Source organism: Rhinatrema bivittatum, chromosome 3, assembly GCF_901001135.1.
Source record: "Rhinatrema bivittatum chromosome 3, aRhiBiv1.1, whole genome shotgun sequence".
In the NCBI taxonomy this organism is placed as follows: domain Eukaryota; kingdom Metazoa; phylum Chordata; class Amphibia; order Gymnophiona; family Rhinatrematidae; genus Rhinatrema; species Rhinatrema bivittatum.
In genome coordinates, this window is record NC_042617.1 from 508932129 (window position 1) to 509842620 (window position 910492).

A 910492-nucleotide genomic window follows, 5' to 3' on the forward strand; every position below is an offset into this window, starting at 1 on the left:
CTTTTTCTGCCGTCATTAATCTATATACTAATATGGTATCATGGAGCTCCACTAACCCAAATCTTTGCGAAATTACACAAGTGATCTAACAGAAAAAAGGACTGATATATTAAATCTCTGCAATGATGAAATTAGCCATAAAACAATTTGTGCCATCACCAAAGGCCTGCATGAATGTATTACACCATGTGCTCATGACAAAGCAGGGACAGGATGTATCCTCTGTGCACCGGGGTACAATTTCCCCATTCACATACAGAAATGAAGAAAAGGATTACAGTAGAATACATGACTACCTCCAAATGTATACATATGGAATACCCAGATGAAGTACATTATTATTCTTATTATCGTTAAATACAGCAATTTATCATTGAGACCACCGGCATTACAAATTTCTGTGTCAGATGCTGCCATTCTAGACTTTCCTTTGCTCCTTTCCTCAAGAAAGAGAAAAGTCTATATATTGTAAACATACACAAGAGCAGCCCCATAGATTTCAGTTTTATGCTATGGAAAGGCGATATATTCCTTCATAAAAGCTGCAGCCCAGAGTGGCATAGCACAATTAGCATTCTAATTAGCCCTGCTTTTGTATGATGCTTTCACCCCTCCCTGAGTTTTCTTTTGTAGGTGTTCTATATCCAGAAGCTCACCAGGCAAAAAATTCACAATCTGTGCCTTCTGCTGGCATATAGAACGGTATACTTTTTTGTGGGGTAATTCTTTTCTTCAAAAAATAAACTCAACTTACTAATACTATCGGCAGTGAGCGAATATTCCCATTCTAGCTACTTCCTAAGCCAGCGGCTCTCAACTGGTGTGTCGCAACAGACCAATGTGTCGCCAAGCACACACAGGTGTGTCACCACACTTCCTGGTCCCCCTGCTGGCCCAGCTGCTCCCCCTGCCCTAGTGAGAATTGAACTCTTCCTTTGCCCAGGCTTAAAATGCTGATAGCCCAGGTGCAACGCGACAGGAGAGCTGAAGAAGCACTCAGCAGCACCAGCAGCTTGGTCTCTTCTTCCTGCTCCCTGTAGCCTGGAAGAGCAAGTGGCGTGCAGCGGCCGCACGCACGGGAAGAAGAGACCATGGTAGGAACAAGTGTGTGCAGCATCGGCCCGAAAGAGAAGAACAGTGTGGCCCGAAGCAAAAAGAGGGGCAATGTCAGCCACTGCGGCCAATGCACCTACTTTCTTGAGGCCACAAGGGCTGGAAAAGGAGGAGGCTGTTGCTGCTGCTAGTTGTTCTTCGGTGGGGGGAGAATGAGTGATCATATGTGTTTGAAACCCTGTGTGTGTGTGTGTGTGTGAGACAGCATGTATGTGAGTGATTGAGAGCCTGTGTGTGTAAGTGTGTGACTGAGAACCTGATTGTGTGAGAGAGACAGCATGTATGTAAGTGTGTGACTGAGAATCTATATGTGTGAGAGAGAGCATGTGTATATGTGTGTGATTGAGAGCCTATGTAAATGAGAGAGCGAGCATGTGTATATGTGCGTGATTGGGAGCCTGTGTGAGAGAGCTTGTGTGTAACTGAGAGACAGGAGAAAGTTGCAAGCAACCCCCCCCCCCCCCACCTTCTAATTCACAACAATCTTAGGGTACCTGGAAATCGAACGTTTCCAGATACAGAGCATTTTTTTATCCTTATTATTGTTAATTACTGGCTCTGGAAATTTTTTTTTATATGTTTTTAATTATTGGATATTCCATTCATCAGCAGTTTTGAAATAATCTGTTCTTTTTATTAGTATGATTTTACTACTATTGATTTTATATTTCTTGCTTTATTTTATAAGGGCTGGTGATGTTTCTCTTTTTCCTTTGTTACACTGCTTACGGTCTCTCTGGCTTGTTGTGGTTTCCAGTTCAGTTTTTGCCTGCATGTTTTTATTTATGCTTTATGGTCTCTATATTCTTTGTTAGGTAAGGATCTGCACACATGTGACTGAGGTGAGGTATTCTGCTGGCGTATAGTTTCTGGGTAGGGCTCTATAGCAGCCTGGCTTGTTCCATTTTCCTAATAGGCGGAGTATTGGAATTTTAAGGCCTGGTGTAATATTTTCAGTGTTGCCTTTTCTTAGGCAACACTGAAAATATTTTCTTAGTGCTGGAAGTTGGTGCTGTTCTGGTGTGGGAGGTTTACAATTTATGTAATTTCTGTTCAGAAAGAGTATTCTTATCTTTCCCTTGTGTCGTTCTTAACAACAAAAGTAATACCGGGCCTTTTTTTTTTTTTTTCTTATTTTTGCCGGAGATTATAAGGAGCAATGTGTCACAGGTGTGTCACGATGGGGAAAAGGTTGAGAGGTTGAGAACCACTGTCCTAAGCCATAGCATGTTAATTAGAGAGCAGTTTTCTCTGGGAAGTCTCCTTTCATGAGGAGAAACAGAAGAGGGGTCCATGCTGAATTCTAGAGTTCATTAAAGTCAATGAACAGTGTTAAAAAAAAAAAAAAAAAAAAAAAAGCACTTGCAAAGACTCCCACGCAACAGTGCACATCAAAACTGTGAGCCCAAGGGAATGTTGGATGGCTAAGTGGCAATGTTGTGTACTGCCATTCAGAAAATCTAGGTACAATTCCCAAGTTCAACTTCTACTCCTCAGGCCAGCAATGGTTGGGGATGGTGCAGAGGCAGCATTCACAGCTCCTGATGGGGGAACGAGTTCCCACAATCACTCAACATGGGATACCTGCTGGTCAGATTCACAAAGCATGAATACCAAGTACCAGAGGGAGCTGAGGTCTGTGGCCCCTGGCCAATGGGTGTTGCAGCAATAGCTAGGATAGGGAGGGGAAGATGGATCTTGGGCTAAAAGTGGGGAAAAGCCTTAGTAACTGCAAATAAAGGCTTATGGCACTGTAGCTCCTGTAGAGTTCAGTTCCCATTTAGCTGGAAGCCTGAAGAAGTAGCAGGAAGCTGCAAAGCCAAAATTTAAAAAACCTATAAAAAAAAACAACAAAAAAAGTGTCAGCCCAAAATGACATAAACCAAAATATTATTTGTCAAAAATGATGCAAATAAAAATGTTATGGAGCTGGCAAAATAGCCACTGGTCATCTGTTCTTCTATCTACAAAATACTGTGCCGCCCTGAAATCTTCCAGGAACCAGCAACAACTTCCTTTAATTCAAACAGTAAGACAACAGAATAGACCTGAGCTATGTGGAGCTTCTGCAAGTACCTCAGTATGAAAGATTTCAGAGTATCTTTTGGTTCCTAGCCTCAGCTCCTGCATCTGGCTATGAGTTTGGTTCTACAGTACAGAAAGCGAGTAACTGAAGTCTCTTCTCCCTTGCTGCACAACATTTTTGTTTATATCATTTTGTATAAGCAAAGTTTTGGGTGTGGGTCATTTTGAGTTCACTATTTCAATATGTGCAATTGCTTCTGAATCATTTTCATGTCTCTAGGTGCAAAAGAGTAATACAAAGCCCCATGCAGCAATAACCCCAGACGCTTTACAATGTAGCTTCACTAAAGATTTTTGTTTCTGAAAAGCAGTCAGGGCAATTTTCAAAGGAAAATGTAAATGTAAATCTAACAGACTATCAGAGTAAATTTTCAAAAGCTCATTTACCCGCGTTAAGAGCACTAAATGCAGGTAAAACCTAGTGACAATTCAATAGGACATACTGCAGCAATTCATTAGTATATACTGCTACAATATATACTAATGAATCGCTACTAGATTCTACCCGTGTTAAATGCCCTTAACATGGGTAAATGGGCTTTTGATAATTGCTATGATGATACCCAGTATATTACATTTTCCTTGGAAAATTACCCTGATCATGTACTACATGGAAGCATTAGACACATGTGACAACAGTTTCATATACCTTAGGAGATATCAAAACAAGCTAATTCCGGAAAACTTTTAATACTGTTTCTAAGTTCTTTCCTTTATTCTGGCACCAAACCTGATCTTGTTAGGAAAATCAATGAACAGAAACATTAAAAGGGCCTAGTGATTCTTGTAACATCCTTATTTTACATTTTAATAGAGCAAAGTGATTTGTTGTTTTGTCATTGGGACAACTGAAATGAAGAATGCCTGCAGTGCTCCAGTTCCTGGTGCTCAAAGCCTCTGAAGTGCATCCATTTTTCCTTTTTTTTTTTTTTTTGTTCAGGTTATGCTGCCCAAGCATGTATGAAGGATTATTTTACAGGCGAAGAAAAGAATATAAAATCAGAAATGCTGTTGTGAAAATAACATTTAATTGTTTACTTTTCCTACGATAATGTAATTACTGAGGTAGGTTAACAAGTTGCTCCCTTTTATGTATTTTTTTTAAGATTTAAATTCTGACTGTTGTTCAGATCCTTGGCACAGCATATCTTGTGCATCTGTCTACACTTTCACCTACAGAATGCTAGCATTGACCTCAAGGATGTGAGAAGCCTAAGGAATGAGAAAAAAAAAAAAGAGCAAAATTCCTCACATTTCAAAGTAACCATAACTTCTTGAGGTCTGCAATAACAGCATTACATTTGTAGACAGATCAGAAGGGAAGCAAAGCCTTCTCTCTCTCAGATTATTGTCAAATCTTTTTTTTTTTTTAGCAGAAAAAACATTTTTTCTCTACTTGAATAATAGCAGCTGGCAAGATCACCCTCTGAAAGTTTTATTAGTCTTCCCTTTAGTCTCTCAATAAATCATCATGAAATATTTTGCCAGAACAATGTGGCATACCATATAGTTTACAAGTGTGTTGTTTTTAGAGTACCTGCGGTATTACCACTCACCTTTTTGGTATTTTTTTTGAGGCAGTGCATTAAGGTGGCTACTGGCTAAGCTGAGAGTCTTTGGAATGTAAATGACAGAGTAAAGTAAAACAAAGAAATCCAAGACAGTGTGCTATAGCAAATATGAAATGTTATTTGTAAGTAATTTATTAGGGGAAAACTATCACAAGTTATTCTCCTAGGAGTCTATTTTCAAGGACCTGTTGAAGGGTTAAAATAACCAGTTAATTACAGCCAGTTATTTTTTGGCAGCTTTTCAGCTAAATCTAACTGACTAGGTTTTCAGTTGAAAACATCCCTACATTTAGCTGGTTAAAATTTGATTGGCTGGATTTAGGACTGCTTTTTGAGGAGCTGGGTTACCTCCCTAAACTTAGCTAGTTAACTTACTTAGGGCCTGATTTACTAAGCATTTTCCCCATAGACACAGAATGGGAGAAAAGCCTTAGTAACTCAGGCCCTTAGCAGGTTACATTTAGGATAGCTTTTAACATGCTCATAGTTAGCCAAACGAGCATAAAGGGTAAGCACTCTATGCCTGAATGCTTCTGGGTTGTTTCAGTTTTTTGGTCCTAGTGAATCTAGGTGACTAAATTTTAACTGCTCAACCCCCCCCCTGGTCAATTTTAAAAGGATTTGATAAGAGCTGGATTTTCTAATACCTTAGAAAATCCGGTGGTAACAGGGGGCAGGGTGGCGGGCCTGCGAAAGCCGGCAGCAATTGCACCTCCACAGTGCGATCGGTGCTGGCTTTCGTGCCAAATAACTACACCATAAAAGGTGTAGTTATTCAGCGCGAAACTGGCGGCGATAAGGAATCTTACCTTTCGCCGTCAGCGAAGTCATCGTGGAGTCCACCCTGACTCCCCCCCCTTCCGGTGTGGACTCCACCCCGACTCAGCTATCGTGTGCGAAAAGTCACTTTTGCGTGCGAAAGCTTTCGAAAATGACCCTCTAAGTCCTTAATTACCTAGCTAGATCCTTTTGAAAAATTGCCTGCCAGTTTCCAAAAATTAAATCACATACCCATGGAAATATAGGTAGGCACATACACACACCCTAAAGCAGATAATCCAGATTTACAGACCTAACAGAAAATGACTTGAGCTCAAGCAGAAAGGTTGTGTGTTGGTGTGTTGTGCATCACTGAAAAGATGAGGGGCAAGGTGTGATGGACTGGGTTGCCGTCCACCGTTCTGCTTGGAAACATCACTTGCAAACAGAAAAATCAAAAACAGCATTTCCACTGTAAGCAAAGATGATAACATGAAGCTGTGAATAATTATCCCAGCTGCTATCCTCAGCTGGGAAAATTTTGGCTGAGAGTTGTTGATCTTCAGTGCAGTTTTGATCACAATCCTTGAAGCAGGAAGGACATGTCTAGTGCATTTCTGAAGCACCTGGCTGATTTCGGTTACAGTTTCTGCAGTATATTAATTTGAAATTACTTCCCCTGCCATCCTCCCTTCTTCCAGTGCTTGAAGATGACATGCATCAGTTTGTTCATCCGAGATGGTTTACAGAGACGAGATCCTTCAATAGAGAGGTTTCTAAGATTAAATCAGGATCTTTCCCATGTAAAGTAGAACAAAGTTAAATTAAAAAAAAATTCAATGCTTCTGAGTTTCTTCAAAAGAGTACAAATTCCTACCCTGGTAGAGAAGGCAGGCAAATATTACCATAAATAAACTATGTGTACCGCAACAGAGCTACATCTAGCCGTTGTGTTCAGTTGGTTCATGTGACTAAACTGCTTGATCTGCCAGTATTTGATCTCCAGAGCAGACAGAATACCTGACTTGAGAAAAGCCCATTTCAGCTTCGACGCTGTTGCATAAATGAGCCTGAGATGTCGGCAGGATAAAACGGGGAATTCTGCCAGCACTTCTCTAATAGTTGGAAAGTGAACTCCAAATTTCACTGGAGCATGATTTATTTTAGTTGTTCATGTGATGTGGAGGCAATTCAAGCGCTAGTTCCATCCTCCTCAATAACTCGGTTCATGCTGGTACCGTGTGTAATGTGAGTCATTGGATTGCTCAGATCTCGGGTGCTGCTGTGTCGTGATTGCTCATTGAGACGATGAGAGCTGCTGTGCCTGGAATGGTCTGTCAGATGTGACGTACTGCCATGAGGTAGTCTGTCTTCAATCCCTCTGTAGCTGCAGGGGGTGTATCTAGAATAGACAAGTTAGATGTATTAACTTTTATTTATTTATTTAATCGTTTTTATATACCAAAGTTTAGCTAAATGCCTTCACTCCGGTTTACATTTGGAACAACACAATACATGTAAAGAGACCATAGGAACGCAATACTGTAAACTGTCAGAGAAGGGAGTTATAAATAATGATATAGTTAATAATGAGATCAAACAAGGGATAATAGTATGATTAACTATAACAATATAACCTGAGAACTGGTTGTTCAACGATTAGTATACAACAGAAGGGAACACTTTGTGGTATTGTTCAGGACAGTGGGTGAGAAAGGGTTCAGGTCAGCATAAAATCTAGGGGTTTATTGGGTATATCGCTATGTGGTTTAGATGACCGAAGAGGTATACATGAGAAGTCGCACTAGGAGTCCAACCCAGACATCCAACACTTAGGCATCCCAATGCTTAGGCATTCAAAACTTAGGCGTCCCAAAACTAAGCACTGTAAAAACAATTTAAGCGCACAATGTAACTTGGGCGCACAGGTAAGTGGGTGGCCACTTAAGACGCCGTTTAACTTAGACACACAGATACAAGGCCCGACCAAGCGTCTAAAAACTGGGCGCACAACCTGGACGCACATGCCGAACCAAAAATCCTGTAGAGGGTAGCCTAAGAAAAGCATGCAAAATGCTGTTGCAACCTACCATACGGTGCACAGCAAAAAAAAGCCTCAGAGCAGGGCCTAGCCTACAGAAGCTGCTCAACCCACCAGGCAGCCCACCATCCCTCGATCTCCCATGGAGCAGGATGAATTTTGGAACGGTGTGCCGAGCACAGAGACCGGGAAAAAGGAGGAAGCCCTATGCTCCAATGGCCTCCTTTTACATCTCTGTAAATAAATTTTCTTTCTTTTTTTTTTTTTTTTAAACTTACCTGAGCTCAGCCTTACCTGGCTGATTACAGAGACGGTCTCCGGCTGCGGTGGGAGAAGGCATATGCCATCACCACCACGCTAGTCTTCCTGCACCTACTGCTAAGTCCTGCACCTGCAGCTAAGTCCACGCTGGCTGAAAAACCAGCTACCGAATCAAGGCACTTATCTGAGGGACCATGGAATTCTCATGAATTCTCATCTGGGGGAGGGACCTTTTGGTATCACCAAAGGAGAGCAGGGCAATATATCATGTTCTGCATGAATGCCAGTATAAAAAAAAACAACTAATAAATATCATCCTACATTCTCCTGTTACAAAATGAAGCAATCCCCAGTAGGGAGATGCATCTGCTGGAGGCAGAGAATAATGGCAGGCTGATGTCAGTGCAGGGATATATATATATATACATTTTACATTTGTGCTACTTCACAAAGTGTCTGGTAATGGAGGGACTTTGTGTTACTGAAGTGACAACATAATTTGAATGTTTTTCCTATGGTGAGTACAAAGAAGAAACATTCCAGCTCAGCCCAGCCAGCAATTTCAGAGATTACCTTCAACCTATGTAATATGAATTTGTTTAATTGATAAATTTAGGTATTTCTTGGGATTTTTTTGCAGTCTGTCTCAAAAAAACACAGCTGATACATTTATCAGGCACTGTTACACGATTTCTGAAGCATATTTGTAATATGTATAATATATGTAATTATATACATATTTGTATTATGTATATATCATATAGAAAACACTTAAATATTAAAAAGTATACTGTAGAACTATGTGATTTTACAGGATTATTCTGGGAAGCGTTGTGGTGGGGATATGCTTTTTGAGTTTAATTATCAAAATCTTAGGAGGTCCTATGGTCCTGAAAAGAGTGAGTGAGTGAGTGAGTGTGTTTTGGAGTGTGTGGGGGAGGGCAGCAAGGCTAAACAGCCAAAGGAAGTGGCTTCCAAATCTGTTCTAGGGGCCCCTAGCAGTCAGGTTTTCAGGATACTGCAGTGAATAAGTTTGTGTGAGAGAAGGGTCAGGGATGCCTCAGGGTTTGCAGCTGCACGATAGCTCTCAGGCCCTCTGCTGATTTTAAGTTTCTGCAGCTACTGCTGCTGCCATTGCACAAAAACCTGCGGCACTGCAGCCTGAAAACCATGGAAGGGAGGAGAGAGAAAGAAAGGGGAGAAGGGAGGCAGCTGCCACTTGGCAACTGGTGAAGTAGGGAGCCAAAAAAAGGGCTTATTGCTGGACAGGTGGTTGGGAGAGGCAAAGAGAGAGGAGGTTGCTGCTTTGCAGATGGTTGGAGGAGATAGGGCTGATGCTGCTGGGCAGAAGGATTGGAAGAAGTGGACTTCTAGAGGGCTTCTATTGCTGAGCAGATAGTTGGGAAAGAGGGGCACTGGGTGAGAGGAGGGGGCTGCTGCAGTAGAGAACAGAGAAGCTGCTATGCAAAGGATGAGCGGTGGAGAAGGAGTGATGCTATGCCAGGGGAGGGTGGGAGAGAGAGGAGGAATGATGTTGGACAAGGAATGGAGAAGGAAAAGATGATGCAGGGCAAGGAATGAGTGGGGGGGGGAAAGGGGAATGAAAGCAAGAAGTGAGTGGGGGGGGGGGGGGGGGGCGAAAGCAAAATGCAGGTTACGTAGTGGAAGAGAGACAGGGGTACCCAGGGCAAACAACAGTGAAGAGTGAAAGGGGGAAGATGCAGAGCCAGGAGTGGGGCAAGAGAGAGATGGGAATGCAGGTCATGGAATGTAGTGGGACAGCAAGAGGGGGATGCACAGCACAGAGGGATTGGCGGGGAGAGGAGGGTGCAGAGGAAGGAGCAGAGGGGAACAGAAAGAGGGATGCTGGGCAAGGGGTAGGGTTGAGAGAGAGGGTGATGCTGGGTAGGAGGGGAGTGCTTTGCTGAAGTTGCTGCCACCAGAGGGATAGCTGTATCTTTGCCGGCAAAAGGAGAAAACACTGTTCTGGATAAGGCATTGGTAAAGGAGGGGGGATATATAGTTCTGAAAATATGCCTTAGGTGCAAGAAAAAGCTGGTCCCAGCACTGCCATTTTACCAAGTAACTTCTCATAAGACAGGGCTTTGACATGCAGAGTGACTAAATAAAGGAAGGTTACATTATTTGTTGTTCACATTTGCACACAGTGAGTGGTAAAGATGTGATTTTAAATTTGCGCTTCCAAGTTTTACAGTGCTATGACTTAATAACTATATTACACCATTAGGTCTGGAAAGCACGTATGTTATTCAGCAACGCATATATCTATCTATGTGAGGCAAGCTACTATAAAACTAGGTTCATGCCCTCATGAGCTTATCCATGTGCTGGAATCTTACAATGTGGCCTGAGCTGCATCTGGATCTGAGTCACGTACTTTGGACCCTCCAAAAAGGGGGTTTTCAACCTTGCAGAAATAGCAAGCCGCCACAGTCAAGGTGAATGAATATAAAAATATTCTAAAACCTCTGTGTGCTCTCCTGTGAATGACAAATGTTCTGCCAGAACTAGCATTCAGCACTCACAGTGTAAACAAGTTGGGAAAAGGGCTGTACTGTTTAGCCTGCCCAAAAAACAGCACTACATAGCCAGCAGAAGAGGAAGCAAAAGAATGCTGGAAGACCAGTTAAGGTAGAAAAGGTGCAATTTGGCTAGCTTGGTCTATGTGTGAGGGACGGGGATGGTCAGGAGTTGAAGCCAGGAGCCAGGAAGAGAGGAGTGCATCTGGCAGTCCTGCAATCAGTTCTTCTCCTGAAAAGCTAATTATCAAGAGGGAGAGATAGAAGTTTGTGCTCTGAGGAAATAGAAAGACAGATAGCTGTTCTTGCTTCATAGCTGAGCTACATGTAAAATCGTAACAAAGGAGAGAGGCACCAGGAGCTAAGAGACAGAGACTTCCTTTCCAGAGATATTCAGTCCCAGGAGCACATGGATGGATCACCCCTTCTAAGAGACTGAATTAAGAAATTTAAATTTTGCACAGAATGTATCTTAGCAGAAGAGGGAGAAGGTTTATTTCCTTGCCTTTTGTCACAAATTTGGTATCTCATCTTAACTGCTTCAGCCTTTCAGCCGAAGTCAAACATAAACCATGCCACACGAGACAGGGCAGTGGAAGAGAAGCTGATGGACCATGGTCTTGCTGTGAGAGACTGAAATCAGGCCTGCTTTCTGTTTAGCACCAAGTAAACATTTGGGGAAGCTCCCTACGAGAGAGAGACACCTTCCAAACATTGCAGTGCTCATCTATTTGTTTTGTCATCTAGCCAGGTCCACCATCAAGAGGGACTTCTTCATTTTTTTGTTTTTTTTTCCACACAATTTTGTGTTTGGGACAGGGTGCACCCTTTACAAACTGATGACATTCGGGTGGATCTGTTCCCATCCCCTTTTTGCGCTCTCAGGAGTAATTCATAGTCCGGACCAAGGGGGACCACATATGAAAACCGCAAGTTTATATTATACTTCACTACTGCACTTTTCCCTTTAATGTTCATGCTGGATTTACTGTCTACTTACATAATACTGGTAAAAAAGTTAATTACTGTTTTATTCTGGTGTGATGATTTTATCTGACCAGTGGTGCCACAAGTGAGATGTTGTTTGGGAGGAAGACTTAGAACCAATGTCAGGAAATATTTCTTCACTGAGAGAGTGGTGGATGCCTGGAATGCCCTTCCAGAGAAAGTGGTGAAGACTAAAACCGTGAAGGATTTCAAAGAGGCATGGGATAAACACTGTGAATCCCTAAAAGGCTAGAGGATGGGAATAAATAAAAAAGCTTAACCGGCACGGAGCGGCAGTTACTAGGGATGTGAATCGTTTTAGGACGATTAAAATTATCGTCCGATAATTTTAATATCGTCTTAAACCATTATGGAACACAATACAATAGAGATTCTAACGATTTATCGTTATAAATCGTTAGAATCGTGAGCCGGCACACTAAAACCCCCTAAAACCCACCCCCGACCCTTTAAATTAAATCCCCCACCCTCCCAAACCCCCCCCAAATGAGTTAAATAACCTGCGGGTCCAGCGGCGGTCCGGAACGGCAGCGGTCCGGAACGGGCTCCTGCTCCTCAATCTTGTTGTCTTCAGCCGGCGCCATTTTCCAAAATGGCGGCGAAAAATGGCGGCGGCCATAGACGAACACGATTGGACGGCAGGAGGTCCTTCCGGACCCCCGCTGGACTTTTGGCAAGTCTCGTGGGGGTCAGGAGGCCCCCCACAAGCTGGCCAAAAGTTCCTGGAGGTCCAGCGGGGGTCAGGGAGCGATTTCCCGCCGCGAATCGTTTTCGTACGGAAAATGGCGCCGGCAGGAGATCGACTGCAGGAGGTCGTTCAGCGAGGGTTCCGGCGCCTCGCTGAACGACCTCCTGCAGTCGATCTCCTGCCGGCGCCATTTTCCGTACGAAAACGATTCGCGGCGGGAAATCGCTCCCTGACCCCCGCTGGACCTCCAGGAACTTTTGGCCAGCTTGTGGGGGGCCTCCTGACCCCCACGAGACTTGCCAAAAGTCCAGCGGGGGTCCGGAAGGACCTCCTGCCGTCCAATCGTGTTCGTCTATGGCCGCCGCCATTTTTCACCGCCATTTTGGAAAATGGCGCCGGCTGAAGACAACAAGATTGAGGAGCAGGAGCCCGTTCCGGACCGCTGCCGTTCCGGACCGCCGCTGGACCCGCAGGTTATTTAAGTCATTTGGGGGGGGTTCGGGAGGGTGGGGGATTTAATTTAAAGGGTCGGGGTGGGTTTTAGGGGGTTTTAATGTGCCGGTTTTGCGATTTTTAGATTTTTAGATTTTTCACGATTTTTCACGATATTTTACCCCCCCAAACGGCAACAATACGATTCCCTCCCCCTCCCAGCCGAAATCGATCGTTAAGACGATCGAGGACACGATTCACATCCCTAGCAGTTACTACCCTTAAGAGAAACCTGGGGGTAACCTGAACGGAGCGGCAATTACTACCTTGGGAAGCTTGATGGGCAGACTAGATGGACCATTTTGGTCTTTTTCTGCCGTCATTACTATGTTACTATAACTATGGTATTGCAGTGACCGGACCCCTATCTCATCCCCCACTCAGGCTATAAACCCGAAGATAAATAATTTTAGTAAACATAATTTCTCATGTGGTACTCCCTACCAAAGCATAGAGGTAATTCATAGTTTGGACCGGGGTAGGGGGGCACATATGTATGTGTTTTCCTCTATTAATAATAGTTTGTGCTGGGAAATCTGTGCAAATTTCAAAGCACTTTTAGGATTTGAGTTTGGAATTTGGATCTTGTGATTACAATCAGATATAGCACAGTGGTAGAGTAACAGAAGCTAAAAGTAAACAAAAAAACCCAAACAAACCAAGATTAATCATACCTGCCATCACGTGATCGATGCAGGCTTCCATGATAGCTGCTCACTTTGCTATGGACGCTGCCAGCTTTGCTCCTCTGGTCATCCATTATAGCCAGCTGGGTGGATGAGGCATGAGTTGAAGTGCCCTGGGTGGATGTCCCTCTTGACTTTCGGATAATAGGGGTGTTAGGATCCCTTAGAAGCGACTGTGCAAAATCGGGCTCCTGTAGCACCTGACGGCTCTCGTTTACAGCTCTAGTGAAAAATCCCAATCAGATTTGTCAGTGTTTTGAGCAGAACCCCCCCCCCCCCCCCTCAAAACTAATCATTATGTCTTAAAAGTGGTCTTGGCCACCCTCACTGCTGGCATGATCTGGAGGTAAGCTTTGCTTTTAAAAGCATCTACCTAAACTTTCTATGTAAACCTGACTTACGTAAATTCAAATCCATGGTCTCCTCGGCCTTTTGCCCTGACAAGGTTAATAAAAACAGCACAGTTGCAATCACATTTGGCCAGTAATAATATTTAACTTGTCTGTAAAATATTCTGAAAGCTTATGATATAATTAGGAAATTTCTTTTTCAGTTTTTATTTTATTTTCCTGGGGATTTCAATGTGATAAAAACAAAACAGTGTAAAAATGACTTTTCCTGGTTATAATAAAGTAATTTTTTACACTGATTTTTTTTTATCACATTGAAATTCCTAGGCAAAAATATAATAACCGAAAACGAAAGTTCCTAGATATAATGTGCTACAAAAATATAACTATATTATACTATTACTCAAAAGTGACAACTTCCTGCAGAAAATAAATTACTATAGGTCACTGCATGCATTAGTGAGTTTTTCTATTTATTTTACTATTTATTTATTTATTTAGTGCTTTTTATATACCGACATTCTTGATACGGATCAAATCAGATCGGTTTACATGGAACATAGGGAAGTAACATTAACATATCCAAGAATAAACGAAAGTTACAATAAAACAGATACAATAAAGTTACAATAAAACAGAGAACCTAGAAAATAGAATGAAGATATTGAGAACAAAAATGAAAAAAACCCCAATGGCAGAGTGTAGGAAATACTAAATTGCTAGGAAAATTCAGGGTCACTTTTGATGAGACTCCAAAGCCAATGTACTAAAGCGTGCTGAACTTCGTGCACACTTTAGTAAATTGCTATTTTGCGACCAGGATGTCTATGTAAATAAGTCTGGTTGCAAAACAGCATGCATACTTTTTCTACCAACTATTTCACAAAAATATTAGTAACACCTCATTGAGTTGCCCTTCCCCATGTATGTGTATGTATGTGTATGTATGTGTATGTATGTATGCATGTATGTGCACATATGTTCTTTACATAGAACATATGTGCCACTGTTCTATGTAAAGCCCCTTATCTCTGTTGGGCAGTTTATTGTTATATGTAAACCGGAGTGATTTGTAGTCTCTATAAGAACCTCGGTATATAAAAATTAAAAATAAATAAATAAATAAATATGTCCTGTGTACAATTTAACATGTTGTCTATTCAGTAGGTGTAAACAGAATTTCATCTAATTATCCAATTTTAGATTAGTCATTTACTATCTTATTTTGTAAATGTTGATCACAGCAGCTATATTGCTTGTGGTATTATATTTGTTTAATGTATTTGTAATCTGTTTTATTCTGCTGTAATCCATTTTGTGCAAAATGTATTGGAAAAATGGAATATAAAAGATTTAAAAAAACAACACAGAGAAATCAAACATTTAATCAAAATTCAATTAAGTCTATTAACAAATTCATGCAATAAACTGAAAGCTCAACTAACTTAATACTAGTTTTTAAAATACAGTAGCTGCTGAATCATTGCTGCCAGCAAATTAGCCATTAGTTAAAAAATAATTTTACCGGGGACAGGAGGAAGTGACATCATCACCGGGGATGGCAGCCTAACTTGCAAGCTCTTGTCAGAGGCCCATTAAAAAGCTTTATTTGTATACTTGGGCACAATGACTGTATTTGCTGACTCCCTGAATAGCCTCGCTAGTGTTCAGGATCATGTCGACCTGCAGGGAAAATACAGAAATTAAAACCTTCTTTGAGGTGAGCAGTGCAGGCCTGAAACATGTGAGCAGGATGGCTGCTGTGTAAGAGAAGTTCTGACTTACGCTGATGTTAAAGCCTGGCTTTGCAACCTAAAAAAAGACTTTCTGGCCAACAAGAGAGAAATCCTAGGGATGATAACAGATCTGAAAGGAGAAATGGCCAATATAAGAGACAGGGCTGATGACGCAGAGCATTGGTTCATGGCAATGAGCACTTCTGCTACTGCTTTGGAATCTTCTAACAGCAAAATATGGAATAAGCTGGAGAACCTAGAAAATATGTCTCGTCGAAATATCATCAGAGTCCTTGGGCTGCCTGAGACCAGTACATATGAAGTCGTTTGGGCTTGCAATGCAGAATATAAGTAAGGCATTACTGACTGGGGGTGAGACAGTCACAGCAAATACTGTTGTGTGCAAAAATGAGCTCACAGGGCTGTGGGCTGTTATCAGGATTTCCCGATCAAAGAGAAGATCCTTGCTAAAGCCAGCAAGAAGAATGCTTTACTATGGGAGGTCCATAAACTGGAACTCTACTGTAATCTGGCTTCTATAACTTTGCAGTGATAGCAAGAACTGAGGGAGGTAACAGCAAAATTGTCGCATCCTCAATGAAGTAGGTCAGTGGGTGGAGCTTTGCGGGAAGCAGGCCAATCCGATGGGGTCCGGGGGCTGGCCTGGTCTTCCCATGTGGTCAGGTGGTGTGGTCGCGATGGTCTGACACCTCTGGTGAGGTCTGCAATCGGCAGTGAGTGAGGAAGAAGGACTGCCTCGGCTCACCGTCGGGCTTTAAATCAATCTGTCCCACATTGCGTCCTTGATGAGGTAGGTTGGTGGGCGGAACTTCGCTTCAAGGGAGGCAGGCCGATCCGATGGGGTCCGGGGGCTGGCCTGGTCGTCCCGCGTGGTGTGGTCACGGCGGTCTGAGGCCTCCAGCGAGGTCTGCTAACGGTAGGGAGCGTGGAAGAAGGACTGGCTTGGCTCACCATCGGGCTTTAAATTGATCTGTCCCATGTCACGTCCTCGATGAGGTAGGTCGGTGGGCGGAGATCGCTTCGAGGGAGGCAGGCCGATCCAATGGGGTCCAGGGGCTGGTCTGGTCATCCTGCGTGGTTGGGTGGTGTGGGCGTAGTGGTCTGAGGCCTCCGGCGAGGTCTGCTATCAGCAGGGAGCGCGGAAGACATGGGTACTGGGATTATGGCCCGCAGGCTGAGCAGCCTTGACAATATACATTCCACTGCCTGTTTCTTCTGCAGAGAGCTACAGGGAGACACCATTAAAACTTCCTGAGAATTGCTGAGAAACTCCAGAGCATAACCGTCTCTTATCTCCAGAACCCACTGGTCTGACATGATCTCAATCCACCTCCGATAAAACAGGGAGAGGCAACCCTTATCTCCTGTTCCCGGGGATAGATTGGCACAGAGTCATTGTGGGAGTTGAGGGGCACCGCCATTCGAGCTAGCAACCCATCTGGGCTGCCCGGGATGAAAGGACCGAGACCTACCTAAAGGTCGAGCCCTCTGAGAATCCGCTCCTCTGTAGGGTTGAAAGCGTTTGAAACCCTAGCATGACCTCTTGAGCCAAATGAGGGCAATGCCTGCTTTTTATACTTTGGTAACCGAGGAACCTGGGATTCACCCCACTTATTGGCCATTTTTTTCCAACTCACTCCCAAATAAGAGTGATCCTTTAAAGGGTAATTTCATAAGATTAGACTTTGAAATTGTATCGGCAGACCAATTCCTCAGCCATAGCTGATGCCTGGCTGCTATCACCAAAGCTACCTCTCTAGCTGAAGTGTGGACCAGGTCGCAACTCATATCTGCCAAAAAGGTGACTGCCGATTCCCATCACTGCCCTGGAATTCAAACCAGATTCATCAACTTCCTGAGACAGAAGCACATGTGAGCCACTAGGGAGCAGCAAGAGGCTATCTGCACATTCATTGCCATTGCCTCAAAGGCCTGCTTAAGGATAGCCTCAATTCTCCTCTCCTGTGCATCCTTCAATGCAACCCCCCTTCTACAGGGATAGTCGTCTGCTTGGTGATGGCACACACCAGCAAATCCACTTTTGGAAAGCACAATTGCTCTCGCACAGCTGGGTCCAGGGGGTACAGTGCTTCCAAGGCTCATCCCCTTTTAAAGTTAGATTCCGGGGTGCCACATTCAAGATCAATCAATGCTTGAATAGCATCCATAATGGGAAAGAAACATGATGCTTTATGCAAAGAAATTAAAATTGTATTATTCTTTGACTCAGACATAGAATGAGCATCTGGCATCCCCCAGCATCTTCAATGTCTGGGACATCAGAGCCGACAACTCTATGGGGCCGATGCAATATTTGTGCGCAGAAAACGGGCGCTCAGTATTGGGCGCCCATTTTCCTAATATGCGCCCAGCCACCTCTCTTGGGCACGCGATGAAATATTTAAATTAGGGGTCATGCAAAAAAAGGAGGCGCTAGGGAAAACTTGTTCATTCCTAGTGCCTCTTCGGCATCAGGCGCATAGGAGAGATGGCTGTCAAGTGGGTTGGGAGAACGGACGCTTAATCTACGAGCGTCTATTTTTTCCCCACTACTGGCATAGACATGCTTAAGATACATAGCCTGGACCGTATATCTTGTGTGTGTATATTGGGCGTTCAGAATTTTTTTTTTTTTCCAAAAAACTTTTTTTTTAAAACTAAATTTGCTTTATTTGATTCCTCCTACTTAGCATCATTATGATACTATTAGGAGGAATCACAGAAAGCAGGGGTTTCTTTTTTTTCAATGCGGCCTTGAGCGCAGCATACATTTACACCAGCATTTTTTGCATCACGGGGATTAGCTAATAGCCTCATCTAAATAGAATTTACATGTGATAAGTGCTATTAGCTATGTGGTGATTTGGATGTACATTTTGGACGAGCTAATACCCTAGGAATTTCTATTGGAAGCATTTGAAACAATAAGCAGGTAAGGCAAAGTGATCAATTTGATCGTGGCTATTCTCCCTATCCATGAGATATTAGTATCCATCCAAACTTGCAAATCCGCTGATATTTTATGTAGTAGACTATAGTAACTTGCCTACACCAACTGATTGCTCTCTTTGGTAATTTGGATTTTCAAGTATTTTAAACAATCTCAGACCCATTTAATTATTTAGAATTTTTTATATACCGACATCCGTTTCCACATCATATCTGTTTACAAGTAACTTGGAACTATTTAGGCATGAGCCTTTACATAGAACAAAAACTATATGATAAATAGGAAGAGATTCCTGGCTCAAAACCTGGTGTACAGAAACTGGTTTTGGATACATTGGAGGCTAGCGTTGTGTATGGAGCAGTAAAAGGCTATATAGTACAGATGGCCTACATTTGTCTGTAGCAGGAAGAGAATGCAAAGTGAGACATTCAGATCATATATTATCAGACATTTAAACTAAAGAATGGGAGTAGCAGGAGATGGCCAATGCAATGGACTTGTCACCCCCAAGCAATACAGAACATGAGAGGAGAAAATAAAATCAATCAGCACAAAAATGCAGAAAAGGTACATACAAAGTGCAACAAATCAAACAAAAAAAAAACTGGAAAGCTATGATTACAAATGCTCGTAGTTTGGGCAATAAAATCCCAGACCTGCAGGCCCTAAAAGTGGAGGCGGACTTGGACATTGTTGCAGTTACAGAGACATGATTCACGGATTCTCATGATTGGGATACGGCCATACCTGGCTATAACTTGTTAAGGAAGGACAGAGAGGCCAGAAAAGGGGGAGGAGTAACTATGTCAAAAACAATATCCAAGCAACTGAACTGCAAGGAACGTGGCAGAGAGAAGAAGCATTATGGGCTGTCCTTAAAAAAAAAACCAAATGATGATGGTTCCTCCATTTTTACTGGTGTGGTCTACAGGCCTCCAACTCAAACAGAAGAACTGGACAGAGATCTGGTCAAAGACATCCAAAAGGTGGGAAGGAAAGGAGAAGTGCTGATTGTTGGAGACTTTAATATGTCTGATGTAGACTGGAGAATCCCTTCTGCGGAATCTACCAGAAGTAGAGAGATAGTGGATACCCTGCAAGGGCTTCTCTTCAAACAAATGGTAATGGAACCAACAAAGGAGGGTGTTATACTTGACCTAGTGCTCACTAACAGGGAGAATGTCTCTAATGTCTGGGTGGGTGCCCACCTCAGCACCAGTGATCATCAAACTGTATGGTTTGACATCATAATTAAGACACAGAGAAGCCACACGAAGACCTGAATTTTGCATTTCAAAAATACGGTCTTTGTCAAAATGGGGGTGTACCTGGAGGCAGAATTAGAAGACTGGGAGAAAATGGGAGAGGTGGAACAACAGTAAACAAAAGTAAGAGAAATAAAAAACTGATCTGGTTCTCAAGGGAGGTGGCTGACATAATAAAAGCAAAAAGATGAGTGTTCAAGAAATATAAAGGATCCCAAAAAGTGGAAAACAGGGAAGAACATCTGGTGAAACTGAGGGAGACAAAGAAAGTAATGAAGGTGGCAAAAAGTCAGGAGGAAGAAAAGATAGCCAAAGAGGTAAAGTTAGGGGACAAAACATTTTTCAGATACATCAGAGAAAGGTCTGAAGTGGTATAGTGAAATTGAAAGGTGACAAGGATCAATGCATGGAGAGAGACGAATAAATGGCGGAAATATTAAACAAATACTTTAGTTCAGTGTTCACTAAACAAGACCCAGGAGAAGGACTGTCACTAGTTAATAAGACTGTGGATGGGGGTGGAGTAGATGAAACTCCATTTACAGAAGAAAATGATTGAGAAGAGCTAGGAAAACTGAAAGTGGACAAAGCCATGGAGCCTGATGAGGTTCATCCCAGGATACTAAGGGAGCTCAGAGGTGTGCTGGTGGGTCCGCTGATTGACCTGTTCAATAGATCCCTGGAAACGGGAGTGGTGCCAAGTGATTGGAGAAGAGCGGTGGTAGTCCCGCTTCAGAAGAATGGGAACAGAGAGGAGGGTAGAAATTACAGGCCAGTTAGTCTCACCTCAGTGGTGGGAAAATTAATGGAGACTCTGCTGAAGGAAAGGATAGTGAACTATCTACAGTCAGGAGGATTGCTGGACCCGAGGCAGCATGGATTCACCAGGGGAAGGTCCTGTCAGACAAATCTGATTGATTTTTTTTGGTTGGGTTACTAAAGAATTGGTGCGAAGAGCACTTGATGTGATCTTCTTGGATTTCAGCAAAGCTTTTGATACGGTCCCGCATAGGAGGCTTGTGAATAAAATGAGAAGCTTGGGAGTGAGCGCCAAGCTGGTGACGTGGATTATAAACTGGGTGACGGACAGAAGACAACATGTGATGGTGAATGGAACCTACTCTGAAGAGAGAACGGATGGAGGCGGTCCAGAAAGGGCGACAAAAATGGAGGAGGATCTCCATCAAATGACTTTTGAGGAGAGACTGAAGTTCTTAAATATGTATACCCTGGAAGAAAGGAGGTGCAGGGGGGATATGATACAGACTTTCAGATATCTGAAAGGTTTGAATGATGTACAATCGACAAACCTTTTCCGTTGGAAAGAAATCAATAGAACTAGGGGCATGTAATGAAACTCCAGGGATGACACTTCAGAACCAACATCAGGAAATATTTCTTCACGGAGAGGGTGGTGGATGCCTAGAATGTCCTTCTGGAGGAGGTGGTGAAGACTAAATCAGTCAAAGATTTCAAAGGGGCATGGGATAAACACTGTGGATCACTAAAGATTAGAGGATGGAAACGAAGAAAAGAGTGCATGGTGTGGTGGTTACTACCCTTAACCAATAAGCCTGATACTTCTGATGCAACTCCAACATTGTTCTCTGCTTCAACAGCAAGGAGGAAAGAGGAAAAGGGAATTATATAGAAGATGGAAACAAAGAAAATACCTCATGTGGGTAACTTGCCGGTATGGCGGTTACTACCCTTAACCAATAAGCCTTCACACTGTTGATGCAACTCAATCATTATCTCTGCTTCAATGGCAAGAGGTGATGGGAAATTGGACTCAAATAGCAACCAGCAAAATCCCTGGCTTGATGATCTGGGAGGCTGTTAGGTATGGGGGGAATTGTATGGCGCGGCAGATGCTGTCATGAGCTTGCTGGGCAGACTGGATGGACTGTTTGGTCGTTTTCTGCTGTGATATCTATGTTTCTATGTAATTCAGACCTGCTAGTCAACAGAGAAGTACCAGCTACAAAATTCTTAATACAAATATTTTTTAAAAAGAACAACCCTAACACAACTACTTACTCCTTTTTCTTGCGTCCATGGAAAAAACTGGCCCATTCAAAACAGGTCTTTTTGCTTCCAACCCAAAATACAGATGGGATCCCAACCACAAGAGCCATTAGGTACTTCATCAGGAAGAGGATTAAGTCAGGTCGACTCGTCTGGGTGAGCTAGAGAGAAATAAAAACAGCCAACAATGTTGTTCCTGGAGTTATGGTTCATTAATCAGGTTCTTTGTAATGATCTGGACTAATACAGTGTAAATGCAAACAGTTTTCATCCTTTATATAAAGGAAGCATTTGTGGATTTCATTCATAGCTCATAATAATAAATGACAAACCTAGTTTCTAAACATTTAGAGTGCTAATTATTATTTTAAAAAGATGGTAGTAGATAATTTTCTTGACCATATTAAAAGTTAATAATTAACTGAATGTATTCAGTGTTCTTCATTTACATATAGAAACACAGAACATAATGGCAGACAGAGGCCTAAAGACTAATTTGCACAGTTTTGATACTTTCTGCAATTCACATACCCTATCTGATTCAAAATACATAAGAAGAAACACAGACACCTATGAAATAGAATAAAAATGTAGTCTACTTCACTGCTCAGAAAGAGATGCTGAGGGTCCTCAAAAAGGTTTATTAATAAAACAATATTCCGTAAATGCCTGACTCTAGGCCTGAGTTTCGCCAAGTGGGGGGCTGCTTCAGGGGCTGTTAAAAGCAAATTTTATCAATTCACAAGATGCACTTTAGTATTCTCATGCCTCTTAAGCTCGTGATAATGCACACACTTCAAATTCTGTCATTCAGACTGGCTCCAAAAAACAGCACAGAGCATTTGAGTTTGACATGTCACTTTGTGTACTCTAATATGTGTGTGTGACTGAAGCAGAAGCAGTTTCAGCATCGGGACAATAAGGGGATACATCGGAATCAATGTACCGAAGATCTCCCACTGTTATCAAACTCAAATGCTCTGTGCTGTTTTTTGCAGCCAGTCTGAATGACAAAATTTGAAGTGTGTACATTGTCAAGAGCTTAAGAGGCATGAGAATACTAAAGTGCATCTTGTGAATTGATAAAATTTGCTTTTAAACAGCCCCTGAAGCAGCCCCCCACTGGGCAAAACTCAGGCCTAGAGTCAGGCATTTACGGAATATTGTTTTATTAATAAACCTTTTTGAGGACCCTCGGAGTCTCTTTTTTTTTTTGCATCTCTCACGGCTTTGTTAGACCGACTTCCTTCTTGTTTTTTGGGTCCCTACTTCACTGCTCAGACAGCACAAGTGTCTCATTTTCAAAATCAGTACTTTGATGACCCAGGAAAAGAACGGGATTAAATCAGGCCACACAAAATATTCATGTCTAAGTGGCTTTTTAACATGTTAGCAAAGAGGCAGATTTTATAAATCTGCGCACACGCGTACTTTTGTTCGCACACCAGGCGCGAAAAAGAGTACGCAGGATTTCAATAGATACGCGCATAGCCGCGCGTATCCATTAAAATCCGGGGTCGGCACGCGCAAGGCTGCCCAAAATCGGCAGCCTGCACGCGCCAAGCCGCGCGGCCTTGGAGGGACCTTTCCTTCGCCCTCCCCCCACCTTCCCCTCCCTTCCCCTACCTAACCCACCCCCCCCCCCCCGGCCCTACCTAAACCTCCCCCCTACCTTTGTCGGCAAAGTTACGCCTGCCGGGCTGGCTGCCGCGCTCCAAGTTCCGGTCCGGGGGCTGGTCCGGAGGCCGCGGCTACGCCCCCGGAACACCCCCGGGCCGAAACCACGCCCGCGGCGCCGCCCCCGAAATTCCGCGTCACTCGCGGCGCCCCCCCGACATTTCCCTCCATGCAAGCCCCAGGACTTACGCGCGTCCCGGGGCTTGCGTGCGCCGCCGAGCCTATGCAAAATAGGCTCAGCGTGCGCAGGGGGGGTTTGGGATAGGTTTTCAGGGGGTACGCGTGTATCGTACGTGTACCCCTTTGAAAATCTACTCCTAAAAATTTTTTGCAAACCCATGCTAAAATTGATTTTGCACTATTTTTACTACATATGCCCCTCTATCTCCCAGTAATCCTACATCTTAAAACGGTAACTGAGTAACAATAAATGTTACATGTTTCCATGTCAAAGGCTTTCATATAGCAACAGTATGAAAAAGGCAGGATTGCATCCATCCTTCGAGGTGGTAAGTTTGTCATAAATCTCTGCACAAACATGAAAAACTGAAAATACTACTCAAGAGTCAACATGTAAAGTCTGTACTGTGCTGACTGAGATGCCTTCTGAACAAACAAAGCTACATGGCTAATTACTTGTCTGCATTGTTACATCTCATTGTTTGAAGTGCAGCTGCAGGCAAGATCTTGTGCTATATATGCACATGGGACAGTTCTTAAAAAAGGCAGTGAATAAACTTTAAAGGACAATGCCAGAAACATGGAGGCATATCTATTTATTTTGTCATTCTATCCTGAAAATAATATATCTATTTCTTTTTCACATGTAATCAGTTGACATTTGCAGTTTCAGAAGCACAGGTAGGGCCCCTGGTCTCTGCAGTTTTATGGCAGCAATAGGGCCACAATATTCAGCCCTTGCTGAGGAATTCTGTGGTCCCTTTGGAGTCAAAGGAGACTAGGGGTGGGTTTGGAAGACAGCAGCTGGAGGGATAGGCACATACATGGGTATACAGCTCCCTCTCTGTGCTGATCGCCCGGAAGTAGGATGAAGATAGCAGAGGTGCCTTGGGCTAAGTCAACTCTGCTGCTGCTACCTGAGGCCCAGCTCCTGGTTTGAACTAAACAGGACATAGTAGCGCTGTGCAAGTCAAAGTCTGATTCTTCTCCTGGCAGCCAGAGGCACTGCTCCTCCTTCTCCTCCTACTGGATGTCCTAGATTGTTGCTGGGAGGATCAATAGGGAAAGGGAGTGTGGGGGATGGGGTGAGAATTGGAAGAGTCAGGAGGTGGGAAGGAGGGTGCGAATTGGAGGGTAAGAGGGTGGAAGGGGTTAAGAACTGGTTAGGGAGCTGAGGGAGGAGCTGGAAAAAACCATCAGCCTAACAGATAGACATTTGAGGCAACAAAATGCAAATATACATCAGCAGCTAGCCAAAAATTCAGTATACTTTTTATATCATTATTTTTGTCAGAGGCAGCAAATTCATATTGACATGTCTTACAAATATTATTCCACCAGGAGTGAACATTCAAACTATCACCCTGCAAATTCAGAACAAGCTTCAAAGCGATCGACAACAACAAATCTAACAACAGGAGTAGACCGAAGATTTAAAAAAAAAAAAAAAAAATCAACGATTGCTGAGGTTGTAGTGGAATCCACCTCTAGAAGATACATCTTGGCCTCTGGACGTCTCGAAGGAAGCTGCGTGCATGGACACTGACTTTGGACATTTATCTTTCATGGGGGGGGGGGGGGGGTTGGGGGAGGGATGGGGAGTTGTAGATTACTGTGGAGCTGTTGTTATTGCCTGGTCTGTGTAGAGGACAGTGTACCACCTCTCCAGACCTACTTTTTGGTTCTACATTTTGGTTATGTTCATAATAATAAAAACCGTTTGATACTAAAAAAAAAAAAAAAAAAAAGACTGCAGAATTACAATTTGAAACAAAATTTCACTATCTAAACCCAATATATTGAATTTACCACCCATACATCATCCAAAAAGGCTGAAGGTTGGGGCAATAAAAGAGCACATGAGAACACATATCCACCAAACAATGACAGAACCAGCATTTATTTGCCTTTGCTGTCCAAATTTAAAAAGTTTAACTAAAGGTCCACATTGCCTAATCATCAGGCCCAGCATGTTTTGAACCAGCACCTGAACTAGCATTGCTGGCGATTCAGAGCCAAGGTGTTTTACCCGAGAGAGCCACCAAAATCCTGGAGATGGAGGACAGAAGATCAGGAACTTGGCTTGTGGAAGCGGGAAGAAGGAAGGGTTCCTATTGTTTCACTAAAGAACTGCCCTTGATTATCTAAAGCAGATTGTTAGTAGAATTAGAACTTGTATTTGCAGATGGGTTGACCTAGAAGATGTATGAATATGAACCAGAATATATATTTGCTGTGATGTTGACCCAGAATATGAATGTTGACCCGGTATGTGAATGCTGACCATGAATATTAACGCTAATTTTGTAAACCGTTTTGATCTTCTTTTGGACCGACATTATATAAAACGCCTAACTAAATAAAATAAAATCTACAGTACTTACTCCAGGCTTCTTCACCTTCATTGCTGATAGAACAAGAATGCTGGAACAGCTTGATTCTTCATCCAGGAGTATTTCAATCACCTCAACTACTGTAATCGGACACAAGTGGGTTCTATTTAACTTCTTATGGGCCTTAAGGCAATTTTTTGAACCAGAGCTGATTTGCATTCACTATGATAAAAGGGTATGAAGACTTATGCAATCAAAATATTTTAATTATGTATTCTTAATTACTTTTAGACTATTTCTATAGTTGTTCCTTCATGATGAAAGTGAACAACATATTGTGTAGATGGGTGAAACAAATTCCTAATTTAATGCATTTTGATTTGCATGTTTTAAAAACAAAATGTGAAAAATGTATAAAAGTGCAAAGACTTTTACCAGACACTGTAAACAGAAACTCCCTATGAAACATAAAGAATGCACAATTCTCTGAAAAAGGAGCTCAAACCCAGTCCCTTTGGATCTCGTGACTGCAAGTTAAAAGGTAACCCTGGACCCCTCTCAGGGAAAAAAGAAAAAAATATATAGAGGTCGATGATCAAAAGCCATTTAGACAGATAACTGAAAATGTATTCTTCTAAATGGCTAGCCAGGGATATTCAGCACCATGTGCGCTTAGAATTTAGGTGCATAAGTCGGAGGCGTTCCGGGGGCAGGCCAGAGCTAGCTGTATAAATTATGCGGCTAACGCCGAAATTTGGAGTTAGCCACTTAACCAATATGGCTAACTCTGATCGGCCCATAGGGCTGTCCTAAATTTAACTAGTTTTACATAACTGGCTAACTGTAAGATAGCCGGGGATATTCAGTGGCATGGCCATGCCACTGAACATCCCCAATAACTTATCCAGATAGCGATATCCTGCTAATTTAACTAGCCACTCCGTGATTGAATATTGACCTCATAATGTCCAATGCATCCTCTATTTTGTTGTCAATATGAACACCCAGTCACACTCTCAGAAAATACCTACACTGTTCACAATCATAAAACAAAGTTAAAGAAATATAGCTAGGAGAGACAGAAGATTGCTTATGGTGCCCCCATCCACATAACATGCCCACATCTAATCCCATACTAATATCTTCATGCAGATGCCAAGGACATGCACACAAACCCTTCTAAACCAAGGAGGGAAAACAAAGAAAAAGAAGAAGATAAGCTCCCAGCAACTCTATATTAATTACATCAGCAAACGGCAGTGACCAGAGTACTGTCTATATACTAACAGGTAAGAAAACTAAAACATGAACTTACAAGTATTAATCAAATCTAAAATGCTGCTGAAGAAAAAAAAAGTATTGCACAATCTTCCATATTGGAAGCCTTGTATTGTAAGAAACCGGCACAATAATCATTAATTTGAATTAACTGGTAATATGGGCCACAGTCTAGACCCATTAGTGATTGCTGGGCAAACTGGATGGACCATTTGGGTCTTTATCTGCCATCATTTACTACGTTACTATGATGTTCAGTGGGGTGCAGAGATGACGGGGCCTTACCATCCATCAGAATAATCAATATGACTATATATTCTTCTAAAGACACTTTGTACCAAAAGTATATCCATGTGGCTTCTCATGCAGATTCTAGCAGCTGAAAACAGGAAAGTTTATTCTACATATACAGTTCCCCCAGGCTTCAGAAAACCATGCTGAGGACATCTAGGTGGTTCATTTAGGTTGAAATTTAAACAGTTTAACAAAATTCCTAGTGGTGTTAATAATTATCCTCATGCAGAATGTATAGAAAACACCACACTTGACTCCAAGGCTCCTTTAGCTGTGCTGGTATAACTATTATGTTTTTCCTTTTTGTGCCCTATCCTTGGCCTTCCCGTATGATCATTTTTGTTTTTGCAGCTGCTAGTATTTTCCGAGTTTGTGGATACCTGAGAACCTTATAATAAAAAAAAAAAATTAGCCTCGGGTATTTTGTGCTTGTATCCTACAGAAAGGAACATGATATACATTTCACTTCCAAGCCTCTGATACGTTTAATAATTTTGGAATAAATTGTTTGGCGAAAGCAATCGCATCACTCCCTTCTACACCATTGGAGATCCCCATTATTCTTAAATTGTTGCACTGGTTATGATTACTTAAGATCTTCCACGCTGTGGCATTTCCACAGTTATATATGCAAACAACTTGACTTGCTCAAAAAACTGTGTTAATAAAGCAACTAAACTTGCCAGATCGCTTCTTTTTTTTTTTTTTTAAATACATCTTTATTCAAGAGACAACATATATATAAATCCATCAAATATACAAGGAAATGAGAAATAAAATAGTAACAGCAAGTAACTCTGTCAACAAGTAAAAACGGAATTTCAAAAATTCTGTCTCTTGGTATTTATACAATAAACCCCAAAGCAACCCTCCCCTCACCCATCCCAACCCCTAAATCACCACTGACAGGCCCATACATACTAACAGCCAGGTCGTTGTACACTCACACCAACATTCACACTATCCAAACATTTGCTTACAGGCAACTATTCAATGCTTGAAACGTCACAATCGAGGACTGGATTTTTACTGCTAGGATTTTGCAGAATTTAGACCACAGCTGAAGAGATATAGTTGCGATAGAGAAGGTACAGAGAAGGGCAACCAAAATGATAAAGGGGATGGAATAGCTCCCCTATGAGGAAAGGCTGAAGAGGTTAGGGCTGTTCAGCTTGGAGAAGAGACGGCTGAGGGGGGATATGATAGAGGTCTTTAAGATCATGAGAGGTCTTGAACGAATAGATGTGACTCAAATAATAGAAGGACTAGGGGGCATTCCATTTATTTATTTATTTTAAATTCTTATATACCGACATTCTTGTAAGGAATACAGATCACACCGGTTTACAGTACAACCGAACCGTCTCGTGGGAGCGATACAAGGAACATTTGAAAAATAGAAAAAAACAAGGAACATATGAACCCAAAGAGAACAAAAAACTACAAATACTTCAATACAGAGTAAATAGCAAATAAATAAAATAAAATAATATAACCTGATAGTTACATTGAAGTTAGCAAGTAGCACATTTAAGACTAATCGGAGAAAATTCTTTTTCACTCAATGCACAATAAAGCTCTGGAATTTGTTGCCAGAGGATGTGGTTAGTGCAGTTAGTGTAGCTGGGTTCAAAAAAGGTTTGGATAAGTTCTTGGAGGAGAAGTCCATTAACGGTTATTAATCAAGTTTACTTAGGGGTAGATTTTCAAACAAGGCGCGTTGGCGTACTTTTGTTGGCGCTCCAGGCGCAAACAAAAGTACGCGGGATTTTAGTAGATACGCGCGGAGCCGCGCGTATCCACTAAAATCCTGGATCGGCACGCGCAAGGCTATGAATTCTGTATAGCCGGCGCGCGCCGAGCCGCGCTGCCTACCCCCGTTCCCTCCAAGGCCGCTCCGAAATCGGAGCGGCCTTGGAGGGAATCCTCTAACGCCCTCCCCTCATCTTCCCCTCCCTTCCTCTATCTAACCCACCCGCCCGGCCCTGTCTACACCCCCCCCCTTACCTTTCTCCGGGGATTTACGCCTCCCGGAGGGAGAAGTAAACACCCGCGCGCCAGCGGGCCTCCTGCGCGCCGGGCCGCGACCTGGGGGCGGGTACGGAGGGCGCGGCCATGCCCCCGGACCGCCCCAGGCCATAGCCACGCCCCCGTACCCGCCCCCAAAACGCTGCCGACACGCCCCCGAAACGCCGCGACGACCGGGCCCGCCCCGACACGCCCCCCTCGGAGAACCCCGGGACTTACGCGAGTCCCGGGGCTCTGCGCGCGCCGGTAGGCCTATGTAAAATAGGCTCACCGGCGCGCAGGGACCTGCTCGCCTAAATCCGCCCGGTTTTGGGCGGATTTAGGCTAGCAGGGCTCTGAAAATCCGCCCCTTAGGGAATAGCCACTGCTATTAATTGCATCAGTAGGATGGGATCTTCTTAGTGTTTGGGTAATTTCCAGGTTCTTGTGGCCTGGTTTGGCCTCTGTTAGAAACAGGATGCTGGGCTTGATGGACCCTTGGTGTGACCCAGCATGGCAATTTCTTATGTTCTTTACCCTTGCAGGTTTTTCTTCCTCAAAAACAAAAAAATCATTATAAAAATGTTATGAGCTGTTCCCATAAAGAAAAGGCAGGTAAAGCGTTGCTCACCCAGGGCTTCAGAATTGCTTTCTGACCAAGAAAGGTAGCTAAATGCATAAATCGCCTTTCTGCAATAGTGTAGAAATCCTCTGCAAGATCTGTGCCAAAAATTATTATCGCAGGAGTGAAATCTAATGGCATTTCTATTATCTGTCTTAATCTATTCTGAATTCCTTGCCAGAAAGGCTGCAATTTCATACACTCAACAAAAAAATGTAAATAGGTATCTGTTTACTATAAATGAATCTGTTGGTAATATCAGTTACTAGGCTTTAATTTGTGCATTATATCTTTTGGCAGATTTAAAACTGAATTCTAGATTTGCAATTTCACCAAACACATCAAAGAATTGGTATATAATGTGTAATCTATGGATACCACTTAGTATTTCATAACTCCCTGGATTGTAACCGATGATTTCCATTGGTATTTGTCCACTGATAGGTGTATTAAGGTCACGTGACCTTTCCTAATCACTTTGGTGTGCTTTCCCACATTTAAGGCAAACACTTTCTAAACTCTGGAACAGTATGTCAAGTGTTACCACCAGACGTTACTATTTTTGATACAATGCTGCTGGTATGCAATTTTAACCTTACTGATATTATACCTTCAAATTATTTGTTGAATATTAATGCTGGAGTTGTTATTTCTATTTACTAAAAACAAATCTGAACATAAGAAATTGCCATACTGGTCAGACCAAGGGTCCATCAAGCCCAGCATCCTGTTTGCTACAGTGGCCAATCCAGGCTACAAGTACCTGGCAAGTACTCAAAACCTAAGTATATCCCACGCTACTGATGCTAGTAATAGCAGTGGCTATTTTCTAAGTCAACTTGATTAATAGCAGGTAATGGACTTCTCCTCCAAACCTTTTTTAAACCCAGCTATACTAACTGCACTTACCACATCCCCTGGCAACAAATTCCAGAGTTTAATTGTGCGTTGAGTGAAAAAGAACTTTCTCCGATTAGTTTTAAATGTGCTACATGCTAACTTCATGGAGTTCCTCCTAGTCCTTCTATTATCTGAAAGAGTAAATAACCGATTCACATTTACTCGTTCTAGACCTCTCATGATTTTAACCTGTGTACTACATCTTTTTTCAGATATAAATTTGAATTCTGATATAACAAGAACTGGTATGTAACATGATCTGTGGATACTGCATAGTAATTCCTTGCATGGCTGCCCTTGTTCTAATTAGTATTCTATTTCATAGATGCAAATATTTCTCGTTGGTTCTTTCTGATGCAGCACCTTGGCAAAACACGATTGTATCGAGGGACTGAAAATCTTTATTTGTAATCTCTGTGACAAGCACTGGAATAAACAGAGGTGTTATAAATGGAAGCTAGATTTTTATTTGAAGAAGAACATGTAAAAACCCTCTGATTACACATTCTCTTTATTTTAGTTCATTTTGCATATGTAATCTCTTGCCTACTCTACCTGTTGTCTGTGAATAGGTACCTGAGGCCATCTGGGATTTGATACAAAGGTCTGAAACAAAAAGACCAAATCTATAACCCCTATTTCTGTCCAAAAAAGGCATTGGGAAGAATCTTAAACTGCATCTCTCTGCTGAAACGTTCAAAGTCAAATGATATATAGAGAAGAAGCAGTCTGACCTATCATCATTCAGTTCCTAAGTCCCTAGACCACTTTGCAGCTAGTTTAGGTAGATAGGAAATGTGAAAATTGCTTCTAAGGAGTTTATACCACCATGCTATCTTACTGAATTTAATAGATATATTTTTTATACACTGAACCAGTTTCCCCACTATTTGCTTCACAGAATAGTGTCTACAAAGGGATTCTATAAAGTGTCTTACTTGAAGAAAACCATAAAAGTGACTAGATGGAATATTCCACTTTTCTTGAAGCGCAGAAAAGGAAAGCACATCAGTTGAGTTATTAGACACACAATCCCAAATTTTAAATAAGCCTGTGCGTCTCTACAAATGAAAAATGCCAAATTCCTGTCCTAGGGAAAATTAGGAATTATTTACAAAATGTATAAAAGGTGAGAAATGCAGGGACACTTTGAAAGAGTTTCACAACCACTTCCAAGTTTTAATCAGTGAGTGTGATAATTGAGAACCTTTACCTTTTTCAAAAGAAGTGATTCGTTTAAGATATAAAAGATGTATTAAAGAATCCACTGCATTTGCATGATGCACCATTGGAATCACAGCATACTACTTATGCCCCAGAAAAAGGTCAGTGAGTAATCGTATCTGACAGGCAACATTATACCACTGCAGATCAGGCAAGCGGAACCCTCCAAAATGTCTATTGTTTAATAATTTACTGTAGCTTATCCTAGCTGGTTTCTCCTGCCAAATAAAATGTGTAACAGCAGATTTAAAAGTAGTAATGTTGCATTGTTTGATCCAACAAGCTAACATTTGCAAAGGATACAATATTTTCGGCAGCGCTATCATTTTGACCAGCGCGCATCTGCCATATAGAGATAAAGGCAAGACCTTCCACCTGAGGAGAAGCTGTTTCATCTTATTAAGGGTCTCTCTCACATTTAATGAATAGACATTGGAATAGGTCCTACTAGTTGAATCCCCAAGTAGGTAAACTAGGTAAACTCAGTTTCCCAAGCAAATGGAAAAAAGTGCTTACCCATCTCTATCCAGGAGTGTTTTATCAAGTGGGAATGATATAGATTTAGAATAATTTATACTTAATCCTGAAATAGCACCAAATTGGGCTATGCTGTCTACTACCTTAAGAATAGCTAATTGCGGGTTATTAAAAAATTGTCCGCAAATAAGCTAATTTTGAATTTGGGAGCCTTTAACAAAATACCCTGAAAATCCACCATTTCTCTCAACTTCATGGTCAAGGACTCAAAAAAAAAAAAAAAAGCAAAAATTGCAAAGGTGATAAAGGGCATTTGCGCCGAGTGCCTGTTGCAACCGTCCCTTTCTGACGGCTTCACTCCGCCTACCTTTGTTTGCTCCTCCTCATGCTGCGGATGGACGCCTGGCTACCGGCAGGCAGACGCCGGCAAGGACCACGGTGTCTGCCTGCCGTCGTTGCCGGCGTCTCCGGAGCAGCTTGGGAGCTGCCTCCCGCCATGCTCCGCTTGTACCATAGGGCACACGCGCCACGCAGCCCTTCTTCTTATTTCCTACTTGGCGCGAACCTCCGGGGCGTCCCTCTGTGATGACGTCATGATGCCCGGATATTTAAAGCCTACAATGATTGCTAGCCTTTGGGTTAGCAAGGTTAATCCTATGGGAATCCTATGGATGGCATTCGCTCTCCGTACCCAGCTACTCTGCCTCTCCAATCTCTATTGGGCTCTCTAACGCTAATGGGGTACCCGCTCCTCGGGGGCCTCACTTGCTTTCCAGGTCGCTATCAGGAAACCGGTACTCGCTCCTCGAGGGCCCATGTTCCCTGTCTCGCTGCTACTCCTACCTTCTCTTCTGCCTGGAAGGATTCGCTAATCTTCAACATCAGTGAGTACTACCATCTTCACCTCAGAGCTGTTCCCTGGAACCAGGCACTCGCTCCTTGAGGGTCTGCTCTCCCTACCCTGGGGATCGCCATACTGGGGTCTTGTATAATTCTCTACTGTACTCATTCTCTCAGTTCTTTCCACTACAGCACTGCTACCAGAGGAGTCGCTGTTCCAGCGCCTGAGGGACACCAGCCCTGCCGGGCTATTCCAGCTGCTCATTACTGCCACCTCTGGTGGCTTCCTTACACAGTCTAATAAAAGATCAAACTCTGTGTTTGTGTGTCCTGAGCTAAGCCTGACCTGTGGCCCCTCACGGGACCTCCCCCCCCCCCGTGGGCGTGGTCAGCTGCCACAGTGTCCAAGGGTCCACCCAAACCTCAGAGTTTACAACAGTGCCCCTACATAAAGAGAAAGAATCTGAGGGATGGCCATTGACCAAGAGTTGAGCACTGAGGGAGGCATACAAAGCCTGTAAACCATGTAAAAAGAAATCACAAAAGCCCAGTTCAGAGAGTAGCCAAAAAGGATAAGACCAGTTAACCTTGTCAAACACCTTTTCAGCATCTAAACTGAGAAAAAGAGCAACAGAATTCTAAGGACAAGACTTTTACTATATTCACCAAAGAAAACCTGTTACGGACGAAACCCACTTGGTGAGACCCAACAAGATAAGGAATAACTTCTCCCAGTCTGTCAGCTAGGATAACTGCAAACAATTACACATTCAAACTGAGCAATGATATTGCCAAATGATTCAGGCAAAAGGGGGTCTTTTCCATTCTTATGTAATATGGTAATCATTGCTCTATTCACATCTTTAGAAAACTTTCCATGTGCAGCTGCTTCAGTAAATGTAGCTTGCAAAGTTGGCATTAAGGACGGACCTAGAATTTTGTAAAAGTCATTTCCCAAACCATCTTGTCCACCTGCCTTAGAGAATTTTATCTTCTTAATATGCATGATAATTTCCAACTCAGATAAAGGTTTTTTTCAAAAGATACATATACTCTTCTGATAGCCTGGGAAGTCTCATACCTTGGAAGAAAGATGAAAGAGGCGGATCCGGCCCCATTTGGAAGGTGTATAACTCCTGATAGAACTCTACAAATCTCTTAGAGATTTCAGAAAGTTTGGTAGAAACCTCTCTGACTGCAATTTAAGGGCAGAGATGTAATATGACTTGCTAAAAGCTGTCCAGCTTTGTTACCATATCTGGGCAGTTAAAATTTAAAATAAATACTGTACATTTGCATGCTGCTCCAGCAATTGATATAGTTGCTTCCTAGCAGCATGCAATTTTAATTCATCTGCCTCCTGCATAGTATGCAAATGGTGCTGTGTTAAAGACTGAATATTGTGAGTCAATTGTAAAATACTAGCATCACTCTTTTCCCACCATATATGCAATAATATGGCCTCAGAGAACCGCTTTTCCAGCCTGCCAGAATGTGACCTTGTCTACTTGAGAATGTATAATTTCTGCATAGTATGTGGACCAAGCTGAGAACAAGTAGGTCTGAAACTCATTGTCATAATCGAGCGTGGGATACATCCTCCATGGATGACACCTCCCCCTTTCTCCACAACTAAGCATCAAACAGATAATGGAGTGATCACAAAGAACATTATCAAGAATGCTGGCAGACAGCACAATTGAGAAAATGGTATTGGAAATAAAAAACGTATACAAATGAAAGTAGACGTCATGAGGTTGTGAAAAAAAATGTAAAATCTCTTTCGTCCAGATGCAGGATTCTCCACACATGGAGCAAACTGCAATTCAGAGGAGAGAAAGTTCACACCTAACTGTTCCCAGTTTTTCTTGGGAATCTTAGCAGGTTTACAACCAACCCTACTGTCTGTCTGCCACAATAAGGTGAAACCTTATATATTAACTCAATCGAGCTAATATAGTAGAAAAACAAAAAGAATGACTATACACATTCAGTGCAAATACATTGCAAAACACATATTGCTGACCCATTAGGGCACCAGTCAGTATATTATCATCCTTGAGGATCTTCAATCCATTTTTCTTCTTGAAAAGGGAAAGTTTTTCTGAAGAAGTATGGCAACTCCACAATGTCTTGAAGAAAAAGATAGCGCATAACAATGACCTACCCAGTCTCAAGTCAATTTGGAGTGTTCTTTCTTATCCAAATGAGTTTCTCGTAAAAAAACCAAAAACAAACAAACAAAAAAAACAAAACAAAACACTATATCAGCTTTATGGGGCAGATTTTAAAAGGGTTACGCATGTAACCCTTTTAAACCCACTCCTGTGTGCGCCGAGCCTATTTTGCATAGGCCCTGGGATGCGCGCAAGCCCTGGGAAGTGCGTATGTCCCGGGGCTTGAAAAAAGGGGCAGGGAGTGGGCGGGACAGTCCGGGGGCAGGGCGGGACAAAGGCCTCCGGCACAGCGGCCGTGCCGGGGGATCGTGCACCGGCATTTGGCCGGCACACGCAACCTTCACTTGCCCAGAGGCAAGCGTACATAAAAAAATAAAGGTGGGGAGGATTTAGGTAGGGCTGGGGGGCGGGTTAGATAGGGGAAGGGAGAAGGTCAGGGGGGGTGGTGGAAGGAAAGTTCCCTCCGAGGTTGCTCCGATTTCAGAGCGGCATCGGAGAGAACGGGGAAAGCCATCGGGTCTCCCCTAGGACTCGGCGTGCGCAAGGTGCACAAGTGTGCACCCCCTTGCGCACACCAACCCCGGATTTTATAACATTCGCGCGACTGCGCGCGCATGTTATAAAATCGGGCATAGATCTGTGCGCGCCGGGTTACGCGCACAAATCTACGTCCGCGCGTAGGTCTTAAAATCTGGCCCTTTGTGTCTTAAAAGCATTAAGGATCTTTTTCCTCTTAACAAGGGAGTGAATGCCATCCACATTCAAAGAGAAAAAGAATGCCACAAAGACAAGCAGAAAAAAAAACAAAAACCCCACAACCAAGTTGCCCCAAGAGACCCCCTCCTTTAAGTCTCCCAGTACTGAGCATCACCCAATAATGAGTAGGCCTCACATTCAAGCAAAATGCCTGACTGAAAACATTCATAATCATTCCATTCACTACCAACATACATACGAACTAACCCAGTCATTCACACCTTCCCCACTGCCCCCCCACAGTCCAAACTCCTCCCAAAAAAGTTAGGCAAAACAGCAAAACCTTCCTCAAAGTCCCCCTTTCCCTGGCATTCTATCTAATCACCACTAGAATCCCTTTCCGCAGACCCCTCAATAGAAAAAAGAACCATGTTAGAAAAAAACACACTGGACATTGTGCACATATCTGCTAATACAGAAAAAAAACAATAAAACATGCTAGAGTCCAGACATATCTTAATATAGGAACCGGTGCTAGAGAACAGATATGAGGATCCCAGTCCATATCAGTTGCAATCACGCCCGATATTAGGGATACGCCATCGAGATCTAAGCTGTTACATGCAAAAAAAAAAACTTGTCCATTCATAATGGTAGGTATCAGAGCAACATTTGCTCTTATTTCTCTAGCAAACAGCATAAGACAAAACCTTCCATTCAAACCAACTCCCAACAGATCAGAGATTCTTGGAAAATGAAAGGCGTGATCAAGGGAAATGATTTGAAATGCAAAGTCAAAGAGAACAAACAGTACAATGCCAGTATTCCCATCTAGTAATTGCTTTTTACTGTCAGGCAATAATTATCTAACAGCCCTTGAGAAGCAGTCCAATAAAAAGTCAAAACGGCGAAACTCCTCACTGAAGGCAAGCAGGCAAATAAACTACCCAAAAAAGGGAAAAGTGATTCAAAGCCTTGCCTTAGTAGAGAAAAAAAACAAAAAACAAACTAGGGGCTGTAAGAGCTAGCAACTAAGCCTTGCAATGAAGCACTGAATCAAGGAGATTTCCTTTTCCTGTCGTTGCAGAGCTAAATGGAAACTCAACAGTGCGTATATATCCTATTACAGTTTGGCGCAAAAGATTACTGCACAATTGAGCTAACACCCAGTGCTCTCAGGCACCATCTTAGCTTCTATAAAATTACATAAAAAATAAAAAGTAAGATCCCATAGAACAGCATGCAAATCTTAACGGATTGTAGAACAAAGCCAGAAACCTTTTGTCAAGTGTCACTCCAATTCAACTAGGAAAGCTTCAATCTCATTTTTGACATTCAAATCTTTCCTCACTCTGTTGTAACAAATTCAAAGTTTGGCTGGAAATTGAAGTTGGAATTTTATTCCCTTTTGAAACAGCTTTGTATAAAAGGGAGACATTTCTCTATATTCCACTGAAACTTTAGCAGAGAAATCAGAGAAAAGCAGGACCCACGAGCCCTCATAGGCTACCTCTTTTTTTTTACAGAATGCTTCCATGATCGCTTGTCAGTGAAATTAAAAATTTTTGTGATCACTTGACAAAGTTTGAGGGCGTTTTCCTGGGACACTTCTAGCCTATGTGCTCTTTCTACTGGGATCTTCTGACTAATTACTCAAAAGGCCCAGCTGCTCGGGCAGCCAGTTTTTACATAGACGTCTAAGCTCCAAATCTTTTACAGATTCTGGAATACTGATGAGGCAGATATTGAGCCTACTGTTTTCAAGATCCTCTTCTTTGTTAGTCAGCTGCTCATTGGTTTGTAAAAGCTGTGACACTTGCGTTTGGAGATTTTCAAATCTGTCCTCTTGTGAAATTCAGGATTCAGTTATTTGAATCTGTGTTGTGTGAGTATCCATATGTTCCTTGAGTTCGTCCAAGACAGATTGCATTTGAGAGAGCCAATCCTCCATAGCATCTGTCAATGATTTAGTGATGGTGTTAGATATTTCCAGAGAAATTTCTTTAATGACTTCCTCCGAAAAAGTAACTTCAGTAGCAGCAGGCTCTGACATGGGTTTGTTCTTATCAGCCATGGTTTTCTATGGTTTAGTAGACATAGGTGATTCTCTGATAACAAATTTTGTCTATAACATTTTTCCAATTTCGCCACCAGAATCTGAGATAATTGCAAGAACAAAAGTTCTATTAACAAAAAAACAACATAAGATGTATAATCCAGGGCCCAGAGTATGAAATGAGAGGGGTCTGTTTAGGAGCTCTCACCAAGGCGCCCACTCTCTCAGCAGGTCATCAAGTGACTATGCCAGATTGGTTTTAACCTCACACATGGTATCATGATTGGAACTCACCATTCCTTTAATACTCAATGGTTCAGAAAGAATCGACTCGGACAGAGCAGGTATATCTCTGGCTAGTGCAATTTTTTTCTTGTATCAGGGGATCAAGCTTAGAGCTGCTGGAGCCAGAAGCAACAGTGATTACTGCTTCAGTTTTACAGATTTGGAAGCTGCCATTCTCTCAAAGGTATGAAGAACTTCTTTAAGCATTGAAAAATTATTTTCAACAATGCATTTGAACTTGAAAACAATGGTTCTCAGGGAGCAGGCTCCTCAGATGTCCATCAGCTTGGAGCTTAAGAATATCCCCTCAAATTTCTTTCAGATTTAACTTGATGCTCTAGCAGACTCTTTGATGAGCTTGTATGCATTATTTTATGTTTAGTGTTTCATACTATACCATCATCATTAATGCTGAAATGCAGTACAGTGAAACCTAAAGAGTAAAATTTAAATAAGATAGTCTCTACAGCAAATCATTGGCTGTATGGATTTTTTTTAACCACATTACTCATGCAGAGTTGTGTAATGTGGATTTTATTTTGTTCTATCCAAGAAAGAAGACCAATATATTTATACCGAACCAGAACAAGAAAACTTTTTCAAACTTGGGTGAATATTATTGAGATTTACTTTCCTAAGAGGTAAATTTTAAAAGGGTTGCACACAGCAAAACCGGTGGATACATGCGCGCATGTGCGAGTCATGTGGATTTTAAAAGGCCTGCGGCCACACGTAGATCTCACAGTACTTGGATAAAAACGTTTTGCTGAAAAAGGGGAGGGACGTGGGCGTGATCTGGGCAGGGCATGCGCAAGCTGGGTCTGCACCATGCAGTCAGTTACGTGCACTAGCACACGCCGGGATCCCACAACTGCACAACTTGCTTCTATGGGCTGTAAGTAGATAAATTGGAAGAAAAAAAAAAGGGTGGTTAGCAGGATTTTAAGGGTTGGGGTTAGTAGGGCAAGAGGGAGGATAGTTAGGTAGGGGATTTAGGAAGTCCTCTCTTTTACTGGGGCAAACTGGGAGGGAACTGAGAAATAGTCCTAATGCGATGCCTCATGCATCTAGTAAAATCCCCACTTACATGCTCAAGACGGTATTCGTGCACACCGATATAAAATCATACGCGCAGGTAGTCTATTTTATAACATGCGTGCATGTTATAAAATCAATATGTCCATATGTGCAGGCTGGCAAACACATGCCATGTGCACACACGCATCACTTTGAAAATTACCACTTATATGAATATCAAAGAGTTGACAGGGCAGTTGTGTTTTCTATATATAATCATGCCACAGTCACCTTTTAATAATGAGGTGATATATCCAATCATGCTACATATGCTTTAACATAAATTATTTCCAATTCCATTCCTAGGTTTGCTTTATACTGTCATATATATTATATAATGAATTCTTTTAATATGAACACTTTAGGGACCTTGAAAAAATATGCATTTATCATAAAAGAATATATATATATACGTGAGAAAATGATGCACAAGTAGGACACCCGTTATGAAGATCTGAGGACTAATGGAGTGAATATTGGCAAGATTTATTTTGAGACTGAGCCTTGTGTCTTGGTCCCAGAATATTAATAAATCATAACGAATTATTCCAAATATAGAGATTTAAACATCTAGAGGTGGTCCAATGAAAGGAGACCAATAACCACATTGAAGTAAAAGATCTATTTTATGGTGTTGTTTGTGAGAAAGAGGGACAGAGTGAGGTAAGAGGTAGTATAGATTTGAGGGCGAACTTAAGACTATACAATGGTGGATATTTATTATGTGAATTAAATTGAGTGTTTCAAATCATTTGTATTAGATGAAGGTAGATTTTATTTAAAGAATTAAATGTACATGATGTCATATTTTCAATAAAATATAGAAGAATTTTAACTTTGAATAGTGCATTCCTTTGTAAAAGTTTAATAGGAAGCAATAGTGCTTTTCTTTCCCATATACAATCTTGTATTGGGTGTTTTTTGTATGTTTTATATATATATATATATATATATATATATATATATATATATATATATATATATATATATTTATACATGCATATTTAAACATTTTTCCCCTTCATTTTATGGATTTTTATCTGACCACTAACAGGATCCTTTCATGGAAAGATCATATTTAACATTTTTGCTACATAATATCAACCCCCATTTTCTCTTCACCTCTCCTACACTCAGCAACGGTTTGAGGCTAATCAGATAAACATAAATCTTGCACTCAGCTTCAATCTCAAATTACATTTAGGTAGCTTTGGTGGAGAACATTGTTTTAGTGTTGACATTTTTGTAAAAACAATTGTACTTTAATAAAGACAGTTAAGGCAATTTTTTTTAGGGCTCACACAATGCAAATGACCTCAAATTTAATACAATAAAACTTAAATATATATCTTGCTGACACTCAGACTAGAAGCATTTGCTATTTCTATACTTTAAGTCACACTTTCTTCAACAGAAACAAAAATCCTTGACCTCCCCTGCACTTCTTTGAAGGGAATAAAACACTGGGTGCCCAAAATACAGGAACTCAGGCACTAATCCAAAAATGCAAACCTTTTGCGGAACTTTCATGTTAACTACAAATAGGTGGTGTTTTCCTTTAAATGGAAAGCAAACAGACTTAGGGAATGCTTATATAATTCAGTTTTAAAAGCTTTAATTTTACAAACTCTATTGTTCTTCCCTTAGCTTATATTCCAGTACTAATGTCCTGAACATTTTGTGTGTTAATTATGAGTCTTTAAAGGATTTAGAATTTATTGTATATAAAATGAGATCCCCAGGCTTTTTAAAATGTTGGTACTATTGACATAAACATGGATATATATGGAATTTATGGATCCTTGATGATACAGAATATGTGTTAAACCTAGATCTTATTATGCTAAAACATTCATCAAGGATGTTGTTGTGGCTTAACTAGTGCAAAGGTCACTGATCTTTCTTCTTTTCTTCCCATTTTAACACACATAGGGGCAGATTTTAAAAGCCCTGCGCGCGTAAATCCAGCCGGATTTACGCACGCAGGGAACTTATGCGCCAACGCGCCTTTGTTGCATAGGCCACCAGCGCGTGCAAAGCCCCGGGACATGCGTAAGTCCCGAGGCTTTGCTTGGGGGGCATGCTGGCCCGGGGGCATTCTGGGGGCGTGGCCGAGGCCTCCGAACCAGCCCCCGGGGCAGGGAATGGCACGCCGGCAGCCTGCCAGCGCAGGCATAACTTTCTTAACAAAGGTGGTGGGGGGATTTAGTTAGGGCTGGGGGGTGGGTTAGGTAGGGGAAGATGGGGGGGGGGGGGGCAGAAAAAGTTTCCTCCGAGGCTGCTCCGATTTTGGAGCAGCCTCAGAGGGAACGGAGGTAGGCTGCTTGGCTCGGCGCGCGCAGGTTGTGCAATTGTGCGTCGACCCTGGATTTTATAACATGCGCGCGGCAGCGCATGCATGTTATAAAATCGGGCATAGATTTGTTCGCGACGGGTTGCGTGAACAAATCTATGCCCGTGCATAACTTTAAAAATCTACCCCTTAAGTTCTAATAAAAAGTTGAAAAGTATTTACTTATAAATTCCATCAAGTGACTTTATTTCCAAAAAGACATCTATAAAACCAAGCCACAAGTGAATGAGGAAATATCCTTACATAGATGTTTTTTTAAAATGTATTCTGCGTTTTGCTTCTTCGAGAATACATTCAAAACTAGATTTGAGAGTCTTAAGATTGGGATTGTAGCCTTGACGATTGACATTACTGCTCACAAGTTTCAAACTTGTGCTAACTCAACCCCTTTTTGTGTTTGAGACTTAAGAAGTAATCTTTCTGTGTTGATGCACCTGTTCAGAATACAAGTATTTGCTTTGGGTGCTTGCAGAGCCTGTGTAAACTTCACATACTCCCTAAAATCCTGCATTAAACTGGAGACCAGCTGGGGAGAGGACAAGCAATATTTATCATGTAAAATAAAAGGAACAACTAATAATAAAAAAAATCTGTGGTGCTTAGTTTGAAAACAGAAATAACATTTTGTGTTTCACTCTCCTGGAAACCAAATTTAAAGTAGCTCATGTTGAGCACATAAAAAAAGTGAAACCTTTGGCGCCGGTGAGGGTGGAAGTAGTAGAGAAGAGATGACAGCAGCTGTGGAGAGGGGACATGGAGGGGAGAAGAAATGGTGATGGTTTGGTGGGGAATGGAAGGATTGATGGTGGTGGCACAGAGAGGAAGAGGTGAAGTGATGGTGGCAAGTCAAGAGGTTTGGGGAAAGAGAAGTGATAACGGCAACATGGGATCGTGATTGGGTGAGTGGAGTAGTGCAGGTATGCAAGTCCACTTTGCCTACAATTCTCTAGGGTTGCCTTCAAACTTATAGCTATATTTATAGCAGAATGATGAGCCGTGCTAAAGAAAGGGGCAGGGAGTGAAATTGTGCAGTTGGCCCCATTGCGGCAGTGCGTTTTTGCCCTTCACAGTTGCGGGCTGCACACTTCCGCAATCATAGTGCCATGGGGAAAAGGTGTAGTTATTTCCCACGGTGCTGCCTGGCTATAATCATGCCCAAACCCCACCCTCATTCCTCCCATTCCCCTCATTTAAATAATATCACCGCGATGCAGCCATTATCGCATGCGGTAGGGCATTATCGCACATGATAAGGCCCTAACGCACGCGATAAGACCATATCGCATTTTGATAAATGGCCTTATTAATTAAGGGGTAGATTTTAAAAGAAGCGCGATCAGCCTACTTTTGCTTGCGCATCAGACTCAAGCAAAAGTACGCTGGATTTTAGTAGATACGCGCGGAGCCGCGCGTATCCACTAAAATCCTGGATCGGCGCACGCAAGGCTATCGATTTTGTATAGCCTGCGCGCGCCGAGCCGCGCTGCCTCCCCCCGTTCCCTCCAAGGCCGCTCCGAAATCGGAGCGGCCTCGGAGGGAACTTTCCTTTGCCCTCCCCTCACCTTACCCTCCCTTCCCCTACCTAACCCACCCACCCGGCCCTGTCTACACCCCCCCCTTACCTTTGTCGGGGGATTTACGCCTCCCGGAGGGAGACGTAAATCCCCGCGCGCCAGCGGGCCTGCTGCGCGCCGGGCCGCGACCTGGGGGCGGGTACGGAGGGCACGGCCACGCCCCCGGGCCGTAGCCACGCCCCCGTACCCGCCCCCAAAACGCTGCCGACACGCCCCCGGAACGCCGCGACGACCGGGCCCGCCCCCCGACACGCCCCCTGCGAGAACCCCGGGACTTACGCGAGTCCCGGGGCTCTGCGCGCGCCGGGAGGCCTATGTAAAATAGGCTTCCCGGCGCGCAGGGCCCTGCTCGCGTAAATCCGCCCGGTTTTGGGCGGATTTACGCGAGCAGGGCTCTGAAAATCCGCCCCTAAGAGAACTTATGTTATGTTAGGTATAATAATCATTTATTCAACATAACTATCTCAGTGCCCACAGGGACATGGGTTTAATCTACCTGTGTCTATATACTTTTCTCTTATGGGGTGATAGATAATTTCTGCCATCATCTTCTCAGATATGGATCTTGTTCATCTTTCCAGGTGATTTGTAATTCTTTTCTGTGCTATTACTAGTGCCACATCCAACATTTTGATTTATAGCCTAAAGAATGTTTCATACTCCAAGTCATGAAATATACAGCTCTTAGTGACCCTTGATATCTAGTTTTGCTTGTCACTTTTGCTTAACAAATATGAAGAGACTGTCAAAAGTGACAACAGAAATGAAAGGAGTCCAAAAACCACAAATGCAAAGTAATGAGATAGTAAATATGAGCATTTAGGAAAGTTTGTTAAACATTAAGGGGTGGAATTTCAGAGCCCTGCTCGCCTAAATCCGCCCAAATCCGGGCGGATTTAGGCGAGCAGGGCCCTGCGCACCGGTGAGCCTATTTTACATAGGCCTACCGGCGCGTGCAGAGCCCCAGGACTCGCGTAAGTCCCGGGGTTTTCGGAGGGGGGCGTGTCGGGGCGTGTCGGGGGCAGGACCGAGCGCAGCGGCGTTTTCGGGGCGTGTTGGCAGCGTTTGGGGGTGGGTACGGGGGCGTGGCTGCAGTCTGGGGGCGTGGCCGTGCCCTCTGTACCCGCCCCCCAGGTCGCGTCCCGGCGCGCAAGAGGCCCGCTGGCGCGCGGGGATTTACGCCTCCCTCCGGGAGGCGTAAATCCCCCGACAAAGGTAAGGGGGGGGCTTAGACAGGGCCGGGTGGGTGGGTTAGGTAGGGGAAGGGAGGGGAAGGTGAGGGGAGGGCAAAAGGAAGTTCCCTCCGAGGCCGCTCCGATTTCGGAGCGGCCTCGGAGGGAACAGGGGTAGGCTGCGCGGCTCGGCGCACGCCGGCTATACAAAATCAATAGCCTTGCGCGCGCCGATCCAGGTTTTTAGCAGATACGCGCGGCTCCGTGCGTATCTACTAAAATCCAGCTTACTTTTGCTTGCGCCTGATGCACCAGCAAAAGTAGGCCAATTCGCGGTTTTTGAAAATCTACCCCTAAGATATTGACATTGACACTTCTAAATAAGCTGCTAAAGGACCGTCATAACACCCGTATGTGCCGTTTGATTATGCACAAAATGCCCGGGTCATATTTAATCATTGGTCCAAATTTTTTCAAGTATTTTTTCCAAGTAAAAGATACATTACTTCCCTTAAATTAGGAAGGAAAAAGTGTTCTATTTCAAAGCAGTGGCAGCAGAGAACTTAGCACCCGACATGAGCATCATGTTTCGAATAAATAACTGCATCAGGGGCAAAAGTCTCAGTTTCAGCATCTTTTTTTAACTGCACATTACTGTGTTTCAAAGATTCTGCTGTCTGGATGGGGAATGGTACTGTTACATATTGATGAATAGATATTTTATGATTTGTTCCAATTGGAAAATTAAATGTATTTCTAATTTTTTTTTTTAAAGCTTAAAACAAATTGAAACTAGAATTAAAAATATTAATGCAGAATTATGGACAGAGATAAACTTAAGAATTCAGATGTCTTAATATGAAACAAACTGCTATATTTCATTTATATTCATAGAATATATTAAATAATGGTGAAGTATGATGCAGACAAAATTAGAAACATTTGCAGCACTTGCAGGTGGGATTTTTTTTTTTTTTAAGAATATTTCTTCATAAGATATGAGACTATCTGGAAATAGAGAAATTTTGGTTCTTAGCCATAATTAATTTTAATCATGTAAGAATGTCTTACTATGTTTGTTTATTTGATTTATGTTTGTTCCCAATACTCTTAAGTCTTTCTCCCATATCTATCTCATTTAAAACAGAGTATCACATTTTAGAAAATAAGTTCTTAGCTTAATTAGTTGCACAATCATTTTTTCCAATTTTTGTTCTATCATTTATTCTCACTGTTTTTTTAATTCATTCATTTTTTCTCTCTCTAGACTGCACACAATCAATTCACGACCTCTAGCATTGAGCTGCCCTTGATTCTCAGGTTATTATTCTCGAATCGTTTATCTATTATTTCTTCCCCTAACCACTTTCCCCTCCTGTCCCTTTTTCCATTTCCTCCTTCCCTCCCCATTCCCCCCTTTCCCCTCCACCTCCTCCTCTTCTTCCCTTCCCCCTCCCAAACCTCCCCCCCTTCTTTTCCTTTCTCCTTTTTTTCCCCCGGTTTTCCCCTATGTTGAAATGATATCTGTTTTTTTGACTGTGCTCGCCTACCTGCTCAATATCTGATAGATTTTTGTTTTATAGACTTTTAGAAGTTGTGGTCCCCCTGATGCAGCCCCTGATGTGAAACACAGCTGTGTCGGGGTCCTTGTGTGTACCATTTTTCCATGAATGTAAATCTAAAATTCTAAATAACATTTTGTGACATACCTGTGATTGTATGCATTGATTAAAAGTTTGTGAGCTTTATTGACCAGTTGATTGTTTGCCACACATTATTCCTCTGTTGTACATTCAATATATGTGTGTGCTGTTTACACTGCCTGTTGTGTGCTTTGGCCGCTATCAAAACCAGAGGGACTAGACTACCTCAGCTCTGCCAGCCTGTCTTGCGCCTATAAACCCCACAGCGCCCTGACTACCTCAGCTCTGCCAGCCTGTCTTGCACCTATCAACACCACAGCGACCTGACTACCTCAGCTCTGCCAGCCTGTCTTGCCCCTATCAACACCACAGCGACCTGACTACCTCAGCTCTGCCAGCCTGTCTAGCACCTATCAACACCACAGCGACCTGACTACCTCAGCTCTGCCAGCCTGTCTTGCCCCTATCAAAACCACAGTGACCTGACTACCTCAGCTCTGCCAGCCTGTCTTGCCCCTATCAACTTTCTGCCACAAACCAGACGACTCCACTCCTTGTGGTGTTCTTGCCACTATCATGGTTCCTCAGTGTGTTGATGCTAGTCTTTCTTTGCTGCTTGTCCCTTTATCGGCGCCTTGTGTTTTTTTCTGACACCCTTTCTGCTTGCTATATTCCCCCTTCATTGTGCTGTAGGATGTTGATGCCACTTGTCTTGCCACTTTGCCTGTTGTGCTGCCTTCGAGGGTTCATGCAACTGTTATCGATGCTCTCTTTTGAAGCTGTGGTGTGTTTTTGACACTCTCACTGCTGCTTTGCACCTCTGTTAAAGCACTCTTGCCACTCCTGGTACCCCTTTGCCCCTTTACAGTGCCTTAGGCTATTCATGCCACTTTGGTGCCACTTTGCCACAGTCTAAGTACCTTGGAGCTCTTTTCTCGTTCTGATTGCTCCACAGAAGTTTCATCCAAATTGATAAGAAAACCTCCAATTCTGCAGCCAAAACTAGGCTGCAAATACTTCCCCCATTGACTTTAACGGCAAACGGAAACAAATGAAACTAATAAACGAATTGGGTTTTTTTCCTATGAAACTAATGAAACAAATTGGGGTCCCCACGAAACAAATACGAACCGAAACAAATTTTTTCCTTCTGCACATCCCTATTGGTTAAAATCGCTTGTTTTTATACTACAGTTACTTTCCTAAAATGATTAATAAGATACTGTGTTGTATCTGCTCATAAAAGTCAAGAAATAGGTTTCTTTTCCCTAAACTAAATTTCAGTTTAAATAAGTGTCACAGGGAGTGATTTTAAATAAAGAAACAGGGGATATGACTTGGAAATTGTAAAGCATGCACATTCATGAAAGTCTCATATTTGCAGTTGTTTTTATCACATGATAACTGCATTGATGCACCTTTCCTTTATACCGCAGAAACATAATGAGGCTGTATTGATTACTTGTAGAATTTGACAGCTTGCCAGTCCAGCAACTGAGCTATGATGAGGTCTTTCAGGACTGGTTTAATTCAGTCCTTTATGACTGCATACATCAAGCATCTGAGAACTATTACAGATCCTTGATGCTTCTGCTCCTTGTTATCCCCTTATTTTCTTTAGTCTTTTGAATATATACGGCAATATATTAAGGATTTTTCTAAAATGTCTGTAAGCAAAATATGTTTTTTTCATCCTTTAATTGCTATTTAAATTTCTTTAAACCAGTAGACTTATTCATGCATATTTCAGCTACTTTGTGACAGACCAAGAAGGGAACAGATACTTTTCTTATCATGCTTCTGTTAAATGACCTTTTATTGGATTACAATTTTTTTGTGTGTACATAGGTTAGGCTTTCCTAAAACAGTGGCATACTCAGCAACATCATGAATATAAGATATGCCATACTGGGTCAGACTAAGGGACCATCAAGTCCAGTATCCTGTTTCCAACAGTGGCCAATCCAAGTCACAAGTACATGGCAAGTACCCAAACATTAAATAAATATCAAGCCACTATTGCTAATTAATTAATAGCAGTTTATGGATTTTTCCTCTAGGAACTTATCTGAACCTTTTTTAAACCCAGTTACATTAACTGCTGAAACCACATCCTCTGGCAAGGAATTCCAGAGCTTAACTATGTGCTGAGTGAAAAATAATTTTCTTCGATTTGATTTAAATGAGCTACTTGCTAACTTCATGGAGTGCTCCCTGGTCCTATTATCTGAGAGAATAAATAACCTATTTACATTAACTTGTTCAAGTCCTTTCATGATTTTGTAGATCTCTATCATATATCCCCCTCAGTCATTTCTTCTCCAAACTGAACAGCCCTAACTTCTTTAGCCTTTCCTCATAGCGCAGCCGTTCCATGACACTGCACACAATATTGAAGTTGTGGTCTCACCATGTAGCGATACAGAGACATTATGATATTCATTGCTTTATTTGCCATTCCCTTCCTAATAATCCCTAACATTGTTTGCTTTTTTTGATTGCCACAGCACACTGAGCTGACAATTTCAATGTATTATCTTTCCTGGGTGGTAACTCCTAAGATAGAACCTAACATTGTGTAACTACAGCAAGGGTTATTTTTCCCTATATGCATCAGTTTGCAATTGTCCACGTTAAATTTCATCTGCCATTTGGAAGCCCAATCTTCCAGTCTCGCAAGATCCTCCTGCAATTTATTACAATCCACTTGAGACTTAATTACTCTGCATAATTTTCTGTCATCCTCAAATCTGATCACCTCACTCAGTTCCAGATCATTTATAAATATATTAAAAAGCACCAGTCCAAATACAGATCCCTGAGGCACTCCGCTGTTTACCTTTTTCCACTGTGAAAACTGACCATTTAATCATTCTCTGTTAGTGCAAGCTGAAAAGAAAAATCTGGTGCACATACCATAACTTGTAAACATTAATAACAATTAAGCCATGAAATCGGTGTATTTCACATATTTGAAGATGTATCGGATGAGTAAAACCCTGAAACAATGGAGAAAAATTCTCCCAGTAACTCAGCAGTTTTTGACACAGCATTCCTCAAGGGATCTTGAGCTCATTAAGAAGAATCCTATCAAATTAGCATATATACAATGAAATGTGGTATGACTGGAATATATGTCATTGTTAATGAACAATGTGCCTGTATGTATGTATTCCTAGATTTTATTAATGTTTATTTATACTCCACCAAGTACAGAAGATAGTGTAGTTAACAAATGTTTTTAAATAAATTAATTCTAGCCATTATAGTTCCCTGTAACTCATTTAAAGGTGCAGTATTTGCAGTTTTAGCCTACTTTCCAAAGGGAAGGAGACTTCTGTGATCACCCTGTTTGTGCATAGCCACTAATAACTTCTATTTGGTGTTCTATCAACAAGGAATTTTCATGGCATGTTTCCACTGTCTGGACAAATCAGAGGGATGTCTTCTCTACAGACCACCTAAAGCCTGTGAGATATTTCTAGCCTGGTGAATGCTACACTAATCTGGCCAAAACCAGATGCATGCCTCCTCTAGAGGGACCGAAAGAGAGTCTAGATGAAGAGGAGGAGGAAAGAGAAGAAGAGCTAAGTCAGCAGGAACTGCATGAGATACCTTGCATAAATCAAAGGCAGGCTATAGAGGAAACAAACAATCTGAAACAAAAACATTTTTGAAGGTGAACATGCATTTATTTACATGATGTGCTCTATGTGATGACATATATAACAAAGTTAGTGTTTCCTTGGCTGCCCTTCTTCTGGGGAAGGGGAAGCTCTGCTGCTTTTGCTTGTCCAATTCTGGAGCTCCTCTGCAGTGGTGTTCTGTCACTGCTGACACTGCCCTTGGAAGGCACGGGACCTGGAGGCTGTAGAACATCAGCACAGCTGCTGAATGATCCTGCAGGGTTTCCAGTGAGCCAAGAAGATAGTCTGGCAGCTGTGCTGGGCCTTGTCTCCTCAGCCACTTGCTTTCTGGGAGAGGTGGGAGCATCTCTCTCTAGTCATGGCAGTGATGGTGGTGGCGGCGGCAATATAGGAGGTGGTAGCATGATGATATTGGCACAGGTGGAACTTCGACCTGGGGAGATGCCTTCCAGGCATTTGTAGCTGGAAAGGGTTGGGGGGGGGGGGGGGGGGCTTGCATCCAGGCAGCCATAACAGAATGGAATTGGTGAGCACTGCAGCTGAAAGAGGGCATACTTTGCAGCATCTCTCTCCACACTGCAGTCTGGGTGTCAATTGCCTCATGAATGCCCACATTTTGTCCCTCATAGTTTCCTGGAGGCCATGCATCTCCATGCAGAGTTCTGCTATCTCCTCTACCGCTCTGGCGCTGAAGTTCATCAGCTGCTGCTCAGCAGAAGTGACATACACCTCCTCTTCTGGGGCAGAGTTGAGCTCCTCCTCTGCTGAGCTGCCCTCCTGCAAGTCAACTGGAAGCTGGCCTCAGTCAGATGACTTTGAAACAGTGGCAGTCCGCTGGGTCTTCTCCTCCTCAGACTGTCGATGTTCCCCTGCTACTCCATCTTCCACCTCCATGTCCTCAGATGTTGCAGGCAGCACCTGTGAGCATGCCTTCCCCTTCAGTGGCCACTTGGTTCTGGCCCATCTGACTCCTCAATCTCATGAAGGAAGGAAATAAGGAAGAATTCAAAATGAAAGCTATTACAAGGTACCATCAAGCCTGTCAGTGTACCCTTCTGTGCACAGGCCACCCAGACAACTCGTTCATTCACTTTAGGCCTAATTTAAATTCGCCGGCGAGCATAAAAACTGGCCATGCACATATCTCCTGGTACGCACAGAAGAACAGGCTTTGATTTAAGGGGTGCAGTCTGGGTGGGGTGAGGGCAGGCCAGGACAGGCGCTGTCCCGGTGAAGCATGCGTCAGCAGTCGGCCGGGCCGCACAAGTTACTGCTGCTCCGGAAAGCAGGTAAGTAATGAAGCAAAAAAATAAAAAAAACAAAATGTTAGCTAGAGGGGATTTAGGGGTTAGGGGGTTTAGAAAGTTCTCTCCCAGTCCACTTGTCACTGCGCGTTTCTTAAAAAATCCACCCCCCCCCCCTTGCATGTGCATGCCGGTATCGGATTTTATAACATGTGTGTGGCGACATGCACATGTTATAAAGTCAGCACATCCATGTACGGGCACTGGGAACCACGCGCACATGGATGCCATGTGCGTCTTTTAAAATTAACCTTTTTGTGAACAAAAACAAACTTTTTATGTATTTTGTTTATGCAATTAAAATGTTTTTTGGTTTTTTTTTAGATAGTCTCTAATCCACATATAAAGTCCTACACCAGCCCAACAAGGCCAATGTTTTGCAATATAATGCTTCCTCAGGGGCTTAAACTGAGCAATGCAATTCTATAAAAAATAATATGATCTTTTTCCTTTTCCTCCTCTCTATCCATTATATATAAACCGATGTGATGTACATACGAACTTCGGTATATAAAAATATTAAATAAATAAAAAAATAACTGCTGAGAAATCCAACTCAAAGGATAGTATGACTATTGTCATTCTTCAGACACTGTCTTGAGACTTTCAATATGGAAAACCTCTTTATAACTATATCCATCTATAAAGCCCTCAATATGGAGGGCTTTAAATAAGGATTAGAGTCAGTTTGTCTAAAGAACATTTTAATTGATAAAGACTAAAAAACATTTTAATTGCTGAACAAAATACCTAAAAAAAAAGTGTGCTTTTGCTCACAAGGTGAATGAACAAGCTGATCGGGTGGCCCATACACTGACAAGCTTGCCGACACCTTGTTATACCTTTCATTTTGAATTTTTCCTATTTCCCTCCTTGAAATTCATTGTCTTTTGGGATTCAACTGACTCTTTGTTTTTTTGTTTATCCATCTGACTCCTCACCAGGCTGTTCCCCTGTAAAACTGAAAATAGTACAATACTTCAAAACTACATGCAATGTGGGCATTTCTCTTTTCACTCAGTTGATCTTCCTTTATGCCTAAGAGAACTGCTTCATGATCCCTCATATAGCACCTCCTGCTACACCACGGTCTAGAAAGCATTGCTATAGTACAGATATATACCCTGGAAACACCTGTCACGTACCAGCATGCTATGTCAGAGAGAGAGAGAGAGAACACAATAAATGGTGCGGCTCTTGAAAAGGGTTGCTTACTGGCTCTAAGTGTCCTGAATTGGAAAATAAGCTAGCAGCCTACTCTACTGTGGTGTGGGGGCCTAGGGCGGAAGCGGTACCTGTCCCAAAGACTTGTCCACTGTTGTAGGTCTGGAGGGGACAGGAAAGCCAGATCCATTAGTTTCTATGTGCCTACATAGACTGTGGCTACATGAAACAGAAAAGGTTCCTGCTAACACAATCTTTTCAAAGCCATCAAGCTATTATGCTTCTTCCATGCCACAGGTGTACAGTGTGTTCTATTGGAGAGTTTGACAAAGGAGCTGGAAAAATGTCAATGCTTACAAGCGCATTAGGGCTAATGCAATGCTCAGCTTTTCTCCCTGTGCAGAAACCCCACGTCTGGAGGCCTAGGGTGCTAGTTGGGCCTCCCGGAGTGTCCAAGTGCCCAGGGATCTTCACTGAATGAGGATAACATACAAATTAATAAAAAAAAATATTTCTAACTCTTCTCCCTGCATTCAGTTACTAACACTACAAAACCTCAACCAACCACTGCTCCTTCCGCTACCTCCTAGTTAAAATGTTTTCTAACCACTGCACAACACCCCCCCCCCCCCCAACCAAAAACAGAGTAACAATCCTAGCATGTGTTTTTTGAAGCAGATGTCAGAATAGGATGCTTGTTGCCACATCAGCTACACATCCTGGGCAATATATTCTATTTGCATAAATGATTATGTAGGAAAGTGATTTTGAACGATAAAGAGGGAAATACCATTTGTAAATTGTAGAATATACATACAGTCAGGTGAAATGTTTCACCTATTTTAATTATTTTAAGAACAGTTGGGACAAATTAAAGCAAAATATTTCCTGCAAGGCCCTAGATATAAAATGCTATATACTATACCACTGGAAAGATGGAGATCATAATCATCCTCACCCCCACATGCTGCCTGGAGTAGAGGGTTCTTCTTTGGGCTGCTGTCTGAAGGGAAGGAACTGGAGTACACAGCCCAGGACCAATAGCTCACTATGCTCCCAAGACTTTGAGATTCAGCTGACAGAAAAAGGGGAAGAGGGAGAGCACCAATCAGGTCTGAATAATTTGTGGCAAGGGAAAGAGGGGTGAATATTTTGAGGAGCAATACATGAACTGAATGCTGGGGGAAGAGAGAGGTTTGAATGCTTGAAGAAGCAACGCAAGAGGGAGTGAATGCTTTAGAGGGCAATGACATAACAAGGGGTGAATGTTGCAAGAATTGGGGGGAGGGAACATTACAAGGAGGAGCTTATGCTGTAGGGAAGATGGGTGGGTGAGTAGGGAGCTTGAATATTGTTTCCTTCCCCATTTCCCAAAAGTCAGCAATAAAAATTAGACTGTTTGGCACATTATTCGTCCCAAATTCTACATTGCCACCTTTTCTGCAACAGGTGTGAGAGACCAGTGCGAATTGGCAGGTTTTCCAGACATGAGAGCAGCCATTTATTAGTATGAATGTGTTAAGTAGATAAACAAGGAACACTCATTTCTACTTAAAATTGGGCAAATGGAATATACTGTATACTTAAATTAATGCCTTTGTCCGCATGCCTAGTTTTTAAATTTTAAACAGGTTAAATTCTCCTGTTTTGGGAATGGTTGTAAATTAACCATATCCCTAGTGATGTAAGGTAGCAAGGTGTTAACTCTCCACATTGTATAGGTTCTCAATTCCAGCCAAAAGGCCAAGAAGAAACAATCCTCAGCTCTTAGCTCAGACCCTATGCTTGATCTTAGCCAAAAGGCTGAGAAAAAAAAACAGATCCTCCAAGAGTCTTAACATATTTTGAATAGCACCCCAGCAATTTTCTAGATTTGTCTTCATATTCTGAGAAAAGACTAGTGGACTATTTAAAACCCAGACTCTAGTCTAGGGTGCTGAAACAGAGGTCCAGGAACCTCTCTGTTTAGATATGGAAAGCAAATGTTGCTTACCTGATGTAACAGGTGTTCTCACAGGACAGCAGGATGTTAGTCCTCACAAATGGGTGACATCGAAGGTGGAGCCCACCACGGAAAACTTCTGTCAAAGTTTAAAAGAACTTTGACTGGCCCCTACTGGGCATGCCCAGCACGGCACTGACCCTGCAGCCAGCAGGGGTCTCCCTTCAGTCTGATTTTCAAAGCTACAGGCAGTGCCTAAAAAGGAAAAAATAAAACGAACCCAACACTGCGGGGTGGCGGGCGGGTTTCGTGAGGACTAACATCCTGCTGTCCTGTGAGAACACCTGTTACATCAGGTAAGCAACATTTGCTTTCTCACAGGACAAGCAGGATGGTTGTCCTCACAAATGGGTGAGTACCGAGCTGAGGATGTCCTGACTTGCACTAAATTCACCCAACGGCGTGCAACAGGCACAACAACTGAGGTAGAATTTTGGAAAGGGCATCCGCACCCTACCGGGCAGGTGGAAGGGTGTTGGTACATCAGGTTGGAAAAAGGTTACGCAAGACAGATTGGCCGAAGATGGAGTCCTGTCTTCCAGCTTTGTCCAAACAATAGTGGGCTGCAAAGGTATGGAGAGAACTCCAGGTTGCAGCTTTGCAGATGTCAGGAAGCGGCACCAAACGAAGGTGTGCCACTGAAGTCGCCATGGCCCTCACAGAGTGTGCTTTGACATGGTCTTGAAAAGGAATGCCAGCTTGCTGATAGCAAAAAGAGATGCAGTCCGCCAACCAGGAGGAAAGAGCCTGCTTACCCACAGGTTGTCCTAATTTGTTAGGATGGAAAGAGACGAATAATTGAGTGCTCTTCCTGTGAGAAACTGTACGGTCAAGGTAAAAAGCTAGAGCCCGTTTACAGTCTAGGGTATGCAGAGTCTGTTCTCCGGAGTTGGAGTGGGGCCTGGGAAAAAAGATAGGTAGTATGATGGATTGATTGATATGAAACTCCGAAACTACCTTAGGTAAAAATTTAGGGTGAGTGCGGAGTACCGCTCGATCCTGCAGGAGCTTAGTGTAAGGCGGATAGGTAACTTGGGCCTGTAATTCACTAACCCTGCGAGCTGAAGTAACAGCCAAAAGAAATAACACTTTCCAAGTGAGATATTTCAAGTCACAGGAGTACAGAGGTTCGAAAGGTGGTTTCATTAGACGACCAAGAACCAGATTAAGGTCCCAAGATGGGGCCGGAGGACGTAAAGGTGGCTTCAGATGTAGCAATCCTTTAAGAAAGCGTGTTACCAGGGGTTGTACTGAAATAGGGACACCCTCGATACCTTTATGGAAGGCGGCTACCACACTGACATGCATCCTTATGGAAGAGGTTTTAAGACCTGACTCCGATAGATGCCATAAATAGTCCAAGAAGTCAGAGATTGGACAGGAAAGGGGATCAAGGGAGTGAGAAGCACACCATGATGTATACCTTTTCCATTTGTATGAATAGGACCTTCTAGTGGAGGGCTTTCGCGAAGCTATCAGGACACGAGAAACGGAATCGGAAAGGTTAAAAGGCTGAAGGACTAACCTTTCAACATCCATGCCGTCAGGGACAAGGCTTGGAGGTTGGGATGGAGGAGGCATCCGTCGTTTTGAGTGAGGAGATGCGGGTCGTTTCCCAAGGGAATGTGCCTGCGGATGGAGAGATCCTGGAGTATGGGGAACCATACTTGGCGTGGCCAGTAAGGTGCTATCAGGATCATGGTTCCTCCGTCCTGGCGTAGCTTCACGAGAGTCCTCGACAGAAGAGGAAGTGGAGGGAATGCATAAAGCAGACCGGTTGCCCACTTGAGGGAGAAGGCATCCCTGGGCCGAGAGTGTTGGCTCCGAATGAGGGAGCAGTAATTGTCCACTTTGTGGTTCTGAGGGGACGCAAAGAGGTCTATGTGGGGATAACCCCATTTGTGAAATAGAGAGGTCGCTACTAAGGGATTGAGTGACCACTCGTGTGGTTGGAAGACACGGCTTAGTTGGTCTGCCAATACATTGTCCACTCCCGGCAGGTAGGTGGCCCTGAGGTACATAGAATGGGAGAGGGCTTCCGCCCAAATCTGCGCAGCTTCCTGACACAGAAGGAAGGAGCCTGTGCCTCCCTGGTTGTTTATGTACCACATGGCCACCTGGTTGTCCGTTTGGATCAGAATGACCTGATTCGATAGGTGAGCTTGGAAAGTTCTGAGTGCGTAGCGGATTGCTCTCAGTTCCAAGAAATTTATCTGGTGTTTTGCTTCCTCTCGAGACCAGACTCCTTGAGTTTGTAAAATATCTACATGGGCTCCCCAACCGATGTGGGATGCGTCGGTGGTTAGGATGACCTGCGGATCTGGTAGGAGAAAGGGTAAGCCCTGAAGGAGGTTGACACGATTTGTCCACCAGGTTAAGGACAGGCGTAGCGCTTGTGTAACTGTAACTATGGAGAACAGAGGCTGAAAAGCTTGAATCCATTGGTGTCACAGAGTCCATTGTGTTACTCTCATGGCTAGTCGAGTCATGGGAGTGACTTGAACCGAGGATGCCATGTGTCCTAAGAGGACGAGGAACTGGCGAGCCATGGCTGTGGTTTGAGACTGGAGCTGGCGAGCTAAGGATATTAGGGTTTGAACCCTTTGATGAGGAAGGTAAGCTTTTGCCTGTAAGGTGTCCAAGTCTGCCCCAATGAAGGATAAGGTTTGAGATGGGACTAAGCAAGATTTCTCGTAATTGACAAGAAACCCTAAGGAAAGGAGTGTTTGAATTGTCAATTTTAGGGAGGAGTGAGCAATCTGTTGGGTGGAGGCCCTGATTAGCCAATCGTCCAGGTAGGGGTAGACGTGGACACCTTCCTTCCTGAGGAATGCTGCTACCACAACGAGGCATTTGGTAAAGACCCGCGGTGCAGATGCCAGGCCGAAAGGTAGTACTCGATATTGGTAATGGTTCCGGCCCACCAGAAAACGTAGGTACTTGCGATGAGATTGTGTTATCGCAATGTGGGTATAAGCGTCTTGGAGGTCGAGAGAGCACAGCCAATCTCCCCTTTGCAGCAGAGGGAGAAGCGAGCCTAGGGTTACCATCTTGAACTTTTCTTTTTGAAGGTACTTGTTGAGGGCTCGAAGGTCCAAAATAGGTCGTAGCCCCCCTGATTTCTTTGGTATTAGAAAGTACCTGGAGTAGAATCCCTTTCCTCGTTGAGAGGGAGGGACGGGTTCTATAGCATTTGATTGTAGAAGAAGGAATACTTCTTGTTGTAATTGAGTCAAATGGCTGGTTAGACTCCATGCTTGAAGAGGCGGGGAGTCTGCTGGAAGAGTGACGAAGTTGAGGTGGTAACCCTGTGCGATAATCGCTAAAACCCACTGATCTGAGGTGATCTGTATCCAGTGTTGTAAAAAAATGGTACAGTCGACCTCCCACAGGGATGTCTGGAAGAGGGGTTTGGCATGTGCTCTCTACAGGGAAGTCAAAGGCCCGCCGCAGGTCCCAGGGGTGGGGCTACAGTAGGTCTTTGCTTCCGAGGCTGGCGTGGCTGAGCTCTGTTGGAGGACCATGCAGGTCGAGGCCTAGCCGATGGAGGATAATAACGCCGTGGACGAAAGAACGACTTTTTAGTGTCCTTCTTTGGAGGTTGTTTGGAGGATTCCTCAGCTGGAATGGAAGAGAGCTGTTTCAACGTCTCGTGGTGATCTTTTAATTCAGCTACAATTTGCTGAATTTGTTCTCCAAACAAATTGTCCCCTAAGCAGGGTAAATCAGATAGACGGTCTTGGACTTCTGGGCGAAGGTTGGATGATTTTAACCAAGCCCAACGTCTGGCTGAGATTGCTGTGGCCGAAACTTTTGTGGAAGCATCAAAGATGTCATAGGCTGTTCTAATTTCGTGCTTCCCTGCCTCAAAGCCTTTGTGGAGAAGGGCTTGAAGCTGTGGTTGATATTGATCCGGCAAGGTGTCAGCGTAGTCTTGCATCTGCTTAAGGATGGCTCTGTTGTATTGAGTCATATAAAGTTGATATGAAGCTATGCGTGAAATCAACATAGCTCCATGATACACTTTCCGTCCCACACTATCCAGGAATTTGTTGTCCTTGGTAGGTGGAGTAGAAGAATGTGATTTCAGACGCTTGGCTTTCTTTTGCGCGGACTCAACTACAACCGAGCGGTGATCTAGTTGGGGCTTCTGAAATCCTGGTGTTGACTGAACGAGATATGTTGAGTCAGCTTTCTTGTTAACTGGGGAAACAGATGAAGGAGATTCCCAGTTTTTCTTCAACAGATCCAGAAATACCTGGTGAATAGGGATGGAAGCGATGATTTTAGGAGCATCCAGAAATTGGAGCAGTTCCATCATCTGGTGTCTGTCATCAGTTTCAGATTGTAGCTGAAAAGGTACAACTTCCGACATCTCCTTCACAAAACTAATAAAAGAAAGATCCTCAGGAGGAGAACGTTTTCTACTCTCTGTAGGAGAAGGTGGTGAAGGCAAATCGGTGTCAGAAGATGTATCATCACCCCAGGTATCGTAGGGATCATGTGGGGGTTGAAGCCCTGAAGGACCTGGTTGAGGATCCGCCGGCATCGAGTGAAATCTTGAAGGCATCGGTGCTGAAGGCGGAATTAGGTATGGCATCAAGGGCTTCGGGGGCGCCGATGGAATCGGTGCCGGTCTTGGAATCGATGGCGCCGAAGGATAAATCGGTGGAGATATACGAGAAGGCACCGATGGGACCACCCCAGAAGGGGGAATCAGGAACGGTGTTTCTCCTGCCGATGAGAATCCAGTCGGAGACGGTGGAGTCGTCGGTGCTACTGGAATCACCGATGGAAGGGCCTTCATGAGTGCCTCCATGCGATGCAGTAGTGGTGCCAGCGCTTCCACTAGAGGCTCGGTGGTCGGTTCCCTCCTCGGTGCCGGAGTCGGTGCCGGAGTCGGTGCCGGAAACGATGCCGGAATCGGTGTCGGTGGAGGTTGGAACCTTCGCATCGCTTTTTCGATGGCCTCCTGGACCAGCCGGTCCAGTTCTGCCCGGAGACGAGGGGTAACAATACCCGGCTCGACGGGAGAGGGAGGCTGAGGCAGAGCCGGAGGGACCACCGTAACCGGTGGGATCACGGCTCCCACACCCGGAGAGGGTGAGGGTTTCCTCGGTGCCTGCGATCGAGACGTGGACGGTGCCAGGTCGGACCGAGGCTTTTTTGTCGGTGGCTCGGCCTGTACAGAGGTCGATGTTTCTGGATCCTCGATGGGCCGAGACTTGTGCCGTCAATGGCGATGTTTATCCTTCCGATCTCCTCGCCCATCCGGGGAGGGGACGGGAGTCGACGGCCGAGAAGTCATCGATGGAGGACGGTCACCGGAGGGTTGACGATGATGGTGCAACTTCGACGGTGCCGGTTCCGATGACGTCGATGCTATCGATGGCGTTGGGGTGGGTGCATGGAAGAGGAGCCCCATCTTCTCCATCCTGGCTTTGCGACCTTTGGGTGTCATTAGGGCACATTTAGTGCAAGTCAGGACATCATGCTCACTACCCAAACACAAAACACAGACCCTGTGGGGGTCTGTGATTGACATAGTCCGGGTGCAATCTGGACATCGACGGAACCCCGTCGCCATGGCTTTAGGCCAAAATTTAGCCGCGGGATCGGCAATTGCCAACAGGCCTCGAGGGCCAAAATCGACGGAAGTCGATAAAAAATGGCAAAAAACTTACCGGATTCCGCGAAGCTGAAAAAAATTTGTCGAAGGGAGACCCCTGAGGGGCAAATTTTCTTCGGAAAGAAAAGAACCGAATTCCTGTCAGGAACGTGGTAGAAGAGCTCCTTTCACCGCGTGGCAACTGCTGCGCGGAAAAAAGAAGACTGAAGGGAGACCCCTGCTGGCTGCAGGGTCAGTGCCGTGCTGGGCATGCCCAGTAGGGGCCAGTCAAAGTTCTTTTAAACTTTGACAGAAGTTTTCCGTGGTGGGCTCCACCTTCGATGTCACCCATTTGTGAGGACAACCATCCTGCTTGTCCTGTGAGAAACAGCGATACCACAAAATTTGCACCTATGGAAATCTGGATTTTACCCCTGCCCAAGGACCACTTAAGGTTTCAGACACAGGTTCATTCTGATCATCAGGACAGACTCATCATCCACTTTGCCTAGTATTAACATTTAGGGGTAGATTTTCAAAGGGGTACGCGCATAAGATACGCGCGTACCCCCCGAAAACCTACCCCAAAACCCCCCTGCGCGCGCCGAGCCTATTTTGCATAGGCTTGGCGGCGTGTGCAAGTCCCGGGGCTTGCATGGAGAGGCATGTCGGGGGGCATGGCGGTCGTGACGTGATGTTTTGGGGGCGGTGCCCCGGGCGTGGTTTTGGCTCCGGGGCGTGGCTGCGCCCTCCGGAACAGCCCTCGGGTCGGGTGATGGCGCGCACAGATTTACATCTGCCTCCGGCAGGCGTAAATCCGGCGATAAAGGTAGGGGGGGGTTTAGATAGGGCGGGGGGGGTGGGTTAGGTAGGGGAAGGGAGGGGAAGGTGAGGGAAGGGCGAAAGAAAGCTCCCTCCGAGGCCGCACCGATTTCAGAGCGGCCTCGGAGGGAACGGAGGCAGGCTGCGCGGCTCGGCGCACGCAGGCTGCCCAAAATTGGCAGCCTTGCGCGCGCCGATCCCGGATTTTAATGGCTACGCGCGTATCTATTGAAATCCCGCGTACTCTTGTTCGCGCCTGGTGCGCGAACAAAAGTACGAGTTCGCGCTAAATTATAAAATCTACCCCCCACTGTCTGCTGAAGATGGACAAGGAAAATCCCTAAGTGACCCCAAAAATGTGAGCGCAGAGCCCTTTATGCAAACTCCCAAACCAAGTTTGGATGCATGCATAGCCAGGACAAGTTGGACTAAACAACTTCAGAACGAATCTGCCACCATGAATGAGCGTCTCCCATGGTTGTGCGCTGTGGATTTTGCCTGAGACACGGAGTGGATAGAACCACCCGTCACGTAGGTGTCAATGTACAACTTGCGCATGATGATGGCCTGACTTGAAAGAACATCAAATGACAGATTTATGCTCTCCACAGCAGGAATTCAATGCACAATCCCCTTATGCGGGAGAATGATCCTTCCAGCTTCTAGGGAATGGATTTTCCAGCAGAGAAAGTCCATTAACAATCTGTGCTGCCTTCACCTTGTGGCAGCACTCCACTTGACTTGCAACATCTGGCATGAGCACCTGTGCAAACTACCAGTGCAAGTTTCCTCTGCCCTGATGGGTGACTGCTCGTAGGCACCACTCCAAAGGGTGACATAAGAGAAAGGAATGTCTGGATACTGGTTACAGGCTTATCTCTTTTCCTAACTCCAGCAAAGGACACGGTCTCAAAAGGACAGATGATTCAGGAAGAAAGCAGCTACACAGAAGTAGACTCACCAAGGCAAGGGTGTATAAAAACGGCTTCTACTCTAAGAAGGAAGTAAAGTGCTGAGGGAAAAAAATCTCAAGCTTTCCCATAGCACGCTTTGTATAAAGCACTTACTTACAGGATGGGACTGAGTCATCAGTGTAAGTTGATCCAGGCCCCATGGTCCGGTCAATAAGAAAGGATGGACAATTCCCGATACTGAAAAGCTACAAATGCATTTTTCAGAGAGCAATTTAGAGGAGTATCAAATAGTAGTACCTGCCTCTTGATAACCCGAGTAACTTGGATACTCTGGTTTTAGCTACAATTCTCATCCCCCTTTAATATACAAAGACTAAACAATCATACAAAACTGGCAAGTGGAGTCATTAAAGATGCTATCAAATCCCTAAATAAAAAACTAGGCTTTTACTGCCTTTCTGAATTTGGCATAATTTGCTTCTGAGCGAATGTCAAATGGTAATGCACTCCAAAGCAAAGGAGGCTGGTAACTAAAGGAGGAATACCTAATCAACTCTAGGCTAATCACAGATGGCGGAGGAAAAGATAATAGCAATATTTTCCTCTGCATTTCTCATGACTGCCTTTTCTTTGTCGTGTTTATTCTTTCCTCTGTCTGTCTTGCTTGGTTTCGTGACTTTGCCCTTCAGCCAATGCAAAATGGGGGAAGGGCTCTCATCCAGTGAGTTAGAATCCCATCTGGGTTGCCCTGCACTCCCTCTCCATAGTGTCTCTGCAATTTAGAGTCCCATCTGGAGTGCAGATTTGTATTAATTGCCTTCAGTCATTTTTCTCTGTTGGTGTATAGAGAACTTCTGCTGGCTTGCGGAAGAGAATAGAGAGTCTGTAGGGGAATGGATTTGTATTGGCTAGGGATGAAAAGTAATCAGTTACAAAGCCATCGTCACCTGGTTCAGGTATCTTTTGTTTAACCTTGCATCACATCTTTCTTGTTGCATGAACTGCTTTTTTATAATTTATTTATTTAGAGCTTTTTTTATACCGGCATTCATGATACAATCACATCATGCTGGTTTACAGGAAACAGGGGGAGTGATAACTTTGAAAAATAAACAGGTGATGAGAAGCAAAGAAGTAAAAGTTACAATAAAACAAGGGAAGTTGGAACTAGGGGAAGAAGAAGAGAAGAAGGAATAATATAACCAATAACAATGAGAGGGATAAATTATTTACATAGTGCTGACAGGTATCTTATAGGTGGATGTAGTCTGTCTAGTGAGAAAGTTTAGGAGAGTCAGTTGGGATCAGGAAAGGCTGGATGTGATGAATAACTTGATCGAATGGGTGGGAGGATGGTTTCAATTTCTTTAATTGGATTGGATCTCTGAAGCAGTGGTGGGTTCAAACGATTCAAGAGATCACATCCAGGAAACGATTCAAGACATCACATCCAGGAAAAACAACTTCCGCCCTATTTCGAATCTTCCTTTTATAGCCAAGATAATGGAAAAATTAGTCAACTCGCAACTTTCCGATTATCTGGAAGATCATAAAATATTGCACCCCACCCAATACGGGTTCCACAAAGCACTAAGCACCGAATCCCTCCTCATCTCACTGACAGACGATATCATCATGGGCCTGGACAAAGGACAATCCTTCTTACTAATTCTCCTGGACCTGTCCTGTTTCTTTGCAGTGGAAAACCTTAAAATCAATTTCAGATTTCCTAATTCTCTCCAGGCTTTCATTGATTCTATTTTCCAAATTTCTCCTGGCTTTACCTGCTTCTACTTATCTCTGAAAACTCCTTGACATACAGCCAATTTTCTTTCCTTTCTTAAAGTGAAAGTGTTGTAGTCTATGTAAGTATTAAATCTTTATACTTTAGAGATATTGTTCCTTTTTTTTTTAAGTTTATGATTACTTAAAATCTTGTATAATGCATTAGTGAGCCAATTTTGTCTTCTGGAGTACATGATTACATTTGGTCAGAAAGTTTGTTCTTGAGGTGATAAGAACAGATTTTGTTCTTATATGCAAATGTTGGTATATAAATGTTTTGAAAGATGTATATTATGACAGAAAAGGTTTCTGCTCTGTGGTAAAATATGACAAGATGTGGATTTATGATACAGAAGGAAAAATAGGAAGTAATATTCTTTCTGCTGTATTAGTATGTCTTTTGGCTTATTTGTGTGAAATTCGGCAGTTACTAGAAACATTACTTCAGAGAACAGCTGGTTTTAAGATATATTATTATATTTTATATTACTAATAAATCTTAGTTTGAAAATTTTGATACATGCAACCATCTGATATGTTTGTGGATGAAAACTCTAATTTCAGTGTGACAACTGTAATAATGGATTCTAATTTACATCAGTAATTTAGGCCTAGATTTAGTAAATCATGTTATTTTATCATGGGAGGGGCCCAATATCATAAGGGGGCAGTCCCACAATATGTAGCCCTTCCCTGATAAAATATTGTGACAGTATCGCTGCATTTTTGGTCTTGTGGGAAAAATCTACGAGACAAAATAATGCAAGGCCTATATCATGCATGATGGTCAACCCCAGCACACAAGGCCAGCATCACTTTAAAAGGCCATGTGGCCCAACATAACACCTTTCTCGAAAAATAGTAAAAAAATCAAACAAAAAAAAACAAAACACCACTCCGGACCTTACTAGACACCCTCCACCCAACCCAAGGCCACCATTCAAAAGGGCCCTGCAATTAATACTTAAAAAAAAAAGATAAAGGGCACCGTGCTATAATGCCCTGCCTCCCCCTCATGATTTCAAATATCCTCCTAGTCCAAAACATCCCCTTTTAATCTAACCAACCCACCCTCTATATCTGGCCCCCCAGCCATGTCCTCCTCTTTCTAACAGTAAGAAATTCCTCCCAATCCCCGAAAATCTGGGGCTCCCATTTTTAAAAAGGTCATTGGTATCAGTGGAGGGCTTGGGAGGCTCCCTTGACCCAGTCTGCACCATTTCCAAAATGGCACCCAAGCCCTTCTCTGATACCTATGAGCTTTTTAAAGGTGGGGATGAGGGGTCCAGGGTGGGAGCCACTAAACCATTAGGGTGATTTTTGGGTGTTGAGGGTCCCTACTTGGGTTACATATTATTGTCAAGGGTGAGACCAAAAGGGATGTGGAGCCAGATATGGGAGGTGGGAGGGTTACATAAAGGGTGAGGGTTTATTTTGGACCAGGATTGTATTTGAAATCATGGGGAGGGTTTGGGGCAAGATGTCGCTATGCTGTGCCCTTATTTTTTAAGCTTTTTATTGTAGGCCTCCTCAAATTGCAGTCCCAGGGTGGGCAGGGGGTCTAGTAAGACCCTCAGTGGCTTTTTTTTTTTTTGTTTGTTTGTTTTACTATTTTGCCAGAGGGGTGTCATGTCGGGCCACATGGCCCTTTAATTCTAGCATGAGAGAATTGGGACCCACGTTAGGTCCTGGTGCTCCAATGCTAGAATGTTTTCAGAAAATGCGTAGATAAAATAATGTGGATGAAACATTGCTAAGTCAGTAAAATTTATTTTGCGTTAGCTGCTTTGCATGTACTATGCGATTTTATACATGCAAAGTAGCTAATTTTAATAAGGGTGGATTAAAAAAAACAAAAAAACAATGAGTGCATTATAACCCTATAGCAGCCTGAAAAATCTCCCCCATTTTTGGTGCAGCAATATTTTATATAAAAGAGTTAACTACGTAATGAGTTAAATAATTTCCTGTTGGAGTGTAGTTGATTTAATATTGTTAATATAAGCCAAGATAAAGCTGAATAGCTACTATCAACTTATTTCCCATAGATGTTCTCATTTTTTAACTAGTTGTCATTGTAAATGTATTTTCGTCGTTTAAAAAGAGATCTTTTAAACGACGAAAATCAATGGGTATGTGTGCCATCATACCCATTGATTGGCATTCTGAGTGGTTTTATCTTAGTTTGTTTAATAAGATGCATTATGCTGCTTATCTGTAATAGCCGGTAATGTGAATTGGTATTGCTCTTTACCTGATTTATGTTGAGGATTTATTTTAAAACTGTCCATGAGTTTAATATTTTTGATGGTGTATTTTTAAATACAGATAGGAAGTTATTACATCCAGGCTTGTTACCAGATATATTGGACAAACTGAACATGTGATTAATCTCTAAAGCTCATTCTTGATAAATTACATTCCTTTAACTATTCTTAATGAGCTTGATTTACCGCCTACCCTTACCCCTGCGTTAGAGGCAGGGGTAAGGGTAGACGGCAAACTTTCCCCCAGCCCCCGCTCACCTGCCCTGGCCGCGTCCATGGGTGCTGGTCTCCGGGGCAGCCCCAGTCCTCTCAAATTGACGGGCCAATCCCCCCAAGCCGCAACCCAGCTCTGCCCCAGTCCACAGCAAACATATTTCTTCTCCCTCTGACAGCTTTTCTTTCTTGGTTCTCCCACTTGCAAAAAAAATAAATAAAAAATTGCCAGTCTTGCAAAAAAAAAAGTTTACTTTCTTCTTGCAAACGCGTTTCTTAACTGTAACTGCAGGAACAATTGCAACTTCTGTTCCTTGCGTGAAGCCGGGATTTTTTTTTTTTTTTACTCCATCAGCTTTTTTTGAAAAGAAAAAAAGAGCGCTTTCGTTGGAAAGTGATTGGAAGGGCCTATCTTTTTGTAGTGGTTAGCATGGACCCAGTGGTCAAGTCCTTGTTTTAAAGCCTCCGCCGGTGAAGGTGAATGAATGCAATTTGGGCGCTCAAGGCAGCGCATTAGCGAACGCCGATGTCACATGCCGTGACGCCAAACGTCGTGACATCACGCCTTGAGTGCCCAAATTGCACAGGCGTATACAGGCGTGCATTCATTCACCTCCAGCGGGGGCTGTTGAAGGCCGCTTTCGCCGCCGGCTCCCTCCGCCTGGATGAATGCGTGCCTGCCGGCTCCCGCCTCGATGAATATGCGCCCGCCGGCTCCCGCCAGTAAGTTTACTTTTATTACACTTTATTCCCTTTTGTTTTAACTTTCGCCCTGCGCCTTGCTTTGTGAGGGAGGGAGAGAGGACCATCCACTTCCTGGTACCTGTCATTTCAAATGTCATTTGAAATGACAGATACCAGCGCACCCAGGATACCATATAGGCGCTGTATAGCGCTCTATACAGTAAAATGGATTGCACGGGCCTAATGCTTCACGGACGCTTCTTGGACACGGCTTGCATTTGCAAGCTATTTAAAGCTATTTAGTGCCAGGTGCGCCCGGCACTAACGCAGCTCTTCCTACCGCTCCTTACTGTATCGGCCCGAGAGTGACTAAATGGGATCTTGAAGATTAAGCTTGGCAAATTCATACTTGCGACTTTTTAGAAATGAGATTTTTCTGCAACGGCCAAATCCTCTCCCACTTGTCTTGATGAGTATAAGGAACATGCAAAATCGCAAGCATGGACTCATCCCACCATGAGATAGTCCATGCCTACAGCTTCCATGCCAAAATCACTAGCGATTAATGACTTCGCCCAGGATGAACTGATTTTGCATTTTGTTATTCTAGTACTTTAAGAAGTATCACCAAAGTTTGTCTGCAGCATTAACTGGTCCAACCAATTTGACAATGTCAGATGCTCAGCCAGGTGAATTTGTAGTATTCTAGAAATTCCAGTGAAAAGACTGTTTACAGCCTCAGTAGAAGAGTCCTTACCAAGTACTTTTCATGAGTCATTCAGCTTTAAAACAAGGACTTGACCACTGGGTCCATGCTAACCACTACAAAAAGACTTTTGAACCTGCAACAGCAAACACAGATGAGGCACACCTGAGTCCCACTGGGATAGGCCCTTCCGGGTCCAGCAGTGGATAGGTCCTCAAAGTCCCTCATCTATATAACGAATAAAGGCTAACTTTTTTCAGTGGCTTTCCTGAACTCTACTAGGTGGGGTCCATAGAGATCCTGCAGTAGACAGATACTTGTATCCTGACTAAGAATGCCTTTCTGCACATAATGTGGTTGAGAATTACCCTTCTCATTCTGACTCACATCATTGTAGCGATGCCTGTTCCTGAAGAAATGGATATGTCCATCTGACAACTACAATCTAGAGCAGCCTTAATCTTACCAATTGCTGGACATGCACTCATCTTCCATTCGCAATCACTTCATCTTTTATAGTTAATGCCTTCCTCGCTGTCCCAGCACATTTTACTGCCAGAATAAATGACTTTGTATATAAAAAAGTCATGCTCTGATCTCCCAGACCATACAGACTATTGAATTATCTCACTTTGTTGACTCAGCTGAATGGTTTTTCCAGTAAAATCTAGGTGAAATATTATGATTTCATGAAGATAACTATCCACAATGTTTTTACACTGTCAAAACTTACCCTAATGGAGGCTTTGCCTTTCCACCTACCTGGAAGAAAAATGCGACCTATAATATGTTCTAACAATACCGACCCTGGAACTTTAACAAGACAATTTTCAACTTATATTTCTGTGTATATTTATTCAATTCTACTTCTCCTAACTTTTATCATTAGTTCTGCAGTTCCATGGTTCATTACCCACTTCCAAACATCCTAGCTTTGCCAAACACCACGTCATCTGACCATGATTGCCAAGTTCCTGCTGATCTTCTTCTTGAATCTGTTTCATCATTCACATGATTTTTATGGATGGTCCAAAATCACGGAAATCCTTTTCAGAAGAAATGGCAAGTATACCCCATCTACCCGTTCATGCTACTGGACAAGTAACTTTAAGAACTGCAGGTGTATTTTATATATGAATGGGAAAAGAGCTTTCAAAATAAAGTTATCTTCTCAAATCAAATCACTCTTGGTGTACCATTCCCAACTTCTCTGTCCACCGCTATGTCAATGCTTCTCTGATTACTTCTGCTTTCACTTATCATCCAGATATCTATCCCAATGTACAGTGAAAAAGAGGATAGCTAACCCACATTAAATTCATCTGGTTGGCACAAATTTATATGTTACTTAATTCCCAACCTCGGAGTCTATGAACTAGAAGTGTTTGTGAAAATTCTTTCCTCCACAATAGAGCAGACAGCCAATAAAACCAGCAAAGGAGTGGTGAGAAAGGAGGAGTTTAACAGCTGATAAACATTTCCTGTTGTGCTTACATTGATAATGAAGGCAAAATAAAACACTCTGTTACCACTTTAAAAAATCTGGACAACCAGGTTCATGAACTAAGCATGAAGGGTACCAACTAGCATTGGGATTTACTAGCCATAAGGTCATTAATTAGAGGTTTGGATAACAATTTTGTCTATATCATTGTTTTAATTATTATTTGTTTGCAATTTTTAATGTGTATTTTGTCTAAATGCCCAATGTCTTACCTTTTTTGTGTAATAAGACTGTTGCCAGTACAACTGTTATGATGGCTACTTCCTCCTGAGATACTGAAGTACAAGAATTGAAGGAACTTTCCTTTCAAGAAGAGTCTGTTCATTTAATGAACTTTGATATTCTGTAAGTTGTTTTAGGTTTGTGTAGGTGACATTAATGGTGTGTTGGCATGGTATATATAAGAAAGGTCTAAAGTAGGTTTTCCTTAGCTTGGCATTTGTGAAAAATCACAAAAGAGATTCAATTGTTGAATTTTAGAAAGCTGGCATTTGGCCTGTTTGTGCTTTATCCAAGGCCAAGCTAAAGTGCACTATGCAGATCGTATAGAATTTGCTTACTGTCAGCAGTAAAACATAGAGAACAAAGACTATACACAGGCAAAAATTATTATTCACAAGAAACAGAAACTGCTAGATATAGAGATAAGAAATACATCTTTTACTATTTAAAAGCTGTTTTACCTTATATGGAAATACTTTATATTGTAGGTAATTCCACCCAGAAGTTTAATGATCCAATTATCAGCTGAATACTAATTTATTAGTAGTGATTATTAATAAATGCTCTAAACTGATATATGGTTCTGTAATGTCTGAAATAGTTAGACCAGCATATGGTAATTATGCTATCTCCTTACATGCAAGTAAATAAAATAAATATTACCGGAGTCATTAGGTGTGTTTTCTTCTTAATGAACCAAGCCTGGTGAATTTGGTAAGGCTCCACGGAGTGCCTTAATTTTGCCAATTTTGACAGGAGGATGAGCTCTCCTCTCCACAGGATGCTCCTTCATCTGAAGGGACCTTTGTTTTCAGTTTATTTGCCTGGGAATTTCAATGATAGAACAGGAAACATTAGTGGAAAATGATTTTTCCACTGATTTTTCTCTGTGCTTTATATCAAAGTCATTTTTCCACTGACTTTTTAAAGATTATACTATTGAAATTCAGAGGTAAAATAAAATAAAAACTGAAAATAAAGGTCCCTATTTATTTGGCACCAGTTATCCTGGTCAGTGGCGTAGGGTGATTGCTGAAGTTGGTGGTGCACCAGAAAATTTGCTGCTGCCAGGTGCCCTAGAACACAGTACACTCTTCTATATTATCTTGCGAGCCCTACTTTCTTTCATGCACAAAGCCTATCAATTTTATCCTTACAGCAATCAAATCCTTATAGGGAAAATTAACTACGCAATTATTTTAAGGGATAGACAATCTACTAACAGCATTTACAATAAAATATGTGAATGAAAAAAAATTTTCTGCAAGAACATTCAAAACCACTTTCTCCATGCAAATAAAATTAATAAAGAGCAAACTTCTGTTTAAAATAGAAATGAGGAAGAGAGGACCATAATGCTGTCAAAGCCAGTGATAAGTACCATCATTTTTACAGCAAAAATTCAAGTTACATAAGAACTGAACCTTTAAAATTCAGATAAACCCTCACCAAATACAAAATAGAAATGTGCCAACAAAAACTGTATTGGAAACCACAAGCCTGACTGTATTATGCAGTGCAACAATGGAAAAACAAACATTTATCACAAAACATCAAGCAATAAAATCAAGATTTAAACAACTTCATACTATTAAAACCATTCTAATAAAAAGAATAAATGTCAAAATAGCCAACAAACATCCAATAATTTAAAAACACTTGCATAAATTTGTTCTAATATTTACCAAACAGCCATAAAATATTTCAAGACATCTGATGAATAAAACATTTAATAATTTAAAAAATGTTCTAATATCCCCCCCCCCCAAAAAAAAATATTTCAAAACAGAAACATCAAATTACGCCCAATAATTCAAATAAAAAAGGATTAAAAATTTTCTGCTCTCCATACCTGGGATCTTTTGATTTCCACTCACCCTGAAATTATCATAGATTGGGGGAGGTAGGGCCATACAAGCTATCTCCTCTCTATCTAATTCACACACACATACTAACATATTCGTTATTTCACACATTCCCTCTCTCATATACATCCAATGCTCTCACACATAGGCTCTCTCCCCTCATATACACATTGGGGCGGATTTTAAGAGCCCTGCTCGCGTAAATCCGGGCGGATTTACGCGAGCAGGGCCCTGCGCGCCGGTGCGCCTATTTTACATAGGCCTACCGGCGCGCGCAGAGCTCCGGGACTCGCTTAAGTCCCGGGGTTCTCCGAGGGGGTGTGTCGGGGGCGTGTCAGGGGCGGTCCCGGTCATCGCGGCGTTTTCGGGCGTGTCGGCCGCGCCCTCCGTACCCGCCCCCAGGTCGCGGCCCGGCGCGCAGGAGGCCCGCTGACGCGCGGGGATTTACGCCTCCCTCTGGGAGGCGTAAATCCCCGGAGAAAGGTAAGGGGGGATGTAGACAGGGCCGGGCGGGTGGGTTAGGTAGAGGAAGGGAGGGGAAGGTGAGGGGAGGGCGTTAGAGGATTCCCTCCAAGGCCGCTACGATTTCGGAGCGGCCTTGGAGGGAACGGGGGTAGGCTGCGCGGCTCGGCGCGCGCCGGCTATACAAAATCGATAGCCTTGCGCGCGCCGATCCAGGTTTTTAGCAGATACACGCGGCTCCGCGCGTATCTACTAAAATCCAGCGTACTTTTGTTTGCGCCTGGAGCGCAAACAAAAGTAGGCCTATTCGCGGAGTCTGAAAATCTGCCCCATTATGTGTAAGTGTGTGTGTGTGTGTGTGTGTGCACGCACACATGCCTGTGAAAGCTTGTGTGTGACACACCAGGCCCTAGAATACTAATACACCACCTACTGGGCAAATAGAACAAGCTGGACTGCTACAAATTCCTACAGAGAAACTACATGCTAGTCAAAATACTGCACCTCTGTCACACATGCGCATCACAGACAGACCCTTATCTAATACAGATAAAGGGGCTACAAATTAGAAACAGAAACAGGCAAGCAAAACTGAAATGGAAAGCCAGAGAAACAAGACTCGGTGAACTCTGGAATACTGAAGAAACAGCAAAATACAAATATATAAGAAATGCATATTATCTATTTCCACAATTTCTATTCCCACGATCCACTAATCTTAGCAGATTATAGTCAAGATGCATAGTAAAGCATAACAAAACCTTATGCAACACAAAACATAAACATGCGAAAACAACTAATAAGCAACATTGCTATACATCTCTTTGGGAAAAAAAAAACCATAACAGAAAACATAGCTTAACAAGATCGAGTAATATTCAGTCTAGGAATGCTAGAGAAAAGAGATATGTCTAAGTTCTTCCTAAACCGAGAAAGATCACTCTCTGCTCTAATAGCTGCAGGAAGGCTGTTCGAGAGCAGGGCTTGCAATACAAAAGATCTGCTTGCGAGAGGTTTCTAATCGCGCAAGGGAGAGCGATGAAATCTCAACCAAATGCTGTGATGAGGAGCGGATGCAGCGAGTGGGGCAGGGTCTGCTTATAGAAGACACAATGGCTGGAGTAGCCAGACCGTGGAGAGCTTTAAACATCAAAAGAAGGACTTTAAACTTCACCTCATCAGGCTATCAGAAGCCAGTGAAGGCTAGCTAGAGTTGGAGAAATATGGTCATTCTTCCTGGTACCTGAAATGACACATGCTGCAGAATTCTGTATAAGCTGGAGTACCTGTAAATAGTTATCAGGGAGCCCAAAGAATAGAACACTGCATAAAGTCCAGTGAAGACAGAATAAATAATTGAGTTAATCTGAGTGAGATAAGGAGGGCTTTAGGGAATGCAGGAGCCTCAGCTGATAGTAAGATGACTGGACTAAAGAATCAATATGGGATTGCATGAAAAAAAAAAGAGGACTCTATTAATACCCCCAGGACAGGAGCCATGATTGAATAGGTATAACATGCCCATCAAACAGAAACTTTGCAGCACCATTAACCATTTCAGTCCTGGTTAACAGGACTATTTCAGTTTTCTTTATATTCAGGGCAAGTATGTTACAGGACAGCCACTCCTTAAACCTGAATAAACAGGTCCCTAATTTCTCTAATGCAGATTCCAATGTGGGGGAAATCAGAAAAAAGAACTGGATGCCAAAGATAGCATATTTCAATCGCTGAAAGGCAAAATAATATATATATTTTTTTTTTTACTTTTGTTGTCTGATCTTATTTTTCTAATTGGTTACATAGTAACATAGTAATGAAGGCAGAAAAAGACCAAAATGATCCATCTAGTCTGCCCAGCAAGCTTCCCAAGGCAGTCACTGCTGCTCCGTGCAGGTTACCTCCACGTTTCTAAGGGTAGTAAACTGCCGCTCCGTGCCGGTTAAGCTTTTTTATTTATTCCCATCCTCCCATAAGAAATGATTTTTGAGGGTACGGGATAAATATATTCAAAATTTACCTCCTTGTGCTAGAAGATTGATCTTGAACAAATAGTATGTTTATTCGAGATTAGTTATGTCTCGGTCTCTTTCCCACCCCAGTCTGTCTTTTCCTTATTCCTTTTTCAGGGTCTCTTTTATTGTTTCTTCTATCTTCTTTCCTTCCTTCTTCATACACACACACACACGTTCTCTCTCATATACGTGGTCTCACACAGGCTTTCACTCTCACATGCAGGCTTCCATTCTCACAAACACCCACAGACGGGCTTTCATTCTTAACACCCCTTCACCCGCAAACACAGAGGCTCTCATGTGCTTTCTCACATGAGGTTCCGACTCCCATACATACCTACATACCCAGGTTCTCACTTTTACATGCAGGCTGCCAGTGTCTCATACACACACAGGCTCTCACTTTCACGTGCTGTCTCTCACATGCAGGCTCCTATGTCTCCACACATTCTCTCACTTTTACATGCTCTCTCTCACACAGCTTCATATTCCATACAAACACAAAGGATCTCACATGCTCTCTCTCACATGCAGACTCCAACTCCCATACATACATACACATACACACAGGCTCTCATTCTCACATGCAGGCTGCCATTATCCCACCCCCACAAGTTCCCACTCCCACACACCCAGGCATGCTCCCATTTACATCCCTCCCCCAAGCAGGCCCCTCTTCACATACCCAAACACCCTCAGGCAGGCTCCCATTACACACATACACCCACCCAGGTAGGTTACTATTCATATGTATACACACACACAGGTAGACAGGTTCCCATTCACACCCACCCCCCCCCCATACACATCCAGGCAGGTTACCAGTCACACACGCACCCACACATACCCAGGCAGGTTACCATTCACACACGCACCCACACATACCCAGGCAGGCAGATTACCATTTATATACACAGCCCAACCTAGGCAGGCTACCATTCACACACACACACACACACACACACACACAGGTAGGCAGGCTAACATATACACACACAGCCAAACAGGCAGGCTACCATTCACACACACCCCCCCCCCCCCCAAAGCATGCTACCATTCACACACAAAGACAAAATACTGGCAGGTTCCCCATTGGGAGCAGAAGGGGGAGTCTGTTCTGCTGCTGCTGCTTCTTGTTGTGCCTGCCCCATGGTATTCAAAACTCCTGGAGCTAGCACTTCCTCTATGCTGATCTCGCAATGCCCAAGATCTGCATAGAGAATCAATTGTCCACATATGGTCTGAATGCCAGAGGGCAGGCACACTTGGAGGGGAAGGAGAACAGGCTCCTTCCTCTTCTCAGTGGCTGAAAGCCTCCTGGGCCAGCTTCTCTTTTTGGCCGCTGGTGGGATGGGGTCTGCTCGCAGCCTTTCGGTTCTGCTCCTCTTCTCGGCCGCCAAAGAAACGGGGTTCGTCGGCGCCCTCGCAGGCCTCTTCCTCTTTTCTGTTGCAGCTCCCCTGGATGTACACACTGCGGCCCTATGACAAGGCCTCTCTTCTTAGGCTGCCAGGGATTAGTGGTGCCTGTGCACCTCTGTACACTATGCACGCTACACCCATGGTCCTGGACCCCTCGATATTGGTTTCTCCATTGATGCCCATTGGTCAGACTAAGTCTCCCAGAGCTCCTGCCTGGATTGCTATCTAAAAATGGTGGGAACCTCAAATGGAGGGTGGCTAGAGACATAGTGGTGTGTACTCTGGCAAGCCCAAGAATGCAGGGTAAGAGGCCTAGCCCAAACAAACACAAGCCCTGAAAACTGCATGGCCCATGAGGTATTAGACTAAGGCAAAAAACAATGTGAAAGTTTAGAAAAAAAACCTTGACCAGGATTTGCTGGGCACCAGGTTGGCACGCCATGCAGTCGACAGTAATAAAGAATAAAAAAAAGCAATAAAAAAAATGAAATAGACAAAACCTATCTATAGGTACTCGATAGGGAGAAAACAAACATGGAAAACATTGCACTCTCTCACTGTAGTAGCGGTGAGAGAGTGCAAAGAACTGTGACTTCCAGGCTCTACAGAGTCAGGGACGTGGCTACGGCATACGTAAAGCTTCTAGAAGCTTTGAAATCAAAGTTCCGTGCCAGGTTCCATCTGATGATGTGACCTATGTTTGAGGAATGCCATCCTGCTTGCCCTATGAGAAAATAAAAACCGAAAGTGAAGGTCCCTAGAAAAAACATTAAGCAGTGTAATACAGTTATTAGTTGAGAAATTTAGAATGGAAAACTGTTGGTGTTTTAGTATTTGTATTGCTATGGGGAAAACAGCCAGAGAGAGCATGTCTTTGCCTCCTCACAACTCATTTAATCAAGGCTGTTTCTTTGTGACAGAACTGGTTTATCCTCCCACTAAACTGTCTCAAATAGCAAGCTAATGAGTATGCTACACGCGTGCAACCAGGTTCTGAGAATATGCCAGACTGGCTGCCACCTGCACCCCCTCCTCCGGGGCCCTGTTCTACAACTACACTGATAATTTTAGATCTGCCTGGAGCATAAAATGACTGAAATTCAAATTAAGCAGGTCCTTCATTAGAGGGGGAAAGACAGCATACCATAGGCTGGCTGGTAAAGCAAGACTTTTCCATAATGAATGTTGCTTTACACAAAACTTTTTCTCTTATTTATACTTCTACACTGATAACCTTCAATATGCAATCTTCTCTTATTATATCACTTAATTTAAATTTCCCAGAATGGAAAAAGAGAACAACAGGTTGTAGGAGCAATCAATGGGTTGAGTCAATGTTACTTTCTAATTCTTTTGTTTTTTTAACTCTATTCTTTTCCTTGAACAGTATAACAAACTGGTGTTCTGAGTCACATAGAGACAAACAACTTTATCTTACTATCTTTTATACAAACATATGCTTTTATTGGGGGGAGGGGGCTGGCAGCTTCTTTTTCGTTTTGGGCTTCCAGTTCTATCAGAACTGGGGCTGGGATCCGGTGCCATAGCCTTCATTCTCAATTATGCTGGAGTTTCCCCCCCCCCCCCCCCCCCATGTTACATCTCCCTCCTAACTCATTTAGCCCAGCATTACATTGACAGTCTTCAACATGTATCAGAGCCCCTGCTAAAGTCCTGCTATCATGAGTCCCAAATCCAGCCACTAGGTGTCACAATTATGCAAGGTTGGATGACTGGGGTACTGAGGAAGCAGGATAGGGTCCCCAAACTCAGTCCTCAAGGGCTACAACCCAGTCAGGCTTTCTTGATTTCCACAATGAACATCCATGAGATCTGTTTGCAAACAAAGAAGGCGCTCCATGTATATAAGAACAAAAGATATGCCATACTGGGTCAGACCCAGGGTCCATCAAGCCCAGCATCCTGTTTCCAACCGTGGTCAATCCAAATCACAAATACCTGGCGAGTACCCAAACATTAAATAGATCCCATGCTACTAATGCCAGCAACAAGCAGTGGCTATTCCCAATTGATTAATAAAAATGTATGGACTTCATTGGGGAAATTGTGAAAACACAAATGGATTGCATCCCTTCAGTTTGGTACCCCCGAGGTAGGAGCTCAAAGACGACAGGGAGGAGAATTTGGGTGAAACAAGTAGGTCTAATGGCAAACTATAAGGTAAAAAGCAAAGAAACTAAGTTCCAAATTAAAAAATTGCAACAATTAAATCAGCTAAAAAAAAAAAGTTTTACCAAGTAGAGAATAAGTTTTATCCATAAAGATAGAAACTTACTGTACTGCAGGAAACAATACAATTGCTGAGGGACCTCCAGATGAGTGCATCAGCTGCTTTATTAAAAATGTGAAAAGTTTAAAAAGAGCAGTTTTCCTGCTGCTTAAATACATGATTAAAGTAAAAACCCAAAATGGGGCTTTACCCAAACTAGAATGGTTTTATTGATACACTGTATTACTATGTATTTGACTATTGCATTTTGTATTTTGTAAGCTGCTTTGAGTCGAGATTTTGTTTGAGGTAGGCAGTATGTAAGTGTAATGTAACGAATAGGGGGAAAAAACTGGAAAAATTGTGCTACAATAATAAAACTTTGAATTATACTTCCCCTTATTTAGGGCAATTTAATAGATCCTAGTTATAAAGCTAGTGAGGTATGAAAAAATCAGGCTCATGGAGGATTTTACTGAGGAACAATTTTCTAAAGGATTCTCAAATATCTGGTGTGGTAGTGACAATCTTTAAAATAGAAGAAACACAGTTATTTGTTTTGATTTGAGAAAAGGGTTGGGTAATATTTTTTTTTTTTAATAAATGTTAGAACAAGGAGAAGAAATACATATAAATAGGGATGCTAATTTTATAATTGTGTGCAAATTAAAGTTTGCCAATAGAAAGTGCTAACAGACTTTAGCCTGAATTTTCAAAGAGGATTTTTGCATGTAAGTCCACTCTGAAAATCAGGGCTGCAAAATTTAATGCAGACTTGTGTGCTTAAATTTACAATTGCCTATTCTGAAAATCGAACATATGCTCATAAATTATTTCCCTGCCCCAACTCTGCCCCCTAGAATACCTCTTATTTTGTGTACATAAAAATACTCATGTATTTTAACATGCACAACCTCCCACACTTCCAGGCAATTTTCGAAAGTCCTTTAAGGCCCACAAACCCTTTTGAAAATCAGGCCCACAGAATACATGTACACAAAATGATTTGCTGCCAGTTTGGCTTTCTTATTTAAAAAAAAAAATAAAGTATATTCATTTAATACAGAGAAACTGCTTACTTGCAATTACTGTTCTTGGAGTATAGACTTCCAATGGAATCGCACACATAGGTCACTTCACCTGCTGAGTCAGAGGCACTTCTCCCAAAATCTAGAACTTAAGTTCTTCTACCACTACTAGATGGTATTACACTTACTAGAAACCAACTGTCTCGTTTCATTTTTGAGAAGTACACAGGTAGATAACGAACTTACAGGAGGGAAGAAGGCAGGTAGCCTACATTAATTTTTATGTTTATTAAACTTGTGTGAGCCACACTGAACAATATTTCTGGAGGCTGCGGAATATAAGCCCAGGTAAATAAATACAATAAATAAATAAAATAAATAAATACAATAAACTCTGAATTGCTATTTTCAGGAAAAGGAATTACTCTCTCTAAGAATAAGTACCTTCACAAGATTCACAATGGTAACAGTAGCTAAAGATTTTTTTTTTTAATGAGGCACAAACAGAGCCACAAAAAGAATATAAACTGAGAAAAATAAAATTTTTATTTTATATTTTATTTTTCAAACCTGGGAAAAAGCTGTATAATCCTAGAGGTTAAACACTAACAATGAGCCTTGGGGGTATGGGAATTTGGCAACATGCCTAGAAAAACCTTTAAGGAACTAGCAAGCCAAAACAAGAATCCCCAATAGGAAGCAGTGCCTGGATTGTGCCGACAGAACCTTATGTTGCAGCATTTGTTAATGCAGAATGACCTTGGAATGGTTATACACAGTGGATTAGCATTGTATACTTTCAGGCCGATTCATTAAAAAGAACAGGAGAGCCAGCACTCTCTGTGTTCAGCGCCCACTCTCCCGACGCACGCCCAGGCACCTCTCCTGGGTGCACAATTCTCTAAATGAGGCCGCATGCTAATAAGGAGGCACTAAGGACAATAGCACTTCCCTAATGCCTCCTTATTAGCGTTAGGGATGGCTGTCAGTGGGTCCGACAACCGATGCTCAATTTTACTGGCGTCATTTTTCGAACCCGCTGACAGCCACGGGCTTGGAAAACGGATGCCAGCAAAATTGAGCGTCTGTTTTCTAACCCGCCAACTGGCAGGCATATTTTTTTTAAATTTATTTTATTTTATTTTTGGTTCCTCTGACTTAATATCGCTAGGTTATTAAGTCGGAGGGTGTACAAAAAAACAGAATTTTCTGTTTTTCTGCACACTTTTCAGGGTTGCTTAGAACTTAATGCCTGCCCTTAATGCTATTAGTTGTTTGTTTTTTTTTTTTGGGGGGGGGGGATTGGCTGCGCATTTTCCATGTGCTGTTACCCCTTACAGTACAAGGGGTAATAGACGCCGGTGGGAAACGCACATCCAATCAAATGCTAAATGGTGCGTTTGGCTGAGCGCACCGCTCTGTATCGGCCTGAATGGATTTAGTGAAATAGCTTGCTAGATAATCTGACAGATGATTGGAATGCAACTCCTGGCAGGACTTTAGATGCTAATACTCTGCTGCAGGAGAAGGTTCAAAATAAGTAGCAAAACCTAGGCTGGCATTCAAGAAGAACTTCGAGGGCAGCAAAGAGTTGTAAAATGGCTGGAGAGACACTGCCTGGCAAATAGAAACCTGATGAATGAAAAGATAAGGAGAATGGCAGCCAATAGTTATTCTGCTATGATACTGAAAGCTAAGAACATTTCAAATCAGATCAACACTGCTACCGTAGTAATAACTCACAAGAGCCATTTAGACAAACTGAGACCTGAAGTATTTGCCTCTTACTTTCAGGCTACAACATGAGAGCTATGGTCCAATATAGCAACCTCGGGATTGGAGACCCTTTGGAGGGACAGATAACTAATGGAGGGTTAACTAAACTAAAGACAACAAACATAACTTTGTGTGTTTTATTCTAAACAGGTACTCAGAAAGTTAGGCAACAAACAGAACTTTGTGTGTTTGTATTTCCCAACCCATCCTTAGCTCATCCTTTAATTTATAGGCAGGTGTCTCTTTCAAACGTAAAATAAAAATAAAATAAAAAAATTTAAAAGATTTTAAAAAATCAGCCTTTTAACTTAAAATAAAAAATTCCCCATTCCTTATCCAAAATGTGATAATTCCCTTGTAGGTTTCTACCAGTTATATAGCAAATACACTAACACATTTACAGGACCCAAATTGTATGCAATCCTATACCCATACCAACCTAAAACTTACTAGGAACTGAACAAATTTAAGACGAAGACAGCTGTCCAGCAGCAAAAGGGAGGACTTCTAGTCTTTTGTATCGAGTGTCACATGCATGACTTTTTTACCCGCCGGTGAGAAGTGCATGCGATGCAAAGAGTTCCCGTCTCTCAGAGAATGAGTCCGATCTCTGGAGACTACAGTGGCAGATCTGGAGGAGCTGCGGCAGACGGAGAGGTATATAGATGAGACCTTCAGGGACATAGTAGCCAAGTTGCAACTCCAGTCTGACATCCCTGGTGCAGCCTTGGAGAAGGAAGGTCTCATGATCAGAGAGCATCAACCTGGTGCAGCAAGAAATGATCCTGTAGCAAGGACTTGCTCTCTAGGTGGTGCACTGTCCTCTTGCACCAAGGATGTGTCTCCCAGGGCTTCTGCCAAGGAGGGAAAGGGTCAGGTTGACCCATCATAGTTAGTGATTTGATTATTAGGAATGTAGACAGCTGGGTGGCTGGTGTGTGTGAGGATCGCCTGGGAACATGTCTACCTGGTGCAAAGGTGGCGGACCTCATGTGTCACCTAGATAGAATTTTAGACAGTGCTGGGGAGGAGCTGGCTGTCGTGGTACATGTGGGCACCAATGACATAGGAAAATGTGGGAGGGAGGTTCTGGAATCCAAATTTAGGCTCTTCGGTAGAAAGCTTAAATCCAGAACCTCCAGGGTTGCACTCTCTGAAATGCTCCCTGTTCCATGCGCAGGTCACCAGAGACAGAACATAAGAACATAAGAAATTGCCATGCTGGGTCAGACCAAGGGTCCATCAAGCCCAGCATCCTGTTTCCAACAAAGGCCAAAACCAGGCCACAAGAACCTAGAGGCGCAGTCCATATGTATTCCGCGCATTAAGAAAGGTGGAAGGAAGGCAAAACGATTACCATCATGGTTAAAAGGTGAGGTGAAAGAGGCTATTTTAGCCAAAAAAACATCCTTCAAAAATTGGAAGAAGGATCCATCTGAAGAAAATAGGATAAAACATAAGCATTGTCAAGGTAAGTGTAAAACATTGATAAGACAGGCGAAGAGAGAATTTGAAATGAAGTTGGCCATAGAGGCAAAAACTCATAATAAAAACGTTTTTAAATATATCCAAAGCAAGAAACCTGTGAGGGAGTCGGTTGGACCATTAGATGACAGAGGGGTTAAAGGGGCTCTTAGGGAAGATAAGGCCATTGCAGAAAGACTAAATGAATTCTTTGCCTCCATGTTTACTAATGAGGATGTTGGGGAGATACCAGTTCCAGAGATGGTTTTCAGGGGTGATGACAGACGAACTGAACGAAATTACTGTGAACCTGGAAGATGTAGTAGGCCAGATTGACAAACTAAAGAGTAGCAAATCACCTGGACCGGATGGTATGCATCCTAGGGTTCTGAAGGAACTCAAAAATGAAATTTCTGATCTATTAGTTAAAATTTGTAACCTATCATTAAAATCATCCATTGTACCTGAAGACTGGAGGGTGGCCAATGTAACCCCAATATTTAAAAAAGGCTCCAGGGGTGATCTGGGTAATTATAGACCAGTGAGCCTGACTTCAGTGCCGGGAAAAATAGTGGAAACTATTCTCAAGATCAAAATTGTAGAGCATATAGAAAGACATGATTTAATGGGACACAGTCAACATGGATTTACCCAAGGGAAGTCTTGCCTAACAAATCTGCTTCATTTTTTTGAAGGGGTTAATAAACATGTGGATAAAGGTGAACCGGTAGATGTAGTGTATTTGGATTTTCAGAAGGCGTTTGACAAAGTCCCTCATGAGAGGCTTCTACGAAAACTAAAAAGTCATGGGATAGGAGGCGATGTCCTTTTGTGGATTACAAACTGGTTAAAAGACAGGAAACAGAGAGTAGGATTAAATGGTCAATATTCTCAGTGGAAAAGGGTAAACAGTGGAGTACCTCAGGGATCTGTATTGGGACCGGTGCTTTTCAATATATATATATATAAATGATCTGGAAAGGAATACGACGAGTGAGGTTATCAAATTTGCGGATGATACAAAATTATTCAGAGTAGTTAAATCACAGGCAGACTGTGATACATTACAGGAGGACCTTGCAAGACTGGAAGATTGGGCATCCAAATGGCAGATGAAATTTAATGTGGACAAGTGCAAGGTGTTGCACATAGGGAAAAATAACCCTTGCTGTAGTTACACGATGTTAGGTTCCATGTTAGAAGCTACCACCCAGGAAAAAGATCTAGGCATCATAGTGGATAATAGTTTAAAATCGTCGGCTCAGTGTGCTGCAGCAGTCAAAAAAGCAAATAGAATGTTGGGAATTATTAGGAAGGGAATGGTTAATAGAACGGAAAATGTCATAATGCCTCTGTATCGCTCCATGGTGAGACCGCACCTTGAATACTGTGTACAATTCTGGTCGCCGCATCTCAAAAAAGATATAGTTGCGATGGAGAAGGTACAGAGAAGGGCAACCAAAATGATAAAGGGGATGGAACAGCTCCCCTATGAGGAAAGGCTGAAGAGGTTAGGGCTGTTCAGCTTGGAGAAGAGACGGCTGAGGGGGGATATGATAGAGGTCTTTAAGATCATGAGAGGTCTTGAACGAGTAGATGTGACTCGGTTATTTACACTTTCGAATAATAGAAGGACTAGGGGGCATTCCATGAAGTTAGCAAGTAACACATTTAAGACTAATCGGAGAAAATTCTTTTTCACTCAACACACAATAAAGCTCTGGAATTTGTTGCCAGAGAAGCTAGTTAGTGCAGTTAGTGTAGCTGGGTTCAAAAAAGGTTTGGATAAGTTCTTGGAGGAGAAGTCCATTAATGGCTATTAATCAATTATACTTAGGGAATAGCCACTGCTATTAATTGCATCAGTAGCATGGGTTCTTCTTAGTGTTTGGGTAATTGCCAGGTTCTTGTGGCCTGGTCTTTGGCCTCTGTTGGAAACAGGATGCTGGGCTTGATGGACCCTTGGTCTGTCCCAGCATGGCAATTTCTTATGTTCTTAAGAAGATCCCATGCTACTGATGCAATTTATAGCAGTGACTATTCACTAAGTAAACTTGATTAATAGCCATTAATGGACTTCTCCTCCAAGAACTTATCCAAACCTTTTTTGAACCCAGCTTCACTAACTGCACTAACCACATACTCTGGCAACAAATTCCAGAGCTTTATTGTACACTGAGTGAAAAAGAATTTTCTCCGATTAGTCTTAAATGTGCTACTTGCTAACTTCATGGAATGCCCCCTAGTCCTTCTATTATTTGAAAGTGTAAATAACCAAGTCACATCTCCTCATTCAAGACCTCTCATGATCTTAAAGACCTCTATCATATCCCCCCTCAGCCGTCTCTTCTCCAAGCTGAACAGCCCTAACCTCTTCAGCCTTTCCTCATAGGGCAGAGCTCCAGAGTCTCAATGTGTGGATGAGACAATGGTGCAGGGAAGAGGGATTCAGTTTTTTTAAGGAACTGGGGAACCTTTTGGGGAAGGGGGAAGTCTTTTCCATAGGGATGGGCTCCACCTTAACAAGGGTGGAACCAGGCTGCTGGCGCTAACCTTTAAAAAGGAGATAGAGCAGCTTTTAAACTAGAACAAAGGGGAAAGCCAACAGTAGCTCAGCAGTGCATGGTTCGGACGGAGGTATCTTCAAAGGATACTAATGATGCATTAGAGTTAGGGGACCCCAATATAGAGGTTCCACCAATAACAAAAGTACTCCAAGTGCCTGTAAATAAATTCTCACCTGAATTAAGAGATTCAAATTTATCCTTGACAACTGAAAAGCAGAATACTAATACAAACAAAAAACACACATTGAAATGTTTGTATGCTAATGCCAGAAGTCTAAGAAGTATGATGGGAGAATTAGAATGTATAGCAGTGAATGATGACAGATTTAATTGGCATATCAGAGACATGGTGGAAAGAGGATACCCAATGGGATAGTGCTATACCAGGGTACAAATTATATCACAATGACAGAGAGGAGCATCTTGGTGGCAGAGGATGGCATAGAGTCCAACAGGAAAAAGGTCCTGCATGAGACTAAATGTACAATTGAATCTTTAAGGTTAGAAATCCCTTGTGTGCTGGGGAAGAGAATAGTGACAGGAGTATACTACCATCCACCTGGGCAAAATGGTGAGACGGGCAGTGAAATGCTAAGAGAAATTAGGGAAGCTAACCAAACTGGTAGTGCAGTAATAATGGGAGATTTCAATTACCGTCAACAAAGGGGGAAACTGATTCGGATTTAAATTTTTGCCTATAGTGACGGTGTCATCAAGTCAGACGTTGTGATTTCCACCCAAAATCCAACCGGACCTCTAATCATTCACCATCACGCTAAAATCTATATTTATTAATTGAAACTATTTTTTTTTTGAATTTTTTAAATTTTTGAATACGGTATATCATAAAAGTTCAGTCGAGAAGACTTTCAAGAAAACAAACTTAATTGAATCTCCACTCCATTGACAATGTGAAGAAGGTAAGTTGATGAGCACTCTCTCAATGCATAGTATAAACACAGCCCTTTCTAACACGGCCGGTGTTTCGCATAACAAGCTTCCTCAGGGGCATCTAAATAACATTCTGCACAGGAGTATTTGCCTACAATAAAAGGAACAGTCTTAGCAAACTTTTCTCACAATAAAAATAGAAACAAGACTTATCTGACCGCCATAGGCTGTGTTTATACTATGCATTGAGAGAGTGCTCATCAACTTACCTTCTTCACATTGTCAATGGAGTGGAGCATTCAATTAAGTTTGTTTCCTTGAAAGTCTTCTCGACTGAACTTTTATGATATATTCAAAAATTTAAAAAATTCAAAAAAAGTTTCAATTAATAAATATAGATTTTAGAGTGATGGTGAATGATTAGAGGTCCGGTTGGATTTTGGGTGGAAATCACAACGTCTGGCTTGATGACACCGTCACTATAGGCAAAAATTTAAATCCGAATCAGTTTCCCCCTTTGTTGACAGTTTACCTATTGGGTTACTGTATGGACTCTTTTTTGTTACAGATTTCAATTACCCCAATATTGACTGAGTAACAAACATTAAGGCATGCTAGAGAGATAAAGTTCCTGGATGGAATAAAAGACAGTTTTATGGAGCAATTGGTTCAGGAACCAATGGGAGAGGGAGCAATTTTAGATCTAATTCTCAGTGGTGCACAGGATTTGGTGAGAGGGGGTAACAGTGGTGGGGCTGCTTGGCAATAGTGATCATAATATGATCAAATCTGAATTAATGACTGGAAGGGGGGTAATATGTAAATCCACGGCTCTAGTGCAAAACTTTCAAAAGGGAAACTTTGATAAAATGAGAAAAATAGGAAAAAACTAAAAAGTGCAGCTACAAAGGTAAAAAGTGTGCAACAGGCATGGACATTATTTAAAAAAAATGCTATCCTAGAAGCACAGACCAGATGTATTCCATCATGCATTAAGAAAGCTGGAAGGAAGGCAAAATGATTTCCGGCATGGTTAGGGCTGTTCAGTTTGGAGAAGAGACGACTGAGGGAGGATATGATAGAAGGATCCTTCAGAAGAAAATAGGATAAAGCATAAGGATTGGCAAGTTAAATGTAAGACATTGATAAGACAGGTTAAGAGAAAATTTGAAAAGAAGTTGGCCATAGAGGCAAACCTCACAATAAAAACTTTTAAAAATATATCCGAAGCACAAAGCCTGCAAGGGAGTTGGTTGGACCGTTGAATGATCAAGGGGTTAAAGGGGCACTTGGAGAAGATAAGGCCATTGTGGAAAGATTAAACAATTTCTTTGCTCCAGTGTTTACTGAAGAGGATGTTGGAGAGATACCCAGTGGAGAAGGTTTTCATGTGTGATGATTCTGATCAACTGAACCAAATCATTATGAACCTGAAAGATGTGGTAACCCTGATTGACAAACTGAAGAGTAGTAAATCATCTGAACTGGATGGTATACATCCCAGGGTTCCGAAAGAGCTAAAAAATGAAATTTCAGAACTATTAGTAAAAATGTGTAGCAGTGAATGATGACAGATTTAATGTTCAAAATAATAAATCCAGATGGTGCCAGACACTATGATAAATACTAAATTATGAAAAAGTCTGGCTAGAAAATGAAAGTATGTATTTTGAACTGGGGAAACCTCATAAAGTGCCAATACTGGGCTATATAAAGAAGCCTCTTATGGCTACTTAATCCAACTCCAATGTGCAGGTTGTTGGAGAAAGGTTATAATCATTGGAAAACCCCAGCAGTATAAAATCCAGCGTACTTTTGTTCGTGCCTGGTACGTGAATAAAAGTACGTGATCGCGTATTTTTTAAAGATCTACCCCTTAGTGTTATTAAAGCTCTGTTGTTAAAGCTGAGAGATAGCAATCTGTTATTAATGGAGTTGCTGGAGATAGCAATCTGTTATTATTTAGAATATTTGTGGGTGGATCCTTGGACCAGTTGCAGGTGACCATATCCTCAGGGGAGCTCCCAAGAGGGACCACTGGTCAGGCTTAGTGTAGGAGACAGACACACACTAGTTATTTTATTAGACAATATATTAAACCACCAGAGGTGGCAGTAGTGAGCTGGAAGCGCCCGGCTGGGCTGTAGTTCCTCAGGTACTGGAACAGCGATCCCTAGGTGGCTGAGCTGTAGAGAAACTAAGAAAGTGAGTAGGCAAGACATGTAGAGTTCAGGAACAAGTCCTAGATGGTAACACTCACACAATAGTCTCTTGAGACAGCCCAGGAGTTGGTATGCATTAGGCCCTCGAGGAGAGAGTACCTGGTTCCAGGGAAAGCTCTGAGAGATAGATAGAAACTCACTGATGTTATAAGCAACAAAGACTTCTTAGTAAGCAGTATATTAAACCACCAAAGGTGGCAGTAGTGAACTGGAAGCACCCGGCTGGGCTGTAGTCCCTCAGGTATTGGAACAGCGATCCCAAGGTGGCTGAGCTGTAGAGAAACTAAGAAAGTGAGTAGATAGGATATGCAGAGTTCTGGAACAAGTCCTTGGTAATAACACTCACACCATAGTCTCTTGAGGCAGCCCAGGAAATGGTAGACACCAGGCCCTCGAGGAGCGAGTACCTGGTCGCAGGGAAAGCTCTGAGAGATAGATGGAAACTCTCTAATGTTGTAAGCAGCGATGACTTCTTAGCAGAAGTGGTATTCAGGAGCTGGTCCGGGACGTGGGCCCTCGAGGACCGAGTACCGGTTCCGGACTGCGACCTGAAAATAAAGAGAGCGAGGCCCCCGAGGAGCAGGTACCTCTAGTGAAGTCAGAGGAGGCAGAGTAGCTAGGTTTGCGAAGAGCGAATCCCATCCGCAGTGACCTGGAGGAAGCAAACCCTTGTTAACTCGTCTTGTTAGCAAAAACCGAGACCTTAAATATCTGGAGCTGATGACGTCATCTCAGGGGGACGCCCCTGAGGTACGAGCCAACGCCAGTACACAGTCAGGCTGCGCACGCGCGCCCTTAGGCATCTGGTCAACATGGCGGCTTGCAGCATCGAGCCAGTCCGGGAACGCCGGAGGAGGATGGCCTGGAGACGCCGCAGCAGCTAGCCTTCCATCAACTCCGCAGGGAGTCACCAACGAGGTAAGGTGGGCGGAGCAGAGACGTCGGTCAGCGACGGACACAACACTTAGATAGACATGGTTTGATGGGACACAGACAACATGGATTTACCCAAGGGAAGTCTTGCCTCACAAATCTCCTACATTTTTTTTAAGGGGTGAATAAACATGTGGACAAAGGTTAGCCAGTAGATGTGGTATATTGGGATTTCCAGAAGGCATTCAACAAAGTCCTGCATGATAGGCTTTTAAGAAAACTAAAAAGTCATGGGATAGGAGGTGATGTCCTTTTGTGGATTGCAAGTTGGTTAAAAGACAGGAAACAGAGAGTAGGATTAAATGGTCAGTTTTCACAGTGGAAAAAGGTAAACAGTAGAGTGCCTCGGGCATCTGTACTTAGACCGGTGCTTTTTAATTTATTTATAAATGATCTGGAAAGGGGTATAATGAGCGAGGTGATCAAATTTGGAGATGACACACAATTATGCAGAGTAGTTAAATCTCAAGTGGATTGTAATGAATTGGAGGAGGACATTGTTAGACTGGAAGATTGGGCTTCAAAATGGCAGATGAAGTTTAACATGGACAAGCGCAAAGTGATGCATATAGGGAAAAATAATCCTTGCTGTAGTTACACAATGTTAGGAGTTACCACCCAGGAAAGAGATCTAGGCATCATAGTGGATATTACATTGAAATTGTCAGCCCAGTATGCTGTGGCAATCAAAAAAGCAACCAGAATGTTAGGAATTATTAGGAAGGAAATGGAAAATAAAACGGAGGATGTCACAATTCCTCTGTATCTCTCCATGCTGAGACAGCACCTTGAATACAGTGTGTAATTCTGGTCACTGCAACTCAAAAAGGATATAGCTCTACTGGAAAAAGTGCAGAGAAGGGTGACCAAAATGATATGGAGCTTGGAATGGCTGCCCTATGAGGAAAGGCTAAAGAAGTTAGGGCTGTTCAGTTTGGAGAAGAGACGACTGAGAGAAAGATCCTTCAGAAGAAAATAAGATAAAGCATAAGCATTGGCAAGTTAAATGTAAGACATTGATAAGATAGGTTAAGAGAAAATTTGAAAAGAAGTTGGCCAGAGGCAAACCTCACAATAAAAACTTTTAAAAATATATCTGAAGCACAAAGCCTGCAAGGGAGTTGGTTGGACCGTTGAATGATCAAGGGGTTAAAGGGGAAAAATCATGAAAGGACTTGAACAAGTTAATGTAAATCGGTTATTTACTTTCTCCATGAGGTTAGCAAGCAGCTCATTTAAAACAAATTGAAGAAAATTCTTTTTCACTCAGCACATAGTTAAACTCTGGAATTCATTGCCAGGGGATGTAGTTTCAGCAGTTAGTATTACTGGGTTTAGAAAAGGTTTGGATAAGTTCCTAGAGGTTAAATCCATAAACTGCTAATATGGGAATTAATAAGCAATAGTGGCTTGTGATCTAATGTTTGGGTGCTTGCCAGGTACATGTGACTTGGACTGGCCACTGTTGAAAACAGGATACTGGGCTTGATGGACCCTTGGTCTGACCCAGTATGGCATTTCTTATGTTCTTATGACACTAGATCAGATGTCAATTTCTTTTGACAATATTTCTTTGACAGAATTTAAAGTCAGTTTAGCAAAGATGAAATCCACAACCTGGACCCCTGCTCTTCCTGGCTAGTAAAGGAAATTTTTAGAAGCCCCTTTACAACATTAAGATTAAGTGAACACTTCTTTGGAAGAAGTGTGTCTTCACCCTCAATTGAAATGGGCCATCATTACTCCAATCTTGAATAAAGCAAACCTTGAGAAGTTGGAATGTAAAAGCTATTAACCAGTGGCTAATTTTCCATTTGGGTCCAAGGTCATCCAAAAATTAGCGAACACCCAGATTAGGTTTTGTTTTTTTAAAGAGGGTTTATCTGAAATTCAGGCAGGATTTGCAAAGGCTATATCACCGAGCTTATACTGATTTCATTAAAGGACAACTTTCTTTATTCAATAGCTCAAGGCAGTCAAGTTTTGTTAATATTTCTTGATCATTTATCCGCCTTTGATTGGTAGATCACACAATTCTCCTTGAGAAATGTAAATTGATAGGATATATATAGTGCTTGACTTCTTTTATGACTAATCGTACAGCTAGAGTCAAGATAGGACAGGTAATCTCTGCTGCAATGGAATTGTATGGTCCCCCTATGTTCATTCTTTTCTCCAATTCTTTTTAACATTTTTATGTACCCATTAGGTAATTTATTATAGGCTTGAATTCCTACATTTGTGCACATATCCATTTGGTGATTCATTCAGATTCACATGGAGATCAAGGGCTCTCACAAATCTCCCCAAAGATAGAAAGGATTATGGATTGGATAAACCAGAATAAACTAACTGTGAAATTTCAGAAAACAGAAATTCTTAATTATTGGAGGGTGTGATATGGATTCATTACCATTAGTTTTGCAAGAACAGCTAGGTGCAATAGAACTGGTTTCTAGGTAAAAACCTTGGCGTATTGCTAGATTCAGAGTTTTCCCATGTAGTCCAAATTACTTTTGCTATGTTAAGAATTGTTAAGAAACTACATCCTTTCCTGGAACAATTTTTCAGAACAGAAATTCACACAGTTGTAATTTCCCATTTTGACTATTGCAATAGCCTGTATGTGGGCCTCGCACACTGGTTCACAGGCAGGCTGCAAAAGGTTCAAAGTGCTGCGAAGAGAACAATTTTTAGATGCCCAAGTTGGAGAGCTGCAACTCCCTTACTTAGAGATTCTCATTGATCATCTCTTGAAAACAGATGTAATTTTATTTAAAATATTATATACCAGAACTTTCTAGTTAAAATTTAAACTTTTGTGTATAGTTTTTCAAACAATAGGAACTGAAGATCCTTTGTACTTAAGACAAAAATGGAAGTGGTATAATCATACTCACTGTTTAGAGTTTATTAAGGGTGCATTGCTACAGGTACCATCTTTTAAGAAAAAGGGCAGAGACCAATTTAAGGACCAGGTATTTTCTAAGGTGGGTCCCATACTTTGGAACCATTTGTCTGTTTTATTGAGACAGAATCATCTTTGGAATCTTTTAAAAAGCAGCTCAAAACATTTCTTCCCTGAGATTTAAGTCATCAGTCTATGGTGGCAGAAGTCCTATATCTGGGAAATGGGTTTACTCTTTGTAGTAATTTGCCTGCTCCACTGAGACAGTAATCATTGTTGGAATCCTTTAAGAGATAGTTTAAAGCATTTCTTTTCCCTGGGAATAAGTCATCTATGTTGAGTGAAGAGGACTGCTGGAGTGAGGTTGTCTAAATATGTTTTGTTGGCAGGATCAGCCTTCTGGCAGCATGTACCATCTTTTTGGCAGGATATAGTTTAACTTGTTAGTAGATAGATATTGAGCTTTTATTATTGTTTTACCACTTTTATTATGTACAGTGTAGGATAATGGTTTTAAATAATGTTGTACACATTTTTTGGGTGAGGTGGTTTATAAATGGGTTCAATAAATATTGATGTTGACAACTTTAAAAAAATATATGGGTTTTGACATACCGCATTATATCTACCATGATAGGGCATAATGATACATTATGTATGAGCATCTCTTTTTTTCTCACTCCTATCTACCTTCTTGGTTATTTACACCCAGGACCCCTTTTAGCCCTTCCCTGCAGAGTGCTGGCCTTCCTATTAAGGTTTATAAGTTCCACACTACCATCTTATCTAGATTCCAGAGGCCCTGCTAGTCTGGGTAAATGTACAATTTTGGTTAACATATGCATTTCTATTCTGTTCAATTTATATGCTGCTTTCTTTCATAAGAACTCAAAGTGGCTTACAGTATAACGAAAAACAGAGTTGCTTATCTGTAACAGGTGCTCTCCTAAGACAGCAGAATGTTAGTCCTCATACATGGATTAAATAATCGGAAGGAGCCCGGCACGAAAAACTTATGTTAAAGTTTCTGGAACTTTGACTAGGCACACTGAGCATACCCAGCATGCCCTATACCATGTGTCCAAGCGGGATCCCTCTTCAGTCTCGTAACATAGAATTATGAAAAAAATAAGAGAAACCTAACTCCTCGGGGTGGCGGGTGGGTTTCGTGAGGACTAACATCCTGCTGTCCTAGAAGGACACCTGTTACAGGTAAGCAACTCTGCTTTCTCCTAGGACAAGCCGGATGGTAGTACTCACACACGGGTGAATCCCTAGCTACAGGCTGCTCCCCAACAGAAGAGAGGCCAACAAGTACCAACCAGGTCCCAACGGGCACAACCACAGTGCTGTTGATAACAGAGGGGGAGACATCCTGAACCCAAATAATGGGCCTTAGGGCAGGGAGAAATGGGTTCTACACTTCAAAGAGATTCTGAAGTACAGACTGGCCGAACCTACTCTGTCGGCCATCCCTACCCAGATAGTAATGAAGTGTGAATGTGTGGAGAGAACTACACGTCGCAGCCTTGCAGATCTCCTCCCAGGAACTGCTTGCAAGTGGGCCAGAGATGTTGCCATGGCTCTGACAGAATGAGCTGTGACATGACCCCCAAGATGCAATCCCACCTGGCCATTACAGAAGGAGATGCAATCTACTAGCCAATTGGATAGTGTCTGTATGGCAACAGCAACTCCCAATCTATTCCTATCAAAACAAATTAAAAGTTGGGTGGACTGTCTATGGGCTTCTGTCTGCTCCATATAGAAGGCTAAGGCTTTCCTACATCCAAACTGTGCAGTGATCATTTGCCCTGGTACAAATGGGGCCTGGGAAAGAATGTTGGCATGATGATTGACTGGTTAAGATGGAAATATGTCACTACCTTAGGTAGAAATTTAGGGTACATATGCAAGACCACTCTGTCATGATAAAACTTGGTATAAAGGTGGATAAGTCACTAAGACCTGGACCTTGCTGATCCTGTATGCTGAAGTGACCGCCACCAAAAAATATAACCTTCCAGGAAACAAGAGGGCAGTGGCTCAAAGGGAGTTTTCATCAGTTGAGCTAGCACCATATTGAGATCCCAAGACACAGCCTGAAGCCTTAGCAGAGGCTTCAACTGAAGCAGGCCCCGCATAAAGTATACAACTATAGGCTGTACGGAGATGGGCGTACCATCTACACCTTGGTGGTATGCGCCAACTGCACTTAGACAAACTCTAAGGCGTTGATTTTATATAAGTGTGTGGGGCAGAATAACGGATCTAGGGCCTTCTGCTCACACCACATGGAAAGCCTCCTCCACTTCAGTCCATAGGAATTACTAGTGGAAGGCTTTCTAAGAGACACTAGGACCCGAGACACATCTTCTGAAAGATCAAGCAGCTGCAGAATCAGCCTCTCAACATCCAGGCTGTGAGCAACTGAGTCTGGAGGTTGGGATGCTGGAGCCTGTCTCGGCTAATGAGGGGCTATGAGGATTCATAGTCCTTTGGTCCTCTCAAAATTTCAGCACAGTCTTTGTCACCAGAGGAATCAGAGGATACACATACAGAAGACCCTTGCCCCCAATGGCAAACAAAGGCATCTGAGATTGGCACACCATCTGACCTCAACATGAAGCAGAACTGAGTCACCTTTCTGTTGCAAGTTCATGTCTGGGTTTCCACAAAGGCAGAAGATTTGATTTGCTATCTCCTGGTCCAGCGACCACTCATGGGGTCTGAAGGCCTGACTCAGTCTGTCCTCTATCACCTTCTCCATTCCGACCAGATACATGGCCCTGAATACCATCCCATGGGACGGGGCCCAGGACTAGATCTGGACCATTTCCTGACAGAGGAGGTACGATCCTGTGCCTCCCTGCTTGTTGATATACCACATTGCTACTTAGTTGTGTGTTTGGATCAGGACAATTTTGTTTTAACAGCCGATCTCTGAAAGCCCACAGAGCTTCCTGGGTGGACCATAGGCCCTGGGTGCGAAAGCCCTCTACATGAGCTCCACATCCCAGGGTAGACACATCAGTGGTTAGGACAATTTGAGTAGGCGGAGTTTGGAAAAATATTTCCTGTTCCAAATTCAAGAGAACTTGCTACCAGGACAAACAGTCCTGCAGAGACAGAGTGATTTGGATGCAGGCCTGGAGATTCTGAGTGGCCTGATGCCACTGCGACCCTCAGGATCCACTGGGCTCTGTGCATGTCTAAGCATGCCAAGGAAGTAACATAGATGGTTGTGGCCATGTGGCCCAACAGCCTCAACGTGTGCTAAGCTGATACCTGCTGGCTCTGTTGAATCACTGCCGCTATGGACGCCAAGATGACTGCCCTGGTTTGCGGCAGGAAGGCTTTTGCCTGAGCCATGTCTAGCAGGGCACCTATGAAATTCAGTCGAGGTGACGAGCTGAGATGGGACTTTGGGTTGTTGATGTCGAACCCTAGTGACTTCAACACCTGGATGGTCAAGGGCATGGACTGATCCGCCCCTGCCTGAGAAGTGTTCTTGACCAGCTAGTCATCCAAATAAGGGAAAACATGCAATCCCAACCTGCGGAAGTGCACCCCCACCATGGCCAGGCATTTTGTAAAGACACGTGGGGCCGACGCTAGCCCGAACGGCAACATTCTGTACTGGAACTGCTGTTTTCCCACCACAAATCGGAGATACATCTTATGACCCGGGAAGATCTCGATGTAAGTGAATGCGTCCTTTAAAACGAGGGAGCATAGCCAGTCTCCTTTTTGCAGGAGGGGGGATCAGGGGGTCCAGGAAAACCATCTTGAAGTTTTCTTTTTTAGAAACCTGTTTAAGGCCCTCAGATCTAGGGATGGGACTGAGACCCCCTGTTCTCTTTGGAATTAGGAAGTACCGGAAGTAGAATCCCTGCCCTCTTTGCCTTGGTGGGACAGGTTTGACCACTCTGGCTGTTAAGAGGGTGGAGAGCTCCCTTAACAGTACCTTCCTGATGCACTATTGGCCCCCAAAATGGGCATGGAGAATTTGGAAGGAGACCCAATAGATTCAAGCCCGGCACCGTGCATCGAAGGTGACCAGTGCCAATGTTTCCTCCGCTTTCCTCGGTGCTGAGTTCGATGACAATGAATCAGATGTCCTTGACCTAGAACAGACCAAATGGGGCTGGTCCTTGGTGCCCCTATCTGCCAGCAGCATCGATGGGACCAATGGCTCCGCCAATGGCTATGGCTCGGTGTCCTTTGGTGCCGATGCTACTGGCTCGGACTTTCTCGACCCAAAAAACTTCTCTATCTTCTCAAGTTGAGTGCGATATCCCTTCAGGGTCATCTAGTCGCATAAGCGGTAATCCTGGATGTCATTCGATGCCCCCAGGCAGAGGATACACACTTTGTGCAGGTCCGTGATGGACATGATCCTCGGGCACTGGAGGCATCAACAGAAACCGGACAAGGCCATGATTTTATTTATTTATTTATTTATTTATAGATTCTTTTATACCGTGGTACGTATAGGAATACATCACCTCGGTTTACAGTGTAACAATAAATTAGCAACAGGCTTTACATGTAACATTTTAAAAAACAGTAAAACATTTAACAGCCATGGGCTTTACAGAGAACATGGGTTTCAAATATGATACGAACAGAGAGAAATAACGAAAGGATGACGGTGGGTGACAGATGCAGGCAGGCACAGAGGCACCGCCATCTCGGGGGGAACGGAAGCAAAAATACACTTAGTGAACTGCTGAAAAACCTGACTGAGAGGCTAGGGGGAACCGAAGAGGAACCCACATCGAAGAAAACATGGGAAAAAACTAAAATTATTGGTGGAAAAGTTTTCCAAGGCAATTTCAATAGAAAAGCCACAAGCTCATTTCACTGTGAGGCGAAAGCTCCACGAGAAAAAAAAGAAACTGAAGGGGGACCCCGCATGGACGCGTGTTATAGGGCATGCTCAGTGTGTGCCTAGTCAAAGTTCCAGAAACTTTGACATAAGTTTTCTGTGCCAGGTCCATCCGATGATGTCACTCATGTGTGAGGCCTACCATCCTGCTTGTCCTAGGAGAAAATATTGTTTACTTCCATCTACTTTCTGGATTACTTAATTTATGAGTATTCTGTTGCCAGCTTTTAAAGTGAACACTGCAACCTATGTAAACTTTAATAGGTTTGGAAATATCATCTTTACTTGTGTTCAATATTCATATGTCTCCAAACCAATATAAAATCTAAATTTCCCTCACTTGAAATTGACAGTAATATTCTTTGCATTTTATTTATTTTTTTTATGTCTGACAATTTTAAAAAGGAATAAAAAGGAGATACTTGAACTTGAAACGACTTGTTCATGGTGTTCACTACCTTTTTTACCCAAAGAGATTCTCTCCTGTGCAAGGAAGATCATGAAGGCAGTCCTGGTACACCAGCTGGAGACCAAAGATGCCCAGTGATGCATGTCTGTAGATGTCACTTGCTATCATCTGCCAAGTCATATACAATCAATGCTGTACTAACATGATGTTTCTCTTACTCTATCTCAATGAAAATATGGAAAAGAAATCTGTGGTGTGTATTCAAAAGGATAAACATGCCCACATATATCACAAGACAGAATGGTTTGGTAATCAACAATATGGGACTTCCTCATTACAGTCTTCTGAACCTATTTAACAATTTGGTCCTATCTTTTGCATTCTGGGTCAAGGGAGGACAGATACATGTGATCTGAAGGAATGGACCCCCTCTGGAGGATGTCAACCTCCTGAATTCACATGTTGGATTTGTGGCTGATCATAGCCATAATGGATTAAAAGGTGTGCTAGCCGCTCCCCATGTGGCTAGGTTTCATTCTGATTTAGGGCTCATCCTAACCTAAATGAATAAAATGCTGTTATAAGAGCGCTTGGGATGGAGATTGGATTACAGGATTCAGGCATATGTCAATCAAGGCTGTGACCCAACTGGTCCTGAAACCAAAGGCAAATGACACTACAGATCCTGCAGAGCCCAGTAGCAGTTGATACAAGTTTGCATGAGCAAATGTGGAACCACACCTTATACCAACTCAAGCAATTCTAAACACAGCTCTCTGCACAGAAAGTTACCCAGTCAGTCAAATTGCTAGGATCCATGCAAACTAGTATACAGGGAAGAACTTGTACAGCCACAAGAATAAGGCCTTAGTGCAGGTTGCAAATACAGCATATATGACTGAAGACAACTGAATAAATAGTGCCGAGAAACAAACAAAAAAAAAAAAAGTGTCTTAGCATCTAATTTCTATCAGACTCAGATGCAAAAATCACATAGTAGTCTCTCCTGGGTAATCTATCTCAAATTCTTCTGTTGAATCAGTGCAGGTGAAAACCTTTTTATTTATTTATTTTATTTATTTAATGCTTTTATATACCGTCATTCCGTATTCAATCACAATGGTTTACAAACAATAAATAATAAAATCAATAAATCATAAAATTTAATTAAAATGACTATAAACATCTGTGTTAAATCAATACAGCACAGCTAGGCTAATCTTCAGTGCAGCTATATATCTTAATTACTCAAATGGGGAAGACAGAACTGCTTAGCTCACATTATATACTTTAGTGCATATGGCAATGTTTGTTATGGTTGTTTACATTTATGTCATGCGTGATTCTGTTAATCTTTTGTAGAAAATAATTATGTATTAAGTAACTTTGGATTTCAGTCTCCAGCAGAAATACTCTGCTTTGCTTCATATCAAAGCGAGATACTACAGAATCTGAACCAGCTGCAAATTGCTCTTGGCCATATACACCACCCAGCCTAGCTCCTGTAGTAATGAAACTACCTTGCAAGAAGCCTGAAGACTCTCTTCCATGCTCCTGGCTCGTATCAACCAATCATTCAGATAGAGGTGAACCAGAATGCTGTCCTTGTGTAAGGCCGCCTCTACCACCACCATGACCTTAGAAAAGGTCTGGATGCAGTGGTCAGCTCGAAAGACAAGGCCTGTAACTGGTAATGATGATTCAGAATGGCAAACCGCAGGAACTGTTGATATTCCTGGCGAATGGGAATATGCAGATATGCCTCCATGAGATCCAGAGATGTGAGGTATTCCTCTGCATGTACTGCCATTATGACAGCGCGCACCATTTCCATCCTAAAATGAATGACTCGTAAATGACGATTGTCTCCCTTGAAATCCAGTATGGGTCGAAAGGACCCTTCCTTCTTGGGCATGACAAAATAAATGGAATAATGGCCTGTATTTTGCAGTGATTCGGGAACAGGAATCATGACGTTCAGGTCCAACAGCCTTTGCAATGTAGCTTCTACTGCTACCCTCTTCTGAGGGGAGTTGCATAGAGATATCATATAGGCATCCGGAGGAATGTGAAAAATTTTTAGAGCATATTAGTCCCGAATCACTGAGGACCCATTGATCCGAAGTAATCTGGGCTCACCTGTGATAGGCACCCACCTACCTCCTGCATCCAACAGGTAAGCCCACAAATCTTCAGTGAGAAGATAGAGGGGCTCCAGTTCCAGAGTATGCATCCTTTCGAGGTCTTCAGGGGTGAAAGGACTGAGATCTGCAGAAGGGACGGGATCTCTGGGAAGAACCTCCCCTATAAGGCCAATCACTTGGCCGAAAAGCTAGGAAACCAGCTTCTTGATGTCTGGCGAGCAAGGGACCTGGATTTCCCCCATTTATTAGCCATTTTCTCCAACTCACTGGCAAACAAATGCGAACCCTTAAAGGGCAGCTTGGTGAGACTGGACTTCGAAATAGCATCTGCCGACCAGTTGTATAGCCACAACTGCCGTTTAATCGCTATAATAGAAGTAACTCCTCTTGTGGCCGTGTGAATCAGGTCACAGCCTGCATCAGCTAAGGCAGCCCCCGGTTCTACCATCGGTCCGCTATCTGAAATGGTACTGCCAGATTCTTCAGAAAGATGCAAGGCAGCTCAAGCTACCAGGGCACAACAAGAAGCAATTTGCAAGTTCATCACCACTGCCTCAAAGGCTTGCTTTAGGTTAGCCTCAATTCTCCTATCCTAAGCATCCTTAAGAGCTAAACCTTCCTCTACTGGGATGATGGTTCGTTTTGTGTCAGAATACACCAAGCATCCACCTTAGGAAAATGCAACTGCTCTGGTCTGCGGATCCATAGGATATAAACTTGCCAAGGGTCGTCCCCCCCCCTTTTAAAGGATGCCTCTAGCACACTCTATTCTAGATCAATCAACTCTTGAATCACATTCAGAGGGGAAAGAAACATGAAGCCTTGTGTAGGGTGATCAAAATACAGTCCTTCTTCTGCACCCTCAAGGAGTCACCCCCAGCCACTCAGAGTCTTCAAAGTCTGAGAGATCAGGCTTGGCAACTCATCTCTATGAAAGAAACTGAGAAAAGTTCTATGTGGCTCCAAATCTGGGGGAATCTCCCCTTCCTCAACAGGGGAGCCCCCACCATCATCATTGGTGTCATCTTGATTCACATATATTCGAACCTTGTCAGACCATGCTGTGCCATGGAGTTTGACCGTGGTAGCAGGCACAGGAGAACCTTGAGCATACGGACCTAAACTAGTAGGTATTGTCAACTCAGATGACCGGCCCCTATAGAAAGGTCTGTAATCCCTGGAATAATTCCACCCAGGAAAAGGAGGATGGCTCTATTCCAGGCTCCATGGGCCTGTACCTGACATCCTGAGAGTGAGTCTCCCCTGAAGACTCGGCTAATGGATCAAGTGAAGAAGGGGACAACAGCGTCGTGTCGCTTTTGGTCCTGCTCTTCACAGACCAAGGAGATGGACCAAAGTTAGTAAAATCAGAGCATCCAGGCATCGCTGACACAAGCTTGTAGAAAGCTCCGGCCTTATCGCCCTGATGTGGCATGCAGTGCAAATAGATAAGCACTTAGACTTCTTTGCCGCCAGTGCCATGGTTATAATGTGCTCAGACGTATAGGCACACACCCATCTAGATGCACAAAATGTGCGACCAGGTTCACGCAATTTAAAAAGCGCCCAAGCTATGTGTATAAAATGTGTCCACAAAGGAAGACACCCAACCTGGATGCAGTGTGCGCATCTAAAAGAACCGCTTGGAAACACATATTCGTGCCCAAAAGGAGACGCGGAGGTAGATGCACAATGAGATGTGCAGGCACACGCCAATGACACATTGAAAAACGTGCAAACTAAGCACTGCAGTCTACCATGCACCAAAGAGGAGAATCCTGAGAGCAGGGCCTAGTGAAAAGGCTGCTCAAACCCGCCATTGCCTGCGCTGCCTACACACCTTACAGAACTCCCCAGAGATGTGAGTGGGAGAAGTCGAACGCCGAGGAATCAGACCAGGTAGGAAAATTCTTCATTAACAAGTTCTTCTTCTTCTTTCTACTTTTTTTTTGTTATATAAAGTAAACTTTTATCTGAGCTCAGCCCTTCCTGGCTGAGAGCAGGAACGGGTGCCGGCTATAGGGGGAGAGGGCAAAAACCTTCACCGCTGAGCCTCACTTGGCCTGCAACCGCTAATAATTTTTAAGTCTACACTACTAAAGTCTACCTGACTGAAGGCTCTCTTCTGAGGGAGGGATCGAATGGTATCACCTCAGAAGGCAAATGGTGATATATAAACATTTCATCTTCTAGATTTTTTTTGGTTTTGGTTATTTATTTATTTATATTTTTTTTACATGCAATCCCCAGTAGGGAAATGCATTTCACCATCTGCTGAAGATGGAGAATACTGGTGGACTGATGTTGGGGCGAGACTATATATCCGTGGCGTCAGCTTTTGCTCCATCTCCATTTACTGGCAGAGGTACATAATCCACTGATGGGGATTTGCTTGCCTGAATGCAGAGGAACACCACTTTTTAAAAAGGTGATCCAGGAAACAATAGACCAGTGAACCTGATGTCTGAGCCAGGCAAAATAGTCAAAGCTATTCTTAAAAACAAAAATTACAGACCACATAAATAGATATGGTTTAATGAGAGAGACTCAACAAAGGTTTTGCAAAGGGAAGGCTTGCCTTACCAATTTATTACATTTTTTTTGAGGGTGTAAATATTCTTGCAAACTAAGGTGAGCCAGCTGATATAGTGTATTTGGATTTTCAGACAGCATTTGACAAAGTCTCTCATGAGAGACTCCTCAGGAAATTGGGAGGTCATGATATTGGAGACAGAGTCCTTTTGTGGACTAGTAGCTGGATAAAAGACAGGAAACAGAGGGTAGGAATTGAGAACAGTCATTAGTGGAGTGCCCCATGGGTCCACTGTATTGGGACCTGTGCTATTTAACATATTCATAAATGATCTGGAGAAAGAACAAATTAAGTAACCAAATTTGCAGATGACACAAATTTGTTTCAAGTTGTTAAAACAGCAGCGGACTGTGAAGAACTGCAGAAAGACCTTGTGAGACTAGACTTCTAACTAGTAGATGCAATTTAATGTGGACAAGTGCAAAGTAATGCATATAGGGAAAAATAATGTCAAGTATAAGTACACAATGCTGCGTTCTATATTAGGAGTCACCACCCAGGAAAAAGACCTTGCAGTCCTTGTGGACAATACCTTGAAATCTTCGGTTCAGTATCCAGCGGTGGTCAAAAAGGCAAATAGAATGTTAGGAATTATTTGGAAAGGATTACAGAATAAAACTAAAAATATCATAATACCCTTGTATAGCTTAATGGCGTGACCATAACTCAAGTATTGAGCAGCGTTCTGGTTGCCCCATCTCAAGAAAGACATAGTGGACATAAAAAAAGTTACAGAGAAGGGTGACAATAATGGGGATGGAAAAGCTCCTTTATGGAGAAAGATTAAACATGTTAAGGCTCTTTAGCTTGGAAAAAAAGAGATGACAGAGGGGATATGACTGAAATTTATAAAATGTTGAGTGGAGTGAAATAGGTAAATACAAAATGGTTATTTACCCTTTCAAACATTGCTAGGACTAGGGGAAACCCTATGAAACTAGTAACCGGCAGATTTAAAACAAATCATAGGACATATTTTTTCACACAGGGCACAATCAAGCTATGGAATCTGTTGCCGGAGGATATGGTCAACGCAACTAACATAGGATTCAAAAGAGGATTTGACAAGTTCCTGAAGGAAAAGTCCATGAACAGTTATTAGCCAGGTAGACTTGGCAAAGCCAGTGCTCATCCCCAGGAGTGTGATACAAGAAACAGATCAACTATTGGAGATCTGACGGGTACATTTGACCCGGACTAGCCAATGTTGAAGATAGAATGCTGGGCTCAATGGACTTTGCATTTCTTAAGTTCTTATGTTAGATGATGAAGTGCTGAGAGTCGGGTGTATGAGAAAGCTGATTACTACTGCTTTTCCTGTCAGCTAATGTTGTCATTGTGTAGGACCTTACTGAAGCATCATCTAGAATAATATTTCCTAAAACTGTCCTAGTAACCCCACAGCCAGTCAGGATATCCACAATTTATTTATCTAAAACATTTTCATGCTGTGTTATCCATAGTTCTGAGTGGCTTGTATCAATAACATTGAAAAATAAAAGTACAGACATACATATGCACAATCATTCATATAAAATCTCCGACTTCCTGGATAAAATGGACCGCACAGAACTATAAATAACTTTCTGCCTGCATATTGTCTCCAAAAATATATTGCCTCATTGAACAATATTAGCTCTACATAAATGCCTTGCTGAGTAAAATTGTTTATAAAGATTTAAATATCCTCAAATACAAGCCTTCCGAAGTGCTTCAGAGAACTCATTCCAAAATATTGGTTCTGTTAGTATAAACAACCGTTCCTATTAACTCCGCTAACCAAACTAAATGGATCATAGGTATATCAAATAAGCAATGACCACAAGATATCTGGCCTATATATCTTTAAAACGGAGTTAATACAGTTTGAGGCCTCATTGCTCAAGACTTTGTGAATTAGTGTTAATTTTTCATGCCACTAGCAACGAATATGCATGTGAGAAATTTGTGTACACAGCGTCTTACAGACAGACTAGAAAGATTAACAATGTTTACTTTGAAAAAGAAAACAAAGGTTATGAGGGTATAAGATAACAGCCTTTCCCAATCGACATACAGCAAAAAAAAAAAAAAAAAAATCTTGATAGGAAAGAGTTGAGGTGCAGCTGCAGACTTCATTTCCTTTCCTTCCTGGCCTGCAGGATGTCCTCCCACCTGGAGAAGACGGGGAGCAGATGGCAGGGTTTATCTACTGCTGCTTCTTTCTCCTCTGCAATTGAAACTGTACGAGGCCCTGCAGGCTTGTGAGATCTGCCGGCCCCCTGCAATTCCAATTGCAGAGGGAACCCAGCAGAAGAGGAAGCAGCATTAACAGGTAAGCGCTGCTCACAGACTTTGCTGGTTCCAGGAAATAGGAGAGGTAAAAGGGGTGGAGGGAGAGGGAAGGCGATGATGATAATGATCATGATGCCGGAGGGCGGGGGGGGGGGGTAGATAAACGTGAAGAGAAGGTCGGATAATGCCAGGGGAGAGGAAGTGAAAGTGATGATGATGCCGGAGGGTGGGAGAGGGAAGGGATGGTGAAGATGCCTGGGACATGGGAGGGAGAGGTGAGGGAAGAGAAGAGTAAATGATGATAGTGAAGATGGTGGTGTGCCACGATGTAATGAACTCCGTGCCGGGTGTGCCATGACACACAAAAAAAGTTGGGAATCACTGAACACATTTAAATGAGGCATATAAGAGGAATGGGGGTGCCTACGGTACCTGAATGTAATCCGCTTTGAAGTGCCTGAAAAAAGTGGAATATAAATCAATAAAATAAATAAATAATATGCAAAGAGCTAATAAAACATAAGGCTGAATCTTATGTTGAAACAAATGTAAAATATTTTTCGTTTTACATTACAAGCAGCAAACCTCTGATTTAAGGCAACTTTGATAAATATATTCAAATCTAAACTGGAAATGTTTGTCCCTAACTACTACATATAAAATGGATATATGAATACGTAAACAGCAGAATAGAATGCTGAGAAGATTAAATATAATAAATAAATAAATAGATTTGTAAAGAAGAAAATATGATCAGAGGATTAGGAGGGAGGAACCAGGAAAACTGAACTCAAGGTAGTGTTCTAAAGCATGAAAAACCAAACATAATGAAGTGAGCTCCAGCAGAAAGATTCTCTCTCAGTGGGAAATAAACAGGGAGGAGGTATGCTCCAATTATTACAGCATTGAGCTAAGATTAAGGATACCTGGTACATGTACTGTTAACTTTGTATCACCTATAACAAGTCATTTTACCTCCCTTTGCCTCTTGGTTTTGGAATTCCTGACACTGACCTTGGCTCACCCTTCATATTGGTCTTGCTTTGTGATTATAAATATGCTTTAGTTAAATGAGTGCTGTATTAACTTACAACCCACATATAAACAATAGGAGTCAAGAGATGATAAAAAGGGATGAGGAAAGAATTGAATGGGAATTATTGAATGTCCACATGACTCCAAAACCAAATCACCATTCTCTCAAAAATGTATTCTACATTAGAAGTTTCAGAATCGAGTACATATGAATCCATAAAGCTGGGTCCAAAAAAGTAATACGGCAACGAAAACTTAACACACACATAAAAATGATGTAATATAAAAACCAAGCATGCATTTCACGGAGACAGAGTTTGGATTTACCCTGACTTTTCAAAGTTAACCCAGGATAGGAGGAAAAAATTCCTTGAGTTAAGATCAGAGATAGAAGCAAAGGGAGGAAAGATGTTGTTAAAATTTCCCTGCAAATGTGAAGTAGTTTTTCAACATCAGAAATATTTAAAAAAATAAAGTATCACAGCTTCATGTTTTTCTCGACTCCCATCCCCAAGTGACTGTAGCTGTAGAATCAGTGGCTAAGTAATAGATTATACAAGTTGTAAACTCAACAATTTCAATTGTTTATGTGAGGGGAAGTTTGTCCACCCTGATTGTCCTCTAGCATTGCTGCATTTCATCTACTTTCTTGAATTATTTATGTTTACAAATATTTCTATTTGAATATCAGATACATTTTGCTTGGGGTAAATACTGTCTTTTTTCTTGATATCTGTATTCATTGATAGTTATTTTGTATAATGGAAAATGCATAAATAAAAAGTAAAAAAAAACCTGATGTAATATAAAAACCAAGCATGCATTAGAATAGACTTAAGGAACCTGGCACAGAAAAATGATTATTGGGGGTTAACAACAGAAACTGTGACATATTCAGGAAATTTGATGCCCACATATATCCTGAACAAAAAAAAAAAATACTGTGAACTACTAACTAAAGAGTGTTTATTCTGAGACTTCATTCATCAATGAATGATGCATGTGTGGCCCCTGTGTAGGATGTATAGGGTAAAGTAGAGATTTTCCCCTTATGGAAAGCCTGCAAGTGTCATGCAAAGGTTGTAAAGGTTTCATTGAGGTAAAGTGAGAAGGTTCCAGTGCTTAAAGGTCATCTTTTGGTCACAAGGTGTTACATACACTTTTTGACAGACAGAATAGACTGTACAACTCCTTTGGGCTTGGTTTAAGAAGGTTATAAAAAATCCTGACTATACTTGCTCTGGGCTTCCCCAGGGTTGCAGATCTAAACTGAGCATATAGCTGTGACACACTCCCAGGGTTACAACAGGGGAGAAGCAGAGTCTCAGGAAGCTTGAAGAAAAGGAAACTAAGATTTCTGCAATACTGTTTTACGATTTAAAGAAACCTGCACTTAACAGTGGTGGGAAATTGTTTGGATCAGGAGGTAAACTCTGCCAGCAAAGACCCTTCAGGGCTTGGTGGATTCCTATCTGCAGACCCAGAGGGTTGTCTTCCTTGAGCTGATTGGGACATTGTGAGTAGCTACTTTTGATAATAGAAAGAAAAGAGGGCCAAGGTAGACTGAAGAAGATACTAAGTAAAGAGAAAGAAACAATTGTTTCTGAGAGAAGATTTTGATTAAGGAAAGGCTGAAGAGGTTAGGGCTGTTCAGCTTAGAGAAGAGACTGCTGAGGGGGGATATGACAGAGGTCTTTAAGATCATGAGAGGTCTTGAACAAGTAGATGTGAATCTGTTATTTACACTTTCGAATAATAGAAGGACTAGGGGGCATTCCATGAAGTTAGCAAGTAGCACATTTAAGACTAATCAGAGAAAATTCTTTTTCACTCAAAGCACAAGAAAGGTTGATGGACCCTTGATCTGACCCAGCATGGCAATTTCTTATGTTCTTAAGAACTGTGATTTCTGTTTTTGTTATTGCTACTTCCTGCGCTGTTTCACCATGATTTATTCTGAAGCTAAGGCAGTAAACTATTTTTAGGCTGGAGCACAATTCCTGAGTGGACATTGGTTTATTTCCTGGGAGTGTCCCTGGCCCAGTACTGGCCCTGCAGATTATCCTGCTCCCAGCTCATGGCCCCAGAGATATTGTACCCCCACCTTGGGAGAGGAGCTCCAGTGCTCCGCAAGGCTTGGAAGGTGACCCAGAGTGGAACAGGGGTTACACATGAATTTTTCACATTTTACAGAATACTATTGATAAAAAAAAAATAAAAATACAAAGAATTTGTATTCTTTGTATTTTCTCAGTGGTCAATTTTCTCAGTGGAAAAGGGTAAATGGTGGAGTGCCTCAGGGATCTGTACTTGGACTGATGTTTTTCAAGATATATATATAAATGGTCTGGAAAGGAATACGACGAATGAGGTTATCAAATTTGCGGATGATACAAAATTATTCAGAGTAGTTAAATCACAAGCAGACTGTGATACATTACAGGAGGACCTTGCAAGACTGGAAGATTGGGCATCCAAATGGCAGATGAAATTTAATGTGGACAAGTGCAAGGTGTTGCACATAGGGAAAAATAACCCTGCTGTAGTTACACGATGTTAGGTTCCACATTAGGAGCTACCACCCAGGAAAAAGATCTAGGCATCATAATGGATAATACTTTAAAATCGTCAGCTCAGTGTGCTGCAGCAGTCAAAAAAAGCAAACAGAATGTTAGGAATTATTAGGAAGGGAATGGTTAATAGAACGGAAAATGTCATAATGCCTCTGTATCGCTCCATGGTGAGACCGCACCTTGAATACTGTGTACAATTCTGGTCGCCGCATCTCAAAAAAGATATAGTTGCGATGGAGAAGGTACAGAGAAGGGCAACCAAAATGATAAAGGGGATGGAACAGCTCCCCTATGAGGAAAGGCTGTTCAGCTTGGAGAAGAGATGGCTGAGGGGGGATATGATAGAGGTCTTTAAGATCATGAGAGGTCTTGAACAAGTAGATGTGATTCGGTTATTTACACTTTCGAATAATCGAAGGACTAGGAGGCATTCCATGAAGTTAGCAAGTAGCACATTTAAGACTAATCGGAGAAAATTCTTTCACTCAACACACAATAAAGCTCTGGAATTTGTTGCCAGAGGATGTGGTTAGTGCAGTTAGTGTAGCTGGGTTCAAAATAGGTTTGGATAAGTTCTTGGAGGAGAAGTCCATTAACGGCTATTAATCAAGTTTACTTAGGGAATAGCCACTGCTATTAATTGTATCAGTGGCATAGGATCTTCTTAATGTTTGGGCAATTGACAGGTTCTTGTGGCCTGGTTTGGCCTCTGTTGGAAACAGGATGCTGGGCTTGATGGACCCTTGGTCTGACCCAGCATGGCAATTTCTTATGTTCTTATGACAGTTAACATTGATGGATGGTTTATGGCAAATCTGTACTAACTTCTACATTTTAGGAGGCAAAACAAAATACTGCAGCAAGGCACTATCATTATTTATTTATTTAACATTTTTCTATACCGAACTTCATGACAAGCTTCATATCAGGCCGGTTTACATCAAACTTAGGGGTTAACTTAACAAAACCATATAACAAGAAGGCCGAGGCGCAGATACAAATAACAAGGAGATTAAACTTGGGGGCTAGAATAGCCAGGAAATAAAGGACAGAAAAAACTGGAGAATGAACACAAATGAATATACAATGGTTGGGTCGGACATTTAGTCTATTGGGCTAAGTGAAAGAAAACTGTTGCACTGTTAGGCTTCAGGGAAGGCTTGGACGAAAAGCCAAATCTTGAGTTTCTTTCTGAATGTAATACTGGGACATGAAAAGATAAGTATTGCTACTGGAATCATGTAGTCTTTGAAGAACTTGAATACATTAAAAAAAAAAAAAGAAGGCAGATCATTTTCATAACTAGACAAAAGATTAGCTGATGTAGCCATATGAAGTACTGTGTAATACTATCCACTGTGTCAGCTTTAGTTAATGAGAAATATAAATGGGTATATTTAGTTATGTAAACCTGCTAAACAACCTCTATAGAAAATGAGCCCAAAGAAAACATGTATGTGGTGGTTTTCAAATGTAGTTCCACTTTTTTTGTCCAAATAAAATACACACCTTTTAGAAAAATATTTTTTCTTATGCTATATTTAAAACCAACACTTTTCACTACATGCTTCATTAACAGATGGTCTAAATCTAAATTTAAATGAAAAACCTACATTTCATAACATGCACACCTCCAAACAATTTTACATAATTATGTATTAACTGAGTAAGCAAAGAACAAAAACAGGACAATACAGCTTTCAACAAAGCCTCTACTTTTCATTCAATGCAGCAAAATAAAATAAAGTTTGGATTAACTGTTAGAAACAGAAGGAACAAAGTTGCAGCATTTCCGTGCTGGGCTTCATCTGATGATGTCACTTATGTATGAGGACTGCCATCCCTCTTGTTCTCGGAGAAACATGATGGCAGAAAAAGGCTGTATGGCTCATCCAGTCTGCCCATCCATCCAATTAATTTAGCATTATAATTTTCATTATTTCCTTAGAGATCCCCTGTAATTATCCCATGCTTTCTTGGATTCAGATACTGTTTTTGTCACCTCCATTTCCACTGAAGGCTGTTCCACACATCTATCACCCTCTCTGCAAAGAAATATTTCCTATGATTACTCCTTTGTCTACCCCCTTTCAACCTCATCTCATGATCCCTCATTCTAGAGCTTCCTTTCCATTGAAAAAGGCTCATCTCCTGTGCATGGAAACCTTTGAGATATTTGAATGTCTCTATCATACGTTCCCGTATCTCGCCTTTCCTCTAGGATATACATGTTTAGATCTTTAAGTCTGTCCCCATATGCTTTAGTACAAAGACCACTGACCATTTTAGTAGCCACCTGCTGGACTGACTCCATCCTGTTTATATCTTTTTGAAGGTGCAGGTCTCCAGAATTATACACAATATTCCAAGTGAGGTCTCACCAGGGAACTATACAGTGGCAATATCACCTCCCTTTTTCAGCTGATCATTCCTCTCCCTATACAGCCAAGCAACTTTCTGGCTTTCACCATTGCTTTATCCACCTGTTTGGTCACCTTAAGATCATCAGATATAATCACCCCCAGATCCCGCTCTTCTCTCAATGCTGTTGTTGAGAGGACTGTGAGTAACATAGTCCACTGAAGGAAGAGTTAATGTAGATGAAATGAAGTAATCCATGAAAGGTCTGTAGGTAACATGGTCTAATGTATGTAGAGAAATGAAGAGTACTTTTGGAGTACTTCTACTACCACAGGGGAAGAATTATATAGTGAATACAAAAAATTTTGTTAATATATTTTGGACAGTTGTTAATACTGCAGTCTACATGTGGACACCTATAAGCCCTGATTTTATCAGTACCGTTTAATAGTTTTGTTAAATGTGACTGCTGGCAAACTCCAGAAATAAAAGTTTGTTTGTTTGAAGATACCACATATTGTGAGACCCTACTTTATCTCAAGGTGGGAATTTGGCAAAAGTACTGGTATCAAGGTGAAAGGAGATGGGAAGCAGTCAGAAGAGGGCTATAGCAGGGCAGTAAAGTGCGGTGTGAAGAATTCACTTTTTCCTGCCTGGCCAAGCATCACCCTTGCTTCTGGGCCGAGTCCACTACATCATCTGCAAGATCATTTATTAATTTGTGAACCCTACCAAGAGATTGGTGCTTAGCTCCTAAACTGCCAAACACTTCTCACATATTATGTGCACTGTTTGAGTGAGGTTACTAGTAGTGGAGTAGCCACCTAATAGTTTGAGCCAGGATTCAAATCCTGGCTGCTCCTTGTGACCTTGGACAAGTCACATCACCCTTCATTGCCTCATGTGCAAACTTAGGGTCTGATTTACTAAGGCTTTTCTCTCCTTGTGTGTCTATGGGAAAATTGCTTAGTAAATGAGGACCTTTGATTGTAAGCCTTCTAGGAACAGGGAAATACCTATAGTAGCTGAATATAATTCACTTTGAAGTAGCTGACCAGTCACGAAAGGTGGAATATAATATGAAATTAAATTAAATATTAACAACAAAGATTTGGATTTTCTTTCTTCTTGTATCTTTATAGATCAGATTACAACCAAAGAGTGGAATTCCTTTTTGGTCACTCTTGAACAGAGGCAAAAGAAAAGCAGAATCTATTCCTAATTGATGTGGAATGAAGACACAAACTTTTATATGACTTAGGAAACTCTCTGGGAGTAGTGTTATCCTCAGTTATTGGGGTAAATGATTGGAGGGGGAGGGGTTATATCATTAAAGCCTTTACTCTTCAGTGTTCCAAGATGATGAAATTTAACATAAAAATAGAGATAACAGGAGTTAGGAACCACTAGGCCCCATCTAGTCTGCCCCTTTTTTCCTATCTGCATGTTTGATTCCTTCCTGTCTCCTTACAGTATGCTGCAGAAAGAAATAGTGGGTAAAACAAAATTGTAGTACTTCATGTAACGTTCCAGCCAGTTGCAGCTAGGCTCATGACCTGCCACACTTACCCCATGCACCGCTAAAAAGCTCCATGCGGCTGGGATGCTGTCACTGTGCCAAAGCTCTGTTGTACTTAGCTTCTCTCTAAGTGCACGTGTGTGCTCAATCTCCTAGGCTTTGCCGCGGGAAAGCCTGGTCAGCGATTTGCTGACATCATCAGTGCGGCAGGACAGATAAACCCCAGCTGCGCTCCTCTCAGTGCCTCAGCAACAGGTCCTCCTGCCTAGCAGTGCGTGTTACTCTGCGGTGTCTTTCTTCTCTTTGCCTTGCTTGTTGTCTGCCTTAACTTGTTTCAGTTGTCCTGCCCCGTGGTCCTGCCTCTCCTAGTTCTGCCCATCACAGCCTGCTTCTTGGTACTGTCTTCTGCCTTAGATATGGATCACTCTCGTCTGCCACTTACCTTGGACCCTTGCTATGGTCACTGACCATCCTCTTGCTTTCCGCCTGCCACTGATCCTCGCTTTGGACCTGGACCATGCTGCCTGCCCCGACCCTTGGCCTGTACCCAGTGACTCTCTGATTGCTTCCTGCCCTGACCTCAGCCCGGCCCTGGACTCTTTCCTTGTCTGAGCCCTGTGGGACTATCGTCTAAGTCCTGCTGGCCCCTGAAACTCAAAGGCTCAAACTGCAGGGAATGGGGCTGGTATAGATGAAGCTCCAGACCAGTCCTATCCCAGTTGGCCTAGGGGACTCACCCTTTAGGCTGCGCCAACCACACCCCAGAAAAAGAGTCCACTTTGCTTGCACTTCAAAGGCTTGTTATTGCTAAAATAAATTCCCCCCCATCCCACCCCCATTTTGTCACTGTGAGAAAAATGCTTAGTACATCAGGCCCTAATTCTTATTTATACTTCTGTGTCTGTTCACACAAAAATCTCTTAATATATAGATTTCTGTCTGTGGATATGATAGACATGTATTTGCATCCATATTTGCTACAGGAATAATAAATTACTATATATTTACAATATATAATTATTGTGTCACAAAAATAGGAGAGGGTAAACTGCATTCCAAGTTTTATATTTTATTTTCTATTTTCTTCTTGCAATAACCAAGTACGAAAAGAGAACATATCTAGTATCCACTGGATCCCTTGTTACCTACTATATGTTCTGTTTCAACCTATATTACTTCTTACGATCTACTTGTCTTCTTTAGCCATACCTGTATACATGCTCTAACCTCATGGCTATTATCTTTGATTTGGTAGATTACAATCCAGATTTTAATTTTAATTACAATTTTGATTGTAATCTGCATTGAGATTACTTTACGAAAAAGAGGAATATCAAATGTTTATCATTAAATAAATAAATAGATAATTAAAAAATAAACTGAGCTATGACATAAGCATGTGTAGGCAACCTAAGGAAATATCGATTTCCACAGTGACATGTTAGAGGGATAATTTAAAAAACAAAACAAAAAATGTCAATTTATCAAACGTTTATCCAAGAAGTTCTAGAGGGCTTAGTCAACAATGATCCTAGATTTTCAAAGTTCATATTAAACAGCTAAAAACAGAACTCACTATCAAGAGTCCAACAGTACTTATAGTCTTCTCACCACCTTTACATATGTTCTGGGATATCCAAAAAAATGATTTCTTACCCGATAGGGGCATGGAATGTGATATTCTTTGCAGCGCTCCTGTATCCATGTGGTCTCCCACACTCCCCGATATGCTTGTTCATAGAAATAGCAGCCTATCACAACCAAGAGGGGTACAAGATAGAGAATGCTGAATACTCCAATACGGATCATGAACTTCACCAGTTTATCCTGGTTCTCCTTCTCTAAAGGGATTTCAATTCGAACCCGATTTAGGGAAATAATGCCAGCCAGTAATAGTGAAACACCGACCACAACATAGAGGCAAAGGGGAGCAAGCACAAAGTATCTTAATGCATCAACATCGTAGAGTCCCACGAAGCATACACCACTGATATTGTCCCCTTCAATTTTGTTCATTGCCAGCAGGATGATAGTTAGAGTTCCAGGGATGCCCCATGCGCTGGCATGGAACAAGAGTGCTTTTTTTTCAATGGCTTCACTGCCCCATTTTGGCACTGCTGCCAAGAACCATGTGATAGTAAGAATGACCCACCAAACACTGCCAGCAATAGTAAAGAAATAGAGTACCATAAAAAGCATGGTGCAGGCCTTGTTGTGTGATCCTTGTGTCACTGTGGAGGCTTTATACTGGCCAGGGGTAGATGCATTGCAGGCCACACGATCCTCCAACAAAAACCCAATGAAGAAAATTAAGGACACCATCATGTAGCAGACAGCATAGAATATGATGGGCCTTTCTGGGTAGCGGAACCGAGTAACATCAATCAAAAAAGTTAAAAAGGTGAAAAGGGTGGCAGAAAGACAAACAATGGAAATTACTCCTATAAAGTATCGGGCAAAAGAAAGTTCTTCTCGTCTGAAGTACATATTTGGACAGGGAGGGGAACAATCTCGCACCCCTAAAAAAGAGTATCCTAGATCAGGGTCAATCTTCAACTCCTGTGGACACCAAAAGCCATAGTCCCTCTGCACTGCCATTGGAGTTTCTTCAGTAGGCTCTCCCGGAAATCTGAGGTCTACAAGACGTGGATATGGCTCATCGCAATCTGGAAACCTAAACATAAAATCACAGAAAAGAACATGAAAAACAGGCTTTAAAAACTACTTTCAAGTCCTTCCTGACCATTAGAAATGAACTACAAAACTATTTTTTGTAGTATAGTCTCTCTTATCATCGACGCATTGAATAAAAGAAGATCCTGAACAAATTTGATTCGGTTCACAAGAAAGCATGAGAAAAGTCTCTTTTCCTATGTGTTTCATGCTCACTTGAGTTCTTCACATTTTGCCATGCTACCCAATCAAGCACAATTCTCTTTCTTGAGCTATTTGCCTTATATCCTGGTGAATAGTATTGATTCACCTCTTTTTAAATCTTCTCCTGGGTCTTTTTCTCTCCACCTGCATTTCCAGGGCTTTCCTGCTGACTTTAATCTCATAACAACTTAAGATATGCCATGCTGAGTCACAAGTAGCCAGCAAATTCCAAAAAAGTAGATCTATTTCTTGCCAGGAATAGTGATGAACTTCTCTAGTTTACTTAGCTAATAATGTCTTATGAACTTTTTCTCTAGGAATTTGTCCGAACCCCTTTTAAACCCTACTATGCTAGTCGCCTTGATTATATCCTCTGGCAAAAGATTCCACAGCTTGATTGTGCATTGAGTGAAAAAAGTACTTTCTACAATTTGTGGGTGATTAGCTTCATGGGGTGTCATCTTATTTTTAGTATATCTAGAAGGGCAATCAACTATCCTTTATTTACCCTTTCCACTCCATGCATCATTTTATAAACTTCTATGAGGTCCCCTCTTAGCCATCTCTTTTCCAAGCTGAACAAACCTAATATATATAGCCTGTTTCATAGGAGAGCAACTCCAGTCCCTTTATCATTTTTGTTGCCTTTCGCTGTTTTTTCTTCTAGTTCCACTATGTCCTTTTTGAGATGCGGTGACCAGAACTGCATACAATATTCAATGTGCAATCACACCATGGATTGATGTGCAGGCTTTATGATATATTCTGTTTTATTGTTCATTCCTAACATTCTATTTCCTTTTTTGACTCCTGCCACACACTGCGCTGAGGATTTCAATGTACTGTCCTCAAGGATTCCAGGATTCTTTTCCTGATGGTGGCTCCTAGTATGGAACCCAGCATTGTAGTTGTGATTTTATTTCCCTATGGGCATTACTTTGCACTTTTCTACATTAAATTCATTTGCCATTCAGATGCCCTGTCTCCTAATTTTACAAGGTCATTCTGCAATGTCTCACAATCCTTTGATGTTTTAACAATTTTTAATAAGTACCTCACTTATTCCCATTTCCAGATCATTTATGAAGATATTAAACAGAACAGGTCCCAGTAACAATCCCTAGGATATTTCACTAATAACCTTTCTCCATTTTTTTTCCTATTTTTCAAAACCAATTAGCAATTTACTATAGGACACTGCCTCCTACTCCATGACTTTTTAATATCCTGAGTCATCTCTTATGGGGGACTTTGTCAAATGCCTTCTGAAAATCCACTTGCACAATATAAACAGGCTTACCTTTATCTACATGTTTATTTATACCTCCAAAAATATCTAAAAATTGGTATGGCAAAGCTTCTCTTTTCTAAAACCAGTTGACTCTTCCCCATTAAGCCATGTCTATTTATATAAACACTGATTTTGTTTCAAAGAATAGCTTCTATTACTTTGCCTTGCATCAGTGTCAAGCTCACAGGTCTATAGTTTCCTGGATCACCCTTGAAGAAATTTTTTAAAATTGGTATTACATTTTCTACCCCCAGTCTTCATTTATTGAAGCTGTTTTAAATGATAGGTTACAGAATACTAGTAAACATTTTGCAGTTTCATGTTTGAGTTCTTTCAGAACATCTGGTCCTGGTGATTTATTACTCTTTAGTTTATCAATCTTATCTATTGCATCTTCTATTTATGGAGAGATTTGCTTTACTTGTTCAGAATCATCATCAGGTTGTAGGTATGTTGCCAACATCCTCCTGAGTCTGTACGGAAGAAGCCAGTCACACTAAAAAAAAATGTGAGTGCTTGCAGAGACTAAGCCAAAGTGTGGGCCTGAAGCAACACAAAGATGGAGTCTGCAGTCATGTGATGAGTGCATTAGTCTCACTTTTAAAGACTGTGGGAAACTATACAACGAGACTAAAACTGCAATTATTCTTCTATCAGACATCTATCTACACCACTCAATTTGCTAGCCTACCCCAGACACATGAACTGCTAAGCATGTTCTTGGGGGAAATTTTGTATCTAGCCATGAAGCCAGCTGTGAAGTAGGTATAGTTTCATGAATGTTTGCTGATGAACTTCATTACTAACATCCAGATGCATATACATTACTGCTACTTTTGCAGTACTTTTCAATTATTGCAGTTCACTACATCCATAAGCTAGCAAGCTTTAAGACTGAGCTCTTTGCTCAGCACAGCCTGCTCAGTCAACCTTGAAACAGTTGCAATGTCATCTTTGCCAATCTTGTGCCTCCCTAAATCCTGGTGAGCAAAAACATTTTTACCCTTTTCCAAACTGCTCATAGACTTGCGAGTATCTTTCGGCTATCCTGAGACTGGAGTAACCTGTTATTTACCAGAGGTCTAGCTGGATTCTTTCCATGCCCAGGAGTCATCCCCTGACCTTTTTCAGGAGTGTGACCCTTCTGACAGCTGAGAAACGGTGAGATAAACTGGCTTTTCTACTTTAGCTGTGGATAGCTATTGACAATTTGCATTTGACAAGTTTGAAACTATGAAAACATTTGCATTTTCAAAACTGTGTTTGAAATTTTTCTCTGGAAAACTACCCATACAAGTTAGTAACTGTTAATGTGTACATGTAGTTTTCCTGGGGTAATTTTCAAAGTCAAAGAATGTGCACACTTTCACATTGTACTTATTTGTCCTGGGGGAATACTGCGCCACTGTGGAGTGCAGAATTTGTGTAGAATTGCCAAATTCTGCGCGGAAAATGGCAGAGACCCCAGCATGCTGTGAACGGAGTGCATCGTTCGCGGTGAAGATGAAGGGATCCAGTGCGCCTGTCATGGCTAAGATAAAGGCCCCTGGAGCGTCGAACATGAAAACCCCCGGCGTGCCGGTCACAGTGGACATGAAAGCCCTGGCGTGCCGCAAATGCACATGAAATTTTGTGGCGAACATGAAGGCCCCCATGTGCCTCAGGACGCACTCCACTCGCAGCATAGATGAAGGCCCCGGTGAGCATGAATGTATGTAGAGGTATGTGTATGGGTGTGTGTGTGTGAGGAAGGGGAGGGGGGCTGTGAGAGAAGGGAAGAGGGTGTGAGAGAGGGAGGGGGAGGGAGGGAGTATGAGAGAGAGGAGGGGGCGGATGAGAGGAGGGAGGAGGGGTGAGAGAGAGAGAGCGAGAGAGAGAGAGAGCAAGGGGGAGGGGTAAGAAACAGAGAGCAGGGGGGTGAGCAGGAGGGTGAAAGAGAGAGCAGGGGAGTGTAAGAGAGACCAGGGAGGCTAATCAGGAGGGGGTGCGAGAGAGAGCAGGGGGGTATTAAAGTGGGTGCCAGAGAGAGGGAGCCTATATGAGGAGATTGTGAAGGAGTGTCTTTGTGTGTGTGAGACTGGGAGCTGGTGTGTATGAAAAAAGGATCCTATGTATGTGAGTGTGCTGGCCTGTGTGAAGGGATTGTGTAGGTGTGTGAGAGAGCCTGTGTGTGAAGGAGTGCATGAGAGAGAGACATAGGTAGCCTGTGTGAGGGTGTATGCGTCAGAGGGAAAGGAAGCTTGTGAGAGTGTGCATGCAAGAGAGGGACGTGTGTGTGCGAGAGAGTGAGGGAGCCTGTATGAGGGTATGTGTATGTGCACTAGAGAAAGGGAGAAGGTGTGTGAGAGAGGGAGAGACGGTACTGAGAACGGGGTCAAACTCTGGGAGTGGATATAGAATGGAAGGGGTTGAGCCTAAAGATGGAGGGGAGAGATATTGGCAGGTGGAGGAGTTGGGGCCTGAGAGGGCAAAGTGGCCAGGGGAGTAGGGAGAGAGAGTGGAAGGGGCACTCTTACAGTGAATTTCTAGGGAAATTCTGCTCAAAATATTTAAAATTTTGCATCTTTAAGTAATAACGTTTTTCTGTATTAATTTAAAATGTAATTACTTAAGGACTGTCATGTAAAATGTGTTATTTTTACCAATATAAAGTTTGCAGAATTTTGCAGAATTTTAAGTTTTTGTGCACAGAATTTTAAAAATTTTGCGCAGAATTCCCCCAGGAGTAACTTATGCTAAGAGGTATAAAATTCCCTCCTAATGTTCTGATTGACTCTCCCACGGGCTTCTGGTTTTTGTTGTAGTTGGAAAAGTTATTTGTTGTCTCTTTGGATGGTATCCCCCTCAAATTCTCTCTTGGTCTATCTTAATATTTTACAGCCAGATTTCCAGTGCTTATGCACTTTCTTATTTTCCTCATTAGGACCTGTTTGCCATTTTTAAATGATGGCTTTTGGGCTTTAATAATCTTGCAGAGCATCATCTAGCCATGCTGGCAGTCATTTAGTCGTCTTTATTTTTTATATTGTGCAATATGTTTTATCTGGACTTTGAAGATAGTATTTGTAAACAAACTCCATGCCTCATTAAGACTTTTAAACCTCGCAACTGCTCCTTTTAGATGCCTAACTTCCTCATTTTATTATAGTTTTACTTAGGGGTTTTTTGTTTTGTTTTTTTTTACATTAAATCCTATTGCAGTAGTTATATTTATTATTCTCCTTCCCATGGTAATGTCAAACTTGATTGGGTTATGATCATTATTGCCATGCAGCTCCACTCCTTGTACCAGATCCTGTGATCAACTGAGAACCAGATCTAGAGGAGCTTTCCCTCTTATCAATTCCAGGACCAGCTGTTCCATGAAGCAGTCATTTGTGGCAGCCATAAATTTTACTTCCCTTAGCATGTCCTGATTCATTCTTCTGACATAAAAGATGGAAAACGTTAAGGTTTGGTACTGTGAAGAATGTATAAAAATAACCCCAACAAAATAATGTGATTTTGGCCATCTTGAAAAATATTAAACACGTGATCATAACAAAAAGAGCAGAAATCAAACTCCTCACCTACTGCATTCCATGTCCTCAGGCCAAGAAACACCAAACATCTCCATAAGTTTGTAACACTCGCTGTAAGCGTGCTGGCACAGTCTACGGCAGGGAAGAGTCACACGCCCATACTCCATACAGATGGGAGCATACAAAGCACAGAGGAAAGGACGGAAATCCCGGGAGCAGTCCAGATTCACCATAGGATGGAAAGGCTAAAATAAAGAAAATAAAAATCAATTGCACAGCCACAGGTGTAAATTTGACTGATATTTTAATCATGGAATGTTCATTTTTATTTTATTCTTGGAGAAAGATCTGATCTAAAGTGGTGGGATGCTGTAAGGAGTAAAGTAAATCTTTTAAGTTCTTATTTAACAGTGTTCTCAATCCCTAATTTTAGCCTTTATATATAGACATTAAGAAGCCCATATTCAGCATGTTTGTCTGGCTAAGGGGGTCATTTATCAAAATGTGCTAAGGCGTTTTCGCATGCGTTAAAGGCTTATCGCATGCGACAGCACCATATCGTATGGTGCGATGCAAATTTGAAAAACAGGAGGAGTTAGGGGCGGGGAGTGGGCTGGGTTTGCTAGTCTGCGAAGTGCTATCGCACAGACTTAACGCCGATGTTAACTACACCTTTTTCAGTAGCATTAAGCCATGCGATAGCTTGCGTTATGGGGCGGTAAGGTTTTATCGCATTTCACGATGTCTCCTGAAAGGCCTGTTTTAGTAGAGTTGAAGCTCCCGGAGCACCAGCCCCGCGGGGGGGGGGGGGGGGGGGGGGGGGGGGGGGGGGGGGGGGGGGGGGGGGGGAGGGGGGAAGAGAGAGAGAAAAAGAGAGACTGGCCATAATGCCTTCTCCTTAGATATGTATTTCTATCCCTCTGGTAGGCCCACCTAGTAACTCGAGGTTTAGGTATTAGTGTAGGGGGTTAGGGGCCACTTTGACATTCAACATGAGACATATGAACATCCCTGATATAACCAAATAAGTTTTTAGCTGAAAAATAAGTTACCTATCTATGATGGGGCAGTCAGACCAGCGGGACTTTTAAATTACAGCATTCATCTGGCTAAGTGCCAAACTTAGACCTGGATTTATCAAAATGCGATAAGTATCGCATGCGATAGCAAAAGGGGCATGTTTTATGCTAATATTCAGTTTATCACAATTTGTGCTAATTACCTATGCAAAGAGCTAAGTTAGCTCAAATTGCATTAACAGTTTCAGACTTCGTGATAAGTGCCAGACCTGTGGTATGTCCTGAAGTCAACTACTGGGGGACCATTGTGAATGGTCCCAGGGAGCTCAGACGAGAGAGAGAGAGAGAGAGAGAGAGACTGACTGACTAGCCATCATGCCTGCTCCCTAGACAGGTAATTGTATCCCTATGGTAGGCCCACCTAGCCACTCGAGGTGAGGTTTAGGTATTAGTGTAGGGGTAGGGGGTTAGGGGCCACTTTGACATTCAACGTGAGACGTACGAACAGAACAGTGCTCTCTTGTGAAGCTTTGATGGCCTTCGGAGTGAGGAAACTCACCCAATTTTTCAAAAGGGTGGAAATGGGGAGGGGTTTGGGCGAGATTAATGAAAATGAGGGGCATTATCGCACTATGCAATAGCGTAACACTTGCTTTTAATGCCAGAAATAAGACCACTTTTTTGCCTGGTGTTAAGCTATGCGAAATGCCCGAAATGCAATTAGCACTAAAGATTGGAAATTGTATTTTAGGCATTTTTGGGCTGAGAGCGAGAGAGTGGGCGAGAGAGCGAGAGAGAGAGATACTAGCTGGCTCTCCTATAGTGATATAAATAGTTCACTACTATGAAGGCCTTATAAAGACAGGCAGGTTACGAAAACTGAAGCTGAGTTTACTGGCGGTCTTCATAACTGGCAGCCACTGCGGGTCGCATTAACAAGGAGTGCTAAGGTCGCGCAAGCGACCCTTGCGCCTCCTTCCTAGCGCTCCCCCCTAATTTACATATTGCATGGCGCCCCCCTTGCGGGCGCCATGCTTACGTTAAGAAAGTGGGCGCTGAAAAGTCAGCGCCTGCTTTCCACGAACATTATTGCATCAGCCCCAAAGAGTCTCTCTCTCTCTCCTCCCCCCCTCCCCCAGAGTAAATGCCTGTCTGGGCACTTCGTGAGTATTAGGGTGCGAACACTTTACCGCGTGCTTGGTAAACTACCTATGCGAAGTAGTAAGATTGAGAATTATCACAGCATGCACTAATTATCATAACCACATCCCTTTTTCTTATCACGGGCTTTGTCCATGCGAAATTATAGCATTTTGATTAATCTAGGGGCAAGTTAGCTGAAAAAGTTTACCGACTAATTTTCCTAACTGGCCAGCAGATGAACATGGACCTCTTCATTTCTAAGAGTATGGCGTTTAAAGTATCACTCCTACCACTGTTTGGAAATATCTTAATTTAGTTTAATTTTAGTTAATTTTAATGAGACATAATTGTTGCCTTATCCAAAGGCTCAGTGGATTAGAATACTTTTAAATGCAAGAAGTACAAAAACTACAGTAATAAATCAACAATAACAGAATTAAATCATCAAGCAAAGTTCTAAAAATAACCTGGTAATAACAAATAAAATAAAGTGGTAAATATTATACCTTATTAAATCCGCTGATAAAACAAGCAGAGAAACTATAAAATGAATCCAATATAATAAATAAAACCATATGGAAACATGACTATGTATAGATACACAGGAAGCCAGACTGAAAAAGTAGCTCTTAACCCCTTTTCTAAATTTTCCTAGATTCTCAACAAACCAACATTCCCTTAGCAATCTATTCCATAAATAGGGAGCAACATAGAAAAAAGAATTCTTCAAGTTGCCTCTAGTTTTGACTCAGCAACAGGAGGGAGTTGAAGTAAGCCCTCTTGAGCAGAGCGACGCGTTGAGCCAAAAAAAAAAAAAGGGGGTGCTAAATTATTCAAATCCTCAAAAAGGAAACAGAATTAGTTTAAATTGTACTCTGGATTATACAGGTAACCAATGAATTGATTTTAGCACAGGGGAAATACTGTCTTCCTTTTTGGTCCCAGAAAGAAACCATGTTGCACAGTTTTGTAACTTTTAACAGTTTATGAAGCTAGATAAAGGTATCCCAGAATATGAAAAGCTACAAAAATCAAGACGAATTATCACCAAATTAGGTAGCAGAAGAAGTCAGATCATCTGATGCTAAAAATGATCGTACCTGTGAATACGTAACAGCTGAAAAAAAACTGCGTTGGTTAATAGCAGCAATCTGAGGGCCCATATAAGCAAGCTACACCCATGCTTATTTGTTTACCCAGACTATGTAATTCAATCCTTGTTGACTGTCTGTATATAGATCCACTTTTCTTCATTCCCCCTGCCATTAATTAGAGAGCAGTGTTGAAGCTGCATATAAGTGAAATGTCTAGCTTGGAGGAGAAGTCCATTACCTGCTATTAATTAGAGAGCAGTGTTGAAGCTGCATATAAGTGAAATGTCTAGCTTAATTAGTTATGGGTAGTAACCGCCGCAATAAGCAAGCTACACTCATGCTTATTTGTTTACCCAGACTATGTAATTCAGTCCTTGTTGATTGTCTGTATATAGATCCACTTTTCTTCATTCCCCCTGCCGTTGAAGCAGAGAGCTATGCTGGATATGCGTGAAGTATCAGACTTTCTGCTTCAACGGCAGGGGAGAAAGTCTGGTACTTCATGCATATCCAGCACAACTCTCTGCTTCAACGGCAGGGGGAATGAAGAAAAGTGGATCTATATACAGACAATCAACAAGGACTGAATTACATAGTCTGGGTAAACAAATAAGCATGAGTGTAGCTTGCTTATTGCGGCGGTTACTACCCATAACTAATTAAGCTAGACATTTCACTTATATGCAGCTTCAACACTGCTCTCTACATTAATGATGGGGGTGGAAGGGAAATAGAACCAAATGGTTACTAAGCCAAGAGTAACAGATAAGTATGAGATAAAAAAAAAGTGTGAAACTTGCTGGACAGACTGGATGGGCCGTTTGGTCTTCTTCTGCAGTCATTTCTATGTTTCTATATATAGAGTATCAGCTAAAATAATTTCCAAGCTCCTCATTTATGCATTCGACATCAGTATGCCCCTGTCTAATAGAATCAGAGCAGGTGGAGCTGTAAATCTGCGTGTCCTAACTTATAGAACCTTGGTCTTCTATGGGTTAAGTATTAGACAGTTTTAGACAAAGCTGAAATTGTTTCAAGACATAGGTTTAACTGAGTTTTTGCATTGGGTTCACTCTTTACCCTAGGAGATACACAATTGTACATTACTGGCATCGATAAAATATCTTGCACTACAGCTGGGGATAAGGTCACCTAATGATTGAAGATAGACTCTGGGGGATGCCAGCCGTTAGCTGTCATGGGTAAGAAAAGCAATTTGCAAGACTGACCTGTCATATCTTATCAGATTGTAATGAAGCTAAGCAGTCCCGAGCCAGGCCATTTATCCCTATTTCTTTTAATTCTGCTGAATCATCAAGCAAGAGAAGAAGAGATTCATAACCCTGGTCAAGTTCTTTCCTCAAACCATTCACCAAAGCTAATAATACTGCTGCTAAGCTTTACACAGGCCTAAACCCCACTTGTAACAGATCAAGAATCATATTTGCATAAAGAAACTATTGCAATTGTTAAGGGAATTGCTCTCTGAATGAGCTTATCCAAAAGCAGAATATTTGATACAGGATGGTAATTTTCCAACTTAAAGAAATCAACCTTGAAGTTTCCATCTGTGAACATACCACTGTATTTTTCAAAGCAGCTAGAAAACAACTCTCCTGAAAGGAGGAATTAATAATCTAAGTAACTGGATTGATGAAAAAAGGTCAACATTCTTTTAATAACTATATAGGACATGGGTCCAAAAGACATGCTATGAATCTAGAAGCACCTAACAAAAGGTCTACCTGCAAGGATGTTAAAGAATGGGCCTTAAACAGGGAACAGTAAGCAGAGTATTTGTGGGTGTAAAGCTGAGGAGGTGGTATGGATGGACAGTCTAGGTAGGCCTTATGGTCTTTTCCTGCTGATATTTCTATGATTCTAGGAATTGCTCAAGTCCAGATGTGTACATAACTTTGCAATTTTAAACACAAAGAAGTCTGTAAATCTATCACAGTCAGCCACTGAGGTCTGATCTGTGAAAGCACAAGGAAACTGGGAGAGTCAAATCAGACATTAACTTAAAAGGTTCTTTGGGCTGATCTGAAGAATCTATCAATAGCTTTGAAAAATAATTTTGTTTCGTTATTCCAATAGCCTGCTTATATTGCTAGTGATGGATTTTACAGAACTTTTTGGCTTTATTAGAAGGGATTTATTTCCATTACCATTCAATATATTGTCCTTGCTGTTTTAGTGCCTTAATTTGGCAGTCTACCATGGTGTACATTTTCTTAGAGATAATAAGTGGTATTTAAATAGGAGCATCAGAATCAAAAGCTTTTAAGATCTCACCATTCTATGTCCCTGTTGGCTTAGCTGATGATTCAAAGACAAATTTCTTTAGACAATCTCCTGAGGCGTTACTTCAGAAAATTCTATTTTTGAGTCATTTTAACAGTGCATCATTTCAAATTAAATTGCTTAAGAAAATGAACTGACCAACTGGTTGAAGACATTTCCAAGCCTAAAATTTTAAGGTTAGAATAAATAAGTCCAAAACTTGTCCAGCAGAATGGGTAGAAGCATTAACAACAAAATCTTGTGCAGTTAGTGTAGCTGTGTTTAAAAAAGGATTGGATAAGCTCTTGGAGGAGAAGTCCATTACCTGCTATTAATTAAATTGACTTAGAAAATAGCCACTGCTATTACTAGCAACAGTAACATGGGATAGACTTAGTTTTTGGGTACTTGCCAGGTTCTTATGGCCTGGATTGGCCACTGTTGGAAACAGGATGCTGGGCTTGAAAGACCCTTGGTCTGACCCAGTATGGCATGTTCTTACTAAACTCAGGGCATTCATCACATTAATAAAATACTGAACAGGACCCTCAAAAGCATCATCTGAATATATATTGCAATATCCAATCATTAAAAACTTCCAGTAAAGAATTCATATCATCACATGGTGCTATAGGAATTACTAAAATCCCAATAGGTTCTATGCCTTGAAATTTCAACAAGCAAGCATTCTGGCCCATTATTTTGGCAAATAGGGAGGTTCTCTCAATAGATAAGAAGTACTCCACCCCCTTTAGCACTATTACAACATGGCAAAAAAAAAAAAAAACCAACAACAACAAACAATAGCAAAGCCAGTGGTAAGAAATTGAGTTAATCAGTTAGTCACACTGATCTCTAAGGGTAATCTCCATTCATATTTGAAGTGATGAAAGGAAAGTGAACAGTACCGAGTTTGGCTGAGAGGTGGAAAATGCCAATCTTTGCCTTGGACTACAATATGTAAAAGAGCCACAAAATAGAATCATTCATATGCAAATAAAACTGAAATATTTAATGTGAATATTCTGACAGCAAGACTATTTGTACAAGGAAAGCAAATTTGATTATCTGTAATCAAAGCTCTCCATAGAAAGCAGGATGAATCGGCCATAGCACATGGGTGACAATGTCCAATGGTGCTGACGTGGGCTTAACTCTCAAACTTCAGTAAAAGTCTTACTGGGCATGCGCGGGAGTTCCCATGTGCACATTGCCTGATGAGCCCCTCAGTCTCTTTCAGAGCTTAAGCTTTAGTGATGTAGTCAACTCTCCAGGGAGGTGGGCAGCTATTAAGTATGGCTGATTCATCCTGCTGTCTACGGAGAACCCTGTATGCAAATTTGTTTTTTTCCATCGACAAGGAGGCATTAATCAGTTATTATGCATGGAGAGGAGGAGGGAGGGGCCCAAGCTTAGGGTTGCACTGTGAAGCAACTACAGGTACAGGCAATACAGGCCCAATCAGTAGAGTGAACTATTGTGTGGACAGACTTTGCAAAACTGCTTGTCCAAAGTTACCATCCTTTCAAGACATGTTGTTGAGACAGCAGTGGGAGATAAAGGTGAGAGTTGACATCCAAGAAGCAGCTTTGCATATACCTTCAATGGAAGTGGCTCTCAGATGAGTCGCTGAAGTCACCATGGCTCTCACTTGACAAGCTTTGAAAGTCTAATCTATAAGCCAGCCAGCATGTAACAGTGTGCTATACAATCCACCAACCAACTGGACAAAGTTGTTTGGAGATTTTCATTTACAATTTATTGATAGCAAAGGACATAAACCATTAAGAAGTTTTATGGGGAGGCTGATTCCTCAAATACTAGGACTCTACTGCAGTCAAAGCAGTGCAGAACCCGTGCTCTGAGTACACACTCATTCTCAGAAATAAAGTAGGCAGCACGAACGTTTGATTAACGTGGAAAGCAGAGTTGCTTACCTGTAACAGGCGTTCTCAGAGGACAACAGGATGTTAATCCTCACACATGGGTGACATCATCAGATGGAGTCCGGCACAGAAAACTTATTTCAAAGTGTGGTAGGCAGGTTTCATGAAGACTAACATCTTGCTGTCCTGTGAGAAGACCTGTTACAGGTAAGCAACTCTGCTTTTTCTGAGGGCAAGCATGATGTTATCCCTCACACATGGGTGAATCTCTAGCTACAAGCTGCTTCTCAACAATAAAGAGGACAAACAAAACACCAAAATTAGGTGCCAACACTCACAACAACAGGTTTTGCTGGTAATTGGGGGGGGGGGGGCAGCCTGAGCACAAAGAACGGGCCCTAGGCAAGGAAACACCTCAAACAATTTCTGAAGGACAGATTGGACAAACCTATTGTTGCTTCGGCTATCCCTATCCAGACATTAATGTGATGTGAATGTGTGGAGAAAACTCCATGTCGCAGCTCTGTAAATCTCCTCCATGGGAACTGCTCGCAAGTGGGCCACAGATGCTGCCATTGCCCGAACAGAGTGAGCCTTGATATGGCCCCCAAGATGTAGTCCTACCTGGGCATAACAGAAGGAAAAGCAGTCTGCTAGCTAATTAGAAAGTGTCTGTTTAGCAACAACGATGCTTAACTTTTTTCTGTTAAAAAAAACAAACAGTTGCATGGATTGCCTTAAGGACTTCTGTCCACTCCATATAGAAGGCAACGGCTGTTCTGCAGTCCATTCTGTACAAGATTTGTTCACCTTGGTGCCTGGTATGAATGAGGCCTGGGAAAGAATGTTGGTAGGATGATGGACTGGTAATATGGAAGTCTATCATCACTTTAGGCATGAACTTAGGATGCGAATGTAAGATCAACCTGTCATGAAAAAACAGTGTAAGGAGGATAAGCCACTAAGGCCTATTGCTCGCTGACCCTTTCAGGTGAGTACTTCAGGTCACAGGAGCGCAGCGGCTCAAATGGAGCTTTTGTCAGCTGAGCCAACACCACGTTGAGTTCCCAAAACATAGCGGGAGGCCTTATGGGAGTCTTCAACTGAAGTAGGCCCCCCCATGAAATGTATAACTATAGACTGCACAGAGGTAGGAGTACCATCTACACCATGGTGGTATGCGCCAATTGCACTCAGATGAACTCTGACAGAGATGGTCTTCAAGTCAGCTCCTGAAAGGCGTTGAAGGTAATCAAGCAGTTTTTGTGTAGAACAGGAGAAAGGATCTGGGGCCTTCTGCTTTCTAGAAACCACCAGGACCAGAGACACACCTTCCAAGAGATCAAGCAGTTGCAATATTAACTTCTCAACATCCAGACTGTGAGTGACAGGGCCTGGAGGTTGGGATGTCGCAACCTTGCTTGATCTTGCATGATGAATTCTGGGGAGGTCCCCAGACTGATCGGTTTCCAGATGGACAACTCCCACAGGAATGGAAGCCAGACCTGCCTCAGCCAATAAGGAGCTATAAGGATCAAAGACCCTGTGTCCTCTTGAAGCTTCAAGAGTCTTCGTTACCAGTGGAACTGGAGGATTTGTGTACAGAAGACCCTCACCCCAGTGCCAGGCGAGGGCATCTGAGGCTGGTTTGCCACGTAACCTGTACAGGGAGCAGAAATTAGGAACCTATCTGTTCCAACTTGCTGCAAAGAGACCCACATCTGGGCTTCCCCAGAAGAGAAAGATCCGATTTGCGACCTCTTGGTCCAGACACCATTCTTGGAGTCTGAAGGCACAACTCACTCTATCCACTATCACATTCTCTGTTCCGGCCAGGTTTATAGCCCTGAGCACAATCCCATGGGATAGGGTCCATGAATACATCTGAACCACTTCCTGGGTCCAGGAGGTGCGATCCTGTACCTCCCTTCTTGTTGACATACCACATTGTTTACTCGATTGTTGGTTTGGATCAGGACAACTTTGTTGGACAGCCTATATCTGAAAGCGCAGAGCATGTATTTGATTGCCTAGAGCTCCAGGAAATTGATTTAACAGAGACGTTCCTGGGTGGACCAGAGATCCTCAGTGCTGAGCCCATCTACATGAGCTCCCCAACCGAGGATGGATGCATACGTGGTTAGGACAATTTGGGTAGGAGGACTTTGAAAGGAGATACCCTGTTCCAGATTTGAAATTACCCACCACCAGGAAAAAGGGTCTTGGAGAGACGAGATGACTTGGATGTGAACCTGGAGGTTCTGTGTGGCCTGGCGACACTGATCTCAGGGTCCATTGGGCCTTTTGCATATATAAATGTGCCAAAGGAGTGACATGAACTGATGTGCCAGGCTGACACCTGCTGGCTCTGTTGAATCTTTACCACGATGACCATCAGGTTGATGGCCCTTTGTCGAGGCACGAAGGCCTTGGCCTCAGCAGTGTCTAGCTAGACTCCAATAAAGTCCAATTGAGGTGAAGGACTGAGATGGCTTGGGTTAGTTAACGATGAACCCTAGTGTCTCCAACACCTGGATGGTCAAGCGCATGGATCTGGCGGCCCCAGCCCGCGAAGTGCTCTTGACCAGCCAATCATCCAGATATGGAAAATCATGAGCCTGGTGTCTGCGAAGGTGCAGCATCACCACGGCCCAGACATTTTGTAAAGACGTGTGGGGCCAACACGAGCTCAAACATCAGCATGTGATACTGGAAGTGCTGTTTTCCCACTATGAACTGGAGATACTTTTGGTGACCTGGGAAGACCTCAATGTGAGTGTACATGTCCTTCAACTCAAGGGAGCATAGCCAGTCCCCTTTTTGCAAGAAGGGTATCAAGGTGCTCAGGGAAACCATCTTGAATGTTTCTTTTTTTAATTACTTTGTTCAAGGCCCTTACATTTACGATGTAAATGGGACGGAGTCCTCCTGTTTTCTTTGGTATCAAGAAGTACAGAGAGTAAAATCCCTGCCCTCTTTGCCCTGGTTGAATGGGTTCAACCGCTCTAGCTACTGAAGGAGAACTCTGTTAGTAGTACCTCCTGATGTGCTACCATGCCCCAAAATGGGCTCGGGGGCAATTTGGAGGGGCATCCAATATTCAGTCGGTACACTTGGCAGATGATGGACAGAAACCATTGGTCTTAAGTTAGACTGGGCTACTGGTTCTTGAAGAACCACAGCCTGCCCCCAACTAGCAGCTCCATCGCTCTGTATATTGGCAACTGAGCTATGCAAAACCCTGTCCCTGGAGTTAACCGAGGTGCCAGGGACAGCTCTGACAGCTCTGGTGTAGACGGGAGCGAGGGGGTGGAGGATACTACCTCTTCAGATGGAAGAAGGACTTCCTCCTAATATGACTGATCTCCTAGATGAGGAGGACAGGTCTGGAGTACTGGCAAAAGCTGCTTAAGAGTCGCATGGTGGTCCCAGATTTGGGTCACCTCATCCTTGATTTTGTCTCCAAAGAGATTCTCTCCAATGCACGACATGTCAGCGAGTCACTTCTGCATCTCTGATCTGAGATCCAAGACCCACAGCTATGCATGACTGCAGGTGCCGATTCCAGCAGCAGAGACACTCGATGCCATTTCAAAAACATCGTAGGTCAAGTGGACCTCATGTTTTCTGCACTGCAGGCCCTTATACACCAGCAACAGGAGTGTTTCTTGCTTACTGCAGAGATAGTTTCTTGGCAACATTATGCACCTGCTTCCAGATGTCCTGCATACTCTAGCTCATATAGAGCTGGTAGGCATCTTGGAGCATTTGCTACAACCCCAGACGTCATGTGATGTCACAAGGCAGCGAACACATCTATCATGGAGATCCGTGATAGACATGGTCCTCATGCTCAGGGGCATTGCTTAAATCTAGAGGTGGAAATGTCGGTATGAAATAAAAGGGAAACAAGAACAAAATCAATGGCAGCGACGGGCACTGAATGCATTGCCGCCCTGGGGGTATCGATGCGAAAATAAACTTACCAATAATCATCGAAAACCCTGTCTAGGATGCTAAAGAGAGAACAGGGGGAACCCCGCGATCACGTAAGGCAGCAAAGAAAATTTATCGCAAAAACAAAGTTTTCCAAAAACAAGCCAGAAGGCCAAAAATTTGAGAAAAAGTGAGGCTCTCACCCGACCGCGATATGACAGGCTCTGCAGAAAAGAAGAAACTGAAGGGGATCCCACATGGACTCGTGGTATAATACATGCTGAGCATGCTCAGTGAGGCTCAGTTAAAGTTCTAGAAACTTTGACAATTTTTCCATGACGGGTTCCATCCAATGATGTCACCCATGTGTGAGGATTACCATCCTGCTTGTCCTTGGAGAATGCAGATACCACCTTTGGAAGGAACTTAGAGTGAGTCTTTAGAACAACTCTATTGGGAAAAACTACAGATATGATGAATAGGAAACCAGAGCCTGTAATTCACTCACTCTTGGTGCCAAAGGGACAGCAAAAAGAAACAATTTTCCAGGTGAGATATTTCAAGTCCACTGACTTGAGAGGTTCGAAAGGAGTTTCTATGATTAGAGCTAGCATTATGTTGAAGTCCCAAGGCACTAGATTATTCACTGACCAGAGGTTTAACATACCACACACTTTTTGTGAATTTTGAAACTAAAAAGTGGAGAAAATTTGGAGCCTCTCCTACCTGCTGGTGATATGCTACAATGGTGATGAGATGAACCTTGATTAAAGAAATGTTAAAACCGGAGGATAAAAGCAAGAACATATACTGAAGTTAATGCCTTGGGCCACACGGACAAGGGAACAATTGGCTGGTCCCACAGCAAGCCAAGAACCTCTTCCATTTGAAACTGTAGAATCTTCTGTAATCAGTATATTCTTTATCTCCTTCAGAAGGAGTAAAGATAAGACTACTGTGAGCTCAATATGCACTCCTTGAGGGCCAGCAATGGCAGGTTCGGATGGCAGACTCTGTCATCCTTTTATGTGATGACAGTCAGAAACATCCTAAAGCAATTGGAGACTACATTGACAGATGGACAATTATTACATCACTCCTCTTTACCCTACCTGTTGTACTTTAACCTGACTGTATCTATTCCCACCCCCGCTCTATACATCTACCCTACCTTTACCCTGATGATGTTGCCTATATATAGATCCCCCCTTTTGAAAATATGTAACCTTTTTATCCCCCTGTTGAAATATGTAAACCGTTGTGATGGCATTACCGAATGATGGTATATAAAACACAATAAATAAATAAATAAATAAATAAAAATGGGCAAGATATAGATACCACACCTGCCATTGCCAGGCCTGTCCAATGTGCAGAATGGCCTTCTGGATAGTCCTATGATGAGAGGAACTGGTATGTATGCATACAGCAGATCAGTGTTTTAGTTTAGCAAAAAAGCATTGGGAACTGATTTGTCATTGCTTAGATTTAGGGAGCAGAATTTTTTTTTATCTTCCTGTTCTTTGATGCAAACAAGTTGCTTACCTGTATTCTCAAGCAACTGAACAAGTCATCCACAACCTTTTGATCCAAGAACCACTAGTGCAGTTGTAGCACTCTCCTGAGGCAGTCCACCAATATATTTTGAATTCCTTGTTTGTAGGTTGCTTGGAGATAGGTATTATGATGGTTGGCCCATGACCAGATTCAGAGGGCCTCCTGGAAGAGAGTGAATTAGCCTCTGCCTTCTGTTGATTTATGTAAAATATGGCTATCTGGTTGTCCATATGTATCAAGATTCTAGTGACCTTTAGCCCCACCATGTGACTGGGGCCAACCAATGGCACCGGTAGCCCCTGTCACATAGTAGGGGCTGAAGGCCACTGGCACCATTTTGGTTAGTGGCAGCCGAGGCCCCGGGAGCGGCAGATCGCTCCGGGGCCCTCCGCTGGACCACCAGGGGCACGTCAGGAAGGTGGCATGGGGGAGGGGAGGCAGGGTGAGTCGAGGGCTGGCTGCTGCCGCAGCGCCCCCTAAGTCTCGTGCCTGGTCTCCGGCTGCGCCGATCTTCCTTTCTTCGGCCATGTGATCAGCTAGACCGGCTGCCCCAATCTTCTTTCTGTGTGTATGTGAGATGTGGTGAGTATGTGAGAAAGGAATGGTGCTTCTGTGTGTGTGTGTGTATGTGATATGTATGTGAGAAAGGAATCTGCCAGTTTAAAAAAATGAAATGTAATACTACATATACCTCAACATTTGTACTGGTAGTGCAACTTTTGAAAAGTTGGATGAAAGATGAAATTACTGAATTTTAAGCATCCCTCTTCTGGAAAATAAAATTTAACAAAGTGGGTAGAGACAAATACTAAAGCAAAAAAAAATTAAAGTATTTAAAATGTTCATCTCAGCAAAATCACAAATTTAAGATACTGATGCCAGGTGGGGTTTGGTTTTTTGTGGGTTGTTTTTTTTTAAGCATAATTTAAGCATGAAGACTAGAATAGTTCCAATCTGAAAGGGTTTTGCTTTTTTTTACTAAGACTGGAATCTTCCCATTTAAAAGGGAAGCTGAGTAAGGATGTCTTTCTGTTCCATATTTCCCACATGAATAATCATACGACTGATAGTTTGAAGAAAGATACTTGCTTTATTGCCTGAAAGCATAAAACAAGAGAAGCTGTACGGTGTGGGTGGCTGTCCCTTGGGAGGACAGAACCTGAAGGAAGGGTGTCATTTGGCCTTCTGATAGGAATGTGGTTTTTTTATTTAACGATTAGCAGCATCACTTTCACTTTTAGTAAAAGTGAAAAATGCTGCAAGTCTGAAAGCAAGGTGCTTCTGTATGTGTGCGTGGTGTATATGTGAGACAGGGAGGGTGCTTCTGTATGTGTGCGTGGTGTATATGTGAGACAGGGAGGGTGCTTCTGTATGTGTGTGTGGTGTATATGTGAGTCAGGGAGGGTGCTTCTGTATGTGTGTGTGGTGTATATGTGAGTCAGGGAGGGTGCTTCTGTATGTGTGTGTGGTGTATATGTGAGTCAGGGAGGGTGCTTCTGTATGTGTGTGTGGTGTATATGTGAGTCAGGGAGGGTGCTTCTGTATGTGTGTGGTGTATATATGAGTCAGGGAGAGTGCTTGTGTGTGTCAGTGTGTGTGTGTGTGTGTGTGAGTGAGATGGAGCATGTTTTTGGTTGGCTTGTGGCTGTGAGAGGGCATGTGTGTGATTAAGCCTGTTTGTAAGTGAGATAGAACATGTGTGTGATTGAGAGCTTGTGTGTAAGTGAAATAGAGCATGTGTGTGATTGAAAGCCTATGTGTAAGTAAGAGAGAGCGAGAGCATTATGTGATTGAGAGAGACTGGCCAGAGAGGTGACGTGTGTATGTGTGAGAGAGACTGATCAGGGAGATGATCGGTATGTATGTGCTTGTGTGTGTGTGTGTATGAAAGAAAGAGACTGGTTAGGGAGAAACTGGACCTGAGGGTGTGACTGGTGTGTGTGTGTGTTTGTGAGAGAGAGAAGAGACTGGTTGTCGTCCCTAAGGAAGAGGACTGTGAGGACAGCTTTAGCAGCTACTGCTGCTTCTAGTGTGGCCTGCAAGGGAAAGGAGTAGGAGAACTGCTGGAGAGGGTAAGTAAAGGTGGCTTTTTAAGGTCATTTTTCTTGATTGACTACCATTTTAATTATTGGGTAGTATGTGATGTGTCTGCTGTTTGAAATATTTTATTGGTGTTTGGAGAATTTTAAATACATTTTATGAGTTTAATTGTTGGATATTATTCTATTCATAGTTGTTGTGAAACATGTATTCTGCTTATTAGTATAGTTATACAATTATTTCTGTGTTGGGATCTATAGCTGCTTGGCTAGTTCTGTTTTCCTAATAGGAGGTGTATTGGTGTTTAGGGCCTGATTTAATATTTGTAGTGTTGCCTTTTCATAGGTAGGGTTGTTACTGTTTGAGTGCATTCCATAATACAAGTGTAACTGTGTGCGGATTAGTTTATGTGCATTACTGCAGATCCTGGTAGTATGTTAGGTCGGCTCTGTGTATGTGACCGAGGTGAGTTATTTTACTGTATCAGTCTTATTTGTTGTATTTTCTCAAGAGGACATGCAATAGTGATAAACTGCTGTATTTTCATAAGTAGGGCTATTGAGCCTGGTAGTTGGAGTTTGTGCTGCTATTACTGAGATGACACTAGAACCAGAATATATTTTTTGTAAGGTGAGTTGTACGGGGAATGTCATAATTCTGCTTTACATCCATAATTGTGGGTCAGGGGGGTTCCTGTGGATGCAAACTGTACTTTTACATTTAGCCATATGATGGTCATGTGTTCAGTGTGTCACGCATGTAAGAGCCATCAGTCAGGTGTGTCCCGACAGAAAAAAGGTTGAGAACCACTGTGCTAGAGAACAACTAATTCATGAACATGTCAAGGTGACTGGAATTAAAAGTTCCCAGGTATGGAGAACTGGGGATTTTTTTTCTATCCTTATTAGTTTTAATTATTGATTATTATTTGATGTCTGCTGTTTTCAAAATATTTTATTGGTGTTAGGGACATTTTGTATATGAGTTAAATTACTGGAGGTTCTATTCATCAGCAGTTTTGAAATATATATTTTTAGTATGATTTTCCTATTGTGATTGAAGTTTTATAATTCTTGATTTTATTGTTTGATGTTTTATGAGGATTGATGGTATTTTCTGTATTTCCATTGCTGCATTACATACAGTCTAACTTGTTGTGATTTCCAGTTTAGTTTGTCTGTGCATTTCTGTGTATATTTTATGGTCCCTTTATTCTGTATTTGGTGACTCACCAAACTGTATGTGTAATTGGGTACCCATGGGCCAGTATGGAGAAAAATCCCCCGGGCCACTATTTTCCCACAATCCGCCCCTGGCCCTGATGCTGACTTTCCTCTCCTAAGGAAATAAATGGCACAACTGTTACTCACAACCTCCAGGGAGCCATAGCTAGCTGCTAAGTAGACCCGGCTTTCTCCCTTTTTTGTTCTTCTAAGCCTTAGGAATTTTTTTTTTTTTTTTGCTTTCACTGGAGACACAGAGGAGCAGGAGGGAGGAGCAGGGACAGAGAGAGAGAAAGCAGTCCTGCAGGCTCTGGGTTTTGTTTTTTTTTCAGTTTAAGGGCTACCAGTTTCCAATGGATCCAGTAACCATATAAGAACATAAGAAATGCCACACTGAGTCAGATCACGGGTCCATCAAGCCCAGCATCCTGTTTCCAACAGTGGCCAATCCAGGCCATAAGAACCTGGCAAGTACCCAAAAACTAAGTATATTCCATGCCAGTGTTGCTAGTAATAGCAGTGGCTATTTTCTAAGTCAACTTAATTAATGGCAGGTAATGGACATCTCCTCCAAGAACTTATCCAATCCTTTTTTAAACACAGCTACATACTATGGAGGCTCCACAGAACTCCTAAGGATACTAGGATAACTTTCATTCTCTGAAGCTCATCAGACCCTTAAGGGTACTGGGATAACCTTCCAAGGGCTCAATCAGGGCAGGCCCTGAGAGAATGCTCCAACTGGGAAAAGCAAGCCCAGGAGCAACAAGGAGCCAACCATGACTCTGGGAGCTTAATGTCCTCCTCATGTGTCCGGGGTTGCCAGAGACAGAGACTATTGAATTGGACTAGGACCAAACCCCACTTTTAGCCCAGAGTGAGGTCATAAATGAGAGGTTTCCTCTTTCGCCAACAGCTGTGGAGGAGGGCAATCCCACAGATGACTGATCTAGCATGAAGAAAAGAAAACAGAAATGGAGATATTGTTATATAGAAAGGCTGAGATCTGGAAGGTGGTTATAAAATTATAGCAAATCCTCGATCGATCTACTATTTCTGCAAATGCATCATAAAGGAGGCCCCAATCTGTGTTAGTTGGGGGACAGAATAATAAAATTTGCTTTCTTTTTCTGTTTTATTCACAATACACTGGGCAAGATACAAATTTTATTTTCAAAACAATGTATATCTATGTTTAAAGAACATTTTAGATAGCCATTATCTCTTTGCATCCAAAGCTAGATGGTATTCCAGCAACTACGTTTCATGACAGGCTGGATAAGGTCAAGTCCAAACTGTCGATGGACAGCAGAGAATGTTGGTTCTCACTTTTCAGTCTCCTCAGAGGTGGCAGTTAATATATTTTTGAGAGAGGAAGAATAAACAGGAAATACCTTCACGATTCTAACAAATATTTCTTAAACATATCACATAAATTAGCCAGAATTTCTGTTTTCTAAAAAAATTCTCCAAAGTTTCAAGATTGTTATGCAAGATAATATTATCTTTAACCAGTATAGATGCATTGGTTTCCAACTTTTTAACCTCCTCCTCATAAGCTTCAGCTTTAATTTTCATGGTAGAAATCCTAGTCTACATCAAACAAGAGTTAGAAAAGAGAAGTCTAGCTTAGCAGAGAGATGTTGAACTTACTTGGACAAAGCCAGCTATGATCACACCCATTGTTTCACACAGCATTTGAAAATTAAAAATCTCAGGATGTTTCAGTGCTTGAGGCACTTTCCTTATCACTTCCCTCATAATGGAACAAGGAGATCACTCCACTGGTTCAATGATATTCAAACCTTCCCAGCCTGTCCCGCTTACCTGCTTCAACTTGCTGCACTTCAGGTCAACCCCACCTGCCTTCCAAAACTTCCTGATGGGTCCAAGCCAGCTCCTTGGCAACTGTTGCCTCTGCATTGTCCCCCTCTTGCTTCATTTCTGGCAGTAGCATCAACCATCGCCGATGCATTAGGTGGTTTTTCTCAGCCAGCACACTGAGAAGAACCTGTTCCTCAGGTTGCAGAATGAAAGACTCCAAAGAGCTCTGTGTCACATCTGCCGTACAGCCTCACCGTGCTCTGCTTCTATCTGCTAAGATGCCTCCCCACCACAAGAGGCTCTGTTTCCTGGTATCCGAGCCACCACCTCCTAATTGACCACCTGATTCAGCAGTTCCTGCACTACTTAAGCCAACCTGTCCAGGCCATCGATGCCTCTCTGATCTGGCCACGCTTACCTTGTTCTATGCCTTGGGGTCTCCGGGCCTGCTCTTGCCTTATACCTTGCTCTGTGGCCTATCCAGGCCTCTCCCTGTCTACCAGCCTTTGGGCCTTATGCCTAGCAGCCTTTGAGCCTCAATATTCTTTGTTCTGCATTGTCTTTGTCTGATCCTGTTCTTGTCTGCCTTGTCTTGCCTGTCCTGCTCCTAGTATTTGTTCCCTGCCTTGCCATTGCCTTGTCTTGCTCCAATCTGCACCTAGTCCCAGTCCCTGTTCATTCTCCTGCCCAGCCTATGTCTGTGCCCAGTCCCAATCTCTGTTCAGTATCCTGTCCAGTCTGTATCTGTATTCAGCTCCAGACCTTGCTCAGCATCCTGCTACCCTCTGGCTCCAGTATCCAGTCCTCATGTCCAGCCTCATCCAGCCTGCCTTGCCTTACACCATGATGTTCTGCCACTGAAGCCAAGCCCTACCAGCATCCAGAACTCAAGGGCTCAATCTGAGGGGGAAATGGCTGACTAGGAAGAAGATAAACCCCAGTCCAGCCTGCGGTTCTGCCCTGCTCATGAGGGGGTGTTCCCCGACCCCAGCCAGTATGACACTCTGTGTGCTCTCTAGCCTGCTCTGCTCCTCCAACATGCTTTGGGATATACCCGCTGTTGCAGTGCAGACTTCAAAGTTGTCAATTGCCTCTGATAGGAAGCAGGTTCGAGCTCTGCAGTAAACAACTGGACCTTTTCCATCACCACTGAATAAATGCTCTCATGCTGCCAATCTCATGCTGTGCATCTTCAGCTTACATCCACCATCTTGGGCTCCTCCCCAGTTTCTACCAACACTAATTTTCAATTGTTGTGTATGTGGGAGAGAGGGTGCACTGCTAAAGTTTCACCTAGAGCAGGGGTGGGCAATTAATTTTCCCATGGGGCCGCATGAGAAATTGGGATGGTTTTAGAGGGCCGGACTAATATAATTAACTCAGTTCTCAATAGCCCTACTTATGAAAAGACAGCAGTTTACCACCAATGCATGTCCTCTGAGAAAACACAACAAATAAGACCGATACAAACACTTTCAGGCTAGCAAAATATCTCATCTCGGTAACAGACACAGAACCGACCTAACATACTCCCAGGATCTGTAGTAATGCACATAAACTAATCCACACACAGTTACACCTGTATTATGGAATACACTCAAACAGGAGCAACCCTAAAAGGCAACACTACAAATATTAAATCAGGTCCTAAAAACCAATACACCTCTTATTAGGAAAACAGAACTAGCAAGCACTATAGATCCCCACACAGAAATAATTGTAAAACTATACTAATAAGCAGAATAAATGTTTCAAAACAGCTATGAACAGAATAACATCCAACAATTAAAAACTCATAAAATCTATTAAACATTCTCTCCAAACACCAATAAAATATTTCAAAAAAGCAGACATCACACAATTAAAATGGCAGTCAAGAAAAATAAACTTAAAGCCACCTTTACTTACCCCCTCCAGCAGCTCTCCTACTCCCCTTCCCTGCAGGCCGTGGCACACACCAGAAGCAGCAGTAGAAGCTAAGCTCTATACTTATGGTCCTCTTCCTTAGTGCCCATGTCTCTCACACACACACCATACCAGTCATGCCCCCATGACTAGTTTCTGTCTCTCACACACCAATCATCTCCCAAACAGTCTTTGGCACACACACACACCAGTCACCTTCCTGAACAGTTTCTCTCATGCCATACACACACACACACACACACACACACTCACACACAGGCTTCCCACTCCTGTGTTCTACTTACATATATGGGCTTCTCACTCTCATAATCACTTTCTCTGTCTCTCTCTCTCTCTGTCTCTCTCACACACACACTCACTCACCAGTCTCTCACTCCCATGCTTGTTCTCTCCACATGCACAGGCTTCTCATTCCCATAATCACTTTCTTTCTCTCTCTCACACACACACACACACACACTCACACTCACCAGTCTCTCACTCCCATGCTTGTTCTCTCCACATGCACAGGCTTCTCATTCCCATAATCACTTTCTCTCTCTCTCTCACACACACACACACACACCAGTCACCTGATCTCACTCATGCATACACACACACAGGCTTCCCACTCCCAAGTTCTCTTTCAGATATACAGGCTTCTCCCTCCCATGCTGTCTCACACACACCCAGGTTTCTCACTCTCATGCTCACTCTCTTCACATGCACAGGCTTCTCATTCCCATAATCACTTTCTCTCTGTTACACACACACCAGTCTCTCTCATTTCCATGCTCACTCTCCACGTGCACAGGCTTCTCATTCCCTGAATCACATTCTCTCACATTCACACACACCAGTCTTTTTCTCTCACACACACCGTCACCTTACCAAGCAGTCTCTCTCTCTCATGCATGCACACTCACCCAGGCTTCTTACGCTCATGCTTTCCCACATACCCAGACTTCTCACTTCCATGCTTTTTCTCTCACACACACACACATCAGTGACCTCCCTGATTAATGTCTCACACTCTCACATACACATCAGTCATCTCCCTGAGCAATCACTTTCATTGTCTCTCACATACACACACACATCAGCTCTCTGACCAGTCAATCACACACAGGCTGGCTGGCTGCTTCTCTCTCTTTCTCTTACTCACTTCCTCTCCCCCCCCCCCCCGAGCACAAATGGGAGCTGCAGCAGCCCCCGCAGGCCAAGAAAGAAGAATCCCATCGGCCGCGGGAGGCTCATGCTGCTGACTCCTTTCTCGATTACCGGCTGCTTCAATTGCTCGGGGACCGACGCTGCAGCCGACGCGGCACGGCTCTTTCTCCTTCCCGCGCACCGCTCCGTGTATCACTTCCTGTTCTGGGTCACGGGAGGGGGGGTGCAGGCGCGGGAAGAAGAAAAGGCCAGCCGCGGGTACCACAGAAAACACCGCTGCCGTTCCCACTGGGCTTGAATGTGCTGACAGCCCAGCGGCAACGGCAGCGGGAGAGACCGGGAGCGCGCGCCGCAGACCGGCAAAAAACTCCCGCGGACCGGTGGTTGGGGACCCCTGAAAAAGACCACGAAAGGCGGAACTGTGACATATGTGCCTTCGCTCGAGTCACTCCCTCCCCCCCACCGGACGCTGTAAAAAAACCAGTTCATTCTCCGCTCCCTCGCTCCCCGATTGGCTGGCCAATCGGGGAGCGAGGGAGCGGAGAATGAACTGCTGCCTTCCCTCTGCAAGGGAAGGCAGCGTGCCTCATTCTCCGTCTGCTCTCAGCAGTGGGCGGGCCGGTCACAGACCGTAGGCGGGCCGGATTCAGCCCGCGGGCCGCCCCTTGCCCAGGTCTGACCTAGAGTGTTTACTACCCTTGCACAGCCCTGCGATTGCACTGAACTATACTTTAAAATAAACAATACAAATTCAGGGATTCTAAAATTCCCCCAAGTCTTACTCACCAGGAAGATAAAGATGTGGCCTAGCAGTTAGAGAAAAGGACTGTGTATCAGGGAAACCAGGGTTCAAATCCCTCTTCTCCCAGTGACATTCCTTGTGATCTTGAGCAATTCACTATCTCCTATCGCCTCAGGTACCCAGGTAGATTGTAAGCTCTTTTGGGAAGAGACATATAAAAAAAAAATGCTGCAAACTCCCTTGAGATAAAACTAGAAAGGTCTAAAAATACTAAATATTATTACTCCTGCCTTCGATCTCCCCCAATAAGTTGTTTGGGCTGAAGCAACTGGGGAAGGGTGGAGGTGACAGCAGGAGCACATGTTGAGGGCATTTTTCCCCTTGTGATTGTACACCCTCTACCCCACCCCAGTACAGTTCTCTCAATCTCCTCTTGAGTGAGGTGGAGGCAAAGATGGTATGGAGTGGAGGAATGTCTTTGCGTTCTTCAGTAATCCCCCCTGCAGCCCTCTCTTCTCCTTTACCTTAGCATTGTCCTCTCTATCCTTTTCATACCCTCTTACTTACCTCTTCTCTCTCCCCTGCAGCTCTCTCACATTACATAGTAACATAATAATGACGGCAGAAAGAGACCAAAATGGTCCATCTAGTCTGCGCAGCAAGCTTCCCAAGGCAGTCACTGCTGCTCCGTGCAGGTTACCCCCATGTTTCTCTTAAGGGCAGTAACTGCCGCTCTGTGCCGGTTTACCTTTTTTTTATTACATATTAAATAAAACCGATGAAAAACGCCAAATCTTGTTGCACCCCCCACTCTAAATTGTGCTAAGCTGAGCGGCGTGTACCTTTCTGGACTCATTGACTTCTATTGTGGAAAAACGATTGAAACCAACTTAATACCATACCGGCAATGCCAAACTCCATAATCTCTCTATTAACAATACATCATGGACAGTATCAACGCTGAAAAGTGGTCCAATCAAAATACCTGATTTACCTCTATCTTAAATACACAGAGTGCCCAATAAATTATGCAAAAGGAGATCAGTGTTGTGCTGCTTCTGAAAGCCAAATTGCCTTGGTTCAAAGATAATATTTTCAGTTAGAAAATCCTTCAGCTGTGACAAAGCTACCTTTCCTAATATCTTGGCATCCGTTGGTTTCTCTCCTCCACTTTGCCTCCCTCTATACACCCATTCACGTCATTTCATTATCCTCCCAAGTCCTGCACATCTTCCTCACCTCTTTCTCACACGAAAACATGTCCACATTCTCCCTCCAGCAGATTCTTCTACCTTCTCTCCCCACTTTCCAGTTTTGAGTGGGGCAAGACACTTCTGCATTCTCTTGCTCTAGGCCAGGGGCATTTCTACCACCTTTCCCTGCTCCAGGGCTCACCAGCTGAGAAAATACCCTTGCCTAGGAAAGCAGGCAAGTACATTTTCAAAACAGTGAAGAAATGAAATGTAGTTTGTGCAATTTTATACAATCTGGCAATTGTGTCTGAAAAAAAAAAAAAGAAAAGTTAGGTTTCACAGCTTCTGGGACAGTATACATGGATGCCTCATTTAAAAAAAATCATCATGGTAAAGCCCATGCATGAGATAGCTAGGCTTCAAGTAAATCTATTATCTTAATCCCAAAATTACACTACCACACCCCATAGCTACACTATTCACACAGAAGGCAGATTAAGCACTCTTAATATTTAAGATTCTCTGGTTTTGTTAATACACAATACCACAATTAAAGCTTGAAATTATGACCATTATGGGATCTGCCTAGGTCTTGCTTGTAACTTCTTTCCCCAGATGTGAACTCTGTATCATTTCATGCTCAATATATTTAGTAGTATTGTCAGATTTTATTTTTGAACATGGATTTGATATTTCTTTAAATACATGTAATGGAGAATTTAGCAATAAAATAAAAAGAAATTAGGAGTACTAATTCAGCACATCTAATAATCCCTTTTTCATCATGCTTTCTCTCATTTCTGCTGCCTTTTGCCGTCTGTCAAGAATGATGGAAGACTAATCCAATGTTTAAAAACAACAAAAGGGAAGCAAATATTCTATTATGAGATAAATGAATAATTTGTGGCACCGGCATTGTATGACCAAACTTTCTTTGCAACCAAGGCTGCAGGTGCTTTACTAAGGTGAGCTGAATACCAAAAGATAAATAAGTAGCCCAACATAAAAACGTGACTGCTGGGAAAGATCCTATTACAACAATAGAAGAAGGTGTCTCATTACATCTCTCCTTTCCACTCCTTTTCAAACCTAATCTAATAGAAAAAAAGTCTCTGTACATGCAAAAACGTTCTGGCCTCTTAGCATCATGGATATTTTTATTTAACATTTTATATATTGGAGGTATTACATAAACGGGCTTTTGAAAAATACTTTTGTGCACATATCTCTGAAAATTCCCTCCATAAGGCTGAATTTTCAAAAGGTTTTATGCATTTGTGTGTGTAAATGGGCTTTTGAAAATTGCTATGATATATCCTACTTTTACAAAATTAACTCTTGAAAATTCACTCCTAAGAGTAATACTGAGGAAAACTTAAAAATAAATATTTTTGCCTAACAATGGTTTGTAATCACAAAGGGACAATTATTATTATTATTAAGCACAAATGTTGAGTATGAATATATTGTCCATTACTGAACAGGAAAAGTGTGTAGGCATCACAGAAATTGAATAGAAACTTTACCATCACTGCTAAAAAAAAAAAAAAAAAAAAAGTTTTTTTTTTATTAAAAAATAAATTTCACCCCATGTTAAGCCTTCTACTGAGTTAAAGTTCTAAAAATAATTTACATTCTAGAATGATTAGTACAAAAATGCATCTAGTTTGCATCCATAAAATATAAATCTTGGAAATTAAAAGCACCTTCCGTATTTGAGCTAGAAAGGATAATTCTTGTTATTTTTTCAAGGTTTGTAGAATATGGAAGGGATGACAAACATGAAATGAATCAAATATATACACAGTTGCTTTCCTGAAACTCCCAAATATATAATTTTAAGCAGCAGAGACCAAATAATGAGCACCAGTATATAGGTTTCTAAATTAAAAGTCAATATTTTGAAGCCTTTGTAGGTTGTGATGCTTTTTAAAATAACCAATGTGTTGTGTCCGGTCTCAGACGGCTTCAACCTCTGTGCCTCACCTTTTTTCCTTCTCTCTCCTCAAGCCTTGGAAAAATGGCTGCTGCCGCATCTTCATGCCACTCTCTCCGGCTTCCCTAGATCGGCAACAGCGACAGTGTTCGCCATGATTTTTCTGAGGGCCTCCTAGGGTGCGCGTGCACGCCACCCACGCCTATATCCATGACATGGCAGGAACCTCAGGGGCGTCCCCTCCGAGTGATGTCATCACATCCTGGTATTTAGCCTGCTCTTCGTTTGCTAACAAACTGAGGGCTTCATTTTCCAAAGCTATCGCAGGCTTGCGCTAACAGCGCAAGCCTGCGATAGCTAGCGAAAGTAGCGCAGGCCTGCACTACTGAAATCGGGGCGGAGTCGGCCCCGGAAGAGGAGGAGTCGGGGGGCGTCACCGGGGCAGACTCCGCGAGGACGGCGCGCAGAGCGGAAAGGTAAGGCCCTTTTCACTCACTATTTCGCACCCAATAACTACACCTTCTATGGTGTAGTTATTGGGCGCGATGCCTGCAGCGATCGCACCGCGACGGTGCGATCGCTGCCGGCTAGCGCAGGACCGCCCCCCCGCCCCAGAGTAGCGCAATTTTCTAAAGTATCGCAGGCCTGCGATACTTTAGAAAATGAGGCCCTGAGTTAGCAAGGATTCAGATACGGATTGATCTGATTTGGATTGCCTCCGGTCTAAGCTGTTCTGCCGCTTCCTAGCTGCCGCAGGAAGCTCTCTCTGCCCTTCGGGGTATTTCTTCACTAACCTGGGTACCCACTCTTTGGGGGGTCCTTCTGCTCTATTTCAGGTACCTATCTTGGGAAATCGGATACTCGCTCCTCGAGGGCCTGCTCTCCCTAATCTGGTGCCTGCCACTGATCAACTTCTGCCTGCCAGGACTTCCAACTATACAGCTTCTGCTTCAGCGAGTACTAACCTTTTCAGTCTGTCTCACCTTCAGCTTCAGTGCTCTGTTTCTACATCTGGGACCTGTCCCTGCTACACCACGCTGCCTAATCACCTACTCGAGTGTGAGACTGGTCTCCTCTGCTGAGGACCCCTAGACTACTTCTGCTGGGTTACCTTCACTGCTGTCTGCCCCCCAGACAGTACCACCAAGCTGTACAATAAACACAACTTCTCTGTGTCTGCGTGTATAGAGACTAGCCTAGTAGCGCGGTTCCTCACGAGGCTCCTCCCCGTGCGAGTGGCTATAGCCGCAGTACCCAAGAATCCACTCCAACACCTCATAACCATAACACAATGAAACAAAGATGTAATACTTGAGCTCTTGATATCCCATGGAGTGCCTCTTTACATGCACAAAAATTCAATATTCTGAGGCAAATTACAAACAGTTTGCCTTCTAACATAAGTCAAAATACAATATATATATTATTTAGCAAGGAACTTTATACTGCTTATTTTAACCTGTTTTAATTGTTTCACCCTTAAACCCTCTGTATGCTTATGGAATTTTAATCTGCTTTTCTTCCTTTCACCTTTAAAATAAAATACTGAAACAAACTGTTAGGACTGAGTGGTCCGGGCTGTGGGAACACCATTCTGGGAATGCCACAAGACAGCAGAGCAGGACTAGAGCTGGACTAGCGAGCAGGGCTGGAGTAGACAAGGCTTGATTGAAGTGCAAGCAAGGACTGGAACTGAGGTTTGCACGCAGGCAAGGACTGGAAAAGGAGCTTGACTAAGACGACACAACAAGGTGAGAAAGACAACATAGAACATGGAACATAAAGGCCCAAAAGGCAGCATTAGGCAGGAAAGGCCCCAAGGGGCAAGACAATGGAGAGAGCTAGATAGGTCACAGAGCAAGACAAGGCCTATATAGGCCAGAAGGCAGGGCAAGAGTCAAGAAGGCCCAAAGGGCACAAGGCACGGCAAGGCAAGGGTCAGAAGGCCTGGAGGACAAAAGACTAGGCTAAGATCAGAAAGCCCGGAGGCCACAAGGCAAACAAGACAAGGTAAGGCAAAAGGTCTGTAGGGTAAACGCCAGTGGCCCTAAACAGGATGTGAACATGAACTTTGAGGCCTACAGCTATGCATACAGACTGAGTAAAAATGCAGGTCTAAAGCTGCAAGCATGGAGTTTGCAGCCCTGTGATGTTTTTGGCAACTTTATAAGATCTTTTTTTTTTTTTTTTTTTAACACAGAGGAGAAAAGACTGCATTTATTTCTTCATATCAGAGAGTTGTCAACACCTCCCACATGAGAGAAGAACATTGGACCAGAATGAAGAACATGTTCTTGGTAAAACTTTGTATCCTGCATGATACCAGCTATGAAACAGGCATTGTTTTAATACTTGTTTTGCTGATGGACTCTAACGAGCATGAGAATATTCATATGCATTGGGAATCAGATGATATTTGCATCCCACTAGTCCTGTGTCTATAGGAGGTGGCAATATCCAATTCAAATGAACGTTGAATCCTTATGGAATTGAAAGTGCAATTAAGTTGGACTTGGAGAAAAGAGACTGAGTTATCTAGACGGACATGGACATCTGAGATTAGCTGAATGGACATTATCCTGGGGACATTCTAAGAGAGCCTTTGCTAAGGGCTTTTCTCTGTGGCTTCTTCACAGATTCCCCAAGCTCTGCCAACAGAGCTTTAACAGAACGTATTGCAGGTCACTATAACTGTGACTTGTCAGCTAAGACCGAGTTCTTACTCGGCACAGTTATTCATTAATGTGAATGCAACTGTTTGCCAAATATTCCCTGAAGGGCTTTTTGCCAAATTAGTGATTTTTACCCCTTTTCTGCTGTCACATCTCACGGAGACGTTTGTGAGAGTTTTTGGGTTTTATCAGTCATCCACTAAAAGGGATTTCATCTGGATTAATTCCTCAGTATTGAGGCAGTGTCCTGTTAAAGGAGTGAACCCTAGACTTGTGCAGTACTAAAAAGGAGGGTGAGAACACTGGTTTAAGTTACCTTTACAGTTGGGACTAATTTAGTGGTAACTGCATAGTTCTAAGTGCATAGTTGAGCTTAGATAATACTTATAAGTTCTGATTATCTTACATATAGTGCTTACACTGTAAAACTAAACCTGTAACAAAACCAAAGCAAGAAAGAATAATTGTACCATATTAATCCTATTTTACTTATGCTGTTAATAAATTAATTGACTACCTCATAAAAGTGTTTTGTATCTGTTTCCTATAACTAATGAATTTGTATCGTAAGGTTATTAGATAAATCTGATAATCTACTGTAAGGTTATCTATAACAGAAACTTCCTACAGCTAGAACTTCCACTGGAGATCAATCTATGGTAATCTACACTGGCTACCCATCAAATTCAGAATTCTCTACAAAGTCCTTACGATAATTCACAAAGCCATGCATAGTCTAACACCTCTTGATCTTAACTTGCCTCTTCGTCTCCACGAGTCCTCCAGACCTGTCAGATCTGCCTACAAAGGCACTCTTTACGCCCCCCCCAGTAAAGACTGCCTTAAGGAAACGCGCCCTATCCACCGCTGGTCCCTCACAATGGAATGCTCTTCCCCCAGATCTATGGCAAGAACCATGCTCACTAACTTTAAAAAAAAATCTCAAAACCTGGCTATTCAAACAAGCTTTTCCCTAATCGGATGAACCTTTCTCTCACTCAGGAATGATCTATCCCGGCTCTCTAAACAAATCTGTTTACACAATTATGGAAGTACGATCTCCCTCACTAAAGGTCAAACGTTCTCCTCTCTCATCTGGACTGGACTTACTATCCTATATAGGCTTATTATTGTATATTCACTCTCATTTAATTTATTGTGTTAGATTTGTTTAATCTATGTTCCGCTCCCTACTGAGTTCACATGTTAACAGCTTCTAATTATATTTAACCTAGTTCTATCCCCTGTTCCCAGTTCAATGTAATCCCTGTTCTATGTAATGCTTTTTGCAATATTCTGTTTCACTGTAAACCGATATGATATGTAATTTCCCACATGAATGTCGGTATATAAAAGTTCAAAATAAATAAATAAATATTTGGGGTTTCACTGATTTCTTACAGGTCAGAAGGCCTGGAGGCCATGAGGCAACAGGGGCTAGGGCAAGGAACCAAGACAGACTCAATGCAAAGGCATTGAAGAAGGAACAGACAGGGTTATGTAGGGCCAAGGCTTAGGTGTGGTGCAGGCAAGGAGAAAGGGCTTGGCAAGGCTGGAAAGCAGGCATACTGAGGATTCTTGGTGGCAAGGAGGCTGCACCTCAGGCTGAGTAGAGAGGAGCTGATGTAGAAAGTACAGAACGGAGCTTTGAGGAGACCTCTGTTGATGGGAAGGTGTAATAGTCAGCAAGCGATGAGGCTGCGTAGCAGGTTGGCATGTGCCAACCAAAAGACCTAGCTAGAATGGGGCTATTATCAATTACTGCCAATCACCCATCTGGCTTGGTGCATTTCAGCAACTTCTTGCTTGCTCCAGCACCAAGAGGCAGAGGATGTGTTACTATAACAATCAGTCATTTACAAGTTCTACAGCGCATGCTTACTGTCCAGCCAAATGTCTGATCTTACCAGCTAGGCTTTGGTTGAGAGAAACAAGAGACTAGGGCAGCAGTGTTGTGGTTTTGACCCCTGGCTTCTGGGCATAATTGCAATGCCTAAGATGTTGAGGGAAAAGGGGGGGCGGGGGCTGGGCAATTAAAAGCCTTTGCTCTTTGCTTGCCACTGGATTTTGTTTGGGGTTTTTTTTCCGCCAGTCTGTGCCAAATGAACTGAACTGGTCTCCCGATTTAATTTTATGTGGGCCCAGCAGCTGATGGGGTGTTAAAGAGAAAATTTACCCTCTTAGGAGCAATGAGGCAGCAGCAACAGAACAGGGAGCAGGAGTGAGAGAGAGTGGCGAGCAGAATCGCTGTCCCAGGCTCGCCCTCCCTGTGCAACAGGAACCGCCCCTGCCCCCAGAGTTCAAATTCCCCAGAGAGGTTGCTGCACCTTCCTGGAACTGCCCCTGATCCTCTAGAACTCCCTCTGAGCCTCCCACTGGCGAGCTCACTTAGATTCGGGGCTTCACGCGATGGCACATCCTGATGACATGGTCCACGCAACAATGCCATTGCAGAAGACAGAGGAGGCCTGGGACCTGGCCCTGACCAGGTACATGCACAGTCACTCCCTCCCCCCCTGCTATTGTGCCAGAACTGGCACCAGGTTAACAGCTGCATCTGCACACCGGTCTGGCACCGTGTCCTAACATTACGTCATGTTCGCAATATCTTTGAGTGTAAAACAATAATATTCTCGAAAATAGATTATTGTAACTCTTTACTGCTTGGTCTACCCGCTAACACTTTGAAACCTCTACAATTATTACAAAATGCCACTGCGAGGATTCTAACCAAATCCATCAAAAGGGAACATATTACACCCATCTTAAAGAACCTTCACTGGCTCCCCATCAATCAGAGAATCTTCTATAAAACCATAACAATAATCCACAAAGTCATCAAAAACTCTTCTCCAATTGAACTCACCATCCCTTTACAACTTCACACCTCTTCCCGTCCAACGAGGCTAGCCCAGAGAGGCACGCTTAAGGCCCATCCGCTCAAAACTTCTCTTAGTAAAAGAGCTCTTTCCACCGCTGGACCTAAACTCTGGAACTCTCTCCCTCCTGACCTGAGATTGGAACAATCGACTCCCACCTTTAAAAAGAGACTCAAGACTTGGTTGTTTAATCAAGCATTCTCCTAATCCCAATAACTATTCTGATCTTTTCAATATTCGACCTCAGGCCCAACTCATTCAATTCCGAACATATATTCTCCTAAATTATTTTGTTGTTTAAATTGTACTCTCCTTACTCCGTTGAAGTTATTTATTGTTCTCATTAAGTTATTTTATTTTATTTTTCCAAGTTAAATCTTCCCTGTTCTCTGTAAGACATTATTCTACATTCTGTCAATTTTATTGTTACAATGTAAACCGAATTGATTAGTAACTTTGTTGCTAGAACTTCGGTATATAAAACTGTTAAATAAATAAATAAAATAATAATTTTCGCTCTCTAGCTCAGTCATTTGTTTTATCTATGATTGACTTTTGCAATTGGTTATATATAGGTCTTCCTACCTCTCACCTCCACATTATAAATATTTTACAAAATTCAGCTGCTCGTTTAGCTATGAGAATTCTACCTTTGGACCATGTTACTCTTCTCCTGCAAGCATTACACTGGTTCCCCCCTTCACAATGTATTCATTTTAAAATTTTGACTTTTATTATTTAGCAAACACTTTAACACCTTATATTCCTGCTCGAATTCTTCGGTCCCAAGGAATGGGCCTCTGTATGATTCTCTCTGTGAGGGATGCCCGCTTGAAAGAAACTAGAAGTCGGTCATTTTCCATAGTGGGTCCTTTGTTATGGAACTCTTTGCCAACCAAATTACATTCCATTAGCGATATAAAAATCTTTCACAAACAATTGAAGTCTATTTTATTCCTTGAAGCCTTTAGAGAGATGTGACAGGGCAATTAGAGTGTATTTAATTAATTTGACTTATTTAATTTATAACATATCTGTTTTTAATTGTTTAATTTGTATTTTTATGACTAATTGTTTATATTTGTTGCGACATGTTGTAACCTGTCTAGCATGGAATGTTTGTTATAGGCGGGCTATAAATATAATAAATAAAAATAAAATAAACAATCAGTGATAGATCTAAAAAGGTCTTGTCCTATTTTTACTTCTATTTGCATCTTTGCTCTTCTATTCTCCAACTTCTCTTAACTTTTCAGACATTGTTGCGTGCCTTCCTCTTTCTGCGTCTCTTGTATTCTATGAATGCTACCTTTTTTCTCCCTGCCTTTTCAAATACTTCTTTCACTCAATATATGTATGATGTTTAGGATAAAATTGTAAATAGAAGCATGCTAAATACAGATAAAAATACAATTAAATACTTCAGTTCACTAGTTGCACTCACATTTTTGTAACATAATCTCTAAAAGACTGCAAGATATGAATCAATGGATCAAAAGACACAGATAAGTTTCAAAATACCAACATGTTACTCGTCATACCTAGAGATGCTTGAATAATTCGAAGTCGAATTTGAACAAGGTGGTTTTCAGCTTGGTTAAAGTTTGATGACATTTTCAGATTTTCCTCAGATATTAGTCAGCAGGCACAGGGGCTGGGTAGCCTCAGCAAGGGTGGAAGGGAGGAGAATTGCTTGGCAAATATAGCAAATCAGCAGGACAGTGAGGAGAATTTTGGTGGTATCAACAATACAGAGAAGGAGGAGACAAGGCTTGAAAGTATCAACAAAGGAGGAAAGGAACCTGATCATGTCAGCAGACAGCAGGGAAGGACTGGATAGTGTCAGCTGGCAAAAAGAGAGAAGGCATGGCTGGGAGGTCCAGTAAGGAGGTAAAGTTCAGTAGCATCAGGTTGGGGTGAGAGGAAGGAAGCGGTGTCAAGGGACAAACAAAGGCAATTATGGTCATATTGGTGATATTGGCCTGACAGTTTTCTCCTGCTCCTTCCTCCAGCTCAGTCACTTTACCCTCCATTGCCTCAGGTACAAACTTCAGGGGGCATTTACTATGCCGCGTTATTTTACCAAAGCAGGAGAAAAATATGGCAGGCTGAGGAAAGCTACCACTGGGAACATGTGCGTGTTTTCCTGTAGTATTTTTCCCCTCCGTGGTAAAATATCGCAGCAGCTTTCCCACAGTATTTTTCTTTATCACAAAATAAATCCACAGGAAAAATGCATTGTGCAATGTTGTCACTTTGCCCACAGCACACATCTTCTTAAAGGGCAAGCTGCACCCCTAAAGCACCTACACACTGTGGGTCAAAGGCCCCCCACAGAGGCCTGGTGAGATCCTACCAATCCCCCACCCCTGCCACCTCTAGAGATGGCCCAGTGGCTTAAAAGTTAAAAAAAAACAAAACTGAAAAACAAAAATAACCTATGTCACAAGGCAATGCTTTGCCCCACTACTCCAAGCTTCATAAGACCTCTCCCCTTTCAGTACAAGCCTGCCAACATCCCTACCCACCCTATACAACCCCTCAGCAATTCCTCATAGGATAGATGGTCCCTGACAGTCTAGTGGGGCCTAGAGCAAACCTTAGGTTCTAGGCTAGCCAATTCCATTTTCAAATTGGCTCAGACTGGCTTTTGATCTTATTACATTGTTGGTGGCTGAGAGGATTGAATGGTAACTTGCTGGTTCCCTAGTCAGGCAATGAAGCTCCATTGGGGTGGAATTGGAACCCAGAGCTGGCAAAGGACTTAAAGGACTGGGGGGATATACACTGTCGGACACCGGTTAAAGGACATAACAGGTCATAATTGGGATCCAGGATCTCTCCTTCCTCAATATATTAGCCTGTTCCTCTCCTTTCGTCCTAACTTTCAGCTCTTCCTCTCTTCCCCCCCCCCCCCCCTTTTTTCTCTCTACCCTTTCCCTTGTCCCTCTCTTAACACCCGGTGTCATCTACGCCAAAGTATCCCAAACTACTCTACTTAGGTATGAAAGTTAAGATTTACTGATCATGTGAATGTTTACTATTAATGCTTTAAAGTTTTAACGTGCCAATGTTCTTTAGGATCCCTTTATGCTATATTCATATTTGTCCATATGTTTGCATATTTATATTCTATTGTGGTTGTTTTATGTAACGCCTTAGTAGCGACTGTACTATTGTATTATATTCTATTAGACGCTATGTTTTAATGCCTTTGCCGCGATTGTTCTGTTGTATTGTAAACCGATATGATTTGTACATTATACAAGAATATTGGTATATAAGAATTCAAAATAAATAAATAAATGAATACATTTTTAAAAAATGCTGCGCGCGTAAAAAAAGGGGGTTACATGTGTGGCCAGGCCTTGCGCATGCTGCGCGCATTTTCAAAGGGGCCCAGCCACCCGCATAACCCCCATGACACACCGAAGTGCAGGGCCCAGAGAAAGGGGCGGTCTGGGGGGCGAGGCTTGAGGAGGCCAGTACAGCGCCCATTTGCTGCTGTGCTGGTGAAACGCGTGCCAGCAGTCAGCCGGCGTGCGCAAGTTGCTCCTGCTCCAATAGAGCAGTAAGCAAAAAAATAAAAAAGGTAAGTGAAAGGGTTTAGGTGGTGGGGAGGAGAGGGGAATAGGGAGGGAGTGTGGGTAGGGAAGTTCCCTCCCAGTCCGCTCCTTAATTGGAGTGTGTGACTCCTTAATTGGAGCGGACTGGGAGGGAATTACGAGAGGCCCAATCTCATTGCCGTGAGTACTTTTCTAAAACTATACCCCCCTGCGCGTGCTGCCCACACATGCATGCGCAGATTATAATCGGCACGTCCATGTGCACATAGACACGCGCACACCTTTTAAAATCTACCCCGTGTGAATGGCACACAGAGTGGTGGTCATGACACAGTCGAGGGTAACCCTAAGAGAAGGGGACTGGGAGGTCTTGGACTCTCATGGATGGGATACAAGAGGGAATAGAGATGCTTGGCCCGATGGGTCAAAGCTGAGGGGTTGGGGTATGTGAGGCAGTGCCCCTAGTATTCCCCTATTTACCTGGGTAGGACCAGGCTAGATGCCTGATCCATCTTAAATGCTTTAAGGAGAGTATGCTCTATGGGCAGGTAGAGCTCAGAACGCGTAACCAGAGACTGGGGAATAAAAACTGGGATCCAGGTGGTGATAACCAGACCAAGCCAGGTCTCCAGAAGGGAGGTAGCTCCTGATTATAAACACTGTCCAAAGACTGAGCAGAGATGAAGCAACACACTGTAAGTAAAGAGTGTACACTATCTGAGGAGAAGACAATCTATGGATGTGCTTCTGTGAAGTTATAATAAAAAGAGTACTGTTTTAAGAAAGCTGGAGTCAGTCTAATTTCTCTCCATGCCTGTGGGAATCACCTCAGCTCATTCCCACAAGCAGGTTACTGCCTCTACTGCCAGCTGTTCTTCGGTAGGGGTGGAGAGAGTGAGCGAGAGAGCATGTGTGTTTGAGAACCTCTGTGTGTGTGTGTGTGTGTGTGTGTGTGTGGTTGTGAGACAGCATGTATTTAACTGTGTGATTGAAAGGCGTGTGTGTGTGTGTAAGTGTGATTAAGAGCTCTATGTATGTGAGAGTGAGTGAGAGAGTGAGAGAATGAGTATATATGCATGATTGAAGCCCTTGTAAGTGAGAGAGATTGAGCATGTGTATGTGTGTGTGACTGAGAGCCTTTCTGCTCCTGCTAATTGAAAACAATCTCAGGGCACCTGGATATCAAACGTTCCCAGATATGGCGAGCAGAACATTTTTAAATTCTTATTATTTTTAATTATTTGGTCTGTGGTCAGCGGTTTTGAAATATTTTATTGGTGTCTGGAAATTTTTTATATGAGATTTTAATTATTGGAAATTCCATTCATCAGTTGTTTTGAAATAATCTGTTCTTTTTATTATGGTTTTGCTGCTATTGATTTTATATTTCTTTAGTTTGTTTTATGAGGACTGGTAATGTTTCTCTTTTGCCTTTGTTGAACTGCATACAGCCTCTGGCTTGTTGCGGTTTCCAGTTCAGTTTTTGTCTGCATATTTCTATTTAGGCTTTATGGTCTCTTTATTCTTTGTTAGGTGAGGGTCTGCACATGTGACTGTGGTGAGGTATTCTGCTGGCATGTAGTTTCAGTATATGGCTCTATAGCAGCCTGGCTTGTCCCATTTTCCTAATAGGAGGTGCATTGGTGTTTTAAGGCCTGGTGAAATATTTTCAGTGTTGCCTTTTCTTAGGTAAGGTGGTTATTATTTGAGTGCTGGAATTTGGTGGTGTTCTAGTATGGGAAGTTTACTATTTATGTAATTTCTGTTCAGACAGAGTATTTATTTTTCCCTTGTGTCATTCTTAACAATAAAAGTAACACTGGGCCTTTATTTTTTATTTCCACTGTGGATTGTAATGAGCAATGTGTCACACATGTGAGCGTTTTCAGTCAGGTGTGTCACGATGGTAAAAAGGTTGAGAACCACATAAGAAAAGAAATTGCTATACTGGGTCAGACCAAGGGTCCATCAAGCCCAGCATCCTGTTTCCAATAGTGGCCAATCCAGGCTGCAAGTACCCAAAAACTAAGTATATCCTGTGCTACTGATGCTAGTAATAGCAGTGGCTATGTTCTAAGTCAACTTGTTTAATAGCAGGTAATGGAATTCTCCTCCAAGAACTTATCCAAACCCAGCTTCACTAACTGCGCTAACCACATCCTCTGGCAACAAATTCCAGACTTTAATTGTGCATTGAGTGAAAAAGAATTTTCTCTGATTAGTTTTAAATGTGCTACATGCTAACTTCATGGAGTGCCCCCTAGTCCTTCTATTATCCGAAAGAGTAAATAAGATTCACATTCACCCGTTCTAGACCTCTCATGATTATAAAAAGACCTCTAGCATATCCCCCCTCAGTCATCTCTTCTCCAAGCTGAACAGCCCTAACCTCTTTAGTCTTTCCTCATAAGGGAGCCTTTCCATCCCCTTTATCATTTTGGTCACCCTTCTCTGTACCTTCTCCATCGCAACTATATCTTTCTTGAGATGCAACGACCAAAATTGTACACAATATTCAAGGTGCGGTCTCACCATGGAGAGATACACAAGCATTATGACATTTTCCATTTTTTTCACCATTCCCTTCCTGATAAGTCTTAACATTCTGTTTCCTTTTTTGACTGCCACTGCACACTGAGCCAACAATTTCAATGTATTATCCACTATGACGCCTAGATCTCTTTCCTGGGTGGAAGCTCCTAATATGGAACCGAACATCGTGTAACTACGCATGGGTTTTTTTTCCCTATATGCATCACTTGCACTTATCCACATTAAATTTCATCTGCCATTTGGATGCCCAATTTTCCAGTCTCACAAGGTTCTTTTGCAATTTATCACAATCTGCTTGTGATTTAACTATTCTGAATAATTTAGTATCATCTGCAAATCTAATTACCTCACTCATCATATTCCTTTCCAGATCATTTATAAATGTATTGAAAAGCACGGGTCCTAGTACAGATCCCTGAGGTACTCCACTGTATACCCTTTTCCACTGAGAAAACTGTCCATTTAATCCTACTCTCTGTTTCCTGTCTTTTAACCAGTTTGTAATCCACGAAATGAAATCTCCACCTATCCCATGACTTTTTACTTTTCTTAGAAGCCTCTCATGAGGAACTTTGTCAAATGCCTTCTAAAAATCCAAATACACTACATCTACCAGTTCACCTTTATCTACATGTTTATTAACCACTGTTGTAGATGATTAATGGATTAGTGCAAAGATAATTAATAAAGCTGCAGCTCATTCTCCACTACATGTTCTGTGTCTTGAGTTTGCACAATATCCAGGATAAATGGGAATTAAGGGATAGTGAGCAAATCAGGGGGAAAAGCAGACAAGACAGATGTTATGTATTTACTATACCATATACATTTCATATGGAACCGATGAGTTTTAGGATGTTTTTCTAAGAAAAAGACCGTAAATAAAAAATGAACTGTATTGCACTGAATATTCACAGTAATAAAAATATTTTAGGAACATGATCAGATCTTCCCTCCCACAGCAAAAATAAAATAAACATTTTTAACTCAAGCCCTAATCAAAGCCACCTAAACAAAAGGCAAATACTTAATTGCATTCTCTGTTAAGATGGGTCTTCTAAATTTACACTTATTATGGCCTGTTTGTTAGGCTGGTAGGCATAAAATCTTAGCAGAACTGTTATGAATAATAAAAACAGGTTATAGTTGCTGAACGCCTCAACTGTGTCAACTTTTGTTCTGTAAATCAAGAAAACAGGGAACATAAAGAAGTTTACAAACTGAAAGGCAACTTTCCAAAATGTTTTCAGCTGATACTATGCACAAAGATGAACTAGAAGGAACCTTCCTTCCTTGTTCAGATTCAAATTAACAAGGCCTTTGTGTCTTCCATTCACTCTCCCCTCCTTTTACATTTCCATCTCTGTAACCATGGAAACCCCCTGCTGACAGGTCTTGAAGCGTAGCAACAGGCCAAACTTAGAAAAGGGTGTGAAAAGGGTACCAAGTCAAAGGGCAGATTTTGGCTGCCGAGAATCAGAATACCAACCTTTGTCAAATGACAAAGGATTTAGTAACCATAGCAGCAACACTCAGAATTACAATTGGGGGTTAGAAGTATCTACCCTAAATTCACAAAATAAGAGCATGCTACACACTTAAATACTTTAATTACAGTATGACTTAATTCATATCTAATCTACATTAACGTGGCCCCTGAACATAATGAAACATGTCGACACATCCAGAAACCTAATTTAGGGAAAAAAAGAAATTAAAAAATTAAGCCTTAATTATCTTTTTAGCCTTTCATATCATTGTGTACTTAACAGAAGGCTTCCACCCTCCCCCCCAGGCCCTATTTATTACAATTTTCCTTCTTTTAAATCTACCCTTTTTTTTCCCTTTCCCCATGGTTCTCATCCACTGAGTTGATGCTAATCTTGTATCACAATATGTAAAAGCAAGAAACTGATGTCATCCATTCATTATAGAAAACTGTGCTGGAAGGAATGACTTAATATATAACGCATTACGGCAATTAAAAAAAAAACCATAGCAAGTAAGTCATAATGATAATCCAGATGAGCTAAATTTGAATTTGTAATTGTAGATTTCAGTCATTCCCATTAATGGGGCAGAAAATATGTGATTTCTGATGCAACATTGTATGCAAAATAAGAGTGATCGATCTTCAGTTTCCACTTAATATTAATTCTTTAGGAGGACCCATAAAAATATTAACTTGCATTCACCTCCATGCTACTAAAATTAGAAATCCTTCACAACTGTGAAAATGTAAGGAGCCCCTCTACTCTCCCCAAAATAATTCCCCTTTGGCATGTATTTCTTTTAGTATATATTTTTTTAAATATGACATTTGAACATAGAAAAGAAAGGATTTTGTATCTATGGGGAGGGGGGGGGAGGGGGGGAGAAGAAGAGTACATGTAGCCCATAGGGAGATAGCAGCATTAGCAATTTCTATTAGACCCTCTTTTTGGGGTGTTAGACATTTATATTTTTAAGATTAAAGTAATGATTACAGGCTTAGAGGTGGATAAGGTATTTACTGTATTTCTAAACAAATAGCAAGACAAGAAGCAACAAGTTATACAAACAAATCATGTAGAAGAGACTTAGAATTGTCAGCACCAATCTGCTTTACTGCTATTGGGAGCACTGGCGATCATAGAATGGTCTTGAGACTTGAGAGGAACATGCAAGAAATGTTTATTTTTTTTTCATTTCCAGTTTACTAGGGACCTAAGCCAAAGCACACTGCAGTGATACGCTTGAGCCACATCATAATTAACCTCTGCACGCCAGTACTTGGCAGAAAGGAGATGCTATTTATCCATTTTTTCCACCAGCAGGGGATTCTCAGTTCACAACCAGAGTGAAGCTGTGGAAGGAGCAATGAAAATAAGGACAAAAAACAGACAATGATAAAAAGGAAAGGCAGGACTACAGATTCATTTGCGAATATGGTACTTACATACATGTACAACACAATCGGCCAATGAAATGAATAAATTTGCCTAAAATACATTGCACTACTTAAGAATATGACATGCCTCTGGGGTGGGCCCTAAAAATCTTTGCATTCCCTGTGTATTTAGCTGTATTGCAAAAGCATATAAGTATAGCAATACTCACACAGCATCCATTAAACTTTTACTTTGAAATCATTTTTACAATCCTTTAAAGTCTGCTTCCCTGAGGCCCTAGGCACAGAAGACTGTCACATTTTACACCACACTGATATCAGAACAGCTGATGTAGTCTGTACGATGCCATTTATGATATCAAAGCCAATTCAAACCAATTAGAACTAGGTCATGAATGGCAAACGAAACCAGAAATAGGCAGCATTTTGAGATATTGCCAGAGTGCTCACGTCTAGATTTACCCAGGAACCTACAGATTCAAGTCAGTGGTGATGTCTGATTTGCTGGTGACAAACCCAAACAAATCTCCACACTGGTAATGGCAGTGACATCAGTATTATAATAATAAACACCCAACCAGCCACCTATATTCAAAAACAGTTGAACATATTAATATTTAAATATATTTTTGAGCGGTATACTTGTTAAGTAGGATTATATAAGCATTTACCTTAGTGGGACTGTGTGAGTAATTATTTTAGAGCATGTTAGCGGTTTTTTGAATTCATATAAGACTGCATATATTTATTTTAAAAATGCATAAAAATAATCATTAAAGTTCAACCGTTTGAATATAGGTGGATGGCTGGGTGTTTATGATTATAATATTGATGTGTCATGGTTAACCTGGATGGGGACTGTTGACTGATATATATATGAAACCCCACCTTCCATCTTTAAAAAAAATTTTCATGCAGTGAACACAATTTAAAATTTTTTTTTAAATAATATTTGATAAGGTTGGTTTATGTTTTTTTGATTTGCTGGTGAAACAGAGAATGCAATTGAATGACAAAGGTATTCCCAAAAGTGCAATGAAATTCTAAAGGGAGTAGATAGGTAGAAATAGAGGGCAATAAACAAGCTCTAGGTGATACTTTTGTATTGAACGTTTAACTTAATATGTTTGTGACTAGCTGTCAAGAGTTGTGCTCTCTTCAACAGGTCAACACAGAATGAACTAAGGATGATGTTACTTGAATATACAAAGAAATTATAGGTTGCATTATAACAGTAGTATTTGTTTTCAAAGCTGTAAGGAGTTACAAAGTAAAAAGGTAAGGTAGGGTAGGTTATTCCAAATCTATCCTGGAGACCCCAAAGCCAGTCATTTTTCAGGATATGCTCAATGAATATACATGTTATAATCTATTACTACTACTACTACTACTACTACTACTACCACAACTTATTTCTATAGTGCTACTCAGCGTGTGCAGCGCTGTACAAACACACACAAGAGAGAGTCCCTGCTCGGTAGAGCTTACAATCTAATCAAGACAAAACATAAGAAGCGAAGAGTTTCACTTACTAAGAAAATGGTAAAAAATCAATAAGGCTGTAAGCAGGATAATCACGATCAATATTTTAAAACAGCCTCAAAAAGGTGGGTGTTTAGACTTGATTTCAATAAGGCAAGAGAGGGAAGCAGGACGCATCCATGCAGAAAGTCAATTTCAAGCATACGGTGCAGTCATGTGGAAAGCACAGTGTCCAGGAACTGGTGATAGAAGAGAAGGGCATAGATAGGAATGCCTTGCCTGATGAGAAGATTTCACAAGGCGGGGGTGTAGGGAGAGAAAGGAAAGGAGAAAAAAAAAGCGAGGAGCTGCAGAGTGAAGGCGCTTGCAGGTGTGCAAGAGGAGCTTGAACTGTATGCAGAAATAGATAGCAAATCAATGCAGTGATTTGAGAAAAGAGACTGTATGAGTATAACAATTTTGGCAAAAGATAAGTTGTACAAGCTTAGCAAGGGGTGTGCAAAGGGTAACAAAGTCAAAAGGGCAGGTTTTGGCTCCCAACAGTCAGAATGCCAACTTTTGTCAAATTGCAAAGGATTTAGTTACCATAGCAGCATCACTCAGAATTACAAAAACTGAATTTTGGACATACTTTAGTGAGAGATGATTTACTGGGAGACCTGTGAGAAGCAGATTGCAGTAGTGTAAGCAGGAAGTGATGAGGGAGTGGATAAGGGTTCTGCTGGTATGTTCAGAAAGGAAAGGATGGATTTAGGAGGCACATATGTTGGCAATATTTTGGATATGTGTACAGAAGGAAAGAGGAATCAAAGATTGTGATGATGTGTACTATAGGCTGAGGGACTGGGAGGATTACAGTTTTATTCACAGAAAATAGAGAAAGGAAGAAGAGGGGAAATGGGCTTGGGGGAAAAAATATAAGAAGCTCTGTCTTGACTTTGTTGAGTTTAAAGGTGGTATGGAACATCCAGGTAGCAATATCAGACAGATAAGCAAGCTGAGATATGGGACTGGATTCTTGATTTAAAAAATGCTTCCCTCCAGCTTAGACTCTATCAACGATTTCAAACCCCTAGTTGGATCCCCATCTAACTGCCTATAGTACACATCATCACTTAGTTGGTGTAACACCTCCTCTTTATAGTCTTGTACATTCATAACAGTGGCCCCCACCCTTATCGGCACTTTTAATAACTATCGAAGGGTTGTCAATCAATTCCCCCAAGGCTCTCTTCTCTGCACTAGACAAATTCGAATCATCTTCCGTAGGAAAAATTTGTATTTCTTCAAGATCCTTTAAAACCAAATCCCTAAAAGTACTAATAACTGGGTCCAAAACCCCTGGTGAATTCCATTCGGTATTCTGGCAAAATATACCCACAACCACAATTGCCTAATGAAACGCTGTATGTGCTTCTCAATTTCAAATCTATTGAAATTCACTGTTGGCACAAATGAAAGACCTGTCTCAAGGACACTAACCTGACAAGATGTCAAGTCTACAGTGGACAAATTAATCACTATTGAAGAGTGTCCTGTTGGGACTGTGTTACTGGTCTCATCCATTGGGCTATGTTGGACATGGATATTTCTCCCATATTTTTCTTCTCTAAAAATCTCACTTGTTTGTTTCGTTTTGGAGGGAAAGAGTTTTTTTTACGCTCACTCGAAGTGTCATTATCATCTCCCGATGAATCCAACGAAGAACTAGACCTGTCAAAGGACCGCATCTTTTTGTTTTTATTTCTTGTATAATTAGGGTTCATCCAAAAATACACCGCACTAGGGGAGTAATCTTTCTCATCCCTTATAAATTTGTCATACTTCATTTGCTTAACCTGAACCACAAAAGCTCTGATGATATTGTCCAATTCTAAATTCTTTTGTTCAAACTCCAATACCGGCATCTCTGCCTTAGCTGTTTCTGTCAATTGTTCAATCTCCGATCTAATGGAGATACTAGATCTTTGTGTTTGTTCTATTATCAATAACATCAGATCTAGAGAGCATTTATTAAGGATTCCATTCCAGACAAGCCCCGGGACTTACATGCGTCCTGGGGCTTGCGCGCGCCGCCAAGCCTATGCAAAATAGGCATTTGATTATGTCCATAAGACAGGAGTTATCAAAAGTTTTAATAACCCAATGATTAACATAAAAAATGCAATCATTCTCTGACCAGAAGGTCCTTCAGCATAGATACTAGGATCATGGCCTTGCTAACTACAATCCAGTCAAAACACCAGGATTTGGCTAAGGGGCTGATTTTGGCTTTTGGGCCCTCTGTTATCCAGAACAAGAGCCACTATGGCTGACGGGGCTGAGGGAGTTCAGGAAAGCATCTCCTCGAAAGATAAAATAACCCCTTAGCACCCCACTTGGAAATCTCCCAATTGAAGAGGGTAGTCTGGAATGGCAGCTGAGAGTATCTGAAGCATGTCACAGTGTTAAGCTACTGCTTCATTCACTCTGTCTCCAAAGAGAGTCCATTCATTTCACAGTTCAGCAGTGAATCTTTCCTGGACATCCCAAAGGTCTGCATGACATACAAGTCTACAGGCATCAACCCACTCTTCAAGTTACTCACAGCTTTCATGCTGGCTGCTGCTGTTTCTTTTTCACTTATGTTAAACACACAAAGAGCTGGAAGGCAGCTATGCAGGCCTTCCTCCCAAACTATTTATTTTATCTAAAAAATGTATAATCCGCATGTTACATTCAAGTTCATGGTGGCTCACATTTATTACATACATAATTGAAAGCAAAAAAATAATTTAAAAACATTGATACTGGATAACAGAAAAAAAAAAGAAATATGTATTGAAAGAAGAAAAAGAACCCAGATTAGTTTGGAAATGCTAGCCTGAAGAGGTAGATTTTCAATGCTTTCTTGAATTATTTTAGAGAAGACGCTGTATGGATGGGTTCTGGAAGAGTGTTCCATAGACACAGATGAGCTACTGAGAATGCTCTGTTTCTAGTTACTTTAAGTCTAGTTAATTCTGGGGTTGGTACTTCTAGTAAATTTTTGTTTGCTGAATGCAATTGCCAAGATGGTTTATAAAGTCGAAGGGTTGAGGCAAGTCAGGTGGACGAGTCATTATTCAATCAATTGCAGATGAGATTAAGAACTTTATGCTGCAACCTCCAAATAATTGGTAACCAATGTAATTTTATAAGCATAAGTGTGATTGATCCCTGAGTTTGCTTCCAGTCAGAATTCTTGTAGAAGAGTTCTGAATAATTTGTAAAAGGTGAATTTTAGCCATTGGTAAACTCAGAGAGTTACAATAATCCAGTAAATTTAGAATTAAAGCTTGCAGTATGGATCAGAAGTCCTGCTATTCCAATAAAGGTTTCAAGCATTTTAGTAGATGTAGTTTGTAGAACAAAGATTTTACAACAGAAGAAATATGAAGCTTCACTGATAAGTTGTAATCGAGGATTACAGCAAGATTCCTGGCTGCATATTTGATTGGTAATTATTGACCTTGAAATGATACTGAGGTTGGAAATGGTCATGATGGGTCTTTTATTGCAGAAAGTATTTATTTTATTTATTTATTTAAAGGCTTTTATATACCAATGTTCATGTACTAGTACATACCGCGTCGGTTTACATAGAACCAAAGTTGGAAATTACATCAAACAAGCGTGTACAAATAACCGGGCTAATTCTATGTACTATAAAGTACTATGATTTCAGTTATTGAGAGAAGATTATGCTGAAGTCTGTGATATATCAACCAATGCTTGACTGAGTTTATGAAAAGTAACACAATACCCAGGGTATTAGACCAGGGAGTGGAATACGGAATAAAAAAATTGGATATTGTCAGCATATATCTTGTAATTAACACCAAGAAATGAGAGTAGTTTGCAGAGAGGGGCTAAGTATTTGTTAAACAATATAGAAAAGCAGAGCCCTGTGGGACACCAGATGAAATTTTGAAGCAGTTAGAGTAAGATGAATCTATCCTAATTCTCTGTGTGTGATCTATTAGGTAAGATTTGAACCATTCCCATACTGTTCTGGATATGTCAACTGAAGCTAAGCATGTTAGGAGGACTGAGTGTACAACAGTATCAAATGCAGCAGATACATCTAATAGTACCAAAATGTAATCTGTATCAGCATCAAAACTGCAAAGTATTGTGTTGAAAGATAACAGTGTTTTGGTGCTGAAACCTTTTCTGAAACTGTGCTGATGAGCATTAGGAATTTATGTTTATCAAGAAAGTCAGTGTGTTGATGTAGTATAACAGATTCAATGAGCTTGAATAGAAAGGGAAGAGATGACACTTAACAGAAAGTAGAAAAAGCACAGGGATCAGTTGACTGTTTCTTTGGTATCAGACTTACTGATGCTTGTTTTAATGCTTCTGGCAGATTACAGGATGAAAAAGATAAATCAACTAATAAGGCAAGGTAATGTGAGATGTCTTTACTTATGTATTTTTGTATTGAAATGGGACAAAAGTCTTGTGGGCCAAAAGAATTCTTTATTTTAGATACTATTAATTGCACAGTGTCAGGGCTAACTGATGAAAAAGTATCCCAGTTAGCAATGTGAATTTCAAGATTCAGTAGAAATGGGCAGATGAGAAAAACTGTCATATATGTTTTTTTGGATTCTAAATAAAGAATCTAACTAATTGATTACAGAAATCTTTACTAGGAGGTAGAGTGTTTTTAGGACAAAGATTTCACTGTACTGAAAAGTTGTATGTAGTTAATGGAAGCAGATTGAATTTTGTGTGAGTAAAAGGACGTTTTTGTGGTGTTAATCTTATTTCTGTAATTCCTTAAATAAATGTTGTATGCTATCTTTCTTTAAGGTAATGGATTCTTTCTCCATTGGTGTTCTAGACATCAGAATCTGCTTCATGGATTTTAATTCAGGGGTGTATCATGGTGCATAATGGTTTCTTTTTGTGTATGATGATTTTAAAGGGGCAACTTCCTGTATGATGTGATCTAAGGTCTCTTTCCAAGTATTTGCTGCCATCTCAATATTATCTGGGTGAGATGTTAGTATTTCAGGAAGGAACATGTCTTTAAATAAATCAGGATAGATATGACCTCTTCCGTATTTAAAGGAAGGGTATTTTATATTGGAAACAGTAGATAGGGAAAGTGTGCAGCTGAATGAGATTAGGTGATGGTCTCGGCATAGAAGGGCTGATCAAGTTAGGGTTGATGAAAAGTAAGTCTAGAGTGTGAGTGTTTGTGTGTTGGGAAATTAATGAGTTGTCCACAATCCATTCCAGACAAGGCTTTAAGCAAAGTTTGGGCTGATGTGGGGAGTGGGACAGCATCAAAATGAAGATTAAAGTAGTTCAGAATAATTGTTTTACTGGGATCACAAGGTAAAGCAGTGAGAACTTCAATGACAGGAGAGATATCTTGTGACAACAAACCATTTAGAAATTAATTTTGTTGAAATTAAAAAAAAACAAAAAACAACTCATATGGAACGCATGTTTTCAAATGTAGCTAGGTAGGACCTAAAGTGTGTTTTGTTTCGTTTTTTTTTTTATTACCAGAATGCCAATTAGTCAACAATTTGGTCTAGGTCTAGAGATTGCTGAATAACCAGGGGGGACAGGCTTGGTTAACAGTAACAAAGTCTGTATCTGATAACCAAGATTCAGTTATAAACAATCAGGTGAGTCATAAATAATAGGCATTTTTTTGGGTTTTTTTTTTAATGGATTGTGCATTAAAAAGAGAAGTGAAAAAACAGACGCTGTTAATAACATTGGCAATATCTTGGAAGGATATCTGAAACAGCGAATCAGTAGTAAGTTTGAGAACCATAAATACCTTGTCCAGTATTAACTGGTATTGCCATAATTGACAGCTAAAGAAAGATGAAAAGGACTGGAATGTAGTAAATCAAAAAGCTGCAGGGTACAATTGGTCAATGATTAATTTGGTACAGATAATGCATCAGGTTCACACGAAGGGGTTGCACGAAGGGGCGCACAAAGGGAGATTTCCCTTTGTCGCTCCCCTATGGTGCACTGCTACCAAGGTGCATGCTACATGGCACGTGGCACCTCTGGCGTTGCTCTGGGCCTCAAATCCTGGCGCTCCGTGGATGTCACAAGGGGCAGAGTTTGGTGACCCCACTGGAAAGAAAGGAGCTGTAGACGTGGCAGTTCACAGCAAAACAATGTCAGCAGATTCAGCATAAGGCTCCAGATAGTGTAAAGAGCATGGGTTCAGGGGCAGGCAGATGGAAGGTATGATAATCCCTCAACAAAGATGGATTTTAGACCTGTTAGCCTTCTCACTTATTAGTTTATTTTAAATATCTGTCATCCGATTATATCAGAACATACTGTGCTAGACAAATTACAGATCATTAAAACAGTCTCATAAAATATCAAACACACAGCAAATGAATGCCATATAATGTTTCTGTTTTTTATGTTTTGCTTCTTGAAAGTAGAAGCTGTTGCTTCTTGAATCCAGGAGCCTTTTGGACAAGCTACCTTGCTTTGTTCCTTCTTATTAACAGAAGTGACAGATAGAGCTCTCTCCTACCTCTCCAACTGTGTCCCTGAAGGATCTTCTTGATGGGTTTAGCCCAAATCCACTTTAGGGGATCCCTGAGCTGGAGGATTTTCAGTATCCTGGTCTCTTCCTCCTTTACCAAATTAAACAGAATTCCCATCACAAGAAGCAAAGGAGAGGTCCTTGTGAGGGGACTGTCTACTTTCTTGTGGAGGAGAAAGAATCAAAGGAAGACCTGTGGCCCCCTTCTATTTCCTCAGGTAAGCCTACAGCATCTGGTATTTTCAGGCAGTCCCACTGAAATACTAACCAGGCCCAAACTTGGTTAGATTCCAAGATCAGATATTCTTAGGACAGTGTCCATAGACTCCTCAGATATACATATGTATCCCCAGGAACATTCAGAGACTAAGCTCAATTGTTATGTCAGAGACGAGGACGTGGACTTCACCTAGCTAGCAAACAAGACCTCAAAGAGGATGTGTGTTTCTAGACCTCGATTAACTCTTGTGCAGCAGTGAAAAGTTGTCCCCAATTCCCTTGCAGGAACCAGTATCGGAGTCCTTCCCCTGGGAGTCGAGAGGGATTCCAACCAGGGCTGGCACTGGTCACTGTCAATACCAACTCCAGTCCTCAAGAGCCACAAATAGGTCTGGTTCTCAGGATATCCAGAATGAATATGCATAAAGTAGATTTGCATGCATTACCTTCATTATATGCATATGGCTATGAATATCATGAAAAACAGGCCTTTCTGTAGCTCTTGAGGATTGGAGCTGACCATCCTTGCTCTAGGGCCTCCTGGATCTTCTTGTGCAGAGACTTCAAGGATTGCTAATGTGCACACAGCTTGGAAGTCAGGAGGAGAGGCGAAGTCTTCCTGGGACACAAGAAGAGTATTGAACATCTGGACTGTCAGACTGTGTCTTCTTGGGGATGCATTAATGATGTTTCCTTCCCACAAGAATATTTCAGCTACTGCTGGAAAGTCCTCAGTGTTATGTGTCAATGGAGATTGATGTGCATAGCCTTGTGTATCATGGAGATCAATGCATGGCATCTGCGCTCTCTGCCAGAAGAATGCTGCAAGTAGAATCAATGCCCCTTCCAATGTTCAACACCTACAATGGGCCTGCTACAATCACGGACAGATATATTGCAGGCTGCACAAACCCTGTAGGGCATGTTCAAAGCTTTTAGAAATTTTGAAGTTGAAATTCTGTGCTGTGATCCATCTATCTCATCCAAATGTGAGGCACGCCATTCAGCTTGTTCTCAGAGAACTATCCAGAATCTGCTGCAGAAAACCAGGTGCCTTGCAATAGATTTTTGATAGAAAGGTAAAATGCAATAATGAAATAAGAATATAAATAAGTGCTAGGATGACATTTTGCCTTAAAAAAAAAGTTATGAGGGAAACAATTCATATACAAACAAGAGAAAAAAAGCTCTCATATGAAAACCAATCAATACTGTCACAACAGAGGTTCTATTCTATGCAATGCAACTGGCATTTACTGGACAGGTATCACAGATTTATCTGTATAAACTTTTCTGCCATAGAAAGGCACAGAAAAACAAAAATCCTAGCAATATTTAAAATAATAAGTTAAAAAACTGTTTTGTGTGCATGAAAGATTTATGCACACAAAACATGCTTTTTGCGCATAAATAGTATTGATGTGCACAAAAAATGTTTTCTGTGATAAAATTGTATGCATAAATCATATTTTATACATACAAAACAAGCAAAAATTATGATTTTTGCATACAAATGACTACAGATCCCAGCACCAGAATTCCTGCTTCTACCAATAGCTTAACAGTGCTGAAAACTTTACTCCATCTCTGACTAAGAACAAAGTTTCCAGTACTAAGAAAACATGACTTAAGCCAGCAAACCTCTCTGCACTGGGATTAATAGCTAATGACTTCATCAGCATGTTATTCCCTTATGAGGCACTAACCTGTATGCACAATGTTATGCACACATTGTTACACGCAAAACTCTTTATTGCACTGGGAGTAAAGTCTGCAAACAAAATAACTGCAGGTAAAACTGTGCGCATTGCAAGAGTGCACCTTATTACACTGGGCCCGCAGTTTGGTCAGAAACTTCCCCTCTAGTTCTAGGACAGTAAAGGAGGGAGGGAGGGAGGGATGGTCTAGTGGTTACAGTACAGCACTGCGAACCAGGGTTCAAATCTCACTTCTCCCACTGATACTCCTTGTGACTTTGGACAAATCATTTTGTTTCCTATTGTCTCGGTATATTGTAGGTTCCTGTTCTACATGTAGATTGTAAGTTCTTTGGAGAATAGAATAATTGTACCTGAATTTTAAAAAAATGCTGTAAACCGCCTTGATTCTTAGTTCTAAGAGGCAAGCTAAAAATCCATTTCCAACAGGATCTATAATAATTTGGAAACTGTTATGCAGAGGTGAAGACATAAAAAATGGGAGGAGGAAAGAGATAGAGAAGGTGTGTTGAACAGTTGAGTAGCCTTGTGGCAGAGCGTGCCAGAGAAATCCTCAAGCACCTTAAAGGACCAGTCCCAGAGCTCTGATCCCAGTCCACCTTAAGGCAAAGCACTGTAGGAGCAGGGTGGCTCCTCTGAGCAGGAATATAGCTTAGGCTCAGAGGAGAGCAAGGGAGGCCCTGGGAAGACGTGGAGAAGGCAGCTCCAGCTAAATACTGCCTTGGTGATCTTGGGTTTGTGAAGTACTTACTGCAAGGTAATCGGTCTGAACTTTGTTTATTGTGTGAAGAATAAAGTTTGCACAAAGAAGAGCCAGAGTCCTTCCCTATGTCTGGCCTCTGGCAGGCAGTAAGCCACTCGTGCTTTATCACAAGCCTTAAGCATGAAAATATTCCACATCTCATGGCAGGGCTGTGCCCTGTTTGTAACAGGCAGTAACAGCTTTTACTGACACAGCATATGCTGGACAGCTCCTATCAGCCTTGGTCTGTATTTTGGAGCTATCTTGACAAGACTAGAGCACTTAGCTAACAACTACTACTACTACTACTACTATAGATTAAAAACAAAAAAACCCCAAACCCTCCAAACAGATGCTCTCTGTGGCAGGTCCTACCGCAAAGAAAAGTATGCTCTTTCCTCAGTCACATAAAACTGCCCATGAATAAAATATTTCTATGATGCTATTTCCATGCAACCCACTGTGCAGACAATTCAAATTTTCTTTCTTTGTCCTTGCAGTTCACTCAGGGCAGATGAGGTTTAACTATCAGTGCTTTTATTACTATAGTCAATCACCTAAAGTGCAATAGGTAGTAGTTAGTCACTGGTAAAAAGAATAACTTATTCAGCTGAGCTGCAGAGAAGACAATCAGCCCCACCCCTTGCCCCTAAAGAACGAGGACATTTATACAACACTTCTGTAATACAAGAGACCCCCAATGTGAATGCTCTAGTATTCCTGCTGTGTTTTGTCTGAGAAGAGGGTAATCGGAAACTAGTGTCAGGGGTTATAAAGTTAGTTTCCTATTCCACACCTCCTCCATCTCCATCTATGTTATTTATTCATTTTTGCTTCTATGATGTTTGTTTATTGATGTATTTAATTGTGTATAATCTAATTGTTCACTGCCTAGGGACTTGGCATAGGTACCGGTGTATAAATAAAGACAAATAAATAAATAAGAGTAATGCTGAAATAATTCACAAGCACCAACCAAAAAAAAAATTACATGCTCAGTACCTATAAAAAAAAAAGAGAAAAGATATGGTGTACCTGGCACCAAAATACTAATAGCTTTTCTTTAATTAGGTTTTTCTGAGCATACAATCATTCTTCATTTGCTCAATAAAATGTTTGCTTACCATCAGAAATTTCAGAATAGTTTGTTTTAAGCAATAGAGATAATTATTGCCTCTGCTAAAATTATGAGGGTATCAAGCAATACAATAGGGATTCTATTAATATTCAGTTTTCTAATAGTAACAAAAAATTAAACATGCACATTTGTATTTTTAAGTTCCACATTTTATTAAACAGTATTTAGGTCAGATCTGTGTGTTCAAGCTCTGTAGGTTATTTTTTTAGTTTATTTGCTGCTAACCAGCTGTGTCCAAATGTATCCAACAGTCTTCTTTTTTTTTTTTTTAACAGGAGTCAGGTTTTTAAGAACTTAGGAAAACTGCTTGTCCTTACATAAAAGGTTTGTCCGTGTTTTTTCTACCAATTTTATTATGGATCGACATTGGAGAGCATGCAGTATCCTAAGAAAGCACCTTCACAGACACAGGAAAGATTGGTGACTTGAGACATTTTCTACCTGGTTTCATGAAGTGTGTAATTTATTTCATGGAAGTAGGCCTAAAATGATGCTATAAAAAACTCTCCTGCAGTATGATAGAATTTTGGGTATCAACCAAATTATTACAGTAAGTCAATTTTATTTACACTAGTAAATACATTCTTCGCTAGTAATAGCATTAATAGCCAATCAACATTCTTCGCTAGTATTAGCATTAATAGCCACCTCTTATAATGTTATTATATATATATATATATATATTTATTTAATCTTCATTTTCCTTCTTACTCCTAGTTATTGATTCCCTGTTACATGTAACTGCTTTTCTGCACCATTGTTCAAATTGTAAAGTTTATTGCACCCCTGTTTCTTGTGAACCAGCATGATGGGACTACTGTCTTGAATGTTGGTATATAAAAAAACTTAAATAAATAAATAAATAAATAATAATCTCTGAAATAAACACAAAGGATTTGGGAGCCTACCCTGTAATTCAGGTTGTAGTGCTGTGAACAGAAGACAAATTCAATCCTGCTGTCTGTCAGGGCATGATACAGAAGCAATACACAATCACAGAGGAGGGAAGATGGTTGCCATTACTATGCTGGGCCCTACTGGATCGTCTCAGAAGAGACCGCTCTGTGGGAACCTAAGGTAGGAGAGATTTTTCACAAAGTCCAGTAAAAAAAACTACATTATCCAGCATCAAATTCAAAACTAGAGAGAACATGGATTGGTTCAAGATTTATATTTCTCCGAGATCTGATTGAAATTCTTGAAAATAGAACATAGAACACAATGGCAGATAAAAGGACACTGATCTGATGAAATCCAATGTGAATCTGGCAATTTACAAGCTACACAGCAATATTTAAAGAACTCTGGATCTACATCAGATTTTCTGCAGATCCACTCAGCTTTTGCCTTCCATAAAGAAAATTTCCAACAGAGCTTTGAACAGATCCAATAAACCTTCAAAAATGTGTCCAGCTATGTCAAGTTGTTTTGCGAACCTTGTTTAAAGAAGACTGTATTGTTTATTTAAAAAAGTTTTCAATAGTGAAGTGCAAACTGAATGTCTCACTTCCATTTTAAGAAAATGTATTAGTTATGTTTCTTGAGGGAAAACTGCAGATTGCAGAATACCTGTATTTATATATCATTTAAAAAAACCAAAAAAAAAACCACCTTAAAGAAGCCACAGGGAATGGTATCAGAATACTTGGTGCTGCAGTCTCATGGGCTGTAATCGCCTTCCTTGCTGATTACAGCAAAAGATAGGAGCAGAGAAGTTAAGTTGTTAATGTTACACTATTGATGATACAAGTGAAATTAAATAAGGACAAAGGTGTTTGTAATTAACAAGAAAAGTATTATGGAACATACTTTTTAATGGGCATTTTTTAACGGGTGTTTAATTGGAGGCTTTTGCACGAAAAAAAAGATAAAAAGAACAAAAGCCAAAAGAGCACATGGGAAGAGGTAGATGACGTTATAAGAAAGTTCTAATACAAGAGAGGGGTTGTAGCCCTATGTGGGTAAGAGCCCATGAGACTGCAGCACCAAGTATTCTGATACCATTCCCTGTGGCTTCTTTAAGGTTTTTGTTTTTTGTTTTTTAATGATATATAAATACAGGTATTCTGCAATCTGCAGTTTTCCCTCAAGATATTTTTTGTTTTTGACATAATTTGAGGGGGTGAGCCATTGTTTTTTGTAATTAGTTATGTTTCTTACATTTTACAAAACGTCTTCTCTGAAACAGATTCTTTTATACACCCCTTACTGAATATCCTAGGGGAAGCAGTGGCTACCTTGTATTCTAATATTTCTAGTTCTCTTTAGAGAGGATAGCCAAGACGTATTTTAATTTACACCTGTCTGGCACGCTCACTGCATATAATGAATCTTTCCCCACAAATTCTTTTTAAGCAAAGAAGAAACAAACATTCTCTTCCCCACACTAACTAAAAAAAAGCCCAAAACAAAAACAAAAAAAACCCAAAATAGATAGTAACATAGTAATGACGGCAGAAAAGCAACAAATGGTCCATCTAAACTACCCAGCAAGATTCTTATGGTAGTGTCTGCCACGCCATACAGTTTACCTCCATGTGTCTCTCAAGGGTAGCAACTGCCGCTCTGTAGAGAGTTATCCCCAGGCCTTCTGATAACCCATAAAAAAATGTACTGCTAGTAACATTTTTAATGGGTGATGAGCCTGCTTGAAAATTCAGACAGTGCTGCTTGATATGCTTTGTTTTTGAACTTGGCATAGAAGCAGCCCTGTGCTTTTCCCTTATGTCTGGGGTATCAGTATCTCAGATCATAAAAGTCAGGGCCCATGTTGATTGTCGTCTGAATCCAATTCCTGTTTTCCACCCCCTTCCATCAAAATGGAAAGCAATGTTGCAGTTGCAGCAAAAGTATCATTGGTTAACGATAGTAATCCCATGCCTTCTGTTAATGGTAGTTAACTCCTGCTCCATGAGGTTACCCCCATGCTTATCAGTTCCCCGGACTGTGAAAATCAGGGCTCTTGTTGGTTGTTGGGTAAATCCAATTCCCCTTTCCCCCCTGCCATTGAAATGAAGAGGAATGTTGCAACTGCAACAAAAGCATCAAGGGTTATTGGTTAAGGATAACAACCACCACACCAACAAATTACCCCCATGAACCCTTTTCTTTATTTCCATCCTCTAGACTTTAGGGATCCACAGTGTTTATCCCATGTCTCTTTCAATTCTAAGACTGTTTTTGTCTTTCCCACCTCCTCCAGAAGGGCATTCGAGGCATCCACCACCTTCTCCATGAAGAAATATTTCACAAGGTTGGTTCTGAGTCATCCCCCCTGGCGTTTCATTTCGTAATCCCTAGTTCTCCTGTTCCCTTACCATCAGAAAAGGTTTGACGTTCATACGTCATTAAAACCTTTCAGTTAACTGAAGATCTGTATCATATTTCCCCAGCTCCTCCTCTCTTCCAGGGTATACATATTCCCTTCCATCTGGTCATCCCCTTGGGGATCCAAAATCTTAAGAGCAGAAATTACATTTGTAATAAGGAATGTGAATTTCTCCTTGTGTGGATAGATATACCAATACTGACTCCAGATCACTGGAGGAGTATCTCCGTTCTTCCAGGTGATCCAAGTGCCTACATAAGAACATAGGAACATAAGAAATTGCCATACTGCATCAGACTGAGGGTACATCAAGTCCAGCATCCTGTTTTGAACAGTGGCCAATCCAGACTACAAGTACCTGGTAAGTATCAAACATTAAGAAGATCCCATGCTACTAATGCCAGTAATAGCAGTGCTATTCCCTAAGTCAATTTGATTAATAGCAGTTTGTGGACTTCTCCTTTAGGAACTTATCCAAACCTTTTTTAAAACCAGCTCCACTAACTTCCCTAACCACATCCTCCGGCAACAAATTCCAGAGCTTAAATATCACTGAGCAAAAAATAATTTTCTTCGACTTATTTTAAATGTGCTACTTTCTAACTTCATGGAGTGCCCCCTAGTCCTTCTATTATCTGAAAGAGTAAATAACGGATTCACATTTACCCATTCTAGTCCTGTCATGATTTTATAGCCTTCTATCACATCCCCCTCAGCCATCTCTTCTCCAAGCTGAACAGCTCTAAACTCTTTAGCCTAGAATGATCCAAGTCTGATCTGATCTAGTATCTTCTCTGGAGCCCTGGGTTAGCCTGTGGGCTGAAGAGCCCAAATCTCTTGCTGCTGGCCTGGCTCAATTTGGAGGAAAGTCCCTCTCCTATGGAATGCTGGAGGGTCCTGGCTGAGGGGAAGGGAGGCCAATCCTGGTTTCTGCCTGCCAAAAATGCCTGATAGATAAGGCAGACAAACTCTGGGGGAAGAATTTCCATGGCCCCTATCAGGCCCTCAAGGGGAGGATGTGAGGTCCATACACCTGCCATGGCTCCCCTTTGTGTTTCCCACTGAGGGAGCCTTGGGGGACGATCACCTAACAAGAGGATCACCTAACAAGAGGCCTCGAGGGGTTCTAAGCCCCTCTTGGTCAGACATGGCACTCTCCCTACTCCTCCTCATTTGGGGTTGGGAAGAGAGAAAGGGGGAGGAGTCAATGTCTCCGGTCCGCCTTCTGGTCTCACACCGGCCATAAGAAGCCAACCACATTTGGCACCTTCTTGGTGCCGCAGACTGCACACCATCATAGCCTTTCTATTTTGAATTTGCTCTCTCTATAGCTCTAGATTTATTTTTTTTTTTTTTTATGGAAAGAGTGCCAAAAAAGGAAGCAAAAATTGATCCTCAGAATTCTGCCATAGCTCTTTACTCCCTCTTCAATCTATGTTACCTTACTTTTTTCTTCAACCGGCAAAGCTCTTGCTGCAAGGAAACTTTAAAACCTGCCACTGCTAAGCACTGCACAAACCCAGGCTTTCCCACAACCAACTTATCCAAGCCATAGCCTACCCTAGTCTTAGTCCCACCCCCAAACACTCACTGTGGGCATTGCTACTAAGTCCATGGCTGACTCACAGTGCTTATCTGGTACTTCTCTCCCTCTCACAGGTCGGAGGACCACCTGTAACAGAGTCCTCGCCCCTCCAGAGGTCAGGTGAAGTTGGTGGCCCAAGCCTTTGTGCTCTGGGAGCTGAGGCATCCTAGGTGTGCGTTTCTTTTTTTAAAACTTTACTTGAGCCCGTCGCATTGAATAGAGAGGCAACATAAAGAGAGAGAGGGAGAGAAAGAGTGGGGGGAGGGAAGCAGCCCACAGCTCTAGCACACCCCCAGGTTCCCAGATGCAATAGCTCTAGCACACCCCCAGATTCCCTGAGCCCTACCAGAGTACTCAACAGACCCCCTAAGTGAAATGTACAGGGACTTCAGGGAACTCAACTGGGCAACTCTCTCTAAACAAGATTTTTATTTTATTTTTTTTTTAAATCCCAGGAGCAGACTATTACTATGGAAAGCAGACCCGAGAGACTAGTAGCCTGGGAGTCAAAGGGCTCAACCACACCAAGGACAAACCAAGACTCTGGGAACTTAAACCTTCTCTATCTATCACAACCGCTGGAGATAGAGACTACTGGGATTGGTCCAGGACTACATCCCCCTTATAACCCCAAAGTGAGGTCATAAAAGAGGTGTGTCCTTTGTCTCAGTTAGCTGTGAAGGAAGGGAAATCCCATAGGTAACAACTGGCCTAGCAGGAAGATAAGAAAATAACACATAATGACAGTATACCAATAAGCTCAGTATTAATAAACAGTCCCCCTACCTTATCACACCACAATTTTATTAATAACACAAAAGTCACCACAGTAGCTAAATATACAACAGAACACAAGGAAAACCATTCATACTCCATTCACACACACACTTGGTCTTATCTAATCAAGAATTTCATTGTACAGATCACTGCATATAAGAAAATTATTCCTCACCTGCTAATTTTCGTTCCTGTAGTACCATGGATCAGTCCAGACGGTGGGTTATGTTCCCCGTCCAGCAGATGGAGTCAGAATAAAAACTCGAGAGGGGGCACTATATAAGCCCCTCCCCTTTCCTCAATCTTCAGTAAACTAGACTAGCAAAGCCAACAAGAGAGGAGATAGAGGGATCAAGTAAAGAGAAGCCCGAAAACAAGACCAAAAAAGTGAAATTTGACTAAACATTACCCCAGAGGGAACTTGCCAACAGAACGTGAACCATAACTAAGACTGGAAAAAAATCCCAGGAAACAGAGAGAAATAACAGAAAGACTGACCTTCGAGCGGAGTCAACAATCCCAACTGAGAAGAGAAAAACCCCGTAAAATACAGGGAGGGCGTCTGGACTGATCCATGGTACTACAGGAACGAAAGTTAGCAGGTGAGGAATAATTTTCTTTTCCCTGTACGTACCAGGATCAGTCCAGACGGTGGGATGTACCAAAGCTTCCCTTACTATGGGTGGGCCACAGACAGCCCCGCTCGAAGGACTCTATCCCCAAAAGAATCCAAACCTGGCGCCAGGACATCTAAATGATAGTGGCGCGCGAAGGTGTGGAGAGACGTCCACGTGGCCGCCCTGCAGATCTCCTGGGGAGATACTGAAGAACTTTCCGCCCAGGAAGTCGCCTGGGACCGAAGTGAATGCGCCCGAACAGAAATTGGAGGGATTTTCCCGGCCCCAAGATATGCGGCTGAGATCGCCCCTTTGAGCCAACGGGCAACAGTTGCTTTGGAGGCCAGATGATCCTTCTGAGGACCCGACCAGAGTACGAATAAGTGGTCCGAGAGACGAAACTCGTTAGTGACCGATAGATATTGAAGGAGACACCTTCTGACATCAAGCTTGCGAAGTTCCCTCGGTTCCGTCGAAGCGAAGGAAGGCAAATCGACAGATTGGTTAATATGGAAGGCTGAGACTACCTTTGGTAAGAATGACGGGACCGAGCGTAAAGAGACTCCTTCGTCAGTAAAGCGAAGATATGGCTCCCGACAAGACAACGCCTGAAGCTCCGAAATACGACGGGCCAAACAGATAGCCACCAGAAATATTGTCTTGAGGGTGAGATCCTTGATAGAAGCCGACCTAAGAGGCTCGAAAGGCGACCCGCTCAGTATTCGAAGTACTAAGTTAAGATTCCAAGACGGACAAGGCGGCCTCAAGGGTGGCTTCAGGTGTCTAGCACCTTGCAGAAAACGTACAATATCTGGGTGAGCCGACAGCCTTGAGTCCTGCCCATTGTGCAGGAAAGCCCCTAACGCCGCAACTTGTACCCTAAGTGAATTATAGGCTAACCCCAAATCCAGACCGGCCTGCAAGAAGGAAAGGACTTGTGTCACCGAAGCAGAGACCGGACGAATAGAACGCTCCTGGCATCATACCTCAAAGACTTTCCAGACGTGCACGTAAGTGACAGAGGTAGACGTCTTGCGTTCCCTTAGGAGAGTGGAAATCACTCCCTCGGAGTATCCACGGCGTCTCAACTTGTGCCTCTCAAAAGCCAAGCCACAAGACAGAAGTGATCTGCCTGCTCGAAAAATATAGGACCCTGTCGCAGTAGGTGGAAGAGATGATTGAGCCGCAGGGGTCCCTCCGCCGCTAGATGAAGAAGGTCCGCAAACCAGGGCTGTCGGGGCCATACCGGTGCCACTAGAATGACTGGACCCGGATGGCTCTCTATGCGACGGAGAACCTTCCCCACCAGGGGCCACGGAGGGAAGACATACAGTAAGATCTTCCGAGGCCACGGTAGAACCAGGGCATCGACTCCTTCCGCCCCGTATTCTCTTCGTCGGCTGAAGAATCGAGGGGCCTTTGCGTTTGCGGCCGTGGCCATGAGGTCCATGTGAGGAGTCCCCCAGCGAGAGGTTATTAGACTCATCGCTTCCTCGGAAAGCTCCCATTCTCCGGGATCTAAGCGCTGTCGGCTTAAGAAGTCCGCCTGTATATTGTCCACGCCCGCAATGTGAGAGGCTGCCAGATGACTCAAGTTGACCTCCGCCCACTGCATCAGTCTGTCCGCCTCCAGCGAGACGTGACGGCTCCTTGTGCCCCCCTGACAGTTGATGTACGATACCGTGGTCGCGTTGTCTGATAGGACCCTGACCGCCCGATGGCGGACCAAGGGAAGAAACTCCTGCAACGCCAGGCGCACCGCTCTCGTTTCCAGACGGTTGATGGGCCACCGGGACTGTTCCGCTGTCCAAGTGCCCTGAATGGAATCCACCCCGCAGACCGCTCCCCAGCTGGTCAGACTTGTGTCCGTGGTGATGACCACCCAGTCTGGGACCTCCAGGGAGACCCCTCGTGCTAGGTGGCGAGGAACCAGCCACCAGCGGAGTCTGGGCCTTGCAACAGTCGGTATTGGGAAAACCTCCTGAAATTCCCGTGACACTGGCTTCCAACGGGATAACAAGGCCCACTGAAGAGGACGCAGATGCACAAACGCCCACGGGACTAGGTCTATGGTGGAGGCCATGGACCCCAGTACCTGTAGGTAGTTCCATGCTGTGGGTGCCTGGGATGGAGAGAGACTGCTCTTCGGAAAGTTGATGATCCACCCTAGGGACCAAAGTAATCGCACCACCTTGCTGACCGCTTGGACCCCCTCGGTGCGAGATTTTGCCCGGATAAGCCAGTCATCCAGGTAAGGGTGTACCAGAACCCCATCTCGGCGCAGGGCTGCGGCCACAACCACCATAATCTTTGTAAAAACCCGTGGAGCTATCGCCAAACCGAACGGGAGTGCTTGAAACTGAAAATGCTGTCCTAGAATTTTGAAACGAAGATAACGGTGGTGCGCCCTGTGAATCAGGATATGCAGGTAAGCTTCCGTTATATCCAAGGATGCGAGGAATTCCCCTGGGTGGACCGCCGCCAGCACTGAGCGTAGAGTTTCCATGAGGAAACATGGGACCCGGAGGTACTGGTTGACAGTCTTTAGGTCCAGGATGGGCCGAAAATTGCCCTCTTTCTTGGGCACCACAAAATAAATGGAATAATGACCCCGACCCAGTTTGGCAGCAGATACTGGGGTAATTGCCCCCAAAGAGAGAAGACGGTCGAGAGTTTGCCGGACTGCTTGTCTCTTGAGAAAAGAGCCGCAGGGGGAGAAAAGAAACCTGTCTCTGGGCGGGTGGACAAAATCCAAGGCGTAGCCGTGTCTTAAGATATCCAGGACCCACTGATCCGACGTGAATCGGGCCCATTCCCCGTAGAAGCGGGCAATGCGACCCCCCAGACTGGGAATCGGATCGCAGGTCAGCCTGGCATCATTGGGGTTTTGAGGAAGAACCCTGGGGCTGTCCTCCCTTGCCGGACCTGCGGCCCCGAAAGGACCGGTTCCAGGTCTGCGAACGAAAAGGAGAAGTCCGAGACTGTTGATGCTGCTGTTGCTGCTGTCTGGGAGGACGGTATCGTCGTTGAGTACGGGAGCGATACCTGGTGGAGCTGAAGGACCTAGATGTCCGCGGCCTGTCCTCCGGAAGCTTGTAAATCGCATTCTCGTTGAGGGACTTGATGATCTGGTCCAAGTCCTCTCCAAAGAGAAACTTACCTTTAAAAGGAAGCGAGCCTAAGCGTGTTTTGGAAGAGGCATCCGCTGACCAGTTTCGCAACCACAGAAGCCGACGGGCCGAGACCGCAGCGACCATCGATCGGGCCTGAAGGAGGTCATAGAAGGCATCTGCTCCATAGGCGAGCACGGATTCTAAACGATCCGCCTGCTGAGCTTCAGCATCCGGAAGAACCTGGGAGGTGAGCAATTGTTGAACCCATTGGAGGCCCGCTCTTTGTGCAAGAGAACTGCAGATGGTCGCTCTGAGGCCCAATGCTGAAACCTCAAAGATTCTTTTGAGATAAACCTCCAACTTCCTGTCCTGGAGATCCTTGAGCGCTGTACCACCCGTGACCGGGATGGTAGTGCTCTTAGTTACGGCCGAAACTGTGGAATCCACAGCAGGAACTTTGAGGAGCTCCAAAAAATCTTCTGGCAGAGAATAAAGTTTGTTCATTGCTCTACTGACCTTGAGAGAGACCTCCGGTGAATCCCATTCTCTAGAGATCAGTTGCAAAAAGGTGGGATGAGTTGGAAACGCCTTCGACAAAGGATGAAGGCCTGCCAGCAAAGTGTCCCCCATTCTGCCCTGACAAGAGGCTGCTACCGGTTCTGGGGGAGCATCAATATCCATTTCCTGGAGAATATGAGGAATTAGATCATCCAGCTCATCATACTGAAAAATTCATAGGACCCTTGGGTCATCCCCTTCCATCTGAGAAGTGAACGTGTGGTCATCCTCTGCATCCGGGAGCGGGTCCCCTGTCGGGGGGGTTGCTGGGGCCACCCACTGGGGCCTGCGGGACCCAGGAGGGTCCTGGGTCTCCTGCGTGAGGTAACGCCCTATCCTGGGAAGAAGACCCCTCCAGGGACAATCCCAGATGCGCCCGTTTGAGAGGAGGGAGTCCCCCAGGAGTCTCCAAGGGCTGAGACTTGAACTGTAAGAAAGCCCGGTGCATAAGAAGCACGAACTCGGGCGAAAACTCCAGAGGTCCCTGAGGAAAACTATCCTGGTGCTCCCCTCCACGACCACCAGGTTCCGGGCCAGGGAGTGGCGCAGAGCCAGAGGGCAACACCAGAGTCGGGCCTTCAGTATCTTCCTCCCCTTCTGAAAACAAAATGGCAGCCGTTCCCACGCTCAGAGGGAACGGGGCCTGCCGCTTTCGAGATGCGTGGTCCTCACAGCGAGGACCCGCGGACTCGTCCTCCTGTCCTTCGGTGACTTCACCCTCAAAAATGCAGGAGTCACAGAGGCCTTCCCGTGAGAGCCGACCAGCCTGCCTGCCGCAGGCAGAACACTCAGAGGAGCGTGGCATGGTCTGTTCGGCTTTTTTTTTTTTTTTAAAGGACTGACAGGAAAAAGAGCGCGCGATTCACACTGCAGAAACGACGCGGGCACACAGACCACCCCTCCCCCACCGACCCAGAGAGAGCGCCGAAGGACTAAACCTCCCGGCGTCCGGTCCCGGGAGAAGGATTCGCGAACCGTGGGTCGGTAGCGGCTGAAACTAATTTAAAATAACGGGGGAGGGATGGGGAGTGACTAGCACCACTTGTATGCACCCCGGGTCCGGCCCGAATACAGAGAGTACAACAAGAAAACCTGAGGAAAAAATTTCTTTTTTTTTTTTTAAACACAAGAAAATTCCCCAATACCCAAAGAAGGGTGCCCTGAAAAAACGGAGGGGGGAGGGGGGAGAAATGAAAGAAACGAGGTACAGACCTGGCAGCAAGCACCTCACGACTCAAAAGGCAGAAACCTGCTGAGTCACCTCAGAAAACTAAATTGTTTCAAAATTATACCTTATACTTATTTACTTGATCCCTTTATGAGAAAAAAAGGCAAAAGAAAACAGAAAACTAGAAAACCTAATCTCCTGCACTGGGGACCACAGAGTCCCCTGCTCACATCTGCTGGAGTCAGAAGAATACTGAAGATTGAGGAAAGGGGAGGGGATTATATAGTGCCCCCTCTCGAGTTTTTATTCTGACTCCATCTGCTGGACGGGGAACATAACCCACCGTCTGGACTGATCCTGGTACGTACAGGGAACTGTCAGCTTAGCAAGAAATTGAGAAGACAACACATTAGAAAAGCATTCCCAAGCTCTTAAGCAGTCGTTAGCCACTTTCCTATCAGTATGAACCACATCTCATCTTTCCAGTTGCATCCAATCAGACATCTGCTGATACCATAATAAGACTGGGAGGTGATAGCTTTTTCAGCCACCATTTCAGACTACAGAACTTTGCAACCAGAGCAAACTTTTTATATCCCTTAGAGACAGCCATATCCCACCACACTGATCCCAATAATATCCAGGTACCACAGAAATCAGCGCTGCTTATTTGTTAACAGGAGTTTTCCGAGGACAGCAGGAGAAGCAGAAGGAGGTGTAGACTGCCTCAATGGAGTCTGAAGCTGACGAGGAGGCAGAAACAGAAAGAGGGGGACGACAGGTCTTTTTACTTACAGAGTGGCTTTATTTGCGGAAATGTAATACCTGTTAGTGTTTTAAGAATTTAAAAGCAGCAGTAGGAAAGACTATGCTTGCACTCTACAGATTAGGGAAAAGCCAGAGAAGAAGAGACCACAGTAAAAGTAAAAGCTTAAGACTAATTCCTATAGGTCTCACAGAACCTTAATTAAGTGAGCAGTAAAGTAAAAGCAGGGAAGTTTGTGTTTTCCTCCTTTTAGGTTTTAAGTCATTGACAAAACTAGGTCAAAGAAAGAAAATTTCAGTGCAAACATCGGCCACTGAAGGGAAAGTTCCTCTTACAAAATTAGGAAGAACATTACAAATTACTGAAGGGGGGGGAAAAGTACATTTCAAATAGCAGCATTTCACTACAATTATCTCTCTCTTCTCTTTCCTTTATCCCTTTCTGATTTTTTTTCTTTATTGAGTTTTAAGAGTTACAATCAAGGATATATATATAATTGATTAAGGAAAAAAAAGTAATCTTCTACATCAAGAAAAGACACTAAAGAAAAAAAGTCACTAAGGTAGTCCACAATTTGGAGAGAGAGAGAGAGAAAAAAAAAAAAGAGAACCACCAAAAAGAAAATCAAATACAGATGATTATTTTATGGCTATGACACAGGGATATTAGTTCTGGTAACAAGGAGAGCTTCAAAATAAGAACATAAGAAATTGCCATGCTGGGTCAGACCAAGGGTCCATCAAGCCCAGCATCCTGTTTCCAACAGAGACCAAACCAGGTCACAAGAACCTTGCAAGTACCCAAACACCAAGATCATCCCATGATACTGATGAGATTAAAAGCCGTGGCTATTCCCTAGGTCAACTTGATTAATAGCAGTTAATGGACTTCTCCAAGAACTTATCCAAACCTTTTTTGAACCCAGCTACACTAACTGCACTAACCACATCCTCTGGCAACAAATTCCAGATCTTAATTGAGCATTGAGTGAAAAAGAATTTTCTCTAATTAGTCTTAAATGTGCTATTTGCTAACTTCATGGAATGCCCCCTAGTCCTATTATCCGAAAGTGTAAATAACCGATTCACATCTACTCATTCGAGACCTCTCATGATCTTAAAGACCTTTATCATATCCCCCCTCAGCCATCTCTTCTCCAAGCTGAACAGCCCTAACCTCTTCATCCTTTCCTCACAGGGGAGCTGTTCCATCCCCTTTATCATTTTGGTTGCCCTTCTCTGTACTTTCTCCATCGGAACTATATATTTTTTGAGAGATGCAAGAAGAACAGGCAGACATCAAAGAACAAAATGGTGTCACAGGTATAGGATGGACAGAAGACAAAGGAAGTGCAACATTTGAAGAAGAGGAGGTTAAGATGGTGGCCAGCAGCACAAGTGGCATAGGAGTCGCCACAGAGGAAGAAGAGGGAGCACCTGCCTTCCTTTTGCTTGCAATTTCTCTTTCACCTCCTAGGCTCTCCCCCACCTACAACCCAGACCTGGCTCCTCCTGCCACCAGCATTGTGCCTCCCCATTCAGTTCAAATCAGGCATTTGACTGCATGGTACACCAAGGAAAACTAAGGAATAGCATGTGGTTTAAAAAGCTGATCTGAGATTGAGACATGTAGGAAGGAGAGGCATTGGTGGCATGAACACTGGGCCCAACCCAGTGTCCCCCTTCAATGGGCGGGGGAGGGGGGACGACTAGCAGGCCCTGCTGGCCTAGAGGCCTTTTCCAGAGCAAGACAGCTCCAGGCCACTCCCCTCCAACAGCCCTTCCTCTGCTTGAGAGAGGTACTTATTAGGCTTATCCAGGGAGGCAGTCGGGAACCCCACTGCATGCCAGGAAAATAGATGGCAACGCTGGGGACTCTCTTGGACCTGCGGGCTACATAGCTGTGACAGTGGAGCTTTTTTTTTTTTTTTTTTTAAATCAGGGCGCCATCTAGCATGTCCCTGGATCTGTGCACCCTGGATATGTGGCACACTGAGCCTGGTGCTGCTCTCCCTCTACAAATTCCCCTGCTCTCATCAAAAGTCATGCTCTCTCCAGGGAACTCTTCAAGATGGCAGGTTGCAGTTGCACTGTTTGTCAAGATTCCCCTCCCTTATTACTTTCAATATTTTTTTCAAAGATTGCCTTTATTCCTCCTTCATGACGCCGCAATGAAGTATAGTGAGGAGGCAGGAGAGAGGAGAACATTGGGATCCCTTGTCTTCCCCCTATCACAGCCCTGCTCCCCTTGAATCCCCTTGCAGAAGGGGTGTCACTGCTAGGAGGGATCCTCAATTCTCTAAGGAAGCAGAGATCAGCTCCTAGGTTGCCTTCAACCAGAATCATTCCTGGGAGGCAACTCCACCGAGAAAAGTAGCCCTGAAGGACTGTTGCCCCAGAAGTTAAGGAAGCTCCAACAGGCTAGAGCTACACAGTAGCTCTGGGAGGATCTGGAAAATCCATCTACATTTGACTGTAGCAGCAGGAGACAGAGACTACTGGCAAGAACATAGGGCCACTCCTCTCTTATAGCCAAGAAAGAGGTCATGAACAGCGTATGCCCTCTTGTCTCTGGCAGCTGAGGAATAGGGAAATCTCAAAGTGTAAGAATGGTCTAATAGGAGGAAAAGGAATATTCAAATTTCTGGTGTCACCTCAATAACAGCAACACAGACCGCCTCCACTGCTAGGCACATTGTGAAGTAACAAAACACTCCAAAAAAGACACTCAAAACTTATATAGCAAACCTACCATACCATAACTGTACTAACCACAAGGACTGAAACAGCAACAACTCTACCTATAAAAAGACAGCACTGCAAATATAGCAATGAACCCTAGAACACTATCTATTGGGAAAACACAAGCTGCGCTGCTATAAGTCCCTACATGGAAACTGAACATCTTTCACCTGTCACACATGCTCACCATATGCAGAATAGTTAACCACTATATTAGAAATGTGAAGACAAAAAGTGAAATGGATACCTCAAGGAGCCAGGCTTTGCATGTAGTACAACACTGGCGAAATGGAAACAAATGCTTCTTTTTGTATGATAACTTATAATAGGAACGCCCATGTTCTGTTCTGTACTCATTGTTGGGGGAGCTTCTATGGATGCAGAATATCAGTTTGCAGAACTGGAAGCATGAGGTTGTGTCTTAATCTGTCTACATCCCAGACTTCATGCCCATATGGAAAAAGTGGTTGTATGATGCTACTGAATAATTGTAATGATAGTTTTATTGGGTGCTTCAAACTGGCCAATTCTCATGTGTCTTTATAGACATGTAATTTAAAGTTCTCAGAGGCACTTAATGATAGGTCATGGTATGAATGGTCTCTGGAGTGTGCTCTACTTTTTGGTTATTTAGGAAAGATTTATGTTGGAAATGTTTTGGCTTTTTCTGGGAAATCATCATCTTTGTCTTTTCCAGATTCACCTGTAGTGCCTATGATTTTAGTAGGTTTATAACAGATTTATTTTGCAGACATTCTGGAGTATGGGATAAAATGACCAGATTGTTTGCTTACAGCAAGCTTTGATCTCAGAGCTATTTACATTCAATCCTGGGGCTGAGGATCTATCTAGCAATGTGGGTAGATCCTTATATGTGAAGGAAGTTGGGACTGAGCCTACATCTCTTTCTTGATCCTGTCTGAAGCTGTCTGCATGCTGTTTATCTTAACTTAACAGCTTAGAGGGATGACTGAGACCATCAAACTGACAGTTTGTTCTGTGCTGTAAAAGCCCTGATTATTACTGCCCTGGCAACATGTGTAGCAATGGGCCTGGCACAGAAAGATGCACAGCAGTGCTGCATGCAGAAAAAGACAGGGAAATGTGCCATGGAGTGGGGGTGATGATTGGAATGGAAGTGTCACTTTGGCTTATCCCCCTTCCATATTTAAGTTTGTTTCTCTCCCTCCCCCAAATATTTTTCTGTCTAGAGATGCTATGGTTAATCAGGTGGGGAAATATCAAACAAGGAACAGTCTGAACTTTCCACCCCATGAAATGGAGATGGTGCCCATCCTACTCTTGTGTTATCAGTACTATTTTTTTTTCCATTCTATAAAATGTTAGAAGTTTCTTCATGTAAACACAATATCAAACATCAAAATTAGATTAAAAGGCCATCAGTTCAGATCCCACGAATAATTAGTTTATGCTCTGCCAGCCAAGAGAAACCATATCAAATACAGGACATTGTCACATAACTAGTTTACAATAAAGCAAAAACAAACAAGGAAAAAAATTACAGGAATCAAAACACACAACTCCCAGTCGGTTAAAAATCATAAAAAGGTTCTCATTCTATTTTACACATACCACGCCTGTATGCATTAACAAAGTAAAATCATCGGCAAGCATAACATAGGTTGAGGCCCCTCATTTTAATATTTTTTATTTTAACGTACTGGAGAACTGAGGTTTTTTGTATTACAAATAAAATCGACAATATATACCTTGTACTTTATCAGACTAATAGATGATGCAAATTACAGCGTCCACAGCATATCGGCAACAACTATGGTAAATGTCAAAACGAGTCTCCTTCCAGACATATGTGGCCACTTCCTTAATGCTGCTTTGTTCAAATATTTTCCACTATAAACAGACTTCACACTTCTGTCAGATTCTTTTAGACAAAAGCATGCCGTTTCTATACACCATGGCTAGCCGGCGGACAATATCCCAGGGAACAGTAAGGGAATTCTTACCTCCATGGCTAATGCAGCCGTTTGCTGGTCATAGTGATTCAATAGATTAGGCATGAACGTGGTATTGTAGGATAGATCCTGGCACATCCTCAGCGTGATGGGCTCACAAGCAAATAGGCTATGCCCACTTGCATGCCCTACAAAGACAACCAGGAGCCACAGACGGCCGAGTTTCCAGCTGGAAGCCATGTTTATGCAGTCTGAAAATATACAGGGCTGCACCTCTCAATTCATTGTACTCCTTTCAGCGGTTATGCACCTGTGGGCACTGTTTTGAAATCCGTCCCATCGCTTGCTTGGCAATAAGAGTCTTCAAAGGTCTAAATTGCTTTGGGGCCACCCCAGCTGATTGTTAGCCAAATCCAGTGTCGTGGAAGTAGGCAGTTTCCCGCTAAATTAGACTGTTTATTTTTAATTTACAGGCTTTTTCTTTTTTTTTTTGCAGCAGGATTTTCACGACGCTGTAGCTGACAATAAGCCACAACTCTTTCTCCCCTTGCAGCAGTCAGCTCTGCTCCACACCGTGGAAAGGCGGAGCTGGGTGGTGCTCAGGGCATGCGCACCATCAAGCAAACGTCACAGGCTTCTAGGTGATGGGAGCGTTGCCGGAATCCTACAGCTGCTTCCCGCCCCTTAGTTACTAATAATGTTGTGCGTGCGCCTTTGGCTCCAATGTCGCGTACCGTGCACTGTGGTCTTCTCTGCTTGCAGAGCGCAAGCAAGATTTCTGTTCTGAAACAACGCTGGGCTCATATGAAATAACTTGCGGGTGGTAAGAAAATATTTAACCAGCTTTGTTGCAAATAGAGGTTTTTATTATTATTAAGGAGGCTCTGCCTCTTGAGGCAAGGGCCGTATAACTGGGCAGCCGTGCTGTAGACAAGGGGAAGGGGAGGGGGTGGGGGACACAGCCCAAGGGTGTGCTGGGCTAGGTGGGGAAAGGGCGGACAATAGGATTAGTGGGCCCAGTGCAAAACGGAGCAGGAGCCAAGGAGACAAAGAAGGCGGCGTCTCGGAGCTCAGGTACTCGGAGGTAGTGCGGGGTGAGGGGAGCACATTTGCAGCCTGGAATCACAACAACAGTTTTGCTTTTACTTTCACTTTGCCTCCAGCACGGCTGTGCTGTAAGAGCAGCAGGTCAGCTAAAGGAGCAGGAACGATTTCTTTGATTACATCATTGGGTAAAGTACAAAGATTTTGTGGCTGATAGGCAAAATGTTGAGAATATTAATGGTAATTTTGTGTTGCTAAGGTCTGGAAGGTATGCTCACCCCCTCCCCCCTTTTGCATTGAGCTGGCTCTGCATTACCAGTACTTTATTTAATGAAAAGGCTTTGAATGCATGGCTGCTTCTGCCTGGAATGTTATTTTATTTAAGGAAATGCCTTAGCACATGGCTGGTTATATATATTTTAACTAATATATATTTAGTGAAACGCCATGGGCACATGGCCACACTTTACCTGTTATATATATATTTTATGAACTGATGGCTGGCTTTCAGCACAATGCTTGCTCTGCATGTTGCTGTATTTATTGAAAGGGCAGCGAGTGCAGGGCTGGTTATCTTTCACTTGTAGCCTCTTAAGAAACACCATTGAAGGGGTCTGCATATGGTGAATGCATAGGTGGTTAGAGCACATGGCTGGCAGTAGCAGGCTTGGTAGCTCAGTGGTTAGAGCACTGATCTTGTAGGCTTGCTTTACTTTAAAATCGACGTTTTGTATGTATTGCTTTACCCCTCCCTCTCTAAATTGCTAGGAAGTGGGCAGGCTTCATGTCTACCATGCTACCTCAACAACCTGTGGATGTGCTTTGTTATACCACACAGGTCGATACAGTAATGTTGAGTTAAAGATTCCCGGTCTGTAACGTGCTGGGAGCGCACAATACAGACGAGTAAGGCCATCCAGCGATACAGTCTCCAGTTTCACGCGTCCTTAGCGCTTCCTAAACCCTTTCCGCACCCAGCATGTAAATGAACGAAAAAGCTGTATAATTAAGGAATTAGCTATTCCCCTGCGATACTGTAACGGGCGCTGATATTATCTCCTCCGTAACCCGCTGTTCTGCCGCGGCCTTAACCTGCTAGTTTACCGCCTCCCCCTAGTAGGAGTTAGTGTAGTGTAAAAACATTGCTTACCCGCCCTGGTCCCGTCCGGTCTCCTGCAGCCCCGTCCGGTCCCCTCCTCCCGAAGCAAAAAAAAAACAAACGAAAAAGTAGCAAGGCTCGGGCCTGCTATGGTAAGTGTAAAAAGTGTAAAAAGTGTTAAAAACAAAAAACCTGTGTGTTATATAAAAAAATAAAACAATTTTAAATACCTGTCGGAGGGCCGTGGGTCCAGGCGGCCGGTGGGCGGCGGGCAGCCATCAGCGGCATCCGGTAGTCCCTTCTCCCTTCCTCCCTCCCTCCCCTGCCTGGATGAGCGCCAAAATCGCACGGGCGGGTCGGCAGCGGGGGGGCGGCAGCAGGATCCGGGGTCCGGGGGGGCAGCGGCAGCAGGATCCAGGGGCGGCAGCGAGATCCGGGGAGCGAGTAGCGGCAGCGTGTTCGATCGGGCAGGCAGGTAGGTGGCAAAATAAAGATGGCCGCCTGCACGGGAAAATCGTGCAATTGGCCGCTGAAGACGTGACGTCACGACGTTTGGCGTCACGGGGTGTGACGTCACGTCTTCAGTGGCCAATTGCACGATTTTCCCGTGCAGGCGGCCATCTTTATTTTGCCACCTACCTGCCTGCCCGATCGAACACGCTGCCGCTACTCGCTCCCCGGATCTCGCTGCCCCCCCGGACCCCGCTGCCGCTGCCCCCCCGGACCCCGCTGCCGCTGCCCCCCCGGACCCCGCTGCTGCCTACCCGCCGCTCCCGGATCCTGCTGCCGCCCCCCCGCTGCCGACCCGCCCGTGCGATTTTGGCGCTCATCCAGGCAGGGGAGGGAGGGAGGAAGGGAGAAGGGACTACCGGATGCAGCTGATGGCTGCCCGCCGCCCACCGGCCGCCTGGACCCACGGCCCTCCGACAGGTATTTAAAATTGTTTTATTTTTTTATATAACACACAGGTTTTTTGTTTTTTACACTTTTTTACACTTCCTGGTGCCTGTCATTTCAAATGTCATTTGAAATGACAGGTACCAGCGCACCCAGGTTACTGTATAGGCGCTGTTACAGCGCCTATACAGTAAAATGGGTTGCGCGGGCATAACCCTTCCCTAACGCTTCACAGCCGCGGCATGCATTTGCATGCGATTAGAGGAGAGTATCGGGGAGTTAGTGAAGAGAACTGTGCGTGCGGGGAGGAAGGGTGCGCCTGACACTGCCGCACTGTTTTTACCGCGGCCTTACTGTATCGAGCCGTAAGTAATCTGACAATTAAAAAGTAGCCAGCATCCCGTAGTTGGGAATTCTGATGATATGTCTATGGGACAGCGGTACGGCATTTGAGTGCTCAGCCAGGTTAACAGGATGTTTTTTATATTAATCCTAAAGGTGATATTTAGTATTCGGTTACCATTTAAAGGGACAGCTGTCCCATGTGCACGTTTATACTGAATTATAAGGGGTACAGGACCCTCAGCTTGATAGATATGATTTAGGCTGCGCTATGCAGCTCTATACAAAGTAAATTAAAATATTAATGAAAGGTCGGCTTACATCTTAGCATGGTATTGTGGTTCTTATTGTAAGGGCTTGCCAGCAGAGGTCAGCACATGGCAGCGGCCATTTTGGGAGGTCAGCACATGGACTTTCAGGATTTTCTTTTACTATTACTTTTCTTTTACTCCCCATTCCCCATTCCCCATACCCATCCTATTCCCGTCCAGCCCCCCCCCCCCAAACTTGCCCTGACTGCTCACATCCACCACTATCACCAACCCTCCCCCCACCTACTATACGTCGGGTTACCAATTCATATACCCTCCCCCCCAGTTTGGGATCTAACCAATTTATATGTCTACACAGCATGTCTACAAATCAGTTTCCTATGGCTTCCGGCCCGTCCACACTTATGCCGGACCAGGCTCAGGCTCCAGCCAAGCGAGCACGGCGGAAGCCAAGAAAACTGCAAGAAAACTTCGCGGCAACGCCAGAGGTCGACAAAAAGACCAAGACACAGAGGAATAAGAAGAGAAAATTAACAGACGACAACCACATAGCATCAGCTATTTGGGCTGCTATGTTCCGGAGCAGCCCCCTCCACGGGGCACGACCCCTGCAGCACCGCCACCGACCCCTGCAGCACCGCCACAAACGAGCTACAGCATGGGAACCGAAGGAGAGCTACGGTGGCTCATGGACCAAACCTTGGCAGCGGCTGCTGTCCATGGCACGGACAGGGTGAAGTCAATGCTGGCTGCGTTAACGCCTACCGACAGCCCGTCCCCCCTGCAGTATGGCTCAGTGCCCATCGGTCCACAGCAAGGTTCAGCGGGCAGCACCAACAGTTCAGCTGGCAGCGCCCATCCACCATCAAGTGACCAGACAGCTGTCGGGCAACACGGGCACCCGCAAGAAGGACAGAACTGTGAGTACCCTGATCTAAACCTGGGCCAGGCTAATGCGCAGGTTCCCCCAACACAGCCCGGTTACCCACCGCTAACGAAGGGCAGCGAAGTGTGGCTGGGCCACAAGGCGCTCCTAATGATATTTTTGCTGCTATGAAAGCAATTTTTGATACCTGGCACGGGCAGGGTAATTCTAATACAAGACCACCACAAAACCCTGTTACTCAGGAAACAGGGCAGTCAGGACGACGTATGGGGGAAACTTTACCTGTGCCACAAGCCACAGCTACAGCCGTTGGAACAACGGTGTGTCAGGTAGGGACAAATGGGCATCATGCAGCCATGAACATCAATAACGCTTCACAATACACATGTACCGTTGGCTCACTAACTGCGCATGTGTCAGAAGCAATAAAAGAGAAAATATGGCGCAGTGAATATGTTGATATATTCGAGTTGCTCAGGAAAGAGGGGGAGGGTTCCGATCCCAAATGCCATGAAGCGTGCAAACTATCAGCTAGGGACAAACCCTTCATCGCTAGAACGCTAGCAAATTGGTCAGCAGGTTTCAGAATTCTGTCAACCATTATAGGCCAGAAATACCCTGAAAAGTGTTGTTCTTTATTCGCTTACCAAGACGTTATTTGCGGTGCTTATCGCGCTTATGGCGGTACGGCTTGGTTAGAGTATGATGAGCAGTTCAGAAGGAATATGGCTGTGAACCCCAGTTTAGACTGGGATCGCAAAGATATTGATCTCTGGCTCTCAAAAATCACACCTTACAGACCGGCGCAGGAGGTCATCCCTGGCTTCGCTGGTAATGCATACCATCCGAATACATGGTTAACACCTCGCCAACACACTTTTCCTGGTAGATTCCCATTTCGCCAAGGTCAGCCCTTTCGTCAAGGGCAAAGGTTTGGTCAAGCCACTAGATTCAGGGGCGGGGGGGCTCCCATCTGTCGGCTGTTCAACTCTGGTTTTTGCAGATTCGCTGCTGCCTGCAAATTCAGGCACGCCTGTATGGGATGCGGTGCAGGCCACCCTCAGACAAAATGCACAAGGGGCGGTACCATCCCACAAACAGAACACCATTGAACTCATGAGAGCACCGACCCCCATTAACATACATAGCTTACAGGTCGGTTTAATGGGTTATCAGCCCCAGGAGGCAAGATGGCTATACGAAGGGTTTTCTCAAGGCTTCCGCATACCTTTCATGGGGCCAGAAACCGCCACAGAGGCTAAGAATCTGTTATCTGCAAGGAAAAATGAAGAGGTCATAGCACTAAAGATTAAAAAAGAAAGCGACATGGGTAGGGTGGAAGGCCATTCAATGACAAACCGCTACCCCATTTTAGGATTTCCCCTCTTGGTGTGGTTCCCAAAAAAGAGCCAGGGGAATTCCAAATGATCCACCACTTATCCTTCCCAGAGGGGGGTTCAGTGAATGATTACTTGGACCCCGACGCATGCTCGGTTGCCTACGCCTCATTCGATCAGGCATTAGACATGGTGAGGCATTGGGGACAAGGCGCATGGTTGGCAAAAGCCGACATTGAATCAGCCTTCCGCTTGCTTCCCATACATCCAAGCTGCTTCCATCTGTTAGGGTTTCAATTCCGAGGTAAATATTACTTTGATAAATGCCTTCCGATGGGCTGCTCTATATCTTGTGCCTACTTCGAGAGGTTTAGCACATTTGTGCAATGGGCGGTAGAGCAGGACATCGGGAAAGGAAAAATCATACACTATTTGGATGATTTTTTGTTTACCGGCCATAGGGACACACAGGCCTGTGCGCAAGCCCTCGAAGCATTCACCCGGAAAGCGGACGAATTAGGTATTCCACTAGCCAAGCACAAATCAGAAGGACCGTCACAAAAATTGTCATTTCTCGGTATCGAAATTGATACTCTGCAAATGGTCACACGCCTACCACCCGCAAAACTAGAAGCGTTACGCGCCAACATATCTATTACTGAACACTCACGCAAAATCACGCTAAAACAAATGCAGTCACTCATTGGTCAGCTTAACTTCGCTTGCAAGATCATGCCCATGGGTCGCCCCTTCATTAGAAGACTGTCCCAAGCCACAGCTGGTATTCGCAAGAGCCATCATTTCATTAGAATCACCAAGGAGCTCAGGGAGGACCTCTTAGTATGGAAAACATTCCTGGGGGAATATAATGGACGGACGGTTTGGAGGGACCCACTCATGACCAATAGGGAGTTGCAACTCTACACCGACGCAGCGGGGAGTGTGGGATTTGGGGCCTATCTGGCCGGCAAATGGTGTGCGGAACGATGGCCGTCCAGTCGGAAGCCAAGGGTGTGCTCAGAGACATCACTTTTCTTGAATTGTTCCCCATTGTTGCATCAATACACATGTGGAAATCATGTTTCCACAATAGAAGAGTGGTTTTTTGGGCAGACAACATGGCGGTTGTACAGGCTATAAATTCGCTCACTCCCCCAGGGTCATTAGGCTATTGCGGGATTTAGTACTGCTCTGCCTGCGCATTAACCTGGTCTTTAAGGCTAAGTACGTACCGGGGGAGGTTAACTGCATAGCTGATGCATTGTCTCGTTGTCAGTGGTCTCGTTTCAGATTCCTGGCCCCGGAAGCAGAGCATCAGCCATATCGCATCCCTCCTTGGATTTGGGAATTAGGGTGCCCGGGATCGGCTCCATATTGAGATCGGCTCTGGCAGAGAGTACTTGGAGAGCATATTCACGCGGATGGAGCTTGTTCCAACAATTTTGCCAAACAAAAAACACACAAGTTCAGGGAACAATGACAGAGAGAAATGTAACAGAGTTCTTACTCCACCTCAAGAACTCAGGTGTATCCAGAGCACAGGCAGGGCAACATGTAGCTGCTATTGTTTTCGTCTCCAAACTATGGGGTATAGGCACCATTAGCAACTCTTTTCTCATTAAAAAGATATTAGAGGGTTGGCGGCGACAAGCACCAGTTAGAGGGGACACCAGAAAGCCTATCACATCGATGCTGCTTCAAGCACTGGTAAAAGAGCTCCCCAGCCTAGTTTGGGACAATTATGAGGTTAAGCTATGGACTGTGGCTTTTTCACTAATGTTCTTTGGGGCATTTAGAAACAGTGAGTTGATCCCGAGGGCAAAGGTTACCACCAGGGCATCGGATGGGGGTCTCCCGATAGAAAACATAAGGATGGTTAAGGAGGCAGTACAGATCTTTATTAGGCGAGCAAAGAATGACCAACGGGCAGTAGGTCGTTGGATTATGTTATACCCCGCTCATATGGGGGAGATATGCCCCGTAAGGGCCGCAAGAGAATACCTCAAAGTACGCCCGCCGGGGGGGGGGGCCCTTACTAAAACACAAAGATGGCAACGCGCTATTGCGTTACCAGTTCATCAGTATACTGCGCAAAGGATTGGAAAAAATAGGGGAAGACGCGGGCGATTATCACACACATTCATTCCGAATAGGTGCAGCATCCTTTGCCTGCAGCAGCGGTTTAAACGAAGATCAAATTAAAGCGGTGGAAATCCGGTAAATTCAAATCATACATCCGGCCCAATAAACATACGGCCCAATGAACAGTTTCACTTGGAAATATAAACGGCATATATTTACCATCCTGTTCCCCATAACCGTTTTATTTTATCTATCATAGACTCGTCAGCTGGGAGTGCGAAAGTGATATGGATCATGGGGCACTCCTACATTTATTGGGCGCACATTAGAAACAAGAAAAAGACCTCCAGCGATCAGATGGGCATACCGCGTAGCAAGGCCAGCATATTCTGGCTGGGCAACCGAGGGATGAGGTGGGTCCAACTAATGCCTTGCATCCTCCAATACGCCAGGCAATTACCACGGCCTGATATTATCATCTTTCATTTGGGAGGTAACGATTTGGTCGCAGTCAAGAACATTGACCTAATAATCTCTATCAAGAAGGACTTGACTGCAATTAAGGCTATATGGCCAGACGTGGTATTGGTGTGGTCCCATATTATCCCCCAATTGGTATGGCGGGACGCGAGGTCGCATAAAGCCATAGAAAAAAGCAGGCGCAAATTAAACAAAGAAGTGGGGACCTGGTTGAGGGCAATAGGGGGCTACGTCATTACACATGAGGATATTTCTCACACATGCCCAGGCATGTATAGAACAGACGGGGTTCACTTATCAGATGTGGGGGTAGATATCTTCATTCTCGCTCTGCAAACGGCCACAGCAGCTTTAGTTAATTAGTGGGGGTAGGAAACAAATAAGGTTTTACTGTTTCCTACTTTGGCAGGTGCCCTCACCGGAGCATCAGGAGATGTGTCTCTGCATAGGGGGGAATTTTTTGGTGAAGGACTTTGCATAAGGGGAAAGCGGGGACATGGATACAACTAAGCATGGCGGAGACCGAGATAATGGCCGGTCTGGGGGTGACCGAGATAATGGCCGGTCTGGGGGTGGCCCAATGAAGGCATGGCATAAGCAAGAACTGCGGCCCGCAAGGCCAGGGGTGGGAGGAGGCGGCAGAATACTGCACGGAGCGGCAGTAGCCACGGAGGCGTTCACGGAGCGGGATGCCAGTGGCGGGTGTTCCCCTTCACGGAGCGGAAGGCGGATTGGCATTCACGGAGCGGGGTGCCAATGGTTTACCACCTTCACGGAGCGGAAGGATGGAGGGCTGCCGTCTCCAAAAGCAGAGGGGTGGGGAAAAACAAGGAAGTTTACCGGTGAGGGCATTGGCTAGAGTTAATGCCAATTGTGTTTAAACTGCTGCAATAGTAGTGGATATTAATATTGTAATAATGTTATAATGCTATTTTTGGCTGTGGCCGTTTCTTCCACTCAATAAAGGATATCATGGTTTACCTTACTCGGCTGTCATGTGGTCAAGGGTGGGAGGGGCGGTCATCCGTAAGCTACGACGTGCCCAAGTTAAGGAGGCTCTGCCTCTTGAGGCAAGGGCCGTATAACTGGGCAGCCGTGCTGTAGACAAGGGGAGGGGGTGGGGGGCACAGCCCAAGGGTGTGCTGGGCTAGGTGGGGAAAGGGCGGACAATAGGATTAGTGGGCCCAGTGCAAAACGGAGCAGGAGCCAATGAGACAAAGAAGGCGGCGTCTCGGAGCTCAGGTACTTAGAGGTAGTGCGGGGTGGGGGGAGCACATTTGCAGCCTGGAATCGAGAGCAACCCTAACGTACTGGAGAACTGAGGTTTTTTTGTATTACAAATAAAATCGACAATATATACCTTGTACTTTATCAGACTAATAGATGATGCAAATTACAGCGTCCACAGCATATCGGCAACAGCTATGGTAAATGTCAAAACGAGTCTCCTTCCAGACATATGTGGCCACTTCCTTAATGCTGCTTTGTTCAAATATTTTCCACTATAAACAGACTTCACACTTCTGTCAGATTCTTTTAGACAAAAGCATGCCGTTTCTATACACCGTGGCTAGCCGGCGGACAATATCCCAGGGAACAGTAAGGGAATTCTTACCTCCATGGCTAATGCAGCCGTTTGCTGGTCATAGTGATTCAATAGATTAGGCATGAACGTGGTATTGTAGGATAGATCCTGGCACATCCTCAGCGTGATGGGCTCACAAGCAAATAGGCTATGCCCACTTGCATGCCCTACAAAGACAACTAGGAGCCACAGACGGCCGAGTTTCCAGCTGGAAATATTTTCAGGGCGTGCAGCCCTGTATATTTTCAGGGCTGCACGCTCTCAATTCATTGTACTCCTTTCAGCGGTGATGCACCCGTGGGCACCGTTTTGAAATCCGTCCCATCGCTTGCTTGGCAATAAGAGTCTTCAAAGGTCTAAATTGCTTTGGGGCCACCCCAGCTGATTGTTAGCCAAATCCAGTGTCATGGAAGTAGGCAGTTTCCCGCTAAATTAGACTGTTTATTTTTAATTTACAGGCTTTTTCTTTTGTTTTTGCAGCAGGATTTTCACGACGCTGTAGCTGACAATAAGCCACAACTCTTTCTCCCCTTGCAGCAGTCAGCTCTGCTCCACACCGTGGAAAGGCGGAGCTGGGTGGTGCTCAGGGCATGCGCACCATCAAGCAAACGTCACAGGCTTCTAGGTGATGGGAGCGTTGCCAGAATCCTACAGCTGCTTCCCGCCTCATAGTTACTAATAATGTTGTGTGTGCGCCTTTGGCTCCAATGTCGCGTACCGTGCACTGTGGTCTTCTCTGCTTGCAGCGTGCAAGCAAGATTTCTATTTTGAAACAACGCTGGTCTCATATGAAATAACTTGCGGGTGGTAAGAAAATATTTAACCAGCTTTGTTGCAAATAGAGGTTTTTATTATTATTATCATTCTATGGCTATACTGTACTATGGTGGTGTGAATGTGCACACCGCGCTGCTGGAGCGCTGTTTGGGAGGGAAGGAGCGGGATGAAGCAGCTGCCTGAGGTTGGTTGGGAATGGAAGCTCCAAGGCGTTGGTCAGAGGCTGGGGACGCAAAAGACAGCGGAATCGGGAGCCGCTCTGAACAGTGCGCGGTTCGTTCGCTCACGCGGATGAAATGAATGTCTCCGTAAGTGGTGGCCTGGGGTTGCCATAGTAACATGAAGCCCGCGCATGGTATTGTGAGTACAGAGACAGTGAATCATAGGTGTTAGTGCAGATTCTGTTACCATTTGCCTCTCCCCGCCCCCCAAACTAAAAAAAAATATCCCTGTGCATTGAAGCTCGCTTAATAAAGCCATTGAATCTTTCAGAGCTTGGACACTACCAGTGAAACTGTTTTTACTTGCTGAACCCTACTTAAAATAAGCAGGTGCATGCTGGAATTCAATCATATTTTATTTTATAATTATAACTCCAAGTTTATATATTTATTTATAACTTTTTATATACCGAGGTTCAATTAACAAGATTAATTATCACTTCGGTTTACATTACAACCAGCAAAAAATAACAGAGACAAAGTCTTGTTTTACAATGAACAGGGTAGAAGTTCAGATATCTAGGGTAGAAGTTACACTATATCTGGATATCTGATCTGGATTTTCGGAAAGCATTTGACAAAGTCCCTTATGAGAGACGACTTGGGAAATTAAAAAGTCATGGGATAGGGGATTGCTAGCAGGGTGAGAGTAGGGCTAAATGGTAAATCTTACCAGTGAAGAAAGGCGAATAGTTGGGTTCCCCAGGGATCTGTTCTGGGAACATTGCTTTTTAATATATTTATAAACGACCTGGAAATAGAAACAAGTGAGGTGATCAAATTTGCTGATGACACAAAAGTATTCAAAGTTGCTAAATCACAAGAGGATTGTGAGAAATTGCTAGAGGACATCACAAAACTGCAAATGAAACTTAATGTGGACAAGGGCAAAGTGATGCACTTAGGGAAGAGTAACCCAAATTATAGCTACTCCATGCAAGGTTCCACAATAGGAGTCACCACTCAGGAAAAGGATCTACGTGTCATTGTTGAAAATAAGTTGAAATGTTCTGTTTAGTGTGTAGCAGCAGCCAATAAAGTAAATAGAATGCTAGGGATTATTAGAAAAGGAATGAATAAAACAGAGAATATCATAATACTTTTGTATCGCTCCATGATGTGACCTAATCTTGAGTATTGTGTGCGGTTCTGGTCACCACATCTCAAAGAAGATATAGGAGAATTTGAAAAGGTATAGAGAAGGATGACTATAAAATAATAAAGAGGATGGAACATTTCCCCTATGAAGAAAGGCTAAAGAGGTTAGGACTCTTCAGCTTGGAGAAGAGACAGCTGAGGGGAGATATGGTAGATGTCTATAAAATGAGTGGAATGGAACGAGTAAATGTTAATCAGTTGTTTACTCTTTTGAAAAGGGATTTATTGGCCAAACAGTTCACTGTTACTCAGTGATTAATACCCTTTTCAGTAGTTGTCATCTTATGCGCAAAGCAATCTTTCCATACTCCCAAAAATCAAGCTTTCTATACCATAATTTACATCTTTAAGGCAGGTTGGTCAAAAGTGCTAGGTTGTAAATAGATAAGTCCCTGAATCAGAGATTCTGTTTGCCAGACCCCTTCTGAGGTGCACAGGTCCTGCTGGCTTAAGGATCTGGGAGCCCTGGTTATCTCAGCAGGCCCATGAATTGCAGAGCTGCCAGTCTGTTGCTGCATGTCCATCTGCTGCTGGATCAGCACCAGCTCCTAGATTTCTGCCTACAAGATTATCTCATTCAAGGTTGACAAAATCAGCCCACCAGCTTCCTGGGACCACTCTAGCTCAGGAACATGTACACCTGGCAGGCACAGAGCAAGCTGCAAAAAAAAAAAAAATAGAATAGGATCCATCCTTGTCACATTTAAATCAGACCATCATAAAAAGGTTAGAGCTTGGTTACCTGGTACAATAACCTTATATAAATCACTTAGATGTGACACAGCTCATAAATTAATGTTTTTAAACTTTTTTTCATTTGCATTTAAAAAAAGAAGCATTGAATCAGATACTTATCTTGTTTTGTAAAGTACAAAATCAGTTTCTTTTGCCCTACATTGCCATAGCCTGACACAGATCGTGTGTCATTTAAGTCTTCATCAGGGGTAGTTTGTATGGGCAAACGGTCAGCTCAAACACAAGAAACCTTTTTTCATAAGACTGCATGCTTCATAAATGTATGTAGATCAAGGAATCCATCTTTCTTGTGTCTGCTCTCTTGAGGCCTAGTAGCTAATAGAGCTTAGTTGGGCTCTTCTGCTTTTGCAGCAGCTATTTTTTGGCCAATGTCCAAATTAGAACTAAACGCCAGCGGCTTCATAAGTGTCCCCAATGCAGCCACGTGATTGCCTGAGGGATGGACATGACCTCTCTGGTTCTAGTGCTTCTCCTAAGATTGCTCTGAGACCATCAAATCTGTTTAGAGCTCGTGGAGAAGTTCTTTGAATTGAGTAAAAGTAGCCCATCAGTACTGATATCGAAAAGCCATAAACCTGCACCTGATTCTGGCAGTGCATCAATATATTAACATAGTAATAATGGCAGAAAAAGACCTAAATGGTCCATCTAGTCTGCCCAGCAAGCTTCCCAAGGCTGCTCCGTGCAGGTTACCCCATGTTTCTCTTAAGGATAGTAACTGCTGTTCTGTGCCAGTTAAGCTTTCTTATTTATTCCCATCCTCTAGCCTTTTAGGGATCCACAATGTTTATCCCATGCCCCTTTGAAATCCTCAGGGCTTACTACAACTTTTGTAAGAGTTTGCTTGAGTGCCATTGTGGCATATCATGTATTGACAACAGATCAATTTCCTCTCATCCCCATATTCATGAAAGGGTTGTGGAACCCGAACCCATCACTTCAAAATCCTCTAGTACCATAGGATTTGAACATTTGTTCTTTAGCATTTCATGGATCTGCCCTTTGAGCCATTGGAATCAACCTTTGTCAAATATCTGAAATGGAAAGTGGTCTTTCTGGTTGCGGTGACATCTGCATAACGCATTAGTAAGCTTCAATCCTTTGTGCATTATACTCCCTTATTTATAGTTCTTCCACAACAGATTGCTCTCTGCACTCATCCATAGATCTACCAAAGGTTGTGTCCACCTTCCATATTAGTTGGTCCACTGTCCTGCTCACTTTCTTCCCCCGACCACATGAACATGAGGGCAAGAAGTGTCTTCAGACCTTGGACTGTAAACGGGCTCTTGCCTACTATAAATGAAGAACTCATCCTCATCGCCAAGCCTCTCATCTATTTGTCTCCTATGGTCCTAATAGAAGGGATACCTCTGTGACCAAGCACACCTTATCCAATCAGATCACAGCCTGTATTCAGCACTATTACACTGCTGTGTGACTTGACCTTACTAATCTAGTCAAAGCCCACCAAGTGAGCACTTCCATTGAACTGTAAAGCTGCATGTGGTCGTCTGTACACACGTTCACTTCGCTCTACTGTCTAGACAATCTTTTGAAAGCAGATTGTGTTTTTTTGACAGGCAGGGTTGAAGAAAATAATCTCGAAGTAGCCAGTCTCCACACTGGGGTCTGGATTACTTATTGAGAAAAGGCTCCACTGCAACCCTCAGCTTGGGAATCCCTGCATGTTATTGATAATTCATTCTGCTCATTGATTGAAAAAGCAAACTTACTTACTGTAAATTGTGTTTTCTGTAGCTAGCAGGATGAATTGGCATGGAATACCAACCCTCCTCCCTAGAAAATACACTACCTGGCTAGTTATTTCTGTTACTGACTGGAGAGGCTCATGAGGCAGTGCCTGTGCAGTAGCTCCTGCATGTGCTCAGTGGTCTTTCCAAGCTTGTAGAACTTTGAGCTCGTCTGTTCAGTGCCGCCAGATGACATCACCCACAAGTAATGACTACCGGTAATTTATCCCACCATCTACGAAAAACCACATTTATGATGAGCAAACTAGCTTCATGAAATTTTGAATAATAGGATCCAGCCTTATTTATCTGGTTAAACTAATAATGGGCATCAGTTGTTGAGCTGCCAATGTGTTGTCCATCTTTGGTGGTGGTGGGGGTTGCCATATTTTGATTGTAAGGCTGTCGCCTGCCAAGAGCCAGCAATAAATAGATAGGAAACGCCAACTCCACACTCTATCCCCTGTCTCAAGGTGTCCCCCAAGGCTCCTCACTCTCCTCTACCCTTTTCAACATATACCTCACACCGCTATGTCAGCTCCTTACAGACCTCGGCCTCAAATTCTACCTCTATGCAGACGACGTGCAGATCATCATACCCATTCACAACTCTCTCTCAGATGCCCTTGCATTCTGGAACACATGTCTAGCCAACATAAATGACTTCCTCACCAACATCCACCTCGCTCTAAACTCCTCCAAAACAGAGCTGCTCCTCATCTCCCCTCACCTCCCCCCTAAACCCCTGATCTCCAACGACCCAGCATTCAATACCATAACGTCCCAACCTACTGTAAGAGACCTTGGGGTAATTCTTGATCAACAACTCAACCTAAAAAAACAGATCAACACCATCCTCAAAGAAGGTTTCTTTAAACTCAGTATTCTGAAGAATCTCAGACCCCTACTCCACTATAATGATTTCCGTACAGTCGTTCAAGCTACCCTTTCCTCTAAGCTTGACTATTGTAATGCCCTCCTCCTCGGCATACCCTCCTCCACCACCAAACCCTTACAAATGTTCCAAAATGCCATTGCCAGGGTCATCATCAACTCACGAAAAGCCGACCACATCACCCCTATACTCAAAGAACTCCACTGGCTCCCCATCGCATCCCGTATCCTCTTTAAAACACTAACCATAGTACACAAATCCATCCACTCGTACAACTCAAATTGGCTCGATGAACCCTTCTGTCCCATACGCTCTGAACGCCCCATTCGTTCTGTCAACAAAGGCACCCTCTCTATTCCCCCGTTAAAAATAGCCCACCTCTCCACTACTAGGAATCGCGCCCTATCCATTGCAGGCCCCAAACAATGGAACGCCCTCCCCACCACGCTCAGGCTTGAACCATGCTACTACAAGTTCAGAAAAAAACTCAAAACGTGGCTTTTCCAACAAGCTTACCCAGACTCTTCCTCACCACCAGCCCCCACCCAATCTGAACCCATTTGTATATAGACTCCTGTAATTAACCTGTTTAAGCCTCCATGTATAGACATGTAAATAGCCTGTATAGACATGTAAATAGCCTGTTACAGTTTTTATTGCTATAATTTCATCTCTTCCTGCTCTATGTATATTCCTCCCTGTTTCCCCTCCCCGTTGATTGTAATTTCAGCCTGTTAGTTGCAATGTGAACCGGTATGATGTATGCTTACTAATGCTGGTATATAAAAGTTTCAAATAAATTTTATAAATAAACTTATTCTGTGATGATGATTAGAAGAAGGTACATGTGGGCACCAACAACATAGGAAAATGTAGTAGAGAAGTTCTGGAAGCCAAATTTAGGATTTTAAGTAGGAAGCTGAAATCAGAACCTCCAGGGTGGCATTCTCTGAAATGCTTCCTGTTCCATGTGCAGGTCCCCAAAGGCAGGCAGAGCTCCAGAGTTTCAATGCATGGATGAGACGATGGTGCAGGGAAGCTTTGTAAGGAACTGGGGAAAATTTGGGGGAAAGGGGAGACTTTTTTCCAAAAGGATGGCCTCCACCTTAACCAGAGTGGAACCAAGCTGCTGGCACTAACTTTCAAAAAGGAGATAGAACAGCTTTTAAACTAGAACAAGGGGGAAAGCAGACAGTCACTCAGCAGTGCATGGTTCAGAGAAATGTATCCTTGAAGGATACTAATGAAACAGGAGAGTTAGGGCATCCCAACAGAGAGGTTCCATTAAAAGCAAACATAGTCCATGTGTCTATATGGAAAAAATCACCGAAACTAATGATTTCCGAATTTTCCCTAACTACTGAAAAGCAGGTTGTTAATACAAACAAAAAACACACTTTGAAATGTCTGTATGCCAATGCCAGAAGTCTAAGAAGTAAGATGGGAGAGTTAGAGTGTATAGCAGCAAATGATGAGATTGACATAATTGGCATCACAGAGACCTGGTGGAAGGAGGATAACCAATGGGACAGTGCGATATCAGGGTACAAATTATATCGCAATGATAGGGAGGATCAACTTGTTGGGGGTGTGGCACTTTGTCTGGGAAGGTATAGAGTCCAACAGGATAAAGATCATACAAGAGACTAAATGCTCAGTAGAATCTATAATGGGTAGAAATCCCATGTGTATTGGATAAGAATATAGTGATAGGAGTATACTACCGTCCACCTGGACAAAATGGTCAGACAGATGATGGAATGCTAAGAGAAATCAGGGAAGCTAACCAATTTGGCAGTGCAATAATAATGGGAGATTTCAATTACCTAATAGCAAAGAAATGTGGAAATCACAAATTATAAATAATAGCCTAAGAAGGTGTCAGCAAGCCTGACATTATATGTCTTTATTATAGACACTAACCGGTCTACTCAATCATCCACCTTCATCATTTTTTAATTCTTTAATGCTTCAAAAATATTTTTTATAGAACTTTTTTGACTTTTAATTAAAACAGTCCTCCATCCATGGATTTCAAGATGACTCGGACTCTATCAAACAAAACATTCTTATCGCCCTACACAGGCCGGTGTTTCGCTAACTCAGCTTCATCAGGGGCACATAAAAAATGTTTAGCAAGAGTCCGTTTCCATTCAAACGGGACCAGACGTCTCAACCATCTTGTCAACAGGAAGATTGACAATCTACCACCCAGGAAAAAGATCTAGGCATCATAGTGGATGATACTTTAAAATCGTTGACTCAGTGTGCTGCAGCAATCAAAAAAGCAAACAGAATGTTAGGAATTATTAGGAAGGGAATGGTTAATAGAACGGATAATGTCATAATGCCTCTATATCGTTCCATGGTGAGACCGCACTTTGAATACTGTGTACAATTCTGGTCGCCGCATCTAAAAAAAAATATAGTTGCGATGGAGAAGGTACAGAGAAGGGCAACCAAAATGATAAAGGGGATGGAACAGCTCCCCTGTGAGGAAAGGCTGAAGAGGTTAGGGCTGTTCAGCTTGCAAAAGATATGGCTGAGGGGGGATATGAGAGAAGTCTTGAACGAGTAGATGTGAATCGATTATTTACACTTTTGAATAATAGAAGGACTAGGGGGCATTCCATGAAGTTAGCAAGTAACACATTTAAGACTAATCGGAGAAAATTCTTTTTCACTCAAGACACAATAAAGCTCTGGAATTTGTTGCCAGAGGATGTGGTTAGTGCAGTTACTATAGCTGGGTTCAAAAAAGGTTTGGATAAGTTCTTGGAGGAGAAGTCCATTAACGGCTATTAATCAAGTTTAAGTAGGGAATAGCCACTGCTATTAATTGCATCAGTAGCATGGTATCTTCTTAGTGTTTGGGTAATTGCCAGGTTCTCGTGGCCTGGTTTGGCCTCTGTTAGAAACAGGATGCTGGGCTTGATGGACCCTTGGTCTGACCCAGCATGGCAATTTCTTATGTTCTTAAGATACTATTTACTGTTACAAAATGGCAATGTTTGAAACCATAGTAAGAGTTTATTGAGAATAAAGGTAAACTTTATTTATAAAGGATTTTGCCTTTAGTCATAAAATGGGACAAAATCCTTTATACATCAAACACTGTACACAAATGGTGCTAACTTAATTCTGGCTAAAATATTTATTTTGAAATGTGTTTTAACAGTTAAGCCCTTCTTTGGGGCAGAAAAATACGGGATTAGGCTTGAACTTCTACAAACCATGGCATTTGCACCTCCCAAGAATACTAATGGCCCCAAAATGCAAACTAAGATGAGTACGTGGACACCACTGAACCATCAGATCATGAATGACCAGGTAAGGGAAAGTTTCATAGTGCTATAGCTGATATTTCATTTAAAGATACAATTTAAGGTTTAACTCTGTGGGGTCCCCCAAACTTTTATATGTGAAGGGCCACATCACTGATGTGGCTAGATTAAAATTTTAATAAATACTCCCAGAGGTATTACTGGAAAGTTTAAAATTTAAGTCTAACCAGGGAGAATGGGAGTCCTCCTCTGACGAAGTGGCAATGTAATAGTGGCTGAAAGAGTGTCACTCTTGCCCCCTTAAAGACAAAGGAGTTTGTGGGCCCAACAGCATATTTTACAGTGTCTGAAGTATTTTCCAGTGTGCCAGCCTGAAGCTACTGTACCTTTTTAAGGAGGCTTGTCCAGCCTGCTGAAAAATAATCAAGGCACTGTAAAATAGATTTGGGGCATGGACCATATGGGCCCCAGCATATCAATGCATCGACATCTCATCAAAGCATAATCCACACTCCCCCTTCCCCCTAGCATCTATTCTCTGCCCCTTGGGGGTTTTTTTTCCCACTCTTTTAAACCCTTTCCCAGAGGATTGCAGCTCCGTCTCTCTTTTTATCTGTACTTAGCACCACCATCCATCTGCTGTTTATGCTAAGGCTGGTGCCTCCCTCCTTTCTTATAGCAGCAATGCTCAGGCCCATGGCTCTCTGTTCTTTTTTGCTGACTATGCTCCACCCCACACTCCTGGCTTCTTTATAGCTTCCTCTTTTTGCCCCACAGTTGCTTTAGTGTAGGCTTCCCTCTTCCTTGACTTGTGCTTGCTCCAGCATGCATCTCCTTTCTTTTAGTCTTCTGCCTTTTTGGCTTCTGTTATACCTACCCAATCACACCTCTTTTTATGTTTTTTTTATTTTTTTCGTGGTGGAGAGAGGAGGAAGGTGACAAAAAGTACGGTGAGCCACAATACTCCCAAATTTAAAAACATTTGATCAACAGCAACAAGATTTTCAAGTTGCCAACTAAAATAGGGTATAAAAAAGCCTCTAAATTGTAGCTAGTACACTTGTCAGCTATTATACATATTGGGGCAGTTTTCAAATAGCCCGCAATGTTGCAAAGTACACAAATACTCCTGATGAATGTACTTTGTAAATAATTTTTTCTATCGATAAGCAGGCTGAAATAGCCATTACATCTGGGTGATGCCAAGTGGCTCTGAATGGACTTGTCTCTCTAAGCTGTAGAGCTTTGAGCTCTACTGAGCATGTGTGGGAGCTCCCGCATGGATGTTGCCTTGTGAGCCTCCTCAGTACAGATATGTACTTTTGTTTTTCCTCTAATTTTTTTTTTTACTTCAAACTTGCTATTTTCTTCAGAAAAGTTATTCTGCCTTGCCTCGCTGCTTCTGCAGCCACACAAACTGCATGTTTTAAGTCCTACCAAAATAAAAAAGGGGAGACATTTTCTCTCACAGGAAAATGTTGGGCCAGAAGAAGAAATCTACAATGGTGAGTGGTAGCAAGAACTGCTTGTGTGGGAAAAGTCATGTCCCTCATCGACTGCCCTGATTTATTACTGCTGTCTGGGACCAGACCATGACCAGAGCAACTGTGAAGCCTGTGAATGCATGTCACAGTGCTCCAGGGTCTTGCATATAAAATTGCTGCTTAAATCTCTCAGGAGTAGCAGTAGATCTTCCTCCCACTGTGCAGCATCTTCTACCTCCTTAGGAAAGCCTTTCAGCCAAAGCTGTTCCAAAACTTCCCCATCCATAAAGACCACGTCCACAGGGTCGAGTTTAGCTGCCTGAATGCCATTGAAGCATAAGAGACATCATTCTCTTGAGCATAAATAGTCCTTGTGAGATGCATCAATGCCAGCTCCATCAGGCCAACTCTTTGGCGCCACTGGCATAAGCCTCTTCTCAGCATGGTACATCAAAGGACTAATGCATCTATGCAGAACTACTCTGCATTGATGCACCAGAAGCACGATCCGTTAACACATTCCAAGCATTGCGCAGTGAAACTCCCGAAGCAGTTGATACACATAATGTACGGCGCACCCTACAATGATGCACAATGCACCACTGGAAGTTATACCAATGCAATCTGTGCATCATGACTGTTCCAATGCAGTGATATCTTTGCCTCATGTACTAGTATATCCGATACAGACCACAATGCATTCAACGCACATTTAAATCCATGATGATCCTGGACCATCCTCTAGCATATAGCCCTAAAGTAGCTCATGATCCTCTACAATGCCTAGAGAGTTCATAACTCCATTCTTGGACCTGAAAGGATTGCCTATGCAAAATATTCACTAGCTATTCAAGATTTGCAGGAGAAGGAGTAAGATTGCCCTTACCTTTGTCATTAGTCAGATGACTAATATCTCCAGGTTAGTAACCAAAGGTCTTTGATTACAAACAGCAAATCCTATCTGTTCCATAGTGCTGCTGTCCTTGAATAAACCAGCTATCATGGTGCAGGAACCAATTCTAGTTTCTGAAGATGTTACTCCACTCAACCCAATCCAGAAGACACAGCAGTCTTATGACCATGTTTCAAAGTTAAGGAAAAATTTCTTTACTTCACTTACAAAAGAGATGGACGCAACACTCCAGCACCTCTCTTCAGCTCTCACGTCAGCAGTTCAAAACTGAAGTCCCAAATTCACCTTTGTGTTTTCATTATTAGAACCTCATATTAGAGACTCTTTATTAACACATTTGATTGCAGCAGAGTCCACTTATTTGAAGAAATAGACCAGGCTGCTCCTCTGAAGCCTCAAATAGAGGTACGTCCTTCTTTCCCTTCTTTATCATTGGAGTCCTGACTGAGTGAGCCAGTATCCCCTGGGATCGGACGAGGGGTTCACTGGAATACTGTCAGATCCTCTGCTAGATCTTCCGGAGCATTTTTCACACCTGGAAGACATCATCTATTCCAAACTTGTTGAAAAGTTGGCAGCAACACTGGGTATTCATGTCCATAAAGAACAGAATTCTTCGTCTGCTAAGGATTCTGGATACACCAGCTGAACCTGCCATCAACAATTCATGACATTTTTAAGGCACTGCTCTTAAAGTCATGGGAAATGCCTATGATTTGTTACCTTGTGTAGAGAAAGCTGGATCTCAAATTTCAAGACAGATTGTCTCTGAGAATTGGCATAGTACATCTATCACACCACTTTGTCATGAAATCGGCTATGAAAAAAGCAAAGACACAATTTATTCCAGTTCCCCACTGGGTAAAGATCACAAACTTCTAGACAATTTCAGCAAGAGAACATTCCAGAGTGCATTGCCACCAGTTCTATATGATACAATTCATTGACTGCGTTGAATTACCTCCAATGGAAGCTTCAAAGAAAGCTATTGTCGGTCTATGCGTCAGACATCGTGTGACAGATCCAAGGCTAGAGCAAAGATTGTGTCAAAACATATGGCGCATCTGAGCACCTGAAGCACAGTGCACCTAAATGTCAGGCACACAATGCATCAACATGACGCATAGAACACAAAACACAGATGCTCTCGACGCATGTTCTAATCTCTGTGGAGCATGAACAGAATGTGCCAAAGATGAAAAAGCAAGACACCAAACCGGCTGCAAGAAAGCTGGTCCTTAACTTCTGATAAAAAATAATCACCAGGATACAGTGTTGTCCAGTTACCACACAACTCTGCTATGAAAAAAACAAAGACTCACCTGCATTCTAACACACCTCCAGAAAAGGATCACAATATCCTACACAACTTTGGCAAAAAATTCTTTCAGGGCACCATGCTAACAGCAAGAATCTCTCAATATCAATTTCTCATGGTGCAATACATCTATAAGTGTGTTAAAACCTGGAATCAGGAGAACAAATAACTCCCATCCTACTCTTTGATCTGGAAGAAGTCATCAGATATGTTTTAAGATCACTAAGAATCTTTCAACACTACTGCAAGCACATTTGCAGCAATCATAGGAGCATGTTGCATGGCTTTTAGGAAGTGGATTAAGAGAAGATGCACATGAGAAATTGGCTGACCTTCCATGTTTAGGTGACAACCTCTCTGGAAAAAAGCTTTGTGAAATGGTTTCCCAAATAAAAGTACAAAATGTGGCAGTGCAGTCTTTTTTTTTTTTTTTTACCATCTATAGAGCATCATAGTACAGGGAGATGACCCTTCTGATCCTATGTACTAAGCAAGGAGATCATACAGATCATATCGCCAGTATCTCTGTCTTCTTTCCAGCCCAACTGTTAACAGCCGCAAATAACGCAAACCAGAGGTTATCCAAGGGAACAACCTCAACAAAAACCTTAGCAGCAACAACCAACTAATTCAACCTCGAGATTATAAGAACATAAGAAATTGTAATGCTGGGTCAGACCAAGGGTCCATCAAGCTCAGCATCCTGTTTCCAACAGAGGCCAAACCAGGCCACAAGAACCTGGCAAATACCCAAACACTAAGAAGATCCCATGCTACTGATGCCAATAATAACAGAGGCCATTCCCTAAGTCAACTTGATTAATAACAGTTAATGGACTTCTTCTGTAAGGACTTATCCAAACCTATTTTAAACCTAGCTGCACTAACCACATCCTCTGGCAACAAATTCCAGAGCTTAATTGTGCATTGAGTGAAAAATATTTTCTCCAATTAGTCTTAAATGTGCTATTTGCTAACATCATGGAGTGACCCCCTAGTCCATTTATTATCCAACTCACATCTACTCATTTAAGACCTCTTATTTTAAAGACCTCTATCATATCCCCCCTCAGCCATGTCTTCTCCAAGCTGAACAGCCCTAACCTCTTTAGCCTTTCCTCATTAGGGAGCTTTTCTATCCCCTTTATCATTTTGGACTCCCTTCTCTGTACCTTCTCCATCGCAACTATATCTTTTTTTGAGACGCGGCGACCAGAATTGTACACAGTATTCAAGGTGTGGTCTCACCATGGAGCGATAGAGGCATTATCTACCTTCCTAGGCCTTTCTTTCCAGCTACTTAAGCCTCCAAGTTTACCATCCCTGTTGAATGTAACTTTGATTCTTCAGTCTATATTAAAAAGTTTGGTTTTCTGTTACAGTTCCCCTGTTTGATGTAAACCGATCTGATATGGTATTTAACCATGAAGTCGGTATAGAAAAATGCGAAATAAATAAATAATTTATGACGTTTTCCGTTTTGATAACCATTCCCTTCTTAATTCCTAACATTCTGTTTGCTTTTTTGACTGCTGCAGCACACTGAGCCAACAATTTCAATGTATTATCTACTATGATGCCTAGATATTTTTCCTGGGTGGTAGCTCCTAATATGAAACATAACATTGTGCAACTACATCAAGAATTATTTTTCCCTATATGCAGCACCTTGCACTTGTCCACATTAAATTTCATCTGCCATTTGGATGGCCAATCTTCCAGTCTCGCAGTCTCGTCCTGCAATGTATCCGCTTGTGATTTAACTACTCTGAATAATTTTGTATCATCTCCAAATTTGATAACCTCATTCATCGTATTCCTTTCCAGATCATATATAAATATATTGAAATCACTGGTCCAAGTACAGATCCTTGAGGCACTCCACTATTTACCCTTTTCCACTGAGAGAATTGAAGCTTTAAGCCTACTCTCTGTTTCCTGTTTTTTAACCAGTTCGTAATCCACGAAAGGATATCGCCTCCTATCCCATGACTTTTTAGTTTTCTTAGAAGCCTCTCATGAGGGACTTTGTCAAACGCCTTCTGAAAATCCAAATACACTACATCTACTGGTTCACCTTTATCCACATGTTTATTAACCCCTTCAAAAAAATGAAGCAGATTTGTGAGGCAAGACTTCCCTTGGGTAAATCCATGTTGACTGTGTTCCATTAAACCATGTCTCTCTACATGCTCTGTGATTTTTATCTTTAGAACAGTTTTCACTATAATTCCCAGCACTGAAGTCAGGCTCACTGGTCTATAGTTTTCTGGATCGCCCCTGGAACCCTTTCTAAATATTAGGGTTACACTGACCACCCTCCAGCCTTCAGGTACAATGGATGATTTTAATGATAGGTTACAAATTTTAACTAATAGATCTGAATTTTCATTTTTGAGTTCCTTCAAAACCCTAGGATGCATAACCATCCGGTCCAGGTGATTTGCTACTCTTTTTAGTTTGTCAATCTGGCCTACTACATCTTCCAGGTTCACAGTGATTTGGTTCAGTTAACTGAACCAGATATCCGGAACTGATATCTTCCCAACATCCTCATTAGTAAACACAGAAGCAAAGAATTAATTTAGTCTTTCTGCAATGGCCTTCTCTTTCATTTTTTAAACACAGCTGTACTAATTGCACTAACCACATCCTCTGGCAACAAATTCCAGAGTTTAATTGTGCGTTGAGTGAAAAAGAACTTATTTTTCCATATATGCATCACCTTGCACTTATCCATATTAAATTTCATCTGCCATTTGGATGCCCAATTTTCCAGTCTCACATGAACCTCAATCACAGGTGGGAGGCAGAATCCAGCTTTATTTAGCAGTCTGGAATCAGATAACCACGGAACAGTGGGTGTTGAAAATAGTAAAATATGGTTACCATTTCAATTTTATGAAACCATTAAATCCCACACATAGCTGTTCCTCCCACTGTCCCATTCCATCTCCCTCTATTAAAGCAAGAAGCACAGAAACCTGCCATTTATTTATTTATTTTTAGTTTTTATATACCAATCTTCTTGCATTAGATGTTGTCTCAACCTAGCGAAGCTAGGTTGAGACAACATTGCCCAAATCTCATCTTTGGGTGAGTTTCCTCACTCCGTAGGTCATCAAATCTTCACAAGAGACCACTGTTCTGTTCGTACGTCTCACTTTGAATGTGAAAGTGGCCCCTAACCCCCTACACTAATACTTAAACCTCACCTCGAGTTACTAGGTGGGCCTCCGATAGGGATACAAATACCTGTCTAGGGAGGGGACACTATGGCAAGTCTCTCTCTCTCACTGAAACAGGCTTATCAGGAGACATCGTGAACCATGATAAACCTTTACCGGCCTGTAATGCAAATGAAAGAGGTGTAGCTATTGGCCGCGCTAACAGTGCAGCTGTTTCGCGGCACACGATAAATCCTCCCCACTTTACATTTGCTCCGCCCCTGAATACGAAATTAAAAATTTGCATCTGTTAGCGCGGTTTGCGGAATTATCACGTTCGGTAACTCCTTGGAAAATGAGGCCCTTAGTGAGGCAAACCCTGAGGTTTAAGTATCCACTTGGATAAAACATACCCCCATAAAGAAGGAGCATTTTGGGGGTGGGGCTTAAATCTAGGTACTGATATAAATTTAGCCAGTTAGATCGATTTGTGGTGGAGATTATAAAATTATTTGCTGAGGTGTATCTGTGTAACTTTAAACCTAACTTTAAAAAAAGAAACTTGACAGAAAAGCAGCAGCCTTAACCCATTCTCCTTCCCCCCCTCCCCTCACCCCCAAAATAATTTTTTAAAAAGTCACCCTGCAGCAGTGATCCTTCCCTTCCCTCGCACAAATTTAAAAGTAATCTATCACAATCCAGCCAAGTTTCCTCCTCTTGGGGAAAAGGGGGCACTACCCGCACCCTAAATCATCCTTTTACCCCCACAAAAAGAGGAGAAGCTTTAGCTACCTCCTATAAGGTGAAGACAAGTGCAGAAACCTATCTGCTGGGAAGTAAGAGCTGCTCATTCTCCTGCAGGGGTACAAGGATGCTTTTGGGAGTGGAGAGAATGCTGTCCCTTTTATTTACTTATTTTTTTAATTTAAGATGGGGAAGCAGGGCTCTATCACAGAAGACAGTATATTTTTCTAATCTTGGACCAGGTTTCTCCTCTATGAGCTGACTTTTTTTTGTTCACTATTTTGGGAGGTTGGGGGGGGGGGGGGGGCGGGTGCAGAATAAGGCCAACTCTGGCCTATGTGGATATTTTTCCCAAATATTCAGTAAGTCAGTGAATGGCAAAATTATCTGAATAACTTTAGCCAAATATATTCAGCAGTAGATGCATTTCTCTGTCTGGCTGAAAGTACATTTGGGCTTCCATAGTGCATATACTTTCAGCAGGGATGAGTTTAGGAGGAAAATGGTGCTGCCTGCACAAATAGCAAGTGTAATGTAAGAGAGAACTTTCAGCACACATAGGGCCCTATTTTCTAAGCATTTCTTCTGAAGACATAGAATGGGGAAAGAGCTTTAGTAAATGAGGCCTATAGTTTGCAGTTGCTAATTTTCAGAGGTAAACAATGCGCATGGTTTCTCTTTTTGAAACTGGCTGTAATATAAGTGAGGTAAAAGTGCCCATGTACACTGCAAACATGGGCTATCAAAATTGTCCCCTTTAAGGATTATGTTCATCATGGATTTTCTCTTTTTGTAGTAACAAGATCTTTTTTATGTTTTAGCTGCATGTATCGTTATTTTTGTTATATAATGTTTAACTTTTTTTTTTTTTTCTTGAACAGGTATTTGAAGAAAGAACAACATTGCTTGGAAAATGGGTAACTATTTTTTCCCCTTTTGTCCCCCTTTATCCCCCTCCTCAGACAACACACTATAATCCTTGCCAACTCAGAGCTGGAGGGAGGTTTCCTTTGAGACCTCTGCTCAAGGACACTATTTGGTAGTCGGTGGGTGGGGGTTGTCTGTCATTGTCCTCCTCTCTTCAGGCAATATGACCAAGTCTTGATAACCCTGTCAGACAAGAGCCTCCAACTTGAGTCTCCTGTGCCTCAGTACATAGTTTCATGGTGCTGGCCCAATGGATAAAATATGCATTGTGCTCATGCAAATTTCCTGATAGAATCACTCCTTCAAATCCTTCTGTGTTCTGTGATAAAAGTGCAATAAACTAATACGTTTTGTTTATTAATCTGTCAGGTTCTGCAACACCCCATCGCAAGAAAATATTTTCCTTAGATTGTTTGTTTGTATGTGGTAATGTTACTATAGACATGCATTCATTCCTAGCAACAGTGAGGTCCACATTCAAAAGGTCTGTCCTTCTAAATTTGGGTCTTAGCTGGACAAACCTTGGGTTTTAAATATTTTCTCCCATTCTTTTCACACCTGCTGAATGGATAAGATTTTTTATTTTTATTTATTTTTTTAAGGTTAGGAAAGTCATTACCTGGCTAAAACGTACTGAGAAAAAGAGGCATTTCAAGGGCAGGGTTTAAACTTAGCTGGAGAGTGCTGATATTCTCCTCTCTTCTACCTCTGTGACAGAATCTTGGGCAATTCTTCGGATGGGAAGTCTAGAATCAATAAACAGAGCTGAGATGACTCAAAGAACCCACATTTTTCAGAAGTAAAAGTGACCAAGCATTTACAAGGAATCTTAACATAAATTGAGCCGCAAGAGCAGCAACTTTATTACGCATATTAAGAAAATTTTTCCTTCTCTCTTGGTTAGCCCTGGAAAAATAAGGATATATCCAAACTTTGAAACACATAATCAAAATATGAGCAGAATGAAAATAGTGATAAGCACCATACAGCGGTCTTGTAATGAACAAAGTAGCCCGGTGGTCTTCATCTATCACAGTGGACTCCAAAACTGCAGTAAGATCTAAATCCAGACCTCTGTGACTTCCATCATTCCTTCCAGGTTCCCTACCCAGTTATTTAGTGTGTTTGTGCTTTTAATAGTCAGTAAGGCAGGGAATAAACTGAAGTTAGACTGTTTGTATTTCCCAACCCACCCCTAGCTCATTCTTTAATTTATAGGCAGGTGCCACTTTCACATTAAAAAAAACAAAAAAAACCAGCCTTTTTAACTTCACTTCACAAATTCCCCACACACCTTGTAGAGAGTCTGATCATTCCCTTGTAGGCCACTACCAGACATATAGGGGTAGATTTTATAAATGTACGTGCGGGCGTACTTTTGTTCGTGCACCAGGCGCGAACAAAAGTACGCTGGATTTTATAAGATACGCGCGGGGTCGGCGCGCGCGCAAGGGGGTGCACATTTGTGCAACCTGCACGCGCCGAGCCCAGCGCGCGCTGCCTGTTCCCTCCGAGGCTGCTCCGAAATGTGCACCCCCCTTGCGCGCGCCGACCCCGGATTTTATAAGATACGCGTGGCTACGCACATACTCTGCAACTGCTACTTGTGTGGGCAGCTAAGGGAGGAAGGAAGCCGAAATCGGAGCGGCCTCGAGGGAACTTTCCTTCCGCCTCCCCTCCCTTCCCCTACCTAACCCCCCCCCCTACCGTTGTCGGCAGATTTACGCCTATCCGAGGCAGGTATAAATCTGCGCGCACCAGCGGGCTGCTGGAACACCATCACCCGACCCGGGGGCTGGACTGGAGGCCTCAGCCATGCCCCCGAGCCGGCACCACACTCCCGGACATGCCCCCGAACACGCTCCCTCCTGCCCCTTGTACGAAGTCCCGGGACTTACGAGCGTCCCGGGGCTATGCGCGCGCCAGCGGCCTATGCAAAATAGGCGCACCGGCGCACGAGTACCCTGCGCACGTAAATCCGGCCGGATTTACGCGCGCAGGGCTTTTAAAATCCGGCCCAATGTGTTTAGTATAACTGCACATTTCTTTCTAAACTAATTTGGGCGCAGTTCAAGTAATGCTATTAATGCACGCTTAAATCTCTGTGGAGGATTATTGTTAGCTCCTTAAGTAGGTAAATCCAGTTAACATTTTGCTCTAAATAGAGAAGAGAGATTTCATATGTCTAAAAATGTTGCTTTTATTTGATCTACTCAATATTAAGTGAAAATGTAAACTAATTTAAGATGAAATAAGTATTTGGAACGTGTTACAGTTTTTTCAAATGAGATAGCAATGATGTGCCTCCTTTTTCAGTTTAGACACTGATTAAAGTAGTGTAGTTTGTCAAGATACTAAACATGTAGGACCACATTTAAACATTTTGTAGTTGCCTACTGGAAAATGTGAGGTTCCTCTTGAATAAATCTGTCTGAAGGCATTTGTCTGTGTTAACTGGGCCAAGAATTAGAAAATCAATGCACATGCTCCTCAACTTTTTTTTTTTCTTTCTATAAGTAAAGTCAACCCTAATCTCTTTGGATGTCTTACAAGTAATATCACGAAGTGCTCTCCTTCATCCATCAGTGCTATGCTTTTAAGTGGAATTGAAACCCATAGTTTTGAGCCCTTACACATTACCCTGCAAATGTCCACAAAAGCAATGTAAATTGCAAACAAAGTCCTGTTTTTCTTCCTTGAGGGCTTGGCGTAACATAAACTCAGACTGCAGGGTTCAGTCCTCACAAAGGGCTCTGCAAACATCCCCAAGACAAAGCAAAGCAGCTCTGGTTTGGCAGGTTTTCACACTACCCCTGCCAGATTATGTTTGGCATTCTCACCCTACTGTAAGCAGATGTATCAGACATTTTATCCAGTTTAGTTCTAGTGCAAAAATGACTCCAGTTTTCTCCTATGTTTTTCCCATTAAAAATAATTGGTGTGCTTTCATTGATAAATCTGGATCCAACCATTGATACATTTTCTCCATAAAATGATGCCTTCTTGGTTCATACTGTGTGTGATATTTATCCTACAGAAGACAAATATGGGATATCTGTCCCTGTTTTCAGTTCTGTCTATAATGTGCAGTAAACCACAACTGCACTAAGGGTACATGTTTTCAACAGTGTGTTCAATCAAAGCATCATAAAAACAATCAGTACCTTGTAAGAGAAACAACTATTTCTGGGTTCTACTGCTTCATTAATGATTCTATTGTAGCTATAGTTACTCTTAAAATACTTTGATTCAATAACATTTTGAAAAGGATTTGTATTCTGAATACAATTTTGCAGAAACTCTTATGTATTGTTCACAGATAAACATTACTACAGTTACATAGCCAGACATGACCTAAAAGTTATCACTTAGGGGATGATTTACCCTTGCTATTTTTGGCCTTTCTTTGGAAAATAGCACCAAATATTCTGTTTTTCCCAAGTAGCAACTGTTATAAAAAGGTTTAATCAAGAGAGATGTGGGCCTAGTAAACACCTGTGTGCCACTGTCTAAAAATAATTGGAGCACATAGCAGTTAGAACTCCCATACTTGATTAAGACCCCCATGCTCCATCCCTAAACTAGCTTTTGTGTGTTGGCAACATATGTACAAGTTGTCATGCCAGTAATGTTCCTGAATGAATCTCTCTTCCATCCCCCACCCTTCCACGCACTTATTTGACTTTTATTCACCTCCTGGAGGTCTCAACTCCAAATAGATAGATTCTTGCTCAGGGTAGGATTAAGTCCAAGCTGCCTCCCTGTTTTTCTATGCAGGTCTTATCTTCCATGGGTTTTACTTGAGTAAATGCACCTTACTCGAGAAATTGGGCTTTTGAAAATTGCTACAATAGCAGTTACATTTACGCACATAACTCCTTTTGAAAATTACCCCCATGGTATAATAATAATACCAACTCTCATTTAGGATGGACAAGCATCAGAAGGCTCAAATTTGAGATAAAAACTGTTTTGAGTCTTGGTTGGCGAGAGACCAGGCTCACTAGCCAGGACATGAGAAAGTGTTAATGTATATGACAGGTTTTAAAATCATTTTTCTACTGTAATGGCTCAAAGAATTTTCAAGTCAAAAAGATATGTGGCATGAAAAGTATAACTGTTCAGTACATATATCCATAGCTTTATTTATTTAAGACCAACAGGAAAGACACCTTATTTTACAATGTACTCTTGTTCAGAAAAACCTTGACATGGCTGTGCTCCACATTAGACTGCATTAGGGGGGCCAACGGGTATTCACATCAGGCAAAGGTAGGACACAAAGCGTAAATCCTGGGCCAACACACCTGCTTACTGCTGTGGGTACAGCATTCAAATGCTTAAACGGGGCAACTATGTGGAAAGGACCTTCCATGGGGGAGACCTCATGGGGTCATAATTTAACATTAATTGACAGAATCCTTCTGAATTAAGCTTATAATGCAGATGCTGGCGTATACGGCTCAGCTTATCGCTGCAGGAAGCACTGCTGGTACACAGCTTGGAATATCGCTGTAAGAAACGCTGCCTCTTATATGAATCGCTGAACCCTGTCTACCTTAAGGATAATTTTTCCTTCATAAAGCAAACTTTTTGATGGCCCAGTTCCCATGGACAAATGCTGGAATTTACAGTCCTTATCAACAGATTATTAATATTCCTTTGGCAGGTCATTGCCAAATTAACATTAAGAAGAGAGCAGAAAGAATCATACAGTCCAAAGATTTGTAGTGTTGCAAAATAGGAAATTGAATTCCTTGCTTTTATTTTTTCATAAGCGGCTACTCCAAAAGCTCAATGCGATATACTGTAGTCTTCAACCAGGTCCCCCGACACAGACCATGTTTTGCTTAGAGCTGCGTCGGGAGGGACTGGACACGGTGTTTAATTTCAACCACTAAAAACAAGCAGAAAGTTATACATCAGTGATAACTGAGGACTGTAGCACAAAGGGCAAAATAACATATTAATGCCGGGACACATACCTTAAGTCAAGTCCAATTTAAAGTCAGAGGAGAGTGGACAATACTAACAGACGCTCATTTAAAGGAATGTATTATGGCGTGAAAAGGAGCGCCAATCAGAGAGCACCAACACAAATAACATCCATCAATCAGAGAGCATACAGAAGGCAGACAAAATACAGTAAAAACGGAACCATTCTATTTCGTTAAGTCCATTCGGGGCTAAACAATTCAATCTAAAAATCCATTTTTGTTTCCTATGTGTCAGAATTTCTGCAAAATTACCACCTCGTGATGGGGGAGGAATAATATCAATGATAAGAAACTTAAGGTCAGATTCAGAGTGCGCATGTGAGGACCAATGGGGTACCAAAGGAGCAGTTTCACAGCTGGTGCGGATATTGGACCGATGTTCAATAATCCTAGTTCGTACTGGCCTTATGGTTTTGCGCACATACAACTTGGGACAGGGACAAATAATTACATAGATGACCCCCCGCGAAGCACAAGTAGTAGAAAATTTTAAATCATAAACGTGTTGAGTGGAAGGATGTTGAAAAGCAGTACTGGAAAGAGCATGTGGACATACTGAACAATGTCCACAGGGTGTAAATCCGGAGTGGAAAGAAGAGTTGGAAGTGGTGATGTCAATAAGTTGTGAATGTACCAAAATTGTTGCAGTCTGACACTGCAGGCGAGGTAGTGGACCCTTGGGCCGGCCCACCTAAGATGACAGGGTAGGCCGGGAGGCGGAGCCACAGGCTAGCGGTGTTCACCCGGGAACCAGGAACTCCCCAGAAGGAGCCCCGTAGGGTCCTGGAACCTTGGGACTTGGGGAATAGGCTGAATGTCCAGTGGCAGGGATGGCCTTAGGCCGGAACTGTAGCAAAGGAAGTCCAAAGGTATTTGGTAGTCCGAGAATCGGCTGTACAGGCTGATGGCAGGACAGCAGGCGGCAGCGGAGTCTGTAGCTAACCGGATACTGAGGCAGAATCTGTAGTAAGCTGGAACTGAAGCAGGCTGTAGACTGGAACGGAGTCTGTAGCAGGCTGGAAGTGAAGCAGGCTGTAGACTGGAACAAAGTCTGTAGCAGGCTGGAACTGAAGCAGGCTGTAGACTGGAACGGAGTCTGTAGCAGGCTGTAGACTGGAACAAGGTCGAGAACAAGCCGGGGTCGGAGGCAGGCAGCAGACAGAAGCAAAGTCGGGAACGAACCAAGGTCAGAGGCAGGCGGCAGGCTGAAGCGAGTCAAAAGCAGTCCAAGGGTCAAAGGCAGGAACAACGAACAGACGATGCGCAACTCAGAACTACTAGGCAGTAGTGAATCTCGTTGCAAGGCAAAGAGAAGGAGTCCGGGCGCCGGTTATATCGGCCTTAGGGCGTGACGTCAAAGTGGGCGTCCTCGTTCGCGCGTGGCAGCAGAGAGACGGGCAAGCAATGGCGGCCGCCACGTGGAGCAGGCAGCGCCGCCGGGGTCCCAGCCACGCGGAACGCAGCGTTTCCAGCGGCGGAGGTGGGCACAGTTCAGTCCTAGCGGAGGGGAAGCGGTGGAGACCGCAACAAAAATATCCCTCAAATTACGTCAAAGAAAATCTCAAGGGAAATTTAAAACAGTCATGTAATGCTAAAATGTGCCAATGACGTTTAATAATAGTTGTGAGGTCACGGGTATGGGTGGAGAAAGGCAAAATACAATTTATATAGCCATCAGAGGAACGAGGTTGAGGCAAAAATAAAAGATCACGGTTAACAAAAAGTGCACGTTTGAAAGCCTTTTGTAAAACCCGACGAGGGTACCCTCTCTCTTGAACCGTGAGATCATGTGCTTAGCTTGGTTTACAAACTCAGCCTTGGATGAACAAAGGCGGCAAAGCCATAATAATTGTCCCACTGGTATATTCCTTCTTAGATGAGAAGGGTGATCTCAATTACTTCAATATTGAAGGGTAAATGTCACATCAGGACATCTAGGGAGCTAAAGTTTCTGGAGAAAATAAATGACTGCTCCATTGAGCAGGAACCAACGAGAGGGGAGAGCCATTTCAGACCTAATTCTTAGTGGAACACAGGATTTGATGTGAGAGATAATGGTAGTGGATTGCTTGGCAATAGTAATCATAACGCGATCAAATTTGACAATGACTGTAGTGTGGACATTAAATCTGCTCTAGCTTTTAACTTTCAAACCGGAGATGATGATAAAATGAGGAAAATAGAAAAAAAAACAAAACCTAAAAGGTGCAGCTACAAAGGTTAAGAGTTTACATCAGGTAAATACTGTTGAAAGTCCAGATCAAATGTATTTCTCGCTTTAAAAAAGGTGGCAGGAAGACCAAATGACTACCAGCATGTTTAAAAGGTGAGGTGAAAGTTCATTTTAGCCAAAAGACCTTTTTTCAAAAATTGGGGAAAGGATCCAATTGAAGAAAATAGGAAAAAGCATAAGCATTGTCAAGTTGGATGTGAAAACATTGATAAGGCAGGCAAAAGAAGAATCTGAAAAGCAGCTGGCTGTAGAGGCAAAACCTCATAAAAACGTTTTTAAATATATGCAATGCAGGAAGCCTGTGAGGGAGTCTGTTGGACCATTAGATGATTGAAGGGTTAAAGGGGCATTTAAAAAAAGACAAAGCCATTGCGAAAAGACTAAATGAATTCTCTGCTTGGTGTGATGGGGGAGATAGTGGGCCAGAAATGGGAAATTTAATGGTGATGACTCAGAACTGAAACAAATCATGGTAAACCTGGAAGATTATAATAAAGCAGATTGACAAACTAAAGAGTAGCAAATTGCCTGGACCAAATGATTTTCATCCCAGAATTTTGAAAGAACTCAATGAAATTGCAGATCTGTTACTAGTAATTTGTAACCTGTCCTTAAAATCATCTATAATACTTGAAGATTGGCGAGTGGCTAGTCTAATGCTAATCTTTAAAAATGGCTCCAGGGGTGATATGGGGAATTATAAACTGGTGGATCTGACTTCAGTACTGGGAAACATCATAAAAACTATTCTAAAGAACAAAATCACAGAACATATAGAAAGACATGAGAGACAGCCATCATGGATTTACAAAAGGGAAGTATTGCTTCATCAATTTGCCATTTTTTTTTTGAAGGGATTAATAAACATGACATACAATTTTTTTGTTCCATATAAATCATCTTGGTCAGATATCATCTCTACAGTAATCCTAATAAATAAATACTATCAACACCTGGCAGTCACATAATCATCTCAAACTGAAACCCACCAAAACAGAAATAGTCCACTTATCTTCAATTATGAACCCAACAAATGGCCCTCTGTCTCACATACTATTAACTGTATTTCCATTCCCATTTTAACTCATGCAAAAAGCCTGGGAGTCCTTGTCAACTCGGATCTCTCATTATCTCAGCATATTTCTGCAATAGTCAAAAAATCCTTTTTCAAATTACATATGCTTAAATATTTACATCCATTTCTCTTTTTTCAAGACTTTCATACAGTTCTCCAATCTTTGATCTTTTCCGGTATTGACTATTGTAACGCTCTGTACCTAGGTCTTCCTGATACCACAATTCGACCTCTTCAGCTAATCCAAAATTCAGCAGTTCAAGTTTTAACCGGTTCTTCTTTAAGAAATCACATTTCTCCAGTTCTGTTTTCTCTACACTGGCTCCTGATTAAATATAGGATTCAATACAAAATTCTAATTATTATTCACTCGCTTATTCACAATCCATCCTCGATCTGGCTTTGCACTATCCTCCGAATTTATAAACCTACTGGACATTTAAGATCTTTAGGTAAAAATTTCTTAGATGTACCTTCTATTCAAATAGCTCGATTGGACATTACAAGAAAAAGAGCTTTTTCATTGGCGGGCCCTTATTATGGAACACCTTACCAGTTTCCCTATGACTAGTCTCAAATTCAAAAGATTAAAAAAATACATTAAAAACGTACCTTTTCCAGGAAGCATTTAATCTACACACTATAAGTCATTCTTAATTTCATTCTTTGAATTTTCATTAAGACACCAATAGATTCATAACAGGCTACTTTGTATTACTTTTTGTTCACTACTTGTTTATTATTATTTACCTATATTGTGTATTTTAAAGTTTGTTTTATCACTGTTACCTAGTTATATTATGTATGTTTGTTTTTTTTAAATATGTAAACCGTTTTGAATGATATTGTTGAAAAAGTGGCACACAAACAATTTTAAATAAATAAATGTGGATAAAGGTGATGTAGTGTATTTGGATTTTCAGAAGGCGTTTGACACAGTTCCCCGGGAGAGACTCCTGGAAGGGGGGGGGGGGGGATGAGCAAAGCAGTGTCCTATTGTGGATTGCAAACTGGTTAAAAGATAGGAAGCAGAGAATAGGTCTAAATGATCAGTTTCTCAGTGGAGAAAAGTAAACAATTGAGTGCATCAGGGACCTGCACTGAGATTGATACTTTATAATATATTTATACATGATCTGGAAATGGGAATGACAAGTGAGGTGATAAAATTTGCAGATAACACCAAATTATTTAGAGTTATTAAATCACAAGTGGATTGTGAGAAATTGCAGGAGGACACTGGGAGACTGGGCATCTAAATAGCAGATGAAATTTAAAGTGGACAAGTGCAAAGTGATCCACATCGGGAAAGAAATCTATATTGTAGTTACATGATGTTAGATTCCATATTAGCAGGGCCAGTGGAAGCACTAGTTTAACTAGGCGATCGCCTAGGGTGCCAAAGGTTTGGGTTGACCCAGCAGCCACCTACTGCTTCCATTGGACCTGCTCAGAATTGTGAAAACACTTCGTCCCGATTCCCAACACTGGTGGCAGCTGCAGGACCTAGGCAATTGGACCTTCTCCTTCCAACCCTTGAGGACTGGAAGAGGAAATGTGTTGTAGGCAGGAAGAAAGATGCCCAGTCGTCATAGCTGGAAGGAGCAGCCAGAAGAAAAGACTGAAGGTCAATTGCAGCATCGGCCGGGCTGCGCGGCAGGAGAGAGGCAGCATTTCCGCTGAATGAGGAAGACAGTGGAGGCCTCCTGATGCCGTGGAAGTCCAAGAAGAAAGCTGCTGCTGCTGCCTACACCTAGGAGCGAGAGTAAAAAAAAAAAAAAAAAAAAAGTATATGTGTCTGAACATGTGTGAGTGCATGTGCATATGAGAGCATGTGGGGGGAAAAAATAGTTTGTGTTTGTGAGAGAGAGTATGTGAGTGTGTGGGGTGAGAGCCTCTGTGTTTGAGAGCGTGTGTGTGTGTGTGTGTGTGTGAGTGTGTGAGAGAGAGAGAGAGAGAAAGCATGTAGGGGAGAAAAAGCAAGTGTATGTGTATGTGAGAGCATATATGTGTGTGTGTGTGTGTGAGAGAGCATATGGGGGAGAGAGTGAGTGTGTATATGAATATGTGTGAGTAAGCAAGTATGCCTGTGTTGGAGCATGTGTATGTCAGAGAGAGGAGAAAGTCTTTATATCGCAGTCACTGCCTCCTCCCATTAATCCATGACAAGTTTGGACTGAAAATCAAAATTTCCCAGGTATGGAGTGTGGGAGATTTTTTTTTTTTTTAAATCCTTATTTTTAATTATTGGGTGGTGTTTGTTTGCTGTTTTGAAATATTTTATTGGTGATTGGGAAAGCTTTCAAAATTTACATGAGTCTTTAATTATTGGATATACTATTCATCAGCTGCTTTGAAATTATTTTACTAGTATGATTTTACTATTATAATTAATGACATATATCTTGATTTTGTTTGTTTCATGAGGAATGGTGAAATTTTTGTTTTTCCATTGTTGCACTGTATAGAGTCTGGTATGTTGTGTTTTACAGTTCAGTTTTTGTCTGCACATTCCTATTTATACTTTATGGTGGCTTTATTCTGTATCTGGTGAGGGTCTGAGTTCTGTATGCAAAGACTGAGATGAAGCATTCTTCTAGCTATGGTTTCTCTGTAGGGATATGTAGTAGATTGGCCTGTTCTGTTTTCCTGATAGGAGGTGTATTGATATTTTAGATTCTGGTGTAATATTTGTGCTATTCCTTTTCATAGGTAGAGTTGTTACTGTTTGAGTGTTGGCAGATAGTACTGTGTTGATATGGGAGGACCATGCCGAAACATATCACAATACATGTGATGCCATATGAATTCCAAGATGCAAAGTTTTCTTGTTGGGATCACAACAGTGCATGTAACTATCACAACAACGTGTATATTAATGTTACCTCAGAATGGCATTTTTCATGTAAAATCTGTTATAAATGCATAATTTAAAATTGTGTTTGGGGAGGTGGGGGGAGGGGGTGCCAGGCTGTAAGGTTTGCCTAGGATGCCTAATACCCTTGCACAGGCCCTATATATTAGGGGTTACCACTTGGAAAAAGGATCTGGGTGTCATTGTAACAATACTTTGAAATCCTCGCTCAATGTGCTGCAGTGGTCAAAAAAGCAAACGATATTAGGAATTAGGAAGGGAATGAAGAATAAAACAATGTCATATTACTTCTGTATCGCTCCATGGTATGACTGCAACTAGAGTACAGTTTCAATTTTGGTTGCTGTATCTCAAAAAAATATAGTTAAACTGGAAAAGGCACAGAGAAGGGCGACCAAAATGATAAAGAGGATTGAATGGCTCCTCTATGAGAAAAGGCTTAAAGAGGTTAGGGCTGTTCAGCTTGCTGAAGAGGCAGCTGAGGTCTATAAAATTGAGTGGAATAGAGCAAGTAAATGTGAATCAATTATTTACTCTTTCAAAAAATACAAAAACTAGGGGACACTTCATGAAGTTAGTAAATAGCACATTTTAAAACAAATTGGAGAAAATTCTTTTCTTTTTCATTCAATGTACAATTAAGCCCTGGAATTAATTGCCGGAGGTTGTGGTAAAGGTGAGTAGCATAACTGGGTTTAAAAAAAGGTTTGGACAGCTTCCTGGAGAAGTCCATAAACTATTGGAGATGCTGCTTGAGATTCCGTAGGTCTAAGATGTATCGGAGTCCCCCCATTTTCTTCAGAATTAGGAAGCATTGGGAATACAATCCCTGGTTGTGAAGTGAAGACTATCCCCTCAATGGCACGTTTCTGTGCTTCTTGCTTTAATAGGAGGGAGATGGGATGGGACATTGGGAGGTACAGCTATGTGTGGATTTTATAGTTGTTTCATAAAATTTAGATGGTAACCATCTTTTACTATTTTCAAGACCCACAGTTCCGTGGTTATCTGATTCCAGACTGCTAAATAAAGCTGGATTCTGCCTCCCACCTGTGATTGAGGTTCATGATGGATCAAGAAACCTGTGAGGGAGTCGGTTGGATTGTTAGATGACCGAAGGGTTAAACAGGCTCTTAGGGAAGATAAGGCCATTGCAGAAAGACTAAATTAATTCTTTGCTTCTGTGTTAACTTCCCAACATCCTCATTAGTAATCAGTTCCGGAGATGGTTTTCAAGGGTGATGATCAGATGAACTGAACCAAATCACTGTGAACCTGGAAGATGTAGTAGGCCAGATTGACAAACTAAAGAGTAGCAAATCACCTGGACCGGATGGTTATGCATCCTAGGGTTTTGAAGGAACTCAAAAATGAAAATTCAGATCTATTAGTTAAAATTTGTAACTTATCATTAAAATCATCCATGGTACCTTGAAGACTGGAGGGTGGTCAATGTAAACCCAATATTTAAAAAGGGCTCCAGGGGCGATCTGGGAAACTATAGACCAGTGAGCCTGACTTCAGTGCTGGGAAAAATAGTGGAAACTATTCTAAAGATCAAAATCACAGAGCATATAGAAAAAAAACATGGTTTAATGAAATACAGTCAACATGGATTTACCCAAGGGATGTCTTGCCTCACAAATCTGCTTCATTTCTTTTTTGAAGGGGTTAAATAAACGTGGATAAATGTGAACAGGTAGATATAGTGTATTTGGATTTTCAGAAGGCGTTTGACAAAGTCCCTCATGAGAGGCTTCTAAGAAAACAAAAAGGTCATGGGATAGGAGGCGAGATACTTTCGTGGATTACAAACTGGTTAAAAGCCAGGAAAAAGAGTAGGATTAAATGCTCAGTTTTCTCAGTGGAAAAGGGTAAATGGTGAAGTGCCTCAGGGATCTGTACTTGGACCAGTGCTTTTCAATATATTTATAAATGATCTAGAAAGGAATATAACAAATGAGGTAATCAGATTTGCAAATGATACAAAATTATTCAGAGTAGTTAAATCACAACAGATTGTGATAAATTGCAGGACCTTGTGGGACTAGAAGATTGGGCATCCAAATGGCAGATGAAATTCAGTGTAGACGAGTGCAAGGTGATGCATATAAGGAAAAATAACCCATGCTGTAGTTACAAGATGTTAGGATTTATATTAAATGCTACCACCCAGGAAAAGGATCTAGGCATCATCATAATGCATTGAAATCGTCTGTTTAGTGTGCTCTGGCAGTCAAAAAAAAAAAAAAAAGCAAACCATGTTAGGAATTATTAGGAAGGGAATGGTGAATAAAACAGAAAATGTCATAATGCCTGTTTCACTCTGGTGAGACCTCATCTTGAGTACTGTGTACAGTTCTGGTCACCACATCTCAAAAAAGAAGGTACAGAGGGAAGGGCAAGGGGATGGAACATCTCCCCTATGAGGAAAGGCTAAAGAGGTTAGGGCTGTTCAGTTTGGAGAAGAGATGGCTGAGGGGGGATATGATAGAGGTCTTTAAAATCATGAGAGGTCTAGATTGGGTAGATGTGAATCGATGATTATTTATTCTTTCGGATAATAGAATTACTAGGGGGCACTCAATGAAGTTGGCAAGTAGCCCATTTAAAACTAACCAGAGAAAATTCTTTTTCACTCAACATACAATTAAGCTCTGCAATTTGCTGCCAGAAGATATTGTTAGTGTAGTTGGGTTTAAAAAAGGTTTTGAATAAGTTCTTGGAAGAGAAGTCCATTAATTGCTATTAATCAAATTGACTTAGCCACTGCTATTACTGGCATCAGTAGCATGGGATCTACTTAGTGTTTGATACTTGCCAAGTACTTGTAGTCTGGATTGGCCACTGTTGGAAACAGGACGCTGGGATTGATGGACTCTGGGTCCGACCCATTATGGCAGTTTATGTTCTTAATAATTTTCTCATTCCTTCTGCTTTTCTGACTCCTTAGAGAGAGAGAACTTCAGTCTCTCATCTCTCTGGAAGAATTTGAGGAAGGGGGAAAGCCTGCCTTCTGTCCCCAGTGTCTTCATTGTCCTTTTAGCGAGAATAAAGGGTCACACGGAGAAGTCCCTATGGTGTTGCTTCTGATACTTTACCATAAATAACTGTTTGAGGGATCCAGCAGTGGGGTGGAAAGTATCCCCATGCTAAGGGAGTAAATCTCTTACTTTGGGTTGTCTTTCTATAGGGGAAAGAAGATACTGATCTGAGTTCCAAGTTCCAAGTGTGAACAAAGATCGTTGTTGGAGGAACAATAAATGAGTGATGGGCACCTGTCTAGAGATAACCAGGAATATGGAAAGGAAACAAAGCTGCCCATCCAGTGTTTAGAGATTCAAGAATGCAAAATAGTCCAGAGGAAAGAAGGAGAAAGATGTGAGGGGATCCCAGGATGGTGTAACATAAGGAGATTTCTAATCCTTGCTGAAATCTCAGTACATGGTTATGGTTGATCTATTCTGCTGTCTATAAAGGAGTGTCTAGTGGTTAGAACAGCGGGCTGCAAACCAGGAAAGCCAGGATTCAATTCCTGCTGCCTCTCCTTGTGACCTTGGGCAAGTCACTTCACCTCCCAGTGCTTCAGGTACAAACTTAGGGGGTCATTTATCAAAATGCGCTAAGGTGTTTTCGCATGTGTTAAGGGCTTCTCGCATGCGAAAGGCCCTTACCGCAAAGGAACACGTCTTTAATGCATGCGATTGCACCATATCGTATGGCACTATGCAAATTTGGAAAAGAGAAGGAGTTAGGGGCGGGGAGTGGGCTAGGTTTGCCAGTCTGCGAAGTGCTATCACACAGACTTAATGCCTTTTTCAGTAGATTTGAAGCTCCTGGAGCACCTGCCTAGCCATATGGGGGAGGGAGAGAGGGAGACTAGCCATAATATCCTCTCCCTAGATAGGTATTTGTATCCCTATGGGTGGCCCACCTAGTAACTCGAGGTGAGGTTTAATATTAGTGTAGGGGGTTAGGGGCCACTTTGACATTCAACGTGAGACGTACGAACAGAACAGTGCTCTCTTGTGAAGATTTGATGACCTACGGAGTGAGGAAACTCACTCCAAGATGATATTTGTGCAAGGTTCTCTCAACCTAGCTTGATGGACTCTCTACCTGGGTAACATCAAGTTAGGTGGAGAGAACATTGCCCAAATCTTATCTTTGGGTGAGTTTCCTCTATCCGTAGGTCATCAAATCTTCACAAGAGAGCACTGTTCTGTTCGTACATCTCACGTTGAATGTCAAAGTGGCCCCTAACCCCCTACACTAATACCTAAACCTCACCTCGCGTTACTAGGTGGGCCACCCATAGGGATACAAATACTTATCTAGGGAGAGGACATTAGGGCTAGTGTATCCCTCTTCCTCTCCCTCTCTGTCGTCCCCCAGTGGTTGAATGCAGGAAATACAACAGGTATGGCACTTATCGCAAAGTCTGAAAATGTTATTGCAATTTGCGCTAACTTAGCTCTTCGCATAGGTAATTAGCGCAAATTGCGATAAACTATATATTGGCATAAAACACGCCCCTTTTACTATCGCATGCGATACTTATCACATTTTGATAAATCCAGGCCTTAGATTGTGAGCCCTTGGGAGACAGGGAATTACCTACAGTACCTGAATGTAATCTGCTTTGAAGTGACTGAAAGGTGGAATATAAATAAATACACCGAATATACCTGTTGAAAGATTTTTACTGCTTAAAGATTGTACAAATTGTAACGTTGAACAGTTTAATAAAGACTTTTATTTTGGAACACCAAATTCTTGTGTGCACAGTCCCGTTGGTGCTATACCATCTAAACACCTTGGGTCTGAAGGAAATCCTTTGTCTCCTCCCCCACCCCCATTGCAGGATCCATGCTAGAATTTTCAGGACTAAGCCCTGGTATTGTGTGCCTCACAGACTTACCGATGTATCTAATGGGGGGCTGCATATGTACTGTATTAGATTGAAAAGTCTTTCATTCACCTGTACTGCAAAATACATTACATAAAAATATAACTATGGATCACTTTGATGGCTGACTGGTAGCATATACTTTGGGGCGGATTTTCAGAGCCCTGAGCGCCGGTAAGCCTATTTTACATAGGCCTACCGGCGCGCGCAGAGCCCCGGGACTCGCGTAAGTCCCGGGGTTTTTGGAGGGGGCGTGTCGGGGGCGGGCCCGGGGCGTGGCTACGGCCGGGGCGGGCCCGGGGGCGTGGCTACGGCCGGGGGCGTGGCTACAGCCCGGGGCGGCCCGGGGGCGTGGCCGCGCCCTCCGGACCCGCCCCCAGATCGCGTCCCGGCGCGCTAGCGGCCCGCTGGCGCGCGGGGATTTACTTCTCCCTCCGGGAGGCGTAAATCCCCCAACAAAGGTAAGGGGGGGGTTTAGACAGGGCCGGGCGGGTGGGTTAGGTCGGCGAAGAGAGGGGAAGGTGAGGGGAGGGCAAAAGAAAGTTCCCTCCGAGGCCACTCCAATTTCGGAGCTGCCTCGGAGGGAACGGGGGTAGGCTGCGCGGCTCGGTGCGCGCCGGCTATACGAAATCGATAGCCTTGCGCGCGCCGATCCCGGATTTCAGCGGCTACGCGCGTATCTACTGAAATCCAGCGTACTTTTGTTGGCGCCTGGAGCGCCAACAAAAGTACGCCTATTCGCGGTTTTTGAAAATCTACCCCTTTATAAGGAAGATCAGACTTTCGCTTATTATGTTAGCAGAGATTAAAGTTGCTGTAGAGCAGGGTTTAGCAACTTGAGATCCACAAACAGTTATGATTTTAAAGATGTCCACAATGAAATATGCATGAGCTATTTTTGTGTTCAAAGGAGACAGTACATGCAAATGTCTCATGCCTTATTCATTGTGGGTATCCTGAAAACCCATCCGGTTTGCGGCACTCGAGGACTGAAGTTGCCTACGCCTGCTGTGGAGGCAATGTTCACAGCCACTTGTGGATGTGGGAATCGTAGATATTACGCAAGTGACATTGCTGGGTGAGATTCAGTATGCAATCATTCTGGATTAAAAATAGTGTCCCTCTTAATTGGAACTTAATTGTGCAAAAAATACTGAAGCTGTAAATAAAAGCCTTTGGCTTCCCAGCTTTGAACCTCCCTGTCATAAACTGCAATGAATGGTGCTGGGTAAGGAAATGATTAGGCTAGAAGCTTGAGAATTGTAAAAGGCAAACCACTCCAAAAACAAAACAAAACAGAAACCATTTCTATAACCTTCTAATGGCTCTTCATACTCCTCCATGAGTAGAAATAATTTGGTGTCTTTCATGACAAATTTGTCAAGATAATTTAAGATAACTGAGAGATATTTCAAACACAATAACCCTTTCTACTAAGGTTTTTTTTTATCATGTATCAGGAGCTGCAAGAATTAGGCTTCTGTTCCACTAACAATCTATGAGCCCTGTTTCCAAAACATTTTTTCCCTATAGACACAAAATGGTAGAAAACCTTTAGTAAATATACCCTATATATGAAAAGCAGGAGATGGGGTGGATGGGTGAGCAGAAGGGAGGTGGAATTTAAATACTGTAGGACCAATGTTTCCTCTGTCTTTCCAAGCCAGGCTTTCAGTAATATGCTAATCCCCTAGGAACTACAAATAATTTGCAACCAAATTGAGACACAGTTATATAATTCCATTACTGACAACATTTTAAACAAACTCCTAAAACAATCAGAATTAGGAAAGTTGCCTTTGAGTAATATGGCCCACTGAAAAAGTATTATAGTAGATGAGCTTTCAAGACCACTCAGATGTCTGTTAAATTTGAAGAAGGGACCTATATAATCTTAAAAGCTCATTTGTTACAGCTTTTTTTTTTTATTGGTCCAATAGAAAGGTATTGTAATCAGTGTTCCCTCTAATTTTTTTGTGGGCTGTATGTAACAAAACATTCTTGTGTGCAGCATTGTAGAAGCAATGTACAAATCTGTACACAATGTTTTTGGAAATGCCATTCTATTTTCCTTTTCTTATGTGTGCTGGGTTCTCCTTTGTGTACTTGTTTTACCATCTATATGCATGCACACAGCTTACAGGGAACATTGATTGTAACTAACAAGGATGCCAGTTTTCTCTGGTACCTACATGGCTACTAGAATTCTGCAGTGCATCATGGGGTAAATTTTCAAAGCCTTAGGCAGCTTTGATGTGGGTAAAAATAGTTACCCTAAGTCAGCCATGTCTGAAGAAATGGATAATTAGCCGCTGAAAAGTTTGCATGTACATTTGGACGCATAGAAAAGGGGCATTCCAGGGAGTGTTTTGTAGGCTTATTTTGGAAGCATACAGATAAATTTAACTTTTTCAAAAGTACAAGTATAGCAGGTTTACTACTAATGGATTTAACGTGTCATCATTTTAAAATATGTAAGGATAAACACACACTTTTAACTGCATTAACGTCCCAATATTCAAACACAATCAGGCCGATGCAATATCGGCGCACGTTAAATGGGCACTCATGATTGAGCACCTGCGCCCTTAAAGCTTGCCGATCCACCTCTCCCGGGCACCTGAATTAATATTTAAATCGGGTGCCGCAGAAAGGAGGAGGTGCTAGGGGAAATTGTGCACCCCTAGTGCAACCTCTGCAGCAGGCGCCCATGGGTTAGGAAAATGGATGCTCATTAATTGAGTCCCTTTTCATAACCTGACCACTGGCACTTTTTTTTGTTTTTGTTTTTTTTAAATTCTCATATTTTGGTTCCTCAGACTTAATATCGCAACAATATTAAGTCAAAGGAACTAAAAAAAAAAGGAACAGAAAAGCAGTAGTTTCTGCTTTTCTGTAATTTTTTTGGGCTCCTGAAGAATTAACATCTGCTCCGAGCAGATGTTAATTTTTGCGGGTTAAAAGGTTTGCATCAGGTGCACACTTTTTTTTTTGCATTGGGGGGAAACAGGTAATTGCTTCATCAATATGAATTTACATTTGATGAGCGCTATTACCTATACGCTTGATTGGACACGCGTTTTGGATGCACTAACCCACGTGTTGCATTGGGGGTTATGGACACGTGTCCAGGCATGTGTTGAGCTGTGCACTGTGGCCAGTGCACGGTATTGCATTAGCCTGAATGTATATGGGTACCTTGTGTTTGAAAATCAGTTTTTTTATGTAGGCTTAAGTGTGTAAGTACTGTACTTCTGCATTTAGGTTACCTATTGAAAGTTTACCCATATACGTCTAAAAGATAAATCTTAGGTAAAGTCCAAAGAATTGATTTACACTAATTTTATTTTTTAAATAAACTTTTTAGTTTGACAAGTGGACAGATGCCCAGCGACGAAGGATCCTGACTGACTTGCTTGAAAGATGTTCCATGTCTCAACTGAAATTCTGTAGCCATCAGCTACAGAAGAAAGTGCCATCAGAAGCTTTGGACTTCACTACAGTCCTTCCCAGAGTATTGTCTCTCTACATCTTTTCTTTCCTGGATCCTAGGAGCCTATGCCGCTGTGCACAGGTAAAGCTAAAGAGCAGCATATAGCAAAATTAGAAACACTAGGACAGTCTTTCGTAGCACCTAGACAGATGGGTTCAGGACCAGAGAGTTATGAACACATCTACCAGCAGATGGAGCAGAGCAAACTGATATCACAGTATATATACTCCTGCAGTGACATCAGCCTGTCAGTACTATTTTCCATTTCTAGCAGATGGTGGCCATGCATTTCCCTACTGAGGATTGCTTTAGATTTTAGAAGGAGAAATAAAAGGAAAATTAATTCGCTCCACTCTCCTGAGGTGATACCAAATGGTCTCTTCCCCCAGTTGAGAACTCCTGAGGTGATTTCTGTGGTCCCTCAGATGAATGCCTTGGTCCAGTAGCTGGTTTTTCAGCCGGCATGGACTTAGCTGCTTGGACAGCTGAAAGGTAGCGGGTGCAGGAAGCCGAGCATGGCGGTGATGGCATATGCCCTCTCTCCCTGCAGCTGGAGACCGTTTCTGTTCTCAGCTGGGAAAGGCTGAGCTCAGGTAAGATTTAAAATACATATACACACACAACGAGACACATAAGGAAGGATTTTGTTTAGGGTTTCCTCCTTACCCGGTCTCCGTACTTGGCGTGCCAGTCCAACGTTCGTCTTGATCCGAGGGAGGTATAAGGGACGTGGGCAGTCTTTCAGGTTGAGCAGCCTCTAGGTCCTGCTCTGAGGCACTTCTCCTGTGCGCTGCATGGTAGGCTGTGGTGGTGTTTCATGCGATTTGCCTTTGCGCTCGGCTGCTCTCTTCAAGAGCATCTGTTAGGGCAATGCATCTCTTTATGCAGTCAGGTTATGCGTCCAGTCTTTGGACACTTAGGTGGGTGTCAGTTTGGGCATCTAGGATAAGGGGTGTCTGGGCTAGACATGCGCTTAAGCCATGTGCTTAGCTTGGGTGTGTTGATTGTGCGTTTATCTTTGGGACACCTAGATTTTGGACGCCTATAAATTTTGCATGCCTAATTTTTGACTGCATAATAAAAAAAAAAAAAAAAAAAAAGAATGGCACTTATAGCTAAGAAATGTAAGTGTTTTTCCTTATGTGCTGCCGGGAGGAGTTTGATCGTTGTGGACTGCAAGGAACTTAAGAGTTTTGCAGATTGAAAAGAGAAATCCTATTTCGATGTGGAAGAACTTGATTATTCTATGTTGAAGTAATCCAAAGAGTAATCTGTCCTCAGTCAATAACTTTTGAACTGACTGATTGGGAAATGATATCTATTGTAATGAAACAGTGATGAAATAGTGCAATATATTGGGGGATATTGTATACATTGATAAGTGTATGTTTCGATAAATATTTGTAGTATCACTATGTTTACAGATATTAATATTTTTAAAGGGTATGAATGTGTGAGATTAGATAGTTTTAAAGTGTCTAGATAGGATGCATTAGATATTCTGTGAGATTAATAACATTTATACAGATATTGTGTGCATTTAGTATTCTCTTCATGTATGTGTAATTATTGCCTGTCATATTCAGGCATCTCAGCCTGGCGTGTCCTCTAAGTTGTGCCAACACTGCTTGCAGGCTCAGGGAGATTTATCTACCCCTGATTTTACTAAGCCTGGTTCTTCCCAGCCTGATGAGGGCCTGGGTAAAGATGTGTCAGTAGGTATGCCTGATTTTGGAACTCCCTTGACTGGTTCGTCAGTGGGGGAAAGTAACTCAGTGGGAGCAGCACAGGTGCCTTCTTGTTTGGATCCTTCTGGCTTTTCTTGGCTTGACTGTTTTGCAAGGGTTGCAATCCTTTCTTCAAGCACAGTCCTCAGCCCAAATCAATTTGGCCAGGGCAGAGCTGCAGTTAGTTTCTGCTGTCAAGCGCTGGAATATACCTAGATCAGCAGTAGGACTTCCAGATAGAGATCCGTATGCCATGGATGTCGAGGCTGATTCTGACTCTGTGGAGGATGGGGAAATTCATCCTGGACTGGAACCGTGTAGGACTATGTTGCAGTTCTTTCATCGAGATGAGTTGCCGGCTCTGATTTCCTAGCCTTATTTATTTAATAGCTTTCCTATTCCGACATTACAAGCTATTGTAGATCTAAGTGGTTTACAAATGAAAAAATTCATAAATAGTATTGGCACATAAAATTCAAGCAATTAACATAAAATAAATTAAAATTGGTGAGGGATTAATTAAAAGAGGGAACAAAACATTACAGTGCATTATGAGTGTAAAAGGGAGAGATATCATACTTATGGATCTGGGAAGGTAAGTGTGTAAAGATAGGTTTTTAGAGCTTTTTTGAAATCTTTTTTTTTTTTTTATTGAGTAATCGAATGGAATTTGGTAATGAATTCCAAATTATGGGGCCTGCAATGGAGAAGGCACGTTACCAGGTTAAATCTAGCCTGGCTGTCTTAACATTAGGTACTTATAGGTAGTTTTTATCGATCGAGCGTAGGTGGCGTGGAGGCTGGTAGAGCGTAAAAAAAAGAGCACAACCAGACGGACAAAGAGCTATGTATTAGGTTATGAATAATGGTTAAAATCTTGTATTGAGTACATTGGTGGATTGGTAACCAATGAAGTTGTTTCAAAACGGGGGTAATATGTTCTCTGCGAGGTGTATTAGAAAGTAATCAAGCAGCAAGTTTTTGGGTTAATTGAAGTGGGTGTATAATATAGTCAGGAAGTCCCAAATAGAGGGAGTTATAATAATCTAAACTGGTTAAGATTAGGGCTTGAAGCACTGAGCAAAAATCTTTTGGGTAAAGGAGTGGCTTTAATTTTTTTTAGTAGATGGATTTTGTAGAAGTAGATTTTTGTTACAGATAAAACATTGGTTGACATGGATAAGTTGGAATCCAGTATAATGCCTAGATTACGAGCTTGTCTGGATATGGGAATGGAGCAGTTTTCAAAGCTGAGTTCTGATGGTAGGTCACGGTGAAGTTAGGAATGGTTGATTGATAAATTATTTCTGTTTTGGCAGTGTTAAGTGTGAGTCTGTTATGAGATAACCAAGTATTTATTGTTTTTAGGTAAAGGGAAGCTAATGACAGAGTGTTATCCCAGGATGTATTGTAAGGAAAGATACATTGTACATCTGTTTATATTTTGAAGATTATATTGAGACTGGACAAGAGGTGACGGGTAACAGGTAAATGTTGAAAAAAAAAGCGGATAGGGTGGAACTTTGAGTGATGAGGATCTGAATTGACTTGCTGTGGCCTGTGGTATAGAAAAGACTTGAACCATTGAAGATCTGTACCGTTAATTCCAATATTTTGGAGATTCGAGCAAAGGATGTTGTGATCTAAAGTGTCAAAGGCTGCAGAAAAGTTGAGAAATATTAAGATATAGTCTATGTTGGAGTCAAAACCACGAATTGTAGAATCAAAAGAAGAAAGTAAGAGAGATTCAGTACTGTGCCCTTTGCGGAATCCGTGTTGATTTCAGTGTAGTATATTGTTTTCATCAATGTAATTACTTAGTTGATATAGTACTACTGATTCTATAATTTTCGCCAGTGTAGTTAGAGGCAATTAGATGGTAGTTAGATCAGAGGGATCTTTTGATTTGTTTTTTGGGATAAGAAGAATCGGTTTGTTTTAACGATTGCGGAAAAGAGCCTAAGGTTATTGATAAATTAACTAAATGAGTCATGGATGGGGAAATGTTTCCTCTAAGAGTCGTATCGGACCAAGTTTAAAAAGACTGTTGGATATTTTAGTTTTTGTGAGAATAGGAATAATAATGTCAGAGTCAATGAGAGAAAAATCAGTCCAAGAGTAGATAACTGGAGGGAGGCTGCTTTGTGGAATAGGAAGGTGGTGGAATTTTGAAGATAAATTAATAATTTTATCTTTAAAGTAGTTAGCAATATTTTGCAAAAGGAATTTGTGGTCAAAGGATTGATTTTTTAAAGTAGTTAATGACTTAACAATGTTGACTTGAACATTGGAATTACCATTAGCAGCTTGTATTTTATTTGCATAATACGTTTTCTTAGCGTGATCAATTTGTTTTTTATATTTCTGTAGGTGTGAGAAGTAGGCATTTTTCCTTTAATGAATAGGGTTTTTCTGCTATCGGCACTCTAATTGTCGTAATTTAACTTTCATGTGATGTAAAACTGGTGAATACTAGGGGGGCACTTTGTCTGGAAGAGACAGGGCAAAGTTTTTTTTTTTTTGGTGCAAACTTGTCTAAAGAACTAGAAATGGTATGATTCGCGTTTTCATTTTCAGTATCAATATCTTTAGCAGTGTCAGAGTCATGAATGGAAGGCAGTTGAGAGAGAAGGGAAATGCTAAGCAGTTCTAGGTTGAGCTTTTTTCTTTTATAGACTTTTTTGGTAGAAATGTTTGAATGGGATATGGCATTTTTATTGATCAGTAATCAGACCTTGGAACAGGTTGGGTTATAGCTGTTTAAAGAAGTAAAAAAGGGTTGTAGAGAAATAAATCGAGAGTTTGACCCATTGTATGAGAGGCTGATTAATTGTGACCATCCTAGACCTGAGAAGGCTTCAGAAAGTTGTTCAACTGTACCAGAATGTGGAACAATGTTGTAAGTTGAAGTCCCAAGTTACAATTGTTTTGGTTAAGTCCACAGGTAGGGTGGTTAGCGTTTCATGTAAAGCAGAGGGTTCACGATAGAGTAGCTCAGGAGGGCAGTATACAATGCAAAAGTTAGCAATGGAAGTAGTAATGAGCATTAATTCAAGTGAGCCAATAGAGTCAAGGACTTTCTTACTAGGTTGAAGAGCAGATTTGATTGCCAACAGACCACCTACACGTTTATTTAGTCTTGGTTATGAAAAACAAACATAGTTAGAAGGACAAATATTGTTCAAGATGATATTGTTATAATCATGTAACCAAGTTTCAGTAATGAACACAGCATCAGGAGAATGAGCGAGAATTAGGTTGTGAATAATTAGTACTTTTTTTTTCTATCAGATTGAGCATTAAAGACCAGTAAAGAGATAGTGTAGATTAATGCTATTGTCGTAAGGGATGGTATAGGCTATACTGAGAACAAATAACGGCATTTGGAAGGATTGTGGCGATGTACAGTTAATTGTTTGTGATGACCATGACCAGAAACAGTATTAATTTCTATGTTCTTGTTCAAAGAGAAAAAGTTAAAAAGAAGACTTAGCTAAATTGTAACAGCTGAGAAAGTAGGGATGTTGATGATCCTGAGTAAAATAACAAATATAGACGCACAAGAGATCACAGAAGGGGGCGCACAAAGAGGTCTACCCATTTGTTGCGCTCCTCTGGCACGTGACGTGCTGGTATCTTTATCCGGCTCCTCCTGATGACTTTGGAGGTGGGTGGGAACAAGCCTGCACAGCTTTGGGGCTGCTATGATGGTTACGCAGCACGAGACAGCAGCAGTTGAGAAGGATGGTCCAGAGCTCCTTTTGCTGATGCTATAGAAGCGATCCAGAAACAGACCAGGTTATCTGGGAGTCCTGTTAGATAAATTATTAATTTATCTTCAAAATTCCACCACCTTCCTATTCCACAAAGCAGCCTTCCTCCAGTTATCTACTCTTGGACTGATTTTTCTCTCATTGACTCTGACTCTCACATTATTCGTATTCTCCAGTTCTGAGCCAAAGAAAAATTCCCATTTTGATCTCCTTGCATAAAGCCTCTTGTTTTTTCCCTGTGGTGGAGGTCATTCAAAAATTGATTGAACCTGAGTGGGGTGCTTCAGAGACTAATTTCAAAGCGGGCCGGGTTTTGGAAGGTTTATACCCCTTGGATCCAGAAGGTGGGTGCACTTGTTTGTGCAGTCTCCAAAAGGATGACTATCCCCATAGAAAAAGGAGCGGCCTTGAAGGATGTTAATGATAGGAGGATTGAGACCATCCTTAAACAAGCATTTGAAGCAGTGGAAACATTACAGATAGCTTCTTGCTGTTGCCTGTGGCTTGCTGTTTACTTCTCTCTCAAGAGGTCGATGACTGTGGCGTGAACTCCAGGGCAATTATGAGGCCAGCAGCTGCCTTTTTGTCAGATGCAGGCTGCGATTTAGTCCGCACTTTGGTCAGAGGGATGGCTTCGTTTATAGCGGCCTGGTGTCAGTTATGGCTGAGAAATTGGTCGGCCGATGCAACCTCTAATGCTAACCTTACGAAATTGCCCTTTGAAGGCTTGCTCATATTTAGAAGCGAGTTGGAAAAACTGGCCAGTAAGTGGGGCAAATCCCCAGTTGCCGGAGGATAAGAAGCAGATGCTGCGCTCCTTTTCCATGAGAGGTCATGTTCAGGAATCCAAGCTTTTTTGACCCTACAGGGGAGCGACTTTCCAGAGGACTCGTTCTTTCAGTAGATCTCTGTCCTTTCATCCCAGACAGCCCAGACGGGGAGTGGACTTGGACAGTGGAACTTCCTGAATCCCAATAAAGGTTTGCAGACCCACCTCTGGGAACAGACACCTTTCTCTCTCTTATCAAAGGTGCGTCAAGATCACATCAGATCAATGGATCCTGGAGGTGATTTGAGAAGATATGCGCTGGAGAAGATACACAGAAGGGCAACCAAAACGATAAAGGGGATGGAACAGCTCCCCTATGAGGAAAGGCTGAAGAGGTTAGGGCTTTTCAGCTTGGAGAAGAGTCGGCTGAGGGGGGATATGATAGAGGTCTTGAACGAGTAGATGTGAATTGGTTATTTACACTTTCGAATAATAGAAGGACTAAGGGTATTCCATGAAGTTAGCAAGTAGCACATTTAAAACTAATCAGAGAAAATTCTTTTTCACTCAACGCACAATAAAGCTCTGGAATTTGTTGCCAGAGGATGTGGTTAGTGCAGTTAGTGTAGCTGGGTTCAAAAAAGGTTTGGATAAGTTCTTGGAGGAGAAGTCCATTAACGGCTATTAATCAAGTTTACTTAGGGAATAGCCACTGCTATTAATTGCATCAGTAGCATGCGATTTTCTTAGTGTTTGGGTAATTGCCAGGTTCTTGTGGCCTGGTTTGGCCTCTGTTGGAAACTGGATGCTGGGCTTGATGGAGCCTTGGTCTGACCCAGCATGGCAATTTCTTATGTTCTTATGGTGTCTTCCCTGCCACTCCTTGCAAAAGAAGCATGCAATGGAGTCTACTCTGTCAAGGCTCCAAAGTCTGAAGGCTGTGGTTCCAGTACCCAGATATGGCCCGTTTCTTGAAGGGAGTGTAACATCTTTGTCCTCCCTTGTGAATCTTAATCTGGTTTTGAACTTTTTGGTGGGTCCTACGTTTCGACTGTTGTGCTCAGTTTCCTTGCTTTTACTGAGCTTGAAAATGGTGTTTCCAGAGGAGATATGTTCTGCCCTTCGAATTTTGGATCTGCAGGCGTTGTCTTGTTGAACTGTTTCTTCAGGTGACTACAGGAGTGATTCAACTGCATATTGTTCCCTCTTTCTTGCCTAAAGCGGTCTCACATTTTCACTTGAATCGGTCCATTTCCTTGCCGTCTCTGGCTAAGAAAAGAGATGCGAAGGAATATCGCCTGTTTCATCCTTTGGCTGTCAAGAGACATGTCCTGAAGTATTTGGAGGTTTCTAAGCCTTTCTAAAAGGCGGATGGCTTGCTAGACCTTCATGGTGGAGGTAAACAGGGTGAGCCAGCTTTGCAGGCTTCAATAGCTCGTTGGATTATGGAGGTAGTCCATAGTCCACAGCCGCATATTTGGCCACTGAAAAGCCATTGCCTACTCAGGTTAGGGCTCATTCCACTAGGGCTCAGGCAGTGTCATGGGCAGAAGTTAGATTGTTGTCTCCCATAGACATTTGCCGAGCTGTGACATGGTCCTCCTTACAAATCTTTTCCAGGTATCATTATCTGGATGTGTAGGCCTGGGCGGATGCAGCCTTTGCACATGAGATGTTGACTGGACCGCAGGCAGCCTCCCACCCTATTGGGGAGTAGCCTTGGTACATCCCACTGGTCCTGAACCCATCTGTCTAGGTGCTAGGAAATGAGAAATTACTACTTACCTGATAATTTCCTTTTCCTTAATCTGGACAGATGGGTTCAGCTTCCCAACCTTGGCTCCCATATGATTTGTTATAGTCGTCCTGTGTTGCTATGTGTTCCAGGGGTTTCTGGAATAGTTCCTAGACTATTGTTAATGTATTTTTTGTCTGGGCTCAGTGTTTCATGTTTGCTGAGTATTGAAATGGTTAGCTGTTTTCAATCAAGGTTTTGCTAGTCTGTCCACAGTTGCTTTTGAAGAGAATACTGGCAGGCTAACGTCACTGGAGTAGTATATATTTACTGTGGTGTCAGTTTTGCTCCATCTTCATCTGCTGATAAAGGTGCATAACCCACTGGTTATGAACCCATCTGTCTAGATTACTACTTATCTTATAATGTCCTTTTATTTAATTTCTCATTATTGCTAAAACTTGCAGTTAGCTTATTGAAACTGGTTACTTTGAAGTAGATTCACTCCCAAAGGTCTGAGTTTCTAGTTGGCGAATAGCAGCCACATATCACGTTTTCTTAAATTTCTGCTGATGTAAAAGGTGATATTTGGCTGCTATTTCTGGTGTTTTGGAAAACTTGGCTATTTGGTTGAGGCCAGCAATCGATATTTGAAGCATTTAATAAATGGCGTCACATCATGCTCTCCATTACAGAGTTTTCCACCTCCCAACCTGACCCTAATGGGATTTAGATGCATGAGGAATATACATTTTTGAACTATAAAAAAAAAATTCCTAGACAAATAGGTTTTATTCTCCTTGACATCTCTATTCGAATAGATTTACTCCTACTTAATCTTGATGGCCTTGGCAACTGCATAGCACCTATTATTTCCTATGGGAGAAAACAATTATTGTTTTTTCTTATGGAAAATCATGACAGCCATGTTGTGCCTTTCTCTATAGTGTTCCATTATTCAGTTTCATTAGAAACAATAAGAAAAAGAATCAAATGAGTGGGGGGGGGGGGGGGAGTCCCATTTTCCTAGTTTTTTTTATTGCATTTTTTGAGACAGTACTTTGATTGCTGTAGCACACTATAGTTTATCTATTGGAATGTGGCTTTACTAGACTCTATTTAATGCACAAGCATCTCAAAATACTACATACATGTCCCCCTCCCCCATCTCAACTCCCCCATACATAACTCCCGCAATCACATTCCCATCATTCATATACACACCACTAAGCCTAGGAGAACCACAAAGGGTGCCAATTGTAACAAAAAAGGGATGGTTTATTTTGTGCACTATAAATAAATGGTTTGTATTTAACAGAGTTCGGAATTCTCAAGCCTCCTGAGATGCCTTCTGAGTGCCACCGCCTCTTCCTGCTGCTGATTTTGAAAATAGAACAGCAGTGTGTCTGGTTCAGGTTGAAAGAAAGAAAAAAGGGACAGTCAGTCAGGATACCTCATGGAGAACACAGAAAGCAGCATATGTAAAGCAAGAAAGAAGGTAGCACATACACCTACACCTCTATGTAGAGAGAATATCAAACTCTCCAGAGCAAATCCCACAAATTGCATGCATCCATCCACTGGTAGCATGCGTGAAAATAAGAAATTGCCATGCTGGGTCAGACCAAGGGTCCACCAAGCCCAGCATCCTGTTTCGAACAGAGGCCAAACCAGGCCACAAGAACCTGGCAATTACCCAAACACTAAGAAGATCCCATGCTCCTGATGCAATTAATAGCAGAGGCTATTCCCTATGTAAACTTGATTAATAGCCGTTAATGGACTTCTCCTCCAAGAACTTATCCAAACCTTTTTTGAACCCAGCTACACTAACTGCACTAACCACATCCTCCGGCAACAAATTCCAGCGCTTTATTGTGCGTTGAGTGAAAAAGAATTTTCTCCGATTAGTCTTAAATGTGCTACTTGCTAACTTCATGGAATGCCCCCTAGACCTTCTATTATTCGAAAGTGTAAATAACCGAGTCACATCTACTCGTTCAAGACCTCTCATGATCTTAAAGACCTCTATCATATCCCCCCTCAGCCGTCTCTCTTCTCCAAGCTGAAGAGCCCTAACCTCTTCAGCCTTTCCTCATTGGGGAGCTGTTCCATGCCCTTCTCTGTACCTTCTCCATCGCAACTATATCTTTTTTGAGATGCGGCGACCAGAATTGTACACAGTATTTAAGGTGCGGTCTCACCATGGAGCGATATAGAGGCATTATGACATTTTCTGTTCTATTAACCATTCCCTTCCTAATAATTCCTAACATTCTGTTTGCTTTTTTGACTGCTGCAGCACACTGAGCCGACGATGTTAAAGTATTATCCACTATGATGCCTAGATCTTTTTTCTGGGTGGTATCTTCTAATATGGAACCTAACATTATGTAACTACAGCAAGGGTTATTTTTCCCTATATGCAACACCTTGCACTTGTCCACATTAAATTTCTTCTGCCATTTGGATGCCCAATCTTCCAGTCTTGCAAGGTCCTCCTGTGATGTATCACAGTCTGCTTGTGATTTAACTACTCTGAACAATTTTGTATCATCTGCAAATTTGATTATCTCACTCGTCATATTTCTTTCCAGATCATTTCTAAATATATTGAAAAGTAAGGGTCCCAATACAGATCCCTGAGGCACTCCACTGCCCACTCCCTTCCACTGAGAAAATTGTCCATTTAAGCCTACTCTCTGTTTCCTTTCTTTTAGCCAGTTTGCAATCCACGAAAGGACATCGCCACCTATCCCATGACTTTTTACTTTTCCTAGAAGCCTCTCATGAGGAACTTTGTCAAACGCCTTCTGAAAAGCCAAGTATACTACATCTACCGGTTCACCTTTATCCACATGTTTATTAACTCGTTCAAAAAAGTGAAGCAGATTTGTGAGGCAAGAATTGCCTGGGTAAAGCCATGCTGACTTTGTTCCATTAAACCATGTCTTTCTATATGTTCTGTGATTTTGATGTTTAGAACACTTTCCACTGGGGTGTGCTGTGATGGCACCTTGAGAGGGTGTGCTGTCGCTAGCTCCGGTTCCAGTTTCTTGTTATCTTCTTTGGAGTTCTTGATTTTTACTAATGCCGTTGGAGAGCAGGTGAGAGGAGAGCCTTACTCTCCTGGGGAACTTTCACTGAGCCCTCCCGAATTTAGAACACCGCTGAGAGCTTTGCCTCGTACAGCTGACCGAGGAGACGAGTCGCAACCCGATGACATCATCGGACAGAGCCCGTTGGGTGGCCCAGACGCTGGCCGAACGAGTGGAGTGGAGGGAGTTTTTTTGGACCCCCGAGAATTTGAAACGTCGGGAGAAAGAGGAGGAAGGAGAGTGGTGACTCCCAGAACATCGGGCGAAACCGATGAAAACGTCGGACTTTGGGTAAGGAACCCTCCCCAGCAATTGAACAAACCAGTGGTAATAACCCTAGACAATATCTGGGAACTCATGGCAGGAATGTCCCTTAAACTAGATGTTCAAACTCAAAAACTGGACGAAATAGTAGCTAAGGTTGGAGTTCTCGAAACGGACACAAGAATTAAATTTAATGAGCAAGATAACTCCATAAAGAAAATTAATGAAGATATAAAAAGCCTCCAGAGTGCTAACACTGCAATGGTCTTAGAAAAAGTATCATCCCTGAGAAGACTTGAGTCTATTGAAAACTATATGAGACATCTTAATCTAAGTCTATTAAATTTTCCAGTTATTAATGGGGAAATACCCCTATTGTCCTTCAAGAAGTATGCAATGGAGGTACTAAAAATTTCATGTGAAGAGATACCACCTATAAAAAAAACTTTTCTTTCTACCTAAGAGAAGCAGCACACCGTTAACAATTCCTCCACGATCAGATTTTCAAAACCTGACAGATTATTTGGAAAATTCCAATGATGATATAATGGATCGTGCGGTGCTTTTTGTTACTTTTTTTGATGAAATGGCAGTATCTCTGATAATGAAGAGTTATTTTAAGAATATAAATGTTTCTTTTCATGGGGGCCTAGTACGAGTGTACCCAGACCTAGCTAGGTCTATGCAGTTGCATAGAAAAGAATTCCTATCTTTGAAAGCTGAGACCTTAGCATTGGGGGGCAGCTTTAAGTTGCGCTACCCCTGTAAATGCATAATCCAACTGGCCAGAAATACTAACATTTTCTTTTTACTGGAACAGTTGAGGGTTTTTATTTCTGGTAGGAGACTTCCTGATGAGGAATAATGGGTGTAAATTAATATTGTGGTGGTCAGGGCTCCTAATTTTGAAATGTTTGTTATATACTCCTCATAAGAGTTTCTGTTCTCTCCAATTTTTCCTATGAAACAAGAGATTGAGATTGAGAATTTGGTGTTTAAAATTTATAGGTTTTTTGCCTTAGATCATATGTAATAATATATCTCTGTATTTCCAATACAAATGTTTATTTGTATATTTGTTAAAAGATTATAAAAAAAAAAAAAGAACACTTTCCACTATTTTTCCTGCCACTGAAGTCAGGCTCATTGGTCTATAGTTACCCGGATCGCCCCTGGAGCCTTTTTTAAATATTGGGGTTACATTGGCCACCCTCCAGTCTTCAGGTACAATGGATGATTTTAATGATAGATTACACATTTTAACTAATAGATCAGAAATTTCATTTCTGAGTTCCTTCAGTACCCTAGGATGCATACCATCCGGTCTAGGTGATTTGCTACTCTTTAGTTTGTCAATCTGGCCTACTACATCTTCTAGGTTCACAGTGATTTCGTTCAGTTCATCTGACTTATCACCCCTGAAAACCATCTCTGGAACTGGTACCTCCCCAACATCCTCATTAGTAAACACGGAAGCAAAGAATTAATTTAGTCTTTCTGCAATAGCCTTATCTTCCCTAAGAGCCCCTTTAACCCCTCAGTCATCTAATGGTCCAACCGACTCCCTCACAGGTTTCTTGCTTTGGATATATTTTAAAACGTTTTTATTATGAGTTTTTGCCTCTATGGCCAACTTCATTTAAAATTCTCTCTTTGCCTGTCTTATCAATGTTTTATACTTACCTTGACAATGCTTATGTTTTATCCTATTTTCTTCAGATGGATCCTTCTTCCAATTTTTGAAGGATGTGTTTTTGGCTAAAATAGCCTCTTTCACCTCACCTTTTAACCATGACGGTAATCGTTTTTTGCCTTCCTTCCACCTTTCTTAATGCGTGGAATACATATGGACTGTGCCTCTAGGATTGTATTTTTAAACAATGTCCAAGCCTGTTGAACACTTTTAACCTTTGCAGCTGCACCTTTCAGTTTTTTTCTATTTTCCTCATTTTATCAAAGTTTCCCTTTTGAAAGTTTAGTGTTAGAGCTGTAGATTTACGTATTGTCCCCCTTCCAGTTATTAGTTTAAATTTGATCATGTTATGATCACTGATGCCAAGTGGCCCCACCACCATTACCTCTCTCACCAAATCCTGCTTGCCACTAAGAATTAAATCTAAAATAGCTCCCTCTCTTGTTGGTTCCTGAACCAATTGGTCCATGAAGCAATTATTTATTACATCCAGGAACTTTGTCTCTATCAAGTCCTGATGTTACTTTTACCCAGTCAATATTGGGGTAATTGAAATCTCCCATTATTATTGCACTGCCACATTAGTTTGCTTCCCTGATTTCTCTTAGCATTTCATCATGTCTGACCATTTTGTCCAGGTGGACGGTAGTATACTCCTGTCACTATACTCTTTCCCAACACACATGGGATTTCTACTGAGCGTTTAATCTTTTGTATGATCTTTATTCTGTTGGACTCTATACCCTCCCAGATATAAAGTGCCACACCCCCACCAAGTTGATCCTCCCTATCATTGCGACAGGGAGGATCAACTTCGTGATGCCAATTATGTCAATCTCATCATTTGCTGCTATACACTCTAACTCTCCCATCTTACTTCTTAGACTTCTGGCATTGGCATACAGACATTTCAAAGTGTGTTTTTTGTTTGTTTTAACAACCTGCTTTTCAGTTGTTTGGGATAATTCGGAAATCATTAGCTTTGGTGATTTTTTTACATATAGGCATATGGACTATATTTGTATTTAATGGAACCTCTCTGATGGGATTCCCTAACTCTCCTGTTTCATTAGTATCCTTCAAGGATACATTTCTCCGAACCATGCACTGCTGGGTGACTGTCGGCTTTCCCCCTTGTACTAGTTTAAAAGCTGCTCTATCTCCTTTTTGAAAGTTAGTGCCAGCAGCTTGGTTCCACTCTGGTTAAGGTGGAGCCCATCCTTTCGGAAAAGTCTCCCCTTTCCCCAAACGTTTCCCCAGTTCCTTACAAAGCTGAATCCCTCTTTCCTGCACCATCATCTCATCCACGCATTGAAACTCTGGAGCTCTGCCTGCCTTTGGGGACCTGCACATGGAACAGGAAGCATTTCAGAGAATGCCACCCTGGAGGTTCTGGATTTCAGCTTCCTACCTAAAATCCTAAATTTGTCTTCCAGAACCTCTCTCACACATTTTCCTATGTCATTGGTGCCCACATGTACCACAACAGCCGGCTCCTCCCCAGCACTGTCTATAATCCTATTTAGGTGATGCGTGAGGTCTGCCACCTTCGCACCAGGCAGGCAAGTTACCAGGTGGTCCTCACGTCCACCAGCCACCCTGCTATCTACATTTCTAATAATCGAATCACCAGCTATGATGGCCGGCCTAACCCTTTTCTCCTGGGCAGTAGTCTTGGGAGAATTGTCCTCAGTGCGAGAGGACAATACATCACCTGGAGAGCAGGTCCTTGCTACAGGATCACTTCCTGCTACACCAGGGTGATGTTCTACTGAGAAACCTTTCTGATCCAAGGCAGCACTGGGGCTGCCAGACTGGATTTGGGACTTGGCTACTATGTCCCTGAAGGTCTCATCAATGTACTTCTGTCTCCCTCAGCTCTTCCAAGTCTGCTACTCTAGCCTCCAGAGATCGGACTCGTTCCCTGAGAGCCAGGAGCTCTTTGCACTGTGTGCACACATATAGTCTCTCACCGGGTACAAAAATCATACATGTGACACTCAATGCAAAAGTCTGGAAAGCCCCCCTCTTGCTGCTGGACTGCTGCCTTCATCTTAGTTTTATTAAGTTCCTAGTTAAGTTTAGGATACTAAGGGAGTTGGAATGAGAATACTTTAAATTTACAGGTGAATTTACTAATTAATCAGCTAGTGTCCTACAAGGGGATGATTAAACTTTCAATAAGGGCTGGTACAGTAGTATGATTTAGATAAGACCCTGATTGATTTTTTAATGAGAAAGTGTCTCGTGCCTAAAAATTAATGGTTGAGTGGGTGGGAAATACAGACACTAGAATTAACTATCTCTGGCTTGCTTATTACCTCAGACACACACAAACTCTAAAGAATATATCCCTTAATTTCACCTTTCACCAAACTTTTATAAGCCCAAAAATTTCTGAAAGCTATACTTACCAATCCTCTTTAACCACTGTTAAATGAATCTTCACTCGGTTAATGGAAGAGTTTGAGATTTGCGCGCCATTAGGCGCATACTTCCAGTCCTCCTCGACTGCATATGTGTAGAACCCAGTGGACCCTTAGGTTCCAATGGCTTCAGGCCACTCAGAATCTGCAGAACTGCATCTAAGTCACTCAGTCCCTGTGATGGCGGGAAATTTCCAATTTAGAACAGTGGATGTTTTTCCAAATTCCTCAGGTTCAAATTATCTTAACCATGGATGCATCCACCCTAGACTGGGGAGCTCATGTGGATGGGTCCAGCACCCAGGGTCTCTGGTTCACCCAGGAACTTCTCTGTTAAATGAATTTTCTGTAACTTTGAGCGATCAGGTATGCGCTGTAGGCTTTCAGAGATTGGTTGTCCAAAAACATTGTTGATTCAGACAACCAACCAGATGCCAATGTTCTATTTCAACAAGCAGGGAAGTACAGGACTTACCTCCTGTATCAAGAGGCGATCCAGATATAGTCATGGGCCCACTCCCACAAGATGGTGTTCATGGCCATGTATTTTGCCATTACAGAGAATGGGGTAACAGATGGACTGAGTTCCTCCTTCAGTTCCAATGAATGATCTCCGGACCAGGGGCTGGCGAACCAGATCTTCTATCTCTCTGGAAGCTCAGAGGTGTATCTGTTCACAGCCCTTTGAAACAGGAAAGTTTCTCAATTGTGCACCGTGTACAGGACACATGGCAAGCTAGCCTCAAGATGCCTTTGCCCTTCATTGGGGCCAGAGTCTCCAGTACATGTCTCCTCCAGCTCCGCTAGTGGCAAAGACTTTTTTGAAGTTCAGGCAGGACAAAGGGATTTTGATTTTCATAGCCCCCTATTGGCTGAGACAGATCTGGTTTTCACTCCTTAGGGAGTTTTCCAATTGGAAACTGATCAGACTAGGGACTTCCATGATCTCATCACCCAGGATTGGGTCAAGTTGCAACATCCCAACCTTCAGGCCCTGTCGCTCACAGCTAGGATGTTGAGAGGTTGATTTTGCAATCTCTCAATCTCTCTCGGAAGATGTCTCGTGTCCTCATAGCTTCTAGAAAGTCTTCCACTAGAAAGTCCTATGGACTGAAATGGAGGAGGTTTTCAGTGTGGTGTAAGCAACAAGCCCTAGACCCTTTCTTCTGCTCAGCACAAAGACTGCTTGATTATCTTCTATACCTCTCCAAAGCTGTTCTCAAGACCAACTCTGTTATCTAATTACCTTTGGCATGCATTGCCATAGTGTAGAGCAGGACTTTCTAAACCTATCCTGGGGACCCCAGAGCCCAGTCGGGTTTTCAGGATATCTACAATGAATGTGCTCAAGATAAATTTGTATATACTGAGACTTCATGGTATGCTAATTTCTTATGCATATTCATTGTCGATATCCTGAAAATCTGACTGGCTGTAGGGTCCCCAGGACAGGTTTGGGAAGACCTGGGGCAGAGGGCAAACCCATTTCTGTGCAGCTTATATTTTGTGCATTTCATGTGGAGTCTGCTTCACTTGAAGCCTCCCCTAAGGCCTCCTGCTGTGTCTTGGGACCTCAGCATGGTTTTAGCTCAGCTGATGAAAACTCCTCTTTGGCCAATGCACTTTTGTATCTTGAAGTACCTGACCTGGAATGTTGTAATTTTGGCAGTGGTCACTTCAGCACACAGGGTCAGTGAGCTCCAGGCTTTATTGACTTATCCACCTTACACTTCTTTTTCACAATAGGGTGATCTTGCATAGACACCCTAAGTTCCTGCCTAAAGTGGTGTCAGACTTCCTCTTAAGCAGTCCATTCTTTCCCAGGCCTCATTCGCACCAAGGCAAACAAGCCTTGCACAATTTGGCCTGTAAGAGAGCCTTGGCCTTCTGTCTAAGGTGAACAGAAGCCCATAAACAGTCCACCCAGATTTGTTGTTTTTTTTATTTTGACCAAAACAGGTTGGGGATCGCTTTTGACAAGAAGACACTTTCCAATTGGCAAGCAGACTACATCTTCTGTTATGCCCAAGCCAGATTGCATCGTGAGGGTCATATCAAGACTTAGTCTGTTTGAGCCATGGCAGTGTCTGTGGCCCACTTATGAGCAGTTTCAATGGAGAAGATCTGCAAAGCTGTGTCATGGAATTCCATTCACTCATTCACATCACATTATTGTTTGGACAGGGATGGCCAATGCGACAGCGAGTTTGGCCAATCTGTCCTTCGGAATTTGTTTGAAGTTTAGAACCCAACTCTCTGGCTGCCTAGGGCCAGTTTTTTTCTGTTCAGACTGCCCCTTCTGTTACCAACAAAACAACACTGTGCCTGTTGGTATCTATTTTGTTGGTCCCCTTTTTTGTTGGGTGGGAGAGGCGTCTATAGCTAGGGATTCACCCATGTGTAAGGATTGCCATCCTGCTTGTTCTCCGAGAAAGCAGAGTTGCTTACCTGTAACAAATGTTCTCTGAGGACAGCAGGATGGCAGTCCTCACATAACCTGCCCTATGGAGTTGGATCTTTATTTCGTGGGGTTTGTTCCTTAATTGTATGTTATAAGACTGAAGGGACCCTGTGTGGCCATGTGGTATAATGCATACATCAGCATGCTCAGAGAGGCTCAAAGTTCTAGAAACTCTGACATACGTTTTCCATGCAGGGCTCCATCAGATGATAACATCAGATGATAAGGAATATCGAGTAAGAAAAGGGAAGTGATTATCCCCTTGTACAGGTCCTTGGTGAGGCCTCACCTGGAGTACTGTGTTCAGTTCTGGAGACCGTATCTACAAAGAGACAGAGACAAGATGGAAGCGGTACAGAGAAGGGCGACCAGAAAGGTGGAGGGTCTTCATCGGATGTCATACGAGGAGAGATTGAAGAATCTGAATATGTACACCCTGGAGGAAAGGAGGAGCAGGGGTGATATGATTCAGACCTTCAGATACTTGAAAAACTTTAACGATCCAAAGACAACGACAAACCTTTTCCGCCAGAAAAAAATCAGCAGAACCAGGGGTCACGAGCTGAGGCTCCAGGGTGGAAGACTAAGAACCAATGTCAGGAAGTATTTCTTCACAGAGAGAGTGGTGGATGCCTGGAATGCCCTTCCGGAAGAAGTGGTGAAGTCCAAAACTGTGAAGGACTTCAAAGGGGCGTGGGATAAACATTGTGGATCCATCAGGTCTAGAGGACGTGTATAAAGAGGAGGCAGCAAAACACTGCACGGAGCGGCAGTAGCCACAGAGGCATTCACGGAGCGGGATGCCAGTGGCCAGTGGTTGGTGTTCCACCTTCACGGAGCGGAAGGATGGAGGGCTACCATCTCCAAATTAAATTAAAAAAAAAAAACAAAAAACATGGGTGGGCAAGAGTATATAAAATTAACAGAGAGTTCATAGGCTATAGGTATTACCAATAATTAGGCTTATTCAATATTTGTTGATAGTTAATGTGGCTTTCAATGCATACTTCACTTTCAATGTATATCCAGCATAGCTCTCTGCTTCAACGGCAAGGGAGAAGAAAAACTAATACTTCACGCATATCCAGCATAGCTCTCTGCTTCAATGGCAGGAGAGAAGAAAAACAACCAATAAGGGCTGAATAATATAGTCTGGTTAAACAAATAAGTATGGGTGTAGCTTGCTTGTTGCGGCGGTTCCTACCACTAACTAATCAAGCTTGATATTTCATATTTCACTTGGATGCAGCTCCATCACTGCTCTCTGCATTAATGGTGGGGGTGAAAGGGAAATAGAACCAAGGTTGCTAAGAGCCAAGAGAAACAGATAAGTATGAAAGGAAAGAAGTGTGAAGCTTGCTGGGCAGACTGGATGGGCTGATTGGTCTTCTTCTGCCGTCACCCATGTGGTAGAATCGACATCCTGCTGACCTCTGAGAAAACCTGTTACAAATAAGCAACTCTGCTTTACTACATAAGAACATAAGATATGCCATATGGGTCAGACCAAGGGTCCATCAAGCCCAGCATCCTGTTTCCAATAGTGGCCAATCCAAATCGCAAGTACCTGGAAAGTACCCAGACATTAAATAGATCTCACACTACTATTGCTTATTAATTAACACTTTATGGATTTTTCCTCTAGGAACTTATCCAAACCTTTTTTTAAACCCAGTTACATTAACTGCCATAACCACATCTTCTGTAAATGGATTCCAGAGCACTATGTGCTGAGTGAATTTTCTTCGATTTGTGTTAAATGAGCTACTTGCTAACTTCATGGAGTGCCCCCTGGTCCTTCTATTATCTGAGAAAGTAAATAACTAATGTACAACTCAGTTGTCTCTTCTCCAAACTGAACAGCCCTAGCCTTTTTAGCCTTTCCTCATAGGGGAGCCGTTGCATGCTCCTTATCATTTTGGTCACTCTTCTCTGCACTTTCTCTGCATTTTTTGAGATGTGGCAACTAGAATTGCACACAGTATTCAAGTTTTGGTCTTACCATGGAGCGATACAGAGGCGTTATGACATCCTCTGTTTTATTTGTCATTCCCTTCCTAATTCCTAACATTCTGTTTGCTTTTTTGACTGCCTCAGCACACTGAGCTGATGATTTCAATGTATTATCCACTATGATGCCTAGATCTTTCCTGGGCAGTAACTCCTACGATAGAACCTAACATTGTGTAACTCCAGCAAGGGTTATTTTTCCCTATATGCTTCACTTTGCACTTGTCCATGTTAAATTTCCTCTGCCATTTGGAAGCCCAATCTCCCAGTCTTGGAAGGTGGTCCTGCAATTCATCACAATCTGCTTGAGATTTAACTATTCTACATAATTTTGTGTCATCTGCAAATTTGATCAACCCACTCGTCATACCCCTTTCCAGATCATTTATAAATATATTTAAAAAGCACCGGTCCAAGTACAGATCCCTGAGGCACTCCACTGTTTACCTTTTCTGCTGTGAAAACTGACCATTTATCCTACTCTGTGTTTTTTGTCTTTTAACCAGCTTGCGATCCGCAAAAGGACTGCCTCCTATCCCATGACTTGTTAGTATTCTTAGAAGCCTCTCATGAGGGACTTTATCGAATGCCTTCTGAAAACCCAAATACACCTCATCTACTGATTCACCTTTGTCCACATGTTTATTCACCCCTTCAAAAAATTTGAGAGGCAAGACTTCCCTTGGGTAATTCCATGTTGGCTGTGTCCCATCAAACCATGTCTATTTAAATGTTTTGTGATTTTGTTCATTAAAAAAGTTTCAATGACTTTTCCCGGCACTAAAGTCGGGTTCACTGGTCTATAGATTCCAGAATCATTCCTGGATCCCTTTTTAAATATAGATGTTACATGGCCATCTTCCAGTCTTCAGGGCTCTCTTTTTCGGGTTCTGGCTCTCTCCCTCTGTTCCCAACAGCACCTCTGTTGTTGTGCCCATTGGCATCTGGTTGGGTATGTATTGATCTGGCTTGTATTCAGGAACAGCTTGTAGCTAGGGATTCACCCACGTGTGAAGACTACCATCCTGCTTTTCCGATGTTCTCCTAGGACAGCAGGATATTAGTCCTCATGAAAACCACCCACCACCCTGCAGAGTTGGGTTTCTTCTCTGTTTATTGTTTTATTTTTTGTAATTTTATGTTACGAGACTGAAGGGATACCCCATGTGGACGCATGGATAGTGACATACTGGGTATGCTCAGTGTGCCAATTAAAGTTTCTAGAAACTTTGTCATAAGTTTTCCGTGCCAGGCTCCATCTGATGATGTCACCCATGTGTGAGGACTAATATCATGCTGTCCTAGGAGAATACCTGTTACAGGTAAGCAACTCTGCTTAGTCTTTCCACTCGGCCTTGTCTTCCCTAAGTGCCCCTTTAACTCCTCGATCATCTAACAGTCCAACCGTCTCCCTCGCAGGCTTTCTGCTTTGGATATATTTTTAAAAGTTATTATGAGTTTTTGTTTCTACAGCCAGCTTCCTTTCAAATTCTCTCTTAGCCTGTCTTATCAGTGTCTTACATTTAACTTGCCAATGCTTATGCTCTATTCTGTTTTTCTCTGATAGATCCTTCTTCCAATTTTTGAATGAAGATCTTTTGGCTAAAATAGCGTCTTTCATCTCGCTTATTAGCCATGCCGGTAATCATTTGACTTCCTTCCACTTTTCTTAGTGCGTGGAATACATCTGGACTATGATTCTATGATGTTTTTGTTTTGTTTTTTTTTAAATAATGTCCATGCCTGTTGCACACTCTTAAACTTTGTAGCTGTTTGTTTTTGTTTGGTTTTTGTTTTTTTTTTACTGTTTTTCTCATTTTATTAAAGTTTCCTTTTGAAAGTTTAGTGTTAGAGCCGGATTTACTTACTGTCTCCCTTCCAGTCATTAATTCAGATTTGACCATATTATGATCACTATTGCCAAGCGGCCCCACCACCGTTAACTCTCACCAAATCCTGCGCTCCACTGAGAATTAGATCTAAACTTGCTCCTTCTCTCATCTGTTCCTGAACTAATTGCTCCATAAAACTGCCATTTATTCCATTCAGGAACTTTATCTCTCTAGCATGTACTGATGTTTTGCTTACCCAGTCAGAATTGGGGTAATTGTAATCTCCCATTATTACTGCACTATCAATTTGGTTAGCTTCCCTAATTTCTCTTAGTATTTCACGGTCAGTCTCATCATTTTGGCCAGGTGGATGGTAGTATATTCCTGTTGCTAAACTCTTCCCCAACACACAAGGGATTTCTACCCATAAAGATTTGAATGTGCAATTAGTCTCTTGCAGGATCTCTATCTTGTTGGACTCGATGCCATCCCGGACATAAAGCACCATCCCGCCACCAAGTTGCTCCTCTCTATCATTGCGATATAATTTGTACCCCGGTATAGCACTATCCCATTGGTTATCCTCTTTTCACCATGTCTTTGAGATGCCAATTGTCTGTCATTCACTGCTATACACTCTAATTCTCCCATCTTACTACTTAGACTTCTGGCATTAGCATGCAAACATTTCAAAGTATGTTTTTTGTTTGTATTAACATTCTGCTTTTCAGTTGACAGGGATAAATTGGAATTTTTTAGCCCAGGTTTTTAATTATAGGCATTTAGACTAGCTTTCTTATTGGAACCTCTGGGTTGGGATGCCCTAACTCTAATGCTTCATTGTATCCTTCGCAGATACCTCCCTCCGAACCATGCATTGCTGAGCGACTGTCTGCTTTCCCTTTAAAATAGCTTTTACACTAAATCAATCTCCTTTTTAAAGGTTAGTGCCAGCAGCCTGCTTCCACCCTGGTTAAGGTGGAGCCCATCCCTTCGGAACAGACTCCCCCTGCCTTACAAAACTGAATCCCTCTTCCTTGCACCATCGTCTCATCCATACATTGAGATTCTGGAAATCTGCCTGCCTCTGGGAATCTGTGTGTGGAACAGGGAGCATTTCAGAGAATGCTACCCTGGAGGTTCTGGATTTCTGCTTTCTAGCTAAGAGTCTGCTATAGGGCCACATAAAGTTACTAATCACTGAGCCCAACATTTCTGCTGTGTAATGCTTAGTAAAAATACATGGGGGTGGGAATATGGAGGAGAAAGGTATCTGAAGTAAGATTTGATGGAAAGCTCAATATCAAGTCTTGAATCTTTGATAAATATTGTTAGTAATGCTGCTGCAATAGTGTATTATCGTCTGTGACATTTTCAGGTCAGCTGGCACTGGAAGTACCTGACAGAACTAGACCAGATCTGGATGCCTAAATGCCTACGTTTTGGCTGGTGTATCAACTTCTCTCCAACCCCATATGAGCAGGGAATATGGAAGAGATACTATATTGAGATGGTGAAGGAGCTTCATGTTACCAGACCAAAGGTACAGAATGGAGCAGTTGCTTATTTTTCAGATCATGCGTTTACTATTTTTCTAGACTTATCCTCAATGCACAATATATTACACAAATCAGGAAAAGACCTACAAGATTTCAGAATAAGGAACAACATTTTTTACTTTCTAAAATCTTCTTCCTTTTTTACTTGTGGGCCTAACTGGAATCTGCCTCAACCCCATATTCCTGACTGTAGAGGAGGGGAACTCCTGGAATAAGACCACTAGATGACTTTAATATAATTAAGTTAAATTAAATCTTCATGTATGGAATCTGAGACTTTCCTCTTTCCCTATTTCTTCTTGTCCTGGGTTGTAAATTGGGTATTAGGGGACCCTTAGCTCTAGAAACTCAGTGCTTCATCAGCAAACCTAAAGGACTACCTCTGGAGCCCTCAGTTTGTGCTACCTTTGTGCTGGCCACAAGTCCTAGCTGTAAAGCCTGGCTTTAAACCACCTGCATTCCAGAAATATAAAGGCTGTGTCTGGGTTTTCCAGCCATGATCAGATGAAGAGTGTGAGAGTATTTGGGTGGGCATTGAGCTTGGTCCTCTTGCTTGCCAGTGCATACTCCTACCACTGAACTAGAAGGCTGGCCAAAGAACCAAGGTTTTAAATACAGCAGACTCTACACAATCTTTCATTCTGTGGAGGTAGGTAAGTGAGATATCTTCACAGAAAACTGCATTGTATTACCTTTTTTTAAGCAGCTGAGAAATACTGGTGCCATTATACAAAACTTATACATCCACTAACATAACATACAGAAAAAGGCAGCAAACACATTGCAGGTGCATAATTCACTATGTGGATACTAATGATTAAGTAGTAGCATACCCCAGGACTCTACAAAACATCCTGTTTGGCATTGAAAAATCTTTATCTATTTTATATCTTATCTGCTGTTGATAGTACAAATCACTTCCTGACAAGACAGACATGCTGTTTTCATATTTTTGTGATGACTCTTATCGACTAAAGGCTAAGAATCTTTTCTAAGCCTGGACTTCTCAGTTTAGTGTCATGTTACTGAGACAGCATAGCCAGAGTTTTGTTGTTACTGGAGTTTAGGAAGAAAAGCTTGTAATTTAAATTTACAATTCAAAATTCTACCCGTTATCTAGGTATTACCAGAAAGGCAGCATTTTCAGAATCACGATCTGAATTTACAAAATGAGGCAAATATTCAAAAAAAGCCTCCAAAACATAACTTACTCAGCAAAACTAGCCAGATTAGTTATTCTGGATATTCAGCAGGGTAAATGTTCTGCTGAATATCCTGATTTAAAGTTATCCAGCTACCTTTATCTGGATAACTTTACACCTAATCAGATATCTTGAATATTGCCTAGGTTTAAAGTTATCCGACCTCATGTAGCCAGACAATTTTAGCCTTAATTGGCTATATTCAAAAGAACATAGCCAGTTAAGTGGTGATTTTTTTTTTTTTTTTTAAATCAGCATCTCATGGGCCTAGTAGCCTGAAGACAATCCCCCTACCCAGGTTGTAACCATGCGAAGCTACACTTCCAGTGTGGCTCAGAAAGAGCCAGTCAGGATCGCAGTAGTTAGCATACTGCAGTCCCATCTGAAGACTGAGATTAGCAAAGGTCACCGGGAGGGTGGGAGAGTGGGTGGAAAGGAGAAAGGCAGAGGAGGGCTGTTTGAGGCAAAGTTAATGGAGCCATGGATTGAGCAGGGGGAGGCTGGCCCTGAACCCCTTCTTCTTCTAAAATCTCTTAGAGGGGTTTGGAGGAGTAGATGTCCCTGACACTCCGATGTCTTGATGTCCTGACGTCCTGAAGATCAGATGAAAATTCCTGACTCCCTCTAAGAAATTTTCTCCAGCAAAAGGCAATTGTGTATTGATGAGCGAATTTTTGTTATGGATTAGGTTAATCCAATGATTTCAATCTGTTGCAAAGCTAGCTGTGGTCACATATCTGTATATCAGTGTATTATTGTATATTTTATGAATGTTTTAACTGTAATTCACCTTGACCAAATTTGGAAAGGCCAGTAATTAATAAATCAAATCAAATTATGACATTAGAAACTGGTTGCTTCTTGCCAAAAAAATGGACCTTGAAAGAGTGGAGACATTTCTTGGCAGGACTATCTTTCCACTTGCAATTATTTCAGATCATAAGAACCTAGTTTGCATTGAGTCCACTAGAATGCTTGGCAGGCTGAATGGCCATTTTCTTTACCCGATTCCAGTTTATTATTTATAACTATTCCGGTTCAAAGAATGTCCAGGCTGATGCCCTTTGACATTTCTCCTCAGAGGAAGCCCTACACTCCCAAGATAAGGGCTATATTTATCAGCTTCTCGGATTATCATGAATATCTTAAAGAATTATCTCTTGGAAAAGATCCTTCAAGAAATTGCTGCTCAGGAACCTCTAGCATTGATGCTGACTGGCCAGCTCCACTCAGATGTTTTCAAATAAGAACATAGTTCCAAAGTCTTGGGACATCCAGGGTTGAGAAAAATGCTGAATTGATTTCTAGAGCCTTATAGTGGCCATCCCTATGTAAAGACTGTAAAACTTATATCTTAGTCTGTCTAGTGTATGCCAGAGCCAAGGTTCCCCCATGAAAGCCCATCTGGAGAATTATGACTTCTCCAAATTCCTTCAGTCCCTTGGATCCATCTTTCCATGGACTTTATTATTGATCTTATAACCTCATCCAAATATTTAGTGATCCTGGCGGTAATATATCCTTTTTCACTGATGTTACATTTCATTTCTATGCCCAAGCTGCCACTGGCACCACAACTTGACATTTTTATAAGAGAAATTGCTTACATGGGATCTGATGCTCCATTGTTTCAGAGGCCCTGAGTTCATTGCCACATTTTGGAGGGCCTTCTGTACGGACTTGGATATTAAACTGCAGTTCTCTTCAGGATATCATTACCAGACTAACAGCCTGATGGAGAAGTCGATCAAGACAATGAGCAGTTGCTGCGATACTTTTTTTTTTTTTCTATTCATCAGAACAACTGGGTGAAGCTACTTTCCTGGGCCAAATCTTCCCTCAGTAATCATGTCATTGAATCTATAGGGATGTTCTCATTCTTTATGATCTATGGTTGTCATCCTGTCTCTCTGCTGCTTTCTGCCCTGGCAATAGGTTCCTGCAGCAGTTGATCTGGTCCAGCAGTTCCAGGGTACTTGAACGCAGGTGTGCAGCAATCTAGAAAAAGCACAACTTAGCAGAAGGGATTTGCACTCCCTCGTAAACCGCTAACTTGAAGCGATAGTTACTGTTCATTGTAAACCGGGGTGATATGTATATTATACAGGAACCTCCGGTATATAAATCCTTAAATAAATAAATAAATAACTCACAAGAGCCCCAGTACCATGTGAATGATATAGTCTGTTCACTAAGAACCTATGCTTGAAATGTCTCGGCATCGATTTAGGCCCTAAATTTATAGGCCCTTATGCCATTACAGGAAGAATCAATTCTGTGATGATGTGTCTCCAGTTTCCTTACTCCTTCAAGATTTTTTCATCCTTTCATGTTTCTTTATTGGCACCACTACACCAGACACTTTTGCTAGACATGAAACACATTCATCTCCAGCCTTGATTAATGAGCAACATAAATGCAAGGCGGAGGATATACTGGATTCCAGTGTATCTCATAAGAGAACACCATAAATGGTTCATTGGAAGGATTATGGTCCCGAGATGAGAACTTGGGTTGATGCTAATGATTTACATGCATCTTTCCATTTTAGGTTTTTAGCAAGACAGCATTTGGGACATCCCAGAGAATGTCCTTGAAAGATGAGAGGTACCATGAGATCCTGATAAACAGCTCTCACCTCCTGCCAGCAGCAGTCTCAGTCCCAGAAGCCCACAATCTGGTCAGTTCTTCCAGCATCTTGGCCCACACTTCCTGCTGGCAGCCATTTTGTTTCCTGTCAGGACACACAATTTACAGGCTTCCAGTCAGTAGATTGCTAAAGCTTGGTTCTCATTCTCCAGCCCTTTTGTTGAAGTCCAGCTTCCAGATTTTATTTTGCTATGTTGATGCCTGCATGTTCTTTGCCGTTTTAGATCTGCTGATTTCTCTAGCCTTCCTACTTCTAGTGTTTGCTTGTGCTTCTTGTTGCAATGACAGGACACGGGTTCCGTGGCCGGCTCCTCTCACCTCCTTTCCGCGGCTCTGCCAGCTTCCCTCAGCCATGTGGCGCGGAGGGGATGCTGCTGCCGTCCACCTTCAGGGCCTATCTCGCAGCCGATTCGCCGCCACCAAACTCTCCTCTCTTCGGGGTTTCCCCTAGCGCGCACATGCCTCTCCACAGGATTTAAAGGGGCCGCGGCACGCTAGGGCTGCCGGGCTTCTCCGGATGATGTCACTCTTCCAGTCCTATATATAAGGCAAGACAGTCAGAGCTTGCCTTTGCAACAGGTTTCCTTGCCTCTGGCTCCTTTCAAAGCTCTGGTTCCGGTTTCCTTTGGACTGATTCCAAGCCTGACAGCCGCTTGCTTGACTACGTTGCAGTCTCCAAGCCTGACAGCCGCCTGCTTGACTACTTTGCCATCTCCAAGCCTGACCACCGCCTGCTTGACTCAGTTGCCGTCTCCAAGCCTGACTTCCGCCTGCCTGACTCTGTTGCCTTCTCCTAGCCTGACCTCCTCCTGCCTGACTATGCCTGGACTGACTACAGGTACTGACCCCTGCTTCAGCTGACCATTCTGGACTGATACTCTGGCCTTGATCCTCGCTAATCAGACACTATATTCTGGCCTCCTGCGACCTCTGGACATTCTTGCTTGGACATTAACCGTGCACCCTTGTTTGTGGTGGGCACTCCCCTGAGCTTCCTCTCTAGGAGGCCCTGCGAGGCCACCTAAGACCAGGTGGCCCGGGTACCCAAGGGCTCAACCTGCGGAAACCCCGGGTTGCTATTGGCAAAACTCCAGCTAGCCTCTGTCTCCTCCTATGCTCCGCCTCCTGGTGGCAGGCACTCTCTGGGTCCGACCAGAGGGCCATACCAATCCTGCACCAGGCCAAGGGTCCACCTCCAGTGCAACACTTCTAACTGCATGCCTTCCTTTTCTTGGTTCTGGACCTACTACCTAAGCCGTGCCAGTCACCCGCACCCAAGTGCTCAACAGTAAGAGAAGGTGGCCATCACTGCCATGGAATGGGCTACCGCAATGAACCTTCCACATCAACATACGTATTGCTGCATCCTTGTACATTACCCTTCCCATTATTTTGTTGCCCACATAACCCCCCCCCCATTATATTGTTGCCCCACCCCCTCCCCTAATTTATGTTTCCCCCAGTTAAAGTCCCCTCTTTTCCAACTTATCTAGTTTTTACTCTACCTATATGTTCTCTCTTGTTGCTTGTTCATTGTAAAGGCAATGCCTATATATTCCCGGTTTTAAGTTATCTGTAAACCGACACGATGTGCAAACGGTTGTCGGTATATAAAAATGTTTAAATAAATAAATAAATAAAATAAATAAATACCAGTAAAAGTGAGAGAGATGCAGGAACAAAAGAGTTTTAGAAAACTGGTAAAGACCATGTTATTTGAAGAGGCATACTCTAAGTTAGATTATAATGGAAAGTTTTAATCTTGTAATCAGCCCAGTTTTAAAGTGATTTACGCAATGTTTTATTATGTTTCACGTTGTATTGCTTGTGAGTTTTGAGTGTAAAGATGTTATTCGCTCTGAACTAATTGCCTTAGAAAGAAGTAGAATACAAGAAACAGTAAATAAGTATATAAATAAAGGGGATCCATGAATTGGAAGATATGCACTACCTTTATTCTGGACTCTTCCTCATTCTGTAAAGTAAATGGCATGGCCTCTGCCACTGTCTTGGTAAAGCCAGCAAAAGAGAGGTCTGAGAAGACTTTCTCCTTTCCTGTGGAGGAGAAGGGTCGGAGGAGAGACCTGTCAACGCCTCACCAAAGAAGTACTCAGATCATAAGAACATAAGAAATTGCCATGCTGGGTCAGACCAAGGGTCCATCAAGCACAGCATCCTGTTTCCAACAGAGGCCAAACCAGGCCACAAGAACCTGGCAATTACCCAAATGCTAAGAAGATCCCATGCTACTGATGCAATTAATAGCAGTGGCTATTCCCTAAGTAAACTTGATTAATAGCTGTTAATGGACTTCTCCTCCAAGAACTTATCCAAACCTTTTTTGAACCCAACTACACTAACTGCACTAACCACATCCTCTGGCAACAAATTCCAGAGCTTAATTGTGCGTGAGTAAAAAAGAATTTTCTCCGATTAGTCTTAAATGTGCTACTTGCTAACTTCATGGAGTGCCCCCTAGTCCTTCTATTATCTGAAAGTGTAAATAACAGATTCACATCTACTTGTTCAAGACCTCTCATGATTTTAAAGACTTCAATCAATCCTCCTTTAGCCATCTCTTCTCCAAGCTGAACAGCCCTAACCTCTTCAGCCTTTCCTCATAGGGGAGTCATTCCATCCACTTTATCATTTTGGTTGCCCTTCTCTGTACCTTCTCCATTGCAACTATATCTTTTTTTGAGATGCGGCGACCAGAACTGTACACAGTATTCAAGATGCGGTCTCACCATGGAGCAATACAGAGGCATTATGACACTTTCCGTTTTGTTAACCATTCCCTTCCTAATAATTCCTAACATTCTGTTTGCTTTTTTGACTGTTGCAGCACACTGAGCCGAGATATGACCCAAGATAAGGCACAGTTGGTATGGCTTCTTCTCTTATATTCAATCCCAGTCATGTGTCCATGTTAGTCCTTCAGTTGGTTTAAGGGCAAAAAGTACGTTGCCAACATGCAAAATTCCAGGAAATAACATCTGTTCTCTAGTATGCTATAGTGGTGGATCTGAATGAACAATATTTCATATATTTCTCCCCTGAATATATGCTATATATGGGGGTACAGTAAACATAGTGGGGTAGATTTTCAAACACGGCGCATTCGTGTACTTTTGCTGGCGCATCAGGCGCAAGCAAAAGTACGCGGGATTTTAGTAGATACGCGCGTATCCGCTAAAATCCTGGATCGGCGCACGCAAGGCTATCGATTACGTATAGCCGGCGCGCGCCGAGCCGCGCAGCCTACCCGCGCAGCCTACCCGCGCAGCCTACCCCCGTTCCCTCCAAGGCCGCTCCGAAATCGGAGCGGCCTTGGAGGGAATCCTCTAACGCCCTCCCCTCACCTTCCCCTCCCTTCCTCTACCTAACCCACCCCCCCGGCCCTGTCTAAACCCCCCCCTTACCTTTGTCGGGGGATTTACGCCTCCCGGAGGGAGACGTAAATCCCCGCGCGCCAGCGGGCCCCTAGCGCGCCGGGACGCGACCTGGGGGCGGGTACGGAGGGCGCGGCCACACCCCCGGACCGCCCCGGGCCGTAACCACGCCCCCGGGCCCGCCCCCAAAACGCTGCCGACACGCCCCGAAAACGGCGCGGCGCTCGGCCCTGCCCCCGACACGCCCCCTCCGAAAACCCCGGGACTTACGCGAGTCCCGGGGCTCTGCGCGCGCCGGTAGGCCTATGTAAAATAGGCTCTTAGGCGCGCAGGGCCCTGCTCGCCTAAATCCGCCCGGATTTAGGCGAGCAGGGCTCTTAAAATCCGCCCCATAGTGTAGTGATAAAACATTCCAATGTTTGTACACAGCTCTGTTAGGGTTAAGTCGGCTGTCATAGTTGGTGATTCGATTATTAGGATTGTTAGTAGCTGGATGGCTGGACGTGGAGATTGCTTGGTAATTTGCCTGCCTGGTACAAAGGTGGCGGACTTCATGCTTCACCTAGATAGAATTTTAGACAGTGCTGGGGAGTTGCTTGCTGGCATAGCACTAACCTTTTAAAAAGGAGATTATAAACTCTATTGAGCAGGGATTGTCTTTTGTGTATTTTTTTAGAGCACTGCATATGTCATGTAGCACTATAGAAATGTTTAGTAGTGGTAGTAAAACAAGTGGGAAAGCAGACAGTTGCTCAGCAGCACATGGTTTGGAGGGGAGGTATCTTTGAGAGATGGTAATGAAAGCATAGTTAGAGTATCCCAACAGAGGTTCTAATAAAAAGCAAAAGTAGTCCATGTACCTAGAAATAAAGAACCTCCTGAGTTAAGATTCCAAATTATCCCTGTTAACGGATACGCAGGCTGTTAATGCAAACAAAAAAATATACTTTGAAATGTCTATATGCCAGTGCCAGAAGTTAGAATCTATAGCACTGAATGAAGGGGTAGACGTAATTGGCATCTCAGAGACTTGGTGGAAGGAGGATAACCAATCGGACAGTGCTATACCAGGTTACAGATGATATCGCAATGACATAGTGGATCAATTTCGTAGGGGAATGGTGCTTTGTTAGGGATGGTATAGAGTCGAACAGGATAAAGATCTTGCAGGAGACTAAATGTACAGTAGAATCTTTATGGGTAGAAATTCCATGTGTGATGGGGAAGAGTATTGCAAAGGGAGTATATAACTGTTCACCTGGCCAAAATGATCAGACAGATGATGAAATGCTAAGAGATATTAGGGAAGCTAAATTTGGCAGCACAGTAATAATGGAAGATTTCAATTACCCCAATTTTGACTGGGTAAATGCAACATCTCGACATGCTAGGGAAATCAAGTTCCTGGATGAAATAAATGACTGCTTCATGGAGTAATTGGTTCAGGAGCCAACAAGATGTTGAACCATTTTAGATCTAATTTACTGGAACGCAGGATTTGGTGCAAGAGGTAACTGTGGTGGGGCCACTTGGCAACCGTGATCATAGTGTGATCAAATTTGACTTAGTGACTGGAAAGGGGACATTAAGTAAATCTACAGCTCTAGCATTAAACTTTCAAAAGGGAGACTGATCAAATGAGAAAAATAGAAAAAAACTGAAAGTACAGCTACGGAGTTGAGTATACAATATGTGTGGACATTGTTTAAAAACAATATCTTAGAAGCCCAGTCCAGATGTGTTCTATGCATTAAAAAATGTGGAAAGAAGGCCAAACAACTGTTGGCATGGTTAAAAGGGGAGGTAAAAGAGGTTATTTTAGTCAAACTAATTTCTTTCAAAAATTGGAAGAAAGATCATCTGAAGAAAAAAGGAAAAAGTATAAGCATTAGCAAGTTAAATTTTAAACATTAATCAAGCTAAGAGAATTTGAAAAGAAGCTGGCCATAGAGCAAAAACTCATAATAAAAACCTTTAAAATATATCTGAAGCTGTAGCTTGCAAGGGAGTCAGTTGGACCATTAGATGACAGAGGGGTTAAAAGGGCACTTATGGAAGAAAAGGCTATTGCGAAAAGACCAAATGATTTTTTTGCTTTAGTGTTTACAGATGAGGATGTTGTGATGATATCAGTTCTAGAAACGGTTTTCAAGAGAAGCTGATTCAGATAAACTGAACCAAATTACAGTGAACCAGGAAGATATGTATTAACAAACTAAAGAGTAGTAAATCACCCAGACTGGATGGTATACATCCTAGGGTTTTGAAAGAACGCAAAAATGAAATTTCAGATCTACTACTAGTAATTTGTAACCTATCATTAAAATAGTTCATTGTATCTGAAGATTGGAGGGTGGCCAATGTAACCCCAAACTTTAAAAAGGGCTCCAAGGGTGATCGGGGAAACTATAGACCAGTGAGCCTAACTTCAGTGCTGGGAAAAATCATGGAAACTATTCTAAAGAACAAAATCACAGAACAAATAGATAGACATGGTTTAATGGGATACAGCAAGCATGGATTTACCCAAGGGAAGTCTTGCCTCACCAAGCTGCTACATTTCTTTTTGTAGGAGTTAATAAACGTGGATAAAGGTGAGTTGGTAGATTTAATGTATTTGGATTTTCAGAAGGTGATTGATAAAGTCTCCCATGAGACTCCTGAGAATTTTAAATAGTAATTGGGATAGGAGGCAATGTCCTTTTGTGGATTACAAATTGGTTAAAAGATAGGAAACACTGTAGGACTAAATGGTCATGTTTCTCAATGGAGAAAGGTAAACAGTGGAGTACCTCAGGGATCTGTCGTGGGATTGGTGCTTTTTAATATATTTATAAATGATCTTGAAAGGGGAATGAAGAGTGAGGTGATCAATTTTGCAGGTTACAAAAAATTATTCAGAGTAGTTATATCACAAGTGGACTATGATAAGTTGCAGGAAGACCTTGTGAGACTGGAAGACTGGGCATTCAAATGGCAGATGAAATTTACTATGGACAAGTGCAAGGTGATTCTCATGCTGTAGTTACATGATGTTAGGTACCATGTTAGGAATGATCACACAGGAGAAAGATTTAGGCATCTAAGTGGACAATACATTGAAATCCTTGGTTCAGGGTTTGGCGGCAGACAAAACAGCAAACAATGCTAGGAATTAATAGGAAAAGAATGGTGAATAAAACTGAGAATGTTGTAATATCAATGTATCACACCATGGTGAGACTGCACCTTGAGTACTGTATGCAGTTCTGATCACAGCATCTCAAAAAATATATAGTTGCACTGGCAAAGGTACAGAGAAGGGTGACCAAAATGATAAAGGGGATGAAACAGCTCCCCTAAGAGGAAAAGCTAAAAGTTAGGGCTGTTCAGCTTAGAGAAGTGATGGCTGAAAGGGGATATGATAGAGAAATTTGTCTTGAGGACTTGAAAGGATAAATGTGGATAATAATTTACCTTTTCAGACATTTCAAGGACTAAGGGGCACTCCATGAAATTACCAAGAAGCACAGTTAATACAAATCATAGAAAATTATTTTTCACTTAATGCACAGTTAAGCTCTGGATTTCATTGCTGGAGGATGTGGTTAAGACAGTTAGTGTAGATGGGTTTAGAAAAGGTTTCGACAAGTTCCTGGTTGAGAAGTCCTTAAACTGCTATTAAACAAACTGACTTAGAGAATAGCGACTACTTTTTACCAGCATTATTAGCATGAGATTTATTTTCTGTTGGCTACTTGCCAGATACTTTTAAGCTGGATTGGCCACCGTTGGAAACAGAATGCTGGGCTTGATGACCCTTGGTCTGACGAAGTATGGCAATTTCTTATGTTCTAATTTTAGTAGAATGGTGAAGGACAAAGATGAGCTTATCTTCCTTCTTGGATTGGTGATAAGTCAACCATTGTCTGTTTTCCACAAATAGATTGGCTAATAGGGTCTGGCAGCTAAGATTTAATGCTTCAAAATGTAGAGTTTTGCATTTAGACTACATCAACCCAAGGGAAAGATATAGTATTGGAGGTGAAATTCTTCAAAGCACGATCTGGGGATGACTGAATATGATGATCTTAAGGTGGCCAAACAGGTAGATAATGCAACGGCAAAAGCCAGTGAGAAACTTGGCTGGATAGGGAGAGGAATGATCACAGAAAAAGGGAGGTGATATTTCTCCTATATAGGTCACTGGTAAAATCTTATTTGGAATATTGTGTACAATTCTGGAGAACACACCTCTAATTGTGAGGCTTTGGTTCAGATACCAAAATGCTCAGTGGTCTGCATTCTAAAACACATGGGGACAGATGTATGTCTACCTAGAGGAAAGGGGAGAGATGATTGAGACATATAAATATCTCAAAAGTTTCCATGACCAGGAGACAGGCCGCTTTCAAAAGAAAGGAGACTGTAGAATGAGGGGTCATGGAATGAAGGTAATATGAGTAATTTTAGGAAATATTTATTTACAGAGAAGGTAGTGGATGCATGGAACAGCCACCCTGTGTGTGGAAGTAGCAGGAACAAATAATATCTGCATTCAAGAAAGCATGAAATAAACACAGAGGATCTCTGAGGAAGGGATGAGAATTGTAAAGCTAAATTAGGTCAGCAGATGGGCAGACTAGATAGGTAATATGGTCTTTTTCTGTCATGTTTCTATAAAAGCAAAGCAAATGTCAAGCTTTATATGTTGCTAATTTATAACTTGAAAATGGAAAGAATTTTAAACACTGATTAGCACTGATTATTATGTATTAGAAGAGTTCATAATAAACAGCATTTCTAATAGATGTATCAGTATCAAACAATTTTTCTATATTATGTATGGAGGGACACAAGGTCATCGAGTAACAAGTGATGCAATCAGAGTTTAGAAATATGTAGTAGAAAAATACAGAAATAATCCCAGTTGCCTTGAGTTCATCAGCTTAATTAAAAAGAATTTGTTGCCTTCACATATTAAAACTTATGAGTTCCAGAAAGAATATTTCTTTGGGGCAATGTAAATATTAAGAGCACTAGAAGCAAATTTAGGAAACTGAGGCCATGACTTAAAAGTGTAGTTCATTCCTGATATGGAAAGTGCAAAATAAATCCATTTGGAGAAGAAACAAACTTGATAGCAAACATCACATCTTTAGTACTATTTTTGGTTCTCAGTATTTATCATTTGTTTCTCTATCTAGACTCCTCCTAAAGATGACTTTGTGGTCATTGATGTTCAGCCTATAGGAAGAGATGTTCCGGAGATGAAGCCGTCTCTTTCATCTCTTCTTCTGTCAGTATCCATGGCAAGAAAAATGATGGGCAAAGAGAAAAGAGAGCTTCCACCCTGGCGGTCCTCTGATAAACATCCAACTGATACCATGAGATTCAACTACCTAGATAACCTTGATCCCATAGAGCAAGCCCGACAAGCGTAAGCAGCTTTCTATCTAAATGTTTTTTTTTAAGAAACTTAGTTTATCATTATTAGCAAGAGTGTTAGAAGACGACAGGTATTTTTGCATATTTGTAAGCTAAAGTCCCACTGAATAAAACGCATTTTCAAGTGTGTATAATAACTGTTAACAGCCTTTAATAAATGAGCCTGTGTTTGTGTTCAGTGCACACATACACAGAATTACATTTGTACATTTTTTTTTCCTTAGCAGTCCAGTTGATCATTGTTATCAGACATATCGAAAGCATATGTTCTAGCAGATGATTATTTAAGAGAGCAGCAGGAGAGTAGGAAAGGTTCTGTTGGGGGTCTGCTCTGTGAATCTTTTCTGAGATTTTTGGAATTCAAGCTTCAAATGCTCATTGGGCAGCACATGACCTATCAACTAGAATTCACAAGAATATTAGCTTCAAAGATTAACAATTACAGGTAAGTTGTTACCTTGTCCTTCTCTCGTGGTACTCCTAACCTTCTGCAAAGATTTGTGATACCACAATGACTTCCTGATAAATCCAACAAGTTAGATGTTGGCTAGTACTATAGATAGCTGAATTTCTGAGTCAACTAAGTAAAGTGCTTCATTAACCCAAGTCCACAGAATGATAGACTATCAAGTCATCAGGATTAGCTTTCAGTTTTTGTTAAGTTATTTTTCTGGTACCTTGCAATGCTATAACTATCATATCTCTTTTTTCAGTGATTGGATTTAGAAAGTAGGAGACTAAATATCTGAAAAATTAGAAATATGAAAAGAAATGTTTCCTGTTCATACCCCGGATCAGTGGGGTTTTTGCATCCCTACCAGCAGATGGAGGCAGAGAACAAATACTTTGAGACACTGCCACATAACCGAGAGTGCCACCTGCAGTCCCTCAGTATTTGTCTCCAGCAGATGGTAGAGGTGCAAACCTGTAGTCTGGAATTTGATTAAAAAAAAAAAAAAAAAAAGACAGAAGATTCCTGGAAGGCTACCTGAGATGTTAGGTTCCTTCATGGGCCATCCCTTGGGTTGAGGGGGGGGGGGGGAATTTGTGACCCCTGAGCTAGCTCAGCCTTTATTGGTCAGGGGAGGTAAAAGCCAGGGGGTCCTGGTTTCCTCACCTCCAGAGTCTGCTCCCTCCATATCCAGAAGCAGGGAAGTAGTCCTTTCCTTTGTGCTTTTCCTTGTTTGCTGGATATTTCCTTTATTCTGTGAAGAGAGCTGCTCAGGTGCTGATCGGCTAAGCTGCCAGGAGGCAGGGCCAGGTGAGTGAGGGCAAAAATCTCCTGATCGCTGGGTTGGAGGCTCGCTTAGCATCAGGGACATGCCACTGGCAGTGTTTGTTCAGCAGCAGGGGCTATTTTTAGGCCCAACCGCGATTCAGGCTGATGCCCGCTTAGAGCCGGAAAAGTTGCTGCGAATGCAGTGTGAGAAGAGTTCGACTGTAAAACCGCGTTGTGCATGGAGGGTGCTTCAAGAGGGACTGGGACCTCCGCAGGCCCATCGGGGGTGGTCGGACCATGAGGTCAGCCAAAAATAAAAGATTAAAAATAAGAAATATGAGGGAGCCTCACAAATGAAGCAAGCAGTTTCCAGATGCAGAAAGACATCCATCTTATTCCATGGAAAGAGAATGAGTGAGGGAGCATCATGGCACATAGACATCAAGTTTCAGTGCTGTGTTCTCATACCATTAAAGTATTGCTGTTTTCTTCAGAACAAATTCTGTGTTTTCTCTGCCAGTCACTGTTAGAAACTTGCATAGGGCAATTTTCAAACTATCTGCATTACTGCAAAGTCTGCAAGATTTTGCATCAATTTTAAATGGAAAAATATGCATGTAAATTCACCTTGAAAACTGCACCAGGGAACATACCCACAGAAGTTTGCACCTCCTTTTCCTGAAGATACTTTTTCCAATCAAAACTATATACAGTTTTGACATTCCAAACTAACCATGTAATTTCTCCCCCAGCCTAAGCCAACCCTAGGAACTCACCCACTACAATGTGGGTAAAAGCACAAATCTAATGAAACTATATATGTAATTTTATCTGCATACAGGTGAGAAATTATCAGACAAGCAATTTACGTAGGTAAAACATTCAGAAACCTCTTCAGAGATCTGCTCACAATAGTGATACTTTGACATATTTTAAATGGATAGTTGACCTTCAAGAATGTTAACTGTACCATTGCTCATGAGTTACATTCTCCAAGGAGAAATTACTACTTACCTGATAATTTCCTTTCCTCTAATGAGGGCAGGTCAATCCCCAACAGTGGGTTATGCAGTGCTGACAACAGATGGCTATATAGTCCTGCCTGACATCAGCCCACCAGTATTTTATGGAAAAGAAACTGTGGACAAACTGATTATACTTGAATATTATCATTAACAGACTACCACTCATGCTTCCAACCCAACAAACACTGAGCTCAGAAAAAAGAATTAACGTGCACTAAACTAAGGGGCTAGAAAAGTCACTTACCAGCCTTCAGCAAATAGCAGGAATCACACTCTGCAATGTTCGCCCTGAAAAGGCTAACCATAAATATCAACATCAGCAGCCTAGGACAGGTCTGGGATTGACCTGCCCTAGGAGGAAAGGAAATTATCAGGTAAATAGTAATTTCTCCTTCCTCTGCATTCTGGCAGGTCAGTCCTCACCAGTGGGATGTACCAAAGCCAATCCCAAAAAGGGCGTGTTCCCTGTACGTACCAGGATCAGTCCAGACGGTGGGTTATGTCTCCTGTCCAGCAGATGGAGTCAGAACAGAAGACTTCTGGGGGAGGTTCTATATGACCTCATCACCCTGGTCTCTAACTTCAGTATCATTCTGACTCCAGCAGATGTGAGCAGGGAACCCAGAGTTCCCCACTGTGGTAGCTTAGTTTTTCTAGGCTCCTTTATTTTTAAAGTATTAGGGATCAAGTAAGAGAGTGTTTTATTATTATTTAAAGGATAGAATTTACATTTAAATTTAGAGAAGCTTTATTAGCAGGGCTAGTGCTCTGAAGGGTTAAAAAAAAAAATTTCCCTTCACCGGAGCTTGCTGACAGGCCTGCCTTCTCTTCTCCTTTACATTCTCTTTCTCTCTCGTGGGTATTGGTACTGGGGTAAGTGTTTTTTATTTTTACCTCAGGTGGCGTTTTTCTCATTTTTTAGGTCGAAGGGGCATTGGGATGTATGCTGGTGGTGCCAGCCCCTCCCCCCCCCCCCCAACGGACGTTATTGATGACCCGCGGCCCCGCGACATTTCAATTCTCCGGGGCCGCCAGCTACCGAGAGGGATTATTCCTCTGTGGTTCTTCAGGTTAGCGGGGGCAGCTGTTTGAGCACAGGCTATAGCGCGAGGGAGTTTGCCGCGCTCGCCGTCATTTTCCCCTCCCCCTCACCGGGTCAGATGCTGCGTTACGCGGTTTGTGTTTCCTGCGGCCGGCAGGGAGAAAAGCTATCTTCTGAGGGGAAGTGCTCAGGCTGCCTTCCCGAAGGGGAAGCCAGCCCTCCAGCGGGGGACGTTAGCGGCGGTACAGACCGCGCACCAAGGAAGCGGCAAGCCCCGTTCCCGCTGAGCGTGGGAACGGCGGCCATTTTGGAATCCAACTCTGAAGGGGAGATGTCTGAGGAGGACTCCCCGTTTACCTCAGCGCCGCTTCCAAGAATATCTTCGAACAAATTAGAGACTGGACACCGGGAGGGGGAACCCCCGGGGGTCTCTACCGGGGGAGTGTCTTCTTTTTCCCCCGAATTTATTGTTTTGATGCACAAAGCTTTTCTGCACTACCAGGATGCACCGCTGGATCTCCCAGGTCCCACGCCCCCCAAGCTGGTATGTTTGTCAGCCCCTCTGGGGGGACCTTCCTCTCAAGGCACAGCTCAACCTTCGGGAGGCAATCCTGGACCCTCCAAGAGCAATCTTCTGCCCCCTCGAGCCCTTGTTGATGGTCAGGGGGGGGGCCCCTTCGGGGGGATACTTCGGGGGATGATCCCATCTTAGCAGTTCCAATGGAAGGAGATGACCCGAGGGTTCTCCGCATTTTTCAACCTGAAGAATTAGAGGATCTTATTCCTCACATTTTGAGAGAAATGGACATCGACCCCCGCCCCCCCGGAACCGGTCGGACTGGACCCTAATGTCAGGAAGGGAGACCCTCTACTAGCGGGGCTTCGGCCCCTGGCTAAAGCTTTTCCTACTCATCCTTCTTTTCTCCAGCTCATTTCCCGGGAGTGGGATACCCCTGAGGCGACCCTCAGGGTCAGCAGGGCTATGGAGAAACTCTATCCCCTACCACAAGATTTTCTGGACATTCTAAAAGTTCCTGCAGTGGATTCGGCAGTTTCGGCGGTTACAAAACATACTACCATCCCTGTCATGGGTGGTACCGCCTTGAAAGACACCCTGGACAGAAAACTAGAAGTGTACCTCAAGAGAGTTTTTGAGGTTTCAGCATTGGGGATGCGGGCGGCTATTTGTAGCGCCTTGGCACAGAGAGCGGGTCTACGATGGGTACAACAACTTCTCACTTTGCAGGAATTGCCAGAAGCGGAAGGCCAACAGGCGGACCGACTGGAGGCCGTCCTAGCTTATGGGGCGGATGCCTTTTATGACCTCCTTAGGGTTCTTGCGCGCTCCATGGTGGCGGCGGTCTCGGCTCGGCGTCTCCTGTGGCTTAGGAACTGGTCGGCGGACGCCTCTTCTAAGACGCGTCTAGGGTCTCTTCCCTTCAAGGGAAGGTTCCTTTTCGGTGAGGATCTGGACCAAATTATCAAGTCCCTCAATGAGAACGCAGTTCACAAACTCCCTGAAGACCGTCCAAGGACTTCGAGGTCCTTCTCTTCTTCCGCTAGGTATCGTGCCAGAAATCAGCGGAAGACCCGGGCCACGCGTCAACAAACTCCTCGTAATCCGTCATATCGTTCAGGTTCTTGGAACCGGTCCTTTCGTGGGCGCCATCCCAGTAGGGAGGGACAGGGACGGAGCTCAGCTAATTCCACCTCCCTCAAGACTACCCAATGATGCCAGGCGGACCCACGATCCGATCCCCAGAGTGGGGGGCCGGATTGCTCTTTTTTACGAAGAGTGGGTCCAGCTGACATCGGACCAGTGGGTCTTAGACATTCTAAAGCACGGCTATGCGTTGGATTTTGTCCATCTGCCCAGAGACAGGTTTCTCTTCTCTCCATGCGGTTCCCGTTCCAAACAAGTGGCAGTTCTTCACACTCTCAACCGGCTCTGCGCCCTCGGAGCAATAGTGCCGGTTCCCGCTTCCGAGTTGGGTCGCAGTCATTACTCCATCTACTTCGTGGTACCGAAGAAGGAGGGCACTTTCCATCCTATTCTGGATCTCAAGACGGTGAACAAGTTTCTCCGGGTTCCTCGTTTTCGTATGGAAACCCTTCGTTCGGCTCTGGCAGCGGTACATCAGGGCAAATTTTTGGTGTCGTTGGATCTCACGGAAGCCTACCTTCATATTCCTATCTGCAGGGAGCACCAGCGCTACCTCAGGTTCAAGATTCTGGGTCGTCCTTTCCAGTTCTGCGCCCTGCCGTTCGGCCTGGCCACGGCGCCCCGGGTATTTACGAAAGTCATGGTGGTGGTGGCGGCGGCGGCCTTGCGCCGAGAAGGCATTCTAGTCCATCCTTACTTGGACGATTAGCTGATTCGAGCGAAGTCCTTGAACCAAGGCCGTCGGGCAGTCAGCAGTGTACTTCGACTGCTCCGGTCTCTCGGTTGGATTGTCAACTATGCCAAAAGTCATCTAGTTCCCTCTCAGTCCTTGGAGCTTTTGGGGGCGCGTTTCAACACAAGGGAGGGCATGGTGTTCCTCAAGCAGGAAAGAGCACAGGCTCTCCGGGATCAAGTTCTGAGTTTCTCGTCTCTACTGGAACCCTCGGCGTGGGATTATCTACAGCTACTGGGAACCATGGCCTCCACTATCGATCTTGTACCGTGGGCTTTCGCTCATCTGCATCCTCTGCAAAAAGCCCTACTATCCCGATGGCAACCAGAGTTGCGGGACTATCGGGTGCTCCTTCCAATTCCAAGGGAAACCCTAGACAGCCTTCAGTGATGGCTGGACCCTCAAAACCTAGCCCGGGGATTCTCCTTGGAGGTCCCGGATTGGATTGTTGTCACCACAGATGCCAGCCTTGTCAGCTGGGGGGCTGTCTGTCAAGAGAGTTCACTTCAGGGCCGGTGGACAATGGTACAGTCACGATGGCCCATCAATCGGTTGGAGACCAGAGCGGTTCGTCTAGCTCTCAAAGGGTTTCTCCCTTGAGTGCATCACAGGGCGGTTCGGATTTTATCGGACAATGCGACCACGGTCTCCTACATCAATCGTCAGGGAGGCACGCGAAGTCTCCAAGTCTCCTTGGAAGCGGACAAGTTGATGCAATGGACGGAATGACACCTCTTGCGTCTCGCAGCATCCCACATCGCAGGCGTGGAAAACGTGCAGGCAGACTTTCTCAGTCGGCAGCGCTTGGATCCAGGGGAGTGGGAATTATCGGACGAGGCGATGAATCTCATAATCTCTCGCTGGGGGCGTCCTCACCTAGACCTCATGGCCACCGCAAGCAATGCAAAGGCCCCACGCTTCTTCAGTCGCAGAAGGGAGCCTGGAGCGGAAGGGGTCGACGCTCTAGTTCTTCCATGGCCAAGGCACGTTCTCCTATACGTCTTTCCTCCATGGCCTCTGGTGGGAAAGGTAATCCGGAGGATAGAGATCCATCAAGGTCCGGTGATTCTGGTAGTGCCAGAATGGCCCCGTCATCCCTGGTTTGCGGACCTTCTTCTCTTAGCCACGGACAGTCCGGTACTTCTCAGTCATCTTCCACGTCTACTTCGGCAGGGTCCCATATTTTTCGAGCAGGCACATCACTTCTGTCTAGCGGCTTGGCTTTTGAAAGGCGCAAACTGAGGCGACAAGGTTACCAAGAAGAAGTCATTTCGACTCTACTGCGGGCGCGCAAACAGTCTACTTCAGTAACTTATATCTGGGTCTGTAAGGTCTTCGAGACTTGGTGCGGGTTGCATGATATTCAGCCCTCTAACGCGTCGGTCCCTCAGATTCTCTCAATTCTACAGGAGGGACTGAACTTGGGCCTCGCGTATAACTCGGTTCGAGTTCAGGTGGTGGCTCTAGGTGCGTTCTTACATTCCGGGACAGATTCGCTTCTTTCTTCCCATCCGGATGTTGGTCGTTTTATTAAGGGGGTTAAGCATTTAAAACCTCCACTACGTCCTCCTTGTCCATCTTGGAATCTGAACTTAGTCCTGAGGGCACTTAGTGGTCCACCTTTTGAACCCCTGCGTAACTCCTCTCTCGAGGATCTCACCTTCAAGACTATTTTTCTGGTGGCAATTAGTTTGGCGCGACGGATATCGGAGCTTCAGGCGCTATCCTGTCGAGAGCCCTACCTCCGTTTCTCCACGGAAGGGGTGTCTTTGCGCACGGTTCCATCTTTTCTTCCTAAGGTGGTTTCGGCTTTTCATCTTAATCAGTCGGGAGATTTACCTTCTTTTGACGCGAACGAGTCTAGGGAGCTACGCAAGCTGGACGTAAAAAGGTGTTTGATGCAATATCTGCACGTTACGAATGAATTTCGTCCATCTGACCATCTCTTTGTTCTTTGGTCGGGCCCCAGAAAAGGTCAAATGGCGTCCAAGACTTCCATCGCCCGTTGGTGAAAAGGAACAATCGTGGCCTCATATATTGGGGTCGGTAAAGAACCTCCTCTGGGGGTTAAAGCTCATTCTCTCCGCGCACAGGCGGCGTCCTGGGCGGAAAACAGCGCAGTCTCATCTCAGGAGATATGTAGAGCAGCGACTTGGAAGTCGTTACATACCTTTGCGAGGCATTATCGCCTGGATGTTCAAGCGCCTCCAGGCGGTTCTTTCGGAGATAGAGTTATTCGAGCAGGGCTCTCCACAGCCCGCCCATAGGAGGGAAGCTTGGGTACATCCCACCGTCTGGACTGATCCTGGTACGTACAGGGAAATGAAAATTATTCCTTACCTGCTAATTTTCGTTCCTGTAGTACCATGGATCAGTCCAGACACCCTCCCCTTTTCATTTGGAGATATTATTGGGTGGGTCACCTCTGCTCGACTATCCTCTCCTGACTTTTTCTGATCTTCCTGGTTTTTCTTTGCCAGGGTCTGTTATTTATCAGTTCTGTTTTTTGGCAAGTTCCATATTACCGTTAATGTTGAATTTCACTACAGTTTGTAATTTTCTAGGGAATATTTACTTGATCCCTCTGTTATTTTCGGTTTGGCTTGGCTAGGCTAGATACTGAAGTTAGAGACCAGGGTGATGAGGTCATATAGGACCTCCCCCAGAAGTCTTCTGTTCTGACTCCATCTGCTGGACAGGGGACATAACCCACCGTCTGGACTGATCCATGGTACTACAGGAACGAAAATTAGCAGGTAAGGAATAATTTTCATATGCTGCCAGCAGTCCAGTCAAAATCACCCTTGCTAACACGGCATCCTCCCTAGCCCAAACTCAACTGACGGAGGTCCTACTATTTTTACATTGTAACATTAAACAGGCGTAGGAACAGGTTAACATTGGAACACAGTGGAACATAGAGACAGTATTTTGTACATTGTAACAACAAGTAACAGTTAAGGAACTATATACATAGTGACTATTATGCCTTACTTATTGACAACGCAACCTTTATAAGGTTAGTTAAAAATTGTATTTTATATACGGTGAGGCTTTCTTGTGGAGTAAGAGGGACAAGGGAGAGGGTGGGAGGGGAAGGGGAGTTGCTCCTGTTTTAGTTCCCTTTGTTTTAGTTCCTTTAGTTCTAGCATGTTCAAAGGATTGGGTTTGGGATTCTTCAAATGGGTGACTTTTTTCTGGGCTAGCATGTTTGAAATATAATCTAATGATCTGAATAATGTTGGAATTCACCATGTATGAAACATTTGAGTATTTGAGTTAAATTAATACATGCCCTTGAAATACTCCTGGAATGCATCTTGCTTGTACAGCCAATTTGCACATTATGAAAGTATGTGCATATGTAGCTGACTTACATATATTAATCTATTTTAGGCTGTGAAAAAATTGCCTAAGACTTTGAAATTTTACTTTTCTGAGTACCAGGAGCTAGGCACGGTCACAAACCTTGAATGACAAAATCTCTTGGGCATCTAGGGAGACAGTATTGTTTTCAATATGAGCAATTTTATGGATTAATGTGCTTGCTAATAGTATTCTTGTGCTTTTAAAGCAATTTTTTTTGCATACATGCTAAAATTTTATGCATCATTTTTGGTGCAGGTTTTTGTGACTGAGGCCCACAATCTTTTATTTTTTTCTCTTTTTACAGAAAGAAAAAAGGAGGAGGAATAACTCCAGATTACAGCCAGGGTGAGAGAAAGAAAAGACCATCTTCAGCCTCTTACAAACTAAGAAAAGCAAAATCACTGGTAAGCGTTTCCAGATAAAGGATTAGGTTCCAAAGCTAAATTCAAATGCATAATAATTTAAATGATCTTGCTATGCTTGAAAGAATGAAAAATCTTAACATCCTGACTGACCAATTCTGCCCGCCTTGACCTTTGAAATCTATACATTATCTTGTTAGTATGGACTGTACAGGTAGATAGAAGCCTCATCACTAGGGTTGCCAACTTTTCCATAGACTAGGACTGGACACTTGAGGACCATGGGGGTGGGGTGAGGGAATGGTGCCCCCCCCCTCATTTGCATGAAATGTTAGATCCTGCCAGTGAACTGCCTAAACAGTGTATCTATGTATCTGCAGAACCACTGGGAACTGAGGTGTGCACCACCTCCTCTCCCTATGCTGTGCAATCACAGCATGGGAAAGGAGGCAGGGATACAGCACGGCTCTCCTCCAATAGGCTTCGATCTGCCTTTCTCTTCCTCTAACTAAGAGGCTGTGGGGAAAAAAGGATCCACCTGCAAAACCGGACATTTAGCATCCGGTCGGTACTTCTGACTGGACACTGTACAGAATGCCTGAAAACCTGGTTGTCTGGTCTAAAACTGGACAGTTGGCATCCCTACTCATCACATATAATTTTTCACTATATTATCTATTTTGTTATTTTTGGAAACCAAAGCATAGAGGAAGGGTTTAAGTTTTCCAAGCTTGCGAAAACTGAACTTTGCTATAGGCTATTGTTTTCCAAGAGGATAAAAATAATTAGAAACCTTATTTGTTATTGGGTGCAGAATTCGATTCACCCTGTTGATTCTACCACTGCTGTTGATGAATGAATAAAATCATTCCAATTGACTTATTTACTCAGGCTTCATAAACAAGCAGCTTTATGGATAAGTTTGACAGAAGCAAGGGTGACCTGATTAAGGTATGGAGAAAAGCAGAAGTAAATCTAGGAGCAGCTAGAACAGATTAGGAGCCAGCAAGACCAAAAAGGAATCAAACAAGAAATGAAGCTGATCACTAGAGCTGGAGTAAGAATCCACGTTGTGCCACCACTGAAGCAGGAACTGATTAGGAAGTTAAGTACTGCAGACAATCCAAGCTACCTACTTGTTAGTCCAATGAGCTGGCTACAGGGTAGATCCACTGCAGGTTCAAGAAAAGATAGAGAGCATGCTTGAAGCCCTCTAGCCCTAGGTAGTTGGATAAACTCTACAAGTGAAAAACTGAAGGGTGCTGGTTCAAGACTGGTCAGCCATGATACTTATTGACTTGACTTGTCTCCTTTCAATGTATTCTGCTTACCTGAACAGGCTCTGGATGACCAGTTTGTACCCAGCAGGGGGCATTTGAGCACCTCTGCTATGAGCTAAACTTTTATGGGGTTAATTTTGTAATAGCCTGCATAGATTTAATATGTACATAACTTTGAAAACTGGTCTAATTTAACATGCACGCGTAAAGGTCGCTTTGGAAATTATTCCACCAAAATGACCAATGCACAATTACATTTGCTATTATGTCCACAGAAATATTTCATGCATGCTTTAGAAAATGGAAGAGTGTGTGCATAAGTGCATACACTTCTCAAGCTCTGCTTCTGAGAACACCTCTGCTCAGTCCAGGTAAAGTTCTGTATACACATAGGGGTAGATTTTAAGACCTGCGCACGGGCATACATGAGCACACATGTATGCGCATGCAAGTTATAAAATCGGGGGTCGGCGCACACAAGGGGGTGCACACTAGTGCACCTTGCGCACGCCGACGTCTGTGGGCTTCCCCTGTTCCCTTCCTCCTAACCTTCCTCCCCCCCCCCCTCAGCCCTACTCTAAACCCCCAATCCCAAAATTGTTATCAAACCAGGCAGGCGCAGGTTGCGTGCGCCGGCAGCTTGCCGGCACGCGATCCTCCAATACAGCAGCAAATGGCCGCTGTGTCGGAAGCCTCTGACCCGCCCCTGCCCCCAGACCGCCCCACCCCCCGGACTGCCCCTTTTTTGCAATCCCCGGGACTTAGACGCGTCCCGGGGCCTTTATAAGATAGGCCCGGCACGCGTAAGGCACTCTATGCACATAAAGCTTTTAAAATCCGGCCCAAAATGCACATATGTTTACCCACATATTAGTTGGACAATTTTTTTTTAACAGGACATTCCATTTCATCCTGCTACATCAGTCCAGCCCTGACAAGTGGGTTATTTCCCCCTACCAGCAGATGGAGGCAGACAACACTGTTTTCCTTACGTAGGATATGGTGCCAGCAGCAGGAATTCAGTATCTTCTGCCTTCAGCAGATGATAGGACTGGGTTGGTGCAACAGCTCATCATCGGATCCGAAATCAGACCCCTGGGCCAGGTTGCTGGTTTCAGGCAGAAGTGCAAGCCCTTTGCTTTGCTCCGAACCCCTAAGGGGATGTTTGGTTGAGCTTGGCTGGAGAGCAATTTAAAAAGCAAAAAAGAAAAGAGCCCAGAAGAGGAGAACATTTTTTGTTTTTCTCTTTGTCGCTTTTTTTTTTTTTTTTCGGCTTGTCTGTTTTGGTGATACACTTTTTTGGCTTGTCTGTTTTGGTGATACACTGCTTTAACTATTCCACTCTGTCTTTTAAGATACTGTTTTGGGTCCCTCCTGAAGCAGCCCCTCTGGTGAAACACGGCCGTGTTGGGGGACTGTATTACATGTTGTATATTATACCTGTGTTACTATTAAATTTCTTGGAAGTATTTTGAAGTTTGAATCAATTAATTTCTAAGAAAGTGAACAGGTCACACTTTATTTTGCACATTCTCTTTTGGTTTTGCTGTGAAATTGCTAACCATGCTCCTTGCTCACTGCACCACAGTGGTACAGTGAGCAAGGAAATAATCTAGATGATAGTGCAAAAAAATGTATCTTTGACATGTTGCAGCCAAGGCTTTGGAATGCTTTGAGGTTTTCCACCAATGTCTTGTAGTTGTCTGCTTTGTTTCTGAGAAATTTTTTCACTAACTGAAAGGCTTTCCACTCTCTTTTCCTTGCCATGCAATGCACAGTTAAATGCATCATCTTGAAGTTCCTAACTCTGAGAGCCAACAAAGACACCTTTCTTTCTTAGCATCACTTAACCTTGCAAGTTTACCATTGGGTACATGAAGGCTGCTTTAGTTTTGTCCATTGCCTTGCTAAAGTTCTTCATCACACCCAGCTTGATGTTGAAGGTGGTAACAACATTTTTTTTTTATTCAAGTAAATTTTTGGTTTAATTTGAGATCCTTTCCCTTCTTAACTCACGTATCCTCTTCATCAATTCCCAAGTCAAAGGTTGTATATACTGACTTCTAGTAGCATATCTTGAAAACTGAAGCCAATCAACTATTTTAAGCATCACTTTTGTTATCAGTGACCCAGATTTAGTAAAGTTTAACTACATTCATTTCTGAAGCATTTTGTTAGTGTAATGTCCTGTTTGTCCACGGAGAAAGAGATGTTGCTTACCTATAACAGGGGATCTCCAGTGTTAGAATAAGACTCCAGTGAGGGCTTGAACTGGTGTCTGCTCTGAAGTTCAGAACTGGAGTCTTAGCTTGTAGATCAGCTGAGCACCTGAAGCAGGTAGAAGTGGCAAAAGAGAAATCTTGCTCAGAGAACCCTGGAAGCTAGACCCCCCCCGGGCAACAAGGATTGATTGGAACTCAGCTAAAAAGGGTTGCTGGGAAACAGGAAGCAACCTGAAGGCTGACCTGTCTCTCTAACTACAGAACCTACTGCTTTCTTAAAGTGCAACTTACTCTTTATGCCAGTTTGATTTTTTAGCCATTTTATATACTGTTGTTCCAAAAGAAGTTTACAATAGTTTACAACATGACCTACATATTATAGGTCGACATGTACATTGACTTTTGTAATCAGCGGTGATAATTATCTACAGGGATGTTCTAGTACTTTTTAACTCAAGGTACTGGGATCTAAGGATAGTGGTTTGTAAGCTATGTTACAGTTTTTTTTATTTGGAAGTTGTTGGGATGTGCTGAGGTATTTAGATCATTTATTAGGTTCTTAATGAGTTAGTCCTTGTAGGTGCTTGCTCTGCGTTCAGATAGTTTCAAGATAAGTTATAGGCAATTTTAAATAACCATGTTTTTAAATCACGTTTGAATGCCTTTCTTTTTGGAGTCAGTCATAGTGTCTCAGAGTTACATAGAATAGGGCCTGCTATGGGGAACACACTGTCTCTTATTTTTGTTAGATGAGTATTCTGTAATGATGGAACAGCTAGTAATCCGTACCCCCTCTATCAAATCTAGTAAACTAATCTCCACAATGAACAGAGCCTTTTCCCTGGCTGGCCCCACCCTATGGAACTCCATGCCCCCAGACTTACACACCGAAACCTCTACACCCAAATTTTAAAAAAACGCTAAAAACCTGGCTGTTCCTACAGGCCTACCCTTCCTACGATAACCACCTTCCTGACGTCCCCCTGAGCTGCGTATAGTACTTTTACTTTGTATTACCTTTTACATTGTGCTTCTACTTCCCCTCGTGCTAACACTTAGTTAAACTTCTCATTCCTCTCTTCTCTCCCCCCCTCTGCTAAAACCTTCTTTGAAACCTTCTTCTGTTACCATATTGTTCGATCGCAAATCCTGTAATTTTCTTATGCCTACCCAGATCCTCAATCAGTTTATGGACTCTATCTCTAACCAGTTTATGGACGATATACCATTGAATCCTGTAAATAGTTACTCAGTTTCCAGGTTATTTTGTTAATTTCTGTATGCATAGTTACTGTTCTATGTAAAGGCACTGCAGAAAAGTTTCAAGTTATATGTAAACCGATACGATGTGCAAACTGTTGTCGGTACATAAAAAAACCTCTAAATAAATAAATAAATAATCCTTTGTTTTAAGATTTTAGTGATCTCTGTGGCTTGTATGGTTGTAGTTTTATGCCTACCAGTCCAGAGTTGTTAGAATGGATGGTGGTATGTATTAATGTTAAGACTTTGTAATTGATTTGGGATTGTGCAGGTAGCCAACATAGAGCAATCAGAGTGCGAGATGTGATCGAATTTTCTTGAACCTGTTAAGAGTCTTGCAGCGGCATTTTGTAGTAGTTGTAGTTTTATTTGTAGACAGACAGGTACTCCAACTAGAAGTGAGTTACAGTAGTCTAGTTTTGAGAAGATGAGTGTTTGCAGGACCGTGCGGAAGTCTTCGTGAGTGAATAATGGTTTCACTCTGTGTAATAAGCGCAGTTTACCATAGCCTGATTTGATTAATTTATTTGTGTTTTTCCATTGTTAGGTTCTCATCAATCTGTATTCCTAAGTCCCGAACTTGGTCTGAGGATGTAATATTAGTTACCCAGGTCAAGTGTCTGTGGTGTCACTAAAGGTAGATTTCTTTTTAACCGTATAATTTCAGGGGTTTTTTTATGTTTAGAGTTAGTTTGCGTTTAGATAGTCATGTTGTATAGCCTTCATGTGTGTCGCGAGAATCAGTGTTGTAATTTCAATGGATTTGGTACATGGTATGTAGAACTGAATGTCGCCAGTGTATAGGTAGAAGGTGATTCCTAGATCATATAGTTTATATAGAGGAAGCATATAAATGTTGACTAGAGTTGCCTAGAGTGCTGAACCCTGGGGGACACCTGCATTGATTGGGAAGGTGTCAGACCTATAGTTGCCCAGTTTTATTTGGAATGACCTTTTTGATAGGAAGGAAGTGAACCACTTAACAGTGCCATCAATTCCAATTTTTCTCAGTTGATGGCATAGTATAGTATGGTCAAAGGAGCCAAAGGCTGCTGTTAGGTCAATTAGTACCAGGATGTAGGATTCGTCATTGTTAAATCCCCATAATATGGGGTCCATTAAGGATACGAGTAAAGTCTCAGATGAGCAATTTCTTTTTTAACCCAAATTGGTTTGGATGAAGAATGTGATGGTCATCTAGATAGTCTTCTAGTTGTGATAATACTGCTTTTTCAAGAATTTTTGAGAGGAAGGGCAGGTTGGATATTGGTTGATAATTCTTCCAGTTGTCAGAACTGCTGGTATTATTTTTTAGTATTGGTTTTATCACTGCTTGTTTCACCCTATCTGGGACTAAACCTTCTAAGAGTGATTGATTGATTAAGGCTGTGATTATTGGCGTGATAATGCTTTGTATTAGTTTTCAGGAGCTAACTGGCATGGGGTCATGTGAGTGATTTGCAGGTTTGATTTTAGTAATGATTTGAGTGATTTGAAGTTTAGATATTCTGTCGAAGGTGGTCCATTTAGCTGGTTCATGTTTTTCCTCATGTTCTATTGTCTGTGAGCAGATAAGAGAATTTAATTTTTAGCCTATTTATTTTTTCTAAGAAATGATTGGTGTATTCATTGCAGGCATTCTTTGAGAAGCAGTTCGAGATTGAAGAAGTAGGGTCCTTGATTAGGTGTTTAACAACATCAAAGAGTAATTTAGAGTTAAAAATTACCCCATGGATCTGTTTAGCATAGTATTCTTTTTTTTTTTTTTCAAAATACTTTTTATTTACAGGGAAGACAGTACATATAGGTGTCAAACATCCAACCTGGACCTCAGAATACATTATCAAACCAGTACATCAATAGGAGCATAATGAACAGGGTAATCCCACGGTACCACCAATCCCTGATTTTCTGTTTTCCACCCAGAAACCCTCCCACTCCCTTCCCCACCCTAGTATTCTGTTGATTATCACCTGCTGTTGAGAAAGGAGTGATCTCTATTTTCCAAGAGATTCTGAAGTCTGGCATTTCTGCCAAAGTTTCTCAGATTTTCTCAATGAGTGTTTAGAGCATCTTAATTCTTCATTGTACCATGGTTTCTTTTGTTTAGGGATACTTTGTTCAAATTGGATAGTTTTTGACTGGATAGGCTTAGGTTATCAGCAATTTCTTTGACCATTTTATCCCGGGCATCAAATGCTGCGGAGGCATTAGCATGGTTGAAATCGATTAGCTTATTTATTATTGATTCTGCAAGTAAATATGACTCTTTTTTTTTTTTTTTTCTGAAGGTGAAAGTCTGCTTATTTGTGGGATTTTTTGTTGGGTTGAGGAAGGTTATGTCCACTTTTAATAATTGGTACCATTTATTATTGGCAGTATTGTGTGAGAGGTATTTATTATACAATTGTTGTGATTGTCAAATATAAGATCTAGAATATGTCCTACTTTGTGTGGATAGAAACATACCTTTGAGTTTTTGGCCTGTAGGTCAAGCTTCTTTTCCAAGTCTGCTTCATTGGGAACTTAATACTGATGCCAGCTTCTAGCTTGTAAGTCCAGCTTTTTGTTCAAGTCTGCTTCATTGTGAATTGGTTTCTGATTCTAGCTTCTAACCTGCAAAGCCAGCTTCCAAGTTAAGCCTGCTTCTGTGTGAACTGTTTCTGATTCCAGTTTTTAGCCAGCACTGCAGCTTGCTACTCAAGCTTGTTGCTGTTCCTGGGTGCAACCTGCTGGATTTCTGACTCTCTCTAGTCTCTCCTAGGCTTAGTCTGAGAGCTCCATATCTGTGAGTATCCAGAGGGTGGGAACCTGATATCCAGGGACAGCAGAACAGTCACACAATCCCACCCATCTCCCCACTCAGTCTAAGCTAGGAGTGACTGAGGAGGTTCAATGTAATGGGGGTTAATGTGCAGGAATATCCCATGCGTGCTCAAAACGTTTTTCCTTTCTGAGCTTTGAGAGAAAGATTCCGACCCGATGCCACTTGTGTTTCTGATATGTCCTGCGGTCTCCAAAGAACTCTATTACAGGTAAGTAATTTTGCTTTAGCCAAATAACTTATTTGGCGAACTCAAGACTTTGCAAACAGCTAGTTGAAATTTATCTGGGAATGTGTTCCCGGATAACTCTGTCAACTGGCTATATTCAAAGATTATAGCTGGTTAAGTAGCGAATCCTGTTTAAAAAAAAAAAAAAAGCACCCCATCACTCCAGTGAAACAAATATCTGTCCTACTGGTTAATCCCTTTCCCCACCAAAAAAATTGTTGCAGGCCTATAGGCCTAAAAATCTAGCCTCCTTCCCTCCCTCTCCCCCCTGAATCGTTAAAATATAATAAAAATAGTTTTCCTGCAGAAATCCCCTTTCCCCACACACAATTGTGAAAATATAATAAAAAGGAAGGGATGCTTCAGAAGCTCTTTCCCCACCTATTGTCAAAACGTAATTAAAACTAAGGACCCCTGCAGAAGTCGCCATCCCCCCCTCCTTTACACCCAAATTATCAAACTATAATGAAAAAAACAGCACAATCAGCAGGTACAGGAGAGGTGTTGGGACAGGTGGTAGCAGCAGTAACAGTAGCAGAAAAGCTGCCGACTGCTGCAGATCTTCAGCTAGTGGAGCCAAGAATCCTCGCCGGGCATTTTTTGCTCTACCATAGCTCCTCCAGATCTTCGTCTGACAGGGCTTGGGTATCCCTGCCAGGCACATTGCTTTGTCTCTCCTCTCGCAGCTCCTACACTTATGTTTATTTTATGTCCGCCTTCCTAGTAGTTTCAACTGTGATGTCAGTGTCACAGACAAATAGACTGACAAAACCAAAAACATAAGCACAAATGGACTGGCATGTACTGTACTGCTAGAAAAAAAAAAGGCCCTGCTTCTGAGTCTGTCTTTTCAATTTTACGCTATATTCCACTATTCTAAACCTTATTTCCACTGAAAAATGCTTGCCTTTTATGTATTTTTTTAAATAATTTTGAGGTATCTGAATGTCTGAAATCTTGATCCTGTATTGCATCTACAGTTTCCTTGAGATCTGAATTTACCAGACAGATTGCATCTTAAATTAAAAAAATAAAAAATCAAACTTCTTGCCACCTTTAAAACTAGTAGTTGTTATGGGATACTAATTGAAAACTCTAAGATCCTTATTCAGTGTCTGGCTAGATTGCAAAGTTAGCCAGATAAACTTATCCGGCTAACTTTGGAGGGATATTCAGTGGTACAGCCGCACTATTGAATACATCCAGCTATCTTGAATATAGCTGGATAAGTTTATCCGGCCAGCTTTAGGATTGCTGTACGGCACGACCAGAATTAGCTAGATATGTTATACAGATATTTCTGAATATCAGAGTTAACTGGATAACTTATCTAGCTAATCTAACTCCTCTCTGGAATGCCCCTATGTTAAGTTAAAATTTAACGGGATTTTGAGAGATCCAACTAAAGTTTATCCAAAAAAGTGCCCAAAATATTCAAAAGTTGGCATTTAGTTGGATAACTTGTGAGTTTTTTCTGCAAATTCTTCTGCATGTGGAACTCTTTATCAATATGTTCACGAATTGAATTTTTTAATGAAATGTTCATTTATTATTTGAAAATCCAGGTAAATGAGGTGATCCTAATTGCCCTTTTTCCTACACTGTAGGATCTAGCACCAGTCAGAACTTAAATGAATACATTCAGTTTGAAAGCTAGACATTGCCTTCCTAACGTGAAATATACAATAGTGGGGAAACAGACTGCAGAAGAATTAGCTGGAATAAGAGAGAGAATGTTCTTTAGATGCAGCAGTGATAAAGATCTGTGCATTGCACTCTGCCTAGAAGTACAAGCATGTATTGTACTGCGAGTATGTTTGTTTAGTTTTAATGACTGAGCGCAGCCCTTAGTGAGGGTGCCCGTATTGATTCAAGTTTCATTTTAAAAGCCAGCTAGTCAAAACAAGCAGGTGTATTACTTTTTGTCCTGCACGTCCACTGGACTTATTTTTTTTTCTATTTCATATAAGCATTGCTAATTATTTCTCTGGGCTTAGCAGCTAGTATTGAATATATTATGCTAATCAGATTTATTAAGATGACATATTGATTTTACACTTGTACTTTTCAATCCCTAAACTAGGATACATAATTGTCAAAATTCTATGATTGGCTTTTTACTATAAACAATTAATCTGGATGGTTGTTTGTTAATTTGCTCTCGCTCTGCATGTAAATTAATCCTCACTTTGTATGCAAATGCTATCTGTGGGCCTGCAAAAAAGGTGCAATGCTCACGTATCTTTGATCCCTGAATGCTAAAGCCTGTAGTTTCCTCTTTGCATTACGATGAATGGGGGAAATTATGTGATGCCAATTCCAACAGTGTTACAGATCTCAGTTATATTTATGTGATTCTGGCCCAACTCTACAGTTCCTCTCACCACACCATGGAGAACCTAAGGGGAGTTGGAAGAGACTTGAGGCTTTCTGCTCAGGAAGATTTGTCTAAGGGGGGGAGGAAGGGGAAGGAGGGGAAAGGGGGTGGGTGCAACTTGTACTGTTTTGCAAAGTGCTGTGTGATTATTTTTAAAGTATAAAACAAACATTTAAAAAAAAAAAAAAGTTAATACAGCAAAAAACCCCCCAAAAAAACACTTCCAATTGGAGATCCACAAAATAAAGGGGAAGCAGAAAGAGATAAAAACACATCAGTTATTAATTATATCATCACACAGGAGGTGAGCAGTCTCAGACCATATCGAAAGTGATGTTATTTAGGAGAGTTGTGGGTGGATCCTTGGACCAGTGGCAGATGACCACGCCCCCAGGGGAAGATCCCGAGAGGGACCACCGGTCAGGCTCAGAGTTAGGAGACAGACACACACTAGTTCTTTTATTAAACAGTATATTGAACCACCAGATGTGGCAGTAGTGAGCTGGAATGCCCAGTTGGGCTGTAGTCCCTCAGATACTGGAACAGCGATCCCTGGAGGCTGAGCTGTAGAGAAACTGAAATATGGTGAGTAGGCAGGGTATGCAGAGTTCATGTACCGAACCTGATGGTAACACTCACACAATGTCTCATAGAAGCCCAGGAGCTGGAATGTATAGGCCTGGTTCCAGGGAAAGCTCTGAGAGAGCGATGATAACTCACTGATGTAGTTGGCAGTGATGACTTCCAGGCAGAAGAGAATACGGAGCAAGTCTGGGAACGAGGGCCCTCGAGGAGTGAGTACCGGTTCCAGACTGTCACCTGAAAAACAAAGGAGAGAGCAAGGCCCCCGAGGAGCGGGTACCCCTGGTAAGTCTGAGGAGGCAGAGTAGCTTAGGTGGAGTAACCCCTTGCTAACTCGATATGTTAGCAAATTCTAAGACCTTATATATCCGTCGCGGGTGATGTCATGTCAGGGGAATGCCCCTGAGGTTCGCGCCATCACCAGTACTTCAGTCGGGGCTGTGCGCGCGCCCCTAGGCCTCCAGGAAACATGGCGGGTTGCAGAGTCTAGCCAGTCCGGGGATGCCGGAGGACTTCGGCTGGAGGACGCCGCGGCAGCCAATCTTCCCATGATTGAAGAGGGAGGTGCCAAAGAGGTAAGGAGGGCGGAGAGAGGGCGTCGGGAACCGACAGACACAACAGAAAGGAAAACTCAAAATGAGCGGAAAATTAAGAAGATACAGAGCTTAGCTCAGCAGATGTCTGGGATTCAGATGTAAATAAATCAGGTCTTATTAAAAAAAATTCTGACATGATTAGGATCCCAAAAGATATACTTAAGATCTCTAAATACAATACAATACTTAGGGCAGCCTTTGTTCTTAAATATTGTCCTTTCTTTTCTACTTCATTTCGCATTGAAAGAAAAGTTTTACGTATGATTATGAGTCAAATGAGTGTTATGACCATTGGCCGCGGCCGACCCTACTCATGTCATGTGCTGCCTTGCTCTCTTCTCCGGGCAAACTCACGGCTGTGGCTAGCCACTGCCGCCGCATGCCGTCTGCCTTCAGAGACTTCTCATGGCGGCTGGGACGCCGCCGACCTCCATGCCTCCTCCGGACTTTCTTAGGCGCGTGCGCATGCCACCGAGTCTCTCTTTAAAGATGCTAAGGCGGGAATCTCAGGGGTGTCCCCGATTGATGACATCACTAGCTGGGATTCATAAGCACCTCCCTGGGCCTAAGCTAGTCGACTTGGCAACGAGTTCTTCGCTACTGGTACTTGTTCCTGTCTGCCTGACTCGGATCTCTGGAGTCCACAGATCTGGACTCTGGAGTCCACAGATCTGGACTCTGGCTTGGGTACCCGCTCCTCAGGGGCCTGAGTGCGCTTCCTGGGAGACTTGTCTCCAGACTTCTCCGCTCCTCAGGGTGGTCCCTGCGCCTCACCAGAGATCCTGCCTGCTGGCCTCCCCGCTCTTCGAGGTTGCCTTAAGAACTGTCTAACAAAGACTCCAGCGCTACGCTCCCCGCTCCTTGGGGTCGTATCTGCCTTGCCACCGGAGACTTGCTCTGCGTTTCCCTGCTCCTTGGGGCAGTGACTTTGCCTCTGCACCAGTGACTTGCTCCTCGCTTTCCTGCTCCTCAGAGTAGCCTACGTCACTACTGCCAAGACTGAATGTGTGCTTACCCGCTTCTCGGGGCAGCCCCTACGTCATTATATCAGAGACTCTGTTACCATGCTGTCCCATCCCTCAGGACACACTCTGCACCTCTCCTACAGTAGAACCCTGTCCTTGTGCTCCCGCTCCTCGGGGTCTGCCTCACGGCACAGCTCTGGACTAGTCTGCGGTCACGTGGTAGTGACGCTGGATGTTCTCCCTCTACTGAACTACATTCGGGTTCCCTGCTGCATCTGACCTCGCCTCCCGACGGTGTGGGCCTGTGGGGCTCCACCCCTCAGGCTGTAACAACTGTAACAACTTCACCTTGGGCCAAGGGTCCATGAAACCCACGAATCCTAACAATGAGAGACAAATGAGTACATTGTTACTTTAGTGCCCCAAAATCCCTTTCTTACAGAACAAAAGACAATAATAGCATTTTTTTTTATCAGGCTCGAGTTCAAGAGTTACTGATAGTGTTCTTTTGAAGCTGCAGAAACAAATGAAGATTCAATTCAAACATTCTATCAAATAATTTTTCATTCTCTAGTCCAGAAATATAACTAAAATGAGGACAATCAATAAACCTATTATTTCTCTGATGAGCCAAGTTCTGAAGTCTCAATTCTCCTAGAAGTAATCACTCTGGCTTTAGGCACTGAAGCCTTAAAAGTATCAAATTCTATTTTCTGAAGTAAACTAGTTGGGGAATCTGTCAGACTGAATAGTACTTTGTTATCTCTAGTTTATCTTGAAAGTTACTTTTGAGATTCACAATATCTTTGACCAAGTCTCTTCTGAATCCTGTATATCTTGCCATACTGAAAGCAAAATTGCATCTCCTCTAGGCTGCCTGTCTAAATCCAGTCTAGTCTGAGCATGGCTTGACTCCAATGATAGTGGGGGCATAGGAGAAGAAGCAGTCACCCCCCCAAGCCTGAGCCAAAAAACATATAAAACTGGTAGTGTAGAGAAGATTAACTGTTGGGGGGAAACATCTGAGCAGAGCCTTTGCAAACTTCTCCAACCTCTGCGCCTTCAATGCCTCCCAAAATCAAAAGGTTTGATATCATAGTGGCACCAACATCTGCCGTGGCTTCTCCACTGCTAAGAACAGTGGCTGTGCTACCCTGATGCCAGCCCTGCCAGTTCCAAACTGACCAATGGATTGACTGCAGTTACAAAGCTGTCAATCGGTCACACAACTATGGCATCCTCTGTGGGGAAAGACCCGGAGAGTTCTTATGCTTTATTCAAATAAAAAAAAAAAAAGAAAAGCTAGTACAGCGAACTATATCAACAGACTTCCCCACAAAACCCAATTTGCTACAGCCTTCCAAGCACCCTCTACCCTTATATGATATCTAATGTTATGAATTATTTCTAAGTTACTGGTCATTAATGACTTTTCTGAGTGGACTGAGAGGGATCTGGGGAAGGCTGGGATGCATTGCCGTGCGAAAATTGCGGAAGTCTTTCCCTCCCCCATCGTGCGCACTGCCCGCATATGTGCGCGTGGATTATAAAATCTGTCGCACGTGAGTGCGGCCCCCGGATTTTATAACATGTACGTCCATGTGTGCGTGCGCACCTTTAAAAAAAATCTACCCCTTATTGTAAGACAGGTCCCAACTTGGTAGATGGCATCTCAGATGTAGGAAGCTTATGATTTTGTTTAGCGTTGGGGGGGGGGGGGGGGAGTTGAGGGCTAAGTGCATTTAATTGTAATGAGCTTTTCCTAGTTCTCTCCTTTTCCATTAGAGGCTGCATGCATGCCAGCTGTTTGGTGGCTGAGAAGCAGACACAGCTATAGGCTGAAGACCAATGTATGATTCAGAGCTCTGCAGCATGCTTCATAAACCTAACTCCTTGCTTTCAGTGTCCAGCCCCTACTAGCCCAGCAAGTAAGAGTATGGTCCTAAAATTGATCAAGAGTGCTAACAGATGGAGGAAGCAGGATGGCAGCCGCACTCTAGATGCTTTTGAGTGATTTAGATTTTCTCTCATTCAGCTTGTTCCTGGTGGTTCTTATCTTTTGAGTGTTTATTTTTTAGATTTGTATTTCTTTTTAATTTATGCTAAACACAAGTGCTTCCTGTGGATTTCTCCATCTAAATCTCAGGTTGGACCAATGGGACTACCTTTAGGGCTGCCAGCTGGCTTTAAATTTTCAGGACAGGTTGATCTGATCATGAATTTTCCCCACTGCATGCAGGAAATTTTAGCCTTGCTTTTCTTAAGCAGTGCAATAGGGAAATCAGAATTGCAGGTCCCTGCAAACAGTGGGGTAAAACCAGGAATGGATCAACTTATCCTGAAAATCTGTAGCCAGTTGGCAACCTTAACTGCTTTGTGCACCCTGGAGGACCTGAACTGCCTGAGATGGACTGCATCAGAGTTGTAATGCCGGCCAGAGCTTAATTGCTGTCGGGGATGTCATTTGGTTCTGCTTACTCTTCCCCAATTGCAGGCGACCTCTGTGGACTTCTGAAAATGCTTAGTAAATCTTTCCAGCTCTATGAGCCATGCTTTCTGTTGACAGCCATCTTGTTCCTATCTGGACACACATATATTCCAGGCTATAGTTTGTCAGTATTTTAGTCGTATGTTGGTCCTTATTCTCCAGTCTCATCATTGGGAGGTTTTTTTTCTAGAATTTGTTTTGCTATGCATGATTCCAGTCTTCCTTCATTGTCTCAGTTGTTCCTTTGTGTTTCCTGACTTTTCTGTGGAAATCCCTGCTACTCCTGTGTGTATCTTGTATTTCTAGTCTTCCTGCAGTAGTTTTACACTGCTTCTGTAGGTGCCTTTTGGGTTTCTGGGTTGATCCTACATGGCCTTAATGTGTGCATTCATGTTTCCTGTTTTTTCTGTCCAAATCCTGGCAGCACCCAAGGACTTAACCCAAGGGGAAAATGGCCAACACAGGCAAAAGATGCCTGCTTCTGCTCTTGCTGGGACCCACCAGACTGCTCTGCCTGCACAACTCCCACTTTTGGCTTTGGGGTCACACTTAGTTGATTAGTTACACTGGGAAGGGGATAATCTAGATAGGCTGGTTTTTGTGAGCTTGATTAAAGGGATAATTCTGAACCAGAGCCACCAGAGAATTTGGTAGTTCATAGCCGAGATTTTGACAGGAGGAGGGAATATCCCCCACCCACTCCCAATGGCTGTTTCATCCCTCTGAGAGTTTTGTGGCAATAGAAATCTATAGCATTGATAAAGCAGAGCTTCCAGGAGCTAACATATCTAAGGACTTTTTGAGGCTTTCAGGCCAGATTGTGTCACAGAAGATCCTGCTAAGATCAACTTGGAAGTAGTTGTGCAAGCTATTATGGGTATTAAGAAGGTTCTAGTTCCTAGTCATGCTACCTTGAGAAGTGAAGTAAATTTCAAGAAAATAGGGGAACAAGATATTTCTTTGGACAGTCAGTCAGAAAGTATGATCTTTGGAGTTTCATATGGTTGATTTGCAGATTATCAGTACCGCTGTAATTAAAGACAACATTAATTTGAATAGACAGGTTGAGAACTTGTGAAACAGAGCTGTTAGATAAAATTTCAGAAAATGTTACAATCTTTGCCAGTTGCCTAATCCCTCCCCTAAATTCTTGAACTCCATCTATTTTCTATCTAGGTCATCTGTCCCCAAGTGGACTATAACATCAACTTCAGGATTCCTTTTTTCTATAATACCAACAATCTGGTTTGTATTCCGCCACAGATCAAATGCCCCCTTACACAAACCGCCCACTACCTAAAGAATTATCGTTACCTGTTCCTCTCAGCCTTTTGTTCTCCTTTAGTTCCTTCTTGCTTCCCCCCCTCTCGTTACTTACCTTTATACATTGTTTCTTATCCCATAGTTACTTAAACTGTTCGATGTATTTCCTTTTCATTATCCAAATGTTGATATGTAAACCGATGTGATGTGAAAACGAATTTCAGTATATAAGAAATGTTAAATAAATATATATATACATGACAAACATATAGGGGTAGATTTTATAAATGTACGCGCGGGCGTACTTTTGTTCGTGCACCAGGCGCGAACAAAAGTACGCTGGATTTTATAAGATACGCGCATCTTATAAAATCCGGGGTCGGCGCACGCAAGGGGGTGCACATTTGTGAAACCTGCGCGCGCCAAGCCCAGCGTGCGCTGCCTGTGGAAAGCAGGCGTAAATCTGCGCGCGTCAGCGGGCTGCTGGCGCACCATCACCCGACCCGCGGCCTGGTCTGGAGGCCTCGACCATGCCCCCAGGCCGGCGCCATGCCCCCGGGCCCGCCCCTGAAACGCCGCATCACTCGCGGCACGCCCCGACACGCCTCTCCATGCAAGCCCCGGGGCTTGCGCGCGCCCCCGAGCCTATGCAAAATAGGCTCGGCGCGCGCAGGGGGGGTTTGGGGTAGGTTTTCGGAGGGTACGCGCGTACCCCTTTGAAAATCTACCCCATAATACAGATATATGCAAATATCCCACTGGGTAGAATAAAATTAACATATCCTGTGATTTTCACAAAGAGATTATATAACCAAAATGTTAAGAGAGCAAACAAATGTTGAATAAAAGTTAAAATAAGTTGGAGTAGCTAGTATATATTGTTGAATCTCCAAGACTCTATTGTAGCTTGTATAGCTGTCTTTTTCTGTTCTCATAAGGCCGGATTTGAAAACGGGACGTGATCATTTTATAACGTGTGCATTGGTGTGCGCGTGTTATAAAATATATCCACGCACACATGCGTTCTGGATTTTAATATCTGCGCACGCATTTGCGGGCGGCCTGCAACTCGTGCGCACAAGGGGGGAAATTTTCTATAGTATGCGCGGTGACGCAACCGGGCATTTGCCCAGTTCCCTCCCAGTCTGCTCCAATTAAGGAACAGACTAGGAAGGAGCTTTCCTTTATCCCTGCCTACCTTTTCTCCCTTTTCCACTCTCTTTCCTGACCCCTAAACAAATCTTAACTAACCCCCCTTTTTTTTTTTTGCATACTTACTGCTCCTCTGAAGCAGAAATATCTTCCGCTCACCAGCCAGCTGCTGGTGTGCATTTCTTGGGGATAGTGTCTAATAGTGCTGTCCAAGCCCGGCACTTCTGCGCATATTAGGGGTTACGCGCATGGTGGGGACTTTTCAAAAATGTGCGCAGTGCGCACAGGGCCCATCCATGTGCATAACCTCCAAATTTTACGTGCGCTCAGGTTTTAAAATCGGGTCCATTTTTATGAAAGATTTTGGGAAATTAGGCTCTTCATGTTGTTCAGGTAAAATAAAGAGAGAAGGTTTGTGTTTTCTTTTTACTTATTTATTTATTTTACAGTGACCCAAGTTAATAGCAGTGAATTTAATTTGCATACAATAATTAGGATTCTTACTAAGTGCTAGTGAGAGGTCACTTATGAGGACATATGAATAATGGTAATTTTTTCAACAGGTACTGAAACTTTGACAGTATTTTAATGAAAATTCTTGTCCAGTGAGGTTTGTCTTGGTATTCAAGACCAATCTAGATGTATTCTTAACAGAATATATTTAATGGATGAAAGAGAAGTTTGAGCTACCTGGTTTTTGTTTTTTTTTTTCAAAGTATTATGCTCTTCTACTATGAATTGTCAGGACAAGCTATGAAAGTCACATCCAATTCTATTAATAAAATAATTGTAAAGAAGACACTTATTGAGCTCAACCTTCTTCATAATACTCAAGCTTCCACAATATGGGGCGGATTTTAAAAGGCGCACGAATAGCCTACTTTTGTTTGCGCTCCAGGCGCAAACAAAAGTACGCTGGATTTTAGTAGATACGCGCGGAGCCGCGCGTATCAGCTAAAATCCTGGATCGGCGCGCGCAAGGCTATCAATTCTGTATAGCCGGCGCGCGCCGAGCCGCGCAGCCTACCCCCGTTCCCTCCAAGGCCGCTCCGAAATCGGAGCGGCCTCGGAGGGAACTTTCCTTTGCCCTCCCCTCACCTTCCCCTCCCTTCCCCTACCTAACCCACCCGCCCGGCCCTGTCTAAACCCCCCCCCTTACCTTTGTCGGGGGATTTACGCCTCCCAGAGGGAGGCGTAAATCCCCGCGCGCCAGCGGGCCTCCTGCGCGCCGGGCCGCGACCTGGGGGCGGGTACGGAGGGCGCGGCCACGCCCCGGACCGCCCTGGGCCGTAGCCACGCCCCCATACCCGCCCCCAAAACGCTGCCGACACGCCCCCGAAACGCCGCGACGACCGGGCCCGCTCCCCGACACGCCCCCCTCGGAGAACCCCGGGACTTACGCGAGTCCCAGGGCTCTGCGCGCGCCGGGAGGCCTATGTAAAATAGGCTTCCCGGCGCGCAGGGCCCTGCTCGCGTAAATCCGCCCGGTTTTGGGCGGATTTACGCGAGCAGGGCTCTGAAAATCCGCCCCTATATATATTTTTGTATAGCAAACCACTGGAAGGCAACAAATCTTGTGGAATATGTCAGTTATGTTTTTCAGATAAAATTTTTAAAAATCCTTCCTGAAAAAATCTCTAGATCACCACCATTCAATTAGAATTGGTCAAATCTGAATATCCAGCAACACAGTTATCTTTCAAAAATTAATTCAACATAATATTTTTTTGAGCAATTTTATAAAATATATGTTACAATACCACCACTTAAAAGAGCTTATAATCTGTTTGAGCAGAGGAAGTTTAAATGACTTCTTAAAAGTTATTCAGTGAATGATAAAGGTGAGATTCCAAACCGAACTTCAAGAGGTCCATGTTCAAAAATATTTAGCCAGCTAAATGAATATTTGGGCACTTATCCGACTAAATTCTAGCCGGCTATTAAGACAAATGGCTAGAATTTAGCCAGCTATGTTAGGGGTGTTCCAGGGGCATAACTGGGAGGAGTTGTTAGCTGGCTAGCTCCGATATTTAGACTTAGATGGATTACATAGCCGGCTAAGTCTGATCGGGCCAAAGAGCTGCCCTAAAGTTAGGCAGTTATAGTTAGCTGGCTAACTTTAAGATAGCCGAATATATTCATCAGTGTGGTTTCACTAATGAATATACCTCCAAAGTTAGCTGGACTGTGTCTGAATATGGACCTCCAGGTTTCTCAGCTCGATGAGCTAACCACAGCGGTAGGTTACTCTGCCAGCTAAAGTCACAATGCTAGAATTGATTATAAATTCAGCATACACATTTGATAAAGCTGATAACATAAGAAATGCCATACTAGGACAGACCAAAGCTTCATCCCCAGCATCCTGTCTCTGACAGTGTCAATCCAGATATCAAGTACCCAGTAGAATCCCAAAGAATACATCCAGTGCTCCATGCTCTTTACCAGGGATAAGTGATAAGTTTTTCAATCTCTAATAGTGGTTTATGGACTTTTAATCAGGAGCTTGTCTAAACCCTTTTTAAACCCAGTTATGCTAACTGCTTTCATCACATCCTTTAGCAAGAAATTATACAGTTTAATTGCGTGCTAAATGAAAAAAATACTTTCTCTGATTTATTTTAAGTGTACTACCTATTAGCTTCATGGAGTGTCTCCCAGATCTATTAGAAAGCATAAATAATTGTTCCCTATTTACCTGTCTATGAAAAATTTATATATAGTGACAACATACATTTTCTATGAATATTGTAAAATCAAAGGGTAATAGGCCATAAAACTTGAAGTATCCATTCTCATTCAATCTCAGTCTGAGGTCTCCCTAGGCACCTGATATTGGCTTGTACTCTTATATATCATAAGTAATATGATGTGCCACAGTTTTACTTGCTATTAATTTTAAATTTGCCTTCCTGTCCCAAGCAAACTAAAACTGAATTGCTGAGAATGCAGGAGAGCACAACTCAGGTATTTCTTGCAAACACTATGCTACAGCTTTCATACTTTATTTTAAATCACTTGTTGCTCTAAGGAAAATCTGCATGACAGACCATCTCTCCACAACTGTATATTGACTTTTTTTTAATGCACAATCCATCATCCTTACATTAGAGACATCTGTATACATTTACACACCTGCTTGTTTTATATGGATTATTTTGATGACTTCACAGCTGCTTTGTGGTTTTTTTTATAGATATAGCTATATCTACAGTATGTATGTGTGTGTGTGTGTATATATATATTTGAGATTATTCATTTGTTCTGCTGCATGGAAATAACCTCACAAGAAAATATGAAACTTCCTCATGCTATTTCAACTTCTCAACCCCTTGTATGTATAAATGAACTATAAACATTTTACTCTGCTATCAACTTGTTTTCCTTTTATCCTATAGTGACCTCCTCTAATTCTTTTTTTCTTTAAAAAGGTTTTATTTTTTTAATGTTATAAGCTGTGATCCTTGATTATAAATCTAACAGATTGCTCGATCCTTTATCCTTACACTTCTTTCCCATCTTGTTCCTTCGTCGCCTTGTTTCATGTAACATTTTTTTCATTTTCTAAATCTTTTGTTATAACCCCGTTATATGTAAACCGAAGTGATATGCAAATGAATGTTGGTATAAAAACATTTTTAAATAAAATAAATGTCTTGGCCAATTATATCTATCCCTTCATTCATTGCTATACATTCTAACTCTTCCATCTTACTTTTTAGACTTCTGGAATTAGCATACAGACATTTAAACTATATTTTCTTAGCATCTAGACGAATTAATCCAGAAGCAGTGGGTTATGCACCTGTACCAGCAGACAGAAATGGAGCAAAGCTGACATCACCGTATATATACCCCTGCAGTGACATCAGCCTGCCAGTATTCTCTGTCTCCAGCAGATGGTGGATGTGCATCTCCCTACTGGAGATTGCTTCAGGTTTTAGAAGGAGAAAAAGAGGAAATTAATCCACCCACTCTCCTGTGGTGATACCATATGGTCTCTCCCCCAGCTGATAATTCCTGAGGTGATTTCTGTGGTCCCTCAAATGAGTGCCTTGGTCCAGTAGCTTGTTTTTTGAGCTGGTGTGGACTTAGCTGTTAAAACAGCTGAAAGGCAGCAGGTGCAGGAAGCCAAGCGTGGCAGTGATGATATATGCCCTCTCCCCCTGCAGCCAGAAACTGACTGGGGTAGATTTTATAATTTAGCGCGAATGCACCAAGCGCGAACAAGAGTACGCAGGATTTCAATAGATACGCGCGTAGCCATTAAAATCTGGGATTGGCGGGCGCAAGGCTGCCAATTTTGGGCAGCCTGCGCGTGCCGCGCGCCAAGCCGCACAGCCTGCCTCCGTTCCCTCAGAGGCCGCTCCGAAATCGGAGCGACCTCGGAAGAACTTTCTTTCGCCCTCCCCTCACCTTCCCCACCCCCCCGGCCCTATCTAAACCCCCCTCTACTTTTATCGCCGGATTTACGCCTGCCGGAGGCAGACTTAAATCTGCGCGCGCCAGCGGGCTGCTGGCGCGCCATCACCCGACCCGGGGGCTGTTCCGGAGGGCGCGGCTACGCCCCCGGAACGCCCTCGGGCCGAAACCACGCCCACGGCGCCGTCCCCGAAACGGCGCGTCACCCGCGCCACGCCCCCAAAACGCCGCGTCACGGCCGCCACACCCCCGACATGCCCCCGACACGCCTCTCCATGCAAGCCCCGGGACTTACGCGCGTCCTGGGGCTTGCGCGCGCCACCGAGCCTGTGCAAAATAGGCTTGGCGCGCACAGGGGGGGGGGGTTGGGGGTAGGTTTTCGGAGGGTACGCGCGTATCCCTTTGAAAATCTACCCCACTCTGAACTCAGCTGAGCCAGAACAGGCTGAGCTCAGGTAAAGTTTAAGTAAAAAAAAAATAATTACAAACTAGGAGGGTTTTTATAGGGATTCCTCCTTCCTCCAGTCTCCATGCTTGGTGCACCGATACAATGTCGTTCTAGCCCCTGAGGAACCTTAAGGGATGTGGGCAGCCTGGTGGGTATAACAGCTCTTTTGGGCTAGGCCCCACTCCTAGGCTTTTCTCTGTGCCATGTGGTAGAGCGTGGTAGCATTTTCGCACCTCTCTTCCTGTGCGTTAGGCTGCCCTTTTCAGCACTTCGGTTCGTGCGTGTGCATCCAGCTGTGTGTTCACATTGGGTGTCCACACTGTGCACCCAGTTTTTGGATGCTTGGTTGGACGCCGGCTGGACGTCCAGCTGGTAGCAGCATCTGACTTACGTGCACGTTTATTTGTACAATTATTCTGGGCATTTTGAGGGCGCTCAGTTTTTGGGCGCTCATCAAAGTACAGACTTGTGTGCTTGATCTTTGGGATGCCGAAAATTTTGGATGCATATTTTTACAGCATGAATTCAGCTGTACAAATGTCTTTCAGTCAGTTAAGCATACTGTCAGACTGGTGCCTATTCCTAAAAAACCTAAGTGCCTTTCCCTTTGTGCTGCCTATCATATTCAAGCTTCTCAACCTGATGTCCTTTCTAACTTGTGCCAGCACAGCTTAGAGGCTTCAAGGAGAATTGCTTTCCTCTGATTTTACTAAGCCTGGTTCTTCCCAGCCTAATGAGGTCCTGGGGAAAGACATGTTAGAAGGGGCGCCTGACCTTGGAACTCTTAACTGGTTTGTCAGCAGGGGAATGTGGCTCATTGGAAACAGGGCAGGTGCCTACTGGTATTGGTATGGATCCCTCTCCCTTTTCTTGGGTGGAATTTTTTTCAAGGATTGCAGTCCTTTCTTCAGGTGCAGTCCTCTGCTCTGGCCTATCTTACCAGGTCAGAGTCTCAGATGGCAACCTTCTGCATGCTGGGCGCTGCAGGTAAGTGCCAAAGTGTATCTAGGTTGGCAGCTGGACTTCCTGATAGGGATCCGGATGGCATGGATGATGAAGCTGACCCTTGCTTTCTGGAAGATGGGAAATTCTTCCAGGACTGGAACTGTATAGAACTATGTTATGATTCTTTCACAGAGATGAGTTACCGGCTCTGATCTTCCAGACACTGAAGATACAGGGAGTACCTGGGGCTGATTCCATGTCTGAACCAAATAATAATCCCATTTTGGTTTCTCTGTGTAAAGCCTCTTGTCTTTCCCTGTTATGGAGGCCATTCAAGAATTGATTGATCTTGAGTAGGACGCCCCAGAGGCTAATTTCAAAGGGGGGACAAATTTTGGAAGGACTGTACCCCCTGGATCCAGTGGTGAGAGAATGATTAAGAACATAAAATAAGAAATTGCCATGCTGGGTCAGACCAAAGGTCCATCAAGCCTAGCATCCTGTTTCCAGCAGAGGCCAAACCAGGCCACAGGAACCTGGCAAGTACCCAAACACTAAGAACATCCCATGCCAATGATCCCAGTAATAGCAGAGGCCATTCCCTAAGTCAACTTGATTGATAGCAGTTAATGGACTTCTCCTCTAAGAACTTATCCAAACCTTTTTTAAACCCAGATACACTAACTGCACTAACCACATCCTCTGGCAACAAATTCCAGAGCTTAATTGTGCGTTGAGTGAAAAAGAATTTTCTCCGATTAGTTTTAAATGTGCTACTTGCAAACTTAATGGAGTGCTCCCTAGTCCTTCTATTATCCGAAAGTGTAAATAACAGATTTACATCTATTCGTTCAAGACATCTCATGATGTCATTCAAGACATCTCATGATGTCGTCAAACCCCTCCTCAAAAAACCGTCCCTCAACCCCTCTGACCCAGCAAACTATCGACCTATTTCCAACCTCCCTCTTATTGCCAAAGTACTCGAGAAGGTAGTCAATTCCCAAGTTTCTGACTTCCTCGAGGACCACCACATCTTACATCCATCCCAATTTGGATTCCGTAAGGAGCGTAATACAGAAAATCTTCTGCTAGCAATCACCAACACCATCCACATAGGTATGGGCCAAGGGACATCTTTTCTCCTCGCTATCCTTGACATCTCAACTGCCTTTGATACAGTCAATCACCAAATTCTACTATCCCTTCTAGCAGAAATAGGTATCGTAGGCACTGCTCTATCTTGGTTCTCTTCATACCTCTCCCACAGAGAATACATAGTAAAAATTGACAAAGCTGAATCTTCTCGCAACTCCCTCACACAAGGAGTTCCTCAGGGGTCCTCACTATCGTCTACCCTCTTCAATATCTATATACTGCCCCTGTGCCACCTGCTCTCCAACCTAGGACTGAACTTTTTTCTATATGCCGACGACGTTCAAATCCTCATCCCTATCCAAAACACACTAAAAGAAACCCTTCAACTCTGGGACTCCTATCTCACCTCCATCAATTCACTACTATCCAACCTTCACCTTGCCCTTAATGCTTCTAAAACTGAGATACTCATAATATCTAATCACCCTGAACTCTCACTCCCCAACAACATATCCTCACCCCACGTTTCATCCTCGACTGTTAGAGACCTCGGCATAGAACTTGACCAGCGCCTCGATTTCAAAGCTCATATTAAATCCCTTCTAAAGGGGGGCTTTTATAAACTCCACATCATGAAAAAGCTTAAACCTCTGCTCCACACACAAGATTTCCGACTAGTCTTGCAGTCCACTATCCTCTCCAAAGTGGACTACTGCAATTCCCTCCTCCTTGGCCTTCCAGAGTCGATCATCAAACCCCTACAAATCCTACAGAACGCCATGGCGAGAATCTTAACGAACACCCGAAAAAGAGACCACATCACCCCTATACTTAAGGACCTCCACTGGTTACCCATCTCATTCCGTATACAGTATAAAACCCTGACCATTCTCCACAACCTCCTCTACAAAACCAACCCCTGGCTCAAAGACTCACTGCATTTCCGTATAACCAATCGTCCAACCAGATCCTCTCATGCAGGTACTCTACCATACTCCCTCCCTTAAAATCGCTCATCTCACCTCCACGAGAGAAAGGGCCTTTACCATAGCGGGCCCTTCACTCTGGAATACCCTCCCCACCTTTCTCCGCCTTGAACCTTGCCTGGCCACCTTCAAAAAAAGCTTAAAAACTCGGCTTTTCAGAAAGGCCTATCCTGAAACCAACCAAACCTAGACACTTCTACCTAGTCCTACCCACCCCCACCTTTATAGCCTCCTAGTCTCCCCCTACCACCCCGCCCGCCTTTCCCTCCCTAAGGCAATACCTCTCCACCTCCCGCTGCCTGCCCTCCCTTTTTTATCGTTCTGCAATTTTATAAAGTATTTCAATGAAACTGAAGTAATTAATATTATTTTAGATGTAACTATTGTAAATAGATCCTTCTGTAAATAAGTTCCTTCTATTGTTTTCAAGGTTGCTCTTTATTCTCTATTTCACGCTACCTATCTTTCCCTCTCTTCTCCTGTCTCCATTACCCCCCTCCTCTTTCTGGCCCGCTCCCATCCCCGGCCCCCTGTTCATTGTAATTCCTCCTTTAATTGAGTTACTTGTAAACCGGCGTGATGTGCCATACGAACGTCGGTATATTAAAAACTGTTAAATAAATAAATAAATAAAATGATTTTAAAGACCTCTACCATATCCCACCTCAGCCGGCTCTTCTCCAAGCTGAACAACCCTAACCTCTTCAGCCTTTCCTCATACGTGAGCTGTTCCATCCCTTTTATCATTTTGGTTGCCCTTCTCTGTACCTTCTCAATCGCAACTATTTTTTTTTTGAGATGCGGCGACCAAAATTGTACACAGTATTCAAGGTGCGGTCTCATCATGGAGCAATACAGAGGCATTATGATATTTTCTGTTTTATTAACCATTCCCTTCCTAATAATTCCTAACATTCTGTTTGCTTTTTTGACTGCTGCAGCACATTGAGCCGATAATATTATTCACTATGATGCCTAGATCTTTTTCCTGGGTGGTAGCTCCTAATATGGAACCTAAAATTGTGTAATTATTTTTCCCTATATGCAACACTTTGCACTTGTCCATATTAAATTTCATCTATCATTTGGATGCCCAATATTCCAAACTTGTAAGGTCCTTCTGCAATGTATCACAATCTGCTTGTGATTTAAATACTCTGAATAATTTTGTATCATCCGCAAATTTGATAACCTCACTCATCAGATTCATATCTAGATCATTTATAAATATATTGAAAACCACCAGTCCAAGTACAGATCCCTGAGGCATTCCACTGTTTACCCTTTTCCACTGAGAAAATTGACCATTTAATCCTACTCTGTTTCCTGTCTTTTAACCAGTTTGTAATCCATGAAAGGACGTCGCCTCCTATCCCATGACTTTTTAGTTTTCTTAGAAGCCTCTTATGAGGGACTTTGTCAAATGCCTTCTGAAAATCCAAATATACTATATTTACTGGTTCACCTTTATCCACATGTTTATTAACCCCTTCAAAAAAAAAAGAAGCAGATTTGTTAGGCAACATTTCCCTTGGGTAAATCCATGTTGATTGTGTTCCATGCTCAATGATTTCGATTTTTAGAATAGTTTCCACTATTTTTCCCAGCACTGAAGTCAGGCTCACTGGTCTATAGTTACCCGGATCGCCCCTGGAGCCTTTTTTAAATATTGGGGTTACATTGGCCACCCTCCAGTCTTCAGGTACAATGGATGATTTTAAATATAGGTTACAAATCTTAACTAATAGATCTGGATTTTCATTTTTGAGTTCCTTCATTACCCTAGGATGCATACCATCCAGTCCAGGTGATTTGCTACTCTTTAGTTTGTCAATCTGGCCTACTACATCTATGTTTTCCAAAAGTGGACATGCTTGTTTGTGCCATCTCCAAGCGGGCTTCTATCCATGTGGAGTGCGGAACGGATTTGAAGAATGCACATGATAGAAGAATTGAGGCCATCCTTAAGCAAACATTTGAAGCAGTGACAATGACCATGTAGATAGCTTCTTGTTGTTCCCTAGTCACTCGCTCTTGCTTACTTCTCTCTCAGTAGGTTGATAAGTCAGTTGTGAATTCCAGGGCAGTAAAGGAGCCAGTGGATGCCTTTTTGGCAGATGCGAGCTGCAATTTGGTCCGCACCTTTGCCAGAAGTGTGGCTTCAGTAATAGCGGCTGACAAATTGGTCAGCCCTTTGGAGGCTCGCTCTTTTTTGGGAGCAAGTTGGAGAAAACAGCCACTAATGAGGTGAATCCCAATTCCCAAGGTTGTCGGAAGATAAGAAGCAGTTGCCTTGCCCTTTTAGCATGTGACGTTGTGATAGATCCAAACGTTTTTGGCCTTACAGAGGAGCGGCTTTTTAGAGAACTCAGCCTTTTGGTAGGTCTCAGTCTTTTTGTTTCAGGCAGCCCAGATGGGATGAAGGCTCAGGTAGTGGAACCCCCATGAACCTCCCAATGAAGATGTGCCGACCCACCCCTGGGAACAGGAGATAGGGGATCTCATCTCTGTTTTATCAGAGGTGGGTCTGGGAGGTCATACGAGATGGCTATGCACTGGAGTTTTGCAGTGTTTCTTGGTACATGTTCATGGTTTCTCCTTGCCACTTCACCCACAGAAGAGGCAGGCAGTGGAGTGTACATTGTCAAGGCTTCTCAGTCTGAGGGCTGTGGCTCTAGTTCCCATGTCTCAAGAAAATGTGGGTCGATATTCCATTAATTTTGTTGTGCCCAAGAAGGAGGGCACTTTTCGTCCCATCTTGGATCTCAAGGGGGTCAGCCGTCATTTGCAGTTGACTCATTTTCATATGGAGACCTTGCATTCAGTAATAATAGCTGTACAGTCGGGGGAATTTATGACCTATTTGGTCCAGTCCAAAGCATACGCTTTCTGCGATTCGCAGTTTTGGGATGTTGTCATCAATTTTGAGTGCTACCTTTTTGGTCTGGCCACCGTGCCCAGAACTTTTTCCAAAGGGATGGAGGTGGTGGCAGCAGAGTTGAGAGAGGATGGCATACTGGTACACTTGTATTTGGACAACTGGCTGATTCAGGCCAAGTCTCTGGAAGAGAGCCTTCTGGTGTCATGCAAAGTGGTCTCCTTGATGCAGGAGCTCGGTTGGGTAGTGAACCCTGGCCAAGAGCAGTCTTCAGCCATCTCAGTTGCTAGAGTATCTTTGTGTTCAGGTCAACATGAAGCAGGGCAGGGTGTTCCTGCCGGAGGGTCGTATTCAGAGGTTGATGGAATAGGTGCATCTTCTGATGAACCCAATATGCCCAAAAGTGTGATCCTATCTCCAGGTGCTAGGCTTGATGGCGGCGACCCTGGAAGTGGTACCATGGGCGAGGGCACAAATGTGTCCTCTTCAGTGCTCCCTTCTGTCTCATTGGAATCCACAGTTTCAGGATTATTCGGTTCGGCTTCACCTGCTGATGGAGGTCTGCACTTGCCTGCAGTGGTGGTTGCAAGCGGATCATCTAAAAAAGGTAGTTTCCCTAAGATCAACAGATTGGCTAATACTCATGACAGAGACGAGCATCCTGGGATGGGGTGCTCAGTGTCAGGAGCTGATAGCACAAGGGTATTGGAGTATAAAAGAGTCTCTCTGAGCATCAATCAGTTGGAAGCCTGGGCGGTTCAGTTGGTTTGCTTGCAGCTCAGCGACAGATTGCAGGGTGGAGCGGTCCGGATAATGTCGGACAATGCAACAACAATGGCCTTTATCAATCAGCAGGAAGAAACCAAGAGTCAGGAAGTCTTGCAGGAAATAGACCAACTTATAGAATGGCAGAAGTGCATCTTAAGGAGATCTTGGCCTCGCACATTGCAGAAAAGGATAATGTAAGAGTGTACTTTCTCAGCAGACAGAGTCTAGACCCAGGAGAATGGGTATTGTCAGATGAGGTGTTTCAGCTAATAGTGGATTGCTGGGGCCTTCCATTTCTGGACCTGCTGGCAACTTCTCACAATGGGAAGGTTCCTCGATTCTTAAGTTGCAGGAGAGATCCAAATTCATCTGGCATTAATACTTTTGTATAGGACTGGCTGGAAGACAAGCTACTGTATGCTTTTCCCCATGGCCCATGCGGGCAGAATGGTTCAGAGGGTTGAGAGTCACAGAAGGACGGTGCTTCTTTGTGGATCTGCAAAGGCTCCTAGTAGACTCCCCCCTCTGGTTTCCAGTGCACAGGGATCTGTTGCAGCAGGGACCTGTTCTTCACGAAGATCCGAATCGATTTTGTCTTATGGTATGGCCCTTGAGAGGGCTCGCTTTCTTATGCGTGGATAGTCTACTGTGGTGATTGCCACCTTGTTACAAGCAAGAAAATTCTCCACTTCCTTAGCCTATGTGTGGGTTTGGTGAGTGTTTGAAGTCTGGTGTGAAGATAGAGGATATCTTCCTTGTTTGGTTAAGATCCCACTCATTTTGGAAATTTAGCAGGATGGCTTGAATAAAGGGTTGGACCTTAATTCCTTAAAGGTACAGGTAGTGGCTCTTGCCTGTTTTAAGTGTTAAGTAAATGGTGGATCCTTCTTGGCTTATCCAGATGTGGCCCGGTTTCTGAAGGGAGTGAAACATCTTCGTCCTCCCTTGCGGTTACCAGTGTCTTTGTTTTTTCAAAATAATGTTTATTGAAAGAGAGGCATAATTAAACAGACATCGAGACTGAGTCCCCAGTTCTCCCAGGCTTAAACAGAGAATATATAAATAGAAAATACAAGAAGCCAACAGGCCAAATATTGTAAAACAGATCATGTCAAAAGGGCCTCTCGAAGAAATGTACCTTAATAAAGTAATAACCAGGAACAAACACAGGCCATTAAATACACATCAGGGAACAGAGTCGAACAAATATGAAAACATCACCTTTCTCCGTTCTAATTTTCTCCCCATAAAACATACTACCCCATCAGCTAAACAGACAACACACATACTCAGATGCATGACTCTGCGGCTGAAATGTTATCCCATTTCCTGTCCCCAGGGCCTCTTTTGCACATGCATGGTGTGGAACCTCTTAAAAATCCAGTGACAGGGAGTCTCAAGTCAGCACTCACTGACATCACATGTTTGGGTATTTGAATCCCAGCCATGCTACTATTGATACCTCAGCAACAGGTCCTCCTGCAGTGCATGTTGCTTTCTAGTGTTTGCCTTGCCTTGTACTTCTCCTTGCTTAGCCGTGCTGCCTCTTGTCCTGCCTTTACATGCCTTGCCTTGTCTTGTTTGCTGTGTCTTGGGCCCCTGTTCTTGTTTTGTCTGTCCGTCTCTACTTGACTTCTGGTTTTGACTCTAGCTTCGGACTTTGATTATGCTTTTGGTCTGCCACCTGCCCTGACCAAAGCTTGGACCTCGACACTGCCTGATCTCTTCCTGCCCCAACCTCGGCCTTGTATTTTGATGCTGCCTGATTTCCGCCTGCTCTGACCTCTGCCCGGATCCTGACCTCAGCCTTCTACTAGACTCCACCTAACCACTCATCACAGGATTCTTGCCTAAGCTCTGCCGGCCCCTGGAACTCAAGGGCTCAACTGGTGGGAAACCAGGCTGGTACAGGTGAAGCCCTAGACCTAGTCCTTGTAAAAGCAAGTCCACCTGCTGTCTGCATAGACCTAGTGGGTTTGCCTGCTAGGCTGCGCCAACCACGCCACAGCCCAAGGGATCACATCCATGACAATAGTCTTTTTTTTTTTTAACCTTACAAGCCGTGTGCAAGTTAAGTGGGACTTTCTCAACATTTATCCAGACCTAGCTAAGGTTATCCAGGAAAGAAAAAAAGTTTTAGTATGCACCAGGAAGTTTTGGCTGTTGGTGCTTCCTTTCTCCTCAGATACTCTTGTAAATGTGAGGTCAAACTGAATGCACTTTTTGGGTTTTTTTGCCCGTGAACCAGCTTAAGGATTTTTTGGATGCTAGGGCTGGGAACCTTCCCCCAAATTCCTAAATACTTCAAGTGATTGTCCAATGACTTTAATTTTGGAAGTGGATAGTACTTATTTTAATGTCTTTCCTTTATTCTTTTTGAAACAATTGCTTCTTAAAACTTCCTACTGCCGCCTCCTTTATTGTTGGGCTAATGTAGTGAGAGGAAATTTGGCAATTTCTTCTTGTTTTATTATTTATAATTTCCTGGCTTTATAGCTCTCATACTGTTTTTGAGCAAAGCTTGTTCTTTGCATATTTGAAAATTTAATAAATAAATATTAAAAAAAACACAACTTTTTGTTGCAATGGAAACTCCTCAGTTTCTGTCTGTCATTTTCTCTGCTTTTCGTTCGCTACCATTGTTCACATGCAGCATTTGTGCCAGTGGGTAACTTTCTGATTCAGCATCTAAGTCCACAAGAAAGTGATGTTGATGGTCCCTCTTTAGTGCTGCTTGCTTTCTATTTCTTACCTCCTAAAAGTTTCATACAAATTCACTTTTATTTTTAGAATTGCGACGCTAAGGCTTTCATGAGCAGTTACTCTTTCTCTGTGAGGTTTGTTCTTATATGGCTACTATCACATGTCAGCTATCATGTGTTTATTTCTACATCTGGTTGTATATGATTAGGCATGCCTATGTGAGCTACATGGTTTTCTGTCACCATAGCTACCCAGCCTGTTTTTCCTCTGAATTTTAAAACATTGTTTTTTTAACCTGTGTAGATATTGCACACGTATTTGTAGCCACTGTTATAACTGGAGAAGGTGCACATGTCTATTAAATTAGCCTGCCATTGTGCATCCACAATTATTTATTTATAAAATTTCTATACCACCAATCAACATTTTCCTAGCGTGTAGCCAGATGGACTCAGGACCAATTGGTATTGTCCTCTTGGGCTAGCAGATGGGAGACAGAATCAGATTTCAAAGCTGACGTCACTCTAGATATACCCCTGCAGTAACCTCAGCTCTTCAGTATCTCTGTCTCCTAGCAGATGCGGACACTATCCCACATACTAGAATAGTGTTAACAAATACAGCAAAGAAGAAAGAAAAATAAAAATTATCTTAAAGAATATCGAGCCCCACTCTCCTGCGATGAAATCTAAGGGTCCCTCCCCCAGTTGAGAATTCCTGATGTGATTTCCGATATCCCTCAGAGGTGTGCCTTGGTCTGGTAGCTGGTTCCCGGCGTGGACGTAGCCCCCAGAGTGGCTGAAAGGCAGCGGGTGCAAAACTGAGCACGGCGGTGAAGGTAAAGCCCTCTCCCAGCACTGAATCAGTAAGCGCCAAGACCAGGTAAGCAGAAAATTTTAAATCACGTCTCCGGTCTCCGAGGCTCGGATTGCCGTACCGTTTTGACGTACTTCCCGGCAAGGTAAAAGGGAGCACCAGTCAGGTTGAGCAGCCCTGGTTGGGCTAGGCCCCAATCCGGGGCAGGGATCCACGTGGAGACCCTCGGGGGCGCAATCTTACATGCGGGGGCGTCGGCACCATCTTCCCTTCTCGACCAGCAGTACGCGTGGGGCAGGCTGGGCAGCCGATGTGCCTAACTTGCGTGCGTCCAGTACAGACGCACGCACAGCTGCTCGTACAGCGGTGTGCATGGCCGAGCGCACAACCGAGCGCACCCCACACACACAACTACATGCACAGCCGCGTTTACAGCTACACGCGGCATTGAAACTAGAGGCAATGGCACAGACACCCAAGAAGGCCAGAAGGCACTCTTTGCACAGCCTGCCACATAAGAGGCGCGCAGCCGGAACTGGAGTCCTGCCTGTGCCAGCATTGCGAGGAAGCCCAGGGGGGAACCAAAGCCTGGTCCCTCACTGTTGGGGGATATGTCTGGAACTACTACAGACGATAGTTCTCTGGATCTAATCATCTCTGAGATGGCCTCTCCGCAAGAGGGCACATCAGGGGCTCCTACACAGACTCCCCCTGGGACTAACATGGATCCAGGGACCTTCTGGTTAGAATTTTTCCAAGGGCTGCAAGCCTGCGTTCAGGCGCAATCAGCCCCAGCTGCACCCCGGGCTCAACCCCTGCCAGAAGCACAAGATCCTACTGGCCCTATTCAGATGCCTCGAGGCATGCCTCGCCTAAACAAGAATTTCCCTGACAGGAACCCAGACACCTCAGATGATGGCAACTCCCCTGGAAAAAGGAGAAATTCCTCCAGGCCTGGAACCATACCGAACCATGCTTCGCTTCTTGCACAAGAATGAACTACCCTTGTTTCCCAGACTCTGAAGACCCTGGGTATTCCAGGCATGGGCCCGATGGCAGAACCAAAGAACCCCATCCTGGTGTCCCTTCATAAAGCTTCATGCTACTTCCCAATGATGGAAGCCACCCAGGAACTGATTGACCTGGAGTGGGATGCCCCGGAGGCCAGCTTCAAATGGAGTCGGGCCTTGGAAGCCCTATAGCCCCTAGAACCAGCAACCAAGGAGCGCCTGCATTTCCCGAAACTGGATGCCATGGTCTTTGCCGACTCAAAGCGAACAATGATTCCCGTTGAGGGAGGGGCTGCATTGAAGGATACTCAGGATAGCCGATTGGAATCCATCCTTAAACAGGCCTTCGGTGCAATAACAATGACACTGCAGATTGCTTCCTGCTGCGCACTGGTGGCACGTTCTTGCTTGCTCCTCTCGAGAGAGGCAAATAACTCCAGAATGTATACCAGTGAGACGATGGAACTTGCAGCAGCCTTCCTGGTGGATGCAAGCTCAGACCTGGTGTGCACTTCAGCCAGAGGCGTAGCATCAGTAGTGGCAGCCAAAAGACAAGCATGGCTACGGAATTAGTCTGCTGACGCGACATCTAAAGCGAATCTCACAAGAATGCCCTTTAAAGGATCTCTCTTGTTCGGAAGCAAATTGGAGAAGTTAGCCAGCAAATGGGGTGAATCCCCAGTACCTCGGCTACCAGAAGATAGGAATAAAAGATCTCAGCGTCTCTCACTCAGAAGAACCAAGGGCAGAGGCTCGCAACGCTTTAGACCCTACAGGAACTCACAGTTCCAGGCACCTCGTCCCTCCAGAAGGTCCCAGCCCTTTCGGAACCGACAGACCAAGAGAGGAGCAGGCCCGGGGGGCAGGATCCAGCCATGCACCACAATAAGAGAGGGCCAACCCATCCACAGGAAGAGGAAATAGGGGCTCGACTTGCCATCTTCTACCAAAGATGGGTCGAGATCACGTCTGACAAATGGGTACTGAACATCATTCGAGAAGGTTACTCTCTGAAGTTCCGCAGCATCCCTCGAGATAAATTTATGATGTCACCCTGCCACTCCCACTCCAAGAGACTGGCAGTAGAAACCATTCTAACAAGACTACTCAGTCTGAAGGCAATAACTCCGGGCCCATGCACCAACAAAATACGGGGCGGTATTCCATCTATTTTATCATTCCCAAGAAGGAAGGATCATTCCAGCCCATCTTGGATCTCAAGAACATCAACCGTCATCTGCAGGTACTACACTTCCGCATGGAAACTCTTTGCTCTGTAATAACGGCAGTACAACCAGGAGAGTTCTAATCTCCCTAGACCTTTCCAAAGCCTACCTACATATCCTACAGTCGATCAGGATCACCAGCGCTCCCTACACTTTGTGATACTGGGTCACCATTACCAGTTCCAAGCACTACCCTTTAGCCTAGCAACCGCCCCCAGAACTTTCATCAAAGTCCTGGTGGTCGTGGCGGCAACACTGAGGAAGGAAGGGATCTTGGTACACCCTTACCTGGACGACTGGCTGATCAGGGCAAAGTCTTTGGAAGAGAGCCAGCAGGTGACCAGCAGAGTCAAGAGCCTACTGCAGGCACTTGATTGGGTCATGAACATGGGCAAGAGCAGTCTGCAGCCCTCTCAATCTCTAGAGTACCTGGGGGCCTGTTGCAATACCAAACAGAACAAAGTCTTCCTCCTTTCTCCGAGGAAAAGGAAACTGATGGAACAATTATGACGATTGATGACCAATGCACACCCCAAGGTATGGGACTATCTTCAAGTCCTCGGCCTCATGGCATCAGTCCTGGAGGTCTCCCGTGGGCAAGAGCCCATATGCGACCACTCCAGCGCTCCTTACTGTCACGATGGAACTCACTGTCCCAGGACTACTCAATTCGCCTCCAACTACCAGCAGAGGTACGTTCTCAGCTCCAGTGGTGGCTACAGGAAGGCCACCTAAGCAGAGGAGTAAGCCTATCCTCACCGAACTGGACCTTTCTCACCACGGATGCGAGCCTGTGAGGGTGGGGAGCCCACTGTCAGGAACTGATGGCCCAGGGACAATGGAACAAGGAAGAGGTGGAATGGAACATAAACCGCCTGGAAGCTCAAGCAGTCAGACTAGTGTACCTGCGATTCAGCCACATACTCCGAGGCAAAGCGATTCGAGTAATGTCGGACAATGCGACAACTGTTGCTTACATCAACCGCCAGGGAGGAACCAGGAGCCAGCAGGTTTCTCTGGAGATAGACCCTCTCATGGTATGGGCGGAGATAAACCTACAAGGGATCTCTGCCTCCCACATCGCAGGAAAAGACAACGTCTCAGCAGACTTCCTCAGCAGAGAGAGCCTGGACCCGGGAGAATGGACGCTGTCGACCACAGCCTTCCAACTGATAGTAAATCGCTGGGGCCTCCCAGCCATGGATCTACTGGCCACCCGTCTCGGTGCCCAAGTGCCCAGGTTCTTCAGCCACAGACAAGAGCCACACTCCCAAGGGATCGACGCTTTCATCCAGACTTGGCCAGAGGAAGACTTACTGTACGCCTCCCCCCCCCCCCCCCCCTCCATGGCCGCTACTGGGCAAGGTCATCCGCAAGATAGAACATCACAGGGGATTAGTTCTACTAGTGGCCCTGGATTGGCCAAGACGACCATGGTACGCAGACATACAAAGAATCCTTGTGGGGAACCCTCTGTGCCTTTCTCCACACAGGAACCTTCTCCGGCAGGGCCCGATTCTCCACAAAGATCTGTCTCTATTCTCTCTTACGGTCTGGCCTTTGAGAGGATTCGCCTGAAGAAGCGCGGTTACTCAGAGGCCATGACTGACACCCTGCTCTGAGCACTCAAGTTCTCCACATACCTGTCATACATACGGATCTGTAGAGTATTCGAAGCCTGGTGCGAGGACCGCGGGATACTCCCTCAGACAGCCAAGATTCCCATGATTCTGGAGTTCCTACAGGACGGTATGAAGAAGGGGTTTGTCACTCAACTCCCTCAAGGTCCAAGTAGCTGCACTGTCCTTCTTCAGAGCCGAGGTGGACGGTATCCGGCTATCAACCCATCTGGATTTGTCCTGCTTCCTGAAAGGGGTTAAACAACTCCAACCACCCCTAAAGTGTCCGGTGCCTCAATGGAATCTCAATCCAGTATTAGACTTCCTAGCTGGGGCTTCCTTCAGACCAACACGCGGTCTGTCACTACGCCTCTTAACATTGACTATGGTATTCCTGGTGGCAATTTGTTCAGCTCGTCGCATCTCCGAAGTACAGGCACTATCCTGTCTGGAACCATTCCTTAGGTTCATGCCTGGAACCATACAGCTGCGCACCGTCCCCTTCCTTCCTTCCGAAAGTGGTTTCCAAGTTTCATTTGAACCAAACCATCTCACTACCATCTCCAGATGAACATAAGGACTTGGAAGACTCACGCCTTCTTCACCATCTAAATGTCGGCAGACTCCTAGTGCGGTACCTGGAAAGATCGGAACAGGTGTGCAAAATGGATCGCTTGTTCGTCCTCCACAGCGGGAAGAAACAAGGAGAAGCGGCCTCGCGGGTGACCATAGCTCGTTGGATCAAGGAAGTAATCAAGGCAGCCTACATAGAGGCAGGGAAGCCCTTACCACTACAGGTTAAGGCTCATTCTACGAGGGCAGTTTCTTGGGCAGAAACCAAGCTACTGTCGCCCGCCAGGATCTGTCGGGCGGCAACGTGGTCCTCCATACACACCACCTCCAGTTCTACCGCCTGGATATTCAAGCCCAAGAAGACGCAGCCTTTGCAAGGGCAGTATTAAGTGGGCCACGGGCAGCCTCCCACCCTGTCCGGGAGTAGCTTTTGTACATCCCATTGGTCCTGAGTCCATCTGGCTACACGCTAGGAAATGGAGAAATTACTTACCTGATAATTTCATTTTCCTTAGTTTAGACAGATGGACTCAGCATCCCGCCCATGGCTGCCCCAGAAAAGGAGAACCTCTGATAGCAAACCTCGAGACTAAGCAAATGGATAAGCTGCGGCCTACCCCTAGTTCAAGACACCCCAGTTTGTCCGGTATCGGCGTTAATTGGTTGAGTGCACTGGCGGTCTCCTGTTTGGAAATTAGTTGAACCAGTTCAAGTTTTAATCAAGTTTAATCAAGTTATTTAAGCAAAGATATATCCATAACGGCTTTTCGAAGAGAATACTGAAGAGCTGAGATTATTTCCACTTTGAAATCTGACTCAGTCTCCCATTTGCTAGCAGAAGAGAGAGCACAATTCCCATTGGTCCTGAGTCCATCTGTCTACACTAAGGAAAACAAAATTATCAGGTACCGTATTTTCCGGCGTATAAGACGAGTTTTTAACCCCTGAAAATCTTCTCAAAAGTCGGGGGTCGTCTTATACGCCGGGAGTCGTCTTATAGGTGAATAATTACCGTATTTTTCGCTCCATAAGACGCACTTTTTTCCCCCAAAAGTGGGGGGGGGGGGGGGGGGAAATGTCTGCGTCTTATGGAGCGAATATAAAAAAAAATAAAAATCTAACAAAAACCCCCACCCTCCTGACCCCCCCAGACCTACCAAATTAATTTACTACAACCCCCCACCCTCCTGACCCCCCCCCCCCCAAGACCTGCCAAAAGTCCCTGGTGGTCCAGCGGGGGTCCAGGAACGGTCCGGGAGCTATCTCCTGGACTTGGGCCGTCGGCTGCCAGCAATCAAAATGGCGCCGATGGCCCTTTGCCCTTACTATGTCACTGGGGTCGACCAATGGCTGCGGTAGCCCCTGTGACATAGTAAGGGCAAAGGGCCGTCGGCTGCCAGTAATCAAAATGGCGCTGACGGCCCATTGCCCTTACTATGTCACAGGGGCTACCGCAGCCATTGGTCGACCCCAGTGACATAGTAAGGGCAAAGGGCCATCGGCGCCATTTTGATTGCTGGCAGCCGACGGCCCAAGTCCAGGAGATCACTCCTGGACCCCCGCTGGACCACCAGGGACTTTTGGCAGGACTTGGAGGGGTCAGGAGGGTGGGGGGTTGTAGAAAACTAATTTGGCAGATCTTGTGGAGGGGTCAGGAGGGTGGGGGGTTGTATTTAATTAATTTGGCAGGTCTTGGAGGGGTCAGGAGGGTGGGGGTTGTATTTAATTAATTTGGCAGGTCTTGGGGGGGTCACAGGAGGGTGGGGGAAGCTGAGGGATTAGTTTTAAAGGGTCGGGGTGGGTTTTTTGTTTATCGGCTCGGGCGCAGCCGATTAAAAAAAAAACCAAAAAAAACCCCCGATCGGGCCGGACGAAAAAAAAAACCACGATGTGAATCTGAACCGGAATCAGAACCGATTCCAGTTCCGATTCACATCTCTATTACCGATACCTGCTTCTCTGCCTCTCAGATCTCGCACATGCACGTCTGCGCCGCTTCACTGCAGTCCTCAGGAGCGAGATCTGAGAGGCAGAGAAGGAGGTACCGGTAATAGGATACAAGGGTGGGCCAGAGGGACGCGTTACCGCTCTGATAGTCTTGGAGACAGGGAGGGCTGGGCAAGCAGGGAGAGCTGACCAATCCAAGCAGGATTTGTATACAACAACCAGCCAATCGCCGGTAAGGTACATCTTTTGCCGTGATTGGCTGGTTGTTGTATACTGGGTACCATATACAGTATGGTTATGTAGTGACACAGAAGGGTAGTCTTATACAGCGAGTATATCCCAAACTCTATATTTTAACTGGAAAAGTTGGGGGTCGTCTTATACACCGGAAAATACGGTAAGTATTTTCTCCATTCTATGTGGTTTACAATAGTACATTTGACATGATCATTTTAAACAAAAGAAAGCATGTCCTAGTAGGTGTGTATAAAGAATAAGCATCTTTGTCTGTAAGCCATTCAGTTACTTGTTTTCTGGTCACTCTTTCATTACATTTTTTAGCAGCCTGAAAAATTTAAACTTCCTATTTTCTTTAATAGCTCCTCTTGCATGGTGGTTGTGTGCAGCTGTATACACAGTGATCTGTATTTAAAAACTGAAGGCTTATTTTATTTACTTTACTTGTTTGAGTTTCTAGCCCCCCCCAATACCCTGATACTAATCATTCCTTTCATATACTACAATGGATGTGCTCAAATTTCATCGTTAAGGCCTGCGAGACAAGCTTATTGTGCATGTGCATTTATATTAAAGCCTTCTGATGGGGTGATAGTGTCTGACAAATCAATATGAAAAGGCTGGAGTACTGTGTTCAGTGCTGGGGACAATATCTCAAAAACAATAGAGAGGGTTACCCCCTGCAACCTTTTCTTTATTTCTGTCCTCTAACCTTTAGGGATCTACAATATTTATCCCATGTCCCTTTGAATTCTTTGACTGTTTTTGTGTTCACCTCCTCCTCCAGAAGGGCATGCCAGGCATCCACCACCCTTTCTGAGTCATCCCCCATGGAGTTTCATTTCATGACCCCTAGTTCTGCTGTTTACAAAGGAAAAGGTTTGAGGTTCATCACCCTTAAAGCCTTTCAGGTATCTGAAAGTCTATATCATATCTCCCCTGAAGCTCCTCTCTTCCAGGGTGTACATATACAGATACTTCAGTCTTTTCTCATAAGTCTTCTGATACAGATCCTATACTATTTTGGTTGCTCTTCTTTGGACTGCCTCCGTCCTGTCTCTATCCTTTTTGAGATATGGGCTCCAGTACTGAACACAGTACTGCAGGAGATGCCTCACAAAGGACCTGTACAAGGGCACCACCACCTCCTTTTTCTTACTGGTTATTCCTCTCTCTATGCAGCCTAGCATTCTTCTAGCTTTAGCTGTTACCTTCTCATATTACTTCACTGCCTTCAGATCACCAGATACCATCATGACACGGTCCTTCTCCCATTCCATACACATTAGTCTTTCACCACCCATTTCATATCTCTTTTGGATTACGCACCCCAAATGCATGACTCTGCACTTCTTGGCATTGAATCCCAGCTCCCAGCTCCTCGACCAGTCTTCAAGCTTTCTTAAATCACTTCTCATTTTCTCTGCTTCTTTAGGCGTGTCCACTCTGTTACAGATCTTAGTATCATCCGCAAATAAACAAACTTTACCTTCTATCCCTTCTGCAAGGTCGCTCACAAAGGTAATGAAGAGAACCGGTCCCAACACTGATCCCTGCGGCATTCCACTTTACACAGTTTTCTCTTCAGAGTAGGTTCCATTTAACATTACACACACTCTTATCAGTCAACCAGTTTGCAATCCACACCACTACCATGGCACCCACTCCCAAGCTTCTCATTTTGTTTGAATCTCCTATGCGGGACTGTATTAAAAGCTTTACTAAAATCCAAGTAAATCCCATTGAGTGCTCTTCCCTGGTCCAGTTCTCTAGTCACCCAATCAAAAAAATCAATCATATTTGTCTGACAGGATCTTCCTCTGGTGAATCCATGCTGCCTCGAGTCAAGTACCCACCAGATCGTAAATAGTGAACTATCCTTTTATTCAATAGTCTCCATTAATTTTCCCACCAATGAGGTGAGGCTTAGTAGCCTGTAGTTTCCAGCCTCATCTCTGCTCCCACTCTTGCGAACCATGACCACTACCACTCTTCTCCAATCTCATGGCACTACTCCTGTTTCCAGGGATCTATTGAATAGATCTTTCAGCGGACCCATCAGCACATCTCTGAGCTCACTCAGTATCCTGGCCTTGTCCCTTTTCAGTTTTCCTAGCTCTTCCCATACATTCTCTCCTTTAAACGGAGTTTTATCTACTCCTGTCCCATTCATGGTCTTGTCAACCAAAGACTGTCCTTCTCCAGGGTCGTCTTTCATGAATACCGAACTGAAGAATTTGTTTAATATTTCTGCTATTTCTTCAACTCTCTGTCCCCATATTGATCTGTGTCACTTTTCTATTTCACTATATCATTTTGGACCTTTATCTTTTCTCTGATATATCTGAAAAATGTTTTTTTCACCTCGCTTTACCTCTTTAACAATCCTTTCTGCCTGACTTGCTTTCTTGATTTCTTTCTTTGCCTCCTCAGTTTTGGCTAGCCCAATATGAAGACTATTACTGTAGTCCAGTTGTCCAAACAATAAAGCCTGTAAGACTGATCTGAATAATTTTGGGGTCAAAAAATATTTCAAAGGTCTTAATACTTTCAATCTATAAAATGCGCTTTTTACCACCTGTCAAATCTGTGGAAGAAAGGTTAATCCTGAGTCCAAAATAATACCAAATTTCGAGCCTCTCCAACAAGATACAGAGGAATGCCACCAAAAGACAGGGCGTCTATTTTAGTCATCCTGCCCTTAACCTATCCACAACAAAGTCATCTTAGATACATTCATTGTCAAATGATTCTGACCTAGTCAATCATTCACTGCCCCATACACTGAAAAAACACCAACAAAGGAAAATCACCATCCACACTTGGTAGGTAAAGTTGCACATTATCTGTATAACAATAAAAGTTCATATTTATCTTCCTAAAAATAGAACATAGGGGTAATAAATACAGATTAAACAAAATAAGGGAAAAGGCTGATCTTTGCGGAACCCCCATCCCAACTTCATGGCAAGAGGAACAATTACTTCTAACCTGTACCCGATGTTGCCTTTCATTATCCACGCTATGAAAGGCCGCTGTCGGATCAATTACACCAATATTCCAGAATTACCTTGATTTATTTCTCTCTATATAAAAAAAACAAAAAAAAACAGTGACGACAATAAGGTTTTGGTTCCATGGTGCTTGCAAAACCCATATTGCTGGGAATCTAGAACACTATTCCCTTTCAAATAATCAACACATATTATTTGAGTCAATACATATTTCTTCACTATTTTTGCCATTGTTGGAATATTTGTTTTAGGATGGCAATTTTGCAATCATTTTAAATTCTTAAAGAAGAAAAAAAGATGCTATAATCAGTATGCAAAATCTATGATAAATTCTGCATCCAAAAGTTGCAGAAAGATAGCGAGTCTTCACTGAAAGTAACAAAACTAAAGTTTTGTGATGAATGTATATTTGGATTGCAAACTGCTTTGATTTGCTTTAATAAATGGTATATCAAGTTCAATATACATAATCAGATTAACTAAAAAAAAAAAATTCAACACAGCTTTCCAAACCTGTCCTAGTGACACACCACAAGCAATCAGATTTTCAGGTGATCTCTATTAAATATGCATACATTGGAGACCCAGGATATGCAAATTTCTCCTAGGTATTCATTATGGATATCCTAAAATTCTGACTGGCTATATCACTGGGACAAGTTTAGGAAATCCTGATCTAACAGATGAGCCAGCATTATATGGCAGGTACAACCTTTGTTTTAGACCTATTTATCTAGGAAAGGAATTAACATTTAAATTTCATCATGCATGCATGCATGCATAATCCTGTGAAGTCTAGCTGGAGGGTTAATCACTTCAGAAAGTGTTCTATTCAGTTTGTATGACTGCTGTAAGGTCAGGCTTCATAAAATGAAGTAGTTGCAGATGCACCTATAGTAATTAGGGGGCAGGTGGGACTACCTTATACCTATAAATTCCTGTTAAGTGTTATTGTCTAACTTAGAGGTAGATTTCACAATCGTGCAACTGCACAATCTAATCCATAATACCAGGAGAATGTAATATTTTGATTTAACTATTAATTATTTATTCACAGATGTCTCTATCTGCAGATCTCAGTTCTCAGCCAAAAACACATATTCGTCCAAATTGGGCTACTCCCCATTCTGCAGGATACCCTGTTACCAAGGCAACAGCTAAGACCCTAGCTCAAAGTACAGAATGGAATGCTGGAATACGGCCTGCACCTGTCCAGGCACCAATACCAAAAATGAGTGAGAGAGGAAAGAAGGCCTGCAAGAGAACAGCAAGAAGCTCTCCATGTCAGTATCAGAGATACCAAGGGTGGTCTTTCCCAATGAGTGAGACCTACTGCCCCAATGAATGAAATTTTTCAGGTGGTGTCTGGGGTATAAATCAGGAAAGATCTGAGTGTTTTATGCTTTGCAAATGAAAGGAACAACACAAATTGTATTTTGCTTTCTTTGGTTTTATTTAAATTATAATTCTTTAATCCCATATAAAATTAGAAGTGGAAATGTGGACCCCAGGGGTTTGAAACCTTTTTTGGGTGTGTATCCTTTTTCTAATTCTAGACATTTTGAGGGCCCCCGACCTGCCCCTGCTGTTCCAGGCCCAGCTCTGCCTTTTCTTCAGTTGGTGGGGTTCAGGGAGCCCCACCAGTCCAGCTGTTCCAATCCTGCCTCTGTCTTCATTACTTCTGCTCCAATACATAGAAAGGTGAAATGCACTGCATGTGAGCATGATACCCTCCAGTGATGAGACTCGCACATAGTGCATAAGACTTGGCATGTCTGCAGTATTAGCATTAGTAATACTACACACCCTTTTAATGTCAGTTCTATTGATACTAATCACATAGCTTTGTCAATCTGTAACATTCAGTATATATTACAAGATCCCTAGATCAGGGAGTTTGTAATAAAAGTATAAAAACTGGGAATTTAGCGCAAGGTAGGGTTGCTAATCAGTCAGTATTATGCCAGATAGGTCTACTTTGCTAAAAGAAGGCTGCCAGCAGGTAGGACCTTAAAACTAGCAACATAAATTCTGGTAACATTTCAGTTGCAGCCTCCCTTAAGGTAGGAGATTCCCCTGACTCTAAATTGTCCTTCCACAAACTGCAAACACCCCTTTACCTCCAACTCTTATCTTTCTCCCCTTGTTCAACTCTCTTCAATGGCAGCAAGAATCAGATTGTATGGGAGCATGGGTCATCTGAGTCTAGGGTACACCCATAGGGGTCTCACTGACTACACCACTTCCTCCGCAGATTTCTTTTTTGAAAAGGAAACCTGTGCAAGAGGGGGGGAGTAGTCACTGTGGGACCCGATAGCAAACACTGGACTCATAGGCTCCATATTCACTTACATCCTAATCCCTGCCACTAGGGAAAGACCAGGTAAGCAGGGGTCCAGGAGCTGGAGAAGGGAGAAGGAAGGCCACATTTTTATTTTTCCAAGGGACAGATTTACAGCCCTAGCTCAAGGTTGCACAGCAGCTGAAAGAAGAGAGTCAACCTGCAAATCTACAATGTTCCCCCACAGCAGCAGGCTTGTAGATCCAGTAAGCAGCTGATGGGTGACTGAGAAACAAGTCCTAAAATGACAGAGAAAATGTTCTACTAAAAAGTTATATTTTTCTGAAGATAAGTGATTACTATATTTTTGTGCAGTGAATCAGGAAATGCATATCAACTCAGTTCTAAGTCATTCAGATTGCAGGGCTCCCTTGATTATCAAAGTAAAAACCACTTTGCAAGATGATGCATTAATGAATGTACCAAGGTTGAAATTTTGATGTATTTTGGTCAGTTGATTCATGGGAACTTTGAGATTCCTGTACGGTTGCCAGGGTTTTCAAGATATGGGTGACTATAAAGATTGTTCTGGTCCTTGTTTAATCTTGATACCAGTCAGCGTTGTAACTTCACATTGGTTATTTTAATGATCCAGTTTTTATCATTTGTTTATATATATTGCAGCATCCCCACTCTTTGAAAGCCAGCCCTGGCAGGTGTCTTTATCGAACCGTGGGTCTGATGAAGAATAGATGCAGTGGAGGACAACAAAATAAAAAGAATTTAATTTAGAAGAGCAGAAATAAAGAAGCATCCTCTGTTCTACATTTGGGAAGCTATTGCCTTCTGCTCTCATGTACTTGCTGACTGAAGTATCAGCTTGTATTGGAATTTAAACACCATGTCAGTAACCTGTGGCCCTGACCCCTCTCTATCATTTGTTTTTCTTTCTTTGTTCACAGAAAGTGACCATCTTTTTTGTTGTTGTTGTTGTCCCTATCACTGAATGTGGTGAATCAGGTATCTCTTGTTTCCTCTTGCTGATCTTTTCACCTGTGCTGTTCCTCCTGTTTTGGTGAAGGCTCTCATTACAGCATGTTGCCCTGGGCTTTGGAGGTTCAATAAGTGCTATCATCTGGAACTTGTACAAGTCAGCAGCTCAAGAGTTAGCAGCAATTTCTGGTCTCCTTTATAGACTGGTAAATTCACCTCTATTACCTCCTGGGGCTGGAATCCAAGGCCTGTTTTTAAAAGTATTTTCCAATTAGTAGTGAACCCATAGTTGCGGTGTTCTGAAGTTTTCCATGTTTCTACTATTCTTCCTGGAGCTTCATCATGTTTGTTCCTGCTCCTGCCCTGCTGTTTTTTCTCTCTATCAGTGTCCCGGCCCAGTGCAGTAAAATTTAAGGTTCCCCCTTTAGCACTGGCTTCTCATTTCTGACCCAAACAGTTTATACAGCAGTGCTATTTGAACCATAAGGAGTTACGAAGCGAGCTTTGTGATAATACAGCAGTTGTATGAACTGCACAGGCTGTGATATGAAGTAAGGAGAAGTCAGCACTGCTAGAAGAAGCTCAAGTTTTACAGTGCCTTACCAGGACACAGACAGAGGAAAGTGAGGGAAAAAGAGGCAGGTCAGGAACCAAAAGCAGGTTTCAAGCTCTCCAGGAGGGGAGAGCCAAGGCTTTACTGCAGCAGTGACAGGGAAGAGATAAGGGAGGGAGGGAGAGAGAGCGTAGACTCCCTGATTTAAAGGAGGAGGAGAGAGAGCAGGACCCCAAACTGGTGGTTAGGGGAAAAGAGAACAGAGACTCCAGCTTGGGTGCAGAGAGTAGGGGCTCAAGGATGGGAGAATGGGCACTCAAGGGTGTGGGGATTGGATGGGAGAATGGGGACTTGGAGACAGCAGGAAGAGAGAGTGGGGGGAGAATGGGAATATGGGGAGAATGTGAATTTGGAGACTGAGCAGGGATTGTGGGGATGGTAGACTTAGAGCTGGTTATTGGGATGGATGGGATAGCAATTGGATGGGGAGTATGGGTGTGCAAGGTGAACTAGGAGGTATGAGATGAAGAATTGTATGTAATATTGGGGGCATGAGAAGGGGGGCTAAAGGGGGAAGGGTTAAAATCTGCAGTGAAATGCCTGGAGGGCCTGTGAAGGGTTTGAGAGAGGGTAAAAAATGGGACGGGGAGGAAGTGAAAGAGGTGTTTATGGGAAACTGGGTAGGGAATAAAACAAATGAACGGCACTAAAGGCAAAGGATAGTTGAGCGAAACAAGCTGAGACTAATGAGATTAGAGGTAGAAGATAGTAGTTAAAGGTTGAGGAGGGTGTGAATATAGGGGGAGGAAATGGAATAGAGCATACAGGAAATAGGCTGAAGGATTGAGAACAGGGAAAGTATGGAGAGGGTGAAAAAGGGAAATGTAGGTGAAGTATGGGGGGAAGATGGAATGAAATTAGCATGGCATGGCAGAAAATAGAAATTAAAAGAGATGTGGATAAAGGTGAGCCAGTAGATGTTGTGTACTTGGATTTTCAGAAGGCGTTTGACAGAATCCCTCATGAGAGGCTTCTAAGGAAACTAAAAAGTCATGGGATAGGAGGCAGTGTCCTTTTGTAGATTACAAAGTGGTTGAAAGACAGGAAACAGAGGATTAAATGGTCAATTTTCTTAGTGGAAAAGGGTAAACAGTGGAGTGCCTCGGGGATCTGTACTGGGACCTGTGCTTTTTCAATATATTTATAAATGATCTGGAAAGGAATACGACGAGTGAGGTAATCAAATTTGCAGATGATACAAAATTATTCAGAGTAGTTAAATCGCAAGTGGACTGTGATAAATTACAGGAGGAACTTGCGAGACTGGAAGATTGAGCATCCAAATGGCATATGAAATTTAATGTGGACAAGTACAAGGTGATGGCATATAGGGAAAAATAATCCATGCTGTAATTACACGATGTTAGGTTCCATATTAGGAGCTACCACCCAGGAAAAAGATCTAGACATCATAGTGGATAATACATTGAAATCATCAGCTCATTGTGCCGCAGCAGTAAAAAAAAAAGCAAATAGAATGTAGGAGTTATTAGGAAGGGAATGGTGAATAAAATAGAAAATGTCATAATGCCTCTATATCGCTCCATGGTGAGACCGCACCTTGAATACTGTGTAAAATTCTGGTCGCCGCATCTCAAACAAGATATAGTTGCAATGGAGAAGGTACAGAGAAGGGTGACCAAAATGATAAAGGGGATAGAACAGCTCCCTTATGAGGAAAGACTAAAGAGGTTAGGACTGTTCAGCTTGGAAAAGAGACAGCTGAGGGGGGGGGGATAGGATAGAGGTCTTTAAAATCATGAGAGGTGTAGAATGAGTAAATGTGAATCAGTTATTTACTCTTTTGGATAATAGAAGGACTAGGGGGTATCCCATGAAGTTAGCAAGTAGCACATTTAAAACTAATCAGAGAAAATTATTTTTCACTCAGTGCACAATTAAGCTCTAGATTTGTTGCCAGAGGATGTAGTTAGTGTATCTGGGTTTAAAAAAGGTTTGGATAAGTTCATGGAGAAGTCCATTAACTGCTATTAATCAAGTTGTCTTTGAGAGTAGTCACTACTATTACTGGCATCAGTAGCATTGGATCTACTTAGTGTTTGGGTACTTGCCAGGTACTTGTAGCCTGGATTGGCCACTGTTGGAAACAGGATGCTGGGCTTGATGGACCCTTGGTCTGACCCAGTATGGCAATTACTTATGATCTTATGAGATGAAAGTGCAAAATCAGTGTCACAGTCAGGAATGGGAGAAATAAAGAACACAGGAGAAATAATTATAATGCTAAATTAATTGGACAGGTGAGCAGACTGGATGGGCCATATGGTCTTTTTCTGCCATTATGTTTCTGTGGAAAAAAAAGAAAACGAAAAAGAGCCCATGGAAGTTGAGAAGATAGACAAGAGGAAGGCAGAAAAGACTAAGTCCACTGCAGTTGGAAAAATAAAATGCCTAGATAATAAAGATAGAAAAATATTTTAATTTTCTGTTTAGTGATTAGAAAATGTCAGCTTGGGTTTATGCGCCTCTATTTTTGTATTTTGCTCAGGATAGGAGGAAATGTATATCTCTTTTGTCTGCTTGTTTTTACTGTCTAATTTGTAGTCAGGCATTCTGTATTTAATGAGTCTGTCTGTATTCTGCATGTGTGATGGAGGTGAGGGATTCTGCTAATTTGTGTTTCTTTGTAGGAATCTTTTGCAGTCCAGCTTGTTTTGTTTTATCAGTAGATAGTATATTCTAGATCCGCTATAATAGTTGCAATACTTCTTTCTCATGCATAATATTATTGGTGTTAATGATATTCTTGTATAACAAGCTTGCTCAATAGTCTTTGTGAATTTTTTCCAAGGATTTGTATTACTTCACACTGTGCCTGATAGTAGAGGGAGTTTGACTTGCTGTTACTGATGTGACACAGAATTTGAATATTACTTTTCTATGGTGAGTAGTAAGTTTAATGTTTAAAAGTGTGATGCCCAATTATGTGTTTTTACAGGTTTGTTCTTGGTGGTGGTGGGGAACTGATCACAATTCTTGAGTTTATTTTGGAAATCTCAGGGGGGGGGGGGGGGGGGGGGGGTTTCCATCCAAGTGTCTCGCCAATAGTTAGAAAGGTATGATCAACTTCCAAATAGTGAATGTAATAATCTCAAAGAAAGCATTCCAAGTGTTCTATCTGCAATGAATCTTAAAGCAGTAGTGAACCTTAAATAAACCTTAAGGAATATATTTTGTAAAATAGGTGGGGATTATTGATTTAGATTTTTTTTTCTTTTTTTTACTATATAGATATATATGAATGGGTGTGTCTGTTATATAATTAGTTCTTTTCTTTTTTTTTTTTTGGCTAGTCATTTAAACCCAAAGATTCTAAATTATGCCATGTTCTATCTCTGGAGGAAAAGCATCAAGGACTTTTTAACAATAATGTTCTCCTTTGGTACCATATTCCCTGTGATGATGGACTAAGAGCAAAGCCGCTTATAACTACAAACCTTCAAACCTAACTCAGTAATATCCAACAAAAAACTGAGGGGTTAAAATCTGAGGTGAAATACCTGGAGGGCCTATGAAGGGTTTGAGAGAGGGTAAAAATGGGACTGGGAGGAATGAGTACTCAAGGCTTTGTAGGGATTGGATAGGAGAATGGGGACTTTGGGACAAAGCAGGAAGAGAGATTGAGTAGGGGGGGGGGGGAGAATGGAAATTTGGAGAATGAGCAGAGATCGTGGGGATGGTAGGGAAGAGCTGGGAATTGGGATGGATGAGACAGCAGGGACTTAGCAATTGGATAGGAAATATGAATATGGGAGGTACAAGATGAAGAATTATATGTAGGACTCCGGGCATGAGAAGGGGGACTAAAGGGGGGAAGAGAGGTTAAAATCTGAGGTGAAGTACCTGGAGGCCTATGAAGGGTTTGAGAGAGGGTAAAAATGGGACAAGGAGGAAGTGAAAGAGGAGTTTATGGGAAACTGGGTAGGGGACTAGAGGCAGAGGACTGATAAGCGAAACAAGCTGTGGCTAATGAAATAAGAGGTAGAAGATAGTAGCTGAGGGTGTGAGTACAGGGGGGAGTCCTGTGACATAATCCTAAATATATGAAGTCAGATTATTTATTTTATGTGCAGTTCTGATATTTACATTTAGAAATGTGATTCTGATCATTTAAATTTTCCCCTGATCCAAGTAAATAATTGAAAAATAATATGAACCTTAAGCAAATATAACTTTCTACATACAAACAGTAGATGATTTGAAAATGATTTACACTAGCTGGAATAAAATTAAGTAAACGATGTTTAAACCTATTCCCTTAATTATAATGATGAAATGTAAACACCGTTTATCTGTAAGACAAATTTGGTTTAGACTATGTACATTTTCCAGAGATTAGCAGTATGGTAGTCCTCACATGTGGGTAACATCATCAGATGGAGCCCGGCATTGAAATTTGATAGCAAAGTTTCTAGAAACTTTAAGCATGCCTTACTGGGTTTGTGCAGCCTGCCATACTGCCACTGATCCATGCACAGGCCTCTTCAGTCTCATTTTTTCTGTGGAGCTTATAGATGGCATTTTTTTTTTTCTTCTGCTGAGAACAAAACTCCAGCTTCCTGAGCAGACAGGATTCCATGGTTTTCATTTGTTCCTTATACTCACCTAGATAGGTTTAGTAATTTTGTTGTATACTTTTTCTTAATTTTTCAGCAGCCATGTGGTACATCGGCTTCAGTGCATCAAGGTGGTATCAGTTGTAGTTTTGTCATTTGATTTTTTTTTTGCTTATTTTTCGCCCGATGCCCTTACCAGAGAAGAAGACCAGTGACTTCAATAAGTGCCACCACTGTGAGAGGTTAATGTCTATCACAGAGCCCCATGATAGATGTATCCTTTGCCTGAGAGCGGACCATAAAGTCTGGGGGTGTACCCTTTGTAAGAGTTTGACATCTAGGAGGACTTATCCCAGCTCATAGAAAAGTACTTTGGGATACGTAGATCTGGCCCATCAGTATTGATGTAGGACCCAAGAGCTGCAATAACCACTGGCAGTGCATTGACATTGGGAAGGCATCAATCACTATTGACATCGTGCACTAGCAAGACCCATGGGGATGGACCATAATCTGTCCCCTCCCATCCGAAAAAGATGAAGGTTCAACTTCTTTGGTTCCAGTATCAAGGTGTTCCAATGACATGCATCGGGTAAAGGCCAAGAAACATCAGCATCTGCCTCTGTCCGTACCATGCCAAGAGCAGGGATATTGTGGCGGCAGCCTTGAATCCCCCAAAGCATTCCTGTGGTGAGGACAACTCATGCTGTGAACTGTCCCAGGAATCACAGTAGACTCCCAAGAATCTAGATGTCATCTACTGATATATCTCTGGTATCCCAGGAAGATAAGGCCTCCCCTCCCAGGCTGTGTTGTCATTGGCAGTCTTTGAGGGGGAGCTGTATAGTGAAATCCATCAGGCCATGATTCAGAACATTATTGTCCTGGCATCAAAGACATTAGTATTGCTGCAAATGGATGTCCAGCTGATACTAGAATCCCTGCTAACACCCAGTGAGTCGGCACTGATGACATTCCCGAAGAGGAATACCACCAGAATTCCGTTCAGAACATTGCCCAATCAACTTTAAAAAGAGACTAAAAACCTGGCTATTTGAGCAAGTGTTCCAATTATGATAACAACATACCTCAACACCATCACACTATCCATCACCCTAAATTAAGACTATTCAATCATGATACCCTTACAGTTCAATAACCCTCTCTACATCAGCTTACCCCAAAGCTTTATGTCTCTCATATTAAATATATGCGCCCAATATTAAAAATATGCGTTTTCTCCCCTTATGCTCCAAGTTTTTTCCCCATGTATTCTGATCCAAGTTTTATGCCATGTTCTTTGTAATTTGCATTCTCACATGCCTGTTTTTCAGTTACAATGTAAACCGAGATGATATGTAAAATTTTACATGAATCCCGGTATAAAAAAATGTTAAATCAGTGACTGCCACATTGATTGTCATTTCTAGTCCATTAGGGAAGGACATCAGAGTCTAGGGTCAACAGACAAGTGCAGCCTTCACAGAGACCTTGTCTTTTTTAGCTGGACAAGATGCAGATCCACACCCCTGGCTGGATCTGAGGACTTCTTTGGTGAGGAGTTGACAGGTCTCTCCTCCGACCCTTCTCCTCCACAGGAAAGGCGAAAGTCTTCTTAGACCTCTCTTTTGCTGGCTTTATCCAGACAGTGGCAGAGACCATGCCATTTACTTTACAGAATGAGGAAGAGTCCAGAATAAAGCTAGTGTATATCATCCAGTTCATGGATCCCCTTTAATTATATACTTATTTACAGTTTCTTGTATTCCACTTCTTTCTAAGGCAATTAGTCCAGAGTGAATAACACCTTTTATACTCATAAAACTCACAAGCAATACAACATAAAACATAATAAAACATTGCATAAATCACTTTAAAACTGGGCTGATTACAAGATTAAAACTTTCCATTATAATCTAACTTAGAGTATGTCTCTTCAAATAACATGGTCTTTACCAGTTTTCTAAAACTCTTTTTTGTTCCTGCATCTCTTACTTTTACTGGTAGCCCATTCTATGCTGAAACCACTACATTTGAAAATCCAATCGCCCTTGTGTGCTTATACCTATAAGCACTGACAGAGAGTTTCTAGCAGGCCACTTCCTTCTGAACATAAAAACCTCACTGGTGTATACCAATTAGTTCTATCTTTCAGCATACATGGTTGGTCAGTTTGAAGATTATTATCAGTGATCTAAATCTCTTCCTCCATTTTACTGGTAACCACTGTAGGTCCTTTAATGCCGGAGTGATATGTTCCCTATGGGGCAGGCCTTAAGGATATCATGGCAGTCTCTGGCCATTAGATCCTTCAGGAGTTGCAGATGAGGGTATAGGAAAACTCACCGTCTGTAGCTCCAGTGAACAAGAAGGCAGAAGCGAAATATGTTCCAAGGTTTATGTATTTGAGATGCAGCTGTTACACCAATCTGTGGTTGTCATATCTACTCACAAGAAGGCCAAGAGGTCCAGGATCCATTCCTCTGTGCCTCCAGGGAAGAATTATCTTATCCTGGACCCCCTTGGGTAGAAAGTTATTCAGGAAATTATCCTCCATGCATGCATAACACCTTATCAACTCTTCATGAGCCAGTATATGTGGGACTTTCTGAAGGAAAGTGAAAATGGCAAGGCAGCTTCCCCAGAATCAGTAATGACTTTGAAGCACTGGTGGGCAAAGGTATGGCATATGGAAAACACATTATCTGGTTGATCTTTGATGTTTTTGAGATGGCAGCAAGAGTTTCTGCAGTGGGTATTCGTGCCTGCAGACTTACTTTCTGCAGGCCTCAGATCCCTGACTGAATGTCCAAGAAAGACTTATGGATATGCCATGCAATGGAGAAAACTCTTTGGAAATATTTTATATATTTTATTTAAAAATTATTTTTATACCACCTACAAAATAAAGCTAGGCAGTTTAAAGTTAAAACATACATAAAATACAATTATCATATAAGGCTAAAACATCATAGTAACAAACATAACAGCACAATATAAAAATAATAAAATAAAAATAAAATCAATAGCATAACATCAGAGGTAGTCACATACTGCAAGTCTAAAATCAGATTCCTGAAATTACATCTCTAAAAGACAGCTGAAATAGCCAAGTTTTATGCCCCCTTTTAAAATAATTTTTATCTGATAAAAGCCTTAAAATTTCAGGCATAGTATTCCATATTTACATGTCCTGCCACAGAGATCAAGGTCAAGGAAGCTATGGCTCAGATTAAAGACCACTACAATGCTTCAGATTCTCTCCACTGTTGCTGTATATCTGCTTATATCAACCAGAAAGTATGACAGCGTAATCTACCAAAGGCTAGAGTGGCTGGTACACTGGCAAGGCAAATCAGACAAGTTTCAACTGGAATAGCGGCAGGGCATATGAAATGGCCATCTTCCTTTCAGATTGAGCCCTCAGATACTGATGACCAGCAGGGTTAGGTAGTAGGCCCTAAACCAGTACTAAGCAGAAATGCGGTAAGAGGCACTTGGAACAACTGGAAGCAAGAAGACCTAGAGGCGCAGTCCATATGTATTCCACGCATTAAGAAAGGTGGAAGGAAGGCAAAACGATTACCGTCATGGTTAAAAGGTGAGGTGAAAGAGGCTATTTTAGCCAAAAAATCATCCTTCAAAAATTGGAAGAAAGATCCATCTGAAGAAAATAGGATAAAACATAAGCATTGTCAAGTTAAGTGTAAAACTTTGATAAAACAAGCGAAGAGAGAATTTGAAATGAAGTTGGCCATAGAGGCAAAAACTCATAATAAAAACTTTTTTAAATATATCCAAAGCAAGAAACCTATGAGGGAGTCGGTTGGACCATTAGATGACCGAGGGGTTAAAGGGGCTCTTAGGGAAGATAAGGCCATTGCAGAAAGACTAAATGAATTCTTTGCTTCCGTGTTTACTAGTGAGGATGTTGGGGAGATACCAGTTCCGGAGTTGGTTTTCAGGGGTGATGAGTCAGACGAACTGAACGAAATCACTGTCAACCTGGAAGATGTAGTAGGCCAGATTGACAAACTAAAGAGTAGCAAGTCACCTGGACCGGATGGTATGCATCCCAGGGTACTAAAGGAACTCAAAAATGAAATTTCTGACCTATTAGTTAAAATTTGTAACCTATCATTAAAATCATCCATTGTACCTGAAGACTGGAGGGTGGCCAATGTAACCCCAATATTTAAAAAAGGCTCCAGGGGTGATCCGGGTAACTATAGACCAGTGAGCCTAACTTCAGTGCCGGGAAAAATAGTGGAAACTATCCTCAAGATCAAAATTGTAGAGCATATAGAAAGACATGATTTAATGGGACACAGTCAACATGGATTTACCCAAGGGAAGTCTTGCCTAACAAACCTGCTTCATTTTTTTGAAGGGGTTAATAAACATGTGGATAAAGGTGAACCGGTAGATGTAGTGTATTTGGATTTTCAGAAGGCGTTTGACAAAGTCCCTCATGAGAGGCTTCTACGAAAACTAAAAAGTCATGGGATAGGAGGTGATGTCCTTTCGTGGATTACAAACTGGTTAAAAGACAGGAAACAGAGAGTAGGACTAAATGGTCAATTTTCTCAGTGGAAAAGGGTAAACAGTGGAGTGCCTCAGGGATCTGTACTTGGACCGGTGCTTTTCAATATATATATCAATGATCTGGAAAGGAATAAGATGAGTGACGTTATCAAATTTGCGGATGATACAAAATTATTCAGAGTAGTTAAATCACAAGCAGACTGTGATACATTACAGGAGGACCTTGCAAGACTGGAAGATTGGGCATCCAAATGGCAGATGACATTTAATGTGGACAAGTGCAAGGTGTTGCATATAGGGAAAAATAACCCTAGCTGTAGTTACACGATGTTAGGTTCCATATTAGGAGCTACCACCCAAGAAAGAGATCTAGGCGTCATAGTAGATAATACATTGAAATAGTCAGCTCAGTGTGCTGCAGCAGTCAAAAAAGCAAATAAAATGTTAGGAATTATTAGGAAGGGAATGGTTAATAAAACGGAAAATGTCATAATGCCTCTATATCGCTCCATGGTGAGACCACACCTTGAATACTGTGTACAATTCTGGTCGCCGTATCTCAAAAAAGATATAGTTGCAATGGAGAAGGTACAGAGAAGGGCAACCAAAATGATAAAGGGGATGGAACAGCTCCCCTATGAGGAAAGGCTGAAGAGGTTAGGGCTGTTCAGCTTGGAGAAGAGACGGCTGAGGGGGGATATCATAGAGGTCTTTAAGATCATGAGAGGTCTTGAACGAGTAGATGTGACTCGGTTATTTACACTTTCGAATAATAGAAGGACTAGGGGGCTTTCCATGAAGTTAGCAAGTAGCACATTTAAGACTAATCGGAGAAAATTCTTTTTCACTCAACGCACAATAAATCTCTGGAATTTGTTGCCAGAGGATGTGGTTAGTGCAGTTAGTGTAGCTGGGTTCAAAAAAGGTTTGGATAAGTTCTTGGAAGAGAAGTCCATTAACTGCTATTAATCAAGTTTACTTAGGGAATAGTCACTGCTATTAATTGCATCAGTAGCATGGGATCTTCTAGGTGTTTGGGTAATTGCCAGGTTCTTGTGGCCTGGTTTGGCCTCTGTTGGAAACAGGATGCTGGGCTTGATGGACCCTTGGTCTGACCCAACATGGCAATTTCTTATGTTCTTATGACCAGATGAGATGAATCAATCGATCCAAAGAAGTAAGGAATATTCTGGAATCAATGCAGCAAAACAAACTCTGGAAACAGGACTTAGAGAGAGCCAGAGAATGAGAACCAAGCTCCAATAATCTATTAACTGGAAGCCTGGAAATTATATATGTCCAGACAGGAAAGAAGATGGTCACCAGCAGGAAGTGTGGGCCAAGGAGGCTAGAAAACTGCCCATATAATTCCGACAAAGGCCCCTGCTGGTAGGATGCAAGAACTGTCTATCAGGACCTCACAGGAGGTAACTGCGTGGGGTGCTGAGGAGATATTTTCCTCCACCCCTCAGTCCCAAAAGAAGCAGGGTCCTCATGCTTAACCTAGGCAAAAAGGATCTCCTAAGCCACACCTAGGGTTTTGACTGGCATAGCCAAGATCAAAGTACCTGTGCCAGAGGATCTTCCTGTCTGAGGCAGGCTGAGGTTTTACATAAACCATTGCCCCAGTATAACTTCAGATACTTGGTCCTCAGCATAACATAAAAAGGGTACAGAGCTCAACTAATCTCCCTCAGAATCTTTCCCTATCTTCTTACCCAGCAAAATGGGACTCTTCTTCCCTCCAGCCTTCATTCTCTAGTGCTGACAACATGGATGTTGAGTAACACATTTTAGAAGTTATGCCTTTGTCCTCTGATTAAACAGTACAACTAGTGGCAAGGAAGCTGTTCACTAGATGTTCCTACATTTTCAAATGTAAGACACATTTTATTTGGTATAAATCTTTCAATGCAACACCTCCACATTACTACAATACCTTTCTAACTCAGGAGTGAAATCTAATATGATCAGAGTTCATCTAAGTGCTATTTCAGCATATCACCATCCTTTTGAAGGGTTACCAGTATCCCACATTTCTTTGGTAGTGAGATTTATAAAAGATCTCATACATTTTCATCCCCGTATAAAGATTCCTCCAACTCAATGGGACCTAAATCTTGCTTTATCAAAATTGATGAATCCACCATTTTGAAACCATGGCAATTAACCTCAAATTCCTGGCTTGAAGGTGGTTGTTTCTCTTAGCAATCACTTCTCCTCAACTCGCCGAAAGTTTCTGCCTAAAATAGTTTCCAGTTTAATGTAAATCAATGTATAGTTCTTTCTTTTATTTACAAAACCCCATGTAAGTAAAGCAGAACGCTCATCCAATACTTTAGATTGCAGAAGAGCCTAACTGTATTACATGGAAAGGTAAATGCCTCATAGGAAATCATCTCAATTATTCCTTTTTTATGATCCAAATAAGCAGGGTCATGCAGTAGGAAAGCAAATAGTTTCAACTTGGCTATCCAATTATATTGCCTTGTGCAACAAAGATGCAAGTATAAATCTTATCAAAAAGGTTAAATCTCATCAAGTTAGATTGACTGCAACTTCAGTATCACTTCTCTGTTCAGCTTCCATTCACAACATCTATAAAGCAATTACCTGCTTGTCAGTTCACATGTTTAAGCATTATTGTCTATAGCAAGACTGTTGCATAGACAGTGTCTTTAGTCAAGGGTCATGTGGGCCTGGGTTCTGGAAGCACCCTCAAAGGAGCAGGGCAGGACCGCCATGGTAGGAGCTGGTTTATCTTCTGCCTAGCCAGCCCCGCTTTCTCCACAGGTTGAGTTCTTGGGTTCTGTGGGCCAGCAGGACTAGGCTACATCGGCTGAACATCATGGTTATTTACTGCTGGAAGCTGGGCTGGTCTTCTGCTTAGCTAGCACTCTCCCCCACAGGTTGAGTCCTTGGATTCTAGGGACCAGTAGGGCTTAGCTGGACAAGGCGGAACAGGCTGGAACTTGAGGTCAGACACAGGCCTGGTATTGTGGGCAGAGACAGACTGGAAGCAGAGATCTGGACATTGGTACAGGAGAGAAGCTGAGGACTGAATACCAAAATAGGCAAGGAGCTGAGGACTGGATACTGGGACAGGGAAGGAGCTGATATAAATTTAGGCTGGGCAGAGACTGGGCTGGATACAGACACAGGCTAGGGTAAGGCAAAGCAGGGAATGGATGCTGGAGACTGGACTGGGCAAGACATGACAAGAACAGATAAGGAGTGGACTAAAAAAGGTAGTCTAGGGCAGGTCTTAAGGCAAGGATAAACCAGGATAACACAGTACTTAGAACACTGAAGCCCAAGGGTAGCAACACATAAGGGCCGAAGGCCGCTAAGAATGAGGCCCGGAGGCTACAAAGCAAGGTAAGACCTGAGTAGGCCACAGAGCAAGGTCCAAAGAGACAGAAGGCCGTAAGGCCTAGATAGGTCACAAGGCAAGGAGCAAGATAAGGCCTAGAGGCCACACGGCATAGAACAAGGTAAGAGTGACCAGGTCAGAGAGCCTAGGGGTGACTCCATGACGCGGCATCTAGGTTCTGGCAAAGCAGGATTAAATGGAGCTTGAGTTTTGGAGTGGTACAAGCAGCAAAACGGAGCTTGGCAGGGCTGGAGACTAAGCTTGCTGAGGACTCATGGTGGAGAGGAGGCTGTACCACAGGCTGAGTCAGGTGGCCTGTGAGGAGATCGCTCAGGTAGCTCGGAATAGAGCTCAGTGGATGGAGGCCTCTGCTATTGGAGAGGTGTCACAGCAGTGTGGATCAGGGAACGGTGAGGCTGCATGGCAGGCAAAACCGTGACATCAAACAGTTAAAAAAAAAAAAAAAAACAACCCTCTTCAAATAGCTTTAACCCTCCTTTTTTCTCCAGGTTGCAGATTCCTTCTAAAGTAAAGAAAACTTTTCATGCAACTCTCAGGATGATTCCCCACTTGGGTGCAGAATTTTATCCTGCTTGTTCACAGAGAAAACAAAAGTTGCTATAATAAGTGTTCTCTGTAGAAAATCAGAGAATAGTCCCACTCTCCTCATAAAGTTGAAGTGCAGCTAGAGAAATAAAGGAGACTCATGTGTGGGGCCAGTGCAAAGAAATTCCTGTGCATGCTTAAGGTTGTCTTTCTGAACTCTGAGACAAGCATGTCTGCCCTATACCTTTGGATGATATCACCTACTTGTGTGGTTGATTTGTCCTGTCTATGAAGAACACCCATTACTGGTAAGTGTCTTTGCTTTTGGATTGCAAGAGAGCATGGCCTTCTATTTGGAGCAGACTGAAGCCGTTAGAAAGTCCACCCAGCTTTTTACTTCTTTTGACACCAAAAAAACCAGGAATTATTACCACTCTCATTCTTTCAAATTTGGCTAGCAAATTGTATCTCCTGTTATGTCCAGGCAGGTCTGAGTCTGGTGTTAAGGCTTATAGTTAAAGAGACATGGCAGCGCTGGTAGTCCATCTAAGACTACTGCTTCAACAGGGACTTCCATCTTGACAGTTGGTTTGGCCAGTCGATCCTAAGGAGTCACTGAGGTTGCAGAACTCAACTCCATCCCCCCCATGACCTGTTATTTTGGTTCCAGACTTCACATATAAATAACAAAAAGGATTGTTGTCACCTAAAACAGTTTTTGTGTGTTGGAACTGGTTCAAGTATTTCCTCTTTTATGTTTGGGGGAGTCTGTACCTAGAGGTTCCTCATATGCCATCCCGCTGGTCCTCTGATTAAGCAGACTTGCTTACCTGTAATAGATGTTTTCTGAGGACAGCGAGATGGCAGTCCTAAAAAACCTGCCAACCTCCCCTAGGAATTAGTTCTCCAAGTTACAAACTGAAGGTGCCCTGGGGAATGTGTGGCAGTATGGTGCACATACCCAGTTGGGCATGCTCAAATTTTCTAAAAACAGATATCAAATTTTTGGGCAGAGCTCCCATCTGATGATGTCTCTCGTGTGAGGACCAACATCCTGCTATCCTCTGAGAATACCAGTTACTGGTAAGCAACTCTGTTCTACTGTTTCATATGCTTATTCCATATAATTTTCCATTAGAAAAGAATGGGAGAACAGTCACATGACTGGTAGTCAAAAACAATGAACCTCCATTTCAATTTTCCAGATAGCAGAATTGTTAAAGTTTCATCTTGAAGATAATTGTGCTTTGCTGTGCAAGGTAATACACCATCATATCATATATGTGTGGTTAGGGGTGGAGGCAGGTACATAGCGTGTTTGCAATTGTGCAGTTTGATTATTTGAATTTCTGAGATTAATAAAGTATGATGCATACTAAGCATTTTTTTCCATGGATACACAATGGGACAAACCTTTAGTACATCTATGCCAACGTTAGGCTTGGCGTTATCTGGTAGAAGGATTTTCATCAGAATGATTTCTGATATAGATGGAGTCAGTGTTTGAAGATGACATAAATCTGGAGGAATCATGGGCTTGAACTGCCAAAATTTTGAACTGCAAAAAATGTATAGCCAAAAGATAAGTAGTGATTTTGACAAATAAAAATAATCACATCCTCTGTTCATAAAACAATGCTAAAAGGCCCTTTGTGACTCATTAAATCCAAGTGTAAAATCTAGGTATTCATGTTTTTATGCTGGCACGCATGCAGAATTGTATAATGCATTATTTGTTATGTACAATATGCATGAACCTCATTCTTTTTGGATATGTAGAGTTACTCTTCTAATGTGACCAACATGTTGAAGTGGGTAGTGAAGCACATTGAGCATCAGATCTTTGCAAATTTGAATCTTCATTCTATCAATTCTAGCGTAATATAGAACAAACTAGCTAAAAGAAGGGCTGAAGAGTTAACATGGTCATCTAAGACATTGTAGTAATTCTAAGGCTCACATCACATTGAAGTAGTATGCTATTTCATAGACATCTGTTGAAATCTATTGACTCATGAAGGATTAATGGATGTATTTGGGTAATTTAGGCAATCATAGCATTCAAAAAGAAATGGACACATCTGGACACAGATATGCCCCTTCTTTAACCTCAAAGAAGCCACTACTCATGTATTCTACCTGTGTCACTGTAGTGGTAGTGGACGCTTGTGCTGTGGTGTGGTTGATGCAGTCTAGTAGGCAAACCTACTAGAACCATGCCGACAGCTGGAAAACGCCCCGAGCTGGGCCAAGGCTGGACTTTCACCTATACCAAACCCATTCCTCAGTTGAAACTTTGGGTTCCAGGGGCCGGCAGGACGTAGGCGATAGTTCCATAGGGCGGTCAAAATTCGGGGCCAGACTGAGGTCAGGGCAGGCAGCAATCAGACAGTTACTGGGGTCAGGGCAAATAGCGAGCAAAGCATAGTCGTCCATAGCAGAGGTCAGAGGCAGGCGGGAGGCAAGAGGGAAGTCTGGGTCCATAGCAGGGGTCCTTAACAGGCAGGAAACAACAAAAGACCTGGATGGGCAAGGCTGGGGGCAGGATAAGTTGAGGTGGACTAGATGATGCAGGATGGGCAAGGCTAAGCTGGATGAGGCAAGGCAAGAACAAAGGGCACAACAGGATCCAAGTTTAGCAACATGAACTGAAAGGCTGCAGGAGACGTTGCTGAGGCAGAGTTAGGGATCACGGCTGGAGCTTTTATACCCAGCCACATGATGTAGTCAATGCGTGCCAGCAGCTCTGTTTCATGCTGTGGGGGTTCTTTTTTTTTCTTTTCAATTCTTTATTGCTTTCAAAATTAAGTACAATAAACAAAATACAATGAAAATATCTTAAATATCAAAGTTGAAGATATCATCAGGTAATAATTGCCTTAATCAAATTTATAACCTCATTTCAACTTACTGTCATTAAGAATTACAAGGAAATAAAGTGAAATCTTTTCAATTAGAACGGATACAAGGAATTAAAACTCAAGTTAAGGAAACTATACATTTATCTATGACCTAATTTTCATTTTTCTGCCGGTCATTAATCATAAGGAAATTTTTTAGACCCTGTGGGTCTTGAAATACATAGAATTTCCCTTTCAGTTTAATTTCACACTTACAAGGATATTTTAATGTGAAACATCCTCATTTATCTAATACCGATTTTCTATATTGTAGAAAATTCCTTCTACGAATCTGAGTATTTTTAATGAGAGCTGGAAAAATCCATACATTTTGGCCATAAAAAGTATTAAGTCTATTTTGAAAAAAAGACCTCATTATGTTGTCCCTGTCTGTAGCAAAAGCAAATTGTACTAATAGGGTTCCTCTTGTTTTTATTTCAATTTCCTCCTGAGATTTTTGTAGGAGATCTGATAAATCTATGGAATTTTCTCCAATTTCTTTTCCTTTACCATTCTTTTTTGAGTATTCTAAGTCAAGCTCTTTTTTTCTTGCCTCCTAAATAGAAGGCTTTAGCTATTACTGGCATACATTTTTCAGGGATTTTTAAAACTTGTATTAAATTCCTGAATAATTCAATCAGGTCCATTTTTTTTATAAGCGGGAAATTATTAATTCTTAAATTTAGAGATCTTACCACATTTTCCAAATTTTCCAGTCTTTTATCTATTTCCTCTTCCTTTACAAATCTGATGGCTCTGAATTTTTTCAATCTGGAGTACCCGTTTATCCAACATATTTACCTCTACTCTTTGTTTTTCCAATTCAATGGTATGCTGCCCTTGCGAATTAGAGGTTTTTATAACTACTTCTGTTAATTTATTTACTGAAACATCTAATTTTTCCATGTAATTCCATAAACTCTCCAAAGTCACATTTGCAGGTTTTATTGGCAAACTATCCATTTTAATTATCACATCTATATTATCCTTTTTACTTCTAACAGGGTCAACATTTCTTGGTGTACTAGTTTCTTTAGGCATAGAAGTAAAGTTTTCCAGGATTGCCATTGATATCACCTCTTGTTGTTTCTGTTCACTAGGATTCAATTTTTCAGTTCTTTTTTCCACTTGCTCTTGAAAATCCACAGGGTTTAAGATTTCTTCTGATGAACCACCCGGGTCCACTGGGGAGAATCCCCCCTCTCTTCCAGGTGGTGATGGAGGAGCCAGCGCCCCAGGGCTCAATGATGTGACCAGGGAGGAAGCACTCCGTTCTAGTGCTAATCCCCCAGCGGTCTGCCCAAGCAGGGTACTCTGAGGGTCTAGCCATTCCAACACAGTTTTTTGATCCACTTCAACTATTGATACATCACTGGAAGGCTTTAGTTTTGCCTTCCTTTTAGTGAGTGGCATTAAGGCAAAAATTACTAAACTACGATCAAAAATAAACTTGTTTCGATGGTTAAATGTATACTCTAAATGAAGATTCCACTTAGGAGGCCATGAGTAGGAGAAGCTTATATCAGTCCTACTTGAGGGTGGTATGATATCAGGGGTCCAAGTCCCGAAATCCAGAAAAGTGTATAAAGACAAATTCTCAAAAAGGCGAAATCCCGGCAAAGCGCGCGTGGCTTAAGCAGCGCACCGGTGTCGGCTGCGCACCGCTGGTAAGTCTCTTAAATATTCTGAGTGCCAGGTACGCCCCTGAAACACGCCCCTCCGGCGTCCTTCGCAGGAAATAGCAGCTTTAAGATGGAAAGAAGCTCCATTGAGGCAACAGAGCTTACCCCCGGGCTTGCTCAGCTGCGCACAGGTAAAAGTTGCTTCTCCTCTCGACCTCTGGAGAAAACGCCACTGGTAAGTCTCTTAAATATTCTGAGTTCCAGGTACGCCCCTGAAACATGCCCCTCTGGCGACCTTCGCAGGAAATAGCAGCTTTAAGATGGAAAGAAGCTCCGTTGAGGCAACAAAGCTTACCCCCGGGCTTGCTCAGCTGCGCACAGGTAAAAGTCCCTTCTCCTCTTGACCTCTCTCCATGGGGTTCTTAAAAGGTGCTGCGCACACAACTAGGGGGGGCCAAGGGACCGATGGTGTTGGTGTCATGTTGGCGTTCCTGCTGCTGAAAACACTGACAGCAGTGTCCATGCTGCACCTGGGGTTGCTAGCATCCTGGGTGAGTGCTGCTGGTCATGGGATGATGCCATGACCAGTAAAATTTACGGAACTCCCATTTATAAGCCCCCTCTCAAAGCTTCTAGGCTTAGGATTCTGGGGTAAACATCAGTGGAAGTCCTATACCATTTGGAGGGCTTGGAGATTGGATGCCAGTTCCCACGAGTTTCTTGGGACCAAAGTCCTTAAGAACATAAGAACATGCCATACTGGGGTCAGACCAAGGGTCCATCAAGCCCAGCATCCTGTTTCCAACAGTGGCCAATCCAGGCCATAAGAACCTGGCAAGTACCCAAAAACTAAGTCTATTTCATGTTACCGTTGCTAGTAATAGCAGTGGCTATTTTCTAAGTCAACTTAATTAATAGCAGGTAATGGACTTCTCCACGATCTTACAAGATGAGGTATTGAAATCTATTTTGGCACCTCTTGGAGTCTAGGATTTCCTGTACCTCGAATTCAGTATCTGTTTCAGATATTGCTTCTATTGGACTGGGAGGATGATGTGAAGGCATAATAGAAGCAGAGATTTCAAGAGTGAAATGTGAAATATGGTATGGATTTTAAGCATGGGTGGAAGTTTTATCTGATAAGTGACTGAACCTATCTGCTGCAGGATGTGAAACTGTCCAATAAACCTAGGGGTGAACTTGGTCAAGGGCATCTTGCAACATAGGTTTCGGGTGCTTAGCCACACCAAGCTTGAATTGTGGTGCCAGCCAGCACCTCGTTAGCTTGTTTTTTGAACTGTGTGGCAGCTGTGGGTGAGATCATGACCCATGGTATCAGATGCCAAACAGAGACAGAGTAGTACTGGGAGTGGTACCTTAGGGTGGTAACCAAAGACTATCTGGAATGGTGAAGATCTAGAAGAGCTCCCTACAATGTTGTAGTGACAGAAATTTGCCCATGGGAGGAAGGAAGCCCAGTCATCTTGGTGCTCATTAACATATGCCCTTAGGAAGCTTTTGAGGGTCTTGTGGTTCCTTTCTGTCTGCCCATTACTTTGCGGATGGTATGCAGATGTGAAGTCCAGAGTAATGCCAAACTTCTTACAAAGAATTTTCCAAAATCAGGCAGTGAACTGGACACCTCTGTCTGAAAGGATATGAGAAGGGAGTCTGTGTAGACAGAAGATATGTTGCACAAAGAGGCAGGCCAACTCTGGTGTGGGTGACAGGCTGGGAAGTGGTATGAAGTAAGCTAACTTGGAAAAGAGATCCACAACTACCTATATAGTGGTGTGGCCATTAGAGAGCGGAAGGTAAGTAACAGTCAATGGCCAAATGAGTCCAGGGTTCCTCAGGGGCTGGCAATAGCTGTAACAGTACCAAGGTTGAGCTAGAGAGCTCTTATGCATTGCAAATGTGGGCCAGGATTCAAGTAGTGTTTCACGACCTGCTTCATTTGAGGCAACTAACAATGGCAGAAAAGTAGTTCAGAGTTCTGGTGAGCCTGGGATGTCCTGATATGTGAAATTCATGGGCTCATTTGAGTACCTTTTCCCTGAGTTGTTTAGGAACTACAGTTTTTGCAGGTGGTACAAGTATGGCAGCAGCAGCCACAATCCTTGCTGGATCTATGATATGGCAAGGGGGCTTTGGGGTGTCCTCAGCCTCAAAAAAGCGTGAGAGTGCATCAGCTTGTTGATTCTTTGTTGATTTGAAGTCACTGTTGAAGAACAGTGACTTCTGGGCCTGTCGAAGGTTCAGCCATTGGGCCTACGGCAGGTATTCCAGGATCTTGTGATCAATATAAATGATTGGGTGTCTAGCTCCTAATAGGTGTGCCAGCTTTACTGCCAGGAATCCATGATCTCCAATTGTGTAGTTTTTCTCTGCTGCGGTGAAATGTTTGGAGAAGTAGGAGCATGGCAAGTGAGTCCCTTGGTCATTATGTTGGGTGAGGTCAGCCTCCTACCCCAATGGCAGATGCATCTACCTCCAAGACAAAGGGTTTTAATAGATCCAGATAGTGAAGATAGGGTTCCCGGAGGAAATATTGGGATGGTTAAAAGCCTAGATGTTCCTTTCACCCAATGCCTGGTATCAGCCCCCTTCTTTGTGAGGCACACCAATAAGGAGTAACCAGGTATGAACTGCCTGTAGTAATTCTCAAAGCCCAAGAAGCATTGCAGAGCCTTAAGTCCAACAGGCTGGGGCCACTCCAAAATGACCTTTTGCTTTTCAGGGTCCATGCAGAACCCATGCTGGGAAATGATATAATCCAGAAATAGCAATTTCTGTTGTTCAAACATGCAGTTTTCAAGTTTGGCATATAAGTGGTGTTCTCAAAGCCTCTGCAAGACCTGCTTTACTTGCTCCCGCTGCTATGCTAGGCTTTGGGAGAAGATGAGAATATCATCAAAGTAAACTACTGTTGTGGTTCATTGAAAATAAGAATGCTTAAAGCCACTAGTTGTCGAGAACATTTTTTATTAACTGCTATAATATAATCTAAATCTTAGACATTAAATAAGGTACCTTATGGAGAGGATAAGTGCCAGGCAAGACACTAGCATAAACTCCCTCTCAAATGATTTTACTGATAACACAGCATATTATAGAATTTCAGTTGTATATTTCCAATCCCTAAACTAGGTTACATAATTGTCAAAATTTCTATGATTGGTTTTCTATTATAAACAAAAAAAAATCTGAATGGCTGATGCTAATTTGCTTTCATTCTCCAAATTAATTAATCCTCTTGTCATATGTAAATTTTTTCTTGGCATTAGCAATCTTGTGCTTGTTCTAAGAATATTTTCTATAATCTTAGATGGAATGTCAATTGGCCTCATTCTTGTTCTGGTTCTAAATATATTGGGTAATTGCCAGGTTCTTGTGGCCTGGTTTAGCCTCTGTTGGAAACAGGATGCTGGGCTTGATTGACCCTTGGTCTGACCCAGCATTGCAATTTCTTATGTTATGTTCTATAATCTTAGATGGAATGTAAACTAACCTCTCAGTTCAAAATGTTCTACAGCCTTGTATTTCGGCATCTTTTATCTAACTTATGGAGTCTTTTGTCTAGCAAAAACAAATGCAAGGCTGAGCCTTTAATGTTAGTAATTACAAAACTGGTTATGATCAAAAACCCAGAAATACTGGAATAATGATTTTATATGTGACATGTCAAAAAGTGTTTCACTAAGGGCTGATGAGCACGCACATCACCACCACCACATGCGTGTACAAGAGATTCTGGAAAATCTTGTTAACCATGTGTTGGAAGATGGCAGGGGCATTACATAGGCTAAATGGCTTAACCAAGTACTCGTAATGGCTGTGCCTAGTGTTAAAGGTCATTGTCCATTTGTTGCCTCCTTGGAACCATATAAGATCATATGCCCCACACAGGTTGAGTTTTGTAAAGATTTGCACTCCTTGGAGACTAAAGGCAGAGGATAACTGTTTGTTTTTCCTCATGATCGCAATTCGGTCCCTGTAATCTATGCAGGGTCTAAGTGAGTCATCCTTTTTCCTAACAAAGAAAAAGCCTGCTCCTGCAGGGGATGACAAGGGCTGGATGAATCCTTTCTCCAAATTTTCTTGGATATACTTAGATGTGGCCTCCATCTCATGTTTATTTATTTATTTAACAACTTTTAATATACCGACATTCGTATGGCACATCACGCCGGTTTACAATTAACTCAAATAAAGGAGGAATTACAATGAACAGGGAGCAGGGGATGGGAGCAGGCCAGAAAGAGGAGGGGGGGGGTAAGGGAGACAGGAGAAGAGAGGGAAAAAATAGGTAGCGTGAAATAGAGAATAAAAAACAACCGTCAAAATAGAAGGAACTTATTTACAGGAAGATCTATTTACAATAATTGCAACTAAAATAAGATTGTTTACCTCAGTTTAACTGAACAATTTTGTAATATTGCAAATATCTACAAAGGGTAGATGTGACCTCTAGGGGGCATCTTCTTGGGTAGATCATCTATCGGGCAATCATAGGATCAGTGAGGTGGTAGTGTCTCAGCCTGTTGCTCCCTGAAGATATCCTGAGATAGCATACTGGGGCAGTTAGGAGCTGTAGCCCGAGCTACTGTGACTAGTAGCAGGACCTGAGTAAAGCAATTTTACATACAGGAAGGACTCCAGTGGGCAATCTGCAGCATGTTAGTGAAGGCAGAGTCAGGGCAGCCTGAGAATGCCTTGGATAGCACACAAGTCGATGCGTTTGTTGTGAATGAGACCTGTCTGCATAATGATGGAGGCAGTGACCACACAGGTGACCGAGCAGAAGCTCACCATAGACAGAGGAGATGGTGAGGGTGTTTGCCAAGATGATCATTAGCAGGTTATGTTGCCAAACCAGTGATTCCTCAATAGTTACCTCCTGCCCCAGAGTCCAGGAAGGCCTCAGTGTGGATCATGGTCTCCCCGATGGTGAGTCAAACAGGGTCCAATAGTTATGGAAAATGAGGGATTCAATCTAGAGTTACATCTCCGACTAACCCAAGGTGTACAATTTACCCAATTTCTCAGGACAGCGACTGGCGAAGTACCCCGGCCTGGCACAATAAAGGCATTGTCTCTGTTTCTCCTCTTCGTTGAGCTTGGAGCAGCCCAGCTGCATAGGTTCTTCCAAGGAGGCTGCCTGCGTAGGGCTGGTCGAGGGTGCCAGGGTGTGCTAGAAGCAAAGGGCCAGGTGAATGGCATGATGGGGAAGCTCTGTGTTCCTGTGCGTGTTCCTGGAAACTGAGATACACCTTTGGCCGGGGCAATCAGGCCTTCCAGTATGGGTGGAAAATCTTGGCCTGCCAGCTCATCTTTTATTCACACCGATAATCCTTGCCAGAAGATAAGTGGCTGCCTATCCTCTTCCCAGTGGAGCTCTGAGACCAGGCTTCAGAATTGTACCGTGTACTAGCAGATTCTCAGCAACTCCATGGCAGCAGATGAGGTACAACCTGGCTCATCAAACACCAAAAAGATTTCTGTAGGAAGTGAGTTGAATTCTGGAGAAATGGATCATCACATTGCTACAAGGGGGAGGCCCAAGAGAGGGTGAAGCCGCCCTATCTTTGTGAAAGGAAAAGAGCTGTCTTGAGCTTGAAATGCATTGTGCATTGGTTTATAAAGCCCCTACATTCTTTGGGGTCCTCAAGAAAACTGGGAGGCACTGGAAGGTGCGGAAAAGGTCCCGGGAGATGGGCAGGCTTAGATAGAGGAGGAACCGCAGGAACTGGTGCTAGTGCCAGTGCCAGTAGCTGGGCCTGCATCACATCCATCTATACTGCTAGCCCTTCGAACAGACCAGTGACTTGGTTCAGCATCTCTTATTGCTGGACCAATCCTGGAATGGCCTGGATGGCGGATGAGTTCATGGCCTTAGCAAACTTGTAATGATAATGGACCCTTGTGCTGTGGCGTGGTTGACGCAGCCTAGTATGCTAACCTACTAGACCCATGCCGACAGCTGGCAAATGTGCCCCGGGCTGGGGCAAGGCTGGACTTTCATCTATATCGGCTCTATTCCCTGCAGGATGAGCCTTTGGGAGCCTGCAGTCTCCTTTTGTCTTTATGCTACTCTTTACACGTCTTGGAATGAGAATCCTGCTCATTTTTAATCTAGTATGTAGTTTCTGCCTATGTTGAAGGCATAGAGGTGGTTTTGTCATTATTTATAGTTATTGTTCTTGGGGAATTGGAAGTTTCTCCCAGGAATGTCTCAATCTGTTTTTCATGTATGGAGTCAGAAAGCACTGTTAGTACTTTCTCAACTTTTAGATTCTCAAGATACTGTTTTCTCCTTTCAGCATTTGCAGGCCCAGTATCAGTTAGCTGGAACTGAATTTTTTGGCTATTTACAATTGAGATATATTCATAGTTTGAATGCTTCCCAGCTAAACAAAAATTGATCCCCTGTTCTATAGATCTTTGATGGCTTGTATGCCATTCTCTTTGGACTCATTGTAAACTTTTGACACAATACGAGTCTTCATTTGATTTTCAGATTTTATTAGATAATTAGCAACTGGAACTGTCATTACCAATTTCTGTTAAACTTTTTTCTAGTGGGTGCCTGCTTGTTCTTGAGTGCACCTCCTGTAAAGACCTGCCAGCCTCCGGAATCTGAAGGCTCAATCGGAGGGGGTAGTAGCCAGTCCAGGCAGAATCATGATGCCTGACCAGCCCTGTTCCTGGGTCCAGCCTGCTCCTGCCCTGGGGGTTACCCATACATGCTGACAATGGCCCAGACAATTATTTCCTGTGCGAGTTATTTTGACATTTTTAGAACTGTTTTAGGTTTGGAGAAAAACAGTGAAGTTAGCGGTAGCAAATTCAGTGCTACTTTTACCACTGGTCATTACAGCGCTTGTCCAAAATACTAAACAAGAAAAATACCATAATGATGAGAATCTCAGGTTAGGTCAACCATCATAGTTGGTGATTCAATTATTAGAAATGTAGATAGCTGGGTGGCTGGTAGATGTGAGGATCGCCTGGTAACTTGCCTGCCTGATGCAAACGTGGCAGACCTCACGCATCACCTAGATAAGATTTTATACAGTGCTAGAGAGGAGCCGACTGTCATGGAACAAATGGGGACCAAAGACATAGGAAGGTGTGAGAGGGAGGTGCTGGAAGCCAAATTTAAGATTTTAGGTAGAAAGCTGAAATTCAGAACCTCCAGGGCAGAATGCTCTGAAATGCTCCCTTTACCACACACAGGTCTCCATAGGCAGGCAAAGCTCTGGAGCCTCAATGCATGGTAAGACAATGATGCAGAGTAAAAGGATTCCGTTTTATAAGGAACTTTACTACTGGTCCTGATGAGGTGCACTGAGAGAGGGGAGAAGGGAGGAAAACAGTGTGAGAGAGACTTTTTTAAAGAGAAAATCTGAAATTCTCTATATATTCCACTGTAAGAGGGGCATTTTCAACTCTGGGTGGGTTTTGGGGGGGGGGGGGGGCAGTATTACAAGGGTCTACAGACCCTTGTCCCCTAGGCAAAACAATGTAACCCACCCTGAGTTGTAAGTGCCCCTCTTACAGTGGAATATATAGAGAATTTCAGATTTCCTCTTTTAAAAAGTCTCTTGCACTCTTTTCCTCCCTTCTCCCTTCCCCCAGTGTTTAGGATCCCTCAGGCCCAAAATCTCCAGACTTGCACCTCATCAGGACCAGCAGTAAAATAATGCAGGTAACATAGCGCCCGTTGCCATGGTCAGCCTTGCAAAATTGGTATGTCTTAGCCCTACCCCGGAATGCCCATTCCCTGCCCCTTTTCTGCTTCCATATTCTTGATGCACACACAAGTATGTACGTGCGTACTTCCTGGCTTCTAAAAACTCACATCACTTACACATGGCCCATGTACGCATGTATGGGGCAGTTTTTCACAAGTAATGCTTTTAAAATCTACCTGTTAATGATGAAAATTCGTATGATTCTCTGTGCCAGGCAAAGTAATAAAGAGGTGGCTATGAGTAACCTGACTAAAGCTAATTAGGGATTGCTGCTCCTTTACCTCAAAAAGAAAGCCCCTACTTTGGAACCTAGAAGATTATACACCCAGACCTCAATGTTTTCAGTTGAGAAATATGATGAACAGAGTGCATAGTGCATGTGAAACCTTAACTGTCTCAAATGTGGATGAATCAAGTGTTATATTTTTTCTTTCCTATAAAAGGCACAGAGCAGAAATGTACCTTAGGTTTATAAGGAATTAAGACTAAACTGACCACTGACCCAGACCAATAAAGAGCTATATTCAGTTATGAGTCTGTGCTTAGTGATTGCATTTCCTGTCATTACAATAAAAAAAATGCACATAACTGAAAATAGAAGCCTAGGAAAACATCAGGCAGTGTGAATTTTAGCAAATCTTTTTCACAGATAAAGAGTGAAATAAATAATGGCCACAGAAGCAAAACTGTTGGTGAAATGTTAAAATATTTTTCAAAATGTTAGTTTTTTTTATAAGTAGAATATAAGTTCAAGGACAGCAGTTACTGACATCAGCTCATTTTAAAAAATCAGAATTTGTTGTTTCAGTGCTGTTTAATGATGTATAATAACCCATTTGTCTGTGGATAAAAAAAAAAAAAGAGACAAGAGGAAAACTGGGGGCATACAACCAAATCTAGCAACTCAGGCCATGACATGGGGCCTGGCTAACATATGCGGATACTGCAGAATGTGCACACATTCAAAAGGCACAAAAGTGGAATTGACCATATCGTTTGGCATCAACAAAATAAATAAGAGTCTGAGTTAAGCAGTTTGTGTCTAAATATTAGAACTTTGCTGGCGATAACTGATCAGTTCAATCTTCTTTGGCGAATAAAATCCTGATATACATACCCATTAAATATCTGAATTGCTTCTTTACAGATTTGTGCCTAGAAATTATTTTATTGGTAAAACAAAATGTATTACAATTCTTTAGTCTTTTTAGAACCATTTTTGAAGATTCATCATTAAAGAAAGGAAAATTGTTTGTTTGTTTTTTTTCAAAATCTCTTTTTCCTAACTATTGTCTGTTGTACTCTTCCAGTATCTTGATCTCCATAGTGTGAAACATGGATTCCAGAAAGACAGTGATTTGATAGATGCTTGTAAAATGCAATACCTCTAAAGAAATCAATGGAAAATAATTTGTGAAACTCCATCTCCTCCTGTGTGATAGTCTCATGAACATGAGATGTTTGTTCCACTATTGTCTAGCTTTTTAATAAAATAAACTAAAATAATTTTGGGGAATTTGGCTAATCCCTGAACACTAAACATTGAAAAACTGTATTATGAAGACTTGAAAACAAGTGACGTTCTTTTCTCTTATGTACAGGTTTGGTACTCTGCCCTGAATCCTCTTCCTTCCATCAATTAACCCACCTCTTTTGCTGTCTGTAATTTAAAAAATTGCAGATATCAAATTTTATATTATGGCATTTAGCCATTCCCATATTTTATGCTTTCTATCACTCTTCACCTGAACAGTAGTGAACTACATAATCCTCCAAATCTTGAAGCATCACTCACTCAACAAGACTTAATATTAGTGTGAATATTTAATCAAGACTAATAATGAGAGAAAGGCCTGGAGATATTTTTTGGGAAAGATAATTTGGAATTAGAGAAGTAAAACACTCCCACAGTATTTCAAACAAGATACTTTCCCCGTGGGCTGTCCAATAATAGCTATTAAAAGATATTAAGTAAATCCTAGAAGAACACTGTGCTTTGCTAGATTATATTTGGAGCAACAGATTTTCACAAATCTAGACATGCCAAGTATAATTAACTTACAAAAACATTTGTTAATTTTAAAGCAGTAAAACTGCTCTGTGTCTCAATCACTTAAATAAAAGTTATACTTGATGTGCAATATTATAAATAGCAGAAGGAAAGGTGTAATATCCAACCATCAAAGGACACACAAGTAGTGTGAAAGGATAGACATATTTTCATAACAGCTTTATTCAAAATAGTGAAAAGGATGTAAGCATGTAGCCCAGAAACGTTTATAGACAGATAAAAGTCCCCTGACATGGACCATGTTTCAAAAGAACTGCGTTACAATGGAACCTAACTATAATAAAATCCAAAAACCAGAACATCAAACAATGGATATAGCACATCTGAAAAAATATACAGTAACAGTGCTGTAAATAATAATATGAATAATTTTGACAGCTGCTGCAACCGTCCCTTCCCAATGGCTTCACTCCGCTTACCTTTCTTTGTACCTCCTCTCGCTATGGATGGACGCCTGTCTCCCACGGCCTCTCCAGTGTCCCTGGACCGGCTTGGGTGCTGCCTCCCGCCATGCTCCGTTGGTACCTTAGGGCGTGCGCGCCGCGCGGCCCTCACTCTTATTTCCTACTTGGCGTGAACCTCAGGGGCATTCCCCTGTGATGATGTCACGCTACCCGGATATTTAAAGCCTATGATGTTTGCTAGCCTTTGAGTTAGCAAGGGGTATCTTACGGATGGGATTCACTCTCTGTACCCAGCTACTCTGCCTCTCCGATCTTCCATTGGACTCTTAACGCTAACGGGGTACCCGCTTCTCGGGGGCCTCACTTGCTTTTCAGGTCGCTATCAGGAAACCGGTACTCGCTTCTCAAGGGCCCATGTTCCCTGACTCGCTGCCTGCTCCTACCTTCTCTTCTGCCTGGAGGGATTCGCTATCTTCAACACCAGTGAGTACTACCATCTTCTTCTCAGAGCTGTTCCCTGGAACCAGGTACTCACTCCTTGAGGGCCTGCCTCCGTTCCAGCCCTAGTGCCATCTCCTATGTGGAACCGCTGTATGAGTACATCTCCTTCAAGCCTCTCAGGGATCAGGTACTCGCTCCTCGAGGGCCTGCTCTCCCTATCCTGGGATTCTCTATACTGGTGCTTTGTACATATTCCACTGTACTCATTCTCAGTTCTTTCCACTACAGCACTGCTACCGGAGGAGTCGCTGTTCCAGCGCCTGAGGGATACTAGCCCAGCTGGGCTACTTCTGCTGCTCACTTCTGCTACCTCTGGTGGCTTTATCTCATTTTCTAATAAAAGATCAATCTCTGTGTTTGTGTGTCCTGAGCTGAGCCTGACCTGTGGGTGTGGTCAGCTGCCACAGTGTCCAAGGGTCCCCACCCAAACCTCACTAATTATAACAACAGCTTACCCAGATTTATTCGAAGTGCTCTGGATATTGAGAGATTTGAAAAACACAATGTCAGGTCTAATAAAAAGAAATTGAAAATATTAAATGAAAAGTCATTTCAAATATTCAGAGAAAAAAATCCAAAAAATGTTTTTAAGGAAAAGTTATTTAGCAACGATTGACAAAGCTTATACGCAAACGAACTCCAGTTACTCAAAGCACAGAGACTAAAAAGAAAGGGCAGAGAAAATGTATAGAAACAGATTGCTTAGTCGCAGGTTAACAGAATAACATGCAATCGCAAACAAAAGTAAAAGTAAGAAGAAAAGCTTATACCAAAAGTTATTCTGAATGTAATGTACAAAAAAAAAAAAGATAAAAAGAAAATGTCACTTAGTAATAGGGGGACATGAAAAGCTCAAAAACACTGATATACAAATGACAGAGTGAAAGCAAAGGTGATCAGGTATTATATTATAAATGCACACAGGAAGCAGCAGTACTTCCCTTTGAGGAATGAAATATATTATGGCTAAATCTCTATCTTGTAAGGGGGTAATATTCAGTCAATGACCAACTTGCAAAGTTAGCCGAAACAACATATCTAACATTGGCAGAATGTTCAGCAGTTAACTTTAGGACTATTCTACCGCACAGAGTTAGCCAGAGGACTTATCCAGCTAACTTAACTCCATCCCAGAACGCCCTTAGCTGGCTAAATTAGTAACTTGTTAATAACTTGTTGGGTAAGTGGCAGAAATAATTAAAAGTCTGCATTTAATTGGATAACTCACAAGTTATCCAGTTAAATGCCACTGAATATGGACTCTTAATTTTATAAGCAGCTGCCCTGTGCTTGCCCTGTAACTCCTGTACAAGGGAAGATGTGTCCCGTGAAAAGTCATAACTGCTTTTCTTATTGGCCAATTTGTTCTTTTTCCCTTGAGTGAATCTCCAATAAAGTAAGTTAATGGTATGCAACTGCACTGGGAGTTTTAACAAAAAAATTCACATTAATGTAGAGATTACTTACCTGATAATCTCGTTTTCCTTAGTGTATGCAGATGGACTCAAAACAAATGAGTATAGTGTGCTCATGCTAGCAGTTGGAGACGGATCCGACGTCAGCACGGGTACATATACCCTCACAGGAAGTGCCGCAAATCAGTCATCTTCCTTGCAAAAGCTGTAGCTGACCGATCAATTAAATGAACAGGATTACCCTGACCGATTGATAGTAGCTGGAGACCGCCAGTGATCACAACCGGAAGGCGTCGACACCCGGCAGGGTGGATGGCCTATTATAAGAAAACATGGCTTACAGTGAGTCAGTGAATCCCCATGTATGTCGGCAGCCGGGCGGGATGCTGAGTCCATCTGCATACACTAAGGAAAACGAGATTATCAGGTAAATAATCTCTACATTTCCTAGCGTGTAGCAGATGGACTCAAAACAAATGGGAGGCTGCCCGAGGGCCGGTTAGGATTGCCCTCGCAAATGCTGTGTCCTCCCTGGCCTGGACGTCCAGACGGTAGAATCTGGAGAAGGTATGGAGGGAGGACCACGTCTCTGCTTTACATATCTCTGCAGATGACAGCAGCTTAGCTTCTGCCCAAAAGGCCGATTGTGCTCTGGTAGAATGAGCTTTGACCTGTAGAGGCGGTGGTTTTCCCGCCTCTATGTTGGCTGCCTTGATAACTTCTTTAATCCAGTGGGCGATGGTTGGCCGAGGGGCCGCTTCCCCTAGCTTCTTCCCGCTGTGCAGGACGAACAGGTGGTCCGTCTTTCGTACTGCTTCTGACATTTCCAGGTATCTGGACAGCAGTCTGCCGATGTCGAGATGGCTTAGCATTCGACCTTCCTCCGACTTCTTCAAACCTTCCGTGGTAGGCAAGGATATGGTTTGTTGAGGTGAAAGTGTGAGACCACCTTGGGTAAAAAGGATGGTACTATGCGAAGATGGATAGCCTCTGGAGTGATTCTGAGAAATGGATCACGACAGGATAGTGCTTGTAGCTCTGAGATGCAGCGTGCTGAACACACAGCCAGCCTCCCAGCGACCTCCAGGTAGCCCGCAGTGTTTCACTCTTTAGATGCCCTCTTTCTGTTTGACAAATCACATCCCCTATCTTTGTCCACTTACTAAGGGTTTGCATAAGCTCCTTAAGACAGACACCTGCTCCACCTCGGTTGAGAGATGGAACAACGAAGGGGTGTTTACGATTACTGTACCTGTTCTCTCTGCTTGTTTTAAGCACATCTCAGCAACCTCTGTTAATATGTATTATAGGGAAATGCAGTACAAATTTCTTCAGAGAGCCTTTGTTTCCCCCCCAAATTGCATTCCATTCTAAGCTCGCACCCTCGGCCATGTGTGAGCACTGTGGTACAGCCATTAGTACCTTATCCCACTCTTTTTGGGCCTGCCCTCTTATTAAGCAATTTTGGAGATGAATTGCGGGATTATGTGGGTGACCTTTCGGACGTTCAAATTCCACTCTCTCCGAAAGTTTTTCTATTTAACTGCATTCCCCCGTTGCTAATTTGGGGTGTTGGGCCCAGTTTGTTCTTTAAAAAAAGGTGTGTGCTGTGGGGAAAAAATGATTCTCTTGTTTTGGAAAGGGAAAGATACTTCCTCTTTTTGGACTTGGCGTAATCACTTACACTGTATGATGCAGATGGACAATATGACAACAGGTATCTCACCCCAACATAAAAGGCATTTTCTGCAAATCTGGGACTCTTACCTGCAAGCACTGCTGCATCGTTCTAGGAGTTTGGTTCTTAATGACCGATCTACAGGACTCCATCCATAACTTCTAAGGAAGGCAGACACAGCACAGCCCATGCATAAAGACTTTCGGGGGATGGGTGAGGGAAGGGGGGGGTTTGGGGATATGAAACCATTAAATTGGTTGTCTGTTTATTACCTTGTGTTATTGTTTGGGGCTTCATAAGAAACACTGTACCCCAGGTCATGTTCAACTCTTTTTTTATGCAACTTAATAAAATAGTTTGAACTATACCAAGCACTTGAAGATAGGACCACACGGTTGGGCGAATAGTGTCCATCAACAGACGCAGCTGGCCATCAACTTCTGAATACAAACTTCTGGCATGAAAACCTTGGCCTGTTTCGTGTTGAACTGAACTCAGAGATACTCCACTGACTGATCAGGCTCAAGCCTGCTCTTGGCTAGGTTCACCACCCAGCTGAGATCCCGCAACAGGAAGATCACCTTGCGGATCACCAGATGACTCTCTTCCAGAGACTTGGCACGAATCAGCCAGTCGTCCAGATACAGGTGTCCTAGGATCCCATCTTTTCTCAACTCTTCCACACCCACCAACATTACTCTGGAAAAAGTTCTGGGAGCAGTGGTCAGATCAAAAGGCAGCACCTGAAACTGATATTGGCGACCCCAAACCGCAAATCATAGGAAACGTTAGTGCTCTAGTCGGATGGGAATATGTAGCTATGCCTTGGATAGGTCCAGGGAGGTCAGAAATTCCCCCAACTGCACAACCATTATCACTGAATGCAATGTTTCCATGCGAAAATGAGTCAACCTCAAATGACATTTGACCCCTTTGAGGTCCATGATGGGTCAAAAGGAGCCCTCCATCTTGGGCACAACAAAATAGATGGAATATTGACCCGTATTTTCTTGAGACATGGACACCTTACCTTACCTGAGCTCAGCCCTTCCCGGGTTTTTCACAGGAATTTTATCAGAGGCTGTGTGATCTCTGCATATTATCAATGAACTGACAGGAACAGTTGCATATTCCCAATAAATAACGTAGCTATTTCAGAGAGGTGGTTTTTTTGTAAGGCTTCTCTTCTTTTGGGGATGTAGTCCTTCAGCTGACTCCATATCTTAACTACTGAGTGACTTCCTACATCACTGATCTTTAGATAGAGTTTTTCTGCCACCTGCAGCTGGGCCAAAACATTATCAATCTCTCTTAGGTGCTCCTGGAAGTTAGTATTCTTAATTAGGATATCATCCAGGTACTCCATGGACCTCGAGCATCCACTCCCATATGGATTATTTACCATCCCCTTGAACCCCAGATCAGGTTTGTTTGGAGTTATTGCCACTTCTTCTGTCTCTTCTGAGATGGAGTGAGCTGGAAATACGTAAATAGTTCTGACACTGTCATCCTGGATGTCATAAGTCTTGCTTTCACCAATCTTCCTTGATGACAGGAGACAATGGTTTTCTAGTTGCACTGGAAAAGCCTTATCTTCTTAAGGCCAACAAAATGCAAAGTGATCAGGCCTTTAGGCAGGGTTTGGCAACACTTAGGTGGGTCTCCCCCGGAATATACCTCTGTTTTCATATGTAAGTTACCTGTGTCTGGGGCAATTTATCTCCAAGTCAGAGAATGATTCACCAACGAAGGGACCTAAGGGTCCTTTCCCTCCTTAGTATGATTCTTCCTGGACCAGTATTAGCCATCCACAGGACAACTGTGTGTCAGACATCTCCCCACAAAGTTTGGCACCCATGGACAACACAGACTCGCAAAATCTGGTTAGGGTGAAGAAAGCCAATTTGTCTAACATTTGGAAGATCCTTGGCTATTCTAGCCTTGAGGGGGCAATTCTTCACTCTCTTAGGGATAGGCACTTCTTCAGTGTACATCACCTCTCACATCTGTGGGACCACCTGACAGGAGTCAAGGACCTTATCCATCAGGGATTCCTACAGGATCACCTGAGCATTAGTAGAGTGGGATCTGCTCACTTCTGGAAATTTATTCTGAGAGTAATATCTTTCTGCTCTATGGATCCTTAACTACAGGTCCCCTTCCATATGGGAGGGGGTGCCTGGTCTGAGTCCACATGAGCTCATATGCATAGTCAAGAATGGGACAGCCTCTTGTCGAGTTCACACCCAATCAGAAATTTCTGTGACTAGAACTGGATGCTTTGCTTTCCATTTCCCTAACTGAACGGTGAACCAGACCTTACTTCTAATCTCTACAGGTATTACTACATAGACCCCTAGAGCCAAATCACATGGGATTAAACTCTGAGCAAACCTACTCTTTAAGGAAGCAGAAAACTTGTTAAGTAAGCTCAGTGATTAGGGTGACCTCAGAACTGATATCCAGGAGACCTTCAGAACTGAATACATCTTGTATTCTGACGGGGATCGTACACTGGAGTCCCAAGGGTTCCCCTTTCCCTAAGGCATACTAATGTTTCTGGATGGGGTATACATTTAAAATGTGGACAGTGCTCTTGTGTTGTAGAGGAGGCAGTAGCATCAGCAGATGCAGGTAGGGGAGATTCTTTTGCTCCGGCAGTAAAGTACCAAAGAAGTAAAAAAAAAAAAAAAAAAAAGGGATGATTTAGTCATTGTGCCCTAGAACCAGGCTCAGAGGAACTTTGGGATACCAAGCCCTGTGTTGCTCTTGCAGTCCCCAGACTTTTTCTGATTTTCCTGGGGCTCTCTTTCAGGTGTTGTCAGTGTCCTCTCCCACTGGCTGCTGAGACTCCAGGGGTTCTGCATATCATTTGAGCTGGTGTCTTAGTTTTCCACCGACTCCTTGGGAAGTGTTCTAGGCCTGTTAGATGTGGGCATAAGAAGAGACAGCATTGATTGTAAGGCATACATCTGGATTCTGAATCATAGTGAATATCGATATACTGACTACTAGTGGTTGGTTTGCCCTTGTAGTAAATTTCATAGAGCCTCTCTGCTTCCTCTGTTAGGGGCACTAAGCTTGCCTCCTTGTAGAGGAGAGCTCTGTACTATATAGGAAGAGCCCCATAGAAAAGGTCTCTAAGCTCTTGCAGGCCTTTTTCATCTGTACGGTGGCATCACAGATGAAAGCCTACTTTAGCTTGTGGCTAAGCGTCCCTGGGCTATCCTCTTCGCTACAGGTCATTCCGTGGGCTGCTTCCCTAGTGCAGAGAGCATTTTCATATGCCCCAAAATGCTTTTTGAGCACAGCTTCGAAGGCTATGAAATCCCCTTTAATTTCGTTGGGTATGTTAGAAATATCCCTCTGACCTTCCTTGTAGAACTCCAAGAGAGAATAAGGGAACTCTGCCTCTCCCAGAATTAATGTCCAGGAGGTCAAATACTTCTTGAAGCTTAGCTAGGTGCTGTGCTATTGTAAGACCCAAACCCTGTTCAAATTGTTACGGGCGCATCTGCCACGCTGCTGACGGGCCGAGGGTTTGGAGGCCCTCGGGTACTTATCGTAGGCGCGAAGAGCACGGCCGTCTCTAGAGCAGGTGGTGTGAGCCCTTGAGCCACGGCGAGAGCTAGGGAGGAGCCCCCAGCCACACCATGGGAGGTGAGCCGGTGCATGCATGGTGAGCCAGGCGGGTACTGAAGCAGGGGTTAAAGAGCGGAGTCTGACCCTCAGCCGGACCTGCACGCCCATGGCAACCAGCAATGCAATGTTGGTTGATGAACGGTCCTCCGACTGTTCCAAGCCCTTTCGGACCTGCCGCTGGGTAACGGCAAAGGGCGGCAGGCCGGACAGAGAACGAGGGCAGACAGAGTCCTTAGTACACGGAAGACATCTTAGATGAGGGCTGGTGCAGAGACATCAGAGACAAGGGCTGGTGCAGAGACATCAGAGATGAGGGCTGAAAGGAAGACATGGGCACTGTCCCTCAGGGCGCCCTACTCAGCCCACCCGCGGGACTGAGTCACGGACCACCCCGTCCCATACGCGCCCTACACAGCCCAGGAAGGCTGGTCGCGGACCACGCTGAGATCAGGAGAGCGCAGGGAAGATCCAGGCGAGAAGGAACTCCGATGCCGGGACCAATGACATCCGAAGCCCATCGGCTGGCAGGAAGGGAAGCTCCAGAGCACAGGGACGAATCCCTCCTGTTGGCCACTCCAGGGCCCAACAGGACAGAAGGCTCAGGAGCCAGACGAAGACATAGGGCAGAACATCCGGAACTGGAACAGGTACAAACGTCAGGCAACTTCAGGAACAGACATCAAGGCAACTTCAGGAACAGACATCAAGACAGAGACAGGACATGGAGCCATCAAAGCAAGGCAGACCTGGATCGGGAGAGGTCACAGGCAACTGTAGAACCCAATCCGAAGGCAAGTAGGAAGTGAAATGAGAGTCCTTTTATACTGCAGGATGTAGGCAACTCCCTGGGAGGAGTTTGCCTGGACCGCCCCTCGCTGGCCCTATAACTGAGGTGGAGAGCTGCGGGCCGGCCCCTAGGGAGAAGGGCGTGGCCGAAGCAAGAAGTCCAAACGTAACCAAGCAAGCCTCAGGAACAGCTAGGCCTCCCAGGCCCTGGAGCAAGTCCTGGATGGTGCACAGGCGAGGCCCTGGCTTCGGAGTGGCCTCCGGAGGAGAAGGTGAGATACCTCCTGTAGTTCAGCAACAGGGGGGGATCGTAACACAAATGGGGTGATCAGCACGCGTGTCTGAATTTGCTGAACTAAATTTGTGTGCGCCACAGCACCCACTAGTGGCAGCTGGCAATCTAGGTTGTGGGTTCCCATCCTGGCTCCTAGCTAGCTCTTCTCAGTACTCTAGCCTGCCCTCCTTATCAGTAATTGAGGGATTTTCCTTCCCTTGGCTCTGTTCAAAGGGCGGTCCAGAATTAAATCTTCTATCTCCTTCTGGCACTTGTTAGGGGCTAGGTTCTTTCCCTAGCCCAGCCGGGTCCGATTCAATCTCTGCTAATTGTTGTACAAACAGATTGAATACCTCATCCATCCTAGTCAATTGAACTTGGGCTTCTTTCCCAGCTGTTTGCATTTACTTATCTGTTAATTGTTCATCAAACAAGTCAACTTTAAGCCACAAACTCCTTGCTTTTCTGGCAAGCTAATGTGAGATTCTAACAATTCTCTTTCTTTTCTGGCTTCACATTCCAACACCTTATTTCCTAGTTCAGGAAACAGATGAATTTTGGATGTCCTCTCTGAGGACAGGAGTCCTAATAGGATTCTCTATAATGTCAGCAATATAAGGGTATATGTAGCTGGGAGGAGACTACCTGCTCCCCCTCCCCTTCCCTCGCTGGGGGATACTGGCCATGCTACTTAAACTTACCACTTATTACCTTATATGTGAAAGGAAAGGACACCTGTTTGTCTCAGAATCAGACTGCTTTATTTTCAGACATTTCAGGCTTAGCAGTTAGAATAAGATAAACACATGCCTCTAACATCCTTAGCATAGTACAGGTTTATACTGAGTAAAGCTCTGCATCTTTACTGAACTCAGCATATCAGAGGCCTTGATTTGCTTAGGGTATATTAATAAACAAAATTAGTTAATTACGTCCATAACTTTAGGAGATTACCTTCCGTTTCACCCTGGAGCAGTTTCTGGCTGGATGTCTCGGAGACAGTCTTTGCTGAAGAGAACATGCGTTCTTTGTCCCTGTCGTTTCCTGGGCTGAGGAGGCTGGAAAAGAGCAGCCAGGTAACAGGCAGGACACTCTTACTTGCAGTTTTCTAGGACACAGGAGCTCTTATGCTTCGCCACAGGCAGGGGCAGATGTAATGCTTCAGGCGTCATCTTCTGCTGCTGTGTATGGAATTCCTCTGCCCGTCACCCCCCCCTCCCCCCAGCTGCTTTTAACAGGGAAAGTATGACTATGTAAGAAACTCATGCATAGTCAAGCAGCGGGATGAATGGGGTAGTTTCTCCATTTCAGACTGCTGAACCCCCCTCTCCCATCAGGGTGGGGATGTCATCACTGCTCCTGCTGCATGGCGACCCCGGACTGGGATATGGTCTCAGGTCCGGTAATCTGTTGAACAGAGCTGCCCTGCTGTGTCAGTGCTTTTCTATGAGCTGACTTGTCTGATAAAACTCACCCTTTGCATAGGCTATCTTTAGTCTCTGGGTAGATTTTGGTTGTTTGCGAGTCTTTGACCTGTCCCTGTCCTGGGGCAGCTTACATCATTATTTGTGGACAGAAGCTATAGCCCTTAAGTTAAAACAGGCAGATCAGTTAACCTGGGCACATATTGTTATTATGGTCAAAAGTTCCTCATCTTATTTTTCTGTTGAAACATACATGTCACCGTCCCTTATATGAAGCTGGCTTCCCTCTTGTGGAATCAATATTCATATTTGGTTGTATACAGTAGTGAAATGTCTGATATCTCCTACACAACTTGGCAGCGGGGTGGTGCAGTATGTTTGGGATGGCATAGAGTCCAACAGGATAAAATTAATGCACAGTAGAATCTTTATGGGTAGAAATCACATCTTTATTGGAAGAATAGTGATAGGAGTACACTACCATCCACCTGGCCAAAATGATAAGAAGGACAATGAGATGCTAAGAGAAATCAGAGAAGCTAACCAATTTGGCAATGCAGCAATAATGGGCTATTTCAAATACCCCGGCTTCAGGAAATGCTAGAGAGGTAACATTCCTAGTTGGAATAAATTACTACTTCTTAGAGTAATTGGTTCAGGAACATAGAAAATGACAAGCAAGAGAGGGAGCTATTTTAGATCTAATTCTTAGTGGAAAACAGGATTTAGAGTGAAAAGGTAGCGGTGGTGGGCCCATTTGGCAATAGTGATCATAACATGATCAAATTTGAATTAATGACTTGTAAGTGGACAATAAGTAAATGTTCAGCTCTAGCACTAAACTTTCAAAAGGGAGACTTTGATAAAATGAGGAAGAGAGTTAGAAAAAATCTGAAAGCTGCAGATACAAAGGTTAAGAGTGTACAACAGGTTTGGACATTGTTTAAAATTGCCATCTTAGAAGCACTATCCAGATGTATTCCATGCATTAAAAAAGGTGGAAAGAAGACCAAATGACTGCCAGCTTAGATAAAAAGGTGAAGTGAAAGAGGCTATTTTAGCCAAAAAAAGCTTCCTTCAAAAATTGGAAGAAGGATCCATCTGAAGAAAATAGGTAAAATCATAAGCATTGTCAAGCTCAATATAAAACATTGATAAGGCAGGTTAAGAGAGAATTTGAAAAAAAGCTAGGCCTAGGGGCAAAAACTCATAATAAAAACATATCTGAAGCAGGAGCTTGGAGGGAGTCAGTTGGAACTTTAGATGATCAAGGGGTTAAAGGAGCAAATAGGGAAGATAAGGCCATCGCGGAAAGACTAAATTCATTCTTTGCTTCAATCTTTACAAATGAAGATGTTGGAGAGAAACCTGTTCCAACGATGATTTTCAAGGGTGATGATTCAGATGAACTGAACCAAATCACAGTGAACTTGGAAGATGTAGTAGGCCAGATTTGCTACTCTTCAGTTTGTCAATTGCCTGGACTAGATGATATATATCCCAGGGTTCTGAAAGAACTAAAAAATGGAATTTCAGATTACTAGTAATTTGTAACCTATCATTAAAAATGTCCCTTGTACCTGAAGACTGGAATGTGGCCAATGTAACCTCGATATTTAAAAAGGGCTTCACGGGTGATCCGGGAAGCTATAAACCAGTAAGCCTGACTTTAGTGCTGAGAAATATCATGGAAACTATTACAAAGAATGAAATCACAGAAAATATAGATATATATGGTTTAATGGGATACAGCCAGCACAGATTTATCCGAGGGAAATCTTGCCTCAAAAATCTGCTACTTTTTTTTTTGAAGGGGTTAATAAACATGTTGATTAAAGGTGAGCTGGTAGAAGTAGTGTATTTAGGTTTTTAGAAGGCATTTGATAAAGTCTTCCAAGAGGTTGCTACGAAAATTAAATATTCATAGGATGGGAGGCAATGTACTTTTATGGTTAAAAAGACAGGAAACAGAGGGTAGGATTAAATGGTCAGGTTTCTCAGTAGAGAGAAATAATCAGTGGCATGCTTGAGGGATCTGTACTTGAACCAGTGCTTTTAAATATATTTATAAATGATCTGGAAAGGGGAATGACAAGTGAGGTAATCAAATCTGCAGATGACACAAAATTATTCAGAGTAGTTAAATCACAAGCAGATAGCAATAAATCGCAGGAGGACTTTGCAAGACTGGAAGATTGGGTGTTCAAATGGCAGATGAAATTTCACATGAACAAGTGCAAGGTGATGCATATAGGGAAAAATAACCCATGCCATAGTTACACGATGTTAGGTTTCATGTTCAGAGTTACCACCCAGGAAAATGTTCTACGCGTCAAAGTGGATAATATATTGAAATTAATGGCTCTGTGTAGCGTGGTGGTCAAAAATGTAAGCAGAATGTTAGGAATTATTAGGAAGGGAATAGTGAGTAAAATGGTGAATGTCATAATACCTCTTTATTACTCCATAACAAGACTGCACTTTGAGTACTGTGTTCAATTCTGGTTGCCGCAGCTGAAAAAAAAAAAAAGATATAGATGCATTGGAGAAGGTACAGAGAAGGGCGACCAAAACGATAGAGGGGATGGAACAGCTCCCCTATGAGGAAAGTCTAAAGAGCTTATGGCTTTTCAGCTTGGAGAAGAGACAGCTGAGGTGGAATATGATGGAGGTCTACAAAATCATGAAAGGACTAGAACAGAAGGACTATGTGGCACTCCATGCAGTTAACAAGTGGCAGATTTTAAACAAATTAGGGAAAATTCTTTCATTCAATGCACAATTAAACTCTGGAATTAGTTGCTAATAGAGGTGGTTAAGGCAATTAGCTTAACTGGGTTTAAAAAAGGTTTGGACAAGTTCCTGGAAGAGAAGCGAATGAATGCTATTAGTCACATTGACTTAAGAAAAAGCCACTGCTTATTAACAGCATTAGTAGCATGGCCACTATTGGAAACAGGCTGCTGGGCTTGATGGACCTTCGATCTGTCCCAGTATAGCAAATTATGTTCTTAAGGACCCCAAAGAGAATTTAGTTGGCATAACAATACAAGGAACATAGTACAATATAATCAATAAATACTTATCCAATAAACTCAAGTCAGTTTTTAAGGTATGATCATGCCCACCAGGTGTGCAAACCATGCAATTGCACAGGGCAGCACACCCTGTTGGGTGGTGTCGGGAGCAGGGAGAGGCCCATGTTGCTGCCAGTGCAGTTTTCAGCTCAGTTTTTGTCTGCATATTTGTATTTCTACTTTATTGTTGCTCTATTCTATATTTGTTGAGGATCTGTTTATGTTCTGCATGAGTGACTGAGATGAGATATTTTCCTAATAGGAAGTATATTAGTGTATTCAGGCTTTCAGAGGGTCAAGCTCACACCCAAAACACATCACAATAGGCCTAATACCATATGGGTTCCAAGTGTCTTTTATCTGATTGGCATCACAGCAGTGCATATAAATATAATGGAGGTGATATTTTTACTTCAGAATACTGTATTTGGATATTTTTCATGTAAAATATAAATACATAACTCTTAACTGTGTGTGTGGAATGGGGGGGGGGGGGGGGAAGAGGAGGTATTGTGCAAGGCTATAAGGTTTGCCTAGGGTACCCATACTCTTGCACTAGTTATGAGTTCAGTGGTGGGGGTGATGTTAGTTTTTAAAGTGTATCACTGAAGGGAACTGGGTGTTTTTTTGGTGGGCCAGGACAGAGAATGAATGAATGAAATGGGGGTGCACAACAATAATTGTTCGCACAGGACTGCAAAAACATTAGCACCAGCCCTGGGTTTGCTCACTGGAGGGAGCTGGGCTTTTTTTTTTTTTTTTAAAGACAGGCCCAGGGCAGACTGGATGAATTGGGCTTGGGGTAAAGAAAGCTCATTAATTTTTGGCACAGTGCAGAAAAAAAACCAAAACGCTAGCAATGGCACTGTTCTCCTCTGCCTCTCATACTCTTCTATCACCAATCTGCCCTCCCCTCACACTCCCCTCTTTACCCACCAACTTTCCTTTATTCCTCTTCCCTCCCTTTGCAACCCTCTTTTCTTTGCCTCTCACCCTCCAGACTTTTTTCCTCACCTTTCTGCCTCCAACTTCTGTTTATTCTACCATTGACACGGCACCAGTATCCCCACATTCAATCTGCTGTCTTTGCCGATTTTTCATGGTGTTAAACATACTGTCCCCCCCCCCCCCCCCCAACACCCTTTCTATCCCCCTCTTATCCTTCACCTATCCTACAGAGCTACGCATTCTTTCTTCCTTCTCCCAGGAAGCCAATCCTCAGGCACAAAACAGGCTTCTTCCCTCAATCGCATTTCTTACCTCTGATTCCTTCTCAGGCAGGAGCTGGGTTATGAGGCTTCAGCAGGATAAAGTGGGAGATGAGGAGAGAACTGAGCGAGTTCAGAGATGAAAGTAGAAAGCTCTGGATTCAAAAGCTGAGAACAGCACGATGGATATACTCGCAAACTGCTCTTCCTTCCTTATTATGCAGCAACAGGCGCCTTCTATATCGGCCCTGCTTTTCCTGATTGGCTGCTGCCGATGCGTCATCACTCTGCGACTGCCGGCTGGACTGCCAGAGGCAAAGTAAAAGGCGTCAGCATCGAAGGCTGCTAGAATCAATGCAGTTTCTTAGTCGCCTAGCCCCAAACTAGCCGAACAGGAAGAAAAATATACCAGTCTGGCAACACTGTTTCCTACTTCCACCTGTGTCCTGGCATTGCACTGGGCTACTTCTTCCCTTGCTGGCTACAATGAAGCAAAAGAAGAAGGGTAAGCGTTTCGCTTTCTGCCTGCCTGCTAGCATGAGGGGGCTGAGTCGGTGTGTTGCGGGCTGTTCGCTTGTCTCGCGTGGAGCTGCCTTTGCACAGATTCTGCTTGGAGATTTGTGGCCGGTGCTGACTCTGATATTATCTCGTCGTGCACTCTGCAGGTTTCAGGTGGAAAAAAAAGCAGAACTAGAACTGTCTGCCTTCATGTATTATGTTACTGTGTAGAACGAAGAACCAGAGTGCTCTTGGGTGGAGAATCTAAAAGCAGGAGTGTCCTGAAATCTCCCTCCACCGTTGCGTGAGGTCCACATCCACTGTGCACACGGACCCGGTTTGGAGAAAGTGTTGTGGAGCAGAAGAAGGCAGAAATCTTAAAACAAGTTCTTTCACTCAGTATTTACGGAAGAAGGGGAAGGTGATGTTCTTAAGTCATGATAGAAAATTATCAGTGACTATGAAATCATCACAAACTCATTGGCAGAGGTGATGGCATTTGATATATTTGTATACGCGAGAATAGATAAGGTAGTGGGACCTGATGGAATATATCCCAGGATACTGAAAGAGCACCAGGAAGTGCTCACTGCTAGTGCTTGCCTCAGTAATTATATTTAGGCTGCTGCTCAGGCCAATGAGCTCTTGGATGCCTATTTTGGATGCGCTAGGCTAACACCCGATGCAAAAGGGGATAGTGCGTCTAAAGCAGAGTGTAGCTATTAGTGTTCATTACATGTACATACATGTAAATGAGGCTATTAGCTATTAACCCCCCCCCCCCCCCCATACAAAAAAATCACCGTGAGCCTGATACTAAGTAGGAGGAACCACAGGAAGTAGCATGAAAAAAAAATTTGCTGGATGCCCATTAATTGAACCTCTGTTTTCCTAATCTGTGACTGTGAGCGGGTTAGGAAAATGGAGGCTCATTAATTGAGCCTCCGTTTTCCTAACCAGCGCTCAGCCACTTCTGGACCCCTCATTTAAATAATGCATTGCACAGCTGGGCGCGTGTTAGGAAAGCAGTTGCTGAGTCATGAATGCCCATTTTACACAAGCTGATATTGCATTGGCCTGATTTTGCCTCTAATTTAATTTACATAATACACTTCGCATAACCTCCAAGGAAACATCAAGGTGGGTTAAAATACTAGAGTAAAAATACAGTACAATAAAACCAAATCTCAACAAATCATAAATTCAGGAAAAATTAAACAGCCTTTTCTACAGTTATAGATCTCACATCAATCCTTTCCATCATCCCTCCTATCCATTAAACAGCTAAAATATTAAATGGTCCCCCAACAAGTGGGCCTTGCTACCTATATCAATTGATTAAAAAAAAGTTTTTAACATTGTACAAAAAATAAAATAATCTGAAAGACTCCTGAGTATTGGAGGATGCACTGTTCCCTAGTTCTGGCCTTAGTACTTAAGTTGATAGAATCTCTAATTAAAAAGCTCATGGGAAGAGTGTACAACTTTTCCTGGAAGAGTCACCTAATTTTATTAGACAAATAAGGACTGTTGCTACCCTTAACAGAAGGCTTGGGGGTAACCTGCATGAAGCAGCAGTTACTATCCTAAACTACTTGCTGGGCAGATTGGATGGGTTACTTGGGTCTTTTTGTGCTCTAAATTTCTATGTTCCAGCCAGGGCATGAAAAGCCAATGTTATAATTTTTTAAGTGATTTCAAAGGGATGCAGACAGCTAATGTAATGATGATAAAGGGTTCGCTTTCTACCAGCAATGGCTGCAAGTAGCAGTTCTAGCAGCCATATTCGATAGCACTTGTAGGTGTCATAATCTTTTTGAAAGCCCAGCATAAATGGAATTGCAATAGGATCATTGCCTATATAATGGTTCTCAGATCTTGGTCCCACAGAAATGGATTAATCTATTTGACTAAACATAAAGAGAAAAAAAGTCTCATTTTGGAGTTTAGATTTAATATGTATAGTCAGCATACCAAGGTGCGCCTAGAAGTGCCTTTTTATCAGGCTGGGAGTGCCCAATAGAATTGGGACTTTTAAAAATGATTGTTACCTCTACACAGGACGCTGCCAAAGGCAATAGTTTAAAAACTATAATAGTCCCTCCCCTTTGAAAAACGCAACCAATCAAAACAACCACTCAGCAACAACGCAAAATCACTATCAGTAATATGAAGAAATACTGCAAATGTCCCTCCCATTTAATATACACGGAGCTATTTAAAACAAATAACATTAAACGATGCCTAACTTAAACACTCCAAAAGAAAAACAATATATTTAAAATTTAGCTCAAAGCCCACTCAGTCTTTTTATTCAATCCATGCGGATGCATGGAGTTCAGATGGTAAATCCATTGTTTTGTTTTTTTTTTTTTTATAAGAAAAGCGTCATCATCACTACCACATGAATGGGGTTCCACACGCTCCAATACTGAAAACAAAAAAATCAAAAAATAAATGGTTGTTGGCTAAACAATGAGCCACTAAAGGAGCTACAGTGCTCAATTATCCTAGTTCTAAGGGCTCTGGATATCTTCCCCACATATATTTAACTGACATGTGCACCACATAATATAAACAACTGCTTTAGTTCCATAGGATGTAAAGTCACGCAAATTGTGTCTAGACAAAGGCTCAAAAGGCAACACTGCGGGCAAACTGAACATATTTAATTAGCGCCAAGATTATTGCATTGGCCTATACTAGTGGGCAACCTGGGGTTTCACAGTAGGACTGATTGCAATTGCAGAAGGACTTGAGGGGAAAAGTATATCTGTTTGCAGATAAAAATCTGCAACTGACTAGACACCTGAAAAGGTGGGTTTGGAAGTTATACTTCAATGAAAAAAAGTTTAAAATTATGCTTCTCGGTGCCAAAATCCATTAGCCATCCATCAATTAGAAGGGCATGACCTGGAAACTGCCAAGCAGGAAGGGGACTTAGGAGTAATTATTTCAGATGATCTGAAGGTCGCCAGTTAGTAATTTACTTTAATTTTTTAATTTATATTCTATCTTTCAAAGCTGGTCAGCCATTTCAAAGTAGATTACATTCAGATACTGTAGGCATTTTCCTGTTCCCATATGGCTTAGAATCTAAGGGGTATATTTACTAAGCTGCAATAAGCAATTAACATATGAAAAAGTGTTTATTACATGTAAAATGCTGTTTATCGAATGATAATTGAATATTGTGGTATCACATAATATTTGGCCTAAAAATCCACTCCTTATTTAGATGAGCTGCTTTGTATGTATTTGCATGCATAAAATTTTCAAATGCATGCATAGGTAATCCTATGTAAATAAAATAATGTAGCTGGCCAAAGTTGTGTTATTTCCTGGAAAGATAACTACAACTCAGGCATTGTAGCTGACAGTTCTCAGGAGCATCAAGGTGTTAATGATGCTTCTGGCCTGAAGCACTACCCTGAGTTAGCTGAAATGCAAAAAAAAAGTAGAATTTTATATTTATTTATTTTGAAGTATATGCTGCCTAGTGGTCCACAGAAATGAAACATTCATAAAATACATTTTCTTAGTGTCCAGTCAGATGAATCCAGAACAAGTGGGTTATGCACCTCTACCAGCATATGGAAACGGAGCAAACTGACATGACAGTATATATATCCTGCAGTGACATCAGCCTGCTAGTATTCTGTCTCCAGTAGATGGTGGATGTCCATATCCCTACTGGGGATTGCTTCATTTTGAGAAAGGAGAATTAAGGAAATACATTTGCCCTGCTCTCCTGTGCTGATACTAAATGGTCCCTCCCTCAGTTAAGAATGCCTGAGATGATTTCCATAGTTCTTCAGATGAATGCCTTGGTCCAGTAGATGGTTTACAGCTGGCATGGACTTAGCTGCTTAAGCAACTGAAAGGCAGCAGGTGCAGCGGTGATGGCACATGCACTCCCGCCCCCCCCCCAGTAACAGACTCTGTACTTGGCCAGGTAAGGCTTGAGCTCCAGTAAGTTAAAAAAAAAAAAAAAAAAGTGTGTGTGTGTGTGTGTGTATATATATATATATATATATATATATATATATATATATATATATATATATATATATATATATATATATATATATATATATATACACACACACACAGACTTAGAGGTTTTTGATGCATAGGACTTCATCCTTCCCCCGGCCTCCGTGCTTGCTGCGCCGTTCCGACGTTTGTTTCGCTCTGAGGGAGGTTGAGGGGTGTGGGCAGCCTGGCGGGTTGAGCAGCCTCCTTAGGCTAGGCCCTGCTCCGAGGCTTTTTCGCTGTGCGCCACGTGGTAGGCCAAAATGGCATTTTGCGCACTTTCTCAGGCTGCCCTGTACAGGATTGTCGATTCAGTGTATGCGTCTAGCTGTGCGGCCAAGTTGTACACACAGTTGGGCCTTATAGTCCAAGTTACGTGGCACAGTAGTGGCTGCACGCTTACCTGTGTGCACAGATTGTATTGTGAGCTATTTTTTTAGGGCACTTATGTTTGGGATGCCTACTTTAGGTGCCTAGGTATGGGTCGCATATGTGTTGGGCGCCTAAGTTGGAAATATACACATATATATATAAAGAAAACCCCCAAAACACTAGACGCATGCCTGCAGCTGCCGCTCAGCGCACTGTCTGCCATAATGGCGCCTATATCTAAGAAGCCTGAGCACCTTTCTCTTTGCACTGCCTGTCATATTAGGGCATCTCAGCCAGGAGTGCCTGCTAACTTGTGCCAGTGCTATTTGGAGGCTCAGGGATATTTATCTTGCTCTGATTTCACTAAACCTAGTTCTTCCCAGCCAGATGTAGGTCTGGGTAAAGACGACTCAGGTGGGGCGCCTGAATTTGGACCTCCACTAACTGGTTTCTCAGCAGGGGAATTGTAGCTCAGTGAGTACGCCTCAGGTGCCTCCTGGTTTGGATACTTCTTGTTTTTCATGCATAACATTTTTCCAGGGATTGGAATCTTTCTTCAGTTGTAGTCTTCAACCCAAAGCAAAGGTGCAGGTAGGAACCTTGCCTGGACCTTCTGTTAAGTGCGGGAGTACTCCTAGAGTGGCAATGGGACTTTCAGATAGAGATCCGGATGGCACGGATAATGGTGCCAATCCTGATTTTCTTGAGGTTGGTGAAATTCCTCCAGGATTAGAACCATATAGAACTATGCTATGGTTATTTCATAGAGATGAACCAGCTTTGCTCTCCCAGACCTTAGAATTGCTTGGGGTTCCTGGGGCAATTTCTGGGTCTGAGTTGAAGAGAGATCCCATCTTGGTTTCCTTGTGTAAAGCCTTTTTTTTTTTTTTCTTTCTTTTTTCTCCACGTGATGGAGGCCATTCAAGAATTGATTGATTTTTGAGTGGTGTGCCCCAGAGACTAATTTCAAAAGGGTTCGGGTTCTGGAAGGCCTGTACCCTTTGGATCTAGTGAGAAGAGAGTGCTTATGTTTTCCGCAGGTAGATGCACTTGTGTGTGCAGTCTCCAAGCGGACCACTATTCCCGTGGAAGGAAGAGTGGCCTTGAAGGATGCTCATGATAAAAAAGATTGAGTCTATCCTTAAGCAAGCATTTCAAGCAGTGGCAATAGCCTTGCAGATTGCTTCTTGTTGTTTCTTGGTGGCTCACTCTTGTTTGCTTCTCTCCCAGGAGGTTGTTGATTCTGTGGTAAGCTCCAGGGCAGTTATGGAACCAGCCACTGCTTTCTTGGCAGATGCAGGCTGTGAGTTGGTCCGCACTTCAGCCAGAGAGGTGGCTTCTAGAGTAGCAGCCAGGTGTTACTTATGGTTGAGAAATTGATCGGCCGATGCAACCTCCAAGGCTAACCTCATCAAATTGCCCTTTAAAGGCTTGCTTTATTTGGGAGTGAGTTGGAGGTACTGGCCAGTAAATGGGGTGAATCTCCGGTTCCTTGTTTGCCAGAGGATAAGAAGTAGTCGCAATGCTCCTTTAACATGAGAGGTCGTGCTTGAGGATCCAGGCGTTTTTGACCCTATAGAGTGACAACTTTTCAAAGGTCTCAACCTTTCGGCAGATCTCAGTCCTTTCATCCCAGAAAACCCTGAAGAGGGTTGCAGGCTTGGGTAGTGGCACCTCCTGAGCCTCCCAATGAAGATTTGCCGACCCTTCCCTGGGACCAGGAGATAAGGGGACGCCTCTCTCTCTTTTCAGAGGTGGGTTGAAATCGCAGTAGATCCTGGAAGTGATGCAAGGAGGATATATGATAGTGTTTCGCAATGTTCCTTGGGATGTGTTCATGGAGTCCCCCTGCCACTCTCCACAGAAGATGCAGGCAGAAAATATGAGGTGATATTCCATTTATTTTGTGGTGCCAAAGAAGGAGGGCTCTTTTAATCCCATCCTGGACCTCAAATGTGAAACATTTTAGCATGGAAACCTTGTGCTTGGTTATAATGGTCGTGCAGTTGGGGAAATTTCCAACCTCCCTGGATCTGTCTGAAGCGTATCTTCACATTAATATTTTCTGCGGTTCACAGTTCTGGGATGCCATTTTCAGTTTTGGGTGCTGCCCTTTGGTCTGCCACTGCTCCCAGTACCTTTTCCAAGGTAATGGAAGTAGATGCAGCAGAGTTGAGAGGATGGAATCCTACTACATCCATAATTGGACGACTGGCTGATTCGAGCCAAGTCATCGGAAGAGAGTCGCCTGGTGACTCACAAGGTGATTTCCCTGTTGCAGGAGCTCGGCTGGGAGGTGAACCTAGCCAAGAGCAGTCTTCAGCCTACTCAGTTGCTGGAATACCTTGAGGTCGGGTCAACACGAAGCTGGGCAATATGTTCCTGCCAGAAGCTCGAATTCAGAATTTGCTAGCTCAGCTCTGTCTGGTCTTGCCTGTTGGTACTTGACTTAATGGTGACAAACCTGGAAGTAGTACAGAGGGCAAGGGCACATATGCGTCCTCTTCAGCACTTCCTGCTGTCTTAGTAGAATCTGCAGTCTCAGGACTATTCAATTAGGCTCCACCAGCTAATGGAGGTCTCCTCCCAACTGCAGTGATGTCTGCAGGCAGATCATCTATGAAAGGGAGTTTCCCTAACCCCACCGGACTGGCTAGTATTGACAATGGATGCGAGTCTCCTTGGTTGAGGAGCTCACTATCATAAGCTGTCAGTGCAAGGGCACTGGAGTGCAGAGTCTCACTAGAACATGAATCGGCTGCTGGTTGGCATATTTACAGTTCAGCGACAGTCTGCAGGTTCGATCGGTCTGAATAATGTCGGGCACTGCAACGACTGTGGCTTACATCAATCGGCAGGGAGGTACCAAGAGCTGACAAGTGTTGCGGGAAATAGATCAACTTATGTAATGGGCAGAGATTTATTAATTAATTTATTCTATTTATTTATTTTTATATACCGATGTTTCATGAGGTCATATCTCATCGGTTTACATTAGTTTAACAAATATTCATTTAAAATATTTGTGTTTCCAAAATTAAATGAGGATATAAATACAGAGTTTCATAATAAACTAATAAAATAATTAAAATAGTAAAAAATTAATAAAATTACACAGTTAAAGATACAGAACAGTAAAAGCATAAATAAGATAAATATATTAAAAGGGGTATAAAATCATATTGTTAACATTCTTGGAAGGCTTGTTTGAATAGCCATGTTTTAATATCCTTTTTAAATATTTTAATGTCTGACTCCATCCTTAATTCCTGCGGTAGAGAGTTCCACAGTTGGGGTCAGGCAATGGAAATAGCCCTCTCTCTCACATTGTTTAAATGAACAATTTTAGGAGATGGTATGGGTAACATCCCTGTACCTGCTGATCTTGTAATTCTTGATGGAATATGAAAATGTAATGCTGAAGTTAACCATTCGATTTTTTTCATTGTAAAGAGTTTTATGGATTAGTGTTAGAACTTTATGTTGAGCCCTGTATTTAACAGGCAACCAATGAAGGTCCTTTAAAATTGGCATGATATTATCTGATCTTTTAGTTCTGGTTAAAAGTCTGGCTGCTGAGTTCTGTAATAGTTGCAATGGCCTTATCTCATTCGCTGGTAGGTCTAAAAACATTGAATTACAGTAATCCAATTTTGATAAAACAAGAGCTTCTAAAACTGTTCTAAAATCTTTTGGGAATAATAGAGGTTTCAGCCTTTTCAAAACGTTCAGTTTAAAATACCCATCCATAATGACTTTTTTAACCCATGCTTTCAGTGTGACTTCACAATCTAGCATAATCCCTAGATCTCGAACCTCCAGGGAAATGGGATAATTTTTAGCAGCTTCCTTTTTTAGCAGCTCTTTTGCTTGGCTCAGTCTTTTTTGCATTTAGAGAAAGATTCATTTGAGTTAATACCTTTTTCAATGGCAGATCGATATATATCCCAAAGTTTGTTTATATCAATTGACTTTTCTATCGGAATTAAAATTTGAATATCATCTGCGTATATAAAATGCATAAGACTAAAACCAGATAACATTCTACATAAAGGAAGTATATAAATATTAAAAAGAATTGCGGACAAAGAAGATCCCAGAGGTACACCATGTTGATGTTCAATCATTTGAGATTCTTTATCATGAAATTTCACTTTCCCTGTACGTACCCGGATCAGTGCAGACTCCTGGGTTTTGCCCCCCCCCCCCCCACCCCCCAGCAGATGGAAGCAGAGCAGTTCTCAAAACAAACTCTGCCTATAAATGGGCTGGTGCCACCTACAGTCCGGCAGTATTCCTCTGTCTCCAGCAGATGGTGGAAGTGCAAAACCTACAGTCTGGGCTGTGTGCTTAGTTGGTATCTTGTGTTTAGTTTAGGGGATTTTTTTGTCTTTTGTTTCTGGATTATTTCAGCTTCATTGAAAAAGAATATAAAAGAAAGGAGTTGTAGCAATTTCACCTTACAAGCGGGTCTCCGCTGGATTCAGCAGTTGCAAGCTAACGCCTTCTTATCGAATGAAGAGGCGGCCCAGGCAGGTTGTCTGGAAACTTCGGTGGCGTACAGCGCGGATGCACTACATGATCTATTGCGCACATCGGCCACATCCATGGTTTCAGCTGTCTCAGCTTGTAGGCTCCTCTGGTTGAGAGACTGGTCAGCAGATGTCTCCTCCAAGTCACAGCTTGGGTCCTTGCCCTTCAAAGACAAACTACTTTTCGGTAAAGACCTGGAAGATATGATTCATTCTCTGGGGGAGAATAAGATTTCTAATTTCTCCCTGCGATTACGAAACCAAGCGAAGAGTAGTGCAGGACAGTTTGCAATGACTTCTGCAACTAGGGGCCATTGTCTCAGTGCCTCCGGAGGCAAGAAGGAAAGGCCTCTAGAGGCACTTCATGGTGCCAAAAAAAAAGAGGAATCCTCTTGGCCCATTCTGGATCTGAAAAGAGTAAACAGATGTCTTCAGGTCCCCCGGTTTCGCATGGAGACACTCCAGTCAGTCATTGTCTCAGTGCGCAAGGGAGAGTTTCTAGCATCCTTAGACCTCATGGAAACGGATTTTCATTTTACTTTATCTATCTATCTATTTATTTATTTATTTTTATATGCCGACATTTGATCTGAGATTTATTTATTTAAATATTTTTATGTACTGCGGCACGTTCGGAACATCACCTCTGTTTACAAGTAACATAATGCAGCAACAGGCTTTACAAGAAACACATAGAATAACAGGAACTGATTAACAATGGAAATATGTACAGAAAAAATATGGTGATAATAGCAATGCTTTACCAGATAATGAGTGAGTGGAGATATTAGCAGAGTCACAGGGGGTGCAAATGGAGCTATTAACAGAGTCATAGGGGAGATATTAACAGAGTCAAACGGGGAAAAATGTAAAGGTTGTTAATGTTCAAGGGGATATATTGGGGGCTTAACCAGAAACGCAGAGAATAACGGCAATAACAGGAGGGATTTAATGGGGAGACGGTCGGTTTACATCCCCCGAGGGCTTACAATCTAAGTTTTTTGTACCTGAGGCAATGGAGGGTAAAGAGGCTTGCTCAAGGTCACAAGGAGCGACAGTGGGACTCTAACCCTGCTCTCCTGGTTCATAGCCCACTGATCTAACCACTAGGCTATTCCTCCTCCCTTCATATAGGCATTTGGTCAGACAACCAGAGGTTTCTTTGTTTTTTGGTACTGGATCAGCATTTTCAGTTTTGGGCTCTGCCCTTCGGTCTAGCCACAGTGCCCAGGACATTCACCAAGGTGATGGTGGTGGTGGTAGCCCATTTCCGCAGGGAAGGGTTGCTGGTGCATCCTTACTTGGACAATTGGCTGATTCATGCGAAACTGAAAGCGCTTGCCCAGGAGGCGATTCAGAGAGTACTTCAGCTCCTGCAGCCACTGGGCTGGGTAGTCAATTTCGCCAAGAGCCGACTGGAGCCCACTCAATTGTTGGATTATTTGGGTGCTCTATTAGACACTCAGCAGGGCAGAGTTTTTCTTACCACGGAACGCATCTCCAAGCTGCAAGTCCAAGTAAGAGGTTTAATGCTCAAGCACCCACCCAGAGTCGGAGATTATTTACAGGTTCTCATGTTGATGACTTCAACATTAGAACTGGTACCTTGGGTCTTTGCTCATATGAGGCCTTTACAGTCCGCCTTGCTTTCCTGATGGAACCCAGTCTCCGAGCTTTTTCATCTACCTTTGCCGCTTAAGGAGGCAGTACGATCCAGTCTCGATTGGTGGTTGGTGACAGACAATTTAACCCGAGGAGTTCCCCTGCAGTTGCCTGACTGGACAGTGGTCACCACGGTTGCCAGTCCCTCTGGTTGGTGAGTAGTATGCCGAGGGAAATCGGTGCAAGGACTTTGGTCTCCCGTTGAATCGCTCTGGTCGATCAATCGACTGGAAAAGTTCCGCGTTTCTTCAGCTGCAGGAGGAAGTAATTGGAGATCGATGCCCTAGAGCAAGAGTGGCTGGAAGGCAAGTTTCTGCATGCCTTTCCTCCATGGCCCATGTTGGACAGACTAATATGAAGGATCGGACACCATAGAGCAGTGGTTCTCAACCCTGTCCTGGGGACCCCCCCCCCCGCCAGTCGGGTTTTCAGGATATCCACAATGAATATGCATGAGAGAAAATGTGCATGTTATGGAGGCAGTGTATGCACATTTTCTCTCATGCATATTCATTGTGGATATCCTGAAAACCCGACTGGCTGGGGCGGTGTCCCCAGGACAGGGTTGAGAACCACTGCCATAGAGGGATGGGCTCTTGGTTGCCCCAGATTGGCTCAGGAGACCATGGTATGCACATCTGCGGAGGCTCCTGGTGGATTTGACTCTTCGACTTCTTCTAGTGCACAGGAACCTGTTGCAGCAGGGATCTGTTCTTCACGAAGATCAGACTCAATTTTGTATTACGGTATGGCCCTTGATGTGGATACGCTGCAGCAGTGATTTCCACCTTGCTAAGAGCTAGAAAGTTCTCTACTTCCTTGGCCTACGTGCGGGTTTGGAGTGTGTTTGAGGCCTGGTGTGAGGATCGAGGTACACTTCCTTTCCTTGGTCCAGGATTACATTCATTTTGAAATTTTGCAGGATGGCTTGAATTAAAGGCTGGGCTCTCAAGTTATTGAAGGTATAAGTAGCAGCTCTCTCCTGGTTCAGGGGTCAGGTAAATGGTGGATCCTTGTCGGCTCATCTTATTGTGGCCGTTTATGGAAAGAAGTGAAACACCTCCTTTGCAGTTTCCAGTGCCCTTATGGAGTCTTAATTAGGTTTTTTGGCAGGTCCTACATTTTAGACCTCTACATACTGTATCCTTGTAGTTGCTGGCCATGAAAACGGTGTTCATTCCTTTTTACTGAAGATGGTCATTGAGTTTCGCTTGAATCAGTCCATCATCTTGCTGTCTCCATGTCCTTTGCACGTGTGGTTTTTTTTTTTTTTAAATGAAATGTTTTATTATTGAGACAAGTACACAGAACAGTAGATATCAGGCACAGCTACAGAGTACCACGCCAGTAGTTAAACAAGAAATATCAATAAAGTCAAAATACAACCAATCTACAGGTGACATATCAGAAGAAACAGTACAACCTGACAACTCATGATATAGAAGTATACAGAACACTGAGTACATGAATGCATAAAATAAAATAAAATGATGTTTGCTATGACACCACGTGTTCTTGCCTCTGTTATCCCTCTACCCCCCCCCCCCCCCCCAAAGTGTGCTCCAAAAAAGATTGCTCCAAAGTCGGGAACAGGAACACTATAACATAAAACAAAATACCAATGGGCGAAAACAAGCTTCCCATGTAGTACAAAGTACATATTCTCAAGCGGTAGCATAGGTTGACTGGGCCGCCAACCAAATGCTGTAGGGTGACCAAATGTCTCTGAAGCGCTGCATGCGCCTATGGAGCTTAGCTGTAATTTCCGCCATAGTATATATGTGACTCAGTTTGGCCTGCACCTGAGCCATCGAAGGTACAGAGGCAGTTTTCCAGTGCTTGGCAATCTCATTCCGAGTGGCAGTACAAACATAGTTCACTAGCCTGTTATAGTTCCCTTTACTGGGGAGCAGTGGGAGACCCAGTAAGGCATGTTGTGGCAATAAAGCCACCGAAACGGAACACAGCTGTTGAATCCAAGTCTCTACCTCCTGCCACAGGGGCCGAAGTACAGGGCAGGTCCACCACATATGAAAGTAGGTGCCGTCACTCTGACAGCCTCTCCAGCACCGATTAGACAACTGGGAGGACATCCGGTGTAAACGGGTCGGATAGAAGTACCAACGGAAAAACATTTTTAAGGAGTTTTCCACTAATGATGCTGCAATGAGGCCCTTTCCCAAGTCCAACGATAGTCCTTCCCATTCGGATGTGGAATAAATACACTGTAAATCACGCTCCCAAGCCAACATGGCCTTCGTTTTCCCCCCAGATGCAAGCCCCATCAAATTATACAAACCAGACATTAGCTTAACCGTAAAGTCTGCTTTCTGACACATTTTTTCAAACTCAGAAGGCCCCAAAAGTACATGAGGAGACACCAAAGAAGTGCTCGCATAATGGCGCAATTGTAGATAGAAAAAGACATCATCCTCCTCCAAGCCAAATCGGGACTGCAAGTCTGAGAAGGGTAGTAAACCTTTAGCACCCATGACCTGTCCCCAGTTTCGTATGCCCCTAGCCTTCCATCTGTGAGCAGCCGTACTCCCATACCCTGGGGAAAAGTCTGAGTTTGCGTATAAGTAGGTAGATCCGTGAAATTCACGGGTCCCCAAGACCGCCCTCTTGCAGTTTCCCCAGTACTGCAGGGCAAAGACCATGGTTGGAGGTAAAACATTCTCGGGAGCCACCACCCAGGTCTTCCTAGGCTGCCACAAGAGACTGCTTAACGGCACATCCCCCAATAGCTGTTGACTAAAACGAAACCAGGGCTTCGGGTTAGCTTGCTTGTGCCAATCAGCTAAGGATTTAAATCGGGCTGCCATAAAATAGCGCTCCAGATTCGGGACCCCCAGGCCACCCCGGGCTCTAGGCCTATAAAGAGTATGTCTAGCAATACGGGGACGCTTTCCCCCCCAAACGTAGGTTAGCAACCTCCGCTGCCATTGCACTAACATGCGCCTAGGTATATCAATTGGCAGGGTTTGAAACAGGTACAGCAATTTTGGGAGCACAGTCATTTTGACTGCAGCAATTCTACCCAGCCATGAAATGCTATATCTATTCCACTCCTCCAACTCTCGAAGGATCGAGGCCCACAGCTTCCCGTAGTTTAAAGGAAATAAATCTTGGGATGCACTAATATACACTCCCAGATACTTCAATTTATCTTGCGCCCATTTAAAATGAAACCGTTGCTTAAGAATTTGTGCAGAGGAGCTGGATAGATTAATATTCAATAGCTCAGACTTATCCCAATTGAGTCGAAAACCTGATACCCTACTGAACGCCTCCATAGCCTTGGTCAAGTGCGGCAGGGAAGATTCAGGTTGGGTGAGCAGGAGCAGTATATCATCTGCAAACATGGAAAGCTTGGACTTAAACGCCCCCACCTCCACCCCCTGAATGCCGGCATGATTGCGGATCGAGGCGGCAAAAGGCTCCAGAAATATTGCAAAAAGAATCGGGGACAGCGGACACCCTTGTCGGGTACCACGCCGCACCGGGAAAGTAGAGGAATAGCCCCCATTAATCTTTATGCATGCTAACGGGTTGGAATACAATTGCTGGATCCACTGTATGAAGGTATCACCAAATTGCATTTTCCGCAATAAAGCAAAAAGATAGGGCCAGTGCACCATATCAAAAGCTTTCTCAGCGTCCAGCGCCAAAGCTACCGCTGGTATATTACACTTTTTTACCCACCAGAACAAATCGATTATTTTGTGTACATTGTCGCTGGCTTGGCGGCCGGGGATGAAACCCGCCTGATCGGGATGAATAATTTGGGCAATGAAGCCATTCAATCGCGTGGCTAAAATTTTTGCTAAAATTTTTAGGTCAATATTTATGAGGGATATCGGCCTATAGGACCTGCAGACAGTCGGGTCCCTTCCCGGTTTAGCGAGGATTGTTATTCCAGCAGTGTTAGCAGCATTAGTAAATGAGATCCCCTCCTTCAGTGCCAGGAACACTTGAGCCAAAACAGGCGCTATACGAGATGCAAAGGTTTGATAAAACCGACCCGTATAGCCGTCAATGCCCTGTGATTTCCCAGGTTTAAGGGATCGTATAGCGTAAACTATCTCTTGCGTGGAGATATCCTTATTCAGAACACGTTGGTGAGACTCCTCCAACTTGGGTACCTGAGATGTTTCAAGATATTGGTCAATATCGCCCTGCCCTATATCCTTGTCCATCGCATAGAGCTCAGCATAAAATTGATGAAAACGACCCCTAATAGACTTATTGTCTGTTAACAGCTCTCCCTCTTTACTTTTAATCTTAATAATAGTGGTCTGAGCCTGCCGCCGCTTAAGGTTATTAGCAAGAACTTTCCCTGCCTTATTCCCCCCTTCGAAATACTTTTGCTGGGTAAGTTGTAATTGGTGAGCTAAATATGCTGCATCCAGAGACGCTATACGATTTCTGAGATCATTCAATTGGGGAAGTAGCAACCTAGGGGCTCCGGATTGTTTATGAGATTTTTCGAGATCGTGAAGCTGGGCCAGCAAAAGAGCCCGCTCCTTTTCCCTTTGCTTCTTTAACAGGGCCCCCCTGGCAATAAATTTGCCCCGAATTACTGCCTTAAGACACTCCCATAGAGTCACGGAATTAACAGCCCCTGTATCATTATTTTGTAAATACTCTTGAATGTCTGAATCGATCTGGGTAACAAACTCAGGGTCATCTAATAATGAATCGTTGAGCCTCCAATATTTCGTACCCTGATCGTAATCCCGCACCTGTAAGGTAAACCAAAGGGGCGCATGGTCGGACCACAAAATAGGCTCGATGTCAACACGCAAGACCCTGGGGATCAGTCCAGAAGTGCCCATAAACATATCAATTCTGGAATAACTATTATGCGGGGCAGAATAAAAAGTGTAATTCCGCGAGGTGGGATTGCGGGCCCTCCATATATCCTGTACACCAAAACACCTCATCAACACTTTCAGTTCATCCCTGGCTTTTTTAGGGTCGGAACTGGAACCCACCGAAGTATCTAGGCGTGGATTCAAAGTCAAATTGAAATCCCCGCCCAGAAGTAAGGTGCCCTCTACCCGGGATTGCAGAGTCAAATTCAAGGTACGGTAAAAGTCTTGTTTTTGAGAGGTAGGGCCATACAGAGATACCAAGGTATACAGCTCAATACCTATGCGAATTTTTACCAAGATAAATCTACCATTAGGGTCATCATATGTTTCTTTGAGCTCAAAATGGCAATCCCTGTGTATTAAAATGCCCACACCAGTATATTTAGACGCTACCGTGGCCGCCGCCCAATACTGATAAGGATACTTGGGATTACCCATCAATCGTTGATATCTCTTCCGTAAATGGGTCTCCTGCAACATGGCAATATCCACCCTCAGACGATCTAATTCCTTAAATAGGAGTTTCCGCTTTCTAGGGGTGTTAAGCCCTTTGACATTCAAAGACAGAAATTTAAAACTAGCTATCCCACTTTAAACAACCAAACTCCGCATAGCCCATGAAAAACCAGCGCCCAAACCACCCGTTACCAGATTCAGCACAGCACACCCACCCCTCTTGCAAATAACCCTCACAGAATCCCATCCCCACCCAAGCCCCCACCCCCCACCCCCTCCCCCCTTGCATAGCAAACAATGGCACCACCACTCCGTGCCATCCACCCATGGAGGTAGTTAAGTCACTCCCCATATAGCTCAGGTCCAGGGCTTGCTGAAAGATAACGTAAACAAAACCGATCAAACATTCGTTGGGCATGAAACTTGAGATATAGATGCAGCAAATTATTAATCATACTCTGGAAAGGAACAAACAAAACCAGAGAACAGCTGAGCAACTCCAGCCAGAGAATCAAAGACAGAGGTCTCAGCCTCTATAATGCTTATTATCAAGCAGGGGGCTCTCCTGCTCCATCCTCAGACGCATTCCTGCGGAGACGACGCCGGCCCTTGGCAACCCTTTGCCAGCGTGGTTGGGGGGCACTCCGGGTTACTAGGCCTCCCTCGGCAGCGGGCCCCACTGTAGGAAGAACAACAGTGATGCCTTCTTGTTGTAGGATCTCTACCGCCTCTCTCACAGACTTCGTACGATGCGTCTGGCCTTGTATAGTAAATGCAAGTCCCCCAGGGTATAGCCAGCGATATCTGATGTGCAGGTCAGCGAGTTTGGTAGTGACGCAGCGATACTCCTGTCGCTTCTTCAAGGTGGCGGAAGAAAGATCAGCGTAGATAGCCACTTCATGACCTTCCCACTGCCAAGATCTTTGTTTTCTAGCAATACTAAAGATTTTATCTTTCTGTTGAAATGAGTGATAACACACAACAATGTCTCTGGGCCGATTAGCCAACTGAGGACCCAGGGTCCGGTGAGCTCTATCCACCCGAATATCGGCTTCTGCAATAGTTGCTGGCTCTGCATCCTGGGTTAGAAAAAAAACAGAAAGTTTTCTCACCACCTCCACGCAGTCTGAGTAGTCCTCAGATTCAGGAATGCCCCGAATCCTCAAATTGCACCTTCTGCTGCGGTTTTCAATATCTTCCAGCTTTTCAGAAAGGGAGAAATAAGATTGCTGTAGCAGGGTGTGTTCCTTTCTCAGTGCTTCCCAGCCTTCTCCCTGTGTATCTAATCGCAGCTCATTTTCATTCACACGACGCCCTAACTCCGCTGTCTCCTCTTTCACGCCGGCAATCATTTCTGCAATTTCCAGCTTATAGGTTTTTAAGTCCTGCCGGAGCTCCCCAAACCATCTCCTCATCTCGGATCGGGACGGGGGGAGTCCTCTTGAGGGGAAGCGTCAGATTCCTCCTCCTCACGCTCCTCGAGGGAGTCAGCCGGCGCCATGTTGGATTTCTCCGGGACCATGTCGTCGTCCCCACGGGCATAGGAGAATTTGCGCAAATCCGGCGTTTTTTTTTTTTTATGCCATTCCGCAGCCTTGAAGGAAGCTGGCAGGGGTGAGCAGTGCCCAAAGAATGCGCAGGGATCGGTAAAAAAGCTAATTAGCCCCTGAAGCTCGAGGAGCCGTACCGAAGCGCGGCTTACATGGGGAAGTGACGTCACTTCCTCTGCACGTGTGGTTTTGACTGGACCGAGGGCAACCTCCCACCCTATTTGGGAGTAGCTTGGGTACATCTCACTTGTTCTGGATTCACCTGACTGGACTCTTAAGAAATGGGAAATTATTACTTACCTGATAATTTACTTTTCTTTAGGACAGTCAGATGAATCCAGCTTCCCTCCCTTGGCTGCTGAATGATTGCATAATGATCTTCCTATGTGCCTACATGTTACAGAGATTACAGGTAAGTGTTACTCCAGTCCCTAGACTAGTGGTGTTATATTCTCCTCTGAGCGCTATGTTGTCTGTCCACAATACTTTTGAAGAAAATACTGGCAGGCTGATGTCACTGCAGAGTATATGTACTGTGATGTCTGTTTGCTCCGACTCCATCTGCTGGTAGAGGGGCCTAATCCACTTGTTCTGGATTCGTCTTACTGTCCTAAAGCAAAGGAAATTATCAGGTAAGTAGTAATTTCTCAATAAACAAATAAATATAAAACAAGCAATAAAAGACATTTTATTAGTAAGAAAAAGCAGTAAATAAAAGGATGAAATATATAAACACAGGGAGTCTTGATCTATAGAAATGCTTGCTGGGATAAAAAGGTCTTCAGCATTTTAAGGCAAGGAATTCTACAAAGTTGGTCCAGCCACTGAAGAAGCCCTTTCACAAGTCTCTACAATACGTGTGCGACAAAGAAATAGAACAGCATGCAGCCTTCTATGCAAAGATCTATGCAAGATGCAAGATTCAAGATTCAAGATGCAAGATTCTATGCAAAGATCTATGCAAAGATCCTTTTCAGTTTCCCCCGGTTTGACTTCTACACTCCCCCTTCGCCGGATTTATCCTTTTTCTCCTCCTTCCCCACTACCCCTTGATTCCTCATCACCCGGCCGCTACCCTTCCTCGTCACCCGGCCGCTACCCTTCCCCCGATATTCCCCCCCCTCCACCCTTTCCACCTCCCCCCCTTGATACCCTCTGAAGAATCCATGTCCCAGCGTTTTCCACCGCCTTCGCGATTTTTTTTCGATTCTTCCGCAACTCTACTTATTTAAGTAATACCTCTCTTAAGTCTCATGTATTAAGTCTTATGTATTCTCTCCCTTTTAATTCCTTTTAACTTTGGTTCTCTCCCCTCCCTCTCCTCTTCCCCCCCCCTTTTTCCCACTCCCCTCTTAAACCCTCACCCACCCTCCCTCCCCTCGCCCTCCCCCTCCTCTCCCCCCCCCTTCCTCCCCCTTAAATCTTCTGCTCCTTTGGTTCCTTTTGTAATGCCTTTGTACTGTTTTATTTTGTTCAGTTCTGTCTTTTATTCTTTATTCTTTTGGTTAGTAATATTATATTACATTGTTTATAAAGTTATTTTGTTATACTGTTATATTGTTTTGCTGTATCTCATCTGAGTTCTTTGTAAACCGGCATGATGTGCTTCACGAATGTCGGTAAATAAAAGTTAATAAATAAATAAATAAATATGTAGGATTATAAACACACAAAATTGAGTTCATCCAGGGAAAAGCATTTTGTGTATTAACATGGAGGTCTTATGTTTAATTTTCCATTCTACAGGAAACCAGTATAATTCTAACAGAGTTGGAGTAATATGTGTTTGTAATGTCTGTCCTGAGATAACTGTATAGCAGGTGAATTTTGTAAGATTCATAGGACTCTTAAAACAGTGTCTGGCATTCCCAGATAAACAGAATAACAATAGTCTATACTCAGTAAAATTAACTGTTAACAGCTTGAAAACCGGATGCAGTCTTTCTGATGCATTTGAATAAGGATGGAGCTGCCAGTATTAAGGGCCTGATTTGCTAATGCTGTTTTTCCATTCTTTATCAATGGGGATAAAAAGCTTTGTGAATCAGGCCCTACTTGTGGTTAATTATCAGTAAGGGGGATAGGACAGAGAAATCTAATGCCTGAATGTATTTGCTTATCTTCTGTTTCAGGAGATCTCAGCCATGCTGAGCTGATGATGATGACCATTGCAGATGTCATTAAACAGCTAATTGCAGCCCATGAACAGGGAAAAGACATCAATCTAAACAAGTATGTTGGAGGTGTCGAGTGGGCAGGATGCGGTTTGTAAACATGGTGATATCTTATTTTGCCTGCTTCATATTTAAACTGGGTGGGAGACTGGTTGAGCAGCAGGACTCAGAAGGCAGTGGTCAGTAGGGTTCACTCTGTTGAAGGGAAAGTGACCACAGGGATCAGTGCTAGGCCCAGTTTCTCTGATGTCTTTGTAACTGACATCGGGGAAGGGCTAGAAGAGGAAACTGTGCCTGTTTGCAGATGATATGAAAATCCAGACATATCATGAGAGATAGAGAAAATGAAAGATGTCAGGGGTTTGGCACCTGTGCTTCAGTTAAAAAAGAAAAAGCAAAACCATGCATATGGGTGCAGAAATCCAAAAGCCAAATACTATTTTAGAGGTAGATATAAAAGGCTCAGCATTAACTGCACACTGAAATTCAGCACACGGTTTTGTAATGCACAGGCTATTTTATTTTTTCCCAGTGAGGAAATCTATTGGTATGCTAATGAATAAGGAGTTTAAAAATATGCACGGACCAGTAAATGTGCGTAAAGAAAAAGCTTAGAGCACAGCAAAACCTGATTTCTGTGTATAACTCATATTTTATGTGCAGAAAGCAAGTTTTCTGCAGATCCCAGCACCAGAACTCCAAGTTCTACCCATAGTCTAACATTATTCCTGGAAACTTTACTCCTCCTCGGATTAGGATAAGTTTCCAGTGCTAAATAATCCATGGGGTAAACCAATGCACTTTTCTACTTTGGAGGGTGGGGGTTGATAATAGCTAGTACCTTCATTAGCATGGAATTTCCATGTGAGGACACTAACTTAAACGTACATTATTGTGCTCCATTTTTGGTGCACAAAACTTCTTGCTGCATCAGTAATAAAGTTTGCACACGAAAAGTGCACAGCTGAGAGTTAAACTGTGCATTCTACCAAGTGTATCTTATTATGTCTGCCTCTTAGAGAGGAAAAATAATGTATGTGCTTGCATAAAAAGAGGTATTACTAGCAGAAAAAGGGATGCAATATTACTCCTCTACAGGTCTCTGGAGTGCTGTGTGTAGTTCTAGAGACTACATCTACAAAAGGACATTGTCTAGGTACAGGTAGTTCAAAGGAGGGTCACCAAAATGGTGCATTACGTCCATTTTAAGTCATATACAGGCCGATACAGTAAGGAGCGGTAGGAAGAGCTGCGTTAGTGCCGGGCGCACCCGCGTTTGCTGCACGCACAGTCTGGCTCACCTACTGCTCGATACTGTATTAAAATCGAATGCAAATTCAAGCCGCGTCCAACACGCGTCCAACGCGCGTCCATGAAGCGCAATCCATTTTACTGTATAGGCGCTTTATACAGCACCTATACAGTATCCTGAGTGCGCTGGTACCTGTCATTTCAAATGACATTTGAAATGACAGGCACCAGGAAGTGGATCCCAACTTTAACCAAAGAAAACCTAAAAACCTAAAATCCCCTCCTCCCGAAGCGACTCGACATGTAAAATATGTAAAACCTAAAATCCCCTCCTCCCGAAGCGCATGACGTCACGGCGTACGCTTCGCTGGCTAGAGTGCTCGCCAGCGAAGCGCATGACGTCACGGCGAATGCTTCGCTGGCTAGAGCGCCCAAATTGATGGGCGCTCAAGCCAGCAAAAGCACATGGACGGGCATGCGTGATGTCACGGCGTACGTCACGCACGCCCGTCCATGTGCTTTCGCTGGCTTGAGTGCCCGTGCACTATAGGCGTGCGTTCGTCCGTCTTCGCCGGCGGGGGCTGCTGGAAGCCGCTTTTGCCGCCGGCTGTCCCCTCCGGAGGACGGCAGAGAAGGCTGAAAGGACTGAAAAAGAAACAAAAAGTAAGTTGGTTACACTTATTCACATATTTTACATGTCGAGTTGCTTCGGGAGGAGGGGATTTTAGGTTTTTAGGTTTTCTTTTGGGGGAAAGTTTGCCGTCTACCCTTACCCCTGCCTCTAACGCAGGGGTAGGGGTAGGCAGTAAATTAGCAGGTTAAACGCGCGGCTAAACTGCAGGTTAAAAAGGCGATAGTCGGGGCGCGCGTTACTGAATGGGGGGGAATAGCTAATTCGATCGTTTACATCTCATATACATGCCGCGGGCGGAAAGGGGTAACCATTGATTTAAAGAAGCGGTAAAGATGGATTAAAAGGGATAGTGAATCGCGGGTTGGGCTAACGTGGCCAAATTGTGAGTAGAAAGCGGGTTAGAAGCAGGGTAACCGCGGCCGCACTTTACTGTATCGGCCTGATACAGAGAGACTAAGGGAGCTAAAATTATAACTTCTGGAAAAAAGACTGGAAAGGAAGATATGATACAAACACTGAAATATGACAGGTTTCAGTAAAGTTGCATGAAGAAATGGTGGCACAATGGAGTTCACACATGAAGCATAAATAGAAGAGGAAGAATGTGTGAAATTACTTCAAACCATTCAATACTGTCAAATAAAGTTTCTGTATTCAAAATAGCTGTATATTCAGAATGCTTTATCAAATAATTATAGTAGACCATATGGTACCTTGACATGGCCATATTTTGCTGAGTTGTTGTGTTGGGAGGACCCAGCAAGGAATGCTCATCATCTCAAAATCAATTTAACAATTCTAAAGAAATTTGAACATACAAAGGTTTCATATATCATAAGAAGTGTTCATATAAGGCACAGTGTTATTCAAGCCATTACAGATACGTTAGCATTTTTGGCAAAATATTGATAATTAAACTGATTTCGAGATGATGTGAGAATTCCTCCCTGTCTCCTCCTGTTGCAGCCCTTTGGTGAAACTCTGATGTGTTGAGGGACTGTACTGTGTACTTTAATTATTTGACAAAAGCATTCTGAATAAAGTTATTTTGAATTCAGAAATTTTTTGACATTATTGAACAGTTTGAAGTAATTCCACACATTCTTCCTCTTCTAGGTTTCAGTAAAGTACAAGAAGAAAGTATTTTACATGAAAGGGGTCACCATAAAAAATTTAAAAGATGAAGGCTCAACATTGATGCGAGAAAATACATTTTACCAAGAGTGTTGTGGACATCTGGGACAGACTTCCAGTAGAGGTGGCAGGAATCAAAAAGTTGGCAGAATTCAAGCATGCAAGAGACACACACAAGGAGCTTGAAGGAGGGAGGGATAAAATCAGAGAGAGAGAATAAGACCTATGACAAACAGTCGGTAGGCACAAATTCACAGACTGGGTGGACTCCTTTACACTGTGAATTGGACTGTCACCTTCTCTTCATGTGCAAAAGAATGGATTATAAACCATTAAAGTTAGGCAATTGATTCTCACCCTCCATTAACTTTAGTAGAATCTAAATATAGCAACGAAACACATTTTTGGACTTCTATGACCTGTATAGCTCAGTATACAAATCTGTTAAAAATCATATAGCCAATTCATGTAGGAGTGCATTTTGAGTACTGAAGTCAATCTTTTAATCAAATGTATTCATTATTTTAAATTGAAATACGGAACTATCATTAAATTGAACAACATTTAAATTTCAAATGGTACTACAAGGAGAGTATTTGTGTTTTTTTATATTTGCAGCTTGAAGCCATTTTTATTTAGATAATGTATCCAAATGCTTTTTAAAAAATTTTTTTTAACTATTTTAATTATCTGCATTTGCACACAATCTTCTTTTTCATGTGACAATTTTTTTAGCTCTTTGTCTGTCCTATGAATCCTTAGCTTTGTTTTGACATTTAGCCAGTGATGGTATGAGCTTATAGTTTAATGAATACAAGGTGAGAGTGTTCATGTTTTCTGAGGGAGCCTGGAGATTGTGGATTGCAACGGTGTGGGTGTGCCCCTGTCTTGATCCTGCCATAGAAATTGTTTTCCTCTTGTTGATTCTAAATAAATCTCTGAAGCAATATGTAATATAAAACTTTAATGAGACAGACAGAGACAAAGAGGATAGAGACAGAGACCAGAACAAAGTACAAGGAAGATAGTTTGTTCTGGGGAGCGACAGGTCCATACAAATGTATAATCACTCAGTCACCCAAAGTTCCAGTACTGTGCATAATCTTTTATACCTTTCATACTGACCAATCAAAGCATATTCAGTGTTGTTTCTAGATAAATGCAGGGCTTCTGATTTGGGAATGTATTAGACAAATCAGCTAATGGGTCTGGGGTGTTGGCTGGCTGCATTCCAGCACATAGTCAAAATCCTCTGCATTCTTTGTCTAACACAGGAATACAGCACAAAGGGGTGTCAGAAAGACAGTGCATACATACATCCCCCTCATGAAGGGTTACGCCTAGGAACCCTTCACATATGGGCTGGGCCGTGAGTGCCTGTCTTAGGATGTAAGGGACAACCTAAGCTAGCCTTAGGTGAAGGAATCTTACCCGTCCTTGGCTAAGCCTCACTATTGTTCCCTACCCATCTAATTCATGGGGAAGCTCATGCAAGTCGATCATTAAACGCTAATATATAGTAGTTATTTGATCTTGCACTGCAGATGAAGAGTTGACCATAATTTTCAGTTCAGGCATCTTGGGTATGGCAGTAGCGATGAAAGATCCAAATCGTCGAAGGCAGAGGTATATGCATGGTAGGCAAAGGCATAGCAAAAGTCCAATACATCATGCTAGTCCTGTAGGGTATTAATGGCGCTATGCAGTATTATGACAACATTTAGCAGTGAAAGCAATCGCTGTATGGACATTCCTAATTCAACTGTGGCAGTTACCTGTCCAAGAGATGTCCCAGCTGTGGATGGGAAGGCTTCCAAACAAGTTATGGTCAAGTGGTATAAGCTGTTAAAGTAGATGAGGGCTAGTTGTCCTGCTTCATCTTCAGGTGCTTCTAGGAAAGCAGGGCTAATACCCCTCTTAAATCGATGGTAAGTCTGAGTGTAATTGGGGATAATCATAGAAACAAGTGACAGCTGACTCTGTGAGAGTCTTCAGCATGCTATATGATCTGAAACAAAATAATGTACTTTGCTGGGTTGCTAAACCATTTGTGTGAGTCTTTCCACAGGAAAAGGATGAAATGTAGTAAAAATAAAAAAACAGAAATAAGGAAAATTATATCTACCCCTCTGGAATCCCAAATGGAAACAAACTAGCTTATAAATAGAGATAGAAGGGCATGTCAAGAAATCACATAACAGCAAATTTGTGAACTGGAGATTTCTACAAATGTAAAAAATTGCATGACCTTAAATTATATCATTGATTTAGGAAACTGAAATCATGGCACTTGCAAAAAGGCAGAATAACTAGATACATATAACATTCAATTATCGCATGACAGATCAAGGTACATTGATTCATGTGATCAAAAGAACTACATCAGGATAACCAAACAGAGAACAAAAAAGAAAGCAGGCCAAATAAGTAGATAACTCAGGTCATATAATGAAGTAATGTTGAGCTGGCTTGCTATGACAAGCTCTGAATTCTGACAGTCAATGGAATATTCATTTTATTCAGTAGGTTGTATTAATCTTGCACTAATCAAGGCCTACGTTAAATATGTGTGCATAGAACATATGTGTGTGTGAAATGGAGCAACACAAATTCAAATTGATGCAGCAGAAGTCAAATGTAATAAACAGAAACACAGACAACACAGGTACAGCAGACACTACAAAGAACATATATTTCACAAGACCAACAAATATCCATTTATTTCACAAATATACATAGATGTCTACATAACATCAAGACAGACAACAGGTAACACATATTTTTGAGCTAAAAAATGAAAATAAAAGTAAACTAAAAAGATGTTTGAAAAGTGCCTGGAAAAAGCCAGAAAACAAAAACCAGAATTCTGTTTAAAAATATGAAAAGAAAATACAATTGGAAAAAATGTAAAAAAATAAAAGATCAGCCTTAATTCTTTCATGACAAGAAGGTCTTTGATCTGAAAAAATAAAAGCTAGCATGGAAAGAATCATTGTTAGGGCAAGTCATATACTAGTTAAAAATCAATTTAGATTTACAAGAAAACAAACCTAGGAAGTGCTTTAAAAGTACTAAACCTTTGAATGCTTGTACCATTCCCCACTAGTAATTGCACACCACAGAACCTTAACTATTTCAGTGTCTCTCTGTACATTCAAAACCTTTCCTTTTTCTTTCTCTCCCTTTCGCCTGTACTGCACAAAACCTAATTTGTCTGTCTCTCCCTTTCGCCTACACTGAAGGAAGCTCATACATGGATTCAACCCCCTCCTTTCTCTCCCCCATTTTGACACTTTTATCAAAGAGCAGCACAATTAACCCTTGAACTATGTAAATGGCGGTAACCTCTGACTAATTAACCAATAAATACCAGCTCTAAAAGGTTATAAAAGTAGAGGTTTATTTATGGAGGAAGGCGGGTTCCTCCAGGAGCAGAAGCAAATACAAAGCAAACGGTGTATAATTCCGAATCTGCCCAAAGATCTGATGTGTGTGCTCAGCAATTTAAGGGTTTGGGTCCGCCAATCCCAGATATCTGCATAATCCCCACCCATTACCTTAATAGCCAATCAATAAATTTTAGCATGTGTGCATGCTCTTACTATGGGCAGGAGCCTCTTGTTATCATTAGCAGAGAATAAGACCAAGTTAACTTTCGTTTTCCCAGGAATGATGTCATCTGTGCTGGCTGATTCTCTGGTAAGTTTAGTTATCATAGTGCTTCATAGTGTTATCAATCTACTAGGTGCAATTTGGTGCTGGGTATTCTTACAACTACCAGAGTAAGGAGAGTTTTAAAACACGAACACCAGGAAATATTTGAATAAGAACTCCAAATTTTAATAGCTCCTTACGAAATGTTTCAAGAGTATCTTACACAAATATTGAAAATGCCATTGAAAACGTTACAGTACTATCAAAGATTTATTATGTGTCATAAAAAAATAAAGTAGTTGAGAATAAATCAGGTGTAGAACAATTAAATCTGTCAAGTTATTGAATCTAATGTCAATACAGTAATAACGGATAGATCTGTATTACATGTTTCATTTTCTTTTGCCTCAGAGAAAACCTTTCATACTGACCAATCAAAGCATATTCAGTGTTGTTTCTAGATAAGTGCAGGGCTTCTGATTTGGGAATGTATTAGACCAATCAGCTAATGGGTCTGGGGTGTTGGTTGGCTGCATTCCAGCACGTAGTCAAAGTCCTCTGCGTTCTTTGTCTAACACAGGAATACAGCACAAAGAGGTGTCAGAAAGACAGTGCATACATACACACTTTTTTATGGACTTTTGTATCCAAGAGTAAAAAAAACCCCAAAAAACTGGGGCACTCACAAGTTGAAAAACTCCTATACTATTTTTGTGAGTAATCTTTGTAAGGCTAAGAAGCTTCTTGACTCTTCCACAAAGACTATGATCACTGTTCTTTTTTTTTTTTTTTAATTATTAAATTTTGCCTAACAATTTCACTAAGAGCTCTCTAATGGGAATTTTCAAAGCAATGAGCAGGATCTAGGCCCACGGATCCTGAAGTGCTCAATTGAATGTGAATGTCTTCACAGAGCCTTCACTATTTACATATGCAAATCCTCCATTCAGAACAGTTGGAATACAGCATTTTGGTAGGCTTAATGCTGTTCTGGTTAAATTACCTGTCATAACCCACTCAGAGTCCTAAGTGAGGATGTCGGTGCTGTACTGTAATACAAAGTGCTTTCATTTCAGGCTTAAAACCAAGACCTCTGCCAAGTATGGACTCTCAGCACAGCCTCGCTTGGTTGATATTATTGCCGCAGTTCCTCCTCAGCACCGGAAGGTACTTGTGCCAAAACTGAAGGCCAAACCCATTCGAACTGCAAGTGGGGTAAGCAATACAAGCCAATACTGGTTTTACTTTCTCCTTACTGACCTTCCTGGTTTGCATGTCTCCACACCTGAGCATCCTGCCCTCGCAGAATCTGCCCCCAATCTGTTTGTTTCCTGAAAGACCAAGGGTCCGAAGCTGAGGTGCTGCATGCCTTCTTTCATGGTCTGGAGGGTTGTTTTGCTGATTAGCTTCCCTCTATGACCCAGCCATAGCAAGGACAAGCAGTAGATGGCCACAGCGTGCAGAGCTCTTCAAAGTCCAGTATGTGCTTATCCTGAATCCCAGCCAGTGGTGTCACTATTGTGCACCATGGCTGGGATTCCCTTCCTGGAAAAATGATTCTCCTAGGACAAGCAGTATGGTATCCTCACACATGGGTGTCATCATCAGATGGAGCCCTGATGTGGAAAACATATGGCAAAGGTTTTAGAACTTTGACTAGGCACACTGAGCATGCCCTATACCAAGCGTTCTTGTGGGGTCCTCGCCAATCTTTTTTTCTGTGGTGCTGTAAACCTTGTGATGTGAGTGAGCTCAGTTTGGCTGTTTTTTGGCCTTTTGGAAAACTTTGCTTTTTCTTTCATTTTTCATCTTTTTCTTCATTGTTCCATTGCTGGGTCCCTCTCTGTAACCTTCCCATAGCATCTCCTAGTCAGGGTTTTCAGCTATTCAGGTAAGTTTCCTTTTGCGGGTGGTGCATTGGTGCCTGCCGGTTATTGCCGCCCTGCCGATTCGTGCCCCTTTTGTTTCATCTGATATGGCTGTGTCCGGTTTTCAGCGATGCCTCTGGTGCCCGAGGACATGTCCATCACGGATCCGCATGAGATATGTGTCTTCTGCCTGGGGGTATCACATGGCATCCGGGGTTGCCGCTTATGTGCCCAGATGACCGTGAAGGGATATTGGCTTTGACTTGAAAAGATTGAGCAGCTCTTTGGGTGAAAGAAGTCTGAGCCATTGGCATTGGCATTGAAGGACCAAGGAGCCGTCCAGTGGACACTGAGCCATTGACATCGGCAGGACTGTCTGTTCTGTCAATGCCATTGGTAGATAGGGGTGCTGGAGACCGACCATTGACTATCTCCTTCAGGTCGATGATGTCTGGTTCCTCATCATCAGCCTTAACACCAGGGAAAGGCCAGGCTGAACATCGAGGGAAGCTGAAGAAGCATCGGCACTGGTCCCTGTCAATGCATGATGCCGGGCCCAGGGATGCACCGGCTTTTGCCGCGATGCCCTTGAAGTGACCCCGTGGTGAGAAGTGCCAATCCTCCATTGGTTATGGGGGTCCATGATAGTCTCTACTGGTCCTGATGTCAGTCACCGATCCACCTGAAGGGTGCAAAGAGGATCTGGCCACCCTTCCTTCCTGCCAGTCGGTGTTGGCATTGGCAATGTTCGAGGAGGAGCTGGAGTGCAGAATCCTGCTAGCAGTGGAGAGGGTGCTGCAGGGCTTTGGTCCTGTGGCACTGACTGCACCGGACCCAGTACCACTTGTCCTCAAACAGCTTCTGGAGAAGCTCAACATGCTCATCGGTGCGTTAAAAACCTAGCTGGCTTCGGTTCCTTGGATAGCATTGTGCCCGGCAGGGCACTGAGACCTCCCCCCTACTGATTCGGTGGTTGTCGTCTGTTCCTCTGGGAGGAAACTCCACCGAAGCCAGCAGAGATGCCAAGGTCTGCCACCTCCTGTCTAGATTTATTTGTGCCTGCATCTCTGCACGAAGGCCAAGCACCTAGGAACCCATCCTCTGTGCCTTACAGTGAGGATGAAGAACTCTAAGACCTCTGAGGGGGTGACATTTTGGAGTTCTCGGAGGGTCTCCCTTCAGACTCTTCTCCTACAGAGGAGCGAAGGAAGTCTTTGCCTGAAGACTTAACCTTCATAAGTTTTGTGAGGGTGATGGTGGAAGCCTTTAATGGAGGAGGATGCAAGGCACAAAATGCTTGAGATCCTACAGTTCATGGAGCCCCTTAAGGAGATCGTAGCAGTCCTGGTACAGAAGATCCTGAAGGAGTTGTTGCTGAGGGTATGGAACAACCCCTCACAGTGCCTTCTGTTAATAAGAAGGCAGATGGGGGTCCACCTCTTCCAGAAGGCTGCCGGATTCGACAAGTGCCAGCTGCCCCACCAGTTGGTGGTAGTTGAAGCCACCCTCAAGAGGGCCAAGCACTCTCAGACTCATTTCTCAGCGCCCTTGGGGAAGGACCATAGAGCGATGGACGCTCTTGGGAAGAAGGTATTTCAAGGCTCCATGCTCATTACCTGCATTGTGGCCTACCAGCTCTATATGAGCCAGTACTTGCGGGACATCTGGAAGCAGGTGCAGAAGGTGGCTGAGCAGTTGCCTCAACAGCAGGACATCCTTACGTCACTGGTGTATAAGGACCTGGAGTATGGAAAACAAGAGCTCCGTGCGACCTACAATATTTTCGAGATGGCATCAAGGGTCTCTGTAGCGGGAATCAGCACCGACTCTATGCCATGGCTGCGGGCTTCGAATCTCTGACCAGAGGTACAAGAATGACTCTCAGATGTGCCGTGTACTGGGGAGAATCTCTTCGGAGATAGAGTGAGGGATGCTGTGGCCCAACTATGGGGCCACCATGAAACCCTCCAACAACTCTCCACAAGCACTCTGGACCTGTCCTCCTTTTCTAGGAGACTAGCAAGACAGGGGCCAAGGAAGTCTTTTATTCACCAAAGGAAGTACTATCATCTGCCCCCTCATTCTTGTCCACACCATCAGGGCTCCTGCGGCTATCCTAGGCAGCAGAGTCCCTGCAAGCCCCAGCCGGCTCCTCAGTCAACTCCGGGGACAGGGTTTTGACTGGGTTGTTGGGGGAGCATAGGTCAGTTGCCCATACCCAGGACGTTTGGACCCTCCGGTCGAGGGCAGGCTGCAGTTCTTTGCGAACCAGTGGCCCAGTATAACCTCGGACCAGTGAGTTCTGTCCATCGTCCGTCAGGATACCAATTGAATCTATTGGGTGTCCCACCAAACTGCCCTTCATGCCAGTCTTGGGGGCCAGTAGCATATCAGGAGATATTACTAGTGGAGCTCTCCTCCCTCTTAAAGACCAGAGCAGTCGAACTTGTACTACCAGGGCGGAGATTCTACTCCAGGTACTTATTGATTCTAAAGAGCACAGGAGGACTCCGTCCATCCTATCCTGGACCTAAGAACCTTGAGCACGTTTCTAAGAAAAGAAAAGTTTAAGATGGTTTCCCTGGGCACCTTGATCACCCTTTTGCAAAAATGGGACTGGCTATGTTCCCTCAACCTAAAGGACGCATACTATCATATCGAGATCTTCCCCGGTCACAGTAAGTATTTTCGATTTGTGATAGGAAAACAGCACTTCTAGTACCAGGTGTTGCCGTTTTGAGCTCTCTACAGCCTCATGGGTCTTCACATAATGCCTGGCCATGTGGCAGCACATCTCTGCAGGCTGGGATTGCATATTTTCTTGTATCTGAACAACTGGCTGATCAAGAGCACGTCTCAGGCATGAGCTGCTAGGTCCATGCACTTGACCATCCAGGTGTTGGAGTCACCTAGGGTTGGTTCTCAACTACCCACAGTCCCATCTCAGCCCATCACTTCAATTGGACTTCCTAGGAGCCCTGCTAGACACAGCTCAGGCCAAGGCCTTCCTGCCTCACCCAGAGGGCTGTCATCTTGAGGACCATCCCAGCAGAGATCCAACAGAGCAAGCAAGTGTCAGCTTGGCACATGTTGAGGCTGTTGGGCCATATGGCCGCAACCATCCTGTCACTCCCTTGATACGTTTTACACATGTGCAGAGCTCAATGGACCTTGAGGTCGCAGTGGTGCCAGCCACTCAAAGCTTCCAGGATGGCATCTGAGTCACCCTGTCTTTCTGGGACTGATTTTCCTGGTGGCGGGTACTTTCAAATGTGCAACGGGGGATCTCTTTTCGAAGTCTCCCTACCCAAATTGTCCTAACCATGGATGAATCAACCCTGAGGTGGGGAGCCCATGTAGATGGACTTAGCACCCAGGGCTTCTGGTCCTGGAACTTCGGGCAATCAGGTACACTCTATGGGCTTTCAGAGATCAGTTATCCAACAAAGTTGTCCTGAATTAAACAGACAACCAGATAGCCATGTGGTATGTCAAAAAGCAGGGAGGCACGGGATCATTTCTCCTGTGTCAGGAAGCAGCCCAGATCTAGTCATGGGCCCTGTCCCATGAGGTGGTGCTCAGGGTCATGTACCTGGCCGGGGTGGAGAACATGGTAGTGGACAGGTTGAGTTGAGCTTTCAGATCTCACGAGTGGTCCCTGGACCAGGGGGTAGTGAATTTGATATTCCGTCTCTGGGAGAGCCTAGATGTAGATTTGTTCACATCCTCCTGCAACAGGAAGGTGCCTTGATTCTGCTCCCTGTACAGGTCAGACGGCAAACCAGCCTCAGGACGCCCTTTCCCATCTTTGGGGCAAAGGTCTTTTTTGTCTGCATATCCTCAGATTCCCTTAGTGGCAAAGACTCTCTTGAAGCTTCATGAGGACAGAGGGACTATGATCCTCATAGCCCCTCATTGGCTGAGATAGGTCTAGTTTCCACTCCTAAAGGAGTTGTCCATCTAGAGACCGATCAGTCTGGGGACTTCCCCAGATCTCATCACGCAAGATCTAGGCAGACTGCAGCTTCCCAACCTCCAGTCTCTGTCACTCACAGCATGTATGTTGAGAAGTTACTCCTACAGCCTCTTTCAAAGGATGTGTCTTAGGTCCTGGTGGCTTCTAGAAAGCCTTCTGCTAGAAAGTCCTATGGACTGAAGTGGAAGAGGTTTTCCATGTGGTGCGAGCAGAAGGCCCTAGATCCATTCTCTTGACTACATTCTACACTTAACGGAAGCTGGCTTAAAACCAAGTCCATTAGAGTTCATCTCAGTGCAATTGGCACATGCCACCAAGGTGTAGATGATACGCCCATCTCTGTACAGCCTATAGTTTGTTTCATGCGCGGCCTACTTCAACTGAAGCATCTCCTAAGGTCTCCCGCTGTGACTTGAGACCACAACGTGATGTTAGTTCAGTTGATGAAAGCTCCTTTTGACCCACTTCACAACTGTGTGACCTGAAGTACCTGACCTGGAAGGTCATATTTTTGGTGACGGTCACCTCAGTGTGCAGGATCAGCAAGCTCCAGGCCTTAGTGACTTATTCACCTTACACTAAGTTTTTTATCATGACCGGGTGGTCTTGCATATGCACACTAAGTTCCTGCTTAAGGTGGTGACAGACTTTGATCTTAACCAGTCAATCGTTCTGCAAACATTGTTTCCCAGGCCCCATTTGCACCAAGGCGAACAAGCACTGCAAGTGAGCCTTAGCCTTCTATCTGGAGTGGACAGAAGCCCATAGACAGTCCACCCAACTTTTTATTTCTTTTGATAGGAATAGATTGGGCATTGCCATTGCCAAACAGACACTATCCAATTGGCTAGCAGATTGCATCTCCTTCTGATATGCCCAAGCGGGACTGCATCTTGAGTCATGAGAATTTAAAAAAATGTTAAAAACTTAACTGTTTAATGATGCTTATAAACTCAACAACTGATACCCATTCTATACCGCCTCTTAATTTACTTTAAACTTTTGATTCAATACTTTGCTAAGCTTGTTAAGTTTGTTTTTATTGTGTATGTAAATTTGTAAACCACCTAGACGGACATGTAAATGCCCAAGGGTGCGGTATATAAAAACTTTTAAATAAATAAATAAATAAATAATGTCAAGGCTCATTCTGTCAGAGTCATGGCACTGTTGGTGGCCCTCTTGCTAGCAGTTCTTGTGAGGAAATCTGAAAGCCTGTGACTTGGAGTTCTCTCCACACATTCACATCTCATTACTGTCTGGATAGTCATAGCAGACACGACAGTAGGTTTGGCCAATCTGTTCTTCAGAATCTGTTTGAGGTGACCAACCCAACTCTCCCGCCTCAGGCTCGTTGTTTGGGTTCAGGCTGTCTCCCCCTCTGTTACCAACAGCATCGGTGGTGATGTACCTGTTGGCACCAGGTTGGGTGTCTGTTGGTCCCCTTTTGTATTGGGGAGCAGCCTGTAGCTAGGGGTTCACCCATATGTGAGAACTATCATCCTGCTTGTCCTCCTGTGAAAGCAGACTCAACTGCTGCTGTGTAAGCCAGAAGAACTAGGAGTACCGTAGAGACAGTAAAATAGAGTTGCTTACCTGTACAGGTGTTCTCCAAGGACAGCAGGATGTTAGTTGTCATGAAACCCGCCCGCCACCATGTGGAGTTTGGTTTCTCCTATTTTATATTTTAATCATAATTCTATGTTACGAGACTGGAGCGGGACGCATGCTGGGCATGCTCAGTGTGCCTAGTCAAAGTTCTAGAAAATTTGACATAAGTTTTCCGCATTGTGGCTCCATCTGATGATGTCACCCATTTGTGAGGGCTAAACATCCTGCTGTCCTCTGAGAACACCTGTTATTGGTAAGCAACTTTGCTTTACTGTCTCTGTGGTACACCCAGTTCTTCTGGCCTAGGCAGCAGCAGTTGAGTCTGGTATGTGCTGGCACAGAGCAGTTGGGAGTGGGCCTGAATAGTTACTGTACAGACTAGCTATGTAAGATGACCCGTTACTTTTTCATTACTTCTCTGTCATAACTTTATGCGCAGCTAATAACCTTTTGTTATAAAATATAGTTTATGTGGTTTCATATAATAAGATATTGCTACTTTTATGCCACACATCTTAATTTGAATAGCAGGTTTCAGCTGATCACTGCTGCTGCAGAATGTTTTCTTGGTCTAGGAAACCAATGGGGCAACGAGTAACTGAAGCTAGCTTCCAGCTTCTTGCATGTGAAAGCTTCTCAACCCTCTGAGAAGGTTCTGCTCAGGTTACCAATACATTAACTGAATGTGGGAATGACAAAAATCTCTAGTTTTAAAAGTGTTTTTTTTTTTTTTTTTGCGTGCCCATTTATTTCCTATGGCTATGCTAGACATTGAACATAAGACAAAAGATTTTATTTTACAACAAGTAAACAATTATAAAGGGTCTGTTATAACCACCTGATAATTCTTATCTGTCAGTGGAGAGTATAAGATTGTTTTAATGGGATGGACATTCTAACTGTACAACATGTGGTCCAAGGATGTATTTAATTTACTTTAATTAAAATACCTCTATGATTGTTGTTAATTTCTCAGACTCTGTTGTATGTCTTGATTGCAGATTGCTGTTGTGGCTGTGATGTGCAAGCCTCACAGATGTCCACACATAAATTTTACAGGAAACATTTGTGTGTGAGTATATGACACGTTCTTTAATGCATAAGAGAGCTGAGGTTTTATAGTACTCCTTGTCATTAGAGGTCTGCTCTATATTAAAAGGGGAAATGGTATCCTCACTGTGTTATGTTTTTAAGACTCCCACTAAAAACCAAACATTTTTCAGTTTCTGTGCTTTCATAAATGGGTTGATGTCATATGGAACCATGCCAGAAATCTAAGAAGTACGATGGAAGAATTAGAGTGTATAGCAGTGAATCATGACATAGACTTAATTGGCATTTCAGAGACATGGTGGAAACAGGATAACCAATGTATATTGCTATACCGGGGTACAAATTATATCACAATGACAGAGAGGAGCAGCTTGGTGGCAGGTCGTGCTTTGTCCGGGATGGCAAGATCCTGCATGAGACTAAATGCACAATTGAATCTTTATGGGTAGAAATTCCTTGTGTGTTGGGGAAGAGAATAGTAATAGGATTATACTGCCATCCACCTGGACAAAATGGTGAGACGGACAGTGAAATGCTAAGAGAAATTAGGGAAGATAACCAAACTGGTAGTGCAGTAATAATGGGAGATTTCAATTACCAAAAGAACAATGAAGCAAAGCCTTGCACATAAGCAAGTCACCAAGTACGATAGTGCAAGTACCAGTCTTTTAAATTCCACCAGTGTTCCAAAATCAATTGTTTATTCACACAGTATATATAGTTGATAATGGGCAACTCCACAGATATCAACATTCATTTGTATAAGTCCCCCAACACGTTGTTCTATACCCTCCCCAAGATTCATAAAACACTCACGCGGCCTCCGGGCCGCCCCATTGTCTCCGGCATTGGCTCGTTACTAGAGCATCTGTCGAAGTTTGTGGATGTGTTTTTGAAACCCTTTGTACCACAGATTCGCTCATACGTAAGGGACTCGTCGCATCTCATCTCCACTCTATCTAGCTTAACGGTGCCGCCGGGGGAATTCTTTTTTATCACCCTTGATGTCATCTCTTTATATTCTAACATCCCTCAGTCGGAAACCTTACATGTTATAGAGTATACCTTGAACTTACGTCCTGCTCCCCATCGAGTGTCCACCTCTTTCTTAGTACAACTGTCAGAATTAGCCTTGACAAAGAACTTCTTTTGTTTTGACACCACTTATTACCAACAGATTAGAGGTACAGCGATGGGGGCCACCATGGCCCCCAGTCTGGCCTGTTTGTATATTGATCGATTTGAATCATCTCTAGTCTACCCCTCTAAGTGGTTCCCACTTATATATCTTTGGTCACGATTTATTGACGATATATTGATTATATGGGTGGGCACGGACATCCAATTCTATATGTTCATAGATTGGTTGAACTCGTTAAATACCCATATACAGTTCAACTTTTGTATCCATCCATCTCAAATAGCCTTTCTGGATATTTTAATCTCTGTGGAGGGCGATCAGTTCACCACTTCACTGTTTCGCAAGGAGACGGACCGTAACACTTTATTATCCTACTCCAGCTGCTACCCTAAACCACTGAGAGATAACATCCCTACAGGCCAGTTTTTACGCCTCTGGCACTGATTTTTTGTATCATGCCCAGCTTATGATCACACGATTTTTGGACAGAGGCTATCCCGCACGAGTGGTTAAGAAAGCCTTTAAACGGGCTTTATACACCAGTCGTGACTGGCTCTTCCTTCCCCCCCTCGGGTTTGGATGATGGGTTTTACAACTGTATTTTACCGTTCTCGATTGCAAGCAAATCTATCGCTGCCATGATTCGTAGACATTGGCATGCCTTGTCATTATCAAACCTTTTTCATGGTTCTCTACGGTTCACGTTTCGGAGGGGTAGGAATTTCCGTGACCAGCTGGTACATACTAGGTTTTTCAGTAATATCATTGAGGCACAGGTGGAGGGTGGGCATACCCCTTGTGGGCATTGCACGATGTGCAGCCACACCAATCCAGTTCCTTCGTTTATCCATCCTAATACTGGCCGTACCTTCCGATTACACGCAAAATCTGATTGTACAACTAATGGTGTGGTGTACGACGTGCAATGTCCCTGTCCTCTTTTGTATGTAGGTAAGACCACCAGAATGGTTAAAACCAGGATGATAGAGCACTGCTCTAATATCCGTCTCTCAAGAATAGATGAACCTCTGGTATCTCACTGGTCCCAATATGACCATACTATCTCTGATCTTAACTTCTCAGTACTAGAGGTGGTCCCTCGCCCGTTCAGGGGAGGTGACTATTCCGAATTGCTGGGAAGGAAAGAACAGAGGTGGATATTTACCCTTGACACCATTAGCCCGAGAGGCTTGAATAAAGAGATTGAATGGCACCTGTTTGGTTGATTGTTTGGTTGAGTGTTTGCTAGGCTATGATTGGTTCAGGGATCTCGAGATGGAATCCTGCTTGGCGCCAATCCTGTTCTTTAAAAGGTTGACTGTGATGAGGGCGTTCACGCTCCATGATTCATCTAAAAGGTATGCACTTTTATTATGACTGCTGTCATAATAAAAGTGCAAGAGGGGGAGGGAGTGGCGGCAGCGGGTGGCGGCGGCCAGTAGCGAGGGAGGGAGGAGAGAGAGAGTGGGAGGGACGGACTGAGGGGGAGGGACTGAGTGAGAGGGAGGGAGGAGTGGGTGAGTGTGTGGGAGGGAGGTAGGGAGTGAGGGGAGAGGGAGAATGAGGGAGAGGTGAGAGACAGGGATGTGAGTAAGTGGAAGGGTAAGAACTTGTGGAGCAGAGAAAAAGGGAGTGGAGGAGGGCTGAGGGGGAGGGGATGGGATTGAGAGAGGGTGGGGAGTGACTGAGGGAAGGGGAGAGAGGTGGGAGTGACTGAGGGAAGGGGAGGGAGGTGAGAGTGAGGGGAAGGAGGCAGTGGGAGACAGAGGGTGAGTAAGACTGAGTGGAGGAAAGGGGAGGAGTGAACGAGGGGAAGGGGGAGAGAGGGAGAAAAAGTGTAGAAGGGTGCTGTGTTAGAAAATGGACTGAAAAAAAAATGTAATGTAGCCCGTTTTAACGGGCTTAACGGCTTGTATATTTATAAATGATCATGAAAGGGAAACAACAAATTTGCGGATGACACAAAATTATGCAGAGTAGTTAAATCTCAAACGGACTGTGATGAATTACAGGAGGACTTTGTGAGACTGGAAGATTGAGCTTCCAAATGGCAGATGAAATTTAATGTGGGCAAGTGCAAAGTTTAAGCTTATAGCGAAAAATAACCCTTGCTGTAATTACACAATGTTAGGTTCTATCTTAGGAGTTACCACCCAGGGAAGAGATATTACATTGAAATCGTCGGCCCAGTGGGCTGTGGTGATCAAAAAAGCAAACAGAATCTTAGGAATTATTAAGAAGGGAATGGAAAATAAAACGGAAGATGTCATAATGCCTCTGTATCGCTCCATGGTGATATCGCCCCTTGAATTCTGTGTGCAGTTCTGGTCACCACATCTCAAAAAGGATATATTTATTTATGTATTTATATCTTTTATATACCGAGGTTCAATTAACAGGATTAATTATCACTACGGTTTACATTACAACCAGTAAAAAACAACAGTGACAGTCTTGTCTTACATAGAACAGGGTAGAGAAACCTGGATAACATAACTAGGGTGAAAGCAGGTATAGCAAAAAGGGTAGACATAACTTGGGCGAAAGCTGGGAACTTATGTTGGGAGGGACTATGCTAATCTCCTTATGGAGGCAGTAAACATGATCCGGACTGAAACCATGGCAGAAAGGAGAGGTTATGGGAAAGCTTTCTCAAACAACAAAGTCTTGAGCAAAGAAGGGTAACCAAAGGGGCATGGAACAGCTGCCCTATGAGGAAAGGCTAAAGAAGTTAGGACTGATCAGTTTGGAGAGGAGATGACTGAGGGGGCATATGATAGAAGTATACAAAATTATGAAAAGACTTGAACAAGTTAATGTAAATTGGTTATTTAAGCTCTCAGTTAAAAGAAGGACCAGGGGGCACTCCATGAAGTTAGCAAGTAGCTCATTTAAAACAAATTGAAGAAAATTATTTTTCACTCAGCGCATAGTTAAGCTATGGAATTCATTACCAGAGGATGTGGTTACAGCAGTTAGTGTAACTGGGTTTAAAAAAGGTTTGGATAAGTTCCTAGAAAATAAATCCATAAACTGCTATGACGGTAATTAATAAGCAATAGTAGTTGTGATCTATCTAATGTTTGGATACTTGCCAGTTACTTGTGTCTTGGCTTGGCCACTGTTGGAAACAGGATACTGAGTTTGATGGACCCTTGGTCTGACCCAGTATGGCATATCTTATGTTATGTTATGTTATTTCATAGAGATGAACTGCCGGCCTTGATTTCCCAGATCTTGAAACAGGTGGGTGTTCCTGATTCGCATGCTATGTCTGAGCTGAGGAAGAATCCCATTTTGGTTTCCTTACGTAGAGCCTCTTGTTTTTTCCCAGTGATGGATGCCATCCAGCAATTGATTAATCTGGAATGGGATGCCCCAGAGGCAAATTTTAAAGGGGGTCGGACATTGGAAGGCCAGTACCCACTGGAACCAGCTGTGAGAGAGCGTTTGTGTTATTTCAAAGAGGATGCTCTAGTATGTGCCGTGTCTAAGCAGATGACTGTCCCCATAGAGGGAGGAGCGGCCTTGAAGGATGTACATGATAGATGGATTGAGGCTATTCCTAAGCAAGCCTTTGAGGCAGTGGCGATGAGTTTACAGATTGCCTCCTGTTGCACCCTAGTGGTGAGATTTTGTTTGCTTCTCTCTCAGGAGGTTGATGAGTCTGGAGGGAATTCCAGAGCAGTTATGGAGCCTGCTGCTGCCTTTTTAGCAGATGTAGGCTGTGATTTGGGCCAGACCTCAGCCAGAGGAGTGGCTTCGGTGATAGCGGCCAGGTGTCAACTCTGGTTGTGAAATTGGTCAGCTGGCACAGCTTCTAAAGCCAATCTTACCAAGATGCCCTTTAAAGGTTTGCTCTTGTTTGGGAGCGAGTTGGAGAAACTGGCCAGTAATTGGGGCAAGTCTCCGGTGCCTCGGTTGCCAGAGGATAAGAAAGCTACTGCACCCCTTTGGTATGAGGGGTTGTTTCTGGGGTTCCAGGTGTTTTCGGCCCTACAGAGGGACAACCTTTCAGCAGACTCTGCCTTTTGTTAGGTCTCAGTCCTTTCAACCCCGGAAGCCCAAGAGAGGAACGGGCTTGGGTGGTGGACCTTCCTGAGCTTCCCAATGAAGGTTTGTCGACCCACCTTTTGGAAAAGAAGATAAGGGGATGCGTCTCTCTCTATCAGAGGTGTTACGTCAGACTAGTGGGTCCTGGAGGTGATACGTGAAGGGTATGCACTGGAATTTCGTATTATTCCTTGGGATGTGTTCATGGTGTCCCTTGCCACTTCTCGCAGAAGAAGCAGCAGGCAGTGGAGTTCATACTTCAAAGGCTCCTTAGACTGAGGGCTGTGGTTCCAGTGCCCATGTTTTAAGAAAGTATGGGGCGATATTCCATTTATTTTGTTGTGTCCAAGAAGGAAGGCTCCTTTTGTCCCATCTTGGATTTAAGAGGGTCAACAGTCTCTTGAAGGTAACTCATTTTTGAATGCAAACCTTACGCTCGGTAATAATAGTGGTGCACTCAGAATTTTCTGACCACCTTGGATATGTCAGAGGCTTACCTGCAAATTCCCATCTGATTGGAACATTTCACTTGAAACGTTTGAACCTACTACCACCCTGGAGATTCAAACTCTAATAAAGAAAATGAAACCCTCTACCCATCCCTACGACCAAATCCCAACAAAACTACTCCTACTGGTACCTGACATCATCTCCAAACCTCTGGCCGATATCATAAACTGCTCTCTATCACAAGGAATCTTCCCAGACGCCCTAAAACTCACCTCTCTTAAACCTCTTCTCAAAAAAACGAACTTAGATCCAAAGGAACCCAACAATTTCCGTCCTATCTCCAATCTACCTTTTGTAGCCAAGATCATGGAAAAATTAGTCAACTCTCAACTTTCAGATTATCTTGAAGACCACAAAATACTGCACCCTTCCCAGTATGGATTCCGTAAGGCACTAAGCACCGAAACCCTCCTCATCTCTCTAACAGACCACCTCATCATGGGATTGGACAAAGGACAATCCTTCTTACTAATTCTTCTTGACCTCTCGGCGGCCTTCGACACCGTAAACCATTCCATTCTCCTCAACCGACTATCTGACATTGGAATAACAGGAACTGCCTTCAGATGGTTCAAATCATTCCTCAGTAACAGAGGTTATAAAGTCAGAATCAACAATAAAGAGTCCCCTCACATCAATTCCTTACTAGGAGTTCCTCAGGGTTGCTCCTTGTCCCCCACTCTCTACAATATATACCTCCTTCCCCTGTGCTAGCTGCTAACTAACCTAAAACTAAAACATTTCCTTTACGCTGCCGACGTGCAAATCCTGATCCCCATAACAGAATCCATTACAAAAACACTCAAGTACTGGGAAAATTGCCTCCGAGAGATCAACCTCCTCCTCACTAACCTAAACCTGATACTCAATTCAGCTAAGACTGAACTCCTCCTCATTTCCCTGGACAACAGCAATACCCCTCAAAGGTCACTCACTAACACATTTGTCACCCAAGCAAGAGACCTGGGAGTATTAATCGACAACCGTCTGAATTTAAAAACATTCATCAACCACACAACCAAGGACTGCTTCTATAAACTGCAGGTACTAAAAAGAATTAAAACACTTCTACACTTCCAAGATTTCAGAACTGTCCTTCAAGCCGTTCTATTCTCCAAGATAGATTACTGCAATTCCATTTTGCTAGGTCTCCTCGCCTCCTCCATCAAACCTCTGCAGATGCTTCAAAATGTGGCGGCCAGAATCCTAACAAACACTTGCAGAAGCGACCACATCACACCCATCTTCAGAAATCTACACTGGCTACCAATAAGTTTCAGAATTCTACACAAGTCCCTCACCATCATCCACAAAACCATCAATAACCAAGCCCCTCTTAACCTTCAATTCCCACTCAGGTCTGGACGAGGTATGTAGTCTATCAGAGAAGCCTACAGAGGATCCCTACACGCGCCCCCCCCCCCCTCCCAACCAAATCCACCCATCATCTAGCCACCAGAGAACGGGCCTTCTCCACAGCAGGACCAACCATATGGAATGCTATTTCCCCTGAACTCAGACAAGAACCCTGCCTGTTGACATTTAGAAAAAGGCTTAAGACTTGGTTATTTAAACAAGCTTTCTCTAAATTCCCCGATCCACCATAGCTATCATTACTGAACATTCAGCACACTGTAAATAATTATTATGGTCATTGAGTTACTTTCTGCTTTGTCGTCTTCTTCCCCCAGTTCTATTACCCCTGTGTCATTGTAACTTTTTGCCTCTCTTCGTTATGTTAATGTTTAAGGTTTTTGTACCCCGGTTCCTTGTAAACCGACATGATATGATTGTATCATGAATGCCGGTATAAAAAAGCACTAAATAAATAAATATATCTGTTAGTGATAAATTCAATTAGTGGAGAGGCGTTGTGTTCGAGAAGGCCTGGGGGCGGGGGTGTATATTAGGCAAATTTGTAATTGTGGGGATTTGAAAAAGCCGATTTCAAATTTTGTGGTGATGTTAATTATCTGAGAGATTAATTTAAGATCTTTTTTAGCTGCCAATAAGAGCCGCCCTCCTCTTTTTTTGGGGCCTGGGTAGGGAGTAGATATAGGTGGGTGGGGAGTTGATTCAGTATTATTAAGTCTGTTTTAGCTATGTTTCTGTTATTGTGTCTACACTATTATTTACTGTTATTGTGTTTACATTAAGGAAAGTGAAATTATCAGGTAAGTAATTTCTCCATTTGACGGTAGTTAAACTGTAATTTTCTCCGAATCTTCTCCCCCTCCCAGATTAATCAGTATTCTTGCTTTATCGTTTGTTTTTTTTAATAATAGCCACAATACGTGTTATGTAAGGTGCATTTATGCACCGTTTCTGTAAGTGACAGTTTAGCTGTAATGTCTGTTCAGTTGAGGTCGCCAGCAGCAGTCCTGGTTTGTGCCAGTCCTACTTGTGGGTTTAATGCTCTTAGAGATGAACTTGGATGGTATGATATTTGTTTTTGTTGATTGTTTTGAGGGCTTTGTTTATTGTAGTTTAGGAAGGTTTAGCTCCTCTCAGATATGTCCAAGTTGTTCATCAATGCATGGCAACTAGAAATGCTGATTTTAGTCCTGTGGATAATTCCTCAGATCACAGATAAGAGTCTAAGTTTTCATTGCATTTTTTGAATGTTCCTCTCATAGGTACTGCCCTGGGGGTCCTGATTCTGATTTTGAGTATTCAACACAGTCGTACACTGGATATGAGGTACATGCATGTGTCACAAGTATGCACTGCTGAAACAAAGGGAAATATGGGGAGGGGTACAATCCATTTTGAATATGGTTAAATGTATAATTATTTAATTTAATCTTTACAGCGACTTGATTTGGTAGTAAAGATAGTTAACATTGATTGACAAGCATTCATAGACTGGATTAGTAGTCATGTGTAGACCTTACATTTCACTCAAGGAGGCCCGTTTTCTGTAACCTTACAGTGAAAAGACCCAATTATAAAGCTACTAAATGTTGAGATTCCTCTGTATTGTTAATGGACTGGGAGCTGGCCAAAGAATTTAGCTTGAGATAGGTTTAAGAAAAATTTAGCAGCTGTAACAAATATTTAGAAATTAATTTTAAGTAAGAAAGTTCCCGACTCTAAAACCTGCCATGCAATAGTGAGAAATTGAGTGCTGTTAGCTGCTGATCATGCCTCATCCACCATTCTGCTTTTCTTGCATTATCTCCAGCTCTGGCAGTGTAATCTGGTCTGGTGCTGCTCAATTTCCTCACTTCTGGAGCAGTTTTTGCTTGCTGGTGTATGTTGCATTTTTCTGCTGCCAGCCTGGTCACGCAATCTATCACTTTGAGCTACATGTTTCCAGCAGTAACTTTACCCGGGTCGCCCAGCTCAGAGCGAGTAAGAAGAGCAACATGGAGCAGGCATTACATTCCTGGAGGAAAAGCGCTAGAGGAGGGCAGACACACAGGGAAAGGGAAGGAAGGCACAGAGTGAGAGGGGAAACAGAGACGACAGAAGGGAGGGCATAGAGAAGGGAAATACATAAGGGGAGGAAGGCAGGAGTTGAAATGAGTTGTGAGGAGATGAAATGACAATTAAGGGAAGAAGGAAGAGAGAGACTGGAGAAAACACAAATGAGGTAAACACTAGTGAAAGGAAGAGCGTGCATGAGGGAATAGAGGAGAGATAGAGGGATGTAATAGGAGAAGCAAGGCACCTTTAGAAAAGGAGAGACTGGTGGAGAAAAGACTGTTGCAAGAGGAGAAATAGAAAAGAAATGTTAAAACTATGAAAATGATAATATATAAGAACCATAAGGCCCATTTAGTCTGCCCATTCTTGATGCAAAACAATGGGGCCCTACCCGATCTTGGGCTTTATCCTCATAATCTTGTGTCTGAAGGTTCCCCTGTATTTATCCCATTCTGTATTTCACTATGTTAATTTGTTTGACTTTCCCCACATCCTTTAGGAAATTGTTATATGCAGTCATCATCCTTCCTATGAAGAAATATATCCTTATGTTATTCCTGAGTCTAGACCCCATAACTTTGCATCGTGACCTTTTGTTTAGAATTTCCTTTCAGTTGAAAATTGCTTTCATTTTATACATTGTTTGTATCTTTGAAGTATTGAATTTTCCCCCTTTTTTCCTCTAGTACATTTGTGTTTAGGTTCTTAAGTCTTATTTCATAGGACTTTGGTGCAGACTCTGTACAATTCTGGTGGCTTAGGGTAAGACTTCCTCTATTGTCTGTATCTTTTTGGAGGTACGGTCCTTAGAACTGGATACAGTACTCCAGGTGAGGTCTCACCATTATGACTTTTACAGAGGCATTATTGTCTTCTTTTATGCTAGTAATCTCTCCTTATGTACCCTAATACACTTCTGGATCTTGCAACTGCCTTTTTGAGATCATTTGATATGATCATTTCAATATTTCTCTCCTGCTTGGTGCACAACAGTGCTTGCTATCCCCCATCTCCCACCATATTGTACTGTTCTTTTGAATTTCTGTGCACATTTTTGTACAGTTAGGCGATATTGGGCAGACATAGCAGCATTAGCATATTTCCAGAAGAGAGCTGTCCAAAGGGCAGAAACCTCTAATATTCATTATAGTCACTGAGGTAACCTGCTATACAGCTAGAGGCCCTTCCTGATCAACCAGGATTTGCATTTTAAAGTGCTCATTTATTTATTTAAAAGTATTTTAAAGCACTTTTTCATCACCATGTTCATACAAGCAAATAAAAACTCCACCACTTACACAATGATAAATAACATAATACAACACCATAAAATCACTACAGTCAACTTGATCAAACATTTCTGCAGGTTGGAAAAAATGTTTCATAGATGATGGCCTCATCTGACCTGCCAGTTAAAATAATTTTCTGATATAGGAGGAATCTGGCAGTTGAAGCACTATGAATTCTTTTAGCACAAAGTAACAAATTAGGTTAATGGTCAAAAGTTAATTACAGTTTTGAAAAGAAAAAGGGAATGGTTCATTTTAAAGAAACTGGTAGTTCCCAGTACTTTTCAATACTGTTGGTTAGCATTTTTCTGAGAAGCTGCTGAACATTCAGCTGTCTGGTTTAAAAGCCTGATGAGAAGTCACCTCATTTGTTCATGGGGTCTGAGAATGGCAGAATAGTGCTGACAAGAGAACATATCTTACAAGTAAGCCATAGGGTCATGAGAGCTGTAGCTTGGATGTTATGCTCTCTGCTCTTCATTATGTGTTCTTGTTCCCTCACATAAGGCAGTTGGACCCAGTACAGTCTGAAGAAGATAAAAGAAATGGTACATCCAGCTGCTGTAAAAGTCTCTCTCCTCATTCAGGCATTGTTTTTTTCCTTACCACAGAGCTTCTCAAACCTGTCCTCAGGACCCTTCCAGCCAATTGAGTTTTTAGGATATCCAGAAGGAATATGCATGAGACAGATTTGAGATAATTGATCTCCAGTGTATGCAAATCTAAGTCATGCATATTATTTCTGGATATCTTGAAAGCTCAACTGGCTGGGGAGTCTCGGACAGGTTTGAGTTGACCTGCTTACAAATTAAGAAAAAGAGGGCGGTGGGCTAGGGAACACTTTTTTTTTTTTTTTTTTTTAATTCTTTTAAATAATTTCTAGGAGCTTTTTCTGCTCTCTTGTGCTGCCACCTTCAAATTTCCTTATAGTCCATCAGCACAGATGGGGCATGCTTAGTTATCACTAACAAATATTTTTGTCTGGCATTACAAGACTTTTAAAATAAATTAATTTAAAGATCCTCTTTCATTGTTGGGCTTTTTATTTAAATAATTTGTATAAAAATAGTGAAAATAAATTCTGATGTAAGTTGTGAGGGGAGTGGCAGGAGGGAAGGGGAGGATGATTTAGAAAATGTAGAGAGAGGGTATGTCACTGAGATGGATAACTTTTACATAGTTCAGGTTTTCCTCCATAGTTCTTAGACTTGCTTTCTTTTATTGTAGATATTCTAATGTATTGTCTTAATCTAAGTTGTTAAGTCACAAAAATTCCCAGTAAATATCTTGGCCATCTGTAGTCTATTATATAATTGTATATACCCACCACCAATCTTCAATGATGTGCAATTCTCTGCTAAATATTTAAATAAAAAATTATTTGTAAGAGAACGATGGTAGTTTCATATATACGCTGTTTTTAATGTTTTGGTACCATCCAGGTTACCCAGCGTCATTCAACTTATAATCATTAACAAACCACAGTTTTCCATAATTTTTTTTATATATATATTTTTTTATATATATATATTTTGACTATATATATATATATATATATATATATATATATATATATATATATATATATATATATGACAACCCACTTACAACCCACTTATAGTGAATGCCTCCCGCGTGGATGCACTAATTCTTTAGTTCATGCATTACTGATATCTAGACACATAAACACTGGACACTGTTACCTGTACATCCCAATTTAGCTCATCATTTAATTTTAGTTATTTCTACATGAATCCACGTATTTGACAGCCCCACCTGTTTTGATTGTTCCTGTGGATGAACTAACTCTTTAGCCCATGCATTACTCATAACCAGGCCCATAAACATTGGTCCCTGTTACCTGTATATCCCAAATTAACACATCATTTATTTTTAGTTATTTTCTACATGTTTTCACGTATCATGACGAGTTACTGTTGTCTATATATATATATATATATTTTATACTATTCTATTTATTATTTATTTTATTACAAGTTAGTTATTTACGCCATTATCTATTTTATTACATGTTATTTACTATATATATTTTCGTTATTTGATGAGTCACTGTTGTCTATTTAATATTTATCCTCATGTTCTGAAACTCCGTTTATTGTAACGCCTCGCCGCGATTGTTTGTTTTATGTAAACCGACCTGATTTGATATTTGTATCGAGAATGTCGGTATATAAAAATGCTAAATAAATAAATAAGGATAAAACAGTTGGTGTCACTGCAACAAAAACTTTTAAAAAAATGTTTTAACATTTAGATTCTTATATCAAATTGCATTCAATACAACTATTTTATCCTTAATGTGATATCCAACATTCGTCAAAATTCATCAAGATTTTCAAAAAGAAAACCTCTTTTACTTATCGCCCCTTGATTTAGCTTATTACATTCTCACTTGTTGTAATCTCGACTTGGCCAGGTTTTAGACAGTCTTCTTCATCAGGGGAACAAACAGTCTCTTTCCTTCTCTTGGATATGCTCACGTTATTATCTTGATCTTACTCAAACCACTTCCATAATTCAAAATAGCTTAGACAAACTTTCCCCAGTTTAAATATGCTATCATGTGACTCAGAAACAGCCAATCCCATACCGACATACTCCCATACTTGTCTACAAGCCTGAGTAGCTCAAATGGTAAAGCATGTGACCTTTAATATCCGGCACATGGGTTCAGACCCCATGTTGGGTGAGAGAGATTTATTTTTTGAATCAGACAGTTACCAACAAAGGCCCTGAACTTGGTGGTTGATGAAACGGATAAGTATTTGAAAATAAGTGTGGGAGCTTGCTGGGCAGACTGGATGGGCCAATTGGTCTTTTTCTGCCGTCATTTCTTTGTATGTTTCTATATTTCTATGACATTTAGATCAATGAAAGCCAATCCAACTCCTTATTCAATCCCTTTGGTGATTCTGTTTGCAAAGTGTGAATCCAGTATTGTTCACAATAGTTTAACCTTGCAGGGTAATTTCCTCCCCGAATGGTATGCTCAACTTTTTTAATGACTGCCCAATGTAGTTCGCTGAATGTATGTTGTTGTTCCATATAATGTGAAACAGGAGCTGTAATAGTCGCTGTCTTCAAGCAAAACCGATGTTCCATCATTCGTAATCTGATGGCTCAACTAGTGCGTCCCACATAAACTTTAGGACAAGGGCATATCAACATGTAAATAACATCTTTTGATTCACAATTGGTTATATACTGTCTTCTAACGCGATATCCTGTTGAAGGGTCAGTCCAAACTTCTCTTTCAATTGTGTTATCTCACACGCTACATTGTTGACATTTATGTTGTATACCTGTTGGTCTGTCTGTGTTGGAAGTCAAATAGGAATGTACTACTTGGTCAAGTATATTAAGTCTTTGTGATCTAGCAATCAAAGGAAATTCCTCAAAAATACCATGTAATGCTAGAACTTGTCAATGTTTTTTCATTAATGCTATAATTGCCGAAGTCAGCATGCTTTGTTGTAACACACATTCTAGGCGATCACTATATTTAGCTAGCATGTAAGCATGTTTAATGACTGCTCGTGGATATCCCCTCTCTTGAAACATTTGAGAGAGGATTCGAGTTTGTACTTCATCCATTGTAGAACACATGCGGCGTATCTGAAAAAACTGACTTGCTGGCAAACCTTTTTTTGAAGGTAGTAGGATGATGGCTATGATATCATGAAAAATTATTCCTATCAGTTGGTTTGCAATTAATTGTTGTAACAGTGTCCGATCCTTGTATTCTTACTACCACATCCAAATATACAACAGTTGATCTGACATGTTGTGTAAATTTCAAATTTTTATCCAAGGAATTCATCCATATGATGAAACTATCCAACTCGCTTTCTGATGCCATCCATAACATAAAAATGTCATCAATGTATCGATACCATTGAAAATATGTGGCCACCAACCTGAAGTGTATACAAATCTTTCTTCGAAATGTGCCTCATACAAATTTGCTACAAGGAGCTAAAGAAGATCCCATGGGGATACCATAGAGTTGATGATAAAAAGTGTTGTTAAAAATGAAAATAATTACTGAATACCACCAATTGAATCAATTCACATAAAAAGGCTTTGTGTATGCAATGGGATACATTGTGTTTCATCAAATATGACTCAGTCACCTTAAAAGCCACTTGCTGAGGGATCTGTGTGTACAAGAATTGAATGTCAACAGTCACTAATAACACTAGATGATCATTTAATTGTATACTTTCTAATTTGTTTAAAAAGTATATCGTATCCTTTAAATATGATGGAGTCTGGGTCACTAATGGTTGTAAAAAAATGATCCACAAAAATTACTGGTGGTTCCAATAATAATTCCCTTAATTATACTATTGGTCTAATTGGTGGTAACTGTAAATGTTTATGTATTTTAGGCATGGAATAAATCGTGGGAGTCTTGGGATGTTCATTAAACAAAAATTTCTTTTCTTTAGCCATCAAAATGGTGCTGAGTCTATTAAGCTCTAATTTGGTGCTGTAAATGTTCGGTAGGGTCTTGAAGAATTTATTTATAAAAGTCTTGATCGTTAAGATGTTCCATTGTTGTATGCTCATACTTAATCTGATCCTGCAGCATTATAGCTCCTCCCTTATCGGCGGGTTTAATGTCCAGATTTTTGGTATTAGCAAGGGTGGATAATGCTGTTCTTTGCTGTCTAGTTAAATTGTGATGAATGGGTCTTTGTTTTAATTCCAACCTCTCAATATCTTTTAACACTAACTGTCAAAACATCAAAATATGAGGATCCATTGGACCCAGAGGGTTCCAAGATGATCGGGGATGTAATATTGAATCATCTTGTATGCTATAGTCATTCTGGTGAAAATAAAGTTTTAATTGTTATTTCCTTATACACTGATGTATTGTTGTTGTTCTGCTCTCGTAAGGTTTATGAAAATTTGTAGGAACAAATGAAAGCCTGTTCTGTAAAACTTGTACTTGTGCTGTGGCAAGATCGACTGACAACAAATTAACTGTTGTTGATGGGTGAGCCTCCCCGGCTGTTTCTCGATGAGAATTTCGGCGAGGTCCTCTTTGGGATTTTTTCTGACCCCTTGCAATAGCATTGCTTTCTGAAAAATGACTCAATTGTAGTCTTTCATCAGGGAAATTGTCTGGTTTGTCATCTTGACCTTCTGACCTACTAGAACTATCACTCGAAGAAAAAGTGAAATGGACACACCTCTGAGTTTTCTCTTGTTTCTTTTCAGTCCACAAATATACCCAATTCACTGCCTAATCAGTTTGATCACGTTTTAAACTTTTTGATCTTACTGTCTCTAATTGTATTCCAAAATTGTTCAAGTGTGCCCTTGAACTCAGCTAATCTGCTATCGAAATTTGTTGTCTCTTTTACAGAATTATAAAACTTCCTGTATTTGGTCATTTAACTCCACTGTATATTTTTTCACTTGATTCACTATTAATTAGCATTAAATCTAATGAACATTTATTTAGAATAGCTGACGGAATCGCCAAAGGGTTTTAATGAGGAGTTGGATTGGCTCTCATTGTTCTAAATAATGTCAGCATGGGATTGGATGTTTGAGTCACATGATAGCATATTTAAATTGGGAAAGTTTGTCTAAGTGGAATTTCACCCTTTTGGATTATGGAAGAGGTGCGAATAAGATCGGGATAATAAAGTGAGCATATCCATGAGAAGGAAATAGATAAGCTTATTCCCCTGACGAAGGAGTCTGTCCAAAACCTGGCCAAGTAGAGATTACAACAAGCAAGAATGTAACAATTAGTCTTAAATGTGCTACTTGCTAACTACATGGAATGCCCCCTAGTCCTTCTATTATTCGACAGTGTAAATAACCAATTCACATCTACTCGTTCAAGACCTCTATCATATCCCCCCTCAGCTGTCTCTTCTCCAAGCTGAACAGCCCTAACCTCTTCAGCCTTTCCTCATGGGGGCGCTGTTCCATCCCCTTTATCATTTTGGTTGTCCTTCTCTGTACCTTCTCCATCGCAGCTATATCTTTGAGATGCGGCGACCAGAATTGTACACAGTATTCAAGGTGCGGTCTCACCATGGAGCGATATAGAGGCATTATGACATTTTTCCGTTTTATTAACCATTCCCTTCCTAATAATTCCTAACATTCTGTTTGCCTTTTTGACTGCTGCAGCACACTGAGCCGACAATTTAAAAGTATTATCCACTATGAAGCCTAGATCTTTTTCATAATTCAGTCACACCCAGTCTTCATGTTCCTGATATGCTTCGAAGATGTTATCTGCATAGCTCAGCATAGGAACATATTGGAAGGGGTCTTCGTGCCTCACCACACTTGTCGTATGCAGGAAGGCACGGGTCCAATTGATGATGTTCCTGGGGACTCTTCTTTCAGTACCCTGTGGTACACCCTCCTCCTTTGTCTTCCTCCTTGTGGCTCTCCGACACCTTCCCTCCATGATGCGAAATATGAAAATGTAAACTCGCTTCCGAATCTTCCTATGATCTAGGAACACCCTCCCACAGTTTGGATAGGTTGGTGAGCACCGGGGGACTTCTGGATGCTTCATCTGCTCCTGCCGCCGCAGGCTGTGGGCTGTTATCATCCGTGAGGTCCGAGTCTGATGTTGCTGAAGAGCTACTGCTTGAACTAGAGCTGGCCCTATGCTTGTGCTTAGCTTTACACCTTTTGTCACTAGCCGGCTTCCCCCAATTGGCATGCGTGCCCCCTTTAGTACACATGCCACTCCTGAACTCCCCTCGTGCTTCACCCTCGACGTCTTCTATGTTCTGGGCTTCCTACCCTGTGATGCTGGATGCTGTAAATACAGCTTGATTCTCTGGATTAGGCTGTGTTTCATGGGTTATTTTGGGCCGCTGGTCTGACTGCGATACCATCGTTGTCGGCTTTTTCCCAAGGACCTCCTGCATACCAGTCGCGGTGCATGCTGCCACTCCCATGCTGCTTGTGCTGGGATAAGTGACCTCTTGTGCTGCCTGCCCTCGACTGTCTGAGGTTCAGGTTCCAGGTGTGGGAGCTGGTCAGTGCCCCCATGGTGGGGGATATGAATACGGACTGGCCAAACTGCTGTATGAAGAGAAATCCCACTGTGTTCCTTCACTGTGTGGACAATTTTTAGATTTTTCTATTCCGCTTTTTGGACTTCAAAGTGTACATCAAAGCGGATTACAGCACTTTCAATTTAATTTTGTACCTGAGGCAACGGCTGGCCGGGCCCCATCCAGGGGCCGAGCCAGGCACACTGGGACCCCATGCCGGTCTCTGCTGCCATGCTGCATTATCAAAGTTCATATATGCTGGGTGGCTGGGAGCATAACCCTGCCCTCTGTATCTGGACTGCCATTACGGGCCCCCCGAGCCCGACCATGTGCCTTCTGTGTTTGCAGGGCTTGCATGCCCCCAGCTGTGTGGAAGACCCTGTTGATTCGTGTTCCAACTGGTTTGTTGCTGTGCACTTCCATGGGGGCTCTTGTGTGCGGTAGAAGAAACTGGTGCCCCAACAGGGGTGTTCTGCTGCGGGTAAAGCACTGCAGATGCCATCGGCATTGCCATCTCCCTTGCTATATGTTGAATAGGTGAGTTCCCCCCCCCACCCCCCGTCCAGCTGGGTCTTATCAGATGAGGTCGCAACAGTGCGCCCTCCCTGGTCAGATAAGTTGGCCACTTCCTGCCTCGCCAATACCCCTCTGTCTCATCTCCGTCCAGTGCGCTCCCTACCTCCACGGTTGCTTGTCTGTCTCCCCTATTTTCCTCGCTGTGATGTCTGTGATTCGGGTGCAACAGTCGGCGCTGGAGCTGTTTTGTAAGTAACCCCCAAACGTAAATTGTGATCCTGCACTGGCTCCGCCATGACCACTCCTGCTGGGGTTGGGAGTGGCCACTGCCCAATGCTACCTGAGACCCCGCAAGTTGCTTCAGCTGCGCGACCTAAGGGTCACTTAGATTTATTTTTTTTTAATTATTATTTTTTTAAAATGGGGTTCAAATGCACCGCTGAGATAACCCCACCATCGAGATCTGCCCCCCCCCCCCCTTTCCCTGGCTGCAACCCGACCACGTGTCCTCCCCCACTTCATGACAGTCCGGGCCCCTCCTTACTCTAACCTTGAAAAAATGGCAGACCGATTAATTCCCTGCCGATTCTACTGTGCTGCGAACCTGCTGCCAGTCTCCATTAAAGCCGCATTTCTTGGGTGCCATGCAGCAGTTTTCCTTATCCAGGGCCCTCCTCTAATGCGAACCCTAGCCGGGGACAAAGAGGCTGGGTGCACTTTGGTCATGGCCCTTTAAATGGGCCGTGATATCAACCCACAACCACTCCCCCCCCCCCTCCCTTCACCTGGCCACTTCACCGTCGTGTCGAGCCAGGCTGAGGAAGGAGGGGGAAGGGAAGCTGTGCCGCCGCTTGGTTCGCCTTGACACTGGAGTCCTGCCAGCCGGACACAACTGGCCGCCACGTGCGTTTATATGGTGGTCTCTGGGCACGGGGGAACAAGCCCACATATTTATACAGCAGTCAATATGCTCAGGTGTTTATAAATGGCTCTGTATTGTAGAGTTTTCAATTTGATAGAGGGTTGTGATAGAGTTGTCCTCTTTCCCCCTTGCTGTTCGTCCTAGTGATAGAACCTATGGCTGTGAAGTTGTAGAAGGAGGAGTCTTTCCAGGGAATACGGGATGGGGGTAGAGAGAGTAAAATTTCTACATTTGCCGACGATATCTTGCTGTTTGTCAGCGATGTATACAGCAGTATATCGAAGACACAGGAGTTGTTCTGGCAATTTCAGTTAATTGCAGGCCTCAAAATTAACTGTGATAAGTCTGAAGCATTAACTGTGGATACAGCGGTGGCAGAGGCTTGGACAGGAACTTTCCCTTTTAAATGGGCGCCACGCAAAATAAAAAATTTTGGGGTGTGGATTCCATGAGATCTCTCAAAATTATACACACTTAATATTACTGAGAACATAGCAACAATACAGAACCATCTTAATACTTGGAAAGATCTGTGTTAAGCGCCACACCATTTTTTATGACGCTTATATATCCAGGGATACAAAAACACTTAGATTTTTATTGAAAGCATAATTTTTTATTGTTCAGTATAAGTATTCTTGGGAGATGTTGATGCATGCCTCTGACAAACAGACCACCAGCATCTCGTATACCGGAAGTGTTCCTTCTTTTATAGATAACATACAATATTGTAATGGATTAGAAGATTCTAGTGTGCGTGACTGCCTTAGAGAATAATTTACATTGGTTGTCATGTGAACAGCATGATATGATCATCCCTAGCTACCCCTGAGTATTTCTCCAAGGTGGGTCCATTTACTATCACTCTTTGGATAGTCTTTTGTTCTATTAGAATCTTGCTGGTCAGGGCAATTAACACATCTGAAGTTGTGTTTACAGATACTTCTGAGAACAGGCTATATTGTCACAATAAGAGGCACTAAAGTTCCCTCATTGGCCTCTGCTTTGTGTGACCCTATGATTAGGCATCACCTTATGGAGCCAGCTTGACTGCCTGTCCAGATGTCGTAGGAATTCTGCAAGTCATGCTCAATAAGTCACTTAGAGTTCATACAGCCAAAGGCAGGCTAAGAAAACCGAGGATTCTGGGTCAGTTTCCTTTCTCCATGTTGGCTTTCTGTTCAGGCACACTCCTCACCTGCCTGTGTCCTTTATGGGGAAATGTACACTGCTGAAGATGATGATAGTACCTAAGCTACTGTATAGACTGCACATGTTGGCTATCTAGAGAGGATGTCGCACTGCTGAAATCACTTTTTCTTAGGTTCGTCTGGCGGGGTAAAAGGGCTAGGGTGGGGTTTCAAAAACAGTAAGGAATGTAGAGCTTGCCAATGCGGTTTATTGGGGAGTGGTTCACTGGCAAATACAAATACTGAGAGAGAGAGAGATGATAGTGAATATTCTGGCTCTGTGGTCACCTTTTATATGTTTTGCATGCCAGTGCAGTTAACATTAGCAGAACAATGTGTTGATGTGGGTGGTTATAATGGCCTGGCCTTGGTTTTGATGGTGGGATGCCAAGACAAGTACGGCTTCTTTACTACTGCCTTGTTGGAGAGTAAAGCACTTCAGCTCGGAATGGACTACAGGCATATCTTCCAGAGACGGGCGAGGGCTGACTGTAAGATACTGGGTCACATAACCAATGAGGAAAATCCGACTTGTCAATAGTTTCAAGAACTGCAGATACAATATGGTTTTCTGCAAATGCACTTTTTTGCATTCTTAGAATCGAGACATTATTGGGAGTCTTGCAAGTGGTCAGCAAAGGATTTGTTGTATGAAATTGTTCTTGTTTTCACAGTGCAAAGTGCACTTTTTTACACGCATTGGACCCTGATTATTTTCAGAACACCACTTACATGCATTAACCAGGGTTTTATGCACATAAGTCACCTTGAAAAGCTAGCCCAGAATGGGGATAATCCTTTAGCACATCTGTCCCAGTCTGATGTTCTTTCTATTACTAAAAAAAAAATCAACAAGCAAACCTAATGTATGATGGCTTAGTAAAGGAACTTTTTTTTTTTTCATGTATATTGGAGTGTTTGTTTCTGACTTTTTTTGTGTGATTTGATGGTTTTATGTTGTTTGAAAGCACCCCAAAATATTGCTGCCCCCCCCCACCCCGTGTTTGCATGAGGTGGCGGTGTTTTAAAATCATAAATGTGTTCATTTTTTATATTTCCTAGCCAACTTCAATGAGGGCGATCCGTGCCAGGTACGATCCATTCCTTCAGACGAGACATCGAGTAGAACAGGTAAAACGGATGAATGTTTGTTTGTGATCCTTTTTGGTACAAAGTAACCTTCTCCTGGATGGGTAAATTATGTTTGGAAAGAAATCATACATCCTGAGTCTTTACTGAATCTCCTTGATGAAAATATGTGGCATCAGGTTAAGGTCCTTCCTGGACACAGTTCTGCTTCATTTTCAGGGCTTTATTTACAGACACGTTTTTACAAATCACACAAACCCCGTTTCATCAATCTAGTACTCGAAGTGGGTATTTTGTCCAGGTCTAGTCATATGAAGTTATTTCACTGTTCTTCCCCGTTCAGAATCCAGGTTTAGCCTGTAGCAGCTGAGCTTTACCTTTCAACTCCACTGTGCATCTCTCAGCCTTCCAGTTGTCCAAACATTGGCCTCTCCCAGTGACTTCTTTTCAATCTCCTTCTTTTCAATCACCCCGAGGACCAATCTGGATCCTTGGGGGCGGGAGTGGGAAGTGTGCCTTGTTGGGTCTAACACAGGCCAGAGGCTGCTTTAGTCCAAGTCATTATATAGCCTCACTAGCAGCGCACCAGCCTTTGACCAAGCAGACCCAGGTTCAAGGCCCATTAAATTCATTTTTGCTGCAACAAGTGGCTAGGGATGTCAGTATAGTATGTGGCAAATATCACAGATTACTCTTGCTCAAAAAAAGGTTTAAGTTCATGGGTGTCTCATGACTCACACTTTCAGGCATAGTAGACATTTTTGTTTGCTCACAATGATGGTAAATTTAAAATGCGCGTGCGAGCACATATGGGCCCACAAGAGCACACATGCTGGAATTTTAAATCGTGTACACAGTTGCACACACATGATTTCAAATACGTCAACCACGTGTATGTGTATTCCTAATTGTAGGTGTTTACGCGAGCAAACGTATTTTGTGTATTTTCCTTAGGACTTTGTTGGCTTTAATGTGCAGATGTGCACAGATAAGCAGATTTTAAATCATGCTTGCCTGAAGGATATTCCCAGTTTTACCAATTAGTCCATCTATTTGCCCAGTCTGTCCTGAGGTCATCCAGACCCCCCCCCCCCCCTCAGGTTCTTCAACCTGCACTCCCCCCACAGCTGACCCAGACTCCTCACCCAATCGTTTTAGGTCTAAACAGATTTACACCTCATCAAGAGCAGAAGTAAATATGCGTGGCTAACAGCCCGCTGGATTTAAAATACAGATTTACATGCATAAACCTTAGCCCCACCCTGGAATGTCCAAACTCTACCCCATTTTTTTTTTTTACACACAAATATGCACATAATTTGAAGCTTTTAAAATATACATTGCTCCTGTGCGTATATGGGCCTTTTAATGCAAGCAACACTTTTATGACCTACTTTATACTAATCTACTAAAATACTATGTTCAAGACTGAAGAATGCATGTTCCTTTTTATAACTGCTATTTGTCTCATTAAATAAAGCTCTTTGGAGGTAATTTTCAAAGGAGTTAAGCATGTATATGTAACATACTATGGCACTTTTCAAAAGCTCCTTTACTCATGTAAAGTACACTTATGTGGATAAATCCTATGGACAATTCAATGGCATATATTGTAGCAACTTTCAAAAGCCTGCTTACAAGTGTAATGTGCATTTACACATTTATAACCCAGTTTGAAAATTACCCTCTGTATGCATAACCTTTTGCTTGGTTAGCAAATGTTTGGGGGCACGTAAGGTTCATGCCTCAGAATTTTCTGAAAGGGGAGAAATTAGTAGTTACCAAAACTAGTATTTTAAAACATGTGTTAATCTTAGTAAAGCAAGGCCTAGGTTTGATTCATAAGCCAGGATTTAGCTCCTAGGGCTGGGTGTGGGATGCTATGAGAACAGCATTCACAGCTCTGGCAGAGAGGGTGTCTTGGCTATTGCTCAGTAGTGTCACCTAGTGACTGGACTCTGACTTCATGTGCCAGGTTCCAGAAGGAATTGGGGGAATTGTGCACCAAAATATTAAAAATTCTGTGTCTGAGTAGTAACTTTCTTCTCTATGGTACCTTAAATTAATTTTTGCTCAAAGACAGGAACCATATTATGTTTTAACAATGTATGCAGAACTTTGAAGAATTTTTTAAATTTTTTGATTCAGAATTCCCCCGGAGTTCATGCACCCATCAGTCTCTCCCGCCTCACTCCTTTGTAAGCCTCTCTCTTCCCCTCTCTCCCCCACAAGCTCTGTCATTCTCTCCTTACCAGCCTCTTCACCCCATCTCCAGCATCTCTCTCTTTCTACTCCCCAGTCTCTTTTTCGTTCCTTTGTCTTCCCTCCCAACTACAGATTTATTCTGCATCATATCTGCCACTGCTGACTGACCTGTCTCCATCCCATTGGATTAATGTTACTACTGCCATGTCTGTCCTGGCCCTTGCCGGCTGCTGCTGTAGCAACTGTCCCAGTATTGTCTCCTGCTAGCCTGCTACTCTAGGTTTCGGGGGTGAAGCTGACCAGTTGTAGTGCAGAAACTTCAAATTCTGTGGGGGAGGGAATTCTGTACCATTTCTGCCTTGCATAGTGGTGCAGAATTCTGTCAGGTTTAGGAGCCTCTGTCTGTGGCTCCTGGCCAAGAACTGTTGCAGTGGCAGGTCTAGGCTAGATGGGAAGGGGGATATAAACTGGGAAAATCCGCTGATAGTTACAGATGAAAGCGCATTGTACCGTAGCCCAATAAAAGCTGGTTCTGATTTCAGATGGAAGCCCAAAGGAGCAGATAGAAACTGCTCAAAATACAGAAAATACAGAAAACCTTGTAAAGCCATTGCCTCTATGCAAGTACCTCTTAGGTTTGTTTGACCGCCTTTCATACACATTGGAGCAGTTTACAATTAAAAAAAAAAATCCATACATTGAATGCTTAGTGGGCTTATACAATATTTATTTTTAACATACATACTGTTTATGTGTGTGTATATGTGTGTGTGTATATGTATGTGTGTATATGTATGTGTGTATATATATATATATATATATATATATATATATATATATCCTTTTCCGAGATATCCCTTCAAAAACATTGTACCTTGTTAATCTGTACTTCAAAATATTGTACCTAGTTAATCTGTATTCAGCCTGTTGCTACAGTTTATTGTTCCCTGTAAAGGCTATGCCTGTTACGGCGACGCTGTTTAAGTTTTATGTAAACCGATACGATGTGCAAATGGATGTCAGTATATAAAAATGCTAAAATAACTAAATAAATATTTTATATTGATCTGTTTTTTTCTCTTTGTGATAGAGATTTTGAATATCACATTGGATGGACAGTTGCGACCCATCTTGCAATGCAATAATTTTATGGAAACCACAGGAAATTAGCAGGTAGTGCCATCTAACTAGTTTTGAATTTGTTTGCAGCTCAAGCAGCTTGGACACAGTGTGGATAAAGTTGAATTTATCGTCATGGGTGGAACATTCATGGCTCTTTCAGAAGATTACAGAGACTACTTTATCCGCAGCTTGCACGATGCTTTATCTGGACACACGTCGAACAATGTAACAGAGGCCGTCAAGTAAGAATGCCAGGCTCTGAATATTAAAAGGGTATTTAGGCGGGCCGCCAGTGATGAAATTTTAACCTTGCTGAGAGATTGTCCATGATTGTTTGTAGGGTATGACTGCTTTGTTCCTAAGGTTGATAAAGATGGTTTGTCACACAGAAAGCTTGCAATCTACCTTATAAATGGCCTGTGACCGGCCCGCAAATGCGCAGTAGAGACCAGCTCTACCGCGCATGTGCGGGCGAGCACGTCGCTCTGAGGCAGCTTCAGAAAGAAAAAAAAATGGCGGCGTCCAGTGGCAGCGGCGGCGGCGGTACCGGCAGCGGGCGGCGACGGCGGTAGCGACGGCGGCGGTAGCGAGGGAGGGAGAAGAGAGAGGGAGGGACGGACTGAGTGGGAGGGAGGGACGGAGAGAGAGAGTGGGAGGGAGTGACTGAGTGAGAGGGAGGGACTGAGTGAGAGGGAGGGACTGAGTGGGAGGGAGGGACTGAGTGGGAGGGAGGGATTGAGTGGGAGGGAGGGATTGAGTGGGAGGGAGGGATTGAGTGAGGGGGAGGGACTGAGTGAGAGGGAGGGAGTGGGACTGAGTGAGAGGGAGAGGGGGGACTGAGGGAGGGAGTGGGACTGGGAGAGAGAGGGAGGGAGTGGGACTGAGGGAGAGTGAGTGGCACTGAGTGAGTGAGAGGGAGGGGGGAGGGAGTGACTGAGTGGGAGGGAGGGATTGAGTGAGGGGGAGGGACTGAGGGAGGGAGTGGGACTGAGGGAGAGAGAGGGAGGGAGGGAGTGGGACTGAGGGAGAGGACGGAGGGAGTGGGGACTGAGTGAGAGTGAGTGGGACTGAGTGAGTGAGAGGGAGGGAGAGAGGGGGGAGGGAGTGAGTGAGACTGAGTGGGAGGGAGGGACTGAGTGATAGGAGAGGGAGGGTGGGGAGGAGTGGGTGAGGGAGGGGGTGGTGAAGAGTGAGGGGAGAGAGAAAGAGGGGGAGGTGAGAGACAGAAGGATGTAGCCCGTTTTAACGGGCTTAACGGCTTGTTTAGTATATTGGAAAGTGCTGAAAAGGACAGTGGTGGTGTTGTACACCAAGGGTCAAATGTAATAAGGTTTTTTTCCCATAGACACAAAATGGAAAAAACTCTCATTTCAACTTGCCCCATGTGTATAGAGAAAGTACAGTCCATCTTATTGAGGCTAAGGCTTCCTGCACAGGTTGATAGCTGTAACAGCTGTTTCCCAAAAAATTGAGTCTTTAGTGAAAAGATCTTTCTTCTGAACTGTATTTCATCTCTCTGTGCTCCTGCAAGCCCCTTTTGAGTCTTCAGGTTCTTGTGGACCAGTGCTTCTAGAGCAAGTCAAATTAACTTGAATTCTGCAGGGCCAAGTCTGTCACCGATGAAATAGCAAATCCAATTTAATTAAAATCAATGTTATGAGGCCCCATTAGAAGATACAGTGAAACTATTTCCGGCAGAATTAAGTAGATGTACAGAATCCTCTCTTCTGTCAGTGTTTCCTCTGGAGGGCAGCACAAACCTGCGTTTTCTTCATTGAGTCTGTACTTGTAAATGGCCTGTTTGTTCACTGTGAAGTGCAGTTTCGAGTAATGTAGGAAACTAGTGCCTTTATTTGAGCCACAGATACTAAGGTGGGGGTGGGAGTATGGAACAGTTTTGCAAATTGTATTTCAAGATGCATCTTTGAGTTTGAAAGTCCCACTCACCCCATTCCTCACCATGAGGATTTTTTTCAGCCTTGTCAAATATCTCTTTCAGTTTTTTAATTATCGTTTGGTTGATATTACCTTCCACAGATATCACGACATGCATCCTCTGAGCAGAAACACTGATGTTGTTTGAAAGTCCTGCTATTTTTACCGAGCTGCTTCTATGCATTTGCAATATGTTTTTCTTCTAAATTGTTTTAGCTTGAAAAATTGATCTTTTTTTTGCCAGATTGTGAACTATTTTTGTTACTTTTTAGCTTCTACACATAACATGGTTGCTTGGTAGTTGTTGACAGATGTGAGGTAATGACTTGTTGGCCATCATGTCTGTTCAGTTGCCCCTGTCATCTCTCATTCCCCTTTGTCTCTATTAATTTCCCTCCTGTACCACTATCTTCTGTATCTGATCCAGGCATGATGCCCGTGCTTATATCACTGATCTTCTGAAACATGCTTCTTAAGTGAAAAATGGAGTGTCACTCTGTTCATTGTCATTTCAACAACACTGGTTCAGTGCTTAATAGACAAGAGCATAAAATTATTGAATTTAGTCTTAAACTTTGGAACAGTTTATGCCCACAGTCTAGCTAAAAAAAAGTACTTTGAATTCTGAAAACCAAATTTGAGGTTTATTGAAAGCAGACGCCTCTGGTGCTTTTTAAATTTGAAGTTCTGGAATTTCAGAATTTTGAACTTAAGAATGTTTGCATGTATAGTTTAAATGCACAAGCTGCAATTAGTAGAACGGAGAGTAGGATGCCAGAATTCTTGGGCATTACTGTTGCCATGTGCTGCAACACAAAGAATAAAGTGTGGCCAATGACATCGTGACAGAGGGCAGGGTCCCCCGACCAGGTTGAATGTTCATGGGAATACAGTATCTCTGTGAGGAGAGTCTGCTTGTTATATTTATAGGAGGACTGTATCTTAAGGGAAATTGATAGCAATACTAATGTCCATTCATGAATTATGAAGGCCAAGGCAACAAGAACTGGGTTGATCTTTTGCCTTGTACTTGGGAAGGTGACTGATTTGCTGCAGATGGCTATAATGATACAGTTCAGTTTAGAGTGGTGTGGTATTTACCATAAACCTCAGCTTGGACACTAGTTCCAAGCCATATGGATGGTTATGGAAGAGATGCTGATTTTTAAAAATTTTTGTATTCGGGTTTTAAATTGCCTTTCCTACAAAGTACCCAAAGTGATATCCAAAATAACGTATAATAAGTTTAAAAAAAAAAAAAAAAAAAGGCAACATATGACATGTTAATAGAGTAAAAGAGAAGTTGACAAAACAGGTTTAAAAAGTGACATGTAACACATTAACAACCTATAGCAGCATATGACGAGCAGAGCTGACAAAACAGGTGTAAAAATATGTAGTAGAAAATAACCAAATAAAAGCAAGTAGACCATATAGCAACATGCATATAGTAAAATAGTGGGGTGTGGATGTAAAGGTGGAAGATAGTATTTAGATACAATAGACCATACAAAGCAAGCACCTTAAGAATATAAAAGCAATAGGAGTTACCAACTTGTAAAAATGAGTAGTGCCAATGCAGAGAAATACACCTGGTGGTTGATAATATCAGTAACACTTATACAGGGTGGCCCATGGAAACGTAGCCTGCCTCCAATGCACTGGTATTGGAGGCGGGCTACTTTTCCAAGGGCCACTCTGTAGTTGGCTATGAACTTTTGCTACAATGACTAATGGGTTTGGGGATGACCAGGGAGGTTTTTGATTAGACGAGGTGTTATCTGTCTGATATAATTCAAACTGTGTTTGGGAGAGCAACAGGTCTATATGGGAGTATCGTAAGGCTCAGTCTTTTGTTACTTGATGCATACTTTAAGTCCCTTCATTCCAGTTATTCAAGGTTTTGATGTAAAGTATAATCTCTTTGCCGATGATCTTCAACTTCAGGTTATGGTAGATGGAGTCAATCTGATGCAGTCAATTTGAATGACTGTCTAGTTGCAGTGGCTAATTGGCTGGAATGTAATAAATGTCAACTGAATCCTGACAAAACTGAGCTAATGTAGTTAAGTAGACAATTATTTCAGTCCTAATGATTTTGTAACAATCCTTCACTGGACAGCCACTTAGAGATTGGATTACTGTAATGTCCTATATTAAGGTCTTTAAAAGAAGTCACTTAGATGACTTCAAATTCTCCAGAACACTCTACAAAGATTTTAAGAAAGGAAAATATTTGATATCACTCCTTTATTAAGAAGTTTGTATTGGTTACAGTTGGATTATATTTAAAGCTCAATTGGGCCGATGTAATATCCGCGTGGGAAAAACCGGCGCTCATGATTGAGCGCCCGCTTCCCTAACTCGTGCCCATCCACCTCGCCTGGCACGTGATGCAGTAGGCTAATGAGCCGCTGCATTAAAAAGGAGGTTCTAGGGTAAATTTTGCGTCCCTAGCGCCTCTTTGGCATCAGGCTCCCAGGAGAAGTAGCTGTGCGTGGATTAGGAAAATACGTGCTCTTTTTATGAACGTCTGTTTTCCTAACTTGACGCCATCAAGACATTTTTTTTTTTTCGACTTTTCTGCTTTCTGTGTGGTTCCTCCGACTTATTTATTTATTTATTTAGTGTTTTTATATACCGATAATCGGTTTACAGCGAACAGTAATTCAGCAACAGGCTTTACAAATAAATTAGTGAACAACAAGGTAGAAATAAGGAATGTATATAACTTGGTGGTCAATGTAACTAAAAGCTATGAGGGGGGACATTTTGTTTAGATTTGTTTGTCGTTAAAGAGAAAATAAAAACATATATACACATTAGACTTGGCAATCAAGGTAATATACATATACATAAGACTTGGTGATTAAGGTGAATAAAGTTTTGAATGGAACGAGTGTTCAATAGAATTTCGCTTAGGTTAGAATGTCATTATATAAAAGGTAAATCGTACATACATACCAAGGATGAGAGAGAGAAATGAGATTGGTGGGAGAGGGAGACTAAATATGGGTGGAAGGAGGAGAGGGGGGAAGAAGGAAGGACAGTTCAGGTGAAGGCTTGCTTGAAGAGCCATGTTTTGAGGTTCTATTTAAATTTCTTGTAGCATGATTCCTGATGCAGGGTGTGGGGCATGCTATTCCATAGGGAAGGGCCAGCAGTAGAGAGCACGGTTGGAAGTGGACTTCAGTTTCATAAGTTTGTGCGAAGGGGTGTGTAAGGTAGCCACAGTTTGTTTTCTGGAGGGTCTGCCAGAATTGTGGAAATAGAGGTGTTCGTTGAACCATTGCATGTCCTTGATGTGGAGAGATTTATGAATTATGGTGAGTGTTTTATATTGTATCCAGGATGCTACAGGTAACCAGTGCAAGTGTTTGAGTACAGGAGTGATGTGGTCATTTTTATGAACATTCGTGAGGATACAGGCAGCCGCATTTTGGAATATCTGTAAGGGTTGGATAGTGCTTCTTGGGAGACCTAGAAGCATGGCATTGCAGTAATCAATTTTAGATAAAATGATGGCTTGTAATATGGTCCGAAAATCATTAAGGTGTAATAGGGGTTTTAGGTTTTTTTTTAGTGTGTGTAGCTTGAAGAAACCATCTTTTAGGGTTGTGTTTATGAATTTTTTTAGATTAAAGTGATTGTCTATGATGATGCCGAGGCTGCGAACGTGAGAGGTGAGGGTGTAGGGGGAGGTGGGGGAGTTGCTTGAAGATGGGCTGGTGGGAATATTGCTCGGAGAAATGGCTAGTAGCTCCGTTTTTGCAGTATTAAGGGCGAGGAAGTTGTTGGTGAGCAGCGAGTTGATAGAGGGAAGGGCTGATTCCCAGGTCTTGATAGCATTGGGCAGTGTGTTCGTGATGGGTATGAGAATCTGAATGTCATCAGCATATATGAAATGTGGAAGACCGAGTTCAGACAGGAGACGGCATAAGGGCAGAAGGTATATGTTGAATAAGGTAGAAGAGAGAGAGGAGCCTTGGGGGATGCCTTGGGCCAAATTAAATGGTTGAGATTTGTTGTTCCCGATTTCTACTCTGTATTGTCGATTACTGAGGAAGGACTGAAACCAGTGGAGGGTGGAGCCTGAAATGCCAATTTCATGTAGGCGTTTGATTAGTATATTGTGATTGACTGTGTCAAAAGCGGCGGAGATATCAAGTAGTGCAAGGATGTAAGATTGACCATTGTTTAGGGCTTTTAATATGTAGTCGGCCAGGGAGATGAGAAGAGTCTCGGTACTATGGTGTTTTTGGAACCCATATTGAGAGGGGAAGAGGATGTGGTTCTCATTAAGGTAGTCGGTAAGTTGTTGGTTGATGGTTTTCTCTAAGATTTTGGATAAAAATGGGAGGTTTGAAATGGGGGGGTGAAAATTGGCAGGTTCAGCAGGATCGAGTGAGGGTTTTTTTAGAATGGGTTTTATAATGGCTTGTTTAAGTTGGTCAGGGACTGTGCCAAGCGATATAGATCTATTTATAATGAGGGAGATAGGTTTGGTAATTGTGTTAGGATGGAGAGGAGGGTTTTAGTGGGAATGTTATCGGACAGGTGTACTGCTGGTTTGATTTTCTTAAGTATGGATTCAACTTCCATTTCTGTGGTGTTCATAAAGGACAAGAGGTTAGGAGAGGATTTTGATGATTGGGGGTTAGTAGGGGTGGAAGGATTTTTGTCTAAAATCTGTGAAGGGAGGGTGTTAGTGGGTGAGTGTGGTGCCGTGAAGCGTGACATAACATTGAGGACTTTATCGTGGAAATAGAGAGCTAGGTTTTCGCAATTGGCTTGGTCGTCTGAATCGGGGTTCGTGGGGGGAATTGATTTGGTTAAGGAAGACGCAAATTCGAAGAGGGCTCGAGCATTAAATTCGTATTGGTGGATTATTAGCGCATAGTAGTCTCTCTTAGTTTTGTCAGTGGCCTGTCTGTAGGAGTGGAGGTAGCTTCTGAATTTTGCGAGTTAGGGTGGTGTTGGATCTTGGCGCCAGTTTTTTTCAATTTTACGGAGGGTGTGCTTCATGTTTTTAAGTTCTGGTGTATACAATGGCTTCTTTTTGTGTTTTGCTGGGTTGATTTCGTGTTTCAGTGTAGGGCAGAGTTGGTTGGCCACTGTGCCAGTTAGTTTGGACCAAGAGGTGATAGCGGAATCTGCGTTGGTGAGATCTAGGTTGGAGAATTCTTTAGTGAGGGCTGGAATGAGATCGTCACTTTTACACAGTCTGCGGAAGCAGATGGTTTTTTTGGGGGCTGTGGGAATGCTGGAGTTTTTTATGGAGCAAGTGGTTCGATACGGTAGTGATCAGACCAGGGTATAGGTGTGCATGTAGGGGGATCTGAGTGGATAAGGGCATTAGTGAAAATGAGGTCGAGGGTGTGGCCTGCCTTGTGTGTGGGGTTGGTGACCATTTGACAGAAACCAAGGGCCTTCATAGAAACAATTATGGTGTGGCAGGAGACTGATAGTGGGATGGAATCAATGTGGAGATTAAAGTCTCCTAGAATGATGGCAGGAATGTTTATGTTAATGTTTTTGGAGACATATTCAATTAAGGAGGAGGGGTTTTTTTCCAGGGTGCCTGGTGGCGCGTAAATTAGGCAGATTTGGAGGTTGGGAGATTTAAATAATCCGATCTCCAAATTGTGAGGGGAAGGAGTAGGGTGGTGGGATAATTTTAGGCTTTTTTTGCGGCTAGGAGAAGGCCACCTCCACGTTTCTTAGGTCGTGGAATAGAGATAATGTCGTACAGGTCAGTGGGGAGTTGGTTGAGTAAAACCGTGTCAGAGACTTTTAGCCATGTCTCAGTAAGGGCACAGATATCTGGAAGATCATCTGAGACTATGTCATTAAGCAATACAGTTTTTTTTGACTATGGATTGGGCATTTAGGAGGAGGATGGTAAAGGTGGTGAAGCCGATTGGTTGGGGGAAGTGATGATGGGGAGTAATGATCTGTGGAGTTGTGGAGGCGATATAGGCTTCGGGCGGGTATAAGGAGAGTGGTGTTTGAGGATGAGTATGGGATAGAAATTTATTTATTTATTTATTTATTTATAATCTTTTATATACCGACGAACGTTGGGAACATCTCATCGGTTCACAGTAAACGAAATGCAGCAAACGAGCTTTACAATATGCATGGTGAAAGTGCAGAGGGCGAGATAGCAGAAGGGTGCGAGGGAATGATAGTGTTGGTGGGGAGCGTGGCAGAGATGGCGATAGGCAAGTAAATGGGAACAAAGGGACGTATATTGAGATGTCTGAAATGAGGAACAAGTCGGAGATCAGTGGCAGGAAAAGTGGAGAGAAGCAGGGTATTGGGGATAATGGCTTCAAATTGGTGATGGGCAGGGTGGCAAGGGGTGAAGGCACAGGTAAGGTAGGTCAGAGTTCCATGAGAGGTATCGGGGGGAGAGAAGGGGGGGTGTATAGTGGATAGCTGTTAGTGGAGGGGTACCTGCTGGGAGCAGGAAGAAGACAAACAGCAACCCAGTAGAGCGTAAATGACGCATAAGGAAGCGACACTAAGGGGTGCACAAAGGGGCAGGCCCCTTGGTCGCGCTCCTTAGGCACGCGACGCACGGCATGCGTCGCCTGAGATCGCGGCGCCCTTTAAAGCCCCAGGTACGCTGAGGATGACGTCGGCAGGTCGGTCATTGGTGGGGGAGGTCCCCTCGGGTAGAGCCAGCGGCCTAGCTGTTGGAGGAGAGGGCCTCGTGCGTTCGTGGTGGTTTTGTTGTGGCGGGTGGCCAGTTGGTGGGTGCTCCAGACCCTGATGGGTCAGCGCCATCTTCGCGGAGCACCGAAAAGGCAGGAGGCAGCGAGCTGGCCGAAAAGGAATGACGTCTGAGATTGCGGCGCCCTATAAAGCCCCAGATATGCCGAGGATGACGTCAGCAGGTCGGTCATTGGTGGGGGCGGTCCCCTCGGGTAGAGCCGGCGGCCTGGCCGGTGGAGGAGAGGGCCTCGTGCATTTGCGGCGGTTTCATTGCGGGCAGCTGGTCGGTGGGTGCTCCAGACCCCGATGGGTCAGCGCGGAGCATCGAAGAGGCAGGAGGCAGCGAGCTGGCCGAAAAGGCTTAATATCGCCACAATATTATTAAGTCTGAGGAACCAGAGAAAAGCAGTATTTTCTGCTTTTCTGTTAAGTCTTGAGGAGCTCTAAAAGTTTAACGCCAGCTCCAGGGCTGGTGTTAAGTTTTGAGGGTAAAAATGTGCATATCGGTTGCATGGTTATTTTTTACATAAGGGGGTACTAGCTAATAGCCTCATCAACGTGACATTTACATGTGATGAGTGCTATTGGCTACGTGCTGGTATGGACGCATGTTTTGGACATCCAAAACATGCATCCAACCGTGGGTTAACTTGTGGGCTAGCCTGAGTGCAAGGTATTGCATCAGCCTGTTTATATTGTACTTAAAGCAGTATATAAGGGAAGCTGAGATATTTGGCAGATTTATTGTCAAGATAATATTCCATCTAGATCACTTTGTTTATTGGTGTGAACTTTACTGTCTCTGCCAAGTCTTTCTGAGGTAAAACTGATTTCTGCTAGGAATCGGGCATTGAGTGATTTGGGGCCTTATCTGTGGAATAAATTGCCAGTGGTGTTATGAGTGGAATTGAATTACCTTACAGTTTGGAAAAAGCTGAAGACCTGGGCCTTTTCTGGGGAAGGTAGCTGATATAGAAGGAATAAGAGCCTGATAATGTAGGGGCTAAGAGACCTATTGATCTTTAGAGCAGATGAGTAGGTTTAAATGAAATGTTGCTGGGGCAGGATGGGAGAGACTTGTTTCTATTTTTCTTTTATTTGATTAAAGGTATTATTTAGTATGTCTGTGTTTTAAAAAATAAATTCTCAAACATTTATTTTTTTTTTTATATGAAATTGTGACTCGCTCTGAGTCTGTTGGTCAGTGTGTAATAAAATGAAACTAAACAAATAAGAACATAAGAAAATGCCATACTGGGTCAGACCAAGGGTCCATCAAGCCCAGCATCCTGTTTCCAACAGTGGCCAATCCAGGCCGCAAGAACCTGGCAAGTACCCCCCCCCAAAAAAAAAAGTGCCTGTTTAAAAACCAGCAGCACTAAATAACAGCTGATTGAAAAAGCCATATTTTTACCAAACAATAAAATGTCAACAGATACTTTCTAGGCAAATTTCAGTTGTGGCTGAATTCCATAGAATTGGTTCAGGAAATGAAAAAGCACGTGAACGAGTTCTGGATGGCTTTAATTTCCTCAACACTGGTACCCCGAGGAGAGGATCTTCAAAGGATCCCCAGGTCTGTGATGGCTTATATTTGAGTAAATGCTTGCTCAGGTAGGCCGGATTGAAACCTTGTGATGCTTTGAAAACTGGGTACAGGATTTTAAAACGTGCCCAAAATAAACCACCAACCAGTGGAGATTCTGCAGAATAGGAGAGATGTGATCTATATAATTACAACCAAGAGACCAAGCTGGTGGCCATGTTTTGCACAATCTGAAGCTTATAAATTGATTTATTTGGAATTACAGTAATTTAGTCTTATTAGGTTGAGTGGAGAATCAGTCTTAAATGAGTAGCAGACAGAAATGAGGCAACTTACAATAAGTACTGTTAATGACAGCGATTATATTAATCCTCTATGCCATAGAGTTTATGGAAAGAGAAGAGATGAGAATCACTCTTAAACTTTTTAATTTAGTAAGAAGTCACTACTATTAAAATCACTTGTGCTAGATCTGTTAGAATATTTGATCTATTTGCCCAAAAATCTTCTGATTTTGCAGCATTTAATTTTTTAAGCAAACTAATCCAGATTGAAATAGCATTTAGTCAGTCATTCAAAACAGCAATTGAGGTATAGGGATTGACTTCATTGGGCAGTGGATCTGATATCAACTGCATATATTTGAAAATTGAAACCAAAGCATCTTAAGAAGTTGGTCGACAGGCATATATACAAAAGTATTAAAAAGAACAGTTGCTAATAGGAAGCCCTGAAGGACTACACATTCAGGTTTTTTGGTTCTGAAAGAGACTCCTTCCAATTAACCTGCTGGTAGCAGTCTGTTAAAGAATGGAACCAGCGAGCCACAACGCCATTCAGACAGACCTAGCTCTGCAAGCTTCTGTAACAGAATAAATTGATCAACAGATGTTGATATCAATATGGGAATTGCTAATGAAACAGTAAACAAAGTTTAAAGAGTACAATGGAAACTAAATACAATGAAAATTGGTTAGAGAAGCATTGTGGCTTCAGCACAAGTCAGAACATTCGTATGCATTTTTACAGTGTATCTCAAATTTTATGCATTGTTACTGTATCATGAGATGACATGACAATTACATAAAAATACTGAAAATTATATGGTTTTGCTGTTTTAAAATATAATACATTGGAGATTAGGGCACTTTGGTCAGTATGAAATGCCACTGGGCACTACTGCATCACAGGTTTTTGGAGAATCTAATAAAGTGGAGGTGGTAGAAAGTATGTGTGCTCTAAAAATGTTTAACAAGATAAGTTTACAGTTTGACAATATATCAATTGTGATACACTAAACATTTAATACTGTTTGGAAGAAAAATTGCTGTGGTTATACTTAGAAATGACGGCAGAAAAAGACCAATAGGCCCATCTAGTCTGCCCAGCAAGCTCCCATACTTATTTTCCCATACTTATCTGTTTCACCAACTACCAAGTTCAGGGCCCTTGTTGGTAACTGTTTGATTCAAATTTCCTGCCATCCTCTGACACTGATGCAGAGAGTAATGTTGGAGTTGCATCAACGGTGAGCATAAGACTTAATGGTTAAGGGTAGTAACCGCCGCATCAAGCAAGTTACCCCGATGCTTGGTTACCCAGACTGCACAGATCAATGCCTTGTTGGATGTTGTCTGAATGTAAATCCTGTTTTCCACATTTCCCCCCTGCCGTTGAAGCGGAGAGCAACGCTGTATATGCATTCAAATTGATGTATCAGGCGTAATTGGTTTAGGGTAGTAACAGTTATAATTAGAAACTGTATGAAAGCTGGTCAATTTTATTTTTGTCTACTGATTTTAATATTGCATATTATTTTGTGATTGTCCAATTTATTTTATCTTGCATTCTTCATTTTATGTCTCTTTTTTATCTATTGTTTGGTTATGCACTATTGTACACATTGTAAACCATTCTGAGTCTTTTCAGAACAACGGTATATACATATTTTTAAATAAAGAAAATAGACTGTATGGTAGAACAAGAGCTACAGTAAAAAAAAATGAACTATGCAAGATATATGTTTCTGTCTGATCTATTAACATGGGTGCTTGGACAGATGCTGTTTTGGCATATTGGGGGTTGATATCATAAAACAATTTTGTGATATAGTGTGCCACCAGATGGAACCCTCTTAAGCTTGTAAGAGTGCTCTGTTTGTCATATCAGTTTAGTCTTTGTTTCTTGCTTGAAGTATTCCCACATCACAGCAAAATACTAATTTTTGTAGAATGAAATTGACTATGCATAGTGTAGGCATGACAGCTTAGCTGTGCTAATCACACTAAATGCATGAATAGCAGGAATCCAAAGGATGCAATTCCTTTTTTTAAAATTTGCATTTTATAGCTGTTTGAGAAGTAGCTGTTGGATAACAATAGAAGAACACGTCTTGAAAGACCAGACCATAAACATCTAAGTATATGATTCCTAAAAAGGCATGTTATAGTAGCCCATTTTAGCTGCACTCCTATAATTGTAAAGAGAGCTTATGACATTTAGGCTTTATGCTTATCTGTTTATCTGCTTTTAATTTCATAGCTGGAACTTCCATTGTGTTCTTTGCTTATTTTCTAGTTCCCTTAATAAATGGAGCCAGTGAGTGTGTTCTACAATTTTTTTTCTATAGATGTTCAGACTAAGGAAATTCATAGCTGTGATGGGCATGTCATTTCCCTCTGTTGTGGAGTAATTCATTAGAGGGGTCAGTGCTGGGATTAAAGAAAGTACCTGCTCCAGTTCTGCATCTAAGCATGTTTAGAGCAGGTACAAGTGCGAGGGAAAATTTCAATATGTAGCCCTGGGTAAGGCAGCTAATGATGTGCATACATACAGTGCTGCATGGGTCTGGTAGCACTATAAAAATGATATAGGTTAAGAATAGTAAGCATCGGGTCTGTATCCTTTTTAGCCTCAGTTCAAGGAACATGGTTGTGAGCGAGTGGCTTTCATGAAGATGTGCACGACTATCTGGTGGATGTACCCTGTACAGGGGACAACTTGTTTGGCAACAAGGTAAAGGAGATTGATGCTCCTGAATCAGAGCCACAATCTACCTTTATAGTCACTATTTGCAGCAGTTGGGAATCAACCGGTTTCAACTTAAAGGCATCCATTCTTCCAAAGATATCCCATTCTCTCTTTTCAACATCATTGAGTTCCTCCCATTAATCATCTGCTGCTGCTAGAGGTTGGCAGAGGGAAAAGCATCAGCTAAAAGCCCAGCAGTCATCACAGTTTAAGCTTGGGACCAGTTTTTGATATCCTTGAGGCTTTCTTCTCTACCATTGGTGGGGGTTCTTCCTGCTGGAATGGATCTGTCAGCAAAAACTGGTGGGTCTTAAAAAATTGTGACGTATAGCTGCACATTACTCTTCTCTCACCTTCCTCTGATCCAATTCATTTCAATCTTCAGCTCTGCCCATTTGCAACTGGAGGTGGAGTCACTCCTTCATCATATGATGATCAAAGTTGTCTCTTTGCAGGAATATAGCTATAAGGGTTCCATTCCCAGTATTTTCTAATCCCTAAGTAGTGGGGGGAGGGGCGATTGAGACCTGTTCTGGATTTGTGGAGGCAAATAAATTGTTGGTTTGGGAAAGAGTCAGGATGAAGTCCCTTCTGACAATTCTTCCCTTTATTCAACTGAGGGGTTGGACGTTTGCTTTGGATCTGAAAGACGTTATGCTCACATTCTCATTCACCCCGCCTATTGTAAGTACTTCAGGTTTGTGGTGCAGGATATGCAGTACCAATACAAGGTACTTCATTTTGGCCTCTCTGCAATCCTGACTGTGTTCATAAAATTCCTTGTAGTGGTGGTTGCACATCTTCATTGGCAAGATGTCTACGAATTCCCATACCTGGATGATTGATTGGTGGCAGGTCCATCGCCAATAGTAGTCTTGGAGTCCTTTGATACAACCGTATGACTTCTCCAGTCTCTGGATTTTCTGGTCAGCTTCTCCAAGTCTAGCTTGGTTCCATCTCAAAGAATTAAAATCAAAGGAGTTTAAATAAATTCTCTTCAGGAGAGGGCATTTCTGCCAGTTAAGAGCTGGAAAAAAGAGAAAAGGATGTGTTTCTCCTGATAGTTTTACTTGGATAAAACTTTACTTGCTACCACCTGCATCTTCCCTGAATGCTCTTGGTTCCAGTCAAGCAGTTTCTTCCCTTTTGTTTCCTCTCCTCTACTGTTTGTGCCTCTATCTCTCTCTTAGAGGATAACTTTCAAAACTGCTTGTGTCCGCCCAATAAGTTGGAAGCTAGCTGGATAAATGTGTGCACCTCATATATCCGCGTATTTGTATTAAGTTTTACAAGGGTATGCTTGCAGATTTTTATTGAATTGAAATTTGACGCTTTACCTGTCCCCCTCCCCTCCCCCAGTAAGTTGGCTTCTACACGCATAAATAAGGGTATTTTATAACATGCACATGGCCATGAAGTAACCAGTTTTACCATTTAGTCTACCAGTTCGCCCATACCATCTGCAGCTCGTGAAGACCCTCCTGGCTCTTCAGCATGAAGTCCCCCCCGCCCCCCATTGCACCTAGACCCTCTACCCAGTTATTTTTTCACTTTAACGATGTTTACAATCATTTACACAGATATTGAGCAGAAGTAAAGTATGCACGTAACTTTGGCAGTTTTAAAATAGCAACTTAGGTGTGTAAATGTTGGCCTTGGAATATCCTGGCCCGCTTCTTTCTTAAACACACAAAGTTACTCGTAGTCCCCCGATTTACGCATGTAAGTTGCAGTTTTGAAAATAGCATATATTTTAAATTAAAAATTAAACTATGCACACAAGTGCTAATGTATATGCATGCAGTGCTTGAAAATTATTGTGCAGAGTACTTCAGCTCTCAACCATGATTTACCTCTGTGTTGAGAATAGCCTCAACCATGATTTACCTCTGTGTTGAGAATAGCCACTGCCATTAGCAATGGTAACATGGAATAGACTTAGTTTTTGCCAGGTTCTTATGGCCTAGATTGGCCACTGTTGGAACAGGATGCTGGGCTTGATGGACCCTTGGTCTGACCCAGTATGGCATTTTCTTATGTTCTTATGAGGTCCTGTTATAGACCTTTGCAGGGAGCAAACAAAATAAACAGTCGTCCTGCAAAATTAGCCAGTATATGTTGAACCTTCCATTATTTTCCAAGAATCTCTTGATGTCAAAAAGTGCTTATTTTCAAGAGCTGGTATCTGTCCACATGTCTTCCTCAATCTCTTGTAGCATTCAACTCCCTTTGCACTTATTCATCTTCCCTTTCCTTATGTTTCTTGTCTTCCAGTCTTGAACAGCTTTGCCCATTTCTCTCAATAAAACTGCCTTTCTTTGTCATGACCTTTTACCAGCACCTTTGGCTATCTTCACTTCCTCCATTTCCTGAGCCCTACTTCTCAAGCCCTTGCTTTCTGCCCATCCTCTTTCTCTCATGCTGTCCTTTTGCTTACATCCTATACCTGGTTCATCATCATTTCATTTGTATTCTTTATCCATCCCTTCAGCGTATGTTTTTCCTTCTTTATTTGCAGTGAGCAAATTTTCTTTTTGTGTTTCAAACTAATTTCCTTTTTCTCTGATTTATGCATAGATTTTGACATGATAGGTTTTATTCTCCCCTTCTCTTCCTTCACTCATTCAAAGATTGATTACAGTCTTGATTTCTTTATTTCTTGTTAGATGCTCATTTATAGGTTAGTGGAGAAGGTAAAGAAAAATATTCCTTTACAGCAGTGGTTCTCAACCTTTTTTTGTAGTGCAGCATACCTGGCACAGGTTCACTTCATTGTGGCACACCAATCATCTTCACCATCATCACTTTTTCTCTTACCTTCACTCTTCCTCCAACTCCAGCATCATCACCTTCTTGTCATTCTTTCCTATTCCCCCCCCCCCCCCCCCAATCCCAGCATCATCATCACGTTCTCTTCCCTTCCCTCTCAAACATTCTTGGCATCGTCCTCACCTTCCCTTCCCTGTACCCCCATGACATCATCACCTTCTCTATCTTCCGCTATCCCTCTCCCCTGGCATCATCATTATCATCACCTTCCCTTTCCAACCTCACCTCCTGGCTATCCTTTCTCCCCTCCCCACATGTCATGGCACTGGCAGAAGTTGATGAGCAGTGCTAACCTGGTGCTGCTTTTTCCTCCTCTGCCAGCTGTCTCTTCTCCCCTTCCCTATGTCATGGAACTGGCAGAAGTCAGTGCTAACCTGGTGCTACTTTTTTCCTCCTCTGCTGGCTTTCCTTTACAGTCAAAACTGCATGGGTCCAAGCAGTTCTTGCGAGACTGAGGCCCAATGCAGTTTCAGTTGCAGAGGAAGTCCAGCAGAGGGGGAAGCAGCTGCAGAAGATAAGCGCTGCTTTCTAATTTCCCCCCTCTCCGCTGTCTGGAGGACCAGAAGTTGAAATGCGAAAGAGAACATGAAGACTGCTGTAGCATCTCAGCTCTTCTTATCAGACTCCAATAACAGCTGAAAGAATTTCATGGCACATTGGTTGCAAAACTCTGTTCTTCAGTCTCAGTTCTGAGCTAGGCTCTTGTTTGGTTTGTATACTTGCCATCTTGGTACGGTTATTTCTAACTTTGGTTTATCTTTTCACTATTATAGGACTGACTGACAATGTCTGGCTTTTCCTTTCTTCCTTTTCTAATCACTCTGATCTCTTGGATACTTCACTTTTACTTTTAGCACAGCAGTTTTCTTCTGCTCATAGAGATTCCATCTCATTTGTAACTGGCCTCTCTTTGTGAATGAGCTTTCATTTCCAACTACCAAGGGCTTTTTCCTCCTATTTTTATATCTTGTTGTCAATTCATCCCAGCCATTGTAATGAGAGTCCTCACTCAGGGGCCACAAACCATAGCTCCATCCAAAACCTGGCTAATGTGGATCCTAAGTCCTCTTACTAGGTGTCACTGTTGCACTTTGATTGAAACTCCCCTTTTCCAGGGGCTGTAAATGCCACTTCCATGGTATCCACAGCCCCAGCTGCCTTGGGGAATAGAAATTTGTGACAGGAATTAAACCCAGGGTCTACGCTTGGTTGTGTACCGCCCATGAACCTGAGCCACCAGGTTCTTGGACTGTTTAACATTTCTCTAAACAGCAGATGAAGTTTAATGTAGACAAGTACAAAGTGATGTACATAGAGAAAAATAATCCTATGAATACACAATGCTGGGTTCCATTTTAGAAGTTACTACCCAGGAAAAGGACCTTAAGAACATAACATAAGAACATGCCATACTGGGTCAGATCAAGGGTCCATCAAGCCCAGCATCCTGTTTCCAACAGTGGCCAATCCAGGCTTATAAGTACCTGACAAGTACCCAAAAACTAAGTCTATCCCATGCTACTGATGCCAGTAATAGCAATGGCTATTTTCTAAATCAAATTAATTAATAGCAGGTAATGGACTTCTCCTCCAAGAACTTATCCAAACCTTTAGACCCAGTTACACTAACTGCACTAACCACATCCCTTGGCAACAAATTCCAGAGTTTAATTGTGCGTTGAGTGAAAAAGAACTTTCTCCAATTAATTTTAAATATGCTACTTGCTATCTTCATGGAGTGCCCCCTAGACCTTCTATTATCGAAAGAGTAAATAACTGATTCACATCTACCGGTTCTAGACCTCTCATGATTTTAAACACCTCTATCATATCCCCCCCTCAGTCGTCTCTTCTCCAAGCTGAACAGTCCTAACCTCTTTAGTCTTTCCTCCATAGGGGAGCTGTTTCATCCCCTTTATCATGTTGATCGCCCTTCTCTGAACCTTCTCCATCGCAATTATACCTTTTTTGAGATGCGGCGACCAGAATTGTTCACAGTATTCAAGATGCGGTTTCACCATGGAGCAATACAGAGGCATTATGACATTTTCTGTTTTATTCACCATTCCATTCCTAATAATTCCTAACATTCTGTTTTCTTTTTTGACTTCCAGAGCGCATTGTGCGACAATTTCAATGTGTTATCAACTATGACGCTTAGATCTCTTTCCTGGGTGGTAGCTCCTAAAATGGAGCCTAGCATCGTGTAACTATAGTATGGGTTATTTTTCCCTATATGCATCACCTTGCACTTATCCACATTAAATTTCATCTGCCATTTGGATGCCCAATTTTCCAGTCTCACAAGGTCCTCCTGCAATTTATCACAATCCGCTTGTGATTTAACTACTTTGAATAATGTTGTATCATTTGCAAATTTGATTACCTCACTTGTCATATTCCTTTCCAGATCATTTATAAATATATTGAAAAGCAGGTGTCCCAGTACAGATCCCTGAGGCACTCCACTGCCCACCCCCTTCCACTGAGAAAATTGTCCATTTAATCCTACTCTGTTTCCTGTCTTTTAACCAGTTTGTAATCCGCGAAAGGACATCGCCACCTATCCTATGACTTTTTACTTTTCTTAAAAGCCTCTCATGTGGAACTTTGTCACACACCTTCTGAAAATCTAAATACACTACATCTACCAGTTCACCTTTATCTACATGTTTATTAACCCCTTCAAAAAAAGTGAAGTAGATTTGTGAGGCAAGACTTGCCTTGGGTAAAGCCATGCTGTTTTTGTTCCATTAAACCATGCCTTTCTCTATGTTCTGTGATTTTGATCTTTAGAACACTTTCCACTATTTATCCTGGCACTGAAGTCAGGCTACCTGGTCTGTAGTTTCCCGGATCACCCCTGGAGCCCTTTTTAAATATTGGGGTTACATTAGCCACCCTCCAGTCTTCGGGTACAATGGATGATTTTAATGATAGGTAACCAATTTTTTCTAATACATCTGAAATGTCATTTTTGAGTTCCTTCAGAACCCTGCGGTGTATACCATCCAGTCCAGGTGATTTACTAGTCTACAGTTTGTCAGTCAGGCCTACCACATCTTCTAGGTTTACCATGATTTGGTTCAGTCCATCTGAATCTTTACCCATGAAAACCTTCTCCGGAATGGATATCGCCCCAACATCCTCTTCAATAAACACTGATGTAAAGAAATCGTTTAATCTTTCCTCAATGGCCTTATCTTCTCTGAGTGCCCCTTTAAACCCTTGATCATCTAACAGTCTAACTGACTCCCTCGCAGGCTTTCTGCTTTGGATATATTTTAAAACGTTTTTACTGTGAGTTTTTGCCTCTACGGCCAACTTCTTTTCAAATTATCTCTTAGCCTGTCTTATCAATGTCTTACATCTTTTTTAAATTCTTTATCAGCTTTTCAATTTTACAAAAGAAACAAAATGTTTGTAGTAGAAATATCAGGTAATTACATGAAATTCTCAAATTATACAGAAAATCTAAACAATTTACACATACTCCCTAAAGAAAAGTATATACATTCACCTTTATATTAATAAGAATTACATTTTCTTTCACTATCAATTATTCTAATTTAGAGGTAGAATTTGGGAGTTTTAGGTTAAAAAATTTCAAAAATCAAAAACAAAATGGACAAGCATAGCAGATCTGGTTTCTACAATATTACAACATGGGGATGATGTAGTGCGTTTCTTTGAATCCATGACAATTTTTAGTTGATCTGGAGAAAAGAAGATATAACATTCGTCTCTCTTTTTCACCAAACATTTACATGGAAAACGTAGCAAGAATGTAAAGCCCAAATCAATCACTTCTTGACGAAATGTAAGAAAATTCTTTCATCTCACTTGAGTGACTAAGGCCAAGTCAGGGAAAATTTTAATAGTAATATCCAGAAATTATTTTGTTCAAAATCACAAATAGAGAATTGCACTCCAAATAATAAATTCCCAATGCCAAAGGAGATGCAAGAAACTTAATAGGTCCAAAAGTTTAAAGATTTTAAATAAAGATTTCTTTATTATTCAAAGCAGCAACTCCATTGCTCAATTGTCAAACATGAACAGTTCTCTTTAGGGTCCCCCAACACGGACCCGAATTTCACCCGAAGGCTGCGTTGGGAGGGATGGAATGCACACTTTAAAACTGAAATGTAGATAATATATGTATAAGATTATTTTAAAGATAGGACCAACAACAAGTGGTAGATAACTTCAAAAATTATGCTGATGAAACATAACTTAAATGCAGCGTTACATTCATAAAGTTGACAAGGCAAGGAGAGTGAGCAGTAAAGACAGAACCCAGCGTTTAAAGGGAGCATTTTTGGCACGAAGGAAAGGAGCCAAAAGGAAAGGAGTGTGTCTGATTAAAACAACCAATCAGGGCACAGAGAGACAAGAGTTGCAAGAAGGAAACCACAGTATATTGTACATATTAAATATTGCCATTCAATCTTGTTGTTCAACCCCTTCGGATGTAAACAGTCAAGTTTAAAAATCCACTTCTGCTCTCTCCGAATTAGAATTTCTGAAAAGTTACCGCCTCGAGATGGTGGAAGCATCACGTCAATGACAAGAAATTTGATGTCACTTTCCGAATGTCCTAATACAAGCCAATGGATAACTAAGGGGGCTGTCTCCCAACTATTCCTAATATTTGAGCGATGTTCCACGATTCGAGAGCGAATCGGGCGCGTGGTCTTACCTACATATAATTTTGGGCACAGGCACAAGATTACATAAATTACCCCCCCCGGGACTGACATGTAGTTGAGAATTTCATATAAAATTTCTCTCCAACAGAGATTCTGCATGAGACTAAATGCACAATCTAATCTTTATGGGTAGAAATCCCTTGTGTGTTGGAGAAGAGTATAGTGATAGGAGTATACTACCGTCCACCTGGTCAGGATGGGGAGATGGACAGTGAAATCCTAAGAGAAATTAGGGAAGCTAATCACATTGGTAGTGCAGTAATAATGGGAGATTTCAATTACCCAGACAAAAGCGTGCAGGACACAACTCTCTTCCACTCAAAATTTCAAACAATTCAGTTTATTTTGATAGAACTTGTTCAATTACGGCAACTCCAAAAATAGCAACAATGTCTTAAAGTCCTCCGACACGGTCCTGTGTTTCGCGGTTGCTGCATCGGGAGGGACCAGGTAACATTTTCAATCTATAATGTAATAACAGTGTGTAAGAAGTGGAAACATAAGGACTACGGTGAAAAACATTACAATGTAACCACATACCTTTACAAATGATCAATGGAGCGCAAGCGCCCTCAATACTGACAGCCATTTAAACCTGAAAAAAGGCGCGAAAGGTGACTTATCGCAGGACCCTAGCAACTCGAAATCCCGAACAGACGTCCTACCTCAGTAAAACAGGTGCCATTCAATTTCCATATTGAGTCCTTTAGGGGAAACAGTATCCAAAGTGAAGATCCATCTTTGCTCCCTCCGCCCTAGAATCCCGTTAAAGTCACCTCCCCGAGGGGGGCGCGGGACTACCTCTAACACCAGGAAGGAGAAAGCCGAGATGGAGTGGCCGCACTGAGTCCAGTGTGTAACCAAAGGTTCGTCCATTCTCAAAGACCTAATGTTTGAGCAATGTTCTATGACTCTTGTCTTGATCATTCTGGATGTTTTCCCGACATATAATAGGTCACAGGGACATTTGACTACATAAACCACCCCTCTTGTGGTACAATCAGATTGTGAATACAATTTAAACACGCGCCCTGTACGGGGGTGTATAAACTCAGAGCCAGTATCTGTATGGCTACACATTACACAATGTCCACAAGGTCTATGGAGACCCCTCTGAATAGGCGACTGACCCAAGAGGGGGGGTACTGTGTGTACAAGCCGGTCCCGTAAGTTTCTCCCTCGTCTAAAAGTGAAACGAAGAGGACCTTGTAGCAAATCTGATAATGCTAAGGCTGACCAGTGACGCTTAATCATATTTGCTATCGTTCTACCTATAATCGAGAAGGGCAGGATACAGTTATTGGCCGTTTCTTCTGAACTCAATGATGGCAAAAAAAGCCATTCCCGGTGTGTATATAAGGCTCGTTTAAAAGCCTTCTTTATCACCCTCACGGGATAGCCTCGGTCCGAAAACTGAGCCGTCATAATCTGAGCTTGGGTAATAAACTCTGCTCGGGTCGTGCATAAACGGCGTAATCTTAAGAACTGGCCAGCCGGTATATTATCTTGGAGGGCCCTGGGGTGACAGCTCTGATAGGATAGCAGCGTATTGCGGTCAGTGTCTTTCCGGAAGATCGTAGTTTCAAAACTATCTCCGGCCCAAGATATCAGGATATCTAAAAACGAAATCTGAGTGGGGTGAATGCTAAAATTAAACTGAATATTTGAGTTTAGGGAATTAACCCAATCCAAAAACAAATAAAACTGCATGTCTGAACCTGTCCAGACAATAAATACATCATCGATATATCACAACCAATTTGTGATATATTTGTATAAATTGGGACCAGACTGGTCCCAATTTATACAAAGATGTATAAATTGGGACCAGTCTGAAGGGTATACATACGTAGTTTCAAAGTTGTCCATGTATAAACAAGCTAAACTGGGGGCCATAGTGGCCCCCATAGCAGTCCCCTTAATTTGTTGATACACAGTCTCCTGGAATTGAAAAAAGTTTTTAGTCAGGGCAAGTTCTGACAACTGCAGGAGAAATGAAGTAGGGATTCGTCGGGGAAATCTCGGTACTCCTCCATAGCTGCCACTTTTTTAGACTCGGGCCAGACGCAGCGGGACACCCGCAGTTTACGATCCCGAGGGATCACGCCATCGCAGGAGCAGTCACGACCGGCCCGCACACTCCGGTCCCAAGTGGACCTTTGGCAATAGCATCGGAAACAGTCTTTAATCTTTCTAAGCGCCCATTGTCTTTGTTTGAGCAGTCTGTTCTACGGAAGGGGCTTTCATTTGTCCCGACGAGTAGGGGAGATAACTTTGACTTACATGTACATTTGCATCGATTTTTTCGACGTCTAAAATTAAAAATGTTTTTTGCAGACTTTCTGTCATCCCCTGATATGTCTGTGGTCCACGTAAAATCAAAATGGACTCCTCCGGGATCTGTGAACGTGACCTTGGGGGCTTTTGAGCGGTTAGTGTGTAAAGATGCTTGGAATATTTCTTTACAGCAACAATATATACACCATAATTTGACTAAGGACGAGGCTGCGGCTCTTGAGGCTTTGATGAGTGATGGGTCTATAGTTATAAAGCCAGCAGATAAAGGGGGAGGCATTGTGATACAGGACATAAATGATTATGTGGCTGAGGTACTGAGGCAATTAGGAGACACCTCCTGTTACACTCCCCTCCCCCAATACCCTACGGCATCCTTATTGCAGGACATTAAACAACTTGTTCAGGAAGCCCTTGATGGACATATTCTTACCAATAAGGAAGCTAGATTTTTGGTCACGGCCCATCCCATTATGCCCTTTTTCTACACACTTCCCAAGATTCACAAAACTTTAGACCACCCCCCTGGTCGACCTATAGTCTCGGAGATAGGCTCATTGCTTGAGCCTTTGTCCCAATTCGTGGACATTTTCTTGAAACCTTTTGTACCAAATATTCGTTCATATGTCAGGGACTCATCTCATTTAATTACCATATTGTCCCAACTAGAAATTCCCGTGTCTGAAATATTCCTAGTCACCCTAGATGTAGTCTCACTATATTCAAATATTCCGGAAAGTGAGGCTCTCTTGGTGATTGAAAAGATTTTAGACACACGGCCATTTCCCCGACGTATCCCTACTTCATTTCTCCTGCAGTTGTCAGAACTTGCCCTGACTAAAAACTTTTTTCAATTCCAGGAGACTGTGTATCAACAAATTAAGGGGACTGCTATGGGGGCCACTATGGCCCCCAGTTTAGCTTGTTTATACATGGACAACTTTGAAACTACGTATGTATACCCTTCAGACTGGTCCCAATTTATACATCTTTGGTTGCGATATATCGATGATGTATTTATTGTCTGGACAGGTTCAGACATGCAGTTTTATTTGTTTTTGGATTGGGTTAATTCCCTAAACTCAAATATTCAGTTTAATTTTAGCATTCACCCCACTCAGATTTCGTTTTTAGATATCCTGATATCTTGGGCCGGAGATCGTTTTGAAACTACAATCTTCCGGAAAGACACTGACCGCAATACGCTGCTATCCTATCAGAGCTGTCGCCCCAGGGCCCTCCGAGATAATATACCGGCTGGCCAGTTCTTAAGATTACGCCGTTTATGCACGACCCGAGCAGAGTTTATTACCCAAGCTCAGATTATGATGGCTCGGTTTTCGGACCGAGGCTATCCCGTGAGGGTGATAAAGAAGGCTTTTAAATGAGCCTTATATACACACCGGGAATGGCTTTTTTTGCCATCATTGAGTTCAGACGAAACGGCCAATAACTGTATCCTGCCCTTCTCGATTATAGGTAGAACGATAGCAAATATGATTAAGCGTCACTGGTCAGCCTTAGCATTATCAGATTTGCTACAAGGTCCTCTTCGTTTCACTTTTAGACGAGGGAGAAACTTACGGGACCGGCTTGTACACACAGTACCCCCCCTCTTGGGTCAGTCGCCTATTCAGAGGGGTCTCCATAGACCTTGTGGACATTGTGTAATGTGTAGCCATACAGACACTGTCTCTGAGTTTATACACCCCCGTACTGGGCACGTGTTTAAATTGTATTTACAATCTGATTGTACCACAAGAGGGGTGGTTTATGTAGTCAAATGTCCCTGTGACCTATTATATGTCGGGAAAACATCCAGAATGATCAAGACAAGAGTCATAGAACATTGCTCAAACATTAGGTCTTTGAGAATGGACGAACCTTTGGTTACACACTGGACTCAGTGCGGCCACTCCATCTCTGCTCTCTCCTTCCTGGTGTTAGAGGTAGTCCCTGCGCCCCCCTCGGGGAGGTGACTTTAACTGGGATTCTAGGGCGGAGGGAGCAAAGATGGATCTTCACTTTGGATACTGTTTCCCCTAAAGGACTCAATATGGAAATTGAATGGCACCTGTTTTACTGAGGTAGGACGTCTGTTCGGGATTTCGAGTTGCTAGGGTCCCGCGATAAGTCACCTTTCGCGCCTTTTTTCAGGTTTAAATGGCTGTCAGTATTGAGGGCGCTTGCGCTCCATTGATCATTTGTAAAGGTATGTGGTTACATTGTAATGTTTTCACCGTAGTCCTTATGTTTCCACTTCTTACACACTGTTATTACATTATAGATTGAAAATGTTACCTGGTCCCTCCCGATGCAGCAACCGCGAAACACGGGACCGTGTCGGGGGACTTTAAGACATTGTTGCTATTTTTGGAGTTGCCATAATTGAACAAGTTCTATCAAAATAAACTGAATTGTTTGAAATTTTGAGTGGAAGAGAGTTGTGTCCTGCATGCTTTTGTCTGAGTACTTGCGGATGTGCAAGGTTTTGCTTCATTGTATTTTCAGATTTCAATTACCCCAATATTGACTGGGTAAATGTAACATTGGGACATGCTAGTGATAAAGTTCCTGGACGGAATAAATGACAGTTTTATGGAGCAATTGTTTCAGGAACTGACGAGAGAGGAAGCAATTTTAGATCTAATTATCAGTGGAATTTTACCCTACTCTACCCATGTAAATAATATCAGAAAAATTGTAAAATGCCACTAGTCTATGTTGGCTTTGCATAAGGTTTTTGATTGTCCACTATGCTTTTCATTTTGTCACGGTAGAAATCTTAAGGATCTTTTAGTACGTTCACAATTTCAGGTCTCTCTTGTGTCACTCTCGCAAAGTCACTCTGGTCATCAACCTTGTGGGCACTGCTCAGTTTGCCCCCATGCTATACCCACATCGATTTTTGAACACCCTGTTTCTCATAAGAAATTTTATTTGAAATGCTCAACTACATGTCAGTCCCGGGGAGTAATTTATGTAATCTTGTGCCCATGCCCAAAATTGTATGTAGGTAAGACCACTCACCCGATTTGCACTAGTATCGTGGAACATCGCTCAAATATTAGGAATAGTCGGGAGACAGCCCCCTTAGTTACCCATTGGCTTGCATTAGGACACTCGGAAAGTGACATCAAATTTCTTGTCATTGACGTGTTGCTTCCAACATCTCAAGGCAGTAACTTTTCAGAAATGCTAATTTGGAGAGAGCAGAAGTGGATTTTTAAACTTGACTTTTTAAATCTGAAGGGGTTGAACAACGAGATTGAATGGCAATATTTTATTTAATATGTACAATATACTGTGGTTTCCTTCTTGCAACTCTTGTCTCTCTGTGCCCTGATTGGTTGCTTTAATCAGACACACTCTTTTCTTATTGGCTTTTTTCCTTCGCGCCAAAAATGCTCCCTTTAAACGCTGGGTTCTGTCTTTACTGGTCGCTCTCCTTGTCTTGTCAACTTTATGAATGTAACGCTGCATTATGGAGCAATTGGTTCATACAAAATTCAATTGAAGACACCTACAGGAAAACCTCAGATCTACTGATTTCAATCAAACATCTCCTAAATTCTCTGAAACTCATAATCAATTTTGACAAAACTGAAATAACTCTCATGGACAAAAAACAGAATCCAGTTCCACCACCCCTGACAATTCCAGACAAACATATGACATCTATAATCCCTACCACCCACACCAGGAACCTTGGAATTATCATTGATAAAGATCTTTCGTTTAAGAACCACATATCAAATAAAACCAAAGAAGGATACCATAGACTCCTAACCCTAAGACATCTGAAACCATTTCTCAGCACTGACGATTTCAGTAATTGACGTCCTTCAATTACTTATTTTCTCCACCTTCGACTATTGCAACTCCTTACTAATGGGAATACCCTTCTCAGCCATCAAACCACTCCAAATACTGCAGAACTCAGCTGCCAGAGTCCTAACAGGAACAAAAAGAAATGACCATATAACGCCTATATTGTCCTCGCTTCACTGGCTCCCTATTACTGCACGTATTGCCTACAAATCAATGACCATCATTCACAAAGTTCTTAACAATGATCATCAAGGTCTAAACACCCTTAACAAAACTCCTCAAAACCCCTCAAGAAACATACGCTCCAATAACTCAAGCTACTTAAACATCCCCACCATCAAAGATGCACATCTAGCAACAACAAGAGAGAGAGCCTTCTCCATCGCCTCCCCCAAACTTTGGAACACACTACCTGAAGACCTGAGAACCTAGCACAACATAAAAACTTTCAAAAAAGACCTAAAAACTCTATTGTTTTGCAAATTCTACACGGACCCCCATTCATCTGACCATACCAACTCTCAAATGAACTCTCAGCTATAATCTACAACCTAACATGCTTACCCTCCTCATACAACCTTATATTACCTCCTAGACTTGATATGTTTATTTCTGTAAATGCTCACATTGTTATAATGTTTCAAAACTACTATGAAAATTGTTCACTCTGTAAACCGTTATGATGGCTCTACCGAATAACGGTATATAAAACTCATCAAATACCATAAATGTATTTATTTATTTTATTTATGTTTCATCGGCATAATTTTTGAAGTCATCTACCATTTGTTGTTGGTCCTATCTTTAAAATAATCTTATACACGTATTATCTACATTTCAGTTTTAAAGTGTGCATTCCATCCCTCCCGATGCAGCCTTCGGGCAAAATACGGGTCCGTGTTGGGGGACCCTAAAGAGAACTGTTCATGTTTGACAATTGAGCAATGGAGTTGCCGCTTTGAATAATAAAGAAATCTTTACTTAAAATCTTTAAACTTTTGGACCTATTAAGCTTCATTATTTTGTTAACATCATAAGTGGAAATTAGGGAGACCAAGAGCATACCCTTATCAAGCACAACTATATCAGAATCCTCAAGAAAATTAGTCAAATTATTTTGTATCTGCTCATTGGTCTCTCTTCAAATTCCTAGATCTAGGCAGGAAATAACATGTGTTAATAGCAGGCATTTCATCAATGAAAATCCCAATATTTCATGTAGAAACCTTTTAAGAGTAACAAAGAGAATTTCCCCTATAACTCTTGGAAAGTTCAAAATTTTTAAATTCATGTTTTTGGCATTATTTTCTAGTTGTTCTAGATGCCTAGCAAGCGCCTCTCTATCTTTTGCTACCACTGCCTTAAATTCCTGCGTTTTATCTTTTTTTTTCCAATTCAGAGACTCTGTCCGAATTATTTTCCACTTTCCGTTGAGTCTCATCCAACGCCTGTTGTTGCTTGAAGGTGGTCTGATCTAATTTCAAATTAAGAGTCCTCACTTCAGATGCTAACCCTGCCATCATGTCCCACAGATTGTCTAGGGTCACCACAGACTGTCGGGTAGGGGGGCCCACAAACTGGCTACTCCCGGTCTCCCTGTTTGTACTTGCTGCGAATTGGACTCCGGGTTCATTGGCACTCCCTCCGATGGAATGGCTCGCATTCGCTGTTTCACTTCCATTCTCTACCAATATCACAGAAGCACTCCTGGGTTGCTGTACCTCTGAGTGTTCCAAGTCTTGCGGCGTCTCCCCCACTGTTCCTCCTTCTGCTCCGTGTCTAGGGGTGGAAGTGAGATCACTTCCTAGTCCTTCCTCGAAGCTTTCCCCATTCTCTCTCTGCTCTGGAGGTCTCCTTAGCTCAGGGCTCAGCGATATCTCCTATGCTGGGTCAAGTGGTTCTCCCACTCTACTTGGCGCATCAGGATCCTCGAATGCTGGAGTTTTGCCAGGTAAGGACAAATATTTCGTGATTTCTAATTGTGTTGGTAAGGGCAAGGTCTCAGAGGGGTATACCCTCACTTTTAGCAGGCATAACAGTTAAATTTAAGAAAAATTTGCAGAAATTTTCACGACGATCTTACAAGCGTCCTGCTTATGCCGCCATCTTGGTCACACCCCTTCAATGTCTTAGATTTAACTTGCCAACGCTTATGCTTTATCCTATTTTCTTCTATTGGATCCTTCTTCCACTTTTTTGAATGAAGATCTTTTGGCTAAAATAGCCTCTTTCACCTCACCATTTAACCATGCTGGTAATCGTTTTGCCTTCCTTCCAGCTTTCTTAATGTGTGGAATACTTATGGATTGTGCTTCTAAGATGGTATTTTTTTTAACAATGTCCACGCCTCTTGCACACTTTTTACCTTTGTAGCTGCTCCTTTCAGTTTTTTTTTTTTTTGTTTTTTTTTGTCAAAATCATTTTTATTAAAGAGTAACACGAGGATAATCAAAACCAGACTTTGGGGAAGATACACACAGTATGCGTCAAGAATAACCCCATTGTTTACCACAAAAACGATCCCCCAACATAGTGAAAACAGCTGTCTCAACCCCCCGTGTACTCTCCTTTTTGCGGTCCTATGGACCAAAACAAACAGAGTATACTCAAACCATAACCCACCACCCAATCACATCACAGACATCCACTGACATTCTGCACACCACCCATAACCCCTCCCCCTACCCTACCCTGGGAGACATCCAACTTACAAAATAAAAGGTACAAAAAAATAAAGGGTTTTAGAGGGTGGGGAGGTTAGGGTAGGGGTAGGAAAGTTCCCTCCCAGTTCACTCCTTAATTGGAGCGGACTGGGAGGAACTGGGGAAGGCCCTGATGCGATGCAGCGCAAAAGTTGCCGAATTCGACCCCCCCCCCCCCCTTGTGTGAGCTGCTCCCGATTTTTATAACATTTGCGCAGCGGCATGCGCATGTTATAAAATTGTGTCCATGTGTGCGCGCCAGGTGGCGCGTGCACTTTTTAAAAATGTACCTCTATATGTCTGGTAGAGGTCTACAGGGGAATGATCAAACTCTCAATAAGGTGTGGGGAATTCGTGAAGTTAAAAGCCTGATTTCTTTTAGTGTGAAAGAGGTACCTTTCTATAAATTAAAGGATGAGCCTAGGGGTGGGTAGGAGGATTGAGAAATACAAACACACTTAACATTTGCTTATTAGCTGCCTTACTGACTATTAAAAGCACAAACACACTAAATAATAAACCCCAATAGTTTACTTCTCCCCAATACTTTTTTACAAAATTTCCCAAGCAACCCTTACTGATTCCTTTCAGCCACCAGCAAGATGATCCTCTCCTCTCAGTGCTCCTTGAGGTCATTGTGAACAACATAGTGAAATCTTTAGATCAGTGTGAGACTGCAGCCAAAAAAGCAAATAGAATGTTAGTAACTATTCGGAAAGGAATAGAAAACAAAACTGGGAATATAATGATGCCTCTGTTTAGATCCATGGTATTTGCCACACCTTGAGTATTTATTGTGTGCAGTTCTGATCGCTGCAGATCAGAAAAATTATTGAAGAACTAGAAAAAGTAAAGAGAAGGGCAACTAAAATGATTACAGGTTAGGATTGAATCGCTAATGAAGAAAGGCTAAACAGATTAGGCCTCTTTAGCTTGGAGAAGAGGGGATATGATAAAGATTTATAAAATTGAGTGGTATAGAACTAGCTGATGAGGAATTTATTTTACACTATCAGATAGGATTAGCAGATACTCCTTGAAACTGACGAATAGCAGATTGAAAACAAATATAAGAGAGTATTTTTTTCAGTCAATGCATATTAAGCTATGGAGCTTGTTGCCAGAAAATGTGGTTAAGGCTAGTAGTATAACTGTTTAAAAATGCTTTGGACAAGTTTCTGGAGGACAGATTCATAAATAACTACTAGCCCGATAGACTTTGGTTTCATCACTTCTTAATTTTTAGGGAGCGCAACATGCAACAGACTTTTGTATTGGCATTTGTTGGGTACTTCCAGGTGACCTGGACTAGCTACTGTTGGAGTCAGGTTCTTGGGTTCTATTGAATATGTCTGATTCAGCAAGGCAATTCTTATATTCTCTCCATATGTATGCTCTTTGAGTTATTTCAAGTAAATATGGGAAAGACTTTCTCTGCTTTTCATCTTCTGTCTCACTGCCCCCACTTTTTACCTTACTCTATCTTTGATCACCATTTCCCCTTTCCAACTTAAGAAATTTTTGAAACTTTGTTGGCCTTCATATTTTTGCCCTTACAAAATGAACTTAAATCCCTCCATGGAAAACTTGTGTGAGTGCTGGTTTTGTTACATCTGGACTATTTCAATTACTTGCTCAGTGTTATCCATAAACTATAATTTACATTATGTAAATCGTCTGGGTTGCAGCTGTTAGAATATCGTCTTTTTTTCTTTATGGTATGTGTTTGGATTTTTCTTCTGACGTTTTTCTATAGCGATTTAAATCTTTATCATGAATTTGTGTTTAATTTTATTAGATGAATATTAATACTTTTTTTTTTACAAATACCTTGGGGGAAATAGAAAATGGAGACAAATCAATTTTCTTGGAGCTCTCTTAGAAGGGGCCGTGGCCATAAACCTTGCATGACTGAACTGCTAGTGGCAAAAAGTTGATAGCAATGTAAGAACATAGTGAAGGAGAGGCAAAAGGAGAGAAACAGTTCAGTCATGTTATGATTGGGATTACTTTGCCATTGTCCTCAGATGGTAGTCCTGTATCATTGTTTGTTTTTTTTTAAATATAGAACAAATGCTTTGTCTTTATAACTTTTTTTTCTAATTAATTAGACAATAGAGAATCCTATAGGGAGCTTCCAGTGTTTGAATGGGAATGATTTAATCTTTGAACAAATTGATGCTTTTAATAGTTTATTGGTAGAAGTCTCTTGTAGATCAGTTTGTTTAAGAGGTAAGAAACAAATAATTTATAGAACAAGTGAGAGGATTGATTTTTTTTTTTTTGTGTGTACGAGAATCTTCATAAGCAGAACTAATGAAACTTCAGTCTTTATCTGTAGAGAACAGAAAGCTTAGGGTGTGGTGTATTACCAATCTATTGCAGCCTGGTGCAAGGGCTCTGTGATAAGGACTTTGCATCCTAGAGGGGAGAAAACTGTAATCCTGCTTGGGAATTGTTTAAGAATTTTTAGTTGCTTTTTATTATCTGATTTTTTTTGTTCCAGAGAAGAATGCAGTGCCATCTTGCTATAACATCTTATTTGATGAATCCTTTGTTTATTGAATTTTGATGGCAAGCCTTTTATGTCTTTTTAGTGTAATACCACTGTTGTATTCCTTTGCTGTAGAAACTGTTAATTTCCCCCTTACATGAAATGTTAGCACTTATGTGCTTTATTTGAATATTAAAATTGGTCTGAAAGATTTTGCAAATTTGATTTAAGTAATTATGAATTAAGTAAGTGACAGATATTTCAGAGATATTGAGATAAAAAGGTAAGTTAATGTGACTTGGATAATGAAGCTTGTTAGGGCTGAGAAACTGGTAAACGTGTAAGAACTTGCAAGGAGAGAGTTTTGTTAGCTAAGACACATGAGACCTACACAGTTGCAATAGAAGTGTGATACATCGGGAGGCACTCAAGAGCTGCAGACAAAATAGCTGCTTAATTCTCTGCTCTATCTGTCTAGCTGCAAGATTATCAGTTTTTGTGCCTCTTTTTCTGAACAATGTTCTCTTTTTTTGCCTCTTGCTAAGTGTATGGCCATGCTTACTAACAAACGGGCCGATACAGTAAAAAACACGGGACAGCGGGCGAGCACCCACTCTCCCAGCGCGCGCACAAGACACTCTCCTGTGAGCGCGATATAGTAAAAAAATGTATTTAAATTAGGCCCGGCGGTAAAAAGAGGCGCTAGGGACACTAGCGTGTCCCTAGCGCCTCTTTTCGGACAGGAGCGGCGGCTGTCAGCGGGTTTGACAGCCGACGCTCAATTTTGCTGGCATCTGTTCTCGAGCCCGCTGATAGCCATGGGTTCGGAAACCGGATGCCGGCAAAATTGAGCATCCGGTTTTCGAGCCGTGGGCCTATTTCAAATTTTTTTTTACTTTTTTTAAACTTTTAGGACCTCCGACTTAATATCACCATGATATTAAGTTGGAGGGTGTACAGAAAAGCAGTTTTTACTGCTTTTCTGTACACTTTCCCGGTGCTGAGAGAAATTAGCATCTACCTTTGGGTAGGCGCTAATTTCTGAAAGTAAAATGTGCGGCTTGGCTGCACATTTTACTTTCTGAATCACGCGGGAATACCTAATAGGGCCATCAACATGCATTTGCATGTTGCGGGCCCTATTAGGTTGGACGCGCGTTTTGGACGCGCGATTACCCCTTACTGAATAAGGGGTAAAGCTAGCGTGTCAAAACTGTATCGGCATGAAAGGGAATAAGTCTGATGCTGGGTTTTTAAAAATTTTTTTTATTGCTTCTGGTCTTAAGAGATCTGAATAAGATCCACCATCTCCAGATAAAATGGCTGCCAAGGACCTCCTGCCTTCCTCGATACTTACTATGGAAGAACTTTTGAGTTTAAGAACTTTATTGCAGGCTAACCGTGAAACGACTAAAGAAATAAAATTGGATGTTGCTAATATTAATACCAAATTACTTACTTTTCAAAAATGTTTGATTGTGTATGAAACAGACATTTCTATGTTGGACTGTTCAATTCATCAACTCTGTGTTAAAACAAAAACAATCGATATTTTGCAAAAGGATATGGAAGATCTGGCCAATTGTAACAGAAGGAATAATGTGAGAATCCTTGGTCTTGTGGAGGGTGCAATCTTTTGAACAGATGGTTCCAAATCTTTTGGGCTTAATGTTCAATGCACTGATTGAGAGGGCTCATCAGGTTCTCTTCCATTCCATTAAGCACTGTAAACATCCAAAGCCTGTTGTGGCAAAAATCCTTTGCTACACCCAAGTCCTTGAGATCTTGGCAGCTGCTAAATCTAAGCCCCATTGCTGTTTCAGTGTCGGAATATTCTTTTTGTGGCTGATTTAGTCAAGACTACTGTTCAAAAGAGGAAACAATTTCATGCACTATGCCAACAGTTGAAGGATATTGGTGCCAGATATAAACTGCTATATTCTGCACAGTTGCATGTAACCTGGCATAATGCTAATAAAAACTGTGATGATCTGGCTGATATTACCATATTCTTGGCCTCTGTGGAAAAGCGATGAACATATGACTTGAGTACTTTGAATTGAATAATGGATACTGTTTTTTGTTTTCTTACTTCATATGCATATCAGGAGTGGAGGAGTAGCCTAGTGGTTAGAGCATCAGGCTATGAGCCAGGGAAACGAGTGTTCAAATCCCACTACCAGCGGCTACCTCCCCTTATCCTCTTTCTGTCTCTCCTGCCTGCTATGCTTCTCAGGCTGCAATTCTGTCAATCTTTCTGCAGTGCCAGCAGTAATAATTTGGACAACTCACTTTAACTTCCATTGTCTCGGGTACAAATCTAGACCTAAATTCATCAAAATGTTGTAAATTAAGCAGAAACATGACATGTTAGCAACCTACAATAAAAAGATGGGTGTGGTTAGGGAAATTACTGATAAATTGCATCGTGTATATAAATTTCACAGCTCATGATATTTTATCACGACACATCGCATTGCATGATGCATTTTTGTGTCACGCGTCATTTTATGTCTAGCACATTATTTTCTTTGTTTATATATACTGGCTTCCTGCAGCTGCCTCTTTGAGGATGTGTCAAGCATTAGAAGGAGAGGATATGAGATTTGTTGCTTAGTTGGAGTTTAGGAGGAAGTTTTATGTGATTATCTGAGTGAGTTGTCCTGTTTTGTGTTTTCATCTGTTTCCCTCTTGCCTTTATCTATGTAGGGAAGTTCTTCTTAGTTTGTCTTTTGTCAGTTTCTGGTGGAGGTGTGAGGAGTAGAGGAGGAGTGAGGAGCTGGAGAGGATGTAAGGTAAAGGGAAAGGAGAGGAGGTGGAAGGTAAGGGGAAAAGAGAGGAGAAGTGTAGGGAGGAGGAATAGGAGTAGGGACAAGAATAGAGATAAGGAGGGGGGGGAAGAGGATAGACAGGCAAGTGTGGTGGGAAGAGGACTGCAGGGAGGGGAAGAGTTGTCAAGCCAGGTGCAGGATGGGGAAAGGAATGGATGGGATTGGGGAGTTAGGAGCGAGAGCAAGGAAAGTGACACCTCTCTGGAAGAGGAAGTGACAACCCAATCATCTGGCAGCTAGGCAGCAGGTCAGCCTCGTCTTTGCCCGCGGCTACAATTTCAGTATCAAGACAATGAGCTGCTCGTCGCTGGGATCCTTGACAATTACAACCTTCCAGGATGAGGATGGCATGGGTGCATAGAGGAGACCGCTGGCCTACGAGAGGGCGAAAGCATCTCCCAGTTGTGAGTGGTGGCTGCGAGTGACGAAGCAGAAGTTTTCTACTTTGCAGTTGTGGACTGACTCAAATAGGTCTATGTGAGGGTAACCCCAACGTTAGAATATTGTGTCTGCTACCGTGGGGTTGAGAGACCACTCGTGGAAGGAACATGCAGCTCAACTTGTCCGCCAACACATTGTCCATGCCCGCCAAGTAGGTGGCTGTGAGGTGCATCGAGTGGGAAAGGCTCCTCGCCCATATCTGTGCAGCTTCCTGACACAGGAAGTAGGAGCCCATTCCCCCTTGCTTGTTGATGTACCACATCGCTACCTGGTTGTCGGACTGAATCAGGATGGTCTTGTTTGAGAGGCAATCTTGAAAGGCTCTGAGGGCATATCTGATTGCTCGAAGGTCCAGGAAATTTATCTGGTGTTTGGCTTCCTCTGGAGACCAGGTTCCCTGAGTCTGCAGGTTGCCGACATGAGCACCCCACCCTAGGTTGGAGGTGTCTGTCGTCAAGGAAATTTGAGGTTCTATGGCCTGAAATGGAAGACCTTGAGTTAGATTGGAGTGTTGCATCCACCAGGCCAGCGATAGTCGGAGCTGTGTGGTAACGTGCACAATGCTGGACATTGGCTGGCAAGCTTGAACCCACTGAGATTTTAGAGTCCACTGCATGACTCTCATGGCTAGGTGGGCCATCGGCGTGACATGTACTGAGGATGCCATGTGGCCTAGCAGTATGAGGAAGTGACGAGCAGTTGAGAATACTCGAGTTTGTAACAGATGTGCCAGAGAGGCCAGGGTGAGAGCCCGAACCTGAGGAAGGAAGGCTTTTGCCTGTATAGTGTCTAGGTCGGCCCCTATAAAAGATAGGGTTTGGGATGGAACTACCTTGGATTTGGGATAGTTGATTAGAAACCCTAGGGAGATCAGGGTATGGAGAGTGAGGCGTAAGGATGCCAACGCGGCTTGCTGAGTCGGGGCCCTTATCAACCAATCGTCGAGATATGGGTAGACATGGACACCCTGATTCCTGAGGAAGGCTGCGACTACCACTAGGCACTTGGTGAATACTCATGGAGCCGATGCCAGGCCGAATGGTAGTGCACGGTACTGGAAATGACGAGGGCCGACCAGGAATCGCAGGAATTTGCGATGAGAGGGAATAATTGAGATATGTGTGTATGCATCCTGGAGATCTAGAGAGCATAGCCAATCTCCTTTTTGAAGAAATGGAAGTAAAGACCCTAAGGTTACTATCTTGAACTTCTCTGTTTGGAGATACTTGTTTAGGGCACGAAGGTCCAGAATCAGACAAATAACACCTGACTTTTTTGGGATGAGAAAATACCGGGAATAGAACCCCTGCCCCCTTTGGGAGAGGGGCACTGGTTCTATTGCCCGGAACTGAAGGAGGATTGATATCTCCTGTTCCAGAAGAAGAGAGTGGTCTGATGATCCCCATGTCAGCCAAGATGGGGAGTCCGCCGGTACAGTCAGGAAGTTGAGGTGGTAACCCTGAGTGACCACTGCAAATACCCACTGATTGGTGGTGACTGTGTGCCAAGTGTTGGTGAAGTGGCACAACCGACCGCCGACTAGTAGTGATGGAAAAGGAGGTTGGCTTATGCTCTCCAGGAAGGAGTCAAAACCCTGATGCTGGTCCTGGCTGAGGAGCAGGTTGGGTCTTCTGAGGTCGGGACTCCCTGGACTGACCTTTTTGATAAGGTTTGGAAGGGCGACCTCGAGAAGCCGGAGGATAATACCTTTTTGGTTTATAGACTGGTCACTTAACGTCTTGTCTAAATGTCCTCTTGGAGGTGGACGATAAGTCAGCAGGCACTGAAGAAAGTTGACACAGTGTTTCATGGTGGTCCTTTAGCTGCGCCACAGTCTCCTGGATTTTGTCTCTGAAGAGATTATCCCCAGCAAATGAACATGGTAGGTCAGCCAATCGGTCCTGTACCTCTGGTCTGAGGTCGGAGGATTTCAACCAGGCCCACCATCTTGCACTAATCCCCGCTGCGGATACCCTAGAGGCAGTGTCAAATATGTCGTACGCAGCGCAGACCTCATGCTCACCAGCATCCAGACCTTTCTGAGCTCGAGCATTAAGCTCATCCTGGAGCTGGTCTGGTAAAGATTCAGAGAAATCTGTATCTTCTTAAAAAGGTTTCTGTTATACTGGGTCATGTACAACTGGTAGGAAGCAATGCGAGATATAAGCATTTAGCCATGAAAAACCGTCTGCCAAAAGCATCTAGGTATTTCTGTTCCTTTCCAGGAGGTATGGAGGAATGAGGTTTGGAACGTCGAGCCTTTTTCTGGGCTGATTCCACAACCACAGAATGATGATCCAGTTGTGATATTTGAAATCCAGGAGCTGATTGCACAAGATAGGTGGCATCCAGGAGGCACTGAACCTGGATGCTCCCAATTCCTTTTCAGGAGGTCAATGAGGATTTCATGAATGGGAATGGACATGATTTTCTTCGGAGCATCAAGAAACTGGAGCACTCCTAGCATCTTGTGCCTTGAATCTTCTTCTGTCTGAAGCTGGAATGGAATTGTTTCAAACATTTCTTTAATGAAATTGATAAAGGATAAATCCTCTGGAGGAGAATGCCTTCTCTCTTCAGGAGGGGAGGGTTCTGAAAGTAGATCATTGGTATCTTGAAGTATTGTCAGTCCAAGGATCATAAGGTTGACCACCAGCTCCCTGAGGATCTTCAGACGGGAGAAATGGTGCTAATCCCAAAGGCCCAGGCCTAGGCATCGATGGCGGCACCGACGGCATCGATGGAGGAATCGATGGAACCGGTGACATAGATGGATGAGTCGGTGGCATGATTCCAGACCGGCGGTATGGGTATCTGTATTTCTTCATCTTCTGATGAAACAGGTATGGGCATGGAAGAAAGAGGACATACCGATGTTCTCTGTTCCAGCGGTGGAAGGGCACCGAGCAACGCATCCAATCTACCCAGTAGCAGTGTGAGCACAATGGGGATCGGATCAGTGACCGGCTTGGGCACCGGTATCGGCATCGATGGAGGCTGGAAGCCCTGTAGTGCTTTACCGATGGCCTCTTGAATCATCTGATCCAATTTCTCGCGGAAGCCTGGGGCATGGAACCCTGGCACCGGAGTAGGAGACAGCACTGGTGTAGCCAGAGGGTCCACCTGTGAAAGTAGAATCGCGCTTTCTGCACCGATGAAGGTGGGGAACGCCTCAGTGACCCGGTTGCGGAGGAGGATGGGGCCTTCTCTGGATGGGATTTCTTTGTCTGTGGCTCTGACGCCGATGCCAAGAGCTTGCCTGGTTTGGCGGACTGAGCCTTTCGATGCCGTTGTCGACGCTTTTCACGATGTTCTCCTCGGTCTTTCTCCTGAGGCAAGGAGAAAAGAAGTCAACACCTTAGAAGTAGTTGAAGCCGGACGAACAGCACAGGTGTCTCGTTGCTGGCGAGAGGTTGATGGCACCGGCTCAGATGAAGTCGAAGCGGTCGATGGAGTCGGGAGTTTTGAATGAAATAGAAATTCCATCTTCTCTAAACGGACTTTACGGCCCTTCGGCGTCATTTGGGCACATGTGGTACAAGTTAGGGTATCATGGTCGGCCCCCAAGCACAAGACACAAACTCTGTGCAGGTCTGTGATGGACATTGTCCGAGGACAATCGCGGCACCGACGAAAACCAGACACCATGGCCTCGACAAAAATTTAGTCGCGGTGCGGTCGATGGCCGGTAGGCCCCGAAGGGGAAACTCGACGGGAATCGACCGCAACAAAGGGTAAACCCTTACCTTTCGACTGCGGAGTACAGAAATCAAAAGGGGGACCCCTATGGGGTAAATGTTTTTGAAAATCTTTGAAGAAGTTCCGTGAGGAAAATTCCTGTCAGGAATCTCAAGAGAGCTCTTTAACCCGCGTGGCTACTGCTGCGCGGAAAAATAAGAGACTGAAGGGGGACCCCTGCTGGTTGCAGGGTCAGTGCATTGCTGGGCATGCCCAGTAGGTGCCAGTCAAAGTTCTAGAAACTTTGACAAAAGTGTTCCGTGATTGGGCTCCATCCTGATGATGTCACCCTAATTGTGAGGACTACCATCCTGCTTGTCCTGTGAGAAACCTGTTTTATGCTTTAATTTGCAATTCAAAATTAATAGTTTCCATTTGTTGGCTGACTTTGTTTCAGAAAGTGATTTGGTACCTAAAGCAATTATTTTTGGCTAATGAATATATGTCTTTTCCTATTTTTCAAGACAGGTTTGGTTTGATATCTGTTCACTTTTTAAAAATGAGTTCAGGTGAAGAGTTGTCTGAATGCCAGTATTATTTGTGCTTTGGAGGTCCAGTCTGATCTTTTACATTTGTCTCATATTTTCATTCACTGGAGTATGATTCTAATTATTATAAATTATTAACAAATTTTCAGGAATATACATGTTCTCGTCTTGAAAGAGTGTGATAAGCTGAGTTGTGTTGCTCAGAGGAAGAAATGCCCTAGCAGTACCTTTGGTCTAAAGTTGTGTGAGCTTCCCTTTTACCTGGTTTAATTCAATCACTTTATTTTATTATTCACAGAACTTTGTGGGCACTTCTAAAATTGTATCGAGCAAAATTAGTAGCCTCCAAAATTTGCTGGCATTGCAAGACCGAGATTGGTACATTGTCCCATGTGATGTTTCATTATGTTATTTTTTTTTAATTTTGGACTAAAGTTTGTAAAAGTGTCTGATATATGGAATTTAAATGTAATATCTTCAAATCTGCTATACTTCGATTTCACAGTAGAAATTATTTGGTATTCTGTTGTCAATTGTGCTTCAGTTTAATTGTAGTAAATTGGAAAGATGGAGCCTTACTTGATTTTAATTGGTGGTGGAATACAGTATGTATGATCATAAATATGAATCTGTGGCTGCAGAGAGATCCAATTGCTTATTTTCTCATTTACAAACGTGGAAATCTGTTGATGTTCTTTTTGCAGTGTCTCATCTTAATTTATAATCTATAACTAGCTTGTTTTATTCTGGCTCTATTTTTGTACTTCTTTCTTTTGTGGAAACTAATAAAGATACCTGGCTTAAAAAAAATAAGGAAGTGTGACATCTATATGTTCTTGTTTTTTGATTTCAGGGTACTGCTCCCTGAAAACAGAATGGGATTGTTTTATTCTGACATCTATGTGAACGTCTTCATTTTAGGAAGCTGTTGAAATCTTATTTGTTTACTCTGGCCTTCCCTGTCTAATGTGATTCCCTTCTGCCTCTTACCTTTCAGGTTTCTGGTAACTTTTGCTCCTTAATTTCTGGTGCTGCTTAATATTAAGTTATTGTTTGTTGTTGTTTGACTGATTTTTATTTTGTATGGTTTTTGTACTCCGCTGAGATTTGCGGATCAATGAAATATAAGTTTGTATATATAAATAAAGTATCTTTTTGAAACAATGTTGTAGGTGAAGTTGTAAGCAATTTAGAAATTGAGAACCTGTATTTTTTTATGCAAAAATTTTTTGAATATAAATTACATACTAAAATGCATTAGTGTTAAAGCCTGTGTAAATACATGCTAACACATTGTTAACGTGTGCTCTTTGCATGTACATTACTGCTGCTTCCCTGATGATAATGCTAATGTATATGTATATACCCCCAAAAATAAATAGTGGAATGGATTCATTAGATATTAACAATGGATGTAATATAAGGTTAACACGGGCCACTTAAGGCAGGAAAGTTAACTACAGCCCCTGAGTGGCCCATATTAATGTGAGCCATTGCTCCTTCCCCTTCCCTACCCTCAGCACAGATTCGGGCTTCTGTTCTGCCTTTTCTCCCCTCTCTGCTATAGCCCCATCTAGCCAGCAACATAAATCTTGGCCTCAGGGCCCAAGGCACTGTTATGTTTCTCCCGTTTTATTTCTTTGTATTAGTTCTATGATAACTTACTCATGCCTCTATTCCCTTTCCATTATGCATATTACTTTCGCATCTCCCAGTTTGCTGTTCCCTGTTTTTTGTAACATTTTCTCTACGTTGTTCTCCCTTATTTGATGTAAACCGGCATGATGTTCCTGATGAATGTCGGTATAGAAAAGCTTTAAATAAATAAAAATAAATAAAAATCTAGAACTTACCCCCACCTGCTTTGAAACAGAAATACAGGCCTCTGGGTCCCCAGAACCTACACTTATACAATATCACTCAAATCTTTGCCAAAAGATGAATCTGGTTTCCCCTTTGTTGGCAGTAGGTGTCGCTAACATTCTGAACCACAGTGAAAGGCAAGTTGGTTTGTTAGTGATGCCTTTCTAGATTTAGTGTTGCAGCCAGCAGGAGGGATATGGCTCCCTCTTACCTGCGAAGATTTGAGGACTTTTGCAAGTGAGTGGGTGGAGAATGTGGATGGAGAATTTGGGGGTCTGAGATTGGAAGTGAGATTTTCAGGATCTCAAGGAAATTGGATTTCTGTTCTGTGGGTGGTAGGTTTGATAGGCCCCAAGGCTTGGATTTGTGTTGGTGGGGCAGTGGATTTAGGAAGGCATCTAATCTTGGATATGTTCTTGGGGGGAGGGGTGGTGGCAGAAAGGCCCTGCATTGGTGGCCTCCTTTCCTCCCCATATCTGGTTTCCTGCAGCCTGTGCTAACTGGTCGACATCCTCTGGCTTTTGTTCTGTTTAACATGCCAGTTTAACATGGCAATGTTCTACATTTCATTAAGGGATCTGTATTTAGTATATTATGCATTAACCATCAGTTTAATTCAGGCATTAAAATAGTCAAGTAATGCATGATACCTGCCAATTTCAACACTGTTAGGACATTTTTAATGAATTGAGTATATGTGATAGCAAGGAGTAATAAGTGAGTAGATATGAGTAATTTGGCTGAAGGAGATAGAGGTTTCCTACTAGCACAGCTGGGGGAACTATGCCTTTAGCTCAGCAGTGGAGTTCTTGCTTACAGCGCCAGAAGATTGCAAGTTCAAATCCTGAGATCCCCAAGGAAAAACAGATTGTAGCTCTGCTGAGTGCATAGCACTTTCACAATAAGACAGGTGCTTAATAAAGAATGTTTTGGTCTGTAAACAAACAGTTATTACGCATTTGTGTAATCCAATGTACTCAAATCAGTCCTTGGCTTCCCCCCAGCTGTTCTAGTTTTAAGGATATCTGTAATGAATTTGTATAATTTATATATTTGCATGCATTAGTCTTAAACGCAATACATGCAAATATATACATGCAATCCAGTGGGAGCACTGAGAGGAGAGGATCACCTTGTTGGTGGCTGAAAGTAATCAGTAAGTTTTTGCTTGGGAAATTTTCTTTTTTAAAAGTATTGAGATGAAGTCAACTATTTGGGAATATTATTTAGTGTGTTTGTACTTTTAATAGTCAGTAAGGCAGGGAATAAACTGAAGTTAGAATGTTTGTATTTTTAAATAGTCAGTAAGGCAGCTAATAAGCAGTAGGTAGTGTGTTTATTTTTATTAGTCCATAAGGCAGCTATTAAGCAGAAGTTACAGTGTTTGTATATTAAAAAAAAAAAAAAAGTAGTCAGAAGCTAGAAATAAGCTAGGAGTAGTGTATACCTAAGTAAAAAGGTTGAAAAGTTCAGCACTCATCTTGGAAAGGTGTTAAGGTAGTGTGGTTTGGTTTGATTAGGTACCAACATTTGTTAATCAAGAGAGCAGTGAGTCACTCTGGCTGACTAACTGAAGTTAGACTGTTTGAATTTCCCAACTCTCCCACTCCTCGCCCACCCACCCCTAGCTCATCCTTTAATTTATAGGCAGGGGCCACTTTCACAAAAAAAACAAACAAACCTTATTGAGAGTTTGATCATTCCCCTGTAGGCCACTACCAGACATATAGTGAATTCACTAGTACATTTAAAGGATGTTAATTAGACACATTCCTACTCCCATAGCAACCTAAAACTTAACTAGGAACTGAACAAATTTGAGATGAAGGCAGCAGTTTAGCAGCAAGAAAGTGCTTCCCAGTCTTTTGCATCGAGTGTCACATGTATGATTTTTTACCTGCCGGTAAGAAATTGCATGCGATGCAAAGAGCTCCTGTTTCTCAGAGAGCGAGTCCAATCTCTGGAGGCTAGAGTGGCAGACCTGGAGGAGCTGAGGCAGACAGAGAAGTATATAGATGAGACATTTAGGGACATAGTAGCCAAGTCCCAACTTCAGACTGGCAGCTCTGGTGCTGCCTTGGAGGAAGAAGGTCTCATGATCGGAGAGCATCAACCTGCTGTAGCAAGAAAGGATCTTGTAGCAAGGACCTGCTCTCCAGGCGGTGCATTGTCCTTTCGCACCAAGGATGTCTCTCCAAGTCCTACTGCCCAGGAGGGAAGGGTTAGGTCGGCCGTCATAGCTGGTGATTTGATTATTAGGAATGTAGACAGCTGGGTGGCTGGTGGGCTTGAGGATCGCCTAGTGTGAAGGTTGCGGATCTCATGCGTCACATAGATAGGATTTTAGACAGTGCTGGGGAGGAGCCAGCTGTCGTGGTACATGTGTGCAAAGGCGTAGTCATTGTTTAAAAATACCTTCCTAGAATCACAGTCCAGATGTATTCCACACATTATGAAAGGTGGAAAGAAGGCAAAACAATCACCGGCATGGTTAAAAGGGGAGGTGAAAGAAGCTATTTTAGTCAAAAGATCTTCATTCAAAAATTGGAAGAAGGATCCAACAGAAGAAAATAGGATAATGCATAAATGTTGGCAAGTTAAATGTAAGACATTGATAAGACAAGCTAAGAAGTTGGCCGTAGATGCAAAAAATCACAGTAAAAACTTTTAAAAATATATCCGAAGCAGAAAGCCTGTGAGGGGAGTCAGTTGGACCGTTAGATGATTGAGGGATTAAAGGGGCAATAAGAGAAGATAAGGCCATCGCGGAAAGATTAAATGATTTTTTTGCTTCAGTGTTTACTGAATAGGATGTTGGGGAGGTACCCATACCGGAGAAGGTTTTCATGGGTGATGATTCAGATGGACTGAACCAAATCACAGTGAACCTAGAAGATGTGGTAGGCCTGATTGACAAACTGAAGAATAGTAAATCACGTGGACCAGATGGTATACACCCCAGGGTTCTGAAGGAACTAAAAAATGAAATTTCAGACCTATTGTAAAAATGTGTAACCTATCATTAAAATCATCCATTGTACCTGAAGACTGAAGGGTGGCCAATGTAACCCCAATATTTAAAAAAGGCTCCAGGGGCGATCCAGGTAACTATAGACCAGTGAGCCTGACTTCAGTGCCGGGAAAAATAGTGGAAACTATTCTCAAGAACAAAATTGTAAAGCATATAGAAAGACATGATTTAATGGAACATAGTCAACATGGATTTACCCAAGGGAAGTCTTGCCTAACAAATCTGCTTCATTTTTTTGAAGGGGTTAATAAACATGTGGATAAAGGTGAACCGGTAGATGTAATGTATTTGGATTTTCAGAAGGCGTTTGACAAAGTCCCTCATGAGAGGCTTCTACGTAAACTAAAAAGTCATGGGATAGGAGGCGATGTCCTTTCGTGGATTACAAGCTGGTTAAAAGACAGGAAACAGAGAGTAGGATTAAATGGTCAATTTTCTCAGTGGAAAAGTGTAAACAGTGGAGTGCCTCAGGGATCTGTACTTGGACCGGTGCTTTTCAATATATATATAAATGATCTGGAAAGGAATAAGACGAGTGAGGTTATCAAATTTGCAGATGATACAAAATTATTTAGAGTAGTTAAATCACAAGCAGACTGTGATACATTGCAGGAGGACCTTGCAAGACTTGAAGATTGGGCATCCAAATGGCAGATGAAATTTAATGTGGACAAGTGCAAGGTATTCCATATAGGGAAAAATAACTGTTGCTGTAGTTACACGATGTTAGGTTCCATATTAGGAGCTACCACCCAGGAAAAAGATCTAGGCATCATAGTGGATAATACTTTAAAATCGTCAGCTCAGTGTGCTGCAGCAGTCAAAAAAGCAAATAGAATGTTAGGAATTATTAGGAAGGGAATGGTTAATAGAACGGAAAATGTCATAATGCCTCTATATCGCTCCATGGTGAGACCACACCTTGAATACTGTGTACAATTCTGGTCGCCGCATCTCAAACAAGATATAGTTGCGATGGAGAAGGTACAGAGAAGGGCAACCAAAATGATAAAGGGGATGGAACAGCTTCCCTATGAGGATAGGCTGAAGAGATTAGGACTGTTCAGCTTGGAGAAGAGACGGCTGAGGGGTGATATGATAGAGGTCTTTAAGATCATGAGAGGTCTTGAATGAGTAGATGTTACTCGGTTATTTTCACTTTCGAATAATAGAAGGACTAGGGGGCATTCCATGAAGTTAGCAAGTAGCACATTTAAGACTAATCGGAGAAAATTCTTTTTCACTCAACGTACAATAAAGCTCTGGAATTTGTTGCCAGAGGAGGTGGTTAGTGCAGTTAGTGTAGCTGGGTTCAAAAAAGGTTTGGATAAGTTCTTGGAAGAGAAGTCCATTAATGGCTATTAATCAATTTTACTTAGGGAATAGCCACTGCTATTAATTGCATCAGTACATCAACCAACCTCTTCCCTTTAATAATAATACTCCAACCTACACCAATGCAAGGGAAACTTGTGCTATGGTGCTGCTCATGTACGGTGGCTCTATTGAAGGACAACCAATTGTTGGGTGTCCTTTTCTTTCGCCCCGTCTATTATTCTTTTTTATTATCCAAATATTAATGAAGCCTTTTTTCTTGTTTTTCTGTTTCTTAAAAAACCCCTTATCTCCCCGTTTTACTAAGGCGACCCTCGGTATGTTGGTCAATACTTATCAAGGCGTCTGTCTCAGCTTTCTCTCACGGGTTCGCTTCTGCTTGCCCGACATGGGCCATGTTTCGGTACCGTCGTGCCTGCTTCAGGTAGGCATGACGTGCCTACCTGAAGACCGTCGTGCCTGCTTCAGGTAGGTAGGCGTCGTCCACAATAGAAACACGATCATCACAACATCGGAGACATTACAGCTACTGTGTACCTGGTTAGGACACAGCACTACCCCTCTCGTAGCCCCTGAAGCAGGCACGACGGTGCCGAAACATGGCCCATGTCGGGCAAGCAGAAGCGAACCCGTGAGAGAAAGCTGAGACAGACGCCTTGATAAGTATTGACCAACATACCGCGGGTCGCCTTAGAAAAACGGGGAGATAAGGGGTTTTTTAAGAAATAGAAAAACAAGAAAAAAGAAAAAAGGCTTCATTAATATTTGGATAATAAAAAAGAATAATAGACGGGGCGAAAGAAAAGGACACCCAACAATTGGTTGTCCTTCAATAGAGCCACCGTACATGAGCAGCACCATAGCACAAGTTTCCCTTGCATTGGTGTAGGTTGGAGTATTAATTGCATCAGTAGCATGGGATCTTCTTAGTGTTTGGGTAATTGCCAGGTACTTGTGGCCTGGTTTTGGCCTCTGTTGGAGACGGGATGCTGGGCTTGATGGACCCTTGGTCTGACCCAGCTTGGCAGTTTCTTATGTTCTTATGTTCTTAAGAAGATTTATATTCAGACAACCAACAAGGACTAGATTGTACAGGCTGGGTAAACAAATAAGCGTGGGAGTAGCTTGCTTATTGCGGTGGTTACTACCCCTAACCAATTAGGCTTGATACTTTACTTTGATGCAGCTCCAGCACTGCTTTCTACATCAATGGCAGGGGTGGAAGGAAATTAGAACCAAAAAGGGCCCTGAACTCAGCAGTCAGAGTAACAGATAAGTATGAGAAAAATAAATGTGAAAGCTTGCTGGGCAGACTGGATGGGCCGTTTGGTCGTCTTCTGCCGTCATTTCTATGTTTCTATAGTTACACAATGTTAGGTTCCATATTAGGAGCTACCACCCAAGAAATAGATCTAGGCGTCATAGTGAATAACACATTGAAATCATCGGTTCAGTGTGCTGTGGCAGTCAAAAAAAGCAAACAGAATGTTGGGAATTATTAGAAAGGGAATGGTGAATAAAATGGAAAATGTCATAATGCCTCTGTATCGCTCCATGGTGAGACCGCACCTTGAATACTGTGTACATTTCCGGTTGCTGCATCTCAAAAAAAGATATAGTTGTGATGGAGAAGGTATAGAGAAGGGCGACCAAAATGATAAAGGGAATGGAACAGCTCCCCTATGAGGAAAGACTAAAGAGGTTAGGACTTTTCAGCTTGGAGAAGAGACTGCTGAGGAGGGATATGATAGAAACAGAAATGACGGCAGAAGAAGACCAATAGGCCCATCCAGTCTGCCCAGCAAGCTTTCACACTTATTTTCCCATACTTATCTGTTACTCCGACCACTGGGTTCAGGGCCCTTATTGGTAGCCTTTTGATTCTAATTTCCTTCCAACCCCGCCATTGATGCAGAGAGCAGTGTTGGAGCTGTATCAAAGTGAAGTAGAAGGCTTAATGTTTGAGGGTAGTAACTGTCGTATCGAGCAAATTATCTCGAAGTTTGTATATTCCTACTGCTCAGATCTGTGCCTTGTTAGATGTTGGCTATTTCTTCATTCCCCCCTGCGGTTGAATCAGTGAGCTGCAGTAGATATGCATTCAAAGTGAAGTATCAGGCTTAATTTGTTAGGGGTAGTAACCGCCACAATAAGCAAGCTACTCCCACGCTTATTTGTTTACCCAGACTGTGCTACCTTGTTGGTTGCTGCCTGAATGCAAATCCTCTCTTCCACATTACCTCTTGCCGTTGGAGCATAGAGCAATGTAGGAGTCTCATTAACCGTGTGAACATTTATTGAATAAGGGTATTAATCACAAGGTAGTAGCCGTCATTCCCGCAAGCCACCCCCATACCTCTTTTCTTCATTCCCATCTTCCAGGCTTTAAGGATCCACAGTGTTTATCCCACACCCCTTTGAAATCCTTCACAGTTTTTGTCTTCATTTCCTCCGGAAGGGCGTTCCAGGCATCCACCACCCTCTCCGTGAAGAAATACTTCCTGACATTGGTTCCGAGCCTTCCTCCCTGGAGTTTTAAATCGTGACTCCTGGTTCTACTGATTTTTTTTCCAGCAGAAAAGGTTTGTTGTTGACTTTGGATCATTAAAACCTTTCAAGTATCTGAACATCTGTATCATTTCACCCTGCTCCTCCTTTCCTCCAGGGTATACATATTTAGATTCTTTAATCTCTCCTCATAAGTCATTCGATGAAGACCATCCACCTTTTTGGTCACCCTTCTCTAGACCGCTTCCATCCTTTCAGAGATACGGTCTCCAGAACTGAGCACAGTACTCCAGGTGAGGCTTCACCAAGGACCTGTACAAGGGGATAATCACTTCCCTTTTCTTACTCGATATTCCTCTCTCTATGCAGCCTAGCATTCTTCTGGCTTTAGCTATCGCTTTGTCACATTGTTTCGCCGACTTCAGATCATTAGACACTATCACCCCAAGGTCTCTCTCTTGCTTCGAGCACATAAGCCCTTCAGTCCCCATCGAATACATTTCTTTCGGATTTCCACACTCCATATGCATGACTCTGCACTTCTTGGCATTGAATCTCAGCTGATATAACTTCGACCAGTCTTCCATCTTCCTTAAATCCCATCTCATTCTCTCCACTCCTTCCGGCGTGTCCACTCTGTTGCAGATATTAGTATCATCTGCAAATAGACAAACCTTACCTTCTATCCCGTCCGAGATGTCGTTCACAAAGGTATTGAACAGGACCGGTCCCAACACCGACCCTTGCGGCACTCCGCTCATCACCGCTCTCTCTTTAGAGTAAGTTCCATTTACCATTACACATTGTCTTTTGTCCTTCAACCAGTTTGCTTAAAATCATGAGAGGTCTAGAATGGGTTAATGTGAATCAGTTATTTACTCTTTCGGATAATAGAAAGACTAGGGGGCACTCCATGAAGTTAGCATGTGGCACATTTAAAACTAATTGCAGAAAGTTCTTTTTCACTCAATGACCAATTAAACCCTGGAATTTATTGCCAGAGGATGTGGTTAGTGTAGTTAGTGTTGCTGTGTTTAAAAAAGGATTGGATAAGTTCTTGGAGGAGAAGTCCATTGCCTGCTATTGGTTAAGTTGACTTAGAGAATAGCCACTGCTATTCTCTAAGTCAACGGTATTCTACTAGCAACGGTAGCATGGAATAGACTTAGTTTTTTGGGTACTTGCCAGGTTTTTATGGCCTGGATTGGCCACTGTTGGAAACAGGATGCTGGGCTTGATGGCCCCTTGGTCTGACCCAATATGGCATGTTCTTATATCTCATGTATATCCATTGGATATATCCTGAAAATCAGGCTAGCTAAAGAAGTCCTAAGGACCAGTTTGAGCACCATTGATGTGATTTAATTTGTTGACCATTAAAAGTAATTTGAGCACTAGTTTTTATCTATAGGTGCCGAACTGTCAAATTGACAGATATTTGTGCTTATGTATTAGGGCCATTTCCAAAGCTTGTATTTAAAATGAATGTTCCCAGCACATGAACAGTTGTGGACTCTGAATGCTGCTTTATATGAGTAAAATACAAATCATTTTGAAATACGTGGATTTTCAGAATTATCACAACATACCTGTTTCCACAGCTCCTAATGAAAAGCAAAAATGCTGGCACATTGGTTTGTTATGAAAACTAACTGAAATATAGTATTCTGTTAGGTTTATAGATAAACTGTATGGTACCTGGCCTGTTTGTGAATATCTGAAAACAGTGGAGCTTAATCAACACCTAACTGAAGAGACACAATTGAAAGTCTTAGAATGAATGCACATGTAACTCAAAAAGTCTTTTTTTGTTTTACACAATCACTCCTAGAATTTTTATAGGCGCTTAGAATAGCAGTTTGCTTTGATTGAAAATGTTATTTACTAACAGGGAATAGTGCTACTAAAAACCTTTCTCCAACTCCTTTATTTTAACTAGTATATATTGTCCTGTTAAAAGCGTAGTTGCAAGTTCTTCCTTTTTATAACTAGCATATAGGTCAACCTTTCGATATAAGAAATTAGAAGATAATTTTCCCCATTCTTTTATTGCTAGAAATTGAAAGCTCAGATTTTGCTTGGCAGTTTGTGCTGCCTTTATTGGTAGTGGATCTTTTTTTTATCACTGTGTACAATAATTTTCTTCTAGCATTTAGTTAGCTGTTTTCTTTCCACTTCTAAGATTTGATATTTTTTTTTTGTGTAGTATGCCGATGGAAATGAGATATATGTATTTAAGGCATCAAAAGCAGGTGCAAAACATTAGATTAGCTAGGTGGAATGTCTAAGATTAACATTATGATAACCTGCAGAGAATTAGTTCTGGAGAACAGTTTGGTTACCAGTTTAATTCTAAATGATTTATTTACTCCTATGGACATTTGTTTTTCTAGCTAAACTGGAAAAAAAAAATCTTCTACCAAACTACAATAGATGGAATTTCTTTTGCTTTTAATTATACAGAAGGATCAGTTTAGTAAGATGAGCTGAGTATGCCATTCATGAGAATTTTTTTGCTTTCTTTTCTAAGATCTCTTTAGTAAGACCATAGTGAGATAATTTTCTTATGCATTCAAATTAGACATTTATTTATTTTAAAGTATTTAGAACCTGCAGATCTAAACTACTTGATTCCTGTGAGGTACATCAAAACATTCATAAAAATCAAGTGTTTACTATAAAAATGCACAGCAATAAAATATTAAAAACATTAAATCAGATATACCATATCAACCTAATAAATGAAGGTTGACCGACGTGCCGCAAATGCGCAGTAGAGAGCAGCTCTACTGCGCATGTGCGGGCGAGCACGTCGGTCTTAGGCAGCGTCAGGAAAAAAAAAAACATGGCGGCGGCAGCGGGCGGCGGCGGCGGTGGCAGCGAGGGAGGGAGGAGAGAGAGAGAGAGGGAGGGAGGAGTGGGAGGGACTGAGTGGGAGGGACTGGGAGGGACTGGGAGGGAGGGACTGAGTGAGAGGGAGGGAGGGAGGGACTGAGTGAGAGTAAGGGAGGGGGAGGGACTGAGTGAGAGGGAGGGAGGAATGGGTGAGTGTATGGGAGGGAGGTAGGGGGTGGGGAAGAGTGAGGGGAGAGGGAGAATGAGGGAGAGGTGAGAGACAGGGATGTGAGTAAGTGGAAGGGGGAGAGGGAGAATGAGGGAGAGGTGAGAGACAGGGATGTGAGTAAGTGGAAGGGTAAGAAGTTGTGGAGCAGAGAAAAAGGGAGTGGAGGAGGGCTGAGGGGGAGGGGATGGGATTGAGAGAGGGTGGGGAGTGACTGAGGGAAGGGGAGAGAGGTGGGAGTGACTGAGGGAAGGGGAGGGAGGGTGAGAGTGAGGGGAAGAAGGCAGTGGGAGACAGAGGGTGAGTAAGACTGAGTGGAGGAAAGGGGAGGAGTGAACGAGGGGAAGGGGGAGAGAGGGCGAAAAAGTGTAGAAGGGTGCTGTGTTAGAAAATGGACTGAAAACAAAATGTAATGTAGCCCATTTTAACGTGCTTAACGGCTTGTATACTCATAAGACAAGAAATTAAAGCCTTAAAATTCATCTTGAAAAACAGGGTTGCCTTATCCACTGGTCAATGGGCTGTTTACTCCTTTTCTCCCCCCCATGCAGTTCCCAGTGTGTTTATACCTTCCCTCTCCGCCATGGCTATCCCCAGTCTATTCACCCCCGAGATGAAGACCCAACCGAAGCAGCTAGTAAGCAGCTAGTGACAGTAGGACAGCTGCTTCCCTGCACCCGTTCCCAATCCTTTAACTCACCTGTTGCTAGCAAGACGAGACGGGAGTGGCAGTTGCTCAGATGTGTCCTCCCTCCTCCTCTGCCAGATCCTGATTGGTGCACTTAGAACCATATGGTTCAAAGTTCGATACTGGGATCCTGCAGGGGAGGAGGGAGGATGCACCTGAGCAGCTACAACTCCTGTTGTTGTCCTGCTAGCAGCGAGTGAGTTAAGGGATCAGGAAGGGCTGCAGGGGGAAAGCTGTTTTCAGCCCGTGGGTGAACAGACTGGGGATAACCCTGGAGCAGGGAGGGAAGGTATGAATGACCGGGAATAGGCATTAGAATAATTGTTTTATCCTCTATTCACAGGTCATAGCAAATTTCTTATTTTTTGGGCCAAAAACCTGCCCTTGACTTACACACGAGTATATACTGTAGTTATAACTGCCAGGTCAAACATGCATCTCTTTGAATTATGAAGGCCTTAAAGCTCCAGTAAAAAAGAGAGCTTTCAATTTCTTCCTAAAGGTCAAATATTCTCATTTACCTCAATTTCAATGGATTGATCTTGCCAATCAATGACAACAGCTTCTCAAACAATCTTTAGTGCTCCAAAAAGGAGGAAAATTCCTAGGATGTTCAGTTCCAAGAAGGCTATGCTTGGTGACTTCAAGGATTATGTCTGTGGCCACTGGATTCCATTACTGATGGCCATGACATCTGCGCCAAGTGCCTGGGACTGGACCATGACTCTGCAGGTTGCTACTGTTGTGGTTGGATGTCCCCTAGAACCCAGTGGAACTGTGCATTGAAAATGACAGAATTTCTCAGAACAGTGAGAGGCAGAGACAATTGTATTCTGGAGCAGAGCTTTCTTGGGCTTCCTTCATGCTGAATTGAGCAAAGACTCCTCGTGCTGGGTGCCAGCAACTATGGTGCCATATTCTGGATCCGCTGTAGTCTTGAGGACAAGAGGGTGCAGGAGTACTGGTGCCAGAGCTGGCACACTCCATGACACACTCCTGGGACTCGGCAGAGAATAAGCAGTGGTGCAGTTGGTGCAGTCAAAGCATTGGCCCTCAGTGTCATCAATGCACAGATCCTCAACATTGTCTATATAAGATACCTCCCCAGTGCCATTGATGCACAGACCTTTAGCACTATTGTTGCAGATGTCTATGGTACAGATGGCACTATCAAGGCCCATACTGTCTCTAGCGCCAATGGGGCCCAAAGGAGACTTTGTTAGAATCCATGTGGCAGGGAGCTGCCATTGGACATCTTTGACAAGTGTGATACTAGGACCGGGCGAAGAGACGCTTAGGGTGTACATGCGCATCGGTGCGCACAATTCGGAGTAGTTGATGAGTGAGTCGAATACATGTCCCTGGATGCAACAGGGAGGACACAGCTGATCCCGATAAGATTGGATGCCCCACTGAAGAGTTCTCAAGTTCAGGTACATTTATGGGGACCATGCTGCTACCACCAAGTGACAGAACAACCAGGATTGCCTGGGCCATTATTTGGTTGTGCTGCAGTAAATTCTGAACCAAGGTTCAAAGGCAGGTTGCTATTTTTGATGGGAGGAATGCCTTCTCCTCCAACGAATCTATCTAACCACCAGTGAACTTTATTCTCTGGGTGGGAAAGAGGTGTTTCTCATCTTGATGCCCTGTATCCTTTACCTGTACTCCCAAGCATCTACTTCAGTACTTTTTATAACTCTCTGCATCGTCTCAGCACTTCATCAGTGAAAGTCCACCTTAGTGCCATAGCCTCGTATCATCTTTGGGTGGAGGGTAAATTGATCTTCTTTCAACCTATGGTAATAAAATTCATGAAGGGTTTGTGGCATACAAAGCCTCCAGCTGGAAATCGTCTGTGCCATGGGATCTCAATGTCTTCTTAACACAACTGCTAAAGCCTTCCTATGTTTTACTGGAGTTGGCTTCATTGAAGTTTCTTACATAAAAGGTGGTGGTCTTAGTTGCTATAGTTTAACTAGAAGAGTCAGTGAACTCCAGGCATTAGTCTTGTACTCTCCTTACCTTCAGTTCCTCCACAACAGAGTGGTGCTTCGCATTCATTCTAAATTTATTTTTAAAGTTGTTTGTGCTTTTTCACTTGAATCAAGCTTTGCCCATGTTCTTTCCAAGACCATATGTGCCAGAGGAGAAAAAAATCTTTCATTTGCTGGACTGCAAAAGGGCACCAGCCTGAAGAGAACTCAACCACATCGTTGGGTTTCTCAAGTGTTTGTATTCTATGATCTCAACAGAATGGGTGTAGTAGTTGCCAAATGTACTTTGTCTAATTGGCTAGCAGACTGTATCGTTCTTTATTATGCACTGGTTGGCTTACAGATTAAGGCCTCTGTCAATGTTTATTAAATAAGAGCTATGGCTATTTCAGTTGCTCATCACAAAATTATGCAGAGTAGTTAAATCACAAAATTATGCAGAGTAGTTAATTCTCAAGTGGATTGTGATCAATTGCAAGAGGACCTTGCGAGACTGGAAGATTGGACTTCCATATGGCAGATGAAATTTAACGTAGACAAGTGCAAAGTGATGCATACAGGGAAAAATAATCCTTGCTGTAGTTACACAATGTTAGGCTCTATCTTAGGAGTTACCACCCAGGAAAGAGATCTAGGCGCCATAGTGGATAATACATTGAAATTGTTGGCTCAGTGTGCTGTGGTGATCAAAAAAGCAAACAATGTTAGGAATTATTACGAAGGGAATGGCAAATAAAACGATGGATGTCATAATGTCTCTATATCGCTCCATTGTGAGACCACAACCTGAATACTATGTGTAATTTTGTTTAATGCATCTCAAAAAAGATATAGTTGCACTGGAGAAGGGCAACCAAAATAAGTGGCATGGAATGACTGACCTATGAGGTAAAGCTAAGGAAGTTAGGGCTGTTCAGTTTGGAGAAGAGATGACTGACGGGGGGTATGATAGAGGTCTGCAAAATCATGAAAGGGCTTGAAAAAGGTAATGTGTATCAGTTATTTACTCTCTCAGATAATAGAAGGACTAGGGGGCACTCCATGAAGGTAGCAAGTAGCTCATTTAAATCAAATCGAATAAAATTCTTTTTTACTCAGCGCATAGTTAAGCTTGGAATTCATTGCCAGAGAATGTGGTTCCAGCAGTTAGTGTAACTTGGTTTAAAAAAGGTTTGGATAAGTTCCTAGAGGAAAAATCCATAAACTTCTATTAATTAATAAGCAATAGTAGCTTGAGATTTATTTAATATTTGGCTACTTGCCAGGTACTTGTGACTTGGATTGACCACTGTTGGAAAGGGGATACTGGGCTTGATGAACCCTTGGTCTGACCCAGTATGGCAATTCTTATGTTCTTATCTAAGAGTGGTCGCCATGGAAAACATCTGCAAAGCTGCAACTTGGTTGTCTGTTCACACCTTTACATCCCATTACTGTCTGGATAAACTCTCAGTAAATGACAGTAATTTTGGACAAGCAGTTTTGTGCAGCCTGTTCACCCAGTAGTCCACTCTCCATGGGGGAGCCAGGTTGCCTATTCATTAAATGCTTGGGGCTCCCCACATGTCATGTCTAATTTAGCCCTGCTTTTTGACAGAGAGAGAGAGCGGGTTTGCAAACTGTAAACAGAATTCTTTGTAGACAGAAGGATGAATTAGCCATGACATATGGGTGACGTTATCCAACGGCATTGAATGGACCCATCTCTCTAGCTCAGTAAAATTCTACTACTGAACATGTGTAGGAATTCCCACACACACACTGCCTCTTGAGCCCCTCAGTTGATTTTAGAGCTTAATTTTAACTAGGGAGTCAACTCGCCAAGGAGGTGGTCTGATATTAAGCATGGCTAATTCAACCTTCTTTCTATGGAGAACCCTGTTTACGATGAGCACATTTGCTTTTTCATTATGTGGTGCATGGTTGCACAGCCAATGCAAAAAGCATTTTTAACCCCTGGGTTAGGGTCCCACCACAGGACCCCAAAGACAATACTTCAAATATTCAGGCTGATACAGTACAGTGGGCTCCAAGGGAGCACACTGTTAACCCGCATTTGGACGCTTGTTTTTGACGCATGTTTTCGATGCGCTAGCTTTACCCCTTATTCAGTAAGGGGTCGAAAACGCGCGTCCAACCCCCCCGAGACTAATAGCGCCCACAACATGCAAATGCATGTTGATGGCCCTATTAGTCATTCCCGCGCGATACAGTAAGTAAAATGTGTAGCCAAACGTAGGCATTATTTATTTATTTATTTAACAGTTTTATATACCGACCTTCATAGTAAATAACCATATCGGATCGGTTTACAATTAACAAGAATAAAAAACTGGGGTAACTATTCAAGTAAACGAAAGATAAACAGTAAGTAGGAATGAGTCAAAGTTACAATCAACAGGGAAGAGAACTTGGAAGCTTGCAACAAGCTGGAAAGAAGATAAGGCAGGAAATAAATATGAAGTGATGCCATAGGGCGTACGGGTTAAAGCTTAATGGTGCTTTAACCTGGGAGAGTCAGAGTCCATTCATGAGTATAATCATCATAACGGGTAAGCGTGAAGGACAACTAGTGATTGTCTGGTGGGTCGGTGAAGGCTTGGTGAAAGAGCCAGGTTTTAAGTCTTTTTCTAAAAGTTAACAGGCAAGGCTCCACTCTGAGACTTGAAGGGATGCTAATTAATTTCTGCCGGCACCGGGGAAGTGCACAGAAAAGCAGTAAAAACTGCTTTTCTGTGCACCCTCTGACTTATCATGGCGATATTAAATCGGAGGTCACAAAAGTTAAAACAAGTTAAAAATAAAAAAAAATAAAAATGTAAAATCAGCTCGCGGTTTGAAAACCGGACGCTCAATTTTGCCGGCATCCGGTTTCTGAACCCGTGGCTGTCAGTGGGCTCGAGAACCGACGCTGGCAAAATTGAGCATCGGCTGTCAAACCCGCTGACAACCGCCGCTCCTGTCCAAAAGAGGCACTAGGGATGCGCTAGTGTTCCTAGCGCCTCTTTTTACTGCGGGCCCTAATTTAAATATTTTTATTTACTATATTGCGCGCACAGGCCAGTGTCCTGTGCGCGCGCTGGGAGAGCGGTCACTCGCCTGCTCTCCCGCGAACTTTACTATATCGGCCTGATTGTCTTAAGTGTGTAGCTTTCCTCTCCTGATGTTGAGCCTCTCTGAAAGTCCAAGATTCCCTGTTGGGGGGGGGGGGGGGGGGTTACTCCAAGACTTTGAGCCTTGTTCAATAATATAATAATAATCACGCTGGAAGCTGATCTGGTTTCCAACTTTTACTGATTAGTGATATAACTGAATGGTTTCATGAGTTTCCAAGTTCTTGTTGTTTATAATCGGTTTTACAGTTTTAGTTCTTTTTTTGGTTCAAAATGTTTTATGTTGTTCTTTTGAAAACAAGTCACTTTAACAAACAGAAGAAACATGAAACTAATTAAAAGCAGGAGTTGAGACAAGTAAATTGCCAATTACATAATGCAGATAAAACTAGATTAAATTAGGATGAGAAAATATGATCCCACATTTTCTTCCTGGCGGGACCAGATTTATACTTATCCAAAGCAGCGAACTCAAATTTAGAATAAAGGCACAAAGTATTCCACCACAAATTCATGTCCAGTCTTGAATTGTTTTTCCAGTTTTGCAGGACAAGTTTAATTGCAACCGACAGCATAAAGTTCAAAAGCCTTTGATCCTGTCATGAGAGTGGAATGTCGAATGTCAAGGATTTCAAAATACCTTGATGGAAATAGGTTACCAAAAATGTACTAGTATATAAACACATTCCCAAATTTTGTCACAGTAGTCACATAGATTAAAACAAAAGTATAATATACAGTATGTGAAAAGGAGCCTAGCTCCGTGCTTCAATATTAACATAGCTTATTTGTAGAGAGAATAAATTTTGCTAATGTAGATGGAATACACATTGCTCTGTGCGCTATGAAGAGCATAATTTGGGTTAAGGAGGCTGATAGAGAAACATGAATCCCAAAACTAGACCACAAATTGTGGTCCAGTTCTGTATCTTTATCAACCTCCCACACCTTTTCAGTACCAGTACACCTAGAACAGATTTTCTGTTTCATAAATTTATAAAAGCCAGAAGCTTGTTTAAGGGAGGAAGATATAACTAGACAGCTCTGTTGAAAAAGGGGAATCTGATAATGTTACTGAATTTATCAGACATGCCTTGATACAGTGCCTTAGCTGAAGCTAAGCAAAATACTGATAATTTGAGAGACCATATTCTCACTTCAGATGTATAAAAGGCTTAAAAGCCTGTAGCTGTCAACTAACACATGCTTAAGAGACCAAATACACTTCCTGAGCCAAAGGCCCAAGTGAATGGGCAGTTTGTTAACTTTAAATTTGGTATTATACCATAAAGGACTACTTTTGGAAAAGTGATCTACTGGATTAATGATAAAGATCAGAATGCCGCTTGTGTAGCAGAAAAAAGATAATTTTCAATATGAGGAAAACTAGACATTTCAGGAAGGTAGCACAAGGGAAGGGGAAGATAATGCTTCTTCTAGCTGAAGCTATATAGGCCTGGCATTGAACGGATAGTCAAGAAGCCACATAGAATGGTTTTATGGTATAAAGTGAAATCTGGGAAGTTAACACCACTCAACTCCCTGGACAATTTCAATTTTCGGAGTGCAATATCTAGAGGTTTGGCTTGCCAAAGGAAATGAGTCAAAATGTCTTCCAATCTAAAGCATAGATGAACAGGGAAGAGCAAGCATTGAAGAAATTTAATTCAGCTTAGGCATAATAACCATCTTAATCGTTCCATTCTACCACCAGGAAAGACCGAGGGGAGACTACTTAGTAATGAGCTCCCTGGCGATCCTATCAGTTAATCCCCATTAACGTCTATAGTATCCTCAAGGTGACTGGCAAAATATTTATCAAAGTAGTGTAGGGATTCAATAGACAATTGAAAGGGATAAGACAGTATGTCTACCTTAATCATAAATATACTAGTGATAGTGATAGCTACTAATAGTGATAGTGTAGTGATAGCACTACAAATTTAGACCAATTAATTTTATATCCAGAGAACTGGGAGAATACATCTAATATTCTTAGCAGAGTGGGGATAAAGTCCACTGTAACAAAAGCTAACATGTCATCCACATAAATAGACAGTTTGCACTCAAAAATTTGATAATAAAACCCCTCTAATTTGGATATCTTGGTGAATGGCAATGTCCAACAGGTCCATAGTGATATTAAATAAGAGGTGAGAATGGGCATCCTTGTCTGGTACTTCTCTGCAATGAAACAGGACCTGAAAGCAGCCCATTGACTCATAATCTGGCTATAGGCAAGTAGTATAAAAGGTGAGTAAATTTAGGACCAAAAAACCACCTTTTTTTATTTGTCATTTTTACAAATTAAATCAATTTTACAAGAAATAGTACAATAGCAACTCACTATTGCTTTCTGCTTTAATGACAGGGGGAAAAAAGGAAAAGGGGAATTAGTTTCGGACAGCAACCAGCAAGGACATGAATACTATGGTCTGAGAAAACAAATCAGCATGGGGTAACTTGTTGATGTGGCTGTTACTACCCTTAACCAATAAGTCTTATACTTGTGATGTAACTCCAGCATTGCTCTCTGCTACAAATGGCAAGAGTTAATGGGGAATTGGACTCAAGACAGGAACGAACAAGGACCCTGACTTTAACGGTTTGGGAAACTAAGTATGGGGATAACTTGCATTATGGGGGAGACCTGAATGATGTAACTGGTGCTACCATAAGCTTGCTGGGTAGGCTGGATGGCCATTTGGTCTTTTTCTGCTGTCATTTCTATGCTTCTGTGTTTCTAGAGATCAAATTATATAAAAAGGGGAAAATACAGGAAACATTCATTTTAATTTAAAAAAAAAAAAAAAAGGGAGGAGGGGGCTGATCCAAAATGGCCGCTACCTAGGAGAACTGTGCGTTGTGTGCTCCTGAGTTGGAAATAAACTTATTTCTTGCTATCGTTTACCTTATGGGGAGAAAGCAGAAACCTAGAAGGGAACCTTTCCCTGCAGTTCCCTCTACTTCAACGCCGATCCAGGGACCCATGAATGCACATATCGTGCGCAGAGACCGAGATGCGGGAAGTCTGCAGCCGCTGGAGAGAGGGGGAGGGGGAAGAAGAGCTCCCTTCTCTTCCTGGTTCAATTTCTCCGTTCAGCCCTGCAAAAGGGACACCGCCCGGGAATCCAGCTGAGGAGAGCTAGTCCCCTGCCAACAGGAACGCCGACCGTTCGAAGTGTCGAGGGGTGTGACCTGGCAGGGATTGGAGGGTTTGCAGCTGCTTCAGGAAGCCCAGGTTTGATCGGAGGGCAACTCTGTGCTGGAGCTGGAACTTCACTATCGGGACAAGCAGGAGCTTCAGGGAAGTCTGCGATAACTTTGCTAGAAGTGGTAAGACCTTCTTCCTTTTCCCTAGAAACTATTTGGGAAACTATTATCGAAATGAGAATGTCAATTTTACAACAAATGATCCCGATGAATATTAGAGTTGAAATGCTAGAGGAAAAAATGACTGTGTTAAATCAAACTGTGGTGGAGTTGGAAAGCCAAATTCTGCCAAATAGGCAACAGATAAATGAAGTAAAAACAACCCAGGAGGTAATGAGAAAAAATATCATGGAAAATTGGAAAACTTAGAGAATCTAAGTAAGAGCCGAAATTTAAGATATATAAACTTTCCTAAGATTCCAATGAGAGCTGCTAGAAATTTATTTAAGCAATATCTCTTGGATGTGTTACAAATAGAGGAGTCTGCTATACCTCCGATCACAAAAATATTTTATTTGCCATTGAGAAGATCAGAGGAACAAATAGAGGCCAGACCGTCAAATGAACCTGAACAAGCTCAATCCTTAAATATTACAAATTTATTGGAGACATCTGATACAGATTTGGCAATTCCCGCGACTCTAAAAGTAACATTAGCTCAGGACCATGACAAGGAGTGGTCATTTTGCTTTAGCCTACGACACAGGGAGGATAAGTTTCTCGGTTGTAAGATAAGAGTTTATCCGGATGTTTCATGTGAAACTCAAAAAAGAAAAAAGGCCTTCCTTCTACTAAGACCTCAAGTTTTGCATGTTGGGGGGGGGGGGGGTGTATTTTATTTAAAGTTTCTGTGTAAGTGTGTTGTGTTATTAAATATTGTAATAATACATATATTTTCTTTGACCCACCCCAGCTAACTCAGTTTTTAGTAGACAAAGTTGCAGTAACACCAGCTGTTCCTAATATTGAAACTGTATGTCCCTCATAGTAAAGAGATCTTGGATCTCCTAGTTGTTTCTTTTATATTGATTAAGAGTTGATCTTATGGTTTTCCTAGAGTTGTGTATAACCATCCCCCCTTTATTGAGGACTTTATATACAGAGATGTAAATTTATATATAATTTCTTATTTGTGGAAGTTCCTTGAAATTGATGATTTGAGAAATATCTGTAATTCTTGTCAAGATGATATTCTTGATGTAATTCTTTAAATGCATAAATAAAAAAGGGGAAAATACATTAAGGAAATGTAAGATCTCAAAGTACTATGTCAGACCACAAAAAGAAAGGGAGATCCAATAGAAAAAAGAGAGAAAAAAGACAAAAAAAAGAGGACGACCAACTCCACTCTGTTGAATGCTTTCTCAGCATTGAGAGACAGTGTTACTAGAGGAACATTTAAAGAGGGTGCAACAGAATATTACAGAACAGCCTGGCATTATCTGACATCATTCTGTGGGGCATGAAATCACATTGATCCCTGTGGATGATATCAACAACAACAAAGGAGAGCCTGGATGGAACAGCTTTAGTTCTTTTAATAAATTTGTGACTTTAATCTTCCAATTTAATTTAGACTATTCCTGATGTCAGTGAATTTTTCTTATTCCTAATCCATTCCAACTAGTAGTTTCCTCCCAGAATTTGGTGGATAGGATGGGATATCCCAATGTAGATGTTATAATTCAAAGTCCCATTCCACATATCTTTAATCCAGTTGTTCAGTCATTCTCTTTACTTTCCTGTTGGTACATAAAGGGTACCTCCATGCTCCTCTTTTCAGCTTCTCGATGATGTAAATGTGGTTAACAGTAGATGGATGCCACAGAATTTCACAGTCTCCTTCCTTCAGGAATGACCACAGATCTATTCCTTCACCAGGATTTACAATAGTCCACCCGTGCTCTCTGGTTGAGAGACACCGCTCCTCTTATCTGAATCACATTGAGTCCCTGAGCCCAAGGAAGTGTAAAATTAAAGCTTGAAAAAGGGAGCTAAAGATGGAGAGAATAAGGGTGGAACAACGTCTTTCTTCAAAACCAAAAAAAAGCATCGTAAAGATAGACAAAGGTACCCTTTCTACTTTTCCATACCCGGATCTCATCCTTAGAGATCCAAGAGTCGTTTACAACAAATAAAATAAATAAAAACAGGCATCAGCATAGGGACATGCTGCTTCTACCAGGGATAACTTTTAAAAAAGTCCAATCCTAAAATGATGGCATGTGTTGTTGATGTGGACACTTAAGTTAGAGTGAGAGGTGATGACCGCCAAGGGATCCCCTCAGTGGGACTCGTCTCCGGGAGGTGGCGTAGGTGAGAGAAGGACTCGCAAGGACTGATTCTGAAGAATCAAGCAGGATGGCTCTCCGAGAAGTGGGTAGCCTATGAATGTGGAAGAACCCCCGAGGAGCGGGTACTCGGAGCGTTCACCCAGCAAGATAGGAACTGACCTACACAAGGAGACAGCATGGAGTCCAGGCAGAAGGTCCGGGGCAGGCAGTGAAGAGACGAAGCGAAGTCCAGGTAGAGGATTTGGGGCAGGCAGCGAAGAGACAAAGCGAAAACACAGGCCACAGGTCAGGACGGGCAGCAAACAGAGGTCGAGGCAGGCAGAGGTCAGTACCAGAGAGACAGTCCGAAGGTGCTACCTGGGGAGATGAACAGATGGTCACAGGAACACGGAGACACTGGAGGCACGGAGGAACAGCACTGAAGCACAGGAAACATAGCCCAGGAGCAACAGAGGAAGTCTGTTGCAAAGGCGAAGAAGGAAAGCAGCTGCGGGGTATAAATACACCTCCTGTAGAGACATCATCATCCGGGCCAGCTTGACTCTCCCGCCGTGGTCCCTTTAAGAGGCGGGGCCTCCCGCGCATCAAGGGAGGGCCCCGACACCGGCCAGGAGAGAGACGCTGGAAGGAGGCCGCCATGTCGGAGGCACAGTTAAGGTATGGGGGGCTGGCCGGTTGCGGCCAGACACCCTAACAGTACTCCCCCCTCTTAGAAGGGCCAGGCTTGCCAGGGTGTGTACAATGGAAGTGCTGAAGCAAGGATTTGTCCAAGATGTTCGAGGCGGGTTCCCATGAATTCTCCTCAGCACCGAAACCCTCCCAACATCTATGATGTTGTCTGATATCCAGGACCTCCCGGACTTGGTATACTGGGTCATCATATGAAGCTATCTCTGGTGGCTTAGGTGGTGCGGTATGGTAGGAAGACACCACCAAAGGTTTTAAAGGAGAAACGTGGAAGGAATTGTGTATCCAGAGACTGGAGGGGGCAGTCTTAGGCGATGGGTCACCGGACCTAGGTGTTCAGAAATCGAAAAAGGGCTGATGTATTTTGGTGCCAGTCGCATAGATGGAACCCGAAGGTGGATGTGGTGGGTGCTGAGCCAAACCCGATCTCCCAAGTTAGAGGGGAGCTGGCTGGAGGTGTTTATCAGATGTGCGCTTGGTGGTGTCTACAGCTTTAATCAAGTTGGCATTGGTGGTCTCCCATAGGTTGTGCATATGTTCAGCTGTAAGTTGGGCTGCAGGAGAGGGAACAGACAGAGGTAATGGTAGCGGAGCTTTAGGGTGCCTTCCGTAAACCACTTGAAATGGAGATGACCCTGTAGCAGAATGAACGTGGGAGTTGTGGGAAAACTCCGCCCAAGGCAAGAGAGACAACCAATCATCTTGGCGGTTTCCTTCAAAGGAGCGAAGGAAGGTCTTCAATCCCCGGTTAAGTTGCTCGGCTTGCCTGTTACCCTGCGGGTGGAAGGCCGTGGTGAAATCCAAATGCACTCCAAACTTCTTGCATAGGGCCACCAGAACTTGGCCGTAAACTGGGGGCCACGATCAGAAGCGATATATAAGGGAAGACCATGCAATCCGAATATGTGTGACGTTTTATTTATTTATTATTTATTTATTAAAGGCTTTTATATACCGAATTTCTTGATACAAATCAAATCAGCTCGGTTTACATCGAACAAGTAGAAACTATAACCAACCAAACAGTAGAGACGATTTGAAGGAGTATAAAGTTACATTATAACAGGGATGTGTAAACTTGGAGTAGGAAATAAGAAGGGGGACGAAAGATTATAATATACATTGGAGAATGCGAGGGAGGCAAGGAGCAGTCCTCATGATGTGACGTAAAGAGTTGTGCCAGCTCTGGGGTTGAAGGTAACTTTGGTAAGGGAATAAAGTGCGCCATCTTGGAGAATCTGTCGATCACAACCCAGATCACGTGGTTACCAGAGGAAGTAAGTAGATCAACCACGAAATACGTAGAGATGTGCGTCCAGGGCTCCCGATGAGCCGGGAGAGGTTGGAGTAATCCCCAAGGCCGACCAGACAAGGGCTTTTGCTGTGCGTATGTTGGGTAGGAATTCACGTAGGATCTTACATCTTGAGCCATTCGAGGCCACCAGTAATATCGGGATAGTAGTTTCAGGGTTTGGGTTCTGCCTGGGTGTCCAGCAGTAAGAGAATCATGCGCCCAAGCCAGTACTTTAGGTTGTTGATGAAGAGAAACCACCGTGTTCCCCTGCGGTATCGTGTTGGTAGCCGCTAGTTGGATTTTGGCAGGATCCAAGATGTAGTGGATAGTTTCTGGTACATCTTCAGACTGGAACGTGCGTCAGCCCGTGTATTCTTATCCGCAGGGTGGTAATGTAGTACAAAGTCGAATCGACTGAAGAAGAGCGACCACCGGGCCTGGCACGGATTAAGCCATTGAGCCCTACTGAGGAACTCAAGGTTCTTATGGTCTGTATATACTGTCACAGGGTGTTGTGCCCCCTCAAGCCATTGTCTCCATTCTTCAAAGGCCATCTTAATGGCTAACAGCTCCTTGTCTCCAATTCCATAGTTCTTCTTCACGGAGGAAAACTTGCAGGAGCAGAAAGAGCAAAGCAGGAGAGTCCCTTGAGGGGAGCATTGGCTGAGTACCGCTCCTACAGCGAGGTCCAAGGCATCCACTTCCACGATGAATGGATGAGCTGGATCGGGGTGGTGAAGACATGACTGTTGTAGAAATACCTTTTTCAAATCATGGAAGGCGTGGATGGCTTCCTTCGGCCACTGTTTAGAGCTGGCCCCCTTCTTGCTTAATGCCGTTAGGGGTGCTCTTATGCATGAATAGTGGGGAATGAAATTCCTATAGAAATTGGCGAAGCCAAGAAACCTTTGCAATGAACGGAGTCCCACTGGCTGCGGCCACTCCTGAATACTGGTTAACTTGTCTGGGTCCATACGAAAACCTGAGGTGGATACGATGAAGCCAAAAAACAGCAAGGACTCCTGTTCAAAGAGGCATTTTCTAATTTAGCGAATAGAGGATGTTCTCTTAGACATTGGAGGACCCGACGAACGTCCATGCGATGTGTCTTCAAGACTTTGGAATAAATTAGGATATCATCGAGGTAGACAATCTCCCCCTTGTGTAACATGTCCCGGAATATCTCATTCATTAAATTTTGGAAAACTGCGGGGGCGTTGCATAGTCCAAAGGGCATTACGAGATATTTGTAATGGCCGTCACGCGTATTAAACGCCATCTTCCACTTGTCCCCCGGTTTTATTCGGACGAGATTGAAGGCCCCTCGGAGGTCCAATTTGGAAAAGACCTTGGCTCCATGAAGGCGATCCAACAATTCAGGAATCAGGGGAAGCATGTAATGATCTTATCGAGTGATTGCATTGAGTCCCCTGTAATCAATACAGAGTCTTAAAGAACCGTCCTTGGCTACGAAGAAGAAGTCTGTCCCTGCTGGAGAAGAAGAGGGGCGAATAAAACCTCGGTCAAGGTTTTCCTTTATGTACTCGGGCAGGGACAATGGATACACCTGTCCACGGGGCGGAGTAGTACCGGGTAGTAGGTCGAAGGACCAATACTCCGGAAGGGTCTCCGCCTCCTTCTTGGAGAACACATCTGCGAAGCTACTATATTGAGGTGGTAATGATAGGGAGGTGCTAGCCAGCACCAACTGTGGTTGAGGTCTAAGCCGAAGGCAGGTGGAAAATCAGTTCTTCCCCCAGGCTGTAATTTGCAGGGTTTTCCAGTCAATGGTGGGTGAATGCTTTTGTAGCCAAGGAAGCCCTAGTACCAGGGGATGAATGGATTTCTCGAGAATCAAAAAGGACACTTCCTCTTGGTGATGAACCCCAGTCCGAAGTGTTATAGGGGCAGTGCGGGAATTTACCCTTCCCGGGAGAGGGTCTCCTTGGATTGAGGAAATCCACAAAGGTGGTGTATGGGGTATCACAGGTAGTTGCAGTTGGTGGACTAGCTCGGATAGAATGAAGTTCCTGCCGGAACCTGAGTCGACAAGAGCGAGTGTAGTAAAGGAACCCCGGGAAAATTGTAGTGTAATGGGGACTGTGCATGGAGGAGCAGGATTGATACAGCCTAGGGTCAGCCCTCCTGTGACACCTAGGCCCAGGCGTTTCCTGGACATTCAGGACATTGGGCCAACAGGTGTCCTTTGCCTCCGCAGTAGAGGCATAAGCCGAGTCTCCATCGATGCTGTTTTTCTTCGGTTGTCAGGCGGCTGCGGCCTAGCTGCATAGGTTCCTCCCGGCACTCCGGCGAAGCTCCAGAAGTTGTGGGTGCAACCACTGGATGAAAAAAAGTTGGAGCCAGGGAAACTGAGCGATGACCTGGCTTACATTCTTTAGCACGTTGCTGTAATTGACGATCGATCCAACCTGCCAGTTCAATCAGTGCCTCGAGGTCATCCAGGAGCTCCTGTGCAGCCAACTCATCCTTTATATGGGAGGACAACCCCTCCAGGAAGATGCCATGCAGGCTGTCCTCACGCCACCCTAGTTCGGATGCCAGGGTGTGGAATTCTACTGCAAAGTCGGCCAGGGTGCATGAGCCCTGGTGGAGGTTAAGCAGTTCAGAAGTGGCAGTAGACTGGCGGCTCGGTTCATCGAATACTTGACGGAATGTCGGGACAAATCGAGGTAGGTCTCCCAGAATGGAATCCCCTCGTTTCCAAAGCGGAGATGCCCAGGCCAGGTCTTTACCATCCAGTAGGGAGATGATGATGAAGGATGTCTTCACTTGGTCAGTAGGAAACTGCTGTTCTTGCAGGGAGAACCTTATGAAGCAGTGGTTCAGAAACTATCGACACTGCTTAGATTCTCCGGAGAATCGAGGTGGAGCAGTCATATGGGTCACAGAGGTCGAGGCTACTGGAGCCGTCGAGGGAGGGGCAGTTGTCCCGTGTCCAGCGGTGGAATCCAGGCGAGATAACAGATGTTCTACTGTGGCGGATAAAGTCTCCAGAGATTGCTGTTGCTGCAGAAGCCGTTGAGCCAGGCCCGGAATGGCCTGAAGGCTAGACAAGTCCACCGGGTCCATGGCCTTTGCAAACTGCTGTCGATGTGGACCCTTGAGCCGGAGAGAGAGGTGAAGACCGCCGAGGGATCCCCTCAGTGGAACTCATCTCCGGGAGGTGGCATAGGCGAGAGAAGAACTCGCAAGGACTGGTTCCAAAGAATCAAGCAGGACAGCCCTCCGAGGAGCGGATAGCCTATGAACGCGGAAGAGCCCCTGAGAAGCGGGTACTCGGAGCATTCACCCAGCGAGATAGGAACCAACCTACACAAAGAGACGGAGTGGAGTCCAGGCAGCGAAGAGACGAAGCGAAGTCCAGGCAGAAGATCCGGGGCAGGCAGCAAAGAGACGAAGCGAAAATACAGGTCACAGGTCAGGACGGGCAGCAAACAGAGAGGTCAAGAGGCAAGCGGAGGTCAGTACCAGAGAGACAGTCCAAAGGTACTACCTGGGGAGACTAACAGACGGTCACAGAAACACGGAGACTCTGAAGGCATGGAGACACGAGGCACGGAGAAACAGCACTGAAGCACAGAAAACACAGTCCAGAAGCAACAGAGGGGAGTCTGTTGCAAAGGCGAAGAAGGAAAGCAGCTGCGGGGTTTAAATACCCCTCCTGTAGAGACGACTTCATCCGGGGCCGGCTTGACTCTCCCGCCGCGGCCCCTTTAAGAGGCGGGGCCTCTCACACGCATCAAGGGAGGCCCCGAAGCTGGCCGCAAGAGAGAAGCTGCAGTGGCCGTGTGGCTCGGCGCCCGCAGCCCAGCGCGGGAAGGAGGCCTCCGCGTCAGAGGCGCAGTTAAGGTAGGAGGAGCTGGCCGGTTGCGGCCAGACGCCCTAACAGCATGGATTTATATACTCTGGGGACTTGCCATTCCAGTCTCCTTCATGGGGGAACTAAAACCCACAATAATACTAAGGAATTACAAACCCCTCACTTAACTTCCTGCTTTTAAAACATGTTACTTAGTACAAGTCACACATATAACCTCACCCCAACGACTTTTGTTTTCACGTCTATACAACTTTGTATAAAACCATTGTACATATCAATTTATTGCTCGAATCCCTTGTACATATCTTATCCCCATGTGTCTGTTTTCACCCTCCCCTTTGTCACGACTACACCTACCCCTCCCTCCCTAAGTTATTTAGTTTCTTGCTCTGTTACTGCGTTTATGTTACATACTGTTATTTGTAAAGGCTTCTGCCTATATATCCTATGGTTGTAAGTTACTTGTAAACCGGCACGATGTGCAAACGGTTGTCGGTATATAAAATTAAATAAATAAATAAAATAAAATAAATAAAAAATACTACTTCTATTTCCCCTATGACAATGGGACATTCCACTTACTAGGAACCCATAGGGTTCTTGACAAATAGGTAAGAGTGGGCAAAAAATATAGATATAAGTTCATTTGTTTTATATAACATAGTATTTCTATATAGAGAAGTGGCAGAATTCCATTCCAGGATGTTCCCCTATAGATTAAGCCCTGGCTATATTAATTATTATCTTTCAAAAAACAAAATGAAGATGCTGTGATTTATATGAGTAGAAAAAAGGCAAACATTGAAGATTTGGTAATATCTATAGCTGAAAGTGGCTGGATCAAGGAATATGCTGTTTCACCAGCAGTGGGGAAGAAAAACAGAGTAAATATCTTATTTAAACAAAAAACAACTTACAAACCTGAAACTGATATCTCAAAGATTAAATTCTGAAGGGAGATGGGTTAGAAGTGTCAAATATTTGGGCACAGGAAAAATACTTTTTGTAAGTAACAGTGGGTGCCCCAGAATTCTTTCATAACTTTGAAAGTCATACAGAGCTGGGGCACTTCCGACCTGTTCCCTCACCTTGGTGACTTCGGTTAGAGGTGGCTCAGTCCCTTAAGGGTTGCACTGGAGGCCATGTGGACACCACTCTGTTGGGACTCAAGGCTGAAGAAAGAGGTGAGTAATAAGCTGGCTGATAATGCGCACCCCAATTCCCCACTGAAGGCTCCATTCCTCTGCCCTGCACTACTGCAACAGTGGCAGTGGGCACAGTTCATTTCTCTAGGTGATAGCAGGTTTTTTTTTCTGACTGAAAGTATTTTACTTGTTAAAATAGTTCTGCCTTGATTATGATCAGTTCAGTGGTGCTGCTGTGTTTGAGGATGTTGACTTGTAGTAAGTATTTTAGGTTGAGAGGGTGTGAAAGCAAGTTGTATATCTGAAAGGGTATGCACCTTGACCCTGTCCACTAGGTGCTGCCGTTGTGCAATGGCTGGAACTCGCTGCCCCCAGGGATTTTGCATACTGGTTCCATAGCTTCCCCAGCTAGCCTAAGGAGCAGGACCTGGGCTTAGGAAAAGAAGCTAGGCCACCGGCTTAGCAGCATATAGCACTGCCACTGAAACACCAGGCTGGCCTGATTGGATTCAGTACTTTACTCACTAAGTCAGTGGTTTTCAACCAATGTGTCGGGACACGTTGGTGTGTCACCAAGGTCGGAAGGTTTGACACCAAAAATTTGACATAGCATGTCTATGCTTTCTATAACAGTAACATGTGCTTGCTGCTTGAGGAGAGTGCAGAGTAAGGAGCTGGTACTTAAAATTCCTCATCACTGCTCCCTGTTGCTGATTTTCCCTCAACCCTAACAATCACTGCCACCACCAATCCAAGCCAGAAATGTTGCAGGTATGCTGTATCCTGCCCCGCATTCCCGCCGCACCTCCTCCTCTCCTCCACTTCTTGGAGTTTCAGTTTTTCAATGTATGGTCTTTTATTCTGTATTAGATAAGAGTCAATCTGCATTCTGCATGTTTAACAGAGCTGAGGGATTCTGCTAGCTAGGATGTAGATTCTGTGCAAGAATCTAGAGCAGCCTGGCTTTCTTTGTTTTTCCAATAGTAAGTGTACTGTGTTCTATATTTGCAGTCTTGCTTTTTATAGGTAAGATTGTTGCTGTTCAAGTCCTGGGTGTTAGATCTTTTATAGTATGGCTGGTATGCTATAAAATTTCTAAATCTCTTTTTAGTAGGTTTTCATGTTATTTCACAAAGTGATAGACAGGGAAGGGATTTTGAAGTAATATTACTAAAGGGATATCAGAATTTAAATATATTTTTTGTATGGTGAGTTGAAAGGGGACATTTCTTAACTCTGTATAAACTCCAGAATAGGTTAGAAGTTTCTGAGGCTGACAGTGAAATGCATGAGAAGTTTGTCTGTATGAAAAAACTATGTGCTGCATATACATATCAGTCCCAGATTTCTCACTGATGCAGTAAGCAAAGATTTAAATTTTTGTGAAAAAAAACATTTAAATAATGATATTTTATAAGCAGTTATTGAAATTAAAGAGTATTATCTTTCTCCTGTATTATTTTGAATAATAAAATATCTAGGATTTTTTGTTGTATAGCTGTTAAATGTAGTGTGCAATGTGTCATACACATGAGCATCATCTATCAGGTGTCATGGCAGAAAAAAGGATGAGATCCACTACACAAAGTCAACTTTTCTTTTTTGGTGTTCTATTCTTTGGAGACTGAGCTCAGAAAACGTTTTTTGTTAACACACACACACACACACACTCACACTCACACTCTCTCGCTCTCTCTCTCTCTCACTCACTCACTCACTCTTGTTTATTTGAAATGGATGTGATGTTATCCAGGTAATGTCTCTGCTTTGTTCAGTAACAGAAGGTTGTAAAGGCTAAGCTTATTTGCAGCTGTGTCCATGACAATTCAGCAGGTAATACAGAGTTGAAGAGATTGAATATTGCAACCTAGGGGCTTATAATTTAGAGAGAGCTTCTCATAATCATAATTTTTTAAATTTATATTCTGCCTTTTGTAACACTTTAAAAGCGGATTGCATTCAGGTACCGTAGGTAAACATCATATTTGCTTACTGCATACAAAGGCCTTATTAATGCTTTTGTTTTTTTAAATAGTTAACCATTTATGTAGCCACATTTCAGGGCTTATTAAGTTGTAGCATCTTTCTTATTTTAGATAATTTGTTACATTGAATACTCCTGGCAGAATTCTGTACAACTGCACAGAACAGAATTTTTGCAGAATTCCCCTCCTGCACAAAATTTTCATTCTGTACAGAATTTGGAGAGTAGCTCAGCAGCTGGAAGCAGAGCCCATCCCTCCTGCAACTGTGTGAGAGAGAGGGAAGGAACCTATGTGAGTTTGTGTTTGTAAGAGAGAGAGAGGGAGCCTGTGTAAGGAGTTGTATGAGAGAGGGGTCAAATTGGGAGTGGAGGCCTGGGAGTGGAGATAGGGTGGGAGGGGTTGAGCCTGGAGGAGGCGGGGAGAAATAGTGGAGGAGAGAGCTTGAAAGGGCAGCGTGAAAGGAGGTCTGGTCAGGGAAGAAGGGAGAGGGGGTATAAGGGACATTCCTGCAGTGTTCCTCTAGGAGAGTCCTGCTCAAAATGTTTTAAACTCTGCATGTTTGAGTAATAACTTTTCTGTATTACATTTTAAATTATTTACTCAAAGACTGTGATGTATATTGTGTTATTTTGACCAATATAAATTATGCAGAATTTTACAATTTTGTGCATAGAATTCCCCCAGGGGTAAATAACCTTGAAAATTCAAATTCTATTTTATTTTCAATTAGAAGTAATTAAAAGGGTTATTTTTTTCCCAGAAACCTCTCAGTGGAGTTTGTATAGGTCTAAATCAGATATTTTGGGAGTGGCGGGGGGGGGGGGGGGGAGATGGAAATACAAATAAAGCTGGACTAAACTTTTAAGGCATTTTTGGTTTTTATTTCATTAACAGCTTCCTAAGACATTTTTGATGGGTGGGTGCAGTAAAATTTATGTTGTCATGGGAGATAGGGTTTCAAGGCATTAACCATGAATGCTGCCTGTCTTCCCCTATGGAGCAAGATAACTTGGCCACAAGGAATATGATGAGTGCTGCGGACTAAGCAGCCATTACTGGGGATTTTTTTGTTGAACCAGGGCTGGGAGACCTAATCTGGGGATTAGATAGTTCCTAAGGAGACCCTCCAGATGAACCAGTTTGGTATGCAGTTCCTTGCAGTAATTCAGCCAATTTTTGTTGTTGTGTGATGGATTTTGTGAGTATGTTAACTAATAAAAAAAAAAAAAGGGCTGTCCTTGCACGCTAGCTTCTGTGACAGACTTGTGGTTTTACCACAGTTCGATTGATTTAGCCAACTGAATGGACCATTGAAAGACACCTTAGGTTCAGTTCTTCAGTTTACCTCTCCATTATTGCATGACATCTGGACCTCCTTCCCCTGGAAAGATTAAGGGAGTGAAGATTGCAGAGCCAAAAGAAAGAATACAGGGCTAAGAATAAATCACAATAATCCATTGTTAAAGCAGTTTGTTTTTCAGCTGTTGAAATAGAGGCAACATATTTCTGGTATTAGGCGTTTCACAAAAATATTTTTTGTTTTCCTGTTTTATATGTTGAGGCCTGCTGTTTAATGTGGCCAGTTGAATAGTGACTCCTGCTGATGCTTGTGGACAGTCCCCTTTATTTCAACAAAACTATTTAGCAAAAAAACCTCCGTTGGGCTTCCACCATTTCAGTGATACACTTTTTCTATCTGCTTTGTTTTGTGTTTGTTAGGTAAACATCTAAAATTTACCCTTTGTTGTAACCAGAATCATTTGCAGTAGATACGTGCCATTTATTTCTGTCTTTCTCTCTGTTCGTTACCAGAGCAGCGGTGACTCTAAAAGATTTCTTACTTTGAGTAAAGAAGTAAACAGATTTTATTTTGCTGGAACTAGTCCCATTGTAGATCAGATATTGCAGAGAGGGAGGAAGAATTCTTTGTTAGTATTCTGTTTTAGGAACCCAGCAGTTTTAAGAATGAAAGGCAAATACAAGAAATACTCAATACCCAGGCTTTATCTTTGTGTAGGCATCTTTTCAATATCCACTTGGGACTCAAAGTAAATGAGATTTAAAAAATTTATATTTTCTGTTAGGCTGTGCCAGTTATTTACCAACTGTGTGCTAGAAATTATAGTTGCTGTAGAACATAACTGTCTGCATGAGTGATGCTGTGTATTCTGGAATGGGTGTGTAGGGTGAATGTGCCTGAATTCTGGTGTGATAATAAGTGGAAGGCATGTACCTGAATTTCAGAGAAGAAGCAGGTAGAAGGAATATCTTGAATTCTCCTAGGACAAGCAGGATGGTAGTCCTCACACATGGGTGATATCATTGGATGGAGCTTGGCATGGAAAACTTATGTCAAAGTTTCTTGAACTTTGACTAGGTACATTGAGCATGCCTAGCATGCCCTATACCATGCGTCCACACAGGGGTCCCTCTTCAGTCTCTTTTTTTTTCCTGTTGAGCTTTCATCTCATGGTTATTTGAGCTCGTGGCTTTTCCTCTTAAAAAAAAAATTGCTGGAAAACTTTCCCACTGATAGTTTTTTGTTTTTTCGCATCTTTTTTCAGTGTAGGTCCCTCTCCAGTTAACTCTAGTGTCTAGAGGTTTTTTGTCAGTTTGGTAAGTTTTCTTTTGCTTCCATCCCCCCGTGGTGGCAGTGCCTTGGTGCCTGCCAGCGTCGATCACCTGCCGTTTCCACATTCATTTTTCACCTTGCTTAGTTCGTGTCATCATAGCCTAGTTAGTTTTCCGTTGATGCCCTCAGTACCCATGGAGTATGTGCATTATGGACCCATACGATGTGTGTATCCTCTGCCTGGAGGCATTGCATGATGTCTGCGGTTGCTGCTCATGTGACCAAATGACCCCGAAGGGATGTCGTGCTCGCCTAAACAAGATGGGAAAGCTCTTTGGGGTGAGGAAGTTCGAGCCATTGACGTCTGCATCAGTGGCATCAACGCTGAAGGACCATGGAGCTGCACCGATGGACACCAAACCATTGAAATCAACAGGTCCGTCCACTCCATCGATGCCGCCGGCTGTTACGGGTTCTGGGGACCAACTGCCATGATGCCCCCAAAGTGACCATACAGCAAGGAGTGCCTATATTCCATTGATGCCAGGGTCCACAATAGTCTCCACTGGTCAGTCGCCGATCCACCTTGGGGATCCGAGGAAGATTTAGCCACCCCCTCCTGCCTCCTAGTCCATTTTGTCGTCAGCAGCTTTCGATGAGGAGTTGGAATGCAAGTGATTGATTGGGCTTCGCGCGGCATTGAGCCTGTAGCACTGATGGTATCGATGCCTGTGCTCTCCATGCTGGAATCGCTACTGGAGTGTCTCATTGTGCTCATTGGTGTGTTACTGACCCAGCTAGCGCCGGTTCCCGGGAGGCCATCGATGCCCAGCAGGACCGATGCTTCCCCTGACCCATGCGGTGCTCGTTGCTGATTTTCTCCGAGGAGGAAGCTCCATAGAGGCTGGCAGGGGCACAGAGGCCTGCAGCCCCCCATCCAGCTTTGCCGGGACTGGCACGGGCCACCGGTGCCTAGGCCTCTGGACGAAGGTCGAGCACCCAGGGACCCATCCCCTGTGGATTATAGTGAGGATGAGGCCAGTTATAATCCCTGGAAGGAGAGGACACTGCAGAATCCTCCTCAGAGGGACTCGGAGGGTCTTCCCTCAGAACTGTCTCCTTCAGAAGAACAAAGGAGGTCACCGCCTGGGGACTTGACCTTCGCAGGTTTTTAGGGGCGATGGCCGAGGCCATCCCGTTTCAGTTGATATCGGAGGAGGACTCCAGGCAGAAGATGCTGGAAATCCTCCAGTTTGTGGAGGCTCCTAAAGAGATTGTGGTGGTCTCGGTACATGACATCTTTAAGGAGTTGTTGAGGATTTGGGAGCACCCTCTCATGATTCCTCCTGTGAATAGGAAGGCGGATGGGTTTTACCTCATCCTGCAGGCTACCGGATTCGAAAAGTGTCAGCTGGTACACCAATTGGTAGTGATCAAATCCGCTCTCAAGAGGGCCAAGCGCACTTGGATCCATGCCTCTGTGCCCCCGTGGAAGGATTACAGAGTGATGGATGCTCTTGGGAGGAAAGTATTTCAGGGGACTATGCTCATTGCTCGCATTGCCTCCTACTAGCTCAGTGGTTCTCAACCCTGTCCTGGGGACCCCCCCCAGCCAGTCGGGTTTTCATGATATCCACAATGAATATGCATGAGAGAAAATTTGCATACACTGCCTCCATAACATGCAAATTTTCTCTCATGCATATTCATTGTGGATATCATGAAAACCCGACTGGCTGGGGGGGTCCCCAGGACAGGGTTGAGAACCACTGTACTAGCTCTATATGAGCCAATATTCTCGCAACTTCTGGATGCAGGGGCAGGAGGCAGCTGAGCAGGTTCTTCAACAACAGCAAGACACCTTTCTGTCACTGGTACGTCAGGACCTGGAGTATGGAAAACACGAGGTGTGTTCCACCTACGATATTGTTGAGATGGCAGTGAGAGTCTTTGCAGTGGGAATCAGTGCCTGCAGTATGGCATGGCTATGGGCCTCAAATCTCTGACCAGAGGTACAGGAAAGACTCACTGACTTGCCGTGCACAGGAGAGAATCTCTTTGGAGACAAGGTGAGGGATGCGGTGGCCCATTTGCAGGATCATCATGAGACCCTTCAGCATTTTTCTGCCAGCACTTTGGACCTGCCCTCCTCAGCCAGGAGGTCTGCGAGATAGGGTCAGAGGAGGTCTTTCTAACCCCAGAGGAAGAATATCCTCCGGCCCATCACGCCTGTGGCCATCCCAGGCAGAGCTCCCAAGCCCCAACTGGCATCCCAGCCAAATCCCGGGATGGGGTTTTGACTGGATCATAGGGAGCATAAGCCAGCTACCCGTACCAGTTGGGGGCAGGCTGCGGTTCTTCGTGAATCGGCGGCCCAGTATAACCTTGGACCAGTTGGCTCTGTCCATCGTCCGTCAAGGGTACCAATTAAATCTATTGGGTGTCCTGCCAAATTGTCCTCCGTGCCCATTTTAGTGGCTGCTAGTGCATCAGGATGTACTGTTAAGGGAGCTCTCCGCCCTCTTATCGGCCAAAGTTGTCGAGTCTGTCTCACCAAAGCAAAGGGGGCAGGGATTCTACTCTTGGTACTTCCTGATTCCAAAGAGAACAGGGGGACTCATCCCATCTTAGACCTGAGGTCCTTGAACAAGTTTCTAAAAAGAGAAAAGTTCAAGATAGTTTCCCTGGGCTCTCTGATTCCCCTCCTGTAAAAAGGGGACTGGCTATGCTCCCTTGATTTAAAGGACGCGTACACCCACATCGTTTCCAGGTCACAGGAAGTATTTCAGATTTGTGGTGGGAAAACAGCACTTCCAGTACAGTGTGTTGCCGTTTGGGCTAGCGTCAGCCCCAAGTGTCTTTACAAAGTGCCTAACCATGGTGGGGGGCGCACCTTTGCAGACTGGGAGTGTAAGTTTTCCCCTATATGAACGATTGGCTGGTCAAGAGCACCTCTCGGGTTGGTGCAGATTGGTCCTTGCACTTGACCATCCAGGTGTTGGAGTCACTAGGGTTCATCATCAACTACCTGAAGTCCCATCTCAGCCAATCACCTCAATAGGACTTCATAGGAGCCCTGGTAGACATGGCTTGGGAAAAACCCGTTCTGCGGCGCTCCAGGACGCTTACTTTGGTGTCCATAGTGAAGATCATTCAACAGAGTCAGCAGGTATTAGCTCGGCACATGTTGAGGCTGTTGGACCACATGGACAGAACTGTCCATGTTACTTCCTTGGCATGGTTAAATGTGCGCAGAGCCCAGTGGACCTTGAGGTTGCAGTTTCTCTGAAAATCCTTGCCCTGGTGTCGGGTTCTCTCAAATTTGGAGCAGGAAATATCTTTCTAAACTCCCCCTACCCAAATTGTCCTTCTCGCAGATGTGGCCACCCTGGGGTGGGGTGCTCATGTAGATGGGCTGTGCACCCAGGGTCTGTGGTCCGCCCAGGAAGCACATCCTGGAGTTCCGGACGATTAGGTACACTCCATTGGCTTTCAAAGATTGGCTGTCCAACAAATTTGTCCTGATCTAGACAGACAACCAAGTAGGAATGTGGTATGTCAACAAGCAGGGAGGCACGGGGTCATACCTCCTGTATCAGGAAGCAGTCCAGACCTGGTCCTGCACTCTTTCCCACGAGATGGTGCTCTGGGCCATGTATCTGGCCAGAATGGAGAAAGTGATAGCAGACAGACTGAGTCAAGCCTTCAGGCCCCACGAGTGGTCACTGGACTAGGGGGGTAGCGAATCAGATCTTCCGTCTCTGGGGTAACCTAGACGTGGGCTTGTTTGCATCCTCCTGCAACAGGAAGGTGACTCGTTTCTGCTCCCTGTACAGATCAGATGGCAAACCAGCCTCGGACACCTTTGCTCGCCATTGGGGCAAGGATCTTCTGTATGCATATCCTCTTCTTCTTCTAATAATGAAGACTCTCCTGAAGCTTTGAGAGGACCAAGGGACTATGATCCTCATAGCCCCTCGTTGGCCAAGACAGGCCTGGTTTCCCCTCCTTTGGGAGTTGTCCTTTCAGAAACCAATCAGTCTGGGTACTTCCCCAGATCTCATCACGCAGGATCAGGGCAGGCTGCAGCATCCCAACTGCCAGGCCCTGTCACTCACAGCCTGGATGTTGAGAGGCTGATTCTGCAGTTGCTGGATCTTTCTGAAGATGTGTCTCGGGTCCTGGAAGCTTCTAGAAAGCCTTCCACTAGAAAGTCCTACAGACGGAAGTGGAGGAGGTTTTCTATGTGGTGTGAGCAAAAGGCCCTAGATCTTTTCTGCTTGACTACTTTCTGCACCTATCAGAGACTGGCCTAAAAAAAACAACTCCGTTACAGTTCAGCTAAGTGAAATTGGAGCATACCACGAAGGTGTAGATGGTATGCCCATCTCTGAACAGCCTACAGTTGTACATTTTATGTGGAGCCTGCTTCAGTTGAAGCCTCACCTAAGGCCTCCCACTGTGTCTTGGGACCTCAATGTGGTGCTAGCTCAGCTGATGAAAGCTCCTTTTGAGCTGAAGTACCTGACCTAGAAGTACCTGACCAGAAGGTCATATTTTTGGTGTCAGTCACTTCAGCACTCAGGGTCAGCGAGCTCCAGAACTTAGTGATTTATCCACCTTATATAAAGTTTTATCATGATAGGGTGGTTGTGCGCATACACCCTGAGTTCCTGCCTAAGGTGGTGATGGATTTCCATCTTAACCAGTCAATCGTCCTGCCAATTTTCTTTCCCAGGCCCCATTTGCACCATGGCGAATGAGCACTGCACAGTTTGGATTGCAAGAGAGCCTTAGCCTTCTACCTGGAGTGGACAGAAGCCCATAGACAGTCCACCCAACTTTTCATTTCTTTTGATAGGAATAGATTGGGAGTTGCCGTTACCAAACAGACACTATCCAATTGGTTAGCAAATTGCAACTCCTTCTGTTATACCCAGTCGGGACTGCATCTTGGGGGTCATGTCAAGGCTCATTCTGTCAGAGCCATGGCAACGTTGGTGGCTCACTTGTGAGCAGTTCCCATGGAGGAGATCTGCAAGGCTGCGAAGTGGAGTTCTGTCCATACATTTGCTTTACACTACTGTCTGGATAGGGATGGCCAACATGACAGTAGATTTGTCCAGTCTGTCCTCCAAAATCTTTTTGAGGTGTAGAACCCAACTCTCCCTGCCTAAGGCCCATTGTTTGGGTTCAGGCTGTCTCTCCCTCTGTTACCAACAGCATGGTGGTTGTTGTGCCCGTTGGCACCTGGTTGGTGTCTGTTGGTCCCCTGTTGTGTTAGGAAGCAGCCTATAGCGGTATCCTCTGATAAGGGCGAGCAGGAAAGGGCGAAGATCAAAAGGGCTTCAATAAACAAGCGCTGTGAACAATAAAAGTGGCAACGAAGAACGGCAAACATCATAATGGCAATGAGATTAAAGGCCCGTGCTAATAAAGGCGGTGAGGAATATGGGCACCTCTAATAGTGAATAACGGCAAATTATTGCACATCAAAAGCATTTTATTATTGTTGTTGTTGAAACAATGATGAATGGCGAACCTGTGAAACTTAAAAAATTTAAGCTTTAAGCAAAAGCTTCAAAATTATTTTATTATTACCAGAAAGTTTTTATTAAGCTGCGCCTTGTTCACGGCGCTTTATTGAAGTCCTTTTGATCTTCGCCCTTTCCTGCTTGCTCTTATTGAAGTAAACTGTCTGTAGCTAAAGATTCACCCATATGTGAGGACTACTATCCTGCTTGTTCTAGGAGAAAGCAGAGTTGCTTACTTATGACAGGTGTTCTCCTAGGACAGCAAGATGTTAATCCTCATGAAACCCGCCCCCCACACCATGGAGTTGGGTTTCTCCTAATTTTTTTATTATTTTATTTTTATCGTAATTCTATGTTACGAGACTGAAAAGGGACCATGTGTGGACGCATGGTATAGGGCATGCTGGGCATGCTCAGTGTACCTAGTCAAAGTTCTAGAAACTTTGACATAAGTTTTCCGTGCTGGGCTCCTTCCGATGATGTCAACTATATGTGAGGACTAATATCCTGCTGTCCTAGGAGAGCACCTGTTACAGGTAAGCAATTCTGCTTTCCATTGTAAGAGCAGGTGGTGGGAATGTACCTTTGTTTTGATCTGAGAACAGGCAGAGGGAATGAACTTGAATTTTGGGATGGGTGCAATAATGAAAGTTGATTTCTTTTGCAAACTAAAATATAGAAATATATTGGAACTTTATTTTTGCCAAAGAGGAACCCTTTCATCAACCCATCTCCTAGAAAACAGCAGTACTTTCTAAGTCCATTACAAAAAATGTTTGGTACAAAAATTGTTCTCTGAAGATTTATGGAAGATGCTTAAATCCTTGCCTGTACATAAAACATTTATTTTATTTAACAACTTTTATTATTTGATAAACTACAGAATGCAAACTCTAAGTGAGAATAGATGAGGAGCAAAATAGTGGTGTCAGGACGAGTGGGTATTGAACTGGCGGCTAGGGATGGTGGACTGGAACGCTATCAGTAGCTGTGTGCTATTCCTGTCCTTTGGTATTAGGGCTTAGACACATTTAGAGATGCCCTCATTTGTCAAAAAAAGAACGGTCCCTGACAGTTCACCCTTTTTAAACTTTGACCTAGCAGAGAGCTTCTGTCAATACAATGATTCTAATCCTGAATCTGAGTTTCTTTGAATCTTGCTTGAGCCCTATTTCAGTGTTCACCCAGTGATTACCTAGACCCTCATATCTCCAAGTTTGGACTGTGAATGCTGCCTTGATTCTTGTCTTAAGTTGTTGTGAATCTACTATCTTGTTTTCCTTGTAACAAAGTTTTTTCAGTTGACAAGCAGGGATGCATTAGCATGACATGTGGGTGATATCATCTGATAGTGCTGAATAAACCCATCTCTCTGAGCTCAGTCAAAGGTTACTGAGCATGCGTGGTGGATCCTGTGTACATGCTGCCTCGTGAACCCCTCAGCATGAATGTGTGACCCTCTGTCTCTAAAACGTTTCTGTATTTTCTTGTCTGCCTCATTGTAACTAGTTTGTTTTGCTTCTACCTGCTACCTTAGCAGCATATCTAATTTTTTTTTGTTACCATTTAAAAATGTTTTTTTCCTAACTCGAGGAGTCCAAGAAAAAGCCATTAGGAGTTTAAAGTTCTGTATCTCTGGGTGCTGGATGTCAATCAACGATGCTTATGAAGTCTGGGCCCTAACCACGACATGGCAATCTGCTATAATTGTGGTCCAGTGTCTCCTAGGCCACAGCAGTAGCAGGCCTGGAAGATGCAGGAGCTATCAAGGAGAAATGAACCCAAGTGTCTGACTGCAAAAGCTGGCCTTTTTCTGGAGCAGAGTCCCTGGCTCACGCATGCCAAGTTGATCAATGGCTTACTTTCCTGTAGCTCCAGGTCCTGGATCTGAAACAGGTACTGGGAGAAAAGCGCAGAAGCTCTTTGTGCTGGATGAAGTGTGGTCATTGGCGCCTAATCAGGCGTTGTACCGGAGGCAGAGCTCTTTGGAGCCAAGTAAGAGGTCTCATGGTGCTGTGACTGGAGATCATTCATTGGCACCGTACTGCCACAAATCGCTTCATTTTTCATGGCGCAGAAGTTTCCCATGTCAGTGGATTACCTTTTCTTCTGGATTCGGATGTATCCAGGGCCTTGTCAGTAGCCTCGGCATAAAGTGTACATTCCATAGTGCTGTAAATGCAGAGGTTTGATATGCCAGTACAGATGCCATCTACGGTCCCTTTGGTGTTAATGAAGAAGACAGAGAAGATTTTGCTTTCATGGATACCAGAGATCCACCAACAGAGCCTTCCTAGGTTGGTGCAGAGCATGTCTGAGCATTTTTTCTTGGAGGCAAGTGCTTCTGCTCACTATTGCAGTTGAAATTCTTCTAAGCACAAAAAAAAAGGGTGTGGGATTAATTATATCTGATGATCTTAAGGTGGCCAAACAGATGGATAAAGCAATGGTAAAAGCCATAAAGATGCTTAGCTGCATTGGAAGAGGAAAAGATCCGACCCATTTCCCATATGGGGGTGGGCAGGCCATAACTGTGGCAGTGCTCATCCTCTAGACCTGTCACATTTATGGTAATCAGAAAAAGGGAGGTGATACTACCTCTGTTTAGGTCTCTGGTGAGACCTCACTGGGTACAGTTCTGGAGACTGCACCTTCAAAAGGAAATAAATAGGATGGAGTTGGTGCAGAGGTTTATCAACTCGTTTAGTTGATAATCTTCGATCTAAAGCATATGGGGATAGACTTAAAGATCTAAACTTGTATACCTGAGATGAAAGACCAGATAGAGGAGATATGATAGAGACATTCAAATGTCTCAAAGGTTTCCATGCACTGGAGATGGGCCTCTTTCAATGGAAAGGAGGCTGTAGTACAGTGATGGCGAACTCCAGTCCTCGAGTGCCACAAACAGGCCAGGTTTTCAGAATATCTACAATGAATATGCATGAGAGAGATTTGCATGCACTGCCGCCATTGTATGCAAATCCATCTCATGCATATTCATTGTGGATATCCTGAAAACGTGGCCTGTTTGTGGCACTCAAGGACTGGCATTCACCATCACTGCTCTAGAATGATGGGGCATGCGATGAGGGTGACACTGTCCCTGTTGGTAAACACAGTGTCCAGTATCGCCCCCTCCCATGTGGATTCCGTTACCAGTTGATAGAACAGTTCTCCCTGCAGAGAATCCAAGATCTCCCTGCTTCTGGAAGACACTGCAGCCGGGATGTCTCGATCAACGTCCGGCAGATTGAAATCCCCTAGCAATAGCACCTCCCCTTTCATAGTAGTTCTGTGAATATCCTCCATTTAATCTCTATCCATTTTTCTGTCTGTGATGGAGGTCTGTATAATATGAGATGTTCCATTCTCTTTTCAGATTAACTCACATTGCTGTCTCCTTACCTTATAAGCCCATACTGATTTTATATATAATGCCAGTCCTCCTTGAATAGATTATAGCCTGATATAAAAATATCCTGGTCATGGTTTTCCGAGTGCCAGGTCTCCGTGATAGCCACTACATCTAAATCAGCTCCTTCAATGATTGCCTCTAAATCTGGGACTTTGTTTCCCATACTATGAGCATTAGTGTACATAGCTTTCCAAGCACTGCTCCTTTTTTTTCTTATTTCTATATGAGTTTTTAATGTTTTGCTTACCTTAAGGTTTTGTTCACTCATCCCTGACAATTCTAGTTCAAAGCTCTGTTTGGTAGGTTTGTTATTCTGTGTTGAAAGATGCTGCGCCCCTGTTTAACATTGGTAGTGTTGTATCTGCGCCAGAGGGGAGTCTGTGTCTTCCCTTATCTGGGTTATTGGTTGGTTATGACTTTGTCCTGGGGAAAGTGTTCTGGAGTCCTTGAAGGAAACTGTTCAACTCCCTCGGAGCCTAGAATTTCCGATGGACTTTGCTAAGTCCAACCATGCCTCTGTCCAGAGGATTTGCTTGGGAAATGAGCCTTCCTTCCAGCTGAAAGGGTTCTAGTGCTGAGGGGATTGAGGCCCTCCTGCAGTAGGATTAGACTTCAGTAAGAACAGTTTGGATCATTCTAGTCACATGTCAGCAGCAGTCTGCTGTTCCAGTGACTTGGCTACATAGGAGAGGCCTCCAGTGGGACCAGCTGCGACATCCATTGGGCCACCACAACAGAGTTATAGCCAGAATGAAAATGGCTCTTCTTTGTTGGTTAAACATGCATGTTTTATGTTATTGGGGCTGAATTATTTTCTTTTTTCTTTTTGATTGTTAATTTGTGATATATGTTAATTACAATTTATAGTCAAGGTTTCTTGGCTTTATTGTAAAATTCATACAGAGTAAATGAACAAAAAAAATAAAGATAATGAGCTAGACATAGACTCGAATAAACCTTCCATCCCAAAAAAAGCCCGAGGCAACTGCTAAAATTAAAAATGTCAATCCTCTAAGAAATAAACAAGGCCTTTATATAAGAAACTAAACTGCTCTTGTGCTGGATAGCCATTAACATGTTCTGCCGTATAATCACAGGTCCAGCAGTCCTTTCTGTTCTGCATGTTTTTAAAAATGTTCTCTGCTCATAAAATAACTTCATTCGTGAAAAAATACAGCACTCAACCTGATATAGCTCCCATGTTTTAATTTTCTTCTGCATCAGGGGATGAAAGTTAGTAAACATAATTCAAGAGAAGCTTTCCAGAGGAGGAAGATGCTATCAAGAGCAACATGCACGAGGCTGCTCCTGAGTTATGTTTACCACCTTTTTCCCTTTGATGCAAAAGAAATTTCAGACATGAAGCTGTGTTTCTTTTTCAATGAGTGAGGTTATTTTATGAACTGAGAAAATCTGAAGAAAAGTGCAGAACAGAAATGACTCCTGGACCTGTGATTTATAAAGCAAAACATATTGGTTTTCCTGGACAAAAGACATTTTGTTCCTTATATGAAGGTCTTATTTATTCATTAGAGGATTGGCAAGTCTCATTTTAGTAGTTCTCTTAAGCTTTCTGTGGTATGGAATGTTATGAGTGTTGATTTTTTTCGCTTCCTAACTGGTGGGTTTTTTTTTGGTAATCATAGAAATATGAGCAGAGATTATCCATTTTGTCCTCTCTTCCTTTCTCTACTGCTTCACCTACTTCAACTTTTTGTTATCCAATAAAGGACCAAAATGCTTAAATTGTTAATCTAGTTTTCTAGATAGATAATGTAATATTGTAAACTTGAAAACAGGTTACAAGATCACAGGCACTTTCTGATGGGACTCATTTAGTTGATAATCAGTAAAATTAACTTGTATAAATAAGTTGCACACTGACACCGGAAGAAAAGTTTTAAAGGAAAAATATGCCTTTCACAACAAAATTATTATTTTTACAGTAGAGGTGTTATTCTCTTGAGAGGTTAAATTTCAACATTAATAAGCTGGGAAGATGGCTTGGACTCTTGACCCTGTTTCCAGCTACTAACTAATTGGGGTATGCCTTCCAGTTTGTACACTGTTTATTAACTGGCATGGATTTCAGCTATCTCCTTTAAACACTGCTTCTCTTTCCTGCCGAATGCTTAAGCGTGCTCTGTGACTAGAGATTTATGAGTAAAACATACCATTTCTTAAACCTGTGCGATAGATAAGAGTGTTCTGTTCTTACATGGCTTGAAACCCATTTTTCAGACTATTGAATTAACTTCTATGACGTAGTTTGTCTTTATCTTACAAAAAAAAGATGATCTGGATTTTCTGCAGTGCGTGTGCCCTGCAACCATTCAAACAGAGAAGAGTGCATTACCTCCCTGGCTCTCAGCTATTTTGTGTAATACTAAATTTTATTAATGCAGCTGTGTGATTCAGATCTGGGCAGAAAGAGATTCCATGAAGTTTTAGCAGTCACAATCTGCCCTTATCGTAATGTAACAGCAGGATTAAAATGTATTCCTCTGTTCTGATAACTCCTGAGATCAGTAGAATCTAATAGTTTATAAACAGAGTCTTATCTGAACAAACCTGTGTTTTGTTGCCTTGGTACAAGTTATTGCTTGGTAGTATGGATATTGCTAAAGGTGGATCATGCTTTGCATGGATGAGAGAATCGGGAATGATTCTGGAAATGGATATCAAAATTCCAGAACTGAAAAATGAGGGACTTTGCAAGCAAACGAAGTGAGTGCTGTTGAGGCCTAAGAGTCCTCTGGTTTTTCTCCATTTCATCTATTTTGCTTCTCCCTGTCCGGGGGATAATAAGCCATTTTCTAAAGATGAACAGGTTCAGCATGTCACACAAGTGGGTCACTCCTCTGGGCATGATGCTTCATAGAACAAAATTTCAAGAGCTTTTTGGTAAAGACTAAGAGGTCCATATTCAGATGCTGACTGGCTTTCAAACGGGCCGATACAGAAAAAAGTGCGGGAGAGCCGGCGAGTGCCCGTTCTCCCGACGCGTGCACAGGCCATTCTCCTGTGCATGCGATTTAATATCGGCCCGCATGCAAATAGGGCCCGCAGTAAAAAGAGGCGCTAGGTACACTAGCACGTCCCTAGCGCCTCCTTTTTGACAGGAGCGGCAGCTGTCAGCGGGTTTGACAGCCGACACTTATTTTATCTGTGTCTGTTCTCGAACCCGCTGATAGCCACGGGTTCGGAAAACGGACGCCGACATAATTGAGCATCCGTCTTCCAACCCGCAGGCTGCAGGAAGTTTTTTATTTTTATTTATTTTTAATTTTTTTTTTAATTTTTGGGGCCTCCGACTTAATATCGCTATGATATTAAGTCGGAGGGTGTACAGAGAAGCAGATTTTTCTGCTTCTCTGTACACTTCCCTGGTGCCGGCCGAAATTAACACCTGCCTTTGGGTAGGCATTAATTTCTGAATGTAAAATGTGCGGAGCGCACTGTACTGTATCAGGATATTCAGCAGTGCTTCTGCTTTGCTGAATGTACCCGGCTATGTCAAAGATGTATTGGTTTAAATCATTTCTAAAGAGAAGCTCACGGAGATTATGGTTCCTTCTTCTAGCCATTAAAATGTAGGGTACCTCAGGACTTTGACTTATCTCCATTGCTATTTAATATTTATAGGCAACCATTGTGGAAGGTCATTCAGGCATTTGGCGTGAGCCCCCAATATGTAATAATAGTATTAGTAATGTAAATGCAAGGTCATGAGTTGACTTTCCCAGGACAGTGAGTAAAGCAGAAGGTAGACACAGAGGCAGGTATTTGTATAATTAGAATATTTTAAGTGAGATATTTAAGCTTGTCATAAGTCTGTATTACAAAGAATTAAGCAGCTGAAATATAGAAAGAGAGAGAAAGGGGTAAGTGTGATGAGAAAGATGATGTGTATGTGAATGTCTGAGTGTCTCAGCCCAAGTTCTTAATGGTTCCATTGTTATATATTAAATTGTTAACTTTTAATGCTCTTCATTTGCATTTGCCTCTGAAGTACATACATTTTGCTTTTCAAATGTAGGTGTGACTCCCAGGATGAAAGGAGATAAATTTATCTCTTTGAAACACAAAGAAATGCTGGAGTTGCTAAGTCTGAAATGTAAGGGTCATGGATATTATAGCGTTATCCAGCAAATCATTGGGCTTAATCATGCTAAGCAAGCCTACCATATCGACAAGGTGTTGCGTTGGAGGTGGACCCTTGGGCCAAGGTGGGGTTGACGCAGCCCGTAGGTAAGGACCTACGGGTCCCCACCATCGGCAGGCAGAGTGGGCTGTTAGACAGAGGCCGCTGGAGCTTCATATACCAGCCCTTGTTCCTCGCTGGTTGAGCCTTTGGGTGCCGGGGCTGGAAGGACTTAGGTGGGCCTCTGTGTGAAGTTAAGGTATGAGTTGGTTCAGCCCAGTGACAGCAGGTGAGAGATGGTACAGTCTTACTTTGGACAAGGTAGTGTCCTGGAAACGTGGGCGCCAATGGAACAGAGGCAGACGTGGCGATCGAGCAAGAGCAGGCCGAAGCCTGAGTAAACCACGTCCAAGGAGTAAGCTGAAGAGGCGTTGAAGAACAGGCTTGAGTCAGGGGGGCAAGCAAGGCTGAGGTCTGATCACGGAGATAGTCAAGCGTAGTCAAGTGAAGCGGAAGTCTGGGTCTGGAGATAAGCAATAGCGTAGTCGGGCGAAGCAGTGGTCTGGGTCTTGGAGAGAGTCAATGGCGTGGTCAGGCGAAGCAGGGTCAAGTCCGAATAAATCAATCTGTGGGATGAAGCAAGGTAGGAACAAGGAGACAGGAACCAGGAACAACGAGGAACAGGAATGCAGAGAAGAGACAAATCTCTAGGAGGCAACGAGTACTCGACCAGCGAGGAGACTGTTGCAAAGGCAACGCTAGGGAGCGGAGCATGCACTTAAATACTGTAGCTGAGTTGACGTCATCATCCGGGGCCAGTTTCCGCCGCCGTCCCTACTTAAACATCAAAGGCGCACGCACCTAGGGAGGGGCATAGCGCGAGTAACAGCGTCTCTCCGCGGGCCACGCGGAGAGGCCCGACGAGAAGTGGTGGCTGGGCCAGTAACTGCGGCAGGGCCAGAGGCACTGGGAGAGGCCCGCGGACGGAGCTGACGGCCCACTGCTGCCAGCGAGGAGGAAGCAGGAACTGGAGTCAACGTAGAAAGGTGAGGGGGCCGTGCCGCGGGTCTGCCGCGGCCGGCACACGTAACACGAGGATGTGCAATTATATATTTCTATGGCTCCTAAACATGTAGAAACTGTCAACTGGTTAAACCAATATCTGGCATCAATTGTTGTGGGGATGCAAGTTAATAAACTAAAATTAAACTCCAGGAAAATTGAAGTATTGTAGGTGAGTAAGTTAAGGATTAAGGATGTGAATATTTCTCAAGTGTAGAATGCGATAACATGAGCACTGAAATGTGCAGTCTATTAGTAATTTTAGATTCATTGTTAAATATGGAAGTGCAAACTGTGGCCACTGTTAGGAGTGCTTTTGCACAAATTTGACTAATTTGCTACTTCACCCTTTTCTTGATCAGGTTGAGTTGACCATGGTAATCAATGCCTCAATCACATCTTAGATCATACAAATTGTAATACTAGGTCAGACTGAGGGTGCATTAAACCCAGTATCCTGTTTCCAACAGTGGCCAATTCAGATCACCAGTACCTGGCAGGATCCCAATAGATAGATCCCATGCTGTTAACACTTAGAGATAAATAGTGGCTTTCCCCAAGTCTACCTGATTAATAACAGTTTATGGACTTCTTCAGGAGCTTGTCCAAATTTTTTTTTTAACCCAGTTACGCTAACTGTCTACCACATCCTCTGGCAATAAATTACAGAGTTTAATTGTGCATTGAGTAAAAAATAATTTTCTTCTATTTGTTTTAAATGTGCTACTCACTAACTTCATGGAGTTTCCCCTAATCTTTTTGTATTTTTTGAAAGAGTAAACCAGTTTATATTTACCTGTTCTATTTCATTCATGATTTTATAGACCTCTATCATATCTTCCCTCAGCCAGGGGCAGGTTAGCCTATCGGGGGATTGCGCATCCCCCGATGGGCCGATCGCAGTGACCATGTGGTCTTCATCTCAGCTGCTGCTGAGATGAAGCCACAGGACAAGGCCTTTGGAGCTGTGAAAGAATTCAATCCATTGTGACTCGAAGCTGCTGCAGCCCGAGGGGATCTTGGCAGGGCCACAATGGAGCCCAACCCATTGCGGCCCAAAGAAGGTCTCAGCGGGTCCACGATGGAGGCCAACCAGTCACGGCCTGAGGGAGGTCTCAGTGGGGCCACAATGGAGCCCAACCCGATGCAGCCCGAGAGAGGTCTCGGTGGGGCAGTGATGGAGCCACGGCCAGAAGAAATGCCTATGGCCCAGAGTAGGCAGAAAGATGCATCTGGCAGTAGCAGAGCCACCACCTGCCACCTCCCCTCCTGCACTAAATAAGCATTGCAGGCGTGGCCAAGGCCCAGAGGAAAGGAGGAAGCCTGAGAGGGGTGTTTGTATAAGAGAAAATGTCTGCATGTGTGTATGAAAGAGCCTGTATATGTACATAAGAGTGCCTGCATGAGCATGAGAGCACTGCATGTGAGTATGAGAGAGAGAGCACCTGCATGTGTGCATGAGGGAGCGAGTGCCTGCATGTGAGTTTGAGAGAGAGCGACTGCATGTGTATAAGAAAGAGCAGCTGTATGTGTATGAGAGCTGCATGTGGATGAGAGAGAGAGTGCACTTGCATGAGAGCTTTTGGATGTGTATGAGAGAGAGCCTGTGTGTGTGAGCCTGACATGTATATATGAAAAAGAGCCTGCGTGTGTGAGCCTGGCATGTATATATGAGAGAGAGAGCCTGAATGTATGTGAAAGCCTGCATGTGTATGAGAGAGAGAGAGAGTGCCTGTGTGTCTGAAGGCGAGAGAGAGAAGATAAAGATTGTGTGGCCCCCCTCACCCAAATCCACAATAATCTCTGGGAAATCAAAAGATGCCAGGTATTTATTTTTTTAATGGTATGGAGAGCAGGAGATTGTCTAATTATTTATTGTTTTGAATTATTTCATGCCTGCTATTTAAAAATATTTTCTTGGTGTTTGGGAAATATTAGAACAAATTTATGTGAATTTTTAAATAATTAGGGGCCCAATATTGAAAGAGAGCCATTTAAGTAACTTGGCTGGCTATAACTTACCCAGGTAAATTACATGGTTCATTCAGTGGCACGGCTATGTCCCTGAATGTACGCATATATATTTGTACTTAGTCATATACGTTATAATCATCTAACATGGCTGGTTAACTTATGTGGCCAAGATCAAATATTACTCCTTAGCTGCATAAGTTATGCGACTAAATCGCTCTACCCAGAACGTATGCAGCTACATTTTTAGCCATGTAAGGGACTTATTTGGCTAAGCAGCATCCACTAAACATAAGCGCATATTCAGCGGCCACTACATAACCAAAAATTCCTGCTTATCTGGCTAAATAGCACTGAGCGCGCTTTGAATATTGGGCCCCCTATGTTTGTTGGTTATTTTGCCATATTTATTCTTTTCATTGTTTCAGTATTATCAATGATGTCTTATATCTCTTGATTTTAATTCTTGATGTTTGTGAGGAGTGGTTATGATTCTGTTTTTCCATTGTTACACTGTATAATACAGTTGGGCTTATTGTGGTTACCAGAGCATGTTTGTGAGCAAGAGAGAACGAGTGAGCCAAAGAGCAAGAGGACTATTTAAGCCAGTGGGCCTGAGTGTGAGTGTAAAAGAGAGCGATTGAGCCAGTGAGCATGTGTATGAGCAAGAACGAGTCGGTGAACACGTGTGGGAGCATGTATATGAAAAACCATGAGTGAGCCAGTGAGCATGTGTGTGAACAAGAGCATCAGTGTGGGTCACAATGAGCATGTCTGTGAGAGAGAGCATGCGAGCCAGTGAGCATGTACGAGAGAGAGCATGTGATCTAGTGAGCATGTTTGTGAGGGAGAATATAAGGGAATTTGTATGAGAATGAACATTGTGTTAGACAGAGAAGAAAGTCTGTGCATATTTCCTACCCCTTACTAATCCATGACAGTCTCAGGGTGACTGGAATCGTTCCCAGGTATGGAAAGAAGGGGATTTATTTTAGCTTTAATTTTAATTATTGGATGTTTGCTGTGTCTGCTAGTTTGAAATATTTTATTGATGTTTAGGAAATTAAAAAAAAAAAGTGTTATGTTCGTAATCATTGAATATTCTTTTCATCAGCTGTTTTGAAATATTCTTTTATGAGTTTGGTTTTACTATGACGACTGATGCTTTATATTTCTTGATGTTATTGTTTGATGTTTAGTGAGGAATGATATTTGTTTTTCCATTCCATACAGTCTGGCTTCGTGTGGTTTCAAGTTCAGTTTTTGTCTGCATGTTTCTATTTATACTTTACCAACTCTTCATTTTGTATTTGGTGAGGGTCTGTCTGTGTTTTACATGTGTGTCTGTAGCAATGCTTCCTCCAAGGAGTGATTAGGTGTGCACACATTTTTTTTGTGTGTGTGTGAGCAACAATTTTTAAAACAACAATTTCTGAGCGCCATTTCTGTATATAGCACAAAGAAAGATTTATGTGAGCAATCATGTAAAACCTGTGAGCAATGCTCTAAAATGTATGAGCAATTGCTCATGCGCTCATCTTAAAGGGAACTATGGCATGTAGTTTCTGTTCAGAGTATTGCCGGAGCTCTAGCGAGCGGTCCCACTTCCGGGAAGGTTGTGTGCCCTTGGACCACAGAACGACTGCAGAGGAACTCCGAGGAAGCGCCGACGCAGGCAAGACGTGTCCAAGCTCGGGGAAAGGGATAAAAGCTCAGGCCTACGATGGAGCAGAGAGTCCCGGGGAAGTGGAAGAGGCATCTCCTAAGCTAAGACTATTTGTGATTGCTGTAACTTTTGATTTAAAGCTGCTGAGGTAAGCAGACCTTTTTCTGTCTGTTTTCCGTTGTGCTGGAAATAATAAAATTGTCCTTTGAAGAAAAAGTTCAGAATCTAGATTGCTTTGTTTCCTGGCCCCTTCCATAAGTCAAGGACTGCTTGCACAGTATCACAGTAATTTACTTTGAAAACATATACAAAACTGCTACTTGGTTATCTGATCACACCTTTACATCCCACTTCTGCTTGAACAGCATATCTTGGGAAGACAGTAGTTATGGACAAGCTGCTCTGCGCAGCTTGCTTATCCAGTAGTCCATTCTCCACCTTGTAGAGCCAAGTTGTCTGTAGTTGCTCTGCATGTGCAGAGCAACTACTTTACATAGCAACTACTTTACATAGCAACTACTTTACATAACAAAAAACAAGTTATGGCTGATATAATCCTGCCTGTCAATGGGGGAAACAAGTTTGCTTACCTGTAAACAGGATTCTTCATAGACAGCAGGTTAAATTAGCCATATACGGTATTTAATACAGACTGCCTCCCTGAAGAGTTGACTACCTTGCTAAAGCTTGAGCTCTGGAAGAGACTGAGGGGCTCACGAGGCAGTAACCGCATGCCGGAGCTCCCCCACTGCACACCATTGAGAAGCACTGTTCTTGGGAATACACAGTGGGTAGTACACTGAGAAAACAAGCTGACTGAAAAATGTTTGTATTGTTGGATTTTGATTTATGTCTGTTGGTGTTAAAATAGATAAGTAACTACATTAAAACCATTCAGCTTGCACAATAAGGAGGTAATTTTAAAAGGAGTTACATGTGTAAATGTAATATACTGGTGGAGCAATTTTAAAAAGACATTTAGACGCGTAAAGTGTACTTGCACGCATATAACCTATGGATAATTCAATGGCATTTATTGGAACAATTTTCAAAATCCCATTTACACGGGTAAAGCACATTACTCCTGTAAGAACCCAATTTTAAGCACGTTTTTCAAAATCAGGCCCTATGTGTTACTGTTTTGAAGTTATGTCGAGCTGTACTTATTAAAAAAAACAACAACTTGATAAAATGAAAGCCTTACTTATAAGCACAATATAACCTACACCAGCGTTTCCCAACCTTTTCAAACCCAAGGCACACCTATAGGAAAAATTGTGGAAACTGCTATAAAGAATAGAATCACAAAACATTTAGATAGACATGGTTTAATGGGACACAACCAGCATGGATTTACCCAAAGGAAGTCTTGCCTCACAAATCTACATTTTTTTGAAGGGGTGAATAAACATGTGGACAAAAGTGAACCAGCAGATGTGGTGAATTTGGATTTTCAGAAGGCGTTTGACGAAGTCCTATATGAGAGGCTTCTAAGAGAACTAAAACTTAGCTCCTGCTTTCAGCGTTCTTTTTTTGCATCGGCCTCACAATGTTCAGCTCAGACTTGCTGGATTAACATTTTCACTAGCATGGAGCTATATAATCATACCCACTAAAATCTTTGCATATAAAAAAAAATGTAGAATTTACCTTTGAAGAAATTTAGGGCTGTAGCCAGAAATCTTCCTGATGGCAAAATGATCTAGAATTTTATCACTTTGAGTAAAATAAAAATTATTTTCTTTAACGTTAAAGGTGGTAAAATCTTTTATTGCAGAATCTTAGTGTATGTCCTTTTCTCTTTGTAATAAGCATCATTGCAAAATACATTTTTATTTCCCTGTAGGTGTTTACTTGGCTCCTGCTTGAAAATGTTTAACTTTTTAAAGTGCATTTTAAGTTTCCTTTTTTTTTTTTTTTGAGAGAATTATCAAGTTTTACATGTACAAAAATTAGATTGTAAACCCTCTGGGGATAGGTAAATATCTATAGTACCTAAATGTAATCTGCTTTGAAGTGCCGAAAAGTGGAATATAAAAATCTAAAAAAATATTAACAGCCTTCACCAAAACAGACAGTAATCAATGTACGATATTATAAGAAAACAATAAGCAAGATCAGAAATGAACATAAATTCAAGTCAAGCATCACCCCCTCTACATAAACAATGGATGTTTAATGCCTTCAGCCCCTGATAGTAAATTGTAATGTTGATGACACTTTTTTTTCCATAACAGGTACTCAGAGCGCAGTAATACAAAATGTGTTGGCATCACCATTGAGACCAGGCCAGATTACTGTCTGAAACGACACTTGAGTGACATGCTGTCCTATGGCTGCACCAGGTTGGAGATTGGAGTGCAAAGTGTTTATGAAGATGTGGCCAGAGATACCAACAGGTGAGATGGGCTAAGAAAACAAAACATTTCTCTTTGGAGCTCAAAATACAAAATCTCAGTGTGTATATCTTATGAACTTTTCAGTTTATTCCTAGAGGTCTGTTTTTGCATCAAATACATAAAAGCTCTATATTGAGAGCAAAGAGCTTACAGAGTATTGGTCTGTAGATAAATATGGGATGGTTCCAAGTTTGCTTCATAAAATTTTGTGTCCATCAAGGAGTAGATTTTATAGTATCTTGAAGAGAAAAACATTTTTGCTAGGGCCTCTGGGAAACCAAGGCCTTTTTAGGTATGTATGGGCACTATGAATTATTTGTCTTGTGAATTGTGTCCATTGCTTCTTTCAACATATGCAGAGTTTGTTTCTACCAGTTCCTCTGGTAGTGTATCTAGCAGATTGGCTACCCTTCCAAATCATTTTTTATTATTCTTTGTAATTCTGACTTACCCAGCTCCAACGTCACTACTTTTCCACTGTTTTCTAGTTGTTACAAAATTTAAAATGTTGTTTTACCCTTTGCCTGGCCGTGAGGACTCTTAAAATGATCATACCCCCATTTATCCTTCTGTTTTCAGCCCCTTTCCTATCTCTTGCTAAGACTACTCTACTCTTAATTTTGTATAGCTGCCATAATTTAAATGTACTTTCTTCATTTCTCTCTGCATATTGTACATTGCTGACTGTAGGAACCTTATTTCCCATATGTAGTGGTTAACTTAGTTGTGGGTCCCTGCACTCTAAGGAATAAAAGTGAAGTTTTGGGTTTTTTCGTTTATGAAAGCTATTTGGGGTGAGGCAAAGAAAAACATGAGCAGGGGGAAGAAGGCTGCCTAATGAAATTACAACACCCAAAAGCCTTAGTGGTCAGCCCCGGAAGTGCTGGCAGCAGGGAAGGTTAATCTCTGTATAAATTGAGGGGACTAGCAGAGCTCAGCAGAGGGAGAAAGTGGAGGGGAGAGACCAGTAAGCAGCTGGGGAAGCTTCAACATGGAGGGGGCTGCTGATGATGAGAGAGAGCCAGAATGGAACCATAGACAATTCTAGCCTGAAAAATAAGCTTAAGTGTTTCTTATACTTTAAACTGTATTTCAGGGAATTCATGATATGTTGTTAGAGATAATTCAGGAAAGGATTGCCTGCTTTACTCTAACGTACCAAGGAGAGAAGATTAAAGGTTGCAACTTTGGGAAGTTTGATTTTAAAATCCTGGCTTGAGGGAAAAAAAAAAGACCATGTCTCGAATTATGCAGAGAGAGCACAAGACTGCAAGAAAGCCAGAGTATTTGCAAAGGTTATATTTGGTTTGTTTAAACCCTGGCTTAAGAGACTGCCCTGAATTGTGTTTATGCCACACTAAATAGTCACCTGTGAGCCAATAAGTAAGAGAGAAAGAGAAAAGCAAGCTGCATGTGGGATTAGAAAAAAAAACACCCTGTCTTTAAAGGACTGCCTTCAGCTGTGCATGTACTCAGCTACATACTCCTCTGCAATTAACAGGTCGATACAGTAACGTTCAGTTAAAGATTGCCCGTCTGTAACGTGCTGGGAGCGCACAATACAGACGAGTAAGGCCATCCAGCGATACAGTCTCCAGTTTCACGTGTCCTTAGCGCTTTGTAAAATAGACACATAACCCTTTCCGCACCCAGCATGTAAATGAACGAAAAAGCTGTATAATGAAGGAATTAGCTATTCCCCTCCGATACTGTAACGGGCGCTGATATTATCTCCTTAGAAACCCGCTGTTTTGCCGCGGCCTTAACGTGCTAGTTTACCGCCTCCCCCTAGTAGGAGTTAAGACTGTGAGTCTAATAACAAATCCATCGACACCGCTTAAGATACTCAAAAACAATAAAACAATAAGCCTGGCACCCTCCTTGATGTAGTACGTCCCGGATGCCCCCCCCCTCCCCAGCGTGCCCGCCACTACCCCTTTCATCAGCTGCATCCACCCATTATGCCCCTCACGGGCATGTCCCGCTTCACAGAGCGCTCCCACTCAAATCCGTTCATGGGTATATACCCTTTCGCCCCCTCACAGCGCCATGCTACCACTGCGACCCGGCAGTCCCGTGAGGCCTACAAAAAAAAAAAAATCCCCGGCTCCCGCGCCCCCGCACTGGCCCTCCGACTCTACCCCCCTCCTCCCGATCGGGCGGGTAGGCGGCGGCGAAAAGCAAAAAAAACCAAAATCAATTTTTTTTTCTTCAAAAAGCGACATCACACAATGCATAAAATAATTTCTCCAGCCTTAAAGCGACAATTTTGTTTTTTTCCAAAAGCGACTTACTTTTGGGATCTGTCAAGATCCCAAAAGTAAGTCGCAAAAGTAACTTACTTTTCTGAAGCCATCAGGAACACGATCTTAGCTCCTCCGGACTAAGACGAAGATGGCCGCCTGCACGGGGAAAGCGTGCAATTGGCAGCTGAAGACGTGACGTCACGACGTTTGGCGTCACGAGATGTGACGTCACGTCTTCAGAGGCCAATTGCACGCTTTCCCCCGTGCAGGCGGCCATCTTCGTCTTGAGCTACGATCGTGATGGCTTCAGAAAAGTAAGTTACTTTTGCGACTTACTTGACAGATCCCAAAAGTAAGTCGCTTTAAGGCTGGAGAAATTATTTTATGCATTGTGTGATGTCGCTTTTTGAAAAAAAAAAAATTGCTTTGGTTTTCGCCGCCGCCTACCCGCCCGATCGGGAGGAGGGGGGTAGAGTCGGCGGGCCAGTGCGGGGGCGCGGGAGCCGGGATTTTTTTTTTTTGTAGGCCTCACGGGACTGCCGGGTCGCAGTGGATGCAGCTGATGAAAGGGGTAGTGGCGGGCGCGCTGGGGAGGGGGGGGCATCCGGGACGTACTACATCAAGGAGGGTGCCAGGCTTACCGAACCGTTGCTATTGCCTCTGCTCGCAGGTCTATTTCGCCGGCTTGCTGCATGCTTTCGCTTTGCTCGGCTCTGCTCTTTCTCCTCTCCCGTCTGTCTTCGCCGCTGTGCCTCACCTCCTCCCGGAGCAAGGGAGGAGGTGAGGTGAGGTACCAGCGCACCCAGGTTACTGTATAGGCGCTGTATTAAGCGCCTATACAGTAAAATGGGTTGCGCGGGCATAACTCTTCCCTAACGCTTTAAAGCCGCGGCATGCATTTGCATGCAATTAGAAGAGAGAATCGGGGAGTTAGTGAAGAGAACTGTGCGTGCGGGGAGGAAGGGTGCGCCTGACACTGCCGCACTGTTTCTACCGCGGCCTTACTGTATCGACCCGTAAGAGAGGTGCTACAGGGAAGCCAGGAAACTGCTAAGAGATGTACTGTATTTTGGGTTGATTTAGAACTGGCTGCAAAGGGCTGGTCTGAATTATGCATGAAACTGAATTGTACATTCCCGTAAGCTAAGGAAGGGGGCAGTTACAGGAAAGCCCAAGTTTTACCACAGATGTGCTAGGCTTTTGGATTCTCCACTTGGACAGTAGTGGAATAAAGGAATCATTGCCCAATTGAATGCTTCTGAGTGCCTTGGTTTACTTCATAACTAATGGGGTGTAGAAACCCCAGCAGTGTTGCTAGAGACTGAACCAAGTGTTTAAAGGCCTTCAGCTTGACTGAAATTCTTTTCTAGGGCTTGCTATTAAGGATTGGTGCTAGGGGAAAGTTGTTTTTTTTTTTCTTTCTCTTTTTACCCTAGTAGAAATGACTGTGTAGCCAGGGAATTATGATTACTGAAAGTTTGGGAGTTATGCCAGCAAACGGCAGCCTGTGCTGATAGAATGCCTGAACATGAGAGTCTCTAAGAAGCCTGCTAGAAGATGGAGATGATTGCTGAAGTTCCTAGTGAGCTGGGCTAAGGTCACCTTCAGCAATTAAATGAGTAATTACTGCACTGACCCTAAAGAGCTGGAAATGTTGCATGTCCCAAGTGAATTGTAATTCCTGCCTTGGGGGGAAAATGTAAGACCTTCTAAAAGAAAAAAAAATTGAGGAGCTTGCATGTGGACTGTTTTTTGTGCTTGGAAAAGATAAACATTACTGTTTGGAAACAGCTATTGGTGCTGGACTCTAACTGAATTCTAACACTGAGTGCTTCATTTCTCAAGCAGAAAGATTTTGGAGGAGAATGGCACTCCAAAGGACCTACACTGAAGTACAATTGGGACAAGGAACAGTAGGGGAAAATAGGCGGAACCATGCTCCTACTCAGGCTGTATATAAAGCTGGAAGTAAGCAGTGAGGAAAGGATAGGAAGCTTTGGTACCTCTTATACTGCCTTTTTCTCAAGGTCTAGAGCACTGGATCTGCCCAACCCTAATCCTAAAGCCTTCAGCCTAATGAAGTGTGACTGCCAGATTGCTTTTTCCCTCAGGTGTAAATCTTACATAAGTGGCCCAGTAATCTGGTAAACTGTCCTAAACTTCAGTGACTCAGATTGCAAGTATTAAGTAATAGGCCACTCCAGTAACTAAGGGCCTCATTTTCTAACGCTAGCGCACGCTTGCTCTATCAGCGCAAGCCTGCACTGCTAGCGCAAATGTGCGCTAGTGTCATCGGGGCAGAGTCGGCACCAGAAGAGGAAGAGTCGGGGCGTCACCAGGGCCAACCCTGCGAAGAAGGCGCAGACAGCGAAAAGGTAAGGAGCCTTTTCGCTGCCTATTTCGCGCCCAATAACTACACCTTCCGCATTTTTCTAAAGTACCGCAGGCCTGCGATACTTTAGAAAATGAGGCCCTAAGTTGGTAGATGCTGTGCATTGCCATGCTGAAGGTCTCTGACTCGATCCCTAGATTGGGTCTTTTGCTCCCTGTGTTGGCTGGAGCTGGGGATGAGGCATAGGCAGCATTCAAAGCCCCTGGAATGTGGAGGGAGTCATGATCATGATAGCTAATGGCTACATTCAGGGCCCATGACTGCAGGGTTCTGGAAGGAGCTCTGGTGTATGTCTGCGGCCCAGGAACATCACTGCAATGACAGAACTAAACGTAAATTGGGCGGGTATATAAAATAAGGGAAAAAAAATCTCCAGCTAGCTGCAGATGATGGCTGATGATACTAGGTTCTCCCAGGACAATCAGTATGGTAGTCCTCACATGTGGGTGACGTCACTGGATGGAGCCCTATCACGGAAAACTTTTCTGTCAAAGTTTCTAGAACTTTTGACTGGCACACTGAGCATGCCCAGCATGCCATAATCCCTGTAGCCACAGGGGTCTCCCTTCAGTCTCGTTTGTAGCAAAAAGTGCGAGTGAAGAGGAAGCTCCATGGAGGCCAGCTGAGGCCTGTAGCCCCCCCTTCCAGTTTTACCAGTGCCTGCACCTTTGGACGAAGGCCAAGTACTTAGGGACACATCCCCTGTAGTATACAGTGAGGATGAAGGACCCTATGACCACAGGAGGGATGATCCAACTGAGTCCTCCTCAGAGTACTCTGATGGTCTCTCATCGGACCTTCTCCTTCAGATGAATGAAGGAAGTCCCTGCCTGAGGATTTGACTTTCGTAGGGTTTGTAAGGCTGATGGCGTAGGCCATCCCATTTCAACTTTAGACAGAGGAGGATGCCAGGCACAAAATGCTTGAGATCATTCAGTTCATGGAGCCTCCTAAGGAGATCGTGGCGGTCCCAGTACACGAGATCCTCAAGGAGTTGCTGCTGAGGATATGGGAATACCCCCTCACAGTGCCTCCCATTAACAGGAAAGCAGACTAGTCTACCTCGTCCAGAAGGCTGCCGGATTCGATAAGCGTCAGCTGCCTCACCAGTCAGTGGTGATTGAATCTGCTCTCAAGAGGGCCAAGCACTCTCAGCCCTATCCCTCTGCTTCCCCCGGGGAAGGACCACAGAGCGATGGACGCTCTTGGGAGGAAGGTGTTCCAAGGCACCATGCTTATTGCCTGCATCATTGTTTACCAGGGCTACATGAGCCAGTACATGCAGGACATCTGGAAATAGGTGCAGGAAAAATGCTGCTTGCAGAAATATTCAATCCCTTCAGACAAGTACTTAGTAGAACCACCTTTTGCTTCAATAACAGCTCTAAATCTGTTAAGGTAAATTTCTACCAGTCTTGTACACTGTTGGGGAGTTTTGTTCTCCCTGGACTTATCAGAGGCCTATCTTCACATCATCATCCAGGAACATGATCAGAGATATCAGCACTGGTGTGGTCTGTGGGAATATTTTCAGTTCCGAGCTTTGCCTTTTGGTATAGTGACCACCAAAGGGATGATTGTGGTGGTGGCATCTTTCAGGTGCAAAGGTATATAGTCCACCCTTGCCTAGCCAATTGGTTGATCCGGGTGCAGTCAGCTAAGGAGGCGGCATGCGTGTCTCGCCGGGTGGTTTGGTCTTAGAAGGTTTGGGCTGAGTGTTCAATTCTGCCAAAGGTTGGTCACCAACCTACTCAATCTCTGGAGTATCTGGGAGCACAGATCGATACTCTGATTGGACAAGTGTTCCTTTCTTACAAGAGAGTGTGCAAGATACTCAAACAGATTTAGTGGTTGCTGGTTCTGCTGGCTCCTCCTTCGGCAGGTACTTGAGCTGATGGCAGCAACTCTGAATCTGGTTCCATGGGCCAGAGCCCACATGCAGCCACTCCAAGCATCGCTTCTGTCCTGCTGGTCTCTGCATTCCCAGAACTACGGTGTGTGGCTTCCCCTGAGTCTGGTAGTGCATACAGCACTCCACTGGTGTCTAATGCCCTCCCATCTTTTGTGAGGGGTCAGCCTAGTCCTTTAATTTTGGTTTCCTGGGATGATGGTGGTGAGCCTTTCAGGTTGAGGGACTCATTATCAAGACTAAGTGGTTCAGGGTCACTGGACCTTGGAGGAAGCATTGTGGTCCATCAGTTGGTTGCAAACCAGGGCTATTCATTTGGCACTTCTGCAAATGTGAATCAGCAGGGGGGAACAAGGAACTGGGAGAGAGGTCTCGGTAGAGACATTGCTCTTTTTCTCCTGGGTGGAGGAGCAACTAGGCTGCTAGTGTTAAGTGATTAGTACATTTTAGTAAATGAAATGAAATATCTCTGTGCTGGAAAATGTAAAGGTAGACTTTCTCAGTCGAAATCTGTTGGGCTCCAGGGATGCCTTTCCAATGATCAGTAATCAGTGGAGTCACCCACTGATGGTTTTGCTGGCAAGGAACGCAAAGCTAAGGACGTTTCTTCAATCAGCAAAGGAAGCCAGAGTCAATGGTTGTCAATGGCCTAGTGCAGCTTTGGCTGGCTAGGGAATTACTGTGTGTCTGTGTGCTGTGAGCCCTCGTAGGCAGTTTTGCTGTGAAGGATGGAAATGGAATGCAATCAGGTTATCCTGATTGCACCAGATTGGCTGCGCTTGCCATGGTGCACAGATCTCAGGCGTCTGAAGGTGGACCATCCCTCAAGTCTCTCAGGGTCACAAGGACTGTTGTCACAGGTGCCAGTGGTGCTGGACAACCCAACCCCATTTTGTCTTATGGGCCTGGGTGTTGAGAGACGGAAGCTCTCAGCAAGGAATACTCTTTTTCTGTGAGTTTGACTTTATTGAAGTTAAGGACATGGTCCACTTTGTTGGCCTACATCCGCATATGTTGAGTGTTTGAGATGTGCTGTGAGGCTAGATTTGAATTCATCTAGTGAGCCACTGTTCCAGGTATTCCGGCCTTTCTTCAGGAAGGTTTGGACAAAGGGCTTGTCCTGTGTTCTTTGCAAGAACAGGTAGCAGCTATATCATGTTACCAAGGATGTTTGAGTGGTATCTCTATAGTGGCCCAACCGGATGTTTCTTGGTTGTTGAGGGGTATCAAATGATTGCAACCTCCTTTTTGGCCTATTGTTCCACTTTGGGACCTTGATTTGGTTTTAAGGACTCTGGCAGGAGCTCCATTTTAAACTTTTGGAGCAGATTTCTTTAAAGGATCTGTCCATGAAGATGGCCTTCCTAGTGGCTATTTGTTTGTACAGAGGATTTGTGAACTTCAAGCCTTGTCTGGTCTGGATCTATTTTTGGTGATCTCTCGACGGATGGTAGTCTTCCACCTAGTTCTGTCTTTCAGCCTGAAAGTAAGCTTGGTGTTTCACCTTAATCAGGCAATATCTCAGCATTCTCCCAACGCGTTTGGATGTGTAAAGGCTTCTCCTTTGTTACTTGGACGTGACTAATGAGTTCCGCAAGTTTGACAGACTGTTCTGTTTGGGGGAGTCTACGTAAAGGGGAAGCGGCCTCTAAAGCTACTCTGGTTCGCTGGATAAGGGAGGCGATTGACTTGACTTATATGCTGTAGGGCTAGCAGCCTTCTGAATTGGTGCAAGCGCATTCTACCAGGGTGCTGTTGGTGTCCTGGGCAGAGGTGCAGGTGCTCTCAGTGGCAGATATTTGCAGGGCGATTGCTTCATTGTCATAGCACGCCTTTGTGAATCATTACCAGCTAGACATGTTGGGTGAGGGAGGGTACGGCAGATGGTGCCAGGGTTCTTGGGGCAGCTCTTGCTTCCGCCCACCTGCCTAGGTAGAGCTTTGGTACTTCCCACTTGTTATGGTTTGGATTGGTGTAGCAGGATGAGAAGGAAGGAGAAATTTTCTTACCTGCTAATTTCCTTTCCATTAGTCTTGCTAGACCAGTCCAGGACCATCGTGGGAAGCGAGGCTGTATTATTTCAGACAGTTCATTTTAGCTATCTGGTTGAGAGCCTTAACCTTGCATTGCCTTTAGTGTTGGCTGTCCTTTTTTCCTTTTTCCCTTCTGTTGTAGGTTGCAGGGAAACATCTTCTCATTTGTCTGATTGAAATTTGATTATTCTTCAATTGATGGGGTCCTGAGCCAAAGCTTTGTCAGAAGAATACTGGATTCTTGCTGCTAGCACCACCTCCTAAGTAGTGGCTGTGATGTCACAGAGGAAAACAATGTTGTCTGCCTCCATCTGCTGGTAGGGGGAAATAATCCACATGCTACGGTCTGGACTGGTGTAGCGGTGTAGTGGGTTTGCTATTTGCTTTGCAGTCTGTATTACACAAACAAACTAGGAGAATAACAAAACAGATATACAATACCGTAGACACTGAATCTTTTCTCTCTGTCTCTGTTCAGTTCTGATCAGAAACTTTATTTTATGGATACGTGATTTTTAAAACAAGCCTGACTCCAGCCGCATTTCACCGCCTTACATTAGGGCTGCTTCAGGGGCTGTGTGCAGTCAAACGTATTAAATCTGAGGAAACAGTCTCATTCAAATAGATTATATCAGATGGTATTTTCTTAGCACAAACGTGGTGTGGACAGTCTCCGCTCCGATCGCAGAAAAGCGGAGACTGACCTGACCACATTGTATTTGTGCTAAGAAAATACCATCTGATATAATCTGTTTGAATGAGATTGTTTCCTCAGATTTAATACGTTTGACTGCACACAGCCCCTGAGGCAGCCTCAATGTAAGGGGCAAAACTCGGCTGGAGTCGGACTTCTTTTAAAAATCACATCTCCATAAAATAAAGTTTCTGATCGGACATCTGGCTTCTATTGCACTTTGTTTCCCTCACGGCGATCATAGATAGCCTTCCTTGTTGTTTTCTTGGTCTGTTGAGTTCTGGTCAACAGTCCCACCCATCTCACCTTGCAGCTATATATTATGTCCTTGGCCTGCGCATGCTCAGAACAATTCTTTGTTTATAACTCCTGAAATTTTGCAAGAAAAAGCTACGCTGTATATTCTCTAAGATGGTGGACTTCTTTGTGACCACTAACTTTAAACCTAGCACATTCTGTCCTGGACAGTCGCCAGATATTTCCAGCTCAGCACTAGTACAGCTTGGGCACAAACCCTCCATGACCTTGAAGCTTGTAGCCTTAAGGGAGTGCTGGGGGGGATGGGGGGGGGGAACTGTAAGATATGCCATGCTGCTTCTAGCAAAGGGTGTGAAGTTGGGGGGAGAAGGGAGACTGAAGCCGTGGGTACCTGCTGACTTTGTACATAATCTAAGTTGTACTTTCTGTAATACTAAGGGGGAAAAAAGTGGGGGCCGAAGGAGACTATAAAGCATGAAGCAAAAACTGCTTTCTTAAGACTACATACAATCATTATAACTATATGACTATTTTTCTCTCATAAAAAACATAATTATATACAAAATTACACACTAACACAAGCAGGACTAATGGAAAGGAAATTAGCAGGCAAGAACATTTCTCCTTTTATTGCTTTGTTTTCAAATCAGTTCATTTTGTGCTATTTTATTTTGTGAATGTGATATTGTGAGCCACTTAGAATATCAGAAAATGTAGCGTATACATTTTAAATAAATAAACGTACATGGGAAATGTGATCTTCAGATTCGGAGCAATCATCGCCCCCTGGAAGAAAGTCTGTATCATCATTGGCGTAACGCTTAAATAATGAATCATTGCTGTGTCACCTGTGAAAAATAGTGTGATGTCTATGAAAGATAGTGTGATCATTTCTTCAGAAATGCAGCTGTTTTCTTGACACACTGGATTGTAGAAGAACATTATATAATGGCACAGTCTGCACAGACTGTACCTGGAGATTGGAAGGTGGTCAGTGTAATGCCAGTTTTTAAAAGGACTCCGGGGTTGATCCAGGAAACTATAGACCTGATGTCCGTACTGGGCGAAATGGAGAAGCTATTTTTAAAACTCCAAATCACTGGCCATATATATGGAAATGGCTTAATGGGGAAGAGTCAACATGGGTTTAGCAAAGGGTAGTCCTGCCTTACCAATTTAATAGATATTTTTGAAGATGAAAATAAACATGCAACTAAATATGAGCCGGTTAATATAGTTTATTTGGATTTTCAGAAGACATTTTACAAAGTTCTCCATGAGAGACTCCTCAGGAAATTAAAAAGTCATGGGATAGGAGACAGCGTTATATTGTGGATTGGTAACTAGTTAAAAGACAGGAAACAGAGGGTAGAGTCATTACTGGAGTGCCACAGGGATCTACACTGATATCAGACAGATTGTATACAGAGAAGCACAATAAGGTAGTATGGCTCATTTACTGGACATTGTGTTAACAATATAATATTCCTGTATCAGAAAAACACTGGGATCACAGCCCTGATAGAATTGTAGAAAATGAAGTGGTGATCACGTGAAACATTCTCATTCCAACCGATAAAGCTTGATTCAAGAAAATCACTAAAGAAGAAACACACAAGACAGCATTGGTAATAAGAACATAAGAAATACCATACCAGGTCAGACCATGGGTCCATCAAGCCAAGTATCCTGTCTCCAGCAGTGGCCAGTCCAAGTCACATGTACCTGGCAAGTACCCAAATATTAGATCACAAGCTACTATTGCTTATTAATTATTTATTTATTTAATTATTTATTTAATTTTAATTTTTTTCTATACCGGCATTCGGGATAATATCACATCAAGCCGGTTTACAATAAACAATGGGGTGATAACCGGAACAGAGAACGAAATATGTACTATACATATTATAGATGCAGTTACAATAAACAAGGAGTCGTACAACTAGGAGCAAGAAGAAGAAAAGATAGTAACTTTAACATAGTGTATAAACCCGTAGAATGGTAGAATTTCCAAAAATGGAAGTGTGTGATTTACAATGAATTGTTCAGTACAAATATGTAGTTTTTAACAATAAAGAAGAAATCATAAGTAATGAAAATTCTGGATGTTTATAATGCTTAGGGGTAGGTTACCAGGATGGTTATAATAAGAAATATGTTGCTTGGAGGTTGAATATCGGATAGAATTGTTAATAATTTATGGATTTAACCTCTAGGAACTTATCCAAACCTTTTTTAAATCCAGTAACACTAACTGCTGAAACCACATACCCTGGCAATGAATTCCAGAGTTTAACTATGCGCTGAGTGAAAAAGAATTTTCTTTGATTTGTTTTAAATGAGCTACTTGCTAACTTCTTGGAGTGCCCCCTGGTCCTTTTGTTATTTGAGAGAGTTTACATTAACTGTACCATCAATGGAAAGAGAGAAAATCCTCAAGTACCAACAATGCAATCAGAGACAACAAAAATGTGGCAGAAAAATACAGAAAGAGTACCATTTGTATTAAATGCCACCTGCCTGATTAAAAAGAACTTCAGGCGCACCTTGATATGTTACCTACTCATTTTAAATCCTATGAACACCAGAAGGAAATAATGTCCTATTATGGATTGTGATCTGGTTAAGATAGGAAACAGAGAGTAGGACTAAATAATCAGTTTTCTCAGTGGAGGAAGGTGAATAGTGGAGTACCCCAGAGATCTATACTGGAACCAGTGCTTTTAACATATTTATAAATGATTTGGAAAAGGGAATGACAAGTGAGGTGATCAGATTTGCAGATGACACAAAATTATTTAGTTTAATTTAATGTAATTAAAAATACTTATATTCCACAATGTCCAAATTTAAAATTTGTCCAGGGCGGATCACATAAGTATATTCATAATTCATAAGTATCAACAAATATATAACAAATAACACCCATATATTGCATAATCATTACATAAAATTAATACAACTCAATACCATGTGCTTCTTGAAAAAGATGTGTTTTTACCCCCTTCCTGAAGTCTTTCACATCCTGCATTCCTCTCAACATAACTGGCAGATCGTTGCTTGAGCAACGAATGAAAACGCTTTAGATTGAGTTCAAGATAAGCTACCCTCTTTCACTGATGGCACATTCAATAAACCCATGGATTTTGAATGCAAAGTTCTACTTGGGGTATAGTATATAACAGCATTTTCTTCAAGACACTGTCAACCCCTTATACAGCAAATTACGTACCATAACCATCAGACAAAACTTTGCCCAAAATTTTACTGGTAACAAATATAGATGCTGGAGTGCAGATGATACATGCTGAAGTTTAGGCAAACCCCAACAAATCCGTGCTGCAGCATTCTGTATTAACTGCAGTATTCTCAGCAAGTTGTCTGGCAGGGCCAACAGCAGTGTTGCACAATAGTTGAGGTGACTCAAGACCAACAATTGAAGTACAGTCCTAAATAGTCCCTTGGGCAAAAAAAGGACATACCGGTTTCAGTAGTTTTGACTTAAAAAAAAAAGTGGCACATGATACATAGCTAATATTTGTTTTCTTTGGAAAAGAAGAGTCTAATACTACTCCCACACTACAAATTTCAGACACAATTTCAATCTGGTTACCCTCGGTTACTAAACTGAAGTTGACCTGAGTAACTGGTTGTTTACCTATCCATAAGACTTTCATTTTCTCAGTGTTCAATAATAAAGCATTTGATCTCAAGCATTTTTTGATAAATGTATTGCTATTAAAATACAGTAATGGTATTTCCCCTGGGACTTCACTAGTTAAATAAACCTGTATGTAATCTGCGAATATAAAAAAAACATGCATTCAAATTTTCCAATTGAAACCCTAAAGGTGCCATATAAATCTTGAAATGTATAGTGGATAGAGATGATCTTTGGGGTACCCCGCACTCTATTTGTCACCAGCTAAAGTGGCCCAAATCCATTTGTACCCTAAACTATCTGGAATTCAAATATGAACAAAACCAATTTAGCACTTTTCCAGAGATGCCAAGATATTCCAGTCGAGAACCAAAATGATGTGTCTTTCTGAGTCAAAGGCTGAAGATACATCAAACTGTGCCAAGATCCCGGTCTTATGACTCTCCATACTACTTAGCAATGTGTCCATCAAAGATAGTAATAATCCTTCTGTGTTATTCCCTCTTCTAAAACCATACTGTTTGTCATGTAAATTTTTTTCTGAACTTACATACCCCTCAAGCTGACTAAGGACACACTTTTCAAGAATCTTGGCTAGTGTTGGTAGATTTGACATTGGCCTATAATTATAAGGATCTGTCAGTGGTTTATTCTTATCCTTCACTATTGGTCTCACCAATACTTTTTAAAATTGCATTGGGATAGTACCTACTATTTGGAACTTATTCACCAATTGATGTATTATAGCCAGTGATGGTTGGGGAGATGCCTTAATGAAAGCAAAAGGATGTGGATCTAAAGAAGATGAAGTAACTTTTAACTTTGAAATGACGTCTCTAATCTCAATTTGTGAAACTTGTTCAAATTCATTCCATTTATCTTTTCTTAACTATAAGCCTGTGTGCAGAAATTACTCCCAACAGCTTTTGCACATTGAGAATTTTATTCTCAAAGCCATCAGCCAAATGTATTGCAATCAAGTAAATTATCCTCCAAAGCAACAGGTTGCCTTGTCAAATACTTTACTTGCTGAGAACAGCTCTTGTGGTTTATTAGTGGCTGCCTCTATTTTCTGTACAAAGTACTTTTGCTTTGCTCTTCAACAATCTGACCTATAACCCTGCAATAGATTCTTGTACAATTGTCTATGGGCTGACGATACTTCATCAGCTCAGGGTTAAACCAGTTTGCACATCTCCTCTTTTCTTTAATCCATACTTCTCGAACTGGAGCTAAGGAGTCTGGCATAGCCTAGTGGTACTCCTTATGATCTTGGGCAAGTCACTTTACCTTCCATTGCCTTAGGTACAAACTTACAGGCCGATACAGTAAGGAGCGGTAGGAAGAGGTGCGATAGGGCCGGGCGCACCCGTGTTTGCCGCACGCACAGTTCGGATCACCTACCGCTCGATACTGTATTTAAATAGCATGCAAATGCAAGCCGCGTCCAAGAAGCGTCCGTGAAGCGTTAGGCCCGCGCAATCCATTTTACTGTATAGAGCGCTATACAATGCCTATACAGTATCCTGGGTGCGCTGGTACCTGTCATTTCAAATGACGTTTGAAATGACAGGTACCAGGGGGGATTGTGAGTCCTCTCTCCCCCCCTCCCGAAGCAAGGCGCAGGGCGAAAATTAAAAGTGAATAAAGTGTAATAAAAGTAAACTTACTGCATGTGAATTTTCTTTGAACAGTCCTCTCTCTCTCTCCTCCTCCCGAGGCATGCACCACGGCTCCCATGCCTCCCGGGGGCAGCCGGCGGCGAAAGCGGCTTCCAGCAGCCCTCGCCAGCGAAGGTGAATGAATGTGCTCCTGTGCGTGCAATTTTGGTGCTCAAGGCATGACGTTATGACATTTGGCGTCACGGCATGTGATGTCGGCGTTCGCTAATGCACTGCCTTGAGCGCCCAAATTGCATTCATTCACCTTCGCCGGCTGGGGCTGCTGGAAGCCGCTTTGGCTCCCCTGCCCCCGCCGGCGAAGGTGAATGAATGCACGCCTGTGTGTGCAATTTGGGCGCTCAAGAACATAAGAAATTGCCATGCTGGGTCAGACCAAGGGTGCATCAAGCCCAGCATCCTGTTTCCAACAGAGGCCAAAACCAGGCCACAAGAACCTGGCAATTACCCAAACACTAAGAAGATCCCTTGGCAATTAATAGCAGTGGCTATTCCCTAAGTAAAATTGATTAATAGCCATTAATGGACTTCTCCTCCAAGAACTTATCCAAACCTTTTTTGAACCAGCTACACTAACTGCACTAACCACATCCTCTGGCAACAAATTCCAGAGCTTTATTGTGCGTTGAGTGAAAAAGAATTTTCTCCGATTAGTCTTAAATGTGCTACTTGCTAACTTCATGGAATGCCCCCTAGTCCTTCTATTATTTGAAAGTGAAAATAACCGAGTCACATCTACTCGTTCAAGATCTCTCATGATCTTAAAGACCTCTATCATATCCCCCCTCAGCCGTCTCTTCTCCAAGCTGAACAGCCCTAATCTCTTCAGCCTTTCCTCATAGCGAACGCCGACGTCACACGCCGTGACGTCAAATGTCGTGACGTCACACCTTGAGCGCCAAAATTGCACGCAGAGGCGAACACAGGCGTGCATTCATTGACCGCCGGCGGGGGCTGCTGGAAGCCGCTTTCGCCGCCGGCTCCCTCCACCTGGATGAATGCACGCCCGCTGGCTCCCTCCGCCTGGATGAATGCACGCTCGCCGGCTCCCTTTGCCTGGATGAATGCACGCCCGCCGGCTCCCTCCCCTTGGATGAATGCACGCCCGCCGGCGAAGGTGAGTGAATGAATGCACGCCCGCCGGCTCCCACCTGGATGAATGCATGTCCGCCGGCGCGTACAGGCGTACATTCATTCATTCACCTTCGCCGGCGGGCATGCATTTATCCAGGTGTACGGGCGTCCATTCATCCACCTTCACCGGCGGGGGCTGCTGGAAGCCGCTTTCGCCGCCGGCTGCCCCTTGGAGGCAGGGGAGCTGCAGTGCGTGCCTCGGGAGGAGGGGAGAGAGGACTGTTCAAAGAAAATTCACATGCAGTAAGTTTACTTTAATTACACTTTATTTACTTTTGTTTTAATGACATGTCGAGCTGATTTTCGCCCTGCGCCTTGCTTCGGGAGGGGGCGATTTTGACCGGAGCCTGTCTATTGCTGTCACACCACACTAACGCCAGGGTGAGGGGGTCGTTTGCCCATGAAATTTCGTCTCTCTGACCTGATGCTCCACACTAATGCAGGGGTAAGGGTAGGCGGTAAGTTAGTAGGTTAAACGCGCGGCAAAACTACAGGTTAAAAACGAGATAATCGGGGCGCACGTTACTGTATGGGAGGGAATAGCTAATCAGAGCGTTTACATCTCATATACATGCTGCGGACGGAAAGGGTTACCGGTTGATTTAAAGAAGCGGTAAGGATGAGATAAAAGGGATAGTGAATCGCGGGTTGGACTTACGCGGCCAAATTGTGAGTTAGAAGCGGGTTAGAAGCAGGGTAACCGCAGCCGTGCTTTACTGTATCGGCCTGTTAGATTGTAAGCCCTCTGGGGATAGGGAAATACCTATAATACCTGAATGTAATCTGCTTTGAAGTGCTTAAAAAAAGTGTGAAAAGTGAAATATAAAAGTCTAAATAAATAAATATATCTTGGTCAACTCACTAGTCTGTTAGTAACTAGGCTGTCACTGGGCATTAACTCCCAACTAAACTCACTAAATGCTTTTGTCTATTCATCTCTAAATTGGTCTAACTGCATCTTTGGCCGTCTTAAAGACTTAGTCCTGTTGCTGTTTCCCTGATTCTTATTCTGCTTGATAGAAAACTGGAAGTGAATGAGATAGTGATCTGACCAATCAACTCCTGCAGTTGCCTCAAGCTTCATACACCTTATCCTGTTGGGTATTATCAAGAAATGTATACAGGGTATGCCCTGCTGTTTGTATAGGCTGAGCAATCAATTATACTAGTTCAGCATTTCCTAGTGTTAATATTTGCTGTGATGCAGGTACCAGTGGATTATCAAATTGAATATTTAAATTGCCAACTATTACTAACTTCCCATATTCATCTGATAATGAATATGTGAATTAATTCAACACAGACAAATCTAATTGGGTATAACCTGGAGGGAAGTATAGGACACACAGGGTCCAATGACACACTTTTTTGAGCTGCATAGGCTATAAACACTGTTTATAAATAATCACTAATCCTCCTCCATGCTTACTGGGACAAGCCCACTGCTTAAACACTGCTTAATCTACAGGACATAAGGTATTCAAAAGCTCTAAATCATAGGGATAATTCCATGTTTCTACTATGAAAAACATAGGCAAAGCATACTGTTGAATGATATTAGTAGTACAATCTTCCTTTCCTCGAATAGCTCTAACATTTATTTAGGCTATATGCAAATTATCTTCAATTTTGTTAGGATTACGACATTCTTGTCTCTGTCATGCAGACTGCGCCAAAACTGTACACCCATGATCTTATGACCAGAAGAAGTAATCCCTCATATTTTCCCCTTCTGTTCAAGTTTCCAAAGTATTTCAATTTGTTAAATCACAAGCGGATTGTGAGAAATTGCAGGAAGACCTTGCAAGACTGGGGCACCCAAATGGCAGATGAAATCTAATGTTGACAAGTGCAAAATGATGCAGATAGGGAAAAGTAATGCAAACTGCAGTAATAGAATTTTAGGTTCTACAGTAAAGTCATAAACTGGGAAAGGGATCAAGGGGTCATTCTGGACAGTACATTGAAATGCTTGACACAGTGTACGGCAGCAGTTAAAAAAGCAAACAGAATGTTAGGAATTTTTAGGAAAGGAATGGAAAATAAAATGAAGATTATCATAATACCCCCATTATGGGTTCGACCACATTTAAAGTACCGTGTTCAATTCTTGTCAGTGCATCACAAAAAAGATATAGCAGAATTAGAAAAAACACAGAGAAGGATAACCAAAATAATAAAAGGGATGGAATGGCTCCCCCTATGAGGAAAGGCTAAAGAAGGTAGGGCTCTCCAGCTTGGAGAAGAGATGGCTGAGGGGAGATTTATTTATTTATTTGTTGAGTTTTATATACCGTCATTCGGTAGAGCCATCAATAATGGTTTACAAAAATATACATTTTTCTTAGCAGTTGTGTAACAGAAAAAACAATGTGAACAATATCAGAAATAAGCATATCAAGTCCAGAGAGCATTATTAGGTTGGAAGAGGAGGGTATGCAGTTCAGGGTGAAGAGAATGTATTAAGAGGATGTATTAAGGGAGATGTGATAGAGATCTATAAAATCATGGGTGGAATGGATTGGGTAAATGGAAATCAGTTGTTTACTCTTAAAAAAATAAATAAAATAAAATAAAAAGACTAGGAGATATTCCATAAAGTTAAGTAGCACATTTTGACATACAATTAAGTGATGGAATTCATTGCCAGAGCATGTTACAAAGGCAAACTGGGTTTTAAAAATTTTTTTTGGAAAAGTCCATAAACTGTTATTAACCAGATAGACTTAGGGAAAGCCACTGCTTATCCCTGGATATAAGTAGCATGGAATCTATTTGGGATCCTGTCAGGTACTTGTGACCTGGATTGGTCATTGTTGGAAACAGAATACTTTGCTTGATGGGCCCTTGATCTGACGCAATATGGCAGTTCTTATGAAATACCCCAAATAACATGTGCAGAGCAGAATTGGGACATTTCCTCTCACTACTAACCATGCAGAAAAAATATATTCAAATTCTGGAGACTTTGAAATAACAGCAATACAGACTCCTTCTGCTATTGGGCATTCTGTAGAAACTCAAAATCCTGCAAAGTATCACAGCTCATATGGAGCAAACCTGCCATGCCAAAACTGTACTAACTCCCAGGACTCACATAGCAGTAACTCTACCCATGAAAAGAAAGCACTGCAAATAGCGCAACATTCCCTAAAACATTAATATGCCTCCTTTTGGGAGGTGCAGACTGTTATAGATCCCTGTACAGAACCTACATATTATGATTCTAACTTTGAAACAGCTGTGCGGGCGCACATAAACACACATGTGCCAGCCCGTGCCAAAGGATGTGGCTATATTTCAACGTGCACATGGCATAAAGTAGGCTGTACACACGTACATATGATCGGGAGACCCGCCTCCTCTGACGTCACTGGGGACTATGACGGACGTTAAACGGCGCCAGAACACCGGGTGCCTGCGCACAGGGATGCCACACCCCATCACCTCCGGGCTCCCTGAAATAACTAACAGTGATGAGAAAGACAGAAAGAAAAAAAAGGTGAAAGAATCCATCTGGAACTGAGAGGGGAGGGGCGGTGAGTGATACTCGATCGGGAGACCCGCCTCCTCTGACGTCACTGAGGACTGTGACGGACATTAAACGGCGCCAGAACACCAGGCGACGTGTGTCGCACGCCGAAGGGACACGACAAAGGGGCACTCCCCTTTGTGCACCCCGTAGTATTAGCCATTCCCCATGTTTTTATATCCCTTGTTAACAATCCCCATATTTAAATGTTGAATGTATTTGACAAAGGTAACGCATGAGTTCCTGCAAATTTTGTTTAAATGTAAACCGATGTGATATGTAAAATCGAACACCGACACATAAAAATAAATAAATAAATAAATAAGAGCCTAATTTTACATGGACATGTGCACAAATGCCACCTTTACCTTATAAGTGGGGGGAATTTAGTATATATGTGCACTGATGCAATTACCAGTTTCTCCAGTTTGTTCCAAGTTAACCTAGGTAAAGGAGAGGACATCCTAAACCCCTACCTTGTTTCCCCGAAAATAAGACATCCCCCGAAAATAAGACCTAGTAGAGGTTTTGCTGAATTGCTAAATATAAGACCTCCCCTGAAAGTAAGACCTAGCAAAGTTTTTATTAGAGAGCATGCCCGTCGCACAGAACACCAGAGCATGCAGCTGTGATTTTTTTTACCCTGCAGGATTCACAGTTAGTTGTTATCACAAACCAGCATAACCAGTCAACTATCCAGAATATAATTAATGTTCATTTTTTTTTTTCAACAATATATGTGAATTCTTCTTCATGGAAAAATAAGACATCCCCTGAAAATAAGGCCTAGTGCATCTTTGGTAGCAAAAATTAATATAAGACACTGTCTTATTTTCGGAGAAACACGGTAGTTAATTAGTCTCCCTTTTAAACTGTTAGCCGCTACCTTTAAAACACTGCTGACTAGCCTATTTGTTTTAGTTCTGAACTTACACGCCATCCATAGCGGAAGTAAAGTTATGCAGTAGTGGACCCTGGCTGTGCTTGTGTGCGTATTTATGTGCACATTTCGTATTAAAGACCCAGAATGCCAATGTCCCCTTCATTTCAACTTCTTATTTGTGCACGTACCAAGAGATAAACGCGTAATCGGGTGCCTTTTAAAATCCATGCAGCATGTGCCGGACATAATCTCGTATCTCCTGGTTTGGGCACGCACTGGGATTTTAAAATTCATAAGAACATAAGAAATTGCCATGCTGGGTCAGACCAAGGGTCCATCAAGTCCAGCATCCTTTTTCCAACAGAGGCCAAACCAGGCCACAAGAACCTGGCAATTACCCAAACACTAAGAAGATCCCATGCTACTGATGCAATTAATATCAGTGGCTATTCCCTAAGTAAACTTGATTAATAGCCGTTAATGGACTTCTCCAAGAACTTATCCAAACCTTTTTTGAACCCAGCTACACTAACAGCGCTAACCACATCCTCTGGCAACAAATTCCAGAGCTTTATTGTGCGTTGAGTGAAAAAGAATTTTCTCCGATTAGTCTTAAATGTACTACTTGCTAACTTCATGGAATGCCCCCAGTCCTTCTATTATTCGAACGTATAAATAACCGATTCACATTTATTCGTTCAAGAGCTCTCATGATCTTAAAGACCTCTATCATATCCCCCCTCAGCCGTCTCTTCTCCAAGCTGAACAACCCTAACCTCTTCAGCCTTTCTTCATAGGGGAGCTGTTCCATCCCTTTTATCATTTTGATTGCCCTTCTCTGTACCTTCTCCATCACAACTATATCTTTTTTGAGATGCAGTGACCAGAATTGTACACAATATTCAAGGTGCGGTTGCACCATGGAGCGATATAGAGGCATTATGATATTTTCCGTTTTATTAACTATTCCCTTCCTAATAATTCCTAACATTCTGTTTGCTTTTTTGACTGCTGCAGCACACTGAGCTGACAATTTTAAAGTATTATCCACTATGATGCCTAGATCTTTTTCCTGGGTGGTAGCTCCTAATATGGAACCTAACATCGTGTAACTATAGCAAGGGTTATTTTTCACTATATGCAACACCTTGCACTTGTCCACATTAAATTTCATCTGCCATTTGGATGCCATATCTTCCAGTCTTGCAAGGTCCTCCTGTAATGTATCACAGTCTGCTTGTGATTTAACTACTCTGAATAATTTTGTATCATCTGCAAATTTGATAACCTCACTCGTCATATTCCTTTCCAGATCATTTATATATATATATTGAAAAGCACCGGTCCAAGTACAGATCCCTGAGACACTCCACTGTTTACCCTATTCCACTGAGAAAATTGACCATTTAATCCTACCCTCTGTTTCCTGCCTTTTAACCAGAATAACTGACCTTAGTCATAAATGCAAAATAAAGGCATGAAGTAGAAATATACAGACAAAAGCTGAACTGGAAACCCCGAGAAACCCAACTTTGCGTGGCATGCAACACCAGAGAAATAAAAACAGAAATGCATTTCCTCCTGTACTGTGCAAATACAAAGCGATCATAAATGCACATTTCCCAAGACTATCGAAGACTTCCCACAAAAAAATTAGAGGGAAACATTCTGTATAATCCTGAAAGAAAAAGGAAAAGCAGTGACAAAATATGTTGTATCTAGCCACCAGGCCAGAATTGTGAAGTGACCAAGGGCGATACAGACCAGAAGCAGAAGCTGGGTTAATGTTCTTTCTGTACTCTAATTTTATCTTACTATCTATAAATTTTTCTTTTTTTTTTTTCCATTTTCTTTAACCATTTTATGAATTACTTTGGCAACACATGCACAAATTGTTATGCCAATAAACTTCTGTAAATCTGAATCTTTGGTTAAGATCAAGCTTGCGACCATGTTTGTGGTACACAAGAGTATGGTGGGCAAAAATGTATTTATTTATTTTTACTGGGATTTTTGCCTGTCTGTCCTGGTCTTGAATGCTTTCATTTTCACTTCCCTTTAAAGCCCCTTGGTATTCCTTTCAAGGAGGATCATAGCAAAAGAGGACAAACAATCAAACTTCTTTTAAATTTTCCTGCCTGCCTCTGCCCATATTTTCTTTTGGTCCTTGCGTAAGTCCTGGCATTTCATAAAATTCTTGTTCGGAGCCTGTGCTATGAAAGGGGTTCCCAGTGCCATGTTAGAGCTGTCACCATGCAGGGTCACACGGGCCCTAGCTTTATTTAATAAATCTACCCCCCCCCCCCCACACACACACACTAAAAGAAGTCTGTGAATGTATCACTGGAAAGGTCCATTAACACATAGTACTTTGGAAGAGAAGTTTGTACAGATACTGTCTGTGTTGAGCTACTCATTTTGCTGACACTGTTACCAAATTCAAAGAAGAAAGCATTGAAAGATTACACTATTCTGGCAAGGGGCTGGCAGTGACTAAGCAATAAATCTTTGAACAATAAGGACTATAATCTTGTCTTTTCTTGACCTCAATTACATTTATGTAAGAATAGAGGCTTTAAACAGATACCAGTGTGAGTCACTCTATATGAAGGGATTTTTTTTCTCCTCTCTTCAGCTAACTAATGATAGAAACAGTGCTTCTTAGTCACAGTTACTGAATGTGTTATCTAAAAATTCTGGTTTATCCGTGTGCAGTTGAACCCAGATATAATAAACTTTACTATCTTAGGAAGGTGCTGTTTCCCTATTTATTTCTGGTAAAACCTGTTTAGTATATGCTAGCCAGAAATAAAGATTGCACATACTCATTCATATCACATCTATTTCATTCTGTGTTTTAAGTATCTTTTCTTTGAACTTAAAATTAATTTGAGAAAGAAAAGAGTCTTAGCTGGCTTTAGGAAATGTTTAGAAGCTATTATTTAAGAGCATAAGAATATAAGACTTGCCATACTGAGTCAGACCATCAAGCCCAGTATCCTGTTTCCAATAGTGCCAAATCCAGGTCACAAGAACATGGAAGGATGCCAAGTGGTAGATAGATTTCATGCTGCTTATCCCAGGGATAACAGTGGATCTCCTCAAGTTCACCTTAATAATGGTTTATGGACTTTTCCTCCAGGAACTTGTCCAAACATTTTCTAAAAGCAGCTACGCTAATAGCTTTCACCAAATTCTCTAGCAACAAATTCCAGAGCTTAATTATGCACTAAGTAAAAAAAAGTTATCTTCTTAGTTTTAAATGTACAACTTAGTAATTTTATTGTATGTTCCCTAGTCTTTGTACTTTTTGAGAGTAAATAAGTGATTCACGTTTACTCATCCTATCCACTCATTATTTTATAGACCTCTATCATATCTCCACTCAGCCGTCTCTTTTTCCAGCTGAAGAATCCTAACCTCTTTAACCTTTTCTCTTAGGGGAATTGTTCCATCCCCTTTATCATTTTGGTTGCCCTTCTCTGTACCTTTTCTAATTCTATCTTTTTGAGATGTGTTGACCAGAACTGCACACAATACTCAAGATGGGGTCACACCATTGAGTAATACAGAGGCATTATGATATTCTCTGTTTTATTCTCTAAATTTCTTTCCTAATAATTCCTAGCATTCTATTTGCTTTCTAGGCTGCTGCTGCACTTGAGCAGAAGATTTTAGTGTATTATCAACGATGATGCCTAGATCCTTTTCCTGAATTGTGACTCCTAATGTGGAACCTTGCATTGTGTAACTATAATTTGGATCACTCTTCTTTAAGTGGATCACTTTGCACTTGTCCACATTAAATTTCATTTTCCATTAGCAGGTGCAATCTCCCAGTTTTGCAAGGACCTCTTGCAATTTTTTCACAATTCTCTTGTGATTTAACACATTTGAATAATTTGTATCATTGGCAAATTTGATCACCTTACTTGTTCCTATTTACAGGTCATTTATAAAAATGTTAAAAAGCAGTGGTCCAAGACAGATCCGTGCAGCACTCCACTATTCACCTTTCTCCACTGAGAAAATTTACCATTTAGCCCTACTCTTTGCTTTCTATCTTTTAATTAGTTCCCAGTCCACATTACGACTCTGCCTCCTATCCCATGACTTTATAATTTTCTAAGAAGTCTCTCATGAAGGACTTTGTCAAATGCTTTCTGGAAATCCAGACACACTATATCAACTGGCTCACCTTTATCCACGTGTTTATGCCCTCAAAAAATGTAGCAGATTGATGAGGCAAGATTTCCATTGGCTAAATTCATGTTGGCTTTGTCCCATTAAATTATGCGTATCTATATGTTCAGCAATTTTGTTATTTATGATAGCTTCCACAGTTTTGCCTGTCAAAGATGTCAGACTCAGTGGACTGTAGTTTCCTGGATCACCTCTAGATCCCTTTTCAAATATTGGCATTTTACTGGCAACCCTCCAATCTTCAGGATAGTTTACAAATTACCAATAGCAGGTCCACAAATTTATTTTTCAGTTCTTTCAACACTCTAAGATGTACTACTAGGTGATGTGCAACTTTTTAATTTATTAGTTTGCCCCATTACGGCACATCTTCCAGGTACAATGACATTTGTTTGTTTCTATGATTCCATCTCCTTTGAATATCATTTCTGGCATGGATATCTTTCAAAGATACATCATTAAGAACATAAGAACATGCCATACTGGGTCAGACCAAGGGTCCATTAAGCCCAGCAACCTGTTTCCAACAGAGGCCAAACCAGGCCATAAGAACCTGGCAAGTACCCCAAAACTAAGTCTATTCCATGTTACCATTGCTAGTAATAGCAGTGGCTATTTTCTAAGTCAATGTAATTAATAGCAGGTAATGGACTTCTCCTCCAAGAACTTATCCAATCCTTTTATAAACACAGCTATACTAACTGCACTAATCACATCCTCTGGCAACAAATTCCAGAGTTTAATTGTGCGTTGAGTAAAAAAGAACTTTCTCCGATTAGTTTTAAATGTGCCACATGCTAACTTCATGGAGTGCCCCCTAGTCTTTCTATTATCTGAAAGAGTAAATAACCGATTCACATCTACCCATTCTAGACCTCTCATGATTTTAAACACCTCTACCATATCCCCCCTCAGCCGTCTGAACTATGCACTTCTGAGCCACTATTGGCTTTCCCCTATCATCTAGTTTAAAAACTGCTCTATCTCCTTTTTAAAGATTAATGCCAGCAAACTAATTCTACACTCGTTAAGGTGGAGCCCATCCTTTTGGAAAAGACCACTCCTCCACCTTCCCCAAAACGATGCCCAGTTCCTAACAAACCTAAAACATCTTTCTCAGTGAACACCAAAGCAAAGAATTCATTTATTATCTCTGCTATGGCCTTGTCGTCCCTAAGTACCCATTTTACCCCTTGATCATGTAATGGTCTGACTGACTCCCTCACAGGCTTTTTACTTTGAATATACCTGAGAAATTTTTTATTATGAGTTTTGCTTCCATGGCAAGCTTTTTTTTTTTTTTTTTTCAAATTCTCTCTTTGCTTTACTTATCAGTGCTTTGCATCTAACTTGCCAGTGCCTATGCTGTTTCCTGTTTTCTTCATTCGGATCCCTTTTCCATTTCTTGAAAGATGTTCTTTTATTATAGCCTCCCTTACCTCACCTTTTAACTTGGCCCTCTTTTCTCCTTTTCTAATGCATGGAATACATATGGTCTGGGTTTCCAAGATGGTATTTTTTAAACAAGGTCCATGCCTGATGTAAACTCTTAACTTTTGCAGCTGCGTCTTTCAGTATTTTCCTATCCATTTTCCTCATTTTATAAGAATCATCCTTTTGAAAATTAAATGTTGTCACAGAGATTTCTTTAGTGTCCTCCCTCTAGTCTTTTAAGTCAGATTTGATAATGTTGGGATCACTATTGCCAAGTGGCTCCAACAGTGTTACCTCTCGCACCAAATCTTGTGTTCCACTAAGGACTAGGTCTAAAATAGGTTCCCCTGTTGTTGGTTCTTGCACCAGCTGTTCCATGAAGCAGACATTTATTTCATCTCTGAACTTTACCTCTCTAGTATGTCCTGATGTGATATTAACACAGTCAATACTGGGGTAATTGAAATCACCCATCGTTACTGTGCTGCTGATTTTGTTAGCTTTCCTAATTTCTTTTAGCATTTGATTCTCTGTTTATTCATTCTGGACAGTTATACACCCCCACTGCTATTTTATTCCTCTTTTCACCTAGAATTTCTATCCATAAAGATTCAATATTATTTTTCTTTCTTGCAGAACTTGTATCCCTTTTGACTTAATGCCCTCTTTAATATCTAGTGCCACCCCTCCACCACTTTGATCCATCCTATCATTTTGATATAATTTGTACCCTGGTATCACAGTGACACATTGGTTATCTGCTTTCCACCACGTCTCTGAGATACCAGTTATAACTACCTCTTCATTCAGTGCTACACCCTCTAACTATCTCATCTTACTTTTTTTAGACTTCTACATTTGTATACAAGTATGTTTTTTGTTTCTATTAATAATCTGTTTGTCGATTGATGGGGGTAATTTGGTATCTTTCTGCTGTGTCTGCTTTTTATTGAAAGGCTCCTGGGCCACTTTACTTTTTATTGCAACTTCTCTACTGGGATGCCCTAACATTCTTGTTCTGTTAGTAACCTTCAAAGATACATCCTTCTGAACCATGCGTTTCTGAGTAACTGTCAACTTCCCCCATCGATTAGACAATTGCGTTTTTCAGCACTACAGGTGGCTCTTAAATGAGGCTTGAATTGTGAACAGGATTGTTCTCTTCGTTTCCCAGCTGCTGTCCTGCCAGCTGCTGTAGTGTGCCCTTTATTTACCCCCTGAGTCATCTTACCGTGAGCCTGGGGCTTGTTACAGGTTAGTATCTGCCTCCTGCTTCATTCAGCTCTGCCTCAGGCCATGCCCCCTACATGACAGCATTTTTCAGCACGGCAAGCGCGGCTCTTCAAAGTGGCTTGAACTGTGAACAGGATTGTTCTCTTCATTTCCCAGTTGCTATCCTGCCAACTGCTGCACTGTGCACTTTACTTACCTCCTGGGTCGCCTTACAGAGATTCTGGGGTTTGTTGTTGCTTGGCATCCGCCTCCTGCCTTATCTCTACCTCTAGTCATACCCCCTAGATGACAGCATTTTTTCACCATGGCCATTGCAGCTCTTAAAAGGGCTGTCCTGGTGGGCCTACTAGTGAAGGGCTGCTGGCGAAGGGTGTCAGCAAAAGGCATGCCCTTTTGTTTATCCCTTTGTTTGCTGAGTTGCATTATTTGTTTGGATTATTCTTGAATTTTTGGCATTTTGATTCTGAATTCATTTTCTTTTTCAGCCATATCATTTATCATCATTGTGCCAGAGTTGTCAAACGTGGAGGTGATTTGGTGATCATAGTTAAAGAATCCTTTACACTTTGTTGGGAGGATTTGAGCATAGGTGCAAATTATGAGAATTTAACTTTAAAGTTATGTAATTGGTTTATGGTGCTAATATATCATCCCTTTAATAATTCATCTGACTTAATTCTCTTGGGTGATTTTATAAGTAAACTAGTTTTAAAAACTAGTCGTCTTATTTTAATCGGTGATTTTGATCTAAAAAAATTCTCACCTTAGTTCATTGTTGACTGAATTTTTAATAATTTTGTCAGCCCTCTATTTAAAAACTTAAGTAACCTTTCTAACTCATAAAGCTGGCAGTATTCTGTATCACATTATTATTTCTGAGGTATATTTTGAGAAAAATCTGATTTTTAACCTTATAGATTATCCTGTTTTATGGTCGATCATCATCATCTATTGAAATTTAGTTTAAAAATTTCAACTTTTAAACAGTCACTGACTCAAGTTATTTGTACATATACCATGCATAAACCCATTGACCATAAATTATTTTGTAAGAAATGGATTTTAAGTACATATTTGTTAATTGATTTAGATATTAATACTTTGGTTAACTCATTTAACTCACAATTGTCCTCAATTTTGGATGATGATGCTCCTGTCAAAAAAAAAAATGTAATTCTAGGCATCTTCATAAGCCTGTTGCTTGGTTTTCCAGTGAGTTTATTGAGAGAAATAGACTTTTACGTCACACTGAGTGCAAATGGCGAAAAATTCCTCAGATTAGGAATAAGAAATTGTACACTGCTGCTTGTAAAATTTACAGGCAGCTCTTTAATCAGTTTAAAAAAGAATGTTATACAATGGCTCTGAATAGCTCTTTGAATAGACTAAGCAACTCCTTTTATCAGATCAAGATTTTGACTGAATCTGCTAATGCTAAAATGATTACCCCTAAGATTAATTCTGGGGATTATGCAGTCCTTTGTACTGCCAAAACTACTATGCTCTTGCAGAAAATTGACAATGCTTTAACTTCTCTTACTGAAGCTAAAATATCTCAATTATTGGTGTGTACTGGGTCTCATTTTGATTTACTATTTTCTATTGAAGACCAAATTCTCCTTCAAGTCAGATATGCTTATTGTCTAACGGATCGTTGTCCTATTACACTAGTATTTGGTAAAGAACATTTTTTTGCTTTTTACTAATATTGTTCAACACTAATTAGTGGAATCTTTCCTGTACTTCTTGTCCAGTACTTCCTGTACTTAAACATTGTGCTCTTCCCGTTGATGATTCTGCCAGTTACTGGCCTATATCTAATTTGCCTACTATTTCCAAAATTTTTGAGAAAACTGTTTTGCAGCAACTTGTTTCATATCTGGATATTAATCAAATTCTCAGTCCTCATCAGTTTGGTTTCAAGCATGGCCACAACACTAAAACGCTGTTAGTCTCTGTTTCTGACTACTTATTACAAAATGTTGAATTCCATAAGGCTGTTATTGCTGTATTTCATGACAGAGCGGTCTTTGATGCAGTCAATCACTCTAAGCTATTGGCAAGGCAAAGTGACATTGGCCTTCAAGGTCAAGTTTATAATTGGATGACGTCTTTTTTGACCTCACTTCAATTTCAGGTGCCTCTAAATCAGCAATTAACAACCTGGCAATGTTCCCCAGGAGTTCATACCTTTGGCTACTTTGTTTAATGTTTACATTGCTCCTTTAACTGTGGTCTTAAATAAGCATGTGCCTTTTTACAGAATCTCTGCTGATGCAATCCAAATCTTTTTCCCATTACATAAAGATTTGTCGACTACTCTCAGTCAAATCTCTGATTACTTTTGATAAAGAGGTGGACGTCCGCTAATCAATTAGTTCTTAATTTTTAAAAAACTGAGACTGTGGATTTGATATATATCCCCTCCCTTATTTTGTACTAGTTTAATCATTGATAGAACAATTATTCAGTTCATTATTTAGGGTTTCATTTAGACTCTAAATTAACCATTGTTCCTTATGTAGGGACGCTATTACATACTAGTGTTTTTAAAGCTGCATTTATTAAGAAATTTAAGATATTTATTACCTATTGCTGATTTTTTAAATGTAAATCAAGCTTTTTTATTGACTATGATTAATTATGGAAATTCTCTTCTTATTGGATTACCGAAGTGTCATTTGAAAGCTGTTCAGCTTCTTCAAAATGCTGCTGCATGCTTAATTTTTCCAGTGCAGCGTAGAGAACATATTTCCTCCTCTTTGGTTAAACTATATTGATTACCAGTACAACAAAGAATTAAATTCAAAATTTTGGTTTTAGTTTTTAAGGTTGTCTCTAAGATTGCACCACCTTACCTGTCAGATTTATTATCTACTGTATGTACCTTCCCACTAGGGCATTATGATCTGAAAATAATAGTTTGCTAATTGTTCTTTCTATCAAAGAACAACGGTTGGAAAGAACTCATTCTCTGGCCTTTTCTATCATTGGCCCAACTTTGTGGAATTCTCTCCCCAAAGATTTGATCTTCATTTCTGATATTACTTTATACAGTAAGAAGCTTAAAACTTTTTTATTTATTGAAACATTTGGCAATGTTTAGTATGAGAATTTTATGTATATTGTAATTCAGTATTTTATGTTTAGTTGCTGATTTTATTTACTGTATTTTGTTTGAATGATGATTTGATGATCTATGTTGATTTGTTAAGTCTAGTACAAAATTTTTGATTTAGGCAGTATATGAAAATTGATACACAATAGATAGATATGGTTTGGTGGGACATAGCCTAAATGGATTTACCCAAGGGAAGTCTTGCCTCACAAATCTACATTTTTTTGAAGGGGTGAATAAACATGTGGACAGAGGTGAACTGGAGATGTGGTGTGTTTGGATTTTCAGAAGGTGTTCGACAAAGTCCTGCATGAGAGGCTTTTAAGAAAACTAAAAAGTCATGGGATAGGAGGCAGTGTCCTTTTGTAGATTGCAAACTGGTTAAAAGACAGGAAACAGAGTAGGATTAAATGGTTTGTTTTCACAGTGGAAAAAGGAAAACAGTGGAGTGCTTCAGGGATCTGTACTTGGACTGGTGCTTTTTAATATATTTATAAATCATCTGGAAAGGGGTATGACAAGTGAGGTGATGACATTTGCGGATGACACACAATTATGCAGAGTAGTTAAATCTCAAGCAGATTGTGATGAATTGCAAGAGGACCTTGTAAGACTGGAAGATTGGGCTTCCAAATGGCAAATAAAATTTAACATGGACAAGTGCAAAGTGATGCATATAGGGAAAAATAACCCTTGTTGTAGTTACACAATGTTAGGTTCTATCTTAGGATTTACCACTCAGGAAAGAGATCTAGGCGTCATAGTGGATAATATATTGAAATCGTCGGCTTAGTGTGCTGCGGCGATCTAAAAAGCAAACAGAATGTTAGGAATTGTTAGGAATTGTTAGGAAGGGAATGGCAAATAAAAGGATGGATGTCTTAATGCCTCTGTATCAGTCCATGGTGAGACCGCATCTTGAATACTGTGTGCAATTCTGGGCACAGCATCTAAAAAAAACAAAAAACCCCAACATATAATTGCACTGGAGAAAGTGCAGAAAAGAGCAACCAAATTGATACAGGGCATGGAACGGCTGCCCTATGAGGAAAGACTAAAGAAGTTAGGGCTATTCAGTTTGGAGAAAAGATGACTGAGAAGGGGATATGATAGAGGTCTGCACTTTCTTATGTCATTGGTACCCACATGTAGCAAGACAGTTGGCTTCCCCCCAGCACTATTTAAACTCCTATCTATGTGATATGAGGTCCATCAACTTCGCACCAGGTAGGCAAGTTACCAAGCAATCCTCACATCCATCAGCCACCCAACTATATACATTCTTAATAATCGAATCACCAGCTACAATGACTATCCTAACACTTCCCTCCTGGGCACGAGCCCCTGGAGACATATCTTCGGTGTGAGAGGATACTATATCACCTTGAGGACAGGTTGTAGCTACAGGATTGCTTCCTGCCTCATCAAGGTGATGCTATCCTTTCAGGTGACCTTTCTCCTCCAAGGCAGCACAGGGGTTTATTTATTTATTTATTTATTTTATATACCGACATTCGATCGAGATATCATATCGGTTTACAGATAACTGAGAGAATAGGGCGAGGTCGGCCCTATTTTTACATTGTAACATGGTAACTAGTCAAAAAAACAAAAACAAAAAACAATGTGGAGGGTATCTATTTTAACATTAATAGGATTTAAACAGTTGTAATAAAGGAGGTGATAGTAAATAATATGACATAAATGATATATAAATATAAATAGAGAGATGTTATGCAGTTAGGCATAAGGAAACCTTAGGATTTAAACATAGGTAAGATAGGAGGTGATAGTAAACACTATAACAATCAATATAACATAGTAATCAATATAACATAACCCCAATCTGGGTTGCCAGATTGGAGGTAGGGCTACTCTCTGAAGGTCTCCTCTATGTACCTCTCTGTCTCCCTTAGCTCTTTCTGGTCTACCACTTTAGCCTCCAGAGATTGAACTCGTTCTCTGAGGGCCAGGAGCTCTATGCACCTAGTTCACACATACAACCTCTCCTCTGTTAAAGGAGGTGTTACAGAGTACTAACTGAAAGGGTGTCCAAACGTTTGACATGCTATATTCACTGTTATTATTCTCAGTCTGTTAAGGTCAGTAAATATAGTGATTTTTATAAAAAAAAAAATTGCAGAGAGATGTGTTAAACTTTGTAAAACAAAAAAAGAATAGAGAACAATCTCACTCTATGCTTAAAGTAGCAATGTAGGAGTATGTCTACTTAAGATTAGTCAATACCCATTTACAATTCAATTAAAAAGGCCTTTAATACTTCAGAAATTCCATAGTTGAAAAAGCACCAAGTGGAATGTGGTCCCCTGACACAGATCGTATTTCACCTTAAGGCTGCATCAGGAGGGACAAGTCATTCTATAAAAAAACATATATTTAAGGGATAGATCAAATTGAGGGTGCACAAATGGAAATGACATAAAGCATAATCAAATGTGCCAAATCAAAACAGAGGAAAATATACCTGACAAAGTCTTGATCCAACAAAAAACTTATAGTAACAGTAATGGCTTCCAGAACACAAGCAAATAAAATTAAAAGTCCTTTTAACTCTAAGGATGATACAAAAATGTGCCAGAAGGAGTTACATGGCTAAAACCAACCAATCAGAAAATTCAAAAACTTTATGAATGAAAACCATTTACCTACATTGAACCAAAAAAAGAAAATGCCATATATACACTGTATGGTGGATAAAACACCACCCAAAAGAAAAGAAAAAAACTATAAAAGTCTAAAAATACAAAAAAATCAGTTAACCCAGTAGCAAATGCCAAAAAATCCATACAACGGCTCTGAACAAAATCAGAATCAATGGTACGGTAGAGGTCCATGAATTAAAGGGAGAATTCAAAAAACAGAGCAACAAATATTGAATGGTCAGAGAAACACTGATCTTTCATTTTCCTGGTTAAGCCCATCTGGATACAAAGAATGTAACTTCTTGACTCAATGTGAATAGCATTGGATCTAGAAGTTAGAAAAATTGCCCCCCTCCCTCCGCCCCTCTGGAATGATGTGGTGCATAATCAATGACATAAAATCTAAGATTAGAGATCAGATGATGTGCTTCCATCCAATGTGTCACAAAGGCGGCCTCTATACGAGACTGTCAAAGAAAAGAGTTTGTATTTTGGAAGCCATCTCTGTTATTCATGCAGAGTGAGAAGTACGAACAGCACAGTACACCTTGCTGAAGATATGACATCATTTGGAGTGAGGAAAGTCTCACAAAGATGACATTTCTACGATGTTCTCTCGCCCTAGTTTGATGGACTCTATTACAGGGTTACCATCAAGCTAGGGCGAGATAACATAGTACAAAATGTCATCTTTGTGAGACTTTCCTCACTCCAAATGATGTCAAATCTTCACCGAGGTGTACTGTGCTGTTTGTACATCTCACTATGCATGAACAACGGACCCTAAACCAGCACCTCACCTCGAGCTATTAGCTGCCCCTCTTATAGGCATATAAATTGTTGCATACTGTGAAGGCCTCCCCAGAGACTCTTTCTCTCTACTCCACTCCACTCCTCCCCCTGCCAAGCCATTTCGATCATATTGTACAGCTTAGCGGCAGGAAAAAAAAAAGTGTAGTTATTTCCGTTGTTAAAACCATGCATTATGCTATTGCAAGGTATGATATTGTCCTTCATTTTTATAAATCCCTCCCAAACTCCTCCCCAATCCCACTTCTTCCCAAAATTTGCATTCTCACCATGCACTTGTGCTATTATTGCATGCGTTATGGTGTTATCGTGTGCGTTAATGCCATAATGTATTTTGATGAATGACCCTATTAGTTATTTTAGTCATGCCCTAATTGAGAGCTTTTTATGGATGAAATAGCTGGGCTGAATTTAGTCCAATCTGGTTTTAGAGCTGGCTTCAGTATAGAGCTGTCTTTGTAGTGTTGATCATTAATCTTCACTGTGAATTGGATCAGGGATGCGCTTATTTGCTGATACATCTTGATCTATCAGCAGTGTTTGATATTGTAGACCATTCTGTTCTCTCAGATGGGTTAGTTTTGTGCATACCTTAATAGAAATGAACCTAACTGGTAAGCCAGGTTATGTTGGACATGATCTTAATCTCTTAAATTCACTGCTTCTGTCCTTAATAATTGAATTGTACCAAAGAGAGCTGCCTCCTAGATTTCATAAAATGTTATATGTATAGGTAAAATTTAAAGATGTGCTTGGAAGTTCTGATCTGAATAGATTACCTGGTATTGATATTAAAGAGATTGTTGGAAAATGGTATCATTTATTTTTAACTGAGAGATTCCATAAGGTCATGATCAATGATACCTCATCTAATTTACAACCAGTGCAAATGCATGTTGATGAGCCTATTAGCTGGTCGCCAAGGGCAGATATTAAGTTCTAAACAACCCGGAAAAGTGTACAGAAAAGCAGAAAGAACTGCTTTTCTGTACACCCTTTGACTTAATATCCTAACGATATTAAGTCGGAGGAACCTAAAATTTAAAAAATAATAAAAAAAAAATCTGCCCGCCGGTCAGCGGGTTAGAAAAACGGACGCTCAATTTTACTGGGGTCCATTTTCCTAACCTGTGGCTGTCAGCGGGTTTGAAAACAGATGCTGGTAAAATAGAGCGTCAGTTGTTGGATCCGCTGATAGCCAGCTCTACTGCTAATAAGGAGGCTCTAGGGACATGCTATTGTCCCTAGCGCCTCCTTAATTTTTTTTTTTTTTTTTTACAGTATCAACCTGATTCTGTATAGCAGGTATAGTCCTGTAGAACATCTTGCCCAATGAAATCTGCCTAATTTCCTATTGTTTCACCTTCAGGAAACAGCTGTAAGTTTTTTATTTTTCACAAGCATTTAGTATTATGGCATCCCATAAGTAGCGGTTGGTTCTTCGTCTTTTTGTTTTAAAAATAATTTGTTTAGTCACTTTTAAGTCAGCTTTTTATGATTTTTTAAAATCATTTAACTTTGTTTTTTATTTATATATATTTTTTTAATATATATTTTTGAAATTCACCGAATACTTTGGATCATGCGGACTATAAGCCCTTAAATAAAGGCCTAGTTTTAATTGTTTTAGTATTAGCTCAGTTTATGATTTTACTTATAGAGTGTTTTATGCTTAATCCATTCTTAATGCTTGGGTACTTTGTCATTTTAGATCTGCTGTGGGGTAGTTTGTTTTTTTTTCAGATTTAATTATTTTTATTGTTTTCAGGACGTTTTATTCAATTTTTATTTGAGCTGGATATCATCATTTAATGATATTGAAGCAACTGGAAACTTTTGGTATGATTATATGATAGTTAATTTTTTTTAAATTTTGATTGTTTTATTTCTTTCTAAATAGTTTTGTATAATTGTTGTTGATGCCTTGAGCAATCTGAATTGGAAAGGTGGATAAAAATAAATAAAATAAAACATAGCGAGACTTAAAGAATTCAAAATGTGTTCTCTGATTACTCCTAAATGCTTTTCCTGTTTGGTAATTTCCACTTCTTATTTGTCTGATTAATAAATTTCTAATGATTTAAAATTTCTCTGTCATCGAATCAGAGCTTACAAACCTTCGACCAGATTTTTCACATCACCTCTTCTTGTTCATGCATATTGGGCCGGATTTTAAAAACCTTTCGCGCACCGGGCCTATTTTCAAAAGGCCAGGTAACGTGCATAAAGCCCTGGGATGCATGTAAGTCCCGGGGCTTTACTAAAGGGGCATGAAGGGGTGGTCCGGGGGTGGGGTCAGAGGCTCCAGGCACAGTGGCCATTTGCTGCTGTGACTGGAGCCTCTGACTCCACCCCCGGCCATTTGCCGCTGTGTCAGGGATCGCGCACCGGCACTCGGCCAGCGCACGCAACTAACTTCAGCCCCAGGGCTGAAGTAAGTTTGGAAACAAAAACAAGAAATCAAAAAAGGTAGGGGGGAAAGGGCAGGGGAAGTAGGGGAAAGGAAGGGAAGGTGGGGTGTGGGGGGGGGGAGGGAACGGGGGAAGGCAGCGCGGCTCGGTGCGCACAATGTGCACAATTGTGTACCCCTTTGCGTGCGCCGACCCCGGATTTTAGAACATGCGCGTGCCTGCGCACACATGTTATAAAATTGGGCGTACATGTGTGTGCACCAGGTAGTGCGCGCACATGATCGCCCGCACGCAACCTTTTAAAATCTACCCCATTGTATGGTAATTACCTGTTTCAGTTCATTGTCCTGCGCAACAGTTTAAGACCCCACATTAAGTGTTTCAGAAGCTATTCACATGGTTTTGATGATCAAGAAGGTTTCATTATCAGTGTTTTGGAAAGATTTTATTTGTTAGTGCAATTTCTTAGCTGTAAAATGTTTTCATCATCTTTCGAAAATGTCATTTTAAGTTCAAATGTTTGAAATAAATACACTTGCATTCATCTAAAAATTGTAGCATTAGTTAGAACCCAATTTCAATCTTTGCTAACTTAAGTTGTGTACTTTTATATTGTCAAATTTGTGTAAAGCCTTTTTTTTTTTATCTTTGATTTTTGCCTTCATTTTGGATCCTTTGTCATACTTTACATAAATTATATTAGCAGCTGTTATCCTGTAGGTGTTTATCTTAATTTACAGCACTGCATATATTTACAAGGAAAAAAATGCGGTCCCATGGTGGATGCTCAGATCCCATAACTAGCCCGGCATGGCGCACATGGCCTTTGTTCCCCCTTACCCCCACTGTACACAGCCGGGCATGTCATTGAGAGGATCGCGATGACGTGGCTAGATGTACGGCCTGGGTGAGGAGGGCCGGGCGGCTTTTGATGATGTCATCCGGTGCTAAAAAGAGCTGCACGCCCTCACCTTCTCCCTTTTCCTTCCAGTTCAAAGTAGCGTCACAAGTCAGAGAGAGTAGGAGCCACGTGATTTAATTTGCGATAGAGAGGCCACCTTTTCTCAATTTCATGGTCCGACCACCAGAGGCTGGCACTCCCAGCAATTCCTCCAATTTTATGTAAAAAAAAAAGAAAAGAGAGAGCCCCAACAAGTGCGGTGAGGTACTGCCATGAGCACAGCTGACACAGCCTGACATGAGCACGACCCCGGGCTAACCGGAATTTACGGCATGACCTCTTTAAATGCAACTAGCCGAGACCCGGGGGCAGTGAGAGCAGGCAGAATATTAAAAAAAAAAAAAAAAAAAAAAGTCTAGGAGGTCACATGGAGCAGTGGTTCTTTTGCTGAATCGATTGATGTCCCAGGGAGGAGGGATGGCCTATAGCAGCAGGTAGAGGGAGGCACTGGCATACCACAACAGCTGCTAGGCCCTACAGCAGGGGTCAGGAACCTATGGCTCGGGAGCCAGATATGGCTCTTTTGATGGCTGCATCTGGCTCGCAGACAAATCTTTAATAAAAAAGTAAAAATCTAACAAAATCCCCTAACCTCCTGACGCCCCCCAAGACCTCCAAAATTAATTTACTACAACCCCCACCCTCCTGACTCCCCCAAGACCTGCCAAAAGTCCAGCGGGGGTCCAGCGGGGGTCCAGGAGCGGTCCGGGAGCGATCTCCTGGACTTGGGCTGTCGGCTGCCAGTAGTCAAAATGGCGCTGACGGCCCTTTGCCCTTACTATGTCACTGGGGTCGACCAATGGCGGCGGTAGCCCCTGTGACATAGTAAGGGCAAAGGGCTGTCGGCTGCCAGTAATCAAAATGGCGTCAACGGCCCTTTGCTCTTACTATGTCACAGGGGCTACCGCCGCCATTGGTCGACCCCAGTGACATAGTGAGGGCAAAGGGCCGTCAGCGCCATTTTGACTACTGGCAGCCGACAGCCCAAGTCCAGGAGATCGCTCCCGGACCCCCGCTGGACCACCAGGGACTTTTGGCAGGTCTTGGGGGGGTCAGGAGGGTGGGGGTTGTAGTAAATTAATTTTGGAGGTCTTGGGGGGCGTCAGGAGGGTGGGGGTTGTAGTAAATTAATTTTGGAGGTCTTGGGGGGCGTCAGGAGGGTGGGGATTTTGTTAGATTTTTACTTTTTTATTAAAGATTTGTCTGCGAGCCCTGGACCCCCGCTGGATCACCAGGGACCTTTGGCAGGCCTTGGGGGGGGGGGGGGGGGGTGGGTTAGGAGGATGGGGGGTTGTAGTAAATTAATTTGGAGGGTCTTGGGGGCATCAGGAGAGTAGGGGGTTGTAGTAAATTAATTTGGTAGGTCTTGGGGGAGTCAGGAGAGTGGGGGGTTGTAGTTAGTATGGCTCTCACGAAATTACATTTTACGCCACATATTTAAAATATGTGGCGTTCATGGCTCTCTCAGCCAAAAAGGTTCCCGACCCCTGCCCTACAGTAATGGAGCGAGATTCGGCTAGCCAGGCGATGCACAGACAACCGGCAGCGCGGATATATGACGGTGCAGCATGTTATAATCCAGCTGCCCCAGTGCAGTGAATTGGACCATGGTCAGGGCAACAGGCTGGTAAGTATTTTGGTAGCATCCAGTCACCCACAGGGGAAGTGGCCGACTATGCACCCTGTTTACCCAGGATCTTACCTCTACTCACTCCCATGCATGGGAGTCTTAATGGCACCAGGGCAGGGCACCACAGATGTAGGTTGTGGGCCTCAGATGACAGTTAAGCTGGTGCCAGGCACCAGTGTGTCACCCACGAGCAGCCAGCAGGTAGACGGGGAGACTTATTGAACTAGAGTAGCAGACAGAGGCAGACAAGAACCAACAAAAGAGCCAATGCGTCAGACAAAGAGTGGAATAGCTATGCCAGATAGACCAACTGCCACCTTGACAACCATCACGGCAGCAAACAAGGACACCGGAGCCTTGTCTGGTGAGTATGATGAGGAGTGGGGGTGGGGCAAGCCTTGGGGCATTCTTCAGTTACCCAAGCAAAGAGCAAAAAAAGAAAAGGAAGAGAGAGAACAGATCAGAGTCTAGCTCACATAACTCCTCCAATACTTCAGACTCTGATAGCACCTCCGATTTGAATCCAGTCAGACCATCCAGCAAAGCTGCAAGAGGGCCCCCAGCACTAACAGCACTATCCCAATTATGGGAAAGTGTCCCAAAGCCTATGTGAAAAAAGATTAAAACGTGCACGTACATAGATATATTTAGAATACTGGAAGGAAGAAGGGTGATCAGAAGAAGGTCAAGAAGGACAGTCAGATTCTGGGAGCTGACAAAACTGTGCCTAGGAACATAATTAACTGGACAAGAGGATGTTGTACCCTGTTATAGAGTCCATCAAGTTAGGGTAAGAGAACATAGTACAAATCTCATCTTTGTGAGACTTTCCTCACTCCAAATGACATCAAATTTTCACAGAGGTATACTGTGCTGTTCATACGTCTCACTCTGCATGTAAAACTGGCCCCTAAACCTCCACCAAAACCTCGCTTCAAGCTATTAGGTGGCCCTCTTAGGATGATATAAATAGTTGACTACTATGAATGCCTTATAAAGAGTCTCTCTCTCTCTCGCTCGCTCTCTCTCTCTCTCCCCCTCCCGGGCACTTCGCAAACTGCGAAATAGAAGTATTGCAGGGTGTGAAAACTTTATCGCACTCCATGATACACTCACTATCTTTGCGGAGTGCATGGTGTGGTAATTCTATCTACAGTACCTGAATTTAATCCACTTGCAAGTGCTGAAAAGTGGAATATAAAAATCTAAATAAATAAGCTGGGTGGCAGCAAATTTTGCATAATTGGGCATTCAATCATTGGAAAGGTTTTTATAGGCTGCATCGAATTCACCTGTCCAACATTGGGTATGATTTATTCAACAATACATTACAGGAGGCCTTAGAAGGCACACTGTGTATTACGAGGGATTCATTGAATGTTGGATTAGGGGTGTGCGGAGGGCAGGAGACAAGTATAACACCACCTCATGCCTGTGGCTGGGTACCTGAGCCGGTGTGCAATTTTATTGGCGGGACATGGGTTTTACACTGGTCTTCGAGGCTGGAGATAGACAAATAATGGCCACATGGCCTCATTTCATGTTGGACCTGCACAGCCGGTAGTGCTACAAAGGCGAGGGCATGGTAAGGCCTGGCAGAGGACCCCCCTTGATTGGTAACAAGATGGGTGGTCAGGTCAAACATCACTGTCGCCTTGCTAGCCACACAGCAGGTGGCTGAAATAGAGGCAACCTGGCTAGTAATTGGTGTCAGGCTCGGGTACGTTAGGATATCAGTTGTTGCCAATTGAAATTCATTAATAAAACTGGCTGTGGCCTTTACACCCAAAATAAGTGTGTGCATTTTCACTGATTTGTCTTTTGGGTGTGTTTGTGAGGGAACAAAGTTGGGGGGCCAGGGTTAACACATTCATCACTGCTGCAGGGATTAGTAATGGATGTATCTATACCTTTACGTTTATGGAGATTATGTATGCTAGGATTCACTTCAATCTCTTATGGATCGTTATCTGCCTAGTAGGCAGCTTCAGATATCTTAAACATGCTAATAGTGTTGTCCTGATTGGAAATTTGTTTCTCATACAGTGCAGGATAAGTTTAGAACATTTGTAATATGTTGATTTCCACAGCAAACTGAAATGGCTTTTGGCATAGGTTTACCTTTTAATTCAGTGTACCTTTTGGCAAATTAGTTGCCAGCATGTGAGGAGTGAGGAATTTTGCAAAAAGAGTAGGGAGAGGAGAGTTAAACATATTATTCAGGTCGATATTGTTTGATAGGCAGTACAATAAACTGGTGTTTTCCCTTCATGTGGGGATGAAATTTCCTCTCATGAGTTTGTGAAACCATTTTTTCCAGATAATTTGACTAACTGAATTAAACTATAATTTCTTGTGAATTTGCTGTCCTGCAGCTTGAGTTATCTTTTTGACAAGAGACATGAAGGATTATAATTACCCTTCTTTCTGCTTTAATGAAGACACATTGTATTATACCCAGTTGTACCTTTCACTCTAAGATAATGCTAGACATTCAGTCAAACGTACTCATGAAACTATATTTTCCCTCCTTCCACTTCCCAAACTAGATTACAGTTCCTGTTTAAATGTCAAGCATTTCTTCAACAAAGTACAGAAAATGAACAGCCATTGTATCACCTCCTAATCTAATTACACAAGTCTCTCCAAATTGTGTGACTTGTGTTAACTATAACTTGTTACATTTTAGCTGCAGAAATTATTTCAAATCTACTGGCGTCAATGAGACGTGATGTTGCACATCACCAGCAGCGAGAGCTGCCTCTGGAGTCTTCCGAACCTGTTCTTTAAAATGTTAACTAAATCTAAAACAAAAAAAAAAAAAAAGTGAAATGTATTACATGCTTTTAATATATAGAAACCCCATCCTCCATATTTACCTGGTTTCTGAAATTCCCGACTGTACTCTAGCAATAGAAAAACCACACTGCATGAGTCTCTCTCATAGGGGTCTTGATGGGATTCAGACAGCCACTAACTTGATTAGAATTCAGACGGATAAGAACAGCAAGATAGGTCATAACTTCTAAATTATATTTTTTCTGCATACGACCTTTATAATAGCTGTTTTTTTACATGTGACTGAGCTGTCCAAATTTTATTTAGTATGTTAAATTTGAAAGTGTAGAGTTTGTTGTTTCTTTATGTTCCCTTTCAGTAATGTAGACTTCCTTGAACTTCATATTTTGCCTGTACCAAACTATCAGTACAGAGATACAGCCAGGAACTGAAATTTACTGTTATTCATTGTGGTCTGTCAAACACAGAATTTTTTGTAAGATATTTTGATATAGGTCTTGTGTCCCTGAGTGTCTGGAAGTTGATAAAGGATAAGGGGCTTCTTGAATATGACAGCTTATTTAAAAGGCATTAAACACTTTTTGATACCGCTCCTCACTGGCAGCAGCTCTAAAGTTAAACAAAACTTTTTCCAAAGATGGAGATGTTTTGGTTGAACCGTGATTATGCTGTTTAATCCCATTGAATAAATCATTGCCAGAGGAGTGCTATATAAATAATGATTGTTCCCATTCATTTATTTTGTGTGATAATTGTAATAAAAAAACAATGTTTAACATCTCTGTATATTAAAAGAAAATTGCTTTTTTCTCTGGGATGTGTGTCTTTCTTCTTGATTAATGATTGACTGCTCTTAAAAAAGCAGCATTCAATGACAATACAAGTGCTAGGTAGGATGCAGTATGGAGATATACAGTTGCTTGCAAAAGTTTAGGCATCACTGGCCAAATTGTATATTTCAATGAATCCTTAGGGGAACAGAAGCTGATGCATCTCTACATGGTACAAAGTTAAACATCAGAGCTTTCTGCAATTTTTAATACAAAATTTTTTTTTTTTTTTGCTGATTTTTAATGGATTGAAAATACAAAAGTGAATGATGTGCAAACGTTTGGATACCCTTCCAATTGATTTATTATGCCTTAAAAAAAAAAAGTTAAGTCCCGAAAAGTTGATTTATTAGGCCTTCAATTATGTGAAGACAATTCCACGATTGAAGAAATACTCTGACCCTTCTAACTTCTGAGTGTTGCGCAGGAGGTGGACCCTTGTGCTGAGTTGGGGTTGACGCTACCCGTAGGAGGGATCCTATGGGTACCCACCGTCGGCAGGAAGAGAGGGCTGATGGACAGAGGCTGGCTGGCGCTTCACCAATACCAGCTCTTGTTCCCCGCGGGTTGAGCCTTTGGGTGCCGGGGCCGGCTGGACTTAGGTGGCCTCCGTCAGTGGTCGTCGATGGGTGGATCGAGGTCAGCCCAGAGGCAGCAACTAGTGTAGGTATCAGTCTGTACTGGACGAGGCGGAGTCCTGGAGACCCGGGCGCCAATAGGAACACAGTTTGACAGAGGGCGCCCAAGCAAGAGCAGGCCAAAGCCTGAATGAACCACATCCAGGACAAAAGCTGAAGCGGCATCTTTAAGCAAGCTGGGATCAGGGCTGGCAGCAATCTGGAAGCAGTGGCAAGCAAGGCTGAGGTCTAGACGAGGAGAGAGTCAAAAGGATGGTCAGACGAAGCAGAAGTCCAGGGCTGGAGAGAGGCAACGGCGTAGTCAAGCGATGCAGAGGTACGGGGCTGGAGAGAGGCACGGACTAGTCAGGCAATGCAGAGGTCAAACCAGGTCAGCAATCTGAAGGAGTGATACAGGAACAAGGAAACAGGAAAGAAGGCAATCAGGATTGGGAACCAGGAACTGAAGAGGCGGGGACCTGTTGCAAATGCAATTTGAGAGAGCGGAGCCCGGGCTTACAAACCGGAGCTTTTCCAACGTCATCATCCGGGGCTGTGGCCAGGTTCCCGCCGCGGGCCCTATTTAAAGACTAGCTGTGCACGCGCGCCTAGGGAGGGGCACGGCGCTGGTCGGGACGGCGTCTCTCTGCGGGCCACATGGAGAGGCCCGACGCGGAATATCAGAAGCTGCAGCAGAGCCGGAGGCACCAGGGGCAGCCCCAAGACAGAGCTGGCGGCCCACAGCCGCCAGAGACGAGGGACCAGATGCTGGATTACTTTGAAAGAGGTGAGCGGGTCGAGCTGTGGGTCTGCTGCGGCCGGCGTGCATAACACCGAGGTTGTGATTGTTTTGGACTATTCTCAAGAGCTATGAGCTTCTTGAAGCAGCTGTCTGAGCATTTGAAAATGAAGGTAATTCACTCTTTCAAAGATACAGTATCTGTGTTAAAATGCAAATTAAATATTATTAGACTTGTGGATCGCACATACAACAAAGCATACTTAAATAAAATGAGGTGAATATTAAAAGCCAAACGCATGCATTAATTAGGGAATGTACGAAGAAGTCTGACTCGTGCGTGCTGAGCGGATTTGAAAAGCCACTGATATATATGTGTATCTCCTGCAATGTGCCCATCTCAAAATTTTTCAAAAAAGGGGCATGGATGTTTCGGGTCATGAATCTAAGATGTGTATATAGATACTGACGTGACCCGGCACACACCAAGGCCCCTACCGTGTAACTTTTCTTTTGCAATGGATGCTGTATGAGTTAAAATTTAAAGAAAAATAGCCAGATCTGCGGGGTTTTAAGCATCCAGGGCTAACAGGGGAGTGAAGGCTATCAAACCAGGGGATGTTGGAGGACATTTCTATTACTGGGCGAACTGATAAAACTGGGAATGGCGTCGGCAGGAGCCCTCTTTAAAATCCCTCAATTTACTCGGTAGAAGCAGGATTTGCACGCACATGCGCACACCCACTTAAAATTTGGCGCACTTGTGTGTGGCCAGGTTGTTTTAGAACATGCGCGCATATGTTAAAAAATGGACGTGTACCTGGATGAGGGCCGACGTATACGCACAAATGAGCACACGCGCACAGGTTTGAAAGTTACCATCAAAATGTGCAAACATTTTTTTCTGCATAATTAACAGCATGACAAACCTACTGTTACTGAGGGCATTTTCTGCATTCAAAAGCTCCTATACTTGAAAATATAAAAAAGATGATTGTACTATATTTTAGTTCAAACCAGTGATATTTCATAGTTAAGTCTGCATCTTATATGCTTTTTCTTGATAAAAGGTTGATATTTGTACTTGATAAATCTTGTATTTGAATATAGTTTAAATATTGTTTAAAAACAATAGGAAAGGTTTTCAATAAAAATGGAAAGGTGAATCTTTAGTTAAAGTTATGTAAATTTCCTACATAATTGCCACAGAATTTTGAAAAACCTGTTTCAGAATTTAATTCTTGCCATGCAATCTTGAAAACTCAGGAAACAGGGACTCTGACAGTATTTTGTCTCTTTGCCTAGTGCAGGGGTGGCCAACTCTGGTCCTTGAGAGCCACAAACGGGCCAGATTTTCAGGATATTCACAATGAATATGCATGAGAGAAATTTGCTTACAACGGAGGCAGTGCATGCAAATCTATTCATGTAAATTTATTGTGGATACCCTAAAAACCAGGCCTGTTTTTGGCGCTCAAGGACCAGAGTTGGCAACCCTTAGCCTCATGAAATGCATGCTCTTTGGTGAGTGGGAAAGGCAAAACTAATTTTAATAAATATTCTAAGGATAAACGTTTGAAATTCTAAAAGTTCTAAAAATGTTTCTTAATTGTGAAAACAGCTCTTCAGGTTGCTTGAAGTAAAGTTATAGATATCCTTTATCACGAGTTTTAACTAGATTTAGACATTGAAGTTAACATTGAAGTTACAGGAACAAAAAGTTTGGTTAAAAAAATCATGAGTGGAGATAGCAATAGACATCAGGACTTGCTGCAACCATATAGGATGATGGCAGAGCCATACATCACTGGAGATGAAGTCTGGATCTCCGACACAGTTGTAAGTGGTGGGCATAGTGTCAAAAGCAGGTGTTTCAAAAATTCTCAAAGTGGATAGAGATGCCAGCCTTTCATCAATTAAATTTAGAAAACTAAGGGTCAACCAACAGGTTATAGGTGACACCTTTTTACTAGACTGTGACTCACTTTTGATAGTTATCCTGTTTTCATCATGTCCATGAAAAAACAGCACAATTGTTTCTTAGGCTCTGTACTATTTAAAACCAGTGTAACCGAGCTGCTTATTTAGTGTCTGATGAAGAAAGGATAACTCAATGTTAGCCACAGATTACTCCTGGGGGAATTTTGCCCCAAAAAATGTCAAATTCTGCACACAACTTAAAATTTTGCAAAATCCTGCATACTTTATATTGGTCAAAATAACACACTATTCATGATAGTATTTAAGTAATTAATTTAAAATGTAATACAGAAAAAGTTATTACTTAAAGTTGCAGCGTTTTAAATATTTTGAGCAGCATTTACCCAGAAGTTCACTGTAAGAGTGTCTCATCCACCACCTCTCCCTACTCCCCTGGCTACTCTCCTTTCACTTCCCCTCTCAGGTCCCAACTCTTCCACCTGCAACTATCTCTCCCCTCCCCCTCTAGGCTCAATCCCTTCCACTCTATCTCCACTTCTACGGTTTGACCCCTCTCTTGGTACTGCTCCTCACACAGGTTTCCTCTGTCCTTCTCTCACCCATACACACAGGCTCCCTTTCTCTTGCGCACACACATCCACTCATACAGGCTCCCTTTCTCTCTCATGGACACATACACACACACTCTTTCATACAGACTCCTCCTCTTTCTCTCTTGCACACATGCACATACACACCCTCATAGAGGCTTCCTCTCTCTCTTGCACACACACCCACACAGGCCTCCTTTCTTTCTCACGCATATACCCTCACACAGGCTCCCTATGTCTTTCTCTCACACACCCCTGAATACTGGCTCCCTCTCTCTCACACACACACACACACACACACACACACACACACACACACACACTCTCTCTCACACACACACACACACACACACACCCCTTCACACAGGCTCTCTTTCTTGTAATACACGCACCCACACAAGGCTCCCTCTCTCACAAACAAGTACCCTCACATACACACAATCCCTTTTTCACACATACACGCTCCTTCACAATCTCCTCACATAGGCTCCCTCTCTTTGACACTGACACCCATGTACCCTCACACGTGCTCTCTTTCACCCCTCAGTTTGCAGTCTTACCAGAGGTGTAGCGAGGGTCTCCAGCACCTGGGTCAGTGCATTTGAGTTGTCTCCCCTGTGCCCTCCTTTCTCCCCCCTCCATTGCATCACCACATGGCACAACTGTGTGGGATGTCTTTTCACTGGGGAAGGGCGGGAGTCCAGCCAGCATGTCAACACAGTGTGCCGCCGTGCAGGGCCAATGCAGCCCTGTGCGAATAATTATAGTGCTGGCCCTTCCTCATTCTGCTTTGATTTTTTTTTTTTTTTTAACATTTTATTTGTATTTTCTTAATCAGGGTCAGTGCAAGGGTATTAGGCATCCTAACTGAATCGTACAGCTTTATGTCCAGCCTTCCCCCCACTGTGGCCCTCTATGGCCCTCAAATTATGCATTTATAATAAAAGATTTTACATGAAAAATGACCCTCAAAGTACAATCTTTTGAAATAAAAATATCACAACAGCATGTATATTATATTTACATGCATTGCTGTAGTGTCAACCAGAAAACCCTGTATAAAAACCCAAAAGTCCCTTGGAACACACATGATATTAGGACTATTGTAACGCATAGTGATCGTAAAGTATAAATAGAAAAGTACAGACATAAACTGAACTGGAAACCGCAACAAGTCAGACTCAGTACATAGTGCACATATGGAAAAATTAAAGCATTATCCTTCCTCAGAAAACTTCAAACAATAAAATCAAGAAATATAAAGCATCAATCATAATAGTGAAACCATACTAATAAAGAGAAAGGCAACCAGAATAGTGAAAGGCCTCCATCATATGACCTATGAGGATAGGTTGAAGGCTCTAAGTTTGTATACCCTGGAAGAGAGGAGGCACAGAGGGGACCTGATACAGATCTTCAGATACACGAAAGGTATAAACGATCCACAGCTAAAAACAAACCTCTTCCACTTGAAGGATATAAAGAGTACAAGGGGTCACGATATGAAACTCCAGGGAGGAAAACTCAAATTGAATGTTCGGAAATATTTCTTCACAGAGAGGGTAGTGGATGCCTGGAACGCCCTTTCAGAGCAGATGGTGAGAAAAAAGACTTCAAAAAGGCCTGGGATATCCTCTGTGGATCCCTAAGGAGCTAGATCCAGAGTCATGGGGATTAACAGTATCAATAGTGAGGAAGAAATCAATAAAGGAATTTGGGATGGACTCTAAGGATTCCTAAGGAGCTAAAGCTAAGAGGCATGGGGGTAGCAGTAAAAAATGAATGATACTGGGGGAGAAAATGTAACCCTAATGATAAAGTAAGGGCCCAGACCAAAGGTCTGTGAACCCAATTCAAATAAGATTGCGGGGCAGACTGGATGGGCCATCTGGTCTTTTTCTGCCATCAGCTTCTATGTTTCTAAAAAGAATTAATATTTCAAAACAGCAGATGAACAGAATATCATCCATTAATTAAAAACTCATATATTTTTTAAAATTTCCCAAACACCAATACAATATTTCAAAACTGCACACACATCAAATAACACCTGATTAATTAAAATCAATAAGGATTTAAAGAAAAAAGAAAACAAAAGCCTTCACTCCCCATACCTGAGATTGTCGTGGAGTAGTGGGAGGGGAAGGGAGGTGCACAAAATTTTCTCCTGACTCATATACATACACATTCATCCTTATGTTCACACTGACACACACACACTCTTTCAAAACTCACACACGCGCACAGACACACAAAAGCTGGCTGGCTCCCTCTCTCTCACACTCACATACACACAGTCTCAGTCTTGGGCACACTGGTTCTCTCCCTCTCTTACACACACACACACACACACACACACACAAACAGACACTCACTAGCTCCTCTCCCTCTCCTACACACATGTGCGTGTGCACACACACACACACAGGCTCCATTCCCTCTCCTCCACATACACACAGGCTCCATAACCTCTGCTCCAAATACATACAGACTCCATTCCCTCTACTCCATACACACACACTCTGGTTCCACTCCCTCTCCTCCACACATGCTGGCTCCACTTCCTCTCCTTCACTCAGACACACACACGCTGGCTCCTCTCCCTCTCCTTTACACACACACACACACACTGGCTCCTCTCCCTCTCCTTTACACACACACTCGCACACACACACACGCTGGCTCCTCTCCCTCTCCTTTACACACACACACACGCTGGCTCCTCTCCCTCTCCTTTACACACACACTCGCACACACACACACGCTGGCTCCTCTCCCTCTCCTTTACACACGCACACACACACACACACTGGCTCCTCTCCCTCTCCTTTACACATACACACACACACGCACGCTGGCTCCTCTCCCTCTCCTTTATACACACACACACACACACACACACACATGCTGGCTCCTCTACCACTCCTTTACACACATAAACGCGCGCTGACTCCTCTACCTCTCCTTCACACACACACACACACTCACACACACACACACACACACTGGCTCCTCTCCCTTTCCTTCACTCACACACGCTGGCTCCACTTCCTCTCCTTCAGACACACACAGGCGGCTCCACTTTCTCTCCTTCAGACACACACAGGTGGCTCCACTCCATCTGCTCCAGTCACACACAAACACACAGGTGCTAACTCAAGTCCCTCTCCTCCAATTACACATGCTGGCTCCACTTGCTCTCCTCCAGTCACACACATGCTGGCTCCACTCCCTCTCGTTCACTCACACACACACACAGGGGCTAGTTCCACTCCCTCTTCTCCAGGTGCAAACACATACACAGGCTCTGACTCCAGCTCCAGTCCCTCTCCTTTAGTTAGGTTGCTGGCCTCCTCCACTTTTGCCGCTGGGAGGGATGGACTCCCCCGGCAGTCGCGGGCCACCGCCTTTTCTGCCGCTGGGCTGGATGGACTCCCTGGCGGCTGCAGGCCTTCTCCACCTCTGCCGACTGGTGAGATACATGCCCCCACCAGCTGTGGGCCACCTCCTATTCTGCCACTGGGCAGGATGGACTCCATCAGTGGTCGCAGGCCTCCTGCATCTCTGCCACTGGGTGGGATAGGTGCTTCCAGTGGCCGCAGGCCTCCTCATATTCTGCCACCGGGATAGGCTCCCCAGGCAAACCTAGGCCTCCTCCAGCTCTGCTGCTGGGTGGAATGGACTCCCTGGTGGCCACGGGCTTCCTCCAGCTCTGCCACTGGGCGGGATGGACTCCCTGGTGGCCACGGGCCTTCTCCTCTTCTGCCGCCAGATGGGATAGGCTCCCCCGGCGACTGCAGGCCACCTCCTTTTCTGCCTCTGCATAGGATGGATTCCCCTGACCCCCACCGGCCTCCTCCATCTCTGCCATTGGGCAGGATAGGTTCCTTCAACGACCATGGCCGCCGCCTCTTCTGCCATCAGGTGGCATAGGCACCCTCAGCAACTGTAGAGCCTTTTCTTCTTTTGGCAGGATTGGCCCCCCTTCGGTACTGTACTGAGTCTTAAACACACACACAAACTCACTTTCACTAGGGCCTGTTTCATCTTTGCTGTGAGTGGGACGGCCTCTGCTCACTGCACGCCGTATCCTGCTCCTTCTTTACTGCAAGTGGGACAGCCTCTGTTCACGGCATGCTGGGGCCTGTCCTGCTTGCGGCAAAAATGGAACAGATGATATGGATGTTTCAGGTTAGTCCAATAGAAAGGTATCACCTACAACTTGTTTGTTGACCCTTAATTCTAGTTAATTCAGTTTCTTCAGGCAGCTCCATTACAATTTCTGGGCACCCAGAGGAACAGCATGTGGACAAGAAAATAAAAAGTGAGAATCTACATAAACTCTAAACAAACCTTCCTGAAAAATTATTTATTTTTGTATCTTTATTTTAAATCTCTAAAATCTCTAAAATATAATAAACGCTGGAAACACAATCTTCTTTCTTATACCTGAAATGAGCTTTAGGCAGAATCATAAACCAGCTGATGGCTTAAATCCTTTACCACTGAAATTTTTCAATAAACATATTTGTTGGTACAAATGGAAAACTCAATATACTTACCTTCACTGTGACTATCTGTATAAAAACACCAATAATTGAACACTGCTGTGTTTTGGCAGATAATTGACTGCTTCAAGGCTAACAACAAAAGGTAAAACATAGTCACCACCATTATTTAAGCCACTAAGCAGGAATAATAAATTTCAAAAGACAAACTAATAATAAAAAAAATTAACACATCAAGTTAACCAAGCATAGCACTTTAGCAGCATTTTTGGAAAAAATGGCAGCTGCTTTCTGTTAATAACATCCCACATCTATGTCCAATGGTTACAAAACCAATTAACCAATGAAAACCATTTTACCAAATTCAATAAAGCAATAATTGTAAAATCTGTCTATAAAAATACCGACCGACCAATCCCTTATTTAATTCATTTTGATAAACAATTTGCAGTCTAAAAATCGAAGAATGTTTACAACGTAAAAATTGAGTTCATAATCTCCCCCTCCCCCTCAGATATTATGCCGAATTTTTTCCAGCAAAGAAAATGTCAAATCTTCGAAACCATGCCCTTGAGCTAAATAATATGAGACTAAAGGAGCCTCTGCTTTATTTTCAAACAGCTCCAATGTTCCTTAATATGCTATTTTAAAACTCATTTGGTCTTACCCACGGAAAGCAAATTCCATGGGCACCAAATTAGATTATTCCAAATCGTTAAGCAAGTAGTATGCAAATTTAGGTCTAGAGTTATCAAAAAAATGCTATAAATATAGTGGAAATAGCACCTGTGATTTAAAAAAAAAAAATTGGCATGGATGGGCTAATTTCCCTGCTTCCGCATCGCATTTCCACAAGTGCATTTTCTCAATGCATGCTGATTAATATACCGCAGGTTTGTTACCGACCAAAAAAGTTTTTATCGCAGGAGAGAGAGACTCTGTAGAGACCAATATGTCACTTTACTATTTATACCACTGAAAGAGGGGACACTTTTAACTTGGGGTGGGGTAGGTTTGGGGGGGCAGTTTTACATACGCAGTCAGAGGTACGAACAACAAAGTTGATATCACTGAAGATTTTCTGTCTTTTGGAGTGATGAATTGAATGTTCTAGAGTACATTGTACAAATCAACTCCTCTTTTACTTTTCATTGCTTTAAATGACAGAAAATCTTCAGTAAATAGTAAAATGACATATTGATCACTCTTTCTCTCTCTCCCCCCCTCTCTCCCCTGCAAGTGTGGTAAAATCTTTTTTGATCAGTAGGTCACAGAAAAAAGGTGTAGTTATTTCCGGTGTTAAAACCCATGTTGCTGTGCGTTACTCTAACGCATTTGACGTTAGGAGCTGCTCGTTACCATTAACTCCGCCCAAACTCCTCCTCCTTGCATAACTAGTGCACATTTGCATATCAGTGCACCTTGTGCTTTTTAATGCATGCATTAGGGCCCTAATGCAAAATGATAAATGACCCTGTTAGTGTGTGTTTCTGTAACTCAGGGAAGGGCAAAGTGTTTTCAGAAAAAGACTGAGGATATATACTGTACACTAATCACGAGAATAATGGCCCAATTGCTCATTATCCATTAACACTAACTTTTGGTTCAAACAAAGAATAAAATAGCAAATTCAGTTAGTCAGTGCAGCACGCATGCATGATTTACCTACTGCATACCAGCCAACATAGAAGTGCAGAGGGATTGCAGGAAAAAATGTAAAAGTTTTAAAAATAGCAGTTTTAAAAGAATATATTTTTTTAAACTCTTTATTTGACCAAGGAATTGATCTGATAAAAAGTCATCAAAATCTAGCAGTGACAGATGAATTTCATTTAATTACAGTAAGCCAGCATATAGATTCATGTTATAAAATAGCCTGGCCACGCTTACATGTGCGCCAAATTTTAAGTGGGCGTGCGCATGAACACGCAAATCCCGCTTCTACCGCGTAAGTTGAAATTTTAAAACAGGCAAGCGCCGCCATTCCCAGTTTTACTAGTTCGTTTCCAGTTTGCCCAGTTGAGAGAGGTCCTCTAACACCCCAAGGTTTGATAGCCTTCATTCCCCCTGTTAGCCCCGAACTTTAATTCACCACAGATCTGCCTATTTTTCTTTATTATTTTAAGTTACAGGTCATCCATAGCAGTAGTAAAGTTAAGCGGCAGGGGGCCTTGGCGTGCCAGATGGTGTAAGTATTTGCACGCACATCTCAGATTCATGCTCTGAAATGCCCATGAACCGCCCAGACCACACCCACTCCCCACCTCTTTTTGAAAACTTTCGAGACCTGCTCACTCTGGGAGGTATGCGCATATCTTGGTAGCTGTTAAAATCCACTTTGGAGTCTGATATATTCGCGCATCCCCTAATTAATACGTGTGTCGGGCTTTTAAAATTTGCATTTTAGGTTTTGGAATGGCCTTCACAGTCCCCAGACTTGAATATTATTGAAAATCTGTGGGCAGTACATGCAAGGAGACCTAAAAATATATCTGATATAGAAGAGTTCTGTAAGGAAGAGTGGGAAAAACATTCCAAAAGCCAGAACAGAAAGACTCTTAGCTGACTACAGGAAACAATTGGAAGTTGTTATTTCTGACAAAGGAGGTGTTTACAACATACTGATTGAAAGGGTGTCCAAAGTTTTGCACATGCCATATTCACTTTCGGCCTAATTTTAAAAGGCTGGTGCTCGTTGAAACCAGGAGATAACGCGTGGCTGGGTCCCATGCGAGGCGTGTGCATTTTTTAAGGGCCACGTGCATATCTCCTGGTATGCATCAAAGACCGGCTTGGGAAAAAAGGGGCGAGCCCTGAGAGGGGCGTGGGCGGGCCCGGACAGCACCATTAGGCAGCCGGCCGGCCCGTGCAACCTACTACTGCTCCAGAGAGCAGGTAAGTAAAGATACAAAAAAACAAAAAAGTTAGAGGGGTTTTAGGGGTCGGGGAGGATAGGGGAAAAGGGAGACAGGTTAGCTAGAGGGTTTAGGAAGTTCTCTCTCAATCCACTCCTTTATTGGAGTGGACTGGGAGGGAACTGGGGAAAGGCCCTATCGCGTCGGCACTTGTGCACGGGTAGCAGATTTTATAGCATGCGCGTCAGCGAGTCCGTGTGCGCGCGCCGGAAACCGCGTGAACATGGATGCCCGTAAGGTTCTTTTAAAATATACCTTTTTGAAAATAATAAAAATCTGTTAAAATCAGCAATAGTTATTTAGCATTAACGATAGCCGAAAGGTATCATGTTTAACTTTGTACCATGTAGTGGTTGTCAGCTTTTGTTCAAACATGCATTTTGACCATGGGTACTTAAACTTTTGATTTCAGCTGAATATTTATAATATATAATTTTTTCACATATGTTTAGTCATTTTCATTTTCTGTACAATATCAAACAGTGTGAAATGTAATGCAATAGACATTACCATAGTTGTTATCACACTTGGGTTCCTGTAACCAGCTAAAAAGAATAATCTGAAATATTTTATAAATCAATCCTGGGTTTCCACTAGAAACCTCTTTCTCTTTCCTCTCATGCCCCATTTAATTATATTAACATTTTGCTAGCTTGGATCATTTCATAAGTAATCTATTTCACTCTATTCCCCCTGAGTCTCAGAGGTATATAAACATTTTTTTGCCTGCATATGGAGCTCTAAAGTTTCTGGAAAGTTTGAAGCAATGGAGGAAAATGAGAATGCACAATTCTTATGTTTGTAAAATATTTAAACTTTACTCTTTTCAAGACACAAAATTAACTATGTACAGCTAACATTCTCTTTTTAATATAAAACCAAAGTATTTGCTTTTTTAAATTAATAGAAAAGCCCATCATTAAATGACAGGAACAATGGATGATGACAGGGTGTAACCTTTCCTTCACTCCCTTGCCCCTCCCTTCCTCACCTTTCCCCTCCAAACAGCAACCTCTTCTCCTTCTTTTGTTTTTGTTACTTCTTCCTTACTTTCAGATAACCCTCACATCATCCATCGGCATCTGCTGCACATCTTGGGTAGTTGGGACCTGGGCTCCCCAGCAAGTATTGTGATAACATCCATGATCGCCGCTCTGCAGCCACACTACTGAGAAGTGCGTTCTGTACCCTTGGTGCCAGCCCATGTAGGCACCGCACAGTTTCCTTGCACAGCTATCTTTCCAATTGCTGGGACCTGTGTTCTTTGCCAGTTATGTCAAGCTGCCAGTCTGATCTCCTGGCACAGCATTCTGTTTCACTGCCCTGCATGTCTTGGGTTGATAGGGCCTTGGCTTTCCAGCAGACATGCTGCTAATATCCATTGGCACTGCTCTACTTCTTCACAGCTGCACTGCATATGGCTATGCTTTGTTCTCCCAGTACAGGATACAGGCACCTGACCAGTGGCAACTTGCATTTCCCCAGTGTGGCTAGGACCTGTGTTTTTGGCCAGCCCCATTTATTTATTGGTTATCAGTTTCGCCATCACAAAGGTTTACAAGTTTCGATCTCAGACAGACAATTTACATGGGAAATACAAAGATCAAGGTTATAGAGGATTGCGAAGTGAGTAGTGTACATATTACACTGCAGTGTAGCAGGCCAGTGGAGTAGAATACTGCACTGGTAAAGCAGGCCAGCAGTGTACATATTACACTGCTGGCCTGCTTTACCAGTGCAGTATTCTACTCCACTGCCAGTCTGCACATGGTGCTATGTGCAGGTTGTATATGCACACACTGCCACACTGACCCCCAACGAACAAGAAGTGTATGTTCATTTATTATATAGGAGGATTTCACAAGTATCAACAAGCAAAACATAGGCAATGTGTTGTTGAATGGGGAAAAAACAACCAAAATAACCCTCTGAGATAAATAAAAAATGATTTAATTATATAATAGGATCAATTAATAGGAGGAAAAAACTCAGAAAACTGCTGTTTTGCAAGATAAAGCAAAACAGTATCTTTCACTTGAGTCATGGGTAAAAAAACCAAACCAAACTCCATTTCAAGGTGATGTATATACAAAACATCTAGCCAGTGCTTTTTAATGTGATATAATAGTCTATAAATAACGTACTTATCTGTCATGTAACCCAAGTGTGGCCAATGTTTTGCCCAGAGGCTACTTCAGGGTACTTATCTAAAAATTAAAATAAAAAACAGGTTATGCAAAATATAAACAAAATTGGTGAAAAGAAACAAAAAATGTACAAATCTAGCAGAGAACAGCAAATTTTTAAGTGGGAGGCAAACGATTACCAAAGATTCACGACAAAGTCACAGGAACTTGACCAAAACAAATGATTTTATAGTAATCTTCAGCTAGTCCTGATGTTCGGGGTATTTAAATGTTGAACCAATCACATTAACGAATTATCAAGCAATGAACATGGAGAGGCGAACGAGCCAACCGATAATAAAAACTGAAGGCTCCATAACAATCTTTTAACAATGACATTTACAATTTTGAACCAATCTAAAAACTGGAGCCAAACAGGGATGATTTCTGAAAGGCGAAAAAGCAGCCAATCAGAATATTTCAATGTACTCATTCAAAAAATCGAGCCAGCAGAATTTCCACTGAAAATTTCATGAAGGCTTAAAAATGGAGTTCATTTAAAAAAAAAAAAAAAAAAAAAAAAAAAAAAGGTTCCCCTCCTCCCATGGTGCTATTTACACCTGAAGGTTCCAGGGGATGAAGGTGAAAAAGCCATTATTGTTCTGAACGTGTTGATCACAGTTACTACCATGAAGGGTGTAAATTAAAATGGTCAATGGCAAAACAATAGCAAAGGCTCAAAAGATTGTTGATGTTCAATACAATGTTGGACAAGAGATGCTTCTGGTTTTTTTTTTTCAAATGGAGGCTACGATGTTCACAGTCAGGTCCATAAAAATAGTTTAGTTTTCCCAGCTTACAGTTTAGAACATGGGCGAAATAATGATGTAAGTAACACAAATGCTGGTGCATGTAGTGAAATGCCGCAGGCGATAAACATGATTATTAACAGGATTGGGTAAGAGATTTCAGTGATAGGATCATCGGGCAAACTGATCAATAGCCACCTTTGAAATGTCCAAAAAGTTTCTCTCCAGATAAGGTTTGAAAAGACAGAGCCTCAGAGGAAGGTAACATCAACGGATATACTGTATATGCTTCAAATTCTCTTCAGAGGTATAAACAAATCTGACATGGTAATAAAGAAAACGGTATTTTATTGCATCTTACATAGGAATGCCTGTTTTCAAAATAGAATAACTGACATGCAGCATTTATTTCAAAGGCCTAGCTTTCTCTTCAGTTTTATTTATGAACATTTTTGTCCTGGCAGTCCAAAAGATTTGCTCCTGGCAGGTTACAAGACGTTGCTAGCAGTAAATTTTTATGGGTTATCATAAGGCTTGGGGATAACTGCATGGAATGGCAGTTGCTACCCTGGGGGTAGCCTGCACGGTACAGCAGATACTACCATAAGAAGTTTGCTGGGCAGACTGGATGGACCATTTGGTCCTTTTCTGCCTTCATTACTATGTTACTATAATATATAAAATACATTTTATTTTGATTACTCTTTTTTTTTCCTTGGTAGTTTTCTCCTTCCCCTTTTTGTTTTTATCTCAGTGGGTACCAGCTCAACAGGGTCTGTCATGCGTTTCACTGAACTACGCTAGCTTGAAGGATATGTTATCATTATTTTCTTGGAAACTGGGTCTGGGTGCTTGCTCCGTGGACACTGGTGTGCCACACAGTATTTTGGTTAAAGTAGGTGTGCCTTAGGCTTGAATGTGTTAGGAAACACTGCAGTGCATCCACCTCATTGAAGTCTGACCTCTCTCTTCATCTGGGCAATGATGACCATATCCTGTCCGCCTCTTCCTTTAGCCAAATCAAGTCCCAAGCAGCTCTTCCTGTTCCAGTTCCTGACTGCTGCTGCACACCTGCGAGTGTGGCTTCCTGTTTGCTGCAGAGGCTCACACTGGAGTTCGAGACTGCTACCTCCATTAAGCAGGCTCTGACCTAATGATGTACTTAACTGCTGCTTGACTAGCTCGGGGTAGGCAGGGTGGTCCTTGTCATAAAAATTCCAGCCAATCTGAGTATCTTAATTAAACAACTTGATTCCCTCCCTCAGTGTTGAGACCCCCAAAGAACTGCTTTCCACCTGGATTAGTGACTAGGCAACTGATGCTGGTTTCCAGTCAGCTAGGGCCTCATTGAGCCTTGCCTATGCTTGTTGCCTAATTTTCCAAAGGTCCCAACCCTAAATCATTTGGGTTTATCCCTTGCAGGGCAGAGAGCTCTATGGTGAAAGGGGGCCAGGCCAGAGTCTTCTCTGGCTCTGTAAAATTATTCTTAAAAAAAACAAAACAAAACAAAAAACCCTTTCCATGAATTCCAGAAGAGGGGGTGAGAAGGGGGGAAACAAATTCTGGTCAGCAACTAGCACCCTCTCCCATCCCATAGCTCTGCCCATGCTGTGGTGTGACACTGTGTCATTCATTCTGTCCCAGGCTGAGGTGCAGCTAGCGGCAGTGGATGCTACGGTCAGAGGCCTCACTGGGCTAGCATTGCCAATTGCTTCTCTCTCCAATATAACTTAGGAGGTCTGCACATAAGAGTATTCTGGGTTTGAGTGACTCCCCTGAAGTGCAGTTCAGAGATGTGCATTTTCCAACGTGTTGCGTTTTTTTTTTTATGCGTGTGCCAGGACCAGTGCTTCATTCAGAATGCTGTCCCCCCATCTGTATGTTTTTGGCAATTGCTTCTGCCTCTCTTATTCCTCCCCAGCTGCCTTATGGCTTCATTCTTACTCGATACCCTTCGCTGGAGTGGCCTCTGGAACAGTCATGCTCCCCTGACCTTGTACTAGCCTAGCTCTCACTCTTCTGCCTCTTGCTATGACTCAGTGTTCTTGCACTGGTGTTCCAGCCTCTCACATCTCCTTGTTAATTGGCCACTAGTGTGTGGTTTCAAGTACCAGAATCGTTAACTAGCTGGATTCATGGTCCTGCTCAACTCTGTCACAGTCATCACTGGAGGTATTTTGAACTACAGAGTTCATGATGCTCACAGGCTTCTGAGGAAGCAAGGTGTGATGGTGGCTCTCTCCAGTCCTCACTGGGCCCCGGCCCAGCCAGCCCTGTGATCTCGTGAACTGCATCAGCTCGGCTCCCACAGACACTTAGCACTTTAGGTATTTGACAGAATCCTTAAACATTTCTGGTGAGTTAGGAATTCAACCAGGTCTGTATATAACAGCTGCTTAAAGCAGTGATTCCCAAATCTTTTCTCTGGGATTCCCAGCCAGTCAGGATTTCTGGCTGTTCCTAATGAATATGCATGAAACAGATTTGTATGCATAGTGTATGTCAATATCTCATGCACATGCATTATGAATAACCTGAAAACCTGAACAGCTGGGGGTCCCTGAGGACAGATTTGAGAACCAATGATAGTGTCGTGAACAAATGAGAGACTGAGGAGTGTGAAAATTAAGTCCTGGGAGCGATAATGGATTGTGACTGGTGGCTCATGGCCATTTTCAATGTGTGACTGCATGACTGAGGCTTTGTTCTGTAAATTTATTTTTCACTTTTTTTCTTTCTTTTCTCCCTCCAGAGGCCATACAGTACGAGCTGTGTGTGAGTCATTTCACCTGTCTAAGGATGCTGGATTTAAAGTAGTGGCACACATGATGCCAGATCTCCCAAACGTGGGGCTTGAAAGAGATATTGAGCAGTTCATTGTAAGTATGGCTTGTAGATATCTTTTTGAATAGAAGTTGGATAGTCTGCACTTGTTTTACCTTTATATAAATAGCAGCTAATTGTTAATTTTTCTACTTGCTATGCTTATTAGACAAATATTTTTATTTTCATCAAGTGTCATTTTTTGACATGAAAGTTGACAACTATGCTCAGCTTTCCTCTGTTTCACCCAGGTTTCCAGATCTTGACTATTTTTTTAATGCTGCTCTCTGCTTTACTCTCTTTTGCCTTCTGTTATGACCTCCAATGCTGGATTAGCTAATTTATTGTCTCTTTACTGTTTATGAAGTTAGTCTGTTGTGAAGTATGAAGATAGTATAATAACAGTTCCTTCCTGCCATGAAACTCAGGATTCCAGAACACAGGTCTATTCATTTAGTGCTATGGCCCTTTTGCTGTAGAATTAACTATTTCCTTAGCTTAAGGGTGTTGAAGATTATTTGCTGTTTCACAGGGCCTTGAAAAGTTATTTTTTGGACAGTGTTTGAATGGTGGCTGTACAGCTTGCATGGGAGGTGAAATTCTGAGGCTGGTTTTGCGGGAAAAAATCTTTGGCAGTTGGGTATGGTTGGTTGTTCTTGAGGGTGTGGGGTGCTGATTGTAGGGAGTGATATGTGGGTTTTTGTATTGTACCTTTTGTTATGTATTTTGTTTTGTGTTCATTTGTTTTGTAAATCTTAACTATGATAGAGTTGTGGAAGTGGGATCCACTTTATCCAGCATTTTACCAAAAAATTTGAATATTAATTTGGAAATTAAAAAGATCACTTAAAATTTGATTTTGACCTTTATTTTTATGTAAATGACTGAAATGAATTGTTTAATCCCAGAAAATTCTGAATGTAATACAATATTTTCTCTTCTTTTGTTGACAGCTATCTGAGTAGCACAGCATATAATACTGTAAGATTCTATGTAGTTTTGAAGGTTTCAGCCTGAAGGCTCTATGACCAGTTTCATTTAGCTTTTTGCTGCCTCTAGGCACTGTTGGTGATATTGCCTCCCCTTCTCTCCCACTTATACACCCTTCCCTAGACAGAAGGGGAGGGGCTGGATTAGGAAGCAGAGCAGCTTTTTCTGCTGCAGCCTCATTCCCTCCCCACCTGTTCTTTGCAGCTAACTAGGAATGGATGGTCTGGAGCAGGAATCAGAGGTCCCCAGTGGAATACTAAATAAAATGCTCAAATAGCAATATAGAAGTTTCTACTTTTTGGCCATTTCTCTGAGGCTTGATCAGGGGGTTAATTATACCAACCTATAAACATGAGGATATTAGAAACACAAATAATTAGCAAACTGTTCTATATGTCCTCAGCAAATGAATACTACATTTCCTAATGCAATGTTCTTTTTCAAGAGCACTGGTTTCTCCATAGTTATCCTTCCATGAACACTATTTCCATTCAGTTTTTTCCTGATGGTTGAGCATGAATCCTAATATCTACCTCAAAAGAGGCCTGCAGATCCTTAAATGTTAGTCTGGGGTCCTTATAAATGATTTTCCAATTTTCTGGTGGGGTGATCTTGTCAGGACATCTGCTAATGGGTCGTAGCATTGTAATCTTCAACTTTTTCCATTTCTAGACCACGTGACTGACTGGATGGATGGAGACTTAAATGTTTAGAAATGGTATTGTAACTAACCCTGTGCAGGCACATGATCAGCAACTACTCTTTTTCATTGGTCCACTGAAATCTCTTTTGATTCTGAGTTCCCATTAACGTTTATGGCAAAGACCATAGTCTGAACCTTTTTGACCTTTATATTGGACAGGATGCCCAAACTGAGTTGTGCAGATTTACTCTGCAGGGCGATTTACTTGTTACCCAATTCTTTAAGTACCTGATTCTAATTAGCCAATTAAGGGGTCTCTTTCTATTTCACTGAACACTCCGTTCAGTAGTTATCTTCAGAGAATTGGTGACGCTGAGAACTACTGAACATTGGGTTTGAATGCCCCTGAAGCAGGCAACAAAATGTCGTACTATGTCAGGCTATCTATAAATGATCAATTGCGGTGATTCAGGTAAGTAATGATCTCTATGATTTTAAATGAACTTTAAAACAAAATTTGCAATAATTCTGAGAGGAACTGATACTCTATGAAACAAATGTGTTGATTGGACCAATGACTACATATGATCCATTAAGACCAAAGGATACAATATCTACAGTATATTAAAACCTAGGTACAGATGTTATGAAGGTCTGCAGTTAGCAAACTTGTATCTTTTGAATTGATTGATTTCCATTTGCTCACCAGTCGAAACAATTTCAAAGGGAACTGAATGCTGTATATTTTCTGATTGTAGCTGTTGCATTCTTCAATATAATTCCTTTTGTGCGGTGATTTTACAAATTGAAACATGACATCTTTCTGCAATTTTTAATGCAACATTATTATTTGCTGATTTTAACAGGTTGAAAATATAGAGTGCAGGCCATCCCAGAATTTGAGTGGTCCAATTATTGCACTACTCCGTGGTGGTAGAATCAACACTGATGTGTGCTAAGCGCGGTTGTGATCATTTTGATATGCTTCTGCGGATTGATCGAAAGTTGTTGGATGTATTTGGGAAGAAGGTCTTCCAGGGTTCCTTGCTGAATGCCCAGATTACTGCTCACCAGCTCTGCATATCACAGTATTTGCACAGATGTGTACAGAAGCTAAAACCCTTGATGGAATTGTCAGACCCAGAACAGGCAGACTTTGACCCAGCATTGGAAGACATGGAGGAATATGGGAAGCACTTTTATCTGTTTTGAATATAAAGCTTTTGATACTGTGACCAGAACTTCGATAGCTTCTGTAGCAGCCAAAAGACTTGCATGGTTGCAGGTAAGTGGCTGTCAAGAGTACCTGAATGACTGTTTTGCAGATGTGCTCTGTATGGGGGATGACTTGTTTGACCAAGAGACAAGTCTCTAATTAAGGAGCATCAGTCAACTCTGTAATCATTTATCAGCTGTGATGAGGGACCAATCAGTCCCCACCAGACATTAGTACTTCTGTTACAAGTGCTCCTTTTTTCAGAGGTTTCCTACCTTTTTCAGTGTCATTCATCTCTTCCCACTCTTCAGCAACAGCAGCTGCCCGCTCAAGGTCAGCAGAAGGAAAGGTGTCAGCCCAGGGTTCAGCAGACATAACCTAAGCAGGGTATCAGTTTTTGATGACACTGAGGCCTACCCTCCCACTTCCTTGGTGGGGTGAAGAGTTCAGTCCTTTCTACCGGAATGACTCTGGATCACTAAAGGTCGGTGGGTCCTAAAAATTGTGGAATATGGCTACTGCTTACACTTCTCTTGCCCTCCTCAGGTTTAACGGATTTTGGTCTTTAACTGAATCTGCCCAGTTGTAGATAGAGATGGAGTTATTCCTTTTTCAGAAGGTAGTTGAACCGGTACTTTCTCATGATGTGTCCAGGGATTCTATTCCCAATATTTCCTAATCCCTACCAAGTCAGGGGGATTGAGGCCTATACTATATTTGTGAAGACTGAACAAGCTGCTGATTTGGGAAAGATTCATGATGAACTCCCTCCAGATGATTGTACCTTTCATTTAACTGAGGGATTGGTTGTATGCTCTGAATGTGAAAGGCGCTTATGCACCCATTCACATTTATCCTGTTTATCAGAAATTCCTCATGTCCGTGGTGAAGGATATGCACTAGTACAAAGTGCTCCTCTTTGGCCTTTCGGCAGCCACCAAGGGTGTTCACTAAATGCTTTGTGGTAGTAGCAGCACAACTTCATCGGCAGGGAGACTACATATTCCCATACCTGGACGATTGGTTGGTGACCGGTCCATCTCTGGTTGGATTTCTTTTTAAGGGATTAATGAATGTGGACAGGAGTGAGTTGGTTCATATAGTCTGTTTGGATTTTTAAAAGGTGTTTGACAAAGTTCCTCATGAGAGGCTCATTGTTCTAGAAGGTTCATCACTTTAAGATTCTGGGATATTTAGCTGTTTTTATGGCATGGTTTATTTCTAGCTGGCCTTCAGTCCTCATATTGAGTATTGTAACCAAAGCACATGGTCATTTTAACACCCTTGACAGGTTTGTCCTGTCTCTATATTGTTTTATATTTATGTGTTCATATGTTAGCTGCCTAGAACAAGGTATCACAGCCTATAAATATTTTTATAAAATTATAATGAAACACCTATTGGAGAAGTGGAACCCTAGTGCCGAAGGGTGATTGATGCTGCTAGCGAGCAAGCCCACTAGGCCCACTCCCATCAGCTGGCGGAGAAACCCTGTGGCAGACCGACTGGAACTTTGCCTTTACTAGTCCTGTCCCCCGCAGGTTGAGCCCTTGGATTCCAGGGATTGGCAGAACTTAGGTGGGTCTCAGGGCAATCCAAGAGAAGAGTCCAGACAAGCATGGGTCAAGGCAGGCGGCAGACAGTAGAAGGACAGAGGCTAGGCCAGGGTCAGGATCCAAGAAGTTATTCCAAGACGAACGGAACAGACAAGACAGACAGGGCAAACAGGACAAGCAAGGAAAGGAACAAGCAGGAAGTGGACAACAAAGAGCACAGTGGAGCAAGAGACAAGGAAAGGAACCACCGCAAGGAATAAAGTACAAGGCAGGAGCAAGACAAGGATAGCAACATGCCTTGAAGCACAAGGGCACCAGGAGACCTGTTGCTAAGGCACTGGCTGGTTGCAAGAAACTTCCTTATATACGCCTGGATGATGTGACATCATCAGCCAGCATCACAGGAAGGCTAGGGGACCAATAAAGGCAGTCCAGAGTTGAAAAAAGTTCTATATCAGGTCCTTGGAACAGCATGCTGCCGGACTTGCTTTGAATCAGAGATGAGGGACATATATAAAATACTAAGGCGTCGGGGAAAGGAGGCAGTGTCCTATTGTGGATTAGTAATTGGTTAAAAAGATTTACAACAGATAGTAGGACTGAATGGTCATTTTTCTCAATGGAGAAAGATAAACAGTGGACTGCTGCAGCTTCTGACCCAGAAGAATGAGACATTTTCAGTCCTGTGATGATCCCATCAGCTCAGCTGTCAGCTATGGGTGGGGCACCCTCCTCCACTGAGATTATCTGAACAGGGGGATTGAGAACCGGCGGTCAACACCATAGGCATTGTTTGCCAGATGGGTGCACACGAGGAAGCACAACAAAGGAGCTCTTTTGTGCTTTTCTTCATGCGTGCTGAGAGTGACTGAGATACGAGACTCTTCTCCACCCTTGATCTTTCAGTGTTTCATGATTCTGAGATACTGGTTATTACTAATTAAGGAAGGGTATGGTTCTTTATTTAGCACCAGTCACAGATATTCTGCTGATCGGCCATCTTGTCTTACTACTATCACATATTCCGATGTGTCTACTATCCCTTCATTAACTAATTTCTGTCATGCTCATTAATGCTCAAGCTGTTAAGAAAAGGTTTCAGCTCATTTGTGCTTTAGTCTCAGAAAAGCAGCTGGATTGTTTTTGTATCATTGTCTTGTTATAATCCATTCTTTCTCCTTTTTTTGAAGAGCTTCTTACAGCTAAAGCTGAACTTAATAATATGCTGGTAATTGGAGATTTCAATTTACATGTCAATTCTATTCTTGTGTCTCATTGTGCCTTACTTTTAGACATCCTTGCCTCTCTGAGTTGAACCCAACTCATTTTTCAGCGTACTCACAAACAAGGCCATTGTTTAGACTTAGTCTTTGTCAATGATTCCATTACAAAGCACTGTGCAAGGTTCATTTCAATTCAGGATGTTTCCTGGTCAGATCACGCTTTAGTTGACTTTTCCTTTGTCAATCATCCTGAATTGTGAAAATATCAAGTCTGTTACCAACCATTGTTGTGGCATGGTCAAGTAGATAGTACTGAGTTTATTGATCATATCACTACTCATTTAGATTTCTTACATATGACTGACTTAGATTCCATTGTCTCTACATGGGAGTCCACCCTTCTTTCAGTGCTCAGTTTGTTAGCACACCTTAAAACCTTAAGTCCTGTATACAAAAATCCCACAGCCCTGGCTCACTTTGACTCTTAGATCTATGAGGCAGTTTCTCAGGAAAAGTGAACGCCATTGACATAAGCATCGAATTCTCGAATATGTTTCTACTTATCGCAGGCTCTTGGATGACTACCAAGTACAAACCTTAAGGCTAAAAAACATTTACTCCAGTCAAATCAGGGACATTGGTTACAATCCCAAAGCACTTTTTAGCTTAGCCAAAAAACTTCCAGTACATCCTTTTTTGATATTCCTTCCGCAGACTCTTTTTCCAAACACTTTTCACTTAAGATCGAAAAACTTTAGCCTTAGTTTTTCCAATGTGCCTGCCTGGAATAATAAATCGGATGTTATTCCATGTTGGATTACCTTCTCCAATACGTTTCAATTTGAAGTCAAACACATGATTTCACAAATGAACAATGTTTTCTGTCCTGTCAGTAACTATTCTATTGCTTTATTCAAAGCTACCAGAGATGTAATTGCTCCCACTCTCACATCTCTTGTCAATTCGTCCCTTGAACAGGAACGTTTTCCTGTTTCTGTTTAAAAAAAAAAAAAAAAAGCAGAGGTACAGCCTTTATTAAAGAAACCTAATTTGGATAGCACAGATAGGCCTAATTACTGTTTGTTGTCAGACTTCTGGAATCCACTGCGTTGCAACAATTAACAGAATTCATTGAGGAAAAAGAAGTCGCTATACCTCATCAATTTGGCTTTAGATGCTCGATGAACACTGAACTTCTACTTTCCTTAACGGACACTCTCAGACAAGGCCTTGATTGAGGTCACTGTTACATTCTGGTGTCTCTAGATATATCTTTGGCCTTTGATATGGTTGATCATTCCATTTTGCTATACTGCTTGCAAGAGTGTGGTATAGCAGGTACTATTCTAAATTGTTTTTAATCTTTAAGTAATTGATATCAACAATTTAAAATTAGTAATCAGGTGTAACAATAGTCAGTTTTGAAAACTGGCATTCCTCAAACTCTGCCTTCTTATTCATGATATTTAACATCTATAAATTTTTATCAAATCTCTGCGATGGTTGCAAGGTCTGTGCAGAAGACTTACAAATTTGTATATGATCTACAGTGTCTTGCCATGTCATGTGAAGCCGAATACAAAATTGTATTTCATCATAATAAATTGTCATTAAACATGTCAAAAACTGATTTCTTACTTGTTCAAAGGACACAGTCCATGTCTCAATAATCTTCGGTAACTTTGGATAGTACGATTTTCTGTATCAATCTAAGCATTAAGAGCTTAGGTGTGTGGCTTGTCCCTCACCTTTCTTTTCGCACACATATTAAGTCAGTTGTCAAAACTGGGTTCTATAAATTGAGTTCTCTCAGGTTTAAAGCAGTTTTTGCATGAGTTTTAGTTCCATACATTTGTACAGGCTTCTATCTTTCCTCTTATAGACTATTGTAATGGTCTTTATCTTGGCCTTTCAGATGTTTCCCTGTGGCCTCTCCTGTTGTAATGAGCATATTACACCAACTCTTGTACATTTACTTTGGCTTCCTCTGTGACAGCGTGTTGAGTACACAATTGGAATGATTGTTTTCAAGCTTATTAATACTGGTTCCTGTTCTTGGGCTAACACATTACTTAAACTCTACCAGCCTTCACGCATGTTAAGGTCATCACAGAGAGGCATGCTTGATGTTCCTTCCTTGAAGTGTGCTCACCTAACTGTGACTAGGGAGTCTGCTTTTCCTCTGGCAGCTCCAACCTTGTGGAATTCCTTTCCTCTGAATCTATGCTTCAGTGACTGTATAAAAACATTCAGAGGACTTTTGAAAACATTTTTGTTCAAAGAGGCTTATTTTAAATGACAGTAAGTTGCTTGACATTATTTTGTAGGTACTCTTTTCCGTTCGGGAATGGATTACAAGCTAGTACATGTTTGTCTCATATATGTTTTTGTATGTTTCTGTTAAGTACAGCATTTTGGGATTATGAATGTTTTATGCTGTATGTTGCTTAGGCTCCTTGTGGCGACTAACAAATTTTAATAAATGTAAAAAATGTAAATGGATCTGTACTGGGACCAGTACGTTTTAATATATTTATAAATGATCTGGAAAAGGAAGTGATGAGTGAGGTTATAAAATTTTCAGATGCCAGAAAATTGTTCAGAGTGGTCAAATCACAAGCCAATTGTGAAGAATTGCAAGAAGGCCTTGCAAGACTAGGTGATTAAGCAGCAAAGTGGCAAATAAAATGTAAATGATGCAAATAGGGAAGAATAATCCAAACTATATAGTATCGTGTGCTGAGCTCCATATTAGGCATCACCACCCAGGAAAAGGATCTTGTAATCACTTGACAATATTTTGAAATACTCAGCTTGGTATGTGGTGGTGGCTAAAAATGCAAATAGAATGTTAAGCATTATAAGGAAAAGACTGATTGTAATCTAGAGTGTCCACCCTAAGGGACAGGATGATGGACCTTTGGTTTGACTCAGGCTGGCATTTCTTATATTTTAACTATTTATTTTCTCATTTTTTCTATACTGCCTATCATCAGTCTAGGCGGGTTACAAATTTTAAATACATAAAATTTAAAAATATATAAAAATACAATACCAATACAAAATAGTATAAAACATACAACATGAATAAGCATCTCTTGACCTTCCCCTCTAAACCCTCTTGCTGCTTAACTCTTCAACCCTGTCTCTTTACCTTTAGATTTTATAAGCTTCTTTAAAAAGCCAGGTTTTTAACATTCCCTAAATAGCTTATCCTCTCTCATTAGCCGTAACTCCGGCATTGAATTCCAGAGTACTGGTCCTGCCACTGTAATATGTTTGAGTCCCTCAAAGTCCATACAAGTCCTTGACCTGGGCTTCCTGGTCAATTTAGCCAAGTGAAACCTGGTTCTGTCTGAAAGAATTCAGTTCATATAAGCCTGGATAGACTTCTTCTGGAAAAAAAAACATTGTTGATAGGCCTAGTAAGGGCCTTCCTTCAACAGGACTGAGCATAAGCAAGGCTGGGCCTGTGGTTCTTGGTCACATAGAAGCTGTGATGCATGTGGTACCTCTGCCTCATCTACACATTTGAGGCCTTCAGTGGGATCTCTGATGCCAGTGCGATCAGCTCTATCAACCATTATTGAACCAAATCTCAATGACCTCTGGGAAGAAGAGAGCATCCCTTCAGTGGTGGATAACTCCAGAAGTTCTAAAGGTGGATCACTTGTTAAGAGTCCCACTGCCTCAAGTGTCTCTGTCTATCATCGCCTCCACCAAGGGGGAGTGGGGGGCAGGGGTGCACACCATTTTGATGTAGACCTAACAATTGTGCTTCCTAGTGGAGCGTCATTTGCAAATCAACCACCTGGAGCTGCAAGCTATTTGCCTATAACAGCTGTCTCTCACCTCCTCTCAGGAAAGAGAATCTTAATCCAGATGGCCAATCAAGTGACCATTTTCTATTTAAACAAGCAGGGCGATACAAGTTCTTATGCCCTCTGCCAGAAGGCAGAGGGCATGGGCAGGACATTGCAGTACCCTTCTCCAGGTGATCTACCTTCTAGGAATCCAGAATATGTTGGCAGACTGCCTCAGAAAAGTGTTGGAACTGTAAGAATGGTTCTTGGATCAAAAAGCTGCAGGTGACTTGTTCAGTTGCTAGGGAATGCCAGTGATTGACCTGTTTGCCTCAGAAGTCAACAGGAAAAAGATTTTGCTCTATGTATCTGAGCAGCTACAGATTAGATCCATATTATTTTCTGCTAAACTGGTAAGCTGATTTATGCTATACATACTCACTAATCCCCTGTAATTGCCAGGAGTGTCCAGAAGGTCCTCCAGGACAAGGTGAGGGTAATCCTCATAGCACCAGCAGAGCCTTGTTATGGTTGAGTATTTTTTGGTGGATCCTTGGGTGCTGTGGGAGATGACCACGCCCATGGGGAGGAGCCCCGTGAGGAGCCACAGCACTGGGCTAGACTCGTAATGCACAAAACACAGTTAGTTCTTTATTAAACAGCTTGAAGAGAGCCACCAGAGGTGGCACTAGTGAGGCAGTCTGGTAGTTGCAGTCTGAGACCTCGGCAGAGGGAGCCCTTCTCTCCTTGATGATGATAGGAGATTCCGCAGCAGGCTTCCCAGCTAGGAGATACTGTGGATGAGAGAGACTGAGAGTTAGAGTACTCACTAGGTGTTTGCTGTTGGTATGCGATTCCACCAGATATATTGAAGAAGGTACAGGCACCGAGGCAGGGAGAGCAGGCCCTCGAGGAGCGAGTGCCTGTTCCCTGTAAGGCACCTGAAATAAAGCAGAGGGCCCTCGAGGAGCGGTTACCCAGGTTAGCAGTTACCCCGAAGGGCAGAGAGAGAGCTTCGAGCAGCAGCACGGAAGCAGCAGAGTAGCATAGACAAGAACGAATTTGAGTCCTTGCTAACTCACAGCTCGATCCAGTATCGTCCGCTCGAGGATTGCCCGTCTGTAACGTGCTCGTAGCGCACAATTCGGGCACGCAAGGCAGTTCGGCGATACGGTGTCCAGTTTCACGCGTCCGTATCGCTTCTGAAAACAGACGCATAACCCTTTCCGCACCCGGCATGTAAATGAACGAAAAAGCTGTATAATGAAGGAATTAGCTATTCCCCTGCGATACTGTAACGGGCGCTGATATTATCTCCTCCGTAACCCGCTGTTCTGCCGCGGCCTTAACCTGCTAGTTTACCGCCTCCCCCTAGTAGGAGTTAGTGTAGTGTAGTGTAGGGTAAAAACATTGCTTACCCGCCCTGGTCCCGTCCGGTCTCCTGCAGCCCCGTCCGGACCGGACGGGGCTGCAGGAGACCGGACGGGACCAGGGCAAAAAAAAACAAACGAAAAAGTAGCAAGGCTCGGGCCTGCTATGGTAAGTGTAAAAAGTGTAAAAAACAAAAACCTGTGTGTTATATAAAAAAATAAAACAATTTTAAATACCTGTCGGAGGGCCGTGGGTCCAGGCGGCCGGTGGGCGGCGGGCAGCCATCAGCGGCATCCGGTAGTCCCTTCTCCCTTCCAAAATCGCCAAAATCGCACGGGCGGGTCGGCAGCGGGGGGGGGGGGGGGGGGGCGGCAGCAGGATCCGGGAGCGGCGGGTAGGCAGCAGCGGGGTCCGGGGGGTCCGGGGCAGCGGCAGCGGGGGGGCGGCAGCAGGATCCGGGAGCGGCGGGGTCCGGGGGTGGCAGCGAGATCCGGGGAGCCAGCAGCGGCAGCATGTTCGATCGCGCAGGCAGGTAGGTGGCAAAGTAAAGATGGCCGCCTGCACGGGAAAATCGTGCAATTGGCCGCTGAAGACGTGACGTCACGACGTTTGGCGTCACGGGGTGTGACGTCACGTCTTCAGCGGCCAATTGCACGATTTTCCCGTGCTGGCGGCCATCTTTACTTTGCCACCTACCTGCCTGCGCGATCGAACATGCTGCCGCTGCTGGCTCCCCGGATCTCGCTGCCACCCCCGGACCCCGCCGCTCCCGGATCCTGCTGCCGCCCCCCCCCCCCCGCTGCCGCTGCCCCGGACCCCCCGGACCCCGCTGCTGCCTACCCGCCGCTCCCGGATCCTGCTGCCGCCCCCCCCCCCCCCGCTGCCGACCCGCCCGTGCGATTTTGGCGATTTTGGCGATTTTGGAAGGGAGAAGGGACTACCGGATGCCGCTGATGGCTGCCCGCCGCCCACCGGCCGCCTGGACCCACGGCCCTCCGACAGGTATTTAAAATTGTTTTATTTTTTTATATAACACACAGGTTTTTTGTTTTTTACACTTTTTAAACTTTTTTACACTTCCTGGTGCCTGTCATTTCAAATGTCATTTGAAATGACAGGTACCAGCGCACCCAGGTTACTGTATAGGCGCTGTTACAGCGCCTATACAGTAAAATGGGTTGCGCGGGCATAACCCTTCCCTAACGCTTCACAGCCGCGGCATGCATTTGCATGCGATTAGAGGAGAGTATCGGGGAGTTAGTGAAGAGAACTGTGCGTGCGGGGAGGAAGGGTGCCTCTGACACTACCTCACTGTTTTTACCGCGGCCTTACTGGATCGAGCCGTCAATGAGCTAGCAAACTAGATGGCGTGACGTCAGCATGAGGGAACGTCCTCGAGGTTCGCGCCAAGAGTGGCATAAAGACGTGGGGTGCATGTGCACCCTAGTAGGTACCTGGGAGGAGCAATGGCGGGAGGCTACACACAGCTGTTCCAGGGACGCCGGAGAGGTCGGCTTATAGACGTTGCGGTAGCCATCTTACCCAGTAAGCAGGAGGAGCCATGAATAAGGTGAGGCAAATGGGGCGAAGCTGTCTTGCACCGACGGACGCAACAAGCCTTGGTAAGTGTGCTTTCCATATCTCATCTATTGGTTTAGCCTTTGCTCCAATTTTCATCACATAGGAAGACGGCAGGCTCTGCTATCCAACCCTTCCATCCTGGCCCTTATGTCCTGGATATGTTGGGTGTGCAGTAGTCTCCTTATTTTTACCTAAGGATATGGAGCTTGTGCTGGTTTCAGCTAGAAAGCCCTCAAGCAGAAGATCCAACACTTATCATGAAAGAACAATTATAGAAATATTCCAAAAGTAATTAAGAATGAAAAACCAAAGTATCTTGATTACATATATCTTCAAAACCCTTGACTCAGTACTTGGTGGAAGCCTCTTTTGCAACAATAACAGCCATGAGATGTTACGAAAAGTGTCTAGCAAATAACAAAGTGGAGACGATAAACAGTATACACTCTGGTAACAAACCATAGTAAGTAGTATAGTGCTAAAAGTTCTGGGATCCTTGTTGAAGTGATGAAAATCAAAACTTAATCACTAAGGAGTATTTTCAAATCATTTATTCAAAGAAACAGTCTATCTCGGTCCCATGACATAGACCATGTTTTGCCACAAGGGCTGCTTTGAGAGGGACTGAAGCCCGATGCTATCAACAAGTAAAAGGAAGGGTATAGACACACAAGTATCCAAATAAAGCGAAAATAGTAAAAATAACAAAAAATAGCTAAATCGAGCATCAAGAGCAGAAGTACAGACTATAATAGTAATAACTTGAAACATGGATACTAAACAAAAATTAGATGTATAAAACAATTGATACAAAAAAAATTGTAATATGTATGGACAAAACATAGAACAGAGTAAAACAGGGAACAATGGAGAAGTATTTAAACCCAATAATATTCACCTCAAAACATAGGAAGATAAAACAATAAATAACAATATGAGGATTTGGAGGACATTGGAAACTGGGGTGGGGGGAGGGAGGGGAAGGGGGAAGCGGAAGGTGCGGGGCATTTAATCTAGAGAAGTGCATATAAAGAAAAGCCGTACCTAATGATGCGGCGTTAATGGGTTTCTCAATCGAGACAGCTCCAAACTCTAACCAGGAGGGGAATATGAAAAGAAAAATGTGAAATGAAACAAACAAGGAACAGAGTGGGAAAAGCAGGGTAAATGTGCATATTAGGGGTACATACCGCACAAAAGAAATAAGGACAGAATCAGGATGCCTGAAGCAGCAAATGTACTAAAGCAAAAAATAGGGGATGAAAGCAAATCAAGCGGAGCTATATCCACAGCAACATGAAACAATCCAGATAGAGGGGAAAGTACATACCAAAAGTCAAATACGGAATGAGTTGGAAGAAACACATTAGATTCTTAATTGTTCGTAGCGATGGGTGTTAGGCACAGGAACATTGAAAAACCACGGCATCAAATGATGAAATCTGAAATACCCCAAAAAATAAATTCAGAATGGAATAGGAACTAGTGTGGCAGATATGACCACACGAGAGCTAAGCCAAAAAATAACACACAAAAAGGGGCCTACCATCAAGGAAGTGTCTTCAGGGTAAACAAAAAAAAAAAAAGCGCTCTTGATACTGGCGGCACACTCAATGAATCGTCAAAGGGGCGGCGCTAACCGCGGAAACACGGTATTTCTTTCGTGTGCACCCCTAATATACACATTTATACACTGCTTTTCCCCACACTGTTCCTTGTTTGTTTCATTCCACATTTTTCTTTTCATATTCTCTGCCTCGTTAGAGTTTGGAGTTGTCTCGATTCACAAACCCATTGATGCCATATAATTAGGTATGGTTTTTCTCTATATGCACTTCTCTAGGTTAATTGTCCACCCTTCCCCTCCTCTCCTCCCCCCGACTTTCCCATTTCCTCCCATCAAAATATTGTTGTTAATTGTGTGTTATCTTCCTATGTTTTGAGGTGAATATTATTGGTTTAAATACTTCTGCATTGTCCCCTGTTTTATTTTTTGTCCTTACATATTACAATTTTCTTTTGTTTCAATTGTTTTATACGTCTAATTTTTGTTTAGTATCCATGTTTTAAGTTATCATTATACTCTGTGCCTCTGCTCTTGATGCAACTATTTTTGCTAATTTTTGTTATTTTTGCTATCTTTGTTGCTTTATTTTGGATCCTTGTGTGTCTATACTCTTCCTTTTTACATGTTGACAGCTTCGGCTTCAGTCCCTCCTGACGCAGCCCTTGTGGCGAAACATGGTCCATGTCGGGGGACCGAGATAGACTGTTTCTTTGAATAAATGATTTGGAAATACTCCTTACTTGATTGAGTTTTGATTTTCATCACTTTGACAAGGATCCCAGAACTTTTAGCGCTATACTGCTTTACATATGGTAGGAAACATGTCTACCAACTTTGCACAATAGGATGGTGCAGTTGTTGCCTATTCTTGATAGAAGACCTCAAATTCTTTCAAGTTGACTGGAGATCGTTTGTGGATTGCAGTTCGTCTTGCCACAGACTTTCTATTGGATTCAGGTCTTGGCTTTGATTAGGCCATTTTATTGTTGCTTTGTTTGTAGGATCATTGTCCTGCTGAAAGGTGAATCTTTTCCCCAGTTCCAGTTCTGTGGCAGACTACACAGGTTTTCCTCCAGGATCTGCCTGAACTTTGCACCATCCATCTAACTTTTGGTCTTCATAAGTCTCTGTCCCCACTGCTACAGAGCATCCTCACAACATAATTTTGCCACCATTATGCTTTACTGTAAGTATGGTGTTAGTATGATGATCTCTGTTTGTTTACATCTCACACATCGCTTAGCAGTGAGACCAAAAAGTTTCACTTTGTTCTCAACAGATCCCATAACCTTCCACATATTTGCAGTGTCCCCTAAGTGATTGTTTGCAAAAGCTGTGAGACACATCATGATTTTTCTTCAACAGTGGCTTCCTTCTTTCCATCCTCCTACACAAGCCATTCTTGTGATACATCCTTGAAATTGTTCAATATTTAACATTTTCCCTAGTTTGAGCCAGAGTTTCATGACTTAGGGTTTGTGGGTCTGCTATTAGATTGACACAGTTTAACCGGCACATGGAACAGCTTAGGCTCCAATAGGCAGCAGCTGACTGGTGAGAAGGAACTAGTCCAGAATAGCAGTCAGCAGCGAGGCAGGGCTGGAACACCGAAGCAGCCGTGAGGAAAGACTGCAACACCACATTGCTTAGGCACTCACCAAGGCAACTGAGCCTCCTTTTATTTTAGAATAGCAGTGATATCAACAGTCTGAGCCACAGGAAGTCCTGGAGACTGGGTCTATAAATCCAGTGAGTGCTGCATGCCCTTAATCTAAGCCTCAGGGTGCAGCTCTGAAACAGGATGCTGGGAACCATGCCAGGATATTGCTGCAGAGGACAGGACACCATGCTAGACCTGGGGTAGTAAGGTACAGGATGCTGAGTGGAGTGTAACAGCCCAGGTACGGTGGCATGTTACACAGACACTTTTTTTTTATAATTCTTTTAAAATAATCTTAGGCCTTACAGTGACCTTCCATAGCAGTTTCTTTAACCCATGGCTACTGACTTTGAAGAAAGGGCCTGATCACGACAGTGTCTTGGTGGTACCAAATGGTTTTCATTTTATGATTATGGACCGGTCAATGCCCCAAGTGATATTTAAACACATCGAAATTTTCTTATAGCCTTTCACCAATCTTTACTTTTGAATGACATTATCAAAGAATTCTTTTGGCAGCTCGTTTTTCAGCATGCTTTGACCTTTGCTTCATATTGATTTTGTACAGCAGAAACAGCTGGATTCCTCATCCAGGAGCATTTGAATCTGCTCAACTACTGTGATTGGGCACAGATGGGCTCTATTTAACTTATTATGGGCCTTGATAAGACAGGTTTTTTTAAACTGAAGCTATTTTGTATTTGTTATGACAAAGGCCGTGAAGATGTATGCAGTCAAGATTTTAATTTTTTATTAATTATATTTGGAATATTCCTGCAGTTATTCTTTTGTGATGAAAGTGATTATCGGAGTAATTGCTGAAGATTGATTCAATTTATGTGGAATTTAGCATGGGTTAAATGGCAACGTTTTTAAGGAGTTAGAATAATTATTTCCTCTCTTTTTTTTTTTGCTCACTGGGAACTGTAAGTGATTTACAGTCCAGAGCATTTCTAGCTGAGAAATACAAAGAAAAGTGCTTAACTGAGTGGTGTGACATCCTACAGCTATCAGTGGGACTGATAAGATAATTAGAATAACAGCTGGAATAAATCAGCTGTAGGATTTAATGGGATTCTTCCAGGATCTGGCACCTCATTCTGTGGAACAAGATAAATTCACTGCTGCTTTATTGCAATACATGAGAGATGAAGTGAGTGGAGGGGGTTGGGGGAATGGCAAGAGGAACTCATGAATCAGTCTTGCCATCAGGGTTACAAAGCAGACCAAGGAGACTGAAAGTGAAAGCATTTCTCAGTTTAACAATAGTTTAGCCATTGAGAACAAGAAAAGATGGTGTAAGCTGAGGATATCCCCAGTTTTGCTTAGGTTTTTTTTGCCCTGTATGGTGGGGGTGGGGGTGCCATGCAATATTTAAATTAGGGGTCACGTTGTCAAGGAGGCGCTAGGGTCGATTGCGTGCCCCTAGCTCCTCCTTGACAGTGGAAGCTCGCGAGCAGTCGCCAGACGGCTAGAAAACGGACGCTGAATTTATCAATGTCCGCTTTCCTAATCGGCACAGCCGGGGTTCTGGAAACAGACACTTGTTAACTGAGCGTCCGTTTCCTGTACCTGACCAGTGGCTTTTTTTTTTTTTTTTTAACTTTTTTAAAGTTTTTGTTCCTCCTACTTAAGTTAATGACACTTTACAAACTTTGCAAAAGTTTTTAATATGATATTAATTAGGAGGAACAAAAACTTTAAAAAAGTTAAAAAAAAAAAAAAAAAAAAAGCCACTGGTCAGGTACAGGAAACGGACGCTCAGTTAACAAGTGTCCGTTTCCCGAACCCCTGGCTGTGCGCCGATTAGGAAAGCGGACATTGATAAATTCAGCGTCTGTTTTCTAAACCGACTGCTCACGAGTTCCCACTGTCATATATAATATCACAACGATACTAAGTAGGAGGATGTACAGAAAAGCAGTATTTTCTGCCTTTTTTTTTTTTTTTACACATTGTGGGTGATGCCCTAATAGCCTCATGAACATGCATTTGCATGTGATGAGCGCTATTAGTTTCACCGCACGTTGGACGCGGGTTGTGTAGGTGTTAATCTCCTTATTGCATAAGGAGATTAGGTAGCGCCTACACAACCCGTGTCCAACTGCGGATTAAACAGTGTGCTCTGCTGAGTGCACTGTATTGCATCGGCCCCAATGTTTGTAAAGTGTCATTTACTTAAATGTGGCTGCCTTTCTATTACAGGAGCTATCCAGACCATGGTGCTGAAAAGCACTGCAATATGTTTGAATGAATCTGTAGGTTTATTGGTCATTCTTGGGTTGCAGTTTGAATAAAATCAGTTTGCTGGCTACCTTAACTTGTAATGTGTTGTGCATTCTCAGTTTCTTTTGCATCTATTTTAGATATATTTACATTTTGGCTCACATACAGATTTTCAGTGCTATATTATTTCCCAAGTTATATATTAGCAACCCTAAGGAAAATGAATGTGTTTATTTTTTTTTTGTTAAAGCACAGATCTGAGTCTGGAGAACTTTAGGGATTTTTGATGCCTAATCCTGCTCTTGCCACTGCCTCAATAATGATACTTTAACTCATCTGATTCCTTTGAAGCTAGGGTACTCAACTCTAATTACAAAGCAATAATAATAGCCTGGCAGCATGTCGATCATTGAGTATTCAGATGAATAATATAATTCATGAAAATGTTAATCCTAAAATGCATGCTATAGCTAATCATGCTTGGCTGCCAAATCATAAAAATGTCCATAGAATGGGTGATGGCTATATGTTTCATAACCACCTGTATTGCATCCTGATAAACTGACTTGTATGGCTATATGTCTGTTAATGTTGCTTTAGAAGAGGCAAAACACATTGAGATAAAACACATGGAGTATCAGAAATGGCCTTGGGGCATAAATAATATTACTATTATAGTACTGCCCAGAAAGCACTGGGAAATCTATGCATAATATATAATATCAGATATATAAAGATGGACAGGGAGAGGAATAAGAAAAGCAAGGGTGAGAGATGACAGGGGGATTAATGAGCGTGAGTAAATACTGCAGTCTGAGAAATAAATGTATATTTTTCAGTGAGTTATGACTAGTTAGAGAATGGATGTAAGAACTAGATTGGTTCCAGAAACTAGGAGTGTCGTAATAAGCTTAGAAGAGCAACAGTAAATTTTGGTTTGTGATTGTCAGCTGTGAAGGAAATTGTCATGAAAAAGAATAGGAAATGACAAAAGCAATTACTATAAGTTAGGGTAGTGGATAACTTGTACTAGAATTGTCACAGGGGAAGTGCTACAAATAATCAAGGAACTGTGTTGCGATCCTGTTTGAATTAAAGGTGCTGCTGAGATTCTAATTGTTGTAGTTACCTATCTGGCATTTTATTTCATTTGCATGTACAAGAATTTCAGGTGTATTTGAAAAACTTGCTGATCTGTGTTTTATAGCCCTCCTTTAAAGAAGGAATAAAACACGACAGGGTTTGAGTTGTACTTTAATAACCACAAGCCTTGAGTGTATTGTGAGGCATTGCTAAGTCCCTGTTGCGTTTGTGGACCCTTAGGCTGAGGCAGGATTGGCACAACCTGCAGAGATGAGCCCTGCAAGTTCCCATCATCAGCAGGTGGACCCGGACAAAGCAGAGACCCAGTTGAAGCTTCGCCTATATCAGCCCATTTTTTCTTTGGGTTGAGCCTTTGGGTGCCGGGGATGGCAGGTCTTAGATGGGGTTTCTGCTGATGGCTGAAGAGGAAGTCCTTGGATAGCAGAGTTATGGGCAGGCGGAGGTCTGGCGTATCTGGGAGCAGACAGAGGTCGGTGGCAGGCAGCAATCAAGTGCAATCAGAGGTCAGACAGAGGTCGGTGGCAGGCAGCGATCAAGTGTAATCAGAGGTCAGACAGTGGTCGGTGGCAGGCAGCGGTCAAATGTAATCCGAGATTAGGTGGCAGTCAATCCAGGTATCCATTTGAAGGGAAGAAGGGATGGAAAGGAGTTATGGGTCAGGCAAGGACAAGCACAGAAGGCAAGGAACACTGAAGACCATGCAGGATCTGAGGAAAAGATGCTGAAGACAAAGCTGGGCTGAAGATAAAATGCTGTAGCAGCACGATTTACACAGGGTAGTGAGACCCGTTGCTGCTGGAGAGCTATTCTTTTATAGGGCATCATCGATGATGTTATCTCTAGGGGCTTAGGGGACTTTCCTGCCGCAGTCCCTTTAAATGTTGCAGCATGGCATGCGTGAGCCTAGGGGAAGGCACGGCGCCCTGGAATTGGTGGTATCCTGCCGCTTGAAGGCCCAGCAACTCTTTGCTGCGTCTGTGAGTGGCATCCCACTGCACAGAGAGACAGTGAGGCTTTGCTGCCTCGGTGACCGGCCCAGGGCTGGAGGTAAGGGCGACGGTTCACAGGCTTAGCCCGCGGACCGCCGAATACAACAGTTCCTTCAGCTACCCAGGAAGGGCCATTATTTGAGTGCCACCTACATGCTCTAGAGTGCCCTGTTTCACTCTTTAAATGTTATCTAATCAAATAGTAATTCCAAATTTAACAGTGTTTTACAGTGAAACAAACATTTTCTCTTATCCCTTTTGAAGTTTTACTTCAGATGTGGCACAACTGCTTTAATATTTTATTTATGTATTTATATTCTGCTGATAGCGGAATTTGTTATGCTCAGATTATTTATTTATTTATTTTTATTTATTTAAGCTTTTTTATATACCGAGACACGTTGGGAACATCAACTCGGTTTACAGTTAACATAATGCAACAGGCTTTACAAAGAACACAGAAGATAACAGCAAACTGATTGACAATGTAAAAATATCGTAAATTACACATGGGGGAGGGCGAAGATAGTAAATTACATTCAGATGTAGGTTGCTAAGACCTGAAAGAGAGATATACAATAAGAGAACCTTGTAAGGGGGGGTATTCACGTTCAAGGGGATTCAATGTGGCCTGATAGATGAGAGCAATCAGAAAGGATTACCGAGGGGGTATTCGAGGTAAAATATTAACAGAGGGTATAAAGATTTATCAGCAAATGTATTTATCTGCATGATAGTGTATTAAAGGAGAATGGATAGGATTTTAGGGGGAATGTATTCACTGAGTATTTACAGAAGCGTAATTACAGGAGAAGGAGCGGTGGAATAATTGGGGGGTAATGGATGAGAAAGTTCAGGTGAATGCCTGTTTAAAAAGCCAAGTCTTGAGGTTCTGTTTGAATTTCTTTGGACACATTTCCTGGCGAAGACTAGGGGATGTTGTTCCAAAGGGCAGGACCTGCGATGGAGAGGGCATGTTCTTTGGTGGTCATAAGTTTAGTGAGTTTGGGTGAGGGTGAATGCAGCGTTGCCAGATATTGTGTTCTGGTGGGTCTGTCGGGGGTGCGAACTCGGAGGTGCTCATTGAACCAGTGCATGTCTTGGTTGTGGAGGGATTTGTGGATAATGGTGAGGGACTTGTACATTATCCGAGATGTGATAGGCAGCCAGTGTAGGTGTTTGAGGATGGGGGTGATATGATCATATCTGTGGGCATTGGTAAGGATATGGGCAGCAGCATTTTGGAGCATCTACAGGGGTTAGATAGCATTTTTCGGAAAGCCTAGGAGGATGGCATTACAGTAGTCAACTTTAGATAATATGGTGGCTTGGAGAATTGTACGAAAGTCATTAAGATGTAGAAGAGGTTTTAGTTTTTTTTTTTTTTGTTTTTTTTTAGAGTGTGAAGCTTGAAGAAGCCATCTTTTAGGGTGGAGTTGATAAACTTTTAAGGTTGTAATGGTAGTCAAGGGTGACGCCGAGGCTACGGATGTGCTGGGAGAAGGTGGTGAGTTGGGCATGGGTAGATTGAGGTTGTTATAGTGTGGTGAGATGATTAAGAGCTCCGTTTTAGAGGTGTTAAGCGCAAGGTAGTTGTCTGAGAGCAGGGTGCTGATAGCTGTGAGGGCCGATTCCCAGGTCATCATGGCCTTGGGTAAGGTATTGGTTATGGGTATGAGGATCTGAACATCATCGACATATATGAAGTGCGGAAGACCAAGCTCGGAAAGGAGATGGCAGAGGGGAAGGGGGTATATATTGAAGAGGGTAGAGGACAGTGAGGAACCTTGAGGTATGCCTTGCGACAGGTTAATTCACATTGCCCGATTTTTACTCTGTATTGCCTGGTGGAAAGGTATGATTGGAACCAGCTGAGGGACGAGCCGGATATGCCGATTTCTTTAAGGCGATTTATTAGGATGTTGAGGTTGACTGTGTTAAATGCAGAGGATATGTCCAGGAGAATCAGGATGTGTGATTGGCCTTTGTCAAGGGCTTTCAGGATATAGTCGGAAAGGGAGATAAGCAGGGTTTCGGTGCTGTGGTGTCTGCAGAATCCATATTGGGAGGGGGGAAGGATGTGTTGGTCATTTAGGTAGTCTGTTAGTTGCCGACTAATTATTTTTTCTAGGATTTTTGATATAAAGGGAAGGTTGGAGATGGGGTGATAGTTGGCAGGGTCGGCTGGGTTGAGGGAGGGTTTTTTAAAAATTGGTTTTATTATGGCTTGTTTAAGTTGGTTTGGGACTCTGCCAAGTGATATAGAGCAGTTGATGATGTTGGATATAGGTTTGGAGATAATGTTACGGATAGTGAGGAGGATTTTAGTGGGGATAGTGTCTGATGGGTGCACTGCAGGATTGATTTTCTTAAGGATGGATTCTATCTCTATAGGTGTGGTGGTCTGGAATGACTTGAATGTTGCAGTGGTGTTTAGCGCATGGGATATGTTTTATTGTGGAAATATAGAGCGAGCTCTTCGCATTTGTCTTTGTCATCAGTGTTGGGGGAAGGGGTGGGAGTAGTTTTAGTTAATGTAGATAGAAATTCAAAGAGGGCTCGGGCATTAAATTGAAGTTGATGAATTCTTTGGACATAAAAATCCCTTTTTGTCTTGTCGATAGCTTCTCGGTAGGTGTGAAGGTGTGATTGGAACTTAGACTGAAGGGTAGGGGATTGTTCTTGTATAACATGTATACAATGATAAGGACATACATAAACTTGTACAATAAGTTTAAAACAGAAATAAGCTAAAATTTCAACTCTATTATCATGTTACATTTGAAAAGGCTTATAAAAACAGTATGCATTTTGTTTTCTCTTTAACACTCTTAAAGATCTGTTAAAAACTGAAGCTTATCTGGTAATACGTTCCACAGCCTGGGGCCCAAGCATTTATATCAAGCTGACAGTCCTTCATCATGTCTGTGCTGTTTTGTTATTTTATTCTTTTATTTTAAGCTGCAAATCGTAATTTGCAAGCCGCTTTGAGCTATGTAATAGGTGGCATATAAATGCTTGACATAAATAAATAAATAAATGGACACTGAGTAGTGAAATAAAATTGGCAATGAGTTTCAGAGATAAGATAAAGAGAAGAGAGAGAGAGAGAAAAAAAAGTATGGACTGAATTGGTTTTCAGGTTTGCTAAGCAGAAAGAAATTATGTTTATGTAATGCACTCCTTTGTGGCCTGTGCTTTTCTAATTAACTTCACAAAATGTGCTAGTGGACATGTCTGAGCCTCACATTCAGTGTAAAACTTTGGCTATTTTAAACTGTAATATTATTTTATTTTTAATTTCATTTGCAGTGTTGCATGTGAAGTGATACACATTTTGAATTATCAGGGAATACATACAGTAGAATGGGTCATATTTTTTAAATAATTTGATTCTTTCTGAACTGACAAATTGGGCAGGCTCGAGTATAAACTTGTGCTAGTATTTAGGAATGAGGGGATGAATTTCCCTACTTTTCCAACAAATTTGATGGATTCTTTAATATCCATAGCATAATCAAGATTTCATTGTAGCATCTCATCCGAAGGTTGCCCATACTGTGCAACATAAGTCTTCCTTGTGCTGACATGAAAAGGAAGATTTTCTAGCAATCACACTACTTTTTGTAGCACTTTTGTGAAGTTCTTGCCAGGCCTTTCTTAGCTTTGGAGATTCCATAAGAAAAGAGCCTGATATGGTATGAATTCAATAAATCTGAAGCCTAACTGGCAGTCAGAGACTAAGCATGAGTCTACAGGGATTGATGTATACCATAACCTGTTCTGTTGTCTTGTGTTTGTTAAAGCAACCTTGCCATCAGTTGGTGCCGTTATGAATATGCCCAGAGTTATTAAGTTTTATTGCTAATGTATTTAACTTTGAGTATAAATTTCTAATAGCCATTTTAGTCTGATTTGTAAGACAAATCAAGCCTCCTAATATGTCAATTTTCCAGCTATCTATGTAGTATAGGTATGAGATTATTGTGCTTTTTGATATATGTTTCTTAATGTAATATGGTGTTTGATATTTGATTGGCATAACATGTTTATTCTACATTGTCTAGAGTTCTAGATAAGCGATAAATAAATGCAAGCAAATAAATAGTAAGTATAACATAGCCAAACATTATGAACCATTTTGCAAAAGATCATTTTAGCTTCTTGGCTGTTCTAGAACAGTGGTTCTCAACAGGTGTGTTGCGAGGTCCTGAGAGGTGTAGGAATCTGTTAACTTCTCTTTTATTGGGTATGACAAGAGGATGTTCTTGCTGCCTTCTTTTTTTGTCCTAGTGGGAGGCTGTTTCCTCCTTCACCCAGATTAGACATTGCCCACTCCTGCTCTTCTGGGCCTGATGGGACACCAACTTTATCTTCCCTCACTGGGCCTGGAGTTATGCTGATGATGATGCTCTCTTTACCCTTTGGGGAAAGGATGTTGGGGATGCTGGGCAGGGAGGGTGGAAGAGAGCTGGAGTGTGCCGGTAGCTGGGCAGGAAGGGATGGGAAAAGAGGGGTAGCTGGGCAGGAAGAGTCGAGCAGGGGGGAGAGGAAGCCCAGGGAAGATGATGCCAGGGGAGAGGGCGTTTGGGAATGCTAGGCAGGGATGCGAATGTGAGGGGATGATCGAAAGCGGGTAAATGGGAGAAGTGAGGAATGATGGCATGGAGGAAGAGTGATGTGGTGCAAGAACCATAATAGTTTTGGGAATTTGCATTTCTTCTTTTTTTGAACTTTGCTTAGCATAGGAGGAAGAAATGCATTGCTGTTTCTAGTTTTCCAGTTTTGCACTGCACTCAGTGTGGCTGTTTAAGGTTTCCATTCCAGTTATCTTCACATTTGTGGTTTATAGTCTTCTGTATTTATTGGAAGTCAGTTCTGTGTTTGAGACCAAGGTGAGGTGTTTATTAGCAGGAAGGCATTTGTATCCATCTTGTTGTGATTTCTCAATAGGACATACATTGATGGTGCACTGCTGCCTTTTCATAGGTAGAGCTATTGCTGTTTGAGTCTTTGGAGTTAGTGTTGTTATGGTATGTCAGGTTTGCTATACATGTACTTTTTTTTTTCAGGTTTTGCATTTTACAATGCACCTGATAGGGAGTTTGTGTTGTTGCTGAGATGACACCAGAATCAGAATATATTTTTTGTATAGTGAGTTATATGGGGAAATATTCTAGTTCTGCTCTGCATTCATTTTTGGTGTTGGGGAGTTTGTCTTAGTTAAAAACCTATTTTTTTAAAGTAGCATATACGTGAATCTCAGCAGTTGTAACTTTTGCATGGGCTTCCTTTCAGGCTGGATATATTTTCCTGTTCTTTGGTTATTAACTTGCGTCTGTTGTTTAATCATTTTGTTTATGAAGTACAACTATGTATGTTCCCTTGTAAATTGCCTGGAGCCCTGTGCACAAGGCGATTTATAAATTTTAATAAAGGTAAGGATACAGATTATATGTTTATATTTAGCCCCATGATGATCATGTGTTCAATGTATCTCACATGTGAGCATCATCTGTCAGTTGTGTCCTGATAGAAAAGAGGTTGAGAACCTCTGTTCTAGAATGTAGTGAATATCCATTTCTATTTTCCTCTCTTTTAATCAACTTCAAAATACCTAAACAAAAAGTTAGTAAAAATGTATTTTCCGTTTTTCAATCAAGGCAAACATTCTTGAATCAAAATATCATTTAGACAGTATTCTCAACATCAAAACTACCAAACAATAAAAACTATGGATTATTATAAAGTGTTATTAAATTTGTAATGTATTATTGCTATTTTTGTTATTTGTTCTGAGGCTAATAGAAGAACATAAATTACCTGTAAATAAGATACACAAATATTCTTTTTGTCTAATGAAAAATATTCCACAAAATGGGGGGGGAGGATCAAGATGAAATATACAAGGAAAAGTAAAATAATCTATAGTAATAATACAAGCAAAAGTCTCTTTCAGCAACCCACTACAACATAAAGAAGCAGTGCTTAATTGAATTTGGAAATACATTTTTTTAAATTCTGATGGCCTTTATAGTAGCATTAGAAACATAGAAATGACGGCAGAAGAAGACCAAACGGCCCATCCAGTCTGCCCAGCAAGCTTCACACATTTTTTTCTCATACTTATCTGTTTCTCTTAGCTCTTTGGTTCTATTTCCCTTCCACCCCCACCATTAATGTAGAGAGCAGTGATGGAGCTGCATCCAAGTGAAATATCAAGCTTGATTAGTTAGGGGTAGTAGGGGAAGTAACCGCCGCAATAAGCAAGCTACACCCATGCTTATTTGTTTTACCCAGACTGTTATTCAGCCCTTATTGGTTGTTTTTCTTCTCCCCTGCCGTTGAAGCAGAGATCTATGCTGGATATGCGTGAAGTATCAGTGTTTCCATATTATTCTTTCTTTGGGAGGCTTACCCTTTAAAAATAGACCTCTGATGATAATCATAGAATATATGTTTTACTCAGCAGTTCTCAACCCAGTCCTCTGGACATACCAGCCATTCTGGAGTTCAGGATATCCACAGGATAAATTTGCATGTTCTGCTTCCGTTGTATGGAAATGTATCAGATGCATATTCATTGTCGATATTCTGAAAACCAGAATGGCTCCGTATGAACTGAGGATTGAATTGAGAACCCACTGTGGTTCACCATAAAAATTTGCATTACATTTACAAGGATATTTCAATATAAATGAAGTCCCTATTTTGAGAATCTCTTGCTTTAATGCTGCAATTTTTATTCTTTACTCTTGAATTGCTTAGCTATCATCTGGAAATATCCTTTCAATCCTAAAAATAATGACTCATACTTATGGCTATTTTGAAGTTCTGTTTGTATACAGAATAATGGGTCATGTTTTAGTAAACAGTAGAAAGACATCTAGTCTTTAAAAAGACTTGGCAATAATGCAGAAGTTGTATCTTGACTTAATCCTTGATGTACTTGCCAAGAGAAAGAGGCCCACCTGTTGAAGGCAAAGTTTTCACCTGTAATCTTTGATGCAGCTTGACCAAGGAAAGGAGGTCTAGCTGTTGAAGGCAGAGTTTGCATCTTTTCTTTTATTTTAGTGAGATGGTTTACAGTTTTCAAGTTCTTCAGGAATAATGATTCATCAAACAAAGCAGAGAACACTGTATTTAGCCAAAGAAAGTGGATCTCGGTCGTAATGCCTCTTCAGCGATTCAGAGTGGGATTCATTTAGATGGCATGATAGAAAGCAGGGAGAGTTTGCGTCTTTAATCCTTGAGCCAGTTTGGCCAAGGAAAGGAGGTGCAGTTGATGGCAGTTTGTATTATCTTGATCCTAAATTCCTCAAGCAATAAAGGAATTTGGAGGAGAAAACAAAATCAATCAGTTAAAAAAAACGAATAAAAAAGGAAGAGCATTGAACCAGGGGAGACAATTTGGAAAACTATGACCATAAATGCTCGTAGTCTAGACAATAAAATCCCAGAAGTGCATGCCTTAATGGTGGAAGCAGACTTGGACATAGTTGCTGTTAGAGAGATATGGTTTACTGAGTCTCATGATAGGGATACAGCCATCCTGGGCTATAACTTGTTAGGAAAGGATAGAAAAGGGGAGGAGTAGCTCTTTGAGTCAAAAACAATGTCCAAGCAACTGAAATTCAAGGGATGCAAGGTAGGGAAGGAACATTATGGGCTATCCTAAAAAAAAAAAGATGATGGTGCTTCCATTTACATTGATGTGGTCTACAGGCCTCCAATTCAAATAGAACTATTGGACATAGTTCTGGTCGAAGAGATCTAAAAGGTGGGAAAGAAGGGAGACATGTTGCTCACTGGAGATTTTAATATGCTGGATGTGGATTGGAGTATCCCCTCTGTGGAATCTACAAGAAGTAGAGAGATAGTGAATGCCCTTCAAGGGCTGTGCTCAAATAAATGGTAATAAAAACCCATAAGGGAGGGAGGGTGTGATACTCGACCTAGTGCTCACAAATGGGGATAATGTCTCTAATGTCACTGGTCAAGTGGATGGCCATGACCAGAAGATCAGTGGTCCAAATAAGATACAGAGAAGTCACACGAAGCCCCGAGTTTTAAATTTAAAAAATATAGACTTTGTCAAAATGGGGATGTTCCCGGAGGAAGAACTAAAGACTAGGAGATAATGGGCGAGATGAAACAACAGTGGGCTAAATTAAAAGGAGGTATTACAAAGGCAACAAAAAGAACAGTGTTCAAGAAGTATAAAGGATTCCAAAAAGAGGAGCACAGGGAAGAATTCCTGGTGAAACTGAGGGAGACAAAGAAAGAAACTAGAAAAGCAAAAAGGAGGTGATAATGCCCTTGTACAGGTTCTTGGTGTGGCTTCACCTGGACTACTGTGTTCAGTTCAGGAGACCTTATCCCAAGAATAGAGACAGGATGGAGACAGTTCAGAGAAGGGCAACCAAAATGGTGTCGAGTCTGTATAGGAAGATTTATCAGGAGAGACTGAAGGATCTGAATATGTATACCCTAGAAAGAGGAGGTGCAAGGGAGATATGATACAAATTGTCAGATACCCGAAAGGTTTTAATGATGCACAAACTTTGAATCTTTTCTGTTGGAAAGCAGACAGTAGAATTTAGGGGTCACGAAATGAAACGGTGGGGATGGGGATGACTCAATCAACATCAGGAAATATTTATTCACGGAGAGGGTGGTGGATGCCTGCAATGCCCTTCTGGAAGAGGTGATGAGGACAAAACCAGTAAACTAATTTAAAAAGGCATGGGGCTGTGGATTCCTAAAGGCTAGAGTACAGAAATGAAGGAAAAGGTGCATAGGGTAACTTGCATGGAACTGCAGTTACTACCCTTAACCAATTAGCTTTCATGATTTTGATGTAATTGCAATATCTCTCTACTTCAATGGCAGGAGTAAAAGAGGAATTGGATTCAGACGATAACCAACAGCGGGCCCTGACTTTTATGGTCTGGGGTGCTAATACCCAGACATTAGGGAAAAAGCACAGGACTGCTTCTATGGCCAAGTCCAAAAGCAAAGCACATTCAAGCAGCATTGTCTGAATTATCAAGGCTGCTCATCCCATTAAAATGTTGCTAGCAGGGATTTTGTTATGGGATTGGCAGTTGCTTAGTTTTGATCGTAAATATTACTATCCTTAACATAAGACTGCATGGAGCGGCAGTTATTACCATAAGAATCTTGCTGGCAGTCTGGATGGACCATTTTGGTTTTTTATGCCATCCTTACTGTTACTAAATCCTTCATGCCTGATTATCCTGTTCATAGCTTTATTGATTTTAATGAGTTTCTTAATAAATAAAATTCCCCAAATCTCTTTTGCCCTGTATGTTTGTCTTGATTAGATTGTAAGCTTTACTAAGCAGGACTGGTTTTGTACAGCATTGCATATGTTGAATAGGTCTCTAGAAATGATAAGTAGGAGGAGGCCACCTTTCCAGTAGCATCAGTGTGGTCTAGGGGAACAAGTAAAATGAGTATATACCAGCTTTTTAAATCAGACATTTCATCAAATATAATTGATCAGTACTTATCTTTGTTTGTCCTTAAGTTTATTTCTCTTAGTGTGGTGCACATCCGTAAGATATTTAACTTGAAGCTGCATTGCATCACTATTCTTCACTTGAGTGAATAGAAAGTGACACAGAAGAGGGTGGTCGTTTTAGATAATGGTATGCTTACAGCAACCAATAAGGGCCTGACTTTTATGGTCTGGGTATCTGTTAAGCATGAGGGTAATCTGCATGGCGCGGCAAATGTTGCCATGGACTTGGTGGGCAGGCTGGATGGAGCATTTGATCCTTTTCTGCAGTTATTTCTATGTTTCTATGTAAGACTAAGTCATAAACAGCATCTATTCATTGTTTTATTATGGTTTGTTTGCACACTGAAATTGTCTGCTGATCCTTTTATGATTCTGTTGATGCAATTTTTCTCTTAATGCATTTCTATGATTAGGTGAGGTGGTTAGCAACTGTTTATTTCCTCTGATGATCCATAACAGTGTTGCATGTTTTGCGAAAGAGCTTTCCACTATTTTCAAATTCTTGTTTTATAAAACCTTTTTCTCGCTCTTCCGCTGGCATATTTGCAATATGGGACTTTTTCATGGCAATTTCTCACAGAATTGAGCAATGGTCCTTTGTTGACCACCTGAGTCAGTGCGAACTGACACCAACAAGAAGCTACTTGCAGTGGTGCAAATGCTTTGTGCCCAAATTTTAGCTCAGCAGCTGTGTAGTCTGTCTAACTCTGCAGCTGCCCTCTCAGTCTGCTTCCACTATCCCTCTATCTCCCTCCACAGCTACCTGCCTTTTTCCCTCTACAGCCATCTCTCTCTCTCTCTATTCCCACTGCTCCCCTCCCCCCCATGCAGCCAGTAAAGCGTCTTTTTCTCACCGTCACTGCAGAAAAAGCATACAATTTTATGTTTTGGGACTGAGTGAAAATTGTGCAACAAAATAAGTTGCGAGTAATAAACAATTTTCTCAAAATGCTGTTTCTGGTATAGTATAACAGCTGACTCTCCTCCTGCAGCTCCATCAAAGCATTCCTTGTCTATCACTGCAATATAGGAATACAATAATATGTTGCAATGAGTGAAAATTAAACCCAGTGCAATGAATAGTGCAAAACAATTCATTATATTATACATATACAATCATTGCAGTTTAACAACATAAGAACACAAAAAATTTAAGCTGCTTAATAACCAAATTAAAACTAAAGTATAACAACTTAAAAATAATTCAAATCCCTGCATGAGTAAAAACACAGAAAACCAGTATATATCACAAAAATTCAATATAAAGCACTTTGTATTTTATACAAAGCAATTTATGGCGAGCATGTAGACTGGATGAACGCAGTCATTCGATTGCACACTCCGCAGCGAAACTTAACGTCTGCAAATAAAGGTTTGCTTTCAATTCCCTCAGTTATCTCTGCATGACTCACCCTTGTTAGAGAAAGAGATATTTCGCTGGCTGGACCAAAACTATGGAATGCTTTACCAGTAGATTGATTACAAGCAGAACTCAAAACGTTTAAAAAGGCGCTTAAAACCTGGCTATTTGAGCAGGCTTATACAATAGGTAATGGATAATTTTTAGCTTCCAGTTTTGATTTTTTAATTACTACAGTTTTACAGCTTAATTTTATGTGCCTATACTTTTATTTTTTATTGGCTATTAACTGTTTTGTATGATGGAGGCTTTGTATTATTTTTATTTTATTTTTGCCCTTTATTACCTCTGTTTTATGATTAATATTTCATCTGTTTATTTATATTTTATATTGGATGCTTTTTTCTTGTATGAAATGTCTATAAAACATTGTGATAGCTAGTCTAAACAATGGTATATAAAAACCGAATTAATAAATAAATAAATAACTTATAAGATATAATATTCAGCAAAAACCTCATACCTGAGGAAACCTTTAGCAATATACACACAATAGTTAAAAAAATAAAAAAACTCAAATACTAAAACATTTAAAAGTAAATATGTGACAGATAATAAACCTCAACAGAATCAATACTTGCTAAACCACAACAGAATCAATACTTGCCACAGCTAGTAAAGCATCATAATGTAAATATACATTAAAACCACATAAAACCGTGCCAGTTAAAGACTCCCTTCCAAAAAAAAAAAAAGCAAAAATAACACATACTTTAAGAATGCCCCCCTTCCTTCTCATCAGGTTCCCCTCTGAGTACTTTCCTCTCCTCCATCAGTTACCTTTTTCTCCCTTTCCACTCCCACAAATCTGGCCCTATCTCATCAATTCCACTCCCTCTTCCATTGGGCCCCTTCCCTCCCTCTCATATCAGGTTCTCCTCCTCTAAGAACCCTTTTGTCCCCCATCAGGTCCCCCTCCTCCAAGCACCCTAGTCTCCCCATCAGCGATCCTTCTAGCCTGCTATTACTGGCATCAGTAGCATGGAATCTTAGTGTTTGGATACTTGACAGGTACTTGTAGCTTGGCTTGGCCACTGTTGGAAACAGGTTGCTAGGTTTGATAGACCCTTGGTCTGACCCAGTATGGTAATTTCTTATTTTCTTAAAATACCCTACTTCTCTCATAAGATTCCATCCTTATTCTTGTATCCGATCTCCCTTCAAGCACCCTCTCCCTCATCAGGTCCCCCCTTCTTCTCTCCCCCCCCCCCAGCATCTTCTTTCCCATCAGGTCCCCCTATTCTGAGTACCCTCCTCTCCCCCCTTGGGTCCCCTTCATCCCTTAGACATCCTCCTCAGCTGGCTCCATTCCTCTCCTATCAGGTTCTCCTCTTCTGAAAATCTTCCTCTTCTGGGATTCAATGCCAAGAAGTGCAGAGTCATGCATTTGGGGTGCAGCAGTCCAAAAGAGCTGTATGTGATGGACGGTGAAAGACTAATGTGCATGGACTGGGAAAGGGACCTTGATGTGATAATGTCTAATGATCTGAAGGTGACGAAGCAATGTGACAAGGCAATAGCTAAAGCCAGAAGAATGCTGGGCTGCATAGAGAGAGGAATAACCAGTAAGAAAAAGAGATGATAATGCCCTTGTACATGTCTTTGGTGAGGCCTCACCTGGAGTACTGTGTTCAGTACTTGTGCCTGTATCTCAAAAAGGATAAAGACAAGATAGAGGCGGTCCAAAGAAGAATGACCAAATCAGTAAGGGAGTCAGCATTGGAAGACTTACGAGGAGAGGCTGAAGGATATAAATATGTATACTCTGAAAGAGAGGAGGTGCAGGGGAGATATGATACAGACCTTCAGATGCCTGAAAGGCTTTAATGAATCACAGTCTTTAAACCTTCTCTGTTGGAAAGAAATCAATAGAACTGGAGGTCATGAAATAAAACTCCAGGGAGGACAACTCAGAACTAATGTCAGGAAATATTTCTTCATGGAGAGGGTGGTGAATGCCTGGAATGCCCTTCCGGAAGAGATGGTGAAGACAAAAACAGTGAAGGAATTCAAAGGGGCATGGGATAAACATTGTGGATCCCTAAAGGCTAGAGGATGGAATTAAGGAATAGAATACATGGGGGTAACTTGCTGGTTTGGCAGTTGCTACCCTTAACAAATAACAGTATCAAGGCTCAATTCAACTTCATCGTTGCTCTCTGCTTCAACGGCAGTGGGAAAAGGGGAATTGGATTCAGGCAGCAACCAACGAGGGCCCTGACATTTATGGTTTGGGGAGCAAATAAACATGGGGGTAACTTGCTGAATCAGTTTTTACTACCCATGGGGGCGGATTTTCAGAGCCCTGCTCGCGTAAATCCGCCCAAAACCGGGCGGATTTACGCGAGCAGGGCCCTGCGCGCCGGGAAGCCTATTTTACATAGGCCTCCCGGCGCGCGCAGAGCCCCGGGACTCGCGTACGTCCCGGGGTTCTCGGAGGGGGGCGTGTCGGGGGGCGGGGCCGGAGCGCGCGGCGTTGCGGGGGCGTGTCGGCAGCGTTTTGGGGGCGGGTACGGGGCGTGGCTACGGCCCGGGGGGGCGTGGCCGCACCCTCCGTACCCGCCCCCAGGTCGCGGCCCGGCGCGCAGCAGGCCCGCTGGCGCGCGGGGATTTACGTCTCCCTCCGGGAGGCGTAAATCCCCCGACAAAGGTAAGGGGGGGGTGTAGACAGGGCCGGGTGGGTGGGTTAGGTAGGGGAAGGGAGGGTAAGGTGAGGGGAGGGCAAAGGAAAGTTCCCTCCAAGGCCGCTCCGATTTCGGAGCGGCCTTGGAGGGAACGGGGGGAGGCAGCGCGGCTCGGCGCGCGCAGGCTATACAAAATCGATAGCCTTGCGCGCGCCGATCCAGGATTTTAGTGGATACGCGCGGCTCCGCGCGTATCTACTAAAATCCAGCGTACTTTTGCTTGAGTCTGATGCGCAAGCAAAAGTAGGCTGATCGCGCTTCTTTTAAAATCTACCCCTTAGTTATTAAGCCTGATACTTTTGATGCAGCTCCATCATTGTTTTCTGCTCCCATGGCAGGGGTTAGGGAAAACTGGATTTGGACAGCATCCGAGGGCCCTGATGTTTATGGTCTGGGGCAACTGGTAAGCATGAAGGTATACTGCACAGTGCAGCAGATACTAGTATACGCTTGCTGGGCAGGCTGGGTGAATCATTTTGGTCCTTTTCTGCCATCATTGCTATGTTTCTCTTCCCCATCAGGTCCTCTTCCTCTTTTGATGACTTCCTCTCCACCTTTGAGCCTCTTCCCCTATCGGTCTCTCTTCCGCATCCATCAGGATCTTCTCTCTGAGGGCACCCTTCTCCCTGCCTTGTCATCTCTCCTCCTTCATGAAGGCACCTTTTCTTCCCCACTGGACCCCTTCCCTCTTTAGGACACCACCTTCCTCTTTGTTGGCCCACCTTTCCTTCCCCTATCAGCCCTGTCCTCTCTCAGGTCCCCCCTCCTCCACACTAGTGAGGCCTGAAGCCGGGGAAAGCCACAGGAAATTATTATGAGCACCAGCAGAGGAGGATCCCCAGCCCTTTCCTTCTGTTCCGAGGTGACCAGTTTACCATACCTGCAGGCATTCTTCCCCTACGAGGGAACCAGATCTACAAAAGCAGGCAGCTGCAGCATGTGAAGTTTGTTGTGGGTGGCTGTTTGATTCCTCTTGTCTTCTGTGTGAGCTGTCCACTGAGATAGATCCCTTATTAAAAGTGGATTTTTCAAACTTGACACAGTGGGGATCAGTGCAAGAAGATGGGCCTGGCTAAAATCTTCAGACTTAAGACCAGAAGTCCAAGATAGGTTAGCAGATCTACCCTGTGTAGGAGATAATCTCTTTGAAGAAAAGATCCGAGAGACCGTGGCGCAGTTGAAAGACCACCATGAGACATTGCGCCCGCTTTCCTCTGTGCCGTCTGAGTTCCCTTCCATCCCGAAGATAACTTTCAGACGTGACTCAAAGTGGCCTACCTACAAGCCAAGAAAGTTTTATCCTCCGGCTTCTAGAGGACGCCCTTCCAGACCTTACCAAAAAGGTCAATCCAGGCAGTCTCGGCCTCAAAAGTCTCAGCCAGCTTCTCAGCCTAGAGAGTGTAAGCCATCCTCCTCTTCCATCCATACCAGTCAGCAGCCGACTCTGCCACTTCAACAGTGCTTGGCAGTCAGTCACCACAGACCAGTGGGTACACGTAGTAGTCACTCAAGGTTACCACCTAAATTTCCGGACTGTTCCAGCGGACTCTCCACCTCGGCTGATGTGGAAGACGTCCAACCACTCTCCCTTGCTCGAACAGGAGGTCTCATCCCTCCTCAAATCACAAGCAATAGAGCCAGTGCCCCTCTCTCAACAGGGACAGGGGTTTTATTCCTGGTATTTTCTAATACCAAAAAAAAAGTCAGGTGGCGTACGCCCGATATTGGACCTCAGCACCCTAAACAAATTCCTGCAGAGAGAAAAATTCAAAATGGTAACCTTGGGTTCTCTACTTCCTCTGCTACAAAGAGGAGATTGGCTATGCTCTCTAGATCTCCAAGACGCTTACACACACATCAATTACTCCATCTCATCACAAGTACCTGCGATTCCTGGTTGACCCTCGCCATTTCCAGTACCGTTCGGCCTAGCATCCGCTCCACGATTGTTCACCAAGTGCCTGGTGGTGGTTGCAGCCTTCCTCAGGAATCAGGATGTGCACGTCTACCCTTATCTTGAAGATTGGTTAAGGGTTCCGACTCAGCAGGGTGCATTAACCTCCCTGCGTCTTACTATCCGCACCCTGATCTCCTTAGGGTTTCTGATCAACTATCCCAAATCCAAGATAGTTCCATCCCAAACCCTATCCTTTATAGGGGCCGACCTAAACACTGTACAGGCGAAAGCCTTCTTCCCCCAGGATCGCGCTTTCACCATAGCATCTCTGGCGCATCAACTATAGACTTGAGTATTTTCAACTGCTCATCACTTCCTCATACAGCTGGGTCACATGGCGGCCTCGGTACATGTCACTTCGATGGCTCGCCTAGCTATGAGGGTGATGCAAGTGGACCTTAAAAAGCTAGTGGATTCAAGCTTGTCAGCCAATGTCCAGCATTATCCAGGTTACCAAACAGCACCGTCTGTCACTAGCCTGGTGGATGTACCACGCCAACCTCATTCAAGGCCTCCCATTTCAGGCTCCAGATCCTCAAATTACCCTAACAACAGATGCACATGTTGGCAACCTGCAGACTCGGGGAACCTGGTCTGCACAGGAAGCCAAACACCAGATAAATTTCCTGGAGCTACGGGCGATCAGATATGCCCTCAAGGCTTTTCAGGATTGCCTATCAAACAGTCATCCTGATTCAAACCGAAAATCAGGTTGCGATGTGGTATGTCAACAAACAAGGGGGGAACGGGCTCCTACCTTCTGTGTCAGGAAGCTGCACAGATATGGACATGGGCCCTTTCCCACTCGATGTACCTCAAAGCAACCTACTTCCTGGGAGTGGACAATATTTTGGTTGTCAAGCTGAGTCGCACTTTCCATCCGCATGAGTGGTCTCTCAACCTCACGATAGCGGACACCATATTCCAACGCTGGGGTTACCCTTGCATAGACCTCTTTGCGTCGGTCCACAACCACAAAGTGGACAACTTCTACTCCATTGTTCACAGACACCACTCACGACCAAGAGATACCTTTGCCCTCTCCTGGGCCAGCGATCTCCTTTATGCGCACCCTCCACTTCCTCTCATTTCAAAGACTCTCGTGAAGCTCCGGCAGGACAAGGGATTAATGATCCTGATTGCTCCCCACTGGCCATGCCAGGTTTGGTTTCCAATCCTCCAGGACCTTTCAGTACGCCCACACATTCCTCTGGGGAAGGATCCCCTTCTAATAACTCAGAACGAAGGGTATCTGCGTCACCCCAACCTCCAGGCTCTATCCCTGACTGCCTGGATGTTGAAAGGTTAATACTCCAACCTCTTAACCTTTCAGAGTCGGTATCCCAAGTCCTGGTGGCTTCACGAAAGCCTTCAATGAGAAGGTCTTATCGCTCTGAATGGAAGAGGTTTACGGTCTGGTGCACTTCCATGTCCATAGACCCCCTTCACTTGTTCCACTGCGAGGTTCCTAGACTATCTCTGGCACCTGTCAGAGTTAGGCCTAAAAACTTCTTCTATCAGGGTGCATGTTAGTGTGATGTCTGCATACCATAAGGGTATAGGAGATGTCTCCATCTCAACACAACCCTTAGTATCATGAGAGGCTTGCTCCATTTAAAACCTCCACTGCGCCCTCCTGCCCCTGCTTGGGACCTTAATGTGGTTTTGGGATGGCTCATGAAACCTCCGTTTGAGCCTCTCCACTCCTGTGATCTACGCTATCTTACCTGGAAGGTAGTTTTTCTCCTTGCGATCACGTCTGCTCACAGTTAGTGAGTTGCAGGCGCTAGTTACCTACCCACCTTACACTAAAATTCTGCATGACAGGGTGGTGCTCCGCACTCACCCTAAATTCTTACCAAAGGTAGTGTCAGAATTCCATATTAACCAATCTATTATCCTACCTACCTTTTTTCCCATGCCCCTTACAAACCCAGGAGAACAGGCTTTGCATTCCTTGGATTATAAGCGTGCCCTAGCTTTCTATCTAGAGCGCCCGTCAACCCACAGGAAGTCCACTCAGTTGTTCGTGTCTTTTGATGCCATCAAACTTGGAAATTTTGCTACAAGCAAGCAGGCATTCCGCTACAAGACAATGTGAAAGCACACACTATCAGGGCCATGGCGATGTCAGTAGCACACCTCTGGTCTGTACCGCTTGCTGACATTTGTAAGGCTGTGACCTGGAGTTCTCTCCACACATTCGCAGCCCATTATTGCTTAGATAAGGCTGGCAGGCAGGATTCCATCTTTGGCCAGTCTGTTCTACACAATTTGTTTTCAGTTTAATTACCCAACAGCTTTCCACTGACCTATTTAGGGTTCAGGATGTCCTCCTAACAAGAATGCCACCCCTGTTGTGTCTGTCGCACGCCTTTGGGTGCATTTGGTGTATTGCTCTGGCATCCTCAGCTCGGTACTCACCCATATGTGAGGACTACCATCCTGCTTTTCCTGTGAGAAAGCAGAGTTGCTTACCTGTAACAGGTGTTCTCACAGGACAGCAGGATGTTGGTCCTCATGAAACCCACCTGCCACCCCATGGTGTTGGGTTCGTTTACATTTTTCTTATTTTCTTTTTCGCACGTAATGTTTGCTATAATACGAGACTGAAGGGGGACCCCTGCTGGATGCAGGGTTGGTGCTATGCTGGGCATGCCCAGTAGGTGCCAGTCAAAGTTCTAGAAACTTTGACAAAAGTGTTCCGTGATTGGACTCCATCCTGATGATGTCACCCATATGTGAGGACTAACATCCTGCTGTCCTGTGAGAACACCTGTTACAGGTAAGCAACTCTGCTTTATTATAAGAACTACAAATATAACACTAATCAGATTATAGTGCATAATTGTACATGAATTTAGATATTTTGCATTTTCTAGGGATCATTAGAGATAATGGGGTAGATTTTCAGACGAGCGCGAACAGCCTACTTTTGTTTGCGCTCCAGGCGCAAACAAAAGTACGCTGGATTTTAGTAGATACGCGCGTAGTCGCGCGTATCGGCTAAAATCCTGGATCGGCGCGCGCAAGGCTATCGATTTCGTATAGCCTGCGCGCGCCGAGCCGCGCAGCCTACCCCCGTTCCCTCCTAGGCCGCTCCGAAATCGGAGCGGCCTAGAAGGGAACTTTCCTTTGCCCTCCCCTCATCTTCCCCTCCCTTCCCCTACCTAACCCACCCGCCCGGCCCTGTCTAAACCCCCATCCTACCTTTGTCGGGGGATTTACGCCTCCCGGAGGGAGGCGTAAATCCCCGCGCGCCAGCGGGCCTCCTGCGCGCCGGGCCGCGACCTGGGGGCGGGTACGGAGGGCGCGGCCACGCCCCCGGGCCGTAGCCACACCCCCGTACCCGCCCCCAAAACGCTGCCGACACGCCCCCGCAACGCCGCGCGCTCCGGCCCCGCCCCCGACACGCCTCCCGACACGCCCACTCCGAAAACCCCGGGACTTACGCGAGTCCCGGGGTTCTGCGCGCGCCGGTGAGCCTATGTAAAATAGGCTCACCGGCGCGCAGGGCCCTGCTCGCGTAAATCCGCCCGGTTTTGGGCGGATTTACGCGAGCAGGGCTCTGAAAATCCGCCCCAATATGTAAACAGGAAGCAAGTCTCTGCTATTTATTATCCATGCAAGAAATGTAATGGTTAAACTGCTTCTTGCAGATTAGATGATCAATATGCATCCATACTTGCTTCATTATGGGGATGATGGTGATGCTTACATTCCTTTCTTATTTCATGTTTTACACCTTTTTTGGTAGCGTGTCTGACCGTGTCGGGGCATGTCATCCCTGTCAATCATGGGTCATGTGTTCTCTGGACTATGTCACTGTAGCTTTCCATCAACAATATGTTTTGGCTTGGCAAAGAGATGTGTCTTCCATTGTTTTGGTAATACTGAAGAGGCCTTGCAATGTCTGCACACACACAGGAACTATAGACAATTCTCTCCAGTTTCAGCAAATATGTTGTTCTTGGCTTTTTCATAAGCATCAGCATTTTGTAGTATTCCATTTTGGTTCACAGAAGTTAGCATGAGTAGCTGTTCTCGGACTATAGAATTTTCTGAAACTTTGTCCCATGTATCACATGAAATACATAATCTCAGCAGATCCAAACTAACTGCAACAGCACAGATCAGCTACACCACCGAACAGTGCAAAGAATGTTTATTTGGAGGCTTGACATCATAAATAAATGGCTTTGTCGATAGAAGTAAAACAGGGACACATAAATCACAGCTTATCTGCAGCTTCTTCAAAGTAAATTATAAAGAAAGTCAGTTACCAGTATAGTGAAGGTTTTTCACTCTATAGGCAGGGTGTCTGCTACAGATCAGGAACTTCTGCAACCATTACAGCTCCTAGGCAATAAGCCAGGTTTCTTAAGCTTCTCCCTGATTGAAGCATGCCTAAACCTGGAGATAATCAGCTACATTTTGCTGACTTCACTGCTAATCTAGTCTTGCAGCAAGAGAGAGGGAAACCCAGATTTGGATTTTGACAAATTGTCTCCCTGTATCATTAGATAGCAGATATTCCTACTCTATTATGGCTGTAAATGCACTTAAATATGAAAACAAGAAGTATGAAAGAGCAATGATAATAGAGAGTAAAGTGAAGCTAGGCAAGGAGAGATATAGAGAGGTCTAGCAGTGGAATTTTGGAGAAGCTGTGGGGATAAAGTAAGGAATTGGACAGTCTGGATAAAAATGAATTGCAGTAGCCAATGTGAGGGAAAAAGTATGAAGAAGACAGACATTAAAGAACTTTGTGAATATTGAAAGATTGAAAATGGAGGTTTGAAAAACTGAGGAAGTGTAGCAATAATGAATCCAATATGATTTTGAATTTTGCAGTATTAGTGCGCGAAATGGTATCGAAGTGAGAACCCAGGCAAGGAATATTCAGAAAAATAAGACAGTAGTCTTAGAGAGAAAAAGTCAAAGGCAGAAGATCTGGAAACTGCAGATAGACATAAAGAAGGTTGGGTTGTTACAGTGGAGATGGAATAGGAGAAAGAAAGTAAGATTAGAATATCATCGCTAAAGCAGTGATGAGAGCAACCAAAGGAGATGATGCGGTGTAAACTACGCCGTGTCCTTGGAAAAGGCAGTATATAAAATTAATAATTGAATAGTATAGATTTTTATTGCAGAGAAAAATCAAGGGACCTAGGACTAAAATGTATAGGGCACTGACAAAAAGCAACATATGTCAGACAAAGAATTATTGGTAAAACCATAAATGAACGTGCATAAAGATAAGATGAGAACCTTTTATAGACATAAGTGAAGTTTGGAGAGAATGATATTGTAGATGCAAGTTACTGCTCATCTTGATAAAAATAAAATATAAATTGATTGGAAAAATCTTATTTTCCTTGGGTCCTAGATGTATAGAGAGACAAAGTGACTTGCTCAAGGTCACAGTGAGTCTGTGGCAGAAGTAAGCCTTGGACTCATGATCTAGGACTTCTGCATGCCATACCAATGCTCTAACCAAATGGTGTACATGGATATAGGAATGATTTGTATTTCTAATCTCTGATGTTTTCTTCAAATACTGTTTGAGACATCCAACATCAATCCTTTGATAACTGAACCTTGCAGATTCTGAAATGTAAGACATAGGGTTTATCTTTAGAGACTCTTAATCTTATGTGGACATCCACATGAAACTTAGGTATGATATTTATTTATTTAATTTGAGACCAGGCCTAAGTTTGTGTTGCATATGCTGGCCGCGGCAGGACCACAGCCAGGCCGTCCTCCCCTCATCTGCCTGTTCCAGTGTCTGGCTTCACTTCCCATGCGGCCATGGGCCGCTGCCTTCGACCTTGGGCCACCCCCGCTGCTCCTGTCTCCACGCTCCACAGCGGGCCTCCCTGCGTGGCCTGCGGGGAGACACTGTTATCCTGCGCTGTGCTCCTACCTAGGCGCACGCATCTCCTTTCCTTTTAAAGGGGCCGCAGCAGGAAACCAACCCGCGGCCCAGGATGATGTCACCGGGCCTCGTTATATAAGGCCGGGCCCAGCCTCAGTTAATTGCCTTTGCAAGAGGTCTCCACACTGGTCGTGTACTTCATTGCCTCCTCTGATGAATCCGTGTTCCTGGTTCCTGTGTTCCTGATCTTGGTCGTGTTACTCTTCCTTGTTCCTGCGTCCTGCATTTACTCTACTTGTTCTATGGACTGACTCCTGGACCTGACCTCTGCTTTGCCCGGCCGCGCTACTGATCATCTCCTGGACCCGACCTCTGCTTTGCTTGACCATGCTACTGATCATCTCCTGGACCCGACCTCTGCTTTGCCTGACCATGCTACTCATCATCTCCTGGACCCGACCTCTGCTTTGCCTGACCTCTCTACTGATCATCTCCTGGACCTGACCTCTGCCTTGCTCGACTACGCTATACTTTGTCTCCTGGACCTGACCATTGTCTTTCTATTCCTCCTTGCCTGCCGCCTGCCCTGACTCCAGCCCGTTCAATGAACCCTCAGCTATACTTAATCTGGACTTGGCCTCTCAGTCTTTGGCCTGTTCTTACTCGGGCGCCCCTTGTCTATCTCTCATTCCATTTGGTGTCCGGGTCTCTGGGATTCTGCCTTGTCCAGTTCAGACCTTCCACTCCTACCATTGCTGGTCCCTGGCTGACCTCCTCCTCGTCCATCTGAAGACCTCAGACGGAGGCCCACCTAACTCCAGCTGGACCCAGCACCCAAGGGCTCAACCTGTGGGGAACAAGGGCTGGTATTGGCGAAGCTCCAGCTGGCCTCCGTCAGTCAGCCAGCTCCGCCTACTGATGGTGGGGACCTGTAGGGTTTGCCCTGCGGGTAGCATCACCCCACCTCGGCTCAAGGGTCCACCTCCTGCGCAACAGTTTGGTTGGAAGTAAACAATCTTCTTGTAAAATCTCATGAAAAGATCTATAACTGAGATTTGAAACAGAACTGTTTATAGGAGGGTCATCCTCAACATTACAGCTTTAATGGGATAGAAAGTCCAGGCTGAGTAATGCCATTGAGATCAGTCATCTCATGAAAGTATAAGCCAGAGTATTGACTTTAGTTTCTTTAGTGCCAGGATTTTCAACCCTGTCTTCGGGCACCCATTTGCAAGTTGGCTTTTCACAATATCCATAATGGAGGCAGTGCATGCAAATCTGTTTCAAGCATTTGAATTGTGGATTTCCTGAAAACCCAACTAGCTAGAGGAGAGGGTTGAAAATTCCTGCCTTACTGCCTTAAGGAAATGGTTACCACTGGATTACTTATTGTAAAAGAATATATGGATAGTGAACTGTTAAACAGTAGTAACATAGAACCTCATAATTTTTAGCTATTGCTGTCTGGTCATGAATTTTATAATACATAATAATCCTGTTTCCAACAGTGGCCAATCCAGGCCATAAGAACCTGGCAAGTACTCAAAAACTAAGTCTCCTTCACTGTCTCTGTAAAGTATCTTATTTATATATTAAATAGAAGTTAATCTCCCCATTCAACATGTTATCCATAACAATGTTAATAGTATAGTTCCTTGTTTTCCTCCCTGCCTTTGTTCTCTTTTGTTCCTACATCCTCCCTGCCCTCGCTGACTTCAAAGTATTCCAATCTTGTTATCTCCTAGTTACCCAACCTGTTATGATGTAATTTCCTTTTAGTTCAATTGTTATAATGTAAACCAATGTGATGTGTAAACGAATGTCGGTATATAAAAGAGTTAAATAAATATGGTTTTGGTCTCTGGATTTACAAAAATTGAATAGAAAAATGTGTACATATGTCAGACACATTTTAACAGAGACAAAAAGGTTGAATTAGCACAAGTTTGACATTTGTCAGCAGTAGCTCCATTCATCAAGGCTTCATGTACATTAATAATTCAATCATATAAAAAAAACCCCAAAGATCTAAAGTGGCACATATATCTCATATGTTCTCATAATGTACTTGGATTAGAATTGGCTTGGCATTTAAGCTTTAAATATTTAAGGAGTTTACTTGGGAAATTCAATTATCAGTAAGGGAACAAGTTTGTAAGCAGATGTGATTATCGTGGGAGGAAGAGGCTGGGAGAAGTAGTAGGGATATCTTGAGGATAAAATCACAAAAATATAGCAAGAATCATATGTTGCCACTGATCCTATCTTGATCCTTAACATCTTCCTCTGTACATTTCAAAGCTTGTTTAATTTGTTTTAGGCTTTTAGACTGTCAAGTTTAATTACAAATATCCTGTCTCTGTTCTGCCCTTCATTTAGCCAGGTAACGTTTTTGCTGGATAAAAATCTGGTGAAGTGGTAGGTGCTGAACATGCCCAAATATTGAAACGGTGCTACTTAGCCAATTAAGTCCAAGTTTAACCGACTAATTGGAGCTGAATATCATCCTCTGTATATTGGTGTCAACTGAGTGAGCTAGCTCTCCTAGATGCTAACAGTTGATATAGCTATCTGGTCTTGTGTTATATGTGTGGTGTGTGGTTGCTTGACTATATTACTCCATTATTTTAAGCTTTTATCATCCTTGGTTGTTTCTAGAATTTCTAGTCTTGTCCTTTTTTTTTTTTTTTTTTGAAAAACAATATCCATACAAGCATAGTAGAAAAATGTTATTAATTACGCTCAGTCCTACATAGTTCCCAGAACTTAATAGAAGGCTATTTGAATGCTAGAAATAATGATCAGCTTAAAATATAAACAATTGTCTCATGAACACTTTGTAGCATCCAATTAAATGCTAATTTTTATAATGGGAGGTCTGACAGTAAATAAGTTGCAGATATTTTTGGTGCCTGTTTTTATATGTAATTGAGCTTTATTATTTAAATGAGTAGTGGGAATATAAAAATTGTGCTTAACTTTAGTTTTGATTTTTGGATTGATATTTTCTATTTTTTTTTTTATATGAGATGATATTTTTTTAAGTGTCCAAATCTGTTATTACTAGTTTCACAGCTGGATTTATAAGTTCAATTTGTAGTCATTTAGAGCTTTCTGTATTTTATTTATTAGATATATTTTAATAGGTTTATGCCAGATCTTGCTTTTTAGCCCAGTCTTTAATAAAATGGCATTCTAGCTGATCGCTTGATTTTAACACTCCACTCATAAGACACTTGAAGTGAACCTAACAGTTAACATCTGGTGCAGATGTGTAAAGTGTTTAACAATTCACTTCCTGCAAAATGTTATTCTTTATGCACTTTTTATTCATTTATTAATGCTAAAAACAATATTTAAATTATTTTTTTGTCTCTCATATTATGCAAATAGGGTTCTGGGCCACAACCAGTACTGTGCTGGTAGGCACAGTACTGGTTGTGGCCCAGTACTGTGCCTAGTGGTCTGTACTGTATTATTATTGGTAGTGGTCTGTACTGTATTATTTTCAAGAAAAAATCAGAGATACCTTAGTATTTAGAAAGTTTTCTTTCTCGTTAGGGAAAAAGACACATGAGAACAGTAATCTTACATGCTTTTGGTGGCAGAGTTGAATAAAGTAGTATAGTAAAGATCATCATTTTACTTGAAAAAGTACCTGATAAGTGGAGAAGATAAGGAAATATTTTTTATTTATTTTTTAACCAGATCGTTCATCATCCATAAGGAAAAGAGAAATCTGGAGGCCTCCTGATAGGTTTAATAGAGTTTTATTTTATTAATTCATGAATAGCGTTTAAAAAAAATATTTATAGGAATTTCAGAATACACAATCAAGACAATACTTGTTGCAAATAAATCCAATGGAAGTAAAAACCAAAATCAACATAATTCAATAAAACATTAAATCATTAAATAACTTTGGTCCACTAAGTAGAGAAGAAACAAGTTAAATCTCAAGGAAATATGTCAAATCAAAAAAAGAAAAGCACTGAGTATAGTTACAGACTCCCTCTTCCATTGCGTAAGATTAGAGGATTAAGATACTGGGAGGAAGCAGCCATTGGCAAAGGTGATTACTGGGGGCTGAGAAACACCTTGTCTTTTATTTATAAATTGTGCAAGCTGAGCTGGATCATAAAACACATTCTTAACTCCAGCAAGTTTAACAATACACATGCATGGCCTATTCAACCAAAATAACCCCCCCCCCCCCCAATTGTAAAACCACAGGCCTCATCAACATAAACCTTTTCCTGTTATGTTGAATAGATTTGGCCTTATCTGGGAACATACAAACTTCAAATTAAGAAATAGTACACTCTCTTCCTAAAATAAAGTCTCAATTAGTAGTCTCTATCTGAATCCAGTAGTAGGCTCATAATAAGCGTGGAAGGGGCAATCTCTTCATCCACAGAGTTTTCATAAAAAACAATCAAATTAAAAATACCCTACAAAGGCTCTGCAAGCATATTATTCTGCTCCAAATTTCTTTTAAAGGGTGGTATATAATATATCCTAAATCTGGGTGTTGCGTCCGTCGGTTGCAGATGGCTGTGACCACTCTGCCTCTCTTCCACCCTTTTCCTCTTCCCTTGGAAAGATGGCTGCCTCCGCTGCTGGTTTCCGAAACCCTCGGCATCTCCGAGACAGCATGGGTGTTCCCGTCTGCCATGCTTCTTCCTGACGCCTCCTAGGGCACGCGCGTGCACGCTGCCTACGTTTTTGAATAGGTCATGGTGGGAACCTCGGGGGCAGCCCCACTGCCTGACGTAAATACCTCCGGGTATTTAAACCTCCGCTCCACTCCAATACAACGAGTTAGCAAAGACTTTGGTTTTGCTACTCTGACCACTTCTAAGCTGCTTGCTTGGATTCCTCTCTACCCTCCGGGGTATCTCACTCCTACGGAAGCTCTGGATACCCGCTTCTCGGGGGCCTCTCGCTTCTACCTTCCCTTCAGGGTTCAACTGCCTAACCTTAAGGACACCCGCTCCTCGGGGGTCCCGTCTGCTTTCTTTCAGGAACCCTCGGTGCTCCTAGGTACTCGCTCCTCGAGGGCCTATTCTGCTCAGGGTATCCTGCACCTCGGACCACGGGTCCTTCTCTTCATTCTACTACCGAAGGAAGTTTATCAGCCCTGCCACTCTGTGAGTATTACTACGCTCCAGCTCTTCCTATTTCACCCTTCAGGTTCATGGCCTATCCCATGCTGCGGAACACTACCGGACTTTGCTACATCTGAATGAGACCATCTACTAGACTGTCTAAGCTTACTGTGATATCGCTGGACTACAGTACTGTCCGTTCCTTGGGCAAGATTCAACCTTATCAACAGCAGTATAATAAAAGCTTTCTTTCCTCAGTGTCTGCCTACTAAGAGTCTAGCCAATAGTTGTGGTTCCCCACGGGGACCCTCCCCGTGGGAGGAGTCATCGCCACTTCGACCAAGAGTCCATAACTATGCCACAAATCCAACACTGGGTGAAAGAAGCTTCTTTGGAGCTTTAAGAACCTCAGATAAATACTTTTTGTACATATCCATTGGAGAAATCAACTTCTGCTTAGGATAATTTAAAGCCTAAGAGGTAGATTTTAAAAGCCCGGTGCACACCAAAATTGGGAGATGCGTGCACATGTCGGCCTTGTGCATGTCCACCTGCTACGCGCATATCTCACTTGATTTCAAAAAGGGGCGTGGTCTGGATGTGGGCATTTTGGGGCGTGGCCAAGAGATATTCACATAAATACTTATTCACCCCAGGGCACACCCAGGTCCACTGCTGCATAAGTTTACTTTTGCTATGGAGGAAGTGTAAATTGTAAAAACAAAAAAACAGCCGTTTTGGAGCGGTTTAAAGGGTCTGGGGGAAGTGCAGGCTATTAAACCAGGGGACTTTGGAGGATCTAATTCAACACTGGGTGAACTGGTGGATGAACTTGTTAAATTGGTCATGGCATGGACCCACGCCGGTTTTAAAATACCCTGATTTACGCAGTAGAAAAGGGATTTACGTGTCTAGATGTGTCCAATTAAAAGTAGGTGCACATGTGTACACACTCAAGCTAGTTTATAACATGCGCACAAGTTATAAAATCCCCACATCCCTGGGCACGCACTGATGCGCGTGTGCCATTGTGCGCCTGCCTGTCGCTTTCAAAGTTACCATTCCTAGCTCTTATGTCAAACTGAATTTTCTAATGCTTCCACTTTATTTTGTAAGGATGAATTGCTTTTAATAAAAAGAACCTCCAAAATCCTATAGAGCTGACAAATCCTTTTCTAATTTGTCCACATTCTGTTTAAGCATAGAAAAATCTTTTTCATAATTTTGGACCTCTGTGATTAGTCCCTGATATTGAGACAAGAACCAAACTACATGTGTCAATAATGTTGTTATTGCCTCCCAAATTTCTTCCAGTTATTACTTCAGGACGAGATATTAAGAGTTTACAAACTGGCTGTAGAATTGATTGCCTGACCAGTCCTGCTACAAAGGCATCTCTTCCAGAAACCACCAATGCCTAAGATAGCAAGGGACTCTATAAACCTTCAACCACCTTTGGCACTGCAAAATTCTCTCTGGAAACAATTTGAGCTTGTAACTTGAGTTACTTTTCTCAACCTCCTCAGGCCGTATGATGTTATCTCCCCTTGCCGGTTCAGAGCACATCTCTAGCCACATAGAAAAAGAAAGTATAGGTTTGCATATAGAAAACTGCCTTTTATTTATATATTTACTTTTTATTTATGTGCTTTTATATACCGTTGTTTGGAACTGGCCTTCACAACGGTTTACACATGAAACAACGATACATGACGGCAGAAAAAGACCAATCGGCCCATCCAGTCTGCTCAGCAAGCTCCCACACTTATTTTCCCATAATTAACTGTGTCATTATTTTTCCATACTTATCTGTTTCATCTACCACCAAGTTCAGGGCCCTTGTTGGTAACTGTTTGATTCAAATTTCCTGCCATCCTTTAAATGCCTTATGATTAGTTTTGCACATCACTTTCTATCATGCCGGGCTGCTGAGGAGGCTCATGACACTCCATGAAGAAAGAAATCTCGGTTTCTTGGATGCCCATGGGAGAACCCTCCTCTCCCAATGCTCCCAAAGATGCGTAAGTCTGGAGACCATTGTCAGAGTCTAATGTTTCGGTCTTAACACAAAGGAATCAATGGGGCCGGTAGGAGACCACCTAGAGTAAGCATATATCTTTCCCTTCCTCTTCCCCATATCAAGGAAAATACAGCGATCTTAAGGAATGCCACTGACCAGGGCTCAGCTGTGTTCGGCCAGCTCGATTCCCCCATTTATAGAGTATTTTTTAACTATGACTTTTAAGAAAATGTGGAGGTCTTTAAAGGAGAATCAAAAGTGACTTGAGAAACATAAGATTGGAAAGGAAAGATTAATAACTAAATTTGGTATATGCAGGGAAGTGGAAAGTGGGATAAAGATTTGAGAATAGAAATGTTAATGAAGAAAGACAGTGAGGGGGGATATAGACTGTGGAGATGGAAGAAGGGTAGGACTAAGTTCCATGCCATAGAAACTTGAAAGGTAAAAGAAGAAAAGCTTTGAGGGACATGGGTAGAGAGGGTGGGAGGCAAGAAGAATCAGGGATTGTAGAGTCTGACAATTTGGGAAAGGTAGGGAGGGGCAGCAACATGGAAGACAGAATGAACTAAGGTGGGAGGTCTGTTTTAGGCTTTAGGAGAAGAGGGAGCTAGTCAGAACAGGAGATGTGCTGTATGAATCACATGGGAAAAAGAAAGTATAGGTTTGCATATAGAAAATTGCTCTTTAATGCTTTATGATTAGTTTTGCACATCACTTTCTTATTTATTATTTATTTATTTTGGACTTTTATATACCGACATTCATGTAGAAAATTTACATATATCAGTTTACAGTGAAAACACAAAAGTTGCAAATAGCATTACATAGAACAGGGTGACATGGAACTGGAAATAAGGGATCAAAAACAAAGGTAAATAATGACAACTGAAAAAGTGTGAGCCACGTGAGGATTAGAATGACTCTTAAACAATATCAAATCAAGAGAAAAACATATGATAATAAAGACGCAATGATAAAAAGCCAATAAGATAAACAAATAGTAAGATCAAATTATATACTAAAGCAATGAGAATAAATATACGATGATAATAAGGCATTAAGGAAGTCAGAAAGTATGTTCAGTCTAGACCAAGCCAGATGGCAGAATCCATTCCGGGCGAGAATGGAGCATGAATGACCTAGAAGAGAGGGAGCACGTACTTCCTTGTGAGTGTGAAGCAGTTTACAAACAAATATGTTATGATTAGAGCTTGGGTGGATATTACATATAAGATTAGTGATAGGAAGTCAGGATAAGTTCCCAAAGAATGTTCTATTTGTCTCTAAGAAGCCTCTCATATGAACATTTTTATTTTTGGCCTACCATATAAGCCTCTTAAAATACATGGAATAATGGACATTTAAACTCAGTTTAAGTTTCTGCAATGGGTATATTATGGATAAAATGGACATTTAAAAATGATGGACATTTAAATACATACAATAACCAGAGAAATTGGGCCTAGAGACTTTTCCAGCATTTGGGCTTTTTAAGCAGAGTATTATCTGCAAAAAACAAATTTTACCTTCTATCCCATCTGCAATGTCGCTCACAAAGATATTGAACAGGACCGGTCCCAACACTGATCCTTGCGGCACTCTGCTTAACACTGCTCTCTCTTCATAGTAAGTTCCATTTACCATCACACATTGTCTTCTGTCCGTCAACCAGTTTGCAATCCAGGCCACCACCTTGGCACTCACTCCTAAGCTTCTCATTTTATTCCCAAGCCTTCTATGTGGGACCATATCAAAAGCTTTGCTGAAATCCAAGTAGATGACATTGAGGGCTCTTTCTCGATCCAATTCCCTAGTCACCCAGTCAAAAAAGTCAATCAGATTTGTCTGACAGGACCTTCCCCTGGTGAATCTATGCTGCCTCTGGTCCAGCAATTCTTTCAGCAGCGACTCCATTACTTTTCCCACCACCAAGGTGAGGCTAACCAGCCTGTAGTTTCCAGACTCCTCTCTTCTCCCACTCTGTGAAGAGGGACCACCGCCGCTCTTCTCCAATCATTCAGCACCACTCCCATTTCTAGGGATCTATTGAACAGGTCACGCAGTGGACCTGCCAGTACATCTCTGAACTCCCTCAATAGCCTGGGATGAACCTAATCAGGCCCCATGGCTTTGTCCAATTTCAGTTTTCCTAGCTCTTCCCATACATTCTCTTTTGTAAACGGAGTTTCATCTACTCCACTCCCCTCCAGTTTCTTGTTAACTAGCGACGATCCTTCTCCAGGGTCCTCTTTAGTGAACACTGAACTGAAGTATTCGTTTAATATTTCTGCCATTTTTTGTCTCTCTCCATACATTGATCCTTTTCACCTTTCAATTTCACTATTCCACTTTGCACTTTTCTCCTTTCTCTGTATCTGAAAAATGTTTTGTCACCTCGCTTTACCTCTTTGTCAATCCTTTCTTCCGCTTGACTTTTTGCTGTCTTAATTACTTTCTTCATCTCCCTCGGTTTCACCAGATATTCTTCCTTGTGATCCTCCCTTTGGGATCATTTATATTTCTTAAACGCTGTTCTTTTAGCTTTTATTTTATCAGCCACCTCCTTTGAGAACCAGATAGGCTTCATTTTTCTCTTGCTTTTCTTTACTTTTTAAACATATAGATTAGTTGCCTTGGTAATTGCTCCTTTTAGTTTGGCCCACTGTTGTTCCATATCTTTCATTTTCTCCCAGCTTTCTAGTTCTTCCTCCAGGTATTTCCCCATTTCAACAAAGTCCGTGTTTTTGAACTGCAAAACTCTGGTCTTCGTGCGACTTCTCCGTATCCTATTTGTGATATGAAACAATACCGTTTGATCACTGGTGCTGAAGTGGGCACCCACCCGGTCATTAGAGACATTATCTCCATTAGTGAGCATTAAATCGAGTATAGCTCCCTCCCTCCTTCATGGGTTCCATTACCATTTGTTTGAACAGAGCCCCTTGCAGGGCATCCACTATCTCTCTACTACCGCATCTCAAAAAGGATATAGCTGCACTGGAGAAAGTACAGAGAAGGGTGACCAAAATGAACAGTGGCATGGAATGGCTGCCGTATGAGGAAAGGCTAAAGAAGTAAGGGCTGTTCAGTTTGGAGAAGAGACGACTGAGGGGGGATATGATAGAAGTGTACAAAATCATGAAAGGACTTGAACAAGTTAATATAAATCAGTTATTTACTCTTTCAGATAATAGAAGGACCAGGGGGCACTCCATGAAGTTAGCAAGTAGCTCATTTAAAACAAATCGAAGAAAATTCTTTTTCACTTAGCGCTTAGTTAAGCTCTGGAATTCATTGCCAGAGGATGTAGTTACAGCAATTAGTGTAACTGGGTTTAAAAAAGGTTTGGATAAGTTTCTAGAGGATAATTCCATAAACTGCTATGACTGTAATTAAAAAGCAATAGTAGTTTGTGATCTATCTGATGTTTGGGTACTTGCCAAGTACTTGTGACTTGGATTGGCCGCTATTGGAAACAGGATGCTGGGCTTGATGGACCCTTGGTCTGACCCAATATGGCATATCTTATGTTCTTTATGTTCTAACTGTGCATCATTTTGCATCACATAATTCTTCTTTTCTAGCCTTTCAGTCAGTGTTTCAGAATTAAACAATCATTTTCTCAGAAGAAAAGTTATGCTCATTTCTGTCAGAAATAGGTAAAAGCAGTCAAAGCTCTTTATTTTTGTTTTTAAGATTTTTTCCCGCCAGGAATGTTACAATAGTAACAGCTATTGAAATCTAGAAAAGCTTGAGCAATCTTCCACAACTATGAATATTTTAGACAAAGAGGAACAGCAAATGCAGTATGATCACCCAGAGGTGTGAGCTGATATCATGAAAGTGCTTATTTGCCATTAAATTGGCATATTAGCCACATGGTATAATCATCTACCAGCCCCTCCACTACCACCCATTTGAACTATGGTAGTCTGATTAAGCTTGCATCTGAAAATATATTTTTAGGATTTTTTGTGTGCAAATAAACCCACTTTAAAAAGCTTGTCAAGCACTCAAAGTAATTATCTTGTATTCTTCAAGATGCTGTAATTCCTGAGCAGAGTATGTGGAGACCTCGAAACATTTATAAACAAGGAAGCTGTTACTGGATCCAGACACTCAGCCAAACATATTGAAAGTTCTGCTAGCTTCTGTGGATGCCCAGCACTGCAGAGTTCGGGCACGAAGATTCCCTGCGTAAGGGGCTTTTTAAGTAGTTCCAGTCGGATAGACATTTCACATCTTGAAATAGTGACAGCAACAAAAATGTGAGGACATTGATGTAAATCATTTTTCTGGTAAATTTTGAGGTTTATTTTTGTGGACAGTTGTAAGTTGCGCCACTCAGCTTCTCTTGTGCTGTGGGAAGGGGAGATGAGATTGGGGGTGAGAAATGATGACCAGGGATTGTATTGGGGTCTGCAGGAGATAATTGCATTGGGGGGTGGGATGGGGCACAACCCCATCATGAATACTGCAAGACCAAAGTATTCTGCATGTTGGGTTTTACAAAATTGGGGTGAAAATCAATAAAAACTGAGTCATAGCTTTTGTAAAATCTAGGATTTATTTTTGTAAAAATCAATTTAAATGGAAAATGAAGGTCCCTAAGAATAACCAATGCATAAGAAAGAAATAAAGAACTTGTCAGGAATTAGTTCTTCTTTTTAATTCAATAATATTTTAAGAAAATGAGACTAAAGGGAATTTTTGCCGTAACAAGGAACTCTCTAAAAGAAAGTGCACTGTAGCAGGGTTTTATGGTGTGTGTATATATTTTAGATCTCTTCAAGGAGATTGCTTTTGATCATCTCTTATGCTGGAAAGGTTAGCATGAGGGAAAATAAAATGATTGTACATCATAGTCAAAATAGGTTATTATTTCACAATCAAGGAATGGAGTGTTTATTTAATAACACAGGGGAAAAAAAAACCCTTAACAGTCCAGTTTGATTACCTAGAACATTTTTCAGGATAACCATGGTGCAATAGTCACCTGTAATGATATCCTTTCTAAAGAGTAAATGGTATCATTTTATTCTGTAACTTATATCTTATGTCATGTCTGCTGTACCATTCTTGGTTGGTAAATAAATGTGTGTACCAGTGTGAAATTGGTTAATGATTGTTAAATGTACAGTAGGTCTTTCTGTGCTGATATTGATTTAATATAAAGTAGTGTAGTTGCTGTTAACCTGTGCATTGATTTTAATCTTGGAGAATCAAGATTTTGTTCCTTTATCATCTTATGACTTTGAGTGAGTGAGCTTCAGGATATGAGGCAGTTTTGAGTTGAGCTTTAGTGTTATAGAAATTAAAGGACAAATGACTTCTCTGTTTTGCCAATGATTCTTGGGCCTGATCTGTGGTAGCTCATGTGTGTGATGTAATTAACAACTAGAAATTGTAATGAGGTTAATAGTAAGGGAAATGACTGTGTATGATCAATGAAAGAGCTAGAGGAATAGTCTTACCATTGTAGTAATCGGAGCTAGCTGAAATAAATTAGAGCTAGATGCAAATCTGTATGGGGGAAGGAGGTTGACCTTCAGTGATGATATCATATGCATTCAGTTTCCAATTGAGATCCCTGTACTTTGGGTTGGTCATGGCCAAGATCACTGTAGAGTCAGTATTCACAGGCTCCAGGAGGAAGCATCAGTCACCACTTTTGTAGTGACAGAGAAGAGCATTGATAAACTGTTGCAGGAACTGTAACCAGTGCCCCATGCTCCTGTGATCCTGTGGGCATGGGAGAAACTTCATAATTAGCATGTTGCCACATAATTTATAACCTGCCACACGCTCCACAAACTCGCAGGTCCCTCATCTCTTAATTCAGTCAACTGAAGAAAGCAACAGGGTGATTGCCTTCAGTCTCAGCTCTCTGCTTCCTGTTCCAGCCCCTCTCCTCACAAGCAGCCTGCAGGAAACATGAGGGGAAGGGGTTGGGGGTGAGACAGGCGCAGACAGAGAACATTAGTACATAAGATATGCCATACTGGGTCAGACTAAGGGTCCATCAGGCCCAGTATCCTGTTTCCAATAGTGGCCAATCCAAGTCACAAGTACCTGACAAGTACCCAAACATTAAATACATCACAAGCTACTATTGCTTATTAATTACCGTAACAGTTTATGGATTTTTCCTCTAGGAACTCATCCAAACTTTTTTTTATACCCAGTTACACTAACTGCTGTAACCACATCCTCTGACAATGAATTCCAGAGCTTAACTAAGTACTGAGTGAAAAAGAATTTTCTTCGATTTGTTTTAAATGAGCTACTTGCAGGGGTGAGACGTGGCACTTTGATCACTAATCTAGCCCTGCCCCCCCCCCCCATCCTCCTATCCTGAAGGGAGGGGTAAACTTGGAATGGGTAGAAAAAGCTATTAGAATGTTTGATCCCTCAAAGATCTTTTAAATATTATTTTTATATCATTCTTGGATAGCGTGATGAAATTTTTCTAAAGGAACATATTTTATATAAAGACTCTTGTCCCTACCATTCACCAGCTAAACAATATGAGACTAAAGGAGCCTCTATTTTATTTTCAAACATCTTCAATGTTCCATAATACGCTTTTTAAAAACTCATGTTGTCTTACCCACAGAAAAAAAATTACGTGGGCACCAAATTAGACTACTCCAAATTGTTAAGCAAGTAGTATGCAAATTTAGTGTGTATCTCTGAAACACGGGGAAGGACAAAGTGTTATCACAAAAAGATTGAGGATATATACTGTACACTAACCACGAGGATAATGGCCCATTTGCTGATTATCCATTAACACTGTAACTTGTGGTTAAAAAAAAAAAAAAATAGCAAATTCTAGCAAGTCAGTGCAGCATGCATGCATGATTTACCTATTCCATACCAGCCAACATAAAAGTGCAGTGGGATTGCAGTAAAAATTTGTATGTTTTAAAAATAGCATTTTTAAAACTTTTTTAAAACTTTGTATTTAATCAACTAACTGATCTGGTAAAAAGTCATCAAAATGTAGTAGTGACAGGCAAAATTCACTTAATTACAGTAAGCAGGCATATAAATTCACGAGAAAGCAAAAGGGAATGAGTATAGACCAATTGAATGAAATCCAAAGAATGACATATAACTTCCTCACACTGATTTATGTTTATTCTTCTCCTCTTTTATGCAGTAATGCAATCTTTCGTTACTGGCAATTTCCAGAGATTGTCTTCTCGATTGATCAGTTGTAGGATATGATTTCCTTTATTTTGCATTGGTGAAGTGAGATGAGGGAATCAACTGTGAGACTAGTGCTTTGTGTCACAGAGGGACCAACAACCTTTCCAGCCTGCCCTAGTAGTGGAAATATTTGAAACTGGAATCTAAATAACTGCTGAAATTTCCAGATCCACATCTGCCAAAAATTGTCACTCCTTGACACATACATGTATGTTCTCCTAGAACAAGCAAGATGGTAGTCCTCACACATGGGTTTCATCATTGGATGGAGTCCAACATGGAAAACTTATGTCAAAGTTTCTGGAACTTTGACTGTGCACACTGAGCATGTCCAGCATGCCCTAAACCACGCGTCCACATAGGGTCTCTCTTCAGTCTCTTTTTTTTCTTTTTTCTGCGGAGCTTTCGCCTCGCGATTATGTGAGCTCTTGGCTTTTCTTCAGAAAATTGCCTTGGAAAACTTATTCACTGATTTATTTTTGTTTTTTGTGCATTCTTTGACCCCAGGTCTCTCTCGGTTCCCCTTAGACTCCTCAGTCAGGTTTTTTGGCAGTTTGGTAAGTTTATTTTTGCTTCCATTCCCCCCATGGTGGTGGTGCTTCGGTGTCCTTCGGCTGCCCACCATCACAGTCTGTTTCTTTTCCACTTCTTTTTGTTTGTCCTGGCCTCATGTGGTTTCCATAGATACCCCCAGTGTCTGAGGGCCATGTCCATCATGGACTCCCACGAAGTGTGTGTCCTCTGCCTGGATGCATCCACCCTGGGGTGGGGAGCTCATGTAGAGGGGCTATGCATACACTATGGTCCACTCAGGAAGCATAGTGTCAAATCAACTTCTGGAGCTCCAGGCGATCAGGTATGCGCTGTGGGTTTTCAGAGATCGGCTGTCCAATAAATTGTCCTGATCCAAACAGACAACCAAGTAGCAATGTAGAATGTCAACAAGTAGGGAGGTACAGGGTCATGCCTCCTGTGTCAGGAAGCGGTCCAGATGTGGTCCTAGGGCCTGTCCCACTGGATGGTACTCAGGGCCATATATCTGGCTGGAATGGAGAATATGATAGCGGACAGACTGAGTCGTGCCTTCATACCCCATGAGTGGTCTGCTTCTGGGGAAATCCAGATTTGGACTTGTTCTCATCCCCCTGCAACAGGAAGGTAACTCTGTTCTGCTCTCTGTACAGGTCAGATGGCGAACCAGCCTCGGATGCTTTGCCCACCATTGGAGCAAGGGACTTCTCTATGCATATCCTCCGATTCCTCTGGTGACGAAGACTCTCTTGAAGCTTCACAAGGACTGAGTGACTATGATCCTCATAGCCTCTCATTGGCTGAGACAGATTTAGTTTCCACTCCTTTGGGAGTTGTCCTTCCAGAGACCAATCAATCTGGGGACTTCCCCAGATCTCATTACGTAAGATCAGGGCACGCTGCGGTCCTGTCACTCACAGATTCGATGTTGAGAGGTTAATTCTGCAGCTGGTTTAGCTTTCTGAGGATTTGTCTTGGGTCCTGGTGGCTTCCAGAAAGCCTTTCACTAGAAAGTCCTATGGACTGAAGTGGAGGATGCTTTCTCTCTGGTGTGAGCAGAAGGCCCTAGATCAATTCTCCTGCCCCACACAAAAATTTCTTGACTACCTCCTACACCTTTCGGAGGCTGGCTTGAAGACCAACTCTGTTAGAGTTCATCTCAGTGCAATTGGCGCATACCATCAAGATGTCGATGGTACATCCATCTCTGTACAGCCGATAGTTGTATGTTTCATGTGGGGCCTGCTTCAGTTGAAACTTCTGCTAAGGCCTCCTGCTGTGTATTGGGAGCTCAGCTGATGAAAGCTCGCTTTGAGCTGCTGCACTCTTGTGACCTGAAGTAAATGACCTGAAAGGTGATACTTTCGTTGGCGGTCACTTCAGCGCGCAGGGTCAGTGAGCTCCAAGCATTAGTGACTTATCCACCTTATACCAAGTTTTATCATGATAGGGGTTCTTGCGTACCTAAGTTCCTGCCTAAGGTGGTGAAGGATTTCCATCTTAACCAGTCAATCATCCTGCCAACATTCTTTCCCAGACTCCATTCACACTGCACAGTTTGGATTGCAGGAGAACCTTAGCCTTCTAACTGGAGTGGACAAAGGCCCATAGACAGTCCACCCAACTTTTTATTTCTTTTGACAGGAATAGATTGGGAATTGCTGTTGCCAAACAGACACCATCCAATTGGCTAGCAGACTGAATCTCCTTCTGTTATGTCCAGGTGGGACTGCATCTTGGGGGTCATGTCAAGGCTCATTCGGTCAGACATGGCAACATCGGTGGTCCACTTACGAACAGTTTTCATGGACGAGATCTGCAAGGCTGTGATGTGGAGTTCTCGCCACACATTCATATCTTACTACTGTCTGGCTAGGGATAGCCGATGTTACAGTAGGTTCAGCCAGTCTGTCCTTTGGAATCTGTTTGAGATATATAATCCAACTCTAACTGCCTAGGGCCCTTTGTTTGGGTTCAGGCTGTCTTCCCTTGGGTTACCAACAACACTGTGTTTGTTGTACCCGTTGGCACCTAGTTTGTGCTTATTGGTCCCCTTTTGTATTGGGTTGCAGCCGGTACCTAGGAGAAAGCAGAGTTGTTTACCTGTAATTGGTGTTCTCCTAGGACAGCAGGATGTTAGTCCTCACGAAACCCGCTCACCACCCTGTGGAGTTGGGTTTCTCCTGTTTTTTTATTTTAATTGCAATTCTGTGTTATGAGACTGAAGAGGGACCCTGTGAGAACGCATGGTTTAGGGCAGTGGGACAGGGTTGGGAACCATTGGTTTAGGGCAGGCTGGGCATGCTCAGTGTGCACCGTCAAAGTTCCAGAAACTTTTGACATAAGATTTCCATGCCGGACTCCATCCGATTATGTCATGTGTGAGGACTAACTTCCTGCTATCCTAGGAGAACACCTCTTACAGGTAAGCAACTCTGCTTTCTACCACACCCACAGTCTCTCCAGAAAGATGGATCAGTCCCAGGAAAAACAAGGGCACCAATAATTCCTGTGTAGGAATCTGACCATTTCTACCCTCCACATGCATATAGATATACTGTGTACTTTATTCCATATGCTCTTCCATTTGCACGCATCCAGAGACATGGCTGGGCCTCGTTCTATTTACAAGTGAGGTCACTAGGAGCTTTACTTCCAAATTTAGCTGAAATAACTGTCTAGCAAACCACTGTCATTCAAAAAAAAAAATGCTTCACTGAATTCAACTCTAAGTGGATTTCTAATGTCTAATGTTTGACCTGAAACAAGCCTGAATTGCAGGTACATGGAGTACGAACTATCAATTCGCCCAACTCCTGCTTAAGGGCATTACATGTTTTTAATACCCTTTGTCTTCATGCTGCTGCTAAACAAAAATAAGACTTCTAACTCACAGTCCCAAACCTCCAGCCAGAAGTTGAATGTGGCTGTTTGGAGTTTTTAAATTAGGAGAGATTGGTGGTGATAACTCGATGTGACTAACTAAAAAATCTATGCACTGTTCACATACAGAATATGCACCAGAGTAGAACTGGGCTGATTTTACTCATAGACCTCATCGGCTGTGATGCTGTTAGCAGAACTAAAGTAACATAATAATTGATGGCGGATAAAGACCAAAGTGATCCATCCAGTCTGCTCAGCAAGGTGTTTAGGGTTATAACTGCTGCTCTGCGCAGGTTACTGTAAGGGTAGGGAGGCCCCATTCAAGCCATGGAGGAGTAGCCTAGTGGTTAGAGCAGCAGGTTGTAAACCAGGTTCAAATCCTACTGCTGCTCCTTGTGACCTTGGGCAAGTCACTTTACCCTCCATTGCTCCAGGTACAAACTTAGATTGTGAGCCCTCTGGGGACTGGGAAATAACTACAGTACTTGGATGTAATCCTCTTTGAAGTGCCAAAAAGTGGAATATAAACATCAGAAAAATAAAAACCCAAAAACTGATGGCCAGACCTTCCTCCTTTTTCAACATTTTGCCTGTACGCATACTAAAGGTAAAGAAGTCTCATCCAAGCCATGCAAACAGGTGATGGCCAGACTCCCCTTCCCCCTAAAAATCTTTATTCATTCTCTCTTGCCTTCCTTAGTCACAGAAGCACAACATAAAGGGGATATCTATTTGAGCAAACAAGCTGAAGAAGAACAGCACAAATGGTAGCCATGTTATACAAAACTTGTTTGGCCCTGGTACAAATCAGGAAGAAATGATGAGGTCAATATTTAAAAGCCTGAAAAGTTATCCAGTTATATTTAGTGCTTATCAGGCTAGAATTTAGCCGGATAAGTTGGGGGTATTCTGGGGTCATAACTAGGAGGAGCTGAGTTAGCCAGCTAAGATAACTGATTGATTGATTGATTGATTGATTTATTTATTTATTTAAAGTCTCTTTTATACCGACATCCGTTCACACATCGCATCGGTTTACAATTAAACAGGAACAGTTGGGCAGAGCCCTTACATATAACATAGAAATACAAGTTAACTTATGGGCAGGGCCCTTACATGTAACTGAGAACAATGAGGCTAAAACAGGGATAGGGGATAGAAATGACTATGCCAGGCAAAGTCTATAAAATCAATAAATAGATACAGCAAATCACTATATACGTATAATCAAAACTATATACATAGCTATGAACATTAATAGCAGAGTCAAAGTACGAAATCGATGGGCGTAAGGCGACTTATGAGAAATAGATTCTTAGCCATATAGACGATTCTTAGTCAAGCAGTGGGGAGTTATGTAATGGAGGGTGACAAAGGGTAAGCTTGCTGGAAGAGCCATGTTTTCAGTTTTTTTTTGAAAGCGGGTGTGTATGTTTCCAGGCGTATATCGGGAGGCAGGGAGTTCCATAAAGAGGGGCCGGCGAGAGAGAAAGCTCTGCTTATGGTGGATGATAATTTGAAAGATTTGATAGGTTGGGCACATAGGGTTCCTTGGAGGGCTGTACGTGTGGGTCTATTCGAGGTACGGGGGAGGAGGGGGGGGGTTGATCCAATTAAGGTTAGAGTTCGACAGACTTTTGTGGATGATGGAAAGGGCTTTATAAAGAATTCGGGAGTGTATAGGGAGCCAATGAAGTTCGATAAGTGTGGGGGTGATGTGGTCTCTTTTTTTTTAAATTTGATAGTATCCTAGCGGCAGCGTTTTGTAGTAGTTGTAAGGGTTTGGTATGTGTTGCGGGAATGCCAAGGAAGAGTGCATTACAGTAGTCTACCTTAGATAAAATGATAGACTGGAGTACAGTGCGGAAATCAGAGAACTGTAGCAGTGGTCTGAGTTTTTTTATGGTTTGGAGCTTAAAATAGCAGTCCTTGATGATAGATTTAATGAAGGGTTTGAAAGTAAGATGATTGTCAATAAAAACACCAAGGTTGTGCACGTGTGATGGGAAAGATGTGGAAGAGTATGCAGGTGGGATGTCTGGGAGCGGTGGCCTGTTAGATATAATTAAAAGTTCAGTCTTACTGGGATTTAGAGCTAGTTGCAAGTCATTTAGGAGTTTGTTGATGGAGGAGAGACAGGATTCCCAGTTTAGAAGAGCAGTATGGAGAGAGTCAGAGAATGGGAATATGAGTTGCACATCGTCCGCATAAATGAAATGCTTGATGTGAAGGTTAGTGAGGAGAGTGGTGAGGGGAAGCATGTATATATTAAAGAGGGTGGAGGAGAGGGCGGAACCTTGGGGAACACCTTGGGGAAGACTAATGGGGTCAGATTCATTGTTATCAACTAATACTGTAAAAAGGCGATCCTGGAGATACGATTGTATCCAGGAGAGGGCATTGCCAGTGATCCCGATACTCCTGAGGATGTTGAGGAGGACATCGTGATTGACTGTGTCGAATGCCGCCGAGATGTCAAGCATGGCAATCAGATAAGAGGAACCTGAGTCGGTTCCTTTAATGAGGGTATCGTGGAGGGAGAGCAGCAGGGTTTCAGTACTTAAGTGCTTCCTGAAACCGTGTTGTGTAGATGGTTAGCTCTAATATTCAGAGTCGGCTGGTTATCTTAGCTGGCTAAGTCTGGTTGGTCAAAGAACTGTCCTAAAGTTAGCCAGCTAACTACTTAAGATAGCCGATTATATTCAGTTGTGTGACTGCACTATTAAATATTCCTCCAAAGTTAGCCAGATAAGTTTATCTGGCTAACTTTGCTATCTGTACTGTGTCTGAATTTAGCACCTCGTTATGGGTGCTAACCTTTTCACAAGTTAGCACCCACTTAGTGGAAAAATTGCTAAGTGAAAACCTGCCCTGCCTGGCCACCATAAGGAAGAAACAAAGCAAACATTCAGAATGAAATGTAGCCTGGTCCCAAAAGAAAAATTCTCATCCATTTTTGTGGCTAGTTCCATTTTTGCAAGTTTCTCTAGACTCAGAGCTGCATTGAATCTGTTCTTAGCCAAGCTTTTAGACATACTAACCTAGCTACCCAATAGTAGAGTCTTAAATTTGGCAGGGCCATCCCTTCTTGATTTTTGGGCAACTAAGTTTTATTTGGGCTAATTTGTTGCAGTGCAGGATCTGAAAGGCCCTTGCTGAGATACTGCTGGGCATATGTTGAAATATATAGGAACTGGAGTATTCCAACAAATTGATCCTTCTTGCCCAGGAAACAGACAACTCCATTCAGTCCAATAAATCTCTTTAAATTTTATGGATAATGGGGATATAATTAACCTTGAAGAGGTCCTTGCAATTATGAACCATTGTGATCATTAGATATGATAATTTGTCACTAACCACTTTAAGTGCACTGACATAATCTGGCATCACAGCTTTAGGGTCAGTAGGGAGTAATTAAAACTTTGAGAAGTTGATTGTGTATTCTGACACTACTCTATATTTGTCTAACATTTCAATGGGGTTAATGAACGTTTAGGTTCTGCTAAAAAAAAAAAAAAAAATGTAAATATCCACATAAGAGATCTTATGCTTGGCACCCATCAATGCAAAACCTCTTCTTTGAGGAGAGGCCCTTCTTTGAAGTCAGACCTTATTTGGAAGCCTGTTCCTCATAGGTCTCTCAGTGCACTATCTCTGTCCACCTCAACCTATCCAAAATTCAGCTGCATGACATGTCTTTCACCACTGATGCAACTAAAATTTGCATTAGCAAAATTTCGATTGATGTCACCTCATTCATTGCAATTGTTCTAGAACATGAATGTGAATATTTTCCTGACCTTCAAGTATCCAGCTACCAACCTGGTCAGTATTTAGCTTGCATCTATGATAATTTGTGGTGGACTGGCCATATATGCAAAGTCTCAATTGAGGAACATGATGTCTTGGTTAATTTCTTGCACCCCCAATGTCCTTCCAGGTCATTTTACTGGCCGCCCTGTAGAAACACCTGTTGGGTTCCAGAAGACACATTATTGCTACCCTTGATGCACCCATAACAACTTCATCAGGCAGGCAGTACATTTATTCACAAGTCACTTTGTCACACATTGATGAATCATTCAAAAGCATGTGCAAGAAACAAAAAAAGACTAAGTGAATTTTGTGAAATCTGCAGTTTAAGCAATTCTCATATGTAGTGTCTTACCTTTTCTTGTTTTGTACTTAAATAAAAGCTTGGAAATCTGTGGCTGGTACCTTGTCTGGCTGTCTGGATTGGCCCCTAGGTGATGAGGTTGTCAATTTTGCTGACTTGGCAGTGGCTCAGCCACCACTGACCAATGCAAGGTAACTAATCAGCATACAAAGTTTTGATGACTAATTTATGAAAATATGTCTAACCAAATATGTGTCAAAAGCTAAAAGTGTGGAAAGCACAGTAAACTGAGCTGCATTGTAAAATTTCACATCTCTAGCTCATTTGCATGTTTCACAGTTGGGTGCCAAAGATGGTTTTTTTTAACATAGCGCATTCATACATGGAAATGATGCTTGCTTTTGGGACTGTAATTCTGACCAAAGCAAGGCTGGGTCCAAGACGAAACAGGGTGACTTTTGTAGCAAAAAAGGTGTTATTTCAAATTTCATTAGAAAGAAACAATTAAAAACTTCACAGTAGAAATATTTGCACTAAAAAAATGGTGAAAATTTGCATAAAAAGGTGGCATCATGTCTTTATGTAACTATATCTTTGCTTCTAGTTGGCTGCAATGCCTCCTAGTGAAAATTCTAGATGTACTTCATGGGCCATAACTACTGATTCAGTTATGGCCTGAATTGAAGTATTCCTCAGGAGCAATGAGGAGTCAAAATAGGCTTTGAAAAATTTTACAAAACAATTTTATGTACTTTGCTGGCCCATAAAAAGTGTGCCAAGCCTATGTTTGGTTCCAAACTTTGCATAGGAACTTAGCACCAGAGGTTGTAATAATCCACAAAATTTCAGGCCCCTAACAGGGGTTGTTTGGCTGCAGTGCCTGGACAAAATGGCCATTTTGTGTTGTGTGGAGCCCAGTACTGTAAGCGTAACTTTCATTCAGCTGCCTCTAGCTCTTGAACCAACAGAGATCCAGCTGAAAAATTTTGCATAGTTTTGTTTTAGGCCCCAGAGTACATCCACACACAATTTTATTCAATTTGAAGGAGGTCGAGCGTGGCTGATTTTCTAAATTGGTCCACTTGACATGGAATGTCCCATAATAGTGGATCAGCCACCATAAAGGTTCTTTCACAAGTCTCAGCAAGCTGGACTAACCGCACGGAAGGGACATCAAACAAATCATGGCCAGTAAAGCTCAAGGCCCTAGTTGGCCAGCTCATCTCCTTGAGCAGTTTTCTCTGCAGTCCGTCTTCCTAAAAATCAGTTAAAGTCCACAGTTAAAGATGTGTGGCACTATTGTATAGATTTAAGTGGTCTTTGGAATAGAAAGAAATCTCTCTAAAATATTATAGTACTTGAGTAATATACTTTTGGCACTCCTGTTTGTTGGCTACAATCAGGTTTCTAATTCCTGCTGCGTCCTAACAGAGAGCCTCTAATAGCGCACTGAATCACTGCTTTAATTTAGCAAGGGTCAGAGAGTTCTCAGAAACGGTTGAAGAGTTTCTGATAAACTGTCCAAGAGAAAATTGTCAAGGTAATAACATTTGTTCAAAAACTTTTCCTCTAATTGATATATAATAAGCCCTGTGAAATAATAAGTGCTGATACTTGTTGCTGGGTTGACTCTTTTGAAGTACCGGTTCAGTATGCTACATTACATTTAGTGTACAGGTAATCTGAGAAAAAAAAACATCAAAATAGGTTAAAAAAATCCCCCAAAACCTATGATTTTACTGTGCTACCTTTGTTTAACATATTGACATTTTGCTTCTGAAGAAACCAGAAAAAAAGGTTCAAATTAGGTGTAAAAAACTCCACAGACATATAAAAACTTTCTTAAAATTGGTCCTGCACCTTTTTTTTTAATTTGTTCTGGACAAGGAAGTCCCTTATTAAGTTTTGGATAGTATTGCTACTGGGAAGGATGTGATAATGTTCCCTCCAGGATGATGAAATGCCTTTCTTGTGCATTAAGAAAATGTCTTGCAGTAGATTAGTGTAACCAGAATGACCAGGACTTCAGCCTCTTCCTGCATCCACCCTTTTACAAACCAAATTAATAACACAATAAGATGCAGAGCCAACTGCTTGGGAATCATCTGGCCACAACTTTATTCAAAGACGACAAATCAACAAGCCCAAGCCAACTGCATAAAAATATACAAGGAAGTCCCGGTGGATATCTGCCATACCCCAGCAAGAAGTATACCTACCTGTATCCAGTCGTTCCTGACAGACACACTGTACCTAGCATTGACAATCCAGCCAACCTGACGAAACCATCAGTTCCATGCTAACATTAGCTTGGCTTGGGCAAACCCACCACAGGCATGGGAAGATAAAACCTATCCCATGACCCATAAAGGTGCGGCCTGTGATTTCTAAAGCAAAATATCTTCCCTGGCCTACTAGAAATCATTATTCAGCATTTCTGGCCAATATAAGGCAAATGCCCCCTATCCAGCCTAAAGAGATGACTGCAGATCTGCCCCCTTCCTTTTTATTGAATTCCCAGATCCCTTCACTCTCTGCTGTAGCTGGTCCTCTTTGCCCAACACCACAACAGACAAATCTTTTTCTGTCACAGCTGCAAGACACTGCAACTGAGCAGAAGCAGATTGCACCACACCCTGAACAACTGACTCACCCAGTTGACACACAGCTTGCTCTTTGCCTTCTGAACTTCTCGGATTGATACTACCCAAATCCAGACCATGCTGAACAATCCTGTGCAATGCTTCAGCTGAATCATTTCTCCTTTGCTCCTGATGAGATGTGCCGGGACCATATTCTGCATCACAAACTACCTGCTGTTGAGCCAGTACCTGAAAGGGAAACACAGACACAACAGGCAGACCAGGTATCGCTGTGCCAGGCAGTATTTGCCCCGTAGGATGAATTTCGGATGGGGGAAAAAAAATCCCTGAAGATATACCTGAGACAACTGACCAATTCCAATAGCTCGCGTAAGCTGGTTAAGGCCACCAAGCCTCAGAACCACCGACTCCCCAATCCTTCATTAATGGCCCCAGATGGAGGACGTGAGCATTCTCCATAGGGCCCAACAGCCCACCCTGAAAACCACTTGCATCCCAAAGCCCGCTCCCACCCAAAGAAATCCCAGCCCTGTCAGACACACTGCATTCCCTCAAATTTAAAACATCTAGGACTGGATGACAACTCTCCGCCAACCACCCTGTAGATTGACCAACCAACCAAGCCCGATCAACTCCTAAAGGCCAAGGATTGGGATTCAGCACCAAGGCCCGATGTAGATGCAGTCCTGACCAGAGCAGAAATGGGCCTCCTCGCCTCAGCTGCTAATGCAGAGGATGGCTTACTGGAAACCACTACGCAGCCTGCTACACAGCCTAACTCCGCTTTTCCAACAGTCTGCTGCCCTGTCCCCCGTTAGGCTCCGAACACCGCACACTGCAGTATCATTCTCCCCCATGGTCAATTCAGTGCCCTTCACACTCCAATACAGGCCCACTCTGCTCTGATGTTGCTTGTCCACAGCTCTGGCCCTGCTCCCCTGTGCCCTGAGGAACCTCAGGAAGCTTATCAGTAACATGATCCACCACAGTACTCACACCCGAAGTCAACGTAATATTAATTTATTCATTTTTTCACTGTCTTCCGATTGGTCAGCTGTCAATGAAAGGACCAATCCATTTTCAGAAGGTTATCCTTTCAGAATTCTGAAAGGGGATTGGTCTTTTCACTGACATGTAACAGTGGAGGGGCCAATCAGCTGCCAGAGAGGGAACAGCCCAGCTAGAGGAGGTAAGGTCTTCTCCTGCTGGGGTTCCTGGCTGAGGGGAGGGTGTTTCCAGAGGTGGGAGTTAGTTCTCCTAAAGTGAGAGGAGAGGGAGGGGAATGGAAGACTGACCCCAGACCCCACTCAACTTTTTCTAATGTGAGAGGGGTTTCTGCATTCTTGGGAGAATTTGCTGACCTGGCCATGCTACAACCACTGCGGTTTCCTGGGACTGGGGGAAATATTTTAAGGTGAGGGAGGGTTCCACCTGCCTGGGAGGGCAGGGAGGAAGGACTCACCAGGCCTGACGTGATGGTATGGGGTTTGGGTGCTCTTCTGTTTACCGTGGGGGTTTAACTCCTGCCTCTAACCAGGAGTTAAATTTCCCTTGATAAAAGGAGTTGTGCTAGGCAGCCTGCCCCTTAGGGCGCCTCTTTGCATTGCAGGGTAAAACCTAATTTACCCCTAGATTTATCAAAATGCTATATTTATAGCAGAAATAGTACCCATGATAAAAAAAAAAAAGGGAGAGGGGCATGGTTAGGCTAACTTCCAAGCTACTACATCACATAGGCAATTTCTGCAATGCACGCTTCATTATTGCAAGGTATGATAATTTCCGCAACGCGTGCTGCTTTGCATTATTTAACACTTTGCAGGAGAGAGAGAACAGAGAGAGACTCTGTAGAAAATCAGTATGTCACGCTATTTATACCACTGTAAGAGAGGGCACTTTTAAGTCAGTGTGAGGTTTGGGGGATGGGGTAGTTTTAAAGATTTTCTGCAGAAAATGTTCAGTGATGTCAACTTTGCTGTTCATACCTCCTACTGTGTATGTAAAACCGCCCTCCCAATACTACCCCATCCCCCAAACCTCACACTGAGTTAAAGTGCCCTCTCTTACAGTGGTATAAATAGAGAGTAACATATTGATTTTTCTAGAGTCTCTCTCTCTCTCTCCCTCTCCATATTTGATAAAACCTTTTTTCCGCTAATGCGGACACAATATGCAGATAAAAAGGTGTAGCTATTTCTGGTGTTAAAACTGTGTTGCTGTGTGTTACTCTATCACATTCCACATTAGAAGCTGCTCATTGCCATTAATTCTGCCCAAACTCCTCTCATTTGCATATGAGTGCTTTGCGCTCTTTAATGCACGCGTTACAGCGTTATTAGGTACGTTAGGACCTTAGCGCTATCGTTAAGGCCCTAACGTGAAATGATAAATAACCCTGAAGATTTGTTACCATGCGATTAGCATGAGGCATGTTAACCTTGCTGCAGGTTTTTCCGGTGCGAAAACCCCTATTACATACCAATGGTAGGTTAGCGCAGAAAAACATATATATAAAGGGCCAGATGTACTTAACGTTTTTCCCCTAGACTCAGAATGGGATCAGCCCTTTAGTACACCTGATCCTTTGTGATTTGCTGAAAAGGACCACCACTGCATGAAATAAAGGAGCAGACATTACCTGCTGCTAACATTATTTCAAAACTTGCATGTTTAATTAATTAACTGTTATGCTTATCTATGACAGATTGCATGTTTTGTAAGTAGTTGATTGTTTTATATTATTACAATCATTATGTGCTCCATAGAGTAAATTAGTCCCATTTCTATATCTTGGGTTTGTTCTAGGTGACTCAGCTTCCAGTGTACAATGAGGACATACTTTTGTGAAGCAGATGCCTCTTAACAAAAAAAATGTGGCTTGGAGAATTTGTTTTGCAGAATTTTCATGCTTGGGGGATGTTGTTTGAGGCTGCAAGCATCTATAACAGAACTAACTGTAGCAATTAAGTTGATCGTTGTTGAAGAAATACCATTTTTAAGTGATCCTTGGCAGGAGCTGTGCAGTAGTAGCCAAGTTATTTTCTGCTCTGTGACTTGACCATTTTTAATTTTTGTATTCTAGTTTATTAATTATAAACCAATAACTTCAAGACCATTTAAAAATGATTACCCTATGTTTTAAATTATGTGAAGGGGCAAACATGTGGTATCCATTAATGTGATAGCAAGAAAATGAAAAACATGTATTAATGAAGAAGTATTACCAGTATATCTCTCTCTCCTGGCACTTCAGACACATGCAGACATCCAATTTTGATCTGAATGCCATTGCAGCATTTTCACGTCACTGTATTACAACTCTGAAAGACTCAGTATTACTAATGTAATCCAATTGTAGTTATAGGGTTTGTGGTACAGTAGAAATATAAAATCGGTAGTTTCCTAAATCTAGGCCTGGACACAGACCACACATTTCCCTTTTGTTTATTTTTATTTATAATTGTTACCTTTACAGTAAATCATGTACCAAGTTATCTGTGTTCTTGGTATTTGAATTTAAAGCTGAACAATAGGAATAGCTGTCACCTTCTGTACTGGTGGGGGTTTTTTGCACACTATTGAGTATGCAACTGTTGGTTGCTTTTTGAGGGGGGGAATTAAGATAGTGGCATAGAGTTTTATTCCAAAATATAAAATGCTTGGGTAAGAAATGTAGAATATCTCAAGAAAATGTATGAGAATTCTCCTTTTAAGAACAAGTTTTTTGAGCAAAGGAAAATGAGTAATTGTAGACTGCTTAATAAAAAGCAATGCTGAATGCCAGAAGAGTAATAAACACAGCTGCTGACTTGTCAGTGTTTACTTGAGTGGTGAATAGGTGGTTTCATGACATTCAGTGAATTCCACCAATAAGAATGTAGTTATTAATCATAGTGATAGTGCATTTGCGTTTGTAAATAGGACAGGTGTATTAGCTGACATAGCAGGAGACCAGTCTAAAATGCTTGCTTTCCGGATCAATTTTAAATAACAGAATAGATGTTTAGAAGATGAGGACCATTTGGTGCCCCCAGTCTGCCCAGTCACGCCTGCCTATACTGCTTAGCTAAGGATAGCTGTTAGTTGTACGAATGAGACAATCTGCTAGAGGTGATTTCTTTTCTTTCTTTTTGTTTTTAGTTGATAAATGTAGCCAAGACAGCCTGCTGTTCATGCTAGAAAACTTGCCATCTCTCTTCCTTACCGCTCACCCCTCTGAATATATCTGAGAATGTACCAAACACCAGTCACTATAGCATGTTGGTTGACAATACTCAGAGATTGATACTATCATACCATGACTGTGCAAGTTGAATTTATCATCTCTGTTTTTTTGCCCTCTGCCTATTCAGGTAGATGGAACGAACAGATAACTGTGTAAAGTATGATGTAGTATTAATATTCAATGCAAAGAGAACATCATAACTAATCACTGTTTATTAGATTGTGATACCTCATAGCATATAAGGCCTCTCGATTTTTATCAGAGAGTGCTCTTTTAAGAAAACAAGTCACATTTCAAGTGTTCACCACATGTTGGTTTTACGCTAAAGAGACTTATGTTTATCATTGTAATCATAGGTATCACCAATCATGCTTGCTTTAAGGAAACTTGATAGTTTTTTTTTAATTTTTAAAATTTTTTTTAGTAGAATTGGATGTGAACAAATTACTTATCATTGTACGCTTAGCGTGCTGTGACGACCACTTTTCTGAAACACCGGTAAGAACCCGACACGTCCGTGTTTCGTGTACTTCTTCAGGGGTTTTAACTTTTACCACGGTGTATTATTAGAAGCTTGTCCCATCACTTAAACGCCATTTTGCGTGATCACAGCTTTGTCAAGCTGCTTTGTCAAGCTGTGATCACGCAAAATGGCGTTTAAGTGATGGGACAAGCTTCTAATAATACACCGTGGTAAAAGTTAAAACCCCTGAAGAAGTACACGAAACACGGACGTGTCGGGTTCTTACCGGTGTTTCAGAAAAGCGGTCGTCACAGCACGCTAAGCGTACAATGATAAGTAATTTGTTCACATCCAATTCTACTAAAAAAATTTTTTAAAAATTTAAAAAAAACTATCAAGTTTCCTTAAAGCAAGCATGATTGGTGATACCTATGATTACAATGATAAACATAAGTCTCTTTAGCGTAAAACCAACATGTGGTGAACGCTTGAAATGTGACTTGTTTTCTTAAAAGAGCACTCTCTGATAAAAATCGAGAGGCCTTATATGCTATGAGGTATCACAATCTAATAAACAGTGATTATTCAGGTAGATGAGCATACAAGTGTTAATGCCTTGCTCAACAACCAGGCCCATATTTTCTTTACTCCATTGTTCCTCCACTACCTGCTCTTATACTTCCTTCTATATCTATCTGCAGGCTTGTCCATGGGACATATTTTTCTGTCCCATCCCATCCCATCCCATGGCAATTTATGCCTGTCCCATCCCATCCCATCCCATGGGATTCCCATTACAATATTAATATGGAATACAGTTCAAATAAAATTATTAAATTTATGAAAGTTTACGTTTAGTGTCTACTAAATAGGACTACATGTACAAAGAGACATGCAAAATGACAAAATTTATTAACTTTAACACTCAAAAGTATAATCTAAGTATGACAATTCAGTATCATTCTGACACTCTCATTCTATTTCTGAGTCACTCTGCTCATTCAGCACACTATCAATTTCCTGCTCATCGACCGTTTCTAATAATTCAGTTAATCCAGGTAATCCCTGAACCATTTCCACAATTTTCATCTTACATGCAAATCTGATATACACAGGGGCAGATTTTCAGAGCCCTGCTCGCGTAAATCCGCCCAAAACCGGGCGGATTTATGCGAGCAGGGCCCTGCGCGCCGGTAAGCCTATTTTACATAGGCCTACCGGCGCGCGCAGACCCCGGGACTCGCGTACGTCCCGGGGTTTTCGGAGGGGGGCGTGTCGGGGGCGTGTCGGGGGGCGGGCCCGGTCGTCGCGGCGTTTCGGGGGCGTGTCGGCAGCGTTTTGGGGGCGGGTACGGAGGCGTGGCTACGGCCCGGGGCGGTCCGGGGGCGTGGCCGCGCCCTCCGTACCCGCCCCCAGGTCGCGGCCCGGCGCGCAGGAGGTCCGCTGGCGCACGGGGATTTACGTCTCCCTCCGGGAGGCGTAAATCCCCCGACAAAGGTAAGGGGGGGGTTTAGACAGGGCCGGGCGGGTGGGGTTAGGTAGGGGAAGGGAGGGGAAGGTGAGGGGAGGGCAAAGGAAAGTTCCCTCCGAGGCCGCTCCGATTTCGGAGCGGCCTTGGAGGGAACGGGTTAGGCAGCGCGGCTCGGCGCGCGCCGGCTATACAAAATCAATAGCCTTGCGCGCGCCGATCCAGGGATTTTAGTGGATATGCGCGGCTCCGCGCGTATCTACTAAAATCCAGCGTACTTTTGCTTGAGTCTGATGCGCAAGCAAAAGTAGGCTGATCGCGCTTCTTTTAAAATCCACCCCACAGAGTTTATAACGACAGCTGGTGACATCCTTCTCATAGCACCATGCAGTTACATAGATGATGAATGAATTCTATTTTGTTGCACTTACGCAACTGCAAATTTCAGCCTAAATTTATTTTACAATATAAAGTATCGACTACCATGGGAAATACAAATGTGTGCCATCCCATCCCATCCCATCCCATGGGACGTGTCCCATGGGATTCCCATGGGAATAACATTCCTATGGACAACACTGTCTATCTGAAACATGGTGAAATCTGTTACATTTTTGGTTACCACCACTTTAGCAGCTATGCTATTCCAGTCTGCCAAATCTTCTCAGTAAAGAAGTATTTTCTTATTTTTCTGAAGCTCTCTCCAACTTCATTCTTGATTGTGCCCTCAAATAAATGTATTTATTCATTTTAAACTTTTTTAAATTTAATTTTAACAATATTCCAAATATAAAGCATATTGGAAGAGAAATACAGAGGAGATATTACTGACAAAGAAAAATATAAAGGAAAAAGGCAATTTACATAGCAACCTCCTCTTGGTAAACAAAAAAAAAAAAAGCAAGGGGGGATGAAAAGGGTCTAATGGCAAATAGACCACAATCTAAACATTGTATGAAAGGAAAAAGAGAGCACAATGCTGGTTCGATTCCTATTTAACAAAATGTCATCATTCAGTAAGTTGAGGGGAAGCAGCACTCCTGGCTTGAATGAAGCTTCTCAAATGGGCAGGGTCAAAAAAGACAAACCTAGAAGCATTCAAAACTACAACACATTGCATGGATATCGAATAACACAAGTAGCCCCCAGAGCAAGCACATCAGATTGCATAGCAAGAAACTTTCTTCTATGGTCCTGGGTAGACCTAGCAAGGTCTGGAAGTACCCATATTTTATCTCCTTTAAAGAGAGTTGCATGGTCACGGAAAAATAAACAAAGAATATTATCATGATCTTGTAAAAATGCAAATGAGACAAGTAAAATAGCTTGATTATGAGTAGGCAAAGAAGAGTTTTCAAGGAAGTCCATTTAATTCAAAGAAGCCTCTTAAAAATTCTTATTTATTTATTTATTTTTAATTTTTATATGCCGATGTTCCTGTATATGATACATATCGCACTGGTTTACATATAAACTGAACAATCGCTGTGAGGCGGGTACAAAGAACATGAGGTATAATGAACAAAAAATAATAGACTCTTTGAATAGGAGGGTAAGCAGATTCTTGAATTTGAAGAACTTCTTTCATATAAAGCTTAAACATCTCGATTGGAGAGAGAATTGGAATTTGAGGAATTTGTTTAGCTTGGAAATCCTTAATTTCAGAAATAGACATCTCCAAGTGAGAGAGAGAACGTTCACAACCAACTACACGTTGGTCTTGATTTAGACATTTAGCATGAATATCAAGTGTAATCATTACTAATGATGAAATGGACTTTTCAACAGAGTTGAGAACACCCCATAGACTACCTATGGGGTGTCTATGGGGTGTTCTACCTGGGCAGGTTTAGTCAACTCAGGTCTAACTTGGAGAGAACTGAAAGCTTCTCAAATCTCCTAAGGGTCTGGAACCTTGTGTAGCAAAGAAACCTCATCCATGGCCAGGGTGTCAGGAGCCACTGCCGACAACAAACACTCTGCCTCCTGTGGATGGTAGAACTGTTTAGCTGCTTCAACATGAGGTCCCTGAAGAGCAGCAGAGAGAGAAATTCTGCCCGAAGAAACAGGAGGAATGCCAGAGGGGTGTTTCTGCCTCGGCAGCTCTACTCCCATACCGGCAGCAAGTCTAGGCAGCAGAGGAGATGACCGAGTGACCAGGCTGAGAGATGTTTCTGAGTTCGGGTCGGCTGCCCACCGGCCAAGTTGATGGTCTGCATCTGAAAAGGAACAGAGTGTGCGAGCTCGGGCAAGGTGGTCTGTCGCAAGGCTCAGGCTGAGGGGTAAGAGCGAACAACTCCTTTCCTCTTCCCCCATAGTTTCAAGAAGAAAAATTCAAAGGCAAGAGAAATACACTAAAAGAAAATGCCGGAGCTCAGAGCCTGCACATCTCAGCATGGCACATCAGCATGGCACATCTCAGCAGGCATACCCAGATTAGGTCTCCCATGCTTCAACTCCTCTGCAACCTCACTATGCCCCCAAGTTATTTATTGTTCCGCTCTTAAGTTTTTGTTAAGTTTTGTTCTCTAGTTAGAATCTCCTCCTCCTCTCTATGCTATCACTGTTTACTTCCCCCTTTCCCCTTCCCCTGTTCTATGCACTTTCTATCTTAGTTATGATGTAAACTGATATGATGTAACCACTAATATCGGTATAAAAAAGCTGTTAAATAAATAAATCTTAACCATGCCCCCTTCCTCAAATTTTTTTTAAAGGAAATATTATTTTATTTTTTTACCTTTCACACCTTTAATCCAAAGATGACAACGCATGTAACAATTTAAAGCATAAAATACAAGAATAACACATTACAATTAAAACGCATGATGCATAAATTATATTCATATAATGCTACCCTAACGTTAATGGCCCTCTCTTCCTTAAAATCATTTTCTAACTCGCATCTACCCAGACCCAAATGCCATCTCAGAAAGCCCCTCTTTTGTCAGCTTTCGGAAATTTAAATAGTTAGCTTGTCTGTATTCCTGTAGCAAATTATTCCACAAATAAAGGACATAGTAGCTGAAAGCTTGTTGATGTGTTGCTTCCAACCTAGCTAGCGCTCCAGTTAACAAAGCAAACAGACCCTGCTGGGATTATCTCAGTGATCTATCTGGTGCATAAGGCACCAATAATTCAGCTAGATAAAGTAGAGTTTTGAGTGCAAATAGGGAAAGACAACTGATAAGATTTTAAATTTCACCAGCAGCCAATTCTGTCAGTAATGTAGCTGCTGTATTTTGCAAATATTGTAGGCAATGTAAACTATAGGCAAGTAGACCCTGATAGAATGAATTATAAAAATCCAGATGACTGGTCACCGGTGCATGGATCACTGTGGCCAGGTTCTATTTTTTGAGAAAAGGCTGAAGCTAACATAACTGACAGAAGATGCTTTTCACTACTGCTGATATTTATCTCTGAAGTTATTTCACGTCCAAGAAAAAGTCTAAGCTCTGAAAAAATCTTTTGGCAACAATTTAGTTCTAGCAACCACTGATGAAACCTCCAATTCCTGCCCTTATCTGCTCAACCACTAGGTCTCTGATTTTGAATGGTTAAGCTGCAATTTGGTATTTGACAACCAATCAGCAGCAGCTGCTAAATAGGCATTCAGATTCCATATTTTTTATTTCTGGTCTGATTGAAAAAATACAAATAGAAAACTAAATGAAACCACCTGTTGCGTCCGGCGGTGGCAGACAGCTGCGAACGCTCTGCCTTACCTCTTTTTCTCCTCTTTCACTATCCTTGGGCAAGATGGCTGCCTCCGGTGACGAGAGTCTCTGCGTTTCCAAACTAGCATGGGCGTCCCAGTCCACCATGCTCACTCCTGTGGCCTCCTAGGGCGCGAGCGCACACATTTCTTACGCTCAAATACATGTCATGGCGGGAACCTTGGGGGCGGCCCCACTGCATGACGTCAGTACCTCCGGGTATAACAAGCCTCTGCTTCCGCTACCACCTTGAGTTAGCAAAGACTTCGGCTTAGCTACTCTGACCACTCTAAGCTGCACGCTTAGATGCCGCTTTCACTCCAAGGGTCTTGCTCCTAGAGCAAGACCCTTGGAGTCTAGACACCCGCTGCTTGGGGGTCTCTCGCTTCCAACTATCCTTTGGGATCCTCACTAACTAAGACAACCGCTCCTCGAGGGTCTTTCTCTCTCTCTACATTTCAGGATATCGGACCATCGAGTGCTCGCTCCTCGAGGGCCTACCAGCCTTTATATCCTGCACCACGGACCTTTAGCCCCACCATTCCACCATCAGGAAGACACCTTCATTCCTGTGAGTACCTCTGCGATCTGGTGCTCCAGCTCCACCCACCAGCCGTGGCGTTACCTGCACTGCGGGCTCCCGCCTATATTGAACATCTGGGTGAGACTATTCATCTGAGCCTGTTGAATGTACTGGCACTTTGTGGATCAGTGCCTTACCTTCCTGCTTTTACCATCTATCTACAGCAGTACAATAAAGCCTCTATCCATACTGTGTCTATCTGAGTTCAGCCTATCGCAGTGGTTCCCCACGGGGCCATCTCCATTGCGACCAAGGGTCCGCAATGCCACAAACACAACACCACCTTTAAACAAATTGTGCATAAAACAACTGTGGGTGAGATGTACTATCATACACCATGGATCACCTATTTGCTTCTAAAATGTAGTTTTTTATAATATTAGTGGTAACACAGCATTAGAATATCGTGTGTCTTTAAATATCAAATGCTGTTAACCAAAGTAATCATAGCCCAAATAGTTCATTGCTACTTATTTTTACTTTTTTTTTTTTTTTAAGAAAAGATAGATACAAAAGAAAGGAACACATTACTTATCTGTGGAATTAATGCAATCCAAACTGAGAGGCTTCATCAAATCACATTGCTCGACACAACTGTTTTTCAGCTGGGATCCACCTCAATACAGCTTATACTGCCTACAGTTCCTTGCCTCCATAACCCCTCCCTGCCTGATCCCAGCCGAAATGCAGTTGTATTAGGGCAATGTGATATGATATGTTGAAGCACATGGAGACCTGGCTGAGGGGCTGAGCATATTCCTGAATCCTGCTTTAGCCAAGTGTAAAACGACTAAATTAATATAACATCCTTCTATATTTTTCCCACTATATATTACTTTTCTCACTGTTTTGAATCTGTTTTTGTGTGTGGCTGGATTGTTTTATTGATAGATATTGTATATTTCTACTGTGATATCTGTTGTCTATGGCTGATTAATTAAAAAAAAAAAATTCTCCAATAGACAATGTTTTATTTCTGCTGTTTTTTTCTTCTGACTTGTGTGTTGCTGGGGTCTTACATGTAATTTGTACATGGAATTATATTTGCTAGTTGTTTTTATTCCTAGTCTGTTGTTAAGAGAGTAACACAGAGCACTGCTTACTAGATATCTAGGTGAGGTTTGAAACTATTGCTCTGCTAGAGGTATATATAATCTAGAGGTACTATAATCTAGTTAGAGACAGAATTTCAAAGCACATGGTGACCTGGCTGAGGGGCTGAGCAGATTTCTAATGTCCTGCTTTTAGATAAGTTTAAAAAGTCTAAATTAATATAACTTTCTTCAATATTTTTTCCAATATATATTGCTTTTCTCACTGTTTTGAATTAAAAAAAAAAGGCAAACAAACCTAACTTTCAGTGTATTAGATTAGGCACTGATAATCTCAACTGTTAAAAACTCTCCCCTCTACCCACCCACCCCAGAGGTTGCTCTTCTATTGTAGTCTTACTGGGTACTTAATTGGTGACAAGATAATGTTTCTAATTTTTTATCAGCTTAAAGGAGTTCTCTATCAAATCAAATGAACAATATGACTATTATTCAATGTAACAACTATGGAGCCTTTATCTTAAATCAAACCATCTGGAAGCTCAGGGCTTGCCCCATTTGTTCACAGCTCTGCAATGAAAATGGAGTTAGCTCATCTTAAAGCTGAATTAGCTACAATAAAAAAGGAATTAGCAACCTGCAAGGAAACTTCACCCACTTTACAACATTCAGGAATCTCGCCTCCCCCTCACCACCACCACCACCACCACCACCACCACAGAAGATTCAGAAACCTAGAAATAAAGGATTTATAGTTGGCTCAGGTAGGATAAGACCTGTGACCAAAAGGCGCCCATTCTGCACAATAGTGCAGTCCAGATGCTCTTTTCCACTTGCACAGAGCATCCAGAAACCCAAGAATAAATGATTACAATGGGTTCTGGTAGGATAATACCTTTGATACAGAGACACCCACTCTGTCAAGTGACACAAGTACAAAATGCCTTCTCTCTATTGGAAAATTAAGAAGTTCTAACAATGGAGACTGATGAGGGATCAAAAAGGAAAGAAGAAACCTAATGCGTACAGAAATTCCATAACAAAGACTTGGGGTAGGGAAGAAGCATTATCAATTGTCCTTTAAAAAAAAAAAGAAAAAAAAGATGGTGTTTACATTTACATTGGTGTGGTCTACAGGCCTCTGACTCAAACAGAAGAACTGGTCAGAGATATGGTCAAAGACATCCAATAAGGAGAAACAAAGGATAAGTGTTGCTAATTGGAGATTTTAATCTGCTGGATGTGGATTAGAGTATCCCTTCTTGGGAATCTACAAGAAATAGAGAGATAGTGGATGCTTTTCAAGAGGTTCTAGTCACAAAAATAGTAATGGAACCCCCGAGGGAGGGTGTGATACTTGACCTCAAATGGCCAAGTAGTTGCCCATCTGAGCACCACTGATCATCAGATGGTGTGGTTTGATATTGGACTCTGAGACATTATCTCCATTTATGAGCAACAGGTCAAGTTTCACATCCTTCCTCGTGGGTTTCATTACCATTTGTTTGAAGAGAGCCCCTTGAAAAGAATACACTATCTCTCTACTTCTTGTAAATGCAGAGAAAACACCTGAAGACCCAAGTTTTGAATTTCACAAATACAGACATTGTCAGAATGGGAAGAACTGGAAGACTGGGAGAAAATGGGTGAGGTGGAACAACAGTGGGATAAATTGAAAGGAGCTATTACAAAGGCAACAAATCTGTATGTTAGAAAAGTAAACAAGAGTAAAAGGAAAAAGAAACCAATCTGGTTCTCCAAGGAAATGGCTGAAAAATAAAGGCAAAAAGAACAGCATTCAAAAAGTATAAAGGATCCATAAAAGAGGAACACGGAAGAATACCTAGCGAAACTGAGGGAGATGAAGAAAGAAATCAGGAAAGCAAAAGGTCTTGTGGAAGAAAGGATTGCCAAAGAGGTAAAGTGAGGTGACAAAACATTTTTCAGATATATTAGAGAAAGAAGGAAGGTCCGAAGTGGTATAGTAAAATTGAAAGGTGGCGAAGAACAATGTGTGGAGAGAGTTGAAGAAATGGCAGAAATATTAAATAAATACTTTAGTTCGGTGTTTGCTAAAGAAGACCCTGGTTAAGGACCATTGCTGGTAGACAAGAATGTAGATGGGGATGGGGGTAGATGAAACTCCATTTACAGAACAAAGTATTGGAAGTACTAAGCAAATTGAAAGTGACAAGGCCATGGGGATATTGAGGGAGCTCAGAGATGTGCTGATGGGTCCACTGAAGGACTTTAACAGATCCCTGGAAAAGGGAGTGGTGCTGTGGGATTGGTGAAGAGCAGTGGTGGTTCTTCTTCACAAGAGTGGTAACAAAGAGGAGACTGAAAACTACAGTCCAGTTAGCTTTACATCGTTTGTGGGAAAATTAATGGATATACTGCTGAAGGAAAGGATAGTGAACTATCTATAATCTGGTGAGTTGCTGGACCCGAGACAGCATGGATTCACTAGGGGAAGGAACTGTCAGACAAATATAATTGATTTTTTGATTGGTTGACTAGAGAATTGGATCGAGAGAGAGCACTCAATGTCATCTATTTGGATTTTAGCAATCCTTTGATACAGTCCCGCACAGGAACCTTGTGAATCAAATGAGAAGCTTAGGAGTGAGCGCCAAGGTAGTGGCCTGGATTACAAACTGGTTGACCGATAGGAAACAGCATGTAATGGTAAACGGGACTTACTCTGAAGAGAGAGCCGTGTTAAGTGGAGTGCCACAGGGATTGGTATTGGGACTGCTTCTGTTCAATTTCTCCAGTTGTCGAGTCACATTTGATTGTTATGATCACTGTTGCCAAGAGGCCCCAACCTCTCACACCAAGTCATGTCTTCCACTAAGGATTCAGCATAAAATAACTCCCCATCTCATCAGTTCCTGTATAAGCTGTTCTAAGAAGCAGTCATTTTCATCTAGAAACTTTACCTCCTTTGCATGTCCTGATGTGACATTTACCCAGACAGTTCTGGGATAATTGAAATCACTCATTATTACTGTGTTGCTAATTTTGTTAGCTTGCCTAATTTGTTAGCATTTCATTGTCTGTTCATTCTGGCCAGGTGGATGGTAGTACACTCCCACTACTATTTCATCCCCTTTCTCATGAACTTTCTACTTATAAAGATTCCTCAGTGCATTTTGTTTCCTGCAGAACTTTTATTCTGTTTGATTCTACATCATCTTTAACATATAGCGCCACCCCTCCACTGATTTGATCCATCCTATAATTACAATATACATTGTATCCTGGTATCTCAGTTTTCCATTGGTTATTCTCCTTCATCAGGTCTCTGAGATCCAATTATATCTACTTCTTCATTCAGTGCTATACATAGTAACTCTCCCATCTTATTGTTTAGATTTCTAGCAATGTATACAAACATTTCAAAGAATATTTTTTTGTTTGTATTAACAACCTGGTTATCAGTTGATTGCAATAATTTTGAATCTCCCTACTCTTAAAGGCACATGGGCAACTTTAGCATTTAGTGCAACCTTTCTAGTGGGATGCCCTAATTTCTCTGTTTTATTAGTATCCTTCAGAGGACATCATTCTGAACCAAGCACTTGTGAGTGACTGTTGGCTTTCCCTCCTCATCTAGTTTAAAAGCTGCTCTCTCTCCTTTTTAAAGGTTAGTGCCAGAAGCCTGGTTTCACCCTGGTTAAGATGTAGTCCATCCTTTTGGAAGCCCCCCTTCCCCAAAATGTTGCCCAAATTCCTAAGATACCTAAAACCCACTTCCCTGCACCATTATCTCATCCATGCACTGAAACTCTGGAGCTCTGCCTGCTTCTGGGGTCCTGCTCATGGAATGGGGTGCATTTTTGAGAATGTTACACTGCAGGTTCTCGATTTCAACTTTCTACCAAAAATCCCAAATGTGGCTTCTGGAACCTCCCTCCTGCACCATCCTTTGTCTTTGGTACCCACATGTATCAAGACAGTTGGCACCTCCTCAGCACTGTCTAAAATCCTATCTTGGTACCACCTTTGTAGCAGGCATGCAAGTTACCAAGCGATTTTCATGTCCACCATCTGCTCAGCTATCTATGTGATTAAATTGCCAACTACACTGTCCTAACCCTTCCCTCGGGGCAACGTGCCCCTGGAAACACATCTTCAGTGCAAGAGGATATTGAATCACCTTGACGGCAGGACCTAGCTACAGGATTGCTTCTTGCCACACAAAGGTGATATTCTCCTTCCAGGTGACCTTTTCCTTCTAAGGCAGCACAGAGGCTGCCAGAGTGGAAGTAAGACTGCTCTACTGAATCCCTGAAGATCTCTGCTATATACTTCTGTTTCTGTTAGCTCCTTCAGGTCTGAAACTGTAGTGTCCACAGATTGGACTCATTCTATGAGAATTAGGAGCCCAGTGCACCAAATGCACACACACAAGCTCTCACCAACTGGTAGATTGTAAGATTTATGGTCTAAAAAGACCCCAGCAGCTTACTAGCAGCTGTCAGAGGACTTTAAGTTTATCTAACTTATCTAGCAAATAAAAACAATTCTATTTAAAAGAAAACAGCACTTCATCTTAATAGTTTTTATTTAAAGAAAAAAAAAATAAAACTAATAAAACAAGTTCCCTGGCAATGACAAGTTGCTCTCTTTCTGTATCCCTGTCTGCATTAGACCGAGGCTAATATCTTTCTCATTTCTCATTAAACGATTATATAACCAATTAATGCATTATTTTCTGATGACAAGCTTCCTTTCCTCACATCCTTAATTTTTATCATACAATTTGTCCAATCACAGACCTAATCAAAGATCTGCACCCAATTACTTATTGCCCCATGAATCTAAGTCCAAATACTGACGCAACACCCCTTTTCTTCCATTCCAGATTTCATCAGCCATTTTCTGCTGGATATCTGTTACAATACTTTGTAAATCTTTATCATGTTTTTCACAATTAAAAACTACTTTTACTGTGTTAAGATTGTGTCTAGGAGCAAACCTAAAAATAATCTTGATTCTACAATAACAGTAACTTAGTGAACACCAGACTTGTTAAGCTTTGCAAAAAATATAAAATGTATGTATGTTCCATTATTTTGCTCTATATAGCTGACCTATAAAATGGAGACCTCAAGACCCAGAAAAAAATTCTACAAGATATTTATTTAGCCATTTTATATACCGTCGTTCCAAAATGAAGATCATAATGGCTTACATCATGAAATACATAATATGAATTGACAAATACAATCACTTAATGTGTTTATATAACATACAGTTTAAAGATAGACACATACGATGACTAAAATTCTGAGGGGCACATATGTTGACTAATGTCATCGGGGGTGAGAAGATATGCAGGGATGAGCTAGCATTTTTAACTCAATATACTGGTCGGATATAAAAGGGGTGGAAAGGAAAAAGTTTCAGTTTCAGGTTTATTTAGGAGGGGTTGGGATGTGATGTGATATTGAGGGTTGGAAAATTATTGAGTCATACATGTGGCACTCTTTACAATAGACTGGATTGTTCCCTTTCTTGTTGCTGGACTACTGTCTGCATCTTAATTGTTTTACATTAATGATTTAAAATTTCTAAGGTAATAGGATGTTAAAACTAATCAGTGTACTTTTAGTCTATTGGTATTATTCTACTTACAACTACCTGCTTGTATGCCTTATTGATTTTTGTTTTGAAATAGTTATTGTATTATTGCTTATTTATAAATCACTTGGATGGCCTCTTTTTTTTTTTCAAGAAAGTGGTATAAAAGTATTTTAAATAAATAAATCCAGGTGTGGGAGCAGCTAAGATGGCAGTGTGAGGTGGTCACGGAAAGTTTACTGTCTATTTTGTTTCTCCATACCATGTTTTCTTCAATAGCAATGCCTCCTGAAAGGAAAGGAAAAGTCTGAGTTTTTTCCTCTGAGCCAGTAGTCCAGTGATGCATTTGTGACCCCTGTTTCTGGTTTGGGGAGGGGACTGGATGTCCCCATTGTGGGCTGTGGTGGTGGAGTGCTGCCCCTGGCAGTGGAGGAAGTATCTCTCAGCCCCTGTAATCCCCAGTTGGTTCAGTGTGTTGGGAGCAGTGAGTCATGGCTGGTCATTGAGACCGCTCCGTTGGCAGGCACTGTGTGTAATTCTGAGCAGATGACTGTTGTACCATCCCTATGTTATTTCTTTGGATCTCCTTTGAATTCTTTCTTTCCCCTTTGGTTATGGACTAATGTATGAGAAACTTGGATTTGAATTTGTATTTCTTGTATATTGTTGTCACTATTACTTTTTTGCATTTTGTCCGAGTTTTCTCATTATGTTTCTGTACAAAGTGTATTTATTTTGTAATTTGTTCTAAATCAATAGTTAAAAAAAAATCCAGTCTAAAAACTCATCTTTTTTTGAAGCTGTTTTTAATTCTTAACCCATTTCTCCTGAACACGGCTTTATTGATTTTAGCCATTTTCTTAATAAATGAAATACTCTCTGTCTTGAGTAAATTGTAAGCTCTGTAGAGAAGGGACTGCCTCTTATATGAGACATGTCTAGTAACACTTTTGATAAGTAGTAATTGTAGCAAGAGTTTAGGGGTTCCTGGTTTGCTATTTAGTTGTGTTTTTGCTAGTTATTACATTTTAAGCTGATTATTTTTCTTTTTATTTATTTAGCGGTACTTATATTCCGCAGCTCTAAACAATATTCACTGCGGATTATAAAAAACATTCACAGTTTTCAATCAAATAAATAATAGTATAGGTTCACAGCTCAAGAATTAAAAGCACATTTTAAAAGATGTCTTCAATTGATTTCTAAAAACCTTCATCTCAGACATACTACGTACTTCCAAGGCATAGCATTCCAGAGTGTTGGAGAAACCTGATGAAATGCTCTAGTACGCGTACTTACCAATTTACAAGACTGCACAGATGATATAGTCAACAAATTAGCATCACGGGAATGCAGTGGCTTTACTGGCATGTATCATGAAATAGTGTCAACGAATGAGCATGGATTTTTCTGTATGTAAAAGTTTAAAAATTATAACTGCCATCTTAAACAGGGCACTATAATTAACTGGTAACCAATGCAGCTCTTTAAGTATAGGGGAAATATGATCCCTAATTGACACTCTGGTCAATTCTTGTGCTACCGCATGCTTAACAAGTTGTGCTCTTAGATATTTTTTTTTCAAGTCCATAATAAAGTCTGTTATAATAGGCTTAATTGTCCAAACAACAGTGCTTGTAGCATTGATCTAAACAAAATTGGGTCAGCATGAATTTCAAAAGTCTAAAAACCTTGAGCTGGTAAAAAGCTCTTTTTACCACCTGCTTAATCTGTGGGTTGAAGGTTAACTCGGGATCCAGGATAATCCCCATATTTCACACTTCTGTTATAAGCTGTAAAGGTATACCAGAAAAAGATAAAGATCCAAGTTTTGGAATAGCAATCCTACCAATCCATAATTATGTGGTCTTTGACACATTTAATGTTAAATAATTTTGAGCTAACCAATCTTCTACAACCATCATTCACTCAAAAAGTAACAGCCCTGGAAATTCACCAGTCAGACTAGTTAAATAAAATTGTACATCATCAGTGTAGCAATAAAATTTGACATTCATCTTTCTTAAAATTGTACAAAGAAGTAATTTCTTGCAAGTAGAATTTGTCTGCCCAACCTGTACCCTTTGTCGCCTATCCTGTAGGAAGGATTCAAACCACCTCAACCCCACTCCTCCCTTTCCTCTTAGTTTCAACTTCTGCAGCAACAAACTGTATGATCCAAAGTATCGAAGCTGTGGTCAAATCGGTGTACTAGTACACCAGAGCCACCATAATCTAATTCTTGATACAGATTGTGCAGAGACAGCAGCATTTCAGTTCTGTGGTATTTACAGAACACATATTGCTGGGGATCTAAGACAGTATTCTCCAGATATTCAGTTAATTGTAGCAATGCTTTTTCCTAAAGTTGAAATATTTGTGTTAGGACGATAATTCCTGTTTTGCTGTCTTTCAGTAAATGATTTTGAATGATGTAATATTTCAGCATTTGTCTCTTTAAGCAATGTGATAGTGATTCTGTGTGAGTTTAATCTTGCTGTTTTCTTTGTATCCGATGCTGTCTTATTGTGCCTGTTTTGATGATGATTCATTATTTTATGTATTCTTTGCCTTGAGCACATCAATGAAAAGGTGGGTCATATTCTGGAAAAATAAATAGAAGGTAATCTTCAAAGTCATTTTCATAGATAAAGTGGCGCTTTACCTGTGGAACATGGCTTTTTAAACATTGCCCTCATCTGTGCAGGTACATTTGCATGCATAGCGCACCACATGTGTAACTCACTGGGAAGAGATGTTTGTGGGGATGGGGGTGGGGTTGGGAGGGGCTTGCCCTTATGTGCTTACTTTTGAATTAAACCCAAATAGGTACTGCTGTATTTTAATGGTATATTTGAGATTAGAAGAAAGTTAAACTCTATATTTGTAGATGCTACTAAAAAACAAACCCTCCACATTTCGCCTCTGTTTTTTTTACAATCTTTTTAAATTTAATTTGGTATTTATATTCCCCTTTTCTAGGGAGATTCCATGTCCAAGGAAGATTGCAGGCATAATTCAAAGTAAATAAACTAACCTTCAAATATTTATATATTTAAAAAAAACCTTGTATCTCCCTCTATTAGCAGTATTTTGGTGGGTAACAGTATCACAGACATAAGCCAACACATTTGTAAATCCATTAAACAATAGACATAAAAATCCTGTTCAGTTAGGACAGTAAATAAAACAGACAACAGAAATTACAGCATCTCGACAGTATTAAAGCTGACTGAGGTAAAGAAGGTGCTGTTCCCTAACTAAAGGAAATCTTGCATTGTACTGTGCTGGAACATTCTATACTGACATCCTATGCCATCCTGCCCAAAAGCAAATATTCTAATACTTGTAGCTTGCCTGTAGATTATTCAGGATTCCAGATGTTTGTTGTTAAATATCAGAACAAAATAGATATCCACAAGATCCCATCTTCAGCAATGAAGCACAATCTGTAAACAAAATATAGACAAAATCTACCTAAACAATCCCCATTTCATAAATGAAAAACATTTAATGGTATATACCTGTGGGGACTAGAGGTGGCATTTCAGTTTTGAAATGTCACTTTAAATATTTCATCCACAATATTTTTAAATTATAACTATATAATTTGTTCATTGTGTAATATTTCAGATGTACCCATGACAAGCAGAGAAATCTTTTTTTGTCCCCATTTTTTTATTGAGGTATATATCTTTTATTAATTAAATATCTATTTAAATTCCACTTATGGCTATTAGGGCCTGGTGCTTGCTTGCTGTAAGAGCAAGCCGTGCTGGTTTACAGCACGGCGAGGATAACAGAGGGAAAGCGTGCAAGCAGCAGCAGGGATGGGGGAAGGGAAGTTTTAATGTTAGGGCGGGAAGACACATAGAGTAGGGGAAGGGGGAGGCTCAGGAGTGAATGCGAGTTTGAACTAGGAACAGGGACCGGGGGGTAAAGTGACGTCAGAGGAGCAACGGGCCAGTTTGTCGAGGGAAGCAAGGAGGCAGGAAGGCGAATTTTGTCCCACCTTCCCTCCCTTGATCCATGTTATTCGTTTTGTATACTGTCGCAGTGTTGGCGGATAACCCGAGCCCAGCGTTATTGTTGTTAAAAGGGGAATGGGGTGGGGGTTGGAGGAGGGGTTAAGGCTCTGCGTAGCTGGGGGGGCTGCTACACGGGAAGACCAGCGAACCGTGGGGCCAAGGTTCACGGTGCAAGCTTGCTCACGCTGGCACGAGGCGGAGCAGGTGGAAAAGGGGGAGGGTATCTCCACCATTGGGGTTTAAGGTGGTGGAGGCCCGGGGGGGGGGGAGTTGGAGGAAGGGGGGGTCAGATTAAAAGGGGTTATTATTCAATATTTGTAAGGGCTCTGGTTCTGGTTGAAATAAACTGCGGCCAATTTTAAATGCCACCCAAGAGTTGAGTTTTATGTGGGGACACTTCGGGGAGGGGGATAGGAACTGCTGATGAGAGTGCAATGTCTTTCCTCCTTCTGTTATTACATGATGAAATCAGACATGCTGGTAGTTCTGTTTTGTTTTTTTTGTCTTTCTCTTCATTTTGATTCTTTCTTTACCCATTGTATCGGAATCAGGTTCTGGTGTCTGACTCTTTTTGCGCTGGAAAAATATAAATGCACATTTCTTTATTGCATGTTACAGGAGTTTTTTGAGAACCCTGCCTTCCGTCCAGATGGCATGAAGCTGTACCCTACATTGGTAATTCGAGGCACTGGCCTATATGAACTCTGGAAGTCTGGAAGATATAAGAGTTATTCGCCCAGCACTTTGGTGGATTTGGTGGCTAGAATATTGGCTCTTGTACCACCGTGGACACGAGTGTACCGAGTGCAGAGGTATAGTACAGTCTGTCACTGTGTATAGCATTTCAACCCCTTCTTCAGTGTTTCCCTACAGAGCCTTTTTCTCTATGGCTCACCATTTATTGGACTTTCATAGATTGTTTCTTTTTTATCTCCCTTATCCTTTCCTTAGATTAGTTCCAATACAATTGTAACCTATACTGAAACAAAGTTTTTCTTCTAGAACTGGTTCTAAGGCTGCTTTTTGGGCAGTGGTTCCTAATCTTTTCATGTTGAAAGCACACTTACATTAACAAAAATGTGTGGTACACCAGCCTCCACAAAGCAAACAGTGAAGAAGACTCATGGCCAAAAGAAGAGCTTGCGACTGAAAGCCTCACCAGTCATGCTTCCAAATTTTAAAACTAAGAGAAAAAGGGTGCAGAGGCACTCAAGAATCCATCACAATGGGACCAGCTCCCTCTATAAAGAGGAGAAGAGAGAAGTCTGTGTGGTGGGGGCAGCTGGTTTGGTTAGTACAGCGGCATATGGCTGCCAGAACTCCTTCACTGGGACAGCCCCCAACAGGCAGAGTGAGTCATATCCAGTGCTCAGTGCATACTGTCACTCAGTCTGGAGAAAAGATAGAGGCTGGAAGGACTTCTTGGAGGAGAAAATGAGAGGTACTGAGAATACTGTGAGTGACATACGAAGCAGTGCCTTCCTGCCCGTGCCCTGCATGCTGCACATTAATTACCTCATTCAAAATGGAGCTCCTGCATATTTAAGTCACTGCTGGTTTCTCTTCTTGCTGTGATGTGCTAAGAGCAGAGCCCAGGTGCTTACCTGGACCCGAGCATCAGGCAGTGACTTTTCTGTGGCACACCTGATCGAGTCTGAACACATGCCAGTGTGCCATGGCACAGTGCTTGGGAAACACTGTCTTAGGCAACCACTAGTTTCCCCATAAAAGCAGTACTTTTCTGTTCTCTGCAGCAACAAAAAAATCTCTTTATATATTTGCTTCTGAACAATATACAAATTGGCTCTGTGCTGTAGCATTCTATACTAGGGAATCGGCTAAGTGCTCTGTGAACCTGGATATCAGTTGACATCCTTAGCTGATGGTGTGCCGTCCCATTTTTCCCTATGATTTCATGTGAATTGGTAACCAGCCTTGTTTCTGGGCTAATGATGCTTTCTACTCCTCTTCAGGGGGAGCCTACTTAGTTACTTGGCTAAAAGTGTAATAGCTTTCCACATTCTGCTTTATTAGGAGTTACCGTAACTGAACTGAAACACTATCTCATTCATAAGGTGAAGAGAGTTTACTGAAATGAAAGCTTGATGAGCCTAATGCAAAACTCATTCATGTTATTCAAGGGCCATTTTGCTAACCTCAGAGCTTAAATACTTTGAAATGGCAACAGTGCTATCTAGTTTCCTTGAAAGAATTTGAAAAGTGTCTGCTTAAAGCAATGCACAATGATGCTTTTCTTTGCAGGCACCTTTTCTATCCCCTTCCCACCCCCCCCCCCCCCCACCAAGTCCACGGGAAGAGATCAGTGGCAAGTGAGGAGGACATGAACACCAGCTGCTGCTGCTCCTTCTCCAACCCTGCTCAAATTGCTGCTGAGTTGAAGATGGGGAGCGGTAATAGCAGATGCTCCCGCTCTCCTTTCGGGTGCTCAGTAGCATGTGTGGCTGCTAGACTAAGGGCCTGAGGCCCTGCATGTGCACACACACCCGGATGCATATTGACAAGATGAACCCCCAACAGTAGACACTTTCTCGCTTGTTGTGAAACATGCCTAAAAATCAAATTATCTGTTTCTAGACTTTGGTTTACTCCTAGCCCTTCTTTCTTATTTGTTCTAATATATATATTGTTTGTTTTTTGAATACTGTTTTGGACTTTTGTGTTCACTTTTTAAAATGGCCTCTCCTACTGTTTATAAAAACATCTACTGTTGTGTTCAGATTTCAGCAGTTCATGAGATATGAATGCATTGCATATTTCTTGGTTTGGTCTATTTTTTTGACCCAGAGGTTTCCTCTTGTTCCTCTCTGCTTCCAATTAAGCGTAGCAAAAGCAGGATCCTGCTGCCATAAGCCTTCATTTGCAGCTACCTGTGGATTGTTTCCCTTATTTTATATTCATGTACGTAGTCTGGCCATTGTAGCAATGGACCTGGACCAGGGGTCGTGCACCAAGACTCCTTCCAAAAATTTGCAATCATGGAACCTAAATCTTCCAACTGGACGTCACCCTTGAGTGATAATTACAATTCTTGAATGTCTCCCCAAGGGGTGTGAATGCTGCCCCTGCAACCTACCTAGCCCCTGCCACCCTGGGGAGTGGAAGACCCTGACCTGTGGGATCTTCCACATGACAGTGAGCAGCACTGCCACAGAGCCACCAGTCTGGCCTGTCTTCTAACTTTTCTATTACACAGTAGAAAACAATTTATCTGAGCGGAATGTGACCTAAACTAAATTATGAATTTTAGCTCACTACTAATAAACCAAGTGACAGAATGTATTCTTTGTACAAGAATGAATGCTTTTTTCTAACCGCAGTTCACTGCCATTTCTATAAATGCATTTTTTTTCTTAAAAGCCAGCGGTATCACTTTTATTGCTGAGCAGATGCCCTTTATTGGGTTTGATGGATGTAGAAATCTTTTTCATTGGGTTCTGTTGGTGAACACAGAACAGTTTCCTGCCCAGACAGACATCTTTGATTTATTAGAGTACAGATGGAGAGTTTGTAGCCACAGGATATATCATCATTTTAAGTAGACTTCTTTAATGTGTTTCTTTTTTTTCCTATTCTTCTAGAGATATCCCAATGCCTCTGGTGAGCTCAGGTGTAGAGCATGGAAATTTGAGGGAACTAGCATTGGCCAGGATGAAGGATTTAGGCACCGAGGTAAGGAAACAGGTGCATTGCTTATAGTTTGTAAACAGTGGACCTCATCCAGCTGTGAGCTAACTCTGTACATGGCAACAGATTTTATGATTCATCTACAGTACGGAGAATGGAAAATAGAGATTATTAAGGATTCTAAGGAAGGTTTCAAACTGAGGAAATTAATGGTCGACTTTAAAGAATGAAACACTTTTTTTTTTTTTTTTTTTAATAGCTAAGCTCATTGGTCAGAGGCATTCCAAAGTCAGGATCTTGATATAGAAACTCAAATCCTTTCAGGAGTCCAAGGATTTGATAAGTCCTATATTAAGAGGTCTGTGAGTGTCTTCTTTAGATTCCATGGAAGGTGTGCTCACTCCCTCCACCCTAGAGGCTCTTGTATATGCTTTCCTACTTATGGAATGTTGAAAAGAATTGTGCCAAAGGGGTATTTGCTTAAAAAGGGATGGAAAGTCACAAAGTTTCATTTGCTGGAAGAAAATGTGGACTATTTTGTCCACATTTGAAAACCAGAAAAATCAAGTTCGTATTTTCAGAGAAGAAATCCCCCTGAAAAATCTCCATTGCTTTACTATGGGAAGTGTTTAGAGGCTGCAGAATACTGGTAAATGCTCCATCCAGAAGTTTGCTCCCTTCCCAGCAGCTTGACCCAGGGTGAAGCAGACAGAAGGGAAAAAGTTGAAGGACTATCCCAGTTTGCTGAGTTAACACAAACCATTCTGGTGAAATTTCAAACTTTATAAAACAATCAATTTACCCAGTGCTAAACAATTGAAGTAGCATGCTTCCTAACGCTCACCCCCCACCCCATCACATGCCATTCTATCCAGTCACATAGCTAATGAACACCCCCAGACCTGCACCTCCCACACATACATACCCTATACGCCACACATTCCTCCTACATCCCCACTGCACAAGCCCTCCATACTCCTAATCACACATCCCCATATGTACCCTCCCTACCACACATGCTACTCCATATCGTAATCATTTTTGTCATGTTGCAGAAATCGAATGTATTTAAAAAAAATGTTGGAGGAGCTTCCCTAATGTAGGAGGCATTAAAAATGATGAGCAGTGAGCCACTTAAATGGCATCATATGATTTATATTTAGGGTCTTCCACTTCTCAGTGTAATCTACTGGCAGCATTGAAATGATTAAATCATGCAAAAGCTTGAGTTTGGAACTGCTTTCTAAGCTATGCTGTGGCTGAGTGTTGTGATAGTACATTTTTTGAAGAAAGGACAACAATTGTAGGATAATTCCTTCCCACATAATCAGAAGTTGGTTTTAGGGCTCCTGAACGGAGTTTTATATGCCTCCCTCCTGCCCCCAGATCTTGTGGAGGTACAATAGGTTATGAGATGTGTGGGGGAGGTGGTTTCTGGAATGGAATGCTTACGAGCATCCTAAGAGCACTAACTTCTAGCGCGGACTCTCAGAGCATGCTGGAGATAGATGTGATGGGATTGTAGTATCCTATCACTTAGCTGGCTTCTCAACTCCTTTCCCCAAGTTACTGGGTTGTGGGCTGGTGTCTTCCATCTGCATATTCGGCTTGGGTCACCTGACTGTAAACACAAGCCCAAGTATATGTGTCGTCCAAGCAGTCATCCTGACTGTGGTCAGCTAGCTAAGGAGAAGGATGTAAGTTCCCTCCTCCACAGAAAAATAAAACAATATATAGCACAGGAGTTCTCCAGAAAGTCTCACTGGCTTTTAGGTAAGTAGTTAGTGTGAGGTTTTAATCTCCTGCTCCATGCAACAGGAAAACAGTCTACATCGTAGAAGATTTTCCAGGCAGCCTCCTTGGCCACAAGCAAGCAGTTACTATGAGGGTTAATTTTTTTAAATTAAATTTAATTGTATTTATGATTCTTCCAAATAATATCCAGAATTATCTTGAAAAGTAATGGTACATGTTATCCATAACACAGTAATGGAAAATACAATCTAAAGTATTCTAGTTTAAAACTTGAAATGATGCCGTGTTTATACCCCTTTAATGGGGATTCCAACCATAAAAATCAGAAGAACAAAGCACAGCTTCTATGAAGGAAATATAAAGGAAAAAAAGAGTGGCCTTGAGTCATAACAATATCGTATTAATAATCCTCTAATATCCGGCGATTAATCGGGTTCCACACTGACTATTAATGCAGCTGGACTAATCCTATATTATTTATTTATTTAAACATTTTTATATATCGATAGCCGTTTGCACATCGTACGGGTTTACATGAAACATCTGAGGCAAGCTACAATAGTGGGCATGCCCTTTACAAGGAACAAAGAAAATAGAACAAATAAATATAATTTTGTAATCTAAGGTAGAAATATTGGCATAAACTTGGAGTATATAATACATAAACTACTATTTACAGTGGTTGGGAAGCTTGTAAAGGAGAGGAAACTTGTAAGGGGTTAAAGGTGTAGCTGGTTAAGGCAAAGAGTGTTAAAGGGGAGAGGGTAGGACAGGTCGAGGAACTATACAGGGGTATAGAGGGGAAAGGTGGGTATTTTGCAAAAATAGTCTGTAGTTGATTTGGCTCATAGAATATGTATCTATTTGAAAATTTTATCTCACCCTTACAAGGAAAACGAAGCATTAAGTTTGCTCCAGTAGAGGCCAACTTCCGGCCTCTTAGCCAGAAATCATTTTCGGTGCTGTTGCATATTTCTTCAAAAATCAGGAAATATAGCTCTTTTGTGGCCAAGACAACTTCTATCCTTAAGGCATAAAAATATTTTTAAAGTCCATTTCCTATCAAGTTCCAGAGCAAATGTGACAGGGACTTTGGACTGAGACATGGGCAGCCACATGGAAAAAGGGATCCTTGAAGCTCACGGTTGGCATATACCTGCCGCAAACAGACTCGAACCAGACAAGGAACTGAACAAGTTAGTTTATTGTTTGTTATACTTTTATAGTGTAAACGAAAAAGAGCAAACCACTGTCTCATCTAGAAATGATCAGTCAGTGAAAGAGATAATTAAAGTGTTTTCATACTATCATTTAAGATGTCAAAACTAAATGTGGGATGCCAGCAAACTGAGATAACTTTAAGACTTACTCCTAAAAGTAGAGTAGACAATCCAGTCTTTTCAAGCATTTATCCCAATGAAGAGAGGTAAAACATAGTGACAGTTATTTTTTTGAAAGATTTTAAAATGCACATAAAATTGTGCAAATAGGTGATAAAGTCATGAAATATTACCCTTTAAACACATCTTTAAATAGCAAAAGACCCCGATATCAGCTGATGTTTCGGTATACTCCTGCATCAGGGGAAACAGAGAAAACATATCTGATAGCATGCTCTTGGAGCATGTGATCCAATAAGGGCTGGTCCTTTTTACACATATTACACATTAACATATGCAGGCAACAGTAAGTGAGCTGCACAACATTCCTCAGGAAGGCCAAGAGCTGCATCAGGAAACAGTGCCCCAGAAACCATTCAGCACTGATTCAAGGCTGGCCCCATGCTTGCAATGTGACAAGAAGGGTAGCCTTAGAGATGACTACTTATTGAGAATCCTAGAAGAAGCTCTGTCAGATTCAAACTAGACTGAGACTTCATTTCAAAAAAGCATTGGGGGGAAGATATTGTAAGCCTAAGTTGGAAATGTGGATGGATAGAGCAGATGGGCCCTATGGTCTTTATCTGTCATGCTCTATATTTGTGTTTTTTGCCATTTGACCCTTCATACCATCAGCACATTGCTCAAAAGGTAGATTGAATACCTTTGTAACAGGGGAACCAATTCTGCTGATTTTCTAAAAATCTCAAGAAAAATCATCATGAGCATATCTCCAGGTGTAATTATGGGAGATTTTTAAATGTTAAGAAACCAGAGGTTCAGAGTCTAAACTGGTTCTCCAATGCTTCTAACTTGCGATGGATTGAGGTCAAGGCTGCACTGCTTGTTTGCAAGTGCTGTAGCTTGCCTCTGTTTTCCCCCACAACCTAGGCATGATTATCCGTGGTGCCAAAAATACTTAGTAATACTCATAATAAAACCCATTTTTTATCTAGATATCTTAAGTTTTTATATTCCTTTTTACTAATTACCAATAACATTTATATGAGAACATAACTGTGATCTCTTTAGAAGTTATTTTCTTCTAATGCATAACTGAATTCTGACCTCGTGGCATTAGTCTGTTCTGGAAATGTTAGTAGTATCAAATGGAGGTTCCTAATTTAAGGTTCCAGTGAACTGTAAGATAAGATGAATTGTACAAGGCATAAATCTTGGTTATATGGTATTAATCTTTATGATTAAAGAAAAAATATGAAATGTGATAAATGGTTCTTGAGTTTTATATTTATTAGTGCATTTTATAAATTCAACAGCTCTTTACAGCAGAAAGCCTGCAAACTCACAGTCAAATTCAACTTAGAAGCAAGTATACCAAGTGTTCGCATTTTGCAGTTGATAATGAATCACATACTTCAATTTACTCTTCTAGATTGAATAATTTAAAACAAATCCCCAAACCTTCTTTACAGATGAATCAATTAATTTATTTATTTATTTAGTGATTTTTTATATACCGCGGCACGTAAGAAACATAAATATTGATATACCACCTATTTACATTCTAGGTGGTTTACAATAGATATTCATAAGACATTCATACAGGCTGATGCAATATCATGCGTTCAGGTCAGCGTGCTGCTAAACGTGGTTTGATGCACATTTTGGGGCAGATTTTCAAAGGGGTACGCATGTTCCCCCCCCCCCCCCCCCGAAAACCTGCCCCAAGCTCCCTCTGCGCGCGCCGAGCCTATGTTGAATAGGCTCGGCGGGGCACGTAAGTCCTGGGGCTTTCCTGGGGGGGCATGTCGGGGGGGGGCGTGTCGCGGCGGCGCGTCATCCAGGGGTGGGGCTGCGGGCGTGGCTCTGGGTCGGGAGCATTTCGGGGGCATGACCGAGGCCTCTGAAACTGCTCCCGGGCTAGGGAATTGTGTGCCGGCCACCTACGCCTGCCAGAGGCAGGCGTAACTTTTCTAGCAAAGGTAGGGGGGGTTTAGATAGGGCTGGGGGGGTGGGATAGGTAGGGGAAGGGAGGGGAAGGTGCGGGAGGGGGGGGTTGGAAGGAAAGTTCCTTCTGAGGCCACTCAGATTTTGGGCAGCCTTGCGCGCGCCGACCCCAGATTTTAAAGGATACGTGCGTATCTAATAAAATCCGGCGTACTCTTGTTCGCGCAGGCGTACTTTATTAAAATCTACTCCTTTGGACGCACTAAACTTATGCCCGATGCAATACTGGGATCAGCGTGTCCAAACCAGTGTGTGGTAATAGCGCTCATCATGTATAAAATCCATGTAGATGAGGCTGCTCGAGTTAAAAATTCCCGTGCAGCCAGTGCAGCCAGTGCACCCATTGTAACGCGGAAAATTTAACACCTGCCCGGGTGCTGGCATTAAGGCATGCTGCAGTCAAGGACTCTACCAAAAAAATAAAAATCCTGCTTTCTGTGGTTCCTCCTATTAGTATCGTCATGTTACAAAATAGGAGGAATCACAGAAAGCAGCATTGGGCAAAAAAAAAAAATTTCCCGTCGATAGCAGGGCTGAATTAGCCATGCTGTCATGGGATCTGTCAATCAGGCCCGGGAGGCAGAGCTTGTCAAAGCAGAGATCAGAGCTTTGCTCTCTGCTGCTGACCGTGTGTTCCCATGCAGGAAAGTAACGGAATCTCCTCAGTCTGTTTTTTCCGCGAGCGGGATCGCATGTGGAGTTGTTCTTCTCCTCAGCGTTAACATCATAAACATGTCAAAATCGGGGTTTAAACCCTGTCATTGCGGCAAGGTAATGTCGGTCACAGACGGCCATGATGCCTAGGACCAGATCACAATCGGGAAGATTGTGAATTTTGCTCAAGGATGTCACCCAGAGCACTGAATTAAAGGGCCTACAGGCTTCAAGAACATTTTGCCTCACCGGAACCATCGGAGGCTCATTCGTGGCCTGGCCCACCGATTTTATCGGCTCCCTCGAAAAAGAGAGCATCTTCCTGGGATACTCAATCCTCCACTCTTGGAGGTAAGAAGGTGTCAAAACGACAAAGGCCAATGGATTTTCAAAATTCCACAGAGCCAGTAGCGCCGCAACAGGACACATTGGCGCCAAAAAACTCGGCGCCTACACCTTCTGCACCTAAGGCGCCTTATGCGCATAAAAAAGTATCGGCACATAATGGATCGGCGCACATTTCTATGAGCATGGCACCGGAGGCACTTGTGCGCACGATGCCGAAGAACCCTGCGCGCACGGCGCAGAAGAATGCTGTGTGCAGGGCACCAAAGATATCGGCGCGTAAGGCGCTGAAGATGTCGGAACACACAACCAAGGGATACACTGCACGCACGGCGCCATCGACATCTGTGCGTACGGCGCCGACATCACATGCGCGCTCGACGCCAATTGTGTCTATGTGCATGGCGCCGAAGACATCTGCGCCGATAACCTTTATGAGCACGGAAACAGAAGGATATGCGCGCAAGTCTACATCTGCGCATAAATCTAAATCCGCGCATAAGAGACATGACCACTCATCTCCTGTATTACAGAATGAGTTGAAACGACAACGTAGCCCTTCACCAAGGTCTTCTTCAGCTTCTCCACCAATAACTTCACCTCGTTCAGGTACTTCCCTTTCTTCGAGAGCTGATTCCAAAGAATTTACAATAAAACGTAGGAAACGATCACAGTCTTCACGTAGAAGTCATACAGACTTGTCGTCACACTATCATCATAAGCACTCACGTCACTCCCACCATATAAGGTCGGCAAAGAGGAGTGCTACATGGGAAATAAGCCCTTCGACTTCTAAATCATCTCATATACCACCTTCCAATACCTTCTCACATAGAGAGGTAATACAAATTGTCTCCTCTAACGCTTGTACAGATTCAGAGGATTTGAGGGATATAACATGCGATAAAATATGAAAGGACCGTAAAATATCCAATACTTCACCTCAGAATACTCCAATGCACCCTAAAGCAGGTGTCTCACAAGAACCAGATGGTCGTACAACAATGCTCCCTCGTACCAAAGAGGCATTTTATCAATTGTCTCAATCCTTAGGTTTTTATGGAACTCTTCAGTCATCGTTCAAAATGACTAATATTGCTGCTGACAGTTGTCCAGAACACAAGACGCAGACTAATAAGGAACCGTCTGTGGAACCGCTGACATCTCCCATAACAAACCGACCAGCCTCGCCAAATTATAAACAGGATACATCTTTTGATTTTCCTTCACTGCAAACATCCCCATCATCATCTACGGGATTCCCGTTGGATCCGCAGGAACAACCTCAGGAACTGAACTCCCCTCCGGAAGACCTTACATACCCAAAATTCCTAGAAAAATTGGGTACAATACTGCATCTAGAGGTCCAAAAAGAAGCAGACCCTAGGGCAGAAACCCTTAGTCTCCTAAAGATTTTGATACTCCAGGGGAGCCAACATCTCTTCCACCACAAGAACTCCTGCATTCAGTCTTACAGAAATCCTGGAAAACAACTTATGCAATCGCAGCCGTTTCCAGGAAAACAGATATAAAATTTTGTATGAGGAAAACATCACCGTACTCTCTACCACAATTACCTCATGTTTCAATTGTGGTGGAATCGGCGATGCAAAGATTTAAGAAAACAAAGTCACATTCCTCATACCCACCAGAGAAGGACAACAAATATTTAGATGTTTGGCAGGAAAATATGTTGAATGCTCGGATTATGCACCATCAATTCTACATGGTTCAATATCTATATGAGTGCATGCAAGCTATGAAAGGCATGCTTTCCTCGGTGGATCAGATACCTCCGCCTCTTCATGACATGGAAGAGTGTTCTCGACACCTTTTGAGGTCGATCTACGAAGCCTATGAAACATCATCTAGGGCATCGGCTGCAGCCTGCAGGCTAGCATGGTTACGGTCAAGTTCGATACGTGAAGATTTGCACGAAAAACTAACAAACCTCCCATATACAGGAGATAACCGTTCAGAGAACAATTTCAGGACACAGTGGGTAAACTAAAGGAAGAAGCTCTTCCTTTAGTTTACAATCATTAACATCACATCCTAACTATTCGACCACACGTCATTATATTGGATCTACTCGTAGGCAATCCTATGCCAGAAGACCCTACAGATCTTACCAGTCCTTTCGTACACAGACTTACCCTGCGTACCAGCATCCTGCTTCACAAGAGAATACCTCGACCAACGTAGAGGTAAACCACGTAACCAGAGACAGCAGGCACAACAGCAGACTACTGCGGCAAAAGCGACTTCATCTTTTTAGTTACTCAGCCACCACCACAACATCAAGCTCCACCCGGCAGGATTCGTTCTTGCCTGGAAGCCTGGGAGAGAATAACATCTGATCAATGGGTTTTGGAGATAGTACGTCACGGTAACCAACTCCAATTTGTCACAAAACCCATTTTGCCTCATCTTTCCACACTCAAGATTCACAACCCCCAACCACGACTGGGGGAGGAAATTGCTTTGCTTCGCAAACAACAAGCAATTCGACAAATTCACCCAGGCTCCAAATCAGTAGCATTTTTTTCACCATATGTCCTCATACCCAAGGAGTCGGGTGGCCTTCATCCCATACTAGACCTAAGGGAATTGAACAAATTTCTCACCAAGGAGAAATTAAAAATGGTATTGTTAAAATCAATACTTCCTCTGATTCAAACCAACAATTGGATGTGTTCCATCGACCCGAAGGATGCTTACACACACATTCCAATCCATCCATCCTCGTGGCGTTACCTATGCTTTCGCTACAGGCATCAACACTACCAGTACAAAGTTCTCCCCTTTGGACTATCGGGTGCACCCAGGGTGTTCACCAAATGCATGGTGGTGGTGGTGGCTCATCTCAGACAACAAGGTATAACCATCTTTCCATATCTGGATGATTGGCTCATAATCGCCCCAACTCCCAACATCTTAGTAGATCACCTCCATTGGGTGATACAATGCTTACAGGAATTAGGATTAGTGATCAGTTTCCAGAAAGCACACCTACAACCAACACAGCAGTTACAGTTCATAGGAGCATGCCTGGACACTACTTGCAACAGGGCATACCTACCGAGTGACAGAATATCACACTTCCGTCACCTTCTACATACCTTGAACCATACTCAGAGACCGTCAGCGAGACAGGTGTTGGTAGTCCTGGGCCACATGGCGGCGGTGATTTTCACGGTTTCCAACACCAGGCTACACATGAGATGCCTGCAATGGGGACTAAAACGCCAATGGAAACAACATTCACAACCATTGACACAGAAGGTATCGCTGATTGCCGAAATGAAAAAGAATATAACATGGTGGCTCCTAGACTCCACCCTGTCCAAAGGAGCATTGTTCAGTCCCCCTCCTCACAACGCAGTCTTAACCACAGATGAATCTCGCAAAGGTTGGGGTGCACACCTCGAGATTTACAAAACACAAGGGTTATGGACAATCTCGGAACAAAACTTGCAAATAAATTAATTGGAACTCAGAGCGATTCGGAATGCATTACGAGTGTTCCAGGACCACCTGAAAGGATGCAGGGTAATAATCTACACGGACAATCAAGTGGCGATGTTTTACATCAACAAACAAGGAGGGTCCGGTTCATGGTTCCTTTGCAAGGAGACCCTGATAATTTTCGAACATGCTCACCGGAATTCCATACATCTCCAAGCAACTTATCTTCCAGGAGTTGCAAACACAAGAGCGGACTGACTAAGTCGTATCTTTCATCCTCACGAATGGGCACTCAATACAGAAATAGCCCAAGACACATTCAAGCGGTGGGGGACACCTTCGATGGATCTCTTTGCAACGGAGATCAATGCTCAAGTTCCTAAATTCTGCTCAATAAGACCAAGCCAATTCAGGATCGCTCAAGATGCCTTCCTTATTCCGTGGATGGACAGGCCTTTTGTATGCCTTTCCTCCCATACCACTCATAACAAGAACAATTCAAAAGTGCATAGTGGACAAAGCTCAACTGATACTCATAGCCCCGGCCTGGCCAAGGCAACCATGGTACAGTTTCCTTCTCGGACTATCCATCATGGATCCAATTCGATTACCGAATCACCAAGATCTTCTCTGCCAAGATCAAGGGACACTTCTACACCCGCTACACTCATCTCTACACTTGACAGAGTGGAGATTGAGAGGCTCCTGTTAACAGAACAGGGAGTTTCCACTTCAGCACAATTCATTTTGTTAGAATCCAGGAAACTCTCAACCAGGAAAAATTATAGCTATAAATGGAAACGTTACTCTACCTGGTGCACTTCCAAAGGGGTACCACCATTGGACTGCTCACCTGAATTGCTCATTGATTATCTTCATACACTATATGTAGCTGGGTACAATACTGCATTTAGAGGTCCAAAAAGAAGCAGACCCTAGGGCAGAAACCCTTGGTCTCCTAAAGATTTTTGATACTCCAGGGGAACCAACATCTCTTCCACCACAAGAACTCTGCATTCAGTCTTACAGAAATCCTGGGAAACACCTTATGCAATCGCAGCCATTTCCAGGAAAACAGACATAAAATTTTGTATGAGGAAAACATCACCGTACTCTCTACCACAATTACTTCATGTTTCAATTGTGGTGGAATCGGCGATGCAAAGATTTAAGAAAACAAAGTCACATTCCTCATACCCACCAGGGAAGGACAACATAGACCAGTTAACAATATTCCTATATCCAATCACCCATTATTGTCTCATTTCCTTAAGGGGTTAACTCACATTCGTCCTCCGGTATCTAAACCTCCAGTTCCATGGAACCTCAACATAGTTCTGGAACAGCTCATGTTGTCCCCATTTGAACCCATGGACTTGGCACACATTAAATACCTCACATAGAAAGTGGTATTCCTGGTGGCAGTAACATCAGCATGAAGAGTTAGTGAGTTGCAGGCCTTGGTCCATTATCTTCCATATTTGCAATTTCAACACCAAAAGGTAGTTCTCCGAACTCACCTATCCTTCTTACCAAAAGTGGTTTCTCAATTCCATCTCAATCAGACCATGGAATTACCCACCTTTTTCCCAAAACCTCATGCAAATGATAGGGAAAAACTACTACACACACTGGATTGTAAAAGAGCTTTAGCATACTACAAAGAAAGGACAAACTCAGACTCCCGTGTTTCTCAACTCCTTGTCTCCTTTGACCCAAAGGCACCTGGATTACCAGTGGCTAAATGCACCATCTCCAGCTGGATAGCACAGTGCATCAAATTCTGCTATGATAAACAGAATTTACAATTACATTCTACTTCTAAAGCTCACCAAGTCAGAGCAGTAGCAGCCTCCTTGGCACACCTTAAAAATGTACAACCCATAGACATTTGCAAGGCAGCTACATGGTCATCGCTTCATACCTTCACATCTCACTACTGCCTTGATCAACAAGCAGCCACTGATGCGAAGATAGGGCAAGCAATACTGCAATCTCTATCCTCCTGTCCACGGTGACTGCCACACTGTCAAAGATCACGTGCAACATATATATCATAAACAACGTGATCGGGAGCTTGGGACTCCCATGACAGCATTGCTAATTCAGCCCTGCTATCGACGGGAAAAAGCAAGTTTGCTTACCGTAAACGATGTTTCCATAGATAGCAGGATAAATTAGCCATGCTGACCCACCCTCCTCCCTGGCAGTCACCAAGTCTTTGACTACACTAAGGCTTAATCACATAATGAGGAGATTCCGTTACTTTCCTGCGCAGGAACACGCGCGCAGCTGCAGAGAGCAAAGCTCTGATCTCTGCTTTGACAAGCTCCACCTCCCGGGCCTGATTGACAGATCCCATGACAGCATGGCTAATTCATCCTGCTATCTACGGAAACATCGTTTACGGTAAGCAAACTTGCTTTTCTAGACACCTAATATACAGGTCGATACAGTAAGGCCGCGGTAGAAACAGTGCGGCAGTGTCAGGCGCACCCTTCCTCCCCGTTCGCACAGTCCTCTAGACCTAGCGCCTGATACTCTCTTCTAATCGCATGCAAATGCATGCCGAGGCTGTGAAGCGTTAGGGAAGGGTTATGCCCGCACAACCCATTTTACTGTATAAGCGCTTAATACAGCGCCTATACAGTAACCTGGGTGCGCTGGTACCTGTCATTTCAAATGTCATTTCAAATGACATTTGAAATGACAGGCACCGGGAGGAGGGAGGCGGGAGGCGGCGAAGCGACTTACTTCCTGCCTTTGGTTTTTTTGCTTTGCCGCTCTGTCTCACCTCCTCCCGGAGCAGGGCACGAAAGCAGTCTTGCTCCGGGAGGAGGTGAGACACAGCGGCAAGCAAAAAAAAACCAAAGAAAAAAAAACACTTTTCTGAGCCATCAGCAGCGGTGGCGGGATCCGGGGGTGGGTACGTGTTCGATCGGGCGAATAGGCAGGTAGGCGTCAGCGGCGGCGGCGCAGCAAAAAAAACCAAAGCGACAAAAGTAACTTACTTTTCCGCGGCAGCGGGGCAGGGGCAGCGGCAGCGGGAGCGGGATCGGGGGGGGGTAGGCGGCGTGTTCGATCTGAGCCATCAGTAGCTCCCCCGACGAAGATGGCCGCCTGCACGGGGGAAAGCGTGCAATTGGCCGCTGAAGACGTGACGTCACGACATTTGGCGTCACGGGGTGTGACGTCACGTCCTCAGCGGCCAATTGCACGCTTTCCCCCGTGCAGGTGGCCATCTTTTTGTCTTCGTCGGGGGAGCTACTGATGGCTACTGATGGCTCAGAAAAGTTTTTTTTTTTTCCACCTACCCGCCCGCCTGATCGAACACGCCGCCTACCCCCCCCCCCCCCCCCCCCGATTCCGCTGCCGCTGCCCCGGAAAAGTAAGTTACTTTTGTTGCTTTGGTTTTTTTTGCTGCGCCGCCGCCCCTGTCGCCTACCTGCCTACTCGCCCGATCGAACACGTACCCACCCCCACCCCACCCCCCCCCCCCCCGGATCCCGCCGCCGCTGCTGATGGCTCAGAAAAGTTTTTTTTTTTCACCTACCCGCCCGCCCGATCGAACACGCCGCCGCTACTGATGGCTCACGCCGCCGCTGTCGCCTACCTGCCTACTCGCCCGATCGAACACCTTACAGTGCAGATAAGTGTGGATTGGGGAGAAGTCCCCCAGAAAATTAAAGAACCCCCCCCAGTGTTTAAAAAATTATAACAGTTCTTAATAAAAGTAAAACCTCTCTTTTCCCGTTCCCTTTCCCGTGCAATTTTGGCACTACACTACACTAACACCTACTAGGGGGAGGCGGTAAACTAACACGTTAAGGCCGCGGCAAAACAGCAGGTTACTGAGGAGATAGTATCAGCGCCCGTTACAGTATCAGAGGGGAATAGCTAATTCCTTCATTATACAGCTTTTTCGTTCATTTACATGCTGGGTGCGGAAAGGGTTATGTGTCTATTTTAGGAAGCGCTAAGGACACGTGAAACACGAGACTGTATCGCTGGATGGCCTTACTCGTCTGTATTGTGCGCTCCCAGCACGTTACAGACGGGGAATCTTTAACTGAACGTTACTGTATCGACCTGATACATGGTACAAGCTGTGAATATTGTGCATGTTTTTTGTGCCTTAAGCCGGAGAAAATGGATGCTTGTATTGAGCATCTGTTTTCCTAACCCGCACTGACAGCTGCATCTCCTGGGCGTCCACTGTAGAGGAGGCGCTATGGATGCACAATTTCCCCTAGCGCCTCCTTTTTTTACGGGGCTGCTCATTACCCTATTGCATCATGCGCCCGGGAGAGGTGGGTGGGCGTGGGTTAGGAAAGCGCATCGGCCCCATAATAAGTTAAATAATTAATCATAATATTACAATATTATATAAAACCTGAAATAAAAATTGAAATCAATCAATAAAAACTAAGACAAAAAAACTCAGAATATAATGTAAAAGAAAAAGAAATTGTATCAATCAATACACTGCTAACTTAATACATTATAAGGTCAATCTTCTTATATCGTTTTATCTTGTATTTAACACCAGAAATATCTTAGCACCTTTTTTCCCAGCAACAATATTAAAATAATAAAATAAGACAAAAAAAAAATTAAGCCACATTGCAAGCTTTAACTAGCTTCCTAAACTTCATCAAGTAAGTCTATTTCTTAGCCTCACTGGGTAGCGTATTCCAAAGCAAAGGGAATAAATAAATAGCCATTCCCATGATTCATCAAGTTATTTATGTTTAAAAGAGAGGGAGTATCTAAAAGCATTTGCGAGGATGATCGTATTGTTCGTGAAATTTGATAAAACTTTAAAGCTGACTTAAAAGGAGACACAAGCCTATGTATACTCTTAAAGACATACAACAGAATTTGAAACTCAATTCTCCATTCTATGAGTAACCAGTGGTATCATACCAATATTGGGGAAATATGCTTGCATGAAGATCTGTTACTGGACTTTCTCTTTCTTGCTTCTTGAATTTGTCATTTCCCCAGCTACCAGACCTGCACTTTTTAGTCATTCACACAGACTGTTGTCTGTGTGAATGACTAAAGTTGGTAGGGGGGGTGGCATTTTATGTTCGGGATGGCAGAGTCCAACAGGATAAAGGAGCACTAAATTCACAAAATAATTTTTATGGGTAGAAATCCCATGTGTGTCAGGGAAGAGTGTAAAGATGGGGATATACTCTGTCTACCTGGCCGAAATGAAAATATGGATGATGAAATGCCAAGAGAAATTAGAGATGCTAACAAATTTGGCAAAACAGTAATAATAGGTGATTTCAATTACCCCAATATTGACTGGGTAAGCATAACATCAATCATGCTAGAGAGGTAAAATTCCTGGATGGAATAAATGACTGCTTCATGAAACAATTGCTTCAGGAACCGATGAGAGAGGGAGACGTTTTAGGCACTATCATAGATGCCAGACTCGCTATGACAAATAATATATCAGCTTTAGTAAAAAAAATCATTTTTTAAGCTCCATATGCTAAAAAAATTGAAACCATTATTATTACCTTCTGATTTTCGCTCAGTGACACAGTCTTTGATTTTGACAAGTCCAGACTATTGCAATGCTCTGTATTTAGGTGTACCGATTTCAACTACACATCCGCTACAACTTGTTCAAAATGCTACTGCTCAACTACTATACAATATTTCATGCAGAGATCATATCTCCCCAGTATTACAACAATTACATTAGTTGCCAATATCCTATCGTATTACTTATAAAATCCTCACCATCATACATAATTTATTACATAACACCAATTCAATATGGCTCTGTACACTTTTAAGAATTTATAAACCAGCAAGGCATTTACGTTCAGTGGATAAAGGTATGCTGGAAATTCCATGAGTAAAATTAGCACACCTGGAACTGACACGCAAACATGCTTTTTCGATTGCTGGACCAACCCTCTGGAATGCGCTTCCTGAGGCAATTCGTTTAATGGCTAATACCAAAGAATTTATGAAAGCTTTAAAAACATATCTTTTCACTGCAGCGTATAAAATCACCTGACAGACATTTATCATATCAAAACAATTTCCCAGGCAACCATTATCAAATTCAACTGCTATGTGTTTTTAGCGTAAACAAATTTTTTTAGAGATTTGTTGCACTGTTTTTTAAATTGTTACTTTTAACTATGTATGTTTTAGTTGTAAACCGCTTAGATGGTCATGTCAATGTCCAATTTGCGGTATACAAAACTTTTTAAACAAACTTTCTTAAATAAATAGATCTAATTCTATCATCATTATCGAATCTTATCATCTTTATCGAATCTTATCATCATTATCGAATCTTAATTAACCACGATTGTTTTACTGTAAACTCCTCTAATCTCCCCTAAGTTCATTTATGCTCCTTTAAGCTCCGTCATACTCCTTTATGTTCATCTGTTAATTGTTTACAATGTTATTTGTTAAAATGTTATTTGTTAAAATGTAAGCCCCCGAGGCGACAGTTTTATTTCCTTGTACACCGGTGTGATATGTATATTATACAGGAACGTCGGTTTATAAAAACTAAAAATAAATACATAAATAAAATAATTCTTAGTGGAATGCAGGATTTGGTGCGAGAGGTAACGGTGGTGGGGCCACTTGGCAATAGTTATCATAATATGATCAAATTTGAATTAATGAGTTGGAAGGGGGACAATAAGTAAATCTATAGCTCTAGCACTAAACTTTCAAAAGGGAGACGTTGATAAAATGAGGAATATAGTTAGGAAAAAACTGAAAGTTGCAGCTACAAAGGTTGAGTGTACAACAGGCATGGACATTGTTTAAAAATACCTTTCTAGAAACGTAGTTCAGATGTATTGCTCACATTAAAAAAGGTAGAAGGAAGGCCAAACAACTGCCAGCATGATTAAAATGTGAGGTAAAAGGATATTGTAGCCAAAAGAACATCCTTCAGAAACTGGAAGAAGGATCCATCTGAAGAAAATAAGAAAAAGCATAAGTTTTGGCAAGTTAAATGTAAAACATTTATAAGACGGGCTAAAAGAGAATTTGAAAAGAATCTGGTCATAGAGCAAAAGCTCATAATAAAAACTTTTTAAAATATATCAGAAGCAGGAAACCTGTGAGAGAGTCAGTTGGATCGGTATATGATCGAGGGATTAAAGGAACACTTATGGAAGATAGGATCATTTCGGAAAAATGAATCAAATTCTTTGCTTCGGTGTTTACTAATGAGGATGTTGGGGAGATACCCGTTCAGAAAATGGTTTTCAAGGATGATGATTCAGATGAATTGAACCAAATCAACATGAACCTGGAAAATGTAGTAGGCCAGATTGACAAACTGAAGAATAGAAAATTGCTCAGACCTGATGATAACACCCCAGGGTTCTGAAAGAACTAAAAAATTAAATGTCAGATTTGTTACTAGTAATTTGTAATCTATCATTTTTTGTCCATTGTACCTGAAAATTGGAGGGTGGCCAATATAACCCTGATATTTAAAAAGGCAAACTATAGACTGGTGAGCCTGACTTTAGTGCTGGGAAAAATCGTGGATACTATTCTAAAGAACAAAATCACAGAACATATAGATAGACATGGTTTAATGGGATAGAGCCAGCATGAATTTACCCAAAGGAAATCTTGCCTCACCGATCTGCTACATTTTTTTGAAGGGGTTAATAAGCATGTGGATAAAGATGAGCTGGTGGATGTAATGCATTTGGATTTTCAGAAGGCATTTGACCAACTGCCCCATGAAAGACTTCTGAGAAAAATAAAAAGTCATGGAATTGGAGGCAATGTCCTTTTGTGGATTGCAAACTAGCTAAAAGTTCAGAGACAATAGGATTAAATGGTCAGTTTTCTCAGTGGAGACAGGTATATAATGGCGTACCTCAGGGATCTGTACTTGGACCTGTGCTTTTTAATATATTTATAAATGATCTGGAAAGGGGAATGACAAGTGAGGTAATCAAATTTACAGATGACACAAAATTATTTAGAGTTGTTAAATCACAAACAGATTGTGATAAATAACAGGAGGACCTTGCGAGATTGGAAGACTGGGCATCCACATGGCAGATGAAATTTAATGTGGACAAATGCAAAGTGATCACGGAGGGAAAAGTAACCTCGTTTTTACATGATGTTAGGTTTCAAATTAGGAGTTACCACCCAGGAAAAAGATCTAGTTAATTTGTTTTAAATATATTGTAAAATATATCTAGTTAATTTAAATCCCTCTTCATGTAAAATCCCTCCCTAGTTCCCCCGGTTATTTCCCCCCCTCCTCCCCCCCTTAGGTACTGTTTCTTTTATTATCAACTTGGTTCCACTGTAAAGCAATTCCGCTGTTACGTTTCAATGTAAACCGATATGATGTCGGTATAGAAAAAACTTTAAATAAATCTAGGTGTCATAGTGGATAAAACATTGAAATTGTCGGTTCATCATGTGCTGTGGCAGTCAAAAAAGCAAACAGAATGTTAGGAATTATTAGGAAAGGAATGGTGAATAAAATGGAGAATATCATAGTACCTATGCATCGCTCCATGGTGAGATCGCACCTTGAGTATTGTGTTCATTTCTGGCTGCCGCATCTCCAAAAAGATATAGTTGCACTGAAAAGATTCAGAGAAGGGGAACTAAAATGATAAAGGGGATGGAACCGGGTCCCCTGTGAAGAAAGGCTAAAGAGGTTAGGATTGTTCAGCTTGGAGAAGAGACAGCTGAGTAAGGATATGATAGAGGTCCATAAAATCATGAGAGGACTAAAATGAGTAAATGTGAATTGGTTATTTACTCTTTCAGATAACAGAAGGACTAGGGGACACTCTATGAAATTAGCAAGTAGCACATTTAAAACAAATTGGAGAAAATTGTTTTTCACTCAGCACACATTTGAGCTCTAGAATTCATTGCCAGAAGATGTGATTAAGGCAGTTAGCATAACTGGGTTTAAAAAAGATTTGGATAAGTCCTGGAGGAGAAGTCCATAAACTGCTATTAAACCAACTGATTTAGGGAATAAGTGCTGCTTATTACCAGCATGGGATTTATGTACTGTTTGAGTATTTGCCAGGTACTTGTATCCTGGCTTGGCCATTTTTGGAAACCGGATGCTGGGTGTGATGAACTCTCGGTCTGACCCAGTATGGTAACTTCTTATGTTCTTAGAAGAAATTGAAAGTAAAACATTACATCGCACCTATGATACCTGATTGATTTAATCCAGTTCACGTGGTGGATGCTTGATGTGGGTTATAGTCATAGTACAATGCTGTACTATAAGGATTATTACTTATGATATTACTGCTATTTTTGATCAGTCAAATCTAGTAATTGTGATATAATTTATGATAATTTCACAAGTGTTTTAGGAAACTTGCATAGAAGCTGCTTAAATGATTTCACAATAGCAATTGAAAGGTAACACTTCTGCCTACCATGTGTGGTTTGTAAAACCATTACACAGTTGGTAAAAATTTATTAAAAAAAAAAAAAAGCGATAGCCAAACTGTTGATCAGATGCATCATTTTCTTCTACTCTGTGAATGAACACCACTTTACAAATTACATTAATTTCAAATTTGTTTTCAGGAACAAGGGATGAATTGGTGAGCATTTTAAATTTGAAGACCAACCCTTTGGCCTATGTTGACATGTTAGTCCACGTGGAGGGCAATTTTTAAAAGCTATTACCATGGGTAAAACTATTTTTTCAACAATTCCTGCCCTATATGCAAGTGAAAGTACACACATGGGGCCTCTATGTGCATATTTTTATCCATAGTAAGGGGGAAGTGTTCCTGGAGGTGCAATAGTAACTATGCACATACTTTTCAGTTTTCAAAAGTACGTGCATAGTTTTTACCATGAATAGTACCCACACAAATCAGCAGGTGAAAATGTGTGCAGAATCTTTATTTGAGATAATTTTTGAAAATGAAATATTAGTGTAAAGCCCTCAGGTAAACGGTGCCTGCAGACTTAGGCCTGGATTCTCTAAGGTCACAGACCTTAGAGAATCCGGCGGTAACAGGGGGCGAAGCGGGGGGCGGGCTTGCGAAAGCCGGCAGCGGTCGCACCACCATGGTGTTATTGCTGCCAGCTTTCGCACCCAATAGCACCATCGTAAAAGGTGGTGCTATGGGGCGCGCTACTGGCAGTGATAACGGTTCTTACCTTTTCGCAGCCAGCGATGTTTCCGCTGCGTCCGCCCCAGTGCCACCCCGACTCCTCCTTTTCTGGTGCCGACGCCGCCCCGATTTAGCTATCTCGCGTGAAAAGGGACTTTTTGCGTGTGATCCCATTAGAAAATGACCCCCTTAGTTTCAATGCAAACATTTATAAAATTATCCCTGTAAAGCACACTTTTAAGTCTATTAAAATGTCACTGAACTTGTTCAGCCCTGATTCATTTTTTCTCTTTTTTTTTTTTTTATTAACTCTAGTGTCGTGATGTGAGAACAAGAGAGGTTGGAATTCAGGAAATCCATCATAAAGTCAGGCCTTATCAGGTGTGTCTCTTGCAGGTGTGGCAGGAAGGGAGGTGCATGAGTCTGTCTCCCTTTCCTACTGTGTTTTTGTGCAGAAAATAAGTGGTTTATTACAGTTCTAATGTAAACTAAATAGGTAGAAGAATGGTTATAGAATGAAGGAACAAACTGGTTTTGGAAATCTGTAGTCTGTTTCCTGGGAAAGTTCAATTCAGTAACGTAGAATATAAATTATCATCCATTAAAATTATTTCACTAACATCCTGCTATCCTCCGAGAACACCTGTTATAGGTAAGCAACTCTGTTTTATCCATCAATGATCAAAACATCATAGCATTTTAGGCATAGACTAGTAATTTTCCTTGTATTTATCCTCCTGTTTTGGGGCTTGGCCTTCTACTGCTGTTGACATTGGGCTACTCCATTCTCAGCTGCTAACTTCAAACTGTTGCTTTTTGTTTGCCTATTTCATAGCTTGTTTCCGTTTTTTCTTAACACTATCGCTGCATCAGATTTATATATATACAGTGAAGAATGGCATGATCACAGTATCCTTTATCTGATATTTAAAGCTGGAGTTATTCTCTAGGGAAATCTCATCCAAAGGAGGGATCTGTGAGGTCTTGAAAACTTTTGTATTACAACATCTTTTTGTTGGTCCAATAAACATGATCACGACCTCCAGGACCAGTAGGACTACTAAAATATTGCACTTCTGTAATTTTTAAACACTAGGGGGCCGATTTTAAAACTTACGCGCGCGGGGTACATTTGTGCGCGCCACCCAGCGCACACAAATGTACACCTGATTTTATAACATGCGTGCGCTGCTGCGTGCATATTATAAAATCCGGGGTCAGCGCACGCAAGGGGGTGCACACTTGTGCACCTTGCGCGCGCCGAGCCCTAGGAGAGGCCCGGTGGCTTTCCCCGTTCCCTCCAAGGCCTTGGAGGGAACTTTTTTTTTGGTCCCCCCCACCTTTCTCTCCCTTCCCCTATCTAACCCACCCCCCAGCCCTACCTAAATCCCCCCTCCCCACCTTATTTCGTCAAGTTAACTTGCACGCGCCGGCGCGCTGTGCCAGAGCACTCGGCCCCTGCCCTGGACCGCCACCACGCCCCCGGCCACGCCCAGGACCGCCCCTTTTTCGAAGCCCCTGGACATACGCGCGTCCCGGGGCTTGCGCGTGCCGCCGAGCCTATGCAAAATAGGCTCAGCGTGCGCAGGGGTAGGTTTTGAAAATCTACCCCATTGTTGGCTCTATATTTTGTTTTCATATTAATAGAGCAGTTTTAATTTTCAGAATTTAAAGGCATGATGTGATGATTTTTAAATTAAATATAATTTTCTTCTCATTTTCAAGAAATTAAAGTTTAATTTTCAATAGTGTGGTTGCCATTTTAGTCCACTTGGATATGTAGAAATAAAAGGGAACAAATAAATTGTAGGTGATTTCTTTTTATTAGATTTACTGTGGACTTTCCCAGCCTTTCCAAGAGACCCTACAGTCAGTGAAATTTTCAGGATATTAACAATGAGCATAGCGTTTTTATTTGTTCTGCAATCCTGGGCCCTGATGATATTTTCATTTGGAGGACAGCAGTATTGTGTTTGCTAACTCTTTGATCTTTTTGTTTTAAAGTACCTTCAACCTTGGTCATTCTGAGGATAATGGTTTTGTATTTATTAAACTCTATTTATATGTCTTAAGGTACCCGAATTAGGATAATGTGGATGTTGGTGGACCTCCATTTTATTAGTATTTTTAGAGTCTTTCGTTAGATTTATGAATTTTGTTGTTGCTTTTAGTTTTGTATTATTGTATATTGTGTTTGTTCTTCTGTGTAATCTGCCATTCACTGTGGATACGAGCATAATAGAAATCTTATAAATAAATACATGAATAAATATAAGGTAAATTTGCATACATTGGCAACATTCTCTCATACATATTCGTTGTGAATATTTTGAAAACGTGACAGCTGTGGGATCATCAAAACAGGTTTGGGAAGCTCTGGACTAACATTTAATATAATTGTAAGTAGCTTTCAAGAACTTCCTTCATCTTATCAGCTCAGAATAGGCTAGAATAATGTTGTCTGAATATACAAGTAAATTGCAGGATGCATTATAATAGTGATATGATAGTAGTTGTCAAAGCTGTACAAAGTTTTAAAATAAAATGATGTGGGGCACTATGTGTTGGTATGCAGGTGAGAAAACAAAAAGAATTTACAGCTATAGGAAGGTAATAAGTGAGGTAACCAATGTCCCTATTAATAGAATCCTTCATTCAATAAGAATTACCAGTAAATCTAGGTATTTGTACAGCACATTTCAGTGCTGTTCAGCTCTATGGTCTGGACAGCTTCTGTGAAAAACTGATGGCCACATCAAGAGAGCTGTCATATTTTTTAAATGTGCAAAAAATTCTATAACCATAAAAATATCTACAAGAAAGTTGCATCTTCTCTTAAAAGACCCAGTGAAAGCTACCTGCAATATAATGAGAGGAAAACCACATTGCCAGTACCCTTTTTGGTAGCATACAACTCAGCCCTAGAAAAACTAAAAGAAAAAAACTGCATAAGACCTACAGCCACTACAACTCAAAGACACTCCCCTCTTTATTTGTCCCAAGCATGTTTAAATTCTGTTGTAGTTTTAGTCACTACCGCCTTCACTGGTAGGCCATTTCATGTCTTATTGTCTTTCTCTGTAGTTCTTATAAACACCATACTTAATCCAATATGTAAACTCCCTCCCAGACCTTACCGCAAAACTTGAAATAATCCAAATAGCCATTAGAACCAGTGAGGCTATTGTGTTTAACATCTGGCCACCTAATGCTCATTGATGTTTGGATTATAACCATGATTGTCGCGTACTAATTACCTCAGCCTTCATTAGCTGTGTGTTCAGGGACTTTTCCCCTTGCTCAGATAAGGGTAGCACTTCATGTTATTTCATGTAGTTTGACCATACAAATGTGGCATGGAAAGTTCCCTTTTAATTCATAAATTGTTATGCAAAATGATGTGACAAACAATACCCAGATGTGAGACATCATTGATTGATTGATGTCTCTGGTCTCTCAAGTAGACACCACCAAGACAAACCTTTGGGGTATTGTTAAGATAATCTTGTAATGTCAAACCATAATATATGGAAAACTCCACCAAGATTATAACACTGATAAAAATTTAGGAGGAAAAGTCCTTAGAGATAGTCTGCCTTGGCTTCAATGAGCCCATTCAAGCAGACTATATCAACCAATCATGGATCAGAAAAACCTCCCAGAATTCCTTTTATTCATAAAAATCTTGATTTTTGAATTTTTTTTTTTATTTTATTACCAAACTTTTAAGTGATTATTAAATGTTATTTAAAAATAAATTATCCGTTCATTGCATTTGCAGCTTGTCAGTATGATGGCAGTCAATGCAAAATGAAACCAAAGCCGACGGCCAGCATTTCGCACCAGACTCTCACCAGACTGCTACAAAGCAAAATCTATAATAAAACAAACCTCAAATTACGTGACTTTACCTTAATACAGTCCTCTTTATGGTTATGTAGCTTATCTTACTGCAGTGTTGCTTTCTACATCGAGATTCTGAGCTGAACGTGGAATACAAACCCTCAATGCATTTTAGTAAAAAGACACTCACACATGCGCATTAGAACTGCATATTTAAAAAGTTTCTATTCAGTCATTGAATTAATAAAAATGTGTTTGAATCTATTTATTTATTTAGAACATTTATATCCGCCAAGCCATAGCTTTTGGCAGCTTACAATAAAAACATACATAAGGTAACATTAAAATCAGCATTAGACATACGGGACAAAAAAGAATCTATCCTTCAGATGGCAAGGGAATTACAGTCCTTAGACAAGACAAAGGCTGCAACTCAGTCTCTAAACACCAGGATCAAGGGCAGTTCTATAATGAGGCAGGGTGAGGCGGCCGCTTCAGGCAGCAAAATTTGAAAGCAGGAAAAACTGTCTCCCCAAGCCCCAAACTCCTGTAGCGTCCGCCTCACCTGCTGCCAAAACAACAAAGGAACCATGGGCTGCCGGCAATGTTCCTTCTAAGCTGTGTGCGTGTGTGGCTGAACTTTTCTACCCCATGCAGTAAGATCGGCAAGGCCATGGTAGAGCTCATCCCACCACAGCCCGAAGTACAAATGAGACCCCCAAAGCTCTGGGTGTCCCGCAGTATTAAAAATTTGTGAGAATAGCACTTTCTCTATGTTTATCTTGCGATGCACTAGATCAACAGGAAGGAAGTTGTAGCCCTGCAAATTTATAATATTGTGGGGCCTGCACAGAGAAGGTAGCAGAACAGGCTTCAGAGCCAGTAGCAGCGATTGCCTCCTCCCCAACAGCCATGCAGCGCAGTGAGAGAGGCTGTCGGCAAAAGAAAGAGGGAGCCTTAAGTATGTGTATGAATGGGAGCTTGCCTGGGTGTGTGTGTGTGTGAATGAATGGGAGCTTACCTGGGCATCTGTCAATCTGTCTGTGTGTGTGAGAATGAATGGGTGCCTGTCTGGGGACCTGTGTTTGGGTGTGAAAATGAATAGAAGCCTGCCTGGGGTGGGGAGAGCAGTGTGAAAATGAATGGGAGCTTGCCTGGGTATATGTAACATAGTAACGGCAGAGAAAGACCAAAATGGTCCATCTAGTTGCTTCCCAAGGTAGTAACTGCTGTTCCGTACAGGTTACTCCCATGTTTCTCTTAAGGGTAGTAACTGCCGCTCCGTGCCGGTTAAGCTTTTTTATTTATTCCCATCCTCTAGCCTTTTAGGGATCCACAGCCATACCCCTTTGAAATCCTTCACAGTTTTAGTCTTCACTACTTCCTCCGGAAGGGCATTCCAGGCATCTACCACCTTCTCGGTGAAGAAATATTTCCTGACATTGGTTTAAGTCTTCCTCCCTGGAGTTTCAAGTGGAGTGTGAGAGAATGAATAGGAGCTTGCCTGAGGGTGTGTGTGTATGTGTGAGGGAACCAGTGAGAGTGAGTGTATGTGTGTGAGAGAGACAGCATGTGTATTTGTGTTAGAGAACATGTGAGAGTCTGTGTATGTAAGACAGCATGTGAGATTGAGAGCCTGTGTGTGAGAGAGTGAGACATCATGTGGAGGAGAACCGGTGGGTATGAGAGAGGTAGCATGTGAAAGTGAGAGCCATATGTAAGCCACAGCATGTGAGAGTAGGAGCCTGTATGTGTGTGAGAGAGTATTTTAGAAAGAGATAGCATGTGAGATTGAATGCCTGAGTGTGTGTTTGGGAAGGAAGGGTAGAAGACAGGTAGAGAAGAAAGAGAAAAAAAAATCATGGAAAAGGAATTGGGAAAAGAACGAGAAAGAGAACATGGGGGGAAAAAGCCTGGGACCAACCGATTAGAGAAATAAAATCAGACAACAAAGATAAAAAAAAATTATTTAGAATTTTTAGTGACTGACATGTTATCTTTGGGAATGCGCATTACATTTTTGTATTTTGTTCCTACTTCAGTATTCCACGGTTCAGAGTCTGGTTTCTCGGGCTTTCCATTTTATTTTTGTTTGCCTGTTCTGTTTCTAATTTGTAGTCCCTTATTCTGTGTTGGGTAAGGATCTGTGTTCTACATGTGTTACTGAGGTGCAGTATGTCTACTGCCATGTAGTTTTTCTGTGGGGCCTTGGAGTAATAGGTGGTGTAGTAGTATTCTAGGACATGGTATAATGTTTGATCTGCTACCGTGTCATAGATATGACTGCTGCTGTTTGAGTCCTGAGATACTGCTGGTATGGCAAGGTTCTAGGTGTCTTTTTTTTTTGCAGGGGTTTGTGTTACTTCTCAAAGTGTTTGGCAATGAAGGGTTTGCAGTTACTGAGATGAGTGTGTGTGTGGAATAGGAGGAGTATTGAGTATGCATGTGCGTTAGAGTTTAGGGAGTGAATAAGAGGCATGAGTGAGTGTGCGTGTATATGTGAGAGTGTGTGTATGTAAGAAAGTTTGTGTGCATGCTGCTGCAGTGTTACCTCTAAGGATTGGATTGCTGTAAGCATAAAATTGATAGACTTTTGGCGTCAAAGAAAGTAGTACTCACAAGGTAATGAATCCAAAGATTTCTGCTCACAGCAATCCAGTCCTTAGAGGGAACATTGGCTGCCGGTGGAAACTAATCTGCCCGGCAGCAAAGAAAAGAAAAGGCTCAGCAGCCGCTGGCGGAACTCAGCCTGCCGACGGCTGAAAAATAAGCAAAGGCCCTGCGGGTTGCCAGCAGATCCCAACCTGCCCAGCTGCAAAGAAGAGACTCAGTGGCTGCCTGTAGCTGAAGAATAAGTAAAGGCCCAGCAGAGTCCAACCTGACCAGTGGCAGCCGAAGAACAAGCAAAGGCCTCATGTGCCACCAGCAGAACCCAACCTGCTGGCAGCCGAAAAACAACAAATGACCCACGGGCCTGCGGTGGAGCTCAACTATCCAGTGGCAGATAAACAATGCAGCAAAGTAGGAAAGGTCTCGCCAGAGGCCGAAAAAGAGACTAGGTTAAACAGCAGAAGAAAATATGAGACTAAGCTGACTACTGAGCTCATCTGCTTGTCAGCCTGACAGCGTATGAGTGAGGTAGAGGGAGTGGGTATGCATTTGAAGAGCGTGTGTGAAAGCATTTGTGTGGGTGTATGAGCAAACGAGAGCATCTGTGTGTGAGAGCATGTGTGGAGAGTGAGAAACCTGTGTTTGTGTGAGAGCATCTATGTACATGAGTGTGAATAAATGTGTATGTGAGAGAGAGAGGGAAAAGAAAGTTCCCCTTTCCTGCTACCACATCCCTTTCTCCCACTAATCCACAGAAATCCCAGGATGACAGGAAAGCAAAAGATCCCAGGTATGGATTTTTTTTATTCTTAATAGGTTTAATTATTGGGTACTATTTCATGTGTCTGCTATTTGGAAATATTTTATTAATGTTTGGGAAAAAATGTAATAATTTTTATATGAGATTTTAATTATTGGTTGCTATGCTATTCATCAGCTGTTTTGAAATATTTTTTCTTTTTATTGGTATGGTTTTACTATTATGATTGTTTCATATTTCTTGATTTTATTGTTTTGAGGAACGGCATTTCTGTTTTTCCATTGTTACACTGCATATAGTGTGGCTTGTTGTGGTTTTCAGTTCAGTTTTTGTCTACATGTTTCTGTTTATACTGTATTGTCTCTTTATTCTGTATTTGGTAAGGGTCTGTATATGGTCTGCATGTGTAACTGAGATGAAGTATCCTGCTAATGTAAAGTTTCTATTTTACATCCATTAGAAAAATAGAAAAAGCAGGCTGGCTTTTTCCATTTTTCTAATGGATGTAAAAATAATATGCATATTGTTGTGATATTTTTATCTCAGAAAACTATACTTTGAATGTCTTTTCATGTAAATTTGGTTGTTATAAATGCAAACTTTTTATTGTGTGTGGTGAGAGCTGGGAAGGGAGGGGGGGCGCAAGGTTCTAAGAGTCACCTAGAGTACCTGATACCCTTGCACTAGGCCGGTAGAGAATTTGCCACACATAGACCCCTGTCATTCACCCATCCCCCACTTCTCCAGGGGCAAATGCTGGGGAAACATGGGAGACAGGTGGTAGGGTTCCTGGAAGTGTGGCAGGGTTGCCAGCTCCCTAGAAATTCTGAATTATCACAGCTCCTCTGCTACTCCTCTGAGAGCTCTGGCCCCTGCTTTCCTCCTTCTGCAGCATTTCAAATCACCAAAAGCACCAGACTATAAAGAGACCCTACCTCCTTTACCCCTCTTGATGATTTGACCTGTAACATGCTTTGGGTGGGGGCCAGGGAAGCCATCTCAGTCCTCGCCTCAGGCAGCAGATTCCCTTGAGCTGACCCTGGCCAGGATAAATAGATGTGTCTTAAATAGTGTCTTGAAGGATTTTGTACATTTGAGTATGCGTAGCTCCACTGGAAGAGACTTACAGATAACAAGCCCAGCTATGGAGAATGTCTGCTCTCAAGTGTCAATAAGATGGGCATGCTAAACAGAAGGAATGTCAAGAAAGCCTCTTTGCGATGAATGCAAAATCCTCAGGGGATTATACACAGGGAACATTTGGTTAATCCTTGGAAGGGAATCAATTTTGCATTTTATTAAAACAATAGCCAGAAAATGCAGTCTATTTAATTACTGAGTTCATGCCTATAGGTTCTAAACTCTTCAAACAAAAAACCCATCTCTTTTCTAATTAAAATAGTTTTTGCTTTGTCTCCTCCTCTAAGATCTCTTTTAACATGTTCTATTGCAATGTGATATGATCAGAGATTCAAGTTTTTTATGCTTTAACCAGCTCTTGTGCTCAGAAATCCGTGTGCACAAAACCCTTTTTGTTTTCCCCACATAATATAAGGGCATGAACAAACAAGTATGTAGATAACAAATGTTTTAAAGTGTATGTGCGATTGTCTACATGATAATGACATCCTTAATTTGAGTTGTAACTGCATGGTTTATTAAAAAAAGTTTTACATAAATTTTTTGGAACTCAGAATGATATTCAGAGTGCTATAGATATTCAAAAAATGGTTGTCAGGCCAAATTGTCTAAATACAAACCAACAATCAAGTGACTATGTATTATATAAACAAATAAGCGGGCATGGGATCGACAGTTCTCTGTAGAAAAGCCTGTGACATATGGAGATGGGCAGTAAACAAAAAGATTTACTTGGTAGCAATATATTTCGCAGGGAAATTAAATGTCCTAGTAGATTCACTAAATCTTTGACTAGACCCTCATGAGCTGTCACCACATCCAAATTTGCCAAGCATCTGTTTTGATGTTGGACAACACCGAAGAGAGATCTGTTTGCATCATCAATGAATTATAAGCTCCACTTTCCTAGCATGTAGCAGATGGACTCATTACAAATGGGTATAATGTGCTCGTGCTAGCAGTTGGAGACGGATCTGACGTCAGCACGTGGTACATATACCCCTGCAGGAAGTGCTGCAGCAACTCAGTAATTTCCGTCTCCAAAGCAGTTTGGAGCTACCTTACGCTCGCTGAGCATTTTTCCAAATTATAACAACTAAATTCTTAGAAGAAATCCTACCTGAAGACGAGCCCTGCACTCCTGCGGTGATACCCTCGGGTCCCTCCCCCAGTTGAGTTTCCCGAGGTGATTTCCGTGGTCCCTCGGAGGTAAGCGCCTCGGTCCGGTGGCCGGATCGCGGCAGGGACCTAGCCCCCGAGTGAGAAGGGCTCGGGTGCGGCATAGAGGCAGCCTTGGTCCCGGTGAGGACTTAGCCCCCGAGCGAGACGAGTTCGGGCGCGGCTTAGAGGCAGCGGGTGCACTTCCTCGAGCGCGGCGGTGACAGTACTTACCCTCTTCCCCCGCAGCCGGAGACCGCCTGGGTCGCAGCCGGGAAGTGCCGAAGATCAGGTAAGGCGTACATCTTTACTTTACTGGTCTCCGAAGAGCGAGGATTAGCAGGGTCTGCCTACGCGGCAGCCCGCCAAGGAGGTCGCCATTTTGCCTGCCTGCTCGCCGTCGCCATCTGCCCTGGTTCGCCGCCTCGATCTAAGCGGGGCGATGGGCGCGTATGTTAGGCGCCCATTGCTGGATAGGCGCACATTGCTAAGCGCACGTTCCTAAGCGCACGCTGATAGGCGCACGTTCATAGGCGCAGATTGATAGGCGCACGTTCATAGGCGCAGATTGATAGGCGCACGTTCATAGGCGCACATTGAAAGGCGCTCATTGATAGGAGATCAGACGCGATGGAGCGTATGAGAGCCCATGCGGCCGCAGAGCCGGCACCTCCAGAATCAGGCATAAGAGCTCTAGGCCTCTGCTCAGCATGCCACCTCAGAGCCACACAGAGCGAGGAAACAGACTCCCTATGTGCCCAATGTGAGGAGGCCCTGGGAGTTCCAGGCCAGGGCTGGTCTCAGCCCAGTTTGACTGCCAGTTCCTCAGGGAACAGCCCGAACCTAGCAGGCCGCGGTGAGCAGCCAGGGAACCCCACAGACCTGGTGCCCCTACGGCTAGAACCTGCTTCACTCTCCTGGGTGGAATTATTCAAGGGGATTCATGCCTTCGTCAAGATGCAGTCTGATCCCCGACCGGACCTACACGTACCGGATGACCCTGCCCCGGGACCCTCAAGACCTAATGGCCACCCGCCACCCGGAAGCCCCACTTATGGGGACTTGGATTACTCTGAGGAAGATGGCGAGCCCCCTGAGGAGGGAGAACTCCCCTCAGGGATAGAACCATATCGAACCATGAGACACTTCTTTCCTAAGGAGGATCTTCCAGACCTGGTCTCTCAATGCCTGTCGGAGCTGGCTATCCCGGGCCAGGGGAACCTAGGATGAACCCCCTGCTAGAGGGCCTGCATCAAACGGCTCCCCAATTTCCCCTCCTACAAGCAGCGCAGCAGTTGATTGATCTGGAGTGGAATGCGCCAGAGGCTTCATTCAAAGGGGGTCGGGCTTTGTCTAGCATGTACCCCTGGACCCGGCGACTAAGGAGCTGCTGGCGTGCCCGATGGTAGACGCCATAGTTAGCGCAATTGTGAAGCGCACCACCATTCCGGTGGAGGGAGGGGCGGCCCTCAAGGATGCACATGACCGGCGCATGGACGCCATTCTGAAACAAGCCTTTGAGGTGGCAGCCATGTCCCTACGAATTGCGACCTACTGCACCGTGGTGACGCGCTCCTGTTTATCACAAGCCAGGAACAACACCCCGGGAGAAGAAATGGAATCAGCCCTCTCGTTCCTCACTGACTCTGCCTCCGACTTAGTCCGTACAGCAGCCAAGGGAGTGTCATCCTCAGTGGCAGCCAGAAGACACCTCTGGCTACGAAATTGGTCGGCTGACTCCTCCTCCAAGACTCGCCTTACAAGAATGCCCTTTAAGGGATCCCTCCTGTTCGGCATCGACCTCGAGAAACTGGCTAATAAATGGGGCGCTTCTCCATTACCCCGTCTACCGGAAGACAGGTCAAGGAGGACCCAGCGTCCTTTTCCTAGACCATCCAGAGGTAGAAGCTCTCAATGCTTCAATCCTTACAGGGCTCGCTACCAAGCACCTCGTTCTCAGACCAGGAACCAGTCCTTTCGGACCAGGCACAACAAGAGGGGAACCTGCTCGGGGTCGGGTCCCGGCCGCACCCCACAACGAGAATCAGCTGACCCATCTGGGGGAAGAAGCCATAGGGAGCAGGCTTACCCTATTTTTACCGCAGGTGGGTCGAGATTACTTTGGACCAGTGGGTCCTCGCCATTGTCCGGGAGGGGTATTACCTGGACTTCCTTCATCTCCCTCCGGACAAGTTTGTGGAATCGCCTTGTCCGCCCCTCAAGAGGGCGGCGCTGGCAGCTACCTTGGAGAGACTCCTGTCCCTAAAAGCCATAATCCCAGTGCCTGCATGGGAGATAAATTCTGGGGATTACTCCATTTATTTCATTGTACCCAAGAAGGGGGGCACCTTCAGGCCCGTCCTGGACCTCAAGTCAGTCAACCGGCACTTACGGGTCCCAGGATTTCGCATGGAAACTCTGCGGTCAATCCAAAGTGCAATACAGCCAGGGGAGTATCTCACATCCCTGGATCTGTCAGAGGCCTACTTGCATATCCCAATTCATCGGGATCACCAGCGTTACTTACGCTTCAAAGTCCTGGATCAGCACTTTCAGTTCCGGGCTCTACCCTTCGGGTTAGCCACAGCGCCACGGATCTTTACCAAGGTAAAGGAAGGCATTCTCGTCCATCCCTACCTAGATGATTGGCTGATCAGGGCAAAGTCACCGGAGGAGAGCCATCGGGCAACCAACAGAGTTATATCTCTTCTGGAAAGCCTAGGATGGGTAGTCAACATAAACAAGAGTTCCCTACAGCCTTCGCAGTCGCTGGAATACCTAGGAGTCCGATTCGACACCCAGGAAGACAAGATCAGCCTGACCTCCAAGAGGAAATCAAAACTCCGGGATCGCTTGCAGAATCTGCTGAGCACCACTCAGCCCACAGCTTGGGATTACCTACAGGTCCTCGGCCTAATGGCCTCCACTCTGGAAGTGATACCATGGGCACGGGCTCATATGAGACCGTTACAGCACGCCCTCCTATCTCGGTGGCGCCCACGAGTACAGAACTACACCATGCATCTACCCCTACCGGCCAGAGTACAGAATCAGTTATGGTGGTGGCTGCAGCCCGGCCACATGAGCCGGGGGTCAAGGATGTCCTCCCCAACCTGGACCCTGCTCACTACAGATGCCAGCCTGAGTGGCTGGGGAGCACACTGCAAAGAGCTAACCGCCCAGGGGCGGTGGAATACAGAAGAGTCGGGGTGGAACATCAACCGACTAGAGGCACGGGCAGTCAGGTTAGCCTGCCTGCGATTTGCCCACAGACTTCGAAACAGAGCAGTCAGAGTGATGTCGGACAACGCCACCATGGTGGCATACATTAACCGACAGGGCGGAACCAGAAGCCGACAGGTATCCTTAGAAATAGCCCCCCTGATGGCTTGGGTGGAAGCAAATCTCCAGGACATCTCCGCCGTCCACATTGCCGGGAAGGACAACGCCACGGCAGACTTCCTCAGCAGAGAAAGCCTGAACCCGGGGGAATGGCAGCTGTCATCCACGGCCTTCCAGATGATTGTGGATCAGTGGGGAACTCCGGGCATGGACCTACTAGCAGACAGGTCCAACGCTCAGGTACCCAGATACTTCAGTTCCAGGCGAGATCCTCTATCCCACGGGATCGACGCCCTGGTGCAGCCATGGCCTCCGGGGATCCTGCTATATGCCTTTCCCCCATGGCCCCTGCTGGGTGCCATTATACACAAGATTCAGCGGCACAGAGGCCTAGTTCTTCTGGTGGCCCCGGACTGGCCAAGAAGATCCTGGTACGCAGGCATGAGAAGACTACTGGCAGGGGATCCTCTACCCCTGCCCCCTCTGCTGCGACAAGGTCCCATCCTCCACGAGAATCCAGCTCAATTCTATCTTACGGTCTGGCCATTGAGAGGGCTAGACTGACGAAAAGGGGATACTCAGGGCCGGTAATAGACACACTCCTCCGAGCACGCAAGTTCTCCACATCACTAACTTTTATAAGGATCTGGAGAGTATTTGAAGCGTGGTGCGAAACTCGCAGCACCAATCTGCATGCCGCTAAAATCCCCATCATTCTGGATTTCCTGCAAGATGGACTTCAGAAGGGTCTGTCCCTCAGTTCAATCAAGGTTCAGGTGGCAGCGCTATCCTGCTACGCCCCCAGGAGTGCCGGCAACAGCATTGCCACACACCCAGACGTTTCACGGTTCCTGAAAGGAGTCAAATACATTCGCCTGCCACTGAAGTGGCCAGTGCCCCTGTGGAACCTCAACCTAGTCTTGGAATTCCTAGCAGGACCTGCCTTCAGACCCCTCCGAGGCCTGTCCTTCCGTTTGTTAACCTTGAAGATGGTGTTCTTGCTGGCCGTATGCTCAGCACGACGCATCTCCGAGCTACAAGCGCTGTCCTGCCGCGATCCGTTTCTCAGAATCACTCCAGGGGCTATCCATCTTCGCACAGTTCCTTCCTTCTTACCCAAAGTAGTCTCATACTTCCACCTTAACCAAACCATATCCTTGCCAACCACGGAAGGTTTGAAGAAGTCGGAAGAAGGTCGAATACTGCGCCATCTCGACATCGACAGGCTGCTGTCCAGATACCTGGAAATGTCGGAAGCAGTACGAAAGACGGACCACCTGTTCGTCCTTCATAGTGGGAAGAAGCAAGGAGAAGCAGCCTCACGGGCGACTATTGCCCACTGGATCAAGGAAGTTATCAAGGCGGCCTACGTAGAAGCGGGAAAACCACCACCTCTCCGGGTCAAGGCTCACTCTACCAGAGCCCAAGCGGCCTCCTGGGCAGAAACTAGGATGCTGTCGCCTGCAGAGATATGTAAAGCGGCAACTTGGTCCTCCCTCCATACCTTCTCCAGATTCTACCGTCTGGACGTCCAGGCCAGGGAGGATACAGCATTTGCAAGGGCAATCCTAAACGGACCTTGGGCAGCCTCCCACCCATTCCGGGAGTAGCTTTTGTACATCCCATTTGTAATGAGTCCATCTGCTACACGCTAGGAAATGGAGAGATTACTTACTTGATAATCTCGTTTTCCTTAGTGTAGGCAGATGGACTCAGCATCCCGCCCGGCTGCTGATAAACATGGGGTTTCACCAATTCGAGGTAAGCCATGTTTTTCTTACATAGGGCATCCACCCTACCGGGTGTCGACGCCTTCCGGTTGAGAACACTGGCAGTCTCCAGCTACTATCAATCGGTCAGGGTAATCATGTTCATTTAATCGATCGGTCAGTCACACATATATCCATGAAGCTTTTGCAAGGAAGATTACTGAGTTGCTGCACTTCCTGCAGGGGTATATGTACCACATGCTGACGTCAGATCCGTCTCCAACTGCTAGCTCGAGCACATTATACCCATTTGTAATGAGTCCCATCTGCCTACACTAAGGAAAACGAGATTATCAGGTAAGTAATCTCTCCATTTTTGCTCTAAAAGACCAGCATGACAGGCACGAATATCTAACACTTTTCTTGTCCCTTAGATTTCTGATCTCTTCTGTATGAGTTTCCTCCAATTCCGTTAATTCTAAAATTAATATTAAAATTCAGAGACAACAAAGGAAATAAGATTTTAATCACTCCTTTATGGCCACAACTGGTTTCCATGGCTACAGAGGTTGGCAGTTTTCTCTCCAACACGACTAGAGATTTATCTAACCCGCATTATGCAGAACAACGGATCTCTGCTTCACCCAAATCTAAGATCTCTAGCTCTAACAGCATGAAAGCAGCTTAGTTCAAAGTATGTCATTAGCTTAGATAGTAATCTTAGCTTAGATAGTAATCTTAGCAGCCAGAAAACCTTTTATGAGATGTTACTATAGTTTAAAATGGAAAAGATGTATTCATTGGTGTGCAAAGTTTGAATTAGACTCTTTTTAATTGCTCAGATTCTAGCATACTTCAAAACTGGCTTAACTTATCAGAATCAGGTCTAAAATCAAATTCTTTTAGGTTTCCTCTGAGTGCAATATCAGCATATAATCATTTTATAGAGGATCATTTGGTATCTCAACATCACATTTTATATGAAGGTTTACGAAAGGACTTTTTAATCTTAAGCAACCTATGAAAGATCCACTAGCATAGTGACATCCAAATATAGTGCTAACTGCTCTTATGTATCCTCCATTCAAATCACTAAGGTCAGTATATCTGAAATGCCTGTCTGTGACTTCTGCACATAGAATAAGTTAACTGCAAGCTTTGGTGACACAAGAACCTTATACTGAATTCTACAAAAATAAAGTATTTTTGAGAACCCATCCAGACTTGTCAAAAGTTGTCTCTTAGTTTCATTTCAACCAATCCATTGGTTTGCCAATGTGTTTTCCTCAAACCACATTCGTCTAATGTAGAAAGTGTTATTAATATGGCTTTCAGGCAAACAGATTCCTGTGAAAATAAAAGCTCTTCAAGTCAGAGCTACATCAACCACAATAGCTTATTTAAAATCAGCATCAATACAAGATATTTGTAGAGCAGCTACTTTCTTTTCATTTTTTTATACTTCATTAAATTTCAGTATATATGTTTATTACAAGAGAATTTTGTTAAAAAATAAAGCAAAGATTTCACAATTAAAAACAAAGAAACAGTAAAACAGAAACATACATATAAGGAATCCCAACAATAAATAAATAAACGGAGGAAGAAAAGAAAAAAAGATATTAAGGGAGAAAAAAACAAGATAGAAAAAGAAAAAAATTAAAAGGTAGATATTAAAAGCTTTGCATGCACAAAAACGGCCATTTATGCACATAAGCAGCCCAAGCAGGTGCAACGCAAATTTGAAATAGCTGGGAAGGGTCTGTGTACATTGATGCATGCACGCCCAGAAAAAGGGGCAGGACATGGGTGTTCCAGAGGCGGAGCCAGCACTGACACATGTAGCCTCTAATTTTAATCTTATGCACGCCAGTTTGCTACTGCTCCTTGTTTGGCACAAGATTCCATCGGGGGGGGGGGGGGGAGGAGAAAGAGAGCGCCTCTTTACAAGGCTCAGTAAGATACTCTATATATGGACCATTGTAGAGGGGCATTTTGATTCAAGGTGGGGTGGTGTTAGACACATTCAGAGGTATCCATTGTAAAATTGACCTCATTAAAGTTTTTTGACCTTATAAGTAATGAAAAGGAGTTAATTTGTTCAATGCTCTCTCTCTCTCTCTATGCCTCCCCGATAGACTCCTGTGCCCAACAAGGAGCAGTAGCGTGGCACATGTATGTATATGCATATAACTCCAGACATGCATATGAGGAGAGTATTTTATAAGCTACACGTGTAGGTTATAAAATAGTGCGCATTTTTGTGTGGGGTGAGATACGCGTGTTTATGGGCACGCGCGCAACCCTTTTAAAATCTACCTTTATAGGTTTAACAAATAGCTTGGACATCATTAAATGATTCTCAACCATTCCCATCCCCAACTGTAAAAGCTAAACCTAATTTCTTAGTGGTCTATTTTCAAAGGCATGCACATGCCAAAACTGGGAGATATGCGTGTGACTTGAATCTGTGCATGCTGTTTGGATTTTAAAAGGCCCATGGCCACGCACGTATCTCCTGGCATGTGCATAAACATTTTTCGGGAAAGGGTGTGTGGCATGGGCGGGGCCCAGGCGGCCCATGGCTGGGCCGGGACTGCATCATGAAGTCAGTACGTAGTTACTTGCACAAGCGCGTGCTGGGGTCCCCTACTGTGTAAATTTACTTCCGCTATGGATGGCGTGTAAGTCATGTAACAAAAAAAATGAGGCTAGTCAAAGGGATTTTAAGGCTTGGGGCTAATAGGGCAAAAGGGGGAGGCAAGTTAGCTAGGTGGTTTAGGGAGTCCTCTCCTTTACTGGGGCGAACTGGTAAAAAGGCCTGGTGCATCGCCGCGCATGCCTACAAAAATTCCCCCCACTTATGCGCTCAAGACGGCATTCGCATGCACATGTGCGCGTCAGTATAAAATCGTGTGCACATGAATGCGCGGATAGCCAATTTTATAAAACACGCACATATACGCATGTATGTTATAAAACCGGCGCGTTCATGTGCACATGCTGGGAAACGCACACACGTGCACGCACACGGGTCTTAATTTTTACTATTTAATGTCTTGAAAGGCATGCAGTTGTTCAGGGGCAAAAACTACATAGTTAACATGAGCACATGTAACAAGACATTTGCAAAGATAATGCAACAAAAATGCACTCAAACTCCTAGTCTCCTAGTCTCCTAGATAAAAACTTCTTCCTATGCTCCTAAATAAATTTAATCACATCCAGGAAAACCCAAATACACTGGCCTCTTAAACTTCTCAGTAGCTGTCTGAAAATACATTCAAACATTATCCAAATCTTCTCTAATCAGAAAAGAAACAAGCAGATCTGTTGGATTCTTCAGAAGCAAAATTCTCCAAAGACTCAGTTACAATTGAAACACCCCTGGGTAGTATTTCAAATAAATCTCCATTCGAAGGTAGCTGTTTCTTCATTGGAAGACATTAATATATTCTGTTTAATGGAGGAATTTCATCTGCAGACATTGAATGAGCGTTCATCAAGTATCTTTCAAACATTTCCAAGGGAGGCAGCAGGATTAAGAAAATATAGGAAACGTAAATTTAATTGCCAAGCCTGATTCTTAATCTGCTCTAAACGCTTGGGCACTGCCATTTTATCCCTTACTAAAGAAGAATTCAGCTTTTTAACTTAATATCTGCTTCTTTATTACCAGCCAAATGTTTAAGATATTCATGCACGTGAACATTGTCCTTAGAAGAAACAGATATAGAAGTGTCCAACCGCACCAATACTGCCAAATAGAGTCCAAGGTTACTACAGGGGATTCATGAGGTGGGGACTTTTATTCTGAGACAACTGAGGAAATTTTGTAAGTTGTATCTGCACCTTCTTCTAATGAATCTTCTTTCTGAAATCCTAAATTTACAAAATTCGATTCTTCAGGAATCTCCAGAGATGCCAAAGCAGCTCCTCCAACTGTACTCTCTAGCTTTCCTGCAGTACAGCTGCCTGCATCATCAAAACATGATCGAGGAGTTGTGGAACCCAGATGTTGACCCCATCGAAAATGGCAGCAGAGAATCTGGAGGAGAGAGAGAGATCTCTTCTTCCCACCACCCTCAGCAATAGAACTCTCCTCAACAGAATGTAAAATCCTTTCTAGGAAGGCATTCAAACTCTGCTGCTCAAATGGTGTTGAGGTCATCTCAGGTAACAGCTTGAACCCCTTGCATTTTGGAGGCATGCAAAATGGGGAAAAAGAACTATGAAAGGTAAAAGCAGAGAGACTAAGCACTACCTGGAATCACACCACCATCTTGACTCCTCCCCTCCTCCTTAGTCTTCATTTTAAACTTTCACAGAACATTACTGTTTAGGACAGTGCTTCTCAACCCAGTCCTCAGGGCACAGCTAGCCAGTCAGATTTTCTGTTTCTTGGCTCTATTGGTGACATCACCTGGACCAGATTGTACGCATCCTAGGATTTTGAAAGAACTAAAAAATGAAATTTTAGATCTATTAGTGAAAATTTGTTACCTATTGTTAAAATTGTCTATTATACCTGAAGACTGGAGGATGGATAATGTAACCCTGAAATTTAAAAAGGGCTCCAGATTGATCCGAGAAACTATAGACCGGTGAGCCTGACGTCAGTGCTTGGAAAAATAGTGGAAACTATTCTAAAGAACAAGATAGTAGAACATATAGAAAGACATGGTTTAATGAAACACAGCCAGCATGGATTTACCCAAGGGAAGTCTTGCCTAACAAATCTGCTACATTTTTTTGAAGGGGTTATTAAACAAGTGGATAAAGGTGAACCAATAGATGTAGTGGATTTGGATTTTCAGAAGGCATTTTTTCTAAGAAAACTAAAAAATCATGGGATAGGAGGCAATGTTCTTTTGTGGATTGCAAACTGGTTAAAAGACAGGAAATAGAGAGTAGGTTAAATGGTCAATTTTCTCAGTGGAAAAAAAGATAAAACAGTGGAATGACTCAGGGATCTGTACTTGGACTGGTGCTTTTCAATATATTTATAAATGATATGAAAAGCGATACGATGAGTGAGGTGATCAAATTTGCAGATGCGGATTGTGATAAATTACAGGAGGACCTTGCAAGACTGGAATATTGGGCATCCAAATGACAGATGAAATTTAATGTGGACAAGTGCAAGGTGATGCATATAAGGAAAAATATCCCATGCTGTAATTTAAATGTTAGGTTACACATTAGGAGCTACCATTCAGGAAAACGATCTAGGTATCATAAGAGGATAAATAATTGAAATTGTCGGCTCAGTGTGCTGCAGTGATCAAAAAAGCAAATAGAAAGTTAGGAATTATTAGGAAGGAAATGGTGAATAAAATGGAAAATATTATTATGCCTCTGTATTGCTCCATGGTGAGACTGCACCTTTTTGCAGTTCTGGTACTGCATCTCAATAAAGATATAGTTGCACTGGAGAAGGTACAGAGAAGGATGACCAAAATGATAAAAGGAATGGAATGGTATTTAATGTTTGGGTACTTGGCAGGTACTTGTAACCTCGTTCTGAAGCAATATGGCAATTTCGTATGTGTGGATGGTTTGTCATGCTGTCTATGGCGAACACCTGTTACGGGTAAGCAACTTAGGGCCTCATTTTCTAAAGTATCGCAGGCCTGCGATACTTTAGAAGATGAGGGGCGGGGGGCCGAAATGGGGGGCGGGCCTGCGCTAGCCGGCAGCGATCGCACCGTCGCGGTGCGATCGCTGCCGGTTTAGCACCCAATAGTGCCACCATAGGAGGTGTAGCTATTGGGAGCGAAATAGGCACTTACTTTTTTGCTGTGTGCGCCGTCATCACGGATTCGGCCCCGGTGACTCCCCAACTCCTCCTCTTCCGTGGCCGACTCCACCCCCATTTTGGTATCGCATGCGAAAAGGGACATTTCGCATGCAAAACGTCCCTTACCGAGTGCGATACATTTGGAAAATAAGGCCCTTAGCCATTTCTTATGAGGTGTTGATGTGAATGCCAATTAATTGCTAAACAATGAATGAAGAATACTGTCTTAGTGCAAAGAAATTATTAGTGATGAATTCTGGACAATTTCATAAAACTGTCCAGAAAAGGCATTCATGTCATAATTAGGGTGAGCAAGTTCAGTAGTGACAGTTTACATAAAACACTTCATGAAATTTCTCTGCATGGTTTTAATGTTCATACAATGTCTTGTAAAGATTATATCAACTATATCTATCTATCTATCTATCTATCTATCTATCTATCTATCTATCTATATATATATATATATATATATATATATATATAAAATGCTATCTGAAACCAAAATCTGAGGCACATTTACCAGCCAGTGAACCTGCTTTGTGTTGTGACATACCAGATTTTAATTTTTATTTATTTGTTTAAAACTTTTTCTATACCGTCGTATAGTGATATACCATCATAACGGTTCACAGATAGGCACATAAAATAAGTTTGTATTGGTTTCTAAATTATCTAGTAGGTGCCAATAAATTTTTCGGTTACATGATTCAAATAATATTGCTATATGGAAAGTGGATTGGAACTTCCATCAAACATGAGATGTACTGTATTTTCTTAAATTAATACTTAAGTATGCAAAAAATAAAACATATTTGTTATTCCGAGACTTTTAGGAAAAAGTTTGTTTTGTGGTCATTTCATTAACGAAAGTGAAAAAAATGAATGCTTACGTATTAAAATCAGAGACTTTTATGATACGCTTTTTTTTTCTTTCAGAAATTTCCATGATCCAATTTCCATGATCTTATGTTAAGATTACATCTGTGCGTAGATTTTTTTTAGTTTGATTTTCTTCCTGTAGATGTGCAGTGATGTGAAAAGAAATTCTTAAAAAGCACCAAAACACTGACAAGAGACTGAGGTTCAAAAGTAACTGCAGGCCACCCACCTGTAAGCAAGTTTAGGGGTGCAGAGACCTGTCTCGTACAGGACACTTTCAGTTGCCCTCCTACCTTACTTCACGATCCTAAGTTCAGTAAAAAGACAACGTGTTTTCCTCAGAAATAGACTTTTATTTATCAGATTTGGCAGGATTTAGCATTTAGACGATAACAATAATAAATGTCTCTAACATCCTGGCTACTAACCGGAAAAGGAGGAGGGACCATATAACTGAAACCCTGGCAGAATTAAATTGGCTACCTATTGAACACAGAATTAAATACAAAGCCCTATGTACCATACATAAACTAATACATGATGAAAAATCGGACTGGCTAAACACAGCATTACAAGTACACATCCCACACAGAAACCTTTGATCAGCAAATAAAGCACTCTTAACCATTCCTTCAGTAAAGACAGCGAGACTAACCCAAGTGAGAGAAAGGGCCTTATCTTTAGCAGGCCCCACACTTTGGAACACAATGCCTCTAGCGATCAGATTACAAAAAGATCTCAAAACCTTTAAGAAAAGTTTAAAAACATGGCTTTTTAAATGTTGCAACCGTCCCTTCCTGACTGCTTCACTCCGCCTACCTTTCTTTCTTTGCACCTCCTCTCACTTTGGATGGATGCCTGGCTGCCGCGGCTTCTGCCTACCGTTCTCTCCGGCGTCCCCGGACCGGCTTGGGCGCGGCCTCCTGCCATGCTCCACTGGTACCTTAGGGCGCGCGCATTGTGCAGCCCTCTCTCTTATTTCCTACTTGGAGCGAACCTCAGGGGCATCCCTCTGTGTTGACGTCACGCTGCCCGGATATTTAAAGCCTACGATGTTTGCTAGCCTTTGAGTTAGCAAGGGGAATTCTTACGGATGGGATTCGCTCTCCGTTCCCAGCTACTCTGCCTCTCCAATCTTCCATTGGACTCTTAATGCTAATGGGGTACCCGCTCCTCGGGGGCCTCACTTGCTTTTCAGGTTGCTATCAGGAAACTGGTACTCGCTCCTCGAGGGCCCATGTTCCCTGACTCGTTGCCTGCTCCTACCTTCTCTTCTGCCTGGAGGGATTCGATATCTTCATCACCAGTGAGTACTACCATCTTCACCTCAGAGCTGTTCCCTGGAACCAGGTACTCACTCCTTGAGGGCCTGCCTCCGTTCCAGCCCTAGTGCCATCTCCTACGTGGAACCGCTGTGTGAGTACATCACCTTCAAGCCTCTCAGGGATCAGATACTCGCTCCTCGAGGGCCTGCTCTCCCTAACCTGGGGTTCTCCATACTGGTGCTTTGTGCATATTCCACTGTACTCATTATTCTCAGTTCTTTCCACTACAGCACTGCTACTGGAGGAGTCGCTGTTCCAGCGCCTGAGGGATACTAGCCCAGCCGGGCTACTTCTGCTGCTCACTACTGCCACCTCTGGTGGCTTCACCACATTGTCTAATAAAAGATCAATCTCTGTGTTTGTGTGTCCTAAGCTGAGCCTGACCTGTGGCCCCTCACGGGACTTCCCCCCGTGGGTGTAGTCAGCTGCCACAGTGTCCAAGGGTCCACCCAAACCTCACTAATTATAACCTTAAACAAGCATTATAAAGAGACTGGAGAATAGAAAATATACAGAAATAGGCAGAAGAGCACCAGCACACAGCACTATTCTAAGAATGTGCATTAGAATAGTCTATGAACTCTATATCACAATAAACATAATTGTAAACACTATGAATACAATTTTTACCCGTAAACAGTACCTTACAGGTACACCTGGTCATGACCTACTTCACTAAACAATTGATTGTCTTTAACGATATATTGTAACTGAACCATTAGTGGCACCTGTTAGAATGTACTCTAGTACGCATTCACCTACATTAATTTATGTGCCTACATGTAAACCATTGCGATGGTATATAACTTAGCGACGGTATAGAAAAGATTTTAAATAAATAAATAAAATAAATAAATATTTGCTGCTTTCAGTGGTAAAACATGGCATATCTCCCTACATTTCCCCCTTCTTAATCGGGATTAACCCGAAATGGAGCTTATTTCACTTTAGCCTATCTATCGGCTACTATGCAGGCCTCAGCTGTATGACATGTATGACCACCAATGATGACATCATCAACATGAGGTAGGAATAATGCAACAATAACAGTAGTCATGGTACTTATAAGGAATCATAATAATAATAATAATAGAATGGGAGTAATACAATAATGTAATAGCTAGAATAATAGTAATCAAATAGAATAATAGTAAATCAAATCACGGTGAACCTAGAAGATGTGGTAGGCCTGATTGACAAATTGAAGAGTAGTAAATCACCTTGGACCGAATGGTATACACCCCAGAGTTCTGAAGGAACTAAAAAATGAAATTTCAGACCTATTAGTAAAAATTTGTAACTTATCATTAAAATCATCCATTGTACCTGAAGACTGGAGGATAGCAAATGTAACCCCAATATTTAAACTGATTTAGACCTCTCATGATGCCTCTGTATCGCTCCATGGTGAAGACCGCACCTTGAATACTGTGTACAATTCTGGTCGCCGCATCTCAAAAAAGATATTATTGCGATGGAGAAGGTACAGAGAAGGGCTACCAAAATAAGGGGAATGGAACAACTCCCCTATGAGGAAAGACTAAAGAGGTTAGGACTTTTCAGCTTGGAGAAGAGACGACTGAGGGGGGATATGATAGAGGTGTTTAAAATCATGAGAGGTCTAGAACGGGTAGATGTGAATCGGTTATTTACTCTTTCGGATAGTAGAAAGACTAGGGGGCACTCCATGAAGTTAGCATGGGGCACATTTAAAACGAATCGGAGAAAGTTCTTTTTTACTCAATGCACAATTAAACTCTGGAATTTGTTGCCAGAGGATGTGGTTAGTGCAGTTAGTATAGCTGTGTTTAAAAAAGGATTGGATAAGTTCTTGGAGGAGAAGTCCATTACCTGCTATTAAGTTTACTTAGAGAATAGCCACTGCCATTAGCAATGGTAACATGGAATAGACTTAGTTTTTGGGTACTTGCCAGGTTCTTATGGCCTGGATTGGCCACTGTTGGAAACAGGATGCTGGGCTTGATGGACCCTTGATCTGACCCAGTATGGCATTTTCTTATTTTCTTATAATTAAAATCATTCTAATGAGGAAATGCAAAAATTATGAAGAAAAATAAATGGGCAAGAGTAATAGGAAATATATATGGGTGATAAAAAAAATAATTAAGTAATGTAGTTCTCACGTGGTGCATGCTGTAGAAATATGAGGTAGGGACATCATCTCAGACTAGAGGTAGAGTGTATGTGTGTGCAACCCTCTTTTTTCTAGTCTGCAAAGTGACAAAGTGTGATCACTGGATTGTCCGGTGCCTCATACAGTTCCAGAGATGGGGGCTGTGGGAGGTTTCACAAGCACATAGCTTTACGGTGAGACCTTCCTCGTGTGTGTCTCATTAGGGCCCTTACTCTTTTAAAGAGGGTGATTGAAAATAGGATATGGGCTATGATCACCATTGGTAAGGAATAAACAATACGTAGTCAGTTGTTGCAATCAGACACTGCTGGCGAGATAGTGGACCCTTAGGCCGACCTACCTAGAGTGACAGGGTAGGCCGGGAGGTGGAGCCACAGGCAGGAGGTGTTCACCCGGGAACCAGGAGCCTCCCGGGAGGAGCCCGTAGGGCACTGGGTCCTTGGGACTTGGAGATACAGGCAGAAAGTCCAGGGACTGAGAGAGGCTAGACCGGGACCAGAGCAAACAGGTGGGAGTGGAAGTCCAAAGGCACCCGTGAAGCAGGGGACCGGCTGTATAGGGCCAAGGGCCGGCTGAAGACAGGGCAGCGGGCGGCAGCGGAGTCTGTAGCAAACCGGAGGCTGAAGCAGGTTGTAGACTGAAGCGGAGTCGGTAGCAGACCGGAGGCTGAAGCAGGCTGTAGGCTGAAGCGGAGTCGGTAGTAAACCGGGGTCAGAGGCTGGCTGCAGGCTGAAGCGGAGTCAGTAGCAAACCGGGGTCAGAGGCTGGCTGCAGGCAGAAGCGGAGTCAGAGGCAAACCGGAGTCAGAGGCAGGCAGCAGGCTGAAGTGGAGTCGGAAGCAGACCGGAGTCAAAAGCAGGAAATGAGGAGATCACCAGGAACACAACTAAGTACAACTATGGAGTTGTGAACCTCGTTGCAAGGCGATGAGAGAGTTTGAGCGCCGGTTATATCGGGGCTTGGGCGTGACGTCAGCAGCACGGGCGGGGCCAGGCTTCCGGGAGTTGAACGCTCAAGATGGGCGTCCTCGCGCGTGAGAGACTGACTAGAAGCAGGCACGTAATGGCGGCCGCCACGTGGCGTGAGAGAAGCCCCCGGGGTCCAGAGCGGGCGGAATGCGGCGGAGGTAGGCAGGTTTGAGTCGTGGGTGGAGGGAAGCGGTAGAGACCGCAACAGTCAGTTTATAAAATGTCTTCATCTCTGGAATCATAATTGCAGTCAGCAACTTCTGCTGTGTCTTGGTCTACAGACAGTTCCACAGTGTGAGCATCTTTAATACCCTAAAAGATATACTAGGTTTTCATCAAAGTTGATTTCATGGCCCCGAAACACATTTAGGATTTCTATCTCTGTGGGAGCTGGATTTGGTTCTAGGTAGTGTAAGCACACACTCCCTACAGTAACTATTGAGTTCTTAGGTACTGTGACTAAAGAAACATTACTGGGTAAGGGACCTTACTGGTAACATCATCCTTGTTAGAAATAGCAAGTTCTTTCAGAGGGGTGCTAAGTAACCAAACATTATTTACAACAGCAACCTTTGTTTCAGAGAATTCATCATATTTTGTCATGGTAAACTTACATTTCTCTCAGACATTGTCCAAGGACAAACCACACAGAGCATCTGTAGTACCCTTAAGGAAAGGCTTACCGGGACATAACAATGTATATCCTTTGTTTGTTGGCATAGGCCTAAATTAGGAACTAAATATTGCTGTGGGTTGTCGCTCTGATAGGCTAGAAGGGCAGGTATACATTGTTTGTCCAGGTATCTACATTAATTACTTGTTAATTAATTAATTTTCACCTCACATGCTTTTTCTTCTGAAGAATACAGGAGCTGGATTACCATTTATTTATTTATTTATTTATAACTTTTTTATACCGAAGTTCAATTAACAGAGTTAATTATCAATCCGGTTTACATTACAACCAAACATTGACAGTAACAAAAGTTGTCTTACATAGAACAAGGGAGGAGATAACTTGGGCGCAACTTAAACAAATTGGTAAATCAGGGAACTTAAACAAATTGGTAGGTCATGAAGAGGGAGGGATGGCCTGAGAGAAGGGGGTGTGGAAGGAAAAGGGGTTATTACAATTTAACGGGGATGAGGAATGAGGGGTTATTGCAATTTAACGGGGATGAGGAAGTTACAATATAACTTCACCAACAGGTCTAATACCACTGAAACTGCTATTTAGTAGAGTTCTTTGCATTAATTAGTATCAAAATAATCCATTCATCCATGAAAGTGTCATCATCTTGCTTGTTTGTAAAATAAGATTGTTCTGCTTTTTATTCTTCATCAAAGGTTGAACTAATTAGAAGAGATTATGTAGCGAATGGTGGTTGGGAGACTTTCCTGTCCTATGAAGATCCTGAACAAGACATCCTGATTGGCCTTCTACGTTTACGGAAGTGCTCTGAAGAATCTTTCAGAGCTGAGCTGAAGGGGGGTGTCTCCATTGTCCGAGAGCTCCATGTCTATGGCAGTGTGGTTCCTGTTAGCAGTCGTGATCCTTCCAAATTTCAACATCAGGTACTTTAACTGGTATTCCTATCTTTTAGAATCCAGTCTCGTAAGGAAGATCCTTAGTCAGAAGTTACTTGGCAAGACTACCACTGAGATTCGGTCGCATTAATGAAATTCCGTGATTTAAAATTAAAATCCCAAATCGGGATTTTTTGCCTTATACATTATAATTTGAAATGGCAGAGCATCATTTATAGAATAAAGTACAGCTGTTTAGAAGTCAGTTTTTACTAATGCAGCTTCCAAAATGACAGACTGCAAAAGAATTAATCACAAAGCACTTTGAAACTAATGGAAGCATATACATAAACTTGTAAAATATGATATATAGTTTAGCTGTCTGTACACAGTAGTGTTTGAAGCTGTGTAACTCTTTGTAAGTATTAGAACTACTTTTGACTGGTCTTGTAAATAAGCCTCCGAGCTTAATAGACTGTCTCATGAACATGTCTTTGTTAAAAAAAAAAAAAAAAAAGGACTAATGAAATGACTGGTGCATAGGCTCGGTGGCGTGCGCAAGCCCCTGGACCTGCATAAGTCCCGGGGCTTGCATGGAGGGGCGTGCCAGGAGTGATGCTGTGTTTCGGGGGTGTGGTTCCGGCCAGGGGGGCGTTCCGGGGGCGTGACAGCGGTCCCTGGACCAGCCCCCGGACCGGAACATGGAGTGCGGCAGCCGGCCCGGCGCGTGCAAAGTTACACGCACAGGCTGCCGATTTTGGGCAGCCTTGCGCGCGCTGACCCCGGATTTTAATGGATACGCATGGCTACGCGCGTATCTATTGAAATCCCGCGTACTCTTGTTCGCGCCTGGTGTGCGAACAAAAGTACGCGTGTGCGCAGAGTTATAAAATCTGCCCCTCTTTGTTTCTATCTCTCATATATCCATCTGTCTTGTCTATGTAGTTGCATTAGGGCAACTAAAGGTATGTATGCAGGCATTACAGACCATTCTTACTAATGTGACTTTTTCTGTATTTTCAAAGAAAATAAATTTAAAAAAGAAGCCATTTTTAAGGGAATGTTGAAATATAATTTAAATATTGCTACAAAGCAGGCTTCTTTTGAAACTTCTTATTTTTTGGCAAGATGATGGTGGTATGTTGTATATCTGGGTTTTTTGTTTTTTTTAAACATATCCTTCATGTGACCATGATTTTCTTGGCAACATACTACAGTGGTTTGTCATTGTCTTGTGCATTCCACAACGCCTGGTCTTACCAGTTAGACTCCCTTCCAATTACTACCCAGGAATGACCCTTTTCAGCTTCCAAGATCTGATAGGTTCCGGTTCATTTAGGGTAGTGTTGCTTACGGGTTCTGTAAGGTCAGTAGGGATTTAAAAAATAACAGTAGCCTTCCAGGCTTTCCTATAGCTTCTACTATTGCATAGGTCTGTTTGCAACATCTGTGGCATTATGAAAAGATAGGGGGAAACCTTTGCAGGATCCAGTGCAAGCATGGAAATTCACGTTTTTCCATATTGTACTGACTGCTTTTTACAATGCAAGGTCACAAAAGAAACTCACTAAGGAACTATAAATTGAGAGACCTGTGTCAAAGCTTGTGTATGAAATCCTACACTATGTTTTGGAGAGCAAAAATTTGCTAAGGCTATGGCAAAGACAGTTTTCTGAAGATTTTCCCCAGGTAACTAAGCAGTTACCCAGATAAAATCAAGGACTGATTTTCTTTCCCTCCTTCCTCTATGGGAAGGAGGGAAGGTAGAGGAAGGGTAGGCAGAGCTGGTTGACATTGCATGGGATTTCATTCATGGCACAGATGTTGCACCTGCAAAGTCCTTGGGTACAAAAGTACATAAGGTGCAGGCAACCAAATTTTCAAAGGGAAACTTTATTGGGCGTTCCCCTTCAAATATCTGCTTGCCAGGCCCATGGGTACATTAGTACCCAAGGACTTTGCAGGTGCAAAGTTTATGCTGTAAATGAAATGCAGGCATGCAAACACTCTGCTGATTTAAAAATTGTACCAGTAATGTTTAGGGAAGGTTGATCTAGGCATTGCTTCATTAGCAATTCTTTCTAGTGCATACATTGATCTTCATTACTGTATACTGACCTTAGTTTTACCTTTTCATAAGGGGCCTCAGTTCTGAGAGATTTATGTTTATTATTCTGAAATCAGTTTTGTATATTAAAACTAATGTGTGATTGCCAGAAGTTGCTAATGGGTATGTGATGGTGTGGGGCTTCCCTTCCCAAAGCATGCCGCGCACATGTTATAAACTCCAGGCTCGGCACGCGCAAGGGGGTCCACACATGTGTACCTTGCGCGCGCCAAGCCCGAGGGGAGCCCCAGTGGCTTTCCCCGTTCCCTCCAAGGCCGCTCCGAAATCGGAGCGGCCTTGGAGGGAACGGGGAAATCGGAGCGGCCTTGGAGGGAATTTTTTTTCCGGCCCCCCCCCCCACCTTCCCCTCCCTTCCCCTATCTAACCCACCCCCCACCTTCCCCTCCCTTCCCCTATCTAACCCACCCCCCAGCCCTACCTAAATTCCCCCTCCCTTACCTTATTTTATGTCTTACACCTGCTGGCGTGCGAACCTTCGGCACGGCCGGAACACAGGAGTGCTCGGGACATGCTCCTGGACCGCTGTCACGCCCCTGACCCCGGACACGCCCCCGGATCGCTGTCACACCCCAGACACGCCCCCTTCCCACCCCTTTTCCGAAGCCCCGGGACATACGCGCGTCCCGGGACTTGCGCATGCCGCCGAGCCTATGCAAAATAGGCTCAGCGCACGCAGGGGCAGATTTTCTCGGGTTACGCGCGTAGCCTTTGAAAATCTGCCCCTCAGAGAGCAGAGTGATATAAGGAGGCTTGATTGAAAAGTTTTAGCTGTAAAAATCCCTCCCTGAACCAGAGAGAAAGTATAACAGCAGGATTTTGAAAAGTAGAACCAATCTCCCTGAAAGAACAATAGAACATAGTGGGAAAAAGCACTGATACTGCTTTTTTTTTTTTAGTAATTGTCCCTAAAAAAAAAAAAAAAAAGTTTGGTATGGTTCAGAAGCACAGCTACAGACTGGTTGCAGCTGATCAGGGGATTGTTAAGGAATTTCTTGCTAGAACAACTGTGTTTTGTCCCAGAATACTGTTCTAGAAGGTTTGTTGATAAAGAAATTGTATGTTCAGTCCAAGAGTACTGCTCCAGAGGGTTTGCAGTTAGCAGAACTTTCTTAAGTAATGGTCTGTTAGAAGAAAATGTATGTTTTGAGTTTGAATTATCTCCTAGGAGCAACTACGTAATAGGTTAAAAGATACAATTGACGAGGAATTCCAATTGACATTGTTAGAAGGGGGATATGTGTGTTGGGTTCAACATTCCTGTGCTAGAGAGTTTGCAGTTAACTCAAAATTATTAACTAAATGGCCATTAGAAAAATCTGCAGGTTTGTTTAAATAAGTATATGGGAATAAGCCCATAGGAGGTATGTTTGTGAAACCTTAAACTGTGAATATGAATACTAAAATTAATGGAAGCTGTCTGTAAGAAACCTAAATGCTTCCTTCCGCTGTTAACCTGGTCTCAAGCGCTAAAAAGTGTTAAGTCATGCATTGAAGCTAATTGAAGTTCCCTAAACTCTGTGATGTTTTGGGATGGAATCTTAACCCTGCTGTGTAATTAAAGGAGAAGAAAAATAAAGCTGTACTCTAGTGTATTTCAGTGGTTGTGTGATGATTGGGGGGAAAACCAGGGGTTAATAAAGGGTTTAGAATTATAGGATTTCAGGCTTCATCCCCTTAAGCTTTAGGGAAGTGAAATTGGTTGTTGGGGTGATGGTGACCAGAGAGGGAGCCATTACTAAAGGTGTATCGCAGGGCTTTAGAAAACAAAATACCTCAGGGTATGATGGACTGACTGCCCTCATGCCTCTACACTGCCAAACCCACTAGTTATCATAAGTCTCCTCTATAGAGTCCAACCTGGATTCTATACAGGAGGACCAGATGCAGGTGCGTCGTTATACTCAGTAACTGATAAATTCTACAAAGGAGAAGAAAGTTTGGCCACATAGATCATTTTCATAATTGATGATAAGGTGTCTGTAGAAGATTTAAACATTCAACCAAATAGTTCTTAAATAAATGCACTCTCAATGGAGAAAGGTGAATAATGGAGTGCCCCAGGGATCTGTTCTGGGAACACTGCCTTTTAACATATTTATAAATGATCTGAAAATGGGAACAGTAAGTGAGGTGATCAAATTTGCAAATGATTTAATTTACAAGAGCATTGTGAGAAATTGCAAGAGGTTATCGCAAGATTGGGAGACTGGGCACGCAATGGCAGATAACATTTAATGTGGACAAATGTAAAGTGATGCATATAGGAAAGAGCACTCTTAAACTATAGCTACACAATGCAAGGTTCCATGTTAGGAGTTACCCCTCAGGAAAAGGATCTAGGCGTCATCGTTGATTAAACATTGAAATCCTTTGCTCAGTATGCGGCGGCGGCCAAGAAAGCAAATAGAATGATAGTAATTATTAGGAAAGGAATGGAGAATAAAACAGAATATCATAATGCCTCTGTATCGCTCCATGGTGTGACCACATCTTGAGTACTGTATGCAGTTCTGATCACTATATCTCAAAAAAGATATAGTGGAATTAGAAAAGGTACAGAGAAGGGCAACCAAAATGATAAAAGGGATGAAACAATATCCCCTATAAGGAAAAACTAAAGAGATTAGGGTTCTTCAATTTGGAGAAGAGATGGCTGAGGGGAGATATGATAATGAACGGATGAACCCATTGGTTGTTTAGTCTTTCAAAAAGTACAAAGATTAGGATCATACAGTGAAGCTACCAAGTAAAACATTTAAAACAAATAGGAGAAAATATTGTTTTAATCAATGCATAATTAAGCTCTGAAATTTGTTACCAGAGAACATGATGATAATTGTTAATGTAGCTGGGTTTAAAAAAGATTTTGACAAGTTCCTGCAGGAAAAGTCTATAAACCATTATTAAAGTGGACTTAGGGAAATCCACAGCTTATCCTCATGATAAGCAGTAAGGAATCTATTTACTATTTGGGATCCTGCCAGGTATTTGTGACCTGGATTGGCCACTGTTGGAAACAGGATACTGGGCTTGATGGACCTTTGATCTGATCCAGTATGGCAGAACTTCTGTTCTTGTAATATATTACCAAATCATGGAAAATTGAAGATTCATTTGGCGAGAAATTTTGTAATGCTTCATTTTTTCTGGAAGTATAAATCTTTCTTTAACAACAGAAGAATCAAATTATCCTATCTTCTGCGTACTTCATTGCATGCAAATATATCTCATGCATATTCATTAGACCATTTTATAACATTCGAAGACCAGAGTTGCCTACCCGTGTTAAACACTGGACAGTATTTTGTGCTCCAGGGATCTGTATTGGGACCCATACTTTTCAATATATTTATAAATGATCTGGAAAGAAATACGACGAGTGAGGTAATCAAATTTGCAGATGATACAAAATTGTTCAGAGTAGTTAAATCACAAGCAGATAGTGATAAATTGCAGGAAGACCTTGTGAGGCTGGAAAACTGGGCATCAAAATGGCAGATGAAATTTAATGTGGATAAGTGCAAGGTGATGCATATAGGGAAAAATAACCCATGCTATAGTTACACAATGTTAGGTTCCATATTAGGAGCTACCACCCAAGAAAGAGATCTAGGCGTCATAGTGAAATCATCGGTTCAGTGTGCTGCAGCAAGTCAAAAAAGCAAACAGAATGTTGGGAATTATTAGAAAGGGAATGGTGAATAAAATGGAAACTGTCATAATGCCTTTGTATCGCTCCATGGTGAGATCGCACCTTGAATACTGTGTACAATTCTTGTCGCCGCATCTCAAAAAAGATATAGTTGCGATGGAGAAAGTACAGAGAAGGGCGACCAAAATGATAAAGGGAATGGAACAGCTCCCCTATGAGGAAAGACGAAAGACGTTAGGACTTTTCAGCTTGAAGAAGAGATGGCTGAGGGGGGATATGATAGAGGTGTTTAAAATCATGAGAGGTCTAGAACTGGGAAATGTGAATCTGTTATTTACTCTTTCAGATAATAGAAAGACTAGGGGGCACTCCATTAAGTTAGCATGTGGCACATTTAAAATTAATCGGAGAAAGTTCTTTTTTACTCAACGCACAATTAAACTCTGGAATTTTTTGCCAGAGGATGTAGTTAGTGCAGTTAGTATAGCTGTGTTTAAAAAAGGATTGGATAAGTTCTTGGAGGAGAAGTCCATTACCTGCTATTAATTAAGTTGACTTAGAAAATGGCCACTTCTATTACTAGCAACAGTAACATGGAATAGACTTAGGGGTAGATTTTATAAATTTGCGCGAGCGCGTACTTTTGTTTGCGCACCAGGCGCGAACAAAAGTACACTGGATTTTATAAGATACGCGCGTAGCTGCGCGTATCTTATCAAATCCGGGGTCGGCGGGCGCAAGGGGGCTGCCTGTTCCCTCCAAGGCCGCTCCGAAATCGGAGCGGCCTCGGAGGGAACTTTCTTTCCATCCCCCCCCCCGCACCCTCCCGGCCCTATCTAAACCCCCCCTACCTTTGTTGCCAGATTTACGCCTGCCAAAAGCAGGTGTAAATCTGCGCGCGCCAGTAAGCTGCTGGCGCGCCATCACCCGACCCGGGGGCTGGTCCGGAGGCCTCGACCACGCCCCTGGGCCGGTCCCACGCCCCCGGTCGCGCCCCGAACCGCCCCTGATCCCGGACACGCCCCCTCCCCGCCCCTTTTACGAAGCCCCGGACTTACGCTCGTCCCGGGGCTCTGCGAGCGCTGGCACGCCGGCACGCGAATGCCCTGCACGCATAAATCCGGGTGGATTTACGCGCGCAGGGCTTTTAAAATCTGGTCCTATGTTTTTGGGTACTTGCCAGGTTCTTATGGTCTGGATTGGCCACGTTTGGAAACAGGATGCTGGGCTTGATGGACCCGTGGTCTAACCCAGTATGGCATGTTCTTATGTTCTTATCTAGTTTGCCCTCTAAGCCTTAAATTTTACCTTATGAAGGTTGATATCTCAACTATAAGTTCCTTTGCTATAAAGTCTGCAGTATTATCTGATAGTGAGCTTCATATCTTGCTGCATCCAGAGTTGGAGTTTACAAAGTTGCCCCTGACACATATTCCTTCAAGAGGCTAGAATTGCAAGTCCCAACATTATTGCACCACTGTTCCCTATTGACGACAAAAAGCTTCTGATGCAGATAACCTTACATGAAGGAGAAACAAGGGACCTGAGACTTTACAGGCTTTCAACATCTTCAGGTGCCACAGAGCTGTCTGATACAACAAGCATGGAAGCCCTTGTGACACCTTCCACTATCGCTCCACCAGAACCAGATGGTGTGATGTCCCCCCTGCACTCTCTCCAGCTTTTCCAGATTTGCCAGACAGAAAAAAACTGTCCATAAGTCCCTTAAGCATCTGCCTGAAAGGAGGCTTTAGAATGAGGGGTCATGGGATGTGGATGAAAGGGGATAGACTCAGGGGTAATCTAAGGAAATTTTTCTTTACGGAGTGGGTATTGGATGCATTGAACAGTTTTCCCATGAAGGCGATGGACACAAGAATGGTATCTGAATTCAAGAAAGCATGCGATAAACACAGTGGATCTCTATAGGAGTGGTAGGGATTTTAAAGCTGATGGATGGGCAGACTGGATAGGCCAAATGTGTTTTTCCTGGCGTGTAGCCAGATGGACTCAGAACGAATGGGATAGTATCCGCGTGCTAGCAGTTGGAGACGGATCTGACGTCAGCACGGGGGTATATATATCCCCACAGGAAGCGTAGCAACTCAGTAATTTCCGTCTCCAAAGCAGTTTGGAGTGCCTGCACGCTAGTTGAGCGTGCTTTCCAAGACTACTTTAATTTTTCTCTTTTCTTATAATTCTAGATTCTACTTTCTACAAAAATATCGAGCCCCGCACTCCTGCGGTGATACCCGAAGGTCACTCCCCCAGTAGAGTTGCCCGGGGTGATTTCCGTGATCCCCCCGGAGGTTAAGTCCTCGGTCCGGCCGAAGCGCGGCAGGGACATAGCCCCCGGGCGAGGTTCGGGTGAGGCATACGAGGCACCTCGGTCCTGGCATGGACGAGGTAGCGGGTGCATATCCTCAATCGCGGTGGTGAAGGTTTTTGCCTGCTCTCCCCGCAGCCGGAGACCGCCTGCGTTCCAGCCAAGAAGCGCCGAGGTTCAGGTGAGGCGTACATCTAGTGTTTTGGGTCTCCAAAGGAACAGAGGATCGGCGGCGTGGCACGCCAAGGAGGGCGCCATTTTGTGGACCTCGTTCAGGTAGGGCGCCGGTAATAGGCGCAGGTTTATTCCTCCTTGTGCGTATATTGCCTTCTTCCTGTGAGGTATTGCCACCCGCATATTGCTGAGAGCTTATTGAATGCTATTAAGACCGTGTTGCGGCCTGTATATTACTTCACGCATATTGAATGCCATTGAGCGCTGTTGACCGCCTAATGGTGGAGCGCATACTGAATGCCATTCTTACTAACTGCATATTGCTGAGTACATATGGCCTACCTATTGAGCGTGTGTTGCTAAACCGCCTACTTGCTGAGAGCATACTGAATGCCATTATTGCTACTTGCATATTGCTAAGAGCTTATTGAATGCCATTGACCGTGTATTCATGATCGCCTTTTGCTGAGAGCGTATGATATATCTTTTAGCGTTCTTAAGCGGCTTATTAAGGAGCGCCTGTTATATTGAGCGCCTATTGCTGCCGCATAGTATTGAGCGCCTGTTCTATTGAGCGTATATTGCTGCCGCATATTATTGAGCGCCTGTGCTACTAAGCGTATCTTGCTGCCGCATATTATTGAGCGCCTGTGTATTCAGTGCCTATTGCTGCCGCTTAGTATTAAGCGCCTATTGTATTAAGCGTATATTGTGGCCGCTTTTCATTCAGCGCATACTATGGATCAAAACGCATCTGCGTCTTCAGCGGGTGCGCCGCCTGCCTCCGGCATTAAAGCCCTCGGCCTCTGCTCTGCATGCCAGCTTCGGGCTATACACAGTGAAGAGCCAAACTTCCTGTGTGCCCAATGTGAAGAGGCCGTGGGACCCTCGGGCCAGGACCCGTCTCAGCCGCGATTTGCGGACAGCTCCCCAGGGGCTACCCCGGATTTAGCAGGCAGTCTCGACCAATCAGGAATCCCGGGGGATCTTGTACCCCGGCGATTAGAGGCTGCTTCAATTTCCTGGGTGGATCTTTTAAGGGGATTCATGCTTTTGTACAGATGCAGACGGCTTCCCGTCCAGGCCCTGCGCTTCCTGCTGTTCCTGTGGTTTCTGTGATTCCGACGGTGGCCGCGACCGCGGCGGCTGCTCTGGCGGCTGCTGCGGCGGCGGCTCCGGCGGATCCTGTTCCTGGACCCTCATGCTCTTATCGTGAGCGGGACCTCCCGCCGCTGGACAGCCCAGATCAGTCAGACCAGGAGTTTTCACCGGACGAATCCGAACTCCCGGACGAAGGGGACCTTCCCCCAGGGATTGAACCATATAGAACCATGAGGCGGTTCTTCCCTAAGGAGGATCTCTCCGACCTGGTGTCCCAGTGTCTGGCGGAGTTGGATATTACAGGTCCCAGCGCTACGGTACCCTCTGCGCAGAACACCCTGCTGGAAGGTCTTCGCCCTACAGCCCGCCATTTTCCATTCTTGCAAGCAGCACAACAACTGATAGATTTAGAATGGGCGGCACCAGTGGCTTCTTTTAAAGGGGGCCGGGCCCTGACGGGCATGTACCCATTGACACCGGCTATCCAGGACCTGCTGGCGTGCCCTCAGGTGGACGCCTTGATTAGCGCTGTGGTCAAGCGCACTACCATTCCAGTTGAAGGGGGGATGGCCCTCAAGGAGCCTCATGACCGGCGACTGGACGCCATTCTGAAACAGACCTTTGAGGTGGCAGCTCTATCTTTGTGGATCGCGACCTGCTGCACAGTGGTGAAGCGTGCCTGTTTGTCACAGGTTAGGAACAACGCTCCAGCAGCTGACATGGAGTCCGCTCTTTCATTCCTCACGGATGCTGCATCTGACCTGGTCCGGACAACAGCTAAGGGGATCTCCTGCTCCGTAGCCGCCAGGAGGCAGCTCTGGATCCGGAGATGGTCAGCTGATGCTCCTTCAAAGTCACGCCTCACCAGATTGCCCTTTAAGGGCTCTTTCCTATTTGGCAGCGACCTTGATAAACTGGCCAGTACATGGGGTGCCTCTCCAGTGCCTAGACTGCCGGAAGATCGGTTCAGAAGGGGCCAGCGCGCTTTGCCAAGGCCCTCCAGGGGCAGGAGTTCCCAGCGCTTTGTTCCTTACAGGGGTCGCTACCAGGCACCATGTCCTCAGGCCAGGAATCAGTCCTTTCGGACCAAGCAGCGCAAGAGGGGAGCGGGCCCGGGCTCGGGTCCCGGCGGCGCCTCACAATGAAAATCTGCCGATTCATCTGGGGGACGGGGCCATAGGGGGAAGGTTAACCCTCTTCTACCCCAGATGGGTCGAGATCACGTCGGACCAGTGGGTCCTCGCCATTATCCGGGAGGGATATTATCTGGACTTTCATCATCTCCCTCCGGACAAGTTTGTGGAATCATCATGTCCCATGCACAAGAAGGCAGCATTGGAAGCTACCTTGGCGAGGCTCCTGTCCTTGAGAGCCATCATCCCAGTACCTGCCTGGGAAGTGAATTCTGGACACTATTCCATTTATTTCATGGTACCCAAGAAAGGGGGCACCTTTCGGCTTGTGCTGGACCTCAAATCAGTCAATCGCTACTTACGGGTACCGAGGTTTCGCATGGAGACCCTGCGCTTTGTCAAGGCTGCAGTACAGCCAGGAGAATTCCTCACTGCGTTGGACCTGTCAGAGGCATATCTGCATATCCCGATCCATCCGGATCATCAGCGCTACCTACGCTTCAAGGTTCTAGGCCGCCACTTCCAATTCCGGGCTCTGCCCTTCGGGTTGGCCACGTCACCACGGACATTTACCAAGGTGGTCGTAGTGGTGGCAGCGGCACTCAGGCGGGAAGGAATTTTGGTCCATCCCTACCTAGACGACTGGCTCATCAGGGCGAAATCTCGAGAGGAGAGCCTTCGGACAACCGACAGAGTGATCGCCCTTCTGGAAAGCTTGGGCTGGGTAATCAATCTCAGCAAGAGCTGCCTACAGCCTTCCCAGTCTCTGGAATACCTGGGAGTGCAATTCGACACGCAGGCAGACACAGTCAGTCTCACTGCCAAGAGAAGGTTGAAACTTCAGACGTGTATCCAGTACTTGATGGGAGCCAGTCGGCCCATAGCGTGGGATTATCTGCAAGTTCTTGGTCTCATGGCATCCACCCTGGAAGTGGTACCTTGGGCAAGGGCACATATGAGACCCCTACAACACACTCTCGCTGGAGCCCTCGTCTACGGAACTATTCCACGCACCTACCTCTGCCTGCCAGAGTCCGGACACAGTTACGGTGGTGGCTGCAGTCCGACCACATGAGCAAGGGGTCAAGGATGTCCTCTCCCACGTGGACGCTGCTCACCACAGATGCCAGCCTGAGCAGCTGGGGAGCGCACTGCGAAGGACTCACCGCACAAGGGCGGTGGCGCGGAGAAGAGTCAGCGTGGAACATCGACCGTCTAGAGGCTCGGGCAGTCCGATTGGCATGCCTTCGATTTGCGCACAGACTGAAGAACAGATCAGTCAGAGTGATGTCCGACAACGCCACCACGGTGGCATACATCAACCATCAGGGCGGAACCAGAAGCCGGCAGGTATCTCTGGAGATCGCCCCACTGATGGTTTGGGCAGAGGCGAATCTTCGGGACATCTCCACCGTTCACATCGCCGGGAAGGACAATACCACGGCAGACTTCCTCAGCAGAGAAAGTCTAAATCCGGGAGAGTGGCAGCTGTCACCCACAGCCTTCCAGATGATTGTGGATCACTGGGGGATCCCGGACATGGATTTACTGGCGGACAAGTCCAATGCTCAAGTACCCAGATACTTCAGCCGCAAGCGCGATCCATTTTCCCACGGAATCGATGCCCTGGTTCAGCCGTGGCCTCCAGGGACTCTGCTATACGCCTTTCCTCCGTGGCCTCTGCTGGGCACTATCATCCACAAGATTCAGAAGCACCGGGGCCTAGTTCTTCTAGTGGCACCAGACTGGCCAAGAAGACCCTGGTACGCAGACATGAGAAGATTTCTGGCAGGGGAGCCTCTTCCCCTGCCTCCTCTCTGGGACCTTCTACGTCAAGGTCCCATCATCCACGAGGATCCAGCTCAATTCTCTCTTACGGTCTGGCCATTGAGAGGGCTAGACTGAAGAAAAGAGGTTACTCGGAGCCCGTGATTGATACACTCCTCCGAGCTCGCAAGTTTTCCACGTCCCTCACCTATGTCAGGATCTGGAGAGTGTTTGAAGCATGGTGCGACACTCATGGCACCAATCCACATGTGACCATAATCCCTATTGTGTTGGATTTCCTGCAGGATGGACTTCAGAAGGGTCTCTCCCTCAGCTCCATCAAAGTTCAGGTGGCTGCGCTGTCTTGCTATGGTCCCAGGAGGGATGGCAAGACCATCACCAAGCACCCAGATGTTTCTCGCTTCCTGCAAGGAGTCAAGCATATTCGTCCGCCACTGAAGTGGCCTGTGCCTTTGTGGAACCTCAACCTTGTTTTGGATTTCCTCGCGGGATCCACCTTCAGACCCCTTCGGGGCCTGTCTCTCCGTTCTCTAACCTTGAAGATGGTGTTCTTGCTGGCTGTATGTTCAGCCCGCCGCATCTCAGAGCTACAAGCACTGTCCTGCAGTGATCCATTTCTCCGAATCACTCCTGAGGCTATCCATCTTCGGACGGTCCCCTTCTTTCTACTGAAAGTGGCCTCACAGTTTCATCTTAACCAAACCATATCCTTGCCTACCACGGCAGGTTTGAAGAAATCTGAAGAAGGGCGTTTATTGTGCCATCTCGACATTGGCAGATTACTGCCCAGATATCTGGAAGTGACACAACAACTACGAAAGACGGACCATCTGTTCGTCCTGCACAGCGGGAAGAAGCAAGGTGAAGCGGCCTCGCGGCCCACCATCGCCCACTGGATTAAAGAAGTTATCAGAGCAGCTTACGTAGAAGCCGGGAAGTCTCCGCCTCTACAAGTCAAGGCTCATTCTACCAGAGCACAAGCGACATCCTGGGCTGAATCCAGGATGCTGTCGCCTGCAGAAATCTGTAAAGCAGCGACGTGGTCCTCCCTCCATACCTTCTCCAGATTCTACCGTCTGGATGTCCAGGCCAGGGAGGACTCAGCATTTGCAAGGGCGGTACTACATGGTTCTCAGGCAGCCTCCCGCCCAGGCTGGGAGTACATCTTTTGTACATCCCATTCGTTCTGAGTCCATCTGGCTACACGCCAGGAAATGTTGAGATTACTACCTGATAATCTCCTTTTCCTTAGTGTAGACAGATGCACTCAGCATCCCGCCCAGCTGCCTGTGTACATGGGTTTCACCGATTCAAGGTAAGCCATGTCTTCTGTTCCATAAGAGCGTACACTCTACCTGGTGTCAACGCCTTCCGGTTGTGAATGCTGGCGGTCTCCAGCTACTATCAATCGGTCAGGGGAATCCTGTTTTCACTTTTCACTGAGCGTCAGTACACACATCCATAACAGCTTTTGCAAGGAAGGTTACTGAGTTGCTACGCTTCCTGTGGGGATTATATATATCCCCGTGCTGACGTCAGATCCGTCTCCAACTGCTAGCACGCGGATACTATCCCATTCGTTCTGAGTCCATCTGTCTACACTAAGGAAAAGGAGATTATCAGGTAGTAATCTCAACATTTTTGCCATCACATTTCTATGTCTCTGTTAGTGTGCTTTCCCTTTGTTCTGCTTTTCTCAGGTATTTTGCTTATTTGGAGGCTCTTGCATCCGCATGTGAGTTTCCATTCTCATATCTGTAGATTGTACTAATTCACGTCATAAGGAGAGTTCAATTTTGTCAAACCTTTGGAACTTGTATCCTGAAAATATGTATTTTTTGACCCAGCAATCCCTGATCCTTTAGGTTTCCAGCTCAGTCGGAACAAGTGTTGGAATATGGTGCCATAAGCCTTCATTCCCCTATTTTATATCCTTTCCTAACTTAATTTAGTTGAATCCTTGCAGTGACAGTTTTCACCTAGCAGCCATGCACCCAGAGTCCTGTAATCTTGGCGTTAAATCCAACCACTAAGTGTCAGTATTGCACAATGACTATGGTATTCGACATTCCTTCATTCCCCATCCTTGGGACTCTGAACAAGGGAATGAAAGACCTGAATTTGGAATTGAACACAGGTCCTTCTGTTTTTGCTAGACAGACAGACACCATAGAAGGAGAGAATCTAGAAAAAAATGCTGTTGTATCAGAAAAGTATTGGACCATAGGGTGTTAGAAGTTATGTTTAGAAATACCAAAGCGTGCTTGCACTTCAAGCCTATAGCATTATTTATTTATCTATTTATTTATTTATTTGTGAGTTTTTCTATACCAAGGTTTGGTACAAGCCTTCACTTCGGTTTACATTTGCAACAACTTTTACAGTATAACTTTAATAGTAGTGATACCAGAATAACAGTCATAATAGTGTAAGCAAATATACAGTATAACGTTAATGACAGTGGCACTAAAGTAACCGTCATAAGTGTAAACAGTAGATATTAAATTGTAATTGAACATCAATATAACAATAACAGTGGGTGTAATGTGTGCTAGTTTGAAGGTAGTACATTAAGATCTTGATATGAACAAAGGTGGACAATACAATGAACTTCAAATCCTAATGTGAAAGAAGTGCTTGATGTTGTGCGTGTGATAGGTAACATTTGCATACAAAATGAGGATTAATTTACATACTGAGCGAGAGCAAATTAACATAAGGCAATTCAATTAATTGTTTATAGTAAAAAGCCAATCATAGAATTTTGACAATTGTGTAACATAGTTTAGTGGTTGGAAATGTATAAGTGTAAAATCCTTTATAGTGTCTTATTAGTAAAATCATTTGAGAGTTTTATACTGGTGCTTTGCGTAGCACTCTTTCTTCTCTATAAGGAATACCTTATTATAAGATGTATAGCATTTAATAAAAAGCTTTTCTCCAAAGCTGTTGGCTCTAAGCGTCTAATTCATTGATCCACAACACTTACACATTTCCACTGAGCCATCACATTGACCCTTATAATAATAATATTGAAAGAAGTGTGCTTTGAGCCTGATATTCAAAAGACCTAGGCACCTAGAGGTCAATATTCAAAGCCATTTAACTGGATAACTCACAAGTTATCTGGCTAAATGGCAACATTTTGAATATTGAGGTACTTATTTGGCTAGATTTTAGTCAGATAAGTCATTATCTGGCTAAAATCTAGTTGGATTTAATGGAGGCATTCCAAGGACATTTTGGACCTTGCCTAATTTATCCAGCTAACTTAGCATATTTTCAGTTGTATCTAGATAACTTTACCCTGCCTCAGAGCAAATCTAAATTTTTCCAGTCTTGTATGGCCAAATTATTTTCCACTTAACTGGATATTTTCAAAGATATCTGGTTAAGTGGCACTATTAAACAAAATAAAAAAGAACAGCAGTTCATTCGGGCCTGTGGCTCGATTCACATCCCCACCTCCAGTATTTCACAAATAGCCGTGTTGGACCCAAACGCCTTTAAAACTGAGTAAAAAAAATATTTTGAGTTCCCAGATTTGGCCCTCTCTGGTTCCATAAGAAATATCTAAAACTGTCCCTTCTTTCTTTAACCCCAATCCTATTCCTTCCACCCACTCACTACCTTTAGGTAAAAAGAACTCTCTGCCAGGATTGATGTACTCAAGTACAATCCCAGCCGTTTCCTTTGTTAGCTAATGTTTCCAGGATTGTTAGCCTATTAGCAACTCTGGTAGCTTGCGCTTCCAGTGTTACACCTAGCAATGAGGGAAGCAGTTGGCATCATACTCAAAAACTGGGATCCTGGCAGAGCGGGCTTCTTACCTAAAGGTACTGGGGGGGGGGGGGGGGAGAGAGAGGGCAGTTTGGGGACATTTTTTATGGAACTTGGGGGGAGGTGGGGACCAACCTTGGCGCTCTAAATATCTTTTACTCAGTTTTGAAGGCGATTGGGGAAGGCAGGGGCCTCAGCCCAATAGGGCCATCTGTGAAGTATGGGGCTGGGAAATGGAAATCGGGCTGCAGGCCTGAACTGCATTTCTTTCCCATTTTTTACAGTGCCATTTTATCCGGTATCTTTTGAATGTATCCGCTTAAGTGGCAAGTTTTCCAGGTACATGAAGCCGGATAGCTTTGTAAACCTAACTGGTTATATTTGAAACATAGCTAGTTAATTTTTTGGGGGGAATTTAACTTTTATTGAACTCGTAAATCAATACACTCAGATTGACAGCTATATGCCTTACATTCAATCCCAGTATCCTCCCCCACCCAACCCAGAAGATCAACAATATAAGATAACATATAATGTGCAGTCATAAAATCAGTGCAGCTAGCATCAGTCATTCATGTTTCCCACTTCAGGTTACATATGGGTCCCACACTTCCATAAAATTAGGTAGTGAATCATTATATAAGGCCATCAATTTACCCAAATAAAATACATTCCAAAAGCACTTTGTAAAAGGATCCATATTCGGAATATTCACCCTTTTCCAATGGACTGCTATCTCATAGCGAATACTATGCAGAATGTTATTATTCACAACCTTTTACATAATGTAACATCAACCTGGATTTCTTCAGCTCTAAGAATCAACACACCATCATCTTTTTTGCTCTGTTCTTCTAATCAATTCTTAGTTGATATCTGTTCTCCAAGAGTTATATGGCTCACAGAGACACGAGGATGGTCATTTTTCATTTACAGTCCCAAAATATCAAACTCTCCACCATTTGAGATCTTCAACACAAGGGACTCAAAAATGTTTAAGAAGATGCTTAAAACCATTTTGTTTAATAATGCTTTCGCAACACAGTGATTACTGTCCATGTAGCATTTCACATATTGTATTTAGCTCTTCCGCAGTAACATAATTGCTTGTTTGTTTGTTTTAATAATAATGTAAACCAATTGTGTGTGTTTAATTGTAACTAGCCCTGAACTCCTTGGAGAGGTGAGTAAAAAACGTTTAAATAAAATAAACATCTAGCAGCAAAACCTATCTGAGCCCCATCTTGGGGCTCAGATAGGTCAATTAACTTTTAAAGTATATTCAGAGGAACATTTATTTTACTGAATATCTCAGACAAGTTATCTGGCTAACTGTTGCAACCGTGCCTTCTCGACTGCTTCACTCCGCCTACCTTTCTTTCTTTGCACCTCCTCTCGCTATGGATGGACGCCTGGCTGCCGCGGCGTCTGCCTGCCATCCTCTCCGGTCTCCCCGGACCGGCTTGAGTGCTGCCTCCCGCCATGCTCCACTGGTACCTTAGGGCGCACGCGGCCCTCACTCTTGTTTCCTACTTGGCACGAACCTCAGGGGCGTCCCCCTGTGATGATGTCACGCTGCCCGGATATTTAAAGCCTACAATTTTTGCTAGCCTTTGAGTTAGCAAGGGAAATCTTACGGATAGGATTCCCTCTCCGTACCCAGCTACTCTGCCTCTCCAATTTCCCATTGGACTCTTAATGCTAACGGGGTACCCGCTTCTCGGGGGCCTCACTTGCTTTTCAGGTCGCTATCAGGAAACCAGTACTCGCTCCTTGAGGGCCCATGTTCCCAGACTCGCTTGCCTGCTCCTTCCTACCTTCTCTTCTGCCTGGAAGGATTTGCTATCTTCAACACCAGTGAGTACTACTATCTTCACCTCAGAGCTGTTCCCTGGAACCAGGTACTCGCTCCTCGAGGGCCTGCCTCCGTTCCAGCCCTAGTGTCATCTCCTACTTGGAACCGCTGTGTGAGTACATTACCTTCAAGCCTCTCAGCTCTCGGATCAGGTACTCGCTCCTTGAAGGGCCTGCTCTCCCTTTCCTGGGGTTCTCCATACTGGGGCTTTTCCACTGTACTCATTATTCTCAGTTCTTTCCACTACAGCACTGCTACCGGAGGAGTCGCTGTTCCAGCACCTGAGGGATACTAGCCCAGCCGGGCTACTTCTGGTGGCTTCATCACATTGTCTAATAAAAGATCAATCTCTGTGTTTGTGTGTCCTGAGATGAGCCTGACCTGTGACCCCTCATGGGACTTCCCCCCGTGGGTGTGGTCAGCTGCCACAGTGTCCAAGGGTCCACCCAAACCTCACTAATTATAACACTAATTTCAGCTGGATAACTTGTCCGCTTGCTGATTTACTGAATATATCCCTTTAAACTTCTGAATTAAAAAATGTTCCTGGGCTCAGCATCTAAATGTGAGCTCTTAAAAAAGGAGTGGGGACAAAGTGGGAGACTGATTTCCAGTGCTGCATTCCTAAAGTTAGGTTTTTTCGATCGTGCCTAACTTTAAGCTCCTAAAATTAAGGCACCAAAAGTTAAAGTTAGGCACCTATACTCTGAATATAGGCACCTAACTTAGTGCATACTTTCAGGCACTCAACTCTCTTCGGATTGGGTTCATAGTTTTAAAAAGGACAGCAGTTAATGTTAGTGACTTGATTGCTGTCTTGACCCCACCTCCTGACATCATTATCTTTAGAGTCTTGAACAAAAGATCAAGCCAGATGCATCTCTTGCAAAAAAAAATCATTGTCCTTCTAAGTCAAATTCATGTACTTGAAACTGTTCTTCCCATTTGCCATGCCTTACTAAACAGCATTTCTTCAGACATGCTCACAAACCTCATAAACTTTTATTGTGGCAGTTAAAGAAATCTACTAAGAGGCATTCTATTAAATTGTTCTCCAGAGCAATTAAGCCTGTGGCCATCATTGATGCTTTCGCCAGTTATGATAAAGAACTATATAAGATGGAGTTGCTCTTGCCCATAGAAGAGATAACTAAATGGTTGTCACCAATCCCAGATACAAATCTGCAATCCTACTGTTTCATTATATATGTAACAGCAGACATTAATAAACTTGATCATAGATTACAATAACCTCCTATCCAAAATCAAATCAGATTTTAGAACATGGGAAGATGTGATAGTATCTTGATTGGGCTGAATGAATGTTATCTGAATATTAATTCTACTTACTGTACTGTACTTCTTCCAGCTATTTCCTGTAGCAATACTTTTTTTAAATCACTGAATACAATTTTCTCTGCCCATATCTGGCACAATAAAATGGTAGTTGCAGCTGTTATTGAATGTTGGTAACTGGTGAGTCCAAAGTCAGCTACCTGAAGTATATTCAGTATTATTTTTCTGATTTTTTTCTAATTTTTTGTGTTGTGGATTATTATAGAAAGAAATATACCTAAAAAATAATAAAGAAAAAATTAGGTACACCAGTAGTTTTGTAAGGAATTTTGCTTTTGCACATTTTTTCTAACAATAAAATAGTACCAATCTGTTTTTCCTGTTAATTATGCCAGGTGGAAGGGATCACCTTTTTTCTCTGGATTTTGTGCTTTTGATGTTAGAGCTGGTGCTTTAAAGTACTGTATTATTGATAATGATAATCCACCAGAAGTCAGTGGATAAGAACTGAGGCAGCTATGGTAAACCTTGAACTAATTAAAGCATTAATATTTTCTGATCACGTACTTTTTCTTAGCAAGGTTAAAGGTCATCCCTTCAGACTAACATCTCAACATATGGAAGTGAGTTTTCCTGTGATAGTAATTTTCCTCATCTGTGTCTCCCTGTGTACCTTTAACTGATCAACAGTTCATAAGAAATATGAGCAAGTAGTTGGCTTATATGTTGGGATGGTTCAAAGAATATTTGGATTCTCAGAATTTAAGGAGTCTTATTTTATATTGCCATAGCAATAATAGTAGGGTGCCCACTTTTTAAAATAATTTCAAATACATCACTTTATCCTGATGTCTGATAATCTTACATGAGATTCTGTATATTTGGAAAGGCCCCACTCTTCTTTTAGTACTTAACTTACAACCATTACTTTATTAATAGAATATACAATACAAAACATGGATAATGCCATACATATTTGACTACCCAGTCAGAATCTTAAATTAGTATTATGCAAAAATCAGAAATATGCATCTGCAGTGTTCAAAATGCCTTATAGACAAGCACAAAGTTAGCTCACATAAAGCCTCATTTGTTTACAGAATTAACAAACGGAGACTTGAGGAATCAAAGCCTATATATATGCCTTGCAGGACGTTAGTATAGGAATTATCATAGTGATTTATAGTCTTTTCATATTCTTCAGCAAGGGCCATCTACAAATCCTTATCTCAGTTCAGCAGTGTTTTCTAAATACCATGATAGAAGGATCACATTTTTACAAGTTAGTCATAGTGATCTCTAATCATAGATATTTAACATAGGCTGCTGTGACCAACCCAGCTCCCATTTACCTGAGTTCTCCTGTATGTCACTATATATGTACAGACATAACATAAGAAATTGCCATGCTGGGTCAGACCAAGGGTCCATCAAGCCCAGACACACATTGTTGGCTAATAGACCATAGCTTTATTGGCACATATACATATATCTTATTTCCCTATATTATATCCAAGCCTCAAGAACTAACAGGCCATGGAGCGCACTGTTAACCCAAGTTTGGACACGCGTTTTTGACGCGCTAGCTTTACCCCTTATTCAGTAAGGGGTAATAGCACATCGAAAACTCGCATCCAAACCCCCCCCCCCCCCCCAAAACTAATAGCGCCCGCAACATGCAAATGCATGTTGATGGCCCTATTAGTTATTCCCGCGCGATACAGAAAGTAAAATGTGCAGCCAAGCCGCACATTTTACTTTCAGAAATTAACGCTTGCCCAAAGGCTGGCGTTAATTTCGGCCGGCACCAGGGAAGTGTACAGAAAGGCAGAAAAAACTTCTTTTCTGTACATCCTCCGACTTAATATCATAGCGATATTAAGTCGGAGTTCCCAAAAATAAAAAAAAAATTTAAAAAAAAAATTTTAAATTGGCTCGCGGCCCGGAAGTCGGACGCTCAATTATGTCGACGTCTGTTTTCCGAACCCGTGGCTGTTAGTGAGTTTGAGAACCGATGCCGGAAAAATTGAGTGTCTGCTGTCAAACCCACTGACAGCCCCGCCGCTCCTATCAAAAAGGAGGCGCTAGGGACACACTAGTGTCCCTAGCGCTTCCTTTTACCACGGGCCCTAATTTGCATAGGCCACCCTCCTGAATCATGTACCCAGGAGCGTGGCCTGTGCGCGCGACGGGAGAGCGGGCGCTTGCCTGCTCTCCGGCGCGTTTTTCTGTATCGGCCTATAAGCCAGTAACATCTGATTGTCTATCTAGCAGTCTTAATTGCTCCAGTTATTGCCAGCCATATCTAGGTGGCCGTCCCATGAAAACAGTTGTCCAGTCTCCCTCTGTGTTTCCAAGTAAGAGGTGGGCTCCACCTTAACTAGAGTGGAACCAGACTGCTGGCACTAACCTTTAAAAAGGAGATAGAGCAGCTTTTAAACTAGAACAAAGGGGAAAGCAGACAGTCGCTGAGCAGCGCATGGTTTGGAGGGAAGTATCTTCAAAGGATACTAATGATGCATTAGAATTAGGGCATCCCAAAAGTGAGGTTACAATAATAAAAGTAGTCCATGTGCCTATAAAAGCTCACTTGAGCTAAAAAAAAATTCCAATTTATCCCTATCAGTTAAAAAGCAGAATGAAAATACAAACAAAAAGCAAACTTTGAAATGTTTGTATACTAATGCCAGAAGTCTAAGTAGTAAGATGGGAGAATTAGAATGTATAGCAGTGAATGATGACATCGACTTAATTGGCATCTCAGAGACATGGTGGAAGGAGGATAACCAATGAGACAGTGCTATGCCGGGGTACAAATTATATCGTGATGACAGAGAGGAGCATCAGGGAGGTGGGGTGGAGCTTTATGTCCGGGATGGCATAGAGTCCAACAGGATAAACATCCTGCATGAGACTAAATGAACAATCAAATCTTTATAACAACGAATACTTTGATAAGCTATTCGTTGTTATAAGTGGAGTTGCCAGTTCAACACTCTGAAATAAACATATATTGTTTGAAATATTTGGTGGAACTTAGATTTGTACCTGCACTATTGTTCTCTAGATTTCATTTACCCCAATATTGACTGGGTAAATGTAACATCAGGGCATGCTAGAGAGATAAAGTTCCTAGATGGAATAAATGAGTTTTATGGAGCAACTGGTTCAGGAACCCGACAAGAGAGGGAGCAATTTTAGATCTAATTCTCAGTGGAGCATATGATTTGGTGAGAGGGGTAACTGTGGTGGGGCTGCTTGGCAATAGTGATCATAATATGATCAAATTTGAATTAATGATTGGAAGGGGGATAGTTAGCAAATCCACAGCTCTAGTGCTAAGCTTTCAAAAGAGAAACTTTGATAAAATGTGAAAACTAGTTAGAAAAAAACTGAAAGGAGCAGCTACAAAGGTAAAAAATGTGCAAGAGGCATGGACACTGTTAAAAAATACCATCCTAGAAGCACAATCCAGAGGAATTCCACACATTAAGAAAGGTGGAAGGAAGGCAAAAAGTTACCAGCATGGTTAAAAGGTGAGGTGAAAGAGGCTAATTTAGCCAAAAGATCTTCATTCAAAAATTGGAAGAATGATCCAACAGAAGAAAATAGGATAAAGCATAAGCGTTGGCAAGTAAATTGTAAGACATTGATAAGACAGACTAAGAGAGAATTTGAAAAGAAGTTGGCTGTAGAGGCAAAAACTCACAGTAAAAACCTTTTAAAATATATCCAAAGCAGAAAGCCTGCGAGGGAGTCAGTTGGACTGTTAGATGATCGAGGGGCTAAAGGGGCACTTAGAGAAGATAAGGCCATCGCAGAAAGATTAAATGATTTCTTTGCTTCGGTGTTTACTGAAAAGGATGTTGGGAAGATACCCGTTCCGTAGAAGGTTTTCAGGGATAATGAGTCAGATGGACTGAACTAAATCACGGTAAACCTAGAAGATGTGATAGGACTGATTGTCAAATTGAAGAGTAGTAAATCACCCGGACCGAATGGTATACACTCAAGGGTTCTGAAGAAACTAAAAAAATGAAATTTCAGATCTATTAGTAAACATTTGTAACCTGTCATTAAAATTATCCATTGTACCTGAAGATTAGAGGGTGACTTATGTAATCCCAATATTTAAAAAGGGCTCCAGGGGAGATCTGGGAAACTACAGACCAGTTAGCCTGACTTCAGTGCCAGGAAAAATAGTGGCAAATGTTCTAAAGATCAAAATCACAGAACATTTAGAAAGGCATGGTTTAATGGAACAAAGTCAGCATGGCTTTACCCAAGGCAAGTCTTGCTTCACAAATCTGCTTCACTTTTTTGAAGGGGTGAATAAACATGTAGATAAAGGTGAACCAGTAGATGTAGTGTATTTGGATTTTCAGAAGGCATTTGACAGAGTTCCTCATGAGAGGCTTCTAAGAAAAGTAAAAAGTCATGAGATAGGTGGCGATGTCCTTTCTTGGATTATAAACTGGTTAAAAGACAGGAAACAGAGTAGGACTAAATGGACAATTTTCTCAGTGGAGGGGGTGCGCAGTGGAGTGCCTCAGGGTTCTATACTGGGACCTGTGCTTTTCAATATATTTATAAATGATCAGGAAAGGAATCAAACGAGTGAGGTAATCAGATATGCAGATGATACGAAATTATTCAAAATAATTAAATCACAAGCGGATTGTGATAAATTGCAGGAGCACCTTGTGAGACTGGAAAATTGGGCATCCAAATGGGAGATGAAATTTATTGTGGATAAATGCAAGGTGATGCAAATAATGAAAAATAACCCATGCTATAGTTACACGAGTTAGGTTCCATATTAGGATCTACCACCCAGGAAAGAGATCTAGGCGCGGGCAAATTATAAAATCCGGGGTTGCGCGCACAAGGGGGTGCACAATTGTGCACTTTGCGGGTGCCAGGCTGTGCTGCCTTCCCCTGTTCCCTCCCCCTAATCTAATCTTCTAACCCCCCCCCCCCCCCAGACCTGTCTTACCTTTTACACAAATGGTCGCTATGTCTGAGGCCTATGGCCCCGCCCCCGGACCACCCCTTTTTGCAAGCCCCAGGACTTACACGCGTCCCGCTGCTTTACGTACGTCACCGGGCCTTTATAAAATAGGCCCTGCGCATGTAGGGCTTTTAAAATCTGGCCCATAGTGTACTAAGGTTGAAAAGTAATCTCCATTCTGTCAATAATGATTGTCATACAGAGAATACCAATGTAAAAGGTAATGCAATTACTGAAAATGTTCAGTTCTAGCATGTACTTGACAACATATTCCACCATCTCAGGATTGCATCTTTCTTTTTTTCAAAACAATTTTAAAATATTGCTATCCCAGCTTCTATGTTATAGCCTTACAGTAGATTTGTCATTCACCTGTATATTTTCTTTTCTTCCATAGGGTTTTGGAATGCTGCTAATGGAGGAGGCAGAACGAATAGCCAGAGAAGAACATGGATCATGGAAAATTGCTGTAATTTCAGGTACTGTTACTATTTTTTGCTTTTTGATGTTTCCCTTGACAGTCAGAAGAGAACTGTTCAATCTTTAGTAGCCAAAGGAAGAATTTTTAAAAGATTTCATTTGCCTGAACTTGGTTCCTCTTAAAGGTGCAGAAATGAATTGGAAGCTCGAGCTCTTTATTTATCCCCAGAATAGGTGCATAGCACTCTTCCATGTTAGTGTATTTTGAACCCTGTTCTGAAAGATGTACTATTCTGGGAGAGAAGATAAGGACGTTTCCATGTGTATTCAGCCTTGGACGTTTTTGCTAAAACTGGCAACTAGGGTTTGGTTTAGTAGCAATTCTGATAGTGATTAGTATTGTGGATGCCTCTCCATTCTGAACTGAAATAAGATCACCTTTTCATTTCCCATAACCTGCTACCGAACTGTCATCAGATTATAATGATGATCACTGATTGTTGATCTATATTGATGACCTGGAGGTAAAGATTTTATATCCCTCTGTAAAAGTGAAAGAGGTTTTAAAATTGTCCTCTTATGAAATGTGTACTGAAAAGGTGAGACATATTTTCATTTCCAAAGGCAAAGATTTTAGTATTTTTAGAGGTGCTTCCCACATACATAAAAACTATGATATACAAGACTGGTAAGTGATGATGTTTCTAACACTCCCCCCAAAACATAAAAATAAGAACCCTAGTCAATCCCTGAGAAATCGTCATTATATGTCTTGAACTGTAATTTTTGGGGAAGTAGGCATTACCATTTATTTCTCTCTAGCGGTTCATAAAGTTCCATTTAATTTTCCACTCTAAATGACTCTCATCAGAATCATAATGATTGTGGGTAATTTATTTTACTTGATAAGTTTCATGATTTGCAGAGACTAGCAGAACTTCAGCTTGGAATTCTGTTAGCCAATGCACTAGATTCTTAAAAGCATTATTTTTTTTTAAAGAAAACCATCTATCATATTTGTGCACATTAGTATTTCTGATGTACTCATGACAATTGGTAATATTTTCTTTGCACAAATGATTTTTTTTTTCAAGTAATCAAGTAGTATTTAAAAAACTCAAGGGAGTTCCCCTATAGTTCCCTGACTTCCCTGGATATAACCATAATAGCAAGTGTCACAAGTTAAATTCATCTTGGAAATAATTTAAAAAATGTCATCACACCATACATAAACTAGTCAAATATTCATTCATAAACTAAAGCTAGTCATATGTTATGTTGCAGTGTCAGAGCATAAAAGTGTGATGATAATACGTAAATGCTATACAAAAATAATTTGACCAGCATGCTGCAAGATTCTTTCATCCACAATATCTGGAGGAGCAAGTACAGAAACTTACAGTAATGCTGTTTATGGGGAGGATCATACAGTTGCTAGAGTACTAACCAGTTCCTGAATATCCGTAATCATTTTACCCCCAATCCTCTCCCATTTTATTGCTATAGAAAATTGTTCAAATTATGCAAAAATTATACTTTATAAAAAGCAGTGCTTTTTTCTGGAAAAGGTATCGGTACTGCAATGTAGGGCTCTCCTTGGGGGTGGGATGGGAAGGGCAACTGGCTGCAGAAACTATGAAATGACAGCATGGCAAATATTACCCTAGAACACCAATACACCTCTTATTGGAAAAACAGAACAAGCTGGACTGCTACAGATCACTATACAGAAACTGCACACTAAAAGGTAAAGTTTAAAAGCGATATGCATGGCAAAACCAGAAGATGCACATGTAATGTATTATTTAAGGATGCCACATGTGCGTACAAATACCAATGCATGAATATCTCACGTTAGGAAAAAAAAGGGGCTTTAACTTTTTACAGAATTTTACTAAATTTACTTCTCTCAATTCCAGCGGAAGGCTATTCCATAAACCTGGAATTACAGCTGAAAAAGATCTCTTACACAAACTTCTGTTATTGACGAGATGTTAAGTCTGAATAAAACTATATCTAGCCATATATGAATTGCTTGAGGGGGCTAGCTCAACTGGGAGGAGTGCAGGCTAAAGAACCAGGAGGGTCTTAAGGACATAGATATAGACCGGGTAAATTGGTTGCCGAACTGGTTAAACTGGTCATTTCCTGGACGTGAACATGTTATAAAGTTCCCTCACTTGCGAATCTCAATACTGACATTTCCCTGCTGTGTGTGTACAAACTTAAAATTAGGAGCATGTATATACCCACACGCAGCATATACAATGTAAGCACATCTTGCCGTGTGTCCATATACACGTATATATGGGCACCTGCACATTTGTCTTATAGTTACTGTCCCTAAAAATACTTCTGCTTGATCACGCAGATAAATCATGAATAGACATTCACCAAATATAGAAAAAGTGACCACAAATTTATAAATTGAAATATGCAGACAAAAAATGAACTGGAAACCACAAGAAGCCAGACTCTGCATGGGAGTACTGGAGAAATAAAAACAAGTTCATTTCCTTTTGTACCATGTGAAATACAAAGTTATCGTAGATGCCTCAATTTACATTCTCAAAACTGACATATTTGAATACTAAACCAAAAGGAAAAGGTTTTCCCCCCCCCTCTACCTTTGTTGTCTGGACATTTTGGACTCTAACATAACATCCCAGTTTCTCGACAATGACGGAGGCTTGCCTTAGCTCCAACATAAGAGGACTTCGCCCTCCCCTCTCTACACACACATGAATGGATGGTAATGGGGGCTTGGTGTTCCCAACCTAAGACCACCCTCTCCCGTATACACACACACCTACAAGAACAATGTACACACACACACACACACACACACACACACCTACAAGAACAATGACAGGGGCTAGGTAGCCCTAACATAATACTACCCTTCCCTCCTGGGTCCTCTGTCTTCCATCTCCCTCCTCCCAGCAGGCAGGCTGAATCCCCTCTCTTTCCCTGGGGCCCAGCATCAGTACTTCTCTACCCTGCTTCCCTGCCAGACAGCAGTCTCTCTTCCCCAAGTGCATTCTCTGCACAGAGGAGAGGACACAGGGAAGGGGAGTATAGGTGCGACCAGATACATGTTTTTTTGGGGGTACATAGAGCAGTTAAAACAAGTAGAGGAAAAGATGCCACTATTCAGTACTGGCATGTACCCCATTAAAAAATACCTGACTAAAAAGGAAGTAAAAACAGATCACACCCGAAGCATTTGACAAAGTGCAGTTGCTTACGTGTAACAGGTGTTCTCCTAGGACAGGAGGAAGCTAGTCCTCACATATGGGATAACATCATCAGATGGAGCCCGGCACCAAAAGCTTTTGTTTCTAGAAACATTGACTGGCAGATTGAGCATGCCCAGCCTGCAACTATACACGCATCTACGCAAGGTCCCCGTTCAGTCTTGTAACATAGCAAAAATATGAGCGAGAAAAATAACACAACAAACCAAAGGTGAACCCAACATCATGGGGAGGCGGGCAGGATTCCTGAGGACTAACATCCTGCTGTCCTAGGAGAACACCTGTTACAGGTAAGCAACTGCACTTTCTCCTAGGACAAGCAGGATGGTAGTCCTCACATGTGGGTGATTACAGGGCTCTATTTCCCAACAGGAATGTATACAGACTGAATTTTTTGTTATTTCAATGACCTCATATATAGGCTGTTAGTAATGCAATTGCTGCACAATCACTTTAGCCATTATGTACGAGATTTAAGTATAATCATTGGTCATTCAAAATATTTTTTTTGCCTGCATACACCTTTAGTGAATATGAAATGTCTCTTATTTCAATGTTTTAATGCATCTATTGCAATATTCCGGCTACTTAGCTTATCGTGAAGAAACACTTGTCCTGTTGCCTTGAGGTATTAGTCAGACTGCCCGACACGGTCCGTGTTTCGATGTAAACATCTTCTTCAAGGGGCCATCTATAAAAAATAGTCACACAAGCCATTCATATAAGCAATGTCAAATCTACAAATTCTCACCAATCTGCACCAACGGAATACTAACAGTTAATCTATGTTCAGCGTATTTCTCCCCGTCCTCCGGTGATGTGTTTCTTCAGCCAGTTTGGCTGCGTTTCAGCGCCATTTTTTAAAGGGCTACATTAACCAATGCCATTATAGTATGTCATTGAATTCCATTCATGTCACAGAGTGCACATACATTGACTAATTCACAGCATTGAATACCATTCTATAGCAGCATTAAGACCTTCAGGATGTGTACGATTTAGCCGATAGATTCATCGTTGTTGTCGGTTAAGTAACATTTGTGGATCACCCCCCCCCCTACTTATTATATTAATTTTTTCTATAATCCTCCACTTTAGATCCACAAAACCATGAGACAGCTCCACACAGTGGGCTACTATGGGTGCCTGCATTTTTTGTGTGTTGAGACAACTACGATGTTCTATTAATCTCGTTCAAATGGATCTCTTAGTTCTACCCACATAATATTTGTTGCAGGGGCATACAATGAGATAGATGACATGTGTTGATGTACAAGTGGTCTCCTGTTTAGCATTGTATATATTACCTTTTTTATCTGTCCACGACGGACCCGCCATAGTTTGTTTATTTATTTATTTTCATTTTTATATACCGATGTTCCTGTAAAGAATACATATCGCACCGGTTTGTGAGCACATAGAGCAAGATTGACAGGGCCAATGGCCATTCTTCTGTGAATCCGTTAAGGAAATTTCCGAACATAAGAAAGAATGACATAACATATCCTTTAAGTTCCTGCCACGACTATAAGCTATAATAGGATATTCAGCAAAAATCGAATGGATTTTTAATATAGACCAATATTTACGTATAGTAGCAGCAATCTCTGATGATCTAGTAGAATACTTCAAAGTACATGTAAGTGATGAATCTTGCAAACAGTCCTCTTTGTCTAAGAGTAACCATACCCGCTGGGCATTAGTTGCTCGTTTTTGGGCTCTTTTGATGACTTTAGCTGGATAACCTCTATGCAACAATCGCTTGGCTAGCTCCTGTGCCTGCTCTAAAAATTCTTCCTTAGTAGAACATAGACGGCGTAGATGAAGAAATTGTCCAACAGGTAAATTCATTTTGAGATGATGTGGATGAAAACTGGAAAAATGAAGTAAAATATTTCTATCCGTGGTTTTTTTTATATAAAGATGTGGTAAATTGATTTCCATCTATTTTTATAAGAATATCTAGAAAATTGATTTCTTTATAGCTATATTGCATAGTGAAATGTAAATTTCACTATCCAAGGAGTTGTAAATTTCACTATCCAAGGAGTTGATCCAAGTTAGAAAATCCAGTAAAGTGGATATCCCCCCATGCCACAAGAAAAATATGTCATCGATGTATCGACACCAATGTGTGACATATGTAAACATGGGACCACAGTATAACAGCTGTTCTTCAAAATTGGCCATATATAAGTTGGCAAGACTGGGGGCCATGGTGGCTCCCATCGCGGTGCCATAAATCTCCTGGTAGTACTAGTCCTGAAAAATGAAATAATTCTTTTGTAATGCGATGCTCGCTATCGACAGTAAAAAGGCTGTTGGAACACGGTGAGGTCGATGTCTAGAATCTAATGCTTGTTGTAAAATATATAACACTTGTTCCTGTGGAATACTAGTATATAATGCCCTTATATCTAAGGTAACCATGATACTATCAGACAGGGGTGTTATGGAAGATAATTTATTCAGCATTGCGTTGGTATCCTTTATGTATGATTTCATATTTGGAAACAATGGTTGTAAAAATTTATCGATAAAAATCGATAAAGGCTCTAATAATGATCCTAAAGTGCTCACAATTGGCCTACTGGGGGGGTGAATAGGATATTTATGAATCTTAGGGACCATGTAAATAGTCGGAGCATGGTATGTCTTATTAATCAAAAAGGATTTTTCTTTATTAGAAAGAAAGCCGATTTCAAATGCTTCTTCCACAATCTCTGTGATTTCTTCACATAAAGCGGGACCAGGATCTTGTGCCAAAGTCAAATAGTGCTCAGTGTTCGAAACATGGTCTATAACTGTATTAACATATGTGGTTCTATCTTGAAGAACTATTGCACCCACTTTATCAGCAGGTTTAACAATTAGTGCTGCATTAGTCTTTAAAGATGTTAATGCCTGATGTTGAAGGAAAGTCGTTATATAATGGGTTTTTTTTTTTACTGTCGATTCAATTTCATTTAAGTCATGTAACACGAGGTCCATAAAGGTCTTTATGTGGGGGTCTATCGGACCCGGAGGAATCCATGTTGACTTTGAAAAGACCAACGATGTCTCTAAAGATGGTGGTTGTTGTGAAAAAAATAAAATGATCTGTAATTTACGAAAAAACTTATATAAATCGCATCTTGATTGAAAAGTATCATAGTGATGAAAAGGTATGAACGATAAACCTTTCTCAAGAACTGATGATTGTGCTGCTGTAAGGGTTACTGATGATAAGTTCACCACTATTGTGGTCGGGAGTCTGTGAACGTGTGTTCGGGCGATTCTTTATATCCGGCCATGGTGACCCACGGTACCGAAAAAACCGGCGTCCTTGGCGTTGGTTAGATGATTGAAAATTACTATAACGGAAATCATCAGATTGTGCATCAGCATTGGATACCCCTGTGTATGTAGAAGAGGAGGCTGTGGTAGTGTAATCCTCATCAGAACCTGAGGATGATTCATCAGTATTAGCAAAAGCCACCTTTCTAGGTTTTTTAATTTGCTGGCGTTGCCATGGGTAGATGGCACCTGTGGAATAATTTTTTTTCATCTCTTTTGAACTTAGAAATCTTGTTCTGTCGTAAATCAGCTCGGAATTTCTCCATCACTTGGTTATGTTCATGGAGTTTTATATCATAGTCTTCTAGTTTTTCTGTAGCCTGTAGATTTTTTTACCTCTTCACACGATATCTTCAACGCTTCAGCCATTTTGCTTGTAGTCTCCACTATAAGTAACATAATATCCAGGGAACATTTATTCAAAATAGCTATCCACTTATTAACAAAAATTTCATCCTCTGGATATAAAGAGGGTTCTAGATTTATATGTAAACCCCTGGGTATTCTCTCTGTTTTAATATACTGCACAGAGGAGAGGACACAGGGAAGGGGAGTGTAGGTGTGACTAGATCAGTGGTTCTCAACCCTGTCCTGGGGACCCCCCAGCCAGTCGGGTTTTCATGATATCCACAATGAATATGCATGAGAGGAAATTTGCATGCAGTGCCTCCATAACATGCAAATTTTCTCTCATGCATATTCATTGTGGATATCATGAAAACCTGACTGGCTGGGGGGTCCCCAGGACAGGGTTGAGAACCACTGGACTAGATACATGTTTTTTTGGGCAGTTAAAGCAAGTAGAGGAAAAGATGCCACTATTCAGTACTGGCATGTACCCCATTAAAAAATACCTGACTAAAAATGAAGTAAAAACAGATCACACCCGTAGCATTTGACAAAGTGCAGTTGCTTACGTGTAACAGGTGTTCTCCTAGGACAGGAGGATGTTAGTCCTCACATGTGGGATAACATCATCAGATGGAGCCCGGCACTGAAAGCTTTTGTTTCTAGAAACATTGACTGGCAGATTGAGCATGCCCAGCCTGCCACTATCCACTAACCAATGCCATTATAGTACGTCATTGAATTCCATTGACGTCACAGAGTGCACATACATTGACTAATTCACAGCACTGAATACCATTCTATAGCAGCACTAAGAGCTTCAGGATGTGTACAATTTAGCCGATAGATCCATCGTTGTTCTTGTCGGTTAAGTAACATTTGTGGATTCAATCAAGACCCTGGAAACACCATCCAAGAGCTGTAAGTTCTGGATGATCATGCACTCAACATCCACTTTGTGAGGGCCAGGGCCCGGAGGTTCGGGAGGCGCAGGGTGCCCTGGCTCTGCGATAGGAGGTTGGGAGCTGTTCCCAGTGGAACCAGTGCAGTCATGGACAGGTCCTGAAGCAGAGGAAACCACACCTACCTTAGCCAAGAGGGTTCCACCAGGATCATGGTCCCCCCCGTCCTCTTGCAGATTCGTCAGAATCCTCGAGAGAAGTGGCATGGGGGGGGGGGGGGGTACGCGTACATGAGACATTGTCCCCAGTGAAGGGAGAATGCGTCGCAGGCCAGATGGTCCTTCCCTGGAATCAGGGAGCAGAACATGCTCACCTTGTGATTGTGGGGGGAGGCGAACAGGTCCATGTCCTCCGTGCCCCAGCGACGGAACAAGTCGGCTGCCTCTGCTGGGTTCAGGGACTACTCGTGTGGCTGGAAGGATCAGCTGAGGCGTTCTGCCAGCATGTTCAGGTGTCCCGGCAGGTAGATGGCCCATAGATACATCCATAGAAACATATAGAAACATAGAAATGACGGCAGAAGAAGACCAAATGGCCCATCCAGTCTGCCCAGCAAGCTTCCCTCATTTCTTCTCCCATACTTATCTGTTTCTCTTAGCTCTTGGTTCTAATTCCCTTCCACCCCCGCCATTAATGTAGAGAGCGGTGATGGAGCTGCATCCAAGTGAAATATCTAGCTTGATTAGTTAGAGGTAGTAGGGGTAGTAACCGCCGCAATAAGCAAGCTACACCCATGCTTATATGTTTTTACCCAGATTATGTTATACAGCCCTTATTGGTTGTTTATCTTCTCCCCTGCCGTTGAAGCAGAGAGCTATGCTGGATATGCATCGAAAGTGAAGTATCAGGCACATTTGGTTTGGGGTAGTAACCGCCGTAACAAGCCAGCTACTCCCCGCTTTGTGAGTGTGAATCCTTTTTTCTTCTCCCCTGCCGTTGAAGTTATGCTGGATATGCGTGAAGTATCAGTTTTTCTTTTCCCCTGCCGTTGAAGCAGAGAGCTATGCTGGAAATTTGTGATGTATCAGTCTTTCTCCCATGTCGTTGAAGCAGAGAGCCATGCTGGATATGCGTCGAGAGTGAAGTATCAGGTACATTTGGTTTGGGGTAGTAGTTTGGAGAGGGCCCAATCCCAGAGCTGTATCTCTTCCTGACAGAGGGGGAAGGAGCCAGTGTCACCCTGCTTGTTGATGTACCACATCGCCACCTGGTTGTTCTTTCTGATGAGGATGACCTTGGAGGACAGCCTGTCCTGGAAGGCCCACAAGGCGTACTAGATTGCCTGTAGCTCCAGGAAATTTATCTGCCAGTGGGACTCGGCCGCAGTCCAAAGGCCCTGGGTAAGCAGGCCGTCTGTGTGGGCCCCCCACTACTCTCCTTGGGATCAGCATGCCCAGAGAGATCATTTTGAACTTTTCTCTTACGAAAAAATGGTTTAACGCCCTGACGTCAAGGATGGGGCGTAATCCGCCATTCCTCTTCAGAATGAGGAAGTACCTCGAGTAGAAACCGTGACCCCGCTGCTCGCGGGGAACTGGTTCTAACGCGCCCGCTAGAAGGGCGGAAAGCTCCGATTGAACGACAATCTGTTGGACAGGTGTACCCCACAATGGACATGGGGGGGGGGAGGGCTCTGGGAGCCTGCTGAAGTTCAGGTGGTAGCCCTGGCGGACAAGGGAGAGGACCCAACGGTCCAAAGTGATTGCCTCCCAGGAGCGGGCGAAGCAAAGAAGCCTGCCACCGACTGAGGGATTGACCAGCAGGGGGAAACCGGCATTTGGCTCGTGCCCCCTTGCCGCCAGTCAAAAACCAGCAGAAGGTGCCTGTTGGGCTGGTTGGGCCCTCAGAACTAGCTGCTGCCGGCCACGGCCTCTGAGGCTGGACCGAGGCGAGTGAGTATGGGCGGTTGGCGGGAAGTACTTCCTTGGCCGGTAGAAGGGCTTGCGAGAGCCCGGCCTGGAGGACTTCCTGGTGGCGGAAGGGCCTTCGGAGGGGCTGGTGGAGAGTTGCTGAAGAATATGATGCTGATCTTTCAACTGCACCATGACCTCTCTTACCTTATCCCCAAACAGGTTCTCTCCTGTACAGGGGAAGTCTGCAAGCCTGTCCTGAACCTCCGGTCGGAGATCAGAGGCCCGGAGCCAAGTCAGCTGTCTGGCGCCGGCGGCTAGGCGAGCTGCGGTTTCAAAGATGGCATAGGTAGACCTGACCTCATGTCTACCCACCTCAATTACCAGCTAAGCAATGGCTGCAAGGGACTCCTGCTGTTGCTGGGGAAGGCCTTCCAAAACTCCTGGACCTGCTTCCATAGGTTGTGGTCATATTGGGTCATGTACAGCTGGTAGGCCACAATACGGGCCACCAGCATAGGCCCCTGGAACATTTTCCTCCCTATGCCGTCAAGCTCCCTGAGTTCGCGCCCCGGAAGTGTTAGCACTCGACGATCCTCGATGCTAAAGGCTCCCTGCAATGCTGCCGCTCAGCGGCGTTTCCTGGCTATAGCACAGCCTGGCGTGAGTCATGTCCTCGCTTCCAGAAGTCCTCGCATTTACGTGGGAAATTCTGATGTTTAAAGCCCCGGTTCCAGCACAGCACTGCCTCAGTTATAGGCTTGCTTGTGCTGGTGCTTTCATTGGATTCCCGTGATTCTTGCGTTCCTGACTCTGGACTGTGCCTGGATATTGCCTTCTTGCTGCCTGCCCTTGACTCGGATTGGATTTGGTTCTTCTCTTGCCTGCCGCCTGCCCTGACTCTGAACTGTGCCTGGATATTGTCCTCCTCTGCCTGCCTTTGTATTGGACCCTATTGCTGGTTACCAGCCCTAGGACTGGCCTGGTATCGTCTCTAAGCTTGTCCACGTCAGCCTAAGGTAAGACTGTTGTTCTACTAATGGATTCATTATCAGCTCCGTAACAGTTAGCCGAGGCCATGGATCCCGTAGATCTGACATCCCTACAGGCCATTCCCGGACTGGCTTCATGCGTCCAGCAACAGCAAGGAGTGCTGGATCAATTAACAGGAGTTTTGGAGAATTTGGCAACCTGTATGGCCGCCCTGGCTGTCGCTTCGCCAGTAACTCCGGCTTCTTTTTCACCATCACCCCACCGTTCTGACTTTCCACCTCCTCCTCGCTTCAATGGAGATCCTCAGCCGTGCCGGGGGTTCATAAATCAGTGTCTCATGCACTTCTTGCTCCAGTCCTCTTTGTTCCCCATGGATAAGACCAAGGTCACTTTTATCCCTGTTGGAAGGACCAGCCTTAGCATGGGCTTCTCCCCTCTGGGAACGAGATGACCCCTTATTGAACAATTTGGATCAATTCCTGAAAGACGTTCGCTTGATCTTTGATGAGCCTGGGAGTTCAACTTCGGCTGCTTCTGATTTGCTTCATATCCGACAGGGCTCCCGATCTGTCGGGGAGTATGCGATTCAATTCCGCACCCTTGCGGCTGAACTTCGCTGGGGTGTCGACAGCCTTACGGCCATATTCCGTCAGGGCCTTTCAGAGGCCATCAAGGATGAATTGGCTGCTCGGGAACCTCCAGAATCTCTAGAGGAACTGATACGTCTGGCAGTTCGATTGGACCTTCGTTTCTAGGAAAGGTCTCGCGAGCGGCAGCTCTGAGATGACCCATTCGGCCGGCACCTGCCTTTCAGCGACCTCTTGTTGCTCCAAAAGCTTCTGAGCTTCAGCCTAACAGTGAGGAGCTGAGGCAGATTGACCAATGTCTGATATCACCCGAGGAACAACAGCGTAGAAGATTAAATAACCTCTGTCTCTACTATGCCTGAACAGGCCATTTCGTTTATAAATGCCCGAATAAGTCTGTAAACTCCTGGGCCTAGAACTGGTGGGAGAGGCCTCCCTGGGTCATACTATCCCCTCTCCACCAATCCTGATTCCAGTAACATTTTCTATCCTTGAAGGTGCTATTCATCTTCAGGCCTTTCTGGACTCCGGGACGGCCGGCAACGTCATAGAAGAAGATCTAGTTTGCTGACATCACATCCCTTCAGAACCCCTGAAAACTCCTCTCACAGTGTCCTCTGTTTCTGGACAACCACTGGGGAATAAAATTTCTCTCATTACCAAACCCATCAAAATGACTATAGGAATACTCCACCAGGAGACCATTCAACTATATGTGCTTCCCTCTTCCGTTAACCAGGTGATCCTAGGGCTACCCTGGCTAAGGCTAACTCAACCCCAGGTGGATTGGGGGTCCTTGGAGTTGGCCAGCTGGAATGCTTACTGCCATCAGAATTGTTTGCTGTGAGTTCTACCAACCGAGTCTCCTATCTCTTGCTCAGCAATTATTCCATTTGGCTTACTTCGTTAGTATGCCAGTATTGCTGACGTCTTCAACAAACAACAAGCTGAGATTTTACCCCCACACCGCACCTACGACTGTAGAATAGAATTACTTCCTGGTAAGAACCCCCCCAGGGGAAGGGTTTAAGCCTTGTCTGAGCCAGAGTCAGAAACAATGAACCAATACATCCACGAGAACTTGGCCTGGGGATTCATCAGACCTTCCTCTTCTCCTGCAGGGGCCAGATTTTTTTTGTCAAGAAAAGAGACTGGTCTCTTCGGCCATGTATTGACTACAGAGGACTTAATGCCATTACAAAAAAGAATCGTTATCCCATTCCGCTTATTTCTGAACTTTTCGATCTATTTAGAGGAGCACAGATTTTCACAAAAATCGATCTTCATGGGGCCTACAATTTAATCCGAATACGGGAGGGGGACGAGTGGAAAACTGCCTTCAACACTCGCGATGGACATTATGAATATCTGATAATGCCATTTGGACTTTGTAATGTCCCGACGGTTTTCCAAGCCATCATTAATGACATTTTTTGAGACCTCCTTTACTCTCATGTTCTTGTCTACCTTGATGACATCTTAATTTTTTCCAAAACAGAGCACCAACATCTGATCCATGTGAGGCAAGTCCTGCACCGCCTCCAAGACAACAGATTGTACGCTAAACTAGAAAAATGTCTTTTTAACCAAGAGGGAACTACCTTTTCTGGGATATATTGTATCTCGAAAGGGTCTACGTATGGACCCTGATAAACTGAAGGCTATATTGGAGTGGCCCCAACCAGTGGGTCTCAAGGCCTTACTGCGATTTTTGGGTTTCTCCAATTATTATCGCCAATTTATTTCGGATATTCTACCTTGGTGGCTCAGCTTACTGCCTTGACCAAAAAGGGAACCCAAGCTTGCAACTGGCCTCCCAAAGCCATCCATGCCTTTCAACGTTTAAAGGAGGAATTTGTGAGAGACCCATGTTTGCAACGCCCTGATCCGACTAAACCATTTACCCTGGAGGTTGATGCCTCGGCCTTAGGAGTTGGCGCAATTCTTCTACAACCCACCGAGTCAGGGAAATTACTCACTTGTGCCTACTTTTCTAAAAGATTCTCTCCAACTGAGAGGAACTATGCCATAGGGGAATGGGAGCTCTTGGCAATAAAGGCTGCACTTGAGGAATGGCGGCACCTTCTGGAGGGGGCCAAGCATACCATTACCATTTATACCGATCATAAAAACCTAGTCTATTTATCACAGGCCCAATGTCTGAACCTACGACAAGCCCATTGGGTTCTTTTCTTCAGTCGACTCGATTTTAAACTACATTTTCGACCTTCAGAGAAGAATCTACACGCAGATGCGCTCTCCTGAAGTTTTCTACCTGATGACACCCCTGACCCACCTCGCTATATTATTGATCCGGCTCAAATTATTCTCGCTGCCACCTTCACAGTTCCCTTGGGGAAAACAGTGGTACCAAAGCGTCTGAGGCAAAGGGTTTTCCAATGGGCCCACGATTCCTACCTTGCTGGACATCCCGGAATACTCAGAACAAGAAATCTAGTCTCCCGTCACTACTGGCGGCTGCAATGGAGATTGGATACCAAGAAATATGTTGAATCTTGTCCCACCTGTGCGGCCCAAAAAACTCCACGACAGTGACCCTGTGGATTATTACAACTACTTCCTATTCCGGAAAAGCCCTGGACTCACATAACCACAGATTTTATTGCATACCTTCCTCCCTCTGATGGTAATACGGTCATTTGGGTTGTTGTAGACTGATTTTCCAGAATGGCCCATTTCATCCCACTCCCTGGACTACCCACTGCTCCAGAGCTAGCTCGAATATTTCTGCAACACATTTTCCGGATTCATGGCCTGCTTTCGAATATCGTTTCTGATAGGACTCCAATTTACTGCTCGATACTGGAAAGACCTCTGCAAAAAACTCAAAATAGAACTACATTTTTCTTCAGCTTATCACCCCCAATCCAACGGTTTAACCGAACGAACTAATCAATCCCTCAAGACCTTCTTGCGTTGCTATGTGACTCGACAACAGGACGACTGGGCATCCCCTTTTGTCTTGGGCTGAAATCTGTCATAATAATCACATGGCCCAAGCCTCAGGATCATCACCATTTTTTCTTGTCTTTGGAAGACACCCTCTGATTCCGCTCCCCATTAGTACTCCCTCATCTTGTCCAGCCATAGACTATCCAGTCCATGACAGACTTATGGGAGGAGACCCGACGTCTATTGCAACAATCCTCCACTAAAGCTAAGAGACAGGCCGATAGGAGCAGGAGGCTGGGGCCCCAACTTCGACCCGGGGACTTGGTGTGGCTGAGCACTTGGAACCTCAGACTACATACACCGTCCTTAAAATTCGTGCCCAGGTTTGTGGGACTCTTTTCCATTGAGAAACAAATCAGTGAGGTCACTTTCAAATTTCTTCTGCCCCCCACTCTGCACATCCATGATGTATTCCACATTTCATTGCTTAAACCAGCAATCCTGTCTTGGCCCTCTAGGAAGACTAGACAAACCACCTTCTCGATTGTGCAGGATGACACACAATGCAAGGTTGAAGAAATCTTAAGACGTCAGAAGATCATGGGGGACTTTACAATATTTAATCTCATGGAAAAATTATGGGCCAGAAGAGAATTCATGGGAACCAGCTTGTAATATACAGGTGCCTCGTCTACTCTAGGAATTTCATCAGCATTTCCCTCTCAAACCTCACCCTAGAAGGTGGAGGGAAGGGGCTTTGCGGGGGGGGGGGAAGTACTGTTACCACTCGACGATCCTCGATGCTAAAGGCTCCCAGCAAGGGGGGTTGTCTGAGGATGCGTTCGAGGAGTCATCGTCCCACAGGTCATAAGGACCCTCCTCCTCGCTAGGGTCCAGATGCCGAGGGCGGGGACCGAGGGAGGCGGTATGCCTGGGTCCCGCAGGCACCAAGAGCCATGGGGGCACTGACTGCATCGATGGAGCCCCGGGCATAGAGGGGGGCATCGGCCGTGATATGCTGGGGGGAGCCGTGGCGGCCCAGGGAACCGCAGGCATGGGGGGCCAGTCCCCAATGCCTCATCCTCCTCTGAGAACCCGGTAATCGAGATCACTCCGGTGGAGGGCGTCTGTGGCCGAGGAGACATCGGAGGCCTCTCGGGCACTAGTTGTGTCTGTAGGGTGCCAAGAAGTATGTCCAGACGCTCCAGCAGGGACGTGAGTAGCGAAGGCGGAAGCTTGGGCAATGGCATGGGGGCCAGTGGTGCCAGCAGCTCGATGCTCTGAAGCGCTTTGAGCACCGCCGATTTCACCCTGCCGTGCAGCTCCTTCTGAAAGTCCTGCTGATGGAGGAGGACGAGGCATCGCTGGCACACCCTTGGGAGGGATCACGAGGAGGCACGGCACTCAGCAGTGTTGCTGGTGGGGAACGCCTCAGGTTATCGGGGGCGCCGGAGGATGGGGCCTCCAGTGACCTGTGCCACTTTGATGGCAGCTTGTCAGCTGTCGATGCCACTCCGGAACTGGAACAGTGTCAGGATGGTGACCGGTGTCTATGCTTCTTGGGTTTCCAGTGCTTGGCCCGGTCTTTTCCCGGTGCCGAGGATGATGATGACCCCGAAGTTAAGGGGAGGGGAGAGCACCGAAGATCGACCTCCCTCTCCTCGATCCTTAGGGGTACTAGAGAGTGGAATCGCCACGGGAAAAGTTGGGGACGGTTCCCCGCAGTGCTTAGGCGTGGAGGACGACGAAGTGGAGGGTTTTGGAGAGCCAAAAAGCTTCTCCATTTTATACAGGCACGCACGAAGCCCTTTGGGGGTCATTTGATCGCACAAACAACACCCTCGGACGACATGCGAGGCCCCAGGCAGAGGATACACACCTCATGCGGATCCGTAATGGACAAGGTCTACGGGCAAATGGGGGCAGCATCAAAAACCTGACAACGCCATCAAAAAAAGAGGCCAGCGCGCAGTCAATGACCAATGGAGTCCCAAGATGGGAGTTGGGAATCGACCACGAATAACAATGGCAAAAGCCACAGGTACCTTTTGGAGGAACCAAATGCGAAGAGGGACCAGACGCAGAACCCCCCCCCCCCCCCCCCCCCCAAAAAAAAAAAACCCCCAGCAAAAATGCTTTCAAAGGTTTGGAGCTCCACAACCGTGAGGCTACTGCACTGCGGAAAGGAAGAGACTGAAAGAGGACCTCGTCTGGACGCGCGGATAGTGGCAGGCTGGGCATGCTCAGTCTTCCAGTCAAACTTTGACAAAGGTTTTCCGTGCCGGGCTCCATCTGATGATGTCACCCCAAATGTGAGGACTACCATCCTGCTTGTTCTAGGAGAATGGCTTTTGTTTCAAAACCCACTTCTGCCCCAGTAATGAAATGTGAAATCGATACACTTTCCCAAATCATCCATTTCTGGTGAAATACCCAGCATAATAATATTTAGTGTAATCAACAACCTGCAATAAACTACACTACATACCACCCAGCAAGTCACAGAACTGCACTTCTGCATTTGTTCTTGAGTCAGTTGCTTACATTAGACCTGGTTTTCTGCATACACTGTAAATCCCATAATGTTGTGTGGTATTTTGTATAAACACGTTGATTGGTAAGGTTTGAGCACTAACATCACTTATATTTCCATCAATATGTGTAAACCACACATAACAATCAAATTCATTTTTATTCAAACATACTGCTTATACAAACATTTGAAGTCTCAATTACCCATGAAAAATATCTTTCTTCATGGTTTCCATGACAGATATATGAATTGAGAGAGCTTTCTTTATGATCACTAGTTTAATAGAAGCCTGAAACACAGTGGATATATAACTACTCAATTGCTAAATAATATGCTCAGAAAAGTAGCCGAAAGATGTTGAGGATAGCATGAGCAGATGATAAGCTTCAGTGCCTTGTTAGATAAATAAATGCAGGTAGCTGATTCATGAATGAACAAGGACTAAATAATTGCTTGGGTGATGTGTAGGATAGTGCATTGTCACAATGCAGATTGACAGGTAAGTAGACCTGGTTGACTATAAGTGTGTGATGTCATCATTAATGGACAGTATGGCTTTTCTGCCTGTAAACATATTTAAGATGGATTACCACATTATATTGAATTATATTTTTATTCTGTGTTTATTATGAGAGATGAAATAATTTGGTAAGACTTCATTCATTTCACTTTATACCCCTGAGGCAGGGCTAGATTCTGAAACAATAGCTACTTTTGTGGAAGACCTTGGCAAAATATAAAAAGCATGAGAGACAGGACAAGAGGTCAACTGAATACCAAGCTTGAATATTGTGTGCAATCCTGGTCACCACATCTCAAAAAGGATATAGATGCACTGGAGAAAGTGCAGATAAGGGCGACTAAAATAAGGGGCATGGAATGGCTGCCCTATGATGAAAGGCTAAAGAAGTTAGGGCTGTTCAGTTTGGAGAAGAGAAGACTGAGGGGGGATATGATAGAAGTCTACATAATCATGAAAGGGCTTGAACAAGTTAATGTAAATCAGTTATTTACTATCTCAGATAACAGAAGGACCTGGGGGCACTCCATGAAGTTAGCAAGTAGCTCATTTGAAACAAATCGAAGACAGTTCTTTTTCACTCAGTGCATAGTTAGTTCTGGAGTTCATTGCCAGAGGTTGTGGTTACAGCAGTTAGTGTAATTGGGTTTAAAAAAGGTTTGGATAAGTTCCTAGAGGAAAAATCCATAAACTACTATTACAGTAATTAATAAGCAATAGTAGCTTATGATTTAGCTAATGTTTGGATACTTGCCAAGTACTTGTGACCTGGATTGGCCACTGTTGGAAACAGGATACTAGGCTTGATGGACCTTTGGTCTGACCCAGTATGACAATTCTTATGTTCTTATGTAGTCCTGTTTGGGTAATTCTTATTTTTCTACCTTTTGAGACTTAAAGTTTGAGTATCTATTATTACAGCCAGGCCTTATTTCTTAAAAAAAAATAATGCCCCTCCTGAGGGCACTTGTCAGCTCTTTGTGCTATTTATATTGTTAATGCCAGAGTATCACTAGTTTAAGGACAGATGTACTAAATATGTTGGATTAGGGATATAGAATATTTATTTAAGTACCTTCTAACAACAAATTTAATTACTTCCTCCAAGTCTTCTGCTTTTATATTAAATTGGAGGACAGAGGTTTAGTGGTTAGTACATGGCATGATAAATAAAAAAAAAAATTCCTGAATTGCAATTACAAATTATCTCTACTACTGATATGTGTGTGACCATGGGCAAGCACTTCTCTCTCTCTCTCTCTGCCTTACTTTGCTCAGCTCTAATTGGGTAGTAGTAATAACATTTGTCCTTCTCTTTCCTCTTTGGAAGACTTCATATAGTCCCAGAGCCAGAAAAGTGCTCTCAGGTTGTTCATAAAATTGTAAATCACATTAGATTCTTGTTTGGATATTGTGTAAAGCCAAATTATTTTTATTCTTTATTGCCCATTAATTCTTGGATGGTATATTGCCTGTTAAACATTTTGTGCTTCATTTCCCACAGCTGTATGTGCCTTTAGAAAAAGTATGAACTATGACATGCCTCATTTTGTCTTTCAAGTCAAATATAGCCATAATCTGTTTGTCACAGCGCCAAACTTGGCCAGTTGGCATGATGTGCATAAGAAGCAGCTTTTTTGTTTACTAGAATTGTAATTCACTATTGTATTGCTGAAGTGCATGTGCTCCCTGGCAAGAGGAAGCATGGTATAACACTGCACAATAGCCTCAAAAGCTTTTAACTAAAGAAAACATGATCAGTGAAACTTTCTTTAGAATCATATCTTTGCTGAAAGAATTTGAACTTGAGTAAAATCTCTGCTTGATCACTGTATAACATTAAACTATACCTAAGAATAAGAGAGCTTTCAATACACTAGGTTCCTTATTTCCTAATTCCCTATTCTTAATTACATTACTTGTAACAATACCAGGTGGTCAAGAATACAGACAAACATAATGGTCTTTTCTTTCAGGTATTTTTTTTTCTTCACTGTTTTCTTTTTTTTGTGGAATGGTGCAAATATAAGAATAACGTGAATGGCTAGATCCTGGATACCATACTTGGCTTATGGTTAAACAATGGGTTCTACTGCAATTTGCAGTAGAAGTAAAAGAGTTATATGACAAGGGGTTAAGTTTAAAGTTCTGTAGATTTAAAATTCTTATTGGGAACATACTTTGTTGAATATTATATGCCAGGAACCTTGCTACTTGCAGCAGATAGATTTTGTGGCAAGTATTACAAAATTCATCAGCACAGTTTTTATTTGCATATACATGTATATGAAAAACAGAAAATGTTTTACATAATTTAAAAAATGTTCCTTTAAAATATTTTATGAACCTTTTGCTTTAATCATTTTTTTTCCATTTTCAATTCAATTTAAATATTTTCCTCATGTTTTAGTTTTCATTTTTCTCCACTGACAAGCAAGCCTGAATTAACCATGACACATGGGTGACGTCTTCTGTTGGCGCCAAACAGACCCATCCCTTTTAGCCCACAGTTATGCTCTACTGAGCTTGGGAGTTTCCTTGTGAGCCCCTCAGTCTTTTTTAGTCTGAGTTTCTACAGGGTCTTGTACCCTTTATTTCTAACAAAGTAGTACTAATGTTTTCTAATTCTTCTCAACCAAATGCCCTGAAAGTTGCTTTACAGACTCGGAAGCCTCTCTACAGCACTTTTCAGTGCTGATATATATATATATATATATATATATATATACACACACACACACACACACACACACACACACAAAAGAAGAATAATAAAAGCTAAGATCATGTTCAGCTCAAAGAAGGCCACATTCAGTGGCTTCAAAAACTTTGTGTGTGGCAGGAGGATGTCCATCATTGACGGCCAAAATATTTGCTATCAGAATTTGGGACTAGAGAACAACACAGCTAATTGTTACCATTGCAGCCAGATGTCTCTGAGACCCTAGAGGATGGAGGAATTACGCAGGCTGGTGAAGAGCAGAAGTCATTCCTTCTATAAGAGTGAAGCCTTCTCGAGCTCCCCTAAAGCCAAGTTGAGCAGGAGCTCCTTGAGCAAGACTCTCCCTTCGGCAGTACAAGTCTCTGAACCTGCCACTCCAGTGGGGTTGAGTAAAGTACATAAGTTCTGGATTCAGAAGTCCATAAGCCCTTCATAGGACCTGTGGAATTCGGCAGTGTATAAGAAGAAGATGCACCATGCACTGGAGCCAGCAACGCAGTTGGTGTTGTCGAGGCAGAGGTCAGTTCCATTGACACATTGAGCCCCAGTGCATCAGGGCCTTGCCCCACTGTCATCACACCAAACCTCAGCACACATGCCCTCAGCACTGTTGATGCATCTGACCTCATATCAACCAACACAGCTGTTTGTCATGGTGATGCATCACTCTCCAACTCCATCAATGCAAGTGGGTTCTGGCAGGAGGCCCTGAAGGGAATTTCCTTTGCTTACATCCCACCGTTTCCAAGCCAATATCTCCATCCAGAGTGGATGAGCAAGGTCTGTGCCTGGAGATGAGACACCCAATTTGTTCTGTGGTACCACTGGTTCCCATACATCCACCAGTCCAATTACTTCAGGAGGGGGGCTCCATATTGAAATTGAGGGGTGGTCTCTCAGTAAAATTAACTGGTACTTGTTTTGGAAGAAGATGTCTCTCCCCAAACTCCTAGACTAAGGATATCATAATCCATAATGGAGTTGGTGAAATCCAGCTAGTCTGGTAATGGCGCCCCAGACACCACCAAGATGACAAATGACCCTGCTTGGATCACCTATGTCGTCATCAGGATCCTGGGTTAGTGTACTCTCATTTCTCAGATCTGAAGGAGAGTCAACAGGAATTCTCTCCAATCCTTTACCTGATCCACCAGAGTACTCTTCATCACCAGAAGACCTCTCATACTTCAAGTTCTTGGACAAGTTGGGAAGGACTTTGGGAGTTAATATTCATAAGGACAAGACCCCTCACGCCCAGTCTTTGTTTTTTTGTGGATTCTAGAAATTACATCTGAGTCCGCAGCAGTTCCGATACATTCAATTCTGTGGGATTTACAAATGAATGTGGGAGAATCCAGCATCCTGCCCCCTAGTAGCCAGGAAGTTGGACTTTAAGTAATGCAAGTGGCACTTTTCTGATCAAGAAGACCTTAGTTTCCAAAGATGAGAAATCTAAAGGTATAAGAAACACTGAAATAACCAGAAATTCCCAAGATTGTATGACAGGGCTCCATTCTTCAAACCAATCCAAAGTTTCTAAAATTGATGGCCTGGAGGATGATACTTTGAGGTCCAAAAGCTGCTCTGAAAGGTCAGCTTAGGACTACTGAGAGCCACAAGGGCTTTGCTGTTAGAATCTTATTATGCTGTCTGAAGCTGATTTACCTGTGTTCAGTTGTACTCTACTTGTCTGTCTATGAATTAAATAGTCATTTTCTGCTGACAGGTATTTTGCTTGCTTGCTCAATTCCTTTGAAATAACTTACCACAGGACATCTAGAGGCTATCTACTCTCAAATTCAAACTGAAAATCCATTTCTTCTTATCCATGAGTTTTGGGTTGCCTTTTTCCAATGAAAATTTCATCTTTTAGCTCTTGCGCAAGGATTTTGTACAAATTAGAAAATAAATATTATGGCCTCAAAACTCTACTTTTATCCAGGTAATGGATTTTTTTTGACATGGCAGATGTTAGTGCTATTTTTTTGTCTTCTAACCTAGGTGTGGTGAGATTTTTGAGAGATACAAATTTGTAAAGGTCTTAGGTATCAATGTCATTAGCTTTTGAATCCAATATTGAATGCTCTCATGGACCTTCCATTGAACATGTGGATTTAATTACTCTTTATTTTCTGATCATTAAGATAGTAGTTTTGGCTGCAATTTGTACAAGTAATAGAATGAGCAAATTGAAAGCGCTCTCCTTAGCAATTTGTATTTTACAGACATGGTGCAAAAAATATATATAAATATGAGACAGTCTCTTCTCAATAGAGCTTACAGTCTAATCAAACAGAGGGCAAAGGAAACTTGGGGAATTTCATTTATTAAGACAATGGTTAAAAATGAGTGAAGCTGTAAATGGGACAATCAGAGTTTAAGATTTAAAAGCAGCCTACAAAAGGTAGATTTTTAGATGGGATTTAAATAAGGCATGATGGAACAGCTCTATAAAACACGCGGTTCAGCTAGATGGAAAGCACAAAGTCTGGAATTGGCAGTACAGGAGAAGGCATAGATAGGAGTGATTTGCCTGATAAGCAGAATACATGAGGTGGGGTGTAGAGAGAGATAAGAAAGGAGAGGTAGTGAAGAGCTGCAGAATGAAGGCTCTTGTAGGCAAGTAAGAGGAGCTTAAACTCTATGCGGGAACAAATAGGGAGTCAATATAGTGACCTGAGAAGAAGGGTTGTATGGATGTAGTGACTGATGAAAGATAAGTTGAGTAACTGAATTTTGAACATATTGTAATGGAGAGACATGTCTAAGTTGGGAAACCTGTAAGGAACAGGTTGCAATAGTCTAAGCAGGAGGTGATGAGAGAGTGGAGAAAGGTTCTGGTAATGTGTTCAGAAAAGAAGGGACAGATTTTGGTGATGTTATAGAGAAAGAAACTGACATATTTTAATAGTGTTTTGGATATATGTAGAGAAGGAGAAAAAGGAGTCTATGATTCCAAGGTAATGGGCAGCGGGGACAAGGAGGATTACAGGGTTATCTACTGAAATAGAGAGAGGAGGAATAGGGAGCTCTATTTTGGCCATGTTAAGTTTCAGGTGCCAGTGGGACATCCAGGCAGTAATATCAGTCAAGCAGTTTGAGATCTGGGACTAGATTCCTGATGAAATTTCTGGTGTAGAGAGAAATCTGGGAATCATCAGCATAAAGACAGTATTGAAAGCCATGAGAGAAATCAGAGTACCAAGGAAATTTAATATACAGAGAAGAGGGCCTAGGGCAGAACTCTGAGGCACATTGATAGATAATGGGATGGCAGTAAATAAGGATCCACCAGAGGAAACACTAAAAATGTGATGGGATAGGTAAGAAGAGAACCAAGACAGAACAGAGTCTTGAAATCCAAGAGAGGAAAGAGTATCAAGGAGTAGATAGTGATCAACAGTGGTCAAAAGTAGTAGCTAAGGCCAAGAGGATAAGGACTGAATAAAGGCCTTTAGTTTTAGTTATAAATAGGTCATCGGAGACTTCAGAAGGGGCTATTTCTCTGGAATGTAGAGGACAAAAATCAGATTCAAGTGGATCAAGAATGGCTTGAAATGAAAAAAAAAAAATCAAGACAGTGGTGGTGAACAAGCACATTCAAGTAGTTTGGAAGCAAAAAGGAGGAGATAGATGGGATGATAGTTAGGAGGGGGTCCAGTGAGGGTTTCTGAGGAGTGTTGTGATCTCAGCATGCTTGAAGGCAGTAACAGTGGAAAGTGATAGACTGAGAATGTGACAGATGGAAGAGGTGATTGCAGTGGAGACAGAGCTGAGGAACTGGGTTGGAATGTTGTCAAAGGAACAATTAGTGAGTTAGGAGGAGGAGAGGATATGGACAGTTTCCTCGTTTATGAATTCAGAAAAGGAGGATAGATGGCAGAGACCAGAGAAAGTGTAGAGGAAATAAGTTGGGGGAGGAAGGTAGAAGTGACTGGGTTGAGAATGCGAGGCTAATTTTGTGAATCTTGTCATGGAAGTAGTCACCCATAGTTTGGGTGAAGTAAGGGAGGGAAGCGAAGGAAGTTTGAGGAGGAAACTGTGTGTGGCAAACAGATGGTGAGGGTTGGATGCAAGAGAGTTTAATCAGATGCACATAGTGGTCTGGCTTGGCAAGTACAATAGCAAACTGGAAGGAGGTTAGCATGAATTTGAAATGTATAAAGTCTGCAAGGGCATTGCATTTTAGCCAGCAACATTCTGAAAAGCAAGCACAGGAACGTAGGAAGAGAATTGTAGGAGTGAGATAAGGCTTGGGTTTGGTGCACCTTATAGGACGGGTAAGGGGAGAGGCAAGAGTGTCTAAAGCAGAGGAGAGTATAGTGTTGTAAGAAGAAACTGCTTCGTCAGATGACTCAGATAATGAAGTAGAGGAAAGCAGAGATGAAACAAGGGTCAACAGCTTGGAGATTACTAAAGGTGTTCATTATGATTGGATGAGGCTGTGGGGGAAGGTGATTTAGTGTGGAAGTTATCAGGTGATGGGCTGAGATGGGATGAACTGAGCTGGAGAAGTCTGAGAGACAGCAGTCGGAGGAAAAGACCAAGTCAAGGCAGTTTACAGTTTATTAAAATTTATGGATCGCCAAATGTACAAAACTCTAGGTGATTTACAATTTAAAAAAAACATACATAATCATTTAGATATCTATACACTACAAATAAAAATAAAAAAACCCCATTCATTTAATAACTGCTCTTCATACCAGCTAGGGTATTCGAACTAGAACACAATGGTCATGTGAAAAAAAGGTTGAACAAGTAGGTCTTCAGTTCAGCCTTGAATTTTTTAGTGTTCATCTCTTGTTGCAGCTGGATGGGTAGTGAATTCCAGAATTATGGCGCTGCAATAGAGAATGTTCTCTCTCTGGTCTCTTGAAACCAGGCCAGTTTATTAGAGGGTACCTCTAACAAACCTCTATTCTGTAACTGCAGATTACTAATAGGAGTATAAATCTTAAGAAGAGCATTTGCCCATGGAAAAGAGTTAATCTGAAAAAGGTGGTGTACCCTACAGGCAATAGCCAAGCTGGTGAATAGGGGTAGTAGAGCAGAATTAGAGATCAAATGAAGACATTAAGGAAAGGACTTTTGAGGTGTAAGAGTCAGAGGGGTCATCAATATGGAGATTAAAGTCACCTAGAATAAGGAAAGGGAATATGGGTCAAGAAACAAGGAACGGCAGGAATCAAAGTAAGTGAGAAAGGAGGAGGGGAATTTATGAGGGGGCCAATGAATGACAGCTACCCAGAGAGATAGTGGGGTGAATAGGAAATGGAATGGGCTTCAAAGGAATAAAGAGTGGGATTGAGGTGGAAGAAATCATTGAAACCTACTGGAGGGGGAGAACAGCAGTTTAGCACTACCACCATGGCCTACTGTGCGAGGTGTATGGGAGAAAAAATAATATCCATGATAGAGAGCAGCAATTGAAGCAGAATCCTCAGGGGAAAGTCAGGCCTAAGGCAAGGAGATGAAGAGTATGAGAGATAAATAAGCTATGAATATAGGCAAGCTTCTTGGAAATAGTGGGCATTCCACAGGGAGCACATGAAGAGAAGAGGGTGGGAGGAAGGGAATAATGATAAGATTGGAGGGGTAACAGTATGATATGTACTGGTGAAGGGGTGGGGGGTGTTGAAATTTATCTCGGAGAGCCAGAATTGAGATTAATATTCACAGCTGAGAATAGAAGAAGCAGAAGAATAGAGAGGTACAAGGATGAAATGCTGAGAGAGAGAGTAGAGATGGCTGGATGAGAGGAAGAAGACTTTGAAGTCCAAGAACAGTGTAAAGTGCAGGTGAGATTAAAAGAAAAATGTCAGAAAAACAGGTGGGTGAACTTGGTGTTAGTAGTAGTTTGCAGTAGAGAATAAGATTGGAGAGGATTAGCATCAGGAAGAGAAAATGTAGTGGACCATAAGACATAGAGCTTACAACATCCCCAGTACCTGGCCAACTGCTTGAGGAATGCAAAGTTAAGGCCTGAGGTGGATTGCAGTGACTTCCAGTCTCCCATGGAGGCACCTGGGAGAAGCAGGCAGATGGGCTGCAGCTTCCCCAGTATCTGCCCAATTTCTTGAGGAGTACAGGGAAAGGTTCATGCCTGAGGAGTGTTGTGGTGACTTCTGGAGTCAACCACCGGGATAGTTGGGAGAAGTAAGCAGATGGACTACAACCTCTCAATACCTTCAAACCAGTTGTGGTTCGTCCAGAGAATGGTTATTAAAATGATCATTTGTTTTCGTTCTAAAGCATATGGAGACAGACCTAAATGCATACCTTAGAGAAAAGGCAGAATAGGGGATATATGAAAGGTTTCCATGCACAGGAGGCAGGTCTCTTTCAAAGGAGTCATGAGACAAGGGTGAAAGGAGGTAGATTCAGGAGTAATCTAAGGAAATATTTCTTTACAAAGAGGGTAGTAGATGCATGGAACAGCCTCCCCATGGAGATTGTGGAGACAAGGACAGTATCTGAATTCAAGAAAGTGTGGGATAAACATAGAGGGCCTGATATTCAAAGCACCTTTAGTGCTATTTAGCTGGATAAGCGGGATTTATGCAGCAAAGTAGCGGCTGCTAAATATGTGGCTACGTTCAGCGGCTTTGCTTAGCCGTATAAGTCCCTATACGGCTAAAAGTTACACGCACAAAAAGTAGGCATGTACTGAGTGGATCAGGGCAGAGCGAATTAGCCACATAACTTATACGGCTAACTATTGATATTCAGAGTTAGTCATATATATGTAAGTTTAGAAGCCCCATAGAGCAGGTCTGAACTTAGCCGGGTAGACTTATCTGGCTAACTGCATATATGTGTAAATTTATCAGTATTCAAAAGTTACTGTTTCGTCTGGAATACAGCTTGGACAGCTTAAGCCTGGGATAGAGGCTTCAGTCAGAGGTTCAGAAGGTGCCTAGGTAATGGAAAAAGAAAATCACTTTTCCCTGTTTGCACTTTAAAGTACAAACTGTCTCCCCTTTCACACCCACACCATCTCCATTAGCCTTTAAAATTCCATTACTTGAAGCCTTTACTAAAAATCTTTTCTACTGTATTCACTCTCTGCAAGTCAAATGAGAGTATGCATTGATGATTTGTTTTTTATTAGCTTGTATTTTATTACTTTTTCTACATTGCTGATTTTTGAGTTATTCAATGTCCCTGTGGAAACACACTGAAACATATCTTATACCTCAAATGACACTGCAATTTATATCAGTGGCATCGAACCTAGTAACACTAGTATTTTGTAAACGAATTGCTATATAGCGAAATCATCAGGTTTATATATATGTTCTATCAAGTAGAAAATTAACATGAACACAGGCCAAGAATTCTGAGCCCCTAAACAAAGATAGGTCTGATGATGGAAAACCTGGGATAATAGACAGTAGAAGTGAACATTACTAACTGGTTTGTAGTTACAGCAGTTCACACCTGAGTTTATAAATCAGACGGAAAATTAAAGAAAGATTAAACCTTATACAAAAAAGCTAGAAAATGATTTGATGGAAGGGAGCCTACGACAAATCTTTAACCAGTCGTCATGGATTTCACACTTTCCCCAACTTTTCTTTTTTAGCTAATAAAATTATGAAATAGCACATATGATAGATTAATTTCACTTTTAAATTATCTCATACTTAAATTAAGAGCTATCTTTATGCATCTATTTTGTAAAAAGAAACTTTCCAAGAATATTGCTGTTATTGCTTCTCTGCCTACTACTCTGCTCAATTATGTTTTCCGTTTTTATAATGCTGGGGTATTCTATATCCCTGTCCACTAAATGCTTTTTATTTTTAATGTTTTTATATTTATTGCTTAATATCGGGAAAAGTTAATTCTTTTTATGTTGGGTTTTAAATCAATTTAAATAAACTCCCTATAAAACACCAAAACGTTTTTAAGGAAAGAGTGGTAAGTTTCATATATTTCCTAGCGTGTAGCCAGATGGACTCAGAACGAATGGGTATAGTATGCTTGTGCTAGCAGTTGGAGACGGATCTGACGTCAGCACGGGTATATATACCCCCACAGGAAGCGTAGCAACTCAGTAATTTCCGTCTCCAAAGCAGTTTGGAGAGCCTGCACGCTTGCTGAGCGTGTTTCCAATCTACTTTCTATTTTTCCTTTCTTCTTAACTAAATTTCTACAGCAACATCGAGCCCCGCACTCCTGCGGTGTGATACCCTTGGGGTCCCTCCCCCAGTTGAGTTTCCCGGGGTGATTTCCGCGATCCCCCGGAGGTTTAAGACCTCGGTCCGGTGGCCGAATCGCGGCAGGGACGTAGCCCCCGGGCTACGTCCCGGGGTGATTTCCGCGATCCCCCGGAGGTTTAAAACCTCGGTCCGGTGGCCAAATCGCGGCAGGGACGTAGCCCCCGGGCGAGGCTCGGGCGTGGCGAGAGAGGCGCCTCGGTCCCGGCGTGGACGAGGCAGCGGGTGCATTTCCTCAAACGCGGCGGTGAAGGTACTTGCCCTCTCCCCCCGCAGCTGGAGACCGCCCGGGTTCCAGCCGGGAAGCACCGAGGATCAGGTAAGGCGTACATCTCTTACTTTTGGTCTCCGAGGAACGAGGATCGGCGGCGTTGCCTGCATGTGGCACGCCGTGGAGGTCGCCATTTTGTCTGCCTTGTTCAGGTATTGAGCGCCCATGATAGGCGCCTGTTTTTGCTTAAGCGCATATGAGATATCATTGAGTGCATGTTGCATACTACTAAGCACATATTGTATAACATTGGCAGCTTGCACTCCCGCGACCCCTCTCCCCATTCTTCTTATCAGATAACCATGCAATAATCACACATATACCATTATTGGTGAAAAACAGGCCGCAGCTTTTATTAATAATTAAACATAAATCAAACTTTTTGGTACCCGAGGATTAGTGCGTCCTTCAAATATAACTAAACCGGGCTTCGTACCGGCGTCCGCCATTTTAGCCAGTCCGCCACACTGTCTTCCCGGCCTCCCGCCATGTCCAAGCCAAGGGGCCACCCCCCGGGCAGCCCACCTCTACGCACTTCTCCTTCCTCTAGGACCCCGGTTTGTCCACCGTGTCCTCCGGGCCCCTCCTGGCCCCCTGACTCAGGTACCCCCGCCACCAGGCCGGGATAGTGGTACACTTGTCCCGGACCCCCCAACACCTCTACTGCGGCCCCAACTTGGTCAGCGCACGCTCCAATGCATCCTGTATTGCATTATTAAATATGTCGTACCCCACGTCTGATAAGTGAATCAGGTCGTGCCTATACAGGCCCAAGCATGGCTCGTCGGCCCACTCATGCCGTATGGTAACTATAGGCGTTGTTTGAGCCCATACCTCGATCTGCCTGTTCACTTTCTTGCGCCCTCTGGCCCATAATCTGTCACCCTGCCATTTCAGCCTGGGTGTGATTTCGGACCATATTAAGATTGTGCCCCGTGTCAATTCCTGTATCTCCTCCAGATCCCTTTTTATGCTGTCTATGAGCTGTTTCGCTGTCTTTCCCCCCAGGTCGTTACCCCCTAGATGTATGACTATGGCATCTGGCTTCTGTCGGGTACGCAGGCCGTTCTGTATCTCCGGGATCAGTTGTTCCCATCTCATTCCACGGATTCCCATCCATGTCAGGGAGATCCCCCTCGGTGCCAGCCCCAGGTGCGCTCCGTATGTTCTCTCCTGGGCCCTCTTGGCCGCCCAATGTACGAATGAGTGTCCCATAACCCACGCTATCTTTCTTCGTGGGCACTGACCTGCGGGTAAGATGAATTGCATAATTAGTGACCTAATTGCACGGCCCCTGGCCTTACGTATCTCTTGGCCGCCGCCGATTGCCACCTACCAATCTTTTGTATGACCTCCATCGGCAAATCCGCCTGGGCTGCACTCGTCGCTGCCCCGATCCGGAACAAATGCGTACCATACTCTCCCGGGTTTAGCCCAATGGAGGCCAGTCCCTTTCGTAGCACTGCCGCAAATTGAAATTTAGTTAGTGGTACCCCGTCCTCGTGAATTAATAAATGGAAGCCCCCCTTTGGTCTAACCTGCATGAAATTTAACACCTTCCTCACTGGGCATGTCACTTGTGACGGCACTTGGGCCAACCTTATCTCTACTCCCTTTGCCCTCTGATCGGTTTTCGATTTGTGTACCCTTAGCCGGATTGCCTGTCCCTCCACTATTACATTGTGAAATAATATGCCGTCGTTTCCTTGGTCCTGTTTGGATGCCGCCACTAATTCGCTGACTCTTAAGGCCGCAAAGAATGCCGTGCAAAAAGCGGCCCTGAACAGTGCGACCTCGAAATTGTCAGAACAAACCTGCGCGGCTGCGTACCATAGACGCACCAATAACTCGTGAGTAATCGGCCGCCTCCTATCCCCCTTCCATGCTACTGTCCTGGCCCAGCCCACCAGCAACTTCTTGACCATGAAGTTAGCCATTGGGTCCCCCAAGCCTTGCGCCTTTGTGAAGAAAGCGAAACCCGTCAGCTGGTGTACTGTCGCCCCCCTGGATAAACCCTCCTCCTTTGCCCAGGCAACGAATCGCTCTATGTGCCTACTCACTATCCTACCCCCTTGCCATCCCTGTTCCCTTAAAAAGCCCTGTACTCTGTTAAACCCTTTGCAGTAGGCCTTCCATGTCGCTGGAGCAACGGATGCCTTCAACAGTTCCCATTCTGTTACATTCCAATCAGCCATAACCGATTCGGTATGTGGGCTCCTTCGACGTCTGCCTCTGGCACCTGTTGATGAAAGAGATCCCACTTAGCTCGGGATAGCGCGTCCGCCACCTGGTTTCGAACGCCTGGCACGTGCCTGGCCCGTATTGTCGTGTTAAGTCGTAATCCCTGTAATACCACCTCCAGTAACAGCTCCGCCACTTTGGAACATCGTGCCTCTTGCCTGTTGATAACTGACACAACTGCCGAATTGTCACACCAGAATACTATCTTTTTGTTGCGCAACTTATGTGCCCAGACCGTAATTGCCACCAGTATCGGGAAGAGCTCCAGGAACGTGATGTTCTTTACCAACCCGCTCTGTACCCATTTGGGCGGCCATGGAGTGGCGCACCATGCGCCCTGGCAGTAAGCCCCAAAACCCCATCCTCCCGATGGAACAGAACGCCTCAGCATCTTCAGTGGCGGCGCCTCCTGATTCTGGCATTAAAGCCCTCGGCCTCTGCTCAGCATGCCAGCATCGGGCCACGCACAGTGAAGAGCCAGACTCCCTTTGTGCCCAATGTGAGGAGGCCGTGGGAGCCTCGGGCCAGGACTCGTCTCAACCGCGGTTTGCTGACAGTTCTCCAGGGGCTACCCCGGACCTAGCAGGCAGTCTCGACCAACCTGGAATCCCAGGGGACCTAGTACCCCGACGATTAGAGACTGCTTCCATTTCCTGGGTGGATCTCTTTAAGGGAATTCATGCCTTTGTACAGACGCAATCAGCTTCCCGTCCAGGCCCTGCTGCTGCTGTGACTGCGGCCCCAGCTGCGGTTGCAGCTCCTGTGGATCCTGTCCCTGGACCGTCGCGCCCTTATCGTGGGCAGGACCTCCCGCCTCCAGACAGTCCGGTTCAGACGGACCCTGATGTTTCTCCGGACGAGTCCGAACCCCCGGACGAGGGGGAACTTCCCTCAGGGATTGAGCCATACCGAACCATGAGGCGGTTCTTCCCTAAAGAGGATCTCTCCGACCTGGTATCTCAGTACCTGGCGGAGTTGGATATTACAGGTCCCAGCTCTACGTTACCCTCTGCGCAGAACCCCCTGCTGGAAGGTCTTCGTCCTACAGCCCACCATTTTCCTTTTTTGCAAGCAGCACAACAACTGATCGATTTAGAATGGGCTGCACCAGCGGCCTCATTCATAGGGAGTCGGGCCCTGACGGGCATGTACCCCCTGGCACCGGCTATCCAGGATCTACTGGCGTGTCCTCAGGTGGACGTCTTGATTAGCGCTGTGGTCAAGCGCACTACCATTCCAGTTGAGGGGGGGGCGGCCCTCAAGGAGCCCAATGACCGGCGACGCCATCCTGAAACAGACCTTTGAGGTGGCAGCTCTATCTTTGCGGATCGCAACCTGCTGCACAGTGGTGACGCGTTCCTGTTTGTCACAGGTCAGGAACAATGCTCCGGCAGCAGACATGGAGTCTGCTCTCTCGTTCCTCATGGATGCTGCATCAGACCTAGTCCGGACCACAGCCAAGGGGATTTCATCCTCCGTAGCCGCTAGGCGGCAACTCTGGATCCGGAATTGGTCAGCCGATGCTCCTTCGAAGACACGCCTCACCAGAATGCCCTTTAGGGGCTCTTTCCTGTTTGGCAGTGACCTTGATAGACTGGCCAGCACATGGGGCGCCTCTCCAGTACCTCGACTGCCGGAAGATCGGTGCAGAAGGAACCAGCGCGCCTTTCCAAGGCCCTCCAGGGGTAGAAGCTCCCAGCGCTTCATTCCCTATAGGAGTCGTTACCAGGCACCTCGTCCTCAGGCCAGGAATCAGTCCTTTCGGACCAAGCAGCGCAAGAGGGGAGCCGGTCCGGGTTCAGGTCCCGGCCATCCCTCACAATGAGAATCAGCCGATCCATCCGGGGGACGGAGCCATAGGGGGCAGGTTAACCCTCTTCTACCCCGGATGGGTCGAGATCACGTCGGACCAGTGGGTCCTCGCCATCATCAGAGAGGGGTATTATCTGGACTTTCATCATCTCCCTCCGGACAGGTTTGTGGAATCTTCAAGTCCAATCCACAAGAAGGCAGCATTGGAAGCTACCCTGGCGAGGCTCCTGTCCTTGAAAGCCATAATCCCGGTACCTGCACGGGAAATGAATTCTGGGCATTATTCCATTTATTTCATGGTACCCAAGAAAGAGGTCACCTTCCGGCCCGTACTGGACCTCAAGTCAGTCAACCGATACTTACGGGTCCCGAGGTTTCGCATGGAAACTCTGCGCTCAGTCAAGAATGCAGTGCAGCCAGGAGAATTCCTCACGGCCTTAGATTTATCAGAAGCCTACCTGCATATCCCAATTCATCAGGATCATCAGCGCTACCTACGCTTCAAGGTGCTGGGACGCCACTTCCAGTTCCGGGCTTTGCCCTTCGGGCTGGCCACGTCGCCGCGCACCTTCACCAAGGTGATCGTAGTGGTAGCAGCGGCGCTCAGGCGGGAAGGAATCCTGGTCCATCCCTACCTAGACGATTGGCTGATCAGGGCGAAATCGCGAGAGGAGAGCCATCGGGCAACCAACAGAGTGATCGCCCTTCTGGAAAGCCTGGGATGGGTTGTCAACCTAAACAAGAGTTGCCTACAGCCTTCCCAATATCTGGAATATCTGGGAGTCCAGTTCGACACCCAGGCAGACACAGTCAGTCTCACCACCAAGAGAAGATTAAAACTTCAGACGCGTCTTCGGTCCTTGATGGGAGCCAGTCGGCCCATAGCTTGGGATTATTTGCAGGTTCTCGGCCTTACGGCCTCCACCCTGGAAGTGGTACCTTGGGCAAGGGCCCATATGAGACCTCTACAGCACTCCCTGCTCTCTCGCTGGAGTCCCCGCTTCCGGAACTACTCCGTGCATCTACTTCTACCAGCCAGAGTGCGGACCCAGTTACGGTGGTGGTTGCAGCCCAATCACACGAGCAGGGGGTCGAAGATGTCCTCCCCCACGTGGACTCTGCTCACCACAGATGCCAGCCTGAGCGGCTGGGGAGCGCACTGCGAAGAACTCACCGCACAAGGGCGGTGGAACAGAGTAGAGTCGGGGTGGAACATCAACCGTCTAGAGGACCGGGCAGTCCGATTGGCATGCCTACGATTTGCTCACAGACTGAGGAACAGAGCAGTCAGAGTGATGTCAGACAACGCCACCACGGTGGCATACATCAACCGACAGGGCGGAACAAGAAGCCAACAGGTGTCCCTCGAGATAGCCCCGCTGATGGCTTGGGCAGAGGTGAATCTTCAGGACATCTCGGCCGTCCACATTGCCGGGAAGGACAACACCACGGCAGACTTCCTCAGCAGAGAAAGTCTAAGTCCGGGGGAATGGCAGCTGTCCCACACTGCCTTCCAGATGATTGTGGATCACTGGGGGATTCCGACCATGGACTTACTAGCGGACAAGTCCAATGCTCAAGTACCCAGATACTTCAGCCGCAAGCGAGATCCTTTCTCACACAGAATCGATGCCCTGGTTCAGCCATGGCCTCCAGGGACTCTGCTATACGCTTTTCCTCCGTGGCCTCTGCTGGGCGCCATCATCCACAAGATTCAGAAACACCGGGGCCTAGTTCTTCTGGTGGCACCAGACTGGCCAAGAAGACCCTGGTATGCGGACATGAGAAGACTACTGGCAGGGGAGCCCCTTCCCCTGCCTCCTCTCCGGGACCACCTACGTCAAGGTCCCATCCTCCACGAGGATCCAGCTCAATTCTCTCTTACGGACTGGCCATTGAGAGGGCTAGACTGAAGAAAAGAGGTTACTCGGAGCCTGTGATAGATACACTCCTCCGAGCTCGCAAGTTTTCCACATCCCTCACCTATGTAAGGATCTGGAGAGTATTTGAAGCGTGGTGCGACACTCGTGGCACCAATCCACATACGACTACAATCCCTATTGTGTTGGATTTCCTGCAAGATGGACTTCAGAAGGGTCTCTCCCTCAGCTCCATCAAGGTTCAGGTGGCTGCGCTGTCTTGCTACGGTCCCAGGAGAGATGGCAAGACCATTGCCAAGCACCCAGATGTTTCTCGCTTCCTGAAAGGAGTCAAGCATATTCGTCCGCCACTGAAGTGGCCAGTGCCCCTATGGAACCTCAACCTTGTTTTGGATTTCCTCGCAGGATCCACCTTCAGACCCCTTCGGGGCCTGTCTCTCCGTTCTCTAACTTTGAAGATGGTGTTTTTGCTGGCGGTGTGTTCAGCACGCCGCGTCTCAGAGCTACAAGCACTGTCCTGCCTTGATCCCTTCCTCAGGATCAATCCTGAGGCTATCCATCTTCGCACGGTTCCCTCCTTTCTTCCTAAAGTGGTTTCACAGTTTCACCTTAACCAAACCATATCCTTGCCTACCACGGCGGGTTTGAAGAAATCTGAAGAAGGGCGTTTATTACACCATCTCGACATAGGCAGATTGCTGCCCAGATATCTGGAAGTGACACAAGAAGTACGAAAGACGGACCATCTGTTCATCCTGCACAGCGGAAAGAAACAAGGTGAAGCGGCCTCTCGGCCCACCAACGCCCGCTGGATTAAAGAAGTTATCCGAGCAGCTTACGTAGAGGCCGGGAAGTCTCCGCCTCTACAGGTCAAGGCTCATTCCACCAGAGCACAAGCGGCATCCTGGGCAGAATCCAGGATGCTGTCGCCTGCAGAAATATGTAAAGCGGCGACATGGTCCTCCCTCCATACCTTTTCCAGGTTCTACCGTCTGGATGTCAAGGCCAGGGAGGACACAGCATTTGCGAGGGCAGTCCTACAAGGCCCTCAGGCAGCTTCCCGCCCAGGCTGGGAGTAAAGCTTTTGTACATCCCATTTGTTCTGAGTCCATCTGGCTACACGCTAGGAAATGTTGAGATTACTTACCTGATAATCTCCTTTTCCTTAGTGTAGACAGATGGACTCAGCATCCCGCCCAGCTGCCTGCGTACATGGGTATCACCGATTCAAGGTAAGCCATGTCATCTGTTTCCATAAGAGCGTACACTCTACCAGGTGTCCACACCTTCCGGTTGGGAATGCTGGCGGTCTCCAGCTACTATCAATCGGTCAGGGGAATCCTGTTTTCACTATTTCACTGAGCGTCAGTACACACACATCCATAACAGCTTTTGCAAGGAAGATTACTGAGTTGCTACGCTTCCTGTGGGGGTATATATACCCGTGCTGACATCAGATCCGTCTCCAACTGCTAGCACGAGCATACTATACCCATTCGTTCTGAGTCCATCTGTCTACACTAAGGAAAAGGAGATTATCAGGTAAGTAATCTCAACATTTTTCATCGTCATTACCTCCATGTAATGTACTGCTTTTAATCATTAACAATCCACCTCCTTCCTGGTTTTTTTAATTACTTTATATAAGGCGTATGTCAAAATGATTTAAAAAAGTTATTCAACTGCTTGTCAATCAATATTATTTTGTTGTTCAATCTGACCTTTTAATGACTGAAAGTAGCTGACTTATCTTCTGATTTCTGTACTCCATAAATCACGGCGAAAACGTTTCTTATATTAAATGTAAAAACCGACTTATCTCAAAGTCTGTCGCTGTCCTTAAAAATGTTTTGGTGTTTTATAGGGAATTTATTTTAATTGATTTAAAACCCAACATAAAAAGGATTAACTTTTCCTGATATTAAGCAATAAATATAAATACATTAAAAATAAAAAGCATTTAGTGGAGGGATATTTTTAGAGTTGGGAATAATTGAGTGGTAATATCCTATCAATAAATTTATGGTGCATGGTATTTTGAGGTATTCTAAATGGCATCAATTACTCTAAGCAGTATTATCACTTTTTCTGCCCATCTGAAAATTGGGAATGTCATCTCAAAGTTTTATCCAAATTAAAAATTAAAGAAAAAAATAACCTTGGGCCAGTAAGGCAATGAGAGCAATATCCGTGAACTTTTAAAAAAATGCAAGGAGATGGCAAATGTGCACAGAACGACAGACTTTGATCATAATTTAAGAGAAGGAGAGTGCCTGTAGAAGATCATCATCTTCCTTAGTACTGTATTAAAGTATCAACATTGGTTGGTAACTTAACAAAATTAAAAAATCTTCAAAAGTAATTCATTTAAGGGGTTATGTACTAAAGCTTAGTATCACACTAAGGCTTTTTAGCATACAATAAAAACATGAGAGGAGGAATCAAGATGGCAGCATAAAGGCTTGCTGTTGCATTTGATCTGTGCTATTTTCCTGTTTTTATGCTATGCTTTCTAAGCCAAGGGTCGACTGAGAATGTTCCACTCCGAATTGGCTTTCCTATTACCTGGCCAGCAAACGCTTGATTCCTTGGTGAGCCGTGGATGGTTGACAGTGTTAGATTTGGATGTGCCCATTAGAGTCCTGCGGCAGGGAGATCCGGACTCCCAGGCCCTCAATGTTACTCTTTTGCCTCCCGAACGCCTGCCCCTAAGGTAGCCCCTGGCATTGCGTTTGCTACTCTGTGGTCAGTCACTGGATGATGAAGCAGCATTGACCAAAATTGAGGGGAGCGGGACATGGACTGAAACGCTGAGAGAAGGAAGTGCCATGGTTAATGCAGTGAGTGAAGTGTTGACTGACAAGAACATACCAGCTTCAATTCCTATCGTAGGCTCCAAATGAACAAGCTTTCAACTGTCAAGCAGACCGCTGCCTCCACTGATAAAACCTTCAGAGGTGTCTTTGGACAATATTTGGTCTATTCTTACATGAGTGGACAATACCATCTCTAATTACGCCTCTAATATTGGCTTTCTGATTAAGGGGGGGGTTGCTGAAATGTGTAAATCTCAAACAGAAGATATTGCTGGATTGAAAGGAAAGGTGAAAGTTATGTCCTCTGAGGTCCAGGCTACCCAGCAGTTGAATTTGACTTTAATTCAAGATAAAAATTTGGTGCATAGGAAAATTGGAACAGGTGGAAAAATATACTAGGCACCTGAATTAAAGATTTCTTAATTTTCCCAAGACTCCTGTATTTCCCCTTGAGATCTACTTAAATATTATGTGGATACTCTGAGAATTTCAGAGGCGAACTATCCAACCTTGATTAAAGTTTTTTACTTCCAACTGAACGGAGATCTATGAGTGTCCAAGTGTGAGGCCTGGATGTATTTGCTTTTTTGAATAGTTTAGAGACTGATATAGAATAGAAAGATACTCTCCTGGCTACCTGTATTTTTTAACAAGATCTAAATTTGGTTATGAGATTTTTTTTGCAAATCGCAAGCTTTGTTTTATGGCAAAAAAGTTTGGATATATCCATATATATTAAAAACTACACAAGATAAGAGGAAAATGTTTCTTGCCATAGGACTGGAAGTTTTAATAGGTGCCTCTTTTCTTCTTAGACAGTCCTGTAAATGCATAGTTAAATATATTAGGATTAGATACCAATTCTTTTCTTCAGATCAATTGTGTTTTTTTCTTGATCAAAAACAGAAAGTTATAAGCACACCTGTTGATCCATAAATGGTGCTGTATTACTGTATTCCTAGACAATGTATACTATGCCTTTGCCTTTTTTTTTTTTAATTTTACACCTGTGTAATCACAGACCAATCTCTACCACCTAGGGCCCTTAAGGAAATAGTCTCATTCATTAAATGCACCAGTGAATCTATTCACCATGAAAGAATTATAGCCTCTCATGTTTTGTTCTGTTCTGTACTGGCTTAACTATTCTGTAACCTCTACCCTGATGACCTGTCTTGGGTTTGCGGAATAGCAACTATTTGATATATGAATATAGGCTTCAGAATTCAGGTGGCCACCAGGCTATCAGAGTAGAGTTCCAACTGGCATTGGTCTCTACTATGTGACTGCATTAAGGGTCGGATTTTAAGAGATACGCGAGGGCGTAGATTTGTGCGCGCAACCCGGCACGCACAAATCTACGCCCGATTTGGTCGGCGCGCACAAGGGGGTGCACACTTGTGGACGCTGAGCCCTAGGGGAACCCCGATGGCTTTCCCCGTTCCCTCTGAGGCCGCTCCAAAATCTGAGGCCTCAGAGTGAACTTTCCTTCCGCTCCCCTCCTCTACCTTCCCCTATCTAACCTGCCCCCCCCAGCCCTACCTAAATCCCCCCCCCCCCCTTTATTTTCTTATTTACGCCTGCCGGCCAGCTGCTGCTGCACAATCCTCCGGCACAGCCACTGTGCCGGAGGCCTCTGTCCCGCCCCCAGACCAGTGCCCCGCCCCGCCCCCTTTTTCAAAGCCCTGGGATATACGCACATAACCGGGCCTATGCAAAATAGGCTCGGCGCTCGTAACCCCCCTGCAAGCGTAAATCCAGCCGGATTTACGCGCGCAGGGCTTTTAAAATCTGGCCCTAAGTGTGTGTTTGTCCTTTTCTGGGTTTTTTTTTTTCAATTGTTCTATTTATTCAGTGTCTAGTGTACGTTGTTATGTACATCACGGATCTTATTATGATCTATTAAGGCAATTTATAAATGTGCCTAAATAAATAGCTATCTCTAATCCTGAGCTGCTCTCCTCTTTTTGTTAGTGAGCTAATGTTTTGGTGCTTTGATATAGAATATGCATTGTTTCCTTTGTCTATAAGGTTTCTGTGTTTCGTGACAAGATAATTCTTGTTCTAAACTGAAAATATAAAATATAAATAAATAAAATAATGTGGTATGCACTAAAAAAATTAGCATGTATGCTAAACTGGTCTGAAAAGATACTAGTATGCACACATGTAAATGAACAACATATACAAATGAAGCTTTAGTGAGTATCATGCTATTTAGAACATATGTTCTCCTCCATGAGCTATCTGACTCATTCGTGCTGAGGCCTAAAATTTAACACCTGCCTTGGACAAAGTGTTAAATTTTTTATTTATTCAAGAGCTCAGCTCACAGGATGCATTGGAGGTTAATGCTGGAACAGACAAGTGTGTCAGAGCAGGAAATGTTGTAGGAGTTGTGGAGTAGATGACAGAGGAGAGACATCAACACACATTTGAGATCTTTAAAAAAATATATCACATATGTAGAGAAGAAAATGTAATTTCAAAGCAAATGTTCACAGATGACTATTATTTTTGCCCATAACAATAATGTTTGAAAGGTAAATCTGGCGACCTTACAAACTATCGCTGTAGATACCCACAAATTGGAAAATCTTTCCTGGTGACTATTACTCACACACTAAGACTGCAACACTAATGATTGCTTCCATTTCACTTTTAATTTTCAATATGCAATCTATAAGAGAAAAGGTACCCATAATCTATGATTTAATCTCCTCTCATTAACCAGACGCTGTTATTATTACTGAAACCTGGCTTTTTGAATATGACAATGTAATATTAAATTCCATATGCCCCACAGGCTACATCCCATTTTCAGAATCTCATCCCAATTACAGAGGAGTTGGTCTGTTGATCATTGTTAAAGATTCCCACAACCCTGCAGGAAATCTTTACCAATAAATTACCCTTATGAAATCATGCTTATCTGCACCATTTCAGTGAACCTTTGCATTGTTTACTGTCCTCCCAGCCTACTCACTAATAATCTTTCCCCACTGATAGAGTCCTTAACCATACTGCCAGTTGATTTATCAAAAAGTATTATAGCTGTAGATTTCAATCTACATTTTAACCTAATACCCCCCTCCCCCAATGCTGTTTCCTTACTAGCTAATGTCATATCTAGACTAGGCTAGGAACAACTCATAGATAAGGCGACACACATAAACCTTAGACCAGTGGTTCCCAACCTTGACCTGGGGATCCCCCAGCCAATCAGGTTTTCAGGGTATCCACAATGAATATGCATGAGAGAAAGTTTGCATGCACTGCCTCCATAACATATCCTGTGGATATCCTGGACTGGCTGGGGTGTCCCCAGGACAGGATTGGGAACCACTGCCTTAAACATTGTCTTCTAGAATCCTGCACACATAGAGCTAACTGCAATAACCCAACAAGTTCCCTGGTCCGACCACTTCCTAATACAATTAAGTGGTGAGCTCAAATATACTTCACCTAACCTCTCTGTTGGTCCTAAAAATGTTCCCAAAAGAAAGTATGTCGACCCCGATAACTTCGCTAATGCCCCTATATCATAATCTTCCTATGCTCCCCGACATTAACATCAACCAATCGCTTGATATTTAGAACTCCTTAATATCCAAATCCCTTGTTTCTGTAGCGCTGAACAAACTCTGTATCATTAGATCCAAACCTAGTGCAGATTGGGTTTCAATAACGTTATGACAAATGAAAACCATGTTAAGATTCCTTGAATGTTGCTGGTGTAAGAATACAACTCCAGAAAAGAAAACTGCTTATTTTACTCAGCTGAAAAAATATAAAAAAGAAATTGACTTTGCAAAAAAATCTTATTACGCAAATAAAATAAAATTGGCCAGCGGCAATCCAAAAATATTATTCAATATAGTAAAGTCTTTAACATCACAAAAAACTACCTCCAATAACAATATTTCAAATGGACCTATGTTCTATAATTGCACTTCAGTTTAAAGAAAAATCACTCAAAATTTCCTCAGAATTCCTACATTTGCCAATTCCAAAAATAAACCTTCCCCCGCTTTCGTGCTCATGGTGCACCGTCTCTGAAAATGATGCCTCTACAGTATCTACTCACAAAGCTGAAAGTGTTTAATTCACCCTACAATCCTTATCCAGGCCAACTCCTAAAGGACTGCCGAAACTTTCTTGCACCATCCATAGCGCAATTAATTAACTTATCACTTAACACATGAACATTTCCCAACATTCTCAAACAAACCTCTGTTGGACCCATACCTAAGAAAAAAACAATCGACCCATTCGAGCTTTCTAATCTTCATCCAATTGCCTGTTTGCCCACCCTCACTAAAGTTACTGAATCAACCATTCTTCAACAATTAACCAAATATATCACAGACAATAACATCTTACATCCAAATCAACATGGCTTCCCTAAAGGGCATAGTACAGAGACCCTACTTTTATCGGCTTTCCACACTATCATTCGTGGCTTTGATGCCAATACTGATTTCATCATAATCCTTCTTGACCTTACTGCAGCCTTTGACACCTTAAACCATGACTTGCTCCTCACTAGTCTAGAATTCATAGGACTACACGATAATGTTCTTCGATGGTTTGCCTCTTTCATAGCCAACTGTCCCCAACAAATTAATCTAGACTCCTATCATTCTGAATGGTATAGTACCACAACTGGGGTCTCTCAAGGATCTTGCTTATCCGCAATGCTATTTAACATCTATCTCCTTCCATTATGTCTCATACTGACTGGTTTAGGCATAGATTTCAAGATCTATGCAGATGACATCCAACTACTCATCTCTTATTCTTCCTCTTGGAATCATAGCTTCTCATTAATCACTCTTTACTTAGAAACTATAAAAACTTGGTTATCTCATAATAGACTAAAACTAAATGCTGCAAAAACTGAACTGATACATCTATCCACCATTCCTAACACTCCATGTAGCTCCCTATCGCATCTTACCTTTGACAAGCACCAGATCTCCATTGTAACCCATGCACATAATGTAGGCATCATTGTTGACTCTAAGCTATCCATGTCAGAAAATATATCCAAATTAGTAAAAACCTTGTTTTACAAATTGAATCTTTTGAAAAGTTTAAAACCCTTTCTACTTCTAACAGACTTTAGAACTGTACTTCAAGCTATCGTTCTTTCAGGTTTAGACTATTGCAATTCTTTATATGTTGGCCTTCCTGAAACAATCTGTCTGCTCCAATTCATACAAAATTCCGCAGCTCGCCTCTTAACAAGTACTAAGATGAATGACCATATTTCTCCCGTTCTTCTTAATCTCCATTGGTTACCAATCAAACAACATAGTCAATATAAAATTCTAACCCTAATTTTCAACTTAATCCATAATCCCTCATCCATTGGTTGTGTACCTCATTACGTATTTACCAGCCTCAGTGTTACTTAAGATCAAGCGATAAACATCATTTGAGATACTGACAGTCAAAATCACAAGATTAGAAATTACTAGATAACGTGCCTTCTCCGTGGCTGGCCTCCTGCTATGGAACTCCATTCCAACCACACTAAGACTTTAAACCAATCCAAAAGAATTCAGGAAAAAAACTAAAAACATATTTATGCGCTACTGCTTTTCACCCCTAATCTTCTTACTCATTCCTGTCGCACACCAATCTCAATTCGGTTTGTTTAAATGTTTTAAATTTTGTTTATTTTCATTCTGATTGAATTTTAGTCTTATACTATTTATTTCTATTCCTTATTTTATTTGCTATTTATATTTTAAAGTTTGTTCTCTTTTATTTCTATTTACTATGTTATGTATGTTTTATGTCTGTAAACTGCCTAGACCTCCACCCATGTATAAGCGATATACAAAAATTTTCAAATAAATAAATTATACACTGCAGAATTTATAAGGCAAATTGTTGTAACTATTGCAAATAGAGGACCGTTCCAGTTGAATGCCATGATTGTGCTGTATGTTTCTAATGTTGCATGGTTTCAGATGATTCACACATTCTGCAGCAGAGACAAGGCTACAGCAGTTGAGACACAACTCCTTCACAGAAGGCATTAAGTGGAAATTATGAGGGACACTTAAGAGGAAGCCTCTTCTTACTCAAGCTTGGATGCCCCTCTACAACTTTTCCCCTGCTAGTCCATGGTATAGATTGAATGGAACTTGCTTTGCTAACATATGGTGATGACCACTGCCATCATTACAGTGGTTTGTGTGTTCAAAATCAGTGGAGTGTTCAGAGTCAAAGACATCAGCATGTACAGCTGCCAGTGTGCCATTGTTGCTTCATCATTATAAAATATTTGTAGAGGGGGGTGTCCAGATGTCAGTATCTTCGTGACTCAAGAATGACAGATTCCCCCTCCTTGGTATCAATGTAATGTAATTCGCCAGGACTAGCAAAAGACATCACTTAAGAACATAAGAAATTGCCATGCTGGGTCAGACCAAGGATCCATCAAAACAGCATCCTGTTTCCAAAAGAGGCCAAACTAGGCCACAAGAACCTGGTAATTACCCAAACACTAAGAAGATCGCATGCTACTGATGCAATTAATAGCAGTGGCTATTCCCTAAGTAAACTTGATTAATAGCAGTTAATTGACTTCTCCTCCAAGAACTTATCCAACCCTTTTTTGACCCCAGCTACACTAACTGCACTAATCACATCCTCTGGCAACAAATTCCAGAGCTTTATTGTGCGTTGAGTGAAAAAGAATTTTCTCCGATTAGTCTTAAATGTGCTACTTGCTAACTTCATGGAATGCCCCCTAGTCCTTCTGTTATTCGAAAGTGTAAATAACCGTTTCACATCTACTCGTTCAAGACCTCTCATGATCTTAAAGAGCTCGATCATATACCCCCTTAGCCATCTCTTCTCCAAGCTGAACAGCCCTAACCTCTTCAGCCTTTTCCTCATAGGGGAACTGTTCCATCCCCTTTATCATTTTGGTTGCCCTTCTCTGTACCTTCTCCATCACAATTATATATTTTTTAAGATGTGGCGACTAGAATTGTACACAGAATTCAAGGTGCGGTCTCACCATGGAGCGATATAGAGGTATTATGACATTTTCCATTTTATTAACCATTCCATTCTTAATAATTCTTAACATTGTTTGCTTTTTTGACTGCTGCAGCACACTGAGCCGATGATTTTAAAGTATTATCCACTATGATGCCTAGATCTTTTTCTTGGGTGGTAGCTCCTAATATGGAATCTAACATCGTGTAACTACAGCATGGGCTATTTTTCCCTATATGCAACACCTTGCACTTGTTCACATTAAATTTCATCAGCCATTTGGATGCCCAATCTTCCAGTCTTGCAAGATCCTCCTGTAATGTATCACAATCCGCTTGTGATTTAACTACTCTGAATAATTTTGTATCATCCGCAAATTTGATAAACTCACTCGTCGTATTCCTTTCCAGATCATTTATATATATATTGAAAAGCACCGGTCCAAGTACAGATCCCTGAGGCACTCCACTGTTTACCCTTTTCCACTGAGAAAATTGACCATTTAATCCTACTCTCTGTTTCCTGTCTTTTAACCAGTTTGTAATCCACGAAAGGACATCGCCTCCTATCCCATGACTTTTTAGTTTTCGTAGAAGCCTCTCATGAGGGACTTTGTCAAACGCCTTCTGAAAATCCAAATACACTACATCTACTGGTTCACCTTTATCCACATGTTTATTAACCCCTTCAAAAAAATGAAGCAGATTTGTTAGGCAAGACTTCCCTTGGGTAAATCCATGTTGACTGTGTCCCATTAAATCATGTCTTTCTATATGCTCTACGATTTTGATCTTGAGAATAGTTTCCACTATTTTTCCCGGCACTGAAGTCAGGCTCACTGGTCTATAGTTACCTGGATCGCCCCTGGAGCCTTTTTTAAATATTGGGGTTACATTGGCCACCCTCCAGTCTTCAGGTACAATGGATGATTTTAATGATAGGTTACAAATTTTAACTAATAGATCAGAAATTTCATTTTTGAGTTCCTTCAGAACCCTAGGATGCATACCATCCGGTCCAGGTGATTTGCTACTCTTTAGTTTGTCAATCTGGCCTACTACATCTTCCAGGTTCACAGTGATTTCGTTCAGTTCGTCTGAGTCATCACCCCTGTAAACCATCTCTGGAACTGGTATCTCCACAACATCCTCATTAGTAAACATGGATGCAAAGAATTCATTTAGTCTTTCTGCAATGGCCTTATCTTCCCTAAGAGCCCCTTTAACCCCTCTGTCATCTAATGGTCCAACCGACTCCCTCACAGGTTTCTTGCTTTGGATATATTTTAAAAAGTTTTTATTATGAGTTTTTGCCTCTATGGCCAACTTCATTTCAAATTCTCTCTTCGCCTGTCTTATCAATGTTTTACACTTACCTTGACAATGCTTATGTTTTATCCTATTTTCTTCAGATGGATCCTTCTTCCAATTTTCGAAGGATGTTTTTTTGGCTAAAATAGCCTCTTTCACGTCACCTTTTAACCATGACTGTAATCGTTTTGCCTTCCTTCCACCTTTCTTAATGCGCGGAATACATATGGACTGCGCCTCTAGGATTGTATTTTTAAACAATGTCCAAGCCTGTTGAACACTTTTAACCTTTGCAGCTGCACCTTTCAGTTTTTTTCTAACTATTTTCCTCATTTTATCAAAGTTTCCCCTTTTAAAATTTAGTGTTAGAGCTGCAGATTTACTTATTTTCTCCCTTCCAGTTATTAGTTTAAATTTGTTCATGTTATGATCACTGTTCCCAAGTGGCCCCACCACCGTTACTTCTTTCATCAAATCTTGCGTTCCACTAAGAATTAAATCTAAAATAACTCCCTCTCTTGTTGGTTCCTGAACCAATTGCTCCATGAAGCAATCATTTATTACATCCAGGAACTTTATGTCTTTAGCAAGTCCTGATGTTACATTTACCTAGTCAGTATTGGGATAATTGAAATCTCCCATTATTATTGCACTGCCAAATTGGTTTGCTTCCCTGATTTCTCTTAGCATTTCATCATCTGTCTGACCATTTTGTCCAGTAGTATATTCCTATCACTATACTCTTACCCAACACACATGGGATTTCTACCCATATAGATTCTACTGAGCATTTAGTCTCTAGTATGATCTTTATCCTGTTGGACTCTATACTCTCCCGGACATAAAGTGCCACACCCCCACCAAATTGATCCTCTCTATCATTGCAATATAATTTGTACCCTGATGTAGCACTGTCCCCTTGGTTATCCTCCTTCCACCAAGTCTCTGTGATGCCAATTATGTCAATCTCATCATTTGCTGCTATACACTCTAACTCTCCCATCTTACTTCTTAGACTTCTGGCATTGGCATACAGACATTTCAAAGTGTGTTTTTTGTTTGTATTAACAACCTGCTTTTCAGTTGTTAGGGATAATTCGGAAATCATTAGCTTCGGTGATTTTTTACATATAGGCACATGGACTACGTTTGCTTTTATTGGAACCTCTCTGGTGGAATGCCCTAACTCTTCTGTTTCATTAGTATCCTTCAAGGATACATTTCTCCGACCCATGCACTGCTGAGTGACTGTCTGCTTTCCCCCTTGTTCTAGTTTAAAAGCTGCTCTATCTCCTTTTTGAAAGTTAGTGCCAGCAGCTTGGTTCCACTCTGGTTAAGGTGGAGCCCATCCTTTCGGAAAAGTCTCCCCCTTCCCCAAAATTTTCCCCAGTTCCTTACAAAGCTGAATCCCTCTTCCCTGCACCATCGTCTCATCCATGCATTGAAACTCTGGAGCTCTGCCTGCCTCAGGGGACCTTATATCATATAACAAACGTCATTTAAAACACACATTTATTTAAGAGAGACACCACTTGATATAAACCCACATATACAGTCACATATTTAAAAACATCACAAACATGAACGTCATATAGGCAGAGAAATATTTATAAATATGATATCATCATAAACATTATAACCTCCAAATAAATTGTATTAAAGTGCTTCAGAGTGCCAGTTCTCGTAGCTTTCAACTTCACAGATTGTTTCCATTAAATTCTCATAATATTTGAGCTTCACAGTTCTTCTTCAATGATCACTGCCATAATGAAATTCACTCAAATACTGCCCGTCACCACTCCCGATACTGATCCCGACGAAGATCTCCGTTTCACCTGACAAGCAGGCTTCTTCAGGGGAAACGTCTAATATCTCTGCAACAATCAGACATAACCATTTACCACCTCCACATAAAACAAATAACCCCATATTGTTTAAACTATAAATCCTTACCATGTGAATCCAACCACGGGACACACAAAAATCGTTTATCCAAAACACGAATTTCTTCAAAATTCTTTAATTCACTTTAACTTCATCAAAACTTCATATCATTTCTTCAAGCTGGTCACAAAACTGCAAACCAAAAACGTTATTTCCAATCATCAAAACTTTAGAAATATAAGAAATGGAAGACAGCATACGACCTGAGCAAACGCTACCACCACGTACCTTCAAAAGTGGAAGTGACATCATCACTTCCTTTCTGCAAGGATCTCCATACTGCACACCCAATACTCTGCCTACTCTATATATAGTCCTCAACCACCGCGATTACCAATTAAGGAACTTAAATGAATTCACTCACTCATCAACCCTATTCCAATGCTACAAACACCAGCGAAAACCACACAATCAACTTATGGCAACAAATCTGCACCAAAGCCCTTGAATAAGATCGACAATAAACTTCAACAAAACCAGAATAACTTCCAACCCTTCAATTATTTAATGAAAGCTCCCCACTCAATTGGACCATTGAGTCCATGTGGACTCACAGTGCCCCCAATTGAAAATATAACGTTGTTCAACCCGTCTTAGAATAGCTGATAAATCACCCCCAAACTGCAATTTAATCTTTTTAATAATAAAGAATTTTAATTCTTCTATCGAATGACTATTATCACTCCAGTGTTTGACTAATGGAGCATTCTCAACACCTAACCTAATCCTGCTTCTATGTTCCCCAATACGTAATTTAATAGCTCTGGTAGTTTGCCCAATATAAATGAGCTGACATGGACAGATGATTGCATAAATCACGCCATTAGAAGTACAAGTAAACCTTTCTGGAATCACATAAGGCTGACACAAATTCGGATGATGAAACACTTTCAAAGGTAACACATGTTCACAAACAGAACAAGATCCACAGGCAAATTGACCCCATTCAGAAACCACTCCACTCTCCAAACTCCCACCAAGCTTTAAATTATCATATAAGTTTTTCCGTTTTTTCAAAGAAAAAATAGGTTCCTCAACAAAAATATTTAATGGAGATAATACATGCCAATATTTTTTAACAATGTCTCTAATCTGGGCAGCCTTAGTTGAATAAGGAATAGTACAAACTAATCGGGAAAGAGGCTCCTTCTGCGAATTGATCAACAAATTCTCCCTGTTAGAAAACAGAGCACGTTTGTATGCTTTTTTTTAAAACAGAGTTTGAATAACCACGGTTCTTAAATCTGGTCTTCAATTTTTCAGATTGTATTTTAAATTCATTAGTGGAGGTACATAGGCGTCTGTATCTAAGGAACTGTCCCACAGGTATATTATTTTTCAACTGCAGCGGATGAAAGCTACGAGAATGCAAAAGTGTGTTTTTATCCGTGGGTTTTCTGTATACAGAAGTCATTATCTGAAAATCCTGTAGAAATACCTTCATATCTAAAAAAGAAACCACATGTTTATCCATAGTCACTGAAAATTTCAAATTTGGATCACCACAATTAATGTCATGAAAAAAATTTTTAAGGTCCTCAACTTCCCCTCTCCAAACCATAAAAACGTCATCTATATACCTTCCCCACCAAAGAACCTGTGTATACCAATTGGACGAATAAACTACTCGTTGTTCAAATGCTGCCACATAAAGACATGCTAAAGTGGGCGCAATAGGTGAACCCATAGGGATTCCTTTGATTTGCAGAAAAAATCGAGATTTATATGAGAAATAACTATTGAATAATGTAATCTCTGCTATAGTCAACAAAAATTGTAATTTTTTCCCCGAAAAATCCATGGCCCCAAGTAGATCTTTAATAATATCAAGGGCAGCGGACTGTGGAACATTAGTATAAAGGGCAGTGATATCTGCTGTAACCAAAAGCCAATCTGATTCAACCTTGGGAAGTAACTTTAATTGGTTAAGAAAATGAATCGAATCCTTTATATACGAAGGAATAAGAAGTGCTCGAGGTTGTAAGATCTTATCTAGATATTTTGACAGTGGCTCAAAAATTGAACCTATCCCGGACACTATAGGTCGACCCGGCGGGGACTCAAGAGACTTATGAATTTTTGGCAAAATAAAAAAATGTGGAATACATGGACAAACCACTGTAAGATAATTAAACTCTTTGCTAGAAATAATCTTTTCCTTAAATGCTGTCTGTAAAATATTATTAATTCCGCGTGTGAATGTCACACGTGGGATCGGTATCTAAAGCTGTATAATATTCAGTATTTTCTAACTGTCTGAGCACCTCAATGTCATAATCCACTTCATCTAGCACCACAATTCCTCCTCCCTTGTCTGCTGAAACAATTCTAATGGAACTATCTTTCTGTAATTCTTTTAAGGCTAACCATTCATTCTTAGACAAATTATATTGTGGAATTTCCCTAGTTTTATCCAAATATTCCAAATCATTCAAAACCAAAGTTACAAAAGCTTGAATCAAAGTACTAGGAGGTGTTGGTGGCGACCACCCCGAAGGTTTAAACAAAACATTTCTATCAGGGGTGTAATCACTTGGTCCAAAAAACTCCCTAATATGGAGTCTACGAAAAAATTTTTGTAATTCGATACGAGTCTGAAAGGGATCATATCTAGCAAATGGCGCAAAAGAAAACCCTTTATCCAACACATTAATCATAGAGGCAGAAAGTTGTTTCGAAGATAAATTCACAACAGCCTCACAACCATTGTTGTGACATACAACAGTGTCTCTCACATATCCATCTAAATTTGCCCTCAACGACGTAGATTGTAATTCGTCTGCGTCCTTGTATTTTTTGGTGTACGAAACGTTTTTAAATTTTTGTTGCCTTGGGTCCGGGCACCTAAAAAAGACGATGAAGAATGTTCATCTCTATTCTCAGAACCAGAGTCCTTAAAATGAACATGCCGAGAATCTAATTTGTTCTTCACTATATTTTGGCCACTATCATCTCCTGAATCATCAGAAGATGAAAAGTCCCCCCGTTTCTTAAAGCCCTTCTTTCTATTCACATTCATCCACGGATAGACATAGCCACCCGTGTAATCCCTTTCATCGCGTCTAAACGGGGGGACTTTTCATCTTCTGATGATTCAGGAGATGATAGTGGCCAAAATATAGTGAAGAACAAATTAGATTCTCGGCATGTTCATTTTAAGGACTCTGGTTCTGAGAATAGAGATGAACATTCTTCATCGTCTTTTTTAGGTGCCCGGACCCAAGGCAACAAAAATTTAAAAACGTTTCGTACACCAAAAAATACAAGGACGCAGACGAATTACAATCTACGTCGTTGAGGGCAAATTTAGATGGATATGTGAGAGACACTGTTGTATGTCACAACAATGGTTGTGAGGCTGTTGTGAATTTATCTTCGAAACAACTTTCTGCCTCTATGATTAATGTGTTGGATAAAGGGTTTTCTTTTGCGCCATTTGCTAGATATGATCCCTTTCAGACTCGTATCGAATTACAAAAATTTTTTCGTAGACTCCATATTAGGGAGTTTTTTGGACCAAGTGATTACACCCCTGATAGAAATGTTTTGTTTAAACCTTCGGGGTGGTCGCCACCAACACCTCCTAGTACTTTGATTCAAGCTTTTGTAACTTTGGTTTTGAATGATTTGGAATATTTGGATAAAACTAGGGAAATTCCACAATATAATTTGTCTAAGAATGAATGGTTAGCCTTAAAAGAATTACAGAAAGATAGTTCCATTAGAATTGTTTCAGCAGACAAGGGAGGAGGAATTGTGGTGCTAGATGAAGTGGATTATGACATTGAGGTGCTCAGACAGTTAGAAAATACTGAATATTATACAGCTTTAGATACCGATCCCACGTGTGACATTCACACGCGGATTAATAATATTTTACAGACAGCATTTAAGGAAAAGATTATTTCTAGCAAAGAGTTTAATTATCTTACAGTGGTTTGTCCATGTATTCCACATTTTTTTATTTTGCCAAAAATTCATAAGTCTCTTGAGTCCCCGCCGGGTCGACCTATAGTGTCCGGGATAGGTTCAATTTTTGAGCCACTGTCAAAATATCTAGATAAGATCTTACAACCTCGAGCACTTCTTATTCCTTCGTATATAAAGGATTCGATTCATTTTCTTAACCAATTAAAGTTACTTCCCAAGGTTGAATCAGATTGGCTTTTGGTTACAGCAGATATCACTGCCCTTTATACTAATGTTCCACAGTCCGCTGCCCTTGATATTATTAAAGATCTACTTGGGGCCATGGATTTTTCGGGGAAAAAAATTACAATTTTTGTTGACTATAGCAGAGATTACATTATTCAATAGTTATTTCTCATATAAATCTCGATTTTTTCTGCAAATCAAAGGAATCCCTATGGGTTCACCTATTGCGCCCACTTTAGCATGTCTTTATGTGGCAGCATTTGAACAACGAGTAGTTTATTCGTCCAATTGGTATACACAGGTTCTTTGGTGGGGAAGGTATATAGATGACGTTTTTATGGTTTGGAGAGGGGAAGTTGAGGACCTTAAAAATTTTTTTCATGACATTAATTGTGGTGATCCAAATTTGAAATTTTCAGTGACTATGGATAAACATGTGGTTTCTTTTTTAGATATGAAGGTATTTCTACAGGATTTTCAGATAATGACTTCTGTATACAGAAAACCCACGGATAAAAACACACTTTTGCATTCTCGTAGCTTTCATCCGCTGCAGTTGAAAAATAATATACCTGTGGGACAGTTCCTTAGATACAGACGCCTATGTACCTCCACTAATGAATTTAAAATACAATCTGAAAAATTGAAGACCAGATTTAAGAACCGTGGTTATTCAAACTCTGTTTTAAAAAAAGCATACAAACGTGCTCTGTTTTCTAACAGGGAGAATTTGTTGATCAATTCGCAGAAGGAGCCTCTTTCCCGATTAGTTTGTACTATTCCTTATTCAACTAAGGCTGCCCAGATTAGAGACATTGTTAAAAAATATTGGCATGTATTATCTCCATTAAATATTTTTGTTGAGGAACCTATTTTTTCTTTGAAAAAACGGAAAAACTTATATGATAATTTAAAGCTTGGTGGGAGTTTGGAGAGTGGAGTGGTTTCTGAATGGGGTCAATTTGCCTGTGGATCTTGTTCTGTTTGTGAACATGTGTTACCTTTGAAAGTGTTTCATCATCCGAATTTGTGTCAGCCTTATGTGATTCCAGAAAGGTTTACTTGTACTTCTAATGGCGTGATTTATGCAATCATCTGTCCATGTCAGCTCATTTATATTGGGCAAACTACCAGAGCTATTAAATTACGTATTGGGGAACATAGAAGCAGGATTAGGTTAGGTGTTGAGAATGCTCCATTAGTCAAACACTGGAGTGATAATAGTCATTCGATAGAAGAATTAAAATTCTTTATTATTAAAAAGATTAAATTGCAGTTTGGGGGTGATTTATCAGCTATTCTAAGACGGGTTGAACAACGTTATATTTTCAATTGGGGCACTGTGAGTCCACATGGACTCAATGGTCCAATTGAGTGGGGAGCTTTCATTAAATAATTGAAGGGTTGGAAGTTATTCTGGTTTTGTTGAAGTTTATTGTCGATCTTATTCAAGGGCTTTGGTGCAGATTTGTTGCCATAAGTTGATTGTGTGGTTTTCGCTGGTGTTTGTAGCATTGGAATAGGGTTGATGAGTGAGTGAATTCATTTAAGTTCCTTAATTGGTAATCGCGGTGGTTGAGGACTATATATAGAGTAGGCAGAGTATTGGGTGTGCAGTATGGAGATCCTTGCAGAAAGGAAGTGATGATGTCACTTCCACTTTTGAAGGTACGTGGTGGTAGCGTTTGCTCAGGTCGTATGCTGTCTTCCATTTCTTATATTTCTAAAGTTTTGATGATTGGAAATAACGTTTTTGGTTTGCAGTTTTGTGACCAGCTTGAAGAAATGATATGAAGTTTTGATGAAGTTAAAGTGAATTAAAGAATTTTGAAGAAATTCGTGTTTTGGATAAACGATTTTTGTGTGTCCCGTGGTTGGATTCACATGGTAAGGATTTATAGTTTAAACAATATGGGGTTATTTGTTTTATGTGGAGGTGGTAAATGGTTATGTCTGATTGTTGCAGAGATATTAGACGTTTCCCCTGAAGAAGCCTGCTTGTCAGGTGAAACGGAGATCTTCGTCGGGATCAGTATCGGGAGTGGTGACGGGCAGTATTTGAGTGAATTTCATTATGGCAGTGATCATTGAAGAAGAACTGTGAAGCTCAAATATTATGAGAATTTAATGGAAACAATCTGTGAAGTTGAAAGCTACGAGAACTGGCACTCTGAAGCACTTTAATACAATTTATTTGGAGGTTATAATGTTTATGATGATATCATATTTATAAATATTTCTCTGCCTATATGACGTTCATGTTTGTGATGTTTTTAAATATGTGACTGTATATGTGGGTTTATATCAAGTGGTGTCTCTCTTAAATAAATGTGTGTTTTAAATGACGTTTGTTATATGATATAAGGTTCTCCTTATTTGGGTAATTGTGTATATTGGGGAACCAATTTTTGATTATTCTCCCTCAGTTATTGTATGCCTCAGGGGACCTGCAAGAGGAACAGGAAGCATTTCTGAAAATGCCACCCTGGAGGTTCTGGATTTCAGCTTCCTACCTAAAATCCTAAATTTAACTTCCAGAACCTCTCTCCCACATTTTCCTATGTCGTTGGTGCCCACATGTACCACAACAGCTGGCTCCTCCCCAGCACTGTCTATAATCTTATCTAGATGACACGTGAGGTCTGCCACCTTCGCACCAGGCAGGCAAGTTACCAGGCTTCCTCACATCCACCAGCCACCCTACTATCTATGTTTCTAATAATTGAATCACCAACTATGATGGCCGCCCTAACCCTTCCCTCCTGGGCAGTAGCCCTGGGAGACTTGTCCTCAGTGCAAGAGGACAGTATATCACCTGGAGAGCAGGTCCTTCATGCCAGTCATTCTCCTCCTCGGCAGACCTCCTCGGTACATACTTTTGATCTCTTTTTCCTCTCCTGGAAGTCTCTTTTCTTTCACCTTCTCTCCAAGTTACAGATATCCTCACCACTGACAAGCATCCCATTGTACCAGGTTTACTTTTATGCAAGTTTGTAGCAAGGGGGCTGAACTATGATGAGAAGACGACTGTGCGCTCAGATCAGTCTGTACACACTATTTCACTCAACAGACCCTTTGAGTGCATAGAAGCTATGATTTTGGGGTTAGTGTGCCCATTCTAATAGCATGCTCATGCTGCTGTGGTCTTTTACTTATTATGTACATGCAATTTTCAGACAGCCTATTCGCTAATGCCTTTTGAAAATTGCACTCTAAATTTTTAGCAACTTAAATAAAAATGTTCTTAGTGCGGATTTTAAGAACATAAGAACATAAGAAAATGCCATACTGGGTCAGACCAAGGGTCCATCAAGCCCAGCATCCTGTTTCCAACAGTGGCCAATCCAGGCCATAAGAACCTGGCAAGTACCCAAAAACTAAGTCTATTCCATGTAACCATTGCTAAAGGCAGTGGCTATTCTCTAAGTGAACTTAATAGCAGGTAATGGACTTCTCCTCCAAGAACTTATCCAATCCTTTTTTAAACACAGCTATACTAACTGCTCGAACCACATTCTCTGGCAACAAATTCCAGAGTTTAATTGTGCGTTGAGTGAAAAAGAACTTTCTCCGATTAGTTTTAAATGTGCCCCATGCTAACTTCATGGAGTGCCCCCTAGTCTTTCTACTATCCGAAAGAGTAAATAACTGATTCACATCTACCCGTTCTAGACCTCTCATGATTTTAAACACCTCTATCATATCCCCCCTCAGTCGTCTCTTCTCCAAGCTGAAAAGTCCTAACCTCTTTAGTCTTTCCTAATAGGGGAGTTCCATTCCCCTTATCATTTTGGTAGCCCTTCTCTGTACCTTCTCCATCGCAATTATATCTTTTTTGAGATGCGGCGACCAGAATTGTACACAGTATTCAAGGTGCGGTCTCACCATGGAGCGATACAGAGGCATTATGACATTTTCCGTTTTATTCATCATTCCTTTTCTAATAATTCCCAACATTCTGTTTGCTTTTTTGACTGCCGCAGCACACTGCACCGACGATTTCAATGTGTTATCCACTATGACACCTATATCTCTTTCTTGGGTTGTAGCACCTAATATGGAACCCAACATTGTGTAATTATAGCATGGGTTATTTTTCCCTATATGCATCACCTTGCACTTATCCACATTAAATTTCATCTGCCATTTGGATGCCCAATTTTCCAGTCTCACAAGGTCTTCCTGCAATTTATCACAATCTGCTTGTGATTTAACTACTCTGAACAATTTTGTGTCATCTGCAAATTTGATTATCTCACTCGTCGTATTTCTTTCCAGATCATTTATAAATATATTGAACAGTAAGGGTCCCAATACAGATCCCTGAGGCACTCCACTGTCCACTCCCTTCCACTGAGAAAATTGCCCATTCAATCCTACTCTCTGTTTCCTGTCTTTTAGCCAGTTTGCAATCCACGAAAGGACATCGCCACCTATCCCATGACTTTTTACTTTTCCTAGAAGCCTCTCATGAGGAACTTTGTCAAACGCCTTCTGAAAATCCAAGTATACTATATCTACCGGTTCACCTTTATCCACATGTTTATTAACTCCTTCAAAAAAGTGAAGCAGATTTGTGAGGCAAGACTTGCCCTGGGTAAAGCCATGCTGACTTTGTTCCATTAAACCATGTCTTTCTATATGTTCTGTGATTTTGATGTTTAGAACACTTTCCACTATTTTTCCTGGCACTGAAGTCAGGCTAACCGGTCTGTAGTTTCCCGGATCGCCCCTGGAGCCCTTTTTAAATATTGGGGTTACATTTGCTATCCTCCAGTCTTCAGGTACAATGGATGATTTTAATGATAAGTTACAAATTTTTACTAATAGGTCTGAAATTTCATTTTTTAGTTCCTTCAGAACTTTGGGGTGTATACCATCCGGTCCAGGTGATTTACTACTCTTCAGTTTGTCAATCAGGCCTACCACATCTTCTAGATTCACCGTGATTTGATTCAGTCCATCTGAATCATTACCCATGAAAACCTTCTCCATTACGGGTACCTCCCCAACATCCTCTTCAGTAAACACCGAAGCAAAGAAATCATTTAATCTTTCCGCGATGGCCTTATCTTCTCTAAGTGCCCCTTTAACCCCTCGATCATCTAACGGTCCAACTGACTCCCTCACAGGTTTTCTGCTTCGGATATATTTAAAAAAGTTTTTACTGTGAGCTTTTGCCTCTACAGCCAACTTCTTTTCAAATTCTCTCTTAGCCTGTCTTATCAATGTCTTACATTTAACTTGCCAATGTTTATGCTTTATCCTATTTTCTTCTGTTGGATCCTTCTTCCAATTTTTGAATGAAGACCTTTTGGCTAAAATAGCTTCTTTCACCTCCCCTTTTAACCATGCCGGTAATCGTTTTGCCTTCTTTCCACCTTTCTTAATGTGTGGAATACATCTGGACTGTGCTTCTAGAATGGTATTTTTTAACAATGACCACGCCTCTTGGACATTTTTTACTTTTGTAGCTGCTCCTTTCAGTTTTTTTCTAACAATTTTTCTCATTTTATCAAAGTTTCCCTTTTGAAAGTTTAGCACGAGAGCCTTGGATTTGCACACTGTTCCTCTTCCAGTCATTAAATCAAATTTGATCATATTATGATCACTATTGCCAAGCGGCCCCACCACCGTTACCTCTCTCACCAAGTCCTGTGCTCCACTGAGAATTAGATCTAAAATTGCTCCCCCTCTCGTCGGTTCCTGAACCAATTGCTCCATAAAGCTATCATTTATTCCATCCAGGAACGTTATCTCTCTAGTGTGACCCGATGATACATTTACCCAGTCTATATTGGGGTAATTGAAGTCTCCCATTATTACTGCACTACCAATTTGGTTAGCTTCCCTAATTTCTCTTAGCATTTCACTGTCCATCTCACCATCTTGACCAGGTGGACGGTAGTATACCCCTATCACTGTAGTCTTCCCTGACACACAAGGGATTTCTACCCATAAAGATTCAATTTTGTATTTAGTCTCATGCAGGATGTTTATCCTGTTGGACTCTATGCCATCCCGGACATAAAGCGCCACACCTCCTCCCGACTGCTCCTCTCTGTCATTGCGATATAATTTGTACCCCGGTATATCACTGTCCCATTGGTTATCCTCTTTCCACCATGTCTCTGAGATGCCAATTAAGTCTATGTCATCATTTACTGCTATACATTCTAATTCTCCCATCTTACTTCTTAGACTTCTGGCATTAGCATACAAACATTTCAAAGTTTGTTTTTTGTTTGTATTTTTATTCTGCTTTTTAATTGATAGGGATAAGTTAGAATTTTTTAGCTCAGGTGAGTTTTTAGTTACAGGCACTTGGACTACTTTTCTAATTATTGGAACCTCACTGTCGGGATGCCCTAATTCTAATGCATCATTAGTATCCTTTAAAGATACCTCTCTCCGAACCATGCGCTGCTGAGCGACTGTCGGCTTTCCCCTTTGTTCTAGTTTAAAAGCTGCTCTATCTCCTTTTTAAAGGTTAGCGCCAGCAGTCTGGTTCCACCCTGGTTAAGGTGGAGCCCATCCCTTCGGAAGAGACTCCCCCTTCCCCAAAAGGTTCCCCAGTTCCTAACAAAACTGAATCCCTCTTCCTTGCACCATCGTCTCATCCACGCATTGAGACTTTTGAAAATTGCACTCTAAATTTTTAACAACTTACATAAAAATGTTCTTAGTGTGGATTTTAGAGCCTAGGCCCCTTGTGGGTAGAGATTGGATTGAATAAAAGTAGTTTTATGTAAATATTTTTACTGGTAAATGGAATTGCATTAGCCTGGTTTAAAGTTCAGGAAGTTAATTAGTTCTTTGTTACCAGCTGCCAGAAATGAAGTTTCAGTTTTCAGTCATGGCTGCTCTAGTTGACACAGCTGCAGTAGGATAGAGTTGTATAGTCATTAATGAAATATTGCTTTCTCACTAGAAGATCAATGAGATGTAATCTCACCATCTGGATATTGACAGTGATTATGAACATATTTAGATAGAAAGTGAAGTAATATAATGAATACATTCACTGTGCAGTACTGACAAATCAAACAGGAACAAATATTGACTGGCAGATAATTGGGTCATAAATTCAATCATTAGTTTTTACCTCATCAAATTTAAAACAAAAATTACCATTGATCAGAATTCTAGTGCTTATCCCTTGTGTCTGTTGTATTTGAGATGTAGATTGAAAAAAAATTTTTATATTCTGAGGCTACCCATATCAAATATATGTCGGAGAAAATCCCCTTTCTTAGATGTTTGTGTTCTCTGATGATATACATCTTTATGTGATACTGAAACTATTCATTGTTAAAAATTGGTAAGCATACTGTTGAAGCATGGAATGAAAAAAAGGTTCATCGTATTCCTGCACTGGGTAGTGTTTAATGGCAATTTTGAACCATTTGGTGAGACAATTCGTAATCTGGGTTTTGTGGTGACTCGACCTTGATTTATATACCTCCCATAAATGGAGTTTTATGATCTGGTTTTTATAAATTTTGATTGTTGCATAATCTGAGATATATTTGATGTTGATGTTTGACTTGTTTAATCATAACACTTCCTTGCTAAGCTTACTGTTCCTATGTATCCCCTCCCCTATACCTGTTCATTGTAATTTCCACCTGCTGTTATGCTGTAAACCGATATGATGTCACTACGAATATCGGTATAGAAAAGTTTATAAATAAATATTTTTATCCCTGGATGGTTTTAGAACAGTTGTACAAGTTTATCTTTTATCTTCAATAGATTAATGCAACATCTTTCTTATAAGATTACCCAAGTGTCAATTGCATGCAATTCAATTGTTGCAAAATGCTACAGTTTGATTAGTGTTGTGGGGCAGATTGAGGGATCATGTAACCCCACTGTGATTCAGTTACACTGGTTACCAAGGGAACAGAGGATAAAATTAAAAATCTTAGTTTTGGTTTTTAAGTCAATTAGGGAAGCTGGTCCAACCTATTTATCCAGTTTACTGGAGCTATATGAGCCTAGGCATATTTCGCATTCTCAAAATGTTTCATCATCTCATTATGTGGAAACTCGTGGCTAGGCATTTTCTATCATAGGCCCTCAATTATGGAATGCATTGCCTCGTCATTTAAGATTGATTCAAGAAGTTGCTACAATTAAAAACATATTTGTTTGCTGAAGCTTTTGCCACTTGATAGTTTTATTTAGGGATTTCACCTGTTTTTTTAAGTATTTAAAAAAATATTTTAAATTTTGTTCATGTATGTGTGTCATGACTAGGGGTCTGGCTAGGATTGATGAACCCTCACAGGGGCAGCATAGAACATCTAGGCAGGGCAGAGCAATGTCTTATGCCTGGACCAGCCACCTCCCTTGCAGGTTGAGTCCTTGCGTTCTGGTGGCCAGTAGGACTTAGCTGGAACAGGGCAAAGCTGGGAGCTGGAATATGGCACAGGCCGGGAGCTGGATATCGGCACTTTACAAAACAAGGCCTGTGCTGAAAACAGGGACTGGATTGGACCAGACCAGAGAAGGCAAGAAAGAATAGACAAGGACTGGACAAGAACAGGACTAGAACAAGCAATAATAAACAAGAAGGCCCAAACAGAGCACAAGGCTGACTAGGTGAACCTAGAAGGTCTGAAAGTCACAAGGCAGGACAGGGAGGCCCAGGAGACTGGAAAGGCACAGAACAAGGCAGGAAGGCCTAAATTTATGTACCTCAAGGAGTGGAGGAGTAGTCTAGTGGTTAGAGCAGCAGGCTATGAATTGAGGAGATCAGGGTCTAAGTCCCACTGTCACTTTACCCTCCCATTGCCTCAGGTACAAACTTGTAGGGTCATGCATCAAAATGCATTATGGCGTTAACACCATAACGCATGTGATAATAGGACTAGTGCACAGCGTGAATGGAAATTTTGGAAGGAGTGGGATTAGGAAGGAGTTTGGGTGGGATTTATGAAATTGAGGAGCATAATGCATGCTATTGCACGGTCTTAACGCCAGAAATAACTACACCTTTTTTCCTGGCATTAAGCTGTGTGATATGATGAAATGGCTGTAATGCAATTCACGATAAATTTTTTTGAATTTTTATTTTATTTTTTTAACGTGTTTTGTATACTGACATTCGGTTTCACCATCAGAAATTGCATTTCGAGGGGAGGGTTACATCTACCTAATTTAACGTGGTACTATTATGCTGCTCAGTTGCGTGCTCTAGTGGCTTTACATAGCACCAGAGATATCCCTCAATGGGTGAAATTCGAACAGGGGCTATTGGGATCTTTTCCTATCACGGCACTCCAATTGCTGCATCGTGGGATAAATTTGGTTATTATCCATTTGCTCTACGTACCACGCTGGGGATATGGCACCGTTGGAAGGGTGAATTGGTGGGACCTGAAACTCACTCATTATTAACACACTTATTTACAAATACAGCAGTCCCCAGTCTAGAAAGTCCTGCAGGACTTGGCGGGTGGCGGAGGACCGGGGTATTACGCTTGGGGACAGATGCTACAGCAGGGTAAGGTGCTCACCAGAACGCAGCTTAGTGATTTATATCCAGGATGCACTATAGACTTTCTATTGCATGCCAGAATCGCATCCTTTATAATAACTGGCCTAAGGAGAGGTACTTTCAGATTTAAAAATACTCTCTTTGAGACTTTATGCCAACATGCCTCATGTATTAAGGGAATTATATCAAAAATATATACTATGTTTAATAGTAAATCAGCGGTGGTACATAAATATAGGGTGCTATGGGATTTGGATTTCCCGGGTTGCCTGGAAGATAGCGACTGGGACACTATTTTCATTATGGCTGGCAAGTGCTCCATATCAGCTGGTTTACAAGAAAATTGCTATAAAATGTTATATAGATGGCATTACATGCCTCTTGCTTTACATAGATTTTACCCCCATGTTTCAGATTGTTGTTGGAGAGGTTGTGGGGCTCAGGGCACTTATCTGCACATCTGGTGGCTATGCCCCCGCATACAGAGTTATTGGCAGGGGGTGATTAAGTGGATTTCACAGGTTTTGAGTAAGCCTTGTGAGGCCCGACCATGGCATGTATTATTAGGAGCGCCTATGAAAGAATATAATACACCCACAGAGAAGTTAATTTTGCAAATATTTATTGCAGCATGAACAGAGTTGGCTATAAAATGGAAGCAAGTAACGATACCTACACTTTCCGCAGTGCAAAGTCGCCTGTTCTTATCATATCAATTAGGCAGACTTACCTCTGTACATCGTAATCATATATCTTCCTTTCAGGCCATCTGGGGGCCATACCAAAAATGGATAGCTGAAAATACTACTCTTTCAAGTATATTGATTTGACGCCCATACACTAATCCACCAAACAGTAGTGCCACTTACCGTTTTCTCTGTAACTTCTCCTCATAGCTTAAGATAGTTGAACACCAGTGTGGGATAGGGGAGGGGGGTGGGTAAGGGAGGGTTGACAAGGTATAGGTTTGCATGTTGTTTGTTCTTCATGAAACTGTACCGAAGAATTTTTGAATGCAGTTTTTCTATACCAAGGTTATATATGCTAGTGTTAGCTGTCACTTGTGCTATATGATGGTTATAACCTGGTGTTTGCTTGTATATTACATATTGTTGTATGATGTGATTTGCAAATAATAAAAAAAGATTATATATAAAAAAAAAAAAGAAATTGCATTTCGGCCAATTCTGGGCTTATAAGGGAGAGGGGAGGAGTGGAGTGGAGAGAGAGAGAAAGAGCCTCTGGGAAGGCCTTCACAGTATGCAACTATTTATATGCCTATAGGAGGGGCAGCTAATAGCTCGAGGTGAGGTATTGGTGGTGGTTTAGGGGCCAGGTTTTCATGCACTGTGAGATGTACGAACATCAAAGTACACAGCGGTGAAGATTTAACATCATTTGGAGTGAGGAAAGTCTCTCAAAGATGAAATTTTGTACTATGTTCTCGCCCTAGCTTGATTGTCCCCTGTTACAGGATGGATTAAATAGGGCTGGCTATGCCACCTCATGGGATCAATGAGGAGGTGGCTATAGCGGCTACGAGGAAGGCTCACTGATGACCTCTGCTGTTTCGGGGGCGAGCTGCATAGCAGGCAGAATTGTGACAATATATCATTGTTAATTGTGTTATTGATGATCTCTGTACACCACTTAGCTCAATTTTTTGTTATATGAGGTTTAAAAGTTTTAACAAATAAAGTAAATAAAGGTTCCCAGGACTAACCTAATGTAATGATAGTATTCTCCAGGCATTTGTCTAATGTAGACTTTAATATATGCGATATTCCAGAACCTGCCCTTCCTTTTCAAAATAATTATTACATTGAATATAATATGGTAATTGTTAATCTGCTTAAATTTTTTCAGATATTTCTTTGATCCAGTAGTGAATACATATTTGCTGTAGATTCACTGCTGCTTGTGTACTCACTACAGGAAGGTTGGAGAGTGAGTTTCTCTTTACCTCTCTGAAATTAATTACTCCAAAACTAGACTGTTTATTCCAGGAGTGACTAACCATCTATTATTTATTTATTTTATTAAAGGCTTTTATATACCGACTTTCATGATACAAATCAAATCAACTCGGTTTACATCGAACTAAGCAGTAACTATAACCAACCAATCAATAAAAGACATTTTAAAAGGAGCATAAAGTTACATTATAACAAGGATGCCTTAACTGGGAGTAGGAAAAAAAGCGTGGGAGAATGAAGATAAAGTACTATATACAATAGAGTATGGGAGGGAGGCAAGGAGCCGACCTCATGATAACTTATAAGCACTTTTTAGCGTTTGTTTATTTACATAGGTGATGGAACAGTTCTTAGTCAGGCTGTTGGGCTAGTGGCAGGGAAGGCTCGGCAGAACAGCCATGTCTTAAGTTTCTTTTTAAAAGTTAGTAGGCAAGTTTCCTGCCTGAGGTCAGGAGGCATGGTGTTCCAGATGGAGGGACCTGTGATAGAAAATGTCCTGACTCTGATGTATGAGTGGTGTACAATTTTGATAGGAGGAACATACAAGGATCCCTTGTATGCATCCCTTAAAGGTCTGGCCGTCGAGTGCAATTTGAGAGGGTGTAGCAGGTCAAGAGGGGTCTGATGGTGAATATTTTTGTGGATAATTGTGAGTGATTTATGGAGAATCCTGAAGTTTACTGGGAGCCAGTGAAGATCTTTTAGAATGGGAGAGATATGCGCTCTCCGATTGGTATTCGTCAAAATTCTCGCTGCTGCATTTTGGAGCAACTGGAGGGGTTTTATAGTGGAAGCTGGGAGACCCTGCAAGATGGAGCTGCAGAAGTCGATCTTGGAGAACAGAATGGCTTGGAGGACTGATCTGAAATCGTAATGGAATAAAAGCGGTTTGAGTTTTTTGAGAACTTGTAGCTTGTAGAAGCACTCCTTTGTAGTGTGTTTTATAAATTGCTTTAGGTTCAAGTGGCTATCAATTATGACTCCAAGATCTCTAGCATGGGATATTTGTAAGTTAGATTGCATTTGTTGATGGTGGGGACTGCCTTCTGGAGTGATTAGCAATAGTTCTGTCTTGGAAGTGTTGAGAACCAGGTTGAGGCTTGAAAGGTGATGGTTAATTGTTTGTAGGTGAGAGTTCCATAACTTGAATGTTGAGTCCAGTGAATTAGATATGGGTATTAAAATTTGAACATCGTCAGCGTATATATAGAACTTAAGTTTTAGATTAGAGAGTAAGTGGCACAAAGGCAGTATGTAGATGTTAAACAGGGTGGGCAATAAGGAAGAACCCTGGGGTTCCTCTCACACTAACACCCCGGATGGGGTGTTAGTGTGAGAGGATTCCTTGTTATTAATTTTAACCTTATAGCCTCTATTGCTAAGGAAGGAGTCGAACCATTTAAGAGCTGATCCTGCAATTCCTATGTCTGATAGCCGGTTTAGAAGGGTTTTATGATTTACAGTATCGAAGGCTGCAGAAATGTCGAGAAGGGCTAAGAGGAACGATTGTCCTTTATTAAAGCCAATGTAAATTTGATCAAGGAGTGAGATGAGGATTTCGGTATTGTGTTCTTTTCGGAAACCGTATTGTGCTGGGTGTAGAATACTATGGTCTTCAAGGTAGTTTGAAAGTTGCTTATTTACAATTTTCTCCATGATCTTAGCTACAAACGAGAGATTAGATATGAGGCGGAAGTTGTTGAGGTTGTCCGGGTCCAGGTTCGGTTTTTTTGAGTATGGGTTTGAGGGTGGCCAATTTGAGAGCATCTGGGAATATTCCTTGTGAAAGGGAACAATTAATGTCAGCTAGGTATTTGGAGATGTATTCTGGAATAAGAATCAGAAATTTGGAAGGTATTTGGTTCAGAGGGTGGGTCGAATCTATTAAATGTATGTGAATGGAGTTTTACAGTAAACTCCAGGATTAAGTTTGAATACAAATGAAAGGTAATCCACATTTAATCCTAGAGAAATTTCAAGTATGAACAGGACAGGGAGCAAAGCTAGATTAAACCAAAACGGAGTACAAAATCTTTCTGTTTGAAAATAGTATAATGTAGTGTTTCTCAAACTTCTCTTGGAGGTACACCTAGCCAGTTGGGAACTTAGGATTGCCACAACAAATCTGTATGGGGCAAATTTGCATACATTGGTTTTCCAAAGTATGCAGGTCTCATGTATATTCATTATGGATTATTTCATTTATATGCTGCAGTATCTCATACTCTTAAGGCGTTCACAATGATAAATCCATAATCATAAAATACAGTCTAATCATAAGACAAATAATGAAAAAAAAATATAGACATGAAACTCAGACCAGTTAGGTGTGCTTCAAGGAGAGGGTTGGGAAACACCAGTATAAGATAATAGAAATACAGGTTATCAAACAAGTTGCAAGTGATATTTTTTATCTAATTTAATACAGTTGTGACTAGCTTGCCTTAATTAGATCAGTACAAAATCAGTTTAAAATGATATAGATTCTTTGGGCACAAGTTTGTTACTTGAAGGAACACTCTTGCATTTTTTAGCTCAACTTAAAAACCTTGGAATATGTTTAAATTCCCAATTGCAACTGGAAGGGTCATATTAGTATTGTTTCTATTGCAGCATTTTTTCAACTCTACCAGTTTGTGTTACATTCAACCATTTTTTTAACCAGTCTGCATTTGAAACTGTAATCCATTCTATAATTTCTTCTCTGATTGACTATTGTAGTCCTCTCTTCTTTGTGGTTTTCTGATAAAAGCATGGAAGAAGTTGCAGTTGGTTAAACTTGTGTTGGCTGATTGCTTACTAGCTCATTCATGTGATTCATGATCATATATCACTCCTATACATTATCATATTACATTTAAACTACTTATTTTAGCTTTTAAACTTCTGAAGGGCTTAAGTTTATCTTATTTAGGAAATTGACTGCATCGTTCTGTAACTTTGAGATATCTAAAATCATGCCATGCTACCTTTTTTCTCAAATGTGCAGAATTATTTGGGATAGTCTTCCTAAAAAAAATGAGAAACATGGAGGGCTATGTAGCATTTAAGTGTCAGAGCTGATGGGGATTGAACTTGATGTCCTGGGAGTTGGAGGCTGCTGATTCAAGAAGGAGCCCGAGGATAGTTATCCTCTATACTCAAGGGAGGTGGACATACCACTGAAGGCTTCCCATTGGATCAGCATTGAGTGTGCCCTAAATTGAGACTAGCATATAAGAAAATCCCAGAATGCACACTTTTGCCGGTCTAACAAAACTCCTCTGTATGCACCCCGAAATCTGTTTGGCCTCTGATCCTATTCCTGTCCAGTCGTCCCAGCTTCAGTGCTTCTGCCATGCAATCCAGTTTCAGTGCTTCTGCTCCACACCTTTCTACCAGCTTATATCCAGACCCTGGGCCCCCCACCACCACAACTTTAGGGCTTAGCCTCTCCAGATACACTAATTGCGCACTGGGGCAGTTCCTGATAGCCGGTTGTGATACAAATTAGTTAAAGCATGGCTCTTTGAACAAGCATTTTCATCCTGATAAGTTAGAGGCTTGAGATTTTTGTCAGCTTTGCTGAATTTTATTTTCAACACTGTGTGGCCAGTGTTCAAAAAGCCTAACATGGATTCTGCTGAACTGGGATATTTTATTTATTTAGAACCTTTTATATACCGGTATTAATGGGGACATCATACCGGTTTACATTTGAACAGAAAGGATTGAAATTACATGATAACAAGGAGAGTGAACTGGGAAGGGGATAACAAGGAGCAGCGTGGAAGGAAAGATTAACCTAACAATAACAAGCATAAGTTAACAGTATAATTAATTAAATTAAATTCCTTAATATAAGGGAGTTGCGTTCACCAGGACTCAATTTCAAATTTGCCTTTTCTTCCAAAGGTTCTAGAAAAGGTAGTGCTTAAGCAACCGTTAGCATTTATTGAAGAGTAGTCCCTATTGGATGACTTCAAATTTTGTTTCAGTATGGCATATAATACTGAAACTCTTCTTCTCTCCTTATTTGATGTAATTCGTTGATGTTTTTATTGCGGCGAGAGTTACTTTCTCGTCATGTTAGATTTAACAGAAGTTTTTGATACAGTTGATCATGCAATCTTAGTGCACTGCCTAAAACAGATTTAAAGTGGTTTCAGACTTATTTTAACGTCATGTTTCCAGAGGGTAATGAGTCCAGCTCAGAATTATTCTTTTTATTCACTGTCTGTAGGTGTTCCTCAATGATTAGCCTTGTCCACGACCTTGTTTAATATTTTTATTTTTCCTTTTCTTTATGCAGACGATATCCAATTTGTTGTACCAGTTTTATCATTTGCTTGAAACACTCCAGAAACTTAATGATTGCTTAATCTCCGTTAGGAAATGGATGTCAGACAACAGATTATTTCTAAAAACATGCCATACTGGGTCAGACCAAGAGTCCATCAAGCCTAGCATCCTGTCTGAAAGTTAATAAAACTTAAATTCTTTACTTAACTTGATTTCCTTCTAATGATATTCCTAAGTAGCTTATTATTGAGGGTATGGAAATTTCAGTTGTCAAGCAGGCCTATAATCTGGGATTTATTATGGATTAACTGCTATCCTTTGGTGCCTCAGGTACAGAGTGCTGTCAAATCTTTTTACAAATTGCAGATTTTTGGCAATTGAAACTGTTTTTCTCTACTGTAGATCTAAAGACACATGTTCGTTCATTGATGATTTCTGCTTTGGATTATTGCAATACTCTTTATATTGGGTTACCCCCAATCGAAAATATCTGCATTGCAAATTGTGCAGAATTCTGCAGCTCAAGTTGTTATAGGGGTTCATCTTCAGTCGCATATATCCAGTTTTGCAGAACGTGTATTGGTTACATTTGTAAGAGTAATATTTAAGGTTCTGCTTTTGATGTTTAAGGCCATGAAGTCATTTTAGTGGTCGTGGCTTGGAAAACAGCCAGTGGAATAAAGAAGGCAGACTCTGGCTGTTTCCTTATATACAATTTTATGTATAAAAACAGAAAAAATAAACAGCTTCCAAAGGCTGCTTACCTCAGTAGTCCTTCCTTGCAGATCCAAAAGCATCAAATATAACTCATGTGGCAGTACTCTGGATTTTTGCCTGTTTCCCAGAGCGTCTCTAGTATGATGAGGTGAGCCTCCCTTCACCCAGAATCCCTTGCAGGGCTGATCCTTAAGAAGGACCAAGCTAGATAGTTGTGGACAGATCCTTAAGGTGGTTTGAGGGAGTTTCCTGTACACTTTCTCAAATACTCTTCCCATTAGCTGACTCTTATTTAGGTGAGCACCTGCTGGTACCAGGGACACCTCTCTGGACAAGAAATACACATTGGTGTTTTCCTTTCCCACACTAAATCGTATTTTATAGATGAAAGGCTGTAGGCTAGGAACCATCTCATCACCCTCGCATTGGACTCCTTATTTCTATTTTTCCAAGGGAGTGGTTGGTAGTCCATTACAAGCGTGAACTGCCATCCCAGCAGGTAGTACCTCAAGGCCTCTAAGGTCCACTTGACTGTCAAGGCCTCCCTCTCAACTGTTGAGTAACGCCTATCTGGTGGCATCAGCTTTCAGCCAATGTATGCCACAGGATGTTCTTGTTCATCCTTCTCTTGGACTAAGACTGCTCCCAGGCCTACTTCTGAGGCATTGGTCTGCACCTTGAAGGGTTTGGTGAAGTCTGGACTTATCAGGACTGGTTCAGAGCATAAGGCCTCTTTCAGAGTCCAGAAGGCCTTGTCTGCTTTAGCTGACCACCAGACCTTCACTGGTGCTTACTTTACCAACAGCCTTGTGAGAGACTCTGCCTTCTCTGAGTAATTGGGAATAAATATCTAATATCCCGTGATGCCTTTTGCATTTGTTTGCGGGACGATTGCCTCAATCTTCCAGGTCTGTGGATGGACCTTGGTCTTCCCAGAGTGTAGCCAAGATACTAGACTTCTTGCCCTCCCAGCAAGCACTTCTTAGGATTGGCGATCAGTCCTGCGTTCTTCAGACTGATTAGCATGACTTGGAGTTGGCTTTGATGTGTCTTCCAGTCTGGGCTGTACACCATGATGTCATCCATGTAAGCAGCTGCATACTCCTGATGTGATCATCTAAGCGCTGAAACATTGTGGGGGCACCATGGAGTTCAAATGGGAGGTGAACTGGAAAAGTCTCCATGGTGTCGAGAATGCAGTCTTTTCTTTTGCCACTGGCATGAGAGACACCTGCCAATACTCTTTTGTAAGATCCAGAGTAGAAATGAACTGGGCTGATCCCAGATGCTCAATCAGTTTATTCATTCGAAGCATCTGGCATGCGTCGAGTTTTGAGACCTCATTGACCTTTTTACAGTCAATACAGAACCTTATGCTCCCATCTGGCTTCGGCACTAGCACTACTGGGTGAGGACCAATCGCTATTAGACTCCTCTAGAAGTCTGAGCCAGAATATCTCCTTCACTTTGGTCTCAAGGATGCAGCACCTGCCTTGAGAATCCTATAGGGTCATTGCTGCTCAACAACTCCAGGAGGTGTAATAATGTCATGCTGCTCCAGGTGGATGTGACCTGGTAGGTTCAAGATGATCTCCTTGTTCTGCTCCACCAGAAGATTTAAGTCAGCTGTCTGTGCAGTGGACAGTTGTTCTCTGAAAGGAATCTGCGTTCGGTCCACTTCAGGTCTCACCTCTGGACCAAACTCCTCCTCTTGCACCATTCCACACACATGTGCAACCCACTCAGAAGGTTTATGTGGTAGATTTGAGTTTTCTTTAATTTATCTGGCTGGGCTAATTTGTAATCTATGGGCCCTGTTTTCTCCAAAACTTCATAGGGTCCTTGCTCACGGGCTAACAACTTGGATTCTGAAGATGGGAGGACAAGGATGCAGTCCCCTGGCTAGAATACTCTTTGGACTGTGGAGGGATTATAACCTTGGGCTTGAGTAGACTGAGCTTTTTCTAGGCAGAAATGGGCTGCTTCCCCAGCTTTCTCTAAGTGATCCTGCATTCAGAAAAAATAATCAATGAGGCTTTGCCCAGGGTTCCTTTCATCTTCCCAAGTTTAGCAAGCTATGTCCAAGACTCCTCTCGGCCTCCTCCCATGTAGTAACTCAAAAGGGGGAAACCCCATTGAGCTCTGGGGTACTTTGCGGGTTGCGAACAGCATGTAGGGTAGCAATGAGTCCCAATTCTTGCTGACTTCATCCACAAATCTCTTCAAACTTTGGCCTAGATTTATCAAAATGCGGTAAGTACTGCATGCGATAGCAAAAGGGGCGTGTTTTATGCTAATATAGTATTTTTCGTATTTTGCGATAATTACCTGTGCGAAGAGCTAAGTTAGTGCACATTGCGATACCATTTCATATTCTGTGATAAGTGCCAAACCCGATGTATTTCCTGCATTCAACCACTGGGGGACCTGTTTTTCAATGATCCCAGGAGAGAGAGAGAGAGAGAGAAACTGGCCATAATAGCATGTCCCGTAGATAGGTATTTGTATCCCTAGGATAGGCCCACCTAGTAACTCGAGGTGGGGATTAGGTAAGAGTGTAGGGGGTTAGGGGCCGCTTTCACATTCTACATGAGACGTACGAACAGAACAGTGGTTGAGAGACCCTTGCCCAAATCTCATCTTTGGGTGAGTTTCCTCACTCCGAAGGCCAGCAAATCTTCACAAGAGACCACTGTTCTGTTCGTACGTCTCATGTAGAATGTGAAAGCGGCCCCTAACCCCCTACACTCTTACCTAATCCCCACCTCGAGTTACTAGGTGGGCCTATCCTAGGGATACAAATACCTATCTACGGGACATGCTATTATGGCCAGTCTCTCTCTCTCTCTCTCTCTCTCTCTCTCTCTCCCTCCCTCCCTCCCTCTCCCCCCCCCCCCCCCCGGGGCTCTGGAGCCCTCAAACCCTCTGAAATAAGCCTTACAGGACACATCGCAAATGGCGATAAACCCTTTCCACATGGTCACAGCCGCTATCGCACCACCTAATGCATTTGAAAAAGGTGTAGTTAAAAATCTGCGTTATGGCTGTGCGATACTCTTCGCATGAAGCCTAGCCCACTCTCCTCCCATTTTTGGAATTTGCATCGCACCATACGATATGGTGCGATCGCATGCGGTAAACACGTTTTCGCATGCGTTAAAGGCCTATCGCATGCAAAAACGGGGCTTTTCGCATGCGATAAGCCCTTAACGCATGCGAAAACGCCTTACCGCATTTTGAAAAATGACCCCCTTTGTCTGATTGAAACACTCAGTGAGGCCATTGGTCTGCAGATTGTACAGTGAGTTACACAGAGTTTTTACCTTGAGCAAGGTGCAGAGTTATTTCATTTCCTTGGACATGAATGGGGTCCCCTGATCTGTTAGGATCTCTTTAAACATCTCAAGTCATGAAAAAACTTTCATTAGGGATGTTGCCACAGTCAGGGTCTTCATTGTCCGTAGTGATACTGCCTCTGGATATCTTGTGGCATAGTCAAGAATGATGAGGATGTACTTATTTCCTTGAGTCGATCTTTCTGATGGCCCCACTAGGTCCATGCCCACCCTTTCACTGGGAGCACTGAGAAGAGAGGATCACCTTGCTGGTGGCTGTAAGGAATCAGTAAGTTCTGCTTGTGAAATTTTTAAAAAGTATTGGGGAGAAGTAAACTACTGAGGCATATTTATTTATTTATTTGCTTACTTATTTAAAGGCTTTTATATACCGATAGCCATTTGCACATCGTATCGGTTTACAAAGAACATTGTGCTTATAAAATGAAGCATAAGTTACATGGAACAAATTGGTAAAATATAGGGGTAACATAAATAAGAGGTATTTAAATCAATCAGAATATAAACTATGTACAACAAATCGGTTTACGAAGAACATTGAGCTTATAAAATGAGGCAAACAGTTACATGGAACAAGTAGGAGAAAAATCGAGAAAGCATAAATAAGAGGTATTTAAATCAATCAGATTGTAAACTAAGTACAAATACAAGTATGTAGACTGTTCTTGTTGGGGGGGTCAGAATTATGATCTAATTAAGAGCCAATTACAAGAAAGAGGGGAGGAGAAAGAATAAGATTAACATGTAAGATAAATACAGTATACAGGAAGATCAAAGAGAGGAGGAGGTAGAGAAGTTTGACGTATTTTTGCAGGGGGGAATAAGGAGGGTGGTGTTAATCAAAGGCTTGTTTGAAGAGCTATGTTTTTAATTTTTTTTAAATTTCTGTGTGCATGGCTCTATGCGGAGGTCGGGGGGCATAATGTTCCACATTGAAGGACCTGCTGTGGAGAATGCTCGGTCCCTTGTGGAGGAGAGGTGTGTGAGTTTGGGAGAAGGTATATATATAAGGTTCCTTGGTAAGCTGATTTGGTGGGTCTGTTAGAATTATGAAAGCGGAGAGCGTCGTGTAGCCATTGTATGTTTTCATTGAACAGAGTCTTGTGTATGAAGGATAGGCTTTTGTATTGAATTCTCGAGGCAAGAGGGAGCCAGTGGAGGTCTCTTAGAGTGGGGATAATGTGGTCTGTCTTGCGTGTATTAGTGAGAATTCTAGCTGTGGCATTCTGTAGAAGTTTCAGGGGTTTAATGGATGAGGTAGGGAGACCAAGCAGGAGGGAGTTACAATAGTCAATTTTGGAGAAAATGATGGTTTGAATAACAGTTCGAAAAGCGGAGATATGAAGGAGAGGTCTCATTTTCTTTAATACATGTAGTTTGAAATAGCATTCTTTTAAGATAGATTTAATGAATGGTTTTAAGTTCAATTGATTGTCAATAGTAACGCTTAGGTTACGTGCGTGTAGGGAGATGAGTTTGGGGGGGGGGGGGTGAGGAGTTGGAGTAAGTGTGGTTGTTAAGGGGATATGACGAGGAGTTCTGTTTTGGTAGGGTTGAGCGCAAGGTTCATGTTTGTGAGATGGTTGATGGCGGTGAGGCAATTGTCCCATGTCTTTAGGGGCTTAGGTAAAGAGTCAGTAAAGGGGATAAGTATTTGGACATTGTCCGCGTATATGTAGTGGGTGATGCCTAGGTTAGTTAGTAGTTTGCAGAGAGGTAACATGTAGATGTTGAAAAGGGTAGAGGATAGAGAGGAGCCTTGGGGAACACCACAGGTAATGTTAATAGGATCAGATTCATTGTTACCCAGCTTGACCTTGAAGTGTCTGTTTTCAAGTTAGGATTTAAGCCATAGGAGTGCTGTTCCTGTTATTCCAATGTCAGAGAGTAATTTTAAAAGAATTTTGTGGCTAATGGTGTCGAATGAAGATGATATATCAAGCATTGCCAGGAGATAAGAGTGACCTTTATCCATTCCTTTAAGTATGTTGTCTGTAAGTGATATTAGGAGTGTTTCCGTACTGAGGTATTTATGGAAGCCAAATTGGGATGGGAACAGGATCTTGTGGTCGTCAAGGTATTCAGAGAGACGGATGCTGACTATTTTTTCTGTCATTTTGGCAAGAAAAGGCAGATTTGAGATGGGTCTAAAGTTGGAGAGATCGGTAGGATCTAGGTTGGGTTTTTTGAGTATAGGTTTGACAACTGCCTGTTTTAAGGTAGAGGGGACGTTATTTACTCTCTCAGATAACAGAAGGACCAAGGGGTATTCCATGAAGTTAACAAGTAACTCATTTAAAACAAATCAAAGAAAATTATTTTTCACTCAGCACAAAGTTAAGCTCTGGAATTCATTGCCAGAGGATGTGGTTGCAGCAGTTAGTGTAACTGGGTTTAAAAAAGGTTTGGATAAGCTTCTAGAGGAAAAATCCATAAACTGCTATTAAAGTAATTAATAAACAATAGTAGCTTGTGATTTATCTAATGTTTGGGTACTTGACAGGTGCTTGTGACTTGAATTGGCCACTGTTGGAAACAGGATATTGGGCTTGATGGACCTTTGGTCTGACCCAGTATGGCATATGTTATGTTCTTATGTTATGTTTTGTTAAGAGAACAACTGATTATTTCAGAGATGGGTTTTGCTGTTATATTGTGTATAGATAGTAGGAGTTTGGTTGGGATGGTATCGGAAGGATGAGAGGAGGGTTTGGCTTTCTTTAGAAGGCTTTCTATTTCAGTCGACGAGGTTGCTTCAAAGGAGTCAAGGTTGGTGGTCATGTTTGTTGGGGGGAGGATGGTTTTGGAGGTGTCGGTGGGAATTTTAGCTGTAATGGAAGCAAATTTGTTTTGAAAGAATTGGGCAAGGTCATTACATTTGCTTTTGGAGCTGGTGTCTGAGGAGTCTGTAGAGGAAGTTTTGGTGAGTTCGGATATGATGGAAAATAGGGCCTTGGCATTGTACTGGAAGTCATGAATTTTAAGGGCATAGAAGTCCTGTTTGGTTTTTAGGATGAGGGTCCTATAGTTATGCATGGTGGCAATGTATGAAATGTGACGTATGGGTGAAGGGTGTTTTCGCCACTGTCTGTCTTTCTGTCTTAGGGCATGTTGTAGTTTTTTTAATTCAGGAGAATACCAAGGATTTTTGCTGTTGAGAGCTGGGTTTATGGATTTTGTGGTAAGAGGGCATATTTTGTCAGCAATATCTAGAGTAATGTTGTACCAGGAGGACAGGGCAGATTCAGAGTTTACTAATTCAATTTTGTTGGGGATATCTGTGCAAGCGGCGATAAGGTCATCTCTAGTGCAGGTTTTTCAGAATTGATGTAGCTATTGTGGAGGGGTGGGATGGGAGAAGGATTTTTTATAGATAAGGTGGTGTTTATGAGGGTGTGGTCAGACCAAGGGACTGGTGAGCAGGATGGGGTATCAGTGGTGTGGATGCTAGAGTTTATAAATATAAGGTCTAGAGTGTGGCCTGCATTGTGGGTAGATTGGTTTATAAATTGTTTAAAACCCATAGCGTCAAGTGATGAGATGAATGCTTTACATGAGGGCAATTGAGGGTGGGAGTCTACATGGAGATTGAAGTCACCAAGTAGGATGGTAGGTATGTCGAGGTCTAGGTTTTCAGCAAACAATTCAATGAGAGGGGAGGCATTGCTTTCTAGGAGGCCTGGGGGGGGGGGGGGTGTAAATAAGACATATTTGGAGGTGAGGTGACTTAAAGAAACAGAGTTCATATTTAGGTGGTGTGTTGACTATTTGTGCGGTAAGTTTAAGATCTCTTTTGACAGCGAGGAGTATTCCACCTCCTCTTTTTTTAGCTCAGATGAGTTTTTAATTACAGGCACTTGGACTACTTTTCTTATTATTGGAACCTCACTGTTGGGATGCCCTAATTCTAATGTGCCATTAGTATCCTTTAACGATACCTCCCTCCAAACCATGCGCTGCTGAGCGACTGTTGGCTTTCCCCTTTGTTCTAGTTTAAAAGCTTCTCTATTTCCTTTTTAATGGTTAGCACCAGCAGCCCTCACGGCTTGGATGTTGAGTGCCTGATCCTCCAATCCTTACAGCTCTCGGACCGTTTCTCGGGTCCTGATCGAATCCTGGAAACCTTTAACCAGGAAGTCCTACACCTCAAAATGGAAACGTTTTTCCGTCTGGTGCAGGGGGCAGAGATTGGACCCTTTCTCCTGCCCTCTTCCCCAGCTGCTGGACTACCTGTGGCACTTGTCTGAGTCTGGGCTCCAGACTAATTCCATCAGGGTACACCTCAGCGCTGTCAGTGCATACCACCGAGGTGTCACTGGTACGCCCGTTTCGGTCCAGCCCCTTGTTGGCCATTTCAAGTGGGGTTCTCCTCCAACTGAAGCCCCCTCTCCGGCCACCAGCAGCAGCCTGGGACCTCAAAGTTGTCTTGGCGAGACTGATGCAGCCTCCCCTTGAGCCTCTGCAGTCCTGTGATCTGAAGTTCCTCACCTGGAAAGTCATGTTCCTGGTGGCGATCACTTCCGCTCGCAGGGTCAGTTAGCTTCAGCCCCTGGTTATATACGCACCGTACATGAAGTTCTTCCACGACCGTGTGGTGCTGCATACGCATCCTAAGTTCCTGCCCAAGGTAGTGACTGATTTTCAGTTGATTGTCTTACCTACCTTCTTTCTGAAGCCAGATTCCCACCCTGGGGGAACATGGTCTCCACACTCTGGACTGTAAACGGGCACAAGCCTTCTACTTAGATTGCACAGCGAGTCACCAGCAGTCCACCCTGCTCTTTGTGTCGCCTTCTGCTATACCCAGGCAGGCCTTCAGCTAGCTGGCAGAGTGAAAGCTCCCTCTGTGCGGGCCATGGCAACATCGGTGATCCATTTGCAGGCAAGTCCCCGTCGCAGAAATCTGCCGGGTTGAAACCTGAAGCTCTCTACACACGTTTGCAGCTCTCTACTCCCTTGACAGGGATAGCCGCCAGGACAGTGAATTTGGTCAGTCTGTCCTGAGCATCCTGTTCCAGACCTGAACCCAACTCTCTCTACTCGTGCTCCTTGTGGGACCAGACTGCCCCCTGTTTTCCCCACAATGCCGCAGTTGAGTTTTATCTGTTGGCACCTTGTTCGGCTGCTGTTGGTCTCTCTAGTTGGAAGTGGCAGGCTGGAGCTCTGTACTCACCCACATGTGAGGACTACCATCCTGCTTGTCCTAGGAGAAAGCACAGTTGCTTACCTGTAACAGGTGTTCTCCTAGGACAGTAGGAATCCTGCTCGCCTCCCCACGATGTTGGGTTCACCTTCGGTTTGTCATTTTATTTTTTTGGTCGTTTCTTTTGCTACGGGACTGATGGAGGACCTCGCGTGGACGCGCAGATAGTAGCAGGCTGGGCATGCTCTCAGTCTGCTGGCCAAAGTTTCTAGAAACTTTGAAAAAATGTTTTCCATGCCAGGCTTCATTGGATGATGTCACCCACATGGGAAGACTAACATCCTGCTGTCCTAGTACAACACCTATTACAGGTAAGCAATGTGCTTTCTCAGATTCATTTTAAATGTGCTACATGCTAACTTCATGGAATGCCCTTCAGTCCTTCTATTATCCGAAAGAGTAAATAATCGATTCACATTTACCCATTCTAGACCTCTCATGATTTTAAACACCTCTATCATATCCCCCCTCAGCCGTTTCTTTTCCAAGCTAAACAGCCCTATCCCCTTTATCATTCTGGTTGCCCTTCTCTGTACCTTCTCCATTGCAACTATATCTTTTTTGAGATGCAGTGACCAGAATTGTATACAATATTCAAAGTGCAGTCTCATCATGGAGCGATACAAAGGCATTATGACATTTTCTGTTTTATTCACCCTTCCCTTCCTAATAATTCCTAACTATTTCAATGTATTATCCACTATGACGCCTAGATCTCTTTCCTGGGTAGTAGCTCCTAATATGGAACCTAATATCGTGTAACTATAGAATGGGTTATTTTTCCCTATATGCATCACCCTGCACTTATCCACATTAAATTTCATTTACCATTTGGATGCCCAATTTTCCAGTCTCACAAGGTCCTCCCGCAATTTATCACAATCTACTTGTGATGTTACTATTCTGAATAATTTTGTATCATCTGCAAATTTGATTACCTCACTCATCGTATTCCTTTCCAGATAATTTATAAATATATTGAAAAGCACAGATCCCTGAGGTACTCCACTGCCCACTCCCTGCACCAAGAAAATTATCCATTTAGTCCTACTCTGTTTCTTGTCTTTTAACCAGTCTGTAATCCATGAAAGGACATCGCCCCCTATCCCATGACTTTTTACTTTTCTTAGAAGCCTCTCATGAGGAAACTTGTCAAATTCCTTTTGAAAATCCAAATACACTACATCTACCGGCATTGCGACTGTCATTTCCCGACTGCTTCACTCCGCTTACCTTTTTTTGCAACTCCTCCTGCTCTTCACGGACGCCTGGCTGCCACGGCATCCGCCTACCTTCCTCTCCGGCGTCCCCGGACCGGCTTGGGCGCTGCCTCCCACCATGCTCTTCAGGTACCTTAAGAGGCGCGCGCACCGCGCGGCCCTCATTCTTATTTCCTCATTGGCGCGTTCCTCAAGGGCGTCTCCCTGTGATGACGTCATGCTGCCCGGATATTTAAGCCTACAGTTTATTGCTAGCCGTTGAGTTAGCAAGGGTGATCTTATGGATGGGATTCGCTCTCCGTACCCAGCTACTCTGCCTTCCAACTTCCATTAGACTCTTTCTGCTAACGGGATACCCGCTCCTCGGTGGCCTCTTTGCTTCTTTCAGGTCGCTATCAGGGTAACCGATACTCGCTCCTCGAGGGCCCATGTTCCCTGACCCACTGCCTGCATCTATCTACTCTTCTACTTGGAAGAATTCGCTACAGACACCATCGGTGAGTACTACTATCATCCACTCCTCAGAGCTGTCTCCCTGGAACCAGGTACTCGCTCCTCGAGGGCCTGCCTCCATCCCAGTGCCAGTACCATCTCCTACATGGAACCGCTGTGTGAGTACTTTGCCAACAAGTCTCTCTATCTCCAGGGATCTGGTACTCGTTCCTCGAGGGCCAGCTCTCCCTATCTCGGGGTTTCTCCATATTTGGGACTCTGTGAATGTTCTATTGTACTCACTTTCTCAGTTCTCTCCACTATAGAACTGCTACCGGAGGAACCGCTGTTCTAGCGCCCTGGGGAATATTAGCCAAGCCGGGCTACATCTTCTACTCACTACTGCCACCTCTGGTGGCTTCTCAAACTGTCTAAATAAAGAACTATCTGTGTGTGTCCAGAGCTGAGCCTGACCTGTGGCCCTTCACGGGACTTCCCCCCGTGGGCGTGGTCAGCTGCCACAGTGTCCAAGGGTCCACCCAAACCTCACTAACTATAACAACCGGTTCACCTTTATCTACATGTTTATTAACCCCTTCAAAAATGTGAAGCAGATTTGTGAGGCAAGCCTTGCCTTGGGTAAAGACATGCTGACTTTGTTCCATTAAACCATGTCTTTCTATGTGTTCTGTGATTTTGATCTTTAGCACACTTTCCACTATTTTTCTTGGCATTGAAGTCAGGCTAACTGGTCTGTAGTATCCCATATCTCCCCTGAAGCCCTTTTTAAATATTGGGGTTATATTAGCCACCCCTCCAGTGATTTTAATGATAGGTTACAAATTTTTACTAATATATCTGAAATTTCATTTTTCAGTTCCTTTAGAATCCTGGGATGTATACTATCTGGTCCAGGTGATTTACTACTCTTCAGTTTGTCAATCAGGCCTACCACATTTTCTAGGTTCACTGTGATTTGGTTCAGTCCATCTGAATCATTACCCATGAAAACCTTCTCTGGAACGGGTATCTCACCAACATCCTCTTTAGTAAACACCGAAGCAAAGAAATTGTTTAATCTTTCTGCAGTGGCCTTATCTTCTCTAAGTACCCATTTAACCCCTTGATCATCTAACAGTCCAACTTACTCCCTTGCAGGCTTTCTACTTCAGATATATTTTAAAAAGTTTTTACTGTGAGTTTTTGCCCTACGACCAACTTCTTTTCAAATTCTCTTCGCCTGTCTTATCAGTGTCTTACATTTAACTTGCCAATGCTTATGCTTTATCCTATTTTCTTCTGTTGGATCCTTCTTCCAAGTTTTGAATGAAGATCTTTTGGCTAAAATATCTTCTTTCACCTCACCTTTTAATCATGCTAGTAATCATTTTGCCTTCCTTCCAGCTTTCTTAATGTGTGGAATACATCTGGACTGTACTTCTAGGATGGTATCTTTTAATAATGTCTACTCCTCTTGCACACTTTTTACCTTTGTAGCTGCTCCTTTCAGTTTTTTTTTTCTATTTTTCTCATTTTATCAAAGTTTCCCTTTTGAAAGTTTAGCACTAGAGCCATGGATTTGCTTACTGTCCCCTTTCTGGTCATTAATTCAAATTTGATCATATTATGATCACTATTGCCAAGCGGCTCCACCACCGTTACCTCTCTCAACAAATCCTGTGCTCCACTGAGAATAAAATCTAAAATTGCTCCCTCTCTCATCAGTTCCTGAACCAATTGCTCCATAAAACTGTCATTTATTCCATACAGGAACTTGTTACATTTACCCAGTCAATATTGGGGTAATTGAAATCTGACCAACAAACCAATAGAGCAAGTTACTGCACTTTACAAATATCCCAGCAATAAGTGCAGAAAAGGAATTTAGTCCAAACCATGAGGATTCATCAAAGCTCTACAGAGCAAGTAGATTTTTATTCATTTTAGGCGGCAACTCCACAATTTTAGAATAGCAACAGATTAGAATGCGTCCCCCGACACGGTCCCGTGTTTCGCCGAGGGCTGCATCTGGAGGGAGCAAGAATTTTCACAAAACACTGTAAATAAAACATACACTGGTAAGGACATAGAATGGCAGATAGTCGACATAAATTACAAATGATTACACACATACCTGAATGCTGAAGGAATTCAAAATTGGCAGGGAGCGCGTCCATCTTAGATGCAGACAGGCATTTAAACCACACGGAGTTGGCGCGAACTCAGGTTGACAGGTCACATGGTCAGACGGGGCCAATCACAGTTGCACCCGTTCCTGAGGCGCAACTAGCAGTGCAAACAGCAATTAACCTAGGTGGCCCTGACAGGTTTTTAAGTAAAGAGATGCCACTCTAATTCCCGATTTAGTCCATTAGGAGCAACTGAATCAAGTTGGAAGATCCATCTCTGTTCAATGCGTCCAAGTTGTTCATTGTATTTGCCTTCCCGAGGAGAACGGGGGACAACCTCAATGACACAAAAGGACAGGTCAGAGATGGAGTGTGCCTGTTGGACCCAATGTGTAACTAAAGGCTCATTCTCACGAGTGTTGCGGATGTTGGAGCAATGCTCAATTATGCGAGTTTTAGCCATTCTAGAGGTCTTACCCACGTACACCAAGGGACAGGGGCAAACAATTACATATATTACTCCTTTCGAGGTACAATCTGATTCAGTTGCTCCTAATGGTCTAAATCGGGAATTAGAGTGGCATCTCTTTACTTAAAAACCTGTCAGGGCCACCTAGGTTAATTGCTGTTTGCACTGCTAGTTGCGCCTCAGGAACGGGGGCAACTGTGATTGGCCCCGTCTGACCATGTGACCTGTCAACCTGAGTTCGCGCCAATTCCGTGTGGTTTAAATGCCTGTCTGCATCTAAGATGGACGCGCTCCCTGCCAATTTTGAATTCCTTCAGCATTCAGGTATGTGTGTAATCATTTGTAATTTATGTCGACTATCTGCCATTCTATGTCCTTACCAGTGTATGTTTTATTTACAGTGTTTTGTGAAAATTCTTGCTCCCTCCCGATGCAGCCCTCGGCGAAACACGGGACCGTGTCGGGGGACGCATTCTAATCTGTTGCTATTCTAAAATTGTGGAGTTGCCGCCTAAAATGAATAAAAATCTACTTGCTCTGTAGAGCTTTGATGAATCCTCATGGTTTGGACTAAATTCCTTTTCTGCACTTATTGCTGGGGTAATTGAAATCTCCCATTATTACTGCACTACCAATTTGGTTAGCTTCCCTAATTTCGCTTAGCATTTCACTGTCCGTCTCACCATCTTGCCCAGGTAGACGGTAGTATACTCCTATCACTATACTTTTCCCCAATACACAAGGGATTTTATTTATTTATTTTATTTAGATTTATATTCCACTTCGCAATTTTTTCAGCGCTTCAAAGTGGATTACATTCAGGTACTGAAGGTATTTCCCTATCCCCAGAGGGCTTACAATATAAGTTTGTACCTGAGGCAATAGAGGGTAAAGCGACTTGCCCAAGGTCACAACCCTGGTCTCCTGGTTCGTAGCCCACTGCTTTAACCACTAGGCTACCTATAAAGATTCAATTATGCATTTAGTCTCATGCAGGATCTTTATCCTGTTGGACTCTATGCCATATCGGACATAAAGCGCCATTCCCCCTCCCAGATGCTCCTGTCATTGCGATATAATTTGTACCCTGGTATAGGACTGCCCCATTGGTTATCCACCTTCCACCATTCTCTGAGATGCCAATTATGTCTATTTCATCATTCACTGCTATATCTTCTAATTCTTCCATCTTAGTTCTTAGGACTTCTGGCATTAACATACAAACATTTCAAAGTATGTTTTTTGTTTGTATTTTCATTCTGCTTTCTAATTGATAGCACAGAGAGAGAAGTCAATGCAAGTATAGGTTTTATAGCACCGTGAAAAAGAAGTAAAATCTCTCCTCATGACATTTTGCTCCCTCCAGACATCTACAAGCTCCAACCTAGTTATTAACCAGTGAAGAGCTTCAGCCTGGTCCTCAGACTGTATTTGTGAGGATCTATCCTTTAAGGGGTCCAAACATGAATTCCATTTGCTCCCCACGACAAGATGCAAAGATGAGAAAGATTCCAACATCCCCAGTAGCGGAGTCTAAAAGTTCATTTGCCTCTCATTTGGGCCATAAACAAATGCTAATGCAAATTTGTTTTCATGTAGGGAACATTCCATAAGAACAAATATCCCGTTGCGATCCTTTAACATCTTCTCTACACCCATGAGAAGGGATTTACCAACAAGAATACAAATACCTCTACTATTAGATGACTACGAAGCATACTCCACCCTTCTCACCCATTCTCTAGCCAGCTTGGCATGCTCTGCATCTGTAAGGTGCATTTCTTGTAGTAATGCAATCTGAAACCCAACGTTTTCTCAGATATCCCAGAATTCTGCTTCTCTTAAGTTCTCTTCCCTGCACATTTAAAGAGATAAATTGAACCATAGGTTTAGCTATAATCCGTGCTGCTCCCAAAAATGTTAACAACCGTTCTTGTAGGTATTCGCGCTAACGGAGCCATAGACCTGATTTTGCTGCACCGAAGTGTGCATGCTCCTGGAAGTTTTATGTTTCAATATAAACCCAGACTAACCCCATAACAATACATCTCACCCCCCTCCACTTTAAACCACATGCCCAACTCCTCAGAGAATGGTTATCAATTGAGCATACTAGCAGGGTACTCACAAAACCGCTTCTCTCAACCCCCCCCCCCCCCCCCCCCCCACTTCAAGAGGAAATGCAAACACAGATGAGGGAGCCCCTGGGACCCTTCTGCTTCCCCTGATAGCAACCCAACTAGAAAACACCAAATCCCTCCACATCACTTCTGTCACCCAACTCCTCTCCCCCCATCAATTCCGTTATTACCCAAAAAACAACCCTCTCCTAAGGCTCCCCAATTTAGTGTTCCATCTCTCGCATAGTTCATCCTCTGCACTGTAGGAAATTCTAGTGTTCCTTGTTGATTGCAGTCCCCTTCCTTCCATCCATCCTCTCGGCACACTGTTCATTTCCTGATTTATCCATCACACTCACATAGCTCTTGGCTCTCACCGTCTTCTACCATAAGGGGGTGAACTCCTGCCGATAGTATTATGGGCAGCCACTGAATAGCATACAGCAAGAAAAAGAGCAAGAACAAAACACCCCACCCAACACCCTGCCCTACCATCCATCTAAATTAAAGAACTCCATCCCTCCCACCCTCCACCATGCCAAAAGAAAATTAAATCTAGTAGAGTAAGATAAAATAGTGCGATGCTAAGTGCCTATTTCACCTCTGTGAATTTTTGCTGTTTGTGTTGCAGCTCAGCAAAGTAATTGTGGAAAACAAAGAGCCTTTTCTCTGGTTAAGCAAGTTCTTTCGCTGCTCTACTCACTTCAATTACCTGGCACTTATCTGCATAATTATGCAAATGAATGACTGCATGAGGCCTACCATTGTCCGGTACTGGAACAAGGATGCGATGCTCCCTGTCAATCTTAAATTGGCCATTCCTACAGTCAAAATTATAGTAGCAATGGAACATATAGGAGTGCATACTGTAACACCTAGAAAACATAAAAAGGATATAATACTCCGTTGGCATTAGCGCTGCTCTTCTTGATCCTCTTTAGGAACTTCTTCACTGCCTGTACTGACTCACAAAAGGTTGTCTTCTCTTTATAAGTTATCTTCAGCTTGTCCAGGTAGATCATGGTATTTGTGAAACCTCTGGCTCGAAGGCAGTTCTCACTCCACGGTCCCATTTACCTTTTCAGCCTTTTTCCATAGGGGTACAACTAGTAATAGCAGAGTTCTGGAAGGAAATTATAACATGAGGGCGGGAGCACTGCAGTCCCACAGCTGCTTGGTGCCTGCATATCACATGATTTAATATGGACCTCAAATTTATTTATAAAAGCAGAAACAATAAATAGCTTTCCAAAGGCTGCTTACCTCAGCAGTCCTTCCCTGCAGTTCCAAAAGCATCAAACATTAAGTCATCTGGAGGTACTCTGGCTCCCAGCCTGTTCCCCAGGGCCTCTCTAACTCTTCTGGGCCCTGACTCCTTATAGTATGGTGAGGTGAGCCTCCATTCCCCCAGAATCCCTTGCAGGGCTGATCCTTAAAGAGGACCAAGCTAGATAGTTGTGGCCAGTCCCTTAAGGTAGTTTAAGGGAGTTTCCTTCCCCCCCCCCCCCCCCCCCCCTCTTAGCCATCTGTATTCTTGCCACAAAGTGTTTCAATTCAGTGCTCAAGATTTATCAACAGCTACATCCTTTCAGATCAGCCTCTCAGAATTTGTTGGATATCTCGTCTACAAAGCAAGTTAAGACTTGCTGAGTTCCAGGAGTGTCTGTTTTGTGTGGCCAGACAGGAGTTGTGAAACACTCAAAGAGTTAAGATTAGAAACATCCTTGTTGAGGTTTAGGAAACTTTAAAAGCACACCTTTTTAAGCAGGCTTTTTGTGGTAGCCCTGGGGTTTTAAAGCATGGGAAGTCTGGATGCAGCTAGATTGGTCTTTCTCTAGAAGTCTATTATTGTCCTGTATCCTGCATTGTTCTGTTTTAATATTTATTTTATTATGGATGGTCTACTGTAAACCTCCTAGAAATGTTGATAGATCAAGTTATAAATTATTAAAATAAATAAATATGCAGAGCTGCAATATTAACTTCAGTTCAAACGTTTACATCACACTATTGTTTCGATGAGGAGTCCTGGTGAGACAGCAGTATATGCTCCAAGGTCTCTGAGGATTAGAACTCAACTTCAGCCCCCACAGGGCCCATTTTGTTGTTTCAGATTGTCTTCCAATAAAAAAGTGAGGCTAAATTTCACCAAAAACAGTTTTCCACCCTGTTGATAGTATTTTGTTGTTTTCCCTATTTTTTAATTGAAGAAGCCTTTAAGGCCAAATTTTAAAAGATCTGCGTATGCAAATACTGGGAGTTACTTGCGTGACCAGGCCTTGTGCGCGCCAAAGGCATTTTTGAAAGGGCCTGGTTGTGCGTGGAACCCCCGGTACGCAGAAGTGCCGGGCCAGATAAGAGGTGGGCTGGGACAGTGCCATTAGCCGCTGTCCCGGGGTAGTGCGCGCCGGCAGCCAGCTGGTGCACGGAGTTTACTTCTGCTCTGGAGGAGCAGTAAGCATGAAAATAAAAATTTGGAGATAGAGTAGGTTTAGAGGGCGGAGAGGAGAGGGGAATAGGGAGGAAGGTTAGGGTTAGGGAACGGGGAAAAACACAAATCATGACACTGCGCGTAATTTGAAAAATCCCCCCCTCTGCGCATGGAAGAGACTACCTGCCCGCACATGCACGCATGGATTTTAAAATCCGGCATGCATGTGCGCCCGGGAATCCTATTTTATAACATGCACACGCTGACGCACGCATGTTATAAAATAGCTGCATCCATGTGCGCACATGGACACGCGCAAGCACGTTTTAAAATCTACCCTATAGCTAGGGAGCCCCATTTGTGTGATTTCACTGAACTGCTTGCCTTCAGAGAAAACAAAGTTGCCTACCTGTAACCAGTGCTTTCTAAAGACAGTAGTTCACAACAGGGCTGTAGGTAGAAATTAATTTTTATGGGGGCCCATAGTTAGTATAGGTGAGCACCTTAGCTAGCCCTCCCCCACCCCATCACACCAAATGGGTCTTGACCACAGTGGCTACAAAACCCTTTTAATTTCCTTCAACACTCTGTATCTCCATCTCTTCACTGGCCTGTCTCTACTGTCTCCCACTCTTCCTCTATGGTTAAGGCAACTACTTTACACACAGTAATATAGTAATGATGGCAGAAAAAGATCAAATGATCCATCCAGTCTACCCATAAAGTTTCTTATGGTAGTAACTGCTGCTCTGTGCAGGTTATCCCTGCCTTATATTAAGGGTAGTAATATTTACAATCAAAATCAAGCAACCCATAACAAAATTACTGCTAGCAACATTTTTACGGGGTGAGCAGCCTTCTTGTTAATTCAAACAGTGTTACTTGATCATGCTTTGCTTTTCAACATGGCCATAGAAGCAGTCCTGTGTTTCTACCCTAATGCCTGTATATCAGTACCCCAAAATGATAGTCGGGGCCCAATGTTGGCTGTTGTCTGAATCCAGTTTCCTGTTTTGTCACTGCTGTCAAAACGGAAAACAAAGTTGCAATTGCATCAAAAGCATCCAGGCTAATTGGTTATGGGTAGTAATACCCATGCCTTCTGTTAAGAGTAGTAATTGCTGCTTTGTGCAGGTTACCCCCATGTACCCTTTTTTTTTTTCATTTCCAGCCTTTAGGGATCTGCAGTGTTTATCCCATGTTCTTTTGAATTTGTTTACTGTTTTCATCCTTGCCATCTCTTCTGGAAGGGCATTCCAAGCATTCACCACCTTCTCCGTGAAGAAATATTTCCTGATGGTGGTTCTGAGAATTTCCTCTAGAGTTTCTTTCAAGACCCCTAGTTCTACAGTTTACTTTCCAAAGGAAATGGTTCAAAGTTCATATTGCATTAGAACCTTTTGTTACGATTCTGTTCGTGGGCCTAGCTGCGAGCAGCCTCTCACCTTTCCAGCTGCTTGCCTGCTTCCTGATGCCGTTATCCTGCGGCTCAGACTGCCATCTTCCCCTCGCGGCCTGGAGGCCACTACCATCACCGCTGCCGTCTGCGGCAGGGAGCCTTGCTGCTGTGCCTCCTTGCGGCCCCTGACGTTCTCCTTCCACCTGCGTAGCCCAGAGGCCACTGACGCAGTCTCCTCCCCTGTGGGGGAAGTCTCTGCTTCCTGTCTTCCTTCTTCACGGCTGGAGCCGCCTTCATCGCCTCAGGCCTGCTTCCCTGTTGCACAGCATGGCTGCTGTCCCTGGTCCTGCCTCCTTAGGCATGGGGCTGTGCCTCTTCTCAGGATTTAAAGGGCCAGTCCTCCTGGCTCCTCCTCATGATGTCATCAAGGTGGTTCCTTTTCAGCCCTGCAAAAGGGCTCAGCCTTCAGTTCCTCTTCGCCTTCGCAAGGAGTCAGTCATGGAGTTGGACTGCTTCTGGATCCTCTGTTCCAGCTCTTCAGTACAGGAGTCTCAGACGATGTCCTCCTCCGCTTCTTCAAGGCACTCTGTTCTTCGTGTGAATTCCCTTGTCTTCCTTTGTGGTTCCTGATCCTTCGTCTGCATCTTTGTTCCATATTTGGTCTCTCGTTGGATCCTAAGTCCTTGTCTTCGGATGTCTTCGTCGTCTGACCCTCCTGATGTCCTCACCTTCAGATCCTCCTGAAGTCCTGCCTTCCGATGTACTGTCCTTCCTGAAGTCCATCTTCCTGTTGTTCTGCCTCTGAATCTCCTTGATGCCCTTGGCTGGGTGACCTGGGGGTCCGAAGTCCAGATGTCTCAGATGTCTTGTTCTTCAGCCCACTCGACACCTCCTGGATGCTCTTGACTGAGTGTCTTGGGGGTTGAAGTCCAGATGTCCTGATGTCTTCGTGTCAAGTTGTCTTCATCTTCAGAATCCTTTGGCGTCTCAGTCTTCAGTCCTTTTCGCTGTCAAGTGTTCAGACCATTTTGGCGCCTACGTTTAGGAAGCCTTCTGACTCTTTGGCGCCGTCATCAGGGTAGCCTCCTTCTCCGATGTTGTGGTTCTGGAGCTACCTCCTAGTGGGCCGTCCTCTCTTCATCTTCGGCTGACCTTCTGATTCATCTTCCACGTTGGGTCAGAAGCCGCCGCTTCCCTTGGTTGACCACGCCAGGTCCCCGAAGCCTCAGTTCAGGATGGATGCTGCTATGAGTCATGGCCGGATACCTTCATACTGGGTTTTAACTCTTCTGTTGTCTTTCCACTCAGCAAGTGTCTTCATCAATGTCCTTGATGTTCTTTTCAGCCTTGCCTCATCCTTATCCAGTATCATCTGACCTTGTCTTCAAGTATCGTCTGATCATCTTCAGTCTTCAAGTCTCGTCTTGTTCCAGTTCCATCGTCTGCCCTCAACCTCTGTCCGTCCTGGCACATTTGCCGTTCCCGTATGGCAGGTCCAAAAGGGCTATCAAGTGGCCGGAAGGCTACCCCAGAGATCAGCATTGCGTTGTTGGGTCTCTACTGATGCATCAGGTTCGGTGGAGGTGCGAGTCCCTGGTCTTCTGGCCTGTCTCACCTGCCTCGGCGCTTCCATGGAGCTCTTCTCTGCAGTCGCGTCGGGGTCCAAGGGCACACCACTCTCCCCAAAAGTGGGATCGCTCCCTAGCACTCCCAGCAACACCTTTCAGATATCTGAAGGTCTGTATCATATTTCCCCTGCTCCTCCTCTCATCCAGGATTTAAATATTTAAATCCTTTAGCCCCTCCTCAGAAGTCTTACAATACAGATCCCAGTTTAAGCAGTTCTCTTATGTAGTGTCTTGCCTTATTTTGTTTTGTGCTTAAATAAAAGCTTGGAAACCTGTGGCTGATACCTTGTCTTGCTAACTGGAGTAGCCCCTAGGCAATAGAGTTGTCAATTTTGCTGAACTGGCAGTGGCTCAGCCACCACTGACCAGTGCAAGGTAACGAATTAGCATACAAAGTTTTGTACTGACTTTTGACTAATTTATGAAAATATGTCTAAACAAATATGTGTCAAAAGCTAAAAGTGTGGTAACCACAGTAAACTGAGCTGCATTGTAAAATTTCACATCTCTAGCTCATTTGCATGTTTCACACTTAGGTGCCAAAGATGGTTCTTTTAACATAGTGCATTCACAAATGCAAATGATGCTTGTCTTTGGGACTGTAATTCTGACCAAAGCAAAGCTAGGTCCAAGACAAAAAAGGTTGACTTTTGTAGCAAAACATGTTCTCTTTCAAATGACTTTTGAAAGAAAAAAAATTAAAAACTACACAGTAGAAATATTTTCACCCCCAGAATGGGATAAATTGGTAAAAAAAAAAAAAAGTGACAATGTCTTTATGTAACTTTATCTTTGCTTCCAGTTGGCTGCAATGCCTCCTAGTGCAAATCCTAGATGTACTTCATGGGCTATGACTATTGATCCAGTTATGGCCTGAATCAAAGTATACATCAGAGCAATGAGGATTCAAAATAGGCTTTAAATTTTTTATATAATTTTTCAGTTTGCTGGCCCATAAAAAGGATGGCAAGTTCATGTTAGGTTACAAACTTTGTATAGGAATTTAGCACCAGAGGTTGTAATAATCCACAAAATTTCAGGCCCCTAATAAGGGTTGTTTGGCTGCAGTGCTCGGACAAAGTGGCTGTTTTGTATTGCGCAGAGCACAATACTCTAAGTCTGACCTTCATTCATCTGCTCTAGCTTTTGAACCAATAGAGATTCAGCCGAAAAATGTTGCATAGTTTTGTTTGAGGCCCTTGTGAACATCAACACACATTTTTATTCAATTTGAAGGAGGTCAAGAATGGATGATTTTCTAAATTGATCCACTTGATATGGAATGTCCCAATGGAGCATTCAACAAAACAGAGAATTTGATTGGCTGAATGCCTATTGATATTTTATCATGTTATATATACCTTAACATTGTCTTTGTGGTTTTATTCTAGGTGTTGGCACAAGGAATTATTACAGAAAGATTGGCTATGAGCTGGAAGGCCCCTACATGGTAAAAAGACTGGACTGATATCCCTTAAAGAAGAAGTGGACAGTAAAAATGAGTGTTGAAGCTGATTCAGAGGATGAAAAGCTAAATTATATACAGGAATTGTGACTTGCCAAAAATGCAACAAGATATACAAATTGATCTAAATGGCTTGTACTTAAGACTATAACAACAACAAAAAAAAATACCTTCCGATATTTATTCCTTTGGTTATTCTTCCTGGTATATTTTGGGATTATTATTAATACAATTAGCTAAGGCTTTCAGCTTTGTTTTTATATATTTGTAAACTGTTTTCTCTCTAAATATATATACTGTATTAAGCACAAAACTCCAAGTCAGAAGCAACATGATGTTGCAGGTGTGTATTTTTAATGCCCACACCAAAGTTTTTAGGGGTTTATAGTTTGTTTTTCTAGATTACATAACCCTGAATGGAAAAAAAACCAAAAAACCAGCACTGATTTGATCCAGTGAAATGAAGCTGTATGATCACCCTGCACCATGTCACCTTTACATCACTCTTTAATAATGTCTCATTAACTATCGGCTAAAAAGAAGTAGTTTAATAAATGAAAAATGATTATTTCCTATTACCTTTTATTTAAAACTGAATTGTTTTATCACGAAAAGCTGCCACAGTCCTGATAACATCCTTGTTTTAAATCCAAGAATATCAGTAGGTCTGGGACAGTTGTCTTTTTATTGAAGACAGGGATTGGATGATGCAATCTTATATTTTCAGAACTGTACTAAGAATTAGTTTGAAAGGCCAACAGTTCAGAATATAATTAAAGAAAAAGTATATATATTCTCTTGTAAAATGAGTTATGCATACAAAAATAAAATGATTTTTGTTGGGTCAGTCCTATGATTTGATGGCAATTCTTATCTACCAGAGACCTGCTTTTGATCTCCTGTCTAGAGCCAGTTGAGCTTGAACACCCCAGCACTAAGAGGGAATTATATCCTTATACTACAAGAACAATTTCTGCTGGAAGAAATCATTCTTTCCAGGCATTGAGAGCCTTCACTTTCCTAGTATAACAGTTTCCTTTTAGTGCAATACTTCTAAAATGATTCATAAGTAAAAGCTCCATAAAGCATATAATGCTCTTAAAATAAGTGAGTAGCTCCATGTGGATAAAGATGTCCTCGCTTTCTCTTCTCCTATGTAAGCATAAAATATTTCAGTCCTTACAAAAATAGCAAATTTTGCACAAAGTATATATACTTTCATTATTTCTTCTTTATTTACAATTTTTTAATGACTTTTAGTTTGCTCTAAAATATGGGCAAAGTATCTACCTTATAAATGGCCTGTGACCGACGGCCCGCAAATGCGCAGTAGAGACCAGCTCTACCGCGCATGTGCGGGCGAGCACGTCGCTCTGAGGCAGCTTCAGAAAAGAAAAAAAAATGGCGGCGTCCAGTGGCAGCAGCGGGCGGCGGCAGCGGTACCGGCAGCGGGCGGCGACGGCGGTAGCGAGCGGCGGCGGTAGCGGCGACGGCGGTAGCGTGCGGTAGCCGAGAGAGGGAGGGACGACTGAGTGGGAGGGAGGGACGGAGAGAGATAGTGGGAGGGAGTGACTGAGTGAGAGGGAGGGACTGAGTGGGAGGGAGGGATTGAGTGAGGGGGAGGGACTGAGTGAGAGGGAGGGGAGGGGGACTGAGTGAGAGGGAGAGGGGGGACTGAGGGAGGGAGTGGGACTGGGAGAGAGAGGGAGGGAGTGGGACTGAGGGAGAGTGAGTGGGACTGAGTGAGTGAGAGGGGGGGGGGGGGGAGTGAGTGAGAGGGAGGGGGGAGGGAGGGATTGAGGTGGGAGGGACGGGACTGAGGAGGGAGTGGGCTGAGGGAGGGAGAGGGAGGGAGTGGGACTGAGGGATAGAGGACGGAGGGGAGTGGGGACTGAGTGAGAGTGAGTGGGACTGAGTGAGTGAGAGGGAGGAGAGAGGGGGGAGGAGTGAGTGAGACTGAGTGGGAGGGAGGGACTGAGTGATAGGAGAGGGAGGGTGGGGAGGAGTGGGTGAGGGAGGGGGGTGGTGAAGAGTGAGGGGAGAGAGAAAGAGGGGGGAGGTGAGAGACAGAGGGATGTAGCCCGTTTTAACGGGCTTAACGGCTTGTTACATTATAATTCAAGTATGGAATTTGTTGTTCCTGCAAGTAATTTTTTCCCGATAATTATAGTTTCTCCATTTAAAATGCTACTTTTAAATTCTAGAGGTTTCAACTGGTTAACTCCCCTTAATAACCTGACAAAAAATCTTATTCTCTTGTTCTAATGCTGCATGTTGGAAATTGAGAAGTTCAATTCCAGTCTGCTGGTTTGATTCAAACCCACTATAATTGTCTAATTCTGGGATGACTGGTTAGAATCATTCTGATGCTTAATATTATAGAAGTGTCAGAAACATGAAATACATCTATGTAATGTGTGTGTCCCAAAAACTATATATATTTTGTATGTATTAAAATTGAAGTGAATTTTTTTTTTAAAGAATCTATATTTAATTTGATGAGCTGCAACATGAGAATCTTTTATTCTAACTACTCTATCTTAAGCTTCTGCACCTCTAACTGACTATCATCTGGTATTTTTCACACTTGCCCACCCTTTTCAGTCTCAACTATTGATCATCACCTCTATTAGGATTTACCATGCTACTGACCCTTGTTTCCTCTCTACTGCTGTCTCATTTGTCTTCCACAATTGTCACGTTTACAGAACTATACTCTCCCTTGCTTTGGATATTCATGTAACTCCTCCTCCATACTGTAAAAACATATCAAACCTCAACTTTGGCTCTCACCCAGAGTTCACCTTCTATATATCTGTACCTGCTCTGCATAGTGATTCTGGCAAAAATCCTGTTCCCATGCTTTCTACATTTCAAATTCATGCTCATCTTCCAATCTGCTATTGCACTTTTTAAGCAAGACTACTGTATCCATCTGATGAACACCTTTGCCTCGGTCCTCACTGTCACAGCACTTAGCTTCCTCCTCAAACTGCTTTTGCCTTCCACCATGCTCCCCCACCTTTCCTATCTGAGCAAACTATGGATGACTACTTCTTTGTCAAATTTTAACATATTAATCTTGACTTACCTATTAGGCCACAATTATCTCACCCACTTCATTCCCCTCCCCTTCTTTTAGCCTCTGGCATCCTTTCTTCCTTTTCTGAAATCTTAAAAAAGGAAACTGCTTATATTCTCTCCTCCACCAAACTCACTACTCACCCAGCTCCTCAATTCTATTTCCCCTGCAGTCATCCATTCCATCTGCCACATATTCAATCTCTCTGTTCTGCTGCAACCATTCCTACTATCTTCAGACATGTCATGATGGAAAGGGGAAGTGATTTCAATGTACCGAATATCAGCTTAACTGAGAGGCTCCTTGCTCTCCTGAGTTTAATCCTCCCGTATAGTGGCCATCCAGCATATTATGATGTGTTTCACATTTGATATCTGTAGACTATTTTATACTGATGGCAACCAAAAATAAATCGGTGGACTTCAATTTTCTTATGCGAAAAGTACCTCTGACCTGGAAGGCACTTCAAACATGGCCAGAGAGGAAGGCTGTGTTTTTACAGAGGTAGGCCCTAAAACATCTGTGCTTGTAAGAGTCTTGCCTCCTGCTAAAACAAATGCATCATCAGACTTCCATAACTGGTTCTGTGACATGTGAACCAATATGAACGCTGTCAAAAGGGTGATATTGGAAACTATGCCAGACCTCTGAAGTGAAATAGTTGAAATCGATAGGTGGATGGAGGTAGTCAAATCATCTACAGAGCTATGGAATACTATAAAAGAACTAGAGGCTGAGCAAATCATATTGTACGAGAAAATGGAAGACCTAGAAAATCGGTCCCAGAGATACAATCTTCGGTTCAGGGGTGACCTGAACCGAAGATTTTTCTGACTGCAGACTGGTGGTGACAAATATTTGATAAATGTTACTGCACTAAAGTAGCCTGGAAACAAGTTGGAGGGACTAAATATTAATATTGCTAAAGCCCATCATGCACTTGGCCCCCCACTGCAAAATCAGCCTCAAGATATTATCGCTTGCTTCGGTAACTATACTATGAAAGACTGTGTGTTCCTGGCAGCTAGAAAATGGAAGCATTAATATAGCAGGCGCATACAACTGGGGTCTTTTCTGATCTGTCCCGCATAACAATGCACAAATGGAAAGACCTAAGGGACATTACAGCAGCCCTCCTCAAAAAACATTTCTGCTGCAGATGGCTATTCCCATTTGGTCCAGTTTTCATTATTAGCAGGGTAATGTCTATGATTAAAACTGGCTGAAAAAATCTTGAGAGCCACAGGGATTTCAGTTCCAGTATCACAGGCCTCAGCTCTTACTGCGACACTTCTTAGAGATGATTTTTCACAATGGCAGCATTTGGGAAAAGGAGGGAGAAAGTTGTGCCATCAGTCAGGAGGATTAAATTTATCCAGAGACACAGTAATTTGATTTGAGACATCCTTCTACAACTGATTTTTTTGCTTAGTCATTACTTATTCCTGTTTACCATAACTTTTGATCCGGTGGTTGGGAGTTTCCAGTCTGGACTATTACTTGGCAGTTATTTGTTCCCTTGTACTTATTTCAAGCTCTGGAGGACTATCAGCTTATTTTATTCTGTAATTAATTTCTTTTACTCAGCAAAGTATAGATTTGGCAAGATGATGACTCTCCTCCAAGATAGTGGGTCTGCAATTGAAGGGGGGTGGGGGAAGAGGGCAAGGGTGATGGGACGACCTTTCATTTTTGACGGGGTTTGCTAGTGTGACAAGGAAAGTTTTCTGTCTATAATGGCCTAACTACACTGTTTAAACTCACCGTGAAAGCAGTAATTATTGTTCAAGGAAGCTTCACATTTAAAGGCTACTACTGTATTAATTCAAGAGGCACACCTTAAAAAATAGTTTGAAAGTGTAGTTAAGTCTAAATGTTTTCCCCATACTTTCTTTGCTGCTTGCACAAAACATAAGTATGGTGGGGTTAGTATTCTCATTTCTAAAGACTTGCATTTGAGCTCAAATCTATCTGCAGAGATACTGAGGGCAGGTATATTATAATGCAAATAGTCATTGGCTCTGAAAAGTTGACTATAGTTAATGTTTATGCCCCTAATCAAGACCACAATGTTTTTTATTTGTCTGTTTGGTAGAGGCCATGACCAGCAGGATGGAGGGAAAGCTCATAATTGGAGAGCATTTTAATATTACCAGACTGCCAGCTTTAGACAACTCCTTTCGTGAGAGCGTAGTGTCCTAGTCAAACAGATTCAAACAAGTTTTTTTATGGATAACTGAAATCCAATTGATGTCTGGAGAAAGCTGACCTCATTCACATGTGATTACACTTTTTTTTTCCAAAACCTCACAATTCTTACTTATGTATAGATTTTTTTCTGGTGGACAGGACTTCAGTCACCAGAGTGACAGTCAGTTATAGGTAATATTACATTGTCTGATTAAAATACCGTCTACATAATAATGACACAGACATTTCTGGAGGCTAAATAATAATTTATTGTCTGACGCAAAATATTGTGATCAGCTGTCAGAAGATGATTATATTATTTGTGTATCAGTGACACAAAAGACGTTTCTCTAATGGTTGTGAGGGATGGTCTAAAGGCAGTAGTTCGGTGCTGCCTTTAAGAAAAAAAGAAAAAGAGAGCATTAGAACTGTCCTACAACAAAGAATGGTGACGTAGAAGTGTTACATAAACAGTTATTCAGCCACATTAGGCTGAAGTGGGCCCAAAGTGGTCTACGATCAATAGATCTTGACAATATAGCTCAGCATATGGAGTTTGCTCATCAACAGTTCTTTAAATTGTGTAATATGGCTGGCATACTCTTAGGCTGGAGACAACAATTTTCCCAAAACCACATAATGAAACTAAAAGGACTGAGGAATTTTTGACTGATAATATGGCAATAAGGCTGTGCTTTTTTGTTTTACAGTTTTATGAGCAGCTGTATTGGCAAGACTTGTCAGTTAGAGTGGAAGCAATTGATAATTACTTGGTTGATGTTATTTACTTACCATCTCTGGAACATCAATCCTTTTGGATCTGGAGGTTCGGGAAGCAGAAATCCTCCAATTTATTAGGAGTCTTAAGATGGGTAAATCACTTGGTGTGGACAATTATACTGCTAGATTTTACAAGCAATTTTGTTCCTTTATTGATTAAACCCTTCACTAATATGTTTAATAGTCTCCTTGTGGGTGGATCCATTTCAACGGGAATTAACCTGGCAGGTATTTCTGCAATTGCAAAGAAACTGGAATGCCCTTCCGGAGGAAGTGGTGAAGACTAAAACTGTGAAGGATTTCAAAGGGGCATGGGATAAACATTGTGGATCCATAAAGGCTAGAGGATGGGAATAAAGAGAAGAGCCATAGGGGTGACTTGCTGGAATGGTGGGTACTACCTGGTGATTTCTACCCTTACTCAATAACCCTTCACACGGTTAATGTAACTCCAACATTGCTCTGTGCTTCAATGGCAAGAACAAATGTGGAAAAGAGGATTTGCATTCAGACAACAACCAACAAGGACTGAACTACAGTCTGGGTAAACAAATAAGCGTGGGGGTAGATTGCTTATTGTGGCGGTTACTACCCTAAACCAAATAAGCCTGATACTTCACTTTGAATGCATATATAGCGTTACTGTCTGTTTCAACGGCAGGGGGAAATGTGGAAAAGAGGATTTACATTCAGACATCCAATAAGGCATTGATCTGTGCAGTCGGGGTAAACAAGCATCAGGGTAACTTGCTTGATGCGGCGGTTACTACCCTTAACCATTAAGCCTTAAGATTCACCTTTGATACAACTCCAATATTACTCTCTTGATCAACGGCAGGGAGTGGCAGGAAATTTGAATCACACAATTACCAACAAGAGCCCTGAACTTGGTGGTTGGTGAAACAGCTAAGTATGTGAAAATGTGTGGGAGCTTGCTGGGCAGACTAAATGGGCCATTTGGTCTGCGTCTGCCGTCATTTCTATGTATCTATAAAGATAATGAATCCTCCGTGTGTAGTTCATGTAGACCCATTTTACTTATCAATTTACATTTAATGATATTAGGCTGATCATCTGAACACCTTGATGCAGTCTTGATTCATCAGGATCAATCTGATTTCATCCCTTGTCAAATAGCTGATAATGGATATAAGATATTAGATTTGACATGGTGGGTGAAAAGAGAGAAACTGCCTTCCTTATGCCTTATAGTGGACGCAGAGAAAGCTTTTGATAGGATCCACTGGCAATTTTTAAGACCTTGGAGAAAATGAGTTTTGGGTGCAGATTCATTACCTGGGTTACAAAGTTATACGAGGGGCCAGAAGCCTATATTAAAATGAATGGAGCCTATTTAAGGTGGGTTGGGGAACTCAAGGGTACCCTCTTTCACCGTTACTCTTTGCACTGTTTTTGGAACCCTTTGTGGCTAGGATTCATAGTAATTCTGAACTCCTGGGGGTGCAGATAGGCACAAAAGCTTCAAACTTTTGCTGGTTGAGGATGATCTTTTGTTTACACTTACTGCTCCTGAGCTCTCTCTTGCTAAAGAGGTGGATGAAATGGAGAAATGTGGCCAAGTCTCTAGCTTTAAAATAAATGTTAAGCCTGAGTTATTAAGTATTTCAGTATCTAAATCTCAGGTAGAGTGCTTGAAGGGTCAGTATCCTTTTGAATGGACAATGAATAAGGGTGAAAAATATAGAGGTCTTTATTGGGGTCCACTTTGACCAGTTATTTCAACTCAAATTACCCATCTGTACATGATGTGAACTTGTGTATAAAGTAATGTCACATTGTTTACTTGCTATTTTATACAGTCTGTTGCTCTTGTTTGCCAATTTCTGGCTACTTCTCTCTTGTTCGCTGTAGTCCCATCCCCGGTACCTGTTTGATGTATTTTCCACTTTCAGTTCTGATGTAAACCGGTATGTTGTAACTACTAATACCAGTATAAAAAAGCTTTAAATAAATAAATCTTTACTTGAGACCATCTCAAGCTATGAGGCAATGGGAAGGTTATAGTTTATTGTGCTGTGAAAGACTGAAACAGTGAAAATGAAATATTGCCACACTTTTGTTACCTTTTTCAGATCCTACCTACATATAGCCCCTGCACTTTATTGAAATTATGGCAAAAGAAAAAATAATTTTTGATTACATGTGGAGACATAGTGTTGCGGTCCCGGGCCGTGTCCCAGTCCCTCCACCTACCTCGGGGGCGGCCTGGGCCGTTTCGGAGGTTCCCCGGGCCTGCAGGCCCTTCAGCGCGTCTCTCCCTCCTCAGGAGAGACGGCTCAGCGTGGCTGGCCCCGCCCCCTGACACACACGCACGGTGAGGAGCTGTCCTTAAAGGGGCCAGCGCGGGAAAATCATCTGTTCAGCTACTGCACCTGTGGATGACGTCAGATGCCTTCAGGGTATATGTACCCTGCATCTACTTCACTCCAGTGCCTTGCAACAAGGTTCCTGGAGTTGGTTTGTGCTGCTGTGGTCTTGGTTGTCTTCGTCCTGCTTCTGCCTCATGTTTGCCTGCCTACAAACCCTTATTAATTAGGGTGTGGAACTTATCTGGAAGTGATTGAAGCATGGAGGTTGTCAGGTCTTGAAGTTGCTTAAAAATGACTCTTATATTGGGTCATATATAGTTGGTAAGCAGCAATTCGGAGGATCAGCATTGATCCTTGAAAGACTCAGCGACCTATGGTATCCAAAACTTCTGTTCCTTGCCAGGGGGAAAGGAAGTATGAGTTTTGGACCTTTTTGCTTTCTTTTGCATAGATTCAACCACCACAGATTGGTGATCCAATTGAAGCTTTTGAAAACCTAGAGCTTACTGTACCCAGTAGGTAGAGTCAGTTTTTCTGTGGACTGGTGCAACAGAGCCAGGATGTTCCCAGTTTTTTGAGAAGGTCAAGAAGAACTTGATGGATGGGTATGGAGGTGATTTCCTTGGGCACATCCAGGAATTGAAGCAACGCCATCATCTGATTTCTGTCGTCCTGTTCCGTTAGTAACTGGAAAGGGACCAATTCAGACATGTCCTTCACAAAGTTTATGAAAGAAAGGGCCTCTGGAGGAGAACGCATTCTACTTTCAGTAGGTGAAGGTGGTGAGGGTAAATCACCTGTCTCTCTAGGGCAGAGCTTTCCAAACTTTTCATGTTGGTGACACACTTTTTAGACAAACAATTTCGGGACACAGTAATTCAGTCTACTAGCAAACCAGAGGTTAAAGGTTAAACGAACGAAATGTATTTCGACAATTTACATATGTTTCCTTAAATATATACATCATAAAATGTTTCACGACACAACCTATGTTGTGAAAACCTTTCATTTATTTATTTATTTATTTATTTAAAGTTTTTTTATACCGATTTTCCTGCATAAAATGCATATCAAACCGGTTTACAATGAAACAGAATGAGCAGGAAGTAAAATTCCTTAGTCTAATACATTTAAACATCAATAATGAAATAATTTTAAACAAAGCAAAAAGCTAAATAACATTAATAAAAGTTAAATTATTAACATAAACATAATTATATTAGAAGGAGCACAAAGGTTAGCATGAAGGGGAGCACACCCGGCACGCGACGCCTGGTGTAATTGTGCCGTTAATCGGGTCGCCGCTGGCTGGTCGTCATGACGTGGGGGGGGGGGGGGGGGGCAAGTCTTCACATCGCTGATTTTCTCTTTTAACATCTCAGTTCATTTTTACTATTTTTTTGTGTCTTTTTCTCACAAGATGTAGTTTTCTTTAAGTGCCCGATGGTAGTGGGCTGCCCCTCTGTAACAGCGCCTGGTGGAATCGTGCCGTTAATCGGGTCGCCGCTGGCTGGTCGTCATGACGTCGGGGGGGGGGGGGGCGAGTCTTCACATCGCTGATTTTCTCTTTTAACATCTCAGTTCATTTTTACTATTTTTTTGTGTCTTTTTCTCACAAGATGTAGTTTTCTTTAAGTGCCCGATGGTAGTGGGCTGCCCCTCTGTAACAGCGCCTGGTGGAATCGTGCCGTTAATCGGGTCGCCGCTGGCTGGTCGTCATGACGTCGGGGGGGGGGGGGGGGGGGGGGGGCGAGTCTTCACATCGCTGATTTTCTCTTTTAACATCTCAGTTCATTTTTACTATTTTTTTGTGTCTTTTTCTCACAAGATGTAGTATTAGATTTATATTAAAAATATATAATATTCCAAGATATTGTTAATTTATGAATATCAATAATAAAACAAAGTTATTGTGTTATTCAATTTACCTCTTTAATGAGATATATGAGCTTGATGGGATGAACACAGCTTTTGAATATTTGGTATTAATAAGAAAGTCCAAAGGGTCTTCTGCGTAATTTTAAAAAGCTGGCCAGTTTCACACTATAAAATTGATAGCCTCATTCAACTAATTATATATGGCTATGAGAGTGAAGTTTGGAATTTATAGGAAGGGACAAAATGTCAATATAAATCCTGCACCTCCAATTCTGTAACTCTGTGCATCCACTGAAATTCCCCCAAACAATGGAGCTTGGATGTTTCCCTTACAGCTCATCATACTAAAAGATATTTTCAAATGCTAGTGTCACCTCACAGTAACAGCAGCACAAACACCTTCCACTGCCAGGCACATTGCGAACTAAAATAAAACCTCGCAAAAAAGCTCAATGTGACTTATTACATTGGCCCCAGAGAGAGATCCTTTAAATAAGTCTGCTTTAAAGGCTCAGAGAAGAGATCAAAACCGGTAGAACCAAATTAAGGTCCCATTAAAGAACCAACGACCTAAAAGAAGGTAACAATCTCAACTTCCTGCAAAAAGCTGACCATATCAGAATGAACCACATTTAAAACGTCCTGGTCTTTGCTCCTGTAACATGAAATAACTGCAACCTGAACCTTTAGAGAATTCAAGGCCAAAGCCTTCTCCAAACCTGCCTGAAGGAAGGGCAAAATGCAAGGAATATCAGCACTCCGGAGGAAATGGGCTGATCCCTAACAAAACACCTCAGAATTGTACCAAATGTGGATATAAGCCAAAGTAGTACAAGACAAACCTTCAACATGATGGAAATTACTGAAAGCAAATAACTCTTCTTTGATAGCAACCTTTCAAGAGCCAAACTACAAGACAGTATAGAGCTGGATCTTACATGTTCAACTCCTGAGCATCCAGCAGATGTAGGAGAAAATCTATGCAAAGTCTCATCAGATCCGAAAATCAGCGTCCAAGGCCAATCCATACCAATCAGGGGTCACGATTTGAAGCTCCAGGGAGGAAGATTCAGAACCAATGTCAGGAAGTATTTCTTCACGGAGAGGGTGGTGGATGCCAGGCTCTGTCACATGTCTCATACAGAGGCTTTCACATGCTCTCTGAACATTCAGGTTCTCACTCCCACAGTCTCTCAACTCACTCTCACACCCACGCACAATTTCTTAATTCACTCTCATTCACACACACATTCTACAGCCTCCCTATTGCCTCTGGGCCTCCACTTCGCAGGTCCCCATGGTGGCCTTGATCTCGGGATGCTGTAAGGTGGGATCCATGGTGGACCTGCTACCGAGCCTCTTTTCAGGCCGCCACGAGGTGGGATCGGTGGTGGCCCTGCTACCAGGCCTCTTCAAGGCGAGATCAGCAGTGGCCCTGCTACCAGGCCTCCTCTTCTTGGGCTGCCGCGAGGTGGGATCCACAGCAGCCCCTCCACAAACAGTGCTCCTTTACTGCACACGGCCGATGCTCCTCCTCCTTCCTTCCTGCCCATGTGGTTACAGCAAGGTTTTTCTTTTGCAGGAAGGAGGAGCAGCAGCACCTGGAAGTTTAGATGGGACTTTTTTTTTTTCGTGACATGGTGGGATGAGCTCCACCACAGCCCCACCAATCTTCCTGGTGTATGCAGCTGGCACACAGCATCGAAGTAGCCTGCTTACCTGCTCAGCTGCCAGTGGCATGAGGTCCACCGGCTGCCACATGGGCCACCCTGTCAGCCATCAGCGCCCCCCTGTAGCCCTGTGCCCCCTTGGTATGCCACTGAGCTGCAGCAATAGAAAATGAAGCGAAGTCTGAAACCCTTAAACATTATTAAATGTCATAAGCAGCTTCTATTCCTGGGAGAGTTGGGCAGAGGAGCCAATTTGAGAAGCCATTTTGATGGGAATACAGCAGTTAAATGCCTTCCAGTATCCTCAGACAGTAGAACTACCAAACAGATAGTCAATGCAATCACAGTAAAAAGCAGAGACTTCAATATCACTGTTATCCATTTGGGGGACCAATGACCTTGCTAGAAATGGTATCCTTGAATTACACAAAGATTTCCAAAATCTAGGGAAGAGATTAGACACATAGCAAAGACTATTGCCTTTTCTGAATTATTACCAGTTAACTGAAAGGGCAAGGAAAGGCTACGCCAATTCCTAGCTCAAAACCTCGTGTAAGTAAAGTAGTTTTGGAGACACTGGGCTGGGGCCATGCATGGAGCAGTAAAAGATTACATGGTAAGGATGGTCTACATTTGTCCGTGGCAAGAAAAAAAAAATCAGTAACCGTATCAGGTGCCCACACTGGGTAAAATAGAACTACTTTCTCTATCTATATATAACCACATCAATTTATAAGAGAAAAGCATACAGTTTTATTATCTCAAATTTTTAAATGATTTAGGAAGTATGTCCTAAAATACAAACACTCACACACACTCATTCACACTTTAAAAACATCACATCAAATACAAGGCAATGGTCAGCCACATGACCAAAAGGTCTATACAACAATATTTTTCATTATCTTAATGCAATGTTATACATATAAATTCCCTGTGGATACAACCACTTACAATCTACACCTGGCTTTCGCCCATTTTTACCTTACTAAAACATGATTTTATGATAATGTGCACCACTGTTCCATATCCTCAATTTATCTTCATCCAGCTGATTTCCTTGTATTGGTCTCTTCCCTTCTGGGCAAATGTCCTTCACATTATTGTTTGCAACTTATCACTGGGCTCTGACCCCAACAAGCGGCCCCTGTTTCACATCTGTCTGCTTCCTCAGGGGGACTGCAACCAGTGAGAAAACAAACCTGAATTAGATACATCTAAAACTAATACCTAAGACACATTTACCACCAAAAGTATATAAGTGGAAGCAGAGTGAGCGAGTCTCACGCTGCGCCTATAACTGGAGACAAGCGAGAGGAACTGATGACGGGGTGGGGGGGGGGAAGGGGATGGAGGCTGAGTGAGGTGAAGGATAGGTCAACCAATGGAATAGGAGCAATTTAAAAGTTATGGAGATGAGGAATTATGGGATGGGGGGAGCTGCGTGACCGTTAGGAATGCAGTGAGAGAGGAGCGGCAGAGGCAGCAAGTTGAGCTTTTTTGGTTCTTGGCGGGCTGTGCAGGTTTGGAAATTTTCCAAGCAAATTACATTGTTATCAGGTGACCTTTGATTGAATTTAGACGTTTTACTTGTATTGTGTGGAGATATTCTCAAAAAAAAAAAAAATAATAATAATAATAATAGGGAATAAAACATTAAAGTTTCCTCAACTTTACCTGTTTTTTCTCCACTGCGGTCTGGCATGCCTAAGAAGCTGAGAGCTCGCTCTCGCCCCCCTCCGGGACCTCTTTCGGGGACCCCCGACCCCGCTAGCCGCCCGCTCGACCCTGGTGCGTCTGCTGCCCCTCCTCATTCGCGCGCTCGCGTTTCCTCGGGCCCCCCCCATGCCGCGCGGTTTTTCTCCGCCTCTTCTGTCCTCCCTGCGTCCCACGACGCCATTTTCTTCGGGCCAGCCTTCTTCGGAGCGAGCGCAGGCGGACTCGGGAGAGAGCGGCCCGGAGCCCGCGGACGGCGGCGAGTCTCCCGCCCCTCACGCTGAGGCCAGCCCCGGGGAGTTGAGGGATGACGTTGCCGAGGTCTCCCTGAACGCGTCAGCCCTTTCTTTCAGTTTCCTCGATGAAAGAGGCTCCCCTCCCCCCCCGAGCGAGCAGCCTATCCGCGTTTCTCCGCGCATTGTCAGCCCTGCGCTGCCCCCTCGGGACCGGCGTGCTTCTATTAGGCCGGGGCAGGCGCCTCCCAAAGCCTCTGTGGGCAAGGGGAAAGTAAAACAGATTTCCAGCTCCACGATTCCTCCCGGGTCTCGTGGTTCTCGCGCCCCCTCTGGTGGGAGAGGAAAACTGTTTGTTTCACCTGTGCATGCACCTCCTGCTCATAAGAAAAGTCGGGTTTCAGGGTCTAGGCAGGCATCGGGTTTTAAGGGTTCTGTTGGGCAGCATAAGCCCCCTGCTGGCAGCGGCTCCGGGGCTTGGCAAGCAAGCTCAGAGCCAATTAGGGCGAGTGGTGCCTCCGACTGGCAGTTTAGCAGGGGGACTAGTTTAGACTGGGAGGGGGAGGATTTAGGGGGGGGCAACCAGGTCAGGTGGGGTTAGCTCGTGCCCATAGTTCTCGGGCAGCAGGCGGTGATTTAGGAGGTAGGTCAGCAGGATGGGGCAATACGCGGGGCGCGGAGACGGGGGGTGATAGGGGGAGGCAGTATCCCTCTGCACCCCGCTGGGAACCCAGGCCTTCCATTTCTGATGTTAGTGGGGATTGGTGGTCAATTGGTAAGTATGCAGGTCGACAGGATAGAATTAGATTTGATAGCAGAGGTAGGGAGGCTTCTTGTATTGCAGATGTTGCGGAGGATGACGGTCTGGGTACGTCGACACAAGAGGCTTGGAGAGAGAGGGATTTTGAGAACGAGCCGGATAGCCAGGAAGGCTATGGAAGGGAAGAAGGAGGTCGGAAGGTGGCCGTGGATCAGGGACTCAAAGTGTCGATTGGTCCAGGTGAGAAAGCTCAGGGGAGGCAGAGTAAGAAAAGCAAGGCGAAGAAAACAAAGCGGGATACCTCTTCCAGTTCTTCGTCTAGCGGGTCCGATTCATCAATGGATTCTTCCGACTCCAGCCCAAGGTATCCATCAGTTTTGGGGGTAGGTCCATTGCACGGGGCGGGACATTCGGCGAGCGCTACTTTAGCGGAGCTTTGGGAAGGGGTACCCAGAAAGATGCGTAGGAAGATACGTAAGAGAAGGTATGTCAATATTTTTAGCTTATTGGAAGGGAGGCGGGGTATTAAAAAGAGCAAAAAGAAGGACAAAAAGAAACACTTCAAGTCTGCGAGTCCTAAGGTAGCTAAGAATATTATTAATTGGGTTCGGGGTTTTTTACGGTTAGCTAGTGTGGTTGGGCATTATGATTCTTCGCAATATGGGGCTTTATTGTCTTATGCGGACAGAATACTGGGGGCGTTTCGGGATTATGAGGGTTGGGCTTGGCTCAACTACGATGAGAAATTTCGTGACAAAATGGCAGGGAGCAAAACGATGTCGTGGGGAGGGCAGGATATTAATTTGTGGCTAACACAAATGATTTACAAAGGGCTGAGCGGGACGAAAGGGGTGGCCCTAGGCGGTGGTGGTTTGGGGGTCGGTGCGGGGTCGGGTAGCAGTGGTGGACTGGGGCATTCCTTTCGGACAGGAGGCCAGGTCGCTAAGCCCATCCAAAGGGGGAAGTTTAGGGCGGGGGGAAATGATACATGCTGGAGATTCAATAAAGCAGTCTGCTTGTTCCCTGATTGCAAATTCAGACACTCCTGTTCAACCTGTGGAGGAGCGCATTCAGCTCTCAAATGCGGGCAAGGAGTTAGCGGAAACCTTGGCAGTGGAGGGAAGTGATAGCGTGGGGTTGGAGTTAGCGGTGTCTCCAGTTTTGCTCAGGGAAATGAGTAGTTTGTTAGAGAGTTATCCCAGGAGGAGCGAAGCTAAGTTTTTAAGTGATGGGTTTAGGGAGGGTTTTATTATCCCTTATGCAGGACCGGGGGGTGGTGTGAAAGGGAGGAATGCACATTCAGTTATAGAATATGCAGATGTGGCTCGGGAAAAAATTGGGACTGAAGTCAGATTAGGAAGGGTAGCGGGCCCGTTTGCGTCTCCCCCTTATGGATGTATGCATTTGTCCCCCATTGCAATTATTCCTAAGAAGGAGCCGGGTAAGTTTCGCTTTATTCTTAACCTATCGCACCCGAAAGGTAGGTCAGTGAATGACTACATACCCCGAGAATTCTGTTCGGTTCACTATGCGTCTTTTGATGAAGCGGTTCGTTTAGTGCAGTTAGCGGGACGAGGGGCGTTACTAGCGAAGGCAGATATTGAATCTGCTTTTCGGTTATTGCCTATTCATCCGAAGTGTTTTCCGTTGTTAGGGTTCTCATTTCAAGGTAGGTTTTACATAGACAAGTGTTTACCTATGGGATGCGCAGTGTCGTGCGCTTTTTTCGAAACGTTTAGTACCTTTTTACATTGGGTGGTTGAGCAAAGTACAGGGGGTTCAGGGATTTTGCATTATTTGGATGATTTTCTGTTCGTAGGGCCGGCGACATCTGATTTATGTCAAAGGCAATTAGATGGTTTTTTGCAGGTTGCGGATATCTTTGGGGTCCCGGTAGCGGGACAGAAAACGGAGGGGCCGGTATCCAAACTAGTATTTCTAGGTATAGAACTCGATTCTATATCACAGGAAGCGCGTTTACCAGAGGAAAAGGTGAGACGATTGCATGTACTTGTGCGAACGGTTAGACGGGCGGTCAAAGTGACGCTGCGACAGATGCAGTCACTCATTGGGGCTCTTAACTTTGCGTGTCGTGTGATTCCTATGGGGCGCGCTTTTATTCGGAGATTGTCTAGCACGACGGTGGGAGTCAGGGCAAGTCATCACTTCATTCGAGTGACTCGCAGAGTTAAGGAAGAGCTAGGAGTCTGGGAGGCATTCTTGGAGTCATTCAATGGAATATGCATTATGCAAGCGGCGGAGGTGTCCAATAAAAAGTTGGAATTATACACAGATGCAGCGGGGGGGATAGGTTTTGGTGTGTATTTTCAGGGGATGTGGTGTGCCGAACGGTGGCCAGTTGAGTGGGAATTGGAAGGGTTAACTAAGAATATTAATTTTTTGGAATTATTCCCTATTGTGGTGGCATTGTGTTTATGGGGGAGTCGGTTAGCAAATAAGAAGGTGGTGTTTTGGTGTGATAACTTAGGGGTGGTGCAAGTTATCAACAGGCAATCGGCGAAATGCCCAAGAGTGTCTGAGTTGCTGAGGGAACTGGTCTTTAAATGTTTGGAGTTGAATGTGGCCATTAGAGCGCGACACGTGCCGGGGGAATTGAATGTAATAGCTGATGCACTTTCTCGTTTCAAGTGGCGGGAATTTCGAGAATTGGAACCGGCAGCGAATTTGGAAGGAGAGAGGTTCCCGAAGCACCTGTGGCAGCTGGGCCGGGGGAAGCGAGGTCGCTGATCAGGAAATCGGTGGCTCCCTCCACTTGGAGCGCATATGACAGAGGTCACAGAGTAGTAGTGGCGTATTTAGAGGGGGAGGGTTGGAACGGTAGGGAGGCCAACGCTGAAAGCATCGTGAGATTCATTTTGTGGGCAAAGGGAATGGGGTATTCTTTGGCAGCAGTGCGGGCGTATCTCGCGGGATTTTCCTTTTTTCAGAAGCTGAGGGGTTGGGACACTGCAGTCTCGAGTTTTTTAGTGAAACGAATTCTGGGGGGCTGGCGAAGGGATAATGGTTTATCACCCGATAGATGGCTGCCAATTCGGTATGAAGACCTGCGGACGATTATTCGGAAGTTACATCGGGTATGCTGGTCCGATTACGAAGTCAGTTTATTTCAGACTGTGTTTGTCTTGGCATTCTTTGGTGCCATGAGGGTGAGGGAGCTGGTAGCTTCTTCTAAGTTAAATCCGTCTGGTTCGGGTTTAAAAGCTGAGAACGTATGGGCTTGTAGGGGGGTGGTATCGATATGCATACATCGCTCGAAGGTGGATCAGCAGGGTAAAGGGCAATATGTTCGGTTGGTTCCGACAGGTGACCCAGAGGTGTGTCCAGTGCGGATGGTGCAACGCTTTATGGAGTTGCGACCTAAGATGAGTGGTTTATTTTTATTACACGGGGATGGGTCGCCATTGACAGTGTTTCAGTTTGTGCATGTGTTGAAAAAAGTGGTGGGGTTATTGGGTTGGGACATACATCGTTACACGTCGAATTCTTTCAGAATTGGGGCGGCGACTTCGGTGGCTGGGAGCGGTATGTCAAACAAGGAGATTCAAAATATAGGGCGGTGGAAGTCGAAGGCATTCATGGGATATGTGAGACGATAAAAAAAAAAACAAAAAACAAAAACTGTATATTACATATATAACTAAATACTACATCGGATATTCCAAGTTCGGGGAGAAGCTAAATATAGCACGGGAGGGATGGTTGGGGGTACAGTTATTAATTGTTGTTTGTTTTACAGAAAGAAGAAAGTGGAAAAGGGCACAAGAATGTGTCGGGATAGTGGGCCATTCTTTTATACACTGGGCAGCTGTTAGAGCGGAAAGAAGGCCATATGGATCTAATCTTGAGCTAGAGGTGCACAATTGGACCATCAGATGGATGAGTCATCGGGGGATGAAATGGGACGGACTGTTGCCTTTCCTGCAGACATGTGTTCTGGAGTCGAAGTTTTGCTGATACATTTGGGTGGCAATGATGTCGGAGATGGTTCTTGCAAGGACTTGCTGATGAAAATCAAGAAGGACTTTAGTAAACTACTGAATGGGATGCCGGACACTCGGTTAGGGTGGTCGGATATCATAATACGATTAAAATTTGTGGGTTGGCCTTTATGGTGTAAAGGGGTAAAAAAGTTAAACAAGCAAATAGGAAAGTGGTTGGTGCGACAAGGAGGGTTTTGGGTACAGCATGAGTGGGCACGGGAGGTTATTCCGGGATACTTTCGATCGGATGGTATTCATTTATCAGATGTTGGCATTGACTTGTTTAACAACACGATTCAGGAAGGTTTGGAGAGGGTAATAGTTTCTGATAAGGGCCGCAGTGGGGGGGAACAATGACAACAGTGTTGTTATTGTTCTGTGGCGGAAAACCCGAGCCCAGAAAATGTTATTGTGTTTGATTGTTTTGTTAAAATCTGAAAAAGGGGGGATCTCGTGCAGCGCTGGGGGGCTGTTGCACGAGATGGACATTGAGCAAGAGGGGGGCCGATGCTCAGAGGTTACGGCACCTGGAGCTCAACCACTGGAAGAGGTGGGGAGCCCGATAGGTGGCAAGATAAGGGGGGGGGGAATGTTGTATTGTGTTAAATGGTTCAAGGGCTCGGGTCTTATAATTAAAACTGCGGCCTTTATTACTCCAAACAAAGTTGTCTGCATATTTTTGGGGCTGGTAAAGGCAATGGTAGAGTGATGGGAGAGTGAGAATGAAGGAAGTCAGTGAGCGAGTCTTGCGTCTCTCAGTTATGAGCTTTTACCACAAATCGTCTGCTATTCAACTTTTTCCCAGGCTGTCCATCAACTTCAGATCTGCCATCAACTTTCTTCCACTTCTTCTAAAGCCCATATTCCTCATGACACAGAAAATATCTTCCCGATTGATGTAAACCTAAATTACACCAAAAACACCTAAGCACCACGCCTCATTATGTCTGAAAACAGAAAACTATGCCTAATTCCTCCTCCCTACACCAAACCTATCACTTACCAGTTCAATAACTTCCCAGATGATATTCCTCGTGGACAACGTTCATTTCCAAGTCCATCCAGCTCAAACTGATTCAAAAACATCCAACTGCATCACAAACTCGCTGTGATTAATGGCGTCGCTCCCTTTGCTTTTTAAAGCAATTTGCAAATGGCCACCGCCCTAACACGGTAAGCCGCATGCCTCAATGTCCCCAACATGGGACACAACGTCATGACATCATCACACGCTGCCAACGTATTGAACCAAAACAACAAAAAATAAATGAATTAAGACCACAACCTAATGTGAACGACCATTCACATTCTAACCTCATATACTCCAATGACAAACACTCCATATATACCTAACATCCAACAAATAACCAAACTCTCAAAACATACCTACTATGCTTATGAATACCTTACCATGCACACCCACAAATACTTCACACAACCACTCACTTTCTATACAATATCCACCAGCTCAAAACCACATCTCACTAACATTCAATCTGACCATACAAACCAATACCCAAACGCCACCCACAATTAATACCTCATTCATATGTGAGAATCATAACCTAGTGTGACCCACAAAACGTGTGTACAACCATTAATTATACACCATGCTCACCAAACCTACATAATATCCCAACGTTCGTACAAATGGCAGCTTTACTTTTGTCTATAGCTGGATCGACCAAGGAAAATGCTGTAAATACAACTAATTTTAATATATTTATTCACAGAAAGGCTATCCACTCTATCTCTGCATTTAACCCATGGGGTATCAAAGTTTGCCAATCAAAGATACATTTCTGCTCCCACTGAGTTAAAAGACGCTGTGTGTCACCCTCAGAGTTATGACACTGCTTAATGACAAAAAACGTTATGTCATCTACACTATGTGATTTCTGTAACCAATGACTTACTAATGGAGCTGACTCTTTTCTGGTACGTACACAACACTTGTGTTCCACTATTCTTTGCCTTATGGTTCTGTTAGTATGACCAACATATACCAATGCGCAAGGGCAAACAATGGCATAAACCACCCTTTCGGATGAACAAGTGAAATGTCCAGATAATACATATGGACAAACAAGAGACTTAAACTGATACTGTTGAATTTGTAATACATTGAAACAAACTGAACAATGGCCATATTGAAACTGGCCACAAGGCTGAATATCAGCTATTGAAACCTCTCTTCTTTTTAACCTATCCCTTAAATTTTTACCCTTCTTAGTAGCAAAAATGGGTTGATTAGTGAAACCTGATAAAGATGATAATACTGACCAATGTTTCAATATACTGTGTTTTATAGCTGTGGTTTTGGATGAGTATGGATGCATACAAACTATTCTTGAAACTTTCTCTCTATGCTGTACTCTTAGTAAATTGTCTCGATTCGCATAAAAACCACGCTTAAACGCCTTCTTGATAAGTCGCTTGTTATAACCACGTTCTACGAATCTATCAGTGAGTTCCTGAGCCTTAACCCTATATTCTTTCACAGAGGAACACAGTCTTCTATATCTCAGAAACTGCCCACAGGGTATATTTTCTTTAAGTTTTCTGGGATGAAGACTTGTAGCATGAAGCAGTGTATTCCTATCTGTTGGCTTTCTAAACACCGTGGTTTCAATATTGTTGTTACCCTTAATGACCTTCATATCCAGAAATGCGACTGAGGTGGTGTCTCTGACAAAAGTGAACTGTAGATGAGCATCACTTTGATTCATATATTTTTGGAAGTTCAACAAAGAAACTTAATCCCCCTTCCACAAAAAAAAAAACAAATCTATATATCGCTTCCAAATCGTAATATATTCAAAAAATCTGGAAGGAGATATATACACCCTGAGCCTCATATTGCGCCACATACAATCCTGCAACCGTGGGGGCTAATGGAGAACCCATTGGAATACCCCTGACTTGTTTATAATAAATGTTATTGAATCTAAAGTGGCTCTCAGTCAGAACCAGTTCAACCAGTTGTATCAACAGATACAGATTCCTGCCAGACGACACAACCTCTTTCAACAATTTTTGTACAATCAACAAGGCTTGTGATTGAGGAATACATCTGTAAAGAGAAGATATATCTTCCGTAACTAGCCACTGTACTTGATCTTATTGCACCTGTTCCATACATCCCAAAAAATCCATAGAATCTCTAACATAAGACTGTACCTGCATAACTACTGGCTGAAGTAATCGATCAATGTACTTAGTAATAGGTTCGAACACAGAACCAATGCCGGAAACGATAGGCCTTCCTGGCAGATGTAATAACTATTTATGAATTTTTGGAACTGTGTAAAAATAGGGCACAGTAAGACATGGTTGAAACAACCAATTGAACTCTTTGCGCGTGATTATACCACTTTCTAATGCAATGTCCAGTAAATTCTTAACCTGAAATGATAACTCATCAGTAGGGTCACTTTCTAACTTAATATACGTGGTTGTATCTGCTAACTGTTGCGTAGCCTCCTGTGTGTACCACACTGTGTCTAACACCGCCACTGCACCCCCCGTTATCTGCTGCCAATATAACTATTGTGGGATCAGCTTTCAGTTGCTTAATAGCCTGATATTCAGCTACATTCAAGTTAAACTTGATCCTTTCTGTATCTGCTTCTATAGTATCCAAATCTTTCATCACCAAGGACTCAAATGCCACAACCAACGGAAGAGGAGGAGTAGGAGGTATCCATTTAGAGGCTCTATATAATTGATTGCTAGATACAGGCTCACCCGAAGGTGTACCAAAACATTCTCTTAATTTGATCCGTCTAAAGAATGTTTGTAATTCAAATCTTGTAAAAAATGGATCATGTATCTCTGATGGGACAAATGTGAGACCTTTAAGTACCGACCACATTTCTGGGGTCAGCTGTTTAGATGAAATGTTAAAAACTGATCCCACACAATCTCCCTGACTCTTATTATCCCTCAATATCTCATGTAACGGTTGTAAAAACCCCTTTTGCGAGGTTTTCTGACCTGAATCTGTTTGAGGTTGTTTGATTTGAGACCTTAAAAAAGGGACCTTTCATTCCCACCCACTATGGTTAACCTATCATCCTGTCCAGATTTAAATGTAACTCGCTTAGCTGGCACTTCATCTTGTGGTTTATCATCATCAGAAGAATCTCCTGATGATGAGAAACTAGAACGGGACCTATTAGTATACTTCTTCCCCTTTTGCATCCATGAATAAACATAACCCTGTGAATAATCTCTCTCGTCTCTGTAAAATTTGCTCAATTTAACCTTTTTTATATCATTGCTGAAAGCAACTAGTTGTTTCTGATACTCCACTAGTTGTGCATCATATGTCTCCACAGGGCATGAACTAGCTATAATTTGCATCTCCTTAGAGATGCATTCTTTTATTTCAGACACATCCTCTTTGATGTAAGAGATTGTAAGCAACATTAAATCATAAGAGCATTTGCTCAAGATAGCATTCCATTTCGTCACAAATGTTGAGATTACTTACCTGATAATCTCCTTTTCCTTAGTGTAGACAGATGGACTCAAAGAATGGGATAGTATCCGCGTGTTAGCAGTTGGAGACGGATCTGACGTCAGCACGGGGTATATATATCCCCACAGGAAGTGTAGCAACTTAGTAATCTTCCTTGCAAAAGCTGTTATGGATGTGTGTACTGACGCTCAGTGAAAAGTGAAACAGGATTTCCCTGACTGATTGATAGTAGCTGGAGACCGCCAGCATTCACAACCGGAAGGCGTTGACACCTGGCATAGTGTACGCTCTTATGTAAACAAATGACATGGCTTACCTTGAATCGGTGAAACCCATGTACACAGGCAGCTGGGCGGGATGCCGAGTCCATCTGTCTACACTAAGGAAAAGGAGATTATCAGGTAAGTAATCTCAACATTTCCTGGCGTGTAGCCAGATGGACTCAGAACGAATGGGATGTACAAAAGCTTTACTCCCAGCCTGGGCGGGAGGCTGCCTGAGGACCATGTAGGACCGCCCTCGCAAATGCTGAGTCCTCCCTGGCCTGGACATCCAGACAGTAGAACCTGGAGAAGGTATGGAGGGAGGACCACGTCGCCGTTTTACAGATTTCTGCAGGAGACAGCATCCTGGATTCTGCCCAAGATGCCGCTTGTGCTCTGCTAGAATGAGCCTTGACTTGTAGAGGCGGAAACTTCCCGGCCTCCACGTAGGCTGCTCTGATAACTTCTTTAATCCAGCGGGCGATGGTGGGCCGCGAGGCCGCTTCACCTTGCTTCCTCCCGCTGTGCAGGACGAACAGATGGTCCGTCTTTCGTAGTTCTTGTGTCACTTCCAGATATCTGGGCAGCAATCTGCCAATGTCGAGATGGCGTAATAAACACCCTTCTTCAGATTTCTTCAAACCCGCCGTGGTAGGCAAGGATATGGTTTGGTTAAGATGAAACTGTGAAACCACTTTAGGTAGAAAGGAGGGAACCGTACGAAGATGGATAGCCTCAGGAGTGATTCTGAGAAAGGGATCACGGCAGGACAGTGCTTGTAGCTCTGAGATGTGGCGTGCCGAACATACCGCCAGTAGGAACACCATCTTCAAGGTTAGAGAACGGAGAGATAGTCCCCGAAGGGGTCTGAAGGTGGATCCTGCGAGGAAATCCAAAACAAGATTGAGGTTCCATAAGGGCACAGGCCACTTTAGTGGCGGACGAATATGCTTGACTCCTTGCAGGAAGCGAGAAACATCTGGGTGCTTGGCGATGGTCTTGCCATCCCTCCTGGGACCATAGCAAGACAGCACAGCAACCTGAACTTTGATGGAGCTGAGGGAGAGACCCTTCTGAAGTCCATCCTGCAGGAAATCCAACACAATAGGGATTGTGGTCGCATGTGGATTGGTGCCGTGAGTGTCGCACCATGCTTCAAATACCCTCCAGATCCTTACAAAGGTGAGGGACGTGGAAAACTTACGAGCTCGGAGGAGTGTATCTATCATGGGCTCCGAGTAACCTCTTTTCTTCAGTCTAGCCCTCTCAATGGCCAAACCGTAAGAGAGAATTGAGCTGGATCCTCGTGGAGGATGGGACCTTGACGTAGAAGGTCCCAGAGAGGAGGCAGGGGAAGAGGCTCCCCTGCCAGTAGTCTTCTCATGTCTGCGTACCAGGGTCTTCTTGGCCAGTCTGGTGCCAATAGAAGAACTAGGCCCCGGTGTTTCTGAATCTTGTGGATGATGGCACCCAGCAGAGGCCACGGAGGAAAGGCGTATAGCAGAGCCCCTGGAGGCCACGGCTGGACCAGGGCATCGATTCCGTGTGAGAACGGGTCGCGCTTGTGGCTGAAGTATCTGGGTACTTGAGCATTGGACTTGTCCGCCAGTAAATCCATGTCCGGAATCCCCCAGTGATCCACAATCATCTGGAAGGCTGTGGGTGACAGCTGCCACTCTCCCAGATTTAGGCTTTCTCTGCTGAGGAAGTCTGCTGTGGTATTGTCCTTCCCGGCAATGTGGACGGCGGAGATGTCCTGAAGATTCGCCTCTGCCCAAGCCATCAGTGGGGCGATCTCCAGAGATACTTGTCAGCTTCTGGTGCCGCCCTGACGGTTGATGTATGCCACCGTGGTGGCGTTGTTGGACATCACTCTGACTGCTCTGTTCTTCAGTCCGTGAGCAAACTGAAGGCATGCCAACCGGACTGCCCGGGCCTCTAGACAGTTGATGTTCCATGCCGACTCTTCTCTGTTCCACCGCCCTTGTGCGGTGAGTTCTTCGCAGTGTGCTCCCCAGCCACTCAGGCTGGCATCTGTGGTGAGCAAGGTCCACGTGGGTGAGGACATCTTCGACCCCCTGCTCATGTGGTTGGACTGCAACCACAACCGCAACTGGGTCCGCACTCTGGCTGGCAGATGAAGGTGCGTGGAATAGTTCCGTAGACGGGGGCTCCAGCGAGAGAGCAGGGAGTGTTGTAGAGGTCTCATATGGGCCCTCGCCCAAGGCACCACTTCCAGGGTGGATGCCATGAGACCAAGAACCTGCAGATAATCCCAGGCTATGGGCCGACTGGCTCCCATCAAATACTGGATACGCTGCTGAAGTTTCAACTGTCTCTTGGTAGTGAGACTGACTGTGTCTGCCCGGGTGTCGAACTGTACTCCCAGGTATTCCAGTGACTGGGAAGGCTGTAGGCAGCTCTTGCTGAGATTGATTACCCAGCCCAAGCTTTCCAGAAGGGCGATTACTCTGTCGGTTGTCCGAAGGCTCTCCTCTCGAGATTTCGCCCTGATCAGCCAGTCGTCTAGGTAGGGATGGACCAGAATTCCTTCCCGCCTGAGTGCCGCTGCTACCACTACGACCACCTTGGTGAATGTCAGTGGTGACGTGGCCAACCCAAAGGGCAGAGCCCGAAACTGGAAGTGGCGTCCTAGAACCTTGAAGCGTAGGTAGCGCTGATGATCCGGATGGATCGGGATATGCAGGTATGCCTCTGACAGGTCTAATGCCGTGAGGAATTCTCCTGGCCGTGCTGCGGCCTTGACGGAGCACAGAGTCTCCATGCGAAACCTCGGTACCCGTAAGTATCGATTGACTGACTTGAGGTCCAGCACAGGCCGAAAGGTACCCCCTTTCTTGGGTACCATGAAATAAATGGAATAGTGTCCAGAATTCACTTCCCAGGCAGGTACTGGGATGATGGCTTTCAAGGACAGGAGCCTCGCCAGGGTAGCTTCCAATGCTGCCTTCTTGTGTATGGGACATGAAGATTCCACAAACTTGTCCGGAGGGAGATGATGAAAGTCCAGATAATATCCCTCCCGTATAATGGCGAGGACCCACTGGTCCAACGTGATCTCGACCCATCTGGGGTAGAAGAGGGTTAACCTGCCCCCTATGGCTCCGTTCCCCAGATGAATCGGCGGATTCTCATTGAGAGGCGCGGCTGGGACCAGAGCCCGGGCCTGCTTCCCTCTTGCGCTGCTTGGTCCGAAAGGACTGATTCCTGGCCGGAGGACGTGGTGCCTGGTAGCGACCCCTGTAAGGAACAAAGCGCTGAGAACTCCTGCCCCTGGAGGGCCTTGGAAAGGAGCGCTGGCCCCTTCTGAACCGATCTTCCGGCAGTCTAGGCACTGGAGAGGCACCCCATGTACTGGCCAGTTTATCAAGGTCGCTGCCAAATAGCAAAGAGCCCTTAAAGGGCAATCTGGTGAGGCGTGTCTTTGAAGGCGCATCAGCTGACCATTTCCGGATCCAGAGCTGCCTCCTGGCGGCTACGGAGGATGAAATCCCCTTAGCTGTTGTCCTGACCAGATCTGATGCAGCATCCGTGAGGAACGAAAGCGCTGACTCCATGTCAGCTGCTGGAGCGTTGTTCCTAACCTGTGACAAACAGGCACGCGTCACCACTGTGCAGCAGGTCGCGATCCGCAAAGATAGAGCTGCCACCTCAAAGGTCTGTTTCAAAATGGCGTCCAGTCGCCGGTCATGAGGCTCCTTGAGGGCCGTCCCCCCTTCAACTGGAATGGTAGTGCGCTTGACCACAGTGCTAATCAAGGCGTCCACCTGAGGGCACGCCAACAGGTCCTGGATAGCCGGTGCCAATGGGTACATGCCCGTCAGGGCCCGGCCCCCTTTGAAGGAAGCCGCCGGTGCCGCCCATTCTAAATCTATCAGTTATTGTGCCGCTTGCAAGAATGGAAAATGGCGGGCTGTAGGACGAAGACCTTCCAGCAGGGGGTTCTGCGCAGAGGGTACCGAAGCGCTGGGACCTGTAATATCCAACTCCGCCAGACACTGAGACACTAGGTCGGAGAGATCCTCCTTAGGGAAGATCCGCCTCGTGGTTCTATATGGCTCAATCCCTGGGGGAAGTTCCCCCTCGTCCTGGAGTTCGGACTCGTCTGGTGAAACCTCCTGGTCTGATTGATCTGGACTGTCCAGCGGCGGGAGGTCCCGCTCACGATAAGGGTGTGAGGGTCCAGGAATAGGATCCATAGGAGCCGCCATCGCAGCAGCAGCCGCAGCAGTCGCAGCCACCGCCGAAACCGCAGGAACAACAGGAACAGCAGGGCCTGGACTGGAAGCCGTTTGCATCTGTACAAAGGCATGAATCCCCTTAAAGAGATCCACCCAGGAAATTGAAGCAGCCTCTAATCTCCGGGGTACAAGATCCCCCGGAATTCCCGATTGGTCGAGACTGCCCGCTAAATCCGGGGTAGCCCCTGGGGAACTGTCAGCAAATCATGGCTGAGACCGGTCCTGGCCTGAGGGTCCCACGGCCTCCTCACATTGGGCACATAGTGAGGCTGGCTCTTCACTGTGCGTGGCTCTAAGCTGGCATGCAGAGCAGAGGCCAAGGGCTTTAATGCCTGAGGCAGGCGGCGCCGCTGAAGACGCTGCGGCGTTCTGATCCATGGAAACGTATGCGCTGAATGATTAAAAGAACAGGCGCACAATAATTATAGTATGCGGCAGCAATAAGCGCTTAATACAACAGGCGCACAATAATAACAATATGCGGCAGCAATATGCGCTTAAGACAACAGGCGCACAATAACAACAATATGCGGCAGCAATAAGCGCTTAATACTACAAGCGCACAATAATAATAATATGCGGCAGCAATATGCGCTTAATACAACAGGCGCACAATAACAACAATATGCGGCAGCAGTAAGCGCTTAATACTACAAGCGCACAATAATAATAATATGCGGCAGCAATATGCGCTTAATACAACAGGCGCACAATAACAACAATATGCGGCAGCAATAAGCGCTTAATACTACAAGCGCACAATAATAATAATATGCGGCAGCAATATGCGCTTAATACAACAGGCGCACAATAAGAACAATATGCGGCAGCAATATGCGCTATATGTGCTCAGCAATAGGCGGCCATGAAAACAGCTCAACTGTATGCAATATGCACTCAGCAATATGCAGTTAGCAATACACGCTTAATGGCTTTCAATAGGCTCTCAGCAATAAGCGGTTAGTAATACACGCTCAATGGCATTCAATAGGCTCACAGCAATAAGCAGTTAGTAATACACGCTCAATGGCATTCAATAGGCTCACAGCAGTAAGCGGTTAGCAATACACGCTTAATGGCATTCAATAGGCTCACAGCAGTAAGCGGTTAGCAATACACGCTCAGTGGCATTCAATATGCTTTCATCAACAGGCGGTTAGCAATACACGCTCAGTGGCATATGCTCACAGCAATAAGGCAATATACGCACAAGGAGGAAAAGAGCCGCGCCTATTACGGGCGCTCAATACCTGAACAAGGCCCACAAAATGGCGTCCTCCACGGCGTGCCACGCCGCCGATCTTCTGCTCCTCGGAGACCAGAAATAAGAGGTGTACGCCTTACCTGATCCTCGGCGCTTCCCGGCTGGAACCCGGGCGGTCTCCGGCTGCGGGGGGAGAGGGCAAGTACCTTCACCGCCGCGTTTGAGGATATGCACCCGCTGCCTCGTCCACGCCGGGACCAAGGTGCCTCGAAAGCCTCACCCGAACCTCGCCCGGGGGCTGTGTCCCTGCCGCAATTCGGCCACCGGACCGAGGACTTACACCTCCGGGGTGATCACGGAAATCACCCCGGGAAACTCTACTGGGGGAGGGACCTTAGGGTATCACCGCAGGAGTGCGGGACTCGATGCTATAGAAGTTTTAGTAAGTAGAAAAAGAAAAAGTAGATTTGGAAAACACGCTCAGCAAGCGTGCAGGCTCTCCAAACTGCTTTGGAGACTGAAATTACTAAGTTGCTACGCTTCCTGTGGGGATATATATACCCCGTGCTGACGTCAGATCCGTCTCCAACTGCTAGCACGCGGATACTATCCCATTCGTTCTGAGTCCATCTGGCTACACGCCAGGAAATGTGTCATTGCCGCATAAAAAGACGACTCATTATTCATCCTTAAGCCATGCGGAATACGCTTCACATGGCAATATTCTGATAGTTTTTGCATGCAACTCCATTCTAACTAATTTTTTTACTACGTTTCATATATGAATCCCAATCTCCTTCAATCCCAATCTCCTTCAATCAAAGGATCAGACATCTCTGTGTCCAATAATCTTAAACCAGACAAAATATCTTTGGCAGCCTGGTCTGAAAAACTCAACATGGATTCCTCCATGATCAACACCCTATTAGCCACCACGGTTGCAGGATTGTATGTGGCACAATATGAGGCTCAGTATATATCCTTCCAGATTTTTTGAATATATTACGATTTGGAAGCAATATATAGATTTGGTTTTTTTTGTGGAATGGGGATGAAGTTTTTTTGTTGAACTTCCAAAAATATATGAAACAAAGGTCATTAAGGGTAACAACAATACTGAAACCACGGTGTTTAGAAAGCCAACAGATAGGAATACACTGCTTCATGCTACAAGTCTTCATCCCAGAAAACTTAAAGAAAATATACCCTGAGGGCAGTTTCTGAGATATAGAAGACTGTGTTCCTCTGTGAAAGAATATAGGGTTAAGGCTCAGGAACTCACTGATAGATTCGTAGAACGTGGTTATAACAAGCGACTTATCAAGAAGGCGTTTAAGCGTGGTCTTTATGCGAATCGAGACAATTTACTAAGAGTACAGCATAGAGAGAAAGTTTCAAGAATAGTTTGTACGCTTCGTACTCATCCAAAACCACAGCTGTAAAACACAGTATATTCAAACATTGGACAGTATTATCATCTTTATCAGGTTTCACTAATCAATCCATTTTTGCTACTAAGAAGGGTAAAAATTTAAGGGATAGGTTAAAAAGAAGAGAGGTTTCAATAGTTGATATTCAGCCTTGTGGCAAGTTTCAATGTGGCCATTGTTCAGTTTGTTTCAACGTATTACAAATTCAACAGTATCAGTTTAAGTCTCATGTTCGTCCATATGTATTATCTGGACATTTCACTTGTTCATCCGAAAGGGTGGTTTATGCCATTGTTTGCCCTTGCGCATTGGTATATGTTGGTCAAACTAACAGAACCATAAGGCAAAGAATAATGGAACACAAGAGTTGTGTACGTACCAGAAAAGAGTCAGCTCCATTAGTAAGTCATTGGTTACAGAAATCACATAGTGTAGATGACATAACGTTTTTTGTCATTAAGCAGTGTCATAACTCTGAGGGTGACACACAGCATCTTTTAACTCAGTGGGAGCAGAAATGTATCTTTGATTAGCAAAGTTTGATACCCCATGGGTTAAACGCTGAGATAGAGTGGATAGCCTTTCTGTGAATAAATATATTAAAATTAGTTGTACTTACAGCATTTTCCTTGGTCGATCCAGCTATAGACAAAGTAAAGCTGCCATTTGTACGAACATTGGGATATTATATAGGTTGGTGAGCATGGTGTATAATTAATGGTTGTACACACGTTTTGTGGGTCACACTAGGTTATGATTCTCACATATGAATGAGGTATTAATTGTGGGTGGAGTTTAGGTATTGGTTTGTATGGTCAGATTGAATGTTAGTGAGATGTGGTTTTGAGCTGGTGGATATTGTATAGAAAGTGAGTTGTTGTGTGAAGTTGTATTTATGTGGGTGTGCATGGTAAGGTATTCATAAGCAGCAAGAATTCCCGGACCCTAATTAATCTCTCACTATATCAACATATCTCGCTCAGTCATCCTAGTTTCAGGAACGTATAATTATCTTTACTGACGTTATCCTTTCCTTTTATTTCTCTCTTCGCCCAGTCCAATCTTCCTTGTTATTTGTAAGTGCTTTTCTCCGCACCTTAGTTACAGTTTGACTGTTCAACTGTAAACCAGCATGATGTGATTGTATCATGAATGCTGGTATATAAAAAACCTAAATAAAAATAAAAAAAAAGCATAGTAGGTATATTTTGAGAGTTTGGTTATTTGTTGGACGTTGGGTATATATGGGGTGTTTGTGGAGTTGTGCAGAGTGTTTGTCATTGGAGTATATGAGGTTAGAATGTGAGTGGTCGTTCACATTAAGGTTGTGGTCTTTTAATTCATTTATTTTTTGTTGTTTTGGTTCGATACGCTGGCAGCGTGTGATGATGTCATGACGTTGCGTCCCGTGTTGGGGACATTGAGGAGTGCAGATCACCGCGTTAGGGCGGTGGCCATTTGCAAATCGCTTTAAAAAGCAAAGGGAGAGATGCCATTAATCACAGCGAGTCTGTGACGCAGTTGCATGTTTTTGAATCAGTTTGAGCTGGATGGACTTGGAAATGAACATTGTCCACAAGGAATATCATCCGGGAAGTTATTGAACTGGTAAGTGATAGGTTTGGTGTAGGGTTTTTGAACTGGTAAGTGATAGGTTTGAACTTACCAGTTCAGTGGTAAGTGATAGGTTTGAACTGGTAAGTGATAGGTTTGGTGTAGGGTTTGGTGTAGGGTTATTGAACTGGTAAGTGATAGGTTTGGTGTAGGTTTGGTGTAGGGAGGAGGAATTAGGCATAGTTTTCTGTTTTCAGACATAATGAGGCGTGGTGCTTAGTAGGTGTGTTTGGTGTATTTTAGGTTTACATCAATCGGGAAGATATTTTCTGTGTCATGAGGAATATGGGCTTTAGAAGAAGTGGGAGAAAGTTGATGGCAGATCTGAAGTTGATTGACAGCCTGGGAAAAAGTTGAATAGCAGACGGTTTGTGGTAAAAGCTCATTATATACTTTTGGTGGTAAATGTATCTTAGGTATTAGTTTTAGATGTATCTAATTCAGGTTTGTTTTCTCAGTGGTTGCAGTCCCCCTGAGGGAGCAGACAGATGTGAAACAGGGGCCACTTGTTGGGGTCAGATCACAGTGATAAATTGCAAACAATAATGTGAAGGACGGTTGCCCAGAAGGGAAGAGACCAATACAAGGAAGTCAGCTGGAAGAAGATAAATTGAGGATATGCAACAGTGGTGCACATTATCATAAAATCATGTTTTAGTGAGGTAAAAGGTAAAAATGGGCGAAAGCCAGGTATAGATTGTAAGTGGTTGTATCCACAGGGAATTTATGTGTATAACATTGCATTAAGATAATGAAAAATATTGCTGTATAGACCTTCTGGTCATATGGCTGACCATTGCCTTGTATTTGATGTGATGTTTTTAGAGTGTGAATGAGTGTGTGTGAGTGTTTGTATTTTAGGACACATTTCTTAAATCATTTAAAAATTTGAGATAATAAAACTATATGCTTTTCTCTTATAAATTGGTGTGGCAAGAAAAAAAAATACCGTGTAAAAAATTCAGATCATACATAAACAGGCATTTAAACTAGGGAGTGCAGATGGCAGGAGGTAGCCAGTGAAAATTGTATGTCACCCCCAAGCTATACAGGAAGTGGGAAGTAAAAAAAATCAATCAGTTCTAAAAACAGAAAAAGTAACTAGGAACAGTTGACCACAAATGCTCGTATTCTGAACAATAAAATCCCTGACCTGCAGGATCTAATGGTGAAGGCGGACTTGGACATTGTAGCTGTTACAGAGACATGGTTCACAGAGTCTCGTGACTGTCCTTCCTTAATACGTTATAGCCCAGGATGGCTGTAGCCCAGAGGACAGAAAAGGGGGAGGTGTAGCTTTTATGTCAAAAACAGTATCCAAGCAACTGAACTAGAAAAGATGTGGGGTAGAGAAGAAGCATTTTGGACTGTCCTAAAAAAGATGTGCTTCTATTTTTACTGGTGTGATCAACAGGTCTTCAATTCAAACAGAAGAACTGAACAGAGATCTGATAGAGGACATCCAAAAGGTGGGGAAGAAGGGAAAAGTGCTGCTTGTTGGATATTTTAATCTGCCAGATATGAACTGGAGCATCCCTTCTGCAGAATCTAAAAAAAAAAAAGTAGAGAGATCATGGATGCCCTTCAAGGGGCTCTGCTCAAACATATTGCAATGGAACCTATGAGGAAGGGTGTGATATTCGATCCAGTGCTAACTAATGAGCATAATGTCTCTGATGTTCGAGTAGGGGTCATCTAAGCACCAGTTATCATTACACTGTATGGTTTTGTGTCACAAATAGGATACAGAGAAGTCACACAAAGCCCCTAGTTTTGAATTTCACAGATAAGAGCTTTGTCAAAATGGGGACATATCTGAAGGAAGACAGGGAGAAAATGGATGAGATGGAACAGTGGGCCAAATTAAAAGGAGCGATTACAAAGCTAACAAATCTATATTTTAGAAAAGTAAAGTTTACAAGAGTAAGAGGAAACAAACTAATCTGCTTCTCTAAGGAGGTGGATGAAAAAAAAAAAAGCGACGGGGTTCAAGAAGTATAAAGGATCCCAAAAAAAGGAACACAAGGAAGACCAAAATGATAAAGGGGATGGAACAGCTCCCTTATGAGGAAAGGCTAAAGAGGTTAGGGCTGATCAGCTTGGAGAAGAGACAGCTGGGAGAGGATATGATAGATGTCTTTAAAATCATGCGAGGTCTAGAATGCATAGATGTGAATCTGTTATTTACTCTTTCGGAAAATAGGACGACTAGGGGGCACTCTATGAAGTTAGCAAGTAGCACATTTAAAACTAATCAGAGAAACTTCTTTTTCACTCAGCGCAGAGTTAAGCACTGGAATTTGTTGCCAGCAGATCTGATTAGTGCACTTAGTGTAGCTGGGTTTAAAAAAGGTTTGGATAAGTTCTTGGAAGAGAAGTCCATTAACTGCTATTAATCAAGCTGATTTATGGAATAGCCACTGCTATTACTGGCATCAGTAGCATGGATTCTACTTAGTGTTTGGGTATTTGTCAGGTACTTGTAGCCTGGATTGGCCACTGTTGGAAACAGGATGCTGGGTTTGATGGATCCTTGGTCTGACCCAGTATGGCAATTTCTTATGCTCTTAAGAATATCTGTTAAAACAGAGGGAGACAAAGAAATCTGGAAAGCAAATGGTCAAGCGGAAGAAAGGATTGCCAAATATTTTTCAGATAAATCAGAGAAAGATGGAAGGCCTGAAGTGGTGTAGAGAAACTGAAAGGGAACAAGGAACACTGTGTGGAGAGGAGATGAAGAAATGGCCAAAATATTAAACAAATACTTCAGTTTGGTATTCACTAAAGAAGGAATCTGAAGGAGGGCAGTTGCTGGATGGAAAGACCATAGGTGGGGATGGGGGTAGATGAAACTGTTTACATAAGAGATTGTATAGGAAAAGTAGGGGTACATATTGTAGACAAGGCCATGGGGCTGGAAGAGGTTCATGTCAGGATACTGAAGGAGCTCAGCGACATGCTGACAGGTCAGCTAAATGACCTGTTCAATAGATCCCAGGAAACAGGAGTGGGGCAAAGGATTGGAGAAGAGCGGCAGCAGAGAGGAGGCTGGAAACTACAGACCAATTAGCCTCAAGTTGTTGGTGGGAAAATTAATGGAGACTCTGCTGAAGGAAAGGATAGAGCACAGATGCTTACATGTAACATGTATTCTCCAAGGACAACAGGATGTCAGTCCTCACACATGGGTGACACCCTCGGATGGAGCCCAGCCCTTTGATCTCAAGGATTCTAGAGCTTTCAAACCTGACCTAGGGAGCATGTGCAGCTATACTTATCACCCTGCCTCCTAGGCAGGGAGCCTCAGTCTATGACATAGCTAATACATGGAAAGTACCATCTTTTTATCAATTGCCTGTGAGGCAGCTGACCCAAAACATACCTAGGTGAGAAAAGAGATGGATTCTCGAAAAATAAAAAAAACCCATAGAACAGACAGATGCAAATACCCTAATGCATAGCAGGCACCTAAGGGCAGGGGTGTGATGCAAAGTCCACTGAGAAGCATACTTTTGCCTCACGGGACTATTAGCGTCAAGGGTTTGGATCAGTGAACCCTGAGAAGCAAAGTATATCTAGATCCTCCTGGATACAGGAAAAGGCCTAGAGAATCAACCAAGAGAAGAAATCTTGGAGGAAGACCATACAATGTCCTTTGGTGTCGCAAGACAACCAAAAAGCCAACTGGGGTCAGAAAGCCCTCCAGAGAGAAACTGCGGGCCACTAGCATCTGAAGGACAGAATGTCTTTAGAGAAGCTCGCCCAATGATTTGCTGATAGGCACATTGGGCAGAAAAACCCAAGCAAACTTGGAAGCAACAACGTCCAGTCTGTGACCAGCCTTGCCTGCCAAAGTACCAGACATATCTTAACACACAGGACAGATGTCAAGAGTATCATGGATGAAAGGAAATCCCTGAAACAGGATCATTAGCTCCAAAACCTCCAAGCAGAGAGTTAAGCTAGGCCTGAAGTTCACCCACGCTCATCCTGTCAAGGGTAGGCTTATCCATCCTGTACACAGGATAGCTCAGGTGAGCATGAAGGCAATTGGGCAACCCAGTGAAGTATGAAAAGCTAAGGGCAGTACTGGCCACAAATTGGCAAAAAAAAAAAAAAAAAAATAGGGAAAAAGTGGTGTACTGATCCCTGCAGGTACACACAAAATATGGAACAAATTCCCTACTTTTTCTCCACCCTCTTGCCAATATTCTGACCAGAAGTTGGAAGGAGCAAAGAACACAATGAGGCAGAACCCAGGATTGCAGGGATAAGAAAAAACTGCTAGGCTGTATTGATCAACCTCAAACAACTCACAGCTGATTGCAATAGGAGTTACCCCCAGAAAGTAGACCTCTCAGCATGTTTAACACCTGAAACTGAACGTGAACCTCCTAGTGAAGAAATCCTCCAAGAGAAAGAAAGCAGGAATGCCATCAGTGCAAACACCTGTAGAAACAGGATTGTTTTACTGAACTGGCATCCCAAAGAGAACCAGGACAGGGTCTGGCTAATCTTGGAACAGACTGACCAACAACTTGTCCTAGATATCAATACTTGTATACCTTCCCCAAGGAATCATGCAGTCCAGTTAATGGAACAGTTGCTTGAAACAGGACTCCTCTACCTGCAGACAGGGTTATCCCTAAAAGGGGAAAGTATAGCTCACAAGCACTGCAACAAAAGTGTAGCACCTCTGTTGTGGGGTCCCTCATCCCCTAACTCATACAGCCATGAATATGGCGAGAAGGTGTTTGGCATACCTGCCAAATTAGATGCAAACAGACCAGAACGCTCATCACTGAAGTAGGATCTCGCTTCAGAGAATGACTGGCAAGAAGGGTCACCTGTGAAAACTGCACATTGTGCTTAACAGGTATCAAAAAGGTTACTTCCACTTGGGAGAAACCCCTAATCCTCGCCAGGGAGCTGCCCAGAAGGGGAGACCCTAGGTATGACAGGGGAGACCAAATCTGGAATAACTCCCTCTTGAAATAGACCTGTTACGCTTCCCTTTTTTGGGAAACAGAGAACAAGGGCCACCGCTTGTAGGGGTGGACAACCCGGCATCCAAGAGGAAGCCCATAAGGGTCACCTCTAGAAACCCAGTCATATCTCCACTTCACAAAGGGACAGGAAAGCACCGGGAATCAGTGCCTCCCAATCCTGAAAACCTTTCCAACTCTTCAGAGAAGAGCAGGTTAGTGTTGTTGATTGCTGAGGTTTATAATGGATCAATTGGCCACAGGTGGCCATCCAGGCATAGTAATACATGGACCAAAAAGAACAGTCCAACGAGTGTTGCTGCCATCCGCCCAACGTTCGCAGGTCCTGGCCTGCAAGAAAGTGCACAGATTCAAAAGAATTAAGTCTCTCAATTGACCACAGATGCTTCCCTCCATAGGGATTCTATGGGAGAGGTAGAAAGACATATATCCCTCAGGGAGGGAAAGACTCCCGACATACCCTCCTGGTATCCATGCCCCATAGAGGTACAAAGCTCAGTCCTGGGGCAGCGGCACACAGCTGGTTGTGCTCACCTCAAGAGAAACATACACACACCTGGAGGAATAGTGCCATCTGCTTTTAAAAGTGCGATGACTAGTACTCATGCAGCAGTACCCTATCCTGCGGATAGCGGCATACGTATGTACTCCCTCACCATGCTTATGGGTAGAATCCCATGGCACCACCTGATAGAACTGGTGGCTACACACTGCCCAAAAAGCAATCCATGAGGGAACGGCAGCACTCTCCTTTCTAGTGTCCCAACACACCCTAAAGTGTGAAACAAATGAGGAAGCTGACAGTGGGACCACCATGTAGTGTCAAGGTATATCTGGCATGGCTGTGCATGGCACAGACAGAGAGAAGGATGCCCACCCATCAGTGCTTGAGGAACTTTGGAGAAGTAGACGACCCCTGCCTTACCCGACCGTGTATGATGCACTCCACTGTTGCAATGTGATGACTGCATCCCCAGTGCCACTGAAGTTTAAACTATAGTTATCACTGTTGGTGGGCGGCATTGCCCCCATGGTTCCCACGATATCTGACAAAAGCTCCAAGAGGCAGATCCCAGTCCCTGAATTGGGGTCGTGAATGGCTCACCACCCTTTCTGTTGCACAATGGCAGAAGGAAAGCCCACGGTAACAGACAGTGCCCATGGTGCTCTGTGGTGGTGTGCAGCTGCTGCATCCAACCATGCCAGCCAGTGCCCACAATGGCAACAGCATTCACGGTGCCAATAGCACCCTCAGCACTCAAACAATGGTTTGCATCTTTAGCACCAATGATGCAGTGCCAAGAGCTCTGACGGTGCTCGACTATGCTACAGGCACCTGGCATACTCAATAGCATGCAGAGCCATCAATGGTGCCCCAGGCACCTGAGGACAATGACCGTAAGGTATCACCCATGATGTACATGGTACCTGAAGGCACAGTGATTCACAGGCCAAAAATGTCCGAAGGTTGGCAGCACCAATAGAGAACAGTGCCCGAGGGTGACCATGATCCGGAGAAACCGATGACACCTGCAGTGCCTGAAGGCAGAGGCCCTGTGGCACTGATGCAGCACAGACACACTACATGCACCCGAGGGCGTTGAAGCTGTGGACTCTATGGCAGCCAGGCCAATACCTATGGCAGACACTAGCCTCGACAGCAACTATGGCACTCTGTAGTAGAGATGGTGCTCGAAGCTCCATGACCCCATTGCCTTTGGCGCTGTATGGCAGCTCTGGGCACCTGAGAGCATCAGCTACCATGGCATCCAACAGCTTTACACTGATGGCACTTCTGGACACCAAAAAAGGGTGATTGTCGGAACCCGGACACCAAAAAAGGGTGATTGTCGGAACCCCCAATGCTTGAGTATATCATGCCATGGTGTGCCCTAAGTGCCTCAGTGCTCCAGGGTGCCATGGGTCAAAGGTACCATAGCCGTCCAAAGCCCTTCTCAGCTGAGACCATCCTTGGCGCTCAAAGGCTCTCAGGATCAGACTGCACCCTGGCAGGTCGACGGCCTCAAGAGCGACAAGGAACTTGATAGCAATCCAGGTGCCCCCAGGCAGCGATAGTACTAGACATCATAAAGAACAGAAACGAGGGGCAACGCTGACAAATGCCCGCTAGCATCCATGGTGCTTGATGGCCTCAAGGTTGGTGCTGGACCTTGATGGCATCGAGGGTGGCCATGCATCTCAATAGCATTGATGGTGACCATGGCACCCGATGGCAGTCCTGGTCCACGACATGGTCCAGTGCTGCTACTCCACCATTTCGAGGCCCAGTGTATCAAGAACCCATGGCGCTAGAAGGTGTCTACAGCTCCCGACAAAGCCTATGGCACAAAAGGCTCCTTCCCCTAACCAGGGCAATAGACAGTGTGCACAGCGCCCAATGGCCCTTACAGTGTTGAGGGCAGCCACACACCTCAATGGCATCAAGTGCGCCCCAGCACCTTGATGGCATCAAGGGTGACCATGGCGCTCAATGGGGGTCCTGGTCCCCAATCTGTCAGATCCATGCACTGGTACGGGTGTGCACGGGCAACCGTTAATGGTATTGTACCGAAAGGGCAGCAAGATTGCTTCCCTAGGCTTCTGCTCACCCTCTCACAAGGAGACTGCACTGCCAGCACTGGCAAACAGGAGAGGCTATATCATCCAGGTGTCTCCCCTCCCCCCCCCCACACCCCCACCCCAGGAACTTCCTCAATCCCTTCACTGTCTTCACCTCCATCGATGCCGATTGGAGAATTTACTTACCTGACAATTTTGTTTTCCTTAGTGTAGACAGATGGACTCAGGACCAATGGGTATTGTACTTTTCTACTAGCAGATGGGAGACTGAGATGGGAGTCTGCATGGGTATATGACATCACTCTACATATACCCATGCAGAAAGCTTAGCTCTTCATTATTCTCCTTGAAAAGCCATTGTGGATATGTTTCTTACTAACTTGATTAACCTGGATAAACTCGAATAACTTGATTAACTTGAACTGGTTCCCCTGAATTTTCAAACTGGTGACCGCCAGTGCACTCAATCGATCAACACCAAGAGCAGATGAGACAGTGGATGTCCTGCACTAGGGGTAGTCCATGGCCTACCCGTATTACTTTAGTCTCGAGGTTGGTTATCTGAGGTTCTCTTTCTCTAGGGCAGCCGTAAGCGGGATGCTGAGTCCATATGTCTACGTTAAGGAAAACAAAATTATCAGGTAAGTAATTTCTCCATTTCCTAGCGTGTAGCCAGATGGACTCAGGACCAATGGGATGTACAAAAGCTACTCCCGCACAGGGTGGAAGGCTTCCCGTGGCCCACTTAGTACTGCCCTTGCGAATGCTGTGTCTTTCCTGGCCTGAACATCCAGGCGGTAAAACCTGGAAAAGGTGTGTATGGAGGATCACGTCACCGCCCGACAGATCTCGGCAGGCGACAGCAGCTTGATTTCCACCCAGGAGACTGCCTGGGCCCTTGTAGAATGCGCCTTAGTCTGTAGAGGTGAGGGCTTTCCTGCCTGTGTAGGCTGCCTTGATTACTACTTTGATCCAGCTGCGATGCCGCTTCTCCTTGCTTCTTCCCGCTGTGAAGAACAAACAGGTGATCCGTTTTGCGCACATGTTCCGATCTTTCCAGGTATTGGACTAAGAGTCTGCCGACATTCAGATGGCAAAGGAGTGAGTCCTCAGAGTCCTTATACTCATCTGGTGATGGTAGCGAGATGGTTTGGTTCATGTTAAACTGGGAAACCAGTTTAACAGTGCGCAGTTGAATGGTTCCCGACAGGATAATGCCTGAAGTTCAGAGATGCGACAAGCTGAAATGATTGCCACCAAGAATGCCGTTTTTAATGTCAGGAGGCATAGTGACAGAACATGAGTTGGTCTGAAAGACTCCCCTGCTAGGAAGTCTAATACAATGTTGAAAATCCATAGGGACACCGGCCACTTTATTATTTAAAATCTTTTCTATACCACCAAGTTATATACCATCACAACGGTTTTCATGTAGGCACATAAATTAATGTAGGTGAATGCGTACTATAGTACATTCTAACAGGTGGCACAAAAGGTTCAGTTACAATATATCGTTAAAGACAATCAATTGTTTAGTGAAGTAAGTCAAGACTAGGTGTACCTGTAAGGTACTGTTCACGGGTAAAATTCATATTCATAGTGTTTACAATTATGTTTATTGTGATATAGAGTTCATAGACTATTATAAAGCACATTCTTAGAATAATGCTGTGCACTGGTGCTCTTCTGCCTATTCCTGTAAATTTTCTATTCTCCATTCTCTTTTTTTTTTCCCCAATATAGTTTTATTAGGAACCAACCAATCAAAGTACAACATTAACATACCAAGACAACTGAAAATAAGGCTTAGTTCCATAATTTTTGTTTTTCCATCTGTGTCCCCCCCCCTCCCAAACCTCCCTCTATCCATTCCCCGCCAACTGTAAGGGCTGTTTAGTATGTCCTCCTGGTGTGTAGTACAAGGATGAAAGGTTTCATTCTCCTCTTCCAGGCACGGTCGTCATAAAAAATATACGATGGGAATTATGCAATATCCAATGGGGCAAGGTCCCGCACTCCCTTGGAAAGGGTACCATAGAAGGTGTACCAAATGTCTTTGAACAACTTCTTCTTTTTCATAGAAAAGCGTTTGTAGAGAGATCCATATTCCAATTGATAAAGTTCCATTATCACGGCCTTCCACATCTCGAGTGTTGGGGGAGTTAGTTCAAGCCAGCATGCCAAAATACATTTTTTCACTACTAAACAAGCCTTGGAAAAAAAAAGAACATTGTCATGGTTCAAATTCAAATACTGAATTCATAGCCGGTCCCCCGACACGGACCGTGTTTCGCCTGTCCGGCTGCCTCGGGGGGGGGGGGGGGCAATTTCAACAACAAGGATATCTATAATAACACCAGAGTATACAATGACCAAGCTAATATAAGGAGAATAGGCTAACTAGGCAACATTGTTGTTATTAATAGTGTCAAAGACTACACATACCTTTATCAGTCAGATGAACATTTATACAGGAGCGCCTCAGACCTATGAAATACATTGCCACTTAAACCCACCATTTTGGTGCCAAACGGGTGCCCCGAAGTCTGATGCGACCTCTCTTGGCCAATCACAGCGCAGCCCCTCCATGACGTATGATCTGTCAAAGAAAATAATTCCATTCCAGCTCGGCGTTTAGGCCGGCTGGGGAAACAGTGTCTAAAGTAAAAATCCATTTTTGTTCCCTTCTAATTAAAGCCAAGAGTCTTTGAGAGAAGCAGAAGTGGAGGGAATGCATATAGGAGACCGGTTGCCCATGAGAGGGAGACTGCGTCTCTTGGGTGTGAGTGTTGGCTGTGAGTGAGAGCAAAGGTTCTCTATTTTGAGGTTCTGAGGTGACGCCAACGTTGGAATATTGAGTCCGCTACAGTGGGGTTGAGGGACCACTCATGCGGTTGAAAGGCACGACTCAGCTTGTCCGCCAACACATTGTCCACTCCCAGCGAGTAGGTGGCCCTGAGGTACATCAAGTGGGAGAGGGCCTCCGCCCATAACTGTGCCCCTTCCTGACAGTAGGTAGGAGCCCGTCCCTCCCTGTTTGTTGATGTACCACATGGCCACCTGGTTGTCCGTCTGAATCAGGATGACCTGGTTGGAAAGGTGATCCTGAAATACCCTGAGAGCATATCTGATTGCTCGTAGGCTCCAGGAAATTTATTTGGTGTTTGGCTTCCTCTGGAGACCAAGCTCCTTGGGTCTGGAAATTGGAGACATGTGCTCCCCAGCCGAGGTTGGAAGCATCTGGGGTGAGAATTACTTGAGGGTCTGGAGCCTGGAACCTAGGTGATTGATCTGATTTTTCCATCAGGCTAGAGACTGACGAAGTGGGTCGGTGATGTGGACAATGGTAGATAGTGGTTGGACGGACTGTGTCCATTGTGACCTCAGAGTCCACTGTATGACTCATGGCCAAGTGGCCCATTGGAGTAACCTGTACTGAGGACGCCATGTGTCCCAGCAGGATGAGGAAGTGGCGTGCAGTTGAGCAGTGCTGAGACTGTAGCTGGTGTGCGAGAGAAATGAGAGTGAGAGCTCGCTGTTGAGGCAGAAATGCCTTTGCTTGAAAGGTGTCCAAGTCTGCCCCTATGAAGGACAAAGTTTGAGATGGGACTAAGCAGGATTTTGCATAGTTGATGAGAATTCTTAGCGAAATCAGAGTGTATAAGGTGAGATGTAGGGACGACAGAGCAGCTTGCTGAGTGGGAGCCCTGATCAACCAATCGTCGAGACCAGGGTAGACGTGAACACCTTGAGTCCTGAGCAAGGCTGCTACTACTATGAGGCACTTGGTGAAGACTTGTGGTGTAGATGCCAGGCCGAACTGTAGCACTCGGTACTGATAGTGCTTGGAGCCTACCAGAAATCTGTGATGAGATGGAGTTATCGCAATGTGTGTGAACGCGTCCTGGAGGTCTAGAGAGCAAAGCCAGTCTCCTCTTTGCAGAAGAGGAAGGAGGGAACCCAAGGTTACCATCTTGAACTTTTCTCACTGGAGGTACTTGTTGAGGGCACATAGGTCCAGAATTGGACGAATGCCGCCTGACATTTTGGGGATTAGAAAGTACTGGGAATAGAATCCTAGGCCTTGTTGGGTGTAGGGCACTGGTTCTATTGCTCTGGACTAGAGGAGGAAGGAAACCTCCTGTTCCAGGACTGGTGAATGGTCAGATGTTCTCCACGTCAGACGAGGTGGGGAATCCGGTGGGATAGAGAGAAAGTTCAGGTGATAACCCTGAGAGATTATGGCAAGGACCTACTGGTCTGAGGTGACTGTGTGCCATCTGTTGTTGAAATGGCACAATCGACCCCCCACTGGTATCTGAGACAGTAGAAGCTGGCTGCTGCTCTCTATGCAGGATTCAAAAGCAGGGCCCGGCTGAGGAGCTGGTTGCGGCTTTTGTTTCCGAGGTTGACGAGACTGGGCCTTCTGGAAAGGTCTCGTGGAAAGACTTCTAGAAGGTGGTGGATAGGACTTCTTTGGACGGAAAAATGACTTTTTAGTATCCTTCCTGAATGGCTGTTTGGAGGAATACTCAGAAGGCAGAGAGTTGGCGAAGGGTCTCATGATGCTCTGAGTTCCACCACCGTCCTCTGGATCTGTTCGCCAAACAGACTGTCTCCTATGAAAGGCAGATCGGACAATCTGTCTTGTACTTCAGGGCGCAAGTCTGAAGACTTAAGCCAGGCCCATCTTCTTCCAGAAATGGAAGCTGCAGATACCCTGGAAGCAGTGTTTAAGATATCGTAGGAGGATCTTATTTCATGCTTCCCTGCTTCAAACCCCTTGTGTACCAGGGTTTGAAGCTGTTCCTGGAATTGCTGAGGCAGGGACTCTGCAAAGTCCTGTATCTGTTTGAATAAGACCCTATTATACTGGGTCATATACAGCTGGTAAGAGGCGATCCAAGAGATGAGCATTGATCCCTGGAAGACACGCCTCCCAATGGCATCCAGGAATTTCTGCTCCTTACCTGGGGGGGGAAGGAAGAGTGGGGGGAAGGAAGAGTGGGGTTTTGAGCGTCGTGCCCTCTTTTGCGCAGACTCTACTACCACAGATTGGTGATCCAGCTGAGGTTTCTGGAACCCTGGGGCTGACTGGACCAAGTAAGTGGTATCTGCCTTTCGGTTGACTGGAGCTACCGAACCAGGGTGTTCCCAGTTCTTTTTGAGAAGATCCAAAAGAACCTAATGAATAGGGATGGAGGTTATTTCCTTGGGAGCATCCAGGAATTTTAACAGCTCCATCATTTGGTGCCTATCATCTTGTTCAGTCTGTAATTGGAAGGGAACCAATTCAGACATCTCCTTCACAAAATTTATGAAGGACAAGTCCTCTGGAGGAAAGCGCTTCCTGCTTTCCGTAGGAGAAGGAGGAGATGTCTGAATTGGTGTCTTGAGATGAATAGTCAGTCCAGGTGTCATAAGGATCAGCACCTGTCCCTCTAGGGACCTGAGAAGGATGGGACGATGGTATTCCTGAAGGTCCTGGTCTAGGCTCTGAAGGCATCGAGGGAAGTACTGGAGGCACCGATGAAGGCATCGATGGCACCGGTGCAGGCATCGAGGGCATAGATGGATGGATCGGTGATGCCGATGGCCGGATCAGCATCGATGGCTGAAGCAGGACTCCCGATGGAGGAATACAGAACGGTGTTTCTCCTCCCGATGAAAGGGTAAGTGGAGAAGGCACCGGAGTCACCTGTGACCCAGGATCCATCGGTGGAAAAGCGGTTATAAGCGCTTCCATCTTCGACAGCAGCGGTGCCAATGCTGCTGGAATAGGATCGGTGGTCGGTTCCACAATCGGCACCAGTGTCGGAGGAACTTGGAACCTGTGCATCGCCTTATCAATGGCCTCTTGGACCATCCGGTCCAGTTCTTCAAGGAGACCTGGAGCAAGCAGCCCCGGCTCTGGAAGGGAAGAAGGTGGCAGAGGCATAGCCGGAGGGACCACCGTTCAAGGCAGAGTCGCGGCACCCGATACCCGTCTGGGTGAGGGTTGCCTCGGTGACCCAGTCCCAGAAAGGGTCGATGCCTTTTCTGGACGGGGTTTCTTTGATGGCGGCTCGGACGATGGCGAAGTCGATTTTCCTTCATCGATGGTCCGAGGCTTTCGGTGTCTATGCTTCTCGCTACAATCCCCTCGATCTTGAGGGGGAGTAGAGGTTTTCAATGGCCGGGAAGTCGTCAACGCCAGATGGTCACCGGCCAGTGCCCGATGCTGGCGCGAAGTGGGTGGCATCGGTTCGGACGAAGTCGATGCAATAGACGGAGTTTGGGAATGAAAGAGAAGTTCCATTTTCTCCATTCTGGCTTTGCAACCTTTTGGTGTCATTAAGGCACATTTGGTGCAAGTCAGGACATCATGCTCGCACCCAAGGCACATTACACAGACTTTGAGAGGGTCTGTTATGGACATGGTGCGAGTACAGTCCAGGCACAGATGGAACCCCGAAGCCATGGCCTTTGAAAAATAGAGTTGTGGTGCGGTCGACGGCCAGTAGGCTGCGAGGATCAAACTAGATGGGAATCGACCAGAACCATGTAAAAAATTTACCGGAGTACCGCAGAAGCAAAAATTTGAAAGGGGGACCCCTGTGGGGTATGGAAGTTTGTAGTAATTCTGTGAAGAAAATTCCTGTCAGGAATCTTTGTGGATCTCCTTAAACCGCGTGGCTACTGCTGCGTGGAAAAAAGAAGACTGAAAGGGGACCCCTGCTGGTTGCAGGGTTAGTGTCATCCTGGGCATGCCCAGTAGGTGCCAGTCAAAGTTCTAGAAAGTTTGACAAAAGTTTTCTGTGATTGGGCTCCATCCTGTGATCTCACCCATATGTGAGGACTACCATCCTGCTTGTCCTGTGAGAAATATATTTTAAAAATCTGTTCTTCATTTTGTATTGAAGCACCTGAAAAATTCTTAGAGGACAGAAGCTTGTAAAAAACCTGAAATGCTATAAACACTTTCAAGGTTTCACATCTGTTGTGCTTTTGTGAATTGAAATAAATTCTATTTTTGTGAATGTAGCAAGTAAGGGTTTAATTTTGAATAACTTTAATTAGTTTTAGGTCATTAAAAAAAAAAAACAAAAAAAAACACTAAGCACATAGTTGCACTTTGAAAACTGCTTACGAACTGCAAGGGTACAGAGTACCTGTGCAAATTTACATCTGATTTTTCTGTGGTCAGCAAAATATATAAAGCTTTTTTTTTTTATAATCACAATTTTTATTGAGTGATCCATTTACACGATAGGAACATTGCGAACATCAAATGAACCAGCTTAAAGAACATAATACAGTACCATTCGCCTGTGTCATAATGCCATTAGGAAACACTCCACATTTCCCCCTGTCCTTAATACAGTATTCCATGGACTAGATATATCATGGAAGCAACCCTGCAGGTGTATCTATAGCACACAAATACCAAGAGAGGCTGCGCTCTGATACCTCTCCCAGCCATGTAACTTAGCCAATAGTAAGGGCTAACCCTCCCCATGAACAAGGATTAATGAGAACTCCATGAGCATCCCCCTACCCCCCAAAATGCCCACCCCCTTCCCACCCTCCCCCCCCCCAAGGCCTGGCCATCAACCAAAAAAAAGAAAAAACCAACCAATCATCTATGTTATATATAAATGTAGTGGACCCTGAGTGCCAATCCTCAGAGAGGATATATAATGCTGAATTTGGAAATACCCAAATAATTGGGCCTGTGGCAGCCCATACAAACATTGAACAGTGGAGAACGGCATTATTATCCCATCATGATCCACCACATGCCCCAAGTGGGTAATACCTTTCAAGGCCCACCCCTGCAAGCTACAATCATAGGATCCGGGCAAAAATTCAGGATTCCCTTGTACTGGGAGAAGGTAAGGACTACATCGGGGCAGCCCCAACTGTTTAGTAAGATAGTGCCAAGATTTCAGAAACGGGGCAATCAATGGGTTTTTGGTAATCTCAGATGGCATCTCTTTATTCGACCCCATCAAAACATAGGTCAACTCGAAAGGGGCTACTAGCGTAGATTCAGCCAACAGGTTTACATAGAAAGAATTTCTCAGTATCCACTCTCTAACAATGCGGAGGTTGGCCACTACACAATAGGATTGTAAATCGGGAACTCCCATTCCACCCGCACCCCAGCGCAACATGAGCCAAGACAACGGTATGTGCGCTTTTTTTCCCCGCCATATAAAGGCATGTAACATCTGCTGAAGAGCAACCTGGTCTCCACGTTTCAGAGTTAAGGGTAAATTTTGCAACAGATATATCCACTTAGGCAGTAGTGTCATTTTAAACAAGTTAATTCGCCCCCCCCCCATAGAAAGTGGCAGATTTTTCCAAAGTTGAAGTTTATCTCTAGTGAGATGCATTAATTTCTGAATGTTTAAATCGTATAAAGTATGTAAATCTAATGACAGGTCCACCCCCAAGTATTTGATCACTCCATTCGCCCAGCGCAATGGAAAGGATCCCACCCATTGTTCTTGCAGGGAGGTCGGGGATCCCAAAGCCTCTGATTTCTCCCAGTTGAAACGAAGGCCAAAAAAGGCACCATAATCCGTTACTACCTTCAGAAGGGCCGGTAACGAATCCCGCGGATTTGTAAGAAATACCAACAGGTCGTCCGCAAATGCGGCATACTTAAAAATCTTCTTCTGCCCATGCGCCTGAAACAACACCCCTCGAATCCCAGGAGAAGCCTGTATGGCCAGGAGTAAGGGTTCCATTGTCAGGAGGAAAAGGAGAGGGGACAATGGGCAGCCTTGTCGCGTACCTCGAAACACAGGGAAATCAGGGGAGAGCTGGCCATTCACCAACAGTGAAGCAACCGGGTCTGTATATAAAAGTTGCAAGGCGTGATAAAAAAAACCTCCAAACCCCATATCCCGTAAAAGGGCGAACATAAATCCCCATTCTACCCGGTCGAACGCCTTTTCTGCATCTAGACTAGCAATAAGAAAGGGAATATTGTGCCTGGAACAGAGATCCATAGCAATGGTCAGTTTCCGTATATTAGTCAAGGCGTAGCGTTTAACAAAGCCTACTTGGCCCGGTTGAATCATCTGCGGGAGAATGGCGCTTAATCTATCTGCCAAAATTTGCGCCAAAAGTTTGTGATCTACATCTAGTAGTGAGATGGGACGATAGGATGCAGGAGTCAGAGTATATTTCCCAGGCTTAGGGATCAGTGTGATGTGTGCCCTATTCCCCTGCACCGGGAAACTCCCCTTTGAAATTAGTGCTGTGAACACTAATGGAAGAAATGGAGATAGAGGCTCTGAGAGACACCGATAAAACTCTGCGCTATATCCATCCGGCCCTGGGGCCTTAAACCTTGGGGAATTCCGGATAACCTGTCTTATCTCGTCCTCCGTAATGGGCCGATTTAAGCTCTCCAGCTGATCCGGAGTAACTGTGGGGAGAGGAAACGCTGCCTTAAATGTGTCCCACTGGCCGGCATCCCAACCCTCAGCTCGATATAACGCAGTATAATATTCCTCAAAGACTTTCAAAATTTTAGGAGTTTCATGAACTATCGAGCCCTGCGAAGAACGCAAAGCTGTAATATGTCTGGAGACACTTCCCAGCTTTATTGCCATGCCTATGTAGCCGATGCTGATAATAGAGGATGCTATGCTTCGCCCTCTGATGTAGCAGCGAATTCAAGGCGGACTGGATAGTCCTATATTCACTCTTAGCTGCCTGTGTACCAGAACGAAGCATCGCCCCTTTAGCCTGCTGCAGTCGCTTAGTTAAGGAGAGCAGCTGACTATTCAACGCCTTTTTCCGGTGTGCTAGGTAAGAAATTATGTCACCCCTAATGACTGCCTTAGCAGTGTCCCAGAGCAATATAGGGTCATTACTATGTTGTGCATTAAGCGTTGTAAAATCTGTCCACCTTTCTCGTAAAAAGGTTTGAAAGGCCACGTCAGACGCTAAGTAGTAAGGAAAACACCAGCATCGACGCTCACCCACTGGAGGGAGCAACGCCAAGTCCAGCCAAATTGGAGCATGGTCTGAGATAATGATATCTCCTATTCCCACTCCCGACACCTTAGAAAAGGAATGGGTGCTAACCAACCAGTAATCTATACGGGATTGTGTCGAGTGCGCCCTGGAGACATGTGTGAAGGCGCTCAAAAGGATTTAAAGTGTGCCAAGCATCAACCATATGTAGATTCTGCTCGAGAAGCTGTATTCCCCGACCCTTGGCCGCCATTCTCCGCGCCTTGGCGGAACTATCTAATTCAGGATCCCGTAGGGAATTGTAATCTCCCCCCACTACCAAGAATTTATCGATATGGGAAAGTAATAACTTGTGCACATTCTGAAAAAAAGGCATTTGCATAGAGTTCGGCGCATACACATTGCAAAGCACTATGGACGTCTGGTAAATAGAAACGTCTAAAAGCAGAAATCGACCCTGGGGGTCTTTGTTCCGCGTGCACCTGCAATGGAATATTCTTACGCACCAGGATTGCTACCCCCGCTGACCTCGTAGTTGCAGGAGCATAATATACTGAGCCCACCCAAGACTGACGCAACTTCAGATGTTCTGCTTCATTTAAATGGGTCTCCTGCAGAAACACTATGTCCGCAGCCTGTCTCTTCAGTGCTTGTACTATTTTTGACCTTTTAACTGGCGAGTTAATACCACAGACATTCCATGAAACTACTTTGAGATTCTGTATAGCCATTTACCCCACAACGAACCACTGAAAAAACCATTGAACAAAAAGATTTCCCCACTGCCAAGGGAGCACTGGCCGTCCCAGCATTGACCAGCTCCCCGTGAATGTGATTTCCCCACCCCTCTTACCAACCAATTTGTCATGAGCTATACCGTGCCAGAACCTTGCACCCTTCCCCGACCCCGCCCCCCACCCCCAGACCCTCCCCGTCCCCTGTCTGTCCCTTCGTCCCTTACCCTGACTCTCCAAGAGCCTCATCTCAACAAACCCCCCACCTATGAGATCCTTGGACACTTGGGCACCCCTGTCCCCCCCCCCCCCCATCCAGCTTGAAACAAGTACACAGCAAGTAAGCATCCTTTGTGTGTGAACATGTAAAAATTTGGAGAGAATAAGGTTATATAACATGTAAAAAGAGCATAAGCAAACAACTCTTGCAGTCCTTCCCCTATAATAAGGCATCATACGGTAGTGCAAGACATTTTACATAGCAATAATTATTTCAATGTGCAAGAGAGACCCACTGTCTCCCCAGGAGCATAAAGCACTTAAACAAAGCAGAAAACTAGGAGAAAGGGGATCAAACAACAAGTCTCCCAGCCTCCATGTAACGAAGAACTAAGCCCCCGGCTCTGTGCTGAAAATAGATTGCCAAAACAAGCTGAAATTGGGCGTTGATGTGTTGCCAGTCAGCCTATGTCTGATCCAGGGCTGCGTCCACCCGATTTATCGCCTCCTCCACGTCCCAGGGTGGCAATATATGCTTTTAGATCCGCCACTTCAGTAAACCACCTAGACCCTCCGTCGGTGGCAACCCGGACCCTCGCTGGGTAAATCACCACCGCTCTGACCCAGATTGAACAGCTGGGCACACAATGGGGCGAACACCCTGCGTCGCGCAGATAGGGCCGCTGAAAAGTCCTGGAAGATGAGAATCTTCTTCCCCTCATACATCAGCGCTGGCCCCTGGCGGGCTGCCTGCAGTATCTCAACCTTGTGAGCATAATTTAAGATTTTAATAATTGTCACTCGCGGTTTGTCCTGCTGAGCCCGTTTCTGCCCCAACCGGTGGGCTCTTTCAATTCACAGGGGCCCATGCTCTATTTTCAAGGAAAGTTCACGGGTCAGCCATTTCTCTAATATGTGGGGCAGCGCACGGTCGTCAATATCCTCTGGGAGGCCTACCAATCGTAACTTTGACCTTCTGGATCGGTTTTCCAGGTCCTCGACGCGCTCTGTATGCCGAGTGACCGCCGCACGTAGCTCTGCAATCTCGGACCGCATGGCCTGGGCGCCATCTTCCCCGTCTGACACTCGCTGTTCTAGCGCGGAGAAACGCACCTCATATCCAGCAATCGCCGCGGTCACCTCGCCGATTTGGGAAGATAGCTTTTTTAATTCGGGCTCCAGCGCTTCGACCACAGCTGCACGGATATCTGCCCAGTTCGTCGGCGCCAGGACATCCACCATGGTAGGCTCCTCCTCGGCGGCCGGGTCAGTAGGCCTGATTTTATCTTTCGCTGCCTCCTTGTCTCTGCACGCCGTTCGGGTAGCCATCGGTCGTCACTGCAGCTGACCAAGCAAAGTAGTTAGTAAAATTAGCCGGGTCCACACAAAAAACTTTGAAAAAAAAGGGCAGGATGAGGGCAGATGGGGAAAACCAGGGAGCCCGAGAGAGTCGGCTGCATCCGCCCCCTCTCACGTCTATATATATATATAAAGCTTTAAAATCTAGTTTAGGTGAGGTGCTTTTCTACTCCAAAGCTGGGAAACCTTCCTTGTAGTCCAGCTGAATGTACAAGCATTGTGAAAACCTGTATATGCTTTTAGCAGGACTGAGAGCAATTTTCAATCAGGACAATTTATCCGAGTACATGCCTTTGAAAATCCCCCCTTAAAGTATTATCTAATTTCTATATGTTAAAACTAATCTAGTCTTCCACTCCAGGCCTTCTGACCTTTAACTGGTCCATTTACAAGTCTTGTAAAAACTTCCTATTCCATTTCTATTTTATGCTATTGCCCAGAAGGGAATTGACCATAGCTTTTTTACACTGAACACATACTATACATATTCCAGCACAGGACAATGAAACCCCTAATCCATTCCATCAATAAGGCAGCAGAGTGAAAAAAAAAAAAAAGAGAACATTTCATCTGCTGCCAAATTTCAAGGTTGTTATTCATTTAAAAAGCACTGGAGCAAACAGTCTCATTTTACAGGGGTGAAAGGTTACACAGATTTTTCTTGTGCCTTTCATAGGCTTGAGTTTCTATATAAGGAGATGCTCCAGTACAAAGATACACAGGCAGGTGAACAGTACATATTTATCTAGTGTATTCTATATTACCTATGACATTAGCAAATTGTATGTATTAGCACATACTTGGAAGTATAGGGGAAGCCTAGTGGCTAGAGCAGCTGGCCAGGAACGAGGGAAACTAGGGTTCACATTTTACTGCTGCTCTTTTTTGACCTTGGGCTAGTCACTTCACCATCCATTACCTCAGGTATAGATTGTGAGTTCTCTCATGACAGAGAAATACCTACAGTACCTGAATGTAAAGTCTCTTAAGCTACCAATGAAAATGCATGAGCTAAATAACCTATTGCAATCAATAAATAGCCTTTATAAGTGTCACTCTCAAAAAAAAATTGACTTTTCAAAAATAAATTTGTAAAGCACTAAGCAGCTACAGGATTTATTTATCCCAGAGATTGAGGTCTCTACCAAGTTAACAGCAGACAAATTTTGGCTTTTCACAAACATTTACATAATAAAAGGGCACTCCCATGTCTGGCGAGCAGATGACTGCCTCTGTACCCTTTAGAAAAGAGCCACCACTCTGTTTCCTAGACAATGGTTGCTGATCATGCAGCTTTGGGGCACATGAGCTTAGGTTCCTCATCCTGGGATGGTTTTTCCATTTCCTGAACTACAGACTGGTTCTTCAGCTTAAGTGAAGATGTGGATGGTGTGAATATTCTAATGGCTTTAGTCATCTGTGCCCAGTTTTAAGACTCCTTGTGAAGCATTTTAATTGATGTAGTCATCACAGATGATTCTAAGCCTCTCCACCTCCTCTCTCAGCTCTGCCACCTGTTTCCTAAGTTGACCTCCAGGCAACTTTGATGCTGATCTGATTCCTCACTGTAGATCAGGATACCCATCCGAATGGAAGCAGAAGTAATAACTGTGGGCGCAGGTTTTAAATGATGTTTTCCAGCCATCCATCTTCTCTCTAGGACCTTGATATCTATAGAAAATAAACTGAGAAAAGAGACCAACCAAATCCTGACCTACAAATATAATCAGCTGGCTCCCTTTCTATGAAATCTAGCTGCAATTCCTAGATTGCGATATCTCCTGAGAAACCCACCACTGAGGGGGGGGGGGGGGGGACAGTGTGTGCCACCTGATGCCACTTTGGGGACCCTGCGAGGGGGGGGGGGGATTCCATTAGGGAAAAAGGCATGCTTCCTGATCTTCAATAAAGGTATGCTCGCTTTGAGGTCAGTGTGCTGTGCATTAACCACAGGATGGCTCAGAGAAAGGTAAATTCATCCTAGGGATAATTTGCTATATGGCCCCACTCCTGAAGATCTGGATTGGTCCTCAGGAGACTCAAAAAAGAATGCTGGCACACCTGTGAGATGTTTCCAGCACTTAAGATTCCATAAAGGCCAAAAGTGTGAGGGATCCCAGAGGAGACCCGTGAGTTTTTCCTACTGTTATGTATTATTATACTGTTAAGTTGCTAGTTAACAGACAGAAAGAGTAGGGTTAAATAATACATTTTCTCATAAGAACATAAGAAATTGCCATACTGGGTCAGTCTAAGGGTCCATCAAGCCCAGCCTCCTCTTTCCAACAGTGGCCAATTCAGGCTACAAGTACCTGGCAAGTACCCAAACTCTAAGTAAATCTCATGCTACTGATGCCGATAATAGCAGTGGCTATTCCCTAAGTCATCTTGATTAATAGCAGTTAATGGACATCTCTTCCAAGCAGGGGCGGATTGACCTATCGGGGGATCAGGCATCCCCCGGTGGGCCGGTCTACCTTGTCACGTGGTCTCGACCGCGTGGCTCTTCCTCAGCCCAGCCTCAGCGCCTTCCAGTCAGCCCCTATCGGAGGCCAAGCCGGCAGGGGCCGAAGAAAAGAAGATCAGCCAGCGCAGGCCGAAGAAATGAAGATGGGAACCTCCCAGCCAGCCCCCGCCGGAGAAATTAAAATCGAGGCCGGCAGCGGCCGAAGAAAAGAAGATGGGCGCCTCCCAGCCAGCCTCAAGCGGGGGCTGGCTGGGCGGCGCCCATCTTCTTTTCTTCGGCCTTCGCTGGCCTCGATTTTTAACTTCTTCGGCCCCCGCCGGAGACAGCTGGCCCTCCGAAGGCCGGCGGGGGCCAAAGAAATAAAAATCGAGGCCAGCAGCGGCGGAGGCTGAAGCAAAGAAGATGGGTGCCTCCCAGCCAGCCTCAAGCGGGGGATGGCTGGGCAGCGCCTATCTTCTTTTCTTCGGCCTCCGACGGCCTCGATTTTAATTTCTTCCGTACTCGCTGGCCTCTATTTTAATTTCTTCGGCCCCCGCCGGAGACCAAGAGGGCCGAAGAAATTAAAACTGAGGCCGGCGGGGGCCGAAGAAATTAAAATCGAGGCCGGCGGTCTCCGGCGGGGGCCGAAGAAATTAAAATCGAGGCCGGCGGAGGCCGAAGAAGTGAACCGCCGCCGGAGACCAGCTGTTAAGCCTTGGATCGGAAGGGTGCTTCTGTGTGTATGTGAGAAAGGAACGGTGCTTTTGTGTGTGTGTGTGTGTGTGTGTATGAGAATAGTGCAACTTTTGAAAAGTTGGATGAAAGATTAAATTACTGAATGTTAAGCATCCCCTTCTAGAAAATAAAATGTAGCAAAGTGGGTAGAGACAAATACTAAAGCAAAAAAAAAAAAAATTAAACTATTTAAAATGTTCATCTCAGCAAAATCACAAATTTAAGATACCGATGCCAGGTGGTTTGTTTTTATTTTTTTAGCATAATTTAAGCATGAAGACTAGAATAGTTCCAATCTGAAATGGTTTTGCTATTTTTTTTAAGCCTTTAGAAAATGTATATTTTTAAATGACTAAGACTTGAATCTTCCCATTTAAAAGGGAAGCTGACTAAGGATGTCTTTCGGTTCCATATCTCCCACATGAATAATCATATGACTGATAGTTTGAAGAAAGACACTTGCTTTATTGCCTGAAAGCGCAAAACAAGAGAAGCTGTACGGTGTGGGTGGCTGTCCCTTGGGAGGACAGAACCTGAAGGAAGGGTGTCATTTCGCCTTCTGATAGGAATGAGGTTTTCTTATTTAACGGTTGGGATCATCACTTTCACTTTTAGTAAAAGTGAAAAATGCAAGTCTGAAAACAAGGTGCTTCTGTGAGTGTAATGTGTATGTGAGACAGGGAGGGTGCTTCTGTGTGTCAGTGTGTGTGTGCAAGAGATATGGAGCATGTTTTTGGCTGGCTTGTGGCTGTGAGATGGAACATGTGTGTAACTGAGAGCTTGTGTGTAAGTGAAATAGAGAGAGCATGTGTATGATTGAAAGCCTTTGTGTAAGTAAGAGAGCGAGAGCATTGTGTGATTGAGAGAGACTGGCCAGAGAGGTGACGTGTATGTGTGAGACTGATCAGGGAGATGACTGGTATGTGTGTGCTCGTGTGTGAGTGAGAGAGACTCTGGTTGGGGAGATGATTGGTGTGTGAGAGACAGAAACTGGTCTTGAGGGTATGACTGGTGTGTGTGTGTGAGTGAGAGAGAGAAGAGATTGGCTGTGGTCCCTAAGGAAGAGGACCTTGAGGACAGCTTCAGCAGCTACTGCTGCTTCTGGTGTCCCCTGCAAGGGAAAGGAGTAGGAGAACTGCTGGAGAGGGTAAGTAAAGGTGGCTTTTTAAGTTCATTTTTCTTGATTACCATTTTAATTATTGGGTAGTATGTGATGTGTCTGCTGTTTGAAATATTTTATTGGTGTTTGGTAAAGGTTTCAAAATTTCCTCGAGTCTTTAATTATTGGATATTCTATTCATCAGCTGTTTTGAAATTATTTTATTAGTATGATTTTATAATTATGAGTCATGATTTATATATCTTGATTTTATTGATTGTTTCATGAGGAATGGCGACATTTTTGTTTTTCCATTGTTGCACTGTATAGAGTCTGGCATGATACGTTTTACAGTTTAGTTTTTGTCTGCACATTTCTATTTATACTTTATGTGGCTTTATTCTGTATTTGGTGAGAGTTTGTGTTCTGCATGCAAAGACTGAGAGGAAGCATTCTTTTAGCATGTGGTTTCTCTGTACGGATCTGTAGTAGCTTGGCCTGTTCTGTTTTCCTGATAGGTGTATTGATATTTTAGATTCTGGTGTAATATTTGTGGTATTCTTTTTCATAGGTGGGATTGTTATTCTTTGAGTTTTGGCAAATAGTACTGTGTTGATACGGGAGTAGCATGCTGAAATATAGGGGTGTGTACAAATATGTAAATTAAATATGTAAATTATATTGTATATGTAATTGGGTACCCATGGGCCAGTATGGAGAAAAATCCCCCGGGCCACTATTTTCCCTCAATCCGCCCCTGCTTCCAAGAACTTATCCAAAATTTTTTAAACCCAGCAACACTAACTACCCTAACCACATCCTCTGGCAACAAATTCGAGCTTAATTGTGCGTTGAGTGAAAAAGAATTTTCTCCAATTAGCAAGTAGCACATTTAAAACTATCTACTAGGAGTGCCCCCTAGTTCTATTATCTGAAAGAGTAAATAACCAATTCACATTTACCTGTTCTAGATCTCTCATGATTTTAAAGACCTCTATCGTATCCCCTTCCCAGCCATCTCTTCTCTAAGCTGAACAGCCCTAACCTCTTTAGCCTTTGCTCATAGGGGAGCTTTTCCATCCCCTTTATCATTTTGGTCACCCTTCTCTGTACCTTCTCCAGTGCAAATATATCTTTTTTTAGATACAGCGATCAGAACTATACACCATGGAGCAATACAAAGGCATTATGACAATTTCAGTTTTATTCACCATTCCCTTCCTAATAATTCCTAAAAGTCTGTTTGCTTTTTTTGACTGCATAGCACATAGGGTTCAGAGGGGGAAAATTAAAAAAAAAAAAAAAAGTGTGCTAAACCAGCTCCGTTCCTGGGTGTCTGTGCGTCTTATAGAGCGTCTGTTTCCAGCATTAAAATTAGGGGTGTGCATACAATTTTTTTTGTCCCCGTTTCAGGTCTCGGGAGAGCCATTTTGTTTCACTCCCCGGATTGGAAAACCTTTATCGTGCTATTTCGTGAAAACAACAAAACAAAAAAACCCCACCCCAACTCTTCACATTTAATTAACTACAACACCCCACCCTCCTGACCCCCTAAGATTTGCCAAAAGTCCCTGGTGGTCCAGTAGGGGTCCCAGGAGTGATCTCCCGCTCTCGGGCCGTCTGCTGCCAGTAATCAAAATGGCGCCTTGACCCTTTGCCCTTACCATGTGACAGGGGCTACCGGTGCCATTGGTCGGCCCCTGTCACATGGTAGTAAAAATGAACAGCCGGCACCATCTTAAAAAATTGGGGGGGGGGGGGTGTAGTTAATTACATTTTTTTTTTTAATATTCTTTCCATAGGACACAGACATTGTCCCCCCACTTTTGGGGGGAAAAAAGTGAGTCTTATGAAGCGAAAAATACGGTACTTACCTGATACTTTTGTTTTCCTTAGTGTAGGCAGTTGGACTCAGGACCAGTGTGTTTATGCTCCCCTGCCAGCAGATGGAGACGGAGCAAGCTGACGCCAACGTAAATGTAACCCCTGCAGTGTCCCCAGCCTGCCAGTATTCTCTTCAAAAGCAACTGTGGACAGACTTGCAAAAAACTTGATTAAAAACATGATTAAAAACAGATAACCAGAACTGTACACAACCAACCATAAACATTGAACTCACATAAGATTCTATGTACCCCAAGCAAGGGACTGCATGAACACTTACCAGTAATCCGTTGGGACCTGTAAGCAAATTTAGGAGTGCAGGAGTCTGCTACAAGACACTCTGCCCTCCCACCTTAACTTGCAATCCAAAGTCAGGAAAAGAAAGTGTATTCTTCTCAGAAACAGACTTATTTATTCGATTTGGCAGAATATAGCCTTTAGAAATGGTGAGATTACTTACCTGATAATCTCGTTTTCCTTAGTGTAGACAGATGGACTCAGAACAAGTGGGTATAGTGTGCTCGTGCTAGCAGTTGGAGACAGATCTGACGTCAGCACGGGTACATATACCCCCACAGGAAGTGAAGCTCTTCAGTAATCTTCCTTGCAAAAGCTGTTATGGATATATGTGTACTGACAATCAACGAAAAAGTGAAAACAGGATTCCCCTGACCGATTGATAGTAGCTGGAGACCGCCAGCATTCCCAACCGGAAGGCGTCGACACCTGGTAGAGTGGACGCACTCGTGTAAGATGTGATAAGGCTTACCTTGAATCGGTGAAACCAATGTCTACAGGCAGCTGGGCGGGATGCTGAGTCCATCTGTCTACACTAAGGAAAACGAGATTATCAGGTAAGTAATCTCACCATTTCCTGTCGTGTAGCCAGATGGACTCAGAACAAGTGGGATGTACAAAAGCTTTACTCCCGGACTGGGCGGAAGGCTGCCTGAGGACGTGTAAGACTGCCCTCGCAAATGCTGTGTCTTCCCTGGCCTGGACATCCAGACGGCAGAACCTGGAGAAGGTATGGAGGGAGGACCACGTCGCCGCTTTACATATTTCTGCAGGCGACAGCATCCTAGATTCCGCCCAAGATGCTGCTTGGGCTCTGGTAGAATGAGCCTTGACTTGTAGAGGTGGTGACTTCCCGGCCTCTACGTAGGCCGCTCTGATGACTTCTTTAATCCAGCGGGCGATGGTGGGCCGTGAGGCCGCTTCTCCTTGTTTCTTCCCGCTGTGAAGGACGAACAGATGGTCAAGTCTTTCATACTGTTTCTGTCATTTCCAGATATCTGGGCAACAATCTGCCGATGTCGAGATGGCGTAGCAAACACCCTTCTTCATAGAAAGTAGATTGGAAACACGCTCAGCGAGCATGCAGGCTCTCCAAACTGCTTTGGAGACGGAAATTACTGAAGAGCTTCTCTTCCTGTGGGGGTATATGTACCCGTGCTGACGTCAGATCCGTCTCCAACTCCAACGAGCACACTATACCCACTTGTTCTGAGTCCATCTGGCTACACGACAGGAAAATAACAATTCTGGTTAACATCCTGGCCACTAAGCACCATTTTTCCTAAAAGAAAGTTCTTTATCATGGGTGGTAACATGCCATAAACCTCAGCCTGCCTAATATATTAATACTTACGGCTAACTTACGTGGTGGGTGGAGGGTCTTTGCTGCATTACAGGTCTTTACCCCCTCTTCATTTCCTCGGGGGGGGGGGGGGGGTTCCTGCCATGTTGCAGGTCTTCTTCCCCCTCCTAATTTCTTCGGAAGAAGAACTGCCACATCTGTATGCCAAGCTGTATGCCAGAGTGTTTATCTCCGTCTCTGACCGCCTCCCCCCCCCCCTTTTCTTCTAAGGTTGGGAGCCTTTGTAACCTCTGGACTCTAGTTTGGGTCAGCCATGACTCCTGTTTATAAGCTTAAGTCATATTGTCTCTGTTATTTTATTTTGACATTTGCAAACAGTCACATCTTGATAAAGTATATTTTAGTGTATCAGAGTAAGTCTGGTTTTCCACTAAAAGTGTGTTTTTTTGCTAGGGGCATAGGTTTTTTTCCCTTGCTGTGACAGGGCTTTTGAGGCCTGTCAGTAAACTGGCCTGTAGGGTTAGGGTTAGGGTTTCTTGGCTATTATGATTCATTTTTGGTAATTCAGTGGTAAAACATGAGATATCACCCTACAGATCCAAAGCCCCACAGGAGGACTATTGACACACTCATTCGCAGCAGAGGATGGGAAGCTGCGTCCATCTATCCACTCTAAAGAAAACAAAATGATCAGCTAAGTAATATCTCCATTTCCTAGCGTTTAGACAGATGAACTCAGGACCAGTGGAATTTACCAAAGCTACTCCCCAACAGGGTGGGAGGCTGCCCGCGGTCCAGTCAAAAATGCACGTGCAAGGGCTGCATACTCCAGGGCCTGCACATCCAGACAATGGAAACTGGAAAAAGTGTGTAAGGAGGACCACGTTGCAGCTCAGCAGATGTCGATGGGAGATAACAGCCCATGACACTGCCTGAGCCCTAATGGAATGAACCCTAACCAGATTAAGCAAACAGCTTTCCAGCATCCACATATGTAACCGTGACCACCTCATTAATCCAATGAGCTATGGTAGCCCGCGAAGCTGGAGCACTCTGCTTACTTCTGCCATGGAGAACAAACAGGTGATCCATCTTTCAAAAAGAAAGAGTTTCAGAAACCGCATGACAAGATGCTTAACATCCAAGGAGCGCAAAAGGCGAAACTCCTCTGCATCCCTGACCTTATCCAGGGATGGCAAGGAGATGGACTGATTCCAAATGAAATTTCAAGAATACCTTGCACAAGAAGAATGGAACAGTATGCAACTGTAATATCCCCAGACTCACCTGAAGGAACGGCTCTTGGCAAGACAAGGCCTGCAGCTCAGAAATCAGATGTGCAGAACATATGCCACCAGGAACACAGTCTTCAAAGTAAATTACTATAAGGAAGGCTAGGCAGTGGTTGTAACTTAGGGCCCGCCAAAATGCCCAGCACCAAATTAAAACTCCACAATGAAACCAGTAACTGCAAGGGAGGCCTAAGGTGCTTCATTCCCTTTAAAAAAAAAAAAAAAAAAAAAGGGCCACATCAGGATGAGATGACAAAAGAAACACCATTCACCAGGCCTCTGAAACAGGCAAGAGCCACAACCAGCACCTTCAAGGAATTATGGTCAAGCCATTATTCAATCCATCCAGCAAAAAGCAAATGTTGCTTACCTGTAACAGGTGTTCTCACAGGACAGCAGGATGTTAGCCCTCACATATGGGTGACATCATCAGGATGGAGCCCAATTACGGAAAACTTCTGTCAAAGTTTCCAGAACTTTGACTGGCCCCTACTGGGCATGCCCAGCATGGCACTAACCCTGCAGCCAGCAGGGGTCCCCCCTCAGTCTTATTTGATAGCTATAGGCAGTGCCGAAAAAATAAAACAACAAAACTATACGAACCCAATACCGCAGGGCGGGTTTCGTGAGGACTAACATCCTGCTGTCCTGCGAGAACACCTGCTACAGGTAAGCAACATTTGCTTTCTCACAGGACAAGCAGGATGGTAGTCCTCACATATGGGTGGAGTACCGAGCTGAGGATGTCTGAACACCGTTGGGTGTTCAGACATCCTCAGACAAATGTACCCAACGGTGTGCAACAGGCACAACAACTGGAATTTGGTAGAGGGCATCCTGAACCCCACCGGGCAGGCGGAAGGGTGTTGGTACGTCACGTTGGAAATAGGTAACGCAGGACAGATTGGCCGAAGATAGAATCTTGTCTTACGGCTTTGACCAAGCAATAGTGGGCTGCGAAAGTGTGGAGAGAGCTCCAGGTGGCAGCCCTGCAAATATCAGGAAGCGGCACCGATCGTAGGTGTGCTACTGAAGTCGCCATGGCCCTCACAGAGTGTGCTTTAACACTGTCTTGGAAAGGAATGCCTGCTTGCTGATAAGCAAAAAGATATGCAGTCCGCCAACCAAGAGGAGAGAGTCTGCTTACCCACAGGTTGCCCTAATTTGTTGGGATGGAAAGAGACGAATAACTGAGTGCTCTTCCTGTGGGCAACAGTACGGCCTAGGTAGAACGCTAGAGTCCGTTTACAGTCAAGGGTATGCAGAGTCTGTTCCCCAGGGTTGGAGTGGGGCCTGGGAAAGAAGATAGGTAGTATGATGGATTGATTAATGTGAAACTCCGAAACTACCTTAGGCAAAAACTTAGGGTGAGTGCGGAGTACCGCCCGGTCCTGCAGGAGTTTAGTTTAAGGCGGATAGGTAACTAGGGCCTGTAACTCACTAACCCTGTGAGGTGAAGTGATAGCAAAAAGGAAAATCACTTTCCATGTGAGATATTTTAGGTACTTGCCTGGATTGGCCACGGTTGGAAACAAGATGCTGGGCTTGATAGACCCTTGGTCTGATCCAGTGTGGCATGTTCTTATGGCTTCTGGCATCCTGAAACAATTTTATTACTGCCACCACATTAGAAGCTACCTATTTTATTTTTATGTTTGTGGTTTGCTGGACACTTCACAACATTTTTATAGCCATGGTTTGCCTTTACCACAGAAGGATTGAGTGAAAAGTTCAGATCTGTGATATTGCAATAGTAAAACTGCTTAAGAGACCATTAAGGGAATTTGAATGAAAGGACATCTATAGGTGTCAAATTCACCTTTCATGGGTAAAATCATTGAGTTTCCTATTTTGACTTTTTAATTGTACTATATTCCTGAGTTCAAACGTTTCTTGTAACTATACTTTACTATGTTCAATTTGCTCTTTGTTCGATTGTTCTATGTAAAGCCCCCCCCCCCCTTTTTTTGGGCATTTTCACAGTTTTATGTAAACCGGAGTGATTTGTATTTCATACTAGAACCTCGGTATATAAAAATTAAAAATAAATAAATAAATAGTTTAATTTAATAAATAGTTTAGTTTAATGTCTACTGTCAAATGTAATTTAGTTGTTGTACATGTAAACTGGGGTGAAGGCACACAGCCATACCTCGGTATATAAAAACCTTTAAATAAATAAAAATAAAATAAATAAATATATTAAATAGTTTCCCCACAGTAAACTGAGTTTTCAGTTCATTACTCTCGGTACTGGTCATATTTCAAAAAGGGTTTATAAAGCTCATGGGACTAAGACAGTATTGATTTTTGCACTAAATGAAGTGCTTAGAGAAGTTGATAGGGGTCAGAATATTCTAATTTAAATATACACCACTGCATTTGATACAGTAAATCAATTTATTTTTAAGCCAATTAAAGAAACAAGATATTTTGACAAGGATATGGAAATAGTTTTAATCTTTTTTACAAGAATACCCCCACAAAGTGAGTAGGGGGGGCAAGGGTATTCTTCCCCATTGTGCCTTGGACTGAATAGTTCTGGAAGGGCTCTGTTTTGTACCTGTATTTTTTTTCAATATTTACGTGAATTCCTTGTGCAAAGTACTAAGGTCTCTGGGGCTAAATTTCCATTTGTTCATACATGACATTCAAATTTACTTTCTAGTATCCCAGACTATATCAGCTAATTTAGAGAAGGGGCTAGAGGCCGTAGCCTGTTTGTTGAACATATACTGAAATTAGAAATTACTTACCTGATAATTTCCTTTTCCTTAATCCAGACAGATGTATACAGGACCAGTGGTTATGCACCTCTACCAGCAGATTGAGACTGAGCAAACTGAAGTCACAGAATATATATATACTCCTGTAATGTCATCAGCCTGTTAGTATTCTCTTCAAAAGCCAACTGTGGACAGACTAACAAAAACTTCATTAATAACAGATAACCATTTCAGTACTCAGCCAACAACAAATACTGAACTCAGGCAAAGAATTTATGAAGATTAATCTAGGGACTGGATGAACACTTACCAGTAACCCCTGGAACACGTAGCCAAGCAGGAGGATCATAACACAATCATTCGGCAGCCAAGGGTGAGAAGCTTAATCTATGTCTGGATTAAGAAAAATTAAATTATCCGGCAAGTAGTAATTTCTCATATCCTAAGAACATAAGAAAATGCCATACTGGGTCCGGCCAAGGGTCCATCAAGCCCAGCATCCTGTTTCCAACAGTGGCCAATCCAGGCCATAAGAACCTGGCAAGTACCCAAAAACTAAGTCTATTCCATGTTACCATTGCTAATGGCAGTGGCTATTCTCTAAGTGAACTTAATAGCAGTTAATGGACTTCTCCTCCAAGAACTTATCCAATCCTTTTTTAAACACAGCTATACTAACTGCACTAACCACATCCTCTGGCAACAAATTCCAGAGTTTAATTGTGCGTTGAGTAAAAAGGAACTTTCTCCGATTAGTTTTAAATGTGCCCCATGCTAACTTCATGGAGTGCCCCCTAGTCTTTCTACTATCCGAAAGAGTAAATAACCAATTCACATCTACCCGTTCTAGACCTCTCATGATTTTAAACATCTCTATGATATCCCCCCTCAGCCGTCTTCTCCAAGCTGAAAAGTCCTAACCTCTTTAGTCTTTCCTCAGCACCAGACAGATGGATTCTGGACCACTGGGATGTACCCAAGCTACTCCCGAATAGGGCGGGAGGCTGCCCATGGTCCTGTCAAAACGGCAAGTGCAAAGGCTGCGTCTTCCTGGGCCTGCACATCTAGACAATAACTGGAAAAGGTGTACAAAGAGGACCATGTCGCAGCTTGGCAAATGTCGATGGGAGTCAACAATCTAACCTCCACCCATGACACTACCTGAGCCCTAGTAAGAACATAAGAACATGCCATACTGGTTCAGACCAAGGGTCCATCAAGCTCAGCATCCTGATTCCAACAGTGGCCAATCCAGGCCATAAGAACCTGGCAAGTACCCAAAAACTGCTAGTAATAGCAGTGGCTATTTTCTAAGTCAACTTAATTAATAGCAGGTAATGGACTTCTTCTCCAAGAACTTATCCAATCCTTTTTTAAACACAGCTATACTAACTGCACCAACCACATCCTCTGGCAACAAATTCCAGAGTTTAATTGTGCGTTGAGTGAAAAAGAACTTTCTCTGATTAGTTTTAAATGTGCCATATGCTAACTTCATGGAATGCTCTCTAGTCTTTCTATTATCCGAAAGAGTAAATAACCGATTCACATCTACCCGGTCTAAACCTTTCATGATTTTAAACACCTCTATCATAACTTTAGTCTTTCCTCATAGGGGAGCTGTTCCATTCCCCTTATTTTGGTAGCCCTTCTCTGTACCTTCTCCATCGCAATTATATCTTTTTTGAGATGCAGCGTTCAGAATTGTACACAGTATTCAAGGTGCGGTCTCACCATGGAGCGATATAGAGGCACATGCCAAGCTCAGCTGTACAAGAGACTGTGGATTTTTATCACTGCCACGGCTCTCTGGAATACACTCCCTGAACCACTTTGATTGGCAGATAGTCTAAAGATCTTTAAGCAGTCACTAAAAGAGATGAGTATTCAGGTATGCATTCTATTAATTGTCCATTTTGTATGTTACTAACGTGTTAAGTATTTTTAACACGTGGATATGTTGTCTGCAGGGGGAGAGGGCATATCATTACCGCCACGCTCAGCTTCCTGTACCCACTGCATAAAACAGTTGTTTAATCAACTAAGTCCACATCAGCTGAAGAACCAGCTACTGGACCAAGGCACTCATCTGAGGTACCCCAGAAATCACCTCAGGAATTTTCAACTGGGAGAAGGACCATTAGATATCACTGCAGAATAGCAGGGCAACTCAAAGATCCTAGTAATTCTCCTCTAAATTTTGAAGCAATCCCCAGTAGGGAAATGCACATGCATCATCTGCTGGAGATGGAGAATATTGGCAGGCTGATGTCATTTTGCTCATGACACTGTGATGTCATTTTGCTCCATCTCCATCTGCTGGTAGAGGTGCATAACCTACTGGTCATGAATCCATCTTTCTGGGTGCTAGGAAACTTAACTTGAATAAATCAAGTAACTTATGGGGCAGGAAGAAAAGTTCCCACTAATTTCCAGTTAATGGACAAACTGTGGCTTTTCTTCAGGTAGTGAATAATTTTGAGCTGTGGTTAGATCTGGATCTCTCTTTCAAAACTCGTATTTCTCTTAATGAAAAACTTGTATATGATCCAGCAGAGACCTGTCTCTCCCAAAAATGTGAGAGCAGTAATCCATGAAATGATCACTTTTTTTTTTTTTTTTTAAGTATTGCAATGCAATTTATATCTCACGTTACCTTGAAAAGATTTCAATCTATACAAAATACAGTAACTATGTTGGGTGGTCCTGGTTTAGATATCGTGTTTCTCATTTCCTGTTTCAATTGATTGGCTGCCTGTGGAAGTTTATGCCCAGGTTAAGATTTTTAAGTTGATCCATGAAGTGATTGGCAAAGGCCCAGAGTATTTGGAGTCACTTGTTAAGGCTTATGTTCCAGCTGGAGATTTATGATCTTCTCAATCTGACTTGCTCTGTATCCCTCCAGTACAGTAGGTTCAGTTACAGAGAACCAGGAAAAGGGTTTTATCAGATCATTGACAGTCAAAAGCATCACTTCAGTTAAAATCTGGTCATTCCGCAAAGATTTTCAGTTAGGTTAGAAATTGGTTCTGTACTGTATTGTGAAGGATAGGCACACTAAACTTGGGAAGTAAAGAGCATATCTGGCGCAAAATTCCCACCCCCATACATGTAGCCATCTATAAATCCACCCTCCATGCTTACAGTCTAGCAACCAATCAGACGAAACGCGACTATTACTCTGCAAAAATCAATCACTATCAATTCAATGCAAAGGCCCTATTCGCCTACGTGGCTGGACTTACGAAACCCTCCTCCCCCCCCCCCCCCCCCTACTTCTAATGAACAAGACAACACCACATGTGAAGAACTCGCCCTCTACTTTAAAAACAAAATAGCTAACCTCCTCCTACGCCTCCCCACTAACCCCTCCCCTGGCCAACCCCCCTCCCCATAAACCCTAATCTCAATCTTGAGTCCCTCGATTCAACCTCAGCCAAGGAAATCGAAACTACTCTAAAAAAAAAAAAATCAAACCCGCTACCCACCCCTCTGATACCATCCCCACCAAAGCCCTCCTCTCCATTCCCTCCATCATCGCAAAACCCCTCGCAGACATAATTAACTGTTCCCTGTCACACGGCGAAGTCCCAGACCATCTCAAACTGGCGGTGGTCAAGCCCCTCCTCAAAAAATCTACCCTTGACCCCTCCCCAACCCTTCAAACTACTGGCCCATCTCTAACCTTCCCTTCATTTCCAAAGTCACGGAAAAAATTGTCAAGGCCCAGCTGTCCGACTATCTTGAAGACCACAACATCCTTCATCCCGCCCAATTCGGCTTCCGTAAGTCCCGTAGCACGGAACACCTCTTACTCTAACAGACACCCTTCCTCAAGGGCTTGGACCACGGACACTCTTATCCTTGCCCTCCTTGACATTTCGCCCTCCTTCGACACCATCAATCACAAAATCCTCCTTATCCGCCTTTCTGAGATCGGCATTTCAGGTACTGCCCACCACTGGTTCACCTCATACCTTCATAATAGAAGTTATACAGTAAGAATGGCAAATTCAGAATCCTTACATATCCCCCTCACCCAAGGCGTCCCACAGAGCTCTTCTCTTTCCTCTACGCTCTTCAACATATACCTGGTGCCTCTCTGCCACCTGCTCACCGACTTAGGTCTTAAGTTTCTCTAATATGCAGGTGACATCCAAATCCTCATCCCCATCCAGGAATCCCTCACCAAATCCCTCAAGTTCTGGGAAACTTGCCTTGCATCCATTAACGCCCTCCTCTCTAACCTTCACCTTGCCTTAAACTCTGCCAAAACAGAACTTATCATCCCAAAGCACTCAGACCTGAACCCACTCACCGTCAGCGACACCTCCTCTCCCTCCGTTGCCCTACCCTACTTTGTGCGAGACTTAGGAGCATCCTTAGACCATCAGCTTAATTTCAAAGACCACATTAACACAATCATAAAGGGTGGATTTTACAAACTCCATATCCTCAAAAAAGTTAAACCGTTGCTCCACTCCCAAGACTTCTGCACAGTCCTGAAAGTGACTGTTACCAAAAATGGACTACTGTAACTCCTTGCTTCTAGGCCTCCCCTATCCTACAATCAGACCCTTGCAAATGCTACAGAATGCCATGGCAAGAATCCTTACAAATACAGGTAAATTCGAGCACATCACCCCCATTCAGAAGGAACTCCACTGGCTACCCATCTCCTCTCGAATCAAATACAAAACCCTTACCATTATCCACAACTCACCGCACAATCACTATAACCCCTGGCTTGAGGACCCCATCCACTTCCACTCTTCCAATCGTCCCTCTAGAAACACGCACTCTGGTACCCTCCACACCCCCTCACTCAAAAGTGCCCTTTTCACCTCCACCAGAGAAAGAGCCTTATCCATTGCAGGACCCTCCCTCTGGAACTCTATGCCAGCTGAACTCTGTCGAGAACCATGCATCAGGAAATTCAAAACAGGGGTTAAAACTTGGCTCTTCAAAATGGCCTACCCTGACCCGGATCCTATATAGCCCCCACCCCGCCAAGTCAATGCTTTCCTGTGTACATAGCACCTTTTTGTGAATATACTTTTTCACATAGATGTATGAGTTTTCCAATTTGTATAAAATTGACCGTAGTGCCTCTCGCCAAGTGCGCACTCTACGGTGGCCCCCTTTCTGCCACTGGTTCTCCCCCCCCCCCCCCGCCTTGCTTTCTTCCTGCTCCTTCCTCCTTCTAGCTGCTTCCCCATCCCCCCACCCCGGTTTTATGTATTTTCCGCCTGTTACATTGTAAACCGGCATGATGTACCCACGAATGTCAGTATAAGAACATAAGAAATTGCCATGCTGGGTCAGACCAAGGGTCCATCAAGCCCAGCATCCTGTTTCCGACAGAGGCCAAACCAGGCCACAAGAACCTGGCAATTACCCAAACACCAAGACGATCCCATGCTACTGATGCAATTAATAGCAGTGACTATTCCCTAAGTAAACTTGATTAATAGCAGTTAATGGACTTCTCTTCCAAGAACTTATCCAAACCTTTTTTGAACCCAGCTACACTAACTGCACTAACCACATCCTCTGGCAACAAATTCCAGAGCTTTATTGTGCGTTGAGTGAATAAGAATTTTCTCCGATTAGTCTTAAATGTGCTACTTGCTAACTTCATGGAATGCCCCCTAGTCCTTCTATTATTCAAAAGTGTAAATAGCCGAGTCACATCTACTCGTTCAAGACCTCTCATGATCCTAAAGACCTCTATCATATCCCCCCTCAGCCGTCTCTTCTCCAAGCTGAAAAGCCCTAACTTCTTCAGCCTTTCCTCATAGGGGAGCTGTTCCATCCCCTTTATCATTTTGGTTGCCCTTCTCTGTACCTTCTCCATTGCAACTATATCTTTTTTGAGATACGGCGACCAGAATTGTACACAGTATTCAAGGTGTGGTCTCACCATGGAGCGATATAGAGGCATTATGACATTTTATGTTTTATTATCCATTCCCTTCCTAATAATTCCTAACATTCTATTTGCTTTTTTGACTGCTGCAGCACACTGAGCCGATGATTTCAATGTATTATCCACTATGACGCCTAGATCTCTTTCTTGGGTGGTAGCTCCTAATATGGAACCTAACCGTGTAACTACAGCAAGGGTTATTTTTCCCTATATGCAACACCTTGCACTTGTCCACATTAAATTTCATCTGCCATTTGGATGCCCAATCTTCCAGTCTTGCAAGGTCCTCCTGTAATGTATCACAGGAACAAAGCTTTGGAACTTCCTTCCAACATACCTGAGACTGACTACAGATAAGAAACAATTTAAATCAAACTTAAAGACATGGCTATTTAAGTGTGCATTTATGGAGAATGAAAATTCAGATAAAAGCATGATGCAATAATTGAACAGAAATAGAACGATATTTTTTATTTTTATTGTAAAGGCTACCAATATTTTATTGCAGTTTCAAATCATTGTATATATTTTATAGTTAATTTTACAGTTTTAAGTAGAAGTCTATATTTTGTTTTTAACAGCTATTTTGATTCTTATTCTGTGTAACTTTAGCTGTTATTCTTTTATGAACTTTTGTATTTCTTGTATTCGAATTTTGTAAACCGGTGTGATGGTTAGTCTGAGTCATCGGTATATAAACAACAATAAACTAAACTTGTGATTTAACTACTCTGAATAATTTTGTATCATCCGCAAATTTGATAACGTCACTCGTCGTATTCCTTTCCAGATCATTTATATATATATTGAAAAGCACCGGTCCAAGTACAGATCCCTGAGGCACTCCACTGTTTACCCTTTTCCACTGAGAAAATTGACCATTTAGTCCTACTCTCTGTTTCCTGTCTTTTAACCAGTTTGTAATCCACGAAAGGACATCGCCTCCTATCCCATGTCTTTTTAGTTTTTGTAGAAGTCTCTCATGAGGGACTTTGTCAAACGCCTTCTTAAAATCCAAATACACTACATCTACCGGTTCACCTTTATCCACATGTTTATTAACCCCTTCAAAAAAATGAAGCAGGTTTGTTAGGCAAGATTTCCCTTGGGTAAATCCGTGATGACTGTGTTCCATTAAATCATGTCTTTCTATAAGCTCTACAATTTTGATCTTGAGGATAGTTTCCACTATTTTTCCCGGCACTGAAGTTAGGCTCACTGGTCTATAGTTACCTGGATCGCCCCTGGAGCCTTTTTTAAATATTGGGTTTACATTGGCCACCCTCCAGTCTTCAGGTACAATAGATGATTTTAATGATAGGTTACAAATTTTAACTAATAGGTCAGAAATTTCATTTTTTAGTTCTTTTAGTACCCTAGGATGCATACCATCCGGTCCAGGTGACTTGCTACTCTTTAGTTTGTCAATCTGGCCTACTACATCTTCCAGGTTGACAGTGACTTCGTTCAGTTCGTCTGACTCATCACCCCTGAAAACCATCTCCGGAACTGGTATCTCCCCAACATCCTCATTAGTAAACACGGAAGCAAAGAATTAATTTAGCCTTTCTGCAATGGCCGTATCTTTCCTAAGAGCCCCTTTAACCCCTCGGTCATCTAATGTTCCAATAGACTCCCTCACATTTTCTTGCTTTGGATATATTTTAAAAAGTTTTTATTATGAGTTTTTGCCTCTATGGCCAACTTCATTTCAAATTCTCTCCGCCTGTTTTATCAATCTTTTACACTTAACTTGACAATGCTTATGTTTTATCCTATTTTCTTCGGATGGATCCTTCTTCCAATTTTTGAAGGATGATTTTTTGGCTAAAATAGCCTCTTTCACCTCACCTTTTAACCATGACGGTAATCATTTTGCCTCCTTCCACCTTTCTTAATGCGCGGAATACATATGGACTGCGCCTCTAGGATTGTATTTTTAAACAATGTCCAAGCCTGTTGAACACTTTTAACCTTTGCAGCTGCACCTTTCAGTTTTTTTCTGACTATTTTCCTCATTTTATCAAAGTTTCCCTTTTGAAAGTTTAGTGTTAGAGCTGCAGATTTACTTATTGTCCCCCTTCCAGTTATTAGTTTAAATTTGATCATGTTATGATCACTGTTGCCAAGTGGCCCCACCACCGTTACCTCTCTCACCAAATCCTGTGTTCCACTAAGAATTAAATCTAAAATAGCTCCCTCTCTTGTTGGTTCCTGAACCAATTGCTCCATGAAACAATCATTTATTACATCCAGGAACTTTATATCTCTAGCAAGTCCTGATGTTACATTTACCCAGTCAATATTGGGGTAATTGAAATCTCCCATTATTATTGCACTGCCAAATTGGTTTGCTTCCCTGATTTCTCTTAGCATTTCATCATCTGTCTGACCATTTTGTCCAGGTGGACGGTAGTATACTCCTATCACTATACTCTTAGCCAACACATATGGGATTTCTACCCATATAGATTCTACTGAGCATTTAGTCTCTTGTATGACCTTTAGCCTGTTGGACTCTATTCCCTCCCGGACATAAAGTGCACACCCCCGCCAAGTTGATCCTCCCCATCATTGCGATATAATTTGTACCCTGATATAGCACTGTCCCATTGGTTATCCTCCTTCCACCAAGTTTCTGTGATGCCAATTATGTCACTCATCATTTGCTGCTATACACTCTAACTCTCCCATCTTACTTCTTAGACTTCTGGCATTGGCCTATAGACATTTCAAAGTGTGTTTTTTGCTTGTTTTAACAACCTGCTTTTCAGTTGTTTGGGATAATTCAGAAATCATTGGTTTTGGTGGTTTTTTACATATAGGCATATGGACTATGTTTGCTTTTAATGGAACCTCTCTGTTGGGATGCCCTGACTCTCCTGTTTCATTAGTATCCTTCAAGGATACATTTTTCTGAACCATGCACTGCTGAGTGACTGTCGGCTTTCCCCCTTGTTCTAATTTAAAAGCTGTTCTATCTCCTTTTTGAAAGTTAGTGCCAGCAGCTTGGTTCCACTCTGGTTAAGGCGGAGCCCATCCTTTCGGAAAAGTCTCCCCTTTCCCCAAAAGTTTCCCCAGTTCCTTACAAAGCTGAATCCCTCTTCCCTGCACCATCTCATCCACGCATTGAAACTCTGGAGCTCTGCCTGCCTCTGGGGTCCTGCACGTGGAACAGGAAGCATTTCAGAGAATGCCACCCTGGAGGTTCTGGATTTTAGCTTCCTACCTACCTAGTACATTTAAAAGATTATAAATAAACAATGTATGGTGATGTTGACTGTTGTAAAATATTAGACTAAATTTTCTCTTTTTTTCATGCAGTGTTGTGCTGATTTGTTTATCCTTTTGTAAATCACTGAATACTTTATAGAAGCAATTGATAAATGTAACTAAAATAATTGAGAAGGCAGAAATTAAAATAATGCAGCTGCAGACTCTGCACTGTGACCATTACAGCTGTAATTGAAGGTGCAGTGTTTTACAAAAAAGATTTTGCTAGAAACATGGTTTTATATGAGAAAGCAGAGTTGCTTTCCTGTAACAGGTGTTCTCCCAGGACAGAAGGATGTTAGTTCTCACAGTTGGGTGACATTATCGGATGGAGGCCAACAGCATGCCACTCTCCCCGCAGCCAGTCTTGTATCAAAGTGAAAAAAGGCTAGCGAAAAATAAAATAAACCGCAGACTAACCCAACTCCACAGGGTGGCGGGTGGTTTCCTGAGGACTAGCATCCTGCTTTTCTGGGAGAACACCTGTTACAGGTAAGCAACTCTGCTTTCTCCCAGGACAAGCAGGATGGTAATCCTCAACAGATGGGTGAATACAAATCTGCAGGCTGCCCCCGGAACGTACCGGGCCAATAGACACCCAATAATGTGCAACAGGCACAACATCAGGGGTTCTGCTGGCAACAGCGGGAGGCAACATGAACCACATATTTGGGCCCTAGGCAGGGAGAGTTGGGTTCTCACACTTGGAACAAGTTACGAAGGACAGACTGGCCGAAGGTGCTGTCCTGTCGACTATCCTTGTCCAGACAGTAGTGGGCTACGAATGTGTGGAGGAATTCCATGTTGCGGCCTTGGAGATCTCAGCAATAGGGACTGCACAGAAGTGGGCCACCGATGCTGCCATAGCTCTCACTGAGTGCCCCTTTACCCTGCGCCTCTGAGCGAAACGCCCGCTTTCTCATAACAGAAAGTGATACAGTCCGCTAGCCCAGCGCTTATCAACTGGTGTGTCACGACACACCACTGTGTCGCCAAATACTGGCAGGTTTGTCGCGTCTCCCGGTGTCCCACTGCCCCGTTGTACTTTCCTTCTCCCTTTTCCAGCCCCCTCGGACCAATTGGAAGCCTCCTTTCTTCCTACCTCCACTGCCCAATGGGAAGCCTCCTTCATTCTGCCTGCCCCCACACAGGCCAATCGGAAGCCTCCTCCCTTCTACCTGCCAGTGGGAGTAGGAATAAGGGAGGAAGCCTTTGATTGGCCAGTGAGGCAGGCATTGCCTAGCCCGGGGGAGGGAGGCCCGGGGGAACTCAGACGAAGCAAGGCCGCCACGAGAGCCCATTCCCGTGGCGGTGAAGAGGAAAACCCGACCCCGATGAAGCAAGACCGCCTCATGACAGTGGCGGTGAAGAGGGAACCCGACCCCGACCACCACGGGAGCCCATCCCCGTGGTGACAAAAAAAGCAGGCCCGACGGAGTAAAGCCGCGGCGGAACTGGAGCCCATCCCTGCAGTGAAGGAAGAAGTTTTTGGTGCGAGCTAGTGTGTCTGAGGGTGTGAATGGGTGCTTGGGTGAGAGCTTATGTGGGTGTGAGCTTATGTGGGTGTGAATGGGTGCCTGGGTGAGAGCTTGTGTGAGTAAATGGGTGCCGGTGCCTGGGTGAAAGCTTGTGTTTGTGGGTGTGAATGGGTGCGTGGGTGAGAGCTGGTGTGAATGGGTGCGTGGGTGAGAGCTGGTTTGTGTGTGGGTGTGAATGGAAGTCTGGGTGAGATCTGGTGTGAATGGGTGCAAGAGCATTTGTGTGCGATTGAGAGCTTGTATATAAGAGACCCTGAGTGTGACAGAGAGAGAGAGACTGGTCAGGGAGGTGATGTGTTTCTGTGTGAGAGAGAGACTGGTCAGGAAGATGATTAGTGTGAGAGAGACCTAGACTGGCCATGAGGTCTAATTGGGTTTGTGTGTGTGAGTGACTGGTTGTGGGCGCTAAGGAAGAGGACTGTGAGGACAGAGCTTCAGCAGCCCTTGCTGCTTCTGGTGAGTGCTATTGGCCTGGAAGGGAAAGGAGTAGGAGAGTTGCTGAGAGGATAAGTAAAGGTGGCTTTTTAAATTTATTTTTCTTGATTGACTGCCATTTTAATTATTGGGTATTATGCGATGTCTGCTGTTTTGAAACATTTTATTGATGTTTGGACATGTTTTAATAATTTTTATGTTTTTAATTGTTGGATATTATTCTGTTCAGCAGCTGTTTTGTAACATTTTTATTTTATTTATTTATTTATATACCGGTATTCGATTTTACATATCACATCGGTTCACATTTAACATGGAGTGTGCAGGAAATCGGGGGTTTCCTTTTGTCTGATACAATGAACATTTGTAACATGGAAGTGGATAAGAAGAGAGAGAAAGGTTAAACAAAAATCAAAGCGGGGGAACTCCTATCTTACAATGGTCGGGCGCAGAAATTATATCTTGCAATTGAAATGTAGAATAGAGATTATATACAATAGGAATATACAATAGAGATTATATCTTAAATGGAACCTCTGATTGATGAGAGATTAATCAAATAGCAAGGATAAGTATAGTGTGTATGATGTCTGTTTACAGGGAGCTGAGGAGTGGTGTAGATAGAGACTTCTTTTTTGGCTCTAAGGGTGGTGTATAGGATGGATGAGCAGTTGTGCAACTTCTAATGACTTAGGGATGAGCTGTTGGGAGGGGAAGGTTGGGGGGGGGGGAGCAGGTGGTACTGGCTGTTTGACTGGGCTGTGGGAATTTGGTCATCTTAATGCTGCGAAGGCTTTATGAAATAGCCCAGTTTTATGTTTTTTCTTGAAAGATTGAGTTGACTGATCTGTTCTCAGTTCAGTGGGGAGCTTGTTCCATAAGGTAGGTCCGGCAAGTGATAGCATTCGTTCTCTTGTTAATAACTTGTGTGTTGCTTTCGGTGACTGTGTTTGTAGGAGTCCGGTGTTTGATGATTGAAGACTCTTTGGTGGAGTGTGAAGGTGTGTAATTAGCCAGTTGGATTTGTTGTTTTGAAGAATTTTATGTACAATGGTTAAAGCCTTGTATTGGATTCTTTGATGAATGGGCAGCCAGTGTAGATGTTTGAGTATAGGTGTTATATGCTCCGATCTTCTGCTGTTGGTGAGAGCTCTGGCTGTGGCATTTTGAAGGAATTGGATGGGTTTGAGGGAGGATGCTGGGAGACCTAGAAGTAAGGAGTTACAGTAATCGAGTTTAGAAAACAGGAGGGCTTGTAAGACTGTTCGAAAGTCTTGTGGGTAGAGAAGTGGGTTACGTTTGCGTAGGATCTGGAGTTTGTGGAATCAGTCTCTTAAGATATTGATGTGTTTTTTGAAGTTTTAGTATTTTTAGTATAGCTTTACAATTATTTCTGTGTGGGGCTCTATAGCAGCTTGGCTTATTCTTTTTCCCAATAGGAAATGTATTAGTGTTTAGGGCCTGGTTTAATAGTTGCATTTTTTAGATAGGGTTGTTACTGTTTGAGTGTGTTCCATAATACAGGTGTAACTTTGTGCGGGTTAGTTTGTGTGCATTATTGCAAAACCTGAGAGTCTGTTAGGTGCTATACTTCTCTTTCCATTTCTCTAGGTTCGCACTGCATGCAGAGTGGGTTTTTTGGTTTTCCATTCCAGTTTCTGTCTCCATATTTATAATTTGAGGTTTTTCTGTACTTGGTGAAGGGTATGTGACTGAGGTGAGGTATTTTACTAGCATGTAGGCATTTGTATCAATCTTATTTGTTGTGTTTTCTCAATAGGATATGCATTACTGGTAAATTACTGTCTTTTCATAAGGAAGGCTATTGTGCCTGGTAGTAAAGAGAGTTTGTTTGCTTTTACTGAGATGTCATCAGAACCAGAATATCTTTTTTGTATGGCGAGTTGTACAGGGTAATGCCCTAGATCTGCTCTGCACTCATTGCTGGAGGTTGAGAAGATTCCTGTGGATGCAGAGTGCATGTTTACATTTAGCCCCGTGATGGTCACATGTTCAGTGTGTTACGCATGTGAAAACCATCTGTCAGATGTGTCCTGGCCAAAAAAAGGTTGAGAACCCCTGTGCTAGCCAATTGGAGAGGGTCTGCTTGCCCACCGCAACCCCAAGTCTATTTTTGTCAAAGGGGACTGCCTGTAGGCTGCAGAGCGCTCCAGATAATACGCCAGAGCATTTTGTAGTCCAAGGTGTGCAGAGCCTGCTCACCCTGGTGGGAGCATGGCTCCGGAATGAAGGTGGATAACATAATAGACTGATTCAGGTGGAAGTCAGTCATCACCATAAGCAGGAGCTTAGGGTGAGTGCATAACACCACCCTGTCGTGGAAGAACCTTGTATAAGGCAGATAGGTCACCAGGTTCTGCAGCTCACTGACCCTGGGGGTGGAAGTAATCGCCACCAGGAAGATAACCTTCCAGGTGAGGTGTTTAAGCTCGCAGGAGTGCATAGGCTCAAACAGAGACTGCATGAGCTGCACTAGCACCACGTTGAGGTCCCAGGCCACAACAGGAGGATGCAGCGGAGGCTTCACAGAGATTGGAGTGTCACCCACCCCTCGGTGGTAGGCACTGATGACACTCAGATGAACTCGGATCGAAGTAATCTGTAACCTCAACTCTGAGACGCCATAGATAGTCCAGGAGCCGAGGGACGGGACAGTGAAAGGGTCAAGACCTTGCTCCGCACACCAGATAGAGAACCTCCTCCACTTCAACTGGTAGGACTTGCGGGTGGAAGGTTTCCGAGAAGCTACCAGGACCTGCAATACTTTCTCTGAAAGATCAAGGGACTGCAACACTAGCCTTTCAACATCCAGGTTATCAAGGCCAATGATCGGATGTTAGGGAAGCACAGCCTACCCCGATCCTGCATGATGAGGTCGGGAGAGGTGCCCAGGAGAATGGGCTCCTGGATAGACAGGTTGCGCAGGATCGGGAACCAGACCTGTCGCAGCCAACGTGGGGCTATCATGATCATGGAGCCCCCGTCCTGCTGGAGCTTCA

The 910492-nt window shown here is 42.9% G+C and overlaps 4 protein-coding genes and 3 long non-coding RNA genes across 16 annotated transcripts; 4 read left to right on the forward strand and 3 right to left on the reverse strand.

The window, feature by feature from the left end:
* Window positions 1-2985: 2985 nt before the first annotated feature.
* FZD3 (frizzled class receptor 3) lies at window positions 2986-187183 on the reverse strand. Its single transcript, XM_029596170.1, has 6 exons — window positions 186583-187183; window positions 118618-118814; window positions 112537-113554; window positions 21607-21755; window positions 13233-13466; window positions 2986-6930 (listed from the first exon to the last, which is right to left on the reverse strand). The coding sequence occupies exons 1-6, from the start codon at window positions 186769-186771 to the stop codon at window positions 6720-6722; spliced, it is 1998 nt and encodes a 665-aa protein (XP_029452030.1). The 5' UTR covers window positions 186772-187183; the 3' UTR covers window positions 2986-6719.
* FBXO16 (F-box protein 16) lies at window positions 187145-324597 on the forward strand. Of its 6 annotated transcripts, none has more exons than XM_029596174.1 (9): window positions 187147-187354; window positions 205295-205446; window positions 213908-213943; window positions 233410-233616; window positions 256702-256866; window positions 269312-269544; window positions 278908-279007; window positions 321954-322179; window positions 323862-324597. In XM_029596174.1, the coding sequence occupies exons 2-9, from the start codon at window positions 205351-205353 to the stop codon at window positions 323927-323929; spliced, it is 1131 nt and encodes a 376-aa protein (XP_029452034.1). In that variant the 5' UTR covers window positions 187147-187354; window positions 205295-205350; the 3' UTR covers window positions 323930-324597. The 6 variants fall into 6 exon arrangements, with proteins under 6 accessions (XP_029452039.1, XP_029452034.1, XP_029452038.1 ...); XM_029596178.1 differs by lacking the exon at window positions 187147-187354 and adding an exon at window positions 187543-187605; XM_029596176.1 differs by lacking the exon at window positions 187147-187354 and adding an exon at window positions 187641-187763.
* LOC115088167 lies at window positions 190555-195094 on the forward strand. Of its 2 annotated transcripts, none has more exons than XM_029596171.1 (2): window positions 190555-191105; window positions 193685-195094. In XM_029596171.1, the coding sequence occupies exons 1-2, from the start codon at window positions 190844-190846 to the stop codon at window positions 194608-194610; spliced, it is 1188 nt and encodes a 395-aa protein (XP_029452031.1). In that variant the 5' UTR covers window positions 190555-190843; the 3' UTR covers window positions 194611-195094. The 2 variants fall into 2 exon arrangements, with proteins under 2 accessions (XP_029452031.1, XP_029452032.1); XM_029596172.1 differs by having other exon boundaries at window positions 193699-195094.
* Window positions 324598-355496: 30899 nt separating the features above from the next.
* Window positions 355497-366817, reverse strand: LOC115088173. Its single transcript, XR_003855716.1, has 4 exons — window positions 366636-366817; window positions 364751-364812; window positions 361829-361932; window positions 355497-359094 (listed from the first exon to the last, which is right to left on the reverse strand). It is a non-coding gene; the product is annotated as an uncharacterized LOC115088173 (long non-coding RNA).
* Window positions 366818-366829: 12 nt separating this feature from the next.
* ELP3 (elongator acetyltransferase complex subunit 3) lies at window positions 366830-833593 on the forward strand. Of its 4 annotated transcripts, none has more exons than XM_029596180.1 (15): window positions 366831-367088; window positions 386698-386797; window positions 394489-394627; window positions 401869-401939; window positions 410261-410324; window positions 423100-423168; window positions 426541-426695; window positions 520705-520866; window positions 580380-580506; window positions 668100-668293; window positions 671081-671171; window positions 691153-691218; window positions 717877-718104; window positions 742698-742779; window positions 832673-833593. In XM_029596180.1, exons 1-15 carry the CDS (start codon window positions 367070-367072, stop codon window positions 832747-832749), a joined length of 1644 nt encoding a protein of 547 aa, XP_029452040.1. In that variant the 5' UTR covers window positions 366831-367069; the 3' UTR covers window positions 832750-833593. The 4 variants fall into 4 exon arrangements, with proteins under 4 accessions (XP_029452043.1, XP_029452042.1, XP_029452040.1 ...); XM_029596181.1 differs by lacking the exon at window positions 366831-367088 and adding an exon at window positions 367326-367570; XM_029596183.1 differs by lacking the exon at window positions 717877-718104 and having other exon boundaries at window positions 366830-367088.
* LOC115088171 lies at window positions 789812-790536 on the reverse strand. Its single transcript, XR_003855714.1, has 3 exons — window positions 790489-790536; window positions 790270-790392; window positions 789812-790190 (listed from the first exon to the last, which is right to left on the reverse strand). It is a non-coding gene; the product is annotated as an uncharacterized LOC115088171 (long non-coding RNA).
* LOC115088172 lies at window positions 796036-796760 on the forward strand. The gene is made up of 3 exons (XR_003855715.1): window positions 796036-796083; window positions 796180-796302; window positions 796382-796760. It is a non-coding gene; the product is annotated as an uncharacterized LOC115088172 (long non-coding RNA).
* Window positions 833594-910492: the final 76899 nt, after the last annotated feature.

Bases quoted from the DNA above. Each gene is read 5' to 3' on its own strand.
- FBXO16 (XM_029596174.1), top strand. From the start codon at position 205,351: ATGGCATTTGCACCTCCCAAGAATACTAATGGCCCCAAAATGCAAACT. The intron at 205,447-213,907 runs GTAAGGGAAAGT...TTTCTTGAACAG, and splicing joins ATCAGATCATGAATGACCAG to GTATTTGAAGAAAGAACAAC. The intron at 233,617-256,701 runs GTAAAGCTAAAG...TGACATTTTCAG, and splicing joins GCCTATGCCGCTGTGCACAG to GTCAGCTGGCACTGGAAGTA.
- FZD3 (XM_029596170.1), bottom strand. From the start codon at position 186,771: ATGGCTTCCAGCTGGAAACTCGGCCGTCTGTGGCTCCTGGTTGTCTTT. The intron at 118,815-186,582 runs GTAAGAATTCCC...TCTTTATTTTAG, and splicing joins CGGCTGCATTAGCCATGGAG to CCTTTCCATCCTATGGTGAA. The intron at 21,756-112,536 runs GTAAGAAATCAT...ATTTCTCTCTAG, and splicing joins ACATTCCATGCCCCTATCGG to CTCACCCAGACGAGTCGACC.
- LOC115088167 (XM_029596171.1), top strand. From the start codon at position 190,844: ATGGGAACCGAAGGAGAGCTACGGTGGCTCATGGACCAAACCTTGGCA. The intron at 191,106-193,684 runs GTGAGTACCCTG...TCTCGTTGTCAG, and splicing joins CCCGCAAGAAGGACAGAACT to TGGTCTCGTTTCAGATTCCT.
- ELP3 (XM_029596180.1), top strand. The intron at 386,798-394,488 runs GTATGTTGGAGG...CTTTCATTTCAG, and splicing joins AAAGACATCAATCTAAACAA to GCTTAAAACCAAGACCTCTG. The intron at 394,628-401,868 runs GTAAGCAATACA...TCTTGATTGCAG, and splicing joins CCATTCGAACTGCAAGTGGG to ATTGCTGTTGTGGCTGTGAT.